Genomic DNA, 1,153,433 nt, shown 5'->3' with positions numbered 1-1,153,433 from the left:
GCATCTTCTCTGGCCACACTATGAGACTAGATATCAATTGTAAGAAAAAATAACTGTAAGAAATACAAACACATGGAGATTAAACAACATGTTTCTAAATAACCAACAGGTTACTGAAGAAATCAAAAGGGAAATCAAAAAACTTCTAGAAACAAATGAAAATGAAAACATGCCAACTCAAAACGTATGGGATGCAGCAAAGGCAGTCTTAAGAGGGAAGGTTATAGCAATACAATCCTACCTCAAGAAACAAGAAAAACATCAAACAGCCTAACTTTACACCTGAAACAACTGGAAAAAGAACAAAAAATAAAAATTAGTAGAAGGAAAGAAATCATAAAGGTCCAAGTAGAAATAAATGCAAAAGAAATGAAAGAAACAATAGTAAAGATTAATAAAACTAAAACCCAGTTCTTTGAGAAGATCAAATTGACAAACCTTTAGCCAGATTCATCAAGAATCAAATTAACAAAATTAGAATCGTAAGTCTACATATATTTTAATATCAGGATCTCTGGGACCAAAGAGCGCATTTCAACATCAAATACAACTTCATAATGCATATCATATATTGGAAAACTTTATATTCAAATCAATTTTCTCTGATGTCAGTACTAATATATTGCATTTTTGCTTAATATTTATTTGGCTTATTTTTTGCATTATTTCTGTTTGGTATGTCTCTTAGAATCTGTATAGGAAATGATTAGTTAAAAATCTGGAACACATATTTTTAAACATGAAAATTGAATTCATCAACAGATGAATGGATCAAGAAATTGCGGCACATATACACAATGGAATATCACTCAGCCATTGAAAGGAACACATTTGAGTCAGTTCTGATGAGGTGGATGAACCTAGAACCTATTATACACAGTGAAGTGAGTCAGAAAGAGAAAGATAAATATCGTATTCTAACACATATATACAGAATCTAGAAAAATGGAGAAACAGACATAGAGAATAGACTTATGGACATAGGGAGAGGGGACGAGAGGGTGAGATGTATGGAAAGAGTAACATGGAAACTTACATTACCATATGTAAAAGAGATAGCCAACAGGAATTTGCTGTATGGCTCAGGAAACTTAAACAGGAGCTCTGTATCAACCTAGAGGGGTGGGATAGGGAGGGAGATGGGAGGAAGGTTCAAAAGGGAGGGGATATGTATATACCTATGGCTGATTTATGTTGGGGTTTGACAGAAACAACAAAGTTCTGTAAAGCAATTATCCTTCATAAAAAAATAAATTAGAAAAAAAGGCATTGGAGGGAATTCCTATTTTCCTACTTTTCTTCCTCTCTTAGAATTCCGAGTAAAGGTAATTAAAACTTAAAATCCTCAGAGAGGCAATAACAATTTCATACATAAATTGAACCACTGAAATGTATGTTTTTGGTTAAGTGGTGGTAGCCATTTTAAAATCCCTTCATTTCTGTGGTAAGAATAGAAATATTTTGCTTACTTAAACTCATGGCTTGGTAAACTCAGGTTTTAGCAGAAACAGAATGCATCAACCTGAGCCTGGATGTGAGCAGAGGCCTCTAAACGGAGCTTGCACTTAGACTCCTGAAACAGCTTTTGGACAGTGTGTTCACTCAGGCTAGACAGATTTCATTTGCTCACCTCGTCTTCATCTCGCACTATCTTTCTTCCCTGTCCTGTGAGATTCTGCAAGCACAGAAACTGATCTTCCCTGGGCTTTGCAGAACACATTTGAGGAGGAATTGTTGTTTATAGTATGACCCTGCTCCAAGGCCCAGGATTGGAACAAAGCCCCCAGTTTCCCGCCCTGACCCAGAGGTTCCTCTTCTATTCACCGAGCCTGGGACTCCTACCAGAAAATCATCTCTAAGCCAAAAGCACAAGATCTAAGCCCACCATCATTTCACACGCTAAAATGAGAATCTATTACCTGTAATAACCTTTTGAATCTTCGTTTCTTATGGGTCCAAGACTAACGATGATTTTTCTCCCAGTTCTTTCTAATGCCACTTTTATTAGTGCCATTACCGAGGTAATAGCCAGTGGAAAAGAATAGAAGCATTTTATTTCTCACCTTTCATTCACTCTTCTTGATAGTGAATGTGGGGCTCAATTAAAAGAACGTTTTATGTGTTGTAGGGGACAATAGGGTCTTTAAGACCCCCCCTTAAGTGAACAAGCAAGTCTGAGTCTTGATTTTGCCCTTCGTCAGGAAAACCTCACCTGCATTTTTCTCACATCACACTTCCAGGCAATTCTGGGTTTCCAAGGGTTAGAAAACTGAGCCCGTTTTCTAAGAGGAATAGAATGCAGTTTCTAAACAGTAATCATCAAGTCACTGTTTTTATCCCATTCTGTTTAATCCAGTGAGTTCCAACCTTTGCAGTGGGGTTGGAATGAGGGAGAGAGAAGGGAAGTGCACTGTTAAAGATTAAACAGTTGATGACAGGTTTTGAGAGGTTATTAAAAAATAAAGCAAAGCTGTAATTGTAGATGAAAACATCACAAGTCTCTATCCACATGAAGCCCTCTCCACTAGCCTGAGATTGTCAAGTCTGACTTTATAGATCTTCAGGGAAAGTTTACACACTGATGCGATTGAGGCAACCGAGCCTTTATTCTTTGGAAATGCTGCACTAAGCAAGGAAATGGGAGTGCCAATAGACTTGGGGCCAGGAAGCGATATAGATGGACCTCGAGATTATTGTATTAAATGAAGTGAGTCAGAAAAAGGCAAATCTCATATGTTGTCACTTATATATGGAGTCTAAGATACAGTACAAATGAATTTATTTACAAGCATAACAGATTCACAAATACAGGAAACAAATTTATGGTTACCAAAAGGGAAAGGTGGGAAAGGGATAAATCGAGGGTATAGGATTAACAGACACATCTTACCATATATAAAATAGATAAACAACAAGGATTTACTCTATAGCACAAGGAACTCTATTTAATACCTCGTAATAAACCACAATGGAAAAGAATAGGGAAAAAGAATATAGATATATACATTTATATATATGTAATATATATGTATAACTGAATCATGGCGCTATACATCTGAAGCTAACATAGTATTATAAATCAACTATACCTCAGTAAGAAAAACAGGAAGATGTTGGGATAATTGGGAAATACCTGATTCTGCCCAAAACAGTGACCAAGATTAGAGAGTTGCAGTGGAGTTTATAGATCTCCAGAAAACTCGTATGAATTTTAAGCAGAAACAAAATGGCTGGAAGGTAGTATTTCCTAGAAGTGGATGAGATGGAGTATAGTTCTCTCAGAAAAGCCTACAAGCTTAAAAATGAGATGACTCTGATCAACTATTGGTTCTGTTTCTTACTAGGCATTGTGGCCTTGAGTAATTTACCTAATCTCTCTGAGTTTCAGAATGATAATCAGTAAAACAAGTACTTAAATCATAGGGTTGCTGTGAAGCTTAAAATACAGGGTTTATGCAAAATAACAGCAGGTCCAGTACATAATAAGCACTTCATAAATATTAGGCATTATCATTATCAATACCAAAAATAGATTCATGCCAACTTTACTTTGTGGCTGGGCATGGAGGAGGGAGATTAAAAAGGATAGTTCTACCTAAAATGGAAACAAAAAGTATAAAAAGGAAAAAAAATGCAGTTAAATAACACAAAAGTATTCCCACAAATATTATGAAAATGTGGCAGTGACTCAAATCTCTTGAAAGATTCTTTTATGCATCCAGTTCTCAGCAACCTTAGAGGTCACATAGAGAAATAATGTTTTCAGATAGTATTTCTGTCTTTGTGATTTTATTTCCATCATTAGGGAGTGGGGCACTGACATATTCCAAGCAGCCTCATCTCCCAGCCTTTCTAAGTAAACAGTTCATCACTACTAGAGTCATGGTCCTATTGACATTTTACACAGTTAAATACCAGAGCCTTCGACTGTGTGGATCACAATCAACTGTGGAAAATTCTGAAAGAGATGGGAATACCAGACCACCTCATCTGCCTCTTGAGAAATCTGTATGCAGGTCAGGAAGCAACAGTTAGAACTGGACATGGAACAACAGACTGGTTCCAAATAGGAAAAGGAGTACATCGAGGCTGTATATTGTTACCCTGCTTATTTAACTTATATGCAGAGTACATCATGAGAAACGCTGGACTGGAGGAAGCACAAGCTGGAATCAAGATTGCCGGGAGAAATATCAATAACCTCAGATATGCAGATGACACCACCCTTATGGCAGAAAGTGAAGAAGAACTAAAAAGCCTCTTGTTGAAAGTGAAAGTGGAGAGTGAAAAAGTTGGCTTAAAGCTCAACATTCAGAAAACGAAGATCATGGCATCCGGTCCCATCACTTCATGGGAAATAGATGGGAAACAGTGGAAACAGTGTCAGACTTTATTTTTTGGGCTCCAGAATCACTGCAGATGGTGACTGCAGCCATGAAATTAAAAGATACTTACTCCTTGGAAGAAAAGTTATGACCAACCTAGATAGCACATTCAAAAGCAGAGACATTACTTTGCCGACTAAGGTCCGTCTAGTCAAGGCTATGGTTTTTCCTGTGGTCATGTATGGATGTGAGAGTTGGACTGTGAAGAAGGCTGAGCACTGAGGTATTGATGCTTTTGAGCTGTGGTGTTGGAGAAGACTCTTGAGAGTCCATTGGACTGCAAGGAGATCCAACCAGTCCATTCTGAAGGAGATCGGCCCTGGGATTTCTTTGGAAGGAATGATGCTAAAGCTGAAACTCCAGTACTTTGGCCACCTCATGCGAAGAGTTGACTCGTTGGAAAAGATTTTGATGCTGGGAGGGATTGGGGGCAGGAGAAGAAGAGGACAACAGAGGATGAGATGGCTGGATGGCATCACGGACTCAATGGACGTGAGTCTGAGTGAACTCTGGGAGTTGGTGATGGACAGGGAGGCCTGGAGTGCTGCGATTCATGGGGTTGCAAAGAGTTGGACACGACTGAGTGACTGAACTGAGAGAGGAGTCTTGGGACTCCTTGCTTTTCCTTCACCACAAAGGGGGACACTGTGATTTAGGGAAAGGGCTTTGTGTAAGAGAGAGACCATCAGTTTGGGCAGCAGCAAGACAGGATTCCCCCCCCCCCCCCGATACCCTATCACTTACTACTGATGCATCCTTGAGAAAATAGCATTGCTTTCTAAGACTCCATGTTCTCCTCCTGTGTGTTTCCACTGCAGGGGGCACAGGTTCAATCCCTGGTCTGGGAACTAAAATCTCATGACCAAAAAATATAAATAAAAATAAAGAGAGAAAAACAAAGATATGCTACCAGTGTCAAGATGGAAATTAACTACAAATGTACTTTTCTGCCAGGTTAGAAGTGCATGCAGATACTACAGGGAGTGCTGTCCTATAAAGGACCTGGGATAGTTTCCCATTGTTGCTGCTGTGAACAAATACCACAGATTGAGAGGCTTGAAACAAAATAACTGTTTTCTCTTACAGTTACAGAGGCCAGAGGTCTCAAGTTCACCAGGGTAAAGCCAAGGTATTGGCACATGTGTTCCTTCCAGAAGCTCTGGGGGAGGATCCGGTTCCTTGCTTTTTCTAGTTTCTGGAGGCCAACAGTATTCCTTTGTCATGAACCCTTCCTCACATCACTCCAACCTCTTACTTTCATCTGCTACCTCCTCTTATGAAGACAGCTACAATTACACCAGATAGTCCAGAATAATCTCCCCATCTCAAGATCCTTTAGTTTAACCTCATGTCATTTAAGGTGACATTCACAGGTTCTAGGGATTAGGATGTGGAGGAACACCAGTCCGTTTCCCACAGGAGCCATTTCCCTGTTTCTTCATTATTCTAGTCAAAGAAATACAGTGGGCAAACATGCAGCCCAGCCACATGGGTTGCAGGAATGAGAGGACACAGCAGTTGTGGGATGAAAGGGAGACAGAGGGCCAACGTGTACTTTAGCTCTAATAGAGACTTGGAGTGCCCTACGAAGTGGAAGATGGATAAGTCATAGAGCGGAAAATGAACTTGAGCCTCACAAAACACACTAGCCGCCTCTCAAAGTGAGCACTTTATCTCTCAAATTGCCTCCACCCTGAGTGGTCTAATCCGTGTCACTGACTGGCAGCTCTGCCCGAAGTAAGGCCATCATGAGCGCAACATCCCAGTGCTGTTCTGAAGACAAACACAGACATAAATATCACAACTAATCAATAGTTGGAACTGAATCTTCCAACAGAGGACAATGCCACGAAGATTAAGATTCTTTACAGAGAGACTGTTACAGAACAAAAACAAAAAAATAAGACCTAGATGACCATGTAGGTAAAAGCTACCATATTGGATGTCCTAGGCTAACACTTTGAATTTCTAAATATTCATTTCATAGGTGCTGAAAATTCTCTTGCCAGTAATCTGTATCAGAGACAGAAAGACAGTTTCCTTGAAAAGCAGTGAGGCGACGTACTTTGTCAGAATAGATCATTTCCAGAATTCAATTTCTTTGCTCTGTGCTCTTCTATTTTGATTGTAAGTCCATGTTTGGATTTTATTTTTGTTTTTTTTTTTGGCCCATATTTTTATTTCTAATTTATTTTTATTTAAGTATAGCTGATTTATAATGTTGTGTTAGTTTCAGGTATACAGCAACATGATTCAGTTTGATATAAAGGTATATACGTATATATATTCTTTTTCAGATTCTTTTCCATTACAAGTTATTACAAGACACTGAATATATCTTCCTATGCTATACATTAGTTTCTTGTTATTTTACACATAGTAGTATATATCTGTTCACCCCCAACTCCTAATTTACCCTTCCCTCCTTTCCTCTTTCCCCACTGGTAACCATAAATTTATTTTCTAAGTCTGTGAGTCTGTTTCTGCTTTATAAATAAGTTCGTTTGTATCATTTTTTTTAGATTCCACATATGAGTAATATGATATTTGTCTTTCACTGTCTGACTTAATTCACTTAGTATAATAATCTCTACGTCTATTCATTTTATTTATACTTTAATAAGTGATTGGTTTACTTATCCAATGAGCTATATGACTTTGGGAAACCTTTAAACTTCTCTGAGTGCCAGTTACTCTTTTCAAAAAAAATAGTGGACTATATAAAATAAACTCTTTAGGTAGGGCTCCCAATTTTTTTCACCTCCCAGTTTACAATGAAGAAAATAGTTTAATGGCATATTTAGGTAAACAGACAAGGCAATCCATTGCCAGTGTTTCCTGGTCTAGGGTTTCTGCTCTCACAAGCCTTACATGTTCAGTTTGGTTCAGTTCAGTTGATCAGTTGTGTCCGACTCTGTGACTCCATGAACCACAGCACACCAGGCCTCCCTGTCCATCACCAACTCCCGGAGTCTACCCAAACCCATGTCCATTGAGTCGGTGATGCCATCCAGCCATCTCATCCTCTGTCGTCCCCTTCTCCTCCTGCCCTCAATCTTTCCCAGCATCAGGGTCTTTTCAAATGAGTCAGCTCTTCACATTAGGTGGCCAAAGTATTGGAGTTTCATGTTCAACCTGAAAGCTAAAGGATGGATACACCTGCCACCCTACAACACACAGTGATTCAACAATATGACTGGGCCCACAAGAGAGTAAGACCGCCTTGAAGAATTAAGCGCTGGTGGGAGTGCAGCTCTGCAATCTCCTGAACAGATGATCTTTCACAGCCTTGAACCACATCAACTCCTTAAATCCCATTGTCACTAAAGTCATCAGTTATGTATATAAAAAGGAGATGGAGCACAGCAGTGCTATTTTTCTTTCAATCTTTGTTTTTTCCACTTTCTTTGCCTCATGCCAACAGACCTATTCTGTAATTCTTTTGCTTAACATTTAAGTTGTCTGGTCTTTCAAGTTTCTTGGTTTGTTCTTTTTTTTCTATACTTGAATTTTGGGGACCCATGTCTATTGTAAAATTGCAAGCTATTCAGAAAAGGAAAGGGAAAACTAAAATCCCTCCCCACCCCCCCCCCAATTTCACTATCTGAAGATGACCACTTTTGATATTTTGGTGAAATCCATTCAGGTTATTCTCTGAGCCGACAGCATGTCTGTGTCCAGTGTTACATTCACAAGATTCTTTACCTCTTCGTCACTTAGTGATGGTCGATGTGTATCCATCTTCCCTTTTAATGACTATCAGATCCGTTCAGTTGCTCAGTCGTGTCTGACTCTTTGCAACCCCGTGGACTGCAGAACTCCAGGCTTCCTTGTCCATCACCAGCTCCCAGAACTTGCTCAAACTCATATCTATCAAGCCAGTGATGCCATCCAACCATCTCATCCTCTGTTGTCCCCTTCTCCTCCTGCCTTCAACAGGTGTTACTTTATACAAATTATGTTGCACCTTTATATAATTTCTATTTTCCGTAATTTAAGACAATGTTTCAGATAAGCATTTTGTGCATTTTTCTTTCACCCTTTTGCAGCTATGAAATTATACATCTCAAAGGCTCAGATCATGTATGTTTTGATACATGATGACTGAGTTTGCTACTAAGGATGCATGAGCATGCCCCTTGATATTTTTTTTTTTTATTTTTCTGGCCCCATCCTTTTCCTTCATGCTCACAGTTGCCAAGAACTAACCAGTCCTCAAGATTCAGCTGTAGTGTCACTGCTCCTGGGAAAGCCCCTTTCACCTTTTTCGGAAATGTACCCGTTATCTTCTCGTGGACCCTTCTGCAGAGCTTTCTTGTAGCTCTTGTCACATGTGCACAACATATTCTGCATGTCCATCCTTTTCAAGGCTGCTGGTTCCCAAAGCACAGAGATAATGGGATGATATACCCAGCATCCTGAGATGTTTTCTGACTTTCTGGGTTCAAATATCAGCTCCATCACTTACTACCTATGCATGTAAGGAAGGTCTTTAAGTTTCATTTTCCTATTTGTAGTATAGAGACAGATGTAATATCTACTTCACAGGATAAGTAGGATAACTTAATGAGATAATGTGGTTGTATTAGTCAGGGTTTTCCAGAGTAAGAGAACCAATAGGATGTCTATGGATCTCTATGTAAATCTATATTTGTGACTAGATCTATCTATGTCTCTGTCATCTATTTTCTACCTAGAAATTTATCATGAGGGATGGGCTCATACCATTTTGAAGGCTGAGAACTCCCACAGTTTGCTGTCTGCAAGTTGGAAGCACAGAAAAAGCAGTCCAAGTATAAAGGTCCAAGAACCAGGATAGCCAACAGTCTCAATTCCAGACTCAAGTCAGATGAGATGTCCCAGCTCAAGCAGCAAGCAGAGAAAAAAGAGGAGAAAATCCCTCCTTTGTCTTTGGGTTCTATCCCGGCCTTTAAGGGATTGGACAGTGTTCATCCACACTGGGAGAGGGATCTACTCTGCTGAATCCACCAATTCAAATGCTAATTTCATCCAGAAACACCCTCAAGGACACACCTAGAAATAATGTTTAAACTGGGATTCCCACAGCCAGTCAAGTTGGCATATAAGATTAACCATCTCATGTATATCAAGGGTAAAGTAGTTAGACCCAGTGATGAAAAGTACACAGTACTGAGTACTCATTTGTGTCAGGCACTGTGTCCACTGTATTTTTGATCAATAACATTCATAATTTCTGGGTTACTTTAATAGCAGCTTGTTCCTTAACTTCCAAAGTGAAAGTCACTCAGTCATGTTTGACTCTTTGTGACCTCACAGACTGTAGTCTGCTGGGCTCCTCTGTCCATGGAATTCTCCAGGCCAGAATACCAGAGTGGATATCCGTTCCCTTCTCCAGGGGATCTTTCCAACCCAGGGATCAAACCCAAGTCTCCTGCACTGCAGGTGGATTCTTTACCATCTGAACCACCAGGGAAGCCCTAACTTCCAAAGTTAACACTTAAAATCCATTGCTGCTTATTTGATCTTTCTGGTGCTTTTTTCTGTCCTAATGCCCTTCAGAAGGAATCAGGCTCTCCAGATGAATGCTCCTTCTGTTTCTATGTGTTGATGCATTTAAATCTTCCAAACCCTTTGCCCAAAGGCCTTTTCCTGTCTCGGCATCATAGGTCATCTCTGTATGTCTAAACTACATCCATCTTTTGAGACATTCCTCCATTGATTTTTCTTGACATGCACCCAAATTTCTGTTTCCCTATTAAAATGTAAAGTAGTTAACATTTTCTGTCTGGTATTTTTAGTTTTTACATGCAGTTCATATCCTCCCTGGATGTCTCAGGTGGTGCAGTGGTTAAAAAAAAATGGCTGTCAATATAGGAGACACAAGAGATGTTGGTTTAATGCCTGTGTCAGGAAGATCCTGCGGAGTAGGAAATGTCAACCTGTTCCAGTATTCATGCCTGGAAAACCCCTGGATGAGGATCCTGGTGGGCTATACTCCACAAGGTCACAAAGAGTTAGACACAACTGAATGAGCAGGCACACACACACACACACACACACACACACACACACACACACACACACACCCTCCCCAGTAAATGTGAGCCCAGAAGACCAGAGACTGCAGACCACACTTACCCACATTTTATCTTCCTACGTGACTGGCAAAGTTACTAGAACATGTCAAATGTTTATAAAAGAATATAAGCTATTTTTTAGATGTAGTGTCTACCATAATAACACAGACTAATACTGTTCGAGGACTTATTATGCGAAAGATCTTGCGAAAGACTTTCAATAAATATCTTCTATATTCTTCTCAGTAGCCCTCTGACACAGTTGCTATCCTTATCTTCACATTCTCTTTTTTCTAGATGACTAACAGAGAGGTTATATTGCTTGCCCAAAGTTACACAGCTGTTAACTGGCGAAGGCAGTCCCGAGACTATGTTTTAGACATGGTATTTCTGTGCAGGACAGCTGACAGAGAATGGTGCTGATCAGAGATGATATGTCTTTCAGGGCAGTACATCAAGGCCAAACAACACACACACATATACCAAAATGAAAGGTGGGTCTCCCTCAGAGAGCTTCCTCCAGGGGAACTTGACCTCAACTTAAACAAACAAACCAAAAAGTCTACTCCCAACAAAGATGGTATTATTCTTGGTACCTTAACCCCAACACTTGGCTTTGATGTGCCCCATTAATGACTCCTAAATGCAGACCCTTTAAAGAAGTTAGTTCAAATCATAGTTGTTACATTTTATAAAACACAAAGGAATCACTTCTATAGAGAAATTAAAAGTAACAATTTATTTCTACTGTTCTCTTTATTGACTAATGACTAGAATAATAGAATGATGCCTGTGCATGCCCAAAAGGCCACCTCCATCTCGAAACTGGTTGTTGGACCAGCTGCCTTTATCCTGCACACACCTTAAATCCACAGCTATATCCCATGTTTTGGGGACTTCCCTGGTGGCTCAGATTGTAAAGAATCTGCCTGCAATGTGGGAGACCTGGGTTTGATTCCTGGGTTGGGAAGATCCCCTGGAGGAAGGTATGCTGAACAGCTCCAGTATCTTGCCTGAAGAATCCACATGGACAGAGGAGCCTGCTGGGCTACATACAGTCCATGGGGTCACAAAGAGTTGGACACGACTGAGCAACTAAGCACATATCCCACATTTTATGTTAGAAGATAGCAATAAGTAATTATGCCGTTGGTTTTAGGAAACATATTATTAGCCTTAATGTAGGATGATTTGGTCCAAACTCTAAGAATTATTAAAGCGCTTTACAATGAGTCATTGTAACACTCCCCCAGGACTCTTTCCCTGTGACATGAAAGACAGTAGCAGATATGCTAGAAATTACCTGAGCCAAACTCAGGAATTACCCTATCAATAAATATTTATTCAGTGCTATGGTCTGACTATAACTGAAATGAGTACTGTATTAATAAACTGAGTCTTTGTAGACTAGTGCTAGGGCTTTTTATACTGTGAAATAAAACAGGAATTTGCTGTTTGTGGAGTTTGGGGTGTCATGCCAGGTGCTTCATATGCATGGTTTTATTCAGTTCTCACAACTGCCTTATGCGTTGGTGGGTTTTTAATCACTATTTTGCTAGGGAGGGATCCAGGCTTTGCACCCTTCAAGGTTTGGTGAAGAAACTAAAGACCCTCCAGCTTCTCTAAGCAAAAATATTTGTATATAGGAATTAGAGGCTTGTACAACCGTTAGAATATCATTCCAGGAAAAAAAAAAAGAGAAAAAAAAAAAAAAACAGGAAAGAAAAACAGGGAAATCATTAGCAAAATCCCCAAATCAGAAAACCTGTGCATAGAATCTCACCATCTGCGACACCAAAGCAAGAGATTAAAGATGTTCACTCCAAAGGAGCTGAAAACATCAGCAATCACAGGAAAGAGCCTGTTGAAGCTACCCACTACCTCATCCCTTTCTAAGGGCTCCTTCTAGCGCCCTATAAGGGTGCTATGACCTTCACATCTGCCCATGTTTCTGCCTGTAATTGCCACTGGAGAATAAGAACACTGAATGAGATTTTTCAATGTCTTAATTTTTTTTTGGCCGCACCGCACAGCATGTGGGATCTTAGTTTCCCAACCAGGTATCATACTTGTGCCCCCTACATTGGAAGTGTGGAGTCTTAACTCCTGGATCACCAGGAAAGTCCCTGAATGAGATTATTGAATGTCCAAATCTTAGAAATGGAGTGAAGTTGAACTTGGAATATTATAAGGGAAAGACTTCTAGCTCATGTTATTCTCCTTCTATAAAGAGGACAACGTAGAATGAGCTGGTAATGATGCCAAACTGACTGCAGAAATTCAGAACTATGTTTATAAGTTGAGAAACTTGCTTGCAGGCATATATTAATAATAAGTCATTATTAGCAGACATGTCACCTATGTATTCACAAAGATCTCATTTTAATGTGTGTTCTACTGAATTATGTAACTACGCAAGAATGTTAGCCTAGGTAGCCATGGAAAGCTTCAAGGAGGAGATACAACTAGAGTTAGTCAATGGAAAGATGGGAGCACTATGAATATTCTAGAAATGGCCTGAGTAATCAGAGAGAATCACGCTGGTGAGCAGCAAATTATTTGAAGGACAGTAAATTTTAATATATTTTTTGAGCATTTCTTGTCCCTGTCTCCAGTTCCCAAACCACCCCAGATAGCGAATGAATAATTGCTGAAATAATGATAATGATCTGTAACCAGTCATGCTTTGAGACATCTGGATCCCTTCAGATAGGCATGGAGGACTGAGAGAGGCACATGTCATCCTCTGCCTTCTACTATTACTGGAAAAAAAAAAAAAAAAAAAGGTGAGCAGAGGGGTGAACTCTAGGACCAGCAAGATTTAATGAGTTGCTTCTAGTCTCAGAAATCAGTAGCTTAGATGAAACTGATGTATTTTACTTTTTTAACATGTTTTTTCCTGTTTATCCTATGTTGACAAAGATCTGACAGGGTGGGAGATGGAAGGAACAAGATAGTGAATAAACCAGGTATTTAGATGTAAATATAAAACCCATATCGTTCTGCATTTCAGAGGTACAGGATTTGACAATCATTACCCTGAAAACAGCTTTAGCTCACTGCAGACTTCCTCTCTTCTCTGCCCATTTTCAGCAACAGAGCCATCATGAAGAAGAATGTTCAAAGACATCACATCTATAACCTTTGCCAAAGGCACACACAATCTTTCGAAGGAAGACTTTTATTTTCCCTGTCACCTTTAATGCTGGATATACCAGCTGAAAGCTGAATTCCAAGTATCAGGTCACTGCACGGAAGCTTCCTAAAGATACGGAGCTTGAAAAGAAATCTTTTTGGAATGTCACTCCTCTTTCAGCTCACACTTTCCTGATGTAGCCCACTGCACTAATTGGCCTTGCTGTTGATGACAGGCAAAGAAAAAAAAGAGAGAGAGAGAGAGAAACAACAACATCATTTGTCAACATCTTATTCATGCCCATAATGAGCCCAGGTCTCAGTTCAGAGTAATTAATTGAGATGCACCCAGGAAATGACCAAGGAACAGCTTCCTTGTTCACATGTTGTATGAATGACCGTGTTCTTTCCCTGGAAAAGAATCCTGTGCATTTTCTCCCATTTGAGTTTTGAAAGAACCATTTGGAATTCTCGATTATGATAATCAGATGGCTAAGAGTTTACATTTTTATCCAAGGTTTTAGAATTGGGCAGTTTTATTCTTTTATACAGGGAAAGAACCAAGAAAAGGAATGAAGGCTTCCCAGGTGGCTCAGTGGTAAAGAATCTGCCTGCCAACGCAGGAGACCCAGGTTCAATCCCTGAGTCAGGAAGATCCCCTGGAGAAGGAAATGGCAACCCATTTCAGTATTCTTGCCTGGGAAATCCCATGGACAGAGGGGCCTGGTGGGCTACAGTCCGTGGGGTTGCAATAATTGTACATGACTAAGCAACTCAGCACACACACAAGAAAGTAAAATAAAACTCGGGGGCCATTTCCTTCTCTAGGCAATCTTCCAGACTCAGGGATCGAACCCAAGTCTCAAGGGTCTCCTGCATTTGCAAATAGATTCTTTACCACTAAGCCACCTGGGAAGCCTTCATTCCTTTTCTTGGTTTAACCTTGGTTAACATTTCAGTTGGTAGCACTGCTGTATACTATGATCAGTCATGTCCGACTCTGCAGTCTCCTGGACTGTAGCCTGCCAGGCTTCTCTGTCCAAGATATTTTCCAGGCAAGTGTATGTGAGTGGGTTGCCATTTCTTCCTTCAGGGGATCTTCTCAATACAGGGATCCAACCTGTGTCTCCTGCATTGGCAGGCGAATTCTTTACCACTGAGCCACCTAATCCAGCCCAACAAACACTGCTATTTCCCTGAGTTTCAATTACCTTACGAATATGATGAGGACATCAAACATAAAAACTTAAACCTTTATTCCCAGTTTGTTAATCCTAATAGACAAAATTTTAGTTTTCACCAGCTTGGATTATATTTTGAGTATCTAGTTGCTTTGTGACCTGCCAGAAAATATTGACTTCATAACAGCGGATGAGTAAAAGCCATTGACACGTTTGGTTATTAGTCAGTGAAGGATCCCGGATTTGCTTTGCTTCAGAGACTCACTGAAAACTGTCACATTTATTTCTTTGTTTACTGGAGCTGTTATTTTGCGACTGCAATTGTAATCTCCTCCTCAAAGGGCAGGAAACTGGTCTCAATGTAAAAGTTAAGTCAGAGCAAAAGAGACGGGTCTCCAGGTCCCTGTAGCCATGTTTGATCACAGGGAAACCTCTGGCTAGAAGCACTGGTCCACAGGAGAGTGTAAAGTGAGATCTCTCCCAGGAGTCATAAAGCCTCTGTTCAGTTCACTTCAGTCGCTCATTTGTGTCCGACTCTTTGCGAGCAGCAAAGACTCATGAATCACAGCACGCCAGGCCTCCCTGTCCATCACCAACTCCCAGAGTTCACTCAGACTCACGTCCATTGAGTCAGTGATGCCATCCAGCCATCTCATCCTCTGTTGTCCCCTTCTCCTCCTGCCCCCAATCCCTCCCAGCATCAGAGTCTTCTCCAGTGAGTCAACTCTTCACATGAGGTGGCCAAAGTACTGGAGTTTCAGCTTTATCATCATTCCTTCCAAAGAAATCCCAGGGCTGATCTTCAGAATAGACTGGTTGGATCTCCTTACATAAAGCTTAGGATCCTTCAATCACCATTCAAAGCCAGATCCTTCCTGCCTAAAGAGAACAGCATTAAATGGCAGTCCTGCCAAGTAGCTTCCAGGCTGATGCTATGTAAAACATCTTGGTGCTATGTAACTATGCTATGTAAAGCATCTTTGTGAAACTCTCCATTACCATTTGAAAACATCAGAGGCTTTAGAACTGCTTCAGGTCTTTCAAAAACCCATCTTGCATTCCTGCTAGCAGGAAGAGATTCAGTCAGCCAGAGTCACTCCTCAGCCCAAAGATTCAGAATCTTGATGCCATGTAGTGGCATCTTGCATCTCTGTAGATCACCCAAAGTTGAATCGTCAAATTGTTCACGCTCAATTTATTTGTGCTCCTTGGCTTCCTTCACATGGGCAGCGCAGACAGTCTGAAAGGAGGGCAGAGTGTAAAAAGCATTCCAATTAGCAACTGGTAATTCCAGTAATTGAGGAATCAGCCTCGAGGTGAAGGTATTGATTCATTTTGATAATATTATATATGCTGTGAAATTCTCTAATAGTTAAACTGCCACTGAGATCTACAGAGGTAATAATACGTGCTTAATAATGTTTCACACAACACTACACATCTGAAAATGCATTTCACGACGTGCACTTTTCAGCTTCACCGTGAATTAGCAGGCAGGAGCTCTGTGGACACTGCTATCAGCACAGAATCTCAGTGTTGGGCCAGGGAAATTTTCCTGTCAATACCTTCAGAGTGGGTAAACCTGTATGCTTATCTCCTTTCATCAAAACAGGGCTTGAGACACAGTCACTCTTCTCAGGACCCAGACCAGAATTGCATGGTCATTTCTGACGTTTGGTAGAAAGAAAAACAAAACTATGGGCTTTCTCTAGATACTTAAGACTAGAAACTGGCTTTGGCTATTACAGTGAAGGTTTAGCCTGTAGCGGTTACTGGTGTTTGTTGCTAAATAACTGAGGACACTAACCTCCTGGAACACGGGGGTAAAACACACGAAGGACTCAGGGGGAAAAAAAAAAAAAGCAACTATGAATATATTCCCCAAATTTTGGGAAATATTTCCCCAAACAATGGAAGAGCCCATCTCAGAGAGGGCACAGGAGCCTAGGGCAGGCCAGAATGGGGTCTGGTTTGTGTTGAGTAAAGTTGCAAAGGCTGACCTTGGCATTTGAAGCCTTGGTCTCCACCTCTAACTTTGTTTCCTGCTGGCAAGGACGCATGCTCCAATCCTCTCCTAGGGACAAATCATGCCACCCTGCCTGCCTTCAGAGTTTGTTCCCAGACTTCACTCCTTCCTATAGAAGAATTCCATCAATCTATGGATGAGACTTTCCTTTCTTTTCAACCCTGGCTCTGTCCCATCTCCTTTTCCAGAAATCTTTCCTGCAGCCCCAGGCTTCACTCCCTTCCTTTCCTACCTTGTCTCACCACTGGTGACGATGACCCAGTCCACACACTCCAGTCTCACACTCCAGTCCCCTTGCTCCCTTTGCAGAGCCTGAGTGCAGTTGAGTGTCTTTTCTGGAGGGAGTGTATTATTTTTGCTTTTGTTTCTTTTCTTGCTTCTTTCTGTTGTGGGGGAAAGACGTCTACACATGATTCAGAGGCCTTGATACTTCACTCCCAACATTTTGAAAGCTGCAACATTTCATACAGCCAATAGTCCTCAAAACCAGGAAGAGGGAGCAGGGGAGAAGGTAGGGGCATGTGTTGTTCCAGACCGCAGCGGTATCTCAGGGGGAGAGCTCAGATGCCCGAGTCTGTGCAAACTTAATAAATGAGGGACCTGGGAATAAATCAGGGCAACTCCACGAAACACTCCTGCTTCTGATATGGCCTAAGCCTGACCATCAAGGGCAAGGCAGCTTATTCACAAAGACAAGTGTAAAACCTCCATGCTTCAGATAAGATTTAGCATTGATAGGGCTTCCCAGGTGGAGCTAGTGGTAAAGAACCCACCTACCAATGCAGGAGACAAGAGACGCAGGTTCGATCCCTGGGTCAGGAATATCCCCTGGAAGAGGAAATGGCAACCATTACAGTGTTTTTGCCTGGAGAATCCCCATGAACAGAGAAGCATGGCAGTCTACAGTCCGTAGGACTGCAAACAGTTGGACATGACTGAAGCGACTCAGCACACTAACACGGATAATTCATTAATTCAGCAAGCACTTCTTGAACATCTAATCTATGCCAGAGCTCATCTAAGTGCAGGAGGTTAGAGCCATTCACAAGGCGAGCACTGCCCCTGCCCTCATTTACCATCCATACCTGAGTCAAGAACGCTGCACATGAATGGGAGAAGAGTTTAGTTTCCTCTGCACCTCTGGGAATCAGGTTTTACAGGGTGAATAAGGAGTTTGCCAGGAAAGAACAGGATGCACAAAAGCATGACATTTTGAAACGATGTGAGTTACTTTAGGAAATGTAAATTGATATTCAAAGAGAAGAACAGACTAAAGTGGCCCAGACTCCTTTCATGGAGTGCTTCAAAATCCCATGAAATCAGAGCACTGCAAAATCATAGCTTGGCATGAATTCACTGTAGCTTTTTCACTGGCTCTAGATTAAAGCCCCAAATTAATTAAAAAGGTATCTACTCTCTTTCTGTGTCCACTTTGGCTTCAGAAGCAGCAGATAGTAAATGATATACATTATGAGAGTGGGAAGGACCAGAACTTCTCTTTCCTGAGGATTACCTCCTACCCCCATGACTACCTCAGGGTCCTACACACGGGGATAAAGTCATTGCCAGATTCCTGAAAGCAGGCACTGCTGATACATAGCAAGGAAGGAAAAGGACCGCCAAATATATCAGCAGATCACACCCACCTTCCTGTGAGGCATTTCTGCTGGAGAAACTGCTCCCCACATGTCCTCTGATCACCTCTAGTACATCTTTATGTCCTGGGGAAAACACATTATTTATCTTATCCCACTCTTGTGATATTTATCTCATCACATTAAAATTTGCACCAGTCCAACAGCTTTGTTTATGGTAGGGTGCAGGATAAATTTTATTTCCTGATGGGTGCTTGGGTTTTCTTTGCCAGCATTAAAATCAGGGTACAGTGACTGGAGATAGGAATCTGGATATTTACCAGTACAAGGAGATGATACACAGATGCTAATGAAAGCTCTGAGGGTAGTTTTCCAGGCTGTTGAATGTAATTTCTCACATCTCCGAATGGTTATAATAGGGAAACACCCTGAAAAGAATTCTCTAATGGCTGTGCATATGTAGCAGGGGATCGTTGGAAAGTTAATTAGCCATGAAAAGCAGATCTTTCCTCATTCATTCATTCAGTATGGTGGACTGTGTCAGACTGAACATTGACCCTCTATGCCTCTCTCTTTCTGCCCACTTTGTCTCCTTGCCTCAAACCCTCACCTCTGCCAAGTTAGCTTTCCTTTAAAAAGCAAGATTAAAACTCTTATCTTGCTTTCTCTTAGCAGCTCCCCAAACCTCTCAGACTGAGGTATCTCTTCCTCTCTGTGTGTAACAGCACCACAGGTACACCTCCAGTATAATAATTAATACATTTTAAATTAATGTTGTGTCTACCTCATTGCATAGTTCACTGGACTACGATTCTTTAAAAATGGAGAGCATACTTTATTTTTCATTGTATTTACTTCAAACCACCTTTCAAATATGAGCTGAATATGGCAAAGATCTCAGCATCTATTAATCAATCTTTTCATTCTTTCTGGCACCTAATACATGTTTGGTTAATGAACAAATGAATCAACAAGGCAGGAGACCTTGGCTGACTAAGAAAATCACTTAATTTTTTTTCGTGTATTCTCAATGAGGGAATTCAGTAAGTATTGTGTTTTGACCTAGAAGGCATTCATGTATTCATTAAATCTTTTCATAATAATTTAATATGTCCCTAATAGCAAGCAGGAAAGAGGGAAGATGCAAGCATCTAATCTCAAACTTCATAGAATCCTAACGGGAAAACTGGGAGAAGCCAGGACTAAGTACCATAAAAGAATGTTGCCAAAATGGTTGCTAGAAAATTCAGAGAAAATGTAAAGTAAAGGCAGGATCAAGACACTATAATTTTGCTCCTAATTTCCTAGGACTACCCATTGACTCCAGGAAATTGTTGGCTACAAAATTTTGCAGACTCAAGACTCAGAAATGTGCTGCTATTGATCCTTCTTAATTCCCAATATGAAATCTGGCACCAAGATAATTTTTTTGTATGGAGTCAGCCTAGTGCAGCAAAATCTCAGTTGTTCAGTCTAGACTGAGGCAAAGGCTCAGAGATCTAGTCAGGATCTAGTCCTAACTATAGCTGGGCTGAGATCTCTGAGCCTCATGCCTGTGTGTACACAGTGTAAAGCAGGGGCAATTCTTTCAGGCTAGATCATACTGCTTTCACCCAACATACTTTAGGTGGGTTCAGTGTTCTTGAATGAAGTTCCTCTGTCTGAAAATGCAGATCTCTGATAATGAAGATCTCTGTTCTAGTCTCCATGAAAAGCCTTACATACTATGTCAGATTCACTTCATTCCTAGAGACCATTCATTACATACACCACACAGTTCCTTGGCACAAACACTGAGGCTGTTAACTACAAAGGAAGACAGAACTGAATGACTGACAATGCAATCCTAAGAACAATTAATCATTCCACGTCTGATTTCCAATTAGAGCAAAGCGTGCGACAACCTTGCTGTCAATCGTCTGCCCCAACTTGCAAGCAGTAACGCACCCTACCATTTCCATACTGAACAAGCAATTAGCTGAACGATATACTGCAAGCTGAGCAAATCTTGCCATGATAAAAGAACTGGTTTCATGTTATCTTTTCCTTTGTATGCCAAAGATTAGAAAATACAAATTCAAGGGACTGAAGTATCTACAGTACAAACTGCTGATGATTTGATGTACCCTCCTCCTCCATGAAAGAAGGAGAACAGTAAGGAAGCTAGAGTAGCTGTCACCTGGAGTAACAGGCAAATTTGGCCTTGGAGTACAGAATGAAGTAGGGCAAAGGCTAATAGAATTTCGTCAAGAGAATGCATTGGTCATAGCAAACACCCTTTTCCAGCAACACAAGAGAAGACTCTATACATGAACATCATCAGATGGTAAACACTGAAATCAGATTGATTATATTCTTTGCAGCCAAAGATGGAGAAGCTCTATACAGTCAGCAAAAACAAGACCAGGAGCTGACTGTAGCTCCGATTATGAACTCCTTATTACCAAATTCAGACTTAAATTGAGGAAAGTAGGGAAAAGCACTAGACCATTCAGGTATGACCTAAATCAAATCCCTTGCAATTATACAGTGGAAGTGAGAAATAGATTTAAGGGACTAGATCTGATAGACAGAGGGCCTGATGAACTATGGACGGAGGTTCATGACATTGTACAGGAGACAAGGATCAAGACCATCCCCAAGAAAAAGAAATGCAAAAAAGCAAAATGGTTGTCTGAGGAGGCCTTACAAATAGCTGCGAAAAGAAGAGAAGCGAGAAGCAAAGTAGCAAAGGAAAGATATAAGCATCTGAATGCAGAGTTCCAAAGAATAACAAGAAGAGATAAGAAACTCTTCCTCAGTGATCAGTGCAAAGAAGCAGAGGAAAACAACAGAATGGGAAAGACTAGAGATCTCTTCAAGAAAATTAGAGATACCAAGGGAACATTTCATGTAAAGATGGGCTCAATAAAGGACAGAAATGGTATAGACCTAACAAACAGAAGCAGAAGATATTAAGAAGAGGTGGCAAGAATACACAGAAGAACTGTACAAAAAAGAGCTTTATGACCCAGATGATCACAATGATGTGATCACTCATCTAGAGCCAGACACCCTGGAATGTGAAGTCCAATGGGCCTTAGGAAGAATCACTATGAACAAAGCTAGTGGAGGTAATGGAATTTCAGTTGAGCTATTTCAAATTCTAAAAGATGATGCTATGAAAGTGCTGCACTCAATATGCCAGCAAATTTGGAAAATTGAGCCATAGTCACAGGACTGAAAAAGGTCAGTTTTCATTCCAATCCCCAAGAAAGGCAATGACAAAGAATGTTCAAATTATTGCACAATTGCACTCATCTCACACGCTATATAGAGAAGGAAATGGCAACCCACTCCAGTATTTTTGCCTGGAGAATCCTGTGGACAGGGGAGCCTGGTTGGCTGCTGTCCATAGGGTCGCATAGAGTCGGACACGACTGAAGTGACTTAGCAGCAGCAGCACACGCTAGAAAAGTAATGCTCAAAATTCGCAAGCCAGGCTTCAACAATACATGAGCCATGAACTTCTAGATGTTCAAGCTGGTTTTAGAAAAGGCAGAGGAACCAGAGATCAAATTGCCAACATCCACTGGATCATCAGAAAAGCAAGAGCATTCCAGAAAAACATCTATTTCTGCTTTATTGACTAGGCCAAAGCCTTTGACTATGTGGATCACAACAAACTGTGGAAAATTCGGAAAGAGATGGGAATACCATCCCACCTGACATGCCTCTTGAGAAACCTATATGCAACAGTTAGAACTGGACATGGAACAACAGATGGTTCCAAATAGGAAAAGGAGTACATCAAGGCTGTATATTATCACCCTGCTTATTTAACTTCTATGCAGAGTACATCATGAGAAACACTGGGCTGGAAGAAGCACAAGCTGGAATCAAAATTGCCAGGAGAAGTGTCAATAACCTCAGATATGCAGATGACACCACCCTTATTGCAGAAAGTGAAGAAGAACTAAAAAGCCTCTTGATGAAAGTGAAAGAGGAGAGTGAAAAGTTGGCTTCAAGCTCAACATTCAGAAAACTAAGATCATGGCATCTGGTCCCATCACTTCATGGCAAATAGATGGGGAAACAATGGAAACAGAGACAGACTATTTTGGGGGCTCCAAAATCACTGCAGATGGTGATTGCAGCCATGAAATTAAAAGACGCTCACTTCTTGGAAGAAATGTTATGACCAACTTAGACACATATTCAAAAGCAGAGACATTTCTTTGCCTACAAAGGTCCATCTAGTCAAGGCTATGGTTTTTCCAGTAGTCGTGTGTGTATGTGAGAGCTGGACTACAAAGAAAGCTGAGCACCGAAGAATTGATGCTTTTGAACTGTGGTGTTGGAGAAGACTCTTGAGAGTCCCTTGGACTGCAAGGAGATCCAACCAGTCCATCCTAAAGGAGATCAGCCCTGAATATTCATTGGAAGGACTGATGTTGAAGCTGAAACTCCAATACTGTGGCCACTTGATGTGAAGAGCTGACTGATTTGAAAAGTCCCTGATGCTGGGAAAGATAGAAAGTGAAAGGAGATGGGGATGACAGAGGATGAGATGGTTAGATGGCAACACCGACTCAATGGGCATGAGTTTGAGTAAACTCTAGGAGTTGGTGATGGACAGGGAGGCCTGGCGTGCTGCAGACCATGCGATCACAATGAGTCAGACACGACTGAGCGACTGAGCTGAGCTGAACTGAACTGAAGGAAGCTAGAGATGGTGCCTTACCACAAAGACCCACCAACTACATGTTTTCTGTAAGAAAAATAAGATAACATGATTCTGAAAACTTATTGATGAGATTGTAGAATGGGATGACTAGGCTGGGATTTTTGAAGGAGGAGGAGGAGAAGAAAGAGGAGTGGGAGGAGAGGGGGAGGGGAAAAGGTAGGAGAAAGAGGAAGAAAAGGAAGGGGGAAGGAAAAGAAGAATCATACTGGATCAAAGCAATACTAAATCAAAAAATGATCCGGTGCTCCATGCCAGAAATATACTCCCAGATCAAAATGCGCGACCATTGCAGTTATTTTGCTTTGCTTTGGTACCAACTAGGTCAGAAGTGCTCAGAAGACCATTCTTTGAAACAGTCTGAGCAAGTAGAAGAGCAATGTCTGTTGTTTCACTCTCTTCGCAGTCCCCTCAGTTGTGGAAGTCCTTATCTTTATACCAAGAGTAGCTTCCCAGGCCTTTCTGCCTATCACCTGGAGGCTGAAACGTGATCGATGATGTTATACATGAATCTGCTTCTGTCCTCAACACTCGGCATCTTTAAGCATCCTTAGCTTTCCTTTGTTATCTTTGTACTTTTCTTATTTTATCCCTATTTCCATGTGTCATTGACTATTCAATATTTTTTGTTGTTGTTTCGATCACAACCCTCTAAATGACATTTTATGATTTGGTATAACAATAATCTTCTAATTACAAGGTCCTTCTCTTTCTGGTATTAGTATTTAAAGTCATGACTATCATCCCAAATGTTCATCACTTTGATTTCTGTGCAATATTTAACACAAGACATGTTTCAAGTGGATGGAACGTGCAGGTGAGAGAATGAATTAATGGTTGTATGTGTGGTTTTATTTAGGCTGTGGCATAGAGTTTACAGTCACTCAGTTCATTTCTGGAAAACAAATGCTTGCCACACATGATAAAGAAATAATATCAGGGGCCAATTGTAACCATATATAAAAAACAAAAACAATTTAATCCTTACTAATTCACAGACAGAAGTTCAGAGATAAGCTAATTTGTCCAAAAGCATATTTCAAGCAAATGACTGATCCAGAATTCAAATTCAGTCATTCGCAGTACCAGTAGATGTCTTTATAATATGAATTCAGCGGGAAAGAGAAAAAGGGAAGAAGGGGGGCAGAAACAATGTCCCATCTATATCCATTACTATACACTCCCCACAAACTCTCCAAGATGACTTGAAATTCCAGGATGAAAGTTTTGATCCCTCTCTATAAAATATTTTTTCTATAAAAGTTTTTCCATCAAAATACAAATATCAGTAACAAGAGAAAGATTAATTATCAGCTCTCAGTCATCATCACATTCAGGAGAATTACATCTGGCTCTCCGCCTAAGGCTGGCTTTGATAAGAACCAGAAGGAGCTAGTGCCCAATATAAAGAGCCTCAGGCTTAGGGGAGGTGGGCAGCTACTTTGATGTTTTGGTCCTGGCATTGTGTAATGTATGCTTTCATACTGGCCTTCGGGGAAGTGTGACTAATTTAAGAAAATCTAATCCTAAAAAGAATTAGAAAAGAATAAAGACAAACATCTCTGCCCTGCCTCCATGTGTATTTCAACCATAATCCCTGACCGCGAAAGAGATGTTTAAGACATCTGTTTAATGCTGCACACATGGCCTTCTTCACAATGGCCTATTCTTGGGCCCTTTGTATATAATACATTTCTTAAGAATTATTAACAAAGGGTGTGATCTTTGTCATCAGATGTGGCTCCTGGTTTATAGAAAAACAATTCAAGAGCAAACAGATCTATGTTATGACATCTAAAGAAATACTCATCCTAGAAGCAAACCAGGTATCAGTCAAAAATTGTAGAGAAGGTCCATTGGTTTTTAACCGTTGTTTCATGGGAACAAAGTGAAAGAAGAGAAAGAGGCAGGGAAGCGGGAGTGGGGGTGACAGAGGGAGGCAAGGAGGGAGAGAAATAAAAAGCTTATCTCTAAAACACCTTCATTGTGCAGAGTGGCTTTTTCCTATCCAGAGACTTCTAACTATTCTACCTATATAACCCATGGATCTGGGATGAAACCTACTTCAAGCTCCATATTCCTATTGGAAACTTCCTATTTCTGTATATGGTTATCAACTTAATGATAAAACAGACATTTACTCCCTCAAGCAATAGGGTTCTGTCTCTTTAAAAACTCCATTATCCAAAACTATTTTTCAACATGACTATCGACTGTAAAAGAAATTTGAGAAAAGGTAAAAATAACAAATGACCAATAAATGTCAACTATGATGATAGCAATGATTGATAATGATGATCAGAACCATTGTTGCTAACAAGTATCTGAAAGACATAATTCATATTATGTGACTTATAATTTCCATATGCGTGTGTATCTTTTTGCCTAATTCATTTTAAAGTCAGTGCACAATTTTGTTTGTGTATCACACACACAGTCTATGGCTTTGATACTTCCAATTAAATATTACACATGAGACTTAAAGTTGATCACTTCTTTTAACTTTCTTTTTGTCCTTTCTACCCTTCTACCACCAAGAGAAAAAGTAAATACTGACTCTAAAGAATCAGTATTCCCCAAATCTCATAACTCAACCAAGACTCTTTCCACTGCAAACCAGAGGCCTCCCAATATGACAGTGCTCTCATGCTGAGGAAGCTCACATTTACCTATGAGGATCTTGATCGGAATGCTTCTCTCCTTCCTAGGAGAGTTAGCAGAAACCACATTGTTAGGGCAGGTCAAAGACTCAGAAAACTGTATCACTACCAAGACTTGGCTTAAGTCAGACTATGTTCGCTTAAGTACCTGGGAGTGGTTGTGGGGAACTAGCTGTACTCTTTTTTGAAAAAAAGGGGGATATTTTATGAGTTCCACTGTGTTTGCTGTTTGTTTATTGCTTGCGTGTTTCATTGTGTTGTTTGTTTATTGCTTTTTTTAAAAAGCAATCTACTGTGTTTCATTGTGTTGTTCTTCATTCCCTTTTTTAAAAAGCATACAGAAAATCCATTAGACAAATACATCAAACAAAACAACTCTCAGCTTTCTCTGTATCTGCAGATCCTAGTATAGCCTACATGATAGACATCCAATACCTGATGTTTAACCATCAATTAATGAGCTTGTGGCCCTAAAGAATCTCATTTGCTAATGATAGCAGCTGTTTAGGAGAAAAAAAGGAAATAGTATCTTTATGGAAAGCACTATTAAAAGATGAACTCAGGCATGTTAAAATTTTAAGTTTATTTCAGCAAAAATTAATGGGACCTGCACAGTGCCAAACTGGAAGTGGTTAGGAGACCTCCACCCAGGGAAGCTCCAGGAGAGATTTTTACAGAGAAGAGACAGGACAAAATAAGGAAATTATTCACTCAGTCAGTTCAGTTGTTTGTGATCAGTTGTCCTGAGGTTTCAGTTTTGTAACCCTGAGGCATCTTCATGGTTAGAATTTGGCTGGCTTACATAGGCACCACTTCAGTCTGTTGGCCTCTTTAATTAATTTAATAATATGCACTCTGGATTTATGAGCAAATAAGGGGGAGTTTGCTTAAAACAGAATCCATGTTCATGTTCCTATATGGCTCCTATAAGTCAGAACAGGGACATTGTTGACTTAATTAGACTACAAGCAACAGAATCCTAAAAGGATGACAAATACCTTCTGATTAGTTAGTTCAGTCACTCAGTCCGATTCTTTGCAACCCCATGGACTGAAGCATCCCTGTCCATCACCAACTCCCAGAGCTTGCTCAGACTCATGTCCATTAAGTCAGTGATGCATCCAACCATCTCATCCTCTGTCATTCCCTTCTATTCCTGCCTTCAATCTTTCCCAGCATCAGGGTATTTTCCAATGAACCCATCAGGTAGCCAAAGGATTGGAGTTGCACCTTCAGCATCCGTCCTTTCAATGAACGTTGAGGACTCATTTCCTTTAGGATGGACTGGTTGGATCTCCTTGCAGTCCAAGGGACTCTCAAGAGTCTTCTCCAACACCACAGTTCAAAAGCATCAATTCTTCAATGCTCAAATTTCTTTATAGTCCAACTCTCGCATCCATACATGACTGCTGGAAAAACCACAGCTTTGACTAGACAGACCTTTGTTGGCAAAGTAATGTCTCTGTATTTTAATATGCTGTCTAGGTTGGTCATAGCTTTTCTTCCAAGGAGCAAAAGTCTTTTAATTGCATGGCAGCAGTCACAGTCTGCAGTGATTTTGGAGCCCCAAAAATAAAGTCTCTCACTGTTTCCACTGTTTCCCCATCTATTTGCCATAAAGGGACCAGATGCCATGATCTTAGTTTTCTGAATGTTGAGTTTTAATCGAACTTTTTCACTCTCTTCTTTCCCTTTCATCAAGAGGCTCTTTAGCTCCTCTTCCCTTTCTGTCATAAGGGTGGCGCCATCTGTGTATCTGAGGTAAATGATATTTCTCCTGGCAATCTTGATTCCAGCTTGTGTTTCATCCAGCCCAGTGTTTCTCATAGTTTATCCTGAATTTAAGTTAAATAAGCAGGGTGACAATAGACAGCCTTGACGTACTTCTTTCCTGATTTGGAACCAGTCTGTTGTTCCATGTCCAGTTCTAACTGTTGCTTCTACCTGCATACAGATTTCTCAGGAAGCAGGCAAGGTGGCCTGGTATTCCCATCTCTTGAAGAATTTTCCACAGTTTGCTGTGATCTACACAGTCAAAGGCTTTGGCATAGTCAATAAAGCAGAAGTAGATGTTTTCCTGGAATGTTCTTGCTTTTTCAGTGATCCAAGGGATGTTGGTAATTTGATCTCTTGTTCCTACGCCTTTTCTAAATCCAGCTTGGACATCTGGAAGTTCATGTACTATTGAAGTCTGTCTTGGAGAATTTTGAGCATTACTTTGCCAGTGTGTGTGAAATGAATTCAAGGGTGTGGTAGTTTGAACATTCTTTGGCATTGCCTTTCTTTGGGATTGGAATGAAAACTGACCTTTTCCAGTCCTTGGCGACTGCTGAGCTTTCCCAATTTGCTGGCATATTGAGTGCAGCACTTTCTCAGCATCATCTTTCAGGATTTCAAAGAACTCAATTGGAATTCCATCACCTCCATTAGCTTTTTCATAGTGATGCTTTCTAAGACCCATTTGACTTTGTATTCTAGGATATCTTGCTCTAGGTGAATGATCACACCATCTCGATTATCTGGGTCATGAAGACCTTTTTTGTATAGTTCTGTGTATTCTTGCCACCTCTTCTTAATATCTTCTGCTTCTGTTAGGTCTATACAATTTCTGTCCTTTATTGTGCCCATCTTTGCATGAAATGTTCCCTTTGTATCTCTAATTTTCTTGAAGAGATCTTTAGTCTTTCCCATTCTGTTGTTTTCCTCTATTTCTTTGCATTGATCACTGAGGAAGGCTTTCTTATCTCTCTGTGCTATTCTTTGGAACTCTGCATTCAGATGGGTATATCTTTCCTTTTCTCCTTCACCTTTAGCTTTTCTTCTTTTCTCAGCTATTTGTAAGGCCTCCTCAGACAACGATTTTGCTTTTTTGTATTTCTTTTTCTTGGGGATGGTTTTGATCCCTGCCTCTTGTACAAATGTCACGAACCTCCGTCCATAGTTCTTCAGGCACTCTGTCTATGAGATCTAATTCCTTGAGTTTACTTGTCACTTCCAATGCTGTCTATGCATAATAAACATGGAAAATCCACCCAGTAGAGGGGGCTGTAGGCCTAAGAGTTCTACTTGCCATGATATGCAAATGAAGCAGATTTTAAAATTCTACTAATCTTTATATCCTTAGAGATATTTGTTATGGCAAGAGATATATCAAATATATCTATATATCCAATGTATCTTTTTATCTACTCTTCTACTCCATACTTTTATAATAATCATCATAACACAGAAATTGGATTCTGAATCAGGGCATGGGTATGGAGACTAAGCAAAGGTAAGGTTGCATTTAATTCTAGGAATCAATATGGGGAAGAAGTGAAGGGATTAAAAAGAACTATTTGAAGTACTTTTACAGCAAGCTCATAAATCATTACAGTGAGTCAATTTTCTTGCTCCATGCGAGGTTGTTAGCAAGCTCATACTGTGCTTAAAAAGTGTTGCCTTATTGTGCAGTGTGGTCTCCAGAGTTGGGGTGGAGTTGATGGGACTTGATGGCGGGTATGGGGGTTGATCTGCATAACTATCTTCAGAAACTTTGCACTGCTAAGTGCTGCTCAGGTTGTTTTGCACACAACCCAAAGAGCCTCTGGGGAAATAGTAGAGTTCTTAACGAAGTACCCAGGACACAAGGACAAAGACTCCACATAAATAAGGGGACAAAAGAAACTTACTCAGAAAAATGATTGGCAAGATGCTTGAAGTTAGTTCTGAAGGCTGATTTTTAGTAGGACATATTATTTTGGCTATAACAGTTATCTGTCTTCTGACCCCCACATAATGTTTTGATTAATCTCAGTTCACTAAGGATATGGAAAGAGGCAACACTAAGACTAAGGCATAGGAAAGTCACTAATAGTTATAGCAATGATGGGGAGATGTCCCTTCTTCTCCTAGCTGCAGGCAATGAAACCTCAAATCCATCATGACTAGGATTTGGAGGCTGGAGATAGGACACAGCTAATGGTAGAGGCTCTTGAGCTGCATTAATGGGTAAGGCCAGGAGGTGTCACAATGGAGGCCTATCAACCAGCTCTAACTGGACCATTTGGATGGCTCCCAAAGAGATTGTATAAGGGCCCTGCAGTCTTGTACTGCAGGAGAAAATTTTAAGACCTGGTAATTCCAGTGGTGGTAGCTCAGAGACAAACAGATCCCAATCACACTCAGTAATATTTATTCTTGCTTTTTTTATAAAAATTATCCCCAGGTTACATCTAACTAAAATAAAACATCCCAACATGATAAATTGATTCGCTGCAGGTTCCTGGGTTAACTTTGCCAGTGAAGACATATTACTAGTTTACTTTGTAAACTTGCCACAGGGGAAGTGGCCATTTCAAAATATGTTCAGTGGGTTGGTCTTAATAGAAGAGCAAAATACATGAGATTAGCAATGACCTTCTCACTTGCCTTTAAGCATGTTCTTGAATTGACCAGCTAACGAAATAGCTGAAACTTACTGTATTATTCAGTATGACTGCTGTCACTGAGTAGGATATCCACCTTCTTGCTCCCTGCCCCTACTGTAACAACATTTCACTAATCTTAAATGGCCAACATTTGGCAATATAAATCTATTTTAACTTAAACCTTCGATCCCTTAAATATGTGGAGCATAATAGGTTCATGCAACGGATGAAATAATTCTAGAGCTAATATAGACTTTAGAAAATATGCAGTTAATATAACCATTTCATAGGTTGAAAACAGGGTTACAGATATTACTTAACATTTCTAACAAGATTCAGCAGAGCCAGAAGCACATTTTAATTTCTGAACTTCAGTGTTCTATTTTTTAAGGTTAATGTAAGTTTTATCTTAATTAAAAATATAATAAGAATAGTACTATTACTAATTTTTGTGAAATTTTGGTTACTATATTTTTAAATGCTTTCAGATATTAAAGTCTTTAAAGAAAATTGGCTAAGCTTCTGGTCTTAGGTTAAAACATAGTCACAATATCACGGCCTCTGAGAAGGTCCTTAAGGATTGGGTGAAGATGGCTTAAATTTATGAAAGTCAGCAAAATGAATAAACATAACTCAATAATTTGGACTATTCAAATAAAATTTCATGGTTCACTTCAGAAGGCTTTGAAAGGTAGAATAGCTGTATACGTTTTAAATTAATAGAAATATAGATCAGAAAAGAAGGAAAGAAGAAAGGGAGGGAGGAGAAGGAAAAGAGAGAAGCAAAGAAACAAGCGTTTGGGCTCTTACAAGATTTACCATTATTTTTCCACAGACTGAAGAGTATGATACTGAGGGTCACTCCAGCAGATCATTGAGTAGAAACCCAGTATGGAAATAAATTAGACAAACGGTACACAAGGCAGTACACACACTGCTTTCTCTGCACCAGCCCCATGAGTGAGTGGGGCTAGATGAGCAGTCAGCCTATTCAGATTGAAAATAGCTGCCTTTGACCCAGAGGAAGAAAAATGAAGTCCTTTATAAGGTAAGGCAGCAAAAAAAAAAGCGAGAAGAAATGTTAGGCCACATCTCCACAGTGCACAGCCAATGAGTTCAGAGTCATAAGAACAGTGTGATGGGGGAGAGGGTACATTACAGGCAGATTCTCTGCTGTACAACTGCGGTCAGGGAATAGAAACCTCTTTGCTTCTTTAAACTTTTTCTTTCCTTTCTACCCCCAATTTATTTAATCCAAATAAAAATGTATAGACCTATTAATTATGCAGATATAATCCCCAAATAATTATAACCCCAAACAGGGTACAGCATAAGTGTTATAATACATCTCATTAATTTTTTTTTAACTGGTGTGCAATGTAATGAAGATCCACTAAGTATAAGGCTATTCTCCTTGATGGGGCTATAGGGTATGATGACTATTTCTATTCTCTTGCAGTTGAAAGTCCAATTAGAAAGTGATTCTAATAAATGTATGTTTGTGGTACAAGAGCCTAAGAAAGATTACCTGGGTGAGTTTCAAATTGTAATCATTGTCATTTTGGAACTTATAAACACTGAAAAATAAGACAGAGTAATCAACAAACTAAAAGTATTGAAGACTTTCTAAAAGGTGGACGGGTATAAACTGAACAAAGGAAGGAGACCACAGGACAGACCAAAATAGAGGGGAAAAGATGGTTACAAAAGGAAGACATAATTACAGAGTTTGTTCAGATTTTATTAGAGAAAATAAGAGGGCTCTGGGGACTTCACCAAGGTGCTGAAACTGAAAAACTCTTCTTAGGGCAGCAGGCTGGTTAGAATCTTCTCTGTTTTATGCTTTTGTAAACAGAAACTGTACCACTGGGAATGAAAAGTAGGGCAGTGTCTCAGGTGACTACCCCAGGAGGAACAGAGAGGTTCTTTGCCACAAATACAAAGCATTAGGCACAACTTTAGGAGTATATCCTGCCCAAGATTCCAGAAATAGGCTTCTGCAGTCAGAACTGGCATTCACATAAAGGAGAGCTGGGATTACAACTGGAAATTATAACCACACAAATAAAAAGAATCAGTAACTGAAAGGAATGGCAATTCATTCAACAAGAGGAAGAACTAATACCCACGGATTGGTATGAAATGCTAATACACAGAAACAATAATGATATTCCAAAAGACCAAAAACATGCTGAATGTTTCCAAAGAAGAAAAATAATCAAACAAAAAAGAACATTTACTGACAAACACAAGACACATTAAAGTAACCACACCATTACTATGCAATACAAGATAAAATCTGTAGCCACGCTAAATTCTAACCATTAGTTTTAGTATGGGAGAGAATAATAAGGTAATTGGGGGCACCAAAAGCCTCAGAAGGAATATTACCTATCAGTCCATTTGGGAAATACATATATTCCAGGAGGCATTATAACAAGATTTAAAAAATGAATTTAAAAATGAAAAAGACAGGTGGTATTGTAATCATTAGTATTTCAGTATTACTGTATCTTATGATACTCAAAACAGTGGCGAGCAAGTAAGTCTTGTAATTAATTCAAGAAAGATTCAGTTGTACTGAATAATATAAAGATATTATAACATCAGTAAAATCTTATATGTAGTCAATGTATAGGAAAAGGCATTGGGAGAGAGCACTAATGACTCTCCCATGACCCTACACAGCATGGCCCATAGTTTCACTGAGTTAGACAAGGCTGTGGTCCATGTGATCAGTTTGATTAGTTTTCTGTGATTGCAATTTTCATTCTGTCTGGCCTCTGAGAGATGAAGATAAGAGGCCTATGGAAGCATCCTGGTTCCAGAGACTGACTGTGGGAGAAACTGGATCTTGTTCTGATGGGCGGGGCCACACTCAGTAAATCTTTAATCCAATTATCTGTTGATAGGCGGGCTATGTTCCCTCCCTGTTATTTGACCTGAGACCAAACCTTGGTGCATGTAATGAAGATAATAGCCTCCTTCCAAAGGTCCCAGGCACACTGCTGCAGTCAGTGCCCTCCACTGTGCAGCAGGCCGCCACCAACCCACACCTCCACTGGAGACTCCTGGACACTCACAGGCAAGTCTGGGTCAGTCTCTTTTTGGGTCACTGCTCCTTTCTCCCGGGTTCTGGTGTGTACAAGGTTTTGTTTGTGCCCTCCAAGAGTTTGTTTCCCCAGTCCTATGTTAAATTCTGTAATCTAATTACACTGTCCTCCAAAGTCAAATCCCCTGGGGATTCTCAGTCCCTTCACAAGATCCCCAGGTTGGGAAATATGTTGCGGATCCTAGAACTATCTTAACAGTTTGATAATTTATTTGGTATAATTGCTCTGCAGTGGAAGTGATAAATAGATTCAAGGGATTAGATCTAACAGACAGAATACCTGAAGAACTATGGACAGAGGTTCATGACGTTGTACAGGAGGCAGTGATCAACATCATCCCTAAAAAAAGAAATGCAAAAGGCAAAGTGGTTTTCTGAGGAGGCCTTACAAATAGCATGAAAAGAAGAGAAGCCAAAGTTAAAGGAGAAAAGGAAAGATATACCCATTTGAATGCAGAGTTCCAAAGAATAGCAAGGAGAAAAAGAAAACCTTCCTCAGTGATCAGTGCAAAGAAAGAGAGGAAAACAACAGAATAGGAAAGACTAGAGATCTCTTCAAGAATATCAGAGATACCAAAGGAATATTTCATGCAAAGATGGGCACAATAAAGGACAGAAATGGTATGGACCTAACAGAAGCAGAAGATATTAAGAAGAGGTGGCAAGAATACACAAAATAACTGTACGAAAAAGATCATCATGACCCAGATGACCATGATGGTGTGGTCACTCACCTAGAGCCAGACATCCTGGAATGCAAAGTCAAGTGAGTCTTAGGAAGCCTCACTACAAACAAAGTTAGCGGAGGTGATGGAATTCCAGTTGAGCTATTTCAAATCCTAAAAGATGATGCTGTAAAAGTGCTGCACTCAATATGCCAGCAAATTTGGAAAACTCAGCAGTGGCCACAGGACTGGAAAAGGTCAGTTTTTGTTCCAGTCTCAAAGAAAGTGAAGTGAAGTGAAGTTACACAGTCATGTCTAACTCTTTGGGAACCCATGGACTATAGCCCACCAGGCTCCTCCATCCATGGAATTTTCCAGGCAAGAGTATTGGAGTGGGTTGCCATTTCCTTCTCCAGGGGATCTTCCCGACCCAGGGATCGAACCTAGGTCTCCTGCATTGCAGGCAGACGCTTTACTGTCTGAGCCACCAGGGAATCCCCGATCTCAAAGAAAGGCAATGCCAAATAATGTTCAAACTACCACACAATTGCACTTATCTCATATGCTAGCAAAGTAATGCTCAAATTCTCCAAGCCAGACTTCAGCAGTACATGAATGTCAAGCTTCCAGATGTTCAAGCTAGATTTAGAAATGGCAGAGGAGCCAGAGATTAAATTGCCAACATCCTTTGGATCATCGAAAAAGCAAGAGTTCCAGAAAAACATCTATTTCTGCTTTATTGAGTAGGCCATAGCCTTTGACTGTGTGGATCACAAAAAGCTATGGAAAATTCTGAAAGAGATGGGAATACCAGACCACTTGACCTGCCTCCTGAGAAATCTGTATGCAGGTAGAAGCAACAGTTAGAAATGGACATGGAATAACAGGTTGTTCCAAATCAGGAAAGGAGTACATTGTCACCCTGCTTATTTAACTTATATGCAGAGTACATCATGAGAAATGCCAGGCTCTGTTAAGCACAGACTGGAATCAAGATTGCCAGGAGAAATATCAATAACCTCAGATATGCAGATGACACCACCCTTATGGCAGAAAGTGAAGAAGAACTAAAGAGCCTCTTGATGAAAGTGAAAGAGGAGAGGGAAAAAGTTGACTTAAAGCTCAGCATTCAGAAAACGAAGATCATGGTATCTGGTCCCATCACTTCATGTCAATTAGATTGGGAAACAATGGAAACAGTGAGAGACTTTACTTTTTTGGGCTCCAAAATCACTACAGATGGTGACTGCAGCCATGCAATTAAAAGACTCTTGCTCCTTGGAAGAAAAGCTATGACCATCCTAGATAGCATATTAAAATACAGAGACATTACTTTGCCAACAAAGGTCTGTCTAGTCAAAGCTACAGTTTTTCCAGCAGTCATGTATGGATGTGAGAGTTGGACTATAAACAAAGCTGAGCATTGAAGAATTAATGCTTTTGAACTGTGGTATTGGAGAAGACTCTTGAGAGTCCCTTGGACTGCAAGGAGATCCAACCAGTCCATCCTAAAGGAAATCAGTCCTGAATATTCATTCGAAGGACTGATGTTGAAGCTGAAACTCTAATACTTTGTCCACCTGATGTGAAGAACAGGCTCATTAGAAAATATCCTGATGCTGGGAAAGATTGAAGGCAGGAGGAGAAGGGGATGACAGAGGATGAGATGGTTGGATGGCATCACTGACTTAATGGACATGAGTTTGAGCAAGCTCTGGGAGTTGGTGATGGACAGGGAAGCCTGGTGTGCTGCAGTCCATGGGGTTGCAAAGAGTCAGACATGATTAAACAACTGAACTGAACTGAACTAATGACTCTCCCCTAAAGGGGTTAACCTTATCATTTTTGCAGGTAAGGTAAAAATAATGATTCCACATAATTGTTGAAAGAAAATATAAAGTGATTATCGATTAAAAATTTGAGTCACCACTAGAACAGTAGTTCTTAAAATGATGTGCCCTAACCTGCAACATCACCTGGAAATTTTTTAATAATGAAAATTCCTGGGTCCTACCCAGGTACTAATAATCAGAAACTCTGAAAGCAAGGCCTAGCAGCCACTGTTTTAACAAGCCCTCCAGATAATTCTGATGAACTCTGAAATGTGAGACACTCCACACTCAAGTAATAGAAAGAGAATTTACAACGTGAAAAATAATAGTAAAGAAAAAAATGAACTACAAAGAGTGCCAATCAATTCAGCAAAAACCAGATTAGGCTGGGGCCAGGGGGAAGCCCATAATAACATGTAGTGACCAGAAAGTGTTATTGAAAGTTCAACACAGAAAAGTGATCACAATGAAAAGGCGAAGTAAAATTGATTTACTTTTAGATTAAGTCTTAAAAACAGGTGCATTCTGGTAACAGATGACACACAAAAAAAGTGAGAGAAAAATGGTTTAAGAATCAGAGAATGGATAATAATCTGGCAAATTCATATGGTTAAAAAAAGGGAGTATAGCAACATCAATCAAATAAAATTTTAGGTATATGTGTTAAATGGAAAGAGAGATTATTCTATTTGATGAAAATTAAATTTGTCATAACGATGCAAAAATGAGTGTTTAATGGACCTATCGGTGTGGATTTAAAATATATAAAGCAAACAGTGGTAGAAATGTAAGAAGAAATAAATCCAAAATTATACTTGTTTTAAAATATCTCTCAGGGGAAAATGGGATTCTAGGGTGGAGAAAGTACGTTATACTTTCGAATGGATTTGCAGGTTATAAATGAACCATCCTCATTTAAAAAAAATACAAAAATCTAATATTAGAAATAAAGCTTCTCCTTGATCACCTATTCCAATCCCAGTCTTTTCTCAGTTACTCTGTGAGTTTAGTATTATCCTTCTAAATGTTATATTTTTTAATCACATTCATCCAATAAATGGATCTATAAAAATACACAATTTTGTCTCATTTGCTTTGAGTTTGGCTAAATTTATGTAAATGAAATGTTTACATATTAATATACATACTTCTTTTTATTGTTGTTGTTGTTGAACTCTTGGAGTGAAAGATCTCTTACTTGGAGATCTTTCCACGTCAGGATATAAACCTACCTCATTTCATTTAACTGTTCCTCGCCCCAATATGGGACTTCCCAGGTGGCACTAGTGGTAAAGAATCTGTCTCCCAATGCAGGAGGCACCACAGTCACAGTCCCTGGAATAGGAAGTGGCAACCCACTCTGGTATTCTTGCCTGGAAAAGCCGATGGACATAACAACCTGGCGGGCTACAGTCTGTGGGGCTGCTAAGAGTCAGACACAACTGAGTACATGCACACACATAACCCAACATACTACTGTTTATCTTACTATTTCCCCATTGATGAACAATTAAAATGAAAGTGAAAATGTTAGTTGCTTAGTCACGGCCAGCTCTTTGGGAACCCATGGACTGTAGCCCACCAGGCTCCTCTGTCCATATGGAATTCTCCAGGCAAGAATACTGGAATGGGTAGCCATTCCCTTCTCCAGAGGACCTTCCAGACCCAGGTATCAATCCTGGGTCTCCCACATTGTGGGCAGATTCTTTAGCATCTGAGCCACCAGGGAAGCCCTACACTGTCTCTAAATTTTAGGCCACTGTGAGCATCTTTATGCTCACATACACATGATTTATTTCTGTTGGATACACAGATACCTGGAAGCAAGATTATTAGAGTGAAGAGCATGTTCATTTAAAATATTAATGAATTATGACAAATCCCTCTCCAGTGTCCTATATATGTACCAGTACAGCATGAGAGTTCTTATTTTCCCAGAGGTTTATTAACACTCCATACTAAATAAAGTTTTGCCAAATAATGAGTAACATCTTACCTTATTGTTGGTATTATTTGCACTTCTCTTATTGGGAAATGAATCATCTTTCACATTTATTTATTTTGTATTTGCCCTTTTGTGAAATGCCTTATTGTATATTAGATTTTTTTTTATTTTCAAATTCTATTTCACTGATTTTTATCCTGTTGAATTGTAGGATTATTTATATATTTGGTACATCTGTATATTACTTTTATGGCAAATATTTTTTGCAAATACAGCACTTGGTTTTTAACTTTGTAATGATACATGGATGTTCTCTTTCAAAATATACAGTTTGCATTTTGCACATTTTTATTCATGTATTAAAAGTGTTTTTAAATTGTCATTGTAAAAACTGCAAATCTGATGACAAGGAAATAGATGAAGGAAGATTTATTCACTCCTTCTAAAGAGATGAAGAGAAACTTTTCAAGGAAGATAATGCTGGAGTTATCCAGGTTTCCAAAATGGGATGGACAGGTGACAAGAGTCTAAGAGCAGTGTTGGGGTAGAGCAAAATCTCTATTCAGGACACCAGTGTAGACTGACTACTCAGGACATGTAAGGATATGGAGACAACTAGTATTAGAGGGAGGGCAGGGATCTGAAGAGAATGCCTGGTTCAGCATTTAGACTCTTTTCAGTATCCAGAAGTAGCAATTGGGCTTCCCAGGTAGCTCAGCAGTGAAGAATCTGCTTGCCAATACAGGATATGTGGGTTTGATCTCTGGGTTAAGAAGATTCCCTAGAGGAGGAAATGGCACCCCACTTCAGTATTCTTGCCTGGGGAAAATCCCAAGGATGGAGACTATAGTCCATGGGATCTCAAAGAGTCAGACATGACTGAGGGAGCACATACCCATGTTTGACAATGTCACTTCAGGCGTAGAGCCTACCTGGTAATTATAAGGTAAACACTGGCCTCCAAGTAGAAATTTGCTTCTTCAAGGAAAGAAGACCAATTAACAAAACGTTTTGTGGAATGAATGGAATGGGAACTCACACTCATCAGTGTAGCCCAAACCTGTGGCAGTTTAGGTCTAAGTTACATTCACACTACTTGACTCTTTGGCCTTTTCCACCACCAGTCTTCTACTTATCTGGTTTTATATTGCCTGAATGAGAAGCCTCAGATTCAAATTTCAATCTGGATAGTAATTAGTTATAAACTTCAAGCAAGTTACTTACTCTCTTGAGATCAATTTCCTCATCTGTGAGATGAATACCTAAGTGACTGAGTCCTAGGTTTTCCTCCTACCGTAATTTTATGTTTCAAATGTTTTGCATGTTGAATACAAGCCAGAAAGAACACTTTGCATTTAATAAACAATATAAAAACTGAAGGCATTGTTAGTTTTTGAGCACCCAGCTTTCTTGATACTTACTGAACAAGAAGATAATGTAAAGAAGTGTTTATTAATGTGTCTGATTTGCTATCAAAGCTGAGAGGCAGAATAGACAGTTTTCAAAGACAACATAGAGATGACCAGCAGGCACATGAAAAGATGATTAACATCACTAATTATCAGAGAAATGCAAATCAAAATTGCAATGAGATACCACCTCATATCTATCTGAATGGTTAATCTCAAAAAATCTATAAATAGCAAATGTTGACAGGGATGTGAAGAAAAGGGAATACTAGTACACTGTTGGTAGGAATGTAAATTGATTCAGCCACTATGGAAAAGAGTATGGAGGTTCCTCAAAAAACTAAAAATAGAACCACCATAAGATCCAACAGTTCCACTCCTGGGTATATTCCTGAAGAAAACAAAAATACTAATAAAAAGATACATGAACCCCAATGTCCATAGCAGCGTTTTTTCACAAAAGCCAGGGAATGGAAGTAACTGAAGTGCCTGTCAACAGACAAATGGATAAAGATACACACACACTCACACACACACACACCCAGAATACAACCACAAGATAAAGAATAAAATTAGCAATTTGCAGCAACATGGATGGACTAGCAGGGTATTATGCTTAGTGAAATAAGTCTTTGCGACCCCAAGAACAGTAGCCCGCCAGGCTCCTCTATCCGTGGCAAGAATACTGGAGTGGCTTGTCATTTCTTTCTCTTGGAGATCTTCCCAACCCAGGGACTGAACATGGGTTTCCTGCATTGCAGGCAGATTTTTTACAATCTGAGACATCAGGGACGCCCAAGTCAGACAGAAAAACAATTACTGTAAGTTATCAATTGTGGAATCTAAAAAATAAAACAATTGAATGAATATAACAAAATAGACACATTGATTTAAAGAACAAACTAGTAGTTGCCAGTGGGGAGAGACAAGGGTGGATGGGCAAGAGAGGAGTAGACGATTAAGACGTTCAAGATAAATAAGCTACTAGGATATATTGTTGGAGTAGGAAATGCCAACCCACTCCAGGGTTCTTGCCCAAGAATTCCATGGACAGAGAAGCCTGGTGGGATGCAGCCCATGGGGTCGCAAAGAGTCGGACACGACTGAACGACTGAGCACAGGATACACTGTGCTTCCCTGGCGGCTCACACAGTAAAGAATCTGCCTGCAATGCAGGAGACCCGGATTTGGTCCCTGAGTTGGGAAGATCCCCTGGAGAAGGGAATGCCAATCTACATCAGTATTCTTGCCTGGAGAATTCCACAGACAGAGGAGCCGGGTGAGCTATAGTCCATGAGATTGTAAAGAGTTGGACACGACTCAATGACTAACACACACATGCATATATCCTAGGGTATATTGTACAGCACAGGGAACATAGCCAATATTTTATAATAACTTTAAATGGAGTAAAATCTGTAATCACTATATTATATACCTGAAACTAATATAATATTGTAAATCAACTCCACTTCAATAAAATAAATTTCTGTAGGGGAAAAAGAGAAAATAAAAGAGAATAAGGAAATAATTTTTAAATCATTTTGGCAGTGAAATTGAGAGAAAAAAATCTGAAGTGATTAAAACTATAGATCAACCAATGAAAGTCAAAAAGGGGAACATGAAACACCTCTTTTTAATGCCTCCAAATAATCTCAAAGTGGGAAGAAAGATAACTGTGACAAGAGGGCCCAAGAGCAAGCAGCGCAGATAACAGAATCAGGCTTGCCAAGGAGAATGGAAGCCTCCTCTTCCTCTAAAAAGAAGTAAGGACAAGAAAGCTGATGTGGAAACAGAGGTAGGGAGGGGAACAGGGAAACAGGCAGGTGATAAGTGGTGAGGCTCACGTGCAGAGTCCCAGATTCAGCACATACCAAAATAGGATACCCAGTCATACATGAATTTCAGATAAGCAACAGATAATTTTTAGTGAAAGTATGTCCTGAACAATACAAAGTCCCTCCCTCAAGTTACTGTTTACCTGAAATTCAAATGTAGCTGGACATCCAGTATTTTATTAGACAATTCTGTTCAGTTCAGTTCAGTCACTCAGTCGTGTCCGACTCCTTGCGACACCATGGCCTGAAGCACGCCAGGCCTCCCTGTCCATCACCAACTCCCACAGTTTACTCAAACTCATGTCCATTGAGTCGGTGTTGCCATCTAACCATCTCATCCTCTGTCATCCCCTTTTCCTCCTGCCTTCAATCTTTCCCACTATCAGGGTCTTTTCCAGTGAGTCAGTTCTTCGTATCAGGTGGCCAAAGTATTGGAATTTCAGCTTCAACATCAGTCCTTCCAATGAACATTCAGGACCGATTTCCTTTAGGATGGACTGGTTGCATCTCCTTGCAGTCCAAGGGACTCTCAAGAGTCTTTTCCAACACCACAGTTCAAAAGCATCAATTCTTTGGTGCTCAGCTTTCTTTATAGTCCATCTCTCACATCCATGCCTGACTACTGGATCTGATCTTAAGAATGATCTAAGAGCAAGACAAGTGATGAAAACTTGGAGCTCTAGTTCAAGATGGAAAAATATCCAGCTGTCAACTATACATCTCTTAAATGACCCACAGGCTCTTCTTAATAAATCAAAAACTGAACTCCTGAGTTACCCAGATGAGAAATCTTGCCTTGATGGGTTCTTCTACCTGCTGCTAAAATCTAGTTCATGAGCAAGTGGGTACAGAGCTATTTCCTCAAGATACATCTCAAGCTCCTTACACGTCTCTCCATCCCCACTTCCACCACAGTTGTTCAGGATACCTAGATCTCCGGCCTGCACGTGCATTGCTCAGCCATGTCCGACCCTTTGCAACCCCATGGACCGTAGTCCCCCAAGCTCCTCTGACCGTGGAATAATTCTCCAGACAATACTGGAATGGGTTGCCACTTCCTATTCCAGAGGATCTTCCTGACCCTGGGATCAATCCCACATCCTGCATGTCTGCTGCATTGGCAAGTGGATTCTTAACCACTCTACCACCTAACTTCTAGCCTGGCTTAATCCAATTGACTAGAATGGACACATACCCTCTTCAACCTTTTCCTCATTATGAGTAAATCATTGTATTTCCCTGCGTATAAACCCTTGGTTGCATCCCCTTCAATTTCATACAGAATCAGACTCCTTACTATGGCCCACAAGGCTGAGTGTGATCCAGCACCTGCACACCCACCCCCCCCCACCCCCCGCTCTGCCCTCATGCTACTTCTCCACTCAGCTCACCTGAGTTCATGAATATGCTGATCTTACCTTGTTGGTGCATCTGCATTCATGGCTACTCTTGGTTTCAGTTTAGGTTTTATCTAAATATGACCTCTGTAGAGATACCTTCCATGCTGACCTTCTCCAAAGTGGGTCAAGGAAGCACAACACTGATTTGACTTCCTCCAATGACACCAACCTTGAGAAATGATATGAGTGACTTTGAAGGGCATTTCTGAGTCCCAGGTAGATGAATCAAAAAAGGACCATCTGGTCTATAGTCTTTCTTATCTTATATTTCCTATAGAGTTTCTATTCTAACCAAACTAGTTTACCTACTTTGCCAGTTCATTACATGTACAAGTATTTGCACATACCCTTCCCCTATTAAATTGCCTTCCCTGGATTTTCAGCAGCCATTGTGCCATTTTCTTTCAAGTTCAACTTCAGTTCTACTTCCTTTATTAAATTCTAGAGCATCCCTCTGGCCTTCCTAACATCCACCTCCACTGTGCTGTGCTGTGAGGCAGAGAATGCTGACACACACCACCTGCACCACTGACAAGCTTAGTGACTTAACTTCTCAGAGCTTTAGATTCCACATCAATGAAAAATGGCTTAAGTGATGATGCTCACAATTTGGCACAGAATAAAACAAGATATAATAGCATAGTTCCTAGAACACAGCAGACAAGTCACATTTGTTTCCATTTTCCTTTCTCTTCTTAGAATACACCACCACAGAATCTGACAATTCATATATTTTGATAACAGCAAACTGTTAAGGCAGTAAATTAACAGAGTCCCAGGACCAGCAAGAAATTTGAAAATCATCAGGCCCCTGAGTAGCATCTCCATAGGTCTTTCCAGCCCAGGGCACTTATTTTTTTCTTAAATGCTTTCAGGATGATGATGCTATGAACTCAGCCCTAAGACTCTCCAGAAAGAATTGTAAGCTGAGACTTATTCATATCTCATCATACAGACACTTGGAAGAAGAATATTGCTGCCCCTTTACTCCCTAAACACCCATCTGCTGCATGTGAAGCGTCAGAATTTGTTGGCAATGTTGAAGATTTTGGTGGACTGGAAAAACTTTGTTCCAGATGTTTACTCTTTAAGACAGATATTTTTAAGGTAATGAATTAATATTAATTGATATCCATCCTTGCTTCTAAACTATATTTGCTTTAATCTAGAATGAAAGACTTCAGTTTCCCAAAGTGCTTCACTTTCAATGTCTAAAAACTATTTTGAATTTTTTTTAACTTGAAAAAAACTGCTAACCTGTTTTTCTCTCTTAGCAAGAAAAGATTCTCAATGAAGAGGAAGAAAGAGGCCTTTTTGTTTTTCTTTTCCAGAAGTATCCAAATTTTGGAAATGAAAAAGAGCATGCATTTTAATTCTTAAGAGATGAGAGCAGATAAAAAAGTATAACCTATGACATGACTACAAGACACAGCACTGCAGTTTAACAGGTATAAAGTATTCACTTTATTCACTTCACTCATCATTGTCTTATGTAATCACAAAATGAAATCTGGTCAGAGAATTTACAATCCTACCTGAATGCATCCTCCAGTTTCATTGGAAGTCTTTGGAACTTTCAAGTATCTTCTCTTTCCCATCTTCCTAATGGTCCCTTTCTGGACGTGGTACAAGATCCAGAGCCTTCTCCTTGCAAATCAGATTCTTTCTGATGCCAGCTGTATAATAAACAGATTGGGGATTTCAACATTCTTTCCCTTCACCTCTCTATCCTTCCAAGCAAAGATTTTTCATCAGCTGGAAGGTGGGAGAATTGGAATCATCCTTCAGGTTCTGTTTGGCAAATAAGGTGACTCTGAGTGCATCCAGATTAGTTAACTTAAAAGAGGAAACCCTATTTTGCAAGGGGATTTGGTTCTAATCAGTTTATTCATTTCTGCAGAGAATTATTTAAGTGGAAGGAAGGGGTGACTTGATCAGCTAGACTGGGGCACTCTCACAGCCTATCAAAGAGTTTATTTGTATTTATTTTACATTTATGCTCAGCAGGGGAACCTCTTGAGGAAAAGTACACTACGCATACATACTAAACACCAGTCACATCAGTTTCCATGTTCTCTCTCCTCACAAAACATGATTGGAACACAATCAATATGAAAATAGGAAACACATTAAAAGAAAATGTTATTAGTTAAAGCACTTATAGAAACTTCTTATACATAATCATAAAGCCCTGGCTCTCATGATGACAGCAGACAGGATGTTTCAGGAAATTTCTCCCATGGCGACCAAATAGGCCGTGGGCATTATAAAATCCCTCTGTTCATTTAAAGTAAATTTATTTCAGCTGCTGAGAAGAGCTAAACTAGCATCACGCCACACATCTTCTTTGACAGACTTAGAGGGGAGAGCAAACAAAAGCTGACAGAGAAGTTGGGCCCTCAATTTAGGATTAGCATTCACCAACACAAAAGCAGGAGAGAGTGATTTTCTAGTTTTTATCACCTGTATAACATACTCATGAAAAAAGAATAATGATTCAGTTTATACATTTTTACCTATTTCTTCAGAAAACAGTTTGTGACGTGACCTTGGGCAAGCTGTTTATCCTTAGTAAGTTCACTCCTACCCCCATAATATAGAAGGAGGGTGGAGTCTGCAGGGAGGTATACTCTTTAAAGTCAGATGGACCTGAGTTTGTAATCCCCACTCCATCAATGAATAACTCAGTACCTTCATGCAATTTGCCTAACTTCTCTGGCACTTTTTTGTTTATACAGTTTAGATAAATAGATTGGTGAGTAGGATGATAATGGGTGTCTAATGAATATTAATGAGGCAACATGTATAGCAACAGATTGAGTAGCTATTATTACAGCATTTACTGTGCATCATGTACACACAGAAACACTGGCAGAAGATTATTGGAAGATGAATTCAAAGAAGTTAACTATCTGTATTTGCATATAGGGCACTACTAAAAGACAAACACAGGACAGAACTTTTAAATTACAAATGCATGATATTAAATCTTGGCGCTTAGGTTTCTATGAAAAGAAAACAAGTCTGATCCATGCAACAAAATCAGAGACAAATAAATACTATTGGCATTGCATATATGGTATCTAGCAAATACCAAAGTTGGATCATTGGATTGCAGCAGTCAAGCAAGACTTCATGAAAAAGATGATACCTGGGGGAGGGGAGGATTGAAAGAAACCATGAAGGTTTAGAAAGCTGTTTCAGATAGAATGAAGAGCATAGATGAAGACCTTGCATCAAGAAGCAAACAGCGGCGCCTCTGGGGTTCAGGGAAGAAGTCACTAAGGCTGAAGTAGAGACTTCATCTAGGTATTAGCAGGAAGTCAGGCAGCTGGGGTTGTATTTGAAGCCACATAAATTTCAGAGCCACAGAAAGTCTCTAAAATGGGGGAGGAGGAAGGTAAGAAAGTGGAGTCTGGTGTCACAATAGGTAAACCTCATTTATTAGTTGTTTCACTGTGGTGAAGATTCTAGTAAAAGCCACCTAAGATGGTGGTTAGAGAAGGAAAGACGCTGGAAAGGGGTGAGAGGGAGGGGTTGACAGGGCCAGGTTTGCTGATCTTTCCTCGAATTATTCCGTTTCACTTCCAAAGGGGCACATCCACCAGGCATCCTGGCAAACCATCGTCCACCATACTTCATGGATTCAAGGATTAGCTTAATTTATTGAACAGGCAAGCTAAGTCTCTTCTTGCATCACTAACGAGGAACACTGCTTCTTTTCTATTTTCTCCTGTAGAAAGATTTACCCTTTCCTTTGCTTGATACCATTACATTTGTTCTCTTCCTGGAGAGCTGGAGAAAATTCTCTTTTCACAAGCCCATAAGAGCGAATCGGTGAAACTGCCCCTAGAGTGAATGTGTTACCCAACTAACAAGCCCTTTTACTCACCACCTCCCAGGCAAGCAAAGAGCCTTCCAACGGCGGTAAAGAGAGGAAGCGCCAGAGGCAAAGACTCAGCTGTGGGTTGGCCCTGCACTCTCAGTCTGTATTTGCGAGGTCTGACAGTTTACTTTGCGCCATGATCGGGTGGAGCTGTGCAGAGCAGTGTAAGGTGGCTCCTGAGACTTGAGGCGTCATTAGAAAGAATGCAAGGAAGAATCGAGGCTTACTGTTATTGTTATTATCACCGGGCGCTCCTACAGGAAAGAGGCCCTCGGAGACAGCCCAGTTGTGCAGATGGAGCCAGCGGAAAGAAACACAAATGCTTAGAAAGAGAAGACGTAGCAGAGAAAAACCTTGGAGACTTAGCAGGGTCCTATCTGGTCTTTTCGCCTAAGGCAGAGGTTCTCAAAGTGAGACCACAGGGTCAGCATTTGCAGCTTCACCAGGGAACTTATTAGAAATGTAAATTCCTCCCCCAACTCCAGATCGACTAAATCAGAAAATCTGGAGGTGAAGCCTAGCAATCAGTTTTAACCAACCCTCCAGGTGACTCTGAGGCAAATGAAAGCTGGAGAACTTGCCTTAGGGAATAAACTCAGCCCCCTGAGAGCTTTTCCTCTCTCTGCGAAAAATCGAAGACTTAACCCAGCAAGTGAACTACATACAGAGTTAAAATCAGAATTCAAGGCTCCTGCTTCCTGTCCAGTGATCTATTGGTGAGTCTAATCCAACACCAAGTGAAGGCTGTCCATAAGAAAAATTAGAAGAATCATTCTTAAGCATCCCATTCGTTATGGAATTGCTCCTGAAATCCCACTGAGTCTTAAAATACAGAGATTTCATTTAATTTTAGGCATTGTGTTCTATAATAGTAGGCACTTAGGAATGATGCACTCTTTTATACATTTTTGGAGACAATCATCTAATTGATTTTTTATTTTTTGTCTCATCAAAGCAAATGATATATTTTTCTAGCATGAGTAATTAGACGTTCAGAACAAGCCTGGTCACATATACTGGCTTGCTATCAAATGGCCATTTCCAGTTTTGACCCTGCTGTGGATTAACAGTCACTCAATCAGCATTAGTTTATTAAGAGCCTTCCATCTGCATAGAAATGTGCCGGGCTTGATATTATACATAACTAAACACAAGACTGTCTTCCAAGAAATTTGGATTTATTTAGGGGAAAATGTCAAAAGATATTCCAAACTATATCCAAAAATAAATGATATGGTCTAGACTGGTAATCCAACAAGAGGTCCCTAGAAGTCCTTATTTTCACTTGGTTCTAATTGGAGAACTAGACTGTAAGTTCTCTTTTTTCAATGATACAAACATTGCCTTCTGAAATGATTCTTCCAATGCTCCGTTATGTTATTCATGCATTTTCTCACCTGCTTCTACCTAAGAGTCTTGATTCAAGTCTACCACTTATTGCAGTTACATTTCAGAAAACAAAAGAGCAGCTCTCACCCTAAAAGGAAAAAAAAAAGTGAGGGTGGGGCTTTGAGAGTTGTATATGCAGTTAACTCTGCATGAAGCAACTGATGCTCATCTATAATAGGAAATGGAACAAGATGTGTTTTCCCCAGTCCTCTGGGGAAATCATTCAAATATACTACTTATCAAACTCCAATAATGTTCCTGCTTCTGCCTGTTTGCTTTGATGAAGCTGATAATAACAGAAATCTACATTTATTTGCATTTTTCTACTAGAAGTCACCGAAGCATCCCAGAATATCATTTTTAAGTGCAAATGCCTATAAGTGGCAAAAATATACAATGTCACATAAATGCAGGCAGGAGAATTCAAAAGTGGGATTCATTTCAAGAATGAGCTGTGAGCTTGCTCTCCTCTTCTTGGTGTCCTGACCTGGAAAACAACATGAGGAAGTGTGTGTAAATACATATGGGAAGTGTTTCTTCCCAGCAAAGTAACGGAGGGCATTATTATCCCTATTTTATCATATAACAGACTAAATGATGAAAGGAAACATGCCCAGATTTTACATGGGAAAATGACACTAGAGTTCCTGACTTAAATCCCATGTTCTTTGCTCTTACCATGTTAAATAGCTGAGGCAATGTTCCAGTTTATCTCTAATTCCTGAGCTGAAGTAGGAGTCAATCTTCTAAAATTAAGGTATAGGTTACTGATTGCATGAACTAATACAATGCATTATTTATATATTATTGACTTTTTCAAAATTATTCTTTCTTTAAAATTATTATTATTGTTGTTATAAAATTGAAAGTAATATGAAGACAAATATAAAGCAATATAGTATATCTGGTAATCATCCTTGGATTCCAACCTCAGTGACTTTGTCTAAAAGCAAGCAAAAATATGCTTTTATAATAAATTCATGTAGGGATAAGGGTGCCATACACAATGTTCTGCAACTGGTTGCTTTGTTTGGATACTTGTTTTGCTGTTGTTTTGTTTTTATCTTAGCAATATGTCTTGAACATCATTTCATACCATCCTACCTATTGCTCTCTGATTCAGTGGTATAGAATAAAACACTGTATGGGCGGTATTTTAATCAGTCTTTTTCCAAGTCTTTTACTATAACACAAAATGCTGCAAACATCCACCTTAAAGACTTTTAGAAACTTGAGTATCTTTCTTTTTGAAGTTTATAGCAGACATAATGTGTTCAATTTTCACATTGCGGCACCTCTTGTTTCATGATTGACTCTCTCTGAGAAAGTCTTTGAATATTCTTAGATTTTGGAAGCCTCCATTTTACTCCTAGAGGAAAAAAACAGTCATTAACCAAGAGGACAATGAGAGGATAAAAAATTGCAGAGAAGGGCTTTTTTTTTCTGAGTTTCAATCTCTTCATGATGACAGGGGTCAACTGTGGGAGAACAGAACATTGTAGACATATATCTGATTATTATTATGAGTAGAGATATGCTACATTTTCTTTTAGGGCCATTTGAACACCATCCAACAGATAAAAATGATGCCAATAAATCTATATTTTTAAGAGCCGTACGAAATATCCTGCAGTCAAGGCTTTGTCAGTGTTAAAGGAACTCCCTCAATGAGTGATGCAAAAATTTTTCTATCACCTAACAGTTTTAAGTTAATATTTATTTGTTATCAAGATTATTTACCTATCTAAAGTAGAATTATCCTGTTTATTTTACACTCCCCATCATTATATAAATAATAATAGTTTACTATGATTTTTTTAGTGTCTTTTTAAATTTGATACATATTTGGTTTCTTACAGTTAAATAGCTAAGGATTTTTAGTTCTATTCCTCAAACATCCCAAAACTTTTTACAATCTTTCCTGTACCACCACTGCTAAAATCCTCCCAATGTAATTACATCACTTTTGGAGAGACTTAACCAAATGTTGGATTTCTTCATTATTATAATTATTTGTACATTTAAGTGCAAAACCAGAGTGTATATGATTACATTTTTCTTTCTGGAATCCTTTCTGTCTTTCCTTTGTTCATCTTCCCCCTTAACTTCCTATGTTCTCAAACCGACTTGTCCTTGTTTTCTCTTTAAAATATTCTGAGAGAGTTATCAAATGCCTATAAATGGTTTTGTCCGAATGCTCAATATTTCCAAAAACAGCCTCAGTTCACATTTATTGTTTTCCTTTAAGTCAACCCTCTTGCTGTTCCTCAACTTCCTGCTTTGATCTAAACTGGCTGTTTTCTCAGTAGACATGGGGTTTAATCTTTCGCCTCTCATTTGGTTGAGATTTCCTCTCTCTAGATCCTAAGTCCCATTCTTTTTCCTTTGTGTTGCTGAGTACACTGTGCTATTCTTAGTCACTCAATTGTGTCTTTGCGACCCCATGGACTATAGCCCACCAGGCTCCTTTGTCCGTGGCATTCTCCAGGCAAGAATACTGGAGTGGGTTACCATGCTTCCTCCAGGGGATCGTCCCAACCCAGGGATTGAACCCAGGTCTTCCACATTGCAGGTGGATTCTTTACTGTCTGAGTCACAAGGGAAGCCCAAGAATACTAGAGTGGATAGCCTATCCCTTCTCCAGGGGAACTTCCCAGCCTAGGAATGGAAATAGGGTCTCCTGCCTTGCACTAGCTGGTAGCTTTCTAAGAAACAGTGCTTGGAAGTACACTTTCTGACTCTTTACAATATAAAAATATATCAGTTATACCTTGAACCAATAGTGGTGGCTGGTGGGGTGAAGAATTCAAGTTTGGAAATAACTTCCTGTCAGCATTTGGCAGGCATAACTCTGCAGTCTCCTGGCGTGCAATGCGGGAAGTCTGATGCCATTCTTATTCTTGAAAATTTGGAAACTTCATTCAGCTACTGGTATTGCAATAAGGCATGATGAGGGGGCTTGGTGTGGATTTTTCTTTTTTTTTTCACCTAATGACCTCTTTCAGTGATGAAGACACATACTTTCCTATTATGGGAATTTCCTTTATGATTTATTAGATAATTCCTTAGGTTTTATTTCATTGATTCTCTCTTTCCGGGGGGGTTTTGTTTAGATTCTGCCTTCCAATCCCGTTATTGATTGGGGGAAGGACTTCCTTTTTTTTTTTTTTTAAGCTTATTTTCATTATCCCTACTGCCATTTACAGCACTCTGTTTTTGATTTCAAGTCTATAGCATGTTCTCTTAGCTCTCCAAAATAATTAAAAATTGATAATATTTTTGACATATCATTGTGTTCCCTGTGTTGAATCAATTTTTCTCAACTTTCTTTTTATCAGTTTCTATTGAAGGTTCTCCTGGAGTATCTGGAGTATCTGGTACTGCTTGGCTCTCGCTTGTACTGTAGAGTAAGGCATTACAATAGCTAATAGACTCTCCAGATGCTGATGCCAGGGGAGTTCTTTCTAACTAGAGGACTTCACTGGAGAGTGATTGGGTAGCCAGTTTAATTCTTAACTGTAATTCCTTCAAATACAAATATCTTCATTCTTTAGAGTTGTTCGATATCTCGTAAGAAAATGTCTCAGTCTTTTGCCTGAGTGTATGAGGGTGTAAATGGGTGGGTAATATATCTCACTGATCTTACATTGGAAACAGGCTGCTGCTGCTGCTACTGCTAATGCTGCTAAGTCACTTTAGTCTTGTCCGACTGTGCAACCCCATAGACAGCAGCCCACCAGGCTCCCTCCTCCCTGGGATTCTCAAGGCAAGAATACTGGAGTGGGTTGCCATTTCCTTCTCCAGTGCATGAAAGTGAAGAGTGAAATTGAAGTCACTCAGTCATGTCCGACTCTTAGCGACCCCATGGACTGCAGCCCACCAGGCTCCTGCGTCCATGGGATTTTCCAGGCAAGAGTACTGGAATGGGGTGCCATTGCCTTCTAGGGTGAGTTATGATCCACTTTTCATGCTTTCCTAAATGCCCATATTTTATCTCTGGTACCTCAACAAAACTCACTACCAAAAACACCAGGACCAGTTATATCAGCTGTGAGACCCACAGTAAAAAAAAAGAAAAAGAAAAAAATAATAATAGGGTTCATTGTTCAAACAAAATATTATTAAGAATTTCAATACTATAGCAGCAAAGTATTAAACAAGTAAGGGGCCCTTGTGAGTATGGGATTCTCTGTTATCATACAGGTTGCACAGTCATGAACGTGATCCAGACATACACACTGTCCCCCACTCTGCCTGGATCAGTTTCTCCAGAAAGGAATGAACATTCTGTCTTCTGACAGATGGGAATAGGGTAATTGTTTGGCTAAAAGATCACCTGACCTGCCTCTTGAGAAACCTATATGCAGGTCAGGAAGCAACAGTTAGAACTGGACATGGAACAACAGACTGGTTCCAAATAGGAAAAGGAGTACATTGAGGCTGTATATTGTCACCCTGCTTATTTAACTTATATGCAGAGTACATCATGAGAAATGCTGGACTGGAAGAAACAAACTGGAATCAAGACTGCCAGGAGAAATATCAATCACCTCAGATATGCAGATGACACCACCCTTATGGCAGAAAGTGAAAAGGAACTAAAAAGCCTCTTGATGAAAGTGAAAGAGGAGAGTGAAAAAGTTGACTTAAAGCTCAACATTCAGAAAACAAAGATCATGGCATCTGGTCCTATCACTTCATGGGAAATAGATGGGGAAATAGCAGAAACAGTGTCAGACTTTATTTTGGGGGTTTCCAAAATCACAGCAGATAGTGATTTCAGCCATGAAATTAAAAGACGCTTACTCCTTGGAAGAAAAGTTATGACCAACCTAGATAGTATATTCAAAACCAGAGACATTACTTTGCCAACAAAGGTCCATCTAGTCAGGCTATGGTTTTTCCCGTGGTCATGTATGGATGTGAGAGTTGGACTGTAAAGAAAGCTGAGCATCAAAGAATTGATGCTTTTGAGCTGTGATGTTGAAGAAGACTCTTGAGAGTCCCTTGGACTGCAAGGAGATCCAATCAATCCATTCTAAAGGAGATCAGTCCTGGGTGTTCATTGGATGGACTGATGCTAAAGCTGAACTCCAGTACTTTGGCCACCTCATGCGAAGAGTTGACTCTTTGGAAAAGACTCTGATGCTGGGAGGGATTGAGGGCAGAAGGAGAAGGGGACGACAGAGGATGAGATGGCTGGATGGCATCACCGACTCGATGGACATGAGTTTGAGTTCACTGTGGGAGTCGGTGATGGACAGGGAGGCTTGGCGTGCTGCGATTCATGGGGTTGCAAAGAATCGGGCACAACTGAGTGACTGAACTGAACTGAGCTGAAAAGACATGATAAGGAAAACCTGGGGGATGAATTTTAAGCCCATCCACAAGTTTTTCATATTAGATTAATACCTCATTCTCATTTTTCCATAGCGTGATTCTTGGAAACACTTAGAATCTAAGCTTTTCAGGGCTTTATGGGAAAGCCATTTCTCACAGTTTCATACATGGAGTTTTCTCTTCAATATGAGTTGTTTTTCTTCTTTTCATCTTTTCCAACCTTGATGATATTTCTTATCTTGTCTCCTCTCTCATTCTGCTTGTGCTGTGATTTTTACTGTCATTTGGAGGGTATATCAAATGGAATACATATATATATATAAAGCATTTCATTTAAGTCACCATTTTAACCAGAATCATGGCAGAGTTTTTAGCCATTTTCTTCTTGTATTAATATAAGATAACTCATTTTACCCTTCAATTACTTCATATGTTTCCACATTTTGCTAATAAAAAGATAAATTTTACTTTGCTGAGTCATTTAGTATTTTGAATTCTAAGACATTTTGCTCTCAAATGCCCATTTCTACTGATACCTTTTCTTCCCAATCCTTTAAAAAAAAAAGCACATTTTCTGTAAAATATACTATGTTGTATTCTTATTGACCCAAATATTTCAGGGCAGGGTATATCTTGTTCCAGCCAAATTGCTTCCTGAAGAAGATAAGATATTGAGTTTTTAATTGAAAAGCATTATAAAACATGTTGTTTTGTATTAACTCACATATAATCAGTGGTTAACTATTTTCCATTGGTTTCAAGACAAAAGCCTCAAATTTAATTAGAACTCTAAGATACAGCCAAGAACTTAGTGACTGATAATCATTCTGATGAAACTGAAGCTTGAAGAAGTTGGATGATAGTAGAAAATCTTCAGTCTTAATGAAGGAATGGATTGTGTTGAGCTTACAGTGTTTGTATATATACAGATACAATACCATTTTAAATGGGATTATTGGTTCAGACTGGAAACAATGCTATCAACTGTGCCTTTCTAGAACTTCACTTTAAATTAATACCAGTGTGCTGTGTTAGTGCCCAAGTGTCTAGCATAGCTGAAGAAACAGTAAACTACCAAAAGAATTAATTGGACCAGATCCAAGTTCTCAATTATCTCAGCCATCTCACAATCATAGAAGCCAAATAAAATCCAGATCTCCCAACTGGTAGTGTACTGATTGTCTAATTAGGAACCAAAACTGTCCAAGGTAGTTTAAGATCAGGCCTCATTCTACAGTGAGATAGATGTCTTTGTCAAAAATCTGATAAAATATTCATAACTACAAGTTATTTGACTTAGATGTCACTCAAGCCTAATTGTGGAATGGAGACTGTAAATAAGGCTTTATGTTTTTCTTTTTTTTTCTTGTGAATATTTGAAAAAAAAAAAATGAGCACTTTTCTGTCCTGTTTTATTTCCCTGAGACTATAGGAATGTCTTCACTACATTTCTTAGAGTTGGGAAAATAAATGAGTATCTATGAAGAGATGTAATTCACTTTGTCAGACAACTATTTTGGAGGGAGGTAATTAAGATGTTCTTGTAGTTTGACCTGCTCTACCATGGCCTTTCTTGAGAGAGAGAAAGATGGATAGAAGTGGGTTCTGGAGTTAAAGATCTTATTAGTCCTGATCATAGAAAACTGAAGACTCTTAAGAGGTCATTCTTTAAAGATGGCGGAGGAATAGGACGGGAAGATCACGTTCTCCCTCACAAATTCCTCAAAAGAACATTTCAACGCCGAGCAAACTCCACAAAACAACTTCTGTAGGCTGGCAGAGGACATCAGGCAACCAGAAAAGCAGACCATTGTCTTCAAAAACAGGTAGGAAAAAATATAAAAGACGAAAAAGGAGACAAAGGAGGTGGGGAGGGAGCTCCGTCACGGGAAGGGAAGCCCGTCCCGGGAAGGGAATTTTAAGAAGAGAGGTTTCCAAACACCAGGAAACACTCTCCCTGCCGAGTCTGTGGCGAGCCTTGGAAACACAGAGGGCAACATAACAGGAAGGAAAAATAGATAAATAATTAAAACCAACAGATTACAAGCCCACCAGTAACTCCCCCAGCGGAAAAGCAGCACAGACGCCTGCATCCGCCATTGGGAAGTGGGGGCAGGGCAGGGACGCGCGGGAGCCGCGGGCTGCAGAGCTTTGCAAGAATCGGGCAGGAACGCCCCACGCGCAACCAGAACGATCTAACTTGGGCTAGCAAACCAGACTGTGGGATAGCTACCACGCGAAAAGCTCGAACATAAGACACCGCCAGGACTGAGCACAGAACAAAGGACGGAGCGGAAAAAGCCGGATGCAGACCATTCCCCGCCGGGGACAGGCAGCCAGAGCCATAAGGACTGGAAAGGGGCAATTGCAGACCCGGAGAGACTTTACTTACCTAACTGCAAGCAGGCTCCTTTACTAAGACTTCTGGGGGGGCTGGACAGTCACAGTCTGCCACACGGGGTGCGCCAGCGGTCCACCAAGAGAGCTGAGCGGTAGCGGCGGAAAAGGTGACAAGCCCCGGCGATCGCGCTCGCCAAACTCCTGAGCTACTCGGACCTGGGAAGGGCACAAAGCGCAGTCCCAGCCGCATTTGTGCCTCTGAGGGCTGCCTGAGGGCCGAACCTGAGCGGCTTGGACCGGGGAAGTGCACGCAGCCTAGGGCCGGCCCCAGACGGTTCCCGGCTGAGCATCATAGAGCCGGAGCGGTTTGTACGCCGCGAGAAAGGACAGGTCAAGCGGGGCAGAGATACTGTGTACACACGACAGTGCTATTTGTTTGCAGCATCCCCCCTCCCCACAGCGCGACTGAACTAGTGAGCCTAAAAACCAGCAAACAGAAGAAGTTAAACAGAGGGAACCACCTTGGAAGTGAGCCCACACGGCCCATAACATCAGAGAAGAGCCAGATATATTTTTAATTTTTAATATTTTTAAAATCATTCTTTTTTTTTTGCCTTTTGCTTTTTTTTCTTTTTTTTTCCGAGCTTTTTTTAATTGTTAAGTCTTCTATTTCTCCTCTAATTTTTATTTCTATAACCTAGTATTACTATTTAAAAAAAAAAGACTTTTTTTTTTTTTTAAGGCAAACACCATATATACTCTTTGGAGGGTTGTTGGTGTTTTGTTTTATTTTTGTTTTGTTTGTTTGTTTTTAATAATTCTTTTTTTCTTTCTTCCTTTTTCCTTCTGCTTTTCTTTAATATTGTATCTTTGAAAATCCAACCTCTACTCCAGATTTTTAATCTTTGTTGTCAATTTTGTACATTTAAAAACCCAAACTTCACTACCCAAGTTTACCTGAGAGCGAGATTACTGACTTGTCCACTCTCTCCTCCTCTGGCCTCTCCTTTTTCTCCACCAGGTGGCCTCTGTCTCTTTTCTCCCCCATCTCTTCTCTATCCAACTCTGTGAATCTCTGTGTGTTCCAGACGGTAGAGAACACCTAAGGAACTGGTTACTGGCAGGATTTGTCTCTCTCCTACTCATTCCTCTCTCTTATCCTCCTGGTCACCTCTGTCTACTTCCTCCCTCTCCTCTTCCCCGTATAACTCTGTAAATACCTCTGAGCGGTCCAGACTATAGAGCGCACATAAGGAAGTGACTACTGGCTAGCTTGCTCTCTCCTCTCTTGATCTCACCGCATCTCATTCCAGTTACCTCTAACTACCTCCTCCATCTTCTCTTCTCCTTGTAACTCAGTGAACCTCTCTGAGTGTCCCTCAAGGTGGAGAAACTTTTCATCTTTAACCTAGATGTTTTATCATCGGTGCTGTATAGATGGAGAAGTCTAGAGGCTACTGTGAAAATAAAACTGAAAACCAGAAGCAGGAAGCTTAAACCCAAAGCCTGAAAACATCAGAGAACTCTTGAATTCAGGGAACATTAAGCAATAGGAGCTCATCAAATGCCTTCATACCTACACTGAAACCAAGCTCCACCCAAGGGCCAACAAGTTCCAAAACAAGACATACCACGCAAATTCTCCAGCAACACAGGAACACCCCCTGAGCCTCAATATACAGGCAGCTCAAAATTATCCCAAAACCTTTGATGTCTCATAACCCATTACGGGCCACTCCACTGCACTCCAGAGAGAAGAAACCCAGCTCCACCCACCAAAACTCCTACACAAGCCTCCCTAACCAGGAAACCTTGACAAGCCACTGATAGAACCCCACCCAAAGTGAGGAAGCTCCATAATAAAGAGAACTCCACAAATTATTAGAATATAAAAGGCCACCCCAAACGCAGCAATATAACCAAGATGAAGAGACAGAGGAATACTCAGCAGGTAAAGGAACAGGAGAGTTGCCCACCAAACCAAACAAAAGAGGAAGAAGTAGGGAATCTACCAGAGAAGGAATTCCGAATATTGATAGTGAAAATGATCCAAAATCTTGAAATCAAAATGGAAACACAGATAAATAGCCTAGAGACAAGGATTGAGAAGATGCAAGAAAGGTTTAACAAGGACCTAGAAGAAATAAAAAGAGTCAAAATATAATGAATAACACAATAAATGAGATCAGAAACACTCTGGAGGCAACAAATAGTAGAATAACAGAGGCAGAAGATAGGATTAGTGAAATAGAAGATAGAATGGTAGAAATAAATGAATCAGAGAGGAAACAAGAAAAACGAATTAAAAGAAACGAGGACAATCTCAGAGACCTCCAGGACAATATGAAACGCTCCAACATTCGAATTATAGGAGTCCCAGAAGAAGAAGACAGAAAGAAAGATCATGAGAAAATCCTTGAGGAGATAATAGTTGAAAACTTCCCTAAAATGGGGAAGGAAATAATCACCCAAGTCCAAGAAACACAGAGAGTCCCAAATAGGATAAACCCAAGGCGAAACACCCCAAGACACATATTAATCAAATTAACAAAGATCAAACACAAAGAACAAATATTAAAAGCAGCAAGGGAAAAACAACAAATAACACACAAGGGGATTCCCATAAGGATAACAGCTGATCTGTCAATAGAAACTCTTCAGGCCAGGAGGGAATGGCAAGACATACTTAAAGTGATGAAAGACAATAACCTACAGCCCAGATTACTGTACCCAGCAAGGATCTCATTCAAATACGAAGGAGAAATCAAAAGCTTTACAGACAAGCAAAAGCTGAGAGAATTCAGCACCACCAAACCAGCTCTCCAACAAATTCTAAGGGATATCCTCTAGACAGGAAACACGAAAGGGTGTATAAACCCGAACCCAAAACAATAAAGTAAATGGCAACGGGATCATACTTATCAGTAATTACCTTAAACGTAAATGGGTTGAACGCCCCAACCAAAAGACAAAGACTGGCCGAATGGATACAAAAACAAGACCCCTCTATATGCTGCTTACAAGAGACCCACCTCAAAACAAGGGACACATACAGACTGAAAGTGAAGGGCTGGAAAAAGATATACCACGCGAATAGAGACCAAAAGAAAGCAGGAGTGGCCATACTCATATCCGATAAAATAGACTTTAAAACAAAGGCTGTGAAAAGAGACAAAGAAGGCCACTACATAATGATCAAAGGAACAATCCAAGAAGAAGATATAACAATTATAAATATATATGCACCCAATATAGGAGCACCACAATATGTAAGACAAATGCTAACAAGTATGAAAGGGGAAATCAACAATAACACAATAATAGTGGGAGACTTTAATACCCCACTCACACCTATGGACAGATCAACTAAACAGAAAATTAACAAAGAAACGCAAACTTTAAATGATACATTAGATCAGTTAGACCTAATTGATATCTATAGGACATTTCACCCCAAAACAACGAATTTCACCTTTTTTTCAAGTGCTCATGGAACCTTCTCCAGGATAGATCACATCCTGGGCCATAAATCTAAACTTGATAAATTCAAAAAATCGAAATCATTCCAAGCATCTTTTCTGACCATAATGCATTAAGATTAGATCTCAATTACAGGAGAAAAACTATTAAAAATTCTAACATATGGAGGTTGAACAACACACTTCTGAATAACCAACAAATCACAGAAGAAATCAAAAAGAAATCAAAATATGCATAGAAACTAATGAAAATGAAAACACAACAACCCAAAACCTGTGGGACACTATAAAAGCAGTGCTAAGAGGAAAGTTCATAGCAATACAGGCATACCTCAAGAAACAAGAAAAAGTCAAATAAATAACCTAACTCTACAACTAAAGCAACTAGAAAAGGAAGAGTTGGAGAACCCCAGAGTTAGTAGAAGGAAAGAAATCTTAAAAATTAGGGCAGAAATAAATGCAAAAGAAACAAAAGAGACCATAGCAAAAATCAATAAAGCCAAAAGCTGGTTCTTTGAAAGGATAAATAAAATTGACAAACCATTAGCCAGACTCATCAAGAAGCAAAGAGAGAAAAATCAAATCAATAAAATTAGAAATGAAAATGGAGAGATCACAACAGACAACACAGAAATACAAAGGATCATAAGAGACTACTATCAGCAGTTGTATGCCAATAAAATGGACAACGTGGAAGAAATGGACAAATTCTTAGAAAAGTACAATTTTCCAAAACTGAACCAGGAAGAAATGGAAAATCTTAACAGACCCATCACAAGCACGGAAATTGAAACTGTAATCAGAAATCTTCCAGCAAACAAAAGCCCAGGTCCAGATGGCTTCACAGCTGAATTCTACCAAAAATTTCGAGAAGAGCTAACACCTATCCTACTCAAACTCTTCCAGAAATTGGAGAGGAAGGTAAACTTCCAAACTCATTCTATGAGGCCACCATCACCCTAATACCAAAACCTGACAAAGATGTCACAACAAAAGAAAACTACAGGCCAATATCACTGATGAACATAGATGCAAAAATCCTCAACAAAATTCTAGCAATCAGAATCCAACAACACATTAAAAAGATCATACACCATGACCAAGTGGGCTTTATCCCAGGGATGCAAGGATTCTTCAATATCCGCAAATCAATCAATGTAATTCACCACATTAACAAATTGAAAAATAAAAACCATATGATTATCTCAATAGATGCAGAGAAGGCCTTTGACAAAATTCAACATCCATTTATGATAAAAACTCTCCAGAAAGCAGGAATAGAAGGAACATATCTCAACATAATAAAAGCTATCTATGACAAACCCACAGCAAACATTATCCTCAATGGTGAAAAATTGAAAGCATTTCCCTAAAGTCAGGAACAAGACAAGGGTGCCCACTTTCACCGCTACTATTCAACATAGTTCTGGAAGTTTTGGCCACAGCAATCAGAGCAGAAAAAGAAATAAAAGGAATCCAAATTGGAAAAGAAGAAGTAAAACTCTCACTGTTTGCAGATGACATGATCCTCTACATGGAAAACCCTAAAGACTCCACCAGAAAATTACTAGAGCTCATCAATGAATATAGTAAAGTTGCAGGATATAAAATCAACACACAGAAATCCCTTGCATTCCTATACACGAATAATGAGAAAGTAGAAAAAGAAATTAAGGAAACAATTCCATTCACCATTGCAACGAAAAGAATAAAATACTTAGGAATATATCTACCTAAAGAAACTAAAGACCTATATATAGAAAACTATAAAACACTGATGAAAGAAATCAAAGAGGACACTAATAGATGGAGAAATATACCATGTTCATGGATTGGAAGAATCAATATAGTGAAAATGAGTATACTACCCAAAGCAATTTACAAATTCAATGCAATCCCTATCAAGCTACCAGCCACATTTTTCACAGAACTAGAACAAATAATTTCAAGATTTGTATGGAAATACAAAAAACCTCGAATAGCCAAAGCAATCTTGAGAAAGAAGAATGGAACTGGAGGAATCAACTTGCCTGACTTCAGGCTCTACTACAAAGCCACAGTCATCAAGACAGTATGGTACTGGCACAAAGACAGACATATAGATCAATGGAACAAAATAGAAAGCCCAGAGATAAATCCACACACATATGGACACCTTATCTTTGACAAAGGAGGCAAGAATATACAATGGAGTAAAGACAATCTCTTTAACAAGTGGTGCTGGGAAAACTGGTCAACCACTTGTAAAAGAATGAAACTAGATCACTTTCTAACACCGCACACAAAAATAAACTCAAAATGGATTAAAGATCTAAATGTAAGATCAGAAACTATAAAACTCCTAGAGGAGAATATAGGCAAAACACTCTCAGACATAAATCACAGCAGGATCCTCTATGATCCACCTCCCAGAATGCTGGAAATAAAAGCAAAAATAAACAAATGGGATCTAATTAAAATTAAAAGCTTCTGCACAACGAAGGAAAATATAAGCAAGGTGAAAAGACAGCCTTCTGAATGGGAGAAAATAATAGCAAATGAAGCAACTGACAAACAACTAATCTCAAAAATATACAAGCAACTTCTGCAGCTCAACTCCAGAAAAATAAACGACTCAATCAAAAAATGGGCCAAAGAACTAAATAGACATTTCTCCAAAGAAGACATACGGATGGCTAACAAACACATGAAAAGATGCTCAACATCACTCATTATTAGAGAAATGCAAATCAAAACCACAATGAGGTACCACTTCACACCAGTCAGAATGGCTGCAATCCAAAAATCTGCAAGCAATAAATGCTGGAGAGGGTGTGGAGAAAAGGGAACCCTCCTACACTGTTGGTGGGAATGCAAACTAGTACAGCCACTATGGAGAACAGTGTGGAGATTCCTTAAAAAATTGCAAATAGAACTACCTTATGACCCAGCAATCCCACTGCTGGGCATACACACCGAGGAAACCAGAATTGAAAGAGACACATGTACCCCAATGTTCATCGCAGCACTGTTTATAATAGCCAGGACATGGAAACAACCTAGATGTCCATCAGCAGATGAATGGATAAGAAAGCTTTGGTACATATACACAATGGAGTATTACTCAGCCGTTAAAAAGAATTCATTTGAATCAGTTCTGATGAGATGGATGAAACTGGAGCCGATTATACAGAGTGAAGTAAGCCAGAAAGAAAAACACCAATACAGTATACTAACACATATATATGGAATTTAGGAAGATGGCAATGACGACCGTGTATGCAAGACAGGGAAAGAGACACAGATGTGTATAACGGACTTTTGGACTCAGAGGGAGAGGGAGAGGGTGGGATGATTTGGGAGAATGACATTCTAACATGTATACTATCATGTGGATTGAATCGCCAGTCTATGTCTGACGCAGGATGCAGCATGCTTGGGGCTGGTGCATGGGGATGACCCAGAAAGATGTTATGGGGAGGGAGGTGGGAGGGGGGTTCATGTTTGGGAATGCATGTAAGAATTAAAGATTTTAAAATTTAAAAAATAAAAAACTAAAAAAAAAAAAAAAAAAACTAAAAAATAAAAAAAAATTAAAAAAAAAAAGAGGTCATTCTTTGCATCTATCCACCTGACAATAGACCTCTGAAGTTTATTCTCATGAAATTGAAGGTTACTGACTTTTAATCTTACAAAGTTAGCATCTTGTTTTATTTATCCAACAATGGAAAATAATTCTAATTACTCTTGGCTCAACAGATTTAAGTTGTATAGTGAATTTTCTTTATCAGACTTCTCTAATGAGTAGTATTCCACTGACAACATTATCTTCATGTTCTCAAAACTAGAGTGAACTTGTGATAATGTATAAGGAATACTAAACTAGCTGGAAATTCTAATCTCTAATTCAAGTTTGTGATCTACTTCTGTGTGGACTTGAATAAATTTCTTAGATTCTTTAAATTTCGTTAACTACTCTCTTTAAATTGAGAATATCATTTGCTCACTTTTTAAATCTGATTCATCGTGCTTCCTCTGTGTCAAGCCTTCTACCTGGTTTACCTGAAACTAGAGCTATTATCTTATTTTTCATCCCTATAATAATCCTACTGTAAGATGAACCATTAATATATGTATCAGAAGGTAAGTTACTTGAAGGAGACCACATAGTTCATAAGCAAGAAAATCAGAATCATAATTAAATCAACATGATGACACAATTTATAACCCCAACATACTACTGTATTTGACTATAGACAAACCATTTTCATCTCATTTCAATACCCGAGTCCTAATCTATGTAGTGGCATGAAAATTAGGGCTATGATAGGGTAAAATAAGACAATACATATACATGGCAGTTAGACCTCTGCACCTGTGAAATGAAACTATTGTTATTATAATGATTAACTTAATATGTTACTATGAAAAGTTTTGGGCATCTCCAGGGCTTATCACTTAGGTTCCATTGTTACCCATTAGCTGGCTGGAAAGTTTCTAAATTAGGAATAGGCAGGACTCTGCAACAGGGATTAGCATGTTCCTCAGAAGACTTGACAGCTCACCATGCCCCACTGTCTCCTAAGAGTTTATTCAAACTATTGTCAGATGGAAGGCTGAGAAGTGCACAATTTCTTAGTTTATATCAGCAAGAAGAAGCCTTCCCTATTAGCCAAAGCTCCTATTCTAACACCAGAATGTTGAGACCATTACAACTGGCTTTTCTCCTCCTGGGCTTCAGGATATCTCACAAAGACTGAACAGATATACACAGTTAGGACTTAGAGGGAAAGAGTAAGATTTGGAACAGCTTGCTCTTGTGGCTCAGACAGTGAAGAATCTGCCTGCAATGCAGGAAATCTGGGTTTGGTCCCCGGGTTGGGAAGAGCCTATGGAGAAAGGAAGGGCTACCCACTCCAGTATTCTTGCCTGGAGAATCTCCATGGACAGAGAAGCCTGGCAGGCTACAGTCCATGGAGTCACAAAGAGTTGGGCATGAGTGAGCAACTAACACTTTTACCACTTCCAAAATCTATCATTAATGTTAGCACCTTTGTTAGGGGAACCATTGACTGAAACTGTCTGCCTTGGCCAGACACTATAGTAGCCACTTACATGAGTTATGGTAGCAGATCCTGGTAAGGAACGTAGAACTAACAAGCTGCCACCAACTGGAAGAATTCAAGAAAGGTCTAAAGAAGAGAGGAGATACCAGACCATATGTTCTACCAACCTCCCAGAATCTTCCTCTCTGGAATCCATCTTGGCTGAACGATATGCACACCACCAGGAAGGACCCTGAGTCAGAATGATTGACCAGAAACAACCCTGAAACTAACCCCATCACCACAAAACCTGATACTTTCAACAATGTGGAAGAGCAGTTCTCTTGGGTTCCCTTACCCTGCTGCTCTCTGCCTGGGCAGTCCCTTCCCAATAAAATCTCTTACTCTGTCAACATATGTTTCTCCTCAGACAATTCATTTCTGAATATTAGATAAGAACCTGCTCTCGGGCCCTGAAAGGGATCCTCCTTCCTGTAACAGCTTCCTTGCTGTTAAGCAATGTAAGCATTGTTTTTTTTTAACACTTGTGTCCCCATACTGGATGAAGCAGTGCATTATTTCTCAACAAGCTAAATGCTGTAAGACAGTTACAGGTGGAATGATGTGCTGGTAACCAGAACCCATTCTAACTTTCTGCAAACATAGTAGACAGTTCCTGGAAGTATTGATCTGGTGCTACTAACAAAGAATTGAGGTCATTTTGGATTGAGATGTACGCATTTTCGCAGATTAAGGCTTCAAAACCGTCATCAAGTCATCTTACAGTATTCAGCTGCTGTTCAACTCTCCCCTGCCCCACTCCCATGGTCTCCCCATCACTGTCTGGAACTGAAATCTCATCTCATTGAAACAAGAAGCCACACAGGCCCCTGGAAAGCCTGCAGATATTTTAAAGCTTGGTCTCTGCAGCACAGCCCTCAGGGTGTCTATGCAGCTGTCAGGGTTGATGTGCTTTAATGGTTTTCTTGAGAGAATCTGCCTGTGTGAAACAGTTGCCTCTTGAACTGGTCAAATACTTGTCATTGGTCTCTCCTGCTGTGTGAGGTGGGGTGACCCCTGACAGATGAATAAGAGCCTGGGTTAAAAGGAAGCCTCTTAAAATAAAAATCATTCCTTTTGCCTTGCTCTTTTAAAGTACTGTTTTGTAAAGGGCCCCAGGCTTCTCATCCTTGGCTGGGTTGCAACATTCCCGGTAATGAACTCCCCACATGAAATGAGGATGTATATATGTCGGGCAGGAAGGCCTGCCCCTATTTTGGGAGAGCAGAGTGACAATGCTGCTTATTTATTCTGTATTACTGAAAGGGATGAAAGATGCCCCTGCAACAAAACCCCAGAAGAATTACTGGGGAGAAGGATAAAGCCCCAGAATAAATTCAATTTTATGGGATGATAAAGATAGCTATTCAAGGTGTTCTTTAGAAGAAAAGACAATAATCAAAGCATGCTGGGACTCATTTTAAGTTTGTTTAATCTATACATGTGAATTACAAATATTGCCTGCCATATCAGTAAACAGAGCATGTTGCAGCAGTCAGCAACTACAGTCACCCTGATGATCGGCCCCAGGGAGACTCAGGACAGGAAAGAACAGAATACTGCCCTTAGATGGCAAAGGTGCATATCAAAGGAATTGTTTCAATGACCCCAGACTTTTGTATGTTCCCCTAAATAGAAAAGTGCTAAATTCATTGACTTGAGAAATCTGGTTGTCTTTAATTAATGGTAATCTGTTGATGCTCCAACTACATGATCTTTGTTGTGAAAACTCCTATATATCCTGGCTCCTTCCTTACCTCTTCTGAGCAGTCCCTCAGGGCTATCTGAGAAGCTGCCTCCTGAGCATAAGTCCTCAGCAAGTCCACTAAATAAAACATAATTCTCACCTCTTAGGTTGTGCTTTTGTTGCTGTTGATGTTCAGTTGACATATATTTCCTCCCAAAGTCAGTTTGCAGATTAGTTTCCTAATGAATTATGTAAAGGACACCAAAGCCCTATAGAGGGAAGATCAGAGGTAAAAACCAAAGATGAAGTAGGGACAGGAGAACAGCCGTAGTATTAATAAGTGGCATTTAGAAGAACAGACTTGAAGAAGGGCAATGGATTAAAGGGTGTTGTCGTGTTGTTGAGTGACTAAGTCACATCCAACTCTTTCGGACCCCATGGACTGCAGCCCACCAGGCTCCTGTGTCCATGGGATTTCATCCAAGCAAGAATACTAGAGTGGGTTGCCATTTCCTTCTCCAGGGAATCTTCCTGACCCAGGGATCGAACCCGCATCTCCCACATTGTAGGTGGATTCTTTACCACTGAGCCATCTAGGAAGCCCACAAGGAAAAATAATTAATAATAATAATAATAACTGATGTATTAGGTGGGTTTATTTTTGTTTCCCAGGGTTTTTAGGGTCATAGCTGAGATCTTGCTTTAAACATTTCTTGCTTTAGTAGGTCCCAGGCATAGACCTAGTTTAGTTATTGTAACCAATGAACCATTTCAGGTAGTAAAGTCATTGGTCCATTTAGTCTGGAAACCGAAGTAGGAGAATGGAAGCAAATACAAAGCTAAGGTAGCTAGTCAGGCTAGCGAAAACAAGAAGAAAAAAAAGCACTGTACCAAACAACCTTAGAACATATACATGGATTTTACCAAGAAATTTCTTCTAAAAGCCTTGTAGTTTAATGACAGGACCAACTGTTGCCAACAGCAATCACAATGGAGAAGGCTTTTGGTTATTATATATAATTCATATATTTCACACTTCTCTTGCATCAAAGGTGGAATGCTGTGAATATCTGGAAGTGTTAGAGGCCCATGGTTTTCTCTGGAGTATTTTGAGTTCATTTGTGCAACAATGAACTGCTTTAGAGGATTTAAGATGCATTTTCAACTCAAAACATAGCTGGGAAATAACTTCTTTATTTCCCTCCTCTCTTCAGCAGGTCTGTGTTTGCTGGAAACCAATTTTTAATATTGTAGATGTGAATCGGTTAAACTTTTAAATTTGGGCATTTCAATTATATGGAGATTACTTTGGATAAGCAAAACGTGACTGCAGGTAACAGTATTTGGTCTCAGCAGATTTTACAAACGAAAATAAATTAGGCTCACTTCATCAAATAGCTATTTCTTATTAAGTATCTTTATTTATTGGGAAATGATAGCATCTGCTAATCCATAACACATAAGGACTCTTGATAATCAAAACAGCAAAACACTTTTTAAAAAATCATTTGCTAGAACATGATATTTTAAATGAGTTTTGGATTTAGCAGCTCTGTTTCACTTCCTGTTGTCTAATTGAGATCTCATCTGGGACCTTCAATTTACTGATCTCAATTTTGGTGGGGGCGGGCATCTCTAACAATTTTATGCACTAAGATTTCAACAAGAAAAGACACGTATTAAAGGATTCCATTTCCCCATGTACTGACAGGTCTGGGGCAGGTTGAGTGATGTTGTCTTACACAGTAGGGTAGAGACTTTCCAAGGGGATCAGATGTAGACTGATGAATTTAGGACTGCAAATTGTTTTTGTTACAAGGAGGGCTACCATGCAGCAGCTGGAACCACAGGTTTTAATTGATCTGCACAAACAGTGGGCTTTGACAAATGATAACCATCAAATTAAACAGCTTTCTGGGGAGAAAATCTTCCATTGTGACAGTATTGCTTTTGAGTTTTCTGCGGGATTATATCTAATAAGCTGCCATTGCATTTCTAAGGGCAGAAGCAGGGATGGAGTACATATATTGAGGAGTAGGGGTGAGGTGGGACTTAAATGGGAGAATCATATAACACTGGAGCTGAATGGGACTTGGGGAATCATCTCTACAATCCCTCCCTTTTTAGGTCCAAAGAAGAAAGAGAATTGAATGGCAGAGAGAGAGAAATAGAGAGAGGCAGAGAAAGATAGAACTAAAGCAAAAAGAGAGAAAAAATTCCTTGACAAAGTTATTCTTTTATATCCATAAAATGATTGGTTATAGAGATGGGGAAAAATCTATATTCAGTACATTCTACTTACTAAAAATAAGATTATAAATAACAGCTTTAAAATAATAATAACAAGATTTTGAAGCTTCAAATAGCTGGATAATCCATTAATCTGTTGTATCTATGATGTTCCCGGAAGTTTGAGATGATAAAGTACCAATGACCTATGTCCTTCTATGGGCAGGATTATTATCAAATGCATTGTTCCTAGGGATCTTTGCATCAAAATTTAACCTAAGTCATCAGATTCCAATATACATTGAAAGGGAGGATTACATGTACGTAGCCACTGTTCGCTGTCTGTGGACCTCCCTGTAGTTTGACCTGAATGGACTTTTAATAGTAGTATAAGCAGCCCAGCCTATTGTGACTCTGCCCACACTGCTAATCTCTCTGACGTTCATATAAAATCAGAGAAGAAAGCCCCATATGGCTGTTCCTTCTCCAGGGAGGAGCACACACTCCCCAATCCTGGGATGTGGGCTACAAGACAGCACCAGTAAAAACTCTAATTGGTATTTTCCCACCTTCACTCACTTCCTCAAACTCCAGATGGACCTTTCCATTTGTGAATGAAATCATTAGCACCTTTGCTAAGCTATAATCAAGTTGAAGGATAATGGCCAAAATCTCAAGTGGAAAATAAGCTCTTTGATAGGCCAAGGAGAATACTCTAAAAGTGCCACAATCTCTTTATCTAAATTTCCTTTCTTTCTTTCTTTAAATGTTAGTTTTTACAAATTTTCTCAAATTTTTATTTCCTGAGATCAGCAGGACCTTGGTGTATCCCCCAGTATTTAAGTTAGCATTATTGTAATTCTTATTCCAATAATCCTATAGGAAGGATACAAATGTATTATTGGGTGGCAAATGCGCTAACTAGAAACCAAGACACACAGCTTCAAAGACTTGTTTTTCAATATTTCATTGTGTCAGGGCAAATTCATTCTATGTGAAAAGTCATGGCTTCTGTTCTTAAGATGCACATAAAATACAGTTGCAACTCTTACAAGTTGTCTTTTTCCCTCCTACAATCAGAGGAAGAAGGATATAAAGGATTCTGTATAAAGGAGGAATGGCATTGGTGGGGGAGAGTATAGTATTTAGGGTCTGAGGCCACTGATCTATAAGGCAGCACTAGATGAAGAAGGCTGGAGAAGGAAACGGCAACCCACTCCAGTACTCTTGCCTGGAAAATCCCATGGATGGAGGAGCCTGGTAGGCTGTAGTCCACGGGGTCACTAAGAGTCAGACACGACTGAGCAACTTCACTTTTATTTTTCACTTTTCACTTTCATGCATTGGAGAAGGAAATGGCAACCCACTCCAGTGTTCTTGCCTGGAGAATCTCAGGGACGGGGGAGCCTGGTGGGCTGTCGTCCATGGGGTCGCACAGTGTCAGACTCGACTGAAGCGACTTAGCAGCAGCAGCAGCAGATGAAGAAGGCAATCCAAGAAAGCATCTTCGGTTACCCCCTCTTTTTCATGAATACACCCATCCCATCCTATCTCCCATGTCAAGAGATGCTCACTGGGAATATATTCTACCCAACATTTGTGATAGTGCAAGCGTGTGATCGCATGCACGCACATATACAACCCTGTAGCCACATCATTCATGTACCAAAAGATCCGCGCATGTCTTTCTTAGCAACATCTCACATTCTGTGCCTTCCTCAAAGCCAAATCTGGCTTTCTCCCACTCCCATGGAATTATCTTGTTATTGCTTGGGTATTATGATGAAGAGCTAATAAAAGAACTCTTTCACACACGTTGATGAATACTATGAAATACAGTCAGGACCTTCTGTAGCATTCATTCTGTGGCACCATTCCTAGAAGTTTTGGATTCGTTAAGTTTTGAGGGGTATTAAAGAAGAAACATTTAGTTAAAATTGAGACCCAGAAGGGCAATCTGGCTCTTTCGTACTTGAGCTGAGGATTGCTGCCCCCACCCCCCCCGGCAGGAAGACAGCTAGTCATTCTTCACTCCTCATGCTTTGCTCAGTAAAGGGCATCCCTGGGGAGAGTTTGAAACCTGTGCTGACAACAGGCAAAAGCCTTCGGCCTATTGTCAAACACTTGGAGATGGTACTTATAATTGAATGTGTGTGTGTGAGAGAGAAAAAAAACTTGTTCCTGCCATAGAAAAGCAAAGAGAACTTTCCACTAGCAGAGTTTCCATCAAGGCTTAAGCAAAAAGAACATGATACACAGTATCTTCTACCTCTTCTTAAAGACAGAGGTAAAATGCTTCCCACACTATTCTGTGTGGTCAACCTCAGGTTTTGTGCTTTATCTTTAATCATATTCTGAAGCATTCTCAGAGCTATTTTCATCTGTGAATAGTCAAGTGTCATTTTTATGGGAGTAGAATGGCTTAGACCTCCCAGTCTGCCGTCTTGCAGACATTAGTGTGTTATAAATTTGTAATGGTTATTTTAATGGTTATACAGTATTCCAAAATGCATTGCTACATATATTTTTGCTTATTTTCAGTATTATAAATAAAGGTGTAATGATCAAGTTTTTTTAAGATTCAGTAAAAACTCTGAATGTAACTGTTAAATCAAAATCATTGAACTTTTACTAAGTAAAATATGGCTTTCACAAGCAAATTAAGCAATCATCAGTGAACAGAAAAATTAGAAGAATAATGCAGATAATAATGTAGATAAGGTGGTTTCAGAGAATTCACACTCTTTAAATGCAAAGCTCAAGATGTCTTTAAATGCAAAGCTCAAGATGTCTTCAAATGTTCCCTGCTGTAAGTATCAATATTTATTGAAACTCACCAGTTTATAAGAAGTATCAGTATCAGCTTCACTGCTTTGTATATATGTGACTAGGCTTAAATAATAACTATAAAATAAATTTTGAAGTTATTATTTTCAAAAACATAAAAAATTAAGTTATTACTTTCAAAACCTATAGTAACTAACTTTAAACAAATATTTCTGGGTAAAATCATGGTGGATCCAAATTACTTGATAACTAATTATAAATAACAGTACTTTGTACACAACTAATTAGTGAATTTGAATCCTTAAAAATAGTTGGTTCCTTTTAGCGGGTTAAATGTATCTCTATACAATATCGCTTATACTAAAGTACTCAGCAAAACTTTTCTTCCAAGCAAGAGTCTTCAGTAACTTTGAGCCTGAGCTAAGTCAAATGATAACTCACCACTTAGGAAGAGGCAGGAAAATTAATATTTCTCAGTATGGTACAGTGAGAGGAGGAAGGGTGTATCATTATTTGCTTCCTAAGTGACTTTGATTTATTTTTTATTTTCGTATTTAGCAAGCACAAGTTCTGAAGCTTGACTGCTTTTTCTGCTCTCATTTTGTCCTGGATATTTCCAGGACCCTGTTGTGATTGACATAGAGAGCCTTTGCTTCTAAAATCTATACCTGTTATGTCTTCTATAATTATCATACCTCAAGTAAGTTTAATCTATCTCCTATTAGAGCCAATAAAAATTGCAATAAATATTGAGGAAAAGACAGTTGAACTTCAACTCATGAGGTCCTCTTAGTAAATGTAGAAGTGACCTTTATTTCCATGTTAGTCCAAAGTAGTGAAAAAGGTTACCTTATGTAAGTCAGTGGGATATTCTCATCTCCTTCCTTCTTGGGTAGTGATGCTAACATGTTGTGAACAGAAAATGTGGCCCTGTATATAGCTATATAATATAGTATGGTAAAATGGCATCAGAAGTGAGATTATCCTCAAAATGGATGTCATCTGCTTCCTTTGATGATGTTGATGGTGATAAAGACAATAATCACTATTAAGTACATACTGTCTTCATGGCACTCATTTAAGTGCTGTATATGATTTTTCAGCCTTTAATGCTCAAGAGCCTATGAGACCAATGATTTCTCTATGCGCATTTACAGATCAGGAAACAAGTTTAAGCTAACATTATACAGATGTTATGAGGGATAGCCTGGGTTGGATCCCAGGCATTCCATGAAGGAGGGAGAAGGAGAAAAGAGAAAAAGAAAGCTCTCTGGTATCTCTTCTTATATAGGCATTACTACCATCATGAGGGCCCCACCCCCACGATTTCATCTAAACGTCATGCATGAATCAGGGTTCTCCAGAGAAACAGAAGCAATCGTCTACCTCTCTCTTCTTTTATATGTTCCAACCATACCTTGCATGAAATGTTCATTCAAGATGGATAAGGCAATATTTAGAGGCAAGATACTGTTTTCCTATTATTTGGCATCAGGCAGATGGAAATTCTCCGGACCAATGGCACAGTTCTGCCTACATTCTCAGGTGCCAGCGCCAGGGATGGAGGAGGATCTATGAGGTTTCTATACCCAGCTGTGAAAAAGAAGGGAGACTTTCTATATTTTAACAGTCACTCATGTGCAAATCTTTAATAGCACCAACAGAAGTCCACTTCTAATATTTGTCACGTTCTTTAACAAGTTTGCAATTTAATCAATGAAATTTCTTTCTGAAATTGTTCATTAGTGAAGCATTTGCTTTCTGCTGGAATATGAATAACAAAAGTGCTTGAAGTAATGCACTTCCTGATTAGATGGTTAGCTCAGTACTCTGAGAGTATGAATTCCTGTTGAAATTAAAGAAACCAAATTGCTGCTTAAAAAGAAGCCACACATATAATAACAAAAACATACATACACACATTAATACTGCACTGTCACATTCAAGAAAAGATGAACTACAAAGCAAGAAATGCTACTCATAGTTCTAGGGAGCATTTGATGATATAATACATGTAAACATTTACCATAGCAGCTAGTAAAAATAATACTCAAGCTTGAGAGGTTTTTGTATTTCACTGAAGAGAAGACATTGATTTTGAGATACACCAGTGTTCCATATATTTGAGGAAGAAAACCCAAACTGTCCTACATGGGGAGATTAGTAAGAAACGGTGCTTAAAGCCATGATATAAAAGGACTTTATGCTCCTTGAAAGAGTAACTGGAAGGAAACCTACCATGCAGAAAGAGACCACAAGGAAGCCTGCATGTCTCAAACGTTGGAAAGGAAAATCTCTTCTGAATATTTTTTTCTACCCAAGGATATATGCATTCAAGTCTAAAGACTAATAGTGTAGTTTCAAAGACTGAATCTAATTTAAAGACATCTCTCAGGTGGGTAGTGGCCAACCTAAGGGACTGACAGAAGCCACTGTAAATTCTCTCTGAAAAAAGCAAAACAATTTCAATTCAGGCAGAAGGCAGGCAGCAGTTGTAAGCTACTGCTAATTTTAAGGCACATTCTAATTCCAGAGAAATGAATTAATGTGAAAATATGAACATATTATAACCAATGAAAATATGTTTAATTAATTATTTCATTTACTCACTTGAATTGAAGGATCTCTACTCAGTGGCTTTCCTTTCAATGGACACTGCAATATTATAAAGCAGTTGAGTAGATTCTGGGTATGGTTAAATAATGTTTGACTATATTTATTGCGCCAAAGAAACTGTAGGAGATAATTTTAGAACTCTCTTCCAATACCTCACTACCATCAAACTCACCTGGTTCAGAGAGAAAGGCTTTTCTTTTGTTGGTTTATCATCAATCTTCTCTAATGGAAAAGAAACCCTTTGGAGAACAGGCCTCTGGGAAGCGTCTTTTATAAAATTAAGTTCTTTCAGGTTCATTCTTTGATTCTCAGTAGATCTCTAGCAGATGTTTCTGTACCTCTGAAGTACAATTGCTGGAGTTTTAACTTGATTAAGCTGTCACTCAAGATTGTTGTTTATATCATCGATCCAACATCAAAAAGCTGCCATGCCATGGATCTGATATCAGAAAGTTTTGGAATAACAGCAGGAGCAGATGGAGTAGTACATCCTGAATGCTCATCTCTAAATCACTCTAAGGTTTCCTCCTCTGGAAATAAATCAGAGCTAGCTGTGGGAAACTCAAAGCCTCAGATTAAGCCCAGGACATATACAGAGAAAATCGAATAAATTTTTTGAGTTGGGAGATATTCTGAACTGGTAAGCTTCTCAAAGTTGCATTTGAAAACTACCAGAGTATTTTGTCATTTTTTTTTATCTCTAATAATTTTAGATTCAGAAAAAGTTGCAAAGATCATATAGAGTTTCTAGAAATCCCTCTCCAAGTTTTCCCTTGTGAACTTAAAGTAAGGCACATGACATATGTATTGTGAGAAGCTTTATTCTTGGTCTTGCTGAAAACTATAGCTGTTGAGACCACTTAGCTTGAAGGAAACTGCCCTAAAGAGATTAGGGAGAAGCCAGTTTATGTATGATTTTTGGCTAGGGAATAGATGCAGTCAAGCATACTTCTTGGTAAAGACTACTGCTAAAAAAATAATAATAATAAAAAAAGACTACTGCTAATCACTAAGAACAGATATCTCAAATTAGTAATTTTAGTACTTTTCTATGTACTAAAGACACAAGAATATGGGGTCATTAAAATTCTTAAGATAGGCATCTAAATATCTAAGGATCCTGCTTGTCAAAGCACAGGGCACCTCATGTTGTTATCTTAATTTCCTCTCAGAGTGCACTGCTAACCAGAGACTGTAGTGAGCTAAGACTTAACCCTTAACAAATAACCTCCTATATAGCACAGGGAACTCTATTTGGTGCTCTGTAATTACCTATATGCAAATAGAATTTGGAAGAGAGTAGATATATGTATAAGCATGGCTAACTCATTTGGTTGTACAGCAGAAACTAATGCAACATTGTAAATTATACTTCAATAAAAATTTAAAAAATAAAATACATTTAAAAAATGACTTAATCTTTGTAGTACTTGGTGGTGAATGATGCGCTCTGTTCTCATCTAAAGTTAACATCCTAGCCTAACATTTGTTAGAACTAAGAAACAACATTGATATATTTGAACAGTTTTTTTTTCAAAAATCTTTTAAAAATACACAGTGAGGCTCCAGACATTATATGAATGCACATGAAATTATACATAAAATAACCAAGCTTTGTATGAAAGCTAAACTGAATTTATTTTTCACTTTGTTTATGCTATCCCTACCCTACTCACTACTTCTAACTAAAATGTAAGAGGTAATTCTGTCAAGGCCAAATTTAAGGCTCAGTTCTTCCATGTTCTGTTCCCACTGCTATGGATTTATTCATCCCCAAACTCCTATTATGTATACTAGGTACTACATAAATTCAGACTCGGTCATATTTCTGATCTGCATAAATAAGTTTTTATTCCTAAATATACTATGAACTTAGAGTTTGAAATATAAAAGACCTGGGTTTGTATCCTGATTCTTTCATCATCCATAGCTATGTGATCTTGAGCAAGTGGGACTAATATTATTGTCATCTGTCTGATAAGGTATGCTAATACTAAATACTTTTTTACATAAGTTGCTTAGCATAGTCCTTGGGACATAGTACTGAGACAATAAATATTAGCTATAACTACTAACACTGCTACTTCTGTACAAAGCAGGGGCCATGAATTATGACCCATGGGTTAAAACAGTCCCACTGCTCATTTTGGTATAATCCATGAGCTAAAAATAATTTCAACATTTTTGAATGATTGGAAAAAAAATGAAAAGAAGATTATTTTGTGAAAATTAAAATTATATGAAATTCAGACTCAGTGTTCACAGATCATTTTATTTCAACCTGTTCGTTGGTTCAGAAATTGGCTGTGGCTGCTTTTGAGCTGCAATGGCAGAGTTGAGTAGTTGCAACAAATACCATAACGCCCATAAAGCCTTAAATATTTACTATCTGATCATTTACAGAAATAGATTACCAATCCTTGCTGTAGAAGTTCTGTTTACTGTCTCTCATTTGTTCTCTATAGAAGTACAATAATGCCACACTGTTTTCTTAAATTTTACTTTATTTATGTATTTATTTTCAGCTATGGACATTACCTAAAAGGAGCTCTCCTTGTTCCATGAGAGGATAAATAGGTCAAAGCACCACTCTAAACCAAAAGTTCTTTATCTTTAAAATGGGATAATAATAAATAATACCTATCTTGTAGACTTAATGAGGATTTAAATGGCAGAAAGTGAAGAGGAACTAAAGAGGAACTTCACCCTCTTGGTGAGGGTGAAGAAAGAGGAGAGTGAAAAAGTTGGCTTAAAAACACAACATTCAAAAAATTAAGATCATGGCATCTAGTCCCATCACTTCATGGCAAATGGAAGGTGAAAAAGTAAAAGCATTGACACACTTTATTTTCCTGGGCTCCAAAATAACTGCAGACAGCAACTGTAGCCAGGAAATTGAAGGACTCCTGCTCTTGGAAGGAAAGCTATGACAAACCTGGACAGCATATTTAAAAGCAAAGACATCATGTTGTCAACATAAGTCCATGTAGTCAAAGCTATGGTTTTTCCAATAGCCATGTATGGATGTGAGAGTTGGACCATAAAGAAGGCTGAGGGCCAAAGAATTGATGCTTTTGAAATGTGGGGCTGGAGAAAACTCTTGAGAGTCCCTTGGACAGCAAGATCAACCCAGTCAATCCCAAAGGAAATCAACCCTGAATATTCATTGGCAGGACTGATGCTGAAGGTAAAGCTCTGATATTTTAGCCACCTGATGGGAAGGGCTGACTCATAGGAAAAGACCCTGCTGGTGGGAAAGATTGAAGGCAGTAAGTAAAGAGGGCAGCAGAGGACAAGATGGTTAGATAGCATTATCGAGTCAATGGATACAAATTTGAGCGAACTCCAGGAGACAAGGAAGGACAGGGAAGCCTGCTGTGCTGCAGTCCTTAGGGCTGCAAAGAGTTAGAAACGACTTAGTGACTGAACAATGACAACAAATAAGAATGCATGTGACGTGCTTGTCAATGTTACAGTCACAAAGTGCTGAGCAAAGAGTTTGTTTTGCTTGAACCCTTCCCATCTGATTTCTCTAGATAATGGAAAATCCTTATCAGAGAGTTCAACCTGTCTGACTCTTTGCGACCCCGTGGACTGTAGTCTACCAGGCTCCTCTGTCCTTGGGATTTCTCCAGGCAAGGATACTGGAATGGGTTGCCATTCCCTTCTCCAGGGGATCTTCCTGACCTAGGGATTGAACCCCGGGTCTCCAACATTGCAGGCAGACGCTCTACCCTCTGAGCCACCAGGGAAGCCCCAACCTCGACAGCATTCTCTTAAGCTGAACTTCACACTCTAACAAATACCAAACCAGGTTTCTGATATGTATAGACACTAAGAAGCTGATTAAATATAGGTTCTAGTATAATGCTGGGCAGAAGGTAATATCTCAATTATTATCCACTGGTTAAATCATTCTCACATCCGAGTGGCTCATGAGGGACTAATTGATAGAAAATATCTGCTTCTTAAGTTAACTGAAGTTAGTATGGTTCTTGTTTTACCCTGATCACACACCTGAGACACTTGTGTCTATTTAATTCTGGGATTTGGAGAAGACTTAATAATGTTTTGCTATTTGGAAATATTTATTGAGCATTGTACTAGGGAACGTGCTATGTGCAGAGGATAAAACAATGAGCTCAAACAGACAGGATGGACCTTACAGTCTGGCAAGAAAACAGGCATGATTGATACATTACACAGGGGCATGCAACTGTGTCCCTAAGTTAAATGTTGTGGGGAGGGGAAATATATATATATATAGGGACCTATGAAAGCATTTGAGTCTGTCAAGAGCGTCGTGAAGGGTGAGTTGGAGTTGATTATGCTGCAAGTGAGACAATATAGAGTAGAAAGAACATTATACGCAAAGGTCTTGTTGGAGGAGGGAGGACAGAGAATGTAAAAGATGCCTGGTGTGGGGCAAGGGCTGGAGGACTCAAGTCACTTAAAGGAGGTGCTAGTCACTGATGGAAATGGACATGTAGCCAGGGCCTGGACCAAGTATTAGATTGCTCTTTTTGATCATAAAAGCAATTAATATCAGGTATTGCTATCATCACTCTGAGTATCTCTGTTGTTAGTAAGAAGAATCAATTATTTAATACAGATTTAATAAATACCTCCTGTGTGTCAAGTATGGTTCTAGGCACTGAGGATGTAGCAGTGAGATGTTTAAAAATCCATGTGCTCATGACTCAGCAATCCCACTGCTGGGCATACGCACTGAGGAAACCAGAACTGAAAGAGACATGTGTACCCCCAATGTTCATCGCAGCACTGTTTATAATAGCTAGGACATGGAAGCAACCTAGATGTCCATCTGCAGACGAATGGATAAGAAAGTTGTGGTACATATACGCAATGGACTATTACTGAGCTGTTATAAAATTGTCCTGACACAACTTATTTTCCTGAACATATCTGAATCAATTCTAATGAGGTGGATGAAACTGGAGCCTATTATACGGAGTGAAGTAAGTCAGGAAGAAAAACACCAACACAGTATATTAAGGCATATATACGGACTTTAGAAAGATGGTAAAGATGACCTTATATGCAAGACAACAAAAGAGACACAGATATAAAGACCACACTTTTGGACTATGTGGGAAGAAGGCAAGGGCGGGATGATTTGAGAAAATAGCATTGAAACATGTATACTACCTGTATGAAATAGATCATCAGTCCAAGTTTGATGCATGAAACAGGGCACTCAAAGCCCGGTGCAGTGGGACAACCCAGAGGGATGGGATGGGGAGGGAGCTGGAAGGGGGGTTTGGGATGGGGGACACATGTACACCCATGGCTGAATCTTGTCTGTTGATGTATGGCAAAAGCCACCACAATATTGTAAAGTAATTAGCTTCCAATTAAAATAAATTAATTAATTTTTAAAAATCTGTATGCTCAAGGAGCTTAAACTCTAGTGGATCTCTACATGAGACTTAGGGAAGTGTGATATAGAACAATATTTGTCAACTTTTTTCTCGTGACACTCTTCAACAAACATACATAGAACCCTTTAGATATTAAAAAAAATCTAATTGCTCCCTTCATAAAATTTAAATACCATAGATAAGCTGTATATTTGTTTAGATGCTGAATGTATATCTATGTTTTAAACATAAAACAAGTACGACATTTCACCCCAATTTTCGCCCCATTGGAGGCAAGACAACTTGCATTGAGAATGTAGGCTATTCATGTAGGGACTTGTGATCTAAAGAGAAATTTCTATTTAGGAACAGAAAGTTAGGCCAGAACTTATCTAGGAGGAGACTTGGCAAACACTAGTTCTGCACATCTGTCACTGTCTTGATTAAAAATAATAAATTAGTAATGTTTGTGTTAGCATCCTGTCCTTACACAATTTATTTTCCTGACCCATTTCTTGATTTTGCCTTTTTCCTTTGCCCCAATATTGCCTTAAACTTTCCCATCATTCTTACTCCCTTATTCAAAAAGTCTTTATTCTTAGCTCTATTTACTTGAAGACCTGCTTTCAAATTATTCATTATTAGAGTAAATTGATAAGGTTTAGTGATTCCATCGGAGAAGGCAATGGCACCCCACTCCAGTACTCTTGCCTGGAAAATCCCATGGACGGAGGAACCTGGTGGGCTGCAGTCCATGGGGTCGCTGAGAGTCAGACACGACTGAGCGACTTCACTTTCACTCTTCACTTTCATGCATTGGAGAAGGAAATGGCAACCCACTCTAGTGTTCTTGCCTGGAGAATCCCAGGGATGAGGGAGCCTGATGGGCTGCCGTCTATGGGGTCGCAGCGAGTTGGACACGACTTAAGCGACTTAGCAGAAGCAACGGTGATTCCGTAAGCAATCATATCATCATCTAATTCCACACCTAAAAATGTCCATTCATTTCATTTAGTTCATTGGCTTTCAAAAAGAATTACAGTATTACTAAAGAAAATAACACATAAAGGTCATGACTATAGGTGATTTCAGTGATAAAGAAAACTTTAGGAATGAGGGTAGTCCATTTGTATGCAAATACAATAGTCATTGTGCATATTTCAATGAAGAATTAGTAAATGACTTCATTAAATACAAGATAATTGGGAAATACCAAAAAAGGGTGAATTCTAAATTGTTTTGCAAACTCTGTATAGACATACTGACAAATCATATTTTATGGTTTTAAGTTTTTACTGCTGCAAAATGTTTTACAAAGCGCTGGTCGTATATCTTGGATTTTGTTTTATCTGTGCAGAATTAAATTCCAGATTTGCTTTGATCTCACTCTTGTATTTACATCTTACTCCTTTGTTTAAACTGTCTGCTTTTATTTACAGTATGCAGAAAGGGAAGCAGGTTTAAGTCCAATTACCATAATTTCTGCTTGACTTATGTGCGCTTAAGCGGTTTAAATCTTGCTTTGGTGACAGGAGATTTTTTCCTTCAGGATTCCTCTATAAATCCTTCCAAACCTGATGAATAATTTGACTCACAATCAGTCCCTTCAATGCACAAAATACTAGGTTCCTGAGTATCACTGAGTTTGAGGAACTAGCCTTGGATCTGGAGCAGAAATATCACTTGGCTGTGCCAAGTTTGTGCTGGGGCAAAGTGCTGTCAACAATTTTATTTTCCTTTGAAAACTATCACAAACTGTCAATGCAAACTATTTATCATGAAGTTGCCTAAGGCCCTCTATGAAGTGACTTCCAACGTATATTGTCCACTCTCCTATGATCCTCAAATCAAATGTCTGGCTTCAGTGGGATCTCTCTCTGTTCTATCTCCATGCTTTTGTTTGTTCTGGTTTCTCTACTTGGATAACTATTCTGTATCTCCCTATAAAAATCCTACTCTTTAGTCAATGCCTAGCTCAAATTGAAATCTCTCATGGCCATATCAGCTCATATCCACCTGTCTCTTCTCTAAACTCTTACACAAAGGTGTGGATAGTCACATCTTTGACATTCCTCTCTTCAAATAGTGAACCAAATTCCAATCCCTTTGAGTACATGCTGGACTCAGTGACTCATTGCTAATGAATAGAATATGGCAAAAGTGACAGCATATGAAATCTGAGAATAGTTTAGAAAATACGGCTCCTAATTTGCTTTCTCTCTTAGATAACTTGTCGGGAAAAAGCAGCTGTCATGTTGTGAAGAGACATAAGCAACCCTGAAGCAAAGTCCATATACTGAGAAACAGAAAGCTTCCTGCCAATGAGAATGTGAGTGAGCCCACCCTGAACAAAGGTCCTCCTGTATAGCTTGTCTTCAGATGTCTGAAACCTCAGCCGACATCTTAATAGCAACCAATCTAAGTTATATCAATATCCCTAAGCCATACAAAGATCAAAACAACAAACGTTTGTTTTTTAAAACTGATACATTTGGTGAAACTTTGTTACACAATAATAAATAATAAAACAGCATCAATTACTCACCCTTTCTTTCAACCTTCATGTACCACCTCTCCGTCATCAAGGCCTAAATATTTTTTTTTCTCCAAACATATCTAAAAACTGTGAACTTTTCTTCACCAACTCTGCCACCACCTTTGTCAGCCATCATCATTTTTCACTATGGCATTTTCCTTCCAACTTTCATTCCTGCTTGACGCACTGCCCAGTAAGTCCTTTACATTACAGCCAGAGCCAGATGGATCTCTATTCAACCTGCAGTGATGCTCTCCAAGGGCTGAAGAGCACACCACAGTAGGCAGAATTCTAAGATGAACCCACTGATGCTTGTTCCCTGATATATTTGCCGTGTATAGTCTCTGCCCTTCAAGGGCAAGCAGAACAGAAAGGATGAGATTTACTCCTATGATTAAGTTACATTGTATGGCAATATTAAAGGGATTTTTCAAAAGATATTAGGGTCTCAAATCAATTGATTTTGAATTTATCAGAGATGATTATTCCAAGTGGGGCTGGCCTAATCAGGTGAATACTTCAAAAGACCTGGGCTCTTCCTGAAGGGGGAAATTTAAGGATCAGAAATTCATTTGCTCCTTTTGAAGGAGTGAGTTGCCCTGTTGTGAAAGGGTTCACATTCTAGGGGAAAGTGGATGTCCCTGGTGAGGGCTCAGCTCCTACAACAATTAAAAAAAATGAATTCTGCTAATAAGTAACAGGCTTGGACAAGGATCTTGTACAAGGATCATAGCTCTGAGTGACACCTTGATTTCAAGTTTGTGAGACTGGTATCCGCTAGAGTAACTCTTGTTTGACATATTTGATTCACCAATTCCCTTTTCACACAACTGCACCTGAGTAAAAATCGGAAAGGTATTTATCCCTCCAACATCCCATTCTTCACAATAGATTTCTGACTGTGTTCCAGGCACTGCTGAGGTGCTTTAGAAATATGACCTTGATTAATAGTGAACTTCCAGATGTTCAAGCTGGTTTTACAAAAGGCAGAGGAACCAGAGGTCAAATTGCCAACATTCGTTGGATCAACAAAAAAGCAAGAGAATTCCAGAAAAAACATCTATTTCTGCTTTATTGACTATGCCAAAGACTTTGACTGTGTGGATCACAATAAACTGTGAAAAATTCTGAATAAGATGGGAATACCAGACCACCTGACCTGCCTCTTGAGAAACATGTATGCAGGTCAGGAAGCAACACTTAGAACTGGACATGGAACAACAGACTGGTTCAAATAGGAAAAGGAGTACTTCAAGGCTTGATATTGTCACCCTGCTTATTTAACATACATGCAGGGTACATCATGAGAAACACTGGGCTGGATGAGGCACAGACTAGCATCAAGATTGCCGGGAGAAATATCAATCACCTCAGATATGCAGATGATACCACCCTTATGGCAGAAAGTGAAGAGGAACTAAAGAGCCTCTTGATGAATGTGAAAGAGGAGAGTGAAAAAGTTGGCTTAAAGCTCAACATTCAGAAAACAAAGATCATGGCATCTGGTCCCATCACTTCATGGCAAATAGATGGGGAAACAGTGGAAACAGTGGTAGACTGTATTTTTTGGGGCTCCAAAATCACTGCAGATGGTGGCTGCAGCCATAAAATTAAAAGACGCTTACTCCTTGGGAGGCAAGTTATGACCAACCTAGACAGCATATTCAAAAGCAGAGACATTCCTTTGTCAACAAAGGTCCATCTAGTCAAGGCTATGGTTTTTCCAGTAGCCATGTATGGATGTGAGAGTTGGGCTATAAAGAAAGCTGAGTGCAGAAGAACTGATGCTTTTGAACTGTGGTGTTGGAGAAGACTCTTGAGAGTCCCTTGGACTGCAAGGAGATATAATTAATTGATCCTAAAGGAAATCAGTCCTGGGCGTTCATTGGAAGGACTGATGTTGAAGCTGAAACTCCAATCTTTTGGCCACCTGATGTGAAGAGCTGACTCATTGGAAAAGACCCTGAAATTTGGGAAAGTTTGAAGGCAGGAGGAGAAGGGGATGACAGAAGATGAGATAGTTGGATGACATCACCAACTCAATGGACATGAGTTTGGGTGAACTCCGGGAGCTGGTGATGGACAGGGAGGCCTGGCGTGCTGCGGTTCATGGGGTCACAAAGAGGTGGACATCACTGAGTGACTGAACTGAACTGAATACTCTTAACAATCCTGCGAGGTTGCTACTATTATCCCCATCTCATAAATGAGGAAGATACAGAACAAAGAGCCCTTACTCTAAACTACCACCTTTTTAAAGGAAGGAGAGAACAGATAACAGGAAGACAATAGTATTCACCATAATCCATAAAAACAGTAAAAAAAAAAAAAAAAAAAAAAAACCAACAACAACAGAAAATGCATGAAAAATTTGTGAAAATATCACGGTCAAGAGGAACTACTTGACGACTAAAGGTAATGCTGTATCCTGGATAGGATCCTGGATCAGAAATGGAGTTTTAGGTAGAAACTAAGAAACTACTAATGATGTATAGATTTTAGTTACTAGTAATGTATGTATATATGCATAAAGCACATAATGTATAATAGTAATTAATAATGGTAATTAACCAACTTATTGTGACAAATGTACCATAGTAATATGAGATGTTAATAACAGGGGAACCATCTGTAGAAATATATAGGACTCCATACTTTCTTTATAATTTTTCTATAAATCTAAAATTATTGCAAAATTTTTAAAAAATTATTTAAGGAAAAACATCAGAAAAATGCTCCATGTCATTTTTATTTCCTTCACTTAAAGTTGTGAAAACAGAGACTGAAAAGTTTGAGAGGCTTAACCAAGGTCAAATAGCAATTGAGGAGCAGAACTGTGACTTGAGCCCAGTCTCACTGTATTAAAATACTGATGTATGAGCTATTTTCCAGTGAAGAATTCCCCCATGAGAATCGGCAGGTTCTAATAGAATTGCTAGAGTCCCAAAGGAAGAACTCATTTTTCTTGTATGTTGCCCCTAGTGTTTTAGGTGGCTAAAAGCATACACTGAACCTTAAAAATAGATGCTAGAAGGAAAGCCCAGCCAGAGTAATTTATAAAAGAAATAAACATTTACAACAACAAAGCCCAGAACATTTAAAGCATACTGCCTGCTATTAGGTATTTGCTATGATCATAAACTGCATGTGAAACTGTTAGTTGCTCAGTCGTGTCTGACTCTTTGAAACCGCATGGACTGTAGCCCACCAGGCTCCTCTGTCTATGGAATTTTCCAGGCAAAAATATTGGAGTGGGTAGCCATTTCCTTCCCCAGGGGATTTTCTCAACCCAGGGATTGAACCCAGGTCTACCACACTGCAGGCAGATTCTTAACCATCTAAGCCACCAGGGAAGCCCATAAACTAACTCCATGAGGACTCTAAAATTAAAAGTTTACTATATATCAGAGATGCTTAAAAATGCCCATTGATTGAATACATCTCTCCTAAATATCACAAGTGGTAAATCAAATACTGAGATATACAGTAGAAGAAAATCCAGACTAAAGCCCAGAAACCACACTTTCAGTCTGAGATACTTCACTCACTCAGATTTTGTTGGCTTTTTTTTTTCTGTTCTCATACACTTGAGAGAGTTTGCTGTCATATTAAGAATAAAATTCACGTCACTCTTCTTAGAAAATAATGTCTTTATATATATTCTTTTTCTGTAAAAGGCTGGGAAATGAATTTTATTCTGTGCCTTGAAGCATCAGAGTTCCTCTTGGGATATTGCCTGCCTGTAGTGGCTGCCTTTTGACACCTCCCTGGCCATTCTTGTATAAAGGAGTAAGTTTTTTCCATGGATTCTATCTACGATCATTTCAGACTGCTCATTCTTTGTCAGGCTCATGATAGCCACTAGAAATACAATGGTGATAAAGATACAGCTTCTGCTTCACAGAGTACAGCTTTTTGCAGGGCAAGAGACCATTCACAGATAACACTCAAATAATGATATATGGCCAATGGGACAAATGCCCCAGCAGAGGGAGAAGGGGAGAGAGGAGTGCTACAGAGACCCTTGGGAGAGAGAGGTATAACTAAACTGGACATTGTGCCTTTAGTGGGCACCCTAGATAAAAACCTCTCCCTTCTGTGCCTGAGAGTAAGTGCAATTGAGGGAGGTTAAGAGTTGGAAAGATGAAAAAAAAAAATATTAAGTCATGTTAAATAATAGAAAAATCCTAAACCTACAGGCCTCAGTACTATGGTTACAGCTCAGTGTTTCGATGGACTGAGCCAAACAGGTCTGTGGCCTCTACTAAAGGGTAAATCCCAAAAGACAAAGACAAAAAGAATGGCTGAGTCACACTACACAAGTCCAGGTTTTTCTCTCAAATTTACCAATCACATAAACACATCTTTCACTCCAAGGAGAGAATGAGTGAGGCAACAGAAGCAATGAGAACATCATTACAGGGAAAGAAAAATGAGGAGCTGGCAAGAAAAAGAAGATTCCTTGGAGAAAGTCAGTTATGATGGATGAATAGTAGTTTGAGAGCCAAGTGGGGAATTACACCAGATCATACCAGTACCTTTTAGCTTAAGATTTTTTTTTTTGTAGCCTAAATGTAAATATAATTTATAATTTGGAAACAGGGTACACCTATCAGGTTTGCATTTAGAAAGTAGTTCTTTGGCAAAAGAATAGAAAAATGTGATCCATTTCTGTGGTTCTATAACAGATGATGGTGGTTTGTACCAGAATAATCATTGTGAGAATCCAGAAAATTTGTCACATTTAAAAATTATTTTCAGGGAAAATATAAAGACTAGGTAGAAGGCAGGCAATGTGTTTTATACATTAAGATCTTGGAAGAATGACTGCACTTTCTCACTGTTACTAGTTTCTGGGTTGCCTTGACCTCCTCCATTTGGCTCCTCTGTTTTTATTTATCCTCTGTGTAATCAAGTCATATACTACGTTTTCTTTGACCAAGATAGCTATGGTGGTATTGGTTTTATGATGGGCTCATGATAAAGGTTTAGGCTTGAGCACACAGGTGTTGCCACATACACACAAATCAGATGAGGTGAGGAAAGCCAGAAAAGTCATGGAGAAAGTCCAAAAAGAGAATGAAAGTCTAAAGTTTTTGGTGTCATGGAAGTTGAGAGAAAACACTATTTCAATAAGGGATTTGAAGCAAAGGCATTAAATGGTGATGAGGAATAAAGGTCTCCTGAACTTGGTAACTTGGGTGTCATTGGCAATTTTAGCAATGGCTGACTCTGTGCCATAATGAGGGCAGAAGTCATGTTTAGAGTAGGTGGAAGACAGGCATGAGAGCGAGAAGACAGGGTGGGTGTGTTCATACAGTTGTTTTGAGCACTTTAGTTATAAAAAGAGAAGGAATGAGAAAGGTTGAGATTAAGAGACAATTGAGGGAGAGACTGAGGCAGGGCAGAGTAAACAATACATGGTATTTGCAAACATTCATTCATTTGCCTGTACTTGACTTTATTTATTTCATTTAGTTGGCCTTATTGGTTTGACAGCTGATTTCTGTTTGCAGCCATGAAAAATTACCACAAACTTAATTAACTAATTAATGTCATAAACTTAAACTAACGAACTAGTACATCTTAGCCCAAATGTATTAGGTTCTGTATGTAAGGTATCTGACTTGGGTCTCATCAGGCCAAAATTAAGATGAACACAGGGCTGCTTTCCTTCTTGTAGATTCTGAGTATGATCTGTTCTTTATCTTTCCTGTTTTTAGAGGTTGCCCGTATCCCTTGGCTCAGAGTCCCTTCCCTTCATCTTCAAAGCTAGCAAACACATATTGAATCATTTTCACAGTGTATCACCCTTCCCCCTTCTGCCTTCTATGTTCTTTTTCAATGATCCTTGTGACTGTACTAGGCCTGCTGGATAGTCCAGGATAATCTCCCCATTTCAAAGTAGGCTAATTAGTAACTTTAATTCCATCTGCTAGGTAAACTCATAGCCATATAACCTAATATATTCACAAGTTTCAAGAATTAAGATACAGATATTGGGGAAGGCATAATTCTTCCCACCACCAAAATCTTTATGTGCTGGGTACAAAAATATAAGTGCTGATGAGTCATTTAAAGGAAGAAATTAAAAACATGACAAAAAGGATAATCAAAGACTAGGTCTCCCTCATCTGAAAAACGATGCTTACCATAATACAATTTCTAAGCATACGTGGTAGGGGGAAGCTGTCATCTGATAGCGTCTCTTTTCTTTATACAACTTGAAGTCAAGGCATTGACTGAAGGAAAGAAATTGGAAGAGTGGGCTCAGATGGCCGAGGAGAGTGGAGCCATCACTGGGGAGACATGCAAGAGGCAGAGAAACAAGCAAGGAAACAGAAGTTTGCAGAAAGTCAAAGAGCTGATTCCAATCAAGTACCACAACCAGAGGAACAATTTTACAAATTTTTAAAGATTGATGTTTACTTTACTACAAGACCAACCTAAGTTATACACAAAGTATACCTTAACTTTGTGAAGCACTAAGATAAGAGAGAGTTTTTTTAGAGAAAGCTAACAGACTTTAGCTTTGGTGATGGACAGGGAGGCCTGGCATGCTGCAGTCCACGGGGTCGCAATAACCTTGCTATAACCGACTGAGCGGCTGAACTGAACTGAATTGAACAGAACAGACTTTAGAGGGACGTACATGATGCAACATAATTATAAAATTGAAATAAAAGAAAGAGACACATATATGTGTACAGGGGAAGAAAGCCTGGGAAAGGAACAGGCTCGAGTTTGATTTTAATTCTGATAAATTTATGATCCAGACAGAGATCTGAGTATCTTGAACTAGTAAATAAACATTTTTTAGGGGGGAATCCAAGAAAAAGTGCCAGGACAGAAACTCAAAGAAGGGTTTCTCCTTCTTTGCTCTCTCTAGCATTCTCCAACTTCTGTTGGATTTCCTGTCCTACAATTAATTACCAGTAATTAGCTGTGCTGGTTTGAAAGCAATGACAACACTTTCTGATCACTGACATAGCCCTTGCCTACATACCCAAATCTATAAGATAGGCTTGGTCGCAAATCCTCAATAACATTGAACAACATCAGTTGCATGCCACTGAATCTTTCACTGAAGGGAGGATGAGTTGTTTCAAAGCCAGGAACCTGGAAAAAGAAAGGGAGGAAATGATGGAACAGAAAGCCGACCAAGTCCCTTTGATGTGGTTCCTGCTGACACTCTGGGCAAGATGTTCCTTGTGTGAGATAGATCACAAAATGCATTAAGAGATATTATCCTGTACACTCCAATTAGCATCACTGGTATTCCTTTGCTAGCTCACCGTCCAAAAAATTAACTTTATTGCTTCCAGAACTTTGAACAAACTCATATAATCCTTCAAGCAGATGTATGACACATTAAAAACCACAATTACATTACTTCAAAGCCATAATTAAAAAGTTTGGTCCTAGTTCCAGGCCTGCCATTGATTTCTAAGAGAAACACACTTCAGATCTGATGTAAGCTCTAATAAATTACCAGCTTTGAGCAAAATAAGTTTAGTTTCCCATAAAGAATAAAACGGGGTGTTTTATTGTGGGAAAAGGAGAAGACTAAATGATTGTAAATTTGTATTGCATTTTTATAACCACTTGGGTTTAAAGTCAAATATAATTTGACATTTTATTGATATTTCCAGTGTTTAAAACTGACAAGAAATACATTAAATTTTACCATGTAAATCTGATATGACAATAAAAAGCCTTTCGCACTTCTCATTGAAATTGTTGCAGTAAAATGAAATAAGAAGTACTATAAAGAAAATGAAAAAAAAATTTTTCTTCTCTAAATTGCTTTTTTTTTTCTTAAAAAAGAAAGAAAAAGAAGTTCTGAGTTGTCCATATTTAAGTGTCTTCTTTTCTATAGGGTTAGACTTTTTCTCCCAATTGATGATTCTCTCCCAACATATGGAAGTAGGCTCCCAGATACATCTTAAACCTTGGATATGCTGCTATTCTGATGACAAGTGATTGTTAACAATCTGTTGAAAAAAAAAAACCAGAAATGTATGGCTTTATAATTCTGGAGGCTAGAAGTCCAAACTCAAGGTTATAGCATGGTCATGCTCCCTCAGACATATGAAGAGACACTTCCTTGCATATTCCCAGTATCTGGGGGTTTACCAGAAATTTTTGATGCTCCTTGGCTTGCAGCTGTGTAACTACAATCTTTGCCTTGGTTGTTACATGGTGCTTTCTCAGTGTATGTCTGTCTCTGCATGGCAATCTTTTTATAAGGATACCAGTCACATTGGAGTAGGGGACCGTCATAGTCTAGTATGATCTCATCTCAACTAATTGTATCTGCAATGATGCTATTTCCAAGCAAAGCCACATTCTGAGACACCAAGAACTGGGACCTTGACATGGCTTTTTTGGGGGGATACAATCAACTACATCACAATCTTTATTGAAAATCAAAAGTACAAAGACATCAACTGCCAGTGCAGTGCTAAACAGTTGTTGAGCACTAATGGAGGTCTCTGCTAAGCATGTATTGCTCTCAAGATGTTTGCAGAAGTATATGCTTATTAAAACTAGAACCTGTGTCTTATCTTGCATGGTGTTTGCATCCTGTCACTCAGCCACCCATTTGACACCATACCAAGAACATCATTTGACATTCCTGAAATGAAACATCAAATAGGAACTTAATGCCATATAGTCAGCAAGAGGATCCCCCAGAATTGGTCAGGATGTAAGACTTAAAGAATTGAGCAGAATCAAAAACTGCACTTCTTTTTTGAGTGTAAAAGTAATGCTACAGTCCTTCCATCAAGAACAAAGACAAAAAAAAGAATCTTCTATCCATATAATACACAGGACTCCCTGTTAAGTTTGATTTTTAGATGAGCGATAGTCTTTTAATATAGTTTATGCAATACTTGTTTGTCTAAGATTAAAATACAATTGGCACCCTCTATTTTTTTCTAGCTAAATCAGGCATCCTTATTCATTACTGCCTCGTAGGTGTTTCTGAACTATTTTCCTTTTAGCCATTTGGAGCTTGGAGGATAGAGGAAGCGGGCACGTGGAGGAGTAAGTAACACTAGGTTCACTCATCTCTTATAATGTTTCAGTTCAAAAGTCGCACGTTCACCATGGCTGATGATGGAAATAGAAATGTTTATGTGCATGCATATGTGTATAGTGTATGAACTGTTTTCCCCAAAATTCATATGCTTAAGTCAGAACAGTCTACATGACTGTATTTGAGTTTAAGACCTTTAAGAGGTATTTAAGGCCAAATGATGTGAAAAGGGTGGGACCCTAATCCCAAAAGGACTGGTATCCTTAGAGGAAGAGACACCAGAGAGCTCTTTCTCCTCACACACAGCGGAAGGGACATCTGAAAACACAATGTGGAGGCAGCCACCTGCAAATCAGAGAGAGAGGTCTCATCAGAATCCAAGCTTCCTGACACCCAACAGGGGACTTTCAGTTTCCAGAATTGTGAGAAAATGAATATCCGCTCTTTCAGCCACCCAGTCTATGGTGTTCTATATAGAAACCCAAGTATAGTAATACACACACACACAAACATATGTGTATGTATGTATGTATGAGTATGTACATATAAGTGTGTGTGTGATCATGTGGTTTTGTGTGACCAGGAAAAATTTCAGTAGTTTTCTGAAATAAATGGATACTATCTATTTTGTTTTCAATAAAGCAAGAGCCATCAGAAAGATAATTCTGGAAATTCCCAAAACATTCAGCCTAAATATAATGCTCTAAGCTGAAAAAGTGGTCATTGATAATCAAATTAATTTATGATATATACTTGGAGTTACCCATTTTCTGTATGGATACTTCTTACAGTTGAAGACTTATGCATTTGAACACAGAATATACACATATATGTACACATGTCTATATCCTTGTAAAATGTGAACATCATTATTCTGTCTCCTTATTTCGAGCACTGTGTTTACATGTGAAATCTGTAACTATATCCATTTAACAGAATGTACACTGGAATAAATAAAAGAGGGATTCATATGTATGTTTAACTGGACAGAAAACATACCAGAGAAGATTTGATTCAGCAGCTCTAAGAAACTACTCTTCTGCCAACTTCACCCTGGCCATTAAAAAATGACATTTAACAATTCTAAGCAGGACTTCTTTCATGACCCAAGAGAGACAGATGGTTCCAGAAGTTTCTCAAAAGATTGAGGAAGCTTCCTTCCTCAGAGGACTTCAACAAACTTCACTCAAATTTTAATAGCCCATCTTTGTATGCATGTCCTTGACTGCATAGCCAATAACTATGACTAAGAGGTTGGATTATCTGATCAATTTAAACCTGAGCCAAGTGGCTTGACCTATAGTCCTAGAGCCAGAAAAACATTTAGCTTTGCCTCAATGCAAGGGCTATATAGCTAAATTATATATCCTGGTAACCCACAGCTTTCCTGAGGAGACATATTGCACTGCTTTATCTTTTCAAGATTCCATTATGACAGTTTTCGAACATGAGGAATATTTGAAAAAATTATATAATGAACATTCATATACCCATCATGTACTTCCACAACTGACAATTTGTTATATATGCTTTCTCACATATCTAGCTATCTATCCATTGCAATAATTTTTGAAGATCACATAAAATAATGGTGTTTCCAAAATTCAACATATTTCTAAAATCAGTTGTATTTGCATGAGCTTATAATGCATTTATTCTCCAACTCTTTTCCCAAGCTAAATAAAATTTGATCATCCAACTATATATACATTTTGCATTCAAAGCTTAGAATGTTAAAGCTCTAGGGGAGTAGCTTTTAGCACTGAAGTTCTGATGCTGATAGTGATTCATGTTTGGATAATTTTCCTGCAAATCAAAAGATTCATTGTACATCATGACATTTACATCAATTTTCTTTGATTGTGAACTGAATATGCCCATGCTTTAAAAGGTATCTAAACTTACTACAGCTTTCATTTTTTTTAAGATTCTGCATCTATAAAACTTGATCATCTTTACTGATTCCAGTGGGTTTCATACATTTGTTCCTTCAAAGCTCAATTCAGTTACCTTCTCTTATAGCATTCCCTGACTCCCACATTTGGCCTTAGGCAAATCTGTCGACCTTAGTGTAATTGTACATTTCTTTCTGATAACATTTATCATGTCATAATTGTAATTATGTGTTCATGAACCTCTCTCTCTGACCAAAGTATTTTTATCATCAAGCTCCAAACTTATGATTTCTTTGTGGGCAGTCCATAAAGATTTGTAGAATTCAATTTAGCCAAGAGATATATGTTAGATCTGGGATTTTTCAACACTTGAAACTAACAAGGAACACTTCATACATAATGACATTTTAAAATTTCCATCAGGTGCTACAGAAATCAAAATTATATTGGCAAGATGCTGGGTTCTCTGTTATAAATAGCACTCTTTTTTTTTTTAAGATTTAGTTATTTATTTTTGGTTGTGCTGGGTCTTCATTTCTGCATGTGACCTTCTCCAATTGAGTGGAATGGGGCTACTCTTAGTAGTGTGTGCAGGCTTTTCATGCAGTGGCTTCTCTTGTTGCAGAACACAGTCTCTAGGGTGCATGGATTTCAGTAGTTGTGGCTTATGGGCCCTAGAGCACAGGCTCAATAGTTGTGGTGCTGGGGCTTAGTTGTCCCATGGCATGTGGGATCTTTCTGGACCAGAGATCGAAATTGTGTCCCCTGCATTGGCAGGCAGATACTTTACTACTGAGCCACCAGGGAAGCCGTAAATAGTCCTCAATAAAATCATGTAACACAAAATTAGCCTAGACTTTGTATATGTTTTATTAAGCCACAAATAAATTTAGAGTAAGACTAGTTGACATGGAGAACTGGTGGGCACTAAACTGAAGTGCTAGTGTTCAAGTCCCGGCTCTGTTCTTTTCTAGGTGTTAGACCTTGGACAAGTTACTGGAGCTTTTACAGCTCATTTTCTTCATATGTAAAGTGGAAATGATGCAAGTATCTATTTCATAGATATAAATTTGTCTAATGTTTTGCATATTAGACAAATTAATTCAGATAGAGTTAATAATACCTTATACAAAGTAAGTTTCCAGTTGATGTTTGTTTTTAAAAGAAAAGTCATAATATATAGTATCTACTGCTTAAACAAGACCCAAACTTGCTCACTCTCATTTTTCTCTTCTAACAAAATCCAGGTTTATTCAGGTGGTTACTGAGATCTTTTGATCTCAGGATGGTAGGACTCCATCACTGCCCCAGGGAACAAACCATGATGCTTTAATCCAAGATTGTTGCTCCCCTGATACTTTGCCTTTCACTGTTGTCGGAATGGACAATGATGGTCAGTGGGAGACTCTGGGTGGGGCATCCAGGACAGGTTTTTCTAATTTATTAAAATGGATAGATATGACTGGCCTGGATCTCTCTCATTTCCCTTTTTCTTTCTTTCCGCCTATATTGCCAAGAGAAGTACCTCTTCAGTCACCAGGAAGAGGTAACAGGACGGAGGTCTGCATACCAAGAAAGGCAGAGAAGACAGATTGAAAGAGTCTGAGTTTTTGATGAGATAATTGAGCTACTGAAGTAACACTAGATTATCTATCTCTATATGAGTGAAAAATACTGCTATTATTTAATCAATGTAGTGGAGTTGTCTGATACACCCAGCCACACAGTCCAAGGAGTGGTGGCTGCACAGGCACAGGAAGGCCAAGAGAAGCCACTTCATGTTCAAGGTCAGGAGGGGCGGCGGTGAGGAGATACCCCGTGTCCAAGGTAAGGAGCCACAGCTGCGCTTTCCTGGAGCAGCCATGAAGCGGTACCTCACGTCCAAGGTAAGAGAAACCCAGGTAAGATGGTAAATGTCACGAGGGGCATCAGAGGGCAGACACACTGAAACCATAATTACAGAAAACTAGTCAACCTAATCACATGGACCACGGCCTGGTCTAATTCAATGAAACTAAGCCATGCCCTGTGGGGCCACCCAAGATGGGTGGGTCATAGTGGAGAGGTCTGACAGAATGTGGTCCACTGGAGAAGGGAATGGCAAACTACTTCGGTATTCTTGCCTTGAGAACCCCATGAACAGTATGAAAAGGCAAAATGATAGGATACTGAAAGAGGAACTCCCCAGGTTGGTAGGTGCCCAATATGCTACTGGAGATCAGTGGAGAAATAACTCCAGAGAGAATGAAGGGATGGAGCCAAAGCAAAAACAATACCCAGCTGTGGACGTGACTGCTGATAGAAGCAAGGTCCAATGCTGTAAAGAGCAATACTGCATAGGAACCTGGAATGTTAGGTCCATGAATCAAGACAAAATTGGAAGTGGTCAAACAGGAGATGGCAAGAGTGAACGTTGACATTCTAGGAATCAGTGAACTAAAATGGACTGGATGGGTGAATTTAACTCAGATGACCATTATATCTACTACTGCGGGCAGAAATCACTTAGAAGAAATGGAGTAGCCATCATGGTCAACAAAAGAGTCCGAAATGCAGTACTTGGATGCAATCTCAAAAACGACAGAATGATCTCTGTTCGTTTCCAAGGCAAACCATTCAATATCACAGTAATCCAAGTCTATGCCCCAACCAGTAACACTGAAGAAGCTGAAGTTGAACGGTTCTATGAAGATCTACAAGACCTTCTAGAATTAACTCCCTCAAAAGATGCCCTTTTCATTATAGGGGACTGGAATGCAAAAGTAGGAAGTCAAGAAACACCTGGAGTAACAGGCAAATTTGGCCTTGGAGTACAGAATGAAGCAGGGCAAATGCTAATAGAGTTTTGCCAAGAGAATGCACTGGTCATAGCAAACACCCTCTTCCAACAACACAAGAGAAGACTCTACACATGGACATCACCAGATGGGCAACTCCAAAATGAGATTGATTATATTCTTTGCAGCCAAAAATGGAGAAGCTCTATACAGTCAGCAAAAACAAGACCGGGAGCTGACTGTGGCTCAGATCATGAACTCCTTATTGCCAAATTCAGACTTAAATTGAGGAAAGTAGGGAAAACCACTAGATTATTCAGATATGACCTAAATAAAATCCCTTATGATTATACAGTGGAAGTGAGAAATAGATTTAAGAGACTAGATCTGACAGATAGAGTGCCTGATGAACTATGGACGGAGGTTCGTGACATTGTACAGGAGACAGGAATAAAGACCATTCCCATGGAAAAGAAATGCAAAAAAGCAAAATGGCTGTCTGGGAAAGACTTATAAATAGCTGTGAAAATAAGAGAAGCAAAAAGCAAAGGAGAAAAGGAAAGATATAAGCATCTGAATGCAGAGTTCCCAAGAATAGCAAGAAGATATAAGAAAGCCTTCCTCAGCAATCAATGCAAAGAAATAGAGGAAAACAACAGAATGGGAAAGACTAGAGATCTCTTCAAGAAAATTAGAGATACCAAGGGAATATTTCATGCAAAAATGGGCTCGATAAAGGACAGAAATGGTATGGACCTAACAGAAGCAGAAGATATTAAGAAGTGGTGGCAAGAATACACAGAAGAACTGTACAGAAAAGATCTTCATGACCCAGGTTACCACGATGGTGTGATCACTCACATAGAGCGAGACATCCTGGAATGTGAAGTCAAATGGGCCTTAGAAAGCATCACTATGATCAAAGCTAGTGGAAGTGATGGAATTCCAGTTGAGCTATTTCAAATCCTGAAAGATGATGCTGTGAAAGTGCTGCACTCAATATGTCAGCAAATTTGGAAAACTCGGCAGTGGCCACAGGACTGGAAAAGGTCAGTTTCCATTCCAATCCCAAAGAAAGGCAATGCCAAAGAATGCTCAAACTACCGCACATTTGCACTCATCTCACATGCTAGTAAACTAATGCTCAAAATTCTCCAAGCCAGGCTTCAGCAATACGTGAACCGTGAACTTACTGATGTTCAAGCTGGTTTTAGAAAAGGCAGAGGAACCAGAGATCAAATTGCCAACATCCACTGCATCATGAAAAAGCAAGAGAGTTCCAGAAAACATCTATTTCTACTTTATTGACTATGCCAAAGCCTTTGACTGTGTGGATCACAATAAACTGTGGAAAATTCTGAGAGAGATGTATGTAGGTCAGGAAGCAACAGTTAGAACTGGACATGGAACAACAGATGGTTTCAAATAGGAAAAGGAGTACGTCAAGGCTTTATATTGTCACCCTGCTTATTTAACTTCTATGCAAAGTACATCACGAGAAACGCTAGGCTGGAAGAAGCACAAGCTGGAATCAAGGTTGCCGGAAGAAATATCAATCACCTCAGATATGCAGATGACACCACCCTTATGGCAGAAAGTGAAGAGGAACTAAGAAGCCTCTTGATGAAAGTGAAAGAGGAGAGTGAAAACACTGGCTTAAAGCTCAACATTCAGAAAACTAAGATCATGGCATCTGGTCCCATCGCTTCATGGCAAATAGATGGGGAAACAGTAGAAACAGTGGCAGACTGTATTTTTCTAGGCTCCAAAATCACTGCAGATGGTGATTGCAGCCATGAAATTAAAAGATGCTTACTCCTTGGAAGAAAAGTTATGACCAACCTAGATAGTATATTCAAAAGCAGAGACATTACTTTCCAAACAAAGGTCCATCTAGTCAAGGCTATGGTTTTTCCAGTAGTCATGTATGGATGTGAGAGTTGGACTGTGAAGAAAGCTGAGTGCTGAAGAATTGATGCTTTTGAACTGTGGTGTTGGAGAAGACTCTTGAGAGTCCCTTGGACTGCATGGAGATCCAAGTCCATCCTAAAGGAGATCAACCCCGGGATTTCTTTGGAAGGAATGATGCTAAAGCTGAAATTCCAGTACTTTAGCCACCTCATGAGAAGAGTTGACTCATTGGAAAAGACTGATGTTGGGAGGGCTTGGAGACAGGAGCAGAATGGGATGACAGAGGATGAGATGGCTGGATGGCATCACCAACTGGATGGATATGAGTTTGAGTGAACTCTGGGAGTTGGTGATGGACAGGGAGGCCTGGTGTGCTGCAATTCATGGGGTCGCAAAGAGTTGGACATGACTGAGCAACTGAACTGAGCCAACAAAATCCAACTGCTACAAAAATACAATACAGCATACCTTAAGGCTGCGAGAATTTTTGTGATTTATATACATTTTTGTACATAAAAATAGCATTCTCAATGATCAGAGAGAAAAACAACTAGGCAGTAAACAGTCTTTTAAATGCTTTTGTTGTTGTTACAGGCTCATTGGTGATAGAGTCTAAACTCAATTTAATCTCTTATGAGCCCATTAACTCTCTCTTTTATAAATGAAAGTTGCATCACCAATCTTAAAAGACCTTTCTTCTCAGTGTTTTTAAATAAGATGTGGAAGGAAGAGTAGAAAATGAGTGAGATGGAATAGATTCCTACCCTCTACTGAAAAGACAACTTTCTATTTGAATATGCAGTAACAGTTCATTTAAATCCCAACAAGTACATTTTTTAAAGTGAAATGCTTTTAGTAATTGGAAATTTAAGGAATTGACATTTATGTTAGCCAATAATAAAGGAATAAAACCAATTTGAGAATATTCAAATATGGAATTCATTCATTTATTCAATAAATATTCATTACCTGTAGATCATTTCCAACGTACTGTGAAATAGACATCTTCTGGGTGCTCTTGTTTTTTTTCTTTTTTTTACTCTTCGACAGATAGAAAAGTGTTTCTGAGGATTCTTAGTGTGAAAAAAAGAGAAAGATTAAGACTGGACTCTGAGTTATATGGGAAGACCAAGTAAGACTGAAGACCAGCTTCTTTCCATGTACATGAAATAAGCGATTGATTAGAAGATGGGCTGTTAATACTGACGCAAGTAGTAGGGAAGATATGTGAATTTCTAGAAGGAATCAACTCTTGAAATTGGCTTCATTTATTAAATCAAAAAGCCTTTGCCAAATTTGCTCTCGACCTACTTCGGTTATAGACAGCTCCTCCTTTCTTTAGTACATTTTTCTGAAGTCAGCAGTATAAATTCTAGACAGCTCTCTGGCCAAAACTTTAGGGAATTCCCACTCCGAAGCTCTGGGAGTTGCTAACTATTGCATAGTGCCATTGCCCTGCATTGTACAAACATTGTGGGGGAGGAGATTTCCAATACCAGTATAACCTGCAACTGCATAATTTGTAAAATCTCTGCTTTCTTTAGATGCACTCATTCTAACAGCAGTGATTGCTAAGGTGCTGTAAAAGACAAACTGCATCTGACCACCTAAAAAGGAAGGGAGACTATTGCAATAGGTAAAGGAGATTGAACTCAAATCCAATTTTTAAGCATTGAGATGAGCTTGTAGAAAAGTGCTGGAGGATATTAGAGGGAGGTTGGTCTATGTGATTAAGCCAGCTATACTTGCTAATTGGCACTTATCAAAGTTAGGCTCCAACCCTCTCACAGAGACTGGAAAATAGGGGTGCTATCTTTCTTGATAATTACATTTCAAAGGGATGGCTCCCAGGCCCTTGAAAACGACATTGACATTCTAAGTTGGTAGAAGATTTACATCTCAAAGGAGCAAAGAGAGAATTTACATTTCCAAGTTTCTAAAGTAACTGCTCTAAGAACAGGGAGGTGGGGGCCGAGAGTCAGGAAGAAACCCATTTAAAATTTAATCAAACTGAGAGGGCCAACCCTTATGGTTGTCTTGGTTTCTTATTTCTGCCACCTGAGATGTGTGAACAAAGAATGTTGCCTGCCATTCTAGCAAACAACAAATTTTGTCCACCCTCAAGCCATCCCATCCCCAAAGGTGCACCCTGAGGTGAATTTAGAATTGAGAAGAACAGGATTCCTGGCCCTAGATTGTTAAGATGCATGTGAAAGCAACAATTTCAATGAGCCCAGACTCTTGTATTTTCCATATATAGGAAAGCATTCAAGTTATTAACTTGAAATGTCCAGTTTTTCTGTGATTAACAGTAATATTTTGAGATTTCTCTTACATGTTTTTTTTTTTTTTTTTTCAGCATAAACTCCTACATAACCTGGTTCTTCTCTTACCCCTTTGGAACAATTCCTCAGAACTATATGAGGGGCTGTCTTCCAGGTTTTAGTCCTAAGTAAGGTCTTCAAAAAATATAACTCTCAACTTCTATGCTGTGTATTTTCGTTTTCTGGTTTTTCTCAGTTGACAGATGGTAACACCCAGCACTGCCCCGGGGAGGAACCAAAAGATACCTTTTATTGGACTATTGTTGCAGAAAGGGAGACCGCTTCCAGGGCCTGAAACTGGGCTCTTGTCTAACACTCAGAAATGAATTGTCCAAGGAGACACATGTGCTGACAAAGCAAGAGATTTTACTGGGAAAGGGCACCCGGCTGAAGAGCAGTAGGGTAAGGGAACCCTGGAAAACTGCTCTGCTCGCAGTCTAGGATTTTATGGCGAGAGGATTAGATTCCAGGTGGCCTTTGGCCAATCATTCTAATTCAGAGTCTTTACTGGTGGCGCATGCACCACTCAGCCAAAATGGATACTAGCGAGAGGGATTCTGGGAACTGGACAGACACACGGTGTCTCCTTTTGACCTTTCCCGAAATCTTCCAGTTGGTGGTGGCTTATTAGTTCCGTATTCCTTATCAGGATCTCCTGTCATAAAACAACTCATGCAGATGGTTACTATGGTGTCTGGCCAGGGTGGGCGGTTTCAATCAGTGTGCTTCCCCTAACACTACCACAAATTATTCTAACCTTATGGATGTTTTTGGGAAATGTCCACATCTCATCTCTCTTGCAAAGCTCCCATTTTACTTCTCCTTTTTTCTTTAAAAGAAAAATTTAAAGTGAGCCTGCATCAGAATAAAAGAAGAGATAGTGTTTCATATTTAAATATCCCTCAATAGATAAAATCATAAGTGGAAAAAATCCAACCAATCTCCATGAAAAGTCACTCCCTGAAGTCAATTTTCTCCCCACCTCTCCCTCTTATTTCTCCAAGTCTCTCCAATGAAAGTTACTTTCTCACTTTTATCTCAATTCCCAGCATTTAGAACAAACAAGATGATTTCATGTTTAACAATGTCAATCATTAGCTTATACTGGAATACAAACCACAAAGCTACATTAATTTCACAGACATTCATGACCTTTGAGTACCTTTCTGCAGGATTAAATAACAAGCAGTTTCATATTGACTTCCTTGCTGACTGTCCATTATTTGCAGTGCTTGATTTTCTTCATAGCAGCTAAAGACAAAGAATTCTTATAGACCAGCAGCCCTGGTTTTTCTATCACTATACACACAAACTATTTATTCTGACTGATCTTCTCTCATCAATGGGTTGATCTTACTTTCCTTACTCCCTTTTTATATGTATATTCTTGCTAATCCTTATTGTATTCTGTTATGGAGTGAAGTGAAATTCACTCAGTTGTGTCCGATTTTTTGCTACCCCCACGGACTATACAGTCCATAGAATTCTTCAGGCCAGAATATTGGAACAGGTAGCCATTCCCTTCAGGGGATCTTCCCATAACAGGGACTGAACCCAGGTCTCCCACATTGCAGGTGGATTCTTTACCAGCTGAGCCACCAGGGAAGCCCATTTTGTTATGGAAGGAATGTGGAAATCTGTACTTGACCATAGGATGACTGACAATTATATATGTAACTACTATGCAACTCTAAAAACTCAAAGACTTGAAGAGTGTCACTAGTCTAAAAAGATTTTCCACTACCCCTCTCTGAGAAAAGAGAATAATCACAAATGTGACCTCTGGCAGGGTAACATGCTACATACCCATACTTTTTTTCTTACAACATCTGCCTTCTGGCAATGCAATTCTCATTTGCATTTCTAAAGCAGCTCCTATTGGCTTTGACTACATTTCTAAAAATACTTAATCTTTGTCTCCATTTTTATTTGCACCCAGATGAGTCTGCTTATCCTGTCTAGGGTTGCTGTAAGGAGGATATGAAGGACATATCCATTTATAAGATAGTGGACAAAAGATATATTATGTTTCTGTAAAAACAGAGAGAAGTGCAGCCATAGTTGGGTAGACATCAGTATTTGGAGAAAGGTTTAATGTTTAAAAAGTGTGTGTGTGTGTGTGTATGTGTGTGTGTGTGTGTGTGTATGTGTGTGTGTGTGTGGTGAGTCGGGGAGAGGGGTTGGTGCACAAAGGATTCCTAAAAACTGAACTGATCAGAAGAAATAAAGACATTTTCTTTTGGTCTCATAATGAGATGGATTTCACAAAAACCAGCCAATTGCTCAGAACTATGGAACTGTTAACGGAAATATAAAAATAGACTTGAAGCTAGGAACTTGTAAAAGAGAACATATGATAATGAAGATTTAACATTTGGCATGTCCTAGTCATTTCTCCAGAGTATTCTCCTCTAATCACAGACAGAGGTGCTGAATCCTCTAGCACCCTGCAACAGAACTGCTGAAAATGGAATTAAAGTCCCCAGCATTAACTTTCTGAAAGGAGTTAGAATCTCTCTGAAGAAATATGAAATCAATGTTGCCATTAGTTCTTGGGTTAAGATTTATATTTATTGAGGTAAACTTTTTATTGGAGGCTAACACACATACTGAAAGGCCACAAATAGTAAATGGAAAATTTGATGAATTTTTACAAAGATTGGAAATTCATATAATCACTTCCCTCATTGAGCAACAGAACACTCCCCACACTGTGAAATGGTGTCCTGGTGTCCCTGACCATTACACACATCATCCTTTTTAAGGCAACAACTGCTATCCTGAGCTCTAGTATCACAAATGAGTTTTGCCTGAGTTTGCCTTCATATACATGTATACATATATATTCTTCTCTGTTATTTTCCCCTCAATGTGATGTTTGTAGATTTCATCCACATTGCTGAATAAGGCAGTAGTTCATTCATTCTCCTTGTTTATATTCTATTATAAAATACTACAATTTATATATCTATGCTACTATTACGGAAATTTGGGTTTTTCTCAGTTTGGGGCTATTAAAATAATGCTGCTATAAATATACTTGCACATGACTTTTAGTCCACATGTGTTTGCATTTGTAAATATATATACCTAAAAACTGATCATCTGGGTATTAGGATCGGGCAAAAGTTCTTGGGATTTCACCCATAACCACCTGGTTCTATTTCTGTCCTTTCCATAAGGTCTTTCTCTGACCTGCAGAGCTGGTCAACACCCAACTCCCTAAACACACACTCATATATAAACACGGCAGGCTGGAAGTTGGGATTAAAACCTCTAGTAGAAGCCTTTGAAAAATGACTGAATCTACTCTGGATGCATCTTCTACACTGTCTCCTATAGGTCCTTAGTAAGAGTAAATTCCCATTGCCCACACTGGTATTTGGTTGATAAAACACACACTCTTTTTGGCTCCCTCTCCATCCCTCATCTGTTAGTTACAACTCATCATTCATTTCAGATTTTGTTTATTTGGGCTCTATTTTTATTTTGATGAGTCTAGCTAAAGGTTCATCACTTATTATTTTTTCAAAGAACAAGCTCTTAGTTTCATTGACCTTTTCTCTTGCCTTTTTAGTCTCCATTTCTTTTATTTCTATTTTGATCTCTATTGGTCTTCCCAGGTGGGGCTAATGGTAAAGAATCCACCTGCCAAAACAGGAGACACAAGAAATGCAGTTTTGATCCCTGGGTTGGGAAGATCCCATGGAGAAGGAAATGGCAACCTGCTCCAGTATTCTGGCCTGGATGATTCCATGGATAGAGGAGACTGGTAGGCTACAGTCGATGGGGTTGCAAACAGTTGAAAATGACTGAGGGCTACACTACACTAACATTGTTGTTGTTGTTGTTTTTAATTAGCTGTAGCCTTTGTTTTACTTATTTTCCTAGTTCTTTCAGATATAACGTTATCCTGTTTAAGACATTTCTTGTTGTTTGAGGCAGTCCTGCATTTGTTATAAACTTCCTTCTTACTACTGCTTTTGCTCCATCCTTTGGATTTATATACTGTGTTTCTGTTTTCATTTGTCTCGGATAATTTCTGATTTCTTCTTTGATTTTTTTCACTGAACCACTGATTATTTAGTAGCATATTGTTTAGCCTCTATTTGTGTCTTTTTCCCACTTTATTTCTTGTAATTGATTTCTCATGTTATACTATTGTGATTGGAAAAGATGACTGATATCATGTCAGTCTTTTAAAAACCGATTGAGAATTGTTTTGTGGCCTAGCATGTGGTCTATTTTGGAGATCATCCTGTGTTCATTTGAAGAGTGTAATCCTGTTGTTTACGTATGAAATGATTTATAGGTATTTTTTAAGTCTGTCTGAACTAACATGTCATTTAAGGCTACTATGTCTTTTTTATTTTCTGTCTGGACAATATATCCATTGAGGCAATTGGTTCTTTTAAGCCCCCTAATATCACTGTATTGCAATTGATTTCTCCTTTAACATCTGCCTATATATGCTTTATATATTTACATATTCTATGCTGTGTTTTGGAGAATGGAATGGCTCCCCACTCCAGTATTCTTGCCTGGAGAATTCCATGGACAGAGGAGCGTGGTGCGACATAGTCCCTGGGGTCACAAAGAGTCAGACACAACTGAGCAACTAACACAGACACATATTGTATTTACAAGTTTTATATCCTGCTTCTTGATTGATCCTTTTATGGTTATGCAATGCCTTTTGTCACTACAGTCTTTGTTTTAAAGCATATTTTCAACTTTCTTATTTCCACTTGCATGGAGAATCTGTTTTTATTCCTTCACTTTCAGTTTTTGTGTGTCTTTATATCTGAATTGAGTCTCTGTGCTGTGCTTAGTCACTCAGTTGTGTCTGACTCTTTGCAACACCATGAACTGTAGCCTGCCAGGCTCCTCTGTCCATGGGGATTCTCTAGGCACGTATACTACAGTGGGTTGCCATGCCATTCTCCAGGGGATCTTCCCAACCCAATGACTGAACCCAGGTCTCCTGCATTGCAGGTAGATTCTTTACCATCTGAGCCACCAGGGATATGATCTATTGCTGTTTTTTGTTTTTCCAATCCAGCAAGCCATCCTATCTCTTTTGTTTGAATCATTTTATGCTTAAAGTAACTATTGACAGATATGTATTTATTGCCTTTTTATTAACTGTTTTCTAGTTGCTTTTGCAGTTCTGTTTCTGTCTTCTTTGATTTCTTCCACTGTAGTTTGATGAATTCCTTTAATGATATGTTAGATTCATTTCTCTTTATTTTTCGTGCATCTGTTCTTAGTTTGTGATGTCCATGAAGTTCATACATAATAAACTAAGTATATAGTAATACATTTTAACTTGATTGCTTAAGTTCAAAGACATTTTAAAACCCCTACATTTTTACTCCCTGTACAATTTTATGGTTTTGGCATCACATTTTACATCTTTTTTTTTTTTTTTTAGATTTTGTGAGCCCATTAACTACATATTATGGATGCAAATTATTTTGCTACCTTTGTATTTTAATCTTCTTATTAACTTTACAAGTGGTTGATCCATTACCTTTAATATATGTTTACTTTTACTGGTAATTTTTTTTCTTTCATAATTTCCTTGCTTCTGATTATGACTTTTTCTTTTTCACTTAGAGATGCCATTTAACATTTCCTTAAGACTGACTTAGTGGTGATGAACTCCTTCAGCTTTTGCTTGTCTGCAAAGCTTTTTACCTATCCTTGAAGTCTGAATGATATCTTTATCAGACAGAGTATTCTTGTTTACAGGTTTTTTTTTTTTTTCTTTTAGCACTTAGAATACCACTCCATCCTGGCTTGCAAAGTTTCTGCTGAAAAGTGAGTTGGCAGTGTTATACATGTTCCCATGTATGTAACTCACTGTTTTTCTCTTGCTGCTTTTAAGAGTCTCTTCACATCTCTAAATTTTGACATTTTAATTTTAATGTGTTTTTATGTGAACTTCTTTTGATATGTCTTTTTGGGGAATCTCTGTCCTTTCTAGACTAGGATGTCTATTTTCTTCCCCAGACCAGGAAAAATTTTAGCTATATTTTTTCTAATAATTTACCCACTCCTTTCTCTCTTCTTTCCTTCTGGGACTCCTAAATGCAAATGTTAGTGCACATGGTGTTGTACCATAGATTTCTTAAACTGTCCTCTTTTATCTTAATTCTTTATTCCTTTTTTTTTTTAATTCATCTTTGGTGATTTCCACTATTCTATCTTTTAGATTATGGATCCATTCTCCTATATCATCTAATCTACTGTTGAATTCCTCTAGTGTATTTTCATTTTAGTTACTGTATTCTTTGGCACTGATTGATTCTTTGTATGTTTTCTAACTCTTTCTTGAAGTCTTTACAGTGTTCATCCATTCATCTCCTAAGTTCTCTGAACATTTTTATGATGATTACCTTGATATCATTATCAGGAAAATTGCTTATCTTTGTTTCTTTTCATTGCTTTTTCCCTAAGGTTTTTGTCTTATTTGGAATATATTTCTCTATACCTTCATTTTGACAAATTTTCTGTGTTTATTTCTTTGTATTAGATCTCCAAATTTTTGAGAATTAGCCTTATAGAGGAGAAGTTCTTTGGGGCCAAGCAGCACACTCCCCTTGGACATCAGAGTCAGATGTTTCAGGGATATTTCCTATGTAGGCTGCATGAACTTCTTATTTTGGCAAGGCTGAGTGCTGTGGGTGCTCTGGGATCCAGGGCTGACTTCCAATCTGGCTGACTGTGAGACCATACCTTATGCAGTTTCTGTGGGTGTGCTGGTGGGAGCAGACCCCTGGCATGGCTGACCAAGAGGCCTGGTGGTGTGAGATGGCCATGAGTATGAAGTTGGATGGAGCATGCCCCTGGCACTAACAGGTTAGAGGGAAGATTCCAAAATGGCACCCACCAGTGCTGGTGTCCGCACAGTAGAATGAGATCACAAAAGTGGATTCTGCCAGTTCCTGGAGAGCTGACTCTTGGAGGCTCTCTAACATAAGTAAGTTGGCCTGACCCCAGTTCCTTTCAAGCTACCATCTCTGTGCTGGGACTTAGAGCAAGAGAACTTTTGAAGGCATATTTAAGAGTAGAGTCTTGGTTTCTGACAGCCCTCTGACTCTCACAAAAGTTAACTTCCACTGGTTTCCAAAGCCATACGTTTTGGGAATTAAATCTTCTTGGTACAGAACACTCAGGTTGGCAAGTCCAACGTGCAGATCAGTTTCCTCTCTCCTAGAGGGGAACCTCTGTGGGTAATGTTTCCCACCTGTGCTGGGGATCGGGTCCTGAGTAGACCACATGTCTGCCCCTTCTACTCATTTTATTGTGGTTCCTTCTTGTATCTTTTGTTGCCGAAAATCTTCACTGCTTAGTCTTCAGGTTCTCAGAGATAATTAGTCTGTAAATAGTTGTCATATTGAAGTGTGTGTGGGAGAAAGTGAGCAGAAGATCTTCCTAATTCACCATCTTGATTTCTATGCAATTATTATTTTAGAGCTTCTTCCCATCTTTATAAGGTCTTTGAGTGTTTTGCCTTTGTTCAAGTGGTGAAGTATTAAAGGAGGATTCAGCAAATCCTGAAAGGAGTTCTAAGGCCTATCCTTCAGAGTTATTCAGAGTGGGACACAAGGAGTACACTTTTATACTCCCGTGCCATGCAGTCATTGATTGTGGGCTACTTAGTAATGGAGCAGGATCTTGCGTAAGACAGCTCCTTCATCAGAAGCGGTCTCTGTAATGAACTGGCAGCAGAAGCTGAGTCCCTCAGTACTAAAAGGAGATCTAGGTAATGCATTATATTATCAACCACAAAAATAATTGGCAAAGCCCTCATATTTTCTTGGAAATAATTATTGTCAATTTTTGGATTTTCAAAGTGACAAGGTGAAATATTTTCACGACATATGCTTCTAAGACAATTAATTATATAGTATTCATGTTAGAAATGGAAGTTCCAGGTGCCTCAATCACAACTAAATCATATGTTAAGAATAAAAAATTTTCTTCTGTGATCAATTTTTCATACCACTCAGCATTTTCAGTCATTCTTAAAATAATTAAATAGTCTTATTGGTAAATGGAACTCAGGAACCAGTTCCTGAGTTGTTACCAGTTGAGTGAACATCTGTTCTTTCTGGATTAAAATGTCCAAGTGTCTTGTTAAATTTTGTTGCAGTTATGCCCAATAGTTCCAAGGAGGTTTCTGGTACCTTTTATGGTTCCCGCATAGACATACCAAAAATTGCTATGGAATTTTGTATCCTCATTTGTGGGAAAATAGAGAGTCAATTCTCTTTTTCCTCTGTGTCTACATGTTGCAAAATGCAACAACCTCATGATTACATCACCTAATGAAGTTACTTATTAACAGTCACTATGGTGTGTGCCCTTTTATTCATTTTTTACTTCAGTGAAAAAAGAAGAGAAAATCAAGTGAATTTGGAAATGTAATTAGTCTTGGCTGAGCTTTGAGTCACAGTTGTTCCTCACTATGCAGGCAATTGGGAGATTCATAAATAAAGCCAGTATCCCTTCATCAATGATAACGCCTTACATAAATTTGTAACGACTGTTGTACATATAAAATACAAGCTTTGGATTTATCCCAAGTAAATCACATCAGGAGTATTTGCTTTGGTCACTAATTAAGTTATATGGAAAGACCAAATTCACCTGGGAATAGCAAAGCCATAGCTCCTGTAAGACATTATAAGGATGACATATAAGAAAGCAATAACTTACATGCCTGTTTTCTCCTCAGTTCACATTCAAAAAATCAAGATTTCCATTGAGGCATGCAGAAAGCTCCCTCTAGCAGATGTAGACAAGTGCATTAATAAATCATGACCATCGTTAAAGTTTTTAAACCAATATTTTGTGATCAGGCATGCTTCTCATTATCAGTTCTGAAGCTAGATAGAAATATTGCATACATGGGACATTAATTCATGAAATTGCTGTAGTTGACTAGTTGCCAAAGACTACTAGCAATACAATAATGGTTTAGAAAACAGTCAAGACAGTTTGCTTGCAAAGTGTCTGTAGAGATGTGTAACCAATAATAAATTTATGTAGCCCTTGATCATGCATGCCACCTTTGGGCACAGTAAGATAACCCTGATTGTTTTTGTGTTTGTGCATATGCTTGCTAGTCTATCCCAACATTTTTCAACTGTGCCTATGAATTCATATGCTTATATTTGCAGATTGTGCACAGCAAAGTCACTTAGGAATAAATTGGAATTTGTGAATCCAGATGAAACTGAGTCATTCTAAGCACTGTGCAGTTTTTAGCAGATGCAGAAAGCTAAACTTTCCACCCAAACTCCATAAGAAAATTAGTAATGACTACAAATATGATACCAGTTACATCAGGGAACTCCATAATTCCAAGTATAAGTTTACCATATGAGATGTTTAAGGATGTTACAGTTAAATCAGCATTTAGCACCTTTCTGAATTCTTTAGTTCATCAACTCCTTCTTAATTTTAATTAGGGTAGAAAACTGCTTTGTCTAGGCTAGCTCTAACTGCATAGGGGACACATATTTTAGAAGATTGTATCAATATTTTAACATAAAAATGATATAAAAATAAGAACGTGGCATATTCAAGCCTCTCACTCTTACCCATTCTGTGAACACTCAATTTATTTTAAAGTTTATTTAACTTAAAGATTTCTTTTGCCAAATATCATTGAATTTAAATATTTATGATAAGCACTTAAATATTAAGGGATCATTTGTCTTAATGCATTTTTTTTCCTGGAAGAATGATGTCTTTGAAAGCTGTTACCAAAATGTAGTTATTCAGCCCCTGTATAATCCTCCTATTTGTCAAATGAATATGTAGTTAAAATCATAGTAAAACAGGCATTATTTACTCAATATACCTTAACATCTTTATGAAAGATTCCATATTTGTTGTGAGAAAAACGGTGCTTATAACTTGAAAGCTCACTGAAATTTGTCCTTAATGGACTCTGTTCTAACAAAATTCAAGTATCTGTCTCTAGCAAAGGACTATTTCTGAAATAATTTGGTCATAAGTATACATTGTCATTTTATCAAACCATGTAAGGAAGTGAGAAGATGGTCAATTTGGTTTTCATTTTCGAGTAGGTTTTAGTCATGGCAGGCTAGATTTTGACAGTTCTTTGAGTAAGACACGGTGGCCCCTTTCATACACAGCTTTCACATTGAAATTATTCCCCTTTTCTAGGGATAAATAGCAGAGAAGGCAATGGCAACCCATTCCAGTACTCTTGCCCATGGACAGAGGAGCCTGGTAGGCTGCAGTCCATGGGGTCGCAAGGAATCAGATACGACTGAGCGACTTCACTTTCACTTTTCACTTCCATGCATTGGAGAAGGAAATGGCAACTCACTCCAGTGTTCTTGCCTGGAGAATGTCAGGGACGGCAGAGCCTGGTGGGCTGCCATCTATGGGGTAGCATAGAGTCGGACACAACTGAAGCGAATTAGCAGCATCAGGGATAAATAGAATAAGAAGACCATTAGTGCGCAATGAAGTCTAAGTTCCTTTATCTTAAACCAGTAGATACTCAATACAGAAATAATCCTCACAGTTTTTGTAAATATAGGCACAAGTTCTATACCCAAGCACAGCCTAGCCTGAGCTGTAGAAAGACCAGTACATATTGTTCAGAGACCCAAGTTAGAGTTAGGCCAAAAGATAGAAATCTAAAGAGATTTCTTTTGCCCTGGGTCTTAAAGCTTATTCTAGTTGCCGGTCTGAAAGTTGTTATATCTAGAATCATAATCCATCTCTCTACTCTAGGTCACTTTGTCCTTTTCTGTAATCTGTGCCTAATTCTCACCCTTTTCATTGCATAAAAGGAGAGACTCAGTTTTCAAGTGAAAGCAGATCAATTATTAGACTGTCCTGAACTTGCTAACAAATTCTATCTTCTTTTAATAGTAACCACCTTAAATTAAATTTAACGTAGAAGGATACTGTAAGTCACTGAAGAGCAGAAATGGGAAAAATTGCACTGAATGCTATAGAAAATGGCAAGAAGTATGAGAAAAATGAGTGAGCTCCCCAAAATCTAGGTGATTACTTGTAAATACTTACTGTAATTAGAACTTTATAATTTTACATTTGCAGTGATACAGGGACAAAGAAAATCTAAATTGTAATGTAAGGAAACAATTCAAAAGATATATTTTCAGGGATAAATTGTGGATTAATTATTTTATAAAATAATCTTCTGACAAATTGTAGTTCACTGGAAAAGGGAATGGCAAACCACTTCAGTATTCTTGCCTTGAGAACCCCATGAACAGTATGAAAAGGCAAAATGATAGGATACCGAAAGAGGAACTCCCCAGTTTGGTAGGTGCCCAATGTGCTACTGGAGAAGAGTGGAGAATAACTCCAGATAGAATGAAGAGATGGAGCCAAAGCAAAGCAACACCCAGTTGTGGATGTGACTGGTGATAGAAGCAACATCCGATGCTGTAAGAGCAATATTGCATAGGAACCTGGAATGTTAGGTCCGTGAATCTAGGCAAATCGGAAGTGGTCAAACAGGGGATGGCAAGAGTGAACATTGACATTCTAGGAATCAGCGAACTAAAATGGACTAGAATGGGTGAATTTAACTCAGATGACCATTACATCTACTACTGTGGGCAAGAATCCCTTAGAAAAAATGGAGTAGCCATCATAGTCAACAAAAGAGCCCAAAATGCAGTACTTGGATGCAATCTCAAAAATGACAGAATGATCTCTGTTTGCTTCCAAGGCAAACCAATCAATATCACAGTAGTCCAAGTCTATGCCCCAATCAGTAATGCTGAAAAAGCTGAAGTTGAACGGTTCTATGAAGATCTATAAGACCTTCTAGAATTAACACCCCCAAAAGATGCCCTTTTCATTATAGGGGACTGGAATGCAAAAGTAGGAAGTCAAGAAACACCTGGAGTAACAGGCAAATTTGGCCTTGGAGTACAGAATGAAGCAAGGCAAATGCTAATAGAGTTTTGCCAAGAGAACACACTGGTCATAGCAAACACTATCTTCCAACAACACAAGAGAAGACTCTACACATGGACATCATCAGATGGCCAACACCAAAATCACTGATTGTATTCTTTGCAGCCAAAGGGGGAGAAGCTTCATACAGTCAGCAAAAACAAGACCGGGAGCTGACTGTGGCTCAGATCATGAACTCCTTATTGCCAAATTCAGACTTAAATTGAAAAAAGTAGGGAAAACCACTAGACCATTCAGGTATGACCTAAATCAAATCCCTTACGATTATACAGTAGAAGTGACAAATAGATAAAAGGGATTATATCTAATGGAGTGCCTGATGAACTATGGATGGAGGTTCGTGACATTACACAGGAGACAGGGATCAAGACCATCCCCAAGAAAAATAAATGCAAAAATGGCTGTCTAAGGAGGCCTTACAAATAGCTATGAAAAGAAGAAAAACGAAAAGCAAAGGAAAGATACCCATTTGAATGCAGAGTTCCAAAGAATAGCAAGGAGAGATAAGAAAGCCTTCCCCAGTGATCAGTGCAAAGAAATAGAGGAAAACAATAGAATGGGAATGACTAGAGACCTCTTCAAGAAAATTAGAGCTACCAAGGGAACATTTTTTGAAGTTCAGTTCAGTTCAGTCGCTCAGTCGTGTCTGATTCTTCGCTACCCCACGGACCACAAGACGCCAGGCCTCCCTGTCCATCACCAACTCCTGGAGTTTACTCAAACTCATCCTTATTGAGTCAGTGATGCCATCCAACCATCTCATCCTCTGTCATCCCCTTCCCCTCCTACCTTCAATCTTTCCCAGCATCAGGGTTTTTTCATGCAAAGATGAGCTCAATAAAGGACAGAAATGATATGGACCTAACAGAAGCAGAAGATATTGAGAAGAAGTGGCAAGAATACACAGAAGAACTGTACAAAAAAGATCTTCATGATCCAGAAGATCACGATGGTGTGATCACTCACCTAGAGCCAGACATCCTGGAATATGAAGTCAAGTGGGCTTTGAGAAGCATCACTACTAACAAAGCTAATGGAGGTGATGGAATTCCAGTTGAGCTATTTCAAATCCTAAAAGACGATGCTGTGAAAGTGCTGCACTCAATATGCCAGCATATTTGGGAAACTCAGCAGTGGCCACAGGACTGGAACAGGTCAGTTTTCATTTCAATCTCAAAGAAAAGCAATGCCAAAGAATGCTCAAATGACTGCACAGTTTCACTCATCTCACATGCTAGAAAAGTAATGCTCAAAATTCTCCAAGCCAGGCTTCAGCAATACATGAACCATGAACTTCCAAATTTTCAATCTGGTTTTAGAAAAGGCAGAGGACTGGAGATCAAATAGCCAACATCCGCTGGATCATCAGAAAAACAAGAGTTCCAGAAAAACATGTATTTCTGCTTTACTGACTATGCCAAAGTCTTTGACTGTGTGGATCACAATAAACTGTGGAAAATTCTGAGAGATGGGAATACCAGACCACCTGACTTGCCTCCTGAGAAACCTGTATGCAGGTCAGGAAGCAACAGTTAGAACTGGATATGAAACAACAGACTGGTTCCAAATAGGAAAAGGAGTTAATCAAGGCTGTATATTGTCACCTCTGCTTATTTAACTGCATATTTATATATGCAAAGTACATCATGAGAAACTGGTTCCAAATAAGGAAAGGAGTATGTCAAGGCTGTATATTGTCACCCTGCTTAGTTAACTTATATGCAGAATACATCATGAGAAATGCTGGGCTGGATGAAGCACAAGCTGGAATCAAAATTGCTGGGAGAAATATCAATAACCTCAGATATGCAGATGACACCACCCTTATGGCAGAAAGCAAAGAAGAACTAAAGAACCTCATGATGAAAGTGAAAGAAGAGAGTGAAAGAGTTGGCTTAAAGCTCAACATTTAGAAAACTAAGATCATGGCATCTGGTCCTATCACATCATGGCAAATATACGGGAAAGAGTGGAAACAGTGAAAACAGTGACATACTTTATTTTTTGGTGCTTCAAAATCACTGCAGACGGTGACTGCAGCCATGAAATTAAAAGACGCTTACTCCTTGGAAGGAAAGTTATGACCAACCTAGATAGCATATTGTAAAGCAGAGACATTACTTTGCCGCCAAATTCCATCTAGTCAAAGCTATGATTTTTCCAGTGGTCATGTATGAATGTGCAAGTTGGACTATACAGAAAGCTGATTGCCAAAGAATTGGTGCTTTTGAACTGTGGTGTTGGAGAAGACTCTTGAGAGTCCCTTGGACTGCAAAGAGATCCAAAAGTCCATTCTAAAGGAGATCAGTCCTGAATGTTCATTGGAAGGACTGATGTTGAAGCTGAAACTCCAATATTTTGGCCAGCTGATGTGAAGAGCTGACTCCTTTGAAAAGACCCTGATGCTGGGAAAGATTGAAGGCAGGAGGAGAAGGGGACGACAGAGGATGAGATGGTTAGATGGCATCACCGACTCAATGGACATGAGTTTGGGTAAGTCCCGGGAGTTGGTGATGGACAGGGAGGCCTGGCGTGCTGTGGTCCACGGGCTCACAAATAGTCAGACACGACTGAGTGACTGAATTGAACTGAAAAGAATCTTGACTATCCTGTCAAGACATGTTATATTTTGCTAGATAATAGAAAAGTCTTTGAGTGTTAGAAGGAAATCTATTTTCATCTCTTGCTAAGAAAAGACTTGTTACCAGTCTTCTTTACTGATTCATTGACTATTCATTCAAGAACATTTTCATTCAGTATCTGTCATGTGGCAATCATTCTGGACACTGAGGCTAATAGTGAACAGCAAATTTCTTGTCCTCAGTGAGTTTCTTGTTTTGTTGAGGAGAATAAAATAAACCTGTATACACATAAATTATTATCTGATACTGGTAAGTGCCATGAGGGATCTCAAATGAGATGATGGGTTAGAATATAATGGGAAGTAAAACAGTGGCAACATAAGATTGTGTGATCAGGGAAAATCTGCCTGACAAAGTGACCTGGTGGTAATAGTGACATATTAAAAAGCTGAAGTCCTGGGAAAGAGTGTTCTTAGCAGATGGGACAACAAAGAACTTGTGATAGGATATTCCCAGTGTGTTTGGAGGTTAGAAAGATGACCTGTGTGAATCTGTTATTGTCAGTAATGGAAGTGTCAAGGTAGAAAGAGTCAGAGGCAGACAGATGCTAAGGCATAAAAGACTTTGAATGCAAAGTAAGGAACATGGCTTTTATTCCAAGTATAATTGAAATACATTGGAGAGGTTCACTTTTTTTAAGTATACCAGCTTCTTTGTGGACAAAAACTATAGACAATAGTGAGATTTGAAGCAGGAAACCATTCATGATACTATTTTTGAAGTCTAGGTGAGAGACAGCGATGGCTTGGACTAAGTTGACAGCAGAGGCATTGGTAAAAGGATGTGTATTCAAGATATATGTTGGAATTAAAGCTAAGGGGAAATCCTCGGCTGATGTAGGACATAAAGAAAAAAATGGAGCAATCAAATATAATTTGTAGGTTTGAGATCTACAGAGTTGAAAGAAATATTCCAATGGAGAGATTGAAGGCCAAATGCCAAAGAAACTTGCTAATAATCTCACAGCTATTTAATGCCATAGCTGGGACTATTAGAACCTCTGAATAGTTACTCCAATTCACTTTCTGCCATGTCAGGTGACTCCCCAGTGACTGCCTAAAATTTCTCTTTCTCTTTTCCTCTAGGTATGAGAAAAGTTAATCTAGTAGCTGAGTAAATGCTGTGTTCTCAGCACTTATTTCATTTGCTTCCCTTTTCTCCACTTCATTCATGTTTTAATTTTCTGTATTAATATTAATCATTTTACAGGATCCAGCTGTGTTTAATAGAAAAAAAATGTGTATCAGCATTTTGGCAAAATACTGATTTTTATTAAATTGATAACATAACATGGGATCAAGTACAAGTGAGTATCAGTAAGGGGCTGCTACATGTAGCTTTTATCTCAGAAGGATAAGGATTAAATTCTCTCTTTAAAAAATAAAAAACACAATGCAAAGTCACTTAAACTCATTCATATTACAGAACATTAAAAGTCTTATTTTTTAAACCCATAAATTCAAGCCAATATATCCTTTCCTTTCCAGCTTATTGAGATATAAATGCCATATAACCTTGTTCTAATTCCAGGTATAGAAATAGATGATTTTATATACATATATATTTCAAAATTATTACCAACAGGAAGTTGGTTAAAATCTCTATCACCTCAAATAATTACCATTTGTGTGTGTGTGTGTGTGTGTGCACATATGCACACGTGTGCTTATGGGGGCTTCCCAGATGGCTCAGTGGCAACTGCCTATGCAGGAGACACAGATGTGGGTTCCATCCCTGAGTTGGGAAGATCCCCTGAAAGAGGAAATGGCGACCTGCTCTAGTATTCTTGCCTGAGAATCCCATGTACAGAGGAGCCTGGTGAGCTACAGTCCATGGTGTCACAAAGAGTCAGACACAACTGAGAAACAGAGCACAGACCCATGCATAAGTCTGTATGTGTGTGATGAGAGCATTTGAGATCTACATTCCTAAAAACTTTCAAGTAGAAAATATGGCATTGCCAATTATAATCACCGTACTGTACGTTAGATTCCCAGGAGTTATTTGCCTTAGAAATTGAAGTTTCTACCCTTTGCCTAACATCTCCCTATTTTCACCATTCTCAGCCTCTGGCAATCACTGTTCTAGTCTATTTCTAAGACTTTGGCTTTGGAAGATCACATAATGCTTGTCTTTCTCTGTCTGACTTATTTTGCTTAGTACAAGGCCTTCAAGGTTGATCCTCTTGTTGCAAAATATTTTATGTATCACATGTATTTTTTTCATTTATCTACAGAGAGACACTTAAGTTGTGACCATGCCTTGGCTATTGTGAATAATGCTACATGAAGAGGACTGTGCAGATATTTTTACAAGATAGTGATTTCGTTTCATTCACATATGGACCTAGAAGTGAGATTCCTGGGTCACATGTTAATTCTATTTATAATTTTTTGAGGAACATCCCCACTGTTTTTCCTATTTGCTCTAACAATTGACATTCTTACCAAAAATGCAAACGGGTTCCTTTTCCTCTACATTCTTGCCAATACTTGTTGTCTTTTGTCTTTTTGATAATAGCCATTCTGCAGTACGTAAGGTGACATCTCACTGTGATTTTCATTAGCATTTCCCTGAAGATTAGTGATGTTAGAAAAAACACACTTAAAACTAGGACAGTGATTAAATATGCATTTATGTTGAAGGAGTATAGAATGCTTATGTATATAAAATATTGATTTTATATTTTTAGCATTTTTGGCCTCTGTCTACAATAAATGCTAATCTTTTTGAACTATAGCATTTAACACATATATTGAGCCTTTAGCATATCTATGTGTCTAAAACAGCAAGTTGTTAAACTTTAAGAATTTGTGAGAACTAAAAACATTTCCAACCCATCTACTATGTTCTGGGCACAATCCTAGGACTCCGTAGAGTAACAAAAGAAAAAAACTGGTCCTCAGATAGTGAGGGAGATAGGCAATAAACACATTTTCTGAAGATTTTTATTGTAATAGCCAAGATATGGAAACAACCCAAGTGGCCACCAACAGATGATTGGCCTCAGAAGATGTGTATGTATGTGTGTGTATACACATATAGGGTGTGTGTGTGTGGGTGTGTGTGTGTATACATATACCTGCATACACACTCTGCTGCTGCTAAGTCGCTTCAGTCGTGTCCGACTCTGTGCGACCCCATAGACAGCAGCCCACCAGGCTCCCCCATCCCTGGGATTCTCCAGACAAGAACAGTGGAGCAGGTTGCCATTTCCTTCTCCAATGCATGAAAGTGAAAAGTGAAAGTGAAGTCGCTCAGTCGTGTCCGACTCTTAGCGACCCCATGGACTGCAGCCCACCAGGCTCCTCCATCCATGGGGTTTTCTAGGCAAGAGTACTGGAGTGGGGTGCTGTTGCCTTCTCCATGTACACACTCTATATACATACCTATGCATACACACACACACCAGAATATTATTTAGCCATAAAAATCTAAACATTGTCATTTGCAGTAATATGGCTGGACCTTAATAATGAGAGAAGTCAGTCCGAGAAGGACAAATACAGTATGATATCACTTATATGTGGAATCTAAAAAATAATGCAAACTAATTGATATATAAAATAGAAAAAGACTCACCCCCAGACATAGAAAATGAACTTCTTGTTACCAAAGGGGAAAGAGAGGGAGGGAAAAATTAAGAGGATGAGGTGAACAGATATGAACTACTGTTAGAAAAGCAACAAGATTTACCATATAGCATAAGGAATTATATTCAATATATAATTGGATATAATCTGAAAAATATGTACATACCTGAATCACTATGTTGTATACCTGAAACTAACATAATATTGTAAATTAACTATACATCAATAACAACACAAAATTTCAGAAAGGGACATTCCTAAGTAAAATATAGTGAAAGAAACCTAGAGAAGAGGTCCTGCACTTGGAGGTGGTAGAGACAAGTTCAGAGACTTGGATGATGTGACTAAGCAAGCAAAAAAGATTTGGGGAAATAGAGTCCAAGAAAAGTCCTTTTGTAAAATTAGAGGCAAATTAAATAAAATTTGGTTTGACTGTCGACCCCCTGTATCCGTTTCAGGTATTTCCAGTATCCTTATCCCTTTAATGCAATGCCTAAATCTGAATGTGCTCCTGTCTCAAATTTGAAAATAGCATCTTCCTCCTTCCTACATATCACCCTCCCTACAACTACCTATTATTACATGAAGAGGGTTGACAATCTCAGGAACTGTCACTAAATGTATTTGCACAAAGTTCTAAAAGGATGAAAGTCAACCTAATGTTTAACTCTATCAAATGGTTTTGAGAAGAATCTAGGAGTCTTCTTTTAAAAGGAGAAAAGAGGAAATGTCACATATACATGTATATGTATACTATGTTTAGGAGCTAATGCTTCTTCTATGATATCTAATTATATTGACCCCCCATTAATCCAAAATAATTTCCTTCATACCCTTCCAGATATTCTCTGGCATGTATTTATTACAGGAAAAAAATGAACATAGTCAATGATGAAAGTAAACAGAGGTTCAGATAACCTAAAGCAGATACCACAGTGGTTGAATGAATTTATGTACAGATGCTTCATTTTACATGATCTAAATAATGAAAAGCTCCTTGTCATATTTTTTAACTTTTTCACATTTATTAAAAATTTGTTCAAGTTTTGCTTAAAGGGTGTCCTCTTTGCCTATGATTAATGGGAGGCATTGGATGTCATGCAATCACTTTAGTTCCAGTCAATTTATTGTTAATTTATTGGGTGTTTGCTGAATTTATGCTCAGTTTTAGGTTCTTTTAAGAATAAATCTTATCAACACCATCATATTTGATAAGAGTAAAAGCAGTGAGCATATTGAAGGAGTTTATAAGAAAAGCCTAACATTACAAACAAATGAAAGTATAGAAATTTTAAGGACTGAGATGACATATGAGGCACAAGCATACGGAATGAAGAATCTGATCAGAGCTTTGTATTTGATCCAGGATTGAGTGTGTCCATGATCAGCTTTACAAGAAGCTGTCAGGCCCCTAGCACGGCACTCTGCTTCTCTTTGTATGAGAATTTCCCCGGGATATCTGTTGAAGAGTAACACATTGCCATACTGCATATTTAACTTTTAGGAGTATTAAAATAAATACTTTGGGGATCCCTTCTTAAAAGAATGATTATAAAGTTTGAACTATATTTGATACAAATGTGATTGTTGAGAAAATAAATCAGAATAATACCAATCAACTTTTTCAAAGCTGACATTTAACTGGGAGTATTCCTTGAAGCTGTTAATATTTTCATTAATCGACTGTCTCATGCATGCGTAATAAGTTTTCTCTACTTTGGCTGCATTTCCAATACCTTTTCTCGTATGGTCATTGTTTTATAATATCATTTCTCCAGGAAGAATAGAGAGATAATTTCCTCTTTCCTTTATCATGATTGATCAACCTACTTTTATACTATCATTGATAGACTTAAAAAGTGTTTTCAGATTTAAAACCCATGTCCATTTTTACAATTACTATCAAGCTTCTTTCATATATGACCTATGAGATTTTAGGTCACTTCAAATTTTCTTATGAGTGACTAATATTAAATAATCTTTAAAATGATCACTCTAATCAATTTGTCAGTGACAGCTGGTTGACATAATGTATTATATGTTTTATCTTAACTTTTCATCAATAATTGTTTAAAATTAGCAAGAAATGTAAGCTTTTTTTCAAATGTATTTTTATGTTTCACTCTTTATTAACTGAACAGTCAAACACTTCAAGAGCTTATTCATTCATTTAATTATTCTGAAAACTTCTTTTTTAATCTTTATAAGGTGCACACAAAAGCAATGCAAATGCATTCAAAATTGTCATTACATAGTGCTGAACCACATAATTGCATAACCAAATGATCCTTATGCTACGCACATTGACTTACTGATGAATATATGTGGAAATTTTGTAAAGATGCATGTGTTGTTTTTTTTTCAGACATTTCTCCCATGTTGCTAGTGATGTCATGTGCCCCTCTTCCTAAACCACCAGAATTCTCTTCAAGACAAGACATATCAGATATACTTAGTAAAGGTCTTATATGTTGGAATGCATAAAACTTGTGAATATATATAAACATGCTTAGCTGTCATAGTATTCGTGTCCTAATAGACACAAAATTTTGATTTTTTATTTCATGTGATTCCAATAAAAGTAACAAGTAAGACGTATTTATAATTGCATATGTCTACATTTTTTGAGTTTATGTTTCATAAATGAGAACATTTGAAAGATGAATTTATCACTTATACTTTAAAATGTATAAAGATCAGAAGAATGTTCCACAGACTAGTTTCTGACCTGTGTATTTCAAGTCCTGATTCTCTTTTACTATATATGTGTTTCCATGGCCAAATAGCAAAACCACTGTTACATTATTATATGGCCTCTGGCTATCCACAGTCATTCCACAGCAATAGAGTTATTGGCATAGCAGATGGTAGGGCTATTCCTAGACTAGAATGACCAGTAAAGAGATAGTTAAAGACAGGTAACTGAAATCCTCATAGATGTATCCCACTAAACTAAAATTAAACATACTTTCATTTCAACTTTCTTAGCTTAATTAGATCCCCCAAAGGCTCATTCTCATTTGGTCATTCCAAACTAACTGGTGAGAGAAGAAAGTGGATATGAGAGAAGGAAATCAGAGTGGAGAAATACAGTGGTCTCACTTATCAGTTCAAGTATCTTATGTTTATAAATTTTATAAAAAGAAGTAAATGATCTTATAACTACGTGGTCAGTACTCTTCTGAGGGTCTTGGAAGGGGCCCATGCCGTTCAAGGACTCTAATGCTTAAGTATCATAGCTGCAAGAGAAATTTAACCTTGCTTATTATTCTCAGTCAAAATACTGAAAGCAGATACCCAATATTATCAGGCCCAGAGCATGTGTTTCCTGGCAATGGCCTTGGGAAAGACAGTTCATATTCACATTTTGGCCATAGGACTTAGAACCAAGATAGTCCCTCCCAATCCAAGCTTGCCTCCTGAGTTCACTTCACTGTTAATAACATAATCATCCTAGGTCCTCAATTTAGACACACCCAGAAACCCACAAAAGTTGCATTTGTGTGTTTTCTACATCTTTACACATTCATTCTCAAAGTCTGTATGTATGGTAGCTACTAAGGAGTCCTTTTATGCAAAGAACATTAAGAAGGAGACTAATTGATTGAACATAGGCCTTATGTGGAGATGTCCTGTGGGACTCAACAGTGTACTCTGCTCTGGTCACCAGAACTGTATGCTCCAGAGGTGCCCCCACCTGTGAGTTGTATGGGAGCTTCTGATGTGGCAGGACTGACTACTGTGGTCATACTGGCCGGCTGGGCTGGCCCCCAGTCCAGCTGGCTGCCAGACTCTGCCTCAAGTGGTGGCTGCTAGTCCACTGGTGGACAAGAGCCAGTCCTGGCACAACTGACTGCAGAGCCCAGGGTGTTCCATGGCTGGTGCTGGCCCACCAGTAGATGAGTAAGCTCTCGGCACTAATAGGCTAAAGGAAGGTTTCCAAAAGAGTGACCCTGTGATAAATGGGTCCCTCCAAATGGCTGCCACCAGCCATCTGTGTCCCTAGGGGGAGTCCCAATCTCCTCTTGTCTCTTTGAGAGGCTCTCCAAGTTAAGCCAATGGCTCTGACTTGGGCCTCTTTCAAATTATTGTCTCTACATTGGGACTTGGAACATCTGGGGTTTTGTGTATGCCACTTGCTTACTTAGTTGCTCACTCATGTCCAGCTCTTTGCAACCCCTTGGGCTAGAGCCCTCCAGGCAAGATACTGGAGTGGGTAGCCATTTGCCTCTCCAGAGGATCTTCGTGATCTGGGATCAAACCCAGGTCTCTTGCATTTCAGGTGGATTCTTTACTTCCTGAGCCACCAGGGAAACCTTTAAGGTGGGTAATCTTAGTACCCTTAAGGCAGGATATTTCATTTAAGAGCTATTTCCCACAGCCTTTTGGCTCCCCTAATGCAAGTCCTGTGCTGTGCTCTGCTGTGTTGAGTCACTCAGTCATGTCTCACTCTTTGCGACCCCATGGACTCTAGCCTGCCAGGCTCCTCTGTCCATGGGGAGTCTCCAGGCAAGAATGCTGGATTTCCATGCCTTCCTCAATGCAAGTCCTATTGGTCTTCAAAGCCAGTCTTCCCAATGTGGGACCCCTAGGTCTAGGCAACCATGTAGTGCTCAGACTTCTGCAAAGTGTTCATCCTCTCCCTTGTGAGTCATCTGCCCAAGTATGTGGGTCCTGTTTATTCTACGTCTCCACCCCTCCTACCAGTCTCCCTGTGGTTCCTTCTTTATGCATTTAGTTGTGGAAAATATTTTCTGCTAGTCTTAGGTCTTTTTCATAGACAGTTGCTCTGAAAATTTTTATAATTTTCCTGTGCCTGTGGAAAGAGGTCTTCCCACTTTGCTATTTTGGCCACACTCTCTCAGTTCTTAGTTTCCTTGAACTTACCGGCAAAAGCATTGTTACTTTTGAGATACCATCCTACTTGTAACGGGATAACTTCAGTGTACAATCTTAGAAGTACATGAAGGGTACAAGGAAGTCTAATTTCTATTTTACAGTCCTAAGTTATAACTGCAAGGTTTGTCTCCTAACTATACTTAGTGACATCTATCCACAACACTGTAGTTCTATTTTACTAGCTTTTCTAATCCCCATGGAGAAAAATGTAATCACTAGACACATCATTACAAATCAGAAACTTGTTCCCACTCCAAAAGTCATAGTGGGGAAGAACAATAAAGCGAAAATAGAAGAGATAATTTCACACATTTAAAAATGTCACAAACGTCTGAAATTCTCTCCAAGTCCTATACAACAATGCTACCTCAATAATGATAATTACTTATGATGAGATAGCTCTCTAGTGAAAGAGGCATTGGGTGTTTTTATTATGAGAAACATGTTAATAGATTCTCTGATTGCTAATCTGGTCCCCATTCCTTAGGAAATTTTTAACATTTAAGAAATAGTCTTTATTGCTCGAAATCCTAGATTGGGAAATGCTATTTAAGACAGCTAATAAAATCAGGCTGCCTTTGTAAAAGCAGAAATTTATGAGCTCAACATTTTAAAATTTATCTCTGGATAGAAAAATATATCTGAAATCGGTGATTCAGTTCTTGGCTTAGAAGCTGTTACTGAAGCCGGGAAAGAATGGGAGGCTGTTAACATAGGTGCTTAGGGAAGCAAATACAGTGCTGGTATAGTATATTGTTGGGTCAATTAAGGAAAGGTTGGCATATACTTACAAGTCTGTTTCAGATAAATTTCTATTTACTTAATATAAGCATATTTCTCTCTGACTGTTGACTAAGAAACACAAAGACCTTGGTTTGTTTGAATAGAAAAAAGACACCTGAAATTGTACCACTGATTTATAACCTTAAGACTAAAAATTTCTTCAAAGATCTATTAAAATGTTTATGAAGTAAACTATATATTCATTTACATTTTTCATCTATATTCATCTTTAGAAGTTGATTTTACTAACCAAAACCTTGGTAATAATTAAATTTCTGTAATGTCAGCATCCAGATCTCATTAACTCAAACAGATGCAAAAAAGTCTGTGTAGTCTCTTAATAAAATTGGAAGTATGTTGAAAGGCACTTTCCTCTTCTATAAATACAGTTTATAAATAAAACTTCATTGGTAAAAAGTGGAAGTTCAATCTGCTTTGGCACACTGTAATCTAGATATTGGGACCAGCTCAAGTGAAGAGTCAGTTGGTCTATTTAGGTGACATAGTCACCCTCAGTCACAGGCTCAGAAAGTGGGAAATTGCCCCAACTCTCCAACCAGCCCATCCTCCAACCCACCACCTCAAATAGAGAAGCAAGAAGTATATGCTGCCTGTACTCAGATCTTTTTCCCCTGTCTTACCTACCACACAAGCCCTTCCTCTTCTGGGCAGAGATGAGCGAGTCATTGAAAAGGGGATAGAAGTAAGATTTTCAAAAGCAAAAATAAACAAATGGGATCTAATTAAAATTAAAAGCTTCTGCACAACAAAGGAAACTATAAGCAAGGTGAAAAGACAGCCTTCTGAATGGGAGAAAATAATAGCAAATGAAGCAACTGACAAACAACTCATCTCAAAAATATACAAGCAACTTATGCAGCTCAATTCCAGAAAAGTAAACGACCCAATCAAAAAATGGGCCAAAGAACTAAATAGACATTTCTCCAAAGAAGACATATGGATGGCTAACAAACACATGAAAAGATGCTCAACATCACTCATTATTAGAGAAATGCAAATCAAAACCACAATGAGGTACCACTTCACACCAGTCAGAATGGCTGCGATACAAAAATCTGCAAGCAATAAATACTGGAGAGGGTGTGGAGAAAAGGGAACCCTCCTACACTGTTGGTGGGAATGCAAACTAGTACAGCCACTATGGAGAACAGTGTGGAGATTCCTTAAAAAATTGCAAATAGAACTACCTTATGACCCAGCAATCCCACTGCTGGGCATACACACCGAGGAAACCAGAATAGAAAGAGACACATGTACCCCAATGTTCATCGCAGCACTGTTTATAATAGCCAGGACATGGAAACAACCTAGATGTCCATCAGCAGATGAATGGATAAGAAAGCTGTGGTACATATACACAATGGAGTATTACTCAGCCGTAAAAAAGAATTCATTTGAATCAGTTCTGATGAGATGGATGAAACTGGAGCCAATTATACAGAGTGAAGTAAGCCAGAAAGAAAAACACCAATACAGTATACTAACACATATATATGGAATTTAGGAAGATGGCAATGACGACCCTGTATGCAAGACAGCAAAAAAGACACAGATGTGTATAATGGACTTTTGGACTCAGAGGGAGAGGGAGAGGGTGGGATGATTTGGGAGAATGGCATTCTAACATGTATACTATCATGTAAGAATCGAATCAACAGTCTATGTCTGACGCAGGATACAGCATGCTTGGGGCTGGTGCATGGGGATGACCCAGAGAGATGTTGTGGGGAGGGAGGTGGGAGGGGGGTTCATGTTTGGGAACGCATGTAAGAATTAAAGATTTTAAAATTTAAAAAAGAAAAAAAAAAGAAGTAAGATTTTCAATATTTCCTATAGAGGTAGACTTCTAACTTCATGAACAAGAGTGGAATAATGGAGAAAGGGGCTCCTAGTGGTCATTGGTAAAGAATCTGCCTGCCAATGTAGGAGATGCGGGATTCAATCCCTGGTCAGGAAGATCCTCTAGAGAAGGAAATGGCAACCCACCCATAATTCTTGCCTGGAAAATCCCATGGACAGAGGAATCTGGCAGGCTACAGTCCATGGGGTCACAAAGAGCTGGACATGACTGAGCACACACATGCATACACACAAATATATCTATCTAAGATTTGTTTCTGAAAATCTTATCTGACTCTAAAATAAATATCTGCAGAAGACCGACTTTACATTAAAACTGATAGTGGGGGAGAGAGGAGTTTTATATATAATCTCTGAAAAGGGAATTCATGAATATTTTATGAATATTTATTTTGCAAATCATCTTTCATATAAAACCATTGAGTTTGCTTTCCCATGAAAAATTCAGAGTGGACAGCAAATAACAGAGTCTTATTTTATTTAATATAAAACTTTCATGGAGCATCTACTATGCAAAAAAGGAGATACTGTTATTTGCAGAAAATACTCAACGATTCAAGATTGAGCAAAAAATATCTCCTGCATTTTTCTAAATTTTGCAAGGTATAGTCTATTTAGTCCTGGGATTCTGGAAAGGGGTCATTTAATGTTATGTAGCAACAAAGACAGTGTTGATATTTGGTATTCACAAATATTCATGAATCCCGTTTCAGAGATTATATATAAAACTCCTCCCCCACTATCAGTTTTAGTGTAAAATCAGTTTTCCACAGATATTTATTTTAGATATTTGTATGTGTGTGTGTGAGGGCTCAGTCATGTCCAGCTCTTTGCAGCTCCATGGACTTTTGCCCTCCAGGTTCCTGCTCACCATGATAACTCCTGGTGAGCCAGAGAAACCAAGTTATTGACTCTTATTGATGATGGACTGGCATGCTATACCAGTGGAAGATGAAGTACTAGTAAATCAGGTACATAAACAGTTTGAGGCCACCAATAACTGAAGAATTGTGAAGAGCACTGACTTAATTCCAAGGCCCTTGCTTTGGAAATCTTCAATTTAAAAAAATGACAAGCAATGGAAGTCAAAAGGCATCTGTGATGGTATTTAAAGTGACTCTTATCTCCCACAACAAGAGGATAGATTGGGCTAAAATTCAAGCCAAGATTTAATTGTAAAGGTATCAGATCTGCAAAGGATACTAAACATACAAACTTAACAGGCCTTATTTTAAAGTTGGAGATCTAATAGGAGGGCATAGTACCTGAGATCTGAGTTGAGAACATTTGGGTGACAAGCCTGAGAATCTTGAATTATAGACTTCTCTGAAAACAGGAGACTTGCAGAAGCAGCCTTTATTTACATGCCAGAGAAAACTGGTCTTTCTTTGCTTGAAGGCTTGCCAAAGACCACACCTGAAGCATTTTACTTTCAAAATGATACATATTCTGCTCTGCTGCTGCTACTCAAGATATTCATTCAGGCCAATAATTATGGACAAGTTTCAATATAACCTGAATAGGACATTATCATCTCTACTTGAAATGGGAATAGTTTGCTCCCCCAAATAACTGAAGAACTGGGCTCATGAATACAAGAAGGAACCAGAGGGACATGTGTGGAAGTGGGTCACAAGGGTGAAGAGGGAAGACTATCCAGGGCAACATCCTTTCATGATTCACGATTTAATGTCACAGCAACAACATCTGGAATCAATCCAAACGTTGTTGTTGAGTGGTTTGTATGATAGATAGGGCGGAGACATTGCAACAGCCTTAGCAGAGTGTTAAGAATGGGTCAGAAAGCATAGGGAGTGGGGTGGGAATATTAGAATGGATTACCTGAGAAGAGAAGAACACTTTGCAAGATTCTCTAGAAGATCCTACAAACATCATTTTTCATCAAAGCATATGGGAAGCTTGGTGGGTATATTAGCATTCTCCAGAGAATCAGAACCACTAGGATGGATAGAAAGAGAAATACAAAAAGAGACAGAGATGAGAGAGACAGAGGAGATTTATTGTAGGAATTGGTTCGTCTGGTTACTGAGGCCAAGAAGTCCCACAATCTGCCGTTCCAACAGGAGAACGAGGGAAGCTAGTGGTATAATTCAATCCAAGTCCAGAGGTTTGAGAACAACGGCAGCTGTTGATTAAGTTTTAGAATTCAAAGGCTCAAAAACTAAAAATTCAAGGGCAGGTAAAACGTGTCCACCTCAAGAAGAAAGAGAGAAATGGCCTTTTTGTTCTATTCAGGATTTTGAAAACAGACTAGGGTACTGGATAAATGGTACATATATACAATGGGATATTACTTAGACATTAGAAAGAATGAAATAATGCCATTTTCAGCAATATGGATGCACCTAGAAAGTCTCATACTGAGTGAAATAAGTCAGGCAGAGAGGAGGAATATCATATGACATATGATATGTGGGATCTAAAAAGAAATGATACAAATAACTCACTTGAAATACGGAAACAGATTCACAAAATGAGCTTATGTTTGCCGGTGGGGGAAGGATGGTAGGCAGGGATAGTTAGGGAATTTGGGATTAACATGTACACACTGCTATATTTATAATGGATAACCTATAAGGACCTACTGCATAGCACATGGAACTCTGCTCAATGTTATGTGGCAGCCTAGATGGGAGGGGAGTTTGGAAAAGAATGGATACATGTATATGTTTGCCTGAATCCCTTTGTTGTTCACCTGAAACTATCACAACATTGTTTGTTAATCAGTTACGCCCCAATACAAAATAAAAAGTTAAAAAACAGACTAGCAATGCTGCAGATGTTAGTAAGGGCTGATCTCTTTACTCAGCCTACTGAAGTCACATGCTAATCTCTTCCAGAAATACCCTCACAGACACACTCAAAAATAAAGTTTTACTACCTATGCAGGCATCTCTTTGCCCAGTCACACTGATGCATAAAATTAACCATCAAATTGGGAGAACACAGGCATTCATGATGGAAGACCTCAACCATCTATGTACCTGGGATGTATAAGATTTTAATGGAGGGTGAAGAAGGTAGCCTATCTGTTTCTCTTGGAGGCACAACAGAACAAACTCTATCTACAATTCCAACATGACTTCCGTAGTGATTTAATTGATTCATGCTTAAATTAGCTAAATTTGGACCAAATTAGTGATGGTGGTAGTTTTAGAGACTTCTCAAGCTGAAAGAAATCAATCAGATTCTGGGGCAAAGAATAACATTAGCAGAATGCTTGGAAAGACTCATTTGGCAATGACATGTTTTGAATGGGTAGATCTTAGAGGAAGGAAGATTATAAAGTTGGCTTTTGGAATAGTCGAGGTTTGAGGCATCCAGATCTTGAATTAGAAATGAAAGTGTGAAAAATAGAAAAAAAAATGTTTTTTCAAATCATGCATTGACTTCAAATATACCAGTTTCTGAAGTACAGTAACTATGTTTAAGTCATGATGCAAGGTAATAAGGCATTCCAAGTGGTGCTCCTGATTTCATTCAGATACATATATTTATAACTATAGGTGACTGCTTATATTGAGATGTGGCTATTTTTAAAGTATTTAATGAATCATTATTCCTCAATGTGCAATGTCACCATTCAAATTATATTTAGAGGTAATGCATTATCACCTCTATCCTCAATTTTCCAGTTCCCTTGTATTCATCTTCCAGTCTGGAGTACAGCATATAGTTGACTTAAATACTAAGACCTAAAGATTTGGGATACTTTTAGAAAGTGGAAATTTATGAAGCATTTTGATCTCTGTGCTTCTGATAACATATCAAGCAATTTTAAAGGCCACCTTTCATATTAGTTGTAAAATAAGGAAGCAACAAATAAGTGGACAAATATTAGCCCCAGGTTTCTGGAGTTTCTAAATTGCTCCAACTGTTTTAGTGTAATTAATCTTGGATTCAGATTATGAATGTTGTATGAAGGGAAATGAATTGGCCAACTGATAAAGGTTAGATAAGGAAGCAAAGTTTTGTAGAAATGGTTGATCATGTGTTTATCCATACCTTAATACAAAAAAATGACTTCCGCTCTTAGATCATTCAGTGATTCATTTCGCCATGGTGTGAAATCTATGGTAATTGCCATTGGTTTACTTTAGAGCTGAAAGTCCTTTTAACCCCAGTGTCACCCCCGCTTCATCATCTGCCCTGGTGATGCAGACTTAATGCAGGAGGTCTGAGACTGCTCTTCTTAGAAGCACTTGCCTGTCATGCTGGCCCTTGGCTGGATCTGAGAACTTAGCTCTTGGAATATTCCAAGTCAAAAGGTCACTAAGAAGAGTGGATCACTACACCTGATTGTTTTTGGAAACAATATGGTTTATGGCAAATACTTGCTTTATTTTAGAGCCTGGAATTTCAGTATATGTTAAGCAGTGCTTATGTGATCAGCCCCAATAAAACCTTGAGTGCTCATTCTTTAATGGGTTTTCTGGGCAGAAATGTCACACACATACGTACACTGTTGGTAAAGAATGTGGTTTTGTGACCCTTCATAGAAGGACTGGAGTATAAGGAAGCCTACACAGAGATCCCTGCAAACTCTGCCTGTGTCTTCCCCCCTTATGATACAGCTATATATCCTGACTACTACTATACTGCTGTAATAAATCTTAGATATGAGTACACCAACATGCTGAGTCTAAGAGTTCTTTTCAACTAGCCTCCATACTTGAGGATCATCCTGTCTTAGAGACCTCCATCACAGCCCCATTCTTATAGATTTAATGAGTCTGGGCCACAGCATCCCATTACTTGTTAAAGAAAGAAACAGCACTTTTTGTATCCAGTTGAAGATCAGCTTTTTTTTCTGCAAGTGGGAAGATAGATACCTCTTAAAGAAAAAGAAGCTAACTTTAGCTAAAAGGACAGGATTTATTTTTCTACCTATTTAGATTGTAAAACACTATCATTATTTGCACACAAGTGTTTAATTGCTTTGGTAATCTTCCTTGGCAATCTGTGGCCACAGTATCTGGAATTCATTATAGGCTGTGAAATTTCATTTGTTCTAAATGCGCTGCTTTTTGATTTCCCCAATTGAATGAGTGCCCCCTTGTTGTTCTGTTATGGGAAAGGGTAAATAAAAATGCCAACCAGCCTTTCCCAAACCATCCATCATGCTTTACCACCTGTGTCATAATTCTTTCTTATTTTTGGTACTGCTGAATGGTACTCAATTCCCTGCCCAGAAAACCTACATTTCTCTTCTTCCCTGAATGGCATGACTAGAGATGCTGTAAGCTTTTCCCAGGTCACCCTTGGGGTGGCTTTAGAGCAAGCTTTTCCAACAAGTGTAGGTATAACTGGCAATCAAGCAGAGCATGAATACACTAAGTTGCCTATGAAGTCTGAAACAACTTAACCTTCCTCTCTCCACTGCCTACCAAATTGCAATCAATTTATTTACCAAGGACACTGAAAACTGGGAATTCCCTTCAGAGCTCTCAGCAGCTATAACCAACCAAAAATAGACATCCTCTAACTCTCCTGCACATTGCTACTTGTGATTATTCCAATCTGTTTAACAGAAGCTTGGAACATTGTCTAAACAAACGGTTGCTCTATATTATTGTCACATATCTATGGACATTAGAATCTTCTACTAAATTTTAAGACACACATCTCAGGCTACACTCCCATGATATTCTGCTTTTGTAGATTTAAGGAGGGAACCCAGGAGTGCATCTATTTTTAACAAGTTCCCCCAACATATGATGAGAATGTAAGGAAATCTTAACTGTAAATTAGGAAAATGTCAGAAAGAGCAACATTCAATGTATTCTCTATTACATGATTATCTTAGAGAGGTGAAGAGAAGAGGCAATAAACAAACTCAGAAGTTATGGCTTTTCAACTCAAGAACTTTCAAAACTGTGCAGCAGGAAGACACAGGAGGGAAATGAACTGAAGTTTTTGGAAATTATCTCTTCCCTTTTCCTCCCATTCTTCTGTGAATCTGCATAGATTTTCATCATCTCAGAGCCTCTAAACAGAACTGTTGCTTTTTTCTTCTAAACATCACAGATAAACAGTTTGGTGAAGTTTGGTTCTAAGAGACAGCTGCGTCCTCTAAGGACTGCCTAAGAAACAAAGAAGGGGAACAAAGGAGTTAAACCTATTTGCCCTCATGGCTTTTATTATTAAGGAGAATAAGTGATGCACAAAACTGTTATGTAATTATAACGCATAGAAACAGATCAGACTAATCCATCCTGGGCCACACATGGTATGATTTTTTTTTTAAATAAAATACTTCAGCTAAATTGATTTGAGACCCTTAAGACAACAACTTTTAGGAGTTGGTGGTGGTTTTTTTAAAACAGAAGAAATCTACTCTTTTCATTCTTCCAGTTGGTTGCCTGATGCATCAAGACAGCTGCCCAGGATACACCTCATTTAACTGTAATTGTTATTGATAAGTTTATGAAATGTGGAGCCATCACTTAGAGTCTTGTTTGCTCCAAACATCTCTTGGACACTTAGTAACTTTCCTTTACTTACATGCTTTTTGCTTATTTTCTTTTTGTCTTCATGCCCTAGTGGCTCTCCTCTCTCTCACTCTTGAGTTCTCTCTCAGTCTCTCTCATGTCTCTTTTCTTCTTTCCCCACATCTCCTTCTGACTTTGCATAAAATAATACAATAATGGAAAGGGCTGCCTCAGTCATTTGGCCTAACTACAGTAGACCCAGCTGAGAGATTTGCTTGCATACCATCTGTGATATTATGATTTATAATAAGAAATATATATTTGGTTTAATTCCTTAACTTGGGATATCTGGTTTTCTTTAACAAAATCTTTTGATGTTCAGACTATTGGCCTTTGGTCACAAAACTTCAATACAACCTGGCTCCTCCCCTCACTGCCTCAGAGCAGTTCTCTCAGGGTTACTTGAGAGGCTATCTCCTGAGCTTGAAGTCCTCAAATTTCCCCCTGAATAAAACGTAACTCTCAAATTTTAGGTTGTGATTATTTTTTGACTCGACATCACTTAAGTGCGCCCTAACTTCCCCAGCTGTTCTTTGAGCATAGCGTACTTTGCTGAAGTCTGGATACTCAGAATTTTCCTGGTGCTCCAGTCTAACATCTGAATCTTCAGAACAAAGCACAACTGCTTCCAGGATCGATCTTTCTCCCCTACCTGTGGTCCTGTAGCATTTTAAGCCTTCATGGAGAAAACCAGAACATTTTCCCACAGAACTTCATATAAGAAGAACTGTCCGCAAATTGCTTCAATGGAATACATTTTGATAAAGAAAATATCAGAAACCTCTCACACTGGTCTTTCAGTTCCACAAATAGGTCACGCTTGTTAAACATAAGAAATCTGAGCTTGATGTTTCCTGGGGCTTCAATAGGTGACTTCTTCACTGCATTCTGCTGCTGCTGCTGCTGCTAAGTCTCTTCAGTCATGTCCGACTCTGGGCGACCCCATAGACGGCAGCCCACCAGGCTCCTCCATTCCTGGGATTCTCCAGGCAAGAACACTGGAGTGGGTTGCCATTTTCTTCTCCAGTGCGTGAAAGTGAAGTCATTCAGTCATGCCTGACTCTTAGCGACCCCATGGACTGCAGCCTACCAGGCTCCTCTGCCCATGGGAGTTTCCAGGCAAGAGTATTGGAGTGGGGTGCCATTGCCTAGTCTTGCTCAAATGTTGCCTCATCAAGGAACTGTTCCCCTGTCTCTTACAAGCTGTGGGATTTAGAAAGCAGCTTCATGTCTCTGGGCTTCTGTTTCCTCCTCTAGGAGAGAAAGCTATAACACTACCTCCTAGCTTTTCTGGGCATTAAATGATTTAAAATATAATAGTCTTAGAACAGTAAATTCTCATAGTCAACTATCTATCATTACCACTATTATTATTGTTATTATTGGAACACTTACTTCCCTTCCTCACAGTCATTCTAACAAATTTACCTGTTTTCTTCAAAGCATTATTATAATATTATCTCAAAGTACTGTTCACTGCCATTCCCTGTTTACTTTTTGATTTCCAATAACATTCAACCTGACAGGTAAATGTCATAAAAACACACTTCTGTCTCCACATGACTGCATTCCCATTGATTAGAATGGCCTCTGGCACAAAGTAATCAGTCAATACTCTCAGCTAAATGAAGGGATTCTTGCGCAAATGAATGAAAGGCAGGCTCCAGAGTATTACCATATCCCTAGCATTCCCTGGCCTATGAAAACACCAACTGCATTTCCAAATTTTTGAATTTGGGAAGATTTTGGCTACCCTAGACTTCATGGAATCAAAGGGATCTATGTTCAAAATTTGGTCTCAGTATTCCTCATAATATCTGTGTCAGATTATGAGAGAGAGAAAGAAGACAGTTACATTCAAAACTGAGGACCATCAATCTAAGAATAGGACCTAGCAAGTGTATTGAAAAGCAATTAAATAGCTCCCAAAAGGAAACATGGAACACTATTGTGCAAACATAAACACTGGGCTATTTGAGGCTAGTTTGTCTGAAGAGAATTATCTAATCCTGAATTCCACACATAAAAAGAAAATTAAAAAATAAATTTTAAAGTATTCTATCTAAATAAACTGTGGTATTTTATACAATGGAATATTCTGAAGCTCTCAATAAAAGAATAAGATAGATCTTTATATGGCTTGAGAAATATTTGTTAGTATTTTTGAATATAATATTCAGAGTAGCTAAGGAAATTGAATGTTTTCTATGGTGGAAATATACTCAGACTATGAATATTTATTTTCTCCACTTGTGTAAATGCATGTTGCAGGGGTGTGTATGTGTATACATGTATAGACAAACAGGAAAAGGTCTGGAAGAATGCACAAAAATGTAACAATAGTGGTCATCCTCAGGAAGGATCAGAACAGAATTGCTTAAGGTAGTCTAAGTGGTCTCTGGCTTTAGGTGCAAAGTAAATTTTTTCAACAAAATCATATTCATGCCTTGTTTGATTGATAAATTGTTTTAAATTTAAAAATCAAGAAAGAGAGCACATTTTCCACATGTGTGGAAATTGCTCTGAAAATTCTGTTTGCATATTAGACTTCTGTATGGTTAACACAACTACAATAGCTATTAGCACTACTTAACTGAAATGAAGATAGTTTGGCACATATTATCCTGAATACAATTATGCTATATTGAAATGGGTGTGATTTACTTTTTCAGGTACATATAAACATCTGTTTATAAGTTATGCAATTTAGCAGTAGGCTGTTAGCAAACTGACTGGTATTTCTCCCTTGCAATCTATTTTTCTGATTCTTTATTAATGAACATCTTTTTGTTTTTCTATTTTAAATTTTGGGGCTTCTCTTTAAGTCTCTAAAATTTCTCAAAGGTTACTGATGGTTTCAACATGAAACTATTAATTTTTCTCTAGACCCTTGAATTAATTTTGCCTGGGTGTAGAGATACAAGTTCATTTGACTATTGGTGAAAATAAAAGGTATTCCTCCTTCTGCACGGGACTTTGGGGCTTTTAAAATTTTTGATTTGTTTTTGGTAATGAGAAGCAATGCTGGCTTTGTCTTTTTCAACTGGGGACAGAAGTACTTGGCAAAGACTGGAAAAACAGGAAGTGCAGGTTTGTCTCTGTTACAGTAAATATACTATTTGCCCCAAGGCTGTGCAAACACTGAATTGCAAACACAGTTAGTTGCCCTACCTGTTTCAAAATTCTCAGTTGATTTAGCCCTTTGTTTAGGTTGGGCCTCTTTCATCTCACATTATTCCCCCACCCCTTTTTTTATGGAGCTCACTGTCAGCACCCCAAGATGCGACACTGGTTTCCTTAGTTGATATATCCCCTTTCCTTGCCCTTCTGGAATACTTGCAAAGGCGTGTATGGTCAGATTTTCAGTGTTTAATCTTCTATCCCTTTTGAGCCACATCCTTTCTGAGCCACTAGTTTAAAAATCCTTCTTTTCTATGAGTCTTTTGAAATCTGGTCTACCTCTCCCTGTTACCTACTATAAAGTCCTCCCTGGTGTGGTCACTTTCTCCCAGGGCTCCCAGAGCCCCCAGAGCACCAGCGCGTTCCATTCTTCATCTTTCATAACTGTATCCAGAGGGGCAGTCACATTCACTGCTTTCTCTACAGCTGACACCGTCTGATGCTCTCTTTGATTCGGATGAGATTTCCAGCTGATAACTGTACAACTGATGTCGGCTAGTACCATGGTATTTGGAAATGTTCATCTTTTTGTTTTACTTTTTTCCTCCCCTGGTCAGAATGTCCATTAGTAATCATCATTAGTGATTTCATTGTCCGTTTCTATCTAATTTTAACCTTATCCACACACCATACCAGGTGCAGGGCCTGAGACTCTTGACAGCCGTATGTAAAGATTTTCCCTCAAACTGGAAAGCAAATGGAATTTTTTTATAAAACTGACTGTTTCTGTTCTTAAGAAGAAAGATTTTTGTGTCTCTCCCAAGAGATAAGCTGCAATAAGGAAGAAGAAATGCAAAGACTGAAAATCCTCTGGTAAGTGTCTCTTTAGCTTAGAAATTATTTTTTTTTCTGTATTTTTATGAAAGAATAAGAAAAAAACAGCTGTAACAGAGACTGATATGTATTCACTACTCCTATGGCTCTCTTTATTATCAAGTTTTCCCCAGGTTTTTGAAATATGATTGACATACAACACTGTCTGAGTTTAAAATATATAGCATGTTGATTTGATAAAATCATATATTCCAAAATGATTGCCATACAGTGTTAGCTATTCCTACTTCTTTTTTTCTCCTGTGTGCACATCTCTGTTTTGTTTTCTAGTGGCCCTTGCAGGAAGGAGGCCAGGCAGCTAGGTTCAAGCCATTGGAATGTAAATGATGTCCATGATTTCAGACCTTGCTCCTGTAAAACCTCCTGATTGATCCTATAATCTCTCTTGCATTGCTTTTGCCTGAATTCAGAGGATAAAGGGGCTAGATCCGAGAGATGATGGCAGAGTCACATGATAAAGGAAGCTTACATTCCTGCCATACATATGGAGGAGAGTACTTATTCTGCTAGCTAACCCACTTCAACCCAGTATCTGCCTTCAAAGGCCACCCAAAATATGCTTAATGACTTTAAGCTATTGAACCTGGGTTTTATCTAATTCACATACTCTTGCTCTCCCTGTTATATTTTTCCCATTAACCACAACTTGCTTTGTCAAGTTCTTCTCACCCTTGACTTTCATGGTATCATCTGTTATGGTTCTCATTTTGCCTACTAAGATTCTCTCTAGAATCTCTTCTTTCAGTGTGGGTATTCATGAAGTTCCATCACCACCTACTCCTCACTCAACAGTCTCTCCTTGGGTATTTAATTCCATTTCTGTATTTTTTAAGCTAACATTTAGTAACTCATTTCAAAATGTGCTCCCAGTTTCTAACTTCATGTTTTCTGATGATATGCTCTTTCTCTGTCCTGGGTTCTGGTAATAGTGTACTATTTAACCTCCAAGGGATATGCTACGTTCTTGCATCCCTCTTTTTTCCTGGACAAGTTTCTCTGCCTTTCATGATCGAACTCCTATCTTTGTCTCAAGCAAATCAGTCACCATTGCTTCTCTGATTGTCCTTCCCATGCAGAACTAGGAGCTCTCTCCTCTATGATCTTATTGTAACTTCCACTGATATCCATTGTTATAGCACGAAACACAATCTCTTGTACTTCTTTACTGTAGTCACTACCAAGGCTGTGAATTATTCCAAGGCAGGTTTCATGTCTTACTCATATGTGTGTACCCCATTTTCTGCATAGCATCTGCCATAAAACAAACACCTAGTGAAGATGGTTTGAAGCATTATGAAATGAAATAATAGTTTACTAAACTCTCTTTGAATAAATATTGAAATTTGGAAGAATTTCCTCTTCTGGGCTACAGTATAGAAACAACTCATCCAACTTTTAGTCCTCCATCAAAAATGTTAAGGAGAACATTTGCTGTAGGTTGGAAATGTTGTGGATTGGTTGGTAGCTGTGGTAAATACAAAGGGGTTTTGCTTTCAGTCCAATCCTGGAAGCTTCTGTGAGAATACTGAATTCCATAAAGTATTTGAGTTTTAAAACATTTATAGTACCTTCACAGGGACAGAAGTATGATGGGGACATGCCTATATTCTATTTTTATAGTTCTCTTATTTTATTTGGGGATAAAAGCCTGATATATTGGTGTGTTCCTCAGAAAAAGCTAGATACAATAAACAATCAACAAGCCAACAAAAAACACCTGAAACAGCACTTTATACAATAAAAATGCATTTATACTTTATCTTACAGTAAAGAGAACAAATCTAGATGCTCTATCTAGAGATCTGAAAAAAAAAATGAGAAATATAAGTCTGTAATTGAATATAGGAGAGTAAAGGTGAAAGGGTTTTACCTAACCTGCCCCTATCACCGCCCACCTTGGTTTTAAGATGGGCAACACTTAAGTACAATTCCACTAAGACCTTTTTTATAAAGAGATGCATCACAGCAAGAATGGGTAGTTAAGGGAAATTCCAAAGTAAAAAAAGACAGTAATAGTACCCATACTTTATATATTAGGAGAACTTTGGGTAGGTCAAGACACCACAATATGATATGTAAAGAGGCGTATCAATCAAGAAGTGTAGGCAATACTGATATTAACCATGTCCAGAAGAGGACTTGTTCAAATAACCCCTCTTTCATGAAGTCTTTCTTGGTTCTTCCTGATTTCAGTTCAGTTCAGTTCAGTCACTCAGTCATGTCTGACTCTTTGTGACCCCATGGATGGCAGCACACCAGGCTTCCCTGTCTATCACCAACTCCTGGAGCTTACTCAAACTCATGTCCATTGAGTCCGCGACACCATCCAACCATCTCATCCTCTATTTTCCCCTTCTCCTCCTGCCTTCAAGTCTTTACCAGCATCACAGTCTTTTCAAATGAGTCAGTTCTTCTCAACAGGTGGCCAAAGTATTGGAATTTCAGCTTCAACATCAGCCCTTCCAATGAATATTCTGGACTGATTTCTTTTAGGATGGACTGGTTGGATCTCCTTGCAGTCCAAGGGACTCTCAAGAGTCTTCTCCAACACCGCAGTTCAAAAGCATAGATTCTTCAGTGCTCATCTTTCTGTATAGTCCAACTCTCACATCTGTACATGACTACTGGAAAAACCATAGCTTTGACTAGATGGACATTTGTTGGCCAAGTAATGTCTCTGCTTTCCTACTCAGAAGCAAATGTTACCTCTTCTGAGCTCAGTTGTGTCTGGATTCTGCTTCTCTAGTAATATTTACCATCATCACTATGTCTCATGTTGCCATATCTTCTAAGCCACTCTGAGAAGTCTTTGAGTTCAGGAATAGTATCTAATTTTACATTTTGACATGATCAATAGCAGCTAGGATTGTGTTGATGCATTTTGGTGTTCAATAAGAAATTTATTGAACTTATATTAATAAGTAGGTCAGAATGAAGTCTATAGAGAAAATTATGACTCATCTCTCTACTCTCAAATTTCTTAGTATGAAAATTTAAGAATACTTATTATACACACCTCTTTGTGTGCAGTAAACTTCCATCGGGTTTCTGCTGGAATTTAATAAACATTTATTGAATACCTAGTGAAAATGAAGAATTTAAAAACTGGTATTCAGAGTCAGCTTTTTGCAACTTCAGAGCCTTGCCTCTGACAAGATCGAAATTCCTTTGTCATATAACGCTATCCACTTGGCAATGATGAAGAGAATTTCCTTGGTTAATTGCATCTGTTTGTGGATCCTAGTGTAATTTAGAGAAACATAATGAGTACTTGGAAGATCCAGATTCAATGGTCTAGGCTAAGATTCTCCACAGATGGAACTACTAGGCTTTTTATCTGTGTACTCTGGTTGATTCAAACAAATGTTGAGTAGAAACAGAAAGCTGGTTTCTTATCACGGAACACGGGTGATAATGACTTTGGGATCAATACATGCTGAATCTTTCTCCTTCTTCTTCCTAAACATACAGATGCTGCTCTATCAAAGCAGAACTGTTACAAAAGAATTGATTTCTCATTTCCAAACACACGTGGCTTAACTTGCAACCAATTGTGTAAGCTACCTTAAGCCCTTTTCCTGGAGGAAGATGGCTGTAAATAAGGAAATAAGGGGACTGTGTTTTCCTGCCTTCATAAGAATGGATTTCTGGGCTCCCTTCTTCTGCAGAAATTGATGCAGTGTGTTCTGTTGCTAGCCTCATGCTGTAAATAACATTTTGACTTTGGGCATCCTGGTGAAATGTACTTAAAAGTAAATTAGATGGGGCTCTAGGCAAAGATAAATTTGGAAGTGGGTACCTGCTATGGCTTTGCACTCTGTTGCCATAGGGCTATGCAACCCAAACTGTATTCCTCTTTAGGCCATAAAAAATAGAAATGTGTGTTTGTAAATTACTTCGTGGGTTTTTTTTTTTTTTCCATTGCTACCTCATGCATGGCTTTCCTGGGGATGCCAACAGTCAGTTAGCAAAATAAAGATAGATGGCAAGGAAATAATCCCGAAGGTTTTTTTTTGTTTGTTTGTTTTTTACTGTTTAGGGTTTTTTGCAACGCAACTATTATAGATACTCAATTGTACTCATCTTATGCAGAGATTCTGCCATTAGTTTTCTGCTCTCCTGAGAACCAGTTGGCATCCTTTGCCTTAAGAAAGGCAAGATGTTTTTATTAGTGGGTGACTAAGCACTTTGATACTCCATCATGCTTTTCAGAATTTCAGGGAAATGAAAATAAACTAGGCACTCAAAGTGCAGGGAAGAAACCAAGGTACCAGAATATCTGGTGTGGAAACTGATTGCAAAAACATCCTCAATTTTTCATCCTTCCCTATACTCATCTCCTCTGCAATATGAACTTCACGGTTCCTTTCATCAGAGGTTGGAGACTATTTCCTCAACCCTTAAATGTGGGTTTTGTGACTTACTTTAATAGAATGAGGCCAAAAATAATATAGGGAGCCAGTGATGAGCCTAGATATCGACAGGTATTATGGTCTAAAATCTGTACTCTACTAGAACCCGGCCATGGTAACACAAACATGTCAGTGTTCTTCTGTGGGTATGTGAGAGAAGGTATGGAGGAGACATTAGCAGTTCCAGTTAAGCCTATTTCAAAGCATCCTGTAACAACCCAACCTGAAGAGACATAAGAATGGCCTTCTAAGCAGAGCTGCCTTGTCAACACACAGCCTACAGCAGCGGACTGAATGAGTCCAGCCCAGACCAAAAGAACCAGCTCACTGAGCCATGCTTGAAGCATTAAACTGCAGAATCATGAGCCAATTAAATGGGAGCTTTTTAAAGCAATTTTGTTTGGGGGTACTTTGTTATGCAGAAATAACTAGCCAAAATATGTTCAATAATAAAAATAGAATTAGCTTTTGAGTTAAATCAGCTGGTGCTCACATTCTGGCTGTAGCATGCCAGTGACTAGGCTACAGGAACGTTTAACTTCCTCATTTGAAAATTAATATCCACATTTGTATTGTTTCTAAGGGATATACATAACAGGTAAAGCATTTGATCCTCAGCAGATTGTAGTTATTATAAATAAAAATAATTAAGGATGAAGAAGAAGAGAATTATAATGAAAGAGTTAAGAGAGAAAAGGATAGGAAAGAAAGGGGGAGAAAGACTGAAAAGCTGGGGATAATCTGAGGCAGAGAAAATTGAGGTGGGAAGGTCATCTTCTCCTTCCTTGAATGGTTGCTTCCCTTCCTGTGGTTGCTCTCTGTGTGAATATAAAACATCATTGGATTAATAACAGCTAAAATACCGCTATCATTTATTGAACCCACAATATGGTTTAGAACCTCTGCAAAGGTTTTCAGCAACAATATTTCATTGAATCCTCACATTTTTCCTATTAGGTAGTTATCATCATTATCCTCTTATTACAAAACAGAAACTGAGGCTTGGAGGATGTAAGAACCTGTCCAAGACCACACAGCTAATGAGGGATAGGCCACGAGATGAGTTTTGTGTGATACTGGGCTCTTAAGTGCCATAGAGTACACATTTTCCTTAGAAAGCCTGCACTTAGTGGGTAATCTGAGTTTTACAAACCTACCATCATGGACCAAGAAAAGACTCCTTTTTAATCAAGAAAGCTTTGCAAATCAGATATATCTTAAGTGCACATTAAGCTCCATAAATCAGACACTTTCTTGAGAATGCATTAAGCAAGATGTTAGGTTCATCTTTTAAACATCAGGGTACCTGGGGGCTTAGTTGGTTCTCAGTGACAGTTCCTTTGTCCTCATCCTTCATTTTGAGGAAAAAAAGAAGTCTTTGCATTAGGGCTAGAATTTGCAAGTTGGCAGAATATATATTCTGTAGCCATTAATGCAAGAACTAGAATTTTATACGAAACAGGTCAGAAGCATAACATTGAATCAGACCATTGAAACCAGTTACTTGATATTTTAACTAACACATTTGCTATTTGACATCTTTCCCCAGCTGGAAGAAATGTAATCTAAAACAAACTCAGAAATCCAGAGAGATTTTGCTCTCACATGTTGAAAGTGAAAGTGAGGGGCTGAAGGTGTTTTATTTCTAAGCTTTGACTGATTCTCACCATCCTGTCATTTTCTTTACTCCATTCAGCACGTGGCTCTCTCATCATGAAAACGAACTTTAGTGAAGAACTTTCTTGGTAGAAATTTGTGTTGCAAAAGATCGCACACTTCTACAACACAAAACTGTTGAGGTTTTTTTCAGGATGTGCATGCGTGCATGCTCAGTTGCTCAGTCATGTCGACTCTGTGACCCCATGCACTGTAGCCTGCCAGGCTTCTCTTTCCATGGGATTATCCAGGCAAGAATACTGGAGTGGGTTGTCATTGCCTCCTCCAAGGAATCTTCCCAACAGAGGGATTGAACCCATATCTCCTGTGTCTCCTGCATTAACATGTGAATTCTTTGAGCTACCTGGGAAGCAGTTGAAAGTAATTTGAAATAGGCACAGACAGACAGACAGACACACACAGCGTTGAGTTTGATTTTTAATCTCAGGGTCTTATTTGGATGATCTCACATTTGGAAATTTTAGTCTGCCTTCAAAGAAAATGCAAGTCAGAATTGTGATGAAGCACCATGGTTTCCAGCAGCTAAGATGAATCTTGTGCTAGACAAAGTTTCAAGAGACCCATCTTAGACAAAGTCAAATGAGCTAACAAAATTATCCTCCAAAACATTTTATGCATATATCAGAGTGATGGTTTCTCAGAGAGAAAGAGGTTCTAAGCATAGCAGGGTCTGAATTGATGACAAGACCATTACACAGGTGATTATAGCAGAGCCAAAGAAAGAGAAAAGCATCCTTCATATAGTTCAGAACCCCAAATTCAATAGAAACTTAAGACCATTTCAGTTGCTTTTCTTATATTTTATCTTGGGATTGTCTTCCCAGATCTTAACCAAAAACTCTTCAATATTCAAAGCATGCTTAAATACAATACACAGTTTTGCCTTCTAGAAAGAGTTATACAGCAGCTTCCTTCATATGCATTATTCATTTCTAAGCTGAACTTTACAACTAAGATCTTAAAATGCAGACCCTCCTGAAAACCACAGCCAGACTTTTATTCATTTAATTGACTCAAACACAATACCATAGTTTTATAAAACTAGAAATCTGTTATAGTGCAGTGACAGGTCCTAAACTTATTAGGCTACATGTCCCATTTAGAAAAGGGGCATTTCTCATGTTCCAACTATTACCCTAGTTCTTTCACATTCACTTAATTCTAATAACTGGTGGCTCAGAGGTTAAAGCATCTGCCTGGAATGCGGGAGACCCGGGTTCAGTCCCTGGGTTGGGAAGATCCTGTGGAGAAGGAAATGGCAACCCACTCCAGTACTCTTGCCTAGAGAATCCCATGGAGGGAGGAGCCTGGTAGGCTACAGTCCATGGGGTGGCGAAGAGTCAGACACGACTGAGCGACTTCACTTTTCACTTTCACCCAATATGGTAGGTATTACAGTCTCCATTTTAGGCATGAGAAAATGAAAGACAATAACTTGCTTATGGATCTGTGGCACTAAATTGGAATTCCAGCCCTTAGCCACATAGGTCCCAATTTCCTGGGTGTCATGTGGCCTTTCTGAGCATATATGTTATTAAATATCCTCCTTGTTCCTTGAGAACTGAAGAAGTGATTTGAATGAAGTAATCTGATACTGGCTTGTTTCTCACAGTTTTACTTTAAAATAAATTGTGTTTGTACCCCCTATCTTGTACTTTTCTATCATTTTGTCCTTGTTACTTCTTGACCCTGATTTTCATACTGTCTGGAATCTGTTTTCCTAGAAAAAAATTACATTTTCTATAGACAAACAATCTTCTCACTGCTCCCTGAAGCCCTAGAGTTTTGCTGTCACTTTTGAAGACAGATAATAATCCAGTGGCTACATAAATAGCATTGTACCCAAAACAGGCCCAGGAAACTGGTGAACCACGAGTAAAACAAGAACAGCAATGAAACTCCAAAATGCAGTTATTAATTCATACCATCAGGATTACTGCTTTTTGTAAAGATTTTTTAATGAGGAAAGATTTTTTTTTTTAATTTTAAAATCTTTAATTCTTACATGCGTTCCCAAACATGAACCCCCCTCCCACCTCCCTCCCCATAACATCTCTCTGGGTCATCCCCATGCACCAGCCCCAAGCATGCTGTAGCCTGCATCAGACATAGACTGGCAATTCGATTCTTACATGACAGTATACACGTTAGAATGCCATTCTCCCCAATCATCCCACCCTCTCCCTCTCCCTCTGAGTCCAAAAAGTCCATTATACACATCTGTGTCTTTTTTCCTGTCTTGCATACAGGGTCGTCATTGCCATCTTTCTAAATTCCATATATATGTGTTAGTATACTGTATTGGTGTTTTTCTTTCTGGCTTACTTCACTCTGTATAATCGGCTCCAGTTTCATCCATCTCATCAGAACTGATTCAAATGAATTCTTTTTAACAGCCGAGTAATACTCCATTGTGTATATGTACCACAGCTTTCTTATCCATTCATCTGCTGATGGACATCTAGGTTGCTTCCATGTCCTGGCTATTATAAACAGTGCTGCGATAAACATTGGGGTACATGTGTCTCTTTCAATTCTGGTTTCCTCGGTGTGTATGCCCAGCAGTGGGATTGCTGGGTCATAAGGTAGTTCTATTTGCAATTTTTTGGAATTGCAAAGGAATCTCCACACTGTTCTCCATAGTGGCTTAATTCTGGATCATTGATTTTTAATGATTTCCAAGTTTTCTTATAAAATTTTTTTTGCTAAGAGTGAGAAGATTATGTTATATTACTGATAGGAGCAGAAAGGTCTTTTTCTTTCTTTGAAACAAGGGATATTTATACACTGTGTATTTTTTATTATGCAACTGTTATCACAAACTTTCCAAAGGAAACCTGTGTATATGGATAAGTGCATATCATTTTATTTTTTTAATTTTATCACTGAGTATTTTATTTTATTTTTTTTTCTTTCTTTTTTTTTTCAATTTATAAACAATGCTTTAATGTAAGCTTGTTTTTTTAGTCTTATTCTTTTTTTTTTTTTGCATACCATAGGTAGTTTTATTATTCTCATTTTTTTTTTAAATTTTAAAATCTTTAATTCTTACATGCATTCCCAAACATGAACCCCCTCCCACCTCCCTCCCCATAACAACTTTCTGGGTCATCCCCATGCACCAGCCCCAAGCATGCTGCATCCTGCGTCAGACATAGACTGGCGATTCAATTCACATGATAGTATACATGTTAGAATGTCATTCTCCCAAATCATCCCACCCTCTCCCTCTCCCTCTGAGTCCAAAAGTCCATTATACACATCTGTGTCTCTTTCCCTGTCTTGCATACAGGGTCGTCATTGCCATTTTAACTACTATAAGCTCCACAGTGTGGGAGGAGGAAAACTCTGTATTCTAACTGCCATTGAAAATATGATTTGTTACAGCTCTTAAGAGAACTGAACGTGCCATGTCATGCAGGGCCACACAGGGTAGCACCAAGGTTGGTCAGGAGGCAGAAGGGATTAGAGAAAAGTATGGGGGGAAAATGATTATGGTTTTTAAGGCAAGAAATGGGTTGAGCAAGGTAAACAGCATGGGAATTGGTTAGTCTGAATAATTTCATCAGGCTGCAATTTCAGTAGGGGCTGTCTCGAGTTGTCTGGCACCTAGGCCTGGGCTGATCAGGTCAGGTCAGAGGAATATTGGCTTCACATGTAAACATTCAATAAAGAAGGTGATTGAGAGATATGAACTTTGGGTCATTGGTTTGCACATGAAAGGTATGTTCAAAAGGGACTAATTTGCTATCTCTAGGAATTAGCTAGCCTTGGCAGAGCCTCTCTTTTCCCAGTCAGCCAAGTTCCTAAGATGAAAAGCATCATAAAAGACAGAAAATGAAAAACAAGATGTACACAGTCACATAATATGTATATATTACATGAATGAAAAAATAAATAAATGGCTGATTTCTTCAGCTGGGCATTACAATCTTTATTCATACCTTCTCTGATCTTTCTGAAAATGAACAAATGATTTCAAAGAGAGCTAACCACAAATTTTTCTCCAACTTTTCCTCTTAAAATGTTACCTGCATTATTCAAGTTAAACAGTGTATCATTTTGCATTTTGCCCAAAAGAAAAAATGAAGTAGATAGACATATATGGATCTGAAAACCAGAGTTCCTCTACTCTCTATTATACATAGGTACTATGTTGAACTTGGGTAATCCATTTTTCTTTAAAATCTCAGATTACCATTTATTGAAGAACTTAAACCCTCACAAAAATAAATGTTAGTGTCATTAAGACAAAAACATCACCAACCCACATTGTAAGCTTTCAGGGAACTAATTGAAGTGAATATCAATATTTTAAGAAATAAATGAAAGAGAAAGATACTTATTTTAACTTCTGGAGACCTTTAATGCCTGTATGATACACATTAAAACAACCAAATACTAACACTGTTATGGGGGACTTTGTTCACATAAATAAATTCACAAGGACAGTTTAATAACATTTGCAATTAAAATTATCCTCTGGCACTGGAAGGATGGCTTTCAATTACATGTAGATCATTGGATTCATTTAATTCATATGACTTGTAAATTTGAGAATCTGTGCTTCTAAAAATAAAGCCATGAAATCTTTCCTGAATATACACAACTCCATTAACAACTTCCTTAATTAAAATTATCAACAGTAAATACTTTTGATTACAGTTGTTATATATCATAACTATTTAATGTTTCATCTGTTTTATATAGGGCTTCCCTGGTAGCTCAGACGGTAAAGCATCTGCCTACAATGCAGGAGACCCGGATTCGATCCCTGAGTTGGGAAGATCCCCTGGAGAAGGAAATAGCAAGCTGTGGGTATAGCTCAGTGATAGAGTGCATGCTTAGCATGTATGAGGCTCTGGGTTCAATCCCTAGTACCTCCATCTTGTATTTTCCTGGTGGTCCACTGGCTAAGACTCTGCACTCCCAATGCAGGGGGTCTGGGGTTTGATCCCTGATCAGGGAACTAGGTCCCACATGCTGCAACTAAGACCTAGGGAAGCCAAATAAAATTTTAGGGCTTCCCCGATAGCTCAATTGGTAAAAAATCTGCTTGCAATGCAGGAGACATGAGTTTGATTCCTGGGTTGGGAAGATCTGCTGGAGAAGGGATAGGCCATCCACTCCAGTATTCTTGGGCTTCCTTTGTGGTAAAGAATCTGGCAAAGAATCTGACTGCAAGTGAGAGACCTGGGATCAATCCCTAGGTTGGGTAGATCCCCTGGAGAAGGGAAAGGCTACCCACTCCAGTTTTCTGGCCTGGAGAATTCCAGGGACTATATAGGCCATGGGGTCGCAAAGAGGAAGGACGGCTTTCAATTACAAGTAGATCATTGGATTCATTTAATTCATATGACTTGTAAATTTGAGAGTGTGTGCTTCTAAAAATAAAGCCATGAAATCTTTCCTGAGTATACACAACTCCATTAACAACTTCCTTAATTAAAATTATCAACAGTAAATACATTTGATTACACTTGCTATATCTCATACTTTATTTGATGCTTCATCTATCTTATATACCATCATACAGGAATTTCCAATTATTGACTTCATCTTCACATATTCAGACTTCATAATCTTGCTTATTAGAGTTTAGCTGCCTTCTTTAAAGGAAAAAACATACACTGTATTTTGCTCATAAGCAATTGCGTATAACAGAATCCAGAACTTCTGTGTTGATTTTTCTGCACCAAGTCAGGAGGTCATCAAATCTCTTTTGCCCATTGTTTGGAGCCAAGACCGTATAAGGAGAAAAGATGTCCTGCCTTAATGGAACAGAGAAAGATAGCACTAGGTGGTCCTAGTATGGTGCGAGGATTTTATCTATTATTAAAGATCAGAGGTATTGAATTCAATTATGTAAATGAATGTTAATCAAGAAAAAAAAAAAACAGACAGCTGGTCAACCTATTTCAGTAGACTAGCTAAGATGGGAAGGATCAAGAAATGCCAGATGCCCATCAGACAGGTTCAGTATTTGATAAAAAATTCAGATGGGGTGACACTAATGAACAAAAATGAAATTTTGAAAATTCTCAGGTGAATGAGTATGGTTGGAATCTGCTGTCAGAACAAGAGAGATCTACAGTGGAGAGCTTGATTCTGACGGAGAAAAAGGTTAATCCCACAAAGAGATATCCTTATTGCCATTCTGTAGGATTGCCAAATAAGCAGTGGCACATATCTAAGGTAAATAGGTAGGTATGGTTTTAGAGCAAGTCTTTGTTCAGCTTCAGTGAGATTCCTATGTATCCTATTAGTCCTTTGGTATATGTGGTTTTGACTCCCTGGCAAACTGGCAAATGATACCTAAACTTTAAAGTGACTGAATTAATTAAAATGGTATCTTAATTAGAGAAACAAACAAAAGTTTATGAAGCATGCTCTACTCCCTTTCAATTAAATGATCTAATGTCATTAACAAGAGTCCTTCTTGAGATTATTCAGGGGAGGTCCAGGAATTTGGTTATAGCTGGCCATGTATATGTCATATCACCAGAACTCTGTTTACAGGAGGTCCAGGCAAATTTCTGGAAGGAATTCCTCCTGGGGCAAGTGATCTGTAGCTACTACACTGTGTTTGTCATTGCAGGTGACGCTGAGTTTAGCATACTACTTTTCATGCAAATAGTCTGTTGTCTAGCCACTGGGGACATTTGCCTAGAGAGAAAAGAAAGCAGAAAAATGAAAATGCTAAAAGAATCTCTCTCTAAACATCCATGGATCATTGATCTCAGAACAGTGCTAACAGTACTGGCACAGTAGCCTCAGCAGCATTTTTAGTGGATTTATATTGGCACCAAAGCCTTTGGCATGCTGGCATTAGAAAGAGTGACTAAGGGTTAGAGAAAAATCTCATGTCTTTCTCATTAAGTGTAGTGTTGCAGCCAACAAAAGAATTTTCAAAGAGGAGCAGGAGTTTTACTTATGTATATACTGTATATAATTCATAGGATATCACACATACACATACCACTGAGAGGTCAAATAATAATTGTGTGTGTATACAAGACTGCTATATTAGAGTGTTGATGGAGTGGCGCTTTCTCTGTTGTAACAGAAAGCAAGATACAGGTAGATTATTCAGTGGCTAGAGGATTAGAATATATAAGTGTAAAAATATTCATATTTTAATCAAATCTCAAATGATAAAATGTAACAAGGAGACTCTAGAGCTCCTTGAATTATGAAAACATATTTTGAACTGGAGACATTATTTTCCTTTCAGGAAAAGAGGCATCAAAATAAATTGACTTTCTTTGGGAAGATTCTTATTGTTCTTGTGATCTTGTTAAACATGGCGCTTCCATTTTTCCTACCTAGAGAGCTGAATGTCATAGGGTACTCACTTCCCAACAGAAGCATCATTATATATTCCACATTATTTTGTCAGGTAGGGTTTAACTCTGTAATTTCTGCGTTATCTTTCTCTGGTCTCAGTATCAGGGTAACCCTGGTCTTATAATTTGGGAAGTGTTTCCTCCCCTACTATTTTTGAGAAGAGTTTGTGAAGAATTGAGATTAATTCTTCCTTGAGTATTTGATAAAATCTAATAATCAAGACATCTAGGTCTAGATAATATTTGTGTTATTTTTTAAAAATTCAATTTATTTATTATAGGATCCATTTAGCCAGTCTCTTCACGAGTCAGTTTTAGCTATGTCCTTGTAGAATGTGTTCATTTTATCTGAGCTGTACAGTTTGTTGCCTTTTAATTGTCCACTGTACTCACTTTATAGCCCTTTCGTTTCTAGAAGATTGGTATTAGTATGAAATGCTAATGTTCTTTCTTTGATTTCTGATTCTAGTTGGGTCTTCTTTTTCTGGTATATGTAACTAAAATTTTTCTTTAGTTGATCTTTTCAAAGAATCAGTTTTTGGTTTCATTTATTTTCTTTATTTCTTCTATACTCTTTTTTTTTTCTTTTCTCTATTTCATTAATCTCCATTTCTGATATTTAGTTCTTTTCTTTTGTCATCTTTAGTTTTAGTTTTACTTTTTTCTCCAGTGTCTTAATGTAGAGGTTAGGTTACTTATTTGAGATCTTTCTTCTTTTCTAATACAGGCATTTCCACTATAAATTTCCCTCTAGGAACTGCTTAATTCTTAGTTCTTAGCTATATCTCACAAGTTTTGTTATGCTGAATCTTCCTTTTCATTTATCTCAAAGTATTTTATAATTTCTGTTTTGATTTCTTCTATAATCCATAGGTTAATTAGAAGTGTTTGTTTTCCTCTTATTTGTGAGTTTCCCAATTTTTTTCCTGGAAATGATTTCTTCTGCTGCTACTGCTGCTAAGTCACTTTAGTTGTGTCCGACTCTGTGTGACCCCACAGATGGCAGCCCACCAGGTTCCTCCGTCCCTGGGATTCTCCAGGCAAGAACACTAGAGTGGGTTGCCATTTCCTTCTCCAATGCATGAAAGTGAAAAGTGAAAATGAAGTCGCTCAGTCGTGTCTGACTCTTCGCGACCCTATGGACTGCAGCCTACCAGGCTCCTCTGTCCATGGGATTTTCCAGGCAAGAGTACTGGAGTGGGGTGCCATCACCTTCTCTGAAATGATTTCTAATTTTATTCTACTGTGGTCTGAGAATGTACTATATGATTCTTAATCTTTTAAATTTATTGAAGAAATAAATGTCTAAAGGAATGTGGACCTTTAGGTGAAGAAAACAGAGCAAAGGCAAGACAGGAACACACATGAGATACTCACAGAATATGAGCAAATTATGTTAACTATAAGGGTTTTTTTTTTTTTTTGGTAAGTTCCACCTAAAGATAAGGTGAGCCTGTGAGGGTCCTAGGTGTTAAAGTGGTAATGCAACTTTCTGTAAGAACCAAAGGGGATATAGCCCAGGAATATAACAGTTAAGGAAGTTTTTTCAACTATCAAAACACACCCACTGTAGCAAAATCTTATGAGCATTATAGCTATGGGCATTATTTCAAAATTTTTAATCCCTCCATAAATAGTAGACTGTAGTAAGAGGTCAGAGGTTAAGCAAATCTTTCTATATGCTTACATAGAAAGAATATAGCTCTCATTCATGGCAGTGGTTGTAGAAACAATTGCACATCTGGTCTGTGATTTTTTTGCTTTCTATTTCATTATAGCATTAGCTCCACAGGCCAGGAACTATATATTGTTTTGTTTTTTAAATTTTTTATGCTATGTATCAATATATCCCTAGTATCTAACTCAACAATAGGACATAGTACAAGTGCAATACACATTCCTCGTATAAGGAGGTGAATGGAACATAGGTTAATTAATGGATGGATGAGTATACATTTTTATAAAATCACCAGTCATCTTTTTTTGGTGTATGTTAAATCTGAGATGTTTGAGGACATTTTCTATTCTCAAAATCAGAAAGAAAAAAAAGAAAGCAAAACACTTGAATTCCTAGTCCATGAATTGCAAAAATGTCTGCAAAATATCTGTCTTTCTTTGCAGATGGTATAATTATCCAGAGGTTAGTGTAACTCAGCAAACAAGACACCTTCCTGGAGATAGGTTAATGTGTCAGTTATCAAACGAACTAATCATGTCCACTAGGGCCCTATGGAAAACATTCTAAGAACTCTCGCCTTTAAATAACCATTGGGCTGGAAGAAGCACAAGTGGGAATCAAGATTGCTGGAAGAAATATCAATAACCTCAGATATACAGATGACACCATCCTTATGGCGGAAAAGTGAAGAGGAACTAAAAAGCCTCTTGATGAAAGTGAAAGAGGAGAGTGAAAAAGTTGGCTTAAAGCTCAACATTCAGAAAACTAAGATCATGGCATCTGGTCCCATCACTTCATGGGAAATAGATGGGGAAACAGTGGAAACAGTGTCATTTTGGGGGGCTCCAAAATCACTGCAGATGGTGATTGCAGCCATAAAATTAGAAGATGCTTACTCCTTGGAAGAAAAGTTATGACCAACCTAGACAGCATATTGAAAAGCAGATACATTACTTTGCCGACTAAGGTCCATCTAGTCAAGGCTATGGTTTTCCCTGTGGTCATGTATGGATGTGAGAGTTGGACTGTAAGAAGGCTGAGCGCTGAAGAATTGATGCTTTTGAACTGTGGTGTTGGAGAAGACTCTTGAGAGTCCCTTGGACTGCAAGGAGATCCAACCAGTCCATTCTGAAGGAGATCAGCCCTGGGATTTCTTTGGAAGGACTGATGCTAAAGCTGAAACTCCAGTACTGTGGCCACCTCATGCGAAGAGTTGACTCATTGGAAAAGACTCTGATGCTGGGAGGGATTGGGGGCAGGAGCAGAAGGGGACGACAGAGGATGAGATGGCTGGATGGCATCACTGACTCAATGGACGTGAGTCTGAGTGAACTCCGGGAGATGGTGATGGACAGGGAGGCCTGGTGTGCTGTGATTCATGGGATCGCAAAGAGTCGGACATGACTGAGCAACTGAACTGAACTGAACTGAACCATTTTCATCCTTAATAAAATACAGATAATTTTCCCAAAGCAAAACTGCTGAGCATCATTTTTCAAATTCATCAACGTGCAAAGCTAGTCTATACACAAATCAATTCAGAGGGTGCGCAGAGGGGAGGAAAAGTGAATACCAAGATGAAAATATCCATTAAAAGTGCAAAGTGCAATAATGATTAGGAGCCTATACAACTTAACTCTCAACTCTCACAAATGGCAGAAACCAAATTTCTGAGTAATCCTCCCTAGAGTAGGTCAAGGCAGAATGGATTAGTTGAAGGTGAATGGACAGTAATGTGGTCTGATCGATTGCCCTCAGTATGCTTCAGGCATACCACAGGGTCAAAGCAGCTTGGTCTGACTGGTTGCACCATAGGTTGTTTTGTCAGAAATTCAACTGAGTGGAGAAATCAAACAAACTTATACTTCTCAAGGGCAAGCTTTGTTTGGAAACAGGAAGTAGGTACCTTGCAGATGTCAAACAATGCATATGCGTATCTTCTAGTATTGTCAGTTTACTTGCAGAAATTTGTCTCCATTAGCAACAGTCCCCTATACTCTTCAGCTATAATTCCATCAAGTTAAAGGTGAATTTCATCTTAGCATTGGCACACAGGTTTTGTTTCTTTATATATATGTATCTCATGCAGCCAACTTTGAGAGATATTATGTAATCTTGAGACTTTGCTCACCAGAGCCAGGATAATTCTAGCAAGTTCATACTCAACTAGAACATGCCTGGAAGAAGCAGGGTTCATTCCAGGGAGGGAAGCTCCAGATGCTGGTGTTGAGGGAGGCTAACCACAGCACAAAAGTCATGGCACAAAATGAAGAAATCCTGGCCGGGGTAGTCTACCAGAGAAAATGAGAGGCGTATGACAAAAACGGTTCAAAGAAGCAGGCAATTAACATTAAAGGTGGCGGTCTTGGGCAAGACTACAGTCCTAAAAAGCATTTTCTTTCCTTCCTCCCTCCATTTACTCACTCAACCAAAAACATGCTAAGGTATTTTGTTTGACAGATATTACAGATATAATGAATTAAACAAATGTATTTTTGCTGTCATAGACCTTACTATCTAATGGGTGAGACATTTACATATTAAATACACAAACAGATGCATTATCATGAACTGTGATTAATTTTAATTATCAGAAATTCATGGTTCTGTGAGTGTGATAAGGAATCCTGATGTAGCCTGCTGGGTATGGTGAATACTCACCAGCTTCTCTAAGGAGAAGATGTATGAACTGAGATCTGAAGAATCAGCAAGAAAATGGGGTTGAGGAGGCATTCAAAGTTGTCAGGTAGGAGATATTTCTACGTTTGAGAAATGAAAGAAGGCCAGGACATGAGAACTACAGAAAACAGGAGGGAGACTGGGACAAGAGGCTGGATAGGAAGCAGAAACTGATCTTTCAAGATCTTAGGAATCATGGTAAGATTTTGCTTTTTATTCTAAAGGCATTGGAAAAATAATGAATGCTTTAAATGAAATGACATAATCAGACGTTGTGCGTTTTTTTTTTTTTTTTAAACAGATTACTGTGATTGACACATGGACAAAGAATGGTGGGTCATAAAGGTGGAAGGAAATGGAATGAGATAATTCTGGGGACCACTTAGAAAGCTTTATTAAAAAATTTGCTTTCTGGATGAGAAAGGATGGCAGTCTGGCTGAGGATGCTATAGTAGAAGAAGCTGGAGAGAAGATGATATATTAGAGGAGGTAAGATGAAAAAGTCATGGTAGATTGAATGAGGTGTGTGGGTGGTTGATGGAGAGTGAAGTGACAGAATTACTCTTCAAAGTCTCATTGAAGAATGATCTAGTTGATTGCATGCTTTACTAACATAATGAACAATAGAAGAACAGATTGACACTAGACAGAGCAGGGGATTGAATTCATTTTGGGACATTTTTTATTTGAATTCCTTTGAGACATCCTAGGAGAAGTGTGGGAGAAAAAAAAATAGTTGGAGGTATAAAATTGCCTATAGGCTAACTCAGTGCAAAGATACCGACTAGTCTCATAAACTTGGGAAAGTGAAAGTGAAAGTGAAGTTGCTCAGTCATGTCTGACTCTCTGTGACCCCATGGACACCAGGCTCCTCCATCCATGGGATTTTCTAGGCAAGAGTACTGGAGTGGGCTGCCATTTCCTTCTCCAGGGAACTTCCCAACCTAGGGATCAAACCCAGGTCTCCCACATTGTAGACAGATGCTTTACCATCTGAGCCACCAGGATAGTTGATGATGGAAGCATTTGGTGGGTGTGATATTGCTTAGAGAATGAATAGATTGAGAGGGGAAAAGCACTTGGAACCAACCCTTGAAAAATGTAAACATTTGAAGTTAGAAAGAAAAAAGTGAACAAGAAAGAGACTAGAAGTAGCAAACTGAAAAGAAGAAAAGAGGTGTGCATGATACATCACAAACGGTGAGAGGAGAGAGTATTTTAAGAAGGAGGGTGCAATCAACACTACTGAGAGTTGGTAAAGAACTAAGAAAGATGATGATTGAAAAATGTTCATTTCATAGTGACATGGAGGTCATTGGTGACTACAAATTGCTTCTTTAGTGGAATTTCTGTGGTTGTTATTGCTGTTTTCTCTCTAGATCAATGGATCTGTTTCTCTCACAATCAATAAAACTATTGCCTTTCAGATTAATGAATTAACCAAGAATTTTCAGCAAAAAGCAGGTTTTAAAGAAAGAAAGTAAGTGGTAGATAAGGAAAGTTAGGAAGATAGAGTATAGAGATAATTTAGAAAGCTTATTAAAAATAGATGCCTGCGTACAACCTCTTTTGATTTTCAAGCAAAAAAAAAATCTATATAGCAGGGAAAGGAGACCTCTCTGTGGTAGGTAGTCTCCTTGCCCTTGTAGAGGTCTATCCCCTAAGTTGGGGCTAGTCCAAAGCAATAGTTTGAGAAGTGCTGGGGCTTGTTATCTGGGAGTGCTCCTTCTTGGAACCCACCTGCCAACTGTAAAGAAGACTTGTGGCTACTTGGAGATGCTCACAGGAAGAACGGAGACCTGTCGCTGAAAGCCCCAGCTGAGCTTACCGCTGGCAGAGAATGTCAAGTGAGTGAGGCCATTTGGGGACCTATTAGATAACACAGGACCTCTGCCAAACCCACCTGAGAAAGAAGAACTGCCCCCACTGGGTCACAGACTCATGAGAAAAAAACAATGCCTTGTTTTTATTCAAGCTACTAGGTTGTGGAGTAGGTGTGTTTTGCATCAATAGGGAATGAAAGAGTCACCACTTCAGCAAGCTCCTGGGTGATTCTAATGACACTACTCCAGAATATAATCTATCAGTCCATTTCACTGGGTTGGCCAAAAAGTTTGTTCCAGTTTTTTCATACAGAAAAGCCCCAAAGAACTTCTTGGCCAACCCAATACTACTGCTACCATCTTCCATCGTGTTCTTCCCCCTCATTATTCTCTAGTTTCTGTTCCTCCCAAGTCTACCAGGAAGCATCAGAGATGAGAAGGTTGAGCAGGAACCTGGTATCTTTCCTCACTGAAGGTGCAACAGCAGGTAACTGATTTCATTCTTTGAGCCTCAGTTTCCTCATCTCTAAAGCATAGAGGGCCACGATTCCACTGCAGGGAAAGGTGAGGAGATAGGTGTATAGCATCTGGTATTTAGGAGACATTAGCTTCCTTTCTCCTATTGCCGGTTCATCATTTGTCTTTGAAGTACTCATTAGTGCAACTATCTAGACTATTTTACTCATATTTAACATTTAGCTTTGTTGTCTTCATAGTTACCTACATTCATAAAAATTAAGGGTTTCCTATGGATGTACTTATAAGGTATCCACAGGACTTCCAAAAGGGTTAAGGTTTCTTCTCAGAAAATCAGCTGTACTAAAATGCTATCTTGAAGCAAAGCAATCATTTATGCTGAAGTCAGGTAGGATGGAGGATCCGGGATGAATGCCTTTCTACCCCCTGAGCCACCTCTTGAAGATTTCAAGCACTGGATTTTGCAAGAAAACATGAGAAAACTTCTGGCTGTAGAGGCACTGAGGGAAAACCAAAGTTCCTATTATATTCCTAAGCCTTCTTTTCTGCTTGAACAACTGGTAGCATCACTCACCTATTCAAGCCATCAGTAGGAAATTTTGATACTCTGTCCCTGAGGACGAATGTAAAATAAACTGTCAGGAGCCGGTAATGGGACTGGGCTCTCAAACAACTTGTGTCCCCAGGCATTTCTAGGATGGATAAGGAACTTGTGAAACTCATTGTGTTTTCCTTCCCCTCCGAGTCCTCAGTGACCTGCTTTTGTGGCTGATCACTGGTGGTTCCTCCTCAGGGTTGTTCATGCAAGTGACTGGAGAGACCACAGGCTGCAAGCTAATCAAGCTAAGGACTACTTGGCTGAGAATTTACTTGGCTTTGTATATCTGACTGCCCTTGGTGATATATATCATAGGATACTGGATAACTCAGGGAACCTACTAGGAATATGGATTACTGGGGAAGGGGAAGAAAGTCTTTAGTCTTTTAAAATCTGCTAAACAGAGGTTTTGTGAGATCTGCTACCAGCTGGCTAGTTCATCATGTCATCCCATTCACTTGACACATGATCCTCTAACCGGCAAGAAGATGACAAGGCTGCCATGAGTCCCAGAGAGACAAAGAAGGTAAACAAGATCACACTAGAATTTGTCCCATTTTAAAATATTTTTTTAAAGTGAAATTCACTCTAGAGGTTGGTCTAAAAAGTGTTTCTGAATAAACTCTGATTACCAAGCAGATTGAGAGGTGCTGTGATATCACAAGAAGATGGAAATATTATTGAGTCTGCCCAAAGTTTATTTTTGAGACATGTGCTTGCATGCTCAGCCATGTCCGACTTTGTGCAACCCCATGGACTCTAGCCACCAGGCTCCTCAGTCCATGGAATTTTCCATGCAATAGTACTGGAGTGGATTGCCATTTCTGCCTCCAGGGGAACTTCCTGAGCCAGCAATCAAACCCATTTTGCATGCATTGGCCAGCTGATTGTTTACCATTGAGCCACCCTACCAAGAGATACTTATTAGGAGTGGTATCTCCTCATTGCCTCCTCTTCTAACCTTTCAGTTACTAATAAGCAAATTATTTATTTATCCATTCATTCATTCACCATCCACTATGTGTAGACCCTGTTAGATGCTAGGATATAAAAATGAATATGATATGGTGAAATAAACAGGCTAACAGGGAGGAAAGATATATTATAATGGAAGTTCATATAAGTGATAGCTCCGAGAGCTGAGTGATTAACTCTGCCTGAATCAGTCAAAAAGTCTTCAAAAGAGTAGATAGCACTTGATCAGAATTCTGTAGGATGAGTCAGAATTCTCTGGGAGGTAGCAATAGGGCTTGCCCTGTAGGGAAAACAATCTACTTTCCTTCTCTTCATAACCAGTGACATGCTACATTCCTAGTTCTCAACTTGGCAGTGCGTGATCATTACGCATGGAACTGAGAGAAAACCAAACCAAATCAAATGCCCACTCAGCCTGGGGGATATTGTGAGGCACTTCCCAGATGGCTGGCAGATGACTCTCCACCCTGAAACCCCATAGGGAACACCAAGACTAATGGCTAAGGTCTCCTTCCCCCTAGGGCAGCCAGAATCCAAGAATCATGCACCTTGGGGATACAAAGTCCCAGCTCCCTCACCCCATATAAGGGTATCACTGCAGAGGCATCCTAGCACCTCAATCTCCCAGAGGAGTTGAGGCCTCCTTTGAGAATGCCTTGCAGCTCATTTTCTTTGCCCAATCTCTTTCTTTTCAGAGGTCATCTCTATCTTAGAGCTAGCTTCCTAGGAAACCCAGTCTGTGACAACTGGCCTCTTTCCACAGAATTTGAGCCTAGTGGCTTTTACCCCACAGACAAGCAGTTTTGTAACTGCAACTTTAAGCCAAGTCTCGTTAAGAGCCACTAACTGGTCTTCTCAAAGTGAGATGTGAAGACCCCCTTGCAAAAGAAATGCCTTAAGCAGATTTATTAAGTGCAGATTTATTAAGCTTCATTATAGACCCTCAGGATTACATTTTTTGGAGAGGAGGACTGGGAATTTACATTTAACAAATTCCTCCCGGTTGTTTATACACGCATACGTTGTCTGAAACCATAAAAGCTTATCTCAAGCTCTCATGAATGTATTTATCCTTTCAATATGTAAGCAAATAAAGGAATGTAACCTCCCTTCCCAACTATAGACTTTCTGCTTCCTGAGCCAAAATACAGATGTGAGTAAATGTGATTCAGCAAGAGAAATGCTGGTTACCCCCGGGGTTGTTACCAACATAAGCTCATCATCCGAGTAATGACTCAGTGACCTCTGGTCCAATGGCAGAGAAGAGTTTGCACTTCAAGGACACTCTTTGGCATATGAACACTTTTGTTCGGTATCTCTAGTACATGCTCTGATTCTCATCGTTGCATTTTTTTTTTCTTTCCCTGGCATGCACTCAATATCAGAGATAGGGTACATCATTCAATGTATCCTAAGCCTTTAAAATGGAAGCCTCTAGGCATAATCAACATGACTCCTGGCAGCTCTTTCAGACCCTTTCTCTATCTTTTCCCTTAATATGCTTTGCTAATCTATTTTAAAATTATTTCCAGAGATGTTGCCTCAATAACCTTTCCTTGGCGGGCACTCCATTGTCACAATGAGCTTCTAAAGTATTTTCCTCCTACTTACATCTTTGCTCACCGTCTTCTCTTAAAAACTGAAAAAAAGGCTATTGTTTATGCACCTTTCTCCTTTTAATGTTGCTGAAAAGACAGTATAGAAATATAGCCAGTCTGGTTCATCATTAGGCACGCCCCTAGAATCAATCTCCTTGGCCTCAAGTCCTCATTCTGCTGTTTATTAGCTGTACAATCTTGAGCAAGTTGTATCATCTCTGTTTCTTTCTTTCTTTTTTTTTTATCTGTAAGTATGAGATAACTATACCTACTTCCTGAGTCTATTGTGAGGCTCTAAGGAGTCAGTATAAATAAACAACTTTGAATGGGAACAGATGTACCAGATGTGGAGTAGGTGTTCCAAAGATTCTGGTTCTTATTACCATGGGTATGGGTGAATGGGACCCAAGTTATACTTGTCCATTGCACACTTCTTGGTCTTGTTTGTGGGAGGAAAGGACGGGGTGAAGAATTGGGAGATTAGGACTAATATATATATATTCTATTAGGGCCTCCCTGGTGCTTCAATTGGTAAAGAATCCGCCTGCAATGCAAGAGACCCTGGTTCAAACCCTGGGTCAGGAAGATCCCCTGGGAAAGGAAATGGCAACCCACTCCAGTATTCTTGCCTGGGAAATCCCACAGACAGAGGAGCCTGGTGGGCTATAGTCCATGGGGTCAGACGAGTCGGACACAACCTAGCAAGTAAACCACCACATATACGCTGTCATGTATAAAACAGATGGTTGGAACCTGCTGGATAGCACAGGACGCTCAGCTCAATGTTCAGTTATGACCTAGAAGGGTAAGATGGGGGGGTTAGAAGGAGGTCCAGGATGGAGGGGATACATGTATACGTATAGCATCTAGACATGTGTACACTCGTTGTACAAAAGAAACTAACATAATATTTTAAAGCAATTTCCCTCCAATTAAAAAAAATCAAAATAAGACCTATCTACTTAGTGGGAAGTGGACAGAACAGATTTGATCAGAGAAGCTTTTTATAGAGACCAAGAGAAGCAGAAAGAGTGCATGTGCTTAGCACCAGGATGAGCCTGAGAACATGTCAGACCCCTAAATTCAGATCATACTCCCTTGCTGATAATTTTCACCCAGAGTACTATACATCAGTGTAGGTTTGGATCCTGTTTTGCAAAACTCTCTGTGGGGTTATGGGAAAGAAATTTAACTTCTCTGAACCTCAGTTTTATCTTTAGATTCAAATTACTCATTCATCCTCTCTTCACTGGATGGCTGTAAAAGCCAACGTTAGTGTCCATGCCAGTGCAGACCACCAAGTTGGCATGAATTAAGCAGCAGCTAAATCCAGTGGGTTTTAAAATGGAAGGAGTTGAGGATACACTTAGAATCAGAGGATGCCACCTGTGAATTCCAGGAATGCGGAGCTTCCTGCTGGGCCTGCGTAAGCCGTGATGCTACAAAACCAGCGTGGTCTATTTAACTTCTCTCCGCTCTGATACTCCCAGTGGTGGCTCCCTCAGGAGTAAACACTGATGGCTAAGAAATGTATTTGACAAGCTGAAAGTCACTGACAGTCACTCTCCCACAGAGCAGGCAGCCCCAAGAACAGGCAGCTTATTCCCCAGGCCACAGTCCCTAGGGGGGAATCACAGCAAATCTTATTTTTAAAGGTGAATTTCTGACTGTTCACCCCTGCCTTGGATTCAACACACCATTGGGCTTTAATGAACAAGGGAGGCAGCCTGAAGGTCCCATGTCCAGGACTCATTAAACAGACCCAAAGAGACACCAGAAGATTATTTTTACCACCAGACATTTGTTCTCCTGGGTTCCCTGAGTTCACAAGATGCTGACACACGATTCTTCCTCCCAGATAGCCTTTCATCTTTATCTTCACAGATACAGGGGCAAAGGGAAAGAATAAACATATGTGAAAAACATTTTAAAACAATACTTATTAGATATCTGCTTTATGTGGATCTTTATGTTGTATCTTAAATTTTCACAACAGAAGTGAGCTAATGCAGATATTCTAGCAATTTTCTATTCTCAATTTTCTGGATGAGAATGCTGTAAACAGACTCAGGGATGTATAATCATTTGTCCTAGGTCATACAGCTCATAAAGAGTTGGCTGGGGTTCAAAGGATTCGTTGCCTAGACCCAGGTTCATGTTCCTTTCATCACACCATGCTGCCCTTCCCCAGGAATCATTCAGGCTGATAATGATAATAGAGAGGAATGGGAGAGAATAGAGTTCCCCTCATTTTCAAGTAGCCCTAGAGTCTTTCTGCTCATATTCCCATTTCTGGCATTAGAGAATCAAGCAGTAAAGAAAGTCCTTGCAAATAAAGTCAAGAGCCATGCTTGGAATAGCCTTGCAGTGATTCTCTGGTTACAAAGATTCAGAGTGATATAGTAATGAAGAAGCCTTTGTTTGCTTCCTGGCAGGGAAATACACTGCTTTTTAAGCCCCTAGGTCTTCACTGGTGGCTCAGACAGTAAAGAATCCGCCTACAATGCAGGAGACCTGGGTTCGATCCCTGGATTGGGAAGATCCTCTGGAGAAGGGAACTGTATTCCAGAATAACTGAAATATTCTGGCCTGGAGAATTCCATGGACAGAGGAGCCTGGCAGGCTACAGTCCATGGGGTTGCAAAGAGTTGGACACAACTGAGCAACGTTCACTTTCACTTTCTTTAAGCCCCTAACTCCTTAAGTATTTTTCATCTTTGTTATTCAGAAGAAAGGGATTCATACATTAAATAAGTCTGTATCTAGTATGTACTACATGTCAATCCCCATTCTAGCACTTGAGATATGTCACTGAATAAAATAAAGTTATAAACCTTTAGGGAGCTTATTTTGTCCAACACATAAATGCCAAGAAACAAGAAATTTTATGGGAGAGGTTACAGTAACTAGTACTCCTAAATGGGTTCCACTTTTTGGTACACAGGGATAACAAACACATTCTATGTTTCCAAATTTGGGGGCATAGTATGTCAATATCTTCAAGAGACTTGCAACTGAGACCTCTTAACATCACAAAGAGATATTCCGGATTATTACTACATGTTCAACAAAAGAAGACAAATGCATGAGGTATGCTCAGAGGGAACTCTCTGGCAAAAAAGGCAAATTCCGTGGTGTACAGTGATACCAACACTATTGTTGTTTCATACCTATATCTTGTGTGAGTACACCTGTATAGAGACCTGCACTATAGCATTAAGAGGAACTGATGCAAATTCAAGTTCTAACTGTCATTCTGTGGTATAACCTTGGACAAATTGATTGACCTCTATGAGATGTTATTTCGGAAGAAGGATAAGTTGCATCCACTGTACTTTGTTTTACACCAGTGTGTCTTTTTCACTGCAGACAGAGAAAGAATGTGTATACTTTAATACATTTGCCTAACCCTTTGTAGTTTACAAAATAATTTTATCACTAGTGAAGTTTTGACCATCCTGCCATCTCCTTTTCTTCTCATGATATATCAGTATTGCCTCTGTATTCAGTTTCAAAGATTCTCCCTTTTTATTCCTATTGCATTAGTTTATGTCCCCAGAGTGTCACTCCTGAAACATTGCAATAACTGCTCAACTACCTGGCTCAGGTTATCACCTCTTCCAATCCTGAATATTTTAGCAAAAAATAAAGTAGTTTTTCCATTAGAAATTTGACTTTTCTAATATTTCTCAATGACCTATGTTACACATGAGATAAAGTTACAAGTTGGCATTTGGGGTCATAGTTTATTTTTCTAGGCATGTATCTCTTTACTATCCAGCACACGTTTTCACTATTCCTGATCATGCCTCATAATTTCTTCCATCAGAGTCTTGACTCAGACTCCCCCACTGACCAGCATCCCACTTTCTCTCCAAAGTTAATCTTGGCTGCTCATTGTTTATTCATCATCTGTTACTACTGCCCAGAACCAAATGGGATCGCATGAAAATTCGTGAGAATAAAGACCAAATAAGATGCCAAGGCCTATTTGACTGATAAGTGAATTTAAAGAGGTTTCTCAGTGTACTTTCCTGGTATTCTAGGGATTTCTGAGGTTGCTGGGAATTTCTGGATTTTCCAGTTCATCATGATATAACAACATAAAGAACTGCATTTCTATAACACTGCTAGTGCCTCACAAATTCATTAGTGATATCATGAAGGTCATCAAGGAGAATTCAATTCTGTCATTTCACAGGTCCATAAATTATTAGATTCTCTATCATCAAGCACCTAACTCATTAGGAACAAACAAGAACATTTGATACTGCCCAATTCTCTCTTTTATTAAAATACATAATAATAATGAATAAATATATATCTTTATATAAATATGATATAATTTTGCTTTAATTCAAGCCCTGAGAGGGAGTTTGATTTTATTCTTATTTTGTCTGTTAGTTGCTCAGCTGGGTTCAACTCTTTGCAACCTCATGTACTGTAGCCTGCCAGGCTTCTCTATTCATGGGATTCTCTGGGCAAGAATATTAGAATGGGTTGCCATTCTCTTCTCCAGGGAATCTTTCCAACCCAGGGCTTGAACCTGGGTCTCCTGCATTGCAGGCTAATTCTTTACCATCTGAGCCACTGATATGAAAATTAAGCCTTGATGATCTTTAAAAAAAAAAAATTGTTTAAACTCATAGCTTGTCAGAGGCAGAGTCAAAATTAGAACTCAGGCCTTTGTAATTGACAGTCTGTACAGCTGTACAGGAGCTGGAAGACTCAATCTTCTTGGCTTCAGACTATACTACAAAGTTACAGTCATCAACACAGTGTGGTACTGGCACAGAAACAGGCATATAGATCAATAGAACAAGATAGAAAGCCCAGTGATAAACCCACACACCTATGGGTACCTCATCTTTGACAAAGGAGTAAAGGCAGCTTTTTTACTCTAAACAATAGAGTAAAGGCAGCTTCTGCAATAAGTGGTGCTGGAAAAACTGAACAGCTACATGTAAAAGAATTAAATTAGGTTAACTTCCTAACACCATACACAAAAATAAATTCAAAATGGATTAAAGACCTAAATGTAAGGCCAAAACCTATAACAAAACAACAACAACAACAAAAAAGCAACAGGAAAACATTGCAGCAAGATCCTCTTTGATCCCTCCCCTTGAGTAACAGAAATAAAAGCAAAAATAAACAAATGGGACCTAATCAGACTTTAAAACTTTTGCATAGCAAAGGAACCTATAAGCAAGATTAAAAGACAACCCTCAGAATGGGACAAAATAATTGCCAATGAAGCAACTGACAAAGGATTAATCTCCAAAATGTGCAAGGAGCTCATGTAGCTCAATATTAGAAAAACAAACAACCCACCCAATCAAAAAATGTGCTGAAGACCTAAACAAACATTTCTCCAAGGAAGACATACAGATGGTCAACAAACACATGAAAAGATGCTCAATATCACTCATTATTAGAGAAATTAAAATGAAAATTACAATGAGGTATCAACTCACAATAGTCAGAATAGCCATCATCAAGAAATCTGCAAACAATAAATGCTGGAGAGGATGTGGAGAAAAAAGAACCCTCTTACACTATTGTTGGGAATGCAAATTGATAAAGCCACTATGTAGAATAGCATGGAGATTCCTTGAAAATCTATGAATAAAGTTACCATATGATCCAACAATCCCACTACCAGAGCATATACCCTGAAAAAAACCATATTGAAAAGGACACATGTACTCCGTGGTACATTGCAGCAGTATTTACAATAGCCAGGACATGGAAGCAACCTAGATGTCCATAGACAGATGACTGGATAAAGAAGTTGTGGTACATATATACAATGGAGTATTACTCAGCCACCATTAGAAGGACGAATGTGAATGAGTTGAACTGAGGTAGATGAACCTAGAGCTTGTTAAACAGAGTGAAGTAACTCAAAAGGAGAAAAAAAATCTATATTAACGCATAAGTATGGAATCTAGTAAAATGGTAGTGATGAACCTATTTGCAGGGAAGAATAGATATTTAGACATAGAGACTTGTGGGGACTTGTGGACACAGCAGGGGAAGGAGACGGGGGGCTAAATTGAGAGGGTAAAATCGATAGCTGGTGGGCAGTTGTTATACAACATGGGGAGCTCAGCCTGGTGCTCTGTGATGACCTAGAGGGGTGGGATGGCGAGATGGTGGTTTCAGAGGGAGGCTCAAGAGGGTGGTGATATGTGTGTATTTATGGCTGATTCACATAGTTGTACAGCAGAAACCAACACAACACTGTAAGCAATTATCCTCCAATTAAAGATAAAAAAAATCAGCTGTACAGCTCTACAACAAATAAGGTGATGATAAGCAGCAAACTGTTTAGGTTATATGGTTCTCTTGTCCCCTCCAATCAGAATTCCATTAACACAACCAGAAAGAACTTTCAAATATCATATGTTTTCCCCATTCCAAAATCCCTTCAGAGTCTCTCCATGGCCTGCAGATAATGCACAAACTACTTACTGGGATCCTGCCTCTCCAAACACCTCAGGCCTCTTCCTCCGCATCCACTCATTCCACTAAATAGGCCCTGAAGATTTTGTCTTCCTCTAGATTCGGCCGCCCTTGGGGTTTGCCCCAGGCTTGGTGGCTGGAAGGTTAGCCTGTCATTAAGAATTAGAAGAGTGAACAGCCTTGACCCTCCGCATAGTACACTGGCCTAAGGAAGCCTACTTTGGCAGTGCAGTTTGATCAAGGTAGTCAACCCTCTATTATTATTATTTTTTAATCATGATAATATAGAATATACCTTCAAAACATCATATATGCACAAATTTTTTAGCAATTGGGGAAAAATTCTCATATTTGTTTGACAGACATGCAGCAGCCCTCAGGAAAGAAAAGCAAATGTGCGACAGGCTATGAAATGGAAGACAACACTGCCTCAGAAGAGCTCATTTTAAGCTGGTTTTAAATGACTCTTTGTCATGCATCTGAAGAACTTCAGTGGATACTGGGGATGGGTTTATCTGTATGCCTTGGAATGAGTCTTCTTTGCTCCCCTAAAGATAACAATTCTCAGAATTGGAAAGGGGGGGAAATGCCTCTTTCTCTACAGGAGGTTGTGCATTTAATCAGGACCTCAATGACATATCTCCTCCAAAAATGCCCTTGTCTGTTACCAGGAGCTATTCTGAGCCAGGCAAAAGGAAACTCACCCTTGTGATGGTTTTCTCTTTCATCTTAGGCTCAGCATTCTTGATACTTTTATATACTATTATTGAAACCCCTACAAAAGATGCAATGCATGGAGCAGCTAAGGCTTAAACCCTTAGTGTGAGACATCTTGGGCTCCAATCCTGACTCTGCCATCCAATAGCTATGGGAACTTGGTCAAGTTCATCATTCTATTTCTGATACACTTTTAAAGAATTTGTCAAGATATAATTTGCATAGCATAATTTATCCATTTGTGTTTATAAGTCAATGTTCTTTAGTATATTGATAGCTGTACAACCACTGCCACAGTAAATTTTAGAATATTTTATCACCTCCAACCCAATTGTGCCCCCTCCTCTGTACCCATTAGCAGTACTGGCCATTTCCTCCCACTCCTCCCCCAGTCCCTGGCAACTACTCACATAGTTTCTGTCTTTATGGATTTGCCTTTTGTGAAAATTTCATATAAATGAAATCATTCAATATATATGCCTTTGTTACTGGCTACTTTCTCTTAGTATAACATTGTCAAATTCCATTTATACTGCAGCATTATCTAAATAATAGTCCATTTAGGGTCTACTGTGCATTCTTACTCAGTCATGTCCACTCTCTGAGACCCCATGGACGTAGGCTGGCCCGGCTGCTCTGTCTGTGAGATTTTCCCAAGCAAGAGTATTATAGTGGGTTTCCACTTCCTCCTCCAGGGGATCTTCCCAACACAGGAATTGAACCCGTGTCTCCTGTGTCCTGCATTGCAGGCAGCTAATTGACTGCTGAGCCACTTTTTTGTTTATTCATTTGTCAGCAGACTTTGGGTTGCTTCCACTTTTTGGCTTCTATGGGCGTCCATGTGCAAGCTTTCATGTGGACATGTGTTTCCAATTGGGAGGTATACACTTAGGAATAGAAATGTTAGGCCGTCCAGTTCTATCTCTTTAATCTCTTGAGAAAGTTTCCGAAATAGTCACATCCCTTTCCCTTATCATCTGCAGTCACAAGACACACAATTTATCTACATCCTCGCTAACATTTATTACTTTTTTTTTTATTTACCTATAGTCACCCTTGTTAATTGAACTGATAGCTCATCACTTTTTGTTTGCTTGCTCGTTTTCAATTACCAGACTTCATGTTTTACAACTATTTGAGAAGTACAGAAAAACTGAGCAGTTCATATAGAGAATTTCCTTCTTAACCCCTTGACCATACATTTCCTCAATTATTAATGTCTTACAGTGGTAGGCTACTAAATTAGTTTCTTAGGGCTACTGCAACAAATTTTCACAAATTGTGTGGCCTAAAACAATAGAAATTTATTGTCTCATGGTTCTGAGGGGCTGAAATCTGCAATTAAGGTACTGGCAGCATCAAGCTCCCTCTAAAGACTCTAGAGAAGAAATATCCCTTAACCTCTTCCTAGCTACTGGCAATTACTGGCAATTCTTGGAACTTTTTTAGCATATAGCTACATCGATTCAATTTCTGTTTCCATCTTCAGACGGCATTTTTCTGTGTCTGTGCCTCTTATAATTTTCATCAGGACAAAGGAAATCTGAATACATTATTATTAACTGAGGTCCATCATTTATTCAGATTTCCTTTGTCCTGATGTCCTAATGTTCCCAATTTTTTTTTCCTGTTTTAGGGTTCCATCCAGGATATCACATTGCATTTCATTGTCACATTTTCTCAAGCTCCTCTTGCCTATGACTATGTCATTGTGACATTATGTTTGATGACCTTGATAGTTTTTTATTTTTAATTTTTATTTTTACTTTATTTTACTTTACAATACTGTATTGGTTTTGCCATACATTGACATGAATCTACCACGGGTGTACATGCATTCCCAAACATGAACCCCCCTCCCACCTCCCTCCCATCTCTCTGGGTCATCCCCATGCACCAGCCCCAAGCATGCTGTATCCTGCATTGGACATAGACTGGCAATTCTATTCTTACATGATAGTATACATGTTTCAATGCCATTCTCCCAAATCATCCCACCCTCTCCCTCTCCCTCTGAGTTCAAAAGTCCGTTATACACATCTGTGTCTTTTTTGCTGTCTTGCATACAGGATCATCATTGCCATCTTTCTAAATTCCATATCTATGTGTTAGTATACTGTATTGGTATTTTTCTTTCTGGCTTACTTCACTCTGTATAATCGGCTCCAGTTTCATCCATCTCATCAGAACTGATTCAAATGTATTCTTTTTTACGGCTGAGTGATACTCCATTGTGTATATGTACCACAGCTTTCTTATCCATTCATCTGCTGATGGACATCTAGGTTGCTTCCATGTCCTGGCTATTATAAACAATGCTGCGATGAACATTGGGGTACATGTGTCTCTTTCTATTCTGGTTTGCTTGGTGTGTATGCCCAGCAGTGGGAAAATGACCTTGATAGTTTTGAAGAGTATCAGTAAGAAAAAAATGTGAGATTCTCCTTTATCAAAATTTTCCTGACATTTTTCTCACAGAGTTGGGTTATAGGTTTTATGGAGGGAGATCACAGAATCTTTGAAAGACCACAAGTATTATTTGATTACAACACTCAGGGATACATACTATCAACATGATATTGCTTTTGCTGAGTTTGACTGCCTGCTTGAGATAGGCATTTGTCCACCTATGAAGTAACGTTTATCCTCTTTCCATACTCTTGCTCTCTGGAAGGAAGTTACTATTACAAAGCAGCCCAAACTGAGTTTGAAGTGTTTCTTCACTCTTCATATTCATCATCTACTTTTTCATCTGTAAAGCAGGAAAAACAATACTATCTGCCAACTGAGAGGGGTTAGGTGAACATTTATGCGTTTATTTATGTAAAGTTATTCGGACAACACTTACACAGAGGAATAATTCAATCAACATTAAAAATTATTATCATTATTATTATCTTTATTAGAGCCATTACCTTGTGTCCTCAATTATAGTTAGTTTGTGCATGTCATTCCTCTCTTTAGTATATAATTTCTCTGACTGTCAGTGCATATCATCGTAATATTTACTCAATTCCTAGCAATGGTACTCTAAATAAACATAAGCATATAGATATAATTATTAATTCCTGTCATGTCCCCACATTCTAATTTTGTCTAGCTGTTCTGAAAAGAGCAAATGTATATAGCTGACCTTGGTAAGGTGACCATTCCCACCACTGCTCTAAAATATTTTTTAAATGCCCATTGTAGCAAGTATCTTTTCTTTTTTCAAGTATTGTGGATAAATCATTTACAAGTGGTCTAAAATTTTCTAGGCCCTTACATGTTTAAACTACTTAAATCATCACCAAAAAATTCTGAAAGATCGATATTATTAGTAAGATTATCTCATGAGAGTGATAAGAGGTGACTAGCTTTAATTATTCAATAGAATTCAGGATGTTGGATGGCAAGAAGATAGGGAAAGTGGGATGAGAATGGAAGCTAAATTGGAGACAGATTGTAAAAAGTTTTTAATGCCAGCTTATGAAAGTCTGGGTTTTGATTCTAAGAGCAATGAGAAGCCATTAAAATTTAATGAGTGACTTGATAGATTAAAGTTGGGTTGTATTTCAAAGAAGAGAATTCCACGGTGTAGAGAGAAATACCTTAAGTGTAGAAACTACATATACATTTAGAGGAACATGTTATATCAGAAAGACCTTGTCAAAAACAAGAAAGGGAAAACTGCAAAATATTTACATCCTTATGACCTCAAGGGTGAAATGAGTTCAAAGTTGAAGCAAGTAGAGCAAGTGGTTCAGAGGAGGTAACCGTCCCACGGCTCACATGCTTATTGTTTTATCAACAGTGCTTTCTGCTCACGTTAATACTATAATGAGGGAAACAAAACAGAGCAAAAACACTGACCGAGGTGAGAGCAAAGTGTGGTCCAGTTAACTCCACCTTAGGGAAAGGACTAGAGTATTTTGAAAGGGGTTGGTGCATTACAAACGAATAAGAAATACCATTTGGACTCATTTTAAAAATGCAAATGAATGTACTAAACATGAGCAGGAAATTCTTGATATTATAGTCAACATGTATCCATTGCCAAATTGGTTAACTTATATAAACTACTCTTCTGTTGTTCACCAAAAGTCCAACAAGCTGATGAGAGGAAGAAATTCAGGAAAGAAAGAGAGTAGGTATATCACTAGTTAGTAAGCACATTTTGGCAATAGCACTTAGAATATATTGGAGGTGAGGATGGCTAAAGTAAGGAAAATTTGGAGTGTTAAGAGTCATCTGTAAGAGATAATAAGAGACTGAATAAACCAAGGAGATTTGAAGTATATATTCTTTATAACTGAAAATATTTCCAGAAGGCATAATCGCTAAAGTAGTTCTCTAATTTCACATTGTAGCTCTAGAAACGAAACTGTTAGATTTTGACTGCACCTCCTCTGTTGAACTCATTAGTTCATCCTCTATAAGACAGAAATTGAGGCTCAGAGAACATGGATGAAATGCTCAAGTCTCTAAGTGAGTTAGTTGAAGGATCGGTCCAATCTTGGATTAGTCCAGTCTTGCCTAATGATTTTTACAGGAGCCTCCTTTGTAATATACCAGGTTCATCAGTTATTAATCTAGAGATCTGTTAGTTAAGAAAAAGAATGAGGCAGGAATGGGATCCAGGTTCTTGAACAATATGAAATCAAAAGCAACAAAATAAATGAAAAGGAAGAGAACAGATTTGGAGAGATGAACTTTGCCAACTTCACATTTTTGCGGAGATAGGCACACTGAATCATCATCTAAACCAAGTCCAGCCTGTGGGAAATAATAGATGTACATAGTATCATCATTTTAATAAACGTGTATGTGCCTTGAGATCCTATCTTCTCCTAGACACAGTCTAATACTTTAATTTTCTTTTAAATTTTCTCTGAGCACCATTGATTCATAACCAGTTCCTTGAGGAAGAGTGAAGTCTTCAGGGCAGCATAATCCAGAGACTATACCTTATAATCATTATTGAGATAAAAGACTATGCTGGACCAGTGTGAAACATATTATGTAACTAACTGTGACTTAGAAGTAACAGATAAAATATCTGTGTCCATGAGGAGGACTCAGTCACATGACATGGTTCCATACCCATAAAATGCAAATGATGATATAAACCTACTTTACTAGGCATTTATGAAGGCTTATGGCAACATGCTTTTAAAATTGAAAGCTCAATGTAAATAGCATTGCCCTGTAAAGTTGTTAATGTGCTTCGAAGTTCTTCCAGTTATACTTTAAAACATCTTTAACTTAGCCTAAATTAATTCAAGCTCTGTAGCCAGGCTGACAATTGTTTTATAATGCTTATTTTGTTTTGCATATAAGCATTATGTCTAGTTATTGCAGAAAAACTGTAAAACTATAGAGCCAGGCTATGTGAAGCATTAGAGCATAGTATTTAAAACACCCTGGCACTGTCATTTATGAGAGTTTAACCTGTATTTTAAGTAACATCCCTGTGCATGAACCAGATTTTTTGTTGTTGTTGTTTTTATTTCTAAAAAGAGAAAATAATGGTTCCTTCACAGAGTTGTGATGAAAACTAAAGTTCTTGTGCCTAGGAGTCATAATGCTCTAATTCCTAGCTCAGATTAAGCACTCAATAAATGGGGTGTGTGTGTGTGTGTGTGTGTGTGTGTGTGTGTGTTAGCTGCTCAGTTGTGTCCTGCTCTTTGTCCTCCCATGGACTGTAGCCCAGGCTGCTCTATGGAATTCTCCAGGCAAGAATACTGGAGTGCGTTGCCATGCCATTCTCCAAGGGGTCTTCCCAACCTAGGGATCCAACCCAGGTCTCCTGCATTGCTTGCAGAATCTTTACTGAGTCACCAGGGAAGCCCCAACTAGTATTATTACCAGCAAGCTTCTCACGTATGATACAAAGGATAACAAGATTTGAAGAAACAGAAAACTAATCGGCACTTTGGAAGCTCTCTCACTGATCCCAACCTTCATTCTCCCAGTACCCTAGGGATAACTGTTGTCCTGAAGTTTTTGTCCCTGTTATATTCCCTAAAGATTTCTTTAACTACATGTGTGTGTATCCTCAAGTGGCATTATATACAGGAAATCATCTTGATTTATTCTGCAATGAATTTCTTTTTCCCTCCTCACAACACTGTTTTCCTTAAGCTCAACTACATTGACTCATGGAGCGCTAAATCATTCTTTCTCTCTGTTGTGCAGTTTTCCATCATATTCCACAGAAAATACCTCAGAGGAAGAGTTCATCTGGTACCAGTGCTCTTCTTTTTCTCTCCTACCTATGATGTTGCTATGATATTCCCCTACACGTTTCCTTTTTACCAGTCAAGAATTATGTTCAGGGTGAATACCTGAGAGCAGAATTGTGAGGCTGTAGGAAAGCCATCAGACTTGAATTCTGGAATCACTTGACATTAGAAAGGGAGTGCTCATCTTGATTAGGCATACACAGCAGTTGTAACTTGGAACTGTCCTAAAGAAAATGGGAGACGTGGGCAACCTCACCCTTCTAAAGTATGTCTTTCTAAAAATATGCTTTCTAAAGTACTCCAATTTATATTCCTATCGTAAGATGCTTTTATCTTTAATCACTTCTTGGGTCAGTTTTGTTATGTAAGGTATACTTTTCTAGTAACTTTCTGATTTTCTATGTTTTCAAATTTATTGGAGTAAAATTGTTTTCAAAACAAGCTGACATTCCATTCAAGTATTTTTAGGTATGTCTATTTGTCATTTTTAATATCAACTTTGTGCCCTTTTTTCCCTGATTGCTCAGTCTTGCAATAGAGCAGTCCCCTGCAGAGACAAAACCAACAATTTGACAAACATTTGTCTTTTTTTTGATCTTCCCTAAGTTTTTCTAAAATTAATTTCTATTAATATTATTACTTCTTTTCATCTACTTTATTTTAGTTCATTTTATTCATTTTCTAACTTTATAAATCTAGTGTTTGGTATATTAATTTAAACCTATCCTCTTTTTCAAAATATAGATTTAAGTGTTTAAGCCTATAAGTTTCCCTCTGAGAACTACTATAGTTTCATCTCAAGATATGTTGTAGGTACAAAATTTCTGTTATTGTTCAGTCTAAGTTATCTAATTCATTTTATTGTTTCTTTTTGACATTCATTATTTAGAAATTAGCTCTTTTTATTTTCAAAACTTCAGGGTTTTGCTAGTTTCTTTTTTAATTACTGATTTTTGATCAGTAGTAATTATTACTTTCTCAATAATCAATTTTTTACATTTCACAACTTTGTGAGTCAGAAATTCAGAAGGGGCTCACAGGCAGTTTTGTGCTTCTGATGGCTTCCCCTGGGATCACTCAGATCAGCAGATGTCTTGGTCAGAGAACTTGATTAATGTGCTGATGCCTTCCGATCTCTGGAAGTCTGTTTGGCCTGATCCCTCTCCGCTTCCATTAGTCTTAGAGCCTCTCAACATGGTCTCTGCAGGAGGCTTGGACTTCTCATAGCGAGGTGGTCTCAGAGTAGGCAGACGTATAAGGAAGCTCAGGGCTCTAGATGTGAGTGTTATAAGAGGTCTCAGCAGACATTTATGGCCTGGCGTCAGAGGTCTAAGAGTATCACTTCTGCCAGATTCTACTGGTTGAGAACATCATTAAATCAGCCAAAATTCAGGGCAGATGGATAAATTCTACCTCTTCATACCAGGAGTAGCAAAGAATTTATGGCCATCTTCATCCTATAACCCCTACTAATGCCCCAACCCATCATTGTATCCAAGTCAAGGTTCAAGGTCTCTCAGAGATGTGTAGTCAATCCTGTCAAGTTCATTCCTGGCTTCTCAGTTTCTAGTGACCAACTAAAAATACAAGTCAGCTGCTCCCTCTATACTCAAAAGGCAGTGTGGTGTATAGTCAACATAACCACAGAAGATGACTCTTTTTGAAAAAGGTAAGAATGTGAGACCAAAAAATTGACTTGTCTAGTAATTCTAAAATGCTACTGGGAAGATAGCCTGAAGGCCTAGAAATGGGAGACATTCCTCCTTTAAGTTCTCTGGAGGACTTCCCTGATGGCTCAGATGGTAAAGCATCTGTCTACAATGCGGGAGACCTGGGTTTGATCCCTGGGTTGGGAAGATCCCCTGGAGAAGGAAACGGCAATCCACTCCAGTAGTATTGCCTGGAAAATCCCATGGACAGAGGAGCCTAGTAGGCTACAGTCCATGGGGTCGCAAAAAGTCGGACACGACTAAGTGACTTCACTTTCACTTTCTCTACTCTGGGATGGGCACCTCTGCCAATATTTTCTTTATGGCTTCATCATCATGTAATTGTTTCCTGATTATTTTTCATGATCATATTGATGTGACTTTAGGAGAGCAGGTCTCCTTTTGAGACAGTATTGCTTTATAATATCTGTTTCTTATTCATGAAGATAAGGTGGTCTAAAGCTTCTTTTAAAGCTGGTCAAATAATTTTTCATCTGAGTTTATTGACTTTTTGGCAATTAAAGCCCTCTAGCATTTCGCTGGCTTCTAGTCTATGTCTTTCCAATCAGCTTCTTGTTGTTCAGTTGCTTAGCCAGGTCCAACTCTTTGTGACCCCCATGAACTATAGCACATCAGAGTTTTCTGTCCTCCTCTATCTCCTGGATTTTGCTCAGATTCATGTCAATTGAGTGGATGATGCTCTCTAGCCATCTCATCCCCTCCCACACCCTTCTCTTCTTGCCCTCAATCTTTTCCAGCATCAGGGTCTTCTCCAGTGAGTTGGCCCTTCACATCAGGTGGCCAAAGTATTGGAGCTTCAGCCTCAGCATCCATCCTTCCAATGAATATTCAGGGATGATTTCCTTTAGGATTGAATGGTTTGATCTCCTTGATGTCCAAGGGACTCTCAAGAGTCTTCTCTAGCACTACAATTCAAATGCATCAGTTCTTCAGTTCTCAGCCTTCTTCATGGACCAACCTTCACATCTGTATATGACTATTGGTCATATAAATAAAACCATAAAACCATAAATTTGACTAGAGGGACCTTTGTACCAACACGTAAATTGAAAGTTCTTTCTTAAATTCACAGATAAGCTGTCTTTCTTTGCTTTCTCATTCTCTTGATTCTCTCAGTGCTGGCTACATTCTCAGGCCATACCCTTCATTTGATATGTGCTATAAGACTGGGCCTTAATTATTTGTTCTACAAAGATTCCCTCAATATTGTTGCCTATCTCTGTGGTTTATAAATAGTAGGTTCTCTTCAAAATCTAAAGGTCTTCAATTTTTGCACTTTCTCTAGTGTCTTTTATTTTCCCTTTCCAATCAATCATTTATTTCCTGAGTTAATGTCTATCTTGGAATACTTTTCCAAAAAGAAACAATAGTGGCCAACATACTCCAAAGTTGATTAATTTCAACCCCTTCTCCTGGAGCTTTCAATTCAGTAAGCATGTAATCTACTTCCTAGGTGCCAGAGCCTGTTTTAAAAATGTTTTGCCACTGTAGCACATGGACTTTACCTTTATAGCCTCTGATGTCAGTTTCTTTCCTGTTCACTGAATGCTCATTAGGCCAATGTCCTATATAGAGATCTTAATTTCTGTTAATACAGCACGAGCAGTAGCAGGTGCTGAAATAAGCACCCCCCAATTCTCCGTACATAGCTGAATACAACAGGGTTTTATGTCTCACTTATATTGGCCTAACGTAGATCAACAGTTCAGTAACCCAGGGTCCTTCTCGGCTATGGCTCTTCCATTTCAACATGTGTCTTCATGGACACCCTGACTTACTTCAGATAGTAGAAGTGCGTTTGGAGGGGGTGGTTGGGAGGAGAATTTGAAGAGGGTGCACCGACTGCTTTGGACTGGGTGTGATATATCACTTCCACATTCCATAGGCAAGAACCACATAGCATTTCACCTGGATGCAAGGGTGGTTGGGAAATGTAAGTTAGCTGTGTAATTAAAGAAAGGAGGCATGTAGTCAACAGCTAGCCACTTTCTACCACAAATTTTATACAGGAGTTTTCATTGTTTTTAATAGGAGAGATGTTCAAGGTACCAAGTCAAGATACTAGAAATGAAAACATATTTTAATTTTCATTATTTTCTAAACAGCCTAAAATTATAGTTTGACATCCTCATGATCTAATGGTTTCATAATAGAAGTGTATTTTTTTTAACTTTCCAGGTAATAGTTTACTATTATTATTAATTGCTATTTTTACATCACTATGAGAAGAGAATGAGGCCTGTACAATTTGTGTTATTTGGAACCTAATAGGGCTATTTGGCCTAATATATGATCATTAAAAAACAAATGTTACATGAACAATTGAAAATAAGGTAAATGAGAAAATGGGAGACTTAAAGACCTCCAATTATTTCTTATCTTACTTAAATAAAATTCAACCTCTCATAAAGCTCTAAATGACCTGATTCCTGCCTGCCTCCCCACATTATCTCACTCAGTTTCCTTCCACTTATCTGTTCCTGCCTTGGCTCCTCCAGCCTGTCATTCCTGCCATCTCCAGATTTAACCCAGCTTGTGACCTAACAGCTATAAAAAGAAGAGAGGCGAAAAAAAAAAAAAAAAGGAGAAAGGAAAGATATAAGCATCTGAATGCAGAGTCCCAAAGAATAGCAAGAAGAGATAAGAAAGCCTTCTTCAGTGACCAATGCAAAGAAATAGAGGAAAAGAACAGAATGGGAAAGACGAGATCTCTTCAAGAAAATTAGAGATACCAAGGGAACATTTCATGCAAAGATGGGCTCGATAATGGACAGAAATGGTATGGACCTAACAGAAGCAGAAGATATTAAGAAGAGGTGGCAAGAATACACAGAAGAACTGTACAGAAAAGATCTTCACAACCCAGATAATCACGATGGTGTGATCACTCACCTACAGCCAGACATCCTGGAATGTGAACTCAAATGGGCTTTGAGAAGCATCACTATGAACAAAGCTAGTGGAGGTGATGGAATTCCAGTGGAGCTATTTCAAATCCTGAAAGATGATGCTGTCAAAGTGCAGCACTCAATATGCCAGCAAATTTGAAAAACTCAGCAGTGGCCACAGGACTGGAAAAGGTCAGTTTTCATTCCAATCCCAAAGAAAGGCAATGCCAAAGAATGCTCAAACTACCACACAATTGCACTCATCTCACACGCTACTAAAATAATGTTCAAAATTCTCCAAGCCAGGCTTCAACAATATGTGAACCGTGAACTTCCTGATGTTCAACCTCGTTTTAGAAAAGGCAGAGGAACCAGAGATCAAATTGCCAACATCCGCTGGATCATGAAAAAGCAAGAGAGTTCCAGAAAATCATCTATTTCTGCTTTATTGACTATGCCAAAGCCTTTGACTGTGTGGATCACAATCAACTGTGGAAAATTCTGAAAGAGATGGGAATACCAGACCACCTGACCTGCCTCTTGAGAAATCTGTATTCAGGTCAGGATGCAGCAGGTAGAACTGGACATGGAACAACAGACTGGTTCCAAATAGGAAAAGGAGTACATCAAGGCTGTATATTGTCACCCTGCTTATTTAACTTATATGCAGAGTACATCATGAGAAATGCTGGACTGGAAGAAGCACAAGCTGGAATCAAGATTGCCAGGAGAAATATCAATAACCTCAGATATGCAGATGACACCACCCTTATGGCAAAAAAGTGAAGAGGAGCTAAAAAGCCTCTTGATGAAAGTGAAAGAGGAGAGTGAAAAAGTTGGCTTAAAGCTCAACATTCAGAACCAAGATTATGGCATCTGGTCCCATCACTTCATGGCAAATAGAAGCGGAAACAGTGTCAGATTTTATTTTTGGGGGGCTCCAAAATCACTGCAGATGGTGATTACAGCCATGAATTAAAAGACGCTTACTCCTTGGAAGAAAAGTTATGACCAACCTAGATAGTATATTAAAAAGCAGAGACATTACTTTCCCAACTAAGGTCCGTCAAGTCAAGGCTATGGTTTTTCCAGTGGTTGTGTATGGATGTGAGAGTTGGACTGTGAAGAAGGCTGAGCGCCGAAGAATTGATGCTTTTGAACTGTGGTATTGGAGAAGACTCTTGAGAGTCCCTCGGACTGCAAGGAGATCCAACCAGTCCATTCTGAAGGAGATCAGCCCTGGGATTTCTTTGGAAGGAGTGATACTAAAAAGCTGAAACTCCAGTACTTTGGCCACCTCATGTGAATAGCTGACTCATTGGAAAAGACTCTGATGCTGCGAGGGATTGGGGTCAGGAGGAGAAGGGGATGACAGAGGATGAGATGGCTGGATGGCATCACCGACTCGATGGACTTGAGTCTGAGTGAACTCCGGGAGTTGGTGATGGACAGGGAGGCCTGGCGTGCTGCGATTCATGGGATCGCAGGGAGTTGGACATGACTGAGCGACTGAACTGAACTGAACTGAACTGTGACCTAGCCCTGGGTGTTCATTGGAAGGACTGATGCTAAAGCTGAAACTCCAATCCTTTGGCCACCTCATGTGAAGAGCTGACTCATTGGAAAAGACCCTGATGCTGGGAGGGACTGGGGGCAGGATTAGAAGGGGGTGACAGAGGATGAGATGGCTGGATGGCATCACCAACTCGACGGACATAAGTTTGGGTAAACTCTAGGAGTTGATGATGGACAGGGAGGCCTAGCATGTTGCAATTCATGGGATCGCAAAGAGTTGGACACGAATGAGCGACTGAATTGAACTGAACTGTGACTTAGCCCCAGTTCAAAAGTTTGACCTCTGACAGCATTTCTGAGGCCACACCAGTCCCATATAACATACCACCCTGTTTCATTCTTTCCATGGCATTCATTGTTGTTCTTCAGTCACTAAGTTTTGTTTGACTCTTTGTGACCCCATGGACTGCAGTGTGCCAGACTTCTGTGTCCTTTGCCATCTCCTTGAGTTTGCTCAAACTCATGTCCATTGAGTTGGTGATTCTCTATTGCCAGCTTCTCCCCCTGCCTTCAATCTTTCTCAGCAACAGGTTCTTTCCCAATGAGTCAGTTCTTCACATCAGGTGGCCAAAGTATTAGAGTTTCAACTTCAGCATCACTCCTTCCTGTGAATATTCATGGTTGATTTCCTTACAGATTGACTGGTTTGATCTGCTTGCTGTCCAAGGGACTCTCAAGAGTCTTCTCCAACACCACAACTTGAAAGCATCTATTCTTCAGTGCTCAGCTTTCTTAATGGTCTAGCTTTCACATCTGTACATGACTAATGGTAAAACCATAACTTTGACTATACAGATCTTTGTTGGCAAACTGATGTTTCTGCTTTTTAATACGCTGTCTAGACTAGTCATAGCTTTTCTTCCAAGGAGCGAGCATCTGTTAATTTTGTGGCTGTAGTCACCATCCGCAGTGATTTTGGAGCTCAAGAAAATAAAATCTGTCATTGTTTCCACATTTTCCCTATCAATTTGCCATAAAGTGATGGGACCAGATGCCATGATCTTAGTTTTTTAGTTACTTGAAACTAAATTATTAAATATTTGTGCATTAGCTGTCCACCTCAAAGTGTAACTCTATGTCAAATAAAGTGCAATCGCCTGTGTCATTTAGGGTTTTATTTCTCATGTTACAACAGTACTAAGAATATAATAAACTCTATATATGTTATATATATATGCTGAAAAAGTGAACATTACTTATCTCTCTGTCCCATTCAGGCCTAGCTCCAAGATTCTTAGGTTTTGATGCTGAATCATTGAAAGGTTGTTGTTACCCTCCCTCCTTTCCTCTGCCCTTCACTTTCTTTGTTTCCCTGTGTCTTTCTCTCTCCTTTCCTCCTCTCCTCCTCCTTACTGGGGGGGGCTTGTCTTGCTAAACCTAAGTTGTACATTCAAATATGTATATCTCAGCATAAAACCTTTGATTGGAACTTGATAAATGACCTTTTTCATTTTTTATTTATGGTCCATTTCCCACATTTTCTCTTCTTATGAATCTTCATTTTGTATTTTGGTAGAATAACAACAAGAGACGTCTCAGCTATATTGAGTCATTTTCTGTACTTTTTCCAAAACTCTAACAGAGGTTTTTTTCTGTGCCCTATTCTCAATCTGTGTAAGGTTTTGGGGACAATACAAATATTTTTCAAATATTTTATCAATATTCATTTACATAGACTTGATATGCTTTTAAAAAGTCAATATTAATCTGTTTAAAGAAGCTGCATTCAAGAATCTTCCCATAGTAACATAATGTTGCATTTGCCTATGGTACTGAGTTAAAACAGACTGGTGACTCAGATGGTAAAGAAACTGCCTGTAATGCAGGAGACCTGGGTTCGATCCCTGGGTCGGGAAGATCCCCTGGAGGAGGAAATGGCAACCCATTCCAGTATTCTTGCCTGGAGAATTTCATGGACAGAGGAGCCTGGTGGGCTACAGTACATGAGAGTCACAAAGAGTCAGACACGACTAAGCAAGTAACACTAACACTACCTAACTGGGTTAAAAACAATTTGATTTCCCCTAAAACCCACCTGTAATTTCAACTTTCAACATTCTTAATTATCTCCCTAATTACTTCAAACTAACAGTATTTTATTTTTATTAATTAAATTAGTATGATACTAGGTTTAGTTCGCTTGAGACAGTACATCTCAGAGAAGAGAGATAGCTATAGTATGTATATGTCATAGAGGTAAGGGAAGTAGTGTAAAGGCTTTTCTGAGTAAAGACAATAAAATCTGATTCAAACTGTGGGCTGCGTTTTGTAGAACCATCCTGCCTTGTAGAATCATCCTGCTCTCTGGAGATGAGTGCTATTCAATGCATGGGTGATTTCCTCTTGTTTAATATGGAGGATAACTAAGGAAGAGAGCATAACAGATGAAAGATTATCGGGTACAGTTTTTAAATACAAGTGGCTAGCAGGCATGCCGGAGAAGGCAATGGCAAGCCGCTTCAGTACTCTTGCCTAGAAAATCTCATGGATGGAGGAGCCTGGTAGGCTGTAGTCCATGGGGTCACTAAGAGTCAGACATGACTAAGCGACTTCACTTTCACTTTTCACTTTCATGCATTGGAGAAGGAAATGGCAACTCACTCCAGTGTTCTTGCCTGGAGAATCCCAGGGACAGGTGAGCCTGATGGGCTGCCATCTATGGGGCTGCACAGAGTCGGACATGACTGAAACGACGTAGCAGCAGCAGCAGACATGTGATTCAAATTTGAATGAGATAAAAACTTCTAACAAAACCCAGGCACTTACTATGTTCCTGACCCAGTGCCAGAAATTTTAAATTTTAACTCTAATTCATGATGGGGAATCTATGAGGGATCCATTTTATACATGAGGAAACTAAGGAAGCTTAGGAAGGTGAAATAATGTATCCAAGGTTATATTGTTATTAAGCTGAGGCTCAGGATTCAGAAACCAGGCAGAAAAGCTCCAGGACCCAACCTTTTTGGCACCAAGGACCTGTTTCATGGAAGACAAATTTTCCATGGACTGGGGTGCGGGAATGATTTTGGAATAATTCAAGCATGATACATTTACTGTGCACTTTATTTCTATCATTATTACATCAGCTCCATCTCAGATGATTAGACATTTGATCCCGGAGGCTGGGGATCCCTGCTTTAAATGCCCAGTGAATGGCTGGCTGGCTGGCTGGATAAGATGATGAATGGTTTTGGATAAATATAAGAGTTAGTTTTTAGATGATATCAAACAAGTTTCAGTGCATTCGAAAACTTTTTTGGTTCCAAGCTGATTTTAATGATGTTAAACAAATACTGATTTTTTTCTCAAGCAGGCCAGTGATGTCTCCTCTAAAGTGTCTACCCCTCATGAAGTTGTTAGACAGCCTAATCTCTCATTAGTATCCAGAAACTTGCTTCACATGGAGTCACCTGTTCCAACCTAGAAGAGCTGGCTGTTTGTGCTGCTGATTCCTTACACCATCTGTGTGCCAAATTGATGTTGTACATTATTTATTTACCTCTCATTAGGAGCAAGGCCAGAGCACCGTCCAATTCTCAGAGCTTGCTCACTTACAATTGCACATTGTATAATGCTAAGGTTTGTTAAAATACCACATGCTTGCAAAAATTTTCAATAATTACTATAAATATTCACCAGAGGGGGGATGCTTATTCATTTGCTTAATTTCTAATAGTGTTTTCTACTATGGTAATATTTTGTTAGTCTTACACTTAATTTGGAATATGACCAATTGAATTTATGCTTTTAAACAACAACAAAAAAAAGTATTTAGCATCTCATTCATGTTATTTGTTCTTAGATTTGGTACCTGTACAGTCTGTTGGCTGTGTTATTTTCTAATGAGAATTTTATAAAATGCCTTGGAGGCTCATTACAATTTGGGCTTCTTTCTTTCCACTCAAATGAGCCCCATTTAAAAATGTTGCATTTCTTGCCATTAATTGAGTGTTGGTTCTGGATAACACAAACTTTTCTTCATCAAGTGCATGCCACTTATGGATCTGGGAGTGTCAGCCATGTGTGGGATTCTAAAGTTCACCCTTCTAACCTAAGAAACTCTCCTTCCATTCTTTTCTTTTCATATGTTTCCCGGCTCTCAACAATGAAAGTAAATATTGATACTAGTATATCATGTTTAATACTCCTAGAGATTCATATGCAGCCATATATTATATAGTGTAAATTTTTTTTTTACTTTACTGAGCAACTTTCTTGTGTTCTTTCCAGGTTTGTTGAAGTATAATTGACAAAAAAGTCATAATATATTTAAAGTATATAACTGGGGGGGAAAATGGAGGGATCAATTGGGAGCTTGGGATTGACATACCACCTGCATGTGTGATGTGCCTGCTTAGCAGTGTCTGACTCTTTTTGACACCATGGGTTATAGCCTGCTAGGCTCCTCTATCCATGGAATTTTCCAGGTAAGAATTCTTGAGTGTGTCGCCATTTCCTACCCAAGGGGATCTTCCTTATCCAAGGATCAAACCCATATCTCTTGCGTCTCCTGCATAGCAGGTGGGTTTTTGCCACTGGGCCATCTGGGAAGTCCAGCACTACTATACATAAAATAGATGACTATTAAGGACCTGTATTTATTCGCATTGCTTACTTAAGACGGCTTTCTTATCCCTCCTTGCAATTCTCTAGAACCCTGCATTCAGTTGGACATATCTTTCCCTTTCTCCTTTGCCTTTCACTTCTCTTCTTTTCTCAGCTATTTGTAAGGCCTCCTCAGACAACCATTTTGCCTTCTTGCATATCTTTTTCTTTGGGATTGTTTTGGTCACTGCCTTCTGTACAAGTTACAAACCTCTGTCCATAGTTCTTTAGGCATTCTATCTATCAGATGTAATCTCTTGAATCTATTTGTCACCTCCACTGTGTAATTGTAAGAGATTTTAGTTAGGTCATACATGAGTGGTATAGTAGTTTTCCCTACTTTCTTCAATTTAAGCCTAAATTTTGCAATAAGAAGCTCATGATCTGAGCCACAATCAGCTCCAAGTCTTGTTTGTTGACTGTATACAGTGTCTCCAAATTTGGCTGCAAAAATATAATCAATCTGATTTCAATACTGACCATCTGGTGATGTCCATGTGTAGAGTCATCTCTTGTGTTGTTGGAAGAAGGTGTTTGCTATGACCAGTGCATTCTCTCATCAAAACTCTGCTAGCCTTTGCCCTGCTTCATTTCGTACTCCCAAGGCCAAACTTACCTGTTACTCTCCCAGGTATCTCTTGACTTCCTAGTTTTGCATTTCAATCTCCAATGATGAAAAGGACATCTTTTTTTGGTGTTAGTGCCAGAAGGATTGTAGGTCTTCATAGAACCGTTCAACGGCACATTCTTCATCATTAGTGCTTGGGGCATAGACTTGGATTACTGTGATATTGAATGGTTTGCCTTAGAAACAAATGGAGATCATGCTGTCATTTTTGAGACCGCACCCATGTACTGCATTTTGGACTCTTTTTTGACTATGAGGGCTACTCATTTCTTTTAAGGGATTCTTGGCCAGAGTAGTAGATATAATGGTCATCTGTATTAAATTTGCCCATTCCCATTCATTTTAATTCACTGATTCCTAAAATGTTGATGTTTGCTCTTCAAGAAAATTGGAGATACCAAGGGAACATTTCATGCAAAGATAGGCACAATAAAGGACAGAAATAGCAAGAACTTAACAGAAGCAGAAGAGATTAAGAGGAGGTGGTAAGAATACACAGAACTGTGCAAAAAAAAGGTCATAATGAACAGGATAACCACAGTCGTGTGGTTACTCATCCAGGGCCAGACATTTCTGGAGTGTGATGACAAGCAGGCCTTAGGAAGCATTACTATGAACAAAACTAGTGGATGGAATGGGATTCCAGCTGAGCTATTTAAAATCATAAAAAATGATGCTGTTAAAGTGCTCTACTCAATATGCAGCAAATTTGGAAAACTCAGCAGTGGCAACCTGACTGGAAAAAGTAAGTTTTCATTCCAATACCAAAAAAAGGCAATGACAAAGAAAGTTCAAACTACCATACAATTATGCTCACTTCACATGCTAGAAAGGTAAAGCTCAAAATCCTTCAAGCTAGGCTTCAGCAGTACGAGAACAGAGAATTTCTAGATGTACAAGCTGGATTTAGAAAAGGCAGAGGAATCAGAGATCAAATTGCCATATCCATTGGATCATAGACAAAGCAAGGGAATTTCAGAAAAACGTCTACTTCTGCTTCATTGACTACACTAAAGCCTTTGACTGTGTGGATCACAACAAACTGGAAAATTTTTAAAGGGATGGCAATACCAGACTACATTACCTGTGTCCTGAGAAACTTGTATGCAGGTCAAGAAGCAATAGTTAGAACCAAACATGGACTGGTTCCAAATTTTGAAAGGAGTTCAGTTCAGTCATTCAGTTGTGTCCGACTCTTTGCAACCCCATGAACCGCAGCACGCCAGGCCTCCCCATCTATCACCAACTCCTGGAGTCCACCCAAACCCATGTCTTTGAGTCGATGATGCCATCCAACTATATCATCCTCTGTCGTCCCCTTCTCTTCCTGCCCTCAATCTTTCCCAGCATCAGGCTCTTTTCCAATGAGTCAGCTCTTTGCATCAGGTGGCCAAACTATTAGAGTTTCAGCTTCAACATCAATCCTTCCAATGAACACCCAGGACTGATCTCCTTTAGGATGGACTGGTTGGATTTGCTTGCAGTCCAAAGGACTCTCAAGAGTCTTCTCCAACACCACAGTTCAAAAGCATCAATTCTTTGGTGCTCAGCTTTCTTTATAGTCCAAATCTCACATCCATACATGGCCACTGGAAAAATCATAGACTTGACTAGATGGACCTTTGTTGGCAAAGTAATGTCTCTGCTTTTTAGTATGCTGTTTAGGTTGCTCATAACTTTCCTTCCAAGGAGTAAGCGTCTTTTAATTTCATTTCTGCAATTGCCATCTGCAGTGAAAGGAGTATGTCAAGGCAAAATAGTGTTACCCTTTTTATTTCACTTATATGCAGCAGACTGCATCATGTGAAATGCCAGGCTGGATTGAGCACAGACTGGAATCAAGATTGCTGGGGGAAATATCACCAATCTCAGACATGCCACTCTTGGGAGAAAGAGAAGAGGAACGAAAGAGACTCTTGATGAAGATGAAAGAGGAAAGTGAAAAGGCTGGCCTAAAACTCAACGTTAAAAAAATGAAGATCATGGCATTCAGTCCCATCACTTTATGGCAAATAGATCAGGAAAAAGTGGAAACAATGGCAAGTTTTATTTTCTTGGGCTCCAAAATCACTGCAGACCATGACTGTAGCCACACAACTAAAAGATGCTTGCTCCTTGGAAGAAAAGCTAGGGCAAACCTAGCCAGTGCATTAAAAAGGCAGAGATATTAATTTACTGACAAAAGTCCATATAGTCAAAGCTATGGTTTTTCCAGTAATCATGTACAGATGAGAGAGCTGGACCATAATGAAGGCTGAGGGCCAAAGAACTGATACTTTCCTGCTGTGGTGCTGGAGAAGATTCTTGAGAGTCCCTTGGACAGAAAGGAGATAGAAACAGTCAATCCAAAAGGAAATCAGTCCTGAATATTCCTTGGAAGGACTTATGCTCAAGCTAAAGATCCAATACTTTGGTCACCTGATGTGAAGAACCGACTCATTGAAAAAGACTCTGATGCTGGGAAAGATTGAGAGCAGGAGGAGAAGAGGGTGACAGAGGATGATATGGTTGGATGTCATCATCAACTTAATGAACATGTGTCTGAGCAAACTCCAGGAGATAGTGAACGACAGGGAATCCTGGTGTGCAAAAGGGGGTCAGAAATGTTGGACATGACTTAGTGACTGAACAAATAAGGACCTACTGTATAGCATAGAAAACGCTATTCAGTACTCAATAATGACCTATATGGGAAAGAATCTAAAAAAGAATGTATATACGTATATGTATAAGTGACTTATTTAGTGGTACAACCACAACTAACACATTGTGAGTCAACTATATCACAATAAAAAGTTTTTTAAATAAAATTAAGTATACAGTAATTAAGTATACAGGAATGATTTGCTATACTTATACACTGTGAAATGCTTCTGTTTATTCACTTCACATAGTTACTTTTTATGAGAACACTTGAAATCTAATTTTTTAGTAAATTGCAAGTATGCAAATAGTATTATTTCATATAGTCACCCTCATGTACATTAGATTTTCAGAACTTATTCCTCTTATAACTGAACTATGTACCCTTTAAACAACTTCTCCCCATTTTCCCAGCCTTTATCTTATAATTTTTGTATTAAGCCTGAGAGTATTGCTATTATTCTTCTGAAGAAACTGAGATCAGAGATGTCAGGCAAATTGTCAGTTATCACCCAACTGGAAATGTGAGAGTTTATGTCCAAACATATACCCCATGACTGAAAAACTCCCTTCGTTTCTCCAACCCCCCCTAAGGTACACTAACATTTATAGTGCTTTTCTACCTCATTCCAAGGCAAACATTCAATATGGGAACAGCTATTACTACTTCCCTGATAGCTGAGTTGGTAAAGAATCTGCCTCCAGTGCAGGAAACCCTAGATCAATCCCTGGGTTGGGAACATCTGCCGGAGAAGGGATAGGCTCCACTCCAGTATCCTGGAGTGGAGAATTCCATGGACTGTATAGTCCACGGGGTCACAAAGAATCAGACACGACTGAGCAACGTTCATGTCACTTCACTTCATTACTACTAAAAATTTGTGTCTCCAATGACTTAACCAATTCTTTTTATTTCTACAGACTGTACCTCACAGAAAAATTCTCAATGATCTTCCATTAGAATTGTTTCCAGTGTTTAGTTCTGTTCAGTCATTCAGTCATGTCCAACTCTTTGGGAAACCATGGACTGCAGCACGCCAGACTTCTGTGTCCTTCACTATCTCCAAGTGTTTGCTCAAACTCATGTCCATTGAGTCGGTGATGCCATCCAACTATCTCATCCTCTGTCATTCCCTTCTCCTCCCACCTCAATCTTTCCTAGCATCAGGGTCTTTTCAAATGAGTCAGTTCTTCGCATCAGGTGGCCAAAGTATTGGAATTTCAGCTTCAGCATCAGTCCTTCCAATGAATATTCAGCACTGATTTCCTTTAGGATGGACTGGTTGGATCTCTTTGCAGTCCATGGGACTCTCAAGAGTCTTCTCCAACACCACAGTTCAAAAGCATCAATTCTTCTGTTCCCGCTTTCTTTATAGTCCAGCTCACACATACATACATGACTACTGGAAAAACCATAGATTTGACTAGACAGACCTTTGTTGGCAAAGTAATGTCTCTGCTTTTTAATATGCTGTCTAGGTTGGCCACAACTTTTCTTCCAAGGAGCAAACATCTTTTAAATTCATGGCTGCAGTCACCATCTGAAGTGATTTTGGAGCCCAAGAAAATAAAATCTATCACTGTTTCCAATGTTTCCACATTTATTTGCCATGAAGTAATGGGACCAGATGCCATGAGGTTAGTTTTCTGAATGCTGAGTTTTAAGCCAACTTTTTTAATCTCCTCTTTCACATTCATCAAGAGGCTCTTAAGTTCTTCTTCGCTTTCTGCCATAAGGTGGTGCCTTCTGCATATCTGAGGTTATTGATATGTCTCCTGGAAATCTTGATTCCAGTTTGTGCTTCCTCCAGCCCAGTGTTTCTCATGATGTACTCTGCATGTAAGTTAAATAAGCAGGGTGACAATATAAAGCCTTGCATACTCCCTTCCCAATGTGGAACCAGTCTGTTGTTCCATATCCAGTTCTAACTGTTGCTTCCTGACCTGCATACAGATTTCTCAAGAGGCAGGTCAGGTGGCCTGGTATTCCCATCTCTTGAAGTATTTTCCATAGTTTGTTGTGATCCACACAGTCAAAGGCTTTGGCATAGTCAATAAAGAAAAAGTAGACATTTTTTCCTGGAACTCTCTTGCTTTTTCAATTATCCAACTGATGTTGACAATTTGATCTCTGGTGCCTCTGCCTTTTCTAATACTGACTTGAATATCTCAAATTCACAGTTCATTTACTGTTGAAGCCTGGCTTGGAGAATTTTGAGCATTACTTTGCTAGCATGTGAGATGAGTGCAATTGTGCAGTAGTTTGAGCATTCTTTGGCATTGCCTTTCTTTGAGATTACAATGAAAACTGAACTTTTCCAGTCTTGTGGCCACTGCTGAGTTTTCCAAATTTGCTGGCATGTTGAGTACAGCACTTTCACAGCATCATCTTTTAGGATTTTAAATAATTCAGCTGGAATTCTATCACCTCCACTACCTTTGTTTGTAGTGGTGATTCCTAAAGCCCACTGGACTTCTCATTCCAGGAGGTCTGGTTGTAGGTGAGTGATCACACCATTGTGATTATTTGGGTCATAAAGATCTGTTTTGTGTAGTTCTTCTGTGTATTCTTGCCACCTCTTCTTAATATCTTCTGATTCTGTTAGGTCCATACTGTTTCTTTTGTTTATTGTGTTCGTCTTTACGTGACATGTTCCTTTGGTATCTCTAATTTTCTTGACAAGATCTCTAGTCTTTCCCATTCTATTGTTTCCCTCTAATTCGTTGCATTGATCATTGAAGAAGGCTTTATCTCTCCTTGCTGTTTTTTGGAACTCTACATTCAAATAGGAATATCTTTCCCTTTCTTCTTTGCCTTTTGCTTCTCTTCTTTTCATGGCTGTTTGTAAGGCCTCCTCAGACAGCCATTTTGCCTTCTTGAATTTCTTTTTCTTGGGGATGGTCTTGATTCCTGTCTCCTGTAAAATGTCATAGACCTCCATCTATAGCTCTTCAGGCACTCTCTCTATCAGATCTAATCCCTTGAGGCTATTTGTCACTTCCACTGTATAGTCATAAGGGATTTGATGTAGATGATATCTGAATGGTCTACTCGTTTTCCCTACTTTCTTCAATTTAAGTCTGATATTGGCAACAAATGGTTCATGATCTGAGCTATGGAGCTTGTCCATCTTTGGCTGCAAAGAATATAATCAATCTGATTTCAGTATTGACTATCTGGTGATGTCCATGTGTAGAGTCTTCTCTTCTGTTGTTGGAAGAGGGTGTTTGCTATGATCAGTGCACTCTTGGCAAAACTCTGTTAGACTTTGACCTGCTTAATTCTGTATTCCAAGGCCAAATATGTCTGTTACTCTAGGTATTTCTTGACTTTCTACTTTTGCATTACAGGCCCCTATGAAGAAAAGGACGTTTTTGGGGTGTGTTAGTTCTAGAAGATCTTGTAGGTCTTCATAGAACTGTTCAACTTCAGCTTCTTCAGCATTAATTGTTGCGGCATAGACTTGGATTACTGTGATATTGAATGGTTTGTCTTGGTATTGAACAAAGATCATTCTGTCATTTTTAAGATTGCATCCAAATACTGTATTTTGGACTCTTTTGTTGACTGTGATGGCTACTCCATTTCTTCTAAGGGATTCTTGCCCGCAGTAGTAGGTATAATGGTCATCTGAGTTAGGTTCACCCATTCTAGTCTATTTTAGTTTGCTGATTCCTAAAATGTCGATGTTCACTCTTGCCATCTCCTGTTTGACCACTTCCAATTTGCCTTGATTCATGGACCTACCATTTCAGGTTCCTGTGCAATATTGCTCTTTATAGCATCAGACTTTACTTCCATCACCAGTCACATCCACAACTGGGTATTGTTTTTGCTTTGGTTCCACCTCTTCATTCTTCTGGATTTAGTTCTCCACTGATCTCCAGTAGCATATTGTACACCTACCAACCTGGGGAGTTCATCTTTCAGAGTCCTATCTTTTTGCCTTTTCATACTGTTCATGGGATCCTCAAGGTAAGAATACTGAAGTGGTTTGCCATTCCCTTCTCCAGTGGACCATGTTTTGTCAGGACTCTGCACCATGACGCATCTGGGCTGGCTGGGCCTACACGGCATGACCCATAGTTTCATTGAGTTAGACAGGGCTGTCGTCCTTGTGATCAGATTGGTTAGTTGTCTGTGACTGTGGTTTTCAGTCTGTCTTCCTTCTAATGGAGAAGGATAAGAGGCTTGTGGAAGCTTCCTGATGAGAGAGACTGACTGAGGGGGAAACTGGGTCTTGTTCTGATGGGGTGGGTGGACCATGCTCAGTAAATCGTTAATCCAGTTTTCTGTTGAAGGGCGGTGACTGTATTCCCTTCCTATTATTTGACCTTAGGCCAAACTTTGGAGGAGATAATGAAGATAATGGCTTCCAGTAATCAGTTCAGTTCAGTTCAGTCGCTCAGTCGTGTCTGACTCTTTGCAACCCCATGAATCGCAGCATGCCAGGCCTCCCTGTCCATCACCATCTTCCGGAGTTCACTCAGACTCACATCCATCGAGCCAGTGATGCCATCCAGCCATCTCATCCTCTGTCGTCCCCTTCTCCTCCTGCCCCCAGTCTCTCCCAGCATTAGAGTCTTTTCCAATGAGTCAACTATTCACATGAGGTGGCCAAAGTACTAGAGCTTCAGCTTTAGCATCATTCCTTCCAAAGAAATCCCAGGGTTGATCTCCTTCAGAATGGACTGGTTGGATCTCCTTGCAGTCCAAGGGACCCTCAAGAGTCTTCTCCAACACCACAGTTCAAAAGCATCAATTCTTCAGCGCTCAGCCTTCTTACAGTCCAACTCTCACATCCATACATGACCACAGGAAAAACCATAGCTTTGACTAGGCGGACCTTAGTCAGCAAAGTAATGTCTCTACTTTTGAATATGCTGTCTAGGTTGGTCATAACTTTTCTTCCAAGGAGTAAGCATCTTTTAATTTCATGGTTGTAATCACCATCTGCAGTGATTTTGGAGCCCCAAAAAATAAAGTCTGACACTGTTTCCACTGTTTCCCCATCTATTTCCTATGAAGTGATGGGACCAGATGCCATCATCTTCGTTTTCTGAATGTTGAGTTTTAAGCCAACTTTTTCACTGTCCTCTTTCACTTTCATCAAGAGGCTTTTTAGCTCCTCTTCACTTTCTGCCATAAGGGTGGTGTCATCTGCATATCTGAGGTGATTGATATTTCTTCTGGCAATCTTGATTCCGGCTTGTGCTTCTTCCAGCTCAGCATTTCTCATGATGTACTCTGCATAGAAGTTAAATAAGCAGGGTGACAATATACAAGCCTTGACGTACTCCTTTTTCTATTTGGAACCAGTCTGTTGTTCCATGTCCTGTTCTAACTGTTGCTTCCTGACCTGCATACAGGTTTCTCAAGAGGCAGGTCAGGTGGTCTGGTATTCCCATCTCTTTCAGAATTTTCCACAGTTGATTGTGATCCACACAGTCAAAGGCTTTGGCATAGTCAATAAAGCAGAAATATATTTTTTCTGGAACTCTCTTGCTTTTTCAATGATCCAGCAGATGTTGGCAATTTGATCTCTGGTTCCTCTGCCTTTTCTAAAACCAGCTTGAACATCAGGAATTTCACGGTTCATGTATTGCTGAAGTCTGGCTTGGAGAATTTTGAGCATTATTTTACTAGCATGTGAGATGAGTGCAATTGTGTGGTAGTTTGAGCATTCTTTGGCATTGCCTTTCTTTGGAATTGGAATGAAAACTGACCTTTTCCAGTCCTGTGGCCACTGCATTAGGCTATAGAATAAGTATCACTGTTATTTCTTCTATAATGTTCCTATTCCTTTATCTATGACTCTTTCCTAAGCACAATTCATAGTTTTCTTAGTTATTATACACACCTTCTTTGATCACATTCTGCTTTATGTGGAAAAGGAACAGAACAGATTAGAATAGTATCAGCTTCCACCAATTTCTAGACACTCTGCTCTTATTAATGCTGCTCAACAGGGAAGTGTTTTTTTTGTCTTGTTTTATTTTGTTTGGTAGATGCATCACATAGTTAACTCCTGTTCCTTTTACTGTGGGCTGAGTCTTCTAAGTCATTCTTGTGTGCTTTGCTAATGAGACATTCTTCCCTCTACTTTGCATTTGGACAGTTAATGGGGGAACATATTGAATCAGACAATTTTTATGTACTGTATCAGACATTCACTGCCTGCAGCTACTGCTGTGGAGGTTTTTACACCTTAAGGTCAGCTGAGCCCAAGGGCATCTCACCTGTTCCCCTGTCTCTCCCTTCTCCCCCAGGATTTCCTTACTGACATGGAGGGATGGGTCTCACTTGGTCCCCTTATTTGTGCAGGTCAGGATTGTGAGGGAGTTAATACCTTATGCAATGAATTTTGACCAATAGAGTACCAGCGCTGATGGATAAAGTCTTCCCCCAGATAAATCACCTAAGATGAAGTTTATGCAACTTATCTGTACATAGTTCCACAAGACCAAATAGTCGTTTTCAATGGTACCAGCTCAATAAAGCACCTTGAATTGGTCTCCTTTCCTGCTGGCCTCCCCCTCCTTTTTGCTCATCTCTGTCTCTCTAATTTTATTTTTAAATAAAATACTAGTGACATATAAGCCTTGGGCTCAGACTCTGCTTTCTGAGGGATTCTCTAAGATCAATTAGAGAATGTTAACATTAACAAAAGTTTAGTCTATTTTAGATTTGAAGTGTTCCAATTTTTAAGAGATTCTTTCATCTATAATATTTGTTCTTATTTTCATTTTCATATTCTTGATTTTAAAAGTAAAGGATTTTCAAATATATAAGGCACTGACCATTATAATACTAACTGAAAACTGTATGATTTGACAATTATTTTTAGTGTCGAGATGTTTCTATCCCAATAACACTTTTTCACGGAGGAAGAAGATTGAATAGTAGTTCTGTAGGTTTAGTACTTACAGTGGATGAACTTCTAGGGAAATATTGTAACTGCAAAGATTCCAAATTAAGGTATGTTCATCAGAAGAATTCAAAGACTCACTGACTCTGCTCTTTATTAGTGGTGTTAGTTGCTCAGTCATGTCTGACTCTGTGATCCTATGGTTGGTAGCTCTCCAGGCTCCTGTGTCCATGGAATTCTTCAGGTAATAATTGTGAAGTAGGCTGCCATTTCCTTCTCCAGGACTCTTATAGGTATAGATTTTCATTCTTCAGATTGTATTTGCCAAACCATATCAGCTTCTAGGATCTGTTCTAACTTTAGTGATAGGACTATCATCAATGATAATTTTCTGTTTTAGAAGGTACTGTACATCTGATTTTAGGCTGCTTATTGATATGAAGGGCTTCCCTGGGGCTCAGCTGGTAAAGAATCCACCTGCAATGTGGGAGACCTGGGTTCAATACTTGGGTTGGGAAGATCCCCTGGAGAAGGGCATGGCAACCCACTCCAGTTTTCTGGCTTGAAGAACTCCATGGACTGTTCCATGGGGTCACAAGTGGTGAGACACAACTGAGCAACTTTCACTTTCACTGATGTTAAAATTAAACTTGCAACCTATTAAGCTTAAACATTTGCTTAAAGAATGTAGATAGAAGTATTTTTAGATATTTTCTAATTCTTGCTTCTCACTTACTCTTTTCAAATAAACGGAAACTGAGGAGCAGAGAGTTAGGGCAGCCTGTTCTGGGTCACCAGTAATAATTAACAGCAGAACTTGGACTAGATGACTAGACCCAAGGACTTTTTCACCACACTAGTTTTTGAGCTTTAAAAGAGTAAGAGCTTTTTGTTCTATTCTGAGGAATTCCCACTGGGAATAGTCCATTAAACTACAGAAATGTGGCTGAGAAGAAAGAACAATTTGTGAAAACTGTTTCTAGTATTTTAGCATTTTAAGTCTCTTTTTAACCCTTGAATATAAGATTCTGCTCTTATTCTCAAATACTATAATCTATTCAACTCCCAATCCTGACAGCTGAAGCTTTAAGAATTTATCCTGAATCTGAATATTCTCACTTCCTACCTCCCTATGCAATACTCTAAAAAAAAAAAAAAAAAAAAAAACCACAACTGTCATCTCCCTTAACTGGTCTCTCTCCCATCTTTGTTGCATCCTATAGAGATTTTTTGCATAGCAGTGAATGTGGTCTTTCTAACTGTAAATCTGGCCATGTCTTTCCTCTGTTAAAATTTCTAAATGGCTTCACATTCACATTTAAAGATGGCCACCAAAGTTCTGTTTGGTTTGTCCTTTCCTATCTCTCCAATCTCCTCATCTGGAACTTCCTCCTCACTCCTTTTACAGTGGCCAACATGGCTGTTTACTATTCTTCAAACAGATCAATTTTGTTCCCACTCCAGTGTCTTTCTGTTTGATATTCTGTTTTCCTGGAGCTCCTCTCCCAGATTTTCATTCTTTGCTGCTTTGTAACTTCAGGTATCTGCTCATGTCAGTTTCAGCGAGTCCTTTCCTGGCCGTCTATCACCTTCTTTCTCCTCTCTGTACTTTTATTGTACTCCTTCTTTACAGAAATTATCACTAGTTGAAGTTAGATGATAAGGTAGCTGAAGTCGCTCAGTCATGTCTGACTCTTTGTGACCACATGGACTGTATAGCCTGCCAGGCTCCTCCATCCATGAGATTCTCAGGCAAGAATACTGGGGTGGGTTGCCATAAGGTAGCTAAATATATACATTTTGTGTCTTGCTTACTAGAGTCTAACTAACCAGGGAATTTGTATTGTTTATGTCAGTATTTGCAGCTCCTAAAATGACTGGTATAGGGATAGTGATGAAAAAAAATATTTATTCAATAAATGAATGCAAAAGGTTATAAATCTTTACTACAGAGAAGCCATTTTCTTCAAACATATGCCATTATGATTTTACGTCCCATTCTCCAGCACTTATCCTGTTAACTAACTGAGCAATTCACCATTAATAGAGAGTCAATCAAGAAAGCCAGTCTCTACTTCAAGCTATTAGAGAGCATTGAATTATCCCATGCATTAGAATGCCTGGAACTTGAATGTCAAAGCCATTTGGCTGCATGTTATTTACTGCTTTTGGACCATAGAGTTGGCTGTATTCAAACAACCTCATAATCACAGAAGAGCTCAGAGATGGCCCATCATCATTATATTATTACTTTACACTCTGCAGGCGATATCTAATTAGTCCCCACAGCATTCTAGGTTCGGAGCAGAGGCAACTGAAAAGGCTCGGAGAGAGACATCATCATGGGTGCTTCAAGGCATGAGTGAGACTATGTTTTACAAAAGCAGGTTATCTTCTCTCTCTTAGACCTCTGTGTGTTTGTGCTCAGTCTGTCTAGCTTATATTCACTGGCCAAATAGTAGAGTGTGTATCACCTATTTGTATTTCTTAATTTAGAAACTGGAGTTTATCGGTAAGAGAAATGGTATGGACTTAACAGAAGCAGAAGATATTAAGAAGAGGTGGCAAGAATACACAGAAGAACTATACAAAAAAGATCTTTGAGACCCAGAAAATCATGATGGTGTAATCACTCACCTAGAGCCAGACATCCTGGAATGTGAAGTCAAGTGGGCCTTAGAAAGCATCACTATGAACAAAGCTAGTGGAGGTGATGGAATTCCAGTGGAGCTATTTCAAATCCTGAAAGATGATGCTGTCAAAGTGCTGCACTCAATATGCCAGCAAATTTGGAAAACTCAGCAGTGGCCACAGGACTGGAAAAGGTCAGTTTTCATTCCAATCCCAAAGAAAGGCAATGCCAAAGAATGCTCAAACTACCACACAACTGCACTCATCTCACACGCTAGTAATGCTCAATATTCTCTAAGCCAGGCTTCAGCAATACGTGAACCGTGAAATTCCAGATGTTCAAGCTGGTTTTAGAAAAGACAGAGGAACCAGAGATCAAATTGCCAACATCTACTGGATCATTGAAAAAGGAAGAGAGTTCCAGAAAAACATCTATTTCTGCTTTATTGATTATGCCAAAGCCTTTGACTGGTGGATCACAATAAACTGTGGAGAATTCTGAAAGAGATGGGAATACCAGACCACCTGACCTGCCTCTTGAGAAACTTATATGTGGGTCAGGAAGCAACAGTTAAAATTGGACATGGAACAACAGACTGGTTCCAAACAGGAAAAGGAGTACGTCAAGGCTGTATATTGTCACCCTGCTTATTTAACTTCTATGCAGAGTACATCATGAGAAATGCTGAGCTGGAAGAAGCACAAGCTGGAATCAAGATTGCTGGGAGAAATATCAATAACCTCAGATGACACCACCCTTATGGCAGAAAGTGAAGAGGAGCTAAAAAGCCTCTTGATGAAAGTGAAAGAGGAGAGTGAAAAGGTTGGCTTAAAATTCAACATTCAGAAAATGAAGATCATGGCATCTGGTCCCATCATTTCATGGGAAATAGATGGGAAACAGTGGAAACAGTGTCAAACTTTATTTTTTGGGGCTCCAAAATCACTGCAGATGGTGACTGCAGCCATGAAATTAAAAGACGCTTACTCCTTGGAAGGAAAGTTATGACTAACCTAGACAGCATATTAAAAAGCAGAGACATTACTTTGCCAACAAAGGTCCGCCTAGTCAAGGCTATGGTTTTTCCAGTGGTCATGTATGGATGTGAGAGTTGGATTGTGAAGAAGGCTGAGCACCGAAGAATTGATGCTTTTGAACTGTGGTGTTGGAGAAGACTCTTGAGAATCCTTTGGACTGCAAGGAGATCCAACCAGTCCATTCTGAAGGAGATTGGTCCTGGGTGTTCACTGGAAGGACTGATGCTGAAGCTGAAACTCCAATACTTCTGCCACCTCAGGCGAAGAGTTGACTTATTGGAAAAGACTCTGATGCTGGGAGGGATTGGGGGCAGGAGAAGAAGGGGACGACAGAGGATGGGATAGCTGGATGGCATCACCGACTCGATGGACATGAGTTTGAGTAAACTCTGCGAGTTGGTGATGGACAGGGAGGCCTGGCGTGCTGTGATTCATGGGGTCGCAGAGAGTCGGACATGACTGAGCGACTGAACTGAACTGAACTGATTATGCAATAAAAAGTTTTCTAACTGAACGTTCAGTGATATACTGTCAGAGGGTAGGGATTATTCCAAGGAATGGAAGAATTTTAGAGGTGATATAACATGGTGGATAGCTGTATTCAACCAAACTGAATTCAAGTCCTAGCCCTTCACATTTCCAGCTCTACTTGTTTAGGCAACTAGGTTGAACATGTTTGAGACTCATCTTCTTTGTCTCATTCCAGTCATCACAACATTCCACAAGGTGGGTGCCACTGTTTTCTCAGTCTTGACTAGAATGAGACAGTGCATGAATGCAGTTAGAGCAATGGCTGGCACCTTAAGAGTGCTTATTTATATCATCTCTATTAGTTTTTTAAGCAACAATCAACAGGTATTAGTTGAAAAACATGCTACATTAACATAATGTAGTTGAGATTCTGGAGAATATGGATTTATGGATCACCTGGGTAAAACAAAGTATATGTAACCTAAATAAAATACAATGATAGAAACTGCAAATACACTAAATGATATGCTAATGGATGTAAGGTACAAGACAGCTTCAGATTAACATGATTTGGTCTGTCTCACAAAGGCAGATGAAGGGATGAAGCTCAAGGAGCACTGATAGAAAGTCGAGACGGGAAGTTAGAAGCAAAGAGAGTTTTCAGTGGAAGAGATTATGCCAGTTTCAAATTCCTATATCTAAGTTCATTGCTCTTTGTCTCAACGTTTGCTCCTATTGAATACAGACCCCTTGGAGACTGCCACTTTGGACTTAACTTTGTTTGCCTCTTTCTGGTGCCCAATGTACCTGAGAATAAGAGATTTATATTTATTCATGGCTTTTATTTTACAGCAAAACATCTAACAATTTATTTTTGCATATCTGAAAATTCAAATGTTCCTTACAATTAGTTTTAGTTCTTTGTAGATGCAAAAGATTAAGTGTATTAAAGCCATAAATAAGTGAGCTTATCCTTTCAAGGGAAAAACGACCTTGCTTCTAAACCACACAGAAGTAAAAAACAAGTGGATTCATCGCTTTTCCCCAAACATTTCTCCTGTATATACTTTTTTTTTTTCTAGTTAAGAACACAAATTACACTGCATTATGCTTGTTAAATATTTCAATAAAAAATGGGGCTTTAATACAAAATGCCTTCTCTATCCTGAAAATGGGACTTTTTACAGGGCTTTCATGGAGTGTGACCTCATTCCATTATTAATAATGCACTTTGTGAGTTTTCTTTCATCCATTGATCTTGTAGGAGCATAGCTAACATTAACTAATTAATCCTCTTGTCATCTCCGTGAACAAGGTAAGGCATTTATTTAAGGACTCACTCTGCTGTGATGAAACTTGGGCAAAAATTGCTTGACAGTGCATGATGAATGTGTGGGGCCCAGGTGACAGTGAAGAGCTGACTTTTAAAAGAAAAGGGCTGCTCTGACTTTTCTGTCACTGGCCTTCTCCAACTTACAGGCGAGCTGACAACTTTCTCCATATACTCTTATTGCTCAAATCTATTCCCATCTGTTTGGAAGGCACAGTGCCCATGCAGGCACTGGTCAAACCCTTGGCACTGATCTTGGGAGATGAGCGCTTTCTGGGCAGTCTGCATCCCCCTGCCATGTTGCATCTGCTTTACCAGATGTCTCACCTCTGGGTTCATTGGTATGCCAGCCCTGTTGCTCCATGTCTATTTACAGCACATCAGCTGCTGTCTAAATGCCAAGCCACAAAGTAAATCATAGGGCAGTGTGTGGTGTGTATGTGGCGTGTATGTGGCAAGCGCATGTGTGTGTGTTGGAATGGGGGTTGGCAGACACCTGGAGCATAAGATTCATAACACATTTCCATAATGCAGTCCCCATCAGCCTTCTCAAGGTGGCATTTGCTGCAGGGTACAGCTGGGGAACGTTAAGACACCTGTTTTTACCCATCAAAATGGATGCCTCAAAGTAACTCTGCTACCAGAATCAAATATTATCATTTACATCTTCTACCCTAGAAATTTGGATCACAAAGTTAAAATGACCACAACATCTTCTCCATATAGAAACAATAGTAAGGCATATTGGAGCTCTCCTCAGTGGTTACTTCATATCATCATTCATTCATTTATTCAGCAGGTATCCATTCAGTATACTTTTAATGTATCCAAGTTATTTGGCCCTATAGTAGATGAATAAAGAGCTACAGAGAAATGATAGCTGGCCCTTCTTTACCTGGGGAAACAGGATCTAAACATTTGACTGTGTTGAGTGTCCATAAAAGGTAGTCAGTGGTCGATGTTCAAGAGAGAGTTCCAGGGCAAGGGAACAATGCCTTAATGGTGATGATCAGTCTTTATTACACTAGAAAGAGACAGTGCAAGTATTCTGGACATGAAGGAACAACTCCAGAAACTCCACAAAGGAAGATGTAAGTCTGTGTCATATTGTCTGCATTAAGTTACTTTAAAAATAAATGTGTATAAACAGTGAGACAGGTTTGCACTCTGTGGCATGTTCATCTATATCCTTGAGCTAGTTAGTTAACACCTGAACTCTCATCAATAATGCAAACTTCAAGGAACTCCAAGGGTTTTTAAGTAGAAAATGAACTACCACAAGCAGGAACTGATACAGTCAGATGTGGTTACGTGGTACTTCATGAGTCTTTGCCAAATCCACACCAGAGAGTTTTTAAAATTAGCCTAGTGATGTTAGAAACTAGAATTTGGTTAGATAGATTGCATGAGCTCTACCAATCTTTAAGAGGTTTAAGACCCAGCAAAGTTCACTGGGTGTTAATGAGTTAATGTGAGTTCTGGGGTTTTCCTGGCTTCAGTTCCCTCTGCCTCATCCATGACACTACCTCTGTTACCATGAGAGCTGCTTCTGCCATCAGAGTTCATTGTGTCTACCTTGGAAAGAGATCTCTATGCAAGGTGCATATGCCAGGGCAGAGTTGGAACTGCTGACATACAGTACAAGTCATATTTTTGTGCCAGTTTTCTAATGGATGTTTGGGTGTTCGAGATTTGCTCAACCTATTGCTTTATTAGACATAGTAATCCTCCCTCCCCACCACTGGAGTTCAATCACCACCACCAAAAGAACTTGATATTTGCTCAACAGCAAACTCCCTTATGTGGGTTCTCTGGTGTGAAGAAGGTCAGTGGTTGAGTTTACAGCCAACAGGCAGAGGACAAGTAGATAAACCATAGAATATAAAATGTCTAACTCACTATTATCATGATGTACTCCTATTAGCACTCACGCAGGACAATTAAACAATCATCACACAATTAGCAGAGCTTGCATCAATCCCTTCATAAACTCCTCTCGTTTTATCTTGTGTATACCCCTGTTATAAATATTTTGTACTATTCAGAGCCATAAATCCACTATTTTTCTGCTGGCAGACTATCTTTCCAAAGTCATGGCTGGTGTCCTGACATTTAGAATAGAAATGGATAGATTTTTGAAACAATTGTGGTGCCTTCTTCCTTCTGATCCCTGCCAACAGATAGCATTTTAATAGATTCAGGCTGAATCTATTACACAACCCTTCCCTTAAATTTTAGTAATCTTTTATTCTTAGGAACAAAAGTTCAAATTAAGATCACAAATGTTGCCGGCTTTATTTAAAGGCTAAATTTTGACTTTTGACATATAGATTACAGCTCATCAATTCCTAGACTTTTTGTTTGATATTTATTTTCCTATTTCCCTCCCCCGCCTTCCATGGGGCAGTTTTAAACCCAAGGAATTTGGTGCTAAGGCTGAATCTTGGTGAAATTCTGCTATGTGACAATTCTTCCAGTAATTCTCCCAGTTTCTTAGAGATTTCTGTGATCATGTATTGACTATATCATCTGTGGGTGGATTATTTAAAGGGTAAATGTATGAGAAGCTGGTTTTCAGTCATGTAAATCAGTTTTCTGTCTTATGTGCCTTCTACTTATCCTTTTTGCAAAAAGATTGTGGCTCTTTTTCCAGCACCAAATCATCGGACATGATTACAAGATATTCTGTAGGCCATTAACTGTATATATACATACATATATATATATATATATATATATATATATATATATATATCATCACATTTTTGAAGAATATGGCTGGTATTAACTATTTTGACAATAAGCCTGTTGAAAATGTCAAATTGGGTTCATTCAAAGGACAATCATGAAGAATTTTTGTCTGGCATACAGTCCTAGAAGACATCATTTAAGAAAATCCCCAAATCACAGAGCTGAGACAGATCTCACCCAGTTGCTGATTCCATTCTTAAAACATTAATCTGAACAGCAGCTAATGCGGATGATAAGTGCTTTTTTAAATGTGACAATTTTGACAACTATCTTGGTCTATGTTGAAGTGGTAGTGGAAAGAAATATTAATAGAACACGTACTTAAGTTTCAGAAATGATCAGAAAAAGTATTGCAGGAGGGCAAGTGGAAGCAATAGGAGTTAAGAATAAAAGAATTTCTCATTCCAACCCACCATCACAGAGTCTTAGCCTTTTTAGCGCTAAGATAGGAATCAAAATACCTCTGTCACAAGGCTGATATGAGACAAAACTCAGATACAGCATGCAGAGGACACTGCAGATTGGTATGTATGTGTACATGCTAAGCTGCTTTAGTTGTGTCCAACTCTTTGTGGTCTTATGAACTGTAGCCCTCCAGGCTCTTCTGTCCACTGAATTCTCCAAGCAAGAATACTAGAGTGGGTTGCCATTTCCTACTCCAGGGGAGGGGATCTTCCCAACCCAGGGATCAAGCTCCCTCCCATCTCTTGTGTCTCCTGCATTGGCAGGGCGTTTCTTCACCACACACACCACCTGGGAAGCCTGCAGATTGGTATACCCAATATCTAAATGGTTTCTAACAGGCTTCCAATACCATAAATCTAAAGAGGAAGGGATTTGTTAGATGGCATTAAATAGTTTATAACATTTTCCAGGATGATGAGGGGATACCATAGAGCTGGAAAATCAAAACCTTTATTTCAGAGACTCCTTTGCAGATAAGCCTGCAGATACAGCTTACATTCTGCCACACGGTATACTCGTATGAGGTTAGTAAGGAAGAAGCAAGGAGTGGGCATCAGTGGCTTCACAGGGCAGATGGTTTCTCTTTGCAAAGCAGGGGAGTACCAGCACATGCTCTTAGTGCTGGAGCAGAGGTTCTAGTCATCTGATCCAGGGCATCACAGGCTCTGAGCAGCAGACTGAGGGCCAATGGTTTTCCCCTAGGATCTCATTTTCCCTAGTTATTCTTATCTGTATATCATTCAAGCATAATCCCCTCATCATCCTGGAAAATGTTACAAACTATTTAATGCCATCTAACAAATCCATTCCTCTTTAGATTTATGGGAATTAAATATAAGGACTGTAAATAAAATCTGAGACTGTATCTGAAAATTATTTAGGAAATGATAAAGACCTTTAGCCATTTTTGAAAGGAAGAATCACAGCATACATGTATGTATTGACTGATTTCAAAATGCAATAATATCCTCTAAGGAAACAGAGCTTCCAGATCAGGTTGTTGGACCTCTATTTTATGATGAGCACAGGTATCTTAAGCATTAGGTCTTTTCTTTCTGGATAGAGGCTAAAGTTCTTACAGATATGACTGAAAGAGGGTTTATAATTTATAATGACTCTCTTTTTTAATGGTGTGTTTTTTTGTCAACTGCCTTTATTCTCTCCTGCCCTCCTCATTTCATATCAGATGCTTGGAGTTAAAATCAATATGTATATATAAGATATTGAAAAGTATCAGTGTATAAGAATTATAAGAGCACGTTTCTTGGCATTTAATACTGATACTTATCAAGAAGAAATTGATTACTCAGTACTCTCTTGGTTGTAAGAGAAAGGCTCAGCTTGAAAGGAGAGAAGTGTTAATATATTTTGAAACCAGAAAATGTAAGGCAGGATCTTGTTACTCTTGCCTGGAAAATCCCATGGGCGGAGGAGTCTGGTAGGCTGCAGTCCATGGGGTCGCTAGGAGTCGGACACGACTGAGAGACTTCACTTTCACTTTTCACTTTCATGCATTGGAGAAGGAAATGGCAACCCACTCCACTGTTCTTGCCTGGAGAATCCCAGGGACAGGGGAGCCTGGTGGGCTGCCGTCTGTGGGGCTGCACAGAGTCGGACATGACTGAAGCGACTTAGCGGTGTACAAACTGGGCTTCCCTAGTGGCTCAGTGGCAAAGAATCTGACTGCAATACAGGAGCTGCAGAAGACATGGGTTTGATCCCTGGGTCGGGAAGATCCCCTGGAGGAGGGCATTGCAACCCACTCCAGTATTCTTGCCTGGAGAATCCCATGGACAGAGGAGCCTGGTGGGCTGCAGCCCATAGGGTCACAAAGAGTCAGACACGACTGAAGTGACAGCAGCTGCAGCAGTGTACAAACTCAGGGTTGATCCTCACTCCCTCTTCTTTCTGTGTGTTTGTTTTACAGGTCCGCTGACTTGTGGGGAATACTGCTTTGTTCAGTCCCCTCTTTGTAGATCCCTAATAACATAGTCCTAAAGGCATGGTGCCTTTCCTTGAGGCCAAAACAAAGTCTACCAGGGAAAACATGAATTGCTGACTTGAAATATGTGCCCATTTTGCAATGATCCTGTGATCTGAGTATGGTCTTTGATAAGCCAGGGCTGGTTCCCAAAAGCACCAGTTAGTCTGAGAACAGTATTTGAAGCCCCAGAAGATACTTGATTAGCATGGTGGAGAATAAACTCCCTAAAGAAAGTAGATAAGTAATGAGAAACTACTGTATAGCAGTCAGTGCTCTGCGGTGACCTAACTGGGAAGGGAAACCAAAAAAGAGGGGATACGTGTATATGTATAGCTGACTCACTTTGCTATACAGTAGAAACTAACACAGCATTGTAAAGCTATTATACTACAATAAAAGTTAATTTAAAAAAAGTAACTGGAAAGAAACAGGCAAAATAAATGTATTAAATGTAAGCATCTGGGAAAAAAGGAAGTTACAGGAGTCCCCTCCAAGGTATTCCTTGATTTTTAAAAAAAAAAAGGCATTCCTGGTGCTCATTTCCCCCAAAACTGTAAAGTGAATCTCCAGCTGTTCCTTTATTATATATTTTCCATTTCCCTCATGGATTCATTCTAGCACATAAATTTCTTTTCCTGAAAATGAGATAGTCAAGCTGTAATCACATACACTCATATAATAAAAGTATATTATGAAGAACAACTAAACAAAAGAGCAACACACACTCAGATTATATTCTAGCACCTTCCAAAAGCAGGGCAATATGATCTGGGAACAGCCTTGGTATATAACACTGTAGTTGTTGTTCAGTTGCTAAGTTGTGTCTGACTCTTTGCAACCCTAAGGACTACAGCATGCCAGGATTCCCTGTCCTTCACTATCTCCGGGAATTTGTTCAGACTCATGTCCTTTGAGACTGTAATGCCATCCAACCATTTCATCCTCTGTTACCCCCTTCTCCTCCTGCCCTCAATCTTTCCCAGCATCAGGGGCTTTTCCAATGAGTTGGCTCTTTGCATCAGGTGGCCAAAATATCGAAAATTCAGCTTCATCATCAGATCTTCCAGTGAATATTCAGTGTTGATTCCCTTTATGATTGACTGATTTGATCTCCTAACTGTCCAGGGGACTCTCAAGGGTCTTCTCCAGCACCACAATTCAAAAGCATGAATTCTTCAGCACTCAGCCTTCTTAATGGTCCAACTCTCAAATCCATGCATGACTACTACAAAAACCATACCTTTGACTATACAGACTTTTGTCAGCAAAGCGATATATTTGCTTTTTAATACACTGTCTAGGTTTGTCATATTTTTTCTTCCAAAGATCAAGCATCTTTTAATTTTGTGGCTGTAGTCACCATTCACAGTGATTTTGGAGCCCAAGAAAATAAAATCTGTCACTGCTTCCACTTTTTCCCCATGTGTTTACCATGTAGTGATAGGACTGGATGCCATGATCTTAGTTTTTTGAATGCTGAGTTTTAAGCCAGCCTTTTCACTCTCTTCTTTCGCTCTCATTGTTGCAATCTCTTATAGGCCGGGACCTGGGGACTGGAGTCAATGAAAAGAAAGAGAGAAAAAGAGAGAGGGAGAGAGCAGTATCTCTCAGGTTATGAGGAAAATCAATAAAGCCCATGCATAGGACTTGTACCACTCATGAAGGCACAGGGCATCCTCTCAAGGAGATCTTGAAAGTCCAGGCTAGAAAGTGAGCTCAGTAGGCTTCCACGCTCCGAAAAGAATGAGACAGAAAGAAGGACATGGGGGACTGAAGTCTCTAGTGGAACAAGGGTATTTTATTAGCAGAACTGCATGCTTATGTATCTTCAGTAAAATGATTACTCAGACATTACAAAGAATGAAATTCCACCAGTTGCAGCAAAATGGATAGTCTAATACATACAAGGTTGCTGAAGAGAGTCACTGAAGGGGGTCACTGAAAGGAATCCAAGAAGGTGCCCTTTCTCATGATATCAGTTCTGAGAACTGCGTGCAGCTCTACTCATTCCTGTATTCCAGGAACTGATAAGGAACAGAGAGTCCTTGAGAAATGGCACACAAAGGAAAATGCAACATATTGGATCCCTTAGAGTAGAACGTCCCCTGACATCTTATCTAGAGGCTTTTTTGTCCCTCTTCACTTTCTGCCGTTAGAATGGTATCATCTGCATATCTGAGGTTGTTTATATTTCCCGCAATGTTGATTCCAGCATGTGAGTCATCCAACCTAGCATTGTGCATGATGTGCTATGCATATAAATAGGCAAGGTGACAATACATAGCCTTGAAGTATTCCATTCCCAATTTTGAACCAGTCCGTTGTTCCATGTCTGGTTCTAACTCTTGCTTCTTGACCTGCATACAGGTTTCTCAGTGATCTATTATCCCCATCTCTTTAAAATTTTCCAGGCTGTTGTGGTCCACAGAAAGGCTTTCGTGTAGTCAATGAAGCAGAAGTAGATGATATTTTGGAATTCCCTTGCTTTTCTATGATCCAATAGATGTTGAAAATTTGATCTCTGGTTCCTCTGCCTTTTCTAAATCCAGGTTGTATATGTAGAAGTTCTAGATTCATGCACTGTTGAAGCTTAGCATGAAGGATTCGGAGCATTACCTTGCTAGCATATGAAATAAGTTCAACTGTATGTTACATTATGGGGCTCTTCACAGTTTAAAATAATCATCTTATTTAATCTTTTCAATAACCCTTTTAGATAGATGATGTTTTTTAATCTATTTCATAATCACATAATACGATTATTATTTCTAAATACTTTACAGATAAGAACAGAGAGGGAGGCCAAACTCATAGTTACTGTGTGATAAAGAGAGGATTTTTGTCTTAGTAATGGGATACCTGGGCTTCCCAGGTGGCTCAGTGGTAAAGAATCTGCCAGACTTCAGTTTGATCCCTGGGTTGGAAATATTTCCTAGAGGAGGAAATAGCAACCCACTCCAGTAATCTTGCCTGGGAAATCCCATGGAGAGAGGAGCCTGGTGGGCTACAGCTAATGAGGTCACAAAAGAGCTGACCACAACTTAGCAACTAAGCAATAACAGCAACAACAACAACAATGGGATACCTGAATAACTTGCTCTTTCTACTCATGGGCTAAATCATGGGAGATACGTTGATAAGGTCATTCTAATGAATTCTGGAATACCATGAGAACTTTTGGTGGGGGGCATGACTTTTGAAGATAAGGGTTTGGACTCAATTGAAAGAGAAATATATTGAGCTGAAAACTTCATGAAGCCCACAAAACTTCTGCTACATGACATAATATTGAAATTATCAGTTTCCCATCCCAATGGCCTACAGCAAGGGAAGCTCTGAGTGTCTTGCCTCCTGGACTTTGCAGGTAAAAGCAATTATAAAAATCTGCTCTTAAACACTGTCCAATTCAGGAACCCAGAGCTCTTTACTGAGGGCCACATACTAGCTAGAAACAAATATGCCACACCCTCTTGATGAAAGTCTTATCTTGTCCTTAGATTCTTATAGATATACACAGATTTAGCTGCTATCATGTACTGAAGTTGCAAAGTAACTTGTTTTCATTATATTTTTAATGTCTAATATCAGCTTTGCCCTTAATAGCACATTCTCTCTCCAGGGATATCGAAGTGATTTTTGATCCTCTTTAAGCTTCTGTGTTATAAGCAATGTTTATAACTTAAAAGAGGGGGGGAAAAAGGCTTGCATCTGTGTTGTACAAAACACTTTGAAACTGCTACACTTCTGGGTTCTCAAAACAACCCTGTAAGCTATGCAGGATAGATATGCAATCCTAGTGGGACAGATGGAGAAACTGAAATCCCAGGGGGTAAGTGACTTACTGAATGTTCCAATCCTTCACAGCATATTAAGAGAAGCAATCAAACCTCCCCATTCCAGACCTAAGGTTTTTCTATAAGACTAATGGCTTATATTTTTAAATCATTTTTTTCACATAAAATCTAGCTTTGTATATTGATTCACAATAAATAAAATAGCCAATAGAAATGGTGCTTATATGGGAGTTGGAGGATCAAGTCAGCTTCACCATGGCAATCCCAGAGACTGATAGCAAAAGGGCTCTAATGGACACTTTGAGAGCTAGCCTAAATTACTCTCTCCTTTTCATGCGTAGCTGAAAGCACATTGCATTTCCTTCCTGACCACTTTCCCAGTCCCCATCTCTTTGAGAGAGAGAAGCTTCACCTAAATTATTTCATCTGATTGATGATTGTCATTTATAACTTTATTGCTACTTCTATCTTGGGTATTCCTTTGGGAAAGGTATACAAATTCATTACATATTCTAATGAATTGTCTATAGATTATAAGATAAGTCAAGCATGTATCTGTTGATACTTTTTAAGTGGACCTGTCTTTATACTTACAAATATCTCTTCTTAATAATAGGTTTCCCTGGTGGCTCAGATGGTAAAGAATCTGCCTGCAACGCATGAGACCTGGGTTGGGAAGATCCCCTGGAGAAGGGAATGGCTACCCACTCCAGTATTCAGGCCTGGAGAATTCCTTGGACAGAGAAAACTGGCAGGTATAGTCAGTCCATAGGGTCGCAAAGTCGGACATGACTAAGTGACTCTCCCTCACTCATTTGTGCATCTAGTTTGATCCAACTGAATCTAGTCTTGTAAGTGGGGTGCCACATATGTTCAAAGATGTGCTAAAGTATTGATTTCCTACAGCTGCCAGGAGGGCCCAGGAAATCTGAGTTCCCTGGAGTAGATCTTCTCTACCTGGCAGCAGATTCCTCTGTTCATTCCAGTGTACCATAAAAAGATAATTTCCCATGTTGGGAAGCACTGGAGAAAGTTTAGAAGGGCTTAGGACTCAGAAATACTATTTTGCTCACTAGATTCAAATTAATCTCACTGATGTTTCTTATAATAAGCCCTCTCCTATTTGAATAACACCATGTCTTCTACCTTAATTCATTATTGGTTATGAGTTACATTTGTCCAAAGCAGATTTCACCAACAAGGAAATAAGTTTCCAAAGAATTCCAATGTGACCTTTTGTCTGATGTCAAAATAATACCCTGGCTGCTATTCATTTAGTTGACCTCAGTTAATACCTCCCCATCCTACCCTCTACACCCAGTGATTCTTTATACGACTTTTCTGGTTGTTTTCATCACAACAAGTCATGTTCACTAAAATTCTTGCTTGCTTCTTTTTCCTCTTAGGAATCTTTTTTTCTTTTTGAAGTTTTAGCACGGTCTTACATGTTCTGTCGTAATTATGCCAATATACCCTTAATTTACTCAACACTCTCCTTATTTACTCTCCTTTGATGGACCAGTTTCCTCCCTGCACCAGGACCTTTGCATATTGCTTTTACCCCTAGATGCCACTCATCTCCTGTCTGGTCAAACGTTGTTGCTTTTACTAATGCGGTATAATAGTCAGTAACTAGCATGGCTTATGCTATATTTTACCCCACAGCCCGCGCCCCCCCCCCCCGCCCCCAATCAAGCCTTATTCTTATCAAGGCTCTATATCTAATTAATAATTTACAGAAAACACAGAGATAGATAAACGTGTTTTATAATATCACAGAAATGTCTTCAGTCAAATTCAGAATGTAGGAAATTCTGTAAGATTCTCTCTAGGAAATTCTACAGAATTCAGGTCCTCCCACATAATATCTGCAAAGAGATTAAAGAAAAAAAGAAGGAGGACAGTCAGTCATGTCCGACTCTGTGCGACCCCATAGACAGCAGCCCACTGGGCTCCCCCGTCCCTGGGATTCTCCAGGCAAGGACACTGGAGTGGGTTGCCATTTCCTTCTCCAATGCATGAAAGTGAAAAGTGAAAGTGAAGTTGCTCAGTCGTGTCCGACTTTTAGCGATCCCAGGGACTGAAGCCCACTAGGCTCCTCTGTCCATGGGATTTTCCAGGCAAAAGTGCTGGAGTGGGGTGCCATTGCCTTCTCCATAAAATGGTGCAGCCTCTATTAAAACCAATATGACAACTTCTCAAGATATTAAGAATAGAGCTACCATATGGTCCAGCAATCCTGCTCTTGGGTATGTAATAACAAGAATTGATGAGACGTGTACTTCTATGTTTACTGTGGCATTAATCACAGTAGCCAAGACAGAGAAATAATCCCAGTGTCCATCAACAGGCGAATAGATAAAGAACACATCATATATGCATGCAACGGAATCTTATCAGCCTTTACAAAGAAGAAAATTTTGCAATGTGTGACAATATGGATGAACCTGGCTGACATATTAAGTGAAATAAGCCAGCCACAGAAGGACAAATATGCATATTTCCACATATATGAGATGTCTAAAATAGTCAGGCTCACAGAGATAAAGACTAGAATGGTGGTTGCCAGGTATTTAGGGCAAGGGGAGGTGACGAGTTGCTATTCAATGGGTACAGTTTCTGTCTTGTAAGATAAAGTTTAGAGATCTTCTGTATAACATAGTACCTATAGTTAGTGAAATTGTAGCTCATACTTAAAAATTTGTTAAGTGGGTAGGTTTCATGTTACATGTTCTTACAATGTTTTGAAAACTTCTTGATTAAAGCTAGAAATGAAAACATGTTAATTTTTAAGAACATTTATATCATACTTATTGAAATATAAACCTAGTTTTGATATTAATTGAAATGCTTCCTAGTAAAATTAGCAATAATTTATGTTGTTAATATTAACAATCAGATGATGGTATAAAATTAGTAGGAGTCATTGTCTCTTGGAAATATAATTTCACCTATCTGTATGATGAGTAAAACTAGGTTATATATAATCTAAGATTGACAAAATAAGATTGGCTACATATATTATTCATTGTTGAGGCTGGATAATAGGCACCTAGGGATTTATTATACTAATCTCTGTACTTTGGTATACTTCTGAAATTTCCATAATAAAGTTAAACAAAACAAGCATGATTTTTAGGGAAAAAAATTTAGGCATAAAATGCCAGCACAGCGACAGATCTGGGACTCCACCAACAGTCAGCAAAATCTTTGTAGGATCTAAAAGGAGTCATGATAGAGACCAGAAAGATAATTTTTTAAAAAGGAAAGAAACTGAAATAATCAACCACCTTTGCAACCTAAAGCAAATGCTGTAGAAGCAGCAAAGTGAAGAGTTTTGAGAATCAAAGGTAACCAGAGAGGATCCTTTGTAGAATTAAAATTGCAAATTGTTAAGTGCAGTATTATAACCAACATGGCAAAGTCAGCTTGGAATTTAATGATTATTTCTTAAGAGGCTTTAAAAAATTCTTTTTTGAAAGCAATGTATCTATCTCCAATGATTTATTAAAATTATTCTCTATAGCTTTTTCCCCCTTTTAATGATAACTGTTAAACTAGTCTCAAATTTTGCCCCCTATATCAAGAAATGAAAGTCAGGCTGTGGAGTTGGAGTTGGTAGCAATGATGTCAGGACAAGTTCAAATGAAGCCCATCACTTGAGTAAAAATTTATAGCCTTGCCTGTGCTGTATGGCACTCCATGTTTCAGTTCAGGGCCAGTAAGAGATTTATCAAAGGAAAGTAACAAGATGTATGGGAGTAGTAGGTAAAATTTTGAAAGCCTTTATGAACTAGAGTAAATCTTAAAACTTTTGGTTTAATCTTTGAAAGTTGGACTTCTACGTATAATTATAGGTTAACATTTGACATACTGTATAGGTGAATAAGACACTAGGAAAGCACATCTCTAATGAATCCAAGAAGCCTCCATTACCCAATACACATATATGAGTACCTGGGATCCAAAAGAAAAAAAAAAAACAACCATTACTGGGATGGCAATGAGCCATCAGCAAGCAGGTGAAAATTGGATTGTGTGCTTTTTCAAGAAGGCACCCAGGTATTCAACTTCAGCTAACAGTCAAAAGTGAAGGCTTTTGTGTACATTTTTTCATACTTTTTAAGAATAGCCAAAAATTTAGATGATTATGTGAAATCTTCTTGTTATATCATTTGTCATTCAAGTTTATGAAGTCTTTGTGGGCCAAGTCCATGCCTACCAAGCAAAGCTCAACTAGGGTTCTCATTCTGCTTGAAGTGATCATGTTTACAAAGTTTGATCTATGCTTATTCATTTTTTATTACTTTCCTCCTATTTTTTGGTCATGTTTAACTTGGCTCAGGGCAAGCTGCAATATTTGTTCCTCATTGATTTTATTTTCTTGGACCCTTACTATGATTTTGGATTTCTTTAAAAAGAAAAACAAAAAGATGTTTCTGGATCCTTCATTTTGTTTGCTGAATATTTTTCCAGCAAGTGTGAACTAACGAACATTAATGGGGAGAGAGCTATATGTGGACTAATCTATATGGGATTCCTTTGCTTAGGCAGATTAGAGTTTGGTGCTAATAAAGTCCAGCTTAAAAGTTTTATTTTTATATTAATTTTCATGAATAAATGTGTCTCTAATTAGAACTGAAAAGATTGTGAATCACCATGTATTATATAACCTATGCTGCTGCTGCTGCTAAGTTGCTTCAGTCGTGTCCACTCTGTGCAACCCCATAGATGGCAGCCCACCAGGCTCCTCCATCCCCGGGATTCTCCAGGCAAGGACACTGGAGTGGGTTGCCATTTCTTTCTCCAGTGCATGAAAGTGGAAAGTGAAAATGAAGTCGCTTAGTTGTGTCCGACTCTTCACGACCCCAGGGACTGTAGCCTACCAGGCTCCTCCATCCATGGGATTTTCCAGGCAAGAGTACTGGAGTGGGTCACCATGTCCTTCTCCAATATAACCTATACTTTTTGACAAAATTAACCTAAGATCGTTAGCTGAGCTTAAGAGTTTAGCTAATGATGTTTACCAAAAGATGGTGACACAGATATCTGATTTTAAACTTTGGCCTAACTTGGTATGTAAGTGAAACATTTGGGAGTAAATCTGCCAATGACATGGTGATCATTTACTGAGTTTGCAGGGCCATGGTCATAAAATGGAAGCCCTCCATAATTGGGAGATCCACCAATGTATGGGGAGACAGAATGCTATGGAGAGGGGCTGGTCTGGCGCTGCTGCCAGCAAGCTGTAAAAACCTCTCTGCTCCTCTGTTCATTATTTATTTACTATTTATACCTTGCCTATTTCCAAAACAGATTGGAGGTGGCTTTCAATAAAAACCACTAATGTCTCAGAACTCTTTTATGAGGTTAATAACCTGAGATTTAAAAAAAAGTTACAGCAGCAAATCTAAGCTAAGAGAATATGTTGTAATGGAGCAAAAATGCTGCTATGAGTTCCATGGCTACAGAGCAAAACAGGAAACAAGTTGTGTCATTATCATAATCCATGGGTCTCCATTTTGTTATTTACAAAAAGAGTCAGAGATGAGTTAGATGAAATCACTTTTTAGGTCTTTTCTGGGTTCAGACATTTCTATTACAAAGTGATAAGTATATTTCTGGAAAGAATTCCTCACAGTCTGCAGGATCAAGCACCAACAGGGAAAACTGCATAACCTGGGCAACTTTGTAAGCAGAGAACTAAAAGTAGCAAGGCTAATGAAAATACTGATAAAATTCTACATAAATTAAAACAACAACAACAACAACTTTAATACTTAGAAGACCAAGAGCAGGTCTGAATATGGGCTGAGGTAAGCCTGTGTAGGAAAAGGTTGAGATTATGTGGAGAGAGGGTTTAAGCACAAAATGCATGTGGATCAGGCAAAATGTGCAATTAGAGCCTCAAGATGACATGAAGACAACCTCAGCCAAGACAAAGTACTTGGGTGTAGGAACATGGAGTGTGGCCCTGCATTCTTCAGAAGACTGCTCAGGTTCTTAGAGTTCAGTCACACAAGAGTCTGTGTCTGGGAACCGATCCGTCTCAGGTGACTGGTGTTTCTATAAAGATATGTTACAGTTTCTATATTGGACCAGACACACCTGAGAGGTCCCATCAAATATAATATTGATTTGGCTGCCCTTGTGTAGAGAAGGACTAAAAGCCTAGTTAGTTGTAACCAAAACAACAGCAACAACAACTATAGGAGGGATATGGCTACAAAGATATTTTAGTCATAAATGATGGTTGGGAGAGAGAATATGGGGTAACTTTGGGGAAAAATATCATGAAAATGGCATTCAAAAATGGAGAAGAAAATTATAAATTAGTTCATGGTGACTTGTGGTATCAAACTGAGTTAAGAGAACCTATTTGGACAAAACAGAATTTCATAAAAACACTGAGAAAAAGGAAGGAATTGTCCAGCGATTCCCCTTTTAGGAAAATAAAATTCCTTTAAGTTGGTGTTTTTCAAACAAGGGCAATTTTATCTCTTAGGAGGCAATCTGGTACTATTTGGAGATGTTTTCTGTTGTTGAATTGGGAAACTGAATTCAATGAAGACTGTGGTTGGCATCAAGCTAGTGCCTTGAGAAGTACAGAGGGACCATCCAATACTTAGAAACTTGGTTGCACACTAAAAATGCTCTGAATAGTTTTTTTTTTTCCATTTGATTGACAATCACAAATACTGCTTGAGATCAATAAAACTCAGGGCATCAGGAAAGGAGTCAAAATGAAGAAAGAGAATGGGTTATAACCAGAATCAGAAGGTCAAAAGAAATAAAGCAAAGAACAGAAGGAGATGAAGTGAATCAAATGAAAACAAAAGAAGCAGAATCAAATGCCTTGCTTCTAAGAAAGCAGAAGTATGTTCTTATATTTACACGAGGAAGAACCTCTAGATGCAAACAACACTCTTTGGCATCTCTTTCTTTCCTGGGATTTAGAACAAATTTCTGCACACCTGATGTTAACCTAGAATCTTCAGTTTGGAAATCAGTAGGGAACTCGATTGCACATTTTAGAGTAACTTGTGTGCCTACATCAGATCCGATTTAAATGGAACCGCATCATAGGAAAAATTGGCCCTTTGCCAGCTGTTTCAAATGCCAAATCCATCTGAGGCTTCTTCGGTAAGGGAAGAATTAACATTGTTTTCTGACATTTTTCCTCACGACTGATATTCACTAGGAATTTCTCCACAACCATTGGTTTCATTAACATTATTATTGCTTTAGGTTGGCACTCTGTTCTCTGCCTCATCCTGTAAATATCAGATGGCATTTTGTTCCAAATATAAAAAAAGTTTCTTTCTTGTACACATATTTACCGCACAGGAAGCCCACGTGAGGATGTGAACACAACCTACTGGAGATCAAGTAGATGCCAAGAGAGTGTGTTCTTCCAAACCCAGGCAGAGGGAGTTTGCCATGACAATCTATACCGCTCACAAATGTTTTAAAACAGGAGAGGAGGAAATGCCTTCATCTCTGGACACCAAGTCTTCCTCAGTCTGAGAACATTAAGAGCCGTTTCATGAATGTCGCATCTATCTGTCTGTAGTCTAAATGGAGAACAGCATCACACAGTTAACTAAAGATGTGTCTAGAGAGGCTCACCATAGTGCAATGAAAGAAAATTAGGGTGATTTCTTACCTGGTATCTCAGCATATGTGCATATGTGTGCAACTGCATGCAAGTCTGCAAGCAGATACACATGGAAAAGAATGCATCTCACTTTCTTTGCTCTTCACAGCAGATCCTGAATTTTAGGATTTATGAGCTGTCAGAATTTCAATAAGTGAAAATGTCATCCTACTTCTAATGATGTATTTGATTAAGCCATGCAGATATGTGATAGAGATTCTTCACGGGTTTATTGAGATCAGTCAGTACATAAAATGCCTTCTCTACTGGTAACCGATATTTATTGAATGCCTCCTATGTGTGTCAGACACCCTGCCAAGGGCTCTACACATGTTATTTTATGTAATTCTCCTGTGTCTTAGAATTATGCATTCACCAAATCATTCCTTTTAAGAGAAATGTATTTTACAACACTCTTGGAGTTAGGTCAGACCATGAGACTAAGTTATGGTCAATAAAATGTGGGCAGAAATAATGCATGCCATTTTCAGAGCTCACCCTTAAAACGCTCACATGTAAGCTCTCTCTCTTACTCTTTCCCCATTGGTTAGGTGGAGGGAGAGGATCCAGAGGATAGTTTTTTTTACTCCATTGGATGAAGACAGTCTGGATTCTATGGAGGAAAGCCACTCAGGGAGGCTGATGGTAATTATATCCACTGATTACTTTTACGTGAAGAATACACGAAGTTAAATAATGCTAATGGACTAAGATTTCATTACTGTTGCTGCAGAAGCTAAGATTATTTAACCAACCTAATATAGCAGGTTTTAGCTAGAAAAAAAGATGCTGCTGTAATACAAAATCTAAAGATGTAGCATTTGTCTTAAAGTTGGGTAATTGGTAGTAAGGAGACTGATAATAGAGGCTCAAGAGATGGGAACACATGTCATTTAGTTTCAGTGTTCTTGGCATACTCTCGCCCACAGTAGTATAGACGGCCAATAACATGCCTTCTGAGCCAGCAGCTCCACTGGCAATTAAAAGCATTGAGCTGTTAGTGTGTGTTGGATACTGTTGGCTGCTTTGACAGGCATGGCAAGAAAGAGATAAACTCAGGAAAAATCTGGCTGGCTTGCAAGTAGAAATAAAAGGAAATAGAAAAAGTCAGCAATGAGCTTATTTTCAGAAAAGCTATTTGCTTCTAGATAAAAACAATAAAACATGGAATGTTAAAAAGTTTTAAGGATCAGACTTTATTTTGGGGGGCTCCCAAATCACTGCAGATGGTGACTGCAGCCATGAAATTAAAAGATACTTACTCCTTGGAAGAAAAGTTATAGCGTATTGAAAATCAGAGACATTACTTTGCCAACAAAGGTCTGTCTAGCCAAGGTTATGGTTTTTCCTGTGGTCGTGTATCAATGTGAGAGTTGGACTGTGAAGAAAGCTGAGTGCTAAAGAATTGATGCTTTTGAACTGTGGTGTTGGAGAAGTCTCTTGAGAGTCCCTTGGACTGCAAGGAGATCCAACCAGTCCATTCTGAAGGAGGTCAGCCCTGGGATTTCTTTGGGGGAATGACGCTGAAGCTGAAACTCCAGTACTTTGGCCACCTCATGCAAAGAGTTGACTCATTGGAAAAGACTATGATGCTGGGAGGGATTGGAGGCAGGAGGAGAAGGGGATGACCGAGGATGAGATGGCTGGATGGCATCATGGACTCAATGGACATGAGTCTGAGTGAACTCCAGGAGTTGGTGATGGACAGGGAGGCCTGGAGTGCTGCGATTCATGGGGTTGCAAAGAGTCAGATATGACTGAGCAACTGAACTGAACTGAAGGGTCAGAGACCTCATGAAACAGATTAATAAAATGTCTTTTAAAAATGTATAAAGATGACTATCAAGTTTAGAGTCATGTTAACTTGACTTCTCACTCAAGCCCTAACAGCTCTCGTCTTGGGTGAAAAAACCTTAAGTCTGAGAAAACAGGAAAATGATGCAGATATGAAATTAAGTTTAGAAAAGAAATCTGAATGGTGATGTTGGCATCAAGAAGTAATAATAATCACAAAATTACAGTGTTACAGGCTGGACTGTGTCTCCCTAAATTCATCTATTCGTATCCTAGCTTCCACTACCTCAGAATGTGACCTTATTTGATATGGGGCATATACAGAAATAATCAAGTTGAGCCAAGATCACTAGGGTGAATGCTAATCCAATACAGTGGGTGTTCTTATAGGAAAAGGACATTTTGACAGACTGTATAGAAGGAAGCCCCTGGGAAGATACAGGGAGAAGAAAGCAAAGTGAATCAATAAATTCTCTGTGCTTTTCTTCTCTAATTTTCCAAATTCCAGTGTCACCATGATTAGCCTGTCCCTACTCTCTCATGGTACATTAACTGTATGGGGAGAAAGGAAATAGCTTGTCTCTATAAGTCATAGCTATTAGACCATAAAGAGCCACTTCTAGTGAGATGGAGAAAGTAGCTCATTGCCTAGAGAATCTGCTGGAAGGAATTCTGGGGTGTCTCCTTTGGGAATATGTCCCATGCATGGGAATAGCATAGCAGAAGCATGGCTCTGTACCCTCCATACCTTTTCATTGTCTCTTGGGCACACAGCTAAACTACCTTTGCAAGTGGCCTAACAGGTGGTGAGGCAATGTGACTCAGGCGTGGGTTAAGAAATGCCAGTATAATGGCATGATTCCTCCAATAACAGCTTCTAAAATCTCTTACGGAATCTTTCTCTTCTACTTAACAGAATTCTCTTACAGAATTCTTCTCTTCCATTCTCCTGTCCTCCCTTCTCACCTCCAGTTTGGCTAAACAAGTGAAGGGATCCAGGAAAGAACTCCAAAGATTCAGGGGAGCCCAGAATTCCTAGAGCATATGAAGGGATCCCAGATCTCAGAGTTCTTGCGTTTGAGGCTGCCAAGGAAACTGCCTAATCTAGAACATTCACATTGGACTTTATGGGAACAAGAATTAATAACTCTAATTTGGTTCAGCCATGAGATTTCAGAGTTTACTTGTTATTGAAGCAGCTATATTACTAATCCTGACACACACACTTCCCAATATCCAGAAAAATAACAATAGCTTTTCAGAAAAGTCTCTCCAAAATTACTAAACTGCTCTAGATTATACAGAAAGAAGCCAGTATGTGGTGGGTTAATCAAGTTATAGTGGTTTAGTTTTAGAATAAAGACTAAAGAAACTTTGATATTACTTATACCATACAAACACATAGAAAGTGGATCTTCTTCCTGAGCCAAGACAGATATGTAAATTTGATCTGTCAGTAGGGTATGCACAGTTGTATCATAAACAAAGCTATGGTGACCTTTCTAGTTCTAGTAACTAAACCAACTTTTCTAGGTATAAATAAAGAAATCAGAATTAATGAACTTAAGCACTAAGCTTTTTATTTTCCTCTGAAGAGAATTCATAATTTCTCATCTTTTCAGTATCAATATTATAAAATTAAAAAAAAATCCAGTTGGATAAATGAAAAGTTTCTCATTTTGATTTTAATTTCAATGTTTTTAATTAGGAGTGTGTTTCAAAAAACATTCTATTTTTCTAAATATATCTAGTTGAGAAACATTTAATACACTGCCCACTTGTGAATTATACTAGATTTTTATAGTAGTTTTATAGATTCTTAGTAAAATAAGCATTGCAAATATTTTTTACAGTAGTGTATGCACGAACATACAGATGCCCAAAATTTGTATTAAATTCTTTCTGCAACATTTAATGAGTTACAGTGATTCAAATGAGTTAAGAATGAGAGAAAACCACAACTTCAGAAAAAAACATGAGTTGACCCTTATCCCTGCCAATTAATTATAAGTATAATGGAGTCTGAACATGAAAAAAAAAAGTCAGAGGGGTGGAGTCACTGCAATGTTAAGTGGCAGTCGCTATAGAGTATGACTGAATAGGAAAATTATTAACGAGGCAGTCTAAGTCTCAAACCAGCTATCCAAATGCCAAATGTAAGTGAAACGGGGCTGTAGATCAGGGACACAGCGACAACACCAACACTAGCGAACAGGCTAGCAGGGCCATAAAGAGAGTTGCATGAGCAAAGCGGGTTACCTGGAGATGGAGGCATTAGCCTCTCAGAATTCACACCATGCATTAACGTCCTGATGAGAAACCTAAGCCCAAGCTGCTTTTCTAGTGATTACCTCCTGGGACGACTAATCATAGACAGAATTAAGAAATTAAACACATTGGAATTAGTGTCATTATGGACCAAACTGTACTTGTTTAAGAAGGAAAAAGTAACGACCTGAAGCTATTTTATTTTTTTTAACCAGGAGTTCTGCATGGATTTATTGACTACTTTTCTTTGAATGTTGGAGTTACATCCAATTTTACTGGTGATGTATTATGATCAGGCAGAAGTGGAATTTTCCTTTCTATTCAGGCATGATGAGGTGCTGACTATAGACATGAACAATAGATGACAGGTAACAAATGGCTCAAAGCTACAGACAGAAGAAGCAGAGATCTATGGCTCTGCCTTCCATAGGTCTTCAGCAAAGCATGGTTTCATCACGGCACAAGGACTAGGGCTGTATATAAAGGTCCGTGCTTGCCTTTACAAGATAGCTGAGCCATTATTCTGATGTCACAGACAATCTTTTAGTGTTCTATTAAACCTGTCTCTTTCCCTCTCTCCCTTCCTTCTTAACAGACATGGCCTACATTAAAATATCTGTCTGAAATGCAGGAGACCTGGGTTCCATCCTTGGGTAAAGAAGATTCCCTAGAAAATGGAATGGCTACTCATTCCAGTATTCTTGCCTGGAGAATTCCACTGAGGAGCCTGGCAGGCTACTACAATCCATGGGGGGTCACAAAGAGTCAGACACGACTAAGTGACTAATACTTTCACTTTCATACTTTCACGTTAAAACTGATCTTAAAAATACTACAAATGATCAGAGAGGCATTGTGAACACTTTGTGTTGCAAAGATAAAAATCATCATTCACATCTTTCTAAAGCAAGAGCAAACAGCATACAAAGCACAGACGCACTAGGAAAAAGAATAAATTCTTTCCCCCATTCCACTCAATATCATCTTCCTCTCTCACTCTCACCCTCCATTTCCTTCCTCTACTTGCCCCTGAAGGATTATTAATTCTCCCATTCTTTGTTCTTGTCGTGGTTCCACTGGTACACATAGGCAGTTTCTATTTCTTCCCATAAACTCCCAGAGGTTACCAGGAGACTCCCCTCCCTTTTTATGCTGTTCTTTTCTGGCTTTGCTTTGACTCACTGTGTTGAATGTGGAATCTTTGTTCCCTGACCAGGGATCGAAGCTATGCCCCCTGCATTGGAAGCACAGTCTCAAGCTCTGCACCACCAGGGAAGTATCCCCTGTTTTGAGGGGTAAAGTTCTCTCGAAGCCTACAGACTAGGCCCTCGCTGACTCGAGATAGTTCTTCCTACAGATGCAGGGATGTCTTCACTTACACTCAATGCTGCTCTCCCTGCCCACTTGGCACTGCAAAGTTAGCTAATACAGCAAAGATGGACTTTGTTTCATGCAAATCCAGGATTAAGTAGCAACTCTGCTGTGGATTCCCTGTCCTTAGACAAAGCCCTTCATCTCTGAACCTCCACTTATCTACAAAACAAGCATAGTAACACTTATCTTTCAATTAAACATCACATTATACATCTATATGCTATAGAACATGATACATGAGAATTATCTAATTAGATTGTTGCATAGTGTAAAGTGAAAGTCGCCTAGTCACATCCAACTCTTTGCGACTCCATTGACTATACAGTCCATGGAATTCTCCAGGCCTGAGTACTGGAGTGGGTAGCCGTTCCCTTCTCCAGGGGATCTTCACAACCCAAGGATCAAACCCAGGTCTGCCACGTTGCTGGCAGATTCTTTACCAGCTAAGCCACCAGGGAAGCCCAAGAATACTAGAGTGGGTAGCCTATCCCTTCTTTAGAGGATCTTCCCAACCCAGGAATTGAACTGGAGTCTCCTGCATTGCAGGCAGATTCTTTACCAACTGAGCCACCAGGAAAGCCTGTGGCACAGTGTAGGCACTCAGTAAACATCAGCATCTTGGCAGCCAAGACGTTTCTTCTCAACATTGCTATTAAGAGCCATCACACACAGGTTTGTAAATTATTTTTCCGTATAACTTCCTAGTTCATCAGCTGAGGACTCCTCTCTCTGTGTTGCCATAGATTTAGATAAAGGCTCTTGCTGGCCCAGGATAGTGGGTGAAAAGAACTATCTGTTTGCCTGGCTAACAAGGATAAACAACTCCCTCTCTGTGGTTTATGTTGAATGTCTAGTAATGCATCACCAAGAGAAGCACTTAGCAAGAATACCCAGAAATATAGCTATATTTATTCAGCTACTCTATCTGCAAGGCCAAGTATACAAATGGAGGATGAAAACAGACAAAATGGGTCACTAAAATTAGCCTGCACCGTTTGTAAGGCAGATAATAATAATCTGATATGTTGTCTTTTAGAGCCTGTGCTCCAAGGAGCTTTAGTTACATAAGAAAGATTTATTATAAGAATTAGAATTATATTCTCTTCCATATTAATGTGATATCTACTGTTCTGGGAATACAGGCCACAGAGATACATTGCTAAAAGGGTACTGAAAAGTCCTTTGCCTCCTAAACCTTGATACTTGAATATTATCTGAAATCCATTTATATTCCTTAATCATACACAGACACCGCGTCTCTTTCCCTTCAGTTCAGTTCAGTCGCTCAGTCTTGTCTGACTATTGGCGACCCCATGAATCACAGCATGCCAGGCTCTTTCCCTTAGAGCTCTCAAAATCATGTCCTACAGGAATGGAATCGAATTCAAAAGCTAGTAACCATTAATGAGAGAAATATTAGAATAACTGTCTGATTATGAAAGAGGAACCCAACATAACGTATATGGATCCAGAGCTAGATGAAAGATAAATGACTGAGATATAAGAAGGCAGTATTGTAAAGTAAAATAAAGTAAAATTAAAAAATAAAAATAAAAAAGGCAGCTTTTGCCTGAAGGCAGCTTTTGCCTCAACAGAAGGAAGGAAAAAAAAATATTAAGTACCCATTATGTATGAACAGCTGTACTTAAAATTTTGATATTTTATCTCATTGATTTGCCCTTAAAAGTTGTCATATTACACTTGGAAAAGAAGGGCACCAGAAATGTTTATGGGGCTTGTTTGCTGTGGCCACTCAGACAGTGAAGAGTGTAACAGATATTCATCTGTCTATGACTGACTCTAAAACTTACACTCTTCTCTTCCTATCATTCTATCTCTATAAACTCTAAGAATACTCTCATGCCTAGAACTGCCAAAAAAAAAAAAAAAATTCCATCACTGGCTGAATAAGTCAAAATCTTTCTATCACCAGAAATAGGTGCCAGAGTCCACAGGAGCAGAGAAGTCCCTAGAGAATGGAGACTGACCTTCTGCAGAATCTTTCACATCTGCCTCCTATGTTTGTCTCTTTTTGCTACCATTGCTGTGGTCAGATCACTGGAAGCTGCATGTACATCTGTTTCAAACAGTGACATCAGCAGTTGCCTCTATGGTTCATTATACCTGGCTTGCCCAGTACTTTATAAACCTGACCACATTTAGTCCTTAGCATTTGCTTGAAGGATTGTTTTATTGCCCCATTTTTCACGTGAGAAAAATTAAAGAGTGGAAAATGCCTCTTAATTGAGAACATTTTAAAGCTAGGATTCTAATCTGGATCTATTTTACTCAAATGAAAATCTGACTCTTGGATCAAGATCTCAAAGTTCTCAACACACTTGGGGAAAAAAATTAAAGTAGAAAATAATTGAACCTTTCCATGTGAGGCATCTGTCTGACTCTCAATGATATCTTGTATGAGTTAACTTAGAGAATGCTGGGGCTGCTGAACCTGACCTTCTTTCTGCAATTAGTTTTACACATTTTCCTGTTGCTTAGCATCGCACAAGGGCTTTCCTTTTTTCATTCATCAACATTTCTTTTTTCTATTGAGAAATATGACAGGGAGTTATAACCCTGCTTCTGTCCATCAAGCCAAACAAATTTGTTAGAACTACAGGAGGGAAACCATGTACTTGTCTATCCCTAAACACACTCTTATCAGCCTCCTGACCTTTGAGGAAACAGATATCACTGCCACATGCAACTTTATTTAGATGGGTTCCTTAATACATAAGTGAATGCATAAATACAGGAACAAATAAATGAATAAGCAAATACATCATCAGGACCTCAGAAAATTTCCTTTGCTTTCATTTCCAAATAAACATTGCTGAAAGGTAAGCAGGTAAGCACACTTGGGGCTCAAGTAGGACTGTTTAGGTGAACAGAAAATTTTAAAAGGATGCGGCTCTTTTTTTATGATGGTCTCATGGTCTTTTCCAACATTCTTGCTGCCATCTCCTCTTTTCAAGCCAAAAGTTTTAAGCAGGGATATCTCCTCTCTTCTTGTTTTGGAAAAAAAGAGCAAAGGTAGGTTCAAATCTAACAACTTTGCATCTGTAACATCTCAGTGACCACATATGAATTGATTTTTACATCTTATTTGCCTTCAAGTTAGCCATTTGACTTTCTATATAGGAATGAGTTAGTACCTTCTACTATGTAAACTGGCTGTAATTAACTGTGGCTTCACAGTTATTCCCACTGCATGATATGGCCACCTTCCCATTTCTCAGTCTGTGTCTTAGCTAGTAACTCAGAAGGAAACAGATGACACTCTCACAGTGGAATAATTAAAGGAGAATTTGCTAGAGACTGTTTACAAATATGTAGGCAGTGTTTGGGAAAATCCAAGGGTGTGAGTGGTGCCCCACCTATGTCATCATTTCTAGGTGAAAAGGGAGAAGGGAAGAAGTGGTCCTGAAAGCCAAAAAGAAAGAGAGAATGGAGAGAACAGCTATAAAAGAAGCCGTGACATCCAAGGGAGAAAGCTACCAAGTCAAATTTTAGAAGGAAAGGGAAGATGAGTGTCCAAATTCACATCCCCTCCCTCTGATCTCCTCATAAGCTCCTCACTGGGCAAAGGCCATAGGAGGCTGGATGGCAAAGGAGCTCATTAATATGATCAGAACAGATCAACCTCTTGGGTCAGAAACAGATAAAGGAGGGTGAAGAGCCAATCTGGGAGGGGCAAATACAATATCCAATACACCTTGTCATCAATTTATATCTAGCAGACCCACATACAAAAGGGAACATTTCTAGTGAGAGAGTCAATTCCTAAGCAGGTTGATAAGAAGTCCATGTTCCCTGAGGAGAAGAGAGTGCTCTGGGGCTCTCAAGGAGGAGATCAGTTCAGTTCAGTTCAATCAGCCACATCCTACTCTTTGCAACCCCATGGACTGTAGCACACCAGGCCTCTCTGTCCATCACCAACCCCCAGAGTTTACTCAAAGTCATTTCCATCGAGATGGTGATACCATCCAACCATCTCATCCTGTCATCCACTTCTCCTCGCACCTTCAATCTTTCCCAGCATCAGGGTCTTTTCAAATCAGTCGTTTCTTCACAACAGGTGGCCAAAATATTGGAGTTTCAGCTTCAGCATCGTCCTTCCAATGAATATGCAGCACTGATTTCCTTTAGGATGGATTGATTGGATCTCCTTGCAGTCCAAAGGACTCTCAAGAGCCTTCTCCAGCACCACAGTTCAAAAGCATCAATTCTTTGGTGCTTAGCTTTCTTTATAGTCCAATTCTCATATCCATACATGACTACTGGAAAACTATAGCTTTGACTAGACGGATATTTGTTGGCAAAGTAATATCTCTGCTTTTTAATAGGCTGTTTAGGTTGGTCCTAACTTTTCTTCCAAGGAGCAAGTGTCTTTTAATTTCATAGCTGCAATCACCATCTGCAGTGATTTTGGAGCCCAAAAAATAAAGTCTCTCACTGTTTCCACTGTTTCCCCATCTATTTCCTATGAAGTGATGGGACCAGATGCCATGATCTTCATTTTCTGAATGTTGAGTTTTAAGCCAACTTTTTTACTCTTCTCTTTCACTTTCATCAAGATGCTCTTTAGTTCTTTGCTTTCTACCATAAGGGTGGTGTTATCTGCATATCTGAGGTGATTGATATTTCTCCCAGCAATCTTGATTCCAGCTTATGCTTCCTCCAGCCTAGCATTTCTCATGATGTACTCTACATATAAGTTAAATAAGCAGGGTGACAATATACAGCCTTGACATATTCCTTTCCCAATCTGGAAGCAGTCGTTTTTTCCATGTCCAGTTCTAACTGTTGCTTCCTGACCTGCACACAGATTTCTCAGGAGGCAAGTAAGGTGGTCTGGTATTTCCATCTCTTGAAGAATTTTCCACAGTTTATTTTGATCTACACAGTCAAAGGCTTTGGCATAGTCAATAAAGCAGAAGTAGATATTTTTCTGAAACTCTTGCTTTCTCAATGATCCAATGGATGTTGGCAATTTGATCTCTGGTTCCTCTGTCTTTTCTAAATCCAGCTTGACCATCTGGAATTTCATGGTTCATGTACAGTTGAAGCCTGGCTTGGAGAATTTTGAGCATTACTTTGCTAGCATGTTATATGAGTGCAATTGTGATGTAGTTTGAGCATTCTTTGGCTTGTCTTTCTTTGGGTTTAGAATGAAAACTGACCTTTTCCAGTCCTGTGGCCACTGCTGAGTTTTCCAAATTTGCTGGCATATTGAGTGCAGCACTTTCACAGCATCATCTTTTAGGATTTGAAGTAGCTCAACTGGAATTCCATCACCTCCACTAGCTTTGTTCATAGTGATGCTTCCTGAGGCCCACTTGACTTCTCATTCCAGGATGTCTGGCTCTAGATGAGTAATCACACCATGGTGATTATCTGGGTCGTGAAGATCTTTTTTGTACAGTTCTGTGCATTCTTGCCACCTCTTCTAATATCTTCTGCTTCTGTCAAGGAGGAGATAGAGGTCTGGAATTCTCAAGGAGGAAGAATGGACAAGTGTCTTTTTTTCCTCTACATTCCTTCATCTTAGTCATATAAAACATTTTTCCTTTAAGTCCTGGAACTGATGATTACACAATAAACAACTCAGTTTAAACTCTGTACTAAGGATTATATAACAAAAGTGTATCCTGCTTGAGAACAGTTTCTTATTTCTGACCGACCCACCCTGTTACCGTAAAATGTATATTATGGAAGTGGGTCTGGTAGGATCTTTCTGTTGTTAAATCCTAACCCTGTTGCCTTAAAATGTAAATTGTGGGAGCGGGTCTGGTAAAGTGGCTACAACCTTGAGACGCTCTTTTGATTTATTGTAATAACTAATTAAAAAATTATAACACTCCCTTGCTTAGACTAGCAAGGGGAGCACTCTCCAACCCCCTGCTGATGTCTATGTCAGAAGCTATCTCTGTCCATTTCTTACTTTAATAAAACTCTGCTACACAAAACTCTTGAGCAATCAAGCCTGGTCCCTGGTATAGAAGTTAAATTTTTGTCTTTGGAGATCACAAATCTGACATCATTAACCATAACCTATCATCTTGTAGGCTCTTCTGGGATCTTCAGGACAAGGTAAGAACACTCAGAGCTGTAGCCTCTTTGCTTTCTCAGTATACATGTTTTCTGCTTCACTTTACTAACTCTATGGTGTGCTTGTGTTAATGAGTGACACGCTCTGTGTGAAGCAAGTGATGAGCCCTGCTCTGCAGTTTCACGGTGCCTTGTCATAACTAAAGGCAGTCCCAAAACAGGGGGACTTGTTAGGGTTTATACCGACCTACCAATGCCAAGAGACACGCAACATCCCTGTGAGGGGAGCAGCCAGAAATGGGCAAAGTGTGTGGACCCAACTTTTCTTTCTCCGTCATCTTTTCCTAATCTCTTTGACCATTTCGTAGTTTCACGGGGAATTAGAACTACTCACCTAATCTATCAGATCATAGACTTTCAAGGGACTTGTGATCCATGCTGTTAATATGAACTTTTACTTAGACCCCATGTATGGAAGCACCCAGCCTTGCTAGGAGCCGAAAGTTATAAGAGCACATTTGGGAACGAGGTGGAACTCTAGCTTCAGGAACGTCTCTCAGGCCAGAGGTGACTCTCTTGGCTGCCTGTCTCAGGAGCCAGAGCCCTAAAAGCGAGTCTTTGTCACGGCTGTGCCTGCAGTCTATGTGGATAGCAGCACTGCTCGTGACCACAGGGTTTTTAAGGACACATTGGGAACTGCAGGATCTGGCCAGATTGGAAGTGCAGTGGACTTCTTCCTTCGTTAGCGCTGGCTCTTTGTGGACCAGAGGAGGCTCCCTGGTGGCTTTTTCCTCAACTCCCTAGATATTCCTTTTGTGGAATCTGTGAGAATGAACTGGAAGCATCGGCCCTAGTAGCTTGAGGGGAAAAATCACTTTTTCCTCACTGGCCAACCCTCCACCACCTCTTTTGCTATACTGGTGTGGTGACACTCCAAAGGGACATCTAGGTTGTTGTTCAGCCCTTTATAACTCACCAGGCCTACTGCGGTTAGGACTGTGCTCGGGAACGTGCATGGCACACATAAGATTGGTGCTTCCCGAGTAGTCCTAGCGTGGGAAACACTCTGGAAGGCTACTCTGTTACACTTGGGGGCATCAGAGAAAAGGGCAAGTCAAACAAAGGTCTTGGTGGTAAGGAACTGAAAATCAATCTGAGATGCCATCAGGTCTATCCCTGGTGCATCCCCACCCCGTTTTGTTGGAGGGATGAGTTTGGCACCTGTGTCAGTAAGGGACAAACTAACTCCAACCAGGGAAGGAAAGCTTTGATGTAAAGTTTATCTACACCCCCATCTAGAATAGGGAGGGAAGCCTCTGGTGGAAAGACGCCGCAGTGGGTAGATGCCATTTTTTCTCTGTTGCAGACGGGAGCTAACAGTTCCAGGACCACTTCTTCAAAATGTATTTTAAAAACCTGGGACACGTTTGATCCTCAGAATTTTAAAAATACATGCCTGATCAGCTTTATGATACTGAGTGACCACAGTATCCTTTGGAAGATTGGGGAACACTGGCCAGTTGAAGGGTCTCAATTATAATACTGTTTTACAATTAGACCAGCTCTGTAGAAAACAAGAGAAATGGCTAGAAGTACCATATAGATTGTTCTTTATCTCTCTGTGAGACATGCCAGACTTATGTCCTAAGGGTGCAGATTTCAGTGTGAAACCTTCAGCTGCCTCCTGTTCTCTTACTTTGCCCCTGTATCTGGGGCTCCCAACTGAACAGGATGAGAATTAGAGCACCCTTCCAGGAGGAGTTGCCTCTGTTTTGGTAGAAATTCAACCAGTACCAATAGTGGTCGAGACTATTGAGAGGATCCAAAAAGTACACAGAAGCCTTTACAGGACTAACTTTACTTTATGAGCTTACTTGGAGAGATGTAATGTATCTCTTGGGACAGATGCTGACTCCTGACTTGAGAACTTGAGTTTTAGGGGAAGCTACTACTTTTTGGAGATGAATGGCTTGAACGTGAGACAAGGGGAAAGAGGGAACACAAAATAGCCTTCCTTCCTACTGGAAGCCAAGCAGTTCCAATAACAGAGCCATTTTGCTGGATGTATTCTTACAGGATTTAAGCAAGTGAACACTAAGACTTTAAACTATGCTTAGTAGGCTGACATAGAACAGGGAGAGAAGGAAACTCCTGGTAAATTCCTAGATAGACTATAGGGGGCTCTCGACAAGTATACTGATGTTGATCCTGAAAGTGCAGAGGAGAAATAATCTTAAAAGATAGATTTCTCACTCAGTCAGCTCCACATATCTGCCATAAGTTACGAAAACAGGCATTTGGACCAAGTCAGTCTTTAAAAAAAACTGTTGCAACTGGTCGAGATGGTATATTATGGTCCAGAATATGAGGAGGAAAATAAGAGGCAAAAAAAAGACCAGGGAAAGACTAAAGCCCCAGCATGGCTGTTAGATCTGCTCTGAAACAGCCTGAGAAGAATACCCAGAGGGACCCAGGTGAAAAGGGACAGATTTGTTATTACTGTGGAAAGAGGGTGGGGGGCATCTCAAGCAGGATGGCCCTTAGGCATCTAAGCCACTCTCGGCTCCATATCTGGTCTGTAAAGGACCACACTGGAGAAGAGACAGCCCTCTGAGGCATAGGCCTCAGGGGTCAGGCTCTCAGGACAATCAGGACTGAAGGTGCCTGGGGTTCCCCACACAAGCCCCTGTCCTAATACAATCTGAGTAACCCCAGGTATTAATAACTGTGGAGGGCCAATCAGTCAATTTTCTTTTGGACACTGGGGCAAATTTCTCTGTCCTAACTGAAGCCCCTGGCCCACTTTCCTCCTAATCCACTACCATAATGGTACTGTCTGGATGAGCCACATGTTATTATTTCAATCATCCTTTAAGCTGCAAATGGGACTCTGTACTATTTTCTCATGAGTTTCTATTAGTGCCAGAGTCTCTCTCAGCCCTTCTGGAGAGCGGTATACTGAACAAGGTCCAGGCTTATGTTTTCATGAATATGGAACCTGCCCTTTTAATTGAAAAAAATGTAGATCCTAAAGTGTGGGCTGATGGAAAAACTCTGGGTTGAGCACAAAATGCTGTTCCTCACCTATTTCCACATCAAAAGCAGTACCCACTAAAACCCAAGGTTAAGGAAGGGTTAAAATCCATCATTGAGAATTTAGAGTAGGGGCTATTAATGCCCCGTAACAATCCATGCAACACGCCTATTTTGAGTATAAAGAAATCAAATGATAAATGGAGACTAGTTCAAGATATATGAATAATGAGTGCCTGATCCTTATACTTTATTGTCTGAAATTCCTAAATAAGCCAAATATTTTTCAATCACTGATTTGAAGGATGCTTTCTAGAGTTAAACCCATATTAGATCATCCTCTACCTATGACTTTACGACAATAGAGAGGATTCTTAGGCATTTTAGGCTATTGCCGCATTTGGATTCCAGGTTATGGGGACTTGCCTGGCCTTTATATAAACTTATAACTGAGACTCAGCAGGTGCAAACCAACAACCTGGTTTGGTCCCCAGAGACTCAAAAGGCTTTTAAGGTTCTTCAAACTGCTCTCTTGCAGGCTCCTGTTTTGAGCTTGCTCACAGGATCAGAGTTTGCTTGTTACTGAAAAAAAAAAAAGAAAAAAAGAAAAACTCAGGCTATGGCCACATTGCATAAGGGTAATTGTTACTACTGTTTTGCTAATGCCTAAAGCTCATAAGTTTACTAATGAAATTTTACTTTACTGACTTCTCATGATGTAAGTGGGATCTTAAACTCTAAAGTTCAGAGCAACAATGCTCCATCTTTAAAGTTGCTGTAATTCAAGGCATGTTGAAAGCTCTAGGAATAGAATATCACTTACACTGTTCCTAGAGACCCCCATCTTCAGAAAAAGTTGAAAAGCTAATGACAGTATTAAAAGACATCTGTGTAAACTAACTCAGGAAACTCAAGAGTTGGTTTAAAGTTTTACTCGTACCTTTAATGAGAGCTCGAATTGCCCCCCTCACAAAATGGGATTATCTCAATGACAGACCACTTTTGTGCACAGATATTGTCATAGATCCCAGAGACTTAGAGCTAACTGTGATACAGCTTTCAGTTTTTCAACCTCCTCATCAACTGAAGGCTTCCCATGGTGGGTTTCTCTGCTTCAAGGAAAGGACTTTCTTTAGCTCTGTGAATACCCTCACCAACAGCAATCATATGTGATGCCTCTTCTTGATCTAATGACACCTAGCAATCTTAAGATGGATTGATACTATGGACATAATGTAACTTTTAATTTTTAATATGTTTTAATTTGGTTTAACGACTATTTTGCCTTACATCTATGACTGTATAATGGGTTTGTTTCTGACTGTCTGAAAGCTTTTAAGTTACAAATGGTTGTACAGGTTCCTATGAGTGCCACAACCTCCTCCAACTATCATTTAGGGCCCCAGGATCAGAGACCCTCAATATGAGGATTAGGAGAATATGTTGCTTCAACAATGTAAGGACAGTGCCCCGTTGCAGCAGGAAGTAGTTACAGAATGAAAATGACACCCTTTTTTTCCTTGGCAACATAATTCTCCTAAAAGAAAAGAGGGGAATGAAAGAGTCAATTCCTAAGCAAGTTAATAAGAAGTACAGGTTCCGCAAAGAGAAGAGAGGAGTCTGGTGCTCTTCAGGAGGAGGTAGAGGTCTGGTTTTCTCAAGGAGGAAGAATGGACAAATGTCTTTTTTATTTTTTCTCTCTCTCTCTCTCTGCATTCATTAGTCATATAAAACATTTTTTTCTTTAAGCCCTGGAACTGATGACCACACACCAAACAACTCAGCTTAAACCCTGTACTAAGGATTATACAACAACAATGTATCCTGCTTGAGGACAGTGTCTCCTTCCTGACTAACTCATCCTGTTATTGTAAAATATTATGGGAGTGGGTCTGGTAGGATCTTTCTACTGTTAAATCCTAATCCTGTTACCTTAAAATGTAAATCGTGGGAGTGGGTCTGGTGAAATGTTTACAACCTTGAGACGTTCTTTTGATTTACTGTAATAACTAATTAAAAAATTATAGAAATCCCTTGCTTAGACTAGCGAGGGGGGCATTCTCCATCCCCCTGCTGATGTCTTGTCAAAAACTTTCTCTATCCCTTTTCACTTTCATGAAACTCTGCTACACAAAAACTCTTGAGTGATCAAGCCTAGTCCCTGGTCCTGAAGTCAAATCTTCTTCAGAGATCATGAATCCGACATCATTCACCGTAAACTATCACTAGTCCCTCTTTCTTTGAACTACTGTAACAAGAAAGACATTTCTCCCCACTCTGTTGCAGGTTGATTATATATTCTAACCCATTACATTTGTTTCATATGTAGGTGATTTTCCCACATTAGACACTCCTGGAAGGGCTGCAGCTATATAACTTCTTTGAAAGTTTGCTGTTGTGGAGGATCAAGACCCAGACCGTTGAGGTCAGTCTAATGTAATGTGAAATAACCAAACTCTGAATGTTTCTTTACCTTGAGTATATAAATGAAATGTCAAAAGCATTTAGCAAATTGTCCAAAGTTTCACAGTGAATGGAGTGGAGAAAACACTTAGACTTCTTCCAGATTTTATGCAGTTAAGTTTTGTCTGTTTCTGGTTAGGACACTTCCTTCCTCTCTCCCTCTGTTTCTCATCCCTCCCCTGTCCTCTACCCCCACCCCCACATACACATACACATGAGCTTAAATCTGAGCATCATGTCTCTAGGTTAAGGTCATTTTTAGAAAGACAGCGTTCATCTTATATAAGGATTCATGTGGGAGAGGAGATATTCTTCATGAACATAGTGGGAAATAATAATAATCTGCCTTTTATTTTGAGTCTCCCTACCTCCTCGCTTCCTCTAAATCACCGTGTAATCAATCTGGAGCAGCAACATGCAGGAGCATTAAAATTAGGGATGTTTGAAGAGGGAATTAGTCTACTCACTCATTATTCTTGATTAATAGAAAATTATCTTGCTAACATTTACTATGCTATTCATTTGTTATTTGGAAGTGATTAGCCACAAATAGCAGTTCAGAACCAGCCAGTTTTGGAGTTTCAGCCACAGCTGTAATTTCCTCCACAGTGACTCTGCCTTCAGAAATGCCTCCCTCACTTGAAAATAGTTCATGCCCTTCCTCAGTCACCACCTCCTCTTAGACACCAGCTTTTTCTCTCACCCAGAGGGAAATCGGTGGCCCCATTCCCATTCACCCCATTCATGAAGACCTGAAAATCCTCAGGGAAGAATTTTAATTTATTGCCCATAGTTAGGATGAACTGTCTGATATGACATTTACCGTATGTACAGATAAGTTTCATTCATCTCACCACTTAGTTTTCATTGTTCATAAAGCAACACTGAGCAGCCATGACTACATAACAAAGAATAAGGACAGATGCATTTTCCTCAGGGAGCTTGAAGTCAGTTGGGGAGAATTATGTGAATTCAACTAACCAACACAGGACAGAAGGTAGCGAATGAAAATCAAGATCTGGAGCAGGAATAAGCATAGGTGTATTCTAAAAGACCTCAGATGAAGGGGATAGCAGGCAATTGAACTTTGAAGAAGGGGCTAGTTTATAATGGGCACTTAGGACCCAAAGCCAGACAGACTGATGGTAACCGGGCTGTTTTCCATGTCCCAAGGGTCTTTCACATATCGGTTCTTTCAGGTGATTTCTCATTTATTCTTTAAAACCTTCCTCTGGCTCCCCTGACTCTCTGAAGTCTCCTTGTTCCTCTTAGGGCTAAGGTCATCAGCCCTCCTTTGTTCCTCTACTTGCTTTGCATCCGCTGCTGTGCTAAGAGCATCATGCTAATCTCTTGTAGGAAATGCTTTACTTACGCAACTGAATCTACACTAGCTTGTCGTCAGCTTGGTAGCAGAAACATGACATTCATCTGCAATTGTCCAACACTGAGCAGACCACCTGGCATGTTGAAAGAGTACAATACATTTTTGCTGATGTAACATTTGCACTGTAGTCGTTAACAGTCACCTGGCAAGACTGTGTCCTGACTCTACAGCTTGATACAATGTGACATTGTTAATTTATTTAATCATTCTGTGTCTCAGTTTCCTTGTGAAATGGGAGTAAATAATAATTTTCTAATACTGTTTCAAATACTATTTTTAAATAGTAAATGCAGCTAGTATTGCCATCAGGATAAAATGAGTTCATATAAGTGAAGTGTACAGAAGACAGCCCAGCGCATTACAAGTGTTCAATACATCATTGTCCTTGGAATTCATTTTGCTCTACTGCTAACAGGTTGAAGTGCTTGGGCAGGTGGCTAGCCATGATTGCATCTATGACACCTGATTCCCTTTTGTGAGTATTCTCTTGTGTCACTATGTGGCATTAGGCATCTTGCAGACATTGACACAGAGAAGACTGAGGCCCTGTCAAGTCACCCAGTGAATCAAGGACAGATATACCACACCTACAACCATACTATGGACTGAGAGTTTGGTACAGCAGGTCCAACTTCTAAACCACACGCTTCCCAAGCAGATAAATCCATCATGTCAATGTCAAATTTCCACATTAATTAATGGAGTTTCTCCAAGCCTGGGATATTGTGCGAGTTATTTTATGTTTCCTCTTCTGTTGCTGAAGAAAAGCTTTGGAGCAGTGGCTAGCCTGAGCTGTCTTGCATAGCGAATTGTTGGGTCCAGCAGTTTCAACCTCCAAAGCAGTGAGTCTTTACCTGGGGTGGTTTTTCCACTACCTAGGGACATCTGGAAATGTCTGGAGATGTGTTTGCTATCACAGTTCAAGGATACTACCAACATCAACTGTATATAGCTCAGAGATGCTGTTAACCATCGTACATGTGCAGAATGACCCTGACAACAAAAAATTATGCTGCCCCAAGTGTCCATTCTGCCAACACTGAGAAACTATGCTTTAGAACGAGGTCACTACCTGAGCATGGGTTTAAGGAAACGGAATAAATTTTAAACATCTACATGATAGCTCAGTTTGGGGTAGCAAAACTCATGGGAGGAAAAGATTAAACAAAGTACAAAATGAAGATGAGAGAGAAGGGCAAAGAGACCTGCTTCTGACAATAGCACTGTCTCTTTGGACGCTTTAAATTTTCTACATCCCAGCAACCCAATTTACTACAGTTTTCTGGCAACAGATATGCTGCACGTTATTTGGTTTTGATGGTAATGATACCCAGCAAGAACACTGAGCCTTAAGAGCAGCTTTGTGGATTCTGTGGTCTGACCCACTGCCCTTTAATAAGACTAAGCTCCCTTTGTGACTTCTCAGTTGGAAAGGATCAGGGTCCTAGGAGCAAAAGCCTCGTTTGATTCATTTTACCCTTCAGTTTTCTTTAAAATTGCACACGTCACAGTGGAGGGCCCCAGGTGAGAAGGAAAGAAGCAGGCATCAAATTGGATAAAATAATAAAGCAACTAGAGTCACAACCTCTCTGTTCTCCAGCTACCTTTCTGCAATATTCACTTGGTTTTCTGTCTGTAAAGCAAAATCATCTGATGGCCCCTAAACCATTTCCAATTTAACACGCATGTCACACTTTAGTAATTATTCATCATGATTTCAAAGACGCTATCATATCTTTTTACTGGGAGATTATTTCAGCCTTCTAATCCCAAAGTCAATGAGCTAGCGTCATATCGATAAGTTATTTGTATCCGTGCATAGGAGCTTCAAAGGAATTTGTTAAGAAACAAAGACAGAATATTTTGTTCTTGCAGTTGATCCCTCTGCAATACTTCAAATGTATAATATTAAAGATTTATCCAGTTTAAAATCTTATCCAGCATAAAATGAGTTATTACTGCTCAGAGATATTTAAATTTGACTCAGGAGTTTGTTTTTAATAGATAATTGAAAGTACGAGTTTCCATAAATGAATTGTGATTTTTCTCCAGCAAGGTAAACAGTTGACCCTTGAACAATATGGGCTTGGACTGCATGAGTCCATTTATACATGGATTTTTTAGCTTTTTTCAAGAAATGAGTGTCATAGAACCACACAATTAGCAACTGATTGAATCTGTGGATGCAGAGCTGAAGTTATGGAGGAAACTTGGATACCAAAAACCAACTGTGAGGTTTTACTTGGATTTTTGATTGGGTAGAGAATCAGCATGCCTACCTCCCTGTTGTTCAATGGTCAACTCTATTTTTCTTTTGTGAGTTAACTAGTGCTCTCTAATGATATTTTATAGCTACATGTTGGAGTTGTTTGTTCTGCTGAAAGATTTGTAAATCTTTAAATGTACTTTCTTCCTATATCATCTTTTCCTATGAACCCAGTGGGCTTTGAGGGAGACTACAAATATGGTCTTCTCACTGCTGTTAAAGGTTAACTCATTTGCGCCTCAATCTCTTTCAAATTCCATCACCAAAATTCTGTGCTGCTGAGTATCATTAAGAGCATAAGACAACCAGAGTGCAAAACACCAATCAAAACAAAAAAAAAAGAAGAAGTTTGTTCAATGTGTGGAGGCAAGCTCTCTTTCAGTTCAGTCGCCCAGTCATGTCCGACTCTTCGCAACTCCATGGACTGCAGCACGCTAGGCCTCCCTGTCCATCACCAACTCCCAGAGTTTACTCAAACTCATGTCCATTGAGTCGGTGATGCCATCCAACCATCTCATCCTCTGTCATCCTCATCTCCTCCTGCTCTCAATCTTTCCTGGTATTGGGTCTTTTCCAGCAAATCAGCTCCTCGCATCAGGTGGCCAAAGTATTGGAGTTTCAGCTTCAGCGTTAGTCCTTCCAATGAATATTCAGGGCTGATTTTCTTCAGGATGGACTGGTTGGATCTTCTTGCTGTCCAGGGAACTCTCAAGAGCCTTCCCCCACGCCACAGGCCAAAAGTATGAATACTTTGGCACTTAGTTTCTGCACAGTCCAACTCACACCCATACCTGACCACTGGGAAAACCACAGCTTTGACTAGACGGACCTTTGTTGGCAAAGTAATGTCTCTGCTTTTTAATAGGCTGTCTAGGTTGGTCATAACTTTTCTTCCAAGGAGTAAGTGTCTTTTAATTGCATGGCTGCAGTCACCATCTGCAGCGATTTTGGAGCCCCCCAAAATAAAGTCTGTCACCCTTTCCATTGTGTCCCCACCTATTTGCCATGAAGTGATGGGACCAGATGCCATGATCTTACTTTTCTGAATGTTGAGTTTTGAGTCAACTTTTTCACTCTCCTCTTGCTCTTTCATCAAGAGACTTTTTAGTTCCTTTTCACTTTCTGCCATAAAGGTGGTGTCATCTGCATATCTGAAGTTACTGGTATTTCTTCCAGCAATCTTGGTTCCAGCTAGTGCTTTTTCCAGCCCAGCATTTTTCATGATGTACTCTGAATACAAGCTAAATAAGCACGGTGACAATATACAGCCTTGACATATTGCTTTCCCAATTTGGAACCAGTCTGTTGTTTCATTTTCATTTCCAACTGTTGCTTCCTGACCTGCATACAGATTTCTCAGGAGGCAGATCAGGTGGTCTGGTAACCCCACCTCTTGAAAAATTTTCCACAGTTTATTCTGATCCACACAGTCAAAGGCTTTGGAATAGTCAATGAAGCAGAAATAGATGTTTTTCTGGAACTCTCTCTTTTTCGATGATCCATGTTGGTAATTTGATCTCTGGTTCCTCTGTCTTTTCTAAATCCAGCTTGAACATCTGGAAGTTCATGGTTCATGTACTATTGAAGCCTGGCTTGGAGAATTTTGAGCATTATTTTGCTAGTGTGTATTTAGTTCAGTTCAGTCGCTCAGTCGTGTCCGACTCTTTGCGACCCCATGAATCACAGCACACCAGGCCTCCCTGTCCATCACCAATTCCCAGAGTTTACTCAAACTCATGTCCATCGAGTCGGTAATGCCATCCAGCCATCTCATCCTCTGGCGTCCCCTTCTCCTCCTGCCCTCAATCCCTCCCAGCATCAGGGTGTTTTCCAATGAGTAAACCCTTCATATGAGGTGGCCAAAGTATTGGAGTTTCAGCTTCAGCATCAGTCCTTCAAATGAACACCCAGGACTGATCTTTAGGATGGACTGGTTGGATCTCCTTGCAGTCCAAGGGACTCTCAAGAGTCTTCTCAAACACCACAGTTCAAAAGCATCAATTCTTCAGCGCTCAGCTTTCTTCACAGTCCAACTTTCATATTCATACATGACTACTGGAAAACCATAGTCTTGACTAGACAGACCTTTGTTGGCAAAGTAATATCTCTGCTTTTGAATATACTATCTAGATTGGTCATAACTTTCCTTCCAAGGAGTAAGCGTCTTTTAATTTCATGGCTGCAGTCACCATCTGCAGTGATTTTGGAGCACCCCAAAATAAAGTCTGACACTGTTTCCACTGTTTCCCCATCTATTTCCCATGAAGTGATGGGACCAGATGCCATCATCTTCGTTTTCTGAATGTTGAGCATTAAACCAATTTTTTCGCTCTCCTCTTTCACTTTCATCAAGAGGTTCTTTAGTTCTTCTTCACTTTCTCCTAAAGGGTGGTGTCATTTGCATATCTGAGGTTATTGATATTTCTCCCGGCAATCTTGATTCCAGCTTCTGCTTCATTCAACCCAGCATTTCTCATATAAGTTTCTGCATATAAGTTAAATAAGCTGGGTGACAATATACAGCCTTGACGTACTTCTTTTCCTATTTGGAACCAGTCTGTTGTTCCACGTCCAGTTCTAACTGTTGCTTCCTAACCTGCATATAGATTTCTCAAGAGGCAGGTCAGGTGGTCTGGTATTCCCATCTCTTTCTGAATTTTCCACAGTTGATTGTGATCCACACAGTTAAAGGTTTTGGCATAGTCAATAAAGCAGAAATAGATGTTTTCCTGGAACTCTTGCTTTTTTGATGATCCAATGGATGTTGGCAATTGGATCTCTGGTTCCTGTGCCTTTTCTAAAACCAGCTTGAACATCTGGAATTTCATGGTTCATGTACTGCTGAAGCCTGGCTTGGAGAATTTTGAGCATTACTTTACTAGCGTGTGAGATGAATGCAATTGTGTGGTAGTTTGACCATTCTTTGGCATTGCCTTTCTTTGGGTTTGGAATGAAAACTGACCTTTTCCAATCCTGTGGCCACTGCTGAGTTTTCCAAATTTGCTGGCATATGAATGCAGCACTTTAAAGCATCATCTTTTAGGATTTGAAATAGCTCAACTGGAATCCCATCACCTACCCTAGCTTTGTTCATCGTGATGCTTCCTAAGGCCCACTTGACTTCTCATTCTAGGATGTCTGGCTCTAGGTGAGTGATTACACCATCATGATTATCTGGGTCATGATCTTTTTTGTATAGTTCTTCTATGTATTCCTTCCACCTCTTCTTAATATATTCTGCTTTTTTTAGGTCCATACTGTTTCTTTCTTTTATTATACCCATCTTTGCATGAAATATCCCCTTGGAATCTCTAGTTTTCTTGAATAGATATCTAATCTTTCCTATTCTATTGTTTCTATTTCTTCACAGTGATCACTGAAGAAAGCGTTCTTATCTCTCCTTGTTGTTCTCTGGAACTCTGCATTCAAATGCACATATATCTCCTTTCCTTTTCTCCTTTTCCTTTCTCCTCTCTTCTCTTCACAATTTGTAAGGCCTCCTCAGACAACCATTCTTCCTTTTTGCATTTCTTTTTCCTTGGGATGGTCTTGATCACTGCCTCCTGTACAGTGTCACGAACTTCAGTCCATAGTTCTTCAGGCACTCTATCAGATCTCCTTACCAATTATTATTAATTTTTTGCCTCAAAAATTGCACAGAAAAAGGGTGTCTTAGTTAAGAATTTTTGACGTACTCTAAGCAAAAAGGACCAGCACATGTTAACCTAACTGAAGAAAAGGAAAATGTTGGCTTCTAAAAATGACCCTGTTAAAACTGAAATAGTTTGTGTCATTCATTTGCTCAAAATGATTCAATGGCTAATACTTTCAGAATGAAACAGAGCAGGAAACTTTAGTGTGATTGTAAAATTATACATAATCTGAAACACCATCTCTGAAATCTCATTACCTATTCATCCCCTTTCTTCTTACTCCATTGCATACTCATAGGTTTGCTTCTGAACTTGTCCTAGTGTGAAATTCATCCCCTTCACATCACTCAAATATCAGTTTCTCTGAGGCCTCAACTAGCTACATAACCAAAAGTGAACCTCCACCCATAACACCTGTTACCACACTTAATTTTCTCCTAGTACATATCACTGTTGATTTTAACCATTTACCTTGTTTATTTTGTATTTCCTACATTTGCATATCAGCTTCAGAAGAGCAGGGATTTTCATTAATTTATTTCACTGTTGTAGCCACAGTGCTGCTTAGAATATTATCTGGTTTGGTTTAGTCGCTAAGTCATGTCCAACTCTTTTGACCCCATGGACTGTAGCCTGCCAGGCTCCTCTGTCCATGGAATTCTCCAGGCAAGAATACTGAAGTGGGTTGCCAATTCCTTCTCCAGGGGATCTTCCCAACCCAGGGATCAAACCTGGGTTTCCTGCACTGCAGGCAGATTCTTTACCAACTGAGCTATGAAGAAAGCCCCAAAGAACACAGCAAATGTTCAGTAAGTAATCAATGAATTAAAGAATCAAGATACAATCATGTTCCGTGGAACTTCAACATAAGATGTAAATCCAGGATTCACAAATGTCTAGGAAGCTCTTCAGTTCAGTTCAGTTGCTCAGTCGTGTCCAACCCCATCAATTGCAGTATGCCAGGCCTCTCTGTCCATCACCAACTCCCAGAGTTCACTCAGACTCATGTCCATCGAGTCAGTGATGCCATCCAGCCATCTCATCCTCTGCTGTCCCCTTCTCCTCCTGCCCCCAATCCCTCCCAGCATCATAGTCTTTTCCAATGAGTCAACTTTTCACATGAAGTGGCCAAAGTACTGGAGTTTCAGCTTTAGTATCATTCCTTCCAAAGAAATCCCAGGGCTGATCTCCTTCAGGATGGACTGGTTGGATCGCCTTGCAGTCCAAGGGACTTTCAACAGTCTTTTCCAACACCACAATTCAAAAGCATCAATTCTTCGGTGCTCAGCTTTCTTCACAGTCCAACTTTCACACCCATACATGACCACAGGAAAAACCATAGCAGCTTATAAAGCTTCCCTTTATGGATTCATTGGTTCTCTTACATGATCTTCTTGTCCTCTTTCTGTGTCACTTGCCTCCCAACCCTGAGGCCTCATGTTCACTGATCCAATGTGTGATTACTGAGTTTTCAATACCTCAGTTCCCACCAAGAACTCTATTAGATTCTCTCAACCTCCAAATTCTGAAAGAGAGAATTTGATTGGCCTAGCCTGGGATAAAGTGCTCCCAGTCTCTTATGGGCAACCAATCAATCACAGCCAAAGGAAAAGGACCATGTAGGCAAAACAAGCCTACAGGCATTCACTCTTATGGATGTGGGGAAATGTTTATTTCTTAAGTATCAAGGTATTTTCCAAGCTCACATTCATACTCTTTTGTTATGACATAAGGAAAAGTAGCAAATAAGGACAAGTTTAACAGAAAATGGAGATGGTTCTGTCTACTCTGGCCTTGTTTACATGAGTATTCTATGTTATGAGAAAAAAATCAAATTCTTTGTAGGCACACTCTGTGTGGTTCCAATTTGAAGCAACCATAACTGTTACTGGCAAGAAATTTTGAATGTCTTGGTAGAATGTTTTTAATCTTTAATGTATATGTCCTTTCTCCTTTGTTTTACAAAACATCATGGACACCTCCCCCAATTGTAGTGTCATAGTTGTATTAGCCATTGAATGGAAAAATAAATGATAAGAAACCACTAAGATATAAGTAATATTTCAAAAAATTTTGTATTTCAGAAATCACAAGAGCACCTATATACAGTTAGAAAATAACAAAGCTTCTATGTGTGGGATTTATTTGTTAGCAGATACTGTTTTACAGATCTCTCACAGTAGATCTGCTAATCCTCAAGGTCCATGGTTAATGGGTTGAGAACCATCAAGGCTATGCCTTAGAGAAGGAATGGCACCCTGCTCCAATATTCTTGACTAGAAAATCCCATGGGCAGAGGAGCTTTGCAGGCTACAGTTCATGGGGGTTGCAAAGAGTTGGCCATGCTTTAGTGACCAAACAACAACAAACAAGGCTATATATACTTTATTCAGAACTTTAAATGATTTGCTCACCTCTTTAGTGAATCTACATGTACGTATATATTTACTCTTTGCTGGATACACTTTGAAAAAGCAAGAGAGTTCCAGAAAAACACCTATTTCTGCTTTATTGATTATGCCAAAGCCTTTTACTGTATGGATCACAATAAACTGTGGAAAATTCTGAATGAGATGGGAATACCAGACCACCTGAACTGCCTCTTGAGAAACCTATATGCAGGTCAGGAAGCAACAGTTAGAACTGGACATGGAACAACAGACTGGTTCCAACTGGGAAAAGGGGTACGTCAAGGCTGTATATTGTCACCCTGCTTATTTGACTTATATGCGGAGTACATCATGAGAAACGCTGGGCTGAAAGAAGCACAAGCTGGAAACAAGATTGCTGGGAGAAATATCAATAACCTCAGATATGCAGATGACACCACCCTTTAGGAGAAAGTGAAGAGGAACTAAAAAGCCTCTTGATGAAAGTGAAAGAGGAGAGTGAAAAAGTTGGCTTAAAGCTCAACATTCAGAAAACGAAGATGATGGCATCTGGTCCCATCACTTCATGGGAAATAGATGGGGAAACAGTGGAAACAGTATCAGATTTTATTTTCTGGGGCTCCAAAATCACTGCAGATGGTGACTGTGGCTATGAAATTAAAAGATGCTTACTCCTTGAATGGAAAGTTATGACCAACCTAGATAGCATATTCAAAAGTAGAGACATTACTTTGCCATCAAAGGTCAGTCTAATCAAGGCTATGGTTTTTCCTGTGGTCATGCATGGATGTGAGAGTTGGACTGTGAAGAAAGCTGAACACCAAAGAATTGATGCTTTTGAATTGTGGTGTTGTAGAAGACTCTTGAGAGTCCCTTGGACTGCAAGGAGATTGGTCCTGGGTATTCTTTGAAAGAAATGATACTAAAGCTGAAACTCTAGTACTTTGGCCACCTCATGAGAAGAGTTGACTCATTGGAAAAGACTCTGATGTTGGGAGGGATTGGGGGCAGGAGGAGAAGGGGACGCCAGAGGATGAGATGGCTGGATGGCATCACCGACTCGATGGACATGAGTTTGAGTGAACTCTGGGAGTTGGTGATGGACAGGGAGGCCTGCTCTTGCTGTTGCTGCTAAGTCACGCCTGGCGTGCTGCAATTCATGTGGTCACAAAGAGTCAGACAAAGCTGAGCTACTGAACTGAACTGAACTGAACTGGATACAATCCTAGTGGTGCGTAAGAGAGACATGGTCTTTGCCCACAATGAACATCCATGATTTGCCATCAGTTGCTCATTCTCTTTAGGCCCTTGGATAATGATAACTGCTTGAGCACTTACAGAATATCAAGTTGAGTACTCATTTAGTTATTCACAAAAATTTTATGATATGGAAACTTACATTTCTCTTCTGTAGACAAGAAAAGTGTGGTATGAAATTATCCAATGATTTGGCCACCTTTATAAAGCTCATAAGTAACATGGCCAGAACTTAGAGCTCCACTATTCTCAAGGGAAGCAGACACTTATGCAAACAGAATGTTTAAAAATAATACAATAATCTTAGTCTTTCTAATACAGAATTTGACCAGATTTTTTGGGATCTCATAAACCAGAGTGACAATCTGTCAGTCTTTGCAATAGAGAGGGGCAGGGAAGGTATAACATTAGGAGACAGAGGTGGGTTTGGGTGTAGGCCCTCTCAGCAATTTTTATGACCTTCACCAAGTATTCAACCACTTAATGTTGCTTTTTTTTGTTGTTGTTAGAAAAATAGAAATAACAATGCATACTTATTTACCTTTTGTTTTGTTAAGGACTTGATATATGATAAATGTCAAAAAATATGCTAGCTTTGTTTTAGAATTATAGAACCATGTATGGAAGTTTTAATATATGGTATAAAACCAATAATTATCTTCATTATTTGTCTTTCATAATGACCTCTGCGTGTACAGAGATAAGAATTGAGTGAAGAGCCTCTTCATCTATTTCAAGAGAGTTCATTTCACTTAGGCGTCTCCAGAACAAAGAGCAGTTTTGACTCACTCTTTGTTATGGCTGTCTTTAGCTCACTGGTCTAAGAGTCATAAATATCACTTTGGCTGAGTCGCCTGGAGTCATAAAAAGTGAGGGGCTAATTTTAGGTCTTGACTACCCTATTGGCAACAAAGCCTTAATTGGCAACCAGTGTGTGAGAGGCTTTTTAGGAAAGAAAGAATAGGCTGCGTGTGCTCACTGGGGCTTAGACTTTGGAATCAGAGAGAACTTACTCTGAGAATCTGGTGTTAGAGCACGTGTTACTGTTCCTGTTCATCTGGCTGAAAAGAGAGGTTTATTCACAGAATAGATGAATTACTCTGCCAATTGTGACATTGCCATTGTTCCCAATGCCATCCTTTCTTACTAAAGGCATAATGGGCTGAACCCTGAAATGGGAGTTGGAAAGGCCTAGGTTGCAGGCTCAGCTGTGATAATTTAATTGTTTTAGATCATTTAATGAGCATCTCTGGACTTTGTTTTCTCCTTCCTAATAGAGGAAATACATATTGGAACATATTTGATGCATGCTAGTTGAAAAGCTTATGGACTATAGCAAATCAGGGTGTTCATACATGGACAACTTTCTACATGCAGAAGACAGGCATGACCTAGGCACTCATTTACCTTAGCATTTTCTTGTTAATTTATTTTCTTTCATTTTCTGATTTTGTGAGAAATGAAGGAAAGAGCTCTAAATTAATGGAGATAGGTATAGCTTGGCATGAAAATATTTTAAATATAAAATATATTGGGGATAATGAGGGGGAGGATATAGGATTTGAAGATATAGAATTTTGCTTACTGTGTTTTTTTTAATCATATTTTTAATTAATAGGCAAATCTTCAAAGGACATACCTAGGGCTCTAGACTAGATGTTATAAGCAGGAAAACAGATCTCTGCCCCTTTTTTCTCTTCAAGAGACTCAGATTCCAACATTAGAAATGGAACAGAGCTTCCAAGGTAAACAAGTAATATCCTCTATTAGGTGGTAATGTATCCTCAAACCCAATAAGTGACAAGCACATTCAGTTCAGAAGTTGAGAAAGAGGGGACAAGGGAAAGAGTTTTGTGAAGTTCAGCCCTGGAGGAAAGAAAGGATGATTCAGCTTGTCATAGATGAGAAGAGGGGTGCAGTGTGCCAAGTTAAGAAGTAACATGAGCCAAAAGGCACAATTAGATAACCACGACTAGACTGGAAAGCTCTGTGATGAAATAGTCAACAATGAGAAGGAAATATGGGTATTAGTCACCTTGGGGCTGATTTTCAGTATCAGAAAAAGAGAAATTCAACTGAAAGTCAGTGAAAGTAATTTGTGGTTTTGGCTAAGGACTTGGCCTTCAGTACCAGCTCTCCCCAGCTCACCCTTCTCTTCACGCTTTCCGTCCATTTAGACAAGGCTGATAGACACAGCCTGAACTTGCCTTTAGGAGAATGTCAAGGCAGCTCGCTTACTATTGGCCCTTCCACCAAGTCCACCAGGTTTGCAGCGGCCTCACACCGCTGGAGGTGCCCTCAGGGCGCTGCCTGCATCCCAGTGCTGTCCTGAATGCTTCCACTTGGCCTCAAACTCACCTTCCTAAGGCTCTTGTTGGCTAACTGGAGAAAATGACTGAGCATTAATGGTTAGCAATGAATTAAAAAATGAGCGCTAGACCTCCCACACATTTAGACAGTAGATGCCAGGTTTGATTCTGGTAGCAGCTCCTTTGCACAAATCCAAAGAGGTGATCCTAGTAGTGAGTAATACCAGGCAGGGCAGGAGAAAAAAGAACGTACTGACTTGTTTACCTGCAGGCGATCACAACTGGCAGTCTGCTCATGCTGTCCCTCAGCTGGGAAATCTTTCTCACAGCCTCCTGTGAAAGGCTTGCCTCCCCATTAAAAACGCTACTCTCTTTCCAAAGTCAACTGAAATGTCAGCACCCCAGAAATGCTTTCCCCACCACCCCCTTTATAAATGCAATGCCTAATAATAGTTGACTGCTTGTTCCTCAGATTATCTTCAAGAAAACATTATCTTATCTTCAATTTACAAATGAGAAAACCGAGGTTTAGTGCAGCCAAGGACGTGTTCAAAGTTACAGAACTAGCAAAGCGGTTAAGAGACTTGGGATCAAAACGCTTAATGCAACCAACTATTCCATTCAAATTTTATTCATTCCTCCTCTGTGGTCCCCTAAGAATGTTGTTTGTATCTTTACTATAGTAACAAATAGCACAGTCTGCTTTGTACTATTATAAAGTGTGTACTCCACAGTTAGCCTCAATAAATTATGAACTCCTTGAGTGTAAGTGCCATATATCATTCACCATTTTATCGCCCACAGCACTGGTGAGTACCTGATGAGAAGAATATGCTTAATAAATTCTATATGAATGATAGAAAACGAAGAGACAGTGTAACAAAATGTCCTTAAAGTTATTTTTGTTTGGATTTTTTTCACTTTTATCTGGGGGCAGGAATGTGTGTATGTGTGTGTGAATTTGTATGAAGTTCACGGAAAACATCAGTCTACATTCATGTTGAACGCCTATGTCCATGTCTCTTGTGAACCATGTGGAGGTGGTAATATAGCAGAAATGGGTACAGGAAGCCACTATTAGTTTACAGAAGGAATATCTATGGGCTATATTCATAGAAATCCCAGGTAACAAAGCTAATGAAATTTCTAACATGCATCCCTAACAGAATCCCCTGCACATTTATTATTTAGTATAAATTGTATGGTGATGCTTTTTTAAAAGCTTTTCCTGCTGGTTTCAGCTTTGAGATAAAAAGCATTTCTTGCCTGGCTCTAGTAGCTCTCAGCAAGCTGCGGGGATTTTAGAGGAATTCTAGCTTCCTTTTCTTTTTCTCTAGTGGTAAGGACTAGCCAGATAACATTTTTCATGATGGAAACATGTCCTGATCGAGGATCAAGAGAGCAATGCCCTTCTTCAAAACTCAGTGAAGGAAAATAATCTTGAAAGGATGTCTCAAGCCTTTCCTTGGTCCCCATTGCCAATCCAGACAGACATTCACTTTGTAGGATCAAGCCCTGAACCAGATATGATTTGGCAGCCTCTTGGCTAGATGCTAAGTTTATTTCACAACATCTTCAGCTGGAAAATTATTCTGAACTGTTTTTAGAAAGTGTAATGCTCCCTCTTCCCCTCAAAGCTCTCTGATTCATCTTTCTTAAAAAGAAGAAAGATGTTATGGGGAGGGAGGTGGGAGGGGGTTCATGTTTGGGAATGCATGTAAGAATTAAAGATTTTAAAATTAAAAAAAAAAAAAAAGAATAGCAATAGGCTTAGCAATAGATTGCAGGTTCTCAGATGAGTTGTGACCACACTTTATTTCTTTTAAGGAGGTAAACAATGGACCAAATGTATGTCACCTTTCAGAGAGGTAAAAATGAAGGCCAAAATCGATTTATTACTACTGCACTCTGCCTCTGTCCAGTTCAGATCCAGGCATCTTTGATATGTATCACAGGCTAAAAAGCAACAGGGAGATGGTTGAGTACATACTGTCTAATAAGGAAAGACAACTTGGATAAAGTCTTTGCTCTGCAGTGTACTAACTCTATAACATTCAACAGTTTCCTGATTTGAGTCTACTTTTATGAAATGGGTATACAGGACTTTCCCAGCGGTCCAGTGGTTGAGAATCTGTCTGCCAAGGCAGGGCACATGGGTTCAATCTGTGGTGTGGGATGATTCCACATGCCACAGGGCAACAAGGCCTGTGCGCCAGCCACCACTGCTGAGCCCATGAGCCACAACTGCTGAAGCTCATGCATCCTAGAGCCTGCGTTCTGCAGTAAGAGATTCCGCCTTGCACACCGCAGCTAGAGAGTAGCCCTCATTCTCCACAACTAGAGAAAGTTGTAGAGAAAGTAGTCTGTATGTAGCAAAGAAAACATAGCGTACCCCAAAATTTATAAATAAAAATTGCAAAAAATAATAAAATGGGTGTGCAATAGTGCCTGCCTCATGCTGGGATTGTGGGGATTAAAAGCAATGATAACAATAAAGCACTTAGCATAATAATTGTTATGCAACTTTGAGTTGTCTCAGTGTTCTCATTATAATAATCAAGGTTTCCCCATTACCATTCAAGGTGAAAAGGCAGAACGGACTGGATTCAAGTCCTCATTTTACCATGCAGCAGACGTGTAAGCTCAGGCACATTCGTTGATATCTCAGTTTCTTATTGTCTCATCTTTAAAACTAGGCTATCACAGTAACTTTGTTGGATAGTTATAAGCATTAAGTACTAATGCAAGTAAAACACTTAGTGCAAAGTCTGATTTATAATACTGCACTTAATAAATATTATCATTAAAATTTATTAGGAATATGAGCATGATTATTATTGCTGTTGTTATAATCAATTGTATGCTTTCAGAACAAGAACAGACATCTCTGTAGCATCTTTGTCTAGCTTTCCTTAACCACTCAAGTGGTTTTAGCCAATCCCAATGCTGAGGTCCTAAAGCAACAAGTCAAGTGGCATTACTCTGCCACTGGGAAAAAGATGCCACTTTCCCAGTAGGGTGGTCAGTCATTTGATTAAGAATATTTTCATGGGCATTCACAACTACGTTTCTCAGTCCTGACTTGTTCTCTCTTCTCCCTTCCTCTGTCTCTATCATACACTGGGTACATAGGTATTTATTATTAATAGGAACTTTGATACTAGGTTTAAGTAATCCCTGTTTATCTTTCCTCCAAAGAGCTCGCAGTTTCTCTGAGTCTTGCTGGCAAGGACAGGCCCCCAACTCTGACTATAGCCTACAGAGGCAGATATCTCTTGTTTGTTACATACCACTCAGAATTAGAGAAGAAAGAGACATTTGTACTCATTTGCTCTGTTTGCTCATACTCTGCTCCTCAACATGCAAATGTCTTAAAACCCTGACTCCCAATATGCACACCCACATCCAATCTTATTTTCTCAAACACCCTCTTTTCCTGGAAGCTATGGCGAAATGGGTTTCTGCTTTACCTCCCGCCTCTTTGACTGTTCCTTCTGTCTCTCTTGTGAGCTCCTGTTTCTCATCCTTATGAGAGATCCCTGAAGTTCTGCTTTTTTCTTTATGAGTGTTATGCTTCTTCCAGGGTTCCTGAGCTCCATAAATAGGTCCATCCATTTCCTTAAGCCAATAACCTCGGCAGCCTCATTAAAGTCTTATTCTTCTTACTCAAAAATGACCCCTTCTCCCACCAAGAAACCACCAAATTCTGTTGATTTTACAGTCATTGTCATTTCTTGACTCCATATACATTTCTTTTCCCTACTTCTATTATCCTAGTTTGGGTCATAATGTCACTTGAATCACTGCAATAGCTTCTTTATTGATTCTGCTATTGCTGAACTTGCTTCACATCCTTCAAAATCATTCTCCATAGTATAGCTAAGGTGATCTTCCTAGAACATAACTGTGATCACGACAGAGCAACACTTAAGACCTGTCAATGCTTTCCATACCTCTCTAAACTTGATCTATCTCCAGCCTCCATATTCCCACTGTTATGGATGATGTCAAGAACTCAGCACACATCTAGGGTCTCCTGTTTCCATACATGCCATTTGCTCACCTTTTAAAATCTCCCTTTCCTCACTTTTATACACAATGTAAGTGACTTCTCATCCTGCTAGTTTTGGTGCAGAAGGTGCTTCCTCCAGAAATCTTCTCCCATACATCTAAGTTTGGATATTATAACTCTATTATGTGCTCAGAGACTTGCCTCACTTCATCTACTCTGTCACTGTTGATTCACTTTCTGTGTTCTTCACTACATAAATATTCATGACCGACAGCAAAGAAGACCTGTATCATTCATGCTCATATATGTGTCCCCAGCACTGGACTGGGTCCTGCTCAGTAATGAAGGGAACGAGGGAGGGAAGAAAGAGAAATGGTAGAAGAAGCCAAAGACAAAGGCCAGGATGCTATAACAACATCTCAGCATAAGACTATCTCCAGGGAAATGACTTATGATATCTAAGTAAGCTTTATTCCTATAAATTCATTGCTGTTTAGCTTATTTTATCATGGCCATGTTTTACTTTTTTTCCCTTCTTGTGTTTAATTGCCTACTGAACTCTTTCTTCCAAACAAATAAGCAGATTTGCAGTTGAATAAAGTTGAAATTTCAAGCATACCTGTAAACAACATTAAATACCCTTCTGTTGATAGAAAATAACACAAAACTTTCCCTCTCATATTTTTTTTTGATTCTTTACTCAATGCAACAGAACTGTCCAAACTCTGAATCATGTGTTCCAATTATCCTGTGCTTGAAACTCAAAAAGCCCTAACTTCTGCCTGTTAAATGGTAATTATATCTTATTAGTGTTAAGTATCTTAACTTTGAATCACTGTTTTTTCAGTCCCTAATTATAAAGTTGAGGAAGGAAAAAAAGAAAAAATTAGATAACAAAAAACTGTCAACACAGAGAATTTGAATTCAGGCCACCTCCAGAAACTGAAAAAAGGTCACTGAAAAAGATGGTCATTGACCCAGGTTAGTAGTTTCAGTGAGTCTAACTGAAAAATAGGTTATGGCTGATAATGACAATTCTGATGTTGACAATGAATGGTGATGATATTAATGATGAGAATAATTCATATTTTGTAAACTCCTGTAGTATGCCAGGTAGGTTGATAATCTTTTTACTTGGGTCATTTTATCTCTTTATTGTGGTAAGCCCAAAGTAGATATACTATTAGTATTATTATCATTTCTATTTTATGGGTGAGAAAACTGAGGATTAAATTGTTAACTAATTTGCCAAATATCCTGTAGTTAATTGATGGGAAGATCAGAATTCCAATTCAGGCTATTCAACCGAAAATATCTTCTGTTTAACCTCAGGCAAAGAAAACCTCTCTCAGAGTAAGCTTAATACTGGTGGAGCCTTTGAATCTGTTAGGTTTGCAGAGTTTAGTTAGTTAGTTAGTTAGTTAGTTCCGTCACTCAGTCGTGTCTGACTCTTTGCAACCCCATGAATCGCAGCACGCCAGGCCTCCCTGTCCATCATCATCTCCCGGAGTTCACCCAGACTCAGAGTTTAGCAGACAGTAAATTACTTATTTCCTTTTCCAGTATTTTGTTCACTATTAGAATTTATTATAAGACTTCAGCAGTGGGTTGGATCTGGGGAAGAAATTAGCAGTTTCTAGTCACTGTCTTTCTTATTTCAAAATATCAGAACTCTGCATCTTAAAATTCAAGAATAATCTTTTCAAAAAGGTATTTTTCAAATGCTCTTGATAACACATGATAAACACTGAGACTTTTAAAATATAAATACTTAGGGATAATTTGATTTTACCTACAAATACTTACTTTGTTTCAGTAAAGTCAGAATTTCTCATCAGTTTTCCACAAATTATAAAACCTCTTTATGCCTCCATATTCTGAATTGTATAATACAATAATCTTATCAAACTCGGGGTGTTATTATAAATGCAAGCTGATATAATTTAAGTAAAGCATTTAGCACATGCCTAGAACACAGAAGGTGCTCAGTAAAAGCCAACTGATTTTATTACTGGAGTTTACAGATTAGAAACTCCTTTTGCAATTGACTCTGTTTGTGTGTTAGTCATTCAGTCATATCTGACTCTTCTCAACACCACAGACTATGGCTCTCCAGGCTCCTCTGTCCATAGGATTCTCCAGGCAAGAATAAAGAGAGGGTAGCCAATCCCTTCTCCAGGATATCTTCCGGACCCAGGGATCGAACCTACAACTCCTTCATTGCAGGTGGATTCTTTACCACTTGAGCCACTAGGGGAGCCCATGATTGACTCTACATAGATTCAAACAATGGTTGTTTTCAAAGGCAGAGAACAGCCTGTTGATAAATTCCTTTTGATGGCTTATCGTATATCTCAACAAACCACATCCTATTTGTTTCCGTAGAAGATTCATAACTGTAAGCTAAGGGTAACTCTGGCTTTGCTTTTCCAGTTTCTAATTGACTATAAAGGTCTGCTTTTGCTGTCACCTGCCTTGCTGATTCACCCATGGGGCAGAGAACGGAAAGCTACCAGCAGCTAAGTTTCTTCAGCAGCAGTGTGAATTCCACGACAATTTTTTAAATTAGGTTTCTCAGTCATTCTGTTCTTTTTTTTAATGACTTTTCTGCCATAGGGTGCATGTCTATTTTCTATGCTTAAAGTGTATAGGACACAAATGCACACACGCATATACATAAGCATAGCTTTTGCCATTTGGGATGCTCTGTGGGAGTGAGTTTCAACTGTTTTCATCAGAAATTGTAATCTATGACTCTAGACTTTGCTACCTGAAGCTTGGCTTCCTTGTCACACAATCTCTACATAGATTTGGGATGGATCCAAAGTCAGAAGCTCTGGTAGAGGTAGTAACTCTCAGCAACCTTCTTCCTCCAGTTAGCGTGTTCTGTCACTAGTTCTGGATGGCACGCTGGAAGAGTGGTGACATGACACTATCAGGGTGACCCAGTGGAAGTTCATGCTCAAGCCTCCCCAGTCTCGTTCTACCTCCAACAGTGACAGACAAGGTCATGAGTCCCAGATGGTGCCACTCTTAGATGGAATGTTTAATCCAACTGAATACTTGAGTCACCATAAGGAGAGCTGCTTGCTACTACCATGGACTCAGTGAGAAAGAGCTAGATAGAAATAAACCTTTGATTAGTTTATCAGGTGATTTGGTGGGTTTTGTTACTTTAACATAACCTCTCTTCTCCTAACTAAAATGAAGAATACCAGCCTTCTAGCTTGCAAATCCTAAAGCAAGAGAATATTTTCCCCAATAGTTTCAGCAACATCTTGGATAGTCCTGTTTGAGTCAAATGACCACTCCTGAACCATCACTGTGCCCACTGTGACTGATTGATTTAACTGGCTAGTCCCATCCTATGTAATGACCTACAACCTAGATGGAGACGAAAAGAGTAGCATACACAACATCATCACCTGGATTGAAAGTGACTACTATGGAATGATGGAAGAATGGTTCTCCAAAGTACACTGTATTTAAACAGCAGGGTGTTGATAGCTTCTGAGACCCATCTCTTGCTGACATGTAGTCATCTTGCTATAATAAGTGTTGTTGAGAAAGTCATACATTTGCTTCTCTCAAGTGCTTAAGTGATAGACAGTTTGGGCTTTTTACTTTTGTTGTCATCAAACACTTGACTGAGAAAGTGAACCCACGTGGTTGCGAGTTAAGAAATCTGAGAAAACCTGAGTTAGATCTACTAATATATTTCCTTCTAGAAGCTCTATGCAATGTCTCACCTCAAATTCAATTCAACAAACCCATATAAAGACTTTGCTAAGTCAAAGATATAGTGCTCAGTGATGGGGAAACATCACTACAAACAAAGTTAGTGGAGGTGATGGAATTCCAGTTGAGCTATTTCAAATCCTGAAAGATGATGTTGTGAAAGTGCTACACTCAATATGCCAGAAAATTTGGAAAATGAAGCAGTGCCCATAGGATTGGAAAAGGTCAGTTTTCATTCCAATCCCAAAGAAGGGCAATGCCAAAGAATGCTCAAACTACTGCACAATTGCAATCATCTCACATGCTGGTAAAGTAATGCTCAGAATTATCCAAGCCAGGCTTCAGCAATACATGAACTGTGAACTTCCAGATGTTCAAGCTGGTTTTAGAAAAGGCAGAGGAACCAGAGATCAAATTGCCAACATCCACTGCATCATGAAAAAGCAAGAGAGTTCCAGAAAAATACCTATTTCTGCTTTATTGACTATTCCAAAGCCTTTGACTATGTGGATCAAAATAAACTGTGAAAAATTCTGAAAGAGATGGGAATACCAGATCACCTGACCTGCCTCTTGAGAAACCTGTATGCAGGTCAGGAAGCAACAGTTAGAACTGGACATGGAACAACAGACTTGTTCCAAATAGAAAAAGGAGTATGTCAAGGCTGTATTGTCACCCTGCTTATTTAACTTATATGCAGAGTACATCATAAGAAACGCTGAGCTGAAAGAAGCATATGCTGGAATCAAAATTGCTGAGAAAAATATCAATAACCTCAGATATGCAGACGACATCACCTTTATTGCAGAAAGTGAAGAAGAACTAAAGAGCCTCTTGATGAAAGTGAAAGAGGAGAGTGAAAAAGTTGGCTTAAAGCTCAACATTCAGAAAGCTAAGATTATGGGATCCGACCCCATCACTTCATGGTAAAGAGATGGAGAAACAGTGGAAACAGTAGCTGACTTTATTTTCTTGGGCTCCAAAATTACTGCAGATGGTGATTGCAGCCATGAAATTAAAAGATGCTTACTCCTTGGAAGGAAAGTTATGACCAACCTAGACAGCATCTTCAAAAGCAGAGACATTACTTTGTCAACAAAGGTCCATCTAGTTAAGGCTATGGTTTTTCCAGTGGTCATGTATGGATATGAGAGTTGGACTCTAAAGAAAGCTGAGTGCAGAATTGATACTTTTGAACTGCGGTGTTGTAGAAGACTCTTGAGAGTCCCTTGGACTGCAAGGAGGTCCAACCAGTTTATCCTAAAGGAGATCAGTCCTGGGTGTTCATTGGAAGGACTGATATTGAAGTTGAAACTCTAATACTTTGGCCACCTGATGTGAAAAGCTGACTCATTTGAAAAGACCCTGTTGCTGGGAAAGATTGAGAGCAGGAGGAGAAGGGGACAACAGAGGAAGAGATGGTTGGATGGCATCACCGACTCAATGGACATGAGTTTGGTTGAACTCCAGGAGTTGGTGATGTACAGGAAGGCCTGTTGTGCTGTGGTTCATGGGGTTGCAACAAGTTGGACACGACTGAGTGCCTGAACTGAATTGAACTGATGGGGAGGTTACAAGCTAGTGGGACAGTCTGTTCAGTCTAAGTGGGATCTGTAACAAGGTGTAGATGTAATTTTCAAAAGAAGGAAAAACTGAAAGGAAAAATATCGCAGTCAGAGTAGACCTCAACTGATTATGAGGATGCCTATTATTAGAAGATGAATGAAGTGGCATTCCAACCTCAGAGACCAGTGTGAAGAAAGAAGTGAAAATCTGTGTGGTTGCTGGAATGATAACATAACAGTTTGAGAGTCTGCAAGTATGGTCCTAGAAGGAAACAAAAAACAGGCAAAATTCACCCAAGTAAAATTAAGATTGAATTAACTCTATTTAACAAGACTCTTAAGAGTCCCTTGGACAGCAAGGAGAAACCAGTCAATCATAAAATAAATCAACCCTGACTATTTATTGGAAGAACTGATGCTCAAGCTGAAACTCCAATACTGTGGCCGCCTCATACAAAGAGCCAACATATTGGAAAAGATGCAGATGCTGGGAAAGATTGAAGGCAGGTGGAAAAAGGGATGACAGAGGATGAGATGGATGGCACCACCGATTCAATGGACATGAGTTTGAGCAAACTCTGGGAAATTGTGAAGGACAGGGAAGCCTGGTGTGCTGTATTCCATGGGGGCGCAGAGTTGGGCATGACTGAGTGATTGAACCACAGCAGCCATGATTCATGAACTGGATAGGATCCAACCTAGCAAATAGAAAAGGCGATGGAAGGGGTGACTCAGGTGGGTTACCTCATTACTGCTAACCAGGAAATTCCAGACTGACTGGGTTAACACTGTATTCTTGGTAGAAGTTGAAGTTTGCACTTATGTTAGGTATTAACTATTGGTTTGCTAATATAGGGCTCAGCACAAGTGACTTCATTCAAGGCCTATAGTTTCTTTCAATAGGCTAAAAAGTATAATTAAAGCGAGTCTAATGGGGATTTTGCAAGATATTTGGAAGGGTTACATGAAATTATAGAACATGCCATGACAGAAATAGTAGGAAGTAATTAAGACAGGAAGAGGCAAGGGGGAAAAAAAACACCTGATAGGAATTTTGGCCTTTGAAAGAGAAATAACCCCATTGCCAACACAACCTAACAGAGACAGACAGTTCATGGAACAATGACCCTAGCCTCCAGTACTCTGATATTTCTTTGCTGGCCAAACCCAGTTGGAAGCTCAGCTGGAGTCACCTGTATAGATCAGAACCCTGGGTCTTGAAGTGGGATGGAATGATGGAGATGTACAGGAATGAGAATGAATTGAAACACACATAAAGAGAGGGGTGGAGTAAGAGATGAGCCTGAAAAGGTAGTTGGCAGCAAGAAAATGACAGGGAGCAACCTAACTATTATGGAAAAGAGGCATCCTAGGTTATAATAATTCTATAAAAGTACAAGACACATATTACACACAGTATTTCTGTAAAGATCTCTTATATGACTACTATCTCAAATATTACCAGTTGGTAGCTCAGCTGATAAAGAATCCACCTGCAATGCAGGAGACCCTGGTTTGATTCCTGGGTTAGGAAGATCCCCTGGAAAAGGGATAGGCTACCCATTCCAGTATTCATGGGCTTCCCTGGTGGCTCAGCTGGTAAAGAATCTGCCTGCAATGAGGGAGACCTGGGTTTGATCTCTGGGTTGGGAAGAGCCCCTGGAGGAATGCATGGAAACCCACTCCAGTATTCTTGCCTGGAGAATCCCCATGGAGAGAGGAGCCTAGTGGGCTACAATCCATGGGGTTGCAAGGAGTAGGACATGACTGAGAGACTAAACACAGCACAGGACACCTTAAAAACAGACTCAAAAGTTAGATAATAACTCAAGTTAATTTGGTGTTTATAAGAAAGCATTTCTTAGGTTTTTTTTGATATATTAATGTACACTGTGAATGTGAAAAAGCAAAATATAATAATGTAGTATTTCCAAAATATATTTAGCCATGAAAATTTTAAAATAAAACAGAGTTCAGTAGATCCAACTCAAGAATTACAACTCGGTACAACCTCAATTTTTCTGTTTTATGATATATTCTATACTCAAGGTCCAATACTTTGGCCACCTTATATAAAGAGTTGACTGGGAAAGACCCTGATGCTGGGAAAGATCGAGGGCAGGAGAATGGGGTGACAGAAAATGAGATGGTTGGATGGCATCACCAAATGAATGAATATGAGTTTCAACAAACTCTGGAAGATAGTGAAGGACAGGAAAGCCTGGCATGCTACAGTCCAGGGGGTCAAAAGAGTCAGATGCAACTTAGCATCTGTGTTTTTAACAATCTGTATTTTTAGTTGTTTGAGAACGGGCAGTTGCCTTCTAAAACTATTTCGATCCTAAGCACTTTGCCTATCACTAGGGGGTTGGAGATGGTGAATAGAGAAGAGATCTCCACCTGAAAATGATTAAAGATTCAAAGCAGAGAATTGAGACATGCAAGTAACCTGTAGTGTAGATGGGAGAGTTATGGAAGAACAGAGGTCAGTGAGGTGTCCATGTGTTAAGTCACTTCAGTCATGATCAGGGAGGTACACTGGTACTTTTGAAAAGTGTAAATCACAAGGAGGAGTAAATTTGGGAATTGAAGTTATATAGACCTTAAAAAGGTATGGCAGCCACAGGGAGGAAATGTGGCCAGTTTGCAAAGCTGTAAGCAGTTCAGTGGGACAAAGAACAAAAACATCCACGAGGAAGAATGAAATTCGTCCCCACAAAAGGATGCTTCTTTTTTGGTCCCAGGCTCCTCCCACATGTTCGTCTTTTATTCTAAATGTATAGAAGTTGGGCGTTGTGTTTAGGATCCATTTCCTGAAAAGCCATTTTAATTAGTGGAGATTCAGTAATTATGTTCCACTGATTGAAGGATGATGGAATAATTTAACAATGTCTTACTCAGTGATTCAGTGAAAAAAAATATGAATATATGAATTATGTACTGTTTACACAGAATCAAGTTGTCTAATCCCTTCCCCCATATTCTGTAAATGAAAAGGGTAAAATTGAGCCTGCTGAATGCCAGAAAAGTTTCCAAATAAATGAGCCAGGAAGGCAGAGAGAAGAGACACTTTTTGGAATATATATGGTTAGAATAGGGTTTATAAATCTCATCTGTCTATGCGCCATGTGCGATGAACAGACAATGGACATACAGTCTGTCAATATCTCTGTCCTCTCACCACTAAGCCTATTCCAATCCCAGCTCAGGGAACCTTCTGTGGCCAATCAAGAGCTTATCTGAAGGAGTCAGAGGGTTCTAGAACTCCCATTCCAAGGGCGAAGGGAGAGTGCATTTGGATTATAGCAAAGAGTAACCTCGGGTTTGAAAAAGCTTTCTGTAATTTTCAGGGGGTGGGGGGAGTGGGGAGGATATTGTATTGGCTGGAGCTTGCAAGTTCAAAAACTCATGCCATTTTTAGAATTACTTAGAACCTCACCTCTGGTGAGCTGTGGATAAGAGTACTTTACACTGTTAATGTACAGGTGGTTTCTTTAGACACAGCACTGACCTTGAGATGACTGAAAATTTGGAGTAAAAGCCTTGATGCAGTTCATCAAATTGGATTCAAATGAAAAGTATAATGTAGGGCTACTTGAAAATTACACAAAATCCTGTCCATGCTTGAATTCATGGATATTGAAGTAGTGGGCACACACTGGACTCAGCAAGCACCAGGGATGTTAGGGGGTAGAGGGTGAAAAAGAGAGTATTGTGCCTTCACTATATTTGTTTTTCTCCTTACTAGAGGATAGAGAGCGGATGGTTTGATGTCTGAAATAATGCAGGGTATTTCCTCAATTCAGAGATGATCATTTGCTCCTCTTTCAAATACGAACATCTTAAAAATTCTGGGTGACATCTTACAATTTCGGTAAGATATGAGAGGTCACAGAATGCTGGCAGTCATTGACTGGGCATGCACAGACTTGGGTGAAATTCCGTATGATGTAACTAGACCCCTTGACATGTCAGTCAAGAAGCTATTTAAGGATCATGTGAAGATGGAGTATATTGTTGGCTTTCCAACAAATGGTTATTGTCTAAAAACCTTACCCTATCCCTTTCTAATAACGCACCAGAATTTAATGATTAGATATTAGCAACAAAGCAAAAATGTGGAAGACAATAATGGAGCATTGTTAATTAACACATTTAATGGCACAAAGAAGATATTTTGTAAAAAAAAAAAAAAAAGAATGTTGATGAATCTGTGTCAAAGAGTGATTCCTTGAGACTGAAATAAAGCTGGAAAAAAGTGGACAAATTACACAATGAGCTAATTTTGCTATTGTTATCTGAAAGGTTTCAGGAAAAACTTGCTATCTAGAGAAGAAATGTGTCTAAACTGTACAGTGTTTAATGCTTTTGATGAAAAAAATGGAAAATTCAGCTTTTTAGGGCTATTTCACTGGTAAATTTAAGTTGAATTGCTATTTCACTGTAGATTTGTTGAGAAACAATTTCATGCTCAGTAATTTCCTCAACGAATAAGCCAGCCATCTAGTATTTGTTGCATGTCTCTTAGAGTAGCTTGATCTGAATAATTAAGTCTTTGCATGATAGGAAAATAAAAACTTCTAAATCTATAGCTGACCCATGAGGACACTAATTTAAAATGTATTAACGCATCCCAGCTTTAGTTAAGTGTTTACATGGATCTTAATTTTACTTTTCATTGATGACTGTATCATTACCCATATAAATTATTATATATCCATGGGGAAATTGCTAGCCTTTTCCAGCCCTCAGTTTCCTCATCTGTACAATAAGGAGGGAAAGAGTTAACTGGGCAATTTTAAGTCATTTTATGCTTTGGATACTTATGCTTTCCTTGTATTAAAATCATTAACATTTTAGGCTGAGATAGGGTCATTGATAAGATCAGGGATTGACAGAGTGTGTTTATAGGTGCAGTGGAAAGGACATCAGAGCTTGATTTACATGACCTTGGCCAGTTCACCAGTTCTGGGCCAGTTTCCTCATCAGTAGGAGAAACCGTACAAAGGGTCCATGAAGCTCTGAGCTACTATGAGTTTTTTTTTTTTTTAACATAAGTATAAGCACCCAAAGGGTGGTGGAAAGTTGGGAGATAGACCCTCAGGAATTTTGTCTCACTCTAGCAGAAAATAATTCTCAAGTCAAATCTCAACTTATTTTTTAAGCAAACTTCAATTGTGGGATACACAGAAAGAGTGAAATTCCTTCCTGCAATTGGTATTCTCCGTTGTTCCTTCAATGGCTGTCCTAATAGCCCTCTCCTACTGTCTGCAAAAATGAACTCATCTATTAGTAAATATATATCAAGTGCCTATTTTATGCAAGGTATAGTATTAGGAATTGGCTTTCCTAGCCTAGAGAAACACAATCTGATCAATTTATTCAAAATAAGATTAGGGACTCCTAGGAATCCTTGCAGGTTACTCTCTGTAGGGAAACAATTAGAAACACAGATGACCCTTCTGGTAGTCTGAACTCTGCTCCTTCCTGATTAATAATCTAATCAACAATATTAATTTAGTACTTAGTGTAGAGTTATGTCGGAGAAGGCAATGGCACCCCACTCCAGTACTCTTGCCTGGAAAATCCCATGGATGGAGGAGCCTGGTAGCCTGCAGTCCCTGGGGTCGCTAAGAGTCGAGCACGGCTGAGGGACTTCACTTTCACTTTTCACTTTCATACGTTGGAGAAGAAAATGGCAACCCACTCCAGTGCTATTGCCTGGAGAATCCCAGGGACGGGGGAGCCTGGTGGGCTGCCATCTATGGGGTTGCACAGAGTCGGACACAAGGGTGCAAGTATTTGTAAAGGTAATAATAAACCGGGTCAGTTTTTGCCTCTTAAAGAGTGATCATATATTTGTGTTTTTCAGTTCTTCCTGTGGGGCCATTTGGGGGCACTGAAGTGTTATTAAATTCCCAGGATATTTAAAACCAATAAACAAAATGATTTTTTAAAAAATACAGCACCCAAACTTTATATTGTTTTCAGACCAAAGAGATATTTACAAACTTTCAAATGGTTGTCATTTTGGCACTTTTAATTTCTTTTCCAACCCTATAAATATTCTAAGTTATATAACCACATAAATACTGATATTTCTACTTCTACTCTTGAGCTTAGTCACTTAGTATTCATGTGGCGCATAGGATTTGTAAATCAATTCATAATAATTAATTTGTTAAAGAAAAACACAGATGGATATTTTGGTATTCAAATTATATTGAACCCTGGTATTTCCTTTAAATATGTATAAATATATATACCTATAACTCCTAATATTTTTAAAATGTTTTCTATGAAAACTGCAATTTTTTTTTCAAACTAACTTTCCATTTCTGTATTCCAAAACTCTATCATTCTGGTATTCCAATTTTGGTGCATTTTGGCAAATAAAATATAATTTTTCTGTTGTTCACTCAGTCGTGTCCATCTCTCTGTGACTCCATGGATTGCAGCACACCAGGCTTCTCTGTCCTTCACTATCTCCCAGAGCTTGCTCAAACTCATGTCCATTGAGTTGGTGATGCTGTCTAACCATCTCATCCTCTGTCTCCCCCTTCTCCTCTTGCCTTCAATTTTTTCCCAGCATCAGGGTCTTTTCGAGTAGGTCCGTTCTTTGTATCAGGTGGCCAAAATATCTAGAGTTTCAGCTTCAGCATCAGTCCTTCCAATGACTATTCAAGACTGATTTCCTTTAGGATTGACTGGCTTGATCTTCTTGCTATCCAAGGGACTTCCAATAGTCTTTTCCAGCACCACAGTTTGAAGGTATCAATTCTTCACTGCTCAGCCTTCTTTATGGTCCAACTCACATCCATACATGACTACTGGAAAAACCATAGCTTTTACTACACTGACTTTTGTCAGCAAAGTAATGTCTTTGCTTTTTAATATGCTGTCTAGGTTTGTCATAGCCTTTCTTCCAAGGAGCAAGCATCTTTTAATTTCATGGCTGCAATTACTGTCTGCAGTGATACTACTTTATAAATTTCTTACTATCATGGAGATTCATCTAAAGGCTTTTTGATATAACCATCCACCAAGGGTAGGCATTTAAGAAGTCTCTCTTGAACAAATAAAGAATAAGTGCATTGTTTTTCCTAATGCTTTATTTCATTTTTAAAACTTAATATTCCTATAGGTTCTCTTTCCACATCTCTGAACCAAGCATTCCTGATCAGTAATAATATTACATCTCCATCTGTATCTGCCTCCTTCATCCTTTTCCTTTTCTTTAAATACAGGTATCAGGGTAACTATTGTAAATCTCATAAAATTAAGTCAGTGATATTACAAATCTAATAATTAGAGAGCTTACTTAAAGCAAAAGAAGATAAATATCATTTTATATTCATTGTGTAACATATAATAGAACATGTACATACAAAAAATGCTCATTAAAAGATAAAAATCATTTAAAATAAAGCATGACCTAGTTATACAGATTATATATTTCAAAATAAAACTGGGAAATCTGATCCACCACCTAAAAATGGTTTGAGAGAGAGAAAAAAGGGAACAAGAATCTGAAATAATAACATTACAAATAATAAAGAAAATATGACTACCGATTCATAAGCTCTTTGAAAAATTTTAAGTAAATACTGAATTATATTTTATAATCTAGAAAATCTAGAGGCTATATTGCAATAGAAGATAGAAACCTGAATGGATAAATATAGGGATGTCATAGAGATAGTTTCAGCACACTCCATCAAAAGAACCCAGTTTGTTTTGCCAGAGATACGCAACACATAGTATTAAGGATGGCCTGGTTTTTGTATTATTTAAAATTATAGTAACTGAGTAAAATTCAGAAAGAATTTTAGTCAAAGCTTGGAAAAATCATATGAACACTAATATATGAGTCCCTTTTCAGAAAAATAAGTCTTACAGACCACATGTTGAGTCACATATTACTTATATATGTACAAGTTAAAAGTAGGCTGAAAAGTGAAAGTGAAATCCTTCAGTCATGCCTGACTCTTTGTGATCCCATGGACTGTAGTCTACCAGGCTCCTCTGTCCATGGAATTTTCCAGGTAAGAGTACTGGAGTGGGTCGCCATTTCCTTCTCCAGGGGATCTTCCCGACCCAGGGATTGAACCCAGGTCTCCCACACTGCAGGCAGATACTTTACCATCTGAATCACCAATTCCATATTAGTTTAAGCTTTTTATACCTTAAACTCTAAAAAAATACACATAAAATAAATGCATACCTACAAAAAAATGAAAGATTATAGAACGTATTCCCAGTTACCCAATTTCAACTATTACATTAAGGTAAATAAGTGGCATAGGACTTGATAGAGGAAAGGCCTATTTTTATGGTTTTTAGACATTAAGCTTAATAAAACCAATAATGAATATGTCTGTTCACATACATATTTTTTTTTTAATTACTAAAAAGTTCAAGGTTCGGTTTACTAGTTACAAATCATCAGAATTAACAATTTTTCAAAAATTGCTAATGAGCAATCTCACACTCTTCAAACATCAATTTTAATCAGGTGCCATACAACAAGTCTGTAGATATGCCAAATTCACTTGAAAATAAATTAGCATTGTGGTACTTTGAAAGCAGGCATTAAATGGCTATTTTATCTTTTATTGCTGGAATAGAAGTAGATAAAATTTTCATTACTTATTTATAACTTCATTTACTTTTATAAATTAATAGTTTGAGGCAAAGACTATATCTGTACTTCTCATTTTTGGCTGCACTTTAGAAATATTTATAAAACAAAAACAAACAAACAAACAAAAAAAACCCACACACACCAAAACTGATGTCCTACCCCCAACTTTATGGATTCTGATTTAATCTAGAGTCAGGCCCAAGATTGTATAGCAAGTGCTGGGGGCTTCCTAATCACACAATGTATATACATGTAACTTTAAGATATCAGTAACTGTCATGGCTAAATTCTTCTGGGTGTGATATGCCCATATTAATATGTTCTTTAAGAATGACCCAGTTCTTCACCTTTTTCTATCCCTTGTTGCCTGTATACCTTGTCATTTTTCAATCCAACCTTGGTGAGAAGGCCATCTTAAGCACAAAAGCAAAGTAGGACATTGGACTTGATAAAAGTTCTCAGTTGTGGGGTGCTGATTCACACAACCCACATAACATTATGCTTCAGTTCAGTTCAATTGATGTATATACTTTTAGAATGCTATCAAAGTAGGACGCTATATGTAAGTATCTTATAATGAAACTAAATCTACAGAATATTGGTGTCCTTGGGTTTCAGTTTGTGAAACACAGTTAGAAATCAATGTAACATATAAATACATATGCAAATATTCTAGATAACTGAATCCAACTATACTTTAAAAATGTGACATATTATGATTAATAAGGATTTTTTCACAAAGAAGGTAAATATCACTCGGACATGACTGAGTGACTTCACTTTACTTCACTTCACTTCATAGAAAAAGCAAAGGAATTCCAGAAAAACATATACCTCAGTTTTATTAACTATGCTAAAGCCTTTGACTGTGTGGACCATAACTGTCAGTTCAGTTCAGTTCAGTCACTCAGTCAAGTCCTACTCTTTGCAACCCCATGGACTGCAGCACACCAGGCCTCCCTGTCCATCACCAACTCCCAGAGTTTACTCAGACTCATGTCCATTGAGTCGGTGATGCCATCCAACCATCTCATCCTCTGTTGTCCCCTTCTCCTCCTGCATTCAATCTTTCCCAGCATCAGGGTCTTTTCAAATGAGTCAGCTCTTTGCATCAGATGGCCAAAGTATTGGAGTTTCAGCTTCAACATCAGTCCCTCCAATGAATATTCAGGACTTATTTCCTTTAGGATAGACTGGTTGGATCTCCTTGCAGCCCAAGGGACTCTCAAGAGTCTTCTCCAACACTACAGTGTGGAATGCTCTTAAAGAGATGGGAATATAAGACCATCTTTCTTGTCTCCTTAGAAAACTGTATGCAAGTCAAGAAGCAACAGTTAGAACCCTGTATGAAACAACTGATTGGTTCAGGATTGAGAAAGGAGTACAACAGGGCTGTACGTTGTCACCCTGTTTGTTTAACTTATATGCTGAGCATATTATGAGAAATGCTGTGCTGGATAAGTTACAAGGTAGAATCAAGATAGGTGGGAGAAACATCAACAACCTTAGGTATATGGATGACACCACTCTAATGGCAGAAAGAGAAGAGGAACTAAATAAACTCTTGTTAAGGGTGAAGGAGGAGAGTGAAAAAGCTGGAATAAAACTAAATACAATTTTAAAAACTAGGATCATAGCATCCAGCCCCATAACTTCATGGAAAAAAGAAGGGAAAAAGGTGGAAGTAGTTACAGATTTCCTCTTCCTGGGCCCTAAAATCACTGCAGATGGTGACTGCAACCATGAAATCAGAAGGCAATTGCTTCTTGGCAGGAAAGCTATGACAAACCTAGAGAGTGTGTTGATAAACAGACATCACTCTGCCAACAAAGTCCCTATAATCAAGATGGTCTTCCCAGTGGTCACGTACAGCTGTGAGAGCTGGACCATATAAATGGCAGAGCATCAAAGAATTAATGCCTTCAAACTGTGGTGCTGAAGAAGACTCCTGAGAATCCCTTGGACAGAAAGGAGATCAAAACTATCAATCTTAAAAGAAATCAACCCTGAATATTCATTGAAAGAACTGATGCTGAAGCTCCAGTATTTTGGTCACCTTGTGTGAATAGTTGACTCATTGAAAAAGTCCCTGTTGCTGGGAAAGATCGAAGGCAGAAGGAGAAGAGGGCATCAGAGGATGAGATGGCTGGATTACATCACTGATGCAATGGACATGAACTTGAAAAACTCTGGGAGACGGTGAGGGACAGGGAGACCTGGTGTGCTGCAGTCCATGGGGTCTCAAAGAGTCTGACAGGATGACTGAACCACAACAGCAAATATAAGCTACTGTTAGCAAATCTACTGATGCTGCTGCTAAGTCGCTTCAGTCGTGTCCAACTCTATGCGACCCCATAGACGGCAGCCCACCAGGCTCCCCCGTCCCTGGGATTCTCCAGGCAAGAACACTGGAGTGGGTTGCCATTTCCTTCTCCAATGTTTGAAAGTGAAAAGTGAAAGTGAAGTCGCTCAGTCGTGTCCGACTCTTCGCAATCCCATGGACTGCAGCCTACCAGGCTCCTCCGTCCATGGGATTCTCCAGGCAAGAGTACTGGAGTGGGGTGCCATTGCCTTAAGAAAACCCAAATAATGTTTAAAATATTTTGATGAAATTCACCAATTTTTAGTAACTAGGAGCAGAAAAACACTATTAACTTAATAATGTCTTCCTTAAATCTAGAGCAAACCTATTTAATGAAAAAAGAATCACTGGATTTTTAAAATCAAGAACAAAAGGTTTTTTTTGCCCAAACTACTATTATTCAATAACAATAATCTTGTCAATGAAACAAAAGGATATGTGAGACAATATAGTATTTTTAGAAAGTAGCAACAGGTATATTCTATAAATAATACTAACTACTGCACTAGAAAATCTACGGGCTTCCCAGGTAGCTTAATGGTAGACTGTACCTGCCAATGCAGGAGACACAGGTTTGACCCTAGGTGGGGAAGATCCCCCGGAGGAGGAAATGGCAATCCAAATCAATATTCTTGCCTGGAAAATTCCATGGACAGAGGAGCCTGGTGGACTCCAGTCCATAGGGTCGTAAAGAGTTGGGCATGAATGAGCACACACACTCCTTCAGAAAACCTAAGAGGATCATTGGAAAAATTCTGTGAGTAATGAAGAAGTTTATTTTGGTAAGCTCCCCAGAGGCTTCCCTGGTAACTCAGCTGGTACGGAATCTGCCTGCAATTCAGGAGACCCCCAGTTCGATTTCTGGGTCAGGAAAATCCTCTGGAGAAGGAATAGGCTACCCATGGAGTATTCTTGGGCCTGCCTGGTGGCTCACTCAGTAAAGAATCCTCTTGCAATGCAGGAGACCTGGATTCGATTCCTGGTTTGGGAAGATTCCCTGGAGGCAGGCACAGCAACCCACTCCAGTATTATTTCCTAGAGAATCCCCATGGACAGAAGAGCCTGGCAACCCCTGTAGTCCACGGGGTTGGAAAGAGTTGGACACAACTGAGTGATTAAGCACAGCACACTCAGACTTAAAAGTAAAACATGAAAATGAATAGCCTTTCCCTTATGCCAGTAATAACAAATCAAGGAGCATAATGGAAAAATGAGTTCTTATTCACAGTAAAATAAGACATATGCAATAACTAGACATCAGCCAAGAAAACATTCAAGGTGTTCAAAAGAAAACAATAAATTTTATTCCTGGTGTCTAGCTGGGATAAAGTAATTGGAACTGTATTTACCAAATTGTCTTAGCCAAATAATGAAAACTGGAGCAGGGCGGAAACTAGACAAAGATTTTCAAGTACTGGAAAACAGGCAGTACAGGACACCTCCCCAGGTGAGGAACAACAAATGAAGTAAGACATATAACTGCACCTCAGCTTACACCTAGAGAGGGTTTCTAGGCTGAAGTGCAGGGAAGAGGAACGTGGGCAGAGGCTGTTGGCCTCCCTGAGTTCAGTACTGATGTTGGGTTTCCAGGTAGGTCAATAGAGTACGACTAATCATAAGAAAGAGTACCAGGCAGGAGAGAGACGCAGAGAGAGATACACAAAGAGAGAGAGAGAACAAATCATATTCTGAGATATACAGATGCCCCACCTCCCACTTATAAGTCTTCAGGTAAGTACTGATCAGAGCATGTATCTGAAGCAACTGCTCAAGGCTTGGGAAAGTACAATCAGTTAAAAAATGGCAAAGAAGTTTATAGTGCTCACAAAGGGAGAGGGATAACTGGTGTTCCAACCAGCCACATTATCAAACTCTCATAACACAGTGGGCATTGGGCAGAATACTCAGAAGAATACTGCCTCATAGGAAGATATAATAAGTTCAAGACTTATTATATCTTAATATAATCTCATATATATGCTTAATATAATCTCATATATATATGCTTAATATAATCCTCATATGAAGATACAATAAATTCAAGACTATAGGTTGCTCTGGTGCCACTTTAAAAGCAAATCTCATAAGTCATTTTTCAAATAGCTTGACTATATTCCAGAATAAACCTCAAAACATTTGAATAAGTGCATAAATAGCCAGATCCAACAATGTAAACTTCATAATACTATCTAGAAAAAAAAATAACAGGAATGAAAAGAAGCAGGAGAATACAAGCCATAATGAGGAGAAAAATATATCAATCAAAACTAACCCAGAAATAACACAGATGATAAAATTAATGGGGAAGTACAATAAAATAGTTATATTACTATATACTGTATATAAAAGAAGGTAAAGGACTATATGGTAATGGACAGGAAGGCCTGGGAGAAGGCAATGGCAACCCACTCCAGTAGTCTTGCCTGGAAAATCCCATGGACAGAGGAGCCTGGTAGGCTGCAGTCCATGGGGTCGCTAAGAGTCAGATACAACTGAGCAACTTCACTTTCACTTTTCACTTTCATGCACTGGAGAAGGAAATGGCAATCCACTCCAGTGTTCTTGCCTGGAGAATCCCAGGGACAGGGAGCCTGGTGGGCTGCTGTCTATGTGGTCACACAGAGTCGGACACGACTGAAGCGACTTAGCAGCAGCAACAGCAGTGAGGCCTGGCATGCTATAGTACATGGGGTCGCAAAGAGTCAGACACAACTGAGCAACTGTACTGAACTGAAAGGACTATATGAATATATGAACATACAACAGAAAGACCAAGTTGAACTTCTACAGATGAAAATACATTTCGGAAACAACAAGTACATTGGAATAAGTGAAAAGCAAAGAAGAAAAAGACTGAAGAAGAAAAGATGAATTTGTACATAGCAATAGGAATGACCCAAACTAAAACACACAGAATAAAAAGACACTTAAAATGTACAACACATCAATAAAGTGTGGGGCAATTTCAAGCATCCCAAACTATATAATTGATATCCAAGAGGGAGAGAATAGGAAGGATTAGGAAAGAAAATTTAATTCCAAAAGTTTTCCAAAACTGATAGAAAATATAAACCCACAGAATCAAGAAGCTTAAGAAACTCCAAGCAAAAGAAAACTATGAACATTATAATCTATTTTCTTTAAACTAGTATTGAAGAGAAAATCTTAATCCGATCCAGAGAAGAAAAGATACATATGTACTAAAGAACAAAGATGCAAATGACAATAGACTTCTCATTGGAAACAATGCCAACCAGAAGACAGTGAGAACAATTTAAAGTTCTGCTGGAAAAAGAAACTAAGAAACCCTCTGAACCTAGAATTCTAAGACTTCTATACCAGATACGTAAACGCTGAAAGAATTTAATAGATTTCACTACATGCGTGCTAAGTCCCTTCAGTTGTGTATGACTTTTTGTGACCCCATAGACTGTTTTTAGCCCTCCAGGCTCCTCAGTCCATCTAATTTTCCAGGCAAGAATATTGGAGCGGGTTGACATTTCTTCCTCCAGGGGATCTTCTCAACCCAGGGATCGAAGCTGTATCTCTTATGTCTCCTGCATTGGTAGACAGGTGCTTGTAGCTCGTGCCACAAGGAGATTTCACTACAAGAAATATTAAAGGAAATCCTTAAGGCAAAAGAAAAGAGATCTCAGATAGAAATCTGGATCCATATTAAGGAATAAAGATCACCAGAAATGGTAAATATGTAACTAAACATATCACTTTTCTCTTTATTTTTAAACATTAAATGCCTAAAGCAAAAATAGTAACAATGCACTGTTTCATAATAAATAAAAAAGAAAATGGAATCTAGAGTTCTGGTCTCAGAGAAGATGACATAAACTTATTTTTCCCTGTCGTCTGCTCAGCCCCTTCAAGTGGCCCACTACAGCTACACCAGCAGAGCAACAACTTTCCAGGAAAGAACAGCATTCCCTAAAATTCCTCAAAGTGGGAGTAGTAAAGAATCAGCCTGCAATGCAGGAGACTTGGGTTCAATCTCTGGGTTGGGAAGATCCCCTGGAGGAGGGCATGGCAACCCACTCCAGTATTCTTGCCTGGAGAATCCCCAAGGACAGAGGAGCCTGGCGTGCTGCAGTCCATGGGATCACAGAGTCGGACAGGACTGAGTTGACTAAGCACACATACCTGCATGGTAAACAGCAGACACCCCTGTCTCACTTCCTTACACATTGTGGCAGAAGGAGACAGAAGACTGACATCTCCTGGCCCTCTACCGAAGAGCAGAGGATGACCTGAGCTCCCCACCCCTAAAAGGAAAAAAGAGACACAAGTAAGCACCTTCTGTCCCCACAGTTGACACCAGCAGGGATCCAGTACAAATTTCATTAGCACTAGGCAGGCTGACACAAGAAAGCAGCCACTGAAACACAGGTGAGGCATCTCCTACCCCTCACCAGGCAGCACCAGGCACAGGTAAGTGTACTTCAGCTCTATGGGCAGCATCAGCTGGGATCAAGCAGAAGCCCCAGAGGCAGCAGGAGAACGAAGAAGACCATGATAACACAGGAAGAGTCCAAAACCAAATTGTCATTGAAACTATGGAACACAAAAGTGGGACACCATATCTGCCAAAACTAAACAGAGTTCCTACTTGCTAAAAGAGAAGATTTCAGATTTAGAATCGCCTAGATGGTGATTGCAGCCATGAAATTAAAAGATGCTTACTCCTTGGAAGAAAAGTTATGACCAACTTAGACAGCATATTCAAAAGTAGAGACATTACTTTGCTGACTAAGGTACGTCTAGTCAAGGCTATGGTTTTTCCAGTAGTCATGTATGGATGTGAGAGTTGGACTGTGAAGAAAGCTGAGCGCCGAAGAATTGATACTTTTGAACTGTGGTGTTGGAGAAGACTCTTGAGAGTCCCTTGGACTGCAAGGAGATCCAACCAGTCCATTCTGAAGGAGATCAACCCTGGGATTTCTTTGGAAGGAATGATGCTAAAGCTGAAACTCCAGTACTTTGGCCACCTCATGCGAAGAGTTGACTCATTGGAAAAGACTTTGATGTTGGAAGGGATTGGGGCAGGAGGAAAAGGGGATGACAGAGGATGAGATGGCTGGAGGCATCACTGACTTGATGGACGCGAGTCTGAGTGAACTCCGGGAGTTGGTGATGGACAGGGAGGCCTGGCGTGCTGCGATTCATGGGGTCGCAAAGAGTTGGACATGACTGAGTAACTGAAGTGAACTGAACTGAACATAAAATCTAAAATGTTCAGGATTCTACCAAAACATAATCAAATCATAACCATAACCTAAATGAGAAAAGTATATTCTGACTCTAATGGAAGCAAATTAGAAATCAATAGCATACTAGTTGGAAAATCCATCAAATACAGGATCTAAATCAAATATCTCTATATATCCATTGAGTCAAAAAGGAAATTAAAATGGACAATATTTTGAACTGAATGAACTTGAAAACACAATATATCAAAATTTATGAGATGCAAGTATAATAGCAATTAGAGAAAATTTTATAACACTAATTGTCTATTGTATAAACTAGGACTGCAGAGAAATGAGCTAATCTTCTGTCTCAAGAAATTAGGGGAAAAAAAAAGAATTAATCACAAAGTAAACAACATAAAGATAAATTAGAAGGTAAGAGCAAAAATTAATTAAAACAGAGACAAAGAAACCAAAAGCTATGTCTTTGAGAAAAATCAATCCAATAGATAAACGTACAGCCAGACTTATAAGGAATGGAAAAAAAGCAATACAAATTACCAATATGAACATAAAGAAGAGGGGGGATATTACCAAAGAGTCTTATGATGTAGAGGGGATAATAAAACAATATTATAAATAACCTAACATCTGTAAAATGGACAAGTTGCCTGCTAAGTCACTTTAGTCCTGTCTGACTCTACAACCCCATGGACTGTAGCCCTCCAGGCTCTTCCACTCATGGGATTCTGATTCTCCAGGCAAGAATACTGGAGTGGGTTGCCATTTCCTCCTCTAGAGGACCTTCCCAACCCAAGGATCAAAACTATGTCCCTTGTGGCTCCTGCATTGCAGACAGATCCTTAACCGCTGAGCCACTGGGGAAGCCCTCAATTTAGATGAAATGGACAAGTTCACTGAAAGATATAAACTACTGAAACTCAATCAAGTAGAAATAAACTAATAGCCATATATCTATTAGATAAATTGAATTAGTAACTAAAAATCTTTCCACAATGAAAACACTGGCACAGATGGTGCCACTGGTGAATTACAACAAATATTTAAGGAGAAATAATGACAATCCAGATAAATTATTCTCAAAATTAGATTTTAAAACATTTTCCACTTCATTTAATGAGACCAGAATTATCCTGATACTACAAAGATATAGCAAAACTTAATACCAGTGTCTCTCATTAATTCAGACTCAGTAATTTTCTTTCGAAATCTAGCAAATCAATTCTAAAAGTATACAAAAATTATACTCCAATAAAAATTTAAAAATGAAAGTCAACTGATCAGAAACCTTAAAAACTATAGTACATCATGACTAAGCAAGATGTTATCCTGGAAAGGCAAGTTTGGTTTAATACACAATTCATCTTTATCACCAAAATAAAGAAATGTCATATGATCATCTCAATAGATTCAGAAAAATAATTTAGTAAAATCCAACATTCATTTCTGATAAAAATTCTCAGAAAACTAGGAGTTAAAAGATCCTTTCTCAATTTGGCTCCCCTGGTGGCTCAGATGGTAAAGCGTCTGCCTAAAATGTGGGAGACCCAGGTTCAATCCCTGGGTCAGAAGATCCTCTGGAGAAGGAAATGGCAACCCACTCCAGTACTCTTGCCTGGAGAATCCCATGGACAGAGGACCTTGGTAGGTCATAGTCCATGGGGTCACAAAGAATCGACACGACTGAGCTACCTCACTTTCTTTCTTTCTTCTTTCTTTCTCAACTTGATTAAAGACATCTACAAAAAATAGTCTACAGCTAACATTATAATGTTCAAAGACTGAATATTTTCTCCCATAATCAGGGACAAGGCATAATAGTAAGAGTAATAGAGCTTCAGAGAAGGCTGAATTCTAAGACCTGCCAAGTCCCTGATACCAATATCAGGACCCTGAAAGCATTAGAAGATGAAGTTCAGAGGTTTTAACTCCAGGATTACCCTCAATCTGCAGGGTCTTCTGAAGTGCTTCACTTTTTTTGTTTACAAAACAAAAAGTAAATGGATTATAATGTCTTCTTAAAAGATAGTAGTAGCTTCTCTTTCCTTGAAGAATAAAGAGAGGCTTTATTTAGACCAGGCACTTTATAAGCCATCACTGATGGTGAGTGCACGCTCAAGTCAGTTCAGTTAAGTCCAATTCTTTGCGACCCCATAGAATTTAGCCCACCAGGCTCCTCTGTCTGTGGAATTTTTCAGGAAGAATACTGGAATGAGTTGCCATTTCCTCCTCTAGGGGATCTTCCTGACTCAGGGAATGAACTTGTGTCTCCTGAGTCTCCTTCACTGGCAGGATTCTTTACCAGAAATCCCTCACTGACAACAGAAGACAGCAAAATTCTCAGAGAAGTGACCATTCTACAGTATGTGCAGTCTTTCTTAGGAATCCACAGGGCATTGGTTCTAGGACCCTGTTGCTGCTGCTGCTGCTGCTGCTGCTAAGTCGCTTCAGTCGTGTCTGACTCTGTGCAATACCAGAAACGGCAGTCTACCAGGCTCCTCCGTCCCTGGGATTCTCCAGTCAAGAACAAACACTGGAGTGGGTTGCCATTGAACACCAAAAACCCCTTATATAAAATAGCACAGCATTTGCATATAACATAACCACATCCTCTCCTCTATTTTAAATCACCTCTAGGTTATTTATAATACCTAATAAGATGTAAATACTATGTAAATAGTTGTTAATACAATATAAATGCTTTGTAAATAGTTTCAAGTGTGTGTCAAATCTAAGTTTAGTTTTTTTGAAACTTTCTGAATTTTGTTTTCCTAGTGTTTTTGATCAGTGGTTGGCTGGATCAACAGATGCAGAAACCATGGATACAAAGAGCCAACCATATACTACACCAGCTGATGATATTCTGTGAGAAAATTCAGAAGATGCATTATTTACTAAAGTAATAATGATTGTGTTAATGAGAGGAGCATCAGAATACTGAGAATCTCACTGATAGAAGAGCTGCTGGTATGATATTCTGTCACAGAACTGGGTACCCCGATAGCAATAAAGCATGATAAAGTCCCCAAATAAGAGAGGCCAGGTAGGAGTGCCTTGGGTTTCCCTGGCACTCATTGGTAAAGAACCTGCCTGTTGATGGAGGAGACGAATTAGATTCCTAGGACAGGAAGAGTCCCTGGAGTAGAAAAATGGCAATCCACTCCCGTATTCTTGCCTGGGAAATCACATGGACAGAGGAGCCTGGCACGCTACAGTCCGTGGGGTAGCAAAAGAGTTGGACATGACTCAGTGACCAAACAGCAAAGCAGTGCCTTACCATCTAAATCAAGTGGTTACAGTGACCTCAACACTCACCAAGATCAGTGGCACAGATGTCCAACCTATAGAGAGCTATGGAGATGGTTAGAGAATATAATCTACCTAGAGGCAACCTGGATGACCATTCAAGAAGGGCACTGCTTAATTTACACAATCAAATGAAGTCACAATGGAAAAGGCTGAGGGTAGACACATCAAGTAAAAGTATATGATCTTTTAACCTGTATCCAGACCTGAGCCATTTTTCATACTTAGAACCCATAGAATTGAAGAAGACTGAGTTTTTTAAAGACTCAGAAGTAGCGCTACAAGTTAATGCAGTAATAATTTCTCAGATACCTCTTTGGTCACTTCTCAGATGAACATGTAGTAGACTAATATTCAGACACATGGATTAGACACACGATCTGAATGGAGATCAGTACCCATGACCCCAGTTAGAGTGGGAGCACATGGGATGCAGGTAATGAAGTTCTGGCCAGGTCTGACTCACAATGGATTCACTGTGCCCACACACAAACTCTGTGATCATTTTCTTGGTCTTTAAATGTATGTTTTGAATGGAAATACTTGTAGTTGTCAGAATCCTAATATTGTACATAGTGTCAACAGTGTATATGCGTCAATACCACAACTATAATGAGAACACATTGTATAGCACAGGGAACTCTACTTAATGCACTGCGGTGACCTGAACGGAAAGGAGATCCAAAAGAGAGGGAATGCATGTATATGTATGGCTGGTTCATTTCACTGTGCAGTAGAAACTGACAGGACTTCCCCGCTGGCTCAGTGGTAAAGAATCCACTTGCCAATGCGGGAGACACCAGAGACACAAATTCTATCCCTGGGTTGGGAAGATCCCCTAGAGAAGGAAATGGCAACCCACTCCAATATTCTTGCCAGGAAAATTTCATGGACAGAGGAGCCTACACAATATTGTAAAGCAACTATACTCCAATCAAAATTAATTAAAAAAAATAATCTTAGGGTTAGGGTTAGGGATGATTTGGGAGAATTCATTGAAACATGTATACTTTCATGTAAGAAATGAATCACCAGTCTATGCTCAATACAGGATGCTTGGGGCTGGTGCACATGTATGATCCAGAGAGATTATATGGAGTAGGAGGTGGGAGGGGTGTTCAGGATTAGGAATTGATGTACACCCATGGATGATTCATGTCAATGTATAGCAAAACCAATACAGTATTGTAAAGCAAAATAAAGTAAAAGTAAAAATTAAAAAAATAATTAAATAAATTAATAATAATAAATTTAATAATTTAAAAAATTTAAAAAATAATCTTAATAATGGTTTCTAGACAAAGTAAGAAGTATTGTATTGGGTAGACTAAATGAATACTTTTGATATGTAGCACCGCCCACCCACCCACCAAAAAAGACAATAATTCAAAAATAATAGTGTTCCTGAACCAGTTTCATCATGCTGGATCCACAGCAAGCGAAAACGCGGTGACTCCAAGGTTTGTAGCAAAGAATATGTTTATCCACAGGCTGCCAAGTGTAGGGAGTGGAGAACAACCTCAAATCTGCCTCCCAGAAGGCAAGGGGCTTGGAAGAAGCAGGGCAGTCTAAAGCACGATGAGCATGGGGAAAGGTGATTGGGAAAAGGTGCGGTAATTGTTCTGCGCAGGCGTAACTAATCTACAGGCATCCGCATATTCAAAAGATCACCCAGAGGACGCATGCCCAGTCGAAGGGTCAGAAGTCCTAGTCAGTCTCAAGCAATTTAGCTTGAACCAGAGGCAGCTGACTCCGGGTTCATAGAAAACAACTTGGCAAACATCTATTGTTTAGGTTACCTGCCCCTCAGAAATGCAGATCTTAAAATAACCTTAATCCTAAAGGGAGGTGAAACAGATTTGTCTAATCATTATGGATGGTTTCAATAGGCGAAATGGCACATATCGTGCCACACTCAAAGACATAAGGAAGGAAGGAAATTAGTCCCTGTCATATCTTCATTTAATTCACCACTATGGCTCTCAAAATGCAGGATGGGTCATAAGATGGGAAAGGATGTTACTGTAGAATTAATCAAGTCCAATGTGGTGATCATCCCCTCCTGCACCAGAGAAATACATACTGCTCAAAAGGTACAAGGCATGCTGCTTGGCCCTGACAGATACTGAGCTTTTGAACATGAGACATCAAATGATGACAGGGCCACAGCTGTCCATCATGAAATGAATCCTTTCAGACCAACCAAGTCATAAGCTTAACTGGCCAAGGAGCACTCTATTATAATATGGAGGTGGTGTACATTTCCCAGAAATCTACCAAAAGAAAAGTCCTAAAATTAATAAGGTCACAGGATATGAAATAAACATACAAAAATCATTTGCCTCTATATACTAACAATGAACATATGAAAAAAATTTGAACCAGTTTACAAAACTGAAAACAACTAAAATGACCCTTAGTTCAGTTAAGTTCAGTTGCTCAGTTGTGTCCGACTCTGCAACCCCACGAATTGCAGCAGGCCAGGCCTCCCTGTCTATCGCCAACTCTCGGAGTTAACCCAAACTCATGTCCATCGAGTCGATGATACCATCCAGCCAACTCATCCTGTCATCCCCTTCTCCTTCTGCCCCCAAACCCTCCCAGCATCAGAGTCTTTTCCAATGAGTCAACTATTAACATGAGGTGGCCAAAGTACTGGAGCTTCAGCTTTAGCATCAGTCCTTCCAAAGAACACTCAGGACTGATCTCATTCAGAATGGACTGGTTGGATCTCTTTGCAGTCCAAGGGACTCTCAAGAGTCTTCTCCAACACCACAGTTCAAAAGCATCATTCTTTGGTGCTCAGCTTTCTTCACAGTCCAACTCTCACATCCATACATGACCACTGGAAAAACCACAGCCTTGACTAGACGGACCTTAGTTGGCAAAGTAATGTTTCTGCTTTTGAATATGCTATCTAGGTTAGTCATATCTTTCCTTCCAAGGAGTAAGCATCTTTTAATTTCAAGGCTGCAGTCACCATCTGCAGTGATTTTGAAGCCCCCCAAAATAAAGTCTGACACTGTTTCCACTGTTTCCCCGTCTATTTCCCAGGAAGTGATGGGACCAGATGCCATGATCTTAGTTTTCTGCATGTTGAGCTTTAAGCCAACTTTCTCACTCTCCACTTTCACTTTCATCAAGAGGCTTTTGAGTTCCTCTTCAGTTTCTGCCATAAGGGTGGTGTCATCTGCATATCTGAGGTTATTCTCCCGGCAATCTTGATTCCAGCTTGTGCTTCTTCCAGCCCAGCGTTTCTCATGATATACTCTGCATAGAAGTTAAATAAGCAGGGTGACAATATATAGCCTTGTACTCCTTTTCCTAAACTATAAAACCTGATTATAAAGGAGCAGAGGGAGGTCATTGTGATTGTAGAAGAGTTATATATCTTGATTGCAGTGGTGGTTACACAAATGTACATGTGATAAAATGACACTTGTATTACACCAATGTCAGTTTCATGGTTTAGATACTGTGCTATAATTAGGTAAGATGTAACCATGGGGAAAAACTAGGTGAAGAGTTGGGGCTTCCTACTTTTGTAACTTCTTCTGAAACTATAATTCTTTCAAATAAACATTAAAACAATACCTCAAATAATGCTGGGTTTTCCTCTAAGATTGGAATTGAAACTGTTTGGGAATAAGTACAGTAGTTAGTTCAATTGTACAACAGTTTATGTGAATAAAACGTTTGTCTTGAATAGTGGAATAATAGATGACGGGAGAGGGATTTTCGCCTACCCAAGGCCCAAGGGAATCAAAAGGGAGAGTAGAGTCACATTCACAAATCCGTGTTCAGTCTGGGTCATAACTAATGATGAGTGTTGACCAAACCAGTAGGGAAAGTTGATCACAGTTTGAGCTGCCTTAAGCACTTGCCCTTGCTACCTCAAGCTCATTCATTTGTGCTCATGGTCAGTCATGCCCGACTCTTGTTGATCCCATGGACAGTAGCCCACCAGGCTCCTCTGTCCACAGAATTTTCTGGGCAAGAATACTGGAATAGGCTGCCATTACATACTCCAGGGGATCTTCCTGAGCCAGGGATTAAACCCACTTCTCTTGTGTCTCCTACATTGGCAGGTGGATTCTTTATCACTGCGCCACGTGGAAGTCAGGTGTATATATGTGAGTCTGTATAGGTTCAATGCATATTTTTCGTGACCTCATATTGCAACAGTTAGAACCAGACATAGACCACCAGACTGGTTCAAAATTGGCAAAGGAGTTCGTCAAAGTTACATACGGTCACATTGCTTATTTAACTTTTATGCAGAGTACATCATGGAAAATGCGTTTGGATACAGCACAAGCTGGAATCAAGATTGCTTTGAGAAATAAAAATAACCTTTAATATGCAGCTGCCTGGAGAAGGAAATGGCAATCCACTCCAGTATTCTTGCCTGGAGAATCCCAGGGACAGAGGAGCCTGGTGGGCTGCTGTCTAAGGGGTCGCACAGAGTTGGACACAACTGATGTGACTTAGCAGCAGCAGCAGCATGCAGCTGACACCACCCTAATGGCAGAAAGTGAAGAGGAACTAAAAAGTCTCTTGATGAAGGTGAAAGAGAAGAGTGAAAAAGCAGGTTTGAAACTCAAAATTCAAAAAGCTAAGATCATGGCATCATCTGATCACTTCATGGCAAATAAATGGAAAAAAAATAGAAACAGTGATAAACTTTATTTTCTTGGGTTCCAGAATCACTGCAGACAATGACTATAGCCATGAAATGAAGCCACGTGTTCCTTGGAAGTAAAGCTATGACAAACTAGCCAGTGTATTGAAAAGCAGAGACATCACTTTGCTGACAAAATTCTGTGCAGTCAAAACTATGATTTTTCCAGTATTCATATACAGATGTGAGTGTGTGTGGGTGTATGTGTTAGCCACTTCAGTCATGTCTGACTCTTTGCGACACTATGGACTGTAGCCCACCAGGCTCCTCTGTCCATGGGATTCTCCAGGCAAGAATACTGGAGTGGGTTGCCATGTCCTCCTCCAAGGGATCTTCCAGACCCAGGGATCAAACCTGTGTCTCATGTCTCCTGCATTGGCAAGCACGTTTTTTATCACTAGTGCCACCTGGGATAACCCACAGATGTGAGAGTCTGACCATAAAGAAGGATGAGGGCCAAAGAATTAGTGTTTTCTAATTGTGGTGCTGGAGAAGACTCTTGAGAGTCTCTTGGACAGCAAGGAGGTCAAAGCAGTCAGTCTTAAAGGAGATCAACCCTGAATTCTTCAGACTGATTCTGATGTTGTAGCTCCAATACTTTGGCCACTTGATGTGAAGCGTCAACTCATTGGAAAAGACCCTGACACTGAGAAAGATTAAGGCAGGAGGAGAAGGGAGTGACAGAGGATAAGATGGTTGGATGGCATCATCGATTCAATGGATGAATGTTTAAGAATGAATGTTCTCAAGTTTGGGAACGCATGTAAGAATTAAAGATTTTAAAATTTAAAAAATAAAAAAAAAAGATATTGAATATAAAAAAATAAAAAAATAAAAAAAAGAATGAATGTTCTCAAGATGGGTAGTTCAGGTTAAAATTTACACTCTTTCAGTGACCAGCCCTGTGACTTAGGATAACTTCTTTAACATCTTTGTGACCTAGTGTAAAGAAATCGTAATAGATTCTTTTTTTATATATAGTGGTATGATTTTATTGAAGTAGCAATATAAAAAAAAGATTTAACATATTTGCCACATAGCAAGTTCCCTATAAATGCTAGCTGTTTTAACTATTTCTCACAATCAGAATTTACAGTGATTCTCTTTTTCCTTTTCTCACAAATGAAATACAGGGTTTTGTGTGTGTTTTTCTTTGCCATTTCATTCCATATGCCACTAGTATAGTTTTGTTTTATTAATCAATTCCTTCTGGCTGTTAAAAGCATGTGTATGTGCTAAGTTGCATCAGTTGTTTCTGGCTCTTTGCGACCCTATGGACTGTAGCTCACCAGGCTCCTCTGTCCATGGGATTCTCCAGGCAAGAATACTGGCATGGGTTGTCATGCCCTCCTCCAGGGGATCTTCCCAACCTAGGGATCAAACCCACGTCTCATGTCTCCTGCATTGGCAGGCAGTTTCTTTACCACTAGTGCCACCTAGGAATCCCTGTTCTAAGCAGAACTACATGATTTTTTCCAAGAAGACAGCATAGTGCAGAGCTAAAAAAGAAAGGGAGTGAGGATTCCAGCTCTGGGAGATTGACCCAGTCATTTTGCATGTCTGAGTCTCGTCTCCTTATCTGTGAAAAGGAGCTTGGGGTACTGCTTTTCCTAAAGTCTATGGAGACCAAACCTCAGATAAGGTAATGGAAGTAACATTGTTTAAGAATAAATACAACTTATGAAACTTACTGAGGAAGATCAAAATCCAGCTCTTTCACTTACGACTGTATGTCTCTATTAGGTCAATAAGCAAAGTAAAGTGACTCATCACTGACTGTTTCAAGGTGGTTGACCAGTTTCCTTGGTAGATCAGTTCTCTGGCCTAGGACATTCTTCTGTTCATTGGCAAAGCAAAACAAACAAACCTATAATCACCTTGCTTAAGGCTTGTGTATGATAATGATGCTGAATCATCTTAGCTGAATGAGTTATGAGTTTAATCAGTCTCTGAAATGAATCATCGATTAGCTCTTCCATCTCCTTTCCCTGGCTACGTATTTAAAAACAGGAGCTGCTCACTTGTCTGTGGTTGAATGAAAGTAGACGATTTACTTAGAACCTATTGTATGCCAGATGCTTACGTTAGTTGCTCTGTCGTATTCATCTCTTTGTGATTGCATGGACTATATAACTAGCCAGGCTCTCCTGTCCATGGAATTCTCTAGGCAAGAATACTGAACTGGGTACCCATCTCCTCTTTCAAGGGATCTCCCCAGCCCAGGGATCAACCCTGGGTCTCCTGCGCCGATTCTTTACCATCTAAGCCACTAGAAGTACATATGCATGACCTCTAATTCCACTCTTGAAGGCTCCACTCTTATGATCTAATTATCTCATAAACACCCCACCTCCAAAAATATCACATTGGGTTTAGGGTTTCAACATGAATTTGGGGTGGGTGAACATATATATTCAATCATAAATGTAGACATCTCTATACTCAGTTTAGTCATAAAAAATTTTGCTAGTGTATGTATCTGAAAGGAGAAACATCACTTATAGATTAATTGATATGCATTGTCCTGCTTCATACTTGGAACTTTTCTTCTGCCTCTCGGCCTGGTGTTCTGTGTATTTGGCAGGGATTCAGTTTCCTAATGGACTGACTCTCTATGACATTACACAGCATTGAATGCAAGCTTTTACCAAAAGGAAAATAAAGATGGGGGAGAAAGGGAATCAGTCTCATTAAACAGATGATAATTGCAATTATTCACCAAGAATTATGAATCACAAATGAGGACTGCAGAGTCAATTGGGAAACAATTTGGCTATAAATACCCATATTAAGCAGCCTAATGAAATCCGCTTTGCTTTAGAAACTTCCACTCTTGTTTTCATCAAGTGCTTTGTAGAAGTGCAAATCTTGATAAATTATTCCTGTCTCCAGCAATGTAGAAAAAAGAAACAATGTTCTATAATAAGAGTGTTGTGGTTGCAAGATCTTCTGATGGTAATAGTATCACCTACAATTGAATTGCACAGAGTTTTCAGGTTTCCTTCTCAAAATCGGTATTTCATGTGGTATTCATGATACTTCATAATATCAGGCAAGAGAAATATTTCACTACAAATTCACAGCTAAGGAGAATGTTGTATAGAAACTATGATGACTACCCCAAGGTCACACAGTCAGTTGCTAGCATGGAATCTGGATCTGATAAGAATTCTTGTCCCTAAATCATATCACTTCCACTATCAGTTTCAACACTTTTAGTTTCATATAAATGAAACTTGAATGTAAATGGACTTAAACAATGACAGAATGTATTGGTTTATGTAGATCGTAAGTTCAACTGTAGATAGATGGGTATGATGGTTGGCTGGTTGGTTGGTTGGTTGGTTTAATCTAGTAGTTTGGAAATATCACCTAATTTTTTCCTATCTTTTCACTTTCTTTTTGTAATTTCTTTTTTTGGGGGGTTAAGAATGTTTCACACTATATCACAGCATAGGAGAGGAGAGGAACTACAACATAAAGAGAAAGTTACAAACACAAGTCCTTGGCTTAGTTCTAATGGGCCAATGTAATTTAAATGTACTTTTCTTACCCAAGGACTATGACTAAGACACTACCATGCACTGATTAATTTCAACTAGTGTTGATGCCCATTTATTTTTACCAATCACTAGGGCAAATAAATTATTGTTGACTGCATTAGAGCAATCAGAGTCCAGTTCTGACGTCAGCACAGAGTAAATCTTACCAAACACAAACTAGAAGTGCTAGGAGCAGGAGTCATTCCACAAAGGAAAATCTGAGTGTTATTGGAAATGGAGGTGAATGAAAATGTGACCCGGAAAGGTCACAAATGAATGTCTGTTCTATCTCCAAATGAGCCATTCATTGAACAAAAATAGAATAGAGCCTAAAGGCTGCTATACATAGACCTAGAACATAGGAGATACAGTCCATAGTTGGGGATTAAGAGGGTTGTAAATGTACATTAGTTCTCTGTAAACTCAAGATTTGAAATGGGAGAGAGAATGGGAACCAGACAAGAAGTAGTTTGAAATAAATTGATGAGGCCAGTGGTCTCATCTTTGGTGACCTTTCATGCTCTGCCTACACCCGCTTTCTTATTATTTTGCTCTATTTCTGTTTCTTGGTTTTCTCCTAACATCAGGTAGAAGTGGTAGTTAAAATGCTCACTGACAGTTGATTCAGTCTGAATACATCTGGCTGCAACCCTAGCTGTATGATCTTATAAAAAGTATTCGACTTCTCTGGGCTTCAATTTTCCCTTCTATACAATTAATGGTTTTATAAAATAGTTATAAAATACTTCATAACATTTAAGTTCCCTTCCAGGTTTAATATTCCAGTAATTCCCCTGCTCTTGAGATGGATTCATTTAGCTTGAGCATTATATTTAACTCTCCATATATAAGGGAGAAATGGAAGACGACTTGGGTAAGAAATTTCTATTTCTCATTTTATCATACATTAGAATGTCTTGCTTCACTCAGCAGAAATTAAAAGATTCCTTGTGCTTTAAAAGTGACCCTGTCTTCCTCCTTCCAGCTGGAAGCATGCAAAAGATTGTACACAAATAAATTTCCACTTTCTTACCCACTGTTCAGTTTAGTTTTTGCCGTAACGTTGGGCTTCTCAGGTGGTACAATGGTAAAGACTCTGCATGCCAGTGCAGGACACAAGACAGGGCAGTTTGATCCCTGGGTCGGGAAGATTCCCTAGAGTAGGAAATGGCAACTCACTCCAGTATTCTTGCCTGGAAAATTCCATGCACAGAGGGGCCTGGTAGGCTACAGTCAATGGAGTCACAGAGTCTGACAAGACTGGACACACAGCTTGCACATGCATTGGTAGCCTAACCTAATCAATGACAGCTGTTTTCATTGAAAAATGTTTCAGGAATTATATCTGATACTTACTTTCAAAAATTACTGGATCAACAATTGAATTACTAGCTCCACCTTTGTATCTAAGGTTTTGCTGTTACTGACAATACTTCAATAATTAGGGTTTATATTTTTGTTCATCTTATTTTAGGAATAGATTCCTAAAAGTGGCATCAACAGGAGGAAGAAGAAATAAATATGCTATTTTGCTAGATATTGCCAAATTTCTGACCGTAAGCATTATACCATTTTTCATCATCAGCATAACCTCAAAAACAGGGCATTCTGGCAAAGTTTAGAATTCTAGCCGATACATGAAAAATTGCATCAGACTGAAGTTTAATTTGCATCTCCTTTGTGAGGTTGAGTATGGTTTCTTGTGATTAAGAGTTATTTTCAGTTTGCTTTTTTTCCCATAAACTCTGTTTATTTCCTTAGCTCATCATCCTATAGGGTAAACTATCTTTTATCTTTTTAGAAGTTCTTTAAATATTAATAAACTCTTCTCTATGACCAAAGTTGCCAATGTTTTTTTTTTTTTTTTCCCCACTACATCATCTGTTTTATTGATTTGGTTACTGTGAATTTTTATTGGACACTTTGTTTCATTATGATGAAATCAATTTGGATTTATTTAGAAGCTATTTTAACTAAGGTGCTGAGGAAATGTGTCTCTGGGGAGGTAACATTAGGTCTGACAGACCTGAAGGTACATATGGTGACCAACCACCCTGGACTAAGAAACATTTCTAGGGAGGGGGATATTGAGAGCTAAAACTGGTACAGTCCAAGCCAAACCAGAAGGAGCTGGTCACTCTATGTAAACTTTGAGCTGCATTGATCATCTGAGGAAGCCAGCAAAGAGGATTTGGGGAAGAGTGAACTTTGAGGACAAAATGCTAAAGCAGAATAGAATCAAACATTCCCGAAGAAGTGCCGTGAGAGCACTGTAGAATGAACACAGGAAAAGGAAAGGACACAAATTAGATGTCTGGCTAGAAGGGCCAGATCACTCAAGATAATTGCACCATGGGTGCATTTATTCCAAAAGCGTTTGGATGTTATTAACAGCTTTAGTACAAGAGTGGCATGATCTCCTCTTGCCATTTGGAACTTGTTTATTGCTCACTAACTGAGTATTGACTTTTGGTTCAGTTTTGACTTTTTGAACTCCAGTCTCTGTATGACAGTTTTATTCTGCCATACTGACTCTCATCCTTACTTCAACATACAGGGTATCTATTGCCAGGGCCCACACAGTGATGAAAAATCCTTGTTGGATAAACAAGTGACAGAAGGATTGAAAAGTGGTCCATGTTCCCCTTACATCAATCCTGTAAAGGACCTTCTTCAGGGAAACAGCTGATGGGAAAGCTTTTAAAGGCCAGAAAAACCCTCCAATGTAATACATAGCCTTCAAATTTAAAGCACCTTCATTTTTCTGTGTCTTCTTACAGTTTAAGTGGAAGTATTTATATTTACAAGTTTACCTGATACTGAACATTTTCAATTTTATTGAGCATTATTATCCTGTTCTGATTCCCTGTGTTCAACTATATTCTATCAAACAATTCTTTCTGACCCCTTAAACACGCATCCTGGATAGATTTAAAACTCTTGTCTCAAATACATTTCAAATATCAACTCCTCCTTCCCTTTCAATGGGCCTCATTGTAGAGGACTTGAAGTGTGAATGGCACCTGTGGTTTGATTTTGAATCAAGATTCCAATATTTTAGGGATGGAGGATACAGGGCTGGTTTTGGAATCCCTCCTCTCTCCTCCCACCTCTGTGTTTAGCCCCTCCTTGCAGGGGCAGGGGATGGGGAAGAGTAGAAAAGAAGGAAGGGTGTAAGTGGCAGGAAGGTATCCATGATCTTACCATGGTTCAGCTAACTCAATTTGTTGCTGACATATCCACCAACATAGTGATTTCTGCAAATATGCTAGTGGTTTTTTGAGGTTGATGTTCTTTCAGTCTGGCTCCTCCAATACTGAGGGCACAGAGAAGAACAGCTGTATCTTTTGTCAGCCCTGAAATTTCCACATATCCATTACTTTTTCTAGGTGGGTTCCCTCCAACCTCGATGACCAAGTAGACCATCTCACATGGTCTTGACTCATAAGCCTTAACTCTATTCTTATTTCAACTCACTTGAAGGCACAAGATGCTGCTCATATATCAACCCAAACTTTATAAGTATAGGGCCCTGGCGCTCCCCCTGGCATTTGTTTCCACCCATATCCTCTTGCTGACATCACCCAGGTTTTCCTTCAGGAAACAGCTCCTCTCACACCATTGTGTAGCATCTAGGTGCTTTGGGTTTGGGCAGGATTTCCTCAATCTCTGCCATAGAACTGGACTGTGATTGGCTGAGGGTAATTAACCTTTAACTTTTCCCCATGAGAATTAGGCTGGGTGTGAGTCCCTGTCCCCTTCATGCTAGGCACACTATCCAGTGATTCCAACTTGTTCTGTTGCTCTGGGCGATTAAGCTTTCAAGCATCTCCAGGGAAAAAGCAGTCCCTTGTCTCTTTGGGAATTCTCCCCAACTCTAGGGAACAAGCGTCAGGCTCTACCAAAAACTTAAAACTCTCTCCTCTCCTTCCCAGTGCCTTAGAATTCCATAATTGAACAACTTACCAGGCTGGGAGTGATGTAGCCATTCCAAGCTCCACTCATTTCATTTTGGATGAAGAGAAATATCTCCATCCTCCATGGAGAAGAAAAGCATTTTCGATGTTCTTTCCTTTCCCCAGTCAGGAGCTAAACAATGGTGGGAAGAAACAAAGGTACAAAGAGATGGGGTGACAGAAGGCGCTTATACAGATGCTGCTCATATGGCTCCTTTTGATGAACTAGAGAAGGGATTTCCACTCTGAGAGGATGAGCCTGTGTGCACTCAACCAGGTGAGCAGGATGCAGGTTGGATTTCAGTCTTCGCTACTCTCTTGGCTGTGCACATTCAAACAATATACAACCCACGCTAAACAACTCGGGGCTATGGTCCTGACACTGCAGTGATAATCAGGGAGAGCAAGACTGGTTTGGCTACAGCTTAATAAATACTGAAGAATGAGTCTAGTCTCAACTTGTATTTGCTCTGTGCCAGCTGTGTCATGAAAATGAGAGGTCAAAGAAAATTACGATCAAACTTCCTTCTGAATAAATATAATTAAACTCTATTGGATAGTATGCTCAGTGACTTAGACTGCTGCTTGGAAAAATTGTTTTAAAATCATATCCAAGAGCAATTTGGAAAAGAAGCTATTGCTCATAATGATTGGGAGGAACTAGTCACTTAAAAAACTAAAGTATAATTTAAGCCCCATATCTTTACCTACCATATTCAAAATAGCAGGAACATGTTTCAGTTAAGACAACCAAACTCTGGAACCAAATATGAAATGAGTTGACAAAATCATGAAAAAAAGTTAGCTTGCCTTCAGCCTAATGAGAATTGTAATGTGACCAAATTCCCTTAATTTATATTCTCTTTGGTTTGTTCATTTGAGTTTTATTTTCTTTTTCTTTTTAAAAAGTACAAATGAAAAGCTACTCCGATTCCTTACCCCAGAACACTCTCATCTTTGGATTTCTCCATTTTTAACTTGTTCATTTATGTTTCCCATGTATTCCCATCATGAATAGCATTTTTCTCTGAGCTACAGACAATTATTTTAATGTTTTTAAAATATATTTGTATGTAACTTTGTAAAATGTATGGGCTTCCCTGTGGCTCAGCTGGTAAAGAATCCGCCCGCAATGCGGGAGACCTGGTTTCGATCCCTGGGTTGGGAAGATCCCCTGGAGAAAGGAAAGGCTACCCACTCCACTATCCTGGCCTGGAGAATTCCATGGGCTATAGTCCATGGGGTTTCAAAGAGTCAGACAAGACAGCAACTTTCATTTTCACTTAGAGGATATTTTAAAATTTTAATTTGTTTGAAAATATTTTATCCTAATATGTATATACTTAACTTCTATATTTCTCATATGTATTTTAATGTTTATAATATCATATAATAATTTCTATTTATCAGTTTTTTATACTCAGCCCTGTTTTTGAGATAATTCATTTTTATTGTATATGTATGATTTTTCTTCTACTTGCCACAAAATATTCCACAATTTGCATTCACACATTGCAATTGTCCTTTCTTTAAATAGTAGATTGCTTCCAACTCTAAGTATACTGATCCAGTAGTGTCGCAGATTATCTGTGTATATAATTTAGTGAAGCAGCCGCCATGATGCTCTCACACTGTTCTACATTCTCCCCCCAGTGAATGTGTGCTGTCTACTTTCACCAACAAGTATCACCTTTACAACCGGCTTGCCTTGTCCACTTCCAGCAGACATGTAGTTGAATCTACTTAATGCAAATGGTCTGAGAGAGGCTCAGATATCAGTGAGAAGCAATTGGGGTAGAGTTAGCTGCATGATGTGTGAATGCAGAGAGGATATTATAATTATTAATGAGGTTGATGGAAATCAGATAAGCTAAGTAGATTGTTAATTAACATATTGAAGAGGGTCTCATTCTCTTTCTCATTTTTTGACATTAAAAATAAGTTCATGGCAACTGTTTAAAATGATTATGGAAAAACTACTTTACAATGACATTAGAGAGAAAAATAGAATTGGAAACGTTGTTTTGTTTGGTCTATGCACATGTGTCTCTACACAGTGCTTTTCATTTTTCATTATTGTGGTAAGGAGACAAGCATCATGAGATCGATCTCTTAAACAGTTGTGAAGAGCACGGTTTAGCACTGTGGGACTTCTCAGGAGGCTCGGTGGTAAACAATCCTCTTGCCAATGCAGGAGATGCAGGTTCAATCTCTTGTCAAGAAGATCCCCTAGAGAAGGAAATGGCAACCCACTCCAATATTCTTGCCTGGGAAATCTCATGGACAGAGGAGCATGGTAGGTTACAATCCATGGGGCTGCAAAAGAGCTGGACACGACTTAGCAACTAAACAACAACAATAGTACTGTTAGCTATAAACGCAGTGTTGAGAGTAGATCTCTAGAACTTTTCATTTGCATAACAGAAACTATATGTCCATTAGTAACAATTCCTATTTCGCCCTCCTCCAATCCTGGCAATTACCCATTCCATTTTCTGCCTCTTTCTTATTCCCCTTTAAAACTATTTTCTGATCATCACAATTATACGTGCTTATTATGGACATCGGGAAACTGTAGACAAGTACTGCAATGTCAAAGATAAAATCTTATACTCTCTTCTTTATTCAGTCAATTAGTCTGTTCTACAATTTTAAAACATATCTGAGATTTTTATGGTATATTACATTTCCTACCATTTACCCAAAATGTTTCCATTTTAAGCTGGTACAATTTAAACATTTTCTTCAAACATAACTTTAAAAAGCTACTTAGGTTGGCACATTGTATAGATAAATGCAGACTTTGTCGTTTCAATGTCACTTTGGGATTTACAATTTGAAGTTTTGGCGATAACTATAAATACCTGAAATAGATAATTTATTACATCATAAAAACAAAGATGATGTTTGCTGCTGTGTAGGATTGGTCAAAAAGTTCATTTGGTTTTTCCCAAAAAATCTTAGAGAAAACCCCAAACAAACCTTTTGGCCAATCCAATATCTTTGCCTGATATCTTCCCTAGTCCAAAAATAAAGAGGATTTGTATTACTAACCTATATTCTATCAGTCCAATTCAAATTTGATATCTAGGTGGATTCCTTTGATCACTTTCTCTAAGGAGACCATCATTTAAAATGAAACATCAGGAAATCATGACAAGACCAGAGGATTAATCTTTAAATTTCATCTAAAAGCACTGAGAGAAAAGTAATGTCATCACAGAGGACTGGGGGCAGTTAAAAGGAAGTAGAAGGACTGGTGAAATCCCCTTTGGTATTGGAAAGGGGAAAGGAATGTCATTTTGTTTTAGGCTAAACTTGCCATTGAGAAAAAATATACAATTTTGATAATCTGTTTTAACTTTCTGGAGTTATAATGGAGCTACCAAGAAAGTTAGAATTTTTAGGCCAACATTTCAGAAAGCAGGAAAGCCCGGAATGGTGAGTCCAACATCCAGTAATGCTTTCCTCTGAGGCATTTGCTAATTCAAAAGCAGCAACTGAGAAGCTAAAAAATCTGAGCATAAAGTTAAAGTTAAATGATTGGCAGTCTCACAGATCCTGGGGCACAAATGGAGTCCAGGAGCCATCAGAAAGGAGGGGCTCTTACTCACAAATGAGACTTTAATTGGGAATTTGTCAAGCCACCTTGTACATTTAAGTGTGAACCAGATTTAGACCCACTCTATAAGGACTGAAGTTCAGCTTTGAATCAGCTCAAACCCTGATTAGATTAAAGTAGCTCCTCTAGCTTTATTTTCTTGGGCTCCACAATCACTGCAGATGGTGACTGCAGCCATGAAATTAAAAGATACTTGCTCCTTGGAAGAAAATCTATGACCAACCTAGACAGCATATTAAAAAACAGAGACGTTACTTGACCAACAAAGGTCCATCTAGTCAAAGCTATAGTTTTTCCAGGAGTCATGTATGGATGTGAAAGTTGAACCATAAAGAAAGCTAAGCACCGAAGAATTGATGCTTTTAAACTGTGATGTTGGAGAAGACTCTTAAGAGTCCCTTGGACTGAAGGGAGATTCAGACAGTCCACCCTAAAGGAAATTAGTCCTGAATATTCATTGGAAGGATTGATACTGAAGCTGAAGCTCCAATACTTTGGCCACCTGATGTGAAAAACTGACTCATTGGAAAAGAACCGGATGCTGGGAAAGACTGAAGGCAGGAGGAAAAGGGGACGACAGAGGATGAGATGGTTGGATGGCATTACCAACTCAATGGGCATGAGTTTGAGTAAGCTCCAGAAGTTGGCAATGGACAGGGATGCCTGGTGTGCCATAGTCCATGGGGTGGCAAAGAGTCAGACACAGCTGAGTGACTGAACTGAACTGAGCTCCTCCAGCAAAAGGCCTCTTTGATCTTCATCTCTAAACCATGCAATGCAAAATGTCTAGTGTCACTAAAAAAAAAGCCAAAAAAAAAAAAAAACCCCAAACTGAGTATCTATGATACAGTCCACTCTGGAAGCAGAAACTGTACAATGTATTCAGTAGAAATGATTTAATGGAAATGTAAGAATTGGAAGGCAGAAAGGAGGATGTCAAAATGTCACAAAGGTAGCAGATATGAAACGTGCCATCTTATTACAGCTGGATGAACAGAAAAAAGAAGTTCGAAATATTTCAACAAAGCTTGGAAGAGAAGCCCCTCGAGAGAAACCAAGACATTAGAAAGGGGTTGCTGTTAAATTCCTGGTGGCTGAAATGATAATCTGCCGGCGATGCACAGACCTGGGTTTGATCCCTAGGTTGGGAAGATCCTCTGGAGAAGGGAATGGCTTCCCACTCCAGTATTCTTATCTGGAGAATTCCATGGACAGAGGAGCCTGGAGCAGTGCAGTCCGTGGGGTCTCAGAGTCAGACACCGCTGAGCGCCTGAGCACACATGCCTGCTTCTTGGCTAGCATCATCCCTGAGCTTGGAGGAGGACTCCTGTGGAAATGAGACTCAGACTTCTTAAGAAGTAACGATGCCTGGCCAGGGCTGGAGCCTCTGAGCAGCAATATTAAGGCTGCTTCTTCATCTGAAGAGTTAGAAACTGGAACCAATTGCTTCTACTTAAGAAACACCTACTCCAAACTGAAGAAACACTGTTATGATGATACTGCTAGAACCAGGATGCAAACGTGCAAGAGAGAGTCCCTTCTCCCTGCAACCTTACTATCTCCCCCTAAGGTCTTGTATAGGCAGAGCCTAATAGGAAGAAAGTGGCCAAATCAGCCAAGTTTTCTCAGATTCCCTCCTCAGAGCAGGGTAGAGAATAGTGGGTTAGGAGACTGAGAAATTATATTTCAGTAACTGCTTTAACAAGCTTGCAAAGAAATATGATTGTTCAAGAGTAAGTGAAAAGGCAGACAAAATAACAGAATCAAAAGGGATCCCGATATTGAAGTTGTGAAGCGATTATTTTAAAATAACTGTGATTTGTGAATTTTAAAATATCTAATCAAGAATTTAAATGGAGAGAATTTTGGCAAATAACTGGCAACTATGAAAGCAAATAAAATGGAAGCTAAAAAGCATACTAACTGAAATTAAGAACTCAATGAAAGTTCAAATTCTGGTTAGGAGGTAGAAGATTAAAGACCTTCAGTCTCACCAAACTGTCAAGAAATCAACAGGAGGAAAAAAAAAAAATCACACTTTCCTTTAGAACGCTAGAAGATCAGAGAGCAAAAAGAATCTAAAAAACTGAAATTTATAATGATGAACTCTTTCTAGGTTGAGCAAGACAAAGGGCATTTTTATGCTTGGGGCAAGTTACTAATGTTGGGGGACTGCAGGGGAGATGAAAGTCTATATGTGACAGAACTTCTGATGAACACATGTATTAACTATAAACTGGCAATCAAACACAAAAATAAATTCACTCTGCCAAGTAATTATCCTACAAGGGAATTTGTTGTTTGTTTGTTTGTTTGTTTTTGAGAGGTAAGCAAATGTGAAGGTAAAACTAAAAAGTAAAAGTAGGGCTCTTACTTGTACATCTAGAATTTCAAATTCTCATAATTTCAAAGTCTTTCTGTTTTGTAAATTTACACGTGCAGATTCACAGACACGGAATCTCATGGTCTGCAGTCTCACATTTCATAGTATTGCAATATTAAAGGCTCAAGGAATTAGTCTTGTGGTCCCCAAATCTCTAAACTTTGCAAAATCATGGTCCCAAAATCTATGAGTTAATAAAGAAATTTATATTTTGTGTCTAACAAATATTTGTCTGCAGTGAACTTCTGTGGAAGGTGTGAGGACAAAGGAAAAGGCATGAAGATAGAAGGCTCAAGTGAATCAAAGCTTATACTTGGGGGTAAATTTCTCAACTGAATCTGTACTAAAGAGTACAGTTCAGTTCAGTTGCTCAGTCGTGTTCGACTCTTTGCGACTCCATGAATTGCAGCACGCCAGGCCTCCCTGTCCATCACCAACTCCCGGAGTTCACCCAAACTCATGTCCATCGAGCTGGTGATGACATCCAACCATCTCATCCTCTGTTGTCCCCTTCTCCTCCTGCCCCCAATTCCTCCCAACATCAGAGTCTTTTCCAATGAGTCAGCTCTTGGTATGAGGTGGCTAAAGTATTGGAGTTTCAGCTTTAGTATCAGTCCTTCCAATGAACACTCAGGACTGATCTCCTTTAGAATGGACTGGTTGGTTCTCCTTGCAGTCCAAGGGACTCTCAAGAGTCTTCTCCAACACCACAGTTCAAAAGCATCAATTCTTCAGTGCTCAGCTTTCTTCACAGTCCAAGTCTCACATCCATACACGACCACTGGAGAAACCATAGCCTTGACTCGACGGACCTTTGTTGGCAAAGTAATATCTCTAGTTTTAAATATGCTATCCAGGTTGGTCATAACTTTTCTTCCAAGGAGTAAGCGTCTTTTAATTTCATGGCTGCAATCACCATCTGCAGTGATTTTGGAGCCCCCAAAATTAAATCTGACACTATTTCCATTGTTTCCCCATCTATTTCCCATGAAGTGATGGGGCCAGATGCCATGATCTCAGTTTTCTGATTGTTGAGCTTCATAAAACAGTAAAAACCTAGCATATAACACCTGAGTTAGTTTAGATAATATTGATCAAGTGGTTGGTTTGACTTAGATTATTATTTTATAATATAAAGTTTAGAATTCTACACATTGCATTAAAGTGATTTACTTATTTCTTAGCCATGTGGGAAGAAAGGATTTCTCTTTCCTTTCTAGTTTGGTTCATGCTAAATCAAGTACTTTCACAATGATATTATACACAACTTTTAAAATAAGATTTAAAAAACAACAACTAATTAGCAGTTATAATATCTATTTTGCTTTATCTTGGTCATAAGTTTCACTGGGTCAGAACCATATCTTCATAATATTTAGACTAGAATATTTTAGATAATTTATAACTATATGCTGGAAAAACACTGCAGAAAAAAGTAAAAGCCACAGATATTTTTGAAATATCAACAGTTGATATTTTGAGGAAGTGTGAGGATTGGGGAGAAATATGTTTATTATTCCTCTAAGGTATACAAGCAATGTGACCAGATTAATCAAGAAAATCTAATAGTAATTGTAAAAGAGAATTTCACTAACCAATACAGTCTGGTAGATTCAGACAGTTGAGTCCAACATAAATATCCAAGATATTCAGGGCCTACCATTCAGAAGTTCCCAGTATCCAGAAAATTGCAGATTTAGGAAGTTAATTAATGTACAATGTAAAGTTTAGGTCACAAACCAAGGCATTATTTCTACTCTGTTCATACTGTCTGCTAAGTGAAAGTATCTTAAGTCATCCAGTATTCATCCATCTGTCCAACCATCCACTCATTTTTGGGATAAGTATTTGCCGAATATATACCAAGGGATGAGAACTAGGTACCAGAGACTTAGAGCTTGATAATGTAGATATATGACTGCCTTCAGGAGTTAAAGGCAAGAAGAGACATAAATCAATTAAATTAGTAGTAATAGTAAAACGTGATAAGAATGATGATGGGGCTTGATACGGATGAAAGACTAGAATTATGCCACTTACTCTAGAGGATCCAACAGGTATTCCTAGAGGAAGCTTTAGAACTGAGCTCTACCAGATAAGCAGGAATTTTTCAGTGTAAGAGGAAACAGTGAGAAAATGTTTCCAATAGAGAAAACAGTAGCTGATGATTTCATGAAGATGAAGGCTTTCTTTTATTTAGTAGTAAAAGAGTACTTAAGGTCACCTCAAGATCCTCACCAAATGGAAATATGGAGGCAGCAGCTAAAAGGCTATTTCACCTTCCTTTTATTTATGATGAACAGGAAGTCAGGGAAGTTCATCATAAGCATGAACGCTGACAGCAGCACTCTATCAAGGAAGGCAAGTGAAAACATGAAATGATGGAAGACCGCTTGTCAACTGAGAACTCAAGAAAATTCCAAATAAATTTTGGGCAGATACATGGGTTCTTTGATGCAAGGAAGATTACGGAACAAAAGAATCAAGGTTCATAAAATTAAACTCCAGAATAGGTGGCATTTATTTTGGATGCTTTGTATAACTGAGCTTCCTAATTCTTCTAAATGTCCAAGCCAATGGAGCCAGCACTCATAGGAAGGAAGAAATGTGTATGTGTGTGTGTGTGTGTGTGTGTGTGTGTGTGTGTGTGCATGTGCTCAGTCATGTCTGACCCTTTTGCAACCCTATGGGCTATATTATAGGCCACCAGATTCCTCTGTCCATGGGATTTTCCTGGCAAGAATACCGGGGTGAGTTGCCATTTTTTGATCCAGGGGATCTTCCTGATCCAGGAACTAAACCCATATCTCCCAAGTCTCCTGCATTGGCAGGAGGATTCTTTACCACTGCATAACCTGCACTCATAGAGGCAGTCATTAATGTATTGGCTACCAAACGTTCACTGATGCTCTGAGTTCATTTGCCTCCAACAGATGGGTCAGGAAAAAATGCCTTATTCTAAGACATCTTCCAATCATATTGATTGCAGATGACAACATTAGAACTCTATCAAAACTACACATTCTTATTCTCAGAAGCTCACGGCTACTCTTAAACCTCTGATAAAATAATCCAGTGACCCAAGGCTTCTGTTTGCCTCAAAACTCTTCCTTTAACTCTGAAGACATTCCTTGTAAATACAAGAATTACGGTTTGGGGATTTATTTTTTCAGATTGTCCCAGAGTCAGCCTATATATGTACCCAAACATTCTTCCATGCTCAGTTTGGGCTTAGTGTTTTGTCTGGAATTTCTCTGTCATTTTTGAATGATTCTGAACAAGGTGATGTCAAATCCTGCAGCAATGATAAGGATGCCATCCTCTTGAATCTAGTCCTTCTCCTCACTATGTTAAAGTGTTGTAGTGTTAATTCTATTCGTTTCCAGCAGCTTCTGGTTAAAGCATATAAAATAAATATAATGGTACCTTGTATGGACATTGGGAGCTAGAAATTTAACATTTCTAAAATACTATAAGAGGTTTAAAAATGTATAAGCGAATAGGAAAAAGATGGCGGAGGAATAGGACGGGAAGATCACGTTCTCCCTCACAAATTCCTCAAAAGAACATTTCAACGCCGAGCAAAATCCACAAAACAACTTCTGTAGGCTGGCAGAGGACATCAGGCAACCAAAAAAGCAGACCATTGTCTTCAAAAACAGGTAGGAAAAAATATAAAAGATGAAAAAGGAGACAAAGGAGGTGGGGAGGGAGCTCCGTCCCGGGAAGGGAAGCCCGTCCCGGGAAGGGAATTTTAAGAAGAGAGGTTTCCAAACACCAGGAAACACTCTCCCTGCCGAGTCTGTGGCGAGCCTTGGAAACACAGAGGGCAACATAACAGGAAGGAAAAATAGATAAATAATTAAAACCAAGAGATTACAAGCCCACCAGTAACTCCCCCAGCGGAAAAGCAGCACAGACGCCTGCATCCGCCATTGGGAAGTGGGGGCAGGGCAGGGACGCGCGGGAGGCGCGGGCTGCAGTGCTTTGCAAGAATCGGGCAGGAACGCCCCACGCGCAACCAGAACGATCTAACTTGGGCTAGCAAACCAGACTGTGGGATAGCTACCACGCGAAAAGCTCGAACATAAGACACCGCCAGGACTGAGCACAGAACAAAGGACGGAGCGGAAAAAGCCGGCTGCAGACCATTCCCCGCCGGGGACAGGCAGCCAGAGCCGTAAGGACTGCAAAGGGGCAATTGCAGACCCGGAGAGACTTTACTTACCTAACTGCAAGCAGGCTCCTTTGCTAAGACTTCTGGGGGTGCTGGACAGTCACAGTCTGCCTCACGGGGTGCGCCAGCGGTCCACCCAGAGAGCTGAGCGGCAGTGGCGGAAAAGGTGACAAGCCACGGCGGTTGCGCTCGCCAAACTCCTGAGCTACTCGGACCTGGGAAGGGCACAAAGCGCAGTCCCAGCCGCATTTGTGCCTCTGAGGGCTGCCTGAGGGCCGAACCTGAGCGGCTTGGACCGGGGAAGTGCACGCAGCCTAGGGCCGGCCCCAGACGGTTCCCGGCTGAGCATCGTAGAGCCGGAGCGGTTTGTGCGCCGCGAGGAAGGACAGGTCAAACGGGGCAGAGATACTGTGTGCACACGACAGTGCTATTTGTTTGCAGCATCCCCCCTCCCCACAGCGCGACTGAACTAGTGAGCCTAAAAACCAGCAAACAGAAGAAGTTAAACAGAGGGAACCACCTTGGAAGTGAGCCCACACGGCCCATAACATCAGAGAAAAGCAAGATATATTTTTAATTTTTTAATATTTTTAAAATCATTCTTTTTTTTTTGCCTTTTGCTTTTTTTTTCTTTTTTTCCGAGCTTTTTTTTAATTGTTAAGTCTTCTATTTCTCCTCTAATTTTTATTTCTATAACCTAGTATTACTAAAAAAAAGTCTTTTTTTTTTTTTTAAGGCAAACACCATATATACTCTTTGGATGGTTGTTGGTGTTTTGTTTTGTTTTGTTTTATTGTTTGTTTGTTTTTTAATAACTCTTTTTTTTTCTTTCTTCCTTTTCCTTCTGCTTTTCTTTAATATTGTATCTTTGAAAATCCAACCTCTACTCCAGATTTTTAATCTTTGTTGTTAATTTTGTACATTTAAAAACCCAAACTTCACTACCCAAGTTTACCTGAGAGCGAGATTACTGGCTTGTCCACTCTCTCCTCCTCTGGCCTCTCCTTTTTCTCCACCAGGTGGCCTCTGTCTCTTTTCTCCCCCATCTCTTCTCTATCCAACTCTGTGAATCTCTGTGTGTTCCAGACGGTAGAGAACACCTAAGGAACTGGTTACTGGCAGGATTTGTCTCTCTCCTACTCATTCCTCTCTCTTATCCTCCTGGTCACCTCTGTCTACTTCCTCCCTCTCCTCTTCCCCGTATAACTCTGTAAATTCCTCTGAGCGGTCCAGACTATAGAGCGCACATAAGGAAGTGACTACTGGCTAGCTGGCTCTCTCCTCTCTTGATCTCACCGCATCTCATTCCAGTTACCTCTAACTACCCCCTCCATCTTCTCTTCTCCTTGTAACTTAGTGAACCTCTCTGAGTGTCCCTCAAGGTGGAGAAACTTTTCATCTTTAACCTAGATGTTTTATCATCGGTGCTGTATAGATGGAGAAGTCTAGAGGCTACTGTGAAAATAAAACTGAAAACCAGAAGCAGGAAGCTTAAACCCAAAGCCTGAAAACATTAGAGAACTCTTGAATTCAGGAACATTAACCAATAGGAGCTCATCAAAAGCCTTCATACCTACACTGAAACCAAGCTCCACCCAAGGGCCAACAAGTTCCAAAACAAGACATACCACGCAAATTCTCCAGCAACACAGGAACACTCCCTGAGCCTCAATATACAGGCAGCTCAAAATTATCCCAAAACCTTTGATGTCTCATAACCCATTACGGGTCACTCCACTGCACTCCAGAGAGAAGAAACCCAGCTCCACCCACCAAAACTCCAACACAAGCCTCCCTAACCAGGAAACCTTGACAAGCCACTGATAGAACCCCACCCAAAGTGAGGAAGCTCCATAATAAAGAGAACTCCACAAATTATCAGAATATAAAAAGGCCACCCCAAACGCAGCAATATAACCAAGATGAAGAGACAGAGGAATACTCAGCAGGTAAAGGAACAGGAGAGTTGCCCACCAAACCAAACAAAAGAGGAAGAAGTAGGGAATCTACCGGAGAAGGAATTCCGAATATTGATAGTGAAAATGATCCAAAATCTTGAAATCAAAATGGAAACACAGATAAACAGCCTAGAGACAAGGATTGAGAAGATGCAAGAAAGGTTTAACAAGGACCTAGAGGAAATAAAAAGAGTCAAAATATAACGAATAACACAATAAATGAGATCAGAAACACTCTGGAGGCAACAAATAGTAGAATAACGGAGGCAGAAGATAGGATTAGTGAAATAGAAGATAGAATGGTAGAAATAAATGAATCAGAGAGGAAACAAGAAAAACGAATTAAAAGAAACGAGGACAATCTCAGAGACCTCCAGGACAATATGAAACGCTCCAACATTCGGAATTATAGGAGTCCCAGAAGAAGAAGACAGAAAGAAAGATTATGAGAAAATCCTTGAGGAGATAATAGTTGAAAACTTCCCTAAAATGGGGAAGGAAATAATCACCCAAGTCCAAGAAACACAGAGAGTCCCAAATAGGATAAACCCAAGGCGAAACACCCCAAGACACATATTAATCAAATTAACAAAGATCAAACACAAAGAACAAATATTAAAAGCAGCAAGGAAAAACAACAAATAACACACAAGGGGATTCCCATAAGGATAACAGCTGATCTGTCAATAGAAACTCTTCAGGCCAGGAGGGAATGGCAAGACATACTTAAAGTGATGAAAGACAATAACCTACAGCCCAGATTACTGTACCCAGCAAGGATCTCATTCAAATACGAAGGAGAAATCAAAAGCTTTACAGACAAGCAAAAGCTGAGAGAATTCAGCACCACCAAACCAGCTCTCCAACAAATTCTAAAGGATATCCTCTAGACAGGAAACACGAAAAGGGTGTATAAAACCGAACCCAAAACAATAAAGTAAATGGCAACGGGATCATACTTATCAATAATTACCATAAACGTAAATGGGTTGAACGCCCCAACCAAAAAGACAAAGACTGGCCGAATGGATACAAAAACAAGACCCCTCTATATGCTGCTTACAAGAGACCCACCTCAAAACAGGGACACATACAGACTGAAAGTGAAGGGCTGGAAAAAGATATACCACGCGAATAGAGACCAAAAGAAAGCAGGAGTGGCAATACTCATATCCGATAAAATAGACTTTAAAACAAAGGCTGTGAAAAGAGACAAAGAAGGCCACTACATAATGATCAAAGGAACAATCCAAGAAGAAGATATAACAATTATAAATATATATGCACCCAATATAGGAGCACCACAATATGTAAGACAAATGCTAACAAGTATGAAAGGGGAAATCAACAATAACACAATAATAGTGGGAGACTTTAATACCCCACTCACACCTATGGACAGATCAACTAAACAGAAAATTAACAAAGAAACGCAAACTTTAAATGATACATTAGATCAGTTAGACCTAATTGATATCTATAGGACATTTCACCCCAAAACAACGAATTTCACCTTTTTTCAAGTGCTCATGGAACCTTCTCCAGGATAGATCACATCCTCGGCCATAAATCTAAACTTGATAAATTCAAAAAATCGAAATCATTCCAAGCATCTTTTCTGACCATAATGCATTAAGATTAGATCTCAATTACAGGAGAAAAACTATTAAAAATTCCAACATATGGAGGTTGAACAACACACTTCTGAATAACCAACAAATCACAGAAGAAATCAAAAAGAAATCAAAATATGCATAGAAACTAATGAAAATGAAAACACAACAACCCAAAACCTGTGGGACACTATAAAAGCAGTGCTAAGAGGAAAGTTCATAGCAATACAGGCATACCTCAAGAAACAAGAAAAAGTCAAATAAATAACCTAACTCTACAACTAAAGCAACTAGAAAAGGAAGAGTTGGAGAACCCCAGAGTTAGTAGAAGGAAAGAAATCTTAAAAATTAGGGCAGAAATAAATGCAAAAGAAACAAAAGAGACCATAGCAAAAATCAACAAAGCCAAAAGCTGGTTCTTTGAAAGGATAAATAAAATTGACAAACCATTAGCCAGACTCATCAAGAAGCAAAGAGAGAAAAATCAAATCAATAAAATTAGAAATGAAAATGGAGAGATCACAACAGACAACACAGAAATACAAAGGATCATAAGAGACTACTATCAGCAGTTGTATGCCAATAAAATGGACAACGTGGAAGAAATGGACAAATTCTTAGAAAAGTACAATTTTCCAAAACTGAACCAGGAAGAAATCGAAAATCTTAACAGACCCATCACAAGCACGGAAATTGATACTGTAATCAGAAATCTTCCAGCAAACAAAAGCCCAGGTCCAGATGGCTTCACAGCTGAATTCTACCAAAAATTTCGAGAAGAGCTAACACCTATCCTACTCAAACTCTTCCAGAAAATTGCAGAGGAAGGTAAACTTCCAAACTCATTCTATGAGGCCACCATCACCCTAATACCAAAACCTGACAAAGATGTCACAAAAAAGAAAACTACAGGCCAATATCTCTGATGAACATAGATGCAAAAATCCTCAACAAAATTCTAGCAATCAGAATCCAACAACACATTAAAAAGATCATACACCATGACCAAGTGGGCTTTATCCCAGGGATGCAAGGATTCTTCAATATCCGCAAATCAATCAATGTAATTCACCACATTAACAAATTGAAAAATAAAAACCATATGATTATCTCAATAGATGCAGAGAAGGCCTTTGACAAAATTCAACATCCATTTATGATAAAAACTCTCCAGAAAGCAGGAATAGAAGGAACATATCTCAACATAATAAAAGCTATCTATGACAAACCCACAGCAAACATTATCCTCAATGGTGAAAAATTGAAAGCATTTCCCTAAAGTCAGGAACAAGACAAGGGTGTCCACTTTCACCGCTACTATTCAACATAGTTCTGGAAGTTTTGGCCACAGCAATCAGAGCAGAAAAAGAAATAAAAGGAATCCAAATTGGAAAAGAAGAAGTAAAACTCTCACTGTTTGCAGATGACATGATCCTCTACATGGAAAACCCTAAAGACTCCACCAGAAAATTACTAGAACTAATCAATGAATATAGTAAAGTTGCAGGATATAAAATCAACACACAGAAATCCCTTGCATTCCTATACACGAATAATGAGAAAGTAGAAAAAGAAATTAAGGAAACAATTCCATTCACCATTGCAACGAAAAGAATAAAATACTTAGGAATATATCTACCTAAAGAAACTAAAGACCTATATATAGAAAACTATAAAACACTGATGAAAGAAATCAAAGAGGACACTAATAGATGGAGAAATACACCATGTTCATGGATTGGAAGAATCAATATAGTGAAAATGAGTATACTACCCAAAGCAATTTACAAATTCAATGCAATCCCTATCAAGCTACCAGCCACATTTTTCACAGAACTAGAACAAATAATTTCAAGATTTGTATGGAAATACAAAAACCTCGAATAGCCAAAGCAATCTTGAGAAAGAAGAATGGAACGGGAGGAATCAACTTGCCTGACTTCAGGCTCTACTACAAAGCCACAGTCATCAAGACAGTATGGTACTGGCACAAAGACAGACATATAGATCAATGGAACAAAATAGAAAGCCCAGAGATAAATCCACACACATATGGACACCTTATCTTTGACAAAGGAGGCAAGAATATACAATGGAGTAAAGACAATCTCTTTAACAAGTGGTGCTGGGAAAACTGGTCAACCACTTGTAAAAGAATGAAACTAGATCACTTTCTAACACCGCACACAAAAATAAACTCAAAATGGATTAAAGATCTAAATGTAAGATCAGAAACTATAAAACTCCTAGAGGAGAACATAGGCAAAACACTCTCAGACATAAATTACAGCAGGATCCTCTATGATCCACCTCCCAGAATGCTGGAAATAAAAGCAAAAATAAACAAATGGGATCTAATTAAAATTAAAAGCTTCTGCACAACAAAGGAAAATATAAGCAAGGTGAAAAGACAGCCTTCTGAATGGGAGAAAATAATAGCAAATGAAGCAACTGACAAACAACTAATCTCAAAATATACAAGCAACTTCTGCAGCTCAACTCCAGAAAAATAAACGACCCAATCAAAAAATGGGCCAAAGAACTAAATAGACATTTCTCCAAAGAAGACATACGGATGGCTAACAAACACATGAAAAGATGCTCAACATCACTCATTATTAGAGAAATGCAAATCAAAACCACAATGAGGTACCACTTCACACCAGTCAGAATGGCTGCGATCCAAAAATCTGCAAGCAATAAATGCTGGAGAGGGTGTGGAGAAAGGGAACCCTCCTACACTGTTGGTGGGAATGCAAACTAGTACAGCCACTATGGAGAACAGTGTGGAGATTCCTTAAAAATTGCAAATAGAACTACCTTATGACCCAGCAATCCCACTTCTGGGCATACACACCGAGGAAACCAGAATTGAAAGAGACACATGTACCCCAATGTTCATCGCAGCACTGTTTATAATAGCCAGGACATGGAAACAACCTAGATGTCCATCAGCAGATGAATGGATAAGAAAGCTGTGGTACATATACACAATGGAGTATTACTCAGCAGTTAAAAAGAATTCATTTGAATCAGTTCTGATGAGATGGATGAAACTGGAGCCGATTATACAGAGTGAAGTAAGCCAGAAAGAAAAACACCAATACAGTATACTAACACATATATATGGAATTTAGGAAGATGGCAATGACGACCCTGTATGCAAGACAGGGAAAGAGACACAGATGTGTATAATGGACTTTTGGACTCAGAGGGAGAGGGAGAGGGTGGGATGATTTGGGAGAATGACATTCTAACATGTATACTATCATGTGAATTGAATCGCCAGTCTATGTCTGACGCAGGATGCAGCATGCTTGGGGTTGGTGCATGGGGATGACCCAGAAAGATGTTATGGGGAGGGAGGTGGGAGGGGGGTTCATGTTTGGGAATGCATGTAAGAATTAAAGATTTTAAAATTTAAAAAATTAAAAAAAAAAATTAAAAAAAAAATTAAAAAATAAAAGGGTTAAAAAAAATGTATAAGCAGAAAATATTATTAATAATAAAAGTGAAGAGAGAGCTGAAACATTTGTAAATAGCACAGCTCCTCTGAGAGGGCTAGTTCAAACCCACTTCGTTTAAAAACATTTTTAACCCTTATTTTCAGAGCATTGAATGGCACTAAATGCTACTCTCTTTATGTAACAGTGAATGTATTAGAAACAATTCCACTACATCTGAAAATACCAAAGAACAATAATTAGCTCTACTGACTTGACTACAAGTAAAACTAAATGCTTTAGGGCACTGTGCTCCAGAATATCCCAGAAGACTTTCTCCTTTTGGTAAATGTATAATAGGGTATTAGTCTAAGATTAAAAGACACAGTTTCTGGCTTTTTAACTTCCTTATTCCTTAAAGGTTCATTTGTTGCTTTAATTCTCTGCTAAAAGTGGAATCTTTTAGTCTATTTCTTCTAAGTGCCTCCCACTTACCAATTAATTATTCAGTTCAGTTCAGTCGCTCAGTCGTGTCCAACTCTTTGCGACCCCATGAATCACAGCACGCCAGGCCTCCCTGTCCATCACCAACTCCCGGAGTTCACCCAGACTCATGTCCATCGAGTCAGTGATGCCATCCAGCCATCTCATCCTCTGTCGTCCCCTTCTCCTCCTGCCCCCAATCCCTCCCAGCATCAGAGTCTTTTCCAATGAGTCAACTCTTCGCATCAGGTGGCCAAAGTACTGGAGTTTCAGCTTTAGCATCATTCCTTCCAAAGAAATCCCAGGGCTGATCTCCTTCAGAATGGACTGGTTGGATCTCCTTGCAGTCCAAGGGACCCTCAAGAGTCTTCTCCAACACCACAGTTCAAAAGCATCAATTACAATTATGATATCCTCATTTTTGGATTTCCCACCCACTAGTAATTAAGGAAAGCAATAACCTGTTCAGATTCTTCATGTAAGATACTCCTAATATTTTTATTTTACCTCTAGTAATAATATTCATCTACTCCCACAGTATCTATTATCTCTGAGGTAGAGGCATTGGAAAACATTTGGACAGAAAACTCACTTTTATAATCTGGTTTAAAAATATACAAGGAAAGGTTTGTCTGCCCACATAGGTATGAGATATGGGTAAAGACAAAAGTGTTCCAGATTTTCTAGGAATCCTGACATAAATTGCAATTGATCCATTTAGTCAACAATCAACTATTTTATGGGTACCTGTTATCAGTACAATACCATATTGAAAATTGTTGAAATTATAATAAATCACAAGATTTTGTCCTGGAAGTGCCTATAATAAAGAAACAAACAAATACTTAAAAACTTAAGGAAACAAAATGAAACAGAAACCAAGAGACACAAGACCACATTACTTGTTCAAAACAGAAAATTGGAAAATATGATATATTTCTTCCAATTCTAGTCTCTATGATTAAGAATGAACAAGTAGTATAGAAAACGTATATTTCTGAGCATTTCATTTTTCTGGTATTGCATTTCCTTTAGCATTCTTTCCTCTAATTGTACAAGATTTATATTCTATTACCATCTATATTTTAATAATTACTAAATATATGTATCAGAGAAGGCGCTGGCATCCCACTCCAGTACTCTTGCCTGGAAAATCCCATGGATGGAGGAGCTTGGTGAGCTGCAGTCCATGGGGTCGTGAAGAGTCGGACACAACAGAGCAACTTCACTCTCACTTTTCACTTTCATGCATTGGAGAAGGAAATGGCAACCTCTCTAGTGTTCTTGCCTGGAGAATCCCAGGGACGGGGGAGGCTGGTGGGCTGCCGTCTCTGGGGTCGCACAGAGCTGGACGCGACTGAAGCGACTTAGCAGCAGCAGCAGCAGCAGCAGCAAATATATGTATTTTAGCCTAGACTTTAGTCTTAACACCTAGTCTCATCTCTTACCCATTTGCAAAGTATCAGGACACAAGGGATGCATTTAGTGAATAAATTATCTGATAAACAAATGAGTTAGCTGCTATTTCCCTCATAATTTTGACTAACAGGAAAGAACAAGTTGGTGATTCAGAGGTAAAGGTATGATATTTTGAGAAAGTACCATAAAAAGGTAGGGAAAAAAAACTAAAGGAGATAAATCTGCATTCAACATTTGGGAAAAGCAGATTCCAACATATTCAGGGGAAAGTACAGTGCTCAGTCATGCTCAACTCTTTGTGACCCCATTGACTGTAACCTGCCAGGCTCCTCTGCCCATGGAATTTTCCAGGCAAGAATACTTGATTAGGGTACCATTTCCTACTCCAGGGAATCTTCCCAACCCAGGGATTGCACCCACATCTCTCTTGCTTCCTACATTGAAAAGTGGATTCTCTACCACTAGTGCCACCTGGGAAGCCCAGGGAAAATATTAATATAAAAGTCTGTAGGCAAATGCCACTGAAGGAAAGAATTCTATTGAATCATTCAGCAGTATTGCTGAGTGACTTTCTTGTGTCCATGTGTTAGGCATGGGGGCAGTTTCAGATAAAGAATGAGAGGTCCTGAAAATAAATTTCTGTTAATAAAGCTGGTTATGAGAAAGCTGATCTCTCAGATACCTTCCAGCTCTACATTATATGAGTCTCCAATCCTTTTTTATATTAGAGGTCACCACCAACAGAAGCGAACATTGTACATCTGCAAAGACTAGAGATTTCACAACCCAGCCTCTCTCAGAACTCTATGATCTATACTAGAAAGATCCTCAAACAGAGTGTTGGTGTTAGACAAGGTCAACATCACTAAATTTCATTCCAGATAACGGTTCTCCCACTGTACGATTATGCACAATCCTCTCATCTGCATGAAGCTTCTCTAGGGCAACATGCTTATGCTATAATCTTCAGTCATATTTTGATTAAAAAGACTATTGAGTAAAATTTGGAAAGTATAAAAACTTAAAGCATAAAAAGAAAACATGCAAGGCATATGCATTGAAAAATGATCTGTAAGTTTAATATATCTCATTATAAACATGTTTGTGTACTTCAGTAAAACCAAACTAGTAACATGTTACATATACTTTCTTTTTACTTAAGTAATGGTATGATGTTTTATGTACCATTTTATAACCTTTTAGAAGTGACTAAAACTATTTTTTCTACTCTACTAAAATTATTTATAAAGTTATTTTTCAGATAGATATAACTTATTGAAACAAAATATACTATGACTTAATGACTGATACCCTATTATTGAACATTTAGGTTGTTTCAACATTTTCACAGTTAAGAACTGTCTTAAACATCTTAAGCATTTGAACACATTTCTGATGATTTCTTTATGGTTAATTCCTAGCTGGAATATTGCAGGAGTTAAAGGGTATGAACGTTTTTAGGAATTTTGACGTATCTTGGCAAATTACCCTGGAAAAGTATGTACCCTATAGTCCTTTCCACACACCATAGGATTGCTTGCTACTTCGTACACTTAACTAGGGCTTTTTCAGTGTTATAGCTGAAACTGTTATACGATTTGTATTTGCCTGATTACCTATAAGGTTGACTGTATTTACATACAATCATTGGCTAGTATATGCAGGTTTTGGTTTGTTATTTATGAATTATCTGTGATGGTTGGTGCTCATTTTTAATCAGAGTATATTTCTCTTGTCTATAAGAGATATTGGAGGGTAAGGATATTAACCCTTTGCTTTTCATGTAAATTTTGATTGCATTTCAAAAGCAAATGCCATGCCTAGCTGACATTTGCTTTTGAGTTATTCTTGAATTATTTGAATTATTCTTATAATTTTAGATAAACTGACATATAATCATTTTAAAAAGTGAGATGGGACAGTGATATTTATTTACATTTACTATATGTGGGGTAATGTACCGAACTGTTTACACGCTTTACTTTTTTAACTTTAAGAAATACACAAAGTAAATGCATCCCAATGTTAATAGCAGCACTACTCACAACAGCAAAAACATGGAAACAACCTAAATGTTTATCAACAGATGAAGGGATAAAGAAGATTGTTATACAACAGATATATATACACACAATGGACTATCACTCAGACATACATAAAATAACAATGAAATAATGCCATTTGCAGCAACATGGATGGACCTGGAGATTATCACACCAAGTCAGAGAGATAAAGACAAATACCGCATGGCATCACTTATATGTGGAATCTAAAATAGAACAAATGAACTGATCTACAAAACAGAAACAGACTCACACACATAGAGAATAGACTTGTTGTTGCCAAGGGGGCTGGGGCGGGGGGTGAAGGGATAGATTGGGAGTTTGCGATTAGCAGATGCTAATGTTATGCACAGGATGGGTGGACAACAGAGTCCTACTCTGGAGCACAGGCAACTATATTCAGTATCCTGTGATAAATCATGATAGAAAAGAATTTGGAAAAGAATATATGTGGATGTGTATCTGAATCACTTTGCTGTAAGTTAGAAACCAGCACAACATTATAAATCAACTGTAGGTCAATTAAGTTTTTTTAAAAAGAGATACATGAAGTAAATATTATTATAGCACCCATCTTACTAATTCCAAAACTAAGATTATAAAGATTAAACAGTTACTCCAAATGTTGTACAGTCAGTAGGAGGCAGGTCTGGCTTTCTGAAGATCTGTCTGAAGCCAGAACCCCTATTATTGGACCTTACCTTCACATACCTTCCTTTAGCATACATTATTTTAAAAATCTTCCCCACCCAGAAATCAGATAAATGCTATCTGTATTTTATTATTCTGGTTCATTTGAGGCTCTATTTTTAACTTTTAAAAATAATTCTAGATTATGAGTTAGAAATCACCATATTTATAATTTGATAATCCAGTGTCCTAGTAATATTTACTGACAAATTAGTTCCCTGCTAATATGAAATAACTCACCAATCTTTATTGTCAGGTCAGTTTCCTATTTTATTAGGATTTGGAGCCTGGATATAGGCCTATATTCTAAGACAGAAAACTTCATTCACAAAGTGAACCAACAGTAACGACAACAAAAACGTTAACACGTTGCAGTGCAAATCCAAGGACAGATCACTTGGAGATGGTTTACTCTTTTAGGCTGGCATGGATGACCACGGATGAGTGTTCTACTGGGCTGCATGAGGATGAGCACAAGCTTTCATTCACTTGGTACGATTATGTGCCTGGTATGTTCTGCATACCTCAAGTTCTGAAGGACATTAAACCCAATGTAACATACTGAAAGAGAAAGGTAGGGATTGGGTGAGCACATTTTAGAGTTCCTCTGATCTGGGTGGGGGGAGAAGGTAAATAGAGAAAAGTAACCTTTCCATAGTAACCGAATTATTTTGAGGACAATTCTCACACGTCTGTAGGAATCACTCATTTTTAAAGCAAAATCAATTTCAATTATTGTAATCAGAAGAAGCTGAGGCACGTCAGACTTGTTAAAGGAAAGGCCAGAGTGTAAAAGGCAGGCCTCTGAGCCATTGTGACCCAGGGTCTGATCCCAGCAAACAGCTCTCTTTTTTCAGTTCTCTCATTCGGAGGCATTCCTTCTGGGAGTGCTAATATAAAATCCGTTTATTCCTTTTTATACAAGCTATTGATTACTCCAAAAAGGCAGATCTCACAAGCAAAGCATGTTAATCTGAGAAGCAGTGAGTACATTTCATTGATCATTGTCTAGAGACATGCCTTGTTGGGCCAACATGTAAGTTGAAAGGGTTCTTTCATTCAAAGGTGTAAATATTGCCAGGGTAAAATTGAAAGCTCACAGACGTAGTTTGCACATGCTTAAGAGATTTAAATCATTATCCTGATGCTGGGAACAAGCATTCCTGAGAAGACAGAAGGAAAGAGGGACAGATTGAGAAAAGGATGGTCCTATTCACAAGTAGAGAGGATGAAGGAGAAGATGCAAGGAAATGACATTGGCGTGGCTAAGGGACAGACTTTGGAACTGGTCAACTGAGTCAGTAGACCAAAGCAAGGACTGGTTCCTGTCAAATGGACATTGCTGCTTTGGCTAATTATTCCTCCTTCCTGTACCTCACCTTACTCATTTCCTCTCTGGGAAGCCTGAGTTATTTGTTCTTTCAGTCAAAGGCCTGATTTTGTTCTCTAGGAAATTATTAATAGAATGTAGGAGTTCAGAAGGTCACTATGTACCTAATAATCCTCAATTTTAACCTTGACATCATCATTTGCTACTAACCCTACCTCTGGTTAAAATATAATTACTGTGCCTCAATTTCTTTACCTGTAAAATGAGAATGATAGTACTATTCCATTAGTTTAAAATAAAGGCTAAACAAGTTAACATAATGAACAAAAATTTAACCCTTAGAAAAATGCCTGATAATTAATAATTGCTCAAGAAATGTCAGCTATTGTTACGAGTATTCTTATAACTCTTTTTCTTGTTCATATTCCATACTAGATAGTAAGTTCAAGAAGGCATGAGTTTAAATGTTCACTAGTGTAGGGCTTCTGAAACCTAAGCGTGCATACAATATCCTTGAGGATTTTATAAAATGCAAATTCTGTTTTAGTAGAGGTGAAGAAGAATCTAAACTTCTGTACTTCTAGTAAGTTCTCAAGCAATAAACGTCCTCCTATTTAGATTAACCACACAGTGAAAACCAGAGGCACTTGGAATCCAGGCCCTGGAGCATTTGGCCAGCACCACAACCCTCTACTCTCTTTTACTTGGTTTCATGAAATAACTTTACATCTATTTGAAGATGGAGGAATTGACCAATTCCTGTTTCCACATCTGAGATGACTTCCATAGATAAGTGAAGTCAGTTCCGTCAAATAGAACAGAATTGAATTAGTTTCCCATGTAATTGGTTTCCCAGACTCCTATTCAAGCATCTACTCAGTCCATCAAGCTGCTAGAGACATTGGGGGTGATGGAATCCACTCTGTGAGAAGTAGCCAGCCTGATCATCTGTACTTCTTCTGCTTCAGAGAGTAAATGGGAATCTGAGCAATGGTAATTATCTGGTCCCCTTCCAGGGAGACAGGCACACTCGCTGGCCATACAGGAGGACCTTTATGGGTCATGAAAATCATTTAGCCTGAAGGTTCAAGGAACATCACTTGACCTAGAGGCCATAATTTTATAGATTCTTTATTTGATGATTTGTGATATACTTTTCTATTGGTATTTGCTTTATGTGGGTAGGTAATGCTGATTCTATAATGATGGTGATCAAATCCAGTGTGCACAGTAACTTTCACAAATAGACAATTTAAAATGCCCTTAATCACAGTATACTGTGCAGGAACAAGAGTGAGCGTGGCTGCCTTTATAAAAGTCCTTCTGGAGGGATTCCTTGATTACTCGCTATAATCCCTACCATCTTCTTTCTCTGAATTCATATTAGTAAAATAGTAAATATAATTAAAATTTATCATTATCATTTTTTATTTCTTGATGATGATTATCATTATTTTATTTCTCATTGCTTTCTACTGTTTTCATTTTGCTTGAAATCTGGTTTCCATGACTGTACTCTAAGTCCAAAAGAGCTCTTGCCTGTTTCATTATCCACCAACATATTCAGCACAGTACTGGATACCCAAGACATTCAGTAAAGAGCTGCTGAATTTTGGAAATTAGTTCTAACCTTCCCTCTGGAAATTAACAGCAAGTACTTGATGAAGCTTTCCAGGAGGCGCTAGTGGTAAACAGCCGGCCTGGCAATGCAGGAGCGGCAAGAGACAAGGGGTTTGATTTCTGGGTCAGGAAGATCCTTGGAGGAGGAAATGGCTACCCACTCCAGTATTCTTGCTGGGAGAACCACATGAGTAGAGGAGCCTGACAGGTACAGTCCATACGGTTGCAAAGAGCTGAATGCGACTGAAGCAACTTAGCACACACTTGATAAAGCAACTAAGACTGGAATTTCCAAACCGTTTCTGTGTTTAAGTGAAAATTAAGTTCTTGGAGAGTGTACAGTACAAATATTGAATCGGATAAACCTCCAACAGAACTTTTCTGTTTAGGAAAATCCAGCTGTCTAAGGCTTCTTTCTCTAGGGACTTAAGACTTTTTCTAAACATATATGACAAGTGATGATAAAGGAATTCAGTGGCTTTGAAAATGCCACTTGAGAATTTGATAAAACATACTGGTAAATGGCATGCTGTTTTGTGTTTATGTGTTAAAAAGGGGAAGAGAGACAGAGTCAGAGAGAAATACAGAAGATATCAAATGAGTTCATATGTGTAAAAACTTCTTACATACACACATATAATATATAAAATAATTAGGTATTAATATGTATTGTGTGTGTGTGTTCAGTCATGTGTGGTTCTTTGCAAACCAATGAACTGTAGCCCACCAAGCTTCTTCTCTGTCCATGGAATTTTCCAGGCAAGAATGCTGGAGTGGGTTGCCATTTCCTACTCCAGGGGTCTTCTCAACCCAGGAATCAAACCCACATCTCTTGCATCTCCTTCTTTGGCAGGTAAATTCTTTATCACTGTGCTACCTGGGAAGACATACATGTGTGTGTGTATTTATATGTAAATATATATATAATCACTCTTTCTTCAAGTCCAAAGGGACAGGATACCAATGTACTGGTATGATTAATAGGTTAATTGATAGAAAGATGAACCCTGTTCTTATAGTACCAGTAAAACAGGAATATAAAATAAATGAGGAAAAGATAAAAACAATATAATATTCAATATTTTAAGCATTAAAACTTCCTAGATAAGCTTAGGTTTATATTTGCCTTCTTTCACCTTATTTTATTGTTTGGTTTTATTTTTGTTTGAATTACTTATGGGCTCATACTTGTTCCTATTCTCAGATCGTCTGAAGTTCTTAATAGAGTCCCAGGAAATCTAGCAATTGTAGGTTAGCAGATGGGAGAAATAAAAAGCATTAGGAACCTTTTCAGGTCATGCATAAGGAGTTTGCAGCCTGGATCCAAATTTCTTATCTGATATCAAGTGTGATATGACACAAATCACTACATTTTAGAGTCTTATTTTTATTCATCAGCAATTGAATATTTAACAATACCAATACTGATCTCTTATATGACAGAAAAGTTTTGAGACCAAAACCGGATAGAAGTTGTCATAAACATGATTTAGAAGTTAAAATGTCTATACAAACAAAAGCTCTTGGTGAGTGATGAGATGTGAGAAATTAGAGAAAAAGAAGAAGTAAAAATAACACTGTGACTTCCTACATTAGTCCTGGGAAGGGAGTAATGTCATCACACTGAATAAGACAGTGGACTCATTATAACAAATATGGAGGATTGTGCTTGACTGGAGGTGATAGGCAATACCCAATCATATTCTGAACTCTCTACACAATATGAATCTCACACATCCTTACTCCTAGAAAATAATCAAAGTTTACACACTATTGTGGTTATATTGTGAAGACTTTTGATGGCAAAAATGATCTTATATACAAGTTTTTTACAGTTGTCCAGGGACAAGGCCTCAAAATCAGCACTATTTGCTTAAATCTGGCTATTTCTAACCAGCTCAGATGATAGTCCATCATCCGTCTTTTCCTTTCTTTCTGCTTGATTCACTGTCTGGGCATTGCACTTGGGCCTGTGGTTTAAGAAAGCAGCCTACTCTCCTTGTCTAAAGGAATTTCTGTATAAAATCAGGAATTTCTTATCAGTGTACAATAAATGTGATATAAATATTAGCAATTTTTATGCCTTTTAGTAACAAGTGCTAAACCTATAGGATTATGAATTTTCCTCTGAATAAAATTTTGGCTGTTTATTATTTGGCTGCATTTTAAATTATATAATTTTGAACTTTAGTCTTAAGAGATCACATGATCAACATGCTCATTTTTAATGAGAAAAATCAGAAAAATATAGCCAGGAAGTGACTTGGGAAATATCATAGAGCAGTTTCCAAACTATGTATACAATTACACTTGGCGAAAATAAACCAGGAAAAATAATCGACTTTAACTTGTCTTTTGACTACATTTTGCAGGACTTAATGTGTATGTAAATCTATGAAATTATAACCAACTTAACTTTTACAATATCCAATAATATTCTGAATATTTGAAATAATATTTTCAAGAAAGTTCTCCTTAACCAAATAAAAATGAAAAACGAAGCAAATAAAAATGGCAAATATTGCCTTCATGATGCCCAAATGTATATGAGTTTTGCAAATTCTCACAATAAAAGTCAGTTTTTAAATTACTTGAATAATTATTCCATTTTCCAAGTGATTTTGGCAGTGTAGATATCACCCTTCCCATATTATACAAAGACACAATCATTGAAGAATTTGTGTGCTTTAATTTAATTCCTTAAATGTCAGTTCTAAGGAGAAACTACTGCCTAGTTCTAAATTCATAGCTAGAAATAGGTTCTGAAAAACCTTAGCCACTCTGACAATTCATTCTGGTTTTGTTATATAATCACTACCACTGCTTTTGGCATGGTATTTAGAGTTTTCCCTTTGGAAAAATTAGAGAAGCCACAAAGAACTAACTATGCAGAGTTTGCATGCCCTTCACAAAGTCTCCATTGGGTGTCTCATTTGGAAACTATGAACCAAACGAACAAAATACAGGTTTAATTTTGTTTCATTAGATCGTGAAGAGACCAACATGAATTAATTAGTGCTAACTACAACACGCTTCGCTAATATCCTGCCAACACAAAGACTTCCTACAGTGCCAAGATGAGAGACATGTTCAGGATGATCGGAGAGAAATATAAGTGGGTTGGTGGTGCAATTATTATTACATTTATAGCTGCAAAGAGTTCTAATTGAAACTGGATTTTGCATTTGGGGGGTAATAAGCTCCATTAAGATCTGAGGCTAGACATCTAATTTAATTTTAATGACATCGTTTTATGTTAAATGGCTGAAAATTAATTATTAAGGCATATTTATTGGGATTATTCATAAAGACAACATTTAAAAAAAAACAATAAGGGATTTTTTGGTAGATAATCCAGCCACACACTCCCTTATTGGGTTGAAGTGACCATGAAAAGAGAAGAAGCAGTGGACACAGTGAGTGGTCATTTATGTGGTGAGGGAGAGGCTATGCCCACATCAGAGATAAGGATTTACCTTCAGCTTATGGCTCTGGGCATTTAAACTTGAGCACCACTTGTTATTAAAACACCTGTTGTACAAATGATGAATTTTCCTCAACACTGAAGCTTGCTCTCACTCTATGTATTGCAGCACAAATCACAATAATGTTAACAAATTAGCAGTAATGGTTTGTCCTCCAGGTTTCCTATCCACATACAAAATACACAAATACAAATGGAACAAAGGTACAATGCCAACTAGCTGCAGTGCTAACCAACGTATACTTCTGTGTACACACTTAAAAAGTATACCTTGCAGTGATTTCCAATGATTGTCCTGTGCCTTGTAGCTCTACCCACAAAGTAATGTGATTCAGCTCTTACTCCTAGCAAGAGTTCTCTGTTGTACTTCTGTCATCCAAAGGTTGCAATGACTTAAATGGCAGAGAGAATTGAAGCAGCCCCCCCCCCCCATACACACACACACACATGCTCCATGCACATATACTATACACACAAAGCTTTGAAATACTTTCTGGTTGTTTTAGCATTCATCTAACACATGTTGAACTCTTCAGAAAGCAAGGCAGATCTCCATGGCTTGGAAATGACAGGATTGGTGGTGGTGTTCACATGTTAATAAAACAGTGGATAGAAAGAAATCTTCATAGGGAGGTGGTGCTGTGCTGTGCTTAGTTGTTCAGTCTTGTCCAACTCTTTGCAACCCCATGGACTGCAGCCTGCCAGTCCCCATGGATTGTAGCCTGCCAGGCTCCTCTGTTCCTGGGGATTCTCCAGGCAAGAACACTGGAGTGGGATGCCATGCCCCCCTCCAGGTAGGGAGGTGGTGGTGGTGGTTTGGTCGCTAAGTTGTGTCTGACTCTTAGACCCCAAGGACAGACGCCAGGCTCCTCTGTCCATGGGATTTCCCAGGCAGGAATACTGGAGTGGGTTCCCATTTCCTTCTCCAGGGGATCTTCCCAACCCAGGAATCGAACCCAGGTCTCCTGCATTGCAGGTGGATTCTTTACCGACTGAGCTGTGAGGGAAGTCTCATAGGGAGGAGTAACAGATTATATCAGTTGGGTGGTGTTCAGATCTTGTGTTATCTTGGTGGCAGATAGGAAGGGACCAGTGTATGAGGAATACATGCACACTGTGATGCTATGAAAATATTTTGTCTAATGTCTCCTTCAGAGCATAGTCACCTTCTGGAAAAAGTGAAGCTTTACTAAATGCAGCCACTGCCAAGACAGACTTGGCCTTCCAAGCACTAGTATATCCCAAAGTAAAATCTCCAAGAGTTTTTCATCCTACACTTAGTAGTAAATTTCCAAACCTTATTTCCCTGAAGGAGGATGACATAGAGCTCTCCAAACATCTACAAAATAAATAGATTTCTGTGAAGAACAAATTGCAAGTTAAATGATCAGAACCTCATTAGAGAAAGAATTTGAAAAGATCTGAATTGGTGCTGTTTGGAGAGTGGTAGGGGCCTTTTACCATCACAAGAGACCCCCACCATTACCTTCAGTTTACAAGACAGATATCAACATTGTGGTTCTCAAAATTCTATCATTTGGGTGATGGACAACTGTGTGAAACCATTTACACCCATGGATGCTAATAATGAACTGAATCTTTCGTGCTAAGATCCTAAAAATTCTAAAAGACGCAAGGATTGTCTGATGAGAAAATAACTTTATCTTTACAACTGTATATATTGTAGAATATTTTAGTAAATGGGAAAACATTTTGTTTTCCTCCCTTGAAAATATGAAAATAATACATATTAACAGATTTTAAATTTAGGGAAAAGTTAAAATATGTTTGAAAATAAAATACTTGCTCTCTTTGTATGCTAAAATTTTGCTTATTTTTACTTTATCTGTGGAGTAGTGGTTGTTACTCTTGGCTTGTTTTTCTCCCCCAGGAAATGGGTGATATTAGACAAGAGTCAGATACTTAATGGGACCTTCCTTGGTGGCTCAGATAGTAAAGAATCTGCCTGTGATGCAGGAGATACGGAGGACCCAGCTTCCATTCCTGGGATGGGAAGATCTCCTGGAGAAGGGAATGGCTTAAAACTTTGACAGATTTCAAATATCTTTTCTGTTTCAGGACCCTCTTCTTCCTCATTAGCTCAACTGATCATACATTAGAAAAATTCACTTATTGCTTTTCCCTTTTAATAAACAAATGCTCATATTCCTTACTATGTTTTTCAAGCTGATGGAAGATTTTATGATTTTTAAAAATAAATTAATTTGCTCTTTACCTATGGAACTATCCTTTTTTTTTTTTTTTGGTCCCTCAGAGATACCCCCTTTTTGCATGATTAGTTCTTAGTGGAAGAGATATGTATTTCTGCTAGTCATGTAACTAGTTCTGTAACCAAGTGAATCATGGTTAGAATTAATATCCCTATTAGATGCGGAAACAGTGGAAACAGTGTCAGACTTTATTTTTGGGGGCTCCAAAATCATTGCAGATGGTGACTGTAGCCATGAAATTAAAAGACACTTACTCCTTGGAAGAAAAGTTATGACCAACCTAGACAGCATATTCAAAAGCAGAGACTTTACTTTGCCAACAAAGGTCCATCTAGTCAAGGCTATGGTTTTTCCGGTAGTCATGTATGGATGTGAGAGTTGGACTGTGAAGAAAGCTGAGCACCAAAGAATTGATGCTTTTGAACTGTGGTGTTGGAGAAGACTCTTGAGAGTCCTTTGGACTGCAAGGAGATCCAACCAGTCCATTCTGAAGATCAGCCCTGGGATTTCTTTGGAGGGAATGACGCTGAAGCTGAAATTCCAGTACTTTGGCCACCTCATGCGAAGAGTTGACTCATTAGAAAAGACTCTGATGCTGGGAGGGATTGGGGGCAGGAGGAGAAGGGGACAACAGAGGATGAGATGGCTGGATGGCATCACAGACTCGATGGACTTGAGTCTGAGTGAACTCCGGGAGATGGTGATGGACAGGGAGGCCTGAAGTGCTGCGATTCATGGGGTTGAAAAGAGTCGGACACGACTGAGTGACTGAACTGAACTGACTGATGTGATTTGTAAGCACATTTCACATCGTCGTCCTAAGATAGAAACTGACTTCCACATGCGGAGTAAGAATCTTCTAGAACCAACTAATTTGCATTATCTAGCGTCAGCTTTATTAAAGGGGGAAAAGGGTTTTCCTATCCTCTGTGTGTGCAAAATCTAAGCTGACAGAGTCAGGAAGTGAATATGAATTCCCCAGAACTGCCGTGTGGAGGACAGACAGAGGACACAGTTCTCACGGCTGGTGCTGTCCCTTGCATTGCGGCTATGGCCTTCCCTCAGCTATTTTCAGTCACAGAGGGTCAGAAACAGAAGTTACCTTCCGACTGTAATGTCTGTGCTCCTTTTTACAACGTTTTCCTCACTGTGACAAATGGGACCTGGTTAGGCTCAGTGTATTCTGAACCCATTCCTGGTGAGTTTCATCGTTTTGTTCTTTGACCAAAAGTGCGAGTCTGAATATATATCTGTCAGGATACACTTCTACAGAGACGTTACAAATTCAACCCTAAATTAGGTGCATGCAATAAGTGAAACTGTGAGATAAATTAACTAAATACATTTTATGATGCTTAATCCTAATTTTCCCTTTTTCAGAAGAATGATTGACTTGTCAGTTTGTAAGCACTGAACCTCATGCCCAGAACCTCATGCCGCGCAGATTGCTCTGGGTCTCTTCAGCAATAAATCCTCAGTCCATAAGCCACTGATTTATGCATGTCCTTTCCCTCTGTGTGTGCACCATCTTTCTGCCTGTATTAGAAGCTGTCCTAGGGTATGGATTCTATCCTAATTGACTACCATATGCCTTCTGATGCCCTAATCTTTCTTAACCCTCTCTGTCTTTCCCCTCCCTTCACCTTATGAAAGATAGTTTTTTAATTCATCCATTCTATAAAAATTAATAGATTTCTTCATTTGCTTTCTAACTGCAGTATTTGAAGTGTTTATTTGCTTATACAACTAAGAAGAATAGGGATATGGGATAATCTCATCTATGGCTCCATACAGGGTCTTGAATAAAAAGTTCAAATGCTCTCTGTCTCTTTCTGTTTCTCTCAACTCCTGTGATTGCAGGTTCTATTTCTTTTGGAGTATGGGCCACATTGTCTTATTAAAGATGGTTTTCTCCATTTAAAAGGGGAAAATACCCATCAGAGGTTCAGCTTAGATGTCCTTAAAGCTTTAGAGTCTAGAAGAGGAGCATGTCCTTCCCAAAGCCCTCTCATAACAGTCTTAGGGAATCAACTGATTAACCTGGCCTGGTCTTATGTCCATCCCTAAATTTAAAGGGCCCAAGATCAGACATACCAGAATCATATAAAATGATACTTATGTGATTTCTGAAAGAAAGGATCCTAGGCAACACACTACAAATGGGCAAGTCCTTTTATTAGACACAGGGCATACAGAGGTGAAAGACAGGCCTGTAAGGAACTTGGAGACAAGTAAAGGAAGCAGACAAAGACAACTCTAGTTTGATGTGATAATCTCTGAATATTCTTAGCTCAGGGTGCCCTTGGAACACAGATGAAAGCCAATCAAAGGTGGTGTTACCTAAAGGATTCCTAGAGGAGCTAAATCCTACAGGATGCCTAGGCATTGGCCAAATGAGGATTGACTTGCACATTGCAAATAATTGTAACAGCATGAGGACAATGTTGCAGACAAGAGAGCCTGTGACAGTGGAAGATCTGTAGGTAGTTCTGGCCACAAAAAGGAGGGTATGTGATAAGGAGGAAAAAGAAACTTGAGGCTGGGTAGGTACAAAGACTAGATCCTCAAGACTAAAACTTAAGACCATGAAAATGGCTTATTATGGGAAAATACTGAAAGCTATAGCATAATCATACTTTTATATTAATAAATATAAGCCTAGGAACAGTGGGGAAAAAATGTGGAGGCAGAGGAATAGAGGGCATGGAGAACTGTCAAAAGGCATCTGCATTGACCTTAATGAAAGTCTAAAGGGAATAGGAGAGACTTGAACAGCTTTGGAGAGGCTGAAAGCGACAAAACTGAGTGACAAATTGGATAGGTTAACAGAACACCAATATTGATTTCAAGTTTTCAGATCTGGATGAACAGAGGAATGACAGATTGGAATCAAGATATAGAAGGCTTGAAAAGAAATATTAACCCATTACCTACTGTAAGTCTATTCTACAAGCCAGATGGCCTTCTATCCAGCACTGCAAAATTTCAAGGATTATTTGCTAAAGCTAGTTGATATCTCATTTTTTTCTTATTTTTCTGATTATCATGAAATTCAACATTTATGACCCTCAAAAATCTCAGTTTTGCTATATCTAATCTAAAAATAAGGTTGTTGTTTTGTGTTGCTGTTCAGTCACTAAGTCATTTCTGACTCTTTTGTGACCCCAGGCTTCTCTGTTCATGGGATTTCCCAGGCAAGAATACTAGAGTGGGTTGCCATTTCCTTCTCCAAGGGATCTTCCCAACCTAGGGATTGAACCCATGTCTCCTGCACTGGCAGGCCAATTCTTCACCACTGAGCCACCTGGGAAGCCCAAAAGTAAGGTTAGGTCCACATAATCAGTGCTGCTTAGAATGGTATGATCCGTAAGTGGTCTGATGGAGAGCTTTGATTGAGAGATCCTGGCAAAAGAAATCCTAGAGGTAAGGCAGAAACAATGATATGAAGAATTTGAGGGGGTGGCAAAAGAAATCACACAGTTTAAGTCGGTTCACAATCAAAGATGCAGAATGGTACCGTGGATCTACAGAAGAAATTAGAAAAATGGGAAAGAATCCACCTTTAGATTATCGATTCACTTACTAATTTACTTGACCATCGTTACTATACTTTTCTCTTTCTTTCCTCAAGATCTACTCTTTCCCTCTCAAAACTTCTCGTCATAAAGTTTCGGGTTTCTCAATGAAAAGTCAAAGACACGAACCTGTAATTTTCTTTAAGAAATAAACATGCGTAAAATAAATACTGCTGAGAGTCTGTTAAACTTCTCTTTCTCTCATTACTTTTATCTCTGCTTCTCCTATCCATCTCCCTTTCAATCCCTCTCTCATTCTTCTGAACAAGATAATTGCTTTCTTTACAGTATAAACAAGCTGAAATCCTCATAGTCTGACATCTTTCCTTGACATTCTACAGAAAAAGCAGCTATAAATCATGGAGCTGAGTTGCCTCAAGGTGAGCAAGAGGAAAAGGAAAGATTTATAGGATAATAGATCATTGTCACTGATTTCTGCCCAGGAATCATACAGTTCATGTGAAGTACCCTGTGAGCTAAGGCTGCACAGATAAGGCTAATCTTCAGATGACATTCTCAGAGCAGAAACTAAGACCTCTAAAGCAAACCAGCATCCTCAGCATCCATGGTCTAAATAAAGTCTTCGTCTAGACCTTTGACTCTCTGCTCCAAATTCTGACCTCTCTACTTTATTTAAACTTAGCTCTTCTGGGGATATCCACATGCTAGACTCCTCAACCTTCCTCCCACTGATTATGCCAATTGGTCCTTTTCTTCTCATGATATACTTTGGTCAAGGTCAGGCTCGAAGGGCACCCCTTTCAAATAATTATTTCCAATCAATTCCATCCCATTAAAATACTTTTCTAGTCAAGAATAGTTTTTATATGTAAAACCACATCTTTCTATATATAGCTATTTGTCTACTGTTCTGCATTATAGTTATAGTTCATTCATCCACAGCCATTAAACACTTGCATATGCATACAATCTCTGTGTTGATTACTGGTGATTCAGATACATGTTGGAGAAGGCAATGGCGACCCACTCCAGTACCGTTGCCTGGAAAATCCCATGGATGGAGGAGCCTGGTAGGCTGTAGTCCATGGGGTCGCTAAGAGTCGGACACGACTGAACGACTTTACTTTCACTCTTCACTTTCATGCACTGGAGAAGGACATGGCAACCCACTCCAGTGTTCCTGCTTGGAGAATTCCAGGGACAGAGGAGCCTGCTGGGCTGCCGTCTATGGGGTCACACAGAGTCGGACACGACTGAAGCAACTTAGCAGCAGCAGCAGATATATGATATCTGCTGTAAATGATATATGCTCTGGGATCTCAAGGAATTCTGAGTAAACTGACGATGTCTATCCAACAGGATAAGTTTTAGCTGGAGATATTTAGAGGGTGCTATGAGAACACAGAAGAGATGCATGGGTTTCAGACTGGAGAGGCATAAAAGTCTTTCTGGAGGTTATGGGGCCTCAGCTAAGTTTGTGAATGACATGAAGAGCTACCTGGTTGGGAGATATGGTGGGACATCCCAGAAGACTTGAAACAGTCTGAGATATTGAAGAAATGTTAAGCTAATTAGTGTGTTGCTACAGAAAAGGCATGCAATCAATTGTGGGAAACAGACCAGAGAAAATCTCAAATAGAAACTTTGATATACATCAAAATCACCCAGGGAATTTACTAGGGAAGTTTCTTGGCCAGGTCCTGGAAATATGATTCAGTGTAGCCAGTAATCTGAAGATTTAACACATTCTATTTATAAAGCAGTGTTCTGGACATTTCACTTCAGTTCAGTTGCTCAGTCGTGTCCGACTCTTTGTGACCCCATGGACTGCAACACACCAGGCTTCCCTGTCCATCACCAACTCCCAGAGCTTACTCAAACTCATGGCCATCGAGTCGGTGATGCCATTCAACCATCTCATCCTCTGTCATCCCCTTCTCCTCCCACCTTCAGTCTTTCCCAGCATCAGGTTCTTTTCCAATGAGTCAGTTCTTCACATCAGGTGGCCAAAGTATTGGAGTTTCAGCTTCAGCATCAGCCCTTCAAATGAATATTCAGGACTGATTTCCTTTAGGATTGACTGGCTTGATCTCCTTTCAGTGCAAGGAACTCTTAAGAGTCTTCTCCAACAACACAGTTCAAAAGCATAAATTCTTCCACACTCAGCTTTCCTTATGGTCCAACTTTCACATCCAAACATGACTACTGGAAAAACTATAGCTTTGACTAGATGGACCTTTGTCAGCAAAGTAATGTCTCTGCTTTTTAACATGCTGTCTAGGATGGTCATAGCTTTTCTTCCAAGGAGCAAGCGGCTTTTAATTTCATGGCTGCAGTCACCATCTGAAGTGATTTTGGAGCCCCCCAAAATAAAGTCTGTCACTGTTTCCACTGTTTCCCCATCTATTTGCCATGAAGTGATGGGATCAGATGCCATGATCTTGGTTTTTTGAATGTTGAGTTTTAAGTCAAATTTTTCACTCCCTTTTTTCACTTTCATTAAGAGGCTTTTTAGTTCTTCTTCACTTTCTGCCATAAGGGTAGTGTCATCTGTGTATCTGAGGTTATTGATATTTCTCCTGGCAATCTTGATTCCAGCTTGTGCTTCATCCAGCTCAGTATTTCACATGATGTATTCTGAATATAAGTTAAATAAACAGGATGACAATATTGTCATTGTTCTGGACAATGAAGAGCAAAGGCTGAGCAAAGACATTTGAAAGGAATCTTGAATTATGTTGGGAGTGATTGAAGGTCTTAAGTAGAAGAAAGACAAAGTCCACTTGTTGAGAAGAAGTTGCCTGACTGGGGGCGATCTAGAAGGCAGGTTCAGTAATACATTTACTACATGTAAACGCACTACGGATTGTTTAATATTGTTTTCTTTTAACCTCCAAGAGCAATGTTTCTAAAATACATGATAACATGAAGCTCTGACATATTGAAAAATGAAAATTTGGGGGCTTCCTCATTTACACTGCACATGCCAAGTTGCTTCATGTCCTGCTTTTCTGACCCATGGACTGTAGCCCATAAGGCTCCTTTGTCCATGGGATTCGTCAGGTAGGAATACTGTAGTGGGTTGCCATACCCTCCTGTAGGGGATCTTCCTGACCCAAGGATTTAGCCAGCATCTCTTAAGTCTCCTGCATTGGCGGGTGGGTTCTTTACCTCTAGCGCCATCTGGGAAGCCCTTGCTTACGTACTGTATCAGAGTTCCTGGAGTGTGACCAAGTGATCTACAGTTCAACAAGTATCACAAGCAAGTTTTATATGCCACAACTAGCAAAGTACCTCCAGAGCATCTCAGAGCAAACTGGATAGGTACCTTTCAGACCATCTTTTCGGGTTGCCACGGTATTCTAATCTGAATGTATTCCAGCATCTCATACACAGAATTCGAAACGTGCTGCATCAGCCCTAAAGCAACACTTTCTCAGAACAGGGGGTTTTGGTATTTCCAAGAAGCACTTCCTATCTCCACAGCAGTTAAAAACAAAAAAGTCCTCATGCAAGCTTTTTAGGCTTATACTGAAGGAACTGTAGCTTCTAAAAGTCACATGGAAATAACCACGTATTAAGATGTGAAACTAGAAAAAGCTGCCAATGCTTCTGTGAAGCTTAAGGAGCTTTTCCTTAAAAGAAATCAGGTAATTCGTTGTGAATTAAAGTTAAGCACTTGGCTTAGTTCTCTTTCATTTTTCTCCTTGTAAATCTCTGACTAAATTAATTAAAGCTGGTGTTTAAAGCTGGCAGCCAACCTGACACAGGAGGCCATGTAGCAAACTGCACATCGATGGTGAAATTAGAACAGAAGTTAGACTATTTTGCCCAAGAAGAGCCAGCCCGTTTTTCTTCTGCCCCCTCCTTCACCTCGCAACACACACACACACAGGACTGGCTGCCAAGACCTTCCATATTGGATGCATCATCCCTGAGTCCTGCAGCTAGCTTCTTTTTGTTGCTGTTGTTATATAAAACTTATGACAACTGCATGAGTAATAAAAAGGAAGCTTGGCCATTTTCCACTCACAAGCCTAACAGCATGAACAGTTGCAGCTAATCTCATCATCCAAAACCAGATAAAGGCATAGTCTTCAGGCCAATGGCAGCAGAGAGGACTGCCTACATCAGAAGAGGAAGTGGTCCTGAGATTCCATTGACATCAGTTATGATGGCTAATTTGATGTGTCAACTTGACTGGACTAAGGGATGCCCAAGGCAGTGGTAAAACATTTTTTCTGAGTGTGTCTGAGAGGATGTTTCAGAAAGAGTGTAGCATATGGATCAGTAGATGAATAAAGAAGATCCACATCACCAGCTAGGGGTGGGCATCACCCAATTCGATGAGGAACTGAATAGGATAAAAAGGAAGGGGAGGGGCAGATTTGCTCTTTTTGGTTGGGCTGGGACATCCCTCTTTTTCTGCCCTCAAATATTGACTCTCCTCGTTCCCAGACTTAACAGATTTGGACTGGAACTTACACCACCAGCTCTCCTGGCCTGAGATCTCTGGACCTGAACTGAGTTATACTACTTTTCCCCCTTTACTTACACACTAATTGACAACCTACCATGGGCTTGGCCCTGATCAGTCCATGGTTAGCAATACAGGCAAATTCCCCATCCCAGTAGGGACCTTGCATTCCAGTGAAGGAAACAGATCACACACAATTAGAACAATGAATGAACAAAAATAATTAAAGATTGTACACATGTTATCAAGCAGCGAAGCAGAACTCTCTATTTTGTTCGTATCTTCTCCTGTGGCAGAGGATAAGACAAGGAGCATTAGATAGGGTGGAGCTGGTCAGGAACTGGTGTGTTGGTATGGAGAGATGCTGGAGTTGCTTTGGAACTGAGACATACAGCCTAAGAAAGAGCCAAGAAACCTAGAGAGAGTGTTCCTGGCAGAAAGGCTCCTGAGATGGTACTCCAAGAATTCGAGAGGAAATTATTTGTCTCTTGAGACCACCAGCTCTATTCTTTGACATTCCTTTCAATAAGAAATCACATTTTCTAAGAGTGCTAAGTAGAAATTTCACAAGGCTCTCTCAGGGAAACTCTGAAACGAAGAGGTTGCTTTCAAAGTGACTTATTTATCCTCTTTTCTTATAAGTTTAAGACACAAGTAGCTTGAGTGCATGAGGATCAAGGCACCTAACAAAAAAAAACGCGAGTGGAAAGGGACTCCGTTGGGCACAGCTGTTCTGGGGTCATGATTAACCTTCATGCTAAGTTTGACATTCAGCATAATTCCTCCTAGAGTCAGCTACCAAAAAGGGGAAGGAATCTGCAGTAATTAGATAGACTCAGTTGTTTGAGTCCCTGAAATGTTTTTGACCTGAAGATTAAGGCAATTTAAAGCAAAATTTGTTTCGGTATGGAGCTGGGGGTGGGGGGGTCCTCAATGCTAAATTGTGGCAACTTTGAAATACCAGCTGGGTCCTGGTGGAGTGGAGACTGGGACAATCCTGGGCCACTCTAATCTGTGCCTGTCTCCATACTGCAAGATGATGTGATTTGACACCAATTAGCTGGCGTGCACACAAGTCTTTCCTTTACACAGTTAGAGGTAACCAGAGGAACACGCACCTCTTCAAACATGACACGCAGAACACAAGGCATTACTTTTATTGATGTTCATCAGGAATGACAGGCAGTGAGGTAAGACGAGGTCAAATAAGCAGACAAAATATAAGTGTATCACTTCCCCAAAGCATGAACTCAGACAGTAAACATCTGTAGACATCCTGGACATCTCAGGGGACTCATTGGTCCAGGAAGAGTAAGGTCTTTCCCAGACAACTCCCCAGCTGAACTTTCTCTTGTAGAAAAGACTGAAATGGTAGCTAATTTCCAGGGAACACTAAAGTTTGTAACTTTCTGATGTTTTTCAAAACTGAGAGCATTTTCCCAGAAAAGCAAGAAACAAACCAAAACTTAAGGGTGACTTTGATGGCCATAATCACAGTTTACAACTGTGTTTACTTATTTTTTAAAAATTACAATCCTGGCTTACTTCACTCTGTATAATCGGCTCCAGTTTCATCCATCTCATCAGAACTGTAAGCCAGAAAGAAAAACACCAATACAGTATACTAACACATATATATGGAATTTAGGAAGATGGCAATGACGACCCTGTATGCAAGACAGGGAAAGAGACACAGATGTGTATAACGGACTTTTGGACTCAGAGGGAGAGGGAGAGGGTGGGATGATTTGGGAGAATGCCATTCTAACATGTATACTATCATGTGAATTGAATCGCCAGTCTATGTCTGACGCAGGATGCAGCATGCTTGGGGCTGGTGCATGGGGATGACCCAGAAAGATGTTATGGGGAGGGAGGTGGGAGGGGGGTTCATGTTTGGGAATGCATGTAAGAATTAAAGATTTTAAAATTTAAAAAATAAAAACTAAAAAAAAATAATAATAATAAAAAAATAAAAAAATAAAATTAAAAAAAAATAAATAAAAATTATAATCCTCAGTGAATAAAAGGATGAACAAGTATCATAACAAACACTATTTCATCACACCTCTCATTGCCAGACTGATCTAAAATGCTGTTGCTTAATGCTTTTTGCCAGTCTAGGAATTATTGGTAACTCCCATTTCCTATAAAACCCCCAAATCCTCAACCCAGAATTTTATTCAATTCAGGCCTCCCTATGCAAACTTCTCCTTATGAAATCATGTTTTATAGTTCCATGGGTCTTCTTTTGTCTATGATCAAAGGAAATAAAGAGACAAAGACAAAGAAAGATCCACAGGAAATATTTCAAGGTCCAAAAGCCAAGTATAGAAAAATATATACCATACAATTCCGTTTTGTTTTTTTTTTTTCTAAAGTACCTGTTTATATACTCATTCAGTTAAAGGAATGGACAGAAAAATTGCAAGGCCTAATAAAAAGAAAAGTTTCCTTTTTTAGCTTTTTTTTTCTTATACTGCAAAATTTGGGATCATTTTTTACAGTTAGCATATGTTGCATGTATTCATGGTATAAACTTATATAGATGTATATCATTAACAAGAAACATTAAAGAGTAGTCATGAATCTCACCACATGGACCACAGCCTTGTCTAACTCAGTGAAACTATGAGCCATGCCATGTAGGGCCACCTAAGACGGGCGGGTGATGGTGGAGAGGTCTGACAAAATGTGGTCCACTGGAAAAGGGCATGGCAAACCACTTCAGTATTCTTGCCTTGAGAACCCCATTAACAGTATTAAAAGGCAAAAAGATAGGACACTGAAAGATGAAATTCCCGGGTTGGTAGGTGCCCAATAGGCTACTAGAGATCAGTGGAGAAATAACTCACTAACTCAATGGACATGAGTTTGAGTAAACTCCAGGAGTTGGTGATGGACAGGGAGGCCTGGTGTGCTTTGGGTCCATGGGGATGCAAAGAATCAGACATAACTGAGTGACTGAACTGACTGATGGATGAATCTCACAGTTCTGTAAGATCCTACCTGACATCTCAGAGAGCACAGAGGCAGGGGGGTGGAGAGGGAAGGAGAGGAGAAGTGATTTATAGATCTAACCAAAAACAGTTTGTTGGTTTAAAATGATATAGATTAATCAATCACACATCTTCCTTAGTTTCTTCAATATTTACAGAAGAATGTCAATCACTTCTTCCAATTAGGCTGAGAAATGACATGTTTAACTAGAGTCAGATGGTAGCTGTGCCCAAATCCTAAATTCAAGCTCAAAATCTTAGCTTATAAGAACAGTATTTATGACCCATTGCCTGAATGAAGTGTAAATCTGTCACCTCCCTCAATCAGCATTTCCTGTGTCTTTTGGGACATAAATCTACAAGATATCCAGTGAAGAAAAAGAATTCTTTGGTCAACCAGGTTTGGCAAATATTACATTATATTCCCTTCCATTGATTCAGAGTGCACAGCAGTGTACAAAAATATATGAGATTTTATGAAGTAAATAAAAACGCCTTGACTTACTAACCTAGGATTTTCCCAGTCTATTTTGTAAGGAAACTTTTTAAGCCAAACCTGATGTTTTATACTCAGGACAGAAATGCTTCCCCAGCTATTATATGCTCCTAGTTCACACGCCCTAGTTTACCTGCTGTGTTGCCCACTCACCTGCTATTCTATAAAGCTATAGGTCTGAAGAATCCCATGGACTGCATAGCCCATGGGGTTGCGAAGAGTTGGACATGACTGAGCAACTTTCACAGTCACTAAACTGAAATCTGTCTTGATATCATCACAATATATGCATGTACTTTGAATCATGTTGTTTTGGTTAGCCAAAATTATTGTGAAAATTGTGAAAAAGTTTGCTTATGTTAAACATAAACTCCCTAGGGGATGGATGGCAACCCCGACTCAATGGACATGAGCTTGAACAAACTCTGGGAGATGGTGAAGGACAGGGAAGCCTGCATGCTGTAGTCAATGTGGTCACAAAGAGTCAGACACAATTTAGTGACTGACAAGCAGTAAATTTTAGCTACTATTATGAATAGGCACAATGTTGAATTTCTTTTATATCTTATCCAACATATCCTCAAAACAATCCTATGAGGTTAGTGCTATTGTTTACAATTAGTAATGAGGAAAAGAGCCTGAAGAAGGTTGTATAGTTTGGCCCAAGAGAACACAGCAAAGAAATTTTGGTTTAGTTTCAAACCCAAGCAGCTTGACTCCTGGGCTCATGTTTGCAAACACTTCATGAACTCAGTGCCTAAAACAATCCATGATGGATACTTCTTTGTATTCCTCTACCAGAAATAACTTGACTCCTAAATGCTTTTACTGCTTGGTTCACTGTGTGCTATGCTAAGTCACTTCCCCCGTGTCCTACCCTTTATGACCCTATGGACTGTAACCCGCCAGGCTCCTCTGTCCAGCAAGAAAACTGGAGTGGGTTGCTGTGCCCTCCCCCAGGGGATCCTCTCCCGACCCAGGGATGAAACTCACATCTCTCAAGTCTCCTGCGTTGGCAGGCAGGTTCTTTACCACTAGCCACTTGGGAAACCCACTTTGTTGACTATATTTTATGAAATGGGTTTGTTTTTCTCTTCCCATTGGTGCACAAACAGCTCCAGCCCAAAGGCTGGCTTAGCAGATGTGCAGAAGGCATGTGTGTGGTAGACCAACCTATAAGTGGCTCCATCTGACATTTTTACTTATTTTCCTTTTGCCTCATTTTGCTTCATTTTGTGTCTCATCAGTTTTAATTTACTTTTTATTGTTATTCTGTGCATATGTTACACAAATATAAGGTGGTAAGGTAACAACATATTGCAGCTCTGGCACTTCTTATACATTCCCTATCTGCAGCAGACCTTTTTTTAATCCAGTGCATCATCATAAAATATCATTATGAAAATGAGCCAGAATTGAGTTACAGTCATAAACATACCTTCTTTACTAGAGAGCTCTAACCCTAGCTGGCAATTAGCATGCAGTGCATTGCAGGGGAGACGATTTGCCGGAAGCCCAGTTTGTCATCAACAGATAAGTAAAAAATAGTTAATGTAAACCGCATTTCCAAAGTTCATTCCACTTAGCACAGTTCAGGATGGACCTTGAGACTGAGATCTAGAGCTTGCAATGACAATGAGAAATATGATGACAACTTTTCATTTATGAGATCATCTCTCTCCAGAGAACACTTTGTAGTTGTCCTCTTTACTCCTCCTTGTTACGCTTGTTTGGTTGTTCAGGGAATATTATGAGGGTGTGGAAACCTGAGCAACCATTAGCAGCAATTCCCCAGAGTGCACAGCTTAAACTGCATTAAGAGACCTGATTCAAACCAAGCTTGTACAAATGCCTCTTGCCCTGCGTGGGAAAGACATCCGGTTCAAAGATGGCTGACCCTGTGAGGTGCTGATCTGATTCATCTGCATGGCTATATCTTAGCAACTGCATGGCCCATCAGTTTCAGTTATGGGGATAATGGAACCTAAGTTTAGACTTTGGGTTCAACTATGTAACCAGTTGTTTCGAAATAACAACAAAATCAATTTTTTAAAGACTTAAAACAATAAAGCTATGCTATAGAAAATTCTGAAAATATGGATACACAAAAAGAAGATACATAGCAACAAAATTGTTCACTGGTCCATGGGAATGTACTTGGATTTACACACACACATACATACTATATATACACAAACATACATGTATTCATGTAGGTATGTATGTGTGGCTTCACAAGTGAAGCCCAGGAGTTAGGATTCTAAACTCCCATTTAACCACCTAGTAGACTGTATTACTATTTACCATGATCTAGTTCTTCTTTCTGCAGGAAGATTTTACTTTCTTGCCACCTTGAAGTCAGACTTGACTGTGTCACTTGCCTCGGCCAATGAAATACAAGGAAACAGATGTGAGACACTCCTGTGTGAAACAGGAAGAGCCAGTGCGTGATATGCCATGATCTCTTTCTTCTCTCTCGCATGACAGCTGCCCTGTCCGCCTCTGCTTCAAAGCGATGGCAATGACAGTGCAGTAGCCAAGCCCCAACTGACTTTGTGTCATGAGAGAAAGAAATGAGCCTTTGTTGTTTAAAACCACAGAAGTCTGGGTATTACTTGTTATCACAGCATAATCTAGCCTGTCCTGATTGTCACACGATCTTAACACAAACCAATTGCAATAAACTTCAAGTGGGTATGCCAAAGCTAACAGCTCTCATTTCTTAAGAGCAGACAAAGAGCCACAACTACACAGAAAATGATGCTCAGTCACCATTTTTTAGATGATTCTCTTAGAAGACTGCGGGCTAATGTAGGAGTGTGGCTTTTGCTTCACCTGCAACATAGATTCAGGAGAGGTGAATGCTATTCTGTCTCATTAATACAGTAATAATCTGTCATCCACCAGTAAGTGGTATCCAAAACAATTCCACATCAGATGTGGCACTGAATTCTTGCAAGAATAACTGAGATGGTCAGGCCTCCATCTATCTTCTACCTTTTCCCTCCTCTCTTCCATAATAAGAGGATATTTGACCTTTCCTGTTTAAGAAGGGATGGGGCAGAAGTGAAGACCTACTTGCCAATTAAATCTGATACTGTGTTAGCATGAAGTTTGTGCGATTTCTTGTCACTGAGATAGAAACACTCAAGGTCATTCCAGTTTAGGTTTCTTATTTTTCCATGTTTCTCATTTCCTACTCTTTTACATAAAGATAAAACAAAACTTTAAAAAGTTCTGTTTGGCTGCCCTGGCAGCTCAGCAGTAAAGAATCCACCTGCCAATGCAGGAGATGTATATTCGATCCCTGGGTGGGGAAGATCCCCTGGAGAGGGAAATGGCAACCCACTCTAATATTCTTGTCTGGGAAATCCCATGGGCAGAGGAGCTTGGCAGGTTACAGTCTATGGGGTACAAATAATCAGATACGACTAAACAACAACAGTTTTGTTACTGGGTTCTGTGTCTTGAGAAAATTTATTTGAGACTCTTTGAGTTTTCACATAATGAAACTCCTTAAGTGGAATTTAAAGTTGGATAGGCTTATAGTATATTTGATAACTAATATAATAAAATCTGGCTATAATCTGTACCAAGGAGTTATATGAATAAAAGTAACCCCACATAGACTAATTATGTCAGTCATCACCTGAAGTCACTTTAAAATGGAAGCTGTATTGGAAGAATAATATTGATCATATAATAATAATATTTATTACAATACTGTGTGCTTACTGGTAATCCATTAACTACTGGTGAATGAGACCAATTGATGTTTTAAGAACTAAAAGTCATACAGCTAACACAAGCTTTGAATACATATCTGCATGACCTAAACCTGTTATCTTGTCTTACCTTGGCCTTTCAGATATCCAGAGAAAATACAAATAACTTACAAATAATAGAGATGTCATTTCTGTGGTTTCAGAAAGCTTGTGGTGTCTCTAGGCACAAGACTCGCTAACAAACACTTCATGAGATGGAAGGGAAGGGAGAGAATGTTTCATTTCATTCATTTAATCTATCAGTCAATTAGGAAGTCATTAATTCTAAAAATATTTATTGAGGCCCTATTATATGCCAGAGTTCCTGCTTGGCATTACAGATAAAATGGTTATCAACAATAGAAATCCCTGACTTTATAGAACTCAAGCTACAAAAATAGAAGCTACAAATAAATAAATAAATGGATACCAGACAATAAAGTATGTACTCTTCATGATAAGTATGGTAAGAGAGTAAACCCAGTGGTAACTGGGAATATCACAGCAAAGTAGATGGATGGGGATGGATAGAGGCATATTTCGGAGAGGATAATGGGAAAACCTCTCCGAAGAAATGACATTGAATAGAGTTGAAAGGTGAAGAGCTAGCCATGAAGAACCGGGGGAAACAAAACCTGCAGAGGAAACAGCAAAGTTCTGAAGCAGGGGACAGCTTGGAATGAGAGTGAGTGGGGGGTGGCAAAGATGGAGCCTCAGATGAGTCAAAAGGCCACTGGGATCCCGGCAGGTGGGAACTTGCAAGCTGGTGACATGAAGTGTGATTGTCATTCAAAGGTCCATGGGAAGACACTGATGTTTTAATTGAATGTTAGAGGAACGTTTCTCAAGTTGGGAGGACAGCACCTGGAAGTATTGAAAGAGCATTCAAAAGTGACATAGTGCTGCTGTGAACATTTGGGTGCATGTATCCTTTTAAATTATGGTTTTCTCTGAGTATATGCCCAGTAGTTAGATTGATGGGCCACATGGCAGATCTGGTTTTAGTTTTCTTAAGGATGGACTTAGAGAGCTTTCTTAAGGAGGGACCTACTGGAGCTAGAGAGCTTTCTTAAGGACGGACCTAGAGAGTGTTTTATAAAGTGTAGTAAGTCAGAAAGAGAAAACCAAATATCGTATATTAACATATGCATGTGGAAATTAGAAAAATGGTATAGATCTTATTTGTAAAGCAGAAATAGAGACTCAAGCATAGAAAACAAATGGAGAGAAATCAAGGGGAAAGGGGAGATAGAAGAAATTGGGAGGCTGGAATTGATACATATACACTGTTGATACTTGTATAAAAATAGATAACTAATGAGAACCTACAGTATAGCAAAGGGTACATTGTGGTGACCTGAAAGGGAAGGAAGTCCAGAAGGGAGCAGACATATGTATATGTATAGCTGATTCATTATGCTGTGCAGTAGAAACTAATACAACATTGCAAAGCAACTATATTCCACTAAAAGTTAATTTTAAGAAAGTGGTACAGGCTGGGCAAACTAGTTACAGCCAATGGATTCAAGTAGGTGATATATTCCTATGTCCAAGACATAGCATAGTATTTTGAAGATGCTCCTTTCCCTCTTTTCCCTTATCTTCTAACAAAGCAAATATCCTCAAGTCATTTGCTATATGTCCCACAATTAAAGCATCTTCAAAGTAATCCCAAATATTCCAAAATGCTGTATTTGGATTCCTTTGTCATTCTAGGGGCAAATAATTTGAGCTCCAGGATTTGTATGCATCTGGCCTATATCCATAATCATTTTTTTACAAAAGAAAACTGTTAAATATGAAACAGTTGTACAGAAAAAACTTTATAAAGATCCATCCCCCTTCGCATAACTATTTACATTTTTCTATATACACATAAAATCTCACATCATTGCAATCAGTGTCTACATACAGTTGTTTGGCATTTTTATTTATATCTTTTGTAGGCATTTTCACGCTTCTATAATTTTGGTATTTGTCATTTTTATGGTGTATACTACTAACAGTTTCATGTATCATAGTCTAATTAATTGTTACTTAAGAGATAGATATATTATCCATACATCTTCCTACTCCAAATTGGTTCCTAGACCCTTTTCAGTATATTTCATGGTCTTTCCATGTTTCTGGAGCACCTATGACCTTTTAAAATAAAAATGGAAATTAAAAAAAATGATTTTCCTAAAATGATCATATATTTCTGACATTCAAAGAGGTTTTCCCCCTCAATTCTTTTATATGTATATTTTTTACGAACTGCCATCTAACTTACTCCATTAGCTTTTAGACTTTATTTCTATAAACCTCTACTGGGTCTTTGCCCTTCTCATCAATTTTAGCTCTTTCTTTGGTTCCATTTTCATTAGACAGAAAGCCCGGAATAGCTAACACACTCAATTGTATTTCTTCATGCTTTGGAGTTTGAATTTCTTCCTTTAGGATCAGAGGCTTGCTTAGACTTCTTCCTTATGAAAAATAGACATTTTTCCCCAAAAGAATTAGAGTGGCATGTACTTTAATAACTGTGAAAAATATAGAAAAATTTAAAACAGAAACATATAGGAATTTCTACTGATTAACTATGCTAGACTGAATTTGCTGGTATAGATTCATCCTTTTCTCTGTACAGAAGTTTTACCTAGCTGTGGTCACACTGCTTTTGTAATTTTATACCACTCTCCCACTTATCACAATCTAATAAGCATTTTTCATACTATGACACTTTTTCATAGCTAATATTTTAATGGGTGCATAAACTTCCTTTGATTGCAACATGCCAAGCTTCCCTGTCCCTCACTATATCCTGGAGTTTGCTCAGACTCTTGTCTCTTGAGTTGGTTGATGCTATTCAACCATACCGTTCTCTGTCATCCCCTTCTCCTCCTGTTCTCAATCTTTCCCAGAATCAAGGTCTTTTCCACTGAGTCAGCTCTTTGCATCAGGTGGCCAAAGTATTGGAGCTTCAGCATCAGGCCTTCCAATGAATATTCAGGACTGGTTTCCTTTAGGATTGACTGGTTTGACCTCCTTGCAGTCCAAGGAATTCTCCAGAATCTTCTCCAGCACCACAATTCAAAAGTATCAATTTTTCAGTGTTCAGCCTTCTTTATGGTCCAACTCTCACATCCATACATGACTACTAGTGATATTGCCATTGGTGAGCCTGCCATTTTGTTAACCACTTCTCCATTTTTTAAATCTGCATAGCTCTCTTGCTGGAATTCAGTGGGTTACCAAGAAGTTGAGAACATTCTTAAACAGCCTTAGAGCAGTGTCTCCTTTGTTTTACCAATTGATGCCATTTTTCAGGTATTTGCTTCTTATAATTTAGACTGTATTTTCACCTTGTCCCAGCTATTCCTTTTCTCTCTTGCCCTTTCTGCCTTTCAACATAGCTTGGAATTCCCAAAGACAGGCATTTGACTTTATTTTCCCCCTGCTACAAAGCACCTTCTAATCTGTCAGCAAAGCTCATTCCTTCCATCGCTTACCCTGTGAGCTGAAGCCCAGGGAGGAATTGGTGATTGTCAAACACATCATAAGCAATATAAAGATGAGTCCAGAGGGCATTAATTCAGAGAGAGGGGGAGAGGAAGAGAGACAGGGCAGGAGCAACTCCTCTGTGAAAGAGGGGAAGAGTGATGATAAAGGGAAATGGAAGGGCAGCTTTGGTCTCTAGAAGAAACATTCTGCTGTGAGAAATGCCAAGGAATGAAATTGACCTCCGTGATGGATCATTATGCATTGATAAGAGAGACCTGGAAAATGGCATCAGTTAAACACCACTATCCATTCAGTGCATTAATGAGACAGCTTTCAGAATTCACTTGTATAAAGAGGGCTATCAATACTGGAGAAATCCAGAGGTCCTGTGGCAGATGAGAGCAGGATGAATATTTGCTATGTGCACGGGGATTTTTCATTCCGTTTCTCATTTTCCTGCATACCACCATCAAAACTCGACTGTGCCCAGAAGCCTGAGAAATCCGGTCTCATTTTTGCAATATTGCATGATAATTTCATAGTATTGAATGTGGAAAACACCGGTGGGTCTTCCATTCTGGTCAGTGTTCAAAGCTATCTGAGCATTCTGAAAATACAGGTTCCACAAAGCCTTGGAGTCAGAAACTTATTTCTCAAACAGATTGTCCAAAGACCACACTGTATCTGACTGGGAGATTTGTTGTTGTTGTTACTGTATTATATTAATAAATAACAGACATTCATTTACTATTTATATATTTAATATTTATTTATATATTGCCTAGTGCACATTCCACAAAACATTTGAGACCAGTATTAGACTATTTTAGAAAAGCTTATATGATTTTAAAAAACTGAGCTTATCATTAGTGAAATTTTATGCACTGTGATGAGATGGCTCTTATTGGTAATGACCAGAGTATTCTCTCTACTGACTTAAAATATATCCTGTTATATGTGCTATAACTAACATCAGTGTAAAGGACTTTGTGTATGTGGCTGGACACATGACAATTGAGAAATAGGAGAAGCTTAAGGACTTCTAATTGCACATATGAATTATCTTTGTGCCTCCAGGGAACTTCATAAAAATATAAGAGAATAAATAAAAATAAATTGTAAACACATAAAAGGAGCAGCAAGGAGAACGGATTTTGAGAAGTTTTTGTAATGAGACAAGTGGATGAAGGAATCAGTTTTGCTAAGAAACCTGAGTGCGTTAGCAGAGGAAGGCCTGTAGGGTATGAGCCAGTTAGAACTCAGAACTCAGCATCAATCACAGCAGCACTGAAAGAGAGAAAAGGGGGAGATGTTGGTAGGAGTCAGCACCCTGATCTATGATCTATTCTACCCAGTCAGGCAACTACATTTTCTTCACCCCAGCCAGTGCTTCATTTTAATTCTATAAAGGAATATAATCGGGAGAAGTTCCATTATAGGGGCAGGAGGCACAGTATGTAGTGGGAAGAATAAGAAGGTTGAATTGAAGTGACCCCAGCCACCACCCACAACTAATTTTTCCCAAGAATGCTGACACTGACTCCCCTATGTAACAATCAGCTATCCACACCAAACCCTCACCCTGGACTTGGCTAAAGATAAAGCTGTTGTTTTCTCTTCTCAAGAAAGGAATACATAAAATACATATGCAAAATACAGCCACTGAAATCCCCACAATGCAATTTCTAAGACTAAACGATCACTGAATGATGTCCACTCCAGATCTTCTAATCAACTATTCAGTGGCTGTTCTCTAATACAAATTTTAGAACACCAGGGATAAAAATAAGTTCCTAAAATATCCTAGCTGGCAAACAAACAAGATTACCCACGAAGGAACAGGAAAGCTTCTTTCCCATTTTAAGGTTTCAAGTCTTTTCTACTTGACCTAAGAAGCATTCCTTAACCACTACTGTTCACGATTTTCTGTCTTTCTGAAACTTAGCATGATATAAGATTTTTTAGTAGCAACATTAGAAGCTGAATGAAAATGAAGCAACGTCTTTAAAACTCTAAGGGAAAGTGTATTTCTGACATAAGATGCCATACCTGGCCAAAGTATCAATCAAGTATGAGGGAAGCAAATTACATTTTCAGAAATACAAAGTCTCATGATTTCCTCTCATGTATCATTCTCAGAAAATTACTTGAAGCTGTGTCTCTCCAAAACAAGGAAATAGACCAAGAAAGACGAAGGCACTTCATCCAGGAAACATTAGTTCAACCAAAAGGTGAGTGAAGAAAAGTCCCAAGAGGTTGGCTGTGCAGTTCAGAATGCAACCAGTCTGGAGTAGAAGTGAAGGATGGAGGGCCCAGGAGGGAAGACTATTTCAAAGAAAAGTGATTAAATAAATAGTATCTCAGCTGCCGTAGGAATAGGTATTCTAAAGGAATCTATACATCTTTTGTAGAGTTTGAAAAAAATGATTATGTATTGAAAAGCAAGCAATTTTTTACATAAAAGTAGTCAATAACTCCAATCTAGAAAGTGATACCAGACTGAAAATATAATCATAGTACCCTATTATTGAATAATACTGACATAATCATACAATGTAACACATCAACATATATTTAACCAAAACTGGATTGTAATTATATTTTATAGATGGAGGGGAGAGAAAAGGGGAAGGGGAGGTGTGGGAGGGGCTAAGACGGGGTCTAAGGATGTTAAACCCTTATTTACTATACTATCAAGTGAAGACAGTGACCATAACCAGATAGTCAACACCGAAATCAGATTGATTATATTCTTTGCAGCCAAAGATGGAGAAGCTCTATACAGTCAGCAAAAACAAGACTGGAAGCTGACTGTGGTTCAGATCATGAACTCCTTATTGCCAAATTCAGACTTAAATTGAAAAAAGTAGGGAAAACTGCTAGACCATTCAGGTATGACCTAAATCAAATCTCTTATGATTATACAGTGGAAGTGAGAAATAGATTTAAGGGCCTAGATCTGATAGATTGAGTGCCTGATGAACTATGGAATGAGGTTTGTGACATTGTACAGGAGACAGGGATCAAGACCATCCCCATAGAAAAGAAATGCAAAAAAGAAAAATGGCTGTCTGGGGAGGCCTTACAAATAGCTGTGAAAAGAAGAGAAGTGAAAGGAAAGATAGAAGCATCTGAATGCAGAGTCCCAAAGAATAGCAAGAAGAGATAAGAAAGCCTTCTTCAGCGATCAATGCAAAGAAATAGAGGGAAACAGCAGAATGGGAAAGACTAGAGATCTCTTCAAGAAAATTAGAGATACCAAGGGAATATTTCATGCAAAGATGGGCTTGATGAAGGACAGAAATGGTATGGACCTAACAGAAGCAGAAGATATTAAGAAGAGGTGGCAAGAATACACAGAAGAACTGTACAAAAAAGACCTTCATGACCCAGATAATTACGATGGTGTGATCACTCATCTAAAGCCAGACATCTTGGAATGTGAAGTCAAGTGGGCCTTAGAAAGCATCACTACGAACAAAGCTAGTAGAGGTGATGGAATTCCAGTTGAGCTGTTTTAAATCCTGAAAGATGATGCTGTGAAAGTGCTGCACTCAATATGCCAGCAAATTTGGAAAACTCAGCAGTGGCCACAGGACTGGAAAAGGTCAGTTTTCATTCCAATCCCAAAGAAAGGCAATGGAAAGAATGCTCAAACTACCACACAATTGCACTCATCTCACATGCTAGTAAAGTAATGCTCAAAATTCTCCAAGCCAGGCTTCAACAATATGTGAACTGTGAACTTCCAGATGTTCAAGCTGGTTTTAGGAAAGGCAGAAGAACCAGAGATTAAATTGCCAACATCCACTGGATCATGCAAAAAGCAAGAGAGTTCCAGAAAAACATCTATTTCTGCCTTATTGACTATGCCAAAGCCTTTTGACTATGTGGATCACAATAAACTGTGGAAAATTCTGAAAGAGATGGGAGAGAGAGAGAGGTACCTGACCTGCCTCTTGAGAAATCTGTATGCAGGTCAGGAAGCAACAGTTAGAACTGGACATGGAACAACAGACTGGTTCCAAATAGGAAAAGGAGTGCATCAAGGCTGTATATTATCACCCTGCTTATTTAACTTATATGCAGAGTACATCATGAGAAACGCTGGATTGGAAGAAACACAAGCTGGAATCAAGATTGCCAGGAGTAATATCAATAACCTCAGATATGCAGATGACACCACCCTTATGGCAGAAAGTGAAGAGGAACTAAAAAGCCTCTTGATGAAAGTGAAAGAGGAGAGTGAAAAAGTTGGCTTAAAGCTCAACATTCAGAAAACTAAGATCATGGCATCCAGTCCCATCACTTCATGGGAAATAGATGGGGAAACAGTGGAAACAGTGGTTTACTTTATTTTGGGGGGCTCCCAAATCACTGCAGATGGTGACTGCAGCCATGAAATTAAAAGACACTTACTCCTTGGAAGAAAAGTTATGACCAACCTAGACAGCATATTCAGAAGCAGAGACATTACTTTGCTGACTAAGGTCCGTCTAGTCAAGGCTATGGTTATTCCTGTGGTCATGTATGGATGTGAGAGTTGGACTTTGAAGAAGGCTGAGCACCAAATAATTGGTGCGTTTGAACTGTGGTGTTGGAGAAGACTCTTGAGAGTCCCTTGGACTGCAAGGAGATCCAACCAGTCCATTCTGAAGATCAGCCCTGGGATTTCTTTGGAAGGAATGATGCTAAAGCTGAAGCTCTAGTACTTTGGCCACCTCATGCGAAGAGTTGACTCATTGGAAAAGACCCTGATGCTGAGAGATTGGGGGCAGGAGGAGAAGAGGACGACCGAGGATGAGATGGCTGGATGGCATCACTGACTCGATGGAGGTGAGTCTGAGTGAACTCCGGGAGTTGGTGATGGATAGGGAGGCCTGGCGTGCTGTGATTCATGGGGTCGCAAAGAGTCAGACACGACTGAGCGACTGAACTGAATTGATGCATGTATATGTAACAAGAGATTCAGGAAAAAAGCAGAGTTGGGGCTAGTAAAGAGAAAGTGTTCTGTAACAGTTTTATAGTATTTTTGATTCTTAATTTTTGTGTTCTATATTTATAAATAATTTTTAGAAAAAGTGAAAAAAAATTTGAAGGGGGAAAAGTGGTAGATATTTTTATGTATAGAAGGTTAATATATTTAGATGGGGGACTAAAACAAGGAGAATTTTTTGTTGGTTACACTCTTCCCGTGCATTTCTGTATGTTTTTATAGTTTCATCGTTAAATCTATTAAGAGTTATAGTGGAGGCAGAACTTGTTGCCACTTAGCTGAATGGCTCATGAAAGAAAAGGATAAACCAGTCCCTTATTTTGAGGGTGGAAGTAGAGCCGTTTGAAGAACCAAACTTAAGGAAAAAGAATTTAAGCAATCGATCTGTTTGTGCTTTTTCCAAAGATTCTTTCCCATTTTAAGGTTTCAAGTCTTTTCCACTTGATCTAAGAAGCATTCCTGAACCACTACTGTCCACAATTCTCAGTCCTTCTGGAAATAATAGGCCTTCTCTCGTCTACGTCTGCCTTTGGTGAGTGACATTCTCTCTCTCATTCTCTGAGTTATACCCATAGTGTAGTAGGTCACACACACACACTCACCCACACACACACACACACACACACACACACACACACACATACCCACACACACACACCCACACCCACCCCCACACCCACACACACACCCCCACCCATACACCCACACACACACACACACACCCACACACACACACCCCAGTGATGATTCTCTATTCTCTGCCAGGCATGGAATTAGACACATGATCTGTTCTATTTCATTGGGTTGGCCAGAAAGTTCATTCTGGTTTCTCCATACCATTTTATGGAAAAACCCAAACAAACAAACTTTCCAGCCAACCCAATTCATTGCTGCCCTGAAGATACCAGGAACTAGGACTGAGGGATCTTACCTATCTTAATACACCATTGAGAAAACAAAACAACAACAACAACAACAACAAACCAGCCCTTAACATACAGGAACTGTCTGAGGCAGCTAGGCCTTTGTGTCCATGGGAGCTGGCTGGATATCCAGCTCATAGGTAGGCCAGGTTAGTGACCTGTTGGATATAAACAATCTTACAAAACACCAACATCAGAAAAATAACTATGAAACCAATACAAAATGAGAGAAAGCAAGGTCACTTGACAATTTTGTATATATGCCAACAAGATAAGTCTGCCTTATAACCCACAAAATGCCAAACACCCCTCCTCCACCCCAGCCTTGTATGAGTAACACTACTTCTTTACCAATTACAACTTAAACCTCACTCCAGTGTGCTTTCCCCAAAGATTAAATATTTTTACAACTTATTTTGCATTTTTTTCTTATAGTGTAAGCATCAATTAAGTTATTAAAAAGTGAAAACATACTCTATGCTTTCAAAGTTGTCTTCTGGTATATTTGGAGAAAGGAATGGCAACTCACTCCAGTATTCTTGCCTGGAGAATTCCATGGACAGCAGGCTATAGCCCATGGGGTCACAAACAGTTGAACACAACTGAGTGACTAATACTTACACTTTCTTGTTTCTGATGTATTAGTTAATGCGAATAAAAACAATACAGGGGCTTATTTTTAACTTCAGGGTTTTCTTAACATGAGAGGCATAGTTGGAGTTCTGTCAACCACTGAAATGTCTAGAGTCATGATGCATCTAACAGATTTATTTAAAATATATCACTTTTGGAAAGAAATAGGAAAATGTATCTAGCCTGATGAGATACTACAATCTTTTCTAAAGATGAAACTCCCAGTAAGATTTTTCACAGGTCTTACCAGTAGGTGGAATATTTTCACACAAGTCCTCCCACTAAAGTATCACTTGTTTCTAAATAAATGTATCAATTACACATTGGAAAGAAAGTCTCCATCTATCATTCTTCGAGATTTGGGAAGGAAGATGCAAAAGTCAGCAAGATCCACCCTTGGCAGCCATGATTAGGAACATATTGCAACCATCAGAGTTGACATTGCTAACAATTTATGCGGCTCAACCTTAATTCTGATGTACTGACAAGTGAAAAGCTGGCAGAAATACCTCGCCCAGATTCTCTAATGTTTCAGGTGTTCTGTGATGTTTTCTTCCAAAATCCTCCAACTCAATCCATACCCTAACTCTGTCTTGCAACGGTATCTTTCACAGGCTTTCAACCTTGTTTTGTTATTGTCATGTAAGAACAAGTTTCAAGTCAAAAAGATTTAAATTGATCTATGTGTCTTTCTGTTAGTACACATACATGTTTACATTTTTTATGTCAAAAATATCTATAGTAAAATCTCAGTGATTGATTTTCACAAAATAATTGATTTAGGCAGTATCTTGGTTGAAATGGTGCTTTTGATTAATGTACGAAAAAAAGGTTCCAACGAAATTAATCCACAGCAGTCATTCTCAAACTTTTCCATATATGAGAATATACTTGTTTATTTCAGAAGTTTGGGGGATGAGGCTGCATCTCATTCCAGTGAAACCTCTGTGAGTGAAAACCTGTCATCCATATTTCCAAAGCCCACTCCCAAGATGGTTCTAAGGTGAAGCCAAGTTTGGGATCAGTGATCCAAATGGGTAACTTGTGTGGAATGAAGAGCACTTGTATTAGCTGGAAGCTTGTTAGGAATGCAGAGTGCTGGAGCCCTTCCTACACATACTAGTTCAGAATCTGATCTAGACCGGGCTTCCCGGTTTTGGAGTTCTTGAAATGCAGATTTGAATTCAGTTGTTTAGTCAGAGAGCCTGAGATGCTATACTCTCAAAGAACATCCATGGTCCTGGTTCAAGACTAGTCTTTGAGAAGGATATAGCCAGTACAGCATGAGCCACATTCCTGGGTACACAGTCATCACAGCCTCCAACATAACAAGGATAACAATAGCTACATCTTTTTCAGTTCAGTTCAGTGCAGTCTCTCAGTCATGTCCAACTCTTTGCGACTCCATGGACCGCAACACACCAGGCCTCCCTGTCCATCACCAACTCCCAGAGTTTACTTAAACTCATATCCATCAAGTCGGTGATGCCATCCAACCATCTCATACTCTGTTGTCCCCTTCTCCTCCTGCTTTCAATCTTTCCCAGCAGCAGGGTCTTTTCAAATGAGTCAGCTCTTCACATCAGGTGGCCAAAGTATTAGAGATTTAGCTTCAACATCAGTCCTTCCAATCAACACTCAGGACTGATCTCCTTTAGGATGGACTGGTTGGATCTCCTTGCAGTCCAAGGGACTCTCAAGAGTCTTCTCCAAAACCACAGTTCAAAAGCATAAGTTCTTCAGCGCTCAGCTTTCTTTATAGTCTGATTCTCACATCCATACATGACCACTGGAAAAACCATAGCTTTGACTAGATGGACTTTTGTTGGCAAAGTAATGTCACTGCTTTTTAATGTGCTGTCTAGGTTTTTCATAACTTTTCTTCCAAGGAGTAAGCATCTTTTAATCTCATGGCTGCAGTCACCATCTGCAGTGATTTTGGAGCCCAAACAAATAAAGTCTGACACTGTTTCCCCATCTATTTGCTATGAAGTGATGGGACCAGATGCCATGATCTTAGTTTTCTCAATGTTGATCTTTAAGCCAACTCTTTCACTCTCCTCTTTCACTTTCATCAAAAGGCTTTTTAGTTCCTTTTCACTTTCTGCCATAAGGGTGGTGTCATCTGCATATTTCAGGTTATTGATATTTCTCCCGGCAGTCTTGATTCCAGCTTGTGCTTCATCCAGCCCAGAGTTTCTCATGATGTACTCTGCATATAAGTTAAATAAGCAGGGTGACAACATACAACCTTGATGTACTCCTTTTCCTATTTGCAACCAGTCTGTTGTTCCATGTCCAGTTCTAACTGTTGCTTCCTGACCTGCATACAGATTTCTCAAGAGGCAGGTCAGATGGTCTGGTATTCCCATCTCTTTCAGAATTTTCCAGTTTATCATTATCCACATAGTCAAAGGCTTTGGCATAGTCAATAAAGCAGAAATGGGTGTTTTTATGGAACTCTCTTGCTTTTTTTATATAGGCAGCTACTACATACCAGACAATAGGCTAAGAGCTTCTCTGTTACAAGCTCTATGAGGAAGAACTATGATACTTTACATTTAAAAAATAAATTAAGTTTCAGAGAGGTAGAATGTGGCTTAAAACTGCTCAGCTTCCCCTGTATTAAAAGCTCTCAGTGGTCAGAGTCATTATGAAGCATCCAATGTGTTTATTATGTATATAAACTATAAAACATTCTGCTTCAGCATGGTTGAGGTGAGGGGGCTCAATAATCTGTCATCATCCCAAGGGATGGTCTGAGTCCCTTCTTAAGCTTCAAATGATGGCATCCCAACTAGATGATAGGACTACAAAGTGATGCTTAATGAACATGCCAAAAGAACCCCAAAGGATTTCCACCTAGCAACTCTTTATAAGCACTGGTAAATATTCACTTAGCTGTATGCACTTAAAATTGCAAGGCATACTGTTGAAATGAATTTTTCAAGAGATGGGCTTCTTAGATTTCTAATAAATAAGAGGATACCATCACTCTGCTTACCCCTCCAGGACATTCAAAGTAAGTGGAATACACAGCACGTCTCTGAAAGCCACTTTAAGAGGAGACAGATACAAACTCATAAAGGAGTTGAGCAATAACACAAGGTGGCATATGGTAGATGCCAAATGAGCGACAGAGGCAGTATTCATAATGATAGTAGCTACCACTTCCTGAATAACTATTACATGGCAGATGTTTTATATAAATTGCCTCATTCGATCACTACAATCCAAGTAAGGTTATAATTACTATTCCTATTTTACAGATAAGGAAAAAGAAACTCAGTGAATTATGCGACTTTCCCAAGGACTCACCGATATTAAAGACCAAACTGGGATTCCAACCCTAGGTCTGTGTGACCCCAGATGCTATTCTACTTCTAGACTACCTAGTACCTCTCCTACACCATCCTACCTCCTCTGTATTCTTAGAGGTCAGTGAAAGAAAACATATAGCTACAGAGAAAATTTTGTGGAGAGATTTTTACATGAGCTATTTTCATAAAGATTGCTGGAATTTTGATAAACAGAGAAGGGCAGGAAGAGAACCTGAATCAGGAAAAGATCAGGAGAAGCATCAGGAAATGAAGGATGTTCAAATTTGCAAAGAATGTCTTGTATGGGAAGGAATTGTGGGTTGGCATTCACAAACTAAGAACATTATGAAAGACCTTTAAGATCCTCTCAGAGATATTGGTTTAAGGAGAGTGTGGTCCTAGAGAAATTTTATGAGAGGGAGAGAAATGATGACCCTAGAGTTGATAAATAAGTACCCAGTGTGATGAATAGTTTGTAGGCTAAAAATGAATGAATCTGTGAAGGACTCTAAGAAGCCACATCAAAGTTTTGTGGAAATATTAAAACTAGCAAATTTGGGGGCAGAGCAGTTTACAAAAACTGAAAACGTAAAGCAGTGATGGCAGTTCAGAACTGTAGAGTTCTAAGGGGTCAGACTTTATTTTGGGGGCAAAAAAATCACTGCAGATGGTAACTGCAGCCATGAAATTAAAAGATGCTTACTCCTTGGAAGGAAAGTTATGACCAACCTAGATAGCGTATTAACAAGCAGAGACTACTTTGCCAACAAAGGTCCATCTAGTCAAGGCTATGGTTTTTCCAGTGGTCATGTGTGGATGTGAGAGTTGAACTTTGAAGAAAGCTGAGTGCTGAAGAATTAGTGTTGGAGAAGACTCTTGAGAGTCCCTTGGACTACAAGAAGATACAACCAGTCCATGCTAAAGGAGATCAGTCCTGGGTGTTCATTGGAAGGACTGATGCTGAAGCTGAAACTCCAATACTTTGCCCACCTTATGCGAGGAGTTGACTCATTGGAAAAGAGTCTGATGCTGGGAGGGATTGGGGGCAGGAGGAGAAGGGGACGACAGAGGATGAGATGGCTGAATGGCATCACTGACTCGATGGTCGTGAGTTTGGGTAAACTCCGGGAGTTGGTGATGGACAGGGAGGCCTGGCGTGCTGCGATTCATGGGGCTGCAAAGAGTCAGACACAACTGAGCAACTGAACTGAACTGAAGAGGTTTGGAATTTTCTCCAGCAAGTGAAAAGCCATTATGAAGATCATTTTAGGAAAGAAGGAAAAAAGAAATATCTATTAGAAAACAATGAGATTTTGGTTTGAGATGTTGTTCATGGAAATGTGAAAGAAAGTATAAAAAAATAGAAATCACGACTCTACAGAAGATCAAAAAATAATGACTGGAATATTGGCAGTTTGAAAGAATGCAGAATGACTAGAAGATAGTAACACTTTGAGGATTGTGAATTGCTCATCTATTTACTTGTACTTAAAATCTGGACATTGAATTTGCAGTGTAAAGGAAACAATACCAAGTAGAATGTATTTTCCTTTCAAAAAAATCCATGGTAATAATAATAATAGCTTATGTTTATATACTCTGCTTTTACTTATAGGTTTTATTGTCTTATTTAAAAGACTTTTACATAGATTACCTTATTGAAATCTCACTTATCCATGGAGGGATTAGGGTAGAAATTATCACCCACACTTTCTATGTCAGGAAAGTGAGGCAGAGAGAGCTTCAGTCATGTACTTGAGGCCACTTGGAGTATAAAGGACCAAGCCAGAACTGGTCCCCTTGCTGTGTTTCAAGTCCAAGATCAGTCTCCTAGACAGCAACTCTTAGCCAGAAGAAAGCTGAGATGGGTGGGGGATGAGCACACAGCTTTCTGTAGCAACGTGTCACTCCTTCAGTTAGTCCATAAAGGAGAAGACAATTCAATAAAAGTAGCTAATGACTTTGCATTTTAATTGTCATTAGGCTTAAATTACAGAGGTACTTATCACTTTCCAGGAAAGTGAGAGAGCAAGAGGAATGAAAGTTGGTTAAAGGTGAGGGTTTCCTCTCCCTTTTTCGAAGGGCAAATTATCTGTGTCTAACTGTAGAACACTCTGCATGAATCACTGATACCTTAATTACTGAGTTCTAAAACTATTCATCTGCCTGATCAGAAGCCCACTCCAAATGAGGTCCCCCAGTGTCAACAACTCTCAGATACTGATCATGACCCAAAGCAGACATGGGAGTACTTAAAGTTTCTCATATGCCAATTGGGCAGGGAGGTGATGACCCTTAAGATTGCATATGCCTCTAATTACACCCAACACTGCTTTTTGAAAGGAAACAAACAAAAATGATGGAATTCTGGAGAACTGGATATACCAATCTACAGATTGCATATACCTTGAGCATGTCAATCACCCTGTGACACAGTTTATCTATCAACTAACAATAGAAGACATTAATTTCTAAATCTATCTAGTGATTTACTGCATGAATTGAAGATTTTACTATATGCCAAGTGTCAAGGTTAGTGCTAAGGAACTGCATGGGATAACATAGGTTCTAGCTTAAATGAATCTTTGGAATTACCAAGAAAAACTAATATTAGACAAATAATTGCATGTAATAACACTAACGGGCTTCCCTGGTGGCTCAGTGGTAAAGAATCCACCCACCGATGCGGCAGATGTGGGTTCAATCACTGGGATGAGAAGATCCCTGGAAAAGGAAGTTGCAACCCACTCCAGAATTCTTGCCTAGGAAATTCTATGGACATAGGAGACCGGTGGGCTATAGTTCAGAGGGTTGCAAAAGAATCAGATACAATTTAGCAACTAAAAAACAACAAATAATGCTAAGACCTCAGTGCTTATTGGGGCTTTCTAGAATGAAGAATTTCTAAACTTAAGACACAATATAAAAGCAATCAACTTTAAGGTCAGAGGAAGAAAGCTAAGTTTTAATGAGAAGCCAGTCTCTATTAGATATTATGGTTGAAACTTTACATGCATTTTCTAATTTAATCTTCCCCTCAAACCACACATTATCTGCTATCACATGTGTTTTCTCATAAAGGAACGAAGACAAGGAAGTTATTTAACTTGCCCAGATTCATTATATTGTGGTGCTCAAGAACCCAAATTCTGGAGCAAGATTACATGAGCTCAAATTCCATCTCTGCCTCTTATTATCTGTGAACTTGGGAAGTTACTTAACTTTCCCTTTACTTTAGTTATCTCATCCATTAAATGAGAACAATGGTATTATCCAGATCATAGTGGGGTTTTTTTTGAGAGTTAAATGAGTTCATTGAGCCTGGCCAAATGAAAGTGTCATACAAATATTAAATTAGTATATTATTAATATTAGGTTGTTTAATAGCTAATTTCATGTGTCAACTTGGTTAGGCCATGGTACTCATTTGTTTGGTCAAGCATCAGACTAGATACTGTGAAAGTGTTTCTTAGATGCCATGGAGGCTATTTTTCAGATGTTGCTGTGGAGGCATTAACATCTTCATCAGTAGGATTTCAGTGAAGCAAATTACTCTCCATAATGTGGGTGGGCTCATCCAATCAGTTGAAAGCCAAGACAAGGACGGAAGTTTCCTAAAGGAGAAAGGATTCAGCCCCAAGACTGCAACACAGAAACTCAGTTTTCATCACTCTCCCCAACCTTTCCCCTTTGGTAACTATAAGTTTTGGATTGACATACACATACCACTATATTTGACAGATAACCAACAAGAACCCACTACACAGCACAGGAAACTTTGTTCAATATTCTATAATAACCCAAACTGGGAAAAGAATTTGAAAAAGAATGGATATATGTATAACTAAATCACTGCTATATACCTGAAACTGACAAGACATTTTAAATCAGTTATACTCCAATATATCAATAACCTCAGATATGCAGATGACACCACCCTTATGGCAGAAAGTGAAGAGGAACTGAAGAGCCTCTTGATGAAAGTGAAAGAGGAGAGTAAAAAGGTGGTTTAAAACTCAACATTCAAAAAACTAAGATCATGGCATCTGGTCCCATCACTTCATAGCAAATAGATGGGGAAACAATGGAAACAGTGAGAGACTATTTTATTGGGCTTCAAAATCATTGCAGATGGTGACTGCAGCCATGAAATTAAAAAAACACTTGCTCCTTGGAAGAAAAGCTATGACCAACATAAACAGCATATTAAAAAGCAAAGACATTACTTTGCTAGCACAGGTCCATCTACTCAAAGCTATAGTTTTCCAATAGTCATGTATGGATGTGAGAGTTGGACTATAAAGAAAGCTGAGTGAGAAAGAATGGATGCTTTTTTCTTTTTTTTTTTATTTTGCTTTATTTTACTTTACAATACTGTATTGGTTTTGCCATACATCAACATGAATCCGCCATGGGTGTACATGTGTTCCCAATCCTGAACCCGTGTAAGAAACCTAGATGTCCATCAGCAGATGAATGGATAAGAAAGCTGTGGTACATATACACAATGGAGTATTACTCAGCCATTAAAAAGAAAACATTTGAATCAGTTCTAATGAGGTGGATGAAACTGGAGCCAATTATACACAGTGAAGTAAGCCAGAAAGAAAAACACCAATACAGTATATTAACACATATATATGGAATTTAGAAAGATGGTAATGATAACCCTGTATGTGAGACAGCAAAAGAGACACAGATGTTTGGAATGGATGCTTTTAAACTGTGGTGTTGGAGAAGATTCTTGAGAGTCCCTTTACTGCAAGGAGATCAAACCAATCTTAAAGGAATTCAGTCCTAAATATTCATTGGAAGGACTGATGCTGAAGCTGAAACTCAATACTTTGGCTACCTGATGCAAAGAACTGACTTATTGGAAAAGAATGTGATGCTGGGAAAGATTGAAGGCAGGAGGAGAAGGGGACGACAGAGGATGAGATGGTTAGATGGCATTACTGACTCGATGGACATGAGTTTGAGCAAGCTCTGGGAATTGGTGATGGACAGGGAAGCCTGGAGTGCTGCAGTGCATGGGGTCCCAAAGAGTCAGACACAACTGAACAACTGAACTGAAGTGATCCTTAAGATATAAATTCAAGTGATTTAAAAAATAATTTAAGGGAAAAAAAAAAAAAACTTGCCTGAGTTTCCAGCTTGCCTGGCCTGATCTGTAGAATTTGGACTCAAGACTAGGTCACTTCTCACCTGTGTTTCCAGCCTACTGGTCTACCATATGGATTTTGAACTCATAAACCCCTATAATAGGATATATCCTGTTGGTCTTGTTTTTTTGGAGACCCCGACTAATACCATTGATAAAGCCTGAATGTGAATCGAGCTCTGATTGCTAGGGTTAGCTCTTCATTTCAAAGTTTCGGTGGACTTGCCCGTCATTAAAAGCTGTTCAATCTGCACTGTCCTCTTTTACTAATTTGTTTTTCAAAAAACCAAACAAAGGATTTTGATGAGTTTTTACTGAAAAAAAGAAGTGGTAGTCAAGTCCAAAGAGACCTGACTGCAGGTCTTTTCTCTCTGTTGTCCAGAACGTTCCTTCCCTGAGGGCTTTGTCACAGTGAATGGGGCCACCGCTGACAAGCCATATTTCTTTCATAATGGAGAGAAAAGTTTAAAATGAGATCCTAGACTTTCATTAGTTTTTGTGCTGCCCTAATTTCTTTTCTCCTTTGCTTTCACACCAGCTGCAGACTTTAATTAAACTGTGGCAAGTCTCCTAAACTTGGCGGGCTTTGCAGAGAAAACAAGGGCATTTCCTCCCAGGGCAGAGCTTTCCCAGAGCCCTCCAGCTTGCATTTATTTCCCCCAACTGTCTGGATTAGTGGCTACAAACTTTGCATGTCCTCAAATCTTACTTCCTCCCATCTTTGATTCTCTCTCACTTCTCAGATTTCACAAAAACTTCCCTAGCCATGTATTACTGCCATAACTAATTCCAAGTAATATTTCAGGGCTGTAATTATGGTAAATTACTATACTGGTTTATCATTTTGATTCTTTACCTGAAAGCACCATTCATAGCCATAGGATAAAACCATCATATCTGTATTCACAGATGAAATTAATACATCCCTTTATTATAGACAGTGATAAAATGAGAGGTGTAAAATGAAGGCTTATTTTCTTATTAGGCTGTAGACGATGACAAATATATTCTGGCCCATCTCAAAATACTCCTGAAACTCAGTGGCTGTGAATCCTGGGCCTTGTTTTCTGCACCTGTTATGTGTTTATCAAATTGTGTAATACAGACAATTGAAACTACAATTCAGCTGTGCTTATATGACATAGTTATTTTTAAAAATATATATATATTTATTTTTTTGTGAGACTATTTCCTTCTATAGAGATTCTTGTACAAGCTGCATCACGGGACCCCTTATACCTCAAAATAATATGAGACAGTTTACAGGAAAATTATAGAAAATGTTGTTGTAAAGACACTTTGTTCAGTCACTAAGTCATGTCCAAATCTTTGCACTTCCATGGACTGCAGCACATTAGGCTCCTCTGTCCTCTGCTGTCTCCCAGAGTTTGTTCAAATTGATGTCCACTGAGTCGGTGATGCTATATAACCATCTTATCCTCTGTCATTACCAACTGAATAAATAAGGAGGGGTTAGTGACTGGATAAATGACAGGGGGAAAAAGCTGAGACTCGAAGATTATGAAGAAGAAACACATACATTTCTTTTGCTGAGGAAAGATAATACAGGGGAAATGGGAAAATGGTACTGGGAAATAGCTGAAGACAAGGTTTTAATACCAAAAGTAGCGACATCTAGAATGTCCAGGAGAGCAAGAATCAAAAGAAAGCAAAATAACCCTCTAAAACCTAATGTATAAAAGATCATTATTTATCAAAGCCATCCTTTTTAAGCACTAGATGTAAGTAGTTCAACAAATATTTACAGAGAATCTACAGTATGCCTGGCCCTCATCTAGGCACCAGGATATAGCAGTGAACAAGAGATATATGGGACCTGCCTGAGTCATGCTTAAAGTTTAATTAGAAAGAGAAACATTAAATAATCTCTTAATAGTTTATTCTACTTAGAACTGTTAGAAGTTCTATAAAGAAAAACTACAGGATATTAATAGAGCATGTCGTGGGGTGGAGGTTGTTTTAGCTAGCCAGAAATTTCAAAGCAAACCTTCCTGAGAAAGTGATATTTTCAAACCTAAACATGAGTAAGGTTATGCACTGGCTGTTCCCTCTGCCTGGAAATCCTCACTTCGCTTATTATGGCCAAGAACCTAAGTGTGAAGACAGCTGATCCTCAGAATGAAGAGTAGCAAACTTAGAGGACAGTGAGGCAGAAGGGAAGAGCCTGAGGTGAGAGGGTGAGGTGGGTCTCAGGAGGACCACACCAGGATCCACGGACTACATGGAGAATCCAAGCTTTATTATCAGAGAATGACAAGTAACTTCAACATTCAAAACTGAGGAATAGCACAACTGGATTTGCCTTTTTAAAAGATGCCCTATTTTGAGAATAGGTCACAAGTAGAAGAGCAGGGTTAGGGGCTATTGGAACATAATCTCGGTGATGGTTTGTATTGAGAGCGCTCTATATGACAGGCAATGCACTTGATGTCTTTGAACTCACATTGCCTCACTCTTTGTGGCTGGGATGGACTGGTTTTGTAGCACGTTGCAGAGGACCAGCTCGGACAACAGGTCAGAAGAGCCCTGCACTGGGGGTCTAAAGCTCTGTGGCGTCTGTCTTGAAATCCCTAATTATTTGATCATTGTGTGACTGGATGTAAGGATGGGACAATGGAACGTGCCTGGAGTTTAGAGCCTCAGCTCACACACAGTCCTGCCTCCCCTGGCTTCTCTGCCTCTCTAAGATGGGCTCTCAGCTGTCTTCTCACAGCCCCCTGGCACCCTGGTCCCACCAGCCCTCCCTCTTTCCATCCCTGCCCCATGACCACTGCCATGGCCGGGTCATGTTGACCTGGAAAGGCCTGATTTTCACCATCATCTTTGCCCCCAGCAGGGACCTCCCTGCTGCATGAGGACAGGACGGAGCCAGGGCACATGTGGCCGTCCCTGCCCACTGTCCAGGGCTGGCAGCACCATGGGGTTCTTCAAGGGTGAGGGACAAGGCCCTCATCTCCCCCAGCCCAGCCACCAAGCACATCCTGGCAGAGAATGAAAACTTTTGGAGGTCGTCATTGGCCCAGGGCTGGGAAGGCAGGCCCTGGGCAGGTGTTTGACTGGGGTATATTGCCTTGGTCTGGCAGGTGACTGACCTGCTGCCTCCTGCCCTCACAGGGTGGGGCCCCAGGCCATGTGTGAGAATCTATGTACTTCCATCCCTGAGGGTACATGAGAGGGAAGAGCAAAAAAGAAAATAAAAAACATACAAAAACACTGCCATGACAAATCAAGAGACAGACTGCAGGAAAAAAAGAAAGTTTCATATCGTAGTACCTTTAAGGGTTTATCCTGCTTTTTGAACAAGGGACCTTGAATTCATTTTGCACTAAGTTTCATAAATTATGTAGCTGGTCCTGCCCATTATTGTCACCACATTTTTCAGACATGGAAGTTAAATTTTGTGCAGCTAGTGGTGTGACACAGGGCAAGCTATTTAAGCTCTCAGAGTCTAGGCTCTCAATCACCATGTGCAACTCCCTGTTTTAGAAAGAATGGAGTTTGGGGTATATTTATTTAGGGTGCTATTGAGGCAACTAGAGGCAACTAGTAAAGATGTTATGGCAGAAATATGTGCATATATATGTATATGCATATATATATTTTAAAAATTTTTCTTGTGAAATAATTTAGACTTGTAACTCTATCACTTATCCCTTTTATAGGTCAGCATTTCAAGAAAAAAGGGCATTATATTAGGTTGAAAATCTAAATTATGCCTCACAAGAAAGTTCTGGGAGTCAATTCCGATATCAAGGACTTCGGGGATCTTTTCAATGGAGATGATCAGATCAAAAATAAACACATTGAGCATGTTATTATGTGGCTAGCCTAAAACTAGACCCTATGAATGCATTATCTCCATTTATAACTAACTTTATTATAATCTAGCATTACCTCCATTTGACAAATAAAAGCCCAAGTCCTAAAGAGTTAGGTATAATAATTTGCCAGAGGTAATACAGTTTCATTTGCAGAAATGAAGTCTGTGTGTACAATTCACAGGGACGTGAAGTGATGTCCCTCTTCCCAGGTCACCTTGTGAGGAGTGAGGGTGTCTGAGTACGACACTGCTCAGAAAGTCCTCTGGGTCCAGAGCAAGTCTCCTGGTGAATGGTACAGCTGGCTTCTCCATCCTCTCCAGGCCCAGCCCTGGCCAAAAAACTGCTGGCTTCCCTCCTTACTCTGAATGAGTGGAATATGACTATCAAGAGTTGTGCTGAGGTTCCTCACTCCAGTACACTGACAAGATGCCTTGTACTTCTCTCCCCTCATCTTGACCCCTCACTATGTGAGCAGGTAAACAAGCAAGAATAAACACAAACATATAAAACAAATACACAGTATACGCATCCTCAGTACTTCTGGACTTGTAAGAATTTCCCAAAAGACTTCATGGATAAATCAATTCAAATGACAAGAGTCATTAATTCCTGCATTCATTGATTATGAATTATGTTTTGATTGTTTATCATTCAGGGACCAGAGCCTGCTCTGGGTATGGGGGATTACAGTGGGGGAACAAAATAGGAAATGTAGCACTTTCCTGGATCTCATATTCTAGTTGGGAGGTGACAAGGTAATTAATTGGGCTTCCCTGGTGGCTCAGATGGTAAAGAATCTGCCTGCAATGTGGGAGACCCAGGTTCAATCCCTGAGTCAATAATTAATTATATGGCTAATGATGATGAATGCCATGGAGAAAAGCAAGCAGGCAAGTGCAAAAAGAAATGCAGGAGACCGGCAAGGTGCTATTTTAACAGGGGGTCAGGAAAAGCCTATCTCTCTGATATGTTTAGGCAGAAATTTGAAAGCAACAAAAGTCTAACCTATATACTTACCCAAAGAAAAAACATTCCAGGAAGTATTACTATTTCAGCAAGTGCAAAAGCCCTGAGGCTGAAGCTTATTAATCCTGTGCAAGGAAGATAAAGAAGGCAGAGAGAACAGGTAAGAGAAAATGAGGCCAAAGAGGTGATGGCAGGGGAAGCAGGGAGATCACCTGAAGCTTTGTAGGTCAAAGCCTTTACTTTCATTTGGGAAACCACCAGAAAGTTTTGAACAGTGTGGTCACAGAATCTAACATTTCAATAAGCTCATCATGGTGCTGTGCTGGGAAGAAACTACCAAACTGGGAGGGGGTAAAGTCAGAAAACAAGGTATCTGGTTAACAACTGATGGTGATGATCCAAATGAGAAATGAAGGTGGCTTGGCCCAGAGGGGTAGAGATGGAGGTGGTAAAAAAGAGTCAGCTCTCAACATTTTTTGAAGACAGATGATAGAATTTGCTGGTGGATTTGCTATGAAAAGGGGGAGAAAAAAGATCATCCAACAGTTTTTGGCCTGAGCCATCTGTGATGGGGAATGGAATTTGAGAGCCCAGTTTTGGACATGTTAAGTTTGATATGCTTATCAGATATCAAAAAGGAGGTGCTGAATAGACAAGGTTATTTATAGTCTGCCATTTAGGAGAGTGGTTCTTGCAAGAAATAAAAATAGCTTCTCATTAGAACACTAATAGTGTTTAAAGCTATCACAAAATAAGATTCCATGGGGGAAATGTACTTTGAAAGAAAATATAATTAAAATGTGAATAATGTATTTAATATACATTAGCTTAAGGAATCTTACATTATCTCTGCAAAGCGAGTGATATGCATCTCATTTTACAAATGAGAAATGCAGGAAGGTCAAGTGACTTATCTAAGTTAATTCAAGTAGGAAATGACAAGATAAGTCTCAAATCCAAGACACCTGCTTTCAGACCACACTCCTCCAGTGTAAATACATTGATCACGGTGTGCTCTGGACACCCCAGCTTCTCCTCAGTGTGTATAATTTTCTCACCTGTGTTGGGAAGTATATTTAGGTACTGAACCCCCTGTGTGCAAAGCATCTGAGAGAGGCTGCTGAAGGATAAGGATCATTGCTCTAACATCCTCAGCCCATTTCCTTCCACACCAAGTCCCCTGCCTTGCAAAGTACCCAGAAGGGACCTCAAGAAAGGAGGCCATTGCAGCTGAATGATTTTGTTGCAGAAAGAAAGAACCAAAGAGTTTTACACACATCCCAAAGTTGAATGTTCCTAAAGTTTATTGCTGATGCTAGAAGGACCGGCTTACCCTAGAGGTTGCTGTGAGCAATGGGATGCAGGACTAATAGGAGAAAGCATCTAATTCCCTGGGGGGATTTCCTGCCATATGTGGCAGGGCTGCCTCCAGCCCAGGCTCTCCAGTGGAGGCTCCCTCTGCTTCTTAACCTGGATGGCATGTGGGATTCTTGTGTTTGGTTAATTATAACTGTCTGTCTCTCTCTTATGAATGCACCACTTTTTACAGTGTTCATAGCTCTTAATTAATATAGACCTCTCTCCCTGAACAGCTGCTGGCGTCTTTAGTGAAGTTATGGATTTTCTTTCTCAATTGCTCTGGAGCCACCCCAGGGCTATTAATTTGGGCTATTAGCCTTGGGTGATTTCAAAATCCATATTGATAATGGTGAGGTTGCACTGGCAGCCTGCTACATGGGCTGTAAGTAAACAAGTAATAGCTTCGTCTGTTATTTCTGCTGCAGACTGAATTTTCTGGGGTGCTCCTTGGGACTTAAGCTAGGTCAGGTCACTGTTATAAGAATCCTGTTCCACAGACACTTGGAGCCAATAGCTGGCTTTCACAAAAGGTAAAAATGACACTAATCACAATGATAATAATGATAAATTAACATATTGGCAGACCTCAGAGACTCTGGGGTCTGTTGCAGACCATCACAGTAAAGCAAATATTGTACAAAATTTTTGATTTCCCAGCTTATATAAAAGTTATGTTTATACCATACTGTAGTCTATTAAGTGTGCAATAGCCTTTTGTCTAAAAAAAAGTACGTACTTTAATAATAAAAATCTGTTTCTAAAAATTGTCAAAACAAATAGTAACAAAGATCACTGATCACCATAACAAGCATCATGGTAATGAGCCAGCTTGAAATATCATGAGAATTACCGAAATGTGACACAGAGACACAAAGTAAACACGTGCTATTGGAAAAGTGACTCTGATAGATATGCTCAACACAGAAAGCCACACTTTCAATTCATAATAAATTCAATATCTAGAAGTACAATTAAATGAAGAGCAACAAAATGAGGTATGTCTATAGTAAATGAAATTTTATTACTAATAATGTTAATTAGTATTGATTAATAATTCACCATTAGTAAATCTACTTAAGGTAAAAGACCTGTGCTTGGAAAATTATAAGATGCTAATGGAAGAAGTTGAAGATGACACAAGCAGATGGAAAGATATACTGTGTTCATAGATTGGTAGAATCAGTATTGTTAAAATGACCATACTACCTAAGGCAATCTACAGACTCAATGCAATCCCTGCCAAAATACCAAGGGCATTTTTAAAAGAACTAGAACAAATAATTTTAAATTTAGTATATTTTAAAATTACATTTATAATAATTTTTAAATTGCCACATTTTGGTAATTCTCACGATATTTCAAGCTTGTTCATTATTATGATATTTGTTATGGTGATCTGTGATCAGCAATCTTTGTTACTACTTGTTTTGACAATTTTTAAAAATAGATTTTTATTATTAAAGTATGTACCTTGATTTTAATTTATAATTTAAAATTAATTTTTAATTTAAAAAAAAGACTTCTAATTAATGTGAAAAACTCCAAATAGCCAACATAAATTTAAGAAAGAACAGAGCTGGAGGAATCGTGCTCCCTAACTTCAGCTTATATTACAAGCTGCAGCAATCAAAACAGTATGGTATTGGCACAAACACAGACTCATAGATCAATAAAGCAGAATAGATAGCCCAGAAATAAAGCCATCCACTTATGGTCAATAATCTACCACAAGGATGAGATAATATACAATGGAGAAAGACAGTTTTTTCAGTAAGTGATGTTGGGAAAATTGGACAGCTACATGTAAAAGAATGTTAAATATTCTCTAACACTGTATACAAAAACAACTCAAAATGGTATTAAAGACCTAAATGTAAGACCAGAAACCAAAAAGCTCCTAGAAAAAATCATAGGTAGAACATGCTTTATCATAAATCATAGCAATATTTTTTGGATCTGTCTCCTAAAGCAAACAAAAGAAAAACAAACAAATGGGACCTAATTAAACTTGAAAACTTTTGTACAGCAGAGGAAACCACTGACAATGTGAAAAAGCAACCTACTGAATGGGAGAAAATATGTGCAGATGAAATGACTGAGAAAGCATTGCTATTAAAAATATGTAAATAAACAGTTCATACAACTCAAGGGCAAGAAGACAGAGAGCTTGATTAAGGAATGAGTAGAGGACATGGATGGCCGTTCTTCAGGCACAGACATGTGATAGCTGACAGGCACGTGAAAAGATGATCCACATTGCTACCATCAGGTGTTGGTCAGGATATGAAGAAAAGGAAACTTCATACCTTGTTGGTGGGAATGCAGATTGGTATGGCCACTGTGTAAGGCAATGTGGAGGATTCTCAAATACTAAGAACAGAACTTCCAAATGATCCAGTAATTCCACTCCTGGGTATACATTTGAAAAAGAAAAACAAAACAAAAACACTAATTCAAAAAGATATATGCATCCCAATATTTGTGGTGTCATTGCCTACAGTTGCCAAGATGCAGAGGCAACAGATGATGGACGTGTCCATCAGATGAGTGGATGGAGAAGCTACGCATACACAAAATGGAATATTACTCAGCTGTAAAAGGGAGTGAGATTTTGCCATATGCAATGACATGGATGGACTCGAAGGGTATCTTGCTAAGTGGAATAAGTCATACAGAGAAAGACAAAAACTGCATGATATCACTTATATGCAAAATCTAAAACAATAAACTAATATATATAACAAAAAAGAATCAGATTCATCAGTTCAGTTCAGTCCAGTCGCTCAGTCGTAGCCGACTCTTTGCGACCCCATGAATCTCAGCACGCCAGGCCTCCCTGTCCATCACCACCTCCCGGAGTTCACTCAGACTCATGTCCATCGAGTCAGTGATGCCATCCAGCCATCTCATCCTCGGTCGTCCCCTTCTCCTCCTGCCCCCAATCCCTCCCAGCATCAGAGTCTTTTCCAGTAAGTCAACTCTTCGCATGAGGTGACCAAAGTACTGGAGTTTCAGCTTTAGCATCATTCCTTCCAAAGAAATCCCAGGGCTGATCTCCTTCAGAATGGACTGGTTGGATCTCCTTGCAGTCCAAGGGACTCTCAGGAGACTTCTCCAACACCACAGTTCAAAAGCATCAATTCTTTGGTGCTCAGCCTTCTTCACAGTTCAACTCTCACATCCATACATGACCACTGGAAAAAACCATAGCCTTGACTAGATGGACCTTAGTCGGTAATGTAATGTCTCTGCTTTTGAATATACTATCTAGGTTGGTCATAACTTCTCTTCCAAAGAATGGAAGACCATATGCAGTGATTTGGGAGCCCAAAAATATAAAGTCTGACACTGTTTCTACTGTTTCCCCATCTATTTCCCATGAAGTGATGAGACTGGATGCCATGATCTTCGTTTTCTGAATGTTGACCTTTAATCAACATTTTCGCTCTCTTCTTTCACTTTCATCAAGAGACTTTTTAGTTCCTCTTCACTTTCTGCCATTAGGGTGGTGTCATCTGCATATCTGAGGTTATTGATATTTCTCCTGGCAATCTTGATTCCAGCTTGTGTTTCTTCCAGTCCAGCATTTCTCATGATGTACTCTGCATAGAAGTTAAATAAGCAGGGTGACAATATACAGCCTTGGCGTACGCCTTTTCCTACTTGGAACCAGTCTGTTGTTCCATGTCCAGTTCTAACTGTTGCTTCCTGACCTGCATACAGATTTCTCAAGAGGCAGGTCAGGTGGTCTGGTATTCCCATCTCTTTCAGAATTTTCCACAGTTTATTGTGATCCACACAGTCAAAGGCTTTGGCATAGTCAATAGAGCAGAAATAGATGTTTTTCTGGAACTCTCTTGCTTTTTCCATGATCCAGAGGATGTTGGGAATTTGATCTTTGGTTCCTCTGCCTTTTCTAAAACCAGCTTGAACGTTGGGGAGTTCAGGGTTCACATATTGCTGAAGCCTGGCTTGGAGAATTTTGAGCATTACTTTACTAGCATATGAGATGAGTGCAATTGTGCAGTAGTTTGAGCATTCTTTGGCATTGGAATGAAAACTGACCTTTTCCAGTCCTGTGGCCACTGCTGAGTTTTCCAAATTTGCTGGCATATTGAGTGCAGCACTTTCACAGCATCATCTTTCAGAATTTGAAACAGCTCAACTGGAATGCCATCACCTCCACTAGCTTTGTTCATAGTGATGCTTTCTAAGGCCCACTTGACTTCATATTCCAAGATGTCTGGCTCTAGATTAGTGATCACATCATCATGATTATCTGGGTCATGAAGATCTTTTTTGTACAGTTCTTCTGTGTATACTTGCCACCTCTTTTTAATATCTTCTGCTTCTGTTAGGTCCATACCATTTCTGTCCTTTATCGAGCCCATCTTTGCATGAAATGTTCCCTTGGTATCTCTAACTTTCTTGAAGAGATCTCTAGTCTTTCCCATTCTGTTCTTTTCCTCTATTTCTTTGCATTGATCACTGAAGAAGGCTTTCTTATCTCTTCTTGCTATTCTTTGGAACTCTGCATTCAGATGCTTATATCTTTCCTTTTCTCCTTGGTTTTTCACCTCTCTTCTTTTCACAGCTATTTGTAAGGCCTCCCCAGACAGCCATTTTGCTTTTTTGCATTTCTTTTCCATGGGGATGTTCTTGATCCCTGTCTCCTGTACAATGTCATGAACCTCATTCCATAGTTCATCAGGCACTTTTTCTATCAGATCTAGGCCCTTAAATCTATTTCTCACTTCCACTGTATAATCATAAGGGATTTGATTTAAGTCACAGAGGAGACATCCCACGTCTGAGGTCAGAACGGCTGCCAGGAGGAGGTATCTCGCGTTGGAGGTCAGGGGCAGCAGCTGGGAGGAGACACCCGCACCCGAGGCCAGGGCCGGCAGCAGGGAGGAGGAACCGGAGGAGTGGTGGTTGGTCAGGCACAGGAGGGCCTAGAGGAGCTATCCTATGTTGAAGGTCAGGAATGGAGGTCGTAAGGAGATACCCCTCGTCCAAGGTAAGGAGCAGTGGCTGTGCCTTGCTAGAGCAGCCGTGAAGAGATACCCCACGCCCAAGGTAAGAGAAACCAAAGTAAGATGGTAGGTGTTGCAAGAGGGCATCAGAGGGCAGACACACTGCAACCATACTCACAGAAAACTAGTCAATCTAATCACACTAGGACCACAGCCTGGTCTAACTCAATGAAACCAAGCCATGCCTGAGGGGCAACCCAAGACGGGCGGGTCATGGTGGAGAGGTCTGACAGAATGTGGTCCACTGGAGAAGGGAATGGCAAACCACTTCAGTATTCTTGCCTTGAGAACCCCATGAACAGTATGAAAAGGCAAAATGATAGGATACCAAAAGAAGAACTCCCCAGCTCATTAGGTGCCCAATATGCTACAGGAGATCAGAGGAGAAATAACTCCAGAAAGAATGAAGGGATGGAGCCAAAGCAAAAAGAATACCCAGTTGTGGATGTGACTGGTGATAGAAGCAAGGTCCAATGCTGTAAAGAGCAATACTGCATAGGAACCTGGAATGTCAGGTCCATGAATCAAGACAAAATTGGAAGTGGTCAAACAAGAGATGGCAAGGGTGAACGTCAACATTCTAGGAATCAGCGAACTAAGATGGACTGGGATGGGTGAATTTAACTCAGATGACCATTATATCTACTACTGCGGGCAGGAATCCCTCAGAAGAAATGGAGTAGCCATCATGGTCAACAAGAGAGTCCGAAATGCAGTACTTGGATGCAGTCTCAAAAACAACAGAATGATATCTGTTCGTCTCCAAGGCAAACCATTCAATATCCCAGTTATCCAAGTCTATGCCCCAACCAGTAATGCTGAAGAAACTGAAGTTGAAAGGTTCTATGAAGACCTACAAGCACTTTTAGAACTAACACCCAAAAAAGATGGCCTTTTCATTATAGGGAACTGGAATGCAAAAGTAGGAAATAAAGAAACACCTGGAGTAACAGGCAAATTTGGCCTTGGTATGCAGAATGAAGCAGGACAAAGACTAATAGAGTTTTGCCAAGAAAATGCACTGGTTGTAGCAAACACCCTCTTCTGACAACACAAGAGAAGACTCTACACATGGACATCCCCAGATGGTCAACACCAAAATCAGATTGATTATATCCTTTGCAGCCAAAGATGGAGAAGCTCTATACAGTCAGCAAAAACAAGACCAGGAGTTGACTGCGGCTCAGATCATGAACTCCTTATCAGATTCATAGATACAGAGAAAAAACTAGTGGTTATTAGTGGGTAGAGGAGAGGGGGAGGGGCAGGACACAGGTACAGGATTAAGAGGTACAAACTATTAAGTATAAAATGAGTAAGGTACAATGATATACAACACAGGGATTATAGCCAAAATTTATAATAACTATAAATGACATATAACCTTTAAAAATTGTAAACCATGTTGTATAACTTATATAATATAGCACATTAACTATACCTAAACAAACCATAATTTATCATTAGTATTAGCAGTGCAAATTTTAGTAAGTATGGCATCTATTTCTATGATAATTCATTTATTTACTGCTACTGGCAGGGTACTCTGCTAAGTAAGCAACATGTTATTTTCATTGACTCCTCACACTTTCTCTAGGAGAGTTTGTTAGTGTCACCACTTTACAGGTAAGTAATCTAAAATTAGAAAATTTATGCAATTTTCCCCATCACCCTGTAAGTGTCCAGGCCTTAAACCTGCATCTGTCTAAGTCCCAGACCAGTGCTCTTGGTTTTAGATGTTAGTCCTACAGATTGGCTGATTCTCAATCACTTGAAGGGACTAGTCAATATACAAATTTTCACACTCCATTCTAGACCCATTCATCAGAACCTCTGTGCAGACTCCTGAATCTGCAGTAGTAACACGCTCGCCAAATGATACTCACCTCTGTATTAATAACTTCTTTAACCACCACATTTTTCCAAGAGCAGGCTCTTAAATATGACTGCTTGGCTATGAATTCCAAATTCATTATTTGCTATATATCATTAATCTAAACTCTGCTTAGTTTCCTCATTTTTAAAGGAAGGATAATAATGATACATATTCTAATATATTGTTCAACATTTGTATTTTGAGCACTTAGTATGCGCCAGGCTGCATGTAGTCAGGATGAGGTAAATTAACACAGATGGTTTTCCATCAGTGTCAGACACAGGGTATTCGTTTTTCAAATTTCTGTTGTCAGGAAATGGCTGGTATGGGAGTTGACAAGTAGAGACAGGAAAATCTAAAAGCAAGAAGTCAAAAGCACCCATAAACACTCCCACACAAATATAAGCATTTTGGTATATCTCCTTCCAAATATTTTCTATGATTGCAAATATAATTTTTGCAGTGTCAAAGTCTTTCTGATAATAATGCTGCATTCTTATCTCACTTAATATTTGTATCATAAACACTCCCATATCTTTGAAAATTACTTAAACACATTATTTTATTGAGAGTCACAGTGTAGATGTGCCATAATTTACTCAAACAGCCTACTATTCTTTGACATTTCAGTGGTTTCAACTTTTTTGTCATTGTAAAAATGGTTACACTGAGCACAATAATGTGAAAATCTTTATCTACATTTTTATTGTTATGATATTTATGAGGAAAGCTTCCTCAAAATAGAATTATCAGGTTCCACTTCTTTAATGCTGTTGATATCCCTAATCCAAACTCCCAACAGCAGTTTATTAAAGGGCCTAGATGGATCTTTGTTGGCAAAGTAATATCTCTGCTTTTGAATATGCTATCTAGGTTGATCATAACTTTCCTTCCAAGGAATAAGTGTCTTTTAATTTCATGGCTGCAATCACCATCTGCAGTGATTTTGGAACCTAAAAAAATAAAGTCTGACACTGTTTCCCCATCTATTTCCCATGAAGTGATGGGACTGGATGCCATGATCTTCGTTTTCTGCATGTTGAGCTTTAAGCCAACTTTTTCACTCTCCTCTTTCACTTTCATCAGGAGACTTTTTAGTTCCTCTTAACTTCCTGCCATAAGGGTGGTGTCATCTGCATATCTGAGGTTATTGATATTTCTCCTGGCAATCTTGATTCCAGCCTGTGCTTCTTCCAGTCCAGCGTTTCTCACGATGTACTCTGCATAGAAGTTAAAAAAGCAGGGTGACAATATACAGCCTTGACGTACTCCTTTTCCTATTTGGAACCAGTCTGTTGTTCCATGTCCAGTTCTAACTGTTGCTTCCTGACCTGCATACAGATTTCTCAAGAGGCAGGTCAGGTGGTCTGGTATTCCCATCTCTCTCAGAATTTTCCACAGTTGATTGTGATCCACACAGTCAAAGGCTTGGCATAGTCAATAAAGCAGAAATAGACGTCTTTCTGGAACTCTCTTGCTTTTTCGATGATCCAGTGGATGTTGGCAATTTGATCTCTGGTTCCTCTGCCTTTTCTAAAACCAGCTTGAACATCTGGAAGTTCATGGTTCATGTATTGCTGAAGCCTGGCTTGGGGAATTTTGAGCATTACTTTACTAGCATGTGAGATGAATGCAATTGTGCGGTAGTTTGAGCATTCTCTGGCATTGCCTTTCTTTGGGATTGGAATGAACACTGACCTTTTCCAGTCCTGTGGCCACTGCTGAGTTTTCCAAATTTGCTGGCATGTTGAGTGCAGCACTTGCACGGCATCATGTTCCAGGATTTGAAATGCTCAACTGGAATTCCATCACCTCCACTAGCTTTGCTTGTAGTGATGCTTTCTAAGGCCCACTTCACATTCCAGGATGTCTGGCTCTCGGTGAGTGATCATACCATGATGATTATCTGGGTCATGAAGATTTTTTGTACAGTTCTTCCGTGTATTCTTGCCACCTGTTCTTAATATCTTCTGCTTCTGTTAGGTCCATACAATTTCTGTCCTTTATCAAACCCATCTTTGCATGAAATGTTCCCTTGGTATCTCTAATTTTCTTGAAGAGATCTCTAGTCTTTCCCATTCTGTTGTTTTCCTCTATTTCTTTGCATTGATCACTGAGGAAGGCCTTCTTACCTCTCCTTGCTATTCTTTGGAACTCTGCATTCAGATGCTTATATCTTTCCTTTTCGCCTTTGCTTTTCACTTCTCTTCCTTTCACAGCTATTTTAAGGCCTCCTTAGACAGCCATTTTGCTTTTTTGCATTTATTTTCCGTGGGGATGGTCTTGATCCCTGTCTCCTATACAATGTCAAGAACCTCATTCCATAGTTCATCAGGTACTCTATCTATCAGATCTAGGCCCTTAAATCTATTTCTCACTTCCACTGTATAATAATAAGGGATTTGATTTAGGTTATACCTAAATGGTCTAGTGGTTTTCCCGACTTTCTTCAATTTAAGTCTGAATTTGGCAATAAGGAGTTCATGATCTGAGCCACAGTCAGCTCCCGGTCTTTGTTTTGCTAACTGTATAGATCTTGTCCATCTTTGGCTGCAAAGAATATAATCAATCTGATTTTGGTGTTGACCATCTAGTGATGTCCATGTGTAGAGTCTTTTCTTGTGTCATTGGAAGATGGGGTTTGCTATGATTAGTGCATTCTCTTGGCAAAACTCTATTAGCCTTTTCCCTTCTTCATTCCATATTCCAAGGCCAAATTTGTCTGTTACTCCAGGTGTTTCTTGACTTCCTATTTTTGCATTATAGTCCTCTATATTGAAAAGGATACCTTTTTGGGGTGTTAGTTCTAAAAGGTCTTGTAGGTCTTCATAGAACCATTCAACTTCAGCTTCTTCAGCGCTACTGGTGGGGGCATAGGCTTGGATCATCGTGATATTGAATGGTTTGCCTTGGAAATGAACAGAGATCATTTCTTTCATTTTTGAGACTGCATCCAACTACTGCATGTCGAACTCTTCTGCGTGACCGTCCATGCAGAAGCATGCCTGCTGCAACGGATCGTGCAGAAGGGTGGCTGAGAGGACCTACCCCACATCCAAGGTCAGGGGCAGCGGCTGTGAGTAACTATCCCACACCCGAGGTCAGGGGTGCTGGCTGAGAGGATCAATCCCATGTCCAAGGAGCGGTGGCTGCACTGGCTCAGGAGGGGCTAGAGTAGCTTCTCCACATTCAAGGTCAGGAGGGGCGACCTTGTCCAAGGTAAGGAGCAGCAGCTGCACTTTGCTGGAGCAGCCGTGAAGAGATACCCCACATCCAAGGTAAGAGAAACCCAAGTAAGATGATAGGTGTTGCAAGAGGGCATCAGACGGCAGACACACTGAAATCATAATCACAGAAAACTAGCCAATCTGATCACACGGACCACAGCCTTGTCTGTCTCAATGAAACTAAGCCATGCCATGTGGGGACGGGTCATGGTGGAGAGATCTGACAGAATGTGGTCCACTGGAGAAGGGAATGGCAAACCACCTCAGTATTCTTGCCTTGAGAACCCCATGAACAGTATGAAAAGGCAAAATGATAGGATACTGAAAGAGGAACTCCCCAGGTTGGTAGGTGCCCAATATGCTACTGGAGATCAGAGGAGAAATAACTCCAGAAAGAATGAAGGGATGGAGCCAAAGCAAGAACAATACCCAGTTGTGGATGTGATTGGTGATAGAAGCAATGTCCAATGCTGTAAAGAGTAATATTCGATAGGAACTTGGAATGTTAGGTCCATGAATCAAGGCAAATTGAAAGTGGTCAAGCAGGAGATGGCAAGAATGAACATTGACATTCTAGGAATTAACGAAGTAAGATGGACTGGAATGGGTGAATTTAACTCAGATGATCATTATATCTACTACTGTGGGCAGGAATCCCTTAGAAGAAATGGAGTAGCCATCATGGTCAACAAGAGAGTCCAAAATGCAGTACTTGGATGCAAATGTAGCTTTACTGCAAATTTATTTTTCAATTATGTATTATAACCAGTACAGCCCACATTGAACCCCATCTGCAGAATTTGGGATAGAAATATATGACTGAGAACTAGATAGAATGACCTCAAGTTCGCCTATTTGGAGGATATCCAATTGACCTGATTTTTTTGTTTTCTCTCTGCTAATCTCACTTTTTAATCCATTCACTCATTTCACAAATATTTATTGGGCACCAACCAGACTCACCTTTTGATTCAGTAAATAATGATTAAAATCATATTCTGAGACAAGACACCAACCAAAATTCTAAGGCTATATAGGGGCAAATAAGACAATTATGCCCTCAAGTCACTTCTACTTAATTGGACAGGTAATTACAAATTTCATAAAGGTTAGACAAGATAAAGGCAGGACACTATGGAAGAATATAATGGGAGCTTATGATGGGAATATCAAGTCTATCTGGATTATGAAGGGTGAGCAGCAGTGGGTCATTTGAAAACTAGGAGAGAGTTATATGAAAAAGGAACAACATATGAAAAGCAGTTGAAAAAGGAAGCTTCATGATATACTTGAGGAATTGAAACACAATCTGATTAGAGCACAGAGAAGGGCAGAGCAAAGTGCTAGGTTCAGATGGAGAGGATGCTGGCGCAGATCAGATCTTACAGGCCATTTGTAACTCAACAAGTTGGCCCAAGCACTGAAAATAATTGAATACTTAAAGGATTTTAAGAAAAAGAAAATCATTAGAACTGTGTTTTCAAAAGACAACTCCAGTTGCTATTTATCACCGACTCAATGGACATGAGTTTGAGCAAGCTCAGGGAGTTGGTGATAGACAGGGAAGCCTGGCGTGCTGCAGTCCATGGGGTCACAAAGAGTCAGACACACTCAGAAATGGAGCACACACCTATGCATATGTCTGTGTGTGTGTGATGAGAGCAATTGAACTGACTTGGAAAAGGAAAAAGTTGAAAATCTAGCGGCCAGTTATCAGGTTAATGCCATCCAGGAGCGCAATGGTAGTGGTTCGAACTTCAGGATGTCTCAATGGTGATGGACAAAATGGACAGTCTTAATGTTAATAACCGCAGTGGTAAAACTCATTACTATTTGACTCTTTTGTACAGCTATGGAAAAAATCTTTCTTCTTCTCCCTTTAGGATAAAGGATCCTGATTACTACTAATTCTGTAAGATTTTTCTCTGCATAAGATCTACACTATAAAATTTCTCCTATCTTTCTTTCATGTCAAGTAATCCTATCTCTTTTTATCTTGGCTCTCAGGATATACCAGTTCCAATTCTTTAACAGTTCTTTAAAAACATTCCTTTAGGAAGTGGTGGGAAGAATGCTTCCAAGCTCTGAAAGGTGTACATTTGTCATTCTCCTATGGCAAGAAACACTTATGGACTATTTTCCTTGGTTATTGTAGAAACACTGCATATATTTAAGAACCTATTCATGAAATGCTAGAATTTTATAGTTTATAAGGCAATATATATATTCCATTTTCTACAGTTTGACGAAAATATGATCGGACAGGAGAAGTATCTACAAATGCATTTATTTTGAGACATGAATACAAGTGCTTCCTATGTTGAGCAAAAGTGCAAAACCCAGAATAACCACTTTTCTAGTTGTTTTTGCCATGGAGGTGGGGCCAGTGATGATTCCTCCTCTGACACTTCCACTGGCTTGATCTTGAATTCTCTGCCCTGTGTCTGCTAATCACCTCATCTCATAAAAGAGGGAAGGAAGTAGTAATGAGATACTCTCTGTGACTTTATACAGCACCTCAAAATAAAAGGGCTATATATATTCAATGCATTATGAATCTGATTGTGTTTATATTCATAACTTTTGCAAACATTGACTTTGCCTGAAAAACTTCCTGTTTTCTAATTCTGCACTAGGAGAGAAATCTAGTATTAACCCCATTAGCAAGATGTTTTTGTCTGATCAGGAGAAACCAGAGGCAAGCAGGCTTCTTTCATGGTTTATCTTCTCAACAGTCAACCCCTTTCTCTTTTACCAAATCATCAATCTTTGCATGTTTTCTATCATCTCAGGTGGACATAGCCCCACCTCTACATGACTTCAGAAAGTAACTATGTATACCTTAGTCACTGCTCTTGCCTTTTCCATTATTTCCACCCAACAGCTGCCTCTGCCTCTCTGTTAATTGGATTTTGGATTTGGAAATAAAGAGGGAAGGATGGTACTCAGAAAATCAAAGAGAGCAATATCTGTCTAGCCATTTGCCTCAAGACCCTGCACACTTATCCCTTTTTGAAGGCTCCTATATGGTATTTGATGTTGTCTATTATGTTATCATTAATGAAAGCACCAGGCTTAGAGTGACATTCTTCCTAAGTATGTCCAGCAGCCTGGGGTAGCACAAAGCTGCTTCCCATAATTTCATGAAGACGCCTCAACCCTGTATTTAATTGCTTTTGCAGTTGTCAGACTGACTTCCCATGATTTGAAACAATTATTAGATGTGTTTGCAATTAAGGTGATTTTGCCAGGCTCAAGGAAGATGAAAATGAGCTTCCTGGCCCTGTTTCATGACTTTTTGCAGTGCAGAACAATGGAGCAACAGTGAGGCAGGCTGGAGGTGGGTGGGGGGATGAGAGCTGAGCTTCCCCATATTCCTGCCTGGGACCTGATCTATGCCTGTGATGAGGAGGGCAGGGCCGAGCTCGACAAGTCCACAGTCACGTGTGTCACCATCCTCAGGCTCCATTTGTTCAGCCTCCTGGATGAAAGTCTTCTGTTTATTTACTTGTGATTTGCAAAACTGCACCCTTAGCAAACTGCTGGTTTGGGGAAGAAGCATATAGCAGAAACTAGCCAGTAAGTCACATAAAGACTGGTATTGCCATCCCAACTCTGTCAGCAAGAACTGATTTAATGATCCCATTTCCTTCATCAGTAGCCATTAAGACAGGGCTATTTACAAGGATGGGGCTTCCTTTGAGTGCAGAGAGAAGGGAGGTCAGTTTTCCTTCCCTTACAATTCCCAAATCATCTTTGAGCAATTCTGTGTTGTTTGTTCTTCTGACTCTTGATTCTTGACAACCTAGAGAGAAACTGTATCCTTAAGATGTCTGGGCTGCTGCTGCTGCTAAGTCACTTCACTCATGTCCAACTCTGTGCGACCCCAGAGATGGCAGCCCACCAGGCTCCGCCGTCCCTGGGATTCTCCAAGCAAGAACACTGGAGTGGGTTTCCATTTCCTTCTCCAACGCATGAAAGTGAAAAGTGAAAGTGAAGTTGCTCAGTCGTGTCCGACTCTTAGTGACCCCATGGACTGCAGCCTATCAGACTCCTCCATCCATGGGATTTTCCAGGGAAGAGTACTGGAGTGGAGTGCCATTGCTTTCTCCAAGATGTCTGGGCAGATCTCAGCAAAACCTCTTTAATATAGAGCCTCCTGTGCCTGGTCTGGGGTAGTCCATGGGGCAGGTGAACACTCTCGAACCCTTTACTGCAGCAATGTCTTCTGTGTCAAGGATAGAAATGATATCTCCTTCCAGTCCTTATCTCAAGGACTTTAAAAGGGCAGTTCCCCTGGCCCCTTTAGTAGAGAAGATGAAGGAGCAGGGGAACCAGCCCCAATCAGGAAATTAGCTTTCCAAATGAAGGAAAATAGCAAAGCTCTTGCCAGAGGGAGGGTGGTTAGGGAATTGGTGACATTTTGAAAATGTGATCTTGTCGTGTTCTTTGTTTAAGAGACACTGCACCAAGATGAGTAGTGATAAGTCCTCTTTGTCCATATTTTTCGTTAAGATTATCATTAGGACTAAAGAATGATGATGACCTTAGGTGACCCCTCTTTTTTTTCTGGTTCAGCCTCCTCTCCTTTCTCTAATTCCCTTTCACTGTCCTCTTCAAAGCAGAGATTGAGAGGATCAAGTATTCATTTAGAGGCAAGTATATCATTAATTCAAAGTTAGACTTTCTCTCTTATTGGCCTTGTAATTTTAGGAATCTCATTGATACATGGTATGGGTCTGGTAATTAAACAATGGAAGTTTTGTGTGTCATAACTATGGATGCTAGCTGGCCCTACATGTCGTCATTTGTTAAAAAAAAAAATGAGGTTAAAAATTTACCATATAGAACTAGTGTGAAGGTTAAATGAAGTAATGCATTATGACCAACATAGTAACTAAGAATACTAAAAAATACAGATTGAATGTAGAGATGGATGTGAGAGAGACCAGTACATTTTTTAGCACCAATATAATCTGGATAGCAACATGAATGCCATGAATGTCCTTCCTCCCAATATTGTCTCAGGATACTCTATCAGTTTGCTCATGACAGAGCTTCTCAGTCAGGGCTGAATTTCTGGTCTCTCTCTTTCTCTTCCTCACAGTCATCAGACCTGATATAAGTCTTACTCCTAATAGAAATCTAATGGCAGCTGGTTGTCTAGGTAAGGAAAGGAAAAGGCAATCTCACAGCCACATTAGCATTAAATTGCTAATGACCAGCACAGTTTATTACATTTTTCCATTTAGAGATATTTGCATTTTAATCAGTGCCTTAGCCAAAAACATGGGTATATGAAGGTGGCTTTTCAGGGGTCAGCATTTATAAGCTGTATCTTTCTAGATTATGAAGCAGTCATAACCCCACCTATCTCCAAGACATTTAAGGATAAAACAATTTATAAGTCAGAACATTCATAAAAAGCCTATAAGCAGTCTCTTTTATTCCTTCTTTGATCAAGAAGCCAGTTGCCAAGCTGTAGCACACCCCTGTCTACTTGAAATATACCCCTATGAGATGTATTTGGAAATTTGTCCATATAAGGTGAGGGATGGAGGGAAAGCTCTTCTTGATCAATTTTTCTTTTTTTTTTTTTTCGGTAACCAAACACATGGTCCTCTGATGACCCAAGCCACCTACCAGGAAGTGCCATCACTGCAACCATGAACGTAGACAAATGCAGAATCAGAGCATACCTTCTGACAAATAGTGGGTTTATGGGACACAGGAGCAGGATAATTGAAATCTAGACTTTACTGGAAAGGCCTGGACATGGGATTCTCCTGCACCTCTGTGTAGGTAAAGAAGCTGCCTTTATCTGACCAGATTAGACCCTGGACAGACAAATCTGGCTGTGTGCTATTAGCTACACAGGAAGGCTTAGCAGACAAAGGCATGGTCCCATGGCAGCAAACATCTCAGCAAAGGCCATGTAACAAAGGGATGCTTTTGCCCCTAATAAGGTTGATTATTTGAGGGCAGAAGGAGAAAGGGGCGACAGAGGATGAGATGGTTGGATGGCATCACTAACTCAATGGACATGAGTTTGAACAAACTCTGGGAGATGGTGAAGGACAGGGAAGCCTGGGGTGCTTCAGTCCATATGGTCACAGAATCTCAAAGAGTTGGGCATGATTTAGCAACTGAACAGCAACAAAAGTTGCATAAGGGAAAGATAGTTCTAGGGAGACACTGCATAGACCAGATTTTGCAGAAGGGGAGGTGTTTCTTGTGTTTCTCAGATGCAGATGTCTGTTCTCAAAATAGAAACCTAAGTGTAGCACTGTTGCCATTGGACCTACAGGAGTCTCCTAATCTCTCATGGCCTTAGTTTCCTCCTGTTTGAAATAACAACTGGCATTCCAGCCTTGCAGAACGGAGCCTGGGTGGGGGATGAAGCGGGGCAGAGGTAAGGCAACAGACAGGGGTAGGCACGGCTCACCCGCTGTGCCTCCCCAATCCTGAGTCCCCATCCAGTGCTCTCCCTGCCTTCACATCCATTCATGACAATGAATCCTGTTTGCCTTGCCCTCTTCTTTAGGCTGGGCATTTGCTTTAGATACCTTCCCCGATGGAGAAGGCCTTAATAATTACTGCCTGTAATACTTCTTCCTGAAAGTACTGCCAACTGCTGAGCCCTGACCTTGCTCTCTCAGACCAAGCGTGTTTTCCCAGGCCTGGCTCAGAACAGCCCACTTCATCTCCAAGATTTTGACCTTTTCCCAATGTCTCTTTGTTGGTTGCAGCTGTCCTCTCTAAAAGCTTCCTATTGATGTTTGACTCTAATAGAGAAACATAAACAAGAGATAGATAAAGGTTAACAATACCCAATCAATGCTGCCAAGGGAGGCGGCCCTGGGAGGGACGTATTGAAAGGCCAAATGTAGGGAGGGCTCTATTGACAATTTAATTGCATTCTTTCTTTCCTCCTTATACATTGAACTAATAACAAAGCTGCCTGATATTGCTAGCTACAGTGAGCGTCGTTTTGTTTTTTTTTTTAATAGATGAGAAGAAAAATTGGCATGCAAATATGTATAGCATCCTTTTCTGAATTTGTTTAAAACTTTTTCAAACATCCTCCTAGGTTGCCTACTTTCAGTGTCCTTAAGTTACTCTTCCAGTGCCTGAAGTATGCTCCCCTATCTTACCCTCACCTCTGTTAAGCTGACCCCCCGCACCCCGCCCCACCCAGGAAGCCCAGTTCCCCTGCTGGTCTCCCTGTGAAGCATTTCCTGAGGTTCCCACCTGCAAGTGCTGCCCCTTCCTCTGCCACAGCCACCTGATCACAGCTTCCATGGAATCTGTGTTCTCAGACCAAGACTATCACCAAAACCCATCGTGTGTGCAAGAAAGATGTAATTCAACAGTTGGCAGGGAAGGAAAATGAGGCTTAAAAGGGTTACATACATTTTCTGGAGTCCTACAAAATCAGTCCAGATTTGGAGTTATCAGTCTATTTTTCTATCACTTTATGTGCTTCATTTAGTTTCTGATACAAATAGCATGAGATGAGCAAGGATAATTCATGCCTGAAGGATATTTAAAACACACATAGCACCACCCCCTCAAAAAAAAAAAAGTGATCAAGAGAAAAGGCAAAAGGAAGGAAGGAAGGGAAGGAGGAAAAGGAAGAAGGAAAGCAGGCAGGAAGGAAAGCCCATGCTGCCAATGAATGTAAAGCTCACTGGCGGGATCCCATGGGCCAGGTTCCAACCTCTTCAATTAACCCCAATATTACTTTTTCATTGTAATAATTTATTGGGTCCTACCCCTTATTTTCCATCTCCCTGCCTACCTAGCTTAGAGTAGTACTCCAAGAGCCAAAAATATTCTTTTTTAAAAGAATTTGGTAGGTAAAAACCTGGTCTTGAAGAAGAAAACATAGATGGTGATTAGAAGGAGTGTGACTTATCACTACTGCCACCTGGGAAACCCCTTAATAACAATGTCTATGCCTAAATGATCCCACCTTTACTACATTTTTATATGATTGGCATTTCCATTTCCAGCATTTGATTGACCAGTTTCAAACTATAAAAACACCTATTTGCAAAAACTTAGGGCTACCGGGACAGAAAACTGTACTTTTTCTATCTTGCCCATTGAGAAGCTTGTCCATCTCTTTGAGGCTTGTCAATAACATAATGCTTGTCTAGAAACCTCACATCTCATGACACATGTACAGAATAAGCCTGTGTTTGAGCAGAGATCTTGCAAACCAGTAACTGTGGGGTTTGTTCCAAAAGTGGAGAGATAGAAATCAAGGTCTCTGTTACCTCCAGCATAGAAAAGGAGGGAAGAGGATGTCAACAATTGGGAACCAATCAGTTTTCTGTGTCCAGCTCCATTTATATGCTACAGAGAGAGAAAAACAGCAAAATACTGTTGCATCAAAGAAAAAATTGCATCAATTTTTAATTATGCACTTAGCCATCCTCTTCCAGAAGAGCAAGCCATCTTTTGTGACATTTTTACATATTTGAAGGCAGCACTGAGTAAACCTAGGGCAGGATGCTGGGTTTATTAGATGTCAAAGACAATTTCAACTGACACAAGTGGGTTGATTCAAGGGACAAGAGCTTTTAAAGCCCTGTGAGTGCCAGACGTTAAGGAGACATGCAATGCCCAGCCTCAGAATTTATTTTCCTTCATATAGTCACTCAATGAATTTGCTAAGACTAATTCTATGAGGTATAATATTCTAAAAGCAAGAGATACAGACATGAAAGATAGTACCTACTTTGAAAGAGCACACAGTGTAATTATTGAAGCAAACACGCCGATAATAAATTAAAAGATTAATGCAGGCACAAGGCAGGCTGAGAGTGCCCTGTTCTGGGGCAAGTAATTGTGAATGTTTCTGGTTTCTCAGAAAAGATTTGGAAAGCTTTAAGTAGCCTTTTGAGGGTTTTGAACACACAATATGGTTCTGTATGTCTGTTTGTATGTTTTTTCCAAGAGTGCATTTCAAAAGAGAAGGGGTGACTTCCAGTTAATGGAAAAAATTACCTTTGAAAGCCTATAGATATTTGTTAAAAGGTAACATATTAGCTTTCAGGCTAGAGATGACCAAAGGCAGATGTATTCTACAGATGTTGAATTACTTCCCACAGTTCTTTCAACACAGAATCTTTGTTTCTGTGATGCAATCGAATGCAATCAAGGTAAGATAACAGGACAAAGCCAGAATTCTTATTGTTGACTATGGTTACACTCTTGAAATGTGTTTTAACTTTAAGCTGCCTTAACATTCTTGAAGCTCCTAGTCTTGTATGTTTCTTTTTTAAAATTGTGGCAAAACATATGTAACATAAAACTTACCATCCCAGTCCTTTTTACATGCACAGTTCTGTGGCAATTAGTATGTACACATTGTTGTGCAGGTTTTACCAACATCTATCCACTAAACACTTTGCATTTTGCAAAACTTGAACTCTATCTTTTAAATAGTAGCTCCCCATTACCTCTTCACTCCTGTCCCTGGCAACCATGATTCTTTCTGTCTCTATGAATTTGACTACTTTTAAGTACCTCATATAAATGGAACTATATATTTGTCCTTCAGTGACTGACTTCTTTGGCATAGCATAATACCTTCAGAGTTCAGCCACATTGTACAATAGCACATGTCAGAATTTCCTTCCATTGTATGTACACACCACATTTTGTTTTTCCATCATACATCCATGGATATTTGCACTGCTTCCATCTTTCGGTTATTGAAAATAACACTGCTATAAAAAATAGATATAACAAATATCCCTTTGAGACCTTGCTTTCAATTCTTTTGAATACATACCCAGAAGTGAAATTGATGGATGATATAGTTATTTTTTCTCCAACAGTAAAATTTAGGATTAAGGATTAAACTAGTATCTAGGATATCTGACTCTACCCTGTGGGGAAATGTCTTGGTACACAAGTCATAAAACATGGGCTCTCACCAAATTTGTATCATTAGCTTGCCACATAATCTTGAATAAGTTTCTTTGCCTCTTGGGAACTTAGTTCTCTTGTTAAAAGAAGAAGAGGGACTATATATCATCTGAGTCCACTTTTACCCTGACATTCCAAGGTTTTATACTTGTGACAATTGTGTCTTCTCTCAGACTGCTAAAGAAACAAAATTTGGTTTATCCATTATGACGTTGCACACCAATGCTCTGCCTTCTTCTAGATAGTGAAATGTCCTATGGTGAATACTCACGAGGGCAGGGATGGGGAGCAGTCTAGCTAGAAAACCAAAGACTAAAATCAACATTTAAATCACATTATATTAGGTAGCCTGATTATGAGCTAGTACCATATCCAAGAGGTCCTTTGGCTGTGGCAATCTAGTGATGGGGAGTGCAGTTTACGGAACAAGACAACCTGGGTTTGAGTCCAAGATTTTCACTTATTAGCTGTTTGATCTTAGGCAAGTTTTTGAATTATCTTGTGCCTCGGTTTCCAAATTGTGAGACCAATACACACTCTATGGTACTGTTGTGTGGCTACAGTTCATGGGATCGCAAAGAGTCAGACATGACTGACCATGCATGCAACACAATGCTAACCCTACCTAGACTAAGTACCATGGACAGTGCTTTTCTACCCTTCAAGTGCATGCGCGCTACGTCTCTTCAGTTGTGTCTGACTGTTTGACACCCTATGGACTGTAGCCCGCCAGGCTTTTCTGTCCATGGGATTCTCCAGGCAAGAACACTGGATTGGGTTGCCATGCTCTCCTCCAGGGGATCTTCCTGATCGAGGGATAGAACCTGCATGTCTTATGTCTTCTGCATGGGCAGGTGGGTTCTTAACCACTAGCACCACTTGGGAAATCCTTCAGGGGGACTCTCAATACATACTATAGAATTGGGTGGGTGGATAAACAAGCACTTTCCTTCAGGGGTTGCCTCCTTCTTTAGAGAAGGTCAGCGATGATGCTTTCATTTTTGGAGTGTGTGCAATGCCAGAAACCAATCTATATGCTTACCAATCTTAGGCCATTTTTGCAAACAGCAGTTATCCACACTTTACAGATGAGAAATCTGAGGTACCAAGAAGTTAATTAATCTGCCAAGTTTATACAGCTGCAAATTGGCAGTGGGGAAGTTAAAAATTCAAGCAGGGTAGTTTTAAAGCCCCGCTCTCAACCACTGCCTCCTCTGACCCCAGTTTCCACACAAGTCAGCTCAAATCTCACTTTTTCCTGGTAGATAGTCTTGACTACTTTAGTCCTTTCTATGTTCCACATGATGGAATGAACACCTGCATTACAGAATGTCCTATGTTCTTCATTCCTATGCAGCAGCAAGTGTAAGCCACCAGAAGTATGAGATGTAGACCCAGGAAGGGAAAGAGTATTTTGGGTTACCATATTCTAGCTGTTCATCTTGGGTGAATTTGACCTCCGGATCTAGGTTTCTGCCATAACAATAGTTTTCTCTTGAGGTTCTTTAAAACATCCAATGAAGAAACAGAAAAGAATTCTGTAATTTTAAGGTGCTGTCCCAATATTTTTTACACTTCTCTGTCTGTTCCAAATTAGATTATGGCTCAAATTCAGGGCTATTCTTGTCTCGCCATTTATTTTCTTTCTCACAACTTTCAAAATTTTTCTTTGTTTATGACCTTTGCTCAGATAGCAGTTGCAAAGCAGAGTTGCTAAATACTCAAACATTGAGGGCCCCAGTTATTACTAGCCTCCAAAGCTTTATTTCTCAATAGGTTCTCCATCCCAAAGATGACTCAGGAACCCAACAGGTCTTCCAGCCCTGAGACACGCCTAGCCTAGCACACTGATTATATTACATGGGAGGCACCGAACACCATCTATGTTAGTCATATTGGTTTAGATTCTATTTAGTTACATCATTTAGACATAGTAAATGTACTTCTAATTCAGAATGAGCCTTGGGCAACATCATGAGGTTCAGAAGTTTCTCTTTGGTGTCTAACCCTTTCATTCTTCTCCCCTCCAAATCTGCATGTAGAATTCCTTTGATCCTTGGATCTTTAGTGTAGATTAATATTTTGATTTATGTGAATGTGTGTTACTGTGGAGCTTCCCTGGTGGCTCAGACAGTAAAGAATCCACTTGTAATGCAAGAGACACAGGTTCAATCCCTGGGTAAGGAAGATCCCCTGGAGAAGGAAATGGCAACCCACTCCAGTATCCTTGCCTGAAAAAAAAAAACGGAAGCTTAAGTTTTATTTATTCCTAGTGCAGATGAGCAATTTAATTGAAGTCTTTGGATGACTATAATTTTACATAAGGCATTAGCTCCGACAGTAGAAATGTTAGGCATTCCACTGGTGTTAGGGTCAGAGATAAAGGGAATTTGATACAGATAAACATTTGAAAAATTTGTCACAGTGACTAGGAAACATATTCCACCTGTTAATCTATAAGGCAAGTTCATTCTTGATTTAAATATTGAGAAGTTGTGAATAATTATTTCTTTTGTGAACTTTCAGAAATTTTTCTATTCTTCAAAAATGAACTGATCCTAATTTGATGTTCATTGCTGCATTGCAATTTGAATAAAGCTTCTAAAGGTTATAATTTGAGTCTTAAGCTTGAAAAATGGCACACTTAGTTGCTGTGTGTTCACTGGAGTCAATTTCACAAAACTTATTGAGCATTTATTTTGCACAATAATTCACTTAAGCTGACAAAGATGTGAATTGTCTCTCTCTAGATAGGTATGCATTAGCAGAACGGTGGGAATGGACACATCTGAATTAAAGTTTGGAAGGAAATCTTACTAATTAAATTATTTAACCTCTCACACTTCAATTTCTTTCTCTGTAAAATACAATTTATAAAACAGGATATCCAGTGTTATGAGTTACTTATAATGAGACAATATAAGAAAGTACACGATATATCATGGTCTCTTAAACAAATAACAGTTCCATTTATGTATATAATACATGGCTGCTGCTACGTCACTTCAGTCACATCCGACTCTATGTGACCCCATAGATGGCAGCCCACCAGGCTCCTCCATCCCTGGGTTTCTCCAGGCGAGAATACTGGCGTGGGTTGCCATTTCCTTCTCCAATGCATGCATGCATGCTAAGTTGCTTCAGTTGTGTCTGACTCTGTGTGACTCCATAGACAGCAGCCCAGCAGGCTCCTCTGTCTACAGGATTCTCTAGGCTAGAATACTGGAGTGGGTTGCCATTTCCTTTTCCATAATACATGGCAGATTATGATAAATTTTATAACATAAGTGCAAAGTACCACAAACCTATGGGACAAGATTAATCCTGACTGAGAGATGTTTTATTGTTAAGATATATCATTTCATCTAATGGGATCCTTAACTTCATTTGCTAGAGTCCATTAATCTCTCAACTTCAAATAGGTAGAGGGCTTGGTTTTAGAAAAATATCTTCAAAGACATCAATTTCCAACTCAGACTCTCCACCATGTAAGAGAATCTATGTTTCTAAGCCATATCCAGTCAGCTTGATGGGATCCTTGGGCATTATTCCTACCTTTATTCCTACTACCGTGTATCTCCCACAGTCAGAGCCCCTGCAATTTATAAGTTAGCCATGTTTCAAAGAACACACACATGCTCATACACACACTGAGTTCTTAGGGGAGAGGTGTGTGCGTGAGTGCATGTGTGTGTGTGTGTGTGGTGGGAAACAGAGATCATTAATTCAAACTCTTGGACTCTCAGATGGTGTTTACTATTCAGAAGACAACATAGATTATATAATATCCCCTCATTTATTCCTTCTTGTGCTTTGGGCTTTTTTAAAAAAAATTGTTGTTGTTTTCCTTTCCTTCTGTTTTTCCTATTACTTTTGGATTAAACCTGCTCTTACTGAATACTTACGTGCCCACTGTATTTTCCACACTGTTCAAGCATAACCAGGTACTTTCCGTATTTTGTCTTATTTTCAGAGAAATGAATGGCTGGCTGGCTGAAGCACATGGAGTCCACACATCAAAAAGGAGACTTCCAAAAAGCTTACATGGATTCTCAGAGCCAAAGCCACATTGCCAGAAAAGGCCCATCCTCCTTCACATGCATGCAGTTGTTAATTTATCCCTTAAAATAAAGAAGATATATGAACACTGGATTTCCCAGCAAATTCTGTGTAAGAACAGATCTAAGCATCTGCAATGGACAGACTTAACACTGTTTTGAAAAGTTTTGTTTGGGTAGACCTGAATTTGCAGTTACAATGCTATGCGCTGAAAGATATATGTGTATCTGAAATAGGGTAACTTTTTAGTTCTGTCCTCAGCCATGTTGTTTAACCTATGCTGCTGTGTATGTTTTACTATTTTTGTGACTATTAAAGTGGTTTTCTGCACACAGGACCTTATACCAAGTAATTGAAAAACAAGTTTTTACATTTTCTTTAATTATTTGATTAGTTATTGATTTACAAATAGATATGCACTACATACAGGATTTTTTAGAAAAATCTTTCTTTGCTACTTTGTGTATTTCTTGCATCTAACTGACTCTCTGCCAATTAATCCATTGAGTAACATTATCTTACCTCTGACCCTCCCCAGACCTGAAAAAGGCAATAAACTACCTAATATACAGAATGCTTGCTAGACATTTGCTCAGTGTATGTTGACCCTCTCTCTGTATCAGACCTTGCGCAGAGGCAGCTATGATGCAGTGGGATTCACATAACATCCTTGAGCCATAATGTTCTCCACTATGTCATGGAAATAACTGTTTTGAACACTTAAGAGTTAGAATGGAGACTTAGGGAGAGTTGCACAGTTTTTTTTAAGCCACACATCGGTGTATAAACATTAAATTGATATCATGTTCTTTCCCAGCATATTTTTACCTCTTCTTAAACTCATATCATTTTTGAAAGGGCAAGATTCTGAATACTTTTCAAATTCAGATATGAATACCTGCAATGACAGTCTATAGTCTTCATGGCCTAAAAAATAAAATATAGTATCTACAATAATTTCTGCCTAATGTATTTTTGGTTGCAAATGAAGAAATGATTTCAAGGAAGTTTAAGCAAATGAATAGACTTTGTGCTTATGTGTTAAAGATAAAGGGATTATCTCACAAAGCCCAAGGACAAAGGATACTGCTGGCGTAAGCAAATAACTAAAACATGGAAAGGAAAAGATATCATTAACCAAGCTGGAGCAGCTTCTCAGCTTCACATTTGGGTCTGTGGTCTGTGCTTCTGTGTGTCTGCTTCATTATTCTCTCTCCTCCATTACCATGGTGGAGAATAATGCTATACAGATCCCAAGTATATATATTTATACTACTGAAGTAAGCACACTTCAGAATTCCAAAGTGATAAATTCTCTAACAACTTGGTTCAATATCCATTCATGGCCAATGTATATGGCTGAACCTGTTCATCCCTGTTGGTAGATGAGGTGGACTCAGGGTGTGGTAGGACTGTTTTTCTAAGAAGATGGCTTCTATAAGCTTCACAGATATCTCAAAAGTTCTCTGCAACAACTATATTTCCTTCTGTTATATTTTCTAATAACTTTACCTTCCAAGAAGATTCTAAGTATGTACAGAACCATGTATGAAAGTCAGTAAGCTGGAGAGGAATATCCCTTCCTTAAGCGTACCCCACAACCATCACAGTTCACACTGGCACTGGAGAAATACTACCTAAGGTACATGGACATGCACTCTATACAGGTAAACTAGAGCAAAAGATATAAATATATATTAAATATCTCATATGTTTGGGCTTCCCTGGTAGCTCAGTTGGTAAGGAATTCACCTACAACTCAGGAGACCCCAGTTTGATTCCTGGGTTAGTAAGATCCCCTGGAGAAGGGATAAGCTACCCACTCAAGTATTCTTGGGCTTAGATTAAGGCTCAGTTGGTAAAGAAACTGCCTGCAATGTGGGAGACCTGGCTTTGATCCCTGGGTCGGGAAGGTCCCCTGAAGGAAGGCATGGCAACCCAATCCAGTATTCTTGCCTGCAGAATCCCCATGAACAGAAGACACAACCATGACAATTCACACTGGTACTGAAGAAATGCTGCAAAAGACACACAGCATGCACTCTATACAGGAAAACCAGAGCAAAATATATGAATTTTTATTAAGTATCTCATATGTTTACAAATAACATATGCAAGTATATAAGCTATATATAAATCATATTTGTATGTTTATATAATAAGCAGTGGCTGCACAGGCGCAGGAGGGCCAAGAGAAGCTATTACATGTTCAAGGTCAGGAGGGGAGACCTCATCCAAGGTAAGGAGCAGCTGCACTTTGCTGGAGCGCCATGAAGAGATAGCCCACGTCCAAGGTAAGAGAAATCAAAGTGAGATGGTAGGTGTTGCAAGAGGGAATCAGAGGGCAGACACACTGAAACTATAATCACAGAAAACTAGCCAATCTGATCACATGGACCACAGCCTTGTCTAACTCAATGAAACTAAGCCATGCCATGTGGGGCCACCCAAGATGGACGGGTCATGGTGGAGAGGTCTGACAGAATGTGGTCCACTGGAGAAGGGAATGGCAAACCACCTCAGTATTCTTGCCTTGAGAATACCATGAACAGTCTGAAAAGGCAAAATGATAGGATACCAAAGAGGAACTCCCCAGGTCATTAGGTGCCCAATATGATACTGGAGGTCAGTGGAGAAATAACTCCAGAAAGAATGAAGGGATGGAGCCAAAGCAAAAACAATACCCAGCCGTGGATGGGACTGGTGATAGAAGCAAGGTTCAATGCTGTAAAGAGTAATACTGCATAGGAACCTGGAATGTCAGGTCCATGAGTCAAGGAAAATTGGAAATGTCAAACATGGAAGAGTGAACGTCAACTTTCTAGGAATCAGCAAGCTAAAATGGACTGGAATGGGTGAATTTAACTCAGATGACCATTATATCTACTACTGTGGGCAGAAATCACTTAGAAGAAATGGAGTAGCCATCATGGTCAACAAAGGAGCCTGAAATGCAGTACTTGGATGCAACCTCAAAAATGACAGAATGATCTCTGTTCATTTCCAAGGCAAACCATTCAATATCACGGTAATCCAAGTCTATGCCCCAACCAGTAATGCTGAAGAAGCTGAAGTTGAATGGTTCAATGAAGACCTACAAGATATTTTAGAACTAACAACCAAAAAGAGTCCTTTTCATTACAGGAAACTGGAATGCAAAAGTAGGAAGTCAAGAAACACCTGGAGTAGGAAAATTTAGTCTTGGATACGGAATGAAGCAGGGCAAAGGCTAATAGAGTTTTGCCAAGAGAATGCAATGATCATAGCATATACCCTCTTCCAACAACACAAGAGAAGACTCTACACATGGACATCACCAGATGGTCAACACCAAAATCAGATTGATTATATCCTTTGCAGCCAAAGATGGACAAGATCTATACAGTCAGCAAAAACAAGACCGGGAGCTGACTGTGGCTCAGATCATTAACTCTTTACTGCCAAATTCAGACTTAAATTGAAGAAAGTAGGGAAAACCGCTAGACCATTCAGGTATGACCTAAATCAAATCCCTTATGATTATACAGTGGAAGTGAGAAATAGATTTAAGGGCCTAGATCTGATAGATAGAGTGCCTGATGAACTATGGGTGGAGGTTTGTGACATTGTACAGGAGACAGGGATAAAGACCATCCCAGTGGAAAAGAAATGCAAAAAAGCAAAATGGTGTCTGAGGAGGCCTTACAAATAGCTGTGAAGAGAAGAGAAAAGCAAAGGAGAAAAGGAAAGATATAAGCATCTGAATGCAGAGTTTCAGAGAATAGCAAGGAGAGATAAGTAAGGCTTCCTCAGCAATCAATGCAAAGAAACAGAGGAAAACAACAGAGTGGGAAAGACTAGAGATCTCTTCAAGGAAACTAGAGATACCAACGGAACATTTCATGCAAAGATGAGCTCGATAAAGCACAGAAATGGTCTGGACCTAACAGAAGCAGAAGATATTAAGAAGAGGTGGCAAGAATAAAAAGAGGAACTGTACAAAAAGATCTTCATGACCCAGATAATAACCACGGTGTGATCACTCACTTAGTGCCAGACATCCTGGAATGCGAAGTCAAGTGGGCCTTAGAAAGCATCACTATGAACAAAGCTAATGGAGGTGATGGCATTCCAGTGGAGCTGTTTCAAATCCTGGAAAATGATGCTGTGCAAGTGCTGCACTCAACATGCCAGCAAATTTGGAAAACTCAGCAGTGGCCACAGGACTGGAAAATGTCAGTTTTCATTCCAATCCCAAAGAAAGGCAATGCCAAAGAACGCTCAAACTACCACACAATTGCACTCATCTCACATGCTAGTAAAGTAATGCTCAAAATTCTCCAAGCCAGGCTTCAGCAGTACGTGAACTGTGAACTTCCAGATGTTCAAGCTGGTTTTAGAAAAGGCAGAGGAGCCAGAGATCAAATTGCCGACATCTGCTGGATCATGGAAAAAGCAAGGGAGTTCCAGAAAAACATCTATTTCTGCTTTATTGAGTATGTCAAAGCCTTTGACTATGTGGATCACAATCAACTGTGGAAAATTCTGAGAGAGATGGGAATACAGACCACCTGACCTGCCTCTTGAGAAATCTGTATGCAGGTCAGGAAGCAACAGTTAGAACTGGACATGGAACAACAGACTGGTTCCAAATAGGAAAAGGAGTACGTCAAGGCTGTATATTGTCACCCTGCTTTTTAAACTTCTATGCAGAGTACATCATGAGAAACGCTGGGCTGGAAGAAGCACAAGCTGGAATCAAGATTGCCGGGAGAAATATCAATCACCTCAGATATGCAGATGACACCACCCTTATGGCAGAAAGTGAAGAGGAACTAAAAAGTCTCTTGATGAAAGTGAAAGAGGAGAGTGAAAAAGTTGGCTTAAAGCTCAACATGCAGAAAACAAAGATCGTGGCATCTGGTCCCATCACTTCATGAGAAATAGATGGTGAAACAGTGGAAACAGTGTCAGATTTTATTTTGCGGGGGCTTCAAAATCACTGTAGATGGTGATTGCAGCCTTGAAATTAAAAGACACTTACTCCTTGGTAGGAAAGTTATGACCAGCCTAGATAGCATATTTAAAAGCAGAGATATTACTTTGCCAACAAAGGTCTGTCTAGTCAAGGTTTTTCCACTGGTCACATATGAATGTGAGAGTTGGAATGTGAAGAAAGTTGAACGCCGAAGAATTGATGCTTTTGAACTGCGGTGTTGGAGAAGACTGTTGCGAGTCCTTTGGACTGCAAGGAGATCCAACCAGTCCATCCTAAAGGAGATCAGTCCTGGGTGTTTATTGGAAGGACCTATGCTGAGGCTGAAACTCCAATATTTTGGCCACCTCATGCAAAGAGTTGACTTATTGGAAAAATCTCTGATGCTGGGAGGAATTGGGGGCTGGTGGAGAAGGGGACGACAGAGGATGAAATGGGTTGATGGCATCACTGACTCAATGCACATGAGTTTGGGTGAACTCTGGGAGGTGGTTATGGACAGGGATGCCTGGTGGTCTGCGATTCATGAGGTGGCAGAGTTGGAGACGACTGAGTGACTGAACTAAACTGAACAGATAATATATACACAATATTCATGTTAACTTAAGCGAAGATATAATGGAAATAAACCATGACTTATTTATACATCAATGTTTTCAAAAGAGGCAGAAAGGTTTTTTGAGTGTCCTTCAGTCCAGATGAAAAGGATAAGGAGAAATGCAATTGATGACCATCAATCTTTCCTGTGGATTATATTTCAGATGCCTCACCTACTATGTTTCATCATGAAAAAAACATTCATAAATTGGGGACAATTTTAAATGGCAGGAGGCTATGAACATTCAAAATTGCTTCTACCTAGAAAAATGAGGAATTCTGACCTAAGGCAAAGGTAAAGGAGAATTCAGAGAGAGTAAATTCCAGTCTCAGATAACCTTCTCAAAGGTGATATGCACATTTCAGTGTTGCTCTCCATTTTTATTGACTTGGGAATTTCCATCATGGTGGATTTATGAGACTTTAAATATTTACCACCATAACACATGCCTTAAAGATGCATTATTATTTTTTTAACCAACATTAAAGTTTAAAAACAATAAAAGCTCTGCTCCATGGTTGACCAGATTATCTCTCAGAATAACAACAACAAAAGTGGACGAACAAATCATCAGCAAAATTTAGAGTCCAGGGGGATGCAGTTTACTTTGGTTCCTTTGATGGGGCATTTGTATTCACAGGAAGAGTTTGGAGAAGCAGGTTCTGCTTTAAGTTTTGTAGTTAACTGGCTTGGCACATTTCCTTTTCAGAAATGAAACCATAACCTACAAATTAAATCAGATGACTAGTTAACTGCCGTTGGATGGGATCCAGTTTGAGCAGTACTGGCCCATCCAGTGTCTTTAAGAAAGTGAGATATTTGTCAACATTTTAAAATCTGGCCTTCTTATATTCATATTGGATTTATGGCTCTATTTTTATACTTTTCTGAATTAAGAAGAGGCTGTTGTTCCCTTTACTTTTCCTGTTCTAGGTTTCTCATATCTTGTGCCTTGACTGTCTCCTAGACTCTAAGGTTGCACACCAATGGTCATTTAATACAAGGGAAGGTATTTTGGCTCTTTTCCTAGAAGTCAATTCAAAGAAAGCAAATTAAAGCAGGTCTGAGTGACCATATGTTTCAAGAAAAGTCAGATTCAGCATGTCTCTGAAATAAAGAACACTTTCATATGTGTAGGTAGGCAATGAAGTAATATAATTTAAGTGACCACCATAAAATAAACCAAGCTGTTTCACTCATTTTTTATTAAAACACCAATAGCAATCAAGTATTTGACTCGTGGATTTATTAGAACTCTTCTAGTTCTAATGCTTTATTATTCCACAATAAATTCTGTTTGCTTTACTATTTTGACAGGTGTATCAAAATAATTTCCATATGGGCTTATGAAAATGCAAGGAAGAAAGGATAATCTTTTTCTATAGAAAGAGGAATACCAAACTAGAGATAGGAATCCAAGACTCAGGCTAAGATCCCTAGATCATAGCCCAGGATAATTTCTACTCTTTCATAGAAGAGTTAGTCAACAGTGGAAGCATTGCTGAGTTCTTTGGGTCTCCAAACTTCTTTGCACTTCAGAGAAAAAAGAAAGTACAAATCTCTTAAATGTTACAAGAATGTCCTTTTCCATTTTCTTAATGACTTCACATTTTGTGAAGATAGTGTGTGTGTGTGTGTGTGTGTGTGTGTGTGTATATATATATATATATTTTTTTTTCTTCCTCTATTCTCTAAGCATTTCTCAGATCTCTTTGGAGACTTCTCTCTTCTGAGCCTGTATAGTGTTTACTTTCTACTGTCATAGAAACTATAAGTGAATCCTTTCTTAGTTTAACAATAGAATAGGCTTGCTTCTCAAGGCACGTGGTAATTGTGTTTGGTGCAAAATCGCCAACTGCATTTTGGGCATTAGTGATTCATGATGTTTTCTAGTCTACTTGCAAATGCTGAGTTTTCTGTTTTCCAGTTTCTCCCTTTTCCAGCACGGAGGACTTCCTTGGACAGAACGCACAAAAACAAAAGGGTTCATCAGTTTCATGAAAGAGCAGGTGAGAGTGCATTTAAGGAAGGCAGTGCTTCTAAGAGTCTAAGGAAGATCCTTCAGAAAACATGTACCCACACAGGGCTTGAGAGTGAGGCTCTTCTATGAAAAGAAAACACTGGAAAGTTCAGGACTACAGGAATCAATCCTCAACTTACTGTGTGTGTTTGAAAGTGAAGCTATGCTTCATAAATTTAGGTAGGAATGTTTTTGCTGTAAGAAACAAGTGTTGAAAGAATTTCTGACCTATCGATTTGTTATAGATGATCTGATCACAGTTATTCACATTCCTCAAAAGACAACACTAAGGATTGCATTACCAAATGCAAAATAGCCAGATTCACATCTAAATCAACCAAAAGTCTGCCTGTATTTGAAGGAGTTCTGGAAAATCAAACAGAGCCCAGAATCTTGGAGCACCTAAATAATAGAAAATGTATATTATTCTCTTCTAAGAAGAGAAATTAGTGGACTTTTGGACTCAGAGGGAGAGGGAGAGGTGGGATGATTTGGGAGAATGGGAATTCTAACATGTATACTATCATGTAAGAATTGAATCGCCAGTCCATGTCTGACGTAGGGTGCAGCATGCTTGGGGCTGGTGCATGGGGATGACCCAGAGAGATGTTGTGGGGAGGGAGGTGGGAGGGGGGTCATGTTTGGGAACGCATGTAAGAATTAAAGATTTTAAAATTAAAAAAATTTAAAAAAAAAAGACCTTTGGCTTCAATTACAAAATGCACAATTATCATTTTCTTTACATAAATGTATCATGTAAATTAAGATGCTTCAAAAGCTATGTGGAACAAAAAGAATGACTATTTGCAATATATTTAGTGGATTAAAAACCCATCAGCCCATAGTCACCATAAAAGGAAGTAGCCAGTTACTGCAATTGAATTCCACACTGAAAATTGGCAGTTAAGAACACAGACTAGGAGAGGGGGTCAAGATAGTAGAGTAGGAGGGCATGGAGTTTACCTCCCCCACCAAATACATCAAAAGTACGTGTACATATAGAACAATTCTCCCAGAAAACTAACTAGAACCTGGCAGAAGATCCCCTATGCAACCAAGGCTGAAAGAATGACCTTCACATAACTAGGTAGGATAGCAAAAAAGGCATCAGGTCAGGACTGGCACCCTTGGCAGGAATCTGTAAGAAACAGAAGATACACACAGGTGGACCCTTACCTCGGGGAAGGAGCAAATAGACCCATAGTCTGGGCATCCCAGTCCAGGGATCCTGTACAGAGAAGGCAAGCCCGCTTGCCTGCTGGGAAATCCAGTGAGACCAGCAGAAGGGCTGAAGAAGCCTAGACTCTGCTTGCAAGGAGTGTCCCCATGCTGGCTTGCCAACAAGGACAGAAAAAGCCTTGCACTAGAAGCTGCCTCTTCACCACACTTCCCAATCCAAACAGGCAAACATCCCAGCCTACTCATTCCACATCACAGCCTGAAGGGAGATCAGGGGAAAGATTTAACCCAGCTGCACAGAGACAGACAGGGGCACCTGGAGTGTGATCCAGGTGGAATCACGGAGACCATGGTTAGTACACACACGGGGACAGCGAGTCGGGTCGGGGAGACACTGTCAGTGTGCTTACCAGGCAGGTGGCACCACAGAACTGGGAGTGGCCAAGCGCTGAGTCACAAGCAGACAGGCCCTAGGAGAGGACTCAGTCCAGCTCCTCAGAGACAGCCCGGAGGGCCTGGGGTGTGGTCAGGGAGGGCCGGAGCCCACTGTCAGTGTACGAGGCAGGGTGGCAGTGAGTCCAGCCATGGGAGACATTGGCAATGTGCTCACCGACACAGCACCACAGGGATGCACAGGAGCTAAGTGCAGACAGGCCCTGGGCAGTCCTCAGCAATCCCTTTCCCAGTGAGAGCACCCTGGAGCCACCCACTCCACACCACAGCTTGGTGCTGGACCTGGGGCAGACAGGTCCTGGGAGAAGTCTGTGGCAGAGAGAGCCCTGATCCCAGCTGACAGCACAGCCACCTCAATTCTTGCAGCCACAGCACCCCAGCCCCCATCTATTCCACGCCACAGGCTTACGCTAGATCTGGAACGAACACAACAGAGAAAGGGATGCAATCTTAGGCTGCGTCTAGGCTGAACTGTGGACCCCTACACAGGTTCCCTGTGATGGCAAGGGCCTCACTTGCTTCTGGAATGACCTCCTTTGGGGCAGGGCATGAACTCAAGGGAAATGGAGCCTTGAGACCTCAATGATCACCATGCAATTTGTAATAATGATTGTGGTACAGAGAAGATAAAACTCATCAAGAGACAACTGGCTAAGAGGTTGTGGTATATATGTATACATATATATATACATACATATATGATGGAATGTTTTTGCTGTTGAGTCACTAAGTCATGTTCAACTCCTGTGACCCCATGGACTGTAGCCCATCTGACTCTTCTGTCCATGGGATTTCCAGGCAAGAATACTGGAGTGGGTTTCCATGGAATATTACTCAGCCATAAAAATAATGAAATATTGTCATTTCCAGCACTGTGGATGGACCTGGAGAATATTATACTTAATGAATTAAGTCAGCAGAGAAAGGCATATGTTATCACTTACATGTAGAATCTAAAAATAATACAAATAAATCTATATTCAACACAAAGACAGACTCACAGACATAGAAAACAAATGTATGGTTACCAAAGGGGAAAGGGGTGAGGGATAAATTAAGAGTCTTGGATTAACAGATACAAACTTCTGTACATACAGTAGATAGATAACAGGTATTTGCTGTATAATACAAGGAACTATATTCAATATCTTATAATAAGCTATAATGGAAAATATTCTGAAAATATATATATAACTGAATCACTTACTTATACCTGAAAGTAACATAGTATTGTAAATCATCTATACTTCAACAAAATTAAGCCAAAAAGTAGAATAATTTTTTTCAACATTCATGTAAATGAAATAAGATAATAAAATCATTAGGTAAAAAAATAGAGAATGGGATGTTTACACAGTTTTTAAGTATTACTCCAAAAAGCAAACTCCACAGATGTACATGATTTATGTGGTTGCATAACAACTTACCACAGACATGTCTTTTTTTCTTTTTCTGCTGCACCGTGCAGCTTGCAAGATCTTAGTTCCCTACAAGAGATTGAGCCCAAAGCCTCAGCAGTGAAAGTGCCAAGTTCTAACCACTGAAACACCAGGGAATTCCAAAAACTTAGTATCTTAAAGTGGCACACAATATACAACACGGGGCCTCCCAAGACTGCCATCAGACTGTCGCAGGGCTGTACACCTTTGGAAGATACCTGCAGGTCATTGTCAGCTGGCCTGTCACAGCCCCTGTCACAATAGGACAACTCATTCAAAGACAGCAAAGGACTAGGGGAGGCGGGAAAGGGGAGTACTGTTCAGTGAGCTTAGCATTTCAATTTCACAAGATGCAAAGAGTTCTAGAGCTCTGTTGCATGACAATGTGCAGAGTTAACACTACTCAACTGTACTCTTAAAATTGGTTAAGATGGTGAATTTGCATTATATGTTTACCATATTTTTAAAATCCCTCCCAAACTGAAACACAAACACCTTTCTGATCGAAGGATTAATATTATAAGAGAGAGTTACTACCTACCTATTTTAGGTGTCTGGAATTGTCAGCTTTTATCAGCCCGTGATGCAACCTTTGTCTCAGACTCCAAATCACTCTCAATGATGTTGACTCTGTAGGGAAGGTTGTGGCTGCTATATTTTAAACAGTTAGAAGTGCCAGGAGGTTGCAAAAACCTTCCTGGCAAAGAGGTCCCCCTGCTCCCGACTGGGTCCAAGACGAGGTGGAGGTATCTTAGGCAGGCACAGCCACAATTTAACACACGTACAACCCACCTGGAGGCTTGTTAAACTGTAAATTTCTATGAAGTATGTCTAGGTGGGATCTGAGATTCTACAAAGATCTATACTCTTCAGGTGATGCTGATACTGCTGATTTAAGGGCCATACCTTGACTAGAGAAAGCTTAAAGAAATTCAAGTAATTATCAAAGGTAATTTATCAAAGGCAGGATTTACCAAGTTCATCTTATCATAAGAATCACCTGGTACTCCTGTTAACATCAATATCTAGGCTCCTGCCCTAAGGGTGATGCCCTACTTGTTCTTTAGAAGTCTGGAATTTTTCTTTCAGCTTTGTGATTGTTATAATAAGCAAATTGGGGGAAATAATAACTAAATAATCTTTAAGATGGTTTTCAATAGTGACTCTCCCTGATCCTGCTTCTCTATGTTCCTCGTAGGGTTAGCTCTAGACTAGATTTGGGTGAATACCTAGCTCCATCTTTCTCTCAATGTGCTGCTTCAGGGACCTTCACATTCCTGTAAAAAGGATCACCACCTTTTATTTTCAATAACCAAAATAAGCAACCAATATGTGAATCCACTTTCATCATTTGATGGGTAAGCTATTTCATTCAGTGATATAATTTTATTTGTGTAGCTGTGAGGTTTATTTCTCTCATTTTTGATTAAAAAATTGATAGAAACCAAATGGCTTGCTCAAGATCATGCAGATGTAGGAACTCGTGAGGTCAAGACTTGGCTCTCATTTCAGTCTGAAGCTGGTCACACTCAGACACTCAACACCTAATCACACTCAATGCCAGTCTTCCTCTGCCTGCTCGCGATGAGCAGAGCCTGCACACTGCTCATATCCTCTGCTCTTCTCTTTAATATAACGTCTCCCGTTACCTTGGCTTACGTCTCCTCCTCAGGACTTGATGTTCCCACCTTTGCCTCTGCTCTCCCCAGGTCTCCCAGCTCTAAGTAAAGACCAGCCTTGATTCTGGGGGTCAGATTCACTCTTTCTAATCTCTCTCTCTGGTATTTGTGAAGATCCACATTCATGAGGTTTAGACAAAAAGCCAAATTGTGATGCAATGAAGTTCTGATGACAGGCTCTTCAAAACAACAGTAAAATACATTGTCTGAGCTGTTCTTTAATCAGAACCAGCTACCCTGCACAGTCATGTGGTGGGCTTAGTGGATGGGGAAAGTAGCCCTCATAGGTGGTTAATGATGACTATTGCTGATTCTTCTCTGTACCTCAGTCATCATTAGTACAAATTACACAGTGATCATTCATTTAACAGATATACATTGAACACCTTCCTGACACTGTACATGGTACTTGAAGATGCAGGGCTGAGCCCAGCTGACATGGAGGAAGATAATTATAATTAAATAAGCAGAATAGGAACTTCCCTGGTGGTCCAGTGGGTATGACTCCATGCTCCCGATACAGGAGCCCAGGATTCGATCCTTGGACAGGGAACTAGCCCCACACACCACAACTAAAGATCCTGCATGCTGCAACTAAGCCAGGCACAGCCTAATAATCACAACAATCCATGTGCGACTACAAATAGAAAGTGAAAGAAAGTGAAGTGGCTCAGTCGTGTCCGACTCTTTACTACCCCATGGACTGTAGCCCGCCAGGCTCCTTTGTCCATGGGATTCTCCAGGCAAGAATACTGGAGTGGGTTGCCATTTCCTTCTCCAGGGGATCTTCCTGACCCAGGGATCAAACCCAGGTCTCCTGCATTGCAGACAGACGCTTTATCCTCTGAGCCACCAGGGAAGCCCCTGATTCCAAATAGAGACCAGGGCTAATAAGGAAAGGAATATAGACATAAAGTCTACAAACATGGTAGAAATCAGCAAAGATCTGATCAGATCAGATCTGATCTGATCTAAAGATTAATCTAAAGATCTGATAATCTCAGATCTCTGATAATCTAAAGATCTGATCTAACCTCATTTTTTATTTATCCTCTTTAGTGAAGTTGTAATGTTTATAGATGTAAAAAGAGCCAACAATTATAGAGTCATTATTGTATGCAAGTAGCTTCTTATAAGTACTTGATATGCTTTATCATATTATATCCAAACAGATACCATATTAGCCCTACAAAATAGGGTATTCCCTGCTCACTTCAGTTTCTTCCTTTGTGACTTTTGGACAGAATGCTTATGTAACCTGCCCACAATCATACAGCTAGTAAGTAGTAGGTGCTGAATTCAGCAGGATTCTATCTGACTCCAGTGCTCAAGTTTATAAACAACTGTGGATTAGTTATTGCCTTAAGGAAACATGATGATGTAGTGTATTGAGAGCCAGTAGGAACAGTAACAAGTTGTGTCATATAGTAATTGGATCCACAATGGAGAGATTATGACAAGATATAAGAACAATTAGGTAGATGAATCATTGGTTAAAAAAACAGAACCAAAGATGATTTTTTTTTTTTTTTTTGGTGGTTAACAAATAGGAAGAAAGTTTGTAATATCCTGTGTGCATGCTAAGTTGCTTCAGTGATGTTTGACTCTTTGCGATCCTGTAGACTGTAGCTCGCCAGGCTCCTCTGTCCATGTGATTCTCCAGGCAAGAATACTGGAGTGGGTTGTCATGCCCTCCTCCAGGGGATCTTCTCGACCCAGGGGTTGAATCTGCATCTCTTATGTCTCCTGCATCAGCAGGCAGGTTCTTTACCACTAGTGCCACCTGTAATACCTTGGCCCTAAAATATTTTATCACTGGATCTAGGTTAACATATGAAAGGTGAGGGTTCATTACATTTACGGATGAAAAACTGCTGGGAGTTAATATGTTGATTGACAAAATTAGTATTCACAAAAATTCCCACCAACTGAAATGAAGGTCTGCATCTCATTAAATGTGCCTCACAATAAATGTGATATTTAATGCAAATATAAGTGAGGTCTTGCCTTTTTAGTTAGGGATATCATTTTTTGTGGGCAGGATGCTCAAGATGAGGAAACAATAGAAGGTGATATGTAAAAACCTTAATGAGATCTGTGCTTGACTCTGAGATGTGCAAAGATTAGAAAAAATGTGAAAAATAAAGGCTATCAGAGACAGCATTGCTTTATCCGAGCTGACCATTTATGGAATAATGTATTCCACATGTCTTCGGTTACATATGAACCAATCATATCATTTAAAAGAGAAAAGCCAGGATGCTAAAAGCTTGGAAATAATTTCATATGAGGAGCAGTTAAAACTCAAAAGAATAAATAAAACTAGGTTGTTTACTCTAGGGCAGATATGACTCAGGGAAACTGACGAGCTGTCTGCAGTATTTGGATTCTCCTGGAAGAGGTGGCATGACATCGAGTTGGGTGGGGCTTGGGATGGGGGTTATTGATGAGACCCCTGGGCCCAGGAAGACGAAACCATCAGAGAATAACTGTTAGTCTCCATTTTACAGATGAGAAAACTGAGGTCAAGAAAGTTTCAGTAGCTTTAGTCTGAGTTAAGGACATGCTGGGTAAATCAAGAGAGACAGAGAATAAAGTAGGTAAATCTTTTTAGGGAGAATGTCAAAAAAACAATTCAAGAGTCAGTACAAAAAGTGCTTGGCAACAAAAACAATAGCTAGTAAAAATGCATAGCTCTGATTTTATACCAGCCACTCTATTAAATGATTTCTATACCTGGACTCATTTAATATTCCTAGCAATCCTTTTTCCATTTGAAAGATGAGAAGATTGAGGCTGGAGGAGATGAAGTAACTTGCTCATACAAAGCAGAATTATGACTAGGCCATATCTGGTCAGACTACAGAGGCTATACTAATACCCAACCCTTTGTTACTTCTAATATAGTTTAGAACAGGAGAAAACCAAGAGGTTGGGGGAGGACAGCAAGGGACAGCAGGGCTAGGAAAAGAGAGGTGTTGGATCTTGGGGAGCAATTGGTAGACTCTAGTATGATGTTGGGGTGAAGATGCAGGGGTCTGGATAGGCAGTGATAATATGAGTAATCATGGGTTGCTAGAATAATCAAGAGAGTGACTGTCTGGAAAGCAATGGCTACAACCAACTCCAGTTAATATCAACCTTCCCTGAGTTTGGGTCTTTCACCACGTCAAGTCTTTTGACAAAGGTCCTGTATCCAGCAGGACCTCACATCTCTGTCCTTTCAGGGCAATATCACTTGGCTTGAGTGGTGTTTTCACTGTCTCTTGCCTTGATAGGTTGTCTACATTCAATCTATGAGTTTTTAGTGAAAAGAAATCATTAAAAACTAACACGACGCAAAGTGCTTCGAACAGCAGGGCTACCATCCTGATACTGTAATTTGTATTGATGTCCTACCTCTCTGCCCAAGCTTCTCATATTTTCTTTCTTGTAGACTTCTCCATGTTCAAGGCAACAAACATTATCTTTCTCTCCAGGAGCTGGGGAAATAAAGGTCACCATGCTTTCTAATGTTAGACTTAGTCCTGGGGAAGTTGAGGCTGGTGGGATATGATTTGCGTCCTCAACATCAAAGACTAAGTCATAGAGGAAAGCCCCAAACTAAGATTCTGCTTCTCAAGGCTGTTATCTCCCCTGCTGCCCCCATACCCACCTCCCCAGATTGCTGCCTCTGCTACTTATGCCAGAGGAATCATTTCGCTTTCAGCATTTTTCATCCGGAATGTCACAAGGCCACTTCTGAAACAAGGCAGGGGGCTGTTGGTAGAAAAAATATCTTAAGCCTCTCAGGATGGGTCCTGGTAGTAGAACTCTCTCTTGCCTCCTAAGCAACAGCTGCCATGTGAGTTAATTTCTTGCTCCCTGGCATCTTGCTGTGCACTGCTTTATTAAGAGGAATTTACTCTTCAATTTCCTGTAGTGATTTTAAATCCCCAAGGTTACTGTCACACCTTAGTTTATAGCAACAATTACACACCACTCCCTAAGGTCGTAAAGGATTTGGAAATACATCCTCAGTGGAACCTTTACATGTCAGATGCCACCAGCTTGCAAAAACATTAACTTCCTCATTAGAAGCTCGAGTATGAGATGCTTTGAGGTTGGGGCGGGGCGGGGGGCAGGGGTGCGGGGGGTGGGGAGGTGTGGAGAGAAGAAGCCTAAGAAGAATAAGTAAAGGTTTCTTTAAAAATCCTAACCTTGCCTCAAAACTCAAGTGTGCCTTAAGAGAGAAGATCACAGTAATGGTTAACAACCATTGGTTTTCTCTTGCAGAGAGCAGTTTCATGCTTGTAGGGGGTCTGATTTCTTCCCTCCAGCCTCTAATCACAGAGCCACACAACTCTCCTCACAAGGGTGGTTATTTTAAATGTTTAACATTTTTCAAGGAAAGTTACTGCTGAGGCTCTTTTAATCTACAGAGCCAGTTGGTAGGGGGCCTTCATTGTGCTTATTTAATGCTACTCTAACAATTCGCTCAGGGCAGCATCTCAAAGAATCATCCGCTCTCCAAATGGGAGTTGAGGACAATGCTATAGACCATTCAGTGCAACTCCTGCATTTTATAAAGGGAAACTGACACTCTAACAGGGTAACAGTTCACACATTATTAAACTGTAAGTAAATTGGGAGAGATTTTCTTTATACTTTTATTGTCCATAAATTCCATAGTCACCATAATGAGACAAGTGATACACGGATTCACCCACAAGTTACTTCTTTTTTTTCAATTTTCAATTTTCTTTAATTCAGTTTGCCTTTATAACACCATAAATTTGGGGAATTTATGAACAGAGTAAATTAGGAGTACACACCACTGATTTTTGAAATAATTTAATCTACTTAGAAACAAAACAAGATGTGCAGTCCCCATTTATGACAATAGTTATGGAAAGGCCAAGGATTTTGAAGGGTTTCTCATCAGTATACCAACAAATAGAGATGAAAATTTTCCCACCAAACTGCAACCTTATAGAGGCCTTTCCTAGATAAGATGAAAAATGGCAGCCACCCAGATGACCTGACTTGAAATTTGTCTCATTCTTTCTTATCAGTCCATAGCCTCAGGGTATGAAATAGTGGTTTGTAGAAACATGTGTTGTTGTTGTTTATTTAGTTGTATCTGACTCTTTTGCAACCCCATGGACTGCAGCCTGCCAGGCTCTTCTGTCCGTGGGATTTCCCAGGCAAGAATACTGGAGTGGGTTGTCATTTCCTTCTCCAGGGGATCTTCCCGACCCAGAGACTGAACCTGCATTTTTTATCTCCTGCATTGCCAGGTGGATTCTTTACCACTGCACCATCAGGGAAGCCTGTTGAAACATACATTAGCAGGCAAACAAGTTTGTATTTCAAATGACCATTTTGTATTTGTAAGAACGTGTTACTTTTTCTCCTGCCTCTGCTGTAGTAGAGATATCCAAAGGGGAAGGGTCGAATACATTGAGGAATATATCAGTGATCTTCATTTCAAAAAAGTCCCTTCTAGAAAAGAAGATGACCTAGGAAATCTTGAGATCTGGATACTGGTCAGAAAGCTTGTCAAGGAACTTCCCTGGTGGGCCAATGGCTAGGATGCCATGCTCCCGATTCAGGAGGTCTGAGTTGGACCCTTGGTCAGGGAATTGTATCCCATATGCTGCAACTAGGAGTTTGCACACCTCAACTAAAAGGGATCCCACCTGCCACAACTGAGACCCAGGGCAGACAAATAAACAAATATTAAAAAAAAAAAAAGAAGCCTTGTGTAAAAATCAATTTATGTATTTATTCAGCAAGCAATTTGAGAAATGTCTCAGTCTTTGCTTTCAGATGAAAAAATGCAGAAACCCAAAAAGAACAGTAGCAAAAATCTCAAATGGGGCATAATGATGGCTTACTAAGAAATTCAGGAATAAAAGTTTAGGAGAAGAGAAAAAACCCCTACCCTGTCCAACTGGATGCTTCAACATTATCATATTTTTGTTTAAGAAAGGAGTTTAAACTCTGCAGATGTTTTGAGCAGAAAAGCTTAATTGCATTAAGTAAATTACCATGACCTCACCTTTAGGTAAGTGTGGGATTAGAATGTAGGTTTGTCTGATTCCAAAGCCTATAGCACTTTTCACTCTCTGTGCATGTTCAGTTGTGTCCAACTCTTTGCAACCCCACGGACTGTATGGCAGCCTGCCAGGCTCCTCTGTCCATGGGATTTTCCAGGCAAGAATACTAGAGTGGTTGCAATTTCCTTCTTTATCACTTTCTGTATGAATTACTTAATGGTACAAGATTCATATATGGGCGGGGTCTAATATAATCCCCAGAAGTGTTAATGTTACTTTTCATAGAGTTTCAGAGACTAAGAGATAAATTAAACCTGGTTCTACATCAAGTAATCACCAACTTTATAGGGCAACAGAACATGGACGTTACCGCCATGGGTTCTGAAATCCATCCTTGGATTTTGAATCCTACTTCAACCACTTAGGATAAAGACTAGGGAATTTGAGGAGAGTTTAATAATAGAGTTTTTCAACTGTTAATCTCAACTGTTAACAGTGCCAGGATCTGCTCCCTCTCCAGGGCTGAAGAGGGAAAATGTGGAACACAAAGAGAGAGGAGAGCTGTGTGGGGATGGCTGGCTGGCAGAAGATGCAAATTTCAGTCAAGAGATGTATCTATCCAAAGGGGACCCCACAGTGAGGGAGCTGGAGAATAAGTACTCCAACCTCACTCTTTCCCTTTCCTACAATTTCCTGCTCCCTGGTGGCAGAATTGAAACAGAAGCCAGAAAGAAGGCCATTCACAGAAGTTGGCCTTCCAAGTATTCCAACAGAATGGGAAATTATAGAGGGTGGATCTGAAAACAAATGTGCATCTATCAAATTGGGATGATAATAGTACCCATCTCTGAAAGCAGTTGCAAGGATTACATGAAAACATATAAAGTACTGAGATGGATCCTGATCCCATGAAAGTCTTAGCTACAAGTCCAGAGTTGAGATAAACTACGAATGATCTACTTTAACATCCTCATCTGATGAATGAAGACACAGGGGCCCAAGAGAAGTGACTTGCTCCAAGTTTCATAAAGAGTGACAGAGTCGAGAAGAAAATTCAGCTGTCTAGGTGCGAGAGATCTACATCTGCACTGTGTCTAGGAAAGGGAGGGCTCACACTCAATCTCAAGTCTAAAAAGATGAGAAAAATGGGCATTATGATCTGCTGAGCTTACCTCTCCCTGAGATTTCCAGCAATGTCCCTACAGTGGTCTGCATTTTGTAGTAGGGACTATGATTTCTTGGACTAATTGGTGCACGAGCTGACCTGCATTTTTCTCTCTCATGGATTCCTCTGTGTAAATAAGAATCTACATGGTAAATTTCACAGACCAATAAGCAAAGAGCAGGGACCGCTATTACAGTCCCAACAGTTTTAAAGAGCAGATCCCCTCTGGTCTGCAGTGACTATGCCAGAGTAGGAAGTAGAACCAGGACATTTCAAAAATCAACTTCCTCTTCCCAGAAATATGAGAACTTTGCAGGGGCAAATTTAGCCTAGGGCCCTTGGTGATAACTGCAGCCAATTATATCTTGACCAATCAAGTCAGTTTGCCTGGGACTGTTCCAGTTTTATCACAGCAAGTCCCTCAATCTGCAGTGACTATCCAGCCCCAATCCTGCTCTGCCTTGCCCAGTCCAGGGCAAACCAGAATGGTCAGTCATGTTAGATGATTTACAGAGATTTAAAGACTTCAGACCAGGCCTTCCCCAGCGGCTCAGCAGTAAAGAATCCATCCACAATGCAGGAGACACGAGTTCAATCGCTGAGTTGGGAAGATCCCCTGAAGGAGGGCAAGGCAACCCACTCTAGTATTGCCTGGAGAACCCCATGGGCAAAGGAGCCTGGCAGGCTCAGTCCATAAAGTCGCAAAAAGTTGGACACGACTGAGCACACACACAGGCACAGGCTCCTGACCAAACAAGAGCCCTGGGCTTAGGTTCTGGCTGATTGCTTAATTGCATCCTTTGGAATTTAAACAGTGGCATTTCTAAACAGTAACCTGCATTTGCCTCTGGGAATTCTGATAAGCATATGCTAATAAATCAAAAAGTGGTCACAAGGATAGAAACAGAAATTAAGAGGCAGCTTAAAAACAAAACAGAGGACGATCTAACTACTTGTAATTCAGAAAACACTAAATTCCAGCAAGAGACCACTCAAAGCACACGCCTATCTAGTAAGCATGGACTGGTGATGTGTCCACAAGACCAGTGGGAAATACAGAGGGTCTCAGACCCTCTACTGACTGGGGCAGTGACATCAAGGAGTAGACACAATTATTCAAGACACCCCCAGTAGTACCTCACAAGGAACTTCTGCTACTGTAGAGTACAATCCATTCTTGGGGAATTAACGAGAGAAGAAAGAAGGCAGGAGAAATATGCTGCCATTGCTATGAAATATTGATAAGGGTCTTCAGTATCACTATTTCTAGATGTTTCTGAACTTGAATGCAAGGGGTTTCCTTGGCCAACCTGCTCCTCTCCCTCAGTTCTCACCCAGAGCACTATCCAACATGCTGAGTCCCTGGAGTCCATCAGACAGAGCTGTGTACTATGCTCAGAGAGACCTGAATTATACTTGGGATGGTAAAAAAAAAAAAAAAAAATCAAACAGCCTGTACTGATCCAGCCATTTTCCTGTCCTGAGTTAGGTTGTTTGAGCTTAGACTTTATCTTTCTAATTTCACCATATGAGAGGGAACTCTGATGCCCCAGATCAATTCTTGCAATATCTGTAGTGGATAATTAGGTGAAAAGGCAGGAGGGCTGTGTTTTTTCAGAGAGTAGTTCAGTAGAAATGTGACACAGGGAGTTTTCAGTGATATTAATGGGTCTACGATTCACTTGCATGATATTCTAGAAATCTAAGTTAAAAATGAAATAATTAATGGTTAATTTTGTTGCATTAACTGTGCTTATTTTTTAAAACATGGCACCTTTATGGTATAGAAGCACATGGTCATACATATTTACGTTTAAGGTAATATTCTGCATGATACGTACTACTCATAGGACAGGAAAATTGGCTAATCTGATATTTCAAGGTCAATGAATAGCAGTTGTTTCTATCAGTGAACACAACTTACCCTGACATACATTGAAATCCACATCATGATGGATCATTCTGTTACATATTCTGTTCATATTTTATAACCTAAAATCTTATATACAATTATTGCATTTTGAAGCAAGTCTACAACATAAGCTAGTTCTGGGTAATAAAATGGTGTCATTAATTTACAGTGAATGATGATTTTTATTTAGTAAGGAAGTACACAGGATCAAAACTCCCAATGTCTGTGGCAATCCTAGCTAGGTTACTGATGGCTGTATGAGTTTTGGAATGTTAATCCACTGTTTTTAGTCCTCAGCAGCTTTGGTTTACAATATGTAAAGTCATAATCACAAGACTCAGGGTATTAGATTCGACCCTAAGTAAACCTATTGAAGTAGTTTGATCCCTGGTTCGAGACAATTCCACAGAGGAGGAAATGGCAACCCACTCCAGTATTCTTGCCTGGACAATCCCATGGGCAGAGAAGCCTGGCGGGCTACAATCCATGGAGTCAAGAAGTTGGACACAACAGAGCTACTGAGCAAGCATGCAAACCCACTGAGAAAAACGTAAAAGTTTTATACAAATAAAAAGCTATGCATTTGATGAAAACTAACTAAAGAATTAGGAAGTGTACCTAGTATTAAGTGGACTTGACTTATAGTCTTCCTGTGATGATTCAGAATCAACAAAGGCAGAGCAGACCCCACAAACTGAAGTGGGGTGATTTGGTTCAGTGGTAGTGCTACTACTTTTGGATTTGGGGATCAAGGTGGTAAACATTTTAGTTTGCCTTTAAATTTCCTCAAGGCTTAGCCTTTACTGATTTACAGACCAGCTCCCATTGCCTTTCCCACCTCCTTTGCACAAAATGGTTCAATCTTACTGACCTCTCAATTCCTAGGTAGCAATTCCTACACACAATTTCAAACCAGGCAAACCTTGCCTTAAAAATCTCAGATAAACAACCTTTAGCCTCAAGGAGAACTAGCATTTGGGAACCCTGGCAGAGAACCTCAAATGGGAGCAGGATGGAGCAGTCTGTTCCGCACTAAATTCTGCAGGATTTCTCTCTGCTCTGACCAGATGGAATGAGTAGCCAGCAGGGAGCTTTAGAGGTCAGTGGAAGCACATACTGAGATTAAGCATTTACTGTTGAGCCTCAGCTTTCTCACCAATATGAGGTAACTTGCTAATATAGCTGTTTTCAGGATAGCCCGAGATCACTTACGTTCAATGCTGAGTGAGAGGTACAAACTTTTGGGTGTAGTAAGACAGAGATGGGAATACCAAACCACCTGCCCTGCCTCTTGAGAAACCTGTATGCAGGTCAGGAAGCAACAGTTAGAACTGGTCATGGAACAACAGACTGGTTCCAAATAGGAAAAGGAGTACGCCAAGGCTCTATATTGTCACCCTGCTTATTTAACTTCTATGCAGAGTACATCATGAGAAATGCTGGGCTGGAAGAAGCACAAGCTGGAATCAAGATTGCTGGGAGAAATATCAATCACCTCAGATATGCAGATGACACCACCCTAATGGCAGAAAGTGAAGAGGAACTAAAAAGCCTCTTGATGAAAGTGAAAGAGGAGAGTGAAAAAGTTGGCTTAAAGCTCAACATTCAGAAAATGAAGATCATGGCATCTGGTCCCATCACAACCTGGGAAATAGACGGGGAAACAGTGGGAAAAGTGTTAGACTTTATTTTTGGGGGCTCCAAAATCACTGCAGATGGTGGCTGCAGCCATGAAATTAAGAGACACTTACTCCCTGGAAGAAAAGTTATGACCAACCTAGATAACATGAAAAGCAGAGACATTACTATGCCAACAAAGGTCCATCTAGTCAAGGCTATGGTTTTTCCAGTGGTCATATATAGATGTGAGAGTTGGACTGTGAAGAAAGCTGAGTGCCGAAGAATTGATGCTTTTGAACTGTGGTGTTGGAGAAGTCTCTTGAGAGTCCCTTGGACTGCAAGGAGATCCAACCAGTCCATTCTGAAGGAGGTCAACCCTGGGATTTCTTTGGGAGGACTGATGCTAAAGCTGAAATTCCAGTACTTTGGCCACCTCATGGGAAGAGTTGACTCATTGGAAAACACTCTGATGCTGGGAGGGATTGGGGGCAGGAGGAGAAGGGACAACCGAGGATGAGATGGCTGGATGGCATCAGCGACTCGATGCACGTGAGTTTGGGTAAACTCCAGGAGTTGGTGATGGACAGGGAGGCCTGGTGTGCTGCGATTCATGGGGTCGCAAAGAGTTGGACACGACTGAACAACTGAACTGAACTGAAGATACTCAAGGATGTACTGTACAACATAGGGAACATAGTCCAAACTGCAAATGGAAAGTAATCTTTATAAATTGCATAAAATATTAATAATACATTTTGATTAAAAGCCACTTAATATAGTGTAGGACACATAGTAAAGTGCCAGGTATATGTTTATCTATTATTATTTTCTAAGCCTTTAAATTAATTCCATTTTCACAGTTATAACTCAAGGAACTGGATTCCTTTGCTTCATGGTTCTGCTACTGGCTTGTAATTACACGGTCATTATTGTGATTATTTGTTTGAAATCTGACTCTCATTGGATCATCACTTCATGAGCGCAGCATCCTTGTCTGCTTTAGAACAGTACTGTAGCTCCAGCTACCAGATGGTGCCTGACATATTGTAGGTGCTCAATACATCTGTATTAAATTAATTTTAAAAAATGAGCTCCATAGAATTCATACCAATTATCACCAAGATCCAGAAAAGAAAATAAGCCAAAGTCACTATTAACCACCTATGCGGGCTAATTTCCCCATCCTACCAAGCCCACCACATAGCTCTATGCAGGATAGTTGGTTCTGATTTAAGAAGAGCTCAGACAATGCATTGTACTGCCGTTTTGAGGAGCCTGTCAGCAGAACCTCACCGCATCACAATTTGGCCTTTTTTCCAGACCCCAATGAATGTGGATGTTCACAAAGACCAGAGAGAGAGATTAGAAAGAGCGACGCTGACCCCCAGAATCAGGGCTGGTGTTTATTCAGGGCTGGGAGACTGGGGAGAGCAAAGACTAACGTAAGAACATAACGTCCTGAAGAGCGGAAGTAAAGCCAAATTAAAAGGAGACATCGTGGTAAGGAGAGAGCAGAGAATGTGAGCAGTGTGCAGGCGCTGTGACTTGCAAGCACAGAGAGGGAGATGGAACTGTGGGCGATCAGGGGTCTAGGGTCTGAGTAACCAGGCTATGCCGTGAGATGAGAGCCAAATCCTGGCTTCACGACTTCTTGCATCTGTAAGACCTTGAGCAAGTCACTTGGCTTCTATCAAGTTTTTAACCCACACAAATGAGGGAAATAATATGAAACTCAGAGTTGTTATACAAATAAAATTCTAACACTTACCCAAATCACGTAACCACCAAACCATGACAGCAGGTTCACATACGGAGAGCTTGTACTTGATTATTAAAGATATAAGGGGGTGATTCCCTCTAGTAGAAATCTTATTGATTCTGAGACAAAAAAAAAAAATACAAAAGCAAAAGGCAAAAACTAACAAAAAATGTAGATATAAAATCAATAGCTAGCCCTATGGGAAATACAGAAGAATTACACTGTGGAAAGATCATGGAAGATCACCTACTTAAGTGTTCTCCGATTGAACTGATCATAAGAATTTCCTTTTAAAGCACACAATTTCCAGACTTCCACCAAAATCAACTAAGTCACAGTCTCCTGGGGAGGAAGCTAGAAAGCTGGATTCACAAGGATCTGAGGTGATTCTTATAACCTAGAAAGCTTGCTTCAGCTTCATCTTTCCTAATTACTTAAAAGCCCTCAGGTGTGTTCCATGGACCAGAAGCAGCAGCAGCATCTAGGAACTTGTTAGAAATTCAGAATATCAGGCACCAGGGCAGATCACTGAATCAGAATCTGCATTTTAAGATGACCCCCAGCTGATTCTTAAGGTCTGTGGTCTAAGTCATCCCACAGACCCTTGCACATCTTCAGTGACGGAAAACACACTACCCCTCAGGAAATCTGAGAGGTTCCATCTCTTAGTATCTCTGAGCAGGGGCCCCCTCCTCCCCTGAGAAGTCTCATAATTGACAGTCTTCAGGACCTGAACCAAAGATGGCAACAGGGACTGGGTAGCAGCTGACGTTTCCAGGATAACTAACAACACTTGTTCTTGTTTTGTTTTTCCTTCTATGTCTCTTTTTTTTGTTTTTCCCTGTGTCTCTTCTTATATGTCTCCAAATCAGAACAAAAAGCAGTAAGACAAGTGACATTTTTACAGGTTTGCAAATCACGTTAATGTTCAGCTAAACAGAAGACAGATTCTCATATCTGATTCTGCATTTTTTCTGATGCGATATATTGTTAGATTGAAATATAAGAAAAAATGGCCACATATTGATGGGAGGAGTATTTTAATAGTCTTTGGCTAATGGTGGATATTATTTTCTGATACTGCATCAAAACTAGAGAAGTGGTAGTTTTTTGTTTTTTTTTTTTTTTAATAGCATATTTGATCCCTGGTCAGAGATATTCTCTGGAGTAGGAAATGGCAATCTGCTCCAGTATTCTTGTCTAGAAAATTCCATGGAAAGGGGACCCTGGCAGGTTACAGTCCATGGGGCCACAAACAGTTGGACATCACTGAGCACACACACATTAAAAAAATTAGTTACAATGTGGAATCTGATGCTATATTAGTGAACTTTTACTACTGATTAAAATCAGCTAACTAGTTTATCATACATTTTGGTAGCTCCTTTTATACCTTTGAATGGAAAATGTTAGATCATGGAGTAATGAAGATATTCTAAGTACAGACACATGTCATTAAAAAGTATCAAATGAATCCCATTCAAGAATATCACCACAGATCTCATCAGAAAAGTCTTAAAATTTTGTTAATCTTTTAGGTCATGGTGGTTTAAACAAGTTTTCCAGATTCAATTTTCTTAAACTTTGCATTGGTAACATCTATTATAACTTGTTTTCCTTGGAGTGACATACTTACTGCATTTCTTTTTAAAAACATGTCTGTCACAAACTTGAGATGAATAATCTTTGTTTTCCTGCGAGTTGTATTAGCCACTGTCTCTGCTCACCAAGGCGTGTTCTTGGTGAATGACAAACTAGAAGAAAATGAGTAACTTTCAAACTTCTTCACGTAGAATGCTTTCTTAAAGTGACAGTTGATGCAGAAGCCCAGCCCAAAGAAGAGTTTGAATCAGATGTACTCTATACTCTGGACACAGTGGCTCCAAGAAGGTCATCAGGTCCTTTGGGTTTGAAGAAGCACGCTTTGTGTACTCCTAGAGAAACATCTAAACAAATTCTACATCTTACAATCAGTGTTTGTATTATATACACAATTGTGGCTGATGTCTGCAGCCACGACTTACGTGGTAAAGCCTCACTAATTTTGAATAATGATGCTAATATGGCTCCGTAACAAAACCAAATTACAGATGTTTTGTTAACAAAATGCAATTTTATTACTCTCGAGTGAAGAGTGTTTTATAAACTGAGTTATAAATGAATACTATTAAGCTAAATGGAATAAGTTTATGTAAAGTTACAGCCCACTATAGGCCTACATAGCATGGTGATGGATCACAAAGAAGTCCTTTAGCATAAGAGAAATAATTGCTGTGGTAGAAAAATTGAAAACAGAGCAAAAAGGGTCTTCAGTTTATTGAATTTTTGGTTTTCAAAGCTATTACTTGTAATTTGAATATATCTTTAAATAGAACACCCTGAAGAATCAATAAAGTAATTATTCCAATATTTACCTGAAAAAGATGAACAGTACATAATTGTTGAAAATATTGAATATTTATTGTTCAGTTGCTCAGTTGTGTCCAACTCTTTGCCACCCCATGGCCTGCAGCACATCAGGCTTCCCTGTCCTTCACTATCTCCAGGAGCTTGCTCAAACTCATGTCCATTAATTCAGTGATGACATCCAACCATCTCATCCCCAGTTGCCCCTTTCACCCCCTGCCATTAATCTTTCCAACATCAGGGTCTTTTCCAGTGAGCAGGCTCTTCGAGTCAGGTGGTCAAAGTATTGGAGCTTTAGTTTCAGCTTCAGCAACAGTCCTTCCAGTGAATATTCAGAGTTGATTTCCTTTAGGATTGATTGGTTTAATCTCTTTGCTGACAGTTCAGTTCAGTCACTCAGCCATGTCTGACTCTTTGCAACTCCATGGACTGTAGCACGCTAGGCTGGCCTGTCCGTCCCCAACTCCTGGAGTTTACTCAAACTCATATCCACTGAGTTGGTAATGCCATCCAACCATCTCATTGTCTGTTGTCCCTTCTCCTCCCACCTTCATCTTTCCCAGCATCAGGATCTTTTGAAATGAGCCAGTTCTTCACATCAGGTGGCCAAAGTATTGGAGCTTCAGCTTCAGCATCAGTCCTTCCAGTGAATATTTAGGACTGATTTCCTTTAGGATGGACTGGTTGGATCTTCTTGAAGTCCAAGGGACTCTCAAGAGTCTTTTCCAACACCACAGTTCAAAAGCATCAATTCTTCTGCACTCAGCTTTCTTTATAGTCCAACTCTCACATCCATACATGACTCCTGGAAAAACCATAGCCTTGACTAGACAGATCTTTGTTGGCAAAGTAATATCTCTGCTTTTTAATATGTTGTCTAGGTTGGTCATAGCTTTTCTTCCAAGGAACAAGCATCTTTTAATTGCACCAGTCACCATCTGCAGTGATTTTGGAGTCCAAGAAAATAAAGTCTGTCATTGTTTCCATCATTTCCCCATCTATTTGCCATGAAGTGATGGAACCAGATGCCATGATCTTCATTTTCTGAATGTTGAGCTTTAAGCCATTTTTTTCACTCTCCTCTTTCACTTTCATCAAGAGGCTCTTTAGTTCTTCTTCAGTTTCTGCCTTAAGGGTGGTGTCATCTGCATATTGAGGCTTCCCTGATGGCTCAGTTGTTGTCCTAGGGACTCTCAAAGTCTTCTCCAGCACATAGTACTGAAGTGGGTAGCCATTCCATTCTCCAGGGAATCTTCCTGACCTAAGGGTCAAATCTGAGTCTCTTGCATTGCAGGCAGATTCTTTACCATCTGAGCCACCAGGGAAGCCTACACTGAATATGATGAGGGATAAGTTATTATTGTATATATAGGTCTAGGTTCTTGATGATATTCAAAGACAAGTACTGAGTCAAACAAGGTTAAATGATGTATATGGGTGTAGGAGTCTTCAAAAACAGAATATGCTAAAGCAGAGCATCTCAAACTTTCATGTGCTTATGAACTGCTTGTAGATCATGTTAAAAATCTGGATTCTGATTCCATAGGTAGGGGTGGGACCTGGGATTCTGAATTTTCCATGTGATACCAGTGCTGCAGGTCTGTGGACCACACTTGGAGTGAAAAAGTGCTTTAGTGCATCCAAACTTTATGTGAGAAAGCTGAATAGATATAATAAAACATTTTTGATTTTGCATCTTTTACAGGAGGAAGGAGAAAATTCAAAGATTATTTTATTGAACATATGATTTACCTTTACTAAGCAGGATGACCCTTTAAGTCCACCCTGCTGTTTGTTTTCTCATCTCACTTCCTCTAAGCACTTGGTAGGGGGGCTTTCCCCACTCCAATACTCTTGCCTGGAAAATCCCATGGATGGAGGAGCCTGGTAGGCTGCTGTCCATGGGGTCAGAGTCAGGCATGACTGAAGCGACTTAGCAGCAGCAGCAGCAGGGCGCCTTTTTCATTACAGTATTAGTGCATTATATTATATGGGAAGTCAAGTATAGAATTCCACAACCCCAGTTCTCTGATGTTGGCATAGGGGTCCTGTAATTGGCTGGCTTAAAAACTTTTTGAGTATTTTCTTTAGGTAAATTAATTTTAATTCATTAATACTATTTAATCATTGACTTTATTTAAAAATGCTTTGAGAAAATTAGTTGTTTTATTCAAGAGTAAAGCCAGCCACTATGGAGAACAGTATGGAGATTCCTTATAAAACTAAAACTAGAGCTATCGCGTGTCTGTGTATACACATGGTCAGTTGTGTCCAACTCTTTGTGACCCCATGGACTAGAGCCTTTAGAGCTACCGTATGATCCAGCAATACCATTCTTAGGCATGTATCTGGAGAAACCATCCTTTGAGAAGATACATGCACCCCAGTGCTCATTGCAGCATTATTTGCAATAGCCAAGACATGGAAGCAACCTAAATGCCCATCAACAGAGGAATGGGCCAAAGCAGATGTGGTACATATATACAATGAAAATATTACTCAGCCATAAAAAATAATGAAAATGCCATTTGTAGCAACATGGGTGGACCTGGGGATTATTATACTAACTGAAGTAAGTCATACTAAGAGACATATCATATGATATCACTTAAATGTGAAACTAAAAAAAAAGAATGGTACAAATGAAGTTATTTACAAAACAGAAGCTGACACAGACTTAGATAACAATGTATGTTAATGGGGCAGGGGGAAAGTGGAGAGGAGCAATTAAATAGGAGGGTGAAATTGACATATAAAATAGATAAGCAGCAAGGACCTTCGGTACAGAACAGGGAACTGTACTTAATATTCTGTAACAATCTACATGGGAAAAGAAACTGAAAAAGAATGCAGATAACTAAATACCATGATTGAACACCTGAAACCAACACTGTAAATCAAATGTATGTCCAAATAAAAAATAAATAAGAAAAGCCAGCAATTGCTCTTCAGATGTGGAGACTTATAAGATTTTAGGTTGAGCAGGTTATTAGAATGTGTATCATCTAAAAACCCTTGTTTTTCCTGTAAAAACTAGAATTTATGGTTAGTTCCTTTATTTTTAGTCTTTCTTCGAATTTTTAAAGGTAAATGTGATCCTCAGTGCTTCTTGAATTTAAACACAAATGTCATTTATCTTGTATATTTATGGCTTATGAAAATGGTCATCATATTGATATATTTGTAAGTATCTCAGTGTAGAAACCACTTTATTATTTTTCATATCCTTAAAATGTGTGCATCAAACTGTGTTACGATGAGTGATTTAACAGTCTAACATCCAATTACTTAATTTTGGCTGTCCACATTTACGTTCAGTGCCCATATGAACTTTGGTTCCCAGATAGATTTAACGGAATAGCCATATTGTTCTAGAAAGAAATGTGTTTTGGGGAGCTGTAATGCAGGTTCAGGATCACAGGCTTGCACAGCCTTTGATTATCGTCCACACAGGGCGCCGAATGGTCCCAGTAATCTGGTGAAGTATGCAGAAGACACGCTCTTCAGCTCCAGTCACTGGCCACTTAGCCCTGGTGAGCTGGCTAGGCTCCAACTCAGGTAATTGCATCCTGTCTACTCAAATTTACTTTGCAATTTCAATCAGATCCGTTATCCTCCTTAGCATGGCTGCCCAGAATGATAGTTCAGGATTCCCTTACAGCTGCTAAACAGCTGTTGTGTTCAACCCAAGAGGTGACTGTGTTTCAGTGCTGGGTAAAACGATTCCTTGTTATTCCTTTTCCGCATCACAGAGGCATTCTGAAGCTTAATTAATTTAGATGTGGACAGCTTCCGAGGGGCAAGTTAGAGCAAAGATGGTAGACATTAATTATTAAGCATTTTAAAAGAGTTCTGTACTTACCTTTGCCTCAAAGTGGAATCTGGGCATGATACGTTCCTTATATACTATTATCTGGTGTAGATTTAACAAGAAAACTACTGTCAGAAACCGGCATTGATTGAGTTATATGTTCCCTCTTTTTATCACTTTAAATGATCTTCAGAATTAACAAAGCAAACTTCTCATTTAAAACTGCATTAATAAACTTTTCACTGATGGTTCAATTACTAATTACAGACAGGGCAAGGGTGTTGATCTATTTGGTCCGTCACTTCCTAATTTTACTATATGAGTTTCTTTGCATGCATCTTTTTGTGAAAGAAGGCTTCATTTAAAAAAAGAAAAAACTATCCCCAAATTTAGTGGCTTTAACAACTATCATTTAATCATATCTTATGATTTTTTGACGAGGAATTTGGTAATAGGTCAACTGGGAAATTCTTGTGCTCCACGTGATGCAGAATAGGGTCAGCTGGTGCTTGGAAGGCTCTGAAAATCTGAGACAGCCATGTTTTGCTTTTGTTTTTGTTTTAAACATGCTCAGTGAAGACCTCGGACTTGAAAAGCCTGAGACAGAAGTTGGCAGGTCTCTTAAAGGCTGCACCTGGTAAAGCTCACTATCACTTTAATTTTATTGTACTTTCTTGGTCAAAGCAAAGCCAGGTCAGATTCAAGGGAAAGAAAAATAGGTCTACTTCTTAATGGAAAGAATGTGAACAAAATATGAGCACCTGCAATCCCATTATGCAGAAGAAGCACTGACCATTTTAATAATAGTATTCTTTTCCATAGTGGTTTCAAAGAGATCTGAGTTTTTCACAAGGGTCACCTCTACAACTAAACACTCAGATATAAGAATAGACTCTGTATCAATCTCTTAGCTTTAACCGTGGCCAAAAAGACCTTTGGAAACACAGCCAATGCAGGTATTTCTTCAGCATTAGCATCTGTAAGAGGTGCTGACCACAGTACTTCGTTTCTGCTCTCTAAATGATACAGTACCAGTCCCCCACACTATGGCCTCAAATAAGCTTGCAAAGAGTTTTAATTATTTTAAGTGTATTTATACCTAAAATACTAAAAACAAAAACAAACCACAAGAACAAAAAAACTTGCAGTGAAAATAGGTCAGATATTGTCCTTTTATTTTGCTGAGGAACTTGAAATAGAGGTAGGTAATTTGCTAAAAAGTCTCCAGGTAATGAACGGGCCACTCAGTCCAGGACTCCATCTAAGACTTCACTCCAAATTCTTTCACCCCGTTAAGATTTGACTTGCAACCTAAAAAATCCCAGGTGACATTCAAGCTTTCTGACTTCACTGTAATGACAATGCTTTTGCAAGGGAGCAAAGTTATTCTCAAGTTGAGATTCCCGTTTTCATTGAGAAATATCTAAATTGGGACCGACAGCTGCTGTTGTAGCTAGTTTGCTTTTACAAGTGTGGAATATGAGTCTTGTATGGTTAAAGAATGTTGTTTGCTTCATTTAGCCAAATCACAGCCAAAGATTCAAGACCGTTCCAGTCCTGTGTTTTCTCTTCATAAGCAAGACACATTGTCTCCATTATTCTTGCCCTTTTCTCATCCACTCAACTCTGTTCTCTCAACTGCTCTAGAAAGACTTCTCCCATTCCTTCAGTTCACATTCCACTCTTTCCCTTGAATTCAAAGAACTTTACAGTCTGGAACACGTATTATCAGAAATCAATCATATTCTTTCCTTCACTCATTAAACGTGGCATTACTAGTAAGCAACAGAAACAGGATTTAAACCCAGAACTAACTCCAGAAATTAAGCCTTGACCATTAGGTTATAACATTTTGAACTGTGTTATATGTAGGCACTTACGTGTACATGTATATGTGTGTATACAGTCATTCAGGAAAAGGTACGGTGACATTTTATCTTTCAAATGTCATGTGTAGTGGCAGGGAGCTGTGAGAGTTCAGATAGAAGCAAAATAACTTCGTCTGATGTAAGATTCATGGCATTTGACACCAGCTTACCAGCGGAACAGTGAGTAGTCTGGTTTAACGTGAGAAAGGTGTAGGTGAGCCTGAAGTATCAGAATATGCCAGGACAAACACAAAATACACCATGAAATTTAAATGTACTCATATAAGTCACTGCTAAGTTTTTGAAGGTGCTTAGTGTGGGTTGACCAGATTAGACATGAATTTCAGAGGACACATCTGTTGGCCTGAGCAGTAGGATGGATTGGAGTAGGATCTTGCTGAAGAAACGAGTTAAGCCTTATCCTTTTAATTCCTTCCAAAGGACATTATGAGTCTATTGAAACAGTCCAAGTAAAGCAAAGTAACACACAGATTTCAGTGTAAGCCTACTCTTGACTTCTTTGTTGACTGTATTAAGAATGCGGTCCTTGAATTATTACATATTAACGATAGTGATATTTTTGTGATATCCTCCTTTCATCAGATCTTCACATATACTATCCACTGTATTTTAAATGGACCACTGAACACACAAAGCTGAGGATCACAGACTAGCAATGTACTGAGGGTATAGTTGCCATTCAAAATGTTTGGCTAACTTGCTAACTTACTAATATATAAGTAGTCACTGTCCCTCTGTTCTTGGAGCCATTCTCTGCCAGGGTCCAGCCCCGGTGGATCCAGGGTGATTCGAAGGTGGGGACAGAGTCGGCGTCCTGGAAAAAACTTATTTAATTACAGATATAGAGGGAGATTAGAAACAGATAGTGTAGTAGGAGAATTAGTGGAGAAAAGAGGCTGAATAACTGGTTTACATGGAATACCAATCACCACCTACGTAGGCCACAGGCATCTTTTCATTCTCCCAAAGGAGAAGAGGCACTGAGGCCTCTCCGGTCCAATCTCAGAAGCCCAGGCAGAATTAGCAGGCTTTGTGAGTACCCACATTTCAGATGGGAATTCAGCCAGGAAAATGGGGATCAAGAAAGAAACGACACGGGGGAATCAGTCTTTCCAGAAACTGATCCGATTTCTTTATTTTTCAGGTTTGTTTATATACCTTTTTGTTATACATAGGGATGAATACAGAGTCACGCGGGGGTCAGCAGACCTGACCCTTGTCACAATCAGGTGCTTCATATAAAATTATACAAAGGTCTTATGAGTTTCATCATCTTTTAGCCATCTTTCAGGTCTGCTGACATTTTATGGCCCTTTCTGATACTGGTCAGTTAACCAGAAAACTTATTTTTCCAGGGGTGATTTTTTCTTAAATGTGGCGCCACCCTCCAAATAAAGTTGCATTCCTATAGGGTGAGGGTGTAGTGAGTTACAATCAAGAAAGGAATTTACTTAACCTAAGGTTTAACATGATTAATCTTAAAGGTTAATACTTATTTCTCCTATATGCTAGTTATATTCATTATAAGGACAGGAATATGGAGATTTAGCAGCAAATATTGGCTCAACAAATGTAAACTTTTCACCAATGTTCCCCTTAAGATCTATTTTGTTTTAAGATAGTGATAAAGTTACATTTTTGCATAGCAAGGGCACAGTGATTTATAGTGATTTATAACAAAGTACAGTGATCTATAGCAAAAGAGAAGATTCATTAACTCAAAAGTCTAGTATTGCTAACATCAAAAAACTACTATATTTCCTTTTCTATATTCCAAATACATTGATTAATATATTCCCAGGTGCCTAAGGATATAGAGGCCTGATGGCAATCATTGACTCATCAATGAAAAAAGCCCTATGCTAATACTCCAAACTCTCTGTGCTGTTTATGGTTGAGACGTTGTCACACGAGCTAGTCTGTTAGCAGAGAGGTTTGACCTGAGACATCCTTGTCACACCCAGGGCAGGGAATTAGCAGTAATTATTGGCAGGACAAATGAAAAAACCCTTCACCAATATAATTCCTAATCAACCTACTTATGCTATACTAATGATCTTTTAACTTCTCAAAAGAGTCTGTATTTAGAAAGTTTTAAAACATCCCATGCCTCTCACAGTTGGGAGGCTGTAAACAATCACATGCGGCTGGACGAGCCTGATCAGGCAGGCCAGAGAACCTTCAGAGTTTGTAAGTTGAAACACTCTTGTCATGCCCAGGAATTTTTATTAACTGGAGCTGCAAGTTAACTCCTTCTCTGAGAGAAATGGTTATGGGGGAGAGCTCCCCGTAAAGTACTCTGGTTTTGGGGGTAGATGCTCGGGAACAGGGGGTTTCCTGAGGCTTGATCACGCCTTTGCGTATGCCAAGCTTCCTTCCTCATAGCCTTTGCCATGGGCGGAGTTCCTCACGCTGGCTCCCAACAATTCTCCATGGTGTATCGACTCACAGTTATCAAAGCATAACTAATAATCACAAAAATAATGATGATAACTTCAAGTAAATAAGTTATTACTATTCAACATCTTGATTATTTATATTTACTTATTAATATTTGACATTCTTTTATAAAGAAACTGAGGCATAGAAGGATACCTAAATACCCAAGCTTATGTACCCATTAGGGATAGAGCTGAGATTCAAATGTATGCATGATGACTCTAGAGTCTCCCAAATCTAGATTGTCTAGCCTTGGTTTCCAAGTTTCTATGAGATAAGAGATCTTCCACTAAGGGCTGAAGGAAGAAAAGCTATATTTTTGTAAAAAAATATTTTTTGGACACTGTAATCTAAATAGATATTTGGTGATGTGTAATTATGTTTAGGATAAGGACCGTCTACCTTGCAGATCATAAGTTTAAACTTCTTTGTGTTCTACTGAGCGTAACATGTCTAATGGCCAAAAGGGACCTTGAAAACCAGTAGGTGGAAAGACTCCAAATTCCCTTATCTAAAATAAGACACAATTTCTAAATCCCCAGAAGGTTTTCTCCCTCCTAGTACTCGGCTGCCAGGATCAGAGCGAGTTCACCGCAGCCCTGCACAAGATTTAATGGGGTAATTAAGAAGTATGCTGAGAATTTGGCCTGGGACTTGGTTCTGTTTTTGCTCTGCAGATTTTTTTGTTGGTGGAAGCAGTTCAGGCAATCCGTCATTTGCGCTTGGCAATGCCAGTGACACAAGTCAGTTCTTGGAATGCAGTAAGGGACAACGGTACTGAAGGGGTGGCCAAGGATTGGCAGCAACCTATAGAGGTTTGAGGGGTGCTTTGGCTATGGTTACTGTTCCTCTCAGATAACTCTCAGCAGCACATGGCTGGGGAAAAATGGAACTGCCATTTCCCCAGTCTGTCTAGACTTTGCTTTTTTTTTTTTTTTTGGCTTATTGTTTCTACATCTATATGCAGACTTTTCTTCTTATAAGAAAGCTTCACATGATATTACTAATCTTATATAAGTGAGAAATAGTATCTTTAGAGCATGTAAATATATGAGTGAGATAGATCACCTTTCAAATGTTGGAGAATCATTTGCATTTCTTTTTCTATGAGTATGTTTGTTCCATTAAGCAAAAATCCACAAACTTCTGCTGGGAGCTATGAAATGGGTGCCTCCTTATGATGATTGCGCAATTTCAAATGCATATAGTGATCTGTCAATATCTAGTAAAAATTAAGTATTCTTGACAATTCCATTCTTATGTATTTATCTTACAGACAAACTCACATATGTACAACATAAGACCTTTATTGAAACATAGGTAAAATTAAGGTAGGAAACTATACACACACACACACACACACACACACATATATATATATATATAGCACCTGGCTAAATGAACTATGGGAGGAACGTCTTCCTCCAGCCATGATGGAGTAACTGGTATGAGCTAACTCTCTAAACATAAATACTAAAAGGATATACAAAATACAGGAGGCAATATTTTTGAGCACTAGATAACGGATTGTATAACTTTGGGATTCCTGAGCCGAGGGAAACTAGAAAGGTAAGGGGCAAATTGTCCAACCATCTACCTAGGGATAATTTCCTGACAATGTACAGAGGGTTAGAGCCAAAGCAGGCTGTCACAGTCCTTTTGAGTTGCAAAGGCAGAGATCAGAGTCTGGGGGAGTTGAGAAGGCTGAAATATACAGTGTGAGCTATGAGAAAGGAAGAGGGAGCTATGCTCAGAGAGCTACACAGAATCTACACAAAAGCTACATATACATTTATACTGGCAAACATCAGGGAATTGTAGTTAAAACGAGTAATGTTTACAAAAGCATAAAAAGTAGGAGACATAAGAGATGTGGGTCTGATCCCTGGGTCAGGAAGATCTCCTGGAGGAGGAGACCAAGTCCAGTATTCTTGCCTGGAGAATCCCATGGACAGAGGAGCCTGCCAGGCTAAAATCTGTAGAGTTTCAAAGAGTCAGACATGACTGAAGTGACTTACATTCACACTTAGGTGTTAATATGCCAAATACATACAATGTTTTTATTCTAAAAACTATGAAACATTATTAAGACAAATCAAAGAATACTTAAACAATAATGGATTGGAAGGTTAATTTTGTAAAGATGTCAATTTTTCCATAATTGATAAATAGATTTAAAGCAATTGCAGTCACCTAGAAGTAAATGTGCTAAAATCTATATGGGATAGCAAAGGAACTAAAATAGGCCAAACAATTTCTATAAAGAAGGACAAAGTTGCAAGTTTCACACTATCCAGTTCCAAGATTATTACAAAGCTACAGTAATTAAGACATAGATTAAACGGACATACAAGAGTCCAGAAATACACCCATACATGCTCAATTGTATGCTCAATTGATTTTTGACAAAGGAGTTAAGAAAATTCAACTTAGAAATTATGTTGGAACAACTTGAAAGCCATATTAAAATAAATGAGAGAAAGAAAAGAAACTGAGTCCACAGCTCACACACACAATTTAACTCAAAGTGAATTATAGTCTTAAATATAAACCTTTTCATAATAACATAGAGGACAATCTTTGTTACCTTGTATTAGATCAAGATTTCTTAGATAAGACACAAAAAGCATAAACCATAAGAGAAAAAAACAGCTATATTGTACATCATAAAATTAAAATTAAAGCTCTCCGAAAGTTACTATGAAGAAAATTAGAAGATAAGCCACAGACTGGGATAAAAATATTTGAAAAAAACTCATCCATTTCAAGCACATGTAAAGAACTATCACCACTCAATAGTAAACAACCAGTCCAATTCAAATCAAGTGGGAAAGGGGAGTATTTTCAACAAATAGTGCCAAGACAACCACATATCTATATGGGGGAGGGGAGGAAATTGACTGCTATATTACACCACATGCAAAAATTAACTTGAAGTGAGTCATAGACCTACCTAAATGCAAAACCTAAATCTATAAGAAACTTCTATAAGGAAACATAAGGAAAAATCTTTGCAACCAAAAGCAGGCAAGGATTTCAAAGCACACAAAAGAGCAAACAAAATAATTTTGGTAGATTGAACTTCATCATAATTAATATCCTTTTAGACTGAGCGTCATCATAATTAATGCCAGACAGAATTATGCCCCAATCCCCAACAAAAAATCCCATGTCTAAATCCCTAGAATGTTTGTGAATATTCTACATTATATGACAAAGGGAACTTTGCAGTCTCTAAATTTGGTTAACAATCAACATACCTTAAAATAGGCAGACTATCTTGAATTTCTGCATAGACAAAGTGTAGTCACATGAACCCTTAAAAGGTGAAGAGCAAAGCAGAGGGAAAAATCAGAGAAATTTGAAGTTTAAGAATAATTTAATGTTGCTGGTCAGAAGATATGGATAGGACCATGTGTTAAGGAAACAGGGAACTCAGTCCTACAACCACGAGGAACTGAATTTGAATAACCTTAGTGAACTTGGAGACAGATTCTTCCCCAGGGTTTCTGGAAAGGTACACAGCCTTGCCAACACTTTGGTGTTGTAAGACCCTTAGCAGAGAATCCAGCCACAAAGTGCCAGACTGATAACCTACAGATCTGAGAGTTAATAAATGGGTGATGTTTAAGGCCACACTGTTTATGGCAATTTGCTACACAGCAATAGAAAACTAATACAGACACCATTAAGAAAGTGAAAAGACAAGCCACAGAAAGGAAGAAAATATTAGCAAGACATAAATTGAATAAAAGACCTGTATCAAGAATACATGCAGAACTCCTGCAATTACTTAATAAGAAAACAAGCAACACAATTTAAAATTTGAACTGGGCTTCCATGTTGACTCAGTGGTAAAGAATCAGCCTGTCAACGCAGGAGACATGGGTTTGATACCTGGTCCGGGAAGATCCCACATGCTGCAGAACAGCTAAGCCTGTGTGCCACAGCTACTGAGCCTGTGCTCTAGAGACTGCAAACCACAACTACTGGAGCCCATGTGCCCTGGAGCTCACACTCTACAACAAGAGAAGCAACCGTAGTGAGAAATCTGTGCACCACAATTTGAGAGCAGCCCTTGATCACTGCAACTAGAGAAAACCCCATGCAGCAATGCAGACCCAGCAGAGTCAAAAATAAAATAAATAAATGAAAAATTTTAGAAAGCAACCGAAACAATATTTTATAGAGAGTTCATGAAAGACAATACGTAAATGAACAACAAAACCATGAAAACACCTTGAACATCATGAATCATTAAGATTCATATCAAGCACATGCTGAGATATTGATGAATATGCATTAAAATGGCTACAGTTTAACACACATGTATACCTGTGGTGGATTCATGTTGATTTATGGCAAAACCAACATAATGTTGTAAAGTAATTAACCTCGAATTAAAAAAAAAAAAAAAAACTAGCCATACCATGGATTGGAGATCATGATGTAAGTGGAATAGGTATACATTACTAGTGGAAAAGAAGAAAGCCCTACAGAGAACTACCATCCTGCTATTTCATTCTCAGATACTTGCCAAAGACAATTGAAAACATACAAATGTTCATACAAAAACTTGTTTGCAAACATACATGGAAGATTTGTTGGTAACAGTCAAAACCAGGGGGAAAATCCAAATGCCCATTGACAGGTAAATGGATTTTCATTTTGAAATTATGGTATATCTATACAATGGAGTACTACTCAGTAATTAAAAGGTAATGGACTATTGATATACACAACAAAATGGATTAATCTCAAAAGGGTGATGTTAAGAAAACCAGACCTTCCCCAAAAGTGCATCATGTCAGACTGTATTTACATGAAATTCTGTGATATGCAAACAGACCTATGGTGACAGAAGCAGGTCAGTGCTTGCCTGAGCGTGGGGATGGAGAAAGAGAAGGATGATAAAGCAGCGTGAGGAATGCTAGAGTGACGGAAATATTTATTCCCTTAATTGTGATGCTGGTTTAACAGGTATATACATACGCCAAACTTTATCAAACTGTATACTTTAAACATTTGCAATTATTGTACTTCAATTATGTCTCCATAAAGCAGTTTAAACAATTATATGGCCCACAAAGCACATCTTCCAGCCAGAGAGGCCTGGCTGTGGTCCAGTAGTTTAAATTCTCAGAACATGATAAAAGTCAGAAGGACACTGAGATAATTAGGATTTTGTTGGACTGATCCAAGTTGGGATACCTCTAAGAAGCAGGTGGGAAAAGAGGGATCTCCTCTTCCCCATCTCTATAGGTAACAAGAAAAATTAGCCTCCTAAAAAACTATTTGCTCTGGCTGGTTCCCTCGACACACTTTGTCCTGAGCCACTGAACCTTAATCAGCACCGGGTGCTGCGAAGTCAGGGGGATTTCTCAAGTACAGGACTTAGTCCTTAGGATTCTAGAAGACTATATCTTGGCCCCTGCTGTTATTAAGCATTGCCATTGAGTTTGTTAGTGGTGACTGACAGAATTAGCTAGTCACATTTCAGGGACTCCCTCGGTTTAAAAGATAAAGGAAATTCCCTGAGGAATTTTCCAGCCAGCCCCAGAGTAACAAGAGGACTTTATCACATCTGGGAAAGAAACAAAATTGCTCTGATCACATCTTTTGAATTTTTTATGCCACAGCCTACTTAGAGGCCTTTGTATCTGCTGCTTCTGCCTGGCAGGGCTAGTTTCTCAGCTCAGGGGTCCCATGAAGGCATAGCTGATTGCTGGACAGAAACCGAGGAACTGTCAGTGCCAGGGGGAATCTGCCTCCCCCAATAGAAGCACCGCAGCAGAGCAAGGCAGACCAGCCTCCATCCTTCCTGCAAAGTGCTTCAGCCCTGGCGTAGAGAACAGCCAGCTGCAGAGATGTTGATCTTCTCTCCACTAACAGAAGCAATACCAGCTGGGAAAACAAGAGGACTTAATCTCTTCTCTGTCCTTGGCAGCCAGATCAGCAGGTACCTCAGATAAGGGTCCTCATGTGACATTGTTCCTGTTTGCCTCATGAAATCCTTAGTTTCCAGCAAAAGCAACTCATTGCCTCTGAAGTAGGATAACTCATTAACCTCTCACTTCATCATTGTCCCCATCATTTTCACATTCATTTATTCAATAAATGGCTAATGGATACCTACTTTGTGTATGATTGGATGATTGGTAGGCAACAAAATTAAAATCTAGATCTGCTAGGAATTGGAACAATGATTTCTTTACATTATTAAGATTATAACCTGCTCTCTTTGAAACGCTTTCATGCACCAGCTGTATTACAGACATGATTTGCTCCCTCATAACGCAAGGTAGGTATTATAATAAGCATTTTACAGTTGGCAAAACAAAGGAATTGTTTTAAGGAATTCATCCAAACTCTCAGTTTAATAATTTGACACAAATTTAGAAATATCTCAAATCCATGCAGCTTCCGCTCTATCAGGCACCTCTGTCAGTTACTCAGTCTCTTTCAAGTGATTTTTATATGGTGATGTTTCCTGATTTATAGCACTTGTAAACAAGTTTGTGTTATTTTCTCTAGGACATTTATTGGGGCACTAAAACAGTAAAGTGACAGGCTTACTGGCTGCACAGGCCTTCAGGGAATCCCCATGGTCCATTTTTAGGTTCTCAGCCTTTAGGTTCAGAGCTCAATTTTATCCTTCATTAGAAAATAATTTTCTAAGTGCACAGGAATCTGATGTATGAGTAAGCCTTCCAATTCATTATTTTAAAAGCTAAGCAGACCCAAAGAGCAGAGAGGAATGTTGGCTATACTGACGCATCCATTCCACAAACATTTATCATGTACTAGGTGCCAGAGTGGTTCTAGATGGTGGGGATAAAACAGAAAATATGAGCAGCAAAGGGACTGCTGTCATGGCGATTACAGTGTCAGTCCTGATAATCCAGGCTGCTGCTTGGGAGGAAAACAGTCACACAGGCCACAGGACATTTAGCTTTGACTAGGTAGAGTTTGAGATGTCTAACAGTTGAGAGCCAGTTGTTTACTTTTCCGTCATTTTGTGAGCTGGTTGATGTCAGTTGGTAGCTAAAAGTCAACCATGATCAGTATATTTATGTCATGGAAATTGGCAGACTTCACTTTGGAGCACGTCTTTCCTCTCCCCATGAGAGCTGGTTGGTCCCCATGAGAGCTGGTTGGTAAAGATTTACTGGCACGTCACTGAGTAGAGGAGCAGAGGATGGATACACAGACCAGAGAGAGGCTGTGACCTCCCAGCATTCTAGAGCCTGTAGTGAAGCTTCCAGGTTAATAGAATACAGATGGTAATAAAAGTCTTGGGATAAATACACTACCCCAGGGCAGAGTGATGAAAGGAGAAGACTGAGAAAAGAGGTTAAAACACACACCCAAAACAACGGAGTGGTTAGGGGAGGAGAAAGGGAAAAACAAGGGCAAGGCAAAGAGATTTGAACACATTGGTTTGAAGTTATCAGGAAGGAGTTTTACAAAGGAAAGTGTAATAAGGCATTTCCAGAAGGAAGAGTTTTACTTTGCTCTGTTAATCTTTTAAAATTATTGTTTACTTTGGAAAGTGTCCAGGAATTTTGGTGCCTGGGATGAGGTGAATCACTGATACACTTGGACAAAGCACTTTCAAAGAGTAATGGGGAACAAAGTTAGATGCATAAAAGTCAAAAGTTGATGGGGGTGGAAGCACAAATAGCAAGGGTAACGAACCAGAGAGTTCAAGTTTGATGAGAAGCCCTTCCCTTCCGGAAAGGGGAGAGCTGGATAATCTTCCTCCAAGACACTGCTTGGACCCTCGTTCCCTTGTCTTCATGCAGAAACTACTCTCTGTTAGCACATTCCATCTTTACATGGAGGATGCAGAAAGCATCAATTTTAGCTCTGCTAAGCAACCATACTCTCCTGAGATGATGGATGAGACCCAGATCATTGAACCTGGAAGTTCAACTGCTTATCATTTAGGGTAGGTTTTTCTACAGATGGCTAATTTCATTTCCTGCATGTTGACTTTTTCCTAGCTCTTGGCTTGGAAGGGAATCTAAATTTCATGCTTAGGGAGTACCTTGCCATTACTCATGAACATATGCTTAAAGAGAGAATATTTCCTCTGTTCATTTTTAACTCATAAGGGGCAGGGAGGAAGAAGAGTATGAAACTTATATGGTCTGTCTAGCAGTAGCCATCCCACCACCTTCTCAGAGAACTGCCTCATCTCTGTGCACACCAGGAGAAACGGTCATCTCTGCACCACAATACTCCACTGGCCAGGTCTCAGCTGATGAGGCTAGAGTTGGACAATCACTCAAAATCTGCACAAAGACAGTACCTGGCTGGTTAAAAAAAAAAAAAAAAACTGCAATAATAAGATCCCCTCTATCTGAAACTTCTTTCTAAGGCTCTTAGCTTGTAGGGGCTAGAAACTTTCTTCTCCCTTACAGTTGGAGGAGCAAGCACTGGTATAGCAAGTGAAAATAGAGAGGGCTAACAGCAGGCAGAGGAAATCAGAGATGCAAGATGATAGAGATTAAGACCCTATTTTCACTGTCCCCAAATAATTCTCAGAGTGGGAAAGAGAAACTTGTGTTGAGGGTTCATTACAAATGGGAGAAAAGGAGGATTAGAAACAGCAGTTAAAGTCACAGTTTGGGGGTAGAGCATTTCTGCCATAATTGAAGGGCAGCCTGATTTTCTTGCCCTTGGCAAACCAAGGGCAGCTTGGACTCCCATAGACGACCACAGGGTGCTTGCAGCTTACCTCTGTTTCTAATCATTGGTTCATTACTATAGGCAGTGGTCATATTTTAGCCCACTTGAAAGGCTGGTTTCTCTCTCCGCTACAGAGCCATAGTCTGTCCACTACCTCTGGGTTGTAACTAGAGGGATATACTGATTTGGTCTGGATAATTCCTATAAAATGTAAATATAGTTTTCTTCATTGAGAGTTCCAAACCAAGTCACAAGAATAATGTACAGACAAGAGGCACTCAGATTAGCATTTGATAAATGGGAGCTAAGTGGGGTACAAGAATTCTCTCATATAATCCTCAAATAGTACCATGGAACACCTACTATTATTATTTACACTTTGAGATGAAAAGAAATTAAGGCTTAGTGATGTGAATTCACTTGCCAAAGTCACCAGCCAAAGGTGACAGATAAGACCCAGTTCTATTTCTGTGGTCTTCATCATTACATCAAAGAGAGACATAATATAGAAGACCCCCCTCCCACCCAAACTGATCCAGACTGCTAGCAAGAGCAAGGCAATCAGTAGTTAAAGTTACATATTCACCAATCACACTCTTAGTAGTTATGGGCTTTGGGGAGAACAGTTGCAAAGAAAAACCTAGAAAAGCCTGGATTTAAGTAAGTAAAAGATAATGTATGAGTAGATAATTTCTTTATAACATAAGGGTCCCAGGGAATACCTTCCACATATATAAATAAAAACATGAGTCTGGCTGTGTATGTATGTGTGAATATATATTCAGACCTATTGATGCAAAAACAGAGAAATTCACAGGTCTTATAACAATTATTGTCAGGAACAATGAGCTGGTCCTACTTAGCAGTAATTGAACAAGCTAAGATGGTAGTGTTTTCTTTGGCAAACAGAGATGTTAGAAACTTAATTAGCAAGAAAATCTCTCATTGTGGGAGGTTGTGGGTCATACCTCCTCTCTCCAGAAAAGGGCTCCACAAAAACCGTTTGTGCAGTGATGAAAATCTGGAGCTAAATAATGAAGCAGGTCTCCAGTCCTTGGGAGAGAAGAAGGGCAGCCTTTGAAAGTGTCAGTTAGTGTTGACTGGAGGGAGGGAAGAGACAAAGTATAAGCGTTCCTTTCACACACCAGATGTTCCCGGTAAACAATCACTCACACACCAGACATTCCCAGTAAACAATCACTTTCAAGAACGCTCAGCTTGTGTGGTCAGTAATCATTCCTGAGATTGAGGGCTTAGCAGCCACTGAAGACAACTCCTAATAGAGGCAGGGCTGTTGTTGTGATAGTCCATTACACCACAGGTGTGCCCCATCCGGAGGAGGTTGGGGTGTTAGAGAGAGACAGCGACCCCTCTGGGCAGGAGCAACAGTGAGGCATTAGCAGCCAGCAGTCAGAGAGGCTGGTGCTGGGTGCGCTGCTGTAGTCGAAGAAGTGCAAACAGGCCCAGGGAAAGGCCAGGAAATTGCTTTCATTCTCAGCTCACTGCTGCAGCAGCTGTCAGCTAGTATATTAAATTCATTACAGGATGGGGTATCTCATTTGGTACAAACAATGGCCTGATAAGACAGAAAGGGCAGACATCATTTCTCTTCAAAAATCAAATCCTATTTTATAGAAAAGGACATATGCCCAGATAGATGGACTAACTAGCCAAAGACAACCAAAGAGTGAGAAGACTTGGAACTAGAATCTAGGACATCTGACCTCAGTTCCTTGTCCATTTTTGCTACATCTCTGTCTCTTGCCCCTCTCATGGTGAAAAGGGAGAGAAAAGTGGTGATAGTACAATTCCAGGTTATAGAGCAAACACATGGGAAACAGGGAACATGGAGGAAAACTGAGCTAGACTGCTAGGAAGGCTTGCTGAGGGAGTCACAACTCGGCTGGATTTAGATGGATGGAGAGAGTCTGAGAGCTTCTCAGACTCAGGTAGTCCAGAGACTATAACAATCCTGGGTACATCTGGGGTATGGCATGTGGATCATTCTGGAGAAGGGCTAGATTTGCAGAAGCATCATTCAGCTGTGTGTATGTGTTGGGAAGAGTGGTGTAGCTCGTCTTTCCTCTCACTTATCTATGTACGCACGGCATGCCCTTTTCTAGCTTCTAAATTCAGCCGTATTTTCTGGTTGCATTAACTCCTGAATAATTGGTCCCACATGGTAGAGAGTTGCATGAAATTGCTTTCCTCCACCAGATGAAGAGGAATAAAGTTCTTTCAACTCAAGATACAGATGCTATGGAGCAATGGTGGGATTTTATAGAAATAAGATGGTGTAAAATAGGACAGTGTATCAAAAATGCCCCACTCTGGTCTCAAACACTCCTGAGAGGTTCCCAAGAGTCTCATGGGAAAAGACAAAGGGAAACCAATTACTACTTTCTTGTTCCTAAGACCTGGGCCACAAACTCTAAATGCAGCATGTTTTAAGAAACCTGAGTGATACCTGTGACTTAGCCTCGATATTTATGAAGCCTCTCTATCAACCTTTCCTGTAAGCACCAGTGAAATCACAGGATATAATGGCTCAATCTATTTTATGAAAATATAGAAAACTATAAGAATGCATACAAAAGAAGACTTTTAGCTGAGGGCCAGCCACCTCGTAGCAGCACAATGACCCAAATAATTAACCAAGGAAGTTCAACCAACCTGTGTTCTAGAATCTGAGCAATCAGACCACTTTCCTCTCCTTCCTTGAAGAGAAGTACGGACAGGGGTATCAATGAGAAGTTTCTGCCAATAAGAAACCACTAGGCTAAGCTAAGACACCAGGTAATTATAATAGTTCACAACATGCAGATCAGAAAAACAAACCCAAGTGGACAGCCTGGATTCCTGTTAGAAAACCAAAGGGACCCTGGCATGGTATTTTTGATGGGGAAGAAAGCGTTAGTGGAAAGAAGTGGATGCGGGGCCTGGTATTGGGTGCTAGGAGTTTCTACACAGATATTCTGCCTATCCAAACTTTCATCCTTCTACTTACACCTTTGTTCATTTTTATTTTTAGGACTGGGTCTTGTAGTGAGTTGAAGTGGTGACCCTCCAAAAGACATAACCATGCAGACTCTGTGAATGTGACAGATTTCTTAGCTGGAAAAGGAATCTTTGCCGATATAATTAAGGATCTTTGCATGAGATTAATCACCCTAGATTAATCAGATGGACCCTAAATCCAATGACGGATGTCCTTATGAGACAGAAGGGAGAACATACAAATGAGTCATGTGAAGATGGAGGAAGAGACTGGCGAGATCCAGGTACAAGCCAAAGAATGCCAAGAATTGCCAGCAGGCAGCAGAATCCAGGAGAGAAACAGGAGATGAAGTTCTAGTCAGGGTTTCCAGAAGGAGCCCAAACTTTGCCACACTCTGATTTTGGACTTCTCGCCCTAAAACCATGAGGGAATCCATTTCCATTGCCCTTGGTTACCTGGTGTGTGATAACCTGTTAGGGCACCCCTAAGGAGAGGAATACAGCCAGTTGGGTGATGTTCCATAGGACTATCCTTAGTAACAATGGTGTGGGTGGATGGATGAACCACCAGGATGCTGCTTGCTCAGGTACCCCAGCCATCAGAACTGGGGTCATCAACAAGGTCATCAACCAGCACTGTAACCTACACCCAAAAGTGGGGTGGGGGGGCTTCCATAGTTCCTCTGGAGCCAGCCATCCCACACACAAGATTCTGGCTTTGGCCCCCAGGTAGCTCTGGGGCTCCAAAATATCCCGTTAAACCCAGCTCAGGCACTTCTCAGGGCCCCTGGGAAATATACTCAAATGACTGAGATGTTCTCCTTTTTGGCAAAGGTCTTTCATCAAGCAATACTGAGTGTATTTTCCATCATTCTCATATCACAATGAAGAGACAAACCCTGTGAGTGTGTGTTCGCTGAGCAAGTTAAAAAAAAAAAAAAAAAGGCAGATGTAAAATGCAGTAGCTTGGTACACCCAGGGACTAGCTGGGGCTTGGAGCGTCCATGAATCTTAGCAGTAGCCGGCGAAGTGTAATTCAATCTTTTTAACTTCATGATATATATTCATGTCAGTGGCTTTAAGATAAGGAAAAGACTTTAGTGAAAAATGAAACTTCTGATGAATAACTTGGAGGACTGTTGAATAATATACAAATATTTCTTTCTTCACAGTCAGAGAGGTGCCAAATCCTGCTGAATTTTCAGCCCTGTCACTGCCATTCTTTTCTAAGGAGAACAGTTTAGGAGGAGGAAAGAAAAGAAACCTTGGCATTTGGGGAAGAGGGGAGGGAGGGAGGGGGAGGGGAGAGGCCAGGAGAAAGAAGGGGAGGGAAAAAAACTCAGCATGCCATAATTGAACGATCCTAAAAGATGCAGGAAAATTGGCACATTGTTGATAATAACCATAATAATAAAGTTAATGATAGGCTCCTGGAAGGCCCTCGCTTGATCTCAGATTTTTTATAAAGAGAAGGAGCTGTTCAGCTGGCAGGCAGGGCTGTTATTTGAAATACAGCATTCATCCTCCAAAAGCCCACCAGCCTCCTCACTGGCAGGGCCGCTTGTCTCCTTCACTGTCCCAGCCCTCGGTTTGCCTCTACAAAATTATCGCTATCTTGGCTGTTTTCTGAGACTGGACAAAAGAACAGGTGGGCTGTGGGGTCAGTGGCTGTTTTTCTAATTGTTTTCCATTGTTTCCTATGCTAGGGAGGAGAGGCAGCTCTGGGTTGACGAATGGGCTGCAGCAGGGACCTGATGGCAGAGGGGACTGAGGAACACTCCTTGGGGTCTGAGCCTTCCTGTACCACTTCTACCTTAGCAAGGAGCCCCTTGCGCCCTGACATGCAGGTGTCCTCAGTTCAGTCACGCAGTCATGTCCGACTCTTTGCAACCCCATGGACTGCAGCACGCCAGGCCTCCCTGTCCATCACCAACTCTTGGAATTTACTCAAACTCATGTCCATTGAGTCAGTGATGCCATCCAACCATCTCATCCTCTGTCGTTCCCTTCTCTTCCCGCCTTCAATATTTCCCAGCATCAGGGTCTTTTCAAACGAGTCAGTTCTTCGCATCAGGTAGCCAAAGTATTGGAGTTTCAGCTTCAGCATCAGTCCCTCCAATGAACACCCAGGACTGATTTCCTAAGGATGGACTGGTTGGATCTCCTCACCATCCAAGGGACTCTCAAGAGTCTTCTCCAACACCACAGTTCAAAAGCATCCATTCTTCAGTTCTCAGCTTTCTTTACAGTCCAACTCTCACATCCACACATGACTACTGGAAAAACCATAGCTTTGACTAGACAGACCGCTGTTAGCAAAGTAATGTCTCTGCTTTTTAATATGCTATCTAGGTTGGTCATAACTTTTCTTCCAAGGAGCAAACATCTTTTAATTTCATGGCTCCAGTTACCATCTGCAGTGATTTTGGAGCCTAAGAAAAAAAGTCTGTCACTGTTTCCCCATCTACTTGCCATGAAGTGATGGGACCAGGAAAGCACATGTGTCCTAGGAAAGCACAGAAGGGTGAGGGCAGAGGGCGTGCTCACTTAGGCCCAAACTGTCATACTCTAGATGTTTCCTATTTTATTTTCTTCACAAGACAAATGAGAAAATTGAGGCTTGGGAAGATAAGCATCTCACCCAAGACCACACAGGGAGGAAAGGCAGAAGCTGGAATTGAACCAACATGTAAGCCCTTCACAGGCTAAATCCTTCTGATAGCATCACGAGTCTGTCCCTAAATGTGGAGGCAATGCCCTAGCCATGTCTGTGGTGGGACATGATCTCTGAATTCTGAGAGCTCAGAATTCAGAAATCCACTAGATTTGGAAAACCATTATAAACATTTGATGTGACTTTCACTTCATTTTAACAAAGGGAAGTTATGTGATACACTGATAAATGCTCATAAAAAACATATACTATAAATGAAAAATTGTTTAAAGAGCAGTCTATCTTCCAAAGCTGCTGGGGCTAGTTTGAACGTGCTTACCTTCCATTTGATGTCTCCTGTGGGTCACCTCATCCAGGTTCATGGCTTCTATAGATTCAATTCTGAACCTCTACTGTCACCCTTGTATCAGATGGTCAGCTGGGAGCTAAATCTCAAGGAAGAATTTTGCTCCAAGTTTCCCCTCTTTTCAAAATGTCTTCTAGCACTAGGCAATGCCTCCCTCAAGCTGAGTTCTTCACCTCAGAGTTCACACAGAATCTCTCACCATGTTTGATAGCCACTTAAAACCTTAATTGGTGGTGTTTGGTTCCAACATTTGTTAACAACGGCAAATTACTTACAGATGGGATGGTGCCAGCAAAATTGCTCAACAAAAAAGTTTTTTTTTTTTTCACTTTTGTGAAAGAAAGAAGACAAAAGAGTAGCACAGAGCAACATAAGAGCCCATTTCTTTTGCCAAGAATCTTGAGTAATGATTTCCTGTATCTTTTTAATACTCATTGTGAAAGACCGAAGTAATTAGTTTCTTTTTCCATTTATAGAGACCAATAAACCATTCTCTCATAGATATTATGCTACCACAAGTCTCGTGAAATTATTGTGCATCTTTGACCTATAAATGTTCTTACTTTAATTGTGCTTAATAATCAGTATTGAAGAACAATCTCTTATTATTTTTTAAAAAGTGTATTAAAAAGGACTGTAATGAAATACCTGGAAATCTACTAGATCTTGAAAACTTCTATAAACATTTAATAGGATTTGCACTTTCTTATTTTTTCGAGTTATGAAGTGAACATACACTCATCAAAAACATTTGAAGTTCATGTAGCAAATACAAACTATCCTGTGCAAATAAGGTCCACATTTTTCTAAACTTCTGACTTGTTATTTTCTAGTTGTTTTTCTAGCCAGTTTCCTACCATTCCCCCATTCCCATTCATCCTCCTGTTCTGCTACTTCCCAACTTTTAGAGCTCTATCACTTTGCTAGAGAAAGAAAGGAAAGGAAAATGCTAGATACAGAGAAATGTGAACAAAGACCAACGTATTTAATGCCTAGTGTAAATGCCATTTACTTTGCTAATTCTTTCTCAGTTTTTACCACCATCCTTCCTCCGGATGGCAGGATAACCCCTCTCCATCACTCTATTAGCTCTCTCTAAACTATCAGAGCATTTTGTCCCATGAGACAGTGCTATAGAAAATTGAATACTTACAAGAACGTAAGGAGACACGGGTTTGGAGACCTGTTAGCACCCATGGAAGTGATGGCTGCCTCTTTCAAAGGGATGCATTTGAAGGGAAGGTATAAAGCCCGCCCGTTGTTAAAAAGCCTACCAAGATCTGAGTTCCACCGGACTTGAAGCTTTTCCTCCCCCTACCTGCCCTCCCTATCCCCTGAATGAGGCTCCGACTTGATCAGTAGGCAACCAACATGCCACTAATTAGGAGGCATGAGGCGTAGCAGAGGATGATTAGCTCGTGATGAGCACATGCTGCCTAGAGTTGTCTTGTTACCATTATAAATAGATTAGAAATCTGGGGAGCATCTGTATTCTCCCCTCACAGAGGAGAATCTGAAATTGACAGGTTGAAATGAGAATGTGTCAAGGAGAGCTTTGTAATTGACAAAGATTAACTTTATTTCTCTCACCTCATCTCTCTCCTCTTCTTCTCTTGGCACCCCACCCTCAGAATATCCCAGCTGCCAGTGGAAGACACCCAGCAATTCTGTAATTGAACCATAAGATTTTGGAAGGTCAGTGTAAGAAAACCATCCTGGCGTTCCAAGGACCAGATGTGTTGTTTATGGAGACAATTACGTGCTTCCCAGGTGATTCTACCTGGAAACCAAGAAAGGCAGATTAGTGACAAGAAAAACAATTCTATTCTGTCTCTGTTGCCTCTGCACAGCCTCCTTTCTCTTATATCCACCATGCTTGAACACACTCTTAACGGCAGCCAGTCCTGGACCATGGGCAGTGATAACCCTGCAACTTAAAAAAAAAAAAAAATTCACAACATGGAAGTTGTAAGTTAAGTTTTATTGGGGGTAAAATAAGGATGTTAGCCTGGGAGACAGCATCTCAGATACCTCTGAGAAACTTCTCCAAAGAGACAGGGGAAGGTTAGTATGTACATGACTTTGGCAAAGGAGGAGGACATGCACTCAAGCACACATTTTTTTTGCAGGGTTTTCTGCTCGTCACAAGGATCAGTCATTACCATGAAGGATTTTAGTGCTTTTCTAGATATGAGGCAATATAAGAATTGGGCTCACAAAATCAGCTCCTGAAAATATCTAACTATCTGAAGACCTGTTCTGCCAGGTTTTCCCAGAGCACAGACAACCTCATTTGTGCTCTCCATCCTGAACTCCTTTCAGGGGGTGTTGTAGGCCAGCAGCTGCAGCAGCATACGATTTAATCCTTGTAGAGGTAAATGGCAAGCACCCAGGGCAAGTGCCAATTAATAGCCGACAACCCTTTGCAAAAGAGAATATGCAAGAAAAGACCTTGTTGTGTAAGAAGAGGCTTCAGGGATAGGCTCCAGGAGGAGAACCAGGGCTTTCTTGGTGCGGCGAAACCCCTGGAGTCCAGCAGCCTTCAGCACATGGGGCACTCTGCCACGGTCATTTCAGCAGAAGTTTCTGTTCTTCATGGACTGGACCACATGCTTTCTCAGGAGCAAATCACTGGAGGCCCCACTGTCTGTAGTTCATTTCCAGTGGCTGCAAACAGCACCATTCCCCAGAGACTAAGCTATAATGACAGATGGCATGTGTGCCTGTCATGATCTATTTTCTTCCATCTTTGCTGACATTTTGGGAAGAATCTGTCTCTTGTGCTCACTCTCTGAAAGAGCTCTTCTTAAGCTGTGACCAGAGTCAAAGGCAAGAAACCATTTCTTTGGTACCTCCATTTATATAAAAGGTATTTTTTTTTTTACAGATAATTGTTTTATGTGATTATTTTTCAATGCATGGAGATAAACTCAATCAGTGACCCTCAGAGAGGCTTCGAGGGACAGCAGGACCTAGAAATGTAGATCACAAAAGCTTTGTATGAGAAGAGAATGCAAATAAAAAGCAAGTTATGTTATAAAGGTTGGAGTCAAAACCATAAACAAGCTTGGCCAAACGGTTTATCTCCAGTAGAGCGGCTCTCTCCAGGGCATCATTGCGTTCTGCAAGTATAAGCATGGCTCAGGACCTGAAAACCTCCAGTCTTCAGTTTAATGAGGCATTTCTGACAGTTCTGATTGGAAATGTCCATTTCTTGTCCCCACCATATAGTCCAAGTAAAATTAGATCAGTTATATTAACAGCAATAACAAAAAGCAATAAAATAAGCAGTGACTTTAGGGATCAAGGTATAAGTAGTGGATTTTAACCAAAAATCTCTTCCTCTCAGCTGGGGATGATGACATGTCAAGTAATTCTGAATTCTTTCTCTAGCAGAATGGCTCTTGGCAAGAGACTGGTCATTAACTTTTATAACTTGAGGCCAGGAAGGACAGAGGAGAAGGATCTAGCACAATACAACTAGAGCTTCTCAGATTCAATTATTTTCTGCTAAGGTCCAGTTATTTCAGGTCGGTTTACTCCAATTATTGGTTCCCTGATGGCTCAGTGGTAAAGAACCCTGCTGTCAAACAGGAGATGTAGGTTTGATCCCTGGGTCAGTAAGATCCCCTGGAGAAGGAAATGGTAACCCACTCCAGTATTCTTGCTGGAAAATCCTATGGACAGAGAAGCCTGGAGGGCTATAGTTCATGGGGTTTGTAAAGAGTCAGACATGACTTAACGACTCTGCATGAGCACTCCAATCATTCTATTTGATCACTGTTCCAGCACTTCGAGGTAGACGTCATTATTGTCAGCTTACAGACAGGGAAACCAGACTCCAATGATATCATTGTACCCCTCCAGGTCTGAGATAATTTAAAAGCAGAGCTGTCAAGTTGGTTTTTGTGGTGTTTTCTTTTGTTTTTTGTTTGTTTTGTTTGTTTGTTTTGTTTTGTTTTGTTTTGAGATTTTGAGTCTCTGAATAAATTGAACACTGGCAGAGACTCTCCTGTTTTATACACAATGTCCCATTGGTTTCTCTTTGAATGAACTGATATTTCATAATGATAATATGGTGTGAAAACACAGGCAAAGAGCAATTTAACTCTGCTACTGTAAAGTTAATGGTTAAGAAGCTAAGCTTAAGGACCTGGTGATGCAGATACTATGGGAGGTAATTGTTGGGCCACATCTGGTCCCCTTTGGCTGTAACATTGGACTGGACAAGAGAACTTGGCAGGATCTGGTATGTGTGTCAGGATGAGGCATTCTCACTGCTTATATTTGCTCTCTGGCAAGCATAATCTGAACAAAGCCGAATGTTTTGAAAGGCAAGCAGCAGGGTGTGTGAAGCTGGAGCCTGGTAGCTGTCTGTTGAGCAGCCTTACTTCAGTCCAGTGAGGGAAGCAAGGACATCAGGCCTTAGGCTGCTAAAAAGGTGGGTCAGCAGGGAGATGGCAAGTGGAGATGAGCCTTTGAATGATGAGCCCACCTGGGAAGTCAGATTCTAAAGCATTCTGTACATTATGAATATGGGGGCCATACTGCATACCCAATTAGACTCCCTGCTGACTCTCGACAAGGGCAGTTGGATCAGTTCTGCATTTGCTGAGGAGGTATGTGATGGAAATAATACTGTCCTACAATAAGGAGGATATGGATTCTATCTTCAGCTCTGCGCTAATCTGTAGTGTAGCCTTAGAGCAGTCACTTTCCTCTCTGAGTCTCAGTTTATCCCTCTACAGAAGAAGCAAGTTCACCTAAGCACTCCTAAGCACCGATCTCTAGATAACTGTGGAATTGGCAGTGTGCTTTTCACATCTGTGGAAATCAAAACTATACAGTGAGGCAGACCCATAAGGTGTTTTCCTTTTACAAATGTAGAAATTGTGGTCTAGAATGACTTGCCGACTGTCAGAGCTCTTCTAATTCCTGGCTTGCTATTTGTTGCAGGGCACAATCCATCACCACCCTGACTCAGTGTGATTTGCTTTAGGTAACTCAATCAGGGAACTTGCCCATAGTGGCAGCTGTTGCCCAGGAGAAAATGAGCAAATTTGGAAACCGTTCTCACTTCTATAGGTCAAGATGCCTTGTATCATGGTAACAGGGGCTAGGGGAGGTGACCTTTATCCCAGTGACTCTTACTCTCGCTATTTTAGTGGTAGACAGAGCAGTGATTCTCGAACTTCAGTGCTCATCAGGATCCTCAGAGAATCGGCTTATGGTGCTGATTCTGGGGCTCTGGCTCCAGAAGACTTCTGTAGGCTTACTTCTCTGGTCTGGAACTGCCTTAGAGAAGACAGTTCCCATTCACAGAGAACCCTCACCACCAGTGAGACATCCTGCATAGAACTTGCTACAAAGCCAGTCACACTCTCTGCTGTCTGCCTTTCTCTGTCTACTACCGAGCAATCTGCCAGGCCCATGCTGGTGGTGGGTATGGAGGCTATATTTTTAGTGTGACTTTGCTCAGATGAACCAGTTGACTCATTCCATTTTACCACTGTATTTCATTTTAATCCTCTTTAATCTGGTGAGGCAATTTCATCAGCCAGGACATAAAATTAACATGGGAAGAACTCAGATCTCATGGAAAGCAAAAGCCAATTCATTTAGGAAATTCTCCTTTGACTTAGGATAGGACTATTAGACACCCCACATTATTGGAGAAGTTTAAAACCATTAAAAATCCCTTAAAGATGGGGGCCACTTTATGTTATGAACCACTAAAGTTAGACCCCCAAACACCACTTCTTTAGAAGTACCATAAATGACATTCTCAATATCTGTAATTTTTTAAAGGTATGTATAACTCAAGAAAAGTTATAACAAGAAAATACATAATTTTAAAATGCATTCACAGAGCAAAAGAAAACCATCTTTGTTTTAGCCTACATCTTCAAGTGAGTTCAGAAAAATACAATTCCAGGATAGTCACTTATATCCAAAATATGGGCTACTATTGACCAAAACTTCTGGTTTTTGGGGTTTCTGGGATCCATGGAAATGTATCACATATTTTGAATACTAAAACCTTAAAACATCTAACTATAGCCCTTATTCTAGGTTTTGGTTCACTCCTTACTACCTAATATGCAGGAGAGCTACTCATCCCACCTTCCAAATTCCTCACTCAGTGTGGGAAAGAGATTTGTTGCTAGTTTCATGCATCAGTCAGAATACAAAAGGTTTTAATAAGGGATATATAACTTACTTCATTCTGTATAACAGACTCTAGATCCATCCACATATCTACAAATGACCCGATTCCATTCTTTTTACGGCTGAGTGACATTCCATTGTATATAGGCACCACATCTTCTTTATCCGCTCATCTGCTGATGGGTGTTTAGGTTGCTTCCATGTCCTGGCTGTTGTCAACACTGCTTCAGTGAATACGGGCGCCTGCGTTCTGAGGTGACCTAGATGGGTGGGCGGGAGGGCCGAGAGGGAGGGGATAGATATAGACATACATAGCTAATTTGTTCTGTTGTACAACATTGTAAAGCAACTATACTCCAGTTTTTAAAACAATTAAAAAATAAAAAGGATATATATCTTGTTGGTTTCCTCTCCTCTTTTCATTACTCCTGCTGAAATCTTTCAGACCTGAGGGGGAGTCCCACCTCTACTACTTACTGGGAGCTTGTGTCAGACTCAAAGGCCTTGGGATTATAAGACGTCTGCTCAAAAGTCCTGGCCACAAATATTTGGGATGGGAAACTTGGATCCTGATTCAAATGGGCCATCTAGTGAAAGCTCCCCATGGGGTCACAGGAAATGAATAGGTAGACTAAATTGAACTATTGTTCTCAGTTCTTCTTACCCTGCCTAGATTGGAATTATATATCCACACCTTTTGTCATGTAATTCAGTAATGCCTCGCACCAGTGTCTATTTCCCTAGGCTCTTAATATTGAACATGGCTGTACGGTTTTCCTTAATTAATGGAAGGTCAGTGACAGTAATAGAGGGGCCATTTTGAGCCAAGGCCTTAGAGGATAGCGTATGCTGCTGGTCTCACTTGGAATTCTGTGATCTACCATGAAAATAACATCCTGCGGGGGGCAGCTAGTCTCAGAATGATAAGCAGAGTTGAACCAACTGAAGGGTGCATTCAGGAGAGCCTGGTCAACCCCAAGTGAGCTCAGCCAAATCACAGCCAACCTGAAGACTCACAAGCAAAGCATCAACATCTGTTCTTAGACACCTGTCAGATTCTTTTACCCATGGAGAATTATTACAGCAATAGTTGACTGATACGATAGATCAAGACAACTGCCCAAAGAGAGAACTCTCAGCCAGGTATATAGCTTTGATGTACAAAAATACATTTATTTTCAACAATTTCAAAACCACTGTCTTTTTTTTTTTTACAGTAGAAATATTCAAATGGAACAATAAAACCAAGAACAGTATATGTACATATACTGTATATATAGATATGACTCATGCATTTGTATTCCAGTGTTTAGTACAAGTATTGCAATTGTCTGCCCCATTTAACCCTTGAAATGAAAAAGCAGGATCTTTAGAAATAGTCCTAATTCTATGCTGTAGCCAGTCCAATTTCTCGAGGTCACATTCTCTCAATGTCTCACAGAGAAGGATGTGAACAATATCCCACAAAAATGGACAGGTACAAAATGCAGCCTCTCCTCCCATATATATATACAGTATACCTTTTCTTTAAAACAAGTGTGCTCAAGCTGAGTCCAAAATAAAACAATGCTACAGCATGGTTTCAAGCAACCCTCCTAAAAAGAACTGGCATGTGAAATGTGTGAAGGGACTGGGGTGCGGGAGAACACTGGCTTTGAAAGTTACTCGCCCCAGATGCAAGAACTATCTTAAGAGAACTGAAGGCAGACATTTGACTTTAAGGAAGTTGTGTACATCTGACAAGCAAGTAGCACAGCTTTGCTAAAATCAACTTCGACTAAGATCATTAAAGGCTAGACCCCTATTTACCTGCAGGGTTTGCACGGTCACACGATTCCACTGGTGCTGGCTCCCTTCCCACCTATAACTTCTCCCAGGCTGAGGCACTCATGGACTCAACCTAGTGCCCAAGGGACTTTTCTGAGTTATGAATAGCCAGAGAATTCCCTGTAAGCATTATACAATTCCATGGAATCCAACCAGAAAACAGGATGCCATTTTTTTTTTTAGATCCATTGCCTGGCTTCTTTAGAGAAAACCTCAGACTGATAACTATCCTCAAACTCATTCTTCTGGAGGGGAAGCCTTGTTTGCCCATCTGGGTTTCAGTCTGAAGTCTCTAGTGGATTTCATCTTGCAACTTCTTCCACATCACAAATGGGACCAAAAACTCACATGTTCTACGATGTCACTCTTGTCCTCCCTTTACCAATTGTTTGTTTCAAAGAAGTACTCCCCCTCCCCACTTTATATATAGAAATAGAAACCAGTGATGGCAGGGACACAGAGATGCAAGAGTTAAGTGCGACAGACAACTGGGGAGCATCCAGAACCCAACACATCAAGCAGGCCTGGGGGTGGGTCAGCTCCGAAGCGGAGTGCATAAGCCAACAGACGCATCTTTCTTTTTTCAGTTTTCTTTTTTACTAAACATTAAATTATTTCTTAGGAAATAAAAAGCTATTTACATTGTAATTATATACAATAAGCCATCTGCAGCCTCGCAATGGACATGCATGAGGCAGGGTCTCTTCTGACAGGTGTGTACTTTCTGCAGCCGCGCTCACTCCCCACCAACCTACCTTCTGCAGATCTAACTGGGAAATGGTTTCTGTTTTAGGTGGGTGTGCTGGGAGGGAGGAGCCGGGTATTGGTGGTTTGGTGTTGTACGGGGCAGGGAGAGGATGGGAGGTTAGTGGAAAACCAACCCAACTTAAAAAAATAAAAAGACAGACCACAGGGGAAAACAAGATTTCTTGCACTATAAATGGCAGAATGAAGTGAGAAAGCCATGGGAAGATGCATCCTTTGCCCTTAGCACAAAAACAGCCATTTATTCTTCGTGGCTCATAATCAGCTAAGTATGCTTTGCCTCCCAAAGCTAAGCATCTGCCTGCTATTCATGGGGCCCTTGGTAAACAATAGGTAAAAAAGACACTTTCATTTTTCCATAATAAGAGTAATAGGAATCATCAAAAATAAAAAGTCAGAAAGATGGTTGACCACGCGGCTTGTTGGTATTAAACACTAGTGCAGTTGGGGATCTCCTTTGTGCTTTCACTGTTTGCAATGGTGGCAATTCCTCCTGCAGGGGAGAGAAGACAAAGGAAGGTAAGGATGCGCATGTCACAGGAGGATGGATCTTTGCTTTGAATGTGAAGTCACTCAGTCGTGTCCGACTCTTTGCGACCCCATGGGCTGTAGCCTACCAGGCTCCTCTGTCCGTGGGATTTTACAGGCAATAGTACTGGAGTGGATTGCCATTTCCTTCCCCAAGGGATCTTCCCAACCCAGGGATTGAACCCAGGTCTCCTGCATCGTAGACAGAAGCTTTACCATCTGAGCCACCAGGGAAGTCCAATACCAAGCCACCTTGCTGTGTGTTTATCAAGCAGGGCAGCTGGGTGGTCTATCTAATCTGTGTTTAATGTTTGCCCTCTCCCATGCCAGCACACAAGGTAGCATCAATACCTTGCCATCTTATACTCTTGTGACTCAACAGTACTAGCCAATAGGAACTGAACACTTATTATGTGGCAGGCACTGTGCTAATGACATACGCCACTTTATGATCACGACAATCTTACAAGGCAGGTAATGTTATTCCCATTTCACAGATGAGGAATATGAGGCACATATGAGAGACCACAGAACTAGCAGATTGACAGAGCAAGAAAATGAATGCAGGGCTCTCTGATGGCAGACTCCCTATTTGTGTGATTATTAGGATGCATAATCTTTGCCTTAAAGGAAAAAAAGAAAAGTCCAATAGTAATGGATAGTTGGCCTCAGCCCTCTCCTACTCAGACTCCAGCACTTTGGATCTTGATCGACTTTTAAGAGAAAAAGTTCTGCCAATTTCATGTTGTCAGAGGAGGCAGACACTTTAAAACCTGATTATGTCAGGTTTTATGTCACTGAGGCAACTGTTTGTTTTCCCACCCTCTAGACTCTACCTGAAGGACAGGCTACATGGGCTGGCTGACTCAGTGTCTGGAAGACAGAGGAATCAGGAGCTTGGGGATTCCAGTACACATACCTATGACCCGGGTGTCCAGCTCTTTGTCCAGCAGTTCCTCGGGCTCGGTGAAGTCACTGAGTGTGATTTTGGGGGCATTTTCACTTTGGCTCACTGACCCAATCATCTCCTGCTCCTTGTCGTGTTGGACTTGAGCATAGATATTAATCCAGGGTATTTTCCTACATGGGACAGGAGCAAAATCAGATTGTAATCACAGGGCGTGCCACACTGAGACAGTTGGAAATCCTGGGTGATAACGGGGAGGAGGAAGCTACAGGATCAAAGTCAGGGAAAGGGGCAGGCCACCCAGATACTGTCTTCACGAAGTCAAAGAACACAAGGAGGGACCCAGATGCCCAGGGGAATTGCAAACCACAGAACTCCCCAAGGAATTCACCTTTTTCTGGGGCAAAACCAGCAAGTGTAAAAAGAAGGGCAATACTATTGACCAGCTGTGGATTAAAACCCTTAAAATATTTACCAGTTACTACATTTATAAAGGAGCTGAACTTTGAGACTATGAGGTGGCATCATAGTGAAAAGACAGCTTTTTCTAAGTTTACATCCATTTAATTAACTCACATTGGTTTCCTTTATAAATAGGAGAGGAGATAAAAGACTTATAGCCACTGCTACCATTTTCTGAACACCATCCATGGACCAAGTATCGTAAATACTTCCATAGTCAGTTTCCTCATCTGTTCAACAGGAATAATAATAGCTTTCTCTTAGGATTGTGGAGAGGATTAAGGCAAGGATTGCTCTTCTCTGTTCAGTCACTAAGTCATGTCCATCTCCTTGCAACCCTATGGACTGCAGCACACTAGGGTTCCCTGTCCTTCACTATCTCCCAGAGTTCGCTCAAACTCATGTCCATTGAGGCAGCGATGCTATCTAAGGTAAGGATTAAGAGAAGTAACTTCCTTCAAAGACACCAAAGTAGTAGGTTTGTAAACAAGGCAGACAGACTCGAGTCTGAAGAAGCAGGAAGCTTAAGACTGAAATCTTATAGGAGTACTTATCTCCTGGCTCATCTCTGTCATTTCCTGACCCACTGTGCACCAACGTCTGTAGCCTCCTTTGATTTCTTCTAATCCCACACTCCTTAAACTTCAATGTGCTTATGCCTCACCAGGTTCCTATTAAAATGCATTTGTTGCTCTAGAGGTCTGAACAGGATGGGTTGAAATTCTACATTTCTGCCTAGTTCCCAGCTGGGTGATGCCGCTAGTCTGAAACCCAATCTTTGAGTTTCAAGATTCTAATACATCAGGCTCGTCTCCACCTAGGGGACCTTGAATAAACTGTTCCCTCTGTAACACACCTTCTAGTCTTTTTGTGATAGTGTCTTTCTTGCCTGGCAGAATTTGGCTTATAGGCCACACTGAGAGGCCTCTCCTGACCACCCAAACTCTCCCACCATAAATGTGTAATAACAGGATGGTGTCTGTGAAAGAAATGAATAGGGTGTTGGTTTAGGGTGATGGAATAGGCCATGTGTGTGGACTTCTTTTCTGTCTTTCTCTCCCACTAAAGCCCCATGTCTGCAAGGTCAACATTTTCCATTTTCAATGCTATACACTTAACATAATGCTTGGGATGTGGTTTATATTCAGTGAGTATTTGTTGAATAAATAGATAGATGGCCTCAAAGCTAATGCTCTATTTTCATTTATTATGCCTTCTAACAAAAAGACCACACTTCTATCTTAGAATTTTACAGATAGAAGAGCCCTGTCTTACCTCAACAAATGGGGGGGGAAATTGGCCTGAAGTTCAGACATTTTCATGAAGTTAATTACTGGCATAGATGTTATTAGAACTCAAGGCATATGACACCCATCCGAATACAGAACATTCTGTGAAAGTGTGAAGCAGAATCACTCTATTGCCCTAGTGCCAACCAGTTGTATTTTTAAGCATCTACGTTCCCTTCCCTGCTTCAACCCCACAACAAGGTAGAATGTGGGCATTTAATAAGGCCTTCTGTAGCTAATTTGGAAAGCCCTCAAAATATGTTTGAAACATGGACAGTTTCTATCTTTCATTGACATCCAATTTTCATGTTTTTAATGGCTGCTTTCCATACATTAAGGGAGGTGTCCCTTGACTCCTACTGGTCTAAACTAGCTTAATATAATTGACAAGAACCTTAAATGAATAGATTATGTGTGAGGCAGCAAACCACAGGCTCTCCTAATGTGAGTAATTAAAATTTCATGCTAGCCCTTACTTTCTTCTTATCTAAATAGAAAGGCAGCCTAATGACTGAGATTTCTTCTAATCATAAAAGTACATATTACTCGTAAATGTTGGGATCAACTGTAATATTTATTAGGTGCTGGGGCAGTCAAACCACTCCTGATCACACAAGTCTGGGTACTTCAGAGCTTCAGCCAGAGATCACTGTCTCCCCCTTCCTGCTTTTTTAATGTTTGATACCTGTGAGAATTTGGATATACTTGCCCTTATAAAGATTGCTTACCTTATTTGCTTCTCTGAAAACACACTTTTTTTCAATATTTTTAATAGATGGTTGGAAGAGAATGAATTTTATGTCACAATTGGAAGCATTTAATTTTTTTTTTCAAATTGCTGTTCATTTTTTAACACATCCACCTCTAAGACTTTTGAGACTATAAGTCAAGACTAAATCCCACTTTGCAGAAAAGAAAGGTGGGAAATGAAGTTTAGAGGCACGTCCTGAGCTATACATTCATATAAGTTTTAATAAGAGGATCTTAATAAGAGGAGTAAGATGGATCAATCCAAATCATCTATATAAATTTCAGCTTCTATTTGTTTGTTCCAACTATGATTAAGTGTTAGAAGCTTGTGAGAAGAATTTAGAAGAAGCAGAGTAGGCTTCACACTATCATGAAAGCCTTACTGGAAAAAAAAAAAAAAAAGACTAGAAAATACAACAACCCAAAAGTCTTCTTGGACAATAAGAAAAAAACAAATCTACAGTCTAGAAAGAAGGTGGTATTAGGCAGAATTTTCAGAAAATCACAAAATGATTTTTTATTATATTGCCAAAGATATCACAAAATAGCAGTCACTATCCAAGAATAAGATCAAATATAGTCCCTTAACAGAGGAAGGAGAAAAGAGTTACTATGATCTCCAAGATTCCTTTAAATAATTCAATTCCCCTTTTATTAAGTGACCACTTAGGATGCTGAGATTGTAGACAATGCCTGGTACAGAGCACACATTCAATAAATGTTTGCTGAATGAATTATTGGCTTAATGAATTAATGTTGGAGATGGCAGAGAGAAAGTTTGGGGTCTGAAAACAGAGCCTGTGAGTGATCTAGAAACAGAAAGAGAATGACACTTCCCCTAGCCTATGCTGTCCAAGTGTCTGCTAGTCAGCTATAGCTATTTAACTTTAAATTAATTAAAGTTAAATAAAACTGAAAATTCCGTTTTTTCACCATACCAGTGGCTACTGTATCGGGCAGTAGAGATTATGTAGAATTTTCATCATTGCAGAAAGTTCTGTTGGACAGAAATGAAAGAAGCAAAGGAGACTCTGGGAACCATGGATAAGAACCTGACCTTTACTTGCTGGCAGGCCAGGTACCCTCCCTATAGCCATCATTGGAGTTCCAGGTGGGTAGTGAGAGGGAAAGGAGAACAAAGAAATACAGGGAGATCCAATAGGACCTCAGTCAACAGGCTTGGGCACTGGAAGAAAAGCTTCCAGAAAAGTGACTAGAAAAGAAAAGTTAACTGATGATTGGTTACTCTTAACTGACTCATTGTTTATCCATTTTAACTAGTATTTGTTTCCTGTATCCTAATTCACTGCCAGGGACATAGAAAGGGTTGACTGGTATTTAAGAAAGGGTTGGCTGGTATTTAATTATTCTACAGAGGCAGAATAATTCAGAAATGCTATTACCTGGCATAGATTCAAGTATTAAAGTCTGCACATTAAGACATAGCTACATTAATAAGTTGGCTGTCTGGTGGCTCAGACAGTAAAGCGTCTGCTTATAATGTGGGAGACCCGGGTTTGATCCCTGGGTCGGGAAGATCCTCTGGAGAAGGAAATGGCAACCCACTCCGGTACTCTTGCCTGGAAAATCCCATGGATGGAGGAACCTGGTGGGCTACAGTCCATGGGGTCGCAAAGAGTCGGACACGACTGAGCGACTTCACTCACAAGAGAAGAGAAAGTTTTCTTAAGTCACAGGATACCTCTGGCCTTAATTTGGAGACACCTGACACAAATAACTCTTTGCAGGACTTCTACTGGTCCCTGTTCTCAGCAAACGTGGAGTTCTAGGAGCCAGAAGGTGATAAATCTGGTTTAGCTGATCCTCAAGCCTCAGCAACCACCAGGCATCCCCCAAACCAAATCTCTGAATGAATGAAACTGTGCTTTGTATGTAACTGAAGTATCTTCATAAATGGGTATTGCTCTGACCAGACCATCTCTATTAATATATTGAATCTTTGCTAATTGGATAAGAAGGATTTTCCCTTCTTCAAATGGAACATGGTAGGTGGGTTGACACATCATGATCCAAGAGGACATGGACCCAAGCATTAGTCTATATACTGAGAAGGACGGTAAACCCCACTTTGTCCTTCTAATGGAGAGTGTGGAAGGATTCCTGATGTTTGGCCAGTGTGTAGATGTACACTGAGTAAAACTTATTATATATATTTTTTAAGCCTGAGAAATCCACTAGCAGGGAGCTGACAGGGGCTGGAGGAAGGGAAGGTAGAGTGAAGCATGTTTACCGCTGATCTCTTCTAAAAGCATTACCTTCAGAGTTTAGAAAAATTCCAAAGCTATAGTTTCAAAATTCATCTGACAATAAATAATGATACTTTTACTTTACACAGACTTCCTGTGATGCACCTTTCTATGCCACTGATACATATGAGCCTACTATGTGCCAGTTTGTGACATAGAGTCACCTTCTGGAGGCACACTGTTATTCAAAATAGCTTAGCTTTCAGGATTTTTTTTTTTTAAATCATGAAATTATAAAATTTTTCATGAAAAATCATGAAATCTAGTACATATTATATACTAGATATGGATATTTTTGCCTTGAAAACATGTAGCAAACCTATAAAGTATTATTGCTTTTCCATTTTACATATGAGGAAATGAAGGCTTAGTTAGAGAGGCAGATTCAACTGCCTAAGGCTGCAAGCGCTAAAATAAAACTGAGTCTGTCTGATTTTGAGTTCATGCTCTTAACCAGTATATGCTTTGTCGATGCATTACATTATGTAAATAATGGTACAGAATTATTGATTTCAATTTCATGTTTTTAATGAGTATCCTATTATATCACCCCTCCTCTGGTCTTCAAAAATAAATTTTGAATATATGTGGGGTTTGGTTTTTCTGATCTATTTACCTTTAGAAATAGGGAAAATAGGGAGGAGGATTAAAAAATGTATACTTCTGCATGCAAATTTATACAGAGATACTTGATAATAACCACTATACAAGTATGTATGTGTATGTGTGTAATCAGATTTCAGCTATATTTTCTCTATTTAACATCTGAAGTGGGGCAGTGGTAAAGAATCCACCTGCCAATGCAGGAGGTCCAAGAAACATGGGTTCGATCCCTGGGCCAGGAAGATGCCCTGGAGTATGGACGGAGATTCGTGACATTATACAGAAGACGGGGAGCAAGACCATCCCCAAGAAAAAGAAATGCAAAAAAGTGAAATGGCTGTCTGAGGAGGCCTTATAAATAGCTGTGAAAAGAAGAGAAGCAAAAAGCAAAGGAGAAAAGGAAAGATATACAAACTGAATGCAGAGTTCCAAAGAATATCAAGGGGAGATGAGAAAGCCTTCCTCAGAGATCAGTGCAAAGAAACAGAAGAAAACAACAGAATGGGAAAGACTAGAGATCTCTTCAAGAAAATTAGAGATACCAAGGGAACATTTCATGCAAAGATGGGCTCGATAAAGGACAGAAATGGTATGGACCTAACAGAAGCAGAAGATATTAAGAAGAGGTGGCAAGAATACACAGAAGAACTGTACACAAAGATCTTCATGACCCAGATAATTACGATGGTGTGATCACTCACCTAGAGCCAGACATCCTGGAATGTGAAGTCAAGTGGGCCTTAGAAAGCATCACTACGAACAAAGCTAGTGGAGATGGTGTAATTCCAGTGGAGCTATTTCAAATCCTGAAAGATGATGCTGTAAAAGTACTGCACTCAATATGCCAGCAAATTTGGAAAACTCAGCAGTGGCCACAGGACTGGAAAAGGTCAGTTTTTATTCCAATCCCTAAGAAAGGCAATGCCAAAGAATGTTCAAACTACTGCATAATTGCACTCATCTCACACGCTAGTAAAGCAATGCTCAAAATTCTCCAAGCCACGCTTCAACAATACATGAACTGTGAACTTCCAGATATTCAAGCTGGATTTAGAAAAGGCAGAGGAACCAGAGATCAAATTGCCAACATCTGTTGGATCATCAAAAAAGCAAGAGAATTCCAGAAAAACATCTATATCTGCTTTATTGACTACATCAAAGCCTTTGACTGTGTGGATCACAATTAACTGTGGAAAATTCTTCCAGAGATGGGGATACCAGACCACCTGACCTGCCTCTTGAGAAATCTGTATGCAGGTCAGGAAGCAACAGTTAGAACTGGACATAGAACAACAGATTGATTCCCAAGCGGAAAAGGAGTATGTCAAGGCTGTATATTGTCACCATGCTCATTTAACTCATATGCAGAGTACCTCATGAGAAACGCTGGACTGGAAGAAACACAAGCTGGAATCAAGTTTGCTGGGAGAAATATCAATAACCTCAGATTTGCAGATGACACCACCCTTATGGCAGAAAGTGAAGAGGAACCCAAAAGCCTCTTGATGAAAGTGAAAGAGGAGAGTGAAAAAGTTGGCTTAAAGCTCAACATTCAGAAAACGAAGATCATGGCATCTGGTCCCATCACTTCATGGCAAATAGATGGGGAAACAGTGGAAACAGTGTCAGACTTTATTTTGGGGGGCTCCAAAATCACTGCAGATGGTGACTGCAGCCATGAAAGTAAAACATGCTCCTTGGAAGAGAAGTTATGACCAACCTAGATAGCATATTAAAAGGCAGAGATATTACTTCATCAACAAAGGTCCATCTAGTCAAGGCTATGGTTTTTCCAGTAGTCATGTATAGATGTGAGAGTTGGACTATAAAGAAAGCTGAGTGCTGAAGAATTTATGCTTTTGAACTGTGGTGTTAGAGAAGACTCTTGAGAGTCCCTTGGATTGCAAAGAGATCCAACCAGTCCACCCTAAAGGAAATCAGTCCTAAATATTCATTGGAAGGGCTGACATTCAAGCTGAAACTCAATACTTGGCCACCTGATGCAAAGAGCTGACTCATTTGAAAAGACCTTGATACTGGGAAAGATTGAGGGTAGGAGGAGAAGGGGACAACAGAGGATGAGATGGTTGGATGGCATCACTGACTCAATGGGCATGAGTTTGAGTAAGCTCCGGGAGGTGGTGATGGACAGAGAGGCTTGTCCTGCTGCAGTTCAAAGAATTGGACACGACTGAGCGACTGAACACAACTGAACTGAGAAAATACAACCCACTCCAATATTCTTGCCTGGAAAATTCCATGGATAGAGGAGCCTGACAGGTTACAGCCCTTGGGGTAGCAAAGAGTCCGATACAATTGAGCACACACACAGGCATTTCTCTACTTAGTCACCTTAGATGAGTGGTAAGCTGTAGAAAAAGATCTCCTAAATACTTGAGATCCTACTATAGAAACTTAAATGAGGTCTGAAAACCCTCAAACTTCTCTTCTGGAAAAGAAACTGACTTCATAGGCTACCCCTCATTTTCCTAGTGTTATGTCAGTCACTCAGTCATGTCCGACTCTGTGATCCCAAGGACAATGCCTGCAAGGCTCCTCTGTCCATGGAATTCTCCAGGCAAAAATACTGAAGTGGGTTGCCATTCCCTTCTCCAAGGTATCTTTCTGACCCAGGGATCAAATCCAGGTCTCCCCCATTGCAGGCAGATTCTTTACCATCTAAGCCACTTCATTTTCCCAATTCAACATAATTATAGACTGGAGAGATTCATATTAAGTCCATTTACTCTCTGACCCTAAAACATGTCCTGTTCTTTCCCAAAGCCAAATACAGCTTCAGGGAAAGTTAATATCACATATTTGGGATGAGTTTAGCAATGTAAGTTACAGGAAGAATCAGCCCCCAGGAACCTAGCCCCATGCCTAAAATTGAGTGACGGCAGCACATACCTTTTAAACTTGTAGATCAAAAACACAGCCAGGCCGACAAACACTACTGACAAGAGCATAAGCACGGCTGAGCTGCTGTGCCCAGCACTAGAGTCCACCAGCGGAGCTAGGAGGAAAGAACAGACTTGCTCATTCAGAAGCTATTAGCTGGGGGGAGTCTCCATTGGAGAATGAGGCCAGCTGGTCTCCAACCTTATATACAGCCTCCGATTGCCCTGCACGCTATCTGGGCAGAGGAAGCTTGGCTTCAGTGAGGATGGTACCCTGATCACAGCTTCTTAGGGAAAGTAAACTCCTTGCTCTGCCTGGGAAAGCCTGCTGTTCCTGCTGTAAATTGTACTCAGCTAAGGGGAGCAGGAATAGGGTATGAATGTTCCTTTTCTTAGACACCTGAGTGCTTGTCAATATGATTATAGGTAATAGAGTGTTTCCATTTCTTCCTCTAGTCAATTCTGGTAAAACGTGGCTGGATGGGCACATGTGGAACCTCTACATCTGAAAAGCTTTCATTAATTAGAAACAGTTAGCAAATAGGCTTTTCCAGAGAGCCAAAGGTGGGTGTTCAATGGGCCATGCCTTTTTAGAATTTCTTTCATAAATCAACCACCCAGAGCTAGTCCCTCTTTTCACTTAGATTTAAACATTATAAATTGAAGGGAGTTTTAAAGTTATTTGATCTGGTCTCCCAATCAAAATTCATTGAATCAGATAACTGTAGAAATTAAGGGAGATTGAGAACTAAACTGTTATACATAAGAAAGATAATAAAGTCAAGGCCCAAAGAAATTGCAGGTTTTCCTGAAGTTCCTCCAGGAATTCAATAGCAAAGCCACTTCTAAACATGTCTTCTTGCCACCCTAACCAGAGACCTCAAGAAAGATGTAATTAATCTTTCCTTGCCATCTACACAAAGCCATTTATGAGCATTTATCGGAAGGTATTTGGTAACCATCGCCTCTGTTTCAGGATATCAGGTCACCATACCCATCTCCCCACCCCATATGCCTTCAGGCACTTACCTAATGTCAGCTGTGTGACATACACAATGACTTGAACCCCTGGCTTCAGCTCAAACTGGACCAAGTTTTGGTTTAGAGCGTTAAACAGAGTCTCTACAATCTGGAGGAATAAAAAAAAAAAGAGAGAAGCTGCATGGGAAGTAACGTCATGTGATGGTGCCCCCTCATGGAGAAAGAAACCAGGTTTCAGGCAAATAAATAAATAAATAATAACCTATTCTGAGGACAGCATATTGGAACATTTTTATCCATTTGGATCTCCCAGCCCCTAGAGCCCTGTGAAGCCAAGGACAAGTTGGTATTTTTTGCTATTACTGGAAAGGAGAGTGAGACAGAGGTGTGTCCACAGTCACCTAGGGAATTTGAGTTGACAACAGACATAGATGCTTCATTCAACTCCCAGTTCAGTGTCTTTTCATCCAAGCCTGTATAACTTTCCATAGAGAGAGGTGTTATGGGTCCCAATGAAAGAAAGTCAACCCACCATTAGTTCTTTAATGTGAACAAGCAACACACACAGGATAGAGGCCCCTGCCAGGATTAAAGCAGGCATGTATGCCACAGCCCACTCCTCTGCTGTTTCTCTTTTAGAGACAATGGGAGGCAAACATCAGAGCAGAAGCTGCCTCCTTTTTATGGGATGATTTTTCCTCTTTCCTTTTCCCCAGCAAGCTTCAGAACCCATAACATCAATTTAATCACTGTGTAATTCCCACATGAAAGCTGAGGCAGACTGAGGCTGTTGTCCCAACTCTTATCTCACTGTCCGTGCCTTAATATCACAGCCGCTATTCATCACGGTAATTACCTATTTATCTAAATGGATGGATAGTGTAGCTTCCAAATATAGCTCACACATGCCACTTGCTATTTCAGAATAAAGAGGTCTTGTAAAAGGGATGTATGCATTAAGAAGCTGAATTTATATCTGGCCGATTTCAATATGCAGCCCTGTAATGCAAGGATCCACTTCATTTCCAGAGAAACTGACCATGATGGCAGCTGTGCAGCCCTTGGTGGACTGTGCCCAACGTGGGATGGGGTGACAGCTAGGTGAGTGGCAGAGGGACTTGGAAGATGTCTGTACATTGATTAATTCGAGAGGGAGCAAATGTGTTTGATTCCTGCTGGTTTTTAGCAGCTTCTTTCTCACTTATTTCTATTTCTAACTCATCACAGGAAGGCATGGGGAGGTAAAGCAAAGCCCAGTCAAGTAAGACCCCAGCAAGCGCAGGGAGAGAGAGAGGGAGACTTGGGGCCACTGCCACCTTCACTTCTAGGCAGGTATGCAGATCATAAGAGCTATATGTCATTTGATAAAGACAGTAAATCATGATCCCTTTGGGGAACGCTGCTTCCTTAGTCAAAGCAAGATGAGGCAATCCATCTCTCTCCAAAGACACGTGTTTAAAAGCAGTTCATTTTCTTCCCAGAAGCAGGACTTCTGTTGACCAGGATCTTTCAAGACAGGAAGCACATTTTTGAGAAATAGACAGGGAAACTCAAATTCTTCTCTTCATCCCCCACCCCACCCCCATCTCTTTTCGCCAGGACAACTCATTAGCTGGGAGATATGAGCAAGTTGCAAGAATGGCAACTGTTGGAATGAATGATTTCAGGAGTGCTTTACTTTCCTGTGTGGCTGAATGCTCCAGTGTTTGTGTTTATTCTGGGTAAAGCTGATTGCTCTCCAAAGCCCTGGTGCCAGACAATGAGTGACAGGTTGGTGGACAAATAGGAAAGGGTTCAATCTACCTTTTGGGCTAGAAATACTTTGTATTCCCTTAGAGGGTGGTGCAGGAGAGTGTCCTAACCAAGTTTTCTCTCACTTACTTGTTCCAGGTCCCCTTCATTGCCTTTCCTCCTCTCCGTCAAGTTCTTGGGGGGAAGGATGAAGAGCTCTGCAGAAGTGGGGAGGCCAGGCAGCACAGCAACTAGGATCTGGTCTTCTGGGACACTGGTTACCTGCAAAGACGTTTTGACTGAAGGGTGGGGTCCTGAAGGATCCAGCCTTCCCCAAGTCAATAATAAGGATATTGACTATGCATTTTTAATGCAGCATTTAAGGCACAGTTTCCAATACACATTCAGGCTTTCCTTTTGCTTTCCCTATAACTGCTAAGCAGAGAATTAGTTTCTCTACCTCCCCTGCTCTTCCATACATCTTTCATGAAACGAAAATACTACTATGAATGATCTGCAAAATATTGTTTGCTGGCAACATTGGCAAAAGCTCCTCCCATATTTTCCATTTTTCTACACCAAGAGGACTAGAGCTTCTGGCTAAAACATGAACAGACTGGCTGCAAATGAAGAAGAAGAAGTTATAAACAAACACAGGAAAATGCAAATTTAAAAAAGAGCAAAACAGCTCTTGTTTTCACTTACTAAAGCAGGATTTTTTATTAAGTTAAAATAGCTAATACTGGTGCAGCTTCAATTAAGAGGTTTCCTCAACTATTGCTGGCAGCACTAAAAACTGATACATGTTGCCAATTTATTTTTCAACAGGCTTACTGTAAAGTCATAAACATATTCAGACCCTTCATTCAGAAACTGTAATTTGGAGTGTTTGTCTTAAAGAAATAATCCAAAATATAGGAAAGGCCATTTGGAGGAAGAAACACTCATGACATTACTTATAATATCCAATAAATGGGAAAATATTAAATATTCGAAAGAGTTAAGTAAATAACGGTTATGCTACCATAAAGATGATAATTAGCACAGTGAGACAACATGGAAAAACGCTTAATGAGAGCTGTATTCTTTCTGATCTAGTTCTTTACATTTCCTTGGCTACAACTCTAAAAAAAATAAAAACGTATACATATGACGAATAAGACACTAAAAGTTGAGTTAAGATGCTGAAATTTTAAATGAATTTTTCTATTCCTGAGGGTTGAGTAAAAGGATTATATTGCTTTTTGATAAAAACTAAATGTAAGCTTCCATCTGAAGGTAAAATCCGCAGGAAAATAAAACTCTGAATTTTTCCCTGTAAAGAGTAGTCCTATTCTTTCCTATGTGTCTCCTGAAAGTCTTTTATCCAGAACTAATCTTTTGTCAATTCAAATATGATATACACATATGTAAATACAGTTTTTGACTTGGCAGAAATTCCCATCTCCTTCTAGAAGTCTCCCCTGACTATCTCACCTTCAATGACCTGTTCTAAGTCAGCCTCTGGCTCCTAGCACTTCAGATTTCCACGAAAGGAATTTAGATCATGCCCACAGTAAGGTATGCTTATCTGATACAGTCTTTTCTTTAATAGGGTCTTATTTTACGTCTGCCAAGATATTCAGAGGAGAGGGGGATGGTCTCTATGGCTACCTCACTGTTCCAAATGATGCCTAACAGTGAGGAAAGAATAAATAGACACTGGACTGAATATGAGTGGAGGGGCTGTCTCCCATTAGCTCAGCTCCGATTCGTATTTGGAACTAGAGATGGTGTTAACTCTCAGGGATGTGACGAAGGAAAGAGAGAGAGAGTGCCAACCTTCAGAGAACTAGTGAGTGGCAGTCAGAAGCCTGGAAAGCCCCCCAAAGCTGGGAGTCATCTCCAGGGAGCTCGAGGATGTTTTGCCAGATACCTTAGTTCGTCCAAATTAGGAGCAGCGGCTGCACTTTGCTGGAGCAGGTGTGAAGAGATACCCCATGCCCAAGGTAAGAGAAACCCAAGTAAGATGGTAGGTGTTGCAAGAGGGCATCAGACGGCAGACACACTGAAACCATACACACAGAAAACCAGTCAATCTAATCACACTAGAACCACAGCCTTGTCTAACTCAATGAAACTAAGCCATGCCCGCGGGGCAACCCAAAACAGGCGGGTCATGGTGGAGAGGTCTGATAGAATGTGGTCCATTGGAGAAGGGAATGGCAAACCACTTCAGTATTCTTGCCTGGCGAATTCCATGAACATTATGAAAAGGCAAAATGATAGGACACTGAAAGAGGAACTCCCCAGGTCAGTAGGTACCCAACACACTACTGGAGATCAGTGGAGAAATAACTCCAGAAAGAATGAAGGGATGGAGCCAAAGCAAAAACAATACCCAGCTGTGGATGTGACTGGTGATAGAAGCAATGTCCGATGCTGCAAAGAGCAATATTGCATTGCAACCTGGAATGTCGGGTTCATGAATTAAGGCAAATTGAAAGTGGTCAGACAAGAGATGACAAGAGTGAACATTGACATTCTAGGAATCAGCGAACTAAAATGGACTGGAATGGGTGAATTTAACTCAGATGACCATCATATCTACTACTACGGCAGGAATCCCTCAGAAGAAATGGAGTAGCCATCATGGTAAACAAGAGAGTCCAAAATGCAGTACTTGGATGCAATCTCAAAAATGACAGAATGATCTCTGTTCAATTCCAAGGCAAACCATTCAATATCACAGTAATCCAAGTCTATGCCCCAACCAGTAACGCTGAAGAAGCTGAAGTTGAACGGTTCTATGAAGACCTACAAGACCTTTTAGAACTAACACCCAAAAAAGATGTCCTTTTCATTATAGGGAATGGAATGCAAAAGTAGGAAGTCAAGAAGCACCTGGAGTAACAGGCAAATTTGGCCTTGGAATGCATAATGAAGCAGGGCAAAGACTAATAGAGTTTTGCCAAGAGAATGCACTGATCATAGCAAACACCCTCTTCCAACAACACAAGAGAAGACTCTTCATATGGACATCACCAGATGGTCAACATTGAAATCAGATTGATTATATTCTTTGCAGCCAAAGATGGAGAAGCTCTATACAGTCAACAAAAACAAGACCAGGAGCTGACTGTGGCTCAGATCATAAACTCCTTATTACCAAATTCAGACTTAAATTGAAGAAAGTAGGGACCATTCAGGTATGATGTAAATCAAATACCTTATGATTATACAGTGAAAGTGAGAAATAGATTTAAGGGACTAGATCTGATAGGTAGAGTGCCTGATGAATTATGGAATGAGGTTTGTGACATTGCACAGGAGACAGGGATCAAGACCATCCCCATGGAAAAGAAATGCAAAGAAGCAAAATGGCTATCTGGGGAGGCCTTACAAATAGCTGTGAAAAGAAGAGAGGCGAAAAGCAAAGGAGAAAAGGAAAGATGTAAGCATCTGAATGCAGAGTTCCAAAGAATAGCAAGAAGAGATAAGAAAGCCTTCTTCAGTGATCAATGCAAAGAAATAGAGGAAAAGAACAGAATGGGAAAGACTAGAGATCTCTTCAAGAAAATTAGAGATAACAAGGGAATATTTCATGCAAAGATGGGCTCGATAAAGGACAGAAATGGTATGGACCTAATACAAGCAGAAGATATTAAGAAGAGGTGGCAAGAATACACAGAAGAACTGTACAAAAAAGATATTCACAACCCAGATAATCACGATGATGTGATCATTCATCTAGAGCCAGACATCCTGGAATGTGAAGTCAAGTGGGCCTTAGAAAGCATCACTATGAACAAAGCTAGTGGAGGTGATGGAGTTCCAGTTGAGCTATTTTAAATCCTGAAAGATGATGCTGTGAAAGTGCTGCACTCAATATGCCAGTAAATTTGGAAAACTCAGCAGTGGCCACAGGACTGGAAAAGGTCAGTTTTCATTCCAATCTCAAAGAAAGGCAATGCCAAAGAATGCTCAAACTACCGCACAATTGCACTCATCTCACATGCTAGTAAAGTAATGCTCAAAATTCTCCAAGCCAGGCTTCAGCAATACATGAACCGTGAACTTCCAGATATTCAAGCTGGTTTTAGAAAAGGCAGAGGAACCAGAGATCAAATTGCCAACATCCGCTGGATCATGGAAAAAGCAAGAGAGTTCCAGAAAAACATCTATTTCTGCTTTATTGACTATGCCAAAGCCTTTGACTGTGTGGATCACAATCAACTGTGGAAAATTCTGAAGGAGATGGGAATACCAGACCACCTGACCACCTGCCAGTCAGGTGATCTGGTATTGAGAAATTGTTGAGAAATATTGAGAAATCTGTATGCAGGTCAGGAAGCAACAATTAGAACTGGACATGGAACAACAGACTGGTTCCAAATAGGAAAAGGAGTATGTCAAGGCTGTCTATTGTCACCCTGCTTATTTAACTTATATGCAGAGTACATCATGAGAAACGCTGGACTGGAAGAAGCACAAACTGGAATCAAGATTGCCAGGAGAAATATCAACAACCTCAGATATGCAGATGACAACACCCTTATGGCAGAAAGTGAAGAGAAACTAAAAAGCCTCTTGATGAAAGTTAAATTGGAGAGTGAAAAAGTTGGCTTAAAGCTCAACATTCAGAAAACGAAGATCATGGCATCTGGTCCCATCACTCCATGAGAAATAGATGGGGAAACAGTGGAAACAGTGTCAGACTTTATTTTTGGGGGCTCCAAAATCACTGCAGATGGTGACTCCAGCCATGAAATTAAAAGACGCTTACTCCTTGGAAGAAAAGTTATGACCAACCTAGATAGCATATTCAAAAGCAGAGACATTACTTTGCTGACTAAGGTCCGTCTAGTCAAGGCTATGGTTTTTCCTGTGGTCATGTATGGATGTGAGAGTTGGACTGTGAAGAAGGCTGAGAGCCAAAGAATTGATGCTTTTGAACTGTGGTGTTGGAGAAGACTCTTGAGAGTCCCTTGGACAGCAAGGAGATCCAACCAGTCCATTCTGGAGATCAACCCCAGGATTTCTTTGGAAGGAATGATGCTAAAGCTGAAACTCCAGTACTTTGGCCACCTCATGCGAAGAGTTGACTCATTGGAAAAGACTCTGATGCTGGGAGGGATTGGGGACAGGAGGAGAAGAGGATGACAGAGGATGAAATCGCTGGATGGCATCACTGACTTGATGGACGTGAGTCTGAATGAACTCCAGGAGTTGGTGATGGACAGGGAGGCCTGGTGTGCTGCGATTCATGGGGTCGTAGAGAGTTGGACACAACTGAGCAACTGAACTGAACTCAGTTCCCTACTGGGAGGCAAGATGGATTTATTCTAACTAGGCAGGGGAGGTAATTCTCAGAGAACAGACTGAGGTCAGATAATCAGCCAATGGAGAAAATGGAAAAACCCAGGAGTGTCATGGCAGGTGTGACCCCGTGTCCAGGGAAGAGTGGCCGCAGGGTGCATCACTCAGCTAGGGAATGTGGAAGGACCTAACTCCAATCATGCAAATCCAGCACAATCCTGGATGTCTCATAGTCAAAGGCATACAGATCAATTTCATTTTCATCCCTCTCTTTGAACAAGTTTTTGTAAACAGATATGAAGTATGGTTCTTATAGACAGCTCCTCACAGGAATGCTCTTATATTATTATCTTCTATCTATTTTTCCTCTCTGGCGGCTTCTTTTCTGTGTCCTTCCCTGGATCTTTCTCCTTTACCTTGGAGAGCATCAGCATCTATCTCTGCCCTGCCCCCTCTCCCTCTCAGGGTGGCTGGGGGGTAGGGGCAGACTTAAAGACCTCCATGACCTCAGTTCCAGCCTCACTAGCTCCTACAAAAACTTCACTTGATTTCCAATCATATCTTTAACTCTCTTGGTTATCTTTATACAGTTGTTTCTCAGATACTCCAAACTCATATAAAAGACCAAATCATCATTGCTCCCCAAGTATGTTTCTCCTACACAGTTGCCATCTTGATCAATGGCAAGGAAAATCCTCTCCTTCCTACTCTTATAATCAGAAAGCTTCTCCTTCCTTCTCATTCACACTACATTTTATTAGTCACCAGTTCTATTTCTCAGCAGGTTAAGTTAGCCTTTGGATCTTTCCTTTTCAGGATTTTATTATTACATCTGGTTTAGACAAGTGCAGTAGTCTTTTAACAGGTCATCTCCTGTGAAATCATCCCCTACCCTATTCACTTCCCACCTCTAGAGACCATCCTCTGTATTACCACAAGATTGGGTGTCTGAAATACAAAGCCACTAATCTCATCACAATAAAACCCCAAACTGTGAGCCATGTGGCAGAGCAGTTCTCCTGAGTTCCCTTACCCTACTGCTCTCCACCCAGGCACCACTTCCCAATAAAATCTCTTGCTTTGTTAGCTAAATAAATAAATAAAGTATTTTTTTTTTTACCTAAATAATAAAGAAAGAACACATTTCACACTTCCCAGAACCTACAGGATGTATGCAAAACCCCTTTTAGCTGCTCAGACCTTTCACAAAATGATCAATCCATCCCAGCATAACATCAGTCACACCTGCCCTTATAACTTATAGATTGGCTAAAATAAACTGCCACTTATCAAATATGCTGTACTTACCATAGACCATGGCTTTGCACATTCTTTCATTGTACCTGAGAGTCATCATCCTCTCTCTGTTAACTACTGTTTATCCTTTAAAACGGAGTTCAAGTATTCCCTCCAAAGACTATTCTACTAGTTCACGAGTATTTACTGGATCATGAATATGTGTCAAGCCTGAACTTTTCTGGATAGAGTGAATTGCACTTTTCTCCATGCTCCTTTGAAATGCTGGCCATGTCTCTCTCATACACCTAGTTGCACATTAGACTTAAATTTGAATTGACCATGTTTTATCCATCATCATACTCTAGCACCTAGGTCTGAGCAAATGGTTAACAAAACCATTTCAACTTGCTCTAAGGAAAATATGCTGTTGTCGTTCAGTTGCCAAGTCATGTCTGACTCGCTGTGACCCCACAGACTGCAGCGTGCCAGGCTTGGTGCTAACTATCACCCTAGAGTCTGCTGGCATGCCCTAGTTCCTAGCTTGTCACCTTCTGACTGCGACATATGGTCAGTGGAAATCTTGAAGTCTGTCTGGTTAAAAAACAACAACAAAAGGGAGGGGATATATGTATACCTACGGCTGATTCATATTTAGGTTTGACAGAAAACAACAAAAGTCTGTAAAGCAATTATCCTTCAATTAAAACACAATTTTAAAAAAACAACAAAAACAACAAACAAAAACTCTCTAAACTTTCATGGGCCAAACGAGTGAATGACATTAGTATATACTTAAGCAGTGGTCCATCAATCATTTTATTAAAGGGGTCAATCTCCTGTCTTAGAAAAATGTAGGAGAAAGATGGTGCCAATTTCTCATCCTCAAACATGGGACTGATTCTCTGTCTCTCTCTCTCTCTTCTGAATCTCTCCATCTTTCTTTTCCATCCTTCATTTCCTCTACCCTTCTCTCTCTTTTTACAGAGCAATAATCTTTATTTAACTGTAGAATGGTGGTCTGAATCCATGAAAATGCCTCCGGGACCACACCATCTGGTTCTTTATTCATGAAGATTTAAGCAAAGGTAAAGTCAACTTACTTTCACCAAAGCCCGCTTGATCACATTGGCAATATCTTGCCTCCACTCTGGAATGTCAGGATTGTGGTAATCCAGATTAGGAGAGAAAGATAAGAGCTGGGACTGGAAGTATTCTGCAAGGAGAGAGCATGTGTGAGTGAGGCTGAGAGAGGATGTGATAAGGTGTTTTCCTAAAGCACCATCTTTGTGCTTTAGGAAAAGGGCTTCCATGTGCCCTCATCTCTAATTCTGTCTTTTCAGCCTGTCTCTTGGCTTCTAAATGAAGTGGGATTTGGTGACTGGAAGTCACCTACTGGAGGTAGGTTTGTGCTCCTACCACTTTTTTTTTTTTAACTTAAGAATTTGTTTTTTTTTAAATTTTTATTTTTACTTTATTTTACTTTACAATACTGTATTGGTTTTGCCATACATTGACATGAATCTGCCACAAGTGTACATGAGTTACCAAACATGAACCCCCTCCCACTTCCCACCCCATATCATCTCTCTGGATCATCCCTGTGCACCAGCCTCAAGCATCCTGTATCATGCATCGAACGTAGACTGGCGATTCATTTCTTACATGATAGTATACATGTTTCAATGCCATTCTCCCAAATCATCCCACCCTCTCCCTCTCCCTCACAGTCCAAAAGTCCGCTCTACACATCTGTGTCTCTTTTGCTGTCTCGCATACAGGGTCATCATTACCATCTTTCTAAATTCCATATATATGTGTTAGTATACTGTATTGGTGTTTTTCTTTCTGGCTTACTTCACTCTATATAATCGGCTCCAGTTTCATCCACCTCATTAGAACTGATTCAAATGAATTCTTTTTAATGGCTGAGTAATACTCCATTGTGTATATGTACCACGGCTTTCTTATCCACTCATCTGCTGATGGACATCTAGGTTGTTTCCATGTCCTGGCTATTATAAACAGTGCTGCGATGAACACTGGGGTACATGTGTCTCTTTCAGTTCTGGTTTCCTCAGTGTATACGCCCAGCAGTGGGATTGCTGGGTCATAAGGCAGTTCTATTTGTAATTTTTTAAGGAATCTCCACACTGTTCTCCATAGTGGCTGTACTAGTTTGCATTCCCACCAACAGTGTAAGAGGGTTCCCTTTTCTCCACACCCTCTCCAGCATTTATTGCTTGCAGACTTTTGGATCGCAGCCATTCTGGCTGGTGTGAAGTGGTACCTCAATGCAAGATAATTATGAAACTCGAGGAAAAGGAGACTTTTGCTGCTACAGGTAGTATCATGCAGAGGCAACAATTAAGCATTAATAAATTGAGCTAGGTTAGAATGGAGCTTTTTCTTGTGTTTCCCTTTGTTCCATCGATACTGCTAGAAAATGCTTCAGGGGTTAGAAAATAGGTCAAAATGCTGTATCTAGGTGTGGGTAACATTTGGTGTCTTGATCTGATTGGTAGATACACAGGTCTGTCCACTTTGTGGTAATTCATGAAGCTGAAACACGATCTGTGTACTTCTGTATTTTAATTTTTCAGTTGAAGTATGGTTGATTTACAATGCTGTGTTCATTTATGCTATACAGCAAAGTGACCCAGTTTTATACATATATACATTCTTTTTTATATTTTCCATTATGGTTTATCCTAGGAGACTGGATATAGTTCCCTATGCTATACAGTAGGACCTTATTGTCTATCCCTTCAAAATGTAATAGTTTATATCTACAAACCCCAAACTCCCAGCTGCACTCCAACAAAAATGTTTAAAGTCTTCCAGGTGCCCAATAAGAGAGCCTGAACCTCAAGTTTGCAGAGTTGTAGGAAAAGGCACTCATCTGGGGTGAAGCGGAAGATAATAAACGGAGTCAAAGGATCATATACCTTAGTATAATTTTCCAGAAAACCCTGTTTTCTAGGGTTTTCTTCTAAGCTTTTTTTTTTTTTCCTATAGTGGCTGTTTCTAGGGTCTAAGGGAGGTTCATTGAATGGTGGTAGAGGCACAGTCTGATTGAAAATTAACTTAAGAATGGTCCTCCAGGATAGAGAACAGAATGGTGATTCTGTTTACCACTCTCCTGCCTTGTTTTATCCTTATATTCTTAGCCTTATTCTTATCCTTTGCAGTGAAAGATGTTAGTCTCTAGCAACAAACAAAACACATCAGTTATGTATAGTTCATCTCAGTACCTAAGCTATGAGTTCCTCAAGAGCAGGTACTGTAACTCCTCCAGCTTTTGAAATCACTGATTCGCACCTCACAAAGAATGGATGCTACACGTGTGTTAAAGATACATTGGTGGTTCAAGAGATCAAAATGCTTCAATGATAGTCTTTTAAGCTCAGCATCTCTTCAACTTATGGTTTATCCCTGTCTAATGAGACATCAGGTTGTGATGCAGACATATCACAGAAGACAAACAATGCTTATCTGTACCTATTTCTCTAACAATCTCAGTATCTATTCAAGGACAAGTAAAGAAGTACCTTTAGATACCTTTTGTGGACCTACATAATTTCCCCATGGCCTACGCAACTTCCAAAGCAGTCAGTGAATGCCACTCGGGTGGCTGGAAGGGATCACTGGGCAGAAAGGGGCATCACAGGGCTTACCGTGAACAGCAATATCTTTTGTGTCTTGGATGAGGGCATTCCCAGCGGCCACCTGGACAGTGATGGTATTAGTTCCCTCTGCTAGGAATGTGAAGGAAATGCTGCTGTCCAAGGTGATGAGGGGCTAAAAGAGAGAAGCCAAAACACTTACTTAGTCCTTTATGGGAATATCAGATTCCCTCCTTTCCTGTAAATCTCAGACTGTCACCAATCTGTGTAGCATTTGCATATCCCCAAGGGATCCTAACTTGAAGAAGGAAAAAAAAATTGCACAGCTTTCTAAATTATATAGCGAGTATCCAGGAAGCATATTAATATACTTGAAGTGCACTGTAAAATGCTAATTCTAAGAGATGAAGATAAGACTGGGTACCATGAATTTTGTCTATCATTCTGTTACTTCTCCTGGGGCAAAGTAGAAGCACCTTTTGTAATCTATTCCTAGTGACTCTGGGAATAGGTGATCACTTTCTCTTTTCCTCTAATATTTTGTGTGATTTATATTTTCATCATGTATTCCATTGGGCTGCAAGATTTTTCAGAGAAGTGACCATATTTTATTTATTTCTGAATCACCTACCTGTTTTTGGCATGTTGTCTTACATCTAGCATAATCCATAGATAAGTTGTATATACAATCATTTATTGACATTTTGTTTTATCATATTTGTGTGTTCCATTGCAAGGCATTTCTACCAATTTAAATAAGTTGGGAAACAGATAAACATGCATATCTGTGCTCACTTTTTAATCTTTTTTCTTTTCCTGTTTTCTTTCCCTGATCATAACAGATAGGGACTTGCCAAAGATAAAGAGAGAAAGATAATAAGCATATGCTTTCCCTTAGAAATTAGGATCTCAGTAGAAGCAAGGGCTTATTGAAGAGAAGAGAATGCAGATTCTGAGATTAAAGTGTCATTATTCAGTGGTTATCTTGAGGCCCATGTCCTCTCAAGCTATCTGGTGTTTGCAAGGTAAGGCACTCTAGTAGGAGGCTTTTCTAAGGCAGCTCTTGAATAGATGTCACAAGCGCAGATGAGCAGACCCCATCTCATCTCTGTGGGTTAGGATGACAATAGGATAGAGCAGTGATGTCACCAGCTGCGAGGATGCGTAGACTTGCCTTTTAAGAATGTGGATATCAGCCAGTGTTCATACAGCACATCTGTGCACCTAGATGCTGCAGAGGCTCACAGATGCAGCATTCAGACCACAACGTCCCTTCTGCAAAACTGAAATCCCTTTCTAGCTCAGAATCTTCACCTGGGCCTCTGAAACAATAATCTGATTTATTGGCTTTAAAATTCTATTGCTCTATTTTATGGCCAAACTGATGGCTGGAGTCAGACAGGATTAGACATTGCCCTAAGCTTGCAGACACCCTTTCTTCTCTGTTTGCTAAATGAAAGAAGGGAGTATGGAAAGAGTTATACTCTTTTTTATTAACTAAGGGTAAGCCCAGAGTCCAAGCATGCTTCCTCATACTTATGGTTCTGTGATGCTATGCACAAGGATGTGAACTCATTAATTAAACCACAAATGAGGTACAAGTAGGTTCTGTGATGGACATCAACTCCAACAGACCAACGGTGGCTGTTTAGTGTCCTGTGTTGAGAAGTCAAGTCAAGCTTAACACGGCAATATTGGCCATGGACATGGAATAAAGGAAAACCATATGCCACTGAGTTGCCATCGTTGGTGTAACAAGAACAGAGACTTGAAACTCTGGCTCTGTTACTATTTTAATGAATGGCCTTGGGAAAAGTCTGTCCCCACTGTGGGCCTTAGCTTAAAGTTGTAAGGACTTACTCAGCAGTAAGAACACACAGAATTAATGAATGGCTTTCGGCTAATTTTCTAGTTCCTACTAGTCAACCCGTTAGGGCTTGTCTGTCAGAATGCCTTCAACTGTTTTGTTACCTTAGTCATATTCTTTGGAAGGAAAATGAAATACATCTGTATACCCAACAGAATGACAAAAAGTTCTTTAAAAATAATAACAAATGTTGTCGAGGATGTGGAGCAACTTGAACTCTCATACATTTTTGATGGGATGTACAATGGTGCAACTATGTAGGAAAAAGTTCACTTTTATGAGAAATCGTAATAATTTTTCCAAGATAATTATGCTATTTTATATTTATAGCTTAGCAATTGCAGTCTGGGAAATTTAGTCAAGATCAAAGAAAACATGTATCCACAAACAGAAGAAAATGCTCATAGCAGTTACAGTCATAGTAGTCAAAAACTGAAACAAACCTAGAAGAATTTATCAATAGGAAAATGAATAAGCAAGCCAAAGCTCATGCATTCAACAAAATAAAAAAGCAAATATTGATATACATAAGAGTATGGATGAGTCTTAAAACCATAAGAAATTAAAGAAACCTTATATAAAAGAATTCATATGGTATGATATGAAGTTCTATTAATAGAAAAGATAGATCTAATTCATGATGGGAAAAAACAGTGGTTGGTTCTGAGGTTTAGGTGGGAATTTACTGAGAAGGGGCATGGAGAACTTTTGGAAGCAATGCTAATAATATATATCTTGATAGGAGTTTGGGTTATAGGTATGTGTATTTCTCAGAACTCAGGAAGTACAGACTTCAGATCTGTCCACTTCATGATTGATACATTTCATATCTCCATGGAGGAAAAAGTGTAAACAAGTAAAGAACTCTAGCCAATGATTCGTAGCCTGAAGCATTTAGGATAAAGCACACAGGTGTCTGAAGTTTATTCTGAAATGAATTTTAAAAAATTAAGATCAGTTGATGGCTGGATAGGAGGATGGACAGATAAATAGACATAAAACAAGCAGAGTAGATGTTAATGATAGACTATGTGTACTTTGTCCATGGGATTCTCCAGGCAAGAAGACTGGAGTGGGTTGCCACGCCCTTCTCCGATGATAGACTATAGGTGGTAGGCATATGCATATTCACTGTAAAATTATTTCATTTTTTACTTTGTGTTTGAAGTTTTTAATAATAAAATGTTGGGAAAGAAACAAAACAGCAAAGGAATAACTGATGTGTTTTTAGTTTTTCTTACTTCTTTAAATTGCTCTCTCTGACCATAACTATATCACATTACCCTTCTGTTTTGGTTACTGCCCTCAGCTATCTCTAATCTCTTCCCACTTCTCACCATCAGGATCCTTTATCCCCTAATGGTAGCCCCTTCAAGGAATCTGACTACCCACTCCAGTATTCTGGCCGGGAGAATTCCATGGACTGTATAGTCTATGGGGTCACAAAGGGTCAGACACGACTGAGCTACTTTCACTTTTTTTTTTTTTTTTCCAAGGAATCTGCACTACTCCCACATCATCCTCAGCACTCAGGGGTCTATGTGGTCCCCACTCTTCTTTCTCTGCACACTATTCTTGTCTTAGACTTAGGTGACTGGGCTGGGCAACCTAAAAGGAGAGGGATTCCTCCCGTTCCAGCAGATCTGACTTTCTCTCCTCTGGCTGCTTTCCTAGCAGATCCAGGAACCAAGAAAGGAAATGCCAGCTGAGGTGGGAGGGAGCATGCCATCCCACCAGCCAGTCAGGGCTCTGAGCCACAGCCAATTGTGTTAAATGAGCACACTTGGCCTCCAGGGTAGCAGACCACAGGCTTCCACGCTAGAGAGATGGCAGAAGCTAATTTTGTTTTTCAAATTGCTTTTGTTTTTCATCAGCTATTATGGCATCATGGCTGATTTCACCTCCCTTGCAAAGCTGGAACACTCCACAGAATTCTTGAGTTCTTCACTGGCCACCCATGTCTAGTGCACAACACTAAATTAAATCAAGTATTTTAAGGTTCATTTACTAAATCTATTAGGCAAGCAGACACATTTATTAAGCCAGACCTCTGGTAATCCCAGCAAATTGGCCTTTTCGAGCCCCACAAATCCAACATGCGGCCAATTGACTTCTCTGTGTTTTGTCCAAGCTGCATGGACAGCCCACGGCAAAGCTCCTGGCCTGCATAGGCTGTGGGTTACATCCCTGCCCACAAAGAGTCCCTTACGTGCAACAGGTCACATACTATCCAGTAAACCCAGCAAGACATCAGCAAAGCTCTCAAGTGACTACCTAGTTAGAAGATATCCACCTGAATAATGGATCCAGGAGCTTCAAGGAAATGTTGGATGCAGCCTAAACCATTTCCCCAAACACAGTAAATCAACATAGAATATCATAAAATGTCCACAGTTTAAATGTAGGAAAGTGAAAGTGAAGTTGCTCAGTCCTGTCTGACTCTTTGCGACTACCCTGATAAAAACTTGCCATTCCCAAATTAGACAGACTATGCAGTCACTACGCTTATCTCCCTTAAAAGTTTTAGCAGATTCCACAATAACATGTGCATGTATGTTCAGTTGCTTCAGTCAAGTCTGACTTTGTGCAGTTCTATGGACCGCAGCTGGCCAGGCTCCTCTGTCCATGGGATTCTCCAGGGAAGAATTCTGGAGTGGGTTGCCATGCCCTCCTCCACGGGATCTTTCCAACCCAGGGACTGAACCAACTTTTCTTAAGTCTCCTGCACTGGCAGGTAGGTTCTTTACCACTAAGGCTCCTGGAAAGCCCACTATCTTACAATATCCTCTTCTAAATATGAATTTCTATGACAGAATAAAATGTATTCATTTGTGTCATTTAAAGCCATTGGTCACCTATCCACTCCAATTTTTGTTGTTATGCAATTCATCCCAAATGAATCCTACTTTGGTAGAATAAATCTACACAGAACAAAAACATAGCCAAAGCCTTACCACTGCATACAAATCCCTTCCCTCCTTTCTGCCCCAATTCTACTGCTCCTTCAATGCCAGCTTAGGACCAGCTCCATACATGACTTGCTCTAAGACCAAGAAGCCTTGCATCCATCACCCCCTAAGCTGCTTGGCTGGGCCAATAATGTTATATTCCTATTACCATAGCTTATAGTATCTATTCTTGGATGTTAACCTCATATTCTCAAATAGAGGACTTCCCTGGTGGCCCAGATGGTAAAGCGTCTGCCTATAATGCGGGAGACCCAGGTTTGATCCCTAGATCAGGAAGATCTCCTGGAGAAGGAAATGGCAACCCACTCCAGTATTCTTGCCTGTAAAATCCCACTGGACAGAGGAGCCTGGTAGGCTACAGTCCTTGGGGTAGCAAAGAGTCAGACTCAACTGAGCGACTTCACTCACTAAGCGGAACAAATGAAATTTATACTGTTTTTGTGTTCCTCATAACAGCTAGCACAAAATACAAGTTCTTGAGAAAGATTCATGGAACTACTGACATAATTTCATATCTGCTAATAGGTTTGAAGGTATATGGGCCTACAGTTGGATTTTAGGAACACTTGATCTCTTCCATTTATGTATACATCATCATACTTGATCACCAATAACTGTGTGTGTATCCATTCTGCCTTCTTATCAGAAATGTAATTTCCTTGAAGGTGGAGACAAAGCGCTCTTCTATTCCTAAGGGCACCAAACAGAGGGTTGACAATAAATATTGGCGGGGGGGGGGGCGGGGGGAGGAGGAAGTCAACTGATTCTTTTTAAATAAAATTTTATTTATTTATTTATTTGGCCTGCACCAGGTCTTAGCTGTGGCATTTGAACTCTTAGTTGTACATGAGGAATCTAGTTTCCCAACCAGGGATCAAACCCAGGTTCTCTGCATTGGGAGAGAGGAGTCTTAGCCACTGAACTACCAGGGAAGACCCTCAACAGATTCTTACTGGGAGGTTGACTTAATTCAACCACTGGGGTGAAACTGTCCAATTCACCTGGTCACAACACACAGATATATGCACGCTAGCCAATTTCTCTTTCATCAGTGATATTCTGATGACTAAATACAAAAATGTATATAAAGACAATGATAAAAATAAATGCCCAAAATTAATATCCACTCCTTTCACAGATCAGTTTGTTGATCAAGGGCAGTCAACTAGCTTGACACTCAGAGCACTCACCAACCACCCAAAGAAACTCATTTGCCAGGAAAATTCTCACTGGATCAACTTTTCAGCACTATGGCCACCTTAATGTGTTTCCATCTTGATGCTGGAAAAAGCACTGAAAATACACCTTTTTTAACTAGGCAGAATAACCATGCTTAGAGGTGGGAGGGAAATCTGTGGAACCATGTCAGATTTGCCCCCCAAGAGGTATATCCCACTGATACAAAGGATAACCACAACAGTGACTGATATATTCAAGTGCTTAGATATGTTCTAAGTACTTAAGTACCTTTCTTTATTAATCTTCAAAGCAATACTAGAATATAGTCTCTGCTAGCCTTACTCTGACATTACAATGAACAAAACTGAGGCACCGAGAAATTACCTGCTTTGATCAAAGACATAGAACAAAGAAGGACCTGTATCAGGACCCCAAGCCAGGCTTGTCTCATTTCAATACCGCTCTGAATGCCTCTAATGTACTCTCATTCTCTTGGTTCTTTGGAAACAAAAACCAACCAGTAGAATCTTTGATATCTAAGTATTTTTACAACACTTTATGCTCATTATAGGTGGAATTCTTAACCAAAGGAATACTTCAGGTCATTGTCATTAAAAAAAAAAAAAACTATAATGGCATTCTGCAATTTTAAAATTTCCCCCTCATAATATGGCACAATATAAATTAGGCAGATAATTTCAAATAATAACTCAGGGATGTTCATGGATTAGATGTTCTTATCCTTGAGTTAGAGAAAAGTACATTGAGCTTCAAACTAACACAGATGATTATCTGAGAAATAGAAATGACCCTCCAATCACACTGTCCACTTCTCCGTTGATCAAATATTTATTAGACACTGTCTGGTATTTCAGGTCACAGAATCAACATACAAAGGAAAAACCTGGTGCCACAGAGAAGCACTGTCCTCAGTTCCTTGTGGGCAGTTGAGTAAATCATTGTGTTTATGATGGCCAAGAACTGCCCTCTGTACACAGTCATCTCCCTGGAAAGTCCACAGGTGAACAAACTCTATGAGAAAAGAACTCCCTGGCTGGACAGCCCAAACATCACATCCTCTGAGGTGAAATGAACTTAAAATCCTTCTCTTTCAGATGTTCTCCTCCCAGAAAACTTTTTCTTTTTCTTTTACCATGTTTATGTTTGCTAGTGTTTGAAGCAGAATTTTAGGGTCTATGAGCTCTTGAGCTTCCCTTGTGTCTCAGCTGGTAAAGACTCTGCCTGCAATTTGGGAGACCTGGGTTCGATCCCTGGGTGGGGAAGATCCCCTGGAGAAGGGAATGGCTACCCACTCCAGTATTCTGGCCTGGAGAATTCCATGGACTCTATAGTCCATGGGGTTTCAAAGAGTTGGACATGACTGAGTAACTTTCACTTCACTTCACTTTGTGAGCTCCCAGAGACAAACTGAGTGATGCAGAGAAAGCATCCTGGGGCTGGGAATGGTACTGGTATACACGGAAGTGAGGACACCTGGGTTCTAGCTCAAGAGTGAACCAGATGTTTGCCCTTAGAATGCTTATCTCACATAGGGAGCTTCAAGACTCTAATGTACCAAATGGGCATCTTATTAACTAACCTCCTTACCTATTGTCCCAGTGAACAATAACACTAGAAATGCAAAAGCATCATAGCTTATACTAAGAAATTAAAAGTACACGGCACAAATGATACAAACAGAAAATGGTCCTTGGTGTCCCATAAATCTAATTGTCTTTTATCAACCCATCCTAACTGCCATATTTTATACCAAAAAAAAAAAAAAAGCATCATTTAGTGAGTACCTAATCTACGCCACGGAAACATAGATTATTTTATTTAGTTTTCACAAAAATCAAGATGACCTAGGCATTAGTCTCTCAGTTTTCAGCTGAGTGCATTAAATGTTAGCTTGAACCACTTGCTCAAGCTCACACAAACAACATGCAGCACTGCTAGAAACTTAACCCTTTTCTTTCTGAACACGCAGTACATATTCTCTCCACCATATAATCAGTTCAGTCACTCAGTCATGTCCTAAGCTTTGCGACCCCATGGACCATAGCGCGCCAGGACTTCCTGTCCATCACCAACTCCCGGAGTTTACTCAAACTCTTGTCCATTGAGTCAGTGATGCCATCCAACCATCTTATCCTCTGTCGTCTCCTTCTCCTCCTGCCTTCAATCTTTCCCAGCATCCGAGTCTTTGCCAATGAGTCAGTTCCTCACATCAGGTGGCCAAATATTGGAGTTTCAGCTTTAGCATCAGTACTTCCAATTAATATTCAGGACTGATTTCCTTTAGGATGGACTGGTTGGATCTCCTTGCAGTCCAAGGGACTCTCAAGAGTCTTCTCCAACACCACAGTTCAAAAGCATCAATTCTTTGGCACTAGGCTTTCTTCACAGTCCAACTCTCACATCCATACATGACTACTGGAAAAACCATAGCTTTTATTGATTGACCTTTGTTGGCAAAGTAATGTCTCTGCTTTTTAATATGCTGTCTATGTTGATCATAACTTTTCTTCCAAGGAGCAAGCATCTTTTAATTTCATGGCTGCAATCACCATCTGCAGTGATTTTGGAGCCCCCAAAAGTGAAGTCCCTCACTGTTTCCATCGTTTCCGCTTCTGTTTGCCATGAAGTGATAGGACCAGATGCCATGATCTTAAGTTTCCTGAATGTTGAGTTTAAAGCCAACTTTTTCATTGTCCTCTTTCACTTTCATCAGGAGGCTCTTTAGTTCTTTTCTTTCTGCCATAACGATGGTGTCATCTGTGTATCTGAACTTATTGATATTTCTATCAGCAATCTTGATTCCAGCTTATGCTTTATCCAGCTCAGCATTTTGCATGATATACTCCTCATGTAAGTTAAATAAGCAGGGCACTCCTTTCCCTATTTGGAACCAGTCTGTTGTTTCATGTCCAGTTCTAACTGTTGCTTCCTGACTTGCATACAAATTTCTCAGGAGGCAGGTAAGGTGGTCTGGTATTTCCATCTCTTGGAAAATTTTCCAAGTTTGTTGTGATCCACACAGCTTAGGCTTTAGAGTAGTCGATAAAGCAGAAGTAGATGTTTTCCTGGAACTCTCTTGCTTTTTTGATGATCTTAGTTTTCTTACTAAGCACCATTATATGGTGCTTCATTTTACTTAGCACCATATAATGCTGCTTCCCTAAACAAAAGCAGGACCCACAATACTGTAAATCAATTCTACTTCAATAAAAAACATTTTTTACTTTAAAATAAGAGCAGGAATGAATCATATCCTACTCTTATCATGCAAGAGCTGAAGTTCTGTTTGTTCACCTTGAACAAACAAACAAAACTGGCATTGTTCCATTCCTTTTTGAAAGGAATTATTACATGGCAACTGAGTATTTATTTTTTGTACAGTTCTTCTGTGTATTCTTGCTACCTCTAATTAATATCTTCTGCTTCTGTTAGGTCCATACCATTTCTGTCCTTTATTGTGCTCATCTTTGCATGAAATGTTCCCTTGATATCTCTAATTTTCTTGAAGAGATTTTTAGTCTTTCCCATTCTATTGTTTTCCTCTATTTCTTTGCACTGATCACTGAGGAAGGCTTTCTTATCTCTCCTTGCTATTGTTTGGAACTCTGCATTCAAATGGGTATATCTTTTCTTTCCTCCTTTGCCTTTTGCTTCTCTTCTTTTCACAGCTATTTGCAAGGCGTCCTCAGACAACCATTTTGCCTTTGTGCATCTTATTCATTATGCCAAAGCCTTTGACTATGGATCAAATTGTGGACAATTTTTAAAGAGATGGGAATACCAGACCACCTGACCTGCCTCCTGAGAAATCTGTACGCAGGTCGAGAAGCAACAGTTAGAACTGGACATGGAACTACAGGCTGGTATCGGTAAAGTAGTATGTCAAGGTTGTATGTTGTCACCCAGCTTATTTAACTTATATGCAGAGTACATCACGTGAAATGCCAGGCTGGATGAAGCACAAGCTGGAATCAAGATTTTCAGGAGTAATATCAATAAACTCAGATATGCAGATGATACCACCCTGATGGCAGAAAGCAAAAAAAGAACTAAAGAGCCTTTTGATAAAAGTGAAAGAAGAGAGTGAAAAAGTTGGCTTAAAACTCAACATTCAGAAAACTAAGATCATAATCACTTCATGATAAATACATGGGGAAACAGTGGAAACAGTGACAGACTATTTTGGGGGGCTCCAAAATCACTGCAGATGGTGACTGCAGCCATGAAATTAAAAGACACTTGCTCCTTGGAAGAAAAGCTATGACCAACCTAGACAGCATATTAAAAAGCAGGGATATTACATTGCCAACAAAGGTCCATCTAGTCAAAGCTATGATTTTTCCAGCAGTCATGTATGGATGAGAGAATTGGACCATAAAGAAAGCTGAGCACCAAAGAATTGATGCTTTTGAACTGTGGTGTTGGAGAAGACTCTTAAGAGTCCCTTGGACTGCAAGGAGATCCAACCAGTTCATCCCAAAGGAAATTAGTCCTGAATATTCATTGGAAGTACTGATGCTGAAGCTGAAACTCCAATACTTTGGACACCTGATGCGAAGAACTGACTCATTTGAAAAGACCCTGATGCTGGGAAAGATTGAAGGCAGGAGCAGAAGGGGATGACTGAGGATGAGATAGTTGGATGGCATCACTGACTCAATGGACATGAGTTTGAGTAAACTCCAGGAGTTGGCAATAGACAGGGAGGCCTGGTGTGCTACAGTCTATGGGGTCACAAAGTCAGACACAATGGAGCGACTGAACTGAACTGAAGTGACTTTCTCGGTGTGTGTGTGTGTGTGTGTTAGTTGCTCAGTCATGTTCAACTCTTTGCAACCCATGGACTGTAGCCTCCATGTTCCTCTCTGCATGGGCTTCTCCAGGCAAGAATGCTAGAATGTGTTTCCATGCCCTTCTCCAGAGGATCTTCCCAATGCAGGGATTGAACTGGGGTCACCTTGCATTGCAGGCTGATTATTTACCATTAAATGACTTTCTTGATATTATATACCTAATGAGTAGAAAAGCTAGGATTAAAACAAAACAGAGCAAAATGAATATTAGAAAAATTGATCAGAGGAGCAAGAACAACCAGGTTTGTTAATCTTTTCTCCCTTAGGATATTTGAAGTTCCCCTATTATAGGAATGAACTTGGTGTGGGAAGGTATGTCATATTCATTGACATGGATTCCAAGCTTCATTGAGTATCTGTTATTGCCCATATACCCCTGTGCTCCCAGCATCAAATAGAAGTTAGAACATGGGATCATCTAAGCAGATACCAATCAGAAAGGGTCAAATCTAAGCAGATACTAATCGATAAGGGCCAAACCTTTGTACTATTGCCGAACCACCAGAAATACGTAAGAGTCCCCAGTTGGCTGGGCCACACAACTGCACTGATGTTGACCTCCTTATTTCTTATGGCAACAAATGGAACTCGGAGATGAACATGCTCCACAGGACCTAAAGGAACAAGGAAAACAATGTCAGTGTTTCTATCCCCGAAATAAACAAAAGCTCACATTCCCATATTCTTTATCTTTACCATCACCTATAATAAAACAACAATCACAAACTCACAGATGTTGAGATATGTGTGTGTGTATGTGTGTGTGTGCGTGTGTGTGTTTGTATGTGCTTGAAATGAAGCACTGCAAACAACAGGGAACTCAATTTGGGCTTCAGATTGAGTGACATCTAAACTTAACTTCCATCTGATGATCCCACCACATATGTTTATGAATCTCAAATCTAAGGACAAAGCTAGTTTACTGGACACTTAGCCAAAAAATAGGAAGATAAAGAGCGATCTCTTGCATATCTACCGATTAGCCTGTATCATGATTGGAGGTTGGTGCATTGTATGGAGGGCTCTGCCATTATCCTCGATTGTTAATTGGTTCCATCTTGTTCAACAATTGGCCATTGTGCCTGTCATCTGCAATACTCAGAGGGTGTCACTCAGAAGCTGGCAGGGCTGTATTATAAAAAGGAAAAAGCCTGTCTCCTTAAATTGAAGAGAAATAATGCCAGGTTCCCAAATAATAATAATTTTAAAAGCTGTTTGCCAAAAGGTGACCAAACTTTTATTTTTTGCTCCTCAGAAAACTGATGTAAGCAGTCTCAAGTTCTAAACTAGCAAGTAAGAGAATAGATTGGAATCCATTCTATGCATGATAAGTGAGAATTTTAATTTAATTCATTTTCAAAATAACATGAGAGGAGGAAAATGCTGAAGAAAAATGTTAATGAGTCAGCACTGCATTTGTGAGGCAGATATGTTATTTTTTAATTCCGTGGGATTTTCTCCCCAACCCTTACCCCTTTCTTTTTCCTTTCTTTTTTTTCCCACCCACTTCCTCTCCTCCTTTTGCTCCCTTCCTCCACTTTCCCTTTCTTACATCCTTTCTACTTCACCAGATCCAGCTAAAATGTTCTAGTTATCTGCCCACACTTCTCTGGAACACATTTTCTGGTTTCCAACATGATAATGTTGATGAGCTAAAGTAACTAAAGGTCACCGCTGTAGCAAGGACATCTCTTTATCCTTGGGACCTTGAGTTCTTCTCATAGGTGGGGCATTTTCCAGGCCACCAGGCCTTCACTAATGACACCTTGGTTATTTGGGAGACGGCTCAGTTTAAAGGGAAGAAAGCAGAAAGATACTTTTTACTTCTGCTCCTATTTAATTTTGGCTGTATGACCTTTTCTTCTATTTTACAGAACTTTGACCCTACACAGGCTGTTACACTGTCCTTTGCCTTCCTGACAGTAATAAGAATATATGAGGATATTAAAAGTATCATATGATTAGTTATGGGCTGACTATTTCCACTGCCGCTACCACACCATCATGGCTCCTGTTTATCACCGGGTTAAAGTCTCTCTTACAAGACTGGGCATTACTGTGAATCTCATTCATACCTCCCGTGTCAGAGGTAAATTTATATTGGGAGAAAAGGTGTTTGGATAGGAACTGAGATCAGATGAGGAGATCAGCCAAACCTGCTTGCCACTGTCCAGATGGTATTTTTCTGAACAATCAACAAAGTATTCAAGAATCTGTGTATCTACAGTGCGAAAACACTCTCTGCCTACAGCTCTCTCAGCTGATCCCAGGCATTCAGCATTTCAAGATTTCTTCCAACAAATAGTTTCCAACCTGTCACTTCAGATACACATTTGGCTAAAGGCTTAATTATTTTCAATTAGTAAGTCTGTTTAATTATTTTGTATGGTTTGACTGTGGGCTAGAATTTTAAAAATACAGGTGTGAAAAAATACTGACTAGTTTTCATTTCTTTACTCAATTTTAGGAGTTCATCTGGATAAACTCTCTTTGCTGTTTGTGTTTCATTGATCTTTGTGGAAGAGAATACGGCAATGGGCAGGGGTCCCTGACCAGGCCATGTCCTGGGAGGGAGATGAGAAACCAAGGTTTTACTTTAACACCTCTGAGTCCTTCTTCATGCCCACATTCAGATTTCATTCTCCCCATGATGGGAATAGAGTCCCTTTATCCTCAAGGTCAAAGCTTCTGTTTTGTTTTTTTAATTGAAGTGTAGTTGATTGACAATATCGCATTAGTTTCAGGTGTACAGCAAAGTGATTCAGTTATACACACATATCTACATACATACATATATTCTTTTTTCTATTCTAGGTTATTATAAGAATTGAACATAATTCCTGTGTTGTACAGTAAATCCTTGTTGCTTATTTATCTTATGTACAGTAGTGTTCATCTGGCATCACATACTTCTAATTTATGTTCAGTTCAGTAGCTCAGTCGTGTCCGACTCTGCGACCCCATGAACTGCAGCACGCCAGGCCTCCCTGTCCATCACCATCTCCCGGAGTTCACTCAGACTCACGTCCATCAAGTCCATGATGCCATCCAGCCATCTCATCCTCGGTCATCCCCTCTTCCTCCTGCCCCCAATCCCTCCCAGCATCAGAGTCTTTTCCAGTGAGTCAGCTCTTCACATAAGGTGGCCAAAGTACTGGAGTTTCAGCTTTAGCATCATTTCTTCCAAAGAAATCCCAGGGCTGATCTCCTTCAGAATGGACTGGTTGGATCTCCTTGCAGTCCAAGGGACTCTCAAGAGTCTTCTCCAACACCACAGTTCAAAAGCATCAATTCTTCAGCGCTCAGCCTTCTTCACAGTCCAACTCTCACATCCATACATGACCACAGGAAAAACCATAGCCTTGACTAGACAGACCTTTGTTGGCAAAGTAATGTCTCTGCTTTACAATATGCTATCTAGGTTGGTCATAACTTTCCTTCCAAGGAATAAGCGTCTTTTAATTTCTTGGCTGCAATCAACATAAGCCGTGATTTTGGAGCCTAAAAAAATAAAGTCTGACACTGTTTCCAGTGTTTCCCATCTATTTCCCATGAAGTGATGGGATGAAGTGATGGGATCTTCCCATGAAGATGCCATGATCTTCGTTTTCTGAATATTGAGCTTTAAGCCAACTTTTTCACTCTCTTCTTTCACTTTCATCAAGAGGCTTTTTAGTTTCTCTTCACTTTCTGCCAAAAGGGTGGTGTCATCTGCATATCTGAGGTGATTGATATTGCTACCGACAATCTTGATTCCAGCTTGTGCTTCTTCCAGCCCAGCGTTTCTCATGATGTACTCTGCATAGAAGTTAAATAAGGCAGGGTGACAATATACAGCCTTGACGTACTCCTTTTCCTATTTGGAACCAGTCTGTTGTTCCATGTCCAGTTCTAACTGTTGCTTCCTGACCTACATATAGGTTTCTCAAGAGGCAGGTCAGGTGGTCTGGTATTACCATCTCTTGAAGAATTTTCCACAGTTTATTGTGATCCACACAGTCAAAGGCTTTGGCATAGTCAATAAAGCAGAAATAGATGTTTTTCTGGAACTCTCTTGATTTTTCCATGATCCAATGGATGTTGGCAATATGATCTCTGGTTCCTCTGCCTTTTCTAAAACCAGCTTGAATATCTGGAAGTTCACGTCCACATATTGCTGAAGCCTGGCTTGGAGAATTTTGAGCATTACTTTACTAGCATGTGAGATGAGTGCAATTGTACGGCAGTTTGATCATTCTTTGACATTTCCTTTCTTTTGGATTGGCATGAAAACTGACCTTTTTCCAGTCCTGTGGCCACTGCTGAGTTTTCCAAATTTGCTGGCATATTGAGTGCAGCACTTTCACAGCATCATCTTTCAGGATTTGAAATAGCTCAACTGGAATTCCATCACCTCCACTAGCTTTGTTCATAGTGATGCTTCCTAAGGGCCACTTGACTTCACATTCCAGGATGTCTGGCTCTAGGTGAGTGATCACACCATTGTGATTATCTTGGTTGTGAAGCTTTTTTGTACAGTTCTTCTGTGTATTCTTGCTACCTCTTCTTAATATCTTCTGCTTCTGTTAGGTCCATACCATTTCTGTCCTTTATTGTGCTCATCTTTGCATGAAATGTTCCCTTGGTATCTCTAATTTTCTTGAAGAGATTTTTAGTCTTTCCCATTCTATTGTTTTCCTCTATTTCTTTTTTTCTATTTCTTCCTCACTGATCACTGAGGAAGGCTTTCTTATCTCTCCTTGCTATCGTTTGGAACTCTGCATTCAAATGGGTATATCTTTTCTTTCCTCCTTTGCCTTTTGCTTCTCTTCTTTTCACAGCTATTTGTAAGGCCTCCGCAGACAGCCATTTTGCCTCTTTGCATTTCTTTTCCATGGGGATGGTCTTGATCCCTGTCTCCTGTACAGTGTCACGAACCTCAGTCCATAGTTCATCAGGCACTCTATCTATCAGATCTAGGCCCTTAAATCTATTTCTCACTTCCATTGTATAATCATGAGGGATTTGATTTAGGTCATACCTGAATGGTCTAGTGGTTTCCCCCCACTTTCTTCAATTTAAGTCTGAATTTGGCAATAAGGAGCTCATGATCTGAGCCACAGTCAGCTCTTGGTCTTGTTTTTGCTGACTGTATAGTGCTTCTCCATCTTTGGCGGCAAAGAATATAATGAATCTGATTTCGGTGTTGACCATCTGGTGATGTCCATGTGTAGAGTCTTCTCTTGTGTTGTTGGAAGAGGGTGTTTGCTATGACCAGTGCGTTCTCTTGGCAAAACTCTATTAGTCTTTGCCCTGCTTCATTCCACAGTCCATGGCCAAATTTCCCTGTTACTCCAGGTGTTTCTTGACTTCCTACTTTTGCATTCCAGTCCCCTATAATGAAAAAGACATCTTTTGGGGGTGTTAGTTCTAAAAGATCTTGTAGGTCTTCATAGAACCGTTCAACTTCAGCTTCTTCAGCGTTGCTGGTTGGGGCATAGACTTGGATAACTGTGATATTGAATGGTTTGCCTTGGAAATGAACAGAGATCATTCTGTCATTTTTGAGATTGCATCCAAGTACTGTATTTTGGACTCTTTTGTTGACCATGATGGCTACTCCATTTCTTCTAAGGGATTCCTGCCCATAGTAGTAGATATAATGGTCATCAGAGTTAAATTCACCCATTCCAGTCTATTTTTTTTTTTGCTGATTCCTAGAATGTCGACGTTCACTCTTGCCATCTCCTGTTTGACCACTTCCAATTTGCCTTGATTCATGGACCTAGCATTCCAGTTTGTTATGCAATATTGCTCTTTACAGCATCGGATCTTACTTCTATCACCAGTCACATCCACAGCTGGGTATTGTTTTTGCTTTGGCTCCATCCCTTCATTCTTTCTGGAGTTATTTCTCCACTGATCTCCAGTAACATATTCTAATGCTACTGGTTGGGGTAAACTTCTAATTTACCCCCAACCTATTCCCCTTTGGTAACCATAAGTTTATTTTCTATGTCTGTGAATCTGTTTCTGTCTTGTAAATAAGTTCATTTGTGCTATTTTTTAGATAACACCCCTATTGTTAGCTTTTTCCTTCAAAATGTGCAGAGCCCATCCTCCTGGCTAGCTCATGAGAACCCTGCGCTTTTTCCACGTTGCTATGATTCACAGCACTGGACAGGCTTCTCGGTTTTCTGTTACTCAGACATCTCCACTCATCTAAGACTTACATTGTTGGGTATTTTGATGCCCCCAAATATAAAATGAGGCCTCCTTCTCCCTACTGTGCTCAGTCTTTCAGTCTTATTAGACTCCTTGTGTGTGACCTTATGGACTATAGCCTGCCAGGCTCCTCTGCCCATGGAATCTTCCAGGCAAGAATACTGGAATGGGGCGCCATTTCCTACTCCAGGACATCTTCCCAATCCAGGGATTGAACCTGCATCTCTTATGTTTCCTGCATTGCCAGGTGAGTTCTTTACCACTAGTGGCACCTGGGAAGCCCTCTTCTCACCAAATTCATGCCAAATACAAAATGGGTGGAGCCTCCATGAATTAGAACACCATCAAGCACAGCCACATATATGCCAGTTTCAGGACAAGTACTTTGGGGTAAGCATAATCTCAAGGAACAACACTAAACAGCTTTTTAGAGCAAAGAACCTGAGCCAGAAGCTCCAGGCTTCTACCTAGAGATAAACCATGGATGGGAGAGAAGAGAGCTGGGAGGATTCAGAAGGGAATACAGGAAACTCCTAAAATCCTCACTGTCAAAGAGTGTTCTTTTTAATAAAAAATCTAATAATCTGTGCGAGATTGGTTATTATGGGTGGCTAACAGCTACTTTTGTTAGCTAATGGCCCAAGGTGAGGCCAAGAGCAGTTTCCAGTATAATAACTGTCTGGTAAATGCAGCCATGATTGATTTGGAGGGAATTATGAGCATGATAAAAGTTTCAAGGAACATTTCCTCCTTCATGTGCATAACCCACAATATAAACCTGTTCCTTGTTGTTTTTCTTTTCTTTTTTTTTTTTTTTTTGCCACTGAAGTACACTGGTCTTTATGCCCAGCAGACAAGGTCCACTCGGGTGAATTAGGAACATGGGTGGGGCAGGTCGTTGGAACAGAGGAAAGTAAATTCGTTTTTTAAAAAGACCTATGTGTAAGACTGGCCCTTTTCTGGCATAAGGGAACTTGGTTCTGAGAGTGTTTCCAGTCAGCAACTAGCTGATAGGACTGGTTCACTCTGCTTAGAATTTTTTTTTTTTTTTAAGCAATAATATGATTTATTCTAGGGCTTCCCTGGTGGTTCACATGGTGAAGAATCCGCCTGTAATGCAGGAGACCTGGGTTCATCCCCGGGTCAGGAAGATCCCCTGGAGAAGGGAATGGCTACCCATACCAGTATTTTTGCCTGGAGAATTCTGTGGACAGAGGAGCTGGTAGACGACAGTGCATGGAGTGGCAAAGAATCGGATATGACTGAGAGACGAGGCACACACACATACATGGTTTATTCTGAAAAAAAGCATTTTCCTCAGGAAGTCTCGATATGTTGTGCACATTAGGCAGAGGATGGCTATTTGATCAGTCCCCAGCAGAAGCCAGGGCCACTGAGTTTGCAATGAGCTTTTCTGGTAAACAGCCCTTCATACGTGTTGCTCTAACTCATTGCTGGAGGAATTATGCATGTTCTGTGGGACTCCATGGGAGAGGACTCTTGGAAGTTTGCACTTTGTTTCCTACAGACTTTGTCCCACAGGCCTTTTCTCTTTGTTGATCTCTCTCTGCTGATCAGTGTCATGAATCAAAGTCTGAAGTATGACTATATGCTGAGACTTGCAAGTCCTTCCAGCAAATCACTAAACCTGGGAAAGGACATCTTGGGGACCCTGACACATACACACAATCCAATTTGATTCTCAGAGCCTCACTATAATCTAAATATTATAGGAGAGGGATCAGAAGTTTGTAAAGACTATGAAAGTTGACAGATATTAAACATTTCACAAAAGGATATGATCAGTATTCAAATGCAGGTCTTTTTTGCTCTAATCTTGGCTTGTAAACACCTTGCACAACACCCACCTGGGTTTCTGACCTGGTGCTGCTGGCACAGAAAGATTATAGATGGTGTGGTGTGATTATCACCACTGGGCTATTGATAGCCCATTCCTAACAGTGCTTTCCCTCCCTCACCAGAATGTAAACTCTGCAAGGGTGGGGCCATCTTTCTATTACTGCATCCCCAGTATCTAGCAATATATTAAGAACTCAACAAATAGTCATTGAATAAATTAGTGAATGACTGGATGTGTTATTTGTAATTCCTACTTACTATTGTTGCAAGAGACCTATGGAGCAAGGTACCAGTTAGAATTAAGCCATTTTAAAACTGAAGTTCAGAAGATTCAGAGAAGGAATCGTTTATCCCATGGTCCAATAGCTTGGTGTCTTTAAGGATATATCATCCAGGTCTTTCTCTATGCACTTCCCTCATCGCTACTGGTCCTTATACTATTAGTGTAACCAGAATGCTAGGAGACCAGCTAGGTCACTGTTTCCCAGGGACTTTTAAGTGTAAGGTTGTTTATATTTTTACTGAGTTGTTAATAGAAAAAGTGTTTCTTATGTTCACCTAGGTTCTTTTAAAGCGTTTAATTTTCACCATATGTAGCATGTATGAGTGTGTGTGCTCAATCACTCGGTCATGCCCCAAAGCGAGAGGCCGTGGGCTACAGTCCGCCAGCCTCCTCTGTCCAGAGGATTATTCTGGCAAGAACGCTGGAGTTTTGTTGCAATTTGCCCCCCAGGTGATCTTCCCAACCCAGGGATCAAAACTGCATCTCCTGTGATTCCTCCATTGGCGGGCAGATTCTTTACCACTGAGCCACCTGGGAAGACCATCAGATATAGCATAGCCTCTAAACTACTGTGGGGTATATAAGTAAAAATTACAGTAGTCCTTAGACCCATGATTATCACTATAAAGTATAGGAAACCAATAACAGTCCCCAAACAACATTTCCTTAACCCAACCTTTTAAATCATATTTAAGTTTCAATTTATCTAAGTCAAGTTCCAGGATATCAAATACACAAAATACATCCAGGACTAACACACTACTTTGGAACTTCAACTGTTTGGTTTGTTCCCTGGTGACTCAGACAGTAAAGAATCTGCCTCTGATGTGGGAGACTGGGGTTCAATCCCTGGGTCGGGAAGACCCCCTGAAGAAAGGAATGGCTACCCACTCCAGCATTCTTGCCTGGAAAATTTCATGGACAGAGAGCCTGGTGGGCTACCGTCCCTGAGGTAACAAAGAGTCAGATACGACTGAGTGACTGACTGACACTTTCACTTTTCAAGCAGCAGCCAACAGCCATGAAACAAATTCCAGGACAACAAAACTGCTGGGGAGTTCTTAGAATTATTTACATCTGGTATAAACTTGAAGTAACCTTGGGTGTAAGAATTAAGTTATTTTATGTGTCCAGTTCTACATTTAAAACAATTTGGGCATGTGTTTCTTTAATCCTTCTTTGGCTCTTTCAATGGAGAGAACAATTTACTTTGATTTGTGCCGCCTTCACACAGAGTAGCTTGAAAATGAGCCTGCGGCTGTGAACCGGATGACTCCTCTCTCCCTCTATCTTAGCAGCCTCCAGTGCAAGGGACTTTCACCTGAATATGTGTTTGCATGTGCACACTTATATCAGAACAGAGTGGAGCTGAAAAGGAGAGACTAGGTGGTAACACTTTCCAAACTTTCAAAATAATCCGTCTCCTTTAGCATCATGAAACACCAACACGGATGAACTCACATCTGTCTTTTGACTGGGGTTATCATTTGTGGTAGCAGTCATACCAATTCCAGCTCAGTGAGGGATCTCAGGAAGTCTGAACAGAAGAAGTAGTCAACCGGGAGCGGAGTAAGGGAGGGGCGGCTCTAGCTACTTACAAACCACATGCAGGAAGAGGACCGCTGTATCTGAGCCTAGGTTGTTCTCCGCATAGGCCGTCACCTGGAAGATGCCTGCACTCTTGTACACGTGCTTGATGCCATCCTCAATGGGACTGAAATTAGCGTAGGACACTGCAATCCCGTCCCCAAAGTCAAGTTGGATGTTTGTCCTTTGGAGATCACCCTGCAAGGGGGAATAGAAGCTGGCCTGGGCCCATTTGCATGGTCCAGCCTGACTCCTCTCTGATGCTTGGTCCTCTGCCTTTGGCATCACCCCTAGAGGCCTGAATCTCCCCCAAACACCCTCCTGAAACACTCTCAACACAATCATCAGACTCCTGTCTGATAGCTACTGGGCACTGCAAACAGGTACTATGGGTCTATTGCCCTTTTATGCCCAAACTCAGGTAGCCTGATGTGGCTGATATCATCAGTTATGGAGAAGGTAGAGCTTCTCTGAAGCTCTGAAGTGTGGAAGCCAAGGGCCTTCCTCCATCTCGCATGCACATTAATTGTTCCTCTCTTGTTTCATGATAATAGTAATAGTAGTAGTAACAGCTAACACTGATAAAGCTTCTTTTTAGTTCCAAGCAATTAGTCCCCTCATAACTCTGAAATGTAGAAAGTATTACTGTTCCCATTTTAGCAATGAGGACACAAATAAAGGAATTAGACCAAAGTCTCTGTAGCCAATAGTGGAGAAGCCAAGTTTTGAACCCAAGTAGTCTGGTGTCAGTACTCTCAACCACCATGCTATTATTAAAATTTTCCTATTTTTTAGTATCTATCATTAGGTTCCAAGCATTACGCTAATCTCTTAACACGTATTATATAATACCACCTTCAAAATAACCCTGAGATAGGGTGATTATTTCCATTCTATAGATGAATGCTGTCTGCCAGCTGAAAGCATACCTGTGCTCTGTTGATCTTGGCTTTCCCTAAACTTGCCTAAGCTTCCTCTTCCCTGAAGCATTTATTGACCATCTCAGCTCACAAGCATTTCTGCCTTGAGGGATGCCAAGAGCCACATGGGTCCACCTGAGAGATGATGTCAGTGGTTTAGTTGATCCTTAGCTTCCTAAGAGCTGATACTGAACCCCATCCTTTCTTGTACTTCATTGTACTTGTACTTGTACATTGTACTTGAACTTTCTTGTACTTCATCCCACTTTATTGGGCTGACAGTTTAGATAAATTCAACTGAACCTAACCATAAGATAAGGGTTCTAGATGAAAAGGAAAAATCAGGTTTCTCTGCTTCTTTACAAAGATTGTTGATGGAGAAGAAAAAAGAGAAATACATCATTTTGGAATTATGGTTCAATTCTCCTGCCCAGTGACTGTGCTTTCATCACAGTTTCACTGTCTCCCCGGCCATGGCAACCCAGATGTGAGTAAAATATTGATAGGTGCTACCTTGCCCCCAACACAATGTCAGCTACCCTTGAGTTTATGAATATAAATTAAAGTGGAAATGAACTGAAGGCAATTCAGATGGATAAGATCATGGCTCTTCACATCCATTCAAGAGAAGGTTTTAATAGAGCTGATCCTGGAAACTCCCTAGTGGGAATGCGATAATCACCTCCTCTGAATATTAAAGTTCTTTAATTTAAGCACCCAGTATGGATGAAGGCTAAAGAATCTGCCAACCCAGGATAAGGAGCCCTCACTGTCCTGTCCAATGTGGGCCAGACTTAAAAGATTTCTAAAGTATTCACAGTTGGGCGGGGGTAGGGGGTGTGGAACGGGGACACACTCCTGGCCTGCTTTGGTCTCTTTCCAAGATCTCAAGAGCACACAGTAATTTGCATTTAAATTTAGATGGCTTTGTAAATCAGGCAAACTTCCCTGCCCCAGCGCCTCAGCAAGGAGTGCCTGAAAACTTCCCTGGTTTGGAAACAGATGAAACAACTCATATAGGAAGCAAAGAAGCATACAGCAGAGCTAGTCTACCCAGAATGAATGAACACAGTCTGGTTTTACTCCCCAGACTGCAAATGACCTAAAAAGTGAACTAATGGAGCAGGCAGCTGATGGAAAGTCAACTCATATGGCATTCTTCAGAAAAATAAGTTTAGAGGATTGGGATCACCCTCCCCCATCCTCACACTCATACTTTTAAGACTCTCTAGAAGTCTTGTGGGCTTTTCTAATTAGTAGGGTGAAGGGTAAAAGAAAAAAATAAGGATCCTGGAACAAACAGGAAAAATGTGAATTCCATTCTGGCAATGTTTATAGTATACAGTCTAATGATAATTAAGAGTCCTTTAATGATGCAGGCCCTAAAGGGGTACCTCAAAGAATATATTCAGATCTGTGCCTGCTCAGAGACAAGGGGACCCGTTTGGCCTAGGTCTGTATTGTGGGATGAAGGGAACAGGGTCCCTAAACATCCCAAGCCCTCTTTCACCACTTCCATCTTATCACACAAGTGGTGCTTCTCACCATTGACTTTGTTTTAAGGACTAGTGGGAACACAAGCTCTTTCTTCTCTTCCCATCTGGATGTGGGACATGACCCGGTTGTGAGTTCTGACCTCAGAGGCCCAGGAGGGGTGCCCCTACCTCCTCCATGAGGATAATGAAGGTTGCATTGTGCCCCTGCTCCGCCACCAGGCGCCCATCGGTCGTCGCCACGTGGAGGCCATGTGGGGCTTTTCCAGGGCACATCTGGGCCTTGGCGGTATACTTCTCCCTCAGGCCGTCTGTGCAGTTGTTGGACACAATTCGCCGATACCTAAAGGGTATTGATCATTGTCAGTGGTGTGGTTTATCACATGTATGTGTGCTCGTGTGAAGCATGTATGGTAGAGTGTGCAAAAGAGCAAGAGTGAGACAGAGATTTCACACAGTTGCACCTGACGTCTGAGTCCCAGAGAAGACAGCCATTTAGGAAGCTAAACAAATGCTGAGAAGCCACTATCCCTTCATCTCAGGAAGAGCAGCTCTTTAAACACTATTATCGATCCTACCTGGTGAACCACAGATCAGATCAGTGTCTAAACCAGCCAAGAAAAATCAATGTCTGACTCACGCATGAGGCAGGAAGTGGCAGACCCGCTGGTCTAAAGAAACAAGAAAAAGCAGGTTCTTCTCCCTATGAGAGACAGACTTGTTTCTACCTCCCTGAGGCCAGAAAGCAGCTATAAGATCAGCCTTCTTCTAACTCTGATTACTCAGGAAGCCGCTTCCTGTCTCCCTTTGGCACCAGGACACCACCGAATACCCTAACACCTACTAGTTCTTACTTTGGAGCCACTGGATTCTTTCATAGCAGATTTTGTCTCCTTGCTAATATTTCATTTTCCATTCATCACTAACACCAGACCAGGAGCACAAGTGTGAGACTCCTATTTGATCCTGCTGTGGTAAAACTGTCTCAGAGAAGAAGCCTGCATGGGAAAATCTCCCCATAAACAATGTGACCTTCTAGGATAAGAGCATCTTTGGGCATGGTGGTGGCATGTCATCTTTCTTGACCGCTGACCCAAGCACGTGAAGCCAAGGCGAGAGCTTGCCCATAGCCCTGACCTGCATGACAGACTTTATATCCAGGCATATTACTATCCGTAAAATTGCATAAAATCAATGTTCTGGTAAAAACACATAAAATAAATGCACCATAGACACCACTACCACCACCATCATCATCATCACATCACATCTTCTTTCACTCTGTGTGTCAGGAGTAATTAACCAGTGTATCCATGTTGCCTTCTTCTGGTGGCCTTGAAAGCAAATGTCTATATGAATGATATAGGCCCTCCACTCTACCTGAAATTTCATCTTTCCCTGACCCCCACATACTGCTGAACTAATAGCCCAACATATTCATCAGGGGATCTCAAGAGGATGTCAAGCAAATGTTATATGTAGTTACTGCTAATGTGAATTTATAATATATTCTCTTGTTGCTGCTGCAGCTGCTGCTGCTGCTGCTAAGTCGCTTCAGTCGTGTCCGACTCTGTACGACCCCATAGACAGCAGTCCACCAGGCTCCCCTGTCCTTGGGATTCCCCAGGCAAGAACACTGGAGTGGGTTGCCATTTCCTTCTCCAATGCATGAAAGTGAAAAGTCAAAGTGAAGTCGCTCAGTCATGTCTGACTCTTCGCGACCCCATGGACTGCAGCCTACCAGGCTCCTCCATCCACGGGATTTTCCAGGCAAGAGTACTGGAGTGAGGTGCCATTGCCTTCTCCGATATCCTCTTGTAGACACACATTATTTTAATTGGCAACTAAGTTCACAGTGGGTCCAGAGCTACCCTGTCTAATATGCTAATCACTTTTCACCTGTGGCTACTCAGCACTTGAAATGTGGTTAGTGGTGCTTGCTGAAATGATAAGAATATTTAGTTAAATAAAATATACTATTAAATTAATTTCACTTAAAAAATTTTTCAATGTGGAAATTAGAAAATTTTAAGTTATGTATCCTTGGAAAGAAAGTTATGACCAACCTAGACAGCATATTAGAAAGCAGTGACATTACTTTGCCAACAAAGGTCTGTCTAGTCAAGGCTATGGTTTTTCCAGTGGTCATGTATGGATGTGAACGTTGGACTGTAAAGAAAGGTGAGCACTGAAGAATTGATGCTTTTGAACTGTGGTGTTGGAGAAGACTCTTGTGAGTCCCTTGCACTGCAAGGAGATCCAACCAGTCCATCCTAAAGAAGATCAGTCCTGGGTATTCATTGCAAGGACTGATGTTGAAGAAGCTGAAACTCCAATATTTTGGCCACCTGATGCGAAGAGCTGACTCACTGGAAAAGACCCTGATGCTGGGAAAGATTGAGGGTAGGAGGAGAAGGGGATGACAGAGGATGAGATGGTTGGATGGCATCATCATTGGACATGGGTTTGGGTGGACTCCAGGAGTTGGTGATGGATAGGAAGGCCTGGCATGCTGCAGTTCATGGGGTCGCAAAGAGTCGGACACGACTGAGTGACTGAACTGAACTGATGTGGCTCATAGTATAGTTCTTTCAGTCAGCACTGGTCTATATAATCAAATTTTTATTATCTATAGCTTATTGGTGACCTTTATTCATTTAGAATATACTGAGCTTTACCTGTGATAGACATTTTGGAGGATGTCACATCTTAAAGTACACTTGATATCATCCACTCTTGCTCTTAACTATGGCCAGCTGGTGGATGATTTGTAATAGAAGCCAACATTTAAATAACCTAGAGGTAAGTATAGGCATTTTTAGAGAATCTTTTTTTTTTAAGTAGTTTTTCCCTTTTATCTTCTTATTTGTTTGGCTATTAGCGGTTTTGGCACACTGAACTTGCTTACAATTGGGTCCACATATCACATGATCTGTCGTGTTGGAGAAGACTCTTGAGAGTCCCTTGGACTGCAAGGAGATCCAACCAGTCCATTCTGAAGGAGATCAGCCCTGGGATTTCTTTGGAAGGAATGATGCGAAAGCTGAAACTCCAGTACTTTGGCCACCTCATGCGAAAAGTTGACTTATTGGAAAAGACTCTGATGCTGGGAGGGATTGGGGGCAGGAGGAAAAGGGGATGACAGAGGATGAGATGGCTGGATGGCATCACTGACTCGATGGACGTGAGTTTGAGTGAACTCCGGAAGTTGGTGATGGACAGGGAGGCCTGGCGTGCTGTAATTCATGGGGTCGCAAAGAGTCGGACACGACTGAGCAGCTGAAATGAACTGAACTGATTACATGATCATACGAGAAGCCCTAATGCAATTACCTGCTTGCTATGTCCACGTGTGCTCTGGCTGAGACCTGGCCTAGCTGGTCATATATGCCTGTTACATCTCTCTTCCTCAAACTTCAGAGCACTTTATTCTCCAACACCTCATGTCTTTAAATCTCACTCTGCAGGATCTGTAGTTTGAATGACTTGACTCCCAAGACAGTCATCTACGATAAAATTACGTCAGCAGTGCTTAAACCTCAGCTCAGATCCCAAGAATCGCTCTCTAAGAACCAAATATTTGGCTAAAATAAAATGTATACTTCTCAGAGAATCTCAGATCACTTGATACATCTCTTCCATCATGTTTTTTCTTCTCTCTAGACATCAGCTGTGTAGGTAGTACTCTGGCCACTATTTTACAACCAGGTAAAGTAAAAATACTGAGATGGTGAGTAACTTGTGTGAGACGTTAGAAGATCCATCCACTGGAAGAGTTGAGACTGGATTCTAGTCCCTTGTTATTCAAAGATGAGTGCTGGGACCAGGAAAGACAACAATGTGTGGGAGTTTGTTGAAATAAAGAATCTCAATGCCACTGCAGATCACCTAAATTAGGAGCTGCCTTTTAACAAGATCCCCAGGTGATTCATAGCACATAAAAATTTTAAAAACACTGTCTTCAACCACCAATCTGCTTTCCAAACCTGTACTTGGTCACAGAAGTGGCAAAGTAAAGAGGAAAGACAACAAATCATGGAAAATTTTTTTTTCAAGCATCTGAGGAAGTAATAAGTAACAAAAAGAGAAACACACATAGTTTGACAATTACAGAAAGGGTGAAAAAAAAAAAAAAAAAAAAGAAAGGGTGCCTTGAGCTTCTTATTCCAGGAGTTGCCAGGATGGGACTTTGACTTTTCATTTCGTTTCCATCATTGGTCCACAAGAGCTTCAGCTCATCTATCACTAAAGAGAACCATAATATCTGCATACCACTTGTGTTAATTTATTTCCATCAGGGTCTGGAAAATATGGTGGCATCTCTTTCCAGAAGAGAAGACCTGACTAAAATAATAGCTATGATATTTCAGAGGCAAACAGCAAAAGGTATTGAAATCTGGGTAATCAGAAATCTCTTCTATGTTCAAAAAACCTAGGTTCAGCTAAAGAACCCCTCGACTTTCTTCAGAAGCCACCTGCTGTAAACAGACTATCTATGTTCTTTCTTGCTTCACTAGCAATGTTCCTCTGATCCCAGCTTAGTGGATAGTGAAACAGGAAGACAGTGAGTGGGGTTCCTTCAGGTAAATTACTTACCCAGTACTGTTAAAGTAGCTTTGACCAAGGCTGCAGTCCTTTGATGGAGATGCTGGATTGTACCAGAAAGCAGGGACACACTGGCTCTCTCCATGTCTCTCATAACCATAGTCACTGTCCAGAAAACAAACATTGAATACTGCTGTAGATGCACAAATGTGAAAATATCCACAAACACATATAAACACAAATATATCTCTCTGCTGCTGCTGCTAAGGTCACTTCAGTCATGCCCAACTCTGCGTGACCCCATAGATGGCAGCCTACCAGGCTCCCTCGTCCCTGAGATTCTCCAGACAAGAACACTGGAGTGGGTTGCCACTTCCTTCTCCAATGCATGAAAGTGAAAAGTGAAAGTGAAGTCACTCAGTCGTGTCCAACTCTTAGCGACCCCATGGACTGCAGCCCACCAGGCTCCTCCGTCCATGGGATTTTCCAGGGAAGAGTACTGGAGTGGGGTGCCATTGCCTTCTCCAATATATCTCTCTAACCATCCCCAAAGCCAAACACATTCTTTAAATATTCCCAGTAGGGGCAAAATTCATGCTCTGAAAACAGATTTTCAGACTCAGTCATTTGGAGTCCAGTGTACAGAAGACATAGTGGATTAGCAATGGAGAGTCCAGGTTTAAAAAGGTGTGAATGTGTAAGGTACACTAGGTTGGGTGGGTGTGTGTGAGGGATGTCATAAGCTTAAAAGCATATTTTGGGTCACAGTGGATTTACTGAAATAAAGGGACGTCAATCAAGAAGATGATTTTAAAAGTAAAGATCTATTTATGTGATATGGTTCCACACTTTATTCCAAAATGGATTTCACTGATTTTATCTTCATTTTTTCTGGAAATTCTCTCTCAAACACATATACACATTTGCATTCACATTCAAACTTTCCCCAACTATTTATAACACAAGCCCTCTGTGTCCTTTAGGAAACAAACAAATAAAAAACCCACAAAAGTTAGACTGTAACTCTTCTCCATGTTTTTGTAAAAGCCGAGCCATAATAAAATGGAGAAACGTCAGGTATGATCCCTTCTTCTTCCCTCAGCACTCCAAAATGAGGGAGTCAAAGGCCAGTGTGTGGTGTGAGAGGAGGGCTCCCATTGGAAATGTAAATGGTGTTGCCTTACTTCTTGAGGTTTTATAAAACTCCCAGAATTATAAATGCCAAGGTACAAACAGAGTAAGAAAGTAGGCATTATTGCTCTTACAACCAACCCCAGGATACTGAAGGTGGCTTCACTCAGCAGAAGTCATGCCTTTCTAAGTCAAGCATCCAAGGGTTTCCTGAAACCCACAGGCAAGGCAGACAATGCGGACCTTTGAATATTGATCCACTGAATGTTAATGAAACATGCAACAACAGGAAAATAACCCTTTCCTGACACACTCCCCCTTTCTTTTTCTACTCCCATATTCTTTGAGACATGATTTAATTAAAGATCAATGAAAATAGAGGCAAATTGTCTGTGTGGGCAACTGGGGTAGGAATGAAAGGGAGAGAGGAAGAAAAGTTTAATTCTGCATTTATTTATTACTCAGTATGTGCCCTGTCCTATGAAAGAAGGACCATCATTTCTATTCTCAAGGGGTTTTCAGTCTTTTGGAGAGAGGAAGACACCATGTCTCTAATCCAACAAAAGAACAGAGGAATACAGTCTGAAGTACAGTGTAATATAGTATGAAGCAGTACAGTTTAGAAGTATCAATTAACTGATGAGATTATATAAATATCTGCTGGGTTTGATCCCACCCTACTTCTCACCACCTCCCTCCAAACCAAACTCAAACCAATCTTTCAACCTCCTTTGTCTTTGTATGTGGTATTCCCCGGAACTTTTGAAGCACTCTACCCTTTTCTGTATTAGGCAGTTTCCTATGCATCCTTCAATAGCTATGTCTGATGAAGCCATCCTTGCTTTCTAAAACCAAATCTTTGTGGCTCTACCATTTTGGGAAACATTGAGGCTAAAATAGGACAGTTACTTCTGTTGGTTTTGTTCAGCAATATTAGGGTCTAGAATAGGACACTATTTTTTTTTTTCATTAAAATCATCTCTTCAGGTCTTAAATAAATATTTAGTGGATAAATGGTACTCTCACTGCATTTTTAAATAATCACACTAATTATCCCATTGCATTGGTCTATTTCTTCAGGGAGACTGTGAGCCTATGGTTAACTTCCCAGTGTGTACCACAAAGCATTCCAGGAGCTCAAAACACGTCTGTGGAGTGAGTATGAGCTCGAGTCATTGAAGATGGCTACACAAAAAGGTGAAGCTCAAGACCAGCTTCAATAAGGTGAGTTTAAATGAAACTGGAAGAAAAGGAGAATGGGACATGTTTGTCAAGATAATCTTTTGCCATGCCTCCCAATTAATGACTGAAGATCTTCCCCCTGAGAGTTCATATGGACTCAGTATTGTGCCAGCTGCTAACAGCCCATGAGAGCCTACTTAAAATTCCAGGCACTTTGTGAGTTAGTTAAGGTTGTTAAACACAGTTTAAATGATGATTTAAAATTTATACAAAATTTTACTTATATTCAAAAGATAATACCTAAGACACAGAAATTCCCCATTATTTTGCTGCATTTACTATTACTATATGCAATAAATACTACATATAAAATGTCATGATATAATCATTATATGCTCTTGAAATCATTTATGTCTGTGTACCTGTGTATAGTAGAAATACATGTTTTGTTTCCTAATTCTTCATTCAGTGATCTCATGTTGGCAGCATGAAATCGTATATCATGGGGATATTTACAGCAATCACCAATCACTACTAATAAGGGCTTATTTACTTCTTTGTTCCCGAGAAAATTGAAAGTTGCCCAGTTGTGTTCAACTCTTTGCGACTCCATGGACTACACAGTCCATGGAATTCTCCAGAATTCTGGAGTGGGTAGCCATTCCCTTCTTCAGGGGATCTCCCAAGCCCAAGGATCAAACCCAAGTCTTCCGCATTGCAGGTGGATTCTTTACCAGCTGAGCCACAAGGGAAGCCCAAGAATACTGGAGTGGGTAGCCTATCCCTTCTCCAGAGGATCTTCCCGACCCAGGAATCGAACTGGGATCTCCTGCATTGCAGGTGACTTCTTTACCAACTGAGCTATTAGGGAAGCCCAGAGAGACAGTAGTTAACTGTTGTCCAGCACAGTACGGAATATCTGATTTCAAAGTATTTTTTACCTGTAGAAGGATTTGGGCTGTGATGGGCCTGCACTACTAGAAAATCCCCTGATAGCTTTATATGGTAAATCTATCGACTGTCCTGTTAATCCCAGAAATATTTGTAATTGTGGAAGGAAGGGTGCTCTCCTAAGCAGCTTTATGAGGGAGGGAAATGTCATACGCTCCTTGCTCAGAGTAACCATCTTTAGCAGTAATGTTCAGCTCTGCTACCTGTTAGTGATTCAGTAATTAAGAAGGTGCATCAGCCACGCTGCTTTGCCCCAAAGAGAAAAAGCACCGCATTAATATTTAATAACATTAATGGAAACATCACTAGCTGCCCCCAAGCTGTGGCTTTCATTACCTTCTGCTAAATGTATACTATTGAATAAAATCTCTCATCCTATCCAAGTCCCCTCCCAGCTCTGAAGTTTTTATGATTTCAGCAAAGAAGCAGGGCCAGCTGCTGCTCCAGCTTCCTGGGGAAAGGTGTTTTTCTCTTGAATTGTGACATTTGGAGAGAATGTGCCAGAAAGTTCGATTCGCCTCAGGAAAGGAAGCTGCCACAGCTTCTGCAAACACACAGGTAGTTTTCTTTAAGAAGTAAGTCACCTCTGTGTCTTCTTTGACTATAAATGGGGTGAGAACTTCTAAAAGTTTAGGGGAAAATTGTCCATTTCCGGGGGGGGTGTGTCCTCAAAATCCCACCCATAGAGAAGCCTCAAACAATCCAGAGAGTGGATAGATAAGGAAAGGCTCAGAAACCAAAAAGTTTCTGCATGTTAGAAAAGGAAGGGACACTAGTACTACTTGGACCCAATCCCCTCAGTTCACAGAAAGGAGGAGAAAAAGAGAAAAAAATGACTTGCTAAAGATTGTACACAGCTGTTGGGATGTCAATCAGAGGTGATAACTGAGACTCCTGACCCCTGGCCTGGCATTAGTATAAGCCCATGAACTAGGCATTTAATTATCAGTTCAGTTCAGTTGCTCAGTCATGTCTGACTCTGTGACCCCCTGGACCGCAGCATGCGAGGCTTCCCTGTCCATCATCAACTCCCAGAGCTTGCTCAGATTCATGTCCATCGAGTCAGTGATGCCATCCAACCATCTCATCCTCTGTCACCCCCTTCTCCTCCTGCCTTCAATCTTTCCCAGCATCAGGGTCTTTTCCAATGAGTCAGTTCTCCACATCAGGTGGCCAGAGTATTGGAGTTTCAGCTTCAGCATCAGTCCTTCCAATGAATATTCAGGACTGATTTCCTTTAGGATGGACTGGTTGGATATCCTTGCTGTCCAAGGGACTCTCAAGAATCTTCTCTAACACCACAGTTCAGAAGCATCAATTCTTCAGCACTCAGCTTTCTTTATAGTCCAACTCTCACATCCATATATGACTACTGGAAAAACTATAGCTTTGACTATATGGACTTTTGTCAGTAAAGTAATGTCTGTGCTTTTTATATGCTGTCTAGGTTGGTCATAGCTTTTCTCCCAAGAAGCAAGTGTCTTAATTCCATGGCTGCAGTCACCATCTGCAGTGATTTTGGAGCCCAAGAAAATAAAGTCTGTCACTGTTATCATTGTTCCCCCATCTGTTTGCCATCAAGTGATGGGACTGGATGCCATGATCTTAGTGTTCTGAATGCTGAGTTTTAAGCAGGCTTTGAGGCCCAGTGTCATTCTGAGCCCCTTGGAGCTGGCCAAGAAGTCATGGTCTCTGCTGGCCCAGGGGTAGGGAGTATCCTACTCTCAGACCATGCACAGTCCCATCAAGACTCACTGATCTCCAGTTCTTCCAGTCTCCGATTTGGGATTTAAGGCTCTAGGATGAGTATTTCACAGATGTCTCTGTCTCATTTTAGGAGACAATAGAGTGTGGTTGATTTGGGATCAGATAGAGGTTTTTAGCAGACACAGCATGAACACTCAGCAAAGAGAAGTAATCACAACAAAAACAATGGACTAATAATAAACAAATCATCATTTTGTAATGCATAAGTCTAAATTCAGCCATAGAGATAGAAAGATAATTATATCCCAACCATTTCATAAATGGTTCAAAAAACCAAACAATCATGGCTTGAGTATTTCTCCTTATCTAACACCAAGCTACCTGTCTGCCCTTATTCCTCTATGCATCAACAGCCTTCATATAACTGCTTTCTTAGATATGCTGCTCATTTTCCTCATATTTACTTAGCAGCAAGTCTACATAGCTCCATTACCACCACCTACAGGAAGCCTTCCATCATTACTCCAGTCCTTGGTGGGCTCTTTGCTCTGAATACTCCCAATACTTTCAGGTAGGACCAATGTCGTCCTAAAGAACTTTCTGTCTGTGCTATCCAATATGGTAACCACTAGCCACATGTGGCCGTTAAGCACCCAATACATGACTAACTGAAGAAATGAATACTTTGCTGTTTTTAATTTTAATGCAAATAACCACATGTAGCTAGCGGATACTATACTGTACAGCATAGGTCTGGATCATGAGATTCAACACCCAATTATACTCTTTATTATTTGCTGTCATGCTTTCTTTGCATCCAATAACTCTGGTTTATACATCTTCGATTTTTCTACAATGTGCTGTCTATAGAAAAAATACAATTGATTGGACTCTATATACAGAATAATAAGGTTGAGTAGATTTCAGACATGCCTGAATTTATGTACAATGGCATATCCAAGTCTCTTCCCCTCACTTGTTTACATTACCACTTGATAAACGCACTCTGTGGATCTTGAGCCATAATGGACATGGAAGATAAACACTAAGACATACTGAGACTTAGGACTCTGGAGTCAGACTATTATAATTTTGAGTAAATATATTAACATTCTTTGTATCTCCATCTCCTCACCTATAAAATGCCTAAAATAACAGACTCTCCTGATTGAGAGATTAAGTGAGATTATCCATCTAAAAATCTTGGCACATAGTAGATGCTCAGCAAAACTACTGCTCTGAGAGTGGTTGGATGAGTGAGTAATAAAAGAGAATAACTGGGCATAATTTCTAGTGCACACTGGTTTCTCACTGAACAAATGTACTTGGATCTCCCGGGGGTCAACTACTTCCTAGGAGACTCCATAAGACTTGAGAGGAGACCTCTTACTCTCCCTTTTCTGACTACCCATTAGTCTGCTTACTTCTTGAGGAGGATTTGCCCCTGGCCCCTCACCAGTACCACGATGGAGGATGCTTCAGAGTGGTTCTCTACAGTAAACCTGAGGCTGGGGGATTTATGAGGCTATTAAGTAGAAACATCCGTACTTATGTAAACTGCATAGTTATTACGGACACCCACTCTGCATAGAAGAGAGAGAGTAGCAAAAGTCAATGAAAAGTGAAAGCATTAGTCACTCAGTCATGTCTGACTCTTTGCCATCCCAGAGACTGTAGCCTTCCAGGCTCCCCTGTCCATGGGATTTCCCAGGCAAGAATACTGGAATGGGTAGTCATTTCCTTCTCCAGGGGATCTTCCTAACCCAGGGATCGAACCCAGGTAATGGTTCCCTACAAATAACTGCATCTGAGAATCTATAAAGCCTTTTTACTTCAAGTAGAGAAGGGATACAAGTGGAAAACACCTTTGCTTTGTGAATCCAGGCTGCACTCCTTAACTTTTCCACCAGAATCAAGGCATTTAATCTATCCTCCCAAGTCTCCACTCCCTGCTGTCTCTCAGATTTAGAAGTTGCCTGGACCAGTCCAGTGGACATTGCCTGGTCTGATTTAGGGAAACAGCTAGGTAGAATGTGTATAACAGCTTATACTAACCAAGTTGGGCTTTTCATATTTCTTAGCTAACGATTCCTGGTAGGAAGGAGCCTTGAGAAGGAAGAAGGGCTATGAAACTATTGCCATACACGGATTTTCCAGCACAGTCATTAATGACAGACAAACTATTTTTGATGGAAAAACTGTATTTATGACTAATACTTATGCTTACTGAAGTTGACTTAAAAAGAAAAAATAAATACTCAATGACGTCCAAGATGTCATCATAACAGCAAAATATCCCAGAAATTTCAGAAATCAAACTCTCATTGCCATATTCAAAAGTAGTGCCTAAATACTTTATTAGGTCACATGATTTTTTTTTTTTGCTTTTTCTCTCAGATTATGACAACTAAGCCACCCTCAAGTCTTGTGTGTTTGTTTGTCTTATCTCAGACTCATTCTTCTATTTTCTTTTCTCTTAAAACATTTTTTAAAATTATTATTATTATTTTTTTTTACTTTATAATATTATATTGGTTTTGCCACACATCAACATGAATCCATCATGGGTGTACACGTGTTCCCAATCCCAAACCTCCTCCTACGTCTCCCCCCACACCATCCCTCCGGGTCATCCCAGTGCACCAGCCCCAAGCATCCTGCACCCTGCATCGAACCTAAACTGGGGATTCGTTTCTTATATGATATGAGGCATGGTCCCATTGTTCACTGCAGCACTATTTATAATAGCTAGATCATGGAAGCAACCTAGATGTCCATCTACAGATGAATGGATAAAGAAGTTGTGATACATATACACAATGGAATATTATTCAGCCTTAGAAAGAAATGCATTTGAGTCAGTTCTGATGATATGGATGAACCTAGAACCTATTATATAGAGTGAATGAGTCAAAAAGATGAAGATAAATATTGTATTACATGAAATCTAGAAGAATGGTACTGCAGAACTTATTTTCAGGGCCGCAGTGGAGAAACAAACATAGAGAACAGACTTACGGACACGGGGAGAGGGGAGGAGAGGGTGAGAAGTATGGAAAGAGTAACATGGAAACTTATATTACCACATATAAAATAGATAGCCAATGGGAATGTGCTTTATGGCTCAGGAAACTCAAACAGGGACTCTATCAACCCAGAGGGGTGGGATGGGAGGGAAGTTCAAAGGGAGGGGCCATATGTATACCTATGGTTGATTCATGTTGAGGTTTGACAGAAAACAACAAAATTCTGTAAAGCAATTATCCTTCCACAAAAAAAAAAAAAATTGAAAATGAGGCATGATTGGCTATAGAAAGGCAAATGTATCATATCTTATATATCTCCCCTTAGAATTATATAAAGTCTTCTTGAATGCCATATACTTATTATAATTCTAATTATTGTTGTTTAGTTGCTAAGTCAAGTCTGACTCTTTTGCAACTCTGTGGACTTTACAATTCTAGCACCAATGGCCTAAACTGTTTGATTTGGCATTGGTTTGGAGTTAATGGCACATTCTATATTAAACGTCATCACCAGCAGTTAACCTAGATCATTTGAAGATGAGTTTTAATTTTATTTATTTATTTATTTATTTTATTTTTATTTTTTTACTTTACAATACTGTATTGGTTTTGCCATACATTGACATGAATCTGCCACAGGTATACATGAGTTCCCAATCCTGAACCCCTCTCCCACCTCCCTCCCCATATCATCTCTCTGGGTCATCCCAGTACACCAGCCCCAAGCATCCTGTATCCTGTATCGAACCTAGACTACAGATTCGTTTCTTACATGATAGTATACATGTTTCAATGCCATTCTCCCAAATCATCCCACCCTCTCCCTCAGAGTCTAAAAGTCCGTTCTATACATCTATGTCTCTTTTGCTGTCTCACATACAAGGTTATCATTACCATCTTTCTAAATTCCATATATATGTGTTAGTATACTGTATTGGTGTTTTTCTTTCTGGCTTTCTTCACTCTGTATAATCGGCTCCAGTTTCATCCATCTCATTAGAACTGCTTCAAATGCATTCTTTTTAATGGCTGAGTAATACTCCATAGTGTATATGTACCACAGCTTTCTTATCCATTCGTCTGCTGACGGACATCTAGGTTGCTTCCATGTCTTGGCTATTATAAACAGTGCTGCGATGAACATTGGGGTACACATGTCTCTTTCAATTCTGGTTTCTTCGGTGTGTATACCCAGCAGCAGGATTGCTGGGTCATAATGCAGTTCTATTTGCAGTTTTTTAAGGAATCTCCACACTGTTCTCCATAGTGGTTGTACTAGTTTGCATTCCCACCAACAGTGTAGGAGGGTTCCCTTTTCTCCACACCTTCTCCAGCATTTATTGCTTGCAGACTTTTGGATTGCAGCCCTTCTGACTGGTGTGAAATGGTACCATGAGAAATGGCATAATATAGAGAAGAGAATGTGGAATTTGGCTAGATTTGCTTTTGCTCCTCATCTCTTTCTCTCCCAGGTTATATAATCTCAGTCAAGTAATTTCTATTCCAGATGCTAATTTTCTTCTCATTAAAATATCACAGTAATGACGCCGACATTATAGGGTGTTAGGTCCAGGTGGTACTTGCATTGGCGAGCTGAGAACCACAGAGCAAGGGTTCGCTTCCTCCACTTCTTCACTTATAGATGCATTTTGACAGCAGTTTCCAAAGAACCATTTAGAAATAGTTTAAGCAAAGCCATCACCACTGAAATAAATGGATAACACCCAAAGGTACAACTCCGAACATAGTGCTTATATGGATATATAAGCTCTAGTTTACTTGCTAAAAATACCTTGGGGACCACTTAACCCTGGGGTATAAGATTAACAATAACCACAACAGCAAAAGCTATGTACACCATTAGGATGAATTCCTTATTCACATTAACGATGAATATGAATTCATTTATTCCTCCCTAGGACCCAATGAGATACATGTTATTCATTTGCAGTTTATAGCCCAGGATGTGAAGTTGTAGAGATTAAAAAATTTCCTAAAGTCAGAAATTGAGCATCAGAGCTGGGATATTTTTTTTTCAGACTAGTAAACATTAAAGTAATTGCTGAAGGAAAAATATTTATGTTACAATTCTTCCTTCAACTGTGAGGTTTCCCCAGAATGGGTGAGTGTCTAACAACTCAGAGAGACACAGGAGAAAATGTGGCATGACACACAGAAAGATGTGGAGTCAGTCTGCTGAAGGACACAAGGAAGGCTGATGCTGACATTCTGAATACTCAGGTTGACATCAATATGTCATGTACCATAAATCTGAGTGGGTCACTGTATATACTGCTATGACTATTCTTCTGGACTACAATTAATAATTAAAATTATTCTTCCCAAGTATGAAAATAGCCTTTGTTTCCAAAGGGTCAAAAATACCACAGATAGGATCCTGCCATTCAAATTAAATTCAACTTAGCACAATCCATGTGGTTGATTCTTCCTGAAGTCAAGCTTTTCAAGGCAGGGATGAAGAGCAGGTTGGGAGCAGTCATAATTGTCCACTTTGCTTGCTATTACCAGTATAGTCCTAGTAGAAAGCAGGAAATGAAAGATGGATTCCCAAACAAAATCAAGAAACAAGCTGGATGAAATGAGAATGAAGGGCATGAGGCTGTTGGGCAGGGGCAGCTCTTCTGTGCCTGTTTGGACTTAATTTAGCTATTAGATACCATTAGTGGTAAAGAATCCACCCACAATGCAAGAGACACAGGTCCGATCCCTGGGTTGGGAAGATTCCCTGAAGAAGGGAATGGCAACCCACTCCAGTATTCTTGCCTGGGAAATCCCATGGACAGAGGAGTCTGGTGGGCCACTGTCAGTGGGATCACAGAGAGTCAGACACGACTTAGGGACCAAACAACAACAATAACAAAACCCTAATGCAACTCTGTCATAGTCCTGCCCCTTCCATGTTTATAGGCTGTTACCTGAGCCCTTAGCTTTATCTTTTAACCTATAATTAATATAATGAAAATATATAAACTGAACTTCAGCTTTTGAATATGACACAGAGAAAGAATTCATCCAATTGGGATTAGCATGGAATCACTCTGCAATTACTAATGAGATCACTCATTCCCACGTTTGGGAAGGCTTCTGCCTCTCCTAAAAGAAACAATATTTAGAAATACTGTACAACTGTTTTGTCCTTACATTGGGGGTGGGGGGAGGCACTGAGCATACAAAAATAAAGAAAGTCAAAAATTCCTGCACTCACAGCACTTACATTCTACTTGGGAAAGATAGGCAAATTATAAAGCAATCAAAAAACACAATCTCTCTATTTGTGATTAATACTAAGATGACAACTGAACAGGGTGATATGCCTGAGAGTGCTAGGGTAGGGGTGAGGTCAGATGGTCTCAGAAGGCATTTCTGAGCTGCAGTTTTTGCTGAGGTATGAGTGCTCCAACAGTGCCAGTCATACTGAGATTTGAAAGAAATATCTGTACTTGCTGTTTCTTTTGCTTGGAATGAGTCTGGGTTAATCAAGGTGCAGGAGATAGTGGTATGGCTGCAAAATGGTGAACGAAGAGAGAATAGTTAAGAAGTTAAGGAACAGTGCTAGTGCGTCAATAATCTACAGTGGAGCAAAGAAAGAAGGTTATATTATATTTTAAGGGAGCAGGGAAGCCACTGTAGTATTTAAAGCATAGGAATGATAAGATCTGATTTGGGTTTTTAAAATATAATTTTATCTCTTCTGCGGATGGATGGTGCTGGAGAAGACTCTTGAGAGTCCACTGAACAACAAGGAGATCAAACTAGTCAATCCTAAAGGAAATCAATCCTGAATATTCACTGAAAGGACTGATGCTGAAGTTGAAGTTTCAATACTTTGGCCACCTGATGCAAAGGGCCAACTAATTGGAAAAGACTGATGCTGGGAAAGATTGAGGGCAGAAGAAGGCGGTGACAGAGGATGAGATGGTTGGATGGCATCACCGATTCAATGGACGTGAGTTTGAGCAAACTCCAGGAGATAGTGAAAGACAGGGAAGCCTGCTGTGCGGCAGTCCATGGATTCACAAAGAACTGGATATGACTTACTGACTGAACAACAAGGATAGATTTCAAGGTGACCAGAATGGACACAGAGAGTGAATTAATAAATTGTTGGGGTGATCCAGATTGTCATGGACATGGGTAGCGGTGCTTTGTGTTAGAATGTGTTTTGGAAATAGAGACATGCAAGGACTTCTGGATGGCCTGCACCTGAGGGTAAAGGGAAAAATCAAGCTCTCTTGGGATTTGGACTGAATGGATGTCTATGTGTTTTACCAAATTTGGAAAACCTGGTTTGGGCTGGGGGGCTCAAGAGAAGTTGGAAAACTACTTCTAATAGTGGGCATTTGGGAAGAACTCTGCTTGGCAACATAAACTTTGAAATCCCTGTTACCAATTCAAGGGAAGATGGATGCTGAGTAAACAGATGGACACAAATGTCTTCATCTAAGAGGAGAGACAGGCTGGAGCTGGAGGTAAATATTTGGAAATTTGTGAGTCATTAGCTAAGAGGTGAGATCCAAAGTCATTCTCTCTGGTTGTCATTAGAGGGAGGGAAAAAGAAATGGTGATAAGAGAGTTCATTGGAAAGAGCACAGTTCGAGCTCTCGTGTGCGGAGGTGACTGCCCATGGTGGCAGCTCTCTGAGCTCTCCATGCCCAGCCCCTCCTCTTGGGGACTTTCCAGGACAGCTGCTGACTGAAGACGAGAAGTCCCCTTGGACACACCACTCTGGTAGGACAATGATCTTTCCTGTGAAAAGCTTCCCCCTCCTCCTTCTGGGGCTGTAGACATCCCATCTGGCCAGGACCTGAGGCATCCAGGCTGGCAGGCCAGCTGAGTCATGCCTACCTCCTCAACTTCATCTTCACTCTTATCCCCCAAACCAGTCCGTGTCCAGCTGGAACTGGTGATGAGATATAAAGAGACTCACCATTCAAAGTCCCAGTCAGCACAGACACAGGGTTCTGAGACCACTGTCCCTGAGGAGTCTCGGCCCAGGGCACACTGAGCTCCTGGCTTGCGTTTCTTGAATATTTTCCTTTCTCCCATGACGCAAGGCTCCCCCTTAGGAAGAAAGTCCACAGTAAGAGAGGCAGAAAAACACAAAAGACAGTGAAATAAGCCAGCATTAGTCTTTGCATTCCCTTTTGGTCACTTTATGTAGAAATCTACCTCCCAGGAACCATTCAGGAGTATTCAAGATTAGAAGACTGATCTTTTACTACCAGGCAAGAGGAACACTGGGGGAGACTGGGCTATTACTGTCCCTCCACCCAACCTGGCTAGTGATGTCTGCTTCTCCACTTCCACAGAGAATGCAAACATTCCAGTCATCCCCACAGACCACTTGGCAATTGCCTGAATTGCCATAAATTCCAGTGGAAAGTAATCCACTGTTGGCATCTTTCTCACATCATCTTCAGAGTGAAACTGAAGTGGACTCAATATGTTCCCACTCTATGATAAACAACCATGCCTGAGTCCTTATTCCTAGTCAAGAACAAAAAGAGAAGAAATTGGTACAAGTTATAGGGACTCAATGGTTCTGAAGACAAAAGAATTTTGCCTGTGTTGAATAGCACTAAATATCTGCCTTGCTAGAGTCCCTCACCCTCAGCTTTCTTTGGGGTCCTGTTCCCAGTGCTCCTGGGCCCTGACTTCAGGATGGCTTGAGAAACGCTCCCACTGTTTCCATTAGAAGGTAAAAATGATCAAACCATTAGAGGGTGTGCTGGTTGCTTCATTTTCCATGGGTAGCACTAAAACCCCAGGTCATCACTGTTGCCTCTCTTCCAGGCTGCTCGGTGATTTCAATGACTAGATCAGGATTCCAGGGTGCACAGCAGTTCCAAAACATCATATGCCCCCACTCAACTTGGTGTATGAATTCCAATCCCACCCCCACCATTCACCATTTTCCCCAGATGGCCTGCTACTTCCCTCCTCCAAATAGGAAGACCCACGGGACCAAACAGGGCTTGCAGCGGCCCCTGTTTCCAGGAGCCAGGGTTCCCCAGCCGGCATTGTACCTGATTGAGCAGGTGCCAGGTCTGATAGTCCTCCTCGCTACAGTGTCGGCTGAAGATTGATTTGTAGTCCACTTTCACCAACTGCCATTCCGAGCGGAGGCTGAAGTGGCCAAAAACTCTAAGTGTTTATGGGAGGAAGGAGAGAGACAAGCAGAGTCCCATAGTCAGTCACTAAAATGCAAAGACTAGAGAGAGAGAGAGAGGACTGAATTACAGCCTGGATTTTAATGATTCTTCTAAAGCCAACTGTTGGCAGTCCATTGAAGGTAAAGTCCACTGCCCACACAACTCCAGCCAACTGACACAGTATTCACTATGGATTTAAAATCATATATATATATATATATATATATATATATAATTGCTTTCAAATGTATATATTTTCAAAATTAATATATGTGCTTTATAGGAAGAATATGAAGTAAAACAAGGTATACAGAAGGAAAAACTTTCCCAGTTGTCTACAATCTTCTACACAAGTATTAATTTAACATATAGCCAGCCTTCTTCTTAATGCAAGCACTACTATTATATCCATTGATGTCCAAAGGCAGGGCTTCAGTTTCCTCATCTGTATAGTAAACTTAATGTGTGTGTTTTTCTTTTAGGGGTGGGGGTTGGATTAGCTAATCTAAAGTATGATCCTGCCAACTCCAAAATTCTGACTGAATCTCAGCATGTTTTAGTTGAAATTCTCATCACTTAACTCACATGAATATCACCTTCTCTCCCTCTTCCCTGAAAAATCAGTCATCTCATAAAAGGAACTCATATTTATGTAAATCACACTGTCTGCATGACTTAGATAATCAATACTGACCTTTTCAAAGTCCAGCAGTTGATAGCCCTATAAATATGAATGATCAATCGTTTCTAGAAAAATAGAAAAAAAGACTGATCACCCATACTCCACTCGGTGGCATGTCTTATAATTACAATGCAAGGCACCTATCACAGTGATGTAAAGGGGAGACCAGTCATGCCCAGAACCAAAACCCACTGAAGTCTTTCAAGGAACTGGATGGCTTCCATCCCAGTAAGACTCAATCAGAGTCCTAGCTCTGAATTCTCCTTTTCCCAAGTTCAAATATGCTTATGGTGACATCTAAAATAACTCCGGGAGTTGTTGATGGACATGGAGGCCTGGTGTGCTGCGATTCATGGGGTCACGAAGAGTTGGACATGACTGAGCGACTGAACTGAACTGAACTGAAAATACTAACTCCCCTCAAGCGACATTTCCTTCTGCTATCTGAAAGATGAGGAAGCTTAAGGAGGGGTGGAGTGGATTAAACCTGTGAAATGCAGTTAAGAGTTGTTTTGTAGATTATATAACTTAAAATACACTGTAGGAAATGACTTTTAATGTTTAAAAGCTATGACAAACCTAGATTGTGTATTAAAAAGCAGAGATATTACTTTGCCAACAAAGGTCCTTATAGTCAAAGCTATGGTTTTTCCAGTAGTCATGTATGGATGTAAGAATTGGACCATAGAGAAGGCTGAGTGCCAAAGAATTGATGCTTTCAAACTGTGGTCTGGGAAAGACTCTTTATAGAGAGTCCCTTGGCTAGCAAGGAGATCATACCAGTAGATGCTAAAGGAAATCAACCCTGAATATTCAGCTTCAGCTTCGGCATTGGTGCTCCAATACTTTGACCACCTGATGCAAAATGCCTACTCACCGGAAAAGACCCTGATGCTAGGAAAGACTGAGGGCAGAAGGAGAAGGGGGGCGACAGAGGAGGAGATGATTGGATGGCATCATCAACTCAATGGACATAAGGTTAAGCCAACTCTCGGAGATTGTGGAGGACCAGGAAGCCTGGTGTGCTGTAGTCCATGGGGTCACAAAGTATCAGACACCACTGGGTAAGACTTAACAACAACAACAATAATCATCTACACATTAAATAAAGCTTTTAAGATCTCTGTCTAAAAAAAAAAAAAGACTAAACAGACTTCGAGGGAAAGACTGGTTTTCTCCTTTAGTAAAACTGTATGGTCTTTGCATGAACCTTACCTCACTCCTGACTAGTAGGGGCTGAGGGGTTAGAATATCCTAGATTGCGTGGCCAGTACTATGCGGGGTTCCTGCTCTGCCATTCCTTCTGTTCTATCACATTCTTGCTACATTTAGTAGCAAACATATCCATGCCAAGTCTATATTAAGGTATTTCTACCATTTACTAATAGATCAGATACAGTTCATGGAAAGGTCATGAGTCAATCAAATTTCAATCTTTAACAAAACACTTATCTCTTATAAAAAGTTTCTATGTGTTTTAAGAGAGGAGAATGAGGGTAAGAGCTCATCAAAAAACAAACAGTAGAAGAAACTTTGACGAATGTCTTCTTCCCTCTTTATCCAACCTATCTAAATCCTCCCACATTTGAATGCCACCTCCTCTAGAAAGTCTTCCCTGATTGGAGTACCCTGAGTAACAGGATATTAGTGATGCTAACCAAAAAATAAACACTTCTGCCTATTCTGAATAGTTCACAGTTATTGTATGGATCACAAAATACATTATGTCAGGTTAATCACATTTCTTTCTATGGTAAGATAACTAGACAGACAGAAGAAGGAAATATGAGGCATATGATTTACCTGGATATCAATAAGGCATATACAGAGTCTGCTGCTGCAGTCTTGAAGAAAAGGTGAAAAATATAAACCAGGTGCTGGTAAAATTATGTGGCTGAACAGTATCCAATTAAGGCATTAAAATCAGCCAGGAGGGAGGGGGTGTGTAGTCAGCTGCTATCTGCAGCTGTCTGCTCTTTCTTGTTCATCATTTTTATTAATGACTTTACGACATGGAAATAATGGTCATCATTGGAAATTGCATTTTCTGATGACACAAAACTGGAAGGAACAGTCAATATGCTTGATGGCACAATAAGGAACCAAAAAGCTCTTGACAGACTAAAGAGACAGGCTGAATTTAACAACATGTGATGTAACAGGGTAGAAACTGTCAGGTCCTTCCCTGGCAACTACATAAGCACTGGATAAAAGAAATGCGACTTGTTGCAGCTCAGGATAAACAATGATGATGATGACAATGAGGATGGTAGCTTAAGAATTTTCATATACAATGCGATTAACATAAGTAGACACTTCAGAGACCAAAAACATTTAAGATAATCTTAGAATGCATCAGTGAATGAAGAATTTTGTATATTGCCTAGAACAAAGAGGCAATGTCCTGGTCTGTTTTACATTAACTAAATCACAAAGGAAAATTTTACTTAGTGTTGGGTGTCAGCTTTAATGCAGAGAATAGACTGAGTATCTCCAGAATACTTGGGGGCCTTGGTGGTGGTGGTGGTGGTGCTGGAGTTTTTATCTCTTGAAATTTTAAATACAAATATGCATTTATTGGGATGTGCTTATTTGTCTGTGGAGAAGTTATATGTCTTTTATCAGATTTTCAAAAGGGTTCACAGTTCCCAAAGTTTAAGGACCATTGAAAAAAAAAAAAAAGAGGATTAAGATGATGTACTACATTAAACAGTAGATCCCCAGAGAGATATGACCACATTCTATTCCCTGTAACCTGTTAATGTGACAGGTTAACTGCAAAAAAAGTCTTTGCAGATGTGGGTTAAGAATCTCAAGATAAAATCATCCTGGCCCTAAGTCCAATGACAAGTATGCTTATAAGAGATACAAAGAAGAGGGACATGCAGAGATGTGAAGCCTACATGAAGACAGAGGTGAAGACTGGAGTTACACAGGCAGAAGCTAAGAAACGCCTGGAGCCACCAAAAGATGGAAAAAGCCTAGACTGAATTCTATTTATTTTCCAGTTTCATCTAAACTAAGGTTTATTCTTAAATGCCACCCAGTTTGTAGTAATTTGTTACAGGAAGCACAAATAGAAGAAATAACAAAATAATAAATTAAATAATAAAAAAAGAAATAATACAAAAGGTGCTACAATTTGAGGCCAATTTTCAGCTACCAATCCAAGTGGTGTAAACACTATGGCTGGTTAACCTGGAGATGACTTAGGAAGGGTCAGGGGAGTGGAGACCAATAAACAGGTGCTCTGGGGAGATGTCTTCAGTATTAAAAAATAACAGAAAATAAAATTTCAGAAGTTTACAAAATAGGAGAGATTGTTCTAATAAACAAAGTTGCCCACACAGCAAAGGAATAGCTCAAGAGTTGGTAACCAGAGAATCTCACCCTCAGACTTCATCATTTCCCAGGGCTGATGCTGAGGAGGGTGCAGGCAATATCCAAGTACATAGCTGAACTGACACTGAGCCTCTAAGCAGGTCCATGGTGTTGGTCTTCCCAACACTTTGGGATATCTGTTTCTGATCCCAGGGTGCTCATTTCAGAACTGAACACAGTAGGTGCCCAGTTGGGACTTGGGGACTAATTCAGATTCTTTCTTCTGCAATCTCAGCAGGTCACGTCCTTTCACCTACATTTCTTTGATTTCTATGACAGATTTCCTGTCCCATTTTTCCTAGGTCTTTCCCCAACCTCTAAATTGACTCACTAATATTTCCATTTGAAAGTTGGCTATTCTGCTTCTCCCATGTGCCAGATGAAAAATTTTAAACATTTAATGCTAGCATTACTAGCTTTATGCATTTTCTCACTGGACCCCAACTAATCTCTTGGCAACTTTCAGACACTGATGTACTTCCCATCTCTCTATCCATTATCAGTTCATGGTGGACTCCTTCCTGTGGGGCGTGAGGGACTCCGATATAGGGTCTCTCTTCTGCAGAGATGTGGCTTCCCTAGCTCTGTTCAATACTGAATTCACTCACTGATCTTCTGATTAGAGTCATGGAAGATGAAATGACAGAAGCACAGCAAACTAAGTAGGAGATAAAATAAAGACTTACTGAATTTCAAGCATTTCTCAACCCTTTTTCTATCTAACCTTAGAACATATGTTAGTATTCACAACGGGATCTGTAGAAGTGAGAACCTAGTAGAAAAGTCAGTTCAGTTCAGTTCATTTCAGTCGCTCAGTTATGTCCGACTCTCTGTGACCCCATGAATCACAGCACGCCAGGCCTCCCTGTCGATCACCAACTCCCAGAGTTCACTCAGACTCACGTCCACCGAGTCAGTGATGCCATTCAGCCATCTCATCCTCAGTTGTCCCTTTCTCCTCCTGCTCCCAATCCCTCCCAGCACCAGAGTCTTTTCCAATGAGTCAACTCTTCGCATGAGGTGGTCAAAGTACTGGAGCTTCAGCTTTAGCATCATTCCTTCCAAAAGAAATCCCAGGGCTGATCTCCTTCAGAATGGACTGGTTGGATCTCCTTGCAGTCCAAGGGATTAGAAAACAAGCCCCTCACTCTGGGGTGATAAACACTAATTAGATCTACTTGGTCCTAGATTGGAGAAAAAGAAAGTCTAGACTGCTTTTAAATAATAGTACAAGAACTAAATTTCTCAGATAAAAACTCCTCACCTCCTTAGGGAAATATTCCCCTGAGCTTATGACCAATAAACTAGGAATAGCATACTCATCCCACTTGTGGTAACTTTTTGGGAAACAAAAAGTTTAATTTAATTGTATTTAATTTTCTTATATTTTTGGTCAAATTTGTATCAATGAGTTAGAAAGCTCCATAAAGCTGGGAAGGTTCTTGTACTTCTTTGGACCACATAAAGCCTTTCAGTTGTAGTTGCTTGACAAAGAATGGCTGACTCCTGAGTACTAGTGGATCAAGGCAGTTCTAGAGTGTGGCTTCATTTTCAAGTCTGACCGAAAAAAAAGCCAATTCCTAGCACAGTCAAACAACGGTCATCCACAGCCATACTTTCTTGCCATTATCAAGATAAACTATTCTGACCTCTTTTTTTCAGAAATGTATTCCTAGTCCCCCTTAACTCAAAGCATATTTTCATCAACATAATCAAAACCCTGAGATAATGTATGGAAATATCTTGAAAATCCCAGTTGATAATAAGTGTTCATTCCTGTCTCCATCATTCTCATTGTTAGGACCCCCACAGAGTCATACTCAAGGCCCTGCTCATCAAGAGGTTTCAATAAGGTTGGCTCAAAATTCCCTTTCCAAGGTAAATACTAACCTCTAATGCAGGGGCTTTCTTTGTCTTGTGTGTGTGTGTGTGTGTGTGTGTGTGTGTGTGTGTGTGTGTGTGTGTGTGTGTGCGTGTAAGACATCTTCTATACGGCCTTGGAGAAAGTAGATAACTCATACAAAAATACAAATGACTGTCTGGAAAGGGTAGGCTACTCTCTAGTTCCTCTGAAGAAGTTGCTCCCAACAATAGAACAAAATAAATGAATTCTCGGAGACATTTCTCACAATATGGATTTTCAGGAAAAATCAATTAAAATTTATTACTTGTGTTTTTCTTTTTCTTTTTTACTTTGTCACCTGTTTTGTTTTTCTGTTGTTGTTGTTGTTGTTGTTTTTTCATGAGAGTTTTCGGCTCCACTCAAGACTCACCTTCCTCTTGGGCTTTACAAACCTGAGAGCGTCTCTGTCCTTTTTTAGCCTCCTCTGTTGCTATGTCTGTGCTGCTGTGACTCTGGTCACAAAGTGTCCTCCTCCGCTCTTGGGTGGTTGTTTACCTTTTAACATACAGGTAGTCTGGGCATGGCGAAACCAGGTAAGGAAATAGAAGACGTGTCTTTTCCTAGCCCCTGTCTACTACTAAATGAGTGAGGTGACTTTGAGCAAATCACTTCATCTCTCAAGCTTTCAGCTTCCTTACACAACATTTTTGTTCAGTGACACATATACTGAAAGGGTGGGATGCAAAAATTGTCTAGATGAAACATGGCTCGTTAAAAACAATTTCCAAGAGTTTATTTTCTTTTAATCCTTATGTCTACTTTCAGGTGAACGAACTGTCTCCTGGTGACCCCATACACAAAGGATTTAACAGTTAGAGCCATTAATCTTTGTCTCCACTGGCACTTCGTTCATATAACAGATGCTCAATAAATAGTTCTGGGTTGATGGATGGGTAGAATTAATCTATCAAAATTGTCTACTTCTTCCAAAACTGGGGTGATAGCTTTATCTGGCCTTATTTCTGGGCCGAAGAACATGGCTGAGTTGTATGTCCTTTGGGGTTTAAACAAAAACAATCTCAGGGAAAATAGCAGCAGTATCTCTACCTCTTGTTATCATGGACTGTGCTAGGATTTCCACAAACACCTGTGATTTGCTGGGACCCTAAATAACACACCTTGTCTAATCCACTATCCAAACCTGAGCAGGCCTTGTGGGAAGGGAAGTGATTAATTTGAGGGAGGGAGGTAGTTTATAAAAGTAAAAGACTTCATTAGAATTCCATCCACACAGAGGGTTAGCTACTCATTAATTAAATGATTTCAAAGGGGATCTTGGTATATAATTGCTATAATTTAGGTGGAAACAATGCCACACTAAGTGTAATTAGAGGAGCAGGCTCTGTAAGGATATTTTCCTCTTTACTGGAGAGCAACTCTGGGTCACCTGATTCTCCCCTGCATAGTAACTGGGTGCTTTTTTCAACCTCCAAATGCACCAGCTTTATATACAGTTATGAAAGCGGAAAGAAATTTCAAGAAGAGACTGGTTGACCACAATTCTTCCAAGAGGAAAATGACAAGAATTCATTATTAGGAAACCACTGGAAATATGTAAACGAACGAACAGTTCTTGGGGAGTCAGATTAGCAGGCATGTCACTGCAGACTGACTTTTGAGGAAACACTTGATTGAACTCAACTAAGATAATATTATGCTGTCATCAACCTGCCCCAGGACTCCCTTCCTTTATCTTCCTCAGTGACCCCAGCACTAGCGCCTTGAGTTCTTGGAACCACCAGCTCTCTATCTGTTATCTGCCTCAAGAAAGAGAACAAGGCCAAAACTGACTCTGTCAGTTTCTTCCTAATTTTCCTCTTTCTGTAAATATTAGGCTAGAAACCTTTGCATTAGCCGAGACTTAGCCCTCAGCCTGTCCTCGCTCTTAAACTCTAGCCTAGCACTCCATCCTTTCCTTACATTTCTACAAAATCTCTCTTTTGCTGTCTCACATATAGGGTTATCGTAATTAACCTCCAATTAAAATAAATACATTTATATTTTTTAAAAAATCTCCCAAATCCACCAACTTCTGTATTCCACTCCTATGCTTTGATAACCAATAACAGCCACCATTGACGGCTACCACTGATGACATGCTTATCAGATTCCAGGGACTCTGCTGAACGTTCCTCAGCTATTCTCATCCTGAATCCTCCACAGAATACCTGAGAATCTTAGGCACAGCCATTTCAGATGAGGAAAACTGTGGCTCCAGGATCATGCTCAAGGTTAATACTGAGCTGGGAATCAAGTTGACATTCATGTGAAGCCAAAGCTTTTACTGGCTGTGCTTCTTCCTGCTGAAGACCATATTCCAGGCTCTCAGTACCTCCTGCCTCACTAGTTTACACCTACGTCTTCATGAAGGCTATCCCCCACCTGTTCCTAGACCGTTGTCTTAGAGCATTATTTCAATGACACTACATAGAGTCCCATGGACTGCAAGGAGATCCAACCAGTCCATTCTGAAGCAGATCAGTCCTGGGTATTCTCTGGAAGGAATGATGCGAAAGCTGAAACTCCAGTACTTTGGCCACCTCATGCAAAGAGTTGACTCATTGGAAAAGACTCTGATGCTGGGAAGGATTGGGGGCAGGAGGAAAAGGGGATGACAGAGGATGAGATGGCTGGATGGCATCACTGACTCTATGGACAGTGAGTTTGAGTGAACCCCGGGAGTTGGTGATGGACAGGGAGGCCTGGCGTGCTGCGATTGATGGGGTCACAAAGAGTCAGACATGACTGAGCAACTGAACTGAACTGAACTGAACATACCTACTCAGAAATCACAGGTTATAGAATAGGGACCACATTCCTAGAACTAGCATTTCATCCTATGCCATTCCATCGTATACCTTTCCAAAAATCTTCCTTCTCCCCTCTCTGTCCTAGCCAAACTGGTCTCTTTCCCTTTCTACAGGTGCCTGCTCTACATAGGTAGTTGTGTTTGTGTGTACACACATGTGCTGATAATAATAGCTGTGGAATGCTTATCAGAGCCTCTAGCAAACACATATACTTACAAACATACACACATACACACACCCACATATACTCCTGATTATGCACTTTGTTTTTTTCCATGTTTTTCATTAGAAATATCCTCCTATGGTCTCTGCCTGCTCTAAAACCAACACAAGCTCTGACTTAAAGGCCACCTCCTCTTAAAAGTGTTCCTTATGTATTCAAAGTCTAAAGGATCTCTCCTCTAAACTTCTGACTTCCTGTATGAACAGATGGTAACCTTCTCCTCCAGGCAGAGGGCTTCCTCGATTTTTCAAACACCATACTTTCCACCTCCCCGTCTCTAAGTATACTTCTCTCCTCGCCCCTCTTCACATCTCTGCTGGTAACTTAAGCCTTCTTTTTCTCTGTCCCTACACTTGGCATTTGTGCTTCACATGTGGGTCAAGAGGTCCCCTAATGTCCTTCTATAACACTCATCTTTTCAACTTCTATGCAGAAAACTCCCAAGGCACCTACTCTTGTTGTGAACTCTTACAAGATTTAGTCATGAATATGACACTAAGAACTGTGAATTTGCTATAAGAGCCTCCCTATCTACCTTTGTAGTATTATGTCCTGCTACTTCATAGTGTTCCTCATGTTCAGACAGAATTCCATTTGTTCCAGTAAAAGAAACATGACTTCCTAGTGCCTGCTCTTCTTCTGCCTACGAGGCCTCCCCCAGCATCTTATCTTATATGTCCAACTCCTGCCCATTCTGCAAGCCTCAAGGCAAATAATATGCAATGTTTCTTGGGAGGGAGATTAAGGGGGAGGAAAACTGTTCAAATCGAAGTATTTTGTAGTGACCATGTTGATTTCACTTTTCAAAAATAAACAGATGAAGGTTTTAAAATTTATTTTCTAATCACTTAAAGATTTTGATAAATTTGTAATGTTTAAAGAGAACATAATCTCAATGATATCAGTTCTTTGGAATTAGTCCAGCCTTTCTATGTGACCCAGTATGTAGTCAATTAAAAAAATATATTAACTGTTTACTCTAAAAATGTATTCTCTATTTGTTGTATGGAGGGTTGTATACAGTTCTTTTAAATCAGGTTTCTTAATAGTGTCATTCATATCCAAAATCACATGAACTTTTGGACTGCTTGCTCTATGTGAAGTTTATTAAACTATCCCTCTATGATATTTTAAATCTTCCACTTCTCCTTTAGTCTTTGTAGATTTTTATATTGTGTAATCATAGCACTCTATAGATTTTGAGATTTTTCTGTCTTCTTGATGGATTATTCTTTTTTATTTTAATTTAAAGGCTAACTTTTTGCTCTCTGTATCTTTCTTCTTCCTCTATTCCTTTCTTATAAGGAAAAAATTATCTCTTTACTTTGAATTTTTGTAGCATTTTTTTCTGTTTTGAGTATCATCCTTAGCACTTCCAACAGGTATCATAATTCATAAAATATGTCCCTATATATAGTATTGCCTTCACTAGATTTTAAACTCTTACAAGTCTTCAACTTACACAAATTTTCCCTTGCACAGTACCATGTGTTGTCTGGGAAATGGTCCAACATAAAAGATGCTGACTTCATATGGGCCAGTATGTGAGCCCCAGTCCTGGACCAATGGGAAGTTCTGTATACATATTAATTAGACTTCAGTTTTCTCATGTGCAAAATGAAGATAACAGCATGACCTAGCAGAATTCTGAGGTTTAAATGTGCTGTATGTTTATAATATTTAGTAGAAATTAAGAAATGAGTACTTTAACTACCTTTCATATTTTATATAATAGGACTTAAATATGATAATTAATTTCATATCTTTTGTTGGATGCCTGAGGATTTGTGGGCAGATCGTACATCTTATGCTTCTATATTCCCACTATCTCTACTTTAAGTCGTTGCAAACAGTAGGTATTCTAGCAGAAGTCAATCAAATAGCAGCAATAATAATAAAAACACCAATATTAGTGATCATTTATTGAAACATAGACCAACCTAGATAGCATATTCAAAAGCAGATACATTACTTTGCTGACTAAGGTCCATCTAGTCAAGGCTATGGTTTTTCCAGTAGTCATGTATGGATGTGAGAGTTGGACTGTGAAGAAGGCTGGGCGCCAAAGAATTGATGCTTTTGAACTGTGGTGTTGGAGAAGACTCTTGAGAGTCCCTTGGACTGCAGGGAGATCCAACCTGTCCATTCTAAAGGAGATCAACCCTGGGATTTCTTTGGAAGGAATGATGCTAAAGCTGAAACTCCAGTACTTTGGCCACCTCATGCGAAGAGTTGACTCATTGGAAAAGACGTTGATGCTGGGAGGGATTGGGGGCAGGAAGAGAAGGGGATGACCGAGGATGAGATGGCTGGATGGCATCACCGACTCGATGGACGCGAGTCTGAGTGAACTCTGGGAGTTGGTGATGGACAGGGAGGCCTGGCGTGCTGCGATTCATGGGGTTGCAAAGAGTCAGACACGACTGAGAGACTGAACTGAACTGACCTGAATGTGCTGACCACTTTGTGTGAATTATCTCATTTATTGTTCCCATGTAACAGATAGGGAAGCTAAGGCTCAAAGAAGCTAAATAGCTCATATTAAAAGGTTATGCAATGAATAGGTGTTGGAGCCAGGAGTCCAATTGACATGATTGCTGCTGATGTTATAACATGGTTCTCAGCACTGTGCTTTCAACAAGACTTCATATCCCTTTCCAAGCATTTTGTGACTCATTAGCAATCATCTGACTGCACTGCTTGGCATAGACGTATGGGTTTGGGGGTCTATTAGACTGCTTAAATAAAAGACAGAAACACCATGAAATATATAAACCTGAAAGCACAGTTGTTGCAAATAAGAAAAGAGAAATAGGCAGAGAAGGTGTTATCTAGAGAGCTCCAATTATGGTCCAGTTTGTCTCAAGGTCTAAAGCATTTACTCCATGGAGAATACCTGTACCAGCACTATGACAGTCTTCATTGGCTTGGCCTCAAGTTGAAAGTCCCTGGGGCAGGAAAATGAACAAACCAAGCTATAAAGTCTTAGTGCTCGAGACTAAAGGTCCTTAGGGATAAACCTTTGGCTGAAACCCTTCACCTGCTAACTGGGGAAACCAAAGCCTAGGTAGTGGTCTGCTCACTAACATAAAGGAGTAGAGTCCAAGTCACCTGAACCCCAAGTCTTTCTCCTGGCTGACTAACTGTTCTCCATGGGAAACCTCTGCATCTTGCAGGATGAGCCATGGAGATATCATATATGACAATAGTATCATGAGTAATTGCTGGAGGAACACAGGGGAGGAAGGTGATCACATCTGGAGCTATGGTTGACCAGGGAAGGCTTCAGCCAAGAGCCACTTTTCACACTTTGCTGGCTTTTCCTTAAGGCTCTCGTATCTAGAAAGTTCTGGGTTTCCCAAGCTCTAGCCTACAACTCTAGAACTATAAACTGAGCTACTAGGTTCTTCTAAGAGAGCATTATCTTTGATGTGCTAAGATGTGGCATTCCTCTGCACAGTCTAACAGATCAAATGAGTCATCAGAATGACATAGACAATGATGTATCCTGGTCTCTGGGAAATGAGCTGAGACAGTTTAGCTGCTCTCATCAAGCTCCTAAGGTGAGTGACGGTCAGAGATACTAGGGAGGGTGACAGAATCTAAATTGGACTTCATGGATGGTCGGCAGGCTAGAAAGAAGACATAAACCTTCGGTTCACAAATGAGGGATAATCCTTGTGGGTACTTTGGCAAGAAGGATGCTCCACTGGCCCAGGTGTTGCCTTCACACTGACATGTAGATAAATATGCCCCAAGTCAAAGGTGGGTTTCCCTGGGGACTCAGCTGGTAAAGAATCCATCTGCAATGTAGGAGACCTGGGTTCAGTCCCTGGGTTGGAAAGATCCCCTGGAGAAAGGAATGGCTACCCACTCCCAGTATTCTGGCCTGGAGAATTCCATGCCTGTATCTGTGGAGTCACAAAGAGTCAGACATGACCGAACAACTTTCATTTCACTTCAAGTCAAAGGCTCTGCAATGACAGTCTGGCTACTTGCAATTGCCCCTATTGACACACTGGATTTATTTCTCATTCTTCTAAGTAAACAATTAAACCAGCTGTGGATTCCGGTGAGTCACACACCATCTTCTATGCCACCTCCGTCCAGGATTCAGAATTAGCCATTGCTAGGAAACCGCAAATCCCAACTCAAACCTTTTACCCTGCCTTGACGACTTTCACTGGCTGGATGTCATTAATTTGAGGGCAAATTATTAGAAACCTGGAAAACAGTTCTGAAATACCTGTAGATTTATGATGAAGTCATTTCACAAAAGGTCACAGGCAACCCTGCTATAATTAAATCTTTCATTAATTTTTAAAATACACAATAACTTACAAATGAAGCATAAATTAACCAGATGACCTTGAAAAAATTATTTAGAGCACTGCTTCATCCAAAGCCACTATCTAGTAATTTCCTAAATTTTTATTTTACAAATAGGATTTATCTTTTTCCCTTCTTGTCTTTGATAGATTCTAGTAGCTTTCTTATTTGAAATGACTTAGTATTAATTTACTCAGAGCATTAGTTAGCACTGAGGAGTGATAGTGGGTAGTTAAGACTCTCCCTTCCCTTAGGTCATGACCTCAAAGGTATAGTAAGTGTAATGCAAATAATCATCTACACATGCCTAAATGCAGCCTCTATTCTTTCATTATCTGGAAGCTACTTTTTATTTCATGAGTACGTTTTGATAAGTGATTTCCATTTTCTCATTATAAAAAGAATGCACTCTCATTATAAAAATTGAAAACTATAAAATCTATAGATGGGAACATAAAAACCTCACTAGAGGTAAACCACTTTTAATATTTTGTGATATTCCCTTCCATTCACTGACAGTGTTGTTCTTTCTCAGACTAAGAGATAAGCAATAATCACAGTTCTCAACTAGAGTTAAAGACCTCGGAAATTAGAAGCAATCCTGAAATCTCTCTCCCTACCTGCCTCTCTCTCTGTGTAACACACAGACACACACACACCACCACCACCGCTACCACCAGCATCACCACCACCAACATTAAAAATTTGATTATGGAGAATATTCCATAAATACTAGTGCTGACATAAACCTCATACAAATTTGTTTTCTTTTATAGGGTGTAGAAGAGGCTGTAAAACATAGCACCTTTTCATCAGCAGAGACCTTGACTGTACTGTTTATGCCTTAGCTCAGCTCCTAGAGCACTTAGAATAGTGTCTACCTTGTAGTGGGTACTCAATACATACCACTGAATAAAGAAATAGTCAATGTTCTTGTATAGCAACTTGATACAGGTGGATTCCTGTGCGCTTCTTCATGGGTTTCTAGAGAATTCAGTTCTCTCTGAAAGACCTAGGCTCCCTCACCTCCTTTGCCTCCTTGCCTCCATAAGCCCTCCTCTCTGCTTCCATGGAGGAAGCTGCCAAGGACCAATTTCAAATCAAAGCAGAAAGAGCAGTGCCCTAGAAAGGTGAGGCTTGGAGGCCAGCAGTTGTTGGTCTCCCAAAATTCAGGCCACATCCTTGACTTTCTGAGTGCTTCCATGCCACCTGATACTTTTCCCATTAGGGAGCAGAAGGGATTAATGGTAAAAGAGGTCAGCAGCTACAGAGAAATTGAGTAAAAGTGAGACACAAACTAGGCCTTAATAGAAATTGACAGCGGATCAGCAGCAAGGAATTCTGCATGCAAAGCCTGTGTTAGTTACACAATATGATGATGAGTGAGATGGTGAAAACGGGCAGGGATTAAAAGGTTTGAAAAAAAAACCCAGAAGAGAAGAAGGGGAGATTGAGAAAGAGACTAAAAGGCTTTGGGTCTGAAGAGGCAAAAGAAAGAAGGTTGATTTTTAAATGCATTGAAAGAAATAATTCAATGTCCAAACAACTTTGACTCTTTTCTCAAAATTTAATAAGCTCCTTCAATGGGCTTGAATGTTTAAAGTCCACAACATTGGAAGTGTGTTCCATGAACCTGTGAGAGAGAAGTCAGGAGTTAGTGATGAAGGAGAACCCAAGAGATGGAACCAAAAGGGAGAAGATGGGTGTTCAAGATAAATTTTGAGAGAGGAGGAAATATCTGGGAATCAAACAAGCCACAGGGAACAGGGTAAGGAGGGACCGGTTTTCCACTGGCATTTCTCAGTCTCCTACTTTGTGTCAAATCCCGAACCAAGAGGTACCAAGAATCAGGAAAAATTCAGCTCCTATCCTTAAATAGATTGCAGTTCTGTCCAATAATAGTATTACTCACTCTTTACATATCTGCTGAGCCCAATTATGCACAGGCATCCACAGTCAGGGTGGTGGAGGATGACAAATAAGACAGTTGCCAACCTCACGAATCTTTCAGACTAAAAAAGACCTCACGCTATAACTGCAGAGATGACCAATATGTAAAACAGTTAGAACACGGTGAAAAATAAAAGTGACAACACCAATTCACCATGAGCCAGCAATTCCATTTTTAGGTGTGCAGCTCAGAGAACTTCTGTGTATGCATTTGGAGACACATATAAAGATAGGACAATATTGTTTGCAATAGTGCAAAACAGGAAAAAAACTAAACATCCATCGATAGGAGAATGGAGAAATAAACTATGCATATTCATATCACAATAGAATGCCACAGCATTTATGTGTCTGTATCAGACGGATTTGGTAATACTCAATGACAAGACACACAGAGGAATAATAGCATTTAGATAATTAGACATTTAAAAAAAAAAACAACAAAGAATACCACATGTATTTCTACAGATAATTAAATATATACTCCAGGCAAGAATACTGAAGTGGGTTACCATTTCCTTCTCCAGGGGATCTTCCCGACCCAGGGATCTAACCCAGGTCTCCCGCATTGGAGGCAGACGCTTTAACCTCTGAGCCACCAGGGAAGCCCCAAAAGTATCAATACCCTTACTAGAAGGATATACACCAAATTCTCAGCAGTCGCTGATTAGTGTAGGAAACAATGGGAAGGGGTTTGGAAATGGGCAACTCCAAGGAGACCAACTCTACCTAGGATCAGTTCAGTTCAGTCGCTCAGCCATGTCCAACTCTTTGTGATCCCACGCACTGCAGCACGCCAGGCTTCCCTGTCCATCACCAACTCCTGGAGCTTGCTCAAACTCACGTCCACTGTGTCAGTGATGCCATTCAACCATCTCATCCTCTGTCGTCCCTGTCTCCTCACACCTTCAAACTTTCCCAGCATCAGTGTCTTTTCCAACGAGTCGGTTCTTCACATCAGGTGGCCAAAGTATTGGTTTTAGCTTCAGCATCAGTCCTTCTAATGAATATTAAGGACTGATTTCCCTTAGGATGGACTGTTGGATCTCCTTGCAGTTCAAGGGACTCTCAAGAGTCTTCTCCAATACCACAGTTCAAAAGCATCAGTTCTTTGGCACTCAGCTTTCTTTATAGTCCAACTCTCACATCCATACATGACTACTGGAAAAAACCATAGCTTTGACTAGATGGACCTTTGTTGGTAAAGTAATGTCTTTGCTTTAAAATATGCTGTCTAGGTTGGTCATAGCTTTTCTTTCAAGGAGCAAGTGTCTATTAATTTCATGGCTACAGTTACCATCTGCAGTGATTTTGAAGCCCCTCAAAATAAGGTCTCTCACTGTTTCCACTGTTTCCCCATCTATTTGCCCTAAGTGATGGGACTGGATGCCATGATCTTAGTTTTCTGGATGTTGAGTTTTAAGCCAACTTTTTCACTATCTTCTTTCACTTTCATCAAGAGGCTCTTTAGTTCTTCTTCACTTCTGCCATAAGGGTGGTGTCATCTGCTCATCTGAGGTCACTGATATTTCTCCCAGCAAACTTGATTCCAGCTTGTGCTTCATCCAATCCAGCATTTTGCATGATGTACTCCACATATAAGTTAAATAATCAGGGTGAGAATATACAGCCTTGATGTACTCCTTTCCCAATTTGGAACCAGGCTGTTGTTCCATGCCCAATTCTAACTGTTGCTTCTTGACCTGCATACAGATTTCTGAGGAGGCAAGTCAGGTGGTCTGGTATTCCCATCTCTTTAAGAATTTTCCACAGTTTGTTGTGGTCTACAGTCAAAGACTTTGATGTAGTCAATAAGGCAAAAGTCGATGTTTTTCTGGAACTCTCTTGATTTTTGATGATCCAGCAGATGTTGGCAGTTTGATCTCTTGTTCCTCTGCCTTTTCTAAATCAAGCTTGAACATCTGGAATTTCACAGTTCACATACTGTCGAGGCCTGGCTTAGAGAATTTTGAGCATTACTTTGCTAGAGTACCTAGGATACCCTGCATATTTATTTTAGAAATATAAAGCTAAAATGGTAATGTGTTAGTGTTTATTACATCCCAAGGGGTTGGTACACTAGTGTTTATAATACTATTCTTTGTGCTTTACTATATTTTAAAAACTTTCAAAAAGAACTATTAGGAAAAAAATAAAGGTATAAAATTAAGGATGTAGAGTCGATATTGGGAATCACAAACCCAAAATCATATAGGAGCCGGGGGTCAACTTAAATGAACAATGAGTAAGCTGATACAACTGGAGAAGATGTACACATCAGATGAGAGGCGGGCAAGAAACAGCTTAACCAGTGGAAAGTAGGCAGCTTCCACGTAGCTCCAGCACCCTGTAGGATGATGGGCATTTGGGCTCAATGCCACAAGATGCTTCTGATTTAAAATTTTAGTTCCATTAAGAAAAATGTAGACCAAACTATTTATCTGTGGTCCAAACCCAGAAGCCTAAGGTAGGAATTCAATGAAAGAAAATAAGTAAGAGCTGGAGGAACTGTGGAGGGCTTCCTGAAAGAGGTGAGATTTGTCTGTATGGCTAACATAAGAAATGAGGAAACTTCCTCAATGAGGAAATGAGAAAATCATTTCCAATGATTTTTCAATTCAATATAGTTAGCCCAACGTATCTGCCGGTTCCACATCCACAATTTCAACCAACCATAGAACAAAACATAAAAAAAAAAAAAAATCCAGAAAGTTCCAAAAAGCAAAACCTGACTTTGCCATACACTGGGAACTATTTAATAGCTTTTATATTGAATTAAATATTATATCAGTAATCCAGAGATGATTTAAAATATGCAGAAGGGTATTATACAAATGCTATGTCATTTTATATAAGTGATTTGAGCATCTATGAATTTTTGGTACCCACTGTGGTGAGCAGTGTCCTGGAACCAACCACCAGTGGATACTAAGAGATCACTTCCTTCATAAGCAACTAAAATGGTTTATGGATAGGGGAAGCTTGCATAAATCATTTTAAAAATTCAGTATTTGTAACAAAAGATTAAACTGCATGTACCGTCTTGTTCAGAGTCAACAAACTATAGCCAATGGGGCAAATCTGGCCCAATGCCTCTTCTGGATGGCCTATGAGCAAACAATAATTTTTATACTTTAAATGGTTGGAGGGGAAGGCAAATGAAGAATCATATTTTATACCACGTGAAAATTGTATGAAATTCAAAGGTCAGCATCTATAAGAGAATTTTCATTGGAAGACACTGCATGCTGTCTTCCGTATCGCATGTCCATTCACTGCTTATTGTCTGTGGTGGCTTTCACACCGGACCAGGAGAACCAAGCAGATGCAGGAAAGACCCTGCAAAGTCTAAAATCTTTACACGGAGAGTCTGCTCACCTCTCCCCTAGTTGGCTAAAGTTCTTCCTGCAGGTGGCCCATTTCTTGATCATTAGACTATGGAGACTGAAAGCATCTCAAATGTCACTCAGTGTTAGTTATTTCACTTAATTCTCACATTCACATGAAGAACCCAAAGCTAAGAAAGGTAAGTAAGACATTTAAGATCAGAGGGATGGTAAGTGGTGGTCCGAGACCTGTCCCTGGAGTGTGACTCCACAAAATCTATGCTCTCAGCCACCACTCATCCCACACAGCAATCTACTGGTCAACATAAGCCTTTGCTTTCCAGGCTACTGCCAGCTTCCAGTATCTCCCAGAATCATCCAAAGCCCTTTGGAGTATCATCCAAAGCCACTACGTAGGCGTGAATTCTGCTTTTTTATTCCTTGGCTCCTACTCAGCAGGCCTCTGAATGGATGGCAAATCTGGTGACAACCTGAAGGACCTGAATCCAGCAACCAGCCTGAGAGGCGATGGTTTAAGAGTTCCACTGGATTTGCTGATTACTCGAATGACTTACTTTGGGCAAAGTAAAATCAGATTCTTCCAGCAAACAACAGAGAATTGAAAAACAGATCGATGGAAGCAGTGCTGGTTAATTTCCAATGACTTTATCGGATGCAGTTACTAGAGGCTAAACAATACATTTAAGCTCAGGGCTGGGTCTCTGTGTTACACCAGGGCTGTATTTGAGAACATGTTTCTTGCTAAGCATGCAGTCACAGTCTCTTAAGTAGAAAGAAGGTCTTTGCTTTTTTTTTTTTTTTTTTTTCTTTAAAACCTCTGCAGCTTTGGGGTTTGCATAATTTTCTACAAAACTGTTATCTCTTTCCCTTCACTTCGGCTATTAGTTCTGCTGGTGGAACAATGGATCAGAGATTTATGCCAATTAGAAATGGATTTATACAGGGACTCAGCGAGGCAATTGGCCCTAGACAATTTGCTGAGAGCATCTCTGGCCCTTCCCATTTCTTGCTTTCCCCTCTTCAGGCCAAACAAGTTCTTATTGTTCCATGTGCGCTCATACTCTCCTTCCACCTGGATACCTTTGCTCCCCCATCTCCGCAGAGACACAAAGCTGAATCTATTCTATTTTAATCCCTTCTTTGATATTTAATGGCAACTGCAATTTGTCCCACCCCTTTACCATTTACTTGTTTTCTAGTTTTCATGTGTTTGTCATATTTTTTCAGAAAGGTTGTGTTTGAATGGGTCTGTTATGACTTCGTGTCTGGCATCACAGTAAGTAAAATTCCTGGAGAATAACATCCCTGCCCTTCTTGTCCCAAACACCGTGATCCTTCAGTGAACAATCCTTGGAGAATTCTAGTACCTTTCTTCAAATTTCAGTTCTGAGCCTAAAGTTTGAAACTCACATTCCTTGCTCTGCTTTCCTCTTACTGAATGTATGAGCTGAGCACTTAATTTCTCTGAGCTTCAGTGTTTTCCCTTGCCCAAGGACAATAATCCAATCTACCTGGTGGGATTACTGTGAGATGTCAGTGACATCAAGTGTGAGAGAGAGTTCAGCAGACAGCTGACACAAAGGAGGGAGTAGAGCAGATGCAGGCTGGCTGACACTTGCTCCTGCTAGGGAGTATCTGCTTTCTTCCAAGGAAGCTGAACCCCTCCCTTTGGGGGTTTCTTTTCCCCTGACAGGCTGCCAGGTTCTCCTTGGCCCCTGTAAAGGATCAACTGAATCACAACCAATTGGTTAAAATATTTCATATCAAGAAAGAATTTCAAATGTTGCTTTGAGACTGCAGAAAAGCTGTGTTTTTCCATCTGATGCCACATCTGAGCCAAGCAAAAAAAGAGCTCTCCTTAAAACACTAATTTGGGGGCCAATAGCGAACCAAAGAGAAGGCAATGGCAACCCACTCCAGTACTCTTGCCTGGAAAATCCCATGGGTGAAGGAGCCTGGTAGGCTGCAGTCCATGGGGTCACGAAGAGTCGGACACAACTGAGCAACTTCACTTTGACTTTTCACTTTCATGCATTGGAAGGAAATGGCAACCCACTCCAGTGTTCTTGCCTTGAGAATCCCAGGGACGAGGGAAGCTGGTAGGCTGCCGGTCTATGGGGTCGCACAAGAGTCGACAGGACTGAAGCGACTTAGCAGCAGCAGCAGCAGCAGCGAACCAAAGAAACACAAGTGCTCTAACAGCCACGGGCATCTCTTTGACTGGAAAGCCTCTGCCTGAGACGGCAATAGGCCCTCCAGCTTGTCAATCACCCAGCCCCGTTCTAAGCCTTAAGTAATAAGAATGGTCACATTTCACTGTGAATTAGACTAGACTAGATGATTCCTGTCAAGGTTACCTGGGGAATGTTGAAATAATAACCTTTGAAGAGACAGTGGAAAAAAGAGCAATAAAAGCAAGCAAATCCCATGCCTGCAAGCTGGGGACTGTCTCCCCCACACAAATTCCTCTAAAAAAGCACGGTATTAGAAAGTTGCATGCTCCTGAGCTTTGGCTTCTGGTAGAAGTGGAAGCTGGAAAGAGTCTGTGGATGGTGAAGGAAATAAGAAATTTCTAGAATGTTCCTTATTCTCTAACTGCCTTTCTGTGCCCATTGCCATTCTATCCACCCTGCTTCATCATCGCCAATACGCACATTTGCACAGAGACATGCACCACTCAGATTCCTCCCCACCTCCAGGCTCCCATAATTTGCAACTCCTGGATTCTGATCACATAGAGCACATCAGAATATCTGGGGTCTATAACGTTCATTTCTGCACTCAATCAATCAGTACATATATATGGTTAAATCCTCAGTGCTAGTACAAAACCAATGCAAATGGCAGTCAAAGAGTAAGGTAACAGAGATCTTCCCTCATGGGAACTTCAAGTTGTGTGGTGTGTGTGCGTGTGCTTGTTTGCATATTTGCCTGTGTGTGTGTTTACATGTATATACCTATCTTTGTATCTTAAAGGTATGAAGAGGGAGGAGAAGCTACTAAACCAACTGCCACTTTTGTTAATATGTATTGCCTAAAGTGTTGTGAAGGAAAAAATATATGAGGTAGGACTACGTATAACATGGAGCCTAAACCTTTTCCAGTGGGCTAAAGGAAGATGTGCCAGAAAAACTAATACATAAGCTGAGACCTGAAGGATACTTAATTAGAAGCTTAGTTATTCAAGTAGGGAAGACAGGTATATTCCAGAAGGATACACAGACAAAGACCCCAGGGCAGGAAGGTACCAGTGAATCAGAGAAGGGAGGTTAGCGCATGGGGGCCAGAAATGAGTTCTAAACATGGACTCAGTGTAGGCATTTGTAGACCCTTCAGTGAGTTTGGACTTTATCTGAAAGGCAATGGAAAGCCTTCCACTTTGAAGAAGTTTTGAAGAAGGGTTTTGAGAACCCACTTTTAAGAACACTCTGAATATAAGTCAAATTTCTAAATATAACCTAAGACCCTTCATAGGTTCTACTGCCTAATATCACTTAATCTCAGGCATACGCTCTCATGGTTCTTTCCTTTGCTTTGAAGTCACCCATTCTCTCAACCAATAATTATTGATTTCTACTATGCACCTACTCCCATTTTAGGCACTGCAGTTACGGTACTCAGCAAAACCATTACAAATGTGTGCTTTCTTTGAATGTACACTCTACTACCTACAAATTGGTTTTCTACTGGTGAACTTCCAGACTGATTCAGTTGTCACCTTTCGTATATGTGAAGTTTTTACTTCCTTCTACTTATATCCTGGTTTTCTAACTAGGATTTCCTGAAGATTGTGTATCTCATTTTCCCCCACAGCAACACACTGGACTGAGAGCTCCTTAAAGGTAGAAAGAGTTATATTTACCTCTTTAATAGCCCTTAAAAGAGTCTAAAATATATTAGAATCTCATTAAATGTTTTTGAATTAATTAACTATGTAGTAGTCAGGGCTCTCTAGAGAAACAGAGTGAATAGGCGATAGCAATAGCAAAAGACACAGAGACAGGGATTGGAGAGAGAGAGAGAGACTTACTATATGGAACTGCCTCATACAGTTATGGGGGCTGACACATCCCAAGCCCTGCAGAGTGGTTTAGCAAGCTGGAGAGACAGGAGGGCCAGTGGTGGAATCCCAAGCTTGAACCTCAGGAAAAGTGGAAGTTTCACTTGGAATCAAAGGCAAGAAAAAGCCATGTCCCATTTCAAATGCAGCCAGGCAAGAAGCATTCTCTCTTGCCCAGGGAAGAGTTAGCCTTTTAGTTCCTTCTAGTTCTATCTAGATTTTCAACTGATTGGATAAGTTCCACCACATTAGGGAGAATGATCTGTTTTACTGGGTCTACTGATTTAAATGCTAATGTTACCCAAAAACACCTTCACAGAAGCATCCACAATAATGTCTGACCAAGTATCTAGGTACCTCATGACCTAGTCAAGTTGACACATAACATTAATCATCACAAACTTATAAATATTTAAATGAATGTAACAGGATAAGGCAATAAAACCTCAGTGTGAATGAGTTAGCCTTTCTTTCTGCCTGACTCTAGTTGAGCATCAGAGTCAGGGTTAAACAGAAACAGGAAAGATACAGAATTCAAATAACCAACATCATTATTTGAATTACATCATTAGTAAGTTTTTGGTTAAATGGCAAGATTAAGCAATCTTGTCCCCAAATGGACTTCCTGTCCTTGAAATTCGTAAGAGATATATACAATTTTTTGAACTCCTGCTTCAGTCTTTGCATGGCCATTCCTTGAAGAAAAGCAGTGGTCATCCTAGCGGGTCACTTGGTTTTAAAGTCCTTTTTAAACCTAAAATTGAGACAGAAATTGCCTCTTGGCAATCATTCCAAAGACTACCTTTCTGCTATCTAAAGGGCCCTGGGTCATTTTCATACTATAGAAACTTTGATTTAATGAAAACTTAAAAATAGGAAGCTTGAATTGTTTATAGTCAGTTCGGTGTTTGCTTCCAAAACTCATCTTATTCCATTAAAGACAAATACCTGCCTGTCTCAAATCCCATATAAGAAACTTATGCACTATTCTAGTTCCTTTTCTGCTTACTAACATTTAAAAGATCTTGATAAGCAAGGTAGAAGGGGGACAAAACTCTACCACACTCCTTGGAGTCTTATTGGGGAGGAAAGGAAAACAGAAGGGCTATATCATCTTTTCAGTAAATGATTTAACCCTGAAGTCAACCTCCTTCATATCCGTGTGACCAACTAAACCCCATCTGAAGTTAAGAAAAAAAAATATTACTGTTTATGATTAGATAAATACAGAATTTAAACTATGGCCTTAAAGTTGCTGAGGAGTGCCAGGTAATGTACAGATTGGTGTATAAGCACTATTATTCAAAGGAATGCCCGAGAGAAGCATGAAGCGAGTTCAGTGTGGCCACATAGGGGAGAATGCAGGGTATATCACATAAAGAGATGAGAGCACAGAATAAAAGGAGGACTAGTATATCTCTTTGCTACATAAACAGGGAAAAGCTAACCTGAGGACCACTTATATTGTCACTGCCCAATCTTCTAGAGCTGTATCAATTTTCTAGGGCTTGTCATCAGGTCTGAAAAGCCACATCTGGCTTGATAAATTCAAAGCAGATTGCACAATCTAATTGAGTGTAAGTACCTTTGCCTTATAGAACTTGGAACTCATAACTTAAAACTCTTTAGTGGTTCCATTACAGGAGGTTCTAGAAAGGAAGGCATTCTTTTCATAGCTAGCGACAAAGTATGGGAAATAATTTGGAAAAGTCAGTTTACAAAAAAAGAAGGTGGTATTCCTAGTAGTCTGTGATATTCTTCCTGGAGTTCCTATGAAAATAGTTTAATCTCTTGGCAGACTATCCTGCATAACATGACAGAGTCATTTGTTTATTTAATGCACAAGTATGCAAAGTCCACAAGGACAGGGGTTTCTTCTTGATTTGCTCATCAATAAGAGTATCTGGCAAAAAGGTACCAATAGTTTTTTAGTAGTATAACTTTATAAAAGTTTTGCCACAATCCCAGATCCTTGGAATTTCTCTCTAATTTGTGTATCTCTGTTGTCTAAATCTCTCCATACATACATGTGTATCTATGTGTACATGTATATGTGTGCATATGTCTATATACAAAAATACTTGCACATACATATTCACTATACAAATATATCTACATATTTCTCAAATCATTTATATTTTAGAAATAAAATTTGTATGATGATAGTGTCTTTGAATATTTAGTCCTTGTGTTTATGCAATACATCATTGCTGTGTATTCACCAAATGATGAAGCTTTAGATGCTAAGCATTAATCAAATCTATATCTTAAATATTGTCTATGAACAGCTAAACTTGCATACAATATTGTTTAGTTTAGTTCAGTTCAGTCGCTCAGTCGTGTCCGACTCTTTGCAACCCCATGAATCGCAGCACGCCAGGCCTCCCTGTCCATCACCAACGCCCAGAGTTCACTCAAACTCACATCCCCCGAGTCCGTGATGCCATCCAGCCATCTCATCCTCTGTCGTCCCCTTCTCCTCCTGCCCCCAATCCCTCCCAGCATCAGAGTCTTTTCCAATGAGTCAACTCTTCACATGAGGTGGCCAAAGTACTGGAGCTTCAGCTTTAGCATCATTCCCTCCAAAGAACACCCAGGACTGATCTCCTTCAGAATGGACTGGTTGGATCTCCTTGCAGTCCAAGAGACTCTCAGGAGTCTTCTCCAACACCATAGTTCAAAAGCATCAATTCTTCAGTGCTCAGCTTTCTTCACAGTCCAACTCTCACATCCATACATGACTACTGGAAAAATCATAGCCTTGACTAGATAGACCTTTGTTGGCAAAGTAATGTCTCTGCTTTTGAATATACTATCTAGGTTGGTCATAACTTTTCTTCCAAGGAGTAAGCGTCTTTTAATTTCATGGCTGCAGTCACCATCTGCAGTGATTTTGGAGCCCCCCAAAATAAAGTCTGACACTGTTTCCACTGTTTCCCCATCTATTTGCCATGAAGTGATAGGACCAGATGCCATGATCTTCGTTTTCTGAATGTTGAGCTTTAAGCCAACTTTTTCACTCTCCTCTTTCACTTTCATCAAGAGGCTTTTTATTTCCTCTTCACTTTCTGCCATAAGGGTGGTGTCATTTGCATATCTGAGGTGATTGATATTTCCCCCGGCAATCTTGATTCCAGCTTGTGCTTCTTTTTTTGTTAACTCTTAATTAATCAAGTGACTCACCAGCTTACCCACAGAGTTCACTTGTTATCATAGAAACTTTAATCAGAAATTTAGATGGTAAGATATCTGTTTTAGAGGATATTTTAGGAGAATGAAAAGAAATTGCTGTAAAACTCATATTAAAGCTGTACTTCCTGAGTAACAAATTCTACAGGAAATCCTCACACTGTGCAACAGAATTGTCTAGAGAAGTCCTGTCATGGCAAAGGTTTGCAGCTAACGACACCAGTTGCAAATGAAATACATCCACTGGGAAGATTTATAGTAGCAGTTCCTCGTAGGGTTTGACATCATCTCTTTCACTTTCCAGCCATAGAGTCTATGTGCCAAACACAAACAACACGCTCAAAAATGAGTGTTAAGGCTTTAAAAGACACATTTCACAAACCCTTGAAGTTTGAGACAGGTCTGTACAGGCAATTTGGAAAATTCAGAGAGAGTTAAAGATAATTTAAAATTGCTCTTTGCTGCATTTGTTCCAAATAATTTTAAAGACATCCTGTGGAGCCAAATTTTCTGTTATGAACATTTTTGAAATAATGAGGACATTGAGAATCCTATAAGACTCTTGCTGTAGACAAATCCTGTAGATAAGAAACCCCTTTGTAGTGTTTCTGCTGAATTTCTTAGGGCTGGACTTTTGTCCATTTGTTCTGTCTGCTTGTTTTCCCCAATTTGTGCACCATTTTCCATCATGGCTGGGTTCTTTCTGTGTTTCTGAAAGCTCAGAGAAGTGGCTGGACTACTCTCTGGATATGAGGATGGAAGTAGAGGTGAGGAACATGGTAAAAGTGGTCCAGTCTGGGGCTAGATTATAACATTTGATCAAAACTGCATATCCACAGTTATGAATAATTTTTTAACATCACTCTGGGGGAAAAGCAAAGCATAGGAATTAGCCATTTGCCTCCTCCTCAAAGCTCATCAGTCTCCTTGGGAAGACTGATTCTAGCTATAAAGAAATTAATGAACACAAAGGTTAAAAGAACAGCAGTCCCTCTTAGAGTAAAAAGACAACCTTCCCCCAAACCAGTCCGGAAGCACTCCGTAAGCCTTTCTGTGACAACTCCACAGTACAGCAAATTCCCCTTAATCTTGCTCAGAGACTCCCTTCATTCTGTCCAGTGAATAATTAAAGTGTGAAGTATTCCAGTCTCTTGGGAGTGGGGAAGGTGAGGAGCAGTGCGGTTTGGTATTACTGGTGAAATATTACCGTAACTATTCCCCCATGCTCCTCTACATACACAAGTGCACACACACACATGGGTCATCCATTTTTTGAAAATTAGATTTTGATATATTTTTAGAAAACATCAAGTTATCTTCTTTAATATTCAGAAAGTACTTTGGGGCTTTATATAGCTTTCAGGTATATATCCCCACCATCTATTCACACTGTGAAGGACTGTGGAAATTTTTCACAGCAAATGCCTCTGAAGCGGAACAGCAGAAACTGTGTGTATGCGTCTCACAGACGCCAGGAGGCTCCTATAAACATTCCCTGTTTTCAGTAAGTTGGCTGTTTCATTCTCTCTGTCCCCATCTTTAGTCCTTTACCGGGCTGTTTTGGAAAGAGAAAACACATCTGAAGCCTTAAGTTTTCTGTTTGCTTAGGTTTTGGATAAACGGAAATTTGTTACAATACTATAATTCTATGAGAGACCCTAAATTTTCTATTAGAAGCCCAGCTTCTGTAATCCCGTCAGTGGCCGTTTGAATTGGTGGGTGTGAGCATCTTACAGATGAGGAAACTTTGGCCCAGAGACTGAAAGGCTTCAGTGTAAGCCTCCCTGGGGAAAACCCACGGCCTCCCGTGGAAGCAGAAACCAAGCCCCTGGATTCCGCTCAGCCACAAAGAAGTACTCACGTCATAATCTGGGTCTCCACGCCTGCCTCCACCAGGGCCCCATCCACAAAGAGAGGAACCGAAGTGAAACCGTACTTGTCCCAGGAGTGGCCCTCGTCAAAACTCACCCTGGGTTGGAAACAAGAACATGGAAGAGACAGCTGAAGAGAAAACCACACTCTTTCACAACTGCTTTTCAGTTATTAAATTCTCCTCTTATCTCATTTTATGGCAGTCTGGATTATCAATAGGCATTAATCTTCAACATCTCTCTATATTATTATGAGATTTGATCAAAACAGCATTTCCTGGCCCAGGCAGAGACAGCCCCAAGAACTGCAAAAATATTTCAACATCTTAGAATTGGGGAAAAAAAAAAAACAAAAAAACAAGCCAGGCAGGAGGGCTTAGTGGATGGAGTGTCACGTTTCAAGTACTCAGAATGAAACCTGAGGTGCAATTACGGCACAATCAATTCAGTCTCGGAGTTTTTGACACGGATAAATTGAGTAGTGTAGGGTGTACCATATGGGAAGGGAGGTGTGTGTCTTTCAGATCAGAAAATAGCAATTTCCTATTTGTTCAGAATGGATGAAGCATCATTTTCCCTCCCTGATGTCACTTTAAGGGGCTTTTAGGAACAAGTACTGAGTGCCTGAGACCTTCTGGGCAACACTTTTCCATCTTTTGACCAGTGAGAAGAGGAAGGCCTGGCCCTTTGTGGACATAGCATCTGAAACTCTTTAAAAGGATGCTGCTTAATAAAGAAGATTTGAGCAATCTTGAGCGGTCAATTCCTTAATAATATCCCTTTCTTGATATTATGGAGTTCCCAACTGTTGCTTGATTTAACCACAGGACAAAGTTCAAAGACCATCTTCTCTGAGAAACTTTACTCAACACTCCTCCTTCCCAAAAGAAGCTTTACTTGCTTCATTTTCTGCAATCCTTTTGCCTGGTTAGTTCTTAATTCTTCTCTGACTCCACAACACACAGTTCTCTGAGTTCAACTGTAGAAACTCTATTTTCCTACAACATTCAGGCCTTCCCCTATCATAGTGCTGAGTGATGAATTCTTAACTCACCTGGAATCCCTCTGCTCAACATTATAATCGTGTGAATCCAGGGGTCACATAGGTTATATTCATTGTCTGACCACCCCCATCCACTTGATATCACCTTTATTATAATGCTTCTTACCTGATGTTACATACAGTTTTAAAACATGTCTGACTCTCTCAATGAACTGTAATCTTTTTGAGGTCAAAGACCATACTATTCATTTTTGCATTCCTAGTAATTAGCAGAAACATTGGCACAAGGTACTACATAAATGTTAAATGAATATATAAATTTTTTAAACAAGGAATGATTAAGAAAACTCTCCTAATCTATCTAGGCACTTTTCAAGCATGACTTATGCTAACATCCATGAACTAACATCCATACAAATCTCTGTCCCCATTACTAGTCAACCTACTCAGTCCAGTCTCTGCAAATTTGTCTCTCTATCTTATTCTCTCTTCCCAAATAAACTGATCTTAAAAATAAGAAAGTCAATCTCTCTACTCAGCTAGAAAAACTAGTCTGTCATGAAACAAGTTTTATATTTCTGGTATACCTAGGCCTGCTTATAAACAAAATCAGTCAGCGGTCATAAAAATTTTTCAGTTCAGTTCAGTTGCTCAGTTGTGTCTGACTCTTTGTGACCCCATAGACTGCAGCATGCCAGGCTTCTGTCCATCACCAACTCCCGGAGCTTGCTCAAACTCATGTCCATTGAGCTGGTGATATCATCCAACCATGTCATCCTCAGTAGTTCCTAAATTATCAGCATCAGTCTTGACTTTTATTTTCTCTTAAACAACTTTACTGAGATATCTTTGACATTAAAAAATTGTACATATTGAAAGTGTAAAATGACATTTTGATAGATAGATAGAGATATAGTGAAAGGTTGGTCATAATGAAGCTGATCTCTGAGGGGGTGGGAATGGAGAATGGGCAGGAGGGAGAAATGGTCAAAGGTACAAAGTTTCAGTTATGCAAGATGACTGAGTTCTTGGAGATCTAATGTACAGCACGATGATGATAGTTAATCTTATTTCAACTTTTGCGGATTTGGCTTATTTTTTTAATAGGCTGAGGCTAAATAATCATTGATGTGGAACCAGAGGAAGTTGGGCAAATCTGAACTGCTTCTCATGGAAATGAGTTTCTCATTTTAAAAGTGAAAGGAGAGTATAATTAGGAATGGGTTTACCTTTCTTGCCATGTATCCTCTTGGTCTGATTCCTAATGAATCACAGGTGCTTCAAAATATGTCAAAAAATGTATTTATTTAGCTCCTGCTTTATTTTGACAACTTTGGATTGACTATTGTCTTGATAGGAAAACATCAAAGTAGTTATTAAAGGCCTCTGTCCTGGTTTCATTCTCAGTTTCCTTAATGATGAAGGTCAGCAGAAAAAAATTGCCGTGAGTGCCACCAGCATCCCAAGGAAGGAGAAGCCTTCAAATCACTGCCATTAATAGGGCAGAGGACAACCATCTTTACTTTATACATGAAGATAAGATACCACAAAGTAAAAACAGAGGGACCATTCACAGCCTTCTGAGCTCTGAGTTCTGAGATGGAACTTCCAAAGAAAAACTAAGCCCAAGGTGAAGAAATAGTTTGTTGGAAAATAAAAGCATGCGGCATGAACTGAATCCGCATGAAGGATCAAAAGCATGGATTAAATGGAAGGATAGGATCAGCCAAAGAAACTAGGAAATGCCAACATCCAAGTGGGAAGACTAACCTAGACAATAACCAAAGTCTACAGATGATACAAAATGAGCATAAACAAGGAGAAAATCTCCAGAGCCAGGCTGAGGGATGAATGCTGTGACTATAATTTACAGTCTGTGTATCACTAGGAAGCCCAAGTTTGTGCCATTCAAGTGACTTTCTGAGATTAGTAATTTCTAGCACCCAAATTTCTCAAACTGAGGTAATTATTAAAACCAAAACTCCTGAAGAAAATCCACAAAATACATTATAAAAATTAATCTCTTCAGTATCAGAAATTTGGGTCTGCCATTTGTGAGAGCTATTCTTTCAGATAATTAGGAGCTTTTAATGTTCTGAAGTAACTATATTGAATGGTAACCCCACAGGACCCACCTTCTCCTTCCCAATTCATAGGCTCATTAATGGGCAAGACAAAGGAACTGGGAATTCTTTTAGGCGTACAGGTAAAGCTGAAATGATAAGATCACCAGTACCAGGGAGAAAAGAGTAAAGTTACCATTGACCTCTAAATAGTGACAAGACAGGGCCATAAAACATAAAATTCACCTATAAATATTTAATTATATGCTTGGTCTGGCAGAAGCCTATGTGTAGGGATAAGCAGTGAACAAGAAATGCCCTAGTTTCTCTGCAATTATATTCTAGTTTGAGGAGACAAACAACATGTAGATAAATGGGCTAAAAATATGTTAAAAATAAGTATCATGAAAACAGTTAAAATAGAGTGATATGATAGAGAGTGAAGCTACTTTGCATTGAAAATTTAAGAGAGTCCTCTCTGAGGAGGTGACATTTAAACTGAGATCTGAATGATAATAAGGAATTTGCTATGCAAAGATCAAGGTGAGAGCCATTCTGGAGGTCAGATCTGGTGTGAAATGGAGAATAGAAGGCCAGTAGGTAGTTGTAGATTAGTGGAAGAGGAATTGACAGGAGGAAATGGAGTCAAGAAAATAAGGCTGGGGCAGATTACAAATAACTTTGCTTTCAAATTGAAATGAGAAGAGAGGATCTGATTTAACCATTACAAGATAACTTTGATTCCTTTGTGGTGAGTGGACTGTCAGGGCCCAAACAGGATGTAGGGAGATGAATCAGTGTGTGTGTGGGCGGGGGTGGGGGTGTGTGGGGGTGTGTTGGGGCTAAGGGGAGGTGTGGTAATTGTAAGAGGCCAAGTAAGAGAAGGGGCTTGGACAGAGGTTATAATAGTGGATATAGAAAGAAATGGAGAGATTGAGGCTATTCTTACAGGGAAAGTCAATAAGACTTTTAGGATATTTTTACAGATAAAATCAATAGGCTTTTGCTTGAACAAAAAGAAATCACAGACAACATGAATTTGAGGGGTTAAACAACTGAGGTAGGGAAATGGGAAGAATAGGAGAAGCAAAGCTTTCTGTTGTTTTGTTTGTTTCTGCTCAGTCCACCTCGGCTGAGATGTGCTTTGGATTTCCATGCTGTAACACTGTCAAGAAGTCCTTTGGATGGATGCATCCAGATTTATGGAGAGAGAGCAAAGCCAGGGATGTAGAATTGGCTGTCACTTATAAGATAAGACCAACTTAAAGCAGAATACTTCATTTAAAAAAAAAAAAAGCAAAGATTCCCATAGCCAGAGAAAGGAAAAACAATAACTCTCATGAGAAGCTCAAGCTGAAAAAAAGAAAAAAAACAAAAAAAAAAAACTTAAGTGATTGTCAATCACAAGATAAATATTTTCCAGCAAGGTCACTTTGTGATAATCAAGTCATTGTGAGTCTAGGATGTGTTCACAGACAGCTAGCATACGCAAGAGAAGAAATTATCCTTTCACCAGATCCTAAACACTATGTTCAGTTTCAATCATTGTAGAAAACTGACAATCAATGTGATTAAAATTAAGAAACAAGTTGTTCTAGAAACAGATTCTATGAATTGAATCAAGCTTAAGGGAAAGAAGAATAAGAGCTGAATAATTTACCATCGCCTTTTAACTTTTTAAGTAAGAAAGATCCAAATAGTTCAGCACACAAAAATAATTGTTGCCTACAGAAAAGGGGTAATGTCTGCAAATGAAATTAGAATGTGGATAGATGCGTGAAAATATCAGTTTAAAAATACAGATAGAATAAGGTAGAAAAGATTTGTATTCTCATAGTTGTTCTTAAAAAGAAAGTCAAATATATGAACAACAACAACAACAAAAAAATGAGTATTCTGTCTTGTCCTTTGGCATATCCCAACCCCTACACTAATACTGGAGAAATAGTATAGGCTCAATGAATAAGTGAGAAATAAATGAACAAATGCATGGAATCAGTCTTGAATTGCATATCTGATCACTTTCCACAACTTAGAAAGCCTAGACAGAGCCATCTCTTTCAGTCCTTTCCAAGTGTAGGACTCTAAAATTCACACCCATTTCTGGAACAGAATTACTCTGCATAGGTCTGGGCAGCAAAACAAGGACTGACACACAGAAACTGCAAGTAGATTCATTACTGTTCAGCACAAAGCTAACTTTCTAACAACTAAAGCTGACGTACAAGGTGGGCATCCATCTGTAAGCTGGTCAGCTCTGTGTTGTCAGAGAGGTATCTGCTGTACTATGTCTCCTCAGGACCCTTCCTAACTCCATGCATTGGTGACTTTATCATACTGAGATGAGAGCCACTAAAAGGAATAAAATCTCTCAACAACAATCAGAGTCCTCCCCTGAATACTCAAGCACAGAGAGAGAGTTATAATGGTCATCGATGATCGATGTTCGTCCCTTGGGTTAGGTGTATTGCTCCATTTTACATTATCCCAAACGCAAGAGGTGATGGCCATGAAGCTACATGGGAGTCCTTAAGAATAGCACATGCACTTTCACTTCTCAGAGGCACACACTGGTTGGAACTATTGTTTTCGTGTGAATGTTTCTCTGAACAAAAACGCCAGTGCTCATAACCACATATAGAAGAGCAAAGGAACAAAAATGGCCAGGTGCTGTTTTGTTTTCAGTTTCCAAGAGCATCCTGTTGAAAGGAGACACTGACAGTTTGTCAGGGCTAAGCAAATAGGAGGATCCCTGTCTACCTGTTGGAGAAGGCAATGGCACCCACTCCAGTACTCTTGCCTGGAAAATCCCATGGACGGAGGAGCCTGGTAGGCAGCAGTCGATGGGGTTGCTAAGAGTCGGACATGACTGAGCGACTTCACGTTCACTTTTCACTTTCATGCATTGGAGAAGGAAATGGCAACCCACTCCAGTGTTCTTGCCTGGAGAATCCCAGAGACAGAGGAGCCTGGCGGGCTGCCCTCTATGGGGTCGCACAGAGTCGGACACAAATGAAGCAACTTAGCAGCAGCAGCAGCTGTCTACCCACTGATGAGTAACTCTATTATAAGTATTCATTAGAGCATTGCATTCCATGGGGCTCTATTATTCATTTCACTCTAATGCTTCTAAGGTACAAAGGTAATACTAATAATACTGGATGGAGGGCTTACCTGAAATAGCACTTAAATTCTCATCTCAATGGATCTAAGTGTACACAGTCACAAATGGATGGGTTCATTTGTATGCTGTTTTGTCTCCATGCATATCTAGCTACCTATCATTTCAATTTATAGGAAACAGCATGCCTTGTTAGCTGAGCTAAAGTTTCCCCAGCTTTTCAATTATTGCTCCATTTTTTTCTGAAAGATGATATAGCTATTATTTAAATTTGAGAGCCAATATACCCTTGCAGGAAAGTGGGTAGGCCAATGTCTTTTTCTTATGCAAATATATATACATCTGTGTATGCTGCCAAAATAATGTCAGTCTGAGACCTACTACAGAAAAGAACAATGAACTGATTACTTAACCTTTCTTCCACTTAAAATAAGCTATTTGTTTACCTTGAAGGTTGTAACTTAATTAGAAGCTACTGGTGATGAAGAAATTGCATTTGAGTTTCACAAACTTGCAACTCATAAGCCAGCCAGAGACAAAGTCAAGAAGTTTATAAGGAAATATTGATGATAATGATAAGGTCAGGCCCTTACAAAACACTCACTCAGCTTTTAAAGAGGAGTGCAAAGAATTCTTGAACGAGCTAAGTGCCACTGTTGTCTGCTGACACACTCAGTAGCTGGCATTTAACCATTGCAAGGACTATTTCAGAGAAGGGCATTCATTAGTAGACAAGTAAGCAGACACCATGGGTGGTAACTAACTTTAGGGAAATATTTGTAGCATTTACGACAGTATCAACATCCTCTAAATGGAAAAAAATTTTGTTTCAAGAGCTTAGTTTGAACAATCATCTTTAATATTTTGTAAATTGAAGTGAACAAAGTGAACAAATTGGGGTAATATCATTACTATTATAAGAGAAAATTCAATAGGAATGTAGCTATTTTTTTTTCTGAGCTCTATAAATATTTTCCCAACAAAAAATATATTTCATGGAATAAGGGAAATATCAAACTTTGCATTAATGACTTTGAGAAGCAACATTTGATCCTGTTACATTTTCCTGAGTGAATATTAAATAATTTTCCCAAGCTGGATAGCAATGCTTAGAATATAATGATAAGGGCTAAGAGATGTTACTTTTCTTGGTTAAAAAAAAAAAATAACTTAATGAACTTAAGAGTCAAGCTGTCCTCTCTAGAAGTGTAAGCCCTACTCAGTCCTCAACAGAGCGAGCTCTTCCTACTACAGAGAGAGAGGTCTTGGTACTAGAAGGAATTATCTATGGATTCTACCCAAATGCCTTAAACTGTGTTTTAGTTCTTCTGAATCCTACCCATCCTTACTTACTCACTTTCTTGATTCCAACCAAATACAATCTTCAGAGCACTCCCTATGTCTCCTGAATTCCAGGCTTGGTCAGAGTTTTCTTGTCCCTTGGCTTTCCTCCCATCACTTCTACTCCTGCTCATGGCATCCTTTCTTCAAGGATCAGCCCTCATGCCACCTATGGTATGAAGACCCCCACCCCTGCTCACACACTGGGGGTATGGGGGCTCCATCCAGCCTCAGGATTCCAGCAATGCACAGAGTCAGCATCCTTGTGCAGGCATTGCTTAGATTTGTGATAATATGTAGACAATCTAAACTTCATATCTTGATTATGATCTCCCAGAGGACAGAGACCATGTAATAACACTCTATGTGCTTATTAAAGTATCTGGAAAATTAGCAGGTAAAAGAGAAGCATATTGATGACAGAAACCCAACTTGGTGCTGCCAAGTACTAGCTGTGTAGCTGAGTAATGTATTTAATATGTTTGCATTTTAATACTATTCATTATACTTCCTCATCTAAATCATCTGGTCTACTACTGTTACCTAAGAGTTGGATGATGTAATGTACATTAAATGAATGGGTGGATAAAGAAATGGATGAAGAAATGGGTATAAAACCATGCATAACAACTTGTCCTAATAATTTCCACTGAAGAGCTTTTCATTAATAGGGTAGGAAGCTGTCCTTACCACAAATGCCTGACTGGCAGAGGTGTGTGTTTCATGGCCACGAGGGCGCCACCCCAGTCTAGGAACCAGACATTGTACTCTTCATCAAAGATCTGGAACAACAACAACAATAACGATCATAGCAACACCTTACATTTGCATGGTGCTTGAAAGTTTACAAAGTTTTTCACATATATTGTTTCATCTAGATTCTGAGCCTTCCAACAATCCTATCAAGAAGTTTGACAAGCGAGGTCATCCCCATTTAATAGATGAAAAAAATGGGCTAGCAGAGAACAAATAACTGTCAACTGTCCCTAATCCACTCAAATGGCACTTCCAGGGTTCTTTCCCCTAGTACTGTGAGTCAGTGTGCCACAAGAAATTCAGGCAACAAGACCCATGCTCAACTAGATAACCCAATGGAAAACATAGCTGCAAAACACTTTTTCATCTGAGTATGTTACTAGTCAGCTTTCTCTTTCTCATCTTTTCAAATGAGACATTTGCTAATTTATAAATGGTCTGTGTCTCATTCAGTCATGTCAGACTCTTTATGACCCCATGGACTGCAGCATGCCAGGCTTCCCTATACTTCACCGTCTCCCAGAGTTTGCTCAAATTCATGTTCATTGAGTAGGTGATGTATCGTATACTAGGGTTATAAACTTTCTAGGAACTTAAAAGACAATCCTTTTTAGATATGGAGACATTAAAGTCTACATGATAACTGAGTTCTCAGACTTAGTCACCACATCCTAAGTTCCCATGCTAGTTGAATGAAGACTTAAGTTTAGTGCTTGGGGATCCTTACACTAAATGTTCAATGAGACACCATGCTTTCTGAGGTGCAGAGTTACTCATTCTTTGACTCATTCTTTTGTCTATTACCTATCGATCCTTCCGCTCACTCATCGATTTATTCAGTGATCCATCCATCTATCTGCATAAACATTTACTAAGCACCTAAGATGATGCAAGTCTCAGAGCCTTAGCTCAGACCTAACCCCGCATACAGCAACACTTCTATAATTTATAACTTTGAAGTCTTCAACCTAAGACAGAAAAAATTTTCTCCACCAGAGAACAAGTTCTTTCCTCTAGATCTTCTAGAGAAAAGTGGAATTAGAGAAATTCCTCCAGTTCTTACAAGCTGGATGGAGAGGTTGCGGTGGTGGGTTAAGTGAGACGTACTAGAAGGGGTAAAAAGATATAAGCAGAGTTAAAAAGGAGGGGATAGGAGGAATAGTGTCCCCTGTAAATATGACTCCGAGAACACCATAGAGAAAAGGAAATGGACTCTTGGGCCTAAGCCTTTCAATTGGTTTTCTTTCTCATATTTACCTTTAAATGTCCCCACTAATGGTGAGCTTTCATGCACAGAAGACTTAAAGATTATTGTTTTTTATATTCCAGATATAAACATAGACTCTGAGTTGAAAAGTGGACTCTATAAATAGAAGCGCTGGATCAAAGTCTGAGAGTAAGGACTACAAGACGATTCTCAGTACTGAGGAAAAGAAAAAAGTTACTTTTCTTCATACTATTCTCTCTAAAATATTTTTCTGGCCACTTCTAACTCTTGCCCTGTTCAGCACTGTAGTGGAAGCTGGAATGCTTAGCTGTTTGGGAAAAGAGACCAGGAAACCCAAGTAGAGACAACACAGGAAGGAATGTTGCAGCAGCCACGTGGCCAGGTGAGCTAGTCCTTGTATCAGGGACAATATTTTGTCTGTCGTGAATTTCTGGACCAGAAGAATTTACGTTCCAGTTTCTATCCCATTTGGCACTTATAAGAGAATATCTTATGTTTTGAAAGTATGTTCTTATTTATGTGTCTGTTCCTCATCCAGTTGATTCCCTTGTGGGCAGGAATCTTAATTTATTCTTTGGAGTAGGCCTTATAGTAGTTAATAGAGGGGTCGTGTCTAGTATGTCCTCGGTAACTTTTATTTATTTATTTATTTATTTATTTTGGATAAGTGGTAGTAGTGGAAGTGATGGCAATGGGGGTGGTGATGATGATGATGATGTTGGTGATGGTGATAATAATCCTCACTAAGGGACCCAAACAGAAAGTTGTGCAAGTAGATTTCAGATAGTTGCTTCATCTTCATCATTAAGACATTCAATACTCATCCTCTTTCTTCCTCAGATAGAAACCTTCTCATTTTAAGGTTTAGTAAAATGTCAACTCTTCTCATGAAGTCTTTCCCAGTTTGCCCAAGTGAAATTAATTCCTTCCGTTTCTCTGCAAGCTAATAATGACACTAAAATAACACAATCTAACTACAGTTATTTATGAACCCATTTCCTCTACTTAATTTTGAGCTTCATGGGAAAAGGGACTCAAAAGTATTCAATGGCCTCATCAAGTTTATACTTGACACCTGGTTGACACTATATAAGTTTGTGTTGTCCAATATAGTAGCTACAAGAGACAATTTAAATTTAAATTGATTAAAATAAAATTAAAAATTTGCTCCTCTGTCACCCTAGCCATATTTCAAGCGTGCAACAAACACAAAGGACAGTATATATACAGAACATTTTCCTTATTGCTGAAAGTTCTATTGGACAGCACTACAAGCAAAAATGTTTGTAAAATTGAATTAATTTTTCATATGGTCATATATCTATTAAGCAGTCTCATCCTTAACTAAGGTTGGGCCCACATATTACTTAAGGCATCACAGATGGCTTAAGCCACTTCCGTGGCTTTGCTGGTCTTAGTATTCTATACCCTTAACCTTGTAGATAGCTTCCCTGCTGGCTCAGAGGTTAAAGCGTCTGCCTCCAATGCGGGAAACCCGGGTTCGATCCCTGGGTCGGGAAGATCCCCTGGAGAAGGAAATGGCAACCCACTCCAGTATTCTTGCCTGGAGAATCCCATGGACAGAGGAGCTTGGTAGGCTACAGTCCACGGGGTCACAAAGAGTCGGACATGACTGAGTGACTTTACTTCACTAACCTTGTAGATAAAGGAACAGACCTAGAAAGGTAAAGAGACCTGCTTGCCAAGATCCTGTGGTGCATTAATGATACAAAATTGTTTTATTGATTGTATCCCCTCACACAGGCATGGTAATTAGCATCTGGTGACTGTTCCATACCATTTGCTGAATGAAAGAATGAACAAACTAGGGAAACCCCAGTTCTTCTTATTCCTTGCCCAGCTCTTCCCATTTTACCCCATTGCTCATTGATTCTTCCAGCTACATTGACCAAACAGAATTGCTGCTTTAATTTTTTGGGTTTTTTTTTTACAAACAAAAAGTCACAATGAGCCTGAGAATCCATAGATAAGAGAAATATTGGCAGAATTTGCCCTAAATATCTCTTCTCTGTTCCCAAATCTCTTAGTTACCTGTCTCCATGTGTTGCCCCCATCAGAAGAGATGAATACACTGATGTCAGTATATGAGAGCTCCGGACCAATGTTGCCTAAAACAGAAGCAGATTATTTGAAAATGTCAGGCACTTTACAGATTACGTGTGCTTGGGGTTGAGGAAAGGGGTAGCAGAGAGTAAAGGTTTTCCAAGTAATGTTTAGAATATATTTATGTAGTTTTCTCTTGGTGTCATATCAAAACCCCAGCAGGAAGAAAACCTAACATGGAAAACAACAAATAAATAAATAATACAAGAGGGATGCCTGTTTAAAAGGCAACACCCAAAGACCAAATATTGATTAGCTTGGATCTCTTGAACTATTCATTCTGTATATCATTAGTCTCTCCAAAATTGATCTTGATGATGGCAAAGATCAGAAGAGTAAACAATTATGCTAGCCTAGGAACACCTTCCTTCTCATATGTAATTTTATGCTAAGAAAAACTGGTGTATGTGTGAGTATGTATATGTGTGTGTGAGAATGTATATGTATGTATGGGTGCATATGTGTGTCTGTTTCCAAGTTAAACCTGTCAAAATATTTCTTGTGTGCCAGGCCATTGAATAAACCAATAGTACAGGATATGTAACCAAAGTGATAGAGTTTCCAGAAGAAGAGGACAATATTCAGCAGACCATGGTCGTCAAGTACCTGGAGAAGGAAATGACAACCCATTTCAATATTCTCACCTGGAGGATCCCATGGACAGAGGAGCCTGGTGGGCTACAGTCCATGGGGTCGCAAGACTGTGACTTAGCAACTAAGCCATGGTCATCAAGCATGGTAGGAGAAGTCACCTGGATCACACCTGGGCTGACCACAATTCCTGCCTTATTCCTTCACACCTTTTCCCTGCCCCCTTCCTTTTCTTCCCTTTGTATCACTTTGTGGTTATATTTGTATAAACAAGAAAGTAGTTAAGAATTTCTAGCCTACCCATATTGCCCAAGTTTACCCACAAACCCTTTGGTCCCAGAACAAATGTCCCAAACTTAAAAGAGAGCTGCTGAACAAATAATTGTACAACAGATGAATGAGGAAACACGTGATTGAATTATGTCATGATGCTGATGTGCATTTGGGGAGGTCTTTAGAAGCAGGAAAGTGCCCTAAACATGTAAGAATTTATCACTGAGGCTGATATTTTTTCTTTAAAAATAGCAGGAAGGGAATGTTAGCTCCCACACATCTGTAGCCTAAATAAGAGCACAATAAAAATGCAATAATGAAAATGTTAATTGAGCTCCTGACATTTAATGCTTCAAAATGAGAAATTAAACCCAGGCTACAGCTTGTCAAGCTCACATCAGCATCAGGGAGCACACAGCTAGCCAACTTGTTTTGACACTCAGACTTCCAAAAATAACCCTAGGGCTCAGGGCTCAGGCAGTCAGTACCAGTGGAGTGGGGAGCAGCATGGTGAACAGTTCTGAGGAGCTATGTCTAGAATCTGGAATTCAGCTCTTCAGATCCAGGTTTCGGAAGACACAGAAATGAAGAAAGTAAAGAGGGACATGACAGAGAATGTCAACTCGTCCTTTAATCATGCCACCTGGAGCATTGTGCTAAAGATTCTGAGCCCATGTTTGGTTTCAATAGAATAGAGTTTGGTGATTGATTAGTAACATCTACCGAGGGTGGTTGTTACAGGTTGGCAGGGGTATAGTCCCCCAAGAGCTAGAATTTGCCAGCCCTGTCAGGGCTTAGCATCTGTTACATCCTCTTTAGGAGCTGGTTCTGCCTATAACTTAAACCTCTCTTGCAAAGCTCAATGAGATTGATTTTGGAGGTATGGTGATGATGAGAATCCAAGGCTCCCAGTAAAGCTTGTTTTAGAAATATCTTGGGTCAATTGAAAGGATCCCTGAAAGAAACGTTACTGATCACAGAGACCAAAAGTCAGTTCCCAGAGGAAAGGACAGAAAAGGGGTGTCCAGGATGACTTGATCTTTGAACCCATTCAGTCCCCAATTGGACCTATAGGAAGGAAACTTCTGAGAGGGAGAGTCTGGATTATGGTGTAAGAGAAGGAAGATCTGAATGCTGTGCCTCACTGGTTAAAGCGAAGCTGGAGGAGGGCTCCCAGGGCACCCCCAGGCCAGGTGAGAGGAAGAGGCAGCTGGTCCCCCTTGGAGTGGTGTGATAGGAGGGAGAAATGGGAGAGCCGTGGAAAACAGGGAGCTCCTCACAACAACAGCTTAGCTGGTCAATCACATGGGTTCTGTTGCCCATCTGGGCAGCTGTCAACAACATGCTTTTAGCCTCATGTCCTCCCAAGGTACATTTCTCCCAAGGCTTTATTTAGACACTCCCGGAAAAGAGAGAGAGAGAGAGAGAAACACAAGAGACAGGGGAGAATTTTAACATGCTCTGAGGTTAGAGATCCTTCTCTCACCACCACTGATGTCCAATCAGGGTAATTAAATGGAAGAGGAAGCAAACAGTACAGGAAAGCACCTCCATGGAGGGGGGAACATAAGGGTATGAACATTCAGAGTGTATAGGAAGCATGGCAGGGAGCTTGGAGTGGCTGTGGGGCTGGCAGGTGAAGGTGCTTGGGACTAGGTCTGGCCGAATGGCTACTGGATGGACTAGACTTGGAGGCAGAGGGGGTGTGAGTGAGGGCAAGATACCTGTTCCTCCTGCCCTCCACCTCTTCACCCATAAATCTACATCATAGGGCCATTTGCAGTCACAGCAGGAAAGTGCTCTGTACACCTTAAGGGCCTGGGAGGATGTACGGTCTCGAGGACCAGCTTGAAACCACAGTGTAAGGATACTTAGTACTCTGGTGCTTCTGCTGCTAAAAAGCAGTTGCCAAACTCTCCAGACTGGAACTCCATCTGCCTTCAGAGGTGGCCTCAACAGGCCTAAGAGATGAATCCCAGCAGGCACTTTCATCCATGCAGCTTCCCCGCCCCCTGGTCTCAGTGGGAGATGGGAGCAGGCAGTGCGGAGTGAAGATGAGAGGGGCCAGGGCTACTGACACCTGCAGGCAGGGGACACGCATGGATCTGGAAGAGGGTTCTGGAGAGACAGGTCCATCCAGACCACGGAAGGCATCCTCGGCTAAGTTCATTATTTTTCCGATAGTGAGACGACCTTCAGGGAGAACAGGCAAGCAGGGTAAGGAGAAGCCGGGAATAAGGAGGCATCTGTCAGTGACCCAGTACCGGCTTTTCGTGAGGATCTTGTCAGCTGTGTTATGCCCCTTTCAATGCACTATGCAAAGTTACAAGAGTTACAAAGGGGAGATATTAGTAAATTCTCATACATATGGGCAAAAGAAGTTTCAGAATCCAGTCTTGAATGTCTATGTGTTTGTTAGCTCATAAAGACTTAGAGTAATTTAGATGGCTGTAGGTGATAACGGCCACAACTAACCCTCCTGACTATGCTCTGAGCCCTCAGCGGGATCTTGTAGGCACACTCTCCAATCTCTAATTCTTACAACACCCTCACAAGGCAGGGGAAGATAACTTGATTTGCAGATGAGGAAAATGAAGCACAGAGGTTAAAGAACTTGGTCGAATTCTTAAGGCTCATTAGTGTCAGAGCTCAGCTTGGAAAGCAGGCCTACAGGGTTCCTAAGTGCGTTCATTCATTCTGGAGATGCACACTGTATGCACATCATTTGTGGATTCTATTGAAAGAGGTGCACACATCATGTTCTTCTGGTGCATAAGAGCAGTTCTAGATTTTTGTAATATTAATGATGATATTATAAAATGTATCATGTATTGAGCATTCAATATCTCCTAGGTACTGTTCTGAACACTTGAAACCCATCACTTTATTTAATAGTCCAGTTCCTTTATGTCAGTACTATTTTTCCCACTGTCAATGAAAACACCAATGTTTAGAGTGGTTAAGCCACATAAGGCAATCCTGGCTACATAGTTAGTATTTACATAACGATCACTTTTATTATTCTTTTTCCTTTTTTTACAATTTATTTTCATTGGAGGATAGTTACTTTACAATATTGTGATGGCCTCTGCCACACATCAACATGAATCAGCCACTGGCATACATGTGTCCCCTGCCTACTGAACCCCCCCGCCACCTCCCTTTCCACTCTGTCCCACAGGGAACCCAAAGTCAGTGCTCTATAACTTTTATTATGGATTACTGCTCTCCAGTGTTCCTTCCACTCCAGTCCAGGGCCTCCTATAGGCCTGGAGGAGAGGCAAGGTATAGCAGTCCCACAGCTGGGAGGCCTAACAGGCATGGGTGATGGAGTGTGGGGGTCACTCCCCCTATCAGGAACATAGTACCAGAGCCTGCCTTCCACACTCACTGTGCTGGGCTCCCTGAAGCCAGTGGTGTTAAATATGGTGGATGCAGTTTCTATGCGTGGAGAGTTGACTGAGGTATCTTCAGAAGGCTATGCTAGCTGTCACCCCAATTCGAGTGGATGGTCACTGGTGGTGATTAAAACTTCATGCAGTTGAAGGGTTGGAGAAGGAAGTCATGGCTAGCAGAGCAGTAACTCCAGGGCCTGGAGTTTCAGGTTGATAAGTTTACCATCTCGACAAGTCTCTGTGAATTTATCTACTTCCATTAGAAAAAAAACCTGCCTCATACCACAGCTCTAACTTCAAAGATTAGAGGCCTGCTTCACTTTATGCCATTAATGTATTCCTGAAAAGGTGTATGGAAATCAAATGCATGCTAATCAGAGCATTTTCCCCAGGAGACTTTCATTTTCATCTCGGAGTTGTTTTATCTTCATTTCTGATTGATGTTCAGTGGACAGTGGTTCCAACAATGCAACCTGGAGTTTTTCTGCCCTTTCCCCCAGGCCCTCAGCCAAGTGGTTAATCATGTGTAAACAAACCTTTACACGCACCAGAGACCTCCTGATTAAAAACAGCTCTGGGGTGAAACCTTTTGTAAAGGTTCTTTTGTAAAGAATCCTCTGTGCAAAGAGAAAACTACCCCAACTTATACTTGGTGAGCTAAGAAGTTCATATATCACGTTTTCTTAAAGTGAGAATTCCCTATTACACCTATAAACAACCTTTCTGATCAGTCAGACGACTTGAAAAGGAACTCTGGCCTCTATCTAACATGGGGGACTGCCCTATGACCACGTGAAATGTTGCATTTACCAAGAGTTACAAGGTTCTGGAGCTCTTTGCCTGGGTTATTAGATTGGCCTTGCAGTTCCACAAATTCTGCCTGTTTTCCGGGATGAATGCCCACAGCTTTTATCTGATGCTCAAATGATTACAAAGAGGTCATGACATATGCCAGAAGCCCTCAGCAGGGAAGAAGCTCAGTCTTCCTTACCTGTAGCCACCACGAGCCCTGGAGCTGTCTCCTTGCTGGAGATTCTTCCTGAGGAATATGGATTTTCAGAGATCTGCAAGTGTAGGTGTAGGGAGCAGAAAGGCTAAAATGGAAAAGAAGAAAGTAGTTTCATTCCTGGGAACTTCATTCCTGTCAGGGAGCTCCTGACATGCATCCCTGCCCCACCAGATACAGGGCTCACAGGTGCCAACCTTCCAGGAGCAGCGAGGGTTAGGTGTGAGTCACTCACTCACTGCCCCAAGAGATGACCTGGGGCAGGAGTCATCTCTCCTTGAACAGATGATAGAATCACATCAGAACCTTCCCTGAGCACCATCCATGGGCCCCTTCCTGTCCCTGCTCCCACCACAATTGTATCCTTCCCCTCCCTTTCCCACTCCCACTCTATCTATCCAGGTCCAGTTCATGGTCAGCCTCATGAAGCCTCCTGACCATTCCGTCCAACCCACAGGATGACACTGACCTGCTCCCACCTTTGACCGTGGCCATCACACTCTGCTTCTTGGAGCTCTGTGGGGCCACTGGGAGCAGTGGAGGGGGGAGTCAAGAGAGACAGCCTTGACTCTCTACCCTCTTCTTCAATCAGATGGTCCCTCTTTCTGCTTCATGGGTTTGGTTCCTGTTTATAATTTTACTTTGAATTTCACTTAAAATGTCTGAAGCCATTATCTGAAACTTGTATAAGTTTGTCTTCTTTACTTTTTTATCCCTAGTTGAGTTTCTTTAAAAGGATTAGGGATTTAGAGAGATGTAGACACATAATAAAAAAATATATTTAAAAATTGTGAAATTTGGGAAAGGAGAAAATTAGGTTAATAAAATAAGATGAGTCCGTGGGTAAGGTTTAGGGAGGGGAGAGTTCTTGCTGTGACCAGTTCTTGGACACAGGCAGGCATATGTCTCTGAGCTTCCTAGTACCCCAAGCCAAAAACATGGAGCTGGACTGAAAACTGCAAAAGGAAAAGGCCATGTTAATCCTATTTACCACCATACACTCAGTTTTTAACATCATGTCCGGAATATTCAGTTCAGTAGTGAAAAGCAACTTTTTTTGCTAAGGGGAAACATAATCATTTCTGGGACTGTAGAAAGGTTTCTCACATATGTCCTCTTTAAGAGGGCAATGAGGGTTGTGAATTTCACTGTTAATGATCTGTCTTCCCTCCTCATTTGGAGTTGCAGCCCCTGAGAACAGAGATAATGTCTTATACATTAGATTCTCTATGTGCCTATGTCAATATCCCATAGAGCTGGAACCCTAGGAACGCTGAGAGATTAACTCTTGTCCATGTGGACATACCAGCCTGCATTTCTCGGGCTTCTAATGCAACTTTTACTTACCTTGCCCATTTTCAAGCACTTATCAAATGGTATCATATCAGTATCAGCTAATAGGTATTTATCACTACTGAGCTCTGCCTGGGACCCTTGGGCACAGGCTTTCTCTTATGCGTCTTTCTCTTACTAGAAGTGGTAGCACATAGTATATTCTCAAGTAAAAGCTTGTGGAATCCAACTGAACTTTCCATCCAGATGATATGGCAGTCTGAGTCCACAGATCCATACCCTAGCAGTTGTAGGAAATCCCTGCCCAGAACCAGGAACATTCCTAAGGCCTCTTTGGTAGAATAAGGCCTCTGATGGAGCATCCCCAGGTAAGTAGTCTGCCCTGTGGTCTCACATGAGACCAGGACACTGACCAGCAGGCAGTGTACTGGGTTCCCTCTCAGGTCCATATCTGGAGCTTGCAGGAGGCGCCAATCCCTGCCTTTGTTGTAGGTGATGTATGTCTTCACCTGGTCATCCACCTTCTTGTTTGCCAGGAATATCCCTTTGATACCGGCTACCTAGGAAAAAGGGCGAGAGATGGAAAACCATGTTGGGCCAAAATGCTGATAGTTTTGGAAAAGCGTAGGGAGGCCGTCTATGGAATCGCACAGAATCAGACATGACTGAAGCGACAGCAGCAGCAGCAGCAGCAGCAGGGAGAAATGCCCCAGGATTGTCCACAGTGTGTTGAAGTGCACAAGAGGAAAAGAGGAGGAGCATGGTGAGAAATGTCATATTCCACATGGTCTACAGGTGAAGTTTAAGCTCATTATTCTTGCCTGGAGAATCCCAGGGACAGAGGAGCCTGGTGGGCTGCCATCTATGGAGTTTCACAGAGTCGGACACGACTGAAGCGACTTAGCAGCAGCAGCAGCAGCTGGCCTCCACACAACCCCCAACTCCCTCAACCACTTCCCGCCACAAACCAGATATTCCATCCTCCTCTTACTCATCTTCTTTGCCCCACTCTACACATCTCTGTACTTTGTTCAGAGGACTTTACCCTTAATTAATTTATTTATCCTTAATTAACTACCAAAATTTCCTCTGGGGTGGGAGTAGCTGATAACAACCAAAGTAGTTACCCTAGAGAACATTTGAGCTAACCAACATATACTACTATATATAAAATAGATAAAGAAAGACCTGCTGCATAGCACCAAGAAGTATATACAGAAGTATATACAGTATCTTACAATAACTTATAATAATGGAAAAGAATCTGAAAAAGAATACACACACACACACTCATATATATATATATATATATATATACATATGTGTGTCTATTTTATATATATATATATATATACACACACAGAGATATGTATATAACTGAATCACTTTTATGTACACCTGAAATATTGTTCAGTTCAGTTCAGTCACTCAGGCGTGTCTGACTCTTTGTGACCCCATGAACTGCACTACACCAGGCCTCCCTGTCCATCACCAACTCTTGGAGTCCACCCAAACCCATGTCCATCGAGTTGGTGATGCCATCCAGGCATCTCATCTTCTGTCGTCCCCTTCTCCTCCTGTCCTCAATCTTTCCCAGCATCAGGGTCTTTTCAAATGAGTCGGCTCTTCTCATCAGGTGGCCAAAGTATTGGAATTTCAGCTTCAGCATCAGTCCCTCCAATGAACACCCAAGACTGATCTTCTTTAGGATGGACTGGTTAGATCTCCTTGTGGTCCAAGGGATTCTCAAGAGTCTTCTCCAACACCATAGTTCATAAGCATCAATTCTTCAGTGCTCAGCCTTCTTTATAGTCCAACTCTCACATCCATTCATGACTACTGGAAAAACCATAACTTTGACTAGATGGACCTTTGTTGGCAAAGTAATGTCTTGGCTTTTTAATATGCTGTCTAGGTTGGTCATAACTTTTCTTCCAAGGAGTAAGTGTCTTTTAATTTCATGGCTGCAGTCACCATCTGCAGTGATTTGGGAGCCCAGAAAATTAAAGTCAGCAACTGTATCCACTGTTTCCCCTTCTATTTGCCATGAAGTGATGCAAACAGATGCCATGATCTTCGTTTTCTGAATGTTGAGTTTTAAGTCAACCTTTTCACTCTTCTCTTTCACTTTCATTAAGAGGCTCTTTAGTTCTTCCTCACTTTCTGCCATCAGGGTGGTGTCATCTGCATATCTGAGGTGATTGATATTTCTCCCGGCAATCTTGATTCCAGCTTGTGCTTCTTCCAGCCCAGCGTTTCTCATGATGTACTCCGCATAGAAGTTAAATAAGCAGGGTGACAATATACAGCCTTGACGTACTCCTTTTCCTATTTGGAACCAATCTGTTGTTCCATGTCCAGTTCTAACTGTTGCTTCCTGACCTGCATATAGGTTTCTCAAGAGGCAGGTCAGGTAATCTGGTATTCTCGTCTCTTTCAGAATTTTCCACAGTTTATTGTGATCCACACAGTCAAAGGCTTTGGCATAGTCAATAAAGCAGAAATAGATGTTTTTCTGGAACTCTCTTGCTTTTTCATGATCCAGTGGATGTTGGCAATTTGATCTCTGGTTCCTCTGCCTTTTCTAAAACCAGCTTGAATATCTGGAAATTCACAATTCACATATTACTGAAGCCTGGCTTGGAGAATTTTGAGCATTACTTTACTAGCGTGTGAGAAGAGTGCGATTGTACGGCAGTTTGAGCATTCTTTGGCATTGCCTTTCTCTGCAACTGGAATGAAAACTGACCTTTTCCAGTCCTGTGGCCACTGCTGACATTGTAAATCAACTATATTTCAATAAAAATTAAAAATAAATAAAACCAGAGAACATAGAATTTTGCTCAGAGGGGGCTTATAGACAGGTTTTCAAGGCATCAAGGTATAATCTGTAATGGTAGTAAGTTGAACTGTCCTGATTAGTAGTGAAGTAGATGTTCTCTTAATAAGTTAATCAATAAGATAATTAAGGATAAAGGATCACAACAAACTGTGGAAAATTCTTAAAGAGATGGGAATACCGGACCACCTGACCTGCCTCCTGAGAAATCTACATGCAGTTCAAGAAGCAACAGTCAGAACTGGACATGTAACAACAAACCGGTTTCAAACTGGGAAAGGAGTATGTCCAGGCTGTATATCGTCACCCTGCTTATTTAACTTCTATGCAGAGTGCATCATGCAAAATGCCAGGCTGGATGAATCACAAGCTGGAATCAAAATTACCAGGAGAAATATCAATCACCTCAGATATGCAGATGACACCACACTTGTGGCAGAAAGTGAAGAAGAACCAAACAGCCTCTTCATGAAAGTGAAGAAAGGACTGTGAAAAGTTTGGCTTAAAACTCAACATTCAAAAACTAAGATCATGGCATCTGGCCCCATCACTTCATGGCAAATAGATGGGGAAACAGTAGAAACAGTGACACACTTTATTTATTTGGGCTCCAAAATCCCTGTAGATGGTGATTGCAGCTATGAAATTAAAAGACACTTGCTCCTTGGAAGAAAATTTATGACCAACCTAGGCAGCATATTAAAAAGCAGAGACATTACTTTGCCAACAAAGGTCCATCTAGTCAAACTATGGTTTTTCAATAGTCATGTATGGATGTGAGAGTTGGACTATAAAGAAAGCTGAGCACTGAAGAATTGATGCTTATGAACTATGGTGTTGGAGAAGACTCTTGAGAATCCCTTGGACCACAAGGAGATCTAACCAGTCCATCCTAAAGGAAATCAGTCCTGAATATTTATTGGAAGGACTGATGCTGAAGCTGAAATTCCAATACTTCGGCCACCAGATGCGAAGAACTGACCTGTTGGAAAAGACCCTGATGCTGGAAAAGGTTGAAGGTGGGAGGAGAAGGAGATGACAGAGGATGAGATGGTTGGATGGTATCACTGACTCAATGGACATAAGTTTGAGTAAACTCTGGGAGTTAGTGATGGACAGGGAGCCTGGTGTACTGCGGTCCATGGGGTTGCAAAGAGTTGGACACGACTGAGTGACTGAAGTGAACTGAGATGTTTTCTGTCTCAGATGACCCAGCTTGGTGACCTGGCCCCTATCATTGGCTGTGACGCCAGTTCACTGTGGACTTTGGATAATTCTTATTTTATCTTTGGTCTCAGCCAATTGTCACTTTTAAAAAGGTGGAATAAAACCTTCCCTTTCTTTTTTTCCTCCGTTGGTTGGCAAAGGACACCACAGATAATGTAGACACTCTTGCCAGAGCCCCCGTGTGTTGGGATTTGCATATCTTCGATATTCTGAAGGAAGAAGAGCATCGCCACAACACAAGTAGCTACAGAGTGAGGAGATTTATCATCCAGACGGTTCAAGAGTAAGCACAGATTTGACTCACTTTTATTACTTCTCTGCCCACATCTGAGGAATAAGAAGAGATATTTAGAATGACAGAAATCTATGTTGTCTTGACTTTCCATTTAAGTTCCAAAGGAAAGGTAATTCAAATTGTTTAGACACCATATAAACAAGACTTCAGCATGTTTTCTAGATAACACTCAGATATCTCGATATTTTAATTGTATTCATACCTACCCCCATTCTTTGAGGGTCATCGTGAATTGAGGTGTATTGCAGTTCTGAGAGGATCCCAGTGGGAGCAAAGGGAAAGACTTTCATAGAAGTCAGCTCTTCTGGTTTTTTTGTTTGTTTGATTTTTAATGACATAATTTAGCTGATGAAATGAGAAGTACTTTTTTTTTTTTTTTAAGTAACCTGACTGGCCTTGAAAGAGAATAAAGAATGCCAACCCAAATACAAAATAAATAAATAACAAAAAATGAACAGAGCATGTCTGGAGGAGAACAGACTGGGAAGGACACCACTAGGGGAATTTGACAAAGGGCCAAGGATGGAATTGATTAGAATCCTATTGCGAACAGAGGATGGGAAAGGACAGAAGCCAGGGTTGGGTGAGGGACAGTGGTGTCAGCGTTACACCCTTTCCCAGTGGTACCTTCCCTGCCTTAGCTGCTCAGAGACAGTGTCATTTCAGGAAGGCTGGTACCTCATATACTCATCCAAGGTCTGTGAGGCTCTGCGATCACCTCAGTCTTTAAAACCAACTACAAAGGTGTCTGTCTCAAACCCAGTTACTGATAATTCCTCACAGGGAATCGACTCTGAGTTTCCTTAGAACCTTCTGCCTAGTGGAGGCTTTTGTTATTCTCTTGAGATGCAGGGCTGGTGCTTTTTCTGGTGTATTACCAGTTAATAACGCCATCTCTCTCTCATGCCAGTTGCCCCTCTCCATCATGCACCTGGGGCCTTGCTGTCTAATTTCTAGAACACAAACAGGTCAGAACCAGCCTCTCGTCTGTCACCTGCACCCCTGCCTCCTGCTAGTTTGGCGCATTCTAGCATGAACCGCTGGCCACTCTTCTGCTTCTCGTATGCTTCTGGATAAGCGTGCTTGGAAAGCATGCGCCAGTATTACATCAGCATTTCTCCCCTAAGAGCCCCACCCCTCAGGGGGGTATTTTCTGTGTGCCTCGCTTAGTCTGGGAGCAAAATCATAAGAATGGAGACTGAAAAGATGCAGAAAGGAGAGATTTTGAGGGAACCCAGATGCATCTCTGAGGGTGTTCCTCCTGTAGCTGCACATAATGCCCAAGAAATCTCAGTCTTTTCTGGGGGAAAAAAGGAACACTTTCCATTTGTATTTGGATTCTTCTAAGCCCCATCATTGTTGCTGAATTGCTTTTTGGCTCCGTCTCTTGAATAAATGAGCTGCGAGTTTGGAGGGCGCTTTGCTTTCTGTATCCTAGGCCAATAGCTTTCAAACTTTTCAAGCACAGCCCAAGTATGAAATCCATTTTCGTTGCCACCTAGTAGACTCATAACCATATATGCATATATGTGTACACATGTAGCTACATATATATATATATATATCCAAAACAAAAGTTCCATGAAATACTACTTGCCTTCACTACATGCAGTATAAAGAAACTGGAGAATAAGACACACATTTTAGCTTCTCCATTCAAGGAAGCATCTAGAATCTGATAAACTTAAACATGCTATGGTCCACTGTGGTTTGAAATCAGAAGCATAGCTGCTGCTGTTGGCCTCGAGAGCTCAAGGAGAAAGGTACCAGCTTGTGGCAGTCCCCACAGAAGAGGGTCGTACTGATACAAGATCTCAGGCCTGCATGACCCACTTTCCCCCTGGGAATCAATCTGAGGTGCAAAGGGACACTGGCAGCAGCCCCTTGGCACAGCACTGAGTCCAGGTGGCCTGCTCTTCTGTCGCTCACTCCCCTGGGCCCTCAGGACAAGGAAACCAGGGTTCTGCTGAGAAAAGCAATTATCATGGCGTGCCTCGGGCTGTCCCTAGAGTTGGACCTGTGGTGAGGAGCTGAAGAAGATTAGTTTGGGTAAAGTGTCCCCATGGAGTCTATAAGTAGTTGTCCATCTGTCCAAAGAAGGGTAATGTAAGGTCAAGATAAGGCAGTGGGTGGAGGGCAGTCACTGGAGACAAGGAAAGCAATGAAATGTCAATAATATGGGCAAAGAGGCCAGAACACTAAGGGTGGCTCAGAGTTTCGTTTTATCCATCCAACCAAGTATAGTGAGGTCAAGATAGAATTAGTCATTAGGAAATCTAAACAGAACTAACAAAGTACCACTAGGCCTCTAAAAGAATGTCTAAACACACACGCATGCCACACACTCCCCACCTCCCCACCCCCACATGCACACACACACCTGATAATACCAAATATTGGTAAAGATGTGAAGCAGCTAGAACTTGTTTTCATCTCTGGTGGAGAACAAAATGACATTGCCAGTTAAGAAATGGCTTGGTGGCTTTTTATAAACATAAACACAAACACATCTTTTGAGAGTCCCTTGGAGATCAAACCAGACAATCCTAAAAGAAATCAATCCTGAATATTCATTGGAAGAACGGTTGCTAAGGTTGAAGCTCCAATACTTTGGCTACCTGATGTGAAGAGCTGACTCATTGGGGAAGAGCCTGATGCTGGGAAAGATTGAATGCAAAAGGAGAAGGAAGCAGCAGATGATAAGATGGTTAGATATCATCATCGACTCAATGGACATGAACTTGAGCAAACTCTGGGAGACAGCGAAGGACAGAGGAGTCCATAGTTAGACATGACTTAGCAACTGAACAACAACAAACACACACATTGGACCTAGCAATTCTACTTCTAGGTATTTATCCATGAGGAGGAAACACTTAGGTTCACATGAGTGTTTACAGACATTTCATTCATAGTCACACAGATCTGGAAATAACCTGAATAACTGGCAAATAACCTTCAACTGGCAAATGAATGAACAAACAAGAATACACACAGGCAATGCAGTGCTATGCAGCAATGGAAAGAAAGGAACATCTCCTGATACTCAGTAACATGGGTGGATCTCAAACTAATAAGTGAAAGAAGCTAGACTCAAAAGACTCCCTACTGCACAATTTCATTCATATGAAAATGGAGAAAAGGCAAAATTGGAGGGAGAGAAATCATATCGGCTTGCCAGTGACTTTGGATGGGAGGAGAGTGATCACAAAAGGGCCATAAGAGGGAATGTTTGGGGACAATATCCCACATATTCAGTGTTCTATGTCTTGATTATGGTGGTAGATGCACATACCTCTGTTAAGACTCATAGAACCAGAAAGGTTAAATTTTACTGCACATGAAGTATCCCTCAATTTAAAAAAATGAATGTGAAAAAAAAAAAGTGTAATAGGAAGAGGCTGAACTTTTGGGTCAAATGGACATAAGTTGGTTCACAGATAGCTTCTCCCTTTTACTAGCTGTGTGACCCGAGTCAAGTTACCAAGTTCTCTACATCTTTGTACTCTCACAGGCACAATAGGGAATAATATCTACCACATGGAGATACTATAATAGATAAATAAGAAAAAGTATACATATACATATATACATATATATATACATATATCTATATATATATATATATATAAAATTAAGAGTTATGCTGTCCAATACCATAGCCACTAGCCCCATAGGGCTCCTGAACACTTGAAATGTGGCCAGTAGGACTGAGAAACTGACTTTTAGTGTTATTTAATTTTAACCAATTTAAATATAAATTTAAAACTGATATCGGATTCAGTTACTGGCAAACTTCTAAATATGTTTGGAATCACCAGGGTATGTGAATCTACCTTTTCTACTATAAATTTTATGAAATGAAAATGCTGATGAAGTATTTATGCTGAAAATTTAGCATATGAATTGAGATGCTTGGGAAGTGTAAAATGCACCCAGGATATTATAGACTTGGTATGACAGAAATATAAAATATTTCATTAGTAATTTTTCATATTAAATATGTACTTAAATGATAGTATTTTAGGTTTTTAGTTAAATAACATTTAACATTATAATTAATTTCACCTGTTTCTTTTTTACTTCTTTTTTCTTGATTGTAAAAATGCCTGTGTAACTTGTGTTATATATTCATTCAACGAGGGCATTTAAGGAATTATTTGGTATACCATCATTATTACTGTACAGATTTACAAGTTGGAAAATACTGAAGAAAATGCAGCAGCTCAAAGCATGTCTCCATAATATAATTGAGACTGTTGGAAATAATATTTGTAACTGGATTTATCAATGGAGAACATCTAAGAAGAAACACAGTTTATATTTAGAGAAATGAAAAAACAACAACAGAACTCTACATGGAAAGAGTGTCATAAGAGTAATGGTGAACACACCTGATGAGCTACACTGATTGCCAGCATCAACCTTGGATGGAATGGGCTCTGTCATCTTAAAGAAGGGATTATTATTTGGCCTTCAAGAAGCATTTTCTCCCCTGATTGTACAATTACAGCCATGCCAATACTGCACTCTGAGGCAGGGAGTGGACAAGAGTCCCTCTTTAGCAGTAAACTGCTCCAACAGACCAGGAAATGAACAATATTTCCCTTTAGAGTTTACGGAGTTGGGTGAGATTGATCCCCATTGGTCTCCACGGTCTCTTAGCGCCAAAGACTAGAAGGTAAATTTCTCAAATAAATTCTTACTTTCTTTGTTCCCTTTCCAATGCCAAGAAGAGGTTCATGTAGAAGACAGAATGATACACCAGTAGCTCCAAGTGGCCATGGGCAGCTCAAGCCACTTCACATCTGTGTTAACTATGCACATCTTAGACAAAGAAGAACAGATGGGATACCCTGTTACACTAGAATGTAAATCTTTGAATTAACTTGGCACAGGGACTAAGTCATGCATATATTTATTTGCTAGATGTAAAGAGAAAACAGAGATATAGTAGCCTGGAGAATAAATGTCCAACTCTTTAGTCAAGCTCTTTCCTAGCATCTTTAAATTTTTATCCCAGTTATTTTCCAAGGTCATCTCACATTCTAATAAAATGGACCCCTACTCATCAGACTCTGGTTCTCTTCTCATGCTGGGACTCAGGCATGCCTTACTCTCATGCTCTAACAATTCATCATTTAAACCAACTCATCTGCAAGACTCCCCAGATTCATCAAATTAGAATGTTTTACTCTTACAGTAATTCTATAACATACAGGAATTATACCTCTAATACAAACTGGACCATGATCACAACCCTATTAGAGTCACTTACATCTTTCCAGTAGATGGTCTCATGCACCAGTCTCATCAAACAAAATACACTTCACAAAAGTGTGTTAATTTAAATGAAATTGAATGTAAAAGTATGCTGTTTTTTTCCAGCTGTATTACTCAAGGGCATCTAGAGTCCACAAAAATTATAGTCTCTTTGTTAACTGGCCATATGGTACACAATCTCAGTTTCTATGAGAATCTCCAGTGAAGAAAGTTAAAGTCTAATGATCCCTAAAGACCAATTAAATTGAGCTTTATCTCCAGATCACAGAATGCATATCCAGGTGCAAAACAGGATCACCCTATAAAAATCTTCAATATGGTCATGGTCCAGATAGTGTCAAGATACAATTTATTCCCTTGGTATTAAAAGCCTTTTAGAATCTGAACCCCAACTTCTTATCCAGCATTCATTCTTGTACCTGACAACCATCTATTCTACACAATTAGACTGGCTAGCTCACAGACTTAAAAATTTATACCATCTCTCTAACTCTTGGCTTCTGTCTTTCTTGACATTCCACTTCTTCCTTTCTTCCTCCTGAGAGCAAATGTATTGATAGTCAGATCGGTAACATTGAGAAAAAGAACTGGGCAGGCACAATGCATCCCTAACTCAACTGTTCTTATAATCTGCTTGCAGAGATCACATCCTCTGTATCACAAGGTTGTGGTGTTATGAAGACAGGCTTCCATAAGAGAGCTTTTGATTCACAGTTTCTGCCTGAGACTGGATGGATGAGTTCAATTCTGGGGAGCAGTATTACCAAGAACACTTCCTCCTTCATGCTTTTAAAGGCAATAAAGCTGGTATCTGATCTCCTTTTGTCTCACCTTTTGCTTCTATCTCAATTGTTTTCACTCTTGGGCAGGAAGAAGAGGAAATTCATTTATGGACCCCTTCAAAGCCCAAAAAACTAGATTGCAAGCTCCCTGAGGGGAAGGACCCTTGTCTTTCCTGCTTTCCTCATGGACTTGAACACAATACAGGGATACAATCAACCCTGATAAAAATGAAGGAAGAACAAGGACAACAGAATTGGCTCTAGAGAAGTTACCTTGCCTGATATATCTTGCTTCTATGTGAACGCAATGACACCATGTAATTTTTTCCCCCTCAACAAGACCAACTTCAGCAAGATTTAAAAAAAAAAAAAAAAAATCACATGTATCTTGGCACATTCTTCATTTTGATTCATACTCCAGAGCAGAATGTCTCATTGTTCTAAATGGCCAAGGAATTTCAGGAACCCTTTTTTTTTTTTTTTTTTCAAGGAAAAGGAACAGCACAGAGGCAAAATGCACTCATACCATATCAGCAGAGTCTGAGAAATGGATTTCTCAACTAAAGGTCATCTGCAGCAACGTCTACCTCTCTTAATGGGCTCTGACCACAGGAGCATGAATAATCCTCTTACCTCTATAGGCTTACTTGTGCAAACAGGAATGGCCTCCATCCTGGGAACATTCATCCAAACCTTCCCACAGATGCGACTTACTGCACAATAACAAAGGTATAGTTCTGCCTCCTAGTGTGATTAGAGGCATGAAAATGTAAGCTTCTCAAAGCCATTTACACTCTTTAGTCATCTCCAGTGGGGTCTTTACAACTTTGGGAAGAAATCTAGGTCATTTCCCAGGCTGGAATCTTGTTGCTAAGTGAATTATTTCAGCACCAGTCTACTTCCTAGAAAATCAGGGTATTTCTTCCCTGACATTCATGTCTCTCCTTCTTTTTATATACTTCCATTCACCCCCTGCCTTTTTGCAATCCTCCTTCTACCTTGTAAAATAATTGGGATCTTATATATTTCCATCACTGTTAGTAAATGAGCAACCAACTTAGATACCAGAGTAGGGGATCCTGGAACTTTGACATGAGAAGCTCAGAAGAGACCACTGTAAAGCAGAAGTCCATGCACCCACCTCTCTGTTTTGACAGCCACTCCCACTTCTCAAAGGGGAAAAGTCACATGGAAGCAGCTTCTGCAAGCAATCTGCAGCTACCACCCCCAAGAGGCAACTGTGAATGAACGACCTCCACCAGCACAGTATTTAGGGGTCTGACCACAAGTTACTAGTAAATGTTGGAGATAATGAGACATACCTACTTTGCTAAAATCAATCCATCTAGTTGAAGTAGTCAGTCAAGCACTTTCACTGAGAAAGATCACATACATTGTTACTAGAAGTACAGACATACAATATATCATTAGGGTTACTGAAACAATTAGGTTGCTTTCTTAATATAGTCTCTAAATGGAGTCACTTAGTTTCCTAGATAAATTATTCTTTAACTGGTGTGTGTGTATATATGTATATCTATAGATAGATAGATATAAACCCAATGAAGGTTATCATATTTAAAAATAGGAAAATTTCAGTGTTAAGTCAAGGCCAGTTCTTTCCCATACATAGGTGTTGGCATCTGGTAGCATTTTAGAGGAACCTTCACTCCTACCACTGATATTTGCTTTCTTCTCTTATAAAGTTGCTCATAAAACATGATTTTCCAAATAATTTAAAGCATATAAATAGTACTAATCCCTCCACCTAGAGTTCATATAAAGAAGCACAGATTTGAAAAGGGTACTTCAGAGATCACTGATGTCAAGTACCTTCACTTCTGGCCTAAAATCATGCTATATTTAAGACATCGACTCTAGCTACCATTTGTTGAAGGCTTATTGAGTCAACTACCACACAAGGTGCTTTACAAAAATTACCCCTCATTCTCACAATAATTTTATTAGATAGATGTTTTATCCCCATTTTACAGGTGAGGGAATTGAGGCACAGAGAAGTTAAGTCCCTTGCCCCAAATCACAACGGCTAAGTACACACACAGCTGATATCTGAACTCAGAACTTTATGACTCCAATGCTTGTGTTCATATTGTTAGAACTCATGAAAAAGAGAGACAGATTCAAGTGCAGGATAATGTTGGCTACATACCTCATACAATTCAATAATGATGTTTCCCATCAGACCTCGGCTGCTCTTAATGTTCTCCATGGCCAGCGTGAAGTAGATCCCGCGTGTGTCTGAGATGTAGAGGTTGTACGTGTCATTCTGGTTCCACTCCTGGACCGCTGCAAACACTTGGTTCTCATTGGTACTAATGATGTGCATGTCCTGGAAGAAGATGGAAAGCCCGTAAGGCAGCAGATCTCCATATCACCGTGCCCACTGGGACCCAGAGTAATTACCATGACTTATGAAATGGCTGAGGAAAAGCTTGAGTTATAGGCAATGTTAAACAATTCTGTGTTGGGCGAAGGCTATAAATTATGAGCTTCGTGATTTCTGCTCCTTGCTAAGTGACAGTAAGATGGGTGTAAGGGGCTTTGGTGGGTATCATTTTCCATGGCTTCAGGGGATTTATCCACTTTCATTTTTTATTTTTATAACTGAAAAGTGGTGTTAGCGCTAACAGAGACATACAATCTTGCGTGAGGAAACCCACACATGAAAAAAAGACAGGGCCTCTCCCTTCACTCCATCTTAATTTATGGTTTCAACATTTCTAGGATAGTGGTTTTCATGCCTTTCTTGGGAATCTTCAGATGAGGATTGGAAGAAGGGTGGCCCAGAGGCACAGCCAATGGGTGGGGCTCTGGGTTTCCAAATCTGTTTCAAACATACCAGCACTACTTAGATTTGTTATATCATGGAGTTCTGTGTAATGTTTTAGGAGTAAAAGGTTACGGGGGAGGGGGGAGGGGAAGGGTTCTACTGCTAATAGAATAATATTTGAAAACCACAGATTATAGAGGAAAGGATATTTAACCTTGAATTCAGAGTTCTGGGTCACAATAGTGTTCTACTATAAGTCAGCTGCATGATACTGAACACGTCAGCTTCCCTGAGCTTCCAATTTCTCACTGAACAGAGTGAAGAGGTTAAGCTAACAATAAAAATAGCTAATATTTGGGCATACTCTAAACACATTATTTCAATTTTAAAAATCCAAATAATTCTACAGTGGAGGTAGCATGATTATTTCCATTTTACTAAGAAATTAAATAAGGCACACAGAGGTTTACCAACTTGCTTCAGATTATATACCTCATAAGTAGCCAAACCATGTTTTGAACCTCTGTGACATGACTCTAACCTAATTGTTAGCTTCTAACTAGTTGTATACATAACTGCTAAACCAGAAGTTGCAAATGAATGACCCGTGAAATGAATGTGAATCATAATTGTTTGGTCTGACTATTATTGTTATTGTTGTTCAGTCACTAAGTCCTATCTGACTTTTCCACAGCTCCATGGATGGAAGCCCACCAGGCTCCTCTGTCCATGGGATTTCGCAGACAAAAATATGGAGGGGACCGCCATTTCCTTCACCAGGAGATCTTCCTGACCCAGGGATTGAACCCACATCTGCTGCACTGGCAGGTGGATTTCTTTACCTCTCAGCCACCAGGGAAGCCCTTGGTTTGACCAAAGCCTCTACCATATACCTGAGAGTGTAGTATTTTAGATGGAGTCAGTACTCATTGAAGTCTTAGCCTTGCATACCCAAAGATTCCTATTGTCTGCTTATATATATATATATTAATGTTACCTTCTTGATCCCTGAAGCCACTTTAATTTGTATTTGTAATTCCTAATTCTAATTGTATTTAGAAATTACTGGGTCATTTCTAAAATCATTTCTAATAATTCAGAATTCAAAATAGTTTTCAAAACCCAGTTTGCATACTGTCAGAAGGAAATGTTGACCTGGATAAACATTTGACAAAACAAGAGTAATTTTTAAAATGAATAACTATGAATATACAAGTGTATATGCCAAGGAGTAATAGCATGCTGGAAAAGCAAAAGAGAGGCATCCTTGTCACTGATGTGGGAAGCACAGTGACAGGGACACAGGCGAGTGAACTAACAGTAAGTAAACAAGTAGGCTGGATCTAGCCTTTACCTTATTTGACCCACCTTTCCCAGAAATGGTTTCAACAAAACAGGAGCAGCCATGCCTATAATATCAGAACCATGGAGAGCTCCTCCGAGAGGATTTTTCAAAAGAAGCAAACATTTGATTTGGACAGCTGGGAGGTGGGGAAAGTAAGAAAAGGAGTCCTGGATCTTTTTTATTGGAGATCCTCTGTGAAATCTCAGCCTCTAGCCTTGGACTTCCGAGGTCACCTTGACTAAGACCTCACTTGCTCTGCTTGTTCGTGTTTACACACCTTGTAGAGTTGCAGGTTCCTGCTGAGGTGCTTGAAAATGGAAATGAGGCTTACTCTTAAAAACCATCTGATGAAGTCATGTTGTGCTGGTGTGGAATGAAAGCCCAGGAACCCAGTAGGAGGGGAAATAGCAGCTGCAGGAAATTCGGATTAAATTCACTTACCCTGTTAAAAATGCAATAGAAATGCTTGGCTTTCCCCAGATGTTTTGGTCATAAAAATGAATGCGCTAAGTTATTTTAGACTAAACTAATGTAAAAGAAGTGTTGGGCAGGGGGGTGGGGCAAGGAAACAACTTAAAACACTGGGGCACGGTCAGAATTAGAAGCAGCCAGATTTGCTGTGAGTACATCTTAGACCTGCTCTGGGACCGTGTCACCTGGTGAGCAGTAATTCCAGGCTCCAGGATGAGGGACTACTCTCTACTATATAGAGTTATGGGATTTCTGCTTGAGAATTCCTTAGCTAATCAAAGTCACTTAGCTTTGATTAGTACATTACCAAGATTTGAGCCTAAGACTACCTAGAGAGGTTAAACTCCTTACCAATGGGTGTATAATGCAGTGTGCATCGGTCTGACCTGGAGCTCCTGATAGCATGCAGACTCATGCGACCCAATGCCTGAGATTCAGATTCAGTGTGTCTGGTGTGGAACCTTGGGTTCTACCACCTGAACAACCCTCCAGATGATGCTGGTGCATGCAATTTGGGGCATCAATTTTTGAAAAACTCGGAACGATGTGTCCCCTCTCTTAACAAGTCTTAGAGTTGAACAGGGGTCAACCAAGAATCAGAATATTAAGTCTTCCAGAAAAACAACAACAAAAAAGCATTGTTACTTAAAACTGGCCCAATAGGAATATGAATGACAATAAAATTTCTTTCTTTCATCTTGCTACCCTAATCTAATTTCAAAGCATGTGTCACTTCCTTATTTAAATGATTATAAATAACACTTCCCCTACATCCTCCCAATACAGTCACTAGGAAGAATCATAGTTGCTTTTTGAAAAATCTAAGCTTACAACTTCCTGCTGCTGCTGTTAAGTCACTTCAGTCATGTCTGACTCTGTGAGACCCCGTAGACTGTAGCCCACCAGGTTCCACCATCCCTGGGATTCTCCAGGCAAGAACACTGGAGTGGGTTGCCATTTCCTTCTCCAATGCATGAAAGTGAAAAGTGAAAGTGATGTTACTCAGTCATGTCAAGACTCTCAGCGACCCCATGGACTGCAGCCTACCAGGCTCCTCCACCCATGGGATTTTCCAGGCAAGAGTACTGGAGTGGGGTGCCATTGCCTTCTCCGTTCAGCTTCCTAGATGAACAATAATAAAAATACCTCTGTGTTATTGAAACATTTTATTTAATCTGGGCCCAATATAACTTCATTCTTGTGCCAAACACCATAATAAATACAGAGAAGAATAAAACGTAGGTCCTGACTTCAAGAAGATGCCCACTTGGTGGTGGAGATATCACAAACTTGTGTAGCCTTTTGTGAACTTGACTAAGGACTACAATAGACATCCCGAAAATGGTGAAAGGAGTACAAAGGCTTAGAGGTGAGAGAGAGGGTGGAGCATTCATGGGATTGTATGGAACCTAGAAGAGCCTGAAGGCCATTTTTTGCTGCGGAAGATGAAGATAGAGAGTGGGCACATTACTAGGGGTTCTGCATGGCACAGTGAAGTTCTACCCTGAAGAGGGTACAAAGTTGACATAAGATTTGAAGCAGAAGGAGAAGATTAGAGTTGGTCAATGCATAGATTTTGTTTAAGATGATCAAATTCTTTACATGATGATATTCAGTGTGGAAGCACTGTGAAGAGTGGATTTAAATGGGGCAATGCTAGAGGCAAGGAGAAGGCTTAAAAGGTCATGGCAACCTTCTAGGCAGGAGTGTACAAGGGCTGAACTGAGGAAGTAGATTCTCTATAAAAACCCTATGGAATGAACTGCTGAAGTAGTAAGGAGGTGGCATCTACAGGGGCTAAGGCAGAAGGCCATACCTTTAATATCTCAGATATCTGAATTGCAAAATTTTCTATTTTTTCTTAGAGTATTCATTACAATCAAGATTAATAATCACTTCTATAATTATTTGTGTGATGTCTGGCTCTCTCTAGACTCTAAGCTCCCAGAGAGCGGAAGCTATGTCTCTCTTTTTTATTAGTCTATTTTTAGCACTTACCAGAGTATCTCGGAGAAGGCAATGGCAACCCACTCCAGTACTCTTGCCTGGAGAATCCCATGGACAGAGGAACCTAGTAGACTACAGTCGATGGGGTCGCTAAGAGTCGGATATGTCTGAGCGACTTCACTTTCACTTTTCACTTTCATGCACTGGAGAAGGAAATGGCAACCCACTCCAGTGTTCTTGCCTGGAGAATCCCAGGGACAGGGGAGCCTGGTGGGCTGCCGTCTATGGGATCGCACAGAGTTGGACTGATGCGACTTAGCAGCAGCAGCAGCAGCAGACCATCTAGCGTGTGGTAGACATCCAACACAGCCTCCTGAGTAAATCAATGAAGTAAGTAAACGTGTGAGGAGGAGGAGACATAAAGGACCAAAGGGAGAGACTCTGAGCTCAGTTGTTGAATGGGACCTTGAAGGGGAGGTACCTCTAACAGGCAGTTAACAATGCCGTTCAGAATTTAATGCACAGATGCGCACAGGAGCTGTGGATACAGAACTCATTGGTATGAAGAGAAGGAATGAGGTCACTCAGGAACCATGAAGGATGCAAGGAGAACTTAAGAACATCAACATTTTAAGGATAGCAAGGGAAGGGGATCCAGGAAAGGAAATCAGGAAAAACAACAACAACAATAACAACACTGCCAAAGGGAATCTACACACCAAAAATTAATTTTTCTCCCACCAATGTCAGATGCTCCAGGGAGGTTAAAAAAAAAAAAAAAAAAACAGAAAAAGATAAAGATATGGAGATGTCTGGTTGGATTTGGCACGTAGGCAGTAACAATGGCTAACAGATTTTTAGTGGAATAGTGGAGAGATGGATGTGGGACAGCTAAGGAAAACTAGCAGCAAGTTCAAGAGTGAATGAAAGGGAGAAAAGAGGTTAGAACTACAGATGACTCTTTAGGAAGTAAGGCTGTGACACAGCAAGGAAGGCTAAATCAGCATTTGGGGAAATGCAAACATTAAGGAAATTAAGGAAATTAAGGAAAAGGTTAATATCACTAGCATTATAATAAATTATCTGAACTTATTTCCCCCCTCCTCTTTCATTATTCAAAGTGGGATTAACTGTGGGATTTATGCAAGCAGAACTCAGGAACATCAACATTTTAAGGATGGCAAGGGAATAGGATCCAGGAAGGGAAACCAGAAAAAAAAAAAAAAAAGTGCGGTTTCTACTGTCAGAAACAAACCCAGACTCAGGTAAGGAGAGGTTTTATTTGAAAACACTATTGTAATAGCAAAAGCACTCTGATCAAAATATCTGCAAGCACCCCCAGAGTGAGGGCAGAAAAGAATCACTTGTATTGGGAGAAGTGAAACAAGGCTGGAATGAACTGTGGGGAGTGATGTGAATAGGTAGACAGGAAATTGTTTTCCTTAAGGTCAGGTGATTCTCAGAAGAAAAGTCAGACTTAAGTTTGGTCCAGTTGAATTAACAAGCATTTTATCCAGATTGGTCGGTGGGGACAAATGATTCAGCTAATCACTTACGAGAAAAAGGACAGGAATCTGAGGTCTTGCCAAAGGTAAACGAAAGGAACATTTAAGAGAAGGCAGGGGTGGGGGGGTTTGAGGTCACCATGTTCAGGAACACAAAAGGGCAGGAGGATTTCCTAAACATTGCTGTTTCCCAGGAATCTGGATCTCAAGTCAAGTTCAACATTGTCATCAATGTTCCACATAAAAATAAACCAGCAAAAAACAATTTTTTCTCTTGCAGAAATGACTGTTAGAATAGGAAGTCAAGAATAAGTCCAGAATCTAAGAGACAAGTGGAGGTCTATGAGACTCAGAGTGGTCCAGTGAGGCAAGCAACTCTGAAAGCAAGAGAAGCCTGGGATACGACCCCATCAGGAACTCACCTGGCAGATTAAGAGCATCAGTAGTATTTCCCCTGATCACAAGTGTTGCTTAGACTTGCCCAGCATGTTATGCTTTACCAAAAGCAAGTCATTTGCTGCATCCTCGCAACTTTGCCACATGGTATTATGATGCCCATTTCACAGATGAGAAGACCTGGGCTCATAGATGAGCAGGTGGCAGAGCTGGAAGGAAAGGCCTGCTTTCTGTTCATTCTCTTCATGAGTTCCATTGTCTTTTCCTGAGGCTGCCAGGGCTCCCATCATCTGGCTCCAAGCCCTCTGCTGATGCGTGCTTCTCATGACAGTGGCCTGAGAGCGCCAACTCGATGCCCAGGGGCTGGGTTATGGAGGACGCAGCACAAGGTTGCTGCCCCTAGTAATGCTGCCCATTATTAATGGCCTTCACTTCCTTCCCTGCAAAGCACTCCAAAGCCAAGGAGTGCCCCAGGAGAACATATTGTGAACAGACTGGGAGTGGAAGTGTGAGGGCAATGATGGCAGGGAGCTTTTCTGTGTTTTTGTGTTTAAGCAAGATGCCCAGCAGCAGCTGCGGCACTACATGGAATGGCAACAACTTGCTTAAAAGCCATTTCAATTTTTAAACAATGGAAAGAACCAATCTCCTTCCGCCCACTCTGTCCTCACATCCTAGTCCGAGGTTACAAAAATCCAGGTCAATGCCGACTAATAAAGGGGATCAATAACCATCCAGCTATTTTCACAGCAGCCCTCATATTAATGAGAAGCTGTTCTGGATGAAGTTCCATCAGAGGAGCCGCGTGGATGGTAGTCCATCACAGTAAATTGCCATGGGGCTGCTAGTCATTAATGGAGTGTTCTAGGGTTGTGATCGATGCCAGGCTTCATTTGTTCCCACCTGCAGCCAAACTGCCCAGGGGAGCAAACTGTTTGTTTTCCTGAGAAGGTTAAAAATACATAAAATAGGCATACATAAAGAAACAAAATAGGTGCTACGTGGAGAATGTGGTTTAGAAAGATCCTGAAACTCTTTTCCTGGGCCAATACATGGAAATCACCAGACCGCTGCTAAAGGTCATTCTCATGATCATGAACTTCCCCTTCTTCATGTTCTGCAAGAAGGGTATCTCTTTCCTGCTTGGGTTTAGAATAGCTGATGGGTACATCCTGCAACCATGATCCTATAAAATGGTCCTATAAAGTCAATCACAAAGACATTACAGAAAGTGAGAGATTAATGCCTGTGGCCCCTGGGGCTACTTACTATGATCCCTGCCAACGTCTCCATCTCTTCTATGCAACCCTGCCCCTTAATGTGGCCTTCTAGTTTGTTAAACATATGCACACGTGTGTGCATGCTAAGTCACTTCAGTTGTGTCTGACTCTTTAAACCCTATGAACTGTAGCCCACCAGGCTCCTCTGTTCAGGGGATTCTCTAGGCAAGAATACTGGAGTGGGTTGCCATTTCCTCCTCCAAGGGATCTTCCCAAACCAGGGATCGAACCTACATCTCTTACATCTCCTGCACTGGCAGGCAGGCTCTTTACCATTAGCGCCACCTGGGAAGCCTTGTCTTAAAATAGGGCCAGTGTGTGTATTTTCTACCAGCTTCCTGAACACTTATTTGCAGGGTTAACTCCTCATCTTCCTTGAATCATCTTAAGCATCACTTTCTTAGAAAACTGGCCCTCACTACCCATATTTGGTGAGCTTGAACAGTATGAAAAGGCAAAATGACAGGATACCAAAAGAGGAACTCCCCAGGTCATAGGGTGCCCAATATGCTACTGCAGATCAGTGGAGAAATAACTCCAGAAAGAATGAAGGGATGGAGCCAAAGCAAAAACAATACCCAGTTGTGGATGGGACTGGTGATAGAAGTAAGATCCGATGCTGTAAAGTGCAATATTGCATAGGAACCTGGAATGTCAGGTCCATGAATCAAGGCAAATTGGAAGTGGTCAAACAAGAGACAGCAAGGGTGAAAGTCGACATTCTAGGAATCAGCAAACTAAAATGGACTGGAATGGGTGAATTTAACTCAGATGACCATCATATCTACTACTGCGGGAAGGAATCCCTAGAAGAAATGGAGTAGCCATCATGGTCAACAAAAGAGTCCGAAATGCAGTACTTGGATGCAGTCTCAAAAACAACAGAATGATCTCTGTTCGTCTCCAAGGCAAACCATTCAATATCACAGTTATCCAAGTCTATGCCCCAACCAGCAATGCTGAAGAAGCTGAAGTTGAACAGTTTTATGAAGACCTACAAGATCTTTTAGAACTAACACCCCCAAAAGATGTCCTTTTCATTATAGAGGACTGGAATGCAAAAGTAGGAAGTCAAGAAACACCTGGAGTAACAGGCATATTTGGCCTTGGAATGTGGAATGAAGCAGGGCAAAGACTAATAGAGTTTTGCCAAGAAAATGCACTGGTCATAGCAAACACCCTCTTCCAACAACACAAGAGAAGACTCTACACATGGACATCACCAGATGGTCAACACCGAAATCAGATTGATTATATCCTTTGCAGCCAAAGATGGAGAAGCTCTATACAGTCAACAAAAACAAGAGCAGGAGCTGACTGTGGCTCAGATCATGAACTCCTTATTACCACATTCAGACTGAAATTGAAGAAAGTAGGGAAAACCACTAGACCATTCAGGTATGACCTAAATCAAATCCCTTATGATTATACAGTGGAAGTGAGAAATAGATTTAAGGGCCTAGATCTGATAGATAGAGTATCTGATGAACTACAGAATGAGGTTCATGACATTGTACAGGAGACAGGGATCCAGACCATCCCCATGGAAAAGAAATGCAAAAAAGCAAAATGGCTGTCTGGGGAGGCCTTACAAATAGCTGTGAAAAGAAGAGAGGTGAAAAGCAAAGGAGAAAAGATATAAGCATCTGAATGCAGAGTTCCAAAGAATAGCAAGAAGAGATAAGAAAGCCTTCCTCAGTGATCAATGCAAAGAAATAGAGGGAAAAAACAGAATGGGAAAGAATAGAGATCTCTTCAAGAAAATTGGAGATACCAAGGGAACATTTCACGCAAGGATGGGCTCAATAAAGGACAGAAATGGTATGGACCTAACAGAAGCAGAAGATATTAAGAAGAGGTGGCAAGAATACACAGAAGAACTGTACACAAAAGATCTTCATGACCCAGATAATCATGATGATGTGATCACTAATCTAGAGCCAGACATCTTGGAAAGTGAAGTCAACTGGGCCTTAGAAAACATCACTGCGAACAAAGCTAGTGGAGGTGATGGAATTCCAGTGGAGCTGTTTCAAATCCTAAAAGATGATGCTGTGAAAGTGCTGCACTCAATATGCCAGCAAATTAGGAAAACTCAGCAGTGGCCACAGGACTGGAAAAGGTCAGTTTTCATTCCAATTCCAAAGAAAGGCAATGCAAAGAATGTTCAAACTACCGCACAATTGCACTCATCTCACATGCTAGTAAAGTAATGCTCAGAATTCTCCAAGCCAGGCTTCAGCAACACGTGAACCACGAACTCCCTGGTGTTCAAGCTGGTTTTGGAAAAGGCAGAGGAACCAGAGATCAAATTGCCAACATCCGCTGGATCCTGGAAAAAGCAAGAGAGTTCCAGAAAAATATCTATTTCTGCTTTATTGACTATGCCAAAGCCTTTGACTGTGTGGATCACAATAAACTGTGGAAAATTCTGAAAGAGATGGGAATACCAGACCACCTGACCTGCCTCTTGAGAAATCTGTATGCAGGCCAGGAAGCAACAGTTAGAACTGGGCATGGAGCAACAGACTGGTTCCAAATAGAAAAAGGAGTACGTCAAGGCTGTATATTGTCACCCTGTTTATTTAGCTTCTATGCAGAGTACATCATGAGAAATGCTGGACTGGAAGAAACACAAGCTGGAATCAAGATTGCCAGGAGAAATATCAATAACCTCAGATATGCAGATGACACCACATTTATGGCAGAAAGTGAAGAGGAACTCAAAAGCTTCTTGATGAAAGTGAAAGAGGAGAGTGAAAAAGTTGGCTTAAAGTTCAACATTCAGAAAATGAAGATCATGGCATCTCGTCCCATCACTTCATGGGAAATAGATGGGAAAACAGTGGAAACAGTGTCAGACTTAATTTTTTGGGGCTCCAAAATCACTGCAGATGGTGACTGCAGCCATGAAATTAAAAGATGCTTACTCCTTGGAAGAAAAGTTATCACCAACCTAGATAGTATATTGAAAAGCAGAGACATTACTTTGCCAACTAAGGTCCGTCTAGTCAAGGCTATGGTTATTCCTGTGGTCATGTATGGATATGAGAGCTGGACTGTGAAGAAGGCTGAGCGCAGAAGAATTGATGCTTTTGAACTGTGGTGTTGGAGAAGACTCTTGAGAGTCCCTTGGACTGCAAGGAGATCCAACCAGTCCATTCTGAAGGAGATCAGCCCTGGGATTTCTTTGGAAGGAATGATGCTAAAGCTTAAACTCCAGTACTTTGGCCACCTCATGTGAAGAGTTGACTCATTGGAAAAGACCCTGATGCTGGGAGGGATTGGGGGCAGGAGGAGAAGGGGACGACCGAGGATGAGATGGTTGGATGGCATCACTGACTCGATGGATGTGAGTCTGAGTGAACTCCGGGAGATGGTGATGGACAGGGAGGCCTGGTGTGCTGTGATTCATGGGGCCCAAAGAGTCGGACATGGCTGAGCGACTGAACTGAACTGAACTCAAACTGTTATGTCACAATGGACCTTGAACTTCTGTGCCTATAACACCTCTCATCCCCACAATTGCTTGTTTACCATCTCTACCAGAATACAAGTTTTATGAAGGTAGGGAATGTCTGTGTCTTATACCACTCTAACCACAAAGCTTAGTTCAATGCATGGCACTGAGTAAAAACCTAAATGGAAAAAAGACAAGATCAATGGGTGAATAAAGAAAGGGGAAAAAAATGAGTGAATATGTGCATGATTATATGAATAAATGAATGGATAAAAGCAACTAGGGGTGGATGGTTATCTATCTTCTTATCTCATAATCCCGTCTACCTCTGTACTCACTTCACTTTTTATGATATGCTTCTTAGCACTGGCTTGGAGATCTAAGTCTTTGTAACTTTACATTTGATATATGTCCAATCTGAGACTTTGCTTCTTTGCCGACTCAATAATGCAACTGAGGCTTTAATGCAATCAAGGCCTGCCCATGTTCACACTGAGGTTCTAAGACCCATCTTCTCCCAGGATCCACTGTTTATAAGGGATGAGGTCCACAAAATAAATGTTATGATTTTCCAAAACAGGAGTTAAAATGCCATGATTCGATATTAACATTATAGTAAATTATTCCTTTTTAATTGCTCATTGTGGCAGAAGGGAATGGAAGTACAAGCAGTGCATTTATACTTAGCATTAAAATGTAGAAAGAAGCATGAAAGACATGGGACTCACCTGTGCACCTTACATATATGTAAGTATATGTAGTCCCAGGGGCCACGGGCATTAATTTCTCATTTTCTGTAACATCTGTAATTGACTTTATAGGACCATTGTATAGGATCACAGTTGCAGGATGTACCCATCAGCTACAGTGTCTCTCTCTCTCTCTGATGTACCCATCAGCTACAGTGTCTCTCTCTCTCTCTCTCAGACACACACACACACACACATATGTGTGTGTACATATAAAGTTTCTACCTAGGCCATTCTGAGTCTGGCCTTCTATTCATCAAACAGGCCCTTGTGAAAGATAGGGACCCACAGAAGAGATTTCAAAGCTAGTGTTCCTTTCACTACCAGTCCTGGGAAATGACCCAAGGTTATACTGTATGTTTGAGTGATAGGAAATCAAAACTCTTGCCTGGATATCCTGCTGGGAGGGGAACACAGAACCCAGATTCACTGACATGAGCAGAGGCCAAACCCCCAGTGGTAAGTCAGGCTGAATGCCTGCTGTCTCCCAGAAAGGGATCAAACCTTCCACAGCCCAACAAGACAGCCTCTCCCTGCTGCTTTGTCTGGAAGGACCCAGGGCAGCAGGTGATGAATACCTTGGGCAGTGAGTACTTGGGCAGCTTTATCTGAGCGAAGGCCTCTCTTCGGTAGGACACGTAGTAGCTGGCTCTTCCACCAGTTGTTACCTGGATCATGGGGAAACACAGAAAGGTCAGATGGGGATACAGATCCAGTGCAAGGTGGAAAGTAGTAGCCTCTCCATCAAAAACCACAGTAGGTTTGTGACAACCTTAAAGGGAATATTCCCTGTTGCCTTTGATCCTCCAACCCCACAGCACCCTAAGTTACTCCCATGTCATAGCACTTAGACAATAAGTGAGCAATTCCAGAAGTCTTTCCCCATGGCTGGTGATATCTGGGGGAGCAGGGGCTCTCTACTTGGTCGCTATGCTCTGAATTCATACACAATAAACATTTTCAACAGAAAACAGATGGAAGCTATTGATATGGGCTATATTCATGATCTACATATTCTATTCTTTTTTTCTTAAACAGTTTTTAATCCATTACCATGATGACATGATTATCAAAGAAACTTTTTTTCTGAATCTGCTCAAAGTTCTTGTTACTTTGCAATTAATTTCACTTCCCATCTGAGCACAATTTTTTCCCCTTTATTTTTACAAATCCATGCACTGAACAGATACTTGTTGATTCTTTCCATATGCAAGTTAATTAAAGGCATCAAAAGTCAAAGAAAGAACTGTGGATTTGAAAATCAGAAATCCAAAGCCTGAATCTTAGTTCTGCTAGTTCATGACTGGCGACGTCAAGGTCTGGAACCTCACTAGAAGAAAGATGGATTCTTAGAGGAACCCAGAAACCACAGCAAGAAATGGTCCTCTGGCCTGCACTTGCTAGAAAGCCTGCCAAATTGCACAGCTCTGCAGATGGCTGCTCTTGGTCCAATTACCCTAACTCAGGGGAGATTAATATTCACAGGAGAAGACAACATAGCCTGTTCAGAGAAAATAGCAGGGAGACAATAGCAACCAGGCTTCTGTGCTGAGGAGGCAATTACTAGGGCCACGGGCTCTGTGCTCACTAAGACCCCAGCACTTGCTGGAGACAGGCCAGTCCCCTAAATCTGCTCCAACCCTGGTGCCCATCCATAGCGGCTGCTGAGAGTGGGAGGTTGTTACATTTCTAGTGAAAGCCACCCATCGCTCCTCACTCTGAGGCATGGCATCTCCTGTGGTTCCTCCTTAACCTCTGCAGATTGGAAGCCCACAAAGCAGGCACCACGAGCTGCCAGGGAGAGCAGATGTTCGAGTCAGTGCGAGGGCAGAGCTGTGAAAAAACCTGGTGCAAAGACTTAGGCTGGAAACCAACAGGAGAGAGCAGCTTTCTCCCTGATGGTCACTGCTCTCTCTATTTTCTAACTAGAATCACTCTTGTCTCGTATTCCAAGACCTTTTTTTTTTTTTTTTCTGGGTAAGACATCTGTTCTAAATCTATGTTGTTCTATGTCGGCTTAGAGGTGGGATGTTGACAGATTAAGATCAATGAGTTCCAGAGAACTTTTTTTTTTCTTTTTAAAATAAATCTCAACTGCACAGAATCTGGTTAAAATGTAACCCTTGGTTCTAAACACAGTCACCATTAATCCTGGCAATTATTTGCTTCTTTAATTTGCTATTTATTTGCTTCTTTAATTTGGTTTTGCTTTTCATTGTAAAACCAACACACGCAAACATACCTGCAAACCCAAGAAGCAGATCAGTAGTTTTGAAGTCTCAGGATGCACCAGCATCACCTGGAAAGCTTGTTAAAACTCAGACTGCTGGGCCCCACCCATGGAGCCTCTGATTCAATCCGTCTGGGTGGGGTCCAAGAATTTCTTTTTCTAATAAGTTGCCAGATGATATTGATGCTGCTGGTCTGGGGACCACACTTAGAGCAGCACAGAAGCAGAACTTAAATGCCAGCTGACATACAGCTCTGTGCCTCTCTGCTCCTCACCTATCTTGAACCCTGCCTCCCTCTCAGATGCAGCTATTTTCCTGAATTTTGTGTTTAGTGATGACAGAAAAATTTTTTTAACCAAGGTGAGATTCATATAAGAGAAAATTAACCATTTTAAAGTGTATAATTCAGTGACATTTAGCATATTCACAGTGCTATACTACCAACACCTCTTCTAGTCCTAAATCATTTCTGTCACCCCCACAAGAAGACCATTTACCCAGTGATAAAGTTTTTAAAGCCCAGAATACATCCTCTGGTTACCTATCAAATGCTTAAAACTCAGTTCTCTACAAGACACCCTGAACCTCACCATCCTCACCTTTAGTGAATGAGCCCAGCATCAGAAGAGACAAATCTCAGCACTAACGCCAACCAGGACTCAGCAACTAAAAATGCCTTTCCCCAGGAGATCCAGTCACCTCCATAGGGAACAAGACGACAGCACCGCCAGACTTCTCATCAGTAGCAGAGAGCAAGGTCAGCGGGGTTTCCAAATTACCGAGGGTTGAAGGAAAGCAAAGTGGTCCCCTTGAGTGTGTGTTCAGTCCCACTGACTCTGGAACTCAGTCTAGCTGTGCCTGTTATAGCGCTATTCAAGCACAGACTCCCTTTCTCTTTCTCTCTCTCTCTCTCTCTGTTAAGCTCACACATACCACCCGGGAGAGTCTGCACTTAAGTATATCATAAAGATGGAACTACACTTCAGAAATGCCATGGGAAAGTATTAAATGCATTAAATGGCTGCACAAAGCCCAAGGAACGGAGGCTCCCTGCTGCCTCTGACATCACAGCACCCCCCAGAGACACCCAGGGGCTCCTGCAGCCCTCCCTCTGTCCCAGTCATGCCAGTGGCTGTACTGCAGGATCCAACCTGAGGCTTCACACCTCATGTAAGGCCCAGGAGTTCACGGGCCTTGGTGTGGACAGCACCATGCTAACTTCTCCCTCCTCCTAATTCCTGAATTTTGTTATTTCCACTTCTATAGCACTTTCAACATTTACTCCTGTGGTGTACATATACCTATAGTGATCCCTCCATGTCCTATTATAAAGTTATAACTTCTTAATTCCTAAATAATGCTGGTCTCATGGCAGGCAATCAGTGGATGCATGATGATAAAAATAATGATAAAATTGTCATCAATTGGGTTCATCTTTCCTGTTCCAGAACTGCACGTAGCCCTTATATAAATTATCTATTAATAGTTTAACCCCACCGACAACCCTTCTGAGTCTACGGAACGACTTGCCCAAGTATAAGTATATGAACCTTTACTAGGTTCATAAGACAAGTATGAACCTAGTAAAGTTTGGCTCTAAACCTGCTCTCCTCCTCCTGTGACTGACAATCCTCTATTCATCTTATTCATGTCACCAGTGGTATTGTAATTTCAGCACTATATTTCCTTGATTCCAATGTCTTTAAAACATGTTCTTTTAAATTTCGGTAATTGATGTGTGTGTATATGTTTACAGTCCCAGAAAATCTGTCATGGCACTGATGCTGCAGCTTAAAAATGATGCCTTCTTAGAAGAGAAGTGGTGAGTTAATAAAAACAAGAAGAGCGATAATTACCACGCAGTGAAAACTTTTAACATGGAAGATGCTACAGTAAGCAGTTTCTAATCCATACTTCACTTACATATATACATACACACACACACACTATATTATATATTCCTGACCCATAGAGTAAATGGCCTCTATGGGTCAGGAAATAAGAGGCTAAGAGGTCACTAATTTGTCCAACAACATACAGCCCTTCACTGACCTAGCCATGTACAATTCCAGCCTATGCTTGGACATATAACTAGGAATGAATACATCCCCAAAAATGTCAGGCATAGGGCAGGAGGTCAATACTTAACTGACTAACTGAACAATGAAATGTGATTCATTCACTTAACTGGTGAGCCTTCAGATTCGATTTTCTCTGTTGTTTAGTGGCTAACGAACAGTGGCTACAGAGAAGCACCCGCCATCCCTGCCCAGTGCTTGCTGGTCCCAGGGACTCAGCTCCACACAGAAGCCCTAGCGCTTCCCTGGGGAGCAGAGTCCTCCCAGCACTGAGTGATGCCAGCCTAGTGCATTCGCTGCCTCTCTGCTATTATTTGTGTGGTTCCCTGGCAATCACACAAGGAAGGAATAAAGTTTAGCAACTATTAATCTATTTTGATGAACTTTTCTCTTCCTTACAAGCAAATTTGCTGGCACTGTAAATCCCAGAGATTATTACCACTTTCCTTTTCAGTGACACCTTTTATTTTACATTTGATGAATGTCATCCAATTATTTGCTCTGGGCCCATCTGTCATGCTAAACACAGAATTAGCTGGGTCTTTTCCTCACTAATGACTGGCTCGTTAATCTGATTTTCTGGATTTCCATTTTACAGGTTTAATTGGGCTCCTGGCCAGTGAAAATGATTCCTTTGGACAAATGCATTGGCCATTAAACACATCTGTCTCTTCTGACTTGTTCCCAGGCCTCCGTAACCAAGTCTAAACCGACATATCCTTTACTTTTTCCATTTCTCCTTGCTTCTGGATGATTACTTGTCTTGGAGGAGAGAGAGAAGTCTGCCCCTCAAAATTGGAACCAGAAGGCCTTGAGTCATATTGAACTTTTTTCTGTCACAGAGAGAAGGAAACTTGTAATGTCTCTAGAATTCATAAGTGGACATATGGCTTCTGAGAAGAGAAGTAGAAACTAACACGTTCAAATACCTATCATGTGATGAGTGCTTCAGATTCATTTTACTATTCAATATCCACAATAAATATTACTATTACTGTTATTATTATTAAAACCATTATTAGTACCCTTACAGGGTAAAACTATTGATAAATTTTTTGAGCATTTATTATATGCCAGGCACTACTCTGTATGAACCAGCTTTCCGATTTTATAATCAGGTGAGAAACTGAGGCACAGAGGCATAGAGGCGGCATAGAGGAGGCACAGGGAACTTATACCATATGCTCAAAGACACACAGCAGGTAAATGCTGGAACTGGAATTTGAACCCAAGTTTATGTGACTGCAAACCTTATTCTGGTCTCTCAGACTATGTGGGGTTTCCATACCTCTCCATGGAAAAGAATGAATCCTGGTCACTCAACTCCCAATTTCCCAGTTAAGATACCCACCAACAAGGTAGGTCTTTCATGTCAGTTCCCTATCCCTGAGAAATCAAGGTTCTATTGTTGCATAGGAGTCAATGGGGTTGCTATTGGAACTGGTGAATAAAGAGGGATAATGGAAATAAATTCAGCTTACACCAGGGCTGTCACCTTCACAGGAGTTGACATTTAGAAGTTTTTCCAGCTAGAGGGCCTTGCTAGGTCCAGGAGGATGTGAAGAATCTAAGACAAGAGAAATGACTACCTTTATGGGCAGACAATACTTATTTCTCTTGCAGCCTTTGCATTGTTTCCTCCTGCTTAGAAAATGAAAGGCGACAGTCGAGTTGTTAAGATGCACAATTAACTTTTCCAATTTCTTTGCTCATTAATTCTATTCAGATTATTTAAAATACACTTTGACGTTGTTAGACCTTCTCTTCTTCTCCTCCTACATAATTCCTTTAAAGATCATATTTCTTCTTCAAGAACAAAGAAAATTCTGACTACCAGGTCACAAGAGTCAATAAACAGCCACTGGTCTCATTAGGATGTGGCTCTATGTGTCAGGCTGGCTTGGGAGCTTCTACATGGTAGGTTACATCACCTCTGTCATCTTGAGCTCATTTTCTGAAAGCTTTCTGCTAAGGCACTGCACTGTGTGTCTGAACCAGAATTGGGTACGGCATTTGGAACAACAAGACACCTATCAGCAAGCCATCTCCCCTGCTAGACTGTTTGATGTTGAATTTAATGTTTGTCAAACTGGTGTTTGCTTGTTTTATGTCCTGGGGGCTCTGGTCTACTAATGAAATATGCAGTTTTATCTGCCTGTTTCTAGAAGGAGTGGGTCTAATGCCTAACAACACTCCTGCTGAGGCTGAACCTTTTTGAAACAGATTTTCCCATAAAAATTTTTTATGGGGGCCCTAACGTAGCCCCCCAAAATAGCTTCATCAAGAATAGATTTCGGATAAGACAGCTGATGTGAAGCCAGTATTGCTCTGTGTATGAGTGTGCGTGCACACACACGCAGAGGGGCAGTGTTGGAGGAGAGGCATGTCCACCGCACAAGTGGTCAAAACACACGACAAGTCAACTGCACAGTCACCAGCCCTGCCAAGAGACTTCCTGGAGCCTTCAGCTATGGGGAATGCTAGCAAGGCGCAGAACAGGGGTGGGTTAGAAGAGCATGTTACAAAGACCATGTCTAGACCACACACAACACTACAATAAGAATCAGGAGCCTAGTTCTCTGGGATTGTTTTTCAAATATAATAAAGGGGTTAGACTTGATAAGTTTCCAACTATCTATTTTCAAGGAAGACTCTTCTGATTGTTAAGCGTTATAGTACATCAGTTGGGATCTCGGACATGTGTTTGAATCCTGCTTCTGTCATATGCTGGTTTGGTGACCTTGAACAGGTAATTTAATGTTCCTAATTTCTTCTTCTGGAAAATGGAGATATTAATGTTGAGTTCATTTCAGCTGCTCAGTCGTGTCTGACTCTTTGCGACGCCATGGACTGCAGCATGCCAGCCTTCCCTGTCCATCACCAACTCCCAGAACTTATTCGAACTCATGTCCATTGAGTCAGTGACACCATCCAACCATCTCATCATCTGTCGTCCCCTTCTCCTCCTGCCATCAATCTTCCCCAGCATCAAGGTCTTTTCCAATGAGTCGGTTCTTTGCATCAGGTGGCCAAAGCATTGAAGTTTCAGCTTCAGCATCAGTCCTTCCAATGAATATTCAGGACTGATTTCCTTCAGGGTTGACTGATTTGATTGTCTTGCAGTCCAAGGGACTCTCAAGAGCCTTCTACAACACCACAGTTCAAAAGTATCAATTCTTTGGCACTCAGCTTTCCTTATGGTCCAACTCTCATATCCATAAATGACTACCAGAAAAACCATAGCTTTGACTAGACAGACCTTTGCTGGCAAAGTAAAGTCTCTGCTTTTCAATATGCTGTCTAGGTTGGTCATAACTTTCCTTCCAAGGAGTAAGTGTCTTTTAATTTCATGGCTACAGTCACTATCTGCAGTGATTTTTGAGCCCCCCAAAACAAAGTCTGACACTGTTTCCACTGTTCCCCCATCTATTTGCCATGAAGTGATGGGACCAGATGCCATGATCTTCGTTTTCTGAATGTTGAGCTTTAAGCCAACTTTTTCACTCTCCTCTTTCACTTTCATCAAGAGGCTCTTTAGTTCTTCACTTTCTGCCATAAGGGTGGTGTCATCTGCATATCTGAGGTGATTGATATTTCTCCCAGCAATCTTGATTCCAGCTTGTGCTTCATCCAGCCCAGCATTTCACATGATGTACTCTGCATGTGAGTTAAATAAGCAGGGTGACAATATACAGCCTTGACGTACTCCTTTCCCAACTTGGAACCAGTCTGTTGTTCCATGTCCGGTTCTAACTGTTGCTTCCTGACCTGGATAAAGATTTCTCAGGAGGCAGGTCAGGTGATCTGATACCACCATCTCTTGAAGAATTTTCCACAGTTTGCTGTAATCCACACAAAGGCTTTGGTGTAGTCAATAAAGCAGAAATAGAAGTTTTTCTGGAACTTTTTTTATATTTTATCATGATGATTGAATCCACCATGGCATGTAAAGAGTTTAACCTTTAACCTGGCACATGCTAAGTACTCAATACATATTACCTGTCCCTGCTGAAACAGAGGCACAGGTGCCTGTATCGGTTTAATATACTGGAGGGTTCATGGTGACTGGCCATGGTGACAGTTGACATGCAAACTGGGGGCTTCAGGAAGAGCTGAGGTGGCCATGTGGGCTTCCTGGTCAAAGTCAACCAGGTATAGAGGACTGAAATTCTTCTTGCCGTCAGCAAGGATGACTTTGTGGAAAATACACTTATAGAGTCTGCCAACCCAATGTGCTTTGTGCCAGATATTTGACCATGAATGGTCTTCATGTTCTAGCTTTTATGATTTAAAAGGAGTGAAAGAAGTTCTTGGGATGTTCCCTTTACCCATAAAAATAGAAGTTCATTGCTTTTCCTCTCCTAGTTTTGTTGGTGGATGAAAAGGCAAAGATGGTAAGTGCAGCAATAAAACAAATTGATATGGATTTGAATTGTTATCCTGGAGTACAAAATTTGGGAGCATTTGAATACTCCCGGTTAATATAGTAATAGTTGAAAAAAAAAACAAAACTAAAACTCAGTCAGTCTACATTGAGTGTTCTAAATCACGATGCCAGAGCGTCACAGAAAAAGGAAACACTACTTAGGGAAAACTTAAAGACAAATATTACAACTTACTATCAAAAGAGTCCGACTTCTGTTTTCACAAATGTTCCTTGTACACCATGAGTGTAGTATGGTTTCATAGAAGATAGACTGAGAAAGGGCTTGAAAAGATATTTCAAGGAGTCAAGCTTATACAGTCTTCCTATACTTATATATAAGTTTTTCTCTTTGAGATATTACATAGGTTATTTCCTTTATACTGGTAGATATTATGAGGTCAATTAACTGGCTAAAATATTCCCAATCGACACTAGCCTCTGTCTTTTATATAACATTCCAGGATTTCAGAAAATTAAAACAAAAGAATGGGAGAGGAGAAGGAGGAAGAAAGGTAAAAGGTACCAGTATCTGTAACATTAGTGATTCCAGTTTCAGCTCAATCATGTATCAGGCATGCATGTATCAGGCATGCAATTTTAGGCATAGTAAATAGTCTGTTGGAGTTTCAAGGTTATTTTCCTATAAAATGGAAATAATAGTTACTCTTCTCTTACGGAAAGTAAATGAGATAAGATAGTAAAATGTTTTCATGTTATCTGTAAATTATTCTACGAGTACAATGAATAGGATGTAATGATTGACCTGTTTATGTATCCAGGAACCCAAAGATTTTAGAAGTATTTTCACTGACAAATTGCTATAAACTGAATTTTTGTATCCCTCTGTAATTCATATGTTGAAACTGAATCCCCATTGTGATGGTATTTGGAGGTGGGGCCTTTGGGAGATGATTAGGTCATGGGGGTGGAGCCCTCATGAGGAGACTAGTGCTCTTACCAGAGAGACCCCAGATAGCACTCTCTCTCATACTACACACAGGACACAAGGACACAAGTCATCTACGAGCAGACACCAAATCTGTCAGCGCCTTGATCTTGGACTTTCCAGCTTCCAGACTTGTGAGAAATAAACTTCTGTTTTTCATAAACCACTCAGTCTACAGCTTTAATGGCAGCATTAATACAGAAACCAAGCTGATGGTCTAGACATGCCCAGTCTATAGATTGTGTAGGGCATTAACATTTGCCACTGGGGCAGAAGCTGCATATACCCTGTGGGGTTATAGTTGTCTGCAGACTGAATGAAAGGTTAGAGGCAGTATGGAATATGGAATCCAGGGCAGAGCTACAGAACAGACGTGTCTTCAGCCACATGGGATAAATGGCAGGTGCACATGGTTGCTTACAGAATGACTAATTTTACTGATATGTTCACAGTATTTTAAAGAACTTAAAAGGGCAAGGCAAACAAAGCCATTAATTTTCTAGAGAAGCAGGGATGTGTCTTTGAGATATGGGATTTCTAGACAGACTTGGAGATACGTGGGCTGCTGGATATAACAGCCAAACTTCTCCAACATGGGATTTGCATCCCTCATGAGTGAATTTGTGGACAGCAGTGGATAGATTTAAACCATCTGTCAACCTGTTTTCTTCAGGAAACATTGCCACTTCCCCAAGAGAGCCATGAATACTTGTAAAATGCCAACTGCTATTTCTTGGAGCTTCCCCATTGTACTATGTCATTCTTGTCCTGTCCTCCACCAGCAGAAGCATCACTGTTGAAAAGTCAGACTTGGTGCTCACCTCTTGTTACGCACTGGCTGCCCTCACGCACAGCAGCCTTGGTGGAGAGATACTGTACAGCCTAGCTTTACTGATAAAGTTAATGATATGCGTAAGGTCACTCAGCTTCAAAGCAGCAGAGCCTGGATTTGAACTTGGGTCTTTAAATTTTGACAATGTCCACTACCCTGTGCAACCCTGAACGAGTCTAAAGAGTCTACTGCAGAGCCTCTCCAAAGAATAGCTAGTTTAGGACCAGTTTCCTGAAGGGATTCATCCTGACCCAGATCCTTAGAAATACCAGCATTAAGGAAATTCACACTGGCTTACGTCAAAAGCTACCTCCTTAAAGAATCCTCCTCCATCTGGATTTCCCAGCTGGAATGCAGCCTTTCTTCTCTGATTCTCAGGGCTCTCTGTAGCTCTCTTGTCGTACTTATCAGCTGCTGAGGAGAATACTAGAAGAGGGTCTCTTGTATCATCTTAGAGGGGAGATAATATGTCCTATTCCCATTTGACTGCCTCTTGGTTGCTGGCACCCATGTCACAACTCATATTTTTAGAGCATTTTGCTTTGTGCCATTCGTTTTCATCACTGGACTGAATCTCATTTGGCCAGAGCACAAGCATGCCAGGGAGGTCTAATTATCAATACATTCCCATGTTAGAATTCAGGGGCCCTGAGGCCCAGACAGGCCCCACTAGGTCACCTTGCTACTAAAAGGTAAGGCTCACAGCCAACCTCCGAACTTCTGACTTGAAGCCCGAGGCTCTTTTCATGTTGCTAGGCTGCATCATTCTGTGTTCACTAAATCAAGATTAGAAAAACACAAAGCAGAGATAATTGCATGGATTTCTACAAGTGGGTCTTGATTTTACATCAAATACTCCTTTGAGTGGTTGGCAACACCACAACATGGAAAACCAGGGGCCATAAGAAAGAGTGCTTTCCTGTGGGACATGAAGAAGCAGATTACAAGATGTTTTTCCCTATCCACTGCTGAAACCACAGATTAATTAAAGGTCTGGCCAGATTCACATCATTCCTCAAACATTAATCTCATTCAGACACCTCATTAGGGATATCAGCCCCAATTCTACTACATGTTACATTGATCAATCAATCAATGTATTTACTTATTCAGCACTTTTGTGCCCAGGCTGTGTTAGATGTCACAGGAGTCATGGGCTGTGACCTCATGGAGTTCACCATTTCTTTGCAAAAATAAGCCAAACGTGTAAGATGTACCAACGGCAATGCAGAGTGAATGCCAATGCCATGGTACTCTGAGCAGAGCAAAAGCTAAGAAGTATAAAACAGAGAAACCCCTGAAGGAGGAAAAGACAAAACAGGTTCCGTCTTGAAAGCAGGACTCCATCTTGGGCTGGACTGTGGACTTTGAGCTATGTGCCCTGTATCTATGGAAACGACATACAAACTGGAAAATCAGAACCCCCCCCCCCCAGATGGGAGAGCCTCAGGGCTTGTACCCAGACTCTCCATCGCCTAAAAAAAATACCACCCTAATTATCTGTGCAACCAAATAGAATCATAAATTCTATTATGCTTATTGGGGTATGACCACAGGCCTATTGATAATTGTCCACCATTAACTACTTAGGCTTAAAGCATACGAATCACGGGTTTAAGGCATACAAATCACGGTTTAAGGCATACAAATCATGGGTTAACTTTGATAGTATCTTTCTTTTCCTTCGTTCAGACTAGTTTCAGCGATTTGGGGAGGTGGGTTTGACATGTACACTTAGGATATATAAGGTTTTCACAAAAACTGGTCGGGGTCCTTGGCTAAGAAGAGACTCTGCCTTGGGCCTGCACTCCACTATCTGCATTGTCCTTCTGAGTGAGTTTGTTTCCCAGAACGTGTGGCTACAACACCCCTACCCCGGAACCACACCACAGCGTATTCTCATGATCCTTCTAGAATTACAATAAATCAATACTGGGCACTGCGGAGTCCATACTCATCCTATATCATTTTATACATAACATGACTAATACATGGAGATGGAAGAGTGACAGCTGGTAGAGGGCTGAGCTTGAATTGCAGCTCATACCTGCCTGACTCCAAAGATGTAGGCATAAGCCTTCTTTATCACCCTCCACGGTGTGGTGTGCATGTGTGTACATACACGCCAATAATAATTGAATGAAAAGTAAAAGTGTTAGTTGCTCAGTTATGTCTGACTCTTGGCGGCACCACGGACTATAGCCCACCAGCCTCCTCTGTCCAAGGAATTCTCCAGGCAAGCATACTGGAGGGTGCAGCCATTTCCTTCTCCAGGGGATCTTTCCCACCTAGAGATCAAACCCTGGTCTCCTGCATTGCAGGCTGATTCTTTACTGTCTAAGTGTTATTTACAGTCCCACTGCCTTAGGAGGAGAGGGGATTCTCACATTGAGGGACATCTTTGGCGAATGAGGAGATGGATTTGAGGACAGAAAACTAGAGAAACCAGATCACAGCTGAACTGAGCTACACACCAAAGTGAGATGGGGAGAGTAAAGACAGGGGTGGACCTGGCCAGAAGAGCTGGAGAGGCAGCAGGACAGGAGATCCACGTGAGTGGATCAGTGGTGCTTGACTGGTTCCACAAGAGGCACTTTGGGAGACGGGCAAGGAACAGTGGGTGTGTGTAGGTTTTATTAAGGGTTTTTGCCATTCAATATCTGACATAAACACTCTGCTTCATTTTTACTTGACACTTTCAACAAAAAGTCTATACTATACTGCTCAATAATCTTATTAAAATTTTATTTGTCTATCTCTGCAGAGGTGGTTCACGTCAGGAATGTGATTCCCCTTCAAGGAAGCATCCAAGAGTCACAGCTGGGTTATTAGGGATTTTATCTTTTGGGGTTACTGACTTAGTTCTTTGTTATGAAAATTTATGAAAAACATCAGAGCAGAAGCTCAGACATGGATGCCAAACTTTCCCCAGCCCATCAGCAATTAGGACTCTTTAAGAAAAAGCACTTAACTGCCCCACACCCCAGTTTTACCTCAAAGCAGATAAAAACCTCAAAATATAGGCGCAACACACACCTGACAAAAAGCAGAGACTCAAAAATGCCACATCTCTGTGGGCCTCGTTTCACTTCCTGGTCCTGGTTTTCTCAGCATGAATGTTTTCTTCAATTTCCATCTCCTAAGAGGAGATCCAACCAGTCCATTCTAAAGGAGATCAGCCTTGGGTGTTCTCTGGAAGAAATGATGCTAAAGCTGAAACTCCAGTACTTTGGCCACCTCATGCGAAGAGCTGACTCATTGGAAAAGACCCTGATGCTGGGAGGGATTGGAGAAGGGGACGACAGAGGATGAGATGGCTGGACGGCATCACCGACTCAATGGACGTGAGTCTGAGTGAACTCCAGGAGTTGGAGATAAACAGGGAGGCTTGGCATGCTGCAATTCACGGGGTCACAAAGAGTCGGACACGACTGAGCGACTGAACTGAACTGAACTGAAGATCCTATGCTGTCAGTTTCTTTCTTTCTAACTTTTTATTTTATTTTGGATATAGCCAATTAATAAAGTTATGAGAGTTTCAGGTGGACAGCAAAGGGACTCAGCCATACGTGTACATGTATAGCCATTCTCCCCCAAATTCTCTCCCATCCAGGTTGTCACATAACATTGAGCAGAGTTCCCTGTGAAATACAGGGGGACCCTGCTGGTAATCTGTTTTAAATACAGCAGTGTGGACATGTGATCTAACTCCCTTACTATTCCTTCCCCCACCCTTGCCCCCTGCTGTCAGTTTTTTTTTTTTAATTTAATTAATTTATTTTACTTTACAATCTGTGTGCAGGCCAGGAAGCAACAGTTAGAACTGGACATGAAACAGACTGGTTCCAAATAGGAAAAGGAGTACGTCAAGGCTGTATATTGTCACCCTGCTTATTTAACTTACATGCAGAGTACATCATGTGAAATGCTGGGCTGGATGAAGCACGAGCTGGAATCAAGATTGCTGGGAGAAATATCAATAACCTCAGATATGCAGATGACACCACCCTTATGGCAGAAAGTGAAGAGGAACTCAAAAGCCTCTTGATGAAAGTGAAAGAGGAGAGTGAAAAAGTTGGCTTAAAGCTCAATATTCAGAAAACGAAGATCATGGCATCCAATTCCATCACTCCATGGGAAATAGATGGGGAAACAGTGGAAACAGTGTCAGACTTTATTTTGGGGGGCTCCAAAATCACTGCAGGTGGTGACTGCAGCCATAAAATTAAAAGACGCTTACTCCTTGGAAGAAAAGTTATGACCAACCTAGATAGCATATTCAAAAGCAGAGACATTACTTTGCTGACTAAGGTCCGCGTAGTCAAGGTTATGGTTTTTCCAGTAGTCATGTATGGATGTGAGAGTTGGACTGTGAAGAAAGCTGAGCGCCGAAGAATTGATGCTTTTGAACTGTGGTGTTGGAAAAGACTCTTGAGAGTCCCTTGGACTGCTAGGAGATCCAACCAGTCCATTCTGAAGGAGATCAACCCTGGGATTTCTTTGGAAGGAATGATGCTAAAGCTGAAACTCCACCTCATGCGAAGAGTTGACTCATTGGAAAAGACTTTGATGCTGGGAGGGACTGGGGGCAGGAGAAGGGGACGACAGAGGATCAGACGGCTGGATGGCATCACTGACTCAATGGACGCGAGTCTGACTGAACTCCGGGAGATGGTGATGGACAGGGAGGCCTGGCGTGCTGCAATGCATGGGGTCGCAAAGAGTCGGACACGACTGAGCAACTGAACTGAACTGAACCTACAATATTGTATTGGTTTTGCCATACATCGACTTGAATCTGCCATGAGTGTACGTGTGTTCCCCTTCCTGAACCCCCTCCCACCTCCCTCCCCATCCAATCCCTCTGGGTCATCTCAGTTTATTTTTGTTGTCGTCATTCAATGACGCCATAAACCTGTTTTAAGCATCTACTCTGTGTTAAGCTTTCCACCCCTGCTCATGCCCTCTTACACAGTTCTTGACCCAATTTACTTCAGGCAAACAAGGAAGTTTAAGTTGTGACTCTTATTTGAACAGCAGAACAAGAGCAGAGATTGAGAAAGAAGGCTCTACTATCAGTCTGCCTAGGTCAAATCTCTGTTCCACTCTTTGCTGGCTGTGTGATCTTGGGAAAATGACTTAACTGCTCTGTGCCTCTTCTCTGAAATAGAATTAAGAGCAGGACTCTCGAAATACGATGCCATAACAATTAAATTCATTAATAATATGCCTAGCTCATACTAGCCTCTCAGGAAATGGTAGCTGATTCTTTATATACAATTGTTTCTCCAAGAACTATAGATCATCCAATAAGAGAGAAAATTAGATAGGAGATAAAACTTGTGGAGGAAGGGCAAGGACAAATCTTAAGAGAGAAAATGCTTACATAGAAGAGGTACATTCAGTCCGCTTCATAGGACTCATCTCAGATATTTCAGAGGAAGTAAGAAAGTCACTGCTTCTACACCTTCCCTCCCTGCCCCCACAAACACCTAAGAAGCAATTACACAGCGCCCTGAGATAATAAACACAACATACTAAGAGCCCTGGGATGATTTCTCCATACTGCAGTCTGGAAGCAGTTGCCACCTGGGGCAGGCAGTAAAACTGCAGGCGTTTATTCTGGAGAACCAGACAGAAGGCCTTGGGCATGGCTTCCTCTCCATTCTAATTGCATTCGCTGGAACTGCCACCACACAGGATCACTAGGTACGCATGCCTTCCAAAAACATTTTTTCACAGAAGAAAGTGGAAGCAATCTAGCCCAGCCTCGAGAGGTTCCAAGGCTAGAGGGAAAGAGGGTAAGTGTCTAGCTTCCTGCTCCCATTATACACAAGCTGGATTAAAAGGAAACAAGGGAGGAGGAGGAGAGAATGGGGATCAAAGAATCAGACAATTTTAAAGCCCAAGAAACACAGTGAGAGAAGAACCAATCAATTTCCTTTTTTTTTTTTTTTACAACAGATGTTTTGCTTGCAGTTCTGAATCTAACAGCAGTTGATGTAGTAAGGATGAAATAGGAGGAGGAAGAAAAGAAAAGAGCTTAAAAGGAAGGGAGGGAGACAGTCAGGTTGGCAAACAAGAAGCTGATCCCTAAGGCCTCCCCTCTTCCCAGCTTCACCATGAGAGGTTTTACCCACTGGGAATAACAGGGTGTCCCACTGCCTCACCCACCCCCGACCTGAAGGCATTTTTCACCAGGAAGGCAGGGGTAATCAGGCTCATCCTTTAAACATCTTCATCCTATTACTTTCATAATCAGCTTCTAAAGTTCCGTTCAATAGATGTGGGGTCGACCAGACTGACGGCTTGAACAGCTGCTCAGGCCATGGAGCTATTCTCTCTGGCATTGATCACAAAGACAAAAATCAATCCTGGCTAAGGAGAAAGAAGTTAAAAATAAATTGCAGGAATTGATTTCTGTTCAGACCTTCTGACTCCCAGTTTAGGAAGGGGGAAAAATGAGGCTGCGTGAATCCGCCTGTCATGAAAACCCTTCACATGTCCCGGCCTCAAAAGCAAAATCAGGGAATGTTTCATACCCACACACAAGCACACACATACACAATTTTTCTTAATTTATACTTCTACATTATTTTATTTTTGCCTCCTAATGACTATCAGAGATGAGAATCCATCTAAATTGTAAGCTCCCATGAGAAGACTAGGGTCGGTCTTGTGTTCACTATAACATCTCAACAGTGGGGCTCCATGCTTTGTGAGTGGTAGTAACTGCCGAAAAATGTGTTGAGGGACTGTTGGAATGAAAAAAGGAATGAAGTCCCCTCCTTGCTATTATTGGCTCTTACATTTCTGCACAGATTTCTCACATTTGCAATTATTTTTCTTCTTTATTGTTTTGCTTATATATTCTCTCCCTCTCTCCCACTAAATACAAACCCTCCCATGGCAGGAACTTTTGGGCTTTTCTGCTGTTTAATTTTTGACCTGCTGCACTATCTCCATACTGAGCCCTCAGTGAATGGATGTGAAAGGAAAGAGAGGAAGAATGATTCAGCAACTCTGTTGAGGAATTAGCTGTATCCCAATTTAAAAAAGGTTTTTTCTGACACTGGAGAAATGAGTTGGGAAATACTTCCTAATAGTAGTCCTTCTCTGGGTCTGAATCAATGGACCGCATGGTAGAGTGAGCAGTCTTGTGGAATTTTACCAAGAGAAGGGAATTTCTGGAGTCATATCATACAGTCCACTGCCTTCCAAACTGGATTCTATGGCATTCTAGAATTCTACAGAGATACTGTGAGAGTGTCTGTAAAAAGGTGAAGAGGAGGCTGGGTGGATGAGAGAGCTGATCTAACTCTTCACTCGCTTAGAACAGGACCCATTCCACCTGCATCTGTTTTACACATCGGAATTCCTTGAACATTGTTGTCTGAAAAGTGGTTCCCACTGTTAAGAACAGCAACAACAAAAAGTCTGAAAGCTCTATTTGGATGCCATCTTATCATTTTGTGATAAGGCAACTGAGTTCCAAGGAGGAAAAATAATGACCCAAGGTCACAGAGTGAGTTATGGTGAGACCAGACTTAAAGGCAGGAATACATGCCACCCCTTCCCCAACCGCCTACTCCACACCATGGACACTGTCTCCTTCCATGAAACGTTTCTTTTCTTTGGAGCACTGGCTAGTCCTGTAGATAGACTCCTCAAATCAATTCCCTTCTTTGGGAACTGGCTTGAGCCTTGCATTCTCTAGAAAATGCCCCTGATCATAGTATGCCTCATGGGTCTTTCTCTCTCTGGGAAGGAGCCTTACATACCTTAGCTGCTTTGAGCATCGCTCATGGAGACTGTCAGGCCATCCAGTCCTACCTCTTCATCTAAACCAACAAAACTGAAGACAGCCACTTTGTCAGTCTTGTCTACCATTACACCCCTTTCATCGAGCACAGTAATAGGAGCATCTTAAGTGCTCAGTGAATGACTGTTGAATGAAAATGAGTGAATGAATCTACCAAACAACACTTCAGTCTCACACAGCCTTGGGTACATAGCAAGCATTCAGTCAAATCAAGCTGATTATTTACCCACTGGCTCCACTACTATAAAACTCCAAGAAGATCTTATTCTGACTGACCCTGAGGATTTTCAGAATCTGAGTCTTAAAAGCTACTTGCAGAAATCCAAAATGTCTGTTTACCCCATTAGCTAGCAAAGGAGTTAAGCAAATAGTGATTAAAATTTTTAAAAGCTGAACCTCTGAAATATATATTCTGGTTAGAATGGTGATGGGGAGAGAACGGGACTTAATAGTCTGCTTCTCAGTTAACAGTCCGACTACCTTCATTATCAACACTGTTGTTTTTACAACAGTACAATTATCTTTAATAGAAGGCCTCAGAAAAGGGATCCTCCTGGGAGCTGGGCTTAGCAGAGTGTGTGGTAGAGCCCTGCAGGAACTTGAAAGGGCAGGATAACAGGGAGACCTGATCGGGTCATGATTCCATAGTTCTTCCACACCCTGGAATGGAATACAAGAGACACAGCTTCCTGAAATATACCGTGGAAATTGGATCAAGCATCGGAGAGGTGCAAGGCAAGTGGGGAAGGCTGGAAAAGAGTGGAGCTGGGGATGGCAATGATGATCAACCATGTTGTCACTCACCCCCTTGGCACCCCAGTGATGAGTATTTGAACAATCCTCTAAGTGTATCTGAGGGACAACTCTCAGAGATGCAGGCATGATTACCTTGTACTGAATTCCATTAAGCCTTTCTTTGGTTAATGATGCAGAAATTTTCTGATCTGAAGTAAAATTGAAACAGATCCTGACAAACAGGCCACTGAACTAGGAGTAGTAGAATGAAGTCTTCCTGCCACTGCTGTCTCCCAAGACAGGGGCAGCATCTGTCTATTTCACCTTTACAGTCATCCAGAAAAGGTACTGAGAATACCAGCATACTCAGTGCTAATGTGAAGATCTTCAGGTTGGAGACATGAATGAGAGGATCGTGGCTTGGTTTTGCCACGCTTTATGAACCCAGGCAGCCCTGAGGTCAGATCCTCCTTACTCTACCATTTATTAAGCTATACAACAAAGGGTGAGACTCTAAAATTTTCTGAAATTCAGTTTCCTCCTTTGCAAAATAAAGATGATGCTATGTACCATACTGAAATATTATGAAGATAAAGTAGAATAAAGTAAAATAAAATGCACACATGCCAGGTAGGAACTTGGCACTAAATAAACATGAGGTCCTTTTCCAACAAAGACAACAGTTCTTCCAGTTTTCTCATTGGTGGGTAAAAAGTGGTGCGGTGGCTCGGTGGAAAATCATTCTGAAGAACCACTGCTTTGGAAATAGGAACTTGCAGATTTCCAAATAGCGGAAGAGATATGAAAGTTGTGGAGCTGATCTCATTCCTTTGAGCTGAATTTAGAAGTGTTTGTGGCCCTGGACAGTATACCAACCTTCCAGACCAGAACACACAGGTTGTATGCAGCCACATGAGGCTCCTGGCTAGCAAGACACCGACTGTCACTCTCCCTGTAAGATACACTGCCCAACAGACACACCACCACTGCCCTCTCATGCCCATGGAGATACTGTTAATTAACAAAATCAGTCTTTCCTACAGAATCACAGTAACAGTTTTCTATGCAGCAATTACCAATTACACAAAATGAAAAAAAAAATGACACCCCTAAACCAGACATATCCCATCCATGTACTACTAAAAAGGCAAATACTTAGGTTCTAATACGTAGCTAATCACAGAACAATTCTCTGAAATTAAGGAAAAACACTCCTTGCTATTTCGGCCTAGCAAGCAATAAGCACTTGTATTTAATAACTTCCATGAAGCCTCAGCAGATCTCCTGGGAAGAAGCAAACTGGATTCACTTATTAGAGACAGGCACAGCAAAGCTTTGAATAGAGTGAAGAGATCGCCATGCCAAAAAAATTGATGGGCATCCTGAAAATAAAGAAACCCTCCCCAGAGCCACTCTGTCTCAGCAGGAGACACTGGGGAATCATCAACATCTGGCTGGTAACTGACGCTCTGCTATAGGAATAGATGGGAGGGAATGATCACAGGGAAGAAGCGAGCAGAGAGAAGGAACCTAGTGAGGGCCCTGAAAAAAGACCACACTTAAAAGGTGGGCAAAGGAAGAGGCACCTGTGTAGGAAAGGAAGAAGAGACTGAAGGGGTTCTGGGAAGAGATGGGCTGCACATTATCAGAGAGGCAAATGAGAGAGGCTGGTTCGAGGAGGAAGGAGTAGTCGGATTTCAAAGCTGCAGACGAGTCCGCCAATGTCATTATTGAGGGGTGTTGTCCAGATTCCATTCCAAACTACCTTTGATGAACTTGGCAAAGGTAATTTTATTGAAGTGGCAGATGCAGAAGTCAGACTCAAGTGGGTTTAAAAAAGAAAAAGATGAGAAAAAGGCATAATGAATGTAGACTGAGCTCAAGAAATCTGGTTGTGAATGAAAGATGGGTCATTTATAGAAAGGCGTATAGGGTTCAAAACAACCTTGTTCTGTTTTGTTTTAAGGATGGTAGATACTTTAAAATATTTAAATGCTGATGGAAAATCAGAAAAAGGATTGAATAAGCTACAGTTAGAGGGAACAGAAGAATCAGCAATAAATCCAGGTCCCTGAACAGTTAGAAGAGATGGGAATGAGTGTTTGGATTGAGACATTTTATACAGGAATGAGGGTGATTCTTTCTGTTTGTCTTGTATTGTCCATCTGATCTGCAATCCTAGATGCATAGTTCAGTTCAGTTCAATTCAGTCACTCAGTCATGTCCGACTCTTTGCGACCTAGATGCATAGCAGGGATTCAAAGAGAGTCTTTCCAAGTGGTCCTGAGTTGGGTTCCCCCCAAAATTAGAGCCTGAGACAAAGGCTTTTGTGCAGATTGTTTGGGTTTTGTTTTTCAGGAAGTTTCCTAGGGACCAGGAGGGGTGGAACTAGAAAGCAGGAGACAAGGAGGGAGAGAAGCCACCCCAAGGTCATTACTGTAAGCCACTGGGCTGCTCTACTGTGCACTCTGTAAAGACTCAGAGGATGAAGTTCAGAATTGCCCTTCTGATGCAGGAAGAGAGGAGTGCTTATCCACTGGCCCATGACTCTGCTTGGTCAAATCATTACAGAGGACCTTGACACCCTTGCAATTCAAGGTAGGCACCTGCACCAGAATGACTAAGGTCTCTCATTAGTCTCCTACTTAGGAACAAATCAGCCCTAGGACAAAAAACAAGAGGTCCAAAGAACAGTTGAGACAAGGTGATATTCTTTGCAGCAGAAGATGGAGAAGCTCTATACAGTCAGCAAAAACGAGACTGGGAGCTGACTGTGACTCAGATCACCAACTTCTTATTGCAAAACTCAGACTTTAATTGAAGAAAGTAGGGAAAACCACTAGACCATTTAGGTATGACCTAAATCAAATCCCTTAGGATTATGAAATGGAAGTGACAAATAGACTCTAGACATTAGATCTGATAGAGTGCCTGAATAACTATGGACAGAGGTTTGTAACATTGTACAGGAGACTATGATTGAAATCATCCCCCAAAAGAAGAAATGCAAAAAGGCAACATGGTTGTCTGAGGAGGCTTTGCAAATAGCTGACAAAAGAAGAGAAGCAAAAGGCAAAGGAGAAAAGATATATCCATCTGAATGCAGAGTTCCAAAGAATAGCAAGGAGAGATAAGAAGGCTTCTAAGTAATCAATGAAAAGAAATAGAGGAAAGCAATACAGTGGGAAAGGCTAGAGATCTCTTCAAGAAAATTGGAGATACCAAGGGAACATTTCATGCAAAGATGGGCTCAATAAAGGACACAAATGGTATGGACCTAACAGAAGCAAGTAGAGGTGGCAAGAATACACAGAAGAACTATACAAAGAAGATCTTCACGACCCAGATAATCACGATGGTGTGGTCACTCACTTAGAGCCAGACATCCTGGAATGTGAAGTCAAGTGGGCCTTAGGAAGCATCACTACAAACAAAGCTAGTGGAGGTGATAGAATTTCAGTTGAGCTATTTCAAATCAAAAAAGATGATGCTGTGAAAGTGCTGCACTCAATATGCCAGCAAATTTGGAAAACTCAATAGTGGCCACAGGACTATTCCAATCCCAAAGAAAGGCAATGCCAATGAATGTCCAAACTATTGGACAATTGCATTCATTTACATGCTAGTAAAATAATGCTCAAAATTCTCCAAGCCAGACTTCAAAACTACATGAACCAAGAATTTCCAGATGTTCAAGTTGAATTTAGGAAAGGCAGAGGAACCAGAGATCAAATTGCCAACATCCATTGGGTCATAGAAAAAGCAAGAGAGTTCTAGAAAAACATCTATTTCGGCTTCATTGAATACCTCTAAAGCCTTTGACTTCATTGAATACGCTAAAGCCTTTGATTGGATACACTAAAGCCTTTGACTGTGAGGATCACAACAAACTGTGGGAAATTCTTGAAGAGATGGGAATACCAGACCATCTTACCTGCCTCCTGAGAAATTTGTATGCAAGTCAAGAAGCAACAGTTAGAACTGGACATGGAACAATGGACTGGTTCCAAATTGGGAAAAGAGTATGTCAAGGCAGTATATTGTCACCTTATTCATCTAACTTAAATGCAGAGTACATCATGCAAAATGCTGGGCTGGATGAAGTACAAGCTGGATTCAAGATTGCTGGGATAAATATTAATAACCTCAGATATGCAGATGACACCACTGTTATGGCAGAAAGCACAGAGGAACTAAAGAGTCTCATAATGGTAATGAAAGAGGAGAGTGAAAAAGCTGGTTTAAAACTCAACATTCAAGAAACTAAGATCATGACATCCAGTGCCATCATTTTGTGGCAAATAGAGGGGAAACAATGGAAATAGTGACAGACTTTACTTTCTTAGGCTCCAAAATCACTGCAGATGGTGACTGCAGCCATGAAATTAAAAGATGCTTACTCCTTGGAAGAAAAACTATGACCAACCCAGATAGCATATTAAAAAGCAGAGACATTGCTTTGTTGACAAAGTTCCATCTAGTTAAAGCTAAATAGGCATGTATGGATGTGAGAATTGGATTATAAAGAAAGCTGAGCACCAAAGAATTGATGCTTTTGAACTGTGGTGTTGGAGAAGACTCTTGAGAGTCCCTTGGACTGCAAGGATATCAAATCAGTCAATCCTAAAGAAAATCAGTCCTGAATATTCACTGGGAGGATTGATGCTGAAGCTGAAGCTCCAATACTTTGGCCACTTGATGTAAAGAACTGACTCACTGGAAAACACCCTGATGCTAGGAAAGATTGAAGGCGGGAGGAGAAGGGGACAACAGAGGATGAGGTGGTTGGATGGCATCACTGACTCAATGGACATGAGTTCGAATAAGCTCTGGGAGTTGGTGATGGACAGGGAGGCCTGACGTGCTGCAGTCCAAAGGGTTGGACATGACTGAGCAACTGAACAATGTCTTTATTGGATTTCTTTTGAAGATCATCTCTGAAACTCTTTTTTTTTTCTTTAAACTCCTGTGTTGTAAATGTATCCGTAATGATAAAATTGCTATTTATCTAACATTCAAAATCTCTCCCATTAAGACAAAATTAACATCATTTAAAGTATTGCCAAATAGTTTCTCTTTGAATGATTACACTCTATTAATTTCTGCCTCAGGGCTCTTTTTTTCTCTCAGAAAGATAAAAAATTTATTAGGGGATATAGTAGCCACACATAGAGGCTTTTCTACCACTCATGTGGGTGTATAAAGCAGGCTCTTAAAGAAAGTATCAAAACCCAAGCAATCTGGGGACCAAGATGCTGCAATAAGGTACTCAAGAATCTTGAAAGACAATTAAGTGCCAGAATATCTACAGTTATCTATACACAAAAGTTTGTTTCTTTGAAAAGGGTATGGAAGGTATGTGGGATGAGCTTCTCATGCACACGTGTCCATATATGAGTTGAAACCATGAATAATTAAAGGATGAATGTGAGGAAAAGATTAGTAATCCTTTATATGCTAGGCTTATAAAAACCTTTCAGCGAGGACGTGCACAATAGTGACACTGATTTTTGTATGTAGATTAGTCTCTTGAACCTTGCATTTTACAGGGCTTGTTTTCAAAGCATTTCAAAGCCATTATTATCTTGCTCGATCCTCACAACAACCTTCCAATTTAGGCAGAGCAACTGGCATGATTCCATTCTACAGAGATTAGGAAATTAAAGCTATGATCATCCAAGTGATTTGCCCAATGTTCGTTCTCTGACTAGTAAGTGGCAGATTCCTGATTACAACCTAGGTCTTTGAGTTCAGGATTCATTTCCCCACATCAGACCAGCAGCTTTCAAATCACAAAGTACTTGAGAGGAGGGACAACTTCTGTCTCTTACATGCTCTGCTGTTTTTACTTCTAGCAGCTCAACAAACACCTGTGATTTGGCTACTTCTACTTGTTAATTGCTAATACTTCTAGACTGTCTCAAATAATACACGGGAATAATAGAATGGTGCTATTTTTCTATATGTATACACAGAACTCTTAAAAACTAACAGCAACTTGTATCCAAACTACCTGCTGGCTTCATTGTACTGTTAGAATTATATGAGAACCACCTGTATGTATGGCATTGCTCCAGTCTCAGATTCTCTTGCTATAGAGGGGTCTTCGCTACACAGTGTCACCAGCAGATGAAAGTGGCATTAAGTAGCAGAAAGATCTACATTAAATTACTGGTCTGCTTGTGGATATGGAGAAGGACCTGGCAGGGCTGGAGTGGCCTTCCTTCCTTTGAATTTTTGGCTTTGTCCACCCCTCTAGAGTACTTTATTTGTATCTTAATTATGGATTTTTTTTCTCTTATACTTTAGACATTTGAAGATAGGCCAATATCATACATTCTTTTTAAAATTCAATCGCATGTAAAATTAAAGCATTCAATGAGTGGCTGAATTCATATTACATTCAAGGCTACCTCCTGTGCCAGAAGAGAGGAAAGGACCAGGCTTCATACAACTCAGTTAAGAAACATACAAATCTCTTATGATGACTTATTAGGGTGTGGCTCCTGTTTCTTTAACACACTCCCTAAGAGCCAGGGTATGAATCATATCAATGAAGGGATTTTACTGCTAACCACTGCTGAGCTACCTATTCTCCAAGATAATCACCAGAAAAGCTATTCCATAAGGAGAAAAGACAGGATTTCCAACCATCTTGACTCAGAACACAGAAACCAACTTATCTCTCTCTACCCAGCCCCGACAGAGGAAAACTGATTTCTCTTTTATCCATGTGGAACGAAGGCATTTCAGGCAGATACTTTCCCATTAAAACAAGGGCTCTTCTGGGAAGGATTAACTCCTTTTGATTTCACTATGAAACTCTAGGCCCTGGGCCCCCTGCACAGAAAAGGCATGGACAGATGAACACATTTCACAGCCTCCTGTACATCTCCAGCTCAGCTTCCCCAGCAGCAGGAGGTCACATAGTAGGTTCCCCAAGCAAAACCACCAAGACAGCTACCTTTACCTCCTTGTTGATGAAACAGTAAAAGGTGAGGCAGGATGTCTGGGGTCTCTCGAAACTGTAGGAGCTGAGTAAGTACATGGACCCTTCTCCATACAAGATACAGGATCAAAGCTAATAATGTGTCTACAAAAAGGAAATGAAACAGGTCATGGGAAGTTTACCTGTAGAGGGGCAAATGAGAGAGGGTGAATATTTTATGCAAAATTAATATTATGAGAAGTACATTATGAAGAGGTAAGCTAGGTTTTGGGTTATTCAACCCACTCTCTCAAATGTCTATACATTTGTATATAATGATTCACTTTTGGGTAAATAATTTTGCCTCAAAACCATGCACCTCATTTATGAGTATGAAGAGACAGATGCAGACCTGGATATTACTTGAATTCCTAGTGGTTCAGTTGTCCACACACAAAAAATGCCTGAACTTGACCTACACAGTCAGCAGCTACAAAATCATCCGTGGATTTCAAACATTTCTCAGTGGCAGATTCCTTTTGCCAAATAAAAGCACTAAGAACCTTGATACACAGAGCAAAACAAAGCAGAAGTACACTTTTAAGGAGGGACTAAAGAGTCCTGGAACCCTGCCCGCCCAGACAACCGCTTCCATTTTTGTGAGCATCAAGAGAAGTCTTCTAAGAGCCAGTGTACAGACTCCCAAGAAACACCTGGGCACATGAAGGCATGAAAGAGTGAAGGGACAGACTCGTCTCCTTTTCGTCAAGGCTTTGTTTGCTTTCCCCCTTTGGAATTCTACCTCTGGTGGCACTAAACAAAATGTAAGATATCAATACTTTAAAAAGCTAGCAGATTTAGGTGGGAAGTCCCTTGGAATTGTGAAAAACCAAAGCCACTTAACACCTGTACTACTGTTATTTAGCTCCTCAGGTCATCGGCATAGAAGTAAATAATCTGCCTTACGAATGGAAAAGAAAGCTGTGGTACATATACACAATGGAGGATTACTCAGCCATTAAAAAGAATACATTTGAATCAGTTCTAATGAGGTGGATGAAACTGGAGCCAATTATACAGAGTGAAGTAAGCCAGAAAGAAAAACACCAATACAGTATACTAACGCATATATATGGAATATAGAAAGATGGTGACGATAACCCTGTATGCAAGACAGCAAAAGAGACACAGATGTATAGAACAGTCTTTTGGACTCTGTGGGAGAGGGAGAGGGTGGGATGATTTGGGAGAATGGCATTGAAACATGTATAATATCATATATGAAACGAATCGCCAGTCCAGGTTCGATGCATGATACAGGATGCTTGGGGCTGGTGCACTGGGATGACCCAGAGGGATGGTATGGGGAGGGAGGTGGGAGGGGGGTTCAGGATGGGGAACACATGTACACCCATGGCAGATTCATGTTGATGTATGGCAAAGCCAATACAATATTGTAAAGTAATTAGCCTCCAATTAAAATAAATAAATTTATATTTTTTAAAAAAAGAAGTAAATAATCTGCCTTTACAAATCTCCCCTTCGGAAGTCAAATATGGAAGGAGGACAGACCCTGTCAGTGGCAGCATAATCCTCAGTGTCCAGCTCTGCTTTAGGAAGACTCCACGGGATGGTACCCGTGAGCGCTGGGCTGGACCCAAGCCTGGGCGAGCTATAGCTGTTTCTCCCAAGACTGTTCTTTGACAGACTTCTAGCCACTATAGAAAGAATACAACCTATCCCAAACCCATGATAGTTTGATCAGATACAAATCTGTAGGTTCAAACTTTGGGGGCTGCTGGTGGTCTCTGAGGGTTTACTGCTCTGACACAAAGATCTTCTGAAGCAGCTTTATCTCAACAAACAGAATGAAAAATCTTTGCTCTTTCCTTGCCTCGGAGGTTGATATTCATCCACTAAAGTGCAAATCTTACCTTTTCCATAAAGCCCTTCCTATCTAGTCAACTATCAAGCAAAAATATAAAAAACAAAAAACAACTGAATAAATAGAAGAGAGGTACCAAGCCATCAAAAATGACCAGTGGTAAGGAAAACAATATCATAGAGCTTAATTGGAAGCTGCTGAAACTGACACAAAAATTAGTTTTGAAGTTTTTAGCAGCTGTAAAGAGGGAAAAACAAAACTACCGATATCTAATGACAGGAAACAGAAAAAGTTTGCCTCTCCAGGACAGTCCTCTAGTTTATTTTCCAGCCACTTCATTCCCTCCTACAAGTGTCCTTAGACAGAGGTCCTGATACACTATGGGCTCTCACTTCATTTCCCCCTGCCTCCCCTGCCTGCAGTGCCCTTTGTCCTTCACCTGTCTAACTGATACTTTCAGCCCAGCTGCCAGGAAGCTTGCACTGACCCAGGGCAGGCTGAAGAGCTCTTTCCTCACTCTGAGAGCAACATGTGCTTCCCACAAATACATCTCTTATCACACTTGATTATATTTGTTTCATTGTCTGTTTTCCCCACCGGGCTGAATGTATTTTAATACATTTAAATGAATGAATATAAAAAAGACACTGAATAACATAATGGATAATTCCTGGACAGCAGTTCTATAAAGATACAGAGACATTCTACAAACGGTCATTTCTTATGCAGTGAGCAATTGCCAATCACTCTAAGTTGTCTTCTATTGTTAGTTGGAGAAACAAGACTCCCTTGTTTTTTAAAAAGATAACTAACTACACTCCCTGGGAATGAGGACGGTGTCTTATCTTCTCAGTTCAGTTCAGCTTAACAAATATTTATTGAGCACCAGTCATGACGCCAAGTGCAGGAAAAGCAATGATGAATAAGACGTAGTCTCATTCCTCTTAAAGTTTACAAAACTTGTTGCAGGAGGCTTAATGCACATACATAAGTAATCAGCATAGGATCTGACTGAGGGTGTCAGGGAAGATACCCCATAGGAGGCATTGCCTAAGTTGAACCTTAAAGACTGAGTTAGTCTGATGAAGGAACATTCCAAGCTGGGAAAAGCAAAGCAAAACAAGAAAAGCATATTAGGCAAGAACTGACATAGTACAAAAATGACATGGTGCATGAATAGAGACTAAAACAGTTTATTTTTATTGAAGTGTAAAATACGAAAAAGAAAGTACATGGGGGACAGTGGTGGAAAAGGAATTCACAGAAGGCCGATGCAGGAGGCACGATCCAGATCACAGAATACCTTACAGGCAATGTTAAGGAAATTGGATTTTAACCTATAGATGATGAGAAGCCACTGAAGGCAAGGACATTGATTTTTATTTTAAATAAATTACTTTGGAAGGAGTGTTGTAAACTGATTGGAGGTGCGCTGATCTGGGAGTAAGAAAATCATTTATTGCAACCTTTCAAAAAATATAAAAGGGTTTATAAATGGTTTTTAATAGCCAAGTGATAATGGTGCTTTCCCCTATTCTTTCATAAATCATCCTGGAGCAACAAGGAAAACATGCAAAAAGAAAAACACAAATTCTATACTTAAGGAAAATATAACCCTGAAACACTATACGTGGAAATGAAGCCAAAGGCAGTGAAGGACAAACAGGGTACAGACAGGCACCAGAGCAAAAATGCCTGCAGCTACAATCTTAGATCAAGCTAGAGAAATAGAGTTCTCTAAAGATATTTTCAAAGGAGCAAAACTAACAACCTATTATTTGGAGCAAAGGTAATTGTTGCCCAGGAACTGGCAGTGGAAACGTTCCTGGAACTGGTTGGAGACAAGAAGCTGGAGAGGTATGGCTGGATGAGAAACACTCGGGTGGTTTTACCTTATAAGAAAAATCCACTAAAAGACTAATACTATTCACTTTTATGGGATTCCTTGATGGCTCAGTTGGTAAAGAATCCACTTGCAGTGTGGGTAGACCTGGGTTTGATCCCTGGGTTGGGAAGATTCCCCTGGAGAAGGGAACGGCTACCCACTCCAGTATTCTGCCTGGAGAATTCCACGGACTGTATATTCCATGGGGAGTAATTGAGCTTTATAGAAACTTACTGAGAACCAAAGGGGACTCTTATCAAGCTGAAAAAGAACCTTGATCAGAGCCCTGATCCCCAAGATGAACCTCCTCAAATAGTTCAGCTGGAAGAGCTCATATCATTAAAAAAAAAAAATAGGTAACTATAAAAAACATAAAGATGGAGAAAACACAGGTTATAAAACAACAAAACTAAAGAAGAGAGGAAAAAGAAAAAACACAGAGCAGATATAGAAAAAAAGTGTTTCCATGAAGTAAATAAAAATTGTGATTACACTGGTTAATTTTAATGATTCAAAATAACTCACATGATGAGATTACCATTATAAGAGAAGAGGTCAAAGCCTAAATACAAGAGCTCAGGAGAGATATGTTGAGACAACAAAAACAGATAAAATATAAGCTGGCAATGTGCATGAAAACAACTTAAAAACAACAGGAAAAAAGGGAGAAAGAAGCTTGTGTGTGCTAGTCACTCAGTCGTGTCTGACTCTTTGACCCCATGGACTGTAGCCCTCTAGGCTCTTCCGTCTATGGAATTCTTCAGGCAAGAATACTGGAGTGGGTTGCCATGCCCTCCTCCAGGGGATCTTCCCAAACCAGTGATCAAACCCAGGTCTCCCGCATTGCAGGCAGATTCTTTACCATCTAAGCCACCAGGGAAGCCTGCTGCTGCTGCTGCTGCTGCTGCTGCTGCTGCTGCTGCTGCTGCTGCTGCTGCTGCTGCTGCTGCTAAGTTGCACAGTATCCAACTCTGTGCAACCCCAGAGACGGCAGCCCACCAGGCTCCCCCGTCCCTGGGATTCTCCAGGCAAGAACACTGGAGTGGGTTGCCATTTCCTTCTCCAATGCATGAAAGTGAAAAGTGAAAGTGAAGTCGCTCAGCTGTGTCTGACTCCTAGCGACCCCATGGACTGCAGCCTACCAGGCTCCTCCATCCATGGGATTTGCCAGGCAAGAGTACTAGAGTGGGTTGCCATTGTCTTCTCCGCCAGGGAAGCCTGGACTTGGCTAAATACTCATGCAAGGATAGTATGAATAAAATTGTTTGTATAAATCTCATTTTGCTCAGGGAGTTAAACATACTGGAAGAAAAATTTGATGTCTCCCCTTTGCTTTTTTGTCCACTGTACACATTCTAAGTGTCTAGAAGAAAGACAGCTAAAACACAGAAACTTTTGAGAAATTAAAAAGGAAGGAGAAATTGAGCCAATTAAATGAGATACATTCCAGCGGAAAGAATCAACATAGTATTACCGACCATAAAACATACACCAATAAAATAAAATAGCATGCAAATATATATATATATATGATCTTTACATATCAAGGGCAAAAAATACATAAAGACGCATAGAAAGCAAAAATGTGAGACTAATCACAGACAGTAACATTCCATAAGTTAACAAAACAAAGTTCTCATGGAAAGTAAATAACACATAAGTTTTATACTTAAAAGATGATATTAAAGCATAAAGGGGATAAACAAACATATTTTTGGCATTCAAGAATTCATCTCTCTTGAAGACTTTACTTAAAGACAAATTTCAGACAACCAAGAAATAAATGGGAAACTCTAGTAAAAGGACGGATGGTGAGCACTGAATTCATTTACCTATAAAACTAAAATAAAAATAAATGCAGGAATTCTGGTTTGAGCAGAATATAAATGTTCCAAATGATTTAATTAGCAAACTGAGGTTGTATAGAAGGGAGACAAAAGGCGATCATAAACACACATACTATTTTTTTCTACCTGTTTTCAACAGTGCTTAATAAAATATTTAAACTAATAGCAACTTGCATTTCAAGATAAGAAAGCAAACACTAAAAGATAATATAACCAATCAAAACTGGGTGGTAGAGGAATTAAAGAGAAAGCGGAAGAACTAGAAAGGCATGGCAATGCACTAACTTTTAAACTGCTCACAGGAGGAAATCAATAGATTATATGAAATAGAAGATGCAGTTTTTTTGTTTCATTTCCTTGTATTGCATAAAGTTTTCTGTAACTGCAGGCCAATATCTATATTTGTTTTCTAAATGTTCTCATATACTCTTTTTTTAAGAAAAATATTATTGTTCTGGAAACCAATAGAATTTTTTACTCTTTAATCGGTATTAAAACTTATTTTGAAAGAGATATGAGTTCCATTATTCAATAAAGTTTATTGATTCCGTATTACATTGCAGACCCCCTGTTTTAGATGCTGGGGTAAGATATTAAACAGATCATATAATTTTTTTTAATAAACAATTATAACTAAAAACTAAGTATACACTGTCAGAACTAAGAGATATCTCTCACATTGATCAAAATCAACCCTCAAACCCACCTATGAGGAGGAAAGGACTCTGATTAAGTACTGATGGGCAACCTACTTACATCTGTACCTGAAGATGTATATTATTGTTTACCTGCAATCCATTGACTTTATTTCATTTCATCCTACCTGATTGATAGTTGGAAATAACAGTATTTAATCCATGTTTACTTCATTATTAATGAAATTCAATGTTTTGCTCAAGAGCATTGGTCTTTTGCATTATTTGGAGCATTGTAATTTTACTGTTTCCCATTTCTTTCTTATTATTTAGTAATAATAATAAATCCTTAAAAACTCTTCAAGACTCTGTGGAATCTACCAGCCTATGCCTTTCTGATGTCATCTCTAAACTTTCCAAGTCTCATTTGCCACTTCCCTCATCTCCCTGAACTCTATATATTGAAGTGCCCAATGGCCCAGTGTTTAGATCTCTTCTCTTCTCTATCAATACTTACTCCTTTAGTGACTTCAATGTTGTGGCTCAAAAGTATCAATACACTGACACCGTCCCAATTTATATCCCCAGCCCCTAACTTTCCACCATTCCTGCTTCTAAACTCAGCCTCAAATTTCTACCTGCCTACCCCACATCTGTATCAGGGGCTCAAGAAACCATAGAGCACAAGAGACCTGGCTCCTCGTCCCCCTCTGACTGCACACTCTGGCCATTCTCTCCCTGATCACCAACCAAAGAGGTCTCCCCAGGTCATCCTAAATAGAAGTATCTACAGACACCCAAAATTCATGGCCCCTCATTTATTTTGATCCATAGCACTTCCATTCTCTGATATATTCTATAACTAAATTAATAGATGGTATAGAAGATAGATAAAGAGAAAGCAACATTTATATAACATTGTTTTGGTGCTTTATAGATTTAACTGACAAATGTCATCCTCTTAGCAACCCATGAAGTAGATAGTACAATTTTCCTCTTTTTATAGATGAGTCTAATGAGGTAAAGATCATTCAGCTGTTTGGCAAGGGGCTGCCATCTATGGGGTTGCACAGAGTTGGATACGACTGAAGTGACTTAGCAGCAGCAGCAGCAGAATAAATGCTGGCTGTCAGGCTCTAAACTACAGGTCATTAGCCACTACCCTTCATGGCCTTTCATATCAGTGTGTGTGTATATATATACATATATATATATATATATCAGTGTGTGTGTGTATATATATATATATATATACACATCATCTACATATTTTTCCTGTCTCCCATTAGCATGTAAACAGGAACTCTATTGTGTTTAATATCTTACCCCAGCACGTAAAACAGGGGGTCTGCAATGTAGTAGGGAATCAATAAACTTTATTGAATAATGGAACTCATATCTCTTTCAAAAGAAATTTTAATGCTGATCAAAGAGAAAAAAATTCTATTGGTTTCCAGAACAATAAGATTTTTTTTTTAAAAAAAGAGTATTTGAGAACATTTAGAAAACAAATATAGATATTGGCCTGCAGTTACAGAAAACTTTATGCAATACAAGGAAATGAAACCAAAAAAAAAAAATGAACATTTTAAGTTCTAAGTCATATTTCCCAGAAACAATTCTGCCATGTTCGTCATTTTATGCACTATTAGCGTTAAGAAAAGGGCAATCAGATTGGTAAATTCATAAATCATCCCTGTGCTTTTACCTTAAAAAATTAACACTGAGAAAATAATAATAAAGCCTTAAACTGGGGCCATAAATAGAATGGGAATAGAATGAAAGGAAACCCTTGAGAAATAACTAACAGTGATATTAGCAGAGGCTGTGGGTTCATTTAATTTTAACTGATGACATCCAGGTTTCTACCTTGAATGATCTGGCAGAGTAACTCAACTTAACCATCAACTACCCTATCCTGAGGGTAGTTGAAATTCAAAGGGGACATGGCAATTATATTTTACCTACGTAATAGCTACACTGAGACGGCTGTTAGATATGTAGGCCTGCTGTACATGATAGAGGTCATAGCACATTGACTTAAGAGTTACCAGAACGTGGAGAAGATGCTAAAAACCATGAGATTTCCCAGGCAGCGGCGTGCGGGGTAGAATGGGGTGGGTGGTGGTGGAGCTGGTGGTGGTTAAGAAGGTCAAAGGCAGAAAGTTAGGGAACACCAAGCGTAGTGCCTGCTACTGTGGATTGTGCATGGTATGTATTCAATGAATGTCTAGGAATAAGAAAATTGTAGTATCAACGACCTGCCAAAATTTAGGAAAAAAGTTCCTAAAATTCTGGCTTTTAATCAAGCTGAGAAACCAGTGATTATGTAAACACAAAAATCTCTCTTTGACTCCTTCTTTTGAGCTTGCTTTTGAATGGCTGGCTACTTTTCCTGTATTATGCATGCACGTGTGCTAAGTCACTTCAGTTGTGTCTGACTCTTTGCGACACTATGGACCATAGCCCACCAGGCTTCTCTGTCCATGGAGATTCTCCAGGCAAGAATACTGGAGTGGGTTGCCATGCCCTCCTCCAGGGAATCTTCCTGATCCAGGGATCAAATTGGTGTCTCTTATGTCTCCTGCATTGCCAGGAGTGTTCTTTAGCATGAGCGCCACCTGTGAAACCTCTCCTGTATCATATTAGACCTCAAAAATCTATGCAGCTAATTTGTAAAAAAGAAAAAAAAAGTAACTGCTACATGTAGAGTCAATCAATAAAACAAGTAGTCATTGAGCATCCTTGATTTGCAATGACATCTTGTTAGGGTGAAAGTTCAGTGTAAAATGTGTGTATAAAACATTGTCCCTATTCTCAGAGAGTGCAAAACACAATTTGGAAATAGACAACTCCACTAAGACTGAAGTAACAATGCCTAATAGCCTATGTGCTAGAGGAACAGCAGATAATAAGAGCTTCACAATTTCAAGGAAGAGTCGTACCCAACTTGGAAATACACAGAAGGTCTCACAGAGAAGATAGTCCTACTACGGACAGAGAGGCCAGGAGTGAGGCAGAGAAAATTTACAGAAATTTCAAAGGTCAAAGGTTCCTAAAGGAAGCAGTCTGGAAAACAATGGACTGGAGAAAGGTGGAAAGGCGGGGATTGGGAGGAATCAAACTTGCCCTCAAATCCAAGTATGATTTATCTCAATAACATACACACACACACACACACACACACACACACACACACACACAGAGTCCATCACTCAGTAGAGCATCTTCTTTTCTTTTCCCTCATTTTAAAATCTATTTTGCATCTCCTTCCAGTGAAACTCAAAATCTAAACCAAGGCTTCCCTTGCCTGCCTAAAAATGTTAGTTACATCCAGTTTTCTCTAAGAGTCATGGAGTTCTTGGAGTCAAGAATTTGGGGCTTCACATTTGAGGGGGTGGTAGGCACTGGAAAGGAAGGGGAAGATTTAGTGAGACCTAGATTTTCACAGAAACAAAATCCTAGAAGGCTTAATTTCTTGGAGATTTTCATTCCCACATTAGACAAGTCACTTTGGACAGAAATAGAATGTGGCTTTGATAAATTACTTATCTCATCTCTGATTGCTCATTTCTAATGAGACTTGATTCCAAGTAATCTCAAACCCCAGCCCAAGTCCTGGTCATTTCAACATCCCAATGACAGAATAAAATGGCAATTCCACCACAGGATTCAGAGGGCCACTAAAGTTCCCTGTAAACAATAATGACCCATAACACCTTCATCTTTCCCCAGAAGTCTGGGGTTTCCCCAGGGTACTGGGTACCCAAAGCAAAGAAGGGACAGCACCCCAGCTCCACAGCTTTACAGCCTCTGGAAAGCCATCCTCATATTCCTAGTGATCAGTTGGACTTCACCCATGCATCTTCCCTCTACCAGTGATGGTGTACCTGGACTCACCTGAATGAATATATATTCATCCTGGACCACCAGGGAACTGATGTCGATGGAGCGGGCAAAAGGCCCACTCCGAGTAGTCTCAGCACATTCCTGGATCCTGCAGGTGAGGTAGTGAGCATCTGCAAGGGGAGGGAAGAGCAACACTTAGACACAGGGGAAAATGGTCAGCAAAGCCCTCAGCACACAGAGCTTTACCTCCTGGGAACAATGATGCAATTTAAAACAACCATTATATTGCATTTTCTTGTCCACAGAATTTGTAATAATTTTTTTTTAAAAAGAGTATCTAGTTCAGGCAAGGGAGCAGGAAAGAGTTAATTTTATAGCCTACCAGTTAAAGAGAAATTGGTACAGATTTCTGGAGGAACAAATTTGAAATATCTATCAGAATTTTAAATGTACATATCTTGTACCAATAATGTTAACTCAAGTGATGTTTTCTAGAGAAATGTTCATATATCTTCACAAAGAGGCAAGGGCGAAAATGTTCATTGTGGTATTGTTCACAGCAATGAAAAACCGGAAACTGGCTAATGTACATGAACTAAGGAACATTTAAATAATCAAAGGTACAGATATAACAAAGTACCACACTGCGAATAAAAGAGACCCCCAGATGGTGTCGCGGTAAAGAATCCACCTGAAATGTAGGAGACACAGGTGACGCAGGGTCGATCCCTTGGTCAGGACAATCCCCTGGAGGAGGGCATGGCAACCCACTCCAGTAGTCTTGCCTGGAGAATCTCATGGACAGAGGAGCCTGGTGGCCTACAGTCCATGGATTGCAGAGTCAGATACCAGTGAAGTGACTGAGCATGCACGAGCACCCGTGGCATGATCCAATTGATGAAAAAAAAAATCAAATAAAGATGTCTTTATAAATATAGGTTTGTGCCATAACTGCATGGAAATAAAATGTTTTAAAGAATACCTACATAAATGAGCTATGATTAATTCTGGGGAAATGAATGGGCTTAAGGAGACAGAGTTGAAGTGGGGCCTTTCCTTTTTATATTATGCACATCTATATTTTGTCTACAATAAGAATATATTTACTTATTATATAATTACTTGTAAAATCTTCCTCAATCAACCCCTGAAATCTATACACTGAATGAGGAATCCAGGAGTCCATAGGTGTATTTCTATAAAGAAACCTCTGCACACACTTGCTTTAAAAATAATGGTGTTTAAAAATAAATGGGTCAAAGTAAAAAGTAAAGGTCACTTTAGGGTTAAAAGCAGAGAACTCTTTGTTACTGCCTAAAATAACATGCATTACTACATACATCTAATGCATTTGCCCACTTAAATATGTACAGGTGTGCATGAGTACTGGAGGAGACACTGGAAGGAGTGGTAAGCAGCAGAGACAAATGAAGGCAAAACTTTAAATGAGCAAAAATTTATAACTGAGTTTATAACGAGGGTACTTTAAACTATCCCTAATTCTTGTTCTTTAATTAAGTGATTGATGGAATGATCCCGCAAGTACTCCTTGTGTGTATATAATGTAGTGGATATTATTTTAAAAGCATCAGGAATATGGCAGTGAATGAGGCAGAGATTTTCTATTCTGAAAGGCCCTGCTGTCTAAGAAGGGGTTCACACATATCTTTAGCTAGATATTACACACATTTATTAATGAACATGATGCTAATTTAACAAAAAATGTGTTTTGGTAGGAAATAAATTCATTACATGTGACAGCCCTACTTTTTAAATGTCTGTATCTGGGCAAAGTCAATTTTCTTTGGTTTCCTAAACCCAGACACATCAAACACTGATTTCATTCTCTCCATCAGCAGTCTCATCATCTGCCCAGCAGCTCAAGCCTCTTCACTTTTCTTTCTTCCACATGACATGTGACCCAGCTGGTCCAAACCTTGAATTCTGTCCCTAAAGTGCTTCTAGAATCTCTCTTCTTCTATCCGTGACCCTTGCCACTTGCCTCAACAAGGCCTCCCATTTCACAACTGCTACTCAGGTGCAGGATGGATTGGAAACTGGCTGAACCTGAGGAAAGGAGCCAACATCATCTCTCAACCCTAACCTCAGCTAATCCCTCCTGGGTCAAAAACCAGCAACAGTTCTGACTGACAGGGGACAAGGCCCAGATAATTTTCTGTGAAATAGAAGGTCTTTTACAACTAGCCTTTGAAATCAGATGTCTAAGGGGCCAGGTGAATAACATAAGAGGAAACTGAGTTGGGAAAGCTGATGAATGACAGCTGGCACATGGCCTCAGTGTCTGGGATCACTGCGGAACAGCTGGGACTGTAGTAACATGGCCAACACTTGCCTCTTTATGGGGGAGCTGCTTCTCTGCATCAGTCATCACTGAGATGCAGGAATAAGATGTTCTGAGTTTCTACATAAAGGTAAAGGTCCCAACTTTTTTAATGTGAAATTTCCTAATGTTTAAAAAATTGACAGCTAATTTAAATTTAAAATATGATGCAAGCCAAACAGTACAAGGCCAACCAAAACAAACCTATAGCCCAAACAAGCCCAGGAGCCATTCCTTTTGCATATTGATTCTGTGGTTTGGTCCCTCCCTACCCTCCAAAGACACTGCCCCATCCCCCTATGCCTGATGCATTAGCAAGACCAGCTTGCTTCCCGTTCGTGAGTGCAGCCTGCAGGCCCCTTCCCCTTTGTCTCTGTCCACACAGGAAGCCAAGAGTGGCCTGGCTTTGCACCACTGGCTGGGAGGACAGGGAAGGCAAGAAGCCCAGGCTACCGTTTGGAGCACATGGCTGTCCACCAGGAATATTGTTGGCCCCACACTGCCTGAGTAATTTGTTCCTAGAATAAAGCACTGAAACCCAGCAAAACGCTGTAAATACATGTAAAGAAACCACAAGTGTTGACATGACAACCTGCTTCTTTCCTGCCAGCGAGTGCCCTGGAAAGCTCCTTATACCAGTAATCAAAGGTATGCACAGGAGGACAGCTGTTTATCCCTCCCACGGGCTCATTTCCTCCCTGTCTGTTTGTTATTTACTCCCACACTTGGACACTTTGAAAAAAGAATCAGGTGCATTCAAGGCCACCCCAAACAAAACCAAAACCTACCTAAACCTTGGCCCCTAGTAGGTCAGCTATTATGCCAAACTTACCCTATTTGCTGGCTCCCACCCTGATTGCCACTGCCTAGCATGGAACAAAAGGTCCAATTCAACAGGAAAGCAGCACTAAAATGAGTTTTAAAAGTCAGGGGCCTTGTAGTTTTTGGTCAGACTCATATCTGAGAAGTCTCAATACTTTTATTTTCCAAAACAAAGAGACATAATAATAAGTGCTTGCACCTGCTGCCTGGGGAGAACCCAAAATGGGGAGGCTGGGGAGAGGAATGAGTCAGGCGGGCCAGGCTACCAGGTGAAAGTGACCGGAGGTCACAGCACATTGTGGGTGTCATAAGGTGAGCAGGAGTCACCACTTGGCTCAAGCCTCTAATTTGCCAAATGTCTTAAATATGGACTTGGGACATTATCTCCAAATGAGGCCGAATAAAGATTCTATGATGAAACTGAAAGCAAATATTTATCATATAACTTGAGATCCCCAAATAGGCTTCTAATGACTGTGACACTTTTTTAATAATTTATTCATTTACTTTATTTTTGGCTGGATTGGTCTTCATCTCCACATGCAGGCTTTCTCTGGTTGTGGTGTGATGGCTTCTTACTGCAGTGGCTTCTCTTATTGAAGAGCACAAGCTCTAGGATGTGCAGGCTTCAATAGTCACTCTCCAGCTCGAGAGCACAGGCTCAGAAGAAGGGCTTAGATGCCCAATGGCATGTGGAATCTTCCTGGACCAGGGATCGACCTCCTGTCCCCTGCATTGGCAGGAAGATTCTCAACCACTGGAACACCAGGGAAGGTCTATGCCTGTGGCACTTTTGTATGCTTTAATAACACAAGATACCAGATAAAAAGGAAGAGGTCCAGGTCTCTGAAGGATATTGTGGTGTAAAAGAAAGGCCTCTGAAGGTAGAAAATTGTTGTTAAGTTGCTCAGTCATGTCTGACGTTTTGCAACCGCATGGACTGCAGCACACCAGGCTTTCCTGTCCTTTCCCAACTCTGGGAGCTTGCTCAAACTCATGTCCATCGAGTCGGTGATGCCATCCAACCATTTCACTGTTCCCTTCTTCTCCTGCCTTCAGTCTTTCCCAGCATCAGGTTTTTTTCTAATGAGTCAGCTCTTTGAGTTAGGTGGCCAAAGTATTGGAGTTTCAGCATCAGCATCAGTCCTCCAGTGAATATTCAGGACTGATTTCCTGTAGTGTTGATGGGTTTGATCTCCTTGCAGTGCAAGGGACTCTCAAGAGTCTTCTCCAACACCACAGTTCAAAAGCATCAGTTCTTTGGCATTCAGCCTCCTTTATGGCCCAACTCTCATATCCAAACATGACTACTGGGAAAACCATAGCTTTGACTAGACGGACCTTTGTTGACAAAGTAATGTCTCTGCTTTTTAACAAGCTATAAGGAAAAGTGAGAAATTCAAATCCTGAACTTGCTACTTGCTGGTTATCCTTGGTTAAGCAGTAGTACCACTTTTCATCTGTGAAGTGCAAACAAGCTCGTATTTGTCTCTCAGGACTGTCATCGGGATTAAATAAGATTAGTTATGAAATATGCTTAGTTGAATACATTTTTAAAAACCAAAAATTTTAGTTCTTTTTATTATGAAGAGAAAAAGAAGGGGATTTAACACTCAGTATCTTTCATAATTCAATTAATAGCAAGTAATGTTGTGCTTTATTGTGGAGAATCAAAAGACCATGATAGCATAAGTCCTACTAGTAAAGTCATACTCTGGACTGACATCACTGATGATTTTCTCTAAATGCTATAGGTGGTCAGACAAGAAAAAGCATACCTGAGCTGGAATAATCAAGGAGGACTTGAAGATGGAGAGAGTGCTTGTGTTTAGCCTGGATGGAGAAGTGTTCTATGAGAGAAGGGAATTTTTAAGAAAGAGAGTAAAAACTGTATGTGGATGTTTAGGTAGGGAAAGCCCTTGGAAGGTATTATATAATTACATGATAATTGGTGGACATTGATACATCCTTATTTTTTGAACTTAAAACCAGAAAGACTAGACTGAATGAAATTCTCATTTGGTTACTCTTGTGGTAAAACCTGAGAGGGATTTCCCAAATGGTTGAGAGCAACATAATCTTCATGACTAGTGTATTTCTAAATATCAAATGCCCTTATAAAGTATTTCTAAGATTTGGTACAGTCACTCCTCCACTTACAAAAACTAAAAGTCAAAGGCTTTGTTCCTTGCCCCGTGAATAGAGATCTGCTTCATAACTTTATTGATTAGTTATAAGGTGGTACCCAGAGAAGGCAATGGCACCCCATTCCAGTACTCTTGCCTGGAAAATCCCATGGATGGAGGAGCCTGGTAGGCTGCAGTCCATGTGGTCGCTAAGAGTCGGACATGACTTAGTGACTTCACTTTCACTTTTCACTTTCATGCATTGGAGAAGGAAATGGCAACCCACTCCAGTGTTCTTGCCTGGAGAATCCCAGGGACAGGGGAGCCTGGTGGGCTGCCGCACAGAGTCGCACAGAGTTGGACGTGACTGAAGCGTCTTAGCAGCAAGGTGGTACCATCACACCACTGTGCCAACCTCATGCCTCCCCATCTAGCAGATGGTGGCCCAAGGGTCTTATTTGGTGAGAAGGAGTGACTTTAGATTCAATGATTCGTTTCTTTTGTGTTTGGTCAAGGTGCATAGAGAAGCTGCATGCATCCGACACTCCCTGAGGTTCCAGAAACCTGAAAATATAAGTCTGATTCTTGCCCCAGAGGAATCCCAGGCCAGTGACAGAGATAGAATATTTACACAACTGAACATGCCTGGCATCTGTGCTGCACAGAGGCTAATCAGAGAACTTAGGAATTCTGAAAGAGTATGAAGAAGAAACCCCAGCATCCTTAGTCTTCCCAACAGGCTGCATCTCCACCAGGAGTTTTGTAAGGCAAGCTTCTCATCCATCTACATCAATGAGTTTCACAGTGAAGTCTAGCATTTTTCACTGTGTCAAACCTTTCCAAAAGGATCACCTCCTTAGAAGCCTGGATTAAAGTCTTGTCATCTTTGCTTCTCTCCTAGCACTGACTTTATAAAGCTTCAGTAAATGCAAAATGCCAAAGAATGCCCAAACTACCATACAACTGCACTCATCTCACACGCTAGTAAAATAATGCTCAAAATTCTCCAAGCCAGGTGTCAACATTACGTGAACCATGAATTTCCAGATGTTCAAGCTGGATTTAGAAAAGGCAGAGGAACCAGAGATCAAATTGCCAACATCCATTGGATCACCGAAAAAGCAAGAGAATTCTAGGAAAAAACATCTACTTCTGCTTAACGACTGAGCCAAAGCCTTTGACTGTGTGGACCACAACAAACTCCAGAAAAGTCTGAAAGAGATGGGAATACCAGACTACCTGACCTACCTCTTGAGAAAACTACATGCAGATCAGGAAGCAACAGTTAGAACTAGACATGGAACAACAGACTGGTTCCAAATAGGAAAAGGAGTACGTCAAGGCTGTATATTGTCACCCTGCTTAAACTTACATGCAGAGTACATCATGAGAAATGCTGGGCTGAAAGAAGCACAAGCTGTAATCAAGATTGTCGATAGAAATATCAATGACCTCAGATATGCAGATGACACCACACTTGTGCCAGAAAGCGAAGAACTAAAGAGCCTCTTGATGAAAGTGAAAAGGGACAATGAAAAAGTTGGCTTAAAACTCAACATTCTGAAAACTAAGATCATGGCATCTGGTCCCATAACTTCATGGCAAATAGACAAGGAAACAGTAGAAACAGTGACAGACTTTATTTTGGGGGCTTCAAAATCACTGCAGATGGTGACTACAGCCATGAAATTAAAAGATGCTTGCTCCTTGGAAGAAAAGTTATGACCAACCTAGATAGTATATTCAAAAGCAGAGACATTACTTTGCCAAGAAAGGTCTGTCTAGTCAAGGCTATGGTTTTTCCAGTAGCCATGTATAGATGTGAGAGTTGGACTATAAAGAAAGCTGAATGCTGAAGAATTGATGCTTTTGAACTGTGGTGTTGGAGAAGACTCTTGAGAGTCCCTTGGACTGCAAGGCGATCCAACTGGTCAATCCTAAAGGAGATCAATCCTAAGTGTTCATTGGAAGGACTGATGCTGAAGCTGAAAGTCCAATACTTCGGCCACCTGATGCAAAGAACTAACTCAATGGAAAAGACTCTGATGCTGGGAAAGATTGAGGGCAGGAGGTGAAGGGGACAACAGAGGATGAGATGGTTAGATGGTATCACTGACTCAACAGACATGAGTTTGTGTAAGCTCCAGGAATTGGTAATGGACAGGCAGGCCTGATGTGCTGCAGTACATGAGGTCGCAAAGAGTTGGACCCGACTGGGCAACTGAAGGGCAAGTTAAGCTGAACTGAATTACATTACATTTTTGTTACATTCAGATTTATGAGTATGTTTTTCTTTTAAGAGTGTTAAATATTCAAACTATCCTAAATGTCATGCCTCCTTCCATCTCAGAGAGGAAAGAAAAAAAAAAAATTTTCCATGATTCTCTCAACTTCCATCCCTTTGGGTATACACATATTGTCAAAATTTTAAAAAGTGAATTAAAATTGTGAACAAAAAGCAAATTCTGCTCTTCAGGTCTTTTCTTAGAGAAATACTCAGGAGCTATTTATTTTAAATAAACAGCATTGTGTTGGGGAAGACTCTTGAGAGTACCTTGGACTGCAAGGAGATCCAACCAGTCCATTCTAAAGGAGATCAGTCCTGGGTGTTCTTTGGAAGGAATGATGCTAAAGCTGAAACTCCAGTACTTTGGCCACCTCATGCGAAGAGTTGACGCATTGGAAAAGACTCTGATGCTGGGAGGGATTGGGGGTAGGAGGAGAAGGGGATGACCGAGGATGAGATGGCTGGATGGCAGCACCGACTTGACGGACGTGAGTTTGAATGAACTCCGGGAGTTGGTGATGGACAGGGAGGCCTGGCGTGCTGCGATTCATGGGGTCAAAAGCAAAGAGTCGGACACGACTGAGCGACTGAACTGAACTGAACTGAACTGAACTGAACTGACTGAACTGAACTCTCAAATGCAAATAAGTGAAATGGAGCAGATTTCAAGAAACTCTTAAAAAATATTTAGCTTCCAAAAGCCTCCCTTTTTTCACCTGGGGAGTGGGGCTAACCTATTTGTAGGCATAGTGCAAAACAACAGAGACTGACATTTTCAAAAAACTGTCCAATACAGCACCCGAGACAAGGTAGGTCCTACAAAGCAGCAAGAAAAGAAAAGACAGCTACCATTCCTCCCTATTGTGCTTATGGATTTAGAGTTCTGTGAAACTTCTTTGTACCCACATGAAAATTCTAGTGTTTTTTCCTTCCTATGGCATGAGGGTAGTCTCACAGAGTTACAGCCATTTAGAAATCATAGCAACTCTGAATGCCTTAGGATTCCTAATGCTCCATTCAAGGCTCTTTCTGCTCCACCCACTAAATATACTGACTGTGAATATGATGACTAGGTGGTAATGATGATGATGATGATAAGAAGTAACATTTTTGAGCCTTCACTCTGTTGTCTGGTTCAATAAAAAAAATATGTATTAAACTGATTATTACAAGAAGGTAAGAGCCATGTAGGAATTATTGCAACCCAGATAAGAAGTCACAACTATTATGATTTCTTTTCACAGATGAGGGAACTTAAGCAATGATTAAGTAAATGTACCTGAATTCCATGGCTCTAGAAGGTGACAGAGCTGGGATTTGCACCCAGGCAATTGGACACCAGAACCAGTAATCCTAACCATTGTGTATTTAAACTGTGAAAGGAAAACCAGGTTGAGAATCAGACCAGAATCCATATTCTGGTTCTTTCCGTCACTGACTATCTACCTGTGATCTTGGGCCAATTGTTACATATTTTGGTACTTTTTGGAAAGTGATACAATTTGAAAACTGCAAATACAGTCCAACTATTTTCTTTTTTTTAATTCTGAGATCCTTTTTCAAGCAAAAGTTTATCTCACTTAGTCGTGTCTGACTCTTTGTGACCCCATGGACTATATAGTCCATGGAATTTTCCAGGCCAGAATACTGGATTGGGTAGCCTTTCCCTTCTCCAGGGGAATCCTCCCAAGCCAGGGATCAAATCCAGTCTCTCCCGCATTGCAGGTGGATTCTTTAAGGCAAAATTATTTGCCTTACTAATGAAGCCTGAATGCTCTGTTAAGGTGTAATGGGTTTAATCTTGGCTTAGTGAGAAAGTACAGTAACTCATGAAGAGTTGATAATGGTTCCAAGACAAGGAATGGTACTACACATGCTATGGGTTTTGATTCTAGAAATGTGAAGTGAAGCGAAAAGCCAAGGAGAAAAGGAAAGGTATAAGCATCTGAATGCAGAGTTCCAAAGAATAGCAAGGAGAGGTAAGAAAGCCTTCTTCAGCGATCAATGCAAAGAAATAGAGGAAAAGAACAGAATGGGAAAGACTAGAGATCTCTTCAAGAAAATTAGAGATAACAAGGGAATATTTCATGCAAAGATGGGCTCGATAAAGGACAGAAATTGTATGGACCTAACAGAAGCAGAAGATATTAACAAGAGATGGCAAGAATACATAGAAGAACTGTACAAAAAGGATCTTCACGACCCAGATAATTAATCACAATGGTGTGATCACTCATCTAGAGCCAGACATCCTGGAATGTGAAGTCAAGTGGGCCTTGGAGAGCATCATTACAAACAAAGCTACTGGAGGCGATGGAATTCCAGTAGAGCTATTTCAAATCCTGAAAGATGATGCTGTGAAAGTGCTGCACTCAATATGCCAGCAAATTTGGAAAACTCAGCAGTGGCCATAGGACTGGAAAAGGTCAGTTTTTATTCCAATTCCAAAGAAAAGCAATGCCAAACAGTGCTCAAACTACCGCACAATTGCACTCATCTCACATGCTAGTAAAGTAATGCTCAAAATTCTCCAAGCCAGGCTTCAGCAACACATGAACCATGAACTTCCTGATGTTCAAGCTGGTTTTAGAAAAGGCAGAGGAACCAGAGATCAAATTGCCAACATCCACTGGATCATGGAAAAGCAAGAGAGGTCCAGAAAATTATCTATTTCTGCTTTATTGACTATGCCAAAGCCTTTGACTGTGTGGATCACAAACTGTGGAAAATTCTGAAAGAGATGGGAATACCAGACCACCTCACCTGCCTCTTGAGAAATCTGTATGCAGGCCAGGAAGCAACAGTTAGAACTGGACATGGAACAGCAGACTGGTTCCAAATAGGAAAAGGAGTACCTCAAGGCTCTGTATATTGTCACCCTGCTTATTTAACTTCTACGCAGAGTACATCATGAGAAATGCTGGACTGGAAGAAACACAAGCTGGAATCAAGATTGCCGGGAGAAATATCAATAATCTCAGATATGCAGATGACACCACCGTTATGGCAGAAAGTGAAGAGGAACTCAAACGCCTCTTGATGAAAGTGAAAGAGGAGAATGAAAAAGTTGGCTTAAAGCTCAATATTCAGAAAAAGAAGATCATGGCATCCAGTCCCATGACTCCATGGGAAATAGATGGAGAAACAGTGGAAACAGTGTCAGACTTTATTTTTGGGGGTTCCAAAATCACCACAGATGGTGATTGCAGCCATGAAATTAAAAGACGCTTACTCCTTGGAAGAAAAGTTATGACCAACCTAGATAGCATAGTCAAAAGCAGAGACATTACTTTGCCAACTAAGGTCCATCTAGTCAAGGCTATGGTTTTTCCAGTAGTCATGTATGGATGTGAGAGTTGGACTGTGAAGAAGGCTGAGCACCGAAGCATTGATGCATTTGAACTGTGGTGTTGGAGAAGACTCTTGAGGATCCCTTGGACTGCAAGGAGATCCAACCAGTCCATTCTGAAGGAGATCAACCCTGGGATTTCTTTGGAAGGAATGATGCTAAAGCTGAAACTCCAGTACTTTGGCCACCTCATGTGAAGAGTTGACTCATTGGAAAAGACTTTGATGCTGGGAGGGATTGGGGGCAAGAGGAAAAGGGGATGACCGAGGATGAGATGGCTGGATGGCATCACGGACTCGATGGACGTGAGTCTGAGTGAACTCCGGGAGTTGGTGATGGACAGGGAGGCCTGGCATGCTGCGATTCATGGGGTCTCAAACAGTCGGACATGACTGAGTAACTGAACTGAACTGAACTGAACTGAGCTCATGTACAGGTGTACTTATTTCAGAGTCCTACAAGGCACACATATAGCTTATGCTTGAGAATTTCCAATGAAGAGAAACTCACTATTTCACAAAGCAGTCAGCATCATTTTGGGGTTGCTTTAATGGTTACACATTTGTTCACTGAATTGAAATCTTCTCATTGTAAATTTTACTCCACATAAGAATCTTGTTAGACAATTGATGAAAAAATGATACCAAAAAAATATTGCTTATATTTGTTTTCTCAAACGTGTGAAACACTGGAAGATCACAGAAAGGTTAGAAAAGCTTGTCTAAGGTCAAACAGACTCTGACAGGGTTAATTCCCCAACTTAACTCAGTGAAAGTCACTCAGTTGTGTCCAACTCTTTGCAATCCCATGGATTATACAGTCCATGGAATTCTCTAGGCCAGATGGAATCTTCCCAATCCAGGGATTGAACCCAGCTCTCCCGCATTGCAGGCAGATTTTTTACCAGCTAAGCCACCAGGGAAGCCCTAACTCTTAGGGCACCACATTAATACTCTAGTAACCCTCAGTTATCTCTTGGATGGGGAATGTGTATGTGACTGAGCAAGTGCATGAAGGAGAAAGAAAGAGAAGAGCATGAATAGGAATACTCACAGGGAACATTGATGACATTCAGAAAGAGATGATTTCCAGAAGCGCATGGGAGGAAAAGTCATTTGAATCTTTAATCTCGCAGCAGAAACAGGCTTCACACTGTTATTAACCAAATTGGTTGGCAGAACTCAATGGTTTTAGTTTAATCTGGAAATCTGACTGCCAAAGAGGAGGCCCAGGATTGGGGAAGAGTGGAGATTCTTACAGTAAACAAAGAAAAGGGGCCTATTCATGTTGGATTTGTTCCGGAGTGTGGGGCCAAGTTTAGAAACAGGATTGTCAGTGCCACACCACGGCACTGAAGAGCCACACGCCCTGATGCCACACCTGCAGTCCCTTCATTCCAGGGCAGTGCTGTCCAATGCGCACACAAGCAGAGACGCTGTGCCATGCTCAGTCACTTCAGCCGTGTTGCTCCGCAGGTGCTACAGAGCCGAGTAATTCCCGACCCCAGTACCAAGGCTCCTTCTCCAGGCTTACTGAGGACAACTGCCCCTGGGCTGTGACTTCAGTACCGTGCAAGGTACAGAATCCACACAGCAGTGTTGCTGAATAGGCACCTGGATAAAAATCATATTGGGAGTGTGTGTTTCATAATATGGAGACTCCCAGGTCCTGTATCAGACCCCCTAAAGCAAAACCTCTGGGGGGACCCCAGGAATCTGCAATGAAAACTGCTCACCAGAGGATGGTCATGAATGCTACCTGTTGAGCAAAGTGGCCATGTGAACTGTGATGAAAGAAGATGAAGAGAAATAGAATTTACTGTTCAAGATCCCTTTGACTATAATTTTCAAAACAGCAATTGGCAAAGGTATAACATAGGGTTAAGGGTCTGAAACAGGCTGATTAATGAGCAGGCTTTTCAATATGCCAGTAGAAGTGGTATAATGAAGCAACGTCTGAGGAATTAAAGAAAAAATAATTATCTAAGATCCACTATGTCGTCTGATTTAAGATTGTTAGAGACATTATTGTTCTTTTAAATATATGAATTACAAAAGGACTCAAGGGATCTCGGGATTATTTAATATAGAAACACAAATATTTGTGTTTATTTGTCACCTTTATATTTTCCTTGGTAAATGTTCTGTTCAACCTTTTTCCCATTTTTTAATGGGTTGTCTCTTACTCCTATGTTTTAAAAGTTCTTTATGTGTTCTGGGTATAAGCCCTCTGCGAGTTATATGACCTACAAATAGTTTCTCCCACTGTCTTTACTGTGTCTCCTGAACAACAATTTTTTTTTAAAATTTTGATGAACTCTAATTTATCAGTCTTTTACTTTATCAATTTTTCTCTTGGTGTCAATCTAAGGTCAAAAAGATATTCTCCTCTATTTTCTTCCAAAAGCTTTATAATTTTATATTCTACATTTAGAAATAGGACCCATTTTAAATTAAATTTTCTATAAGTTGTAAATCACAGGTAAAGGTTTGTTTTTCCCATATGGTTGCCCAAATTTTTCCAAAGCCATTCATTAAAAATTATTATCCTCTCTCCACTCAATGTTTTGTATCCTATAACCCTGCCTTACATATTTGTTCTAGAAGCTATCCCCTCCAGATTCCTTGCGATATTCTATAAAGAGAACCATGTCAATGAGAATAATAACAGTTCAGTTTTTTCCTTTGTAATCTATATGAATTACATTTCATTTTCCTACTTGTCATGCACTGATTGGACTTTCAGCATAATGTTGAAAGGAGAAGTTAATAGTAAACATCCCTGCCTTTTTCCTACACTTATGAGGGGAAGCATTCAACACCTCATTATTAAATATGATGTTAGCATTGTATATTTCATCAGTTCAGTACAGTTCAGTTCAGTTGCTCAGTCGTGTCCGACTCTTTGCGACCCCGTGAATCGCAGCACGCCAGGCCTCCCTGTTCATCACCATCTCCCGGAGTTCACTCAGACTCACGTCCATCGAGTCCGTGATGCCATCCAGCCATCTCATCCTCAGCTGTCCCCTTCTCCTCCTGCCCACAATCCCTCCCAGCATCAGAGTCTTTTCCAATGAGTCAACTCTTCGCATGAGGTGGCCAAAGTACTGGAGTTTCAGCTTTAGCATCATTCCTTCCAAAGAAATCCCAGGGTTGATCTCCTTCAGAATGGACTGGTTGGATCTCCGTGCAGTCCGAGGGACTCTCAAGAGTCTTCTCCAACACCACAGTTCAAAAGCATCAATTCTTCTGTGCTCAGCCTTCTTCACAGTCCAACTCTCACATCCATACATGACCACAGGAAAAACCATAGCCTTGACTAGGCGGAACTTAGTCGGCAAAGTAATGTCTCTGCTTTTGAATATGCTATCTAGGTTGGTCATAACTTTTCTTCCAAGGAGTAAGCCTCTTTTAATTTCATGGCTGCAGTCACCATCTGCAGTGATTTTGGAGCCCCCCAAAAAATAAAGTCTGACACTGTTTCTACTGTTTCTCCATCTATTTCCCATGAAGTGATGGGACCAGATGCCATGATGTTTATTTTCTGAATGTTGAGCTTTAGGCCAACTTTTTCACTCTCCTCTTTCACTTTCATCAAGAGGCGTTTGAGTTCCTCTTCACTTTCTGCCATAAGGGTGGTGTCATCTGCATATCTGAGGTGATTGATATTTCTCCCAGCAATCTTGATTCCAGCTTGTGTTTCTTCCAGCCCAGCATTTCTCATGATGTACTTTGCATGTAAGTTAAATAAACAGGGTGACAATATACAGCCTTGAGGTACTCCTTTTCCTATTTGGAACCAGTCTGTTGTTCCATGTCCAGTTCTAACTGTTGCTTCCTGACCTGCATACAGATTTCTCAAGAGGCAGGTCAGGTGGTCTGTATTCCCATCTCTTGAAGAATTTTCTACAGTTTATCGTGATCCACACAGTCAAAGGGTTTGGCATAATCAATAAAGCAGAAATAGATGTTTTTCTGGAACTCTCTTGCTTTTTCCATGATCCAGTGGATGTTGGCAATTTGATCTCTGGTTCTTCTGCCTTTTCTAAATCCAGCTTCAACATCAGGGAGTTCACTGTTCACATATTGCTGAAGCCTGGCTTGGAGAATTTTGAACATTACTTTACTAGCATGTGAGATGAGTGCAATTGTGTGCTAGTTTGAGCATTCTTTGGCATTGCCTTTCTTTGGGATTGGAATGAAAACTGACTTTTTCCAGTCCTGTGGCCACTGCTGAGTTTTCCAAACTTGCTGGCATATTGAGTGCAGCACTTTGACAGCATCATCTTTCAGGATTTGAAATAGCTCTACTGGAATTCCATCACCTCCACTAGCTTTGTTCATAGTGATGCTTTCTAAGGCCCACTTTACTTCACATTCCAAGATATCTGGCTCTAGATTAGTGATCACATCATCTTGACTATCTACCTGGGTCATGAAGATCTTTTTTGTACAGTTCTTCCGTGTATTCTTGCCACCTCTTCTTAATATCTTCTGCTTCTGTTAGGTCCATACCATTTCTGTCCTTTATCGAGCCCATCTTTGCATGAAATGTTCCCTTGGTATCTCTAATTTTCTTGAAGAGATCTCTAGTCTTTCCCATTCTGTTCTCTATTTCTTTGCATTGATCGCTGAAGAAGGCTTTCTTATCTCTTCTTGCTATTCTTTGGAACTCTGCATTTAGATGCCTGTATCTTTCCTTTTCTCCTTTGCTTTTCACCTCTCTTCTCTTCACAGCTATTTGTAAGGCCTCCCCAGACAGCCATTTTGCTTTTTTGCATTTCTTTTCTATGGGGATGGTCTTGATCCCTTTCTCCAGTACAATGTCATGAACTTCATTCCATAGTTCATCAGGCACTCTATCTATCAGATCTAGGCCCTTAAATCTATTTCTCGCTTCCACTGTATAATCATAAGGGATTTGAATTAGGTCATACCTGAATGGTCTAGCGGTTTTCCCTACTTTCTTCAATTTAAGTCTGAATTTGGTAATAAGGAGTTCATGATCTGAGCCACAGTCAGCTCCTGCTCTTGTTTTTGTTGACTGTATAGAGCTTATCTTTATTAGTTTATCTTTATTAGAAGTTTTCTTTCATTTGTAGTGTGTTGAGAGTTTTGTGTTCATGTTTTTATTCTCTCATTAGGCTAGCCATGTCAATTTGGTGAAATTCAAGTCTAAGTCAAATTCAAGTTTAAACTACCACATCAGGGTGAGGGAGAAGGAAATAAAGTATATTTTGTGCCATGTGCAATGATCAAAAAGATAGAGATGTATGTATATACGTGAGTGTGACTGCATGAGTGAATGCATAAGAAAGCATTCACCACATACCAAAGAAGAAAGAAATCATGCATTTCATTAGTGTACGCAAAATAAAACATCCCCAGTTCAGCTCAGTCTTATGTGCACTTTCTAAATAAAGGGGGAGGAGGGTTAGAGCCAATTCACTGAGTTGAAAGATGATTCTTTGAACTGTTGAAAAATTGATTTTATAAAAACCTAAAAAATCACGCAGAATTAATATATACCATACTTTAACATAAGTGTGGCACATGACATTTATCCCTGTTTATATTTCTGTCTGCTGAGAAATGGAGTGTTTCCTGCTATATCAGTACACAATGATTTCACATCATCAGCAATTCTAGCCCTCCAAATGTGAATTCTTGAGCTCTAAGAGCACTTAGCATGGAGGAGAATACCTGTGATCTGGCAGGCACCAGGCTGCAGCCACTCCCTATGGTGAGCACTGAGGAACTCAGGATGTGAAAAACACAGGATACTGGCCCCAGATATGAAAGGAGTGATTTCAGTGAGCCCAGACTCTTGCATCTTCCCATATGAAGAAAAGTGCTATATTCATTAATCTGGCTTTTCTTTAATTCACAAAATACTTTTGATGTTCAGACTACCTGCCCTTTGTTGCAGAATTCTATATAACCTGACTACTCCCCCCACCTCCTCAGATCAGCTCTCTCAGAGTTACTTGAGATGCTGTCTCCCAGGCATGATGTCCTAAAAATTCCCACCAAATAAAACATAAGTCTCAACTTTAGGTTGTGAGTATTTTTTAAGTCGATTCTGCTTTCTTCAATTTTTGACAAGAGGCCAGGAACTTTATGTGTTTTGCATTTTTAATCTTATAAAATTTCACAGCAATCCGGTGCTATAGGCCTTATTCTAATGTGGACCAGAATTCTTGAACTTTCAGAAAATAAGTTTAAGCTTAATGTAAGAAATTACTTTTTTAAAAAAGGGACAGAAACTTTGCTGTTTGTCCAGCAACAGAAAAGGATATGTGTTAAGCCTGAGCTCATGGAACCTGACGACACACTGTAAGAGGTTACTGGGAAAGGGATTTCTGGATCAGGTAGAAGGTCACACAGGCAGATACCACAGATCACATATATGGCTTAAAAAGGCTGACATGCAATCAAGGCCAGGACCGGGTTTGTCCTGAAAACTGGTCTGTGGTTCATCTTCTGAGAGCTGCTGTCTTCCCCCCTCTGGCTCCTCTACTTCACCCCTTCAAACCCCTCCATCTCATCCTTCCTCCAGTGTTCCAGTTTTGTTTTGTTTTTTTGTTTTTCTCCTCAGCAGTAAGAGTAATTTAGAATTCAGGTTTCACCACACTTATGATCACTGAATTTGAATATGTGGCATTATCTCCATAAATCTTAAAAAGCTTTTCTGTTAAAAAAAAAAAAAGAGTGTGGGTCATCCCTCATCCTTGGATGCTTCAGAGACTTACATTTACTCAAGATTCAAAAAAGAAAAAGGAAGGCAGGCAGGAAGGAAGGAACTCAGTAGACTGACAGGCATAGAGTAACATGGCAATTGCCTTCTAACTCTTTTGAAAATAAAAACAAAGCAAATAAAATATATTCCCCAAAGTGCATGTTTCTATCATACATCTGTGTTTGGCCTCAAAAGTGGTAGATTTCCCAAGGACATAGCTCATGCAGCTTCTTTACTTAATGTATCCTGAATGATATCCTAATGTCAGCATACAGGCCAAACACAATCTCCTTATGTTTGTACATTCAACCCATAGCCCTGAGGTGAGCAGGGCAAGGATGAGTGTCCCCAGATAACAGGCAGATGGAGAACAGAGAGGTTAGGGGGTCTCGGTCTCATAGCTAATGGGTAGCAGAATCCAGGACCTCAACTCACAGTATGGTACTTTGATCTGCTGCACTATTAGGTCACTGTTATTTTCATTTATTATTTGGGTCTATTTATGACCTAGAATATGCTAATCAGTTTTCATATATTTTACATATTTCATGTATATCATATATATAATTTACATATTTAATATACTTTAAGTTGATCTTTTTTTTATTGGACAGGAAAGGCCCCCTATGGATACCTTCAGTTTCAGTTTAGTCTTAAGCTGGTACAAAATGATACTTTATCAGTCAAATTCTGTTTAAGATGCATATAGGTGCGTGATGTACAAAGGGGTGAAATCCTGGATTACATTGCTAATTTGCAGGGACAATAGAGGCCTTGCTCAGCATGGTATTTCCAGGGCTGAGAAATTTGCCTGGCACACAGTAGGCCATCCCTAAATATTTGCTGAACAGACAAACAAATAGTTTTGCAAATAATTTTTCCAGTTGCATTTTTTTCGTAATCTTGACTATGTAAAGGTTTAGTTATTTTTAAAGCTTGCAATCCCTGCAATTCACCACATGAATGCAAAATACCACGATGAGCTGTGGACATTCCTATTCGAATTACACTGAAGATGCCAGGAAATTCATCTCATTAACTCCCATCCCCAGAAAATTCATTCCTGAGAGTTTATTTCAATGAAACGTCTCCCTGGGGACTGAAGGCCTCTCCCCCACTCTAGGAAATAAAGATGGGTATGGCGGTAAGGGAGCTCAGGGCTTTTCATCTTCCCAAGTCATTAAAATGCAAATTGTGGGGGTGGAGGAGAGAGGCCTGCAGGCAGATTTCCCCGCCGGCTGGTGGCCCCAGCACTCACATCCGTCCGCTGTCCGCACCTCCATGTGCACCAGGTCTGCCTCCTTATCCAGTCCGGCCACTGACCTGGGGAGGAAAGGAGAGTCAGAAGCTCAGTGACCGCAAGGACAGCTGACAACAATGTGGGGAGGCGTTCGGGGTTATTACTCAGAAAGCTGCTTTCTAAAGGAGGCCTGTCTTGTACTGAGGACCCACAGAATATAGTGACTCCCAGGCCCTGCAGAGTGGTGGCCTCTGGCAGCTGCCACCTATAATGGTTACAACTCAGATGTCCCGGAGCGCTGCCAGGGAGTCAGAAACTCTCAAAAACATAGAAACTAAAAGATCACAGAATAATGTGCCGCATAGTAAAGCTGGTCTAAACTTCCGTCATTGACCCTCTACCATCTCGTACCTGACTATTTCTCTGACTTCCTTTCCACCTGAGGTGCCATATTCCATACCGCTTTCTTCTCTCTGGGGAAAGTGGTTAACCCTCCCTTCTGGCTGTTTGCTTCCAGACACTCCTGCCCTCCTGAGTTTGGACTTATCTACCTTTCCTTACCTCTACCTTGTAAACAATAAACATTTGGTAACAAATATTCAATATCTGGTCTGACATGGACACAATTCTGGTGATAGGAACGGGGAACCTTAGAATTCTATGGCCAACAGCCAGAAAAAGGAAGGCTGAGAATCTTTACAATCTAATTCCTGTGGGCCTCCAACCTTCCACATATAGAGCCCAGTCTTGCATAAGATATCCAGGTGAGAGTAGGACCCAGAAAGTCAGCTTAGAAAGGCAACACAGACATGAAAACATTCACATACTAAAGACATTGCATAACCCACTCTCTCCAGCAAAATTGGACACTTAGTCTTTCTACTCTTATTTTCAATCTCATTCAAAGATTGGTTTTCTGTTTTTTCAGTTCTGAATAGATAAGAGGCAGCAAGTTAGAAAGGAGAAGTCAAATTTAAAATAATAAGAATCAACAGCTGGTACCCAGATAGCAAGACAAATAGAAAACTTATGAAAAACAGATCAAAGAACCCAAAACCCAATCTTCCACATCATAAATCTACTATGCGTCTTCTGGTCCTAAGGCCCTAACTGTTATTATATCACAGTTCACTATCTGACATCTGCGCCAAGAGGCTGCAGGCAGAGAAAATGGGAAGCAGGGGACTAATGATATCAGTTAACTCAGTTTAAGAAAATAGGGCTGCAACTGACCTATGTTGGGAAAAATAAAATGATTTTTGTTAATGATTATTGTGTTGAATGGAGAAGGCAATGGCAACCCACTGAAGTACTCTTGCCTGGAAAATCCCATGGATGGAAGAGCCTGGTAGGCTGCAGTCCATGGGGTCTCAAAGCGTTGGACACGACTGAGAGACTTCACTTTCACTTTTCACTTTCATGCATTGGAGAAGGAAATGGCAACCCACTCCAGTGTTCTTGCCTGGAGAATCCCAGGGACGGGGGAGCCCGGTGGGCTGCCGTCTATGGGGTCGCACAGAGTCGGACATGACTGAAGCGACTTAGCAGCAGCAGCATTGTGTTGAATGGCTAAACTTCAGTTACTTAAAAAGTTCATTTATGTGGGCTTCCCTGGTGGTCCAGTGGTTGAGAGTCCACCTGTCAGTGCGGGGAACATGAGTCCAATCCCTGGTCTGGAGGATCCCACACGCTGCCAGGAAGCTAGGCCTGTGTACCACAACTGCTGAGCCCCACGCCCTAGGGCCCGTGCTCCACAACATAAGAAACCACTGCAATGAGAAGCGCAAGCACTGCACCTAGAGAGTAGCCCCTGCTCACTGCAACTGGAGAAAGCCTGTGCTCAGCAACAGAGAAGGCGCACTTACGTGAAACAGTTCTTTCCCCAAAGAAGCTGAATGAAAGAGGTTTTTACTCTAGTGCTTTGTTTTTTGCTTAATGATCATCAATATACTATCTTTTAATTTTTCCTCATCTCATTTGACCTTAAAGCAAAACACTTATGGTAAGAAGAACAGTTATCATTAGTTATATTTGAGCGAATGGGAAACTGTGGCACAGAACAATGGGGATGTGTCTAAGAAGACACAGAAACTAGGCCAGAATTAGACAGACTGATTGACTTAGCTCTCCGTTGAGAGCAGCTCCCAGCTGTCTTGACTCCTCTCCCTTCTGCCTGCAGTGCCCTTGTATCCAACCCTCTCCCTGCCCCTTTTCTTCTCCAAATACCTCTTACCATTCCTTCACTGCTTAGTTGGCCTCTTCCCTCCAGCAGCATCCTTCCCTTCAGCAGATAAAGAAGAACTTTCTCTGCTTCCTTACCTTGGTGATTCTCAAACTTGGCTGCTTGTAAGAGTCACTGGGGAGCCTTGGAATATCCAGAATCCTGAAGCCCTGCCCCAAACCAATGAAATCGAAACCTTTGGGGTTGGATCAAGGCATCTGCATGTCTTAAAGCTCCGAGATGATTTCCATGCACAGCAAAGTCTTAGAATCACTGCTTTGCATGGTTTAATCACATCACTTATGCAGTTGCCCTTGTATGTCTTCCATCAGTTCAGTTCAGTTCAGTCGCTCAGTCATGTCCGACTCTTTGCGACCCCATGAATCGCAGCACGCCAGGCCTCCCTGTCCATCACCAACTCCCGGAGTTCACTCAAACTGATGTCCATCGAGTTGATGATGCCATCCAGCCATCTCATCCTCTGTCGTCCCCAACTCCTCCTGCCCCCAATCCCTCCCAGCATCAGGGTCTTTCCCAATGAATCAACCCTTCGCATGAGGTGGCCAAAGTACTGGAGTTTCAGCTTCAACATCAGTCCTTCCAATGAACACCCAGGACTGATCTCCTTTAGGATGGACTGGTTGGATCTCCTTGCAGTCCAAGGGACTCTCAAGAGTCTTCTCCAACAACACAGTTCAAAAGCATCAATTCTTCAGTGCTCAGCTTTCTTCACAGTCCAATTCTCACATCCATACATGACTACTGGAAAACCATAGCCTTGACTAGATGGACCTTTATTGACAAAGTAATGTCTCTGCTTTTCAATATACTATCTAGGTTGGTCATAACTTTACTTCCAAGGAGTAAGCGTCTTTTAATTTCATGGTTGCAGTCACCATCTGCAGTGATTTTGGAGCCCCTCAAAATAAAGCCTGACACTGTTTCCGCTGTTTCCCCTTATATTTGCCATGAAGTGATGGGACCAGATGCCATATCTTAATTTTCTGAATGTTGAACTTTAAGCCAACTTTTTCACTCTCCTCTTTCACTTTCTTCAAGAGGCTTTTTTAGTTCCTCTTCACTTTCTGCCATAAGGGTGGTGTCATCTGCATATCTGAGGTGATTGATATTTCTCCCGGAAATCTTGATTCCAGCCTGTGCTTCTTCCAGTCCAGCGTTTCTCATGATGTACTCTGCATAGAAGTTAAATAAGCAGGGTGACAATATAGAGCCTTGACGTACTCCTTTTCCTATTTGGAACCAGTCTGTTGTTCCATGTCCAGTTCTAACTGTTGCTTCCTAACCTGCATATAGGCTTCTCAAGAGGCAGGTTAGGTGGTCTGGTATTCCCATATCTCTCAGAATTTTCCACAGTTTATTGTGATCCACACAGTCAAAGGCTTTGGCATAGTCAATAAAGCAGAAATAGATATTTTTCTGGAACTCTCTTGCTTTTTCCAGGATCCAGCGGATGTTGGCAATTTGATCTCTGGTTCCTCTGCCTTTTCTAAAACCAGCTTGAACATCAGGGAGTTCATGGTTCACGTATTGCTGAAGCCTGGCTTGGAGAATTTTGAGCATTACTTTACTAGCATGTGAGATGAGTGCAATTGTGTGCTAGTTTGAGCATTCCTTGGCATTGCCTTTCTTTGGAATTGGAATGAAAACTGACCTTTTCCAGTCCTCTGGCCACTGCTGAGTTCTCCAAATTTGCTGGCATATTGAGTGCAGCACTTTCACAGCATCATCTTTCAGGATTTGAAATAGCTCCACTGGAATTCCATCACCTCCACTAGCTTTGTTCATAGTGATGCTTTCTAAGGCCCACTTGACTTCACGTTCCAGGATGTCTGGCTCTAGATGAGTGATCACACCATCGTAATTATCTGGGTCATGAAGATCTTTTTTGTACAGTTCTTCCGTGTATTCTTGCCACCTCTTCCTAATATCTTCTGCTTCTGTTAGGTCCCTACCATTTCTGTCCTTTATCAAGCCCATCTTTGCATGAAATGTTTCCTTGGTATCTCTAATTTTCTTGAAGAGATCTCTAGTCTTTCCCATTCTGTTCTTGTCCTCTATTTCTTTGCACTGATTGAGGAAGGCTTTTTTATCTCTCCTTGCTATTCTTTGGAACTCTGCATTCAGATGCTTATATCTTTCCTTTTCTCCTTTGCTTTTTGCTTATCTTCTTTTCACAGCTATTTGTAAGCCCTCCCCAGACAGCCATTTTGCTTTTTTGCATTTATTTTCCATGGGGATGGTCTTGATCCCTGTCTCCTGTACAATGTCACGAACCTCTGTCCATAGTTCATCAGGCACTCTGTCTATCAGATCTAGTCCCTTAAATCTATTTCTCACTTCTACTGTATAATCATAAGGAATTTGATTTAGGTCATACCTGAATGGTCTAGTGGTTTTCCCCACTTTCTTCAATTTAAGTCTTTGTTTGGCAGTACGGAGCTCATGATCTGATCCACAGTCAGCTCCCGTCTTGTTTTTGCTGACTGTATAGAGCTTCTCCATCTTTAGCTGCAAAGAATATAATCAATCCGATTTTGGTGTTGACCATCCGGTGATGTCTATGTGTAGAGTCTTCTCTTGTGTTGTTGGAAGAGAGAGCTTGTTATGACCAGTGCATTACTTAGATACAAATTTCAAAGAAGTAGGATTCTATTTTTTTTTTAAATCCTTGGTGACATCCTTGGTAGACCATCAACAAATATGTTTTAAATAAATGATTACAACACTTTTCACTCAGGCAAAACAAGTAAGGCCCCAAGTAAGCCCCGAGCTCACTTGTGGGTCTTAAATAAAACTGTTCTTATGCTCAAACAAGATCTCAGTTTCCCGTCTATGTCCCAGAACATTTTTTATCAAGAAAATTACTCAACTGGTGAGAAAACAGAAAAAAGTCTACACAGACCTGAATAATGTGGGAAGTGGTTTCTTCCTGGGAATATTTAGTTTTATAACAATTACCAAACTCAGCATCATCACAAAAGGATCATTTGAAACCCTAAAGGGGAAAGATAGGAATTCTTCTTCAAAATTGAGAATTCTTGATCTGAGCAAGGACCAAGGACACAGGGGACAAAAGGACATAAGAAGCTACAGCCAAGCCTCCAGGGAAGAAACTGAAACTTCATGTGGCGCCTGGAACCACATGCTCACAGGTGCTATGATGGAAGTGCAGTTGCTACTGATGGAAATACCTGAAAAAGGCCAAGCAGCTTTCAAACCTATTTTTAGCAACTGAATTCTCTGTTCATATACAGTCTGCAAGTTCTAACATGTGCAATAGATCAAACAGGAACTTATCAGGAACCAGAAATGGCTCACCCAGACAACCATGCCCAAGAGAGCTGGGTGCAACAACTGTGAAACCATGATCTCATTCAGCCCCTTCACTAAGCAGATGAGAAAACTGAGCTTCATACAACGGTCCAAAGACACACAGTTAGCCAGTGTTACTTGGCTCTAAAATCCAGTTTAGAACTTCAGGACAGCCTCTTTGTAGCACATGGGCTGCTGTGAGGAAGTGACAGAGCTAAACTTTGGTGTGTTTTTCTCTCCTTGTGGATGTGAATTCTAGAGAAAAATCTTCCCCAGAAATAAGAACATGAGGGAGGGAGGTATGTGCATGAGGGAGGTATTAAGGGGACAAAGGACAAATGCTTGACAAACTGATTTGCTAGACTCTTAAATTTCAAGATAATCTTGTCTCAACACATTTCTCCAGCTCACACCACCAATATTCTCGTCCTTGATGTTTTGGCTCAAACTGCCCCTCCACCTGGAATTTTCCTTCTGTCCCACTCTGCATCTTCCCCACTTATGGTACAACTCAATACCACTTTCCATGAAAGCCTCCTGATCTTGACTAAACATTATAATGCCATGAGAAACTTCCTGAAAATACTGAATACCAATGCACAGGTCCCAGTCCCGTAAATTCTGGTTTCACTGGTCTGGAGCAATAGTCCTCTCACATTTTAGCTACATCAGAATCTTTTTATTAAAACAGATGCTAGGCTCAGCCCTCTGAGTTTTGTATTTGAGAGGTCTGGGGTAGGGCTCAATAATTTGCACTCTTAGCAAACACATAAAACATATGATGTTGATAGTCAGGGGACACACTCGAGAACCACTACCCTGGAGTATCATCCAGGAATCAATAGCTTTTAGATGCTCACGGGTGATAAGGATGTGCAGTCAGAGTTGAAAATCACTCATTAGAGACTGAAATGCAACCTTCACAAACCAAGCTGAACTATCCCTTCCTTTTCATATATCAGTGGGGTAGTTAAAAGCATACATTCTAGAATCAGACACTCCGAGTTAGAGTCTCGGCTCCATCACTCAGTTGCCGTGGGATCACAGGCAATTAACTCAATCTCTCCTTGCTGCCTTTTTCTAATCTGCACACTGGGGATATCATAGTAGCACCCTTTTCAATGTTTTTATGAGAACTAAATGCATGTAAACATTTCAAATAGAGGCATACATCAACACCTAACTCTATGTAATGCTTACTAATATAGAGCTCACATTATGTGGAACTAATATTTTTTAAGTATAATATTTATTGAGTATCTAATGTACCAAAAATGTTACCATCATCTTTTTTTGGCCATGTGGCATGTGGGATCTTTGTTCCCCAAGCAGGAATCGAACCCACACTCCCTGTAGTGGAAGCACAGAGTGCTAACCACTGGACCTCCAGGAAAGGCCCCTTTTATTATTAATTTAATATGTCATCTCTCTTAATTCTTAAACAAACTTTTGAAATTGGCAGTATAATTTTTTTCAGATGAGGAAATGAAAATTTTGAGATGCAAATGGCCTAATCATTGGTACAGAGTGAGAAAGAGATGGATCTTAGATTCATACATAATTTGCTTTATGCCACCATCAATTATCTGTGTACCTCAATTTTTTTCTCCTTCTTTATTGTACTGTCCCTAAAGATAGGATTTAGATCTGATTAAATTATTTTTCCACTAGCGCCTAGCATTGTGCCTTCTTGCTCTGTATTATTAAATATTGCCTGAGTAGATAGATGAACACAAAAACCAAAGTAGTAATAACCCCAACAGTATGTTTAGGATAAATGTTGAAAACGGGTCCATAATACAGTGGAACAGATTTCATCTGTTTAATTAATCTCTAGGCAATTAAGTAAATAAAGTCTTCATTTTCCATTATTATGCTGTTATTTTCACCATTTATCCTCAAAGCAATATTGGATCTGTCAAACACAGTCATCTGTGATTTGCTTGACAAATGCACGACCATCCTTTGAAAACAGTAGGGCCACAAAAATCCAGGGATCTTATCTAGCTCAAATGAACACGGCTCCTCTAGTGGGCACTCTGGGAGCTCTCCTCCTACATCACAATAATCCCTGCCTCAGTCAACTGCTGGCTCCTCCCAGAGCCACAGATTTCTAGGTGTAGAACCCTATGCCCGTATTGTACTATATGGTTCTGTCCCTGTCTATAGCTGATTAGACCAGAGTAGATCCTCACTGAAGCTGGTTCAAAGACACGTTTCCCAGACTCTAGGACTGCCTTGAGAAACTGTAGCATGAGACTCAGAGAAACTTGTCTTGGACACCTTCAACTATTTAGCCAGAAAGAAGAGAGAAGCAGAGACGAGAGGAAAAAAAGAAAGAAGGAAAGAAGGCCCTTTGTGAGGTTATGGGATAGGGACCTTTGTGAGGTCTAAATGCATTCCCTTTCTGGGATTCTATTAATGTCTCTCTCTCTCTCTCTTTCTCTTTGTCTCTAATAAGCACAGAGATCAAACCAGTCAATCCTAAAGGAAATTAACCCTAAAATATTCACTGGATGTGGAGAAGGCAATGGCACCCCACTCCAGTACTCTTGCCTGGAAAATCGCATGGTTGGAGGAGCCTGGTAGGCTACAGTCCATGGGGTCGCTAAGAGTCGGACACAACTGAGTGACTTCACTTCACTTCACTTTCACTGGTGCTGAAGCTGAAGCTCAAATACTTTGGCCACCTGATGAAAAGAACTAACTCATTGGAAAAGACCCTGATGCTGGGAAAGATTGAGACAGGAGGAGAAGGGGACAACAGAGGATAAGGCGGTTGGATGGTATCACCAACTCGATGGACATGAGTTTCAGCAAGCTCTGTGAGAGGTGAAAGACAGGGAAGTTTTGCATGTTGTAGTCCATGGGGCCACAGAGAGTCGGACGTGACTGAGCAAGTGAACAACAACAAAATTAGTTACTGTTTCCCATACCCAGAATCATTATTAATATGTTCTCTAAAAGTTGCTCAGCATGTGCAGAGCCATTTCTGGACATAAGGGTTAGCTACTGTCCCTTTAGCATTCTGATTCTCCCAGAAAATTAAAAGGGCTACTGATTACTTTATCAGTGTCTCTCTAACAATAGGCTATGTTCTACTGGTGGATTGTAAAATACATCTAGCAGATCAAACCCCAATTATTTTTTATAAAATATGGAATGGAAGTCTCAGAGAGCATCTCATGTGGTAGACTAAGTATTTTTCATAACATGTAAAGATATATAAGAAGATATAGGTTTATCCAGGGACATAAGTATAGTATTCCTTACCAGAGGAGCAGTATTGAAGGAAGGGAGGTAGGAAGGGAAAGAGAGAGAGAAGGAAGGAGGAAGGAAGGGAAAGAGAGAGAGAAGGAAGGAGGAAGGAAGGGAGGGGCCAGGGAGGAAGGAAGGAAAGAGAAACTACATGGTCTAATTTAATATAATACCTTTCTAAATTCTAAATGGCTAGAATGAAATTCAGCAGTCACATGAACTATTTTCAGGACAAGGCATACACACATCAGGAGGTCACTTGCAACAGATGAGGAGTTTGAACTCAACTGAAAAATCTCAGTGAACCATAGCTAATATCACGCTCATGCTGGCAGCAGCGATTTGAAGCTAAGCTTTGGTCACTGGGGTTTGTGCTAATATAGTCACAATCCATGAGGTTTTACCTGAATACAACTGAATAGCTGGTCTGCTAGGAATACAACCAGTAATCCGTTCGCAAGTACTGAATACTCACTATGTGTGAGCACTTAGGCAGCTGCCAACCATTCTACCACACAGCCCATTTGTTTTCTACATACATATGGGCTATAGATTAGCATAGCTCTAGAAAACAAGATCATGTCATATGATCACAGCTTAAGGAAAGGTTGCTCATAGAAAACTATTTGAGCCTATTAAACAGACCAAACACATTGCCTCATTTATAGAGGGACTGCAGAGAACAGGCAATGCTCTTATTCCCAGCCTTTAGATTTTGGAATGTTCATTCTCAGACCCCACTACCTATCTCCTGAGAGCACCTTTAATAGGTATTTATGGGGAAACACACAGAGGGAATTTCAGTCTTGTTGGAAAGGTGCAGTGGATCAGGTAGGCTTTCACAGCAATGGGGATAAAAGGAGCAGGCTTGAAGAATATGTGGGATTGGAAAGCCAGAAAGGAGAGAGCGATGATATGGCCCAAGGCGTGATGGTGCAAATAGGCATGATGGGGAGGAGACTACTGAGCAGCAGTCGTAAGAGACCATTTTGGAGACAGAATAAGAAAGGATCTGAAGTCAATGAAAAGCCACCATGCCGGGAATTATGAATTGCTTCCTGCAAACTAAAATCTGTGACATTCCATAACATTGGACAAATTCCTGTCTTTCTGTAGGAACATTCACTCTATTTCTTTAGAAGTTAATTTCTATTAAAACATCTTTTATGAACTGTTACTTAGAAAAGTCTATACTTTTTAAAAATGTTTTATTGGGAGATTGGGACTGACATATACACACTACTATGTATAATAAAATAGATAATAAGAACCAGCCATACATCACAGGGAACTCTACTCAGTACTCTATAATGGCCTATATGAGGAAAGAATCTTTTAAAAAAGAGGATATATGTATATGTGTAACTGATTCACTTTGCTGTCCAGCAGGAACTAACACAATATTGCAAATCAACTGTAAGTAAAATGTTAGTCGCTCAGTCACATCTGACTCTTTTTGCAACCCCATGGACTACAGTCTGCCGGACTCCTCTGTCCATGTGATTCTCCAGGCAAGAATATGGGAGTGGGTAGCCATCCCCCTCTCTAGGGGATTTTCCTGACCCAGGGACTGAACCTGGGGCTCCTACATTGCAGGCAGATTCTTTACCATCTGGGCCACCAGGGACAACTGAATCAACTGTACTCCAATACAACTTTTTAAAACTTAGGACAACCTAATAGTGTTGCTTTATCTTTATTTATTTTTGGTTTCTATGGGATATGCTTAAAATATCACAACATGTGTTGTGTGACCCCCAAATGGCAGTGCATTGTGGGGATCCTCTCATGTCCTCATTCACTGAGGTCCTGAGCCAATACCTGAAACTTCCCAAATGCTTCTTGTGTGTCCAGCATGGGCCTCAGCAGAAAAATGAGGGTCAGGGGCCAGACGTAGTGGAGGGGTTCGAAAGTGGGGTAGGATATAATTTGAGAGAGAAATAGGTAATAAATATATAATAAAGATGTAGAGATCAGTTAAACAAAACAATTCAGTTCAGTTCAGTCGCTCAGTCATGTCTGACTCTTTGCAACCCCATGGACTGCAGCGCGCAAGGCTTCCCTATCCATCACCAACTCCCGGAGCTTACTCAAACTCATGTCCATAGAGTCGGCCATGCCATCCAACCATCTCATCCTCTGTCATCCCTTCTCCTCCCGCCTTCAATCTTTCCTAGCATCAAGGTCTTTTCCAGTGTGTCAGTTCTTCAGGTGGCCAAAGTATTGGAGTTTCAACTTCAACATCAGTCCTTCCAACGAATACTCAGGACTGATTTCCTACAGGATTGATTGGTTTGATCACCTTGCAGTCCAAGGGACTCTCAAGAGTCTTCTCCAACACCACAGTTCAAAACCATCAATTCTTTGGTGCTCAGCTTTCTTTATGGTCCAACTCTCACATCCATACATGACTACCAGAAAAAACATAACTTTGACTAGACAGATCTTTGTTGGCAAAGTAATGTCTCTGCTTTTTAATATGCTGTCTAGGTTGGTCATAACTTTCCTTCCAAGTAGCAAGCATCTTTTAATTTCATGGCTGCAGTCACCATCCACAGGCAGTGATTTTTAAGCACAAAAAAATAAAGACATTCACTGTTTCCATTGTTTCCCTATCTATTTGCCATGAAGTGATGGGATCAGATGCCATAATCTTAGTTTTTTGAATGTTGAGTTTTAAGCCAACTTTTTCATTGTCCTCTTTCACTTTCATCAGGAGGCTCTTTAGTTTTTCTTCACTTTTTGCCATAAGTGTCATCTGCGCATCTAAGGTTATTGATATTTTTCTAGGCTCTCTTGATTCCAGCTTGCATTTACCCAGCCTGGCATTCTGCACGGTGTATTCTGCATATAAGTTAAATAAGCAGGGTGACAATATACAGCCTTGATGTACTCCTTTCCCAGTTTGGAACCAGTCTGTTGCTCCATGTCCAGTTCTAACTGTTGCTTCTTGACCTGAATATAGATTTCTCAGGAGGCAGGTAAGGTGATCTGTTATTCCCATCTCTTCAAGAATTTTCCAGTTTTTTGTGACCCACATAGCCAAAGGCTTTGGCATAGTCAATAAAGCAGAAGTAGATGTTTTTCTGGAACTCTCTTGCTTTTTTGATGATCCAGTGGATGTTGGCAATTTGATCTCTGGTTCCTCTGCCTTTTCTAAAACCAGCTTGAACATCAGGAAGTTCACGGTTCATGATTGCTGAAGCCTGGCTTGGAGAATTTTGAGCATTACTTTGCTAGCATGTGAATGAGTGCAATTGTGTGGTAGTTTGAACATTCTTTGGCACTGCCCTTCTTTGGGATTGGAATGAAAACTGACCTTTTCCAGTCCTGTGGCCACTGCTGAGTTTTCCAAGTTTGCTGGCATATTGAGCACAGCACTTTCACAGCATCATCTTTTAGGATTTGAAACAGCTCAGAGCCAATTAGGAAGGAACAAAAGTCTCACCGCAGGCTGGGGGACTGGAGAAGGAGAGAGTGGGACAAATAGAGAAAGTAGCATGGAAACATATAGATTACCATATGTAAAATAGATAGCTGGTGGGAATTTGCTGTGTGACTTAGCGAACTCAAACCAGGGCTCTGTGACAACCTAGAGGAGTGGGATGGGGTGGGAGCTGGGACAAAGTTTCAGGAGACAGGGGACATATGCATACCTATGGCTGATACATGATGATGTAAGGCAGAAACCAATACACTATTGTAAAGCAATTATCCTTCAATTAAAAGTAAATAATTTTTTTAATGAGAAAAATCACTTTATCTTATTAAAAAAAGAAGTCTCACTGCCCCACATCTCCTAAACTGGAGTCTGGGATGACACAGTCAGTGTTTATTGGGGTTGCCTGATTACACTAGGTATTATTTTTAACTCATAATCTGTTTTTAGGACAAGAACTTGTCTCTTCTATGTCCAGTGGTTAGGAGCTTTGGAATCATCAGTCCTAGGTTCTAATCCTGGCTCTATATATATTAGCTGTGTGACTCTGAGCAAGTTACTTAACTTCTCTAAACCTATAATTTTCCATAAGAGTCAAAACCTCCTTGTTTTGTCTTTATGAACAAGAAATAGCATATGCACATATTTAGAGAATATGCCCAATGGTTCCTGGCATCTTACATTCAAACACACACAAAGATGTGCACACACACATACACTCATCTGAATACCACTGATTGTGTAGAAAGTGAGAGAGTCATTTCCTAGGCAGGTTGGTAAGAAGTCTAGGGGTCCCCAAGGAGAGAGGGGTCTGGAATTCTCAAGGAGGAAGAAAAGACAAACTTTTCTTTCCTCTACATTCCTTAGGATTCTATAACAATAATGTATCCTGCCTGAGGACAGTCTCTGGATTAAACCTTCTGGCTAATCCTATTATCTTAAAATGTAAATTATGGGAGTGAAGTGAAGTTGCTCAGTTGTCCAACTCTTTGGGACCCCATGGACTGTAGCCTACCAGGCTCCTCTGTACATGGGATTTTCCAGTCAATAGTACTGGAGTGGATTGTCATTTCCTTCTCCAGGGGATCTTCCCAACCCAGGGATCAAACCTGGGTCTCCTGCATTGTAGACAGATGCTTTACCATCTGAGCCACGAGGGCAAATTATGGGAGTAGGTTTGGTCTCTACAAGGATTATATAACAATGTATCCTGCCTGAGGACAGTCTCTGGATAAAACCTTCTGGCTAATTCTGTTACCTTAAAATGTAAATTTCATACTGTTCATGGGGTTCTCAAGGCAAGAATACTGAAGTGGTTTGCCATTCCTTTCTCCAGTGGACCACATTCTGTCAGCTCTGTATATTGTCACCCTGCTTATTTAACTCATACGCAGAATACATCATGAGAAACACTGGACTGGAAGAAACACAAGCTGGAATCAAGATTGCCAGGAGAAATATCAATAACCTCAGATGTGCAGATGACACCACCCTTATGGAAGAAAGTGAAGGGGAACTAAAAAGCCTCTTGATGAAAGTGAAAGTGGAGAGTGAAAAAGTTGGCCTAAAGCTCAACATTCAGAAAACGAAGATCATGGCATCCAATTCCATCACTCCATGGGAAATAGATGGGGAAACAGTGGAAACAGTGGAAACAGTGTCAGACTTTATTTTTGGGGGCTCCAAAATCACTGCAGATGGTGACTGCAGCCATGAAATTAAAAGACACTCCTTGGAAGAAAAGTTATGAGCAACCTAGATAGTATATTCAAAAGCAGAGATATTACTTTGCCAACTAAGGTCCGTCTAGTCAAGGCTATGGTTTTTCCTGTGGTCATGTATGGATGTGAGAGTTGGACTGTGAAGAAGGCTGAGCACCGAAGAATTGATGCTTTTGAACTGTGGTGTTGGAGAAGACTCTTGAGGATCCCTTGGACTGCAAGGAGATCCAACCATTCCATTCTGAAGGAGATCAGTCCTGGGATTTCTTTGGAAGGAATGATGCTAAAGCTGAAACTCCAGTACTTTGGCCACCTAATGCGAAGAGTTGACTCATTGGAAAAGACTCTGATGCTGGGAGGATTTGGGGGCAGGAGGAGAAGGGGACGACCAGGGATGAGATCGCTGGATGGCATCACGGACTCGATGGACGTGAGTCTGAGTGAACTCCGGGAGTTGGTGATGGACAGGGAGGCCTGGTGTGCTGCGATTCATGGGGTCGCAAAGAGTTGGACCCGACTGAGCGGCTGAACTGAACTGAAAATGTAAATTATGGGAGTAGGTCTGGTAAGGTCTTTACAACCTCCAGAGATTCTTTGGATTCATTAGAGGGTATATAACCCCATTGCTAACACTAGTAAGGGGGTATTCTTTCTGCCCCCTTCTGATGTCTGTGTCAGAAGCTTTCTCTATCTCCTTTATACTTTAATAAAAGTTTAGTACACAAAAGCAATCAAGCCTCATCTCTGGCCCCAGATTGAATTCTTCTCCTCCAGAGGCCAAGAATCCCGGCATCTTTACATGGTTCAACAACAACCTTTCAAAAGTGTCTAAGGAAAACTTGCATTGGGGTGTAGGAGAAAAAGCACTGGGCTGGGGCAAAGACCTTAGTTCTGGTCACAGTCTAGCACTGTGGCTTTGGCTATGTCACTTGACCCCTCTGGGCTCAGTTCCTCTCTCTGCAAATCACAGGGCTTGCCTGGTGTGGGGTAGGTGATGCTGGGATTCCCTCCCCTTCTGCTCTCTGGCACTGAGAGACTCTGTGGCTGTGGAGGATGGAGGTACATGAGCTCTTCCTTTGTGCTGACCATTCTTACAGCCCTGTTCCATCCTGCTCTGCCTTCCTTCTTTGAGGCAGGGGTGGGATATCTTTCTAATCAAGTGAGTGCATCAGAAGGGAGAGGAACCTCCTGCTGGGAAGGTCCCTGAGGTGTCGCTGGCCACCAGCAGGGTGCAGCTGCAGCTGAAGAGGGCTTTTCTCAATAGTCTTGTGCCACCAAATCCCATCTGCCCTGCACCTCTATGGGGACCAGAAGACCGGGTGGGGGGGGGGGGGGGAGGCAGGAAGACAAAGTTACTGCTGGGGACCAATGATCTGGAGGGCCCCACATGCAAGAGTTTACAGAGCACTTTCCCATCATCCTCCTGTAATCCCACTGCTCTAGTCCTAGCAGGTATTGTTCCCATTTTTCAGATAATCAAACCCCAAGCCAAAGTCACTCAAGATAACCAGGTGGAGCTGGGATTCCCACCAGACTCTGCTGACTCTGAGCCCAGAGCTCTGGGTGCTGTGGGCTTTCCCCAGCTGCTTCCCCGTACATCAGCACGTGCAATTAGATGCATGATTGTGTGGTATGGACTGGAAGTGCTGGAGGAACTAAGAGAGTTAATTTGAAAAGGCAAAGGGCATTAAGGAGACAACTTGGGCAGATATTTTGTAGAAATTCTAGAGAAGAAAGAGAAAGGAACCAGGTATATTTATAGACTAATAATGTGCAGAAGGGGGGAAAAATGTGCTGCCTCTGGCAATTCTCATCAAGTTAATGGATGTTGCCAATTACTGTGGTAACATTTTTAATTGTATCTTAGCTCTGACGAGAATAAAAACAGAATTTCCTGATCTTTGCCTCAGGACTGTTAGGGGCACACATTCTGGTACATTATAGTAGCATGGACATGCTTGCTCAGAGCCTACAAAGACAGCCCACTTCATGGGAAAGCCTTACTAATGGCTGTGCCAGACCTAACTGGGGCTGAAAGGAATAGTTAGAGAAAAGGGTCTCTGCTTTGTACACATGGGTTTATGTGTATAAATGTGTCTGGAAGACAACCAGAAATTATGAGGGGAAAGAGGCTGTAATCACATGGGACCCTCATGAAGACGGTAACCACAGCATCACTGATGCTCATGTACTGATAGCCAGTGTGTGTGCTATGTTATGGTCCCTGTGATATGAGGCAGTGTGTGTGATACTATTTAAGACTCATAAGGATTGGTGTGGTTATTTGAATAATGCCTGCCTCTCCTCGAGAATGTAAGTTTCCTAAAGGGAGGGGGCCTTGCCTGCTTTGTCCACCACGGTGAATCCACTTCCTAGCATAAAGCTGGTACTTAATCATGAGGTTCAACCAATGATCAAAACTTCTAATTTTTGTCTGCATTTCATTAGCCAGGGACTACAGGCTCAGAGGAGCTAGGTTGGTGGACTGTCTAAGTCTTCACAGCTAATAAATGGCAGCTCTCAGATTTAAACCCAGGTCCACTGGACTCGGCCCTGGAGGACATTCTATGATACACCACGGAGCCTGCCTTTCTTCAATGGAAAAAGAAGGAGGGAGGTGAGAAAATGACCAACACGTGTTTATCAGCTACAATGTTCCAGGCACCTCATTTCTTTACATCATTACATCATTTAATTCTAAGAAGAAATCTATGAAGCATGTATTGCCCAAAACTGAAAATGCATAAATGTATAAAGCAAGCCAAAAGGTATACAAAAAGATGTTCAACATCAATAATCATCAAGGAAACACAAAGCAAAATCACAGTGAGACATTACTTCACACTTGTTAGAATGGCTGTTTTCAACAAGACAAGAAATAACAAGTGTTGGCAAGGATGTAGAACAAGAAAATTTTATTGCACTGCTGCTGGGAATTAAATTGCCAGCACTATGGAAAACAGTATAGAGGTTCCTCAAAAAATTAAAAACAGAGCTACCGCATGATCAAAAATAAATGCATAAATAGAGATCCTGAGAATTTAAGTGGCTTACCCAAGATTCCTCAGGTGGAAAAGGAGATGAGAGAAGATTCAAACGATCCCATAAGTTAACCTCAACAGAGCTTCCTTTTACTGCATGTGTCCCAAAGAGTGACACAGTGACACAGATCAAACTCATCCTAGAAACACAAGGCATGGATGCGTGGAAAATAAAAGAATATGGTCTCCTGTTCCTGCAAACAACTCGTTCAGGGACAACTTGGGGACAAACTGTGGCACAGGCAATTCTCTGATGATCCCTCCCACCCCCATCCCCAATCCCCAGTTCCCTTTCTGTACTTCTCTGATTTCTACATTCAGAGGTCTCATGCTTCTCACCCTGCATGTGTGCCAGGACCCAAGACAGTCATCTATCTAACTAGGCCTGCCCTTCCTGAATAATATCCTGGGATCTAAAATCAACCACCAGCAGCTCATGGCAATGTCCAGACCCTCAGCCAATAGTAGCCCCAAAAGAGTAACTGAAAGAATGAAAAGATCTCCTTCAGTAACAAGTGAGGAGATCTAGGGAGGAGCAGCAGAGCCAATGAATGCTAACCAGCTGCACTTAAGATGCAAGGATCAGTCACCTTTGCCTCATTCTCTAAGCAGAGGGTATACGACTGAATTACCCCCTTTCCTAGGCCTGGAAGGGAACACAGCCTACGTACTAACAGATTTGCAAACACTGTAAGATCTCTGCACCTGAGACCTGCACAGAGAGCTCATGCCACATGCCCAGGCTTCCCAGTTTAGGACGCTAAACCTGGCTGATCTGAGTATCAGCCATTTCAACTCAAAGTCAGCACCAGCCCTTCCTGCCTCTTCCTCTCCCGCATTTCTATCTTGCTCAGTACATTTCACTAAGAAGCAGGGACAAGAGGGGGCTTTGCAGTCCAAGATCTCTCTGATTCTAGCTTCCCCACCAAGTTACCTGACCTTGACACTCATCTGACCTCTCTGAGCCTCAGACTCCCCTTCTCTGTTAAGAGAATAACAACATACTTACTTCTAAGTGTTGTTGTGAGGATCAAAGTTTGTGATAGTAAGGCTTTGATAGTAAGACATTCCTAGGCTTGAAAGTGAAACTGAAGTTGCTCAGTTGTGTCCGACTCTTTGCGACCCCATGGACTGTAGCCTACCAGGCTCCTCTGTCCATGGGATTTTCTAGGCAATAGTACTGGAGTGGATTGCCATCTCCTTCTCCAAGGGATCTTCCCGACCCAGGGATCGAACTCAGGTCTCCTGCATTGCAGACAGACGCTTTACCATCTGAGCCACCAGGGAAGTCCCTCCTAGGCTTAGGAATACTCAACAACTCATGTCAGGTCTTCCCAGTGTATTGTCAGTCTTTGACTCCCACTTCTGTTTCAAGCCCCCACACTCCCTTTTACCTCCATAGACACTGCTGGAGGCACATCTCCTGGCTAAGAGGAGAAACAGGTAAAATCACCAGCTTCTACCTAGGAGTTAGAGTTATTTCATCTACCCCCCCAAACCCCAGCACATTCCAGAGGCAACACATGAAAACTCCCAAGCCCTCGAAACTGAGACGGAGGTGAGGACTCGGAGCCCTGGCACAGGGCAGCGTACTCCTCTGAGACGTCACTCACACCTGCATCTGCCGGCCTGGAGAAGGGCTGCCTGGGGGAAGAGCAAGAAGTCAGACCCTCTGGGACAATTACAATTAAACTGAACCAGATGCTCTGAATTCCTCTCCTGGGAGCCATTCTGCTTGGTCCAGGGCCGGAGCAACATCAGTTAATAGGCCCTTTTTCATCTTTAATTTCTCTGATTCAGAAAGTTTACAAGATCAATTGCTAAGAGGGCTAATGTGAGGAGATGAGGCAGCAAGTTGCTCTGGGCCCAGAGTCAGCTAATTCCTTAGCTTCTAACTAGAGTCCGCAGGGACTCACTTATATAAAGCCTAAGAACTCGCCTGGCTCAATAGCCCCTCCCACCCACAAAGCCCCTCTAGATAAAGAATTTGAATTGTAACCCAGCAAAAATTGGGGCTTCCCTGGTACCTCAGCTGGTAAAGAATCTGCCTGCAATGCAGGAGACCCCAGTTCAACTCCTGGCTTGGGAAGATCCCCTGGAGGAGGGATAGGCTACCCACTCTAGTATTCTTGGTCTTCTCTGGTGGCTCAAACAGTAAAGAATCAGCCTGCAATGTGTGAGACCTAGGTTCGATCCCTGGGTTGGGAAGATCCCCTGGAGGAGGGCATGGCAACCCACTCCACTATTCTTGCATGGAGAATTCCCATGGATAGAGGAACCTGGTGGCTACAGTCCACGGGGTCACAAAGAGTCTGACATGACTGAGTGACGAAGCACCAAGAACAGCTTATCAGCCTCAAGCCAGCCAACACTTCCCAGGAATCTCAGGAAGATCTTGCTGAATATACTCCTGCTCTGGCCCAGAGCAGGGCTCCTGAGCATGGAGCCTGCCCTGCTCAGTCTTCATGTCTAGCATGCCAGGGACCCTGATTCTTCAGACTAACAGAGACAATCCAACATCATGACCACATCAATGGGAATTCAGACTACGTGAGTCTAAATCCCATGTCTACCCCTTTCTAAGCCTTGGTTTCCTCACCTGTAGATGGGAGTAACAGTACAGGTTTGTGGGCGTATAGCTAAATGATGCCAGTAATGTGCTTAGTGTGGCTCCTGCACTTGCTAAATGCTAACTATCACTCACTGTCCCTTCTGCCTGGGGCATCTGGTGCCAGCACATTGTGGTCATTCAAGGATGAATTCAAAATGGGCCAACACTGTGAATCATTTGTGTTTCATGGGGAAAATAGGATTATACTCAGACTTCATTTTAGCCAGTGTTCTAGTAGTAGCCACTACATCCCTGAAAGATGTGACAGCCTTTTCATTTCACTATTTTCCCTATCTCCTTTATTGTTATAGTAAGTTAATCCCTCCCCTTCTCCCTCCCCTCCCCACAGGTAGCCACATACAGGAATAATGCTGGCTGATGACAAGTTTACCAAATGATTCTTGGAAACAGCATGGAAGAAGGGGAAAAAAAAAGAAAAAAAAAAGTGCCTCCCAACCGGGGCACATACGTTCTCTGAATGGAAAAACAAACCAGAAGGGGACTAGCTCCTACCAACTGTTCTGGAGGACACATTCTCCGGCATCCTTCATTTCGTTAACAGGACACTTGCCTCACTTCCCCCAACATGTCTGCATATTTTCCTTAATGATGGCAGAATTAAACGGAACCTTTTCTGTATAGCTAGCTCTGGGGGATTCTAGAAAGCCCAGGAAGGAAGTTTCAATTTGTGCACTTGCTGAGAATGAATTCTGCCTCATATAACTCCTGACAAATTGCCATTTTTAAAGGGTTTGTTAATTTCCAATGAGCAAATGGCACATCAGATATCTTGTTTATTCAACAGATGCTCCTGAGCTAAACAAATGGTTCTTGTTTAACAAATATGGAAACATCTTGTCAGCTTTGCTGAGATCATCCTGTGTAACCATCAAGGAAGGGTACTGTAGTTTGTGGAGAAAATACAGGCTGCCTCCCTCCCATGCAGGGTTCTCCAAAGGGCTGGGGATGGAGGTTCCATTGAAAGACATGATGTGAAGCTTCTCGATCACAGACTGGGAAGCGGCCCTTAGACAGAGGTCCTGGGATTTCACCCCTCCTGTGAAGATGTCAGGTATTTCTGATTCAGGTCTATTTGATCCAGAAATCTCCTTCCTGCTGAATCTGAAAATAGCCTTGAAGGAGATAACCATCTGACACAGAGAGGTGGTATAGGAATTGTGGTTAATATCTCAGCTCTGGAGTAAAGCCTAGGTTGGATTCTGATGCTGCCACTTGGGAACTATATGAACTTGGGCTGCTTACTTGACCTCTCAACTTAGTTTTCTCTTCTGTGAAAGAGGGCTAATAATGGCATGAAAGGCAAAGATGCTAGTGATAATAATAAATGTTCATGCTATTAATCCTAATTACATTTTTTTTAAATGGAACTGAACCCAAGAATGACTCTAAGGGGCAGATAAAAGGTTGGAAGGTCCCTGTTCCGTGTCCTCCATTGTCTGGGAGCAGTAAATATGGCATCTTTGATACTGTGACGGCTTGATGACTCTCATCAGAAATGAAATCTAAACAGAGAATGAAGTCCTTCCAAGTCTCAAAGCTCCAGCTGATATCATAATTAATTTCAGCCAATGAGCTAAGGATCTGGCTAGACTAAGAGGTAGGGTATGATGAGGAGGGCTGGGAAAGAAGGAAAGGAAAGAGGCCAGCTTGTCAGGAATACCCAAGGACATGTAGAGAGAGAGAGATGAGGGCTGACCTCTGTCAAGTCCAAATGTGCAAGGATAAATCCCATCTGCTGATGAGCACAGCACAGTGCATAGTACTAATTATAAGAAGGGTGTTATTTCAAAGCCTCCCTGCTGGGAAGTATCATGGAAAATTATCTTGAGACTGCATCTAACATGCTGAAAATTAATTTACTCCACACTTGAGGTGCTTTGGAGAGATGCAAAGTGAGGTTGATCCCAGATGAGCATGGTATTACCATGTACTGTCTGAAGGAGCTGCAGACATTAACGGACCTGACCCTGTAAAAGGACTGCAGAAGATACCCAGCCCCAACCAGGCATGGTTAATTACCTGACACATCTCCACAGTAACTCTATAAGCTAGAGAACAGCATGATTATCATCGTTTGGTTGATGAAGAAACTTAGGCTTAGAAAAATGGCCCCAAATATCAGAACTTCTAATGGAGAAGCCAAGACGCCTATCTCAAGAAACATGTCCATCTTAGGAAACATGCCCTTAACATCTCTGAAAATGAAACGGGAAAGAGTTCAGGTGGTTTCAAAAGTTAGGTAACTTTTGAGCAGAATTTGAGGAGATGTTAAGTAGTTTGTCTGGAACTGCAATGTTCTGCTTCCACTATCCCGGCAAAGGGAAGGCATGACTGGAGACCTGGAGGTAAATGATCTCCTGGTATGTATGAGACGAGTGATAGGTGTAGAATGTAAGTCAGTAGGTGAATGTGAGTTTGGAAAGATGTTTCAAGTATTTGGTGTGAGAAGGCAGTCTACACCATGTTAAAGGTTTGGAATTTAATCTGTAGGCTAGCCAAGACATGGAAGCTACTCAAATGTCCATTGACAATGAATGGATAAAGAAGATATGGTACATATACACAATGGAATATTACTCAGCCATAAAAAGAATTAAATAATGCCATTTGCAGCAACATAGATGGAACTGGAGATTATCATACTAAATGAAGTAAGCCAAAGATAAATATCATATAATATCATTTATACTTGGAATTTCAAAAAAAAATGATACAAATGAACTCATACACAAAACAGAAATAGATCTACACAGAGGGAAAACAAACTTATGGTTACCAGAGATGAATGTGGGGGTTAAGTTAGAAGTGAAGTGAAGTGAAGTCGCTCAGTCATGTCCGACTCTTTGCGACCGCGTGGACTCTAGCCCACCAGGCTCCTCCATCCATGGGATTCTCCAGGCAAGAATATTGGAGTGGTTTGCCATTTCCTTCTCCAGGGGATTTTCCCAACCCAGGGATACAACCCAGGTCTCCCGCATTGCAGGCAGACGCTTTACCCTCTGAGCCACCAGGGAAGTTAGAAGCTTGGGATTAACATATACGTGTGTGTGTGCTCGTTCATGTCTGACTCTTTGCAGCTCCACAGACTGCAGCTAGCCAGGCTCCTCTGTCCACTGAATTTTCCAGGCAAGAATACTGGAGAAGCCAAGACGCCTATCTTGCCTTCTCCAGTATTTGGTTGCCATTTCCTACTCCAGGGGATGTTCCTGACCCAGGGATTGAACCTTCGTCTCTTCCATCTCCTGCAATAGCAGGCAGATTATTTAAAACTCTGCTACCTTTGATCCTTACTCCTCAATATAAAGTAGATAACCAATGAAGATTTACTGTATAGCACAGAGAACTATATTCATTATTTTGCAATAACCTACAAGGGAAAATAACCTGAAAAACTATATATATACATATATATATATATATATACACATATATATAAATATACACACACACACACTGGAAAAGGTCAGTTTTCACTTCAATCCCAAAGAAAGGCAATAATACCAAAGAATGTTCGAACTACCACACAATTACTCAATTGCACTCATCTCATACGCTAGCAATGGAGAAGGAAATAGCAACCCACTCCAGTACTCTTGCCTGGAAAATCCCATGGATGGAGGAGCCTGGTGGGCTGCAAGTCCATGGGGTCATGAAGAGTTGGACATGACTGAGCAACTTCACTTTCACTTTTCACTTTCATTCATTGAAGAAGGAAATGGCAACCCACTCCAGTGTTCTTGCCTGGAGAATCCTAGGGACAGAGGAGCCTGGTAGGCTGCCGTTTCTGGGGATGCACAGAGTCGGACATGACTGAAGTGACTTAGCAGCAGCAGCAGCAGCACATGCTAGCAAAGTAATGCTCAGAATTCTCCAAGCTAGGCTTCAATAGTACGTGAACCATGAACTTCCAGATGTTCAAGCTGGATTTAGAAAAGGCAGAGGAACCAGAGATCAAATTGCCAACATCCACTGGACCATCGAGAAAGCAGAGAGTTCCAGAAAAACATCTACTTCTGTTTTATTGACTACACCAAAGCCTTTGACTGTGTGGATCACAACAAACTGGAAAATTCATCAAGAGATGGGATTACCAGACCACCTGACCTGTCTACTGATAAATCTGTATGCAGGTCAAGAGGAAGCAGTTAGAATTGGACATGGAACAACAGACTGGTTCCCAATCAGGAAAGGAGTACGTCAAGGCTGTATAATGTCATCCTACTTATTTAACTTATATGCAGAGTACATCATGCGAAATGTCAGGCTGGATGAAGCACAAGCTGGAGTCAAGATTGCTGGGAGAAATATCAATAACCTCAGATAGGCAGATGACACCTCCCTTGTAGCAAAAAGTGAAGAAGAACTAAAGAGCTTCTTGATGAAAGTGAAAGAGGAGAGTGAAAAAGTTGGCTTAAAGCTCAACATTCAGAAAACCTAGATTATGGCATCCAGTCCCATCACTTCATGACAAATAGATGGGGAAACAGGGAGAGACTTTGGGATTCAAAAATCACTGCAGATGGTGACTGTAGCCATGAAATTAAAAGATGTTTGCTCCTTGGAAGAAAAGCTGTGACCAACCTAGACAGAATATTGAAAAGCAGAGACGTTACTTTGCCAACAAAGGTCTGTCTAGTCAAAGCTATAGTTTTTCCAGTAGTCATGTATGGATGTGAGAATTGGACTATAAAGAAAGCTGAGTGCTGAAGAATTTGATGCTTTTGAACTGTGGTGTTGGAGAAGACTATTGAGAGTCCCTTGGACTGCAAGGTGATCAAACCAGTCAATCCTGAAGGAAATCAGTCCTGAGTATTCATTGGAAGGACTGATGCTGAAGGATTGATGCTGAAGCTCCAATACTTTGGCCACCTGTTGCAAAGGACTCATTGGAAAAGACCAACGACCTGGGAAAAAAGACTGAAGGCAGGAGGAGAAGGAGATGACAGAGGGTGAGATGGTTGGTTGGCATGGCTGACTTGACGGATATGAGTTTGAATAAACTCCAGGAGTTGGTGATGGACAGGGAAGCCTGGTGTGCTGCAGTCCATGGGGTCACAAAGAGTCAGACATGAACTCATGGCACTAGTGGTAAAAAAAAAAAAAAAACCTGCCTGCCAATCCAGGAAACATAAGAGACACGAGTTTGATCCCTGGCTTGGAAGATCCCCTGGAGGAGGGCATGGCAACTCACTCCCGTATTCTTGCCTGGAGAATCCCATGGATGGAGGAGCCTGGCAGGCTACAGTCAAGTGGGTTGCAAAGAGTCAGACACGACTGAAGCGACTCACACACACACGTGTGTGTATATATAGCTGAGTCACTTTGCTATACACCTGAAGGTAACACAATGTTGTAAATCAACTATACTTCAATAAAAAGTTCTCTAGGCTAGTTTTTCTCAATCTTGATTCCCTGGTTATGTTTATCACATAAGACAGAATCTGGTGAGTACACCTTGATTTTGACACTATCTCAAATAATCTTTAGTAAAATATTGCCCAACAATGATTCATGTTTATGGCATCTCTTTATGGATTGTCCAAAAAGGCAGATGACTATGGGCAGTAAGACAGAAATGACTGGGGACACATTGGCTGTCACGCAATTGATTTTTGTTCATTTAGGAGTGCAAGTGTGTAAAAATGACATAATGGTACTGGTAACCTTGAATTGCCTCAAATTTACCAAAAAAAAATGAAGAAGTGATAACTCATCAACATCAGTTTTTATTATTGGTCACAAAATTTTTGTGACACACTTCGCATGTAATCATGACTCACCAGGGTGTCATTACACTTTTATTTTAAATTATTTTACATATCTCTTTTAATTTCAACAGCAGTTTTTAACCAAAAGGACAACATCATTTTGTCTGCATTTCGAAACTTACAAGGCAACATTAAGATTCTTACTCAAGAGGAGCAAAACTGGAAGGCAGAGAGGACAGAAAGGAAGCTGGGCTAGGCGAAAGATGATGAGGATATGTTTTTTTGGGGTTTTTTTTTTGTGTGTGTTTTTTTTTTTTATGCCCATAGGGATGATAAAGACGCAGCTGAAAAATATATCTTGCAAGTATCATAAACTGTCATGGGTTCAAGAGGTGGGGATTACTGAGAGAATGAATGGAGTCCAGGTGATTTGAGATTTCCATGTTGGAAAAGATGGGTGGTGAGATTGCTTACTAAGATAATCCAGGAACTCAAGAGGAATGATTTTAACTAACCTGGGGAGGGAGGAAGGCAGTATGCTCTGTCATGGAGATTTTGGGCTTTGAGGTCTATGAGGAATATCTCACTAGGGCTATCCCTCAGTGTCTGAACTGAGTAGACAGGGTAGGGATGTCTAAGTGGGGCATGGAAAGCACAAAATTCTGGAACGAGTAGAGTGGGGGAAGGATTTGGTGATCGTTATAGGAACCAACAGTCTCGAAGATAGTGGGTATGCTTTTCTGGGGAAATGAATCTTTTTTAAAAGCCCACAATCAAATGGTGAGGACATCCTGGAAAGATTGACATTCGTGGGGTCCCCAAATTAAGAGGAACCAACAAAATACAAAAATGGGAAGGTCAGAAAGACAGAAAGAAAAAAAAGAAACAGAAGTAAATCACAGTGACCAAGGAAGGACAAACTCTAGAAGGAAGCTGACACCAGTGAGAATATTGCAGAAGTGAGGAAGAATGAGGAATGAAAAGAAAGCACGGGATTCAACACTAGGAGTTCCCCAAGGATCATGGTCCAAGGAGTAGTGGTGCAGAGACCTGACTGAGTGGGTTTAAAGGCGATTTGAAGATGAGGAACCACACTCATTATACACAGTTTTGTAAAATTTGGCAATGGAGAAAAGAGACAAATAGAAAAGTCACTTGAGTGGAAAGGACAGTTCCGTTTCCTTTTTTTCTTAGATGGAGGAGAATTAATGATCTTCTTACTGCAAGGGAATAAAGAGTTTGAAGATACTGGACCCAGAGAGTAACTGATGAAGTAAAACTCCTAAAACGTTGGAAGCGACAGGATTAAAGGTGTAATTGAAATTTAAGTTCACTAAGAAGGTACTATTACTCTTCCAGCACAGCAGAGAAATACAGAGAAAGAGAAAAGTTCTCAGGGAGAAGGGCAAAGGAAAGTAGAATGCATTTATATGCAGTAGTCTCTAGCTTTTGGTGAAACAGGAGGCTCAATGATTGCTGAAAGTAAGGGACAGGGAAGGATAGGAATGAAGGCCAGTGGTGAAGGCATGGTAGAGCTGGACAAATCCACATCAGGAACAGTAAATTAAAAAGCACTCTGTGGCAAGAGCAAGGGCTGTTTGGCTAATCAAATAGGAGTGGAAGGAAGCAAGTCATGGCTGGTGTTGAGCTATTGTAATTCTCTTTGTCAAGAATGGAGTGACATGCAGTGGTGCCTACCTAATGAGTGGCAGACAATGATGACAGAGCCAGTTAGGTCTCTAGGAGTACTGATCTGAACGCGAGGTGGCAAGTCCACAGCCCCATGCCAGCTCTGCTCCTGGCAAGGGAAATCAGCCTTCTGTGACCAATGCGACGAAGCCCCAGGCTGTCCTTAATCTAGCCCCAGCTCTTTCAATCTCTAAACCTAGACCCTTCTATTGTCCATCTCAACTTACTCAAGTCCACTGTTTCCTAGCAAGACCATAAGTCTAGAATAGATCCCCTAAGGCCTGAAGCATTGGAGAAGAGAGCCAAGAAATTGAGGTTCACAGGGAAAATTTCAGGGGGCAGCAGGGAGAAGCTGCTTTTTAGTAATAATGTAGGTCTTTTGTGCAACATGGTCACAAAATGTCAGCAGTGCATGGTTCCACTGGAAAAGTCCCTGAATATTAATTTTAAAAAACCGTTTCTGAGTATTAGCTTTTTATAAAGCACAATGTTTACCCAGGGGACCATCCATAACACTGGTTAAACAGAGACACTCTAATTCATTGTGTTTCCAGGATCTTGGGAAATAGAAATCCTTTAAGTACCTTTACTCTGCTTCATGGGAGCTACTTTTCAAAGTTTAAATTGCTTATGTTTCAAACTACTCACTTCCTAAATTCCATTTATAAATCAAAGTAGCTTTTGAGCAGTTAGATGGGAGTGAAATGGATTAAGAAAGAGCAAACATACTGGGTCATTTGAGTTTATTGGATTTTTTCAAAATTTTTACTTCTAACCTCTTCTGTGAAGATGCTCTAAGACCAGAGCTTTGGCTTGGAAATCAAGTATGTTGCCAGAGAAGGACACGTTGTGATTGTCCTCTTAAACCACCAACTCCCGCCTCCAGAGATATCATGTCTTCTTTACTCTGGAGTTGGCCTGGCTAATGTCTGAGAGATCTAGCTGCAGGAGAGTTCTTTCTAGAATAACATCTTCTCATTCATAATCACTCAACTCCAGGCTCTAAAACTCACATTGGATATTTTATAACAGTGATCTAGAAGTTTCTACCCTCATCCAATTAAAACCAAAGGCTCTCAGTGCCAGAAGGGTCCTCAGAGGTCATCATGTAGAGTTGGTTTTCAAACCACTTGTGAATGAATAGATTTTCCTGAACTATTACCAAATGATAATTTTATAAATGCAATAAAAATTTAAAAAAAAATCACAGAACATCAAACTGCCATATATGTCTCTGAAGATTCACAATGAATGTGCTTATCTTTACTTGTCTGATCACAGATCAGTAGCAGTTTGTGGACTACTGCTGGTACCTGGACTGTCCCTTGAGTAGCAGTGATGCTGGTAAAACCTTCCTCATGTACATAATGAAATGTAAGAGGAAGAGGCAATTAACCACAAACACAGAATGTCATTGCGGGAGAGCTAGGTTAGGACTGATGCTAGTCAGAACCACTGCACCTCTCCTGTTCACTCACGCAGAGATCAGAAAGATGGACGCCTGCACGAACAGTCCTCATTACCTGCACCCGACATAGTTTGATTTTAAATAGATTTGTTTATCTGACAAGTTCAGGTTCCTTGTTATATGTACACGATTAAGGCAGGCTCTTCAGACTCCCAGACTAGCTTAGATCTCTCGGTTTTACCCTCACATTACAACCTTTGCTTTTACTTTTACGAGTGCTTTCACTAGAGTAAGCAATTACATCTTTATCTGATTATTTCATTACCATCTGCTTCCTCTGTTAGGCTCTGAAGACTAAGAAGGTAAAGACCATGTCTGTTTTGCCTACCATCGTAGCCTGGTGCCTAGCATAGTGCTTCACCAGGAGCAGCTAATGAACATGTCTGTTGAGAGAATTCATTGGAGTAGTGAAGCATGCTAGGGTAGCACTCTGGGGCCACCTGCAGGCACCACAGGAGCTAGCAGGATGCCCAGAACTGCCACCACCACAGGGGCGCTAGGACTGCTCCGAGCTGAGCCTAGCCAAGTCTTTTCCAGGGCAGCTGAGTTCTTCATGCCTAGTAACTTCTCCAGGCTTATTTAAAGTGGCATTTTACCAATTCATTTCTTCCTTCTCTCCTCCTTGTAATTATTTATTTAATTATTTCAGTGTGAGGCAATGTATACAGGGATAAACTATCTGGCAAGACCTCTGCCGAGCAAGTTTAAAATATAGATGGGGGGAGAGAGAAGAGCAAATGATCAGCTGATGAGAATGATAAACATTAAAACGACATGAGTTCTAGGAATTTCAACTCCTCTGCGCAGGTTCTGAGCCCTTCGCAATCAGATGGCATGCTACTTGGCCAAGGTGTATTTGGCATGCAGCAGAAAGTGCAAAGCTTTCTGAAAGTGCAAAGCTCCAAAACATCACCCTATTTCTGTCTCCAGCTCTCAGCTCCTGCTGTGGCTCTGGCTGAAACACTCTCCCTCGTTTGGCTTTGCTAGATCTCACCTCACCAGATGTAACTCAAGTGCCACCACCTGTGAGACCGACCCCACCCTTTAGTTTCCTGAGGCACAGATTATCCAGATCATACAGGTGAACACTGAAGCGTTCAACACCTGATGGTCAGGCCCCCAGTTGATGATAAGCTCTTTGAAGGAAGGGATTGTGGCTGGTATCTAGTCACTGTCCCCAGAGTACTTCAAATCTGAAATCGTGAATGTTTCAGTAGAAATAGCTAGAAAGGCCAAAATGACTTAGTTTTAGGTCACTGTACTGAGTCTACCATCACCTAGCACATGTACAAGCAAATTTAGGGCAAAATGCAAGTCAGTGTCATTGGAAGGCAACACAATCTATCTCAGACGTGGCTGTGCTTGAGGTAATGACAAGGGAGTTTTTCAAGACTCGGTTTGTCAATTATAAAGTGGGGACAGTTAGTCCAACTGGGAATAATGAGAACAATATATAATTAAGAGTAACCATGGTATGAGATAACAGGGTCACCGCACCACTGTCTATACCATGATTCTTAGTGAGTCTCTACCTCTCTGGGCCTCTGTTTCCTTATCTGTAAGCTAAGTCTGCCTTCTCAAGACTCTCTTTCTGCTTTAATTGTCCAGGTGTATCTTGGAAACCAGTATGTCTCACCTGGGTTCCCAAGGTCGATGGCTGTTTCAGAAATGACTGCTGATCTCTTCTGAGCAGCCGGAAGGAAAGGTTCTTATTCATTACATACCCCCATCAATCACCTGGAGTCCAAAGGATGTTTAATATGGAATCACTTAATTTAATAGTCATTTTGACATAAGAAATTGTTTTCTTAAAGCAAGAACTGGCTGTAAAATCTCAAGTGATATTTTATGGCTGCTGTATAATAAAATCATCCAGCAATTAGTGATTAATGACATACAACAGTAAGTTTCTCCGTGGTTACCTCCCCGCACTGCTGTCTCTCTCTGGTCTGACCCACTTGCCAGTCCAGCAATCACACCAGCAGTGACAAGCCTCTTTCTATAACCAGGGTGGATTTCTGAGCCTAAAAAGTCTTCATCTCCATCAAAAACTGTCCAAAGAAGCTCGGAGCCATAGTGGGGCTGAATGAAAGCATTTATTAATAAATAAGACACATTCCGTGGCATGGGGGAAAAGTTAGAAAACATGGAACTCCCTCAGACAACCACAGCTAATGTTCAAAACAAAAGAACAAAGTGTTGGCTCCCTAGGTTTCGTTCTTCAGGGGTAGGGCTTTTGTGAGAAAGGCACGTAGACCCTGTGAGCTGCTCATCTCCGGCCGTCTCCTGCCGCCACACAGCCCTCTTGGCCCTGACCCTCCCGCTCCACAAACACCAAACACCCTCTCACTGAGCAAGGTCCCGGCTATGGCATCCATCTTTGGCCTATCCTCTCACAAATACCAAAAATTAAACTTGACAGTGTGGGATTTTAACCCAGAAAGATCATCCCCCCACCCTTTCCTAGTTCATAACACTCATCCATACAGTCTACTGGCCCTAATCTCATCTTACTAAGGAAGAAACTGAGGCCCTGGGTGTTCAAGAACACACGGCTAATATATGGTACAATCATGATTCCAACCTGGGCGTCTGCAGTCAGTGGACCCACTGCATTGTTCTGCCTGTATGCCTGTTAACAGATAATTGCAATAATAGGTTCCATGAATGAAGCACATTACTTGGCCTAGCCAATAAATGAAAAATTATGATATTCATTGTTACTTATTTCACAATGCTGTTTATGACCGCCTTGTTATTTACTGCTATTATTATCAAAACTCACTTCCCTTTAGGAACGAGGACAGGATTTGAAGTAACTTCTGTGCCCCTGCTGTATGGATACAGTGGTGTGCCATCTAGACCCCACTCTCTTCAGGCATTCACTCCCCAGTGTTAGAAGTGTGAATGGCTGAGTCGCTCTCTGGAATATTCACAGCTGATGAAAACCCTTCACCAAGGGCACACTTTTCCCCAGTGGTAGCCCACATCTATGGACGGTCAATGCGGAGGTAGGAAGGCTCCGTTCCTTGGCTCAAGGCTGGACATCTCTGAAGGACCATCCCAGCTCAACAGCTCCCATGGGACCAGCAACCGCACCCGCGTCACAGGACACCTCTCCCCTGACCGACACTGCTCCCCTCACCCCTCAAAGGGGTGTTATTCCTGAGCTCCAGCAAACCTCCTGCCACAAATTCCTGACTCAAAGTCTAGTTGTCAAGGGAGCACTGCCTATAACATCCACCTCCCCAGAAAACTACACAAACAACAAATACAGAAACATCAGAGAATATTGCTTCAGTGCCTTTTTACACTAGGGGAAATTACACCCAAGTCCAGAGTATGGTTTTCCATGAAGTGTGCAACTATCATGCAGAATTTAAATACTCATTAAAAATGTATCTGTAAAGTCTTGGAATCTGTGGTCACTATAACTTGTTGATTCATTTCCAAGTAGACCTTGAGTTTTTAGATATTATGAAGACAGGAAACAACATTCTAGAATGGGAGAAGGAATTAGACTAATTTTCTATCCTTCAAGATGTTCTTTTTCTTTTTTAATTGCAAAGCACATCTTCCAGAATTTCCTGAAGTTCCATCTCCTCTTCCAGGATTTGCCACTCCCAGTAATAGCCTTTTAATAGGCCACCTGGTCCCCGGCATTCCCTTTTATGATTTGCCCTTCATCCCACTGCAAGGATGACCTTCCTAAAGGCTGAATCTGAGTATGCCCATCACTGAGCAGAGCCCTTCAATTGTATTAACTGCAAGCTGGAATTTAAAATCTCTAAGTTATCACTTTAATCTTCTTTCCCAGCCTTATCGGCATCTCTTCTGTGAGCATAGAACTTGAACCTCCTGATAGACTGAACTATTAACAATTCTCTGAACACACCCTATACTCTCCTACTTTCAGACTTTCCTCCTGATCCTTTCTCTGCCTGAAATGCCACATTATGTTACACTGCTGCTGCTGCTGCTGCTAAGTCGCTTCAGTCGTGTCCGACTCTGTGTGACCCCATAGACGGCCTCCCACCAGGCTCCCCCATCCCTGGGATTCTCCAGGCAAGAACACTGGAGTGGGTTGCCATTTCCTTCTCCAATGCATGAAAGTGAAAAGTGAAAGTGAAGTTGCTCAGTCGTGTCTGACTCTCAGCGATCCCGTGGACTGCAGCCCACCAGGCTCCTCCATCCATGGGAGTTTCCAGGCAAGAGTACTGGAGTGGGGTGCCATTACCTTCTCCGTTATGTCATACTAGAAGGCCCATAAGCACAAACATAGGTCTGCCTATGAAGCCAACTGTCAAGGCTCCTCTCAAATGCCACCTCCTCCATGAAGACTTTCCTGATGCCACTTCCCCTGGCCACAGTAATCTCAGGTGGTACCTCTGTTGAGCCACTTCACCACTGTCCTTTGTACCAGGCACTTGTCCATTTGTCACAACTTCTTTTTGCTCTACTGTTATCAGTAGCTTTTGCTGCATCATAACCCATGCTAACATGCAATAGCTTACAACAGCAATGATATATTTTGTTCATACATCCAGGGGATAACTGGGGAATTTGTTTAGCCTGGGCTGCATAGAAGGCTCTGCTCCAAACTAGCGACTGGGGCGGAGCTGGGCTCTGCACAGAGGTACAGGTGTAGGTGTGCCTCTTGTTGTTCATTATGGAACCCGGAATGAGAGGATCACAGCTACCAGGGGATGGTAGAGGCAAAAGACACACGCCCCAAGCAGGAAGGCACTTTAAAGCTTCTGCTGTGCTACATCTGCTAAATCGTGTCAACACACGTCAAATAGATGAGCCATAGCCAGGCTGAGAAAGTACCTGCTGCGTACAGTCAAAAGGCATCATAGAGTTAAATGGCAGTGAGTTTAGAAGTACAATTCTATTACTTAAGAGATAATTAAGCATTGAAACAATAATCCACATCTACTGTCCTTTGTATGAATACACGATGCACAGAGTTAGGGAGTCCAAACAGTCTCCTGAATAGAAGTCCTTAGTAAGTACAATGGATGTGGATAAAATCCATAATCTCATTTATGCCACAGTGTTAATAAAAACTAGAGGCATCATTTTAATAATGACTAACATCTATACAGCACTTAACAGTTACAAAGCATTTTAATAATGCCTTACAGCTTTCAAGCACACTTAAATGTATTATCTCATTTAGCAGGGAGTGTTTGCATTTTTAAAAGATGCCTGGAGGTGGCAATGTCTTCACTGGTTGGAACTACTCTTTCACTGTGGATGTCAAGTACTGAGGAGAAAGGAAAGAGGGTCTGGTAAGGGAACTTTGGTAACCCCAGTCTGCAGGACCCAAAGCACAACACCTGGGACCCTACTACCAAACCTCTCTGTTTTCAAAACCACTTCCTAACTAACTCCTCTGGTTTCTAAACCTAACATACAAAGAAACTGCTGGGAAAGAGTGCCGAAACAGAGGTACCTGAGGCCAGGGTCTATTGATTACAACTGAGGGTTTCAGGGTGGGGACCAAGAATCTGTGCTTTAATGAGCAGCTTAGGTCAATGCACTTCAGGTTCTCCCTTGACTACCATCTGAGAAGCAAAATTATCTCTGTCAGAGGACTGACAGGATCTCCTCTCCTGCCACCACTTAATGTTGGAGATCAACATTCAGGCTGCAAGAGGATCATCGATGCCTAGGAAGAAAGCATTGAACCAAACCTTTAAGACCTTCAGCTCTTTGAATTTTACAGATGAGTATGTAGAAAGTGACAGGAATCCCATGAGCACCCCAGGCTTGGCCACTACCCAGTGGCAGAAATAGAATTATATTCAGAAGCGCTGACTCCTTCTCAGACTCTTTCCACTACACCTCACAGGTCAGAGATTTGCTCTTCCTAATGTACTGAGTTTCTCTCAGCTCTGGAAAATCCTAAGAACTCTCATATTAAAAGAATAAAAAAGAAAAGAAATTACAAAAGGAGACAAGGCATCACTCCCCTTATTATGTCATTTATGTTTCAAATCTCTGCTTCCATGAAAGTAGAAAATAGTCACAAAACCCAACTCCATTCGTTCTATTCGGCTGTCACTTCTTTTAGCAACACGTGTTAAACAAGGGGGCGGTGATGCTAAGAAAGGTTAGGACTCAGGATCCTGGACCTCTCATTCCCAGCATCGCTTGGACAAGTGCATGACCACCCATTTTAAATCCCCCAGTGCTTCTGGCCCAGCTCCTTGGCAATTATTGCACACTTTGGTGCTTTTTATAGATCAGACTCACTCCAGGGTCTGACCTTTGCAACGCTTCAGTCTCCCCACATCCATATGAAATGCTGAGTGGGCAGAGCAAGGATCCCCCTGGGGCTCTCTCTCTCTCTCTGCCTCCACTGTGCACCGTTCTGCCCAAATTACTTGACAGCTTGTCTTCGACATTGTGAGGGGAAAAGGTTGGGATGTCTGAACACGACACGGCTGGCCAGTTGGGAGATGAAAAGGGGAGGGGCACGCCCTTAATCCATCATCCAGTCCTTTCGAAAGAGCAGATTCAAGTAAGAGGCCCAAAGGTGGAGAATGTGTTCTGATTTGGGAGAAACTGAGGAACTGAATGACAGTTCTGTCCCTCATTGTATTTGTAAACGAAGGGGATCAAGGTGGTAGCATACGTTAGTTGCTGGATTCAGAAATACACAAACATGTACATGGAAGGAAAACTGCTGCCTTCGAAAAGCAATTTGTTGACAGCTGAAAAAGCGTAACTAACTAAAGAAATTTCCTGTTTTAAGCATTCCTGGTGGCTCAGAGGGTAAAGCGTCTGCCTGCAAATAGGGAGACCGGGGATCGATCCCTGGGTTGGGAAGATCCCCTGAAGAAGGAAGTGGCCACCCACTCCAGTACTCTTGCCTGGAAAATCCCATGGACGGAGAAGCCCGGTAGGCTGGTAAGCAACTTCACTTTCACTTTCACTTTGAGAACAAAACAAGCTAGGGTGTAGTCACAACACCCAGGCTCAGTGTCATTTATCACCAAGTAAATGAAAGTAGACATTTTTTTCAATTCAGTCACCAGTCTTTCACCCACTCTCACATCTGGTTCTATGAATTATCACTTAACTTGTCAAAATCATTTTCATGTGAATGTGGACCTTTATCTTCTCACCAAAATACACTGAGCCCATTGATAGAGTGGAGGGTCACCAGACAGTATCCTCATTAGCACAATAACTTAGGTACTTTGGCAACATTTTAACCATTCAATAAGTGTCTGCACTACAGAACTGAACACTTCAGGGTAGTGCAAGCACTAAGGAAGATAACCTTTAGATTATTATACCAGTATGCAGCTTATGTAAAATGAAAAGATTAATCTAGATCAGTGATTTTATAAATATTTTTGCTTCTTCATTGAATGGTCTTCTATCTTCAAAATAAATCTTATGCATAGCCTAATATATAAAACATTAAGTAGCTGAGTAGTTCTGACTGAGTGAAACTGATGGAGCCAAAGAACTGATCACTAAGCACTCCTAAAGTTTCTCTGTATATCAGGTAGTTCCTGGGGCAGTTTGTCACCCTTCTCATTTAACTTATATGCAGAGCACATCATGTGAAATGCCAGGCTGGATGAAGCACAAGCTGGAATCAAGATTGCTGGGAGAAATATCAATAACCTCAGATATGCAGATGACACCATCCTTATGGCAGAAAGCAAAGAACTAAAAAGCCTCTTGATGAAAGCAAAAGAGAGTGGAAAAGTTGGCTTAAAGCTCAACATTCAGAAAACTAAGATTATGGCATCCAGTGCCATCACTTCATGGCAAATAGATGGGGAAACAATGGAAACAGTGACAGACGTTATTTTGGGGGGGGGCCTAAAAATCACTGCAGATGGTGACTGCAGCCATGAAATTAAAACAGTTGCTCCTTGGGAGAAAAGCTATGACAAATCTAGACAGCATATTAAAAAGCCGAGACATTATTTTACCAACAAAGGTCCATGTATTCAAAGCTATGTTTTTTCCAGTAGTCATGTATGGATGGATGTGACAGTTGGACTATAAAGAAAGCTGAGCATAGAAGAATTGATGCTTTTGAACTGTGGTGTTGGAGAAGACTCTTGAGAGTCCCTTGGACTGCAAGGAGATCCAACCAGTCAATCCTAAAGGAAATCAGTCCTGAATATTCATTGGAAGGACTGATGCTGAAGCTGAAACTCCAATACTTTGGCAACCTGATATGAAGAACCAACTCATTTGAAGACACCCGATGCTGGGAAAGATTGAAGGTGGGAGGAGAAGGGGACAACAGAGGATGAGATGGTTGGATGGCATCACCGACATGATGGACATGAGTTTGAGTAGGCTCTGGGAGTTGGTGATAGACAGGGAAGCCTGGTGTGCTGCAGCTCACAGGGTCTCAAAAAGTTGGACATGACTGAATGACTGAACTGACTGAATTTTATCATGCAATTTATCGAACATGCTTAGAACTTCCAAGAGCACTAGTGAAGAAATCACTAGACCAGGGTGATTAGTCCTGGTCTAATCACCTCTTAGATGTCTAATCACCTTAGAGCTAGAATCACCTCTTAGAACTTTCAAGAACACTAGACCAAAATCACTGGATCTTTTAGGGTCCTTTCCACTCTAACTTTTCCATATTTCATTAGTATAAAAGAGTTTATTAATTCAGTATGATACTCTGCCACCATGAATATAATAATTATAAATACTCTGCCTATACACAGAAAATTGTTTCAGTTAGGAAAAAGTGAAAAAAAGACATAAATGGGGAAACCTATTACAACTATATTTTTGTGAAAAATTACTTTCATGTGTACAAAAATTGGAAGAGGACAAGAATAAAATGTGTATTAAAGTGATTGCATCATTAGTTCAATAAAAATCTATAATGCTGTTGTATTGATTAAAGTATAAACAGAAATGAATTATTTAAGAATATATACTGTTTATATTTTTAAAAGTCCACAATTCCATACTTTTTCCACTGGAGGAGGAAACTTGGGATCAAGATACATTAGAGGAGCTGCATCTGTCTTGAGAAAAATCAGTAGCTTATCTATTGACAGAGAGCTGTACAGAATGCACTTAAGCATCACAAGGAAAGTGCCAAATGTTAATAAATCTTCATAAAATATGAATATCATGTCATTTCCCTGCACAAAAGATGAATTCCCTCCATTAGCCAGAGAGAGATGTCTAAATCACTTATCCAGTATTTGAAGCCCTTCACAGTCTGAATCTAGTCTATATGTCCAGCTTCATTTCTCACTGTCCCTCAACACAAATCCTATCTTCCTAGCACAGTGATTCCTAATCAGGGGTGAAGATGCCCCTCAGAGAACATTTGGCAATATCAGAATATTAGAGATACTTCTGGTTTTCACAACTAGAGGGATACTGTAAGCATTTACGGAATAAAGATCAAGGATCCAGCGAAACCTCTCACAACTCACAGGATAATTATCCATACCAAAATGGTAAAAATGCTGAGGTTGAGAAACACTATTTCAGCAGATATACTAACTGCTCTCCAAATATCCCATGACTTCAGCTTTGTTCTAATCAGCTTCCCTTTGCAAGAAAACCTGTCTCCCTTTCTTACTTGCCAAGTAAACCCACTCTTCAAGGTTCATCCCATTTCCTCTAAGAAACCTTCACTTGGTATACCAGGCTAACCTGGGCCCTTCAACTTCTGAGCAATCATGACATTTCTTACTCATATTCCATTGGTGCTTCCCATTTCTAGCCATGTTCCACTCACAATCTGCATGGACATGTCTCAACATTTGCATCACATCTGTTAAAGTACACAGGATAAGATACAATACAATCTTTATGGTTTTATGAATTTTATTAACATCAAACTAGAAATATTTTCCTCTAAAAACAGCTTTAACAAGTATAATAATAAGACATATCCTGATAGCTGGAGAAACAGATCAGAAATATGAATACTGACTATTAGGTAATGAATGGGATTTGAACATAGAAGAAAAATAAGATATGCAGATGCACTCAACCTTGCTCAGTTTCAAAGAGATGCTAAGTATTATCTGCCGCTAAATTAATGAGGATGGTCATTTCTTCCAATTATCTTCTCATAAGTTGTTTTATTATTAATTTTCTATCTAATATTTATTGAGCACTTATGATGTTCCAAGCTAAAAAGACTGACATTTAGCCAGGAGGCAATAGCAGGGTATACTGATGTCCCACCAGTCAGAAAGGACACCAGCTGATTAAGTACCATTGCCCCATCTCATACAGCTATTAAAGGCAAAGCTCTCCTCCTATTTAAATTCCTAAACTCCCACAGGAATGAATCTGTAGTCATATCACACTCTCTTGATCACTTAAAAACCTTAAACACATTTTCTTTATAATATAAAGAATCTTAGGGCACCAACTATATATGCATTATAGATATACCTCTGTGGGTTACAGATTATAGACACACTTCTTATATGTATACAAATTATATATACACTTCTAACTGAATTGGTTACCCAATTCAGTCATGCCAATCTGAATAAAGATGTTACATACAAAATATATTTACTTATAATAATACTAAAAGTGAAAATTCCTAGAAATAATATTAACTAGAAATATGTAAGGCTGATATAAAGAAAACTATACAATTTTTACTGAGAAACAAACAAGTAATATAAAAGGAGAGACAAACCATATGGCCAAAAATGAAAACTGGATATTGAAAACCATTCAGATCTTGCCAAATGAATTTATAGCTTTGCCACAATTCTAACCAATAATCTAAATAGCTGCTTTATAGTGGTGGGGGGAAGCAGGACACTTTGAAACATGACAAAGTGATTCTAAATTTATTTGGATGGACAGATGAGTAAAATAAGCCCAAGAATATTTGGGAAAAGAAGAAAAGGTTCTATTTTTGTTTTATGATTTGCTACGTTTTGCGAGAGGAGACTTGCCCAGTTAGGCACTATGCTGTTCTATAAACAATCACTAAACAGTCGGGTCTGGCTCAGGGCGCAGAGGACCAACCAATCCAGCAGGATAAAGGCTGGTGACAAGTGTTACCAACCTCAGTGGTCCCTAACTTCTGATCAGAGTTGCTCCTGCAGGAAACCATCAGAGGAAGTAGTCAGAAATATGGGCACAGAATTAAGTAGGAAGATGTTCAGGAGATTTTAATTACTTAAAAAATTAAAATCCTAAAAATTCTAAAAATATCTATCCAGCTAAACTCTAAAAATCTGGATAAAATGATCATAAAATGATTAAATTATAATACAGTCAAAAGATGAAATAGACAATTATCAGTATGAGATTTCTGAAGCATAATATAGGAGAATACAGAGTCTTTTAATATATAGAATCTGGCAATGCAAAAGAATGCTCAGACTACCACACAATTGCACTCATCTCACAGGCTAGTAAAGTAATGCTCAAAATTCTCCAAGCCAGGCTTCAGCAACGTGAACCGTGAACTTCCTGATGTTCAAGCTGGTTTTAGAAAAGGCAGAGGAACCAGAGATCAAATTGCCAACATCCTCTGGGTCATGGAAAAAGCAAGAGAGTTCCTGAAAAACATCTATTTCTGCTTTATTGACTATGCCAAAGCCTTTGACTGTGTGGATCACAATAAACTATGGAAAATTCTGAGAGAGATTGGAATACCAGACCACCTGACCTGCCTCTTGAGAAATCTGTATGCAGGTCAGGAAGCAACAGTTAGAACTGGACATGGAACAACAGACTGGTTCCAAATAGGAAAAGGAGTATGTCAAGGCTGTATATTGTCACCCTGCTTATTTAACTTCTATGCAGAGTACATCATGAGAAACGCTGGACTGGAAGAAACACAAGCTGGAATCAAGATTGCCAGGAGAAATATCAATCACCTCAGATATGCAGATGACACCACCCTTATGGCAGAAAGCAAAGAGGAACTAAAAAGCCTCTTGATGAAAGTGAAAGAGGAGAGTGAAAAAGTTGGCTTAAAGCTCAACATTCAGAAAATGAAGATCATGGTATCCGGTCCCATCACTTCATGGGAAATAGATGGAGAAACAGTAGAAACAGTGTCAGACTTTATTTTGGGGGGCTCCAAAATCACTGCAGATGGTGAGTGCAGCCATGAATTAAAAGACGCTTATTCCTTGGAAGAAAAGTAATGACCAACCTAGATAGTATATTCAAAAGCAGAGACATTACATTGCCGACTAAGGTCCTCCTAGTCAAGGCTATGGTTTTTCCTGTGGTCATGTATGGATGTGAGAGTTGGGCTGTGAAGAAGGCTGAGCACTGAAGAATTGATGCTTTTGAACTGTGGTGTTGGAGAAGACTCTTGAGGATCCCTTGGACTGCAAGGAGATCCAACCAGTCCATTCAGAAGGAGATCAGGCCTGGGATTTCTTTGGAAGGAATGATGCTAAAGCTGAAACTCCAGTACTTTGGCCACCTCATGCAAAGAGTTGACTCATTGGAAAAGAGTTTGATGCTGGGAGGGACTGGGGGCAGGAGGAGAAGGGAATGACCGAGGACGAGTTGGCTGGATGGCAGCACTGTCTCGATGGACGTGAATCTGAGTGAACTCCAGGAGTTGGTGATGGACAGGGAGGCCTGGCGTGCTGCAATTCATGGGGTCACAAAGAGTCAGACACGACTGAGTGACTGAACTGAACTGAATGTATAATGTATATGTATTTTATATACTGTTTAATAAAGGCGCACAGCAAATCAGAAAACTCCAGCTAATATTTGCATGATCACGGTTGAGGGCGCAATCTAAACATAAAGTAATAGAAGATATAACAGAAAAAATAAAAAGATTTGAGCAATTTTTTAAAAGTATGTTTGATATCATAAGCCAATTAAAATACAAAGAACAAACTGGAGACAACATTGAAACAAAATGAGAGACTAAAAAACTTATGATAAAGAAGCAAAAACAGATGGTCACATAAAAGAAATACAATGGCTAATAAATATATGAAAACTTGTCTAAGCTCACCAGTCTGATAAGAAATGCAAATTAAAACAAGGGAAATCCATTTTTGCATATTAAATTAGATTACTTTTTTAAATTAAATTTTTATGAGGTGTTGAAATGGCATTTCACTAGTTTGAGTAGAAATTGGTATATACTTTCCAGAGAACAATTTGGCATGCTAATATTTATATATATTGTTTTGGTAGTCTATCCTTAAAAATCATAATAAACCAACCTTGGAAAGATAATTACTTAAAGGCTTTCAAAATAACATTCCAGTAACTTCCTTAATAGTAAATGTTTAGAAGCAAGAACAATGTAAAATAATAGTAGAGTGATTAAATTACTATATAGCCACCAGTTAAAATACAACTCAAGTAATAGAAATTTTAAATTATGTTTAGAGAGAGTACAGAATAGTACAGGAAAATGTTCAAGTGTGTTTTAATAAGATAAAATTTCATAAACAGCATGATTTCAATTGTCAAACAAACTTAAGTATATTGAAAATTATACTACATTACAGGGAAAAGTCTATGAAAAAGTACGTGATTTTTTTTAAGTGATGTCTTCTGGGCAGTGAAATTAGAAGTAATTATTTTCTTTTCATTTTCTCACATTTTCTTGAATGTCTATAATAAGATTGTGTTGATGCTACAATCAGAAAAAAAGTAGTACATTGTGTTTGTATCTTTTAAAAATTGTTTTTGTATTTTCGATATTGCCTTCCCATCTATTCCTACAAGCCTGAGGCACTTCTGCTCCAGGATTCTTCTTAGTGAGAAGTTCTCTGGAAATTTTGCATTTCTTCTCAATGTCTTCCCTGCTTTATCAAGCTGTAAACTGAACTGTGCTCCCCACCCCCAACTCATCCTCATTCACATGTTGAAGCTTTAACCTCTAAAGTAAAAGTGAAAGTGTTAGTTGCTCTGTCGTGTCCGACTCTGTGTCCCATGGACTATAGCCCGTCAGGCTCCTCTGTCCATGGGATTTTCCAGGCAAGAATATTGGAGTGGGTGCCATTCCCTTCTCCAGGGTATCTTCCTGACTCAGGGATCGAACCCGGGTCTCCTGCATTGCAGGCAGATCCTAAGGCAATGCTAGGCATTGCTACCTGAAGAGAAGACCTTTGGGAGGTAATTAGGGTTAGATGAAGTCATGAGGGTAGAGTCCTCATCATGGCATTAGTGTCCTTATAAAAGGCAATAGCGTGAGAGGACACAGCAAGAAGGTAGAAGGCTACAAGCCACAAAGAGGGCTCTCTCCAGAACCATGATGGCACTCTGATCTCCTCCCAGCCCCCAGAAGTAGGAGAAAACACACGTCTACTGTTGAAGCCACCCAGTTCTATGGCAGTTTGCTATGGTAGCCTCGGGTTAATACACACTCTTAAGCCAATCAGAAACAGAGCAAGCTTAGATTCCCTCAGTGAGGAAAAGGGTGATTCCTCCTGCCTGTAACATTGTCTCCAACCTGCATATTAAACAACCTCCAACCCTTCAGCTGGGGCTTCCCTGGTGGCTCAGAGGATAAAGCCTCTGCCAGTAATGCAGGAGACCCGGGTTTGATTCCTGGGTTGGGAAGATGCCCTGGAGAAGGAAATGGCAACCCACTCCAGTATTCTTGCCTGGAGAAACCCATGGACAGAGGAGTCTGGTGGGCTATCATCCACAGGGTCGCAAAGAGTTGGACATGACTGATCTGATAGATAGAGTGCCTGATGAACTATGGAATGAGGTTCGTGACATTGTACAGGAGACAGGGATCAAGACCATCCCCATGGAAAAGAAATGCAAAAAAAGCAAAGTGGCTGTCTGGGGAGGGCTTATAAATAGCTGTGAAAAGAAGATAAGCAAAAAGCAAAGGAGAAAGGAAAAGATATAAGCATCTGAATGCAGAGTTCCAAAGAATAGCAAGAAGAGATAAGAAAGCCTTCTTCAGCAATCAATGCAAAGAAATAGAGGAAAACAACAGAATGAGAAAGACTAGAGATCTCTTCAAGAAAATTAGAGATACCAAGGGAACATTTCATGCAAAGATGGGCTTGATAAAGGACGGAAATGGTAAGGACCTAACAAAAGCAGAAGATATTAAGAAGAGGTAGCAAGAATACACAGAAGAACTGTCCACAAAAGAGCTTTATGACCCAGATAATCACGATGGTGTGATCACTCATCCAGAGCCAGACATCCTGGAATGTGAAGTCAATTGGGCCTTAGAAAGCATCACTATGAACAAAGCTAGTGGAGGTGATGGAATTCCAATGGAGCTGTTTCAAATCCTGAAAGATGATGCTGTCAAAGTGCTGCACTCAATATGCCAGCAAGTTTGGAAAACTCAGCAGTGGCCACAGGACTGGAAAAGGTCAGTTTTCATTCCAATCCCAAAGAAAGGCAATGCCAAAAATGCTCAAACTACCGCACAATTACACTCATCTCACAGGCTAGTAAAGTAATGCTCAAAATTCTCTAAGCCAGGCTTCAGCAATACGTGAACCGTGAACTTCCTGATGTTCAAGCTGGTTTTAGAAAAGGCACAGGAACCAGAGATCAAATTGCCAACATCCTCTGGATCATGGAAAAAGCAAGAGAGTTCCTGAAAAACATCTATTTCTGCTTTATTGACTATGCCAAAGCCTTTGACTGTGTGGATCACAATAAACTGTGGAAAATTCTGAGAGAGATGGGAATACCAGACCACCTGACCTGCCTCTTGAGATATCTGTATGCAGGTCAGGAAGCAACAGTTAGAACTGGACATGGAACAACAGACTGGTTCCAAATAGGAAAAGGAGTACGTCAAGGCTCTATATTGTCACCCTGCTTATTTAACTTCTATGCAGAGTACATCATGAGAAATGCTGGACTGGAAGAAACACAAGCTGGAATCAAGATTTCCGGGAGAAATATCAATCACCTCAGAAATGCAGATGACACCACCCTTATGGCAGAAAGCGAAGAGGAACTAAAAAGCCTCATGATGAAAGTGAAAGAGGAGAGTGAAAAAGTTGGCTTAAAGTTCAGCATTCAGAAAATGAAGATCATGGCATCCGGTCCCATCACTTCATAGGAAATAGATGGGGAAACAGTAGAAACAGTGTCAGACTTCATTTTTTTGGCTCCAAAATCACTGCAGATGGTGACTGCAGCCATGAAATTAAAAGATGCTTACTCCTTGGAAGAAAAGTTATGACCAACCTAGATAATATATTCAAAAGCAGAGACATTACATTGCCGACTAAGGTCCATCTAGTCAAGGCTATGATTTTTCCTGTGGTCATGTATGGATGTGAGAGTTGGACTGTGAAGAAGGCTGAGCACAGAAGAATTGATGCTTTTGAACTGTGGTGTTGGAGAAGACTCTTGAGGATCCCTTGGACTGCAAGGAGATCCAACCAGTCCATTCTGAAGGAGATCAGGCCTGGGATTTCTTTGGAAGGAATGATGCTAAAGTTGAAACTCCAGTACTTTGGCTACCTCATGCGAAGAGTTGACTCATTGGAAAAGACTTTGATGCTGGGAGGGATTGGGGGCAGGAGGAGAAGGGGATGACCGAGGATGAGATGCCTGGATGGCATTACTGACTTGATGGACGTGAGTCTGAGTGAACTCCAGAAGATGGTGATGGACAGGGAGGCCTGGCGTGCTGCGATTCATGGGGTCGCAAAGATCAGACATGATTGAGCGATTGAACTGACTGAACTCTACTGAGCGACTTCACTTTCACTTTCAGCCCTTCAGTTGGATGCTTTCTCCTTGGGCTGCTCAGCTCAATATCCTTTTCTTTCTTCTCTCTCTGGCCCTCTCCTTGACCCTCCAATTCTCAGATTCCCTAGTCAAGGCCACTAAACACAGCACATCTATCTATCAGTGGTTCCACTGTCCCCACTTCTTCATATAGGGAGAAGAAGCTAAAAATGGACAATTTGAGTTTCAGGCAGATTAGAGCAGTCTAAGTGCTTTACTCCATGTGGGTCTCTCCTGGCCTCTCCTCAAAGGATAGTAACCTCTGAAATCTCACCCACTGTGAGAACAATCACATTTCATACCCTCTGAAATTTTATCAGTGAGATCCTCCTGTCTCTGAGCTGAAGAACTATTTCTCGTGTTTTCCACATAGTCATGGGGTGGAAGAAGCATTTGGAAGCCATGTGTCTCTAATTCCAGAGAAATCATCCAAGAAGCTGGGAAAAAAAGAAATTATGTTTCCCGTTTGTATCTTGGGATTTTTCTTAGACTGGATTAAGTAAGTGGATGCATTGCCTAATTCAGTGTTTGACTTCTCTGCTTGACACACAAATCTTTTCAGAGTTCCCAAGGTGGGGTCAAATATGAAACCTTCTCTTCACAGTAAAGAGCTCATAAGTCTATAGCCTATAACTACCTACATCTCCTTGTTTACCCTCCTTCACAGAACTCATATGTGCTTAGGATAATTATTATGAGTCCAACAGGCCTTGATTTCACCAGAAGAGGTGAGCTTTCTGTTTTCCTCCGTGCACTGGCTGACAACCATGAGTAGCTTTGAAGTGCTGCATTTGCTCTCAGCACTAAGATAGCTCTTCCAAGGCCAAGACGCAACCAGACATACAGCATACAGGTGGCCCCATCAGCAAAGTAGAAACTGATTTCTCCTTGCGAACTGAGCTTTCACATCTCCCCTTCTGACCTTGCATGTATTATTCTGAATGTAATGCATTTTTAAATTGCTGCACCATTTATAAAATGTAAGGGAAAGTTGAATTAAATATTATTTGTTTCGTACCCTGGTTTGCAAAGGGCCTCTAAATCTGATTCTATCAGGTCGATGCCTAAATCCCATTATTCGAGATTGCAAATGACTGTGTTTGCAAAATTGTAGAGGCAGCTTCAAAAATTCCGCTCATAATGGTAACTTTGTTTGAAAAGACCTTGATTTTCCAGGAAGCAATCTCAGGCCATTCTGCCTGTCCCTTAACTCTCCTTCTGTCACGGGTAATGTATTAACAGACAAAGGATGACTCGCCATGCAGTTCCTCAGGAACCAAAGTTTAGGAGATTATCCTTGAAGCAAAACACAGAACACATTCCAGAACAGGTGAGATCTCAGAGTTTAAATTGAAGTAAAGATGTAAGAGGGTTCACTAGCCACATTATCTCAAGGTGATCATGTCCCATTTTCACCTCCTGCTTCTCTGCTCTATGTCTTCCACTCACACAGCCACTACTAGGCTGAGCTAGGTAAGCCTAGGACTGAGATAAATGGGATTTTTGTAAGTGAGATTAACACTTCTCTGAATGGGAATGTGCACACTGGGCTCACCCTCACACATACACACACAGGCATCAAAGAGTATACTCAGAAAGCAAAATCATGCCATCAGAATGCAAAACAGAATAAAATGGAATAGAATGAAACAAGTTCAGACAATCTCACTATAAAACCTAGCAGCTAAAAACAAGTGTGTATTGTTTCACAGTTCTATGTGTCAGGAGTCTGGGCATGACTCCGCTGGGTGCCTCTGTCTCAAGGTCTCTCGCAGGCTTGATGAGCTGGCCAGAGCTGCAGTCTCCCCTGAAGGCCTGACTGTAGAAGGACCCGCCTCCCAGCTCACTCACAAGATTGTTGGCAGGATTCAGTCATTTCTCGCTAAAACCAAGCTGTTGGACTGAGGCGCTCACTTCCTCACTGACTACTGACTGCAACCTCCCTCAGTTCCTTATCATACAGGTCTCTCCATAGGGCAGCTCACAAAGCAATCACAAGAAGGTCCCGAAGACAAAAACTTTTATAGATGAATCTCTGAAGTGGCATCTTTTCACTTGTGCCTCACTCTAGTCACCAGAAGCAAGTCACTAAAAGGAGCTCCAACTCAATGAGAAGGTTCCCAGAAGACAGAGGGCACTGGGGACCATCTGGAAGCTGCCTGCCCCAAGAATGAAGTCAATATTAATTATAAGTAGACTCATACTTGCATATGTTTTAGGTGAGAACATAAAACAGCACACAATTGACATTTCTAAAGAAAGGTATTAAAGATACTCAAAATGTATGTATTTTGATGTAATTAGTCTTCTTTTAGTAGTGATTAAACCAAAGTTATTGGACTCTAACAATCACCAGCTCCCCCTCCTACATTTTCTAAGGGCTGTGGGGCAAAGATTGATTTCCTGGAGGGAAGGGTAAGAGTGACAGATGGTGAGATGAGCTTTTCTATATAAGAAAACCTGATGATACCTGGGGAGGAAGGTGTGTGGGATACAAGGTATTCTCTGGAAGGGGCCGTGCTGTGGACAATGAACCTCTGTGACTGAGAATAGTTTTAGAGCCCATGGAAAGAGAAGGAAAAGAAGAGACAGTAACTACCATGATGATCAGGATCTTGGACTGTTAGATATGGACAAACTAAGTTTCAGAAAGACTCACTGTGTGCTGTGTGATGTGATGCTTGTTTGCAACTCTTTTAAGAAAACGTTCAATAAAAACTTTATTTCCCTAAAACGCTTCAGTGTTGAATTTTGGTCATTCCATTTAAATGTGACACTCTGTTGAGACTGAGACAAAACACAAGTTTTTATTGGGGCTACCAAGGACACTTGTCCAAGGAAAAAATCCTAGATATTAAGGGAATATGCATAAAATATTAAACTATTATTTATGACAATGAAAAATATGAAAATTTCCAATGTTCAATAAAAACAGAGTTATAAAATATGTCTCTTTACATAATGAAGTGTTGCATAGACAATTAAAATGATTGTAAAGATTTTATAATATCATAAAACTATTATAATAGAACATTAAAAGGGGAGAAGGCAGATTACACAAATTCATGTGCAAAATCTTTGGGCTATGTATAAACGAGCATATGCATACAAAGAAACTGGAAAAAACAAGAACAATGGAAGATTGGAAAGGAAGTATTGTGATGAAAGGAGTTTTTAGTCCACACCCTTCCTTTCTTCTTTAAAAGGTATATTCCTAGGACATTCTAGCTCTACATACCAGACGAGACATGTTTTGCTTTAACATTTTTCCTACCCTCCCTAATGACCTTTCTAAAAGAAGAAAATAGAAGCTGCTGGCACAACCATCATTAGAAATCTACAAAGAGTAAGCCAAATTAAATCAAAGGACAGTAGAGGTGTGAAGCCCATCCTGACTGTCCCTGCATGCCAGCCATTCTCAGCCTGCAGCCAGGCATTGTTACAGCTTCAAAGAGCCACCCATTAGGAACCCTCTCTCCTTCAGCGCCCTGAAGTGGGTTGATCTAGAGCTTGTTCCACACCTGTTGACTTCTTATAGGGCTTTCTTTTTTCTTCTACTCTGAAGACCAGTCCATTTTACAGCCCAAAGACCCCAGAAAAGGGGTAAGAATTTAAGTTCCTGGCAGCTTTGGGTGTATTACTTTATCAGAACATTTTCCTGCAGTGACATCAAGGAAAAACAGAGACCTTGGTCTTCCAGGAGAGAGAACAATTAAGGGGAAGTCAGTAAGAAAGAGACATAGGAGACATTCTTTCTCTTGTTCATGATACTACACAAACAAATGCTATCAGGGATCAGAGGCACTTAGAGGCCAGCCCAGTTACACAGAGAACTCAGCAAGGCCTCACATCCCTGTCCCCTCATTGAAAAAGAAGCCAGAGGAGGGTGAACACCTAGGGAGACTGAGGGGCCACCGAGGTAAAGCTGTGAACCATAACAAGTATTCAAATTGGATGTGCAATGAAAACAATCTTCCCACTGCAGAATGTGCCTGCCTGTTAAATATCTCCCAATGGAAGAGTGGAGGTACTAGTCATTTGCAGCTCAGTAGGCTACTAAACCAAAAACCACTTTTCCCTGTGATACCCCCGCCCAAGCAGAGACTAGAGAAAGATTACAGTAGGATATTTAGCTACTCCTATGTTGCAACCCACTCCAGTATTCATGCCTGGAAAATCCCATGGACCGAGGAGCTTGGTGGGCTACAATCCATGGGGTTGCAAAGAGTTGGACATGACTGAGTGACTTCTGTGTGTGTGTGTGTTCTCCCTGCAAACTAAAATTGCTAAAGCAACTGGGGTAATGAATAGGGGCATAAGACAGGGCTAGTAATCTGCCTGTTAACCACATATCAAATGAGTGAAAGGGTCATATATAAAAGAGTTTGCATGTCAGACTGATGCTCAGAGCATGATGGTGGAGTCACTCCATAGTGCAAGATTCCTAGGGGACCTCTCTTGATGGCATTAGAACATCTGGAATTCATAAAGAAAATTTTACCTCTAACGAATCTTTTATTATTAATGCTAATATTATGGCCCATGGGAAAATTATGGCCCATGCCCTAACTCATAGGCACTGTAGGGCACAAAGGAGGAAATGAATAATGATGATACCCCTTACAGTTCTTGATGCATTTTCACAGCCATTACACTGATCATCATTGTAGATGGTTGATTCTTCTGCACCCTTGGCAGAAATCATTTCTATATCACAGTGTTCTTCCCCACAGGTCCCCTCTAGGTTGCTACTTTCCACCAACTAAAGGCAGTATGGGAGAAGAAACCTAGCATTCATTAAGGATCTATCCTGAGAAATTTGAAAATCTCTAAATTATAGACAACATTATTTGGGCAATATTCTGTCTGGGTTGCATGTTTACTCTATTTGTCTACTTACTGCAAGATAAGTCTTTTACTTCAATTTCTTGTTTTTGGCATGACTGCCCTTCCCTCCATGTGGCCCTATCAGCCCCAATACGACTTCACTCTGCATCATCCCTCAAAAAAGAAGCAGTTTTAAGGCTTTTGGCTGTTGATTTGTCTTGTTTTTATGACATCAGAAAAATCAAGATTCAAGAAAGAGTGAGGACAATAAAGTTAGCTTGAGATGTGGCTTCTTGGACCCATTCAGTTGTTAGTAGATGTGCACAGGAAAAGTCTCACTGGGCATAGGATTTTCTGGATCCCAGAAAAAATGACAAATCAATTACATGTTATGGTCTTCAGAACCTGATGCTGGGAAAGATAGAAGGCAGGAGGAGAAAGGGACGACAGAGGACGAGATGGTTGGATGGCATCACTGACTCAATGGACATGAGTTTGAACAAGCTCTGGAGAATGGTGAAGGACAGGAGAGAAGCCTAGCAGGCTGCAGTCCATGGGGTCGCAAAGGGTCAGACATGACTAAGCAACTGAGTAAATTCAGAACTACTAATAAATATAGTAATTAAAGACATAACTTACAAATTATAAATCTGAAACAGAGAAATAAAATTGCCAAGAGCCCAATTCTGAAAGGATGATATCTTGTCCTTTCAATAACTATATGAAGTTGACAGGAAGAATACTGTTCCCATTTATATGGATGCAGAGACCAGAGCCCCGAGAGGCTCTGTCTTAACCAAAGCTGTGTTCTAGACCCTGACAAATGCACACTTTGTCTTTCCTCAAGGAGGTATCGAGTTGATATTTCCACTCCTAACCCATACAAGCCAAGTCTTTTCAGCATAAGAGCTTTCCCAATCATGATTCTATCCATGGGAGAAAAAAAGGTCTATGTAAAATGAGTTCTTTCTCTACAATTCCAGTGACACCTAAAAGAATAATTGTGGCAATTATATATCAGAAACAGAGAAGTGATAATTACAAAAATGGAATTTTCAGCTACTACTTGGATAGCCAGCACAGGCACTAACTTTTATGTTTCCCCATGGGGGCATATATGAAAGAAGCACAGGGTGGAAAAGAAATGAAACATAATCATCAGGACCTGGGGATTTACTCTTTTTGCTCTATAAAGGAAGGGAGAAAGCAGACAAAAGCTGGAACATTCCCTTCTTGCCCTCTGCAAATAGGAAAATGCTACCCTCCATCCACTTAATTTCCTTCAGGAATGATGACAAGGCTTATCCAGTCTACAGTACTTCTCTTCTGCATCAACTTGACTTCCTAGTCAGCTAACTGCCTTACCATCTCAAGAATTTGTTCCAGAAATAGCAGAGGGCTTTGTTTTTTTTTTAAATTTTTATTTATTTATTTATTTTTAGGGACTTTTGAGTGATGGTTGGGCTTCCCTGGTGGCTCAGCTTGTAAAGAATCCGCCTGCAATGTGGGAGACCTAGGTTCGATCCCTGGGTTGGGAAGATCCCTGGAAGAAGGAAACAGCTACCCACTACAGTATTCTGGACTGGAGAATTCCATGCACTATTCTATGGGGTTGCAAACAGTCGGACATGACTGAGCAACTTTCACTTTCACTTTTCACTTTCTTTTTGAGTGATGGAACACTGAGAAACTGGTCCATCTTAGCTGAGCCAAAGGCAGCAATTATATAACTAGCACATCAGAAAAACAAATATTTCCTTTTTCTGTCTCAGTCTATTGAAAAAATCTTAATATAATTCTAAATACAGACTAAATAATAATTGAAATAGTAGTTATAGAACAAATAATAATTGGTCTGCAAAGGGAAAAATGACTGGGAATAGTCCAGGCATTGAGGTAAAAGCAGTACTACCAGTTCCCTTTTTCCTCTGAGTAGTTTGTATATAATAAGACATAGTTGATTTTCACAGTGTGCTTCAGCAATCATCATTTTACTTCTGAACATAGTTCTGTAGGTGCAGAGGGGATAGGGTGAAATGTTGCTTCCAAAGAGGCTGGCATGGTTGTATATATATATATGTTCAAAGAAGCATATATGTACCTCCCCCCAGTGCCCCCCAACACCACCCCCACCTTGTGGAAGGCATGAAGGGTCATTTCATGACTCTTTAAGAGAGCTAAGCTAAGGTATTTAATATGAGACATGGAATAGGTATTACTTTTAAGTACTGTTAATTTTGTTTCTGTTTCTAATTAAGCACATAATTAAGCATACTATACACTTTGGTATATGCTTCCTACATACATCCCTAGATATATTTGGCTTTGCTTCTGCAGAAATGAAAGCATGATACATGTTAGAAGCATTTCATATAGCTAGGAAGAGTAAAAAAGTAAACATTATACCAAACCAAGTTTACTCTGCTACAACTAAATTAACAATAGAATTTGTGTATAAAAAATACCAGTTAATAACACTTTCTGAATAGAGGAAAGGGCTAATTTTCCAGCTGAAACATATTCACTCCTTGAAAAGCTAGTCAAAATGTGCTCCACAGAAGTTGTTCTAAAAGATGATCAGGTATGACATGAGAAAGGGATTCTAGAGTAAAGTGAGTTTGGGAATCAGTGACTTCATGTTTGGCAGCTTCCTTTACTCTGCATTTCTCAGAGGCTCTAATATCCTAATGTGAATCCTGAGTCTCCACAAGGGCAGAGTTGGATAACTGTTACCTAAAATTATGTGACCGTAGAAACGCTTTTGGAAGGAGAAGCACTGCGTGAAACTAGTGTTCTTCATAGTACATTTTAGGAAATGCTTGCTTTTTAGAATAGGTTCATAAAATATCTACTTTTTACTAAAAGAGGGGAGATTAATACATAGCTAAGAGCACCCAGTCATGACCTTCCCATGAAGCTCTCTAGCCCAGGGCTTCTCACTTCAATGTGCACATAAAATCACCAGAGTTCTGCTTAATATATGCAGAGTTCTGCTTAATAAGTTTCAATGGGCCCTGAGATTCTGTATTTCTAAAACTTCCCAAGTGATGCTAATGATACCAGTCCATGGCATGAACTAAACTGAGTAGCAAAGGGCTACGACACACAATGACCTGACGTGCTGAAGGTATCCAGAAATTGCCAGAGTGCCATGTTGCCTGATTCCTATCCAAGAGAGTGGTGAGACTGTGGATGGGGCTTACCAGTAAAACCTGTTGGGTGTGATGCGTTCATGCATGAGTTGCCACCGTCTTCCAAAGTCCATGGAGCTGTAGAGCTGCAAAACAAGGAAGTGAGCAGAGCATAAGTATCAAGGGACGCTGTTTAACAGAAACATACGTGCCATCCTTCTGGAGATGAACATTCCAACCCACCAGAGTGCCTAACACACTCAAGTAGACATCCATCCTATCTAGATAAAAATATTATGAACATGACTGTGCTATGCTTATCGTGGGGTCTTCTAGCTCAATATATAGCCAATCAACTGAGGCTTTTAAGTTGAGTGCAAACTATTTCTGATGCCACCCATGTCCCACTTTTAGAGGTAAAACCTTTAATAAAATTATATCTTTCTATTTTCTTCAAATTCCATGAAGTCTTTAGCTATATCTAAAATAATTCAGCAACACTAACTTTAAAAATATTTACTGAACAGCTCTTACATGAAAGGCACTCTGATGGATAAGAAGATAAGAAAGAGGTAGATTCTGTGCTCATAGGAAAAATAAGACACATCGCTCATCAGCTGATACCTGAGCCAATATTACATGCAAAATATTGTACTCTCAGCTTTATCTCTTACTTTATCAATCTTTCCTAAATGAAATGGACCTTTCAATCCCACTCAAGATATCAGGCTCATTCACACTCTCATGTCTTTGTAAGATGGCAAGGATAAGACCACTCTTGTGCCCCAGAGTGCACACAGGGCCAGCGTAAGTGTGGCTTCTTCCCCAAAGCTTTTTCTGATCTTTAGCCCACTCACTATTCTTCCCTTTCCATTCACTGCACTCATCATTTGTTTCCACTGAGCACTTATCATGGGTAAAATATAGCATGTCTTTCAGATTTGGTTGTATTATTTAATTGTATCTATACTCCTTGAATACATACAAAGTGTTCACTAAATATGTATCGCCTAAATCAGTAATTAAAACAGGTAGGTGAAGACAGGTATCAACTCATGGAATGAGAAAAAACAACAGCAACAACAGAAGACCCCCAGGACTTTGGAATTAAAAAAAAACAACAAAAAACCTCTGCAAGGCCAAATGACTCAGATTGCACATTCTCTTATTTTATGAATCCAGAGTCTGATCCTTTATAACACAAACGGGAAAACACAACATCCCTGTAAGAGACTCACCAGGAGCATGGAGTTTATTTTTAATTGAATACCTAAAAGCATAATATCTGAATGTGACTGATAGTGGAATAATAATGATGTTTATCATCACTTATATATTATTATTACTAATGTCTGACAGTGTTGCTCTTTCACATGCCTTCTAGCCTTACAAGGACATGGAAGGGAAAGCAAGACAATTCTTACTAATGGAAAACCCTGCTCTCAAACATTCTCTGATCCACTCAGGCACAGTTAACCACTTCCTCACAGTGTCACCAGGGTACATACTAACTGCCTCCAAGAAGCCGTTCACACTTGTTCATTACTGGTTAGCTCTCCCCTCCCTAGAGGAAGAGTCAATAAAGGGGCAGTGATCATGCCTTATTCACCTCTGTGGTTACACAATGCCTGGTATATAGCCAAAGAACACACAAACCTGTTTCACAGTTAATGAGACAGTCCTAGAGAAATGACATTTTGGTCAAGTGAACTATTAATAGGATTTAGGTTTTGGAGGCCCTAGCTCATATCTCCTTCCATGGAATCACAATGTCTAATCTATCCTGAGAATTCCATCATGTTTACACTTTTCCACAAACATCTACAAGTGGGGAAACTGAGTAAGGCAGAAGTAGGTGGCCTTCAGGTTTACGGGAATAGGGTCAGGAGAAGGCCATACATGTAATCCCAGGTAGCTGCTGACCCACAGTGCTCTCCAGTGTACCACATCTGGTAACGTTTCCACCTGTAAATTGTGAGCCCATAATCTCACAATGCATACAGAATTAGCTTTTGTATGAACTTCTGGATTGGAGAAGGAAATGGCAACCCACTCCAGTGTTCTTGCCTGGAGAATCCCAGGGATGGGGGAGCCTGGTGGGCTGCCATCTATGGGGTCGCACAGAATCGGACACAACTAAAGTGACTTAGCAGCAGCAGCAGCAGCTAGATTTGTTATAGCTTTTCTTCCAAGGAGAAAGTGTGTTTTAATTTCATGGCTGCTGTCAACATCTGCAGTGATTTTGGAGCCTCAAAATATAAAGTCTCTCACTGTTTCCATTGTTTCCCCATCTATTTGTCATGAAGTGATGGGACGGGATGTCATGATCTTAGTTTTTGAATGTTGAGCTTTAAGCCAACTTTTCACTCTCCTCTCTTACCTTCTTGAAGAGACTCTTTAGTTCCTCTTTGCTTTCTGCCATGAAAGTGGTATCATCTGCCCATCTGAGGTTATTGATATTTCTCCCAGCAATCTTGATTCCAGCTTGTGGTTCATCCAATCTTAAATTTCACATGATGCACTTTGTATATAAGTTAAATAAGCAGAGTGACAACATACAGCCTTCACATACTCTTTTCCCAACTTGGAACCAGTCCATTGTTCCATGTCTGGTTCTAACTACTGCTTCTTGACCTGCATACAGATTTCTCAGGTGGCAGGTAAGGTAGTCTGGTATTCCTGTCTCTTTAAGAATTTTCCAGTTTGTTGTGATCCACACAGTCAAAGACTATTTTAGTCAATGAAGAAGAAGTAGATGTTTTTCTGGCATTCTCTTGCTTTTTCTATGATCCAACGGGTATTGGCCATTTGATCTCTTGTTCCTCTGCCTTTTCTAAATCCACCTTGAACATCTGGGAGTTCTTGGTTGATGTACTGTTGAAGCCTAGCTTGGAGAATTTTGAGCATTATTTTGCTAGCATGTGAAATGAGTGCAATTGTGTGGTAGTTTGAACATTCTTTGGCATTGCCTTTCTTTGGGAATGAAAACTGACTTTTTCTAGTCTTGTGACCACTGCTAAATTGTCCTAATTTGCTGGCATACTGAGTGCAGCACTTGCACAGCATCATCTTTTAGGATTTGAAATAGCTCAACTGCAATTCCATCACCTCCACTAGCTTTGTTCATAGTGATGTTTCCTAAGGCCCACTTGACTTCACATTCCAAGATGCCTGGCTCTAGGTGAGTGATCACACCCTCATGGTTGTCTGGGTCATGAAGATCATTTTTTGCATAGTTCTTCTGTGTATTCTTGCCACCTCTTCTTAATATCTTCTGCTTCTGTTAGGTCCAAACCATTTCTGTCCTTTATTGTGCTCATCTTTGCATGAAATGTCCCTGTGGTATCTCTAATTTTCTTGAAGAGATCTCTAGTCTTTCCCATTCTATTGTTTTCCTCCTTTTCTTTGCATTGTTGACTTAGGAAGGCTTTCCTTTTTATTCTTTGGAACTCTGCATTCAAATGGGTATATTTTTCCTTTTCTCCTATGACTTTTGCCTTTCTTCTTTTCTCAGCTACTTGTAAGGCCTCCTCTGACAACCATTTTGCCTTTTTGTGTCTCTTTTTCTTGGGGATTGTTTTGATCACAGCCTATTGTACCATGTTACAAACCTCCATCCATAATTCTTCAGCCACTCATGTATCATATCTAATCAGATCTAATCCGTACATTGGAGAAGTGTTTGGGTGGAAGGAGAGGGTTTTTGAGGACCCCACCATCCCATTGGGAATAATACACCTACGTAATTTATTGCAAGGACCGAGTATTCCACGCAGGGTTTTAAGAAATGGGATCACCCTCTTTCGCATGGCATTGCCCAAACTTAAGACAGGTGTTTCTCAATTAAAATTAGAAGAGACTTCAGTTGGTGCCCTCTGTCCAAAGATATCAATCAGACTCTCTGTCAAAACAGAGTCCAAACAGAGAAAATAGAACCCCAAATTCCTTCAAATAAAACCCAGCATTATTGTGTCTTCAGAGCTGCAAAATCTAGTGACAAGTCAGGGAAAAACCTTGAAGGTCACATTGATGCCACTGGAGTCTTAATCCCCCAGAAAATCATCAGCCCTTCCATCACCGGGGACCCTGCATGTGGCAGAATGCAACCCCCCCCACACACACACACACAGCTCCTGCTCAGGCATACCCTTGGGAGAAGCATGACTCCTCTTATCCCATGCTCTTCCCAACAGAAAGAACAAGAGCTCAGCTGCCGATCTCCTCATCTAAGCCTGTTCCACTTACTGCTTCCCGTCTCTGGTTTTGCTTTTTCAGCTCTTCATTTTGATTGATGGGAGAAAAATTAAATTGAATTCTCTGTCTCAAGGCTGATTTGAATGAACAGAAACAGTAGGCTCCTATTCATTAAGTGCCTTGGGTTATCTACCTTGTCTTGCAATCTACAGTAAGTTGCTGAGTCTGAAACTAATTTTATTCTCCCACATGCTGGATCTTTGCAGCCTCTCCAATTCATTCATTCACTCATTCATTCACTAAAAGTGTTTCAAACAATTGCTATGCTTTAAGCACTGAACTAAATTCTGGGATTGCAAAGGTTAAAAATATTATGGACAGTGGAAGACAGAAATTCAGACAATTACACTGCTATGAATTATATGTCATAATATTAATACTAATTATCTCTGCAATGGTAAGATTGTGAGCAATTGATATTGTCTTCTTTTGGTTACTGGGATTTTAAAAAATTATTTCAAACATCTATTACTTTAGTAATTTAAAGAATAGAAGCTCTAACACTGAGAGACAAAGTACATAGGCAATCATTTAATAGATGGTGCTAAAAGATTTTTTAGTAATATAAAAATGCTCATAATATGTTATTTAAAATGTTACAAAACATGCATATATTGATGCTAATTATATTTAAAATATTGCATACTTTGAAATATATTTGAAGAGTATATGCTAAAATATTAGCAGTGGTTATCTCTGAATTGTGGAATGATGGGTAATTTACATACATTTTAAAGTTTCCCATCATTTTAAAATTTATTTAAAATAGATATATGTTATATTTCAATAGTAATATAAACTTATGCTTTCTTCTATTTCTATTTTTCTAGTAATTTTCTATCTATAATATATATATTTGTCTATTTTTGAAAAGGCCAAGGATTAAAATTGCAATCTTTCCACTAGGGAACTGGAATTAGAGAGAGCAATATGGGATTTTCCATAAAGTGGTATTTCAGAGAGATTATCACAAATAGTGGTGAATCCTTCCTAGGACAGGCAACGTATTAGTGTTTATATAGTCCTGCATGGCTTCAACCCAAAGTGTTTCATGCAACATTAAAATAAAACGTATTTTCCAAACAGCAAATATATTTAAAACATTCTTACTTATACAAAGTTACATATGAGACTGTGTTCTCCATATCTTGCCTTATGATGTCCCCTTCCTGCAACAATGTCATTCCTGACTTTTACCAAAGAACAATCCAGATCGTCTTCTCTCCCTTCTTTCACTATATGACATGGTCTCATCTCTCTTAACAAGCACATATTCAGTAGCAACACACACAGCAACTGAAATGAATCATCAGCACAGCTGGAAAATATGAAAGAGCACACTCTTTTCCTTATTGATTCAGTTATTTGTTTCCTAATTACATCAGCCTGCCAGGGAAAAGCATCTGATAGCTGAAGAACTAAAAAGGCAATTTAAGCAATGTTAAGGAATGTTCCTTAAGAAGAACAGCATGTTGTATATAGAAAGCTTAAGTTTGAAGAATAATATGATTGTGTTAGGAGGTTATGGGTTGAATTATGCCCCATCTTCCTCCTCCCCCAAAATGGTCTGTCAAAATTCTCACCCTCAGTATCTCAAAATGTGACCTTATATGGAAATAAGGTCTTTGCAGATGCAATCAAGTTAAAATGAGGTCAGGCTGGATGGAGCTTAATCCAGTATTCTCCTAAGGAGAAATCTGGACACACACATAGACACAGAGGGAAGACGAGAAGATGCCCAGAGAGAAGACCACATAAAGACAGAGAGTTTTAGTGATATACCTACAAGCCAAGGGATGCCAAAAACTTCTGGCAAATTACCAAAAGATAGGGAGAATCAAGACTCCTCTATAAGTTTTAGAGGGCCCATGATCCTGCTACCAACATCATTTTGGACTTCTAGTCTCCAGGATGGCAGTACAGTGGACTTCTATTGCCCCAGCACATCCAGTCTGTGACACTTTATTATAGCATCCTCTTACAGCTGATACTAGGGGTAATAATGACAGATTATGTTACACTTCTCTGTTGTTTTCTTGTCTCCACTACTAGGTATTTAGTTGTAAGGCCAGAAGTTTTGTTTAGGTCCAGATTGTTTCATTTGCGGTTGAAAGCCAAAGTCTCATTTCCCTTTATTTCTCTGTCCTGTGTATCTTTACCACACCCTTAAGGGTATTTTCTAAGAATATATTTGAATTCATAATGACCATATGGCAGTAACCAGACATAATCAGAAGAAGCTACAAAACACACATTTTATAGCAGCCTTTGGTATTCCAGCCAGATTCCCTACAGCCAGCAGATCTTCCATATACAGGGGAGGATGCTTTGGAATACATTTACACAAAAGCTCTAGTCTATAGGCAAACTCAAACTTACTGCGTAACTGCTCTGACTTTTTTCTTCAAAACCCTTATAGTTTATAAAGCATTCTGCTGAATTCTGGTCATGACAGCCTGATCTTCCTAATAAACTGAGAACTGGTTTCTGCTCAAAATAAGTTCTCTGAATCTGTTTGCTTGGTAATCACAGAGAGAGTGGGAGGGCTTAACTGGGCTACAAAGGGCTACAGGAAAACCCTCCTGGGTTGTGGCAATAATTGCAGTAGACAGGAGAAAAACCAGGATCTCATAACAAGAGATGGCACTTTCCAACATGTGCCCTAATGTGAGAGGGCACACACATTAGGTGGGATAATTCCACCTAATGTCCCTTTAAGCTCTGGGAACAGAGGCAAGAACTTTTGTCCTCAGCAACCATTTTCCTTTGCCCTTGGGAGGTACAAGACATCTACACCATAGAGGTATTTATTAAAAAAGAGAGAGAGAGAGTCACCTAGTTGTGCCATTCTACTGGAGATGGCAACATTTTTCTTCACTTTTTGAAGACTTCTAGCCACAAAGGTTTTCTCTCTCTCAAATGGTTTACATCATCCATTTCTTCATTTAACAAATATTGATCAAATACCTATTAAGAGCTAGCCCTGATCCATGGGTTTAAGGTATATCAGTGAACCAAAAAGACAAAAAGTCTCTGCTGTCAGGAATCTTACATTCTAGTGGAGATCAAGAACTCAAATGCTCTCAAGTATGTTGTGTGAATATGTGAGGGGAGGTATAAGAGAAACAGGACCATTACTTGTATTCTTTAGATGCAGCCTAATTTTGCTGGCACTTAAGGCACTAAGGAAATTTCTTTGCTTATCCAAGAAGATTTTTCACTTTTTATTGAAACCCTTGACACTCTTAAGGCTATCTTTTCCGTTCAGTTTAGTCACTCAGTCATGTCCAACTCTTTGCAACCCCATGGACTGCAGCACGCCAGGCTTCCCTGTCTATCACTAACTCCCAGAGCTTTCTCAAACTCACGTCCATTGAGTTGGTGATGCCATCCAACCATTTCATCCTCTGTCATCCCGTTCTCCTCTTGCCTTCAATCTTTCCCAACTCATTGGTATTTTCCAATGAGTCAGTTCTTCTCATCAGGTGACCAAAGTATTGGAGTTTCAGCTTTAGCATCAGTCCTTCCAATGAATATTCAGGACTGATTTCCTTTAGGATTGATTGGTTTGATCTCCTTGCTGTCCAGGGGATTCTCAAGAGTCTTCTCCAACACCAAAGTTCAAAAACATCAATTCTTTGGCGCTCAGCTTTTTTATAGTCCAACTCTGACATCCATACATGACTACTGGAAAAACCATATCTTTGACTAGATGGACCTTTGTCAGCAAAGTAACATCTCTGCTTTTTAATATGCTATCTAGGTTGTTTATAGCTTTTCTTCCAAGGAGCAAGCATCTTTTAATTTCATGGTTGCAGTCACCATCTGCAGTGATTTTGGAGCCCTCCAAAATAAAGTCTGTCACTGTTACCATTGTTTCCCCATCTATTTGCCATGAAGTAATGGGATCAAATGCCATAATCTCAGTTTTATGAATGCTGAGTTTTAAGCCAACTTTTCCACTCTCCTCTTTTACTTTCATCAAGAGGCTCTTTAGTTCTTCTTCACTTTCTGCCATAAGGGTGGTATCATCTGCGTATCTGAGGTTATTGGTATTTCTCCCGACAATCTCGATTCCAGCTTGTGCTTCATCCTGCCCGACACTTTGAATGATGTACTCTGCATAGAATTTAAATAAGCAGGGTGGCAATATACAGCCTTGATGTACTCCTTTCCCAGTTTGGAACCAGTCTATTGTTCCATGCCCAGTTCTAACTGTTGCTTCTTGATCTATATACAGGTTTCTCAGGAGGCAGGTAAGGTAGGCTGATATTCCCATCTCTGTAAGAATTTTCCACATTTTGTTGTGATCCACACAGTCAAAGGCTTTGGCTTAGTCAATAAAGCAGATGTTTTTCTGGAACTCTCTTGCTTTTTCGATGATCCAGCAGATGCTGGCAATTTGATTTCTGGTTCCTCTGCCTTTTCTAAATCCAGCTTGAATATCTGGAAGTTCAAAGTTCATGTACTGTTGAAGTCTGGCTTGGAGAATTTTGAGCATTATCACTTTTCTCTTAACTCTAAGGAAAACACCATATGTGACGTTCGACAGGTGACATTTCCCCACAATCCTGGGGAGAAGCAGGTAGTCCTGAGAGGTCATGCTCCATCTGAAAATGGGCTCAGTTATTCCCTAGCTGGACAGGAGTGCTGAGCCAATGTGTTCAGGTTTTACAACATTTAAGAGAACTTGAAAATTCTGATATTTTTAATGGAAATTTTCCATATTTTTTCAATTTTGGCAAAAATTTAAAATGTACCAAAGGACAAATAAGATACGTTTTAAACCAAGTGACCAGGTGCTGCCTGAGGACTGCCAATTTGTGAACTAAATCTTAGTGTAGACTTACAACTGCCTGCAGGAGTGAAAGCCACTCAGTCATGTCCGACTCTTTGCAAGCGGGATTCTCCAGGCCAGAATACTGGAGTGGGTAGCTTTTCCCTTCTCCAGGGTATCTTTACAACCCAGGGATCAAATCAAGGTCTCCCACATTGCAGGCAAATTCTTTACCAGCTGAGCCTCAAGGGAAGCCCAAGAATACTAGAGTGGCCTGCAGGAGAGAGTAGGACTATTTGATCTTAGAGTAGGATTGCTAGATTTATCAAATAAAAATATAGAATGCCCAGAGAATTCAAATTTCAGTTAAAAATGAACAGATATTTTGTGTAACTGTACACCATGTAACATTAAGGATATGCCTATTTTTTAATGTTATTTATCTGAAAATCAAATTTAATTGTGTTTCCTATAATTTATCTGACAGTCTTACCTTGAAGTCCCTCCCATTCCATTTCTACAAGTCTAGATTATAAGATGCATTCCCTTACATTGGGGTTCTTTACTCTTGAACACTGGATGCCGAGTGAATGAAGTGAGTAAAGTCGCTCAGTCGTGTCTGACTCTTTGTGACCCCATGGACTGTAGCCTACCAGGCTCCTCCATCCATGGGATTTTTCCAGGCGAGAGTACTGGAATGAGTTGCCACTTCCTTCTCCAAAGGATCTTCCTGACCCAGGGATCAAACTCAAATCTCCCACATTGTAGGCAGACACTTTACCATCTGAACCACGGGGAAGTGAGTAAAAGAATCTCGAAATTATTATAAATATTCTCTGTAATCAACTAGTTCAAACCATTTCACTTTATCTATTTAATGTCAATTGAGTACTGCTGCTGCTGCTGCTGCTAAGTCACTTCAGTCATGTCCGATTCTGTGCGACCCCATAGATGGCAGCCCACCAGGCTCCACCATCCCTGGAATTCTCCAGGCAAGAACACTGGAGTGGGTTGCCATTTCCTTCTAGCATGTGCTAAATTCAGTGCCAGGTATGATAATACAAAGGTGAATAACCCAAGGTTCCCTGATCCTGTGAAATTCAAAGCCTGGAAGATACGATGGATGTGGCAATAGCTAAGTGCATCATGACACAAGGAGACTCCTGCCAATGGAAGCAGAGGAGAGCTAGGAGAACTCAAAGGAAGGAGTGGTCAGTTCTGCTGGGCTTGACACTAGGCCAGGAGCTGAGTCAGAATAGATGAGTAGGAGTTGGCCTGAAGGATAAGTTCCCCCCGAAACATTGCAGCTAACAAAGGTGAAGATTTCTGGACATTAGAAAAGATGTTGGAAATAAAACAAACATTATCTCATCCTCTTACAAAAGTAAAAATCATTTGGCTGTGGATCAGTGTACATTGGTTTAGCTGTCACATCTCAAAGGAGAAAGCAGAGATGGAAAAGGAGCTGAACAAGGTCATGTAAAAGATTCAAGAAGAAGAGGAGAAAACAATTCCAGAAGAGTGAGTGTGAGGAGTAAAATGAAGACTTGAAGATGGGCTGTGAGAGTGAAGGCTATGAAAGCAGAGAGATGTAAGTAGATACACACTTTTCTTATCAAATTTGAAACATCCTTCCTTGAAACTTAAAAGAGTTAAGATTACAACAGCAAAAATGAAGGACTACTTTTAGAAGCAAGTTCATAAATTTCATTACTCTAAGAAGTCAGTGAGGTAAGCACAGGATGTCCTATAAACAGTTTAAGACTCAATGCTTTCCAAAGTTTTTCATCAGAACACTTCTAATGGCCAAAGGGAATAAAGCATCCCGCCAGGAATCTGGGGATTTCCCAGGTGGCACTAGTGGTAAAAAATCCATCTGCCAATGCAGGAGACATAAGAGACACAGGTTTGATCCCTGAGTCAGGAAGATCCCCTGGAGAAGGAAATGGTAGTAACAGGTTTCTCTTATAAGCTTTCAAATCACTTTTATGTAATCCATCCAACCATTAATCTGGTCATTTGTTCACTTAATGCACCATAACTTCAGGCAATCTCTTCAAATAAACTAGAGGCCCTTGGCTGACAGAAAGCCATCTGATATCATGATCCCTGTAAACAAACTTCTACTTAGCTGCTTCACAACAGAGAATCAGAGAATAATATTTTTATAGCTGAGAGTGGCCAATTCTTTTTACACATGGAGAGTCTAAGGCTCAGAAAACCTACAGGACTCGTCTAGTGCCACACAGCTAGCTAGTTTGAAGCTGGAATCTGAACCCAGGGTCTTTATTCCCAACCCAATGCTCTTAGTACTGTGCTGTATTATCTTTTTTTTGGTGGGGGAGGGGGCCGGTAACTGTTTAATCTAAAAGCAAAACAAGTTCACATAACCTCACAGGAATGATGGGTCATTTGGGTATACCATGCATGAATGACACTGCCTTGAATCTATTCAGGGCTTTTATTTACAAATCATTTTCACAATTCATTTTATCCTCTTTTATGCTGAAGAGTATTTTCTGAGCTAACAGTCATATAAAAAAATCTTGTAAACAATTCACATATTATTTATCAAAATTTATTCTTTTGTCTCCATAGTCTTATTCTCTTGACCATTTTCCTTTGCAATCAGATTCTGTTCATTTTTATGCATTATGATTCAGAAACATCTCATTTTAAGCAGTACCTTTCGAACACAAATGTTGATATTCCTCCTCTAACAGACTTATACCTATGTTCTTTCTCCTTCGTCTGCTTTGGTCTCACATCACATCCTACAATTAATATCCTCTTTATCACTTATTTTCCTGGCTATTCACTGCATTCAATTTGTCTTTAACTCTTTTCCAAGTTCAAATTTGTTTTTCTTTCCCCAAGCCTGAATCTAAAAGAGATGGGAAGAACGTATTATTATTATTATTTAGTTTCAGGTCATTTAATTTAAATTGCTTTCTTTAAGTATCAAAACAATAATACCTGCTTTCAACATGAAAGAGACAAAGACGTCACTAAACCTACCGTATGAAACACCATTTGAAATATATTTTCAGGTGGACTGTTTAAAGATGTTCATGATATTAGTATTAACATGTGGCCAGAAAATCTAAGAGTTCATCAAAACTCAAGACACTAAAGGCAACAATAGTGTGTACTTCAAAGTGTTCTTTCAGAAAAATAATAATAAAGACAAAAAGAAACCAACATTTATGGAGGATCTGCCCCTGACAGGCATTTTTGTATACAGCCTGACTGATTCAAAATATACTGTTTGATGTTTATTTCTGTCCATACTTCCTGGGGGGAGAACGTGGAGGCCCCATGGGTGTAATGGACTTGCTCAAGATCCCAAAGTAAATTCCAAGCCATCTGATTCCAAAACCAGTGTTCATTCCAAAACATATACTGCCATTGAAAAAATGAGTGTTATCAAGGAAACAACCTGAATCGTAAGAGAACTCAAACTCTTTCCTTAGAAAGTTTTAGAAACTTGGGTTTGCAACACAAAAAACTGACCAAGGAGGCAAACTCTATCCTAGAAAAGTTGTCAGAACTTGGGTTTGTGATGCAAAACACTGACCAAGGAGCAAAGAGGTTTATAATTGTTTTCAAATAGGGGGAAAAGTCGTTCTGTGGAAGGACAATGAGACTTTCTCCTGCTGTATCAATGGGCAGAAGCAGGACCAGAAGGTGATCTAGACAGAAGTAAGTGTTGGCTTGACATAAGAAATAATATTTTAATGGAAAGAACTCTCTAGTGCTGAAAGAAGCTGTCTCGGGTGGCAAGAAGTTCTCCAGGGAGTTACTGGATGTGTTTAAGTAGAAAATGGATGAGCACTTGGATTAAAGTGATACCATCAGAAAATTAAAGTGTCAGATGGGATTTAAGCCAATGAGTTCTTAGGTCCCTTTGGATTCATGATTTTTGATTCTTATTTCATGAGCAAAATCATGGAAGAGAACTCAAGGGAATATTCATTTATGATGCTCCCTAAACATTTGTAAAAGATGACAGAGGACCATTTTTCAAAGGTACTCAAATGTTGGAAAGGCCAGGACACTATGTGGCAGCTCTGATGAATTCATTCAGCCTCCCTGTTTCTAAAACCTTTGCAAAAGGATTCTCAGCCCCTCCCTTCAAGAACTAGTCTTTATTTCTTCACCCCTTGTTTTGGCATCAGAATGCAGTAGAAATGATGGTCCTGGTTCTGAGCATGGTCCCTAAGAAGCTGTGAACATTTCCAATCTTTCAGAATGCTGCCACCGTAGGTGAACAAACCCGGGCTGGCCTGCTAGGGGATGCAGGACCACATAGAACAGAACCCAGTCTACAGCCATCTCAGACCTGCACACAGCCAGCTGAGCTCTAACTAGAAGAGAAAGCCCACCCAAGATGAACTTAGCCACAGTGGACCATGGACACGTGAATGAATCTAGCTGAGACCAAAAGAAAAAAAAAATCCACCCAACTAATCCACTGAGTTGTGAGTCATAATGAAGGTTTACTGTTGAAAACTTCTAAGTTTAGGGAGAGTTGGTTACACAACATTAACTACCTGACCCACAAACCTTAGATACAGGCCTTGGCTCTCTCAATGGCCTAACTGAGCAATTTTGAAGAAGACTTTAAATCTCTCAATCTCAGCGTTCTTATATAACGAAAAGCTTTCTCCACAATAGCAGCTCTCAAATTGCTATCAAGTTACTCAGATGTCTTGTTAAAAGAAGTATATTTTGCACACCTCCTAAAAATTCTGATTCAGAGAGTCAAGAGTGGAGCCCCAAAATAAGCATTTTAACAAGATATTAGATAATTCTAACATAAATGCAGAGGAATGATACATGGAAAAACTCTGTTCTAGATCTTTCTTATGGGAGCTTGGACATTTGTAACTAAGCTCATTGGGCTGCCTTCAGTCAACCTCTACCTTCATCACAGGTCAATGACGCCCAGCTGACTATTTACAGCTCCTCGGAAATAGGAATGTCACCACTACTCTATGGCCCATTAGAGAAGAGTGATTTGTCCTAAAGTCTGACACATTTTGACTCCTGGGAAACCTACTTCTAGCGCCATCCTAGAAACCAGAACCTTGGAAAAGGAGATGGGCAGACTGTTTCCACTCACAATGTTTCTGTCCAACTGCCAGTGTTGGAACACAATTAAACAGCAAACAGCATAGCCTCAGCTAAAATGCACAGTAACAGCTGGACTGTGTGCCCTGAAAGTACAATGCATTTATTACACAGATAATTAGATTTCCTTCTAGATCCAAAAGTCATACAGTCTGGGCATTAAGCAAAGGGGACTTACCACAGTCTAGTCAACCTTTTCCCAGAGTGCACAGAAAAGTGCTGATCCCTGGGTCCTAAAATGAGTGGGGAGGGAGCTGGGATAGAGCCAGAAGCCAGCAACTGCTCCAATGCTCTTCTGTTCTTGGCTTTAGTGACCCAAGTCAGTGGTTCTCAGCTCTTCATTAGAGTTGCCTAAAAGTTCTAAACAATACTAATACCTGGGCCCTATCTTGGAAAACTTAAATCAGAATCTCTAGGAATAGACTAGCTAGGCAAAGGTATTTTTAAAGCTCTCCAAGTAACTCTAATGTGAGGACAAGGTTGACTACTACTGGTCTAAGGCATAGATTGGCAAACCATGATCCACATGTTTTCACAGAGAAAGTGTGACTGGAACCCAGCCATGCTCATTTGTCTATAGTTGAGTGTTGCAACAGAGATCACATGGCTGGCAACGTCTAACATAATTACCATTCAACCCTCTGCTGACCACTGCTCTTGGGTACTGAGGTTAAGAGGTCCCAATAGAGAAATTTTATCCTGAGTGCCCCTCGCCTTGGTTACACACCCTTTAACCTTATTTTTCCAACACCAGGAGCCCGAAGTACTTGATGATAAAAATAACAACTAATGTCCAACAAGCACTTATTATATGTCAGGGATTAGGTTTGCATCAGTGTGTTTAGACCCGAAACTACCCTGAGAGGAATTCCAGTTAACATCATCTTACAGAACAGAAAACAGAGCTTTGCAGAGAACTAAGTCACTGGTCTGAAAACACAGAGTAAGTGTAGAGGTCGGATGTAAACCAGGCTGTCTGATTCCATGGCCTGTGTGCTCAATAAACACATAAGCCAAGATTCACAACATGGAAATGTGGAGCCTCTGATCCAGACAGCAGCATGAGCTTGGGCAGGTTACTTCCATGGGCAGAGGTAGGGCAGTTCTAAGAAGAGATGTCTTACATAGTTATGGTAAGATTAGGGGTAGCATGATCCATGCCTACTAAAATGATGTCTGGAAGACCAAAACTAATTTTTGTCAAAATTTTTTCTGGAGACATTCTTGACAATATTTCATTAATTACCTTCATCCATCGAATCACTCAGTAATTTAGTGAACACTCTACCTCAACCATGTGTGGTTCTATATTCTAAGGATTCAGCAAAGAACAAGATGCTGGGAAACACAGCTGTTAAAATAAATACTGGGACTTCCCTGGTGGTCTAGTGGTTAAGAATCCACATTTCTACTGCAGTGAGTGTGGATTCAATCCTTGAAATAAGATCCTACATGTGAAGATGTATTTTAAACATATTTTACCCACCTGCTGCCCATTTGTTTCCGCTACCATGTAAACTCCATGATATGAGGGGTCACCAGCCTTTTGTGCTTATGAACAGTAGACAGGTCCCTAGTACTCTGCTTGGGTTCCATTGTAAATAGTGAAACCACCAAAGAAAAGCACAAAAATACACACACAAAAAATGGCACAAAACAGTTGTTTATACTCTGAGAGTTCAACAAGAAGGCAGACCATTGCCTTATTCAACCTCTGTTGGGAACATGCATATCAGGTGACTCAATTTTTTTGCCACTCAGCACAGGTTTCCAAATGTCCAAAATTCTGAGTATTGATTTGGGGGTTAGAAATGAATTTTAGCGAGTAGATAAATTCACATATTCACAATCTGAATCAATGACGATCAGCTGTCTAACATCATGCAAAGATAACTGCTAAGAAGAAAATCAAAGCAGGATAAGGGGATAAAGCAAGACAAGTGGTACTATTTCTGTGAAGGCAGTCAGGGAAGACCACTCCAAATAGCTAACATTTGACCAGAAACCTGAATTGAATGAAAGAGCAGGTGATATGAACATCTGAAGCGTGACCTAGGATGGAAGGAGAGTGAGGGTGAAGGTCGTGAAGTGGGAACGTAGTAGTGTGTGGGAGGAACAATCCAGCCCAGTGTATCTATAACAGTGAGCATGAAACAGAAGCTTCAGGAGACAAAGTCAGAGAGGAAGCAGGGAGGACTTCATGTATACGGCATGTCTGTCTTTAATAGGATCTGGGGTCTTACATGCATGATAGAAGTGTACAGAAGCATTTCAGGAACAATCTGCCATAAGTCTGATTAAAGTTTTAAAGATCATTGGCAGAACGTGGAGGAACCACAGAGAAGAGACTATTGAGGTGGCTCAGGGAAGAGGGACATTGCCTTGAATTAGCCTGTGAGTGGTGAAATTGGGAAGGTGAGAGATTTGCAAAATATTCTGGAGATAAAGCCAGAAGATTTGGTGATGATACGGTTGTGAGATCTGAGAATAAAAGAGGCATCACGGACAACTCAAAAATTTTGGACTCCTATCAGTTGAATAGTGGAGGAAGATGAGTGAAATGATCATATTCAGGATATATTTTGCAAGTGGACATTACATGATTCGCTGTTGTACTAGCACCAAGCTTGAGAGAAAGAGACAATTCGGAAATGTTGAGCCTTTAGAAAGGAGTGTCATTTATTAAAATTCCAGTCTGGAAAAGGAAAGAGTATGTGGGGGGTGTCAAGAGTTGCATGCATTAACTGATCTATTTGGGTTTTTATGTGTGTGTGACAGACAGAGAGAAGAGTGAAAATAATAAAGAAGTAATAGATACCCATCAAACGTGTATAAATTACCTATTGGGTATACTCTGCTATACCCAATGGTATGTGGTAAGGACCTCACAGAAGCAGAAGATATTAAGAAGAGTTGGCAAGAATACACAGAAAAACTGTACAAAAAAGATCTTCACGACCCAGATAATCACGATGGTGTGATCACTCACCTAGAGCCAGACATCCTGGAATGTGAAGTCAAGTGGGCCTTAGAAAGCATCACTATGAACAAAGCTAGTGGAGGTGATGGAATTCCAGTGGAGCTATTTCAAATCCTGAAAGATGATGCTGTGAAAGTGCTGCACTCAATATGCCAGCAAATTTGGAAAACAGCAGTGGCCACAGGACTGGAAAAGGTCAGTTTTCATTCCAATCCCAAAGAAAAGAAATGCCAAAGAATGCTCAAAGTACTGCACAATTGCACTCATCTCACATGCTAGTAAAGTAATACTCAAAATTCTCCAAGCCAGGCTTCACCAATACGTGAACCATGAACTTCCAGATGTTCAAGCTGGTTTTAGAAAAGGCAGAGGAACCAGAGATCAAATTGCCAACATCTGCTGGATCATGGAAAAAGCAAGAGAGTTCCAGAAAAACATCTATTTCTGCTTTATTGACTATGCCAAAAAGCCTTTGACTGTGTGGATCACAATAAACCGTGGAAAATTCTTAAAGAGATGGGAATACCAGACCACCTCACCTGCCTCCTGAGAAATCTTCATGCAGGTCAGGAAGCAACAGTTAGAACTGGACATGGAACAACAGACTAGTTCCAAATAGGAAAAGGAGTACGTCAAGGCTGTATATTGTCACCCTGCTTATTTAACTGAAGAAGGCAATGGCACCCCCACTCCAGTACTCTTGCCTGGAAAATCCTATGGATGGAGGAGCCTGGCAGGCTGCAGTCCATGGGGTCGCTAAGAGTCAGATACGACTAAGCGACTTCACTTTCACTTTTCGCTTTCATGCATTGGAGAAGGAAATGGCAACCCACTCCAGTGTTCTTGCCTGGAGAATCCCAGGTACGGGGGAGCCTGGTGGGCTGCCGTCTATGGGGTCACACAGTCGGACATGACTGAAGTGACTTAGCAGCAGCAACAGCTTATTTAACTTATATGAAGAGTACATCATGAGAAACGCTGGGCTGGAGGAAGCACAAGCTGGAATCAAGATTGCCAGGAGAAATATCAGTAACCTCAGATATGCAGATGACACTACCCTTATGGCAGAAAGTGAAGAAGAACTAAAGAGCCTCTTGATGAAAGTAAAAGAGGAGAGTGAAAATGTTGGCTTAAAGCTCACATTCAGAAAACGAAGATCATGGCATCCAGTCCCATCACTTCATGGAAAATAAATGGGAAACAGTGGAAACAGTGGCTGACTTTATTTTTCTGGGCTCCAAAATCACTGCAGATGGTGATCACAGCCATAAAATTAAAAGATGCTTACTCCTTGGAAGAAAAGTTATGACCAACCTAGGCAGCATATTAAAAAGCAGAGACATTACTTTGCCAACAAAGGTCTGTCTAGTCAAGGCTATGGTTTTTCCAGTGGTAATGTATGGATGTGAGAGTTGGACTATAAAGAAAGCTAACACTGAAGAATTGATCCTTTTGAACTGTGGTATTGGAGAAGACTCTTGAGAGTCCCTTGGACTGCAAGGAGATCCAACCAATCCATTCTGAAGGAGATCAGCTCTGGGATTTCTTTGGAAGGGATGATGCTAAAGGTGAAACTCCAATACTTTGGACACCTGATGTGAAGAGCTGACTCATTGGAAAAGACCCTGGTGCTGGGAGGGATTGGGGCCAGGAGGAGAAGGGGATGACAGAGGATGAGATGGCTGGATGGCATCACCGACTTAATGGACATGGGTTTGGGTGGACTCCAGGAGTTGGTGATAGACAGGGAGTCCTGGTGTGCTGCGGTTCATGGGGTTGCAAAGAGTTGGACACTACTGAGCAACTGAACTGAACTAATACTCTGCTAATTACTAGGGATGGTGGTGATGGTTTAGTTATTAAGTCATGTCTGACTGTTGTGACCCCATGGAATGTACCTAGCCAGGCTCCTCTGCTCATTGGACTTCCCAGACAGAAATACTGGAGTGAGTTGCCATTTTCTTCTCCAGGGGACAGGCATAAACAAAATACAGCCACCATGGAGGAGCTCAAAATTTGATGGGGGGAAACAGACAAGTAAACAGATGATTATTCTGTTAATAAATCTTTTTTGCAATAAAGGTTCTAAAACCAGAGAATGACAGGCAATGCCCAGAGCAACACAGAAAGAACACTGGCGATTCAAAAATACTAATCTGCTGAAAACACCAAGTTATCCAAAGAAAGACCAGAGAAATAATGACTTTGCTAGTCTCATAAATACAGTGAAGAGTTTATAGCTCAGCTGCTGATTAAATTTCTACCCTGGCAGGCCAATAGTTGCCATGACATCAAGTGGCACATAAATGTCTCCTTGCTCAGAGGGCAGCCTCAGCTCCCAGAACTGGTACCCCAGGTTCATTCATTCACCTGCTGAGCTTGTTGCCTTCAATATGTAACCAAGAGCAACCTTTGGATAGAGATGCCAACAAAACTCAAAGTCCTCAAGCAAGGGAAATGCCTCCATAACCAAACAAAACACAGTTTCCTCCAAAGTTTGAGCAAGGGGAAAAAACCTCTCTTGAGGAAAAGCTCTGCTGAAAGTCATATTCTTTTCCCTCTGAGTATGTTTCTATCTTTCTCTCTGGTCTCAGTGCTGACTGAGACCAAACTGAAAGAGACAATCCTTTCCCTTAGACCCCACAGTTCAGCTGGTAGAGGCCAGCATTTTCAAAAAGAACTTACTGTAGCAATGTAAGAGGGAAATAAACAAAGAAAATATAAAAGCCATGAAATTGTTGCACTCCCACAGCAGAGGTTCCTAACTCCATCATAGCTAAGAATGTTATCAGGCACACAGGCTGTTTTGTTACACATTCTGTCTGAAAGTTCTACCTTTAGAAAATGGCTCTATTATTGCTCACACACACACACACGCACGCATACACTTTTATACATACTCCTTGACCACTTCTTTTCTAGATAATGCGTGCAACTTTTACGCTAGTCCAGAAGCATGAAAATATGTGGGTATTGAGAATGCTGAAGCCCCCCTTCAAGGGGAGTGAACAAGGCAAAACTCAGATTCCTTGAAACATAAGACAGCTAAGACGGGGGGTAGGTAAAGACCTGATCCCCTCTTCTCTATTTCTCCTGCCCCTATCCTGTTTCATGAAAACTTTGCATTTCAGGGCTGGAACCATGCAGGAGCACCCTATGAACCCAGGGATGGGCATATTATATTTTTGTCTGATGGTAAAGTGGCCCCACACCCCTCCATTGTTGACATTTTGTACTTAAAGAATAGTGAAGGACAACCAACAGTCAAATGCATTCTCAGCTACATCAGAAGACACCAGAACAAGAAAGTCTGTATAATCTTTGAGGGAAAGCAGTAACACAAGGGGCTACGCAATGAGCTCTCACCCAGAGGTTAGTTTTGTGCCACTGTATATCATATAGCCATATACAGATACAGATGCCATTTTGTTTTATTTTTGATTTTAACATTATTGCACCGAAAACACTAAATTCCAACAGTGTTGTCATGATATGGTCAAATTACAAAAATGAAAATAATGAGGAAAAGGGAAGGCTGGCTACTCCTTGAATTGGAGATTGCCCAGCTCCTGTCTGCCTAGGTAAGAACACAGAAACTACCCTGCCCGTGAGCTCCTCCTCTCGTTTGAAACTGGATTTTATAGTTTGCTAATTTATTGCTCTTTGCCCCCTGCTCTCCCAGTCCTCAGTGTTCAGCATTCATAATTTTGCCAGGAAACTTAGAATTTATTTTCAGTTTCTTTCCCACTGCATTCCTCATCAACTACTGAAATACTTCAGACTGATTTTCCAATATTGCGCTCCCACCACCACTGTCCCCGGGCGAGGGACAGAAGTTCCTACTGGACCCATCACTTGGATGTGCTCATTCTCTGTGGCATGATTTATAGAAAGGCAGCCTCAATTACAATTTATCTTACTGTTTGCGTTGATGAAATGCTGAAAACACAGAATTGCCAAGACGGCACGGTACACAGCCTCCAACGCAAACAGCTTTCTGCTGACAGCCTCAGGCACACACACACACAAAAAGCTGTGGCACAAAAAACAAAGACTTAATCCATCAGTCTCAAAGACGGAAAGACCAGGGGCTGTTTTCCTAAGTCAGAAAAGTGGCCCCAGCACAACCGTCCTCTCTCCAACACTGGGAACGCTCTGCTTTTTCTTCTGGCAGGAGCTTAGAGGCAGCCACCAGTATGGGCCAACCAATTTCAGGAATGGCAGCCAGCAGACAGGAATCGGGAGAATAAAAAAATAAATCTGCATATGTACTTCTATTTCTAGCCCTTGTTTACTCACAGTAATAATAATAAAAAATGGAACCAGTAACCGAAATAAAAACAAATAGACCCATTTATCTACTAGCTTTGGTTTTACTTTTACTCTGTCAATTTGAAACTGGTGACAACTCCATGATAGTGTTTCACTCAACAGGAGAGTTTGTATAAATAGCTTATCCCAGTGCTCCTACCAGAAGTGAACCTGGAATGGGGGAGAGAGAGGGAACTGTAATATGTTTCATTGGTTGGTGGAACAAGGAGCATTTTAAATACAAGGTCATTCTTGGACTAACTACCCACAGATGCTCTATTCTTTTTTTTTAATCCTGTCTCTTCTAAAGACTTTTTATTACAGACTTAATGATCATGACATCTTAGAAATAATTGCTTTAAAAGTTCTATGTTTGGAAAACGTGCTCAAGGGAATTAACCGTCGTTTTGGCTTACCTAGTCTACTCTCCCAGAGAAGGCGATGGCACCCCACTCCAGTGCTCTTGCCTGAAAACCCCATAGACGGAGGAGCCTGGTGGGCTGCAGTCCATGGGGTCGCTAAGAGTCCGGCACGACTGAACAACTTCACTTTCACTTTTCACTTTCATGCATTGGAGAAGGAAATGGCAGCCCACTCCAGTGTTCTTGCCTGCAGAATCCCAGGGATGGGGGAGCCTGGTGGGCTGCCATCTATGGGGTCGCAGAGTCGGACACGACTGAAGCGACTTAGCAGCAGCAGCAGCAGCAGCAGTCTATTCTCCATCTCCTTAACCATAGAAATCCTTGCAATGGCCTTTCTCTAACTTCCCACGTTGACCAAAAAGGATTGTTTTGGGTAAAATATCTAAGAAGTCATCTCTTGACAATTGGGATATTTTAGTGTCTTAATTATTCAAATTAATGATTACTGATTATTTTCTGGAGTACTTTTAGGTTGCTGAAAAACAGGTGGAAATTCCCAGACAGCCTCTCTGTTTCTCACTATTATTAACATCTTGCGTTAGTGTGGTAGATTGGTTATAATTAACTAAAGCTCATTGTTTTCACTCTTTGTGTACATCCTCTGAGTTCTGACAAATGTAGGAGGAATGATATATATCCACTGGTGGCACACAATAGTTTCAACTGCCCTTGAAAATTCTCCATGCTCTACCTTTTCATCCTTCCTCTCTCCCTAGTCCTTGGAAACCACTGATTTTTCACTGTCTCCATAGCTTTGCCTTTTCCAGAATTTCATATATTTGGAATTATACATTATGATTTGTAGCTTATACAAATTGGCTTATACATATTGGAAAACGTAAATGTCTCCCAACTTTCTCTTAACTGTAAGCTCTGAACCAGATTGGGGACACCATGAAAAACTAATCAAACAAAAGCCTAGTGCTTCCTAACATTATTAAGGGCAAATTCACAAAGATGCATTTTATATTATCCAGTGTGTTTATAGATATGTCAAGTGAGTCAACTGAAATTATCCCATCTCAGGGAACATTATTACAATTACCGGTTATTAGAATTATTCATTATTAAAATGAGAATGTGTCAGAGTTCAGGTGGGAAAATAAAAGAGTGTTTGAGCTCTATAAAACAGCACAGAGAGAAAGTCATGCAACTGGTTGGTTAATTCTATTTTAGTGTACACACACGCTGATGGATCAAGTACCAGCCAATGGGTGTTACCCGAGACTCTATTTATGACAAGGCTTTGTGCAATGCACTTTGGACATATGGATGTCTAAGACACATGCCCTGCACTGTAGTAGCATATCATCTCCTGGGGGAGAGCGTTGCTAGCAATAATTAACTACAATGTTGGATATTACGTGCTGGAGTAACAGAGGTACAGATGAGTATAATGGGAGCTCAGACAAGGGAGATGCTCTCTGACTGACTGATAACTGAGCTGGTAGCTCTTCAGCAAGGGCAGAAACTCATATATAAGCAAGGGTATAGTGACAGGACAGCATAAAGAGGATGAGGGAAATGATGACGATCAGGTGCCCTGTCCCCAACTCTGTAATCCAAATCCAGCTTTTGTAACTTCATGTGGAGCGTTTTGGGGGAGGAAAGGGAGTTGCTTTGGTTTATTTGTTTGTTTGCTAAAATAGCTCTTTAATGAGTTTGATTATCTTTAAGCAGGGCATGTTCACATCAATTTACTATAGTCCAAAACTGTTATTTCTATGATCTTCCCATACTTAGTGTGTATCCAAGATACATCCAATGAATAGGGTTTGCAGAAAGAAGCAGAGGGTAATGCATATATGCTATAAACTGCATAAAGGTTGAATTCTGCGGTTACAAACTTGTACTTCACCCTGACAGCAAGGGAGAGCCATTCGAGATTTGGCAATTTCATTTGGAAGAAACTATCTTATATGGTCAACACTTATGAGACCCCTTGCCTTAAAAAATTCTCATCCCATAAAGAGCAAATCCCATATCATGGACATCCAGTGACAAGTAAATATGAGCAACCCTGTGGATTCTAATAACAGATCCAGAAAGCTCTCTGGTACAGCAATAAGACCATGGATGCAAGGTATTTAAAACAAAATAGTGGATTTTCCAAGAGAGCAAATTTGGGCTCTGGTTTAGTCACTTGGGCTTCCTTTGTGGCTCAGCTGGTAAAGAATTCATCTGCAACGCAGGAGACCTGGGTTCGCTCCCTGGATTGGGAAGATTCCCTGGAGAAGGGAAAGGCTACCCACTCAAGTATCCTAGCCAACAGAACACCATGGACTGTATAGTCTATGGGGTTGCAAACAGTTGGACATGACTGAGAGACTTTCACTTTCACGTTAGTCACCTGAGTTAGGTGAAGTCAAGAAGTATTAGAGCTCTAAGGCCTTGACATTCAAATGCAAGTTGTTGGTGCTTCTGCAAAATTCAGGTAAGAGAAAGGAATGCCTTTCTATGGTAACCAGTCCCATTCTGACATAAAACAGAAAGATCACCTGCCACTTTCATCAGGAATAACGGACTCCTGCATCAAGCTGACCTTTAATTTAGAAATAATTGCATTCCTTCATTTATTAACTCTTTCATCCATTCAACAAATGCCCACTGACGATCTCCTGCATGCTGGGTATTATTCTGAGTAATGCAAAAGTAACAAAGATGACAAGATGGATTGACTCCAGCATGGTTATTAGATACAACATAGGAATGGGCATCTTTGAGCAAGGCAGAATAAGTAAGGGCTTGACACAGGATGTGGCTCAAAGTACACACCTGATAGCTAGCCACCCTTGGTACTATATAAAAGGATGAAGGAACACCAAAACTCAGAAGTAGCATGACCACTTTCCGTTGGATGACTAAAGGAAGCACTTGGCAAATGGTATCTACTCAAGGATTAGCATGTGGGTTGGGGAGGTGAGAGAAGGGAGGGAAAGAGGCAGAACAGCAAATTTTACAGAGGTGAACAGGACCCATATGTGTCTAGAATGTGAAGTACATGAAGAGGAAGAGTAGAGATGGAAGGTGCAGTCTAGACGGGAAGACACGAATGCTAACTCAAAATATGAGCAATGGAGAACAACTGGTTATTCTCCTGCGTGGGAATGACATATGACCTGCACAATACCACACACTGACTGCATGACACTCTACTGTCACCTTGATCTCTTTTCAGTTTTAGTGCCTGTAAAATGAGGAAAGGGTAGAGATGACTTCTACAGAATGATCAAATATGTTATTCTGTAGGAATTTTAACTCAGGTCAGTGCATAGGAAGCAGGTAGAGACACTGAAAGACATCTGAAAAATTAGGAAGCCACTACAGGTGTTACAAAACAAAGACAAAAATTGAGGTGGTAACAGTGGGAATAGAAAAGAAGTGAAGATAGTGAGAAGACAGTATGATTCAATGATTTCAACATGGGTGACATGGGAGAGAAGCCCCAAACTTAAGTGACAGGAAGAATGTATGGGGCATTGGTAGAACAAGGGAAGAAAAGAAACAAAATTAAGTTTGTAGTTCAACAGGTAAGGTGGAAGAAATTAAATAGTTCCTTGGTGCTCTCATGAACAGAAGTTTAAGATACAGAGAAGAAGAGAGAAACTGAGTTTATAGTAACTGTAATTAGTCAAGGGAGAATCTAGATGAACAGCTATGGCTCTTCCAGACTCTACCAAGGGAAGCAATTCAGCTCAACTGTGTTGAGTCTGTATTATATCAAAACTGTGTATTCTGTTAAAATTAGAAGAGATAAAAGAGGAAAATACAGCCTCACATGTAATAACCTCCAAATGCAGTGGAGAAAAATGCCAAATCAACATAAGACTTGTGTCTGTTGCTTTGCTACTCTGCTCATTTGTACAGTTTCCAGTAACCCTGAAATTCCCTGGCACCACTTGTCCTCCAACTAGTTCATGAGATTTGTGTGTGACTATTCCCCCATTCTCACCTTGATATCAGGGTCAACATGTGATCTAGACCTAAGCCAAATGTAACAGCCTTGGTGATTAGTTTTGGGGTAGGTGTGTGGCACAGCCAGAAGCAATTGGAGCTAATATTAAAAGACTTTTTCCACCAGGGGTGTGAGAGACTAGGACGGAGGCATGGAGTTGCTGGCCACCACTCTGCAGGGCAAGCTTACTTCTTAAGAACAAAGATGAAGTCAGAAAAAAGGAAGAGCTGAAAGACACAGGAAAAGAGAGCACTGCCAGCATGTTTTGATCTCTTAGACTCAATCACACTTGAGATCCAGTCTTCTCTTGAATGTCATACCTACTTACTCCACAAATTCCATTTGCTTATGTCAGTTTGAGATGGGATTTCATTGCTTCCAAACAAAATATTCCTTACTATATATAATATATATCCATAGGCAACACTGCATCATACAGAAACTAAGTCTGTATGTTCTGTAGGCTATGCTAGTCAGTGAATACTTCGTGCAAAAGGCCAGTACTTAGAGGTTGGTTTGCTGTGCTTTGGCTAATGACATTTTTTTTTTTAATGACATTTTTATATGGCACTGAAGGAAATATAAAAAATTATCTCAATGCAGCTTTTGCTTATTGGGGGCCTCATGATTTCATGCAGGAAACAGCTGCATGCCAAATTCAACAAATGAGTGAACAAAGCTTAAGTAGACGAAGAGTGGAATCTAACAGAGAAGGACCCATCCTTTTGAGACAAGTGAAATTAAAGAGGACTGTGGTGTTTCTTCAAATGAAGCATTTATTGAGCAACATTCTGTGTGCTAAAACTTCTCATATTTACTGTCTCTGTAGTTCTGTTCTCAAAAGCATCAGTAATAATAATAATATGAGCCATAAAGTCCATGACTGCTTCCCCTATTTTGTTTCAGACTGGACTATGTAATCTAAAATCCGTGCTTTAACCAGTAAGCTATACTACCTTGCAACCTCTTGCTGCCTGGCTGATCCAGCTGGCCTTTCTGGTTAATCTATCCTCTTTACTCCCCTGAGTCTGCAGACTCTTCACTTCACTTCTGGTAGTTAGAAGTGACTACTGCTACTGCTAAGTCGCTTCAGTCATGTCTGACTCTGTGCGGCCCCATAGACGGCAGTGACTAACTACCTTCCTATTGCTTGATTGCTTCTTGGAACCCTATGCTCATCCAAGTTAGGACCTTTCTACCACTGCCATCATGACTGCCCCTACCCTGCCTCTGGCTACACACATCCTAGCAGCACAACAATTTCATGCAGAGACCAGCAGAAGAAGCAGAGGGCTCTCACAAAAAAAGTCCCTTTCATTACAACAAATAGCTTGATAATTATCCAGAAGCGGCAGAAAAAAATATTACCAGCACAAGAAAACAAGCGGCTTAATCTTTAAATGAGATATAATGGAGTTTCTAGGACCACATCAAACTCATTGTTCAAAATACTGTTCTCCAAATGAGAACACTGCTCTCCTGATTCCAAGAGTCAAACTGGTTCAAAAATTTCTTCCTTGAGACAGTTTTCAAGATTAAAAACAGTGTATATGTTGTTTTATGCAACTTTCCCCACCCCACCCCCACCACAACTTGAAATAACATTTATTTTTTGAGCTTTGAGCAAACATGCTGAGTGGAGAGAAAAAACAACTTTCACCAGGGATGTCAAGAAACTGGAGTGGCAGGCAGGAATATCACTGGCTACAGTCAAAGTCCACCTTTCAGACAACGTGACAGAGCCCTCAGAAGGTCTTACCTTTTATGATAATAATTTATGTAAGAGGGAGCACAAAAAAACTGATGACTACTTACAAAAATAGTTACAATAATAAAAGTGACAGCGATTAGTCAAATACATGGTGCTAAGTTTATTTCGCTTTACAGTTTCTTCCCAGTGCTATTTCTCAGTTTTTTAAAAAGTCCTGTAAATATTTTCTTCTTATAAAATATGTAGTATTTATAATATGCAATTATGTAACATAAATGTAAATTTTGAAGCACAACAGAATAAATACCTGTGATTCCCTACTACTGAATGTTAAAAATTAGAACCTCACCTATTGCACTGAAGCTATCTATGTGCTCCCCCTGAACCCTAAAGGTAAGCACTCACCAGAATTGGAGTTTTATTGTCCCCTTGATTTTAGAAGTAATTCTATTCCATAAGTATGTAACTCTAAACACAACATTGTTAGGCAGTGTTTCTTTCTGAAATTTAAAAATGAAGCCGTTACTGTTTAAAATCTACTTTGATAGGATTTTTTTTTCTACCCAGGATATTTTTCCAAGGTCCATCCATGCATGTTGTTCAATGCAGTTTTAGTTTGTTGATTTTCATGGCTGAATAATATTCTATTGTGTGAGTATAACACAATTTATTTGTCCATTTGCCTATCAATGGATACTTATTTCCAGTGTTTTTTGCTGTAAAAAGCAATTATGTATGAACATTCATGTGTGTGTCTCCTGGCAAGAGTTTCCCCAGGGTTTACTCCACGAGTTGATTGTTTAGTTATAGGATTTGCATGTAGTTGGTGTCAAAGCTACTGCCAGACTCTTTCCCAAAGTGATTATTCAAATTTAAGCTGTTACCCAGGATGTACTAGGATTCTCAATGAACTTCAGCCACCCTCATACTTGAAATGATGAGGTGTCATAATTTTGCCCATTTGGTTGGTATTAAATGCTATCTTATCGTCATCTTAATTAGCATTGCACCAATTACTAATGAGGTCGAGCATTTTTTTCATGTTTATTTTCCATTAGTGTATCCTCTTAAATGTTATGCCTTGTCATTTATTCTGGCAATTATTCTGTTAATTTGCCTGTGATTCACTTATAAACTTACACTTTTTCTTTATAAAAAATAGATCCTTATCCTTTGATAGAGATATTGCAAAAATTGCAAATATCTCCTCCAAGTTTGTGGCTTGTATTTTCACATACCATTTTTGGCATTTTTAGTGAAAAACTATTCCTCATTATTATGAACTTTAATTAATATAATTTGAATGTATTTATTTTTAGGTTAGCATTTTTAGGGTCTTAATTAAGAAGCCCTTTCCTGTAATAAAGTGTAAATTAAGACTTTCAGAATTTTCTCTTAAAGATTAATATTTTCTTTCACATTTAATTCTTAGATTCATCTGGAATTTTACTTTTATGTATGTTAAGAAGTTCAGATCCAAATATATTTATTTCCTCTGAATAAACAATTGTGCCGTAATCATTAAACAGTTCATTCTACACCTACTGTTCTGTTTTGCCAACATTGGTATTATTAACTTGCCATATGTTTTGCATGAATCTTTTCTGAGCTCTATGTTCTGTAACCACTCGTCAATATGCCTATGTCTCTGTGTGTATGTATGTGTGTGTGTTTGTGTGTGTGTGTGTATATGCATGTATAAACTGAACAGGGACACAGAATAAAACTGAAACTGTTGATATCTGATAACCCAACAACATACACTTTTTTCTCCTTTAGGTGAATCTGGGTTATTTTTAGGCCTTTGCTGTTTTTCATGTATTAGAAAATCAACTTAATAAGTTTCTACAAGCATATGTTGTTATTTTGATCAAATTATATTAAAACAAAACAATTTGAAGAAATTGCCTTTTTTATGCTACTGAGACTTCTATTAAGTGTGCATGGTATATTTTTCCATTTAGTTTGCTTTCTTTTAAAGTTTTGAAGTTTTCTCCATAAAGGTCTTGCACAACTTTACTCTTATTGGAAAGTGAAACATGTTACAAATTGTAAATTATGTTTTTAATTATGTTTTCTAACTAATTATTGTGGAGGAATAAAAATCCATTTGATATTGATAAGCTTTATTAAGTTTAATAAATTGTCTGTAGTTTGAGTCTTAAATGTAGAGAATCATATTATCAAAGGATGACATTTTTTTTCTTATCTTATTATGATCCTTAAGATTCCCAATGCAACACTAATTCAAAGGTATAGTAAGTAGGTATTTTTGTCTTAGTCCTGATTTTAAAAGAAATATTTTTAATATTTAGCAATTTAAAATAACATTCATTACATTTTCTCATTGATAATATGTATCATGTTAAAGAAGCACTCATCTTCTACTCATTTGCTAAAGGTTTTGTTTGCTTTGTTGTTTTTGTTTTGTAAATCACTAGTGGATGTTGAATTCTATTCAAGAATCTTCATGAGTCAACTGAAATGTTAATGTAATTTTTCTCCTTAAACCTTTAATGCAGGTAATTTCATTTTTCTAGCATTAAATGATATTGCATCCTAAAAATAAATTATATTTGAGAATAACACATTTTCTTTTGCATACGCTGCTGGATTCAGTTTATCCCACTGAATCTTCACATTATGAAATAGGTGCTTTACAGTCTCCTTACAGAGTGTCATCTAGTAGTGATATGATCAAGGGTAAAGGTAGAACTTGCCCTCGAGCCTGTCTGGTTGCAAACTCCAAGATTTTAACCATCTGCTATAGCTCTTTGGATCCTTTGAAGTTTACAACTCATGAAAGTGCATCAACATACATTTGCATAGTGTCCACTAGTCTAGCTTTTTCCTCTTGAGACAGTAAGATCCAACAGGCTGATGTAATTAAGCTGATGGACCTTGAAAATCAACCTTTTAGATGTTTGAGTGTAAAAAGAGGAAAAGATTATTGAACTTCTGGTATTAACATGCTCTAAGACAAGAGGGATAGATTATAAATGCAGACTCAAATGCCTTTTAGGTCTATTAAAGGGAATGATTCCAAGTTTATCAAGTTACCATCTTAATAGGAAGGGAGGGACCTCATCTCCTTCCCATTTATGTATTAATAGATTTATGTATCTATCAAGTTTATTTACCCAAGCCCACCTGCACTTACACACTTCCTCATCAGAACTTTTATCATTGTCAATCATTCAATACAAAAGACATTCACTGGGAAAAAAAAAAAGAAAAATGACGAGCTTTCACCAAACCATTCAATGTCCAAAAATTAATTCAGATCTCCTCTTAACCATGTTTTTCCTTCACTTTGAACATGTATGTTTTCTCAACCTACTCCAGTTACTCCACATCCTTTTCTAAATTCAGTCACTAGAGCCAAACACCATAGAGAACCCAAATGAACTGGAAAGAACCTAGGTCAAGGGAGGAAAATGCTTTGGAAAATTCAAGAATGGGTGTCAAGAGGCTCTGTCCCTTCGGTGCTATTAAAAGCCTGCCCACATTCGAGAGATCATGTTCCAGGCATTAATGGTCTGCTGGAGATCCACAGAACTGACTGGAATCTCTGCTCTGGAACTTTGCTTCTCTCACACTGTCTTGATGAGGCCTCTCTGGACCCCCCTAAGTTGCAGCTCTCCCACCCTGACTCTCCCTAATCTTTCTTATGCTATTTTCCTTATAGCACTTATGACAATAATTAACAACACAAGTTATTGTTAGACCAAGTCCAACAATAGTTAGCCAACTACAGTTGACCCTGAACAATGAAGGTTTGAACTGCCCAGGCCCACTTACATGCAGATATTTTTCAATAGTAAATACTACAGGGAGGGCTACATAATCAGTGGCTGGTTCAATTCATAGATAAGAGGAACCAAGGATACAGAGGGCTGACAATAAATATGCACGGATTGACCCCCACATTGTTTAAGGGTCATCTGTATATCAAGAGTTGGCCAACTATACAAACCCACGATAACAATAAATGTTATAGCACTCTATTTTTAATTTGACACGCATGGAAAGTTTCACGATGGGAGAAATTTTTTGTCTGCTTTTTGTTTGTTCCTTAATGTACTCAGGTGCCTAGAGCAGTGCCTGGGACATCGTCACTGTGCCATGAATACTAATAGAAAGAGAAAAGGAAACTGGAATGGAGGGAGGTAAGGGGAGGAAAGTGAAAGTGAAGTCGCTCACTCATGTCTGAAGTTGGCCTTAATCTCTCACTGTGCAACCTGGATTGGGACATGCTGACCACCACTGTTGGTCACTAGAGCAGTGTCTATACTCCTAAAATGTGGAGACAAATGACCTCAGCTCAGATATGCATAGAGAGTTTCCCAAGTACAGAACCAGCAAGAATAGCCATTTAAAGGTTTAAGAGCTGTGTTAACCTTAAAACACCAAAATCAATAGAAAGCACTAGAAAGGAACACACTACTGATATGCACAGTGACATGATGGAATCTGAGAATCCCTGTGCTTAATGAAAAAAGCCAGGCACACAAATGAAGTGGGCATTGTATGACCCCATTTGTGTAAGATGCGAACTAATCTACAATGATAAAAAGCAGAGTAGTGCTGGCCTGGGGCCATAGATGGAGGGAGAAATGGACTTCACAGAGGCACGAGACACCTTTGGCAGAGGTGATGGAAATGTTCTGCATCTTGGAAGTGGTTTTATAGGAGCTTATGACTGTCAAACCCCATTGAACTGTGTACTTTAATAAATGTGGTTTATTAGACAGAAAATATTTTCCAATAAAGTTGATAAGGAAAATAATACCATAACTAGCACAGGAAGAGGCAGATGGCTCTTTAGCTTGGTTTTCTATCCAAAGAACAACAGCAACCAGACCTCTGTATAATCATCAGTCCAGATATCTATGCAATCTCAATTATTTCTCTCACTTGCCCTGCCCCCTCTTCTAGCCATCACTCCTCCTCCTGATATGAAGAAATCCTGAAAAAGTATATCAGCATACACAGTTCTGCTCCATCCATCTCAGTACCTGTGTGGCCATCCTAGATGTTGTTTGTACCGCTTGTCACCATACAGGGTTTAGCAACACTCCATTTGAACCAAGGCAGCCATAATCCCCAGCATCTCCCTAGAGATTCACCCTGACCCTAACCTCCCCTGACTGTCCTTTTAAAAGTGTTTAAAGATCAGGAAAGTACCACAGAAAGAAAGAAAGAAAGAAAAAAAAAAACAGAAAATGTACTTCCAATAGAAAGATTTTTCATTTAAATGCACCTTATTGCGTGATGTATTCCTTTAATTAAAGTGTGTGTCTGGGTGCATTGGTTGCTATTACAGTGCAATTCCTCATGTTTATTGAATGCAAGAGTAGCCAGGGCAATGCAGTGGAAACTCACACATTAGCTAGAATGCAACTTAAAGCTATAGTTCCCTGATCTTTTGAGCTTTTAAGAGGCAGATAATCTTCAGGGTTTGTGGTTCATTGCAATGAGATGCTCTCTATCAATTTGCATAGGTCTCTTCTGAAAAAAAAAAAAACAGTGTTTATTTCCAAAAACCTTATGTGGTTCACTTTGTTGTCTCACCGAGATTGCATCTTTCACCCCTAGAAGAAACACAGAACCAGGCAGAGAAAGGGCAGATGCTAGACAGTTTCTATAACCTTCAAAATATGAGATAGGGATATTGCTAACACTCCCATCATCCATGTTACTTTATGGTTTATAGAGAAGTCCTCCTAAAGGGCTTGTGAAGTGTTATTACCTCCCATTCTGACTGTGAAACTAAAGTCAGAGGGTGAATGAGGTACCAAGGTGGTACAGAAAACAGCAGAGATGTGCCAGACCCACGCCTCTGGCTCCAAGGCCGGTGCTCTTTCCACCACCACGGAGCTGGCACTAAGGTGGCTGCTCTGATTCTGCCATGAGTCATGACCAGCTTTAGAACAAATCCTGGAAACTCTCTGGGTTTTAGTCTCTTTATCTGTGATCAGAAGGGATATTTCAACATCCATTTAATTCTTAAATTCTAATAGTCTCTTAAATATTCTTTCATAAACTGAGAAATGGGAAACCAGAGAAAAGGGAGTTTTATTTCATGCTTATAGGAGAATGGTTAGTTTTCTTCCTTGTGAGGGCTCTGCAGCAGCAGAGCATGAAAAAAGGCAGCATTTATTTCACTGTTGCTCCTGCCTTTTTCTCAAACATACTGAGAAAAATGGCATCATAAAATATCAGACCTTTAAAAATCAGTTATTAGTCAATTAACCCCAATAGATCAACTGTTTTTATTCCCTCATAATCTCTGACAGGTCTCCTCAACATACATCTATACATTTCCATGCTGATAGATTATCTCACTGCGATTTTTTACAAAGAAGAAGGTTTATCCTTTTATTCTTCTTTAGGGCAAATATTGCACCTCTTGAATATTTTTTCTCTCCACCTGGATTGTAAGCTTCTTGAGGGCAGAGATCCTAAGTAACACGTCTTCACATGTGCCTCAGTATTTTTATTATTAGTAACACTAAAAGCGTTAATAGACATTTTAGTATGTTCTTCTGCTTCTTGAATTTGTCTTTCCACAATTAAAGCTCCTCTTTCTTTTTCCCATTTCCCTAATAAAGTCAATTTGTCATTTTGGCTCTGGCATCCACTAGCTTTCAGTATAGAGGCAAATCACATACTTCTCTATGACTTATTCTTAATTCTTCAATTTCAAAATTGAAAAAATTACAATTTCAAAATTAAAAAAATTACCAATTCACCAGGTAAATGTGGCATAAAAAGTACATGGAAGCACTTAGCACAATACCTAGTATATAACAAGTACTCAATAAACATGTGTTAGACACAAGAATACAAAACAACATGTGTCTATGTTTATAGTTCCCCTTAGAGTTCAAGCGAAAAGAGAAGAAGAAAAAGAAGAAAAAAGAAAAACTATGCAGTCACAACTTGATCAAAACTACTCACCATTATTCCGTTAGTAACATTCAACAAGATGGACATCCTCTAAAAACACACTGACTATAAAGTACTCACCACAAGCCTCTTCTGATAACTCAAATGCAACAAAACCATGTTTCAGGTACCAAAGGATAGTTCAAAAATACATCAGAAGCATAAATGCACCCATAACATCATTACAGCCTTCAAGTTCATCCAGATTGGAATACATTCAGGACTGCTGATGGGAAAAAAAAAAAATGTCTCCATGGGGAATTTCTACTGGATATCAGGAAAATACAGACCTTCATCCAAGAACTGATTACTGGATATTTAGTATATGCTGGGCACTAGTGATTGTGGAGAAGGCAATGGCACCCCACTCCAGTACTCTTGCCTGGAAAATCCCATGGATGGAGGAGCCTGGTGGGCTGCAGTCCATGGGGTTGCGAAGAATTGGACATGACAGTGGCATCACTTTCACTTTTCACTTTCCTGCATTGGAGAAGGAAATGGCAACCCACTCCAGTGTTCTTGCCTGGAGAATCCCAGGGACGGGGAAGCCTGGTGGACTGCCGTCTATGGGGTTGCACAGAGTCGGACACGACTGAAGCGACTTAGCGCCAGCAGTGCTTCACAAAGGGACAAGGATCTTCTCCACTGTACACAGTCTATGCAAAAAAAAAATAAATAAATAAAAGGATGTTTATAAGATGAAGCTGTACCTGTGCAAAACCAAAAAGGAACCTGAATTTTACATAAGGCAGTTGGGGAAGGCATTTTTTAAAAAATAGGATTTGAACAGAGACTTGAAGGCAACGAGAACCTAAGTCAAGTGAATACCCTACATCCCAAACAGAGTGACAGGAAAGAGGGTTGAGCTAGGATTGTACTTGGCAATGGAAGCCTGGGTCATGGGGGCTCTGAGAGATGGAGATGGGCCCAGGGAAGGGGATGAGCAGGCACACAGGGAAGACTACATGTGGTGTGTAGGCCATGAAAGACTTTCAGGGTTTTACTGAGTGAGGTGGAATCTACTGGAGTTTGTGTTTTGTTTTGTTTTTAATTGAAGTAACATTGGTTTATCAAATTATGTTTCATGCATTCAGTTCAGTTCAGTTCAGTCGTTCAGTCATGTCCAACTCTTTGCGATCCCATGAATCACAGCACGCCAGACCTCCCTGTCCATCACCAACTCCCGGAGTTCACTCAAACTCATGTGCATCATGTCGGTGATGCCATCCAGCCATCTCATCCTCTGTCGTCCCCTTCTCCTCTTGCCCCCAATCCCTCCCAGCATCAGGGTCTTTTCCAATGAGTCAACTCTTCACATGAGGTGGCCAAAGTACTGGAGTTTCAGCCTCAGCATCAGTCCTTCCAATGAACACCCAGGACTGATCTCCTTTAGGATGGACTGGTTGGATCTCCTTGCAGTCCATGGGACTCTCAATAGTCTTTTCCAACACCACAGTTCAAAAGCATCACTTCTTCAGCACTCAGCTTTCTTCATAGTCCAACTCTCACATTCATACATGACCACAGGAAAAACCATAGCCTTGACTAGACAGACCTTTGCTGGCAAAGTAATGTCTCTGCTTTTCAATACGCTGTCTAGGTTGGTCATAACTTTCCTTCCAAGGAGTAAGCGTCTTTTAATTTCATGGCTGCAATCACCATCTGCAGTGATTTTGGAGCCCCCCAAAATAAAGTCTGCCACTGTTTCCACTGTTTCCCCATCTATTTCCCATGAAGTGATAAGACTGGATGCCATGATCTTCGTTTTCCAAATGTTGCACTTTAAGCCAACTTTTTCACTCTCTTCTTTCACTTTCATCAAGAGGCTTTTCACTTTCTGCATACAATACTATATTTCTACTTTTGTATACTGTATAGCATGCTCAGCACTAAAAATTTAATTTCCATCTATCACCATCACATACAGTTGATTCCCTTTACCCATTTCGCCCTTCCCTCCACTGGCCCCTTCAACTCTGATAACTACTACTCTCTTATCTATACCTTAATGTTTGTTTTTCTTTGATTTAGTGTATTCATGACTTTTTCCTATTTGTTCATTTGCTTTTTTATATTCCATATATGAATGAAATCACAAGATGTTTGTCTTTCTCCATCTGACTTATTTCACTTAGCATAATACCCTCAAGATGCATCCATGCTGTCATCATGGATAAGTAGCATTCCATTCTGTATAAATACCACATCTTTTTCCATTCATCCACTGAGGGGCACTTAGGTCATTTCTATAACTCAGCTATTGTAAATAATGCATGTATCTTTTTTGAATCAGTATTTTTGTATTCTTTGGAGATTTTTAATCAGGGATGACATAATACTTACATTTAGAAGATCATTTGGCTGCTTTATGAAGCCAAAATTGATAGTAGGTTGACAATGAAGGAAGAGAAAGTGAGGGCAGGATGATGGTGCCACAGAGCAGTCTGGAGCAGTGGAGGAAGGCCTGGGCACCACTGGGATCCTATATGTTTCAGAAACAGAGCCAAGATGACTTGCTTAGGGATGGATGGTGGAATATGAAATAAAGAGAAGCTCCAAGACTCTATTTTCCCTAAAAATCTGAAAGAATGAAATGGTGAGAGTGGCAAATTTGTGAAGGGGAATGAATAGAAACCATATGTTTATTCTAGGATGGAATATTTGGCCCATTTATGAGATACCTATACTGAGAAGTTAAGTAGGCAGTTGACGATGAACAAATCTTGGGTACAGAGGAGAGATATGGGCTAATCATTAGGATAAATAAATGATATTTTAAATCATGAGTCTGGATGAGATCATAATGGGAATGAATGAGGACAGAGATGGGAAGAGGTCCAAGAATTGTGCCCAAGGGCTCTTAAGTATCTTGAGCGGTCAGAAAGATGAGGTAGTGTCAATAAAGGCTTCTGATAAGGAGGAGCCAGTGAAGGAGAAGATACAGTGTTCCTTCTTCCATATAATTCCCCGCCACCCCTCACTCCTCCTCCTACTGAACACTCTTCACTGGCATTGCTGTATAACTTCAATCCATCTTCCAAATCTCAGCCTTCATACTAAGTTCTCAGAAAGGACTTCTCTAATCCTCAATGTAAAGTTTTCTCTAGTAATCACATCACATTGGTCTTTGCCCTCTTAACACTTTGGGTATGAGTCTGTGCATATATTTCTTTATTAATAGAATTAGATATGACAATTTATATCATTCCATGTTTGTTTACCACATGGTAAACATGTGGTATACCACATGTATACCACAATGAATATCCTCCTTCTATTGGACTATTGGTTATCTGTATGCAAGCGAAAAGTGAAGTCACTCAGACTTGTCCGACTCTTTGCAACCCCATGGACTGTAGCCTACCAGGCTCCTCTGTTACTGGAATTGTCCAGGCAAGAGTACGGGAGTGGGTTGCCATTTCCTTCTCTAGGGGATCTTCCCAACCCAGGGATTGAACCCGGACCTACCGCATTGCAGGCAGATGCTTTACCACCTGAGCCACCAGGGAAACCTTCTGCATGCAAGCACACAGTCTAATCCCATTCACCCCAGGGTGCAATTGTTGAATTAATGCAAGAACAAACATCAGACTCCTTGCTAGGTGTCCTATGTTCATTATCTAATAATAGCAATACTGTGATGTTTACAAAATTACTCCTACTTTGCAGGCATGAAAACAAAGTTGAGTAACTGGTTGAAAGCCACCTTGCTAATAAGCAACTAGACCAGGATTTAAAAGAAAACACAAATCTATCTAATTCCAAACAGATGCCCTTTCCAGTTTGCCCCTACATCATAGCAGTTCAGTTAATATATGATGCTGGTCCATTTAGAAAGTAGTCAATTACAAATGGTAGAAGAAGTGAGGAGACTTGTTAAGCTCAAGCTTCATCTCCCCGGGTCATTACCCCATACCTCTCCTCAAGTTCTCCACCTTTACTTACTCACTACCTCACAGACTACACCCTGCACGTCTGTCTATGCTGAAAGGTCACCATTTGGCCTTCCTCTGGAGCCACTTTCTGCCATTCTCTGGCCTGTTTTATGATCTCACAGGGCCCACCCACGTGGACTGCGTCAGCCCACCTGGCTCCCTCACCTTCTAGGATTCAGCCAAAGGAAAGCACCTGCAGGAGATTGGCAGGTAGGAAGACGAAGATGACAGGATGTGTCTTTCCCACTTCCTGCCTGCCTGCGTGGCCCCACATTTTCAGCAGGTGCTCCCTCTCCTGTGACTTCAGCTGTTGGATGCTGCCCCAGACCACCTCAGCTCGCTCCAGGAATTCAAGTGTGCTTGCTGCTCCAGGCCCTGTGGTCTGGCAGCTCCCCACTGCTGCTTCCCACTGCTGGCTCTGAGGGCCTTGGGCTGCACTGTTCCCTCAGGCTGCACACCCCTCTGAAGAGTCCCTTCACTCTGTTCCCACTGGAATTCTAGCTAGGGCCAACCTCCTCCTCCGGGCCTGAACCTTGGCTGATACAAGGTCAAAGCACACCCCTTCTTGGTGCCATCTTGCTCTGGCCCAGCCCCTCCCATCTTCCTGCACAGCCCAGACTGTCAGGCAGCCACTGTACCATGTCCACTCTGATTTTACAGCCATCCACAGTCCCATAAAAATCAATGGAACAAAAACCCAGAGAATCTTTATCACATCTGAGAAATTTCCCATAACTGCCCTGAAATTGTCCTGGATCTCCTGTGGTAAAACTTAAAGAGATGAATAAAAGAAAAAGAAGGAAGAAGTTTTGACATCCAGGTGTAAACAAGCAGTAATTCCCATCTTTTCCATGACTGGATGAGAAATGAAGTGCCTTGGAGGTGCTTGGCTGTTTGAAGATAGAGATAATGCCTCATGGGCCTCCAGTTCTGAGGGCCACACTGTTTGCATAAACATTTTCCAAACCCCAGCTCACAATTCCTCGGGAGGGAGTCCTCGGCATCAAATAGAGCCTGGGCAGTCAGAACAGTGTGGGGGACAGGTGCCCAGCCTGAGTTCCCGCCTCTGCCTGCTCATGCTAGGACACTGGGTAAGCACAATTAATGACAAAGAGGTTTGTACAGTTTATGTAAACATATTAAGACCTTGCTCTGCACGTTTATCTGACATTAAGTGATTAACCAGCTGCATAAGCTAATATTTATACATGACTTGTAATTGTGCAATGCAAATTAGGCCCCATTTATCAAGGAATCGGAGAATTTAGAAAAGGAAACAAGAGTCCAGGGACATTCTAGTAAACCCTACATGTTCTAGGTGAGGAAACCAAAGCAGAGAAGGGGACTGATATGTCCATAGTGGCGAAGAGCAAGGGGTAAGGGTCCAAGTCTCCACTAGGTCTATTTCCTGCTTTTTTTTTTTTTTTCTATTTTCCACTCACAAGGAGAACACAGTACCAAATTCTTAAAGAGAATACAAATTCGAGTTTTTCTAACTTCTTTGAAGGCCAGAATAATAATAACTAACATTCTGTCAGCTCTCCCTCTATGCCAGTCAGATGCTAAGATCTCCATGGAGTAAAATGATTGAATCTCCCAACATCACTATGAGACGGATGCCCTTGTTAGGAATTTAAAAGATTGAGAGCACAGATTCTAGATCTTAGGTTCACATCCAGCTCTATTAAAGAGCTGCTTCTGTCCCTGCTTTTACATCTATGAAATGGCAATGATGGCATTTATATCCTAGGGTGGTTGCATGATTAAGTAATAATCAAATAAAGCAGTTACCATGGTGCCTAAAACATAGCAAGCACTCTTAAGATGTTCCCTATTTTGTTGTTAATTATATTCTATATTTTGTAGATAAAGGAAGAAATACAGAGAGATATTTTTTAAATGTGCTCAAGGACACACACAGATTTCCAGCTGCTAAAGGACAAGGCCAGGTTCCAATCCAGGCCTTCTGTTTCCAGAGCCAGCATTCCTTCTCATTGATACTGTCCAATAGCACATTCTGTGGAAATGGCCTACAGGTGTGCTAACACATACACTGGGTACCAGCTGCATGTGGCTACTGAGAACTATGAAATGTGGCAAGGGCATCTGGGGAGTGGGTTTTTTAATCTTATTTATTTGTAAGTAATTTATAGCCTTGTGTGAGTAATGACTACTGTATGGAACAGCTGACCTCTTCACTACCTTACTCATTTTGGAGTCTTTACACCTAGCTTAGTACCTGACCTATGGGAGGCACTCCATGCACTCTCTTAGATATAAACCCTTATCCCCGCCTTCCTGACATTAGGGTCTTCACAAGGCTGTCCTCTATAAAGGGCTATATAACTAAAATAAATGGATGAATAAATAAATGAACTGCCACCTCAGTGAGGTCGAAAATGGCTCCATGTGAAGCAAGGAGGGTCTCCTGGTCTCCCCTCCTCTGTCATGATGAAGATCCCTTACTCAGCCTGCAGCCTGTCAGGTTTTGTCTGCTCTTAAGGAAAAACAAGTGGCCAGATTCAGAGGCCATAACGATCCTGAATTATTGGTCACTTGGTTCCTACCTGGGCATACAGTTGAGTGTCTGGAGGAGAATTTGGAACGCACTGATCTCGCATTTTGATTCTGGTGGACATATCTCTCCATGTGCCTAGAGAACTTTCAAAATGCACTTATATCCTATTTGGGACCTGAAAAATTAAGACACCTCAGCATGCAGTCTGACCAGCCTCTGTTTGAATCCCAGTTCTGTTGTTTCTAGCTTGGGTGTGTTGAGTCTATTGATGCTGTAAAACCTTAGTCATCTTATCTTTAAAATGGGAACAACAGGGCCCTTCCCCAAAGGGTGGAAAGACAGGCTGAGTATGAAGAGCTTAGTGCAATGCCCAATGTGTTGTACTTGTTCAAGAAACGATGTCCTACATCTCCCTGCAAGGTTGGAGTTATGGCAAATGCCTCCTCTAATTGGCCTGTCACTAGCCCATCCTTCCTTTCAATGTTTTTCCCTTGAGGGGATTCTACAGGCAACATTTCAAAGAAAAAGAATATACAAAGAGTGAGCATAATGCTGGACCCGATCCACATTTTTGCATAAATTTTCAAATGGCAAATGCAATTTCAGGGAAATTTTTGGATAATCACCATCACCATCAAAAAGCACTTAAGCACCTCTTCATAAGTAGTACTGAAGGAAGAGGACAAGACCACAGAGTCCTGCCCTCCAGGCACATTTCAAAAAATCACTTAGACACAATCTGTTCTGTTCAGAAAATCTCCAAACCCAAAGGCTTTCTCAGCTCTTCTCCCTCTAACAGCATTTGATTCTCATTGAAACCTGGAACCTCTCTCCTTCCTTATAGCATCGGGCATTTCTGGTTTTCATCCTGCCTCAGGAACATCCAACGTTATTCTTTTGTCTCCTTGGCTGGCTGTTACTATCTCTGTTCTGCTACTTACTGCCCATGTGACCTCTGAAAACTAACCTAACCATCCTGAACCTTGACAGCACTATCCACAAAATCAATGTAACGATACCTACCTCAGAAGGTTAGTTTGAAGATTATATAGGAGAAACAGTCCATAACTAAACCAGATGGTATTTCATCTCTTAATAAGACCTTTGATGTGATAAATAAAATAAAACTCAGAATCTTAAATAGCTTCCCAGCTTGGAAGGAAATTCCAAGGTATCAAAATCAAACTGAAAACTCAAAATCAAAGTTATAATCAGGAACTGGCTCAGTCATGATCTATGGTAAATATAGGCTCTTGGAACTGAAGGGTGGGTTCTAAGATCTATCCAAGGAAAAGAGAAATCTTTGTATCCTACAAGGTAAATAGTTGGAAACAGCCCATTTAAAAAGTCTGCAGTGTTATCAGACATGAGACAGAGCCTTAAAATATGTTAGTGTCTGGACAACCAACAACAAACTGCCTACTGATCAAAGTCTTGGATTAGAGTGTGTGAGAATAGCCACCAAAAGATAACAAAATCCCAGGCTAATTACTGCTATGGATCTGGAGTTTGAATTCATATGACCTGCATGAGAGATACACAGATAGACATAAAGATAGATAGATACGGCACATCCATTCATATACTAAGGGATCAAACAGAGGCAAATGCAAAACCACCTATGGGGGATATTTTACAAGCCAAGGAACCTCTAAGAATTCAGAATAGAAAACTCCATGTGAAGATGAACTAATTACTTACAACACATACATAATTCCCACCCCCAAAACACATACACACACACAAATAAAACTCTATGATATCTGAAATTAATGGAATGAATGAATGAGTCAGAAAGAGGCTAGATTATTAAAATTAGTATAAGTAAAACAGCACAATGCTTAGTATATAGCAGGTATTCAACAGGTTCAATTTACCCACCCTCTTCTCTTCTGCATCCTAAATATTGCTTCCAAAAGTCTGCCCTTGTCTCCTTGTGTGGGACATTTAGTTTTGCATTTGTTATAGTTTATTCATTCATTCATTCAGCGAAGTTGCCCATGAACAGACCTGAGCTTTAGGAAGACTGTCCTTTGTGCTACCACCAAATTGACTCAGACACCAATGCAAAAAAAAAAAAAAAAAAAGAATAAAATAATTGAAGTCAATAATGGAGAACCAGGGACCAAGACAGAGGCAGGCAGTTCAAGGGAAAGGCAATCTATCTGTCTACAACAAGAGAGTAGCCATGTGGTTAAAAAATATATATAAGAGAAGGAGCTAGTGGGATAGAGCAGGGAGCCACTTGAGGAATCTTCAGTGCCACTGGCGGATTCTAATGGGTTGGGTCCCCAAGCTTAGGAGCTTAAAGCATCCTTCCAAGCTTTGTGTGTGTGTTTTAAAGGCCAAGAGTTGGACCATGGAAAAATGAATCCTCCTGATCCCCGATTATATAACAGGGCTACAGTTCAGGGTTTTCAGAAGTTACTCATGGAGCAAGAGACGTTCACCCTGGAGGGGACAACAGTAACTGGAGCAAGTACTAAGCTGTGCTACCTATTTGAATGGTTTTCACAAGGAGAGAAAGAGGACTTCTGAGCTTTGGAAAACAGTGTTTGAATGAGGTGGTACCAAAAGAAAAATTATTTCCAGTAGATAGAAGAGTAAAGGAAATAGATTTTTATTTTAATGTGATAAGGCCCTAGCTAATAATTAGAATTCTCCAAAACCAGAATTGGCTGCTTTAAGAAAATGAGCTCCCTGAAACTGGAAATGTGTAAACAGAAGCTCTGTGGTTGCTGTCAGAGCTAATATACAAAGGATTTGCAAGCTAGACTAAAGACCTGTCCAGCTCACAGATTCTATGAGAAGAGCCTAAGAAGATAAAAGGCAAAGAAAAATGGTTAAAAGCAGCAGCAAACACCCTGCAAAAATATTTACCAATGAGAATATATAAAAGAAATTCCATATCTAGAAGTATTAATGAAAACAAAAAGAATTTAAATAAAAGACAATAAGAGTGTTTTTCCTCTCTTCCTCTTTCCTGTTTCAGAACAGAGGGTGAGTACTCATTCACATACGCAATCCAAAGGAACAGCACCCAGTGACACTGGCCCAACTGCAATGCTAAAAATGTCATCGTTCCCATGCTGTCCTCACTTCCCTCCTCTGTGTATATCTCCGTGAGAAAGAGCTGGATCGAGCTCTGCTGTCTTCAACCCTTGTAATTAGGGAACATGGGCCCTGATGCATAGAGTCATAATCCCAGCTTGTGGCTTAAGGAGCAAAAGATAGCCCAGTCATGGCCATCCACACTCCATACTAATCAAGGGCTGATGGTTTCTCCTGGGAAACTGTCCTTACTGATATACGGTCCTATTATCCAACGACTGACCAAGTGGCCCCCTTGGCCTAAGACCTCTGGCCTTTTTAGTTTTGAGTCTGGAGAAGTGGGCATTAAGGAGATTGAAGGATCAAAGAACCTTGGGAGGTAACTCCACTCAAGAGAAAATATCCTCTGAAGTCCTAGAAAAGTTAAAACTCAAGATAGTAAAAAAAAAAAAAAAAAAGGAATTTTTAAAAAACACAGAATAAGAAAACAAACAGAAAAAAAAAAAAAACCTGCCAAGAAGGATAAGGACAAACAGAGGCCAAATCACATGGAGATCAGTATCATCTGGTTGACTGAAGGCCCAAGCAGAGAGCTCACACTGGAAAAGGACTTGGCGCAACTAAGGATCCTTTACCTACAGGAATCTCATGGTGCACCCACGAGCTTTATATCAGGATTCTCGCCTACACAGAATGAAGTAAGTGCAGAGATATAAAGTCGCATACTCTAGGTCACACCACTGGGAAGAAAAGAGAAGCATGGAGTTATAAACCCGGGTCTTTTGAGTCCAAGTTCAGTTCTCTCCAGAGCCTAACTCTGTGTCCCTCAAGAGGGTCAACTTTCAGCTATTAACTATGAATTGTCCTCTAAACTGTTTCCTTAACTGAGCCTTTTTCCATAACCTATCTGTCACCAAGCATGTGTCAAGTACCTAGTAAGTACCCCAGTGGGTTTCCCTCCTTGGTGAAATCTCCCTCATCCTTCAAAGTCCAGCTAACTCCTTCCCTCAATATTCTGTAGTCTCCGCAGTCCCTTCCCTGCTGGTGGTCTCAGAAAGTCATTCGTTTCTTAGATTCCTATGTCAACATCTGTGACTAACAGTTCATTACTTTTTCTCTCTCATTAGACTGAGCTACTTCGGGAAGGTCTGAGTCTGATTCATCATTATATCCACATAAGCACTGTACACAATTATTTAAACCTTTGAAGTTCTCAGTGAACTTTTGTAGAATGGAAAAGCAACCTCCAGCATAAGAAAATGAGGGTCTTGTTACAGAGCCAAGCTGTACACATGAAACAGACATTGAAGAAAAGATCATTACATGCTACACTGTGTATTCCAGATTTTAATTACTGCAGAGATAATCCCTAAGGGACAGTCCCCTGAAAACAAAAAGCACGCATATACCTCTCTCCCCTCCAACTCCAGATGTGCTTTCTCCTCCCAGAGATTGGAAGCATCCACAAAGGGTTGTTCCCTATGGCTATAAAGACAGGTCAGTGTCTAATCAAGACTGGATTTCTTGATATGATTATGGAAAGTTCAAGTCTCACACCAAGAGAGACAGAATTGGACAGAAAAGTACACATACTAAATTCTAAACGAAATTGAAAGTCTACATGAAGCTGATGAAAGGCAAAACTAAAGATTATCTCTAAGTTTTGAATAGTTTATGGTAAAGAAATGATGTACTCAAATAGCCTTTGCTATTTTAATATAGACAGTTCCCAACCTCCAGGTGAACTATGGCAAGAAGAAATCACCTTCACAAGATTACTTAGGCTTTTTGCATTAGCTGTAATATCTTCCCTGTACGGTAATCTGAGTTTCCAGGAACCATCTCTGGAAAAAAGCCATGTTTTTCATTTTCCATACACCTTGGCTGCATCTTCCTTCACTGAAATACTGAAGTATTTACTTTCATCTCTTCACTGGGATATGAGGGCAGAAATTTGTACTTATCTGACATTTTAAAGTTACGTTTTAGTAGTAAGGATTTTTTTCCTCTATTACTAACTCTTGTCTCTCAAAGTTCCTTTAATGGCTTCAAAGCATCTTCTCTTACACTAGGTAATTTTCATACTTTTCTGAAACCAGTTAAAATAGTTCTATTATACAAGCGAAGAGGTACAATAAGTATGCTCAGTCACAGAGGAACACAGTATGGCCAATCCTGGTTAAGTATTCTGTGTGTACTTGGGAAGAATGTAGTCTGCTTTGCTGGATGAAGTATTCTATCAATATCAGTTAGACTAAGTTGCTGTGTTGTTTAATTCTACATCCTTACTGATTTTTCTTTCTACTTGTGCTATAAACTAACAAAGAATCAAAAATTAAATTTTACTTTATTATTATTATTTTTTTACTTTACAATACTGTATTGGTTTTGCCATACATCAACATGAATCTGCCACGGGTGTATACGTGTTCCCAATCCTGAACCCCCTCCCTCCTCCCTCCCCATACCATCCCTCTGGGTCATCCCAGTGCACCAGCCCCAAGCATCCTGTATCCTGCATCAAACCTGGACTGGCGATTCATTTCCTATATGATATTATACGTTTCAATGCCATTCTCCCAAATCATCCCACCCTCTCCCTCTCCCACAGAGTCCAAAAGACTGTTCTATACATCTGTAATGCTTAGGGATAAATCTGGCAAAAGAGATGCAAGACCTATAAAATATTTATATAAAATATTGCTGAGTTAGATTAAAGAAAGCCCAAATAACTAAAGAGAATATAGTCATGAATCAGAAGACTTAAAATATGTAAAATGCCAATTATACTCAAATTGACCTATAGACTTTCTGTAATCTTAATAAAAAATTCCAGAATCTTTTTCTGGAGAGGCAAAATTGACAAGTTGATTTTCAAATTCATATGGAAATTCAAAGTACCTAGAATGACAACAACTTTTTGACAAATAAGAACTTTAACAGACTTACTCCCTGACTTCAAGACATTATAAAGTTACAATAATCAAGATATTGTAGCACTGGTGTCAAACAGACAAATAAATGGTTGAAATGGAATAGAGTCCAGAAATATAACTGTATGTATATGGACAACTGATTCTTGACAAAAGTTCAAAGGCAATTCAATGGAGATGTTATGATCTGTTCAATAAGTGGCATTGGAATAATTTGGCATCCACATGCAATAATAATAAACTTTTACTTATACCTTGCATCATCTGCAAATTTAGGTCAAAACAGACCATAAGGCTTAAATATAAAACTTAAAACTATAAAACATGTACAAAAGGGCAGAGGAGAAAATCTTTGTAAACTTGACTTTGGCAAAGATTTCCTAGATATTATACCAAAAATATGATCTAAAAACAAGTAACTGAAAAGTTACACTTTATTAAAGTGACAAGAGTTTCTTCATTGAAAGACACTGTTAAGAGAATTAAAAGACAAGCTATGGTATGGGAGAAAAATATCTGGAAATCCTATATCTGATAAGGGACTTTCATTCAGAATACAGAAGGACTCTCAATACTCAATAATAAGACAAAAACAACCAAATTTTTAAATAGGCAAAATATTTTCACAGTGATATCATCAAATAAATAATATAGAAAGCAAAAGAGCACATGAAAAGATGATCAAAATATCCTTAGTCACTGAGAGAATGAAAACTAAAATCACTACATCACTACACACCTATTAGAATGATCAAAATGTTTTAAAAATAATTATAACAGATGGGAGTATATCAAACTAAAAAGTCTTTGCAAAGCAAAGAAACTATCAACAAATGAAAAGGCAGCCTACTCAGTGGGAGAAGATATTTGCAAATGGCATATCCAACAAGGGGTTAATATCCAAAGTGTACAAAGAACTAGAGACCTCTTCAATAAAATTTGAGATACCAAGGGAATATTTCATGCAAAGATGGGCTCGATAAAGGACAGAAATGGTATGGACCTAACAGAAGGAGAAGATATTAGGAAGAGGTGGCAAGAATACACAGAAGAACTATACAAAAAAGATCTTCATGACCCAGATACCCATAATGGTGTGATCACTCACCTACAGCCAGACATCCTGGAAAATAAAGTCAAACGGGCCTTATGAAGCATCACCACCAACAAACTAGCGGAGGTGATGGAATTCCATTGAGCTATTTCAAATCCAAAAAGATGATGCTGTGAAAGTGCTGAGCTCAATATGCCAGCAAGTTTGGAAAACTCAGCAGTGGCCACAGAAGTAGAAAAGGTCAGTTTTCATTCCAATCCCAAAGAAAGGCAATGTCAAAGAATGTTCAAACTACCGTACAATTACACTCATCTCACACACTAGCAAAGTAATGCTCAAAATTCTCCAAGCCAGGCTTCAACAGTACATGACCCGTGAATTTCCAAATGTTTAAGCTGGACTTAGAAAAGGCAGAGGAACCAGAGATCAAATTGCCAACAACCTTTGGATCATTGAAAAAGCAAGAGAGTTCCAAAAAGCCTTTGACTGTGTGGATTACAACAAACTGTGGAAAATTCTTGAAGAGATGGGAATAGCAGACCACCTGACCTGCCTTTTGAGAAATCTGTATTCAGGTTAAGAAGCAGCAGTTAGAACCGGACATGGAACAACAGACTGGTTCCAAATAGGGAAAAGAATATGTCAAGTCTGTATATTGTCACCCTGCTTATTTAACTTATATTCAGAGTACATCATGAGAAATGCTGAGCTGGATGAAGCACAAGCTGGCGTCAAGATTGCCAGGAGAAAAATCAATAACCCTAGATATACAGATGACACCATCCTTATGGCAGAAAGTGAAGAACTAAAGAGCCTCTTGATAAGGGTGAAAGAGGTGAGTGAAAAAGTTGGATTAAAGCTCAACATTCAGAAAACTAAGATCATGGCATCTGACCCCATCACTTCATGGCAAATAGATGGGGAAACAATGGAAACAGTGGCAACTTTATTTTGGGGGGCTCGAAAATCACTGCAGATGGTGACTGTAGTCATGAAATTAAAAGACACTTGCTCCTTGGAAGAAAAGTTATGACCAACCTAGACAGCATATTAAAAAGCAGAGACATTACTTTGCCAACAAAGGTCCATCTAGTCAAGGCTATGGTTTTCCCAGTAGTCATACATGGATGTGAGAGTTGGACTATAAAGAAAGATGAGTGTCGAAGAATTGATGCTTTTGAACTGTGGTGTTGGAGAAGACTCTTGAGAATCCCTTGGACTGCAAGGAGATCAAACAAATCAATCCTAAAGGAAATCAGTCCTAAATATTCATTGGAAGGACTGATGCTGAAGCTGAAACCCCAATACTTTGGCCACCTGATGTGAAAAGCTGACTTATTGGAAAAGACCCTGATGCTGGGAAAGATGAAGGCAGGAGAAGGGGACGACAGAGGATCAGATAGTTGGATGGCATCACCGACTCAATGGGCATGAGTTTGAGTAAACTCCAGGAGTTGGTGACGGACAGGGAGGCCTGGTGTGCTGCAATCCATGGGGTTGCAAAGAGTCGGACATGATTGAGCAACTGAACTGAACTGAACTGTAGCCTGCCAGCCTCCTCTGTCCATAGCATTTTCCAGGAAAGACTACTGGAGCTTATTGCCATGCTCTCCTCCAGGGGAACTTCCCCACGCAAGGATCGAACCTGGGTCTTTTATGTCTCCTGCATTGGCAAGTGGGTTCTTAACCCCTAGTGCCACCTGAAAAGTCCATTCATAACATATGCAAATGTCAAATCATTAAATCATTACGCAGTATACCTGAAACTAATATAATATTTTGTCAATTATTTTTCAATTTAATCTATTAATTAAAAATTAATCATAACCAGTGTTGATGAGGAGGTGGCACAACTGTAACTCATGTTCTACTCTTGGGAATGTAACATGACATGACCACCTTGGAAAACAGTTTGGCATGTTCCCCAAAATTTGAACCTACATCTATTGTATGATCCAATCATTGCAGTATTAAGTAGTTGTCCAAGAGAAATAAAAGCATATATCTGTGCAAAAACTTGTGCAGGAGTGGTCATAGCAGCTTTATGCATAATAGCCAAAACCTAGATTAATCCATTAATAGGTGAATGGATAAACCGATTGTGGTATAGAATTGAACACTCCCCAGACAAAGTAATAATAAACTACTGATACATGCAACGTGGATGGATCTCAGAATACTATGAGAAGAGAAAAAAAGCCATGCAAAAACAGAGTACATTCTGTTCCTTTTATACAAAATTCTAGAGAATGTATGCTAACCTATAGTTGCTGTCAGCAAACTCCCAACTGTGAACACTGTGAGGGGTGGGAGGAAGGAATTATGAAGGAGCATAAGGGAGTGATATATATGCTGATTCTCTTGACTCTAGTTATGAATACATGGGCATGCTGGTGTCAAAACTTATCAAATTAGTACACTTTAATGTGTGCAGTTATTGCACATCAATTATGCCTCAATAAAGTTGTTTATACACACCTGAAAGCAACTCATAGAGTGACCTTAGTTTTACTTTAAATAATGTTTTATGAGCACTTAAAAATGTTTAACTCCAAAAGAATATCTTAACTTTTCAATACGTATATCTTCAAGATATCACTCTTCAAATGCCAAATAAACCATTTTGAAGCTAGCTCAGACCTTTTCCCTAAATACGTTTTCATAATGATCTAGAGTTCTATTTTTGTCATGCCTAGTATTTTCACCATAAACACCTTTGGGACATGCAATTTCACAGTGCAACTATTCAATAATTAGTTGAAAAGTAATTTTGACATAAAAGATAGAATAACGGATTGGCAATTTGGTTTCATTTCACCATTGACATGCTACTCCTATTTTTATATTATATAAATTTTAGGTCTCACATGGTCTATACTGTGATGAGTGGACACGATGGCCTTAAATTAGAGGCTAACAACTCTGGTCTTAGGAAATATGGTGCTAAGAAAACTTACAGGAAGTGTGAGGCAAGAGAGTATAAAGCCAGTCTGTACACTACTAGAAAATGATAACAAAACAGCCTGCAAATCTTTCAGGAAACCCAGCCACCTGCCCACTCGTCAAAACCAAGCTACAGCAAATGAAAGAGAGGTTGCTTATGGGAGCTTTAATTATGGAGTCTTTGGCTGATTTAGATACAATCGCTTGTTCACTCATGACATCTTTACCAAATTTATCACACAACACGAGAAACTGAAGGCAAGGAAGACAAATCAAGCTTCCCCTATTCCCCCCCAAAAGACACGTTACATGATTTCTCATGAACTTAAGTTTTTGAAAATGATAAAAATTCTTTGCTATTTGATAGTATATAACATGATGCCCACAGAATGCCAGCATTTGATATGGAAATTGGCTTTGATGATTTGGTGAAATATAAGGACTGGGTATGTGATGGAACATTTAACTGAAATCCACATATGTTCTGCCAGTTATGTACATTACACATACTGATGGAAAATAACAGCATCCCTCCTCTGTTTTCCTTCCAGGGAAATCTGAAGAGATTTACAGCAGATTTTTCTGTATCATGAACAATTTATGTCCAACATTAGATCCTGAAGCCTTAACAATCAACTTTGAGAAACAAATTATCATAGTTTTCTTTAAGGTACACCCACATATGATGATAACCATCAGTGTACACATTTTAAATGTATTCAATATTTCTTATATTTTCATTTTCACAATAAAATATTTTTCTAATTTTATTATTTTTCCATGTTTCATTGTGTTCTTTTAATGCCCTTCTTTTCTTTTATTTTCATTATTTTATCTTTTACAGAAAATTATCTTCTGGTCAATTAGTTATGCAGTGAAACTGCCTGCAATGAAGGTAGGGAAAAGATTCAATACCTTGAACTCTATTTTGTAGACTTATCATCATTGCCATCAATTACTCATTTCATTAATGCTTCTCTGTCCATGACAGGAGAGATAATATCAGTATCCTTCATTATTGCATCCCTAGGTGATGGTACACAGTATGTGCTCAATAAGTACTTGTGGACTATAATATCTCTGACCTGTTATCTGGGTGATTAAGGAGGAGGTTGTTGATACTTTCAATATACTAGAAAATATGAGATAGTTTTTGCTCTCTAAGCTTTTCTTCATTTTCCCATTTATTCTGTCAATATTCATTTGAGAAAAAAAAATTATTTCAAGATTCTAAAACATGAATCTTTGTAAGAATGTGTTAGGCCCTGGTATCTGTTAATAAGTTACTTGGGAGAAAAAAAAAAAGACATACATCATGGCATACTTTTCAGTTATTTTTAATAATTAAGTTGTGATACCTGTAATGGTGATTAGGTGAATAATATCAGTTGTTTACTTGATTTTTAAAGTGGTATTTCTCAGCATCAAAAAAGGGAAGAGATTGTATAAACCTGAGGGTAAACAGATTATATCAAGGGTAATGATCTACTAGTGAAACTGGAAAGCTCCCTTCAAGGGCTGGAGCCTCTGGGGTAGAAGGTTCCAGAAACTATGCTTGCCTGAGATAAAAAGAGGAGAGAGTAGATACCTCAGCCACCTTCCAGCATCTCAATTATGAAAACACTCAAGTCCAATATTAGTACCACAACACTGGAAGAAAGAAAAGTTAATATATCTTTTCTCCTTCACTCATTCCCCAGCTGCTTATTACAAAGCTCTGAATGATGATCCCTGCTATCTCTACCAAGCGCTTGAAATCAGAAAGTCCTCATTTTAAAAAGACTGTTTCAATAACTTTCTCAGACAGATTCTGCTGGATGCTGCCTTCAGTGCTCAGTGCAGCCAAGGGAAGCAACAGGCAAAATGTCAGAAAAGCAGCTGAATGGAGAAGCAACCACTAAAGAAGGTCTTTGCCCCTTCCATGCTACACCTTGGTGGCAACACCCACCAGGGCCTTCCCTCTCCACTCAGTGTGTTTGAGAAACAGGTATCTCCTTGGTCAGGAAAGAAATGTGCTATGGGCACAGCCTTAGATATTTTTGAAGGCAACTATACTATCAGATCAGTGATGTCCCTTTGATCTCTGTCACATCAGGGTTATCAGGCACCCCTCCTCCCTATAACTTCTACACAATCATCAAGTTTGCTATTTTCAAATCCCTCTATAATTTGTCTCCTTTATTTTCAACTCCACAATTATTATCTTAACTCAGGTCTTCCTTATCTCTTGTCCAGGGACTTAAAATTTAAGATCTTTGGATGTCCTAAATACTGAGAAACATTTTGGCCTCTCCACCCCTCGTGTACTTAAAAGTATGTAAAACCATAAAATCAAAACGTTTCAAGTATGCTAACATGAAAATAGCTTTTTTTCTAAATTTTTCTTATAAGTTGGGATAGTTATATTTCCATAGATAAGGTTGTCTAGGGAAAGCTTTATCTCAGAAGTCATATTAGCACTGAGTTGTAAAAGATAGAGATAGATGACTAGATAAAAAAGGAGAAAAGGACTCCCAGAGGGAAGTATCTATGCCAAGGTATTCTGGGCTGAACCAAGAGGACACATTTCCCTATTACATGAGTGAACAAAAGACTTGGAGAAAGGGTTAGAAAATGAGACAGCCTTCAAATTACAATTATCTCTCTGCTGAGCTGACTTTACCTTCTAAGCTATGGAGAAACATATTACAATGATGAATTGTAAGAAGATGTGTAGGTTTCCCTGGTGATTCAGTGGTAAAGAATCCACCTGCAATGCAGGAAACGTGGGTTTGATCCCTGGGTTGGGAAGATCCCCTGGAGGACGGTATGACAATTCACTCCAGCATTCTTGCCTGGGAAGTCCCATGGACAGAGGAGTCTGGCAGGCTACAGTCCATGGGGTAGCAAAGAGTTGGATACGATTCAGTGACTAAACAGCATGTGTAACGTCTTCAAGTCATTTAAACCTCTTTCTCTGAGGTCTACTGACATTTTCAAATGCAAAGAGAAAACGAAAATCTTAGACATCAAACCAAAAATCAAACACAACAAATCCAGCTTATACAAGCAAATACCCATGATTCTCAAAATAAGTTTCTAGCAGAGATTTCTTTCAAACTGTTCCCCTATGTTCTCCATGGCCTGAGCGCCATCTTTCCTCTCATACCTTCTATGATTCCCTAACCCAGAGTCAAAGCCGAAGACCGGTTTGAGACCTTCCTGACTAGTCTCAGGAACTCTTATGAGCATTTGGTTTTCATTCCAGGGATAAACCCCACCCTTACTTCCTTAACTGCCCACCCCAGTCTCCTAACACATTATTTCTGGTGGCTGGTTATGTTCCACTTGCCTCAGAAGTAACAGTGCTACACAGAGGAAACTCTTCAGGTCCGCACAGACCCAAAGCACAGCAAGATTTTTATCACTTAGCAACCTGGACATGCATTTATCAGCTGAATTGTATCTCCTCCAAATCTATTTGTGGAATGCTAATCCCTAGTACCTTAGAATATGACTACATATGGAGATGAAGCTTTTAAAGAGTTAATTAGATTGAGCCCTAACAAAATACGTTACTATAGGAAGAGGAAATTAGAACACAGAAAGACACAGAGGGAAGATTTTGTGAAGTACAAAGAGAACAGCCATCAAGAAGCCAAGGACAGCATCCTCAGAAGAGACCAACCACACTGACACCTTGATCTAAGACTTCCAGCTTCCAAAACTGTGAGACCTTCCATTTCTGCTGTTTAAGCCACCCAGTCTGTGGTACTTTGCCACAGCAGACCTAAAACGAATACAGTATGTGACAAGATGGGGAACAGGTTTGTATTTCTTTTCACCGTAATTCCTCTTAGGAGGAACTTTTCTTATTTCAAGATGGCATGGATCAATGTTAAGAGAAGTCAAACATATGACCTGTGTCTGGAACTCTGGATACCTGGGCTTCCAGGAAGCAGAGCCAGGTAACTAGAGGATTTTGCCTGCTGTCAGACAGAAGATGCACTGAAGCTGGGGGAAGGTCAGAGATTGTGTTAGCTTCCTCTCGCAGCTGTAACAAATTACCACAAAGGTAGGGGCTTACAACAACTCAAGTTTATCATCTTATATTTCTGGAAGTCAGAAGTTCAAATGAGTCTGACAGGGTTAACACCAAAGTGTCAGCAGGACTGTCTTCCTTCCAGAGGTTTTGGAGAACCCATTTCCTTGTCTTCTCTAGCTTCTAGAGACTGCCTGCATCCCTTGGCCTGCGGCCCCATCTTCAGAAAGCATAATTTCAACATCTCCTCCTTACATGCTTATTCTTCTGCCTCCTTCTTGTAAAACCAAACCCCTGATTACACTGAGCATACCTGGTAATGCAGGATACCCTCCTCATCTCAAGACCCTTAATTTCATCACATCCACCCTGTCCCCCTTTGCCCTTTATGGAAATGTATTTACAGGTCTAAGGATTCAGAGATGGGCATTATGTCGGGGGAGAGGATATTATTTGGTTAACAACAATGAGGAAAACGAGGGTGGCACAGCCCAGAAGGGACTTAAGAACGCAGAAATGTCAAAGGAGACTTGCTTGTGTCCCCTGTCCTTCCCTTTAGAAATCTTCAGATACCACTACCAAAATCACAACACGCTTGTCACAGTTGGTTAGAGTTCCCCCAGGAGCAGACACTGAGATAAGAACTAAGTAGTGTATTTGGGAAATAGTATGGGAGCACAGAAATTATAGCCAATGGAGTGTAGAAATGATATGTTATAAAGTCAGCTATCTCTGGGCAACTAGAGCTTAATTCCATTGGGACTTCTGGGGGAAAAAAGTGTAAAACTCTTTGGAGTTGTTCCACATGAGAAGAGAAGAAACTATCTCTACACCAAATTCTGTTGGTCATTGGCTGAGGGCTGCTCCTACATGTTAATTCCACGGCACTTCTATAGAAATAGATTGAGCAACCTCAAAAGGCTTCAGAGAAAGCCCTCCAGCAAAGAAATGCAAATCCTGCGATCAGAAGTCAATAGGACCATTGCCTTTACACCAAATGGATATGGGCAGGACTGTCAAAATTAGATTTTTCAAGGAAATCAGTGACATGGCTGACTTTTGCATCCTTATTGATATGGTTGAAACAGTCCATAAATATGAGATAACAGCGGACACCTGGACTGCACAGAGCAGAAGCATCAACAGAAAGTGACTTCTGTGCTTGTCTTATACCTATAAACCTGCCACTGCTGCAAGTCACCGTACAGTCTCTGTCCCTAAAAAACCAGCCTTGAACTCATTTGTTATCTGGCCCCATTCAGGACTTCTGTAGAGCCCTGTTTCCAGTATTTCCCTGGTCCAAAGCCAATTCCTGCCCCCTCCCCAGACTCCCACACTTGGCTTAGACAGAACATCAATCTGCAGTGCTGCGCATCTCTATTGCTCTTTTGAGTAGACAAAAATATATTGGATAGAGTTTCCCTCCACCTACTACTTCCTCCCTTCATTAAAAAAAGAAAATTAAAAAAGAAATTACCAAAAAAAAAAAAAAACCCAACTGTTATTTTCTCCTTTCATTTCCCTCCCAAGTCCTCAGCCCTTCCTCTCCATTCTCAGCCATAAATCAGGCCTTTCTGGAGGTTCCATATCCAAACGCACAAGGACAATATGCATGTGGGTACTTTTCAGTAAGAAGTCAATGTTCTATAATTTAATTTTCTCCTCTGACATTAAACCTGCCATTCTTTGCGTAATCGGAGTGATAAATGCAGAGTCAGACTTCATCTTCCTGACATTAATACCTATCAGGACTCCAAATGTAAACAATTGTGACATTAGACTTTATAAAAATTACCAAGCACACCAACTTCACTTAATTAAACCATTTAAAAGCTGCTTTTGTTACACTTAATGAATGATATATTATACTGCAATGAAACATGCAGCAATACAAATACTTCACAATGGTCCCAATTAAGACTCACTTCACTTATGCCAATTGACAACACAAGTATTCCACACTTCATTCAGTTCGTGCATTTTAAATGAACTGGTTAGTGAGAAGGGTGCTTCTTTGCTAATGAGTTTTGTAATCAAGGCATCTATTTTAATTTCAAATTGGTTAGATTGGGGGAAATTGCTAGACTAAATGACTGGTACTAATTAGGATTATAAAAATATTCATCATGCCATGGAATTAACATGGGGGTCTGATTTTCCTATATTTGCATACTGCTTGAGTTTTGGGGAAAAAATCTCGACAAATTGTCTTCTCTTTAGCAAAATGAACAAACACTATATCTGTTTTAGCCTTTCTTTTCATTTAAAGCATAATACATATTCATGGTTTGTAAATGAAGTTAAATGATTTCAACTTCTATCTTCATTACCATATTAAAGATGTCTCTATAAACTTCCTTAAAAAACCCAGATTATAGTATTACCTATTTGAATGGCAAAGACTTATTTAATCTATACGTTAACTCAAACACTGGAGCAAATGGATGGGAAAAGTGAGCCAAACTGCATAAAGCCTGAAACACACACACACAAAACTGCTCTGTTGTTTATTTTCTGTCGGGGCGGGGGGGGTGGAGATTATTCAGTCCTATGACTTATCAGGAAGCAGTTTGATGACTTTCCTATTCAAGGCCCCACCTTGGCAAGTGACATCAGCTGAGGGATGTGCTAGAAGTAACTGGATTCATGTGAAGATCTGGTCTCTGCCTGGGTGATCTTGTTGTGTCACTAGTACAGTGTTCTCTGAGGCTAAGGTTCCATCTAAACTGGCCCCTATGGGATTCTGCCCCAGGAGGCGGAAAGTCTGTCCATCTACTAGTCAGCGTCAGGTGTGATGGTCATAGCTGAGGGTCTCAGCCAGATGCAGAGAGCAGGCCAGTCCCCTCACTGTCAGGGTGACCTTGAGCAAATGGATACTGCTTTCAGGAGTCACATACTCTCCTATTAACTTGGAAATAACAATACCCACTTTGCAGATCCCTATGAGAATTCAATGTAACCATGTATATAAAGGCACCCACTGGTGCCCATACACAGGGATACCTAAGGACATATTTGCTCTGTTTCCAAGAAGCACTTACATGTTCAATACCGAGTAACATAACATGAGGAATATAAGAGTTACTAAGCACAAATACCAATTCACTGCATATGTCTATACCTCTTGGCTCCAGAGTATTTGTTTCCATTAAAGCTGTCAAATCAAATAACCAAATGCCAAGTCAATTTTAGGATACAGTCACAAAATTCATCTGAAAAACCACCAGAAGAAATCACTTTCTTAATATCTAACTATAGTGGGTGCTTCTAAATAATAAAACCTGTATCTATCACTGAGTTGTAAATAATATGGCTTGAGGTTATATCCAAAAAGAATATTTTTTTGTTGGAAAAAAACAATTCCTTGAGTTTCACAGTTAAAAAGGGACCATAGTGAGAAGCAAAGCTAAAAAAGAGAAAAACCTCAGACTTGATATATTCCTAGTCCAGGGAAATTTTCCTTTATAGCACACAACCTCTTGAAAATATAGTTAAATTATAACTTGAAGTGATTTTGCCTAAATTAACCTTATTCACACTTAAAATCTTTTTTTAAAGATCATTGTCTTATATTTGGGACTAAAGTTATTCAAGGCAGCAAGGAGATCCAACAAGTCCATCCTAAAGGAAATCAGTTCTGAATATTCATTGGAAGGATTGATGCTGGAGCTGAAACTCCAATACTTTGGCCACCTGATGTGAAGAACTGACTCATTCGAAAAGACCCTGATGCTGGGAAAGATTGAAGGCAGGAGGAGAAGGGGACAACAGAGGATGAAATGGTTAGATGGCATCACCGACTCAATGGACATGAGTTTGAGTGAACTCCGGAAGTTGGTGATGGACAGGGAGGCCTGGTGTGCTGCAGTCCGTGGGGTCGCAAAGAGTCAGACACGACTAAGCAACTGAACTGAACTGAACTGAATCATAAAAGTAATCTAACGAAATAATACAAAATCTAAAAAACAAATGGCATTAAAAAAAAAAACCCTAAAAACAAACCCATCATCTCAAGAGAACTCAGGTAATATTTGGCAATATCTTCTACCATTTTTAATTTTTTTCTTCTTCCTTCCCTCTTTGCTTCCTTCCTTCCATCTTTTATTTGTTGCATACTTATACTCAAAGCATACTACTTAATTTTCTATGAATCGTGTAAGAATTTATATATATATATATAATGCCTATGAGATTTATAAGTACTAAATAGATATTAATATGTATCCATGTTGCTACAAGGTCATCATAATCACCATTTTAATGGCTGCATAATATTTGGGCAAATGTATATACCCTGATTTAAAATTCCTTAGTGTTGGACACTAAGTAAATTTCTTTTTTCTTTTTTTTAATTTATTTATTTTTTAACAGTTTAGTTTTTTATTTTTTTAATTTTAAAATCTTTAATTCTTACATGCGTTCCCAAACATGAACCCCCTCCCACCTCCCTCCCCATAACATCTCTCTGGGTCATCCCCATGCACCAGCCCCAAGCATGCTGTATCCTGCGTCAGACATAGACTGGCGATTCAATTCTTACATGATAATATACATGTTAGAATGCCATTTTATGAGTGATTTTGATAAACCTTATTATGCCTAAATCTTTTTGGTATTATTCTCTTAGTTCAGTCTCAGAAGTGAAGTAACTGAATCAAGTTATGAAAACGTGTTTGTCTTCTGATACGTTGCCAAGATGTTTTCCAGGAAGGAAAACTCATTTGCATGACCATCAATACAATTTCAGAATAAGAGTTTCACCAAAACTTTGTCAACACTGGATGTCTTCCTTATGGCAGAGAAAGGAAAATATATTTAAATTAAAACTTACTAAATTAATTTTAAATGAGCATCTTTTGAAAGTTTCCTTATGAATTCTCTGGATTAACTAGACTTATTGAATGTCAATGAATTCTTGCCTTTGGCTTACACTAATTCTCTAATGCTAATATTTTTCAAGTCTCCTTGTCTGTCAGTTACCTCACTTGCTATCTTCCAACCTTTCTTCGAAGGAATTCATCTTGAGTCTATTTCTTTACCAGTTTAGCCAGCCATTAAAAATGACCCTACTGATAGCAGCTGGACTTGGGGGGAAGGTAATAACTGAAAAAGTACATAAAGGGGATGATGCTAGGATTCCAATCATGTTATGCTTCTTGATCAGGGTGCTGGTTCCATAGGCGCATTCAGTTTATGAAAATTCATTAAGCTCGTGATATGTGTACTTTTCCGTATATATATTATACTTTGATTTAAAACATTTAAAGACTGACCCTGACTTAAGGTCAGGTACCAGAGGGAGGGGTCAAGGTAGAGGCAGAGAATGGAGGGAGGATAGGAGATTTGGCCAGGTCAGATCAGCCAGATCATAAGCCCAGAGAGGCTTGCAAAGGAAGGAATAAGCAGAAGAACTCCTAGATTCAACTGGAAAACTGGAAACCTAGGGTCAGAATCAGGCAAAGGGATGAGAGTTAGGGCCACTGGGGAGCAGTGTGAGCACAAAGGACCAGCGCACATGTGAAGGTAAGGTCACTCCATATAGGAAGGGGTGGAGGAACACAGAGAAGGCTACATGCAATCAGAAGAGACTGCGTCACACAAGCCCTTGCCCACCTATTCTATACTCACCTCTTTCACCAAAGGATTACCAGAAATCCTCATGAATTTCTATCATGAGAGCATTACTGCTTCAGGAAAGGTGTCATTGAGAAGAAATACCTGTATACCCTTCTTAATACATATATATGCTGCATCTTCCATTAATTATTTTAGCAAATGTTCTTTTCCTGACCGAAAGGTGTCAGGTTACCAAAAGGGACACCTAGAAGGTAGAGGCAGGGACCTGAAGTCTGGGACACGGTATAGAAAAGGCAGGCTTGGGAAGATAAAGACTTTTGCTGAAGTCTGTTCCTTTGAGCCAGCATCCTTAGAGCAATGTTGCGAAGACTAGAGATCCTTACTGCACCACTCTCACTGAATGCAAGTTAATATTGTGCATTAAACCAGTTTTGTCATTCAGAACTCAGCTCGAATAGGTTAACGCTAACATTTGAATAACACAGTGGTTGTGCCATCTTTTTTAATACAAAATAGGGCCATTTTCTCTGAGTCCACTGTTTTTGTGTTCACCTTCAGGAAAGTGGCCTCCTGGAAACTGGTGTTTCTATGGTGATGGAGACAGCATGTTTCTATTGTATGGATGAGACATCTGTGAGAGCAGTGTGAGCTCACCCTAGGTGAGTGGGGCTATGGATTTTCCTTTCTCCTCTTCAGTGACACACAAGTGATTTTATAGGCATGAAAGAGGACCCAATGAAAATGCAGTCTCTCTCTCTAAATAAAAGGTACCTTTTGTCCCAGTCTTATTCCACAGGGAATAGGCTTCAACACCACAGCCAGCCCAAGGTAATTCCCAACAGTGTCGTCCCCACCAGCTGGGGAGCCATGAAGCCTTTCTGTCACGACTACTGAGGAAAGTTACCATCTCCTGCTAATCCTGAAGGCTCTGAGCACAATTACATTTCTAATCAGAGGGTTTTCATGAGAATATAAACGAAAGAAACATCTTCATTTGTACCAGCATTCCAGAAGTACAAATTTAAACTTCCCTTTGAGTTTTCAGGCCTTCTACACACTAGAAATGGCAACCCACTCCAGCGTTGTTGCCTGGAGACTCTCAGGGATGGCGGAGCCTGGTGGGCTGCCGTCTATGGGGTCGCACAGAGTCGGACACGACTGAAGCGACTTAGCAGCAGCACACACTAGATACACCCTAACTCACTAGTGTCTGCTCACATGTGGCAGCCCATCGCCTCCACTGCAGACCCTGTTGTGCCAGTGACCACGCCCAGAGGAGCCTGGTGAACTACAGCTCATGGGGTCACGAAAGAGTCAGACATGACGTAGCAAGTAAACAACAATTCCCAAGATGGCGTCAGTTTCTTAACCAGCTTGTCACTCTGTCAGCTGCTGCTGAACTTGGTGTGTGGCCAGCAATAAAAACAAAACACCCAGAGCTGCACACCCACCTCCCTCCCAATTACCATATAGCAACCCTTCATTATGTGTGCCAGTGTTTCAGAAAGTAGTTTCTACATTGAAATTTCAGGCAATTCTAGACTAGTCTAGCCCAGAAGCGTCTGAACAACAATCATGTCTGAAATCCCATTGAGATTCTCATCTCAGATGGCCAAAGCCAGGTAGGTGTGTTAAAGTTTCATTTTGCCAAGAAGACAAATGATAACAGAGAACCCTGCAATCCCACCTCTCGTGCAGGAAAACAACTCTTACCAACTCTGCATCTCTGCATCTCTGTGTCCAGGTTGTATGCATCTGTGAATACATGAGCATGTGCCCATTCAAAAAACTATACTGAGTTCCTTGTCAAAATGAGGGATTGTTTTTAAACATCAGCTTTCTGTAACTACAAGAATAACACCTAGCTTTTTAAAGGACTGTAATGTCCTCAAAACCTATCTCAAAATCTTTTCAAAACTTCTCGGTTTCAGTAAGATTATTGAGCCCTTCAGCTAATTCAAAATATCACAAAGTGAGTTGTTTCAGTCGTTAGCAAGGAAACAGTCTGATGGAGGCAAGAGAATACTGCCTTCTAAATAACTGGTAAATACACAGCTGTCCTAAGATGTTCTAGAGCTTTGGTTCTGAGAGGAGAGGAGTAGCTTTTCTTTTATTGTTTCCAGTGTGGTCAACCATAACATTATTTCTGTTGTGCTATTTTTTAAACCACCAAGATTCTTATTAAAACATCTCCAAGATTCTTACACAAAAGAAAGAATCTCATCTTTACTGAGTCAGTTAATGTTAAAATGCAAGATGGCAGGAGAATCTGTAAGGCAGAGGGGAGCTGGCATAGGAGGTAATAGGACCCAGAGTATAGTCGGAACAGAAGGACTTGCTCAAAGGCCCACGACACATTGAGACGGACACAGAAAGAGTCTGAGACTGGGACGCATCAGAATTGGAGAGGCATGAGTCTCCCACAGGGTCAAGTGCAAGGTGCATTTGCCCCACCTCCCCACCCTTTCATAGCTTTGGAAGTTGGAAGGCTTGGATCTCTTTCACCGCCAACCTGGCCCTGACCAGCACAAGGTAGCCAAGTTCCCCAGGGGATTCGCAAGCTGCCAGCCAATATCTCAATGAACACAAGATTATGTGCACTCTCAATTTCTAGACACAATTTTGTTCTCTCCAGAAGGTATTTCCTTAATTCTCCAGCAGTGCCTTTATTGAGTGAGAGCTCCTGGCAAGTTTCCTGCAGCTTTGGGGTAGCAATTTGGAAGGTAGAGCAATTGGATATTGTCCTTTTAAAATATCATTCAATTAGGTCTTTTGTAATACATACAACGTAAAGAGATAGCCTTACAGATCCTAAAGAAATTGCTAGTGCATTTCATCAAAGGCACAATAATGGAAACATCGATTCTCTCCTCACCACACACATCTCCCTTTGATGCTGCAGTTACCTTAATACAAGCACTTTTCATTTTCTTTGGAAGAAGCCCGCGCCTCAATGTATGCATGTCAGAGAAGGCTGCAGTCCGAAACGAGACATTTGTATATCAATCTCGGCCACCCTTGAATCTTCATTTCCTGCTCCAGAGCATCCCTCTCCTTGACTCTAAACCAATATATTACCCCCAAATAAAGAAAAACTCTGCTGTAACCTGAATGCCTCAATGATGTTTCATGGCATCTCTACAAATGTCGCCAGGGGCATCATCAGCCTTCTCAGACCATTTATTTAAAAGAGTAGCAGGGCACCAGTTAGAAACTTTATGGGCCTAAAGAACATTCAGCCACTTCACACAAAAGATGTCAACAAGAAAGAGAACTTCAGGAAGAATGCATCCAGAAATGTTCAGTGTGGTTAGGAAAATCCATCAGTGCCCACTGCCACATCTGCAAATATTTTCACCAGGTGAAAAAGCAACCACCGAGTCAGAAACTATCTTGAATGTATTATATCTGTAAGGGTACTACACGAGCAATGCTGTAGATGTTCTCAGTGCTCTGGAGCTAAAGAAAAGGAATATTTCTATATTGCATTTGGTTTATCAACCTCTTGGCATGAGATGTCTGCTGCCTAGCTTGTCTAACCTAGCTTGTCTCTGCATAAATAAAAACATGGTTTAAGAGTTCTGAGTTTCATCTAAATAAATTATCATACAGCCATTTAATAACACCTAAATGATTTATTTTTTTCAACATATATTCAACATTCCTGGCTATACTAAGCATTTAAACAGAGACTATCTGACATTTGGCTAAGTCTTTCATACAATATCCACCTGATGCCATGAAAGAAACGTATTTGCAATGGTTTTTGCTCTGCAAATGTCATGTGGGTGTCCTTAGGGGATTGCATTTAGCACCTGATGCCCACCTTGAGACTCTATTAATGAGAGATATAAAGGTTATGTTGAAATTATTGTTTAAAGGTGCTGACACCTCATACACACACACTCATGTTTACAAACTACAGATTCAAACATATAGTGAGGAGCAACTGTTTCAGGACTTGAGAGAACAGAGACAAGAAGCTATTTCAACAACATTATTCTGTAGACAACTCTATGTAAGACAGTACTCATAAGCATCCATCCCCTTTCACTGATTGATTCCACAACATTGTGACATAATAGTTCGTCATCACACACTGTACTAAGGTTCTGGAAAAAGCAGGAAATACAAAGAACAATCTAAATTCTCTTCTCATAAATATAAATTGATCAACTATAAAGGGCTCATTACCATAGCAATGTACCCATCCACTAATTCATTTGCTTAACAAATATTTGTGCTGTGCTTAGTAGCTCAGTTGTGTCTGATTCTTTGCGATCCCATGGACTGTAGCTCTCCAGGCTCCTCTGTCCATGGGGGATTCTCCAGGCAGGAATACTGGAGTGGGTTGCCATGCCCTCCTCCAAGGCTCTTCCCAACCCAGGGATCAAACCCAGGTCTCCCGCATGGCAGGCTGATTCTTTACTGTCTGAGCCCCCATGGAAGTCCAAACTTTATAACAAATATTTACTGATCATTATTAAATGGCAGGCACTGTCCTAGAGACTGGTGCTAGAACAGTGAGTGAAAGTAGGCACAACCCTGCTGTCCTGGAACTCGCAATCTAGGGAGAAATGCAAATGATGCCAAGTGCACGTCAATCCACAGGAAAATCTCAACCATGACAGGTACTCTGAAGGGAAGTGTGCAGAGCCTTGTAAGAAACAACATCGAGGGGGATTTAACTTTGTCAGGGAGCTTAGGGATGATGTCCTGTGGAAGTGATGTCTCAGACCTGACAGTGAAGAGGTTTACTGTATGGAAGATCCCAGGCCCAGGAAAGGCAGCAAGGGAGACAGCTGTGGGGAGGGACTGAAGATGGTCATTGAAGTACTAACAGTGAGTTAGAAGAGAGAAGGAGGGACCAGACCAAGCGGGTGCTATTTATTGCAGCCTACTGAGGACTTTGGACTAATCTGTGAGCAAAGAGAAGATGCAGAAGGAATTTAAGCAAAGGCATGAAATCTAAAGATTTACATTTGGGAAATATATAGTTCAAGTTATAAGATGAACATATACTGTAAGAGCTATCGGGGGTACCTCCTGGGTTTCTGACTTTTGCAACTGAATGAATATAATTAGGGAATACTGGAAGAGAACTAGCTTAGATGTGGGAAGATCAAGAGTTCGTCTTTGGAATATGTTGAATTGAAACGCTTCTGAGACATACAGTAGACAAAGCCAAGTACACAGCTGGATATATGTATGGATCTGAAGCTCAAAGGGGAGGACTCATGGGGTACTCTATCTTGAATGTACTTTTAGAAAACAATGAAATGGACATGTTTGAGGCTTTCCTCCTTTTGCTAAACTGAGAACAATGATACATTATTCCAGTTCAAGGCAGCATGGTGTGACAGGATATGCCTAGACTTGAAGTCTGACAAAAAGCTTCCAAGTTCTGGCTCCTCTAGCTACCACGTGAGTGGTTTTGAACAAGTACCTTGGCTTTTCTGCACCTTTGCTTACTTCAGTCTCCATAAAATTATTTTGAATACACATTTCCCATTTATAGCACAGGGTTTGTTTTAAAGGTTAAATGAGTAAAATCACACAAAAAGCCATCTTAAACCTGTGAAATGACAAATGGCATTGTCATTAATGAAATAGACTCACCTGCATATTTTGATATTAAAGACTAAAAAGGAAAGTTAGATGCTGCAGACACAATCAATGTAGTTGGAACAAAGCAATGCCATTGAATACCCTCGTATATATGGACTGAGTAAATAGGCAAGTGCTTTTCACGGGGTGGTACCTGGGTGACAGGATGTGAATGAAAACAGAATTTGTTCACCTTTTGATCCAAACTATAGGCCAGTACCCAGTCCTCTTGCTTGGGGTGAAAGAGCAGACTCTGGATGTAGAAGGTGAGCCGGTATTTCTGATAGGTTGCCCCTTCATCTGAGCTGATCAATATGCTGCTCTCTATCTCAGGATCACTAAGAAGCATGATCTAAAGAAAGGAAAGGGAAGAAAATATATACAGAGTCACTAGCAGAGAATAAACACAAGAAATTAAAGCATAAATATAAAGTCATTTCTACTTATATATCACAGCACAGAAAAGGGCATCTGGGTCTCTAGATGAAATACTGGTATTTTTTTTTTTTTTCCTGATTCGGTCCTTTATTGGTGAATTGAGCTAAAATACTGTGCAAGGTTAGGTCTGCATACAAATGAGGCTTCATTTTTCTGATGTCCATCTTCTAAATACTTTTATTTTTGATATTTATACTTGTACATATTGGAAGTTTATGCTTATGGTCCTCTGTCCCTTGACCTCGGGACCGTCACACCTCTGTCTTTTCGTCTTCCTTCTGTCAATTCTCCACATCACTCTCCATCACTCTCTTGCTTTTAAGTCGTGAAAAAGATCCCACTGTTTTGTTCCTTCTGAACAGTTTTAGAGATTTAATTGATTTAGGTGGCTTCATGATCCCCTTGCTCTAGTTGTTTTCCAAAGTACATATCCCTGGAGGCCATTTTGGAGAAATACTGATGCTCAAGAAAGTCTATCCTTCCCAAGCCGAACACACAGAGTGGTGTAGTGAACAGACATCTGATACAGCAAGTCCAGGTCTCAACACTTCTCTGCATACTGTCACCTTGGAACATTCCTTAACTTGTATAGGCCTTGGTTTCCTCAATAATAACTGAGTCTGATCATACCAGAACTGGCTTGAATGCTTGGCATAATGCATATTCTTGACAAGTGATAGCTATGGTTACTATCAACCTCTCAGGAGTCAAAAGTCTTCTCATAGGACCTCAGTGGCATTGGTCTCACTAAATGTGTGAGTGACTTTTCAGTATTTAAATCCGATAGATACTCAGACCTATCTTTCCCTTAGTTAAATTCTTGGCAGTCTTTGTGGTCACTGACAATTCCATCCTTCTGGAAGCATTTTATTCCAGGGGCTTCTGTAACACCATACTCATCTTGGTTTTCCTTTCTACCTCTTTTGATTACTTAACTTTCTCTGATTATCCTTATAGTATAACCATTCCTCAACCCTCAGTTTTGACCTTCTCTTTTCACTAGATACATTGTTCCTCAGTGACCTCTTCTACTCTCATTTTTATTTATTCTTTCGTTACCACTTTTCTGGCGACAATTCATAAATTAAAAGTTAATCTAAGGTCTCCTCTCAGTTTCAGACTTGAACACTAAGTGTTGTGGCACTTTGTTCAGTTTGAATATCCCACAAGACCTAAAACTCAGCATGTCCCAGGATACCTCATCCAAGCCCCGGTCCCCATCCCTAGTGTTTCCTAGTTCCGTGAGTGTTTCCACCAGCCACCCATGTGAAGCTAAATGCCCGAGGTTCATCCCTAACTCTGCTTTTTCATTCACCTCCTATAATTAACTAGTCTCTAAGCTCTGCATGTTTTACTTACTAATTAACTCTAAAATCAGATCCATTCTCTCCCTGCCCATTGTGGTTCTGTTAGTCCAAAATGTGACCATTTCTGTACTGGATTCCTGTAAGATACCCCTAGTCCATCTCACAGATTCAACCAGTATTCCTCCAATTCACTTTGTATACTGTGGCCAGAATAATCTAAAACCATTCAATGACTTATCTTTGATTTTCCTATATCCTAAAATTCTTAAAATGGGTTGACATAATCTGCCCTTGTGTTTGTGTTTCGCTCCATCATTAGCACTGGAGAAGGAAATGGCGACCCACTCCAGTGTTCTTGCCTGGAGAATCCCAGGGACAGAGGAGCCTGGTGGGCTTCTGTCTCTGGGGTCGCACAGAGTCGGACACGACTGACGCGACTTAGCAGCAGCAGCAGTCATCATTAGCACAGCTCTTTTGATCTTTATCATCTAGCTCAACCCAACTTCCTTGAGTTTCTGTTTGTTAAGTGACTTAATGAGCAAATGAGTTTATTTCCTCTTGTAATTTGTCCTGTCTTGGGCTGTACTGCCACTAGTTGTTAGGGTTACAGCTACACACAGTATGTACCGTGGGGTCCAAAGTACCAAGTAAAGTCAAAGAAACACTTCCATATGCTTCTAAAATGAAACTCTTGAAGAGTAGAGTTAAAAAAATTTACCAATAGTATATATCAGTATTATAAAGTAAGCTTTACACAAATTCAATGCCTTTAACTGCTAAGATTCATAGTCATTTTCCTTTTTCACTCCTTTATAACTTCCAAGACAAGCTTACTTTCTTTTTCTCAAATAGTTGCTTTCGCTTCATTGACATAAGTTATTACTAGTTACCAGCAAATTTTTGAAAAATAGGTGCGGTATAGGCAGTCTAGCTTCTTCTTTTTTTTTTTTTTTTTTAATTCATGTGTGAATAATCTAGGACAAAAGCTCTTAGACCCGTAGACAGAATAACCGTCTCCTCCCTTGGCACTGTGAAGGGTAAGGACTAGTGGGAAAAGCACCCCTGCTGACCTTGAAAAAACCTCAGAGGATGCATCCATGCTCCTTGAAGACTGCGAGGACAAATATACTGGGAAAGAATGAGGCTTTCATAACTACTCTCCCTCACTTCTCACCAAGTACTGATGGGCTACATAACAGGCAATGAAATCATTTCTCCCCTGGTGCAGAGAAATTAAACTGCTTCTTTTATGCAGGTATAAAGAAGTTTCATGCCCATGATTTTAATTAGAAGATAAGACCAACATCATAAATGAACTTTATTTTATATGCCATGAGTAACAATAAGGGCTACCATCAAATATCTAGTGCAATGTACTCTCTTTTTCTAGCCCTGTTTCTTCCTGTGCACACACTCCACTCTTGCATATACAAAGCACATTAATCTCCACACAACACAAACGTTACATGCATGTGTACACACATATGCTTACGTACACACCTCTGTGGCACATTTATGCACACATACGTACAGAAAAGCAATTGTATATAAGGTGTATTGACATTGTCAGTTGGTTTTAGGGGACCCTTTTTGGCAAGAGTACATTTTTATTACAATCTTTCTCTGAAATCCTTTTATATACTTTGATATCACTGGCAGTGTCTATATTCAATCTAGTGTCTGAGAAGAATGGAAGGAGGGATGTAGAAACCTATATGTTTTAGATTTCTGACCTATGCTGGGTATTTTGCAGGATATTTTATTGAAGCCTCAGACAAATTATGTGATGTATCATTATTTGTGTTTTACACGTAAGGAAACAGGCTCAGAGGAGGAAAGTAACTTGCCTATTACCCCCTCTAACAGACTCAAATGTCACCACCTCGAGTCACATACACACATACTAATGCTAATGCTTTGCTACACCTTGAAAAGCACTTTGTCATCTTTACCAAGGGACAAGGGGAAGTCAAAGAAGCAGCTTTTTATTCTTTTTTAAAGCATCTTTAAGAAATTGGCCCAGTGGTAAAGAATCCGCCTGCAACGAAAAAGACGCGGGTTCAATTCTTGGGTCAGGAAGATACCCTGAAGAAGGGAATGGCAACCTACTCCAGTATTCTTGCCTGGGAAATCCCATGGACAGAGAAACCTGGTGGGCTACAGTCCATGGGGTCACAAAAGAGTTGGACATGTCTTCGTAACTAAACAACAACAAGAAATCTACACACAAAAAAAGCAGTTTCAAAAAACCCCCTTTCCTCCTCTGACTCATTCAACTTTGGTCAAGAGGACATGAAGAATTAAATGAATAGGAATCCAAAGGGACGATAGAATGTTAATGCTTGAAAAAGAAAAAAAAAGAAAAAGAGAGGGAACCGTAATATTAACATAAATGGAATCAGAAAGCAAAGCCTCAGTAGAAGTTAAACCTCAAAGTAAAATATGTATATTTTGTATCATCACTCCAAATCTTTGTTGTGACGAGACAAAGAATTGAGGAACATACACTCACATGACAGTATGACTCCACATAACAACTTCTATACCTACATATATAATGAAAATCACTCCACGTCCACCCAAATTGTTATTGGGAAACAGGGATTTCAAAGGTAAAGAAAGGCCTACAAGGACAAAGCAGGTAAACTAAGTCAGCAGAGCAGCTAAAGCAAGACAAGAAGCAGTAAGTACTTTGTCAACATAGAGAGTGCACACATTTCCTTAAAATGTTTAAAATAAGACTGTTACCAAAAACATTTATACTCACATTAAATATCGTCTGTGGACTAAATTTGTAATATAGGCATGTGACTCTTGGCATAGTTATGAGAGTTTCATCCTACAAAGAAATTTACAACCCTTGCCTTTGAATCCATAATTGTAGGTATATATGTAGAAAGCCTATGGCAATACAGGTTCAGACATCTGTGAATTCTGTATTTATGTGATTTTGATAGAATGAGCAGGAAAGAGTTCCCACTGGAGATTTTTTTGTTTTGTTTTATTTGGCTTTTGCTTCAGTTTGACTTTGATTCTTTATCCAGCTTGTCCTGATACAAGATATGCATGCATTGGGTATATACATATGCTGGAAGAGAAGGGGGCCTTTCAAACATGAACAGAGTTATCAATGCTATAGGCTCTGGGGCAGCTGTCCTGGGCTCACATCTCCAGTCTGCTACTTTATGTGTAAACGTGAGGATTTTACCCAGTTTTTCCAATCAGTTACCTCATCTAAGAAAAATACTGATAATAATCATGTTTAACTCACCATGCTATTGAAAGGATTAAACGAAATAATGATTAAAGAGCTTAGCATAGGCCACAACTGCTAAATAAACAGGAATGTTTATCTATAAATTACCCAGAATAAGAACATAACTAAAGGCAGAAGTAATGCCAAACAGGTTGGAGATTTAGGTATTATTTGCCTCTGTCACGATTCCCCTTGTTCCAGAATTTTGTTGATAAAAACCTAAGGGATGAATGGTGGGGGTATAGGTATAGGGGAAATGCTGCTCAATGAGCATAAAGTTTTAGGCCTGCAAGATAACCAAGTTCTAGAGATCTGCTGAACGGCATTGTACCTGGAGTTAACAATACTGCAATGTACAATTGGAAGAGTTTGATAAGAGTATAAATCTCACATTGTGCATTATCACAATTTTTAAAAAAAAATGTGAAAGGATGGGGGAAAACAAAACTACATTTTACACTTATTTTACATGCATTCTGCATTCTTGGCAACATTTTAAGAAAAGCACACTCTATTAGCAAATATAAAACACCACCAAAATGGACACCATCAGTAAGTAATTGTCAACTCATTAAATACAATTGCACTTGGAATAACCACTCTCATCTCTTCAGTGGGAGGCTCTGGCCTGTGAAGAAACTAAACATACCTTAGGGGTAAGAACATAACTGAACATTCCTTAGGAGTAAGAACCTCATACAACCTATCTCTTTGAATTGGATTATTCCCTGTACATGGGTTGTACCTCAGATTAGAGATTAACAAGTTTTACAGTTTATCAATATACGTATGGTCCTTTTATCTTTTAGTAGGAAATTCCTGGTAAAGTTGAATAATGGTGGCCCTAATTTTAATGCTGAGTTGCAAATTACAAGGGACACAGGTGGAAGTCATGAATCAGGCAGAGATTTTGCTTCACTAACTTAGATTTTCAAAAGCCTATAAAGCTTGTTTGTGTCTAAATCAATCAAAATCAGTACTGGAAATGATAAAATTCTCCCCAGAAATCTTTCTAGAATGCCTACCTTCCTGCTGCTGGGTAAGTCTTAAAGCACCCAAGCTATAAAATTAATGAATATGTTACTTTGTTCCATTGCCATACTCTGCTTCTCCCGTGTATGGTCTACAAACTGGGATGAAAGCTGTAGGTTTCTCAGCCTCTCACTCTGCCAGAGTTTCCAGAAATGCAAAGGAAACAAATTGTAGTTCAATGCTTTGAAAACAGTCTCTGAATAGGAGTAAGCAGACTTCCTCTGAATAGAAAAAGAGAAATGCTATAATTTACTGTATAATTGAGTCCTAATGGGAGACTCTTAAGAGCTCAGTAAGAAATAACAATAATATCAATATAAGCTCACAAAGAGTATAAGAGACATTCTTTAGGCTGACCTCTAAACCTACTGACATAATCAATATGTTGTTGAATATTGGTTTACACACAAATAGAGCCTGTTACAGATAAGGCTTTTAATCACAACATAACAATATACTATCAGTATTCACCCCCACCACCATCTACCTATTTACCTCTCTCACATTTCCTCTTATAGCAGAGGTTATAGCTGGCAGGAAAAGGGGTTGCTCCCAGGGGATATCCAACAATGCATGGAAACATTTTTTTGTATTGAATCAAATTAACATACAATATTATATTAGTTTCAAGTGTAGAACATGGTGATTTATATTTTTATACATTCTGAAATTGCTTCAGTAAGACCAGATACCAACCTGTTACCATACAAAGTTATTAGAATATTAATGACAACGTTCCTTACGTGTACTTCACTTCCTCCATAACTTATTATTTTATAGCTGGAACTTTGTACCTCTGATCCCCTTCACTTATTTCATCCATTCCCCATCCCTGGAGACATTTTAATTGTTACAACTGCAGGGCAGGGAAGAGAGTAACTGGCATTTAGTGGGTAGAGGCCAGGTATGCTGCTAAATAATTACAATGCACAGGACAACGCTGGACAACCAGTAATTATCTAGGCCCAAATGTCAATAGTGCTGCTATTGAGAAGACTTGTTACCATATTTGTGCATTTATAAGTGTATGTATATATATATATACATACACACATATGCACACATATACTATATATATATCCTATTTAGGGGAAAATATGTAAACTACATATACATTCTTCAGATAGAACATCAATGCATATTTATGCTTATGTGCATGTCCCTTTCACTCATTACCATTTACACATGCCATTCTCTTTACCAAGATTAGACTCCCCACCTTTTCAGCCCTACCCATTATATTAAGTATCTTTCTACTTATCCTTCAGAAAGTAACTCAAGCATCACCAGTAAAGCAACAATCATTGAGGCCAATCAGGAAAAAATATATAAAAATAACAAAATCAACAACAATAAAAAATAACTCAACTAAAAAATGAGCAAAGGACTTCAGTAAACATTTTCCCCAAAAAAATACAAAATATATTTTTGATGGGGATTTAAGGAAATTGGAATCCTTGTGCATTGCTGATGGGGATTTAAAATGGTGTAATTGCTCTGGAAAACAGTATCATAGTTCCTCATAAAATAAAAAGTGGAATTACATATGATCCAGGCTTTTCCCTTCTGGATATATAGCCTAAAGAACTGAAGGCAAGATCTTGGAGAGATATTTGTACACCCATGTTCATATTATTATTATTAACCACAGCCAAAATGTGGAAGCGACCCGTGTCTACTGATGGAAGAATAACCAAAATGTAGTATATACCTATATCGGAATATTATTCAGTCTTAAATAGGAAGGGGACTCTGACACATGCTACAATGTGGATTACACGTAAAGACATTATGTTAAATGGAATAAACCAGTCATAAAAAGACAAATACTATATGATTTCCACTAGAGTGATTATACTAGTCAAATTCATAAAGAGAGAAAGTTTAAAAATTACAGCCAGGAGCTGGGGGGAAACAGAAAATTAGGAGGTGTTTAATGGGCATAGTCTTACAGATAGAAAGCGTTCTGGAGACTGACTGCACAATAATGTAAATTGCTTAACAATTCTGAAATGCACATTTTAAAGTAGGTATGTTAAACTATGTGGTATGTGTATTTTACCACAATTTAAAACACAAAATTAGATACGAAATGAGATGAAACACTAATCGGACATAAACACTATTCATTCAACCATTATTTATAGAGTCTCTACCTTATGCCAGGCTCTACTATAAAGTCCAGGATAAGAGCAGTAATCAAACCAAATGAAAACTCTGCCCTCAGAAAGCTTGCATCCAAGTGAGGGAAGAACAGAAAATAAGTAAATAAATAAGTAAAATATATAGCTTATCAGATGGTAATGAGTACTTTAGAGTAAAATAAATCAGGAAAGGAGACAGGAAGTGCTGAAGTCGGTGGGGGTGGGGGGGGTGGGGGGGTCTGAAATGTGAAGAGCAGGTTCAGGAAAAGCTTCACTGAGAAGGTGACATTTCAGAAAGGATACAGGAGTCCAGAGAGCTGGAAGAGAACAAAGGCGGCAGAGTGCTGAATGTGGGGGGCAGTAAGTGATACGAGCACCCTGGCTTTACCCCAGTGATACGGAAAGCATTGGTGGGCTTCCAGCTAGGCACTGGAGCCTACGGCTTGTATTTTGATCCTTTCACCATGGCTGAATAGAGCACTGTGAGAGGTAGGGAACAGCAAGGAAAGAATCAGAGAGACCAGTAGCAGGCCACTGAATCCAAGAGGGAGAGACTGTCGACACAGGGCCAGCTCAGTAACTGAGATGTGGTCCATCTGTGGGTATAAAGGAAAAGCCAACAGATGAGCTGTAGGGAGTAAGAGAAGCTGGAGAGTGCATTAGGAAGCTTCATACCCGTATGTTCATCTCTGTGTTGCTTATCATGATCAAAAATCCAAAATAACTCAAATGATCAGGCAGATTTTTGGTCTGAACAAGTGGGAAAACAGAACTGACCTTTATGAGACAGGAAAGCTCATGGGAGGAGTAAATTGCAGGCTGTAGAAATAAGGAGTATGATTTTGAAAAGGCTAGGTTTCAGATGCTTAATAGCCATCCAAAGGGGCTGAGGAGTAGACACTAGATATACAAGGCTGGTGGGCTGCAGTCCATGGGGTCGCTAAGAGTCAGGCACGACTGAGCGACTTCACCTTTACTTTTCACTTTAATGCATTGGAGAAGGAAACCCACTCCAGTATTCTTGCCTGGAGAATCCCAGGGACGGAGGAGCCTAGTGGGCTGCCGTCTATGGGGTCGCACAGAGTCGGACACGACTGAAGCAACTTAGCAGCAGCATCAGCATACAAGTCTTATTTTCAGGAGATGGAGCTGGCCTGCAGATAAGAATTTAGGAGACATCAGTGTTTGAACAGCATTTAAAAATATGAATCTGGACATCAGGGAGACATGATAAAGATACAAAAGAGCCTGAGAACTGGGTTCTAGCATGCTGCAGAAGAGCCAAAGAGATAAGGAGAGGCCAGAAATGGAGTGCGTGAAAGAGGAGAACCCAGAGAGTGTTGTGCTCTCAAAACCTTGAAACCAAGGGAAGAAAGTATATCTGAAAAGACAGTTGTTCAACTGTGTCAAATGTAGCTGACAGTTCAGTAGAATGAAATCTGGAGAACTGACCACTGAATCTAGCAATGCGGGGGGCGCTGGTGAACATGGCAAAGGCAGAGAGCGAAGCGGGCAGTCAGTGTTGATGCAAGTATAAACTGGCGTGAATGTTCCGAAAAGCAATGTGGCAACAGGGAACAGGACTCATAAATATTCATAATTTTGACCCTATAATTTCTCTTCTAGGACTCTGTCCAAGGAAACCATCAGGGACCCAATAAAAGGCTTATGCACCTGTGTGTCCATCTCAGTGTTATTTATAACAATAAAGCATTGGAAACAACTCAAATATCTGATAGAATAATTAAAGTAGGCTAAATCCATTCAATGGAATATTATGCAGCTATTAAGTATGAATTCAAATAGCTTTATGAAATGTGAAAAATAATCATATGTGGAACCAGTACAGAGGTGAAAAGATATGAGGCATAATCTCAAATTTGTTAAAAATGGTTTTCTATCTCATGCCCATATATATATGCACAAAAGAACTGGAAGGAAAAACTCACTGCATGTTTAACAGTAGCTATTCCTGTGTAGCATGATCATGAGTAATTTTTTTCTTTACACTTTCCTATTTTTTCTAATATTCTGCAATTACCTTTATAATGACAAAATGTTTCTTTCTATGCTCCCCCCCCATACACAGATATTCATACACACACACACTCACATATTCACTCTTTCCCACTAGCCCTTTCAAGAATCCCAACAGAGTTATGCTACCCATTGTCTGCCCTTGGAAAACCTGAGAACCTGGACAAATATGTCTGCACAGCGTGACCTCTGTTCTGAGAGCAGAACAGGCCTGGGTGACGGTCAGGTAGAGAGGGTACCTCACTGTTGAAGCAACAAGAGCATCTCGCCGCTCCGAGAGTGGATCTCCTCACTGGAGCAGGAATCCCTGGTGTCCGACCCCACCCATGCTCTAAACCATCCACCCGCTTTGCACTGCATGATGGCTCCCCCCGGCCCCCAGCACAGCTCTGATCCTGACCATGGCATTTCTTCGCCATAAGAAATTCCAGTCCCCTCAACAGGTCATGAACATCAAGCCTGGCACCTCAGACATCGTATAAGTGGGTTCCTGTGCTGTTCTCAAGCTTGATCTCTACAACATAGCCATAAATCCTACCCAAGAATTCTCTAAAAGTTTTTTTTTTTTTTTCCCCAATCACTATGCCCACTCCTCTAACATTCCTGTCTTTGCTAATGTTCTTCTCTGACCTAGAAAGCCCAGCATCTTCCCTCGTCCATACTTTCCTTCCAGGCCCATTTTAACTCTCTCCCTTCCATGAAGTTTCTCCAATGCTTCAGCAGAACGGTCTCTACTTTCCAGCAACTCCACTGGAAAATTCATTGTCACGGTGAACTATGGCTTCATGTTTAAAATATGTGAAAAGTTATAAATATATTCATATATTTTGACTTAGTTAAATTTTGTTTCACTTGTATTCATAGCACTGTGCCATCTGGATGTTAAGTTCCTGAAAGAGAATGTCACTGATATCACATGCCCTGGTCCTTCTGGGGTTCAAGGAAGCACATACTCAATAAATACCTGACGTGTGGTGAGTGAAGGTCACTCAAGGGTTTCAAAGTTTGCTTGACCAAATGTTTACTACATCGGATTTGTGGTTCACCAGTGCCCTGGCCAGAGAAGCCGGCTTCATCTCAGTAAGAGCAGTCAGCAAATCTTTACGGAGAGCACTGTCCACGGGCAGCCCACCCCGCCCCAGCCCCACCTGTGGCAATGATTTCTCGGGGCAGTGGTGTGTCACTCTGGTTCGTCTTGTCAAAGCCTAATGCAGATCAGTACATAGATGGATGACCATGTTAGTCAATAAACTGATGGCCATGTTATTTTTCTGCAAGATGTTTAATTCCAATATTTTTAAGAAGGCAATTCTATCCCTGGAAGAGAAGGAAAAAGAAGTTTCATGATTAAAAAAAAAAACAAACCTGAAATCTGTAAGACTGGGTTGGAAGTCATTTTCATTCCTTTTGTCAAACTGCTTTAGTGTTTTGTTATGGTTTGATTTGAGGGTCTTTGGTTTGCTTGTTTGGTCTTTCTTCATCTTAGGAACACTAAAGAAAGATGCAAAACCAGACATGCATACCTGAGATCAGAGGGAGGGTGCTGAGATACAAGTTAGAAGGCAAAGGATTTGGTACAATGTTTACAGAGCCATCAATCATAACCAGGTGTAGTGGGAAAGATCTTGAGAAATATCAAGCTAGCTGAATTAAGATCATCCACATTAGTTATTGTTTCAAGCCTCCAACTTGCTACTGTGCACATCTGGGACCACAGTGGAGCCCCAGAGTTAAGAATCACTGTTCAAAATCCTAAAATCAGAAAGGCAATGACTATATGAAGAGAAAGAAAAAATGCTCACCAGCCTGCATATTATCTACCATCTACCACAAAACAAACCTAATGTATAAGCTATCTTGTTGAAGCCATGGGTGACAAAGATTCTGAAACACTCTAATGCACAAGGGATGGTAAATGGAAATTAATTGCATAGTACTCATTATGACTAATTTTAAAATTGCAGATTGTCATTGATACAGTATTTATCTAGCATGGTAGCTTTCGTATTTCATTCTGGGAACACTATAAAAAATATGGAAACCTGCTAAACTGTTTTTCCCAATAGATCTTGAATTCTTTATATGATGAGCCTTCAAAACCTAGGCAGTTTTCAGGGACTTAATCCTACTGGGATTAGCAGTTTGGGAATAATTATTCTTGTTAAAAGAGGCAAGACAAGTATTAGCTTATGCCAAGGAAAACAATTAGGGGAATAAATAGGCTTGGAAATGTCCTATGTCCTGATTTAGTTGGAAGAGACTATGCTATAGAGAGCTTCATTAGCATCAGGAACAAATCACTCCATTCCAAGAGCACCTCCTTTTTTAAATTAATTTATTTATTTTAATTGGAGGCTAATTACTTTACCTAACAAGAATGAGAAGCACATGAACACGAGTTAGAACTCAACTCCTCATCCCCATCACCATTTATGCTTCTGAGGGACAGGATGGGCTCCCAAACAGCTAAATGCTGGATGTGATCAACAGGGAGCAAGGTGACTTTCTGAAGAGCAGCCCTTGGGCCAATGGACCATCTGAAAGCCAGTCTGTCCCAACTAGTGGAGCCTCACTGTCCCTCAGCAGTGCAGGAACCATCCTAAGAAAGGCAACGGTGGCACTGAGTCCAGTCTCTCAGACCAGAGACACTGAGCTTCCAGAGAGAGTGAAAATGAAAAAGAACCAGGCTCTGCAAGGAGCTGGAGGCCCTTGATCTGTGATTTCCACCTCTAGCTCAAGACATCTGCTCTGCCTTCCTTCACCTTCAAGTGGAGTTAGTATCAAGGCCTTTGAGTGGCATCACATCTTATATTTTGCCAAGTCCTTCCATAGCTGTTTTCTCCTCAGTCTGCTCCCTGAGGAAGGCAGGGCTGGTATCGTTACCCACTGTATTAGTTTCTTGTGGCTGGAAACAAATTACTACAAGCTTAATGGCTTAAAATGACATAATTTTATTACCTAACAGTACGTCAAGGCTGTATATTGTCACCCTGCTTATTTAACTTATATGCAGAGTACATCATGAGAAACGCTGGACTGGAAGAAACACAAGCTGGAATCAAGATTGCTGGGAGAAATATCAATTACCTCAGATATGCAGATGACACCACCCTTATGGCAGAAAGTGAAGAGGAACTAAAAAGCCTCTTGATTCATCGCAGCACTGTTTATAATAGCCAGGAAATGGAAACAACCTAGATGTCCATCAGCAGATGAATGGATAAGAAAGCTGTGGTACATATACACAATGGAGTATTACTCAGCCGTAAAAAAGAATTCATTTGAATCAGTTCTGATGAGATGGATGAAACTGGAGCCGATTATACAGAGTGAAGTAAGCCAGAAAGAAAAACACCAATACAGTATACTAACACATATATATGGAATTTAGGAAGATGGCAATGACGACCCTGTATGCAAGACAGGGAAAGAGACACAGATGTGTATAACGGACCTTTGGACTCAGAGGGAGAGGGAGAGGGTGGGATGATTTGGGAGAATGACATTCTAACATGTATACTATCATGTAAGAATTGAATCGCCAGTCTATGTCTGACGCAGGATGCAGCATGCTTGGGGCTGGTGCATGGGCATGACCCAGAGAGATGTTATGGGGAGGGAGGTGGGAGGGGGTTCATGTTTGGGAACGCATGTAAGAATTAAAGATATTAAAATTTAAAAAATAAAAAACTAAAATTAAAAAAAAAGAAAAGAAAGTGAAAGAGAAGAGTGAAAAAGGTGGCTTAAAGCTCAACATTCAGAAAATGAAGATCATGGCCTCTGGTCCCATCACTTCATGGGAAATAGCTGGGGAAACAGTAGAAACAGTGTCAGACTTTATTTTTTTGGGCTCCAAAATCACTGCAGATAGTGACTGCAGCCATGAAGTTAAAAGACGCTTACTCCTTGGAAGAATAGTTATGACCAACCTAGATAGCATATTCAAAAGCCAAGACATTACTTTGCCAACTAAGGTCCGTCTAGTCAAGGCTATGGTTTTTCCTGTGGTCATGTATGGATGTGAGAGTTGGACTGTGAAGAAGGCTAAGCGCCGAAGAATTGATGCTTTTGAACTGTGGTGTTGGAGAAGACTCTTGAGGGTCCCTTGGACTGCAAGGAGATCCAACCAGTCCATTCTGAAGGAGATCAACCATGGGATTTCTTTGGAAGGAATGACGCTAAAGCTGAAGCTCCAGTACTTTGTCCACCTCATGCGAAGAGTTGACTCATTGGAAAAGACTCTGATGCAGGGAGAGATTGGGGGCAGGAGGAGAAGGGGACGACCCAGGATGAGATGGCTGGATGGCATCACAGACTCAATGGATGCGAGTCTGAGTGAACTCTGGGAGATGGTGATGGACAGGGAGGCCTGGCGTGCTGCGATTCATGGGGTCGCAAAGAGTCGGACACGACTGAGCAACTGAACTGAACTGCACTGAACAGTCCTGGATGTCAGATGCCCAAAATGGGTCTCACTGGGCCAAAGCCAAGGTGTCAGCAGGTCTGCCTTCTCTCCTGGAGGCTTAGGATGAGACTCTTTTCCCTTGTTTTGTCCAGCTTTTATAGGCTACTCCCAACCCTGGTCTCAAAGCCCCCTTCCATCTGCAAAGTCAGCAATGACCAGTCCAGTCTTTCTCACATCACAACACTCTGACTCCTTCCCTCTTACAAACTATCAACTAAAAAGAGCACAACCTAAAAGCTGGGAATTCTGTTTTATTCAGTGAAATTGCTGAGGACTTAAGCCTGGGAGGCATTCTCTCAGATAGCTCTGAGGGATGGCTGTGAAGAGGCAAGCCAGGAGCCAGGATGCAAAGGAGTTTATGCAGCAAAATCAGGTAGTTAGAACACCAAAAGACTGCTGTTAATTAAAGAAAACTCAAACATCTCACCTTAATGAATTCAGCACTATTCTATATATGAGAAGATGCAATAGTCTGGGCTCATTGAAATCATTCCTTTGAGATGAACCCTACCTTTCCAGGACCAGTATCCTGTTTTTTCTCCTGCCTGAATCTTTTCAGGGTGCACAGCCAGGGTTGACAGCAGCAGCTTGATGGTCATAACCGCATTTACTTACTGAGATGGCAGGGACAGTCTTTGTCCACACCACTTTTAAGGACCATTCCAGAGTGCTCCCCTGGCAACTGAGCCAGGCAGTTTCTCTCTGTAACCATCACCATCCTAAGCCAGGCAGTTTCCAGACAAGAAGGGGAAATAAAGCCACAGTAACAGTGAAAAATTTTAAGGCCAGCAGATGAACAACCTTAATTCCACCTACAATTTGAGTCCCCCCTTATCATGTAACCTAACGTATAAACAGTCCAGGGATTAGGATTTTTCCAGGCAGCCAACCACATTCCTTTCTAGGGGCAAGGAAACTAGGAGCCTCTGATGAGCAACTTGCCCAAGGTCACATCTGGTCACCGAGTGTAAAAACGGGGCTCAAACTCAGAACCTGATTTCCCAAGTTGAGAGCTCTGTCCTTGCTGTTCTGGAAAGTGAAAGGACACAGCAAGGGAACAGAGTGAGTGCAAACACAGGAGCAGAAAGGAATCAGAGCTGGAGAGACTCCTTAGGTCTTTGTCCACCATCCGCCTCCCAACCCTGCCCTGCTTTGGTTTCCACCCCTTTAGTTGCAAATTTGACCCCCTTCTTCCCAAACAAAAGAGCCCTTGGCAGAATGTATTTTTCTTTTCCTTTTGGGTTTTCAGGGAGTTGGGTTGTTTGGTGGGGCTTCCTCTCTTTCCCAACATGAAGCAGGAAGGGAGGGGACCAAGAGGCAGCAATTTTGCCAGGCAGGTATTCTCTGTAATGATCCATCACGCTGCGCTGGGCAGTCCCCAGACAGGCAGGGGAGAGAGAGCCACAATAACCAGTAATAAACAGAGAAGAGGGTCTTCCAGGGAGCAGCATAGTGAGGAGACCCAGCTGCTGCAGTCGGGGAGAGGGGGTCAAGGCAAGAGAGGAAAAACTGAAGTGGAGAGATGGAGATGTCCAAAGGTTGTCATTTTATATTTTGCCCCAGTGACTGCTACTCTGTGTATGCGTGTGCACGTGCGTGAGCTTGTGTGTGTTTTCTCTCCCCATAGCTCCAAGGAAGGAAGCACCACACACACCCTCACAAATTCTAAGTTGTTGTGAAGGATGAAGCAGCACATTTGTCAAAAGGTCCACCTGCCACCTCAGATTCCAAAGCTTGCAAAGGATCCACCCCTATGGTGATTTAGATTAATCGCTTCTCATTAAGAGCCAATAAACAAACTGCACCAAGAGTGCTCCTCTCAGCCACAGCCCACTGTCGTGGTGTCTAATTGCCAAGCAAGAGCAGAGGCCGACCGGAGAGTTGTCAAATGTAATTTATAGGTTTTTAAGATCTAATCATTTTCTATAACATTAGATTAAATGACAGTTTGTATTAAAGAGGAAATTACATTTCGGCTCGCTTTCTTCACTTTCTCCCAGCTTTTCTAGCTATGGTTTTCAAAGAGCTCTAATTCCACAGCACAGGACCAGAAAATGCCCTTGACAGTGTACTTCAAAAGCATCAGTCCAAGGGCTTTCCTGCACCCAGAAGTCTGTCCGGAGAAAGGGGACCAGAGCTAAATGGGAATATTCTCTTAAGTGAAGCCCCTGCATATAGGACCACCGTAAAGTCAGCCCCCCTCAACTTCACCAGAGCTGTGCTGTCTTACCCTGTGACCACCCTCAGCACTGAGGCAAGGAAAAACTTGTACAAATAATATACCTACATTCCACTCCCAGGTATATATCCAAACAAATTCAAACCAGATACTCAAATACATGTACATTCCTGCTCACAGCAGCACTATGCGCAGAATGTAGCTAAAACATGCGGAAACAGTCCAAACATTCATCAACAGATGAATGGATAAGCACATTCTGGTACATATACAGGGTCCATTCAGTTCCGTTCAGTTCAGTCGCTCAGTCATGTCCGACTCTTTGGGACCCCATGAACTGCAGCATGCCAGGCCCCCCTGTCCATCACCAACTCCCGGAGTTCACTCAAACTCACGTCCATCGAGTGGAAGAAGTCCTGATAACCTGTCACAATATGGATGAAACTCAAGGACATTATGCTAGTGAAAGAAGCTGGTCAAAAAAGGTCACATATTGTATGATACCATTGGTATGAAATATTCACAAAAGGCCAGTCCCTAAAGATAGGCAAGTTGGTGGTTTCCAAGGACTAGCTAGGGAGGAACAGGAAGGGACAATTTAATAGTTACAGGGTTTGGGGGACGGTGATGAAATGTGTTGGACAAGATAGAGGTGGTGGTTGTACAGTACGGTGAAGGTATTCAATGTCACTGAAGTGTTCATTTTTAAATGGTTAATTTTATGTTATGTGAATTTCACCTCAATAAAAATACAATAAATGAGCTACAGCCAGCACTGGTTGTCTCCAGTCTCCCCTGGGCAGGCCAAGAAAAACTAGGATGACAATATTAAACCAAAGTTACTAGTAAGCACAAAACAGACTCCACCTGGCTTGTAAAGTAAGTAGTCTCCTAACAAACCCCTCTCCTTGATGAAAAATAATAATAATATAGTTGGTCTAAACAGCTCCCACAGCCCACTGCCATGAGGAAAGCCTGAACAGCTCTATTAACCCTGAAGCCCACTACTGGCTTGTGAGTCTCAGCACTGGTCTATTTTCTTCCCACAATGTCCAACTGCAGCTCTGGCTGAAGAACCCACATGAAGAACTCATGTGTCCTGCTAAGGTAAGGAACAGTTCCAGGCTGAAGACCACTCCCAGGAACAAATCCCATTCTAATCATCTCAAGCCTCCTCTTCCTATTTCTTGAAATTAACACTACCAACAGATTTAATTAATAAGCAGAGGCTCCTTCATGCCTAAATACCATGCTTGAATGCTCTCATTTTAGAGGATGGTGTACAGGTGCTTGCTTTATATAGCTTTATGAAGCATGTGTTATAAAACCACCTCACCCAATATGGCTTTTCTATACCATGGCAGTCCATTCATTTCAATCCCATAAAATCCTAGCAATATTTAAGTGTTAAAGGTGACTTTCACTATGATATTTATTATCGGATAATGAAAAATGGGACAGATAGCCTTCAAACCGCCAGGCAATGGAATGAACCACGTCTCTTCTAAGCTTTTAATAACAGGACTACCATATTTCCTGGAAATGACACAAATTCCCAGAGTCCCCCTTGAGATTCTCATTTGGCAGCATGAATTTTCTTAACAGTTCTTTTTATTTTTACTTTAGTGGAGACCAAATCTCATATCAGTCAGAGGAAAATCAGTTAGTTGAATATTTGGATCTGCTTTCTCCATCAGACTGGACATTTTTAGCATAGCCCTGCCCTTCCCATTTGGCCAAGAATTCCCTATGACTCATGTCTCCCCTTGCTGTAGATACCCCCATAGAACTCAACAGAGAGAACTGTCAGAACACAGCGGGAATTAACTTTTGTCACTGTTCCCATCTCTGGACCCTCCTGAATCCTATGTCCTGTTGCTATTATATGAGTTAGCCTGCTTATGGTCTTCTATAACTCTGTATGTTTGTGTCTTTAGCAGAGAATAGTGACACCTGACTTACCTGTCTATCCCTGGCATTCAGCATAGTATCTAGTATGTTGCAGATGCGAATAGCTATACCTGAGTAAAATAATAATTAACTAACTCTGAGAAAACTATTAGGGATATGATCATCAATCACAACTATATCAACACATAGTTGAGAGCACATGAAAGATACAGCAATCTTCTTAAAATCCCACAGTTGTCAATGATATAATTGTTAGCCAACGGTGGCACCATGGAAAAGACTATCTGAATCCTCTAAAACCTCTGTTAAACACTACATCTTCCTACATCCTTCCACAGATATCCCAAATTGGGATTTCGGACTCAGGAAGCAGACCCCTGAACTGACCTTATGACAAACACTGAGATTATTCTAATGCATACACGGGTCAGCATCTCCCCTTTAGAGTGTCTGCAGCAAGAACATCAATTTTCCTCCAGTTTCTCACAGAACAGAAGTAAACTGCTAGTGTCTGATAGCCCTGTATTAAGGGGGTGGCCATGGAAAGTCTGAAGGACTCACACAGATTAAAATGGAGCATGAAATGCTGAGGCATCCTTTGCACAATGGGTTAGAGTTTCTGGACTCAATGGGAAACCAAGGGCTGCAGATGAGAAGGAGGTGGTCCAGGGCCAGAACCAACCACAGCAAGGGAATCATGGCAGCGATGATTAATATGCTCCTCTGACTAGTCTTTAACCCCCATTACTCTGCCACAGGCCTTCCCTGGTGGCTCAGATGGTAAAGAATCCGCCTGTAATGCAGGAGACCTGGGTTTGATCCCTGGATTGGGAAGATGCCCTGGAGAAGAGAACAGCTACCCACTCCAGTATTCTGGCCTGGAGAATTCAATGGACTGTATAGTCCATGGGGCTGCAAAGAGTTGGACACGACTGAATGACTCTCATTCATCTGTCAGAGGTGGGATCCCCAGACAGCCCCCCTCATAACTCTATGTCTTCCTCCCTAAAGAGCCTACATTTTCGGCTTTCTAAACATCACCCACTTATAGAACTGGAAAGAAATTAGCATCAACTGTGTAGCAATGAGCTGCTTTCTACATTTAGTTTCTGGACTAGAAATGAGCAGGAATTAGCCAGCTTCTCTCCTCATTAATAGGCAATAGTTGCCATCCCTGCTAATTTGCAACATGTTAACACAACTTGAGCTACTCCCTGGCTGTCGTGACTAGCTTAAGGTGACGTCAAAGGGAAACACATAGTATTTGGTGTCACTGTGTGTGTTCATTTAGGCTAGAGAGGCAAGGATGTGGGAATGCAAACTTGAATTTGATCAGAATAGAGTAAGCACAGCTCTCAACTCAGTCCCAAGGTGGAAAGCAAGAGGACTTTCAGCCTTTGTTCCTGCCCCATGGTTTAATGCAGACCCTAAGGGTCCTGGACATCTAGACTAGGAAGGGCCAATTTAAGTCAAAGGGGAGAAAAAGATATAGTTGACAGCAGTGAAGTTCAAGCTTGAATATGTTCATAGATCACCAAAGATTGTATTAAAATACACATTCAGGTCCAATGGGTGTAGTGATGGGTATGAGACTCTGTACTTCTAATAAGCTCCTAACTTAAGCCAATGCTTCCAGGTCTACAGACCATATCTTAACTAACATGGACTTAGAGAAAGTAAGGGCTCTGAGATAGAAGTGGTGTAGTCTGGTGGTGCTTAGGCTTCAGCGTGCCTCAGTCTCCCCTAAAGAACTTATGGAACCACAGATTGCAGCCCCGCACCACAGAGCATGATTCAGGGACTTAGTGGGGGAGGTCTGAGATTTTGCATCTCTAAGAAGTTCTCAGATGCTGCTGATCCTGTGGTTCAGGAATCACACTTTAGAAGCACTGGAGTAGTAAAAGGACACTAGACAGAGAATCTGGCAGCCCTGGATTCAGACATCACTGTGGGGCCAACTCTCTCAGCTCTCAGAACCTGGTGCAAAAGCAGATAATAATAACTATGGGTTGGTTCATTGGTTTGAGCGGGTGTTAAATTAATGAGATATTGTACATAAAATTTTGATCATAATTTGTTAGCCCCTCAACAATGGACAACAGTGAACTTCCTTCTGGTTGTCAAGATTAGACAGAAGGAGGAATGTCTATATGATAAGACTATCCTGGGATGTGGCTTCACCAAGATAAGAATTCACATCAAAAGCCAGCTTTGCCCAGGAGTCAAGATAATCATGAATCTATATATTGTGCCTGCTTTGATTTGCCCATGTCTGACCTTCCACCTCTGATATGTAGACTGTTCTTTATTTTCTTGGGCTCCAAAATCACTGCAGATGGTGACTGCAGCCATGAAAGTAAGACACTTACTCTTGGAAAGACAGGCTATGACAAATCTAGACAGCATATTAAAAAGCAGAGATGTTACTTTGCTGATAAAGGTCTGTCTAATCAAAGCTATGGCTTTTTCAGTAGTCATGTATGGATGTGAGAGTTGTACTATAAAGAAAGCTGAGTGCTGAAGAATTGATGGTTTTGAACTGTGGTATTGAGAAGACGCTTGAGAGTCCTTTGGACTGCAAGGAGATCCAACCAGTCCATCCTAAAGGAAATAAGTCCTGAATATTCACTGGACGAACTGATGCTGAAGCTGAAGCTCCAATACTTCGGCCACCTCGTGCAAAGAACTGACTCCGTGGAAAAGATCCTGATGCTAGGAAAGATTGAAGGCAAGAAGAGAAGGGGATGACAGAGGATGAGATGGTTGGATGGCATCACCGACTCAATGGGCATGAGTTTGGGCAAGCTCCAGGAGCTGCTGATGGACAGGAAAGCCTGGCATGCTACAGTCCATAGCGTCGCAGAGTCAGACAGGACTGAGAGAATGAACTGAACTGATGCAAGGCAGTGTGAAAGATGCCTCTGCAACTGGGGACTGAGCTAGATGGTTTGTACTCTCAAGAAATGTACAATCTCACAGGGAACATTCAGTCCTAAGTAGTAAGAATCTGGTCTGTTATGGGAAAGACATTTCACAGGGAATATGCAAAACAAGGAATACAGTGAGTAGAATTAGTGACGACTATAAAGTAAATTATCTGTAAATAATAAAAAATAACCAGAAAATGGAAATACTGCTAGTGCCCTCTGTAGATGTCTGAAGGGCTCAGTAAAGGAACAGCTATTCCTTTGTAGACAGGAAAGTCCAAAAAGCAGACTTTCTTCAAAAACACATTCCACTTAAGATACCCCTATTACACTATTACTTTGTTGAAATCGTTTATATTTAAGACCCAACCTTTCAGTTATGAGACCACTGACAGAACAGTATTTACATATCAATTTTGAATTTTAACTTTAGTGTATATAAGAATCACCTGGAAATTTTGGCAGACCATCCGCCATCCCATGCTACATGCTCTGGAGATGCTGATTCTGAAGTTCTGAGGTTAAAACATAAACCTCCCAAGACCCCATTTTTTTCCAAGACACCATTTCTCCAGGCTGAGCTGAAGAAAAATGTTGCTTTTCCCCAAGCTCTGCTATTTCAAATGGAAATTTCCAGCGGGTTTTCTCCAAAACTGATTTATAAAACATTTTTGTAACTAAACCAGATCTATAAAAATAGCCTTAAAATTTTAATCACAATCATAATAGCTAATATTCCTTGCTCTTGCAATGTGCCAGACTGTATGCTAAGAATTTTTTACATGCAGCGTTCACTTAACCCTCACATGGACTCTAGGAATTAACACTCTTTATTGACCAGTTTTCAGAGAAAAGTCCAGAAATTTGAGGAAACATTTAAGATTGTACAGCTAGGAGGTAATGTTGCAGGAACAAAAATTTGATGTTTTTAACCCTTAAATTTATTATTGTATACTAGTCTAAAATCAGTATTTGGTGTGTGTGGTGGTGGTGGTGGGGTGTCAAAAAAGGCAATAGGCAGTATCTCATTGACTGTGGGTAGTGATCCCACATGGCTTCATTTCAAAAGGTGACGTTTTGAATGGGATAGAAAGTTAACAGGAAAAAGAGCAGAGAGTGTTGCAAAGAGAGCGCAGTGTGTAAAGGCGGGGGATGCCCAGAGCAGCCCTGGTTTCCCTACCCTGCTTGTTGCTTTTATTTTTATTCCGTCTTTACATCTCCTATTGCCCTGGCTTCTTCCTCTAAATCTTATACTGATGTTTACTGTAACTGACCTGACACCTGTACAGGTGGTCTCGTGCAGCTTGAACAAAAACTGCACACAAGCTAAACTTGTGCATAAACTGGGAGTTTGGAATTGACATATAGTAGTGCTATATACAAACCAGATAACCAATAAGGACCTACTATATAGCACAAGGAACTCTGCTTAATATTCTGTAACAACCTAAATGGGAAAAGAATTTGAAAAAGAGTAGTATGTGTATATCTGAATCACTTTGTTGTACACCTGAAACTAATGTATTATAAGCCATAGTCCAATCTAAAATAAAAATCATAAAAAATTAAATGCATAAATCAAATCTTATTCCTCCACTGACTTAAAGTTTCTTTTAGGTTCTCTGCCACGTAGCTAATGGCCTGTGAATCAACAGTGAACTATACCAAGGCATTGACCAGTAAGCTCACTATTTGCTCCTCCACTCCCACCTCCACACACACACACTCAGAGCCCACCTATTTTATTTTATTTTATTTTTTTAAAGTGAAGTCGCTCAGTCGTGTCCGACTCTTTGCGACCCCATGGACTGTAGCCTACCAGGATCCTCCCTCCATGGGATTCTCGAGGCAAGAGTACTGGAGTGGGTTGCCATTTCCTTCTCCTCACCTATTTTAAAATTCAAAATATTTATATTGAGGGTTTTCTTAAAGGGAACATGAATTTAAGTATACATTTGGTTCTGCTCAAAAAGTCACAATGAACAAAGGCCCAAAACTGGGACTGTGCCAGATGACTGCTCTAAGGTTCTCTTTATTACATAAGTATATGGAATAAAAATAGAATGTATTTATGAAAGGCTGAAAGAATTTCCAAGAGATAGCAACAAGTTCCCTAAGAAGTAGAAGATGGAAGTCATACTTAACTTATTTTCTTAATATGCTATACTTTGAACCCCTTAGAGAATGCCTACTCTGTTAAAATGTTTCACTCTCTTACTGGGAAAAATAAATCAGTTCATCTATCATTTGCCTGAACTGCCAATTCCAACTAAAAGCCTGACTTCCCAGGCTTGAATTACTTTCCAAACTATTTCACTTTCCCTACGGCATGTAAGCAAAAAAGCTCCTTCCACCATCCGTGTCTCCCCACTGACGCCCAAACACTAATATAGTATCTGTGGAAAACATAGAAGTTTAGAAACAAAGTGACCATAGCAATTTTAAACAAAGCCAACTCTCAATTTTCTGCCTCTGGAGTGAGCGGAGATTATATGTGCTCAAGGAACCTACTGATGTTTTAAACATGGAAGAAAAAAAAAAAAACAACTTGACTTTAACAGTCAAAGCTTGGTTATTCATAATGTGAAGAAGACCTGGAAGGGTGTAATCCCAAGTGGTGACTTATTAAAGCATTTGTATCCTGGATGGTGGTCCTTTCTGCAACAAATTAGCTTGAATGAGCTGGGGCTACTATTAGCATGGATTTGCATTCCTTGACAAAGTAAGTAATATTTAGTGGGTGGTTGGCAGGAATGAGGGTGGTAGCAAATGCGACAGGGTGAAGAGTGGCCTATCATTAAATACTTTACATAGAGACACAACTATGAACAATCAACATTACAATAATGGACTTGTCTGTCCCATCTATTAACTCCTAAGAGGCAAATCTGATCTTCATTCATTCATTTCCTATGTGTTCTTCCTCTTGAGGAGGTTTCTTTCATTGGAGACCCTTTCTTTGGACTCATGAGGCATGTTGGGTCAAAGAAAAGGAAAGTCACTGATAGACACCAAACTGGACAGTCAACAACATGAGGACAGGGCTATATTAAGATTTTAACTACTGTGTCCCCAGGCTTGGCACCCTGAAGATGCTGTGAAATGAATTTTTTAAATTAATTAACTTATTTTAATTAGAGGTTGATTATTGTACAGTATTGTGGTGGTTTTTGCCATACAACATGAATCAGTGATGGGTGTACATGTGCCCCCCCATCCTGAACCCCATTCCCACCTCCCTCCCCACCCCATCCCTCTGCATTGCCCCAGAGCACTGGCTTTGATTGCCCTGCTTCAGGCACCGAACTTGCACTGGTCATCTCCTTTACTAATTGTAATATACATGCTTCAGTGCTATTCTCTCATTACCACCCCACCCTTGCCTTCTCCCACAGAGTCCAAAAGTCTGTACTTTCCATCTGTGTCTCTTTTGCTGTCTTGCATATAGGGTCGCCATTACCATCTTTCTAAATTCCATATATATGCACAATGTACTGTATTGGTGTTTCTCTTTCTGACTCACTTCACTCTGTATAATAGGCTCTAGTTTCATCCACCTCATTAGAACTGACTCAAACGTGTCCTTTTTTATAGCTAAGTAATATTCCATTGGGTATATGTACCACAACTCTCTTATCCACGTGTCTGCTGATGGACATCTAGGTTGCTTCCATGTCCTGGCTATTGTAAACAGTGCTGCAATGAACACTGGAATGTGTGTGTCTCTTTCAATTCTGGTTTCCTCGGTGTGTATGCCCAGCAGTGGGATTGCTGGGTCATATGGCAGTTCTATTTCCAGTTTTTAAGGAATCTCCACACTGTTCTCCATAGTGGCTGTACTAGTTCGTGTTCCCACCAACAGTGTAAGAGTGTTCCCTTTTTTCCACACCCGCTCAGGCATTTATTGTTTGTAGATATTTTGATGGCAGTCATTCTCACTGGCATGAGATGGTACCTCATTGTGGTTTTGATTTGCATTTCTCTGATAATGAGTGATGTTGAACATTTTTCATGTGTTTGTTAGCCATCTGTATGTCTTCTTTGGAGAAATGGCTGTTTAGTTCCTTGGCCCATTTTTTGACTGGGTCGTTTATTTTTCTGGTATTGAGCTGCTTGCATATTTTAGAGATTAATTCTTTGTCAGTTGTTTCATTTGCTATGATTTTCTCCCACTCTTAAGGCTACCTTTTCACCTTGCCTAGTTTTCTTCGTCATGAAGTGAATTCAGTTCAGTTCAGTTCAGTTCAGTCGCTCAGTTGTGCCCGACTCTTTGCAACCCCATGAATCGCACCAGGCCAGGCCTCCCTGTCCATCGCCATCTCCTGGAGTTCACTCAAACTCACATCCATCGAGTCGGTGATGCCATCCAGCCATCTCATCCTCTGTCATCCCCTTTTCTCTTGCCCCCAATCCCTCCCAGCATCAGAGTCTTTTCCAATGAGTCAACTCTTCGCATGAGGTGGCCAAAGTACTGGAGTTTCAGCTTTAGCATCATTCCTTCCAAAAGAACACCCAGGGCTGATCTCCTTTAGAATGGACTGGTTGGATCTCCTTGCAGTCCAAGGGACTCTCAAGAGTCTTGTCCAGCACCAGAGTTCAAAAGCATCAATTCTTTGGCACTCAGCTTTCTTCACAGTCTGACTCTTGCATCCACACACGACCACTGGAAAAACCATAGCCTTGACTAGACGGACCTTTGTTGGCAAAGTAATGTCTCTGCTTTTCAATATGCTATCTAGGTTGGTCATAAGTGAATTAATCCACGTCAGCTAAGTTCCCAGCTGGATCACTTCTTTCATGAGAAGTCCCTCCTTCTATTCCACTGAACTGCACATGCGGTCCTTGCCCATTTCCATATAAATCACTTCCATACCCACCCATCCTCTTCAATTTTCATGTCCAGTTGGATGTCATATAATATCTGAATTTGGATTCCCAGATCTTTGATGCTCATTTCTTTATCTTATATAATGCACCCATATCTCGGTTTATTGGTAATGATCTACTAATTTGGTAAAGTCCTCATTCCTGGGCTTTGCATGCTGTCCTTTGTGACTTCCACCAGGCACAGTAGAACCCTGGGGATGGACTTAAATGCTAAGGGGGAACACAGCTGACCTCTGGAAGTAAGCAGAACCCATGGGCACTCGGTACAGGGCTGGACAGGGGTCAGGATCCTGGATCAGTCAGAGAGGTGGAAAATGTCCATGTGGGAAAAGCATGCAGCTTGGATATGTGTTATTTGTTTCTGAATTCCAAGCCCATTTTTGGTCCTGCTGGGAGTTCTCTATAAGGAGTTCTTTAAACGTTCTCACTCACTTTTACAATGACAAAAATAGACCTGGTCTCCAGACAAAAGCAGTTTTATTTTCCAAATGCTTATGTTCAAGGTGTTTAAAAACCATAAAAGACAGCATTGGGTCAGGAAGTGGGTCTTGGTAAGCAAGAAAACGGGGCAGACAACTCTCTGAGTTGATGGGATAGATGTGTTGCTACGTACGTCAGCCTCACTGTCCATAGAGGGATGGCATCCCTGTTCTGAGAGAGCCTTGGTATTTCTAGAATCACTGAGCCTCCCTCAAGAGGAGACAGAGCTCTTCTTTCTAAAACCCAGCATTTCCTAATCCTCCCTCAGTCCTAGCTGGAGTGCAGGATTCCAAATCGTACCCGTTCTTCTTTCAGATATTGATAGAGAAGGAAAAACTTTCCCCAATCCATGAAAACTGCAGCAAGCATGGATCATACTTCTCGTCTCTGCCAGAGAACCTTTATTTTTCAAAGTGAACCTCTCTCCAACAGCCTTTCCTTGGTCAATCACATTCCCTCCTAGAAGAGGAAACAGAAGAATTCTTTACATGTGATCAAAAGAAAAAGCAATGTGATGGTGAGGATGGGGTGGCATGTTAGACTAAGTATCAGTGCTAACCTCAACAGGCCGCACCGTGGCTTTTTCTAAAACACGAGCCGCCATCGCCTTTCTCCACCTCCCATGCCAGGTGCTGTAGACAACCCCAACCTGTCACCCCAAGAAGTGAGTTTGGCTTCAACATAGGCTGCTGTTCCCTGCAATCCTCGTTCCTTCTACATCTGCCTTCGCCTGTTCCCACACAAAAGGGACGGGCGGAGAGCTCAGCGGGAGAGAGGGCTTCGATTTCTCTAGGATGCAGAAACCCCACCAAGAACAGATAAAACTATTAACTCCAAACAAAGAGAAGCTGCTCTGATGCCTTCACTGCCTGGGCCACATGTGATTGGTTCTCCTGCAGAAGAGGGGAAGGATAATGGGCTGTGTGATCCCAGGACGTGGGAGTGCTCGCTGCTAGGGGAAACAGAGAAACCACGGAGTCAGAAAAGCTACTGATCTGCAGCCAACTTCACCTCTGAGCAGAAGAGGGCTCCCAGCATTCACAAAGAACTCTGAATGTCCCATTTCCACGTCAAAGCCCAGTGATTGTCTAAATACCACAAAGCATTTATCGAATGATTTTGGTTTCTGCTGATACACGAGAAATAGACTGCTTCCATTATAACCATACCTACTACTTGGAGAAAGGGAGGAACTATGTGACCCAGGCAGGGGGCAGTGTGGCTGGAATTTACTAAACTGCTGCAAAACAGTAGAGGAGTGGGGCAGGGGGAGGGGGGTCCAAAGGAGAGAGAGCAGGGGAAAGGGGCCTTGAGCAGGAGAGCAGAAGGAACCAGCCTGGCAGTCTAGGGTTTGCAACTCTTTATTCTCAATCCCCTACAGGCATCTTACACGGCCCCCTGTTCCCTTCATAGCCAGTTGTATATAAAGAACTTGTGGTCCCCACCATCAAACCTGTCAGTTCTTGAGTACATATCATATGCCAGTCACTGTGTGAAGCATTTTCATGAGCTGTTTCATTTCATAACAACACTCTAGAGGGTAAGTATTAACATTATTCCCATTTCATAGATAAAAATACTGAAGTTTTCAGAACTCAACCTACTCATTCAAATAACACTGGTAATAAGAAGTTGTAGCACCTAAAACTCAAGTCTGCCTGAAACCAGCATGGGAGTCTTAAAAACCACACTGGATAGCTGTAAAATGTCCCATTCCCATAGCCCCAGATTGGGTCTCCTAAGCCACACAACTTCCCCAACATGACTGAGGATTCACTGGTCTGAAGATAAAACACAGCATGGAGCAAACACCCTTTCCTTTTTGTTGGGAATAGGTATGTGCAGCAAATTTTTTCAAAAAACTGTGTGCTGCTCAACAGAGCAGCCATGCTCCCCATTTTAAATCAAAATGCCTCCTTAACATCACAAAATAATATTATGTAAAGTATTGAAGTCAATATATACAGAGTTCACAGATCATTAGGGTGCAGCCTGGTGAATTTTAACAGGGGAGTGTGCTATACATATTTACTTTCGACATAAACAAAAAGAACATTTAGCAGCCACTCAGAAAACCACATGCGCCCACTCTCTTCCCAAAGTAGCCCATATTCCCTCTTCTACAAACACTCATTAGTTTTGACCATTTTTAAAATGCGGTATCAACAGAACTACACTTGTTTGCATGACTCCACCTTCTATGAGATGAACCCATTGTGTTGCTTGCTTATCAAGGTGCTTTCTCCTTTCCTTTGCTGTACAGTTTTCCATTGTACAAATATTCCACAACCTGCTTGTCCATTTGTCTGTCAGTGGACATCTGAGTCGGTTCCAGATGGTGGCTTTTATTGGTGTGAACAATAATGTTGGGAAGCTTTATGATTTCAACATTCACATTTATATCTGTAATCTATCAAGAATGACTCTTTGTAAGATAGGAGTTCAGAATCTTCTTTTAAAAATAATAGGATATTCAATAGACCAAGTTACATTTTTTTAAAAAGAACATCCTCTTTGTCACAGCATTTCACTGTTATTTTTGTTATACATCAAGAAGCTATATATATATATGTATATATGTCTACTTCTGGGCTCCAGTCCATTGGTCTATTTTTCTATCTTTGTGCTAATATCATATTGTCTTAATTACTGCAACTTTAAACAAGTCTTGATAGCTGGTAGTGTAATTCCTCCAGTGTTTTTTTGTTTTTTTCAAGATTATCTTATATATTCATGGCCCTTTATATTTTTCTGTAAATTTTAGAATCAGTTTGTCAAATTCTACAGAAAAAGTACACTGGAGTTTTTATTGGGGTTGTTTTGAATTAATAGATGAGTTTGGGAGAAAATTAACATGCTTATAATATTGAGTCTTTCTATTCATAAACATGATTTTATCTCCACTGTATTTAAGTCTCCTTTATTTTCTCTCAGCAATGTTTCATAGTCTTCTGTATCAAAATCGTGTTCACTGTGTACTACAATTCATTACCTCATTATAGTTACCTATTCATTTATCAGATATTATTTGATGTTATTACACAGAACCTTTTTAATATTTTTTATTTTCTATTTGCTTACCATCACATAGAATTTTATATAAAATATATAAAATATAGAAATATAGCATATACACACATACAAAGACATTATATTGAGTGATCTTGCCATATTCACTTATTAATTCTAGTGGTTTTTTTATAGACTTTCTTGAATACTCTACATAGACAATGATGTTATCATTTCCTTCTCTTCAAACCTCATACATTTCATTTCTTTCTTATCTTTTGTACTTGATAGAACCTCAATTATAAAGCCAAATAAAAGAGGTGAAAGTGGACTTCCTATTCAATTGTTAATCTTAAGGGAAAAAACATTAAAAATATCACCATTAAGCACTATTGCTGTTTTTTTTTTAATGTATGTATACATACATACACTTCCTAATAGTAAGGAAATTCTCTTTTCTAGTTGGCTAAGGGTTATTGATATGAATGAGTGTTGAGAATGTTGAAAAGTGAAAGTCATTCAGTTGTGTCCAACTCTTTGTCACCTCATGGACTGTAAAGTCCATGGAATTCTCCAGGCCAGAATACTGGAGTGAGTAGCTTTTCCCTTCTCAAGGGGATCTTCTAACCCAGGGATCGAACCCAGGTCTCCCGCATTGTGGGCAGATTCTTCACCAGCTGAGCCACCAGGGAAGCCCAAGAATACTGGAGTAGGTAGCCTAGCTCTTCTCCAGCAGAGCTTCCTGACCCAGGAATAGAACCAGGGTCTCCTACATTGCAGGTGGATTCTTTACCAACTGAGCGATCAGGGAAACCCTGTGAGTGTTGTTATCAAATATTTGTTCTGCATCAACTGAGATTATCATATGATTTTTCTCCTTTATTATGTAAGTGTGGTGAATTATGTTTCATTTTTAATATTAATGTCACCTTGCATTTCTGAAATAAACCCAACTTGGGTATAATATATTATCCTCTTTATATTTTGCTGGCTTGAATTAGCTAATGCTTGTTAAAGATGTTTGCATCTATGTTTACAAGAGGAACTAATCTGTAATTTTTTATTTACTTTAATGTCATTCTCAGGTCTTGATATTCAGGTTATGCTGCCCTCATAATAAGCTGGAAAGACATCCACCTTTTTCTATTCCCTGAAGAATTTCTCTAATATTCCTTCTGTTTTTTTTTCCCAAACATCTGGAAGAATTCACTGCTGAGGCCATCTAGGCCTGGTGACTTTTTGGTGAGAAGACTTTTCATCACTGATTCAGTTTCCCTAATAGACACTGGACTCTGCAAATTTTCAGTATTCCAAAATATTTCAACGATTTCTCTAAGAAACCATGGTATTTGACTCCTAAGAGTTCTCAGAAAATGCTCCGACACATCCCACGGTCAGGTTCCCTCCGCAGTGGTCAGGCTCTCCTTCCTGGGTCCTGATCTTCTAGTCTGATCTTGCTGACGTTCATCCTCTCTCGGCATCGCCTCTCTGATGAAGACAATGTTTTTATCGCTAAAAAAGAAAAGAAAATCCCTGTCCTTGCAGTAGGGTGATTTATCGAGAATTTAACACAGCAGTATAACCTATTAAGACAGAAACACTGTCTTCTTTCTCAACGCTCCAGACTCATCAAGCTGGAACAAAGGCTAGGTCCCAATTCCCCACGTCAACTTTCCCAGACAGGCAGCCAGGGCTTGGTTTCCAAGTACTGGACTCTCTTTCCCCCAAAGGAGACTTCACAGCTTTTTTGTTACTGTGTTTCAGAGCCAGAGTGAGAAGTGAAAGAGGCTTGTACTTGGAAGTCAGTGCTAAAATCATCTTTGCTTGTTTCTCCAAGGCCTAGACCAGTCCAGGGAAGTTAGTCAGATTTGTTGAAGTTTTGGTGCTCTGGTTGAAAAAAGTCCAAATCACTGGAGTCTATTTCAATAACAGTAAGAAGAATTGTTTGTTCTCTTAGCCAGACAAACAACATTCAGAATGGCAAATACTCACATGGGGTTGTCTGTGACTACTTACTGTATATAGACTATGAACTAAGCCTTGGGAAGGGGTGCACAACTTGATTCAACAGAGGGAGTGAAGATGACTTTGGAGGGAGTCACGTCTGAATGGGCCAGACAGACACCTGTCAAGGGCCAAGTGTAGTGAAGGCCATCACCAAATGACGTTAAAGCCATTCGCATTCTTCCCTGGGCTGTGTGACAGCCAGCATTTTTACATGACCCAAGGGGGGAGAGAGCCTGAAAGAATAACTGATACGAAATAGATAAATATAAGATACTATCGTAATTAAGGGCTCTAGTCCCCAATTTCTTTTTTCATTTTTCAATTAAAACAAATTTTAAAAATGTTTAATGTTTCCTATCTTTTACTCTCCAAGTGTTATGGAACAAGGGGAATCCATGCCTGTATTTCTTTGGACATTTTGGAACAGGGTCACTGTGGAAACTGACCAGGAAATTAATTTTCTAAGTAGGTTTTTGGTGTGGGCAGTCACTTCACAGAGCCTCAGAGATGGTTTGGCCTGCCTTGACCTCCTTCTTCCCCAGTGGTACTTCCACCCAAAGGACAGAGATGTCCCCTAAAGTTGCAGGGTATGTTGGCAAGAGTGGCAGCAGGAATGTGATATGAGGTTGGATGGTTCATCTGCTTTGTTTGGGCACTTTCTGAGGTTATCTTCACTCCATAATGGCTTATTAATTTCAGCTTAGTTAAAATGAATGTCTATGCAGTGCCACCCACTGTGTTAGGCACCAGGAAGCCTGGACAGATAATGCTTGGTTCTGGCCCTGGGGGTCTTCAATGTTTATCAGGGGAGACAGACAGGTGAATGGCTAAACGACAGGGAGATTTATGCTAGGAGAGGATAAACAGAATGCTGTAAAAGCACTAGGGAGGGAGTAATCAATTCCACCACAAATGCTCCCCTCGCCTTCCTCATCTCTCTCCCCCCAGCAGAAGGTGCTAGGCTCTGGATTTTGGCAGAGGATGCTGGTAAAAGATCATAAGCTATAACAGCTGGAAGCCATTAGTCCCGATGCAATGACAGGAGAGGCCAGCAGAAGGCTGAACACAGGAGGTGCGTCCAGGATGAAGCAGCCAAACTCAGGTGCCATCTGGATCAGGAAAGCACATAGGGAAGAGAGAAAACCTGAAGCAAAAGACCTCTTGCTTAGTTAACCCTCTACAGGCCATGCCCAGAGAAAGGCTGAGAACCATCGACAGGTGACTGAGATCCGGCTATACTGGAAATGCCCTCAACACCTGCACCACGGTTTCTGTTCAAGGCAGCAACAAGAATGCTGTTTTCTGAGAACTGGAGACCTTGTGTCAGGCATTCTGATGGGTACAGGAATGGGAAAACTCAGCCCAGGCCCCAAAAGAGCTAGCCATGTTTCTACAGAGAGAAACATTAAAAACAGTATGTAAAGTGGAAAGGCCAGTCAATGCAGGAGGAAACACTGGGTGAGTTGATAAGTAAAGGTCTCAAGGAGGAGATGACTCTGCACAGGGCCCTGAGGATGGTTAGAATCCAAATAAGTAGAGAGGCAGCATGAGGAGGAACTTCTAAGAAGACATTGTGAGCCCAAGCATAGGATCTGCTGGAGAGATGAAAGGGAACATGGAGCATGTCTGAATTCTACGAGGGTAGAAGAGTGGGCAGGAGGAAATATCTGGTGCAGGTAAGTGTGTTAGCCACTTAGTCGTGTCCAGTTCTTTGTGACCTCATGGACTGTAGTCCTCCAGGCTTCTCTGTTCAAGGAATTCTCCAGGCAAGAGTACTGGAGTGGGTAGCCATTCCCTTCTCCAGGGAATCTTCCTGACCCAGGGATTTGACCCAGGTCTCCTGCGCTGCAGGTGGAGTCTTTACCATCTGAGCCACCAGGTGAGGGAGGAGCTGTAATACCTTGCTATGGACATTAGCCTGAATCCTGAAGCAATGGGCAGTGGCTAGCAGATTCTGAGCAGGGTGGGGACTGCATAAAAGCAAATTAACTTACATCATATTTTTCCCTGAAAAACAGACCTCCCTGCCCAATAAACACCATCTGATTGCAAGATGTCAAAGTACAGCCTAGTCTCAGATTATAAATTTACCTGCCAACTACTGAGAGTCATATCAGCTTGAGAAGGTTTGGTCTCTGCACTGGATTTATTTCCCAGTCAAAAATGCAAGGCACTAATAGCAGTAGAGAAAGAGGCAAGCTGAGGTTGAGTGGGTTCCCGGAGCACAGAAAGCCCCGGAAGTACAGAAAACACACTAAAATGTAGCAATATCAAAGGGCAAGATGGGAGTCCAAACTCTGCCACTCAGTCATCCTCTACCAGGTCAAGCATCTACTACTTGGCTGGCTTCCATCCCCACTGGTGCTCAAATGTGAACTGGTCCTTACTGCTGTGCCTCATAATTCAAGGTAGAAGTACACACAAGCACCGCCAAAGGAGAGCGACCAAACACATGGGAAGCATCATTTGGAAGTGCCTGGTGGTGTGGCAAGGTACATGCAGCAGTGGGATTCCGCCACCACTTTGCTAAATGACCTTCAATAACCCCCTGGGCGGTGAGAAAAAGGTTGCATTAAAGCAACCAGGGGCATCTGCCTGGAGCATAGGGACGGGCTGTCCATCCAAAACCCAGGCTTGACTTGGCTGCGATGAACAGGAGGGAAAGAAAACATATCACAGGCACCATCCATATTCAGGTATTCAATGCTGCTTTGCCTCGTGGTCAGTGAAGGGGACATGAGCTATTCAGTCAGAGAGAACTTAAACTGGCTTGCAAAACATGTGTTCAGTTTTAGCAGTCACATAGAATGGAACTTGAACTTTATAGTGAAAGCTTCTAATGGATTTAATATTCAGCTTCCTGGGATTCAAATTAATACCTACTTTTTTCTACAACATGCCTTCTAAAGTGAAATTCAACTGCAACCACTAATCCATTTGACAAACTCTCTCATCTTTTAAAACTTAAGTCAAACATGACCTGTTCCATGTCTTCTACTAACCACTCTCAGTAGACTTAATCACTTCTTTTGTTACCAAAGCATTTAATACACCTCTATTATAATGTATTTCCCTGAACAAAGACCAAGTCTTGTTCATCTTGGTGATTCCTGTGCCTGGCGCTGTGCTAACCACAGAGTAAATTTTTAATAAATGTCTGCTTTTTTGATGCCAAACTGCGTTTATTTGCTCTTAATCCTATGTTCAACAACAAGAACTGAAAACATACTTTATTGTTGAATTCATCTTTGTTTGCCAAGACTTACGTGTGCTCTTAAGTATAAGCCTGTCTCCTAAGATCTAGACCCATAAATCCAACTGCCTAAAAACTTTCATACCTGGATGTTCCATGAGGTCAAACTCAACATGCCCTAATCAAACTGATTATCTTTTGCCCAAAACCTGTTCTTTTTCTGTAGTTCATCCGTGTCTAATTAATATCCCCAATCCCCACTCATTTATCTACTCAGCTGAAATTCTGAGAACCACCCTAAAACCTTTTGTATTGCAACATCCAAATAAACTCTAACTTGAGTTGACTCCATGTCTTTAGCCCTTCTCAAAGCCAACCTTCCTCTCCAACTTTCCACCACTGCAGGAGTCCAGGCCCTCAGCATCCCTTGCCCAGAGCACCACGTCAGTCACTAGCGTTTCACTTGCTCTATTTCAAATACATAGCTCTATAACTTCTTTTTTTCTAATATATAATGAAGAACTTTTCATATCAACAAACCTAATCTTTAATTATTACATGATATTCTACCACACTAATGCATTTTAATTGACTAATACATCTCTCATGGTTGGGCATTTAGATGACTTCTAATCTTTTAGATAATTATTTCAAATAATAGCAATTATTTTAATAATAATTTTTATAAGGCAATGTCATACTGGATTCTGATGTCAATCTCACCATCCTTCACCCTTACCTCCTGGAGCGACCTTTCTAAGCAACAGATCTGATCCAATGACACCCTACTCTGTATTCTGTTAAGAACAAAACAAAACACTCAACTGCCTAGCCCAGAACAGGAGACCCTTACTCTGCGGCACTTTAACACCTCTCTTTCTTCCTCTGCCACCTCCCTACATGGGCTTTCAGTCTACCCCCTGCAAAGTTCCTGGGGCTTCCTGAGCATGCTTCATGCACTCACACATCTCAGCTTTCATGCACGTTATTTCCTCCGCCCAGAAACCCCCGCAACCCGCCCCCACCATGAGTCCTCAGGAAACCCTTCCTGATGCACTGACCTGGCTTCAATATTAGGTTCACCGTGAGCCCTCCTGCCCTGCCAGGTGGAGCCAGCACCTCCTTCCTCTGTGACCCAGAGCATCTATCACCCTCCTGGACAAGCCTCCATGAAAGCAAAGGCCAGGGACATAAGAAAGACACTCCAACATATTTGACAGATAAATGATTTTTTCTTTCTTCCAACTAGACCAGTGGTTCTTGACGCATTTAAAAACTTGTCCCAGGTCAAAGAACTGATGCAGTTGAGCAGGACAAAGAGAAGCGTGGACAGGTGAGCTCAGAACCTGTAAAGGTAAATCACACGTTGGTATAGACTTCTGCCCAGTGATGATACTGGGCAGATCATGGAAGTTTCTGAGTAAGGAATGCCATGATCAAAGTGACAATTCCTAAAAATAAATGATACATTCTGACTGAAATCATTTTTTGAAAGGATGACTGGGGTAAGGGTCTGCTTTCTTATCACTTCCTCTCCCTCCATCGCTTCTAGAAGTTGATGGTTCAGACCCTAAGTACACCTGAGGAGTTCAGGGTAAACTCAGCGTGCATGAGTTCATACACAAGCAGCTGGAGGTTTCCAGAGAAAGCATCTTTATAGCTACTTGAGAGGAGAGGGTGATGCAGAGTACTTTAAACCATTTATAGCTGTCTTAGGGTCCAGCAGAGGCAAGATGGGCTCTCCAGACAGCCGCGTCATGAAGCTATTATTGTTGAGGAAATCTTCTTCAAGAAATAACTTTTTACAACCTTGCGTCTCCAAGACTGCTCTCCTCTGAGCTATGGAATGCTGATGCACTGTGATTTGGGATCAAGGCAGGGCGGCTGAGACCAGGAAGCCAGTGCTTTATCACTCCAAGCCGACTTTCTGGAACTAACCTGTGTGCTAAGAGTCTGCTCTGACATCAACTCACTCCTCTCCAAAGGTCCAGAGTGGCGTCAGGAAATCATCCATGCATATATCTCCTGTCACTGTCTCCCCAGGGATGATTAAAGATCGGAGGTCCAGGCCAAAGACCACTTTGGATAATTGCAGCCTATCTCTCTGCTACTCTTCTTCTGTGCCGGTCCTTTTTGTCTGGCCTGGCTTGACTGTTTTAATCAGTCAAGTGCCTCTCCTGCTACCATCCCCCAACAAGGGAAAAGGACCCTATGAAAACAGGCTGCCAGTAACATCACAGTCTCAGGAGCCCGTGCCCAGGCTTGCCTTGCACCCCTGTCCTCCAGCTCTCTTCCCTTCAGGCTGGTCTCTCCATTAGGGGTCTTTTCTCATCCTCTGGACTGTAGCAACTTGGACCTTTTCCCTCTTGGTTTAGCCTTGTCTCAGACTCTCTGATTTTTCTGCTTTGGCCTGCTCTGGATCCAAGATGACCTTGGGGACCTTACCCATAGCCAGATGTCCTTGGGAGACTCCCCACCTGAGTCACCCTGGTCTGAAAGACTGACTTAGCCCCTTCTGATCCCAGTGCCCTGCAGGCTCTCAGTTTACTGGACACACAAGAACCTCAGAGCTCCCAGCTGTCTGCACCCTCCTTGGCCACCCGTCTACCTAGATTTGTCAGCACTGGGCAGTGCCTTCTGTGCCACTTCACAAGAAGAGAACTGGGCTTGAAACCAGAACTCTGAGGTCCAAAGCCGTGCAAGTGAAAGCATTAGTTGCTCAGCTGTGTCCAACTCTTTGCAATCCCATAGACTGCAGTCCACCAGGCTCCTCTGTCCATGGGATTCTCCAGGCAAGAAATTTGGAGTGGGTTGCCATTTCCTTCTCCAGGGGATATTCCCAACGCAGGGATCAAACCCTCATCTCCTGCATTGCAGGCAGATGCTTTACCATCTGAGCCACCAGGGAAGTCCTTAGTTCTGCCATTATGGGTAACCTTGGGTATATGAGAGTCTTCTCATGGGGACTTAGTTTCTGCATCAGTTTGATGAGAGGCTTGAACCTTCAAGTCACCTACTAGCTCTGCACTGCTCCAAACTGATCACGTGGTGCCCAAGAAGACCCTGAGTACCCAGCTAGGACGAGGGCCATTTGTTAATGGGCAGCCCCAGCACAGGATTGCCCCTTGTTTATAGGCATTAGTTGTCCTGACATCAGGGTGATGGTAAGAGTAATAGTAGTAGGATTTACTAACTTTGACACCTGGAGCCAGTCACTGGCTAAGCATGTGCAAGTATTTTTCATTTATTCCTCCTCTCAGCCTATGAGGTAGGTACCTGCATTATCATGATTACACAGACGAGGAAACAGAAGCTTAGAAATGGTTAGAGAGGTAGAGCCAGGATTTGCACAAAGTGGCTTCTTGACCAAACAGTGCCCTGGGGACCAGCTAGCCTCGCCCTGTGGGGGTTCCTGGTGGGAATGCCAGAGCAGACCCTGGGATGCCAGAGCAGCTCCCTCCTGGGAACTACTGAATGCTCAGGCACCTTCTGCGGGTGACATGCCACTCCATTGTCCCTGCACTGTTGTCTGTCTGACTTTGAAGGAAACTCAGCACCCCTGCACTCCTCTGACTTCTCCTCAATACAGGAAATGTTTGCATAACTTCTTCGCACAGGGCCACGGCACTGCATAGCAACACTAGTTTAGATGTGTTAAAGAGGTGATTCTGGAAGCTCAGAGTGTCCATCTAAGCCAAGGGGGGCCAATAAGCCATTGTATTATAGAGCTCATGTTTCCAATTTGGACAATCTGGGTTTGAAACCTGGACTGGCCTCTCTGCAGCTGCGAGACCTTTGTCTTTTTGCTTCAATGCGCTCTCTCTCTCTCTTTCTCCCCCTGTGAACACCCACATTCATTCTCACTCTGTTGCCTTCCCAACTTTCTCATAAAATGGAGACAATTTTCCATTCTAGCAGTTGCTGCCATAACTGCAGCTCCTGAGGTCTCACACCACCCACTTCTCTCCCAAATCTCAGTCCTAAATGAAAGTTCCACTTAAATACAATCTCTGCCTGTGCGGGGTCCAGGCCTGAAGTGCCTGTGTGCTCCCTGGGCCTGGCACAGAGCCCCCACAAAGCAAGGAGCTCCCCAGACGCACAGTGTTGAGACAGATCATCTGTACACCACCAAGAGGGAGCAATGAGGCTGCGTGCGCGTCTGCACAGATGGAGATGGCTTCCGTGGGGTTACAACGCTGGAGAGCTCTCTGGGGCTCTGGAGCCAGGCCGACCTGGATGCAAAGCCCTGTTTCACCAGCTCTATGTGCCTAATGGTGCTTGGGTAATAATGGGTGGAAACTTGCTCTGCACATACTGCCCAAGGCTGGCAACCATCACTTTTAATTTATACTCCATTAAGAGAGATAGAAGCAATCAATGGATCAGTGAGAAAGTACACAAGACAGGTGGCTGGATAGAGGGAGAAATAGAAGGGATGCAGAGGGGACATTTACTGATGTTTTAGAAGTTGAACAGACTTTGTCTAATGCTGGCTTGAGAGAGGTAGAGATTCCTTTTCCCATGAAAAAATCAGCTATCAGAGATGGGCTACCTGGAAACTGGGAGGCATCGCTGAGCACAGGGGAAGCCAAACTGAGGTTCCTTTAAGTTGGATGGTGGTGGAAGGGGGTTGCAGTGTTGAACATCTACTCTTTGCACCCTTATGTAAATTATCTCCTTCTGAGGTTTGCTTCTTTAACCCCACTGTGAGCCCCATCTACAGATGGGAAAGCTATGGTTTAGAGAAGGCAAACAGTGCATCCAAGGTCACACAGCCAGGCGTGGAGTGCACTCTGAAGCCCTTTTCTCCATATCAGAGCTCCTTGCTGGGCACTAGGGAGGAATAGGAACAGTGAGTAAGTTTCTAAACCAAGCTGCACTCTGACAGCTGGGAGATCGTCATGTACATTTCTCGCACCTCTGTCCTCTCTGGTTCATTTCTTTCCTCAGTTTGGTCATCATAAGACATCTTGGGCCATTCCTCCAGGTTATGCTCATGCTGTAGAGGGACAGGCTGTCTGTCTGCTCCTGTACCCAGGGCTCTCCACATGGAGGTGCCAGCACAAGTTGGGTGCCCGTTTGTCGCTGAGGTCAGTGTCTCACGTGCACTAGCTGGTCTGACCCCAACTGCAGGGGCCGGGCTTTGCTTCCTCCCAATCTGCCCTGGAGTTATTTGGCAGCCAGAGGATCCCAGGATGCTCACCCCTCATGCCTGGACATGCCTGCCAGCTGAGCATGTGCTGAACACTGATGTCTATCATTCTGACCTTGGGCTGGTAACGGGGGGACAGGCTGGGGGCAAGGCATGTGTGCCAGGAGCAATCTCTCTGCTTGGCTGAGCACACCAAGAAAGAAAACGATAGTCATCTCGTTCACTGGTGGTGATGGCTGTTTTTGTCACAGACATCTCTACCTTAGGGGCAGTGAGACCCATTTGCTATGTAACTGTGCATCAGAACATTAGGAAAAATATTGTCTCTTGTCCGTGATGCTCAGAAAACACAACCAGAAGGTCCGGGGAGGACAGGGCAGGGAGAAGAGATGGAGTAGGATGCCCGACATGGGCACCTCATCAGCCCAAGAGGTTCTTGTAAGCCTTTCTCATGCGCAGCTCTCTTACTATCAGCCCCCAGCTCAGAAGCCTGCTATGGCTCTCCATGCCCTTTTGCACCGAGTTCTGACTCCATTCCTGAGCTTCGACGGGTCTACAACATCTAGCCCCATCCATCCCTCTCCAGACTTGCCACACTGCTAAACACAATATGCCTCTCAAGACCTCCAATCCTTCTTTCCCCTATGAGATTGTAATTTCTTCCCTCTTCAAATCCCAAGCTTTATTCCAAAAGTCTACCTGATTTGCACCTTTATCTCTCACTGGCTCAGACTATACCACAGGATAGCATCTTTCTTCAAGTCTGGCACAGTATTAATTCTTCCAGTTATTTCTAAAGTGTGCATAATGTTCTTTGTTGAACATCGTCTATACACACATAGATGCATTTATGCATCTAAAGAAACCCCAAACCAATAAAAACAAAATTATAAAAAACAAACAGGTTAGGCAAACATAAATCATGATGAAGTACAGTAAAGAGCTAATTTTTATTATTCCTCTTAAATGCATGAATAATCTTAGTGCAAATCATATCTTTATTTTTAAAAATATGATATACTCAATGCAAACCTCAAAGGGCACTTTGGAGAGAAGCCAGGCTATAGGTTTATATTCTTCCCATTTTCAAATAAAATGCAAAAGAAAAAAAAACTAGTAATCATTTTAATGACCCTTTAAATAAATTTTTGGCTAGAGCACACTGCACTAATTTATACAGGGGACCACATGCATATATTTGCTGAGAAAGGGACTTTGTGGCTAAAGAGTGAATTTCCAAGAATCACTCTCGATTCCTTTCCTTTAAGTGATTAGCTTGAATTGAACCACACTTCACATCCACCCCGTCGTTGAGCCACACTTGCAAAGGCAAACGGAAACCTGTAAACCAGTGTCTTTCCCCTCATTGATTCAACTCTCTTTTGATTTCTTCTTTCCTTTATTCTGATTTCTCAGTCCCTGAAGTTAGACACTTTCATTCTTGAGGTTTTACTTTCTGGTTCTTTTTCTGAACATACCAAGAAAAGAAAGGTCTGGAGTTGGAATCAGTTATAAATGAAGACAGTTTGGTCCAAGTTCCGTTCTTCTCCTTTTTTCACTCCTTCCTTTCACACATCTTCCCCTAAACTCATCTCCCGAAACACTGCTCTAGCCTCTCAGTAACTGTTAATTTATGAGGCAAGAAAAACGAGCTGGTTGTGAATTAACAAGAGTGGGACCATTTCTCTCCATCAGCAGAATAATCGACCTCTCTCAGGCAGGCAGCAGATTTGGTTTTAAAAGACAGGGAAGATGATTGGAAAAACACAGGTGGTGGTGTGCCTCCTGAACAGGGCAGGATGTAAGGCTTTCAAAAAACCAGGGTTCTGGGATCTGCTTCCTCCCCACCAAAGCCAAGAAGCAGGCAGCCCAGCAGTGGAGGTTCAGGAGCCCTGCAGCCAGCTCACGGGGCACCTGGATTCCAGGGTGTGGTCCTGGGGGGCAGCTTCTTCTGAGGGCTCCTTTTCTGTAGCTGGTTTCCTCCAAAACAATACTACCTTTCCCATTTTATTCTAATTATGGTCCTAGGAGGAGGGGACAAGTAAACAGTCTTTTATCCCCACTTTACAGCTTAGGAAACAGAGGCTCAAGCAATTTAAGTGACTTGGTCAAAGTTCCCCAGCTACTGCAGAGAGAGGCCTAAACCAGAATTCCCATCTGTTTTTTTCTTGACACTCTGCCCCGAAGGACCCAGTCTAATTTCTCTGATAACTGTTTGCCTTGGGCATACTTTTCAACCATTCTGTGCTTCCAATATGCTAGAGGTGGCCTGGATTCCAGACCCTTGATTTCTCACTCAGGTTCATTTGAGACAGAATTCCAGCTGAGATATCCCTCAGGCTTCGAGACCAGAGACGTGACACGCTATAGATATTTGGATGAAGCCTGTAGTTTGTAACACACGCTGACTGAGATGGGTAGGAAGTACATATTCCCAACTGCTCCCCACCTGCACCCACCGTGGAACCCAGTCGGGGTTCTCCATCAGATCTGTGCGCTCTAGCTGTCAAGAGTTTCCGGGCTTGGCAGAGAACGTGGCTCAGCTGCAAATGACTTCATGACCTTGGGCAAGTTCCCGAGTGGCCTCGTCTGTTTAGTGACAGCCTTCCTAGACAGTCTCTGAGGGCCCTTTTATCCCGGATACACATTGAGTCTAAGAATTAAGCATGAGTAAAAGTGAGTTACATGAGCACATTAGACCAAGGTAAGTGACCACCAGCAGACAAATCTGAATATGTCACTGACCTCTTGGTGTCAGACTTCCATCGTTTGTAAATGGACTAATGATAGTACCAACACCCTACAGTTGCTGGTGAAGTATTAAATGGGTTAATTTATATAAAGCACTTAGAATAATTTTGGCACACAGTGAAACTTCTCAAAAGCTGCTGGCTGGTATTTCACCTTCTTATCATCATCATCAATGTCATTATTATTGCCATTTTATTACTATCATAAACACTTGTTACTTTTGTTTTTTAAGTTATTGTTGTTAAATTTTTATTTTATTTTGAAGTATAATTGATTTGCAATGTGTTTTTAGTTTCAGGTGTATAGCAAAGTGATTCAGTTACATATATCCATTCCTTTTTAGATTCTTTGGAAACAGAAACAAATATTAGGTCTAAGAGGGATTTCTCTTATTTGCTTTTAAAATATAGCTTATTATGCTTCTTATTCTGAAGGAAGAAAGCAGGGTCAACAGAGATGAGATGCCTGGTTGAGACTGCAGGAAGTAGGTGGCTGTGAAGGAAGAAATATGGCCCAGAAGAGCTCGTCCCTTGCCTGCTATTTTGATATGCGGTGTCCTCGCATCTGGGTTGCCAGAACAGATGCAGACAGCTTCTCCAGCTCCCTTTCCTGCTGGAGGAGGGCTGTGCATGCCTAGCTGAGAAAGTGATGCTCAGGAAAATTGCGTCAGCTCATGCTGATGGAGTTCCTCAACTGTGCCATGGAAGATGCTGCCGTTTTGAGTTCCACCAGCAGAGACAGTAGGTTGCAGGGAATCAGCCACCTTCTGAACACAGAACTCTGACTTCAGAAGACCTGGCCTGAATGACAGGGCTTAGCTGGCCAATGAAGTGAAAGTGTTAGTCGCTCAGTCGTGTCTGACTTTTTGTGAGCCCACAGACTACAGCCCACCATGCTCCTCTGTCCATGGAACTCTTCAGGCAAGAATACAGGAGTGGGTAGCCATTCCCTTCTCTAGGGCATCTTCCTGAATACATGGCCATAAATCCAAGAGCTCTGGGGATCACACCTTCCAAGGACTACCCACCTGACTGCCACCAAACCCAAAGTCCACAGATCATCACATATCACCATGTAGCCCTCTGGGAGGCATAGTCCAATTGGTGGCCAGCCAGACCATCTAAGCAGGAAGGAGCCTCAGAAAGTGTAGGCCCCACCCTAGCCACTAAGGAAATGGATGCTCTGCGAGGAAGCTCACTTATTCAAGAACACTCTGTAACCCAAGTGGAGAACCAGGACCATGAAGAAGATGTCTGCCTCCTCCATCTGTCCTAATGGTCTTACCCTTACCTGATGTGAAAGTCCCTCTGCCCTGCTGAACCTACTATGTGAGTCCTTTGAGTCAAAGGGAGGGCCCCATGAGCATTGCTCACCTTAGTTTCTCTCTCACACAGATCATAAAAGCAGCACTGTAGGGCCCCAACAACAGCAGCTTCTATGTGTCATCCTTATCCTGTTGCCCCAAGGACCACACTAAATACCAGCTTTTTATCTGGAGACTTACTACTCAGAATATGACACATGAGGCCAATTGGGTCCAAGGGATTCAAGCAAATTTGGGACACCCTGCCAGGTCCCACACACTGAACTCCACATCTTAGCCTATCTAAAACATTTCAAAATAAATAAATTTATAAGCAAATAGGCAGAGACAAATCTCCTAAGGAAATCAGGAAACAGTGACAATGACGGTGTGGCTGCTCTAAGCCTTTCTCCTCGCATGAGGACAGTCACCAGGAGCCTAGATTACCGAGCGGCCACGGCAGCCCCCACCTGGCCCACACCTCTCCTGGGCACTCTCTGTCTGGCCCTGGTCTGCATTCACATTTGAGACCCTAGGTCTATGCGTGCAGCTGTTTCCTGTGTGCATCCTATCTGGCTGAGTAGATTCCATATTTCCGAAAGCAGGAACCTCCCAGGCAAAATACTTTGCTCAGAGCAAGACACTTAACAGATGGTTTAATAAACTAAAATTATCCTTTTTTTTTTCACATTCTTCTTTTGCTTTGCTTTAGTGTAAGAGATTTTAATATCTGTGAATTGAAAGCATACTACCTTAGAACTGATTTTCCCTGACCCTCCAGCAATCTCAGGAGACACGGTCAGGGAAAGCAGGGGGTCCAAGATTTTAAGATTCTGTGTTTTGTTTAGAGGCTTCCCATTGTGTCAAAGAGAGCTCAGGGTTATGCTGCTGTATTGAGAAGCTGACGTGGAAATAACCAGCATCTGATCAGACACACAATGCCTCTTAACAGCTTGACAGAGACAGCCGGCTCATCAGAGAAATCTGAGTGGTGATTCCCACTGTATTTCTGCAGGGTAGCCTGGAAGTAATTATTCTTCTCACTGGTAAATCAATTAGGAAAGGAGGATCTAATACTCCTCTCCTCCTCCAAGAAACTGATAATCCTCTAACAGTAATGGGCAGAAAGCTCCAGGCAACAGAGTTACTATGCATCCAGGGATGAAAGCAACCTGGTCTTTGTACCTGTGGCAGGGGCAGCCAAGCTGAAGCAGGTCGGAGTAGAGAGCATGGCCTGCATGGTCAGACAGAGGTGAGCAGAGATCCTGAACCCCCTCTTACCAGCTACTTTAGAGAAAGCAAATGGCTCATCTGCCTGAGCCTCAGTTTCTTCACCTGCCAAATGGGAATAAAACTACCAGGATTCAGGGGATTAAAAGAAAAACTAAAAACTGAATGTAGAAATGAGCTTAGCCCAGTGCCCAGAACTTATTAGGAGCTCAGTTTAAAAAAGTCTTCATTCTCTTCTGATTATCAGTGCTTGCCACCTTCCCACATACCCCCTCACTCCATCCCCACACACAGGCACACACACCTCTACCCTGCAGCAATTTGATCACATTTCCTGGCAGTCAGGACTTTCTGTGCTCTCTGTCGTTTCCAAAACACTGTTTCCAAATCTGCAGGTGGCAGCCGCTTTCGAGCCAGAGCAATTAGGCCATAACCCGCCTGCATTTCTCCATTCACTCAAAGATTTGTTCTTAAATAGACACCCATGATAGCTGAGCCCCTCTCTTGTTGAGGCACAAAGACTTCAGCCTGCTTTACGAAGCACAGTGCCGGTAAATGCAGGCTTTTAACCTTGACAGGTGTCATTCTGCATGGGTCTGTAGACAGAGTCAGCTGACAATAATGAGTTCCAGGAACCCAGCGATGTTTATCTCCTACAAAGGGAAGGGTAGGCTGTGAGCTGGAGCTCAGATGCCACCAGAACAGAGGGCTCCTCCAGAGGCAAACCTCACACACACGCATCAGAAACTAATGCACTGGTCTTCAAGCTCAAAGTGGCAGGCTCAGACATCACCCAGGAAATGATCAGAGAAAGGCAAACAGCAAGAAATGCAGAATCACATCAAATGCAACTCGTGCAGATCAATGCCATTAAAACAATGCTGGTGCCACCACGGGATGGTCTAGAACAACTGCAACTCAAGTAGCTCCCAGCATTTCGCATCTGTACTCTATTTAGATACAACTAGTCCAAATTGCAGCTTCCTTAAGGGAGTATTTTTCCCTGGTGGTTCAGATGGTAAAGCATCTGCCTACAATGTGGGAGACCTGGGTTCGATCCCTGGGTCGGGAAGATCCCCTGAAGAAGGAAATAGCAACCCACTCCAGTACTCTTGCCTGGAAAACCCCATGGACGGAGGAGCCTGGTAGGCTACAGTCCATGGGGCCCCAAAGAGTTGGACACAACTGAGTGACTTCACTTTCACTTTTAAAGGAGTCTAGCATTGCCAGACGGAGAAGGCAATGGCACCCCACTCCAGTACTCTTGCCTGGAAATTCCCATGGACGGAGGAGTCTGGTAGCTGCAGTCCATGAGGTAGCTAAGGGTCAGACATGACTGAGCAACTTCACTTTCACTCTTCACTTTCATGCATTGGAGAAGGAAATGGCAACCCACTCCAGTGTTCTTGCCTGGAGAATCCCAGGGACGGGGGAGCCTGGTGGGCTACCGTCTATGGGGTTGCACAGAGTCGGACACGACTGAAGCAACTTAGCAGCAGCAGCAGCATTGCCAGATGTTTCCTAATTCGTCCCCCAAATTTGTCCCCCAAATAAACCTTTATTTATAAATAAACCTGGGAAGACTCTTGAAGATTCACCATTTACAAGTATAGCAAGCATGGTGTGATTTACAGAAAGGCTCTTTCCTTATCTTGCCTGCTTTCTAAAGTGGTTGAGAGGACTGGCAATTATACAGATAACGATCCTAAAAAGAATCTGAGCATAGTAGATGCTCAATTAATGCTACCTAAGATTAATACTAGTAGGAGACTCTACACACATCAATATTTCTACTTTCAACCTAATAGCTTATTAGCTATCTACACTGGGAAATTTTATGTTGTCAAAAAAATATTAAGACATCAACAATTAGCTTTGGGAACAACTATATAAATACGAGCACACTTTACTGTCTTGCTAAGGGTGACAGAACTCTGATGAACTCACAGCCTCCAGGGAAAGCAGTAGCCATCTGTTACATAAGTAACTCATTAGGTGAAAAGTCACTACTTCAACAAGATTAACTGAAAAATCTGCTAGAGACTACTGCCATTAGCCGCTTGATGAACATCGGGAGCTACAGATAATTTGAATGCTGAGAGAATCAAAAGAATCTTGCTTAATTGAAACAGATGAGAATTCAGATGACCACTGGTTTAAACTCTGAGATACATGTAAGACAGGACCTTTTTAGAAAGTTGCATTACAAGGTCATAATGACCCACACATCACTAGACCAGTAAAGAAGCATACAAGGGTATTTTAATTTACATCTATCATTTTTCCTGAGTGGCTTGAGAAGGGTAGGTCTAGTAAACCTAAACATTCTGGTTAAGAGAAAGTCACCACATAGAATATTTGTGCATTGCCAACATCTTGAGGCTCAGGATACAATCAAAAACACTTAACAATAAAATGAAACAGAATTTAGTTTCATCCCTCTCTGGATGATTCAGAAAGCACTTCAGGATCACCCAGTCTCCTTATGAAGTCAATTTCAATCGCTGGTTCCAAAATAAATAAATCAGCAAATCCATAGCACTAGCCTATTTTTTGTCTCTTCCTGATCTGAGTGCAGAAAATATCTGCACTTTTAGCTTTCTGGGTGACAGTACCTCTTACGTGGGATTTAACTGCGTTTCGGTGGTGTTTCTCTGAAAACACAGGCAAAATGGCCTTTTGGAAAGAGTTTGGGAGTTTCTTACGAAGTTAAAACGTATGTGCGTGTGTGCGTGCTTAGTCACTCAGTCAAGTCTGACTCCGTGCAATCGTATAGACGATAGCCCACCAGGCTCCTCTGTCCATGGGATTCTCCAGGCAAGAATACTGGAGAGGGTTGCCATCCCCTTCTCCAGGGGATCTTCCTGACCCAGGGATTGAACCCACATCTCTTATGTCTCCTGCATTGGCAGGCAGGCAGGTTCTTAACCACTAGCGCCACCTGGGAAGCCCATAATTGGCTTAACCTTTGTTAACTGGGCAATAATTCCTCTGAGAAATTGTTCCAGAGAGCCCATGATCTCTGGGATGGGGAAATGGAGGTGCCTTCTGCCCCAGTGGATATCAAAGCCTAGCTTTATGTCCTTTCTAACCCTCAGCATTTGTCTTATCCTCTCTTTGTCTCCCACATGACTGACCACCTGTAGGTTATACTAAGAAGAGAGAAACTAGGAGTAGAGAAAAATGGCAGAAGACTGAAAGATATGTTATGAGTAGGAGGCTAATGGAAAACATATGTGGCAGACGACTACCAGAATGGATGCAAACAGGCGTGACTCTTCATATGCCCCTTGGGAAAATCCTTACAAAGATAGCTGACCTATCATCTCCATGAAGAGATGATTACTTTTGTTGTGGTCCAGACATAGGTGAGAGATCATTGCTGAAGGACATCTGCCATGTGTCAAACACTTACTTCTTTCTTCTCCCAGAGTGCAGACACTCCTTGTGATTTCACCTGACCCCAAGTCACTGTGTGGGCGGGAGGAGCTTTATGTTGAGAGTCAAAAACAAACTGCCCATCCTGCCGTTGACTATCTGAGCGACATGGGAAGGACCTTCGTCTTCCATTGCACTCAGCTTCCTTCTTAATAAAAGGATAAGGCAGAATGGAGGATCATGGCCGACTTGATTCAGTCAAGTTTAATCACGTGTCCATCATGGACATGGCACTGAGCTTAAATTCCAGATCATGAAGCAAGCTGCCTCAAGCTCCCAGGTCAGAACTAGACCATTAATTCTAGAGCCCGGGGCTGTGGCCGTATGGAAGGAAAAGGAGCAAAATATGCTCTGAAGCCAGAAAACCTGGACTGAGCATCAGGAGCCCTCGGCTCTTACTCTGGCTCCTTTTTTTACCTGGCTTTGGGGGCTTTTCTGGTTTCAGATTCTCATCTGGAAAATAAGACTATTGTTATACATGAAAGATTCTTAACCAAGACTCCATGGACATCTTGGGTCAAGAGATGGGATTAAGGATGTTCATTAACATCCAAAAATTCTTAGCAAAATTTTGTGTGTGTGTGGGGGGGGGGTATGTGTCTAAGAGGAAATCTAGAGCTTTAAACATATTTGCTGAGGAGTTGCAGTTCAAAACCCATCAATAACTGCTTGTTCAGATGAAATCTATGATCCTTCCCAGGTCTAACATTCAATAATTCAAATAACAATATGGAAAAATGGAAAAATGACAACCCTTTATGATTAAAAAAAAAAAAAGAGAGAAACTACTCAGCTAAAACCAGGAACAGGCATGTATGCAGCCATCCTGATTATCAGGTTTTTGGCACCTGGCTGGTGGGCACACTCCCAGGTGTGGGCACCCCTGGATCTGCTGGCCACCAATGCTGAACCAGGAGGCCGACACCAATTCTGCTCCTCCCTTCACTGGGGATAGCTAGGTGGGAGTGAGAAGGGTTGGCTCTGGGTTATGATGCTAAGGGTTTGAGTCCAAGTTGCTCTGCTTTGAGTAGCACTGGCAATCATTGCTCTCAGTCATAGCTTGGACTCTGCCAGGTTGGAATCAGAAATCAGGGACACCTGAACAACGGGTTGAAGATCACCTCTGCGCCTACCTCACTAAAGAAAAGGTTTGCGAAACCACTGGCGAGTAAAAATCAGATGACAAGGGGAGAGCTGGGCAGTGCAATGCCATTTTCAGTCCTTTCAGTTCAGTCGCTCAGTTGTGTCCAACTCTTTGCAACCCCATGAATCGCAGCATGGCAGGCCTCCCTATTCATCACCAACTCCCGGAGTTCACTCAGACTTGTGTCCATCGAGTCGGTGATGCCATCCAGCCATCTCATCCTCGGTCGTCCCCTTCTCCTCCTGCCCCCAATCCCTCCCAGCATCAGGGTCTTTTCCAATGAGTCAACTCTTCACATGAGGTGGCCAAAGGATCGGAGTTTCAGCTTCAATATCAGTCTCTCCAATGAACACTCAGGACTGATCTCCTTTAGAATGGGCTGGTTGGATCTCCTTGCAGTCCAAGGGACTCTCAGGAGTCTTCTCCAACACCACAGTTCAAAAGCATCAATTCTTCAGCGCTCAGCTTTCTTCACGGTCCAACTCTCACATCCATACATGACCAATGGAAAACCATAGCCTTGACTAGACGGACCTTTGTTGGCAAATTAGAAACCCTGAAAAGGCCTTTCGTAACTGTGGGATATCTCCTGGGGCCAGGCCTGCCTAAGTTTCTGAATAGGAGTGCCCCCCTCGCTGGGGAAAGATCACATCTCCCCACAGCCAACAGATCGTACAGCACTTATTTTCTATAATCATCCATCATTCTGTGGAACCCAGGCCCCCTTCTTCCAAGACGTCTCTGTGAGCAAAGTCTGACCTTACGCAATTTCACCCAGGGGATTTTACAGACCCAGGTATAGAACCCACATCTCTTAAAAGCCTCCTGCGTTGGCAGGCTGGTTCTTTACCGCTGCACCACCTGGGAAGCCCAGAGTCAAGCCAACCCATTCTCAAATCCCAGATCTGTTAATCACCATACTATCTGTTACTGTCTGGCTTTAGGCTAGAAAGTTACTTAAACTCTCTGAGCTTCAGTTTCTTCCTCTGTAAAATGGGGATAGTAATCATTTGTACCCTAGAGATTCACTGTGAGGTTGCATGAGATAAAGTGTGTAAAGCACATAGCACAAGCCCTCCTTGGCACAGAGAAGCTCCTAAAATAGTTACGTCGTTTTACCATTGCTGTTGTTGTTACCATTGTCGCTACTATGTCAAGGCAGTTGTTTGAATTATAGTGCTTATGGTGTTCTTGACATATAAAATAGACATTCTGCAAGTGAATCCATGGCTACTGTCTTCTTCTTAACTCTTGGCCTTTGGCTTCCCCGCCACTCCACAGGGAGTGCTCAGGACCCAGGGATCCCCCTTCTCACCTTCCTTTTGTTGGTGGGGTTGACGTAGAGGTAACTGAGGACAGTCTTCAAACCCACTTTGTCATTCAGCTTTTCATAGGTGGTGCCATAATCTGTTGATCTGCAGGTAAGAGAGGAAGAAAGAAAGGAAAAGACTGTTTTAATGGGGGATTGTGTTTCCAGAGGAGCCCAGCTCTACCCCGACCTGCATCTTTGTTCCCAAATTACATGAGTGCTTAAAAAGTGTTCCTCTGAGATAAAAGGCCCCATTGATTTTAGAACAGCAATTAGACTAATAATGCATCTGCTTACTACCTAAGCTTGCTCCCCTTTGTTCCTGGCCTTTCTCAGAGACCTACTTTCCTGCCCTTTGTGAAGTGGTGCGGTGACAGGTAGGCTGCCTCCGGTGCTCAGCGCTCTGTCCTCCCAGAGCTCTGTGGGGAGGCCTGAGTCCCTGCCGGGGGAACAGTAGGGAGAAAGGCCAGACCTTCTCCTGAGGTACAACCACCTTCACGCCCCTCTACTGAGCCTGAAACCAGAAGACCCTCAGAGGGGCAGGAAGTGCACATGCAGGAACCTCATGGGATCCAACAGCCAAACCGGCCACACCCAGCAGAGTCCGATGCTTCCCACAGGAGCAATGGTGCATCAGGGGGAAGAGCCAGCAACACTGACCATTCATTCCGCATGCCAGCGATCCTGCTGCCTACTTGTTCCTCCTTTGGGTGCTCTGACCTTGCACCAAGACCACGAGCCAGGGCTCTGAGAACAAAGGTAGGCCAACCAATCCACAGGCTCCTTTCTTTCCATCCTGCCTCTCTCCCCATGTTGGAGGGAGAGCCAGTACCCAAAAGTGGATTCAAGAAGCCAAGCTTCCTGCTGCTCCCGCCTTGCTTCCCCTCCCCCACCCCACACACCTCCCTCCCTTTTCAGGACCAGTATCATCAGGTTCTCATCTGTCTGCCATCACCTTCCTTAGCTAGACTCAGGAACTCTCTCCCACTGGAGCTTCAGAAAGCCACAGAAGACTACTCATCGTCTCTATGGTCAGGTGACCCCAGGGGTGCCTGCATTCCAACTCTGGCCCTGCGCTCTCCTAGTAACAGCAACTATCTGCCCTTGCCTTTTCCTTGATTACCTTCTAATCTAATCTCCCTTGATTTTCCCACCTTCTAACTTTAATCTGCTTCTGCCTTGGCCCACAGCTTAGCTTTATAAGCCAAGTGTCCCAGGCCTGGATTAAAGACCCACCCTCACCTCTGATAAGGCTTCACTGGCCTTCTCCCGGTTGCCGCTCATTTCTCCTCTGCACAAGTACAAAGTTCCCCATCTGTTGTACGCCCAAGGCACATACTGTACATGAAATGTACTCTTTGATTTTCTGATATCGTCATGATTAGTTTCCTTATATTCTGTTTCCCTCGCCACAACATAAGGTCCTCAAGGACAAGGAAATTCAGAGAATGCTATGGGAAGAGGAAAGAACATGAACTTGGGCCAGAGCAAACTCTAGTTCCCTCTTAGATGGGCAGATCCCTGGTTTCATGACCAAGTGCAGGTTACTTCACCTGCTGGAGCCTCAAATTTCTTACTCAAAAAAATGGGCATAATCTAATCTTACAGGGCATTTACGAGGATAAAAAATACAACGTGTTGGAAACTTCCTAACAGGATGTAGGCATTCTGAAATGTCAATATATATATATATATATATATATATATATATATAAATGAAAATACAAAGGACCTTCATGTCTTCTTCCAAAATGTACAGAACGTCTTACACATCGTGCACACTTGGCACATTTACTGAATAAACAAAACGTCGGTATTTCTAATCCTTCCTTAGGTTACAGGCCCCACATCGTCATTGGTTATGCTAACTTTAATAATCAGCATCCCCCAAAAACTGAATTCTTATCTTCTGTCTCCTGTCTACCTTAGGCACTAGGAATCACTGCCAATGAGAGAAATCATTGCCTTTATCTCTCGAACCCAGCTTAGTCTCTAGGTCTTAATGATTCTATCTCCTAAATAACTGAGACCTCTGATCGTCTCATCCTCATTCCAATGCAGTGGCTAGCGCATCATCGTTTTTACAACAATCCCCCAATCAGATGCTCTTGTTCAACCTTCTCCCCCTCCCACCAATCTCCATGCTGTCATCAGGCTATATATCAACCACACGGACTCTGTCCACCTTACTCCCTGGTAGTAATCACCCACTGCCTACACACAGTGAAGTTGTATCTTTCAAGCTTAGTCTTGTAAAGTCTAGGTGTAACTTCCCTTACTAGGCCCATTTCCAGCAACTGACTCCTCTACCCCTTCCTCTCCAGCCTCATTCAGCTCCTGAATGTCCTGAATCTTTATTGCCTACGTTTCTGGCAGAGCAGTCCCTTCTGTCTGAACTATCTCTACCCCCTATTTCCTTTACTTAGTAAATTTCTCTCTAATCTTTATTCTCAACTCTATTATCACCCTCCTTCCAACTTCCTCACTGGGGAATTAATCACCATTCCCTTTGTGTTCTTGTACTGCCTCACACATTTTACTGTTCTAGTGTTTATCCTATTGTTGTGATCATACTATTTTTATTCTGTAATGTTTTCCTCAACTATACTTCCCCAAGAGCAAAAAGCCATTTCTTATAGCAGCCCAGTGCATTGCACCATACATGGTACTAAGTAAGTGCTGAAAATCTACTGATTTCTGCACTCTTTTGCTTTGTTTTTATTTGCAAGGGTTAATGAATACATGAATCTGTCTAAATCTACTCACATTTTCTCAAACACCTGCTGATGTCCAATCACAACTCAACAGAGAGCCACACCTAGAAAACATACCTGATACTTCAGATGCTGGCACAATTTGCAGAATGGTAAAGTCTTTTAGCATCTGGTACCAGGGAAGGATCTAGCATCAGGTTAAATGACACTAGAAGTAAGGTTAAATGACCAGTCATTCTAATCTCCTATCCTACCCAGGGCAGGGGAGAAGACATATCGTAATCTCGAGAGACTATCAATAGTATATTTTTCTTAATACAAATAAAAAATTTTTATAGAACAAACTGCTTCTTGATTCAACCAGTTTTGAAGGCACAAAGATGGCACCAGGTGGGGAAAGAACATTGAACTTGGAATCTAGAGTAAAGAACTGACTCTGAAATGTACTCAAAGTGTTACCCTGGAAAAGTCTTCTCTAAGTCTGTTAAAGAAAGAATCATCCTGACATTTCTTAAAATGGCAAGGCAGACATAATTCAGGACTATTGCAACAGGTATAGGGACCACAGTAATGAGGTTTTGAAATAAGAGATGGGAGATTAGGCCATACTTCAAATACACCAAGGAAAACGTAGGAACTTAAAGCCAAAGAGAAGGATGGGGATCAGTGGATAGAACATTACTAAGAAGGTATGGAAATTGTTTGCTGACTGGCAAGATTCTTGCTGAAGGCAGGCTGAGGTGATCAGATGTCACCTGGGTTATGGTTGGGGATGAGGACTTTGATCAGATATGGACTACAATGAGATATTGTAAGGGGTGGTGGGGATTCTGGCTAAACTCACTTAGCAGGATTGTTGCTAAAAAATGGGCTCTTGAGGACGTATCTAAGGACTGGTCCTAGGTGAAAAGAGCTCAGAGGATCCTGACTGGAGCTTGGTTAAGAAGAGAATCTTTCCCAAGCCCCATTCTATCTTCAACACAAGAGGTTTAACGCAGATAATCATAAGGCCTCTTCTGGACTTTTAAATCTTATTATCCCACCAACACAGCGCTAAGCTGTTTCCAACTAACGAGTTTTCTTCATGCTATATATAGCAAACATCTTGCTTGTAAGAGCTAAATTCTCAGGTCTCCTTTCATGACTGATGTCACAACAGACTTCCTTCCAGAATCCAAATAACCCTCATCAAAGGTAGTGTACTTAACATGACACATAGTCTGTCTTTCTGGATGCAGCACAACCAATTCACATTGTCTTTGCTCTTTTCCAAAAGTGGCTGCTGAGGGTAGGAGCTTCCCAACAAATGATATGCCATGGCTCAGCTTCCTTCGCTTCTGGGGCAGTGGCTGCTCAAGCAGGCACACAGACACAAGTCTCACTCAGTGAGGGCCCCTCAAGGAGCCAGTGGGCCCTGGGGCCTAAGGAGGCCTAGACTCTGCCCTTTCTAGCATGGACACTGCACACTCCACTGACCACAGCATGCAGTGGGCTTCCTTCCTGTGGGCTAGGGGCAGCTGGCAGAAGCCTCTGCACCATTGCCAGAGCCAGCAGTGCCAGGAGAAGTCACCTTGACAAAAAAGCAGATCATCCTTCACCTCATGATTCGAGACATCTGCCGGCAGGGTCACTTAGAGGAAGCAGGCTCATTTCCCCTATTTTAAAGCTAACTTCCCAAATCCTGATGCTAAATTCCTAAAGCTGAAATGTCCAGAAAGCTGGAGACACTGGGCACCTGCCATGTGCTGGGCCCTGGGCCAGTTACCATTTGGAACAGCTCAGAACATACAGCTAACCTGGCAGGCAGCACGTGAGAGGTGCCCAGCCACAGCGCTCCCAGCCTCTGTGTCTGTGCTCAGATTCCTCCAGTTCCAGAAGGTTATTCCACTGCTCTGTGTGTGCGTGTGCGAGCCTCTTGTTCTTCTGTTGTCTTTCATTATGAATTATTTCCAACATACTGAAAACTATAAGATGCCAGTCATAAATCTACCACTAGATATATATGTTGTCCATCAACACAAATATTTGATGATCTTTTCAAGTGTTTTTACATGTACATAAATGTTATCCCACAGGATATATATTCTGCAGCTAGCTTATTTTGTCCAACATTCAGTTTGGAGGATTTTATGCATGTTGACACACTTAGCCATAATCCATTCACTTTAACTGCTACGGAGCATTGTAGTTTACCAATAAACCATTGTCTATTTATCGTTTCAAACTCTGATAAATATTTTGTCTTTTAAAATTTGCTGTGATAAATATTTCAATCACCATTTTTACACAAGTCTTTTCTAGAGAGACACCTTGATGTGAAATTACGACTCATCCCCCATGCACAACTCTCATACCCCACACTTAACTTCTCTGCTGGTTATTGACAGATTTTTCTCTAAGGGGACTGTACCTTCAAAGAGATACTCCCTTAGTCTCCAGCTCCAGAAACTGAGTCTTTCTTTATTGCCAGGGTCTGAGTCCACAGCTCCTGACCAGTCTTGTCCCAGCTCTCTCTGTGTCCAAAATCTTCAATTCCAGAGCAACTGAATCCAGTTAGTAGTTGGACCCTGAGTCCTGGCCTCAAGACTCTACCATTTGTTTTCCCATTTGCATCACTGTTGGTCATCTGCTCTGTGGCTCCACCCTGCCCAGGGACCTGCTTGTTGTCAGGTTGAGCCTCCCAGCTGCCAACTACTCACACTCCTCCCCAGGTACCCCAGGCTCACTGGTAGACTAGACGTCCACCCTCTTCAACTCCCCCAGGACTCCTGGGTTTGACTCGTCTATTTAGGAGCTCCTGTCCCATCCTGACAAGCCTCCAGAAAACTTCCATGTGGGCCAATACACTCTGGGAGCAGCCTCTTATCTCACCAACCTAACCTGTCATAACCCAGGTAGCTATCCAAGGCCACTTTCTCAATGACAATTTCCAGAGCTGAGTTGTGAATATAGTATACTTTCATCCACCCAGCAAGCTCCCATTCCTCTGATGAGCTTCTAGTGGAGAGGCTGGTGGCAACAAACATATGGGCTGCTATTTTAAAAGTAAAAGAACAGAAAAGAAAAACTTCTAGCCAACGCAGCCAAGTCGGCTTCCCATTAGAGCTGAGCTGAAGCTCAGTACTCACCCCCGCCCTCACCCCAGCCCACTCTGCATTCCCAGCACCACGTTCCTGCCAGAGGTGAGAGGGCTCTGCAGGGCATGCTGCCAGTTCTTATGGGGCCACCAGATGTTCAGGATGGGGCGGACACACTGCTTTCCTAATCATGCCAGCTGCCTTCCCCTGTTTGCCACCTGTGCTCCTCAGTTCCCACCCCCCCCCTCCAAGGCTTGTCCCTGAGAAGGAACTAAGAAATATCAAGTTTTTCACTCTTCGATTCTCTTATAAGTCTTTCATCTTCTCAGTGGACTCCCTTCTCTGTGATACTATCTAAAATTAGTAAACCACCTCAGTCCTGATAGTTCCTTTTCCTGTTAGCAATTTTATTTTATTTTGCTTAGTTCTTCATGCATATCTATCTGTATTATGGCATTGACTATGTGCTAGATACTGGCCTTGCCCTCTGCTCCACCCAAGTCAGGGGCACTTATGAGGCAGTTTAGCACAGGCAGTGAGCTGTTTCCTATAAAAGGGCCAGAGTGTAAGTATTTTAGGTTTTGATGATTTCTGTCAAAACTACTCAGCTCTGCTCTTGTAGTTCAAAACAAGCCACGGAGGATAGCCGATTGAATGGGTGTGCTGTGTTGCAATAAAGCATATTTACAAGAGCATGCAGGGCATAACTTGTCGGGCACTAGTCTAGCTGACTGCAATATCAACCCCTACCATCCCTACCAACAGCCAGGCTTCCATCTCACTGTTGTCTCTCAGACAGCTTCCCAAGATTTCAGCCAAGGTATTTGATGCCCTGCCCCACCATTCCCTGCCTGGTTGCCATCAGGTCCAAGTGTCTGCCTCAGCCTGGCACTCAGACGTGTGTAGTCTGCCCCCTTTCCTCCCCTTTCCCACTCTCCCAGTGAGATTATGGCTGGCAAGTGTCTGGATTTCCTCCTTTCTGACTCCCGGGTCTAGTACTAACTACATCGTGGAGACTTTTCCTACAACTTCAGCCCACACCCTCCCCTGAATATATCCACAGCATTAGGAGTTCCATATTTATTCTCTGAATACGCATATGTGCTCTTTTCAGAAATGACTAAAAGCTCCTTAAAAGAAAAATAACAAATAAAATAAATATATTCTGAAACTCCAAAAGTGCAGAGCACTAAGTAGAGAAAACAAGGAAGATAGAAGCAGGGCAAAGACAACTATACACAGGGCTGGGCAAACTAGACCATGCGCTCTTCACTTCTCTGAACAATAGGGTCGCTATTGTAAGCACTCCATAGAGAATAGTGAGAAACTTAGTTTAGCACCTGATAAACCCTGTGCATAAATGTGTATGGCTGTCATTTTTATGACTACTCACCCAGATTGTATTTTTCTCAAGGACAATCACCTTGTTTTTTTCCCTTGATTTATAAATTCCTTGCTCTTAGGGGGTGAGGCACATGGATGCCCAATTAATCATTAAGGAATTTTTGGCTACTGTTTCCAATTGTACCATGAAAATACACTATGGCCCAGCTGCTGGGGAATCAAAAGGCAGGCCCATGCTTCCCAGTGCCAGACCCAGGGAAGTGCCCTACCCACAACCATTCCGCCTGAGTGTGCTCCACTGACCTACACTACACTGAGAACAGTCAACAGTCAAACACCAGAGGCAATGAGAGGCTCCAGTGTGCAGTGAACCTCAGCCCACTCTGCAGGCAGGTCAGGAGTTTCCACAGTGCAGCTCCAGACCCATGGCTTCCCAGAGAGTCTTTACCATCCAAATGGGAAAATCACTGATATTCCCCTCTAGCCTGTTCCACTCCCAGTCTTAGGGCCAGTGTCTAAAGCCACATTAATTCATGTCTTTGCAGTGGCAGAAGCCCAACCTGACCACAAATAACCAGCCAGAAACCTAATTCCAGACTCCAAGCCAAAAGCAAGTGATTTAAATAGCTTCCCTCCTAAGTGGGTACTGGCCCTATCCCCTACTTCAGAAAAACCACAGACAGGCTGAAGCCCAGGCAGAAGCTCACACAGCTCTCCATAATTCTTCATGTCATCTGACTCCACAGCCTCATTATCTCGTTTCACAAAGAGAGACACAATGATACAAAATAATTAATGTTCTCCTGCCCCAGCTATCTGAATGAGAGCCATCATAGTGTTCCAAGTACAGGGAATTGAAGGTTACCTGACTCTGCAGACCAGATCATGCAGAATTCATAGTTTATATAAAACAAAATATAGACCCACCAGCAGTACCATTCCAGCTCAGATCTAGGAGGGAAGGATGGGGTGTGGGGAGTTAGACAAAACATTCAGATCTTTGGTCTTTCACATTGAAGTATGAACACCTCAGTTCTCACTGAAGAATCTCAGTTCAGAAAATAAGGCTGCTGGATTGTTATTCTGAGGACTGAAAATGACAAAAGACCTCAACATTATCAGCCAAGAGGCCTGTTTGTGACATATGGGTGAAGGAGGAAAGAAGTCCTCCAGAGAGAGGAAAGCGCATGAGCAGAGCTCTGAGAGGAGGTGGTGTCCCATTGATCACACCTTTATTCACATGCGTATAGTGTATTTTATACAACACACATACACATACACTATACAATAGCATTAAAGAAGCAGGTAATATCAAGATTATTGACCTAGAAACGTCTCTAAGACATAACTAAATGAAAAAGGCTGCTGAATAATAATGCATTAAAGACACAAACAGTGTACCCAGACAAAACAAACCGATATATTCCCATTCGGTTTAGAAGTGCGAATACAAGTGTATTTTAAAATTTCTAGAAGAAAACACAAATGCATGGTAATAGAAGTTACCTCTGATTAGGGGTCCAGGGTGGGTTGGTTGGCTATAAGAACTAGAGTTTATTTGTAATGTTATAATGTTTTCAAAACAAAAATATATCCATGTATCGCTCATGCAGTTAAAAGTAATCACAATAAAGTGATTTGTTACAGAACAGTTCCAAGGCAGATCAGTAAATTAACACATCTGTAGAGAAACTCTATTATAGATAAGCATTTGCATTCTAAAAGGCAGCCCTGGCATAACCATAAGAGGATTCGTTTCAGAGTCAAGCAGATTTGGTTTCAAATCCAGCCTGTGCAACCTTAGACTAATTACATAAGTCTCCTATTTCATATCTGCTCAATGGGAATATAAATATCGCCTTCACAGGATTACCATGAAGCTTAAATAGCCCTAATATCATGCAGTTCACTTCACTATCAGTTGTTAGGAGACCTCATGGTGGAACAATAATGTGATCATTGGAGGAGAAATCGTCTCATACATCTCTCAGCAAATAGAAGGTAAGTTGTAGTTACATAAGCACCAGTGGGCAGGCTAAGGCCATCTCATTCCCACTATATAAGCAATCAGCGACCATAAGGCACATGGGAAGATGGAGGGGTTGCTACGCATAATCAAAGATAGCCTCCAGCAGGTAGAAATTAAAGTCCAGGGAAAACAGACTTCACTTTTTTTCAGCAAGTTTTCCTGGGGAAAAAAATAATGAGGCACAAACTAGAAGGTTCTGGACAGTTTTAGCAAGGCATTTCTATCTGGGGAGTAGATGTTTACCATTTCCCTTTAATATTACATGCAGCCAGTTGAGTCCCTGTGACATGCACGCAATTATGTCTGCTGTGCACAACTAGAAACCCCCAGGATAAAATGGGTAGCTGCCTAATGGAGAGATGTGAACTCATGGAGAGCCTTCAGACCATCCCTCTACCCTGGAAAAGCTAAACTCTGTGCCTCATTCATTTGTAAATCGTTTTCTTCTCTGGCATAAGCATTATACCTTCTATGTGGTAAGCACTCAAGGCATTAATTAATCAGTCAAAACAGTCTATTTCTTCTCTGAACAACCAACCCTGTAGAGAAGACAGTGGTTCCTCTTGCTTCCATCTTCCTCCGAGAAACCTCTCACCTTTCCTGCCTCTGGTTTCTAGCACTCAGCATCAGCGTCACTGTCAGGGAGCACCGTATCTACTCCCTGGGGATACACCTCTTTTCTCCTCTGCAGTTGTTTTATGTCATTATTTAACTTTTTGTGCATGAGGCTCCTTTTTCCAGAGAGAATCAGTCCTCTGAGGTCAAGGAGCTACTTGCCTGTCTCTTTTAACCCCTACTGCCTGCTGAATAATGCCATGCAGTTTAGATATTCAGGCTGAGCAAATGTGTCCCAGGGACTGAAATAGTCACACTCAGATTCCCTGCTGCTTGTGAAAGGTTCTCCTGGGAGAGACTGACAGCTAAGCAGATGTTGCTTCAGGCAGAGCTGGTTCTATCAGTTTATCTTACTGGTCATTTGGGGAAGAAAGACGACTAAAGCTATGCCGCACCTGACATTGCCCAGCCCAAGGAAGAAGAGGAAATTCCCAGATACCCAGGAGTGAATCTCAGGAACCACAGGCACTCCATCTCCTCATGGGCCCAGAAGTCTGAAATCTCACTTCTCTCTTCCCCTAAAAGAATTATATGTTAATGGCTATGCTCCCTAAGTATTATTTAAACATCACCCTGTCGAGCACCACATTCTACACTCCACATGCCCTTGACATGATCAGAGCTGTAGGGCTTGAAAACCAATCTCAGTTTTTTAAAGCTTTCCTTAGAAAGGTTAAGTAAGAAAAATAAGTAATTAGCCAGAAGTTGGGTTTGTTCTCAAGTCACAGAGTATTTCTTAAACCATCCTGCAGCCCTTAAAGAAATGCTCCTCTGAGACCAGAGGCAGGGCTCATTAAGTCCAGGTGACATGGACTGCCTCATCAGACTGGTGCCCATGGCTTTAGGGAAAATGAATGCCATACTCTGGCATTTTTAGAATATATATAAAAGGCCTGAAAAGCAATGATAGAAATATTGTAGAATACAGGAAAGAATAATGTGCAACATGGACATCAATTATAGCCATGCTATACAGAGAAAAATCCACTTAATATTTTAATATTTTTTTTCTCTAATCTCTGTGTATGTGTATGTTTACAAAATTGGGAATCATTCTCTGTATACAGTTTGCTGTCCCACTCTTCCACTTAACATAATATTTAAATATCTCCCCATGCTGCTACATAGCCTTCCAAAATAATTTTCAAAGCCTTACAGCATCTCAATGTACAAACATATCATAAATGACTCTAAATGCCTTCTTGGTCAGATGGTTGGTTTCTGGCCAAATGTTTACATTAAATAACTTTAGTGTGTATTCTTCTACATAAATCTTTATGTGCATCTTTATCTGTTTCCTTAAAGTACATTCATGTAAGTGTAATTACTAGTTCAAAGGGTAAAGATTATCATTAACATTCTTGTTATAAAATATTCTATATGACATAAAAATGCTGGTCAATCTGTACTTCCACTAACAGTACGTGGAAGTACTGGTTTCACTGGATACTGGCCAATATTGGGCATAACTATTTTAAAATCTCCAGACATAGGTGTGTTGGCAACAATGTATTGCAAAAATATAAGCCCTTAAAGAAATAAAAGGAATCCAAATTGGAAAGAAGAAGTAAAACTCTCACTGTTTGCAGATGACATGATCCTCTACATGGAAAACCCTAAAGACTCCACCAGAAAATTACTAGAGCTCTTCAATGAATATAGTAAAGTTGCAGGATATAAAATCAACACACAGAAATCCCTTGCATTCCTATACGCTAATAACGAGAAAGTAGAAAAAGAAATTAAGGAAACAATTCCATTCACCATTGCAATGAAAATAATAAAATACTTAGGAATATATCTACCTAAAGAAACTAAAGACCTATATATAGAAAACTATAAAACACTGATGAAAGAAATCAAAGAGGACACTAATAGATGGAGAAATATACCTTGTTCATGGATTGGAAGAATCAATATAGTGAAAATGAGTATACTACCCAAAGCAATTTACAAATTCAATGCAACCCCTATCAAGCTACCAGCCATATTTTTCACAGAACTAGAACAAATAATTTCAAGATTTGTATGGAAATACAAAAAGCCTCGAATAGCCAAAGCAATCTTGAGAAATAAGAATGGAACTGGAGGAATCAACTTGCCTGACTTCAGGCTCTACTACAAAGCCACAGTCATCAAGACAGTATGGTACTGGCACAAAGACAGACATATAGATCAATGGAACAAAATAGAAAGCCCAGAGATAAATCCACACACATATGGACACCTTATCTTTGACAAAGGAGGCAAGAATATACAATGGAGTAAAGACAATCTCTTTAACAAGTGGTGCTGGGAAAACTGGTCAACCACTTGTAAAAGAATGAAACTAGATCACTTTCTAACACCACACACAAAAATAAACTCAAAATGGATTAAAGATCTAAATGTAAGACCAGAAACTATAAAACTCCTAGAGGAGAACATAGGCAAAACACTCTCAGACATAAATCACAGCAGGATCCTCTATGATCCACCTCCCAGAATTCTGGAAATAAAAGCAAAAATAAACAAACGGGATCTAATTAAAATTAAAAGCTTCTGCACAACAAAGGAAAATATAAGCAAGGTGAAAAGACAGCCTTCTGAATGGGAGAAAATAATAGCAAATGAAGCAATTGACAAACAACTCATCTCAAAAATATACAAGCAACTTATGCAGCTCAATTCCAGAAAAATAAATGACCCAATCAAAAACTGGGCCAGGGAGGGAGGGAAAGATGGCGGAGGAATAGGACGGGAAGATCACGTTCTCCCTCACAAACTCCTCAAAAGAACATTTCAACGCCGAGCAAACTCCGCAAAACAACTTCTGTAGGCTGGCAGAGGACATCAGGCAACCAGAAAAGCAGACCATTGTCTTCAAAAACAGGTAGGAAAAAATATAAAAGACGAAAAGGAGACAAAGGAGGTGGGGAGGGAGCTCCGTCCCGGGAAGGGAAGCCCGTCCCGGGAAGGGAATTTTAAGAAGAGAGGTTTCCAAACACCAGGAAACACTCTCCCTGCCGAGTCTGTGGCGAGCCTTGGAAACACAGAGGCAACATAACAGGAAGGAAAAATAGATAAATAATTAAAACCAAGAGATTACAAGCCCACCAGTAACTCCCCCAGCGGAAAAGCAGCAGAGACGCCTGCATCCGCCATTGGGAAGTGGGGGCAGGGCAGGGACGCGCGGGAGGCGCGGGCTGCAGTGCTTTGCAAGAATCGGGCAGGAACGCCCCACGCGCAACCAGAACGATCTAACTTGGGCTAGCAAACCAGACTGTGGGATAGCTACCACGCGAAAAGCTCAAACATAAGACACCGCCAGGACTGAGCACAGAACAAAGGACGGAGCGGAAAAAGCCGGCTGCAGACCATTCCCCGCCGGGGACAGGCAGCCAGAGCCGTAAGGACTGGAAAGGGGCAATTGCAGACCCGGAGAGACTTTACTTACCTAACTGCAAGCAGGCTCCTTTGCTAAGACTTCTGGGGGTGCTGGACAGTCACAGTCTGCCTCACGGGGTGCGCCAGCGGTCCACCCAGAGAGCTGAGCGGCAGCGGCGGAAAAGGTGACAAGCCGCGGCAATTGCGCTCGCCAAACTCCTGAGCTACTCGGACCTGGGAAGGGCACAAAGCGCAGTCCCAGCTGCATTTGTGCCTCTGAGGGCTGCCTGAGGGCCGAACCTGAGCGGCTTGGACCAGGGAAGTGCACGCAGCCTAGGGCCGGCCCCAGACGGTTCCCGGCTGAGCATCGTAGAGCCGGAGCGGTTTGTGCGCCGCGAGAAAGGACAGGTCAAGCAGGGCAGAGATACTGTGTACACACGACAGTGCTATTTGTTTGCAGCATCCCCCTCCCCACAGCGCGACTGAACTAGTGAGCCTAAAAACCAGCAAACAGAAGAAGTTAAACAGAGGGAACCACCTTGGAAGTGAGCCCACACGGCCCATAACATCAGAGAAGAGCCAGATATATTTTTAATTTTTAATATTTTTAAAAATCATTCTTTTTTTTTTTGCCTTTTGCATTTTTTTTCTTTTTTTCCGAGCTTTTTTTAATTGTTAAATCTTCTATTTCTCCTCTAATTTTTATTTCTATAACCTAGTATTACTATTTTAAAAAAAAAGACTTTTTTTTTTAAGGCAAACACCATATATACTCTTTGGATGGTTGTTGGTGTTTTGTTTTTTTGTTTGTTTGTTTGTTTGTTTTTAATAATTTTTTTTTCTTCCTTTTTCCTTCTGCTTTTCTTTAATATTGTATCTTTGAAAATCCAACCTCTACTCCAGATTTTTAATCTTTGTTGTCAATTTTGTACATTTAAAAACCCAAACTTCACTACCCAAGTTTACCTGAGAGCAGATTACTGGCTTGTCCACTCTCTCCTCCTCTGGCCTCTCCTTTTTCTCCACCAGGTGGCCTCTGTCTCTTTTCTCCCCATCTCTTCTCTATCCAACTCTGTGAATCTCTGTGTGTTCCAGACGGTAGAGAACACCTAAGGAACTGGTTACTGGCAGGATTTGTCTCTCCTACTCATTCCTCTCTCTTATCCTCCTGGTCACCTCTGTCTACTTCCTCCCTCTCCTCTTCCCCGTATAACTCTGTAAATACCTCTGAGCGGTCCAGACTATAGAGCGCACATAAGGAAGTGACTACTGGCTAGCTTGCTCTCTCCTCTGATCTCACCACATCTCATTCCAGTTACCTCTAACTACCCCTCCATCTTCTCTTCTCCTTGTAACTCAGTGAACCTCTGAGTGTCCTCAAGGTGGAGAAACTTTTCATCTTTAACCTAGATGTTTTATCATCGGTGCTGTATAGATGGAGAAGTCTAGAGGCTACTGTGAAAATAAAACTGAAAACCAGAAGCAGGAAGCTTAAACCCAAAGCCTGAAAACATTAGAGAACTCTTGAATTCAGGGAACATTAAGCAATAGGAGCTCATCAAAGCCTTCATACCTACACTGAAACCAAGCTCCACCCAAGGGCCAACAAGTTCCAAAACAAGACATACCACGCAAATTCTCCAGCAACACAGGAACACTCCCCTGAGCCTCAATATACAGGCAGCTCAAAATTATCCCAATACCTTTGATGTCTCATAACCCATTACGGGTCACTCCACTGCACTCCAGAGAGAAGAAACCCAGCTCCACCCACCAAAACTCCAACACAAGCCTCCCTAACCAGGAAACCTTGACAAGCCACTGATAGAACCCCACCCAAAGTGAGGAAGCTCCATAATAAAGAGAACTCCACAAATTATCAGAATATAAAAAGGCCACCCCAAACGCAGCAATATAACCAAGATGAAGAGACAGAGGAATACTCAGCAGGTAAAGGAACAGGAGAGTTGCCCACCAAATCAAACAAAAGAGGAAGAAGTAGGGAATCTACCGGAGAAGGAATTCCGAATATTGATAGTGAAAATGATCCAAAATCTTGAAATCAAAATGGAAACACAGATAAATAGCCTAGAGACAAGGATTGAGAAGATGCAAGAAAGGTTTAACAAGGACCTAGAAGAAATAAAAAGAGTCAAAATATAATGAATAACACAATAAATGAGATCAGAAACACTCTGGAGGCAACAAATAGCAGAATAACAGAGGCAGAAGATAGGATTAGTGAAATAGAAGATAGAATGGTAGAAATAAATGAATCAGAGAGGAAACAAGAAAAACGAATTAAAAGAAACGAGGACAATCTCAGAGACCTCCAGGACAATATGAAACGCTCCAACATTCGAATTATAGGAGTCCCAGAAGAAGAAGACAGAAAGAAAGATCATGAGAAAATCCTTGAGGAGATAATAGTTGAAAACTTCCTAAAATGGGGAAAGAAATAATCACCCAAGTCCAAGAAACACAGAGAGTCCCAAATAGGATAAACCCAAGGCGAAACACCCCAAGACACATATTAATCAAATTAACAAAGATCAAACACAAAGAACAAATATTAAAAGCAGCAAGGAAAAACAACAAATAACACACAAGGGGATTCCCATAAGGATAACAGCTGATCTGTCAATAGAAACTCTTCAGGCCAGGAGGGAATGGCAAGACATACTTAAAGTGATGAAAGACAATAACCTACAGCCCAGATTACTGTACCCAGCAAGGATCTCATTCAAATACGAAGGAGAAATCAAAGCTTTACAGACAAGCAAAAGCTGAGAGAATTCAGCACCACCAAACCAGCTCTCCAACAAATTCTAAAGGATATCCTCTAGACAGGAAACACGAAAGGGTGTATAAACCCGAACCCAAAACAATAAAGTAAATGGCAACGGGATCATACTTATCAGTAATTACCTTAAACGTAAATGGGTTGAACGCCCCAACCAAAAGACAAAGACTGGCCGAATGGATACAAAAACAAGACCCCTCTATATGCTGCTTACAAGAGACCCACCTCAAAACAAGGGACACATACAGACTGAAAGTGAAGGGCTGGAAAAGATATACCACGCGAATAGAGACCAAAAGAAAGCAGGAGTGGCAATACTCATATCCGATAAAATAGACTTTAAAACAAAGGCTGTGAAAAGAGACAAAGAAGGCCACTACATAATGATCAAAGGAACAATCCAAGAAGAAGATATAACAATTATAAATATATATGCACCCAATATAGGAGCACCGCAATATGTAAGACAAATGCTAACAAGTATGAAAGGGAAGTCAACAATAACACAATAATAGTGGGAGACTTTAATACCCCACTCACACCTATGGACAGATCAACTAAACAGAAAATTAACAAAGAAACGCAAACTTTAAATGATACATTAGATCAGTTAGACCTAATTGATATCTATAGGACATTTCACCCCAAAACAACAAATTTCACCTTTTTTTCAAGTGCTCATGGAACCTTCTCCAGGATAGATCACATCCTGGGCCATAAATCTAAACTTGATAAATTCAAAAAATCGAAATCATTCCAAGCATCTTTTCTGACCATAATGCATTAAGATTAGATCTCAATTACAGGAGAAAAACTATTAAAATTCCAACATATGGAGGTTGAACAACACACTTCTGAATAACCAACAAATCACAGAAGAAATCAAAAAGAAATCAAAATATGCATAGAAACTAATGAAATGAAAACACAACAACCCAAAACCTGTGGGACACTATAAAAGCAGTGCTAAGAGGAAAGTTCATAGCAATACAGGCATACCTCAAGAAACAAGAAAAAGTCAAATAAATAACCTAACTCTACAACTAAAGCAACTAGAAAAGGAAGAGTTGGAGAACCCCAGAGTGAGTAGAAGGAAGGAAATCTTAAAAATTAGGGCAGAAATAAATGCAAAAGAAACAAAAGAGACCATAGCAAAAATCAACAAAGCCAAAAGCTGGTTCTTTGAAAGGATAAATAAAATTGACAAACCATTAGCCAGACTCATCAAGAAGCAAAGAGAGAAAAATCAAATCAATAAAATTAGAAATGAAAATGGAGAGATCACAACAGACAACACAGAAATACAAAGGATCATAAGAGACTACTATCAGCAGTTGTATGCCAACAAAATGGACAACGTGGAAGAAATGGACAAATTCTTAGAAAAGTACAATTTTCCAAAACTGAACCAGGAAGAAATCGAAAATCTTAACAGACCCATCACAAGCACGGAAATTGATACTGTAATCAGAAATCTTCCAGCAAACAAAAGCCCAGGTCCAGATGGCTTCACAGCTGAATTCTACCAAAAATTTCGAGAAGAGCTAACACCTATCCTCCTCAAACTCTTCCAGAAAGTTGCAGAGGAAGGTAAACTTCCAAACTCATTCTATGAGGCCACCATCACCCTAATACCAAAACCTGACAAAGATGTCACAAAAAAGAAAACTACAGGCCAATATCTCTGATGAACATAGATGCAAAAATCCTCAACAAAATTCTAGCAATCAGAATCCAACAACACATTAAAAGATCATACACCATGACCAAGTGGGCTTTATCCCAGGGATGCAAGGATTCTTCAATATCCGCAAATCAATCAATGTAATTCACCACATTAACAAATTGAAAATAAAACCATATGATTATCTCAATAGATGCAGAGAAGGCCTTTGACAAAATTCAACATCCATTTATGATAAAAACTCTCCAGAAAGCAGGAATAGAAGGAACATACCTCAACATAATAAAAGCTATCTATGACAAACCCACAGCAAACATTATCCTCAATGGTGAAAAATTGAAAGCATTTCCCTAAAGTCAGGAACAAGACAAGGGTGTCCACTTTCACCGCTACTATTCAACATAGTTCTGGAAGTTTTGGCCACAGCAATCAGAGCAGAAAAAGAAATAAAAGGAATCCAAATTGGAAAGAAGAAGTAAAACTCTCACTGTTTGCAGATGACATGATCCTCTACATGGAAAACCCTAAAGACTCCACCAGAAAATTACTAGAGATCATCAATGAATATAGTAAAGTTGCAGGATATAAAATCAACACACAGAAATCCCTTGCATTCCTATACACGAATAATGAGAAAGTAGAAAAGAAATTAAGGAAACAATTCCATTCACCATTGCAACGAAAAGAATAAAATACTTAGGAATATATCTACCTAAAGAAACTAAAGACCTATATATAGAAAACTATAAAACACTGATGAAAGAAATCAAAGAGGACACTAATAGATGGAGAAATATACCATGTTCATGGATTGGAAGAATCAATATAGTGAAAATGAGTATACTACCCAAAGCAATTTACAAATTCAATGCAATCCCTATCAAGCTACCAGCCACATTTTTCACAGAACTAGAACAAATAATTTCAAGATTTGTATGGAAATACAAAAACCTCGAATAGCCAAAGCAATCTTGAGAAAGAAGAATGGAACTGGAGGAATCAACTTGCCTGACTTCAGGCTCTACTACAAAGCCACAGTCATCAAGACAGTATGGTACTGGCACAAAGACAGACATATAGATCAATGGAACAAAATAGAAAGCCCAGAGATAAATCCACACATATGGACACCTTATCTTTGACAAAGGAGGCAAGAATATACAATGGAGTAAAGACAATCTCTTTAACAAGTGGTGCTTGGAAAACTGGTCAACCACTTGTAAAAGAATGAAACTAGATCACTTTCTAACACCACACACAAAAATAAACTCAAAATGGATTAAAGATCTAAATGTAAGATCAGAAACTATAAAACTCCTAGAGGAGAACATAGGCAAAACACTCTCAGAAATAAATCACAGCAGGATCCTCTATGATCCACCTCCCAGAATTCTGGAAATAAAAGCAAAAATAAACAAATGGGATCTAATTAAAATTAAAAGCTTCTGCACAACAAAGGAAAATATAAGCAAGGTGAAAAGACAGCCTTCTGAATGGGAGAAAATAATAGCAAATGAAGCAACTGACAAACAACTAATCTCAAAAATATACAAGCAACTTATGCAGCTCAACTCCAGAAAATAAACGACCCAATCAAAAAATGGGCCAAAGAACTAAATAGACATTTCTCCAAAGAAGACATACGGATGGCTAACAAACACATGAAAAGATGCTCAACATCACTCATTATTAGAGAAATGCAAATCAAAACCACAATGAGGTACCACTTCACACCAGTCAGAATGGCTGCGATCCAAAAATCTGCAAGCAATAAATGCTGGAGAGGGTGTGGAGAAAAGGGAACCCTCCTACACTGTTGGTGGGAATGCAAACTAGTACAGCCACTATGGAAAACAGTGTGGAGATTCCTTAAAAAATTGCAAATAGAACTACCTTATGACCCAGCAATCCCACTTCTGGGCATACACACCGAGAAACCAGAATTGAAAGAGACACATGTACCCCAATGTTCATCGCAGCACTGTTTATAATAGCCAGGACATGGAAACAACCTAGATGTCCATCAGCAGATGAATGGATAAGAAAGCTGTGGTACATATACACAATGGAGTATTACTCAGCCGTTAAAAGAATTCATTTGAATCAGTTCTGATGAGATGGATGAAACTGGAGCCGATTATACTGAGTGAAGTAAGCCAGAAAGAAAAACACCAATACAGTATACTAACACATATATATGGAATTTAGGAAGATGGCAATGATGACCCTGTATGCAAGACAGGGAAAAAGACACAGATGTGTATAACGGACTTTTGGACTCAGAGGGAGAGGGAGAGGGTGGGATGATTTGGGAGAATGACATTCTAACATGTATACTATCATGTGAATTGAATCGCCAGTCTATGTCTGACGCAGGATGCAGCATGCTTGGGGCTGGTGCATGGGGATGACCCAGAGAGATGTTATGGGGAGGGAGGTGGGAGGGGGGTTCATGTTTGGGAATGCATGTAAGAATTAAAGATTTTAAAATTTAAAAAATAAAAAACTAAAAAATAAAAAAATAAAAAAATAAAAAAATAAAAAAACTGGCCAAGTAAATAGAGAAAACTAAAAAAAAAAAAAAAAAAAAAAACTGGGCCAAAGAACTAAATAGACATTTCTCCAAAGAAGACATACGGATGGCTAACAAACACATGAAAAGATGCTCAACATCACTCATCATTAGAGAAATGCAAATCAAAACCACAATGAGGTACCACTTCACACCAGTCAGAATGGCTGCGATCCAAAAATCTGCAAGCAATAAATGCTGGAGAGGGTGTGGAGAAAAGGGAACCCTCCTACATTGTTGGTAGGAATGCAAACTAGTACAGCCACTATGGAGAACAGTGTGGAGATTCCATAAAAAATTGCAAATAGAACTACCTTATGACCCAGCAATCCCACTTCTGGGCATACACACTGAGGAAACCAGAATTGAAAGAGACACATGTACCCCAATGTTCATCGCAGCACTGTTTATAATAGCCAGGACATGGAAACAACCTAGATGTCCATCAGCAGATGAATGGATAAGAAAGCTGTGGCACATATACACAATGGAGTATTACTCAGCTGTTAAAAAGAATTCATTTGAATCAGTTCTGATGAGATGGATGAAACTGGAGCCGATTATACAGAGTGAAGTAAGCCAGAAAGAAAAACACCAATACAGTATACTAACACATATATATGGAATTTAGAAAGATGGCAATGATGTCCCTGTATTCATGACAGGAAAAAAGACACAGATGTGTATAACGGACTTTTGGACTCAGAGGGAGAGGGAGAGGGTGGGATGATTTGGGAGAATGGCATTCTAACATGTATACTATCATGTAAGAATTGAATCACCAGTCTATGTCTGATGCAGGATACAGCATGCTTGGGGCTGGTGCATGGGGATGACCTACAGAGATGTTATGGGGTGGGAGGTGGGAAGGGGGTTCATGTTTGGGAAAAAGAAAAAAAAAAAAAGTAAGTACCCAACTGAAACATGGGCTTGGATTTAAAAGAGTGAAATAATGCCATTTGCAGCAACATGGATGGACCTAGAGATTGTCATGCTGAGTAAATTAAGCCAAGCAGAGAAAGAAAAATGTTGTATGGAATTCCTAATATGCAGAATCTGAAAAAAATTGATACGAATGAACTTATTTATGAAACAGACTCACAGTCTTAGAGAATGAACTTATAGTTGCCAAGGGGAAGAATGGTGGGGAGGAGTAGTTAGGGAACTTGGGATCTCTATGTTCACTCTGCTATATTTAAAATGGATGACCAATAAGGACCTTCTGTACAGCACAGGGAACTCTGCTTAATGTTATTTGACAGCCTGGATGGGAGGAGAGTTTGGGGGAGAATGGATACATGTATATGTATATCTGAGTCCCTTTGCTGTCTACCTGAAACTATCACAACATTGTTAATCAACTAAACTCCAATACAAAATAAAAATTTTAATATAAAAAATATATATATAAGCCCTTAATCGTGTCTTCACACTAAAATGCTTGGTCTTTAACAGTGGTTCCCAAACTTTTATGACTCAGGACTCCTTTATACTCTTAAAAATTAATTCATACACTACATTCACAAATTTGCAATTTTAGAAATTACATCTGGCAAAATTTTACAATATTAATTTATTTTAAAGTAATAAATAATTTTTTATGATAAAGAAACTAGAGTTTCTCAAGCAAAAATAATTTAGTGAGAAAGCACTGCACTGTTTTACATTTTTTGCCTAGTCCCTTAATATCTCACTTAACGGAAAACAGTTGGATTATATCTGCATCTGTGCTTAATCATTATATCACATATGTCATACAACTTCTAGAAACTCCACTGTACATTTGAGAATGAGAATTTTTTTAAAAGCCCATAACATTTTATTATAATTTAAAAATAGCTTTGACTTCATTAATCCGCTGATAGGGTCATGGACATTCCCCAGGGTTCCCAGGATCGCACTTTGAGAAAATGGCAACCCATTCCAGTGTTCTCGTCTGGAGAATCCCAGGGACGGGGGAGCCTGGTAGGCTGCCGTCTATGGGGTCGCACAGAGTTGGACACAACTGAAGCGACTTAGCAGCAGTAGCAGCAGCAGCTCAAACTGGGTCCCAAGAGGACTGCAACTTACAAAGAGATAGTTTCTAATTTTAATAAAACCTATGGACTTCTTGCAAATGTTCTCCCTTCATTCTTCTTCCACCAGACCCTGTAAAGTTCAAATCCCATCTCCTGCATAAAGCCTTCTCATCTAACCTGCCTTTCAGTGATATTCCCTTTCTCTGATTCTTTACTGCTTTTATATCACTGCATAACAATCTGGCTTACACCCTCTGATGTTCATAGCCTCTTGTCCCCACCAAAACCATAAGCTTCTTAAGGTTGGGGATCAAGTCGTTGGCACACACTTGGGCTCAATAACTGATTTCTCAGAAGAGAGCTACTCTAAGTCACTGTGGCATTTAAGGAACTAACATTTGCATGATACTTTACACAAAACACTTTCTCTTGAGATATTTTATTTAATTCTAACAAGGACCCTTTGACATAGACATTTCATCTTTGTCATAAAAATGAGGAAGTAGAGACTCAGAAAGGTTAAGTGACTAAAGCAAATGACAATACTGAAACTTGAACCTTGGTCAACAGATTCCAAATCCCATGCACTCTACCCCAGTGCTTGGCTACTAACTGGCAGCAGTGGTGACTGAGCCCCACAGTGTCACAGAGTAGAGATTTCATAGACTCATCCTTTCAGGGGAACTCCAAAGACATTCCTAAGAGGAGGTACTACACAACCATTAAAAACAAGAGTGTCTGAAGTCAAAACTAAATTGGAATTCCTATCCTCCCACCTACTAGCAATATCACACTGGCACATTTCCTTAGCTTTCTAGGCCTCACTTTCCCCATCTCTAATACAGGCATAATTGCCACCAGGCAGAGTTGTTGAGAGAACCCAATGAGAAAATCTACATAAAGCACAGTGCAAGAATCAGCTTCGTTCTTGGATATACTTCCATTCCTTCCTAAAACCATCACCATCATCCCTTATTTCCCCTCTGGAAAACAAGGATTTCATGAAATGAAGATAGGCACTGCCTAGAGCCTAAGCAATCTATTGAAAAGGAAAATACTTCATCCCAGACACCTGGGTCTGGAGTCTTTGGAACACGGAGGCTGCAGAAGCCCAGGCCAAAAGCATCACTGGAAAGAAAGGATGGCGTTTTGTACCAAAGGACACTCACTGCCAATCCGTGTGAGAGACTATGTGGGTCTTAGCTCTGGAAGCCAGCCTGCTCCTCTCAGCACACACAGACTCCTCAAGCTCAGGTCCCCTAGGAGTCTCTGGAACTCAGTACCTCTCCGGACATAGGTTGCTTCTCTGGGGAAAAGGTAGTGCTCAGTTGGTCAGGTCAAGATGCTGAGAGGAGACAGAGGCCAGGTTGGGAACAGTGCCTCCCAGCCCAGCAACAAATACCAGGACTGGCAACAACACAGTGTGCTGACTATCTCCAGTGGCTCAAACTTCAGCATTCAGCAAGTCCCATAAGTTATGGTTGACTGGGTTTCCAGAATCCTGTGGTTATCGACACTCCTTGTTTCTAACCAAAAACAATGATCCACAGTTTGAGTACTTTTCTCTTTTGTAAAATGAGAGGGTTGAAATCAATGATCTCAAAGATTCTGCCATCTTCACTTCTGTGCATCTGATCAAGCTCCAAATGGCTTCTGGCTGCTTTCAAAATGCAGATCTATGCTCTAAGGATGCAAATCTGTCATCACCAAGGGCCACTGAGGTCCTGCAAAAGACTGCCTGAGGTCAGGCATGTCCCTAGAATAAGTGTTCAGCTTCCCAAACGTCTATGAGCCTATGGGTCACCTAATCTAGACAACTAAGGAATGCTCTCAGAAAGTGTCATGTGGTCTTGGGGAGACAAGATCATTTCTCACTAAATAACTAGGAAGCGTGGCATGAGTCAGTCTTGGAAGCCAAGGGATAATATGTGTCATTTTAAACACAACATCTGAACCATCACGAAATGATAGGCAAAATAATATAGCATATCAGTGAAATTTTGATACAGCCCTCTCCTGGAAAGATTAGGGAGGAGGCAGAAGCTCAGAGAGAGGGACAATTAGTAAAGGGATTCAAAAAAGCAATTAGATAAAACTCTGTGAGGACAAAGGTCCTACTAAGTCCCCAGTGTCCACTCCCTGGCCCTCAATCACTATTTTCAATAAATAAATGAATAAAGGACAAATGAGTAGGAAGCAGTTAGAACAAATTCAATAGGATAACAGTGTTGTTAAATGAACACATTTTGGAGTCGGAGACACAGCAAAGAGTCGAATGTGACTAAGACAGACAGACAGACACACACACACACACACACACACACACAGGGACCTATAAATGTGCGTGCTCAGTTGCTTCAGTCATGTTCGGCTCTTTGTGACCCTATGGACTATAGCCCGCCAGGCTCCTCTGTCCTTGGGATTCTCCAGGCAAGAATACTGGAGTGGGTGCCATGCCCTCGTCCAGGGGATCCTCCCAATCCAGTGATTGAACCTGCATCTTCTGTGGCTCCTGCATTGCAGGTTGACTCTTTACTGCTGAGCCACTGGGGAAGCAAACAAACCAAACTAAGTACTGCACAGGGTTATTTGAGAACTTAGTGATAACTCAGTGAGGAAAAGCGCATAAAACATTTATCACAACGTCAGGCTTATTATATGTGTGTGTGCTCACTCACTCAGTCACGTTGACTCTTTGAGACCTCATGGACTGTAGCCCACCAGGCTCCTCTGTCCATGGAATCTTCCAGGCAAGAATACCAGAGTGGGATGACATTTCCTATAGGGGATCTTCCCAACCCAGAGACTGAACCCACATCTCTTGTAGCTCCTGCACTGGCAGGCAGATCCTTCACCACTGTGCCACCTGGGAAGCCCTAGGCTTATGATTACTTAGGTTTTTAATATTGATTTTGGCATATGATGGTGATGACGAAAATGATGCAGATAATGATATTCATTAGTGCTAGCAGGCTCAGAGAAAAGGAAGGAAGATTTTATTGAAGAGGTGAGCTTTGAAGGAAAAGATGGAGAATCAGGAGTCCAGAGGAAGACAAAGGCTTGGAACCTAAAACACATTAATATTTTCATAAAATAATTAGGAATTGAGCCTGATCTGAAAGAAATATTCTTACACAGGCATAAATGAGCATAAGTTTTTATAAGTAGAATAAGATTTGGTAGAGGGTCTTGAATATCTGCTAAAGAGCTTGAACTTTATCTTACAAACAACAGGGGCCCTCAACGTTCTAGAATCTGGCAGAGACACAACAGAAGTCCATTTGGAAAGACTAATTGGTCGCTGATGGATATGATGGGCTGATGAACCATGTTCTTCTAGAGGTAGAAAGAATTATTAGGAATCCATCTCACTAGCTTGATGACAGTAGGTTGTAAGAAATGAAGAGGGACACAGAAGAAGCATAACGTGTTTACTCACTTGGGGCAGAGATGAAGGAGAAGAAACAGGTAAAGACAGCTTCAAGATTCCAAGCCTGAGTGCCTAAGAGAATGCTGTTACCACCGACAGAAACAAGAGTGGAGCTGACATCTCTGGAGCAGCTTATAAAGGGTTTTTGAGAAAACAGAAAAACATTCTAGGCTCAGTTGCCTAAAACCAGAGTGTCCTTCAGTTGTGTCCGGCTCTTTGCAAGCCCATAGACTGTCCATGGAATTCTCCAGGCCAGAATGCTGGAGTGGGTAGCCTTTCCCTCCTCCAGGGGATCTTCCCAACCCAGGGGTCAAACCCAGGTCTCCCGCATTGCAGGCAGATTCTTCACCAGCTGAGCCACAAGGGAAGCTCAAGAACACTGGAGTGGGTAGCCTATCCCTTCCCCAGCGGATCTTCCCGACCCAGGAATTGAACCAGGGTCTCCCAGAATACAGGCAGATTCTTTACCAACTGAGCTATCAGGGAAGCCCTGATTGAGGGAATGCTTGTAGGCAAAACCTAATGAAAGAGAGGGAGGCAAGACAGGTAAGGGGCAGCAGATCATCGGGGTTGAGGTTCCAGGTAAAGCCTGATCCACAGGGGGGCTCCAATGAGTAACTCTCTCCATAGACTTGACCCACTCTAAGGCAAGGGGCCAGGATTTTGTGCTCCACACCAGCCAGTTATTGGCCATCCCAGATGTGGGAAGTGGTGACCTCTGGAGGAAGTCATCACATCTTGCAGCTGATGGGTGCCTAAAGGGAATGTTAACCTAAATTTAACCTAAGGCTTATTGCATGTAACTCTCAGCATTTGCCTTCTATCATTACTGAGATTGTTAGCGTTGAGAAGATGGCAAGATATCCAACAAACTTGATGAATGAAAGAAAACAACACTGGGCAACTACAGTCCTCTGCCTCTGTACAACTTTCATCTGAGAATATCACTTCCCCTTTATTTTCTGACCTGCTTTGTGTAAGCAGCAGATAGCCTAGTAGCTGTCATACTCCAGAGTTTCAACATTAGTCTTCCAATTCATCACAGGTGCAAAAGCATGAAAGAAAAGCTAGGTGAGGCTTTCTAAAAGTGGAGGAAAGATAGGCTGTTTCTATTTTAAGCACTTGAATATGAATGGGAAAACCTCTGAGCCCTTAACATTCTCTTCAAGTTCGTATATCCTGGCCTAGAACCGTCTCTTCTGGATGGAGCCCATCTGCAATGCTGCTGTAACACATCTCGAATTCTGTATGGCTGGATTTTCCTTGTGTGTGGTAGGAATCTCTCCAAAAGGCTGTGTATATATTTAAAGTTAGTTTTAATGTTCCAGTCAAGCTGAACTCTCTGTTTAAGAGCTGTATACTAAATCCTGTAGTAGAGAATCACCCCCAAATGTGTATTTCCTCTGAAACTAAGATCTAACAGAAAACATGCTTGCATTTTATTGGAAGCTGGGCTTCAGTCTTTGACCCAGAAATCAACAGATGTTTATCAAATGCTCATAGTGTGACAGGCACTATGCTAGATACCGTATACCTTAGGAATAGTAAAAAGACATTCTGGCCAGAGAACAAAAGTGAATATAGGAAGAGAAAGGCTGGATGTGCATTCCAGAGAGTGTATACATTGAAGCATTAGCTGCAGTAGCAAACACCACCAACATGTCCGTGACCTAACACTGTTAGTGTACTTCTGATCCACTTCATAGCCTATCACAGACTAGCAGTGAGGTGCGGGCAGGAAGGGGCTCTTGTTCTGCACCATGATTCAGAAACCCGGGCTCTTCTCATATTAAAATTCTGCTATCTTCTAGATATATTAGGAATTCTCAGTTGAACTGGTGGAAAGAGATATGAGTGAGAACTGTTTTTTCCATGAACGGAAGCGGCATCCATCCTTCCCAGCCTCTCTCTGTGTGGGCCAGGATTCAGTCATATGCCTACGTTTAAGGAAAGGAATGCTGCTCAGTCACAAGTCATGTCCAACTCTTTGCAACCCCCTGAGGTGTAACACTCCAAGCTCTGCCCTGTTCTTCACTACATCCGGGAGTTTGTTCAAACTTAGATCCATTGACTCAATGATGCCATCCAACCATCTCATCCTCTGCATGACTGACTAAACAACAACAATAACACACACACACACACAGAGATATATATATATACACATATATACACATGTATAGATGTACACACACACTCACAGATATATATATGTATATATATGTATATAGTGTTAGTCACACAGTCATATCCAACTCTTTGCGACCCCATGGACTGTAACCCACCAGACTCCTCTGTCCATGAAATTTCCCAGGCAAAAATACTGGAGTGGATTGTCATTTCCTTCTCCAGGGAATCTTCCTGATTGAAGGCTGAACCCGGGTCTCCTGCATTACAGGCATATTCTTTACCATCTGAGCCATCAGCATTTGATTATATATATATATATATACACACACAAGTAAACAATGAAATAATATTTAGCCTTAAATAAGAAAAAATACTGCCATTTGTGACAACATGGATGAGGCTGGAGGGTATTATACTAAGTGAAATAAGCTAGTCAGGGACAAATACTGCATGATATGACTTTCATGTAGAATCTAAAAAGTAAAAATAAATCAAAGAATCAAACTCATAGAAATAGAGTAGAATAGTGGTTGTCAGGGGCTGTAGGTAAAGGAGATAGAGGCTTGCAAAAAGACACAAATTTTCAGTTTTAAGACTGAAAGGTCTTCAAGTCTGAGGATCTAATATTATGGCCACTGGTAATAATGTGTTATACAATTTAAATTTGCTAAGAGAGTAGAATTTAAGTGTCCTGACCCAATAATAATAATAAAATTATTCAACAAACTTGACCCCCCATGCAGTTAGAAACCTGCGCTCTAAAATCTATGTAAGTTCTGGGAATAGGTTGTGGTGATTATTGTACAACTTTGTGAATATGCATAATGCTATTGAATTATGCCCTTAAAATGTCTAAAGTAGTTCATTTTATATATATTTCTACCATGATTAAAAAAAAATGTTCATTAGAAAGAAAGGGAAAAACAGCTAGTCTCGATGAGCCCAAGTGGCTTGCTCTAGGTCACATGTCTGCCAAGCCGCGTGGGCGTTTGGAGCCACGTCTCCTTGACTTTAGAACACAAGTCATTCTCTGAGCCAAAGAGACCGGCAGACGACTTGGAAGAGGCCATTAGAGCCCGATCCTACATCTCCTCCTCAATGGTGCTGAGGAGCATATGTGTGACCAGGGAGATTTCGCCCTCTGTTCTCCACCTCCATGAAAATGAATGAGCTGAACTGAGTGTGAGAAGTCAGGATAGGCGGCACGTATCTGAATCTGTGTCCCCAAAGGTTAGCTGGCAGGCATGAGTGGGGCTACTCCACTCAACATTTGGTATTCTTCTGTTTTTCAACCATTTAAAAATGTGAAAGCTGTCCTTAGCGCACAGGCTACACATAAACCAGAAGGGAGGCAGGGTTTGGCTCATGGGCTACAGTCTGCTGACCTCTGCCTTTGGCCCCTGCCTTCTTGCCCCCTCCCCATTATTAGCTCCCTAACACCTTACTGACCTAGAAGCACTAGCACTCAGCTTACCTCCTAGACCAAAATCTGCACTCATACTTCAAGCCATGCCTTCTCTGAGCTGTGCCTTGCCTGAACCACCCCAGTCCCAGGGCAGCATCCTGGACTTTGTCCTTGGTGGCTAGAATGCTCATCTGGCTCATGCTAGCTTTAGTAGTGGGAAAGCAAACAAAAGGGCTGCTAAATGCTGTGCTTCTTCATGCCTTCAAAATATCTGCGTTTTAAAAGTGGCCAAGCTGCAGCTTACCCAGTGGACCAACATGCAGGATGCCCAAGCGGGGGTTCTTCCAAAAGTGAACGGGAAGCACCCGCCACCTCCCTTTCTTTGCCACAAGCCCAGGGATAAAGCATGTGTCCTGTGAGGAGGGGAAGTGACAACCCCTGCAGGGGAAAAGATGCACCAAACCCATCTGGTCAGTGCAATCTGGCCAGGCCCATGCGGCTAAACTCATGTTGCCTAAAGCAACAGTTTACCTCCAGGTTGGAAAATGGCAGCAATAAAAATATAATGGAACCCAGCCAGAGAGATGATTCTCAATAAAAAAAGAGACTCTGCATAAGGAGAAATGGGGGGAAAATATTTATATCCATAGAGAGAGAGACATTATCTTCTTCTCCAACACATTTTTCTGAAGTTACAAATCAATGGTTTCTATTTATTCCCATTGGAGGGAAAAACAAAAACCCTGAGATTTATGAGCAGTGTTGTTTATTTATAATCCAAAAACTCTTCTCATACCATATGGTTGGGAAATTTACAGAGATACAAAGTGAGAGGAAATTGCCTGCTTAATTCAATGGTCTTGGCAAAGCTAGCAGGCAGAGAGAGCATCCCAAACTCTTCCTCCGACACATGTGTAAGCGTGTACAGGCGAGGAGGCCTGCATGCAGAGAGCAGAGGGAGCCTTCCCTCACCAGAAAACCCACAATGTAATGTAGTGGGAATACGAGCAGCTGATGAGCTCAGCTGAGAAGGACAGACTCATTTCTCTATTCCAGCACAGGTCAGAGAAAGGAATACTGAGAAACAGACCAGAAAGGAGGGTGAGGGCTAAGAGATGTAGGAGCAAGCAATCTTCTGGATAAGTAAAGAGGACGCACAGCACACAAAGTTTCTCGGGAAGGCAAAGTGCACACAGCTTTCTACTACATTTCTGTTCAATCATTTTCCTTCTCCATGCTAGTGAGAAATAAGCAGAAATTTCTGATTCCATCTCTGCTGCTCAGCGTGCTCTACAGAAAGGCAATCACTCACTGCCTTTAGGGAACAAACACAAGTTTGCCCTGGACACCTTCGCTTCCTCCATGGTCTACCCTCCCTTTCAGAATGATGACAAACAGAAAGAAAGGAAAACACTGAGGCTAAAGATGATTAATACAAATGAAAATAGTGGCCAGATACGAAAAGGGATTGAAAAGCATGGAAAAGGATATAAATGACCCAGTGGGGCAAAGGAAAGTTCACCTTTTTGAGAAAATCCTCCCTGACGATTCTGTCCATGGGGCTCCATCCACTGAGTGTCCACAACCCAGAGGACCTACTCACACCACACTAGGGTTCCACCTCTGCTGCCTGCAATACTAGCTACCTTTTCATATGCATACAACTGCTCTCCTGGTTCACCTGCCACTTCTGTTTGGATGATTCCCAAAACTTTTCCTGCTCCAGCCTCTCCTGTGAGCTCCAGTCTCCCATTTCCAAATGCTGTGCAATGAGCCATTGGCACTTCAGTTCCAGGACACTAAATCTGAGCTCAGCACTCCTCCACCACAACACTGTTCCCGCTCCCCACTTCCTCCCTCCCTTTCCTCTTCCATTGCCCGCTTCTGTAATGGGAACCCTCCCAGGTCTGAAAGCGTATAGTCATCATGACAATTTCTCCTCCTCACTCTCCTCTAATCGCTGTCAAGTCCTGTTAACTGTGCTTCAGAAATCTCTCTTGCACTGGTCCTTCTTTCTCTCTTTCTGAACAACCGAAGTTTAACAGGATGGGCTGCCTGGGCAGCTATAATGCTCCACCAGATCGCTGTCCCACCTCTAGACATCTTTCTCCTCAGCCCGGGGTTCACAGTGGTGTCCAGGCTACCTTCCTACAGCATAGCTATAGGCAGTCATTTTCCAGCTCAAGAACCTCATGGTTTCTAGTTACTAAAAGCTATAATTCTGGTTCCATATTCTGTCTCACCGTTAATCACCACTGTTCACCCCAACTCTAGGGACTCCACACAGCTGAATCTCAGTAATTGCCTGATGGTGTCTGATGAATGGACAATACACAGAAGAGCAACGCTTTCTCTCTTCCCCTCCATGACCATTTGGGAGAAATGCTGCCACTGAGAGGATCTGTTGGCTTATAAAGCTGAACTGATTTGACAGTTACAAGTGTGTAAAACAATGACAAGAAAGCAAAGGGTGGATGAAAAAACCAGAGTTCATGACAAATAACAGGGAGGCAGCCTAGTTGGTAAGCAGATCAAATAATTAAAGCAAGACCCCAAAAAGATCTGTGAATAAAACAGAAGGTCCTGGGTGAGTGAGGAGAAGTAATTTATTGATGAGGAGTAGATGTAGCTAAACAACGAAATGAATTTGTCGGGGAGGAGTGTTGCAGGAAGGGAGGAGGAACAGGTGCGGGAGGAAAGGCATAAATTTGCCATGGGAGAAAACCCAAAGTCCTTATCGGAATGGGTGAAGGGGTGTCTCCGAAGAGCAGAAGGCTGACCAGACTACCAAGTTGACAGGGCCTGCCTGAGAAGGAAATAACTGGAGGGAGCACAGAGCCATTCATCCCGCCACGGACGCTGCTGGCTCCTCTCGGCATGCAGAGCAGGCACGGCAAGGAGTCTTGGGCACCTGGAAGGAAAGGAGCCCTAATTCAGAGAAACAGACTCCACAGAAGCACCTGTTAAAGGCCTCACACAGGGAGACTGGGCAACCAAAATGGGACAAGACACAAAAGGGGACAAGAGGGACACAAGGCGTGTCACATGTCAGAGGCGCTGGAAACATCTGGTAGGTAGCACTGATAAAATCTGATAACCAAAAACAAAAAAAAAAAAATCTGATAAGCAGGAAATCACACTATGAGTGACATCAAGCTCGAGTGAACTATGCCCTACCTTGTTCTGATTGCCAGAGCTGACAGTGCCGACAGCGTGGGGATTGGATGGCATTGCCATCAAGTGCTCTATACCCAGAATGAGGTTACACTTTGTACCCAGTGGTGCCCAGAAGACTGACTCACTGCCTTTGGAGATTCTACTCCACAAGTTCCTACTGAGTATCTCCATCAGCCTTTACGACATTATTTATAAACGCAAATCCCAACAAGTGGAAACCACACATTTTCCCATTGTCTCATCATCTAAATCAACCACTCCAGGAGGGATAAAGGAAATAAGATCCTAGCTCTCATCAATCTCGCTATCTAAAATAAAAACAATAAGCCAGTGCAATAATAAATTCAAAAGCTAAGATTATGAAGGATGCTGAAGAAATCAAGAGGGACTAGAGAGAGAGACCAGTAGGGTGCAATATCTTCTAAGAGGAAATGTCATTTAGGCTGGATCTGAAGCATACAAGCATGCGAAGTGTGGAATAAAAAGCATCACCATGAGAATGGTATGTGTTAAGGTCCTGTGGCAGGAAAGAGGCTGACCAGTTTAAGGAATTAAAGAGAGGTAGTAAGGCTAGAGCATAGTGAGCAAAGGAGACAGAAGCACCTTTGTTGTCCAGTCTCATGTTCCACACTGGGATGACACAAAATTGGAGAAAATAACATGTATTGATTGCCTTCTATGTCTTCTATGTGGGATGAAGACAACCCACAGTGATCGAAGACAACAGACAATGGTTTCTGTTTTTGCCTGCACAAGCTTATAGAAAGGACACAGTCAATCACAATGGAGATGTTTTCATTGGTCTTGGTTTGGCAAGAACTTGTAGATAAGACATAATCTCATTTTGCACCTTTAGGCAAAATAACAATCACAACTACCCTGATGCCTCTCCTTAAACACAGTTTTAGTACGTTTTTTATATACTTAAAATGTAAGTTTCTTAGCAACAGTGATGGGCAGAACCCTGAATGGATATCTTAAACATCAAACTGAAATTTTTTGAAGGGACACATCAATAACACGTACATATTTTTACAACATCAAATAAAGCTGTAAAACTTAGAGCAAGAATCTTCACAAAATATTCATGCTGACACACTGTCTGCATATTCTTCCTGAGAATCACAACCCTGTCTACAGAAACATGTGTTTGACAAACAAGAATCAAAGAAGTAGAATTCCATGAGATTCTGTCTAGGATTTCAAGTTTAGACGATTAAAGATCCAGTGGCCAAATAATTACATTTGGAGGTAACAGTTGCAGAGTGTAAAATGACTAAAAGAGGAGAAACATGGAAGAAAGAAATCTGGGATCCAAAGTCAGCTTTGCCTTTAGACTAGTTGAATAAACCTTAAGTACCATTCACCTCTCTGGACGTTGATTTATCAGTATAAACTAAGGGATGCTGCTGCTGCTGCTGCTAAGTTGCTTCAGTCATGTCCTACTCTGTGCAACCCCATAGACGGCAGCCCACCAGGCTCCCCTGTCCCTGGGGTTCTCCAGGCAAGAACACTGGAGTGGGCTGCCATTTCCTTCTCCAATGCATGAAAGTGAAAAGTGAAAGTAAAGTCGCTCAGTCGTGTCCAACTCTTCGCGACCCCATGGACTGCAGCCCACCAGGCTCCCCTGTCCCTGGGGTTCTCCAGGCAAGAACACTGGAGAGGGTTGCCATTGCCTTCTCCAAACTAAGGAATAGGCACTACTGATTCTGAACATGATGGAGTAACCAGAACTGAATCTACCTTTTCACATGAAATGACTGTAAAGTAAAATAAATAAACAAAACAATTACTTCCAAGTCACTGGACAACAGGCAACAAAAACCAGGGATCCCCAAGAGATTGGAAACAAGTGAGGTTAGTCTTACAATTGCCCTGGATCACTGCATGGAAAAAGTTTCTGGGCTATATGGTTATATGCAAAGTAAAGTATTCATATGAAACCCAGTGATCTCCCTGAGTTGAGCTGATGAAATGGGGGATCTGGCCAGGCAAATGTACCTAGAATTTGCAAGAAATAGTACTAGAGAAGAGACAGCTGCAGAAGCAGAGAGAACTCTAGAGTAATGCAGAGCACCCCCCTCCAAGTCATCAGCTGAGTGTTAATCGGTTCACAAAAATGAAGAAACCAAAGGATGGAGAAAGAATCACCTAAAAGGACCAGAAGGAGCAAACTCAGAAGCTCGTTGTATTCAGTCACCTTAGTCATGTCCAACTCTGCAACCCTACGCACTGTAGCCCACCAGGCTCCTCTCTCCATGGGATTCTTCAGGCAAGAGTACTGGAATGGGTTGCCATGCCCTCCTCCAGGGGATCTTCCCAACTTAGGGATTAAGCCTGTGTTTCTTACTTCTCCTGCACTGGCAGACAGGTTCTTTACCACTAGTGCTACCCTAGAAGTTTACATAACATCAATAACCATCACTGTGCCCACCAGCCAGGGTGGCAACCCTCATAAATCATGGAATGAATACCTCAGAGAAGTTCTGCCTTAGTAGTGGGGCAAAATCAATCCTAAACAAAATGAAGTTCTGATCCCAGCTTATAAAGCTTAAAATTAACACCTGAAAGAATTCAAACACCCCCAAGTAACAAGTGTGTCCCAGAACGAGGCTCAACAATATTCACTGGAATTCAAAAATATCTAGCAATGAGTGAGACAAAAATCTTAGTATCTGGAATTAAATAAAAATTATCTGGCATTGTAAGAAACAGAAAAAAAGCATGCCCATAATGAAGAGAAAAATTAACCAATCTAAACTACTAACTCTTAACTAGGGGTGATTTCCTACACTCTCCAATTTGGCAATCAAGGAACATTAGTCAATGATGAGAAACATCTAACTGTCAAGACTGAAGATGCTACTAGCATCTAGTGAATGGAAAACAGGGATTCCACTAAATACCCTACGATACACAGGAAATACCCCCACAACAACAATAACAAAAAGTTAGCCAATCTAAGGTGTCACTACTACTAGTGTTGGAAACATTATTCAAAACCATCTCAGAAATGATACAAGTTATAGAATGAATAAATAAGGAAATTAGAACAGTTATTAAAACTATATTCCATATGTTCAAGAAGCTAGAAGAAAAAGCATATATGTTAATTATATACATGCAAAAAATAAAAAGTAGATACAAACCAAACTTTCGGAGAGAAAAACTGTAATGTTTGACCCTAAAGTATGCTAAATGGAATTAATGGCAAATTAGACAATGCAGAGGAAAAGGCAAGTGAAAGTAAAACCATAATAACAGAAACTGCATGAATGAAACACAAGAGAAAAATGGGGGGGGAAAGGCATCAGTGTGCTGGAGGACATCAGGTGTGACAAAGAGTTCCTGAAGAGGCAGGGAACAAAACACATTTAAAGAAGTAATAGCTGAATATTTTCAAAAATTCATGAAAACTATAAAGCAACATCCAAGAGAAACACAAAAATCCCAAGTTATGAATAAAACAATATCAAAGTTCATCATAATCAGATTGCTTAACACCAATAATAAAGACATAGGTAAGAGAGAAAAAGGGTATGTCACAGTGAGAGGAACAAAGATACAGATGTTAGCAAATCTTCTGTTAGAAACAATGTAAATGACAAGAAGTGAAGCAATATTTTCAAATACTGGGAACAACAACAACAAATGCTATACCACATGGAAATCTTGATCTATGTGAATGAAGAGCATGGAAATGGTAAATGCATGGTTAAATATAAGTGATTCTTATTATTTAAATACCTTTGATAGATAAATGATTGCTTAAAGCAAAAATAACAATGTATTATAAGGGTTATAACAGATGAAATAAAATTCATGGCTAAAATGACTGAAGAAAATTATTTCATGAAAAGATGGGCACAATAAAGGACAGAAATGGTATGGACCTAACAGAAGCAGAAGAAAGAAGATCACTCACCTAGAACCAGACATCCTGGAATGCAAAGTTAGGTGGGCCTTAGGACGAATCACTACAAGCAAAGCTCATGGAGGTGATGGAATTCCAGTTGAGCTATTTCAAATCCTAAAAGATGATGCTGTGAAAGGGCTGCACTCAATATGCCAGCAAATTTGGAAAACTCAGCAGTGGCCACAGGACTGGAAAAGGTCAGTTTGCATTCCAGTCCCAAAGAAAGGCAATGCCAAAGAATGCTCACACTACTGCACAACTGCACTTATCTCACACACTAGTAAAATAATGCTCAAAATTCTCCAAGCCAGGCTTCAACAGTATGTGAACCATGAACTTCCAGATGTTCAAGCTGGATTTAGAAAAGGCAGAGGAACCAGAGATCAAATTGTCAACATCTGCTGAATCATGGAAAAAGCAAGAGAGTTCCTGAAAAACATCTATTTCTGCTTTATTGATTATGCCAAAGCCTCTGACCGTGTGGATCACAACAAACTGTGGACAATTCTTCAAGAGATGGGAATACCAGACCACTTGACCTGCCTCTTGAGAAATCTGTATGCAGGTCAGGAAGCAACAGTTAGAACTGGGCATGGAACAACAGACTGGTTCCAAATAGGAAAAGGAGTACATCAGGCTGTATATTGTCACCCTGCTTATTTAACTTATATGCAGAGTACATCATGAGAAATGCTGGGCTGGAAGAAGCACAAGCTGGAATCCAGATTGCCGGGACTATACCAATAACCTCAGATATGCAGATGACACCACCCTTATGGCAGAAAGTGAAGAAGAACTAAACAGCCTCTTGATGAAAGTGAAAGAGGAGAGTGAAAAAGTTGGCTTAAAGCTCAACATTCAGAAAACGAAGATCATGGCATCCAGTCCCATCACTTCATGGCAAAGAGATGGGGAAACAGTGGACACAGCGCCTAACTTTACTTTTCTGGGCTTCAAAATCACTGCAGATGGTGATTGCAGCCATGAAATTAAAACACTCTTGCTCCTTGGAAGAAAGTTATTACCAACCTAGACAGCATATTAAAAGGCAGAGATATCACCAACAAAGGTCCATCTAGTCAAGGCTATGGTTTTTCCAGTAGTCATATATGGATGGGAGATTGGACTATAAAGAAAGCTGAGCACAGAAGAATGGATGCTTATGAACTGTGGTATTGGAGATAACTCTTGAGAGTCCCTTGGACTGCAAGGAGATCCAACCAGTTCATCCTAAAGGAAATCAGTCCTGAATATTCATTGGAAGGACTGATGTTGAAGCTGAAACTCCAATACTTTGGCCACCTGATGCAAAGAGCTGACTCATTTGAAGAGACCCTGTTGATGGGAAAGATTGAAGGCAGGAGGAGAAAGGGATGACAGGATGAGATAGTTGGATGGCATCACTGACTTAATGGACATGAGTTTGAGCAAGATCCAGGAGTTAGTGATCGACAGGGAGGCCTGGTGTGCTGCGTCCATGGGGTTGCAAAGAGTCGGACAAGACTTAGAGACTGAACTGACTGACTGATAATACTTTAAGGACGCAAATAGGTTAAAGCTAATGATAGGGGAAATGATGCAAAAAAATGCACCAATCAAAAGACAGCCAGGGTGGATATACTATTATCATGAAATGTGGGTTTTGGAGTAAAGAATATTACCATGGATTAAGAGGACCATTATACCATAGTACAGTAGTCAATCTCTCCAGAAGACATAAGAATCCTACGTTTATGCACCTCCTAATAGAATTTCAAAATAGATAAAGTATAATAAGGCATAAGCAGGGCTAATATTCAAACATAATAATGTTAAAATAATGGAATTTGGTAAATTAATGATTTTCCCAAGCCCCCTAAATATCCCCAACCATCACTGCTGCTCCCCTAAGATCTTCACACAATTCTGTACAAGAGGAACATCTGTACCACATGGTGCCTCATTACCCTGTTCCAACCCTATTGCCTGCATCTACTCCGATTGATTTAGTATTTTAAATATAATTTCTGAGCTTAGATAAAGGTAGTATCCAAATTTCCTGCCTCTTATAAGGTTTTACCACTCCATGTATTCAAGTTGACTCAATACAGAGAAAAGAGCAGGTGCTGAAGGGGTGATTAGAGCAAAGAAACAAGAATGGGCGTCTTTATTTTGCATTGGTGGTATATGTAGAATACAAGTTTAGAGAAATATGAAACAAGGGCCTCCTCCACTTCACATTTCTCACTAAACACTACAAGGTCTGGTGCTCTGTAGGGAAATACAATTCAGCTCAATTCTTGGTATCAACTAGCACATAAGTCTCTTTGCCCAACCACCCAGACTGTCATTTTGCTCTGGGATTTATGGATTTGATTTCAACATTTAATTCTCAGTTTTATTCTCAGTACCAAGGGAATGAAAGAGTAAAATCGTTTAAAAGAGGTTAAGTGTTACAATTGTATGAGACCCTAAAAAGTGAAAGTGAGGGGAATGGTTTTACAGTGCTCTCTAAAAGAAATCTATGATGTCTCAATGCTGTAAGCAAGAAGAAAAGAGGGCTGAGGAAAAGCATAGCTTCCCAACCACCTCAGAAAAGGTGACCATAAACCCACAACTCTTTGTTTTGTTTTGTTTTATTAATTAATTTATTTTTTAATTGAAGGATTAATAGCTTTACAGACTTTTGTTGTTTTCTGTCAAACTTTAACATGAATCAGCCATAGGTATACATATATCCCCTCCACTTTTTAACCTCCCTCCCTTCTCCCTCCCCATCCCACCCCTCCAGGTTGATACAGAGCTCCTGTTTGAGTTTCCTGAGCGATACAGCAAATTCCCATTGGCTATTTTACATATGGTAATGTAAGTTTCCATGTTACTCTCTCCATACATCTCACCCTCTCCTCCCCTCTCCCCATGTCCATAAGTCTGTTCTCTATGTCTGTTTCTCTACTGCTGTCCTGTAAATAAAATCTTCAGTACCATTTTTCCAGATTCCATATATATGCTTTAGAATATGATATTTATCTTTATCTTTCTGACTTACTTCACTCTGTATAACAGATTCTAAGTTCATTCCCCTCTTTAGATCTGACTCAAATATGTTCCTTTTTATGGCTGAGTTATATTCCATTGTGTATATGTACCACAACTTCTTTAGCTATTTATCTGCTGATGGACATCTAGGTTGCTTCCATGTTCTAGTTATTGCAAATAGTGCTGCAGTGAACAATAGGGTGCATGTGTCTTTTTCAATTTTGGCATAAACTCCCAGCTCTTAATAGCACTCATATAGGTCTCAGGCTGTCTCCATGGGCTCACTCCTCTCCATGTTGCTGGGAGGGCACAGGAGATGGGAAAGATAGCCTGGCTTTTACTAAATGTGCAGGCATCTGTACTTGTACACCCCATGTAGATCTGGCCACTGTACATCATGATAGATACAGCAGAGCTTAAAACATACACAGAAACACAAGTAAGGCAATCAGGTAACAGATTTAGAAGATATAAGCACAACTCTCAAAAGCAGTACCATTTGAAAATAATTCAGTTCACACGAAATCTAGGTAATTTTCTGAATGAAAGCTGCATGACATCAACATTACCATTACCACTTGGAGATCTTGGGGCAGAGAGGATGCTGAGGTAAGCACCCATCACCTAACCCACAGTGGCAAGTCTAGCCCTTCCTATCACTGGACTCTTGTATAGGGGCTGTATTCCATGTCACAAGCCTACAGCAGCAAGTTAAGCTCCTTGGTGGAGCTTTTAAAGCCCTCTAGGTCCTACATCTTCCCACCTCCATGTCTGTTACCATGTCTCTGATTATTCCTCTGCAGTCCCTCTCTACACCAGCAGGAATGAGTGAGTCCAAGTAACCACAAAGCCATGCTCATTTCTGATCCAAGCCTTTTCTCATGCCAAATCTTTTTCTAGAATACCCTCCATGACTTCCATGCCCAGCTCTTTCCTAGCCATCTTTTCTGCCTTAGCTCAAGCTGCTCCCACTCAAGTTCCCTTTCCCAAGCACTTCAGTCTGTAATGACTGTTTCTTACTCTGTAGTCCGTTAGCATTTACAAACAGTAAAGTGTCTATGCCCTTTGTTCATAGATGTTTTCCATTTGCATATAATTACTGCTTATGTGAATTTTCTAGCTTGCCCCAATTAAATCATTGCTACTGCTACTGTTACTGCTAAGTCACTTCAGTCGTGTCCGACTCTGTGCAACCCCATAGACGGAAGCCCACCAGATTCCCCCATCCCTGGGATTCTCCAGGCAAGAACACTGGAGTGGGTTGCCATTTCCTTCTCCAATTAAATTATAAATTCCTATAAAACAGACACTCTAAAATAAATAATTTTCCCTACTATGTTTAGGGAGATATTCATTAAATTACTTGCAAAATGAAGAAACTTGAATATCTAGGATTACTCAGATGTTCCCACCTAAATATCACTTTTGGAAAATTCTGCTGTCAACCTGCACTGCACCTCCTAAGCTCACAGATAGGAAAATTTTTAAAAAATCATATATTACAAATTCCAATCAGATTACTCAAAAAGTTGAGCCAAGAAGATGGTGGGTAAACTGTGAAGAAAAAAAAAAAAACCTCTAAGCAAGACTGAAAGCTATCACCATAGATAAAGTGTAAACATTTTAATTCAGGAAATCTAGGGAGAAATATTTTCTCCACTATATTATAAATTTTATATATTATTTTAAACAAATAGCTCAATAGTAAATAGACTCTATCTGACATGTCATTTCTAGCTGATACCTAACTACTGTCCTGAGTTCTAATGCAAAAAATATTATAATTCCTAACTATATCTAGAGAAAAAATGTACATATATACACCACCATCAGAATGAATTCAGCTTTTTGGGCTTCTCAGGTGGCACCAGTGGTAAAAAAAAATCTTCCTGCAGTGCAGGAGACACAAGAGATCCAGGCTCCATCTCTGGGTTGGGAAGGTCCCCTGGAGAAGGAAATGGCAACCCACTCCAGTATTCTTGCCCGGAAAATTCCACAGATAGAGGAGCCATGAGGTCACAAAGTCAAACACGACTGAGCACACAGCACCACCATATACACATACATTATTGTATAAAATATACACTATACGTATACATAAATATACGCAATTTTTTACTTATATGGTGCCAGGGCACATTCTGTGTAGGTGCCTATTCTGAACAAATGGAAATTTATGTAAAATTAAGTCCATAAAGTAAGTGCAATGAATTCACCATTTATCATTGTAACAAGATATTTAAATTCAATTTCCAAGAATATTGAAAAGAGAGAAGCCATATTTGACAAGAATTTTGGGACTGCTGATGAGAATGAGGGGATCCAAATAGACTTTGCTGCCTCCATACAGGGATGACCAATCATTATGTATCATAATCCCCAAAATAAAAGTCTCCACCCCCAATCCATTATATAAAACTCTGGATCAAGTAATCCTTACTAGGGGAAAAAAAAATAACGATGTATTTAAAGACTATGGGACAGGGAGCCAAGAGACATAAACGTCCTTACACAACTACTACTAGCTAGGAATCTATGAGATCATCGCCTGATATTTCTGAACTCTCAGTTTCCCAGTCTGTTAAACAGGAGGAAGAACTGTGATGTCTTTTCTGACTCTGAGGTTCTTGCTTTACTGTGAACATTACCAAATCACCTGTCACAGTGACTAGTTATAGCTATGCTCTCTCTTTTCTCACTATTCTGCTGACATTGCTCTCTTTGCTATTTCACGTCATATCATGCAAACTAAGAAAAATTCTTGGAAATATTGAGAAAAAAAGTAGAAATCGTAAAGCTGAAATATTTTTGCAGTAAGTTGCATTCAAAACCTTCCCAGGATATCAGGATAGCCATCCTATGTATGTTCTGTCAAATTTGATGGAGCATCTGCTTTATAGCAAACACTTCATGTAAGTAGGCTGGTACGGGAGTGGAAGAGAAATAGAAAGAAACAAACCAAAAAGGAATTTCTTGGTTATGCACTTTATTTTTAAGGGAGAACCTTTTCTCCTAAGCCTTAATAACCTGCAAGCATTTTAAAAGATGGTGACCATTAACCTTTTTTATAAGTCCAACAAAATTAAAAAAATAAAATCCTGCTGAGTATTAAAGACCATATTGCCACAAGGACCACCTATACAGCAGGGTCTCTGGAATAGAAAGAAATGTTTTGAACATCTTTAAAGTGCTTCTTGGGCACTTGAGACATAAGTGTGTGCCCTCAGAAATCTAGGTCTCCTTGGCAGCATAAACTGAAATCTGTTGTCCTTGAGATCTTTGTTTACATGATCCTAATAAAGGCAACGGTTTGGGTTCCAAAAAGTCCAATAATAGACATTGTTGCCATAGGAGACAGCAGTGCATTGGCTGTGCCTATGAGCACCCACAATGGAACATGGAGATGATGCTTCCTGCATGGGCAAGCAGCAGTTCAGGTCTCTTTCATGGTCCGGGTTTTAAAGCAGAGATTAGCCTGTTAAGTGTATTCCCAGCTCCCAGAACTTGGGGGATTCTCAGAAGCTCTGTTAAAATACTGACTTGGATATTTACTACTAGTCCATCCACAATTTCCTGATTTCCTACCAACTTTGATGAAACAGAAGAAATAGAATTAGAAAATCTACAAACAAGAAATACAAGAGGCGCGCTGGGAAAGTACCTAGTGCAGGACTACTATAATTAGTAGCAAGGATCTGTGGAGGAATGTGGGAGAAAGAAAACCTAGAAATGTCTACGGAACCATTTTCTGGAGAGCTTTACTGATGGGCACCTTCTTTCTCCTCAATTGATACTTATAGGAGTTCAATACTTCTTTTTGGAAATGTCTTCTTTTCCTTATACCTAAATGTCCCATTAAGTGTGATGGATTTTGTTCCATTCTATTTATCAAAAAGGTCATCTCTTGTCTATATCCAATGGACCCTACTCCTTCTTTTCTAAGACCAACCTATTACATACATCTCATACCGTATCACCTGATTATTTTTCCTAACTTCTATTTCTAATCTTCCTACACCCCCTCAAAAATTTCAACAGCCCCCCAAGATCTGATGACTGCTTCCTTAATCTGCTATCCAAAGTTCACCATCCTAGCTTCTCTGTGAACATCACAGTACTTAAAGGTCTCTGATAGAACATACTGATTTTTACATTGCAGATCCTAGATGTTAGATTGCTTTATGTCACTTGTCACATCTTACTTATCTTTTTATCTGCCCCAGGGTAACCTAGCAGGTGGTAGCCTTCCATGTCTGAGGAATGAATTAAATAATTAAGTCATCAAAGCATACTTGTGTTAAATATCTCTGCTCTTTTCTGAAGATCTGTATCACTTGTAGAATTGCAAACTAGAAGCTTATGGGCTAAGTCTTCCTGGTTGTGTTTGATCTAGCCTGCCAAGAAGTATTTAAAAATCAGAACCTGAATGACTTCAGGGGGAATGTAAATGCTCCTGTTGACCACAGGCTCTACCCTCTATTATCTGTTCTGATTTATCCATTTGTTCTCCTCCAAATATTTGATTCTGCAATATTTGACTTCAAGTTTATATACTCTTGAATTATGACAACAACCGGCTTTTATTGGATATTCACTTGTGCCAGAACTTGTTCCAGGGATTTTCATGTACTACTGCATTTAAACAATCTGAAAGTCAACAGTAATGGCCTGGTGTTAGGCATTCAATAGTTCAGTGGTGCTAGCATTATCCCCAACTGGACAGCTGGATCAACAAAAGTAGAGGCTGGTCCCTGCTGTGATTCATATACAGAAGGAACTTAAGGTATAATTACTGGCTGCTCACAGGAAAGAAGGCATGCCTTCTTTAAGAAGTTCAGGGAAGCTCGGGATAGTGGAGCACTGGTCTCAGGGATTACAGTAGCAAACCCAACTCCCTGTTTTCTCAGAGGAATAGAAATTGAGTTGCCCCAGTTTGGCTCTCTAATACTTGAGAAGCTCCAGGTAAAAAGATGTCCACCTCCTTTTAGAGTCTTCTAATGCTTAGTAGGATCACCAATAAGAAATAAGACATTTCTGGGAGTTCGGATCAACATGTACACACTACTATACTTAAAATGGATAACTAACAAGGACCTGCTATATAGCACATGGAACTCTGCTCAATGTTACATGGCAGCCCAGATGGGAGGTGAGTTTGGGGGAGAATGGATACATGCATATGTATGGCTGAATCCCTTGGCTGTTAACCTGAAACTATCACAACATTGTTAGTTAATCAGCTATACCCCAATACAAAATGAAAAGTTAAAAAAGAGAAATAAGGTGTCCCCCATAGATTCCTGCCCCAGTTGGCTGCTCTGTGCAACATCTCAGCAAGACTTGACCCAAAGAGCCATTTTTCTCAGTTCAGATTCTCCACCAAGCTTTTTATGATACTAATAAATGAGGTCGAGTCTAAGGTTTTGCCTTTAAAAATACATATTTCAGAGTTTTCTTATCTTCCCTTCATTGCCAATGAATCCTTAACAGGCTTCTCATAGCCTTTGTGCAAAGGCACTTAATCTTCTCATCTAATGACACTGTCTACAGAGAGAAGCCGCTGTGTCTCCATTCACCAATAGCCAGATCAATCATGTGTCTCTAAGAAAATGAAGTCATACCAAGCTGGGTTTTAACATCAGTGAGGGGTGTCATTAAGACCTCGGAGACTGTGTCTGTCGACAGGCTCTGAGAGCTAATGATTAATTAGGTAACTCTTTCCCATAGACTCCCACCCTGCCTCTGCTGTCAAACCCACTCACCCAAAAGTGGAGACTCTTGGGCTCCCCAGGCCCTATGGCAAGCAATTTGAATGAGGTCCAGGAAACTTGCCCACACTCACTGTTCTGATCTGGAGTAGATAAAGGAAGCTTCTCCTTTTTCTGCTGAGAATGAACCAAGCAGATGGCACAGCCACCTGTAAACTTAAAATGTGTGCCCTTCCTCCCCGTGATTCTGTGATGTTGCTCTCCTGAGGACCCGACGCTTTCTTCTTGACTTCACTGTAAATAAGCCGCATTCTCTTTGAAGTAGAAGAGATGGGTCAACAGCGTAAATGATGTCTGACAATGAAACGGAGAATTAGCATTCTTTTCTCTAGCCCAACTGTTCACTGGCCTTTGTGATACTGGAAAAGATTCTCTCATTCAAGGCTGTGGCTGGGAGGGGGCAGTGGATGGGGCTACTGGGATAGGTTATTATAGGCAACTATAGTTTGGGACTAGGCAGCATCAAACTGGAAGGTTGTCCAAGGAGATTTACAAATCACAGTGTATATTATGGACAAGGGAGATGCTCTTGATCTCAAGCATGATCTTGATCTGGATGCTCCTTCTCTAAATAGGAGGGTTGAGTCAGATCCATGAACACATTTCCCAGTGGGCTTTTTCTCTTCAGGCTTCAGCATACTGATTCATAAAATGGTTCCATAGAATTCTACAGTTCTGGGAGGCCATGCTCTTTACCATCATAAACAATGAGGTCATATTCATCAGGATTTCCCTTCAAAATCATAGCATTCTGAGCATACTTGCTTCATTAGCTGATGCTCTCATACTCATTTCTCCTTTCCCATTCCAAATATTAAGCTTTACCCAAGAGTGTCTGAAGACAGGAGGTTTCTTTCGACTCAGGACATAGTCACACTTTCCATCTTGTATCAAAGCCAAACTGAAAAAAAGTGATTTGGGAACCACTTTTATGATAAATCTGGGCATTTCACAAGTGGTCAGATTGAGAATAAAGCAGAGGTAGAAAGTAAATCAGGTGGATCTCCATCCACAATTTATTGCAAATGGAAATTCAGATTTTTTTCCTTTAACTCTACAAAAGTAGGGTATTAATCAGTGACAGTAATCTGTTAAAATTCTTCAAAGGAGAACCTAAAATTTTCAAAGAGAAATCTACCTACCAAATTCCATTGTGCATCCACTGTGCATCCCCTGTGGCTTCAGATCCCATATGGAAACTCACTTTTTTTCCCAATGTGAAACAGAGATACCTGCTGACTGCTGAAGAGGCAACGAGCTTTTATCACATTAAGTATACCTGAAAAACATATGAATTCTTTAAGATAAGTATTGATGCTCCCATTTTACCAGTGAGAAAACTTGAGCCCAAACAGTGTGGTGGCTCAGCCAACGTCACAGAGCAAGCTAGGGATGGAGGTAGATCTGGCATTCAAGTGCATCCAGCACCATGCATTGTGATGATACAACCCATTCCATAGCCTTTCTGCTACGCTACTCTACTTGTGGTGTTTTTTTGTTTGTTTGTTTGTTTACAAAACTACAATACTCTTCCTCAATCACCAGTGAAGCAAAGCTTCTGCCTTTATAGCTGTCAACGTGCTTACTTATACATATACATATATATATAAGCAACTGAAAAAGTGAACACTGCCCATCCTTCCATTCTTAATATGAAGTTCTTTAGTCTGTTGCTTTTTTCCCTATTGAAAGAATTCTCCTTAATCAAGGAAAAAGACTTAGAATCTGTCTGCATGTTGTAGGTTCCCTCCCAAGCTTGGTCTCTGCATCTGAATATTTCCGTTTAAATGCTCCATCAATTCAATCAAAATGTTAATATTCTGATTACAAAGTATTGCTCTATGCATTTTTAACATGTTTCTTTCCCACTTCTTTCCCTCAGCAAAGAACAGAGCTGGAGTTCACAAATAGGCAGGTCATTTTGGCTTAAAAGGGGAAATTTTACATATCACAATGCTATAGTAATTGATCAGTAGAAATATTTTGGCAGATTAAACTACAATCTATATGCACCCACCCATATTCAAATCACTTTTGTACTCTGCACACAGCTCCACAGTCGCTAAACCTCTGTGTGTTTATACTGATCAGGGGGACCAGTAAACTAGCAGCTATCCTTTTAAATCTGCATTAAAAATGGGTTTAGTGATGTGATTATGAAGTGTAACTCTTTTTTCATATTTTGCTGCATAAATGATGCTGACGTTGGAGGAAATAAATAATCACAGTTTCAACTTCAAGACATTATCTCTCAGACTACAGAGATTATATATTTTAACAAGTCAGATACACAGAACCATGTCAAGAATTTTAAAATATTAATCTCTTTCTCCCCTGTATGAAGAGCGGCAAACATGTGGTTTTGAAATCCAATTGTGGTTCACATCCTGACATTACCACTGCAAAATGGACAGCATGTAATTGGAGATCCGCTTAGTAATGACCCCATCAACATGAGCTACCTCTCAGCTCATCTGCATTACAATATTACAGAGCAAAGCAGGGAGGCCAGGCTGGCGGAAAATGGGATTTCTAATAAGGGGTTGGAGACTGTGCTTCAGTGTTCTGGAGGAAGGCTTTTCTCCCCATGGCGGGTGAAGGGGTAGTGTAGAGGGGGAAAGGCTGCTAGAAGCATTGGTGGAGGAGGTGACAACCACACGGATAGGTGCTAGAGGCACCAAGAAGCCCCTGACCCCAGAATGCTTTTCCTACCTACTCTGACAAATCTTTTAACACAAAGCAAAAATTTGAATCCTGTAATTAAGCATCAAAGATACATATCCTGAAAGGATACAGTGATAGACTCAGTAACTGCTAGCAGATTTTGACAGAGGAAAGGAAAGGCAGAGAGTATGCAGCAGCCAAACCAGAGGAAGAGAGATCTCAGGGAGAAAAGGAGTGTTTAAGGAAGGCAGATAAGCTCTGTGTTGCCATTACAAGTCTCAAAGGTCTTTAACAAGTCCTACCACATTTTATCTCAGCCATTGGTTCATTTAGGCTCTGCATGTCATTAAGTATCTAATAATGAGGTTGAGCTACAGTGAATGCAAGGAGAAGAGAATGAAGGCATGCTGCCATCCAGGAACTTCCAGCCTGGTTGGAGAGGTGATATATAATTATTTAAAAGTATAGATGAAACTATGAGCAAGTGAATCCAGGGTGGCTTGGGCCCTGGGGTAAAGGATCTGAGCTGTGGGCTCCTCACCTGCCCCAAGGCATCGCCCTGGCTAACCACCACAACCACCGCTGTCCTGTGAAAGAGGTAGTAGGTAAAATTCACTGGACTTCAACACTTTTTTCTGGATGTCTCCATCTTTTGACCTTGCCTACAGTCTTTGTATAGTGTTCAGCAGGTTAAGGACACTGTGCCAAGGGAGAGAGTGGGCCCAGTGTATGTTCTGCTAGGCAGGCTGTGAACCTGTTCAGTGGGACAGGCTTGGGGTTAAGGTTAGAGGAACTTCTCCAATTCCTGTGCACACTCTATCTTTTTTACCAAAGGGCTGTGTCCAACTAGAGGAAGTAATTCTGTGCACATTAGACTAATGTGTATGCTAGACGATAGGACAGTAGTGGCCTAGCCCTACCATCCCTTGCGTGTACATTGTGGTAGGAAGAATAATGGTCCATAAATTGTCCATGCGCTAATCCCTGGGATCCATGAATTCATCACCTGCAAAAGGGTCTTTGCAGATGCATCTACAGATTTCAGATAAGGAGAGTATCCTGGATTACTCAGGTGGGCCCAACCTAAGATGAGTCCTTAAAAGAGGGGAACTTTACCCAGCTGTAGTAGATTCAGGGTAACAGAGCACGAGAAAGCCTTGATCTGCCATTCTTGCCTTTGACACTGGCAAAGAGGATCATTAGCCAAGGGACACAAGCAACCTCTAGAAGCTGGAAAAGCAAGGAAACAGATGCCCCACTGCCCCTGTTGAGCCTCTGGAATAGCCTGTGGAGACCTTGCTTTTAGCCCAGTGAGATCTGTCTCCAACTTCTAACCCACAGAACTGTGAAAATAATAAACATCTGTTGTTTGAAGACATTAAATTTATGATAAGTTGTTATAGCAGCAATACATAACTAATAAAGGCTTGATCCATCATAGTCTACCTATCCTAAAACTCTCCAAACAGAGTCCCAATGTGCAGCAGAAGTCTTGGGGAAAACATGTTCCAAACAGTCTTTTGCAACAGGCAGCTGTCCATGAAAACCAGCAACTTTGCTGATGCAAACTGATGACACAGGTTGGTGTTTCCCAGAGGTTCCTAAACGTCTGTCATCATTTCAGAGTGAGCCCTTAAAAATATCCATTATGGTGCTGCATTTCTTTTTCTTGGGGATGGTCTTGATCAGTGGAGAAATAACTCCAGAAAGAATGAAGGGATGGAGCGAAAGCAAAAACATTACCCAGCTGTGGATGTGACTGGTGACAGAAGCAAGATTCAATGCTGTAAAGAGCAATATTGCATAGGAACCTGGAATGTCAGGTCCATGAATCAAGGCAAATTGGAAGTGGTCAAACAAGAGATGGCAAGGGTGAACGTCGACATTCTAGAAATCAGCAAACTAAAATGGACTGGAATGGGTGAATTTAACTCAGATGACCATTACATCTACTACTGCGGGCAGGAATCCCTCAGAAGAAATGGAGTAGCCATCATGGTCAACAAAAGAGTCCAAAATGCAGTACTTTGATGCAATCTCAAAAATGACAGAATGAACTCTGTTCGTCTCCAAGGCAAACCATTCAATATCACAGTTATCCAAGTCTATGCCCCAACCAGTAACGCTGAAGAAACCGAAGTTGAACGGTTTTATGAAGACCTACAAGATCTTTTAGAAGTAACACCCAAAAAAGATGTCCTTTTCATTATAGGGGACTGGAATGCAAAAGTAGGAAGTCAAGAAACACCTGGAGTAACAGGCAAATTTGGCCTTGGAATGTGGAATGAAGCAGGGCAAAGACTAATAGAGTTTTGCCAAGAAAATGCAATGGTCATAGCAAACACCCTCTTCCAACAACACAAGAGAAGACTCTACACATAGACATCACCAGATGGTCAACACCAAAATCAGATTGATTATATTCTTTGCAGCCAAAGATGGAGAAGTTCGATACAGTCAACAAAAACAAGACGGGGAGCTGACTGTGGCTCAGATCATGAACTCCTTATTACTAAATTCAGACTCAAATTGAAGAAAGTGCAGAAAACCACTGGACCATTCAGGTATGACCTAAATCAAATCCCTTATGATTATACAGTGGAAGTGAGAAATAGATGTAAGGGTCTAGATCTGATAGAGTGCCTGATGAACTATGGAATGAGGTTCGTAATTGAAAGGTAAGGGCAAGGTCGGACATGTTGGGACATGTCCCGGCAGAGAGCCGCAAACAAGCCCAGGAGGTGGGCCGACAACCAAGCCATCCAATCAGGAAGCCGACACAGAGCCCTTAGACACCGCTGAAACCCGCGCTTTCTTCCTTATATGGGAACCCAGCCCTAGCTATAAAACCTTTCCTCACCCCTCCTACCTCGCAGACTCCCTTTGTCTCCTTGCTCACCTTCCCCCGGGAGTTCTGCCCGAGAGCGACCGCCCAATAAAGGCCTTCACCAACGGTCCATAGCGGTGGCTCTTTCTTCCCGTGGCGTTTCTTACAGTACTATTGTACAGGAGACAGGGATCAAGACCATCCCCATGGAAAAGAAATGCAAAAAATCAAAATGGCTGTCTAGGGAGGCCTTACAAATAGCTGTGAAAAGAAGAGAGGTGAAAAGCAAAGGAGAAAAGGAAAGATATAAGCATCTGAATGCAGAGTTCCAAAGAATAGCAAGAAGAGATAAGAATGCCTTCTTCAGCAATCAATGCAAAGAAATAGAGGAAAAGAACAGAATGGGAAAGACTAGAGATCTCTTCAAGAAAATTTAGAGATACCAAGGGAACATTTCATCCAAAGATGGGCTTGATAAAGGACAGAAATGGTATGGACCTAACAGAAGCAGAAAATATTAAGAAGAGGTGGCAAGAATACACAGAAGAACTGTACAAAAAAAGATCTTCATGACCCAGATAATTATAATAATATGATCACTAATCTAGAGCCAGACATCTTGGAATGGGAAGTCAAGTGGGCCTTAGAAAACATCACTATGAACAAAGCTAGTGGAAGTGATGGAATTCCAGTGGAGCTGTTTCAATCCTGAAAGATGATGCTGTCAAAGTGCTGCACTCAATATGCCAGCAAATTTGGAAAACTCAGCAGTGGCCACAGGACTGGAAAAGGTCAGTTTTCATTCCAATCCCAAAGAAAGGCAATGCCAAAGAATGCTCAAACTACCGCACAATTGCATTCATCTCACATGCTAGTAAAGTAATGCTCAATATTCTCCAAGGCAGGCTTCAGCAATACGTGAACCGTGAACTCCCTGATGTTCAAGCTAGTTTTAGAAAGGCAGACGAACCAGAGATCAAATTGCCAATTCTGCTGGATCATGGAAAAAGCAAGAGAGCTCCTGAAAAATATCTATTTCTGCTTTAATGACTATGCCAAAGCCTTTGACTGTGTGAATCACAACAAACTGGAAAATTCTGAAAGAGATGGGAATACCAGACCACCTAACCTACCTCTTGAGAAATCTGTATGCAGGTCAGGAAGCAACAGTTAGAACTGGGCATGGAACAACAGACTGGTTCCAAATAGGAAAAGGAGTACCTCAAGGCTGTATATTGTCACCCTGCTTATTTAACTTCTATGCAGAGTACATCATGAGAAACGCTGGGTAGGAAGAAACACAAGCTGGAATCAAGATTGCCAGGAGAAATATCAATAACCTCAGATATGCAGATGACACCACCCTTAAGGCAGAAAGTGAAGAGAAACTAAAAAACCCCTTGATGAAAGTGAAAGAGGAGAGCGAAAAAGTTGGCTTAAAGCTCAACATTCAGAAAACGAAGATCATGGCATCTGGTCTCATCACTTCATGGCAAATAGATGGGGAAACAGTAGAAACAGTGTCAGACTTTATTTTTTGGGGCTCCAAAATCAGTGCAGATGGTGACTGCAGCCATGAAATTAAAAGACGCTTACTCCTTGGAAGAAAAGTTATGACCAACCTAGATAGCATATTCAAAAGCAGAGACATTACTTTGCCGAGTAAGGTCCCGTCTAGTCAAGGCTGTGGTTTTTCCAGTGGTCATGTATGGATGTGAGAGTTAGACTGTGAAGAAAGCTGAGCGCCGAAGAATTGATGCATTTGAACTGTGGTGTTGGAGAGGACTCTTGAGAGTCCCTTGGACTGCAAGGAGATCCAATCAGTCCATTCTGAAGGAGATCAGTCCTGGGATTTCTTTGGAAGGAATGATGCTAAAGCTGAAGCTCCAGTATTTTGGCCACCTCATGCGAAGAGTTGACTCATTGGAAAAGACTCTGATGCTGGGAGGGATTGGGGGTAGGAGGAGAAAGGGACAACTGAGGATGAGATGGCTGGATGGCATCATGGACTCGACGGACGTGAGTTTGAGTGAACTCTGGGAGATGGTGATGGACAGGGAGGCCTGGCGTGCTGCGATTCATGGGGTCGCAAGGAGTTGGACACGACTGAGCAAATGAACTGAACTGAACTGAACTGAACTGTACAATGTCACAAACCTCCATCCATAGTTCTTCAGGCACTCTATCAGATCTAATCCCTTGAACATATTTCTCACTTCCACTGTATAATCTTAAGGGATTTGATAAAGGTAATACCTGAATGATCTAGTGGTTTTCCCCACTTTCTTCAATTTAAGTCTGAATTTGGCAATCAGGAATTTATGATCTGAGCCACAGTTAGCTCTAGGTCTTGTTTTTGCTGACTGTATAGAGCTTCTCCATCTTTGGCTGCAAAGAATATAATCAGTCTGATTTCAGTGTTGACCATCTGGTGATGTCCATTTGTAGAGTCTTCTCTTGTGTTGTTGGAAGAGGGTGTTTGCTATGACCAGTGCATTCTCTTGGTAAAAGTCTATTAGTCTTTGCCCTGCTTCATTCTGTACTCCAAGGCCAAATTTGCCTGTTACTCCAGGTGTTTCTTGACTTCCTACTTTTGCATTCCAGTCCCCTATAATGAAAAGGACATCTTTTTGGGGTGTTAGTTCTAAAAGGTCTTGTAGGTTTCCATAGAACCTACAAGTTCAACTTCAGCTTCTTAAGTGTTACTGGTTGGGGCATAGATTTGGATAACTGTGATATTGAATGGTTGCCTTGAAACGAACAGAGATCATTCTGTCGTTTTCGAGACTGCATTCAAGTACTGCATTTCAGACTCTTTTGTTGACCATGATGGCTACTCCATTTCTTCTAAGGGATTCTTGCCCACAGTAGTAGATATAAAAATCATCTGAGTTAAATTCACCCATTCTGGTCTATTTTAGTTTGCTGATTCCAAAAATGTCAATGTTCACTCTTGCCATCTCCTGATTGACCACTTCCAATTTTCCTTGATTCATGCACCTACACATTCCAGGTTCCTATGCAATATTGCTCTTTATAGCATCGGACTTTACTTCCATCACCATCTGGGTGTTGTTTTTGCTTTGGCTTCATCTCTTCATTCTTTCTGAAGTTATTTCTCCACTGATTTCCAGTAGCATATTGGGCAGCTACCAACCTGGGGAGTTCATCTTTCAGTGTCTTATCTTTTAGCTTTTTCATACAGTTCATGGGGTTCTTGATGCAGAATACTGAAGTGGTTTGCCATTCCCTTCTCCAGTGGACCATGTTTTGTCAGAACTCTCCACTATGACCCATCCGCCTTGAGTAGTCCTACAAGGCATGGCTCACAGGTTCACTGAGTTAGACAAGGCTGTGGTCCATGTAATCAAACTGGTTAGTTTTCTGTGATTGTGGTTTTCAGTTCTCCTGCCTTCTGAGGGGGAAGGATGAGAGGTTTATAGAAGCTTCTGGATGGAAGAGAATGACTGACAGGGAAACTGGGTCAACTAGGTCTTGTTCTGATGGGTGGGGCCATGCTCAGTAAGACTTTAATCCAATTTTCTGTTGATGGGTGGGGCTGTGTTTCCTCCCTGTTATTTACCTGGGGCCAAACTACGGTGAGGCAATAAAGATAATGGTGACCTCCTTCAAAACGTCCCATGCACACACTGCTACAGTCAGTGCTCCCAACCCTGAAGCAGGCTGCCGCCAACCAACGACTCTGCCAGACAGTCCTGGACACTCACAGGCAAGTCAAGGTCAGTCTCTTGTGGGGTCACTGCTCCTTTCTCCTGGGTCCTGGTACACACAAGGTTCTGTTTGTGCCCTGCCAGAGGGATTAGATCTGACAGACAGAGTGCCTGAAACTATTGACAGAGATTCATAACACTGTACTGGAGGCTGTGATCAAGACCATCCCCAAGAAAAAGAAATGCAAAAAGGCAAAATGGTTGTCTGAGGAAGCCTTACAAATAGCTGTGAAAAGAAGAGAAGTAAAAGGCAAAGGAGAAAAGGATATACCCATTTGAATGCAGAGTTCCAAAGAATAGCAGGGAAAGATAAGAAAGCCTTCCTCAGTGATTAACGCAAAGAAGTAGAGGAAAACAATAGAATGGGAAAGACTAGAGATCTCTTCAAGAAAATTAGAGACACCAAGGGGACATTTCATGCATAGATGGGCTCAATAAAGGACAGAAATGGTATGGACCTGACAGAAGCAGAAGATATTAAGAAGAGGTGGCAAGAATACACAGAACTATACAAAAGAGATCTTCATGATCCAGACAATCACAATGATGTGGTCACTCACCTAGAACCAGGCATCCTGGAATGTGAAGTCAAGTGGGCCTTAGGATGAATCACTACAAACAAATCTAGTGGAGGTGATGGAATTCCAGTTGAGCTATATCAAATCCTAAAAGATAATGCTGTGAAAGTGCTGCACTCAATATGCCAGCAAATTTGGAAAACTCAGCAGTGGCCACAGGACTGGAAAAGGTCAGTTTGCATTCCAATCCCAAAGAAAGGCAATGCCAAAGAATGCACAAACTACCGCACAATTGCACTCATCTCACACGCTAGGAAAGTAATGCTCAAAATTCTCCAAGCCTGGTTTCAACAGTATGTGAACTGAGAACTTCCAGACGTTCAAGCTGGATTTAGAAAAGGCAGAGGAACCAGAGATCAATTTGCCAACATCCAATGGATCATGGAAAAAGCAAGAGAGTTCCTGAAAAACATCTATTTTTGCTTTATTGACTATGCCAAAGCCTTTGACTGTGTGGATCACAAACTGTGGAAAATTCTTCAAGAGATGGGAATACCAGACCACCTGACCTGACTCTTGAGAAATCTGTATGCAAGTCAGGAAGGATCAGTTAGAACAGGACATGGAACAGACTGGTTCCAAAAAGGAAAAGGAGTATGTCAAGGCTGTATATTGTCACCATGCTTATTTAACTTATACTCAGAGTACATCATGAAAAACATTGGGCTGAATAAAGCACAAGCTGGAATCAAGATTGCCGGGAGAAAGATCAATAACCTCAGATATGCAGATGACACCACCTTTATGGCAGAAAGCGAAGAAGAACTAAAGAGCCTCTTGATGAAAGCGAAAGGGGAGAGTGAAAAAGTTGGCTTAAAACTCAACATTCAGTAAACTAAGATCATGGCATCTGGTCCCATCACTTCATGGCAAATAGATGGCGAAACAATGGAAGCAGTGACAGACTTCATTTTGGGGCCTCCAAAATCACTGGCAGATGGTGACTACAGCCATGAAATTAAAAGACACTTGCCCCTTGGAAGAAAAGTTATGACCAACCTAGACAGCATATTAAAAAGCAGAGACAATTACTTTGCCAACAAAGGTCTGCCTAGTCAAAGCTATGGTTTTCCCAGGAGTCATGTATGGATGTGAGAGTTAGACTATAAAGAAAGCTGAGCACTGAAGAATTGATGTTTTTGAACTGTGGTGTTGGAGAAGACTCTTCAGAGTCCCTTGGACTGCAAGGAGATCCAACCAGTCCATCCTAACGGAAATTAGTCCTGAATATTCATTGGAAGAACTGATGCTGAAGCTGAAACTCCAATACTTTGGCCACCTCATGGGAAGAGCTGACTCACTGGAGAAGACCCTGATGCTGGGAAAGATTGAAGGAGAAGGGGACAGCAGAAGATGAGATGGTTGGATGGCATCACCAACTCAATGGACATGAGTGTGAGTCAACTCTGGGAGTTGGTGATGTACAGGGAGTCCTGGCATGTATGGGGTCCATGGGGTCGCAAAAGGTTGTATTCAACTGAACTGAACTGATGGTGCTGCAGTCAGGGTTTCATGGTAGCATCTCTGACCAATTCCCCCTGCCCTAAAATCTTCCAACAGGTTGTGTAAATTCCTCCAATTCTCGGTATGAAAACTGTCGATACTTGTAACACATAGAGTATATTCCACAAAGACTAAAATATGAATGAGGAAGGTAAATTTTATGCATTCACATTCTAACCCATATGGTTTTATCAATTTTTTTACACAAGTATTTTATCATTATTTAAAGCCCTTTGTCAAATCACTTAAACGGTCTCATAATATTTCATCACATTATATAAAATAAGTTACTTAACCATTTCAATCGAGAATTCTCATCTTTTCCTAAATTATGCATACATGTGTACACTCACAGACACACACACACATAGATGTTTATAGTTAAAGACAAGAAACACAAGAGGCAATAGTTCAAATTCTTCATGCTGCTGCTGCTGCTGCTGCTGCTGCTGCGTCGCTTCAGTCGTGTCCAACTCTGCGCAACCCCATAGACGGCAGCCCACTAGGCTCCCCCGTCCCTGGGATTCTCCAGGCATGAACACTGGAGTGGGTTGCCATTTCCTTCTCTAATGCATGAAAGTGAAAAGTGAAAGTGAAGTCACTCAGTCATGTCTGACTGTTCGTGACCCCATGGACTGCAGCCTATCAGGCTCCTCCATCCATGGGATTTTCCAGGCAAGAGTACTGGAATTTGTGCCTTCTCCACAAATTCTTCATAGGTTTTAAGTAAATCTCCTTGAACATCAAGTACCAAGTCCTTTGCTCAAAATGTTCGTATAATGGAATTCTCCACAGCCCTACCCTCACCACATCCCTTTCCTTATCAAAGTATCTTCTCATTTCTTTCACAGCATTTACTACCAGCTTTCCTTACATTGCCTATTAATTTGCCTGAGTTTTACAGGCTTCCCTCACCAGCACATTGGCTTGCCAGGGGCAGACCATGAATGTTCTGTCCAACATCATCCCGAGAGCACAGCCCAGTTTCAGCAACAGAGTGTAGGCACAAGATACCAGTTCTCCATGGAAATCTCCAAGGCTATACTCTTGTCCCTAAGCTAGTGCTCAATAAAAAGACGAAAGAATTTCATGAACATATGCACCTGGTATTTCTTTAAAAGCTAGATCAACATGACTATCTTGATGACAGTCAACATACTATCAGGTCATCTGAAGTCCTTTCTGAAAAAATGGTAAGTTATAAACAAGCAAAAATTTGTCAAAATATAAGTGTTATTACCAAAGAGACCTCTTTTTAAGAAAACTAACTTTATAACACAGAGACTATAGAAGACTTTCAAAGTCAATGATAATGACAAAATTACCTTTTGAAACTGGAAACTGTAGATAACAACAGAGCAAGGGCATCCTGTGTGGTATCTGATTCCTTCCCAGGAGATCTTCTTGCCCTCTCCCTGTATAATTAGCCTTCGTCTCCTCTCTTGGCCTGTTTTCTGCCCCTTATATAGCATTTCTTTATAAGGTCTTGCCTTGAAATTACTTGTGAACTTCTTTCCTTGGTTCTGAGACTCTTGAAGATGTGTTCAGATCATAATTTATCCCCTGTGCCCAGTCCACGTCCCTACACACAAGACTTGAGGGAATAAATGACAATAAGCTAAATTAACAGTGACAGGAAATTATTTATATTGAATATCTATAATAAGTCAAATACCTGTGTACTGACTACTGACTTAATCCTCATAAAAGGTATGATAAAATTGTTTCCATTTTATAGATGAAGAAATGAGGGATCAATAAGATTGTCCAAGGTCACATATATCACTACGGGTTGGAAAGAAGTGCGGCTAGGCATTGAAAGATGGAGAAAGTGAAAAAGACGAAGAAAGGAATGCGAGACATTTCAAGGTCAACAATAATGTGGGAAACGACAGGGCATGCTGGATGGTGGGGGTGGGTGGTGGTGGTGAAGCAGGGGTTAGAGTTACTGAGAAACTGTAGATGTTGTGATCAGAACAGCTGGACCTGGACTGGGGTGTGGTGTGCATTTTATATGCCAGCGCTCAACTGCCACGCAGAGTTGGGTGGCATACAGAGGAGGCATTCTTTTCATTCCACAATCTGCAAGAGTCAGACCCATGGAAAGCTCCACCCAAGCCTCCTAACCTCCAACTCAGGCTCTTTCTTCTACAGCAAATTGAAAGTATTATTATTTTCTAAAAGGGCCCGAAGGCCTTTTGGAGTCTCTGGTGTCATGCTCATAGAAACAGGTTTTTAATTGACATGCAATTTCTATCATTTGACAGATTAATTTGAAGGGCACATAACTAAAAAAATATTTTAGAACCTGACTTGCTTTGTTAATAGGTACAAGAAAATGCAGAAACCCAAAGAAAAAGAATAACCTTATGAAAATAAGCACCACTCCCCATTGACCAGGAAAATCAAAGCAAGTAACTAACATCTGATGATAATGTTATCCAGGACAAACTGGTTACAATAGGAGATGATTACAATCCTTAGAATACACTCCCTTTCAGGAATGTTGCCTGCTCTTTGTGACTTAAAACAACTGAAGCCACATCCTCCTTCGTCAGCAGCTTTGCTGTTTTTCTTAAGAAATGTCAGGTCTAACAACCACATTAAGGTGAGAAATACAATCTGCTACTTATTGGCATTTGACCTTGATGTATGGAGTAATACTAATGAGAGAGAAAAGACATGGTTCAAAAACTCCCCAATAAACTTGAGGAGTCTACAGTTTATGTTTGGCAGTGTTGTGTGAAAAACAGCCACTTTCCTTTTGCCATGTGAGCCTAGCCATTCTAAAGTGTTCCCATCACTGTTATAGTGTCTAGAAATTCAAAAACACTAATAATTATGTCCACTGTAAAGTTCTGCATTGACCATCAGCCTGGCACTTATTCACTCAGACAGGCATGTAGGTTTTACAATTTGGAAACATTTCTAATATGTGCCATTGAGCTCATGAGACCATCTATTTTTTCATGGACGTGGGCAGGCCAGCAGCAATAACTAACTAGGAATTTCATTAGAGCAGCTGGGTCTCAGTCACAATTTATAGACTCAAACATCTTCAACACTTTAGAGCTGAATCTGAAATTTCAGAGGTGCATCTAGGCAAACCCTGATTTGAAAATTGAGCAGGTCAGTGACTTCTAGTAATAACAATTAACATTTTTTAAAGAATTTACTAAGTTCCAAGAGCTATGCTAACCACTTTACAAATATTTATTAATGTAAACAACACAATTAATTTACAAGGTGGACCCTATCATCATGCCTCAATTTTTTAAATTACAACACAAATATATTTCTTAGGACAAATGTCACACATTTACATGATGCAAATAAAGTGGTGATAATTAAGTTTTCTCTTTGGGGTACCACCGTGATTATGTGGTTTGAATGAGGGTTAATGCCACATGGGGAATTTGCAACCATGATGAAGACAGCATAGAAAATGCACTTGGGGAGAAAGCTAGGTATGTGACAGGTTGCTAGGAAAAAATGAAAACAGGAATGACAGAAGCATATATTCTTTTATACACAAAATGAAGACCTCGAATATGATTTGCTGAAGTAGCCATCCACAAGACATTAAACTATTTTTCCTTTCCTTTCCTTAAAACAGTCTAGGAATGACAAATCAGTTCCCCTTCTATAAATAGCATATAAACACAGTGATAGGACTACTTCTAGGAGAAAATAATTATCTTTTAAGAAAAGAAATTAAATTAGTCTTAAACTAAATTAAACATTTACCAGTTAATAAGTTTCTTAAAAAGGTACCATCTTCATCCTACAATCTTGGGCATAACACATACACTAGTTTAAAAAATAAAATTTATCCCACAATAATAATAAGTGTTAATGCAATGAGCTGGAAAATGCAATTAATGTATCTTAAAAAAAATCCTAGCAACAAAAAGTAAATTTTAAAAACAGACATTTTGGGAAGATAGTACATTCTAAAAGAATTAATACTTTATTACTGGACATAATTCAAACTATTGTTGGTATTAATATTTCAATATATTCTTAAATAAATATTTAAAAAGAAGTTTCATACCTCAGAATTGGAACAGCACTTATAGTTTCATTTATGGCTATGAAAATGTAGCCAAGTTCCATTTAAAACTGTAGCCAGTGATGAATATACTTCAAAAACATAAACATTTGGTCTGAAAATTTTTACTATTGGTTAAAAACAGACTGATGTTTGTTGCTGATGGAAATAACTTTAATCCAATGTGCAAAAAATGTGCAGATATTTGTACTTAAGATACATAAGACCAAAGCTTCTGTATTATTTCTACATTTAAAAAGATTTTATTTGTTTTTATTTTTTATTTGGATTTATTTTAATCGGAGGCTAGTTACTTTACAATATAGTATTGGTTTTGCCATACATTGACATGAATCCACCATGGGTGTACATGTGTTCTCCATCCTGAACCCCACTCCCACCTGTCTCCCCATCCCATCCCTCTACACACTTAAAAAGATTTTAAACATAATGATTTCAGGAAGGACACTGCATCTCCTTTATGGATAATCATGTGTTACAGAGAACCCAAAAGCTTGATGACATTCTTTTAAACTACAGAAATGTATCCAAAGAGGCATACCTGTTTCTGTCCTAATTTTATCCTAAAAAACAAAAATCCAACTTCAAAAGCAATTAGGAATTATTTTGATTGAGGAGATCTTGGAATTGTTACAAATGTGCAAACCTGGTCTCTGAGATCTAGGTTCCAAATATGCCTCGTTTTGAAGATGGGAAAGTTGAAGCTGAGATGAGTAACTTGCCCAAGGTCACACAGCTATTTAGTGGCAGAGCCAGGACTTAAAGTCAAGATTGACTGTTCCTATAAACCACTGCTGGGGAAAAAAAAGTGCAAATAATAGTTTACGTGCCAAGATGGCATCTTGACCCAATGTACATCCCAAAATACAAGGTAGGGTATAATTTTCTTGATTGGTCAAATGTTCTTGACTTTCTGGGAAAAAAATTTACATATTAACAAACATTCATTGATCATTTATTTGAAGCAAAGTACTGTGTATGTAGAAAATATGATTCTTGTCTTTGAAGAAGACAGTGTCTTAAGCATGATAGGCCATGTGCCCTGAGAACTTGAAGGTAAGGAGGAGTTGAAAAAATGAAAGACATCATGTATTCAAATAAAAACACAAATTCAGCAGACATAAAAGTATGAGAAAATTGTAGAAGAAAGAGAATGTGATCAGAGAGGCAAATTTCAGGGTTAACATTATTATAAAAAAGCAGCTTCAAATGATAATGAGAACCAAGATTTGGTAATGCTAGTAGGTGGTTGAAAGAGAGAGCTGAGACTATGAGGTCAAAGCACTGATAGTGACTTCCATTATAAATGGAGAAGTCATCACAGAGGATAGATATTAAGGGACAATGATGAGAAGGAGAGTTATAACCAGGGACATGGGAAGGAACATGGCAAAGCAGACTTGAGGCTGTTACAAGCTGAAGGGTCAGTAGGTAGTAGTTGTCCTCCATTATGACACTTTCACAGAGTTGGAATAGACAGTTCAGTTCAGTTCAGTCGCTCAGTCATGTCTGACTCTTTGCAACCCCATGAATCGCAGCATGCCATGCCTCCCTGTCCATCACCAACTCCCGGAGTTCACTCAGACTCATGTCCATCGAGTCGGTGATGCCATCCAGCCATCTCATCCTCGGTCGTCCCCTTCTCCTCCTACCCCCAATCCCTCCCAGCATCAGAGTCTTTTCTAATAAGTCAACTCTTCGCATGAGGTGGCCAAAGTACTGGAGTTTCAGCTTTAGCATCATTCCTTCCAAAGAAATCCCAGGGCTGATCTTCAGAATGGACTGGTTGGATCTCCTTGCAGTCCAAGGGACTCTCAAGAGTCTTCTCCAACACCACAGTTCAAAAGTATCAATTCTTTGGCACTCAGCCTTCTTCACCATTCAACTCTCACATCCATACATGACCACAGGAAAAACCATAGCCTTGACTAGACAGACCTTAGTCGGCAAAGTAATGTCTCTGTGTTTGAATATGCTATCTAGGTTGGTCATAATGTTTCTTCCAAGGAGTAAGCGTCTTTTAATTTCATGGCTGCAGTCACCATCTGCACTGATTTTGGAGCCCCAAAAAATAAAGTCTGACACTGTTTCCATTGTTTCCCCATCCATTTCCCATGAAGTGATGGGACTGGATGCCATGATCTTTGTTTTCTGAATGTTGAGCTTTAAGCCAACTTTTTCGCTCTCCTCTTTCACTTTCATCAAGAGGCTTTTAGCTCCTCTTCACTTTCTGCCATAAGGGTGGTGTCATCTGCATATCTGAGGTTATTGATATTTCTCCCAGCAATCTGGATTCCAGCTTGTGTTTCTTCCTACCCAGTGTTTCTCATGATGTACTCCGCATACAAGTTAAATAAGCAGGGTGACAATATACAGCCTTGACATACTCCTTTTCCTATTTGGAACCAGTCTGTTGTTCCATGTCCAGTTCTAACTGTTGCTTCCTGACCTGCATACAGATTTCCCAAGAGGCAGGTCAGGTGGTCTGGTATTCCCATCTCTCTCAGAATTTTCCATGGTTTATTGTGATCCACACAGTCAAAGGCTTTGGCATAGTCAATAAAGCAGAAATAGATGTTTTTCTGGAACTCTTTTGCTCTTTCCATGATCCAGTGGATGTTGGGAATTTGATCTCTGGTTCCTCTGCCTTTTCTAAAACCAGCTTGAACATCAGGAAGTTCATGGTTCATGTATTGCTGAAGCCTGGCTTGGAGATTTTTGAGCATTACTTTACTAGCATGTGAGATGAGTGTTTGAGCATTCTTTGGCATTGCCTTTCTTTGGGACTGGAATGCAAACTGACCTTTTCTAGTCCTGTGGCCACTGCTGAGTTTTCCAAATTTGCTGGCATATTGAGTGCAGCACTTTCACAGCATCATCTTTCAGGATTTGAAATAGCTCAACTGGAATGAGTAGCCATTCCTAATTTCACCCGTCCAAATTACATATCAGGTCTGTTTTCATTTATTAAGAAAATTACCTCTTGGGAGTTTTAGAAGCCCTCCATAGTTTTGATGCCCCAAAACTTTGATGAATTAGCCAATCTACACTAATCAAAAAGTATAGGTAATAAACATTGGAAAGGGACCAAGATACATAGTCCAGGGAACATTAAGACCTTTAAAATCCTTCTCATAATAGTTAAAATAGCCCTCGGCAGCACATATTCCCAACATCAACCAGAATAGCAACGTGTGCTGGAGTGTTAGTCGCTCAGTAATATCTGACTCTTTGTGACCCTGTGGACTGTAGCCCACCAGGTTCCTCTGTCCATGCAATTCTCCAGGTAAGGATACTGGATTGTGTTGCCATTTCCTCCTCCAGAGGATCTTCCCGACCCAGAGGATCAATCTCCCAACCCTTGTCTCCTGCATTGCAGGTACATTCCCCACTATCGGAGTCACCAGAAAAGACCTGTGTGTCGTGGAGACAAGATAGCAAAGGGTAAACGGAGGAGAAAAGAGAAACTCAGCAGGACGTTTGTGCCTCTCAGTGGCAGATCAGAATGGCAGATACCTACAGCCAAACCAGGAACTATACGGAAATGTCTGGCATTCTGTCGTTTATCAGAATTTGTCAGCATGGCCAAACCCTCTCACTCAAACAAAGAAGGAGGGTTTGGAGGAAGCAAATCAGATAAGCCCGTGGCATCCTCACCCCTATTAATGTGATTTCTTTGCGTGGCCTTGTTCAGGACAAGCTCCCATTGCTGTGCTCACCTCACCACAGCAGTGAATTTTTAATGCAAGTAAACTGTCCAACAGTATTTGTACTACAATAATAACCTGGAAGAACTTGTTTAATATCGGAAGACTTACTGGAGCAGATGAATAGGTGCAACATGATATTCACAGGATAGAAATTCAATTAGAAGCTGCAAGTAGTGCTGGAGAGAGGTGGTTATTGTTCAGCACGTACCACAGGGCCCTTTGCCGGAACACAGCTATTAGCTGAACTGGTTGAGAAATTCTGTTTTCCTTTATGGCAATCTGTTAGCGTGTACAAAGTTAAATTAATAAATACACCAAGCTGCCTCTGTGGTGGGAGAGCAGGATGAGGCCAAGGGCTAGTCACATATTTTATAATTATGGATTAAGTGCATTATGCCATGCAAATTAAAGATATGCCACAATTATAATAAAAATGAGAGACTGTGCATCTGCAAACAGTGATTGTATGACTACTGCATCCAAAAGAGAATGCTGGAGCCCTACCTGCAAAAAGCAATTGTTTCTGCTCTAAAGGAAAAAAGGGAGGAAATTACTTTTCAGGCACACTTTCTTTCTGAATAGGCAAAACAGTACTTCTAAAGACAGTCAGGTGAAAGTCAAATGGGGCTCTTGACTGTTTCTACTCTGTGCTCAGAACTGGATCTCACTGCTCAGAACCTATACTGTTCAAGGGCGGGGGGGCACCCTGGAGTAAGTGGAGGTTGTCAAGTTAATTTAGGAATGAATGGATTCCCAGCAACTAAGGAAGAACGGAAAGCCAGGGGTCTTATTCCACAGAGGGAAAGTGGTCCAGGAGAAAAAGACATCCAGCATTCCACCCCCCTGACCGCATTTTTGCCTCAGAAGAAGCCCTTGCTATGTTTTCCTATTTTCTTTTAGTTTTGAAAAGAGGAAGCAACAGTCCTTCTTGAGAAAATGACTGACACATTGGCATCCCCTGCTCCTTGCTCCCTGCTGCAGAGGGCACAGATTCCTTGGATTTTTTCTTACCACATTTGCTGTGTGGGAGCATACTCAAGTGTATGTGTCTGTGTGCCTGTGTGTGCATGTGATTATAAATCTCATTCTGCAAACAGAATATCAGTCCTTCGAGCCATTCGAGCCATAAGCTCTCACGCAAGGCAAATGATGATGCTTTCAGCACATAACACAATTTTCTTTCTGCCAAGATTCCAGCATATTGTGCTTTTCAGAAAACAAACTTTTCAACCCATATTGTTTGTAATAGTGCATGGGAGTGGGCGTGCGCCTGCACATTTGGGCAAGCACATGAGATGCACACAAAGAAATGGAACTAAAGAAAGGACACTCCTCAGAAACCCAGACACCCCAAAAGGAGGTGTCCATGCAATTAGCTGTTTCCTTCACTCCTGTATTATTCTTCTCCTATTTCTGGGGTTCCCAAATGATGGCTTGTGGACTAACCCCTTGGGATTTTTGCAAAAGTATGAGGATTTTGAGGTCCAATTTCACACTTCCTGGACCAGAGTCCCTGGAAGATGGGAGTCAGAAGGTAGAAATCTTAGCAAGACTGTGATCTGTCATGGCCCGATGATACTGATGGACACTCAATTTGAAAAGCAATCATCTATTTTCTTGTCCAGACAAAAGACCCCAATATGCAGATATATTCTCAAAAATACTTAAGTAGGAGTGTCATCAGACACAGTCCCCTCATATTCCAGACAATGAAGCTAAAATCCAGGAAGGAAAACCAACTTGCCCAAGGTCACAGAGGAGTCATTGCTGGAGTTCAAGCCAGGTTGGCAACAATCTCTGCCATTTATAAGTTAACATATAATTTAAGAGCACTTTGCCAATTACCATCACAGGCATTGCTCATGGCATCTTATGAGTTTCATGCAGGAGTTATATTTATATGACACATTTGGGTACAGAGACTTGGAGAAGGATGTGGCTGACCAGTGTATAAACTTTGCTTTATTCAGCCACAGACCAGTGTCTGGCTACATGATTTTAATTTGAATCAAATGATCAGTGAGCAGAGCAGTTAGTGTGGGACAGAGCAGAAGTCACCTCCTTGCCTAAAGTATAGCTGTGTTCCAATCAGTTAAGACTCTAATCAGAAATATGAGGCAAAAGAATAAAATAAAGACCTCTCAGCAGGGTGGGAGAGTGCCAAGCAAGCATATCCCACAATCCAGAGTCTGTGCATCCCTGGGCACTCCCTACACTCCCCTCCCCTAGGTTTCCAGGAAGAGCAGAAGCAAGATTCCAGTTCAATTGTGTCTTAGGGGCAGGCGCATCTGGGCTTCAGCTCACAAACACTGATAGAAAGGATTCCAGCAAGATGGCTCAAATAAAAATGGATCAAGGATTCAAAACCAATTACCAAAGTATAATCTCACTCAGATGGGCACAGTAAGAATAATTACTCTCCGTAAGAAAAATGTCTGTTGTAGGCACATTGCAGAAGGCTGCATAATTAAATACAGCTGCCAATTCTCATTTATCTTCCTGGCGATTTGCACTTGAGGGTCCACCTGTAATCCCAGAGGCCCGTAGCCAGCACACAAAGCGGAGCTGAGAGCAGGGACCCCACATTTCTAAAGGAATGGAACTCTACTGAAGACACTGCACCTTCAAAGAATCCTGACTCTGAACATCAGCTGGCATCACCAGTTTAGTTAAGGGGATAACATACATAGACTGCATGTCTTTCCCCCGCCCTTCCTGGAAAGCTGTCACCAATCTCTTTGCATAATTAAATCCTAGCCATCCAGCAAGGCCTAATCTACACTGGAGCTGGGTTCTCTGTGAAGCCATCTCTGTGCCTTTATCTCTTTCTCTGCAGAATGTGGATCATGAGAGTAGTCACCTCCTCAGACTGTTGTGAGAACTTAATCTACATGTAATTTTTGAACAGCACATGGCACATAGTCATCTCTCAACAGATGCGACTATTGCTTTATCCTCACTCCTCTGGCCAACACTGGCTCACTTCTTCTGACTACTCCTGTCCCTAAGAACGCAGAGGATCCCTTGAGCATGCAGGGCTGTTTTTGCTCACCTTGATCTCTGCTCACTCCTGTGCTTTGTGTTGGTCTCTAGGCTCCTTGAGGGTTAGCGGCCTTAAATTCTTTGGCCTGTCACTATATAAGCTGCTCAGAAGACAGGCCGGCAATAGAGTCAGAAGGATGCCTTAGAGGTGGGCTCCTTGCAAGATTCCTTCCAAGTCAGACATCCAGGGAGGGTAAGAGGAGCAGTGGCTAGAGCAGATGGGTGTGGGACAGGCATGCCTCATCCAAAATAAGCTGGGCACAGCCCTGCAGGGCCACTCTCAACATGGCAGGCACCATCCCCACTATGGCCAGCTTATCCCTCTCCACCGTGAACTTGTTGCTCCCTCTGCTCCTCTGGTCACTCTGAGCTCTGCCCTCTCAGCCAGCTGTCCTATGCCCTTTGCTATCCCCAGGACAAAGGTAGCCTGAATCGTCACACCTTCCCTGGTACCTCATCAAAGTCTCTCTCAAAACTTTCCCTCACGCTGAGGTGCCAGGAGATGACAGCAATTATAGGTATTACTTTTCTTTGAATTAATATAGTTTTAAAGAAGAACAAAAATATTTATTAGATATAATAATGATCCATCAGTTTCATCAAGGAGATAGCACAGAGCCTGGCACATAGTGGGGTTTAACAATGTGTTCAATAAATGCATGCATGCATGAGTGAATGAATGGCTCCCATTCATTGCCACTTACTAAAGGTGGCTCAGTGCTTCGCTTTCCCAAGGATTTAGATTGGCCAAGAAGGGGAGGTGCAGATGATAGGCTCAATATGGAAAAAAATAAATAGAAATTGAATTGAGTGCTTTTGTTTATACATATTTTATCTGAAAGATAAAAATAGGGTAAAATTTATGCCATCCTTTGAGAGTTGTTGCAACTTAGGACATGCATCTACTATGCATCAACCATAATAATAATAGGAATACTAACAACAACGATAACAATGACAAGAATCTATAGCATTACTAGAGCTCTTTTGATGTGCCAGGCAGTGTTAACAAGAACCCCCTATTTACTCCAGAAAACAACTCTATGTAGTCGATGCCTTTATCATTATGCCCATTGCGCAGATGACGACACCAAAATAGAACAATGGGAAAGGATGTGCAGCTAATAATGAGGAGGCCAAGCAAGAGCACCGTGGCAGTCAGCACTACGCCACATGTGCGGTGATCACGCTTCCTGATAGCCCAACTGAGTTCTGAGTTCAGACATTCAATCTAACACATTCGAACATGACACATGGTATGTTCTGCTTCAGGTTTGAGGAAAGACGGCTGGTAGCACTGCCTAGAAGGGCCTGAGAGATCCATCAGGAAGTCACAGGCAGGGGAAAGATCGCTGGACTGTCTGGGCAAAGTCTGTCCTGGAAGCCAGGGCCATGGACTAGCCAGGTTAAAAGGACCTCTGTATGAAGTGAAAGATGCAAGTGAGCATCCCTGGCAAACTGCATGAAGCATGGGAGGTGGGCAGTCCCATGAGAAAACAGCTCTACAACAGCATGAGATTCAACCGGGGGATGAACTCCTACAGAGTCCACATCAGACAGAGTAAGACATCAGACAGAGCTCAGGAGTCAGAACTTTCCTCATAGTTTTAGAACACTGCAATGTGGCATTTCTCAATGATGTGTTAATATCACTAGTATGTTTTAAATTAATGATCTCTAGATGCGCATGTTATTTATAAAAAGATATTTCTCCAAGAAAGCAGCCAAGACATTTTCCTTCGGTCAGAGAACAAGCCCCTGGAGCATTCTGAAGTTAGAGTAAAGGAAAAAATGGATGGAACCACAAGGCTCCTCAGCAATTAAAAGCAGCCATATTATGAAAAGAGGAAACTAGGGGGGGGGTGGGCGGGGGCAGCGGGGTGGTGTTTCTAAGAACCACCCAGGGCCAGATCCCTGTGAGCTAATGAATGCAGAAAAGCTTGGGTTGTAAAACAAGATGAATACCACCCCTCATTAGTGCTGCATTTGATGGCTGTGTAAAAGGAAGAAAATGATCCACTTAAAAAGGGTCTTTAACATTGATGGGTCAATTTTGGCAATTACAGGATTTACGCGGCTATCTTTGCACCACACTGAAATAAGCCACAGCAATAGCAATCTTCACTCACATGCTTAGCTGATGAGCATGCAGCTTTTTGAAAGCTTGCCTGCTCGTTAGCTTTTAGGTCTTAGCTCAAATGTCAATCCGTAGGCAGGGCTGTTGACCAGCAGGAGATAGGCAAGCAGGGTGTCTAGGGCACAAAATGTAAGGAGGCCCATGCAGGACCCTAAAAGTGAATGCCTCCTTAAATAATGCACCCCGGGCACCTCACCTGCCTCTTCTGTCTCATCCCAGTCCCAGCCCCTCTTGTAGGTGAGGTCATCTCAGACCATTCTAATAAATGTGCCCCTTGTTGACTGAAGACACACACACACTATGACAGCTGTGAGTTCAGTTTTATTTGGGGCTTACTGAGGACTACAGCCTGGCAGACAGCCTCTCAGATAGCTCTGAGGAAGTGCTCCAAAGAGGTAAGAGGAGAGGCCAATATATATGAGTTTAGTGAAGAGGATACATGCAACCAAGCACATATCTTGGTAGAGGTTACTGCTAGTCACAAGCAGCAGATGTCTCTGTGACTGATTTTAGAGCTTTTCTAGGTATGAAATTGCATTCACAAAATTTTCTCCTGAAAGTATTAATAACGATCTGAAAGCCTATTCTGCCAGTTTTTTCTAGAACACAGAGTACCTCATTCCTGACCTCCACCCTGATCTTCTTTCAGGGTGTGTTAAACATCAGCTGATGCAGTCACTAGCAACTAATTCTCATAGAAACTGATGGTGAGCAACATTCTTTAGTTGGTCCCCTCACTACTCCTCCCCTCTACCCACTGACCACACACCCCTGTGGCACTCACCGTATTCAGTTCTCACTGCTACGCATCTACTTCCTATTGTCCCCACTCTTGTGTCCACTCCATGAGAGTAGCGACATGGTCTGTCTGTCTTCTCTACCCTCGCCAGGAGTCCCTATTGCTTCAGTGTGTCCAGAACATGGTAAGGAGGTTGCTGGGAATGTATGTGTTAAATGGGAATAAAACAAGAATGTTAAAGCCTCCTAAGAAAATGGTATCCAATGACTCTAGACAACCCAACAAAACCCTCCTAAATCCTTTTTTTTTTCTTCTCATATTAAAGTTTACAGAAGGAACTAGTGGTGTGGGTGCATGCACAAAATTGAAATCCTCCCAAAGAGACTTAGGGTGGGGGAAGCACCCGAGTTAGTAAAGAGCAGTTCAGAAAATATGAACTTCCCAAGCATTAGAGTCACATTTTCCCAAAATGTTGACAGGAAAGAAAATAAACAATAAGTGAACAGTCACTTATAGTAAGCACTTTCAGATTATTTCAATTAATGCTCACATTAACCCTCTGAAATAAACTTTGTTCCCATTTTCCAGATGAGGACACGAATATGAAGATTAAAGAGGTTACGTAATCTGTCCATTATTTTACAGAGAATAACCGAAGTACCCAGTGTTCAGATCCAGGTTTCCAAAATTATTCCTTCACATGGCTGCAAAAAGCATCTAGATTGATCTAATTTCAAGGACTCAGGGTATAAACATAACAAATTCTGCTGGTCATGGTCTTCGAAGGTGGCCCTAGTGGTAAAGAACCTGCCTGCTAAGTCAGGAGATGTAAGAGACATGGGTTTCATCCCTGAGTCTGTAAGATTCCCTGGAGGAGGGCATAACAACCCACTCTAGTATTCTTGCCTGGAGAATCCCACAGACAGAGAAGTCTGGAAGGTTTACAGTCCATCAGCTCACAAAGAGTTGGACAGGACTGAAGCAACTTAGTACACACACACAGTTGGTCATGACTGTTCCTAACTCTGGTTATTCTAAAGAATTCCTGGATCAATAAATCCAATAAGCCTATCCCGAAAGAGCAGTCAGCATGATGAGATAAAAAATTTTTTGGAAGTATATATCTTTTTACATGTTTTAAATATCTGTTGCTTTCCACCATAATTTCCATGAACTTCTACTATATAAGTCTGCCTTGCCTTAATCTGTGTCCGTTTCTTTTTGATCAGACCTCTCTGCTAAGTAACCATGAAGTTAGGTCAAACTCCCTCAAAAGAAAACACCAACAACTGTGTCCCTTTTCCTTCTCAGACCTCTTTTCAAATTCACTGTTCACTGTTTTAGCTGTATTTTAAATGTATTTTCTTGCTCCCTCCCTTTTCAAATTTCACGGATAATACATATGAGGTGTCAACCACAAGCCGATGAATATCAAAAGTGAGCAGAGAACTATTGTCTGATCCCTACACATCTGTTGGCTTCCCAGGTGGCTCAGTGGTAAAGAATCCATCTGCAATGCAGGAGATATGGGTTCAGTCCCTGGGTCATGAAGATCTCCTGGAGGAGGGCATGGCAACCCACTCCAGTATTCTTGCCTGGAAAATCCCATGGACAGAGGAGCCTAGCAGGCTACAGTCCATGGGGTCACAAAGAGTAGGAAGGGGCTGAGTAACTAAGCATGCACTCATGCTACACATCTGCCTCCCATGAAGACTCGTGACCAAGGACAGGAGCAGCGCAGTCAGCCTCTAAGTTGAGCACAGGTCTGCAGAGAAGGTGCAAGATGCAGGAGCCTTGCCACCTGGTCAATTCCGGGACAGAGCCGGACTTTTTCATGGTTAGGTGCACTGTGCTCAGCTTATAGCTTCGCTTCAGGGAAAAGAAAAAAAGCCAAGATCCTCTCAGAGAAAGGCCTTTCAGACCCACAGGTTTCTCCTGGGTGAAAGCCCCAGCATTTGATTTCCTCCATGTCTTCAGTTTCCCACTTCTATTCAAAAGCAAAGGGTTGAGTCACAAACCCCTAAAGACTGGACTCCTAAGACCTTACAGGGATGTCTGCTTTCCATCTGAAAGTGTGCTGGTTTCAGCTTTGGTCCAATGTCTTGCTCCAACCAAGTGACATGAAGTAAGTCACTTCCTTTCTCTGAACCTCACTTTCAGGAGGGAAGGCTTAATGATGTATTTTTCTCCTACAGGAAGTATCAGCAATCTAGTTGAGAGAATGTGTAAAGGAAGAGATCTACGAGGAGTTATATCAAGAACTGCCATCCAGGGAGCTGAGACTCTCATGTCAACCTGTCTGCTTTGGCTTCTGCCTCCCGTCTCCCTTCTCGCTTCCCTCCCTTCACATGGTTCCCATCACGTGCCAAGCACAATGCTTGGAAGTGAGAGAATGTTGTATGATACAAACACATTCCCGCTCTCAGTGAAGCTCTGTTCAGTGGGAAAGGTAGCACAGAAGTGAAATAATTAACCGCTGCGTAAGACATAAAACCAAATTCTGTTGTGCAAGATGAAGTTGTGTAATAGTTAGAACTGTTAGACACTAAGAGACAGGCCAGCTCGGAAACCTCTTTTAGAGAGGCTGGCCGAGTAACATCTCTCTGGAGAAGAGATGCTCAGATTGAAGAAATAAAAAGGTGAAGAAGAACTAGACTTGCAAAAAGTGTAACTGGAAGCAAAAGGAAAATGACAGTATTTTCCAGACAAGATGTGAACTCCCCAGGCAGGAAGAAGGACGCTTTGTTCTAAAGCATCTGAGAGAGCACCAGCTTGCCTGTGGTGAGATGGGGCGGCATTCACTATCACTCCACTAATTGCTCTTAAGGTCTAGAGAAACTTGGTGCATTCATATTTTATCACTGATGCTGTAATAGTGGACAATGAGGAGCAAAATCATAGGTCCAATACTATCTCTGATGCAAAGATGTTGGGAGTACCCTGGTCCAGCCCTCACTGGCTGAGGCTGTCCATCATAACACACACCAAAGGGCATGAAAGATAGTACAGCCCAGTGAGATCCTAACGAACAAACTTCCTGGAGCTTGATACCAGGCACCACTCCAGCATGTCTTGGCCACGGGAGTGAGCCGAACCCTGAAGGGACTGCATGTGGCTTTGGCACCCCTGTGTATGAAATGTCACTGAGGTTTGCTTAGATGCCGAAGGCTGGACAGGCCCCTCTGTGCTGCGTCCATCCAGTGACTGCAGGGAGGCCATGCTTGTGAGGGCTCTGAGGTCGTGGCTGCAGTAAGTACTAAGCACTTCCCAACTCCTGCAGAGTCCTAGCAGGGGAAAATCTTTTTTTTTTTTTAATTTTAAACTTAAGACTTTTAAAATCATGTAATAATTCCTGACTTCTCTGAGCAAGATAGCAAACCCAGAACTCCATTCCCACACACGCAGAGCATCCTGCTCAGCTCATACTACACCCAGCACGTCTCTACACATCTTGCCATCAAGATGTTTAGATTGTAAATAATTTCAGAAAGTACCTATTCCTGGTGCACAGCAGCCATTCAGATATCTTAACAAATATGGAAACAGCCCCTAAACATATACTGCCCTCACTTAATCCCCCACTCTCTTGGAAATTTTCCTTTTGTCAAGCCCGATGAAACAATCTGGCCACTGCCTCAAAATGGCCAGTGAATTTTTATAACTGTGGCATTCTGTGCGTGTCATTCTCAGTTTTCAGCTGGCTGGCTTCCAACACATGCTGTCACTCCAAAATAGCCATTTATCCCATCCCACACCATCTAACTGTGACAAAGGACAGGCTCCAGAGCCGAAAACACTGCTACTACAAAGCTGGTGACCGTAGAAGGGGCACCAGGAACCTAATGTCTGCTGGGGTCTGCCTGGCACTTGCAGTCACTGCAGGACCTGAGGCTACCGGGCACAGCCAGGTTTTCAATAGACCCGCACCAATATCAAGCACACCCAGGTGGGTCCTGGTCCTCTGACTACCCAGAAGACATCTGTTCAACACACAGACACCCAGAGCACATAGCCAAGTGCTGTGGGTGGTCTTAGGAAGCCATACATGGTAAGACCAAGCAGCAGGTAAGTGGGGAGAAAAGTAGATTCTGACGGAGTCAAGAGAGAAGAGAGTGCTGGGCTAGGGTGCTCAACAAAATAGAGCATACATCCTGAAAGTGGTTAGCAGGAGAGAAAAGGGAATTCCAGAACAGATGGGGCATAAATAAAAGCAGGGCTGTTGGGAAATGAGGTAGTAACCTGGCTAGAACAAAATCTATGGAAGCATTTTCTCTGCTGGGTATTTCCTAGTTTCCATCTGTGAAGTGGGTACTAAGCTCTGAAGTGATAGGGTGAAGGCCACCCAAGATACCACTCGAAGCTTGTAGTGGAAAAATTCCTTAGTTATGAATAAGTCATGAGTCTGTTCTTCTTGGTTAAAAGTGAAAATTACCTGTGTGAACTTAAGCAGATTACTCATTTTATTAAAAACTCAGTTTCCCCACCTTCAAAAAAGAAAAGTAATAATAGTCGCTACTTCGTAAATTTTGGTGAAGGACTGGATGAGATAATTGAGCACAAAACAAGCAGATGTTTTCCCAACTGAATGTCACAGCTTAGCACACCATTTTTAGCACACATTTCCTAAATAGGAGATAGATGTGCCATTTCATAAGAATAGATTAAAAAGGTAAGAGCTCTTCAATCTTAATAAAAGTAAGAAGGAATGTGATTTTTTAATAAAGATTAGCAGATTTGATTATTTACAAAATGTAAAACTTGTTCATGAAAAGCAAAACTATGATAACAGGAAAAAAGAGGATGGGGGAAATATTGGCATAAGATTCAACAATGTTTTCCATTTATATATTGTATTAAAAATTGTATAAATGATAAGGCAAGCAATCCAACAATAGATAAACATACAAAATGCATAAAAAGAAAAATGCATAAGGGATTACAAGTGAACAACAAAACAAAGAAAAAACTTCTACTCACAATAATACAGAATCTGTAATTTAAAAAATTAAACAAAATTCCAATAATAATAGTATTCATTAAGGCTTCGCTGGTGGCTCAGTAGTAAAGAATCCACCTGCAGTGCAGGAGACCTGGGTTCGATCCCTGGGTTGGGAAGATCCCCTGAAGAAGGAAATGGCTACTCACTCCAGTATTCCTGTCTGGAAAATCCTATGGACAGAGGAGCCTGGTGGGCTACAGTCCATGGGGTCGCAAAGAGTTGGACATGATGTAGCAATTGAGCGCACATACCAAGTATTCATTAAATGATGGCACACTCCTGCTTAAAGCCTTCTAGGTATCTTCCATGTGCCCAAAGTAAAACCCGTGTTTTTAAACAGCTGACCAGACACCACAGGTGTGCCTCTTGTCACCTCCCCGCAGTTGATAGGCCACTCCTCACTTACTCACTGGCTTACTTTGGCTTCTTGAAAAGGGAAACCCCCAACCACCACATAATCTTTGCACAGGGCTGCCCGGAATGTTTCCCCTCTCTCCTCTCCAAGCCCTCGGCTCCCGGTTAATTCTGTCTCATCTTTCAGCCCCAGCTATGGGCACCTCCCAGATGTTATGGGTTGACTTATATTCCCCACAAAGATGCACATACTCATGTCCTCTCCCCAGTACCTCAGAATGTGACCTGATTTGGAAACAAGTTTGTTGCTGGTGTCATTAGTTAAGATGAGGTCAGATTAGAGCAGGGGAGAGGAACTAATCCAACATGACTAGTATTCTTATAAGAAGGGGAAATTTGGATGCACGCAGGGAGAAGGCCATGTGAGCATGATGGAAGGGACGGGGTGGTGATGCTCCCATAAGCCACAGAGCTCTGAAGACTGCCAGCAAATCACAGAAAGTAGCGGAGAGGCATGGAGCAGAGCCTCGCACAGACCTCAGAGGCAACCATCCCTGCCCATACATTGTTCTCAGACTTCCAGCCTCCAGAATGATGAGGCAATAGGTTTCTGGGGTTAAATCACCTACCTTGTGATATTTGTTTCAGTGGCCCTAGGAAAGCCTTCCACGATCCTTCCCCCTGGAGCAGCTCCCACCATCGCAGTGCCTCAGGAAGCCCGTGCTTTCTCTCACCCTCTGTGGAGAATCCTGGGTCACTGTCTGCCTCCACACTGGAGGAAAGCAGGAAAGGAGCAGGCAGCAGGCCTCTCTGCTCCCTTTCCACCCATGGAATCGCGTATGCGGCGCTCCGCACAAGTATCTGCTGACTGTGTCTGGGAAACACGCAAATAAGCCCTGGCAGGCAGGAGACTGGATTGAGGGATGAGGACAAAAGGCAGAGCAGTCCAAGGCTGAACACTCACAGAGCGCATGTGCCGTGAGCCAGGGTTCTTCCAAACATGTCACCACGAGTGACACGGTGGCTCTCGGCTGCCCAGCGAGGTAGGCACCGTCGTCACTCCTACTTCAGAAATGATGAAGTGGGGCCCAGTGAGGCCCAGAGAAGTTACTGCCCAAAGCTCACAACTGGAAAGAGCTGAGACGTGAACCTTGGCAGTATGCACTCGAGTCTGTGCTCTCAACCTCTGCGTACAGCGATTCTCAAGAACATAGAGGCAAGCAGGTACAGATAATAGGAAAGACAGAACAGAACATATAAGTTTCTGCTCAGCAAGTCCCTCAAGGGTTAGTAAGAAAATTGTGGACATGAGACCTATTTCAAACCTTTACAGAAGGGAAGAGACTAGGCCCTCCAGTGTTCCCACCCTTGATGATTCCATCACAGATCACGCCCTGAGTTGGAGGAGCTGTAGGTAAAATCCAGTTGGAACTCCCTGTAGTCTCCCTCCTCCACATGAATCTTGCACCAAGATCTTGCATTAAGAGCATTATAAATCTTAGACTGGTTGGAACCTCTGTAACAACTTCCAACCTCAGTCAGGTCATCCTTAGTGGCTGTCTAGACTAGGATGAAGTGCCCAGGCTCTAGCATCCAAGCATTTGGATCCAAATCCCAGCTCTACCATCTGCTAAGTGCATGACTTGGGAAAGTCATTTAAATTCTCTGGCCTTGAGCTGTAAAATGGGGATGACAGCACTCTTTAACTAACCAAATTTTTATAAGGCTGAGTTAAACATATGTAAAGCACTTCGATCAGTACCTGACACATAGTGCTAAGTATGAGTAGCTACTTACTGTGGTTGCTACTATTTTCATCTTATCAATGCAGATGGGTCTGAATACACTCAGTGAGCAAGAGACATGTATATTCTTCTTGGAGACTGGGATACATCACTTCCCAGGATCTTACTATCCAATTTTATTCCAATAATTTTACAATAATTTAGGCACACTAATTATCCTAAGGCAAGTAAATATATATGCAATATTCATATATTACATACATATATATGCACCCGGTAACTGTGTTAACTTTTCTCTTTAAATTTCAGAGGCCTCTTTTTCAGCATAAGAGGTTCAGAAATACATCTTTTTCATAACCAACTCAAGTGTGCTGAGACTTATAATTTCTCCTCTAGAAGTCTACCCTAAGAAAATCATCTAAAATGCTGACAAAAGCAAAGCTTTATGTATCTAGATATTCATGGCAACATTTTTAAATAGTGAAGAACTATATGACAATCTAAATCTCTAAAAATAGAGGAATAAATATAGTTAAGTAAATTACAGAAAAGCAATACAATACACTATTATGCAAACATTAAAATTATGTTTGCAAACCATTTTGAATAACATAGAAAAATGCTTAGTCAAATGTTATAAGAAAATAAGAAACAAACCTGTTTATACAAGAGAATCACAATTATGTAAAATTGTATAGGTAAAAAATGGCTAAGTATATTTGTTAAAACTTAACAATAGTTTTAAACAGGATTATATATAGTTTTTATAGTACTCTTCATTTTTAAGTTTTGAAAAATATTTTATTAGTGAAATTACTGCATGATAATGTAAATATGTAAAAACTATTTTAAAAAAACATAGACGCTTAGGAGGCTCATTGTTACTTCCTTGTTGGCCACACAAAATCTTGTATAACAACTCTATTCTCAAGTCCTAGAGAATTCAGGCAGATGTTTTTAAAGAGAATGCCAATATAAGGCACCAGAGTAAATCAGAATTTGGTCCAATTCCAAATTCTTTGCAGTCTGTATTGTTACTATTCAGTCTTCCATATCCCCAACAGCAAGTTATGAAATGGAATAATAATCTTAGGAAGTCAATCACTTCCTTTGTCCTCTGCCCCATGCTTTCAGAATGCAAAAGTTTGAACTCTGTTTGAGTACAGGAAGGCAGTAAGGCATGTCTAGCTCCTGATGGCTCTTCATCAGGTCCAACTTGATAAGCCAGTCATCGGATTCTAACTTCAATGGTATAGAACTTATGTTTATATATCTGAAAGCCAGTCAGACACTCAGGGGGGTGAAGAGGAAGTTTCTAGTTTCCTTCAAGCAAAGGGATTTTAAATTTCAGTTTCCTGCCTTCCTCATTCCTGACCCATTAAATACCATTAGAATATTGGGCATTCTATCAAGGTAAGCAAATAAATAAGCACAGAAGCAAACGTGTGTATGGATGGATGGATAGAGGTAAAAAGCAGTAAGAATGTCACAGCAGTCTCAGAATAGATCATCCTTGCCTATAGCTTTTTTTCCCACATTAAATCATATTTTCTAAACATATCTTTCTAAAACACAGCTATAACCCCAAATTTTGTTAATGTTCATACTACTCAAAATGATCTACAGACCACTGCAGTCCTTATCAAATCCCCAAAGGCATTTTACATAGAAAAAGAAAAAATTCTGAAGTTCATACAAAACCATAAAAGACCCTGAAAAGCCAATGAAATACCAATGAAATTTTGAACAAAAAGAACAAAGTTGGAAGAATCACACTTCCTGATTTCTATATACATTACAAAGCTACAGTATTCAAAACAATAAGTACTGGCAAAAAAAAGTCATGTATTAACCCTGAATACTCATTGGAAGGACTAATGCTGAAGATGAAGCTCCAATAATTTGGCCACCTCATGCGAAGAGCCAACTCATTGGAAAAGACCCTGATGCTGGGAAAGATTGAAGGCAGAAGGAAAAGAGGGTGACAGGATGAGATGGTTGGATGGCATCACTGATTCAGTGGACATGAATGTGGGCCAATTCCAGGAGATGGTGAAGGGCAGGGGGACCTGGCATGCTGCAGTCCACAGGGTTGCAAAAGGTCAGACACAACTTGGTGACTGAACACAAGACCAATGGAATTAGAATAGAGAGTCCAGAAGTAAACCCACACAAACACAGTCAACTGACTTTTAACAAAGGTGCCAAAAACACACAACAAGGAAATGACAGTCTCTCCAACAAATAGTGTTGCGAAAACTAGGTATGCACATGCAGAAGAATACAAAAATAAAAATAAAAAATAAAAAATAAACACTCAAAAATGGATTAAAGGCCTACATGTAAGACCACTATAAACTCCTAGAAGAAAACAAAAGGGGAAAAACTTCTTGACATTGGCCTTGGCAATGATTTCTTACATATGGCACCAAAGCATAAGCAACAAAAGCAAAAATAGACAAGCAGGATTACATCACATCAAAAACCTTCTTCACCGCACAAGAAACAATCAACACAATGAAAAGGCAACCTACAGAATGATAGAAAGTACTTTAAAACCATAGATCAGCAGGATAAAGGCTTAATATTCAAAATACAAGGAACTTCCACAATTCAAGAGCAAAAGAAATTTTTTATTGGGCAAAGGAATTGAATACATATTTCTCCAAAGAGGATATACAACATTAAACATGGAAATATGCTCAGCATCACAAATCATCAGGGAAATATGAATCAAAACAATAATGAAATAGCACCTCACACTGTTAGGATGGCTGTTATCAAAAAGACAAGAGATAACAAATGCTTGTGAGAATGTAGAGAAAAGGGAACACTAAAATTATTGGTTGGAATGTAAACTGCTGGGGCCGCTATGGAGAAGAGTAACAAGGTTCCTCGAAAAATTAAAAATGGAACTACCATATATTCAACAATACCACTTCTGGGTATATATCCAAAGGAATTGAAAGGATCAAAGAGATATCTGTACCCCCAAGTTCATTGCAGCATTATTCACAACCATGAAAATGTGGATGCAACCTAATTGTCTATCAACAAAAGAATGGATTTTTAAAATGTGAAACTTTGCACCCTTTGTACAATGAAATATAATCCAGCCTTAAAGTGAATGAGACTGAAGGATTTCATGCTATATGAAATAAACCAGACACAGAAGGATAAATACTACACAGTATTAATACAACTTACATGAGGAATCTAGTGAAACTTGTAGAAGCAGAGAGTACATTGGTGACTGTCAAGGGTTATTGGTGGAGATGAGAAATGGGGAGGTATTAAAGGGTACATAGTTTCAATTATACAAGATGATTATGTCATAGAAATCTACTCTACAGCACAGAGCGATAGCTAACAATACTGTACTGGATACTTAAAATTTTACTAAGAGGGTAGTTCAGTTCAGTCACTCAGTCATTTCTGACTCTTTTTGACCCTAGTAACTGCAGCACACAACGCCTCCCTGTCCATCACCAACTCTCGGAGTCCACCCAAACCCATGTCCACTGAATGCCATCCAACCATCTCATCCTCTGTCATCCCCTTCTCCTCCTTCCCTCAATCTTTCCCAGCATCAGGGTCTTTTCAAATGAGTCAGCTCTTTGCATCAGGTGGCCAAAGGATTGAAGTTTCAACTTTACCATCAGTCCTTCCAATGAATATTCAGGACTGATTTCCTTTAGGATGGAGTGGCTGGATCTCCTTGCAGTCCAAGGGACTCTCAAGAGTCTTCTCCAACACCATAGTTCAAAAGCATCAATTCTTTGGCACTCAGCTTTCTTTATAGTCCAAGTCTCAAATCCATACGTGATCACTAGAAAAATCATAGCCTTGACTAAATGGACCTTTGTGGACAAAGTAATGTCTTTGCTTTTTAATATGCTGTCTAGGTTGGTCATAACTTTCCTTCCTAAGAGTGTCATTTAATTTCATGGCTGCAATCACCATCTGCAGTGATTTTAGAGCCCATAAAAATAAAGTCAGCCACTGTTTCCACTGTTTTCCCATCTATGTGCCATGAAGTGATGGGACCAAATGCCATGATCTTCGTTTTCTGAATGTTGAGCTTTAAGTCAATTTCTTTATCACTCTTCTCTTACACCTTCATCAAGAGGCTCTTTAGTTCTTCTTCACTTTCTGCCATAAGGATGGTGTCATCTGCATATCTGAAGTTATTGATATTTCTCCCAGCAATCTTGATTCCAGCTTGTGCTTCATCCAACCCAGTATTTCTCATGATGTACTCTGCATATAAGTTAAATAAGCAAGGTGACAATACACAGCCTTGACGTACTCCTTTTCCTATTTGGAACCAGTCTGTTGTTCCATGTCCAGTTCTAACTGTTGCTTCCTGACCTGCATACAGATTTCTCAAGAGGCAGGTGAGGTGGTCTGGTACTCCCATCTCTTGAAGAATTTTCCACAGTTTATTGTGATCCACACAGTCAAAAGCTTTGGCATAGTCAATAAAGCAGAAATAGATGTTTTTCTGGAACTCTCTTGCTTTTTCCAGGATCCAGCAGATGTTGGCAATTTGATCTCTGGTTCCTCTGCCTTTTCTAAAACCAGCTTGAACACCAGGGAGTTCGTGGTTCACGTGTTGCTGAAGCCTGGCTTGGAGAATTTTAAGCATCACTTCACTAGCATGTGAGATGAGTGCAATTGTGCAGTAGTTTGAGCATTCTTTGGCATTGCCTTTTTTTAGGATTGGAATGCAAACTGACCTTTTCCAGTCCTGTGGCCACTGCTGAGTTTTCCAAATTTGCTGGCATATTGAGTGCAGCACTTGCACACCATCATCTTTCAGGATTTGAAACAGCTCAACTGGAATTCCATCACCTCCTCTAGCTTTGTTCATAGTGATGCTTTCTAAGGCCCATTTGACTTTACATTCCAGGATGTCTGGCTCTAGTTGAGTGATCGTAATTATCTTGGTCATGAAGATCTTTTTTGTACAGTTCTGTGTATTCTTGCCACCTCTTCTAAATATCTTCTGCTTCCATTTCTGTCCTTTACTGAGCCCATTTTTGCATGAAATGTTCCCTTGGTATCTCTAATTTTCTTGTAGAGATCTCTAGTCTTTCCCATTCTATTGTTTTCTTCTATTTCATTGCACTGATCACTGAGGAAGGCATAGGGTAGATCTTATGTTAAATGTTGTCATCACAGAAAATAAAAATAAAGAGGGCAGTACAGGAAAATTTCAGAGGTCATTTATATGTTTATGGCATAGATTATGGAGATGGCTTTGTGGATATACACTTATTTCCAAACTCATCAAGTTGTATACATTAAATATGTCTATTTTCAATCATATTTCCTCATGTGTTTTTTTTAAAAAGGGCAAAATACAAACAGACATTTCACCAAAGAAAATACACAGATGGAGGAAAAAGCACATGGAAACTTGTACAACATCATTGGCTGTCAGGGAAATGCAATTTTAAACCATAAAAAGCTATTATTGCCCATCTACTCGGAGAAGGAAATGGCAACCCACTCCAGTATTCTTGCCTAGAGAATCTTGTGAGGAGAGGAGCCTGGTGGGCTGCAGTCCATGGGTTCGCTAGGGGTCGGACACGGCTGAGCGACTTCACTTTCACTTTTAACTTTCATGCATTGGAGAAGGAAATGGCAACCCACTCCAGTGTTCTTGCCTGGAGAATCCCAGGGATGGAGGAGCCTGGTGGGCTGCCATCTATGGGGTCGCACAGAGTCGGACACGACTGACGCGACTCAGCAGCAGACCATCTACTGGAATGGCCAAAGCCAGTTGTCGTGGTCCCTGGAAATGTACAGATCCATGATATCCTATGGTCTCTGGAGACGCCTAGGATTTTGCTGTTCCTGTGGTTTTGTTGTTATTTCTTCCTCCAAATGTTGAGCTATACCAGTATGTTTCCTATAAATCCTATATGTGGCCCAAAGCCAGTGATGATTTCTGCTGCTTGTAAATAAAAAGTATGAATAAAAAGCCTTTCAGAGTTGCCTGAAAACCATCCCCATTTGCTGCACTTTTTGATCCAAAGCCTAGACTTGCAGCTGCCAACTCACCCTTACAGATTTATCTCAACACAATTCCATGGAGAGTAGCACCTTATAACCATTCTCCTATGGCACCAGTCTCTGAAATCAGTGTTAATTGCCCAATTAACAAGCCTGATGCTGACAGAATGTGAGCTAACTAATAAGTGCCAAAGCTCATTCCAATTACTAACCTTTTCGGTTGTCATCTATGAAGATGAGGGTACAACTATGTATTTTTGCATGAATGATTGCGTTTGTCATTCTGAGCCAGCCAGAAGGAAAAATGGGTAAGAGGGCAAGAGGGCTAGGGAGAAGATTCTGAAAAATAAGTCTTCACAAGCATTTAAGAAATAAAAATAGCTATGAAGTCTCCGAGGTCAGTGGTCATCTCAAAATCAAGTGGTGAGCTCTTTAAAACCATAAGTTCTTAGATCTTGATCCCAGAAATTGATTCAGTAGGTTTGGAATAAGGCCCAGGAAACTGGATATTCTTATATTTCCCTGGTGATTCTCATGAACAACCAGAAATGAAAATCACTGAGACAAGTGTCCAAGGAAACCCATTTCTGGTCCCCGAAGTTGTCCCTTGGTCATAGATCTCTTAGGAAATGTGAATGGTTGCTGAGCTGGAAAGGCCAGGAGAGCGTGATTACTAATGAAAGAGCAAGATCATGAGGCTGCTGAGAACTGGGAGGCCTAGATCTGGGTACCAAATTTGAAACCACTGACCACCAACCTACTCAAGAAATTGAGTTATTCCACCTGTAAAATTACACAGGCCTCCCATTCCTCCTAGAAACATGAGACATGCTATGTATTCATGTGGGCAATGACTACAAATATTATATCAATTTAAGATATTAGAGCCATTGAAAGGAAGATCTTTTAAAATATAACTATGTATTGCTTTATTTTTTTTAAAAAAAATTTGTCTTTAGTTGGAGGATAATTGCTTTACAATATTGTATTGCTTTCTGCCATACATCACCATGAGTTAGTCATAGATATATGCATGCCCCCTCCCTCTTGAAACTCCCTCCCACTTCCCACCCCATCTCACCCCTAGGTTATCACAGAGCACCAGATTGGAGCTCCCTGGATCATACAGTAAATTTCCACTGGTCATCTCATTTTACATGCAGTAATGTAATGTTTCAATAAACTCTCAGTTCATTCCACCCTCTGCTTCCCCTCCTGCCCACAAGTCTGTTCTCTGTGTTTATGTCTCCACTGCTGCCCTGCAGATAGTTTCATCAGTACCATCTTTCTAGACTCCATATAAATGCATTAATATAAGATATTTGTCTTTCTCCTTCTGATTTCACATTTTAGCTTTAATTTGGGCACAAACCATTTGGAAGCAAAAGTAAGCAGTGAAATGTTTCCCTTATAAGTTCAGTGATTTCTGAAAAGAAAGCTCACAGACACGTAACATAAAGAAGAGGTCTTTTTAACCACTTTATGGCTCCCCAAATAAAGTCTAGGATAGTGGTCTTCATGGGAGAAGTTGCCAGAAGCCTCCTAATGACATTTACAGTCCATGTCCAATAAAGTAATTGGCTTCCAAAGGATGAGAAAGTAACTATGAAAGCTTGACTACCTAATCTTTATAGTCATTATATATCAATATATAAGCAGGAATGGAGTACATAAAAATTCACTCTCCTATAAACTTGAAAGTCGCTAGGCTCTGTGTGTATTGAAATTTTTCCCTTTATTTGTGGGGGGGACTTCAAATCACATTCCAAGGGCCCACCCATCCTAGTTTTACACACGTGGACATCTGGCAGGAAAAAAATTAAGGCACTACCTGAGAGAGTTGCGGGGGAAAATCCATTTATAAATGTTACTTTAGAAGGAACTGTCTGATCCTGTTTACTTATTAACTTCATTAGAAGGCTAATGAATCTACTGCTGAGAAAATGAGAGGGAGCTCAGGGTGAGGAGAAGGATGGGCAGAATTTCACACCCCTTCTCCCAATGGTGAGGTTATTTATGATTGTGATAAAACAGCACCACATTTGGAAGGAAGGGAAAAGCAACATAAAATAACAATCAACAGGCACAATCCGTACGAAAGGATTGCGTTCTCTCAGCCACTGGACAAAAATCAAGATTTATACATGTCAGGATGGAAGAAAAAAGACTAGGCCATAAAAAGAAACCTTTTTCCCATAATAAATAGGAAAATATTAAATCTGCAAACAAGATCTGTTTCTCCAGTGTTCACACTGCCCAATTCTCCAGCAAAGTTAAGGTGTCTAAGGTTTCAATATTTAGGGCAAACTCTTTTTTCATTCTGTTTTTTGGGGGAGAAAAGAGTTTACAGCTTGGATGATGCTATTTATGTTTAATGAATTTAAATTCAGTAGTTAGAACAGGTGTTCTGGCTAACACCTGCCCCCTGGCTACTATCTGTTCATGAACAGCACATGAGTTTTCCTTAAGGGGGATGGCTTTGCTCACAATGTTAGCTCATAAAAGGTACCTGTTGGCCATCAAAAATCCTGTGTGTGTTTCTTGTTTAAATTCCCAGGTTGACAGCATCTGTGGACCTGGAGTGGAAAGGGACTTGAGATCATTTCATCTAATATCTTTATTTATGAGGAAATAGAAGATGGCATGAATTGATTAGTTAGCAGATGATTAATTAGCAACTTCTCACAACCAAGATAATCATGATGGTATGATCACTCATCTAGAGCCAGACATCCTGGAATGTGAAGTCAAATGGGCCTTAGGAAGCATCACTACGAACAAAGCTAGTGGAGGTGATGGAATTCCAGTTGAGCTGTTTCAAATCCTGAAAGATGATGGTGTGCAAGTGCTGCACTCAATATGCCAGCAAGTTTGGAAAAACTCAGCAGTGGCCACAGGACTGGAAAAGGTCAGTTTGCATTCCAATCCTAAAAAAAGGCAATGCCAAAGAATGCTCAAACTACTGCACAATTGCACTCATCTCACACGCGAGTAAAGTAATGCTCAAAATTCTCCAAGGCAGGCTTCAGCAATACGTGAACCGTGAACTTCCAGATGTTCAAGCTGGTTTTAGAAAAGGCAGAGGAACCAGAGATCAAATTGCCAACATCCAATGGATCATGGAAAAAGCGAGGAGTTCCAGAAAAACATCTATTTCTGCTTTATTGACTATGCCAAAGCTTTTGACTGTGTGGATCACAATAAACTGTGGAAAATTCTTCAAGAGATGGGAATACCAGACCACCTGACCTGCCTCTTGAGAAACCTATATGCAGGTCAGGAAGCAACAGTTAGAACTGGGCATGGAACAACAGACTGGTTCCAAATAGGAAAAGGAGTACATCAAGGCTGTGTATTGTCACCCTGCTTATTTAACTTCTATGCAGAGTACATCATGAGAAACGCTGGGCTGGAGGAAGCACAAGTTGGAATCAAGATTGCTGGGAGAAATATCAATAACCTCAGATATGCAGATGACACCACCCTTATGGCAGAAAGTGAAGAGGAGCTTAAAAGCCTCTTGATGAAAGTGAAAGAGGAGAGTGAAAAAGTTGGCTTAAAGCTCAACATTCAGAAAACCAAGATCATGGCGTCCGGTCCCATCACTTCATAGGCAATAGATGGGGAAACAGTGTCAAACTTTATCTTTTGGGGCTCCAAAATCACTGCAGATGGTGATTGCAGCCATGAAATTAAAAGACACTTATTCCTTGGAAGGAAAGTTATGACCAACCTAGACAGCATATGGAGAAGCAGAGATATTACTTTGCCAACTAAGGTCCGTCTAGTCAAAGCTATGGTTTTTCCTGTGGTCATGTATGGATGTGAGAGTTGGACTGTGAAGAAAGCTGAGAGCAGAAGAATTGATGCTTTTGAACTGTGGTGTTGGAGAAGACTCTTGAGAGTCCCTTGGACTGCAAGGAGATCCAACCAATCCATTCTAAAGGAGATCAGCCCTGGTGTTCTTTGGAAGGAATGATGCTAAAGCTGAAACTGCAGTACTTTGGCCACCTCATGCAAAGAGTTGACTCTTTGGAAAAGACTGTGATGCTGGGAGGGATTGGGGGCAGGAGGAAAAGGGGACGACAGTGGATGAGATGGCTGGATGGCATCACCGACTCGATGGAACTGAGTCTGAGTGAACTCTGGGAGCTGGTGATGGACAGGGAGGCCTGGCGTGCTGCGATTTATGAGGTTGCAAAGAGTCGGACATGACTGAGCGACTGAACTGAACTGAACTGAATTAGCAACTGAGGCAGTCCTAGAACCCAGGCTTCCTCTGAGCTCAGTGGCTCCCAGAGCTCAGTGGCTCCCAGTCCTACCTGAAAATCAAATATAATCATGGGGCTTTTAAAAGTATACATCCTGAGTAACCACCAGCTTTACCAAACTGGAATCCCTTGGTTAGGGGCCAGGAATATAGATTTTTAACACAATCCACAAGTAATGCTGAGGATACACCAAATTTGAGAAACCGGATGACCCCAGAATGCCTTCCATATTAATTATGTAGGAGGTAAGAAAGCACTTCAAGAGGCTTATACCCCCCAATAGTTGCAGTAAAAAGAAAATAACCAGCAATGGATGAGTTAACTCAACACTATGTTCAGGGAACTTAAATCAGATTGTGCTTTGCATCCTACACCCCAAATCAGCAGCAATAGCTGATGTAGAAAAACCAATAAATATATTAACCTTCCCCCTTGTGCCAAGCACAGATAAATATCTGAAGGAAAAGACTCCAGAACATTCTCTCAAAAGAAATGTAACATTTCCAGGCACCACATGCTTAGGATTCTAAGCTTGTCCTGCACCTCAACCTCCTAAAAAATATTAGCACAACTGTCCTCTGGAGCTGGTAGAAGCTGCTGGGCTAGGAAGATATGGGCCTACGAACAAACAATAATTATTACATAAAGTACTAACTAAATAGTACGCATTTTTTGCATTCCATGCATTATCTCACTGAATCCTCACAAAGCTTCCATGAGATCTGTCTTACTGTCATCTTTCTATACGGATAAGTAAACCTAGACATAGAGAAATGAAGACATCGCTCATGGTGGTACAGTTAGCAAGCAGTAGATCTCAAATTTATAACCAGGCAATGTGAAATCAGAACCTTTAACCACTACACATGCACTATCCCATCTGTGACCAGGCGTTTCTGAGAACTATGGGAACTACTAGTTCTCATATGAAGCAGTCTTTCCTCTTAAAAGTTTCGTATCCTAATGGAGAAGTTTAGTTTCATTGAAAGTGAAGAAGAACTAAAGAGCCTCTCAATGAAAGTGAAAGAGGAGAGTGAAAAAATTGGCTTAAAGCTCAACATTCAGAACACTAAGATCATGGCATACAGTCCCATCACTTCATGGCAAATAGATGGGGAAACAGTGGAAACAGTGTCAGACTTTATTTTTATGGGCTCCAAAATCACTGCAGATGGTGACTGCAGCCATGAAATTAAAAGACACTCCTTGGAAGAAAAGTTACGACCAACCTAGATAGCATATTCAAAAGCAGAGACATTACTTTGTCCACAAAGGTCCATCTAGTCAAGGCTATGGCTTTTCCAGTGATCATGTATGGATGTGAGAGTTGGACTATAAAGAAAGCTGAGCACCAAAGAATTGATGCTTTTGAACTGTGGTGTTGGAGAAGACTCTTGAGAGTCCCTTGGACTGCAAGGAGATCCAACCAGTTCATCCTAAAGGAGATCAGTCCTGGGTGTTCATTGGAAGGACTGATGTTAAAGCTGAAACTCAAATACTTTGGCCACCTGATGTGAAGAACTGACTCATTTGGAAAGACCCTGATGCTGGGAAAGATTGAGGGCAGGAAGAGATGGGGATGAGAGAGGATGAGATGGTTGGATGGCATCACCAACTCAATGGACATGGGTTTGGGTGGACTCTGGGAGTTGGTGATGGACAGGGAGGCCTGGCGTGCTGTGGTTCATGGGGTCACAAAGAGTCAGGCACGACCGCTCGAGCAAATGAACTGAACGGAACTGAATGGAGAAATAAGACGTTTTATATTAAACAGCAAAACAAAACATATGAACAGCATTGATCATTCCTCTAATTCATTCCTAGAATTGCTTTACATCCTCATACAGTGAGGTGTGATAATAATAAAAATATAAGTACTTCTGCAGTAGGGCCACTCATCACAGAATACAATGTGTTTTGCATGTACCTATATATACTTGCATATGCCTGACACTGTTCCTTGTATGCATTAATCTAATCTTTCAACCGAACTAAACGTTCCTTGAGAATAGCAATCACAACATACTTATTCCGCATCCCCCAGCAATAAGCACAGGGCTGGTTACATAAAGAATGCTCAGTTAATATCTGTTCAGTTGAATGCTCTGTGACCAATACAGGAGTTTTCACCAGATTCATTACCACTGAAAACAAACAGAAAAAGGCCCCAGTTCTAGAGGGAGGATTTCACAGCCTGTATCCACCCAGTCTTCAGGACCTCACATATGAAAAGCCTAGCGAATAGGATGGAAAGCTTTTAATTAACAGCCTAGAAAAAAAAAAATGTCATTCCACTCTGCAGTTTTGTTTCCGTTAATTCACTCAGATTCAGCAGGAATTCCACTAAGGAATTGGGATGAACAGCTGTAGAGGGAGGGAAGTACATAAATAAATCATGAATGTCATTAAAATTTGTAAACTAATAACTTCTGGGAAGTCGTGGTAATTATTATCAGAGTTTTCTTGGCAAACAAAAAAATTAATAAATCCAAAGGTCTCCACTTTCTATTAAAAAAAAAAAAAAAACAGCATCCCCCAGAAAGGTCACTGACAGAACAATTAGAGGAGGAAATAAATGGTCCAGACAACAGCTTGCAAAGCAGATGAAGAGTCACAGGATTCCCCAGTGGCAGGGGGGATAAGATAACTCAATACAAGGAGAGCAACAGGATAAGGCAAGGCTGGGGCTGGGATTGGTTTGGGGCAATTGGAACGTCAGTTCAGTTCTTTCAGCTTTTACTTAGTGTAGCCCAAGTGCTGGCAGTGTAGATCCAGAAACAGAAAGGGTGCTGGTCCCTGTTCTCAAGAGGCTCCCAGCCTGGGAACACAGTGTAAGGATGAGACATTAGTGGGAAGCAGAGGAGGCACCCGGCCCAGGGAGGAAGGAGAGGGAAGGCATCCAGGAGGATGTGCCCAGGAGGTGGGCACGTAAACCCCCTAACCAGGAGCCCCTTGATCTGAAGTCCCCTTGCTGTGTGGGCCCCGAGACCAAGCATATAGGAGGAAGGGCTGAGCATCCTTGCTGCTTTTCCACGAGCATATTAATTCTCACACTGCCGGGGGGCAGAGGTGGGGGGTGGATGAAATGGAGTAAGAGGGGAAGAGAAAACTGAGGGGAAATAGCAATACCAGGGGACAATCTACTGCAAAGGACTCTTGGTTCCTCTTATGCCCAGAAAACTGCAAATTTGTTTAGCTCTGTGAGGACCCCTAATCCAATAGGAATTCCAGATGAAAGCTCGTGTGGAGACCTCACACCCAATCAGAAGCTGGCCACTCACAGACCTTTGCCAGAGACTAGTGCTTGGGATGGACAAATGGAAGCTGGGGGATTGCCTGCTAGCTCATCTACCTCCATAAAATGGGACCTTAAAAGCAAATTTTTTGAGGAGAGGGCAATGGGTTTATCAATCCAAGTGTTAATGTTTAGGACATGGAGAACTGAGTCCAAGAAGCTATTTGCCAGTCCGAAACATAAATCCCTACCATGACTTACATTCAAAACTAAAGACGCAAAAACCTCAAGCAGTGGCTTAATCAGTCTTTTTACAGGGACCACTTCCAAAGAAAAGTGGCACCCTTGCTCCAAAATCAAGGACCAGGAATGCCAGCAAGCTCAGCACAGATACACAGACCCACGTGTGCAGAAGGGCATGAAGAAGACACCAAAGCATGTGCCGCACGCCACTGTCATAGGGATAAGTGAGAATATGACCAGTCTCTGGATGTGTGATGCCTGCACACCATACAACAATGGTCTATTCTCAGTTGACAATGGAGGAGATGTGAAGACTCTCTAAACAGACTCACAAACTTGAGAGAACAAACTTTTGGTCGCCAAGGGGGAGAAAAAGGAGGGAGGAGAGTGATGGAGTGGGATTTCAGGTTAGCAGATATAAACTATTATACATAGAATAAACAACAAGGTCATATATATAGCACGGGAATTATAGTCAATATCCTTTGACAAACCATAATGAAAAAGCGTGTGAAAAAGGAGATGTACATATACACATAAAACCAAGTCACTTTGTTATACATTAGAAATTAACACAACATTATAAATCAATTATCAGTTCAGTTCAGTTCAGTCGCTCAGTCGTGTCCGACTCTTTGCGACCCCGTGAATCGCAGCACGCCAGGCCTCTTTGTCCATCACCAACTCCCGGAGTTCACTCAGACTCACGTCCATCGAGTCAGTGATGACATCCAGCCATCTCATCCTTGGTCGTCCCCTTCTCCTCCTGCCCCTAATCCCTCCCAGCATCAGAGTCTTTTCCAATGAGTCAACCCTTCGCATGAGGTGGCCAAAGTACTGGAGCTTCAGCTTTAGCATCATTCCTTCCAAAAGAAATCCCAGGGTTGATCTCCTTCAGAATAGACTGGTTGGATCTCCTTGCAGTCCAAGGGACTCTCAAGAATCTTCTCCAATTAAAAAAAAGAAAGAAAAAAGAAGAGGGCTGTCTATCCAGTTCCAGAGTTTCCATTTAGGGGATGTGTGTGTTCATGGAAGGAGATCAGGAGCCAGGGAACCCTCTTTATTTTTAATTGGAGGCTAATTACAATATTGTGGTGGTTTCTGCCTTACATTCACATGAATCAGCCATAGGTGTACATGTGTTCCCCACCCTGACCCTCCTTCCCATCTCCCTCCCCATCCCATCCCTCAGGGTCATCCCAGTGGACCAGCCCTGAGCACCCTGTCTCATGCATCGAACCAGGTCTGGAGATCTATTTCACATATGATAATATACACCTTTCAATGCTATTCTCTCAAATCATCCCACCCTTGCCTTCTCCCACAGAGTCCAAAAGACTGTTCTATACATCTGTGTCTCTTTTGCTGTCTCGCATATAGGGTCATCGTTACCATCTTTCTAAATTCCATATATATGCGTTAATATACTATATTGGTGTTTTTCTTTCTGACTTACTTCACTCTGCATAATAGAGGAGCCAGGGAACACTCTTAGACTTCTTATCCAAGAAACTCAGCTAAAGTGTCTTCCTCTCCCTGAACTCACGTCCTTACCTTTGAAATGATAAGATTCTGGGGCTCAAGGAGAATGTTTGCTATGATCCTTTCTCACCCCAAGTCTCTTCGACTCTACGGTCAATAGCCATGATTATTTCAGAATTACTAAGAATCATAGTTCAAAGACCTAGGAGTTCTGGTGGCAAGTTTTCTGTTTCTGTGGACAGATTTCCACAGCCCTTGTTTCATTTTAGATGACCAGAGTTTTAATATGGATCAGGTTAGCCCTTGACATTGCCCATATTCCAAGTATCATAACATTATAAAATAATTTCCTTCCAGAACAGGTGGAATTTTTTACCTTTTGTCCTTTGATGAAACAGACATGCATTTCTATAGTGAAAAAAGTTTCCCGCCCCCCACCCCACCCAATGAACTGATAATATTTGAAAGAGAGATTACTAGACCTCTACTGGGCACTATGGTATACAACAGCCATATTTAACTATTAAACAAACTGTGGCTGCATTTTGTATGTAAAATTGAGATATGCCCATTCAATTTAAAAGACTTATTACAAAAATCTAATGCAAAATTGCCCATTAATAATTTTATTGATTGTCTATTGAAATGATAGTTCTATATAACTAGGTTAAAGAAAATTTATTAGTAAAATTAATCTCCACTGTTTCTTTTCACATTATTGACTGCTAGGAAATTATGTGGCTCCTATATATTTCTAATCAGACAGTGCTGGACTAGAGAGCATCCATCTCAATTACAGAAGGAATATTTTAGCCTAGAAGTTGAAATCCCAGCCCAACCACTCGAGGGCAATTTTCCTACTCTGGGAACTTCTCCCTCTTCCACTTTCCATATCACCCCAATCTTCTACTCATAAAAAATTATCTTATTCTGGAGGAGTCCATGAACCCACTCTTGCCCAGCACCAGAGCCAGCACACAGGGTGGATGAAGACAGGCTCAGGGTTCAGTAGGATTCCCCCTACTCGTTAGTTTCACAATCTGGGGCACATTGTTTAACCTCTGCAGTGCTCAATGTTCCCATCTGCAAATTGAGCCCAGTGATACCCGACTCTCAAGTTTCTCGCAAAAGATAGAACAAGACAGCTCAGGTATAGGAACTCATAGAGAGAAGCAGCTCAAGTTGCAGATCGTACGATGACAACTAACTCTCTCCGAGCACCTCCCATGCATAGGTGCTGCAGGGCAGGCATGTTTCAAGGCAGTTGACATAGTTCATTTCAATGAAATTTCAAAACAACTGTATGTGGTAGGTGTGGCTACAACCTTCATGGGACAGATAAGAAAACAGAGGCACAGAGAGATGAACGAATGTGTTCAAGATGACTCAGTGGCTCAGTGGAGGAATGTGGCCATCAGTCCCAGGGCTTCACTTTTAATTACCTTGATGAGGAGGAAGCTGATTAGATCTGAGCCTCCTGATCTGGACTCATTGCTCCTCCTTGGGTCTGGCCTCTATAAAGTCTGATAGAGTAGGTCTCTGGTATCACTCCTGATGGATGGACAACCTCCAGGCTTGACACACTGTGGACTGAAAACACCCTAAAAACAAATTCCTGGGTCTTTGTAAAAAGTCACTCCCCAGCCTCATTAATTCTACAGGCTTGACACTCCATATGTAAAATGTCCTTTGACTAAAGGATGCCAACAGATGGTTGTGCTAAATGACCAATTTATGCACCCATTCTTGTGCTGGTGGAGAGAAAATATTTTGACCACCTCCAGTTAATGGCACCTAGGAGTTCCAGAAAGGGTGTCACCAAGGACACACGCTACCGCTATGCTACAGACTGCTTTTAAACAGCCTTTTGTCTATTCAGAAGTAGATGGCTTCTGAATTATTAATTCAGTGAGACAAATAATTATGTCATACTGCAACCTGGCAGGGCACGTCATCTTGTCATGACAGCTGCTGCTCCAGGCGCCTCTGCTGTACAGAAAATTGAAAAAGAATCACCAAATTCAATTTCAACTTAGTTAAGCATGTTGGACCAAATCACAGAAATGAAAAGGTGTGTGTTTAATTTTGTTTCTTTTCTCTGCTCACTGTATTAGTAAGGAAGATCATAGTGCTCTAGGCTCTAACTGAAAAATACATCACTAACAGCAGAGAAAAGAGGATAGGGGCATGGATCTTCAGGGATAAGGATAACAATAAGAAGCAAGAAGACACCTGGTGAGGGCCCAGGAAGTTGGAAAGTTTCCACAAAGTTTAGGATCAGTCCCTTTCCTCAATTGTCCTCTCTGCAGGGGTTCCTAAGCTGGGCTTTATCAGACCTGTGAACCTTCTGGATAACACAAATACATACTCACATAATGCGTACCCATAGGGAATGCCTATAACATCTACCAGCTTGTTTCAAATCCCTGAAAGGTCACACCATATATACTCTGTTATCTACAGCCTATGCTAAGTAACCCCCTTTGGTTTGGCCCCTCCTGTGAACCTGATGAGTCCTCCAACACTCCTCCCTACCTAGTCCAGCACCCAGCTGCTCTCCCTGCCTCCTTTCTGGTCCCCTTATCTCCTACAGCCTCGCTTTGCCTGGCCTTTGCCCTGTGCGAGGCACATTTTTCCACCTTCCATTTGCCAAACTGTAGCTCACCCATCACTCCAGTAGCCATTCAGAGAATCTTTCTTGCAAAATCACATCTCCAACTAGGTAGAAACTGCGATTCCAAAGTCAGCATGAGGAAAAACGTCATAAATCACGGTTCTCCCCTCCCTATCCCCCTACTAACACCCTGGAAGGTCTGTGATAATTCCTAGACAGCACAGAATACAACCCTGTGCATGCACTTATAGTTTCCATCCCATGGATCCCTGCATTAGTGGATTCTTACAAACAAAACTATACAAATACACAGGGTTACAATAATCATTAATTATTACAATTAACTGAGTCCTCTCCACATGTAACTGTCCTAAATGTTTGCACATTTAATATTTCATTTAGTCCTTACAATCCATCCATGAATTTATTCATCAAGCAAACATTTATTAAGTGCCTCCTGTGTGCCAGACACTATTTGAGGTATTGAGGATACAGCACTAGAGCAAAATGAAAACAAAAATTCTATCTTTACAAGCTTAGATATTAGTAGGTGTTAGGTTGAATATAAATAAATCAATAAGTAAATATTTAGCAGCTAGAGGGTGACAGGCTCCAGGGAGGAAAATGCAGCCCAGTGATGAAATGCCAAGTTCTGAGACTAAGGCCTCACTGATGAGGTGAGCAGAGAGGAAGGAGCTCAGACCCAGGAAAAAGCCGAGTGGAAGGGTCCTGAGGAAGATGCTGGCTCGTCCGAAGAACAGCGAGGACAATGTGGCTGGAGCAAAAGTGGGATTTGTACTGTCTCCAATTTACATTCAGAGAAACCGAGATTTACAAGCGAAGTGGGTGGAATGGCAGTGCCCCTATCAAAATATGTCCTAACCCCCAGAACCTGCAATGGAATTATCCTTGAAAGAGCATCTCTGCAGATGTAATTAAGCTAAGAATCTGAAAATGAGAGCATCCTGGATTATGGGGCTGGCCCCTAAATCCAATGGCAAGTGTCCTTCTAAGGGACAGAAGAGGAGAAGACAGAGAGGGGAATACCACAGCCCAGGGAATGCTGACAGGCACCAGAGGCTGAAGGAGGTGATGAAGGATTCTCTCTAGAGCCTCCAGAGGGAGGGGGCCCCAAAGACACCTTGATTGCAGACTTCCGGCCTCCAGACTGGAAGAGAATACATTTCTGCAGTTTGCAGCCACTCAGTCTGTGGTCCTTGATTCCAGCATCCCCAAAAACTGATCCAGAGAAGTTAGATAAAGTGCCCAAAGTCACAGAGCTCTTTGGGTGGACAAGCTAGATTTTGAATCTTAGCAATGGGACATCAGGGTGCCCTTAGGGCCATTCGGCCATCTGCTGTCCTTGACACACATTAGTGAATATACTGACTCTTATGTCCATGGGGCACACACTCTGTCCCTTACTGGGCCTCCAGCATTAAGCATCTGGCCTTGGCTCCTGGCTTTGCCTGGTTCACCCTTAGAACTACCAAACCTTTCCTGAAATATGATATGGGCTGCCAGGTATAGCTGTCTCTCACTATAAGGACAGGATTTTCTGGCTTATTTCATTATTTGCACCAAGCAGACAGCACTGGAGTCAGGCTTAAAGGATCACCACAGCATCACTGTGATAGGGCCTGAGGAGATGGTTTCTGAGGCTCTCGTTCCCCAGGAGTCCTGTGTGAGTGGAAACAGGCATGCTTTCATCTGTGAGAGGCAGCCTGGTTACTTCTACCTCTGCCAGTTTCCACTGAGCACCAAATTAGGTTTTGGACATCCTGTGCAAATGGAGGCAGGCCCCACCGATATGAGCAATTAACCCCTAAATATTTAATAGACGCTTCGACTGCTCCCCTCCCAAGAGAGAGACTCTGGTTGGTCCTCTGCAAACAGGTCAGATAAAGAAGCAGCCAGGATCACAGATACTCATGCCCCAGAGCCCTCTGCTCCAAGACCCCAGAAACCCTCAGGACAGGTGCTGGGATGAAAGACACCACCAAGTGAATGGCCTTTTGTGACCATGTTCTCCCCAGTGTTTACAAATGACAGAGTAAACAGGATAGACACACAGCCCTCTTGAGGCCCACGGATGTAATAAGCAGAGCATGAAGCGCCGACTCAGAAAGGCTGATGAAACTCACTGGGGCCCTGGGTGACTGCCAGCAGCATGGCTGGAATAGCAAACTGGCATGTGAGGAGGTGTATGCAAGGGTGAGTGTGTGGTGTCTCCTGTCCAGAGAAACTGTCAGGTTCAAGGCTTCCTTAAAGCCCTCTCTGACTTAATCCACTCACATCCTTCTCCCCATCCCAGCTTCCTGTCAGGGCTGATTTATTCAACAGACACAGAGACATAGAGCCTAGGGTTCACAAAAATGCTGTCATTTCTTTTAAAGTCAAAACCAAAGAATGAGCATGTTAGGCTGAAAACAGGTTTTAATATACAATATTAATATATTTGTTTTTACTTCAATGTAGTTATAAAATATATTTTTAATATTATTTTATGAAAGAAGGAGTCCAGGAAGGCTAGAGACCACAAAAGTCATCACACAGATCCAATTCTCATGTGTGTTTATGCCCAGAAGCACAGGCTTCTCAAGTCACAGCAAAGGACAATGAGAAACAGTCCTTAGGCCGAGACTCACGCCAAGGCTAGCATCCTTCCTATATCAGGCTCCCTTATCCACAGTCTCCTCTTGCATCAGATATGCTCTGATCTATCTTTCATTCATGTTTGTTGAGCCAAAGGAGACACAGCATGAATGCAGAAGCAACCACAACGCCAAGGAGAATGTGTAACAGGCCCCAAGCAAGATCAGAAGAGAGCTAAGGATTTCACAGATGGAGGCCATCATCGCCACCGGGGCATTAAAGTGGGCATCCAGGAGCAGGAGCATCTTCTGCTCCTTTCAAAACATGCTCTCCAGCAGCTCAGTTGGTGTTTCTCATGTGAGCCCAGCCAGAGAAGCTAGTGAAGGACCTCTAAGCCACTTACCTCCAAAGTGAGCTCTCTGTCACGCTCCCCAGGTTGAAGTCATACAGCTTCGTCAGGATAAGTATAACCTGAGAGAGGGATGCGGAGAAGGGCACAGGAGAGGAATGAGAAGGGGGAAAAAAAAAAAAAAGAGGAAGTCAACTTTAGTTTGTGCAACAATATTCACTGCATCTCAAATCACCCAGAGGAGAACTTAGAATTTATCCGTTGAGTTGAGGGGTATTATAGGATCAAGCATGGGGGAAAAATTATTAACTTAATGCTACCTCATAACTGGTAGCATTTATTTTAATCCTGACAGTGCTTTGCACTTGAAATAAAACGTGGCAACAGGAATTAACTGGATATCTACAGTTGTCTTCCCACATCTGTCCTCCTTCAAGGTCAGGCACAGGCTGGCTAGCTCTGTTCACTCAGATGGCCACCCAGAGATCAGAGGATGGGCTTGCCTTTGATCTAGAGATGACTCTGACTTACAGACGTGGACCTAGAAGGGTAAGAAAGAACTGGGCCTGATTCTGTCTGTCTACAGACGGGTTCAAAGAGATTTCATGTTCCCACGCCACCGCTAGCACCTCACAACCATAAAATCTCGAACAACAGGCAAGCCCAGCCACCAACGCTCTCTGATGCCATCTGTCTTTCTCTGTGTCCCATCCAAGCAGACATTAGACTCCACTGGACTCCAGGACCACTCTCCTGACTCCAGTAAAAAGAAACCCAGAAGAAAACTGCACACAACAAACAGCTGGACAGCCCGTAAAAGGGTCAGCAGTTTTCTGAAATGAACTTTTATTGGCCAGACTACTCCCAGTCCCTTTAAACGTTTACAGCTGAGGACTTGGATCTCAGCCATTTCCCTGCTGCCCCCTCATGCGCCTGGATGGTGGCTAAGGCACAATCCCATATCTACAAGGATGCAAAGTGCATGCACCTGAATCTATTTTAATCAAAACACAGGTGCCTAATATACAGCGCCTGCCTGCACACGTGATAATCCAGTTACTCATAATTGTGTTTATCTAAATTTAATGCACAACTCATTTCACTTTTCTCAACTCCTTCCCATTCCACAATTTAACTTCCTCCAGTTCATTTGCACAGCAGCCATTAAACTCTTTCCAAGATAATGAATTTCTGCTACCAAGATGGGACTCTTGCATGCTAGGTATCCATTTAAGATTAAAGAAAAATAATCAGCCATTATATTGAACATTTTTATGGCATTTAACCAACTACAAGACACTCATTTTGAGATTTATTCTCATCGAGCACCCCATGGGGTCGGTCAGCACCATTTCCATCTCTTTTATGTAAACTAAGAAAAAATTAGAGGCAAGGATATGTCCCATTTATGGGTCAGAGAGAGTCCCTGAAAAACCTGACTTGGAAACTTCAGCTTCTCTGCAAGGTTACGACTGGAGGGTTCTTTAGGTCTCTTCCCAGATTTTGTCCTGTGATGAGGAGTTGTAGGTTGGAAAGAAACAGCCAAACCAAGAAGAACATCAAAGATGCAACTATTTTAAGAACAGTAGAATCTACCAAACCACCTGACCTATTGGTACCAAAAACGCAAGTTTGTGTGGCCGACACACAATGGGGCCAAACATACCAAATAACCTGAGTTTGGAGCAGAGAAAGGTTTACTGCAGGGCCCTGCAAGGAGACAGGTGGCTTATGCCCTAAAAACTCTGAACTCGCCGAAAGCTTTCAGCAAAACCTAGCTTTTCTAGCAAACGTGAAGGAGGGGTGTGGTTAGCTGTGGCAGACTTTCTGGTGTTGGATCCTTTGTTCTTGAGGTCAGGTCACGGTCAGGTAACGACGTTCCTGTAAATCTCTACCAAATGAAAGTTATTCTCTGTTCTGACAAGAAACGGCACAGCTTTTGCCCTCTGAGGTCCGGGTCCTGGCTAAGAGGCAGACCTCAGTTAGCAACTCCCTCTGGGCCAGGTCCCCAGACCCTGCCCAGCTTTCATTGCTGAGGGAGCCAGGCACCCATAACCCAACTGATCCTCTGGCTCCTCAGGCAACCCCAATGGTGGGGGCAGGTCCTGTAGACTGCATCCAATGTGGACAGCGGCTGCCATTATGTCACAAAGGTGGAGACGGGGGAGCAGGTTCATGGTCACCTCAAGGCCTGGGATGAGGCCAATGGGTGTCCCCAGCAAGGGCTCTGGAGCCCTGCAAGACACAGCTCCAAGGCTGTTCCTTCCAAGGCTGTTCCCTAGGACCCCCCCAGCTTCCCTGCTGACCGGCAACCAGGAGCGCTGGCAGGCTCTAAGGGAGAAGGCTGGATCCAACTCTTACCTCACTCTCCACCTGAGGACCACCATTCCACTGACAGTTGGCTGAATGACCCACTAAAGGTCGCTCATTGACAACTGGCCACTTGTGGGCGGGGCCCACTGTGGTGCTAACCAATGGCTGAGCAGAACCACCAAGAGTCGCTCATTGACAGATGCTTGCTCGGGGGAGGGGCCAACTGTGGTGCTGACCAATGGCTAAGCGGGACCTCTAACTGCCACTCTAACCTCCCACAGGTCTTCTGGTAATTAGATAACTAACCGTTGCCTGGTAATGTGTCTTGAGGTAATGGCACCCAGCAGCAGCCTTGTGCTAAGGGCTGCACACGCCCCCACTCTATTACACTATTCAGTTCAGTTCAGTTCAGTTCAGTCGCTCAGTCGTGTCCGACTCTTTGCGACCCCGTGAATCGCAGCACTCCAGGCCTCCCTGTCCATCACCAACTCCCGGAGTTCACTCAGACTCACGTCCATTGAGTCAGTGATGCCATCCAGCCATCTCATCCTCTGTCGTCCCCTTCTCCTCCTGTCCCCAATCTCTCCCAGCATCAGAGTCTTTTCCAATGAGTCAACTCTTCTCATGAGGTGGCCAAAGTACTGCAGTTTCAGCTTTAGCATCATTCCTTCCAAAGAAATCCCAGAGCTGATCTCCTTCAGAATGGATTGGTTGGATCTCCTTGCAGTCCAAGGGACTCTCAAGAGTCTTCTCCAACAAGCAAGGAGCATGTATCCTATGCAAACTATTGCACTCCATGCCTTTCCCATTTGCTTCCTCATCTGTTAAATTCAGGGGCTAATGGAGACAGGATTTGTCCAAACCTTCTCCAACCAAATGCCTAGCAATGTGCCAATAATTCCTATTTGTTAAATTAATTCAAATGCATACACACCAGATTTCTCTTCATTTTACTGCTTTCATTGATGAAATCATTCTTTCACAGTCACTAGGTAAAACATGTGGAGAAGGCAACGGCGCCCCACTCCAGTAATCTTGGCTGGAAAATCCCATGGATGGAGGAGCCTGGTGGGCTGCGAAGAGTCCATGGGGTCGTGAAGAGTCGGACACGACCGAGCAACTTCCCTTTCACTTTTCACTTTCATGCATTGGAGAAGGAAATGGCAACCCACTCCAGTGTTCTTGCCTGGAGAGTCCCAGGGACGGGGGAGCCTGGTGGGCTGCTGTCTATGGGGTCGCACAGAGTCGGACATGACTGAAGTGACTTAGCAGGTAAAACATGAGTGCTACGTGTAGACCATCCCAAATTCTGGAGAAACCCAAAACTATGTTCTTCTAGAAACAGGTCAGAACCCCTTTAGTGTCTGCCGGAGCAAGTCAGACTACATCAGTGTCTTCCGATATCAGGCTTTCTGGGGCACCAAGCAACTTCCAAAAAGTGCAAAGCCCATAAGGGGAGAAAAGAGATGTTGAGGGTAACAGTCCTACTACTTAATAGAGGGTCTAACAAACAACTGAGAACCCTTCTAAGAACCCAGAGCTGTTCTCATTCTATCAGCATTTTTACCCAGTGCTTAGACCACTCTCCTTCCCTCCCACCATCTTCTCAGTCTTTATTGTGTTTCTTACATATCTAATTTCTTTTCGGTGTCTGCTTCTCAGAGGATCCAAATAAATACATCCTTCCACAACTCCATGAATTTAATTTCTGCCTTCATAATAGATAGTTTCAATTTTGCTCTTAATACACATACTTTTTTGGTTAGAAGCCTTTACTGGATCCTCTGCCTAAGGCTGAAATCCGGATTCCTTACCTGGTATGTAAGGCACCCTACAGTCTGACTCACATACTGTCTCCAGGCACTTTTCCATGGATCACAAGAAACTGCCCTCTGCTTTAACAATCCAAGTCCCCAAGGTGCTGCGGATAAGGAAACCCATTCTCACGTCTCTGCTTTCCTTCTTTCCTGCTGTCTTCTTGTGTCGTTGCCTGTGAACAGTCCTTTCATTCCTGCCTGAACGTGCCTACCTTTTTGTTCAAGAAACGGCTCAGGATCCATCTTCCTCAAGTAGCCTGAAGTCCTATTACATTCAAAATTGCATTACATAATTTGCCACAGAGTTAAACACTATCTAGATAGTTTCTGGATGTCACAGGATCTGCCTTCCCAGCTCGATTCTGAACACCGTGAGGCGGGTTTCACGTTTTCTACTCTGTCTCCCAAGAGACAGGCTCAGTACATCAAAGGTTCCCAAAGATCATTATTTTTGAGTCAGTGAAAGATAATGGTGTCTTAGCTGTAAAGCATAGTCTTCAGAAGGGGATGGTGTCAATCCAGTCTATTATCCCTGTTTTACAGATGAGGAAACAGACAAAGAGAGACAAAGTGACTCAAGTTAAAGTTCCAACAGTGTGTGGCCTTGGTCAAGGGCCCAGGGTACTGTCCCTCCCACATTATGAGCAAAGTTGGAGCCTAACTGTCACTGGGGAGCCTGCTAAATGAAGATTCCCTGCAAGTCTGACTCGGTGAGTCTTGGGGAAGACCCAGAAATCTTCCTGTGGCTATTAGAGGACCAAGCTTTGAGAAAGACTCCATCACACCATGATTCCTCTCCCAGGTTCAGGCTGCAGTGACACTGCCGTCCAGCGTGGTGGATTCCTGATCTAGAAAAGCAGTCTACCTTTAAATTGAGCTGAATTTTGCAAAGAAAACAGGTCATAGGAGATGCATGAGGATGATGCTTCCCAACAAAATCACCCAGGCATTCCTCCAGAGGAAAAGTCCAAACACAGAGAATTAGGACCGGAAGCTTCCTTTTCCCTGGAGCCAGCAAAGAAGGACAAGAATAAAGTTATGAAGAGATGATAATGTAACCTTTAGCCCAACATATCCTGTGCCTAGCAAAGAAAACCAAGATTGAAAAAAAGCCCACCAAATCCTTGCTTCTCTCACCAATCAAAGCCTTCCAAAGGCTCTGAGAAGGGAATCACCAGGGAAGAAAACTGAAAGCAGATGCAGAAAACCCACTAACAAGCCCCAGGCTACCTGGGAGAGGACTCAGATCAGAAAGGAGTGTGACCAAATAATCACCAGTGGATAGATGAAGAAGGATGGAGGAGCTAGCCTGGGGTCCACAGCAAAGCTTGACATGACTCCTCTCCAGCAGATGTCCCCAGATGAGAGGTGCCAGTCCAATTCAAAGAAGAAAAAGCAGGGACCAAAGATTAACCGAACATTGCTATGTGCTAAATACTACACTGGGTGCTTCTCAATTCTCACAACAAACTGTTGAGACTGAGAAGACATAATATAGTTAGCACTCCATTTTACAGATGAGGAAAGTGAGGCCTAAAAGTTAAGCAGTCTGCTCCCCAGTGTGCACAACTAGCAAGGGCCCAAGCCAGCATTCCCACCCAGGGCTATGAGACTGCCGCCCATGCTTGCTCTGCTCTAATACGATGCATCCTCCGTTTAGCAAATGTTGATGTGACGTTTTTGTGTGCAAGGCAATGGGCAGGCAAACTGAGCAGAGAAAAACACATTCCTGCCCTCAAAGAGTTTATCACTCAATCATGAATTCCACAAATATTTACTGAGCTCCTCTTATGTGAATCAGACACCTGCTGAACTCAGGGAATCAGAGAAAGAGCCAGAGCTCAAGGCCCACAGATGAAAGTAACTTTTGTTTTCTTTGTTTTTGGAGAAAGAAATAGGAAACAGAGATGTGTAATGAAATGACAAGACAAATTGTTGAGAGACCCAGGTTTGCCAAATATGCTTTGTCAAGGGAGGGGACATATGTATACCTATGGCTGATTCATGTTGAGGTTTGACAGAAAACAACAAAATTCTGTAAAGCAATTATCCTTTAATTAAAAAAATAAATTAAAAAAATTTCCTTTGTGGCCAACAGGCTATAATCCTAGGGGGATTTTAGACAGATGAGAAATTAAAATAAATTGGAATTATTCATGAGTAAATAGCACCTCTCTCTTAATATAAGCTACACACAGGCACACACACAGAGTAGTAAAGCCACCTAAATAAAAGCTCCTGTGTACAGGCACATATAACCTTAAATTAGCATCAGACATAATCTCTGGAAGAACATTTGCTCATACATCTCTTATAGTTTTTATCAAATTGGATTAATGTGACATCTCCATATGTCTCATCTGTTAGATTGTGACCTCTTTGAGGTCACAAGTCAGGTCTCATTCAATTTTGCATCCCCAGTGCCTCGCACAACACCTGACACATGGCAGGTGCTATACAAGGTCCGGCGAATGAATTATAAATGAATGACAATAACAGGAGGGGTGAGAAGATAAATGTATCTGAGAGGTACAGATAACTGTTTATGAGGGAAAGATTATATGAGCCAAAACTCGAAGTATCAAGAATTTGGATATAGAGAAATGAAGCTCACTCCCTGGCTTGTCTGGCCTCTTTATTTCCCCCTCCCTCTCTTTCTTTCCTTCGTGTTTTAATTGGACAGCAGTAGATAGAAAAAAGCAGGGTGGAAAGGTGCCACTTTCACCCTGCTTGGTGGAAAAGACAGCATGAAGGTGGAGCTAAATGGGCCATCAGAGGCAAGAGCAGTCATGCGTTGAGTGCAATGTCATGGGGGCACCAGCCACTTGGAGACACAGTCCAGCTGCACAAAGGTGGGAAAGAAGGCACAAAGGATGACAGAATCATGCATCAGGGACAGAGGAAGTCCAACCTACCACCAACTACAGGTTGATAAAGTTTGATAAAAATGAAGAGGGTGTTTACATAGAGGGACTATACTGTAACAAGAGACTTACTATGCATAAACACATAACATATATAATATTAATATATAATGTATATTAGATGACTAAAGTATAACAAGGGACTTAGCGTGTATGTGTGTGTGTATACACACACATATATTATATATACACATATACATATATATATATATATATGTGTGTGTGTGTGTGTGTGTGTGTGTGTGTTGCTGTTGTTTAGTCACTAAGTCATGTCTGATTCTTTGTGACACCGTGGACTGTGGCCCGCCAGGCTCCCCTGTCCATGGAATTCCCCAGGCAAGAATACTGGAGTGGGTTGCCATTTCCTTCTCCAGTGGAGCTTCCCAACCCAGGGACTGAACCCACATCTCCTGCACTGGCAGGTGGCTTCTTTACCACTGAGCCACCAGGGAAGCCTATGAGCAAAAACAAGTGCCTGTGTGCTAAGTAGCTTCCGTCGTGTCCTACTCTTTGTGACCCTGTGAACCGCAGCCTGCCAGGCTCCTCTGTCCACAGGAGTCTCCAAGCAAGAATACTGAGACTCATATAATTAGTTGGCCGTAAGGAACATGGCTTGCCTCTGACAAAATCAGAGGTGCTGTCCTTGCTGACCATCCAATCTCCTTGTCTCTAGGAATCTGATGACTTCTACTGCCCCCAGATGCTCAGACCAGCCCTCAGCCAACTACTTGGTCTTTAGACACACATAGTGCCAGTAACTAATGTCTTTATTCATCACATGCCCTCTCCCTTTCATTCTTCTATTCCTGCCTATGCCAAACACAACATAAGATTCTTGGTGATAAAGTGATCAGAAGAGAGATGGCTCCTCCTTTAGTAAGACTGCATATTTCATGAAGACAGAACCCACTGGGTCCAGCCGTCTGCCTCCTGGATGGGGCTCTCCTGGCAGCATGGAAAGAGCACTTGCCACTAGAGGGCTGCACTCAAAACCCAGTCTCACCATATGCTACCGGGCAAGCCTGAGCAACTTATTTACGTTTTCAGAATCTGTTCCAATTTCCTAAAATGGGGATAATGATTCTCCTTCCCCTGCCAACCTCACAGGGTTTTTGAATCAAATCAAATAAGGAAAGTTGACCTGCTTTAGAAGCTGTACTATGCAAATATGAGTTATTAGTATGATAATTATTCTTCAGGAGGCAAGGCTTCCAAGTTATCCTTATTGATGGGGGGAAGGAGGATTCAGATACTAGAGTTGCTAAGCTCCCTCTGAAAAATACCCACACGTTCTAGACCCCAGTTGTGATACAGGACGCTACAAATCAGATGTGATGTGTTCTCTGGGCTCCTCTACTCAGCTTCAGCTTCAGAAGGAAGGCAGGAAGCCCTGGGGGAGTCCTGTCCTCTGAAAGGATAATGCATAATCTGCAAATTCATAAATCACTGGGATGCTCTGGCCCGTGAGCACATTCAGGGAAGTGAGGACCTTTAATGCCTGTAAAATTTTACTCTGAAGGAAAATTACTTTAGTTCATTAAACCTTCCTGAAGCCCTGATGTCTTCAAATCCATCAGGTTCTATGCATGCCCCCTGAAGTTCCCCCTCATGTCTCACCACCTCATTCCTGCCCCTACCTGATAGTTCTTTGTTTCCAGCCAATTAAAATAGGGACCATGGCCTTTACTGAAAGTGACTAACAGTGGTAATGTAGTAAGGATGCTAAAACATACCCCTCAGGGACTGTACACAAGAGTACATTTTTTCAATTTCAGCAGAGTCTAAATCCTGGAGTCCTCATCCCAACTCACGAGGCACTCCCCCCAGGGAACAGAAATTGAGCATTTGTAGTCCACAGCTGATGCTGGGAAAGATTGAGGGCAGGAGGCAAAGAGGGTGACAAAGGATGAGATGGTTGAATGGCATCATTGACTCAATGCACATGAGTTTGAACACACTCTGGGAGACAGTGAAGGACAGGGAAGCCTGGTGTGCTGCAGTCCATGGGGTCACAAAGGGTCAGACACAACTTAGTGACTGAACAAGTCCACAGCCCAACTGATCCCCAATCTAACAATGTCTGGGCACCAACTTGATATCCCAAACTGTGCTAGGTATGTGCCAAGTTCAGAATAACATAAATGGTGCTCCCACCACGAGTTTACAATCTAGCTGAGGACAAGAAATGGTACAAGAAATACTAACTTTATTACCTTGTTCCAGTGCATGAAATTTCACAAAACTGCTACACCCTTCCCTATGTTTTAAAGGGCAGATTGTCAACTCTGTGGTTTAAGAAAGAACCTCAGCATGACTCCTTATCCCACCCTCATCCCACATACAGCAAACAAACACAAAATCTTCTGAAATGTACGATAGCCCACTGAATCATCCAATTTCTGATTCTCATAATTTTTTCATTCACCCACTAAGCACATATGTATGGAATGTTTCCCACTGGCCAAGGGCTATGGGTTCAGCAGTGAAGAAAACAAACCAGCTTCTCTGCCCTCAGAGAGCTTACATTCTGGCAAGGAAGATAAACAAACAGGTAGGTAAGTAACATAGTAGTCAGATGATGGTGAGTGTTATGGGATGGGGATGGGGAGGGGCAGGCGGATAAACAAAAGGAGAAGAGCAAGTCCTAACATGCAGGGTAGTCCGGGGCTATGCAGCTGCAGCAGAAAAAAAGGAGCCCAGGAAAACGATGAAAAACTGACACTCGAGCAAAATCCTGAATGAGGTGAGGGATGAAGCCATGTAAGAGACAACAAATGCAAAGATGCTGAGGCCTTTCATATTCAATCAACATCATGAGGACCAATGAGGATGCAGCTGAGAGACAAGACAGAGCAGAAGGAGATGAAGTCTGGGAGATTTGGGGAGGCTTAGATCTTGCTGGGACTGGTGAAGGACTGTGAAGATCCTGGCTCTTTCTGAGTGAGACGAGGAGCTGCTGCTGCTGCTGCTAAGTTGCTTCAGCTGTGTCTGACTCTGTGCGACCCCGTAGATGGCAGCCCACTAGGCTCCTCTGTCTCTGGGATTCTCCAGGCAAGAATATCGGAGTGGGTTGCCATTTCTACTGGAGGATTATAACACAGGACTTCAGTGTTCACAGGGTGACTCTGGTTGCTGTGTTAAGAAAGGCAGAGTGGGGAAAAATGCGAATTTGGATTGTGTTGTAACCAACCGGGTGAAAATGGTCCAAACAAGCATGGACAGGAAAAGAAACATGGTCTGAACATACTTTGAAGGTAAAGCCAGGAAGATTTGGTGAAAATTTGGATATGGGGTGTGAATAAAAGAGAAGAGTCCAAAATGACCTTCAGATTTGGGACTAAGTAACTGGAAGCATAGAGGTGCCATTTTATGAGATGAAGACTATAGCAGGAGGAGGTCGGGAGGAAAGTTGAGACGTATAGTTTTGGACATTAAGTTTGAGATGCCTAAGAGAATTTAAGTGGATGAGTCAAATAGCTGGATTAATGAGTCTGGAGTTCAGGGCAGAGAGTCCAGGCTAAAAATATCGATATGGGAGTTGTCAGTGATTCAGTTCAGTTCAGTTCAGTTGCTCAGTCATGTCCAACTCTTTGCGACCCCATGGACTGCAGCACACCAGGCCTCCCAGTACATCAACAATGCCCGGAGTTTACTCGAACTCATGTCCATCGAGTCGGTGATGCCATCCAACCATCTCATCCTCTGTTTTCCCCTTCTCCTCCCACCTTCAATCTTTCCCAGCATCAGGGTCTTCTCCAGTGAGTCAGTTCTTCACATCAGGTGGCCAAAGTATTGGAGTTTCAGCTTCAGCATCAGTCCTTCCAATGAATATTCAGGACTGATTTCCTTTAGGATGGACTGGTTGGATCTCCTTGCAGTCCAAGGGACTCTCAAGAGTCTTCTCCAATACCACAGTTCAAAAGCATCAATTCTTCGGCACTCAGCTTTCTTCACAGTCCAACTCTCACATCCATACATGACCACAGGAAAAGCCACAGCCTTGACTAGACAGACCTTAGTCGGCAATATGCTGTCTAGGTTGGTCATAACTAGGTTGTCAGCGATTAGATGGTATTTAAAGACATGAGACTAGGTTAGATCGCCAGGACATGGAGTTTGAATAGAGAGATGAAGATTGAAAGTTGAGCATTTCAGTATTGAGAGATCAGGGAAATGAAGAAGGGAAACCAGTATGTGCTTAAACCTTTTGAAACTGGCACAGTGAATATCTGTGTCCTGTACGAATATTCACCAAATGGTACTTACTACAGAAGAATCTCTCAATAAGTAGATGGAACAAGAAGGCCTTCTGTTGAGGCCGGTAAGCCTTTCTTTCCAGAATGCCCCCATCTGCTCCATGGGTTCTTGTGTACAGTGGCTACTGTGGCAGAGAGAGAACCTTTGCCCACATTTGCCATGTGGTACCAGTGAACCAACAGGAAAAGAGGAGGCTACTTACAAACAGGGGATGGAGATGTACACTCACAGTAGCTAAAGGGGTGGACTATGCTGCTGTTTACTCTAGGCTCAGCCCACTTTCTTGCCTAATTATAGAAGGTAACCAGGACCCTGAGAACTGTATTTCTAAGACTCTCCTGACATGTGGCATCTGATTCTGCCAGTGGGGCTCGGGGTACTTGTGGGGATGTGGACAAGGGAGAAGCTACTCCCTTCACACTTCTGTAGGCAACAGATCACCAGCAGCAACACGGGGTCCCAGTGACATGTGAGGCAGGTTCCTGGGCCCTCCTTGTGCAGCTCAGCACACCCACAGGAATCACAGTGGGAGAGACCCTTGGCCTTCTGTACTGCTTTTCTTCCTCCCGGGCAAGGGGGTTAATAGTTTCTGCAAAGTTGAGAAAATACATTTTCTCCTTCTTGTTCCTCCAGTCCTGCCAGTACACTTGCAATCAATTCCTGTATTTGATGGCTTCTCTCTAGAAATACCTAGAGTCGGGGACCCTCACTGACACAGAATGGTCTGTGAGCTTAGAGGAAACTCAGGGAAGTGTGTGTTCTGGAAGCCATGCAAAGAATGGGTTTCAAGAAGGAAGGAGTGATCAGCCATGAGAAATGTTGCTGACACCTCATGTGCAAGGAAGATGAACCATTGGATTAGCTACTAGCTGACTTCAGGGGCCTTCAAAATAACTGGTTGACTTAAGTTCTCCCCCTTCTTACATCCTTACACCAGAATGACCTTTCTAAAGCAGAGGCTGAATTCCATTGCCTATACATTGTCAAACGATCTATAGTGGCTCCAGGCTGCCTTTCAGATCAAATTCCCCAGCACAGCATAAAAGGTCTTTCTCAGCTTGGCCCCCATTGACATTGTAACCCCTCTCTAGAGCCACTTTCCCAAAACAACATCTAGCTTCTAGCCACATCAGAATACCCATGTTTCTCCCTGTTCCATGCTCCCACACTTTCACACAAGCTCTTTTCCATCTTCTGAAAGCTCTTCTCTCACTCTTCACCTGAGGATCTTTTTCTTCAAGGCCTAGCTCAAATACCATCAACACTCTGATGTCTTCCCTGTCCTGCAAGACAGAAAAGATCCCCCCTCCCATCCATGCTCCCTTGCCTTGTTGCACATACTTCCAACTATGCTACTCACAGTGGATTATAATTGTCTATTTGCATAGGTATCTCCACCATAAGGGTATGTGCTCCTTCAGGACAGACGTCGTTTTTCTCATCATTGTACTACAAGATTATTATCACACTCTCCATTGGCATGCTGCCTATTAGCCAACAGAGATATGACGCATTCAGGGAATTCAAAGTGTTGCCACAGGCATTCAAAGGAGGAGAAAATGAGTCTGGGCTGGGGTGATCAAGATGTCCTCATAACGGATGAGAGGCATAAGTAAGGTCATAATAGATGGGCGGAAGTGGAAATTCCCAGATGTCTTCTTTCTGGAGTATCTCAGGTAGTTTTTCAAAGGTATCTTTGTTATGCTCCGAGCCCGTATCTCCGAACCGACCGAGAGAGCAAGTCCACCACAGTAATGCAAAAACAAGAAGGGAGTTGGAATCCGACAAGAGCCCCGAACAAAGAAGTATGGCGGCTTATGTACAGGCAGTTCTTGGTCTCAGTTACAGGAGTAGCTGGCGTTACATGATTGGCCAGGCAGGATGAGCGCATATCCTGTCTCTTTTTGGTAAACATGACTCAGGTCCTAGAGACTGTCATTTGGTCCTTAACAATCTTTTTCCCGGATAAATTAGTCTGCCAAGTCTCCCCAAAAGGAAGAATTCAAAGTGACTGTGAAAGACCTTCAAGAAGGTCCAGAGGATAAAACAAAAGGAACACAAGGCCAAGCAGGGAAGATGGTGAAAGCAACCTTCCTATACGACTGCATGAAGTTGTTGGGTTTTTTTTTTTTTTAGATTTTTTTTTTCTGTGGACCATTTAAAAATTTTTATTGAATTTGTTATAATACTGCTTCTGTTTTATGTTTTGGTTTCTTTGGTCATGAGTCATAAGGGATCTTAATACCTGAACCAGGAATCAAAGACTCACCCCCTGCATTGGAAGACAAAGTCTTAACCACTGGACCACTGGAGATATCCTTATGACCATATTAAGTTTTAACGTGATTTTACTCTCTAGGGACTTCTAAAGATGACAAAGATACATACCTATGCCTGACTGGATGTAGATGAAAGAGAACAGTATGTTTACAGTCAGGAACATGACTAAGTAGAGTAATTTAGACAAGAGAAGAACAAACACAGAAACGGTAGAGGTGGCAATGCTAGTACATGCTGCTAAGTGGCTTCAGTCGTGTCCGACTCTGCGCGACCCCATAGACAGCAGCCCACCAGGCTCCCCCGTCCCTGGGATTCTCCAGGCAAGAACACTGGAGCGGGTTGCCATTTCCTTCTCCAATGCATGAAAGTGAAAAGTGAAAGTGAGTCGCTCAGTCGTGTCCGACTCTTAGCGACGCCACGGACTGTAGCCTACCAGGCTCCTCCGTCCGTGGGATTTTCCAGGCAAGAGTACTGGAGTGGGGTATACACTGAGCACCTACAAAATGCCAAGCGCTGTGCTTGGTGTTCTGTGTGCATTACACAGGTAATAAGCATAACCACAGTGAAGAGCGGATATCATCATCCACATAGTCCAGATGAAGAGACTGTCCAGACCATGCTGCTGGAGAGAGGTAGGAGTCAACAGCCAAACACAGGCTTGTCTATTCCTATATGATCCAAGAAAGAGATATGAGATAAAGAAATTAATAGACATTAGTCATCCCTAATTAAAATGGGACCACTGTTAAGAAGGAACTTTGCAGCATGTGGCAGCTGAACAAGGCAAGTGGCAGATAAAGGAAGCAGAATGCAGCGCTGTTGAAACTAGGAGCTGGTGAAAAATGGCTGTTGAGTAGTGGGAGGTTGTCCTGGTTTTGTGTAACGAGCCATTAAAAATGAATTAAAAATCCATTCACTTTCATTTCCTAAGGGACACTGAAAAGGAAGGAGACAGCCATCTCTTAGAAATGATTTAGGTAGCATGCAGCCCAGTAAGGGGGTGGGGCCAAATGACCCCAGAATTCCCTGCCAATGTCCATATTCCATGATGAGAGATCACCAGAACTAGAGTTAATTAGCTCAAAGTGTACCATTAAGTAGGACGCTGAGTCCATACCTTCCTACATGTCCATCACTCCTTCCATCCAACCACCACCAGCACCACTCTCATGGGGAAGCCAAGGGCAGTAACAGGTCTAAACAGATGAAAACCATGGCTCCAAACCCAATTGGTGTGAAACTTCTAGAGATAATCATCAATACAGAGGAAAATATAAGCAATCTGTTACCTTGGTAATAGAGCAAATGCTCTGACCCAGACAGTCTTAGTGTAGAGTTCAGGCTCTGCCATTTACTCTCTGTGTGACCTAAGACAAGTAGCTTGCCCTATGGAGTCTCAGTGTCCTTATCTGGAAAATGAAGCCAATATCATTCACTTCACTGGATTGATGTGAGGATTAGAATTATGTTCCAGGCACATGGTCAGGCCTCAGTACACATTAGGTTCATCTGTGAGCAAACCAGGTCATTTGACCACCCAAGTAGGAAAATGGCATGCCACAAGATGAAGCATGTCACTTCTTTAGTGCTGACAACTTGAAGCTCAGAAAATAAAGAGCAATTTCACCAGGCCTCTCACTGATGTAGAGATGAAAGCCTGGAGTGCTCCCTGGGTGCTGGTGCTTACTTTGAGTGGACATACATTGATAGCCTCAGCAATGGGAAGATCACAGGCTCATCAAGTCCATTTTGACTAGTGTGTGATCCTACCCACTTGTCACTTTTCATTTCAGGGTCTTTCTCTGCTTTTCTGGCCTATAGGAATGCACACTCCCCTTCCTTCCACCACTCCTGTCAAGGGGCATCATTCCCTCTTAGAGCTCAGGAACTGAAAGAGCTCTCAGCCAAATCATTGTAGCTGCTGAACCAAAGGGGATTTACAAGGGATAAGCAAGTCCTCAGATTGGAAGTAGCTAATACCCCAAGAGACCCATAGTAGGGACTTGACTAGAATGTAAAATGCCTCAGGGCAACACAATGGTCTGTCCTATTTTTCACAATATCTTCAGCACCTGGGACAGTACCTGACGTGTCCCAGATTCTCCGTATAGAAGCGTGGAATGAAAGACCTACCTTATAATCCCATGATCTGATATTTCTCTGCTCAACCTGACAAATTACTACACAGTTTCTCACGGTCAATGTGTACATGTGCAGTCGCTCAGTTGTGTCCAACACTTTGTGACCCCAGGGACTGTAGCCCCCCAGGCTCCTCTGTCCATGGGATTATCCAGGCAAGAACACTGGAGTGGGTTGCCATTTTCCTCCTTCAGGGGAACTTCCCAACCCAGAGATCAAACTTGCCTCTCCTGTGGCTTCTGCATTGGCAGGCAGATTCTTTACCACGTGGGAAGCCCTCTTACAGGCAGTGTACCATACTAAATGCTGTGGAGGATGTAAGGATGAAGGACACAATGTTCCTGACACTTTCAGTGCAACCAGAGATATACATTTATGCAACCGCCTTCAGAGAAAGTTGCAACCACTCTGACTTGCACCCGCTTGTAAGTCATTTCACCTTTTGTCTCTTGGGAGTCTCACACTAAACCTGCAAGGTTGATATGTGATAGAAATGAGTGATTTCCTCACAGGGATGATGTAGAGGATAACCCTGTGTGAAAATGTTTACAAGAGTACTATTTGAACTGGCTTCATTGAGTAGGTGAAGAAGGCGATGAGCTTTTCAGGCTAAGGATAAGCATGGGAAATTTCAATTGGGCTGAAATTTCCTGTCATGTTCCAGGTTTGGGGTGGAATTGGCGGGGCAGGGTGTCTGCTGAGGGCTTCAGGTGTGTGGAGAAGGAGATGGAGACCAGGTTGGAGTCAAACAACAATTCTTTTAACTACTAGGTATGTAAGTTTCCAATTGGATGTAACAGATTATTACAAATAAAGTAGCTTAAAACAACATAAATGTATTATCTTACAACTTGGGAGATCAGAAGTCCAAAATGGGTTTCAATGACTAAAACCAAGGTGTTGGCAGGGCTGTATTCCTATATCCCTTCTGGAGGTTCTACGGGAGAATCTGTTTCCTTGCCTTTTCCAGATTCCAGAGGTTATATGTGTTCCTTGGCTCCTGGTCCCCATCCATCTTCAAAGCCAGCAATGACTGATTGAGTCTCACACTGCATCACTCTAATTCTGACTCTTCTTCTTCCTTCTCCCCCATTGAAGGATCCTTCTGATTACATTAGACCCAACCAGATAACCCAGGATCTCACTTTATCTTTTACTCAACTCATTACAGCCTTATTTCCATCTACTATCCTAACTCCCCTTTGCTACGCAATCCAAGGTCCCAGGGATTAAGATATGGATATCTTTTGGGAGGACACTATTCTGCCTAGTACATCAGGTTTTTAAGAGTTCCAACTCTTCTCAGGAAATAACACACAAATGTCTACTGTGCTTGAGCAGGTGAAAAAATCAGTTGGCACCTGCATTTTGGAAATAAAACAGTCAGGAATATGAAGGGTGAATCAGTGAAGATGAAAAACAGGAAGTCAGGTAAGAAGGATATTACAATAGTCCCAATGTAAGAGATAAGAGAACTGAACTAAGACAATGGTGATAGAAAAGGAAAGAGGGAAAGTAGTGGGTGGGAGCCCTAGGAAAATTGTTGCTAAAAATTGCAAACAGAGCACAATAGAAAAGCATCGAGTCGAAGATACCTCTGACGTTTCCAAGAAGTTAATGTGCTTCATTTTAATTCAAAGGCTTGGGCTTGAAATCCAGCTCCAACACTTTCAGGAGGACCATCTAATATGTTTCCACGGCCTAACCCTCTCATGCCCCTGCTTGGTTGAATGGGTTTTTAGCTTATTTCCCTGCACCTATGCATTCTCTCTTTGTTGGAAACATGTTTATGACCAATTTGTTCCTTCTGCCTCACCTTTTTCTTGTTCATCTGCCTAGAGGACTGAAGGCCATGTTTGTTAATTACTATCTGCTCAATGCTTGAACTTCTGAGAATCTTCTTCCCTCAATTAACATTTCCTGGCCTCACTCACATGGCTGGTTACCTCTTGAGCTGCTTTAGCAGACTGCTTGCCTGGATCTTACCCATGGGTTGTCAAGAGAATGGACCATGGCAATCAAATACCAAGACCTAACAGATGAAGCATTTATGAGGTGGGGAATGAGGAGGGGGTGCCGATTTTAATCCATTCAAGCTCCTGGACAAGCACTTGATCAAAACCCCAGGTTCTAAATCATATAGTAAAAGGACCATCCATTCAGGCAAGAGAATGCTCATAAATCCTAGACACTAGAGGTAAAAAATATTTAGGGTATAATCAGGGCCATGCCAGACCTAGAGAAGAATTGTTCTCCTCCAGTCTCCTGTAGTGGCCAACATTCCTCTAGCAGCCAAACCAATATTCCCACTAGAAAGTTATCCGGATTGCCTAAAATAACACCAGCCTGGACTTCGTCTCCATATAACACCTTGGAAAGGAGCAGAACCTCCAACGGCTGATGGTAGATGATTTAAGAGCCCTCTTGTGTGTAGCCTAGGACATAATAACAAAGAACACACAATTTATTTGTATTGATTCACCAGCACACATTTGATCATATCTCTTTGTCATTCTTTTGGCTAAGAATCCATGGCCACAGCCCTTAGAAATTTATCTTTCACAAAATATCTCTGTAAAAAATAAGTTCCTCACATATCTTAGCTACAGCAGAAGAGTCAGGTCAGAGAGGCTTGCCAAGGAAAAGGGGGAAAGGAGCCAGCAGCCTCCTTGTGTGCTGACCCTGTTCTAAACAATCTCCCTCCCGCACACAAGGTGTGCTTGAAAATTAAAGCTTCAGTTCTGGGACAGGGACCATCAGATCCAAAAACAGAAATCAGTGCCAGATCAGATTACTGCTCTAGAAGAACAAGGAGCACAGAGGGATGGGTTGGACCTTGAGACAAAGAGAAGGAATGCAAAATAAGGAGCAGAAACAGGTCTGGACCCCATGTGAGACTCAGTGCCCAGATGTTCAGCACTACTTTCACATAAGGTTGAATGAAGGTTATTCATCCAGATAATCTTGTGGTGGTGGTTTAGTTGCTTACTGGAGTGGGTTGCCATTGCCTTCTCCGTTAGCTGCTCAGTTTAGTTCGTCGCTCAGTCGTGTCCGACTCTTTGCGACCCCATGAATCGTAGCACGCCAGGCCTCCCTGTCCATCACCAGCTCCCAGAGTTCACTCAGACTCACATCCATCGAGTCAGTGATGCCATCCAGCCATTCTCATCCTCGGTCGTCCCCTTCTACTCCTGCCCCCAATCCCTCCCAGCATCAGAGTCTTTTCCAATGAGTCAACTCTTCACATGAGGTGGCCAAGTACTGTAGCTTCAGCTTTAGCATCATTCCTTCCAAAGAAATCCCAGGGCTGATCTCCTTCAGAATGGACTGGTTGGATCTCCTTGCAGTCCAAGGGACTGTCAAGATTATTCTCCAACACCATAGTTGAAAAGCATCAATTCTTCAGTGCTCAGCTTTCTTTATGGTCCAACTCTACATCCATACATGACTACTGGAAAAACCACAGCCTTGACTAGACAGACCTTTGTTGGCAAAGTAATGTCTCTGCTTTATAATATGCTATCTAGGTTGGTCGTAACTTTTCTTCCAAGCACCCCCTTACTACCCTCAAGTGTCAGCTCCAATCTCACCCCCAGCAGAGAGCCATCCCTCCTTACCCCAGTCCCCACTCATCTCTCCATCAATGGTCAACGTATTTCCCGGGATCTCCCATCCTACATGTTTATCTTACAATTTAACCTCGACACTCCTATTGACATAGAGGGAGTTCATGTCCCTCCCTTGAAACTGGACCTATCTTTGTTATTACCTTAACCAACAGAGTAGAGGGGAAGTGGTGCTAAGTGACCTCCGAGGCTAGCTTGTGCACTCAGGATGGTCACTCTCAAGGTCCCAACGCCATGTGTGAGGATGCCCAAACTGGTCCACAGTGGGAAACACCACACACAGGGGCCACAGTGTTTCAGCCCACAGCCCAGCTGAGAACCCAGTGGGGAGCAGGCATCGGCCACCAGCTCTGAGGGGGCACATCTTCAGAGCCTGCAACCCCCACTTTTGGGTCAGCCTCAGTTCTGGCTCCTTCCAGTGGAAGTTTCAGACAAGGTTTACCTAGTGCCCTGTCAAAACCCTTGACCCACAGAATCATGAACATAGTATGTTCATGAACATGTTTTCCTTTTGCACTACTAAATTTTGGGGTGGTTTGTCATGCAGAAAAAGTACCTGGAACACACGCATAAACCATGTGCACCATTTAAGGCTTCCAGTCATTGTGCATGTGGAATTAGTTTTCTGATGACTTAAGTTATGTAGATCTAATTTCCATAGATAGAATATAAACTCCTTGAGAGAACAGATTAAGACCCTATCAGTCAACTTCCAATGGGTATACTAAATACCACCTGCCCTAAAACATGTTCATCAAGAACCACTCCGACTTGCCCCCTCCTTTGGGAATGCCACATCTTAAAGAGGGCATGATCACCCACTCCGTCATCCAGGCCAAAAGTGAATCCTGCTATATTCTTCTGCACACCACACGCAAACCCACTCCATTACTCTTCCCCTGCTATTTGTGTCTCACTCTTCCATGCGTGGCTACCAGTCCTTCCCAAGTTCCAATTCTCATCCTCTCTCATGAGCTCTGTTTTATCTGCCTCCTTACTGGGATCCCTGTCTCTAGTTGCACAAGTCCTTCTTCCACAAGGTGCCAGGCTGCCTTCTCAACAAGCAAGTAAGACCATGTCATTTCTACAAATCCTCAGTGACCCCCTACTGCCTACAGGGTAGAATCTAAAGTGACCGGCATGGCACAAAGGCCTTCTCAACCTTGCCCAGCCTAGGCCTCTATCCTCATTTTCTGTCACTAGCTCTTAACTTTGGCTTCTACTCTCTGTATTACTCTGAACCACAGAATGGAGAAAACTATTTCTGCAACTTTTTCAGTTAGTTCCCCCAAATAATATATAACCAGGGCATTCTGGCTTAATTTATTTCTCTCTCTCTCTCTGTTTCTCTCTCTGTCTCTCTCTCAATCATCTTTCATAATCTTTTCTAGACTCTAGACCTGTGCTTTCCGATTAGCACTATAGGCATTAGCTACACAGCAATCACTTAAATTTTAAAAATAACTATTACTAATTCAGTTCTTCAGTCACACTAGTCACATTTCAAACACTCAACAGTCACACGTGCCCAGTGGCTACCATATTGCAAATAGTCGATTACAGAATATCTCTATCATTGCACAAAGCTCTGTTGAATAGTGCTGCTCTAGAGATTCTCAACTAAGAGTTTTTCTTCAACTATACTCTGTTCTCACTTGCCCCCCACTTTTTTTCTCATCCAAATTACTGGTATAATAGATAGCCAGATTCTCTATGGGTTTCCCTGGTGGCTCAGAGGTAAAGAACCCACTTGCCAGTGCAGGAGATGTGGGTTCGATCTTTGGGTCTGGAAGAGCCCCTGGAGAAAAGAATGGCAACCCACTCCAGTATTCTTGCCTGGAAAATCCCAAGGCAGAGGAGCCTGGACAGCTACAGTTCATAGGGTTGCAAAAGAGTCAGATATGACTTGGCAACTAAGCAACAATAAGATTCTCTATGCTGCCCAGAATCCATGCTCTCTCCTCATGGGAACAATATCACTTTGGGGAAGCAAGTCTCCCCATGATAAGACATGTGGTTCAGATGGTATGGACCATGCACTGATCCATCCTAAGTTTAAGGAGTAGGCTCTGTTTGGCTCTATTTCACTCCTATGGCACAGTGGTTGGCTTAGGGGGAAAAAATATGTTACCTAACTAGAATGAAATGAAATGAAATTCAGCTTGAGTCTTGCTGGGACTTCTGGTAGAGAGGACCATCCTCTTTCAGGAAACACCCTAACAACCCCACTTCTTTTGATAACATTGAATAAAGAAATGAGTTCCAGAATAACTACAACCATTTTGCTGTCTTGAAGGGAGCTTCTGAAGTTGCTGAAGGAAGACAAAGTAAAATCAGCCAACAATGCACAACCCAGTAGAAATACTAAGGGAACCTAATTCCTTGATAATATCATTTGAGCTGCTGGATCAAGCCTGACCTGAAGCTATTGACCTCTAACCTTTTATGTTATATCAGTCAATAAATCGTCCTTTTGTTTCAGCACACATATTTCATTAACTATTATACTTGAAATACTACTCTCATATTTTAAGCCTCAAATCAAAGTTATCTTTTGCATAAAGCCTACCATGACTCTTTCAGCAGACTCTGCTACTCATTCTTTTATATGTCCCTCAATGCATCCCAACATTACATCAATGTTTCACTGAATTGTATTACTGATATTTTATTTTCTTTCTATATTATGAAATATGTGAGAGCAAGTTTTGAGCCTCTTAATCAGTATTATAAATAAATAAACTAAATTAACTCACTAAACCCTAACATAACCCTACCTGATATATAATAGATGCTTAAAATATCTGTTAACAAGTAAATAGAGGACAAATAGTAGTCAACTGACAAATTTCAACTAATTATAATAATAGAAATAGAAGTCAATATTCACATCTATTTTCACCTTTAATCCTCCAAACCCTATGAAATGTGACCACCCCTATTGTCATTTTTTTTTCAAGGATGAACCAGAGTCTTTTTTAAAAGTATTCATTGAATTTGTTACAATGTAGCTTCTGTTTTATGTTTTGGTTCTTTGGCCATGAGGCATGTGGTATTTTGGCTCCATGACCAAGGATTGAATGCATACCCCCTGCATTGGAAGGTGATGTCTTAACCACTGGACTGCCAGGGAAGTCCTGAACCAGAGTCTCTAAAAGATTAAATAACTAAGTAAAGTCCCACAATATATAAATGGTAGTGCTTGGTATATTCTTTCCTCTGAAAAATCTAGCCCTGTTCCCTCCCAATGTTTTATATTCCACCTCCTTCCTGATTAAGAGCATCAATTAACTCAGCAATATCAGTGCCACTAAAGTTCCCAAGGTGGCTGGGGTACATTAGAACCTCTGCTGAATCTCTGCAAGACTAAGTTCAAAGTAAACCCAATGAAATTCTCAAGAGAGGACCACAAAGTCAACCTCAAGCCAACTCTTTATTCCAAGCTCAGGGCTCCAGGAAGACACAGCAACTGGCAAGTGGGCTTCCAGAGCTGTTTGAGCAAGCTCAGCTCTTCAGGAGTGAGAATTGACACTCCTTCCACAGGTCTGGCCACCTCTCCACTCTCCTGAAACCTAAGCTCCACCCTAAACTTTGCATCACAGCCCACACTCAGGTTCTTCCTCCAGGCCACCTACCTGGGCACAGGCTCTGGTTTTTCTTCTAAAGTTGGAACTTTGACTCAAGAGAATAGGTTCCCTGTGAGTAGGAGGTGACCTGGGGAAAGGAAAGGGGCATGCCTACTATCACTGTACAGGACTCTGAAGGGTCCAGGTGGAGAGTGCTCAGCTCCACTTCAAGCAGAAATTAACCCAGAATCACAGCAGAGATGTCATTCAACCAGCTGGCAGGTGCCAATACCTAAAACATGCCACTAGCTTCTCAGGTATTGTAGGCCTAGGAGGCAGGGAGCGCACTAATACAGGTGAGCGAGTGGAAGGCTGGGAATGGGAGAATGTGTGGGAGAGGGTCAGAAAGAAGCAGGCGTATGTATGTGTGTGTGCGCACACCTGTGTACAACACAGAACATGTAAGAACCTCTCTAAGTGTGGCTTGCGGACCATATGAATCAGACTCATCTGAGCAACTTACAAACATACAGATTCTGGATCCCACCCTTTCTACACTGAGTAACATCTCTGAGAGCTGGGACTGGTCATCTGCCTTTCACAGGCCGTGCCTGTAGCCAAGGCAGCACCGGACTGACTCCCGCAGAAATAACAAACCTCCTCCGGGCTTGGGAGCAATGGACTCACACTGCACCCAAGGTCAGGGAAAAGGGTCCATGAAGGTGCACACAGAGATGCTCACCTGGAATCTGGGCAATGTGACATCTTGGTACCCAAGCTGAAGGCTTGGCCGCTCTGCAACTCTGACAGCTGAGTGCCTCCAGGGCTGACCTGTGCCTGGGGGGGGCCTTTCTTCAGCAACTCTCTGTGCTGCAGGCTGTTACAGGGCTCTGTTCCCACACAGACCTAAACTGTCTACAGGAGCCTCCAGAGGAGGCCAGAGGACACAACTGCCTCTGGGGAAACTGGATTTGTCTCTAGAACTATAGTAACTCAAGACAACCAAGAATTATTAATACATGAGGAGTCCTTCCAGAAGATACTGGGGCTGGGGGGTATGGGAAATACCAGAGTAGGGCCAAGGTGATGGGAGTCTTATAATGACTTTAATGTTTATTCCCAATGGGCCCAGAACAAGGAAGATGAATCCCCCTTTTAATGGCCTTTATGCAGTCAAGATCTCTGGTTCAGCCAGGAGCCTCCCTTCTCACATATAAGCCTCACTCAAATTCTCCAGTAGCCTCTAATTAATCCAGCCCTGAGCAGTGGAAGCATCACATCAGATAACCAGTATGGCAGGATGCAGCCACGGGACACCTACAAGCCACCATTTATGATACATCCTGTGCTGAAGAGTGGACAGCCGCACCAGAGGAGCTCACCCCCACCATGCAGCCAAGGTCTGCATGCTGAGGCCCCCTGCATGCTGAGGAGGACAGAGTTCTCAGGATTAAGTCCTAGGCTCTCTCACAGCCAGTCTGGAGGAGGCAAGCGCGTCATCACATCACAGCTGTATCCTGGCTCCTGGACCAGGGACTGGCATGAAAGAGATACTCAACAAACAAGTTGGCTGAATGAAGGCAGGAGCAAAGTCACAGGTGGTTAATGAGCTCCTGGGATAGATATTATTTAACAGAGAAGAATTACCCAAGAAACTAAATGTATGCTAGAAAGTGAAAAGTGAAAATGAAGTCGCTCAGTCCTGTCCAACTCTTTGCAACCCTATGGACTATAGCCTACCAGGCTCCTCTATCTGTGGGACTTTCCAGGCAAGAGTATTGTAGTGAGCTGCCATTTCCTTCTCCAGAGGATCTTCCCAACCCAGGGATCAAACCCAGGTCTCCCACACTGCATACAGATGCTTTACTGTCTGAGCCACCAGGAAAGCCCCAGTGCATAGTAGTCAAGCCCTGAATCACAGAAAGTGAACACCCTTGGGTTTGCTTACATCCTGGGTTACATCCAGCACCACCACTTCCTGCATATCCTTGAGCAAGTTATTTAATCCCCAGAGCCTCCCTTTCTGCCCCTGCACACAGGCACACAGCCTTCATAGGGCTGCCATAGGAATAAAGAAAAAAAACTGTCAATCAGAACCTAGCATCTAACACATAGAAGGAAGTTAGGCAATGTTAGCTGGCATTAGAATTAGCTCCCAGAAAGTCCCAGTTCTCTTAAGAGGTAGAGGAGAGAAGATATTCTAGAGAAACCCTCCAAGTTCAGGCATGTTCTCCCCGTCATCCAGCTGAGGAAGCTCAGGCTCAGAGAAGCTAAGAAATCTCCCCTGGTTACACAGTGCAGAGTCAAGACTCAAGTCCAGGTGGAACCTCAAGGCCATTGATCTTTCCTCAGTGTAGTTTTTAAAAGTCTCTTGTGGGTCTGGAAGATGACCTGAGGAGAACCAGGTCCTGCCTGGCCCCCTGGGCACAGTTGGGAATCCATTAAATTTACCAATTCCCTGCCTTCGAGTAGCTGTCATTCCTGTAATGTGGAAACATGCTGTCAGGGAAAGAGCAAATACAAGAACAAGGAAAATGACTGGCAAAGCAAGGAAGCTTGGTTGTTTCTCCTTATATTGGAAAGGATAACTATCTGCTGGTCCAAGACTGGAAGCCATGCTTACGGACACGAGAGAGAGACAGAGATGGCTGCAAGCACAGAAGAGGTAGTTTAGAAGGGGAGAAAAGCAAGTGCCCAGCAGACCATCTTCAGCCAATTTCTAGAAGAGCAAATTAACTCACTTCTGAAAAGCTGGGGTACCACTTGAATTAGCGAAAGTTAATTCTGAATTTACATTGGGAACACGTGTACACCCGTGGCGGATTCATGTTGATGTGTGATAAAACCAATACAATATTGTAAAGTAAAAAATAATAATAAATTTTTTAAAAAGAAAAAAAAAAAGACATACTAAAAAAAAAAGAAAGAAAGAATATCCTCCTGAACCCAGAGGACAAAATTCAACACACACCAACCTGAGTGATAACAGTTGACAGTAGCAGTACTGAGTTGTCTCTGTCTGGGTCGGCCTCAGCACTTGGAATGAGTTAACTCACAAGAACCTTTCAGGATGAGAGTAGTTATCATTCCCCCATCATACAGATCTGGAAATGGAAGCTGAGAGGTGGTTGAGTCGCTTGCTTGAGGGCCACTCGGACAAGCAGTGCTGGAGCAGGGTCTGGGCACGTGGGTTCAAGCACCTACCCCCCTGCTCTCCCTGAAGATGGGCTAAAGGGCCTGGGAGTGGCCTTTGTAAGTAAACTGAGAGAGTGGGTGGGCCTAGAGCTACTCAGCACACTAGCTGCTGTCTTGTGGTCTCTGCAAACTCAGGATATGCGGGAGACACAGGCTCAATACTTGGGTCAAGAAGATCCCTTGGAGGAGGAAATAGCAACCCAGTCCAGTATTCTTGCCTGGGAAATCCCATGGACAGAGGAGCCTGATGGGCTACAGTCCACAGAGTAGGACTGGTCACAGGTCACAAAGTAAGACATGACTGAGCACAGAAACCCTCCTGGGGATGCTAGCCCAGCCTGCTAGAGAGCATTCTAGCCAAATGACAAAGCTATTTATGCCATTAACCAGCTAATTCCACTTCGGGTAATATACTCATATTCCAAGGAACGCATTCAGGAAGAAAAAGAAAAAAAGCTATTTGTATGGAAATGTTCACAACACTGCTCTCCATCACAGGAAAACACACACAACAATTAACCCCACAGTACAGACATATTCAAGCAATTAGTAGCATATTCTATGATGGATTCCACATTGCTATTACAAATTAAAAACTAAAACTATATGGTCTACTTTAAAACAGGTGGAAAAGGTAGAAACATACTTATATTACAAATTAGACCAAAGAGTGCATTCAGGGTTATTAGAGCTATATGCAGATACGTATGTGCACCGATGCTGGTGTTTGATGTCAGTGAGATTACACACAAACACACACACACATTTATCTATATGGGCTTCTCAGGCGGCGCTAGTGGTAAAGAACTCACCTCCCAATGCAGGAGATATGAGAGACACGGATTTGATCTAAGGGTCAGGAAGATCCCCTGGAGAAGGAATGGCAACCCACTCCAGTATTCTTGCCTGGAGAATCCCATGCACAGAGGAGCCTGGTAGGCTACAGTCCACAAGGTCACACAGAGTCAGACATGACTGAAGCAACTTAGCATGCACACACATATATGCACTGAAAAATTGTTTTTGTTTTATGCATTGATTTGCCTGAGATCTAACTAACATGTAACCGGGGAAATGCTAATATATTTCCCTTTACACATGGCCAGAAGTGATAATCAGAATAACATCTTGATCATTAGGATCAAGATGACTGTACTTTGAATCTTAATTTAAAACCTTTATTTATTAATAGCTTAGTGTATTCAAGTATGTTATGTTCCAGGATACCCAATGACTGACTTCCAAATTATTGTTTGCTACTGTGGTTAGTTATTATTAATCCCTGAGGCTTAGAAGATGCACCAGCAATAACCATGTACACAGATCCTTCGTCTGTTAATACTGTTTGTCTATCCTCCCTCTTCCTTCAAACTGCAGGCTTTTGATAAATAAGGATTGTGTCTTCCCGCTTCTTCCAAGTGTATCCATAGAGAGCATCTTTGAAGTTCTCATTCACAGACTGGATTATCCGTTAGAATTCAATGATACAGAGGAAGAGAAAAGGGAGAACCATAATTATCAACTGTATTTAAATCTATAATAATGTTGCTGCTGCTAAGTCACTTCAGTCATGTCCAACTCTGTGCAACCCCATAGACAGCAGCCCACCAGGCTCCCCAGTCCCTGGGATTCTCCAGGCAAGAACACTGGAGTGGGTTGCCATTTCCTTCTCCAGTGCATGAAAGTGAAAAGTGAATGTGAAGTCGCTCAGTCGTGTCCGACCCTCAGTGACCCCATGGACTGCAGCCTTCCAGGCTCCTCCATCCATGGGATTTTCCAGGCAAGAGTACTGGAGTGGGGTGCCATTGCCTTCTCCAGAGACTTGAAAATAGGATCTCACTACAAATAAGCAACTTGCTGTGTTTTATTTTGGCATAGGACTTGAAACAAATAAAATGCTTTCCATATCCATTAATTAATAAGCAACATCTAGTATTCCCTAGTGATGTAAAGATAAATTAGACCCAGTCCTACCCTCCTCTAGAGTGTTTCACAACTAGTGAGTTAGATACATGAACACAACAATAGTAATCAAAAAAGGATGCCTTTAATAGAGGTTATTTAGCATGAGGTGCTGTCAGGGAACAGAGAAGGGCAGTCAGGTCAGGCTTCCGGGAGGAGGAGGAGTGACATCTGGGCTGAGTTCTAGAGGATGATTAAGGAGGGGAGGTATGGAAGGGAGGAGGGTGGTGGAAGAGCAGGATGAGGGCAGAATTCCAGGCAAAGTGAAGAACGCCTGCCAAGGCAGAGGCATGATGATTAAGAACAAACAGATCTCAAACACAGGGTTTGAGTCTAGGGCAGCTGAGGCTGCGTGACTACAAACGCCTGGCTTTTGAGAAGGGTCTTGCTTGATTATTTGGGGTAGTATGTGTCCTAGGAATGGGAAAGGAGAGCAGAAAGATGGAAAGAAAGGAATACAGCAAGTGACACACCTCGCTGCAGCTAGGCAGAAAGAGAACTTTCTGAACCCCATCTCCAATCTAAAGGAAAGTAGATTCCACTTCCCCAACATGCTGGGACACTCAAAACACCACCACTTCCCCTGCAGTGAAGAACTAGCAACTCGGAAGCTATTCAGATAAGAGATGTCCTAGTGGAGTGTTACGTGATTAAGATGGGAGAGAACACATACAAATTTCTACCTGGTAAGTTGCAAAGTTATTCTGGAACACAGTGAAAAATAATCTTGAGTTTTCTTAAATTACTTCTAGAAACAACAACAACAACAAAAATTGACTCCCCCAAATATACCTTATCAGTGAGAGAATTTTCCTGTACGAAGAAATAACTTTTAAAATTCCCAAAATGTTTGTGACAATGATAGAAGAAAATTATCTTCTCAGCAAACCCATCAAAATGCTTTTGTCCTGATTACTAATTTTGTTTCAGAGATGAATTATTTATCTTTAATGAAATCTCTTCCTACCCAGAGCATCATCAGTGAAATATTTTCATTTGGGGCCATTAGTTTGACTCATGGAAAGAGCCAAGGATTATAGAAAGGACTGCCATGGTCAACCCTGAAGACAAAGCTTCCCTACCCCCAGGATATGTGGTGTGCTCACATCCAATTCACCCTGGAAATGTGTTGATGAGGCCACAGAAATGGGATGCCTCGGGTCTGACCATTCAGTAAATATTAATCAACCCTCTTCTATGTTCCAGCCACTGAGTCAGGTGTGTATTATATATGTATATATTAATGTATGTTCAGTTCAGTTCAGTTCAGTCGCTCAGTCATGTCCGACTCTTTGCACCCCATGAATCGCAGCACACCAGGCCTCCCTGTCTATCACCAACTCCTGGAGTTCACTCAGACTCACATCCATCGAGTAGGTGATGCCACCCAGTCATCTCATCCTCTGTCGTCCCCTTCTCCTCCTGCCCCCAACCCCTCCCAGCATCAGTCTTTTCCAATGAGTCAACTCTTTGCATGAGGTGGCCAAAGTACTGGAGTTTCAGCTTTAGCATCAGTCCTTCCAAAGAAATCCCAGGGCTGATCTTCTTCAGAATGGTCTGGTTGGATCTCTTTGCAGTCCAAGGGACTCTCAAGAGTCTTCTCCAACACCACAGTTCAAAAGCATATAAATATATGTAGGCTTCCCCAGGGGCTCAGCAGTAAAGAAACTGCCTGCAATACAGGAGATATAGGTTAGATCTCTGGGTCAGGAAGATCCCCTGGAGGAGGGCTTGGCAACCCACTCCAATGTTCTTGCCTAATGAACATTCCATTAACAGAGGAGCCTAGCAGACTACAGTCCATAGAGTCCAAAGAGTCAGACACTACCGAAGCAACTGAGCACACATATATAAATACGTGTGAAAGTGAAAGTGGCTCAGTCGCGTGCAACTCTTTGTGAACCCATGGAACTGGGGACTATACAGTCCATGGAATTCTCCAGGCCAGAATACTGGAGTGGGTATCCTTTCCCTTCTCCAGGGGATCTTCCCAACCCAGGGTTCAAACCCAGGTCTCCCGCATTGCAGGCAAATTCTTTACCAGCTGAGCCACCAGGGAAACCCAAGAATACTGGAGTGAGTAGACTATCCCTTCTCTAGCAGATCTTCCTGACCTAGGAATCAAACTGGGATCTCCCACATTGCAGGCAGATTCTTTACCAACTGAGCTACTGGGGAAGCATAAATATGTCTATATAAATATACATAATTAATATATATAAAACATACACTGCCCTTGTCAAAGAAATGAATATGTAATTACAAATTATAATGATGTTCTCTGAATTATAAAATAAATATGTATCTGTATATCTTTCACTTTTTGAGGTCAGAAATGTTCTTTCCAAACGGTGAATGAATCATGAGAAGTAGCTAGCCATCTGAAGAAGCAAAGAAGGAAAATCACTGAACTCACGTGGAACACTAGTGGTGAAGACTCAGGCTGAAAATACTCAATGCCTTGGAATAAGAATCAAAAAGGAAGTCATCAAGGCTGGAGCATGGCAGATAAGTGTGAGCTGGAGTTAAGAAGGTGGTGAAGCAGACAGAGGCTGTGTAGGACATGGAAAAAGAAAACTATCCTAAGGATGATTTTGGAGCTAAAGACCAAGGATCGGTGTCCTGGAGTTAGAGGTGAATATAATCATGGTTCTGTAGGAAAGAAAGAGATGGGCTCTTCCTTCTGTTGCCAGATAGATAGACAGAGATATAAAATTCAGATACCCACCACCCACCTATAACACCCTCATCAAAAGGAAATGGAAGTCAAACTGGCCCATACTTCCCCCAAATACCACTCTGCTCATCCTCTGGGAGGCTCTACAAGCTCCCCTTTCCCAGCTGATTCTCAGGGAGCACTGCAGTGCTCCCTGCTACCACCTCACCCGACCCCTGCCCGCAAGCCACCTACGCGCCTGAGCTGAAGCTGGACCATCAAAGAGAGAAAGCTGTTTCCCACCAGAACAGCCTTGGTTGGGGGTTGGGCCTCTCAGGTCCCCTTCTTTCCCATCCTTACTGTACTAGCACCACTATATCACTCACTGGATTCTTTCAACATTGAGTGCTGTTATTATTTAAGAAAACAGACCTTTTATTTTTGGAATTGCAAACTGAGAGTAGAGATTGAAAGTAGAAAGGAAATAATATTTGAGTCAGAGAGGTTTTGTTTATTTGCTATTTTAACTGAAAGAATATAACAAAATCTAGGTCAGAGTTTTTTCTATTGCGACTGACTCGAGCAAAAAATTGCTAGAGCCAACAAAACCCTGGAATAACTAGGAATGGGTCTAATGAGTCAAGAACTGAGCACCAGGCTATCTGCACCAGCTTCCTTTCTTTAACATGGAAATGCCATCTTTGGAAGCAGGACAGCTCTCCAAGGGGAACGGGGTCTCCACCTACCCCTCATCTAATCACTGAAGGTGTCACTTTGGGATTAATCCTTTCTGATACACACCTCCCAGCAGGCAACTCCCTTGTTCTCAAAATATCAATGGCTTCTCTACCAGCCAACTAAGGCCCGGAGTCCTGAGGTTAGAACACAGGGCCCTCTGACATCTGGCTCCCCATCACCTCCCTGCATCACTCCCCAAATGAACATCAGGTCTCCTACGCAGAGCTCTGCTTCCAAAGCTCTTCCCAGGAGACGCTGCACTTCGGTCATTCCAGCTCTCCCTCCTCCTCACTCCATAAGGCTCATCCCGACTTCCAGTGCCTCTCCAGCCATCCAGTGACTGGGACAGTGCGCACAGATCTAGATGGATGCTGTGACTCCACTTCTAAGCTGGATAACCTCGGGCCACTTTCCGAACCTCTGGAAGTCTCAACTTCTTCCCCCGTAGACCAAGCAGGAGGCCCCTGCCTTTCCAGGCACTTGTGAGGAGTAAATGAGGCTATTTTTCTTTCATGTCTTACATCAAACTCTCTCTTAACCTCAACTGCCCCAGGCAGACGCTTTCCTCTTACGTATGCATGTTACAATAATTACCATGTTGGTGGTACCTGCAGGTCTGACTCTCGTGCTGCTGGGGTCTCTTAGAGAAAAGGCACTCTGGCTCTTCATCTTTGTATTCCCAGGAAATGAACAAATGAAAGAATGTGTAAAACACCTGGCCCAGCTCCCAGGGCATAAAACATGCGATACATATTTTCCCTTCCTCTATGGTATCTTAATATGTTGTCTTATGCTGTAATTATCATACACATATCTTATCTTTTTCACTGAATTTTAAGTTCCTTGGAGCTATGGGCATGTCTTAGTCATTTTTTTAAAGTTCTTTTTTAAATTTACATACAGTAAAATTAACTTATTTTGGTGCACAGTTCTATCAGTTTTGACAAATGCATAAAGTTGTGTAAGTACCTTAAACATTTTTATTCCTCCTATTCCTCCTGGGTACTTTCTCTCTCTAGAAATGTTTAATGAATAAATGAACGAGTCACTGAGGGAAGGAAACAGTGAACAAATGCTTGCTGGGAAAGTTTCCATAATTGCCACCCAGATAGGTTTTGAATCAAAGAAAATTCAGAAAATGAGGTTATAACTGCTATGGCACTTTTCTGCAAACTATTTCTTAGTATCTATTACAAATCTTTTAAAACGTGCTTATACCCTCCAGCCCAGTATTTCTATTCTAAGACTATGTCCAGAGTAAATAGTCAGATGCCCACGGGAAGGATATAACAGCATTATTTATAGTAGCAAACCATCTGAAACACTGTATATACTGCACAATAGAGAAAGGTTAATTAAGCTGTGATATTTCCATATAAGATAAAGTCAGATCTCCATAACATCATTTTATAATATTGCATATAATGTATCACTATATAGTGTCAAGTACAAAATACAATCTATAAAATAATACATAATACTAACAAATGTTTTTTTAAATATATGCATATGTGTATAGTCTATATAATGACAATGTTAAATTAAAATTTTTGTATAAAGTGTCAAGTATATTTTACAAAATTAAAGCACATGCATGTTGATATAACCATTCATGAGCAATAGGTGATTTTTATTTCCTTCATCATACATTTCAGATTTTCTAATTTGTTACAATAGATACTCCTATTTCTTTAATAATCAGAAGGAAGTTATAAAAATAGAGCTGAAAGGCCTTTATTTCTACTTTAAAAAACACTCATAACCTTTATTTCATCTCTAGATGATTCAGCGGTGGCTAAATTCTAACATTCAAGATGTGACATATGGCTGTGCTTACAGGGAAACGTGCTTTCTCTCTGAAGCGTGTTCAGAAATAGCCCGTCCCACTGGTGGGTGACACACTTCCTGCACACCTACAGGAAGCAGCCTCTGTCCCAGAGGGCTGAGGCTTCAGCAGTCGTTACAGCAGGAGGATGTCAGATGAAGAACACCACGCAGGGTTGGGGACGTGTGCAGTAACTTCACCACTAAAAGAACCACAACTTTCTTTAAGCTCAAGTTAAGCTGGGAGTATGCTTCATTCACTTCTGTATTCACAGCAGCCAGCAGTGGCAGCCTCCGCAACAGACAACAGGATAACGCTTGTTACACAAGGATGAGCAAGACAAGAGTGAAAGCTGAAGGTGGAGGAGTGGAGATGCAATCTGAGACCATAAAGTCAACCTGCTTCCCTGGAGGACACATTTATGGCCAAACGCCTGCAGCAACAGACCCAACTGTCACACCTGCCGGTACCCAGGCTCATTTCCAGTTGTGACCTGCAGCTTCTCCCATCACAAGTCGAGGTCTGCCTCTCCAGCCTTTGGATCTGGGATGGCTTGTGATTCGCATGCCCAAGAAGACCACGGCAGAAGAATAGCGTTCCAATGCTGGGCCCAGGTCTCCAGACATTGCTTGTTTCTATTTGCTCCTTTAGAACATTGCCTGGCCCCCATGAGAACACCCTGGGTTACCTGGGGACGAGACTCAGGGCCAGCCGCCCGCCAGGAACAGAGCCACCCAGCTCACCAAGACCAGAACAACCTGGCCCAGCCCAGCCTGCCAACTCACAGAATCCCAAAGCAATTAAATGTTCTCTTAAGCTATGAAGTGTTAGGAGATGAATGACAAATGGACTTTCATTTCTGCTTTTAAATCTCTATTTATGTATCTTAAAGGCACACATTCTTAAATAATTCACATTCTTTCTCCCAGGACCTCTAGTACTCTCTGAATGTCATGACTAGCCTTCTCATTACAAGTGACAAGAATCTAGAAATCATCCTCAGATCCTTTCTTGTCCTCCTCCACATTCTTCTATATCCAACTGATCATTAAGTTCTGTCGATTTTGCCACCTAAATACTTCTCAAATCCATTTATTTCTCTCAGTCTTTATCATTAACACTTTTTCAAGTTACCATCAGTTCATTTCTGTGTGGCCTCTGACAAGTCACTTTACTGTTCTGAGCCTTCGTTTTCTTGACTATAAAATGAAAATAGCGCTAGTACCTACTTCAGAGGTTGCTGTGTGTATTAAGCGAGATTATCTAGGTACGTAAAAGAAAATCTAGCATAATGTAAGTGTTCAGCAAATGTTTGTTTTCCTTAATAATATATCATACAGTGCCCATTTATTTAGGGCCTCAGTCTTCTTATCTACTGACAGTTCCTACCATCCTACTTACACAAAGGCAACAGCAAAGCATCTTCACCCATGTCTAATAATTCTCTTCCTTCCAGGCCTTTACACATGCTTTTCTCTTTTTCTGGAATGTCCTACCCCACTATTTATCATGAGTGAACTCCTATCCATCCTTTAAAACCCAAGCCATATTTTACCCCCATACTTTCAGCTTTCCCTGAGCCCTCAGTAGAGTTAGTCCGTCCCTCTAATCAGACCCTCTTATATGTAATCTCTGCGTTCCATACATGCTTCTACTGAATTGTACATTATCATAGCTAATTCATCCCCATCCATCTTTACTGTAAGCTAGTTGAAGGCAGAGGTCAAGGTCTTCACATCCTCAGCACATAAGACAGTACCCAATACACAATATGTTAAAACTCTGATGCTGGGAAAGATTGAGGGCAGGAGGAGAAGGTGGTGACAGTGGATAAGATGATTAGACAGCATCATCGACTCAATGGACTTGAGTTTGAGCAAACTCTAGGAGATAGTGAAGGATAGGGAAGACTGGCGTGGTGCTGCTATCCATGGGATCACAAAGAATCAGACACAACTGAGCAATCTGAACAATAACAACACAGTAGGTGCTAAATAAATGCTTATTGAATGGATGAATAAATAAATGAAAATCCACTCGTACACTTTCCACCAGCTCACAAAGGCAAAACCTACCCTGAATCAACAGAACCAACTTCTGCCTCGGGATTCTTAGTCCTTTCAGTGCCAAAGTAACTGGCATCCATGTGGAAAATATTTGCTGTCACTCCCCCACCCAGATTCCAAATTCCAGTTCAAAGCCAAGTGCCTGTCTCCCTGCCAGGGCAGCCCACAGCTTTGCTGCAAATGTTTCCCTCCGCTCTCCTCTGCACATAACCTTAGCTGCATCATTTACTACCCTAAACACCAGAATATGTATTTAAATATGCTGTAAAGGTCAGACAACTGAGCCATACCCCTTCCCAGGAATCCATTTCACACCATGGCAGAGCTGGGCCTCCCAGCACTCACTCAAACTCTGATTTGAAGGTAAATTATGAAGGCTTTTTTCCTCATGTGAGGACAACCTCATCATGCATCATATTCTATGGAATAATAGCTATAAATCCATCTGTTGCAAGCTGGGAGAGCAGCAAGTGTTGGGAGCCACAGAATGTTTTTAACTTCTGGGCTGTCACCCTCATATTTAAAAAGTTCAGCTATAAAAATCAGCCTCAAGTGAAAAAAAGAGCGAGAGAGAGAAGAGATAGAGAAAGCACTTGGAGGACAGGGACTGCTTCCCACCAAAACAACTGGAGATGCTCCCAACACGTGATTTTTGAACTTTCAGAAGGTTACTCCTCCCCCTTCTGGTCTAGGCAGCTCTTTCTGTCCTTGCCATGATGACTTCAAGTCAGTTCTCTTAAATTGAAAGCCTCAAAGAGGAGCTCTTAGAGAAAATGATTAAATGATAAATATTTTCTCCACAGAAACATATACTTCACATAATATTTTCTACTCAATAAGAGGATATTTGTGAATTCCCTAAAGCCTCTCTATGGACCAAGTAACTTCAAAAAAGAATTTGTTCTATATTGGCCATCAGCTGAGACTGAAAGAAGAAATAGTGGTAGGATGAAGTCTCTAAACACCAAGCAGAGCAACAAACGCATAACACACACAGACACAGACACACACACACACATCCCACTTTCTCTCTGTCACACATACACACTCTTTGTGGAGGAAACTTAGCTAAAAGGTTATTAGTGGGAGATAGTTTCTCAAGGGTAACAATTCAGAGTGTCTGAAAATGCTTCCTCGGAATGCATATCATATGAGATTTTCACAGAGGTGTTCAGAATGCAAGAAGAATAAAAGGTGTAGGATGTCAGCTGTGTGGAATGTAGATCTGTCCAAAAAGCTCCTGAGGTTTAGAGGACTTTTCCAGTGTTTGTCAACATCCAACATGGAAAGGGAGACCTAAGCTCATCTCAACAGCTCTGAGAAAACCCTAAACCCTTAGTTTTCTTCCACATGCTTCATTATGAAAACCACAGCACACCAAAGACAATTTCAGGAAGAAGAAAAAGCATCTATAAGCATACTTCAGTACCGTCGCTCAGTCATATCTGACTCTGCGACCCCATGGTCTGCAGCAAGCCAGGCTTCCCTGTCCATCACCAACTCCTGGAGCTTACTCAAACTCATGTCCATCGACTCGGTGATGCCACCCAACCGTCTCATCCTCTGTCGTCCCCTTCTCCTCCCACCTTCACTCTTTCCCAGCATCGTAAGCACACTAGCCCCTTCCTATTTCTATCCCTATTTCTCTTCTGGTAGGATGAAACGTACACCTTTGCCCAGACTTGTGGTCAAGTACACACAGCATTTTCAGCTCTCCTTGCATTTTCACCTAATCTATCATACTCCCCCTTTGCTCTAACTGAAGTCTTCATGTGTTAGCTGCTCAGTCGTGTCTAACTCTTGGTGACTCCATGAACTGTAGCCCACGAGGTTCCTCTGTTCATGGGATTTTTCCAGGCAAGAATACTAGAGTGGATTGCCATGCCCTTCTCCAGGGAATCTTCCTGATCAGGGATAAAATCCAGGTCTGCTGCATTGCAGATGGAGTCTTTACCACTAAGCCACCAGGGAAACCCTAAAGTCTTCATAATGATCACTATTATTATCAGGGAACACACCTTAGTATGTTTTGTTTTTTTAAAATGTGATTTTTTTTCATGCATTTAGCATCTTTTCACTGTCAGACAAGTCCTTAGGATAAATTCCAATGTGTGATATTACTTAATCATAATCAAAAGTCATTATTCTTATTATAGCTTTGGGTATATCCTACCACACTGCTTTCCAAAACAGTTGGTTTGATTTACAGTGTCACCAGCAAGACCATTCCAGTTGTACTGCTACTGAAGAGGTTCTAGAGCTTACAGTACCATTAGCCAGTCAGAAACATCATGCTGCTGTTATTTGAGGTTATTATTCATATTCCTACTGTCTCACTTGTAACTAAGCTTCCCACCTCTCTATGCCTATTCTTACCCTCTGGGCACATAGGAAACTGACTCAGAGGAAATAGCCCAAAATGGAAGAAACACCTAGCCTGAGATTGAGTCACAAATATTTCGCTTAGATTCCTAATGCTACTAATAACTAGCTGTGCGATCTTAGCAAGGATTCTTGGCCCCTCTGTGCCGCAACTCCCTCACCAAGAAGCTAAAGACAACTTGACCTACTTTACAGGAAGTTTAAAAGTGATTAAAAAAATTATCATATTCATCTGCAAATGTTCTTAACTTTTTTCCAACTACCACCCTCATTCCATGGCCTTTACAACAAAGACTGACATCATCTGCCTTCAGACAAGCATCTGAGACAGAGGTTTAAAAAAATAGTCTGAAATGTACTCGTGAAAAAGAGAGAGGAAGAAAAGGTTAAATGGTGAGAGGGGATAGGGACCAGGAGGAAGAGAGGGTGAGGGTGCAGAGGGCATGGAGAGGGGGGGTTGGCCCTGGGCTGCTGAAAGTGAAGGATGATGGCCATGTGGAGGGTGGAAGGCGATGGGAATTGGGTGTCAGCTAGAAGGAAGGGCATTGTGCTCATCCGTCATGTTAGGTCCTTTCTGTGTACTCCCTGACCCAAATTCCACCCTCCAGAAGAAAGTGATTGTGACTGGTTTCGATCTTAGAGCCTTCTCACCTCCCATTACCCCTTACTCCCTACTGCTCCAAGAGAAGCCCTACCCCCTTAGGGTGACTCTTCAGCCCACTTCAAAATTCCTGAAATGGACCCCAACTCATGTTTGGTACTAATGTCTTCTAGCCAAAACCACTCTAAAACAACACTGGGAAAATTGAGATTTTTCTGACTATTCCTTGCATTTTCCTCTTTTGAGCCTTGCGCATGTTCCCTCTTGATATGGCTCCTATTCCAGAAAGCCTCCTTCTGACCTTAATCTCATTGTCCCCCGTGACTTTGCACAATTTCATTTCTGCTTCTTCTATACAGAAATCACATTCTAGTTGTATTAGTTCAGTGTATGCGTGTCACTTTCCTTATATTCAAGGGTAAGAAACTGAAGTGCAAGGACCAAAGTTTGTAGCACCCTGACCACTCACAGAGTAGGTGCTTATTACATCTGGATGGACCTCCTGAAAAACAGTTCCACATAGCACCTGAGAACCAGCTAAGGGTGATACTCAGGGTTTGTCTCTCCCTATCTATCTATCTCCTCATCTAAACCCTACTTATATGAATGAATAATGACTAAATCAATGTACAAATGAAAGGATGAAACTTCAGAGTGTCTAGACTCAGACCTTTCCTAAGGCACACAAGAAGCTCACACCTACCCTTCTGCCCATTTCTGGCAGAAATCAAATACATTTGCCCAGTTCATATGATTTGGCCTCTATTCTGGCTTCAGGAAATGACATCAGTGTTCAAATCTTATCCTATCTCTACCCGGATCTCCAGTAGAGAAAAGATTGGATCTCTGTTACAATCTGAAGATTGAACATCAACATTTAAAATATATGCATTAATGTGCCGCCTTCCATGATGCAGTTCATGGGAAGGGAGGGCACTAAGCTTCAGACTTTGCTGTTAATTATACGACAACAGTAGAGTCACTTCATCTATTTTAGCCTCTATATCCACAGCTGTATAATACACAGAACCATGCCCTGTCCACTGCCAGGGCTGTGACAGTATATGAAATAATGTAAGTGAGGTCACTTTACAAAAGCATCAGGTATAATAATAGAGGAGGGAAACTAAAATTTACTTTGAGCTCTTCCTTTGGAACAAGGACCATGAAAGAAACTTTCAACATCCTGTTCTATCCTTTCTATAATCCATATTACCAAGAGTTCATATACATGAAGGGTGAGGTTGAAAGAACTGAAATCAAATCTTGATTCTGCCACTCAGCAGTTGTGAGGCCTTGGGCCAGGTCCCTTGACCTTTGATTACCACCTGTATTCTCATCTTTAAACTGAGGATGGTGAAAATCCTACCTTCCAGGTGCTTGTTAGAATCACACAAGATACTCTATGTGGGGAGAAAAAAATTGGAAATATGTGGAAATTGGAAAGCACTAAGCAATTTCAAAGTATCATTACTAAAACAGAAGAACACTTTGCCCTTACAAGGTAACCAGATAACTAGAAATAAATGGGTGATGTATACCCAGCAACTTAGGGACTGGAATCCCAAAGCAATTTCTTGGCATTGATTTGGGTCCTAGCATTGGGTGGTAAATAATGATATAATGGCTCTTTCCCTGGAGTTTAAAACAGGCTTTGGCCAGGAGTTAGAGACGATCTCTGAGACAGCAGTAAATTTAGTCAAGGAGGGAGACCTTGAGTCCTGAAGGAGCCAGAGGACCCTCCAAGGAAGAGCTGGAGGAGAAAAGGATTAAGGGAAAAAAATACTGCTTTTCAAGAAAATCCAGAAGCAAAAATGGGGTCACTCACCTGTATTAAGTGCTTGAGTGAGTAAATGAGCCTGGGGACTCACAGGGAAACAGAAATGCATTCTTCACAAACAGCAACCCAGAGACACCCAGAAAGGGAGAGAGGTGATGAGATAGAGGGGAAAAACTGCTAGTGATGGGTAGAACAGAGGATTATGAAAAGTGCTTACTGCAGAGGTTTTCAGAAATATTTTAGCCTAGGAAATCTCTCTTTAAAGGAAACTGATGTGAAAACCCAATGCATAAAATAAAGTAAAATCAAGATGAGGCATTTGAGGAGGGGTTTGCAGCCTGAAGGTGCAATCCCACAGCTTCTCTGTTCCCCTTTAGGCGGCTTCCGTGAGGAATGTGAGGAACCCTGAGGGATATGACAGCAGAATTAGATGGCCACTGACTGAATAAGGGACGAGATCTGTAACAACACCAATGTGCTTCCCTTTCTTCCTTTTAGAACTGGAAATCCTCTCACCACATTTTAGCCTTTATCTTACTAGAAACTTCATTTTCCAGCTTCCCTTGCAACTAGAAGTGATCATGAGACTAAGTTTTTTGTTTTCTTCCTTTTCTTTTTTTTTTTTGCCAAGAGAATGAGAGTGGAAGTGACCTATGCAATTTCTGAATTAATTCCTCAAAAAGAAATGGACAGCTCTCTTCTTCACCACCAATACGGACATAGTAGTAGCTAGCTTTGAGCATGTGGGAAAGATAGAGAGGCCAGTAGAGCATCAAGATGGAACAAGTCCGGGTCTCTATAACCTTGTGGTCAGAGTCGTCTCCCCTCCCTGAACCACCCAACACCTGGACATGGGAGAGAAATCTCCACCTTGTTCAAGCCTCAGTACTCTGGGTACCATGGTAACAGGTGTCAGTGATCTAACTAACCACGTCTGCAGGACCTAACCAGGTCCACGCACCAAAAACTCAATTTGGTGCCTCCTATCCACCTCCAAGATCTCCTCTGAGCACATGACTTCCAGCCCTAAAACCAAAATGGTGACCTCTCTGACCTTCAGAAGTTGGCAGCAGCTTTAAATGGTAGCAGATTCTGTTTATGCTTCATTGTTCAGGGAAAAGTATTCTGAAGATGCACAACAGATCCCAGCTGGATCCTTAGACCGGGCTATGGCAGCACAGAGTTCCTTTCCCGCCTTTGCTTTCACTCAGTGCCTCAGAACTGGAACTAGGATTTCACAGTCCTGCTCACTCTCCATTTCCTGACACTGCTGCTTCCAGGCTATTCTCAGGATGAGCTATTACTTCCTAGAGGAAACCACAGCCTAGTATCTAGTTCTTTAAATCCCAAAGTGATCTATCAGCTCTGACTGAAAAGTGCCATCTCAGTTCTAAGAACTATTACAGGATGTTGAGAAACCCCATAAGGTTTTATCTCTGCTGAGGCTGTTTTCGTTTTTCTTCTTTCCTATTTTCTCCTCTTGGATGATCCAATTGTAAAGCAAAGGCAGAACCCTCTCTTGGCTTCAGGAATCCATAATCTTTGTGAAACCACCATTAAATACTAGGTCATTACTGAAAATGATGATGTTGAGGTATATAAAAGAAACGTAATGCATAGGAATATAAGAGCTATTCTAATACTACATCTAATTACCAAGAAGAATGATTCACCCAAATATTTAAAATGTCTTAAAATATAATAGAGTGAAAAGAGAGAATGTGAGCAATTACTTCAGTGTGCTGGCAATGGGAAGTAGCTCTCAGAGAATACAATTCCCATTTTAGCATCAAAGCAGCCAGGATCTTTCAAAATCATTGTAAAGTCTATTCTTATCAGTGAACTTTAGACCGTCAGAAGTGGTTAAAACTTTTGAATTTTTTAAGTGTGTCTGAAGCTTGCCCTTGACATATACCACAACGACTCTGTAAACTTCTACATATTTATAAATTTTTGTACAATTTTGCTATTAGAACTAACTGCATCCCTTAATGTTTTAGTTCCCCCTTTCAGGCTCTGCTTCAAAACAAACATGACCAGATGAAAGTTCCAAGATGTAAAAATTATGTTCACAACAGATTTGTATCTTACCCTCAAAGATTCCCTCTGTGCTGCATGGCAATGCGTAATTCATTCATTCACACAGTCATGTTTCCGGCAGCATGAGTGACAATAGAAAAGGAAAAAGTGTGCTGGCAGAGCCAGGGGTGGTATTTTTCGCCCTCAGAATTACATGACAAAGTAGGTATTTTTCCTTTCATTTTATAAATGAGAAAATTATGATTTGAAAAGGTTAATTTTTCTAAGATCAAAATCAAAGATCCTCAAGGTTGCAGAGCCTATCCTCTGTCCTACTCTATCTTCTTCCAAGGGAGCAGGGAAAGTGGAAAAAGAATAATACAAGCTGATCTGCCCTAACTAAAGCTCCATATGAGACAGCCCCTCTTAATAACCCCATGTTTGCAGATGAGGAACTCTGGGATGAGGAAGACAGGCTCAGTGACTTCCCAAGCTGACACCAACAAGTGGTTGAAATGAAATTTGAACCCAGGCCATCTGACTGTGCCCCTCACCACCTCATTAAAGCTGCCTCTGTATACTAAAGGAAGTGAAAAGACATGAACACGAGGTGAAGGGAGGTAATAAAAGAGTCACTAATTTCTAAAATTAGGGGAGAAGTCAGTCCTGGCTAGCTGAATCAGGGAAGGCTTCATAGTAAAGGCATGAGAGGATGATTAGCACAGCCATGAGGGGAACCAGAAGTGATGAAGGAAATTTACATAGTCAGGTTCTTTCAGTGATTGACTCAGTTTAGCCTCAAAACCATTGCTTTTCTTTACTCTTAGTTTTGTATATTCACTGGGTTTTGACAAATGTGTAATGACCTGTATCCACCATGATAATATCATGCAGAATTCTTTCACTGCCCTAAAAATCTTTTTTTCTTCCCTTCCCCTTATCCTCTGGCAACCACCAATCTACTTATTGTCTCTACGGTTTTGCCTTCTCCAAATCGTCATATAGTTGGAATCATACAGTATGCAGTCTTTTGAGACTGGGTTCTTTCACTTAGTAATATGCATTTTAGGTTCCTCTATGTCTTTTCACAGCTTGGTAATTCATTTCTTCTTAATGTCAAATAATATTCCATTGTATGGATGTACCACAGTTTGTTGATCCATTTACCTCCTAAAGGACATTGTGGTTGCTTCCAAGTTTTGGCAATTATGAACAAAGCTGCTATAAATGTGCATACGCAGGGTTTTGTGTAGACATATGTTTTGAACTCATTTGGTTAAGTACCAAGAAGCATGATTGCTGGATCATATGGTGAGAGTATGTTTAGCTTCGTAAGAAGCTGCCAAACTGTCTTCCAAAGTGGCTGTACCACTTTGCATCCCCACCAGCCATGAACGAGAGTTCCTGTTGCTCCACATCCTCGCCAGCATTTGGTGTTGTCAGTGTGCTGGATTTCTGCCATTCTCATAGGTGTGTAGTGGTTTCAAAGTTGCATTTTAAAAAGAGCTTCCCTGCGATTCACATGCAGATGGCTCAAAGTTTTGAGAAATATGAAATTTATAGAAAAAGAAGCTCTTACCATTTGTTTATACTTTCTTATATGAAGGTTACCAGGGCTGATATTCAACAGGAACTCACTGGTATAGCCACACCAGTTAAAATATTGACATACTCTCAGCCCCATTGGTTAAAAAGGTTTTGCTCCAAGCTACCATCCAGACATGCTGCTTAGACCTTTCAGCTTTACTCATATCCTATAACTAAGTCACTAAGGCTTGGCATGAGAGGATCTCTAAGATTCCACTTCAGCTATAGCAAAGGTCCTTTCTGATTAGGCAGAGCACAGCCCTTCTCTGGTCATTGAATATTTTTAATATCCACTAGTATCAACCATGGGATTGCCCCATGAGATTATGCACTGCTTCCCAAACGTTCCTGATGACTATAAGCACTAGCTGAGCTTGTTTAAAAGATAAGGCCTGACCCTTAGAAATGCTGATTCAGAAGATCTGAGTTGGGACTCAGAAACCTGTGTATGTTTGTTCTCTTATTTTTTTAATACCTAAGATGATTTTTTTTTGCAATCTCCCAAGTGACATTCTTCTCTTGTCATTGAGAGAATTTTACAATTAAAAGGAGAAGGGGATATTTACACCCAGTCTAGAAAAAGGCAACTGAGTCCAAAATGCATTGACTTTGGATGTAGAGAGAATAGCTGGAGATATGAAATTCCAATCCTTGTCTCACCTTGCTTGCTGTGTGACTTTGAGCAATTAACCTTAAACTCTCAGAGGCTGAAGTTCTCTGAAGTTACAGTTTGCTATTGAGACTAGGTGAGATAAATGCATATGGCACATAGAAATTAATCAAATGTTTACAGCCAACACATTTTTAGATTCTCTCTATATATATTTTTTTTAATCAGGTTTGATTCAGAGCTTTCTCAGAAAAGAAAAGTTGGCAAAGGTTGGCTTAGCAAACAGCTTGGCTCCATCAAACCAACGGCAAATGCAGCTCCTTTGATCTTATTTATGTGATGGGCATCTGATCTACATTGACATTTGTTGTTTTACAAAAACATATTTGGTGGAAAAAACACTTTTAGCTTCATTCTGAGTTAGAAAACATTTACCTCAATCATTGTCATTAGTCACTAAAGGTTTCAACTTACAGACTTCTTAGCTAGGCTACTTATTCTTCTCTTTATTTCTTACAGAAGCAAATACTCTTGGTCCAGCTTCTTGCTTTGTTCTAGACTGCCGGGGGCGGGGGGGGCGGGGAGGGTGGTGGAATGGGAAATGCCTCCTTTCATGGAAATTTACCTCTTCTAAACCAGAATGATTCTTGGGAATCTCAGCCCATCCCATGTCATTAGGGATGGATGCCACCCTGTCATAAGTGCTAGGCTGCAAAGAGTAGAGAAATGGGCAGATAATGAAATTACTGAACACTCAAAGTGTCAGAGACTGACAGGCTGAGGCCATCCATCACCGATTATATGAGGCATTAACATGCTGCTTCCCTACCCAGAGACAAAGACAGCAACAAGAATAGTAAATAATCTGAAGTAAGTCTGTGAAAGAAACCAATAATTTAATGAACTGACAACCCGCCAATATCCTGAGAGTATGGCTTGCCTCTGCCCCTGAACTTGTTTTACACCCAGGCACCAGCCCCTCAACTGACACAAGATGGCAATACTTTCTAAAATTCAATTCTACACACACCACCGTCTTTTCAAACTACATCTGTGTAACACCTGTGCTAAATGTACTTCTTTAAACTGGCTCTTCTTTTTACTAAAATTAATTGATGTTGAGAGAAAATTTGGTATTACTACCAAAATGGAAAATCAGTATCACCTTCCATAAATGTGGAGTAATCATGAAAATAATTACAAAGCAGAGAAAGCATGGCCATTAAAGTCTAGTCAATACTGTCCCCTGCTGTGGGCTCTGAGCCTGAAGCTTGCCCTTTCTTTGTCAAAATAAGAGATTATCAAGTGTTAGAAAGGTGTTAAAGACACGCCAGCCCCAAACTGAGATTTTCTTCTTGATATCCTAAAGGGATTGAAAGCAGATTGAGAAAGGATTAATTATCTCACCAAATGAGCCAATGTTACTTACTGCCACATCCATGTACCAGATGAACTCCTACAAGCATCACATTTTGGGAAATACTGTTAAGCACTTTGGCTACAGAAAGCATCACACTGACAGGCTTTTCACAAATACAGAACCAGCTATGGAAATCACAGGCCATGCTAAATCCAAATCTGAGAAAACAACTGCATTCTACCCAGCTAAAGGGTAGACAACTAGTGAAATCCTTCTTTAATGACTTTTCAGTGAAACATCTTAGAAGTAAATATCCTGCCCTCCTTTTGATAACACCAATAAGGTTCAGCCAAAGCAACATCACTGATCAGGTTGGTTCTCAATTCAAAGCAGGGCCAGATCTAGCTGTCGGCCTGGCTGTTGCAGACATAATTCTTATTGCAGGTAAAACTAAACTTGGTAACTAGAGTCTTGGATCAGGAATCCATAATGAAATAAGGGTCACAGTGGAAGTAGGACTTGAAATTAACCAAATTCATAGTAATCTGAGTTTCCTTAGTGGGTCAGTGTTAAAGAATCCACCTGCCAGTGCGGGAGACATAGGTTCAATCCCTGGGTCAGGAAGATTCCCTGGAGTAGGAATGGCAACCCACTCCAGTATATCTTGCCTGGAGAATTCCATGGACAGAGGAGCCTGATGGGCTATGGTCCATGGGGCCGCAAAGCAACTAACACTTCACTTCATAGCAATGAATGACTCAGCAGGACCATGGACAGCTCCTCAGTGGTACCAAGCATTAATCATACGGGATAACTGGAGTTCTTCAGTTCCCAGCAAAAATGGGAGTCTTTTCTGGATCCCACCAAGTCTAAAATATGATTCCAACAGAAGAGCTACTGACCCTTAGGAGGCATTTTGAAAATTTGGTGGGAGATGGGCAATACTGGACTTAGTGGACAGAGGCACAAAAGCTAATCACTCTATACTGTACCACGGAAAAATGATACCATATCCCTGAATAGAAAACAGTCACTGGACATTCTTGTAGAGAAGACCCTGTTGGTTATTAACCAAGCCCACAGCCTAAATTCTTTTCATCTATAAGAAGAAAATATTTTTGTACAGGATCAATAGACTAAATTTTCTAGGTATAAAACTACCTTATACGTTGAGGGAAGATAGCCTTTTGTTTAATAAAGAACTTACCCAAATTAGGCATCATTTTTAAAAAATCATCATAGTAAATGGAAACACCATTTATAGTGTTTGAATTTCCAACACCACACACTTGTGTCAGACTGCTTTTGTAGCTGTCTTATTCATGGTGATTCTGTGATGATGTCATTAAACTTTCCAGCATAGTCATACCTCAGGATTTAGTGAAACACACACTGTTTCGTTATAAATTTCTATCCATCTATTTTTCCTTTACATTACAGTTAGGGAATTGTGTTGATTTTAATTATGTGTGTAGGCAGTTTATATTTTCTCTGAATTTCATTTCAGTACTGTAAAGCAAGGATTTCAAAATATTTTTTTACAAAAAGGGAAACTAGGTCTGATATGCCTGAGAATGTTGTTCTCAGACATCAGGCCCACTGTGGTGTGTTTTAAGCATCTCCATGTCCCCCACTGAGCCCATCAAGAGCCTTCCTGAGGGTAGAGAAAAGCAAGCTCTTAATCCTCTCTAAGCCCAAAGTGGGTGTTGGGCTATGACATCCAGAAGGACAGTGTATTTGCCAGGGAATTCAGCATCAGAGTGGTCCCTCCTGAATCCTCTTGTTACCACAGGAATCTCCTTGTCCTGGCAGAAAAGCCTGAATAAGATATGTAGGTATATATTGTCTATTGAAGTAACTTTCCAAATCTTTTCCTCTTCAACTATGCTGGATAAGAATCAATCAATTTCTGCCTCCCCCCACTGCCACCTCCTTACCTCTCTCTCTCACACACACACAAACACACACACACACACACACACACAATCTATCTTGATATCCCACCTTAAACTTTTGCTTAAGTCATTCTGATGGAGGCTCTTCATGTCAACTTCCCCTTGGATTCCTGTAGCTATTTCCCCTCTGGGTTTCTAAAAGACTCCCCACCTCAAACCACAGGCATCTACTCTGAGCCCCAGAACTCCCTGTATTTCTATTTGTCCTTCCCATCTACAGCAGCCGCTGTGAAAGAAAATGTCCCAACCATCAGCCTTTGAAGAAAAGTCAGGGCACTGGGGAATATCATATGCTTCACTCCATAGAGCTGATGAGCAATCCATGTACAACATTTTCCAGGCCAAAAACCTGGACACAAAATCTGACAAAAGTATGGGCATGAATTCTGACAACAGAACAAAGAATCTGGAATCATGACTGTCTCAGAAATTCAGGGATGAGTGATCCTGACAGGGAAGTCTTAGAAGTTTTTAGACAGAACTGCATGTTACTTTTCTCTGGCCAGGAAACTGAGATGAGACAAAGGCCCAGTCCTTGCATTTCTAACACTCTGTGGGCAACTTCTCCATCTTTGTCACTGCTGACCTGCCTCACTCCACCCCCTTAAATTGTTGTCACTGCCAGAGTCCTATCTTCAACCGTCCCTTTCTCTCCATACTCTATTCTTGGGAAATTGAATCCACTCTGACTGCTTCATTACCACCTAACTTCCAATGAATCCAAAAACTCCCTCTTTCATCCAGAGCGCCCTCCTGCTCCTTGGTCCTATAACCCAACTGCCTTCTTGAAACCTCCAAACTTTTGAACTACTGGGGGTGGCTTAGTTGCTAAGTCATGTCCAACTCTTTGCAACCCCATGGACTGTAGCCTGCCAGGCTCCTCTGTCCATGGGATTCTCCATACAAGAATACTGGAGTGGGTTGCCATTTCCTTCTCCAGGGGATCTTCCTGACTCAGGCATTGAACCTGGGTCTCCTGCATTGCAGGCAGTTTCCTTCATTGTAGGCAGATTCTTTACCCACTGAGCCACCAGGGAAGCCTGGTGAACCACTGGTTCTTCAACCATAGCATGTCAGAATCATACATGTTCTCCTTCCCTCACCTTTGCTGAAGAAAATTCCTGTTCCTCTATCTGCATTCGTGTTTGGATTAACAGTGTCAGCAGGAAACTTAAAGTCATATTACTGATCGAATTGTTCCCCAAACTTACTTAATCATTGCTAAGTCCTAACAACACTGTCTTGGCAATGATAATTTGTTATCACATCCTCTGTGTTCCCACAATTTCCATCCTGATTGTTATCATCTTTTACCTGGAATACTGTAATACCATGGATTTTAACTGATTCTACTTCCTTCTCACAGCCTCCCACCCATCTCTCAACCTTCCAACAAGAATGTCCTAATAAAATATATTGTCAAATCTCACACTTGGCCCCTCATCAAGCATTCAGAGGTCACCTGTGGTGCAGAATCCAAATTCCTAAACACAGCCTTCCATTATTGTTCCCTTTCAATCAGGAAGGACTAGAAGCACTTGAATCAGGCAGACCTGAGATGGAATAAAAGGTTCACAGATTACTGGCTCTGTGACCTTGGGCAAGAATGAGAGTTCAGGCTCATTATTTTAATTATTCTAACTGTAGAGCCTATGTTTATTGTACATGGAGCTCAACTTCCTATTCAGCCACTCAAGGTTAAAAAAAAAAATTCACCCATATGTGATGGGGTTATGTTGTCTGATATTCAAAGTAACTTGCTTCTAAAGTGATAGGAATCTCTCTTCTCTCAAAAACAGAGATAATAGCAATGTTATTATAAATCTGTTTTAAGGACTAAAAGAGAAAATATATATATGCAGAGTACATATATCACATAATACATTTGTTCATATATTCATAAACATATATGTTCATATGCATATGCATTTATATAAACATATATCATATATGCATATACATTTTATATCTATCTATATTAGAGCACAAGTTCCAAGGCTCCTCTCCTCATCTGCCCCAACAAGATACTGATACCATGAAATGCTTTTTTTTTTTTTTTTAAGAAAGATGTATCTATCTATTTTTTTATTTTTGGCTGTGCTGGGTCTTCATTGCTGAGTGTGGGCTTTCTCTAGTTGTGGCAAGTGGGAGGGGCTGCTCTTTGTTATGGTGCTCGGGCTTCTCACTGTGGTGGCTTCTCCTGTTGCAGAGCACAGGCTCTAGGCACACAGGATTAAGTAATTATGGAGCACAGGCTTAGTTGCTGCATGGCATGTGGGATCTTCCCAGGCCAGGGATTGAACTGGTGTCCCTTGCATTGCAAGGCAGATTCTTAACCATTGGACCACTAGGGAAGCCCTGAAACCCCTTTTTAAGATATAAAACTTGGGATTTAAGTGATCCAAAAATCATTCAGTGCCAAAGCAGGGACACTTGCCTCCACAAAGCCCTTGTGGAAGACCCAAGGATCCTACATTCTACTGAAGCTGGAAGACATGAAAAAAAAAAAAAAAGGATAATGCACAACCTACAAACTGCAGGAGTTTAGAGAAGGAAGCATCACCACAAACAGAACTAGTGGAGGTGATGGAATTCCAGCTGAGCTATTTCAGATCCTAAAAGATGATGCTGAGAAAGGGCTGCACTCAATATGCCAGAAGATTTGGAAAACTCAACAGTGGCCACAGGACTGGAAAAAAAGTCAGTTTTCATTGCAATCCCAAAGAAAGGCAATGCCAAAGAATGTTCAAACTGCTGCACAATTGCACTCATCTCACACACTAGCAACGTAATGCTCAAAATTCTCCAAGCTAGGCTTCAACAGTATGTGAACTGAGAACTTCCAGATGTTCAAGCTAGATTTGGAAAAGGCAGAGGAGCCAGAGATCAAATTGCCAACAGCTGTTGGATCCTAGAAAAAGCAAGAGAATTCCAGAAAAGCATCTACTTTTTCTTCATTGACTATGCTAAAGCCTTTGACTGTGTGGATCACAATAAACTGTGGAAATTTTTTTAAGAGATGCGAATACCAGGTGACCTTACCTGCCTCCTGAGAAATCTGTATGCAGGTCAAAAAGCAACAGTTAGAAACCGGACATAGAATAACAGACTGGTTCCAAATTGGGAAAGAAGTACGACAAGGCTGTATATTGTGACCCTGCTTATTTAACTTATATGCAGAGTACATCATGCAAAATGCCAGGCTGAATGAAGCACAATCTGGAATCAAGATTGCCAGGAGAAATATCAATAACCTCAGACACGCAGATGACACCACCCTTATGGCAGAAAGCAAAGAAGAACTAAAGAACCTCTGGATGAAAGTGAAAGAGGAGAGTGAAAAAGTTGGCTTAAAGCTCAACATTCAATAAACTAAGACCATGGCATCTGGTTCCATCACTTCATGGCAAATAGATGGGGAAACAGTGAGAAACTTTATTTTCTTGGGCTCCAAAATCACTGCAGATGGTGACTGCAGACATGAAATTAAAAGGCACTTACTCCTTGGAAGAAAAGCTGTGACCAACTTGGACAGCATATTAAAAAGCAGAGACATTACTTTGCTAATAAATGTCCATCTAGTCAAAGCTATGGTTTTTCCAGTAGCCATGTATGGATGTAGAGTTGGACCATAAAGAAAGCTGAGCACCGAAGAATTGATGCTTTTCAACTATGGTGTTGGAGAATAATCTTGAGAGTCCCTTGGATTGCAAGGAGATCAAACCAGTCAATCCTAAAGGAACTCAGTCCTAAATATTCATTGGAAGGACTGATGCTGAAGCTGAAGCTCCAATATTTTAGCCACCTGATGTAAAGAACTGACTAATTATAAAATACCCTGATGCTGGGAAAGATTGAAGGTAGGAAGAGACGGGGACAACAGAGGATGAAATGGTTGGATGGCATCACTGACTCGATGGACTTAAGTTTGAGCAAGCTCCGCGAACTGGTGATGGACAGGGAGGCCTGGCATGCTGCAGTCATGGGGTTGCAAAGAGTTGGACATGACTGAGTGACTGAACTGAACTGAAGAACTGTAGCCATTCTGATACCAAGAATATTTAGAAGTTCACTTTCCAAAGCAAGAATTGTTGCAAAAGCCATAGTATTAACCATCCATTGTATTTCTTCTAACTGCCAGGAACAGCATAAATGCTATATGCAATCCAAGGGAAATAAAATACTCAATGCCTTCAAGGACCAAACAGTCTTACAAAGTAATTAACCTGCTCAGCCAGTGAAGCAAAGCAAAATGGGATGCAGTTGAGAAGAAGAACTAACCACATACCATAGGAAGATGAGACTATAAATAACATCAAGCTACACTGATAAATAGGCAGCCCCAGGAGTGTGAGTGTAGCGGTTCCATCACCCATTCTCTCTTTTTCCCACCGAGCCCTGTTGCCCAGGTAACTCTAACAGGACAGGCCCATGATGTTTTAGGATAACTCAGACTTTCTGGATCCCTGAGTTTTGAATTCACATCAGAACCATTCCCCAGACATGAGCTTTTTTTTTTTTTTTTTTTTTACAGGGAATGTAGACACTAGTCCAGGCTTCCCTCTACACTTATGCCTCTGATCTAGTTCCCTCCCTTCTTTCTTATTTGATTCTCAAACATAAATATAACACTCTGGCCTCAACAAAAGATTTTCATCATTGGTTGTATTATGGAAACAAGGTGTGAAAAATATAAATATCTGTTCTGACCACAGCCACCAAAAGACTCCCAATTCAAAAAGATCTTCAGTTTTCCCCGAGTTTTAGAGAACTCTGGATGATCCGTTAGCTACCAACAGAAGAGCTACGTGTGATGAATAAAGAAAGGAGGCCTAAGGAGACACTCTGGAGTCTGTGCGTCTGCAGTTGCTCCAGCCCCAGACCCTCTCAGACCAGCATGGGCAACCCCTCCAAGTCCTCCTGCATTACCCAAGCACAGCAGCCAGGATTCAAAGGCTTAGCCACCAACATTCCCATGCTCCAAGGTGAAGGCCAAAGGGGTGGCTTTAGTGTCAGTCCCTGAGGACCGGAGTTTCAACTGAATGAAGCACCTTCATCAGAAAGAATGTTCATGAAATGGTCACTCTGCACACTGAGGATCACCACAGGGCTACCATCAACCAGCAATCTCTTCTGAGTAGTTTTAGACACTTAAGCCCCTCTGAGCCTCTCTTAAGTCACCAGTTAAATGGAGATATCTTTCCTTTTCTCCTTTGCCTTTCACTTTTCTTTTCACAGCTATTTGTAAGGCCTCCTCAGACAGCCATTTTTCTCTTTTGCATTTCTTTTTCTTGGGGATGGTCTTGATCCCTGCCTCCTGTACAATGTCATGAACCTCCATCCATAGTTCTTGAATCTGTTTCTCACTTCCACTGTATAATCGTAAAGGGTTTGATTTAGATCATACCTGAATGGTCTAGTGGCTTTCCCCTACTTTCTTCAATTTAAATCTGAATTTGGCAAATGAGTTCATGATCTTAGCCATAGTCAGCTCCTGGTCTTGTTTTTGGTGACTGTATAGAGCTTCTCCATCTTTGGCTGCAAAGAATATAATCAATCTGATTTTGGTGTTGACCATCTGGAGATGTCCATGCGTAGAGCCATGAAATTAAAAGACACTTGCTCCTTGGAAGAAAAGTTATGACCAACCTAGACAGCATATTTTAAAGCAGAGACAATTACTTTGCCAACAAAGGTCTGTCTAGTCAAAGCTATGGTTTTTCCAGTAGTCACGTTATAGATGCGAGAGGTGGGACTATAAAGAAAGCTGAGTGCCAAAGAATTGATGCTTTTGAACTGTGGTGTTGGAGAAGACTCTTGAGAGTCCCTTGGACTGCAAGGAGATCCAGCCACTCCATCCTAAGGAAATCAGTCCTGAATATTCATTGGAAGGACTGATGCTGAAGCTGAAACTCTGATACTTTGACTACCTGATGTGAAGAACTGACTCATTTGAAAAGATCCTGATGCTAAGAAAGATTGAAGGCAGGAGGAGAAGGGGACTACCAAGGATGAGATGGTTGGAAAGGATGGATGGTCACCAACTCAATGGAAACGAATCTGAATAAACTCTGGGAGCTGGTGATGGATAGGGAGGCTTGGCGTGCTGCAGTCCATGGGGTTGCAGAGTCGGACACAACTCAGCAACTGAACTGAACTGAAATGGAGATAATATCCTACTGGTATGAAGGCAAGGGACTGGATCAGATAGCTTCCTGAGATACATTCTAGTTCTAACTCACCAGCTTAGCAACCAACAGAAGCAAAGACTGGCTTTCAAGTTTGACAAGGGACTGATTTAAACTAATTAGGGACGCACATAGATTTGTTTGCAGAGCTCTGAGTCCATGTTGCCTCCAGTGACCAGTTCCAAATGCAAAGTAACCAGTTAAAAAAGATCTACCTAGCCCAAGTCTCATTCCTCTCACTCCATTATGGGCTTCCTCCTTCCTTCCACAGGTTCAATATTTCCTTTCTTAGCCTTCCTCAGACATACCTACCATTCCACTGGCTTTGCTTTGAATAGCTTGTGCATGCTCTTTCTTTAGTTCTCAGTGCACGTAGGAGTTACATACCCAATGTTGAGGGGCCAGGGCTACTGCCAGACTCTCCAAACCCTACTTATTCATCTATGAGATGACCGGCCAAGAGAATGATGTTTGTAGACTATAAAATCAAGCAATAAAACAGTTGCCTGAGTTTCAATCTTTATGCAAACTAGGAATGTCATCTTATGGAGGTCAAGTAGTCACGGACCTCAATTTCCTAATCCTTAAAACAGGTCAGAGAGGGTTCAGTCTTGTTCACTCAATAGGGACCGCACGTACACAGTGCAAAGACCTACACATGAGTCTCCTAAAGGTAAATGCCTTAGTGCTAAGACCACATTTTTCTCAAGCACTGGGAGTGGTATATAATAAGCGTTCAGTAAAACAGTTGCTAAGCTGTTGCTCACCAAGTCATAATCCCTTCCTTCCGAGATCTTATATAAAGTGAAAGTAAAGTCACTCAATCATGTCCGACTCTTTGTGACCCCATGGACTATAGCCCACCAGGCTCCTCCCTAACATGGACACAAATAACCACCATCAGATCAGTTCAGTTCAGTCGCTCAGTCATGTCGGACTCTTTGCGACCCCATGAATCGCAGCACGCCAGGCCTCCCTGTCCATCACCAACTCCCGGAGTTCACTCAGACTCGCATCCATCAAGTCAGTGATGTCATCCAGCCATCTCATCCTCTGTCATCCCCTTCTCCTCCTGTCCTCAATCCCTCCCAGCATCAAAGTCTTTTCCAATGAGTCAACTCTTCGCATGAGGTAGCCAAAGTACTGGAGCTTCAGCTTTAGCATCATTCCTTCCAAAGAAATCCCAGGGTTGATCTCCTTCAGAATGGGCTGGTTGGATCTCCTTGTAGTCCAAGGAATTCTCAAGAGTCTTCTCTAACACCACAGTTCAAAAGCATCAATTCTTTGGCGCTCAGCCTTCTTCACAGTCCAACTCTCACATCCATACATGACCACAGGAAAAATCACAGCCTTGACTAGACGGACCTTAGTCGGCAAAGTAATGTCTCTGCTTTTGAATATGCTGTCTAGGTTGGTCATAACTTTTCTTCCAAGGAGTAAGTGTCTTTTAATTTCATGGCTGCAATCACCATTTACAGTGATTTTGGAGCCCCCAAAAATAAAGTCTGACACTGTTTCCACTGTTTCCCCATCTATTTAATCACCATAAAAGGTCAGAACTAAGAGATGAGTACTGAAACAGAGTACTCATCTAACTACTTACCTCCTAAGAGAAAAAGCTGTTTTCATCTGGAACATCAGGGAAGGCTTCTGGAGGAGGTGGCATATAAGCCACTGAATGAGTAAACCATTAGACTGCAAAGATAGGGAAGAGCTGTGCCAATAAGGCAACGGGTGGATCCTCCGATGGTAATCAGTCTACCTGGGGAATACAACTCAAGACCACAGGGCTTCCTCTCACACAGTCCTAAAAAGGATCTATGTCCTTTTTTCCCTTCCTTTTCTCTGGACTTCTTTCCAGTATGACCTATTTTCTGCTACCCTCTCCTATTTCCCCACCCACTGCAAACTCCTCCTTGAAAGTGGTTTGTTAATTTTCTTCTTGTCCACCCTAAGTTAATGGGCTTCTGGCTAAATACTTGAATTTATGCACCTTACACTGTCTTTTCAGCATTGTTTTCAGTAATTTATAGGAACGGGTGTCTGCTGCATTGTGTTATTTAGTACTGCATGTGGTTCTTGGGTGTAGTCTGCACACTGGTCTTCTGCGGGAGGGAGAAGCAGTGTTATATGGAACTTGGACGGACTCTTGATCTCCTGTTCTGAGGGAAAAGCTCCTGTATGGGTGAGTTCCCAAGGAGAGTTATGGCAGCATTGGCACAGAATCCCTTGAGTCATGCCAAACCATTAAGAAGAGACAGGATAAGGGAGAAAGTCCTGAATTATCTGACAAAGTTGACCACTGGGACAGCCAAGGTTCCCACTAGTCAAAGGAAGCCAGACAGAGGAAACGTCACCCCAAAAGCCACAGAGCCAGATATTCTTTACATGGAGGAGGCAGCAGAAGGCTCAGAGCAGGACCATCTAAAGTACTCACTTCCACTTACAACTACACTTTCGAAGGGCAATCATTACGCTCTTAATGATTATCAAGTTCTTATTCTGAATACATGCTGTACTAAGAATGATTTCCTTGTTAATTTCATTTTCTCAGCAATTTTGTTCTAGTTTTCACTTTTCCTGTCACAGAAATGTACCCTGAGAAGAAAGCCTCCCAGTTGCAATGTTTTAAACCAGTAAAACCCTGTATGATGTAAGTTTTTGAAGAACAGCCCAGGGCAGGATATGTTCATCTCTGCCCTGATTAAAAGGTGAGTACGTCCTCAATCTCCAGGAATCTGGTGTCCAATACAAGAACAAGATGCTTCTTCAGTAACTTGGGGCAGAATACACAGACAGGCAGAAATCAGATTGTTTCCTGGCTATCTGGTCAACCTTCCTCTATGGACTCTACACCAACACCCTGGAGGATCCTTTCTGACTAGAAAGGCTTCTGTCAATCATTAGCAAAGGGGATGTAGAATCCCCCAGACCTTGAAAAGATATGACCTGCAGATTTTTTCAAGCTGAATTTGATCCAAGAGGGGCATGCCACTCTGGTTGCCAAAGACCTAGCCACTTCTACTGCGTCCGACTTGGCCATTCCAAACATTTGTGTTACCCCTTTGACCCTGATTCACAGGAAAGAAACGCTGAGAGCTCCCAAGAAATAGACCACCCACCCTATACCTGCTGAAAAACAGCAGGACAGAAGAGGCAATGAGCCCGGGTGGTGGAAACAATGATGTCATTAGGAAGGAAGCTTGAGCTTCTAATAAATGGCACATAACAAATTGGTGTGGTATAAATGCAATTTATGTGGACCATAATGTACTCAATTCATTCCCATAAATGAAGGTAAAATCGTACCTCACCTGACAGGTTCTAGTTCTTACTTATCATTAGCAGTGATAAATCCCACACAATAATGGGAATTCCTGGAGACAACTTTTCATTTCTGGGTAGCTTTGGTTAGTCACATTCAAACCACAATTTGCTCATCCTTCCAAAAGCAAACCTTGCTAGGCATTATTAGATTTGAAAATCATTTTTTAGCCTTAAGTGATTTTTGAGAAAGTAATACATGCATATAGGGGGAAAAAATCCAGAAGCACAAAAGGATTTTCTACAACCAGCTTTCTTGCTTCCCTTGGTCTCTCCATGAAATCCTTCCCTAGTGGCAAAAATTATTATAAATTTCTTATAAGTCATCTCAGAAATCATCCTTGTAGATGTAAGGTACATATTTAGAGATCACTCTTATACAAATGGTAGCATGCTATATACAACGTATTGAACCTTTTTTTAAAAAAACTGTATCATGGAGACCAGTCCTTATCAGTGGAAACAAATCTCCCTCATTCCTTTTAACAGCTGCATAGTATTCTATTTTATGGATGGACCATAACTGACTTAGCCATTTACCAACTGATGGACATTATGGTTATTGTTCCAGTCTTCTGACCCCACAAGGCAGCAATAAATGGTCTTTTGGCTCCATTTTCATTTCTTTCAATGCAGCTACTGCCCGATTCAACTTCTCTGCCTTCTTCACCCAGATTCAGGAGCCTCACCCGAGAGACAGAACAAAGTCTCTGCAGAGCTGTGATTCTTAGCAACATGAAATAAAATAAAATCTTCTCTCCAAAGACCCATCTGGAGGGAGTCGCTATGAGAAGAACCTGTAAGAATAATAAATTTCTTTTGACACAAGAGCTGCAAGGAAGCTGCCCAGGCCGCAGCAATGGGCTTCTCAGTTTGAGATGTCGACAGCTATACTGAAAGCAGAAAATGGAGCCATATGAGTCTGTAATTGTAACCCCTACTCTCACAGGCAGAGAGCTGCCTGCTTGTAGCTGCTTCTCATTACCTGCTTACAACGGTAATTTCTGTGTGGTCTTTTTCCCTACCCTGTGGTTCACTGGGAATTCAGAGCTGCAGTAGTGGTGCTGAGCATTTTGAAAAAGAGAATGAAAAGGTAACAATTATGGAAAAGCGATTTCTTCTTTTGAATCCAACTGCTATGGACTTCACTGCCCCTCTTCAGGTGAGAACATCACAACCTTGTGCAGACACAGATTGTTTCTGGAAAAAGAAATCCCACCTGCCTGTCCTGTGAGAGGGTCAGATGGCTAGGCTGCATCGTAGCTGAGTTCAAAGTACTCACTGGCTCAAACAAACAGATCAACTCATCTTCCTCCCAGGATGCCTATAGTACGTGTCCTAGCAAGAAAGAAGGAAGCTAATCATTTTATTAGATAAATCATGGAGCCCAAATGATATAGGAAACAGAGGTAACTGGCATTAACATGATTCACTGCAAAGATGTTCATCTTTCTGCAAAGTTCTCCCTCTACAAAGACTCACACATCAGTGAGCTCCATCAATAAGGACATGTGATCAGAAAAGACAGCCTTAACCCCTACCAAATATATTGGTAGGAGCTGTGGGGCTGTGGACTATACCAGTGAGACAATTTCTAAAACTTCAAAGTGAGACCCTGTGTCCTCTGTACTTTACCTATAACAACTATGGAAAGTCACTCAAGTGGATTCAGCTCAGCAGCGGACACTGAAAAGGGAAAATGGGCAGTGCTGCCCTGGGGCCCTGGAAGCTTTGGGGCAATTTCTTAAGGTGCTTCTCAGGTCAAGCATGAGTCCAAAATAAAATACCAGGCATCAAGCGGACCCTGCCAACCCTGCACAATTCTTCCATCCCAGCAGCTGGACCTTAGACCAGCTATCCCCTATTGCTGAGAGAAGAAAGAAGAGAGTTTTTTTCATCTTTGACTTCCCAGTAGGTGGTATTTAGTTCCTCGGAAACAAAATAAATATGTGTTAAATGTATGAATGAGCTAAAACAACAGGCGTTACTAACTTACTCTGTTAAATTATGATTCCCTAAGAACAACAGCTCTCTGAGGTGAGGAACTGAGGTGCTCCTTTTCTTGTACACCCCAGTGATGAGGCTCAATGCAGACCCACAAAAGTAGCCACCATCTCTAAGGCGTGTCCCCAAAATGAACCCTGTCAAATCCTGAGTTTGTAAACACAGACCACCATGCACCACCTCGAATCACATGCAAAATTGTGTATATGCATCTGTATGCATTTTTCTGCAAGAAGTTCCTTTGTTTCCGTTAGAATCTCAAAGGGATCCATATCCCCAAAGAGCTTGCTGTTCACTGACTTACAGAATCAGAAAGCACGGAGCAGTCTTCTGCCCTCCCTGATGCGGAGGTGAGGGGTGGGGGCGGGAATGGAGCGGGGGAGGCTGCAGGTGTGAGTTCTGCTGACTAACAAGCATCATTGCTCTGCTTTATGGAAACAGATAAATCACCAGGACTTAAAGAAGCTCAGTCCCAGGAATGCTCTTGTGCTTGACAGCAAGCACATTTTCTTCCACCAAGTCAACATCTCCAGAAAGTGCAGCCAAGCCCTGTCGGTTCAAGAAAAAGAAAAGAAGCTTGGAGCAAGATTAAAGAAATAAATAAACCACAATCTGTAAGCTTGGAAAATAGGCTCATCCTATAATGGTGCTAAATCGCTTGATTCTGGAAGGGAGGACAAGAACAGGTGATACGCCCTGTCAGCTCAGATCCCAGAAGCTCAGCAGTGAGAAGGCGTCTTTTTCATCTCTTCCCACACCGGGTACTGGGGGAGCTGAGTGCTTCCTCTGGGCATGAAGGAGTGCTCAGCTCTGGATTTGTTCGGTGGTGTTAGGGGAATATTACCTGGGTGCATCTCCTTCTGCATTGTCCAGTAAACATCCTTCCTCATAAAATGCCTGGCTGAGTATCAGATTTTACAGCGTCTTGCCCTGCATTTAAACAGACCTGATCCTTGCCTATCTCTAGAACAGTTTCTCCGCCTCGGCCCTATGGACATTTGAGTCCAGATATCTCTTTATCGCGGGTGACTGGCCTGTGCATTTAGGATGTGTAACAGCAACATCCCTGGTATTTACTCAGTAGATGCCAGGAGCACTCTCCCCACCAGCTGGAACAGCCCCAAGACGTCTCCCGACTTTATCAAAAGTCCCCCATAGAGCAACATCATCCACAGTGAGAACTGGTGCTCCCATTGGGTCCTGGGGAACATCAGATCTGAGGGATGTTAACAGCTGTTACTTAGAGGAAAACAGGATACTGTGGTCAAACAGTCTGGGAAACCCTGGATTAAACGAAGATAAACCGGGACTCCTCCACGATGGATTTCTCAGAGTCTGAAATACATCAGGGTGCACCGTGAATCTATAAGAGAGAAACATAATACCCAGCATTCTCCCAAAGGCATTTGGCTGCAGAATCCTTTTATCTCAGAGCCTTCAGGATTAGTATTCTGGGGGATTTACTTTTGGAAACACTTCTGTAAGGCAAAATTGGAAATATACCTCTAAGCAAACACACTCAGAGGAAGAGATGGGGAAGCTGAAGATGCTGAGAGCAGGCTGTGCACACACCATGACTTCCGGGATGCAATTTATCTTAGAACCCCAGACTCCATCATTAGACATTCGTTTTTTGAGAACAGGTTTAGATTTTCAGGCTTCAAAAGTGCCAAATATTTTGGAAGCTATTAAAACATCCTCAGCTAATGCTTCATAAGCAGGGTAAGGTTATCAGAGAATTTCCCAATGGTGAGAGCTGGCTGGGTCCAATGGTCTGTGGAGAACGGCAAACCACAGAGGGACTCAGAGTAGAAAAGAAAGTAACATAGGAAAGAAAGTAAGGGAAGAGGACATCAGAACAAACATCTTTCAGTTCACTGTTCTGGCCAGGGCTCTCTCTGATGCAATAATCACAACGTGCCCTTGTGGACTTTAAAAAGATGGGAGACAGTAGAAAGCCTGTCTTGTAAGAGGGGGTTGAACTGTTTTTGTAAAATAGATTTACAGTAGTATTATTTTACTAAACAGACCTCATGGTAATTTTTACAGATTTCCATGACCCTAAAAAATTAGAGCTAGAAAGATCCTTGAATCCTCTATTTCTATTTATTTTTAATGTGTTTATCTATAAAAGTCATTTATTCAAAGCCAAAAACACAAAATGCAAAATCATAACAATTCTCTTTTAGCATGACTGTCCCCGCCAACACTTAACCCCCATATCAACCTTCTTTGCAGCCCCTGAAGAACCTTCCAGAAACCCCAAGCTGCTCGGAGCACCATCTGAAACACAGTCCCTCCCCCTCCCACTTCACAGCCAGAGGAAACTGAGGCCCAGACAGACAATGGCACTTGCCTGAGGTCCCACCTTCCGGGTAAGAGAGTCAGGAGCGGAACCCAGGTTCACACCCGGGTGAGCTCAGCACATCTCCTGTCTCCCTGCATGCTGAGTTGGGTGCTAATAGATAACAAGCTGCCTTGGAATGCAGCGATCACCTCATTTCTGCAAGTATTCAAGAATAGCTGATGACCACTTGTAAGGTCACTGCGAATCTTTCATGTGAAAGATGAATTAGACATCTTTGCAATCTCTTCTTAAAATCTCACTAGCCCTGCCCTGTCCTCCCTGTAATTAGCGACAAGGGTGCGTGGGGAAGCCTGTTCTTAGAGAAGAGACACAGCCCCAGAGAAAAGAGTGGCCACGATCACTGCCCATCCCATCTGGCTCCCGAGCTCCCGCCTCCTCCTGATGGAAGCAGACCAGCTGAAATGAACAGTGTGGGGCTCGGCGCGGGTGAGCGGTGCTAGCCAGCCAGGTGACACGTCCCTAAACCAAGTCAGCAACTGCAGGCTCAGTGTATATCAGGCAGAAATATGACAGCGACTGTCAATCACAGGAAATATCATAAAAGAGGTTTAAAATAATAGAGCTGCCTCGGAACTGCTAATACAAATGATCCATGCACAAGATGGCAGGCCCTGCTCCAGATTAGTGAGTGTGGAGGCATCTCTGTGAGTGTGTTTTAGGGGGGGCGTCCACAGGCACATACACACACCTGCACCTCACAATACACATAGAAAGAAAGCTGGAATTGTGTCTTCAAAACTCAGTAACTAGCCTTATTCCATCTCAGTTCTTCTACCTGAAGGAGACGAGTGATGGCGGAGAAGTGAGACAGACCCAGTGGACCAGGAAAGAGGCAGGAAGACCCGCCCTGATTGAGGCCAAAGCATGGCATAGCACAAGGTGGCCAGCCTGGGCCTGATGATTAGCAGGAGGAAATAGGGGCACCCAGTGAACCTGTCAGCATTTTCTATTGCTTTTCTGGAATCTAGGAAAGGATATCTTATTGTTGTTCAGTTGCTCAGTCACGTCTCACTTTTTGTGACCCTGTGGATTGCAGCATGCCAGGCTTCCCTGTCCTTCACTATCTCCTAGAGTTTGTTCAAACTCATGTCCATTGAGTCGATGATACCATCCAACCATCTCATCCTCTGCCTCCCCCTTCTTCTCCTGCCCTCAATCTTTCCCAGCATCAAGATATCATCTAATGAGTCGGCTCATCGCATCAGGCGGCCAAAGAACTGGAGCTTCAGCTTCAGCCTTTTTGGAATGTAGGAAAGGACTTCTGATATTCGGCAATGTAGGAGGCACAGTGACAGCCAGAAGTTCCTCAGGTTTGCACTTCCTATTATTGTCTTGTTTGCTCCATATGTTTTTCATCTTTTTATTTTGGGGTGTGTGTGTGTGTGTGTGTGTGTGTGTGTGTGTGTGTGTGACTTTTGCATTTTCTCCAGGAGTCACGATGCCCTCCTCACACATAAGCTGACAAGTGGCTCAAAGCTATGTCCTCCAACAAGCTGGTGCCTCTGAAAGGCCCAGAATAAACCCAGCTCTTCCTCATATGCTGCCTTTCTGTGAGGATCAAAGGAAGTGACTGCTGTGGAAGGACTCTGAAGTATAAGGCACTATGAAGCACAGGAATAGACACGATTCCACAGGGCAGGCAGCTGCGGCGGGTGAGGAAAGTCCTGGGCTCAGCATCACAAGGGGTTCAATCCCCAGCTCTTGTACTTACCAGCTGTGATATAAGCAAGCTAGTTAACTTCTCCAGGATGCACTTGACCATTGTGAAGTTCACGAGAGAGATAAAAATGGGCTTCCCAGGTGGCGCAGTGGCAGAGAATCTGCCTGTCAATGCAGGAGATACAAGAGACTCAGGTTCAATCCCTGGGTCAGGAAGATGCCCTGGAGTAGGAAATGGCAACCCAACCCACTCCAGTATTCTTGCCTGGAAAATTCCTTGGACAGAGGAGCCTGGCTGGCTAGAGTTCATGGGGTCACGAAGAGTCGGGATACAACTGAGCAACTGAACACACATGTAGTATAAAACATCGTTGCGTTAGATATTAGAATTACCACAGCTGCTTCTAGAGCTCTCTGCTCTGTAATCCCCAGGGATACTCATTTTATGTCCAAAACATATCTCACTGGTCTAAGTGTGCTCTCCATTCATTGCTACTAATAGTGGTTGTTACTGTTGTCCAGTTGCTAAGTTGTGCCCGATTCTTGCAATCCCATGAACTGGAGCCTGCCAGTCTCCTCTGTCCATAGGATTCTCCAGGCAAGAATACTGGAGTGGGTTGCCATTTCCTTCTCAGAGGTTTCTTCCTGACCCAGGGATCGAACCCAAGTCTCCTGCATTGGCAGGAGGATTCTTTACCACTGAGGCACCAGGGAAGTCCAGCTAACAGTGGTATGCACATAAGAGAAAGCTATGTAATGTATCTCATAAAAATTATAAACTGCTCTATGATATTAGAGAACAATATATTTCCTAGCAGCACTGGTAACATCAGTAGTCTATCACTAGAATATTCTATATTCTATAGTGTGCTATTATTCTCTCCCTAAGAAGGCAGTGAGCTAATGAGCAGAAGTCTTATTTGACATTTCTGTGTCCCTGCAAGATGAGGATCACCCAGCAGACATTTAGCAAACGTTTGATGACTGACAAAAGCCGCAGGCAAACCTGGTTGATGCCATCTCAGCAGGCTCTGGCCTGGCCTCCCCGTAAAGGTAACTGGTTTCAGAGCATGAGTGCAGCAGATTCCAGCAGAGATGGTTCTCATCTCCATCGCACCCAGAGATCCAGTTTCAAATCCCCTTACCCCACAAAAGGAAAGTCTGCTTTGGGCTCAGAAGCCCTTCCAGATCCAAACAGGGACCAGAGCAGAACAGGACTCCTCATCTAATGAAATAGCCCCTTTGGAAAGAAGGTCAGTGACCGAAGGCTCAAGTCTCTAAACCAAGCAGGCTCAAGTCACCAGTCTGGATGAAGGGACTATGCAGGGAAGGGTTCAGTGTGGGAAAGAGGTGAGAACATGGGGGGGTGGGCCTAAGATTTATTAATAACTTCCCTCTCTTCCATCCCTCCTCTTCTCTCTCTCTCTCTCATCTCAGGGTGACCTCCATAAGTCACAGCACGACAGAACATTTATTATTATTATAATTACAGTGATCATATTGGTACATACTCTCGCAGATGCCTCTGAACGTGTGACGTGCTAATTCTCCTGCATTTCCAATTCATAGTGTCCCGGAGCCAAAAATACTCCGCTCTCAGAAGATGTTCAGCTTTTCTTTTCTTTTTTTTTTTATCTGCCTCTTTTCTCAGGGCAACTCTTTCCAATGCTGCAAAATACAGCCAGTTCTCTGTACCACCCCCACCCCTCCCTCCCTCCTCCTTCCCACAAGTAAAACTGCACTGTGCTTAAGGTTAATATGCCTGTCAAGACTTCCCCCAATGAACAACAGGTTAATGATGTGCACATCTCCTTAAATAATTCATACTTCTAATAACCATGTTAGTCAGCATTTACACAGCCCATCAATTGATGTGGGGTAATGCAGGTGGAGGCTGGGGAAAGTGGAGGCTTGCATGGCACAGACGGGAAATGAAGAGGGACCTCACATGCCATCCTATCTAATCAGAGTCATAGGGGAGACAGAAGCAGCTTCCAAACACGAAAGCCAACAGCAGGAGCCACTGAGCCATGTGTGAAGAGGAGAGGGCAGGAGATCAGATGGAAGGCTCAGCATCTAAGGCTCAAAGGATCACTGGGCAAGAGAGATGGGTTTTTTTCCAAGATACCACAATGTCAAGGGCCCAGCTGCCTTCCAGCTTCCTCCCAGGAATTCCCCCAGATTACCAGTACCAGATGGGAAGGAACCTCTCTTATTCTCAACTGTTTCTCTCCAATGTTATTATTTGCTCCTTGATGCAAATCCCCCTGCTTTTTCAGTTGTGTATTTTTCTCTTCTAACCAGCTAGACATCAGACGTCTGACCTCCCTTTTACCACTCAATTTCTACATTTGAAATAATGTGGATGGACCTAAAGAGTAATGTTTAGTGGAATAAGTTAGGCAGAGATATGCTATCACTTACAGGTGGAACCTAAAAAAATAAAACAAATGCATATAGCAAAACAGAACCAAACTCACAGAACAAACTGATAGTTATCAGATGGGGAAAGGGATATGGGATTAAGATAAGACATTCAAACTACTATGTAGAAAATATTAATAAGCAAGCAATAAGGATATATTACAGACAGAGCTCAGAGAAATATAGCCATTATCTGTAATAACTTTGAATGGAGCTGCTGCTGCTGCTGCTGCTGCTGCTGCTGCTGCTGCTGCTGCTGTTGCTGCTGCTGCTAAGTCGCTTCAGTCATGTCCGACTCTGTGCAACCCCATAGACGGTAGCCCACCAGGCTCCCCCGTCCCTGGGATTCTCCAGGCAAGAACACTGGAGTGGGTTGCCATTTTCTTCTCCAATGCATGAAAGTGAAAAGTGAAAGTGAAGTCACTCAGTCGTGTCCGATTCTGAGTGACCCCATGGACTGAAGCCCACCAGGCTCCTCCGCCCATGGGATTTTCCAGGCAAGAGTACTGGAGTGGGTTGCCATTGCTTTCTCTGTTGAATGGAGTACAACCTATAAAACTATTGAATGGCTATGTTGCACACTCAAAGCTAGTATAAAATGGTAAATCAACTCTAATTCAACAAAAATTTATTTTAATAAAAAATTTTTAAGAATTTCTGGATAGAAAACCATGGTAAGTGTATAACTGTCCTATGGTTGCTCTAACAAATGACCACACATTTTGAGTCTTAAAAACAACACAGATGTATTCCCTTAACGTTCTGAAAGTCAGGAGCCTGACGTGGGTCTTGCAGGGCTGGTTCCTGGGGGCTCCAGGGGAGAAAGCACTTCCCTGCCTATTTCAGCTTCAGGAGGCTGGCAGCCCTCCTCAGTCCATGACCCCTTCCTCAAATCACTCCAACCTCTGACTTCCAGAGTCGTGTCTCCTAGTTCCTCTCATCTCTTGCTTTCTTGTGATATCACCCTCCCTGAGATGATCCAGAATAATTTCCCTACCTCAAGATCCTTACCCAATTACGCCAACAATCCCTTTCACCATGTAGGGTAACATTACAAGGTTCCAGAGATAAGGACATGAACATCTTGGAGGGGAGCTAGTATTCAGCCTACTATCCTTAGGGTACCTAGAAAGTGCCCCAGCTATTTTTTTTTTTTTAAAAAAGAGGCTGCTATGAAGCTACATAGAAAAGATATGATAAGAGCATTGAACATGACGTCTGGATGGTAAGCTGCTGATGACTGGTAGGTCTTCTTATTATCCAACACACTCGACACGTCAGACAGATCTGAACACTCACTGTCAACCATGAGCTTTGACGCACCTCATCTCACTGCATGCTCACTGCAAACCCTGAGATGGATGTGGTCATCCCTCTTCAGAGGATGAGATAACACAGCTCAGAGAGTAAGTGACATGTCCAGGGTCACATAGCTGACAAATGGCAGGGCTGAGGTTAAGATTCAGATTTGGGCAAAAATAAATATTTGACCAATACTGTTACCTAACCCACTATGTATAGAAATGGGTTCTGGGTCAGAATCACCTTTGAAATAGAGTAGCAATAAAATTTCCAATCCTGGAGATTCTGACTAAGTCTATATTGAGTTGGGCTTGCAATATATCTTTTAACAAACTAGATGTATAATTTAAATGCTTGGGCAAATTTATGAAATAGGAGCCTAATCATGGTGACTGAGTGGTAAAGAATTTACCTGCCAATGCAGCAGATGTGGGTTTGATCCTTGGGTCCGGAAGATCCCTTGAAGAAGGAAAGGGCAACCCACTCCAGTATTCTTGCCTGGAGAATCCCATGGACAGAGAAGCCTGGTGGGCTACAGTCCATGGGGTTGCAAAAGAGTCATATACAGCTTAGAAACTAAACAATAACAACAGTTTACCCCCAAAATAATATCAGGGTCCTCCCTGTAGTCACAGTGAAACTCTCGTCTCTTTTAAATACAACTCCTTGCCACACACACACACTTACACGCAAAATCAGATACACAGAGTTTCTCAACAACAGCACGACCGATGTTTGAGGCCAGATAATTCTTTGTTCTGGGATTTTGTCCTATGCACTGCAGGATACCCAACAGCATTCTTCGCCTCTACCCACTAGATACCAATAACACTCTCCCCTCGGTTATGACAAATGTCTCCAGACATCTCTGAAAGTCCCCTGGGAGGCAAAATTGCCTCTGGTTGGAAACCACTGTGATGAGGGGAAGGGTGATGGCAAAAAGAATGGTTATGACAGCAAAGTCACTGCCTGCAGAGACTTGGGGTCACTGGTCAGCTCAGGTGAGGACGAGGCACTGGGAAGTGCAGCACCTGGGCATCAACAGTGCGGAGTTCTTGTCCCACCGACCAACCCAGGGCTCATCACTATGACCTGGGCACGTGCAGTGAACCAGAAACAGCCCCAGTCCGCACCACCCCCATTTCTCTCCGTCCTTGTAAGTCTTTCTCTCTGCCTCTCTATCTCCACTGCCATATAACAAACAGGAACTATGCAGGGCTTTGCGAGGCTTTACTCTTTTTTTTTCCTTTGCTGTGGAATAAGCCCAGGTACTTTTATTTTTATTATAGTTGATACCTTCAGCAAAGACCATACAGAAAAGTTCTGAGACCTGAGATGTAAGATTATTACAGTTTTGCCTGCTCCAGGATCTCAAAGAGGGATGAGCTGAGACAGCAGTCTTGTGGAAAGACCTAAGAACAGGCTGGTTCTAGAGGTGGGCATGTGTTGGGATCCTGCACTGCCCTTTAAGAAAAGATAAAAAGACAACCTTCCCTGCAAACTACATTTGATATAAGTTTTTGGCAAGAGTGTCCCGCATGGAACACAGTTAATTCCATTTCAAATTAATCTTATTTCATGAGCAGAGTGTGACCTGAAAAAGAAAGAAAAGGTTTTAAAAAGCAGCCAACAACAAAAATACCCAAATTATTAAGCAAAAATGTGTGATTTTCAAAAGGCAAATGCAATTGACTTTTAGATGAGGGCTTCATGCCAACACCAACTATCCTTGCATTTTCCGGCAACATTCGAGCAGCATGAACAGAAAGAATCCAAAAACAGACAGGAAAATTCCCCCACCTTGGGGAGTGTTAGTACTCTGTGGGCTGAAGGAAGACTTGAAGAAATAGCACAGAGCTCTAATTCCTGCAGAAAACCTCCCCCGACCACCATGGACTTCCATGAACTCCTTCATACACCTTGGTGCAGCCCCTGCCCCACACATCCAGGCATGCTATCACCTCTTACCCCCCAACCCTAGCTCCCATACTCTGTCTCAGCATCCTTAGTACCTACAACACCTTGCTGAGCACAGTAGCTTATATGTCTGCTTCCCCTTCAGACTAGAAGCTTCCAGAGGCAAGAACCAGGTTCAGTCACTCAAAGACCCATAGCATACAACACTATCAAGTGTTCAATATCTAATTACTCTATGAAAGAACAGGAAGGAAAGACTGCCATGAGGGAAAGCGCTACAGTGACCGTGTACTTGCTGGGGTGGGAAAAGCCATGATGTATCTCTGCCTCTAGGTTCTTGCTATTCAGGTGAGCACACCTTGTCTCCCAGTTAAGTAGCGACTCCTGGCTTCAGGGGCTGTATAGTCTCACCTGTAGAAAGAAGCCCAGCACACCACCTTGGTGCCAGCCCAGCACTGGAAAGATGGACACCAACACTGTTCCGTCCAAAAGACTTCAAGTTCAGTGCTTCCAAGAGAGAGATGGTCTCAATGCCACGCCCTAGCCCAAGGTAGCACTGAAGCCTGTCATCCTGCGTTTGCAGAGCTGGTCTGGCTTCATTGCGTCTCTATTTCCTATCACCAGGAGCACACCAGCCACTGGCTTTCTAGTTCGTGACTCCAGAAGTTGAACATGTTTACTCTGAGGTCCTGATGACTGCATTCCTATCCCAAGTGCTGATGGATGCCCCATCACAGACTGGGTGTCTGTCTGCCTGAAGCTTAGACAGTGTCTTGCAGGCAAGAAACCCCTGACCTGCATGTATCTTTGTGTTCCTAATACCTAATCAAAGCCTGGCACCTAACAGGGAAAGGAGGCACGTTTATCGGCATTTCTGTGTCTCAAGCATGATATGTTATAGGCTCTAGGCTCATTCTCTCATGCATTCCTCAAAGAGGAAGGGACTCTTTATTTCCTCATTTTATAGGTGGAGAAACTGAGACACAGAGAGTTTAAGCACACGCCCAAGGCCACAGCTAACAGCAAATCGTAGATTAAAATCCAGGTTTCCGACTCAAATTCCTATGTTGCTTCCAGTGTAGAATACTTCATCCCAAGAGTGGACGTTCAATAAATGCTTGTTGAGTTAAACTCAATTCCCAGAACACTCTAAAATGGAACACACACGCAGACCAGGCTCCTCACAGCTTACTGCTGCTTGTTAAAATTATTCTTAGCTAACAAGAAATAATTAGAGTCCCTGGAGTACAGTCCATTAGAAATACGTCCTTGGGAATTAGAACATAAAACAAGCCTAAATAGGAATGTCTCTGCTTGTTGATGAAGTTCATAAAGTCACAGAACCTCAGAGCTAAGGGGGACCTCAGTTAGATTACCCAGTTCAAATCCACCCTTCTTTTAAAGAAAGGTACGCGGAAGCAGAGATGGAAAATGACTGGCTCAATGTCATAAGCATGTCAAAGTGAAGCAATGACAGAACCAGAATTCTGAATGGTCCCTCGTGGTGCCCTTTGTGCCCTGGGAATGAATGTATTCATGGCTCAGTGGTGTCTGACTCTTTATGACCCCATGGACTGTAGCCTGCAAGGCTCTTCTGTCCATGGAATTCTCCAGGCAAGAATACTGAAGTGAGGACCCAGGGATCAAACCTGGGCCTCCCACATTGCAGGCAGATACTTTACCGTCTAAGTCACGGGGAAGGTTTAAATATCCTGGGTGTGACTGCTCACTGCCCACCACCCTCAGAATCCAGGCTCACAGATGGACTCTTGGCCAGATTTCTCTCTGTGGTCAGGTGACTGGGACTCACAGCCACAGATGGAAGCTGCCACATCACCCCAGCATTTAATCACCCGCAAAAGCCATTTCCCACATCGTTTGCCCCATGGCCAGAAATATTATCCGCAAATAATCAAGACACAGCAGATACCCTTCAAGGCACAAGACTGTCTTCCTCTTTTCCCGAGGATACGCTGATATCAGCACAGCCTGCAGAGAAAGAAGGGGCTGCTGCTCACTGCCACCCGCTCAGAGGCTGAGGGGTAACAGTGCAGCCTCCAAGATCCAGTCATCAGTTTCAGAGAGCCTCCAGGGAGGAGGACAGCCCTTGTTCTGCTGTGATGGACAAGCTGGGCCAGTCTGTCTAGTCAAAAGGAAAGAATGATCTCCAGCTGAGAGCACTGAGAGCCAGGGTAGGGAGGGGGAGGGATGACTTAAGCCAACAGAACAATTATTCCTGGAGTTTACCCTGTACAGGAAGGTATACATCTCACCTTCTTTCGAAAGGATGGGAGATGGCTTGTGAAATTAACCACCACAGAGAATATCATATTACAGAGTAAAAAAAAAAAAAAAGTTTAAAGAATAATCAAAAACAATGCAAAAGGAAATGAGAGTAGGTATTTCCAGTTGTTGAGAGATAGGAGAAACCAGCTTGGTTTGGTTTGTCTGCCCTGAACCGAGGACACTTCGTGGGACACATTTCTGGTAGCCATACTCTCAAATCTGTCTCAGAATTTCCATCTGACCAATAAGGAAACTGAGCTCAGAGAGGCTAAGTTACTTGACTGGCAACACACAGCTGGTGTTCATCTTCCAATTCTGAGTTCCAGCTTCTCCCCTGCTGCTGCCTCCTGCTCTGTATGCCTATGCCCAACCCTGAGTCAGCTGGCAGGGGTGTGCTGGGAAATGTTTAAACACAGGCTCACTGAGAGGAAAAATAAGAACCCTGATTTATATAGCATTCACCAATTTCCATAGTGTAAATATTGTCATCGTGGCCAATTTCAAACCATCCATGTGCATTAACCAGCTCACAAAATTTCCCAAAATGTAACTTTCAGCTCACAAAGCCACTCGGCACCAGCAACCACTGCTGCTGAGGAGGAATCAGAGGTGTCCGGGTGCAGCCCCTGCCTGCAAGGAGCCCACGGCCCGGTTATGAGATGTGGACAGATTAACACACACGATGCTATGCAGCAGAGAGGTGTGCTGGGGCGAAAATCTATGCCTCCATGGACTGGCAGGACTTGACCCGTGCCACCTTTCTGGCCTCACCTCCTTCCAGAAGCCTCCAGGCTCACAACTATGCTGTTTTACTGATTAGCTCACAGCCCCTTCAATTCTCATTCTAAACGTTGCTTCTTCAAGAAAGCCTTGCCTGACACCAGGTCTCCCTGGAAAGCATTCCGATAGCACCAAGATTCAAACTACAACCTGTTCATTATGATATGATATGTCTGCCCTCCACCCAGGGATCCCAGGACTCCTTTACAGGGTCAGGGGCCAAGAGGCCACTGCCTGAGCCAAACTGTATCCACGTTTGCACATGGGATCCCCACTTCTCACATCAGCAGCGCTTATTAGCTAACTGTATGCTCACAGAATTTGAGAAACAGGAAATCTTGGAATTAGAAGGCAACTCAACTAACACAGCTTCTCAAACTTTAAGGTGTACAGCTTCTCAAACTTTAAGGTGTACAGAATCCCCAGAAATAGGGCATTAGTAAATAGGAACAGGGGATATCCTCCTTCCAATAATTCAATGCAGATTCCGATTCATACCTCAGGTGTGAGATTTTGCATCTCTATCAGGTCCCCAGGTGCTGCTGATGCTGCTGGCCTTTGGACCATAGGTGGGGTGACACAGAGCTCAGAGATGTGCACTGTCCAAAAGGACTCCCACCAGTCCCAAAATCTGTACCAGAGTTTGAAGGCTTAGTAGGAAAAAAGGACGAAAAATATCTCAATAACTTTGTTGATTACATGTTAAAATAATATTTTGGATCGATTAGGTTAAGTAAAATAAATTATTAAAAATAATTTCACCCATTTTTTACTATTTTGAACGTAATTACTAGGAAACTGTGCATTCCCTATGGTGCTCATGCTGTATTTCTACTGGACAATGCTGTCACGGAACCTCCCAGTGAACACAGGCAACTCCACAAAGGCAGCATCCATGGAAGTGCTTCTGCAGCTTCATCAGAGGAGTACTCCTCTCCTCCCATGTCCAGTAAAGTCCCACACTCCACTCTGGAAACACTGCTCCTGCTGCTGCTGCTGCTAAGTCGCTTCAGTCGTGTCCGACTCTGCACGACCCCACAGACGGCAGCCCACCAGGCTCCCTCGACCCTGGATTTCTCCAGGCAAGAACACTGAAGTGGGTTGCCATTTCCTTCTCCAATGCATGAAAGTGAAAAGCGAAAGTGAAGTCATTCAGTCGTGTCTGACTCCTAGCGACTCCATGGACTGCAGCCTACCAGGCTCCTCCATCCATGGGATTTTCCAGGCAAGAGTACTGGAGTGGGTTGCCATTGCCTTCTCTGCTGGAAACAATAGGTTAATCAAAATCAAATTGCTTCCTTCTTCATCAGATTCCCCAAAACCTTTATTGGGCTCCTCTGCTTTGTGAACTTCACAAGACCCACTTGAGAACAAAGGGTCTAGTGTGCAGTATTTCCCAGACTTACTTGTTCTCTCTGTAGAAGCACATGACTTCAGACTTATCAGGTAAACTCCCAGGTCCCATCCCAAGCTGGTCAAATTAGAGTTTCTGGAAGTAGGGTCCAGGAATCAATTTTTTAATAATCAGATGGTTCTTATAACATTACTTTGGAATGACCAGAAAGAATCCTTTGACTGCTGTTGATTACCCCTAGAAATAAGAAGCTCATCACCTTATAAGGCAGCCAGCTTCACTATGGGGCAGCTAATACTCTTGTAACAATCCTTACCCCAACTGGTGATATTATTACCAGCATTATCATTATCCCAAGTGTCCCCCCAAAGAAAAGCCATCTGACCAAACTGTACCTCTTAAAATCTAGAGGACTGAGGGCTCTCCAACCTCAAACCCTTCGTCTTTCAGATAAGGAACTGAGACTGCAGAAGGGCAATCCTATCCTAGGTCACACACATGGACAGAATCAAACTCGGAATCAGTGGCTAATTCCCGAAGCCCTGCCTCAGACCCCTGCAGCCCAAAACCCCTCTGGCTTTGACCAGAAATCCCAGCCCTGCTGGAGGCTGGCTCCAGTTCCTGGTGGACCTCCCTTAGTTCCAGCAAGTTGTCTTGGAGGACCATGCCACCCCTCCCCCTGCCCCCGCTCCCTTTAGGCACCAGACTGGAACCCTGTTAATGCCTGCCAGCCTCTCCCATCAGGTGCTGAATCTTACAGCCAGCCCCAGCTCCTCAGCAGGCATCTCACCACACCTGGGCACACTCCCCAGTGCAAGGACCACAGCCGGCATCACTCCTTGGGGTAGGAATGTCCGTGGCAGCACTCCAAATACCCCACCAGACATTTATGTTCTAAAAATCTTTCCAACAGTAGAGAGAGCCGGCAGCAACCCTGTGGGCACAGTGCCCAGGAAGGCCTCTGGAGCCAGTCCCGTGAACTGGCCTCACCCCGGCTTTCCCTCTAGCTATATGCTGGTGGCAATGGAGAGACCCCCAGGGTGTCACTGCTCCCACACTCTCTGTTCTTCCTGGTGGAGTAGTATAAAGCCTGCAGCTGGTGACTCCCTCATTCCTGATGAACCCACAATGTTTCTCAAGCCCCCTGAGAGATCCACTTCCTTAACTGCAAGTAAATGAGTGGTTCTCTGACCCTCCTGTCACTCAGGAAAATGGGAGAGCAGGGAGGCTTGGAAGATGGGCAGGGAGGCAGGCAGGAGATGCAGTAGCAAGGAGGTGACAAAGTGAAGCCCAAGGTCAAGGTTCCACACTTGAGTGTCTCCTTAGGCTGAGACACTCTCTCAAGCTGTGTGGATTCTGTCTGCACAGTCAGCAGGAATCTACGAGCTGCCCTCGGCCCTCACCTCCTCTGTGCCCAAGTCCTTACACACTTATCTACATGCTTTGTGCAACTCGTATTTTGCCTCCACATTAGGTCACTTCAGTGTCACTCAGGAGCAGGAGAGCCTCCAATTAGGCAGAGAAGAAGATGCCTCTTGCATAGAAAACTGGATTGAAAGGAGCAAGAGGTGACTCCTGATTCATGAAGCTCCTGAATAGCAAATTCTCCAGAAGCTTCAACAAGCACTGAATGGTTAACAAACACCACAAGAGAACTAAACACCATCGCCTTCAAGTGCCCCAATGACTTATTATATAGATGCGGTTTGGTGGCCATGGAGACCACACTGTCGAACAAAACAGAAAATTAAATAGGCAAAAAGATTTTTTCCTTTCCTATGTATCAAGAGCTCCTCTCCTCCTTTCACTTCCCTTAGCCCCATCTCAAGCACAACTTCTCTTTAAATATTCTTTGCATTATAAAATATAATTTACAAACAGAAAAAGTAGGCTGCTGGGCTTTTTAATGTAACACTCTCAGAGTTCTCAAAAACTGCCTGTTCTCCACCTCCTCACTACTTAACTCCAATCCAATGTGCCTACTTCCCTCCCCTAGAAGAAGGAAGAGCTCCCGCACTAAATGACTCTCAAAGTTTAATGCACATAAGAATCAACTGGGGAGGTTGTAAAACAGTGTGGATTCAGAGTGCCTTCCCAACAGACTCAGATTCTATGCTTCTGCTTCTGAGCTCAGGCAACCATAATTATAACAAGCAAGGCAGGTAATTCTGAGGCAGTTCTCTGAGTCACACCTGGAGAAGCTCTCCTCAAATAACAGTTCCGAGCCAGGTCAAGGAGAACATTATTTAGAGGTTTATTTTCAGAAAACATTTGATGTAAGTGCTAATTCTGCTTCATCCAGTTTAACCCCTGGGTGCTAGCTCCCTGAATCTGTCCTGCCCTGGAATGCCACGAGCTTTGATGGGCTCCTCATGAGTAGTAAAATGATTCGGAGAGCAGCGCCTGCTGACCATCTTTTATATTACAGCCAAGCTCTACTATTGTGAATAATTTTTGTAAAAATGAAAGAGGAGAGGGCCACAATTCTATTTGCTGGTCTCTCTGGTGTCTAATTTCCGCCCTGACACAAGGGGGGTGGTGGTGGTCACTTTTTTTAGGCTCGCTTGTTCAGGATTGCTTTGGGGAGGGAGGAACACTGCAAACAAATACCCGTGGCGTGTGCTCGCGGTGATTCAGCCACACTGGGTTTGCCCCGACTCACGGCGTGTGTGCTTCCCCAGTCTACACTGCTCAGGCTCTAGGCTGCTCTGCCGGGAACTGTCTGGTGCTGGCCCTGGGTTGCATGAACTCCCCAGGTCTAAGCCGCTCAGCTTCAGGTTCTCAGGTACTCCACAAAGGTGCAGACTCGGCTGGGCCTGCGTTTTGTGCCCGTCCCAAGTCGAAGGAGCTCAGGTGACCAGGCGCTTGGTGAGCGCTGTCGCCCCCAACTGAAGGCTGTGACTTATCGCCTCCCCCGTCCCAGCTGCTCGGTTTTCTGGGTGTACAGCAGGTGCGCCTTCTCAGGTGGGCCGTGTGTCTCTTCTGGGGAGCTGAACTCTGACTGCGACCCTCCCGGCAGATGTCGACCGTCCAGAATCCCAAGAAGTCTTGGTTAGCAATGAAGCTTGCTTGCAGTTTGGTACAGGATGCCTCCCTGGGGCCGCGATTGCCCCCTTCCAGCTCTGGCTGCCCTCGCCTGCCCGTCTCCAGCGGCGGATGGGCCCGTCCACAGCCCGCCAGCTCTGCTCAGTCCTTTGTTCTGTGAGCAGGCCTGGCGGTGTCTTAGGTTAGAGCTTTTTGCAGGATAGCTATCCCACAGTCTTGATTGCTATCTCAAGCTAGTTCCCTCAGATTGCCCTCGGGGCATTCAGGCCCGGTCCTTACCCTAAGCAATGCAGCTCTCGCCTCCCTGTCCAGCCCCGCTTGCGAGTGGGGGATGCAAGCCTCTAGGCTGCTGCTCCGCTGGGAGTTGCTGTTAGGCACATAATCTGTGGGGTTTAATTTTTTTTTTTTTTCCTCCAGGTTATTTTGCCTTTTTGAGATTCCAAGGCTCACCACAGAACCACCAGAGAGAGTGTTTCCTGGTGTTTGGAAACCTCTCTTTTTTAAAAAATTAATTTATTTATTTTTTATTTTATTTATTTATTATTATTATTTGTTTTTTTACTTTACAATATTGTAAAGAAACTTCTCTCTTTTTTAAGACTCCCTTCCCAGAACGGATCTCCATCCCTACCACTTTTGTCTCTCTTTTTATCTTTTATATTTTGTCCTACCTTCTTTTGAAGACAATGGGCTGCCTTTTCTGGGTGCCTGATGTCCTCTGACAGCATTCAAAAGTTGTTTTGTGGAATTTGCTCAGCGTTCAAACGTTGTTTCAATGAATTTGTGGGGGAGAAAGTGGTCTCCCGTCCTATTCCTCTGCCATCTTAGGACTGCCCCTAGGGCCACAATTCTAAACAGAAGCAGTGACACTCAATTTTCAGAGCAGAGCCTAAAAGCTTGCCACAGGCAAGTCCTCTGGATGCAGCATTACAAAAGGTGTTATTTCTGCAGGGCTGGCGGATAGGGTTTCACCTGTATCTCAAGGTGGGATTTCATCAAGCATGCCAAGGGTATAGGCCTGGGATCCCGAAGCGCCTCAGAGTTTTTCATTTACTCAGTGATTCAGAAAGCAAACCCTGTCAGCCTCTGGGGAAGATCATTTTCTTAGCTGCTCCAGAGCAGAGGAAGTATACAAACATTGCCCACTAACTCAGCAAGTATTTACGCATCATTTGCTCTGTAGAAATCCTGGGTTGTGTCAGAACAAGGCATGGAACCAGCTCTGTGCAGACTTACACTTAAGTTGGGAAATAAGATGTTGAGAGTCAGAATCACATTTAATCAGTGGTCAGGGAGGACCCAGGGACACTCTTCTCCAAAAATACTGAAGAACATGAATCCAAGGAATGGCCACTTTTTGCATCTTTCCTCTAAACCCAGAAAAACTAGAAACCTGATAGTCATTACCTAGGAAATAATGGGTCTTACCCATAATACTGGAGGATAGGGAGTATTTACATTACATCAAACCCACGCAGGCAGTCATGGTAGATGGAATAATGAGAGAACGCGTCACAGAAAGCAAAGACCCTCCTTTGAGGAGAGTACAGAAAGGAAGCAGCCACCTTTCAGCAAATAATTCAAGTCACAGTCCAGAGTTATGTTCTTTATACACTACGGCCCCACAGCTTCTCGATCCCATTGTGCAGCATCCCCTCCTCCTTCTATCAATGACCTCCCCAAATCCTGACTCCATCATGGCCCTTACAGCAAGAGAAAGTCAAGGTGAGCACTCAACTTGCCACCATGAAGGAGGAAAGCCTCCTCCAACAGTCAGAGGTATGAAGGGCCCTTCCTGCAACCATTCTTTCATTCATTCATGGTTCATATAGCAGCTACATGCCCTGCCCTATTCCAGTGCTTGACATGCAAGAGGGGACAAGATGACACAGCCCCAGCTCCTCCCACACGGCTCAGACAGGACATAAACAAGTGAACAAGCACTGTGAATGTAATGTACTAGAGCAAAGGCATGTAAAGACGCTGCTTCACTCACTGCCCACAAAGCACCACTCCACACACGAGAGTTGGGGTGTGCGTCCAACGTTGGCTTAAGGAGGCAAATACTGACCAGATCTGGGGAAAGCATCTACTCCATCGGCACCCTCCTGACCACTCTCAGCTCCACTCATGGAAGCCACCGCAATCAGACCACACCTCACCTTTGAGATTCTCTCTGGTTTGACTTCACAGCATTAGGGGGTCCTTCCCCAGGCTTCATCTCACTCACTTTCTCCCATCTGGACTATTTCCTGGGTCATTTCTCCTAAAATCAGCAGGATGACACCAGAATCGAGGAGAAGTACTGCTTCCAGAAATTCTAGAAAAAACAAGGACTCCTCCAGGAAACAAAGCAATTTCTAACATCTGTGAACTCAGATGGGAAGTTAATGGCTGTGGATATTAGGGTGTCCCCCCTCGCAGGGCTAGATGAAGCAGCATGGCATGGTGGCTGAAACACAGACTGCACAGCCATCCTCCCTGGGTGGGAACCCCAGCTCTGACACTCACTAGCTGGAGGATCTCGAGAAACATACTTAATATCTCAGCGGTTACTTCTTTATCTGAGAAACAGTACTTAATTCACAATGTTATTATGAAAATTAACTGAACTGATATCTATAATACACTTTGAATTACAGCTGGCACAGAGAAAGAGTCTTGGAAGTTTTTGTTAAAAAAGATCCTTCTTTCTCCCCATCCAATAGCATGTATGAAGGTTATCGGAAACTCCATGTTAAGTCTAGTCATAACCCTCATGCTATGGCAACACTGTTTAAAAAAAAGAAGTATTGCATGCAGAGTGTCAGCTAGAAGGAACCAGCATTGACTAAATGCCTGCTGTCCACCACCCACTGGGCTGGGTATGCCCACATACATTATATACCACTCAATCTCCCAACAGCCTTGAGACATCAAAATCATTATGCTCAGTTTCACAGATCTGGAGACAGAGGTTCAGAAACTCCTCTGACCTACTGAGGAACTAGAGCCTAGCTCCATGACTCTCTAGCTCTGTGAGGGTCCATAAACCTCTTAACTGCTTCATGTCATTGTTCCTCTATTTCCACAGAAAGAGTAGGAGTTGGGTCCACGAGAGAATGGGGCTTATGAGGAAAAGTGGAGCTGGGGAGACTGCCCTCCTCTCTGTCCAAATCTATAGAGAAAGAAATTATAGAAGATGGAGGAAGTGTGGCTAAGGTAGAGAGAAAAGACTAGGCTCCATGGAGCCATGAGGAGAGAGAGGTGGAGTTGGGAGCCTAGAAAGAAGTCCTGGAGCTTCATGAGAGGAATTTCTGGAAAGATCTCTGATTCTTGGTAGAGATTCAAACTTCAGTCAATCTGGCTTTAAGGACCAGCCCACCACTTACCCTGTCCTCTGTCAAAGGACATCAATAATCGACCACAGCACTCATGCCTTTAGGCCTGGAAAGAGTTTCAGCCTTCAGACTCCAGGAAGCCCTGCCAATCAATCAGAGTTGACTGCTAGATAAAATCTATTTGTCATGAATCCATTCACCATGCTATCAAAAGAAGTCAAAGAAGTCCCCTGTCTTTGAAGTGTGGACAATCTACTTAAGGAAATGACAAGGACAGAGGAAACAAGTGAAAATACACATTCCTAGAACCTGCTGGATGAACTTGGTTAAAAATTCTGGACAGAAAAAAAAGACCACCCCACCCCATGGGGCCAGGCAATGAAGGCAATTAGCTGTGCTTTGAGAAACTAGTAAGTCCTTGCTTTCTTAGCTTAAACTTCTAGAATGCTTTATGATTTACAAAGCAGCATCACTTTGCTCTCAAAACTACCTCACCAGACAGCTGGGCACCTTGTAAATGCATAAAGCATTAAATTCTTAGCAGTTTTAGTGGTTCATAAATTTTTTAAGTAGGAAATCATTTTTGCAAGTAATTTCCTTTACAAGTCTCATGCCCCTCCTTTCTATTTTCCTATTTTGTTGCACCAGCCAGACTCTCAGAGCCTCGCTACTCAATGTATGGCCTATGAACCAGCAGCAGTGGCCTCCCCTGGAAGCTGGCTGAAAAGGCAAAATCTTAGGCTCCATCTCAAAATTCTCAGAATCTGCACTTAACATGATCCTCAGGTGATTCGCACACACATTAAAATGAGAGAAACATTACTCTGTGCCTGCTAAGTCATCTCAGTCATGTTCGACTTTTTGTGACCCTATGGACTGTAGCCTGTGAGGCTCCTCTGTCCATGGGATTCTCCAGACAAAAATACTGGGGTGGACTGCCATGCCCCCGTCCAGGGGATCTTCCTGACATTGGGATCAAACCAGTGTCTCATTATGTCTCCTACATTACAGGGGGGTTCTTTACTGCTAGCGCCACCTGGGAAGCCCAAGCATTGCTCTACCACCTACTAAAAAAACAGAAATTGTAAAGCTCTCCTTATTTTTGCTGATTGTAATGAGAAGGTACCTATTCAGATGGTAAAGAATCCACCCACAATGCAGAAGACCCAGGTTTGATCCCCGGGTTGGGAAGATCCCCTGGAGTAAGGAAATGGTAACTTACTCCAGTATTCTTGTCTAGAGAAGACAGAGGAGCCTAGTGGGCTACAGTCCATGGGATTGCAAAGAGTCAGACACAACTGAGCAATTAACACTTTATGATGCTTATTACAAGTTTTTGACAGCTATCCGGTATCAGTTAAAGCAGAAATCTCAATGTAAATATTAATTAACTATGAAAAAATTAAAGTCTAGAGAAGTTGGGTCTCCCACAAGATGACCCAGCTCATGAGTGACAGACTAAGCAGAAATGTCCATGTCTGTGCTGTCGCGATGCTGACCACCATCACAGGGAAAGACAGACTAATAAAAAATTATTCACACCTAGCATGAGGTTCCAGAGAAGGCAACAGCACCCCACTCCAGTACTCTTGCCTGGAAAATCCCATGGATGGAGGAGCCTGGAAGGCTGCAGTGCATAAGGTCGCTGAGGGTCAGACATGACTGAGCGACTTCACTTTCACTTTTCACTTTCATGCATTAAAGAAGGAAATAGTATATACAAGCAACTTCTGCAGCTCAACTCCAGAAAAATAAACGACCCTATCAAAAAATGGGCCAAAGAACTAAATAGACATTTCTCCAAAGAAGACATACGGATGGCTAACAAACACATGAAAAGATGCTCAACATCACTCATTATTAGAGAAATGCAAATCAAAACCACAATGAGGTACCACTTCACACCAGTCAGAATGGCTGCGATCCAAAAATCTGCAAGCAATAAATGCTGGAGAGGGTGTGGAGAAAAGGGAACCCTCCTACACTGTTGGTGGGAATGCAAACTAGTGCAGCCACTATGGAGAACAGTGTGGAGATTCCTTAAAAAATTGCAAATAGAACTACCTTATGACCCAGCAATCCCACTTCTGGGCATACACACCGAGGAAACCAGAATTGAAAGAGACACATGTACCCCAATGTTCATCGCAGCACTGTTTATAATAGCCAGGACATGGAAACAACCTAGATGTCCATCAGCAGATGAATGGATAAGAAAGCTGTGGCACATATACACAATGGAGTATTACTCAGCCGTTAAAAAGAATTCATTTGAATCAGTTCTGATGAGATGGATGAAACTGGAGCCGATTATACAGAGTGAAGTAAGCCAGAAAGAAAAACACCAATACAGTATACTAACACATATATATGGAATTTAGGAAGATGGCAATGACGACCCTGTATGCAAGACAGGGAAAGAGACACAGATGTGTATAACGGACTTTTGGACTCAGAGGGAGAGGGAGAGGGTGGGATGATTTGGGAGAATGACATTCTAACATGTATACTATCATGTGAATTGAATCGCCAGTCTATGTCTGACGCAGGATGCAGCATGCTTGGGGCTGGTGCATGGGGATGACCCAGAAAGATGTTATGGGGAGGGAGGTGGGAGGGGGGTTCATGTTTGGGAATGCATGTAAGAATTAAAGATTTTAAAATGTAAAAAATAAAAAACTAAAAATAAAAAAAAAAAAAGAAGGAAATAGCAAGCGACTCTAGTGTTCTTGCCTGGAGAATCCCAGGGACAGGGGAGCCTGGTGGGCTGCCGTCTATGGAGTTGCACAGAGCCGGACACGACTGAAGCGACTTAGCAGGAGCAGCAGCAGCAGCATGAGGTTCTAGCCATCAATACATATCTGTTGAATGAACAACTGAACGAACGTCATTGTGCTTTTCTTTCATAAAACGGTACATTTCTGCACAGCTGAATGAACATTAAGTGTTAGATCCTTGAATATTTGTGAGCCACATGACTCAGTGTGCAAGAAGAAACTCTATTTTAAGGTACTCTGCACTAAATCCTGTCACAAAGAGGGAAAAAAATAGCCTGCTTCATGAAAATGTACTCCTTAATAGATTTTAATCAACAAGTGTTGATTGGGTGCAGCTGTGTGCCTATAACTGTCTATAGTTCTAATAAGGATTCAGGAGACATATGACAGAGGTTCTCACAGTCACCATGCATCAGAATCACCTGGAGGGCTTATTAGACCACAGTTTGCTGGTCTAACTCTCCTCCTCCTTGTTGCTTATCCAGTAGGTCCGGGGTGTGGGCCAAAATTTAGCACCTCCAATAAGGGACAGGATAATGTTGGAATCGGAGGGGAAGAGCTTTGTCTATCTGTCCCTCCCCCAAAAGGTCAGGGACAAGCCTGCAGGAGCCATTTCTACAAGATCCCTGTACTCAGAACTTTTGTCCTGGATGTTTTCGCTCTGGTGACTGGAGAAGGGAAAGGCGAGAAAAAGGAAAAATACTCATGAATATTTCATATGGTGCCTCAGCTGACTTTTTAGTTCCCTGAACACCTATTAAAGTGCCACTGTAATAATGTCATTGTTCACTCGTCATTTTCTACCTGACTCTTAGGGAGGAAAAAAACAGAAATAATAATTCCTGGCTCTGATTGGGAGGTCGCAGGAAATCATCTACCGCTTGTACTAAGGCTTTTGAAGATCAATGGGCTAAACAATCACATTTTCAATTGTGTGGCATCATTTAAGGAGGCAGAATTCCATAGACGTACATTTTTTTTTTCAGATAAATGAAGCTTATCCTTAAGCATTAGATTTGTTTTTGAATTTTAACCATTTCAAATGCAAATAATTTCAGAATGGTACCTACTTCCCTGTTTTCTCAGACAAAATACGTGAAGCAAAATGTACTTCAGAATCCTCATTGTAAACGGCTTGTATCTTCACTCTGCTCTAATACGTGATGTCCCAGCTTACTGTCACGCTTAGGGCTGCTTGCCCCAAAAATAACTGCTTCACACTGATGAGTTCTGTTTGCCTCCAGTGTCAATTCCCCACCCCTACTTACTTCCCAGATAATTCATTGCTCTAAATTTTCTAGGAATTGGGAAACTTAACAACCAACATCATTACAATAGTATGTAAAAAGAGAGTTAATAGGCTCCAAGCAAGGGCCAAAGACAGTGTTGGCTATGTAAGTTATATGACCTTGAGCCATCTTGCCTTGACATCTATGAACCACGATTACTTATTTATTGCTTCCTGATGCAGCCTGGATAGTAGGGTTTGCCTGAGAAGCAATACTTAGATAAACATGTTACTGTTTGGAGATTTTTTTATTAGCGTGTGTACATACAGGTGTTTAGTCATCCCTTCAGCATGCGTGTGTGTGTGTATAAAGCACTGACTGCTAGGTATGGTCTTGACAAAGGTACGGAATCCTCTCCACATGAACTCAGGCTAGTAGGAGTCTACTACTTCTTGTCAACCCCACCCACACTCTCCTGCTCTGCAGCCATTCTCCAACCACTGCAGCTTGAACACACCAGGCCCGTTCCCTCCTGTGGGTCTCCAGACTTTGCTCTTTCCTCCCCTGGTGCTCTCTTCCCACAAGTCTTTGCAGAGCTGACTCCTCCTATGCTCACAAGTCTCACTCAGCAATCTCTCTGTCTGAGAGGCCTCCCTGACGGTCCCATCTCCAACCGCCTCTTGCTCCCTTCTAGTACATTACTGTGTTTTATCTTCTTCACAAAGAAGATGCAAACAGCTGTGTCTTTGGAGAAGACCCTCATGCTGGGAAAGATTGAAGGCAGGAGGGAAAGAGAGCGGCAGAGGATGAGATGGTTGGATAGCATCATGAATTCAATGGACACAAACTTGAGCAAACTCCAGGAGATGGTGAAGGACAGAGAAACCAGCCATATTGCAGTCCATGGGGTTACAACTTAGCAATTTGGGGACATGGGGACACAACTTAGTGAATAAACAACAAAAACAATCTTCTCCATAGAAGCCTCCATGATCTGACATGATCCCATCCAGTAACATCCTGTGTGTCTACCTGTCCCACTTCTGCACAAGTATCCCCAGCACAAGGGCCTCCGTGGTGTCAGCCAGCAGCCCAGGCTCCCCGGGATAGCACCAGGCCCTCTGCGGATCACCTGGTGACCCAGCTAAGCAGCACAAATGGTTAAACGACAGCAGGGTAAGTTCTGGATAAGGAGAGCAGAGAATACCCACCTGAGCCTGGAAGGAGGAAAAGACAGCTCAAGGAGGTGCTATCTGAGTTGGACTGAGGGTATTCCAGACCAAAGGACACATGCAATAAATGCGTAACCAGCAAAGACCTACTGTATAGCACTGGGAACTCTGCTCAGTGTGATGTGGCAGCCTAGATGGGAGGGAGTTTGGGGGAGAATGGATACAAAAACATGTTTGGCTGAGTCCCCTTGCTGTTCACCTGAAACTATAACATTGTTAATCAGCTATATCCCAATACAAAATAAAAAGGTTTTTTAATAAAAAGAACATATGTAATAAATGTACTAAAAATATGTATTAAGATAATCCCTCCACAAAATCTCAAGCTAATGATTTAAATATTGCCCCGAACTCCTCCACACTGCTGGATGGGCAATAAGGAAGATGAAGCCCCTCCACCACCATCTCCCTCTGGGTGATGCATTCCCTTCTCAAAGTGGAGTGAGTGCGCGAGCACACACACACACACACACACACACACACACACACACTGCACATGGAGCCTGGATTAGTCAGCTCAGGCTGCCAGAACAAAGTCCCATAGACTGCACGGTTACACAATAGAAATATATTGCCTCACAGTTCCAGAGGCTAGAAGACCAAGATCAAGATGTGGACACGACTGATTCCATCTGAGGGCTGGGAGGGAGAATCTGTCCCATGCCTCTCCCCTCACTTCTGGTGGTTTGCTGGCAACCTTGGGTGTTCCTGGGTTTCATCACTCTGATCTCTGCCTTCATCTTCACATGGAGTTCTATGTCCAAAGCTGCCTTTCAATAAGGACACCAGTCATCCTGGGTTAGGGGTCCACCTTCTCCAGTATGACCTTACATTAACTAATCATATTGGCAATGACCCTATTTCCAAATAAGGTCACATTCTAAGGTGCTGGGGATTTGGGCTTCAACATATATATATATATATATTTTAGGAGGATACAATTCAACCCACGGCAGAACCTCAGACTGGAAACCAGCTTCCCTATCAGGGTCTGCGTCTGTAGGATGAAGACATGTCTGGGGTCCAACCGGGAACCCTATGGAGGCATACTAGCCTTGTCAGGCCACTAAGAGTGTGAGAGTGTGTGTGTGTGTGTGTGTGTGTGTATGCACGTGTGCACACACACACATGCACACACGTGCTCAGTCATGTCCAACTCTTTGCGACCCTAAGGTCATTAGCCCACCAAGGTCCTCTGTCCATGGGATTTTCCAGGCAAGAATACTGGAGTGAAGGACCATTTCCTCTTTCAGGGCATCTTCCCAATGCAGGGATCGAACTCACATCTCTTGTGTCTCCTGCAGATTCTTTACCACTAGCACCACCAAGGCCACTAAGCGGGGAACACAAAGCCAACAGGCCCCTGGCTTTGAGGAGCCGCCTGAGAGAAGACCTGGAGGACGGATGTGAGCTCTGTTCACACCCACAGTCCCCTGAGTACCAGGCTGTTTCTCTTAACAGCTTAAAAGCCCCTTGAGGTCCGAGCTGTCATTTTAAAGTGATGAGGTCCAGGACACTCAGGAGATAAGAGATCCCAGAGCCTGGACCTTGGACACAGGCTGTACAGATGAGGAAATACACACTGTTTGCTCATCTGCAAAATGTAAAGTTGGACCCTTCTTGCTATGTTGGTCAATGGTTCCAGGCTGTAGTGTACTTCATACCTGGCAGCCCTTGATGAACATTTATCAAAGAGCTGAATGACAGAAGGAATAAATGAATGAGTCCAGAGTCAAGACGATAAGGATAAGGTGCAATAGCCATCACAGCGGTTAACCTCAATCAAAAGAAGAAAAAAAGAAAGGATCAGAAACAAATCTGGGGTAAAGATCCTTGCCCTCTGGAAGTAGTTAAAAATCAAATAATATTGTAGCCACTGCAAAGGAGCAGAGCAATCACACCCAGGATCTAATTAGACTTCTGAATACATATACACATTGGTCTAGCCAGAATTTCCTTTGCCTCAAAACACAGATCTCAGACCTTTTCTCCCCGACCAGGACCCGTCTGTTCCAGGGGCTTAGTCTCAATCGATTCATTAGTGCTAAGGTTCCCAAACAATCCAGTCCAAGAAGTGATTATATTCTTTCTGGGGCCAAGAATTCTCCTGCTTCCACATCCCAGCCTAATGTGAGTTCTTCCCGCAAAGGACTGAGAAGGTACAGCCAAGAATACAATCAAAGAGAAGGACAACCTGTAATCTTAACTTTCCCTTTGTACTTCAGACAACCGCGATCAGCATCAAGGCAGCAGGAAAAAAACAACTGCCAGTGCAGAGAGCAGGCAGACACCTGTGTGGAGAGACCTTGCCCACATAAAATGAAAGTGCCTCCCTTTAATGCCAGAGTTTAAGAGGAGAAATCTCTTCAGAGATGAGAAACACAAAAGAAAAAAGGGAAAGAGAAAGAAATGGAGAGAATTCACGCGTCCCACCAAATTGAATTTCAAACCACCACCACAAAGCAAGAGCCAGCTCAGAAAACCAAGAGGAAAGTCGATTCTCCTGACAATGAGCTGCAGCCCTCCAAACACGCAGGAACACAGACACATAGGCAGTGCAGCCAGAGCTGAAGTGTAAACAAGAGGCGCAATCTCTGGGAGCAAAACCAGCCAGAGAAAGTGGCCCCGGAAGCCAGCTCTGTTGCTGCACCTGCATGGTGTCTGAAGGACAAGCATGCCCAGTCCTGCCTCAGAGAACTTTGCAAATGAGATGCAAAGCAGGCTGCAGTGGGACTCTGCAGGCCCAGAGGACGAGAGCTAATGACAATTATTGAGTTTTAATAACTGGGTAATTGCTGAGCAGACCAGTAGAGGCCGAAAGGCCAATGCCTTTGCTTTGCCAAGAAAACCAAGGGTTAGGTGTTAACTGCATAAAATTAAGTGTGTGACTCCCCTGGTCACTTGTAATTGGGCTCTGCTGCCACATGATGTGGGGACAGACCATTTGGGCCTCTGGCAGACCCACCTGGACAGAGCAGGCACAAACTTTTGTGAACTGTCATTGGGCTCCAACACCTCACCTTGGACAACAGCAGCTGTTCAGTGCTGGAGTGAGTGAGAGTTGTGAAGGTATAAAAGTTGTTCTTGAACGTGGATTCAGACCTTCCAGCTTTAGAAACCAAGAGACTATCTCAGGAAGGATCCTGAGAGCAGGTGGAACTGTTAGGAGGTCAAGTCCTCAGCACTGAGTTCCAGATATCACTAATCTGAAAGTCAGGAAGGTTTCCCCAGGCACCAGCACAGGGCATGAACATCCTGGCTCAGGCAATGCACTGCCAGCCACTTGGGAAACTGAGGTGCTTAAGCTCCTAAGGGATCTGACTTATATCACTCTGCCCACTCTCAGAGGGTTGGTGCCAGGTGAGGTCCACTCTGACTCACAGCATGCTCCATTCTGCCTGCTCACTCCAGGCTCCAACTCTTCACTGGTGCTCTCCACTCTTGGAATGCTTCCTCCTGTTCCAGCCAAACCCCTCCTGGTACCTTCTAAGTTTCATCTTATTCCTGCCCCACACCCCGCTTATCTACCAGGAAACCCTGTTTATGAAGAAGGCACTGAACAAGCATCACCTGCCCTTCACAGTGAGTTACCCGCTGAACTCTTTGAGCCCTCAGTCAATTCCAAGCCCAAAGGGTATTTAGAATAATCCAGCCCAACTTTGTAGATAAAAATAAACTAAAGCCTTGTATATCAACTATAATTCAATCAAAAAAGAAAAACAAAATTAAAATAATTAAATAAACCAACCAAACCCTCGGCAGGTAACCTAGCTAATCCAGACATCCTTTTGTTAATTTTGGATTAATGTATGGGAATCTCATGGGTCTTATATGCTATCATATATCTTAAAGACAGAGCTCTTACATTATCCTATACATTAGTCTTTTATATAACCACATAGTATTTAACATACATGGAAGTAGATCCTTAATAAATGTCTGCCCAACACTGGTCCTTTTCCTCTGTGGTCCACTGAAGACCTAACTCCAGGAAGAGTACTATGGGGTTCAGAGTGACCTTACCTTCCTCTAACCCACTGATGAGGAGTTATGTAACAACCTAATAACTTTATAGAAGAGCAAGCCACTTCAGCTGTTGTTCTAAAGGCAGCAGGCAACAAGAGAGGGAAGAGAGATTGGTTCCTCACCTTCATCCAGAGAGATCTCTACTAAGTCCCCACACACTACCAGGGTACTTGCTATTTCCCAGCTGTGTGTAAAGTAACAGTACTTGAAAGTTAAAAAAGACAGTCCTTGCTCTTGACTTTCAATCTAAGGAAGAAGACAGACAGGAACACAGATCATTATGACTCCATGTGACAAAGTGAGATGACAGAGAAAAGGCAAAGGAGTATCATTCTAGATTCTTAAACGAAACTCCATATGTCTCTCAACTCAGCAGTATGTTCCCTGTGAACACAGGCGGAACGGCTTGACTATCTGCCAAAGTCCCCAGCACACCTCTGCTTCTAGGTTCTCTTCCATCCCGCCCTCCTCACCCCAAATGTCCTCACTTCCCCTGTAAATTTAATACATCTCAGAAACCCAAGCTTCAAATTGAATCCTAAACCTTTAGGATTAGTCTTTTCATCCAGGCTTTCCTTAACTACCTTACCACTTCCTTTTTGCAGCACTTATTTTGTCTCGATAGTATTTCCTGTCCAATTCTTATGTCCTTACTTAACTCTCATGCGATCTTATTATTGATCTAAATTTTCAAAAGTCCTTAATAGTAGGTCTCAAGTTCTCTTCTGAAGAAAATTCACATATGGGAAACTCTCAGATACACAGCAAGAGATCAGCATATCTCCTTGCAGAATAAAGGCACAAGCAAATGAATGCGTCATATTACTAGTCAGGTTTCAATTGTCCGTCAAGAATTCCAAATAAATCTATCCTCTTGCAGTCTTCTCACCTCCCTATTATACACTAACACAGGGAGCCATGATACTCTTTTGGGTCAGCCAGAATGAGTTCACCTGGAATGCATTAGCCACAGATCTCTGCTAAGATCAGCCAGATTATTTTAATAGTATCTCTTCTAATTTAATTTTTTCTTTGGCATCCCCCTCCATCCTGCCCTGACTCCATCTGGATTTTTTTTTAGTGCTTGGGGAAAAGGAGAAAATGAGAAAATGAGCTGGCAGGAAAAGAGTATAATTCAGTGGTTCAAATTGCCATCCTCTAATGAGTGGAATAAATCTTTATTGATGCTAATAAACAACATGGCAGAACATGGGCATGGAGGTCAGGGTCCAGCCTGGTGGGGCCCCAGCAGAGATTGATTTCTATAATCAGTTTTCATTCCTCTCTGAATAACCCAAGTTACAAGTGGTCTGGATGGGAACCATTTCCTGGGTAAATTTCCACATACAAGAACAAGGCCATGAGCCCAAACACTGCTCTCACCACCAAGCCCAGGGAAGCTTATCGATCTTATGATGTCTCTCTTGACTTCTCCCTTTACAGCACCTAAAACCAGAAATGCCACAGGAAAAGAGTTTCACCCCACTATTTTGAACTCTGTCTCTAAAATATGCTGATAGGTATGAGACAGAAAAGGTCCTTCTCTCTACAGTAGGGGATCTCCCATCTCTGAGCTCTAATGCTTGATGATCTGAAGTGGAACTGATGTAATAATAATAGAAAAGGGCACAATAAGTGTAATGTGCTTGAATCATCCTCAAACCATCCCCACCATCCCAAGTCCACAGAAAAATTTGTCTTCCATGAAACTGATCCTTGGTGCCAAAAAGGTTGGGGACCGCTGCTCTACAGGGTTACATCTAAGGCAGGCAATAATGCACAGAGGACCCAAACCTGGCCACACGTTCAGATCACCTAGAGAGTTAGCTAGCAACAGCTATATAGATTCTGACTCAGTGGGTCTTGGGTGGAGTCTGACAATCTGAAGTTTAACAAGAGCCCCTAGAAACCAACCTGTTAAGTAGACTGGTAAACAAATGGAAACACTGTGTAAGGTGCTTTTGAGTCAGGTGGTCTAGGTTGAAGTCTCACCTCTACTATACACTGCAAAGTGGGGAAGAAGTTAATTAACTTCTGGGTAAGAGAAGCTTCTTCAGAAAGCTGCTGTAGGCTTTTAAGCACAAAACACTCCCAAAACTAGCAGTGTAGAGCCAGACCTGTGGCAGAATTTTTGTAAATAGAAACTGCCCACAAAGAGAGTTGGACAGTCTGGCCAGTCCAAATGTCACTAAATCATATTAGGTCTATCAAATTAAAGCTCTGTATTAGGATGTAAGTATGATTTAATCATTTCACATACATAAATTCTCAATGAGAATAAAGTACAGTTGGGGTTTTTGAAAATACAGTCAACCATAATGACAGCACCGAATTCCACTGCCTCAGCCTTGGACTTTTAGATCATTGATCTCTGAAGAATGTCATAATGATGCACCTCATTCATAACATGGGACCATAACATAAACTCCAAGGACAACGTCATACTTGAAAATAAGATCGTCCTTCAAAATGTCTACTACAGAGTAATAAAAGTTAGTATCTTTAAAAGCCACATTTAGAGGGAACAGAGGGGATAAAGAACAAAAGATCAATGAAGTTGCACATTACAATGGTTCTTATACTTGCATTATCAAGGTTAATCATTTGTATAGTATTAGGAAATGGGTTCTTCACTAAAGCTAAGTGTTGCTATCAGCAAACACTTGCATTCCTTCAGCAAACACTTATATTCTTTCTGTTCTTATTTTTTACATACATTCAGTATTCAGAGTACCTTTCAGAATTTGGCCTTAAAGGAAAGGTGTGAAAGACTTCAGCATTTGATTTTTCCTCTTGACATAACTCAACCCAGTCACTCTACATGAATGTAGATCACTTATTTCTTGGCAAGAAAATTTGCTGGTAAATATCATTTAACCTTTCTCAAATAGTGAAGGTGGCCCTGGTTCCATCCATCAAACAGATTCCTCACTCTTAATTTAAAATATTAGAAGGTGCCCTAAAGCTTTTTCTGTGGGAGAGACCCAAGCAAATCATATTTGGATAGATTCCCCATGGTTGTCTATAGTCCGTGCCAGATTCTTAAAAGATACCCAGCCAGGTACAGCATTTAATTAAAGGAAGGTCAGGCAATGGGGTGGACATACTCCTGCTTGAGCATTTAATTGCTAGAAAGAGTTTAATAAACTATTTTTGGAGTCAAACTCCCTGTTTCCATGAAGGTTTAAAGAAAAAAAAAATCCTCACTAAATCCCACTAGCAAGATCTTTCCAGGTTGTTTAATAATCAAAGACAAACACTGTCCATAGGCATTCAGTACAGTTCAGTTGCTCAGTCATGTCCAACTCTTTGCGACCTCATGGACTGCAGCACGGCAGGCCTCCAGTCCGTCACCAACTCTAGAGTTTACTCAAAGTCATGTCCATTGAGTCTGTGATGCCATCCAACCACCTCATCCTCTGTCATGCTCTTCTCCTCCTGCCTTCAATCTTTCCCAACATCAGGGTCTTTTCCAATGAGTCAGCTCTTTGCATCAGGTGGCCAAAGTATTGGAGCTTCAGCATCAGTCCTTCCAATGAATATTCAGGACTGATCTCCTTTAGGATGGACTGGTTGCATCTCCTTACAGTCCAAGGGTCTCTCAAGAGTCTTCTCCAACACCACTATTCAAAAGCATCACTTCTTCGGTGCTCAGCTTTCTTTATAGTCCAACTCCCACATCTCTACATGACTACTAGAAAAATCATAGCTTTGACTAGATGGACATTTGTTGGCAAAATAATGTCTCTGTTTTTAATATGCTGTCTAGGTTGGTCATAACTTTTCTTCCAAGAAGTGAGCATCTTTTAACTTCATGGCTGCAGTCACCATCTGCAGTGATTTTGGAGTCCAAAAAAATAAAGTCTGTCACTGTTTCCACTGTTTCCCCATCTATTGGCCATGAAAGTGATGGGACCAGATGCCATGATCTTAGTTTTCTGAATGTTGAGCTTTGAGCCAACTTTTTCACTCTCTTTCACTTTCATAAAGAGGCTCTTTAGTTCTTCACTTTCTGCCATAAGGGTGGTATCATCTGCATATCTAAGGTTATTGGTATTTCTCCCGGCAATCTTGATTCCAGCTTATGCTTCATCCACCGCAACGTTTCTCATGATGTATTCTGCATATAAGTTAAATAAGCAGGGTGACAATATACAGCCTTGACGTACTCCTTTCCCGATTTGGAACCAGTCTGTTGTTTCATGTCCAGTTCTAACTCTTGCTTCCTGACCTGCATACAGATTTCTCAAGAGGTAGGTCAGGTGGTCTGGTAGTCCCATCTCTTGAAGAATTGTCCACAGTTTATTGTGATCCACTGGAGAAGGCAGTGGCACCCCACTCCAGTAGTCTTGCCTGGAAAATCCCATGGATGGAGGAGCCTAGTAGGCTGCAGTCCATGGGGTCGCTAAGAGTCGGGCACGACTGAGCGACTTCACTTTCACTTTTTTACTTTCATGCATTGGAGAAGGAAATGGCAACCCACTTCAGTGTTCTTGCCTGGAGAATCCCAGGGATGAGGGAGCCTGGTGGGCTGCCGTCTATGGGGTCGCACAGAGTTGGACACGACTGAAGTGACTTAGCAGTAGCAGTAGCAGTAGCAGTTTTGTGATCCACACAGTCAAAGGCTTTGGCATGGTCAATAAAGCAGAAATAGACGTTTTTCTGGAACTCTTTTGCTTTTTTGATGATCCAGCAGATGTTGGCAATTTGATCTCTGGTTCCTCTGCCTTTTCTAAAACCAGCTTGAACATCTGGAAGTTCTCAGTTCACATGCTGTTGAAGCCTGGCTTGGAGAATTTGGAGCATTACTTTACTAGCGTGTGAGATGAGTACAATTGTGCAGTAGTTTGAGCATTCTTTGGCATTGCCTTTCTTTAGGATTGGAATGCAAACTGACTTTTTCCAGTCCTGTGGCCAGTGCTGAATTTTCCAAATTTGCTGGCATATTGAGTGCAGCACTTTCACAGCATTATCTTTTAGGATTTGAAATAACTCAACTGCAATTCCATTACCTCCACTAGCTTTGTTCGTAGTGATGGTTCCTAAGGTTCACTTGACTTCGCATTCCAGGATGTCTGGCTCTAGGTGAGTGATCACATCATTGTGATTATCTGGGTCATGAAGATCTTTTTTGTATAGTTCTTCTGTGTATTTCTGCCACCTCTTCTAAATATCTTCTCCTTCTTTTAGGTCCATACCATTTCTGTCCCTTATTGTGCCCATCTTTGCATGAACTATTCCCTTGGTATCTTTAATTTTCTTGAAGATATCTCTAGTCTTTCCCATTCTATTGTTTTCTTCTATTTCTTTGCACTTTCTTATCTCTCCTTGCTATTTTTTGGGTATATCTTTTCTCTTCTCCTTTGCTTTTTGATTATCTTCTTTTCACAGCTATTTGTAAGGCCTTCTCAGACAGCCATTTTGCTTTTTTGCATTTCTTTTTCTTGCAGATGGTCTTGATCCCTGTCTCTTGTACAATGTCACGAACCTCCATCCATAGTTCTTCAAACACTCTGTCTATCAGATCTAATCCCTTGAATCTATTTTTCACTTCCACTGTGTAATTGTAAGGGATTTGATTTAGGTCATACCTGAATGGTCTAGTGGTTTTCCCTACTTTCTTCAATTTAAGTCTGAATTTGGCAATAAGGAGTTCATGATCTGAGCCACAGTCAGCTCCTGGTCTTGTTTTTGTTGACTGTATAGAGCTTCTCCATCTTTGGCTGCAAAGAATATAACCAGTCTGACTTCAGTATTGACCATCCTGTAATGTCCATGTGCAGAGTCTTCTCTTGTGTTGTTAGAAGGGCAAACCACTTCAATATTCTTGCCTTGAGAACCCCATGAACAGTACAGGCATTCAAGATCAGTGGAAAATATATAACCTCTCTAAAGTCCATAGTAACTATCAGAAACCCAAGAGTAACTTCATTATTATACCCTGCCCCATTCCACACTATGAGATTTTATTTTTAACATGAAATATTCAAATGCAAGTAATTAATTCCATCTAAAGGAATCAAATACTAGTGAAAGGAAGATATATTTCAATCACTGAACAGATAAAAGAATAATCACAATGGAACGCACCAAATACCATTGAGATCTTATTCTCAAAGAAATGGAAAAGGGGAAAAAAATAAATGGAAAAAGGTAACTAAACGAATCTATGATCCTGCCAGAAAGCAGGCCCGGGCCACAGCACAGCAAAACAATTTAAATGTGCCCTTGAGGTCCTTCCACTTTTTAAAAAGGAAAAACAAGGCTTATGGTGATTCTCCATCCCCCTACATTTGCCAGCTATTGAACTTTACTCAACTTTGCAACCCAATGTCCTCATGCTAGAAAATGATCTTTCCTTTCCTTAACACCAACAATTTCTTAAAATCCTGTGTTTAGCTGGAACTTGCATAGGAAATTAATGAAAAACCTAATTCTCTATCAATTGCAGTTTAACATGTGGACCTTCCATTAGCATTTTTATGAGAACATATTTAAAGAAAGAGGATGAGGACTTAATTCAACCAAATAAAACCTGAAGGGTGAAATTCCAATTTTTGTATAAAGTCACTCCAGAATATGAGAGAATTTACCTGGGAAGGAGCCACCTTCATGTCCCTCCTCATTTCACATTATTTAAGAGGGAAGTCATAGAAGCATAAATGTACTTTCCCTAAAACAGGATTACTGTAGCTTGTTCTCACCCCAGGATGTAATGAATGAAGAGATCCTGATTCTTGCCTCTCATTTCACAGCTGAGGAAGCTAAAGACCACAGCCATTTAATGATCTGCCCTAGATCACACAGAAAGCTACAGTCATCTTATTTACTTTCTGCTTTATATGGGCTTTGGAGAAATAGATACACCCTACTTCTTCTGCATCTACTTAACCTTTACATTCAGTTGCCATGTTTTGTATCACCTGGAAAATCAGAAATAGCCTCCTAATTAGCCTCCCTGATTGCATGGCAGCATAAGTCTTACAGGGTGTTGAGAGTCTCTGACACTCGAATGCTTAGTCCCCACATTGCAGGACACACCAGTAATCTTACAGGAATGTCTTTTGAGATTCACCCCATGTGGTCTTCCAACCCAGCACTGGTAACTTCCCATAACAGAAATTCCATAACCTCCCAAGAAAACTCATCTCATGACCAGGCATTTCTATTTGGAATGTATTCATTATTTTGAACCCAAATCTGTCTCCCTATGGCTGCCAGAGATTAGCATGAATTCTTCAATTTGATACCATATTAAACAATCCTAATAGCTGTTGTATTTGATACTCTTACAATATCTGAGGGCTGCTATCATGGCTCTTCTTTGCCTTCTCTTTCTCTTTTCTATATAAATAATCCCCTGTTTCTTCAAACATACCCTATATGACGGGTTTGAAGTTTGGTCATAGGGTTTTCCTCCTACACGTCCTCCAATTTGTCCATGTCCTATTATGTATCCACCAAAACAGGAAAATTATTCTAAACTGAACCATTACAAACACGATATTCCAAACTTAAATGTGCACAGTACAAAGAAATCACCCCTATTCTCATTGTAGATTACACATCTATAACAGAGATTAAGGTTTCATGAGCTTTTTGGCTTATTATATCAGAGTTGACTCACAGTGAGCCATGAGCTTACTGTTTTTCAAGCCACTTGATAACATTTTACTCATGCTACTAATTCTGTGAAACATCTCCCTCATCCGATTTTGTGCAGTTTAATTTTGGGATTTGTAGAACTTTACATTTATCCCTGCTACATTTTGTTCTGTTAGAGTTGGCCCAGATCGCTGGTCTATAAATATCATTTTATATCCTGTTTCTGTCTTAGTATTCACTGTCTCTCCTGTCTTTGTATTATTTGAACATTGGATGAATTTGCCACCAGTATCTTCCCCAAGCTGAGGGAAACGATGCCTGCATCTCAGGCAGAGTAGACAGCAGGACCAAGGACAGCAGCTTACAGCCCGTTACTGGGTGATCTCCAGGTTAACTTACAACCATGGTCAATATCCCTTGAGAACAACTGCTTGAACAGTTATTAGTCCATTCAGTTTCCATTAGATACAAATATAAATCCATAAAAGAGAAAAATTATGTATATTAATGCATCTGTGTGGGACCTAGGGGCTTCCCAGTTGGCGCTAGTGGTAAAGAACCCCCCTGCAGTGCAGAAGACATATGAGATGTGGGTTTGATCCCTGGGTCAGATCTCCTTGAGGAAGGCATGGCAACCCATTCCAGTATTCTTGCCCGGAGAATCCCATGGACAAAAAAGCCTGGCAGGCTACAGTCCATGGGGTCACACAGTTGGACATGACTGAAGGGTAGTTAATTAGCATACACACACCCATGGAACCTAGAAAAATGGTACTGATGAAACTATTTGCAGCAGGAATAGAGATGCTGATATAGACAGCAGACTCGTGGACACAGTGCTGGAGGGAGAGTGTGGGACAAATTGAGAAAGTAGCAATGACATATATACACTGTGATATGTAAAACAGATAACTAGTGAGAAGTTGCTATATAACACGAAGAGCCCAGCCTGGTGCTCTGTGATGACCTAGAGGTGTGAGATGGGGGGTAGTGGAAGAGAGGATGAAGAGGGAGGGTGTGTGTGTATATATATATATACAGTTATGATAAAGGCTATGATCTTTCCAGTAGTCACGTATGGATGTGAGAGTTGGACTATAAAGAAAGCTGAGTGCTGAAGAATTGATGCTTTTGCACTGTGGTGTTGGAGAAGACTCTTGAGAGTCCCTTGGACTGCAAGGAGATGCAACCAGTCCATCCTAAAGGAGATCAGTCCTGGGTGTTCATCGGAGGGACTGATGTTGAAGCTGAAACTCCAATATTTTGGCCACCTGATGTGAAAAGCTGACTCATTTGAAAAGACCCTGATGTTCAAAACATTGAAGGCAGGAGAAGGGGATGACAGAGGGGGAGATGGCTGGATGGCATCACCGACTCAATGGACATGAGTTTGGGTAAACTGCAGGAGTTGGTGATGGACAGGGAGGCCTGGCGTGCTGCAGTTCATGGGGTCACAAAGAGTCAGACACGACTGAGCAACTGAACTGAACTGATGACTGATTGGTGTTGTTGTATGGCAGAAACCAATACAACATTGTAAAGCAATTATCCTCCAATTAAAATAAGTAAACAAATTTTTAAAAATCTGTATTAATCACAAAAATATCACAAGGAAGTTGTTCAAATATGTTCCTGAGATCTTTTCTGCTCATGTTATTTTTTTTCCTCACGTAATAGATTATTGACCCTTACAAAATAAGCAAAATTGACTGCTTGCCTCAGACCCTTGCAGCATCCTGGTTATCATCAAATCCTCCTCATTATTTTAATATAACCTTCTAAATCTTGCTCGTGGTCATTTTCAAGCCCACTGCTCCAGAGTGTGACATCCATCAGCTGACATTTGTCTAGCTCATGCTTGAAATTAGTCAGTCTTTAACAGTGATCTCCAAGGTAATGTTTTTCAGAGCACTGGCATAAAAATGCTCCATGATAGAAGACTTGGACTTATTTAAATCAATATGATATTTTACCAGTCTCTTCGCATACCTTACATGGCTTTTCTCATTTTTCCATGTTCATTTACACACGTTCATTCTACACCACTGAGTCCAGACATTTACCTTGACCCAGAAGGCAAACTTAAAGTGAAAAATGATGTACTCTGCTTTCTCCCTGTTATCCATAACTTCCTTAATATCTATGTCCTAATATTTACAAAAATCTCACTCTTGCCCTTGTGTATTTTTTAACTATAAAATATTCTAAAATTTGGCCTTCCAAATGATTATTTTAGGTCAGTGTCATGTCACCCACTCGTGTATATTACACACACTTGGCCTTTGAACACATTTTCAAACATATTGCTTAAAAACTATGTCTGATGCTGATCAAGACAAAATAAAGTTATATGGCCATGTAATAATGTAATTTTTGTTATTTGATGATTTTCAAAGAACAATATTCATTCTCATTTCTTTGCAAGGGACCTATACTTAGTTCAGGCTCAGGAAATATCAGTGAAGATATGTTTTAAAAAACAATAAAAATCTTTCCATGTGGAAATCAAAGAAAGAAAACAGACAGTATCAAATATATAAAAAATAAGCAAAATAATTTATAATTTACTAAATCCTATAAAAATTAAAGCTAAGATCTGGGAGAAGCACAAGCTGGAATCAAGATTGCCGGGAGAAATATCAATAACCTCAGATATGCAGATGACACCACCCTTATGGCAGAAAGTGAAGAGGAACTAAAAGCCTCTTGATGAAAGTGAAAGAGGAGCGCGAAAAAGTTGGCTTAAAACTCAACATTCAGAAAACGAAGATCATGGCATCTGGTCCCATCACTTCATGGCAGATAGATGGGGAAACAGTGGAAACAGTGTCAGACTTTATTTTTCTGGGCTCCAAAATCACTGCAGATGGTGACTGCAGCCATGAAATTAAAAGACACTTACTCCTTGGAAGAAAAGTTATGACCAACCTAGATAGCATATTGAAAAGCAGAGACATTACTTTGCCAACAAAGGTCCATCTAGCCAAGGCTATGGTTTTTCCAGTGGTCATGTATGGATGTGAGAGTTGGACTGTGAAGAAAGCTGAGCACCGAAGAATTGATGCTTTTGAACTGTAGTGTTCGATAAGACTCTTGAAAGTCCCTTGGACTACAAGGAGATCCAACCAGTCCATTCTGAAGATCAGCCCTGGGGTTTCTTTGGAAGGAATGATGCTAAAGCTGAAACTCCAGTACTTTGGCCATCTCATGTGAAGAGCTGACTCATTGGAAAAGACTCTGATGCTGGGAGGGATTGGGGGCAGGAGGAGAAGGGGACGACAGAGGAAGATATGGCTGGATGGCATCACTGACTCGATGGACGTGAGTCTGAGTGAACTCCGGGAGTTGGTGATGGACAGGGAGGCCTGACGTGCTGCGATTCATGGGGTCGCAAAGAGTCGGACACGACTGAGCGACTGAAGTGAACTGAAGATAGCACAGCATCGATACTTAAGAGCATTGGTTTGGGGGTTAACAAAGCTGAGTTCAACTGCTTTTGTTCAGTTCACACTAAGTGTGTAATCTTGAGATACTTACTTATTCTTTCCAAGACCCTATCTTCCTCATTTGTGAGATATAGCTAATCCTAGTGCCTCCCACTTAAGGGGCTTGGAGGATTCAGTGAAAAAGAAGAAATAATCGATTTGTTCAGTTATTGACGTACAACAAGCACTCACTAACTGCACAGTATATTATATGCTCCCATTTAAAATCCACTTTTAATATTGACTACTTGAGCCAAAGATGCCCTAATTTTTTAAGGAGCATGAAATATGAGGTAGATATAAATAGCTTAGGAGAAAAGAAACTAGGAAAACAGCTGACACAGAAAACACAATCATGTTCAAGTTGATAAAGTCATACCTGTCCGGTTCTGGCCTTGCACTATAACTTCCTCAAGGACAAGGTCCTTGAAATACATTTCTTTGCGACCACCACGCGTGCACGTGCAGGCACACACACACACACACAGCCACATCTTGCACAGAGTGAGGTACATGGCACGTGCTAAGTAACCATGCTTGACTGAGCAGGGAGCTCCTCAGAGTCAGAAAACAAGACGTCAATTTACAACACTTCAGGCTACATACAAATCAACTGCAGTTGCTGTTAAATCACCAAGTCATGTCTTGACTCTTTCTGACCCCATGGACTGCAACACGCCAGGCTTCCCTTCACAATCTCCCGAAGTTTACCCAAGTTTACACCCGCTGAATCAGTGATGCCATCCAAACATCTCATCCTCTGTTACCCTCTTCTTCCGCCTTCAGTCTTACCCAGTATCAGGCTCTTTTCTAATGAGTCAGCTGTTTGCATCAGGTGGCCAAAGTATTGGAGCTTCAGCACCAGTCCTTCTGCAGAGTATTCAGGATTGATTTCTTTTAATATTGACTGGTTTGATTTCCTTGCTTTCCAACTGTAGTAGACATGCTATATACCCAGGTTCCCTTTCCCTGGGAACTACCTCGCCCACATCATGAGGTGGCCTCCCTGCAGTCATGTTTCTGCTGCATAACCCTGCCCCTTTGACCACAGCAGACAGGTTTCATGGTGGACACCTGACCACCATGAGTGGACAGCTGGGAAAACTGGCTTCTCTCCCCTGAGGGTCTGTTAGGACTTTAGTTACACTCTTGGTGGAGACTTGGAAGGAGGGTGTGCAAACTCCTGGCTCTGAAGCCTTGGATTTGCTTAATCCCCACCCTTTTTTTCAAGTCTGGTCACTCCCTGAAATGCCTGTGGTACTATAGTATCTTTCCAATGAATTTCATTTTCTTGCTTAAGTGAATTTCAGATGGTTTCTGTTGTCTTTAGTTTAAAAATGAAAACAGAACCAATACACTGAGGAAAATGAAGAGAAAGAATTCCAGTTACACCATCAGCCTGGCCTTGCCTGTGGCTATCGATGCGTTTGATGGATACAAACAATCAAAACAAGATCTAATAGTTTACTAATGTGTTAGAACAGAATGAATAGAACTTAGGAAAGAGATTATGGAATCATATTAGCAAAATGTATCTTCAAGGTCCATAAGAGATATAGACTTTAGAACTCAGATCACATAAAATCAGAAAAAAGCCAGAATTTTCCAAGAGAGAATCATATTAGCAAAATGTATCTTCAAGATCCATAAGAGATAGAGACTTTAGAACTCAGATCATATAAAATCAGAAAAAAAGCTAGAATTTTCCAAGAGAGATATTTTTCTTAGACGATTAATCAAAATTATGTGGCAAAATAAGAGCCAACACTGGCTGAGTGCTTCCTATATGGCAGCCGCTGCCCCAAGTGGTTTTATGTGCATATACTCACCCCCATGACAACTCTGTGACATGGAGCTACTAAAGAGAAGGAAACTCAGGGATTGAGAGATAAAGGATCTTCCCAAGGTTTCATGACTAAAAAGTGGCAGATGGAGGTTTCAAACCCAATGCTCTTAACAATGGCAGTGGGCCATCTTGCAAGCTGACTGCATTCTTGCTGATGCTGGCATTTTTGGTGCCGAAATGTAAAGGCAAAGAGAGGAAACTCTCTGGCAGGAGCTGTCTGACATTATCCACGTGAACTTGTTCATTCATTCAGCAGGCTTTTCCTGATGCTCCCTACCTGCCAGGCACTGTGCTAGGTGCTGAGAACAGTCCCAATGACACCTCCCTTATAAAACATGGTGCCCAGGGTTACAGGACTTCCCAGGTGGTGCAGTGGTAAAGAATCCACCTGCCAATGCAGGAGACACAAGAGGTGTGGGTTCGATACCTGGATGGGGAAAATCCCCTGAAAGAGGAAATGGCAGCCCGCTCTAGTATTCTTGCCTGGAAAATTCCATGGACAGAGGAGCCTGGCGGACTACAGTCTTTGGGGTCATAAAGAGTCTGACATGACCAAGCCTGTAAACACACATACACACAGAGTCATAAGATGTATGCACAGTCTATTTATGGGCACAGTATATACAGTGCAATATCTTATACTAAGTAGGCATTCAATAATCTTCAAGAAATAACCTATGCTCCACACATGGGAAGCATTTCTCACCTTCTTACAAACTCCAGGTATGTCAGCACCCCTCACAAATTCTCTAGGGACCTTGTGTCTCTATCACAGATTTCCCACAGTGCTTTGGAAATATCTGTGTGTCTGTTCAGGCCACTACAATATAAGCTATTTACACATATGACTGCACTATTCACCTGCCTCACTAGGGCCGGGAAGAATTCCCAGCATATGGAGGTGCTCAGCAAATGTTTGTTGTATGAATGGACTCCTCAGGGTGACCTAGTACCTCTCCAGAAGGCCATCCTTTGAAAACAAAAGTCATGTCAGGACAAGCGCTCTGAGCAGCTGGTCCTTTGGCAGAGTTGAGCTTGTTCTAAACCAGTTGTTCTCTTTCCTCCTGTCTTCTTTCTGACAACTTTCCCCACTGGGACGTGGCCAGCCAGATGCCTGGTGCAGCTGAGCCACAGGACCACGGAGCAAGGTTCCTGGTGAACGACACTCACAGCACTAGCATCACTAGTTCAGGTCTTCGGTCACTTAGGGTGAAGTGTCCCACTCAGCAGAGCAAGCATCAGACGTAGAGGTGAATGCCTGCATCTCCACCCAGCACACGGGTAACTGTGAACAAGCAAACTTCTCTGAGCCTTGATCTTCTTTCTCACTTAAATACTCACCTTAGGGAATCATCTGGAGGATTAAATGGGCATCACACAAATGAAAGTGCCAGAACACAGTAGAGATCAATAAAGATGAATAGCCCACCCCCAGTGAAGATAACATATCTCTTAAAAGTATACACGGATCCTTTTAGACATTTTATGATCTATTTTTCTACCTCCTCCATTTTCATCTTTCTGAGTCAGTAGACTTTTCAATGCAGGGGTGACAATAGGGAACAGCAAGGCAACAACAATGATTAAAAAGAAAAACCACATCATTAACTGAGGATGATAGACTCATTAATTTATTTTACTGTAAAATCTTGCATGGGAAGCCCCCTTGAAACCTCTCAAGTCACAAAAACCAAAGGCTTGTAGCCATGTTCACTGAGCAAATGAAACATCACTCCTCAAACCACAACTAATTTTATGTTTAACTTTTTTAAACAAACCGTAACAAATACTAAGTGTAGCTAATCATTTCCTGATTCCTTTGGTATTCATTGTAATAGCACTAATTACGATAAACACATTTGGAATTAATGTGCATGTCATATGCATATATCAATTCCATTCTAATTTGCCATTGATTAACGCCTGTGAAGTGAACATGGAGTCTTCAGTTTTAATACACCACTCACATCTTGAGGCAGCACAGCCTTAAAAAGGGGTCCCAGGCAAAGTAACAGCCTGCTGCAGGCAAATGTCAAGAGAGGCATTGCAGGAAGAAGATTCTAAGTGTCTTTCCCTTCTCAGGATGATGCATTCTGGGGGTGCAGGCAGAGTTCAAGTTTTGCAAGCACAGCATTAGAACACATCAGTTGGGAGAAAATTGAATTTGGGGGTTAAAGACTGGGCTTGGAATCTGATCTGGTTTCAAATCCTAGCTTTGCCCCTTGAAATTGTTAGCTGCTCAGTCGTGTCCAACTCTTTGTGACCGCATGGACCCGAGAGGCTCCTCTGTCCATGGAATTCTCCAGGCAAGAGTACTGGAGCAGGTTGCCATTCCCTTCTCCAGGGGATCTTCCCAACCCAGGGATTGAACTTGGATCTCCCACATTGCAGGTAGATTCTTTACCATCTGACCACCAAGGAAGCCCCAGTTTTGCCCCTTATTAGCTGGTGTATTGTTTTAGGCAAGTCAATCATTCTCTCTAACGTTCAGCTCCTTCATCTGTAACAGTAGAGATAACATAGGATAGTTGTAAGGATTAATAAGAAAAAGTAAATACTTCACTATTCTCAGCAAATGGTTTGTGCTTTAATAGAAAAGCAACGTTATTATAATTGATAATGATCACCATAAGTATAACAGAAAATTTGCTATTACAGCTAGGAATCTCATTCGACAGAAAGCACTGGCATAAATAAATATCCCCCAGGCAGGTCCAGTATGTCAGAGGTCTAAGAGTGAGATAGGGAAGGGAATGCAAAGATAACTCTGACTGTTTTCAGTTTTTGTTTGGGGGGGTTTTTGAATAAGACTGTTTTAGGGTTTGAGTTTAGAGCTCAGGGTGGAAATGGGCGAAGGGGAGCACCGAAGGAAATGGCAACCCTGTCCAGTACTCTTGCCTGGAGAATCCCCATGGACAGAGGAGCCTGGCGGGCTATAGTCCATGGGGTCACAAAAAGTCGGACATGACTGTGCAGCTTCACTTTCTCTTCACTTTTCACTGGCATGCGGAGGTTGCCCCATCACTCTCTGCCAGCCACCGTGCACAAGCCCATCAAGCTTTTAAGAGCTGGTTTCTTCATTTGTAATATGGAGATGATAATATCTATCTCACAGTGCTGTGAGGATCAAATGAGGTGATGAAACGGGTAATGTTGAAAGCATCATGATCAGGGTTTATTACTATTATTATTGGCTTCATTATCATCACCATGAATGAATGAAGGTTTAGGCAAGCCCATTCTGAGATCCTTTTCTTGGAGCCCTAGCCTTTATGCCTGAATAAAGGATGCTTCTCACTGTCCTGTTCCCAACCTCTCTTCCAAGCCTCCACTTCTACAGCTATGCCTGGTCTACGGACCAGGCAGACTTTCTGCGGTTTTCACTCCTAGCCTGCTACCTCACCAGAGCAGGCTCGTGTGTGCGAAGGGACTTAGGACAGCACAGAGACAGCTCAGAACAAACTCATCCCCTCTCAGGAAGTTAGAATCGAATCCACCACTTCCTGAGAGCCCACTCTCAATAATACTGACTTACTGAAGAGAACATCTTGGACACAGGTTATAAGGCACCCAGCTCCTGCTGGACTCCCCCACCCCCATGGTGAGGCACTTGGTCAAGGAACTCCAACACAAGGTCAATGCCTCTCACAATACATCCTCTGCCTTGCCTCCCACTACACCATTCAAACTTTAAGCTTAACCTCCCCCTCACCCCAGAGCAGGATACCCTTGAGTGGAGAGGCCATTTGAAGAAAAAAGGCTTTTCCATACCCAACCTTGATTATAGGCATATGGCAGATGCTTAATTTGAAAATTTTAAAAATATATCAAAAGATTGCAAGAGTTGGTGAGGTTGTGAAAAAGAACTGGAACACTTGTACACTGTTAGTGGGGATGTAAAGTGGTACAGCTGCTGTGATAAATAGTACAGAGATTCCTCAAAAAATTATAATTCATTAAACTAATTAAAATAAAACTACTGTACAACCCAGAAAATCCCACTTCCAAGTCTGTATCCAAAAGAACTGAAATGAGGATCTTAGAAACTGATATCTGCACTCCCACATTCCTGACAGCATTATTCACAATAGTCAAGACAGGAAACAACTCAAGGGTCCAATGGCAGATGACGGGATAAAGAAAACGTGGTTCATGCACACAGTGGAATGGAATCAGGTCAGGCCTTCAAAAAGAAGGAAATCCTACCATTTGCAAAAGCAGGAATGCACCGGGAAGACATGAAGCTAAGTGAACTAGGTCAGTCACAGAAGGAGAAACACGGCACTACTCCTCTTACCCAAGTCACCTCAAATAGTCAAACAGAGAGAGGCTGACAACAGAAGGTGGTTACCCGTGGATGGGGGAAGACGACACGGCGGCTGCATTTCAATGAGTATGAAGTTAGTCACACAAGAGGAACAAGCCCCAGAGTCCTGCTGGGCAACAGTGCCTTAGTCACCAGCATGGTGCTGTGCACTAGAAACGTGTTAAGAGGGCACAGCTCATGCCGCATTCTTATCACGAGACAAACAGAGACGCAAGAAAACCTTTGCAGGTGAGGAATGTTTATTTCCCGGATTGTGGTGACGGACCGTAAGTATATACAGATGCCCAAACCCACCAAACTGCATAAACTAATTATGTGCAGTGTTTCATACACCAATTATATGCACTTCAGTAAAGATGGGGGAAAAAAAGAAACGTACCAAAATGCTACTACTGGTTACCAAAGGAAGGTGGGATTGGATAGGAGTATATATGCAGTGGATGAGGGATAGTGGAGATTATTAGTATTTGCTTTATAACCATTTAATTTTTAAATCTAAGATATATTTTAACCACAAAAATGATGAGGACTAAAATTTCCCCAAATTTGGCAAAAAGACACAAACATAAAGATTCAAAAAACTTAGCAAACTCTTAACAGGATAAACCCAAAGAAACACACACCAAGACATATCACAAACTACTGAAATCTAAAGAAAATTGAAAAAAAAAATCTAGAAAGTTGCAAGAGAAAACACCTTACCTACAAGGAAAAAAACCATTTAAATGACAGTGAATTTCTCATGAGAAGTGAGTGACATCAGGAAAAATGGCATGACATTTTCTAAGAGCTGAAAGAATAAAATACTGTCAACCCCAAATTCTCTATCCAACAAAAACATCTTTTAGGAATGAAAGGGTAAATGAAAACATTCTCCAAGAAAAGAAAACTAAGAAAAAAAAATTTTTTTTACCAGTAGACCTGTTACAAAAGAAGGACTAAAGGAAGCTCTTGAAACAGAAAATAAAAAGTGATCAAAGAAGAAAACTTGGAAAATAAGGAAAGAAAACACCACAAGAACGGAGCACAGGAGAAAAGCAATCACAAGGATACTGCCTAGCTTGCAAACCAGAAATGCACCGTGAAATCAGCAGACACAAGGATCACTGTCAGTGCAAGTGGGGTGGATGAACCTGCTTCTGGAGAGTACCTGGGCTGAAACGCTGTCAAAGGTTACAGACGTGTGGATGAGTTACAGATGTGTGGATGAGTTGTGAACAAAGAAGTCATCATGTTAAAAGCCTGAACACCAAGCAAGACAACAAATAGTAAAGCAAGTTTCCAATTCAAAAAGTCAAAAGAAGACTAAGAGAGGGGAATATTTTAAAAGAAAAATTTCCCTTGAAAACAGTACAAGGGAAACAGTCTTCAGAAGGACTCATTCCCCAAAAGAGAATATAACAACTATTTAACAGAATAAACTACAAAATCACCAAGGTCAGAAAAATTACTATAATGCTAAAGCTCTTTCAGAATGCCACCAATAATAACCGAAAACATGAATGCTGAATTCATCAATGTCAATTTAAAATATGTTTCTAAATCTTGACAGAATAGTGAAGCATCAGTGTGCTCTCTAGAATGAAGCCCTCACTTGCAACCAAATACACGTGTACAGGTGCCAGGATGTGTCTGCCCAGGCATGCGCACTTAGAGGGTGTTCATTATACCTGGGTGTTTGCTTCTCTTAGGAAGATACGGAACATTATAAAGAAAACAAACCTTCCACACGAACAAGAAATGGCTTTGTTTTCCACAAGCTCACCCCACTCCCACGGCCTTATTCCTTTTCCTCCTTCTTCATTTGAAGTCAGACCCCCAACTTCAGGCTGTCTCAGCTCCACCCAATCAATTCACAGGAGGGTCTGGCTGGGGGCAAATGACTGGCCTGTGAGAGATGACACTCACAGGCCCGAGGCCCAGGAACTCAACATTGAAAAATTAAGATGACAATTTAGTCCAGTCACAGGAGGACAATTAGGAAGGCTGACTGGTTTGTTTCATAAGTGGATTCCTGGGCAGCCCAAGTATGACAGCTGTTTAACACCAGCCCAAGGGGATAAGCCAAGATGAAAAAGAAAATGAGTTCAAGCAAGCCTCATTCTGCTATTAAAAAGAAGAAACAGAGAGAGCAAATGTATTTGACTTGACTTTGAGCTATGACTGTATTGTGCTTCAAAGACTGTATTTTTCCTTGAGGGAGGGGGTGGTCAGATTAGAGGCCACACTTCGAAAGAAAAGAAAACTGATTATTAGGGAGCATTTCAGAACTGGCTTCAAGAAACTTGGGGCCTGGCTGGAGTCTATGGTACATGCAATAACTGTGTCCCAAAAAGAAATCCTTACTGGAATGCTCATCCCCAAAGCCAGCTTCAATTGCTGTCTTTTCATCTCAGCAGTCATCAACAGGCCAAAAACTCAGCTACGGCTTTCATTAATTTCCACCATCACCACTGATCTCTGCAGCTTTAGTCAGGGAGGGAGCTGAAGGCTTTGTCTTTTTCATAGGTAATTTACAATTACAAGGGCCAGTTTCCTTGAACCCTGCAGTGGGGCAGAGGGGCTTGGGTAGCAAGCTTCATTCTCTCCCAAAGAAACAAAGGGATGTGTTTTTAAAAAAAAAGCAGACGATGAGAGCTCATGAATACCCCAGCTCTGGCTCCAGCCAGAAATAAACATGAAAAATAACGTAAGTCCTGAAAATGAACAGCTGAGGATACATCTCCGGCTGCATTCGGGGGCAGCTCTCAAAAACCACCTGGAGTTTCCTGAATCCCGAGCAATAACTTTCAAACTATTTCCTAAGTCAATTTTTTGAGAGCCCTGAATGGCTGGCATAAGTGCCAAGAACAATGCAGTGGCACAGCTTCCACCAGAGCTGCCGGGCCCCCTGCCCGCCGCAGACATTCACCAGGCAGGAGGGCCGAGTGAAAGGCAAGCTGCAGGGGGACAGCCCCCTCTGGAAGCCCTTCTCTTTCCTGATGCTCTTCACCAACTCTTAAATTTGTACTCCACCCTTTCTGGGGAAAGACTTTTTTTTAACTGACAACCTTAAAGGGGCAGATTCTTCTACTAACTATATATATATATATATATAAAAAAAAAGTCTTAAGAAAGAGAAATCTAACTTGCCAGGCATATTAATAAGTTAGTAACAGACCCTGTATATATATCACCTAACACTCCTATCACATGTACAAGGTCACTGATGCTTTTATCTCTGATGATGAGAGGTTAAATCATTCAGTCAAGGTCATAAAGCTCAAAAGTATCTGTGTACGTGTGTTCTAAGTTGCTTCAGTTGTGTCCAACTCTTTATGATCCTATGGACCACAGCCTACCAGGCTCCTCTGTCCATGGAATCCTCCACGCAAGAATACTAGAGTTGGTTGCTGTGCCGTCCTCAAGGGGATCTTCCAAACCCAGGGATCAAACTCACGTCTCTTACGTCTACCTGTATTGGCAGGCAGGTTCTTTACCACAAACACCACTCGGGAAGCCTCAAGAGTACCTGTGTTGGGATTAAACCCAGCTAGCTCCATTCAAAGCCTGCTGCTGCTGCTGCTGCTAAGTCACTTCAGTCGTGTCCAACTCTGTGCGACCCCATAGACGGCAGCCCACCAGGCTCCCCCATCCCTGGGATTCTCCAGGCAAGAACACTGGAGTGGGTTGCCATTTCCTTCTCCAATGCATGAAAGTGAAAAGTGAAAGTGAAGTCGCTCAGTCGTCTCTGACTCTTAGCGACCCCATGGTCTGCAGTCTACCAGGCTCCTCCGTCCATGGGATATTCCAGGCAAGAGTACTGGAGTGGGGTGCTATTGCCTTCTCCAATTCAAAGCCTATGGATGTACTTTTCATTGCAGAATGTCATCTCTCCTGTCAAGCGGTCCTGAGTGGGATCAGTAGAGGCGATGAAGAAAGTTAATAGAGGTGAACCCTTCTGCCCACATGTGGACCCTCAGGTGTCATTCATCACCTTGGTGATGGTCACTAAGACCATCATTGCCTGCATAAGGGTGCAACCCACACACTAGACAATAGATCTTCCTGGGGTCTTATGCACAGGCATGGGGTCTCCTGTGCTCTAGCTTCTTAAGAATTTTGCTTCTTAGGGAGAAATGCATACTCTGCCTCTGAAGCTCTTTCAATCTACCTGGGAAGATAGGACCACGGTCAGCTCTTAACTGAACTATGAAAAACCAGCCTGCCGTTTGTGCCTCAACTTTCTCCACTTCCTCTGCCCTTAGCCTTCTCGTGTCTCCTCTTCACCTTCAAGGGCTGCAGGATACGCTCACGGCTGTGATTGCTCCTAGAGCTAAAAGAAAAGACCACTGACCAACTCACATCAAGTGCACAGAACTGCAGATGTTCATCCTTATAATAAACAAGTATATTTCTAATGATAAAAATTATCCTTGCATGCTGGACTAGGAAAAAAATACATTTCTAGGGAAGAGATCTTTCTAGCATCCATAAAAACAAACTACAGCAGTAAACAATGCTTTTTTCCCACACTTCAGATTAAGCCAACCCAACACATGCATATTCATACAGACACACATACGTGCACAGGCACACAGAGAGACATGAACTTAAATACACTAATGTTTGTACTCCAGCTCAATCCAATTAGTATATGCTGAGAGCCTACTATTGCAGTGAGAGCCATGAAGGTAGGCTGCCCAGCTGAGCAAGATACTAGGATCCTTAAGAAATTTATCATCTGTCTGGGGACAGACGTCCATCTAGGCATCGCTGAGGGGACATCACAGCCCCATTCCTCTGCTTTTGTGTGCTTAGTTACTCAGTCACGTCTGACTCTTTGTGACCCCATGGACTCTAGCCCACCAGGCTTCTCTGTCCATGGAATTTTCCAGGCAAGAATACTGGAGTGGGTTTCCATTTCCTACTCCAGTGGATCTTCCTGACCCAGGGATCGAACTCATGTCTCCTGTGTCTCCTGCATTGCAGACAGATTCTTTACCCACTGAGCCATCAGGGAAGCCCCCTTTGGTTTTGAGGAGATGATAAAAAAAAGATCAGCCCCATGTAAATGGTGTTACCTTTGCAAACTCACTCAAAAGAGGGGGCTCCTCTCTTCCTCCCCCACTACAAAACAGGGATTGAAAAACTCGAAACCTCTGGACATTACAGTAAAGCACCGAGTCGGTGCCTCCCAAGAGAAACTGATGGGGAAACACTGCAAAGCTGCTTTATTGAAATGCATAAACTATCGGGATTATCTGCAGGCAAGCCTCAGATCTCCATATTTATTAAACCTAAGTCAATGCCTGACACCAGAAATGTGCACGATATTTGCTGAATGAATGAATGAATTGTAGAAATCAGGGAGGCACCGGGTCCAGTTCCTTAGGGTATAGTTGCGTGGTCTTAAGCAAGCCCTTCTGCCCTCCTCATCTCTGCTGAGTGAGTAGCAGTGCCAGCCCTCCCCACCATCAGGACCCCTGGGAGCAGCGTAGGAGCTCACGGACTCCAGAGCATTTTCAGAAGCATAAAGCACTCTGTAAGTTCAAGGGCTGTTATGATTCTTTTGCAGATGCCCATGCAGTCCATAGCTGCTCTTGTAGGGAAATTGAATTCATCCCTGATTAATCAGCCTGTTTACTGCAGGCTGATGGTAGCCTGACTTGCCCCCACTCTGGCTCCGGGGCACTCTTCTCCGCTGTTTGCTGCTCAGCCCCTCAACCTTCAGACACTAGAGCCAGAAATAGGGCTTGGAGGGGCCTCTCCTTCTCCCCTGTAGGTCCCGCCTGCATGGGGTCCTTACCCACCTCCATTCTGATTACACCAGGCTGTGCGCAGAACGCCTACACAAAGCTTCCCAGCTCGACAGCCCCTTTGGGTGTCAAAGTGCTGCTGCAACCCTTCTTCCTTGTCTGTCCTGCTCATTCCACAGCTATTTATTCTCAGGGAAGCAGAGAAACATCTCTGCTCTACAGTATGACATTTAGCCCAAGATAAAGGCTTCTAAACAGCAGCCAACAGCAGCGTGTGTGCAAAAGCAGAGGCTGGTCCGAAGTTAAGGAGACTGAGACTGGGGTTGGTCTTTCTAGTAATTTGATACCCTCTTTCCTCTGGGGGCCCCTGCAGAGATACTTGGCACTAGGCGTGTTTAACTTCCTGCAGTGGAGCTGGTTCTATGTGTTCCTGTCTCACAGGCATCTAATACCATTTTTAAAAGCAGTGTCTTCCTGGAGTGAGTGATTCGCCTTTCAAATACAAGTGCCACAGTTTAGGAACATTGTGTTCAGAGACAGCAGAGAACACTGATGTAACAATGGCCCTGACGTCATGGTCCTCTGGGTCTCTCTGTAGCCATAACGTCTGCTATGAAGCCTCTGAGCTAGCACAATACTGTTAAAGCAAAACAATATCCTATTTTATTACAAGTGTATCAGACCCCTATGCAGAGTCCCTTCTTGCTCTCTTTGTCTATGACCCCTAGGGTCCTTATCCAATAAGCAATCAAGATGGATTCACCAAGGGACAAGGCAACACCAAGTCAGCAGTAGCAATATAAGTCAGGGTCCTGCCCTCCTGATAGACACACTAGAGCAAGCTAGGATTCTCGAGCACTTGTTGCAACTAGTTAAGAGTGTTATGTTCATTCTCTCATTTAAACCTCCTTAAAACCCTATGAGACATTCTGCAATGCTGAAGAAACTGTTTTAGAGAATTTAACTAATGTACCCATATTAGTGGGAGGGCTAAGATTTGAATTCGGCCTCTGATTTCTAAGCCCACATCCTGAAGACAGCATCAGTAAAGCACCAACATGAAGCAACCAGGGAATTCTGAAGGGCTAAATGGTGCTAGCCAGCATTCATCCCTTCATTGTTCTCACTCATTCTTTCACAATATCTACTGAGCATCTTCAGAGTGCCAGCCACATTCTAGACACAGGAAGCAATGTCCCTGCCCTTCAGTTACTCAGTTCAGCCAATCTGTACAGGCTTAGTGACCCAGGCAGGTCCACAGAAGAGGGAAGACTCCAGGGTAAGACTTGGAAAACTACAAAAGTGTAAGGGATCACAGTGGAAGAAACAGTGGGAGCCAAGTCCTAGAGGCTGGAATGTTCATAGATGAAAGGTGACAGGGAAACTGAGGCTCCTAGTACCAGAGCTGAGAAAGACTCAGGGACTAGGTGGCCAGTTCTGGAAAAATCCTGAGCAGTGACTTCTGGGAAGGAGACGGTTTAGGATTAGACCCCAAGCCCTCCTCTTTCTCCCAAAATAAACAATACTCCAGTAAATGAAGACACAGACTAAGAAGATACATCAATTAGCATCTCTGTCTCTGGCTGGGACCCAAGAAAACCCTTTGAAAAGGTTGCCATGATGCCCCCATGGACCACTTATTATGGTGGCAGAAGCGAATATGCGGATTGTGTTGATGTTTCTCCAAGCCTCCTCCAGGCCTCTTTCCCATGCAGTCAGCTCAGCAGGAGCCAAGGAATGAGGGGAATAAAGGGGGTGCTCTACCAGATAGCCAGACAGCAGCCAGCTGCCCTGGGAACGCACTCACTCACTCAAAGCCCATCTAGTCACTGCCATCCCAATCATGATGAAAACATACCACATCCAACTCAATCTTGGCCCCTTGACCCTGGGATCACCCTTTTACTGGGTAGAACAGATAGCTGGACTCACCGACTGTCCAGCAAAACACCTAAAGGGCAGCTGAGGAAAACAGGTGAGGAAACTGGGAGGCCGATGAGGTGCCTCAAGAGATACAACCTAGCTGGTCTGCAGCTGGTCTTGGACTCAGACTCTCCCGGCACCCAGTTCAGATGGATTTCTCCACTGACCGCAAAGCATGCCCCCCTGACCCCCTGCCAAGTGTCAGTGCTCTAGAATGCAAGAGATGCACCATGGCAGTCTAGACAGGGAGGCAGAAGGTCAGGTTCCAGATCAACTCCGTCCCTTTCTAGCTATGGAGCCTCGGTCTAAACACATTTCCTTAAGCCTCAGTTTCCTGATCTGTGAAATGCCAAAAAAAAAAAAAAAAAAAAGTTCCCTCCTTCACAGGGCTATCCAGAAGGGCAAATAAGATAATCCAAGTAAAGCCCCCTGAACAATGTCTGGCAGATAGTACCTGCTCATCTCTCATGCCTCCAAGTCCACGCTTCTCCAGACTGCAAATCTGGGCTTGACATGAATTTCAACTCTTAGAATCTTGACCACTCTCCTATAGCAAGGACAACAAAAAGAAGTCCAAGATGTGCCAAGCAGTAAGTCTGAATGAAGACCTGTTCTAACGGATGTTCATGAATTATACTGTTCTCACAAAACATGATATAGATAGCTCTTTACTGCTCCATTTTACAGATAAGGAAACTGAGGTTCGGTGAGACTAACACATTCCCCAAGGTCCACATAGCCTGTCACTGGTGGATTGGGAAGTCCCCATGTTCTTTGCCCTCTAGCATGCTGTCAGCCTTTCATCTCTCTCAAAAGTGCTGTGCCCAGAAGGAGCCACCTCATTCCAAGCATTCCAGAACCAGTGACGGGGAAGGACTTTTTCCAGCCTCATCACAGGTTCCGTAGTTCCATTCATGCCACTTGACACACATTGAACTTGAAAATATATCTTCTGAAATATGAGTAGTCAAACCTCCCCCTCCTGGCCTTGTGCAGCTGTTTCACTTTTTTTAATGCAAGGTTAAAACCCAGCAACATGACCCTATTAACCATCATTTTAAGTTAAATCAAGTTCATTTTTCCAAGCCTGAACTAATCATTTTAGATCTGAATCTTTTCATCCAACATATCTATTATCTCTCCCATCTTTCTTTGTCATTGATTAAAGGAAATGTTAACAACACAGGATAAAGAATAGAACCTCCTGACTCCAGAAACCTGCCTCTGGCTTGAGAATTGCTTCATTACAAAGTATTCCAGAGATTGGATACATTTCCCTATGCTATACAGTAGGACCTTGTTTATCCATTCCAAATGTTAACTTTTGCATCTACTAATCCAAAATCCCAATCCATCCCTCTTCCTCTCCCTCCCTCTTAGTAACCACAAGTCTGTTCTCTATGTCTGCAAGTCTATTTCTGTTTTGTAAATAGGTTGATTTGTGCTACATTTTAGATTCCACATATAACCATAATGGAAAGAATATTTTAAAAAAGAATGTATATACATGTATAACTGAATCACTTTGCCATACAGCAGAAATTAGGACAACACTGTAAATCAACTATATTTCAATTTAAAAAACTAAATTAAAAAAAAAAAACATACTCTGAGGATACCATTCCATGAATAACTGATCCAGCCCAAAGCCTTCTGTCTTGAGCCCAAGGTACCCTGAGGAGCTTTCCAATGCCTTGTTGAAATCAGGACATACCATGCCTACTGCGAAGAAGGAAAGAGGTTAGCTAAAAAAGACTCACTCCTCAGTTAGTACATGATTATTCCTAGTGATTACTATTTGTTTTTCCAAGGTTACACAATCCCTCTTTTAAATACTCAATTTTAGACTCTTGCCCAGGATTTTCAACTAGCACATGAATTTGTAAACTACCTTATACAGACCATTTTGAAAGTCTGAATAATTCCTTGTCTCCTTCTGGAACATTCCCACTCTGCAATGATTTCCTCAAATATCATCAGCAATATTGTATTACACTAGAATCTGACATCTAACCCGGGATGGGATCTTTTGAGATCGAGAGACTTGAGCTCATTTAAAGCAGATGGAGCTTTATTCTAATCGAATCATCAGGGCTGGTGGCCCACTCTGAACAGTCCTGATCTCCCCAGGCTTGTGACCCACAGGACTTGTCTTCCATTGAGCCTGGACTTCTGCTGCCACTTGCTAAGCTCAGACAAGCTGGAGCTGGGAAAGATCAGCCAGATACTGGGATTTTCCAGGGCTTATATTGAGACATGCTTTGAGCCTACAAGCCTCGAGAGAGCCCCATCACAGAAACCAGTCCTTGACTTCTGGTAGGACAGGTGTAAAAGGCTTTCTGCCTGGGGTAGTATTTATCACTGTATGAAGGTCCTCGTATGCAGTGTAACATAATCCAAAACGTCAAAGGTCTTTGACCTGATATGACCTAGTCTGACTCTTCACACTGCTCTAACCTGGTCCCAAATCCTTTTCTGGTCTCAGCCATCTTCATATTATCATCTCAGGTACACATGCTCCCAACATCCAGATCCACCAGAAACAGAGTGAATTCTCAGCCTTGCCTGGGTTTTCTCAGTCCTGCAATAGAACTCAGTCCCCTCAAACTTTCATTGTTCAGGTCTAAGAAAACCATTAGAAGCACAAGGTCATGGCTAAAGCTGAGATCAAAGCAAGGTTTAACCTCTAGAGTTCACTTTCTCTTTTAGAGGTAACCTGAGAAATACAAGCTGCACCCTGACTTTTAAAATCACTCAGAAGCCTTTGACTCAGAAATTCTATCCCTAAGGATTTCAAGGAAATAATCAAAGATGGTTAAAAAAAAAAAGACAAAGCCACATGAACAAAATTTATGAAACAAACCTACATGTTCAAGAATGGGGAATTGATTTAAAAAAAAAAAAAACAACTACTCGTACAGCCACAAATGGAATGATGTAGACAGACAGATTATATATAATGATAAATATATGATATATAAGCATATATCCTTTAAGGATTCTGATCATAGGATATTTGATTGCATGAGAAAAAAATGTTCATGATATATTGTAAAGGGAAATATCAGATTACAAAATCATATGTACATAAGATCTTAAAGCGATATATAGACAGAAAGATAGAAGACGACTGGAGAGACAGATGGAAAGGAGAGACAGGAGACATTGGAGGGACAGGCAAAAAGATATTAATAGTGGCTATTTCTGAATAGTGGGTTTTCAAGAACATGAGTGTGATTTTCTATTTCTTACACATTTTTCTGTAAAAACAAAATGGACGTTTATTATTTTGAAATTAATGAAAACCCACCAGTGTAGTTATGACATATCCTCTCACTTCAAGGATATAATTCATTCTCCATTCATTCATTCAGCAAATGAGATCCAAACACCTACCTTCATCACACTTTTGATGAAGAGACAATAATGAACACAAACACCTATAACAAAAGACACTATAAACAGCCAGTGCCACATGAATATACAGACGAATACTGGAGCTCACAGACCCAGCAGGGAACTGGGCAGGACCCTTAAATTGGGCTGAATTCTAACAGATGGAGATGGTGTAGGGGGTGGATGACCAACCCATCCTGGTTCACCAAGACTTCACCAGCTTGAGCATTAAAAGTCCCACAGCCCAGGAGAATTGAGACAACTGGTAACCCACAATGGGAAATGCTCTCTGCAGGAGAAAGGGATCAGGCAAAGCTTTCTCAGTAGACGGAAGGCAGCCCACCTAGAGGAAAGGTGAATAGGAGCCAAGCTGAGGATGACTCCAAAGTCTAGTCAGAGGAGATGGATATTAGTCCATCTGGCAACCAGAGGAGTAGCAATTTGGGAATAATAACTGGGCAGGAGTCCACTTGGCAAACTAGAGGAGAGAAGGAATCAAGGTGAGTTCTCAGAAAGGTGCCCAAGGGAGTCTGTCTTAGGGGAAGTGTGTGGCAGGATGGTACTAAGGCCATTTATATGCAAAACATGCAAAATAGTTGCTCTAAGTTACATCAGATTCCACAGTTCCTAATGCACATGTCAGCTGTCATTCTCAAACCACCACCCCCCTCCACCACCTCACCATATTTGCAGAAAGCAAGAGTCTAGATGAATAAGTGTGGTTTTTATTCCCAGCAAAAGCAGACTGTCTAACAAAGTAAAACTCTGTTTGCCAGCAAGCGCCTTCACAGTCATGAAGAAACACCAGGCACAAGCGTTCGGGAGAGGACCAGACCAGGTGGTCCTCTGAAAGTCCCCAAGAGGAAGGTGCTCTCCACACTGCAGGGGTTCCTGGAACTGGGAGCCACTGAGCACTGAGGGAGGTAAACTGGTCTCTGCTGGCTTGAACTGCCAGGCTTGGTTACTCTAAAAACCTCTCTGCACAGAGAGCTCGGCTGGTTGATTGTCTTTCTGACACTGTCTTACGCACAAGAGGGGAAAAGAGAGATCTTTTGTGAGACGTGACTTCCCCGGCCCTAAGGACACTAAGATCCAATTTCATGGGTTTCCCTCACCCCAACACACATGCAAACACACTCCTCCAATCTCAATATGAGTATAATTCCCATGGTTTCTTGCTCCCAACAAGCTTACCTTCGTGCAAACACCGGGAGAAGACCCAGATGATTTCTGTCCACTTAAAATAACAAAAACACCCAGCTTTTCACCCTTTTCTGTGTAGTGTGTTTACCCTTTCCACTGTCCTTTATATCCACTGTCCTTTATCCTCATGACAATCCTGGAGGCAGGTATAAATGATCCCACCGCCCCCATTTAACAGAGAAGGAAACCGAAACGGAGAGATGAAGCAATTTAGCCTAAGGTCAGACAGTGATACATAATAATGACTTTCCCTGTGTTGCATCGACCATCATTCTCCGCAACCTCCCCCACTGTGGAGAGGGCCTGAGTCAAGGAATACAGAAGTAAAGGGATGTAGTTCCAGCCTCAAATTACTTACATTCCACCACACTGACAAAACCTAAAACCTAAATTAACCAGCCCACATGTGGACACATATACACTAAACACTCAAGTACAAAGGGCACACAAAACCAAGCGACACTTCTATCGATGAAGAAATAAAAGAATGGGGACTTAGAGAAAGATACTCTTCTAGATCTGAGCTGTTCAATACAATAGCCGTGTGTATTAACTGAGCACAAGAAATGTGTCTAGTCAGCACTGAGATGGGCTGCAGGTGTTAAATACACACCAGATTTCAAAGACTTAGTATGGAAGAAAACTATATAAAAGCATCATTAATATTTTATATCTACATGTTGAAATGATAACACAATAATTGGCATGCAGTGCTGGAAAGGGAGCTGAGATGATAAAACCCTTCCCTGGAGACCCACCCATCACACATCCCACACCCCTTCTCTGTTTTTGCTCCACAGCCCTTGTTGCTTTCTAACATGCTGTATGATGAATATACTTTCTAGCTGACTATCGTCCACTAGAGAGTAAACTCCACGGGGCCAGGGGTTTTGCTGTTTTAATAACTGCTATATTGCCACCACATGGTGCTTGCTTTCACTGAATGAATGAATCAGTTTGGGCCTCCAGGGATTTTAGGTTACTCATGGGCCAAGAACACTGTGAAAGTCTTGGGCTGAAAGCAGCAGGGCAGCAGTCATCTTTCAGCTGTGGGCATCTTCTCAGAGAGGAAGGTTTCCTACAGCACAATAGACGCTTCCTTTGTGTCCTACACCCGAGCATGCCGCCAGGCTCTGGGATTGCTAGCAGCTGGCCTGGGACCAGAAGGACAGCCTCTGCCTCCTCAGCCTCTCTAGCCCTTCCCAACCGGGCTCACTGAGCTGAGAGAACCATATATGAGGGTGGTCTAGAAAACTGCATTGTGCTAATGTCTTCATTCAGCAGCAAAATCATTTGATTTCACTGAAGCTTGTCTTTGTAAGGCCAACCAAAGCTAGACTGACAGACAGCCATTAAGCACACTAACTAGGAAGTTGTTTGAAGAGGTGGTGAAGCAGAGCTGTGGGGGAGAGTCAAATGACTGGGACTGGATTCTGGCACAGTTATACAGTACTTGCTGTGTGGCATCTGGCAGGACAAACAACCTCTCTGAACCTTCCACGTCCTCGTCTTTAATAGAGGAGTAACATACTGCTATCTCACAATGCTGCTATCTGGTTTTAAGGAAATGATGCATATGAAAAGTGTTTCGTGGCATGGGAAACACTCCCCAAATAGACTTGTTACTAGTTTATGATTGTTATTATTGGAAGAGCCACAAGAGTAAGAATGAGGGGGAATTTAGGTGTTGGAGATGCAGGGAGATCAAAAACCTAGCCATGAATGGTCACTTGGCAATTTGAACTACATGACAGGCCTATCACAACAAGCCTGGGAAAGCAGATGAAACACAAAGATTTGCTCCCTCCCACTTCCCTCCACACCTCCTCTAAGCCCAGAATCCACAAGGCAGCACCCTGGCTCAAACACCCTCATCTCTGAACCATCAAGTATCCAAGAGCCAGACATGGGGACCCGGACTTGAGAGAGATTCTCTGAGCTCAGAAGCCCATGATGCTTCCAAAACGCTTCCAGTACAAGTCCACGGTCATCCCCAAGGACAGTCTTAACCTGGGATCCCAATTTCTGGAGAATCGCTGGGGTGAAGAGGAGGCACGGCTCGATGCTGGAGACCTGTCCAAGGCTGCCACTGGCCTAGGTCACTTCTGCACCCTACACAGTGGGTGTGGCCTGATTGGGCTGCCATGGGAGGGCCAGCCTGGAAGAGCTTGAAAAACACAGATTTCAGGTCAGAGATACCCGTGTTAACCCTGGCCTCTGCACAGCTGCCCAATTATGTCACCTTGAATAGAGGCTTGGCTCTCTGAGCCTCCATTTTCTCCTATGAGGATGGGCAAGAGCCCTTTGGTTATAACTCTTCCCATGGTGCCTGTCCCATGTCATGGTAAACTGTATGTGTTTAATCCAAGACTGCCCAGGTTCCAAACCCAGACAGGATACTCAGAGGGTATATCAATTATCAGTTTCTCTGTGCTTGTGTTTTCTCAGTCAAATATGAATAATAAAAGAATCTACCTCTTAGGCATGTTGTGAGGATTAAAGTAATTAATCCATGTAAAGTGCTTAGAACAGAGTTCAGCATACTCTAAGTACTCAATTGTGACAGCTAATATTTGCTTAATAAAAATAAATGATAATAATAGTAAATGACTGCTGATGATGTTTAAAACCCAAAACAGTCCTGGCTTAGCCCATACTGGCGCTAGTGGTAAAGAACCCTCCTACCAATGCATGAGATATAATAGATGCGGATCCAATCCCTGGATCAGGAAGATCCTCTGCAGAAGGGCAGGGCCACCCACTCCAGTATTCTTGCCTGGAGAATCCCATGGACAAAGGAGCCTGGTGGACTACAGTCCATTGGATCGCAAAGAGGCAGACACAACTGGAGCAACTTAGCATGCACGCATGCACTAGCACATAATAGGAAATTAATCAACATTTTCAGGGAATGATTCTGGGGACTTCTAATCTCCCCACATTGGTGTGTTCCATCTACTCATAAAATCTGTTTCTAAGCCAATGGCTAGTGGAGGTGATGGAATTCCAGTGGAGCTGTTTCAAATTCTAAAAGATGATGCTGTGAAAGTGCTGCACTCAATATGCCAGCAAATTTGGAAAACTCAGCAGTGGCCAGAGGACTGGAAAAGGTCCGTTTTCATTCCAACCCCAAAGAAAGGCAATGCCAAAGAATGCTCAAACTATCACACAATTGCACTCATCTCACACGCTAGTAAAGTAATGCTCAAAATTCTCCAAGCCAAGCTTTATATGTTCAAGCTAGGGTTGGAAAAGGCAGAGAAAACAGAGATCAAGTTGCCAACATCCACTGGATCATCAAAAAAGCAAGAGAGTTCCAGAAAAACATCTATTTCTGCTTTATTGAATATGCCAAAGCCTTTGACTGTGTGGATCACAATAAACTGTGGAAAATTCTGAAAGAGATGGGAATACCAGACCACCTGACCTGACTCTTGAGAAATCTGTATGCAGGTCAGGAAGCAACAGTTAGAACTGGACATGGAACAACAGACTGTTTCAAAATAGGAAAAGGAGTATGTCAAGGCTGTATATTGTCACCCTGCTTATTTTACTTATATGCAGAGTACATCATGAGAAATGCTGGACTGGAAGAAACACAAACTGGAATCGAGATTGCTGGGAGAAATATCAATAACCTCAGATATGCAGATGACACCACCCTTATGGCAGAAAGTGAAGAGGAACTCAAAAGCCTCTTGATGAAAGTGAACGTGGAGAGGGAAAAAGTTGGCTTAAAGCTCAACATTTAGAAAACGAAGATCATGGCATCCAGTCCCATCACTTCATGGCAGATAGACGGGGAAACAGTGGAAACAGGGTCAGACTTTATTTTGGGGGGCTCCAAAATCATTGCAGATGGTGATTGTAGCCACGAAATCAAAAGACACTTACTCCTTGGAAGAAAAGTTATGACCAACCTAGATAGCATATTGAAAAGCAGAGACATTACTTTGCCGACTAAGGTCCGTCTAGTCAAGGCTATGGTTTTTCCTGTGGTCGTGCATGGATGTGAGAGTTGGACTGTGAAGAAGGCTGAGCACTGAAGAATTGATGCTTTTGAACTGTGGTGTTGAAGAAGACTCTTGAGAGTCCCTTGGACTGCAAGGAGATCCAACCAATCCATTCTGAAGGAGATCAGCCCTGGGATTTCTTTGGAAGGAATGATGCTAAAGCTGAAACTCCAGTACTTTGGCCACCTCATGCGAAGAGTTGACTCATTGGAAAAGACTCTGATGCTGGGAGGGATTGGAGGCAGGAGGAGAAGGGGACGACAGAGGATGAGATGGCTGGGTGGCATCACTGACTTGATGGACATGAGTCTGAGTGAACTCCCGGAGTTGGTGATGGACAGGGAGGCCTGGCGTGCTGCAATTCATGGGGTCGCAAAGAGTCGGACACGACTGAGCAACTGAACTGAACTCCAAGATGAGCATAAACCTCATGGGTCTGCTGTTCCCTCCAGCTCAATGCTCTTCCCACTTCATTCCAGCTTTTCTCAGCTGTCACCTCCCAAGAGACACTCTTTGAATTAAGTGCTCCAACATTCTCCATCCTTTATCTTGCTTTGCTTTTCTTCACAGAATTTTTTTTTTTTTAGTTTTTTATTTTTTAAATTTTAAAATCTTTAATTCTTACATGCATTCCCAAACATGAACCCCCCTCCCACCTCCCTCCCCACAACATCCCTCTGGGTCATCCCCATGCACCAGCCCCAAGCATGCTGCATCCTGCGTCAGACATAGACTGGCGATTCAATTCACATGATAGTATACATGTTAGAATGTCATTCTCCCAAATCATCCCACCCTCTCCCTCTCCCTCTGAGTCCAAAAGTCCGTTATACACATCTGTGTCACAATTGCTGATTAATTTCTCCTCTGTCTCCTCCCCAAGGGAAAGGCAGGGAGACTCACCTCTTTTGTTCTCTGCTGAGCTTAGAACAGTGCCTGACACACACACACAGGAGGTGCTCAAGAAATATTTGCTCAGTGAATGAAAGAAGCAGAGGTCATCTCCTGGCAGACATGACCACCAGCAGTCTGGGAAGGACTGCAGAGTTGACACCCTTCTGCCAAATGTCTTTTCTCAAGCCCAGAAGGATGGGCTGAGCTGGGTTGTAGGGCAAAGAGAACCTGCAAACCCAGGTCCCAACTCAGTTCTTTCAGGTGGAAAGTAAGACTTTGACTGCCTTCATCTGGAAAACACACGCCGTGACATTCCATCATTCAATTAGAAAGTTAAAGAGTTGCAACAAAATTAATTTCTTATCACCAGGGAAATTAAAATGTCTGCAAATAAATCCTACCCCTGCAGCCCAGTTTCAGGTGGTTGATACATCTGATGTGTTGGCAGCAGTAAGAACCAAGAGGGAAGCATTGGGAAAACTAGTTTCTAGCTGGAAGGGAAGATTTAAGAAAGGTAAAAAAATAAAATAAAATAAGGAAAACTAAAAATACACCACCACCACCATCAAAAGCAACAACAGTAACCACTGCCACCCAAGTTTGTGTTTGTAATGTCTTCTCCAAAATGTGCAAATGATTATGACTTAAGGACCTAAAATGCAGGCTATCCAGTTAACATCTCATTCTCAAGACCAGAATTCAGACATTAATTGTTACCCCAAATGACTTGAGTTCTACCATTTTAGCACGGTATTTGAGAATATGGGTTTTGCAATTAGATACTGCTGCTAAGTCACCTCCCTCGTGTCCAGCTCTGTGCGACCCCATAGACGGCAGCCCACCAGGCTCCCCTGTCCCTGGGATTCTCCAGGCAAGAACACTGGAGTGGGTTGCCATTTCCTTCTCCAATGCATGAAAGTGAAAAGTGAAGTTGCTCAGTCATGTCCGACCCTCAGCGACCCCGTGGACTATAGCCTTCCAGGCTCCTCCGTCCATGGGATTTTCCAGGCAAGAGTACTGGAGTGGGGTGTCACTGCCTTCTCCGATAAGCCTCTTACTATCAGTGTGGTCTTGGGATACATACTAACTTCTCTGATCCTTGAGTTCCTCACCTATAAAATAAGGATAATAAACTTAATCTCCTGGATTGTTAAATAATGTATAATTGTACATGACGCTTCCCAGGTGAGGCAAATGGTAAAGAACCCACCTGAATACAGGAGATGTAAGAGACTCAGGTTCCATCCCTGGGTTGGGAAAATCTCCTGGAGGAGGGCACCGCAACCCATTCCAGTATTCTTGCCTGGAGAATCCCACAGACTGAGGAGCCTGGTGGGCTAAGGGTCACCCAGAGTCACACTACTGAAGCAATTTAGCATGCTTTAGATACATAAAGCAAAGTTGGTGCTCAAAATGTAAAATACATTTTTATCATTATATCAATACCATTAATGCCAGAAATGTTAAAAATAATGATATCAATAATAAACATAAAAGGTAATTTCTCTCAAGTTTATACATGGGGATGGTACATATCAAAACACAGAACAGGTCTGGCAAGAAATCTCATAGGGGCCTATGGTTCTCTTGGAGCTCTCCTAGAGCCTTGTTCAAGACCCACTGTGACATTCCTGTTCTAAGTGGGACACAGTGAGATGGCCTGGAGTGATCCCTGGAGACTAATGGATTCCATGCGACTCATTCAGTGACCCACACACCCAATCCAAACCTCCCCACTCTTGTTACACCCAACTCCTACCCCATCCCCCTCCTTCCAAACCCACAGAAGGTGTATGCAATTAAAAAAAAAAAAAGAAAGAAAGAAAGAAGGGATTTATGAAAGCATCCAGGGAGACAGGAGTGAGAGACTAGAGGTCTAGACAGAACTGCTCTCAACCCCAAAGTAAAAGTGAGGACCCAGGCCAGACAGGGTGGGACAGAGGAGGATGGGTGGATGAGCCCACTGCACTCCAATGTGTCTCCATCGTGGTGATTCGAAGGGACGGGCAAGCCCTACTGTCACCCTCCCTTTGTGATATGACTCTGTCTCCCTGGAGTCACCAGCAATTAAAGGGCTCCGTGATTGCCTGAGGGACAGGAGTAAGGAATGAGCTGGAAAAGGCATCCTTTTCCATCCAGGAGAAATAATCCTCCCAAATAAAGAAAAATTAAAACAGGGAGGGGTCCCCAACCCCCGAGCCACGTAGCAGGTGTTCAGGGTTAGGTTTAGGATGTATTTGAAACAGCTTCAAATCTCCACACATTCTGGATTAAAGTCAAAGCACAATATTATCTTCAGTTCAGTTCAGTTGCTCAGTCGTGTCTGACTCTTTGTGACCCCACGAACCACAGCATGCCAGGCCTCCCTGTCCATCACCAACTCCCAGAGTCTACCCAAACTCATGTCCATTGACTTGGTGATGCCATCCAACCATCTTATCCTCTGTCGTCCTCTTCTCCTCCTGCCCTCAATCTTTCCCAGCATCAGGGTCTTTTCAAATGAGACAGCTCTTGCCATCAGGTGGCCAAACGATTGGAGTTTCAGCTTCAACATCAGTCCTTTCGATGAACACCCAGGACTGGTCTCATTTAGGATGGACTGGTTGGATCTCCTTGTAGTTCAAGGGACTCTCAAGAGTCTTCTCCAACACCACAGTTCAAAACATCAGTTCTTCGGTGCTCAGCTTTCTTCGTAGTCCAACTCTCACATCCATACATGACCACTGGAAAAACCATAGCCTTGACTAGATGGACCTTTGTTGACAAAGCAATGTCTCTGCTTTTTAATATGCTGTCTGCTACTGCTACTAAGTCACTTCAGTCATGTCCGACTCTGTGCAACCCCATAGACAGCAGCCCACCAGGCTCCCCCGTCCCTGGAATTCTCCAGGCAAGAACACTGGAGTGGGTTGCCCTTTCCTTCTCCAATGTGTGAAAGTGAAAAATGAAAGTGAAGTCGCTCAGTCATGCCCGACTCTTAGCAACACCATGGACTGCAGCCTACCAGGCTCCTCTGTCCATAGGATTTTCCAGGCAAGAGTACTGGAGTGGGGTGCCATTGCCTTCTCCAAATATGCTGTCTAGGTTGGTCATAACGTTTCTTCCAAGGAGTAAGCTTCTTTTAGTTTCATGGCTGCAATCACTATCTGCAGTGATTTTGGAGCCCAGAAAATAAAGTCAGCCACCGTTTCCACTGTTTCCCCATCTATTTGCCATGAAGTGATGGGACTGGATACCATGATCTTAGTTTTCTGAATGTTGAGCTTTAAGCCAACTTTTTCACTCTCCTCTTTCACTTTCATCAAGAGGCTCTTTAGTTCTTCTTCGCTTTCTGCCATAAGGGTGGTATTATCTGTGTATCTGAGATTATTGTTATTTCTCCCAGCAGTCTTGATTCCAGCTTGTGCTTTCTCCAGCCCAGCATTTATCATGATGTACTTTGTGTATAAGTTAAATAAGCAGAGTGACAATATACAGCCTTGACATTTATTCTGAGATGGCCGCAAAAGCACTGAAAGCCTGCTTCCTTTCCCAACATCCTATCTTTGTGAGGCAGGGCTTTCTGCAGTGACAGCAATGAGATTCCAGAGTAGACTGGACAGAGCAACACACTTCAGGTGTCACCGTCTCCCATCGCCCCAGATGGGACCATCTAGCTGCCCGAAAACAAGCTCAGGGCTCCCACTGATTCTGCACTATGATGAATTGTATAATTATTTCATTATATATAATTCAATAATAACAGAAACAAAGTGTACCATAAATGTAATGTGCTTGAATCATCCCAAAACCATTCTCCTCCCCCCAGTCTGTGGAAAAACCGTCTTCCATGAAACCAACCCCTGGTGCCAAAAAGGTTGGGAACCAGGGAAAATATGGTGACTAAAGGAAACCCAAGTCATTCGGGGGCGGGGGGTGGGGACTGATGATAGAGTTTAAAAAATGGTCATCTCAAAGCTAGCAAGTTCGGGGTGGGCAGGAGGGATTTACCAAAAAGCATAAGTCAGAACCAAACCCTTTTTCTCCAGCTCAGAATCCAAGCATTAATTTTTGCTGGCCGTATGCACCAAACAAGTTATCATAAGCAATTTAGCAACCACTGGAGCAAAGATAAATGGACTCACTCTCCCCTTTTTACTAAATTCTCTAGCCATACATCTTTCACTGCACAAGGGCTCACGTGAACTATAGGGAAACTCCCTTACTTTGCTCCCTTGAGCCTCTTGGGAAGAGGAGGGGCCAGGACTTGAGCTGGTAAACTTCTATGCTCAAGGGCAAAGGCTATGGCGGGACGCAAAGACTGCAGCAGGTGACACTGGCGTGGTCCATATTCATTCACAGCTGTGGGCGGGTTTATCCAGGGTGCCAATTATCTAATTGCTGCTAATGTTCCCTCTATTTACTCAGCTGCAAATTTGCAAGTTGGGGCCTGACTCAGAAGGAGGGGATAATAATGGGAGATATATTTCCATTTGAAAATTCATGAATAAGCAGCAAGAGCCCTGTTTATTAAAATTTAGATGCAGATAAACAATAAGTATAGTTCTAGGAATAATTGCAGGGTTTCCACAGTTACAGAAAAACCAGCCCTTTTGTCAACACTTCATTGTTCTATTTATACCTTGGGAGATATTGCACTGAGTTTCTATAAATACAGTGAAAACTCATTCATCTCAACCCCCGCTCACGTGGAAAGCCTCAACCTTGTCAGCAATAAAAGAATAGCATCCCGAGTGTGTCTGATGTTAGGTCTCAGGACTGTCATAGACGAATCCTTCCTAATAGAAGGGATAAAGCAGAACAGGCTTGCATTGGGCTGGGCAGGGGGGAGGGGAAGCAACAGGCGTTCTGGTCTGGTTTCTGAAATCGACATGAAGCAGCTACATCTTCAGGAGCTCTCAGCTCCTGAGTATTAACAATCTCAATGATTAAAAGCAGAGGAAACAAACTGGCCAAAGCATCTCGATCCCTCCTCAGGATGGAAGCTCATCAGGGACAGTCATGTATACGTTTTCTCTGACTGTGACTCTGTCTTCCTCTGGGGATATTAGGCCCCTCTGTCCTATTATATTACAAACCTCTATCACAGCAATCTTGAAATCTACTTTTTCGATCCTCCCACCCCCAAAGTACTCAGCACTACATTTTGTACCACCGAGTCTTAATCAGCAAGAGTCTAGTTCAAAAAGGCCTTCTGATCCCAAATAATCCAAAGAAACACCCCCATAGCAGGACAAGATTGTGCTGTCCTGAAATACAATGAATATTTATGAGAAGATCACATTTTTAAAGTGTTTTACCATTTGGCAGGCTCTGTGTGAATTACTTTCCAAATAAAAATCTAATCATCCCACCAGCTCAGTGAAGGCAGCCCTATTACTCTTTTATTAAGGACTAAGAAGGAAGCAATAGGGTACATTCCCTGAACACATAGTGAGTTAAGTACCAGGGCCAGGACTTGAACCCAACACCCATCTGCAACTAGAATATATGCTCTTGGCCATTGCATCATGCAAATTTTCTGCTTCTTAGATCCAGCCTCAGACTGTATCACTTAGTGGATAAGCCCCTGAGTGGCCTGTCTTGGCCACTAGGTCAGACAGGCTCTTCTTCTCAAGACTTCTTCTTCAAGACTATAGGCTTCAAGACCCAGGCTCACTTGGCCATGGGTCAGACAGATCTTCCTTCTATTAACTCATTAATCACTATACACACACACACACACACACACACACACACACACACACACACATAGCTTTAGTCTCTCTCTCTCTCCATAATCTTTCCTTTGCAATAGCTGACCCTATATCCACAGCAATTTTCCATGTGCCCACATTAATCTGTCTCATGTTTAGGGAAGAGAAATCACTTTATATACAAGGTACATAGTAAATACATACAGTAAATATATATATATATACATAACATATATATAAAAACGAAGTGCGCACACGTATGCATGTGTATCAGTTTCTTGCTGCTGTCTCCATACAGGTAAGGTAAAATTATCTACAGGGAAAAGGTCCTACACCAGAAATGGGGCCCTGATGTATACACTACACCCCTTGCCAGCTGGCGTACCATATGCTGCAGTGGAGCCAGATTCATTAAAGGGATTTACATATACAGAATTTTAATACAAATGACGTCCTTCAGTGGTCTATCTCTCTAGAAACTCTAGTCCCTGAACACTTCACAGGTTTCAGAGCCAAAGTAGAAGCGGCTGAAATAAGAAGCAATGGCACAGAGGGCCCCTAAGGGAGTGCAGGAGACATTTTATCGTTTGCTCATCAGTAAGACAGCAGCTGTGTCAGAAGGTAGGGCAGGGGTTTGGGGAGCCAGCTGGCAGGCTCATCCAGAAATCTGTGCCCTGTTCATTGGAGAGAGATTTCTCTTCACAGTAATATTCTGCAAATGGTAGGGAAAGTTCCGGCCTTTTGATTTGAGCCCAGCATCCCTATAGCTAGTTTGTCCTGGTGGCTTAGACAGTAAAGAATCTGCCTGCAATGCAGGAGGCTCGGGTTTGATCCCTGGGTTGGGAAGATCCCCTGGAGAAGGGAATGGCAACCCATTCCAGTATTATTACCTGGAAAATCCCATGAAAAGAGGAACCTGGGGGGCCACAGTCCATGAAGTGGCAAAGAGTCGGACAGGACTAAGCGACTAACACACTTTTCCCTATAGATAGAGGAGATGCCTAACTATGAGTTCAAGCATCAGTGATCCTGAAAAACGCATATCCATCAAAGTTCTCTCCTTCTCTTACTGGATTGTTCACACATCCATTTAACAAAGTGTTCAACATATACTTGACCCAACCACTGGACCAGCTCAACCAGGTATATGCTCCCTCAACTGAGTTTTGCTTAACCAACCTGCTGGATTAACTGCCATTCTCCATTCTGTGTTGCCCGCCTACTAAGTGAATCACATGTTACCACTCAACCATTGCTTCTCCCACCAGCCGATATATGTGTTTGCAACAGCTAACTGTGTTCTCAAAACTGTATAGCTGTCATACTTGTTATTATATTATTTAATTAAATAGTATGTAAATCAACAGAAAAGAGTACCCCAAAATCCATGTCTCCATAAATACTTATTTGAATGTTTTGCAAAGATTTGATAAAGGTGAGTCACTAAAAAATACAGGTTAATTACATGTGAGGAGGAGAAGAATAAAATACTGGATGTGGGGAAGAACCTAGTATCTTTGAATGGCTTTCCCAGTGTCTTCACACATCATAAAAAACAAAAATCAGAAACTAGAAATTACAGATAACGTATTAGAGGTATGATTTTAAAGAGAAACGTGATCTAGGACTCTAGTCAGCAGAATATAAGACAGAGTCTGCCTATATCAAATAATGGATCAATGAACATACAGCTCTCAGTTTTCAGGTAAAATAATATATTCAGCAGATGTATGAACTTTATTTTTTGTGTGATTTCCCCCAAATGCCAGACAAATGTCTCAATTACTAGCAACTGGTCTCCATTGTAAGATACAAACAACCACAATCCAGTGAGTGTGGGCTGTAAGAGAGGCAGGTGGAGTAGGAAAGGGAGGGGGGAAGATGGAGAATCTCAACCAGGCTTATGGTGGGAAGAAGGAAAGAGGAAAAGGAAACACCTTCAGGGGAAGGAACATGTGTGTATAGTCTTGAAGAAGAAAAGCACAGAAGGCAAAGTGGAGGCGAAAGGTATTCCAAGCCCGCAGAGCAGCACCCGTCAGGCAGCTGGTGCGTGTGTGGGACCCAGGTGAGTTGGTGTGGCTAGAACACTGAACATGCGCAGCAAAGCTGATTCTTTCCACGCTTGCTGTTTGCCAGGCACCATACTAAGATCTGCGCTCGTACAACATACCGTCTTGTTGCTCTGTGGAGACACAGATCTATCACACTGCACAAAGCTTCTCTATGTACACTCTCCAGAAATCTGATCCTCGGAAGGTTAGAACTCAGTCTGCCTCTGCTTTTGGTCCTACTCGCCCCCCTCTCACCACCACCACCACACACACACACACACGCACACACACACACACACACACACACACACACACACACAATCTCTACCCCACCTCTGACTTCCAACCCAATGCAGAGCACAAACTTATTCCTCAGTAAATACCATCAAAATGAACCTGGACAGGCTATCACATCTGACCAACAATAAATTCACACTAGCCAACAGGAGCCAGAATTGAAAATAACCATCTTATTTTCTTTTCTGCTGGTGCTATTTCCTTCTAAATTGTAATGCTTATCCAACCACCCAAACACCACTGAAATAGGTGGCAGATTAGATTATGTGATACACCTCTACACCCTCCAAGAACTTTCCTAGTAATCAGAGTAGCTGCTATTTTTTTCCAGTTGGTTGCTGACAACGTTTCAAAATGAATCCTCCTACACTCTTATTTTTACCCTCAACTAGCTGACTTTAATTGTAAGGTTTATAGCCCAGATGGAGCAGAAAATCTCTTTGATTTCCTTCAGAAGTGAGGTTTGGTAGAAAGCAGCTTCATCAGGCTACTCTTAAACATTCTGTTTTCATTCTCTGCCTGCCCTCACCCCCAACCTTTATCATTTGATCTAAGCTACTATTCCACTGGCTTTCTTGAGAGTTCAAATTCTAAATAAAGAGACCAAATTTCTCCTCAGTCTTTGGGACAATCTTTGTTTTAAAAGGTCAGGAAAATCTAACTCATGTAAAATCAATCAACACGAAGTTTTCTCTCCGTGGTTGTTCAGTTCCTAAATCGTGTCCGACTCTTTGCAACTCAATGAACTGCAGCATGCCAGTCCTTCACTATCTGCCCGAGTTTGCTCAAACTATATCCATTGAGTCAATGATGCCATCCAGCCCTCTCATCCTCTGTCACCCCCTTCTCCTCTTGCCCTCAAACTTTCCCAGCATTAGGGTCTTTTCTAATGAGTCAGCTCTTCACATCGGGTGGCCAAAGTATTGGAGCTAGTGAACTGGATCACTTGAAGATAAGCTCGGTAAGCATTTGGTTTACCAGTACATCCCCTGTGCTGCACTTAGTCACTCAGTTGTGTCCGACTCTTTGCAACCCCATGGAATATGGCCCACCAGGCTCCTCTATCCACAAGAATCCTCCAAGCAAGAATACTGGAGTGGGTTGCTATGCCCTTTTCCAGGGGATCTTCCCAACCCAGGGATCAAACCCAGGTCTCCTGCATTGCAGGTGGATTGTTTACCATCTTTACCATCCCTGAGCCACCAGGGAAGCCCAGTACATCTCCAATGCCAAGCAGAAGATACAGTGAGAAGCAGGTGCTCAATACAGAGAAACTGAATGAAGGGTAATCCTCAAAATCATTCTGCAGAGTAAGCAAGTTGAGGCAAGTTGAGGATAGATTCATTCAAGTGAAGCAATTTGTCTAGGCTCCCTTATTTGAGGACCCCATCAACATTTGTCTGGTGCCATTTTACTAGACCATATTCCAGCATGTTCCACCAATAGAAAAGGAAGATTTTTGCTTCTGCAGAGCTGAAATCAGTCCCCCAAGTCCAGTCCAAGACCCACTGCTCTTAAGAAGGAAATTAAGACACTGGAAAAGGGGTTCTTGGAAACACCACTTAAAACTGAATCCTGTAGCAGAACTCTGCCAGAAAAGGAGATGGATCATGATGGAGGCTATAGAAATACTGAAAGTACAGTGTGTTTCAGCTGTGTCCAGGCAGAGGAGTCCACATAGACTCCAGCAGACTGTGTACACAAAGGATCTGCAAACAACTTCCAAGGGGCCAAGTCTGGACCTCCATCTGTGTGTGTGTGTGTGTGTGTGTGTGTGTGTGTGTGTGTGTGCTTAGTCGCTCAGTTGTGTCCAATTCTTGAGACCCCACAGCCTGTAACCTGCCCAGCTCCTCTGTCCATGGGATTCTCCAGGCAAGAATACTGGAGTGGGTATCTGTTTTTGTAAATACAGTTTTACTGGAACAAAGGCTTGCCCATTCATGTACATATTGTAAATGGGGGCTTTCACATTACAACAGCAAAGTCAAGTAGTCTACCCTATATCCCACAAAACCAAAAATCTTTACTGTTTACCTTGTTACAGAAAAAGTTTGCCAGCTCCTGGTATAGACTCAGGAAATAACAACATGAGAACCAACAGCAGCAGAAGAAATGAAATAAAATATTACTCATGTTCAAAGAGCTGGAAGCATCATTTTTTTACCCAACACCAAAAAATAAAATCCACATTCTCACATACTTGATACTTGGAAGCCTTTTGTCAATAATATCTACTCTTGCCTGAGCTTTTGAACCAGACACCTACTCCCTTCAGTTTGACTATATTTAGGATCAGCAATCAGTGGAGAAGCTTAGAAAGCAAACTTTTTTACTGTATTTTAAAAGAAAAAAATAAGAAAAGTGCATGTTGAATGCAATGCTACAATAAATGGAAACTCAGCATGCCTTGTAAAATGCTCTAGATCTCACTAAATGATTCCTTGGCTATTATCCTTTGGGCTCACCAATGGATCTGAATGGATTCTCCAGTGAAAGTGGAATGTTTAAGATGTTACTCTTTTGAAAGGAAATAGCATATTGGAACCATAAATGATGAAGACCAATTGTTAGGAAGACTGATTTCAAATTTGCTGAAAAAGTTATGCTTTTGAACTGTCGTGTTGGAGAAGACTCTTGAAAGTCCCCTGGACTGCAAGGAGGTCAAACCAGTCAATCGTAAAAGAAATAAGTCCTGAATATTCATTGGAAGGACTGATGCTGAAGCTGAAACTCCAATACTTAGGCCACCTGATACAAAGAACTGACTCATTTGAAAAGACCCTGACGCTGAAAAAGATTGAGGGCAGGAGGAGAAGGGGATGACAGAGGATGAGATGGTTGGATGGCATCACTGATTCAATGGACATGAGTCTGAGTAAACTCCAGGAGTTGGTGATGGACAGGGAAGCCTGGTGTGCTGCAGTCCATGAGGTCGCAAAGAGTTGGACACGACTGTGCGATTGAACTGAACTGATTTTCTATCTTTAGACTTTGCCACTGATATTCCCTTGTAAACCACTTAACCCTCCCTATGCCTTACTTTCCTACAACTATTAAATGAAGAAGATCATATCCATCTTCTACCCCTTATCTGCCTCCTCCTAACCAGTGGTTTAAGAAAGGATGCATAAGACAGCATTCATTATGAGCTTTTTAAAAGACTTTCTCAGGTAAGTGCTAAACCACTGCTACGTGTGTGCTCTCCAAGCCCAGGTTGTTTTCCAGGGAGGTGGAACTCAGCAAATACAAACGTGAAGCAGTAGAGTAACTGCCAGAGACGAAAGGGCAAATGACCTATCAACTCATCTCCCACCTTATTCCAAGCGTGGAAACGCAAGAAGAAAGCTTTCCGGTAAATTCTAAGGAAGGAACTTCAGCATCTTCATCCTCCAAAGGCTAAGCAATTGTTGCTTTCTATCAGGATGAATAACTTTTTTTGTAAATTGGGACAGAAATTCAAAGGGTTAAGTCACTTTCTCCAGCCTTAAAGGGCTAGGGTTGTGGTTGGCTGTGAGATACAATAGGTCCCTGTCTCTGATGGCCACATCCTTCGCTGCAGTCCAGGCTAAAATGAAATCTGAGCCTGAGAGTGTGGAGCAGAGAACATCTCAGGCCATAAGATCAAAGAGTCCCACCTCAAGATGCCAGCATCATCTGGTACCACCTTGATCTGAACCTCTCCCTCTCCCTCCCCCTCTCCCAGTCTCTCTCTCTCTCTCTCTCTCTCTCTCTCTCTCTCTCTCTGGTCTGGCCAGCACCACTTGCATTTTAAAACTGTTCCTCTCATTCTATTTTATTGTAATAAGGAGGCCCATCAGAGAGTCTGACTCTTCAAGCTGACCAGTCATTGGTCCAGAAGTTGGGGTGGGGGACACATGAACCAAATGGGCAACTTTTTCATAGACAAAAATTTAAAAAAGGAGAAGAGAACCAAGAGGGGAAGGAACAGAGAGGCTATCTCTCCTTCAGTCACTGCAAGCTCTAAAATTCCATCTTTCCTACTGCATGGAGAGTGCCTCCTACAAAGCAAAGAAGCTGAGAAGGAGGACAGCAGACTTGGAAGAAGAGAGAGGAAAAGACAGACTCAACCCCGCTAAACCACTGGATCTAACCTCAACTGAAAGCCACATCCACTCCAGAGCCCTTAATTAAGGTTAAGTTTTTAGTCCGGTTAAATACTTTGGATTAAACTAATTTTGAGTTTAGTTTATGTAGCTTCCACCCAAAGCTTCCTGACCAGTATGGTGAATGCACATTTCAAGTCATCTCATTTGCCTTCACTAAGGGATCAAGGGATAGGCTGTGGGTGGCTCAGGCAAACCATCCCACCCCTGAAATCACAGCTCAGCATCTGCCCAGCCATCCGTGTATCTGAAACACCTAAAGCAGTATTTTCACTTCATTCTGTTTCATGGCATGCTACATTTGCAATTTGTCAACAGCCTCTTGAACGGGTATTTATTACACTTTCATTTAGAACTGAGTGAGAAAATAATTTGTACGTATCTCAGAATACATTAGTTCTAGAATAAAGCTCATATTGCATTCAGATAAAATTACCCTAATGAATAAAACACTCATCCTTTAAGAGGGAGGGGACATGTGTACCTGTGGACAATTCATGTTGATGTATGGCAGAAACCACCACAATATTGTAAAGTAATTATCCTCCAATTAAAATAATTTTTAATTATGTTTTTTAAAATCTATTATTCTTACTTTTTTTCTGATAATCATCAATTTCCTGATTGTCTTTGTTATTTGCTTTTCTTGATTTTAACTTCTTAATACTTTGCACCCAAATTCTTAAGGCCTTTAAACTGATATGAAAGACTCCCATATTAAAGCCCCTTTCTGCTCCCCCTACCTGATATCCACAAGCGCCCTGCCTTCCAGAAAAACTAGTCCACTTTATCCCAGACAGACTATTACATTCCTGCTGCTTTGAATCTGAACAGACAATTCTCTTGACCCATTCACCTTCCACTCATTCATCTAGAGATCCCAAGATTAGCTTCTCTTCAAGAGTCAGTTGGGTCTTATGTCATCTTTGAAACAGTACTAGATATCCTAGCCCAGTTACCTCTCTCATCTCCAAGTGTGTACCTGATTCCTAGCTGACATTTATAGATATCTGGTAGAACCGTGACCCATATGCATAATTAGTTCTACAGTCTTCAGGAGGCTTCTGAGTACAAGTCTTCCTTTCACACCACCAAGACTTTCCCTCAAGAGCTCTGTACACATGGCCAGTGGTGATAATGATGATGAAGACGTAGGGATGATGACCAGGTAATCAGAGACCAAAGCTAAAGCCCAAACGATCCACCTATGAGATAATTTGGGAGTCCAGGCTTTTATCCTTTTACACCTAAACCCTTGGGTCTTTCCTATGCAAAGGGGTCCCAGTAACCAGTGATTTCAGCACTCTAGAAACTAATAATGGAGAAGGCAATGGCACCCCACTCCAGTACTCTTGCCTAGAAAATCCCATGGATGGAGGAGCCTGATAGGCTGCAGTCCATGGGGTTGCGAAGAGTCGGACACGACTGAGCGACTTTACTTTGACTTTTCACTTTCATGCATTGGAAAAGGAAATGGCAACCCACTCCAGTGTTCTTGCCTAGAGAATCCCAGGGATGGGGGAGCCTGGTGGGCTGCCATCTATGGGGTCGCACAGAGTCGGACACGACTGAAGCGACTTAGCAGCAGCAGCAGCTGCAGCAGCAGAAACTAATAAACAGGACTCAAAGCAGCAAGATGGATCACATTTGCTTACAAAGGCCCAACATTTCTCATAGAACCTCAAACACTTGGAGTTCAAAAGGTCCCAGAAGATTGTTCCTTTTCCCATTTCCTTCATCCAAGCGCTACCTAGCCTCCAAAATCTTTCTGTTGTGAGAATAAAAAGACCCATGCTGTTTCCTGACTCCTCCATACCACAGTGACCCCACTTTCTCCAAAATCATACTGAAAGGAGAACGTTCATGGCCCATGATGGATAACCAATGGCATGTTTCCCTGTGTTATTTAACTGTCTTCCCATCTTCTCAACTAGACTGCGGGTTCCCCAAGGCAGGGACAATTCCTTCCATAGCTTGGTATCCTTCCCTTTGTCCAGTCCAGAGTCACACAAGGTAAGCATTCAATAGACATTTTTTCAGTGAGAAGTCTAATTATGTTGCCTTATAGTGAAACTACTCCTTTTTTGTTCCTAAAAGGCTTGTGGCTAATTTGGGAGAGCTGATACAAAGGAGGGTATATGGATACCTCTGCTAAAGAGAATGACCAACAATGGTCTGAACCACGGGAGTGACAATGGTTCGCTGTGATGGTGGAGACACAGTCAAGGCCTGTTGACAATCAAACGCAAAACAAAATCCTAAAAATTATCACCCAGAAATCGGCACATACAGATTTAGTTTGGTGCTCAATGTGATGTATGTAAGCATACACAGGCTGTGTGGACACAATTTTGAGATATCCTGTGGTTATTTGTAGAAAGAGACTGAAAGGAAATTTCATACAAAACAGGAAGTCTAGGTCTGAGATCCTGGTCTGATCACTGGTCCAGTATGACTTTGCATAAGCCAGGCAACTCTGACCCTCAGAGTTCCATCTTTAAACTGGGGCTACTAGTGCCTGCCCTGCTCCACAACTGCATGACCCATGGGTTGCTCCAGTTAATGGTCCTTGTGAACTCGAGGTCCCCTGAACTCGAGGCAACATAGTGCACTAAACCCTTTAAAAGTTGACCTCCATTAGAGCATACTGGAGACACTGGGCTCGCTCAGACTTCTGGGTGAAGGAATTAAACGACAGACAGGCCTGTGAATACACTGAACAGCATCATTTAACTAGGCCCTTCACCTAGATACACTAATAGGGCTAGATCCCCTACTGTGTCATGGAGAGTGTCCTGGATGCATCTGAAAATTAACTCCTCATAGAGGATCCTTTCTGATGCTTATTTACATGTTGGGTGCTTAGCATCCAGTGATGCGCCTGTTCTCTTTGAATAGCCCCTTGTTGTGTGAAGCCTGAAACACCTGTGAACATTTTAGCAGACTTGGGCAGCAGCCCTGTGATAATCTGCAAATGGGCTCAGATTAAATTCCATACCCTAAAACTACAAAGGAAGAAAAGGACTACCCTATCTTCAGCACACAGGCGAAGCACACCACCAGGAAAAGTTGTCTGTGACATAAAAAGGAATGGCCAGCAGGACCTAGACAATCTGGCCAGAACAAACTTTCACCAAGGACATCAAAGAATCCTAGTCCAAATGTATTCATGATGTTCAATCTCTTCTGAAAAATCAGTGCCAAATTGTGTGCCAAGGAGAGTCATGCACCTATAATCTCTCATCAAGCTGTACTTTGCCTTCAGTTCCATTTGGCCATTGATAACTCAGCCCCTATTGTGTATTCAGACTGGTGCAAGTTGAGGATCATATGTTTAAATGGTATAATGGGTGTTTGAACAAAGGCTATTCACTGAAGTTTTACTTACTATATCGAAAATCTTGAAACAACACAGATATCCACCAATCATAGTCATCTTAAATAAATTTTACTGAAACCATTCAGTAGAGTATTGTGTTCGTGTACAGCTCAGTCGTTTCTGACTCTTTGCGACCCCATGGACTGCAGCCCACTAGGCTCCTCTGTCTATAGGATTTCCCAGACAAGCATACTGGATTGCCAGTTTCCTTCTCCAGGGGATCTTCCCAACCCAGGGATCGAACTCACATCTCTTGCATCTCTGGCTTGGCAGGCAGGTTCTTTACCACTGGCGCCACCTGGAAAGCCAGGAGAGTATTATGCACTAGCAGAAAAGAATGAAGTAGATCTATATGTGCAGGTCTGAAAAGATACTCAACTACATAAGTGAAAAAAGGCAATACACAGTAGAATTAATAATCAGTCAGTTCAGTTCAGTCGCTCAGTCATGTCCTACTCTTTGCGACCCCAGGGACTGAAGCATGACAGGCTTCCCTGTCCATCACCAACTCCAGGAACTTACTCAAACTCATGTCCATCACGTCGATGATGCCATTCAACCATCTCATCCTCTGTCGTCCATTCTCCTCCCACCTGCAATCTTTCCCAGCACCAAGGTCTTTTCCAAGGAGTCGGTTCTTCACATCAGGTGGCCAAAGTAGTAGAGTTTCAGCTTCAGCATCAGTCCTTCCAACAAGTGTTCAGGACTGATCTCCTTTACGATGGACTGGTTGGATCTCCTTGAAGTTCAAGGGACTCTCAAGAGTCTTCTCCAACACCACAGTTCAGAAGCATCCATTCTTCAGTGTTCAGCTTTCTTTATAGTCCAGCTCTCACATCTATACATAATTACTGGAAAAACCATAGCTTTGACTAGATGGACATTTGTTGGTATAGTAATGCTTCTGCTTTTTAATATGCTGCTGTCTAGGTTGGTCATCCTGGAGAAGGAAATGGCAACCCACTCCAGTATTCTTGCCTGGAAAATTCCATGGACAGAGAAGTCTGGTAGTCTACAGTCCACGGGGTCGCAAAGAGTTGGACACGACTGAGCAACTTCACTTCACTAGGTTGGTCATAGCTTTTCTTCCAAGGAGCAAAAGTCTTTTAATTTCATGGCTGCAGTCACCACCTGCAGTGATTTTGGAGCCCCAAAAAATAAAGTTTCTCACTGTTTTCACTGTTTCTCCATCTGTTTGCCATGAAGTGATGGGACCGGATGCCATCATCTTTGTTTTCTGAATGTTGAGTTTTAAGCCAACTTTTTCACTCTCCTCTTCACTTTCATCAAGAGGCTCTTTAGTTCTTCTTCACTTTCTGCCATAAAGGTGGTGTCATCTGTGTATCTGAGATTATTGTTATTTCTCCCAGCAATCTTGATTCCAGCTTGTGCTTCATTCAGCCCAGCATTTCAATAATAGGATCTTACTTATTCAGCATATATACATACGTATACACACACATATGTTGCTATAAATCTGTATGCATCTGATCATACATGTATAGAGCAAAGTGGAGGGCTACATGTCCTAAATGTGCGATAGTGGTTACCCTGGAGGAGTGGAATTTGTGTTGAGAGCCAGAGATGGAGAAGGGCCTTTCACTTTTTATATTATACATTTCAGTAATGTTGAATTTCTTCCCATTCCTTTTATACTTCTGTTATAATCATCCAACAAAGATGTTATTTTAAAACAGGATACTAAAAGCTTGTAACTATGTATGTGCTGTGCTGTGCTTCGTCACCATTAACTAGACGTATTGTAGTGATCATCAGTACAATATACTCAAGTAACAAATCATCATGTTGCACACCTGAAACTAATATACAGTTAACCTTTGAACAATGTGGGGGTTAATCTCAATATAATTTATAGTCCGTCCTCTGTATTCTTGCCCGAAGAACTCCATAGGCAGAGGAGCCTGATGGGCTACAGTCCACGGGGTCAAAAAGAGTCAGGCATGACTGAGTGACTAACACTTTCAGTTTTCACTCTGTATCCATGGTTACTCTGCATCTGCAGACTCACTCAATCACATAACTGTATATAGTATTATAGTACTGAAAAATATCCGCAGATAAGTGAACCCAGGAAAAGTTCAAATATCCAGGAAAGTTCAAACCCTCACTGTTCGAGGGTCAGTGTAATGTTATATGTCAATTATATTTCAATTTTTTAAATGGCGTACTAAACTGTTTTCTCCAGCATCATAACCATTCCCATTGGTAACCATCACCCAAGCTCCTTAACACTCCAGCACTAAGAAACCACAAATACACTCTTAGGGACACACACATGTGCAGGCACACACACACACACACACACACACACACACACACACACACACACACACACTTGGAAGACTGAAAGACCCGGTTTAAAGGATAATACATTCCCTCTTCCCTCTTCCCTCTTCCTTCTTCCTTCTTCCCTCTTCCTTACTAGATTTAGAACACTTCTTTTCCTTATTAATTCCTCACTAAAACATTAAGTTCTTCCTAAATGGGAAAATATCTTTGTGAAGGTCCTCCACGGAACATGTGATTTCTTTTTTTTTACTTTTTATTTTGTATTGGGGTATAGGTGTTGGAGAAGACTCTTGAGAGTCCCTTGGACTGCAAGGAGATCCAACCAGCTCATCCTAAAAGAGATCAGTCCTGGGTGTTCATTGGAAGGACTGATGCTGAAGCTGAAACTCCAATCCTTTGGACACCTGATGCGAAGAGCTGACTCATTGGAAAAGACCCTGATGCTGGGAAAGATTGCAGGCAGGAGGAGAAGGGGATGACAGAGGATAAGATAGTTGGATGGCATCACCAACTCAATGGACATGGGTTTGGGTAGATTCCGGGAGTTGGTAATGGACAGGGAGGCCTGGCGTGCAGCGGTTCACAGGGTCGCAAAGAGTTGGACACGACTGAGCGACTGAACTGAACTGAACTGATAGCCAAGTAAAAATGTGATAGTTTCAGGTGAACAGCAAAGGGACTCAGCCATACATATACAGGTATCCATTTTCCCCAAAACACCCCTCTCATCCAGGCTGCCACATAACAGTGAGCAGAGTTCCCTGTGCTATACAGTAGGTCCTTGTTGGTAATACATTTTAAACATAGCAGCGTGTACATGTCTATCCAAAACTCCCAAAATATCCCTTTACCCTCTCCTTCCCCCACCCCCTGGCAACCATAAATTCATTCTCTAAGTCTGTGAGAGAGAGCCTATGATTTCTAGCAAAACTTTAAAGGCCCACAATGATAAAATTCTAGGAAACAAAGCAGATCTGAATATCACAGACCACATCTTATAACAAAGTTTGACATGAATCACCAAGAGGGCTTCCTTCATAGCTCAAAGCATTCCTACTTTCACTGAAATTTATTGAGCCCTGATCATGACTGTGTAGTCAATATGTTTCCCAAATACAGAAAACTTCCTTGAAATTTTATAGCTATATATTTTATAAAGTTTCAAAGCTAATAAAATGAAAGCTACATTTACAGAGGACCTACAGTTTTTCAAGCATTGCACTAAGCACTTATATCAATGATCTCAAGTAATTATTGCAAGACAGGTGTTCTTAGGTTGGGATCCTAGGTCTCTACAAACCAAGATTTGCATGCAGGAGGGTTTGGCGGCGCAGGGGGTAGTTAAGGGGAAGCTCAAGATGAACATCTGTGGGGACGGGAAGGCTGCAGGACTCAGCAGAGGGAAATGAAGCCCCACCTCCATGAAAACAGAGGGACGATGCAGCCACAACAGAGGCCTCCCTCAGCCCACCCCAGGAGCTCTGGAGTTATCTCCCCCTGCATCAAGATGGCAGGCCTTTACACCTTTGACATGGACACAGCCTACCTCAAGGGAGCGGGCATGACCTTGGATTAGGCAGCTCTCAGGCTGAGGGCCATTTCTAAGAAGGACTCAGCTGCCAACACTCCCAGAAGCTAGGGGATGAAGACTGATCCTGAAACGGCACGTCTTCACAATGCAGCCCAGCATCTACTGCACAAGCTATGATCAAATCCACATTCCAGAAATGAGCGTGTGGCAACAGAGAAATTAAATCACCAGTGCAAGACATGGTTTGGTGGCAATGTGGCATTCCTTCTTCCAAAACTCCTTCCCTAATGGCAGTGACAGAGGATGAGAGAGTTGGATGACATCATCGACTCAATGGACACGAGTTTGAGCAAACTCCAGGAGACGGTGAAGGACAGGGAAGCCTGGCGTGCTACAGCCCATGGGGTCACAAAAAGTCGGACATGACTGAGCAACTGAACAAATGCCATGCTGCCTCCCCAAACCAAGCACCTACCCACGTGGAGCCTCTGGTCTCAGAGAAAGGTAGTTTCTGGTCTGCAGCTCACCGTTCAAATCTGATCTTTTACGCAGTAAAAACAGCCATTTCCCACCAAAAGGAAGGGAAGAAAAGAATTCTTGAATTCAATGATAAAAGGAATCTACCAAGCCAAAGACACCTGTCACAAATGCAGGTAACCTGCTTAAAATGCAGGTTTCCATTCTTTGAGTTACAAATATTTAAAAAAAAAAAAAACCTTATTGTTACCAGGGGTAAGGGGTGGGGAGGGAAAAATTGGGAGATTGGGATAGACATGTACACACTACTATGTACAAAATAGATAACTAGTAAGGGTCTACTATATAGCACAAAGAACTCCACTCAACTCTCTGTAATGGCCTATATGGGAAAAGAATCTAAAAAAGAGTGTGTATATGTATAACTGACTCACTTTGCTGTACACCTGAAACTACCACACACCGTAAATCAATTACACTTCAATAAAAATAATTTTTAAAAAGCATATTCCCAAGACTGTTGAGTCAGAATCTCTAGGGTTTGGGTGAGAAGCTGCATATTTAAACAGATCTCAAGATGATTCAGATCCTAAAAGATGATGCTGTGAAAGTGCTGCACTCAGTATGCCAGCAAATTTGGAAAACAGGACTGGAAATGGTCAGCTTTCATTCCAAATCCAATGAAAAAGAATGCTCAAACTACCACACAATTGCACTCATGCCACACGCTAGCAAAATGGCTCAAAATTCTCCAAGCCAGGCTTCAACGATACATGAATTGTGAAATTCCCGCTGGTTTTAGAAAAGGCAGAGGAACCAGAGATCAAATTGCCAACATCCGCTGGATCATTAAAAAAGCAAGAGAGTTCCATAAAACATCTATTTCTGCTTTATTGACTATGTCAAAGCCTTTGACTATGTGGATCACAATAAATTTGTGGAAAATTCTTCAAGGGATGGGAATACCAGACCACCTGACCTGCCTCCTAAGAAATTTGTATACAGGTCAGGAAGCAACAGTTTGAACTGGACATGGAACAACAGACTGGTTCCAAATAGGAAAAGGAGTACATCAAGGCTGTATATTGTCACCTTGCTTATTTAAATTATATGCAGAGTATATCATGAGAAATTTTCGGCTGGATGAAGCACAAGCTGGAATCAAGATTGCTGGGAGAAATATCAATACTCTCAGATATGCAGATGACACCACACTTATGGCAGAAAGTGAAGAAGAACGAAAGAGCCTCTTGATGAAAGTGAAAGGAGAGAGTGAAAAAGTTGGCTTAAAGCTCAACATTCAGAAAACTAAGATCATGGTATCTGGTCCCATCACTTCATGGCAAATAGATGGGGAAACAGTGGAAACAGTGACAGACTTTATTTTGAGGGCTCCAAAATCACTGCTGATGGTGATTGCAGCCTTGAAATTAAAAGACACTTACTCCTTGGAAGAAAAGGTATGATCAACCTAGACAGCATATTAAAAAGCAGAGACATTACTTTGCCAACAAAGGTCCATCTAGTCAAGGCTATGGTTTTTCCAGTAGTCACATATGGATGTGAGAGTTGGACTAGAAAGAAAGCCAAGCGCTGAAGAACTGATGCTTATGAACTGTGGTGTTGGAGAAGATTCTTGAGAGTCCCTTGGACTGCAAGGAGATCCAACCAGTCCATCCTAAAGGAAATCAGTCCTGACTATTCATTGGAAGGACTGATGTTGAAGCTGAAACTCCAATACTCTGGCCACCTGATGCGAAGAACTAACTCATTTGAAAAGACCCTGATGCTGGGAAAGATTGCAGGTGGGAGGAGAAGGGGACGACAGAGGATGACATGGTTGGATGGCATCACCGACTCGATGGACATGAGTCTGAGTCAGCTCTGGGAGTTGATGATGGACAGGGAGGCCTGGCGTGCTGCAGTCCACGGGGTCGCAAAGAGTCGGACACGACTGAGAGACTGAACTGAACTGAAAGTCTGAAGGCCGCTAAAATACAGTTATACTTTACAGTCTACATCACCTGCCATGGTCATGACGTCTTTTCTTTTTAATTTCCCCGTTCCCTGGCTCCATACGTCCCAAATAGTCACTCGGCAGTCAGCAAACCCTTATTGGAAATGTGTAGTCTATTGATGTCCCTGGGGTTCAGCAATCCATGGAGAGACGTTCTGTTATCTCAGGTAGAGAGCAAGTTTGACAAGAATAAGAAAGAGGACTCATTCAATAAATATGGGACATCCAAATATGGCTGCCCATCCACGTACAGGTGCCACAGGATATAGAGACGTCTAGCCATGGGCCAGCCTTTCAGGAGCTCATTGTGAATACACACCCCACTCCATCCACCTTGTGGCCTAAGGCTTCAGAGACACTCCGCATCTAAAGCTGCCCTGGACCCCCGAAGCACCTTTCATCCAGACCTGGTTCTGGAAGGCCAATGCCCATATTTCTTTTCTCTGCTGCTGCAGACACAGACCGTCCTCTGCCATCCATCCCTCCTTCTCTTCTTTCTCCTTAAGGCCTCCCATATCCTCCATTCTCCCTTCTCTTCCCCAAATAAGAAAGGTGGATGAAGACTCAACTCCTCCTCCAGCCCCATATAGAGATGGTCCCACCTCATAAAGATTGCCAGGTTACTAAAAGACACCAGCCTCAAAAGCCAAGCACCTGCCCTTAAATCAAGTCACAATCAGTTCACAAATGTCTTCATGTGTCCACACTGCAGAGTGAGAAATCACACACTTGTCCAAAATGGGAGGTCAAGTTTAAAGGTGAAATCCAACACACACCACAGACCATTTAATTTGCAAAATGGACCTACGAGATAACATCATAAGCCACGAACATACAGGGTGAGGAAAAGAGCAGTCAACGATTGTTACTGTAGCATTTACTCCATATCTGAAGTAAGCAGTAAGAAACAGAGAAGTTATAAGAGAGAAGAGGAAAGCCATAGGTGAGTGTTGTCCCAAAGCTGAAGATCAATTGCTCCAGACCAGACAAGGAATAGGAAAACTAAACAGCCCAAGTAGGGAGGGGGATGAATCAGGAAATACTTCCTAGGGGATGTGATTTTTTTTCTCTTTTATTGGTACTGATCCAGCAGAGCCTTCCCTATTTCTGTTTCTTTTTATTTTTTTAGTTTTCTAAACCCACACAAAGCAATTTCTTCCAACCCTCCCACCCTAGTCATTTTCACTCTCCACCCACCACCACTACATCATAGCCTGGTTGCTAATGCTGTGGGCCAGCCCAGTCTGACAGGTCCAGGGGTCCCCTGTCACTATGCGGATGGAATTCCTCCATTTGGTTGCTATGACACTATGGAGCTAGGACTTTCCAGCCTTGTTACCATGGAATCCTTCCTTCTGCATCCTTTACCACATGTCAGGGGGGAACAGCACTGAAGAATAACTGCCCACAGGCTGCTGGCCAAGCCCATCTCCCGGGACATTGTTCTAAAGGACCCAGTGGTCAGAGCTAGAGGCAATCACACACCTGAACCAAGGCAACCTGCAGAAGAGTGTTCCAGGAAACCCCTCAAAAGATTAGCTACACAGAAACAGCCTTTTGAGATCTGCATCTGGAAGAAAAAAAAAAAAGTGCTCTGAACACATGTGGAGCCCTGTTTCGTAAAGGAACCATGGAGTCATCAGTAACAGAGGGGAACCCTTAGCACAAATCTTGCCTGGCCCTTAGAGGCACACCCAGGGGTGGGCACTAACTGTCTGGATCACAGATCACTGGGAAACAGCTATTGTCCACCCTCTATCCTGGAACCCAAGACCTGGCCTTCATTCAGTGTTCTCAGGAAGGTGAGAAGGGGGAGAAGAGGGGACATGAAAGAAGAAAAGACTCATCTCTGTACAGTTCAGTTCAGTCCAGTGGCTCAGTCGTGTCCAACTCTTTGTGACCCCATGAATTGCAGCACACCAGGCGCAAAGAGTTGACGCATTGGAAAAGACTCTGATGCTGGGAGGGATTGGGGGCAGGAGGAGAAGGGGATGACAGAGGATGAGATGGCTGGATGGCATCACCATCTCGATGGATATGAATTTGAGTGAACTCCGGGAGATGGTGATGGACAGGGAGGCCTCAGTTCAGTTCATTTCAGTTCAGTCAGTCGTGTCCGACTCTGCAACCCCATGAATCACAGCACGCCAGGCCTCCCTGTCCCTCAGCAACTCCTGGAGTTCATTCAGACTCACGTCCATCAAGGCGGTGATGCCATCCAGCCATCTCATCCTCTGTCGTCCCCTTCTCCTCCTGCCCCCAATCCCTCCCAGCATCAGAGTCTTTTCCAATGAATCAACTCTGCGCATGAGGTGGCCAAAGTACTGGAGTTTCAGTTTTAGCATCATTCCTTCCAAAAGAACACCCAGGGCTGATCTCCTTTAGAATGGACTGGTTGGATCTCCTTGCAGTCCAAGGTTCTCCAACACCACAGTTCAAAAGCATCAATTCTTCGGCACTCAGCTTTCTTTACAGTCCAACTCTCACATCCATACACGACCACTGGAAAAACCATAGCCTTGACTAGACGGACCTTTGTTGGCAAAGTAATGTCTCTGCTTTTCAGTATGCTATCTCTGTACAGTGAGAACAAAAGTAAACTTCGTGTTGCACGGATGCACACACCTCTGAATTAACATGGGTTATGTGAGGGTCCGCCCAGCTCTGATGACAGCAAAGCACCCAAGAGACCTGGGTTCTACTCCTGCCTCAACCCTGTGATTTGGGCAAAGAATTTCTTCTCCATGAGTTTTACTCCTGAGCAGATCATCTCCCTGGGCTCCACCCAAGTGGCCAGACTTCACTATTAATGGAGGCTCCAGGGATGGGACTTCTGAGTCTGCCCTCCTCAGAGGAGCAAAGCAGCAGAAACCAGGCCACAGAGGACTGGATCCTTGAATTCATGCCCCATCCCCTGTCCCAAGGTGTCCCAAGGCCAGCGAAGGGCTTCACCACTAAGAACAGGCCTTTGTAGTACTGCCACCCTGGGGCAGAGGCATTTAAAAAGAACTCTCCCACCTGCAGGCAAAGGATAAGAGCTACTCCAGCCCCTCTTTGGAGGGTGGGAACTCAGAGCTGACCCAGGCACTGTAGCTGCTCCTGTCAAACATACACAAACTGTCCAAAGATCCCTTCCACTGGCCACACAGCAACCAAACTGAAGAAATCCAAGGAAACTCACTTGAAAACTAAAACATCCAAAAGAATGGAATGTGATGATGTCACAGAGTGGAAGTATCTGCTCCACATTTAACCAGTACAGCTATATGCAAGCTGGGAAGGTAGGGTTCACAGCAGAATCAGCCCCTACAGCCCTTCCTCTCTGTTAAACACATCTAGGGAGTCCTAATCCATAATTCCTTTGCTCCAGGCCTTCACTGTTTCCACACACCTCACTCCGCAGCCTATCCACAGATGGCCCTGGGCTGGGAAGTGGGGGGCAATGGAGAACCAGCAACAAGGCCCTTGCCTCACAAGTGTTATCATCCAGTGGTGAAGACTAACGAAAGAGAAAGAAATTAAATTCCAAGTCGTAATAAACTCTTGTGAGAGGAAACTTTGTATTAAACAAAATAATCTTCTGAGGGGAAGGAGAGTTAGGGCAGGCTTCTCTGATGAAGTGACATTTAAGTTGACATATGAAGGATGATGTGAGGTCAGTCTCATGAACAGTGAGAGGATGTAAGTGTTCATGACGTACCAACAGCATGTGCAAAGGGCCTGAGGCAGAAACAATTAAAGGAATAATTCAAGGAACTTCCTATCTGGATGAAGAGACAGATATGCAAACAAACAACCATGAGTTCATAAGAACAAAGTGAGTGGAACCAAAATGAGAAGGGAAAGAGCCCCTGAAAGCCAAGATGGCCAGGCACTGGCTGGTCAGGAGGGCTTCCTGGAGGAGGAGGTATATGATCTGAATCTTGAGAAATGAGTGGATTTTGCCAAGGCAGGAGAAACACAATTTTCAAAGAGCTGGAGGGGTGAGGGACACAGAGCTTCCCTGAACCACAAGCAGTTATACACACACACAGCCTCTGCATGGGCAGGTCCCCTTGCCACAAGCAGCTCCTGGAGCCTCAGGTGGGAGGAAAGGAGTGACAAAAGGTGAAGCAAGAAACAGATAAAGAGGACTGCCCTGGCAGTCTTAACAGACTTCACCTTCCCGTGCAGGGGGTGAAGTCTGATCCCGGGTCAGGGAGATCAGATCCCATATGCCTCGGGCCGAAAAACCAAAACATAAAACAGTAGCAATACTGTAACAAATTCAATAAAGAGTCTAAAAACAGTCCACATTAAAAAAAAGAAAAGCAGATCCAACGGTTTAAATCTTGAAGAGTCCCATGTGCCAAGGCAAGGAGAAGGAAGGAGGAGGAGACTCCTCAATAGATGGAGCAACAAAATGTACACTGGGTAACAGGTCACTCCCAGCCACACTCAGAACGGGGCACTTCCTCACTGCAGGGAATCCAGGGCCCTGCTGCCAAAGGCCTGCCTTGCTGGGGAGGCAACAGGTCAGCACGTGGCAGGGCAGAAGCCTGTGGGTGTGGAACAGCAGGTACCCAAGGATAAGGATGCGTCAGAACCCCACCCACACCAGTTCTCTCAGAAAGGCTGGTAAGCGGGGGATTAGGGAGAGAAGGAGAAGAGAGAAAGGAGAGAGGAGAGGGAGGAGGTGAAAAGAGCAGGAACAGGAGGGCCTGGAGCAGGGGCTACACACCCCCCTGGGCTGGGAAAGCTCCGAACGCCCTGGCTGTTTCTCTGAAGAAAAAAACAGAAGCGGTCCCCTCCACTGCGTCCCCGGTGCTGGGAACTACAGCGTGGTCTCTCCACACACGCTGCTACTCTCCCTGCCCACGGCCTGCTGGCAGGCGCCCAGTCTGCACGCTCTGATTCACAAGGCCCTCCGCATCCACCAAGCACGCAGCTTCTGTGACACATCTGAGTCCTCCCCCAAGTGCCCCCTACACACACACACACACACATACATGTACACACACACGCACATACCTATACACACATACTCACATATACTCATACACATAAACACGTGCACACATAGACACACATGTATATATACAGAGACATATACACACATGTACACACATGCAAACATATACACATGCATATACACGTATACACACACACACACACACACACACAGCCTCTGCCTGGGCAGGTCCCCTTGCCTCTCTGGCCCCCATGTCTTCCAAGGACTCCCTGACTATTTCTGGGACTGACCTAGGGGATCCAGATCCTGCTTCTAAATGGTTCAATTGGTTAAGATCCAAAGATAAAATACACTAGTTAAATATGAATTTTAGATAAACACCACATTGATTTGGACTTATATTTGCTAAATCTGGCAATGCTATGACTGATGGTTCAGGCAGGCAAACTCCTCTTCCTTTTGCTCCAAATTCTTCTCTGAAAAATGATGTCTTATTTCATCAAATCCTCACAGCCACTCTATGAGATCGGTATGATTATTATCCCCATTTTTCAGATGAAGAAGCTGAGACTTAGATCTTACTTGAGTCTACACAGCCAGAAAAGTGGGAGCTAAGATTGGACACATCAGAATCAAACTTCAGAGCCTGTGCCCTAAGCTCCCCACCAACATCTTGAGACACACAGCAGATCAGGAGATATCAGTGAGCCAAAGAGTTCTTGTGTGCTCAGCTGCTCAGTTACTACACCTGGGTTTGAAATCACTTAGCCAGAGAATCCCAAGAGACTTCTCCTTCCACACTCTACTATGTGGTACCCACCCACCCACAACCCTGGGCTCCCTCCTGGCCCTGGCTCTCAGTGCACAGCCACGCTCAGGGAAGAACTTCAGCAGTCATTCACACTTAGTGTGTACTTACATATGCTGTGACCTCTACCAGACATTTGAACTTAGAGTCATCTCTATTAAGCATTAATAATAAAGATCTTCACCATGAAAGGAAGCTCAATCACTGGTATTTGGTATTGGGGAAGGGGTTTCCCATTCACCCAGCCAAACCCTATCTGGAGGCAGCAGGAAGAGGCAAGGGACCCAGAGACATTCCAAGTGTCTCAGGCAGTACCTTATCCTCCAGTCCAGACTGGCTGGATGATTTTTTTAAAGTTTGAGTCACATGCTCTAATTGAGAGAGCTTACTGTCCAGCCAGGGAGAAGAAACTCTTATGATGGAGGGAAGGTTTTCGGCAAGGCTGGTTGAATGGATGAACGGATGGATGAGCGCATGGGTAGGTAAGTGCGACACTGGAGGCTGGATGGAGACTGAATGAATGGAGGAATGGTGAGTAGACGGGTGGATAGATGGATTGATACATGGGTAGATGGATGGACATGTGTGTGGGTGGGTATATGAAGGATGGATGAATAGGTAGATGGATGTTTGAATGTATGCGGAACTGAGGGAGGTGGGTTTGTGATTCTTAGAGAGACCACTGACCACATGGGGCTCCTCCTGGGAGCCTGGGTCTTTTCCTTAATGTACAGTGAAAAGATTAAACACAAGGAGAGAGGAGAAAGGGAAGAGGACAGGCTAGCTAGGAAGGGGTAACGAGGGAGGAAGTGGGGAAGGAAAACATAGGGGAGAAGGAAAAGGTGGGTGGCATTTTGAATTCATTTGGCTCCCTCACAAGCTTCCTGAACCTTCCAGGCTGTTACACCAAGGTACAGATGTCCCTGTCGGGACCTCAGCTTTTCATCTCTGCAATTTACTGAGTGTGGGTGTTCTAGAGCTCATGATGATTGGTTACTCGTCACTTTATTTACCCAGGAGGCTGGTACAAGGGGTGAGTAAGGCTGCCATCACTGCAGTCTGAGGCCGCAGCAGTTGGCAGCTCTTTCACCTGCGCTCCCATTGCCAGCCCCAAGGGAGTCACTACTGCTACTGATGCCCCTAAAATAGCTGAGACTCAGAGAGCATGCCTACAGAGCCCCTGCCTGCCTGCCCCTTGGGAAGCCAGACCCTGCTCAGAGCCTGCCTTCCATATAAACAGTGGTGCCTCCTGCCTGACTCCTCTCACTACTGAGAAGCTAACAAGAGTCTACAAGAGAAGTCAGAGCCCAGGGCCCCTGAAGAGGCGTCCTGCGCCCCTGCCCTGCCTGCTCTTACCTCCCTTCACTCCATTTGCATTGCCTTCCCGAGTCCCCTGCCCTCCCCCCTCCTCACCCCAGGACTGCTGGACCTCACTGACCCCTAACCATTAGCAGCAACAGGTCAGCCAAGAGAAGGGTCAGCCAATCCCAGAGAGGCAGACACATCAACAAAGTTTCTCCACTTCAACTCCAGTGAGTCTCACTTGGGGTGGTGCCATCTGTTAGAAGACATGAGGAGCCGGAAAGGAGAACACTGAGGACATTGACCTGACGGGCTGGAAGCAGGGACACCAAGTCTGGCCATGCACATGACAGTCTGGTACCAGAAAGGACGTTTCCCTGCCCACCAAAGCCAATGTGCCCGCTATTTTTAAAACATTGCTTAGGGCCACACCAAACTGCCAGGCATTCCCTGGTGGCTCAGACACTAAAGCATCTGCCTACAATGCAGGAGACCCAAGTTTGATCCCTGGGTCGGGAAGATCCCCTGGAGAAGGAAATGGCAACCTACTCCAGTACTCTTGCCTGGAAAATTTCATGGACAGAGGAGCCTTGTAGGCTAACAGTCCATGGGGTCGCAAAGAGTCAGACACGACTGAGCGACTTCCCTCACTCAGTTCACTCAGCAGGGCTCAGAGGTGTGGAAGGTGGGCCAGGGCTGGAGGCGGCAGGCAAAAGAAACATAAATACATTGGATGCTATTTTCCCCATGCAACCTGTCCAGTAACCCCCACCCTCCTTCCCAGGGCAGGCTGGAGGCAGGATGCCTCCACCTTATCCATGTCTACAGAGTCATTTCTTGAATGCTTGACCCAAGTTCCATCAAGGAGGGGTCCCTATGCCTGCAATTAAAATATCAAATCTGAAAGTGCATTAAAAAAATTACAGCTGGCCTGTTGAACACTCACTAGATTCAATCATTCTTCAGCCTCACATGGACTCCTCACAACAACCCTACAAGGTAATTATACCACTATCCCCTTTATACAAGAAAGGAAGCCAAAGTCAGGGAGGCTAAGGAACAGGCCCAAGTTCACAGAGCTGCTAAGTGGAGGAGTCTAGGCCATATAGCACCAGGGCCTGGCCTTGGATTCATTCATTCAGCAAATATCTATTAGGCACCAAATAGAATTTCTTCCAAGTAAACAAACTGCCTTCTGGAGAGGCCATTTCTTTTCACAGCTCGGGAGATAAAGGGGAGCCGGAGAGCTTGCAATCACAGTGTTTCTCCCACCTTGCTTTGCTAAGCTTCCCCACCTCAAGGGTCCTCCTCCACTGCACTATGTGGGAGCTGGAAACAAAACAGGCAAAGCTGTTTAAATGGAGCCTGCATTCTCATGACGAGCGACAATAAATAAGATGAATTTGCAAAACATATAATATGCAAGACAGTTACAAGGGGGACAACTAGAGCAGGGAAGGAAGCTGAATAGGAGAGATGCATAATTTTAGAGTAGGTGGCAAGGGCAGGCCTCCGTCAGAAGTAACTTTAAGCAAAAACCAGAAGGAGATAAGACAGTGACCCATGCAGCTAGCTGGAAACAGCATCTTCCAGAGAGAAGAGTCAGTGCAAAGGCCCTGAGGCAGGAGCTCTGCTGATGTGTTGGCGAGCAGAGAACTCAGTGTTTGCTGGCTCAAGTGAAGCAGGGAAGCAAGCAGGGTCAGTGCAAAGGCCCTGAGGCAGGAACTCTGCTGATGTGTTGGCGAGCAGAGAACTCAGTGTTTGCTGGCTCAAGTGAAGCAGGGAAGCAAGCAGGAAGTGAGGGCAGTGACAAGGACCAGTCATGGGGCCTTGAATCTGATCAATCCCTTCATGATGGATGACACAACCAAGCTCAGAGAGGCTGGTGATTTGTTAAAAGCCATACAGGGCTAGGGGCTTCCCTGGTGGCTCAAATGGGAAGAGACAGGGAGCCAGGTGCTAGGAACGTCTGGTGATGGTGAGCTTTCTCTCTCCTCGGACTATTAAAAAAAAAAAAAAAAACACATCTCCAGAAAGGGGCTCTATTGGAGAAAATCCCTACCAGGCTCAGGAGCATCTTCTCACGTGTGCACTACACAGGAAGAGCTCCTAGTTCCCACTGTAAAGCAGGGACACAACCCACAGGGTGCAGCGTGTGTCACAGTCACACCTACGTGTGAGCAGGTTTCCCCCCAAGAAAGAGGGAATCCAGCAGAGGCAGGGATATCAAAGGAAGGTTTGCTATTTTCCCCTTTCACTGCCAAGGTGCCTGCCCTACTGGCCTCCCTGACCTGGGTGCTGGCTTCTGGAAGGTGTCCTGAAGGCTCTCAAGTAGGTTCTCAGAAGGGCTCAGTTCTCGCAACCAAGCACCCCCATGGTGTGCCTGCGTCCTCACACTGCAAAGCTTCACAAGAACCTTTGAGAACCCAGAGGTTGACAGCACAAGGAAGCCCCAGGAATTCACAGATAAGGGCCTCTAAGCAAGCAGCAACAGCAGCCAAGGCCATGCAGTTCAGCTCAGCTGTGTCTCTGCACCTCACAAGTACACACCAGTGCATCCATCACAACAACCCTGAGGTGTGGTCTGTGATTATCTCCACTATACAGATAAGTAAACTGAGGCATGGGGAGGTTACATGACTTACTCAGGATCATGTTCATTCACAGTAAGAACCAGAGCTGGGATATGAACCGCAGCAGTCTGACTCGAGTCCTTCAAGGACCTGCCCCAAGATCAGACTCACTACACTGAGAATAGACGCCTTGGAGGCAGGATCAGGAAATGATGTGGTCCTAAGGGGGTCCCATCTCTGTGCCGGCAAGTCCTCTGTGCTCCTCTGGGAACACCAGATTTCACACGGTCCTTACACTTCCCTGGTGACTCTGGCACATCTGATCATGTGTCTGTCTCATCCGGGACTAGGCTGTGAGCTGCAGAAGCTCTTTTCTAGTCTATTCGCATCCCACAAAAAGGCACTTTGTGCTGAGGAAGTTAATAAGTAGCTGCTGCTGCTAAGTCGTGTCAGTCATGTCCGACTCTGTGCGACCCCATAGACGGCAGCCCATCAGCTCCCCCGTCCCTGGGATTCTCCAGGCAAGAACACTGGAGTGGGTTGCCATTTCCTTCTCCAATGCATGAAAGTGAAAAGTGAAAGTGAAGTCGCTCAGTCATGCCCAACTCTTAGCGACCCCATGGACTGCAGCCTACCAGGCTCCTCCGTCCATGGGGTTCTCCAGGCAAGAGTACTGGAGTGGGGTGCCATTGCCTTCTCTGGTTAATAAGTAGGCATGAGCAGAAATGAACAAAGGTGGGCAGGCCCAGATGTCTCAGATGTCTCCTTAGGGAACTTTCAGATAGAATATTGCAACACTTGGGTCATTTCCTATTTGCCTCCCTCCCAGTCCCACAGCAAGACTAAAATAGCTTCATATAGATGCTCTCCCTTTTCTCCCTTTTATTGAATTTAACTGAATGTTCCAGTTTGATTTAAAAAACGCAAAGGTTAAAGACCTATCAGAAAAGACCCTGATGCTGGGAAAGATGGAGGACAGGAGAGGGGGGCGACAGAGGATAAGATGGTTGGATGGCATCACCAACTCAATGGGCATGAGTTTAAGAAAACTCATGGAGATAGTGAAGAACAGGGAAGCCTGGCATGCAGCAGTCCACGGGGTCACAAAGACTCAAACACGTCTTGGATACTGAACAAAAACAAATAGGTTAAAATGTTGGATGTACTGTGCTATGCATGAATATTTATCACTCTGGGCTATATAAATTGAATCAGTTCAGTTCAGTCGCTCAGTCATGTCCGACTCTTTGCAACCCCATGGACTATAGCCCGCCAGGCCTCCTATCCAGCACTAACTGCCAGAGCTTACTCAAACTCATGTCCATTGAATCAGTGATGCCATCCAACAATCTCATCCTCTGTCATTCCCTTCTCCTCTCACCTTCAATCTTTCCCAGCATCGGGGTCTTTTCAAATGAGTCAGCTCTTCGCATCAGGTGGCCAAGTATTGGAGTTTCAGCTTCAACATCAGTCCTTCCAATGAACACCCAGGATTGATCTCCTTTAGAATGGACTGGTTGGATCTCCTTGCAGTCCAAGGGACTCTCAAGAGTCTTCTCCAACACCACAGTTCAAAAGCATCAATTCTCTGGCACACAGCTTTCTTTATAGTTCAACTCTCACATCTATACATGACCACTGGAAAAACCATAGCCTTGACTAGACAGACCTTTGTTGACAAAGTAATGTCTCTGCTTTTTAATATGCTATCTAGGTTGGTCATAACTTTTCTTCCAAGGAGTAAGCATCTTTTAATTTCATGGCTGAAGTCACCATCTGCAGTGATTTTGGAGCCCAAAAAAGAGTAAAGTCTGAAAACTGTTTCCCCTGTTTCTCCATCTATTTGCCATGAAGTGATGGGATCGGATGCCATGATCTTTGTTTTCTGAATGTTGAGCTTTACGCCAACTTTTTCACTCTCCTCTTTCACTTTCATCAAGAGGCTTTTTAGTTCTTCTTTATTTTCTGCAATAAAGGTGTTATCATGTGCATATCTGAGGTTATTGATAACTATTAGCAATTAAAAGAAGGTCAACAGAAGGCTTTCTGGAATTCTCTACCAAAGGAAGAGGAAGAATAGACACTGATGGGGAGCCCTGGGCGAGGACTCTGCAGGAAAGGGAAGATCTCAGCTGACAAGGCAAAAGCGTGTGCTTAGAGGGCCATCCCAGCCCCCAGAGCAAGTTCCAAAAGGGTTTGTAATATGGCTGTTCTACCCAGAAGTCATCCATTTAGATGAGGAAAAAGTGGACTTGGTGTGAAAGAACCCAGCTGAGAGCACAGAGTTGCAGGAGAAGATGAAGAAAGGCACTGTCACTTCAGCTGCCTAAGTGTTTCTTCCTTCTTTACCGCTCACCTGAACGTGTTCTGGGCTGGAGGAAGCACAAGCTGGAATCAAGATTGCCGGGAGAAATATCAATAACCTCAGATATGCAGACGACACCACCCTTATGGAAGAAAGTGAAGAAGAACTAAAGAGCCTCTTTATGAAAGTGAAAGAGGAGAGTGAAAAAGTTGGCATAAGGCTCAACATTCAGAAAACTAAGATCATGGCATCTGGTCCCATCAGTTAATGGCAAATAGACGGAGAAACAGGGGAAACAGTGGCTGACTTTATTTCTATGGGCTCCAAAATCACTGCAGATGGTGACTTCAGCCATGAAATTAAAAGACGCTTACTCCTTGGAAGAAAAGTTATGACCAACCTAGACAGCATATTAAAAAACAGACATTACTTTGCCAACAAAGGTCCGTCTAGTCAAGGCTATTGTTTTTCCAGTGGTCATGTATGGATGTGACAGTTGGACTATGAAGAAAGCTGAGTGCCGAAGAATTGATCCTTTTGAACTGTGGTGTTGGAGAAGACTCTTGAGAGTCCCTTGGACTGCAAGGAGATCCAAGCAGTCCGTCCTAAGGGAGATCAGTCCTGGGTGTTCATTGGAAGGACTGATGTTGAAGCTGAAACTCCAATACTTTGGCCCCCTGATACAAAGAGCTGACTCATTGGAAAAGACCCTGATGCTGGGAAAGATTGAGGTCAGGAGAAGGGGATGACAGAGGATGAGATGGATGGCATCACCAACTAAATGGGCATGGGTTTGGGTGGACGCCGGGAGTTGGTGATGAACAGGGAGCCCCGGCGTGCTGCAGTTCATGGGGTCACAAAGAGTCGGACACAATGGAGCGACTGAACTGAACTGAACTGAAGGTGTTCTGAGACAAGTCAGTCATGTAATGAATGCATCTGGCCAAAGGGCGCCCCCAGGCACTGTGGTGGGAATGTAAATTAGTTCAGCCACTATGGCAAACAGTATAAATGCTCCTTAAAAAACTAAAACCAGAGCTACTATATGATCCAGAAATTCCACTACTGGGCATATATATGGAAAAAACCAAAAACCTAATTTAAAAAGATACAAGCACCTCAATGTTCATATCAGCACTATTTACAATAACCAAGAGATGAAAGCAATCCAAGTGCCTATCAACAGACAGTGAGATTAAGACATGATACATACACACACACACAGGTATATTATTCAGCCATTAAAAAGTGAAATATTGCCATTTGCAGCAATGTGGATGGACCTAGAGAATATTATCCTTGGTGAAATTAGTCACAGACAAATGCTATATCATTTATAAATGGAATCTAAAAAATAATACAAATGGATGTATATACTAAACAGAAACAAACTCACAGAGCTAGAAAACAAACTTATGGTTACCACAGGGGGAAGGAGGAGGGACAAATTGAAGGTATGGGATTAACAGATACAAACTACTACACATTAACAAGGATTTACTGTGTAAATTATGAACTATGAACTATGAACTATTTACTATGTAAATTATGAATTATGAACTTCCCAGGTGGCGCTAGTGGTTAAGAACTTGCCTGCCAATGCAGGAAACATAAGAGACTTGGCTTCGATCCCTGGTTCAGGGAGGGGGGCATGGCTACCCACTCCAGTATTCTTGCCTGGAGAGTCCCATGGACAGAGGAGTCTGGTGGGCTACAGTCCAAAGGGTCGCAAAGAGTCAGACGCAGCTGAAGTGACTTAGCATGCACAGAGAATTATACCCAATATCTTACAATAGCCTATAACGTAATGAAGGAATGAATAAAGGAAGGAAGGGGGAAAAAGAAAAGAAAGAGAGAAGCTGGCAATGCTCCTGATACATAGTCGGTGCTCAATAAATGATGGAGCCTTCCTTTCTCTTTCAAGATGGATAAAGTTCTCACCAGCTACGGTTGGCCCAAGTGGGCCACTTCAACAGCTTTTCCTTCCTTATCCACAAGCAAGAGAAGCCAGTTTCATCTCATTTGATTTCTATCTTAGAAGGAAATTGGAAGAAACAGTTCAAAGTCCTCCACACACCCCTCTACAGCTGCCTTAGACTCCACCTATGTCTTCCAGGCAAAGTTCCTACTCAAAGTGCCACAAAATCAGCCTCCTTGCAATTTCTCATCTCCAGTCTACTTTCTACCCTCTAAGGTTCTAAAGAACAATTCTTTTCCTTCTCTGCATAGAATTCCTTCAAACATTTGGTGCTCCCATCCCCCAAGTCATCACTTTCCCAGGTTAAACGAAGCTCATATTTTCCACAGTTTCTTTTACAAGAGGATTCCAATGTCCTTCCCCCATCCTGGTCTCTCTCAGCAAATGATATTCTCATTTATCTTGGGCATCCAGACCTGAAGGCATCACTGTAGACATGGCTCAGCAATAATAACTATATGCACTAACATTGATGGAATACTTACTATGCCCCAGGCATGTGTAAGAGCTTTTCTTGTATGAATTCATTTACTAACTGCCTTTGCAGCTCTGCTCTCTGCCTTGGGAAGTCACTCGTGTGCACTAGGTCTAGGCCACCCAACTAATCAATTCCAAATATGAGGTGTCACCTCACTTTAACAAGGCTTATTACTAAAGCCTCAGGTCATTGTTGGAGAAGGCAGTGGCAACCCACTCCAGTACTCTTGCCTGGAAAATCCCATGGATGGAGGAGCCTGGTGAGCTACAATCCATGGCGTGGCTAAGAGTCGGACACGACTGAGCGACTTCACTTTCAGTTTTCACTTTCACGCATTGGAGACGGAAATGGCAACCCACTCCAGTGTTCTTGCCTGGAGAATCCCAGGGATGGGGGAGCCTGGTGGGCTGCCATCTATGGGGTCACACAGAGTCGGACACGACTGAAGCTACTTAGCAGGTCATTGTAGCACATCACGACCTGAGGGCAGGAGGTAGAAGACATGAAATGCTGAGGTTCCTCCTTGTTTACTCTCAAAGTATTTATTCTCAAGGGCTCTATCCTCAGTTAAGAGATTTAATTTTGGCATCTTCACAATTTTCTGTTTTCAGACCATGCACGTGTTGTGTCTACCGTTGACATCAATTCTATTGCTCCTAGAATGTTCCTAGGACATGAGTGCCTATTGCTCTAAACACATACCTGGTCATGAATCATCCCTCTTGAAAATGTTGTGTAAGAGAGAAAAAAGTAGAAAATCTCAGCAATGAAAGCAATTTCAGTGGTCCTTTTTTCTAAATACACACGCACTGCATGGTTTGTCCTCAGGAATGGGGAACGGATGGTATCGAATGAGCCACACTTTCCCCAGAAGGACACACTTAGAGACAACTGGCCACTCTTAGGAAACTGGCTGTAGCCCTGGGGTCACCTGTACCAAGCAAGGTGATAACAATGGTCTCATTCCCACCACACTTCACCCCTGCACCAAATCCTCATGACCATCCCTGGGGACCAGTGTTATTTCATGTTTCCGTGATGATGATGATGGCTCGGGAGCCCGCATGCAGGCAACTTCTTAGCCCAAAACTCAGCCTCTTCCCCCAATAAACTCCTGCCACACAACAATCAGGCTTCCCTAGTGGTTCAGATGGTAAAGAATCTGCCTGCAACATGGCAGACTCGGGTTCAGTCCCTGGGTTGGGAAGATCCCCCGGAGAAGGAAATGGCAACCCACTCCAGTATTCTTGCCTGGAGAATCCCATGGACAGAGGAGTCTGATGGGCTACCGTCTGTGGGGTGACAAAGAGTTGAACACGACTCAACAAGTAATACGCATACATACACCAGCTTTCCCCAGGTAGGTGGTGAGAGATTGGCTAACGTGAGAGGGAGCATCTTGAATGTATTAAAACACTGCAAAACATGTTTACATTCGTCCTTCAAAGAGTAAAAAAACCCTCTGTATTCTGTTTCTTCTTCAGCACTTTTTTTGTGATTGTTTTCTATTGTTTTCACCATAAATGAAACCATCCTAATTCAGTCAGGACCAGAAAACCAAACAATAGCAAACAAACCAAACAAAAGACAGGATAGACTTTGCAAAAGAAAAAGCAAAACCCACAGGGGAACCAGGCCAGCTGCAGAGGGCTCAGGCAACACAGCAGCTTCATGGCATACAGATACCCCTAAGTCAGTCTTGGACAAAGACCTCAGCCCACAGGAGATGAGTTCGGCTTGTGCCCACAAGAGTTGGGCTTGTCTGGGATGAGGAGGGTGGTTGCAGCTTTATTTCAGCCTGAAGCATGGCCATCTCACTTCCTCTGTGTGTACCACTTACTGTTGGATGGCCATTATTCGCAGAGAGCTGACACTGAGATACCAAGGAGGCACCATCATCTCCTGCCAGACACTGTGATCTGAGTGACCCAGGTAAGCTGGTATTATGTTATAGGCATCTCAAAACTGAATTAAAATAAGAGGGAGTCTAGAAAAAGGGATTTCATACCACCTGATGGAGGAGAAAAGGTGGTACCCACCACCATTCTCCACTGGAAGAAGAATGAGACTAAGCTTGAGTCCAAGATTAAGATCAAGGCTGAGATAGATCGGACTTCCCTGGATCTGCCTCCCAGTGCAGGGGACACAGGTTCGATCCCTGATCCGAGAGGGCTCCACACGCCACAGAGCAGCTAAGCTTGTGCGTCGCAACTACTGAGCCTGTGCTCAAGAGCCCCCAGTGGCAACTGCTGAAACCCATGCCCCCCAGGGCCTGTGCCCCACAGCAAGAGAAGCCACCGCAATGAGAAACCAGTGCACCACGACAAAAACTAGTCCCTGCTCGCCCGAACTAGAGAAAGCCCAGGACAGCAATGAAGACTCAGCATAACCAAAATAAATATTTTTTAAGATAGTGATTGAAAAAGAGACAAAAAAAAATCAGATACAAAGAGACACAGTAAAGACAGAGGCCCTAGGAGGACTGTGCAATAACTGTTCTCTTCCTTACAGGTCTTCCTCTTTGTTTGCTCTCTCTCCTGCTTCCCAGGAGAGCTGGACTCTCACCCAGCTCCAGCCTTGATTATCCATGTGACCCATTGATCATAACTTCCTACAACCCTCAAAGTGCCTGGTACATAGGAAGCATCCAGGAAATTCTTCTCCTTTTCAGCATACTTCTTCATCTCCTCCTCTCTCTTGTCTCTCTTATTCTTACTCATATTATCATTATTATCATTCCCTTCTATATATTAGTTTTTACTAAAAAGTGATACATTCAGAAACAATCATAAAATGTTATACTTGAAAAATATTTTTTTACCCCTAATATGATAAAAGGTATATATAACCACCTACAGCAAACACAGTGATTCACTACGAAATATTGAAAGCTTTTCCCCTATATTCAGAAATAAGAGAAAGATGTCAGCTGTTACCACTTCTTTTCAATACTTTTGGGATGAGTCGGACACGACTGAGCAACTTCACTTTCAATACTTTCGGGAGGTTATAATTTGGCTAATAAGACAAAAAAGTGAATTAAAGGATGTAAACACAAGAAACAAAACACCCATTCACAAATGATATAATGGTGTGAAAAGAAACTTCAAAAGAACCTAAAGATAATACTACCAGTCAGCTATTAGAAAAGGAAAGTTTTTTAAGCTTCCATTTAAAATAGCATCAGACAGCATCAGACTCTGAGGAATAAACGTATTTGAAGATTTTCAAGACAATTTCACAGAAAACTGTGGAACACTGCTGAAAGAAATTAAGGAAAACCAAATAATGTCAATTTTCATCCAAATGACCAACTGATATAAGATAACCCTAGCCAAAAATCCTAGCAGGCTTTTTTGGTGGAAATTGGCAAGTTGATTCTAAAATATATATGGGAATGCAAAGAGCCGACAGCCAAGAAGAAAACACAAAATGTTGACAAAATTAAATTACCAAATAATATGATGGATCATAAAGCTACAGTATTAAGACAGTGCGGCATTGGTATTAGGATAGAAAAAAAGGCCAACAGAACCAAATAGAGAATTCACAAATAAAGACACTTGAGTTGCAACAAAGATGTATTTTCAGTAAATGGTGTTATGTCACTTGAAATTCTATATGAGAAAAGGAAATGAATTTGACCTCCTTCTTCAGAATTCTGCACATTAAAAAAAAAGAAAGAAAGAAATTCCAGATGGACTATGGGCCTAAAGGTGAATGCTAAACAGTAAAACGTGTAAAAGAAAACACAGACTAAAACCTTCCTGCTACAGGAACAGGCAAAGATTTTTAAGCTTAAAAACACTGATAAATTGTACTTCATTAAAATTAAGAGCATCCCTTTATAAAAAGTGCACCATTAACAGAATAACAAAGCAGGCTACAAACTGAAAGAAGGTATTCTACAATACATATATCTGACAAAGAACTTAAATCCAGAATATGAAGAGCTCCCATAAATCCATTTTAAAAATACAGAATTTAACATAAAATGGACCAAAGATTTGAACAGGCATTTCACTGAAAAGGATATCCAATGGCCATGCTGCATATAAAAAATGGTCAACATCCATCAATCATCAAATTTAAAACCACATGAGATATGTTACTATCACCACATAAGCCTCTGCAAGGAAGAGGCACAAATGCGAATCAAACAATGCTCAAAGGAGAATAGCTGGCATAACTTTGGGAGGTTGTCTGATATTATCTACTAAAGTCTATTCTACTCCTTGGAAGGAAAGTTATGACCGACCTAGACAGCATATTAAAAGCAGAGACATTACTTTGCCAACAAAGGTCCATCTAGTCAAGGCTATGGTTTTTCCTGTGGTCATGTATGGATGTGAGAGTTGGACTGTGAAGAAAGCTGAGCACCGAAGAATTGATGCTTTTGAACTGTGGTGTTGGAGAAGACTCTTGAGAGTCCCTTGGACTGCAAGGAGATCCAACCAGTCCATCCTAAGGGAAATCAGTCCTGGGTGTTCATTGGAAGGACTGATGCTGAAGCTGAAACTCCAATACTTTGGTCAACTGATGTGAAGAGCTGATTCATTGGAAAAGACCCTGATGCTGGGAAAGATTGAGGGCAGGAGGAGAAGGGGACGACAGAGGATGAGATGGTTGGATGGCATCATCGACTTGATGGACATGGGTTTGGGTGGACTCTGGGAGTTGGTGATGGACAGGGAGGCCTGGATTGCTGCAGTTCATGGTATCGCAAAGAGTCAGACACAACTGAGTGACTGAACTGAACTAAATTCTATGATCCAATTATTCCAGTCCTGGGCATACACTCAAGAGAAATGAGCGTACATATCCACCAAAAAGAAGATGTACAAGAATGTTTATACAATAAAAAAAAATAGAAACAACCAGATGTCCATCAATTATAGAATGAGTAAATAAGTTGGGTGCATTTCTACATTGTAATACTGGACAATTTTTTTTAATAATAATGCTATATATGTCAAATACGGATAGATTTCAGACATAAAGTTAAGTGGAAAAAAAAAAACAGAACATACTACACATACCACATATGTGCTGCTATGCAATGGATTAGGCCAAAACTCAGTGGCTTAAAATAACAGATATTTATTGTATCCACTCTGTGGTTTGGGAATCCAGGTGCAGTTTAGCTGAGTCCTCCAGCTCAGAGCTGCTCACAAGGCTCTGATCAGGGTGTCAGTCAGACTATGGTAATCTCAAGCCTCAACTCGGGGAATATCTGCTTCCAGCCTCACTTATACGGCTGTTGGGCAACAAGCCTCAGTTCTTCACCGGTTGTTGCCCAGAGGACAGCTCGCAATATGGTAGCTGGTTTTGTCAGAGCAAACTAGAAGAACCAGAGAGAGCACAAGCAAAATGCAAGTCACAGCCTTGAGGAACCTAATCTTGGAAGTGCTATCCCACCATTCTTGCCATATCCTATTCATCAGAAGCAGGCTTCAGGGTCCAGTCCACATCCAAGGGAGGACATCACACAAAGGCACGATTATCAAGAGGCAGAGATGATTGGGAGCCCTCTTAGAGGCTGCCACACATTATTCCATGTACGTGAATTTCAAGAACAGACACATCTTGATAGAAATCAAAATATTGATTATTTCCATGGGGAGAGGCTATTGAGGAGAAGGAGAAATGAAGGAGCTGTCTGGGATGCTAAAGATGTTCTATATCTTGATCTCACTTACATGGTGGGGTAACATCAGTATAATCACACATAAAGAAAATTCACTGAGATGTACTATTCAAATCTGCGCACTCCAGTGCGTGTACATTACACATCAATTAAAAAGAATTAAAGGATCTAGTAGCCACTATCTTCTCCCTTCTGTATCTGAGGATATTAAAGGGTGATCTGAGTTCCTGAGGTCAGAGAGCCAGTTGTGAGTGGTTAGCCCTGGTTAGCCTCTCTCACATGGTCAGTGTGTGCATGTCACCTCACACGTGCCGCTGGCTGGATTTTCCCTCTGGCAGTTCCATGTGAAGAGAACTGTTCGCAATTAGAGGCAGAGGCTAAACTGTGTAATGTGCTCCTCCAGCGTTAAGGTCAAGGTTACACTCCAGAAAATATCTCTGTTATTTGACAAAGTTCTCAGAAATCAGTTCCATACCAGGAGTTACACTTCTGGGCCCTCTTCACTTATGGTGCCTGAAAATGATGAACAATAATAATGCCAATTATTCTGATCTTTCAAACTCAAAATATGAGAAAAATCTAGATGTGACCTGGGTAACAGCCAAAGTTTTTCGCTAAGCTCAAAAAAGTGTTTATTTAACAAGTTATTGGGGGAAAACATAAAGGGTACATTTGGCCCACTTAATTACAGTTGATTTTGATGAGAATGACACCATAATCAGATGTTAGAGATACATCTCACTGAATCTGAACCCCAGCACCCTGAAGTAGGAACTAAGATACACACCGACATTGTAAATGAAGACATTATATGTAAAGAATATAAGTAAATGGCCCAAGATTATCTGGCTAGTAAGAGGCCCAACCAAGTGAGGCCAAGCTGCTCTGTATGCTGCTCCCAAGTCTATCATTGTTCAGTCATATCCGACTCTTGGCAACCCCGCGAACTGCAGCAGCCAGGTTTCCTTATCCTTCACCATCACCCGGAGTTTGCTCAAACTCATGTCCACTGAGTCAATGATGCTATCTAACCATCTCATCCTCTGCCACCCTCTTCTTCTCTTGCTCTCAATCTTTCCCAGAATCAGGGTCTTTTCCAAGTCTGTGATCTTAGCTAATTCATTATACGACTCTTCATGCATGACTTTTAAAAAAGCCACTTAGTTCTGTATGTGCCAGTCTGTCATAAATGGTTCAGAGAGAATCAACAGCACAGGTCCAGAAGGGCCACATTAGCAGTTAGACTGGCATCCTCTAGTCTTAGAAAGAACAAGCTTGGATTATAATTGCACTTCATTGGCTTACTAATTAAAATCTGTACACACGCACAGACACACACAGAGGCCTGCCACTGCAAAAGTATAACAGCAGAGCTCCAACCAGTGAGGTGCTCAGCCGAGACGGGCAACCTCAACTCAGGAGACCAAACAGACAGCTGTCCACTCTAAGTCCCAGGGGTGCAATGAGGGGCACCAACACTCCTGACAGCTCAGCAGGGGAATGGGCTTCCTTAGACCTATCCATCTGCCGGGGTGGGGGGTGCACCAAGACATCAGCACCCAGAAGTGATCCGTAATGAAGCCCTCAAAGCCCTTGGAACACTGAGAAGGACTAAGCTAATCAATCCTACAGACTTGGACCAATTTCACTAAGAGAATATATGGCCAGACCACATGACTACAACAGGCAATCGCAATTGTTGGGAACCATGCAAACCACAACAAGAAACAAGCTGTTGAATTAAACATGACTGACCATTTCCTTGGGGGATTTCCCCTTTTAATGTTCACTTGTTACTTGTTCATTCATTTATCAGCCAGAGTTTAACAAGTCTAAAAGAGAATATTTTCTAATCATGCAAAATCTAGCCATTATTTATTTCTCCTATTTAAAAAAAAGGCCACTACTCCTTTATTTCTGCAGGAGATACTCTAGCCTGATCCTTGGGCAAGCCAGGGATGTTTTATATTAGAGGAGAATGTCTTCTCTCCCCTGGGTTGGGAAGATCTCCTGGAGAAAGGAAATGGCAACCCACTCCAGTATTCTTGCCTGGAGAATCCCATGGACAGAGGAGCCTGGTAGGCTACAGTTCATGGGGTCACAAACAGTTAAGACATGACTGAGTGACTTTCACTTTCGCTCATATGCAGAACCATGTTTTCAAATCTCATAATACATGAACATAAGTCAGTTTCTACTCACTCGCCAACACCTCCTCACTGAAGCACCATGCATTTATGTTACCTGTAGCACAATTTTAACTATTTCTACTTTATTTACTTAATAACTGTCTCCAATACACGCACACACATATCCACACACACACAAACTTAAGCTTCATGAGAGCACAGACCACAACTTCTGCCTCTAATTCTCAGCTCTGCCTTTTCCAGTTAAGTAATCTGAGTCCTGTTACTGAACCTCTCTGATACAGTAGTACATGGATTTTGTGAGGCTCAAATGAGAAATGCACATAAAATATAGTGGAGTACTCATTAAATTTAATCAACTTCACCTAACTATTACTGAGCAAGAACAAAGGGTCCAGAGTCCACCTGCCACAACAGTTCTTCCTCCTTATCTTAGATGAGGTTTATTCTGGCAACCCATGGCTAGACTTTCTGTGCAAGAATCCAAACAGAAAAATCCCACATCCTGCCATCACATGGTATTTTATTGGAATTTCATCTCTCCAGACAGTCTCAATTCCCTCCTCTCCTCTCCCCCTCGTCCTGTCTGATGCTATGATGCTACAATCCAGTCTCTGTGACTCCGGACTGTTTCCATGGTGATGAGCAGTGATGTCATAAAGGGGGGATTGTTACAAGGCTGAATGAAATCTGGCACCAGATGCACCCTGCCTCCTTATATAAGAGGGGGTGGGGGACAAGCCCGTGGACACCTCTCAGAAAATGGGAAACCGAATCACCCGAGGGATGGCAAGGGATGACCAGAGGGAGAGAAAGTTCCAGTCCCTTCCACACAATAGCAGCCCCATTTGGAAAAGAACGGATTTAACAGACCTCACTAAGACAAGAATCGTGTTTCGCCAAAGAAAAAAGGAACAAACAAGAGGCAGCAACTACCGAAGACTCCACCTTCTGGTCTAGGAAGACCCAAGCTCACAGAGGCTGCATCCACCAAAGCCCACTGCACTGTTTACTGAGTAAAAAGCTACCAACTATTCCCTGCCGGAGCCTCCAATTGTCATGTGAGTCTGACTGCTCCAAAGACAGACCATGGTGATTGTCAGCCCAGCATGCATTTTGAAAGTAAAAAGTCTTACCAGAAATACAGCAACCAACGTCAGCTTAATTCCTAAGAGGAACTCAAGCCATCTTAATAAGAAAATTCTCAGAGGAGATTTTATTCAAAGGAGCATCCTGTAATGCCATCTCTAGGTTCTGCAAAAGCAAGCCCGGTCTTGTCTGCACAGCGGAAGGAAGGAGACCTCTACCCAGAAGAGCAACGCTTGCAAGTACAGAAGCACTGGTCGCACTGGAAAGGCCTGGTCACGGTGCTCATTGTCAAGGCCAGGCCCCTCTGTGTGTATCCCTTGAAATTACAGATTGAGTGACTGACACAATTGTGAGTGCCAAGGAACGGGCTCTTCTCAGTAAAAGGTTTCCTTTGGTCCCACAGTAGGCTCTAGGAGCCAGTGCTTTAGCCACTGCAGAGTCCCCTCTTCCTTCTCTAGGCAGCTGCTTCTCCTGAATGCTCTGCTCCTGGCAAATTTGGTCCACAGCAGTAGCTAAATACATGTGTCGTGTGCATGTACTTTTATGACCTTTATCATTATTTATGAATTAAATTCAAAGTGAAGTCGTATCCATCCAGGAAACTTAACATATGCTTTCCTATACCCACATATGCATGTAGTTCAGATAACTCTGCTGCTGCTGCTGCTGCTGCTGCTGCTGCTGCTAAGTCGCTTCAGTCGTGTCTGACCCTGTGCGACCCCATAGATGGCAGCCCACCAGGCTCCCCTGTCCCTGGGATTCTCCAGACAAGAACACTGGAGTGGGTTGCCATTTCCTTCTCCAGTGCATGAAAGTGGAAAGTGAAAGTGAAGTCGCTCAGTCGTGTCTGACTCTTTGCGACCCCATGGACTGCAGCCTACCAGGCTCCTCCATCTGTGGGATTTTCCAGGCAAGAGTACTAGAGCTTGCTTATTATTCTGGATAGGAGGAGGCCATGCTTTCCAGATGTCAGTAAGGGCAGCAACGAGCCAGTTATCTTGTCTCAGAGAAAGTCAAGTGGCCTGAGGGCCCCATTTCCAGGCCACTCTCCAGTCCCTAAACAGACTCTCTCATGCCTGCTAAGCTTGGCCCATGCCGCCCTCTTGCCCAAGCATGTCCCTCAGCCCCATGCTACTGTCACCGCCCCCTCAACTCTAAGATCTGGGTTCTTGTCAAACGGCCCAGATCCTCCTTTCTGAATGTTTCCTTCCAAGAAGGAGTCCCTCCCTCCTTCACTGCCATCTCCTCCCCTACAAGCAGGAGCTCTTGAGGGCGAGAACCATTCCTTATTCATACTGAAAACATGCTCCAGCCTCTGCAACAGACGTATGCCCAGCTGGATGGGGGAACAAGAACCAAGACCCTTGAGCTCTGCAAATCTTCACGGCCAGCTTCAAAATAAAAGCTGATTTTTAAAATCGAGTTTTGGTGATTCCAGTGACTAATTTTATGGACAAAGTTCCATAAGATCAAAGAGGAGCAGGGTAGTCCAATGAGAAGGGCTGGGACTCTGGAGCCACAAACTCTGGTTCTGAGACACCAAGCAGATGGTATATCCTCCAGAAGGTTTATCCTCTAATTTTCTCATCTGTAAAGACAGAAAAGGGTGGAAGCCTCAGCTCAAAGTCCAGTTCTAACACTCTAACTCAATGAGGCAGCATGTGGCACTTCCACATCCTGCAACAAGAGCATGTTACATTTCAAGGATGATTCCTCAAGGCACTGTACTGCCCTCCTGGTTGTCTCTCTCAGTCTCTCTTAAAGTCCTGACTCCTGGTTAGCGCTCACAATGCACTGTAGGCTGGAGACGGATGACAATTCCCCAGGAAGGGCAGGCCATAAAGACAAATGGAACCACTGCCCTTGTTAATGCCACATCACCAGAAGAGAGTCTCCCCACTCTGCCCAAACACTTCTGAGCATAACCTTGGCCAGGTCCCAGGCACCAGCTAAGCTCTCCTCAAGTCTTGCGTGAGCGGGGCTAATTCCATTATTTTGCAAACACATCTCTGTGTACCTGTATATTCTGTCACTCTCCTTGTCCATGACAAACGTCTGGCATAAAAATTACCTTCAGAAATGTGTTAAGGCAGACAGCAAGCATATCCAGAGGCCTGGGGAAGGTGAGAAAACTGGAGATTGGTGGAGATGTTCTTCATTACTGTGCACCAGACAAGTAAAAGGAGAAAGGAAATTGGGGGTGCCAGGGTGAAGGGAAAAACTGATGGTTCATTCACCAGCAGCATGCATGTGTTGAAAGTCTCTCCTTGTTGCTCAGCAACCAAGAAAAAGCATTTCAGAGAGCAAGGGGCTAATTGGATAAATGAATTAATTAGACATTTCCAGAGCCAGTGCCATAAATGACGACAGGCTTGGGTGGCCAGTTTTCTGCTAGTAAAGTACCTTCGATACTTGCCTCTGCTTTGGTCCAGCAAATTTAGGGAGCTGGGAAGAGTGGGAGGCAGGTAACAATGTGTCAGAGATGCTATCTTAGGAGGAGTAGGTGATGAAGGAAACCCCAGTCTTGGGGGAGAAGTTGAACTAAATAAACTTTGAGGTCTCTTTAGACTCTAACATTTGATCAGTTTTGCTCTGCAGGGTAGGGAGTGGGGGAAAGGACTGAATCTCCACTCTAGCAGCCTGAGGATAACTTTTTTCCCCACACCATCCTGTGGGGTTTCCTTTTGCTGTGTTTAAAGGAATCAGGTTCCCATGAAAGCCAATAGACAGCAGTTGTTGAGGAGTTTGTGTGGGAAATGAGATGTTTTGTTGGTGGCTGCTTTTTCCCTGCTCTGCTTTGCTTCCTCCCGTTGGCTTGCTTTAATTACAGCAGAACCCCACTGCTTCCTCTAATGATGGAGAGGCCGCTCCTGCACAGAGCTCACAGTAGAGAGGGTGCAGGCAAGAGGTCCTGCTGGTGGGAAGAGAACAGACCCAGGGCAAGGAGGGAGGGTGGCCAGCAGCTGCCAGAGCCCATCTCTCAGCTCCACTGGCCCCTGCAGTGAGAGGAGAGGAAAGAAAAGAGTTAGGGATGGGGTAGGAGAAAGCAGAAAAGAAACAAACTGCAAGTCTCAACACTTGCTCAGATGCATGCATGCATGTTAAATCGCTTCAGTCATGCCTGACTCTTTGCAACACCATGGACTGCAGCTGGCCAGGCTCCTCTGTCCATGGGATTCTCCTGGCAAGAATACTAGAGTGGGTTGCCATGCCCTCCTCCAGAGGATCTTCCCAACCCAGGGATTGAACCTGCATCTCCTGAGACTCCTGCATTGCAGGCGAATTCTTTACCATTGAGCCACCAGGGAAGCCCACCTGCTCAGATAGCAAAGTGAATTCAGCGAAGATAACCAATTTAAGTGTCTGTCAACTGATGAGTGGATAAAGAAAATGTAGTATTTATATTTAACACAATATGTTTCAGCCTTTAAAAAAAAAAGTAAATCCTACCATCTGCAACCTGGGGACATTTTTTTCTAAGTAAAATAAGGCAGGCACAGAAAGACACAGACGGTATGCTCTGTCTTATATGTGGAATCTCAAAAAGTCAAACTCACAGAAGCAGAGGGTAGAGTAGTAGTTGTTGAGGGCTAGGAGGTGGGATAAATGGGGAGATGTTGGCCAGAATACAAAGTTTCGGTTAAGAGTTCTAATGTACAGCATGGTGAGGACAGTTAACAATGCTGTAGTGTCTACTTGAAATTTGCTAGTAGAATAGATCCTCGATGTCTTCACCACATAAAAAGAGTAGCTATGTGAAGTGATGGGTTTGTTCATTAGCTTGATCGTAATCATTTCACAATGTACATGTGCATCAAAACATTACACGGCATACCTTAAATATGTACAATCTTTATTCATCAATTATACCTCCAAAAACCTGGGGGGAAACCCAATACAATGCAAATATCTCAGGAAAATGAAGGGAAGAATAAAGGACTAGTATCAGAAGGTTCTCTCAGAGGAGAAGAGTGAGGACCATGGAGAGTGCTGGGCAGAGGGAAGGGTAAGAGCCAGGGTGGTTTTCCCAGCATCACTTTCTTTTCTTATTTCTCTTTAATAAACACTGGTCCAGCCCCCAGGCCTGAGAGCTAACAGGGGCTCTGGGTAGGGAAGACCCCCTGGAGAAGGAAATGGCAACCCACTCCAGTACTCTTGCCTGGAAAATTCCATGGACGGAGGAGCCTGGCAGGCTACAGTCCATGGGGTCGCAAAGAGTTGGACACCACTGAGCGACTTCACTTTCTGGGGCATTTGAGATCTCCTCCTGCCCCTGGAAATTTCATCCTCTACTCAAGTGCTAACCCATAGGGTGACCCCACGTTAAATACTAAAATTCACAAGAAACAATGGGTCCTATCCATTCACAAAGGATTCAGAATAGACTTGTTAAAAGCAGGATAAATTCTCTCTAAAAGCCTGTTTTTAGGAAACCACTTAAATTTAAAACAATAAGAGGGGGCTGTAAGAGAGAGTTCCACAAAACAGAGCTGTGCAGCAGGTGGTCACAAGCGTCTCATCCTCAGGGTCACCTGCTGCTCTTTAAAGACACTTATCTCTACCCTCTTACCATTTCCACTCCCTTTGGGAGAAATTTAAATAGGGTTGAATCTGAGATTAAAGAGAAAGAGAAGGCTATTGATAAGTCTTAGTTCACGCCCCTAGCCATTACAGGATCATTTCCCACTGTGCAGGGCTTTTCTCTGCTGGAGCATTTCATGAGTCCCTCCTCCCCCATCGCTGAGGAAGGGAAGTGGCATCTTTCTCCTCCCCTTAAAACACACATCCTTACAGTGGCGAAAAGGGCTCTCAGGAGGCAGATCTACCAGGAGGTGAAAGTGAAACTGTTAGTCGCTCAGTTGTGTCCTACTTTTTGTGACCCCCATGGATTGTAGTCCGCCAGGTTCTTCTGTCCATGGAATTCTCTAGGCAAGAATCCTGGAGTGGATATCTATTCCCTTCTCCAGGGGATCTTCCTGACCCAGAGATTGAACCCAGGTCTCCTGCTTTATAGGTGGATTCTTTACCATCTGAGCCACCCAGGAAGCCCCAACCAGGAGGCAGACCAAGCTAATATTCAGGACCTCTTATTACCTAATAATCACCCCCATTTTCAAATACACACCTTGCCAAATATTTCAAATTCACCAAATCCCCACACAGGCGTGCAAAATAAGGATTATAATTCAGCTAAATAAAAGAGACAACTAGGTTTCAGAAAAGAAACTGCCCAAAGTCACAGAGCTGGTCAAGGGTGGAGCTAAGAATCAAGGTGAGGTCCATCTACTTAAGCATGACTCTGCCACCTAAAGCACCCCAGCTCTGTCTCCCCATAAGTCATCTAATTTATTCATTCCATCCTACTGGGAGAAAAAAAGCCTGAGACTGTATTAAGAACTTAATGGGAAACAAGAACCTTAAGGTGCCAAAAAAGATCAGTGGATTAGGAATCAGCTAGACAGACAGTATGGGCTCCTCCACTATCTTGGTGAATTTAAACACTCTGCAGTTTCTCTTAGCCATATTTTTCATACCTGGAAAAGCATATGGTTAGGTCATTAAGTGTTCTTTCTAGCTTTAAAATATGACCTCTGAACTATTTATATTCTTAGAGAATCTTGGAGAGGACCATGTTTAACCCAAAGGAATGACTCAAACTGTCAAGTTTCTGCCCCCGCCAAAAAAAAAAGATTGAGCACAAAATCCTTTCTTCTGCCTCCCAAAGTCACATCACAAGTATGAGCAACTTTTCTTATGATTTGGTAGCCACAGCACTCCCTCACACATGTCTGGAAGTGTATAGTTTATAATGCCCTTTCAAACATATGATTTCATTTTGATCCCTCCCACTACTACACAGATGAGAAAATGAGTCTCCATGTTGACTGATTTGGACCATTTCATAAAGCTGGTAGAAGATGATATAGAGACTGGCTTTCCAGTTCCAGCTTTTAGTCACAAGCGAAAGGGATGCTCCTGAGTATACCCTGTACTTGGATCCAGAGTCCTCTTGCAGCCTGAGCCTGTTCATACAACCACTAAACTATGACCATCGTCATCCCCATTAATCTCTTTTGAGGCCATAACAGACACTAAGTAATAGTTGTTGAAATAACTAATAAAGGATGCTAGTACTGTTTCAACAAATAAACCTGAAAATCTGCCAACTCCATCTCCAGGTCAAATCAGCTCTGTTTAGAGGCATGTGCACATTAACACTCACATGTACACACGCATGACCTCCCCACAATTTCTCTCCACTCCTGAAAAGGCCCACTGAGAAGCATTTTATCCCAGACATGATTCTTTCAGTATCCCTCAGTCCAAACCGTGGAGAGGCTGGCTGAGGCAGGGGATCGTCGATGAGCAAGAGTGCTTCTCTACTGCCTGCCTATGTTCAGTTACACGCTCGTCATGGTGGTGTTTCATACCATATCATCAGCTCTACCCCCAACTCCATTTCCTTAAAAATTCATAAGCGTGCAAAAAAAGAAAAGAAAAACACAAAACAAAACCAGAAGAGGGAAAAGGCAATCTTGAAATCCACGCGACTGAAGAAGCATATGTTCCCGCAGGCATACTAGGTATTAATAATTCAACAAAATATTACAGTAATTACTATACTTTGCAAAATCACAACAGTGCACTTTAGCACAACTCCTACCAATCTTGCAACTGCCATTAATAAATAAAACACAATTCCCTGTATTAAATTTGTTGTTTAAAAGCTAAATATTTTATCAGAATATATTTTAACTAATCCATCAAGACCAAGTAAATCCCTGGCCCCGCATTACTCCCCTGTTTAAGTGAAACTCCATCTCTCTGGCTAGAGGAGAAATTGACTTTGACTCTCTCAAGAATACACTGAGTGTCAAGGCTGGAAGGCCCTCATGGAAGGACCTGAGGACTGCTCAGCTCACACACTCTGCTGGAATCTGGCCAAGCTGTTGGAGAGAGAGTGAGAAAGGAGAAAGAAAGAGAGTGGAAGATGAATTCTTTTGAACCACGAATCTGACCGACTTCATTCAGCTCCAGGGAAATAAGCCACGAACTATAAAGAGAGGTGAGTGGCAGGAAACCACCAAAAAGATACACCTAAGTATAGCCTTGAACATGTATGAGGCTCATGGCCTTGAAATACAAGCAAGCCTCCCTTTACACTGTACTCATGGTCCCACATGTTTGCTGCATCCAGTCTATCAAGTTCTTGATTTTATCTGCTGTATCAGCTTTCGCTGCAAAAGTGCTGCAGAACAAATCACTCAAATCTCAATCTTTTTCAAAAAAAAATCAATCACTTATTCTCACAACAGTCATTTATTCTCATAAGTATACAGGGCAGCTGGGGCTGGGCTGATCTAGGTTGGGCTTGGATGGAAGTAGCTACAGACAACTTGTCTCGTGTTCTCTACCCAGGACTGGTGGGCCAACCTGGGCATGTTTTTCTCATGGCTACTGCAGAGGTGCAAAGCAGCAGGTAGATACACAATGCCTTCTGATAACTAAGCTTAGAACTAGCAGTACTTCTATTGGCCAAACCAAGTCACAAGGCCAAACTCAAGGTTAGGAGATGAGGAAGAAGGTCCCATCCATAGAGAAAGGGCATTGCAAAAGCCCAGTACTAAGGGAGTTAGAGAGAGAGTGAAGAATTAGAGAGAGAAGCCAACAACAGAGCCAACCACGCCTGCTAAATAGCTCTTCAATTGGTTTCTTCTCACCACTTACTCTGCCACCACCCAAGCCACCATCCTCTTTAGCCATCGCAACACTCTGGTCTCCTCAAATCCAGCCTTCTCTCCCTCCAACCCATCAGTCAGTCAGTCAGTTGGTAAGACATGTCCTACTCTTTGCATCCCCATGGACTGTAGCCTGCCAGGCCCCTCTGTCCATGTGATCTTCCAAGAATACTGAAGTGGGTTGCCATTTCCTCCTCCAAGGTATCTTTACGACCCAGGGATGAATCTGCATCTCCCACCTGTATCTCCTGCACTGGTAGGCAGATTCTTTACCATTTGAACCACCTTGGAAACCCAACCCACAGGGTGGTCAAATTTAATTATATGACTCTCCTACTTTGAACATTCCCAAGGCTTACCCCTTTGCTCTTAGGATAAAGAATAAACTCCTTCCACTGAGCCTATATTGCCTTTCTTGGTCCAATCCATGCCTGTCTATCTCAATTCATCTCCCACCAGTCCCTAGCCCACAAACCCTCTGCTCCAGTCACTCTGTCCTTCTCCCTGTTCCTTTCAGAAACCCCAGTCTCTCATGCCACAGAAGCTGGGTATCCAAGACACTCTTCCCGTTCCTCCTCATATAACTGATTGTGCTCATCTGCTTCTGCCTCTCTGCCCTCTCCCAGATAAACATTCTTGGTGAACCTCTGACAGTATCATGAACCTCTCCTTCAGAGCTCACCATTATGTACTCAGAACCCAGCAGCACCTGGCACATAGATGGCACACCACAAATATCTGCTGAATATCAACAACATTTCTTAAAGCTATTTGAATTATTTTTAAATAAAAGATGGCTGCAGATGGTTACTGCAGCCATGAAATTAAAAGACGTTTGCTCCTTGGAAGAATAGTTATGACCAACCTAGACAGCATATTAAAAAGCAGAGACATTACTTTGCCAACAAAGGTCCATCTAATCAAGGCTATGGTTTTTCCAGTAGTCATGTATGGATATGAGAGTTGGACTATAAACAAAGCTGAGCACTGAAGAATTGGTGCTTTTGAACTATGCTGTTGGAGAAGACTCTTGAGAGTCCCTTGGACAGCAGCGAGATCCAACCAGTCCATCCTAAAAGAATATTGGCTGATATATATCTGAATATACACCTCTACTGAATATTCATTGGAAGGACTGATGCTGAATCTGAGACTCCAATCCTTTGGCCACCTGATACAAAGAACTTCATTTGAACTTTCATTTGAAAAGACTCGATGCTGGGAAAGATTAAAGGCAGGAGGAGAAGGGGACGACAGAGGATGAGATGGTTGGATGGCATCACTGACTCAACGGACATGAGTCTGAGTAAACTCCGTGAGTTGGTGATAGACAGGAAGGCCTGGCGTGCTGCAGTCCATGGGGTCACAAAGAGTCAGATACAACTGAGCAACTGAACTGAACTGAAGAGTACCTCATCTGGTTGTGCTATACATTAAAGATATTCAGATAGTGTGTCTATGGCAAGTTGCTTCAGAGAGAATTTAATTTCCCCACACCACACTGCTGATTTGTATAAATGTGGTTTTAATGCATGAGGTTCCCTTAAAGGGTTGGGCCTCAACAATAGGAACAAAGCCATGATGTCCCATGTTAGGCATCCCCTTTCCCCATGCTCCTCTGTTCCCTGAGGGGGAAAACAGCAAACTACGCAGAATCAGCAAGTACTCTAAGAATGTCAAAGACCCAGGGGGAGTTTTTTTGACCTTACATTTCTATGTCCAGATGAGCCATCAAAGCCATGTGAGATAAAAATAAATTTTAGACATATCCACAATAAAAATGAAAGTATCACTCAAGCACTGGGTGACTACATAATATACCATCCAAGGTGGGATCATTTGAGAGTTAAAAGGAACCGAGTAATATTTATGTCAGGACACAGGAACAAGTCAGGACATTCCTCTGCATTCTCTGAGAAAGAACACTTGAAGATCTACCACAGAAAAATGAAATGCAATCCAAAAAAAAAAAAAAAGAGGAATGGAATTCAAGAAACAGAGGCACAAATCCAGGAGTAGAAATAAATAGAAATATCAAGATGACAGCAAGGCGGCAGGCCTAGAAAGAAATCAGTTCAAATTAGAATATCCATTAATGATACAATTAAGAAGCTGGACTATCTTAGTACTATGGTGAAAAAATAGATGTTTCTTTTGTCTTCCTATGAGGAACATTCTCATTGAGGGACACAGATTTAGTCATTAGGATTACGTCTATTTCTAATCATGCTACTGAACTTTTTTTGTAGATAATAAAACAATCATAATATTTTAAACATTTTATGAGTTTCCATTTACTGCGGTCTTGATTACAGTCAGTGTATTTCCTCAAATTTAGCACATATTTTGCATGATCTCACATATTTCTTTGCAATATTTGTCTAATATGTGAGTCCCACACATAAGACCATAAACTTTTGGGTATCCAGTCAGCATCATACACTTTTCTGCACATCCTGCATCACTAAGTATATAGTAGATGCTCTCCCAAACACTTCATATTATCTGAAAAGTATAAAGCAATCAATACAGGTCAAGTCCTAGAACAAACGCTGTTTTTTTAAAAGACATCAAATTACACTCCTATCTGAGAATTTTATGATATCAGATGTGACTTGAAATAAATTGTACATCATGCCTGGAATAAGAATACCAAGGTTTTTGTTTTTGTTTTTGTTTTTGTTTTAGCAGCATGGTATGCATGCTAATGAAAGTGTTTCATTTGTGCTGGGAGATATGGGAGAAGGCAAAAGAAATGCATGGTTTCAAATTTGCTGCACAAGGACCTCCAGCTACTCAAAGAATGAAGGAGAGGTGATGTGAACTAACACCATGAGATCACATTGCCTCTGTTAACAGCGCTTTGAAAAGTACTCTTTTCAAAAGGCTGCAGTAGCTCGTTATTTAACTGTGACATAGGCAGAGCAAACAGCATTGTCCCCATTTCACACGTAAAGAAACGACTGACCTGATACTACCTCTAGCTTGTGGTGATATGGGTCTGCATCAAGAGTTGCATAACTCTTTCACTTATAGATAAGAAAACCGGATCCCAGAATAAGCAAGTAACTTAATTAGCATCATACTAAGCAAACAAGTTATTGAATGGATGAATGAATGAAAGTATATCTGTTTTGGATAAGACCAAATTTATACATGTTTAAAAAAAGCATCTTCCAATTTTTTAAAATCATAGTTCTAGACCCTTTCCTTCCTAATGTACCCATTAAAATTTGTTTTATTCACAGATAAATAAGCTACTACACCTGGAAGGGTCTTCATTCTCTTACACCTAAAAAACAGGTGACTTGCAGAAGAGAGTAAATGTGAATCAGAAAGCAGCTACACATCCCTACTCCCAGGCCAGCGTGCTTTCCAGACTCTCAAGATGCCCCACACTAAGGATATCTCAGATGGGGAGATACCAACTGTAAGCTCAGCTGCTTCCTGCCAAAATCTTGACAAAGTCCAAGGAAAAAAGAATCACATCTTATTCCTAGGCCAGAGATCATGCACCAGCAGGTATGGGTCCAAATATGAGGGCGACTAGCCTGGCAGGCTACAGTCCATGAGGTCACAGAGTCAGACTGAGCAGCTGAACAACAACTATGTATCATGAAGAGCAAGTCCATGACATACACGTATATGTACGGCTGAGCTCCTCCACTACTCACCTGAAACTATCACAACATTGTTATTTAAAAAAATAGAAAAGAAGCAGCAGCAGCAGCAGCCGATGCCCTGGGGTGGGGGGGGGCTCCTTAGCTCTGAGAAGTGACAGCGAAAGCTAATTTGGAGGTATGCATCCCCTCCTCAAACCCCCAACACCATATTCTTGCCACTCAATATAGCCTGGGCTCCTTACCTGTGGAAGGAGCCAACCCGAAAGGGAGACCCTCTCAGAACCAAGATCAGTGCCTCCATCTCCCCCTCAGCACCGAGTCGGTACCACGGTGGGGCTGGATGCAGAACTTTAAAAGGGTAAGGGAAATACTTGAGGATAATCTTAAGTGTCAACCTGACAGTGCTGTGGGGTGTCCAGATATTTGACAAACAATATACTGAAAGTCCATCTAGTCAAAGCTGTGGTTTTTTTCAGTAGTCAAGTATGGATGTGACAGTTGGACCATAAAAAAGGCTGAGTGTCAAAGAATTGATGCTTTTGAACTGTGGTGTTGGAGAAAGCTCTTGAGAGTCCCTTGGACTGCAAGATCAAACCAGTCAATCCTAAAGGAAATCAACCCTAAATATTCATTAGAAGAACTGATGCTGAAGCACCAATATGTGGCCACCTGATGCAAAGAGCTGACCCCTTAGAAAAGACCCTGATGCTGAGAAAGACTGAAAGCAGGGAGAGAAGGGGATGACAGAGGATGAGGTGGGTGGACGGCATCACCGACTCAATGGACATGGGTTTGAGCAAGCTCCAGAAGATGGTGGTGGACAGGGAAGGGTGGCATGCTGCAGTCCATGGGGTCACAAAAAGCCAGACAGGACTGAGCAATTGAACAAAATCAACAACAAAATATTAACGTGTCTGTGAAGGGGATTCATTTGAAAAGACCCTGATGCTGGGAAAGATTGAAGACGGGAGGAGAAGGGGATGACAGAGGATGAGATGGTTGGATGGCATCACCGACTCAATGGACATGAATTTGAGTAAATTCTGGGAGTTGGTGATGGACAAGGAGGCCTGGCGTGCTGTAGTTCATGGGGTCACAAAGAGTAGGACAAGACTGAGCGACTGAAATGACCTGAACTGAAGGCGGTCCTGGAGGAGCTTAGCATATGAATTGGTGGACTAAGTAAAGCAGATTGCCCTCCCAGCGTGGGTGGGCCTCATTCAACCCCCTCTAGGCCTGAATAGAACAACGAGCCTGAGGAAGAAGAGAGTCCTCCTCCTCGTCTGTCTTTAAATTGGGACACTGGCCTCCTCCTGCCTTCAGACAGGGATGCAGATGGGGAACTACAGGATCAGCTCTCCCGGATTTCCAGCTGCTAATACAGGCTGTGGACTCTCACCTTCCATGACAGTATCAGCCAATTCCTTACCTAAATCTCTCAGATATATATACAAACATAGAAAAAGATTTACTCTGAGAGAGATATATATCCTATTGGTTCTGTTTCACTGAAGACCCAGGCTAACACACTCAGAAATAACCAAAGGTATTAGTTCCTTTTCCTCCAAAAACATACTCTGAAACAAAGCCTTGAGTTCAAGTACAGTTGACCCTTGAACAATACAGGTTTTAACAGCGTGAGTTCACTTATACTTGGATTTTTCTCAGTAAACATATACTACAGGATCTGTGTGCTTGGTTGAATCCACAGACATGGAGTTTTGAATACCGGAGGGCCAGCTGCAAAGTTATACATAGATTTGTAACTGCATGGAGAGCCATGCCCCTAACCCCCACATTACTGAAGGGTCAAATGTAACTTATTTGGGAGGTGATCCGAGGAAATACTGATTGAGCTAGAAACAGCATAGCGCGATGGGAAGGTAGCCAATAAAACAGGCAAATTACCACCTTGGGCATCTGGCACTTAATCCCAGTGATGGCTTCTGGGAGATAGTGTAGGAAACAAGCTTCAGAGTTACCCCACCCCAAAGGGAAAGGGAGCTGGGGTATTTATCCACCAACTTCCAGTAGTCATTATCAGGTGGCTGCTCCCTAGTTCTTGATAGAAATCAACTCCCTGCTTCCAACCTGCGCCTGAGTGATCGAAGCTCCAGGCAGCACACAGTCCCTGGTGCTGGTGGTCAGAAGTAAGCCCCATTTGCAGACTAATGGCAGGTGCAGAGAGCAGGGTGCCAACAGATCTGCTACAAGGACAGACACTCAATCCACCCCATCTCCTGCCTAAGTGATAATGAGGACTAACATCTTTAACCAGAGTAATACCTATCAACACTACCCCCTTCACAGTATTACCTATAAGATTCACAACATCCCTACAAGTTCAGGATTATCCCATTTTACAGCCAGTGAAACTAAGGTTCAGAGACTTACTTGGAATCACTGCTACTTGGGTACCTTCTCATAAGAGAAAAAAAAAAAAATTCTGAATTTTGAGAAATCTTCCAGTGAAAAGTTTTCTTTCAAGCATGAATAACATTGAAAGCAACACAGTGATGTAAGCAACTCTTTTTGCCTCTAAAGATTCTTTCCTCTACCTGCCACTAGCCTAGAACACGAGCTTCTCTGTATCTCCAGTACCAGGGCCTCCAAATCATAACAAGCTCCCTCCATACGTGTAATCACATTCAGATATGGCAGCTTGAGTGACTGCAAAAAAAAAAAAAAAAATGTTCAACTCTGTAATTGTTCTCCATTTCCCACTGAGAACAGATTTTAAAAGGAAAAAGTTCATTTCTTATGCAGCAGTGTGATCTTTAACCTGATTCTAACCATCTGGAAGAAAAACTGCCTCCCTCACCGTAAATGCCAAGAAGGCTTTGAGAGGACTGAGTCAGGTGTGTGGGGCCTGAGAACCAGGGAGAGAGGACTGCGATGCCCCCCAGGGGGTAGATCCTGTGCCTGGAGGCAGCAGGAAGAAATCAGACTCTTCCCCATGCCCAAGACAGTCATTCTTTACCCAGGTAGTTTTACGTATTTAAGAATTTATTCATGTCATTCAGCTCAGTAAGCTTCTATTGACTGACTACCGTGCACAAGAAAGTGAGGGGCACCAAGTCAGAAAATGCAGAAGAGATGGGGGAACCAAGCCTGAGCATCTCTTCTGGATTATTTATATCTAGAGTTTTAGTTGAGTCATTTATGGGTTTAATGGACTGCAGAATGGATGCATTTTACAAAACATCCGTGCCCTTTTTTCTGCAGGAAGGGACTGAATGTTCAGCCCCCCAGGACTCAACTCCTTGGCTGTTAACGAAATGTTCATCTACGGGTCAAGCCCACCCACAGTGAACTCGCAGGTTACTACAGCTCTTCCTCACTCCTTTGAAACAATTCCTCATGCAGTAGTTGTTTTATTATTTCATTCTACTGATTTTCACTTCTTTCCCAGGGCAACACTCCCTCTAGTGTCTGTGTAGGGATCTCAGGTCCCATTCCTGCTGCGCAGGGTGCAGACAAAAAAGGGAATTCAAGCCTGCACCTCGATGCGTGTGGGTCACAACAAGATATTCATGGTTTGGCCAATGTGATAATTCTGAGAAAGAAGCTACAGATATTCTGCAACTAGTTCCAGCCACAGATATTCCCATCTCCTGCCAGGCACAGAGCAGAGATAGGAGACAGAGAGGAAAAGCAAACCCAGAGCATCAAGGTCCACCCCATGACTTGGATGAAATGAGTCTTTGGTACTCTAGACTCTTCTTGTCTGCCAGTTCCAGTAGCCCTGCGTCCTCTTTTCTTAAAGCCACACGTTTCACTCACTTCCTTCCAGAAGTCTTCCATGATTAGCTGTGAGGTACAATCATGGATGCCCAAGCCAAGAGAAGCTACTCTGCATCTTTCTGGATGCCTTTCTCAAAACTCCACTCAATGAAAGCCCTGGAAAAAAGTTCTACTTGTTAGTTATTTATTAGTGCAATCGTTAAGTTGACCCTACCTATCTGATTCCAATCATTTCTAAGAAAATTCTGAGCATGAGCTTCAAGCAGCCAAGTCCCCAGCCAGTCACACTTCTCTCTCTCTCTTTCTCTCCCTCCCTCTCTCTCTCTCTCTCTCTCTCTCTCTCTCTCTCTCTCTCTTTGTGTGTGTATGTCACTGTCTCCTTCAGTATAACACAGAAGACAGATAACACAGATTTGTCTGAGTCAGGATGTGGACTATGGCTGGCAGTTGAAACAAGTGCCTCACTGAGAACTAGGTTCTAGCCGAGGCTTAGGGATCAGCTCACTGGGAAACTGGGCATCCACCTCCTTTCTCTGCTTCCATGTTTCCTTCTGAAAATGAAGAGGAAGCCCCATCCACTATAAGAATAACAATTAAACCAATTAAATGTCTGGAGGACTAAGTATAGGTCAGGTGCTTCTTTTCAACACTTTGCTAAGCACAGCATCTTATTTAATTCTTAAAACAGCCCAATATAAGAGGTACTATTTTATCACTTTGTGTATGGATGTAACAAATAGACAAGAGAGGGTGACAACTTGCCTAACGTCACACAGCTATTAAGAGACAGAGGTAGACAGCCCAACTTAAAAATGGGCAGAACTGAACAGACATTTCTTCAAAGAAGATAGACTGATGGCTAATGGACACATGAAAAGATGCTCAACACCACTAATCACCATGGAAATGCAAATCAAAACCACATTGAGATATCACCTTGCACCTATCAGAAGGCCTATCGTCAAAAAGAATAGAAGTAGGTGTTGGCAATATGTGAAGAAAAGGGGCTCCTCTTACACTTCTGGTGGGAATGTAAGTCGGTACAGCCGCTCCAGAAAACAACACGGAGGTTTCTCATAAAGCTGAAAATAGAACCGTCCTCTGACCCAACAATTGCACTCACAGGCATATATCAAAAACCAAACAAAAAATGAATTCAAAAAGATACATGCATTCCAATGTCCATAGCAGCATTATTTACAATTGCTAAGATGTGGAAGCAACCTAAATGTTCATCAGCAGATGAATGGATAAAGAAAATGTGATGGTGGTGTGTGTCTGTATGTGAGTATACACAATGGAATACTACTCGGCCATAAAAAAGAATGAAAGTTTGCCATTTGCAGCAACATGGGCGGACTTAGAGGGCATTATGCTAAATGAAACGAGTCAGAGAAAGACTAAGAGTGTATGATATCACTTATATGTAGGATTTAAAAATATATAACAAAAAATAAAAATAGATAACAAACTAGTAACTCTAACAAAAAAGAACCAGACTCACAGATACAGAGAGCAAACGAGTGGCTACCAATAGGAGAGGGAAGTGGGGAGGAGGATAGGGGTAGGGGAGTAAGAGAGACAGGCTATTAGATATAAAATAAGCTATAAGGATATACTATACAACACAGGGAAGATAGCCAATATTTTATGATAACTATAAATGGAAAATAACCTTCAAAAATTGTGAATCACTATATTGTATACATGTAACTTATATAATACTGTACAGCAACTTTATATTAATTTTTGAAAAGAGTAAATTGAACTTAACCCAAGAAAGAGAGAGAAACAAAGACAGGATTCAAAGCTAGGCATCTGGCTTCAGAACTTATGCTCCTGTTTCCTATATGGCTGTGTTTCTTGCTCCTGCTGCTGCTGCTGCTGCTGCTAAGTCACTTCAGTCGTGTCCGACTCTGTGCGACCCCATAGACGGCAGCCCATCAGGCTCTGCCATCCCTGAGATTCTCCAGGCAAGAGTACTGGAATGGATTGCCATTTCCTTCTCCAATGCATGAAAGTGAAAAGTGAAAGCGAAGTCGCTCAGTCGTGTCCAACTCTTAGCTAGTTTACTTCTATTCCTAGTATACACTGAAAAGTATGATCCTGATTGCATTCATGATGAAAAGTCTCAAGTATGCAGTCACACAAGTCACACAGTCATATCCAGGCTAAATAACCTACAACCTAACAGGAGCCTTGATGATCCTATATAACGATGGTCAGCTTTTCCCCTAAGGTAGGTTTCTTCCAGCACAGGTCAAGTACCAGGCCCCTGCTTAGCGACAGGCACAGATCTGGTCACCAACAGCCCTGAATGGCTGACCCTACTGTGCTCCGGGTCCTCTCACCCCAGCCTGGTAGGGATGGTTTCCTCTGCCTCCCAGCAAGGAGTGCATACCAGGAAGCTACTTGTGCAATCCTGAAGTTCTCAGACTCCATTACTTTTTGGAAATTTACTACAGCACATTTATTAGCATACTATAAAGAACAGCATCTCCATAAATAATTAAACCCAAACTACACTGATCAAAGCAAACGAGCAAAATGTTCCTGGTGATGCAACCAGACTTGGTTCACCCACTAACTCAAACGACGAGGTGTCTCACAAGAGGTCCCCATTAACAATGGTTAGTAAGACACAGACTTCCCAGTAAGGAGCTGGTCCTTACTGTCTGCAGTCACTGCGGTGCGCAGGCAGGGTGGCCACAGGATACAGCCAGGGAGCAAGAGGGAGGAATCTACTCCTCAGTCTCTCCAGCTAGCCTTGTGTGTACTCATGCTATGCCTCACTCTATCCGACCTGTAAAATGGGCAGCACCCTACTTCACTTGAGTGAATATAACAGAAAATGGTCTGTAAAAGCAAAAAAAAAAAAGAGAGAAGCAGGAGCGTGCAGAGGACAGCTATAGAAAGACAGACCAGGAGAGAGTCCACACTGTAGGCTGCCATGCTTCTGTCTGAGCCTCATACCCTTCATCTCTCTGCTGAATGATGTGATGAAGACTGTTCCCAACAGCACAGCCAGCCTTGACATCCTGTTGGCCTAAGGTGCCCACAGCATCTCCCACAATGACCCTCCTCCTCTGAGCTCACAGCCTGAAACAATCACTTGGCAAATAATCACACATCACCCCGTGGCATCTGTCTTATTGTCATGTGTTATTAAACTTTACAGAAGACCAGCCTCATACCCAAAGCATATTAGAAGGACCGTGAGGCAAATGCCATCTTATCCTTCTTTGTCTCTCCATCACAGTCCTACCAACCCCACAGTCCCCAGAACCGTGCCACACACCCAGTGAACACTAGGCAAATGGTTGAATATCTTATGTGAGTCCATCTGATCTCTCAAGCACATAAGGAAAAAGCCAGGAGGGTTGACTAGTACCTATTTCCATCCTCTCATTAAGTGGGGTAGAGAGGTCTCTACATCTTCTGTTAAAAGTCATACATACAATAATAAACCAAGTGCATAAACTCAGCACTGTTAAGAAACAGTGTCAGCTGTCCCCCCGGATCAGCTAGGGCACCGTCCAGTTCCCAGGGTCAGGTCAGCAAGTACGGACTGAGCTATGTGTCAAGCACTGGACCACATGTCACAAAGACCACAGGAGAAAAGCAGAACTCGCAGGAGATGTGGGACGTGGGGTGCTGTAGCAAGTATTTTAGCCCTCATCCCTCACCTTCGAAACACTCATAAAACAACCAAGTGATAACCTAAGTATAATCAAGAGTGTGGTACACACTGTAAATTCTATAAACAGGCAAATAAAGGCTGCTAGGAAAGCTTCTAAAGAGAATCCTGTTTGGATCTTAAACTGAACCATAAGGAATGCGCGTGTCTCCATAGAGGAAGAGGGGTATCCTGAGTGGAGAAGACCTCAAGAGCAAAGGCTTGGAGTGAAGAAGGGGATGGGGACGATGAAGGGGCTGCCTTGGCTAGAGTGAAGGGGTCTATCAGGGAACAGTCAAATGCGGAGCTGAAGAAGCAGACCCAGGACATATGCAGTGAGGGGCCTTGAAAGCCAGGCTGCTGCTGCTGCTGCTGCTAAGTCACTTCAGTCGTGTCTGACTCTGTGCGACCCCATAGACGGCAGCCCACCAGGCTCCGCCATCCCTGGGATCCTCCCGACAAGAATACTGGAATGGGTTGCCACTTCCTTCTCCAATGCATGAAAATGAAAAGTGAAAGTGAAATCGCTCAGCAGTGTCGGACTCCTCGCGACCCCATGGACTGCAGCCCACCAGGCTCCTCCATCCATGGGACTTTCCAGGCAAGAGTATTGGACTTTCCAGGCAAGAGGGGTGCCACTGCCCTCTCCATGAAAGCCAGGCTAACTGACTTTAAATTCAAATTCAAGAAGCTAAAGGGTCTCAAGCTAGAATGGAGACCTACTGGATGAAATGCTCCTGGATACAGCAGCTGTCAAGTTATGAACAACCTGAGAAAATTATTGCTATCCCAAGGGACAAGGCTTTCCAATTCCTTCGTAGCCTCTGCTCAGTGAGACTTGGGACTCACTCAGTCACTGACTTAGTCAAACCCAGTTGAGTTTCTCTACTGCACACAAGGCAGAGCTCTCTTGTCTCCGCTCTCTACCAACGAAGTTAGAGCAGCATCCAGACCTTTCAGTAACCCATCACCCAGAGGAATAACCAAGGTTAGCTGAAGGCCATCTATCCCACAGTACCAATGATACTTACCCCAAGTGGCCCACCAGGCACTGGCATGCTACACTTTCCAACTTCACAAGACCTCTTTCCCCCTAAACTTGCTGCAAACTCATCCTCTGACATCTTCTCCTCATAGGGAAGTGTCTCAAGCCAGCCAGGAGCATCCCTGGTGGCTCAGATGGTAAAGTCTGCCTGCAACACGGGAGACCCAGATTCGGCCCCTGCATGGAGACGATGCCCTGGAGAAGAAAATAGCAACCCAATCCAGTAATCTTGTTTGGAAAATTCCAAGGATGGAGGAGCCTGGTGGGCTACAGTCCATGGGATCACAAAGAGTCAGACATGACTGAGCAACTAACACTTCAAGTGAGCCAAGAGGTCAAAGGAAGCAGAAAATCAATAGTTAAATCAAGCCCCCAGGCCCTGGAGTACCTGGCCTTGGATAAACCCTTCGGACACAACCTCCTATTTCAGCAGCCAGCTTTGTCACACTTCTCTGCGCCCTGTAGGATGATTCAGGGCCCACAGAGCATCCAGTTCCAAAGTTCCCCCAGTTACAGTAAGAGATTTACCTAGCCCGAGGAAGAAGCAGTTCTCCCTTCGGCCCCCTGAGCCTTCACCATCCCCTCCCCTTAAATCCAACACAATCAGAGAAGCCACTTCCTGTGTGCCTTCTCTGCCAACTACAAAGCGAGTTCCAACCGCTGCATTTCTGCAATCATTAAATCAGGCCTCCCAATTAAGGAGTTTGCAACTTCTGCTCACCTTGGAAATCACTGCAGGATCTGGGAAGCAAATCACGCCCTGTAACCAACCAACTGGGCCATCAGAGAAAATGCAGAGCAGACAGCCTGTGTGTGGCCACTCCACTCCCCGCCTCCCACCCCCAGGCTGACAGCGAGTGACCGGGAGCAATTAGTGCTGCTCTGTCCCACTGCATTTCCCAGCTCTGTCTCCACTGAGATGGCTTCCCTTGTAATATTAATTAAAAACAGATTCTTTTTGGCAAACCCCTGAAGAATGGCTCCAGTGGCAGGCTTCTTTATTAAGCCTCTGAGAAGACAAAATGCATTAAGATATTGTGACACGGGTACGGTGAGCGGGGACGAGAAGGCTAGACATCCCAGCCAAAAGCTATTTGAAAAATCTGTTTGGGAGCCACAGTTAGATGCTCCAGTGAGTGAGACACAATTAATCTGATCAAATCTGTCACTATTTTGCACATTAGGAGTAAATATTTTAGAGTGTTGTCCAGCTGAATTAGTTAAGAGCATGAACTCATGCCTGGGAGCATCTGGGTGTTCCACCTGCTGGTGTGCTCGGGGCAGGATAGGGACCTTGAGTGATCAGCATCTTCCCATTTCTCTTCACCAAGGTGCAGCGTTAGGCACAAGAATTAAAGACTATCTGGCAAAGCATCCCAACCAGACACACCGCAGGGCAGCACACTGAGTGAGCCGCTGGAAAGGCATGGGGATCAGTCTAAGGGAGGAGGCAGCACTCTCAGAGTGTGAACAAACGAGGGATTCCCCCATCACAGCTTTATAATGCTCAGGGGGCCTGGAAAGGGGGCTGCTGTCTTCACAGCCCCCCTCTCTCCAGGGTCACTTGCCAACTCACTAACCAAGCAGGAAGGCGTATTTCTTCTTTCAAAAGAGAAGAGCAGGCTGATGTGATTTTCTGTATCCCTGTAAGCCCCAGGGTCTGGACTCCCTCTGGGCGTTTGTGAAACACTTTCTAGCCCATTAATCACCAGAATCCCAGCTGGAGACAACCAAAGAGAAAAGCAAATCGCTCTTCCAGAGTACAGGCTTCAAGCCCAAGCTCACTCACCTCTCCTTCCGAAATACCTGGCAGGGCAAAAAAGGCCAGAGGGGAACCCAGACCCCGTCTCCTCCTGACTCAAACCTGCTGGGCACTTCCTCTGTTGCCCACCAAGTCATGCCAGCCCCTCCTGGGACCAAAGTGAATATGTGATTCAAGCCTGGAATAAGACTCTCAGCCCCTGGGCACATGCTGGGCACGTGGGGAAGGGGGTGGAGACCTTCACTTGCATATCCTCATGTGCGTGCATATGTGCTCAGTTGCTGCAGTCTTGTCTGACTCTCTGCAACCCTGTGGACTGTAGCCCGCCAGGCTCCTCTTTCCATGGGATTTTCCAGGCAAGGATATTGGAGTGGTTTGCCATGCCCTCCTCCAGGGGACCTTCCCAACCCAAGGACTGAACCCACATCTCCTGCGTCTCCTGCATTGCAGGTGGATTCCTTACTCATTGAGCCACCTGGGAGGCCCCATCTCCTCATGCCTGACCACAAATGGCCAGAGTAGAGTTCAGTTTTCAGATATACGGAGTAACTGGAAACTCTCCTCCAGAAGGAACTCACAGGAGGAATGTGGTCCACCAGAGGCAGTTGAGGGAGAGCAGCAAGCCCCACAATGTGTTAACTGGTGGCCTTCCTGGAGAAGGACATAGTTAACACTCAAGTCAGAAGGGAAGATGGAATTTTCTTTTCATGCCAAAAGAGCTTGAAACAAGGATCCATGTTCTCTGCCTTGAGGACTTCTCCAACCAATGATAAAGGGACCTTCCAGAAGGAACATCCTCTCCATCAATCCTTACCCTGGCTTTTTTTTTCCCTAACAGCACCTTCTTTTGCTGACCTCAGGAAAGGAGGAGAGGAGAAAGAAATTGATTAGATTTAAAAAAAGAAAGAAAGAAACCGGGTAATGTTGCAGAAACTGGTTTTCTAGCTACTCCCCCTCACCAGGGGTTGTTTCCTTAAAGTCTCCCAGAGGCAGGGCTGGGTTAGCTTGTTTGCTCATCTTCCTCAGAGCAAAACAGACTGACCCTTGAGGAAGCCTTTTCCACTGGAAGTGCCTGTGAAGCATGGTCTAAAGAGGCAGTCCCGCTCTGGAGCAGAGAGAGTGGACACACGGGGTCCCCGCACTCACCTGTGCTGCCGTAATACCCTTTGCTCAGACAGTAAGTCTGGCCAGGAGCACAACCAATGAACCCCCGAGGGGGGCTACTCCTGGACTGCCCAACTCTTATCGCTATCACTAAGAACTCCAAGGCCAACTGGTCCGCTCCTCAGGCCCTTCGGGCCCGCCTTTTTAACCGGAGAGCCATTTCCCAGGAGGGTATAGGGTTAGACTTGCCCCCTCACTTTCTCTGCTGTACAACTGCCTTGAAGATAGTCAGAGAAGACCATGCACATGTAACTACTATCTGCAGAGAGCATGCTCTAACATCCCATCTTCAGGGAATTTGTCAACACACAGAAATGATCCTTAAAAGCAGAAACGTAAGAGAACTCTTTCAGCAGAGTGAATTTATATCGTCCCAGTGTGGCACTCTAAAATCGAAGGACACCACCTCCTCCTCCTCCTCCTCCTCCTAGGGATACATTTGCTTCCACACATCCAGTCCATCCTCCTCACTGAGTAAGAACAGGAACAAAATAATGCACATACACGCGATTGCTCATTCTCAAACCAAGAGAAGTTGAGAGTCACAAACCCTGCTGTCAGAGAACTACATGTCGCCCTGTCTCTCTCTCTCCACCTCCCCCCGCCACACACACACACAATCCTCCCAGCACCTGCAAGTCCTCCATCACCCATCCCTCGTACATGTCCACCCCCTAAGCCCAGAGCTGACCACTTTGAAGCTGTGGGGGGCCCTCACTGAGATGCAGCCACCACCACGCTGCTGAGGAGCTGGTCTGCCCAAATGCTTCCAGCCCCGGCTGGGCTGCCTGCTTGGTGCTGTATGTCTATAAGAACCAGGAAATCTGTGCTCGGTATTGCTGATGAGCCCCTCTGTAAAGACTCCTCGCTTTCCTGTTACTCACAAGTCACCCCTGCGACACCCCCCAGGCGCTGTTAAAATAAGGCGAGGATTTCCTAGGGAAACCTTTAATGTCAGTCATGAGAAATACAAAGGGAGCGGCGGCGGTGCTTTCCCATCGAGTGAGCTCCCCAAAGCTGCAGGTAGGGACATCCACCATCCTCCAGATTCTGCCCAGAGGCCCGGTTCTGAGCTGATGCTATGAGCCAGAGACGAGGAAAGGGTTTTTGCAGGATTGGCTGAAGTGGGGCCCGAGGAAGGCAGGAGAGTGGGGTAAATGGCTGGAGCCGTCCCCCACGGTTCCTGGGCTGGACTGCTCGCTCTGGCGGCCAGCTGGGGGCGGGGTGGGGAGCCCCTCCGGGTACACGCTGCGGGCTGCAGCAGCTGCAGGGGTAGATTGTATTCTGCGCCCTAAGGCCGGCCCGCGGCCGCCCGGAGGCTCTGGAGACGCCGGAGTAGATTCCAGGGCGCCACCTGTCGGTACAGCAGCTTCCCAGGGTAACCTGGCAGCCGAAAGACGCGGAGAGGCGCGTAGAAAGCCCCGGCGAGTTTGCAGTCGCAGGACGCAGCGGCAGGGGCGATTCTGTGCTCAGAGACTTAAGTGTGCTTCTGCTTGCATGAGAGCAAGCGGTGCGGGACGGGTGTTGAATTTCACTTCACACTAAACTTTTTTTCCCTGCCTCTCCTATAGCTTTGCAGGGCAGCTGCCTGGGTTTTGAAGGGGAAAACTGATGTCAAGAAAGGCCCAGACTTGGGCCAACTTGGCCCAGCCTCCCGCTAAGACTGGGACAAAGTGTGCCTGGGGACACACAGGGCAGCATCCTAAGTGGGGCGGGCAGGAGTAGTCCGAATGGCACCATCTCCTGGTTCTCTCCTGTGGTTGGAGGAGCGAGGGGAACCCCGGGCAGTCACAGGAGTCAGTCAGCCTGTCCAGCGGTTCTTTCCCCAGATCAGTACACTTCCCCGCCCAAGAATCCATGCGCGCACACACACCGGACAGGACAACTGACTCCCCGAGCCGAGTGCCAGAGAAAGTGATCACTGATCCCAATAAGGCACCTCTTTTCCCCTCTTTCCTCCAGACAGCCCCAATCCTAGGGTCTCCGGTAAACAAATTCACACGGTCTTACAACAAACTCCGATAACCTGTTGGGGGCGTGGGGAAAGCGGGATGCACCAGACCAAAAGTCGAGGAGCCCCCTGCTCCCGCCTTCACCTCAACCCAGGGCAACTATCTGCCCCTCCTTCCCGCCCGCCCGCCCACCGCACCCCACCCCTCATTTTCCTTTGCCGTCGGGAGACTGTGAGCTCCGCAGCCGGGCGGATACTCACGCTGCTGTTGTGTCCCGACCAGTGCACCATGGCTTGGTTGTGAGCCGAGTCCCCGGTCAGCGCGAACGAGGTGCTGGGTAACCGGAGCTCTTCAGTCGCTGAACCCCCGGTCCGTGGTGCCTTCACCTCCTCCCGGAGACCCTTGGCCAGAGGGCGGCTTCCTTTGGAACCATCGGCTAAGACAGAAGCCCGGGCATCCCCGTGTTCCAGGGCACTGGGGGGCTGCGCCCGACGACTCCTCCTCACGCCGCTAGGCTTGCCAGGAGTCGAGATGCCCGGTCCCCACCGCGAGCTTGCTGGAGACAGCCCTCCGGCTTCTTGCTTCTTTCTGCCGCTGCCTCTGCTTGGCTGGGGCAGCGGCTCTGGTCCCGGCCGGCGCTCCAGTGCGGCGCCTCTCCGTACAGTCGCCAGCTCCTCCGGCCACTGGCTTGCCATTGCCAGCGGTGAGAGACGAGGCAGCGCCGGGGACCGCGAAGCCAGAGCCGCTAGGCGCCCAGGACCGCCCGCGGTGTCCCAAGTGATCTCGGCGCCAGCCAGGACCCACGTCGACAGGAGCAGGAGCCCGGTCCGGGCGAGGGGCGCCCCGGGCCAGCCTGCAGGGCGCTCGGTGCGCGCCGCCTCCATCCCGCTGCGGCTGCCGCGGCTCGGGCTGGCAAGTGTGTGGCGCCAGCCGAGGTGCGGGTCCGGCGCGGGGGGTGTGCGCTGCGCGCGCCGGCGAGCGAGCAAAATGAGTGTGTGTCGGGGGAGTGGGGAGGGGGCGGCCGGGAAGGAGGTGGCTCGGCCTGGTGCGCCTTGCTGGTCCTCTCCAGTCTTCGCTCCTGGCTCTCGATCGCTGGCTCTCTCCTCCACAGGGTGATTCCAAAACCCGAGAAAAATTAATAAATACCCCGTAGGTGCTTTTTCATTTTCTTAAAATAAGATTCCCCCAAAATCTTCCCCGCTGAGCTGCTTCAGAAATTTTGTCAAAAGGAGTATTCAAAGGTAATAAGAAAATCCTCTTTTAAAATATGAAAAGCAACCCCAATCCAGGAGGAGAGGCTGGCGACGGACCCTAGTCCGGAGTCTCTCTGAAACCCAGCCTCCAACCTCTTCTCGGCGAAGAGTTGGGAGCCGCTTCTGGCCGCTTTTGGGGGGGTTACTCTTCGGGCATGCTGTGGGGGCTGGAGATAGCGCGCAGGGAAAGTTGGGGGGTGGTCTCGCGGGAGGAGGAGGAGTGAAGTGTTTTCAGCGCCAACTGTTCAGGTTGGGGAGCCTAACGGGAGCCCGGAGTCTTCGTGCAGAGGCAGCCTGCGGAAGCCGAGCGCCGGATGGACTCCGCTCCGGGCTCCCCAGCCTATTCTTCCCGCCACCCCCACTTCTACCCAGTGCCTCCGCCCGGTGCGGGGGCGCGGGGAATGCGTGCGTGCGCGTGCGTGAGGGGAGGCTAGGAGTGCGCCCGAGGCTGGCGGGCGGGCACCCAGGGTGGGGGTACCTGGCTGAATCAGGGGTGCCTGGGTGTGCGGGGGCGCGCGACTCTCTGCGTGCGCGTTTGCACGCGTGTTTGTGCGTGTTAGTGTGAGCAATGGAGTGTGGGGCAGGGAGGGGTGCGCTCGGGCTGTGGGCACGTGTGGATCAGGCACGGGCTGTGTTTGCATTTCCATGAACCTGTGAGTCGTCAGAAAGGCAATATTGAGAGTAAGGCCGGCGGTTCTGGACCGCCCGCTCCTCCAAGGCGCCCAGCTCACCCATAGGCCCCCATCGCCTGCGGACGTAAGCTGACTGTTGCTAGAACCTCCGGGAGGGTTGGAGGAGAGAACTAGGAGGCGCTGGCAGCCCGGTCTGGGGTTTGCCAGCTCCTCCCCGATTCGCCAGCTCTTCTTCCCAGGATCCCAGCTGGAGCTGGGGAAAGACAGTCGTCCAGACCGGTTGCTCCTACCCGGAGGACGAGAGCCCATCTTTCCGCCTGCGATTATGAGATTGCTCCCTCATCTCCCCAGATTCATTACTAAAAGGGCTCAGTTGTTCTCTCAAAGTGTCGGGCTGCCAATTAGAGGGTCCCGGCCAGCGCCGCGCAGGCATGGGGATCAGTCCCCACTGTCCCCAGTTGCAGAAGCACAGCCGGGCCGCGTGGAACTCAGCCTTGACTCTTCCCGACCGAAGGAAAGGGGAGACTCGGGGTGAGCTGGAGAGAGGAACCTAGACCCAAAGACAATCTGAGGATGTAGTTTACAGGCCCTGGGGCAAGTATAGCAGCGGCTGCTGCGAGGAGCTCCGGGAATTTCTAGGGGTTGAAAAGACCTAGATGCGTGGAACGGGAGGAGGGGCTATTAAGAAAGGAGTAGGATGGAGGGAGTCTTCTGGAATCGATAGATGAGTTCTCTATCGGGGGAGGGGGCTGCAAGGAGAGGGAAGGAAAGAAAGGTGGAAGGAAAGGTTTAAAAAGGGCGGAGGGGCAGGGGGGTTGCGGACAAAGACAGCGGGGAGGTGACGAAGTGGTGGAGAGAGGGCGAAATACTGTTGCAAAAAGAAAGGGGCGAGCAAAGAAGAGGCAAAAGAGAGCCACAGGAGGGTCAAGAGGGATGCGGAGGACAGAGGCGCCTGGGATCAGAGCCTGCCAAGGATGGAGACAACCTGCGGTTCCCAGGAGCCGCCACCAGACCCGTGGTGAACTTGCTTTAACGCCCGCCCGCCAAGAGCTGAAATGGAAATTGGGAACGGAGGAGGCTAGGGCACAAAACCACACCGATGACCACGTACGTCCCACTCAGAATGAGACTGGTCCTTGGAGTCTGTGGGTTTCCGAAGACCACGTCGATCAGCCGCCCCAAGAAAAGTTCCGGCGCTGAAGGCTGAGATGGGCTCAGAATCAGGCGCTGGACCCGAGCCGGCAATCCGCAGGTTCCCAGCGCCCCTGCCGGCGAAGGCCTGGCACTGCAGCCGGAGCCGAAGCTCTGGGCTTGGGGAGGGACGGGAAGCCTCCCCTCTGCTTGGGCTCTGAGCGAAGCTGGTAGATGTCAGAGCAGCTGAAGGGCTGGATCTGGACTGTTAGGTAGGGCTGCCGGACCAGAAGCTCACATAGCCCAGGGAGGGTCCGGCCTTCCAAGCCCCAGGCCCGCAGGGGAGGTGGGCTGTCCAAGCCCCTGCGGTTCCCCGTGGAGGGCAGTTGTCTGCAAGAGCAAAGCTGGGGTCTCTCCTCTTTCTCTCCCACCCAGATGCAGCCCACAGAAAGGTCCCATCCTCAAGGTGGACTTGTGGATATGTGGCTATGAAATATTTGTTTGGGAAAAAATGGATAAAAGACTCCAGGTACAACATTTTCATGTCTTTTCCTGCACCAGTCCCTCCTCTTAGCCTTCTCCACTCATTAGCACAGCCTCTCCTATCTTCTGTCTCTCCCTGCTTCACCCCTTGCCTAACAACCCTCTGGGCTGTGCCGCCCCTCCCTCTGCAGCTGCTCACTTCCCATCAGCCTTCTTTAGTGTCCAGACCTCTGCAGGTCTCTCCTTCCTCACCAACCTCTCTCTGCTGGACTTTCTGCAACCTGACATCTGCCTTTAGGTGACTCATCAAAGCCCTATCCCAACATACACCTCCAGTGGCTCCCTGAGACAGCAGGCCCAGCAGCCTCTGCTTCGCGCATTTGCAAGTGTGTTCCATTTGAAAAGATCTCCCTTGGTCTACATGGTACCCAGGTTCTTCTGGGTTCTCTCTGACCAACCTTAGTCAAGTTTACCAGCCTCTCTTCTTCCTTACACATCTTAAATGTGGAGCCTCAATCTCCATCATCTCCCCAGTTCTCTGTACCTGGTTCTCATTCCACCTTCTCTCCATGAGTAAGCCCCACGTTCTCATCCATTTCTGTGCTACTTCAAAAATCACCAGTGCATTAACTCCTGGATATACAACCCTACTCCGTCCTCTCCTGTGAGCTTCCTATCCAAATTCCCTTTTGCATGTCCACATTGAAAACCATATGCATCAATTTCTAAAAACCATCCCCAGTACCTCAGTTATGCAGACTAGACATTTAACATGTAACCTTAGCTCTTTCCTCTTTTAATCCCCACATCCAGGAAAATCATTGCAAAGTCCTATTTTAAAAACCTTTTTACCTGTCCTTTTCTGTCTGTTCCCAGGGTCACTGCCTTAGATCTGAACTTCATCGTCTCTTGTAGGACTCTGCTATGCTTTCCTGTCTTTTCCTGCTCTTCCGCGCTTTGTTTCTCCAAGCCAACCTCTCCACTGTCCATCTGTGCTGTCCAGTATAAACATGTGAGCCACAAAGGTAATTTAAAATTTTCTGGTAGCCTCATTTTAAAAAGTAAGAAGAAACTAATGAGATTCATGTTAATGGTATATTTCAATGAGCTATATATATCCAAAATATTTTCATTTAAACTTATAGTCAACAGAAAAAGTATTGAAGTATTTTTACATATTTTTGTACTAAGTCTTCAAAAATTCAGTGTGTATTTTACACTTATGAAAGTGAAAGTCTATCAGTTGTGTCCAACTCTTTGCAACCTCATGGACTATACAGTCCATGGAATTCTCCAGGCCAGAATACTGGAGTGGGTAGCTTTTTCCCTTCTCCAGAGGATCTTCCCAACCCAAGGATCAAACTCAGGTCTCCTGCATTGCACGTGGATTCTTTGCCAGCTGAGCCACAAGGTAAGTCCCATTTTATACTTATAGCACATCCCAGCTCAGACTAACTACATTTCAAGTGCTCGGTAACTGCATGTGACTAATGGCTATTGTTTTAGACAGCACAGTTCCAAGCTCCATGCTATTGGCGGAAATAAACTCTTAAACAGAAGGAAGATGATGTCACAGATTGCTCTCCTCAAAAATTGCCCATGAAGTCCAAACTTTTTAGAATGGTGCCCAACACTCCAGGCATTCCCTCACCTCCAGGAACTTGATTATTCTCTCTCTTAAGCCTGTAATCTGTCCTCTGCCACAGTTCCTGTTCTGGTTTGGTTTAAATGCCAGCTCTTCCATGAACCCAGCCCCCACTATCCCATAATGCCTCAGACTGCATCCATCATTATCATTACTGCGTCATCTTCGTCATCATCACCAAATTCTTTGTCTTCCTGCCCTAAGATGGGAGTTGTTAAATGTTTATCTGGAATTTAAAAGAGAGGGCTCCCATGTCCTTTGCTGGCATAATGCCTACTGCAGCTGAGAAAGGCCTGTTGGGAGCTAAGATTAGCCCTAGCCCAGTCCCAGTGGGGAGAGCAAAGAAGCCCTCATGAAGAATATATTTTCCCTCTGGGTTTCTAGCCTGTTACAAACAACTGGAGAAAATAAATTGTTTGCTATAAGTTATCCATGAGAGTACCTGAAACATCACCCTAATATGGCTTCTTTCAGGTTTTGTTTTTTTGTTTTTTAACCATCACAGTGAAATAACACTCAGGGAAATTGCACTTTCTCTCCCATCACAGATATACACACGTGCACATACTCACACAGTCTTCCAACCCCTTAATAATCTAACAAATATCTTGCCACCAGCACCCACAGCTGGCACATATAGGGAAGCATCGCAATTATGCCTGTTTCTCATACTTTATAACATGTTCAGCACTCATTTGAGGATCTAAAGACAAATTCCTCATAAAACTCAGAGCCAGGAAAACATTGGATTTCTCCTGTGAAGCTGACATGCCAACATTCCTAAAGGCTTCCTTAAAATGGCTTTGTCTTCTCACTCTGTTGTCCTCGTGTCTCACTAGGCAGGCTGAGTATCATGTTCACTTGCTCTAACAGTCTTCAGAACAAGATCTTTATCCTCTGCTCCCCTTTTATGAAATCCTGTTTGTTTTATTGTTTGATGTCCTTTGGTCATACTATATCTGTGCATTGTTGATAAGCCACTTCATATCCTTTTAAGAACTAAATAGGAAATTAATTAATTGATTAACATCAAAACAACAGTCCACATTGTAACTCTGGATTTCTACAGAGGAAATGATTATAAAACAAAACCTGAAATGCAGATGAAAGCAGTTAGAAGACCACTGACATCAGGACTTCACACAGTAGTGGGAAGAAGTGTGCAGAAAACAAGAACTGTCTGTTTTGCTTAATGCTCTATCTTCAAGCACCTGGCCCAATACCTGGCAAAGCACTGACCCTCAGTAAATGTGCAATAAGAGACAAAACAGGTGAATGCAGATAATAACGTTTCTGCTGCAACTACGGATCATCTTTTCTTTTTAGCATATGCGTACTTTCTAAAGAAGCAAAAGCTTGGAGATTTGACTAACACTGTTCCCTACCACAGGTGACCATCTGCCCAGCAGTCGCAGGTATAGGTAGTACGTTAGGAATCTTACCTCAAAAGGCACCAAAAATTTTATGATGAGGGAAAGTGGAAAAGAAAGAAGAAAAGCAGAGGAAAGAAGGCAGGAAAGAACAACCTGAAAACCGACATTTAGCCCAGGCTTTCTTCACAGCAGGCTTTAGGTCTTCTATGCCCACTGCTTCATATAATTCTGACAAAGTCATTTTTCTCAGTTCCAGTCAACAGACTGAGAAGCAAAAATGTATACAGGTGAAGCAGTGATGAGGAAGTGGTCACGGTGATGGTAATGATGAGCATTAACATGTGATGAGATAACTCTGAACCAGATGTGTGGTAAGGACCCATCAGCATTCCAGCAGAGTGATTTAAGAGTTCAGACTTTGGAGCTAAATTTCTGTGTTCGCATTCCACCATACCAAACACCAACGGTGCGATTTTAAACAAATGACTTAACCTCTTTGCATCTCTATCGTTGTTGTTCAGTTGCTCATCTGTAAATAGGGATGGTGAAAATTCTTACTGATAGAATCTCCAGTTCAGTTCAGTTCAATAGCTCAGTTGTGTCCAACTCTTTGTGACCCCATGAATTGCAGCATGCCAGGCCTCCCTGTCCATCACCAACTCCCGGGGTTTACTCAAACTCATGTCCATCGAGTCAGTGATGCCATCCAACCATCTCATCCTCTGTCATCCCCTTCTCCTCCTGCGCCCAATCCCTCCCAGCATCAGTGTCTTTTCCAATGAGTCAACTCTTCACATGAGGTGGCCAAAGTATTGGAGTTCCAGCTTCAACATCAGTCCTTCCAATGAACATTCAGGACTGATCTCCTTTAGGATGGACAGGTTGGATCTCCTTGCAGTCCAAGGGCCTTTCAAGAGTCTTCTCCAACACCACAGTTCAAAAGCATCAATTCTTCGGCACTCAGCTTTCTTCACAGTCCAACTCTCACATCCATACGTGACCACTGGAAAAACCACAGCCTTGACTACATGGACCTTTTCCGACAAAGTAATGTCTCTGCTTTTTAATATGCTATCTAGGTTGGTCATAACTTTCCTTCCAAGGAATAAGCGTCTGTTAATTTCATGGCTGCAATCACCATCTGCACTGATTTTGGAGCCCCCAAAATAAAGTCTGCCACTGTTTCCACTGTTTCCCCATCTGTTTGCCATTAACTGATGGGACCAGATGCCATGATCTTCATTTTCTGAATGTTGAGCTTTAAGCCAACTTTTTCACTCTCCTCTTTCACTTTCATCAAGAGGGTCTTTGGGTCCTCTTCACTTTCTGCCATAAGGGTCGTGTCATCTGCATATCTGAGGTTATTGATATTTCTCCCAGCAATCTTGATTCCAGCTTGTGCTTCTTCCAGCCCAGCGTTTCTCATGATGTACTCTACTGCTAATTCACTTCAGTCGTCTCCAACTCTGTGCGACCCCATAGCAGACTACCAGGCTCCGTCCCTGGGATTCTCCAGGCAAGAACACTGGAGTGGGTTGCCATTTCCTTCTCCAATGCATGAAAGTGAAAAGTGAAAGTGAAGTCGCTCAGTCGTGTCCGACCTCAGCGACCCCATGGACTGCAGCCTTCCAGGCTCCTCCATCCATGGGATTTTCCAGGCAAGAGTACTGGAGTGGGGTGCCATTGCCTTCTCCGATGATGTACTCTGCATATAAGTTAAATAAGCAGGGTGACAATATACAGCCTTGATGTACTCCTTTTCCTGTTTGGAACCTTAGTGAAGATTAAATGGATTAATGTACATACAACAGTTAAACAAAGTGCAGTACCAATACAGTGCTTTATTAAGTCTGGCTATAAATGTCCTTACTCTTCTTAATAGTCTTGTGGAGGCCAGTATTTTGTGCCCATTTTACAGATGAGGAAACTTTGATTCAGACAGGTTAGGTAGCATACCTCGTGAGTGACAGAACTAGGGGTTTGAATCCAGATCTGTTTGACATAGGGCTAAGCTCTTGCACAGTGGTCTCTACTGTCTTCCTACCCCAGGCAGATCACATAACATGCCCTAGAAAATACTTGTATTCAGGTCTATTTGGCTCCAAAGCTTTGTGCTCTTTCTGCTGCATCACCTATCTTCCCACCTAAGGACACACCATGAGGACTAACCCTGGTAGCTGATACTCACTGAGCATATGGCTCCCATAACATGCCTAGCAATTTAAGAAGAGGTTAGTGATTTGGTTGGCGGTGTCCTTTTCTTTAAATGGCACTCCCTAGTAAAGAAGTGATTATGGTAGTCAGTGAATTCCAGGCGTGCATTCAAGTAGTGAGTTCAGGTTTGAAGAAGTCAAGTCAACAAGTGGGAAATGAAGAACATCCAGGAAAGCACATACCCATTAAGCTACAGAAAGTCATCAACAACTTTGTCAACATTTTCCCCAAAGTCACGCTTCCAAAAGAAAAGAAGGGCAAAAATCTAAGGAGGTGAATGCAATTGGGAAAGAAGGTTTGAAGGAACATGGGATTTTCTTTTTAATTATTATTCTCCCCATTGCTCTAAATGTCTTTCTTAAAGAAAAAGTGGTCTCTGTAAAACAACATGGAAAATGAAAGCTTCCAACTAAGACCCTTGGCACTGGTGAGAGGATAACCCAGGAGAACAAGCATATGAGCCTGAGAAAGCGCAGTTTGAGAGGTTGGAGGGGAATCCATAGAGCATGGCATCACTGAAGCAAGGGAAATGAGAGTTTTATAAAGAGTAGGCTGTGTTACCAAGTGCTCCTGGGTCAGCTCACAAGCCCCCAAGCTCCGAACAGACTGCATCCTGCTGGATCTCAAATACCATCCTAGGCAAGGGGACCAGGAGGAGGACACCTCCTTCCACCTCAGCCTCCTGACCCAAGTTCTGACCTTGGCCACAAAGACCAGACATGTATTTTTTTAAGGCAAGTGTGTTAATCTAGGTATTACAAGAAGCAGATGACACAACAGGATTAGACCTGCAAGCCCTGTAAGGGGAAAAGAGAGGAAGCCAGGAGCGGTGGCTGAGAAAGCCACCAGCCCAAGATGCATGTCTGGACTCTCATGGAGGAAAGAGGGGAGGGAAGAAGGAAAGATGGGTGAAAGAACCTTTGGTTACTGTGCATTCTTATAATGTGTGGCAAGACAGAGGGGAGTCCCCAAGTCGGAGCCACTCCTTGAGGAGTTCTCTAGCTCCCAGAATCAGGCCTGCCATGGTATCCACACCACACCCGGCCGTGGCTTGGAGCGGCCTCTGGGAAACACAGCTTGGGCACTAATGTGGTAATGGATTTCAGAGCACCGCTGTTGGGGCATTGGTCAATTAGCCATTATTCAGCTTTTCATTCTAAAAGAAGGTATTCTCACATTATCCCCACAGGGTGGTTTTGAGAAGTCAATGAATAATATATGTAAACGCTTAACCTAGTGCCTGATGAACCTAACAGGCTCTTCCTAAATGCTTGTCAAATGAATAAAAGAGTAATTGAATGAATGAACAGAAGATAGAAAGGAGATCTGAGCAATTTGAAGTAGAATATCTTACAGTAGAAAGGCAGGGAATTTTCTAGGAGAGGTGGAGATGAGGATATGAAAGGATTTAAAATGTAGTCTTGGCTTTCCCAGCGCTAGCTGAGAAATTTTAACAAGTCTCCTGGTTATGACAGAGGAAAGAAAATCCACTTCACTGATTTTGAGGATTAAAGGAAAGAACATACAAGGAAGTAACAAGCAAACTTACAGAGTGACACAAAAGGAAAGGTGTGGCCTGCTGTTGTAGGTGACATCCACGTAGTTACAGAGCTCATCTCTTTAGACTGGATCCAAGACAACCCCCAGTTCAGATTTCTAGAACCCAGTATTTGCTTAGAGAGACTCTTTGTTGCATTCAGCCTCCCTTTCTTTTCCCATGACTTCTAGTTCTGTGCTCTCCAAAGAATTTTATACAGAAAGAGCATCTAATTCATCCTTCAAAGTTGATGTCTTAATGTCCCCTTCCTGGGAGTATAATATTTGCCTTTAAAAAGACACCAGCAGATGTTTACCAAGTTTAACAAGGGGAATAGACCAGCACGTGAAACTCCAGGCAGCAGTGACAGGGAGGTCCTAGCGGAGCTGTCCTGTCCCCCAGGGATACCCCTGTTGGGTTCAGGCCCAGAGAGCGGGGAAGAAAATAGGACTGGAGGTGAAATGGAAAAGCAAAGACAAGACAAGAGAAGGGCGAGAAAAGGAGAGAGAGACGAGGTCCCTGGATGGTGGTAGTGGGAATATTGGGGAGAAAAAGACTAAACAAATAAGCTTTCAGGTCCTGGAGATGGGACATGATTTCCTGGGAGAGTCCAGTGGACAAGCAAGGATTCTGGATCCAAACAAGTTCAAATCCGAGTTCTGCCTTTCTGGCTGTGTGACCCTGGGGAAAGTGTGTAACCCTTCTGAGTTTCTCCATCTGTAGATGTCAATGGTTCCTATCTCAATGAGTTTTTGAGGATCCAATGAGGCAATGCCTGAATAGTGCCTGACACATAAGTAGCACTTTATAAATTACAATTAGACCCCCTTAATCTCCCCTCTCTAATTCCTCTTTTTATCCCCCCCCCAAAAAAAACATATGTTCTATCAGCCCAATGATGATTTCTGGAGAAGTCAAAGGTTTTATTCCCATGATGAGATTGCAGAATTAGAGGGCAAATCATCTCTTACAAAAGGCCTCAGGGGCCACCTCCATGCTGTGGCTCTGAACAATGGTGTGCACCCCACCTCCTCCCAGAGTCCTGGGAGGTGGTCAGATCCAGACCCCCCAATGCTCAGAGAACTTAAACCCACCCTCCAAAGCTAAGAAGAGGGAAGACTAGGAGATTTCCTCTCAGAGCAAGTTAGGATCCAAGAGAAGGAAAAAAGAGTGGTCTGGGTGGAGAAACCAAGGGGAAAGAGCCCCCCGAGTTTGAACAGTCAAAGAGAGATGAGGCTGCAGCTCAGAAGCATCACCAGGAAGGACAGGAAACCCTCAAGGATGACCCAAGGCTGCTTGAGAAGTGAAGAAGATGTATGGTGGATGGCCTGTGGTCCTCCCGCCCCCACACTCAGGGGTCATGACCCTTTCACTCATCCCAGAGCCAGAATCAGGAGCCAGCCTGAGCCCTAAGAGAGCTGGCAGTTCTGGGGAAATTGTTCAAGCATGGCAGAGAGAGCAGAGCTGGAGCTAAATATAGCCTCAAAACAAACACGTGGTTACCAACCCAGCACCGGCCAGAAGAGAGACCACAGGGGAGGTCACAGCAACCAGAGATCCCCCACTGAAAACCACGCAGGCTGCTCCCTGCGCTGCTCCTGCGCCCTGGGGCCCAGGCTCGCTCTTGCCGCAGGTTCTCTGCCGATACTGCTCATCCCTTCCCTGCCCACCTAGTCCACTCTCCATCTTCCTTCAGATCCTAGGTCAACCTTCACCTCCTTCAGGGAGCCTCCCCTGACCTCAAGAGCCCCTTCGCTTCTCCTTAGGGTGACCACATGCCCCAGCTCAGGCCACTTTCCCAGCCTAATTTGTAATAGTACCCCTGTTCACTCTCAGAAGTGTCCCAGTTTGAGCAATAAGTTATGTGGTCACCCACCCTACCTATTACAGGCTTTCCTAGGACTATCTGCCTCTTCTTTAAAGCATTATTATAGTGAATTTGGGCTCTGCTGGTGGCTCAGTGGCAAAGAATCTGCCTGTAATGCAGAAGACCTGGGTTCCATCCCTGAGTTGGGAAGATCCCCTGGAGGAGGGCATGGCAACCCACTCCAGTATTCTTGCCTGGAGAATCCCATGGACAGAGGAGCCTGGCGGGCTATAGTCCACAGGGTCACAGAGAGTCGGACACTGCTGCAAGCAACTGAGCAGGCAGGCATAGTTGAATTTATGCTGTGTTTGTATAGAGATTAAATTAATGCTTTTCTCTTCCAGAATACTGTAAACCCCATCAGCAAAGGGATCATACATATTATTAGTTACACTTCTAATTTTGAGATAACTATAGAATTCCATGCAGTTGTTAGAAATAACAGAAAGGGATCCCAGGTCCCCCCAAAGGTAACATCTTACAGAAGTACATTGTAACATCACCAGCATGTTGATGCTGAAACAGTCAAGCTGCAGAATATTTCCATCACAAAAGTTGCCATCTGAGAGCCACACCCATTTCCATCCTGTCTCCAATCTCTCCTTAACCCCTGGCAACCATTAAACTGTTCTCAATACTGTAGCTTTGTCATTTCAAGAATGCTGTATACATGGAATCATATTGGGATTGGCTTTTCTCACTTAGCCTAATTCTCTGGAGCTTCATGCAAGTTGTTATTTGTTTGTGTCAATAGTTTATTCTTTTATATAGCTGGGTTGTATTCTATGGAATGGATGTATCATTATCTGTTTAACTTATTGAAGGACATTTGAGTTTTCTCCAGATTTGGGTTTTAAGGTCGAAGCTGCCATAAATATTCATGTACAGGTTTTTCTGTGAAGGTTAATTTTTCTTTTCTCTGGAATAAATGCCTAAAGTACAGTTGCTCAATCCTATGGTGGCTGCATCGGAGAAGGCAATGGCAACCCACTCCAGTACTCTTGCCTGGAGCCTGGTAGGCTGCAGTCCATGGGGTCGCTAAGAGTCAGACATGACTAAGCGACTTCACTTTCACTTTTCACTTTCATGCGTTGGAGAAGGAAATGGCAACCCACTCCAGTGTTCTTGCCTGGAGAATCCCAGGGACGGGGGAGCCTGGTAAGCTGCCATCTATGGGGTCGCACAGAGTCAGACACGACTGAAGTGACTTAGCAGCAGCAGCAGCAGCAGTATGGTGATTGCATATTTAGTTTTTCGGGGTTTTTTTCCTTTTTTTTAAAACAAACTGCCAAAGTGTTTTCCAGGGTGGCCGTACTGTTTTACATCCCCAACAGCAATGGGTGAGGGATCCAGTTTCTCAGAATCTTTCCAGCATTTAGTGTTCTGAGTCTCCCTCGTTTTAGCCATGCTGGCGGGTGGGTAATGAATCACACTGTGGCTTTAACTTGCGTTTCCCTAGCGGCGATGCTGTTGAACGTCTTCTGATGTCCTGTTTGCCATCTGCGTGCTCACTCAGGTGAAATGTCTCTTCCTATCTTTTGCCCATTTTCTGATGGGACTAGTTTGTTTGCCTGTTGAGTTTTGAAAGTTCTGTATGTATTCTTGATTGTCCTTGCTGGATAGTCACTTGGAAATGTTTTCTTCCAGTCCATGGCTTGCCTTCTCATCCTCTTAACAGGATCTTTCACAGAGCAGAACTTTTCAACTGTAATGAAGTCCAATTTATCACTTTTTCTTTTATGGATCATAGTTTTAATGTCATTAGTACTTTTTGCCTAGCCTTAGATTTTGAAGATTTTCTACTATGATTTTTTCTAAACATTTTACAGTTGACATTTTACATTTAAGTTCATGATCAATTTTTAAAATCTATTTTATTCAAGTATAGTTGATTTACAATGTTATGTTAGTTTCTGCTATACAGCAAAGTAATTCAGTTTTACATATATGCACATGCTTTTTCTGATTCACTGGGAAAGATCTTGATGCTGGGAAAGATTGAAGGCAGGAGGAGAAGGGGACGATAGAGGATGAGATGGGTGGATGACATCACCGACTCAGTGGCCATGAGCGTGAGCAAGCAACAGGACTTGGTGATAGACAGGGAAGCCCGGCGTGCTGCAATCTATGGGGTCACAAAGAGTCAGACACGACTAAGTAACTGAACTGAACTGAACACGCTTTTTCATGTTCTTTTCCATTATGGTTTGTCACAGGATATTGAATAGAATTCCCTCTGCCATACAGCAGGACATTGTTGTTTATCTATTCCACACATGATGGTTTGTGTCTGCTAATCCCAAACTCCCAGTCCATCCCTAATCCACCTCTTCTTCCCTGTGCCAACTACAAGTCTGTCCTCTGTTTTATAGATAAGTACATCTGCATCACATTTTAGAGTCCTCATGTATTTGTCATGATTCATTTTTATTTAACTTTTGTATCAGGTATGAGATACTTTGAGGTTCATTTGTATGGCTATAGAGATCCAATTGCTCCAGCACTATTTGTTGAAAAGCTATCTTTCTGCCACTGAATTGCTTTTATACCTCCATCAAAAATAAGTGGGGCATATTTGTGTGGGCCTGAGTTCTCTGTTCTATTCAACTGATCAATCAAATCTGCCTATTCTTCTGCCAGTACCACACAGAACTCATTATGGCAGCTATAGATTATCTTGAAATCAGATAGACTGATATCTTCCACTTTATGCCTCTTTTCAAAATTGTTTTACCTCTTTCAAAACTTTTGATGTAAACTGTTATTTTTAATATAAACTTTAGAATAATCTTGTGTATATATATATATATATACAAAAATCTTGCTGGGATTTTGAATTGATATTAAAACTGATATTAAAATTGATATTAAAACTGATATTAAAATTGATATTAAACACTTTAGGAAGAACAGACTTCTTTAATATTAATTTGAGTCTTCCCATTCATGGACACAGTATGTCTCTTCAATTATTTATATCTCTTTTGCTTTCTCTTATCAGCATTTTGTAGCTCTTAGCATAAAATTTCAGCGCAGGTCTTGTTATACTTCTACCTAAATATTTCTATTTTGAGTCACTATAAACAATATTTTGGAGAAGGCAATGGCAACCCACTCCAAAATTCTTGCTTGGAAAATCCCATGAATGGAGGAGTCTGGTGTCCATGGGGTCACACAGAGTCAGACACAACTGAAGTGACTTAGCGGCAGCAGCAGCAAACAATATTTAATGTGTGTGTGTGTGTGTGTGTGTGTGTGTGTGTGTGTGTGTGTGTATTTGGCCATTCCATGTAGCCTGTGGGATCTTAGTTCCTGGAAGAGGGATTGAAGCCAGTCCATGGCTATGAAAGTGCCAAGTCCTAGACACTGGACGGCCAGTCAGTTCGTCAGTCAGTTCAGTCGCTCAGTCGTGTCCGACTCTTTGCGACCCCATGAATCGCAGTGTGCCAGGCCTCCCTGTCCAGCACCAACTCCCGGAGTTCACTCAGACTCACGTCCATCGAGTCAGTGATGCCATCCAGCCATCTCATCCTCTGTCGTCCCCTTCTCCTCCTGCCCCCAATCCCTCCCATCACCAGAGTCTTTTCCAATGAGTCAGCTCTTCGCATGAGGTGGCCAAAGTACTGGAGTTTCAGCTTCAGCATCATTCCTTCCAAAGAAATCCCAGGACTGATCTCCTTCAGAATGGACTGGTTAGATCTCCTTGCAGTCCAAGGGACTCTCAAGAGTCTTCTCCAACACCTTAGTTCTAAAGCATCAATTCTTCGGTGCTCAGCTTTCTTCACAGTCCAATTCTCACATCCATGCATGACCACAGGAAAAACCAGAGCCTTGACTAGATGGACCTTTGTTGGCAAAGTAATGTCTCTGCTTTTCAATATGCTATCCAGGTTGGTCATAACTTTTCTTCCAAGGAGTAAGCGTCTTTTAATTTCATGGCTGCAGTCACCATCGGCAGTGATTTTGGAGCCCAAAAAAATAAAGTCAGCCACTGTTTCTACTGTTTCCCCATCTATTTGCCATGAAGTGATGGGACCAGATGCCATGATCTTAGTTTTCTGAATGTTGAGCTTTAAGCCAACTTTTTCACTTTCCTCTTTCACTTTCATCAAGAGGCTTTTTAGTTCCTCTTCACTTTCTGCCATAAGGGTGGTGTCATCTGCATATCTCAGGTTATCGATATTTCTCCCGGCAATGTTGATTCCAGCTTGTGCTTCCTCCAGCCCAGTGTTTCTCATGATGTACTCTGCATATAAGTTAAATAAGCAGGGTGACAATATACAGCCTTGACGTACTCCTTTTCCTATTTGGAACCAGTCTGTTGTTCCATGTCCAGTTCTAACTGTTGCTTCCTGACCTGCTTATAGGTTTCTCAAGAGGCAAGTCAGATGCTCTGGTATTCCCATCTCTTGAAGAATTTTCCACAGTTTCTTGTGTTCCACACAGTCAAAGGCTATGGCATAGTCAATAAAGCAGAAATAGATATTTTTCTGGAACTCTCTTGATTTTTCATGATTCAGCGGACGTTGGCAATTTGATCTCTGGTTCCTCTGCCTTTTCTAAACCCAGCTTGAACATCAGGGAGTTCACAGTTCACGTATTGCTGAAGCCTGGCTTGGAGAATTTTGAGCATTACTTCTTTTCTAGCGTGTGAGATGAGTGCACTTGTGCGGTAGGTTGAGCATCCTTTGGCATTGCCTTTCTTTTGGATTGGAAGGAAAACTGACCTTTTCCAGTCCTGTGGCCACTGCTGAGTTTTCCAAATTTGCTGGCATGTTGAGTGCAGCACTTTCACAGCATCATCTTTCAGGATTTGAAACAGCTCAACTGGAATTCCATCACCTCCACTGGCTTTGTCCGTAGTGACGCTTTCTAAGGCCCACTTGACTTCGCATTCCAGGATGTCTGGCCCTAGGTGAGTGATCACACCATCGTAATTATCTTGGTTGTGAAGATCTTTTTTGTACAGTTCTTCTGTGTATTCTTGCCACCTCTTCTTAATATCTTCTGCTTCTGTTTGGTCTGTACCATTTCTATCTTTTATCGAGCCCATCTTTGCATGAAATGTTCCCTTGGTATCTCCAATTTTCTTGAAGAGATCTCTAGTCCTTCCCATTCTGTTGTTTTCCTCTATTTCTTTGCATTGATCACTGAGGAAGGCTTTCTTATCTCTTTTTGCTATTCTTTGGAACTCTGCATTCAGATGCTTATATCTTTCCTCTTCTCCTTTGCTTTTCACTTCACTTCTTTACACAGCTATTTGTAAGGCCTCCTCAGACAGCCATTTTGCTTTTTTGCATTTCTTTTCCATGGGGATGGTCTTGATCCCTGTCTCCTGCACAATGTCACAAACCTCCATCCATAGTTCATCAGGCACTCTATCAGATCTAGTCCCTTAAATCTATTTCTCACTTCCACTGTATAATCATAAGGGATTTGATTTAGGTCATACCTGAATGGTCTAGTGGTTTTCCCTACTTTCTTCAATTTAAGTCTGAATTTGGCAATAAGGAGTTCATTTTCTGAGCCACAGTCAGCTCCTGGTCTTGTTTTTGTTGACTGTATAGAGCTTCTCCATCTTTGGCTGCAAAGAATATAATCAATCTGATTTTGATGTTGACCATCTGGTGATGTCCATGTGTAGAGTCTTCTCTTGTGTTGTTGGAAGAAGGTGTTTGTTATGACCAGTGCATTTTCTTGGCAAAACTCTATTAGTCTTTGCCCTGCTTCATTCTGCATTCCAAGGCCAAATTTGCCTATTACTCCAGGTGTTTCTTGACCCCGAGTCCGAGGCCAGGGGCGGTGGCCGGGAGGAGCAACCCCACGTCCAAGGAGCGGTGGCTGCGAGGGCATCGGAGGGCCTAGAGGAGCTATTCCATGTTCAAGGTCGGGAGGGGTGGTGATGAGGAGATACCCCTCGTCCAAGGTAAAAGAAACCCAAGTAAGATGGTAGGTGATGCAAGAGGGCATCAGAAGGCAGACACACTGAAACCATAATCACAGAAAGCTAGTCAATCTAATCACAGTAGGACCACAGCCTTGTCTAACTCAATGAAACTAAGCCATACCCTGTGGGGCCACCCAAGATGGGCGGACATGGTGGAGAGGTCAGACACAATGTGGTCCACTGGAGAAGGAAATGGCAAACCACTTCAGTATTCTTGCCTTGAGAACCCCATGAACAGTATGAAAAGGCAAAATGATAGGATACTGAAAGAGGAACTCCCCAGGTCAGTAGGTGCTCAATATGCTACTGGAGATCAGTGGAGAAATAACTCCAGAAATAATGAAGGGATGGAGCCAAAGCAAAAAGAATACCCAGTTGTGGATGTGACTGGTGATAGAAGCAAGGTCCGATGCTGTAAAGAGCAACATTGCATTGGAACCTGGAATGTCCGGTCCATGAATCAAGGCAAATTGGAAGTGGTCAAACAGGAGATGGCAAGGGTGAATGTTGACATTCTAGGAATCAGCGAACTAAAATGGACTGGAATGGGTGAATTTAACTCAGATGACTGCGGGCAGGAATACCTCAGAAGAAATGGAGTAGCCATCATGGTCAACAAAAGAGTCCAAAATGCAGTACTTGGATGCAGTCTCAAAAATGACAGAATGATCTCTGTTCGTTTCCAAGGCAAACCATTCAATATCATGGTAATCCAAGTCTATGCCCCAACCAGTAACACTGAAGAAGCTGAAGTTGAATGGCTCTATGAAGACCTACAAGACGTTTTAGAACTAACACCCAAAAAAGATGTCCTTTTCATTATAGGGGACTGGAATGCAAAAGTAGGAAGTCAAGAAACACCTGAGGTAACAGGCAAATTTGGCCTTGGAATACGGAATGAAGCAGGGCAAAGACTAATAGAGTTTTGCCAAGAAAATGCACTGGTCATAGCAAACACCCTCTTCCAATTTGGACTGCCAGGGAAGTCCCTAAATAGCATTTATTTTTAAAGTTTGGTGCCCATGAGTTTATTGTTAACATATGGAAATACAATTAATCTTTCTATCTTTACTTGAATCCCATCACCTTGCTGAACTCATTTATTCCAGGATTACTTTTATAGATACCTTTGGATTTTCTAAGTAAATAATCATGTCATATTGCAAATAGAGACAGCTTTATTTCTTATGGCAGAAACTGAAGAACTAAAGAGTCTCTTGATGAAAGTGATAGAGGAGAGTCAAAAATTTGGCTTAAAACTTAACATTCAGAAAACTAAGATCATGACATCTGGTCCCATCACTTCTTGGCAAATATATGGGGAAACAGTGGAAACAGTGTCAGACTTTATTTTGGGGGGGCTCCAAAATCACTGCAGATGGTGATTGCAGCCATGAAATTAAAAGACGCTTACTCCTTGGAAGGAAAGTTATGACCAACCTAGACAGCATATTAAAAAGCAGAAACATTACTTTGCCAACAAAGGTCAGTCTACTCACGGATATGGTTTTTCCAGTAGTAGTGTATGGATGTGAGAGTTGGACTGTGAAGAAAGCTGAGCGCCAAAGAATTGATGCTTTAGAACTAAGATGTTAGAGAAGACTCTTGAGAGTCCCTTGGACTGCAAGGAGATCCAACCAGTCCATTCTAAAGATCAGTCCTGGGTATTCATTGGAAGGACTGATACTGAAGCTGAAACTCCAGTACTTTGCCCACCTAATGCAAACAGTGGACTCATTTGAAAAGACCCTGATGCTGGGAAAGATTGAGGGCAGGAAGAGAAGGGGACAACAGAGGATGAGATGATTGGATGGCATCACCGACACAATGGACATGGGTTTGAGTGAACTCTGGGAGTTGGTAATGGACGGGGAGGCCTGCCATGCTACAGTTCATGGGGTCCCAAAGAGTCAGACATGACTGAGCAACTGAACTGAACTGAGTCCATAATGCCTTTTATTTTCTTTTCTTGCTTTATTGCACAGGATTAAACTTGTAGAACTGTGCTAAATAAAAGTGGTAAGAGTATACATCCTTCCCTTGTTTCTGAACTTAGGGGGAAAGCATTCAGTATTTCACCATTAAATACAGTTTCACATGTTGTTTTTTTGTAGTGCTCTTTATCAAAGAGAAAGGTCTCCTCTATATCTAATATACTGAGTTTTTAATCACAAATAGGTGTTAAATCTTGTTAAATGCTTTTTCTTTTTTTATCAGACAGCAATTCACATGTTAAATGCTTTTTCTGCACTGATTGGTATGATCAGTTGATTTTTCTTCTTTAATCTATTGATATTGATGTACTCATATTAAAGCAGTCTTAGAAGCCTGCAATACACCCCACTTGATCATAGTATATAATTCATTTTGTATATTGCTGAATTCTATTTGCTAATATTTTGCTAAACATTTTTGTGTCTATCCATGAATAATATTGGTCTGTGGTTCTCCCCCTCCCTTTTTTGTTACTGTTTGATTTTAGTATCAGGATAATACTAACTTAGTAAAATGAATTGAGAAATATTCCCTCTTCTTCTATTTTCTGGAAAACATTATGCAAAATTGGTCTTAATTCTTTAAACGCTAAAATAAAGTACTTCCTATAGTAATTCATTTAGGGTAGGTTTGCTAGTAATAAATCCTATTAGTGTTTCTTCACCTGAGAACGACTTCATTTTCCTTTCATTCTTTAAGGATAGTTTCACTGGCTATGGGTTTCTGAGTTGACATTTGTTCACTTTCAGCAATTGAACAAATGCCATGTCACTTCTTTTTGACTTCCATGATTTTTGATAAGAAATCTATTGTCGTTTGAATTGTGTTTTTCCCCTATAGCTAATGTAGTTCACTTGCTGCTTTCAAGAGTTTTCTTTGTCTTCAGTTTTTGGAAGTTTGATTATGATGTGTTTTGCTGTGAATTTATTCACGTTGTTTTTCTGACTGTTCACTCAGCTTCTTGAATATGTAGGTACGTCTTTTGCAAAATTTGAGAAACTTTCAGTCGTTATCTCTGTGAGTACTTTTCTATCCTCCTGTTTTTTCCTTCTCTCTTTCTTTAAGTCCCAGGACGTGAATGTTAATCTTTTGTTACAGCCCCACAGGCCTCTGAGATTTTGTTCATTTTTCTTTCAGTCAATTTTCTCCCTGCTGATCAGGTTGGATAATTTCTACTGTTCTACCTTTGAGTTCAACGATTCTTCTCTTGGTCCACTCTACTCTGCTGTAGAATTTATCCCTTGAGGAAGCTTTTTTTTTCAATTATTATGCTTTCCAGTTCTAAATTTTCCATTTGTTTCTTCATTATATCTTCTATTTCCTTGCTGAAACTTCCTACGTTTTTATTTCTTTCAAATGTGTTTATTATTACTTGTTGAAGTATTTTACAGCTGCTTTTCAATCTTTGTCAGAGAATCTCAACTTCCCTGTCATCTCAGTGCCGGCATCTATCGATTGTGTTCTTACATTCAATTTGAGACTTCCTGATTCTTAGTATGACAAGTGGTTTTTTCACCGAAATCTGGAATTATGAATATTATATATGAGACTGAATTTTATCTGAAGCCCTGTCTTAACTGGCTTCTTCTGATATAGCTCTGGCAGAAGGGGAAGGGATATCATTTCATTACTGCCAGGTAAGAGTATGAGCCTACTTTCCCTACTTGGCCTCCATTGGCACTGAGTGGGGTGTGAGGCTGGGCAAAGGTTTGAGTTCCCTATCCCCAACAAACCTCCACTGATACCTCTCTAGCTAGGAGAGTAGGACTGTAGCTCATTACTGCTTCACTATGGCCTCTACTAACACAAAAATGTGGAGGTGAGATATGACTTCATTACCCCTGGGCAGAGGTTAAAGTCCTGACTCTCCACTAGGCATACTCTGACACCACTCCAGCAGGGTCAGGGCAGAAATGGCTTCTACTGACATCACAGATGGGAATGGGGGAAGCCTCATGACCACCTGGAGTAGATCAAAGTTTTGGCTTCCTGTTATACTTGGCCTTCCTCTAACATAATTGCAGCGGGGGCTTGGAGCACCCTGTTAAAACCACAGAAGGGTGCAAGTCTAGGATCTTCAGTCAGGCTTTGCAAGTCTAGGTGGAAGTGAAGCCACAGTTTCTTTAGTGGTGTTTGGACAGAGTTGAGCTATCATTGTCTAAAAGTTCTCTGTCTTGCCAAGCTTCATCTTTCCTGGTCCTTTGGCTAGAAAGAGGAGGATTTTTTATTGCCTATTGGTAATTTTTTTTTTTTTTTAGCCTATTGGTATTTCCAAGTTTCTTGTTTCTTCATCTCCAAGTCTGGGACACATAAGGCAAGAAGATGATTCAGGGATCTCACCCCATCATTCCTTGAGTCCCAGGTCCCTGGCTGATCTGCCTTATTTCCACCCTTCAGCATCTTATTATATTTATTTTACATATAATATCATGTGGTTTGTTGTATTAATACATAGCAGGAAGCATAAGAAAAGTACAGCTACTTCATCTTCCCAGAAGCTGATCATACCTATTTTATTCATCATCATGTGTTCAACAGGCTTCCCAGGTGATGCTAGTGGTAGAGAATCCACCTGCCAATACAAGAGACCCAAGAGACACGCATTCAATCCCCAAGTTGAGAGGATACCTGGAGTAGGAAATGGCAATGTGCTCCGATATTCTCGACTGGAAAAAATCCATGGAGAGAGGAGCCTAACCTAGAGGGCTACATTCCATGGGGTCGCAAAGAGTCGGACACAACTGAGTAACTGTACTCGTATGTTCAACACCAAACTCAGTTCCTAGCCCAGAGTGATAGATCTTCAATGAATGTATGTATACAACCAAATCCAAATTCTCCAGTGTTTAAGTAAGCCCTTCATCCTGCATGTGAGCTTTTCTATGGATCCATGCTTGCCCAGGCTATAAAGGGGCCTCCAAGAAGTAGGTGGCCTTCCGTTTTCTGTAGCAAGTATGTCCCTGAAGGGTTATATATCTGTAAAATTGAGATAATCATAGAACCAACCTTGCAGGTTATGGTAAGGATTAAATAAGAAATCCACACAAAGCACTAAGAAATGCTTCTGTCAAATTGTAAGCTCCCAATAAATACTATTACTGGGCAGGAAAAAATACCCTGAATTTTTGTCAGTTAGATTGCATTTCTCACTGATTCTCCTTATCATTTTAAAGGTGATGTCATTTCATTTCTGATTCATTTTCAACCTGACAATGGTCCCCAAAGCTTAGTTTCTCAGCCTCCCTCTCAGCCTTTGTGACAGGCCATTGGTAATCTATAAATGGACTGATGTTCAGTGCAGCCAAAGGTCTTTAGAATTCATTGAATTCTGGTGTTCCTTCTTTTGTCAAGCCCTTACATCACCCCCTAATTGTTCCATTTTCTAGACTCACATATTGGTTTCTTTGAATTCTGCATGTTGGAAGTTGAACGTAATTAACTCTTGTGCTTACATGCTGCACTTTATAGAGATTTTCCATGGGATCATCCTGGGTGGCACAATTATAATAATACCTGTTTTTTCCCATTGATAGTAATTCATCATAATAACAGTACCTGCAGCTCATGGGGCATTTATTATATTCAGGTTCTCAATTAATCCTTGTGAAAGAACAGGGATATAGGCCCTCTCATACCCCCTTATCAAGTGAGAAAACTAAGGTTTAGAGAGTTATGTAACTTGCCTAAGGTCACAGAGCTCCTAGGTACTCGGGCCAGCATCCCATCCCAGGCCTGAATGAGGCCAAGAACTCTTCCCTGAGAAGTGGGACCACCTTCCTTAGTAATAATAACCACCACACAAACCAGTGATGTTTGCCCAGAGGTCACCTTTTTCAGAGGTATAAAGCAGTTTACATCCTGAGCAAACCTGGCTCACAGAAATAAAATATTCTAACAGGCTAACAGGAGGAGGTCTGAGTTCTGCTTAATTGACCTGGTATAATTATTTCCATTGAATTGCTCTGCATCTGGGGATGGGTCCTTACTAAGCAGACTTGCCCAGTGATTCCCATCAGCACCTGCTGTAGTCTGGAGGAAATTAATTGCATGGAAAGTTCTCAGCTAAATCACTGAGTGTCTTTATTTCCACCAGTGCCTAAAACACATACTTACACACACACACACACACACACACACACACACACACACACACACACACACACCCAGAGGGTCCTGTGCTAAAAGGGTTTTGTCAGAAGATAGGTTTGTCCTTTAGTTCAGATGCTGCTTCTGAATGACACAGGTCAAACCATCTTGAGGCCCTTAGTGGCAAAGTTACTCCAAACAGCCTGAACAGGGCCCTCTACATAGCAGTGAGGAGACAGCAATGAGCAATACAGTCTCTGGACCACCCAGACCAGAGATACACCCACTCCTGATCCCCACCAACAAAAGGGACAAACCAGACAAAATATACAGAGGAAATGTGTTTGGCCAAAGTTGCCTCTCTCCTCTTTGTAAATGCAAGGAGAAGTTAAATTACAGCTTCTGTTAGTAACATAATTACTTTAATTAAAATTTAGGGGGTCGGAAAAGGCAGTTCTGAATGTCAGCTTTCCAATGATGTTTGTTAAGCCTGGGAGAATAGAAATACAGTCTTGTAAATAACTAGCATATTATAACCGGAGCAATGTGTGTATTGTAATCACTTTGAGTTGGAATAGCAATTAAATGATAACCAGGATTGCTTTCTCTGCCCTCCCTTGCCTCTATCCTCATTTCACAGCCAGGTAACAATTACATGCATAGGACTATGGTGGCTTCGTTTCCCCTTAACCCCATCCAAGTCATTGTCAACCTCTAAGGCCCTTCTAAACCTTTTCCTTCAACCGTTTCCTAAAGACTCTGCCCCAAAGAAACCCTCCCATAATCAGCCACACTTGTTCTCTACACCAGACATTTTCCTCCTTAATTGGATGGATTTCAGCTTTGTACTACAGCCTGTCATATACAGCCCTCTAATTGTGTCAGGTCTCCCTAACAAGATTATAAACTCTTGGGAGGCATCGAACGTGTCATACTGAGCAAACAGACATTTAGAACTGGAGGGATCTCAGAGACTATATTGCAGATGAGAAAACACCAGTCACAGAGCTGGTTTGGGGCTGAGTTAGGACTAGAGTTCAATCATTCTAACTCACAGTTCAATGTGGTTCCAACCCTGGATCGGTGGCAGGTTTTGAACAAGTCCCATCAAGTATCACCTTGGTCAGGTATGAGGGACAGGATGTTAGGAGCAACTTTCCTTAGATGGCCATGCTTCAAGCTCCATTCCAGAGGGACTTGTCCCATTGAATGGGGTGAGAGAAGGCAAGTTAAGTGGAGAACTAAGGAGAGGCTCCAGTCCAGAACACATACTTGTGGCTGGAAGCCTAGCCAGCTGCTGTCACTTGGGCTGGGGGCGAGGGCAGGTGTACTCTCTGAAGGACAATGAGAAAGGCCAGGCTGGCCCAGCTTCCCTGTAGCATCCTGAGAGACACAGGGTTTGTATTAAAGAAGTTCCTCCAGCTCCTCCCCTCCTCTCTCCTTTCCCAACCTAGGTGACTTAGCTCAGGTTCTCTAGAAGCTAACTTTTTGAGTGATTTTTATAGGTGATCCTCCCAGAGAAGTGGAAGAGACAGGAGAAGAACAGGGAAGAAGCCAAAAAAGGGCACAATTTCATGAAAAATCCCATGGAAGGTGGCTTCATCATGATCCTGGAGGGATGCTCATGAGTGTAAGTCACCACTGGGAGTTATCCCAACCAGAGGATGAGAGGCTGGGATTTCATAGTCCCAGCCTGCAGTCACTGGCTCAGGATGCACTGGTGATATATAAGTTCCCAGGCCCTTCTACCTTCTCTTATGATTGAGCAGAATGAGCGCCAGGTGGCCAAGGGTAGATCTTTGAAAAAGAGCCACAGGATCTATTGGGAGCTAAAAGACAAGGGGTTGACGGGGACCCTAAATGGTGAAAGGGCTTCCCTGGTGGCTCAGATGGTAAAGAATCTGCCTGCAATGTGGGCAACCCAGGTTCAATCCCTAGGTCAGGAAGATTCCCTGGAGAAGGGCATGGAACCCACTCCAGTATTCTCGCCTGGATAATCCCATGGACAGAGGAACCTGGTGAGTCAGTCCATGGGATCATGAAGAGTCAGACATGACTGGGAGACTAACACTTTTACTTTCACAAATGGTAAAAGAGGATCCGACGACATCCGAGCAAAACACCAACACTGTCAGTAACACTAGGATATTTTTATCTAGTCAACAAGCAGCTTGGAAACTTTATAGGCAAGTCTCTGTAGCCTTCATTTTCTGGTTTCATAAAGGGGGTGACCAGAGGTGGTAGGGAGTAGACAAGGTTTCCACTGAGGAAAAGACCCTCAGGGCACAAGTCAAGAAATGCAGTTAAGAGAGAAGTCATTTTGATCGACACTTTGAAAAATTCTCCCACCACACTTTGCATTCACAGCAAAGTGGAAGTCACTAGGAAGGCTGGCTGACAGGCTGCCAGGAACTTCTCCAGGTGGCATTTACCTTGGTGCCTCAGGAAGTAGGGAGCATATTGCCTAAGAATGCAACCCTACAGCTAGCCAACGACAAGTCCCTGGACAGATTACTTAACATTGGTATGACTCAGTTTCATCATTTATAAAAATGTGGAATTGTAAGAACTACCTCATGGATTTATTGTGAGGAATAAATATGTGTGTGCGTGTGTGAGAGAGAGAAAGAGAGAGATGGGAGCGGTATTTAGCAGTGGCATTGAATATAGTAAGTGCTTGTGACTGCTGCTGCTGCTAAGTCGCTTCAGTCGTGTCCGACTCTGCGCGACCCCATAGATGGCAGCCCGCCAGGCTCCCCCATCCCTGGGATTCTCCAGGCAAGAACACTGGAGTGGGTTGCCATTTCCTTCTCCAATGCATGAAAGTGAAAAGTCAAAGTGAAGATGCTCAGTCGTGTCTGACTCTTAGCGACCCCATGGACTGCAGCCCACCAGGCCCCTCCGTCCATGGGATTTTCCAGGCAAGAGTACTCATGGCAGGTTGTATTTTTTTCAAATAAAGCCACAATATTTCTTCCCACTGCACTTGGCATTTTCTCATCAAAGGAGAGAGTCTATTTCCCCTCCCTTTGAAGCTAGGTGAACCTCTGACTCTCTTGTAACAAATGGCAGGCAATTGGAGGTGACGTGACTTTCGAGGTTACATTAGATCAACTGTGCTTCAATTTAAAAAATTAATTAAATAAAAAAATTTTAAAGTTGTTAGAGCTTCCACCTGGTTCACTGAGAACTTTGCTTTTGGAGCCCTGGGAACAACATATTGTGAGGAAGCCTTGAGCAGTTCACATGGAGAGAACATGTGGGGAGGTCCTGAGTTGATAGGAAAAGAGAGAAATGCCAGTCAACCCCCAACTTCTCTGGTCATTGTTCAAATACAATCCAGGCCAGAGCTGTTGCGCTGAATCTCTCCAGATTTCTGATCCAAAGAAACAGTATGAAACAGTAAAATGATTGTTCTTGACTCAAGCCACTAAGTGATGATTTATTACAACAGGTAACTGAAATGGTGCTTCATAAATGCTAGGTCTTGACTTTGCTAGGATATCATCCACAGCCTTTCAGGTTCTAAAATGTGGTTTTGTTTTATTCCACTAAGAATGACTCAGTAAATCGGGGATGGACTCTCACTAATTGAGGTCACAAAGGACTGATGTGCAAGCCAGAATGACAATTTACTATCATAATAAAACTGCAAAGTGGTTAAACATTCTGTCCACAGACCAGATTATTTCCTCCATGTAAGAAATTTACTTTGGAAAATAAAGTATAATCAGGTATCTAGTGAGTATAAAGTGAGAATAAGGGAAAGTAGTTACCTGACTCAAATGATTTGATGGTATCAGGTCAAGGGAGCACACTGCCTTCACCTCCCTGGAAACTACCCACCAGTTGCCAGAACCCAACAGCCCAGACCTTGGGCCAAGACATCAGCTCCTTCATGTGGCCTTTGGATGGACACTGATGGCATCCGGCCATCTGATATTCTCTTTTCCATAGTTAATACAGACAATTCTCCTTGTGATTGGTACAGTATTTCTTTAGCCTAGCAGATATTAATAGTGTTCCATAAAGAAATTACATTTCATAATGTTCTGTGAAAAATAAAATAGCCGTGTTAATTCAAAAATACTAGATTCAGCAAAATTTAAAGGGGTTCATTACTACAGGACTTCCCAGAACATTGACTTTGCAAATCATGATGCAAACCACCCAGAGGAAGATACAATAAGACAACGAATTCTGTCCCCACCAACCCCCAGATCGCAGTTTGTTGAGTGCTGTTTTCAAATTAGTTTCCATCAAATCACATTCTGAACCAGAAATCATTCTGACTACTTAAGTTGTCTTTCTCTCCGACTTTTCTGGCCTGATAGACCGATTTTATAATTTAACTCTCAGAAGATTTACCTGATTTTCCTTCTGTCCAAATTCTCCTTAAGGGTATTGGACTTCTGCCTTATGGAGTTCTGGACTAGAGGGGTGGAGGGGGCGTCGTAAACACTGTAAGTTAGGGACAGTGTTGGGACAGAGATCCAAAATGTTGTGATGCTTCTGAAAATGCCAGAAATGACTTTGGAAGGGGGCAGCAGCATATAAGGGGAGCTTTGAATGCAGGAGTTTGACACAAGTTTAAGAAGCAAAGTTGAAAAAAAAGGTGGGGGCCTTCAGGCTAAATGACCAGAATATGCAAGAGGTCTAGAGGGGAGCAGAGAACAGAGTATTCGGGGAGTTGGGAGGAGCACATGATGGTGGAGGGATGAAGCTGACTATGCAGGAAGAGTCCAGAAAGCCATATTAAAGAGTGTGTGTGTGTGTGTGTGTGTGTGTGTGTGTGTGTGTGTGTGTGTGCTCAGTCATGTCTGACTCTTTTGGGACCCCATGGACTGTAGCCCACCAGGCTCCTCTGTCCATGGAATTTTCCAGGCAAATACACTAGAGTGGTTTGCCATTTCCTACTCCAGGGGATCTTCCTAACCCAGGGATTGAACCCACATCTCTTGAGTCTCCTGCACTGACAGGTGGAATTCTTTACCGCTCTGCCACCAGATGAAGGTATAGGGAAGCAGAAATGGACTGTGAAAGAGTGAGTGTAGCCAGAATAGCCCCAGGAGCTGGGGAAAGGACCCTGAAGCTAGTGGATGGAGTCAACAGGGAAAGCAGAATGTGGGAGACTGCTTAGGAAGTGACTAGACAGGGGAGCTGGTGAAGGACGGGGAAGGACTGGTGGGCTGCCGGCCATAGGGTCGCAAGGAGTTGGGCACAGCTGGGCAACTGAATAACAACAGAAGATCCCACAGGAAGATTAACTGCTGCTCAGATATCTGTGGTGGCTCTGTCATCTCCTTCATATTCCATGAAACAGGAGACAGACTATTAGAACAGCTGCCTTCAAGGAAAAAAAAAAAAAATACTGAGCTCTGTGCTTGGAGCTCTTTGAAATATCATCACCATATCATTTCAGATGTGCAACTTCATACAATGACAAAACAAAGAGAAAGCCCTCCTTGGTGAGAGCATGGAAACAAACCACACTAATCCAGCCCTGCAGAGAGAAGAATGGGATTCATCACAGCTCTCAGTACAGGGAGACATCAGGGGACAGCCACACTCCCCAAAACTGCTGATGTCTGTCACTCAATCAGAACTCTGCTCTGAACTCTCTCCCACATCGCCAGAGGATGTTCATTTCTATAATCCTGTGGGTCTTCCTTTTAGTGCTATTCAGAAGTCCCAGGGTTCTTGTACCTTCTAAATGTTCAAAGGACAATTCTTGTCTCCAGTCCCCATGGTTACAACAAGGTGATCCTGGTTTAAGCTAGTCTGGTCATCTGAGGTGGTAGATTCGAGGCATAGTCCAGAAATCTCCCAACCCAGTGACCAAAGCCACAGTATTCAACTTCCAAGCATCTGCAAACCCACCTCACAATCACCCCAAAGTGGGAAGCCAGTCTCTTCCCCTCACAGGACCCATGAAAGTCAGTCATCACCTAACTTTGAAGAATCTCAGCTCCACTTCCCCTCCAGCTGTCTCTGTCTCTCCCCTCCAAAAGCCCTGTTCCAGCTCAAGTCAGAAACTTAAATACCTAAGATGACCAGCAGGTACCTGGGCAAATGAGTGGTATCTACCAGCTGGGAGATTATAAAACAGCAACTGACTCTCAAGTCTGGGTGAGGAAAACAAGACAGAGGGATAGGGATTGTAGCTAACCATCCAGGTCTTCTAAAGCAGACAAGGTCATTGCTGGCCCTTAAAATGCAGAGCCAATATGGCCTGGGCACTCGATATTCTGGGAAAAGCTTAAAATCTGGGTTTGTATACAGAATTTCTTCATTTAAAAAATTTAAAAACAATCAGATTTAAAATGCCAATGCAAGAGACTCAGGAGATACAGGTTCAATCCCTGGGTTAGGAAGATGCCCTGCAGTAGGAAATGGCAACCCACTTCACTATGCTTGCCTGGAAAGGTCCATGGACAGAGGAGCCTGGCGGGCTGCAGTCCACGGGGTCGCAAAGAGTTGGACATGACCGAGCATGCTTGCGTGTGCATGCACACACACACACACACGATACACACAGAGATTCTGCTCAGGACATACGGGACATAGCTCTTCACTGGTTTCAGCCCTGGACCAGTTGTGTAAGACACAAATGGTCTCAGAAAGCCTGAGCTTTCAAACACAAAGGAAAAGTCTGCTGTAGTCTGGCAGGCACAAAAGCTCCTGAGGCAAAGGAGCTCAAATTTTTGTCTATGTTTTATGTTCTTGGAAGCTGTGTTGGGGGCTATAACTACAATAAAAAGGACAAATTGAAATCTCAATAAGGAATTCTGCCCCAACTCTGTTACAGAGAAACCTAGGATTGGGAAGAATGTCTATGAGTGATCATAATACCCCAAGTCTTCCTGGAGAAGAGAGGACGGTGGGCAGAGGTGTTGTTCAGTTAGGACACACAAGTGTGCCAGCTGTTAAAATATTGAAATACTAGGATTCTACCACTGTCTCAACTCTTGTTATCGATGCCTAGAAGCTAACAAGATTTAGACAATTCAGTATTCATGTTATCTGAACTCAGTATCTAAACTCACACTATACAAACTCGGTACCCACACTAAGTACTCAGAGCTGCAGCCTCACTTTCTTGGGCAAGGTGGCTATGCCCACACTTGGTAGGTGGAGAGGAGAGCAGGATCTAGTGATTCTACTGAGCACTTCTCCCATAGTGGCCCTAGGCGGGTGAGGAGCCAACCAATGAAATCTTCCACAGAGCCAGAGAAGGGTCAGCTATCATTATCTGCCCTTTGAGATGACTCCTGGTCCCTCCAAATGGGACCCTCTTAGTGGTCTTCTTTCAGTCTCGTGCTATGCCTGGGGCTCAGGGGCCTTTTGCAAGGCAGTCTGTGGTTTCAACAGTCCAGATACATCACACACTTTTAGCAATGCTGGGAAGTAGCAAGCAGGACCCATCTGATCTCTCTTCTCTTTCTCCCCCTACCTTTTCTCTGTGAAGGACAGTCTCCACCCTCCCCACTGCTTCTCCAAGATTTTGCTTACACCAGAGAATCACTCCATTTCTTTTAACTCTTTCCTCTGAAAACTCCCCACTTCCTTCTATTCCTTGATCCTCATTGTCCATGGTTGTCCTTTGCCCAGAATCAGCCAATATGAGTTTCTCTTTCCTCTAAGCAGGAAGGCTTCAAATCCTCTTACTACAGAAAAGAAATGAATCAAGAATAAAGCTGTTAATTTTCCGCATGAAAACGGCCTCAAGCTTCACACCTTTGCCCCAGGCCATGTGTCACTCATTTGTCCCTCTTGTCTCAGGTGCATTCCTATCCTTTGCCCAGGAAAAATGCGTTTCTCTGGCTTCCTTGCAGGCTGCCTTCTGGGTTAGCCAATGAGAGAAAATGTTGGGAGGTTGCTGGGCAGAAAAGAGGGAGAAGTCAGAGTATTCCTCCCCCTTCTTTCTGCTATGCTTAGCATTTCCTCTGTGGCCCCAGCTCCCATCAGGCAGGCTACTGTAGATCCAGACCCTGCTGAATAGCTTGAACTCCAGCTCTCTGGCCCTGGTCATACCATCTTCTCCCTTTACTGCCTATGTCTTAAAGTTTGCAGAGGTTTCTTGCTTCTGTTTATCTCTGGGTTGCTGCATGGTCCTGTTTGACTCTTCAACTCTCCCAACACCTTTATAATCGATTCTTCGTATTTAATTCCTTCTGTTGACTACCTGTTCAGAGTACGAGTATGTACTCTGTTTCTCTGACTGGATACTGGCTATCTCAGATGACCTCATCATCAGAGCACCAGCCTCCTTTTCTTGATTGCACCATAGAGGGTAGTATCAAACTATGGAGCAATGCATTAATATGATAATGTCCTTGAGACCCCCCAACTCTCTACCAAGGCCACCACAAGCTAGGAAGACTATCTTTTCTGATGTATACAGTTCAGTTCAGTTCAGTCTCTCAGTCGTATCCGACTCTTTGCAACCCCATGAATCGCAGCACGCCAGGCCTCCCTGTCCATCACCAGCTCCCGGAGTTCACTCAGACTCACGTCCATCGAGTTGGTGATGCCATGTATACAGTAGTCTTATAACAAATTTTCTTTTAGTTAAAAGTAAGAAATCTTTTATTTAAATGGCAGATGGTAGGAAGTATTGCATTTGCTTCCAGGAAATTCATAAAATGAAAAATGAACTCATATATTCTGGAAAAAAATTGGTCAGATACTAAAAAATAATTTGTCAAATAAAAATGCAATTCAAATTCCTTATGATTCGTGAATATATAGGTTGGACCTAAAGGTCTTAATCCTGAGATATTCTTCCACTTGGAGATTAAAACCAACCTTTTTCTCAGACAAAGTTTTTTGTTATTTCTTTTTGTCATATACAATCATTGGTAGAAAAAAATAAGACTAATTAGCTACTTCAAAAAGTATCTAATTGAAAAACTTGTCATGATTCTGTGTTATTTTTTACCTACCCTTCATCCTTCCTCAATTCTTCTGACAATGATAACTCAGATTTTCCTCTGGAGGAAGCCAGTGCCTCACTCTCCCACTGCCCTTTATATGCCTGTATGAGTGCTCAGTTCTGATTTCTTGGGACCCCACTGGACTATAGCCTGCTGGGCTCCTTTGTCTATAGGATTTTTCAGGCAAGAACACTGGAGTGGGTTGCCATTTCTTTCTCCAAGGGATCTTCCTGACTCAGGGATTGAACCCACCTAGCCTACATCTCCTATATTGGCAGGGAGATTCTTTACCAGTCTGCCTCCTGGGAAGCCTGCCCTTTATACAGAGCAGATTATATCCCAAGTACCCTGGGGAGTCATGTGACTCCGGTCAGGCCAATCAGCATCAATGCTCATGGCCAAGGTGACTGATTGACTGACAAATGGGCACATGATCTAATCTAAGCCAATCAGGTCAAATAGAGCTAATCCTGGGACTTTTGCTTGAGCAATCAAGAAAGAATTTCTTTTTCTCACAGCTGAGAGGTGTGAAGATGCAAGCCTGGAATTCCCACTTGGAGGGAGACTCTGAGTAAAATCAAGGAGAAACACACTGAGGAAAAATGGAGAGAGAGAATCCAGGTCCTGATGGTATAATTTGCATATGTTTATCCAGTTACTGTTAAGTTAATGTGCTGTTGAAATACACTGGGATGGCAAAAACTTTTTGGCCAATTCAATATATATATATATATCGAACAAACACTCTGATTTTTTTTAAAAATCTTGATATCATTTATTGGCACAAAAATTACTCAGATACAACATGGTGTCTAGACCTGGCTACATTTTATATTTTGGGGATTCAGTTTAATACTTCTTTTGCTCATAACTCCCAACATGTCATAGAACTTTCTGTGTTCAGCACCTCCATGATAGAATTTCTGTACTCTAAGCCCTTGCTTTAAACACAGCATTTAGACCTCATTGAAAGCAACCCCCCTACACACACACACATATACACACACACACACACACACACACACACACACGTTTGTGTGTGTTTCTATGTTTTGGTTTAAGAAAATTTGTATTGGATTTCTATCCCTTGCACCCAAAAAAGGTTCTACCTAATACACCCATAACAAGTAAGACTTTGTGTTGGGCACCATGGAGAATCTCAAGATGAGCAAATTCCTCTCTCTCAATTGAGAGAGGAAATAAATGGTTCCATTATTTGAAGCTGGTGACATTATTGGAAGAGGAAGTAGAAAACACAACTAATTATTCCACTTGTATTTTGCCTCTATCATTTCAAGAAAAGCAAACATCATATGGAGAGGGTGGAACAAATGTTTTTTCAGGGCTCAGAAATCTGAGATAAATGAGAAGATGGAAAAAGGCTCTCCATTGCCTTGAGTGAGTCCACATTGCTTGGCCCACCTGAGCTACACTGAAGTGTGCTTACAGGACTTAAAGATGAGAATGCCAAGCCACAGGGAATGCTCTCTGAAGGACTGTGAGGAATTGAAAAATTGTCTGGATTTTTTAATGAATTTTATTATTTACAGTCCAGTGAGTTGTATTTAATCCTTGGAAAAGTTAAACAGTTGGTTTTTTAACACATTAGAAAAATGTGTTCATTTCTTAAATTAAATATTTTTTAAAGGAACTAATTAGTCCCATTTTGTTTCACCAGCAATTGTACATAACAAGAGAAACAACAATAACACCTTAGTCTGAAAAAAAATAGTTTTAATCTCAAAATTGAGGGATGTATCAAGATTAAGACCTTTAAGCCCAATCTGTACATTCAAGAATGACAAGGAATTTGAATTGGATTTTAGTATTTGACCAATTTCTTTCCCTCCAGAACAACAGCATGAATTCAAAAAGAGCAAGGAATACCAAACCAATCTCCTGTCATTAATAAAATTATAAGATGAGCATAAAAGGGAATATGGCAGGTATAACGAATCCAAATGGTAAGGTGATTGGCAGTATTTTTTCTTGTTTTTGAAAGTTCTTATTTTCCAGTGGAGAAACAAGCCACGGGATAGTACAGCTAAAATTATTAATTGATCAGAGCTAAACAGTGTTTGATCAATGGAGTAACTGTAGGGGGGTTTCCAAGGGAATACTATGAGGCTCTATCCTACTTAAAATGATGTATCAGTGATTTTGATCCTTATTGATTTTAAAATTGTATCAACATGGGAGAGATTGGTTAATGAAATCAGGACTTAAAAGATCATAACAGACTAATAATTTATCTTAAAAGCAACAATATGATTTTTTAATAAAAATGTAAAGTCCTATATTTAGGTTAGAAAAGAAAAAATTACACAAGTACAGAAGGAGGAAGACCTGGTTTAACTGCTTCGCATCCAAAAGAGATGAGGTATTTTGCTTGACCACAGAGTGCAATATGATGTCACCACTATGGATGATAATGTAGGATACTTCCTGACGTGGGGGAAAATAACATGTAACATTTTCTTAAGTCGATCAAACCAGTTCATAAAATTTATCAGACACATACGCAAACACAGTTATTAATAGAAAGAAGATCCAAAAGGTAGCAGTAATTCTCAGTGGTGATAATTCAGGTCACCTTCTTTCTGTTTTACATATTTACTGCAGTTGCTTTGTATAATAAAGCATTTACTGAAAATACTTTGTATAATAAAAATTTTATTTTGGCTCAATACAGATAAAAAGTGTAAAGTGGCTGATAAAAAAAGAAACAACCCAAATGCAGTTTTAGGCTGCATTCAGAGAATTATGTTTCCTGGAAAACAGACACTGATCCGTTCACCATGCTCGGTACTGGGACGGCCATATTGGATCATAATATCTCCACCTGCTTCACTCCCAGAATTTATCACAATGTGTAAAATGCCTTTATTTGCTCTTTCATTGACTTCTGCTCCACTAGCCAGTATGTTTGTGAGGCCAGAGACTCTGGCCTTCCTTATTACTGTGTCGCCAGCACCACATCCAGTACCTGAAACAATGAAGACATTCAAATAACATTCATTAAATCAGTGAATAACGGAGGCTTTACTATATTGCACTTTACTGTGCCTATCTTTCAGTCTAGGATGCATTTACTGGATATATTCTTGGGAAACTTTTCACACATATCAGATACAGAAGAGAAGGAGAAATAATGAAACGGCAAGAAGCCAGTTATCAAAATTCCAAAGTTTGGGCTTGATACATATTCACAAACAACTAGGGGACAGCTGCAGTGTGGCGGATTAAAAATAAACTACTTTCACGTGATTGAGGTTGCTCTCTTTCCAAAGGTTGTCATTTAGTCTCTTTTGACAGGACCTTGCAGAGCAGAGGAGAATAAGACAACTGCTATGATTGGGCAAAATAAAATATAACAAAGTTACAGCTCTTCTGAGGGCTGGGTGTCTGGGCTCTATGGATTCATATTTAAATCAGATTCTGAGCAGATGAAAGGCGTGTACAATAAGTCAGCCTGAAGAGAAAGACAGGCATATGTGCCCCCCTGGGAAACCACTGAGCCTTTAGCAGGCTCCAGGATTTGGGAAAACTAGGCGGTGGGGGGGTGGGGTAAAGGTTGGAAGGGAGGAGGGAAGGAGCCACTTTCAAGATCCACAGTAAGTGTGTTTCTGTAGGCAAATTGCATCTCAGAGGAGCCCTGTAGCTCAAGATAAAGATGTCCATATGAGATGCAAGTTAGGACCCCACTGCAGAGGTGCCTGCAAAGAGCTCATAACCTGGGGAGAGGCTTGGAAACAGCCTGAAGAAAGGACAGTTTGGTGAGAGGAAGATCGAATGTCTTTGGCTAAAAGAAAGTTGCTGTCATTGTCCCCGGTGGTGATGTTGCTTTATTATCCTTGGGCTCTCTGAGCCATGGGCACAGATGAGAGAAGGCTGGATCTCTTGGCCCGATCATCTAGCACTGGAGGGGGAACATTCCCCTCCTCCTGTCTGCCCGGTTTTAGGACCCCACCCGATTTTCCTTCACACCTTATATCCCCACTGCTGGGTCCACTTGCTGCAAATGCGCGGGTTTCTCTCCGCCAGCCTCTGCCTAAGCCATCCCTGGACACAAGGAAAGTGTCTTTCCCCCTTGTCCTCAGATCTAGTGTCTGAATGACAGCTTGTTTGGTGCTTTACAACGGACTTCCTTGGTGGCTCAGTTGGTAAAGGATCCTTCTGCAATGCGGGAGACCTGGATTCAGTCCCTCGGTTGGGAAGATCCCCTGGAGGAGGACAGGGCAACCCACTCCAGTATTCTTGCCTGGAGAATCCCCATGGACAGAGGAGCCTGGTGGGCTGCAGTCCATGGGGTCGCACAGAGTCGAACACGACTAAGCAGCTTAACACACAAACACATCCACATACCATGTACCGTGTCTCACTTGACCTTCACAACAATCCTTTGGGGAACCCAATGAGAAAGAGAAAAAGCGTTATAACTGCTAAGCATTAACACCTCTGGAGCATGGCACAGCTGAGCTTGGGTCCTGCTCTCACCTCCTAGCTGTGTAACTTAAGCCTCACCTTTTTGTGCCTCAGTTCCCTGGTCTCAGCCTGACTTTCAGCCCAGAAGGTGATACAGAGTTTGCTTAAGAACTTAGCTCTGGAGACTGGCTTCCCAGGTAGACTCTCTGCCACTGACCAGACATATGACTTTGGGCAAGTTACCGAAGCTCTCTGTGCCTCAGGGTCCACATCTGGAAACAGAGGATGATGATATGGCCAACTGGAGGTTTGCTGTGAGGATTAGAGAAGTAAACACATGTGAAACACTCTGATGAAAATCTGGTGTACTGTTATCATTATATAAGCTTTACTATCAGTCTTGCGTGCATGCTAAGTATCTTCAGTCATGTCCGACTCATTGCAACCCTATGGACTGTAGCCCACCAGGCTCCTCTGTCCATGGGATTCTCCAGGCAAGAACACTGGAATGAGTTGCCCTGTCCTCCTCCAGGGGATCTTATTAGTCTTCAAAAACAATTTTTTTGTCCTGCTACTGAAAGTAACACATCAGCACTGCAGAAATCTTGGGGGATCTCTAGTTTGCTATTTATATGTAATTATTTTTTAACAAGAATCTTAGTGAGCACTGCTCTAAAATATTTAGTCAATGCCTCCTCTCCTGTGGTCCCATCCCCCTCCATCCTGGCTGTCCTCATCACTGAGCTGAAAAGCAGAAGTGAGAACTCAAGAGCTGAGCGGGCGAGCACCCCTCCACCAACCACTTTCCCTCCCCCAATAACAACCGTGGCAACAATCAGGAGAGAACAGGATGCAAATTCAGCCCAGAAGTTTCTTCCCTGGAGCCAGTGGCTTATTTATTTTATGTGGGTTTTTGTTGCTCTGTTGTCATTTTAATTTGTCCTCTCTGTACCACTCTCCCTCTGGCAAGTAGCCACTCACTTTCAGAATCTAGGAAGATGACAAAGTTCCCAAAGTGTGTGCTGACCTGGAAAAAGAGAGGAAAAAGGAAACATTCATATGCTTCCAGGTGAGGGAAGGAAATGGGTTCTCCATGATGTCCCCTCCTGTGGCCTCCCCTACCACCCCTGAGAAGCCCCCTCACCCCCTCGACCCAACAAAATGCCAAGCTGCCTTCCCAAAGTCAGAACAGGCCTCTTGGTGCTTCCAGCCACACCCTTTTGAGATATAAGGGGGTGTTTCTCTTAAGTAGCTCAAGTATGAGGAATTGGATAATTTAACATCTAACCTAGGACAGTTTTCAAGTGAAAGGGGGCACAGTTACCAGTAAGTGGCAAAGACCAGGATGGGTGGTCACCCTGGAAGTCCCCACAGGCTCTGGTCCCAGGTTCCTGACGTGCAACTGCTTGTACCTGGGTCTCCCCACGAGAGCACTAATCCTCAGAGCCAAGCTGCCTTTTGAGGCTTCAAGTTGCCCCACCTTTAGTCTCTTCTCCAGATTTTTTCGTGCAATCTTACAATGTTCTAACTACAATGGAAGAAGCAAATATTCATCCAAAACAGAAAAGATGTCCACATTCCCTCATTAGAGAAGGAAGAAACCTCATTCCATACCAGGCCTACACTCCACACCAGCTTCACAGATATTTGTTGAATGAATGGTATTAAATTCAAGTAGTTCTTGAGATAATAAAATAGATAACATTGATTAAGTGCTTTTTCTATGACAGGCACAAGGCTCAATACTTTAAACATCTTATCTCATTTGATGCTCCTAATAACCCCAGGAGAAAAGACATCCCAAATAACAGATGAGGGAACAGAGACTTAGAAAGGTTGAGTAATTATCCGAAGTCATGGAGCTGGTAAGTGGCAGTGCTAAGACTCAAGTCCAAGTCTCTCTATCAACAAAATCCCCTTTTGTAACCACCATTAATACAGATAAAGATAATGATAATAATAACAAGCACTGTGTGCCAGGCACACTAAGCATTTTACATCTGTAAGTATGTCCATATGCTATCACTAGAACATTGGTATTGATTATACCCATCCTACAGGTGAAGAGATTGAGGCACAGAGAGGCTAAATGACATGTCCAGGGTCACACAGCTTCTAAAGTGCCTGAGCTGAGACACAAACCCAAGCAGTCCAGCTTGAGAGGCCCTGTCCTCTACCATCCCTCCTATCTCCCCATCTCACTCCTCTATTACTGATCATGAGCCAGGACAACAGTTTTCAATGGGAACTTTTCTTTAGCAGGACTTTGATACTTTCATTCAATGTAAAAACCTATTATTATTTCTTTGACCCTGGGCTTCCTGGGAATGTTCTCCTCCAGAAACTTCCAGTCCCTTCCAGGTTGAGATTCCATAAGTAGTAGGTATTTACCGAGTCCCAGCTAGACACCACCACTTTGCTTTCCTGCTTTCTTTGATCTGCACAACCATCCTAGGGTTTTGTGGGGACCCATCCTATTCATTTTATAGGTAAAGAAACAATGACTTCCAGGAGAAAAAGAGATCCCTTAGCTGTTGGCTGTGGCTCCACCTGGCCAGGAATTCTCCCAGGCCCATCCTTAGATCAGTCAGCTTCACACAAGCCAGCAGTATTCACACTTAATTTTTTTCTTAATATGCAGCTCTCATATACACACATACATATACACACATACAAAAAAGCCTAGCCTATTTAAGAACTAAATATAGAACTGATTGCTGGGCACAGTGTTTATTCTAACCCGTGCAGGTTCATAAAGTCCACTTTAGACCCAAATAAGGCTGACTCACATATGTAAAAGAAAATCAGTTCCTATTTACAAGCTCCATAAAATCTGCTGCAAATACTTAGGCAGAAAGATACAGCAAAGGCATTTACAACCTTCCCCACACGTCTCACTGGCAGGGGTCTGGAGGAGCTTTGGAGAGGGCTGAAAACCCAAAAACTATAAGGCTCAAGTAATCTACAAGGGTAATATATCTTAATGACTGAGTGAACAGGGCAATCTGAGAATACTGTATTCAAATGGATTTTCCTTTGCAAAACCACTGCAAACAATGCCATAAATGATATGTTTAAGGGACCAGACTCATAAATATACACATATACAGGTGTTTTGTCCCTAAAATGTCCAAGCAATGTTGTCATTTCTGTGGGCAAACACTATCCCCATGCCCAGCCTGGTGCCACCCAAGCTCATCAGCCATTAAACATCACCTACTAGGCCTCCAGCAACTAGCCCTGCAGCATCTCTTCCTTGCCCCAGCCTGTAGTGTGCACAGGTCCGGAGATAAGAATGGAAACACTGACTTCCGGTTCTCAAGAAATCTACCACGTGACCCATAGGTTATTCAATGAAGAAATTAGCTGAGGTCTGTTTATAATGGGTCCCGAAAGACTTTGACTCTGTAGATCACAACAAACTGTGGAAAATTCTCCAAGAGATGGGAATACCAGATCACCATACCTGCCTCCTGAGAAATCTGTATGGAGGTTAAGACACAACAGTTAAAACCAGACATGGAACAACAGACTGGTTCCAGACTGGGAAAGGAGTACATCAAGTCTTTATATTGTCACCCTGTTTATTTAACTTATATACAGAGTACATCATGTGAAATGCCAGGCTGGATGAAGCACAAGCTGGAATCAAACTTGCAAGGAGAAATATCAATAACCTCAGATATGCAGATGACACCACCCTTATGGCAGAAAGTGAAGAACTAAAGAGCCTCTTGATGAAAGTGAAAGAGGAGAGTGAAAAAACTGGCTTAAAACTCAACATTCAGAAACCTAAGATCATGGTATCTGGTCCCATAACTTCATGGCAAATAGATGCAGAAACAGTGGAAACAGTGACAGACTTTATTTTTGGGAGGCTCCAAAATCACTGCAGATGGTGACGGCAGCCTTGAAATTAAAAGATGCTTGCTCCTTGGAAGAAAAGCTATGACCATCCTAGACAGCGTATTAAAAAGCAGAGACATTACTTTGCCAAAACAGGTCCGTCTTGTCAAAGCTATGGTTTTTCCAGTAGCCATGTATGGATGTGAGAGTTGCACTATAAAGAAAGCTGAGCACTGAAGAATGGATGCTTTTGAACTGTGGTGTTGGAGAAGACTCTTGAGAGTCCTTTGCACCACAAAGAGATCCAACCAGTACATCCTAAAGGAGATCAGTCCTGAATGTTCATTGGAAGGACTGATGCTGAAGCTGAAACTCCAATGCTTTGGCCACCTGATGCAAAGAACTGACTCATTAGAAAAGACCCTGATGCTGGGAAAGATTGAAGGCAGGAGGAGAAGGGGACAACAGAGGATGAGATAGTTGGATGGCATCACCAACTCAATGGACATGAATTTAAGCAAGCCCTGAGAGTTGGTGATGGACAGGGAGGTCTGGTGTGCTGCAGTCCTTGGGGTTGCAAAGAGTTGGACATGACTGAGTGACTGAATTGAACTAAAAGCCCACTGGAAATGACTGGAGGAGAGAGGAGTTTTGTTGTTAAGAGCAGCATCGTGAGGAACCTGGGTGCAGAGAGCACAGCAGACTCCTCTCCCTCTCGCTGGAACCCCCCAGTCTTGCCCTCTCAACTCTCTTTCTGAGGCTTCTCTTACCTCATCTTAACCTCTCCACCAGCCCCCTCTGCGTCCACACAACCAGCAGTGTGGGGAATGGGCAGACCCTTGATTAGGCAACTAAAGCTGCTGCTAAGGAGCAAAGAGACTGGCTGAAGGCTGAGGAACTCTCAGCGCCCGCAAATTCATTACCTCCGAAAGATGGACTGACTGCCTTGGAGACTTCCTCGTCCCATTTGTTGTGCCCCCGGGGAAGGAGCAGCCTGGCTTGTTTTACAAGGGCTTTGAAGTTGGTCCTCTGAATCTGATTCTCCCTGAGAAGGACTCTCTGCAACGGGGCCACTTTCCAAAAAGAGATGATAACAAAACCAAGCAGGACCCTGTGGGGATCCTGGGCATGGACACTTTTCTGTGTCCCCTGTTTCTTGATTGTAGGAAATAGGCTTCAGTCTCCAAGACCTTCCCAGAGTTCCAAAGGGCAGTTTCAAACAGTTGCTAATCAAGGAAGAGAGGAGATGCTGAAACAAGGGAGGGGCAGTCAAGAGACAATGAGTTCAGTTCAGTTCAGTCGCTCAGTCAGTCGTGTCCAGCTCTTGGGCCTCCCTGTCCATCACCAACTCCCAGAATTTACTCAAACTCATGTCCTTTGAGTTGGTGATACCATCCAACCAGCTCATCCTCATCCAACCATCTCATCCTCTGTTGTCCCCTTCTCCACCCGCCCTCAATCTTTCCCAGCATCAGGGTCTTTTCAAATGAGTTAGTTCTTTGCATCCGGTGGCCAAAGGATCAGAGTTTCAGCTTCACCATCAGTCCTTCTAATGAATATTCAGGACTGATTTCCTTTAGGATGAACTGGTTATATTTCCTTGCTATGCAAGGGACTCTCAAGAGTCTTCTCCAACACCACAGTTCAAAAGAATCCATTATTTGGTACTGACCTTTCTTTACAGTTCAACTCTGACATCCATATATGACTACTGGAAAAACCATAGCTTTGAGTAAACAGACATTTATCAGCAAAGTAATGTCTCTGCTTTTGAATATGCTGTCTAGGTTGGTCATAACTTTCCTTCCAAGGAGTAAGCGTCTTTTAATTTCATGGCTGTAGTCACCATCTGCAGTGATTTTGGAGCCCCAAAATAAAGTCTGACAGTGTTTCCACTGTTTTCCCATCTATTTCCCATGAAGTGATGGGACCAGATGCCACGATCTTAGTTTTCCAAATGTTGAGTTTTAAGCCAACTTTTACACTCTCCTCTTTCACTTTCATCAAGAGGGTCTTTAGTTCTTTGCTTTCTGCCATAGGAGTGGTGTCATCTGCATATCTGATAATAGAGAAGCCTTAGGACAAGATACTGGTTCCACTTCAAGGGATACACATAACAATGTCTTTGAGTTCTTCTGCAGAACTAAGTGAAGTGAAGTTGCTCAGTCGTGTCCGACTCTTTGCGACTCGTGGACTGTAGCCCACCAAGCTCCTCCGTCCATGGCATTCTCCAGGCAAGAACACTGGAGTGGGTTGGCATTTCCTTCTCCAATGCATGAAAGCGAAGTCGCTCAGTCATGTCCAACTCTTAGCGACCCCATGGACTGCAGCCTACCAGGCTCCTCCATCCATGGGATTTTCCAGGCAAGAGCACTGGAGTGGGGTGCCATTGCCTTCTCCAGATATGCCCATCACCAACCCTAATAAAAGGCAAAGGTAGAACATGCCTCTAATGAAGAAAGGAAACTAGACTTTGCTAAAAGACAACTCTATGCAGGTATTTGAACCTCACATTCTTCCTGAAAGACCAAGGGAGTATCCAGGGCTCAGTGAAGCTGAGAAACTTTCCCACGGTCACACTGCTAGCTGCAGGATTGAACCCTGCTCTTTCCATAATGCTGAGAGGCTTCCCCCAAGAACACTGCATTGCCCAAGAGAGGTGCTGAGAACGTGAAGCACTGAACTGGGAAAATCGCCAACAGCCATGCTGGGAGTGTCATTATGTAAAATTAAATTGCTGTTGTACTTTCGCAATCAACAACGTTGGGTGGGGGGGTAGTCTTTAGATGATTTGTTTGAAGTAGCCACAATCAGAGATTGATTGATGATGATAAAGACAGACCTAAGAAGTACCAAGAGAAGACCCCAAAATAGCACTAAATACGCCCCCTTAGTAGAGAAGCAACCAGACCCACATACCCCAGTCAGTCTTATATTGCAATGTTATATGGTAATTAGTGTTCCTAATGATACCTCTTGGTTATCAAGAAAAGGATAAATTACCTTGCCGTGTTGTCTAAGTGAATGGAATGCACGGTCAGGATGCTATTGATTCTGCATCTGTCTTGGCCAAGGCAGTGTGATCTTGGAAAAGTCAGTGAACCCCTCTGGACTTCAGTCATCTCACTGATGAAATGAGGATTGTGTCAACTCTAAGTCTTTCATGCAAACAAAGAGATCCTGGAGAGAGTAACTATTTCCACCCATTCCACTCCAACAGTACCAGCAGCCCTCATGGGGTTCCTCCCATGGACCATCTAATTCATATATGGTCGTTTATGCCAAAGGTATAAATGTGTCCTCTCTGCTCATACCCCTAAGAGTTCTTTTCTTCACAGGAGCTCTACTTTTCCCCAGATTGTCACTGGGGATAACATGACCATATTCATTTTATTTTTTTTTTTTTTTCATTCAAAATATAATTTACTGACAGTATAAGAATAAAAAATCTTGTTTTTTTTTTTTTTAAATTTTTTTTATTTTTAAATTTTAAAATCTTTAATTCTTACATGCATTCCCAAACATGAACCCCCTCCCACCTCCCTCCCCGTAACATCTTTCTGGGTCATCGCCATGCACCAGCCCCAAGCATGCTGCATCCTGCGACAGACATAGACTGGCGATTCAATTCACATGATAGTATACATGTTAGAATGTCATTCTCCCAAATCATCCCACCCTCTCCTCTCCCTCTGAGTCCAAAAATCCGTTATACACATCTGTGTCTCTTTCCCTGTCTTGCATACAGGGTCGTCACTGCCATCTTCCTAAATTCCATATGTCCATCAGCAGATGAATGGATAAGAAAGCTGTGGTACATATACACAATGGAGTATTACTCAGCCATTAAAAAGAATTCATTTGAATCAGTTCTGATGAGATGGATGAAACTGGAGCCGATTATACAGAGTGAAGTAAGCCAGAAAGAAAAACACCATATTCATTTTAAAACCAGGGGGCACTTTGCTACTTATGGAAAAGAAAAATGATTTAATATGGCAGAATTATTTTTACTCAGGATTTTTAAGGGCACAAGTTACACTGTTTAGATGCTAAGCTACCTTTGTCATCTATAGGCAGCACAGGTCCCTTCATTCCCCTAAAAATCAAAATGTGTTTCAGAGAAACTGCTGATGCCCTGGCTTCTACACTGGAGTGTGCTGAGGCTGAATGCAGACCTGGAAGAGATGTGTCTGCTCTGCTGGAAGCCTTGGTAGGGCTGAGGGTTTGAGGTACATTCTATAGCCCTATCTCACGCTCAAGGGTCAAAACCAGTCTAGGTCAGAGAAGGAAACGTGAGGCTGCCAGCCCCCAATTCCATTCACGTTCAGCTCTTGAAGTTAGAGCATTAGAGGTCCAGTCCTGGAAGCCTTGTTTTTTAACTTCCAGAGCACACTGTATAAAACTAAATACCCTGGGGGGAGATAAGACCTTAATCCCTGGATGGTAAATAAATTTTATCTTAACTACCAACTTTGATCAATTGGTAATGACCGCCTGGAGTATTCTACTGAGAAAGAGTCTAAAACTGTTCCCCAGGGGGGTATTCAAAATATTTAACAACCCACCAATCAACTCTTCTTGGCCCCTTGATAGTCTGGATGTTAACTCTTCAGTTGCTAGGTCAGTTTTGGGAGGTCCAAGCAAAAAATCTCAGCAGCAGCTATTTACCAACTGATGCAGAAGATGATTACGTATAAAGTATGATGACAAGTAAAGTATTACATGTAAAGTATCAGCTCTGCCTGTGCATCAGGTTCATGGGAACTGGGCAGCAGTGTCAGCCTTACAAGGAGGCAAAGGCAAACACAGCACCTTGTCAAACATTTTCTCTCCCTGTCTGCCAACTTGACCTTCTAAAGAATCCACATTGTCCTTGGTGGGTCATGGGACCAGAAACTCCTGTGTTGTAAGCACTGTAAATTTGGTCGCAAATAGAGAGGGTGAACCTCAGATATATTTGTACTGGATATGTGTACATTGATTTGTTTTCCATTCAATAAACTGCCATTGATGTGAAACCAGAACACTCATTGATAATTTTGTTGGGCTATACCTTAGAAAGCTAACAATGATAGAATTGCTTCTATTCAGCAGCAATTAAAATTATGAGTAAGATGAAGCCTATGGATCTGACATAGATGGTGGCCTTCAGACCCTAGGAGCCCTGGAAAGGTAGTCAAGTTCTTCTGGCCTTTCTTGAGTGCTTCCAAGTTGGAAGCTATTGCTAAAAACCTTAGGCAGAGAGCAATTCAGGGTTACCTTGAAGGTGGGACACCTGGTCTGACAGGTAGAGCAGATTACTCTTCAGCCATAGAGGACATCCAGGGACGAGGGTCTAAATCTCTTGCATACCCCAGTGTGCATCAGAAACACCTGGGACTGTGTTAAAATGCAGATTAATGGGCCAGAAATAAGAGATTCTAGCTCAACAGAAAATCTGCACTTTAAAGACTTTCCACTTGACTCTGTTGCAGATTGTAGATCCCATTTGGAAAAAACTCAGTGGGAATGAGAGCCCAAGAGGCTTCTGATGGTGATGGAAACTGACAGTAAAATAGAGGAAAACAATACCAAGGGGACATGGGGCAGCTGACATACCCTCCACCCACTCTGGCCTTCCTGACACGTTAGATCCTGCCTTCACCAGAATAATGAATGGGGTTCATTGACTGATGCAGTGACAAGAGCTTGCTGCACATTCACCATTTCAAAGCTCACCGCAGCAGAAACCTACATGGTGGACACTCCCACCATCACTCTCCTTTTTAGGTGACAAAACTAGGCCCAGGGCCACCCAGCTTGAAGGTGGCGAAGCTGGGGCTTGTAACCCGTCAGCCTATCTCCAGAGCCTAGATACTCGTGGCCCACCGGGGCTGCTGAGGTACAAGAACAATTCTGATATACCTGAGACAATAGCCGGCAAGATCCTCTTAGACAAGCTAGAATACAAATACAGCTATTAACTCTTCTCAATTTATAGTAACTAGGATTGGGAGAAAAGAGAGCAGAACCTAAAACTGACAGTAGCTCAGACTGCACAGGATAAATTTCCTTATAATTAAAACACAACTTAAGAGTCCTAGCTCCTTGACCAAATTTAGATTGACAAAATTGAACCTGAGAAAACTGGACCTGAAAAGAATAAAATTATTATGGCAAGAACTAACATTTGAAATGGTCCCAAAAGAGAAAACCTGCATAATAAATCAAATATTTATTATTGTATAATATATAGGGAGTAGAACTTCTCATGATGAAATGGAAGTGAAAGCCAAATTATTGAAAATTTTTGGATATTATCGGATCGTGAAAGATGATCAAGAAGCTAAATTTGGGGAATTTCCTGGCAGTCCAGTAGTTAGGACTCCACGCTCTCACTGTCAAGGGCCTGGGTTTGATCTCTGGTGATGGAACAAAGATTATATGAGACACAGTGTGGACAAAAATAGTTGTTTTTCAATTCCAATTAAAATGATCTTATTTATAAACATGGAATCATAATGTCCTTAGGGGGTCAAAATAGCAAGAATGAGCATTGAGTAGGTCACATTGGGCTGTAGTTATACATGGTGCCTATCACTTGGGCAGCCACCCTCCCTCACAGTCAGGGTTTGTAGAATAATCAGGACACAAAAATCCTGTGTCCATCGGTAGAGGAGAGCATGTCCCCCACATTCCTCCAGCAACAATGTGCTGTTCACTTTCCAAGGGCAACCAAGATGAGAATCACTGCTGAACTGACACCCTGTGTTTACATTCTTGATGCAAGTACACAACATTCCCCTCGAGGACAGGAAAAAGACTTTGAGAAATACTGCTTTAAATACTGAGACCTTCCCCTACCTCCTGGCCTCTCTCTACCCCACTCTCCCCGCCCTGAGGATTTAACACCTGCACCCCACTCTTCAGCTATTGCTCTAGTCTACACCATCGCCCTCACTCATCTGGACCACTGCACTAACCTCACCCAGAGTCCTATTCTCATTGTTGCCTCCTTCCCCATCATTCTTCATTCTGTAGCTGCAGAGATCTCTCAAAACTATAAGTCAAATTATGTTCCTCTACTTAGAGCCAGTCAGTGGTTCCCTGTTGCACTTAGAATAAACCATAAAATCCTTCTCCTTTTTTATGAAACCCTTTACATTCTGACCCTGCCTGCTTCACCAGATAGATCTGTACCACCCGCCCATCTCCCACCTCACTCCTCCTGCACTACCTGGCTTTTCTTTCTTCCAGTTTTCCCCACCACAGACCCTTTGCATCAGCAGTTCTCTCTAGCTAGGGCACTCTGTTCTCTGAAAGATCCTGCTGGCTCCTTTTTGACGTTCAGATCTCAACTTCAATGCCATGTCCTTGGAGAGCCTTTACTGACCTCCCCCAGCCCAAGATACCGCAGTCACTATTGTTTCCCCCTAGTTCAATTATCTTCATTCATGCCGCATCTCCTACTTTGAGTTGTGTGTTCATTTCTGTTGGATCCTTCCGTTATATGGTTAGGATCCATAAGGGCCAGAACTGATTTACCTTGTTCACTATATGTGAGCATCCAACGTGTATCTTTGGATACAGTGAATGAATAGACAGATGAATAAGTAAATGAAAAAATGAAGTAACTCAAGGCTACTGAAATTTTAGGAGTGGGTGTGCTGGGAATACCCAGAGAAATGAAAGTAAGGTGATCTTCCTTGTCTCAGCTCCAACTCTTGCCAAAGTCCTTCCCCCTTTCCTTTAGGAAGCCTGCCCTACCTTCCTGTGAGTTTCTACATCAGTGAGGGCCAAAGAATTGATGCTTTTGAACTGTGGTGTTGGAGAAGACTCTTGAGAGTCCCTTGGACTGCGAGGAGATCCAACCAGTCCATTCTAAAGGAGATCAGCCCTGGGTGTTCTTTGGAAGGAATGATGATAAAGCTGAAACTACAGTACTTTGGCCACCTCATGCGAAGAGTTGACTCATTGGAAAAGACTCTGATGTTGGGAGGGATTGGGGGCAGGAGGAGAAGGGGACAACAGAGGATGAGATGGCTGGATGGCATCACCGACTTGATGGACATGAGTTTGAGTGAACTCTGGGAGATGGTGATGGACAGGGAGGCCTGGGGTGCTGCGATTCATGGGGTTGCAAAGAGTTGGACACGACTGAGTGACTGAACTGAACTGAACTGACATTTATGGTTCACCCTTGATTCCAGAGTGAAATCACCTCCATCATTGTATTGTATTATATTCCATGTGATAGTGCTCCATCTCATGGCCTTGGATCTCCCCAACCAGTGTGAACCCCTTGCAGGTTTGGAATGTAATTTTTGGTGACCTTTGGATCCTAGTGAACACCCAATAAATATTTCACAAACTATAGGAGGTCAAGGTTGGGAGTGATCTTAGAGATCACCTTCTGGAGATTTCTGTGTGGAGGTAACAGAGCTAAGACCAAAAGACATAAAGTGACCTGCCCAAGGTTGCATGGCCAGCCAGACACAGGATGGCTCCTCGAACCTGGATGTCCTGTTTCCCAGGCTGGGATCTTTTCCGCTGTATCAGTGGACCATTAGGAATGCAGATTCCTGGGCACCCACTCAGACCTGGGATAGGGCCCAGAAGCAGGTGCCCAAAGTAACTATGAAATCCCAAAGACAGGACTGCTTCTGTGACTTGATGTTGTGCAGTGCTTAGTTCGGAGAAGGCAATGGCACCCTACTCCAGTACTCTTGCCTGGAAAATCCCATGGACAGAGGAGCCTGGTAGGCTGCAGTCCATGGGGTCGCGAAGAGTCGGACACAACTGAGCAACATCACTTTCACTTTTCTCTTTCATGCATCGGAGAAGGAAATGGCAACCCACTCCAGTGTTCTTGCCTGGAGAATCCCAGGGACAGGGGAGCCTGGTGGGCTGCCATCTATGGGGTCACACAGAGTCAGACACAACTGAAGCGACTTAGCAGTAGCAGTGGCAGTGTTTAATTTCTTAGTAATGTCCAGCTCTTTGCGACCCCATGGACAGCAGCCCTCCAGGATCTTCTATCCATGGGGATTCTCCAGGCAAGAATACTGGAGTGGGTTGCCATGCTCTCCTCCAGGGGATGTTCCCAACCCAGGGATCAAACCCAGGTCTCCTGAATTGCAGGAGATTCTTTACTAACTGAGCCACCAGGGAAACCCAACTTCATGTTAGGTGAGACCATATGAACTTGCTGACATTCAGGAGCTCTTGAATACAAAATGGCAATTTCATATGTTTTGAGCTAATAATATGCATCATGTGAAATGTCGAGCTAGATAAAGCACAAGCTGGAATCCAGATACCGGGAGAAATATCAATAACCTCAGATATGCACATGACACCACCCTTATGGCAGAAAGCGAAGAGGAATTAAAAGACCTCTTGATAAAAGTGAAAGAGGAAAGTGGAAAAGTTGGCTTTAAAACTCAACATTCAAAAAACTAAGATCATGGCATCTGGTCCCATCACTTCATGGCAAATAAATGGGGAAACAATGGAAACAGTGACAGACTTTATTTTCTTGGGCTCCGAAATCACTGCAGATGGTGACTGCAGCCATGAAATTAAAAGACACTTGCTTCTTGGAAGAAATGCTATGACCAACCTAGACAGCATATTAAAAAGCAGAGACATTATTTTGCCGGAAAAGGTCCGTCTAGTCAAGGCTATGATTTTTCCAGTAGTCGTGTATGGATGTGAGAGTTGGACCATAAAGAAAGCTGGGCACCGAAGAATGAATGCCTTTGAACTGGGGTCTTGAGAGTCCCTTAGACTGCAAGGAGATCAAACCAGTCAATCCTCAAGGAAATCAGTTCTGAATATTCATTGGAAGAACTGACACTGAAGCTGAAGCTCCGATACTTTGGCCACCTGATGTGAAGAGCTGACTCATTTGAAAAGACCCTGATGAAGATTGAAGGCAGGACCAGCCGGGGACAACAGAGGATGAGATGGTTGGATGGCATCACCAACTTGATGGACATGAATTTGAACAAGCTCTGGGAGTTAGTGATGGACAGTGAAGCTGGCGTGCTGCAGTCCATGGAGTTGCAAAGAGTTAGACATGACTGAGTGACTGAACTGAACTGAATAATAATCTCTTGGGTATAAGGTGTTCCTTGTAACCAAGGAAAAGACCCTGAGGAGAGATAATCGTTCTCTAAGGGAGGAAAAAATAAAAACAAAACACTGAAAGTCTGAGGAGAAGGATAATAAAGAGACTCTCTGAAGTGGAAATTTCAAGTAGAGCAGGGGGACCATCCCCTCCTGGACCAAAAGCTACCCTGAGGTGCCAGGCGACAGTGTGCGTATCACTGGCCATATCAAGTCTTCACCCCTGAAAACACCCTACACAGTAAGGCAAGTCTTTAAAGGTGATGTATTGAGGGGGTCCTCTCCCCAAGGGCCACTTTTGGCCTTTTATACAGACCACCTCATCCTCACAGCAGTCTAAGTCTGTACTGTCAGTGTTCCTATTTTACAGATGAGGAAACCAAGGCAGGGAGGGGGCAAGAACCTAGCCCAAGGTTGAGGATTAGAAAGTGAGGGAGACCTCGCTCTCACCCACTGCTGTATTTTGAAGACGGTCCAGGGAAAGTCATAGGACCATTCAGCACGGACTTTGAAAAACCACTTCCAGCATCGAATGGACAGGTGACTAAAGGATCTTTGAGGAAACTTCTTAACCTGGGGTTTCCAGATTCCAGGATTTTGAGTGTGGTGTTTGGAAGAGGGGGTTCACCACAGGTTCTTTTCCCCCAAACACTCTCCTGCTTCCCCGCTTTGTCTTGCCTCCTTGCCAAGTACACACTGTTGCTGGGGGGAGGACGTATGGGGGTGGGCCCAGGAGTTCAGGATTACAATGTCCTATTTCGACCTGATATCCCCCTGGGCACTCATTTATCCACAGGAAATGCTGTGTCCTATAAACTGCTCTCAACACCACAAAAGCAGGTATACTCCCCGCCCACCACCACTCTACAGACAAAGAAACTACGTCACAGGAGAGGGGCCTGGCCTCAGCTGGCCAGTGACAGGGTCAGGACGGGAACCTGGGTCTGTCTGATTCCAGAAATTTCTGCTCTTTTCACAAAACCCCAGAATGCCTGTGAAAGGTAGCTGCAAAACACAGCTGTCTCTTCCCTGTTCTTCTCCAGATGTTAACGTGGCCTGAGAGCCAAGCGGAGCTAAGTGGGAGGGAAGGAGTCTAAATTCTTGGTTCTGACTGCAAATGACACGTGCCTCCCGCAGCCCCAGCCCTCGCGCCAGAGAAGCTGGTAGCCTGCATACGCTTATCCCAGGTGGTGCCACGTACATGCCCCACACAAAGCAGAGGGTGGGATACGGGACGTGCCTTTTCTTACTCTGTTTATTAACAAGCTTGATCACAAGAGCCTGGTATGACAGTCTGACAACAATAAACAAAAGGAAGCTGGGTCGCTCACTAAGCATTTAAAGTCTAGCCCTGGCCCAGCCCTTGCAGTCTTCTTCTCTTCAGGTGAGGTCAGTGGGAGCCTGTGCCGAGCTGTCAGCTCCCTCGCAGCGGGGTGAAAGACACCTCCCCAAAGGTTCACCTCAGGGAGCGGCCACCTCCCAAGCAGCCCAGCTCCGGTTCTGGCAGGGACAGGTGCTGTTCCTTTATTTTGGCTGATAACGATATCATTTTCCTTGCGGGTTCCTCTGGCTGGTTTTTGGTTTTTATGCTACGGGAGTTCTCAGTTAGCCTCTCTCCTCCACCATCTGCTGATGACAACGATGGCGTTCAGCAACAGAGGCTCCATCCCGTCTAGACTCTGAAGCAGCGAGAGGGGACTCGGAGCCTGGCTCCAGACCGGAGTCGCTGCTCCCCCACTGTGGGGAGGTCAGAGATGACAGAGATGGGGAGGGGCTGAGTTTCCTCTTAGAAGAGCAAATAAAATGAAACAATTCCCCTCCTGGGCGTTTACCGAAGAGAAACAAATGTCTGTCCACAGGAGCCCTTGTACACAAAGATCCACAGCACTTTTCTTTTTAACCACCTAAAACTGGAAATAACCCAAATGTCCATCAGCTGTTGGGTGGATTAACAAAGATATATGCATACAATGGACTGCTACTTGGCAATAAACGAACTGCCAACACACAACAGGATTGAACCTCAAAAAGCACTATGCTAAGGGGAGGAAACCAAAGACACAAAAGACTACTTACTGTCAATTCTATTTATGTGAATCTCTAGAAAAGGCAAAGCTATAGTTAAAGAAAAATAAACCACTGGTTGCCAAGGGTTGGGAGCTGGGGAAACAGATTGGCTACAGAGGGTTATGAGTGACCTTCAGGGGCTGATGGAAATGTCCTATACCTTGATTGTGCTACTGGTTACTAAGTGTATACATTCAGCAAAACTCATTCAACTTAAAATGATCAAATTTTATTGCATGTAAACCCTACTTCAAGAATACTGTTGTGTGTGTGTGTTTTTTCCAATTGAACAGGTTGTTTTTAAACCACAAGATGTTTCAGAGCCTTTGGGACACTGATGTACATTTTAAATCTTCAGGAAAGAGCTGCAGATATGGCCAGGGTTTTTCAAATTCACTTGACAAAAGGTTTAATCAAAAGTTTTACAGAACATTAGTTAAAATCTTGAGGAAACAGGTACAGAAAATTGCATTAGAGAATCACCAACCTAGATAAAGCATTGCCCTCTCGTCATTATCATCTTTAAAAACTCAAACCCCCTTGAGAAAAAGAATACATTCAGCAAGACATCTTCATGGGAGTCCTGGTTGAGTAGGCAATTTCCTGCAGGTTGAACACCAGGTATTATTAGCGTAAGTCCACTGGGTGAGGGAGAGAGTCCTGGGAGGGGAAGCAGCAGCCAGAAGCCTGACTGGGTGGGTGCTCTGTACGCTGTGGCCATACATTCATCCATCAATCACCCTGTGAGACCCTCTGCCATGTGCCAGGGAAGCAGTTATATAAGGTGCCCACCCTCTGGCAGCCCACAGCCTTGCTACACCGATTAAGAGCTGTCTGTCCCCGAGTCCCAGTATCCATGAGGCCCTCTCATCCATGATTTTCTTCTGTGACTACTCTTCCTAGTAGGAGGGGCGGGGGTTGCACCTTCCTGCCCACCTCCAACCGCCGTGAGCACCAACTCTAACAAATGGGTCACCCCAAGCTCCCTGATCACCACAAGGGATTTAGCGCTGGCCCTGGGAAGCGCCGGCAGGCGGCAGTAAAAGGAGAGAGCCTTACAGCTCATTACATCTCAAGCCACATGCAAATTCTTCCTACCCCTCCATAAGCCTACCTGTTGCTCTGAGCCAGAAAAACCAGATGAGAGAGAGCATTGTGGAGACAGCTGCATGGAACAGAGGTTCCCAACCACCAGGCCATGGACCAATATCAGTTGGTGGCCTGTTAGGAACCAAGTCACACAGCAGATTAGGGTTAGGTTTAAGGTATGTTTGAGACAGCTTCAAATCTCCACAGATTAAAGTCAAAGCGGAATATCCTGAGATTGCCACAAAGGCACTGAAAAGCCTGTTTCCGCTTCCAACATCCGATTTTTGTGAAGCAGGGCTTTCTGCAGTGACAGCAATGAGATTCCAGAGTAGACTGGACAGAGCAACACACTTCAGGTGTCACCGTCTCCCATCGCCCCAGATGGGACCATCTAGCTGCCCGAAAACAAGCTCAGGGCTCCCACTGATTCTGCACTATGATGAATCGCATCACTATTTCATTATCTATCACAGTGTAATAATAAGAGAAGTAAAGTACACAGCAAACGTAATGCACTTAAATCATCCCCAAACTATCCCAGCCTCACCCCACCCCGCCCAGTCCATGGAAAAATTTCCTTCCATGACACTGGTCCCTGGTGCCAACAAGGTTGGGGACCGCTGGCATAGAACATGCCCACTTTGCTAAGTGGATGAGCCCTGGTCCAGCACGCTCTTCTGTCTCCCTTCTGCCTCTCAGGGCTCCCTGACATGACTACCTGGTTCCTGCCCAGAAACTCTAGGGAAGCAAAGCTCAGACCCAAGATTGGGACCTAGTCTACTCTTCCTAGAAATAGCTCCTAATTCCTGCATGGTTTCCCCCCACTCCTCACCTAGGAAAGAAGGCAGATCCAAGAATATAAAAGACACTCCTCACCTTTTTCTGTATTCCATGCACCTTGCTTGTCATTAGTCACACACACACACACACACACACACACACACACACACACACAAAGACAACAACCCTAAGCCACCAAGGCTTAGAGACAGAAGTGCCTGGGAGATGGAACCAGAACTGGTAACACATGACTGCCCTGATCTGCAGCTTCCCTACCGCTCAGAATCTAGAGAGGGTGCCCAGCGCCCCAGGAACACGCTCTGGAAACAAACAGAATCTTGGAAACATGCTCTGCTGAAGGGAAATGGTCAGATGTTTTGGCTGCCCATCACTTTCTACACTGGGTTCTTGGGTAAGAAAGCACCATTTCCTCTACAGGAACCTGGAGTCATGCACAGTCCGCTAGGCTCCAGGCTACGGGAGCTTGCACAGGTGACCCCAGCTCCATCAGGAGATGCGCGCACACCAGACCTCACCCAGGACCTGGGAACACAAGGACTCCAGAATGGCCGTGGGACTGCAGTCTCCAGCAGCAGGGTAAACCCCATGTCCGCCTGTGTCCAGCACACATGGCAATGTCCTCACCAGGCTGTTGGAAACCACAGGTCTCCTAGTTTTCCTGGAGATATTGGCTTTCCAAGGCTGATTCTGCAGTCTTCTATCATCCCCCCTTTAACATCTTTTTAATAACTTCCACTGCTGCTACACGATCATTACACTGTGTGTACACAATACCCATTGCCTCTAAACTAGCAGTTGTCAGACTTTTTGCTCAAGACCACTTCACACTTTAAAAATTAAGGATCCTCAAGAGCTTTTGTTTATTCCATTACATCTATTGATATTTACTGCATTAGAAATTAAAAGTGAGACTTTTTTTAAAAGATATTAATGATTTAAAAATAATAATTAAGTTCTTGTAGTGAAAGTGAAGTCGCTCAATCGTGTCTGACTCTTTGCGACCCCATGGACTGTAGCCTACCAGGCTTCTCCACCCATGGGATTTCCTGGGCAAGAGTACCAGAGTGGGTTGCCAGTTCCTTCTCCAAATTTACAACATGTTAACATAAATTAGGTGTTTTATGAAAACTGTATTTTCCCCCCAAAAAATTTAGTGGCATGAAATGGCACTGTTTTCTGAGTTTGCAGGTCTCGGTAATGGCTGGCTTCATAGCAGACAGCTTATCATCTCTCTGCTTCTCCCTTCAATCTGTTTTGATACCACATATCTTGTAGATTTTGAATAACTCCATTGCACATTCATGACAAAGGCTGAAAAAGACAAATACCTCCCTGTTGTTACAAGAACACATGTGAGCTCACATACCCCTCTGAAAGGGTCTCTGAAACCCATGGGAGTTCCCAGAGCACGCTTTGAGAATCACTAATTTAAGCCTATCAGACCTACTTATGGGGCTGACTAGCTGGCTAAGGAACACTTGATCTTGTGAGGGAAATGACCCTGGTGCTCTGGCACTGGTGACAAGAGTGGGAGAATAAGCAGCAAACCAAGGGGACCAAAAGCAGAGCAGTCGCCACCATCTCCCCAGCAAGAACACACATTCCATGAGGGCAGGCTTGGGTTCTGTTTTGCTCACTGCTCCATCCACAGGTAGGAGAACTTCTGGTAGGCACCCAATAAACATGTGTTGAGAGAATGAATAAAATAAACACATGTGTATACTTATTTTGGAAGTGAAGGGTTAGCTGCTTAATCGTGTCTCTTTGAGACCCCATGGACTGTAGCCGGCCAGGCTCCTCTATCCATGGAATTCTCCAGGCAAGAATACCAGAGTGGGTAGCCATTCCCTTCTCCAGGGGATCTTCCCCGACTCAGGGGTATATTTGAAGGAACCTGCTAAAAAAAAAATTAAGAAAGAAAACAGAAAAGCCTAGATGCCCTAGGTGATAAACCTCACCCCTAGAACACTCAGCTTTCCAGGATCACAACTAGGCAGGAAGCACCGTGATGGCCGATGCTGTGACTTATCCGTGTTACCCCAGCACTTCCCAGGAGGTCACCACCTCATAGGTGCTCAGGGTAGCTGCATGAATGACCACACAGTGGAGAGGTGATGGTCTGGTGTGGCAGGTGTCTGCTGCGCGTATTCTGGCACTGTAATGCTTTTCACGGGCATCTCCTGGACGCTGATGCATCGAAACCATAGCATCAGTGAGGGGGCCAAGGAATTAACTGGCCCAGTCATTTTCAATTTCTTTCTTCATAACAGAATCGTTATCTCAGATGGCATTTTCCACCACATGCCGCCAGAGAAGTGGGGCTGCTTCAGATGAGGCGGCGCTCTGTGGAATCAACCTCTTCATCTGCCCCTCTATTCCTCCTTGTACCCCCCATCACCATGCAGCCCCCATCCCAGGAACGGTCTGAGGCCACAGTCCAATCCAGACACTCCCCGGAGAGATAGGAGTCTTGGTACCACTGAGCCTGTTTCCAGGTGTGATACTTATTTTGGAAGTGAATCAATTAGGGGCCGAAGCTCATCTCCCGTCCCTGGGTCCCTGGCCTCCGTGAGTCACACTCCTATGTCCTCTTGCTGCCTCAGCCAGTTTGAGGAAGGTTTTTGTCGCTTGTAGCCAGAGCAGCCTTAATAAAGTTAGCCGATCTGTGTGGATGCTGTCACAGGAGCCCCTAAGCCTTTATCTTTTCCCAGCAATCACCCCCATGAGCCCTACTGGGAAACTGTGGGCTGAGGATGGAGAAGGAGCAGCAGTAAAAACCTGTGACCATCTATTGACCAGCACGTTCCCAGCCTGCAGGGCAGGGGTCCTTCACCCTAGATGAAATTAGTTAACCTCCTTGGCTCTCTTCCAGCACACACCCACCAAGGTGGAGATTTAAAAAGAGAGAGAGAGAGAGAGAGCTCTTTCATTCTGGGCAAGATCTAAATGCAATTATAATTCAGTAGATCCATGAGGAAATTGACAAGAGCCAATGCTTTGCACAAGGCATGCTCTGATTTCATGCCGACAAATTATTTTTTAAAGGGCATTAATATCACAAGCTGATGACTTTTAGCCCTGAGCAAATGATGCATTTTAATGCTTCTTTACACACAGCTCTCAGCCCAAGTGAAGCTGTCTTCTTTGGCAAACCATTAGCAAACATTTACATTTCAAAACTCAATAGGACGGTTGTTGTTAGGTTTTTCTTTCTTTTCATATATGCCCGCACAAATAACTCATAGTTCACATGCTAAGTGTTGTGTAGTATCCTGTTTCTAACCCCTGGCATACCTTTAGAAGATGGTGGCTCCTGGTTTTCAGGCCTACAATCTAAAGATTGATTTTGAAAGGGAGAAAGAAAGATAGTGGCATCATCAAACACTATTACCTTTGTGGCAGGCAGGCTCTTTTTGAAATGGCAGTGCATTTTCAGGTTCCTTTATTCCTCAGCACAGGCGAGGGAACCAGACATTGGGTGCCTTCTCCTGTTTGAGAGTCGGAGCAGGATCCTCAGAGGGCAAAGTCCAGTGGTTAGTGTTTATCTTTCCAAGCAGAGCCAAAATGACAGTGAACCCGGGGGTGGGGGAGGATTAGAATCAATTAGGGGCAGAAGCTCGTTTTCCTCTTTAATAGACAACTTGGATAAGAGTCACAGGATTAGAGGTTTTGAGTGTGCAGTCAGGATCTGATGCATTTTAGGTCATCATCGTACAGCTCAGTCTATGCTCTAGACTGGCATCTTCAATGCCCCCTCTATAATAGTCTGAGCATGCAGACTCTGCAGGCAGAGAGGTATGGGTTGAAATCCCAGCTCAGCCACTCCCTGGCAGTGACACCTTGTACAAGCGCCTCAGCCTCCTCAGTTTTCTCCATCTGTAAAATGGGAATAACAAGGCCGCCCAGCTCACTGAGTTACTGCTGATATGATGATTCCTGTGACGAGGTCCACACACACCGTTCCTTCCCAGAGGGAACTTTTCCATCCATGCTGCTCCACCACCTCCACGGCTTAGGTTCACTCTTCTCCCAAGACTGGCTGTGCAGCTTCGTCCCAAACCTTACAATCTCCTTTAATAACCTGGGGAGGTAATCATTCAGAGAAACAAGATGATGAAAACAACGTTGTGTTGAGACAGGATTGCAGGGGTAGCTGTGCAACGCTCTACATTCACTCAAACTCATTGAATTGTACATGCACAGTGAGTGAATTTTCTGGTGTGTGAATTAGACATCAATAAAAACAAATAATGGAGAAGGAAGCGGAAACCACTGCAGTACTCTTGCCTGGGAAATCCCATGGAGAGAGGAGCCTGGTGTGCTGCAGTCCACGGGGTGGCACATGGAAGAGCCAGACGCAGCTTAGTGACCAAACACCAGCAACAAGAAAATAAGCAACCAGGCCAGGAAGGTTAGCAAGGATCCCAAAGGTTACCTGACAAAGGTTAACAAATGGTTTGAAATCCCCCAGGTGTCTGAGGCTTACGATCTGACTCAAACATTCTCGACTCTTCACGCCCTTTAAATAAAAGGGGCACCTGACATGCACAGGGCTTCCCTGCTGACTCAGATGGTAAAGAATCTGCCTACGACATGGGAGATCCAGGTTTGATCCCTGGGTCAGGAAGATCCCCTGGAGAAGGGATTGGCTCCCCACTCCAGCATTCTTGTCTGGAGAATCCCACGGACAGAAGAGCCTGGAGAGCCACAGTCCACGGGGTCGCTACGAGTCGGACACAACTGGGCAGCTAACACTTCCACTGACTTGCACACTCCTTCCCTTCACCTGTCTGCTATGTGTCTAGTGTCGGGACAACTGACAGATCATGAGTCTTTAAGGCAAGGCCCACCTCCTCTCCCCGCTTCCCCAGAGGAAATGTGCTCCCCTGCTCTCTGCCCACCTTTCCTTCCCCAGGTGACACTGATTGGAAGGAACTCAATGAATATGAATGGCACTGGGGAGATGTGTACCAGGAAACCCAGACCCAGGAGCGATCTTGTTACTGAGCTAGGGGAAAGCTGAAAGAAAACGCAATCCATTCTACCTAATGTTCACTCGCCCTGACAGCTCATCTCTCCCACACACTCATTCCCCCAAATATTTATCTATCTTGCTTCCTCTCTGGGTACACAATGGCCCTAGCTAGCTTGAACGGAGATGACATTCTCCTGAAAAACGTCTTTTGCGGTGATGTGTGCATTCCGTTATTTTGGGAGCGGCCGACATCGCTACAGGATGGCTATTTAGAGTCCCTGGGGCATCCTTCTGGTGCAAAATGCCTCTGTCCTTCTTCATTCTCCATCTCTGTCCCACTCAGGTGGGCAAAACACAGCCTGCTTCAAGGTGACCTTAGAAGGAGGGGGAGGACACCCCAGCTTTTTGGCCCCTTAGGAAGCTGCTGGTGGCTCTGCTTTCTCCTCTGGAGCCCCTATCCCAGTCCCTGTCCCTGGCTCGAAACAGCACCTTAAATCCACTTCCCACTTCCCAGGGGTCTGCTTCCTGCGCACATCTTACCAAGTGTTCTCAGGATAAGTCAAAGTGTTAGTCACTCAGTCATGTCCAGCTCTTTGTAATGCTATGGACTATGGCCTGCCAGGCTCCTCTGTCCTTGTGATTCTCCAGGCAAGAATACTGGAGTGGGTAGCCATTCCCTTCTCCAGAGGATCTTCCCCAGGGACCAAACCCATGGGACCAAACCCATGACTCCTGCATTACAGACAGACTCTTTACTTGCCTGAGTCACCAATTTCTGACCGTGGTTTTCCCCAACAGATTTAAAGTAAGGCAAAGGAAGTACACAATGAGCAGCCCCATAACCACCCAAGAAAGGAGCTGCCATGGGCAGATTGAAGTCACCCTTGCAGTGGTAGGGCCAACACCACTGACACGGGGGGTCAAGATAGCCAAGTGCTCAGAGGGCCATTCAGGGCCCAGGCTCTGATGGGGACCTTGATTTTATTCCTCACCCACAGACCTCAAGGAACAAAGGCCAGCAGGCTTCTGCAGAACGGAGAGCAGCAGAGACTCCACCAGACACACAGGGTGAGCCTCGGCAGCCCGTGGATGTGTCCTTCCCGCTGACTGGACAGGTTTGAGCAGGGCCTGGTTTAAGGAGGCCTTAACACGCCCATCTCCACGTAATCTCCCATCCTATTTTCTTTTTAGGCTTTTTTTTTTTTTTTTTTTTTCTGT

General features: G+C 41.3%; 1 protein-coding gene and 1 long non-coding RNA gene across 4 annotated transcripts; both read right to left on the bottom strand.

Annotated features, from left to right (window-relative positions):
* Positions 1 to 438,429: 438,429 nt before the first annotated feature.
* On the bottom strand, positions 438,430 to 1,093,402 carry SORCS3 (sortilin related VPS10 domain containing receptor 3). 2 transcript variants are annotated; one of them, XM_004020175.5, is made up of 27 exons: positions 1,092,061 to 1,093,402; positions 898,664 to 898,731; positions 800,639 to 800,738; positions 749,227 to 749,385; positions 682,973 to 683,046; positions 629,732 to 629,796; positions 610,862 to 610,980; positions 575,290 to 575,379; positions 562,938 to 563,117; positions 550,755 to 550,901; positions 549,034 to 549,136; positions 543,712 to 543,788; positions 540,366 to 540,457; positions 532,138 to 532,245; positions 504,277 to 504,394; positions 503,178 to 503,311; positions 490,284 to 490,397; positions 485,859 to 486,030; positions 483,286 to 483,472; positions 473,821 to 473,954; positions 462,503 to 462,626; positions 459,929 to 460,041; positions 452,442 to 452,573; positions 450,609 to 450,708; positions 449,590 to 449,695; positions 441,321 to 441,481; positions 438,430 to 440,366 (listed from the first exon to the last, which is right to left on the bottom strand). In XM_004020175.5, the coding sequence occupies exons 1-27, from the start codon at positions 1,092,682 to 1,092,684 to the stop codon at positions 440,302 to 440,304; spliced, it is 3,666 nt and encodes a 1,221-aa protein (XP_004020224.2). In that variant the 5' UTR covers positions 1,092,685 to 1,093,402; the 3' UTR covers positions 438,430 to 440,301. The 2 variants fall into 2 exon arrangements, with proteins under 2 accessions (XP_004020224.2, XP_060260700.1); XM_060404717.1 differs by lacking the exon at positions 1,092,061 to 1,093,402 and adding an exon at positions 1,010,558 to 1,015,880.
* Positions 1,093,403 to 1,125,649: 32,247 nt separating this feature from the next.
* On the bottom strand, positions 1,125,650 to 1,150,755 carry LOC121817621 (uncharacterized). 2 transcript variants are annotated; one of them, XR_006057631.2, is made up of 4 exons: positions 1,150,632 to 1,150,755; positions 1,130,306 to 1,130,351; positions 1,129,424 to 1,129,636; positions 1,125,650 to 1,127,885 (listed from the first exon to the last, which is right to left on the bottom strand). It is a non-coding gene; the product is annotated as an uncharacterized LOC121817621 (long non-coding RNA). The 2 variants fall into 2 exon arrangements; XR_006057632.2 differs by having other exon boundaries at positions 1,129,568 to 1,129,636.
* Between the last annotated feature and the right edge of the window lie 2,678 nt (positions 1,150,756 to 1,153,433).

This window comes from Ovis aries, chromosome 22 (assembly GCF_016772045.2).
Source record: "Ovis aries strain OAR_USU_Benz2616 breed Rambouillet chromosome 22, ARS-UI_Ramb_v3.0, whole genome shotgun sequence".
NCBI classification, from domain to species: Eukaryota; Metazoa; Chordata; class Mammalia; order Artiodactyla; family Bovidae; genus Ovis; species Ovis aries.
Note: the sequence above shows the minus strand (reverse complement) of the source record. Positions and strands in the feature narration are given on the sequence as shown.

What these genes read in the sequence shown, in the direction of transcription:
- SORCS3 (XM_004020175.5), bottom strand. Translation starts at nt 1,092,684, where the DNA reads ATGGAGGCGGCGCGCACCGAGCGCCCTGCAGGCTGGCCCGGGGCGCCC. An exon ending in GGGGCAACACATGGAGACAG is followed by an intron (nt 540,458 to 543,711) that starts GTAACTAAGAGA and finishes TTGTTGTTCCAG; the next exon opens with ATCTTTGATGAAGAGTACAA. An exon ending in GGTTCGGCAATAGTACAAAG is followed by an intron (nt 462,627 to 473,820) that starts GTTTGGCCCTTA and finishes TCTCTCTTTTAG; the next exon opens with CCCCTCATCACCTTGGACAG.